The sequence below is a fragment of the Phyllobates terribilis genome, unplaced genomic scaffold (genome assembly GCF_046119375.1).
Source record: "Phyllobates terribilis strain yellow unplaced genomic scaffold, ASM4611937v1 Scaffold_1__5_contigs__length_1240528914, whole genome shotgun sequence".
NCBI lineage: Eukaryota > Metazoa > Chordata > Amphibia > Anura > Dendrobatidae > Phyllobates > Phyllobates terribilis.
Genome location: NW_027362761.1, coordinates 889,967,627 through 891,121,059, shown reverse-complemented (window position 1 = coordinate 891,121,059; position 1,153,433 = coordinate 889,967,627). Strand labels below are relative to the sequence as shown.

The 1,153,433-nt window shown below is 45.2% G+C and overlaps 2 protein-coding genes, 1 non-coding gene and 1 pseudogene across 5 annotated transcripts; 3 read left to right on the top strand and 1 right to left on the bottom strand.

The window, feature by feature from the left end:
• Positions 1 to 314,601: 314,601 nt before the first annotated feature.
• On the top strand, positions 314,602 to 314,799 carry LOC141174746 (U2 spliceosomal RNA). Its single transcript, XR_012252982.1, has one exon. It is a non-coding gene; the product is annotated as a U2 spliceosomal RNA (small nuclear RNA).
• A 13,066-nt stretch (positions 314,800 to 327,865) lies between these two features.
• Positions 327,866 to 328,071, top strand: LOC141174645 (U2 spliceosomal RNA; annotated as a pseudogene).
• A 337,011-nt stretch (positions 328,072 to 665,082) lies between these two features.
• On the top strand, positions 665,083 to 836,734 carry UGT8 (UDP glycosyltransferase 8). Of its 2 annotated transcripts, none has more exons than XM_073639910.1 (6): positions 665,083 to 665,193; positions 745,650 to 746,473; positions 812,797 to 812,939; positions 815,038 to 815,114; positions 824,640 to 824,859; positions 828,092 to 836,734. In XM_073639910.1, the coding sequence occupies exons 2-6, from the start codon at positions 745,652 to 745,654 to the stop codon at positions 828,438 to 828,440; spliced, it is 1,611 nt and encodes a 536-aa protein (XP_073496011.1). In that variant the 5' UTR covers positions 665,083 to 665,193; positions 745,650 to 745,651; the 3' UTR covers positions 828,441 to 836,734. The 2 variants fall into 2 exon arrangements, with proteins under 2 accessions (XP_073496011.1, XP_073496001.1); XM_073639900.1 differs by lacking the exon at positions 665,083 to 665,193 and adding an exon at positions 694,728 to 695,069.
• LOC141154274 (EF-hand calcium-binding domain-containing protein 14-like) lies at positions 836,267 to 1,152,017 on the bottom strand. Of its 2 annotated transcripts, XM_073639921.1 has the most exons (11): positions 1,151,696 to 1,152,017; positions 1,066,858 to 1,067,045; positions 1,061,065 to 1,061,123; positions 1,050,995 to 1,051,081; positions 1,044,554 to 1,044,640; positions 1,038,205 to 1,038,279; positions 1,021,848 to 1,022,025; positions 954,802 to 954,846; positions 893,173 to 893,268; positions 839,046 to 839,222; positions 836,267 to 836,839 (listed from the first exon to the last, which is right to left on the bottom strand). In XM_073639921.1, exons 1-11 carry the CDS (start codon positions 1,151,791 to 1,151,793, stop codon positions 836,835 to 836,837), a joined length of 1,095 nt encoding a protein of 364 aa, XP_073496022.1. In that variant the 5' UTR covers positions 1,151,794 to 1,152,017; the 3' UTR covers positions 836,267 to 836,834. The 2 variants fall into 2 exon arrangements, with proteins under 2 accessions (XP_073496022.1, XP_073496031.1); XM_073639930.1 differs by lacking the exon at positions 954,802 to 954,846 and having other exon boundaries at positions 836,269 to 836,839.
• Positions 1,152,018 to 1,153,433: the final 1,416 nt, after the last annotated feature.

The window sequence follows — 1,153,433 nt, the reverse complement described above, 5'->3', positions numbered from 1 at the left end:
AGGGCAACTTGAAAATGCTTTGCCATCTACTTATAGCCTTCTCCTGCATTGTGGCCCTCCACCATTTTCAGAGTGCTAGGCAGCTGCTTAGAAGAGCCCATGGTTGCTGTTTTTTGGCACAATGTTAGAGGCTAGGTTTTGATAAAGCTGGGAAATTTGCATCACCTGGCCTTTCCTAATGATGATAGTGAACAAGCCATAACCCTAACAGGCTAAATAAGGTCTGAAACCTTGGTTAAATCTGAGCACACAAATCTCCAAAGGTCCCCAAACTTGTGCATCGGCCCATTTTCTTTTTTGTAATTTTAAAATGTAAAAGATGAAAATATTTATATATTTTTTTGACTAAATACAAAGGAAATGTGTCATCTTTAACTTTAGACCTTTTAGAGATTATTTCATCTTCAACTTGCTTAACAATAAAAGTAATTTTGACCAGGGGTGACAAAACTCTTACATGCCACTGTATGTCTTTTAACCTGGGCCGCATCCTGGTATATATATCCCCCATCCTGTTATAGATTTTCCCCATCCTCTTATATGTCCCCTGTTCTGCTGCTGTTCTTTAATGAGCATAAAACAATTAACAATTATACTCACCCTCCCTCCGCTTCCCCACTGCACGGTATCCTCTTCTGAAGCCGGCAGCCGTTGCAACAGGCGAACATTTTTCTTTGCTAACCAATTTTTTACTAAATTGGATATGTGCTTGGGATCATTGTCTTGCTGGAATTTCCATCCCCTGCCTACTTTGGTTTTACCATGTGGCAGCATTACATTCTCCAGTATATCCTTGCACATAGTAGCATTCATGTTTCCATCAATTCTATGCAAAGGGCCAATGGCAGATGCAGAAAAGCTGCCCCACAACATGACATTGCCAACACTATGTTTCACTGTAGGTATTTGGTACCTTACATCATTACGTTATCAAATTGGGCGGTATATACAGTTATATGAAAAAGTTTGGGCACCCCTATTAATCTTAAGCTTAATGACATTCACTTTCTGACTCCGGAGGGTGTGGACATGCCTGTCTGCCTCTCTGCTAGATTGTGGAGACAATACGGCGCCGGACTACTGGCAGCCCATTGCAGCAGCAGAAGCTTCTACTTTATTTTAGTTACAGTTTTGTTACAGTTATTTTATTTTATTACCTTCTCTGGATTGCAACGTTCCTGTATACTCGTCTATTGGGGATGGAAGATACAACACTTCCCACACTATCAACTGCTGCTGGGCACACAGCACGAGATCTGCACCTGGATCTTCTTCCACCACTTACAAGTCTCCTGCAGGTACAGACACTCTGGGGCAAGCAATACGGACCATCTCAGCTAATGCTACTGAAGGATGCATGCTGCTACCCACAGCCTGTGACAGGGATACAGCCATATGTGAGCGGTGGAGGTCACTGTATACGATTTGCCATGGAGAGGACTGGTGTGACGGGTGGGAATAATGACGGGATGGTGGACCCTAGGTCTGTTGCTAAACGAGCAGTGTATTCTAGGGATCGTCTTCTGGAACTGCGCAGGATAAAGTCTTCTCCAGCAGTGGCAATACTGAATGTTCCACGGGAAATAAGGAGACCTTTCAGAGGCTGCAGAGCAGGCAAGAAGATCAAGTCCTGGAGGAGAAGGTTTAAACCAGTGGTCCCATCCATTATCATGGGTAACGTACGATCGCTGGGAAATAAGTCGGATGAACTGCTGGCTCTGAGTAAGACCCAGAAGGAGTTTAGGGAATGCAGTCTCATGTGCTTTACAGAAACCTGGCTGCATGAGGAGGTCCCAGATTCATGTGTCTCGGTACCAGGGTTTCAAATGGTTCGGGCTGATAGAGAGAGAGTTAGATGCGGCAAGAAAAAAGGTGGAGGAGTGATACTCTACATTAACAACAGATGGTGCAATCAGGGGCATGTAACTGTTAAGGAGAAACATTGCTGTCCAAATATTGAACTGTTAGCAGTGGGCCTCAGGCCTTACTATCTGCCTAGAGAATTCACTCTTGTTATTGTAGTTGTGATGTATATACCACCATCTGCGAACCCAGAGGCTGCTGGGGATGTGTTGTCAGGGGTGATGGCCCGGCTTCAGACTAAACACCCAAACTCTCTAACTGTAATTTCTGGGGATTTCAATCGAGTAAAGATCTCATCTGCAATACCAAAGTTCTATCAATATGTCAAATGTCCTACACGGGACAACAACACACTGGATCTCCTCTTTGCTAATGTTAAGAATGCTTATTCATCGGCTGCATTACCCCCCCTGGGGAAATCTGACCACAACCTCATACTATTGTCTCCTGCTTACCAACCAGACGTCCGCAAACAACCAGTGACAATTAAAAAGATAAGGAAGTGGTGTCCAGCAGCAGAGGAGGCGTTACAAGACTGCTTTGACTGTACAGACTGGGAGGTGTTGTGTACCATGAAAGAGAAATGTAATGTTAATGAGATTACTGGCAGAGTTACTGATTACATCAACTTCTGTATGGACATTGTAGTACCTGTTCAAGAGATTCGGTGTTATGCAAACAATAAGCCATGGATTACAAAAGAGTTGAAACATTTACTAAACATGAAAAAACTGGCTTTTAAAAGGAAGGACAAGGAGGCATTGAAAATTATACAGCGAGACCTAAAGGGGAAAATTAAGATTGCCCGTGAGGCATTCAGAGTTAAATTAGAAAATCAATTTGCACAAAAAAGCTTCAGAGAGGTGTGGGCTGGAATGAAGCTAGTGACTGGGTTTAAGGCAAGGTCGGAGCAGGGGGGTGGTGGACTTACAATGGCTAATGAAATGAATCAGTTCTTCAATAGATTCAGCAATAAAGGTGCGGTAGCAGCAGGGAAGGGGGAGGAGGCCGGGGAACAACTAGCTAAATTAACAGGGGGTGAAATAGATCATTTCTCGGTCTCCAAAAATGACGTGAGGGACCAGTTTAGTAAGCTGGCCATTGGCAAAGCAGCAGGGCCTGACGGTCTCAGTCCACGTGTCCTCAGAGTGTGTGCAAATGAGTTATGTACTGTCTTCCAGCATCTCTTTAACCAGAGCTTACAATCAAAGAGAGTACCAGTGCTATGGAAGACTTCCTGCCTGGTGCCGATTCCCAAGACTACCTTCCCGGCTTCCCCGGGGGACTATAGACCGGTGGCCTTAACATCGCATGCGATGAAGTCCTTGGAGAGAATAGTACTTGCTCACTTGTGTCCGAGGGTGATGGCGCATACTGATGCTCTTCAGTTTGCGTACCGGCAGGGACTGGGTGTGGACGATGCTGTAGCGTCTCTGCTACAAACAGTACATTCCTTTTTGGACAATGATGGAACCACAGTGCGTGCTTTGTTCTTTGATTTCTCTAGTGCGTTCAACACATTACAGCCACTCTTACTGCGAGGAAAGTTGATTAAAATGGCGGTGGATGAGGGACTTGTGAATTGGATAATTGACTACCTGTCGGATAGGCCACAGTTTGTTAGGTGGGGGACGGCTACATCAGATAGTGTACTGAGCAGTGTCGGAGCCCCGCAGGGAACAGTGCTGTCGCCATTCCTCTTTACATTGTACACAGCTGACTTTCAGTATAAATCAGACCGTTGTCACCTCCAGAAGTACTCGGATGACTCTGTGATAGTTGGCGGTATTGGGAAGGACCAGGACGAAGAGGAATATAGAAGGGTGGTTGCGGACTTTGTAGTATGGTGCCAGGCTAACCATCTAGAACTAAATGTTAAGAAAACCAGGGAGTTGGTGATGAGCTATGGAAGGTGCAAGAAGGTATGCCTACCTGTTACCATTGACGGTCAGGATGTGGAGATGGTGGACAGTTTCAAATATTTGGGGGTTTACCTGGATAGCAAGCTAGAATGGAAGTGCCACATGGAGAAGGTCTACAAGAAGGGGATGAGTAGATTGTACTTCCTAAGGAAGTTAAGGTCTTTTAATGTGTGTGGCAAAATGCTTGAGGTGTTCTACCAATCCATTGTGGCTAGTGCCACCTTTGCGGCAATAATTTGCTGAGGTAACAGTGTGCGTGTTGCTGACGCCAACAAGCTCAACAAACTTATAAAGAAGGCTAGCGCGACGGTGGGCCTACAGCTTGGGACTTTTGAAGAGGTGGTAGAGGATAGGATTAAGAAGAAGTGCAGAGCTATAATGGGCAACAACACACACCCGCTTTATGAACTGTTTGCGAAACAGAAGAGCACATTCAGCAATCGCCTAATACAACTAAGGTGTAAAAAGGAAAAATACAGGAGATCGTTTGTTCCAACAGCTATGGGGGTGTTTAACAAATGTCTGAAAAGCAATGTCTAAAGCATTCCAAATGTTTTGTTATTATATGTGTCATGTTCGAGATCTGTGTTCTGCTGCTGTGATACCGCAATTTCCTCCGGGATAAAATAAAGTATATCTCTTATCTTAATGTTTTATAAAAATTGGTGTTTTTGCAACAGCTATTTCAGTTTGATATATGTAATAACTGTTGGACACAGTAATGTTTCTGCCTTGAAATGAGGTTTATTGTACTAACAGAAAATGTGCAATCTGCATTCAAACAAAATTTGACAGGTGCATAAGTATGGGCACCTCACCAGAAAAGTGACATTAATATTCAGTAGATCCTCCTTTTGCAAAAATAACGGCCTCTAGTCGCTTCCTGTAGCTTTTAATGATTTCCTGGATCCTGGATGAAGGTATTTTTGACCATTCCTCTTTACAAAACAATTCCAGTTCAGTTAAGTTTGATGGTCGCCGAGCATGGACAGCCCTCTTCAAATGATCCCACAGATGTTCAATGATATTCAGGTCTGGGGACTGGGATGGCAATTCCAGAACATTGTAATTGTTCCTCTGCATGAATGCTTGAGTAGATTTGGACCGGTGTTTTGGATCATTGTCTTGCTGAAAGATCCATCCCCTGCGTAACTTCAACTTTGTCACTGATTCTTGAACATTATTGTCAAGAATCTGCTGATACGGAGTGGAATCCATGCGTCCCTCAACTTTAAAAAGATTCCCGGTGCCGGCATTGGCCACACAGCCCCAAAGCATGATGGAACCTCCACCAAATTTTACTGTGGGTAGCAAGTGTTTTTCTTGGAATGCTGTGTTTTTTTGACGCCATGCATAACACCTTTTTGTATGACCAAACAACTCAATCTTGGTTTCATCAGTCCACAGGACCTTCTTCCAAAAAGAAGTTGGCTTCTCCAAATGTGCTTTTGCATACCTCAGCCGACTCTGTTTGTGGCGTGCTTGCAGAAACGGCTTCTTTCGCATCACTCTCCCATACAGCTTCTCCTTGTGCAAAGTGCGTTGTATAGTTGACCGATGCACAGTGACACCATCTGCAGCAAGTTGATGCTGCAGCTCTCTGGAGGTGGTCTGAGGATTGTCCTTGACTGATCTCACAATTCTTCTTCTCTGCCTTTCTGATATTTTTCTTGGCCTGCCACTTCTGGCCTTAACAAGAACTGTCCCTGTGTTCTTCCATTTCCTTACTATGTTCCTCACAGTGGAAACTGACAGGTTAAATCTCTGAGACAGCTTTTTATATCCTTCCCCTGAACAACTATGTTGAATAATCTTTGTTTTCAGATCATTTGACAGTTGTTTTGAGGAGCCCATGATGCCACTCTTCAGAGGAGATTCAAACAGGAGAACAACTTGCAAGTGGCCACTTTAAGTAGCTTTTCTCATGATTGCATATACCTGGCTATGAAGTTCAAAGCTCAATGAGGTTACAAAACAAAAAAAAGTGCTTTAGTAAGTCAGTAAAAAGTAGGTAGGAGTATTTAAAACAAGAAAATGATAAGGGTGCCCATACTTATGCACCTGTCAAATTTTGTTTGAATGCAGATTGCACATTTTCTGTTCGTACAATAAACCTCATTTCAAGGCAGAAACATTACTGTGTCCAACAGTTATTACATATATCAAACTGAAATAGCTGTTGCAAAAACACCAATTTTTATAAAACATTAAGCTTAAGATTAATAGGGGTGCCCAAACTTTTTCATATAACTGTACAGTGCTTGCCATCACTACCAAACAGAATGAACTTGGATTCATCTGACCACAACACCTAGACCAATCTGTCTCTTTCAATTGGCTGTGTTCCTTGGCAAACTCAAGTCGGACCTTCTGGTTCTTTGCAGGGATTAAAGGCTTCTTGACTGGAACTCGTGCATTCAACCCTACTGCTCTTTGCCGTCGCACCACAGTTTGGCGACTCACTTTGACCCCATATTCTTAGTTTATTTCTTGCGAAATCTGTACAGATACTGACTTTTTTTAATAATGTGATCAACTCTGGAGGAAGTTTTCCGTGGTCATCCACTTGTAGGTTTGTCAGCTGTTCCATAATCTTCTTTTTCTTTCTTTAATATAAGTGACATTTGACTCTGAGAACAATTGAATTCCATAGCTACTTCTTTTTGGCTTTTGCCTGACTTCACTCTCAGAATAATAAGCTTCCTGACATCTGGTGATACATTTGGTTTTGTCTTTGCCACAATTTTTGTCCTGATAGCTGACAACTATTTTCTTTCAGTTTACTAAAATCACCAGGAAAATGGCATCACAACAACCAGACAGAAGTAATCAAACTTTTAAAAAAAATGCTAAACTTTTGGTCTTCACTGTATTAGTGAAGATAAAATGGTAACATATTGGAGCCACTCATTGACATCTTATTGTATATACAATAAGATTAAAAGCAAATCCACAAAAAGAGGAATTCAAATCCCCCCTAAAATTCAAGAATTAACACAGCATAAAAGGTCAGCAGTATTTACCTGCCCAGGTCACAGAACTAATGCAATATCAGGATGCAGCAAATATATAATAAAGATGGCAACAACACAGGTGCAACATACTGATGAGACAACCACTCACAACCTACCAATTCATGATTATTCAGGGCACCGCCAAGCCCATGAATGTTGGCCTTGTAAACTAGAGTGTCTGTCCTCACAGGGTGAACTTACAGTGAAGGAAATAATAATTTGATCCCTTGCTGTTTTTGCAAGTTTGCCCACTGACAAAGACTTGAACAGTCTATAATTGTAAGGGTAGATTAATTTTAACATTGAGAGATGGAATATAAAAAAAAAATCAAGAAAATCACATTGTACAAAATAGATAAATTTATTTGCATTTTGCAGTGAGAAATAAGTATTTGATCCCCTACAAACCATTATGAGTTCTGGCTCCTACAGACCAGTTAGACGCTCCTAATCAATTCGTTACCTGCATTAAAGACAGCAGTCTTACATAGTCACCTGTATAAAAGACTCCTGTCCACAGACTCAATTAATCAGTCAGACTCTAACTTCTACAACATGGGCAAAACCAAAGAGCTTTCTAAGGATGTCAGGGACAAGATCATAGACCTGCACAAAGCTGGAATGGGCTACAAAACCATAAGTAAGACGCTGGATGAGAAGGAGACAACTGTTGGTGCAAGAGTAAGAAAATGGAAGAAATACAAAATGACTGTCAATCAACATCGGTCTGGGGAACCATGCAAAATCTCACCTCGTGGGGTATCCTTGATCGTGAGGAAGGTGAGAGATCAGAAACTATATGGGGGGGAACTTGTTAATGATCTCAAAGCAGCTGAGACCACAGTCACCAGAAAACCATTGGTAACACATTACGCCTTAAAGGTTTAAAATCCTGCAGTGCTCGCAAGGTCCCCCTGCTCAAGAAGGCACATGTGCAGGCCTATCTGAAGTTTGCCAATGAACACCTGGATGATTTTGTGAGTTATTGGGAGAAGGTGCTGTGGTCAGATGAGACAAAAATTGAGCTCTTTGGCATTAACTCAACTCGTCGTGTTTGGAGGAAGAGAAATGCTGCCTATGACCCAAAGAACACCGTCTCCACTGTCAAGCATGGAGGAGGAAACAATATATTTTGGGGATGTTTCTCTGCTAAGGGCACAGGACTACTTCACCGCATCAATGGGAGAATGGATGGAGACATGTACCGTAAAATCCTGAGTGACAACCTCCTTCCCTGGGCCAGAACATTAAAAATGGGTCGTGGCTGGGTCTTCCAGCAAGACAATGACCCAAAACATACAGCCAAGGCAACAAAGGAGTGGCTCAAAAAGAAGCACATTAAGGTCATGGAGTGGCCTAGCCAGTCTCCAGACCTTAATCTCATAGAAAACATATTGAGGGAGTTGAAGCTCTGATTTGCCAAGCGACAGCCTCAAAATCTTAATGATTTAGAGATGATCTTGCAAAGAGGAGTGGACCAAAATTCCTCCTGACATGTGCGCAAACCACATCATCAACTACAAAAACGTCTGACTGCTGTGCTTGCCAGCAAGGGTTTTGCCACCAAGTATTAAGTGTTGTTTGCCAGAGGGATCAAATACTTATTTCTCACTGCAAAATGCAAATAAATTTATCTAATTTATACAATGTGATTTTCTTGATTTTTTTTGGATATTCTATCTCTCAATATTAAAATTAACATACCCTTAAAATTATAGACTGTTCATTTCTTTGTCAGTGGGCAAACTTACAAAAACAGCAAGGGATCAAATAATTATTTCCTTCAATGTATATAGTGCTGGGCAGCCCTCCTAATCTAATAGTATTGGCGTCACTAATATGCTGTAAGCCAGGCACTGTGAACTACTTGTGTGTGACCAGCGCACTATACAAGCTTTTTTTGTGTGCAATTTTAATGCTAGGCAATCACCCCCTCCATGAATTGGTAGGTTGTGAGTTGTTGTCTCATCAGTATTTTGCACCTGTATTGCCGCTATCTTTATTGTTTGGGCTTACTGCATCCTGATAGTGCATTAGTTTTGTGACCTGGGCAGGTAAATACTGTTGCCATTTTTTGCTATGTTAATTATTGTATATACACCATAGGATGTTATACACTATGTACTTTTGGTTTCTAAGGAATTTGCACTGTTTATATCCCCTGGACACAGAAGAGTATATTTGTTTCTATATAAAGAAATGCTTACTCTATGTAATTATTTAAAAATGTGACTAACAGCATCTTTAACGTAATATTAATCCATTATTATAAGAGGATATCAAGAATCCTAAAATTCTTGAAAATAACACATTTTGTGGTAAAGGTTTTCAATAACAAAACTAGTATTTAGACATATGGGAGCCATAGTCTTAATGTGGTTTCCCCCTACATATTTGCTTTGATACTTAATTGAATACATTTAGTAAGCCAAAGTACATAAACAGTCAACTACTGTTAGTTTCTATGGCTGTGCTTAAAATAAAGTATGTGTAGCTCACATAGATTTCCAGGCTGAAATTAAAGGTAATAAAATATGACTATGTAGCACCACAATGTTAACCAGCACAAGACTGTACTGAGCTTTTCAGTCAAAAGTCTTGTTGTCAAAAAGGTTCTTTTAACTCCTTCCTGACGTGTGACGTACAAGTATTCACAAGTCAGGCACTCAGGTATGGAACGGGCTTAGGAACTGAGCTCGCTCCGCACACAACCGATGTCAGCTGTACTATGCAATGTTACATTAAAATTAGTAGCAATATTTTAACAATTGATATATTCCAAAGGTTTTCACTATAAGGATCTTTCATGAACTTTGGTAGAGTATCTAAAGGGATGCACACAAAGCATGCCTAACAGACTTTAAAGGAAACCTGTCATATAATGCTGTTATACTGTAGATGTGGGGTTAATCTGCAGGTTAATAGCGTACTGAACCAGCCCTGAACCCGTATTTAGACCCCCGCTGCCGGGAGGAAATGAGCTTTATTCCTCCCATCAGTATTTGGCTTCCAGGCATAGGGAAGGCACCAGCCCAGTTTCAGTCACCGCTCTGTATATAGTGAGAGTCACTTTAGTGTGACCTGATTCTCTTGCATGAGAGTATAGCATCACAAGAGACGAAGAACCTAATTTCTCCAACTTCTCCATTGAGTGTACATCAGATTGCACTCAATAACATCCTAATGCAGTCTGATGTTTCCCACACACCTTTAGACTTGTATGAGTGCGTGTGATCTGATTATCAGAGGCACCTGCAGAATGCTGGGATGGTTTTCCAATGCCAAATTGGCATGAGAAAAAAAATCGCAGATCTGCACTGCCCCATAGTATAACATTGGGTCAAGTGCTATCTGGTAAAACATTGTATAGCACTCGTCCAAGTTATACGCCTGTGTGAGCGCGCTCTAATACTGTGCTAACTGTTAGTCAATGCTGGGGGAGCTTTTACAGTCGACACTCTCTATACACAGAGCGGTGAATGAATCCATGCCGACGCCTCCCCTATGACTGGAAGCTGAACGCTGACAAGAGGAATACAGTTAATTTCTTTCCAGCAGCGGGGCTCTAAGTGCGAGCGCCTTAGAGTGTCAGAACACTATTAACCTGAAAATTAACCTCATATCTGGAAGTTAATAGTGTCATTTCACATGACAGGTTCCCATTAATTTATTATTAAAGTTATAACAAGCCATCTTTCTACAATTTATGCAGTCAATGCATGAACAGAGAGAAATCTGTGGCAGATATGCCATAAGGACTGCCATATACAGTGGGGTAAAAAAGTATTTAGTCAGCCACCAGTTGTGCAAGTTCTTCCACTTAAAAAGATGAGAAGCCTGTAACTGACATCATAGGTAGACCTCAACTATGAGAGACAAAATGAGAAAACAAATCCTGAAAATCACATTGTCTGATTTGGAAAGAATTTTTTTTCAAATTTTGGTGGGAAATAAGTATTTGGTCACCTACAAACAAGAAAGATTTCTGCCTCTCACAGACCTGTAACTTCTACTTTAAGAGGCTCCTCTCCTCTATCTTACACTCATTGCCTGTAGTACTGGCACCTGTTTGAACTTGTTATCAGTATAAAAGACACCTGTCCGCAACCTCAAACAGTCACACTCCAAAACTCCACTTTGATGACGACCAAAGAGCTGTCGAAGGACACCAGAAACCAAATTGTAGCCCTGCACCAGGCTGGGAAGACTGAATCTGCAATAGGCAAGCTGCATGGTGTGAAGAAATCAACTGTGGGAGCAATAATTAGAAAATGGAAGACATATAAGGCCACTGATAATCTCCCTCGATCTGGGGCTCCACACAAGATCTCACCCCGTGGGGTCAAAATGATCTCAAGAATGGTGAGCAAAAATCTCATAACCACACGGGGGGACCTAGTGAATGACCTGCAGAGAGCTGGGACCAATGTTACACAGGCTGCCATCAGTAACACACTATGCCACCAGGGACTCAGATCCTGCAGTGCCAGACATGTCCTCCTGCTTAAACCATTACATGTCCAGGCCCGTCTGAAGTTGGCTAGAGAGCATTTGGATGATCCAGAAGAGTATTTGGAGAATGTCATATGGTCAGATGAAACCAAAGTAGAACTGTTTGGTAGAAACACAACTCGGGGTGTTTGGAGGAGAAAGAATGCGGAGTTGCATCCAAAGAACACCATGCCTACTGTGAAGCATGGGGGTGGCAACATCATGCTTTGAGGCTGTTTCTCTGCCAAGGGACCAGGACGACTGATCCGTGCACATGAAAGAATGAATGAGGCCTTGTATCATGAGATTTTGAGTGCAAACCTCCTTCCATCAGCAAGGGCATTGAAGATGAAACGTGGCTGGGTCTTTCAGCATGACAATGATCCCAACCACACCGCCAAGGCAACGAAGGAGTGGCTTTGTAAGAAGCATTTCAAGGTCCTGGAGTGGCCTAGCCAGTCTCCTGATCTAAACCCTATAGAAAACTTTTGGATGGAATTGAAAGTCTGTGTTGCCCAGCGACAGCCCCAAAACATCACTGCTCTAGAGGAGATCTGCATGGAGGAATGGGCCAACATACCAGCAACAGTGTGTGCCACCCTTGTGAAGGCTTACAGAAAACCTTTGACCTCTGTCATTGCCAACAAAGGATATATAACAAAGAATTGAGATGAACTTTTGTAATTGACCAAATACTTATTTTCCATCAAAATTGGAAAAAAATTTCTTTCCAAATCAGACAATGTGATTTTCAGGATTTGCTTTCTCATTTTGTCTCTCATAGTTGAGGTCTACCTATGATGACAATTACAGGCCTCTCTCATCTTTTTAAGTGGGAGAACTTGCACAATTGGAGGCTGACTAAATACTTTTTTCCCCACTGTATTTAGGTGGAATGGTCATTGTAATTACATCTGTGCCTGTGTAAATTTACTGCGCTGATTTATGATGGCAGCCACAGGGTGAAGGTAGAACAAATGTTACATTCTCTCATACATATAACTATAAAATAGGGCAGCAATTGATCATGTTATAGCCAGAATACTGGTAGGGAGAGGCATTAGATATAACTAGAACCAACAAGGCTTTGCAGGGAAACCGTTCCATGCTTCCCAAGCCGGGGGCAGCATGAAATATAGACAGACTACCTCATTATTACTGTTTTACTCTAAATTGTTCTGTGAGGACAATGTCTTGTTGAAAAGGAGCTCTTAAAAAAACAGTATCATCTGCAAAAAAAAAAGTTTTCATGAAGACTGAACCAGACTTTCCTCTAGAATTTCACTGTATTTTCATTCAAAGGTTATGTGCACACAATATCTTTTAAACTCAAGCAAACCCTCAGAGATTTTTTAGGTCGTTTTTGTTCGGAAGCGTCTTTTGTATCATTTTTTCAGTCATTTCTTAAGCATTTGTTCAACAGTTTTTGCTGCTGAAGGTTTTCCCATGGTTTTTGTGATGCCTTTTCTACTATCGTTTCTAGTTGTTTTTTTCACAACAGTAATGAGTAATCAGTTTTTGAAGCCAAAATGGTCTGAAAACGCTCAAAAAAACATTTGGGTGTCTTTTAAAATTTTCCATTGACTTGTATTGTAAAGTCTTCCGAGCTGAAGAGAACAAACATGTTACTTCTTTTCACCTTATAGTGGTTTTAGAAACTACCGCAATTAAAAGATGTTCAAAACCCTGAACATACGGACACCGAGTTGTTTTCATGTAGAAATTCATATGTTCATTCTTTTTAGTGTTTTCTGATAGATCTTGCATGCACATACCCTAACTTCACTTGCCTTTCAGACTTTTCTGCTTAGAAACATCCCATTATTCTTTTGGGACAATGATATGCAGTTTTAGTGCTATGTGCTTTTTAACTTATTTTAAAGTAGTTTTCAAAAAAGAAATATAAAAATATGTTACAATTGATATTAACATTAAATTACATCCAAAGTGCAAAGTTTAAACAAAAGGAATTATAAAGAAGTGATAGATCATGACAAAAGCTCATACAACCATTTGTACGGAAATGATGAATTTTCTGTTATATTAACATTAAATACTGTATTTATTCTGATCCTTCATTTTTAAACTCTAGAAAAGGCAAAGTGCAGACTAATGTCAAGTCTTTTATTTGTTGTACTAATGAACGACTTTAAAAATGAAACCAGATGGGCTTACCTAAATACTAAAGATATAAAATAACAGAATGGTCCATTGAAGCACAGACAGTTTTCAATGGTTTGTGTAACAGACTTGTAAAAACTCTCTGACCTCATGCTCATGAACGCCAATCTAACATTTGAAGAGATACAGAATATGAAAGGGTGATTTTCTTACAACATACTTATAGTATTATCTATATTTCATTACCTAACATGTACCTTAACTATTACTGATCAGCATTTTAGAAAATATGAAGGTATTGTTAACTGAAACAATTAATGTTCTAGCTGAGAACAATGATATATCTATAGATCTGACTGTATTCAGGCGACTTCTGTGCAATGCAAGAATTATATTTATGTGCATATGTGAAGAAATTGTCAAAAGTGTCAATAAAAGGCCTTCTGATGGTTCCATTCATCCTCTTGAAAACTGCAATTAAAGGGGTATTCCCTACCTTAAAGCACTATCCCATTATTTAGTAGGTGTATTAATAATATTGGCAAATACCAACAATTAGAAATGTAGTATAGTTCTCCTGAAAACTTATGTTACATACCCCATGTGCAGGGTATTGCAGTAGTTTAGCTATCCATGGTTTTGACCACTAACAGCTAACTAACTTTTAATATATAAGTGGTCGTAACCATGGATACCTAAGCTACTGCAATACCTTGCACATGGGGTAAGCGATATAGTGTATCAGAAGAACTATACTACATTTATAATTGAAGGTATTTGCTAATGTTATTATTAAAATTACACCTGCTACATATTAGTATAGCATATTGGAGATGGGAAATCTACTTTAACCCCTTTACTCCCGAAGACTGTTTGCACCTTAATGACCAGACCAATTTTTACAATCCTGACCACTGTCAATTTATGTGGTAATAACTCTGGAACGCTTCAACAGATCCCACTAATTCTGAGACTGTTTTTTCGTGACATATTGTACTTTATGATAGTGGTAAAATTTCTTTGATATGACTTGTGTTTATTTGTGAAAAAAATGGAAATTTGTTAAAAATTTTGAAAATTTAGCAGTTTTCAAACTTTGAATTCTTGTGCCCTTAAATCAGAGAGATATGTCACACAAGATAGTTAATAAATAACATTTCCCACATGTCTAACTTACATTAGCGCAATTTTTAAAACATTTTTTTTTTAGGAAGTTATAAGGGTTAAAAGTTGACTAGTGATTTCTCATTTTTCCAACAAAATTTACGAAACCATTTTTTAGGGACCGCATCACATTTGAAGTGACTTTGAGGGGTCTATAGGACAGAAAATACCCCAAAGTGACACCATTCTAAAAATTGCACCCCTCACTGTGCTAAAAACCACATTCAAGAAGTTTATTAACCCTTCAGGTGCTTCGCAGAAATTTTTGTAATGTGGAAGAAAAAAATGAACATTTAACTTTTTTTCACAAAAATTTTACTTTAGACCCAATTTTTTTTTAGTTCTGAAAAGATACAAAGAAAAAATGGACCCCAAAATTTGTTGTGCAATTTCTCCTGAGCCCTCATATGTGTGAAAAAAACCCACTGTTTAGGCTCACAGCAGGGCTCGGAAAGGAAGGAGTGCCATTTGACTTTTTGAATGCAAAATTTGCTGGAATAATTAGCGGGCGCCACGTTGCGTTGAGAGCCCCTGATATGCCTAAACAGTGGAGACCCCAACAAGTGACACCATTTTGGAAACTAGACCCCTCAGGGAACTTAATTAGATTTGTGGTGACCACCTTTAACCCTCAAGTGCTTTACAGAAGTTTATAACATTGAGCCATGAAAAAAAAAAGTCACATATTTCCCACAAAAATGCTTTTTAGCTCCAAATTTTTCATTTTAAGAAAGAGTAAGAGGAGAAATAGAACCATACAATTTGTTGTGCAATTTCTCCTGAGTACACTGATACCCAATATGTGGAGGAAAACTACAGTTTGGGCACACAGCAGGCCTCGAAAGGAAAGGAGCGCCATTTGACTTTTTCAATGCAAAATTTTCTGCAATTAGTTGTTGCATTTGGAGAGCCCCTGATGTGCCTAAACAGTGGAGACCCCCTAAAAGTGACACCATTTTGGATACTAGACCCCTCAGGGAACTTATCTAGATGTGAGGTCAGCACCTTGAACCCACATGTGCTTCACAGAATTTTACAACGTTGATCTGTGAGAATGGAAAATAAATATTTTCCCCACAAATATGTTGTTTTAGCCCCCATATTTTTTCATTTTCACAAGGATAGCAGAAGAAAATGGACCCCAAAATTTGTTGTGCAATTTCTCCTGAGTACGCCGATACCCCATATGTGGTCGAAAACTACTTTTGATGCATATGGGAAAGTTCAGAAGGGAAGGAGCACCATATTGGAGTTCATATTTTGCTGGACTGGTTTCACAGTGCCACGTCACATTGACAGAGCCCCTAAGGTGTCAGAACAGCAGAATTCCCCCCATAAGAAACCCTATTTTACAAAATACACCTCTCAATGAATACATCAAGGGGTGCAGTGAGCATGTTGACACCACAAGTGCCTCAAAGAATTTTACACCATTGGGTGGTGAAGAAAGAATAATTACATTTTTACCACCAAAGTTTTGTTTTAGCCCCAGATTTTACATTTTCAAACTGGGAAATGGGTAAAAATGGCACCAAATTTTGTCACATAATTTTTGCTGAATGTAGAAATACCCCATATGTTGCTGTGCAGTACTGCTTAGCCACACGGCGAGACTCGGGAGGGAATGAGCGCTCTTTGCCTACTGGAGCACAGATTTTCCTAGAATAGTTTGCGGACTCCATATACTGAGACCTTAAATACTAGAAGAGCAGAATTCCCCCTCACGTGACCCGACTTTGGAAATTATAACCCTTGGGGAATTTATCTACAGGTGTGGTGAGGATTTTTAACTACATGGGTGTTTTATAGTGATAAGCGAGCACTCATTGTTTGAGTCGAGCAAATTGGAATACTCGAGTGCTCAGTCCGAGTAATGTAAGTCTATGGCAAACTCGAGCATTTTTCCAGAGGCTCCCCCCGGCGGTCTGCAGAGGGCCTAAAAATTGCCCAAATGGATGGGAACAGTGCTCAAATGACATGGGAACAGCATGGGGAAGACCCCTGGAAGCATTTCTGACTCCCAGGTCAATACTGTCAAGAATGTTGTCAGAGGTATTATGCCACTTTTACGGACTCACAATAAAACATATAAAAATGAAATATGGGAAATATGTTAAGGCACATCCTTTCCAGGGTAATGACTTGTTTATAAGGCAAAATAAATAACCAAAAACAAAAATGCTCCTCCACACCTTGGGCTATGTTCACATGTAGCGTTTTTGATGCGTTTTTTGCACTTTTGCATTGCTTTCAACCAAGACAAATGCATTCACAAGGAAATGTCATTTTAACATTTTACAACCTTATCTGGCCATGTGGTATGTGACACATCATCAGACACATTCTGTTTCATTTATGATGGAGGGACTCTGAAAGTCACAAAGCCTATTTTATAGGGCCATCAGGTGGCCTTTACTATTCTTAAATGGCCAGCAGTCGGCCCTCGTTATTGTTAGAGAGCCATCAGCCGGCTATGCTTTGTTGTTCCCATCATTAACGAGTGGGTCTCCTATACTGTTATTGCATATGCAGTGACTGCAAGGGCTGCCAAAAATTTGGTGCAACCCAATACCCCTTTGAAGAGGCATATAAGGCAGCTTTAATCTTCTGGTCGGTATGATTACAGCGATACCACATTTAAAAAAATTATATATGTTTTGGAGCTTTTACACAATAAAAACTATTTATTAGAAAAAATAATTATTTTTGCATCACTTTATTCTGAGAGCTACAACTTTTTTATTTTTTGGCTGATGGAGCTTTATGGCAGTTTGTTTTTTACGCGACAAGATGCCGTTTTCAGTGATACCATTTTTATTTACATTTGTCTGTTTGATCGTGTTTTATTCTGCTTTTTGTTCGGTGGTATGATGATAAAGCATAGTTTTTTCCTCGTTTTTATTTTTTACGGTGTTCACTAAAGGGGTTAACTAGTGGTACAGCTTTATAGGTCAGGTTATTCCAGATGCGGCGATACCAAATATGTGTACTTTTTTGGGTATTTTTTTTTCATAATAATATTTATTTATGGGTACAATATATTTTTTATTTATTTTCTATTATTTTCTGATTTTTTAAAAAAATATCTTTACAATTTATTTTTTACTTTTTGTACTTTTTTACTTAGTCACACTATGAGACTTTCACTTTTAGTAGTCTGATCACAGTTATAAAGTACCGTATAGCATTGCAAGATCACTGTTATACTTCATAACTGTCAGTTCTGCACTGACACAAGTTACTTAGATCATGCACGGCACATGATCTAACTAACTTACTAGTGCCTGGTGACCCGAATGTTGTCATGATGACATCGGGTCACCATGGCAACCATCTGGACCCTGCGTTGACGTCACGGGGTCTCCCATCCAAGAGCAGAGGGGCTTCTGTCCTTCTGCTCACGTGCTAAATGCTGCGATTGCAGTGATCGCAGCATTTAGGGGGTTAAAATGCCGGGAGCGGTACGGGCACCACTCCAGGCACTGCACAGCAATCTGTGTGCCTCAGTGTGCGCAAATTGCCTGGACGTATCCATATGTCCCATGTCGGTAAGTACCAGGCTACAGAGACGTATAGATACGTCCCATGTAAGAAAGAGATTAAGCAAAATGTTCCCAAGTTGAAATTTTAATTATTTAAATTAATTATCCATAACCAGAAAACATGGCTTCATTCTTAAAAAAAAAAATAAAAAAAAAATGCCACACCTGTCCATAGATTGAGTGTGGTATTGCTGCTCAATCCCATTAACTTCAATTAATTGAACTGATGATTTGTGTCTAGGCCTTCGTGCTTTTAATGACGCCACATTACTCACATATAGCCCACGTCACATATTACATAGTAATGAGTCTGCACACTCATTACTACAGGAGCTTCTTCAAGTTGCAGGGAGGTATTGAGAATTGTCAAGACTTTCCCTCTTCATTTTCTTCCTCCTTTCATCTCTACCATACTTACCAATTATTACTGTACATCTGGGAAGTTATAATAATAATAATAATTTTTATTTATATAGCGCCAACATATTCCGCAGCACTTTACAATTAAGCGGGGGCATATACAGACAATAAATTCAATACAATTTAAGACAGTTTAAACAGTTACATTAGGAGTGATGTCCCTGCTCGCAAGCTTACATTCTACAAGGAAATTGGGGGGACAAAATATGTGAAAATGCTTGATATTTCAGGTCTGGCAATTATAATAAATAGGGATTTTCATATAAAGCAGTATGATCCGGTCATCAGCCTGTATGTTTAAGTGCAATACTCAAGTATCGAGTGCATGGATGGTGTGGAGACAGACGAAGAGTAGGGAATAGATTCTGAATAATATTTAGAAGGAGCGAACACAGGAAAGTTAATTTACTGAGTAGTTAAGGTGTTACGGATCCGGGGGGGGTGGAACCTCTGCGCTGCGGTGCAAGGAGGGACCAGAGGGGCGTGATTAAGTATCTACTCGGCCTGACCAAGGTCGCACGGCGGCTTAGTCGACTCCGTGAACCAGGGAGGGACTGAGCAAAGGGACCAGGTGCCACTCTGGGACCAACCTTGTATGAGAGCAAGTGACTCCCATGGGTCAGAAGGCAGGAACCGACTGGTACAGCGGAAGAGCACGGCAGGCAGGCTGATGGGTGGTCCAGGTAGTCAGGCAGGCTGATTCAGCTGATAGCCAGACAGGTGCTCCGGGTAGGCAAGCTGGCGGGCACAACAGGTAACTGGCAGGTGCTTCCAGGTACGCAGGCAAGCGGGCACGGCTGGTAGCAGGCAGGTGCTTCCAGGTAAGCAGGCGGGCGGGCATGGCAGTTTACTGGCAGGTGCTTCCAGATAAGCAGGTGGGTGGACACGGCAGGTGACAGGCAGGTGCTTCCAGGTAAGCAGGCAGGAAGAGCCCATAGACAAACTGGCGGACTGGACTGTAGACAGACTGTCAGGCTGGAGAGTAGTCAGACTGGTGGACTGGACTGAAGAACAGACTGGCAGACAGAACTGACTTGCAGAGGACCTGAGGGATGAAGCAAAGTAAGAGTAACAGAGCAACAACCTTGCACGGGCACCTCCATATTGGAGGAGGTGCCTTTTATAGAGAAAGCCCTCCGGTCATTGGTCGGGGACTTTTTAAGACGGCGCGCGCGGCCCCTTTAAGAGGGAGGGAGCACGTGCGCACCCTAAGCACAGTGCCAGGGAAGCTGCGTGCACCAGCAGCAGCAGCAGGGAGGCCGGAACATGCCAGAGCAGGACTGCGGCGGTAGGGGGGGCGGCGTCTCTGCCTGGCAGGGGGCAGAGACGCCAATGCTACAGTATCCCCCCTTTACGCCCCCTTTTTTTTAGGCCAGCAAGAAATTATTTAAGAAGAAGAGAGGCATGGATGTTCTCCCTGGGTTCCCAATAACTCTCCTCCGGGCCAAGCCCTTCCAGTCCACCAGAAAAAAGGTTTTTCCTCTTACCCTTTTGGTGGCCAAAATGTTCTCTACCTCATAGATGTCCTCAGTGGAGACTGGAGCTGGAGTGGTACCTGGATCATCAGAAAAAGAAATAAGAACAGCTGGTTTGAGGAGAGATACTTGGAAGGAGTTGGGAATCCGTAAGGTGGCCGGGAGTTTTAGCTTGTAAGCCACGGGATTAATTTGCTTGAGAACCTCAAACGGACCGATGAACCGCGGACCCAACTTATACAATGGTATTTTGAGCCGAACATGTTTGGAGGAGAGCCAGAACCTGTCTCCCGGACGGAATTGAGGTGGATCCAGACGTCTCTTATCGGCATGTTTCTTCATCCGCTCAGAGGACAGAAGAAGTGTGGATCTAGTGTAATCCCAAATGGTAGAAAATTTGCTGACCAGAGACTCCGCGGCAGGATTGTCCACAGAAGCGGATACGGGAAATGGAATCCGGGGGTGTTGGCCGTAGACCACAAAGAATGGGGATTTGGAAGATGACTCATTCTCATGGTTGTTATAAGAGAACTCGGCTCAGGGCAGGAGCTCTACCCAATCGTTATGGTGAGCATTGACGAAATGCCGGAGAAAGCTGGTGAGGACCTGGTTGATAGGTTCCACTTGACCATTGGACTAGGGATGATAAGCAGAGGTGAAGTCCAGAGTGACATCCAGCAGCTTACACGTAGCTCTCCAGAAGCGCCAAGTGAACTGAACCCCGCGATCAGACACAATGTGGAGGGGAAGGCCGTGGAGATGAAAGATGTGATGGATGAAGTCCTTAGCCAGCTCAGATGCGGACGGGAGACCAAGCAGAGGAATGAAGTGGGCCATTTTAGAAAAGCGGTCAGCGACCACCCAAATGACCGTACAACTGGCAGAAACAGGGAGATCCGTAATAAAGTCCATAGCTATGTGTTGCCACGGGGCAGAAGGTACGGGTAAAGGCAGGAGACGGCCGACGGGAAAATGCTTGGGAACTTTGTTACGGGCAGAGGAGGAACAATCCGAGACGAAATCCGCAACATCCTTGCATAGAGAGGGCCACCAGTAATGCCGGGCGATGAGCAGGAAAGTCTTCCTCTGGCCTGCATGGCCGGCTAGTTTGGACGAATGACCCCAGAGAAGAACCTTCTTACGATCCGGAACAGCTACAAAAGTCTTAGCGGGTGGAAGACGAGACAGGTCAAACGGGGCAACAGGCATTACTCTGGAGGGGTCGATGATATGGAGAGGCTCCTCCTCTTGGTCGGAGGACAGAAATGAGCGGGATAGAGCATCGGCTTTAATGTTCTTGTCCGCAGGGCAGTAGTGTAGAGTAAAGCAGAATCGGGCAAAGAACAGAGACCACCGTTCCTGATGTGGATTGAGTCTCTGGGCGTTTTGTAAATAGGCCAGGTTTTTGGGGTCTGTGTAGAAAACTACCAGGTGCAAAGCCCCTTCCTGCATGTAGCGCCACTCCTCCAGCGCCAATTTGATGGCAAGCAACTCACGATCTCCTATGGAGTAGTTGCGCTCGGATGAGCAGAAGAGTTTGGAGAAGAAGCTGCAGGTTATCATTCTTCCGGACGGGGATTTCTGGGTGAGCACCGCTCCGGCTCTGGAGGAGGAAGCATCAACCTCCAGGAAGAACTGCTTGTTGCAATCCAGACGGTGCAGCACAGGAGCAGAGGAGAAGGCTTGTTTTAGGGAGACGAAGGCCTCCTCCACTTCGGATGTCCATTCCTTGGGATTTGCTCCCTTACGGGTGAGCGCGGAGATGGGAGCGGTCCGGGAGGAGAAATGAGGGATGAAGAGGCGGTAATAATTTGCGAAGCCCAGGAATCACTGAATCGCCTTCAACCCCTCTGGTCGGGGCCATTTTAAGACGGCAGAAACCTTCTCGGGATCCATCCGAAGACCAGTCTCAGAGATAATATATCCCAGGAACGGAAGGGAAGTCTGCTCGAAGAGACATTTCTCAAATTTTGGGTAGAGACGATTCTGCCGGAGCCTTAGCAGAACCTGACGAGCATTCCTCCGGTGTGTGGGCAGATCTGGAGAGAAGGCTAAGATATCGTCCAGGTACACCACTACGCAAGAATATAAGAGATCTCGGAAGATGTCGTTATCCAGCTCCTGGAAGACGGCTGGAGCATTACAGAGACCAAAGGGCATCACGCGATATTCATAGTGACCGTCCCGGGTGTTGAATGCCGTCTTCCACTCGTCTCCCTGGATGATCCGGACCAAATTGTACGCCCCACGAAGATCGAGCTTGGTGAAAATCCTCGCACCTTTAAGGCGGTCGAACAGCTCCGAGATGAGAGGCAAGGGGGACTTATTCTTGATGGTAATCTGGTTTAGGCCCCTGTAGTCGATAGATGGCCGTAGTGAGCCGTCTTTCTTTTTAGCGAAGAAGAATCCTGCTCCAGCCCGGGAAGTAGATTTCTGAATGAACCCCCTAGCAAGATTCTCCTTAATGTACTCAGACATGGCCCGGGTCTCAGCCAGCGACAAGGGGTAGATACGCCTGTGGGGAGGAGAAGCACTGGGTACCAAGTCAATGGGGCAATCATAGGGCCCATGGGATGGAAGAGTCCCAGCCTCCTTCTTGTCAAAGACATCCGCATAGGACCAGTAGGGTGGCGGCAGACCAGGTAGATTAGCCGAAGACGGAGGTCGAGCCGGACGAACCGGAACCAGGCAGGTCTCATGGCAATCCTGCCCCCAACGGAGCACCTCACCAGATCGCCAATTCAGGACAGGTTCATGTCTCTGTAACCAGGGTAGACCTAGCAATAGGGAATGAGAGAGTCCAGATAGCACATGAAAGGAGATCCTCTCCGTGTGCACCATTCCCACCTGAAAGGTTACTGGCTCTGTGATGAGCAAGATGGTCTCGGAAGAAGTCTCCCATCCACGGAAGCAACTGCCAATGGTTTGGTCAGACGTTTAGTAGGAATCTGATACCGCTCCACAAGGGCCTGAGAAATGAGATTCCCAGCGGCTCCGGAATCCAGGTGGGCGGTCTCAAAGAAGCGGGTCTCACCACTGGAAATAGAAACGGATAGAGTCAAGGACGGAGAGGATTTACTCTTGCCTAGGACGACTTCTCCGAGCGGTCCTAGACACTGGAGTTTCCCGGCTTCACTGGACAGGAACGGATCAGATGCTTCTTACTGCCACAGTAGAAGCAGCTCCCCTCGGCTCGGCGCGTCTCTTGGCGAGACTTGGCCATCTTGGTCTGGTCAATCTGCATGGGTTCAGGCGAGCGTGACCGGGGAATTGCTCTTTGGGAGGCAGGTTTCTGGAATACAGGAGCGAGACGAGGTAATCTTCTCTCCCGGGTAGTCTCCTTAACTCGTTCCAAGAAACGGATGTCAATCCAGGTAGCTAGTGACAATAGGTCATCCAAGGTGGAAGGGACGTCATGACCGGCTAGCTCATCCTTGATCCGTCCGGAAAGACCCTCCCAGAAGGTGGAGACCAGGGCCTTGTTGTTCCAGGCAAGCTCAGATGCGAGGGTACGGAACTGTATGGCATACTGGCCCACGGTGAGACTCCCTTGGCGGAGACGGAGAAGGGAGGAGGCAGTAGAATTCTTTTGTCCGGGCTCATCGAAGACCTTCCGGAAGGCAGTGAGGAAAGCCGGAAGATCGGACAGCGGGGGATCCCCTCTCTCCCATAGAGGGTTTAGCCATACCAATGCCTCCCCGGTGAGGTGAGACATAATGAACGCCACCTTGGCCTGGTAAGAGGGAAACTGATGTGCCAGGAGTTCAAAGTGCAGTGTGCACTGGTCCAGGAAGCCCCGACATAAGACAGGGTCACCACCAAAACATGGGGGTGCAAAGAACCGGGGTCCAGAGCCGTGTGCCATAGCGCCAGTGGGTTGAGGTGCCGCCGGAGCGGGTGCCACTCAGCTGGAGACCGACACAGACAGGGTGGACAGCGTGTCCAGGCGGGAGTTGACAGACCGCAGGTAGGTCAGTATAGTTTCCTGTTGGGATCTCTGACGAGAAACCTCCTGGTACAGGTCAGAAAGTGAAGGAGCCTGGGGGCCACTGGGTTCCATGGCCCGTGCAAACTGTTACGGATCCGGGTGGTGGAACCTCTGTGCTGCGGTGCAAGGAGGGACCAGAGAAGTCTTGGAGACGGTGGTGCGAGGTTCGGATTATGGGGGATGTTAGTCTTAGGTCATTTGTAGAACGGAGGGCACGTGTAGGGCAATAGGCAGAGATGAGAGAGGAGAAATAAGGCGGTGCAGAACTGTGGAGAGCTTTGTGGGTGAGAGCGATGAGTTTATATTGGACCCTGTAGCGGAAGGGCAAACAGTGTAAAGACTGGCACAAGATGGAGGCATCGGTGAAGCGGCTGGACAGAAATACGACCGTGGCTGCCGCATTCAGGACGGATTGGAAAGTTTGGTAAGAGGGAGACCGATCAGAAGAGAGTTACAGTAGTCCAGACGAGCGTGAATAAGAGCGACAGTCAGAGTTTTAGCAGTTTCAAAGGTGAGAAAAGGTCGGATTTGGGAGATGTTTATACGGTGCAGGTGACAAGAGCGAGTGAGTGATCAGATATGGGGAGTAAAGCAAAGGTTAGTGTCGAATATGACCCCAAGACAGTGGGCTTGCTGCTTGGGAGTTATGGTTGGACCCTCCAAGGTAATTTCGATGTTAGGTAGAGTTGGGTTAGTAAAGGAGAGAAACACAAGAAGTTCAGTTTTAGAGAGATTCAGTTTAAGATAGAGGGAGGACATGATGTTAGAGGCAGCGGACAGACAATCTTTGGTATTTTGTATTAGGGTAGAGGTGATGTCAGGTGAAGAGGTGTATAGTTGGGTGTCGTCAGCATAGAGATGATACTGGAACCCAAATCTGCTGATTCTTTGTCCAATAGAGGCAGTGTATAGAGAGAAGACGAGAGGGCCTAGGACTGAGCCCTGCGGGACCCCGATATTAAGGGGACAAGGAGAGGAAGAGGAGCCGGCAAAAGATACAGTGAAGGAGCAGCCAGAGAGGTAGGAGGAGAACTAGGAGAGAACGGTGTCCTTGAGGCCTATAGAGTGTAACATAGTGAGGAGGAGCTGGTGATTCACAGTGTCAAATGCAGCAGAGAGATCCAGGAGAATCAGCAGGGAGCAGTGACCTTTGGATTTAGCTATTAGTAGATCATTAGAGACTATAGTGAGGGCAGTTTCAGTGGAGTGTAAGGAGCAGAAACCAGATTGTAGAGGGTCAAGGAGAGAGTTATCTGAGAGATAGCGGATTAGACGGGAGTGGACCAAGCGTTCCAGGAGTTTAGAGATGAAAGGAAGGTTAGAGACATGTCTGTAGTTAGCAGGGCAGTTCTGGTCCAGGGATGGCTTTTTAAGTAAAGGGGTTATGATAGCATGTTTAAATGAGGAGGGAAAGATACCTGAAGAAAGAGAGAGGTTAAATATTTTAGTCAGGTGAGTGGTGACCACCGGTGAGAGAGACTACAAGAGATGTGAAGGAATGGGGTCACTGTTGCAGGTTGTAGGACAAGAAGAAATGAGGAGCTGGGTAACTTTTTCTTCTGTAACAGGCTCAAAGATGGCTAGTGAGCTTGAAGTGCGGCAGGGAAGGGGATCCAGGCACTGGGGAGATTGGGCTGAGATGTCCTTATGGATGTGGTTGATTTTTTCTAGGAAATAAGTGTCCAGATCCTACCCGCTGAGGTTGGTGGTGGGGGCCTGTGCTTTAGGTTTCAGGAGGGAGTTTAAGGTTTCAAAAAGTCGTTTTGGATTGTTGGACAGTGAAGTGATGAGAGTGGTGAAGTACTATTGTTTGGCAAGATGAAGGGCAGAGTTATAGGTTTTGAGCATGAATTTATAGTGGATGAAGTCCTCTGCTAAAAGAGATTTTATCCACTGACGCTCAGCACACCTTCAGCAACGCTGAAGAAAGCGCGTTTGCATTGTGTGCCAGGGCTGCCATTGTCTGTGTCGGGTCTTTCTGCGTGTAGAAGGTGCTGCTTCATCTAGGGCGCTCTTCAGTGTATTATTGTAGTGTGACAATGCTAAGTCCAGACAGGAGAGGGAGGATATGGGGGCTAAAGATGTGTGGAGATTGTCCATAAGCTGCTGGGTATTAATGGTACGTGTATTCCTATAAGTATGGTAAGTGGGGGTGTCCCGGGTGAGGAGACAGTTCTTGACAGAGAAGGAAAGAAGGTTGTGGTTCGAGAGCGGGAGAGGGGAGTTAGGAAAGTCATGCAGTGAGCAGAAACGGGAGAAGACCAGGTCCAGAGTATTCCCGTCTTCATGTGTAGCAGAATTAGTAAATTGTGAGTGACCGAATGAAGAGGTTAGAGAAAGTAGATGAGAGGCAGAGTGGGAGAGGGGATCATTGATGGGGATGTTAAAGTCTCCCATGATGATGGTTGGGATGTCACAGGATAGAAAGTGAGGAAGCCAGGTGGCAAAGTGATCCAGGAACTGGCGGGAGGAGCCAGGAGGGCGATACACAACCACCACTCACAGGGAGAAGGGTTTGAAGAGTCTGATGGTGTGGACTTCAAAGGAAGGAAACATAAGTTAGGTAACTGGGGGAATGACCTGGAAAGCACAGTGTGGTGAAAGGAGCAAACCAACACCTCCACCCTGTCTATTCTCAAGTCTGGCGTTATGTGAAAATTTCAGCCCACCAAATGAGAGAGCAGCAGCTGCGGTGATGTCTGAATGCTGGATCCAGGTTTCAGTAATAGCCAGAAGGTTAAGGGAATTAGAGAGGAAAAAATCATGAATGTAAGTTAGTTTGTTACACACAGACCGTGCGTTCCAGAGACCACAGTGGAAAGCAATAGGAGAGGGCATGCACTGAATGTTAATGAAATTAGCAGGGTTTCTATAGGCAGCTGGAGGAGAGTGGTGTATGCTAGTGGGGGGAGGCCCAGGATTGGGGGAGATGTCGCCAGCAATTAGGAGAAGGAGAAAAAAGAGAAAAAGCAGGTGGTGCAATGATTTGTATGAACGTTTTGAGTGCTGTATGGAGGTAGTGGATGGTTTGGAGTGGGTGAGAAATGTCAGTAGAGCCTCAAAGTTATACATGGGAGAGGGGAGAAGGGAGGGGTGGATATGGAGAGAGTGCACAGAATGTGTTAAAGGGCAGGCGAGATGTGAGAAGTCAGAAGTTAAAACAAGTATGAAGCAGATTGCTATGACCAATGCATAATGCAATATAACTGACCAAGAAGCAGCATGTTTGTATGAATATCTTATGCACCTTACCTGTCTCCTGCCCTGTCCAACTGCCGTTGTATAACTGCTTATTAAAAGCTATTAAAAGCTATTGCACTTAAAGTCTGTTGCACACGTGACTCAGCACGTGTGCTATCCTGAGCCAGAGCTGAATATATATGGTTATCGAAATAAGTGTCTCCTAGGTCCAACTATTCCGCAATGGACCAGAAACCCACTATTCTGGGAAGTTTCTTCATTCAGGGCAGCAAGGAATGGGGCACAGAAAGGTGGGGAAAAGAGAATGGAGAGATGGAGAATGGATGTGGATCAGGTGTGGCTACACCTGAAATTTGTAGATTTACACATCACATACGGTGCTCTTCCCAGAGTTTGTAAACACTGAACAATGATCTCAATCAGCTTCCTCTTCCTATCCTGCACAGACCATAGAGATACAAGGAGGATGTAGAGAGAACTATGGCGCTGTAAATGAACAACTGCAGCCCTCTCTCTATGATTAACAGCGCACTTAAGAAACACTCTGCCCAATAACAAAGGGCAGAAATGTGAAATCCTTTCAGGCATAGAGATCTGCTCTTTGAGAAAATTATTGTTAAACAAATTACATGCCAAGTACATCTTAAGCTCGTTCCAATAAACTTCCTTTTACAAAACCAGAGATCCCCCTTAAAACACAAAAAGAGTCAATTTAGTTAAAGAGAATGCAATGAAAATAATACTGGCACGTGAGAAGAATACGGTGGATGAGATCCAGTGCTAGATTGTGAACTATTAACAATTTATTATATATATTTTTCTTACACAGGGGTTAAGAAGGAAGGGGAAATATTTTGTCTTTGGTTGAGCCTATTTTCGTTTATATAGCAGTAAAATTTATATTAATTGTTTATGATGGATTGCTGAAAATTGCCTAATTTTACTCTTTGCTAAGTAATCTTATACTCCACTATTATAACTTTGTTATATCGTGCTGAGTGTACAAGTCATAATTCGGCAGTCTCGGAGTGGGGAATATTTCAATAAGCTGGTTTTCCCTGGTCTAATATCTGTAAGGGGACACCTAAGGAGAGTTGGAGTTCAAATCTAGGACACAAGTCTATATTACTCTCAGAAAATGGGACAACAAATTGCCCTCTATATAATGAGCCAAACTCTTTATGTTCCTTCTCAGAAAACACAGAAAAACAATTGTTGTGCTAAAACAAAAGTAAGTGGCAAAAACAAAGCGGCGACAATCTCTGTTATTATCTCTGTATCTTTTTATATCTATCCTAATATATAAAGCAGTCTTTATACATAAGTAAAACATCAATACATAATATATAATGGACTTGTGAGGGACTCATGTCAACCTCCTTCCTGTGCATGTTTGTTGAAGTTATGATTTAGTGTTAAAAAACTACATACACAACAATTGTACTTTATGAATTGTTCATGAATGCTAGTTGTGTTGTTGTCTAATTTAAATAGTATGGCAGTAAAAGAGGCTGTGTCTGCTTAGGGTTCAACAGATTTTTCTCTCAGCCACCTTGGTTTGTCATTAGATAGTCATTATAAGGATTCTTGGTCAGTTTTATCATATCCTCTAATATGTACATTTTACATAGTAGATTAATTTACTGTGAGGTGTGATCATTAGAGATGAGACCATAAGAGCTTACACTCTACAGGAGAGAGAGAGGACCCCCTTGACCTTAAGAGCTTACTCTCTACAGGAAAGAGAGATGACCCTGCTGATCATAAGAGTTTACATTATACTGGACAGAGAGCGAGGAATCCGCTGACCATAAAAGCTTACACTCTACAGAAGTGAGAAACTTACCCAGCAATTCTGAGGATGGAAAACGACTCTGCAGTATAAACTGTGCTCCACTGGGAACCACTGATCTGTGATGGCTGAGGTACTGACATCCACTGTGCAAGGTATAATAATCTATAAGATGTCATAAAGGCAGGGCATTATGGAGAATACCATGTGGCAATGAAAAATTATGTTTGACTGCTCTTTTTGATGCTTCAGCAGGGTGGGAAATGTTGAAAGACAAGTTATATGTTTTCGTGAAACGCAAATCGAGACTCAAAGTGTTCAAATTCGAATGAAACTGAATTTCAGGAAACTTGACTCAAGCTCAAACCTACGTTAATTGATCCACTCAACTCTAGTGATCATGCTGTAAAAAGAGCCTAGGGAATAAAACACGTAAAATAATTTAAGAATGTCAAACACAAAACAAAATGAAAAAGAAAAAATGAATTAAAAAAGATGAAAACATGAAACAAAAGCATGTACAGCATTTACTGACATGTAGCATTAACGGACCTGGACTCTGTTCTGTAACTTAAATGTTTAGTTGATGGAGAAGTATGGTATAAAATTTCTATTACAGATGTTGATTAGATAGATTACATTATTGATGGTATATATTCTTTATATTTTCAATAGATGATAAATGACTTGTCTACCAATTATAGGAAAAAGGTAGATAAATAAATTGAAAACAAAAATAAATCACTGTTTCTCATTGTGGTATTCATCAGTTTTGCTTTTTTTTCTTTAGGGAATAAGGAGTAATGACATCCTGCACGTTACATTTCCAGTCCTTACTTTAAGGCAATTTTTGATCCTCCGAACCATCTTGTCACTGGTGTGTCAGAGGTGACAGACAGTCGCCCTGCAGTGGTTTGCAGGAGGTCTCCACGTTTGGCAATGCAGACAGCAGCATAGATAGGAGGCTGTGTTTAGGGCCCAGCGACTACATCCCTTTAGTCTGGGTGTATATATACCTGGTGTGTCTAGGTGGGCGTCACCGGTTATACTCATTTCTACTTGGAACTTGGCTGAAGCAGCATCACATCCTTTCTGGAATCTTGAGGTCGTGTGCCCTGTTGGAGTTCTTCTAATCTAAGTTATTATTTCCCTGTGTTGTCTTCCCCTTTTGTTTTTAGCGTGCCAGCGGAGGTTGACTAGTGCTCATCTCCATCATCCCCAGCTTTAGCCTTTCGCCAGAGATAGTAGGGCGAGGCACGTGATCGGTGACAGCTGCAGAAGCTGTATAGGGACGTTAGGGGGAGACAGGGTGATGCTAGTTCAAATTAGGAGGTCACCTCTTCCCCCTTTCCCTAGTGTCTGGGCTCCCTTTCCCTTTCCCCTTTGTGTTGCACTCACACCTGGCGTGACTCTCTGTATTGAACTCACACCTGCTGTGACACCTCTATTTCAATGTCATCTTAGAATTATCTTCTTTCTACCATCATCTATTCTATGTAACTTTCACCTATATATGATTCTGATATTATCTTAGCCAACTAACTTCTCCTCATCCACCACTGCTCTTGAGCATCAACCAAAAGGGAATCATAATGAAACACCCAGATTCAAAACTATAGAATCACAGCAAAAATTTGCAAATGGTCCACACCTAAATTTTAGATTAGGAGTAGTGTTGAGCGATACCTTCCGATATCGGGAAATATCGGATCGGATTGGATCGGACCGATACCCAAAAAATATCGGATATCGCCAGGGGAGGAGTCCTGAGGAGATAATTTGCATATTCCCACTGCATTTTGGGGTAAGTGAAGAGTCTCCGCGAGCTCAAAGAACACTGAATTTTGGCTGTTGGAGCTGAAAAGAGGACATCGGTAAACCAGGGGAGGAGTCCTGAGAAGATAATTTGCATATTCCCACTGCACTTTGGGGTAAGTGAAGAGTCTCCGCGAGCTCAAAGAACACTGGATTTTGGCTGTTGGAGCTGAAAATAGGACATCGGTAAACCAGGGGAGGATTCCTGAGGAGATAATTTGCATATTCCCACTGCATTTTGGGGTAAGTGAAGAGTCTCCGCGAGCTCAAAGAACACTGAATTTTGGCTGTTGGAGCTGAAAAGAGGACATTGATAAACCAGGGGAGGAGTCCTGAGGAGATAATTTGCATATTCCCACTGCATTTTGGGGTAAGTGAAGAGTCTCCGCGAGCTCAAAGAACACTGGATTTTGGCTGTTGGAGCTGAAAAGAGGACATTGATAAACCAGGGGAGGAGTCCTGAGGAGATAATTTGCATATTCCCACTGCATTTTGGGGTAAGTGAAGAGTCTCCGCGAGCTCAAAGAACACTGGATTTTGGCTGTTGGAGCTGAAAAGAGGACATCGGTAAACGAGGGGAGGAGTCCTGAGGAGATAATTTGCATATTCCCTCTGCATTTTGGGGTAAGTGAAGAGTCTCCGCGAGCTCAAAGAACACTGGATTTTGGCTGTTGGAGCTGAAAAGAGGACATCGGTAAACTAGGGGAGGAGTCCTGAGGAGATAATTTGCATATTCCCACTGCATTTTGGGGTAAGTGAAGAGTCTCCGCGAGCTCAAAGAACACTGGATTTTGGCTGTTGGAGCTGAAAAGAGGACATCGGTAAACCAGGGGAGGAGTCCTGAGGAGATAATTTGCATATTACAACTGCATTTTGGGGTAAGTGAAGAGTCTCCGCGAGCTCAAAGAACACTGGATTTTGGCTGTTGGAGCTGAAAAGAGGACATCGGTAAACCAGGGGAGGAGTCCTGAGGAGATAATTTGCATATTCCCACTGCATTTTGGGGTAAGTGAAGAGTCTCCGCGAGCTCAAAGAACACTGGATTTTGGCTGTTGGAGCTGAAAAGAGGACATCGGTAAACCAGGGGAGGAGTCCTGAGGAGATAATTTGCATATTCCCACTGCATTTTGGGGTAAGTGAAGAGTCTCCGCGAGCTCAAAGAACGCTGGATTTTGGCTGTTGGAGCTGAAAAGAGGACATCGGTAAACCATTTTGAAGCTTTTTTTTTAAGCTTTTTTCACTGTTTTCAGAACATTAACAATAAGAACATGGAAGAGTCCAGGAGCCATTTGGTGAGCTGCATATCCTGCTACATGTTCACAGACTTGCCAGTGGAAAAGCCAAACTTCACATGCCAGAAATGCAAGCTTGTGTCCCTGTTGGAGGAAAAGTTGCGAAATCTAGAAGAGAGGTTAACTACCTTGAAAATCATTAAGGAAGGTGAAGAGTTCTTAGACAGAGCAGAATTATCTCTTCATGATTCAGAAAGAGAAGAAATTCGAACTGCACCTGACAAAACAGAGGAATGGAAGCATGTGACCCACAGAAGCAGGAGGATCGAGAGGCAGTCAGCACCCATACTGCTCAGGAACCAGTACCAGGCTCTCACGCAGGAGAACCATGAAGAAATACAGCAAAATAAGACTTTGCCAGCAATGAATAACCTTGTAAGCCCTCAGAATCCTCCTGGATGGAGAAAGAAGAATGTTGTGAAGAAAAAACGGAGAGTGGTGGTCATGGGGGATTCCCTGTTAAGAGGAACAGAGGCCGCTATCTGCAGACCAGACATAACCTCAAGAGAAATGTGCTGTCTTCCAGGAGCAAAAATTAAAGATGTGTCTGACAGGATATCAAGACTCTTCAGACCTACAGATCACTACCCATTCCTGCTAATACATGTGGGGACAAATGACACCGCAAGAAAGGACCTGGAAACCATCTGCAGTGACTTTGAAGACTTAGGCAAGAAAGTGAAAGAATTGGGAGCGCAGGTGGTCTTCTCATCCATCCTCCCAGTGGATGGCCATGGAACAATGAGGTGGAATAAGATTCTACAGGTGAACAACTGGCTACGTCGATGGTGCCGTCAACAAGGATTTGGATTTCTGGATCATGGAATGAATTACCTATACGATAGACTACTTGCTAGAGATGGGGTGCACCTTACGAAGACTGGAAAACATGTATTTGGAAGCCGCCTTGCTACACTCATCAGAAGAGCTTTAAACTAGAACAATGTGGGAAGGGAAGCAAAAGGCCAGAAAAAGCCATACAGCTGACAAATACTATTGAGATCTCTGCTACTGGAAGTGGAAAAGAAGAACAAAGACAAAACAATTTAAATAATAAAAATATGGGAGGAAGAGAAACCAATCACAAACTAAAATGTTTTTATACAAATGCACAAAGCATGGGCAACAAACAAGGAGAATTGGAACTACTAATGCAGGAAAAGGAATATGATGTCATTGGAATCACTGAAACTTGGTGGGACGATACACATGATTGGAATAAAAGGCTAAAAGGATACAACTTATTTGCAAGAAACAGACTTGATAAACGAGGAGGAGGTGTTGCATTGTATGTTAGAAAAGCGTATATCTGCACAGAGATTGAAGCTTCAGAGACTGGGAGTTCTGTGGAAACTGTTTGGGTAAGAATACAAGGAGAGAACAACGGAAAGGACACCATTGTAGGCATTTACTACAGGCCACCTGGGCAAGCTGAAGATATGGATGAACTCTTTATGTATCAAATGACCAAGTTCTCCAAAAAATATGACGTAGTGGTCATGGGAGATTTCAACTATCCAGACATTTGTTGGGAATCTCTCTCAAGTAAAACTAACAGGTCAAGCAAATTCTTATCCTCTCTTGCTGACAACTTTATCTTCCAAAAGGTAGGGGAGAAAACAAGGGGATCTGCTACTTTGGATCTAATCCTTATAAACAGGTAGGAAATGGTTGAGGAGGTAAAGGTGGCTGGGACCCTAGGAGGCAGCGATCATGCTATTATAGAATTTTGGATAACTAGAGGAGGAAGACATGTGAAGACTCAAACTTCAAGGTTAGATTTTAGAAAGGCAGATTTTAAGAGACTCAGAAAGAGAATAGGAGGGATCCAATGGCTGGATGTCCTTAAGGACAAAAATGTCCAGGAAGGATGGGAAATTTTTAAAAATGAGATTCTCAAAGCACAATCGATAACAATCCCGAAAAGTAGGAAGAATGGGAAGCATTTAAGAAAACCAGGATGGATGAACACAGAACTTAAACACATGCTAAAAAGAAAGAAAGAAATGTTTATTAAATGGAAAGAGGGAGGCATATCTAAAGAAGATTATAATGCAGTCTGCAGATCCTGTAGGTCACGTATCAGGTTAGCTAAAGCTGACAATGAATTAAGGCTTGCAAGAGATGTCAAAAGCAATAAAAAAGGATTTTGGGGGTATGTCAAAAGTAAAAGAAAAGTTAAAGATGCTATAGGATTTTTACAGGATGAAAATGGAGAAATGGTAAGAGAGGATGTTGAGAAGGCCGAACTTTTTAATTCCTATTTTGCATCTGTTTTCTCTCAGAAAGAAAACGTAACATCAACTGATCTTCACTGTCCTTTTAAAGGAATAGAGGAATCCAAGTTATCTGTAAACAGAAAGATTGTGAGGGAATATTTAGCTAACATAAATGAGTTCAAGTCTCCAGGTCCAGATGAATTACACCCCAGAGTACTGAAGGAGATCGTAGAATAAATTTTAGAACCACTCTCCATAATCTTTGAAAATTCTTGGAGAACAGGAGAAGTCCCAGAAGACTGGAGAAGAGCAAATGTTGTTCCTATCTTCAAAAAGGGGAAGAAGGTGGACCCACGGAACTATAGGCCGGTGAGTCTGACTTCTATACCAGGAAAGATCTTTGAACAAATTATTAAACAACATGTATGTAAGTACATGGATAAGAATGAAGTGATTAACCAGAGTCAGCATGGGTTTGTAACTAACAAGTCATGTCAGACTAACTTAATTTCCTTCTATGACAGAATCACTGACTGGGTAGATCAGGGAAATGCTGTAGATATAGTATATCTTGACTTCAGCAAAGCATTTGACAAAGTATCTCACACCATCCTTATTGAAAAAATGACCAAGTATGCAATGGACCAGGCAACTGTTAGGTGGATTCATAACTGGCTTAGTGATCGGACTCAAAGGGTGGTTGTAAATGGCTTCACATCCAGCTGGATGAATGTCTCAAGTGGGGTACCACAGGGCTCCGTCCTGGGACCTGTATTGTTCAACATCTTTATCAATGATTTAGATGAAGGAATTGAGGGTAAACTGATTAAATTTGCTGATGACACAAAGCTAGGAGGGATAGCTAATACTAGAGAAGAGAGAGAGAGGATTCAAAAAGACCTAAATAAACTGGAGCAGTGGGGCAGCAACCAACAGAATGGTTTTTAACAGGGAAAAATGCAAAGTACTACATCTGGGCAATAAAAATGAAAAAAGCATATACAGAATGGGAGGAATAGAGCTAAGCAACAGTACATGTGAAAAAGACTTAGGTATACTAATAGATCATAGACTGAACATGAGTCAACAGTGTGATGCAGCAGCAAAAAAGGCAAATACAATTCTGGGATGTATTAACAGAAGCATACAGTCTAGATCACGTGAAGTCATTATCGGTCTTTACTCCTCTTTGGTCAGACCTCATCTGGAATACTGTGTACAGTTTTGGGCACCACATTTTAAAAAAGACATAGACAAACTGGAGCAAGTTCAGAGAAGAGCGACCAGAATGGTGACTGGTCTGCAAACCATGTCCTATGAGGAACGGTTGCAGGATTTGGGAATGTTTAGCTTGCAAAAAAGAAGACTGAGAGGAGACTTAATAGCTGTCTACAAATATGTCAAGGGCTGTCACATTGTAGAAGGATCATCTTTATTCTCATTTGCACAAGGAAAGACTAGAAGCAATGGGATGAAACTAAATGGGAGGAGACACCGATTAGATATTAGAAAAAACTTTTTGACAGTTAGGGTGATTAATGAGTGGAACAGGCTGCCACGAGAGGTGGTGAGTTCCCCTTCAATGGACATCTTCAAACAGAGGCTGGACAGACATCTGTCTGAGATGATCTAGTGAATCCTGCTTTGAGCAGGGGGTTGGACCAGATGACCCAGGAGGTCCCTTCCAACTCTACCATTCTATGATTCTATGATTCCGATACCGGAAACCAATGCAAGTCAATGGGACACAAATATCGGAATGAAAATAAACCCTTTCTTTCCTTGTAGGTTAATTCTACATGAAGGAAAACAACTAAGAATAATGTAGAATGTATTGGGGGAGGTGGGGGAGACAATAAAGGCATAGAGGTTTAGCCCAATCAAATGGAATAGCAGGAATTCATATTTTTTTAAGATGTTCTGAGTTACAAAAATATTGACTATGTTAAGCTTTTTTATATTTTGTCAGATATTTATGTTTCACTACTTCCATGCTCTTCACCTTCTTTTTTACTTCTCCCACACTTTCGCCTTCATCATCCTCAGCAGCAGCATCTTTTTCATCAACTTCTTCTTCATCTTCTTCATCTTCTTCTTCTTCACCTTCTTCCTATTATTCTTTTTTTACATTCTTCATATTCTTCTTATTCAACTATTCTTCTTCTTCATATTCTACTTCTTCATATTCTTCATATTCTTCTTCTTCATCATATTCTTATTTGTGACAGGCATTCCTGTTGTTGTTATCTATAAAAGTTTGAAGATTACACCTTCCATTCTGCCTGTCACAAAAGATTTACAACAGGATTTGTCCGCGTTCAGTTTGGCCTGCAGCAGCAGGTCTTTTCCAGGGGCACCACGAGGAGGAACGGACTCACCCCCATACACTGCTTAGTCTTCTTCTGCTTATAATTTAGATAATATCTTTTGCTCTGATTTTTAGTCGTATGCTTAATGTTCTTCTGCTTTTTGTTCTGCAGCTTCTTGTTCTTCTGCTTCTTGGTTTTCTGTCTCTTGTTCTTCTGTATCTTGGTGGTTGTCTTCTTGTTCTTTGTCCTCTTGGTCATCTTCATCAGGGTCATCTTCTTGGTCTTCTTCGGGGTGATCTTCAGGGTCATCGTCTTCAGGGTCCTCGTCTTCTTCGGGGTGTTCTTCAGGGTAGTCGTCTTCAGGGTCCTCGTCTTTGGGGTCCTCGTCTTCTTCGGGGTGGTCTTCAGGGTCGTCGTCTTCAGGGTCGTCGTCTTCAGGGTCCTCCTCTTCTTCGGGGTGGTCTTCAGGGTCCTCGTCTTCAGGGTCGTCGTCTTCAGGGTCCTCGTCTTCTTCGGGGTGGTCTTCAGGCTCATCGTCTTCAGGGTCGTCGTCTTTGGGGTCCTCGTCTTCTTCGGGGTGGTCTTCAGGGTTGTCGTCTTCAGGGTCGTCATCTTTGGGGTCCTCGTCTTCTTCGGGGTGGTCTTCAGGGTCGTCGTCAGGGAAGTCCAGAGTGATTACCGAAAACCATTTCAAAAAGCTTGAACTTGGAAATGTAGCAGAAGGTAAAAGAAGGCTGAGGAACTGCCGAGAACCAGCTGACGGTACTGGAACCCGGATGGGTAGCAGAAGGTACTAGAGCCAATGGAACTACCGAGGACCAGCTGATGGTGCTGGAACCCGGTTACTAAGCAGGAGGTACCTGTGCCAGAAAGCACTACCAAGGACCAGCAGACATTGGTGGAACTTGGATACCGAGAAGGAGGAACCTAAGCAAAAGGCACTGCTGAGAACCAGCTGACGGTACTAGAACCCGGATGGATAGCAGAAGGTACACATGAAAAAAAAGTTGCAAGGCCGCGAGCCGGCCTGAGTTACCGAAACCCACAGTCCTACAGGGGGTGCTTGTCCTATTGGCACTATGGAATCAGCCTTCATTGCCACAGCAGCCGCAGCCCACATAGGAGTCACCTAAACTGCAGGCACCATAGAGTCGGCTAACCCGACCGCAACATGACAGGACAACGTATTGGAGGCAAAGTGACGTTGACACTACCCGGAAACAGCTGGCGTGCTGGAACCAGGCTGGGCAGGAGGGAGTACCCGTGCCGAAGACACTGCCAGGAAACAGCTGGCGGTGCTGGAACCCAGGGTAATTACTGAAAAAATAGTGGAGCCAGAGGCCTAATTGGAGCAAGTTTTAAATCAGTAGTAGTGTGAATGTGGACAGAGCAGGAGAAATTTCCGGACACACAGCAGGGGATGAGCTGACGTTACTGAACCCCAATAACACGGCAGCAAGTGTTGACTGTGCAGACGGCACTTCTGAGCGGCAACTGGCAGTGTTGGAGCCCAGGGTAAATACTGAAAACAGAGAGGAGCCAGAAGTGTAATTGGAGCAAGTTTTAAATCTGTAGTAGTAGTGAGAATGTGGACAGAGCAGGAGATATTGCCGGACACACAGCTGGCGATCAGCTGACGTTACTGAACCCCAATAACACTGGAGCAAACGTTGACAGTGCAGACGGCACTTCTGAGCAGCAACTGGCGGTGTTGGAGCTCAGGGAAAATACTGAAAACAGAGAGGAGCCAGAGGTGTAATTGGAGCAAGTTTTAAATCTGTAGTAGTAGTGAGAATGTGGACAAAGCAGGAGAAATTGACGGACACACAGCAGGGGATCAGCTGATGTTACTGAACCTCAATAACACGGCAGCAAATGTTGACTGTGCAGACGGCACTTCTGAGCGGCAACTGACGGTGTTAGAGCCCAGGGTAACTACTGAAAACAGAGAGGAGCCAGAGGTGTAATTGGAGCAAGTTTTAAATCTGTAGTAGTAGCGAGAATGTGTACAGAGCAGGAGATATTGCCGGACACACAGCTGTGGATCAGCTGACGTTACTGAACCCCAATAACACTGGAGCAAGCGTTGACTGTGCAGACAGCATTTCTGAACAGCAACTGGCGGTGTTGGAGCTCAGGGATAATACTGAAAACAGAGAGGAGCCTGAGGTGTAATTGGAGCAAGTTTTAAATTAGTAGTAGAGTGAATGTGGACAGAGCAGGAGAATTTCCTGGACACACAGCAGGGGATCAGCTGACGTTACTGAACCCCAATAACACTGAACCAAGCATTGACTGTGCAGACGGCACTTCTGAGCAGCAGCTGGCGGTGTTGGAGCCCAGGGATTACAGTTCAGGTGGTAGAAACATGAACACAACAGGAGACAAATTATTTATTCTGGAAGAGGACTGGCAAATTCATGTGAGATCCAGGCCTTGTTCATTTTCAGAAAAGTAAGCCGGTCAACGTTATCGGAGGATAGTCGCATGTGACGGTCTGTTAGTACACCATCAGCGGCACTAAAGACGCATTCAGATAATACACTAGCAGCAGGGCAAGCCAGCACCTCCAATGCATACTGGCTAAGCTCTGGCCATGTATCCAGCTTAGAGACCCAAAACTTGAAAGGGTATGAGCCGTCTGGGAGTACACTGAGAGGGCAAGACATGTAGTCTGTCACCATCTGACGGAAACGTTGCCTCCTGCTGACTGGAGCCATCTGTGATGGTGTAGACATTTGTGGCGGGGACACAAAACTTTGCCACATTTGGGCCATACTGGTCTTGCCTTGTGCTGAGGCCATGCTTCTGCTCCCTCTTTGTGCAGAGCTTCCTCCACTGCCTCGACGCACTGAGATGCTTTGTAAAGCGCTAGCAGCACTGCTCTCGGGTGGAATGGAGAACATGATGGAATGCACCAGTGTGTCTTGGTACTCCCGCATTTTACGCTCCCAGTTCAATCGTGTTATGAGGCTTTGTAAGTTGTCCCGGTAGCAAGGATCAAGGAGGGTGGACACACAATAATCAGCCGTGTTGAGAATGTGGCCGATGCGGCGGTCGTTTCTCAGGCACTGCAGCATGAAATCAACCATGTGCTGCAGACTGCCAACTGGCCAAGAAACGCTGTCCCCTGCTTGAGGCGTGATCTCTGCCTGCTCTGCATCACCCCACCCTCGCTCTAGATACTGACTACTAGAGCATTGTGTACCTCCCTCCTCTGGACAGATGTCTTGCTCCTCCATTGACTTCTCCTCATCCTCCTCACAGAGTGTCCCCTGCCTAGGCCTTTGTGAGGAACCACGCTGCCCAGACGGTACAGAAGCAGATGGCATTTGTGACTCCTCATCCTCCACCTCTTCCAAAACCTCCTCCCTTACTGCTTGCAGTGTTTTCTCAAGCAGGCAGATAAGGGGGATAGTCATGCTGACTAGTGCATCATCTGCACTCGCCATCTGTGTGGAATAATCGAAGGCATGCAAAACGTGGCAAATGTCCTTCATAGAGGCCCACTCAGTGGTGGTGAAGTGTGAACGGCGCGCACTGCGACTTGTTTGCACCTGCTGCAGCTGGTACTCCATTACTGCTGCTTGCTGCTCACACAACCTCTCCAACATATGTAACGTTGAATTCCACCTGGTGGGTAGGTCACATATGATGCGATGTTCCGGAAGACGTAATGGGCGCTGCAGAGCTGCCATGCGCAGTTTTGCGTTGCTGGAACGCCGCAAGTGAGCACACTCTATGCGGACCTTGTGCAGCAGTGCATCAAGATCCGGATAGTCCCTCAAAAAACTCTGCACAACCAAGTTGAGCACATGTGCCAGACATGGAATGTGAGTGAGGTTGCCTAGGTCCAGAGCTGCCACCAGATTTCGGCCATTGTCACACACTACCATGCCTGGCTGGAGATTCGCTGACACAAACCACATGTCGCTCTGCTGCTTGATGGCATTCCAGAGCTCCTGCGCTGTGTGGCTTCGATTCCCCAAAGAAATTAATTTTAATACAGCCTGTGGATGTTTGGCCATGGCTGTGCTCATATCGGTCGTAACAGGTAACCGTTCACGGGTCGATGTGGAGGTAGACCGTGACGGCTCCTGCAGCGCTGATTCAGAGGGACTGGAGTATGAGGAGGAGTCAATGTGTACAGACTGGATTCCTGCAATCCTTGGAGTTGGCAGAACACGTACAGCGCCACTCTCAAGATCTGTACCCAGCTCCACAACATTTACCCAATGGGCAGTGAGGGAAAGGTGTCGTCCCTGTCCATGCTTACTGGTCCACGCATCGGTGGTCAGGTGGACCTTGCTACTGACGGCGTTTTGTAGCGCATGTTTAATTTTTCCCTCCATATGCTGTTGCAGGGCAGGGACGGCTTGCCTGCTGAAATAAAAGCGGCTGGGCACGTTGTATTGTGGGACTGCCAATGCCATCAAGTTACGGAAGGTGTCAGTCTCCACCAGCCTGAATGATAGCATTTCAAGGGCCAGTAGTTTTGCAATGCCAGCATTCAGAGCCTGTGCTCGGGGGTGGTTTGCCGAGTATGGGCGCCTTTTCTCCCATGCCTGTGCTAACGATGGCTGTAGACTGGCCTGGGAGTGTGAGGATGACAGGGAACGTTGTGCTGTGGGTGGAATGACACTGTGTCTCTGTACAACAGTGCCAGAGGTTCTTCCATGGCGATCCTGTGAGGAAGCCAACCAGCTGTGTGTGAGCTGGAGGAAGAGGCTACAACACGAGCTGAAGAGGTGGTAGGTGGCACTGTAGGTTGGCCTAGGTCTTCAGTGTGTCTTTGTAACTCCACCACGTGCTTGGTCCGCACATGTTTCCACATATTTGTTGTATTGAGGTTGCTGACACTTTTCCCTCTTTTCACCTTCTGATTACACAGCTTGCATTTGACAAAGCAAATGTCATCTGCAACTGTGTCAAAAAAGGACCAGGCACTGCAAGTCTTGGGAGTGCCCGCTTTGGGTTTTGGAAGAGGCATGCTCCTAATGGGTGCCGAAGTGGAGGCTACAGGCAACCAAGTCTGCCCCCTTCCTCTCCCTCCTTTTTGGGCCGTTCGGGGAATCTCTTCCACAGAGCTGCTCCCACCACCTTCCTGTCCCTCACGCCATGATGGGTCAAGGACCTCATCATCCACACCACCCTCTTCAAACAACTGCTTCTCCTGGGTAGTCTCAAGAGCACAGTACGCACCAGAAAGTGGCACCTGAGTCTCATCTTCAGATGCGTACTGAGGTGTGCTGCTGACCATAGGCACTGGCCCACCCGCCTCTTCAGATTCAGAGAGACAAAACGATTGGGCATCACTGCATACTACCTCTTCTTCAAATTCTAGAATTCTGCTTGGCTGGCCCCCTCTTTCCAAGCCAAGAGATTCAGAGAACAGAAGTAGCGATGGCTCCTGTCCAGGGCTCTCTGACTGCCTGGGCAATTTGGCAGGTGGTGAAGAGACAGATGGGTGCTCTTCAGTGCTCAGGACCTGAGAGGATCTGGAACTAATTGAAGTCGATGCGTTAGCTGCCATCCATCCGACAACGGCTTCAATTTGGTCCTCCCACAGCAGTGGGGTACGGCTAGCTCCTACAAAGCTGCGCATAAAGGACTGTTCCCTGGTAAAACTGGTGGATGCTGAGTCACTGGTGCCCGCAGCAGGCAGAGAATCCCCACGTCCTCTCCCTGCAGGCACAGAATCCTCACGTCCTCTCCCTGCAGATACTCCACGCCCACGCCCACGACCACATGCCTTACTCCCTGCCTTCTTCATCATGGTAGACTGATAAAGATAGGCAGAAAAGTACTAAGGGCTTAGTGTGCTTATTCCTGAACAGCTGCTAACAGGTATAACAAACACTAATTTTATAAAGTGTGGACTAGACTTTAATATGAGCTAATGTGGCCTACACAACTGTAAAGTGGAGTGTTTGGTGAACTTTATTAAGGCTTTTTTTTGTCACAAAAAGACACTGGATGTGCCCAAAGATGTAATACCGATAGTATCACAAACTTTTTGTAGTTATTACAATGCAGGAAGGTAACCTACAATGCAATAGATGAGGCTACAAAAAATAGGCTAATACTAATCTGGCTGGGGCTGCAGGGCCCAATGCTGCAGAAAGGCTCCTCTAACTACTCCTATATAGTGTGTTTGGAACCAATGTAGCTGAATACGGATGGAACCACCACACTAATAGGAGAAATCAGGAAAAATGATCAATTAGCTAAAAAGGACAATGTATGAGGCAGTGACGCACACTGAGCGCACTACAACCAGACGTGGCTGAAGCACACACTACAGGGTGAGCTGCACTCACACACAGAGACCTCGCAGACAGCAGTGAACAGTACAGAGCACTGTGCACTAGCGCTGCAAGGCACAGCGGTTTATAAAGTAGCTTGGGTAAAGCAGAATAAAGCAAATAGGTAGCTAAAACTGTCCCTCAGAACAGCAGCGTCCTATCCCTAACTGAATTCACAGCAGAGTGAGCTCAAAATGGCGGCGGCGGCTTTTATAGTGCATCATGACATCATTTCAGCAGCCAAACACAGCCATGCCATTAATTAACATGCCCAACATGCCTAACAGGATGTGCCCACACTTCTTAGGATCCTCATTGGCTGAATAAAATGAAACTGGCTCATTGCATTATGGGAACTTCCGATTCCGGTATCCGATATTCTAAAAGTATCGGAACTAAGTATCGGAATTCCGATACCGCGAATATCGGCCGATACCCGATATTTCAGTATCGGAATGCTCAACACTAATTAGGAGATCAAAAAATATATGCAAATAGACCACACGCAAATTTTAGATTGTGGCATCAGAAGAGAGACATATAAATAAACTGAACTGCATCTAGATTGTAGAGTCTAGATTATGACTTTGTAATAGGGCTCGCTCACATTACCATATTTTTAGTTCGAGTGCAATCTGATAATGCCACGCACATGTCCGATTTTTTTCCTCAGACCCAACCAGTCAGAGGAAATTATCGCAGCATGTCAGAGTTTGATTCTATATTTGGATCACATTTGGCCATGCAAGTCAATGAGTGGAAAGCTTTGGACTTCACTCTGGTGACATCTGAGTGCAGTCTCCAATATCCACGCAATGACAGAATGGTCCAGATTCTCTCACATGACCCTAGCCCTACATACATGTAATTGGACCATACCCAGATTGAAGTTTATTGTATGACTTCAGGAAGCGTGTATAATTTCTCTATTCCTAGATTATAGTTTATCACCATATGTAGTATTTGTACTTCAGATAATTACATGGACCCCAACAATAGCACACGCCATACATTGCTAATTTTAAGTGGCATTAATATAATACTCACACCCATCTAATGAAATTTACTGATTTTTCACAATAAAATGAAATAAAAAATACACTTCTTAATACAAAAACATTAGTGTTGAGCGAACATGCTCGACACTGCTCGGTACTCGCCCGAGCATCACGCTACTCGGGATGTTCGGCGAGCACCGAGCATTTCCGGGTTACTCGGGCGGGAGCTCAGGTCTCCGCCCTGCATGTTTGGCGCTCTTTACAGAGCCAATGAACATGCAGGGATTGCCAGCCAGTCACTGTAATGCCGCAGCCATGTTGTTTGTGGGCATTACAGTGATTGGCTGGCCGCACAGCGTCACCTCGAGTATTTAAAACCGGGCGCCGCCATCTTGGACACAGTCGCTCCGGATCAGACAGTGTAGGGACAGCGCTGCTGATTTAGGGAGAGATATATCCTGCAAAATAGTTAGTGTAGGGTCTGTAAAGGCTGCCAGATCAAACAAACAGTCCTTCTCAGGACTAATATCCATCCCAGGTATATCAGGCAGGCAGACAGGCAGGCTGTATAGGAGACGCAGTGGTTATACCAGCAAACGCTGCATTACAGTCCTGTGTGCTGCTCCTGTTGCTGAAATTGCTGGACTTAGCTCCAGGTCCCGGGGGCCAGGAAAAATCCTTTTTTTTTATCTAAATCCTCTTTTTTTTTTTCTCCTTCACAATGTACAAATACCCATCTTATTAACCTTTTGGTGTCCCCCACCCCCCCCAAAAAAAAGTGTGCCTCTGATTTTTCAGACACAAATATATCTGTTGAAAATACTCTGTTGTAGGCCAGAGAAATAGAAGTGTGGTTTTGCAGTTCTATGGGCCATTTGTATCTAAAAAAAACAGTTTGAGTGTGTCGCTCACTGTTCAGCCGCAAATATATATATTTAAAAAAGTCTGGTATACACCAGTAAATTATTACTGTGGTTTTGCTGTTCCACGGTAAAACATCTCTATTATCCTGTTTTTAGCATTTTTTGCTGTATAAAAATAATAATAGTGTCTCCCTGATTTTTCAGACACAAATATATCTGTTGAAAATAGTCTGTGGTAGGCCAGAGAGACAGAAGTGTGCTTATGCTGTTCCACGGTAAAAAATCTCTATTATCCTGCTTTTTGCATTTTTTGCTGTAAAAAAAAAATAATAGTGTCTCCCTGATTTTTCAGACACAAATATATCTGTTGAAAATAGTCTGGTGTAGGCCCGAGAAATACAAGTGTGGTTTTGCAGTTCCACGGTACAAACCTCTGTATTATCCACTTTTGGGCCATTTGTATCTAAAAAAAACAGTTTGAGTGTGTCGCTCACTGTTCAGCAGCAAATATATATATTTTAAAAAGCCTGGTATACGCCAGTAAATTATAACTGTGGTTTTGCTGTTCCACAGTAAAAAATCTCTATTATCCTGCTTTTGGCATTTTTTGCCGTAAAAAATAAATAGTGTCTCCTGATTGTTCAGACACAAATATATCTGTTGAAAATAGTCTGGTGTAGGCCCGAGAAATACAAGTGTGGTATTGCAGTTCCACGGTTCAAACCTCTGTATTTTCCACTTTTGGGCCATTTGTATCTAAAAAAAACAGTTTGAGTGTGTCGCTCACTGTTCAGCCGCAAATATATATATATTCAAAAAAGTCTGGTATACACCAGTAAATTATAACTGTGGTTTTGCTGTTCTACGGTAAAACATCTCTATTATCCTGCTTTTGGCATTTTTTGCCGTAAAAAATAAATAGTGTCTCCTGATTGTTCAGACACAAATATATCTGTTGAAAATAGTCTGCTGTAGGCCCGAGAAATACAAGTGTGGCTTTGCAGTTTCACGGTTCAAACCTCTGTATTATCCACTTTTGGGCCATTTGTATCTAAAAAAAACAGTTTGAGTGTGTCGCTCACTGTTCAGCCGCAAATATCTCTATTTAAAAAAGTGTGGTATACCCCAGTAAACAATAACTGTGGCTTTGCAATCCCACGGTAAAAAATCTCTATTATTCACGTTTTGGTAGTTTTTTCCGTAAAGAAAAACAGTAGTATCTCCTGACTGTTGTGACACAAAAATATATCTGTTGAAAATAGTCTTGTGTAGGCCAGACATCCCAGTGTGGTTTCGCAGTTCCACGGGTCAAATCGCTGTACTATCCAGTTTTGGGCCTTTGGTATCTAAAAAAAAAGCAGTTTGAGTGTGTCGCTCACTGTTCAGCCACAAATATCTCTATTTATAAAAGTGTGGTATACCCCAGTAAACAATAACTGTGGTTTTCCTCTTCCACGGTTCTAATCTACTCTTTATTACCCTTTTTCCATTGATAGTGCAAATGTAAGCTATTTTACTTCATTTACAATGGGCAAGGCGCGTGGCAAGGGACTTGGAAGTGGACGTTCTGGTGATGGTTCGTGCAGAGGACGGGGCCGTGGCCAAGGTGAAAATGTGCCACAACCAACAGCCACATCTTCTCGCTCCCACTTCTTGACCGAATTACTAGGGAAGCACAGAACAACACCAGTATTGAGAATTGATCAGTGTGAACAGGTTATTAATTGGATAGCAGACAATACTTCCTGTTACCTGGGCACCACCACCTCCGGTCTGTCTTCCACACGGTCAACTCTTAGTAGCCGTGAGTTTCGACCGCATACTCCTCCTCACCCTGATGCTCCTTCCTCCCACCATGCCGAGTGTCGTCAGACAGCAAGTGATCCCACACTTGGACACTCTGAAGAGCTGTTCACTGGTCCATTTCCATATTTGGGCCCCTCGCCTGATACGCTTGAAGTGGTGGAAGAGGAGATCCCATGTTGCGATGCCCAAATATTTGAACAGCCACGGCCACAGGAAGTCGACGTTGGCAATCTGTCACAAGAGGTGGACGATGACGAGACACAATTGCCAGGAAGTGAGGAGGAGGATCGTGGTGCGCAAGTGGAAGAGGAGGAGGTGGTGGATGATCTAGTAACTGACCCAACGTGGAAGGAGGACATGCAGAGTGAGGCCAGCAGCACACAGGGGGAGGGAGGCAGAGTACCCCAACAGGCAGGAAGAAGCAGTGTGGTGGCCGCAGACAGAAGGCAGGCAACCGTTCCCCGTAACACCAACACGAGGGACGTTGCCAGTACAAGCGGTAGGTCTTCCAGAGTCTGGAATTTTTTTAAAGACTCTGCTGATAACCCCAAAAAGGCCATATGTTCCACCTGCCATGCCAGCATCAGCAGCACTGGTGACAAAACTACCAGCCTGACCACCACCAGCATGATCAGGCACATGGCAGCAAAGCACCCGACTTTGTGGGGTGAAACCCAGGGTCCACGACCAGTGTCAGCGGGTGTCACCACTGCTTCTTCCACTGTTGTGCGTGCAATAGAACCCCCTGTTGTGTGTGCAAGGCAATCCCCTGTCCATACTGCATGTAAAGATGCCCCCTCCTCTCAGTCTTCACTTGTTATGACAGTTTCTCAAGAAACAGCATCAACGTCCACGTCCACGTCCCACCGCAGCGTTCAATTGTCCATATCCCAGACCTTTGAACGAAAGCGGAAATTCGCAGCTAACGCCCCACAGGCCACAGTCCTAAATTTGCACATTTCACGACTGCTTGCATTGGAAATGCTGCCTTTTAGGCTGGTGGAGACGGAATCCTTCCGCAATCTTATGGCGGTGGCCGTCCCTCGGTACTCGGTCCCCAGCCGACACTATTTTGCCCGGTGTGCCATCCCCGCACTACACAAGCACGTGTCCCAAAGCATCTGCCGTGCCCTCAACAATGCAGTTACTGGGAGAGTCCACCTGACAACGGACACGTGGATAAGTGCTTGTGGCCAGGGACGGTACATCTCTCTGACGGCACATTGGGTAAACATAGTGGAAGCCGGGACCCAGTCGGACCTTGGGACAGAACACATCCTCCCCACACCGAGGATTGCGGGCCCTATGTCAGTCAGAGTTGCCCCCACAGTGTACAGCTCCTGCGCATCCGCCTCCTCCTCCTCATGTTCAGCCTCCATCTCAGATATCACCACATCAGTTACAAGCTGGAAGCATTGCAGTGCTGCCTCTGCCAAGCGGCAATAGGCTGTTCTGAAACTCATAAGCTTAGGTGATAAACCTCTCACTGCTTGTGAGTTGTGGACAGCTGTGAAAGAGCAGGCAGATCAGTGGCTGAGACCGCTGAACCTACATCCCGGCATGGTCGTGTGTGACAATGGCCGTAACCTGGTGGTGGCTCTGAGGCGAGGTGAGATCACACACGTACCATGCCTGGCTCATGTGCTTAACCTCGTGGTTCAGCGGTTTCTTAAATCGTACCCCGAGTTGCCAGATCTGCTCGTGAAAGTACGCCGCCTGTCAGCTCATTTTCGCAAGTCGGCTACAGCTTCCGCCGTCCTTGCTGTGTTGCAGCAGCGTTTGCAGCTTCCGGCACACCGACTGGTATGTGATGTCCCCACACGTTGGAACTCTACCCTCCACATGTTGCAAAGGATTTGTGAGCAGAAGAGAGCAGTTGTGGAGTACCAGCTGCAACAAGGCCGTCAATATTCAGGTCAGACTCCACACATAAGACCTCAGGAGTGGACCTGGATGTCTGACATATGTACCATCCTGACAAACTTTGAGGAGGCCACCAAGATGGTGAGTGGCGATGACGCCATCATTAGTGTCAGCATCCCACTTGTCTGTCTTTTGCAACGCTCTCTGCAGAGAATTAAAGAGGAGGCATTGCAGCCAGAGTATGATGAGATGGATCAAGAAGCCGTAGCGGGCGATTACACACAGCCCAGCCTCATCTCATCCCAACGTGCATTGGGGGACAATGAGGGAGAGGAGGAGGAGGAGGAGGAGGAGGAAGAATAGGAGCTGCTATCATGCGTTGTAGACGGTAGTACCTGTACAAGTGTCATACCGTCGGTTCAGCGTGGGTGGCCTGAGGACAGGGGGGAGGAGGAAGAGGAGGAGGAGGAGGAGAGCATGGTCAGTCGTCATCTTGGTGAGGACACGGAAATCTTGCCCGTTACCAGTCTGGCACGCATGGCTGACTTTATGTTACGCTGCCTTAACCGTGACCCTCGCGTTGTCAAAATGTTGGGTGACAGTCATTACTGGTTGGTGACACTTTTAGACCCCCTCTACAAGGAGAACTTTCACTCTCTTATTCCTGAGTTGGAGAGGTCTACAAAAATGGGGCAGTACCAGAAGGCCCTTGCTGCAGAACTATTAAAAAAATTCCCATCTGAACACGGTAGCGGCAGAGGTCACAGTTCGCTGCCCAACTAAGGCATACAGGCGAGAGAGACGCAACTCCAATCCAGCAGAGGCAGGGGAACACTGTCAATGTTCTAGGACAGTTTTCTGAGACCTGCCCAGCTTACAGGCCCTGAGGCGCAGGGTACTCTCACAAGGAGTGGAAAGTTTCAAAAGATGGTGAGGGAGTACCAGCGTCCTCCGTGATTCCTCTGTGCCTTTTAATTATTGAGTATCCAAGCTGGACACTTGGAATGAACTCGCTCTGTATGCCTTGGAGGTCCTGGCCTGCCCTGCCGCTAGCGTGTTATCGGAGCGTGTTTTTAGTGCCGCTGGGGGAATTATAACTGATAAGCGCACTCGCCTGTCAACTGACAATGCTGACAAGCTGACCCTTATCAAAATGAACAAGGGCTGGATTGGGCCAGACTTCTCATCACCACCAAATGACAGCAGAGTAACATAAAGTCAAATCTACTGTGTTATTTCGGGAGGTGTATTCCCATGCATCGCTTCACACCCACACATGGGTATACGCTTCCTCATTTCGGTTGTTTTTTGCTCTTCTCCTTATCATCAGCCTCCACGACCACTATACCACCAGGGTGACCGTGGTCCATGTTGCCAGCATTGCAAGTTCCTCTGTCCTAATTTTTGGCAGCTTTTGCTTGAAAGGCATAGGCAAAGACTATGGGAGACCCACTCCGCAATAATGGGAATAATGTTTTTAATATGCTGTACTGCATGGCTCTTGTAAGGGACATTGCAAGTTCCCCCTTCCTAATTTTTGGCAGCTTTTGCTTGGAAGGCATAGGCAAAGACTATGGGAGACCCACTCCCCAATAATGGGAATAATGTTTTTAATATGCTGTACTGCATGGCTCTTGTAAGGGGCATTAAAATCGTCTTGTTAAGCTGCTGTGACCTCCACGTCTCTTCCAAGGGTCGTTAATATTGTCTTTTTATTCCACTGCGACCTCCACCACTCTTCCAAGGGACATTAAAAGCATCTTGTTAAGCTACTGTGACCTCCACGTCTCTTCCACAGGGCGTTGATATTGTCTTTTTATTCCACTGTAACCTCCACCACTCTTCCAAGGGGCATTGATATTGTCTTTTTATTCCACTGCGACCTCCACCACTCTTCCAAGGGGCATTAAAACCGTCTTGTTAAGCTACTGTGACCTCCACGTCTCTTCCACGGGGCATTGATATTGTCTTTTTATTCCATTGTAACCTCCACCACTCTTCCAAGGGGCATTAAAACTGTCTTGTTAAACCACTCTGAACTCCACGTCTCTTCCAAGGGGCATTAAAACCATCTTGCTAAGCTACTGTGACCTCCACATCTCTTCCAAGGGGCATTAAAACTGTCTTGTTAAACCACTCTGAACTCCACGTCTCTTCTAAGGGGCATTAAAACCGTCTTGTTAAACCACTCTGAACTCCACAGCTCTTCCAAGGGGCATTGACATGTTGTTTTTAACCCCTTAATAACATCTGACGTACTAATACGCGTCTGTGCCCTGGGACTTAAGAGCCAGACCCGTATTAGTACGTCATGGCGATCGCGCGCGCACACAGGCTGTGCGGTCGCGATCGCCGCCGGGTGTCAGCTGATTGTCATAGCTGACACCCGGTACTATGTGCAGGGAGCGGTCACGCACCGCTCCCAGCACATTAACCCCCGCGATGCTGCGATCGAAGTCGATCGAAGTCGATCGCGGCATTGCGGGGGCAAGGGGAGGTGATCGCCGATACTCACCTCCTCTTCCGGCTTCCAGCGCAGTCTGCAAAGGCTTCCCGGGTGTTGCCATGACGACCCGATGTCGTCATGACAACATCCGGGTCACCAGAGAGCAGGAAGATTGCTTGGACATGCGCAGTGCATCTCCAAGCAATCTTCACACTGTGCACTTCTGACAGCCTTCATGGCATAGGGATGGTGCTCCATTCCTGTGCCATGCAGGCGATCAGAAAAAAAAAAGTGAAAGTCCCAGAGTGGGACAAAGTAATAAAGTGTATAAACTGTGTGAAAGTGGAAAAAAAAAAAAAATAAAAATGTGCAAAAATATTATAAAAAAATAAAAAAAATAATACACCAAAAATAAAAATATAATGTACCCATCAATAAATATTATTATAAAAAAAATAAAAAAAAAACAATAAAAGTACACATATTTGGTATCGCCGCGTCCGGAACAACCTGACCTATAAAACTGTCCCACTAGTTAACCCCTTCAGTGAACACGGTAAAAAAAAAAAAAAAAAAACCAAGCAAAAAACAATGCTTTATCACCATACCGCCAAACAAAAAGTGGAATAACACGCGATCAAAAAGACGCATATAAATAAAAATGATACCGCTGAAAACGTCATCTCGTCCCGCAAAAAACAAGCCGCCATATAGCTCCATCAGCCGAAAAATAAAAAAGTTATAGCTCTCAGAATAAAGCGATACTAAAAAATATTTTTTTCTATAAAATAGCTTTTATTGTGTATAAGCGCCAAAACATAGAAAAATTATACAAATGTGGTACCGCTGTAAACGTACTGACCCGAAGAGTAAAGCTGCCTCATCAATTTTACCACACGCGGAACAGAATAAAAAAAAAAAAAAAAAAACAATTCCTGAATTGTTGGTTTTTGTTTATTCTGCCTCCCAAAAATCGGAATAGAAAGCGATCAAAAAATGTCACGTGCCTGAAAATGGCACCAATAACAACGTCAAGTCATCCCGCAAAAAACGAGCCGTCACATGACTGTCTGCCAAAATTTGGAAAAATTATAGCTCTCAAAATATGGCGATGCAAAAACTAGATTTTACAAAAAATGCGTCTTTTAGTGTGTGACAGCTGTCAGTCATAAAAACCCCATATGATTCTGGCATTGCTGTAATCACACCGACCCGAAGAATAAAGTCGTCTAATCACTTATACCGCACAAGGAACGGCGTCAAAAATAAACTCTTGAGTTAGGATTGGGCTAGGGTTAGGGCTGGGTTTGGGGCTAGGGTTGTGCTGGGGCTAGGGTTGTGCTGGGGCTAGGGTTGTGCTGGGGCTAGGGTTGTGCTGGGGCTAGGGTTGTGCTGGGGCTAGGGTTGTGCTAGGGTTAGGGCTGGGGTTGGGATTTTTTTCAAAAGTAAGAAAAAAAGATGACGATATGGCGACTAGTGTTGAGAGCAAGTGCTTGCTACTTGAGTTTGCATCGGGTGCTCTGGTATGCATTTAGTATCGTGGGTATTTGAGTGACATGCTCGAGTCTCTGCCCCATATGCTTCGCGGCCAAAAAACTTTACGGGGATTGCCTGCCATGCACGAGCGATCCCCGCATGTTTTTTTTTGGGTGTCTAATAACCGTGAAACATGCGGAGCAGGGACTCGAGCATGTCACTCGAGCACACGCTGTACATGGTGCATACCTGAGTACCCGATGCAAACTCAAGTAGCGAGCACTTGCGCTCAAGAATAATGAAAACTTATTCAATATGATGACCTAATGTAAACAAATAATGTGCCGTACCTCTGGGTTCAAAATGTTCACTATACACCTTAATAAAATCTTTGAGGGGTATAGTTTCCAAAATGGGGACACTTGTGGGGGAGCTCCACTGTTTAGGCACATCACGGGCTCTCCAAACGCGACATGGTGTCCGCTAACAAATTGAATGGAAAATCGGCTCAAATTGTTAGCGGACACCACATTGCGTTTGGAGAGCCCCTCTGTGCCCAAACTTTGGAGCTCCCCCACAAGTGACCCCATTTTGGAAACTAGACCCCCCAAGGCACCTTTCTAGATGCATAGTGAGCACTTGGAACCCCCAGGTGCTTCACAAATTGATTCGTAAAAATGAAAAAGTGAAAAAAAAAACACTTTTTCATTTTTATGAATCAATTTGTGAAGCACCTGGGGTTCCAAGTGCTCACTATGAATCTAGATAGGTGCCTTGGGGGGTCTAGTTTCCAAAATGGGGTCACTTGTGGGGGAGCTCCAATGTTTGGGCACACAGGGACTCTCTAAATGCAACATGGTATCCGCTAACAAATTAAATGGAAAATCGGCTCAAATTGTTAGCGGACACCACATTGCGTTTGGAGAGCCCCTCTGTGCCCAAACTTTGGAGCTCCCCCACAAGTGACCCCATTTTGGAAACTAGACCCCCCAAGGCACCTTTCTAGATGCATAGTGAGCACTTGGAACCCCCAGGTGCTTCACAAATTGATTCGTAAAAATGAAAAAGTGAAAAAAAAAACACTTTTTCATTTTTATGAATCAATTTGTGAAGCACCTGGGGTTCCAAGTGCTCACTATGAATCTAGATAGGTGCCTTGGGGGGTCTAGTTTCCAAAATGGGGTCACTTGTGGGGGAGCTCCAATGTTTGGGCACACAGGGACTCTCCAAATGCAACATGATATCCGCTAACAAATTGTCGGCTCAAATTGTTAGCGGATATCATGTTGCATTTGGAGAGTCCCTGTGTGCCCAAACATTGGAGCTCCTCCACAAGTGACCCCATTTTGGAAACTAGACCCCCCAAGGCACCTATCTAGATGCATAGTGAGCACTTGGAACCCCTAGGTGCTTCACAAATTAATTCGTAAAAATGAAAAAGTGTTTTTTTTTTCACTTTTTCATTGTTACGAATCAATTTGTGAAGCACCTGGGGGTTCCAAGTGCTCACTATGCATCTAGATAGGTGCCTTGGGGGGTCTAGTTTCCAAAATGGGGTCACTTGTGGGGGAGCTCCAATGTTTGGGCACACAGCAGCTCTCCAAACGCAACATGGTGTCGCTAACAATTTGAGCCAATTTTGCGTTAAATTTGTTAGCGGACACCATGTTGCATTTAGAGAGCCGCTGTGTGCCCAAATATTGGAGCTCCCCCACAAGTGACCCCATTTTGGAAACTAGACCACCCAAGGCACCTATCTAGATGCATAGTGAGCACTTGGAACCCTCAGGTGCTTCACAAATTGATTCATACAAATGAAAAAGTGTTTTTTTTTTCACTTTTTCATTGTTACGAATCAATTTGTGAAGCACCTGGGGGTTCCAAGTGCTCACTATGCATCTAGATAGGTGCCTTGGGGGGTCTAGTTTCCAAAATGGGGTCACTTGTGGGGGAGCTCCAATGTTTGGGCACACAGGGACTCTCTAAATGCAACATGGTGTCCTCTAACAAATTTAACGGAAAATCGGCTCAAATTGTTAGCGACACCATGTTGCGTTTGGAGAGCCGCTGTGTGCCCAAACATTGGAGCTCCCCCACAAGTGACCCCATTTTGGAAACTAGACCCCCCAAGGCACCTATCTAGATGCATTGTGAGCACTTGGAACACTCAGGTGCTTCACAAATTGATTCATAAAAATGAAAAACTGTTTTTTTTTTTCACTTTTTCATTGTTACGAATCAATTTGTGAAGCACCTGGGGGTTCCAAGTGCTCACTATGCATCTAGAAAGGTGCCTTGGGGGGTCTAGTTTCCAAAATGGGGTCACTTGTGGGGGAGCTCCAAAGTTTGGGCACACATGGGCTCTCCAAACACAACATGGCGTCCGCTAATTATTCAAGCAAATTTTACAATCAAAAAGTCAAATAGCGCTCCTTCCCTTCCAAGCCCTGCCGTGCGCCCAAACAGTATTTTTTCCCCAAATATTGGGTATCTGCGTGCCCAGGGGAAATTGCACAACAAATTTTGGGGTCCATTTTTTCTTGTTACCCCTGTGAAAATAAAAAAAATTGGGTCTAAATTAACATTTTTGTGAAAAAAGTTAAATGTTCATTTTTTTCTTCCACATTCAAAAAATTCCTGTGAAGCACCTGAAGGGTTAATAAAGTTCTTGAATGTGGTTTTGAGCACCTTGAGGGGTGCAGTTTTTAGAATGGTGTCACTTTTGGGTATTTTCTGTCATAAAGACCTCTCAAAGTGACTTCAAATGTGATGTGGTCCCTAAAAAAATGGTTTTGTAAATTTTGTTGGAAAAATGAGAAATCGCTGGTCAACTTTTAACCCTTATAGCTCCCTAACAAAAAAAAATTTTGGTTCCAAAATTGTGCTGATGTAAAGTAGACATGTGGGAAATGTTATTTATTAACTCTTTTGTGTGACATATCGCTCTGATTTCAGGGCTTAAAAATTCAAATTTTGAAAATTGCAAAATTTTCAAAATTTTCGCCAAATTTCTGTTTTTTTCACAAATAAACGCAAGTGATATCGAAGAAATTTTTCCACAATCATGAAGTACAATATGTCACGAAAAAACAATCTCAGAATCAGGGGGATCCGTTGAAGCGTTCCAGAGTAATTACCTCATAAAGTGACAGTGGTCAGAATTGTAAAAATTGGCCCGGTCATTAACGTGCAAACCACCCGCGGGGCTTAAGGGGTTAATTACCTCTAACCTCCACGACTCTTGCAACGGGCATTGCATTTCCTCCTAATTTTTGTCAGCTTTTGCTTTTCAATGCATAGGTGAACACTAAGGGAGACCCACTCCCCAATAATGGGTAGAAGGTTTTTAATACGCTGTAATCCACGTCTGTTTCAAGGGGCATTGCAGTGCCTAATAATTTTTGGAAAGCCTTCCATTCCCTGCTTAGGCCAACAGTGTACAGGAGACCCAGTTGCTATAAATGGAAAAAACGGTTTAGTTAAGGCCCTCTGACCTCCATGTCACTTCCAAGGGGCATTGGAGTGCCTCGAAATTTTTGGTAGGCATTGCATTCACTGTATGCCTTATAACTGTGTAACTGAACCGCTCCTTTTGGTACAGAAACATATCCTACAAGACATGTGTGGTTGGCTGGCCTGATATTGATGTGAATGGTTCCTGTTCCTCCTGCTCTTTCTCCTTTGCCACCACCTCATCCATCATTCATCACCTGAAGCTTTGTTTTAACGGGAGTCATAGAACTGGGATAGTAGCAGGAAAACATCCAGGAATCCTCGAAGGAGATAGAATATGTGCCAAAACGCTGACCACCTCAGGCCTAGCTGCTACTACATACATGCGCTTGCATTCCAAGGAACAGAAAGCTAAGGAGGTGGATGGCCTCATGATCATGAATAATTTACTGGTTGTGTAGGAGGCCGACCACTGCTGCTGTCTACCTTCTGAACTTTGTGTTGAAGCCTGATTGACCCAGGACCCGCAATCCTCTATGTCTGGAGGACGTGTTGCATCCCAGTGTCCAACTGTGTCCCGGCTTCCACAATATTAACCCAGTGTGAAGGCGTCAGTGAGATGGACCATTCCTGGCCACATTCACTTGTCCACGTGTTTGTGGTTAGGCTGTCCTTCCCACTAAATGCACTGGGGAGGGCACAGGTAATGTTTTGGTATGCGCGCTTGTGTATAAGGCGCACCGGGACAAATAGGGGCGGCTGGGGACCGTTTATGGACACCCGGCCACCCCCACGCGGCTGGGGACTGTGTGTGGGCACCCGGCCGCGGGGCGGCTGGGGACTGAGTACGGACACCCAGCCACCCCCTGGCGGCTGGGGACCAAGCATGGACACCCGGCCGCCGGGCGGCTGGGGACTGAGTATGAATACCAGGCTACCGACGCAGCCATGACGTGGTGGCCAGATTCCTCCTCCACATACCTAAAAGGCCCAATTTCAAGTGCAAGCAAGCTAGCAGTATGGTATTGCAGCCTGGGGGTGGGTGGGTGGCAGGCTGCATACTTGCGCTTGTATTGCAAGTTATGGGGGAGGTACAATTGAACACTGCCCTGGGACAAGGACTTGCACGGGGATAGTTGCAAGTCTGCATCTTCTGATGCGGCAAGGATCACTTCTGATGGGCACACTTTTAGGCAGTGACCTGGGTGTCAGAGATGCTTCCAGGGGTCTTCCCCATGCTGTTCCCATGTCTTTTTAGCACTGTATGCATGTGTCACACAGCACATGGCCAGATAAGGTTGTAAAATGTTAAAATGACATTTCCCGGTGAATGCATTTGTCACGGTTGAAAGCAATACAAATGTGCAAAAATGCATAAAAAATGCTACTTGTGAACATAGCCCAAGGTGTGGAGGAGTAGTTTTGTTTTTGGTTATTTATTTTACCTTATGCACAAGTCTTTACCCTGGAAAGGATGTTCCTTAACCCCTTTCCGACCTGGTCAGTAATAGTACGCACCAGGTCGGGAAGGCCGGTTCAGCGGGGGCTCCGGCGGTGAGCCCGCACTGAAGCGAGCACATGTCAGCTGATTATTGGAATCGCAATCCACCCGCGGCTGTTAACATGTTAAATCTCTGACAGTGGCATTTAACTCGAGCTTCCGGGAGTCCTAAGCCCCGCCCATCAGTGACCCCGTCACGTGATCGCGGGTCACCAATGGGTGGGCATGACAACTCAGGGTCTGCAGCAGACGCCTGTGGTTGTCATGTCTCAATTGCTATGAGCGCCACCTAGTGGTCAGCGCTCATAGCAAGTGAGCATTTCTCCTGCATACAAGCGATCTGCTCATCGTTTGTATGCAGTAGAAGCAATCAGACAACTGCTGCTTCTAGTCTCCTCTGGAGACTATAGAAGCAAGCAGAAAGTGTAAAAGAAAAGTTTTTAAAAAAATAAAAAAAATAAAAAATATATAAAAGTTTACGTCTCCCCCCTTTCGCCCCATTCAAAATAAAATATATATATATAAAAAAAAAAAACATACACATATTTGGTATCGACGCGTTCAGAATCACCCGATCTATCAATATAAAAGAAGAATTAATACAATCAGTAAACGGCGTAACGAGAAAAAAATTTTAAACGCCAGAATTAAGTTTTTTTGGTCGCTACAACTTTGCAATAAAATGCAATAACGGGCGATCAAAACATCGGATCTACCCCAAAATGGTATCAATAAAAACGTCAGCCCGGCACGCAAAAAATAAGCCCTCGCCTGGCCCCAGATCCGGAAAAATGGAGAAGCTAAGGGTCTCGGAAAATGGCGTAATTTTTTTTGTTTTTTTTAGCAAGCTTTGGATTTTTTTTTCACCACTTAAATAAAAAAGAACCTATACATGTTTGGTGTCTATGAACTCGTAACGACCTGGAAAATAATGATGGCAGGTCAGTTTTAGCAATCTGTGAACGTGGTAAAAAAAGGACCCAAAAAACAACTGTGGAATTGCATTTTTTTTGCAGTTTCACTGCACTTGGAATTTTTTTCCCATTTTCCAGCACACGATATGGTAAAACCAGTGATGGTGTTTAAAAGTACAACTCGTCCCGCAAAAAATAAGCCCTCACATGGCCATATTGAATGAAAATTAAAAAAGTTCTGGCTCTGGGAAGAAGGGGAGCAAAAAAGGAAAACACAAAAACAGAAAGACCCATGGTCGTTAAGGGGTTAACATATTTCACAGGAAAGCACTTTCACTTTCGTTTTTGAACGTTTTTTTGTGAGCCTGTAAAAGTGGCTTAATACCTCTGACCACGTTGTTGACAGCAGTGACCTGGGGGTCAGAAATGCTTCCAGGGGCGATCCCCATGCTGTCCCCATGTCTTTTGAGCACTGTCACTATCATTTTGAGCACTTTTTAGGCTTTCCACAGACTGCCGGGGGAACCGCCGCAAAAATGTTCTGGTCTCCCATAGACTAACATTGGGCTCGTTGCTCGGGTCGAGCACCCGAGTATCACAGTGAGCTCGGCCCGAGCTTCGAGCACCCGAGCATTTTAGTGCTCGCTCAACACTAAAAAACATATATCAAATATTCCAGTTTATTTATGTAACAGAATAAGTACAACTGGAGAAATTAGCGAAATCTTTCCTTGCTGTGCATAGCAGCTAATCACAGTTCAGTTTTTATTTCTTAGTATTGCACTGTGATTGGTAATAATTAACTACGACTTTTTATTTCAACACGCATAACCTATACAAATCTAAAAATGCTAAACATAATTAATTTTATATGCCTATTCACCTTATGTCAAGGTTTCTATTCCTGACAGATCAGTTTTTATTGAATCAAAACAGAGGAAAAAATGGAATCTCAATAAATCTAATCTATTTTAGCTTTTCTTTTCTTACTGTAATTGTATACAGGCACTATGAGTGGGATAATTCTATTTAAATTGTGATTATCTCTGTTGGTTTAAGGCTATGGTTACATATGAATTTTAACCTTCCTTAATAATGGAAGCCACAGTGCTCTGCAGGATTCATCATATGATGGATTCCTCCAGTGCTTGACTGACCCCAGTGACTTATCATAGGGTACTTTGGATTCCAGTGTAGGCTCCGACATTTTGAGCTTTGTAGACAGAAATTTAAAGCACCTCTCCAGCATTTTATTTAATGCAACACTGGAGTGGTGCCACAAGTCTAAGTTCCCTGCCACTAGTATTATACTTACCAGCCGCTATCTTCATCTGTTCTCAGCGTCGCTTCGGTTGGTCTCCAGCAGTTTGTGACCTGCTGGATTGCTGCAGTGCTTGCTAGGTGATCCGGAAGTCACAACCCAATGTAAGTCTATGAGAGCCAGAGCAAGGCAAGAACAAGGGTTTCATAGACTTACATTGAGCGCTTGTGAGCGTTACCTCTGACTTGCAGTCAGTCAGAAGTTGTGGTCACAAGATGGCAGCGTGGGACTGGAGTGGCGCTTGGAAGAGTTTAATATGACAGCTGGCGAGTATAATACTAGGGTCAGAGAGCTTAGATTAGTTGCACCACTCCAGCGATGAAATAAAAAGATGCTGGAGTGTTTCTTTAAAGTGCGTTAACAGTCGATGCATGGCATTAAAGAACTGATGATTGATGGTCATTAAATAGCCAGGCAGACCACCCTTCAGATGTGCAGAGAATGATCAGTAATACATAGCTCTGACTGCATAGGCTGTCATTGCTCTCGGCATCGCTGGTCTAATTTACATGGGACAATGTGCTGCTGGGAATGATGAGTTTTTAGGTAAACCAAAAGATTATTTCAGAAAATGAGCGGACATTGTATTTACAGAGTGGCCTTAGCAATTAGGATATCTGTTTTAGAGAATCTATCGAGAGTTGCTTCAGAACAGCCATAAATGATCTGCTCTATACAATAGAAGGTTTTTGTTAATCTGGCCCTGATCAGTAATACATAAAGATGCTATAATATCAGCTGGAATCACTGATGATCAGAAAAGTTGCTTAAAATTCATTCTGTTATAGGACATTTTGAATACATTATATAGTATTTGTAGGAAGCTGATTTTCATATAATGTTCTACTGGCACATTTATCTGTTTTCTTTTCTAAAAATAACACATATTCCACTGACATTTATTACTAGTACAATTCTATATTGATTTATGACTATTTAATCCAAAAAGTAATGGAAAACATAAAATTCATTGAAAATGAGCTGTGAGATGATATACTGTAAACTAAAAGAAAAAAAAGTTCAGTAATACTGGCTCACACATAAATTTATAGTGCCAGAAATGGGATTAAGTAGTTATCCATAATAGCCACATGTGTGCTGTTTAAAGTGACATTCCTGTGATGGACACTCCATAAATTACTTTTATTAACCTAGATCAGGTACAAGAGGATAATATTAGAAAGAATATAACATGAATAAAATATGGTACCCTAAGAAAAGTTTAGTCCTTTCTGAGTAGAACTATTATTTTAACATTTTGTTTTAGCACGTTTTATTCACTTATTGAAAAAACAATGTATGCTTGTCCTATGTAGAATGTCATATTTTGCTTTCCCTACTTCTAATAACATTTGTAAATAGAAAGCTCTTAAAATACATGAACTTTTGCCAAAATTTATGCCACTCAGCAATTCTGAACCAGTTTATAGTTGTCACATGATATAGATTCGATAGGTAAAATTTAGAAAGAGGCAGGTCTTTTGAAATTCAAATTTGTCAGCTTTGATGAATTTTCCCTAAAAATTATATTTGCGGTGAATAAATATGCTGCAAATCTCACTAGTGCAAAACCTCTAAATACGTAAATAACATTATGGGTTATAGTCAGCCTGTAGTGATGAGCGAGCACTAAAATGCTCGGGTGCTCGACCCGAGCAACGAGCCCAATGTAAGTCTATGGGAAACTCAAGCATTTTTCTGGTGGTCCCCCCCCCGGCGGTCTGCAGGAGGTCAAAAATTTCCCAAATTGATGGGAACAGTGCTCAATTAAACGTCAGGCAGGCAGAATATATAGGCAGACAGGCAGGCAGGGTATATAGGAGTGTGCATGAAAAACATAGCAGGGCACTTGGAACACACTAGTGCCCTCCGATTTTCATGCACCCGTCTCTTTAAAAAAGCCGGCCGGCAATTCATCAGCGGCATATACCGGTACCCGACAATTTAGAACAGAAAGAATAGAGCATCACACATAGATTAGATAGATAGAAACATGTCAGTCACATATATAATAAGTACAGTGACAGTGTTGGTTACTGTACTTGTCATTTAGTGTAAAGGATTTATTAAAAAAAAAAAAGTGAGTTTGTCTCTTTAAAAAAGCCGGCCGGCAATTCAGCAGCAGCATACATCGGTACCCGACAATTTAGAACAGAAAGAATAGAGCATCACACGTAGATTAGATAGATAGAAACATGTCAGTCACATATATAATGAGTACAGTGACAGTGTTGATTACTGTACTTGTCATTTAGTTTTAAAATAAAGGATTTATTTAAAAAAAATTGGCGTGAAGGTTCCCCATAATTTTAGTCTCTAGCGGAGGTTAAGCTGACGGCTGGGGCAGATGTTTGAAGCCATTTCTGTGCCATTTCTGGGGCGGCTGACGGCTGGTGTTTCTAGCCTGGGAGGGGGCCAATATTCATGGCACCCTTCCTGGGCTATTAATATCAGCCCCCAGATGTCTGCCTAGCCTTTGCTAGCTATTAAAATAGGGGGGACCCCACGTCATTTTTTCTTTTTGTCCCCCATTTTAATAGCTAGTGAAGGCTAGGTATTCAGCTGGGGGCTAATATTAGTAGCCTGGGAAACTCCATGGGTATTACCTCCTTCCCAGGCTTCAAACATCTGCCCCAGCCGTCTGCTTAACCTCTGCTAGAGACTAAAATTACGGGGAATCCCACGCCAATTTTTTTTAAATAAATCCTTCATTTTAACACTAAATGACAAGTACAGTAACCAACACTGTCACTGTACTTATTATATATGTGACTGACATGTTTCTATCTATCTAATCTATGTGTGATGCTCTATTCTTTCTGTTCTAAATTGTCGGGTATCGATGTATGCCGCTGATGAATTGCCGGCCGGCTTTTTTAAAGAGACGGGTGCATGAAAACACTATTATTTTTTTTTAAATAAATCCTTAAATTTAACACTAAATAGCAAGTACAGTAATCAACACTGTCACTGTACTTATTATATATGTGACTGACATGTTTCTATTCATCTAATCTATGTGTGATGCTCTATTCTTTCTGTTCTAAATTGTCGGGTACCGGTGTATGCCGCTGATGAATTGCCGGCTTTTCATGTTTCACTGTGAGCACTGCTCTCATCGATTTGGGCAATCACTGTAATGCCACTACCCCCATGGCTGTGACATTATAGTGAGTGGCAGACAATCCCTGCATGATTGGTGCTCTAAATAGCGCCAAACATGCAGGACGGGGACCCGAGCTCCCCGAGCATCTCGAAAGTACTCGGCGAGCTCCGAGCATCTCGAGTACTGAGATGCTCGGGCGAGTACCGAGCAGTGGCGAGCATGCTCGCTCATCACTATCAGCCTGTATTGAACCTCTTTTGAGCTTTTTAAAGCAAACATTGTCTTAGGTTGAGGTCTCTTGGAAATCACAATCTGGCTAGGGGAAAACGACCAACAGCCTACTTAACAATAAACGAATGTATCAGACTTTCTCAGCTATGTAAGTTGTAAAAATTGTCAAAAAATTATCTTCTTAGCCACAGATGCCTGCCTTTCTGGTATTTATATACAGCCGATGCAAATGGAAGAAACTGTTACTTTTTCACATTGGGTGATGCATAAATTATCCCTGTTTGAGGAATATCCAGAGATATTTTTCTTTGATAAATGAAAAAGTGATAGATATTTCCAAATCTATCCAAAAATTAGTTGTTTATTCAGGCATCATAAACAATATGCTGTCTCAAAGCAATGGCTTCTCAGCTAGAGGTAAACAAATGATCCCTATTTTGGGATCTTCAACAGGTTTGCTATTTTCAACAGCACTAAAGACAAAGGCTTTTTGTCAAAACATTCAAAAATTATCCTGTTTTAAGAGAGCAGGAAAAGGTTAGCTATTTTCAAAGTAAAGAAACAATGGTTTGTCAAGAAGCTGACAAGAGAGAGCTGTTTTATATTTGTGTAGTCTTAAGAGGATGTGCTTCCCCTCAGCAGTACAATATACAGTAGCTATACAACACACTGGAAAAATGCAGGAGATGTGTGTATAAAAATGTTGAGTCAGCCAAAGAGATGTATGACTGAACCTAGCTATGTAGGCAAAGTGAGCAGGTTACTGCTAATGGCAAATAAAACATCTGGTACAGAATGTTATATTAAATTCTACCATTTTTCTTTTGAAGCAATGGTCCAAAGGTATGGCAATCCAATAGTTATCCTTTTGCTTAATATTACCAATATGCCTGTCACTCCACAAGCATTCCTGAATATAGCTTTCCAAGCTGGCCAGCACAATGGAGCATACCACTAGTTTACATTCCACACCGCGCATGAATGTTTAGTCATCATGGCCAGTGTTGTCATTGTCGACATTTTCACTTAGACTGTAAGCCTCATTCCCTGCATGTGCCAACTCAATATCCCTCTCCACATCTTGCGACATATAACATGGACATTTAGTTTCTGTATAGGCACCCAATCCTTAGCAGTGTTGTACTGGAGAACTTTTATTAATTAACTTTTTTTTATATTTTTTATACAGTTGCAGTACCTCATCTTTTTTGTATTTAATTTCTTTAAACATTTATTTCATTATATATATTTTTAATTATCCCACTCTTGACCAAAAATGCAACGCAACCCTAAAATGCTACTTTGCTAAGTAGCTAAACATAGGATCACGCCCAGAAAGAAGCATGCAGCAAGAACATGCATTATAGTCGTGGGGTGTACACTTGCTAAATTGGACTATGAAAACAGGTATTGAAAAGTTGTGTCCTTTTTTTTAAATATTGAAAAAAAACTAAAAATAAAAATAACACCTCGGGCCTGTTTCAAAAAGAACCGGACAAAAAAAATTAGGTAAGTTCCTGAAATAGGCCGTTATATTCAAGTGGTTTGTATGGATGTAATATTGACTAGAAATGAGCAAATCAGGCAAAATTCTAATTCGTCTGGATTTTTCCAGGAAATTCAATTCACAGAAAAGTTATTCTTTGTGATTTGAATGTACCTTATTATGCTCTGGATTTTCTCTCTAGACCCCAGAGCATAATAAGCATAAGATGTAAAAAAAAAAAAAAAACATTCACCTCACTGCTTACGTTTCTGGACCTCCACTCCTCACCATCACCTCTCTGGACCTCGATGCATATTCTGATCACCACCAATCGTGGTAAAATCCCTGTGCTAAGCCAGGACATCTAGCTGTGATGACGCCTGGGAGGGTTTTGTGTGACCTTATATGTGCATGTCCAGAACTGTACAGGCCTCATAAGTGCCAGAAATCCTGGCCTAGTGTGAGATGGAATTTCAGTACAAATGGCGGTAGTCAAAAGATGCAATGAGGTCCGAACAGGTAAAAGTGAGGGGCTGGAGAGGTGATGACATTTGTTTTTTTTACTTGAAAAAGATGCCGGTACGGCGTTGAAACGCGTTGTTAATAAAATGCCTTTTCATCATCATCATCTCTGAAGAATTGATTTACTTCAGCAGCGCAGCCCACTTATGTGTTTATCCAACTCGATCCAATATCTCCTGGAGGATTTATCTTCCAGCCACAGGGCAGCAGCAGCTGTTTTTCTTCATGCCTTCATAGGAGTTGTGCCTGGTGAGTGTAACCAGCACTGTCTTAATCTCCCTCCATAGGGTATCACCCTATTGTGCGCTCCATTCCCCACATTTAGATCTACATATTATCTATTAGTAACACACTACGCCATCATGGATTAAAATCCTGTAGGGCACACAAGGTCCCCCTGCTCATGCCAGCACATGTCCAGGCCCGTTTGAAGTTCACCAATGACCATCTGGATCTTCCAGAGGAGGCATGGCAGAAGGTCATGTGGTCAGATGAGACTAAAATAGAACTTTTTGGTATCAACTCCACTTGCCATGTTTGGAGGAAGAAGGATAAGTACAACCCAAAGAACACAGTTCCCACCATGAATCATGGTGGGGAAAACATCATACTTTGAGAGTGCTTTTCTGCAAAGGAGACAGGATGACTGCACCATATTGAAGGGAGGATGGATGGAGTCATGTATCATGAGATTTTGGCCAACAACCTCCTTCCATCGGTAAGAGCATTGAAGATGAGTCATGGCTGGGTCTTCCAGCATGGCAACAACTCGAAACACACTGCTAGGGCAACTAAGGAGTGGCTCCATAAGAAGCAATTCAAGGTCTGGCCTAGCCAGTCTCCAGACCTGAACCAATAAAAAATCTTTGGAGGGAGCTCAAACTCAATCAGCCACAGCCTCGAAGCCTGAAAGAGCTGGAGAAGATCTGTATGGAGGGCCAAAATCCCTGTTGCAGTGTGTGCAAACTTGGTCAAGAACTACAGGAAACATCTAACCTCTGTAATGGCAAGCAAAGGTTTCTGTACCAAATATTAAGTTCTGTTTTTTTGCAAATTAATTATGTAAAAATTATACAATGTGATTTTCAGGATTTTTTTTTTTATTTTTTCTCTCACATTTGAAGAGTACCTATGATAAAAATTACAGACCTCTCCATTCTTTGTAGGTGGGAAAACTTGCAAAATCAGCAGTGTATCAAATACTTATTTTCCCCACGGATCATATTTTGCAATCTCTAATAATTTTACTCTCTGTGTGTAAGGCCAAATTCATACTTCCATGAAACATAGTCCGTGATGTATGGACTGGCTGAAGTGAACTCAACAGCTTTATAGGTGTGGCGCCCCGAGGGTTCGGTCGCTACAGAGGTATTGCATCTCACCCAGAGGTGTGATATCTCACTTCCAGTTAAGGATGGAGTGTGGCTCAGGACCCTAACACCCACATGCACTACACCACATTTCTGGGGGGCAGGGCAACGATGTTCCCGGATGTGAGCACAACTGCCCCTGTCCCTGGCTAGAGTGGGGGGAGGGAACACCTAGAAAGGGGGAACCCGGTAGTGTGTGGGTGGGGAGAGTAGATCCCGGGTGCACTGTATAGAGGAGTATATATGGTGGGCACCATCTTAGAGTCAGAGTAGAAAGTGGGAGAGCAGAGAGAGAGAAGGAGGCTGGGAGCAGGGGCTCTGCATGGGCTCTGCTCCGCAGGCAGGCCAAGTCTTAAGGCCTGGGCCTGGAGGAGAAGAAAGGAGAGGAGAGAAACGGAGGAGGCTCCAGGAGTGGAGTGAAGGGACTCCAGGCGTGCGGACCGGCCAGCCGCCACCACATGCCCGCCACTACCAGAGTAGGGGGGTCAGGCCAAGAAAGGGAACCGGATCCCTCATCTAGTGGAGGAGAGCAACTACTCTCAGCTAGTAACCGGAGGCCATGGCATTGTACATGCACGGCCCCTCGCTACACCCGTTAGGAAGGCACCATATAGGACCCAGAGAAACGGAACATACATTTGCCCGCCAAGGCCCGAGGCAGCTGGACAGAAACGTGGTCAATTGCGGGGTACGACAGGCCAGAGAAAGGACACACGAAGGGGGTCCTGAAAAGCATTTCAAAGGTACCTGGGAGTTGGCCGAGCCCCTCACCTGGTGAGCACAGCACGACGTGGGCAGCCATTACCTGCAGAAGTGGCTTGGAGTGTAAAACTGTGAGTAAAGACCCTGGACTGCATCACTGGACTCTGAGTCATTACTGTTGCTCCCGTGCACCATCACCCCCACCATCTGCACTCACTGCCCTGAGGCTATACTCCTCCCGTGGGGAGTTATACTACCCCCTGCTGCGCACACAACATCAGCCTCAGCGGTCTGCCCCGCAGCGGCGGTTCTCAGTGACCGAAATCCACTGGTGGCGTAGTCGTACATTTAAACATTACAAAATCAAGTAAACAGATCTGCCTCTGGTTTGACCACCCTGAGCCACGGGACCGGGTTGCCGCCACGGAGACTACAACCCCCAGCATTACACAGAGACCCGGCTCTGGGTATTCCCTCACACACGGCCCAGGGGGCGCGTCATAGGCATATATGAAGCTTTTCAGTTTAGGTAGGAAGACCGGTAGCCAGTGCGTACATCCCTATCCTCACATGTCTACATTCAGCCTAACATTACACCTACCTCTACATTAGACCAATATGCTAGAAAAAAATGCAGTTTAGGTTGGAACAAAGCTGTAATCTGCCATCCATAAATGCACATGAGACCAATACTGTACTTCGGTATTCTTCTGTTTTTTAACTATGGGTTATATATGAATCTGACAGAAAAATAGGTCTTTTTCCATCAAGCATGGCTTCTAGGGGCGATAATTTCTGCACATATGACAATCTCCAGAGTCCCTATAGCAGCACATTGAGATTGTAGCGTTCCATGCTACACAACTGTACAACTTTCTGTTTTACACGGTCCATGCTCACTCCAATGAGCACCTTAAATAATCTGTAAAACAACTACAACAACAATTATAAGAAAAAAATTAAGTGCAGTTATATACAGTAGCCTTTGAAGGACACTGTCCCAACAATCCAATTACAATAGTAAATCTCAAAATGGACTACACACTGTAATTCAATATATCTCAATTGTTGGTGTTCTTCATGCAATTTCTATAATTTATCACTTTTATTCATGGTCTCAGTTGGTGATATCTTTACAGCTGCTCAGAACATATTACATGTATTACATCATACAACTACCATGACTTATAGGCAACTTTCATTGAGAGGATGAAATCTTGTAACCAGGATCTGGATGTAAGGAAACATTTTTTCACAACAACAAACAGTTACTAGGATTGTCACTTCATTCATCTGTTCACTTTAATCACATTTTATCCTGCGTAAACTGTTATTCCAGCTGTTAGAAAGCTAAAACCTCAGCTAGCTGTTGTATTTGCTAATGAAATCATAGCGTACGATGGGTGTAATAGCTGAAAAAAGTATATATTTATGTTTTTAGATAAGTAATATATTATGTACTTTTTTTCAGTTTCGCATAAATGAATAAAAGGAGGGGTGGGGGGTGGGGTGGGAGTAATTTGTGGAATCTAAAGTTTTAACACATATTCTAGTTTGTTTCAAACGTATTTACTCATTATTTCCATTGTGGCTTTGCTACCTTTAGTTTTAATCTACAATGTGCACATTACAATAAGAATATGGAAAACCATTACATACTGAGCTGTGTCCAAATTTTTGACTGATACTGTATATAAGTTTCTTCATGTATCATAATATTAATGCAGATGTATTGTTTATATGTAAAGAGGTAAAAATTGAATCTCTTGGGCTCCCATGTGCCTTTTATAATACAAGTGTCTTCTTTCAATATACCCCTGTAAAGTGATACAATGCATGAGAAAGCCTTGCTCTGTTAAACTGTACCACAGTACTACGGAGGCCATACAGAAAATAACAGTTCTTTCAAAATGGACTTTTGTGAAAGGAAATTCTTAATGATGTCAACCTATGACTAAGGGCGGCTTTGAAACTGGCAAGACAGTGTATTTGTAGAAGAAAGTCTTGTCACACAGTTTCCATTGGAAGAAAAACAGTACTAAAGATGGTAATGTAGGGTTAACACAGTTTATATAATTCTTAAGAAAGTTCTTTGGCTAAACAAGTTACCAATAAACTAATAATATACCTTTACTTACATTTATGATTTTTCCAGTTGTAAACCCATACAGTTTATGTCCTCCTGGTGCTGGTGGACATTTATATTATTGGCACAGTGATACTTTTCATTTTATATATAATGTATCAAGCTGCGGAATAGGTACACTTTCCACTTACATATCTAAAAGTATATGCGTTGTTCTGACTTTTCTGATTCATTTATACTTTACTCATGCAAGACCTGGAGAATTTTCGTTTTGCATTTTCATGTTTTGTACGCTTCTTTTTTAAAATGTATCTTTATCTATAAAAATTTTTAAACATAAGACAAAGACATGGTAGGAAATGTGCTGACAGAAAAGAAGAACAAATAAAGGCTGTCACCAAAGTACAAAGTATTTTCTCAACAATGGGATCTTAACGGCAATCCGTGGCAACAGCACAAATCGTGTATAAAGGAACAGAATACAAAATTCCACAATTACACAAAACAAGTGACATTCCACATCCAAAACAATTAGAAAAACAAGGAATAGAAATTGCCAGGAAGAAACACAAGAAGAAAAAAAAGGGAAGAGATCAGAGAGAAAACAAAACAAAATGGAAAAGAGGGGGGAAGGTGAGCGGGAAAAGGGCTCAGGCCTGGGACCCAATAAACACAGACTAAGCCTAACCCAACAAGGGCCAGATAGTCAGCAGAAGATCTAAATTCCATTCAATAAAACCAGGTTTTATAAAAACATTCATAAGAATTGTTGATTGAGGAGGTGAGTTCCTCCATTAACATAACTTAATTCATTTTAGAAAACCAGAGAGTAAGGGTATGTGCAGACTATACGGGGTTGGCTGCGGAGAAGCCACCTCTGGCTTCTGATCATTATGCAAATGAGCGCCGGCCTCTTTTTTTTTTCTCACATGCAGACTTTCCCCATAGATACATCTATGGGGAAAGCCAGCATGTGGACCCACTGGAGAAATTGACATGCTGCGGTCTGGAAGGACGCACCGCATGTGAGTTGCCACGGGTGTGCCGCAGATGCATAATGGCCCTGGCATTTGTATAAATCCCATCCACTATGCTGTAACATCTGGCCGCTGCGGATTGTGTGCACATACCCTAACTTTCGGTGTGGAGTCTTTTTTCCTAAGCAGAAGAATGCACAATCTTGCAGTCATGACTAAGTTCCTTAATATAGATAGTCCATATATTTTTAGAGGAATGTTGCAGTGATGGAGAAGGACAAGAGCTGGGTGTAACTCAAATGTAAGATCTGGACTGTGATCTTATGTATTACTAGTTGCGCTGCGTCTGCAAGTCCAAGACCAGGCCAATTTTTACAATTCTGACCACTGTCAATTTATGAGGTAATTACTCTGGAACGCTTCAACGGATCCCACTGATTCTGAGATTGTTTTTTCATGACATATTGTACTTCATGATAGTGGTAAAATTATTTCGACATCACTTGCGTTTATTTGTGGAAAAAAAGGAGATTTGGCAAAAATTTTGAAAATTTTGCAATTTTCAAACTTTCAATTTCCATGCCCTTAAATCAGGGAGATATATCAAACAAAATAGTTAATAAATAACATTTCCTACATGTCTGCTTACATCAGCACAATTTTGGAACCAAAATTTATTTTTGTTAGGGAGCTATGAGGGTTAAAAATTGACCAGTGATTTCTCATTTCTAGAACAAAATTTACAAAACCATTTTTTTAGGGACCACATCACATTTGAAGTCACTTTGAGAGGCTTTTATGACAGAAAATACCCCAAAGTGACATCATTATAAAAACTACACCCTTCAAGGTGCTCAAAACCACATTCAAGAAGTTTATTAACCCTTCAGGTGCTTCCCAGGAATTTTTGGAATGTGAAAGAAAAAAATGAACATTTATTTTTTTTCACAAAAATGTTACTTTAGACCCCAATTTTTTTATTTTCGCAACGGGTATCATTAAAAAATTAATCCCAAAAATTTGTTGTGCAATTCTTCCTGAGCACGCTGATTACCCATATGTGGGGGAAAACCACTGTTTGGGCACATGGCAGAGTTCGGAAACGAAGGAGTGCCATTTGACTTTTTGAATGTAAAATTTGCTTAAATAATTAGCGGATGCCATGATGCGTTTGGGGAGCCCCTGATGTGCCTAAACAGTGGAAACCCCCAACAAGTGACCCCATTTTAGAAACTAGACCCCTCAGGGAACTTATCTAGATGTGTAGTGAGCACTCTGAACCCCCAGGTGCTTCACAGAAGTTTATAAACATAGAGCCGTAAAAAAAAAAAATTCACATTATTCCAACAAAAATGTTTTTCAGCCTCCAATTTTGCATTTTTATAAGGGTAACAGGAGAAATTGCACCATGCAATTTGTTGTGCAATTTCTCCTGAGCACGCTGATACCCCATATGTGGGGTAAAACCACTGTTTGGGCGCATGGCAGGGTTTCGGAAGGGAAGGAGCGCCATTTGACTTTTTGAATGTAAAATTTGCTTGAATAATTAGCGGACGCCATGTTGCGTTTGGGGAGCCCCTAATGTGCCTAAACAGTGGAAACCCTCACAAGTGACTCCATTTTGGAAACTACACCCCTCAAGGATTTTATTAAGGGGTATAGTGAACATTTTGAATGCAGAGGCATGACACAGAATTTGATAACTTAGGTCATCATATTGAATAAGTTGTCATTAGCTTGAGTGCAAGTGCTCGCTACTTGAGTTTGCATCGGGTACTCAGGTATGCACCAAGTATCGCCGGTGCTCAAGTGACATGTTCAAGTCCCCGCCCGCATGTTTCACGGTTATTAGACACCCCCAAAAAAAACATGCGGGTATCGCTTGTGCATGGCAGGCAATCCCCGCGAGGTTTCTTTGGCTGTATAACAGCTGCAAAACATATGGGGTGGAGACTCGAGCATGTTGCTTGAGCACCCGCTATACTCAATGGATCCTCGAGCACCCGATGCAAACTCAAGTAGAGAGCACTTGCGCTCAACACTAGTCGCCATATCGTCGTCTCTTTTTTTTCTTTACTTATGAAAAAATCCCAACCCCAACCCTAATACAACCCAAACCCTAACCCCAGCCCCTAGCCCAACCCTAACCCTAGCCCAACCCTAACGCTAGCGTAACCATAGCTCAACCGTAACCCTAGCCCAACCCTAACCCTAGCTCAACCCTATCTAAACCCTAACCCTAGCCCAACCCTACCCCTAGCCCAACCCTAACCCTAGCCCAGCCCTAGCCCAACCCTAATCCTAGCTCATTCCTAACCCTAGCCAAACCCTAACGCTAGTGCAACCATAGCTCAACCCTAACCCTAGCCCAACCCTAACCCTAGCTCAACCCTATCTAAACCCTAACCCTAGCCCATCCCTAACCCTAGCCCAACCCTAACCCTAGCCCAGCCCTAGCCGAACCCTAATCCTAGCTCATTCCTAACCCTAGCCAAACCCTAATGCTAGCGCAACCATAGCTCAACCCTAACCCTATCCCAACCCTAACCCTAGCTCAACCCTATCTAAACCCTAACCCTAGCCCAACCCTAACCCTAGCCCAACCCTAACCTTAGCCCAACCCTAACCCTAGCCTAACCCTAGCCCAACCCTAACCCTATCCCTAGCACAACCCTAACCCTAGCACAACCCTAACCCTAGTACAACCCTAGCCCTAACCATAGCACAACCCTAACCGTAACCCTGGCTCAACCCTATCCCTAACCCTAGAGTTTATTTTTTGCACCGTTCCTCGAGCGGTATAAGTAATTAGATGACTTTATTCTTCGGTTCGGTGCAATTACAGCGATATTAGATTCATATCGGGTTTTTATGATTGACAGCTGTCACACACTAAAAGACGCTTTTTTTTGCAAATACTAGTTTTTGCATCGCCATATTTTGAGAGCAATCATTTTTCCATATTTCGGCTGACAGAGTCATGTGACAGCTTGTTTTTTGCGGGACAAGTTAACGTTTTTATTGGTACCATTTTCGGGCATGTGACATTTTTTGATCGCTTTCTATTCCGATTTTTGGGAGGCAGAATAAATAAAAACCAACAATCCAGGAATTTTTTTTTTTTCTTTTTTTTTTATGCCGTTCTGTGTGTGGTAAAATCGATAAGTCAGCTTTATCTTTATTTTCTGGGTCCGTACATTTACAGCGGTACCATATTTATATTGTTTTTTTAATGTTTTCACGCTTTTACACAATAAAAACTATCTTAAAGAAAAAATAATTTTTTTTGCATCGCTTTATTCTGAGAGCTATAACTTTTTTTTCCCTGCTGTTGGAGCTGTATGGCAGATTGTTTTTTGCGGGACAAGATGAAGTTTTCAGCTGTACCATTTTTACTTACATTCATCTTTTTGGTTGCGTTTTATTCCATTTTTTATTTGGCGTTATGATGATAAAGCATCGTTTTTTGCTTTTTTTTTTTTTTATACCGTGTTCACTAAAGGAGTTAACTAGTGGGACAGTTTTATAGGTCAGGTCGTTCCAGACACGGCGATGCCAAATATGTGTACTTTTATTGTTTTTTTTTCATAAGATTATTTACTTATGGGTACAATATACTGTATATATTTTTTTTATTATTATTTTTTTTCAGATTTTTTTAAAATATCTTTACAATTTTTTTTATATATATTTTTTTCACTTTCTGACACTTTTTGATCTTTTATACATTGTCCCACTATGGGACTTTCACTTATGCAGTCTGATCAGCTGTATAGCACAGGAATGCAGCAACATCCCTGTGCTATACAGCCTGTCAGCGCTGCACAAGGAGTTTACTTTGGTCATGCAATGCGCATGACCAAAGTAACTTCTTGCCTCCTGGTGACCCGGATGTTGTTACGTTGACATCAGGACACCAAGGCAACATCCGGGACTGGACTCAGATGCGCGGGATGCCGGAGAGAAGGTAAGTATCGCGCTTACCTCCTCTTGCCACCGGAATGCTACGATCGATTTTGCAGAATTTTGGGGGTTAATGTGCAGCGAGCGGTGCGGGACCACTCCCTACACGTAGCATGGGGTGTCAGCTGTGACAATCAGCTGACACCCGGTGGCGATCTTGCCCGCACAGCCTGTGTGCGTGCGAAATCACTAAGGCGTACTAATACATATCTGGCTCTTAAGTCCCAGGGCGCAGATACGTATTAGTACGCCTTGGGCTACAAAGGGGTTAAAGTGAATATACACTTCCACAGTTCCTTCGATAGACAGAATCCCAAATCGCCTTCCCTTAGGCATTACAAATAGGTGGCAGGTTGGTCTGGATGTTTAATCAGCAAAGGATGAAAAGGATGAAAAGGATAGAGTATGTCTTACAGGTCCCGTATCCACACACAGAACTTCAAAAGTTGTCTTGTCACTATTATAAAGAGGTCTTGGAGAAAGTGATTGAAAAAATTGGGAAAGTTGTCCAACTCTCAAGGCTCCCAGGGAAGATGGGATAGAGATGCTGAGAAGGTGCTCCTTTGAGGGACATTTATGCCCAACTCCAAAATGGGATATTCTAAAGTAACCACTGTTTATCCAGGTATGAAATGCAGCATCAACTTAAGACCAGTGGCGTACCGCCAATGGCGGCAGGCCACGCGACTGCTATGGGGCCTGTGAGCTGGGGGAACCCCTAGCAGTCACCCCCCTTGTGCACTCCCCGCTCAGCTGCTTGATTGCCGCCGCCGCCCACCGACACTGTCTTCAGGCATTGCCGCGCGCAGTGCGCTGTGCGGCTGTGTATTGTAGTAATGACACAGCAGGGGCGACACTGCGCCTTTAATTGTGCTTGTGTCACCCCTGCGTCATTACTAGCAGACACAGCCGCACAGCGCACTGCACGCGGCCATGTCTGAAAACAGTGCCGGGGGGCAGCGGCGGCAATCAAGCAGCAGAGCGGGGGGTGCAGGAGCGGGGCCCCGATGAAGAAGGGGTCCTGATGAAGGGAGGCCCTGATAAAGGAAGGCCCCGAGGGGGGCCCTGATGAAGGCAGGCTCCGAGGGGGGCACTGATGAAGGGAGGCCCCTAAGGGGTCCTGACGAAGGGAGGCCCCAAAGGGGGCCCTGATGAAGGGAGGCCCCAAGGGGGGCCCTGATGAAGTGCCATCAATTAAGCAGCGCCGGTGGAGCAGGAGGGGGGCCCTGATGAAATGCCGGCTATCAAACACCGCCGGAGGTCCTCCCTGCGGAGATGCTGGGGAAGCGGTATGGGCCCCAACGGCGAGTGGGCCCCTTTGATGGTGCAGGGCCTGTGATGGCCATCAGACAAGCCGGCGGCCCTACACAGCTGGACCGGACACAGGCCAAGGGGCAGGTGAGTGAGGCTTGTCTCCAGATTCCCCAATCCCCATATTAAATATATTTCTAATGTGTCTTGTGTGTATGTCAGTGTGTATGACTGTATATATATATATTTATGTCTGTTTTATGTGTTTTTAAGAATGTGTTCAAATATGTACGTATGTCTGTATGTGTACTTATCTGTGTATCTGTTTGTGTATGTGCATATCTGTGTACCATGTGCATGTCTGCTTACCATGTGCATGTGACGCGCCCCTGGGCCTGTGTCGCGCTGCGTTGCGCACGCGGGAGCCTACCCGGAGCCGGATCAGTGGAGGGTCGTAGTCTCGTGGCGGTGACCCGGTCCGTGCCCAGGGAGTCAAACTAGACGGCAGTCTATTAGTAGTAAATAGTTGATGACTACGCCACCCGTTGAGTGCAGCCAGGAAGCTGCTGCTGCAGGGCAGACCGCTGAGGCCGGTGGTAGGATTGTGCAGCGTGATAGTATAACCCCCAACGGGAGGGGTATGGCCTCAGGGCAGCCGACGTGGATGATGGGGGTAGCAGGAACCACTCAGAGACGGTACGGTGTAGTTCAGGGTCTTTACTGGTAACAACGACAGACCCTCCCGGAGTACTTGCTAGCAAACGGGGCCTGGTCAGTCTTTGAGCAGATGGGATCTCCCCTGGCCAGGCGTAGTTGTAGGCCTCCCAAACTGACTGTACTCTTCTGGCTACCTTGCTAGAAGCTGATGTAAGTAGCCCACGTCCCTGAGTGTACCGTGTGGTGCTCACCCGTATGGCCGGTGACTCGGGGCCTTCTAATGGCTTCCGCTCCACGATGGCAGTGCTGGTCCCACGCGTGTGACCGTGCCTTCGGGCTTCTGGGCCAGAGGACCTGAAATCCCCTGCCTGACGGATTCTGCTGCGGGGTAGGAGTTAGTCCCCACAGCCTCGGACTCCGGGTCCGGTAAAGAATCTTCTTAGTCAGGGCGAGCGCTGCAGCTGCCAGCCCCTGACTCCTTGGAACTCTCCTGTTTCCTATGCTGCTTCTTGTCTCCACTCTCCTTGTCTGCAGGCTCAGGCCCCTGGACAGGGCCTGCCTGTGGAGCAGAGCCCATAGAGCAGCTCTGCTCCCTGTCTTCTCCTCTCAGAACTCCCTACCCTGCCTCAGCCCCAGGTTTATATAGGGGAAGTCCTTCCCCTCCCAAGACTGGGCAGGAGGTGTGGCATGCACAGGATCCCTGACCAAAGGACCTACCACCTGCTCTCAGACATAATATCTCTATCACTGTGGCAACCAGACCCCTGGGGTGTCACATTCCCCCCTAGTGAAATTTAGTACTCCGGGACTAAACATATTTTTTTAGAAAAACATAACAAGGTATAACAATAACAATACAATAAGAAAAACACATAAGATGGTTACGGCGTGTCCGCAACCGGGTGCAGTTTTGAAAAGCAAGGTGTCCATTTCACCAAAACAGGGAGACGTAACCAGGTAGGGGTCTGTCCTACCCCGAGTCCTTAACAGTCTTTTAGTCCATCCTGGGTTACGCTCCACTAACTGTACAAAGGATTCCCGGTAAATCCACCAAGGACTCCTATAAATAACTGGAAACACATAATATTTACAAGATATGGCCGCTCTCAGTCCTCGGCCAGTGGGGATAAGGATTGGCTGCTCACAGTCCTCAGCCTGTGGGGAGATGGGATGGCTGCTCACAGTCCTCAGCCTGGTTAAGGATAGGGGACACACGGGAACAGTTCACACTTGTCCCAACGGGGACCATATTTTAATTAGCAACACAAGTACCCCTACGGGTAACTATGTACAGTTCCACTTTACCGTACTTCAGTAACGGCATCCTCCTGCTCCTTCTTGTGTGTAGGCTTCAGACCCGTCCGGGTCCTCTTGGCCTTCCTCGTATTGGTAGTACTGCAGCTCCTCCTCAGTCAGACGGTGTACATGGAGGGCGTACAGTCCTTTGGCACCCTTATGCCGGGTGAAGGTAACCACATCACCCGGATAGAGATCACGTCCGCGGTGCCCGTCCGGGCTGGCATGTTGTGCGAAAAGATCTGCGCCCAGGGGTGGCACTGTGGAGGTTGAGGGCGCCGTAGGGGCGGCAGCGCCCGGGGGTACTCGGCCTTGCGACCAGGCCGGGGGTGCTTTGGAAGTAGAGGGCGCTGTTGGAACAGCGGCGCCCTGGTTCACTAGGCCTTGCGACCGGGCCTGGAGAGGGTCGCCGTTGATGACGCCCGGGGTCAGAGAGTGCGACTTTGGGCCTGGGCGCGGGCTGGTGGTGGCGGTGCCCAGGGCTGGAGGGCTCGGCTGCAGGGCTTGTTGCGGGGGCTGGAGCAGGTCGGTGTTCGCAGCGCCCGGGGTCAGCGGCTCCACCAGGGGGCCCGGGAGCAGGCTGACGCTGGCAGCGTCCGGGACAGGGAGACTCCTCTTACCTGCTCCCGCGACCGCTCCTGCGTCACGCGTCTTCTCCTGGTGCTGGTCGGGGCCCGCGACGGCTGGGGCGCTGCCGATGCTGGGCAGCTTAGTCTGCTGCCGGTCCGCCATCTTGCTGTCCGTTCCTGGTGTCCTCCTCCCCCCTAGTGGACCGTGGCCTACCTTGCGATGATCCTCTTCCGTAGGCTGCGGCTCCGCAGTCAATCGTCGGGGTAGAGGACCTGGCGTCGCGCTCCTGTGACGTCGGCGTCTGCTGGGCTCCTTCCAGGACCTTACGCAACGTCCGGACGTGAGGCGGGGCTTCAGTTCTCGCGCGCTTTCGGAGTCCACGCCCCTCTTCTTCCCGCGCGGCGTCTCCAAGATGGCGCCGGATGGCGGGAAAACTCCTCGGATGGCGGGAAGAAGGCAGAAGATGGCGCCGGATGGCGGGAAAACTCCACGGATGGCGGGAATCTTCACAGATGGCGGGAATCTTCACCACTGGTAAGTTTGAAAAGTCTCTTTTTCAGGCACGCAGTACCCGGTGGTTGCGGGCACGTTATCCTGCCGACTACGCCAAAGTTGACGCGCCCCTGGGCCTGTGTCGCGCTGCGTTGCGCACGCGGGAGCCTACCCGGAGCCGGATCAGTGGAGGGTCGTAGTCTCGTGGCGGTGACCCGGTCCGTGCCCAGGGAGTCAAACTAGACGGCAGTCTATTAGTAGTAAATAGTTGATGACTACGCCACCCGTTGAGTGCAGCCAGGAAGCTGCTGCTGCAGGGCAGACCGCTGAGGCCGGTGGTAGGATTGTGCAGCGTGATAGTATAACCCCCAACGGGAGGGGTATGGCCTCAGGGCAGCCGACGTGGATGATGGGGGTAGCAGGAACCACTCAGAGACGGTACGGTGTAGTTCAGGGTCTTTACTGGTAACAACGACAGACCCTCCCGGAGTACTTGCTAGCAAACGGGGCCTGGTCAGTCTTTGAGCAGATGGGATCTCCCCTGGCCAGGCGTAGTTGTAGGCCTCCCAAACTGACTGTACTCTTCTGGCTACCTTGCTAGAAGCTGATGTAAGTAGCCCACGTTCCTGAGTGTACCGTGTGGTGCTCACCCGTATGGCCGGTGACTCGGGGCCTTCTAATGGCTTCCGCTCCACGATGGCAGTGCTGGTCCCACGCGTGTGACCGTGCCTTCGGGCTTCTGGGCCAGAGGACCTGAAATCCCCTGCCTGACGGATTCTGCTGCGGGGTAGGAGTTAGTCCCCACAGCCTCGGACTCCGGGTCCGGTAAAGAATCTTCTTAGTCAGGGCGAGCGCTGCAGCTGCCAGCCCCTGACTCCTTGGAACTCTCCTGTTTCCTATGCTGCTTCTTGTCTCCACTCTCCTTGTCTGCAGGCTCAGGCCCCTGGACAGGGCCTGCCTGTGGAGCAGAGCCCATAGAGCAGCTCTGCTCCCTGTCTTCTCCTCTCAGAACTCCCTACCCTGCCTCAGCCCCAGGTTTATATAGGGGAAGTCCTTCCCCTCCCAAGACTGGGCAGGAGGTGTGGCATGCACAGGATCCCTGACCAAAGGACCTACCACCTGCTCTCAGACATAATATCTCTATCACTGTGGCAACCAGACCCCTGGGGTGTCACACATGCATGTCTGCTTACCATGTGCATGCATGTCTGCTTACCGTGTGCGTGCATGTCTGCTTACCATGTGCATGCATGTTTGCTTACCATGTGCGTACATGTTTGCTTACTGTGTGCGTCTATGTCTGCGTACCAAGTGCGTGCATGTCTGTGTACCATATGCGTGCATGTCTGCATACTGTGTGTGTGCACATGTCTGCATACTGTGTGTGTGTGCATGTCTGCGTACTGTGTGTGTGCATGTCTGCGTACTGTGTGTGCATGTCTGCGTACTGTGTGTGTGTGCATGTCTGCGTACTGTGTGTGTGCATGTCTGCGTACTGTGTGCGCATGTCTGCATACTGTATGTGTGCGCATGTCTGCGTACTGTGTGTGTGCATGTCTGCGTACTGTGTGCGCATGTCTGCATACTGTATGTGTGCGCATGTCTGCGTACTCTGTGTGCACGTGTTTGCATACTGTGTGTGCGTGCGTGTCTGCGTACTGTGTGTGTGCGTGTCTGCATACTGTGTGTGTGCATGTCTGCATACTGTGTGTGCGTGTCTGTGTACTGTGTATGTGTGCATGTCTGCGTACTATGTGTGTGCATGTCTGCGTACTGTGTGTGTGCGTGTCTGTGTAATGTGTGTGCGTGTCTGCGTACTGTGTGTGTGTGTGCATGTCTGCATATATGAAGGATGAGGGGACAGCCTGGGCCCTGTGTACTATACCTATATTTCTCCGCCGTATCTGTGCATCATGAATGTTGGTATGTATTAAAGGGCCCACTGAGACTCTTTCGCCCGGGGCCCACGAAAACCTGGAGTCGGCCCTGGTTGATAGCAATGATGGAGGAGGGAATGTCATGTGACACTCCCTCTCCCATCATTCCTCCTCTGCGTCTGACGAAGTGGCGTGATGACGCTCCACGCTCTGTCAGACAGTGGAGCTGGCAGCTGCTGAGGTGATGACAGAGACGCGCTGCAGAGACTGAAGCAGCGGGGAACGAGGAGCGCTAAGTATGTATTTATTTATAAATCAGTGAGTGCTGATAAAACTGGAGGACTGGGGGTGGCATTTTACCCTATGGGGGTCTACATTATACTGCGTACAGGACCATGGGGTGCATTACACTGTGTTGAGGACCATTGGGAGTGCATTATACTGCGTGGAGGACCATGGGGAGTGCATTATACTGTGTGGAGGACCATGGGGAGTTCATTATACTGTGTGGAGAAAAATGGCGAATGCATTATACTGCATACAGGACCATGGAGAGAGCATTATACTGCGTAGACGACCATGGTGAGTGCATTATACTGCGTGGAGGACCATGACGAGTGTATTATAGTGTGTTGAGGACCATGGCGAGTGTCTTATACTGTGTGGAGGACAATGGCGAGTGTCTTATAGTGTGTTGAGGACCATGGCGAGTGTCTTATACTGTGTGGAGGACCATGGCAAGTGTCTTATACTGTGTGGAGGACAATGGCGAGTGCATTATACTGTGTGGAGGAACATTTCGAGTGTCTTATACTGTGTGGAGGACCATGGCGAGTGTCTTATACTGTGTGGAGGACCATGGTGAGTGCATTATACTGAGTGGAGGACCATGGCGAGTGCATTATACTGAGTGGAGGACCATGGTGAGTGCATTATACTGTGTGGAGGACCATGGCGAGTGCCTTATACTGTATGGAGGACCATGGCGAGTGCATTATACTCTGTGGAGTGTGGAGAGGTGTGGGGCCATTATATTGTATGTAGGCCCATTATACTGCATGGAGGGCTGTGTGGGGGTCACAGTTGGGGGATCATACTGTGTTGGGGTCACCATACTTTGCCTTGGGAGTTGAGGTGGGGTACAATAGGGTCACTATACTGTGAATGTTGAGGAATTCACCATGGGGGTATCATACTGTGTTTGGGGACACTTTTGTTGGCATTGTTGGCATCACACTTTATGGGGCAATGAAAAAGGAATCTAGGACTTCAGCAGGAGGAAAATTACTATGTAAAGGCTGAAAAGTTGTGACATCTGCTCTTCTGTGACCCCGACAATTATTTAATTTTTTTTTTTGGGGAGGGGGGCCCAATTAGAACTTCTGCTATGGGGCCTCATTATTCCTATGTACGCCCCTGCTTAAAACAGTAGGAAAAAGTAGATTAGTAGTGATGAGCGAACGTGCTTGCCACTGCTTGGTACTCGCCCGGGCATCTCACTGCTCGAGAAGCTCGGCACTCGACGAGTATATCCGGGTTGCTCGGGTCTCCTCCCTGCATGTTTGGCGCTCTTTAGAGAGCCAATGAAGATGCAGGGATTGCCTGCCATGCACTATAATGCCGTAGCCATGTTGGTTGTGGCATTACAGTGATTGGCTGGCCGCACAGCATCATCAGGTGTATATAAGAATGGGCGCCTCCATGCTAGTCACAGTCTACCCCGGAATCAGGCAGAGTAGGGAGAGATGCTGCTGAGCTAGGGAGAGATTTGCTTGTTTATTAGTTAGTGTAGGTATACCACAACATCTATATATATCCATCTGAACTAACAGTCCTTCTGAGAACTAATCCAGCTGCATATAATCCATGCTAGGCACTCAGATAGTGTATGTTGCAGATTGCAGTGCATGATACAGCACAATAGGGTCCATTGAAAATTCTGTTAGTATAGGTATTCCACAACATATATCTATATCCATCTGAACTAACAGTCCTTCCGAGGACTAATCCAGCTGGATATAATCCGTGCTAGGCAGGCAGGCAGTGTATGTTGCAGACTACAGTGCATGATAAAGCACAAGAGGGTCCATTGAACGTCCTGTTATTTTAGGTATTCCACAACATATATCTATATCCATCTGAACTAACAGTCCTTCTGAGGACTAATCCAGCTGCATATAATCAGTGCTAGGCAGGCAGGTAGTGTATATGGCAGACTGCAGTGTATGATACAGCACAAGAGGTCAATTGAATGTCCTGTCTGCTGCTGCAGTAATAATTACAGATATTTCTAGACATAGAAAGGCAAATTGTTTTTTTATTTTAGTCCTGGTTATTTGCTTAAAAATCAATCCAGAGTACACCATTTTTCTGCTCCATTTGCTTGTTGACACTGCAGAATACAGCCAGATCCTTTGCATATTACGGCGATAAAAATCCAGAAATTTGTAGTGAAACTGGAAAACATTGGCCTCCATTTAAATTTTGTTGCAGTGTGTCAGTGAAGTTATTGACACAAGGTCGCTGTGAAAAACAGTAACCTACAGGCCAGCTATTTAAAACTGTGTTTCTCCGTCACATGTATCACATATAAGTGTGCTCCAAATTCAGCCATTTCTGGCCTCCATTTCAATTTTGTTGCAGTGTGTCAGTGAAGTTATTTACTTGAGGTAGTTGTGAATAATAGTAACCTACAGGCTAGCTATTCAAAACTGTGGTTTTCCGTCACACGTATCACATATAAGTTCGCTTCAAATTCAGCCATTTCTGGCCTCCATGTAAATTTTGTTGCAGTGTGTCAGTGAAGTTATTGACACAAGGTCGCTGTGAAAAATAGTAACCTACAGGCCAGATATTTAAAACTGTGATTTTCCGTCACACAAATCACATATAAGTGTGCTCCAAATTCAGGCATTTCTGGCCTCCATTTCAATTTTGTTGCAGTGTTTCAGTGAAGTTATTTACATGAGGTCGCTGTGAAAAATAGTAACCTACAGGCCAGCTATTTAAAACTGTGGTTTTCCATCATACGTATCACACATCACTGCGGTTCAACTCCAGCCATTTCTGGCCTCCATTTAAATTTTTTTGCAGTGTGTCAGTGAAATTATTGACACCAGGTTTCTGTGAAAAATAGTAACCTACAGGCCAGCTATTTAAAACTGTGTTTTCCGTCACACGCATCACATCTAAGTGTGCTCTTGGTTGAAAGCAATGCAAAAGTGAAAAAACGCATCAAAAACGCTAAGTGTGAACATAGCCCAAGGTGTGGAGGAGCATTTTTGTCTTTGGTTATTTATTTTGCCTTATATACAAGTCATTACCCTGGAAAGGATGTTCCTTAAAATATTTCCCAGGAAAATCCATTTTGGTTTCATTTTTGCATGTTTTATTGTGAGTCCGTAAAAGTGTCATAATACCTCTGACAACATTGTTGACAGCAGGGACCTGGGCGTCCGAAATTCTTCCAGGGGTCTTCCCCATGCTGATGTCATTTGAGCACCGTTCCCATTGATTTGGGCAATTTTTAGGCCCTCTACAGACCGCCGGGGGGAGCCGCCGGAAAAATGCTTGAGTTTCCCATAGACTTACATTGGGCTCGTTACTTGGTCCGAGCACTCGTGCATTCCAATTTGCTTGACCCGAACAACGAGTACCCGAGCATTTTAGTGCTTGCTCATCACTATAGATTACCCAAAATAAGGTACATAGAGGAAGATCTCTGTATAACATGTTAACAAACCACAGGATGGGTACAACAAGCTAGTGTAGCCCCATTTGTGGGGTGTGTTTTAAGTGATTCAACTAAAGTCCAACCAAGGAGCACTAATAACAGGAATATTTGTAAAGCTTTGCTCAATACTGACTCAAACTTTTCCCTCACCAGCCCTACACCAATCGAGAATTCTAGAGAAGTGAGAGGCTATATAGTAAGATCTGAAATCGGGCAAAACTCTACCACTTGAAGAAGTAGAACAATATAGAATGGCTCTTCTGATATGAGGGGCTTTACCAGATGATAGAAATTTGGTTTGGACAGATGCAAGAGTCATGAAGAAGGACGGCGGGAACCCCAATCAGAAGAGCTTGTATCACATGCAAGATCATGGAGAGAATATTCATTTTAAAGATTGCGCTGTTTCCAAACCATGTGAAAGAATTCATCATTCATCTTGAGCAGTTCTTTTGTACCAATTGGAGTAGTTTTGCAAAGTTAAGTGAGTATGTCGAATTTACATCTCTCTGTAATAAGATCCCTAAATATTTTACAGCTGAGTTAGCCCATTTAAAGCTGAAAGTGGCTTTCAGGGGCACAATAATGGAGGGGGAAGTGCTAACATTCATGGCCTCTGACGCGCCCAGGGGATGGAGACGACTCGGTTCCTGGGCCTTGTTGTGACCTGATCTCGGGGGTTGTCGCGGTGGCCGGCTCCCGGGCCCTTACCCTGGGTTCACTCTTAAAAGAAGGGGGGAAGTTATATGGGATAGGGAATGTTCGTGACGCCACCCGTGGTGTCTGGTGAAAATCACCAGCGCTGCGACAGTCCTCTGAGGCCGGTGTTCAGGCAGCTTAGTTGGTGCGGCTCCCCTCAGGTGGAGCGGGACCTCAGGGCAGCGTAAGTGTAGGGATGCAGGACAGAGGGGACCCAGCGGGGTCAGAGGAAGAATAGGCACACACACGACAGTTCACCTCAGTACCTTTACTGGTGGTGTTTCTGGCACGGTCCAGGGTACTTCAGGGTGAAGGGTGCATATCAGGATTCTCCCCAGTGAGCGGGTGTGGGGCCTCCTGTTTCTTGCCTTTCCTTGATAAGTTTCTGACCTGCCTGGAGCTAGGCCTAACTTGGTCTCTGTCTTGCACCTGCTGACCTGGTGGTAGGGCCTTCTGTTGGAGATCACACTCCCTGGTCTCTTGGGCCTCCGTGACTCCTGACCCTGGTATAACAGTCAGCTTTTGGTGTTCCCGGGACATATAGTTCGCCAGAGGTTCCGGTTATTTCTGCTGGATGTAAGGAATTCCTGCAGACGCGGACCCGGTGTCCGGTAAATGGTTTTGGGGTGAGCTGGTTAAGCTCCTCTGCCCCCTATGTTGCTCTCTTTCCACTCGCTTTCGGCCATGCTTGGGGCCCTCACTAGGCTTCACACTGGCAGTAGGCCTCGCTACTCATCACCGCTCTTTTGGCGTCGGCACGCCCTAGGCTCACTAATTTGAGCTCACTGAATCTGGACTGACCTGACAACCTCTCTGGCTGCAGCAGACTTCACACAGACTTCACTCTCTGTGGACTCCAGACTGCGACTCCAGGCTTCAGACTCCACTGCCTAGCTCTGCCTTCCCTTTTTATATCCCTAACGGGCTCCCTCTGGTGGTCTGAGGTGGAAGGTGGAGGTGTGTGAATGCTATGAGGGCCTCTTGTGGAGGAATCCGTCCATGCACCCCTCTGGGATCTGTGGCACCAACGCGCAGCAGGGCGCCACACCTCTGATTTGGAAAAGTTAATTTTAAAATCAAAAGGGCCATTGTATTAGCAGAATTCTACCATCAAGTTTGGAACAGAGATATCTGGATTAATAATGAAGAAAAGCAAGTCATCTGTATAGGCCGCAATCTTGTAAGAAGAACCGCAAACACAGGGGACATAATGTTGGTATTAGACCAAATTCTCCTGAGGAAGGGTTCCAGAATAAGTGTTAAAATTAAAGGAGAAAGAGGACACCCCTGATATGTGCCGTTACTTATAACAAACTCCTGTGATAAAACTCCATTTACCTTCATATTAGCGTTCTGTATTATGTATAGGGCAGAAATCCAACGTGGCATGTTAAATTTTAGTCCCAAGCCACAAAGTGTCTCATTGGTGAAAGACCGGTTTACCCTATAAGCGGTCTTTTCTTCATCAGTAGATGAAATCACAAGGGGACTGAGACTTCACTCTGACTCTATGTATAAGATTTATTGCTTTGGTTGTGTTGTCCCTAGCCTCTCTACCTCTCAAAAAACCCGTGTGATATGGATGGATAATCATTTTTTGCAATTAATTTGATATCTACATTAAGGACTGATATATGAACTCGTAAGAAGTCCCCTGGGAAAGAGGAGCCTTTAGATATCGCATTGAAGTTGGAGATAAGATGAGGGGAAAGAGTATCTATGAAATGCTTATAATAGGATAAGGAGAACCCATCTGGACCAGGAGCTTTCCCCAATCTTTTATAGCTGCCCGTAATTCGCCTTCAGTAAAGGGCAACTCAAGGGTCTTTTTGTCGGCTTCTGACAAAGAGGGTAAACTAGACTCTTTTATATATGTTTGGATGTGGGACTTGAATTCGGGTTTTTGTGTTGTGGGGTTAATTGAATCCACTGAGTAGAAGGAGGAGAAGAAGGTTTTAAACCTGGTTGGAGCAGGCACCACATATCAATCAATTGATGCTCTTGCAAACATTTTATACAGTAAATGTTTTTGCATGGGGCAACTTCCATAGAGTTGTCCATAGAAAGATCAAAGGCTGTGTTAAAGTCTCCCCCTAGAATCTGCATTCCCTCTGCAAACATGGCCAGTTGTTCTAAATAATTGTAAAGTGCTTTGTCCTGACCTGAGTTGGGTAGGTACAACGGAAGCAAATGTCATCTTATTGGAGGCGATAAAACTTTTGACCATGAGCAGGCGTTCATCTCTATCAGTGCGAGACTCAGAGTATACCCAAAAATCGAGCGTGATTTAAGTATACAGGAACCTCTCGATTTTGAGTTTGGTGAAAGTCTGTGGGAAACCTGTAATTAGAAATTTTAAAAGATTTGTTTTGGCAAAAGTGAGTTTCCTGCAGAAAGGCAATGTCCAATCTTCTTTTATAAAGAAGATTTAGTAATATGAACCATTTTCCAGGTTTGTGTAAACCTTTAACATTTATGGAGCCCACTGTTAGTTCCAAGATATAATCCATCGACATCCTTGCAAAGGATCGGTAGGGTTATGCGTGAGGAGAGAAAATCAGGAAGGGAAAAAAAAGGGGGAGACACAACAACGTAAGGATTTATTAATAATACTTTTATATATCTAATGTAGTTATCATAACAAATATAAACTCGGAACGAGAAAAATATGTCAAAGGTGAACATAATCAGGGAAATCAAAAACCCAGCCCCAGCCAATGATTAACTGTCAATACCCCAACACACCAGCCCACTGGGCAATAGTGACCACGGTATAGGATACATTAAACTTCATCTGTTCTGTTAAGTCTTCCTCACTGGGGGCGGGGGGGTTGGCTTAAGAATGGTGATCGGAAAGATCTGCTCTGTTCTGAGCGTGAAACGGCTGTTGTTCGGACTCCACACTCCCCCTGCTTGTCTAAACAACTTTCCCACCACATCAAATAAAGGACACCTTCTTTTATTTAAGGATTGGTGAGTGCTGCCTTTACTTTTTTCTTTTTACAATTAGACTCGTTTGTTTGGCATAGCACCACTGCATTTCCTTAGTTGTGAAAACAGGTGTATTCAGATCATTATCAAATGGTTAGGGCCATCTCTTCCATTCATAAAAAGATTCTGAACTGTACAAAAAATAATTTTTGTTACTGTGCAAACAAAAAGATCATTACACCTGACAAATGAGCATTTTGCTTGTTCATAGGGTGATCGGCAACCTGTAGAAACTGCAAGATTATTGTGAAATGAGTGTTCCAAGATATGCTCTTTCACAAAGGACTTCTAGGCTACCAGTATATGATGAGTTTTTTCAGCAGCATTTCTGCACCAATGAAGTAAATTAGGTTACTTGCGTTTTTTTTTTCATTGCATTTTGAGTGTGTTACATGTGTTTGTATCACATTTTCAACACTCGTTTTTTTCTCATTTTGATTTGTCATGTTTTAAATAAAGCAGCTTTTGATTATACCTCTTAATATATGGTTTTGAAAAAAACTTTATTGATGCATTCATGTACGGATTTCATGTGTTTTAGGCTATGTTTCCACGATGAGCTTTGGGTGAGTTTTTGATGTTGGAGAATTTCTACACAATTTCTGCACCTACTATTTAAATTAGGTTACTTGCGTTTTCTCGTTGTGTTTTTTAAACATGCATTTTTATCGCACAGAAAACTCAGCGTACCCGCAAGAGAAATTGGCATTCTGCAGATTTGAAAAACGCACCGAAGGCGAGTTTCCATAAATAAAAAGCACAGTGGGCATGAGATTTCTAGAAATCCAATCCTCTTTGCTGGAACTGAAATATGCTGCATTTTTGAAACAGGAAAAACATGCAGCGTCAAAACGCAATAAAAGCTCATTGTGGGAATGTAGCCTCAGTGTTTTTGCAGCATATATAGTATATAACGTTTTTACCTGTGGATTTTCTGCATCTATTACAAGTGTATGGGGAAAATCTGCACATAAAACTCAGCGTAGTCACAAGAGAAATTGGCATGCTGTGGATTTCAAACAAGCACCGCTGCTCAGTTTGCACAGAGTAAAAAAACATAGTGTTCATAAGATTTCTATAAATCCCATTCACTTTGCCGGGACGATGCATTTTTTTTGTATAGTTCAAATATGCAATATCGGAAACTCATCAAAAACTCATCATCGGAGCTTAACCTTAGGCTCCATCTAGGTCAGTATTTCCCAAACCCGTATACAGGCCCCACCCCCCCACCCCCCCCGCAACACATCATGTTTTCAGGATTTGCTTAGTAATGCACAGGTGAGAGAACCTAAGTATCAAAAAACTGCAATACGACCCATGGTATGGGTAAAGTGACCCAAAAATTTTCTTAAACATCCAGACACAAAAATACATACGATGGTGGGTGAGGGTGGCCCCCTGACGAACCATTTGCGAAATGCGCATTGGCTACTTGGTGGATGAGTAAGTTACTTGAAATATTCATTATATGATTGTCTTATGCTTTCTGACTGGGTGATACTTCTTATCTTATTTGTATACATGTTTACTTACTTTAGCTGAGTATATGCTATTATTACAAATTTATTACATAACATGTTTATCACTCAGCTTATGTAGTATTTACATTTTACTCTATTCATTGTGGGGTCCCCTCGGTTACTCACCCACCATCGTATGTATTTTTGTGTTTGTATTCTGGATTTTTACAAAACCTTTTTATCATCCAATAAAATATATATCTTTTTAAATCTATTAAGATGACTTTAGTCCTGTGATTCTTTTTTTGGGGGATTTAGGTGAGAGAATTGTGTCAATTACTGATGGCCTGATAATAATTCCATCACTTGTGCAATGTTACGGATCCGGGTGGTGGAACCTCTGTGCTTCGGTGCAAGGAGGGACCAGAGGGGCATGACTAAGTGCCTACTCAGCCTGATCAAGGTCGCACGGCGGCTCAATCGACTACGTGAACCATTGAGGGACCGAACAGGGGGACCAGGTGCCACTCTGGGACTGACCTTGTGTGAGAGCAGGTGACTCCCACGGGTCAGATGGCAGGAACTGACCGGTACAGCGGATGAGCACGGTAGGAAGGCTGACGGGTGCTCCAGGTAGGCAAGCTGGCGGGCACGACAGGTAACAGGTAGGTGCTCCAGGTAAGCAGGCTGGCCAGCAGAACTATAGACAGACTGGCAGGCTGGATTGTAGACAGACTGACGAGCAGGACTGACAGGCAGTGGGACCTGAGGGCTGAAGCAAGCGCACAGAACAACAACCTTGCACAGGAACCTCCATTTTGGAGGAGGTGCCCTATAGGACGCGCGCGTGGCCCCTTTAATAGGGGGGGAGCGCGCACACACGCGCCCTAAGCACAGAGCCTGGGAAGCTGCTCGCGGTGCGCGCCACAGCAGCAGGGGAGCGGGAGGATGCCGGATTTGGACCACGGCGGTGAGGGGAACGGCGTCTCTGCCCGGCAGGAGGCAGAGACGCTGATGCTACAGTACCCCCCTCCTTTACGCCTCCTCTTCTTGAGGCCCGCAAGAAATTTTTTAAGAAGATGAGGGGCAAGAATGTTCTCCCTGGGTTCCCAAAACCTCTCCTCAGGGCCAAACCCCTTCCAATCCACAGGAAAGAAAGTCTTTCCTCTTACCCTCTTGGTGGCAAAAAATGTTTTCTACCTCAAAGACATCCTCAGCAGAGACTGGAGCTGGAGCAGTACCTGGATCGTCAGAGAAAGACTTAAGGACAACAGGTTTGAGGAGGGATACATGAAAGGAGTTGAGAATCCATAAGGTGACCGGGAGTTTCAGCTTGTAAGCCATGGGATTGATTTGGTTCAGAACTTCGAATGGACCGATGAACCGCAGACCCAACTTATAGGAAGGTATCTTGAGACAAACATATTTGGAGGAAAGCCAGACCTTGTCTCCCAGACAGAATTGAGGCGGCCCAGACATCTCTTATCAGCATGTTTCTTCATCCGCTCGGAGGACTAAAGAAGAGCAGATCTAGTGTCTTCCCAAATAGCTGAAAATTCGCTGACCAGAGACTCAGCGGCAGAATTGTCCACAGAAGAGGAGACGGGAAACGGAATCCGGGGGTGTTGACCATAGACCACAAAGAACGGGGATTTAGAAGAAGACTCATGGTTATTATAGCAGAACTCGGCCCAGGGCAGGAGCTCAACCCAATCGTTATGGTGAGCGTTGACAAAGTGCCGAAGAAAGCTGGTAAGGACCTGGTTGATACGTTCCACTTGACCATTGGACTGAGGGTGATAAGCAGAGGAGAAATCCAGGGAGACATCCAGCAGCTTACACGTAGGTCTCCAAAAGTGCGAAGTGAACTGAACCCCGCGATCAGACACAATGTGGAGGGGTAGGCCGTGGAGACGAAAAACGTGATGGATGAAGTCCTTAGCCAGCACCGATGCAGACGGGAGACCAGGCAGAGGGATGAAGTGGGCCATTTTAGAAAAGCGGTCAGCGACCACCCAAATGACAGTACAACTGGCAGAAACAGGGAGATTCGTAATGAAGTCCATTGCAATGTGTTGCCATGAAGCGGAAGGTACGGGAAGAGAAAGAAGACGGCCGGCTGGAAGGTGCCTGGGAACCTTGTTATGGGCACAGTAGGAACAAGCCGCGACGAAGTCCGCAACATCCTTGCATAGAGAAGGCCACCAGTAATGTCGGGCGATGAGCAGAAAGGTCTTCCTTCTGCCAGCATGACTGGCTAGTTTGGATGAATTTCCCCAGAGTAGAACTTTCTTACGATCCGTAAGCGCTGCAAAGGTCTTACCGGGTGGAAGATGAGAAAGGTCAAACGGAGCCACAGTAATTACTTTGGAGGGGTCAATGATATGTAGAGGCTCCTCCTCTTGGTCGGAAGACAGGAATGAGTGGGAAAGAGCGTCAGCTTTAATGTTCTTATCCGCCAGGCGGTAATGCAGAGTGAAGCAGAACCGGGCAAAGAATAGAGACCACCTGGCCTGATGCGGATTTAATCTTTGGGCGTTCTGCAAATAAGCCAGATTTTTGTGTAGATGACCACCGAGTGCACAGCCCCCTCCAGCAAGTAGCACCACTCCTCCAGCGCTAATTTGATGGCCAACAGCTCACGATCTCCTATGGAGTAGTTGCGCTCAGACGAGGAGAAGAGCTTGGAAAAGAAGCCGCAGGTTACCATTCTCCCGGACGAGGATTTCTGGGTGAGCACCGCTCCGGCTCCGGAGGAGGATGCATCAACCTCCAGGAAGAACTGCTTGTTGTAATCCGGACGGTGTAGCACAGGAGCGGAGGAGAAAGCTTGTTTTAGGGAGATGAAGGCCTCCTTCGCTTCGGAAGTCCATTCCCTGGGATTTGCTCCTTTATGGGTGAGCGTGGAGATGGGAGCAGTACGGGAGGAGGAATGAGGGATGAAGAGGTGGCAGTAATTTGCGAAGCCCAGGAATTGCTGAATCGCCTTCAACCCCTCCGGTAGGGGCCATTTTAAGACGGCAGAGACCTTTTCGGGATCCATCCACAGACCAGTCTTGGAGATAATATAGCCCAGGAACGCTAGAGAGGTCAGCTCAAAGAGGCATTTCTCGAATTTAGGGTATAGGTGATTCTGCCAGAGCCTTAGCAAAAACGAACATCCCTCCGGTGTGAGGGTAGATCCGGAGAGAAGACCAAGATATTGTCCAGGTACACCACCACGCAAGAATACAGGAGATCACGGAAGATGTCATTAACCAGCTCCTGGAAGACGGCTGGAGCATTACAGAGACCAAAGGGCATTACGCGGTATTCGTTGTGACAGTCCCGGGTGTTGAATGCCGTCTTCCACTCGTCTCCCTGGCGGATCCGGACCAAATTGTATGCCCCACGAAGATCGAGCTTGGTGAAGATCTTCGCGCCTTTGAGGTGGTCAACAGGGGGTACTTATTTTTGATGGTAATCTGGTTAAGACCCTGGTAATCGATAGAGGGACGAAGAGAGCCGTCTTTCTTCTTGACAAAGAAGAATCCTGCTCCAGCCAGAGAGGTGGATTTCTGGATAAATCCCCTAGCAAGATTCTCCTCTATATACTCAGACATGGCCTGGGTCTCAGCCAGCGACAAGGGGTAGATACCCCTGCGGGGAGGAGAAGCACCAGGTACCAGGTTGATGGGGCAATCATACGGCCTATGAGGTGGTAGTGTCTCAGCTTCCTTCTTGTCGAAGACGTCCACATAGGACCAGTAGGGTGCTGGCAGACCAGGTACATTAGCCGGAGTAGACGGGGGTTGAGCAGGACGAACCGGAAGCAGACAGGACTCATGGCATTCCTGACCCCAACGGAGCACTTCCCCAGATCTCCAATTCAGGGCGGGCTTATGTCTTTGTAACCAGGTTAGACCAAGCAAGAGGGGGTGAGAGAGACCGGACAGCACATGAAAGGAGATCTTCTCCGAGTGCAGCATTCCCACCTGAAGGGCTACAGGCTCTGTGACTTGCAAGATGGTCTCTGGAAGAAGCCTCCCATCCACGGAGGCAACCGGCTACGGTTCAGCCAGACGTACAGTAGGAATCTGATACCGCTCCACAACAGCCTGTTGAATGAGATTCCCAGCGGCTCCGGAAACCAGATGGGCAATCTCGAAGAAGAGGGTCTCACCACTGGAAATAGAAACAGACAGAGTCAAGGACGGAGAGGATTTACTCTTGCCTAGGGCGACCTCTCCGAGCGGTCCTAGAAACTGGAGTTTCCATGTTTCACCGGGCAGGAACGGATCAGATGCTCTTTACTGCCACAGTAGAAGCAACTCCCCTCGGCTCGGCGCGTCTCCTGGCGAGACTTGACCATCTTGGTTTGGTCAATTTGCATGGGTTCAGGCGAAGATGCCCGGGGAATTGCTGGTTGAGAGGCAGGCTATTGGAATACAGGAGCGAACCGCGAAAATCTTCTCTCCCGGGTAGTCTCCTTGGCACGTTCCAGAAAACGGATGTCAATCCGGGTAGCTAATGACACCAGGTCGTCCGGAAAGACCATCCCAGAAGGTGGACACCAGGGCCTCGTTGTTCCAGGCAAGCTCAGATGCGAGGGTTCGGAAATGTATGGCATACTGGCCCACGGTGAGACTCCCTTGGCGGAGACGGAGAAGTGAGGAGGCAGTAGAAGATTTTTGTCCGGGCTCATCAAAGACTTTCCAGAAGGCAGTGAGGAAAGCCGGAAGATTGGACACCAAGGGATCCCCTCTCTCCCACAGAGGGTTTTGCCATGCCAATGGCTCCCCGGTGAGGTGACACATGATGAACGCCACCTTGGCCCAGTCGGAGGGGAACTGATGTGCCAGGAGTTCAAAGTGCAGCGTGCACTGATTTAGGAAGACCCGACATAAGACGGGGTCACCACCAAATCGTGGAGGAGCAGAGAGCCGGGGTCCAGAGCCGGGTGCCATAGCGCCAGTAGGTTGAGGTGCGGCCGGAGCGGGTGCCGCTCGGCTAGAGACGGACACAGATGGGATGGACAGCGTTCCAGACGAGAGTTGACAGACCACAGATAGGACAGGATAGTCTCCTATTGGGATCTCTGATGTGAGACCTCCTGGTACAGGTCAGAGAGTGAAGGAGCCTGGGAGCCACCTGTGCAAACTGTTACGGATCCAGGTGGTGGAACCTCTGTGCTTCGGTGCACGGAGGGACCAGAGGGGCGTGACTAAGTGCCTACTCGGCCTGACCAAGGTCGTACGGCGGCTCAATCGACTCCGTGATCCAGGGAGGGACCGAACAGGGGGACCAGGTGCCACTCTGGGACCGAACTTGTGTGAGAGCAGGTGACTCCCACGGGTCAGATGGCAGGAACTGACCGGTACAGCGGATGAGCATGGCAGGAAGGCTGACGGGTGCTCCGGGTAGGCAAGCTGGCGGGCATGACAGGTAACAGGCAGGTGCTCCAGGTAAGCAGGGTGGCAGGCACAGCAGGTAACTGGCAGGTGCTTCCAGGTAAGCAGGCTGGCCGGCAGAACTATAGACAGACTGGCAGGCTGGACTGTAGACAGACTGACGAGCAGGACTGACAGGCAGTGGGACCTGAGGGCTGAAGCAAGTTTTAGCACACAGAACAACAACCTTGCACAGGCACCTCCATTTTGGAGGAGGTGCCTTATATTGGGGCACGCGCGTGGGGCCCCTTTAAGAGGGGGGAAGCGCGCGCGCCCTAAGCACAGAGTCTAGGAAGCTGCGCACGGTGCGTGCCAGAGCAGCAGGGGAGCGGGAGGATGCCGGATCTGGACCGCGGCGGTGAGGGGAACGGCGATGCTACGTGCAATACTAAGAAAAGCCTGAAAACATGATGTGTTGGCGACCGTGAGGACTGGAGTTTGGGAAACACTGCTTTGGGCTATATAGATAAACTGTAGTCCACAATCTCAGCTCTTCCCCAATGTAGCTCAGCTAAAAAGCAGATAACAAGCAACAGTGAGGCAAATGAATAACAAAAAAGTTCAATTTATGGACAATGATGTATAATGTTTGAGCTTACTGTTGGACGCGAATCAATGGGCATTGAATTCCCTATTTAGAACCCTTTTATATTAATCTATAAGCTAAAGCAGATAGAGGATACAAAAGTGTCTGCCATTCTGGGGGATTTACATCACAGTACATGCACAGCTCAAGGATGTCAATTTATTGAAAACTTGCTTGATTCAACCATGAGATACTGCTAATAGCTTGGGGGATAAAGTAGCTAGATACTCTGTTATCAGTTCATTATTAGGGGACACTTCAAACTAAAAATACATGTTCAAAGTGTACAGTGCCTTTAATTGGGCTGTGGCTAGCGCCGCTCATCTCCCCACTGCATCGCCGCTGACCTCTGTGCAGAGCGATGTTTAAACTTGGCCGGCGGCCGCGACCAATCAGCGATTTTGGCGCCAAATTTAACACCGTTCTGCTGATTCGTCACGGCTGCCGGCCGTGACCAATCAGCGAGATCGGTGCCAAGTTTAAACACCGCTCTGCTGATTGATCGCGGCCGCCGGTCGCGACCAATCAGCGATTTTGACGCCAAATTTAAACACCGCTCTGCCGATTGGTCACGGCCGCCGGCCGCGACCAATCAATGAGATCGGCGCCAAGTTTAAACACCGCTCTGCCGGCCGCAACCAATCAGTGAACCGTTTTACTGAGGACCGGGCAGCGGCGCCGTCCCTCCCTTCACACTTGCCGTCGGGAGATCAGCGGCCCAAGTCGCTGATGTCCCGACGGTAGCCGCATGGGGGTCAGCGACGCCGCAGGTCGGGGTACTTATGCTGCATCGCCGCTGACCTCCGTCCGGCAGATGAACCGCTAACGGCCGCCATCTTTTTCTGAAATCCCACGTCGCTGATTGGCCGCGGCCGGACCAATCAGCGACGTGGGATTTCCTGGACAGACAGACAGACAGACAGACAGGATAAGACGATTATATAAATTAGATTGCTGTATTACAGCTTCTGGTGGTAGTTCCCATTAAAAACAAGCTCACATTCAGAGAAAATATTCAGATCCACAAAATAGACTTTGCAGAATCACACAGTGCAATTTAATATTATAACAGAAGAAATTTATCGACATGTTAAACAGTTCAAAAACCCTTTGCTTCACTCTCAGTCTCCCATAGAGTTGTATCCGATTTGCAATTCCGTACAGGGAAACAAATGCATGTGCCCTCATCGTCATGCTTGACATTGTGATATTCTCCAGCTACTTTCTAACATGTAAAATATAATTATTTTTAAAGCTGATAACATGGAGAGACTGGCAACGAGCTGTTTCATTAAATCAATGAGCAGTATAATTAGACTTTACTGAAACAGACAGAACGTGTACAGTATGTCCTCCTCTTACTGTTTCCACAATGCAGAAGCTTTCAAGATGAATATGAGAAACCTACTGTGTTGGTAATGACAGTCTAAAAGAACTTAATAATTAGACCCAGAAGTCTTGGAAACAGGTGAAAGAGGTAATATTTTACCATACAGAAATAAGGTCAGAGCAATAAGGCACTGTGGGAACATGTCACTCACTATCTTTTCATTGCACCTGAAGAACCTTGGTGCATGAAGATATGAGATTCATACTGTATATCTCTAACCCACATCTTCATCTACATGTAAAAGATGTCTGAATATGAACACAGATGCAGGGATATACTTACAACGTATGCAGCCTTAGGCACCAAGCCTAAATATGCCCCCATTAAAAGAACATGTACTGTTGACAATTACCGTATTGTCTTATGTCATTTCATAACTATAACTGGTCAATATTATCAAAGAAGTTTTATCAATGATAAAACTAATATATATAATTAATCATCAGTTTTGATGCTATAAAAATGAATGTAATTGGTGACATGATTGAGAAATGTAAATGACGCTCAATGACATGTACACAAGGCATTGCTGCCTAACATACAGCCAGGTAATGGCATTTGGTGGGGTGGACAGTGCCTGGCAAGACACATGTTCTCTATTACAAAATACAATTTACTCTATGAAGAGGCAGACTTTGGAATCTGTTTACATAGAATAACTCTATCACCAAACTTTATTAAATCTACCACCATACAGGGACTGAGTACAACTCAACTCCGTTAAAACCTATTTTTTTGGTCAATAAAATTTCTCAACATATATGTTAAATACATCCCTGTGACAGATGCCATACAGTAGCATTCAACACCTGTGGGCTATTGTCTTAAAAAAACAAACACTACAAGAAAATTTTTTCAAGATCATTTCACAGTGGCATTTGACCCCTGTGAGACTTAAAATAGTCTTCCCAACTAGTGATGGGCAAGCATTAAAACGCTCGGGTGCTCGATGCTCGGGCCGAGCAAACTGGAATGCTCGGGTACTCGACCCCAGGCAACGAGCCCAATGTAAGTCTATGGGAAACTCAAGCATTTTTCTGGCGGCTCCCCCCTGGTGGTCTGCAGAGGGCCTAAAAATTCCCCAAAGCAATGGAAACAGTGCTCAAATGACATGGGAACAGCATGGGGAAGACCCCTGGAAGCATTTCTGACTACCAGGTCACTGCTGTCAACAATGTTGTCAGAGGTATTACATCACTTTTATGGACTCACAATAAAACATACAAAAACGAAAGCAAAATGGATTTTCCTGGGAAATATGTTAAGGAAAATCCTTTCCAGGGTAATGACTTGTATATAAGGCAAAATAAATATCCAAAAACAAAAATGCTCCTCCACACCTTGGGCTATGTTCACACGTAGCGTTTTTGATGTATTTTTGCACTTTTGCATTGCTTTCAACCAAGGCAAATGCATTCACTGGTAAATGTCATTTTAACATTTTACAATCTTATCTGGCCATGTGGTGTGTGACACATCATCAGACACATCCTGTTTCATTTATGATGGAGGGACTCTGAAAGTCACAAAGCCTATTTTTATAGGGCCATCAGGCGGCCCTTACTATTCTTAAAGGGCCCGCAGTCGGACCTTGCTATTATTAGAGAGCCATCAGTCGGCTATGCTTTGTTGTTCCCATTATTAACGAGTGGGTCTCCTATACTGTTATAGCGTATGTAGTGGCTGCAAGGGCTTCCAAAAATTTGGAGGCTCTCCAATGCCCCTTGGAAAAGACGTAGAGGTCGAAGAGCCTCCTAAAATCCTAAAAACAATGTTCCCATTATTAGGAAGTGGGTCTCCCATAATGTTTACCTATGGAGTGAATGCAAAAGCTGCCAAAAATTTGGAGGCACTCCAATGCCCCTTGGAAGATACGTAGAGATCGGAGAGCCTCCTAAAAACAATGTTCCCATTATCAGGAAGTGGGTTTCCCATAGTGTTTGCCTATGCAGTGAATGCAAAAGCTGCCAAGAATTTGGAGGCACTCCAATGCCCCTTAGAAGAGATGTAGAGGTCAGAGAGCCTCCTAAAAACAATGTTCGGATTATTAGAAAGTGGGTCTCCCATAGTGTTTGCCTATGCAGTGAATGCAAAAGCTGCCAAAAATTTGGAGGAACTCCAATGCCCCTTGCAAGACACGTAGAGGAGGTGATATGGTAGAGATGGTGGTGAATGATATGGTGATGGAGGATGAGGAGAAGGAGGAGGACAAGAGCAAATAGACAAAATCAGGAAGCATATACCCATGTCTAGGTCTGAAGACAGAGGTGCATGGGAATAGAATTAGACATCCCCAAAAAAGACACTGTTTATGAGTTTAGGTGTTGAGAAGTCTGGCCCAATCCAGCTCTTGTTCATTTTTAGAAGAGTCAGCCTGTCAGCATTTTCAGTTGACAGGCGGATGCGCCTATCGGTTATAATTCCACCGGCAACACTAAAAACCCGCTCTGATAAAACGCTAGTGCCAGGGCAGGTCAGGACTAGTGTTGAGCCACCCCCGTAGTGTTCGGGTTCGGTTCGGTTCGTCGAACACCGGGATGTTCGAGGAACTGTTCGTCGAACTGTTCGTCGAACACCTTAGAACACCATCGAACACCGTTAAAACCAATGGCAGGCAAGCAAAAACACATAGAAACACATAGAAAACACCTGCAAAGGTGTCCAAAAGCTGACAAACTGCTCAGAAGACACTCTCTTTAAAAAAGCCGGCCGGCAAATTCAGCAGCGGCATACACCGGTACCCGACAATTTAGACAAGAAGGAATAGAGCATCACACATAGATTAGATAGATAGAAACATGTCAGTCACACATATAAGAAGCACAGTGACAGTGTTGGTTACTGCACTTGTCATTTAGTGTAAAGGATTTATTAAAAAAAATATTAGTGTTTTCATGCACCGTCTCTTTAAAAAAGCCGGCCGGCAATTCAGCATCTGTACCCGACAATTTAGAACAGAAAGAATAGAGCTTCACACATAGATTAGATAGATAGAAACATGTCAGTCACATATATAATAAGTACAGTGATAGTGTTGCTTACTATGCTTGTCATTTAGTGTAAAGGATTTATTTAAAAAAATAATAGTGTTTTCATGCACTGTCTCTTTAAAAAAGCCGGCCGGCAATTCAGCAGCGGTACCCGACAATTTAGAACAGAAAGATAGAGCATCACACATAGATTAGATAGATAGAAACATGTCAGTCACATATATATGAAGTACAGTGATAGTGTTGGTTACTGTACTTGTCATTTAGTATTAAAATAAAGGATTTATTATTAAAAAAATTGGCGTGGGGTTCCCCTTAATTTTAGGCTCTAGCGGAGGTTAAGCAGACGGCTGGGGCAGATGTTTGAAGCCTGGGAAGGGGGTAATACCCACGGAGCTTCCCAGGCTACTAATATCAGCCCCCAGCTGAATACATAGCCTTTACTAGCTATTAAAATGGGGGACCCCCAAAAAAAATGACGTGGGGTCCCCCCTAATTTAATAGCTAGCAAAGGCTAGGCAGACAGCTGGGGGCTGATATTAATAGCCCAGGAAGGGAGCCATGAATATTGGCCCCCTCCCAGGCTAGAAACACCAGCCGTCAGCCGCCCCAGAAATGGCGCATTCATAGGATGCGCCAATTCTGGCACTTAGCCTCGCTCTTCCACGCTGCCCTGGTGCGGTGGCAGTGGGGTAATAGGGCTGGGGTTGATGTCAGCTTATAATGCCAGCTGACATCAAGCCCAGGTTAGTAATGGAGAGGCGTCTATAAGACACCCCCATTACTAACCCCATAGTCAAAGTTAAAAAAAACACAAACACCCAGAATAAAGTCCTTTAATTGAAATAAAGACACAATCCTTTATTGTTCTAAATTAAACCATACTTACCATCACGCCCATTCCAGCTGAAGCCAACGATCTCCTGCAATAAAAGAAAAATAATAAAGCAACCTCATCCTTACCTTTCCATGGTTCCCACGACAGCTTCAGCTCTGCTACATCGAGATGACAGGCTGGACCGCAGCAGAACGCTGCCATCCAGCCTGTCATCCCGCAGACACTGAGAAGCGCAGGCTTGCTTGCGCTGCTCAGCGTCTCTCTGTGACGACATCCAGATGAGCCGAGTTCATGTCCAATGAACTCGGCTCACCTCATGCACGTCACTGACAGCGTGGGAAAATTCTCACGCTGAAGCGCTGATTGCAGGAGAATTTTCCCACGCTGTCAGTGACGTGCAGGAGGTGAGCTGAGTTCATTGGACATGAGCTCACCTCATGCACATCACTGACAGCGTGGGAGAATTCTCCTGCACTCAGCACTTCAGCGTGAGAATTTTCCCACGCTGTCAGTGACGTGCATGAGGTGAGCCGAGTTCATTGGACATGACCTCGGCTCATCTGGATGCCGTCACAGCGAGACAGTGAGGAGCGCAAGCATGCCTGCGCTTCTCAGTGTCTGCGGGATGACAGACTGGATGGCAGCGTTCTGCTGCGGTCCAGCCAGTCATCTCGATGTAGCAGAGCTGAAGCTGTCGTGGGAACCATGGAAAGGTAAGGATGAGGTTGGTTTATTATTTTTCTTTTATTGCAGGAGATCGTTGGCTTCAGCTGGAATGGGTGTGATGGTAAGTATGGTTTAATTTAGAACAATAAAGAATTGTGCCTTTATTTCAATTAAAGGACTTTATTCTGGGTGTTGTGTTTTTTTTAAATACTTTACTAGAAATTCATGGCGGTCATGTCTAATACTGGCGTGACCCCATGAATTTTGGGCTTGGGGCCAGCTGATAATACCAAGCTGGCCCTAACCCCTTTATTACCCAGTGAGCCACCGCACCAGGGCCCTGGATGAGATGGGTACAGCGCCAGAAGATTGCGCTTCTATGAACGCGCCATTTTCCGGGGTGGCTGCGGACTGCAATTTGTAGCAGGGGGGGGGCCCAGAAAGCTTGGGCCTCCCTGCGCTGCAGATTCCAGCCCCCAGCTGCCTAGTTGTACCTGGCTGGACACAAAAATAGGGCGAAGCCCCACGTACTTTTTTTTTAATTATTTCATGAAATTCATGAAATAATTAAGAAAAAAAGGCCTTCCCTATATTGTTGTGTCCGGCCAGGTACAAATAGGCAGCTGGTGGTTGGGGGCAGCCCGTTCCTGCCTGCTGTACCTGGCTGGACACAAATATAGTGCGAAGCCCCACTTCAATTTTTTTTAATTATTTCATGAAATTCATGAAATAATTAAGAAAAAAAGGGCTTCCCTATATTGTTGTGTCCGGCCAGGTACAAATAGGCAGCTGGTGGATGGGGGCAGCCCGTTCCTGCCTGCTGTACCTGGCTGGACACAAATATAGTGCGAAGCCCCACTTCAATTTTTTTAAATTATTTCAGGAAATTCATGAAATAATTTAAAAAAAATTGACGTGGGGCTTCGCACTATATTTGTGTCCAGCCAGGTACAGCAGGCAGGAACGGGCTGCCCCCAACCACCAGCTGCCTATTTGTACCTGGCCGGACACAACAATATAGGGAAGCCCTTTTTTTCTTAATTATTTCATAAAATAATTTAAAGAAAATTGACGTGGGGCTTCGCCCTGTTTTTGTGTCCAGCCAGGTACAACTAGGCAGCTGGGGGCTGGAATCCGCAGCGCAGGGAGGCCCAAGCTTTCTGGGCCACCCCCGCTGCAAATTGCAGTCCGCAGCCACCCCGGAAAATGGCGCGTTCATAGAAGCGCCATCTTCTGGCGCTGTACCCAACTCATCCAGGGCCCTGATGCGGTGGCTCACTGGGTAATAAAGGGGTTAGGGCCAGCTTGGCATTATCAGCTGGCCCTAAGCCCGAAATTCATGGGGTCACGCCAATATTAGACATGACCACCATGAATTTCTAGTAAAGTATTTAAAAAAACACAACACCCAGAAAAAAGTCCTTTAATTGAAATAAACACACAATTCTTTATTGTTCTAAATTAAACCATACTTACCATCACGCCCATTCCAGCTGAAGCCAACGATCTCCTGAAATAAAAGAAAAATAATAAAGCAACATCATCCTTACCTTTCCATGGTTCCCATGACAGCTTCAGCTCTGCTACATCGAGATGACAGGCTGGACCGCAGCAGAACGCTGCCATCCATCCTGTCATCCCGCAGACACTGAGAAGCGCAGGCTTGCTTGCGCTCCACAGTGTCTCTCTGTGAGGGCATCCAGATGAGCCGAGTTAATGTCCAATGAACTCGGCTCACCTCATGCACGTCACTGACAGCGTGGGAAAATTCTCCTGCACTCAGCGCTTCAGCGTGGGAGAATTCTCACACTGAAGCGCTGAGTGCAGGAGAATTCTCCCACGCTGTCAGTGACGTGCAGGAGGTGAGCTGAGTTCATTGGACATGAGCTCACCTTATGCACGTCACTGACAGCGTGGGAAAATTCTCCTGCACTCAGCGCTTCAGCGTGGGAGAATTCTCACGCTGAAGCGCTGAGTGCAGGAGAATTCTCCCACGCTGTCAGTGACGTGCAGGAGGTGAGCTGAGTTCATTGGACATGAGCTCACCTTATGCAAGTCACTGACAGCGTGGGAGAATTCTCCTGCACTCACCGCTTCAGCGTGAGAATTTTCCCACGCTGTCAGTGACGTGCATGAGGTGAGCCGAGTTCATTGGACATGAACTCGGCTCATCTGGATGTCGTCACAGAGAGACGCTGAGCAGCGCAAGCAAGCCTGCGCTTCTCAGTGTCTGTGGGATGAGAGGCTGGATGGCAGCCTTCTGCTGCGGTCCAGCCTGTCATCTCGATGTAGCAGAGCTGAAGCTGTCGTGGGAACCATGGAAAGGTAAGGATGAGGTTGCTTTATTATTTTTCTTTTATTGCAGGAGATCGTTGGCTTCAGCTGGAATGGGCGTGACGGTAAGTATGGTTTAATTTAGAACAATAAAGGATTGTGTCTTTATTTCAATTAAAGGACTTTATTCTGGGTGTTTGTGTTTTTTTTAACTTTGACTATGGGGTTAGTAATGGGGGTGTCTTATAGACGCCTCTCCATTACTAACCTGGGCTTGATGTCAGCTGGCATTATAAGCTGACATCAACCCCAACCCTATTACCCCCTGCCACCGCACCAGGGCAGCGTGGAAGAGCGAGGCTAAGTGCCAGAATTGGCGCATCCTATGAATGCGCCATTTCTGGGGCGGCTGACGGCTGGTGTTTCTAGCCTGGGAGGGGGCCAATATTCATGGCTCCCTTCCTGGGCTATTAATATCAGCCCCCAGCTGTCTGCCTAGCCTTTGCTAGCTATTAAATTAGGGGGGACCCCACGTCATTTTTTTGGGGGGGTCCCCATTTTAATAGCTAGTAAAGGCTATGTATTCAGCTGGGGGCTGATATTAGTAGCCTGGGAAGCTCCGTGGGTATTACCCCCTTCCCAGGCTTCAAACATCTGCCCCAGCCGTCTGCTTAACCTCCGCTAGAGCCTAAAATTAAGGGGAACCCCACGCCAATTTTTTTAATAATAAATCCTTTATTTTAATACTAAATGACAAGTACAGTAACCAACACTATCACTGTACTTCATATATATGTGACTGACATGTTTCTATCTATCTAATCTATGTGTGAAGCTCTATTCTGTCTGTTATAAATTGTCGGGTACAGATGCTGAATTGCCGGCCGGCTTTTTTAAAGAGACAGTGCATGAAAACACTATTATTTTTTTTGATAAATCCTTTACGCTAAATGACAAGTACAGTAAGCAACACTGTCACTGTACTTCGTATATATGTGGCTGACATGTTTCTATCTATCTAATCTATGTGTGAAGCTCTATTCTGTCTGTTATAAATTGTCGGGTACCGCTGCTGAATTGCCGGCCGGCTTTTTTAAAGAAACGGTGCATGAAAACACTATTATTTTTTTTGATAAATCCTTTACGCTAAATGACAAGTACAGTAAGCAGCACTTTCACTGTACTTATTATATATGTGACTGACATGTTTCTATCTATCTAATCTATGTGTGATGCTCTATTCTTTCGGTTCTAAATTGTCGGGTAAAGGTGTATGCTGCTGCTGAATAGCCGGCTTTCCATGTTTCACTGTGAGCACTGTTCCCATCGATTTGGGCAATCACTGTAATGCCACAACCACCATGGCTGTGGCATTACAGTGAGTGGCAGACAATCCCTGCATGATTGGTGCTCTAAATAGCGCCAGACATGCAGGACACGCTTTTGGTGCAAGAACAGTTATCGAACATAACCTCGAACAGCCGAATTTTTTGCAAATCGTTCGGGTTCGTCGAACAACTCGAACACCGCCCAAAACAGCTCGAATTTGAGATTGGCGAACAGTTCTAGTCGAACACCGCTCATCTCTAGTCAGGACCTCCAAGGCATAGAGAGCCAATTCATTCCAGCTTGGATACCCAGTAATTATAAGGCACAGAGGAATCACAGTGGACGTTAGTACGGTCGGCAAGGTACCCCCTCACCATCTTCCCTAACTTTGCACTCCTTGTGAGAGTACCCCGTGCCTCAGGGCCTGTAAGATGGGAGGGTCTGAGAAAACCGTCCCAGAACTTTGACAGTGTTCCCCTGCCTCTTCTGGATTGCATTTGTGGCTCTCTCGCCTGTACTCCTTGGTTGTCCAACGAACTGTGACCTCTGCCACCAGCGTTTTTAGATGGGAATTTTTTTAATAATTCCACAACAAGGGCCTTCTGGTACTGCCCCATTTTAGTAGACCTGTTCACCTCGGGAATAAGAGATAGAAAGTTCTCCCTGTACCTTGGGTCTAGAAGTGTCACCAACCAGTAATGACCAGGTTCTGGCCATTGTCACACACGACTATGCCTGACTGTAGGTTCAGTGATGTCAGCCACGGATCTGCCTGCTCTTTCAGAGCTGTCTACAACTCTTCAGCGTTGTGTGGTTTGTCACCTAAGCATATTAGCTTCAGCTAGCCTGTTGACACTTGACCGAAGCAGTGCTGCCGTGATTCCAGCTAGCTACTGATGTGGTCATTTCGGAGATGGATGCTGAGAAGGAGGAGGAGGTTCAGGAGCTGTAGAATATGGGGGCAACCCTGATTGACTCAGGGCCCGCAATCCTCGGCGTCGGGAGGACGTGTTCCGTCCCAGGGTCCAACTGGGTCCCGGCTTCCACTATGTTTACCCAGTGTGCCGTCAGCGAGATGTACCGTCCCTGCCCACAAGCACTTGTCCACGTGTCCGTGGTTAGGTGGACTTTCCCAGTAACTGTGTTGTTGAGGGCACGGCTAATGTTGTGGGACACGTGCTCGTGTAATGCGGGGACGGCATACCGGGAGAAATAGTGGTGATTGGGGACCGAGTACTGAGGGACGGCCGCCGCCATCAGGTTGCGGAAAGCTTCCGTCTCCACGAGCCTAAAAGGCAACATTTCGAGCTCAAGCATTCGCAAAATGTGTGAATTTAGTAGTGAGGCCTGTGGGTCATTGCCTGCGTATTTGCGCTTGCGTTCCAAGGAATGGAGTAGGGTCAACTGAATGCTGCACTGGGACAAGGACGTGAACATGCTTGCTGATGGTGCTACTTGAGAGTGTGCAATGACAGGTGCAGGGCAGGAGGCATCTTCACATTCACCATGGACAGAGGATTGGCTTGCACGCACAACAGCGGAAGAAGCAGTGGTGCCACCCTCAGACACTGTTCCTGGACCCTGGGATTCACCCCACTTAGTCGGGTGCTTTACTGCCATGTGCCTGATGATGCTGGTCATGGTCAGGCTGTCAGTTTTGCTCCCCATGCTGATTCTGGCCTGGCAAGTGGTGCAAATGGCCTTATTGGGGTTATCGGCAGAGTCTTTAAAAAAGAACCAGACTCAGGAAAATCTAACAGTTGTACTGGCAACTTCCATCATGTTGATGTTACGGGGAACGGTAGCCCGCCTTCTGTCTGTGGCCACCACACTGCTTCTTCCTTCCTGTTGTGGTGCTACGCCTCCCTCCCCCTGTGTGCTGCTGTCCTTGCTCTGTACGTTCCCCTGCCAGGTTGGGTCAGTTACTATATCATCCACCATCTCGTCTTCCACTTCTGCACCCTAGTCCTTCTCCTGACTTTCTGGCAAATGTGTCTCATCCACCTCTTGTGACAATTTCCCACCATAGTCTTTGTGTGACCGTGGCTGATCAAATATTTGGACATCGCTACTTGCAATCTCCTCTTGCCCCGCTTCAAGTGAACCGGGCAAGAGGCCCGAATCTATAAATGAAAAAGTGAACAGCTCTTCGGAGTATCCAAGAGTGGGATCAGTTGTCTCCAGGCACTCGGCATGGTGGGAGGAAGGAGGATCAGGGTGAGGAATATGCGGTCCAGACTCAAGACTACTGAGACTTGACAGTGTGGAAGACAGGGTGGTGGTGGTGGTGTCTAAGTGACTGGAAACATTATCTGCTATCCAATCAATAACCTTTTCACACTGCTCTGTGTTCAATAGTGGTGTTCTGCGGTCCCCTATTAATTGGGACAGGAAGGTTGAGCAAGAAGATGTGGCTGTTTTTTGTGGCACAATTTCAGCTAGCCCATGGCCTCCGCCTCGTCCTCTGCATGCACCATCTTCACCATCACGTCCACTTCCCCATCCCTTGCCAGCACCTTTCCCATTTTAAATGGATGACGATATTTTCCACGTTCACTACAAATGGCTGAATTTGAACCGCAATGATATGTGATACGTGTGACGGAAAACCACAGTTTTAAATAGCTGGCCTGTAGATAACTATTTTTATCAGCGACCTCGTGTCAATAAATTCACTTACACACTGCAACAAAATTTCAATGGAGGCTAGAAATGACAGAATTTTCAGCGCACTTATATGTGATCCGTGTGATGGACAAACCACAGTTTTAAATAGCTGGCCTGTAAGTAACTATTTTTAACAGCGAACTGGTGTCAATAACTTCGCTGACACACTGCAACAAACTTTCAATGGAGGCCAGAAATGGCAGAATTTTCAGCGCACTTATATGTGATCAGTGTGATGGACAAACCACAGTTTTAAATAGCTGGCCTGTACGTAACTATTTTTAACAGCAACCTCGTGTCAATAACTTTGCTGACACACTGCAACAAAATTTCAATGGAGGCCAGAAATGGCAGAATTTTCAGTGCACTTATATGTGATCCGTGTGACGGACAAACCACAGTTTTAAATAGGTGGCCTGTAGGTAACTATTTTTAACAGCGACCTCATGTCAATAACTTCGCTGACATACTGCAACAAAATTTCCATGGAGGCCAGAAAAGGCAGAATTATCAGCGCACTTATATGTGATCCGTGTGACAGACAAACCACAGTTTTAAATAGATGAATTTTTAGCGCTGTAATATGGAAAGGATCTGGCTGTATTCTGCAGTGCCAACAAGCAAATGGAGCAGAAAAACGGTGTTCCCTGGATTGCTTTTTAAGATCCAAAAAAAATTTATTCCTGGCCCCTGATACCTGGGGCTATTTCTAGAAATATCTGTAAAAGCACCAGCAGACAGAACTGAAATGGACACTCTTGCTCTATGCACTGCTGTCTGGCACATACATTGACTGCCTGCCTGCCTAGCACTGATATCTATGCAGCTAGATTAGTCCTCAGAAGGACTGTTAGTTGAGATGGATATGTGAATAATATATGGTGGAATACCTACGCTAACTAAGAAACAAGCAAATCTCTCCCTAGCTCAGCAGCACCTCTCCCTATACTGCCTGATTCCGGAGTAGACTGTGATGAACATGGCGGCGCCAGGTCTGATATAGACCTGATGACACTGTGTGGCCAGCAAATCACTGTAATGCCACAACCAACATGGCTGTGGCATTACAGTGTGTGGCAGACAATTCCTGCATGTTCATTGGTGCCCTAAAGAGTGGCGAACATGCAGGGAGGGGACCTGAGCTCCCGCCAAACAACCCTGGAAATACTCTGCGAGCGCCGAGCATCTCGAGCAGTAAGATGCTCGGGTGAGTACCGAGCAGTAGCGAGCATGCTCGCTCATCACTATTCCCAACTCATTCTGATTTGTGTTGAAGGAAATGTGGGCTCAAATGTAATGTTTTTCACATCTTCTGGACCTGTCCAAAAATTGGTTTATTATGGAAAAAGATATATGATTTCATTTACGATCTTGGGAAACATAGAATACTAATGACTCCTTAACTCTCTTTTTTTCACTAGAATCAGATACTCTCCCCAGAGAAATTAAGCATATTACTCTACTTATTTTTGCAGTGGTCAGACTATGTATTGCTGCTAAATGGAAAGCAGAGTATTTACCCTCTATAAATAACATTTTGGAAAAATGTCTTAACATAACACATTTGAGCTTGCATTTACCCTCAAAAACAATTCTATTTCAAAATACCATTCCAAATGGTCATTATGGAACTTGTATTTCCCCTCCAAAGTGAAGCTAGTCATTCCAGATAAACCTTGATATTACCAGCATGTTTAAATGTTTACACATGTTGATCAAATTATCTAGTTGTTCATAATGTATAACATCCATGGAAAATATTCTCAGAAGACTTTCTTTTTTACCCCTTTAGTTTTCCTTTCCGGTTTTCCCAGCATCTTCCCTCCCCCTTTTTCCTTCAATATTTTACCCCCTACTTTGGTTTTAAAGCCCCTCTTTTTCCTTCCTCTTTTTTTCCGCTTCCTCATCCACATTCATATATTTCGTGTGATTCAAATTTATTTAATCTCTTTGTTAATTATAAAGATTGGAAGTTTTGTTTTTCCCCCTCCCTTATATTGTAAAAAACCTTCAATAAAGATTATTTAAACGAAAAAAATAAACCCTTGTGTCTACTTTATCGAACAGTGTCGTTTACTGACAAATGGACATCTATAGACATGTTTAGAGTTTTTGTCACAAACTTTTCTGGTGTACTCACTAAATGTAAGCTAAAATTGTGATGTGAATTGTTCCGCACACCACACTAGTGTAGGAGGGTGGCGTGCTGAGAAGACACAGAGTCAAGAAGGGGTTACTGAGTTGTGGTTTTATGTTGAATATGTGATTTGTGTGATAAAAAATGTTTTGCTGTGTTTTATCACTATGGCCATTATTGTATTGAGGTTCTCCTGTAGGCTCTGCCTCAGGCTGTCCCTGGGATGCGGGAGGTCTGCCCAGAGGGGAACCATACAATAGACAGGGATTTAGTCTACTCTACATTATTTGGACATTAGATGGTTAAATTCAGGGGTTGCATGAGTTTGCATCATTAGCTGGGAGGGATTAGAGCAGTTTTTATAGAAGAAAAATTCCGGGTTGCAGACAGAGCAGAGGGAGAGACAGACAGGCAGTGAGACTGCCAGGGGTAGTCTGTGGAAAGGCACCCCAGTTCTGGGTCCACAACCCCAACAGCACATGACTGGTGCGGGTCTTGTTCCAAAGAAGAGAGAGTGGAGTGTGGAAGGAAGACTAAACAGACAGGGAGAAAGACTCCAACAGCAGGTACAGCAGTGGAGAAAGTGTTTTAATAGTGCAAATTTTCAGAACAGAATGGGGACACGTTTGATACTCGATCTGGATGCCGGCACAGTCCTAGGCTTACAGCCCACCAGAGGTGCTCAGAAGGAGGCCTCTATATCCCTCATGGGGAGATTCTCAGCTGGGTCACAGAAGAAGTGGATAATGTTGGGTCTCATGACAGTATGAGGATGAACACTGTAAAGGCACATAACTAAGGATACTTCACTAACTAAAGATTATGTCTTAATCTGTATGCTGCAGCCGTGTGTAGAAGAATTGCACAGTAAAAGTGAGTCTGTTAATCCGGATCTAAGATCTCCTGTCTTGTTTGAAGTTGGTTCCAGTCTCATGGACAATGTAACAGTGAGTATAGAAAATCCTTCATCACACTACACACTCCTATTTCCTACGACAGTTCTTGGGGCGTTTCTGGTAAAGAATCGACTCCAAGAGTATGCTTACGCTAAGCTTGAAGTGGATTTTGGCGCAGATCCACTTCAAAATTCATGTCAAATAACTCTTTGTCAGCATATCCCAAGCTTGACTACTGAAGAAAAAAAAAACACCTCATACACAAAATGTGTCAAAACACATGACAAAAATGTTTTAAATTTGAAGCATTTTTTGTAGTGTTTTTTTAGATAGAAAAATACATGTAAAAAACTTGGCATAAACATTCCATTATTACAAAGAAAAATCTTCTGAATAATTCTGAGCCAGGATATTCATATACAGAAATTCTTAAAATGTCGTTTCTGTAAAATGTTTTTTCTTTTTCTTTGCTCTCGAATTCTTTGTATCTATAGAAAATCTGAAATGCTCCATCTTTTTTTAAACTCAATTGGTAGTTAATAGTGTGTTAATAGATGTTATTAGTGCACTGGGAGCTGTTCCCTTTTTACCCCTGCTTACCTTTCATATCTACACAAGGCTGACTAGAGGTACTAATACATAAAATGAGCTTTTAGCCAATATCCTTAATTAAGCTACATCTCTCCTTCACTCTGATGGACTGCCACTGAATGAAGGTCATACACAATAGATAGAGTAGCCTTTTCTTGGAAGTTTTGGATATCGTCCAGTGTTCCATAAGTGCAGGGTCTTTTGGGATTAAGTCAAAGTTTGTCTAACTGAAGCCATTATGCTAGTCTCAAATAGTGCACCTTTGTGAATATATTTTCCATCTGATATTCTGTACAGGTTTGTATTTTATACTTTTTCAATTAGTTGCTATTCTCACTGGGGCATTCATGTTTATAGAGAGGTTTCTTTTTCATATTACACTTATATTAACCAGTCACTGTCCAAATAGACTTCTTTAATAAAAGCCCTTTTTATACAGTAAGAGGCACAAACATTCATATACATGTTAGAAAAGATGGCTACTACTTAAAGTGTGACTTGTTACTTTTAATGAAAGCCGTTATAGTGAAATTTCGACAATAAAGTAATATATCCAAGTAGAATAGTGGACAGAAAAAAAGATCACTTATGGAAAATGAAAAATTAAAAAAGGTGGGTAATGTAGTTTCAAATAGTGGTATGTTACCTCACCATTGAAAGAAGCAGTCCCATCAACATTTTTATCATCTTAATATACAGGGTGGGCCATTTATATGGATACACCTAAATAAAATGGGAATGGTTGGTGATATCAACTTCCTGTTTGTGGCACATTAGTATATGGGAGGAGGAAAACTTTTCCAGATGGGTGGTGACCATGACGGACATTTTGAACAATGGGCAGCACTTTGAACACATTTTATAAGTGGTCATAAACTTGTAAATAACTCATGAAAGAATAAAGTTACGTTAAACCAAGCACACCATTGTTTTTCTTTTGAAATTCTCAATAAGTTTGATGTGTCACATGACCCTCTTCCCATTGAAAAAAATAAAGTTGGATCCAAAATGGCCAACTTCAAAATGGCCGCCATGGTCACCACCCATCTGGAAAAGTTTTCCCCCTCCCATATACTAATGTGCCAGAAACAGGAAGTTGATATCACCAACCATTCCCATTTTATTTAGGTGTATCCATATAAATGGTCCACCCTGTTTATATGGCAATAATTATACTGTATATAGCACTGTGTACTTACAATTGTTCATTTTTCTTCTCTTTTCTGTGCTTCTATGTAGAAACAGTTAGTCTCTTGACCCTTAATTTATCATCCCCCTCTTCAAATCCTAACCCAGCTGCTCCATTACTCTCCTCTGCCAAGGACTTTTGCAGTGATTATGACTCATACAGGGAAAATTGACTTCCTGTTTCTACATAGAGCTTAGCAGGATTCGGCTAGTCAGTTTTTAGTCATAGACCTAATTAGCTGGGTATAAAGGCAAAATGAGCAATTGTAGGTATACTGTGCTATATAATACAGGTGCATCTCACTAAATTAGAATATCATCAAAAAGCTAATTTATTTCAGTTCTTCAATACAAAGAGTGAAACTCATATATTATATAGAGTCATTACAAACAAAGTGATCTATTTCAAGTGTTTATTTCTGTTAATGTTGATGATTATGGCTTACAGCCAATGAAAACACAAAAGTGATTATCTCAGTAAATTAGAATCATTAACAAAAAACACCTGCAAAGGCTTCCTAAACATTTAAAAAGGTCCCTTAGTCTGTTTCAGTAGGTTCCACAATCATGGGGAAGACTTCTGACTTGACAGATGTCCAGAAGGCAGTCATTGACACACTCCACAACATGGATTGTCGCATCCAGCTACGATCCAGCCTGCCATCTAGATGTAGAAGAGCTGGAGTCGTTGCAGGACACATGGATGTTCCTCACGTCGGAAAGATGAGGATGAGGTTGCTTTATTATTTTACTTTAGTTGCAGGTGACAATGGCCTCAGCTGGAATATTAGAATATTAAATGGTGTCTGTGTTTATTTCAAATAAAATATTTTATTCACGGTGTGCGTGTTTTTATTTTACATTTCACTTCCACTATGGGGGTAGTAATGGGGGCGTCTTATAGACGCCTCTCCATTACTAACATGTGCTTGATGTCAGCTGGCATCAACCCCAGTCCTATAACCCCCCTGCCACCACCACAGGGCAATGAGCAGAGCAAGGCTAAGTTCCAGAATTGCCACATTCTATGGATGCGCCATTTCTGGGCGGCTGAGGGCTGCTGTTTCTAGCCTCGGAGGGGGTCAATATTCATGGCCCCTTCCTTGGCTATTAATATCAGCCCCTTAAATGTCTGTATAGCCTTTGCTAGCTGTTAAAATAGGGGGACCCCACGTAATTTTTTTTGGGGGGTCCCCCATTTTAATAGCCAGTAAAAGCTAAGTATTCAGCTGGGGTGCTGATATTAGTAGCCTGGGAAGCTCCATGGGTATTACCCCCTTCCCAGGCTTCAAACATCTGCCCCAGCTGTCTGCTTAACCTCTGCTAGACTATAAGATTACAGGGGACCCCACGCCAATTTTTTTTAAATAAATTCTTTCATTTAACATTAAATTACATGCACAGAATATATATATATATCACTCACAAATTTATATTTATGTATATATAAATCTGATTTTGTGCATGTATCTATCAATCTGTATATAAATATGTATATATATAGAGAGAGGGATAGATAAATAAAAATATTTATCTATATAAATACATTATATATATATATATATATATATATATATATATATATACAGTACAGACCAAAAGTTTGGACACACCTTCTCATTTAAAGATTTTTCTGTATTTTCATTACTTTGAAAATTGTACATTCATACTGAAGGCATCAAAACTATGAATTAACACATGTTGAATTATATACTTAGCAAAAAAGTGTGAAACAACTGAAAATATGTCTTATATTCTAGGTTCTTCAAAGTAGCCACCTTTTGCTTTGATGACTGCTTTGCACACTCTTGGCATTCTCTTGATGAGCTTCAAGAGGTAGTCACCGGAAATGGTCTTCCAACAATCTTGAATGAGTTCCCAGAGATGCTTAGCACTTGTTGGCCCTTTTGCCTTCACTCTGCGGTCCAGCTCACCCCAAACCATCTCGATTGGGTTCAGGTCTGGTGACTGTGGAGGCCAGGTCATCTGGCGTAGCACCCCATCACTCTCCTTCTTGGTCAAATAGCCCTAATGTAGCACCCTGAGGATTCGGCTGCTACAGGGGTATTGCACCTCAAGCCAGAGGTGTGATATTCCACTCCCGGGTAAGGATGGAGTGTGGAACTGAGCTCAGTAGGCTGCATGCACTGCACACATCCCATTTCCGGGGGACAGACCAATGGTACTCCCACTAGAGAAATGTGCAGGTACGACAGTGTCTGTCCTTGGCTGGAGTGGGAGGGGGGTGGAACATCCCAGTAGTGTAGGGGCAGATAGGGGGAGCAGTCTGGGTAAAGCTAGGAGCTCATTGGGTGCTGGTCACCTGAGCTCACACATAGAGGGAGTATATAAGGTGGGAACCATCTTAGATCAGGGTCTTTTGTAGAGGTCAGTCAGTCTGTCAGTCTTTGGCAGAGTGAGTCAGAGGAAGAGAGCAGAGGAGAAGAGCAGCTCCAAGGCCCAGAGAGAGAGAGGAGAAAGAAGGACCCAGAGGGGGAGAAGAGAGAGCTCCAAGAACCCAAGATTAGATCAGCGGGTGAAGAGTTGGCACAAGGGTACCGGATCCCAAGCTGGTGGAGGGCACTAATCCTCAGCCAGAGACCGGAGGTCGTGGGCAGGATCTGCCACGACCACCCACTAAATCCACCCGGAAGGCAGACCAGGAATAGGGTCAGGGAACCCAGAGACAAGGGTTTACCAACAAGAGGCCCGAGGGAGCCGGACTTAGGTGGATCCCTGGTGGGGAAGGCCAGAGAGAAGGAACGTCAGAAAGGGAGCTCAGGATCACGCTCCAGAATTACTTGGGAGTTGGCCGAGTCCAGGACCTGGTGGACGCAGCACGGCTCGGGCGGTCACTCAAGGCCGGAGTGACCAGAACAACAGCAGTAAGTAAAGACCCTGAACTGCACAGCCCGACTCTGAGTCTCATTACCATCCTCACTTCACCTCCACAACCACCATCCTCTACACCTGACCCCCTGAGGCTATACCCCTCCCGTTGGGGGTTATACTACCTGAGCTGCACACACACCACCAGCCTCAGCGGACCCTGCTGCAGCGGCGGCCGTAGTGACCGCAAATCAACGGGTGGAGTAGTCGACATAAAAGAACATCTAGTAACATCTAAAAGGACTGCCACACACTGAGCTTGACACCCTGGGCACGGACCGGGTCACCGCCACTCGGAGACTACAACCCCCATCTGATCCGGCTCCGGGTATCCCCCCAAACAACACTGGCCCAGGGGGCGCGTCAACTTTGGCGTAGTCGGCAGGATTACGTGCCCGCAACAACCGGGTACTGCGTGCCTGAAGAAAAGTTCACCGTTACCTTAAAAAGAAGTCTCCCGCCGGTTCCGGAGGGTCCCCGCCAACGGACCCCATCACAGGTCGTTTCCAGCCGGTTGTCCGCCATTTGCAGCTTTTTCCCGCCATCCGTGGAGTTTCCCGCCACTGGGAGACGATTCCCGCCATTTCCAAAGATTTCCCGCCTTGGAAGAGCGGACGCCATTATGGGCGTGCCAGAGGGTGGCAAGAGGCCACCTCCCATCGTGGGCCAGGTCGAAGAATGGCGCCAAAAGCGGAAACCACGCCCACCAACAGAGACTGTGCTGCTGGAAGTGTCCATCAGCGTAAGAGAACTGCCCCTGGAACTGACAATCACAAAGTTGCCCCGGGACCACCCTCAATGTGGGCGGAGACAGAACAAGAGAGCAAAGATGGGTGTCGCCTGGAGCAGTCTGGAGAGAGCGCACCCGGAGACAAGAAGTCTGGAGAGGAGTCCAGAGAAAGCCTACCCGGAGATGGAGGGAGAGTCAGGCAGCACCGACCCAGTGGTCAGGAGCCTGCTGCAAGCAGCGACCCCACTAGGCTTAGTGGAGGTCCTGGCACAGCTCCCCCGAGACCGGGAGTGTGCACAGACTGCGCTGGAGGGCCTCGCACGGAGGATGGCCCGGGTGCAGCGAGAGACGTTGGCGGAGTGGAGCCGAGAGATGGCCCAGCAGACCGAAACCCGACAGCGGAGCACGCCACCCGAGACGAGGAGACAGACCGCCTCTGAGGATGGTGCAGGAGGAGTGAAGGCCGGAGACGGCGCCGAGAAGGGAGCTGAACGGACGGAGGCAGGTAAAGGGGACGTCTCTACCCCGAGCCGGGAAACCGCGTGCCTGCCCCAGCTCCCCGTCGCAGAGCCCGAAGTTCCCCCTGCCGTGCCCGTCGCTGCATCGTCACCGCCGCCGACTAGGCCTCAACCGGAAACCGCGGCCGCGACCCCTGTGACGTCACACGCCTCGACCTCGAGCGTGGCAAAGCGGGAAATACCACCGGCCTGGTCGCAAGGCCTAGTACACCCGGGCGCCGCAATTCCAACAGCGCCCCCTACCTCCGCGGAGCCACCAGCCTGGTCGCAGGGCCGAGTAACCACGGGCGCCGCCGTTCTTACGGTGCCCTTTGCCTTTAGGGTGCCCCAAGCCTGGTCGCAAGGCCTGGTTAACCCGGGCGCCGCTACCATCAACGCGCCCTCAACATCTAGAGTGCCGCACCTGGGTGAAAATCTATTTGCCCAGCATACGTGCCCGGATGGGCAGCCCTTCATATGGCCCCAGGAGTACATTCAGCTGGAACTCCAGAGAGCAAGGCCCATGTGCGAGCCCCTGATTCCGGCTCCGAAGCCCGTAAAGAGGACCTCGCCCCCGCTGGAGGAGGCACAGTTTGAGTGGGACCCCACTGGAGAAGACCTCATGGGGTTCACTCAGGAGACTCGGGCGGCCGCAGCGGAGCGTGCAGAGTGCTGCCGGCAGCAGCTCGAGGTCTTCGAGAGGGAGCGGAGAGAGAGGCGGGTCCGGGAACAGCAGATGCAGATAAGAAGCGCGGAGCAGAAGAGCCGGACCAGGAGGAATCCCCGTGCAGCTCATGGTCCCCCTTCCACCGGGACTGTGATAAAATTCAACATGCAGCATGGGTGGGGCTTCATTAGAGACCATCATACCCCCGGCGACGTCTTTGTGACCCGCAGAGACGTAGAAAGCCATCTGCCGGAGGGACACAGAGGTCGTGACCTGTATGTAGGGGACGAGGTCACCTTCACCCGGCACAAGTGTGCCAAAGGACCCTACGCCCTCCATGTGCATCGCCTGACGGAGGAGGAGCTGCGGTGTGAGGAGGAGCAAGAGGACCCGGACGGGTCTGAAACTGAAACCAACCAACAAGAAAGAGCAGGAGGACGCCGTCGTTGAAGTACGGTAGAGAGAGACTGTATAAAGTTGCCCGTCGGGGTACCAAGAACTGTTGCTGATTTAAATATGTCCCCGTTGGGACAAGAGTGAACTGTTAACCCGTGTGTCCCTATTCCCATTACCTGGCCGAGGACTGAGAGCGGCCATACCTCCCCTTGTATATAGTTGCGCTTCCTAAGGCGCCCCCTACCGGTTTTATAGGAAGCCATTTTCTTTAACAGACTGTCGCGCTTTTCCCGGTCACAAGTTGCACCGTGGCCGGAGGAGCAAGAGTGTTTACAAGACTGTTATTTATGGAAAGTTTTATATGGAAAAGTTTATGCTGATGATATATATGATGTTTTATATGTTTATATGTTGATGTTTATGAAAAATAATTGTATGTTTTGGATGTTTTTGTATCTTACAGCCCGAGGACGTGCTGTGATTTACCAGGGGGGAATGTAGCACCCTGAGGATTCGGCTGCTACAGGGGTATTGCACCTCAAGCCAGAGGTGTGATATTCCACTCCCGGGTAAGGATGGAGTGTGGAACTGAGCTCAGTAGGCTGCATGCACTACACACATCCCATTTCCGGGGGACAGACCAATGGTACTCCCACTAGAGAAATGTGCAGGTACGACAGTGTCTGTCCTTGGCTGGAGTGGGAGGGGGGTGGAACATCCCAGTAGTGTAGGGGCAGATAGGGGGAGCAGTCTGGGTAAAGCTAGGAGCTCATTGGGTGCTGGTCACCTGAGCTCACACATAGAGGGAGTATATAAGGTGGGAACCATCTTAGATCAGGGTCTTTTGTAGAGGTCAGTCAGTCTGTCAGTCTTTGGCAGAGTGAGTCAGAGGAAGAGAGCAGAGGAGAAGAGCAGCTCCAAGGCCCAGAGAGAGAGAGGAGAAAGAAGGACCCAGAGGGAGAGAAGAGAGAGCTCCAAGAACCCAAGATTAGATCAGCGGGTGAAGAGTTGGCACAAGGGTACCGGATCCCAAGCTGGTGGAGGGCACTAATCCTCAGCCAGAGACCGGAGGTCGTGGGCAGGATCTGCCACGACCACCCACTAAATCCACCCGGAAGGCAGACCAGGAATAGGGTCAGGGAACCCAGAGACAAGGGTTTACCAACAAGAGGCCCGAGGGAGCCGGACTTAGGTGGATCCCTGGTGGGGAAGGCCAGAGAGAAGGAACGTCAGAAAGGGAGCTCAGGATCACGCTCCAGAATTACTTGGGAGTTGGCCGAGTCCAGGACCTGGTGGACGCAGCACGGCTCGGGCGGTCACTCAAGGCCGGAGTGACCAGAACAACAGCAGTAAGTAAAGACCCTGAACTGCACAGCCCGACTCTGAGTCTCATTACCATCCTCACTTCACCTCCACAACCACCATCCTCTACACCTGACCCCCTGAGGCTATACCCCTCCCGTTGGGGGTTATACTACCTGAGCTGCACACACACCACCAGCCTCAGCGGACCCTGCTGCAGCGGCGGCCGTAGTGACCGCAAATCAACGGGTGGCGTAGTCGACATAAAAGAACATCTAGTAACATCTAAAAGGACTGCCACACACTGAGCTTGACACCCTGGGCACGGACCGGGTCACCGCCACTCGGAGACTACAACCCCCATCTGATCCGGCTCCGGGTATCCCCCCAAACAACACTGGCCCAGGGGGCGCGTCACTTACACAGCCTGGAGGTGTGTTTGGGGTCATTGTCCTGTTGATAAATAAATGATGGTCCAACTAAACTCATACCGGATGGAATAGCATGCCGCTGCAAGATGCTGTGGTAGCCATGCTGGTTCAGTATGCCTTCAATTTTGAATAAATCCCCAACAGTGTCACCAGCAAAGCACCCCCACACCATCACACCTCCTCCTCCATGCTTTACGGTGGAACCAGGCATGAAGAGTCCATCCGTTCACCTTTTCTGCGTCGCACAAAGACACAATGGTTGGAACCAAGGATCTCAAATTTGGCTCATCAGACCAAAGCACAGATTTCCACTGGTCTAATGTCCATTCCTTGTGTTCTTTAACCCAAACAAGTCTCTTCTGCTTGTTGCCTGTCCTTAGCAGTGGTTTCCTAGCAGCTATTTTACCATGAAGGCCTGCTGCACAAAGTCTCCTCTTAACAGTTGTTGTAGAGATGTGTCTGCTGTTAGAACTCTGTGTGGCATTGACCTGGTCTCTAATCTGAGCTGCTGTTAACCTGCGATTTCTGAGGCTGGTGACTCGGATAAACTTATCCTCAGAAGCAGAGGTGACTCTTGGTCTTCCTTTCCTGGGGCGGTCCTCATGTGAGCCAGTTTCTTTGTAGCGCTTGATGGTTTTGCAACTGAACTTGGGGACACTTTCAAAGTTTGCCCAATTTTTCAGACTGACTGACCTTCATTTTTTAAAGTAATGATGGCCACTTGTTTTTCTTTACTTAGCTGCTTTTTTCTTTCCATAATACAAATTCTAACAGTCTATTCAGTAGGACTATCAGCTGTGTATCCACCAGACTTCTGCACAATACAACTGATGGTCCCAACCCCATTTATAAGGCAAGAAATCCCACTTATTAAACCTGACAGGGCACACCTGTGAAGTGAAAACCATTTCCAGTGACTACCTCCTGAAGCTCATCAAGAGAATGCCAAGAGTGTGCAAAGCAGTCATCAAAGCAAAAGGTGGCTACTTTGAAGAACCTAGAAATATAAGACATATTTTAAGTTATTTCACTCGTTTTTGTTAAGTATATAAGTACACATGTGTTAATTCATAGTTTTGATGCCTTCAGTGTGAATGTACAATTTTCAAAGTCATGAAAATACAGAAAAATCTTTAAATGAGGTGTGTCCAAGCTTTTGGTCTGTACTGTATATTTAAATATATATTTATATATTTTTTTTCTTTATTTTTATGTCTTTTTAACATAACTTGTACTCTATGAGGTAATAAAAAGATCTTTGTGGGACATATTTATTCCTTTATTTTGCATATGTAACTGGGGCTATCTTAGGGGTCCTGTCGTACAAGGTGAGGGGAAGACTAAGTTCACAATGACAGGAAGAGGGGGGAAGCCCAAACACTAGGGAATGGGGAAGTGGAGACCCCTAGGCAGATCTGACAACACCCTGTCTCCCCTAACGTCCCTAAATAGGCTCTGCACCTATCGCCGAGCAGCAAACTTAATCGCTGACTGGCCCTACCGATGTGTCCTAGGTAGGGAGGGGGCGGGTGAGCACTAGTCAGCCCCCACTGCAACTAAAGACAAACAGGTAAAGAGGTAAGTGAATACACTTAGCTTGAGAAGACACCAGAGAGATCACGCCAACTATCCTTCAAGGGAACTCCAAGAAGACACTAGCCGACTACTAGTACTTCAGGCCTGGACAGAGGAAAATAAAGCTATCACCGGCGACTCTCTGAAAACACTGAGGGTATTTAAACATCCACCAAGAGGGTATCAATTAGCAGCAGAAGATAGAGGTCACTGCTGGGTCCTAGAGGAAGAAGGATATTACTACCCTACAGAGTTGAAAGAATCAAGATAGCGTCTGCAAAGCCATGCGCAGTGACCTTCTACAGCCGGATCCAGAACGACTGTCTGTCACGATACACCCATGAAAGGTCCCCGTTACAGGGAAAACAGCCGATAAGAAACATAATCATGTGTCAGTTTTCCATAGTGATGAGCAGGGTTTTGTTTGCATATGGCAGGCCACACAATCGCTGCACTATTTGAACAGGAAAGATTGATATCCCTGAAGTTTATTTGACTATTTGACTTGGGATTTTACTGTGCTGCTTTAAGATTACCTATCACCAGTGTTGAGCGATACCTTCCGATATCGGGAAATATCGGATCGGATTGGATCGGACCGATACCCAAAAAGTTTCGGATATCGCCGACACTATTTTGGGACACAAATATCGGAATAAAAATAAACCCTTTCTTTCATTGTAGGTTAATTCTACATGAAGGAAAACAACTAAGAATAATGTAGAATGACATGAAAAGCCGGCAATTCAGCAGCGGCATACACCGGTACCCGACAATTTAGAACAGAAAGAATAGAACATCACACATAGATTAGATAGATAGAAACATGTCAGTCACATATATATGAAGTACAGTGACAGTGTTGCTTACTGTACTTGTCATTTAGTGTAAAGGATTTATTAAAAAAAATAACAGTGTTTTCATGCACCGTCTCTTTAAAAAAGCCGGTCGGCAATTCAGCAGCGGTACCCGACAATTTAGAATAGAAAGAACAGAGAATCACACATAGATTAGATAGATAGAAACATGTATGCATTAAAAATTCACTAAACTTGCAAGAAAGTGTCAGAGTTTGTTTTGCTCATGGCATTCAAAAGTTATGTACATAATTGGTTTCCAAACTTTACATCATCTTTTCATAAGCTGTAGCAGAGAAGGAAAGTTATTGGCAGCTTTATGGAAAGTCAGACTTATGGAAAGAAGCTGTTGTAACACCGTACTTCTCATAGACAGTGGTTTATTGTGGTGGATAATGTAATTATTCTTTATATAGGGCATCAATTATGTGAGAGACAGGACACAGCGGTCAATCATACAGCTTCAGATGCAATATTTGTCTGTGGTATCTAAAAGCATAAGGGTATACGTATTTATCAAAACTATCTAATTATTAGCCATTGTAAACTTAGGAGGGAGTCTATTAAACGAAACCTGTAACGTCTGATAACACTATTAACCTGCAGACCTAGGGTTAATCTGCAGGTTAATAGCATTAGGCCACGGCCCCGCTATCAGTATTCGGTCAGTATTTTTCTCAGGAGTGGGATCCAAAATCAGGAGTGGGTGATAAATGCTGAATTGGTGACTTGGTTCTATTATACATTTTCTCTGGTTGTTCCTCACCTGGTTTTGGCTCCCACTCCAGAGAAAAAATACTGACCGAATACTGACCAAATACTGATAGGGGGTCTGTGGCCTAAGGAAGATGCCCGGCACTTTGACTTATGCACTGCTAAACTGGCTGTCAGTCAAAGTGCCTGGACATGCTTACAACTGTGGCTCACAGTTCTGTGACCGGTGACTGTAGTCTCGCTACCACATTTGTATGACTGAAAGCTAGCGGCTCCGGGGAGAAATAAAGTTTGCTTCAGTATGTTGATCGGGCACCTTTGTAATGCTATTTACCTGCAGATTAACCATATATCTGCATGTAAATAGCAATATCTGATGCAACAAGTTTTAGACCTGCGTTCCTTCAGGTCTTAATATACAGTACACTGGAGAAAAATGTGCATAATTTATAAAGAGTTGCACTCTTCTTATTAATTAGCCATATCTCTTGTTGTGTTCCAATAAAGCAAATATGATTGGTGTAGATTTGCACTATATATATTTTTTTTGAAAAGTGGGGTGAGGGATAGAAAAAGCAAACTGGTAAATAAGCCACATAAATATGCCATGCATAATAACTCTCAATTTTTTATGCCATTCAAGAGAATGCCAAGAGTATGCAAAGCAGTCATCAAAGCAAAAGGTGGCTACTTTGAAGAACCTAGAATATAAGACATATTTTCAGTTGTTTCACACTTTTTTGTTAAGTATATAATTCCACATGTGTTAATTCATAGTTTTGATGCCTTCAGTGTGAATGTACAATTTTCATAGTCATGAAAATACAGAAAAATCTTTAAATGAGAAGGTGTTTCCAAACTTTTGGTCTGTACTGTATATCTCTGAGTGGTATCTGGGGAGGAATCGTTTTTCTGACCTGCGAGCTAAGAAGATCCATGATGGAGGCCCTACTTTCTCAGCTGCAGAGAAGAGCTACGGAGCCGGACCGTGAGGCCTGTGTGACATGCAGAAGTAGTGCTGTTGCTTCAAAAGCATCCAGCAACTGTTACAAATAACACAAGCACAGGAGACAGGAAGTCTCGTGCTTCAGAAGCATCCAGCAACTAGAGGGGTTAACACAGTCACAGGAGACAGGGAGTGTTTTAGCAGAGCCTCAGGGGGATTGTGGGGAACTTGTTATTGTAGTCTGGCTGAAGCCTAAGAGAAAGGTGGTGTGTTATCTGGATCTGACATAAGGCAACTGAACAGGATTCAGATCAGGAGAGAAACTAAACACAGGTCAGATAAACTCCCTGAACTAACAGTGCAGAGTATTATCGGGCAGGAAGATAAGGACTGGAATGAATTGTGTCACAGGGATCATCTCCCTCATCAAACCCTCCCCCCCTCCATCTCCATGCAGGATAAAGAATGCTGTGTACTATTGTGTCCTTGTGAAGGAAAAGCCGGTGATTGTGTATGCATAGAAGTGTGCTGCTAAGAGATCTAATCTGCGCTGAATTATGCTACTGAAGAGACTGTAATACTGTGCCTTGTGAAGAAACTACTGTATTGTTACTAGAGCCGGTTTCTCAAGAAACCCAGACTGTACTGTAATGAAGATTGTTGCTGTAATATCCCTGAATTGCACTGGCCATGTTTCAGATTAAATTCCATTGTTAAACTGTTGAAAAAGACTTGTCAGATGTGTCTGGTCAGCAATTGAATCTATTGTGTGCCTGAGAGAAGTTACAGCCTATGGTCGCCCTGAGTAACGGTTCCCCCAGGATTCCAAAGAATTCATGAAACCCGTCTCGCTCTATCTGAACCTAGCGGCATGCGTGTAACACCTGGTTGCGGCACTGCCTACAAGAGGACAATGGTCTGGCTGTAATAGATGAGCTGCCTGGGACGTCGCGGAGAGGTACCTGGAGACAGGAGCTTGAGGTGCAGGAATCCCCCGATGTGCCAGTTCCGAGACCCCCAGGGAGAAGTAGAAGACCACCAGCGTCATACTCACCACCTCTGCCAGAGAAGCGTCATCGCCAGAGACGGAAGAAGTCGCAGGAGGCGTCGCAAGTGGTGAGCCCTGTCAATCTCCTACAGGAAGTCCCACCCCCAGTCAGTGCTCATCTCTGGGCCCGGAGAGGAGAAGCAGTCGCCAAGGATATGAGGATGCAGTCGCTTTGCTGGAACCCTAGTCGGCATCTCGCCAGCCTATTCAGGAGCAGTGACCATACGGTTCAAGGGGATCCATCTATGGGCAGGGAGGAGCAGCCAGCTGCATGTTCCGGACCGGTGGCTGTGCTGCTGCAGGGTATGCAGGCTCCGACCGGGGTCCTATTCCAAGTCATTTGGACCAGCAGCAGGAGGAAGATGCCGTTTTGCCTGGACGCCGCGACCCAGCAGGACAGGGCGAGAGACACGTGGGGCTCGTCCCGATTGTTACTGAATATACAGCTAACCCGGTACTGTAAGATGTGTTTCATTACATTGCTAATGCTTTTGCTAGGTCTGTGCCTAGCAACGCTAGCAATGTTAGGTCTGATAGAGTTACCATTTCAGAACCTACAGGTTTTAGCGATAGTTTTGTTAACGTCAGGAATGTAAATTAATGTTGTTTAAAGGAGTCTTTGCCTTGTGAGCTGTCCCCTCTCGGTTTCCATCTGTCATCAAATATGAAAGAAAAAATTTGGCGCAATGAATTTATTGATATTCTGTCATTGCTGCCTTCTGTTCAAGAGCCCTTTAAGGTTGATAAAAAATCTGATGAGAAGGATGAGGATCATTAGAGGATGGCTCCAAGGACTTTTCACAACTGGTTACAGGCCTTCTGCATTTTTGCATCCATAATAGGCGAGAGGTTCCCTATCAAATGTAGTGGTTTGTTACAACATATAGATATTATCTTAGAAGCATATAAAAATTTTGGCAGGATGGCTTGGTTTTCTTATGACGAGCAATTCCACCAAAAACCATCTGTCCATAAAAAACTAAAATGGGGTGTTAAAGACATCGGCTTGTGAATTAACCTCATGCTACCCCAGAGAGTTCCTAATGTGGTTAGACAGCAGTCTACTCAACCATCATCAGCGCCTGGTTTGAGAAAGGGCGTATGTTTTGCATATAACAATTCAGCCTGTAAATGGATGCAAAATTGCATGTACAAACACGAATGTGCCTTCTGTGCAGGTATTCACCCCGTAACCGTTGCTTTAAAAGGATTAGCAGCCCCGGTGTCATACAGCCAAATTCGAGGGAATTTGTTCAGAAAAGCGCAGACTCCAATGAAGTTACGAAGAATGTTGCATTTTCTAAGACTGTTCCCAGACAGGGAGAAAGCAATGTTGGTTGCCAATGGTTTCTCTGAGGGTTTCTATGTTCCGCCTTTTAATGGTTTGGTTCGTTTTGTGTAAAAATTTTAAATCAGTTATAGATCACCCTGAGGCTGTTAAGGAAAAGTTGTTTATAGAGTTAAATGAAGGTAGAATTTCCATTACGTTTACTAGTCCACCTTTCGCTAATTTTAGAGTTTCTCCTTTAGGCGTAATCCCTAAGAAGGAGCCCAATAGTTTTCGGCTTACTCACCACCTTTCTTTTCCAGTGGGTTCTTCTCTTAATGACTGTATGGATAAATCGTCTTTCCACGTTTCATATGCTTCTATTGAGGATGCTATCTTTTATCTTTGATACAGTCATGCGCTAGAGGAGCTCTGTTGGCTAAGGTGGATATAAAAGCAGCTTTCCGATTGCTGCCAATAAACCCGGCGGGTTTTTCATCATCACTTGGTTTTTATTTTGACGGATTTTTATTTTTTGACAGACGTCTTTCCATGGGTTTTACGTTATCATTGTTTTTATTTTTATGCAGTTGCTTCTTTTCTCCACTGGATGGCAGCAGATGGTGTTGTTGAAGGGGGTATAGTCCATTATTTGGATGATTTCTTATTTGTTGGTTCCCCTGGTTCTGCGGCTTGTAGTTTGCTGTTAAAGCGGTTCATTTACATTTCATTATTTTTTGGTTTCCCACTGGCTACAGAGAAAACTATTTCCCCTTCTTGTTCTCTCTAGTTCTTAGGTATTGAATTTGACACCCTTTGTTTGGAATTTAAGCTTCCAATGAAAAAGATTGATCACATTATCGCCATTATAGTCTGCCTCTTATGTTTAAAGAAAGTGAGTTTGATGGATTATCCTTGTTGGGTAATTTGGCTTTTGCCCTAAGGATTATCCCAATGGGAAAGATTTTCTCTAAACGGCTGTATTTTACAACAAAAGGTCTTTCTTCTCCCAGGTCTATTTCATTTTTTACGGGCGCTTCTAAATCACATGGGTTTTGCTGTTTTTGGTTGGGTCATTGGTGTGCGGAGTCTTGGCCCACTGCGTGGCCACACAAGGCCATTTCAGGTAATGTTATTCTGTTGGAGCTTTTTCCGTTTGTGGTGGCAGTGGTCATTTGGGGCAATGCCTTTAGAAATAGAATGATCTACATCCAGTCTGGCACCAAAGGTTTGGTTTTTGCAATCAGTTGTTTAAACTCAACACCATGGTTGTAAATTTGCACAGACACTTAGTTTTATTTTGCTTGGAGTTTAATATCTGGCTAAAAGCTCAGTTTGTTCCAAATTTTAATAATGCGCTGGCTGACTCTCTATCTCGTTTTCAATGGCGTAATTTTCAGGTTTTGGCGCCGAAGACGATAGAGCAGTAACTACATGCCCCCATCATTTGTGGGACCTGATCTTGGTATAGATTTGCATTTCATACGAAGATACATTTCTGAAAAAACTTGGTCGGATTACAATAATTCCTAGAGAAAATGGATTGAATTTTGTCAGAATTCCAATAAGAATATTTTTGGTTCTGATTTGTTTCAGGCCCATGCTTTTTTGTCCTTTCTCATTGACTTGAACTATTCTCACTATTCAGTCTCGCGTATTTTCCACAGCGTAGCATTTTTTCAGAAATTATTAGATTTAAGACCGATAACCAATCACTTTCAGATAAAGAAAGTGCTGAAAGGCCTAAAGAAAGTGTCATTTTCAACGGATGGTCGTCGTTCTATTACAATGGATATTTTGTCAAAATTAATTTCTGTGATGGGTGATGTCTGTTTATCTCAGTTTGGGGAAGTTTTGTTCAAAGCCATTTTTTTAATTACTTTCTTCGCCGCTCTGCGAATTGGTGAGGTAGTTTCAGAAAATAAATTGTCACCTGCAGGAATATTCGCTGGCGATATTGTTGTGGCCGAGCGAGGTTTTAGGCTTCTGATTCGGCGTTCTAAGACCGACCAGGCAGGAAAGAGTGTTTGATTGTGGCTGTCAACAATACATAACAACCTTTGCCCTGTAAAGGGGCTCATGGAATTGCTAGCAATTAGACCTAATGTTGGCGACCCTTTATTTTTTCACCTGGATAAATCTCTAGTTACTAAGTTTCATTTTAATCACATTCATAAGAAATCCCTGTCACTATTGAAAATGTCTGAGTTTAAATTTTCCTCCCATTCCTTTAGAATTGGCGCTGACACGGAAGCGATGAGATTTGGTTTGGATATTGATTCTGTTAAGCATCTAGGCAGATGGGAGACTAACAGATATAGCATTTATGTTAGACCGGATCTAATTATACGTTAATTTTGTTTTCTAGGTTTCCAGAAAAAGTGTATTTGGATCGTGGCTCATTCGTTTGTCCATTGGGCTGAGAGAATAGGTTTTTTGGATAGTCTGTAGAATCAGTTATAGTGCATTGTGAAAGTATTTGGCCCCCTTGAACTTGTCTACCTTTTGCCACATTTCTGGCTTCAAACATAAAGATATAAAATTCTAATTTTTTGGGAAGAATCAACAACAAGTGGGACACAATTGTGAAGTGGAACAAAATTTATTGGATATTTTAAACTTTTTTAACTAATTAAAAACTGAAAAGTGGGGAGTGCAATATTATTCGGCCCCCTTGAGTTAATACTTTGTAGCGCCACCTTTTGCTGTGATTACAGCTGCAAGTTGCTTGGGGTATGTCTCTATCAGTTTTGCACATCGAGAGGCTGAAATTCTTGCCCATTGTTCCTTGCAAAACAGCTCGAGCTCAGTGACGTTGGATGGAGAGCGTTTGTGAACAGCAGTTTTCAGCTCTTTCCACAGATTCTCGATTGGATTCAGGTCTGGACTTTGACTTGGCCATTCTAACACCTGGATACGTTTATTTTTTAACCATTCCATTGTAGATTTTGCTTTATGTTTGGGATCATTGTCTTGTTGGAAGATAAATCTCCGTCCCAGTCTCAGGTCTTTTGCAGACTCAAACAGGTTTTCTTCCAGAAAGGTTCTGTATTTGTCTCCGTCCATCTTCCCATCAATTTTAATCATCTTCCCTGTCCCTGCTGAAGAAAATCAGGCCCAAACCATGATGCTGCCATAACCCTGTTTGACAGTGGGGATGGTGTTTTGAGGGTGATGAGCTGTGTTGCTTTTACGCCAAACATATCGTTTTGCATTGTGGCCAAAAAGTTCGATTTTTGTTTCATCTGACCAGAGCACCTTATTCCACATGTTTGGTATGTCTCCCAGGTGGCTTGTGGCAAACTTCAAACGAGACTTTTTATGGATATCTTTGAGAAATGGCTTTCTTCTTGCCACTCTTCCATAAAGGCCAGATTTGTGCAGTGTACGACTGATTGTTGTCCTATGGACAGACTCTCCCACCTCAGCTGTAGATCTCTGCAGTTCATCCAGAGTGATCATGGGCCTTTTGGCTGCGTCTCTGATCAGTCTTCTCCTTGTTCAAGATGAAAGTTTACAGGGACAGCCGAGTCTTGGTAGATTTGCAGTGGTCTGACACTCCTTCCATTTCAATATGATCACTTGCACAGTGCTCCTTGAGATGTTTAAAACTTGGGAAATCTTTTTGTATCCAAATCCGGCTTTAAACTTCGCCACAACAGTATCTCGGACCTGCCTGGTATGTTCTTTGGTCTTCATGATGCTCTCTGCACTTGAAACAGAACTCTGAGGCTATGTGCCCACGATGCAGAAATGAAGCAGAAAATTTCTGCAGCATTTCTGCATCTCCCTGGCAGAAAAAACGCATGCAGATTGTGCATGCGTTTTTCCTGCAGAATACATGTGGATCCACATGCGGATTCACGTGCGTTTCTGCATGCAGATTGACAAGCGCTTTCCAGGCGATAGCATCACTTGGAAAGTGCTTGACATGTAGGTCACACTGTATAAATCCATGCAAACAGCATGTATTTATACAGTGTGAACCGTAAAAATGAAAACAAATAAAGCTATACTCACCCCCGAGGCCCCGGTGTGTGCAGCAGCGCTCGTTCCCGTCTGGTTCCCGGCTGCCGGCATATCGCGAGACAGAGCGGTGAAGGGCCTGCGGTCACATGACTGTGACGTCACCGCAGGTCCTCAAGCGATGCCAGCATTCAGAGAGAAGACGCCGGACAGGTGAATATAACTTTATTTGTTATTTTATTCTTTTTTTACAGGTACAATGGTACCCAGGTCTGGAGGAGAGTCTCCTCTCCTCCAGAACTGGGTACCATCCGCACATAGAAACGCATAGAAGCCGCTTGTAGAAATGTACAGTCGCGGTTTCTATGCGTTTCAATGCAAGTCAATGGCGGGAGTTCCGCTGCGCTTCCGCAAAATTAAATGACATGCTGCAGATTTTTGTACGCAGCATAAACGCTGCGGAAAAATCAGCAGCATGTGCATAGAACATGCGGAATCCCCTTGGGGACCTTGGGGGGCGGATTACCTAGCGTTTCACAAGCGTTTATGCTGCGGAAATTCCGCAGCATAAAAGCTTGAAAAACGCTACGTGGGCACGCAGCCTGAGACTATCACAGAGCAGGTGCATTTATACGGAGACTTGATTACACACAGGTGGATTCTATTCATCATTACCAGTCATTTAGGACAACATTGGATCATTCGGAGATCCTCACTGAACTTCTGGAGTGAGTTTGCTGCACTGAAAGTAAAGGGGCCGAATAATATTGCACGCCCCACTTTTCAGTTTTTAATTTGTTAAAAAAGTTTAAAATATCCAATAAATTTCGTTCCAGTTCACGATTGTGTCCCACTTGTTGATTCTTCCCAAAAAATTTGAATTTTATATCTTTATGTTTGAAGCCAGAAATGTGGCAAAAGGTCGAAAAGTTCAAGGGGGCCAAATACTTTCACAATGCACTGTATGTAATCAAGGTTATATACTAATACTTATTTTGTCTCTGAGTCTTTAAGGGTTAATCATCTCAGCGTTTTGAGCGGGAGAGCACGTTGCTGGGCAAATCTAAAGACCCTGGAGATCCTTTTCCCGCCTGAATTTGCTGCAGCTGGATTGGCAGTACATCTGCAGGTGGCACCAATGTAGTTTATTTATATCTCTGAGTGGTAACTGGGGAGGAATCTTTCTTCTGACCTGTGAGCTAAGGAGATCCCCAGCCCTCCCCCCTTCTGTTCTCTGACTTATCATTTTAGTTATTCAGTTCTCGTCGCTGCTTTATTAGAGAGGGTCACACGCAGCTTTTGGCTGGGTGGTGTTTGGTAAATTATATGTTATGGTTTACTAGGCTCGAGTCAACTAAGGACTGAGTCAAAAAAGATGGTTTATACTGATTAGCTTTGATTGAATTATTTATGATTATAAGTTGCAAACTTAAATCCCATAATAAAAGCATAGTGGCCTAGTTTTACACAAGTTTTGGTGATTGTCATTTATTTTGTGCGTATATTATTAATACTTAGCATTTATAATCCCATGTGCCAGATTTATCATAGTAGTTTTTTCTGTCTGACATATCTTTAGAGTACTTTAGGTTTATGCCACTAGTTGGCTTTCTTTGTGCAAGAAATTTGCAACAAATTTTGGCACATTTTTGGTGCATGATGTTGCTCCTTGGGCTACATATCCTTGCCACTAAATTACACCCCTTTTCCAAGAACGCACAATGACTTTGCAAGCAAGACACAGAAGGTGGCCAAAATGCATAATTAATATGTTGCAATTTATGAAAGACAATTTTTGGCATAAATTAAACCAGACTTCTGGGGCAGTTAGCTAATAAACATCATCCATTGTGTTTTATACCAGATTAACACCAAATTATTAAATATGCAATGAGGATGTACTTAAGTGTACAGGCATATTGTATTTAATGGTATATGCTAAAGATGATCGACTATTTTAAAATTCACATTTGCCTGTTTTGACAATTTTTGTTGGTATATGCAACAGTTGTGGACTTCTTTGTTTGTGTGGAGGAGGACTTTATGCTGATCTGACAGTAGATGGCGATGTTGTGTAAAGTTTCCTTGTTTATTGTATTGTAAAAGGACTTGTTTATTGTATTGTAAAAGGAAAAAAGTCTCTCTTGTTTTTTTTCTGTTTTGTTCTTACTTCCTGGTGCAGTACTGTGTGACTGTGCGTTTTTTCTTTTACCTCATGTTCTGAGCAGTAAAAGCTTGTTATCCCATGTAATCTGCTCTGTGAAGTTTCTACTTCAACTGTGGGTATCCTGAAGCTGTGCAACAGGTTATGGGCCCAGGCACTGAGGACCCCAGATACACAGGACACCGGAACTCTCAGCCCTGGTGAATGCAGAAGAATTCTTCAGTACAATTCTCTCCAAACAAGTAAGACAAGTTAAAGATGACAAGTAGCACAGAGCTAAAACTCACAGTAGCTAAGCTGAATAATGAGAATTATCAGTTATGGAAGTTCAAAGTAGAAATGTTATTGTCTAAAAATGATTTATGGGAAATAATCACTACAGATAGACCTGATGAGGATAATCAGACAAGGGATAAGAAAAATAGACAAGCAAGAGCTACAATCAGCCTTTTAGTGGATGATGCTTAATTAATCCACATAAGGAATGAGGAAACAGCAAAGGGAATGTGGAAAGCACTAAGAAAGCTACATGAAAGACCCAGCTTAAATCACAAGTTATTTCTGCTAAGAAAGCTTTACAGTATGAGACTAAGTGCAGACAATGACATGCAGAAGCATATATTCTCTATTATGGAAGTGATATCACAGCTGAGATCAATTGGTGAAGATATTAAGGAAAGCCATTTAGTAGCAATATTATTGTGCAGTTTACCGGATTCATATACTGCTTTGATAAATGCACTAGAGACAAGACCTGAAACAGACATTACATTAGAGTTTGTGAAGACCAGACTCATAGATGAATTTCAAAGAAGGAAAGAACAAACAAATGTTTCTTCTACTGAAAAAGATAATGGAAATGCTCTTAAAGCTACAGAATCAAAAAGACCCTATAATAAAGAGACAAGAGAATGTTTCAGATGTAAGAAAAAAGGACATTTAAAGAAAGACTATACAATATGGAAAGCAGAACAACAGAAATTACATCATAAAGAGAATACACAGAAGGTGAAAAACACAATTTCTGATTCATGTGAAAATAATTGGAATGGCACATTTAAAGTGACTGATAAGAAATCATCATTGGGTTGGTTTATTGACTGAGGAGCAACAAGTCACATGACAAGTAATAAAAATTTCTTTTCTGAACTTAATTTAAATAAGAAGGAAGCCATTTATCTTGCAGATGGAAGCAAAATAACTGCAGAAGGTGTTGGACAAGGAATGCTAAACTGTTCTAACAAGTTTGGGCATGATTCAAAAATTCTTGTACAGGATGTGTTATATGTTCCAGGATTAGAAGAAGGATTGTTATCTGTAAAACGTCTAACAGCTAAAGGACTTACTGTAAAATTCAAAGATGATGAGTGTACAATCCTAGCAGGAAACAAGGTAATAACCAATGTCAAGGCAGTTGAACAATTATATCATCTAGACACATTAAAGGAACAGATGAAGTTGTGTACACATGATCACAAGAATTGTATTCACATGTGGCATAGATGCCTAGGACACAGACATCCTGAAAGTATAATGGAGCTACAAAGGAAAGAATTGACAAAGGATCTGTTGATATCTGATTGCTCAATTACCGTTAGATGTGAATGTTGTATAAAATCAAAAGCCACAAGGATATCTATTCCTAAAGAAAGTGAAATGAAAAGCACAAGACCACTTGATTTGGTGCATACTGACGTATGTGGACCCATGAAAGTGACTACATCAGGAGGCAATAGATATATGGTGACTTTTATAGATGACTACTCAAGATACACAGTCACATACTTGATCAAGAACAAAAGCGAAGTTTTCAATAAACTAGTAGACTACGTGACAAAGTCGAATAACAAATTTCAGAGGAAGCCAATTGTCATTAGAAGTGATAATGGAGGTGAATTCACAGGACACCAAATAGACTGTTCCTTACACATCTGAACAAAATGGAGTAGCAGAAAGGAAAAACAGAACTCTGACTGAAATGATAAGGTGTATGATGACAGATTCCAAACTATCAGAGAAATATTGGGGTGAAGCAGCAATGACAGCTACATATCTACAGAACCGACTTTTTTCTAGAAAACTGAAAAAAATCCATATGAACTGTGGCAAGGTATGAAACCAAGTGTAAATCATTTAAGAGTTTTTGGCTGTAAAGCTTTTGTATTCATTCCAACAGAAAAAAGTTCCAAACTTCAAAATAGGTCCATGGAAGGAATATTTGTTGGATATAGTGAAAATTGCAAAGGATATAGAATCCTAGATCCCAAAACAGACAGAGTTATGGTGAGTAACAGTGTGACATTCATTGAGGATCTAAATGAAGACACTATGATCTCACTGGAAAAAAAAAATGAGAAAAAGAGCAATGATATAGCTGAAGGAATATCTAAAGAAAAAGAAGTTGAAATTGATAAAAAACAGAATACTGAAGTGAAGAGAAACAACTACAAACAGACACAGAAAGAAGACATTCAATAAGAGAAAACAAAGGAAAACCACCACTACGCCTTTGATACAAGGCAAGTACAAGTAAAATTTATGAGCCTACCTCTTAGGAAGACATATCTCGACTTCCTGAAGAAGAAGCCAATAAATGGATAGAGGCAACAGAAATAGAAATAAAATCCATGCATGACTCAAAAACATGGACACTAACAGAATTACCAGAAGGAAGAAAAGCTATACGATGTAAATGGATTTTTAAAGTAAAATAAAGAACAGATGGCACAGCTGAATGATACCGACCAAAACTCGTAGCTAAAGGTTATTCTCAAAAATATGGAGAAGACTATGATGAAACATTTGCTCCAGTTGTCAAACATACTACAATAAGAACTTTGTTTGCAGTTGCAGCAATGAAACAAATGGAACTGAAACATCTGGATGTAAAGACAGCATTTTTGAATGGAAGTTTAACAGAAGATATTTACATGGAACAACCTCCAGGATTCAAAGATGAATCCTGAATCAACATTTCAAGATCAAAGACTTGGGAAATGTGAAACAGTACTTAGGAATACAGATAGAAAGAGAAGATGGAAGTTTCCTACTTAATAAAAATCACATGATTCAAGACATAACCGAAACATTTGGATTGAAGGATGCAAAACCAGCAAAGTCTCCAATGGAAACTAATTATCTTAAAGAGATGAGTAGTGAGAAAAATGTGTTACCAAATAATGAAGAGTACAGAATAGTGATAGTAAAATTACTGTATCTAGAGACTGTTACAAGGCCAGACATTGCAGCAGCAGTAGGAATTCTGAGTCAAAAAGTGTCCAAGCCAAATAAAGCGGATTGGAATGCTGTGAAGAGAGTAATTCGTTATTTGAAAGGAACCAGAATGTTAAACTGAAACTGCCTACAAGTGATAAATGCATTTTAACTGGATACGTTGATGCAGATTGGGCTGGAGATCCAACTGACAAAAAATCTACCAGTGGCTATTTTTTCTTTTTCTCAGGTGGACCAATTAGTTGGACTAGTAAAAAACAATCAATAGTAACGATGTAATCAACACAAGCAGAATATGTTGCAGCAGCACATGCAAGTCAAGAAGTTCTATGGTTAAGACAATTGCTAACAGACCTAGGACGAGCACAGATGGAACCAACAAAAATAAATAAGGAGAATCAGAGATATCTTGTTTTTGCTCAGATGGAAAGAGTTAACCCAAGAACCAAGCACATTGATGTGAATTATCATTTCTTGAGGGACCATCAGGAACAAGGAATCCTGAAATTAGAATATTGTCCAACTGAAGATATGACAGCAGACATTTTCACAAAGGCATTGAATGCTGAAAAACATCAGAGACTAATGAAGAAATTGGGTTTGACTGAATAAGTCCTTACTGTTGAGAAAGGGTGTTGGTATATGCAACAGTTGTGGACTTCTTTGTTTGTGTGAAGGAGTACTTTATGCTGATCTGACAATACATGGCGATGTTGTGTAAAGTCTCCTTGTTTACTGTATTGTAAAAAGAAAAAAGTCTCTCTTGTTTTTTTTCTGTTTTGTTCTTACATCCTGGTGCAGTACTGTGTGACTGTTTGTTTTTTCTTTTACCTCATGTTCTGAGAAGTAAAAGCTTGTTATCCTATGTAATCTGCTTTGTGAAGTTTCTACCTCAACTGTGGGTATCCTTAAGCTGTGCAACAATTTTTTCCATGAAATTTGGTTTGCAGCTAATTAATTTGCCAAAATGCTACAAATACTGCAAAGCCTCCAACTGCCCTTAAAAGACATGTCTAACAGTTTCAAGTCTCCTAGGAGTTTATTGAATCCCATTTCAATCTTTTTAATGCAAACACAGTCTTAGAAATGTCAAGATGACCAGAAGGCTATGGTGCTAACCAACAGGCTGTTTAATAACTCACTGCAGAGACAGACTTTTCATGCTCTCTAACATTAAAAAGGGCTCACAAATGATCCCTATTAGACCACTTTCACATGTTGAGTATTTGGTGAGTTTTTTACCTCAGTATTTGTCACACTGTCACAGGATACTGGAGGTAGGGGGCCTAAGCTGACCCTAAGCTGGGACCCTGACTAACCCCTCAACCTGGAGGTACTGTTAAAGGTACAGAGGTCCAGGCCGCCAGCGTAACCCCTACCTCCTGAGGATCCCTGCACCTAAGTAATCTAGTCCTGAGAAGGACCCCGATCACAACAATAGGGAACCAGAAATAATATGCCCACACACAGTATTTAGACGAACGAGACAGTACAAGGGAAAAACCAAAACCACCTTGCATACAACTTCTACACAACTACAACAGAGGGAACACCAACGGGAAAGGAGATAAATGATAAAGCGAGGAAAGGGAAAAAACACTTCCAAATGCACTTATCTCAGCAACTCCAAACACCACAATCCGCTCTGTAAGTCAGAATGAAAAGCTTTCACCGACACCTCCCAAACAGACCTGCAGGAATATGAAGGAGTCTCACTAAAGAAGCATTGATTGCAGCTGGGCGAGGCTGGACCTCAGCTAGCCCAGAGAGAGAGAGAATTAACTCCTACACTGCCGAAAAAGCACAAAGCACCAACAAGTCAGCTGCGAGAAGTCAGGCTGTGTACTCGTGACGATCTTCGTGGCAACACACCCGTGACAGTACCCCTCCTTCTACGAGGGGCCTCCGGACCCTCAGGGCCAGGTTTATCCGGGTGAGTCGAGTGGAAGGCCCGAACTAATCGGTCTGCGTTAATATCCGACGCAGGAACCCACATCCTCTCCTCAGGACCATACCCCTTCCAATGAACCAAGTACTGAAGGGACCGGCGATTAAAGCGTGAATCAATGACCCTCGATACCTGGAACTCCAAGTTACCATTGACAACCACAGGAGGGGGAGGTAAAGGTGACGGTACCACCGGCGCCACATACCTCTTAAGCAATGATCTGTGAAACACGTTGTGAATTTTAAACGTAGGGGGGAGGTCAAGACGGAATGCCACCGGATTAATAACAGAACTGATTCTGTACGGCCCGATGAACCTGGGACCCAGTTTCCAGGAGGGAACCTTAAGTTTAATATTCCTGGTAGACAACCATACCTGATCGTTCACACTTAGGTCCGGACCAGACACTCTCCTCCTATCAGCCATACGTTTGTATCGGTTCCCCATAGTATTCAGATTCTTCAGCACCCCTCTCCATACTGAAGCGAGAGATGAGGAAAATCGTTCCTCCTCCGGAACCCCCGAAGAGCCCCCCCTACTGAAAGTACAAAACTGGGGGTGAAAACCATATGCCCCAAAAAACGGGGACTTACCAGTGGACTCGCTCCGCCTATTATTGAGAGCAAACTCTGCCAGAGGTAGGAAAGAAGCCCAGTCCTCCTGGTTCTCTGACACAAAACACCGAAGATATGTCTCCAAGCTCTGGTTCATACGTTCCGTCTGACCATTGGTCTGAGGATGAAAAGCCGACGAGAATGACAAATGCATCCCCCGCCGAGCACAAAACGCCTTCCAGAACTTGGACACAAACTGAGACCCCCGATCAGACACCACCTCGGAGGGTACCCCGTGAAGCCTCACAATCTCCCCAATGAATACCTGCGCAAGAGTTTTAGCATTAGGAAGAGCCGGAAGAGCGATAAAATGTGCCATCTTGCTGAACCTGTCCACTACAACGAGTATGACCGTTTTACCTGAAGACGGAGGGAGGTCCGTAATAAAGTCCATAGACAGATGAGTCCAAGGACGCTCCGGGATCTTCAAAGGTAAGAGGGCCCCAGACGGACGGGTATGTGAGGTCTTAGAGCGCGCACAAACCCCACAGGACGCGACAAAAGTTACCACCTCTTTATGTAAGTTAGGCCACCAAAACCGACGCGAGAGGAGATCCACAGTTGCTTTACTCCCCGGGTGTCCTGCAAAAACTGAGTTATGGTGTGCCTCGATCACCTTTTGTCGCAACTGATCTGGAACGAACAGTCTCCCCGAAGGTCCAACAGGGGCGTCCCCCTGAGCCTCCAATATCTCCTCCTCCAGCTCAGAGCATACTGCCGAAACCACCACCCCCTCCTGAAGAATAGGAATCGGGTCGTCCGTATTCCCGGCCCCAGGGAAACTGCGAGATAAGGCATCCGCCTTTACATTTTTAGACCCAGGACGATATGTAACGACGAAATTAAACCTGGTAAAAAACAATGACCACCTAGCTTGTCTGGGATTCAGACGTTTAGCGGACTCCAGATATAGCAGGTTCTTGTGATCGGTGATGACGGTGACCGGATGAACTGCCCCCTCCAAAAAATGGCGCCACTCCTCAAAAGCTAACTTAATGGCCAAGAGTTCCCTATTGCCGACATCGTAATTCCTCTCAGCGGACGACAACTTTTTAGAGAAAAAGGCGCATGGATGCCACTTACCAGGGGACGAACCCTGTGACAATACTGCTCCCACCCCTACCTCGGAAGCGTCTACCTCTACAAAGAATGGCTGAGACGCATCAGGTTGAATGAGTATGGGTGCCGAGGCAAAACATTTTTTCAAGGAGGAGAATGCTTGACAAGCCTTGTCAGACCACCTAGAAAAATCTGTCCCCTTTTTAGTCATGTCTGTGAGAGGCTTAACCATGGACGAGAAATTACGAATGAACTTCCGGTAATAGTTAGCAAACCCCAGGAAACGTTGTAGTGCCTTAAGATTCTCCGGCCGATCCCACTCAAGAACTGCCCGCACTTTCCCAGGGTCCATACGAAAACCGGACGCTGAAACCAGGAAGCCTAAAAACTGGAGTTCCTGTACGGCGAACACACACTTTTCCCACTTGGCATACAGTTTATTATCCCGCAAGATCTGTAACACCTGTCTAACGTGCTCCTGATGAGACACCAGATCCGGCGAGTAAATTAAGATATCATCCAGATATATGACAACAAACTGTCCCACCAGGTGGCGAAAAATATCATTAACAAAGTGTTGAAACACCGCCGGGGCATTAGTCAGACCGAATGGCATGACAAGGTTCTCATAATGCCCCTCCGGAGTGTTAAAAGCCGTCTTCCACTCATCCCCCTCCTTCATCCTAATCAGATTGTACGCCCCCCTGAGATCCAACTTAGAGAACCATTTGGCGCCCACGATCTGATTAAAGAGATCGGGAATAAGTGGGAGCGGATACGGATCTCGGACCGTAATCCGATTAAGTTCACGGAAATCCAGGCAAGGGCGTAGGCCTCCATCTTTCTTCTTAACAAAGAAGAACCCCGCGGCCACCGGTGAAGATGAAGGTCTAATATGCCCCTTAGCCAGACTTTCAGAAATATAATCCTTCATGGCCTGCCTCTCAGGACCAGAAAGGTTATACAACCTAGCTTTAGGTAACTTGGCCTCAGGGAGCAGTTTTACAGAACAGTCATACTCGCGATGAGGAGGTAGTTCCTGACACCCATTCTCCGAGAATACATCCTCAAAGTCCGCCAGAAATGGAGGTAAGACCCAAGGAGTAACCGCACCGATGACCGTGTTCATGCAGTTTTTATTACAGAATTTACTCCATTGGCTTATCTCTCTGGTTTGCCAATTAATAACCGGGTTATGCTTAGCTAACCAAGGAAGGCCCAACACTATAGGAGTGGGAAGACCCTCCAACACGTAGCAAGACAACAGTTCTTTATGTATTGCCCCCACTTGAAGTTTTACACCATGCACAGCTTGCAAAAAACTTCCCTGACCGAGAGGCCTGGCATCGATCGAGAATATGGGGATGGGTTTAGCCAACTCACTCAATCGCATACCTTGAACCCGGGCAAACCGAGCATCAACCAGATTAGCCCCGGCCCCACTATCCAGAAGAACAGATATCCTCTCAGTTCTCGTACCCACCACCACCTCCGCCGGTACGAGAAACTGAGACGAACCTAGGGACGAAATACCTACTCCCAGATTGCCGTCCACCACACAACCTGGGATCAACAGTTTTTTCGACGACTCTTTACTCTGCAAGGGACGGGATGGACACCCCCCAATAAAATGTCCCTTTTTCCCGCAGAGGAAACACCTTCCTGTCTTATGGCGCACCACCGGTCCCCTTCCCCGAAATGATGTCCCTCCTAATTGCATAGGCTCCTCCGGACTGACCAGGGGAACCACCATATGAGGGGACCTTGTAGGAGGTGGAGACATTACAGGGGGTAGAGTTATCCCGCACCTCTCCCGAAGCCGTCTGTCAACACGAATAGCAAGGGCCATAGCGGCTTCCAGTGACGCGGGAGAGTCATACTGTGCCAACACATCCTGTAATTTGTCGGATAAACCATGACAAAACTGGCTCCTAAGAGCCGGGTCATTCCACTGGGTGTCCGTGGCCCACCTACGGAACTCCGAACAGAATTCCTCCGCCGGACGATCTCCCTGCTGAATCCTACGTAACTTAGACTCAGCAAGGGAGATCCGATCTGGGTCATCATATACGAGTCCCAGAGCAGCGAAAAACCTATCCACTGACTGGAGAACCGGGGAGCTTGGGGGAAGAGAGAACGCCCAAGATTGAGGGTCCCCTTGTAGGAGCGAGATGACAATTCCCACCCTTTGTTCTTCACTGCCCGATGACCGAGGCCGCAGCCGAAAGTACAATTTGCATGCCTCCCGGAAAACAAAAAACTTGTCCCGCCCCCCAGTGAACCTGTCAGGGAGAGCTACTTTAGGTTCTGGTCCGGCTTGCTCCGGAGGATGCAAAACCTTGGACTTAACGTCCGCCAGCCCCATGGACAAACTCTGCAACTGCCGAGCTAGACCGGCTACTGGATCCATGGTAGCTGGAGAAAACTAAGATGGTCGGTGAAAATGTCACACTGTCACAGGATACTGGAGGTAGGGGGCCTAAGCTGACCCTAAGCTGGGACCCTGACTAACCCCTCAACCTGGAGGTACTGTTAAAGGTACAGAGGTCCAGGCCGCCAGCGTAACCCCTACCTCCTGAGGATCCCTGCACCTAAGTAATCTAGTCCTGAGAAGGACCCCGATCACAACAATAGGGAACCAGAAATAATATGCCCACACACAGTATTTAGACGAACGAGACAGTACAAGGGAAAAACCAAAACCACCTTGCATACAACTTCTACACAACTACAACAGAGGGAACACCAACGGGAAAGGAGATAAATGATAAAGCGAGGAAAGGGAAAAAACACTTCCAAATGCACTTATCTCAGCAACTCCAAACACCACAATCCGCTCTGTAAGTCAGAATGAAAAGCTTTCACCGACACCTCCCAAACAGACCTGCAGGAATATGAAGGAGTCTCACTAAAGAAGCATTGATTGCAGCTGGGCGAGGCTGGACCTCAGCTAGCCCAGAGAGAGAGAGAATTAACTCCTACACTGCCGAAAAAACACAAAGCACCAACAAGTCAGCTGCGAGAAGTCAGGCTGTGTACTCGTGACGATCTTCGTGGCAACACACCCGTGACAGTATTTGTAAGACAAAACCAGGAGTGGAACAATCAGAGGAAAAGTGTAATAGAAATACGTTACCACTTCTGCATTTTTCGCCCACTCCTGGTTTTGCCTTACAAATATTGAGGTAAAATACTGCCCAAACACTCAACATGTGCACGAGGCCTTAGTGTTTTGTCATTAGGCATACTATTCTGTCGCTGCCTGTGAGTCTATGAGAGTGCAATTTCCTGAACTTAGAATTCACCAGCATAAGTCTCTGGTCCACATCGAACCTGGTTTACCATGCATTTTATAAAATATGCCTGTAAAGCCTGCTAGCCATCCATTCTTGTGGCAATGACACTGTCTGTGTGTCCTGTTAAGTTCAGATGGTATTTTTTGAAGGTAACATGGATTCTAGACAACATGGAACAGAGAATCAGCTTTCTATTCTTTGAGTGATCACCCTCTCCAGGAAGGGACAGAGACAGAAGAGGACCCCTGTGCAAGAGTAATGTATGGACCCGTTGCAGTCCAGGTGGTAATCATAATGCACAATTCAGTAATACCCAGATTTGGGAATTACTATAATGGTGTTTTATATCAGTTATAATATGGAAGTCTTGCACTATTTCCTGTAGGGATTTGTAATATGGTTATGTGAGTCAGCACTTATTGCATCATCTCAGGTAATATATAGACTCCTCACTAAGCCAGTTGGTAAGGAATCGCTTAGAAGGTGGAGTCTTTGGGTACAAGAAACTGCAGCAACTATAGTTTTCTCGGAGTCTAGTTAAGAGTTCCTGCAGAGAGTCAGACCCAAACCAGAAAATATGTAGGGGAATTATTCTCCCAGTTTCAATGGGCCTTACACAGCAGACTAGTCAGATGGATCTGGTGGGGTAGCTACAGACTTATACTGATGGAACTGGAGGAATGCCTTGGTCCCTAGAGCACACTCCATAAAGTCAAAGTAAGCTTGGATGCAGGAGTACTCAGCCAGCGGTAAATCACCCATAGCACAGATGGGAATATTAGCACCCTGCACATAAGGAAGACTAGTGAGATTGGGACATGGGGGCCACCTAGGAGGTCACGGCCCTCGTAGGTAAAGCAGGTTTCATAGTGGCAGTACTGGACGCCAGCCCTAGGCACTGGATGAACTTACTGTAAATACACTCCCCTGATGTCCTCACTTTCTGTATCTGCTGCTGCCAGCCTGTAAACCTGTAAGTTGTCACCAACTGAAACATGTTATACCATCTATGGCTGTGTACCTTTCTGGCTGCTGTTCAAGTAAAGTTCAACTGTTTTTACTGTTAAACTGCCTTCTGACTCTCCTGTCTCCCTCTGCCACATTAACACCATGGGGAATGCCACCAACCACAATTTGAGTGGGAATAGTACTACAGGGGCTAACCCCTGCACATCCACAGATGTGTGCCGATTTTCACTGCACTTGAGTGCCAGGCACGGGGCACAGCCACCAGCCCCTATGTGCCAGCGAGAAGGATCCGATTCATGCCTGGTGTACTGGGTTATCTGATCTCCAGGTTTCACAATTCCACATGCTTTGGAGGCGGATTTGACCCCTTACCTCTTGAGCCCCTGTGCGGTTGAACAGGTTGCATCAATGGTATGTCTGCCCCTGAACCTCTCCATCCATACAACTTACTGCCAATTATTGAAAATGCTGAAGAAGAACCTGTAATTGAGAATTGTGATGTTGTAGTTGAAGGATCGGTAATACTGTAGATATACCATCAACAAAAGAATTAGTTATTACCAATGTAAACTAAATTTGTGGAACCTGAAACCCTTAAAGAAGTAACGCTTTTTGAAGATATTTGTTTTATAGTGAATACAGGGAGAATAGTTAAAGAAACACTACCGGGGAACTTCACCTAACCAAAAAAAATCACTATTTACACAAAAATGTTGAATTTTGTTAAATAAAATTGCATTGACGGTATACCAAGATATTTTGTTTGCTAACTTATAAAAATGTTTCCCTTTTGTGCACTGCCCTACGCAGGAGCCTACTCCTGCACAGGGCTCTACTGGGAGAATTCACTACAGTTGATATTCCCCCCAAAAATAATTTTTGCAAAAACATGAGGAAGACACTAAGTCTTAAAGAAAATTGAGTCATAAAAGCTCAAGAATTTTTCTTATAAATTTAATTTGCCCTGTGTGCCATTCCTGTGCAATCTCTAAATACTGGGTAGGATCCTATTAGGGAAATTCACCACAGTTGATACAATGAAAAAATTAATTTAGTAAAACATGAGAAAGAAGCTGAGGTGTTTAGAAAATAAAAGTATTAAAAGCCCAACAACTTTTTTCTATCATTTTTTGCCCTTTCTGACTGTAAAAACTTCACTATGGGAACCTAGTTTCACTACTCTTCTCTCCTTTTCCTTTATATTAATGCCCAAGTTCCCCTACATTATATAGTGTTCTCAACACTTGGTGTTAGTAAAATAAAATAAGTTTCTTACTAGAAATTATATATTTACTAGTGGTATTGTATCAGTATACCTATTTGATGCACAATTATAATACAGTAAGATACCTTTTACACACCCATATCCCAATACACACATCCCTTTTCCCACCACGGTCCCTATCTGTAGAGGAGAACCATGCACTGTCTTTGGAGTGTGGAAGGAAACCCATTCAACCATTTGAACCCAGGACCCCAGTGCTGCAAGGCTACAATGCTAACCACTGAGCAACTGAACCACCGTGCTGCCAGGTAAATGACAATGACTGTGGGAGCATTGGAGAGTTTTATTGAGGATTGATTTGTACTTACAGTGGTGTGAAAAAGTGTTTGCCCCCTTCCTGATTTCTTATTCTTTTCCATGTTTGTCACACTTAAATGTTTCAGATCACAAAACAAATTTAAATATTAGAAAAAGATAATACAAGTAAACACAAAATGCAGTTTTTAAATGAAGGTCTTTATTATTAAGGGAAAAAGAAATCCAAACATACAGTGCCCTGTGTGAAAAAGTGATTGCTCCCCTCTCAAAACATACAGTGATGTGGAAAAGTGTGTTGAGCAAAAAGAACATGAAGGCTCTTCTCAGTTTTGCCTGAAAACATCTTAATGACGAGACAAAACTTAAACTTTTTGGAAGGTGTATGTCTCATTACATCTGGTGTGGAAGTAACACAGCATTTCAGAAAAGGAACATCATTCCAACAGTATGATGGTGGTAGTGTGATGGTTTGGTTTGGGGCTGTTTTGCTGCTTCAGGACCTGGAAGACTTGTTGTGGTAAATGGAACCATTCTGCTGTCTACCAAAAAATCCTAAAGGAGAATGTCCGGCCATCTGTTCGTGACCTCAAGCTGAAGTGCACTTGGGTTATGCAGCAGGACAATGATCCAAAACACACCAGAAAGTCCACCTCTGAATGGCTTAAGAAAAACAAAATTAAGACTTTGGAGTGGCCTAGTCAACGTCCTGACCTTAATCCGATTGAGATGCTGTGGCATCAGCTTAAAAAGAAAAACCTCCTCATGCTCGGAATCTCTCCAATGTGGCTGAGTTACAACAATTTTGCAAAGATGAGTGGGCCAAAATTCCTCCAGAGCGTCGTAGAAGACTCATTGCAAGTTATCGCAAACGCTTGATTGCAGTTGTTGCTGCTAAGGGTGGTCCAACCAATTATTAGGTTTAGGGCGCAATTACTTTTTCACACAGGGCCCTGTAGGTTTGGATTTCTTTTTCCCTTAATAATAAAGAAGTGCATTTAAAAACTGCATTTAAAAACTGTATTTTGTGTATACTTGTGTTATCTTTGTCAAATATTTAAATTTGTTTTGTGATCTGAAACATTTAAGTGTGACAAACATGCAAAAAGACTAAGAAACACTTTTTCACACCACTGTACCAGGTGATAAACTGGAAAATGGGGACATTTCCGCAATACTTTTTAAGCTTTGGTTTCTACAGTGTTTATTATGCAGTAAAAATGACATGTGTAACATACCTGGCGGCGTCCTTGCATAGTGGTCCATCTCCCACTGTGCAAGAGCGTGCACTTGATTTCCAGTCCAGACTATCACTCTGGCTTTCTTCCATGCTGTCTGCTTGCCTCTGTTTCTTCTGCTTAAGGGCGGCGCCCGATCACTTCCTGCTTCTTGTACCTGTTGCTGGCACACCCCTTGTGCATCAGCCTATTGCTGTCTGTCACCTGGTATTTAACCCAGATCTTTCCTGGAATCCTTGCCTGAGCATTGTGTTCTGTCAGTTGGCTTCTAGTCACTGATGTGCCAGGTCCTGTTTATGTTTCCTGCCTTGCGGTATCAGTTCCCGTGTCTGAACTGTGTCCTGTCTGAACTATCTTCTAGCCTGTTGTCTTCTGCCTATCCTGGAGGCTGTGTTTCCAGGCCAGTGTGAACACACTCCTAGCCTGTTCTTTCCGCCTTCTAGGGGCCGCATACCTAGACCCGTTCCTGTATCTTGCCTGTTCCTGTCTGAACATGCTCCTAGTCTGTTTGTTCCGCCTTCTAGGGGCCGCATACCTAGATCCGCTCCTGTATCTTGCTGCTGTGTCTGTTCTTGTCTGAATACTCTCCTAGCCTGTTACCTGTTTTTCTCTATGTCCGTATCTTCTCTTTTCCTGCAGAATCTGATCCCGTACCTAACTCCTACTCGTTGTCTCTGTACTCTCGTTTGTGAGTTTAGAGTCCACTCGCTACTTCATTGCAAGTATCTTGTGTGTACCTGGTTCTGCCTGTCCCTTCCAGTCTGTTCCGTGTGAACAGAGCCCTGTCTCCTCTGCTCTGCCTTGCTCACCGCTCCGGCGGTTCTTGCCTGCTCTACCTTGCTCACCGCTCCTGCGGTTCTTGCCTGCTCTGCCTTGCTCACCACTCCTGCGGTTTCCGCTCTGTCCTGCCTTGCTCACCGCTCCTGCGGTTTCCGCTCTGCTCTGCCTTGCTCACCGCTCCTGCGGTTTCCGCTCAGCTCTGCCTTGCTCACCGCTCCTGCGGTTTCCGCTCTGCTCTGCCTTGCTCACCGCTCCTGCGGTTTCCGCTCTGCTCTGCCTTGCTCACTGCTCCTGTGGTTTCTGCTTTGCTCTGCCTTGCTCCCCGCTCCTGCAGTTTCCGCTCTGCTCTGCCTTGCTCACCGCTCCTGCGGTTTCCGCTCAGCTCTGCCTTGCTCACCGCTCCTGCGGTTTCCGCTCTGCTCTGACTCTTTGCTCGCCGCTCCGGCAGTCTCGCTCTGCTCTGACCCTTTGCTCGCTGCTTCGGCAGTCTCGCTCTGCTTTGACCCTTTGCTCGCTGCTCCGGCAGTCTCGCTCTGCTCTGACCCTTTGCTCGCTGCTCCGGCAGTCTCGCTCTGCTCTGACCCTTTGCTCGCTGCTCCGGCAGTCTCGCTCTGCTGTGACCCTTTGCTCGCTGCTCTGGCAGTCTCGCTCTGCTCTGACCCTTTGCTCGCTGCTCCAGCAGTCTCGCTCTGCTCTGACCCTTTGCTCGCTGCTCCGGCAGTCTCGCTCTGCTCCTCTCGCTCACCGCTCCAGGCAGCCTTGTCCTGCTCTTCTCTCGCTCACCGCTCCAGGCGGTCTCGTCTTGTTCTGCTCTTGCTCGCCGCTCTGGGCGGCCTCACTCTGCTGTGTTTGTCCACCACATCTGCCATTCTGTTCCTGAGTCCCAGTCTGTACTGGGTCCTATCCACTCGGTGCTCCAACCTGTCGTACCTGCCAGTACCTCCCTGCCTGCATACCAGTCGTGCTTACCAGCATCCGCCAGTCTGCATACCAGCCGTGTCTGCCTATACCCAGCAGTCTGTGTGCCAGCCTAACCTGCCTGTTCCTGTATTCCCCTGTGTGGGTCAACAGCCGTGTCCGGGGTCTGTCCTGGAGTAGCACCTGGTCTCTCTGCTCGGTTCCTCCTTGGTGCACTGGCGACGTATGCCGTCATGCGACCCTGGTCGGATCGGGTGGATACTTAGTTACGTCCCTCCAGGCATTCACTCTCCGGCACGGTCCAGTGGAATCACTACATATACATGCACACGCCACTCAGCCCGGGCGTGTGCATTACAGGATGCTCAGGCCATGGTTCCCGCTGAGCCCCACGGCCTTCGCTCTCTGAGACGTTTTCCAGCGAATACGTGCATTAAAAATAAATAAATTAATTTAAAAAAATAAATAAATAAAAAAAATTTTTTTTTCTTTAGCTGAGTTCCAGGCGAATTACACACCCGTCCAGATGGAACTTTCTGCACTCGTTCCTGTGGATCCGCCACGGTACTATGGGGATCCAAGACAGAGTTGTGCATTTGTGGAGCAATGCTTGCTACACTTCAAGTTCTACCCTCTTTGTTTTCCCACCGATCGGGTTATGGTGGGATTCATGATGTCTTACCTAGCGGGTGATGCCTTGAAATGGATCACCCCCCTATGGGACGCACAGGATCCTATCATCCTGGACTTGCAGGCCTTCCTGGTGGCCTTTCTAATGGTCTTGGATGACCCTAACCCAGAGGCTCCTGCTGAAGCTTCACTTCCCAATATCCTGGAGCAGCCCCGAAGGGTAATGTGTGTGGGTAGCGCACTAGTCCTCCTGCCCGAAGAGACTACTGCCCATCCAGAATCCACACAGGATGACTACGCTCTCCTGAATACTTCTCCCAACCTCAAGAGGCAGTCCAGACGTGCTTGGCGTAGAGGCAAGCCGTCACGCCAGGGTCTGTCCTCCCAAAGACCTCCTGATCCCAACCTTGAAGTCCCTGCTGAAGCTTCATTTCCCTGTATCCTGGAGCAGCCCCGACGGGTAATGTGCGTGGGTAGCGCACCAGTTCTCCTGCCCGAAGAGACTTCTGCCCACCTAGAATCCACACAGGAGGACTTCCTGAACCCGGTATCTAATGCTTCACCCACTTTAACCGGTGAGCCTGTCCAAGGGTACTCCGAAGCAGTGATTACCTCTGAGTCTGTGCATCTCTACTACCTGGCGGAGGACCCTCTGTTGCCTCCTGAATCCTCCGGGATACCACCTGATGACAAATGGAGAGAGACTTCCCTACACCCGGTACCCGATACTTCGTCCGCTCCGTCCTGTGAGCCTGACAATGGGTACCTCAAAGCGGTAGTTAACCCCCAGTCTCTACACCCCTCCGACCAGGCGGAGGAACTCCAGTTGTCTCCAGAACCCTTCGAGGTGCTACCTGGTAGCGAATGGACAGAGTCTTCCCTATACTCTGTACCTGATACCTCGCCCGCTTCGTCCAGTGAGTCCGACCTAGTGTACTCCAAAGCAGAGGTTATCCCCAAGTCTCTACACCTCTCCGACCAGGCGGAGGACCTCCAGTTGTCTCCTGAACTCTTCGGGGTGCTACCTGATAGCGAATGGACAGAGACTCTCCTATACTCGGTACCTGATACCTCGCCCGCTTCTTCCAGTTAGTCCGACCTAGTGTACTCCGAAGCAGAGGATACCCCCGAGTCTCGGCACCCCTCCAACCCGGCGGAGGACCCCCAGTTGTTTCCTGAATCCTCCGGGGTACCACCAGATAACAAAGAGACAGTGACTTTTCTACACCTTGTACCTGATACCTCGCCCATTTCATCCTGTGAGCTTGACAAGATGTACCCTGAAGCAGAGGTTACCCCCGAGTCTCTGCACCCCTCCAACCTGGCAGAGGACTTCCAGTTGTCTCCTGAACCCTCTGGGGTGCTACCTGATAATAAGTGGAGAGAGACATCCTTGTGTGCTGTTCCTGGTACTCCACCCGTTTCGTCTGTTGCTGAGGATGGCTGGATAGGAGGTAGCATCCTAGCTACCCAGATGAGACCAGTTTTTTCTCTTCCTGTGGACAGTAGAAGTAATCTCCTTGAAGAGAAGGATTGGCCCTCAAATTCCCTGCGGAAGATTCTGGCAGGCCTGAAGAAGAGGGGGCGTAAGGGGGGGTACTGTAACATACCTGGCGGCGTCCTTGCATAGTGGTCCATCTCCCTCTGTGCAAGAGCGCGCACTTGATTTCCAGTCCAGACTATCACTCTGGCTTTCCTGTTTGCTTACCTCTGTTTCTTCTGCTTAAGGGCGGCGCCCGATCACTTCCTGCTTCTTGTAGCTGCTGCGGGCACACCCCTTGTGCGTCCTCAGCCTATTGCTGTCTGTCACCTGGTATTTAACCCAGATCTTTCCTGGAATCCTTGCCTGAGCATTGTGTTCTGTCAGTTGGCTTCTAGTCACTGATGTGCCAGGTCCTGTCTATGTTTCCTGCCTTGCGGTAACAGTTCCCGTGTCTGAACTGTGTCCTGTCTGAACTATCTTCTAGCCTGTTGTCTTCTGCCTATCCTGGAGGCTGTATTTCCAGGCCAGTGTGAACACGCTCCTAGCCTGTTATTTCCGCCTTCTAGGGGCCGCATACCTAGACCCTTTGCTGTATCTTGCCTGTTCCTGTCTGAACACGCTCCTAGCCTGTTTGTTCCGCCTTCTAGGGGCCGCATACCTAGAACCGCTCCTGTACCTTGCTGCTGTGTCTGTTCTTGTCTGAATACTCTCCTAGCCTGTTACCTGTTTTTCTCTATGTCCGTACTTTCCCTTTTCCTGCAGAATCTGATCCCGTACCTAACTCCTACTCGTTGTCCCTGTACTCCCGTTTGTGAGATTAGAGTCCGCTCGCTACTTCATTGCAAGTATCTTGTGTATACCTGGTTCTGCCTCTCCCTTCCAGTCTGTTCCATGTGAACAGAGCCCTGTCCCCTCTGCTCTGCCTTGCTCACCGCTCCTGCGGTTCTTACCTTCTCTGCCGTGCTCACCGCTCCTGCGGTTTCCGCTGTGCTCTGCCTTGCTCACCGCTCCTGCGGTTTCTGCTCTGCTCTGCCTTGCTCACCACTCCTGCAGTTTCCACTCTGCTCTGCCTTGCTCACTGCTCCTGCGGTTTCCGCTCTGCTCTGCCTTGCTCACCGCTCCTGCGGTTTCCGCTCTGCTCTGCCTTGCTCACCGCTCCTGCAGTTTCCGCTCTGCTCTGACTCTTTGCTCGCCGCTCCGGCAGTCTCCCTCTTCTCTGACCCTTTGCTCGCCACTCCGGCAGTCTCGCTCTGCTTTGACCCTTTGCTCGCTGCTCCGGCAGTCTCGCTCTGCTCTGACCCTTTGCTCGCTGCTCCGGCAGTCTCGCTCTGCTCTGACCCTTTGCTCGCTGCTCCGGCAGTCTCGCTCAGCTCTGACCCTTTGCTCGCTGCTCCGGCAGTCTCGCTCTGCTCTGACCCTTTGCTCGCTGCTCCAGCAGTCTTGCTCTGCTCCTCTCGCTCACCGCTCCAGGCGGCCTTGTCCTGCTCTTCTCTCGCTCACCGCTCCAGGCGGTCTCATCTTGTTCTGCTCTTGCTCGCCGCTCTGGGCGGCCTCACTCTGCTGTGTTTGTCCACCGCATCTGCCGTTCTGTTCCTGAGTCCCAGTCTGTACTGGGTCCTATCCACTCGGTGCTCCAACCTGTCGTACCTGCCAGTACCTCCCTGCCTGCATACCAGTCGTGCTTACCAGCTTCCGCCAGTCTGCATACCAGCCGTGTCTGCCTATACCCAGCAGTCTGTGTGCCAGCCTAACCTGCCTGTTCCTGTATTCCCCTGTGTGGGTCAACAGCCGTGTCCGGGGTCTGTCCTGGAGTACCACCTGGTCCCTCTGCTCGGTTCCTCCTTGGTGCACTGGCGACGTATGCCGTCGTGCGACCCTGGTCGGCTCGGGTGGATACTTAGTTACGCCCCTCCAGGCATTCACTCTCCGGCACGGTCCAGTGGAATCACTACATGTACACGCACACGCCACTCAGCCCGGGCGTGTTCATTACAACATGTTAATATGATTCTCCTGATCAGTATAATTACAGAAATATTAAACATGCAGAGTTTATTTTTTTAAGTTTTCCTTCCAAACTTGGGATCCAAGAGTGACATGTTAAGCATGTCAAGATGAGGAGACATTTAAGCTGCAATGCTCCTCTGGGAGATATGCAAATTGTCTCTTCAGAGAGAAAGAGGACTAGAACTCTAGTGCCACCTATAGGAAGTAGCAATCCTAGAAGTGGGTATCGACTCTCCAACGACCCTTGTCACATGACTTAGGATAAAAGCCAGAACAAGAATCTCAGTTTGCAGACATTATGTTTCAGGGTACTGCCCCTCATCAGTGCAAAGTGTGAGATCTGGTAGATGCCTCTCACCTAGCCAAACCAGACCTCACACTTTACACTGATGAGGGGCAGTACCCCGAAATTCAGTGTCTGCAAACTGAGACTCTTGTTCTGGCTTTTATCCCAAGTCATGTGACAAGGCTCGTTGGGGAGTCGATATTAACTTTTAGGATTGCTACTTTCTATAGATGGCACTAGAGTTCTAGTCCTCATTCTCTCTGAAGAGATAATTTGTATATTTCCCAGAGGAGCAATGCGGCTTAAAAGTCTCCTCGTCTTGACATGCTTAACATGTCACTCTCTGCAAAGAGAAATGTTACCCATTGCATCCCGGTCAAATGCCTCTCACTTAGCCAAACCAGATCTCACACTTTACACTGATGAGGGGCAATACCCCAAAACACTGTGTCTGCAAATAGAGATTCTGGTTCTGGCGTTTATCCCAAGTCATGTGACAAGGCTCGTTGGGGAGTCGATATTAACTTTTAGGATTGCTATTTCTTATAGGTGGCACTAGAGTTTGAGTCCTCTCTTCTCTGAAGAGACAATTTGCATACTTCCCAAAATTGCAAGTTCGTGAAAAAATAAATTTGCTTATGTCTCCATTTTCTGAGATTTGTGACATTTTCATTTTTCAATAAAAGAAATGTGCAAAGCTCAATAGGGTCTAATCCAAGTATGAGAGATAAAAATATAGGGGTGATATGCTCACCTTAAGAGGTTGCGTGTGACATGCGGTCCTGAGGAAGGAGTCGTTATTTACTTTGAAACTCGTTGCGTTGACAATAAACCACTTTCAATTAACCATCTTGTCTTCAGATCTTGGAATCAGCAGCACATCTGAAATCCACTGTACCTATTTTTATATACAGTATGTTTTCATTTTCAGTCAAAGGGACTATGTTAGGACTTGTTTTTTATACTCGGGGTTAACCTTTTTACTGATAATATTTTGGGGTAGATACGACTTTTGATCACTTCTTATTGTATTTTTTGCAGTATTGCAAGTGCCAAAAAAACTGCAATTCTGTCGTTTCAAGTTTTTTTTCTGTTCATGGTGTTTATCGATCAGGTTAATTGATTTTATATTTTGATTGATCTGACAGTTTTGGATGCAGTGTGATATCATACATGTAATTTTTTTTTATTTTTAATGGGGGAAAAATGCGGGCGATTTGAACTTTTATATTTTTTAAAAATATTTTATTTTTAATTTTTACTGCATTTGTTAGTCCCCTTAAGGGTCTTGAATCTACGAATGGCCTATTGCTTATATTACATAAAGAAATACCACAGTATTGCGCTATATAGCAAAGATCACAGTCTTTTATGAAGCCCAGCCACAGGCTGGTTTTTATAGGAGCTCCGTTATGACAGACACAGGAGTTTTCAGCAGATTCACGGTTGTCATGTCAACTTAATAGCACTCCATGATTGTAACACAGGGAGGGAGAATGATGGGCGCTTAGAATGGCTATAATTGGGCACATGGACAGAGAATATGCACACAAAAGAACTCCTTATACTCTAAATGGCATAAATACTGTGTGTGTTAAAATGATACGGAAATCATGCTATGTGAAATAGTGACAATGCAGTATAGTATGCAGCAGATATTCTTTTAGGGGCCTCTTTTAGGGTATTGCTATATGGCACTAATAACAGGTAGTTGAATAACAGAGCACAAACTTGTTGGTTTTCTTCCACGTTGAACAATATTTTACTGATCGCACACAATAAGCTTTCATTTGAAATCTTTTTAATTTCTGACATACATAACAAAATGCTGATCCTTTAAATTTAATGAGCATAACAAGTATTAGTAACCAAGAAGAACTTTACATATTTTGAATTATATATATATTACAAGACATAAATAGAAATCTTGTCATTTATACAGAAAATAAATGTATACCTAATATAAAGCTTGGAGCGCCGCCTAGTGTACATTGAGATAAACTCTCCTTTTCTTTTATCTGATCTATTCCTTTTTTAATTTACATTTATGTTTAGGGTTATTATCATATTGCGATATCTACAGTCTCCTGGTCTCAAATTATCCTCATGTACTTGTTAGTGAATGAAAAATTCATAATCAATTCTATGATGGTCAGTTGCCAAGGTCTGGATGCAGCAACACAACCCTAAACCATAAAATCTCCAACATGTCCACCTTACTGGAGAACACTCTCCAGTAAGTAGGTGTTTCAATATTTAAATCTACCATAAAGAGAAGACTTCATAGGAGCAAATACAGAGGGTTCACCACAAGGTAAACACCAATTAATCAGCCTTAAAAATAGGAAGGCCAGATTAGACTTTGCTAAAATACATCTAAAGAAGCCAGCCCAGTTCTGAAAAAGAATCCTTGGTACACATGACACTAAGATTAACCTGTATCAGAATAAGAAAAATAAAGTATGGAGAAGGCTTGTAATGAATTATGATCCAAAGCACGCCACATCCTTTGTAAAACATGGCTGAGGCAGGGTGGTGGCATGATCACGCATGGCTTGTAATGGCACTGGGTGACTAGTATTTATTGATGATGTGATTGAAGACAAAAAACCTTGATGAATTCTGAAGTGTATAGGGCGATACTTTCTGCTCAGATTCAACCAAATGCAGCAAGGTTGATTGGTTGGCGCTTCAGAGTACAGATGGAAATGACCCAAAACATACTGAAAAAGCAACCCAGGAGTTTTTTAAGGCAAAAAAGTGGAATATTCTGTAATATCCGTGTCAATCACCAGATCTCTTTATCCCATTGAGCTGTATTTCACATAATTAAGATAAAAGGCAAAAAGACCCACAAACAAGCAGCAATTGAAGTCAACTGTAGTAAAAGCCTGACAAAGCATCACAAAGGAGGAAACCCAGCTTTTGGTGGTGTCCATGACTTCCAGACATCAGGCAGTTATTGCCTGCAAAGCAATCACTACAAAGTATTAAAAATGAACATTGTGGGCCGCCTAGGCCAAGTACTGCGGCAGAACCAGAAACGAATCAGAGAGCCAGACAAGCCATCGCCAAATACCTAGACTTTAATGATAAAGAGGCTATTTTGCGTGCCTTCAGAAGGCGTAAAGAACCGCTAAACTTCCAAGGCCACAAAATTATTATCTTTAATGATTACTCCGCAGAGGTCACTAAAAGGAGGAGGATGTTCAGCAACTGCTGCTCAAAGCTATTCCATGGCCGAATCCAATTTCAGCTTGTGTACCCAGCCACCCTGAAAGTACGGCAGGCGGACGGACTGGTAAAGAGCTTTCAGAACCCGGCGGAGGCAGAGGAGTATGTTTCCAGGATGGTTGAAAAAGATGGACCAAAAGAAAAGGAGAAGAGGGCTTCGCCACGACGGGAGAGAAGAACGGAACAGGACGCAGAGGCGGATGAAGAATCTGTGGGACGGAAGTCAGCAGCGCAAACCCAAAGACAAAGATCGCCCCAAAATCTTAGGCGATCCCCGGCTGCGGACTCTGGTTAAGATTAGTGGACCATATGGGAGGGTATAACATTTTAAGAGAGAGAGATCTCAAAAAATCTGGCAACCCATGGACTCTCTTGATTTTTCTCACTTGAGGGGGTGATCATTTAAAGAGCAGAAACATGATTTAGTAATAACAAAATGCCGGGGAGGAGCATATGGGGAGAAGCTGCCAGAAAAAAGGAGGTCACAAAGATGAAGACGTCATTGTTTGTTTATATGTTGTTATATGTTAATGTTAAGGGAAAGTTTATTAAAGGGAAAGACATACAGAGTGCTGCTCAAGTACAGGAAGGAACAAAAGTATTAAGGAGTGTCAGTTCAATCTATAATCCAGAAGTGATAAAACACATAGTATGCGGATAGTCTCGTGGAACGTAAAGGGGCTCAGAGCCCCAACCAAGAGAATGATGGTTCTAAGACACTTAAAAAAGTTATAAACAGACATATCACTGTTGCAGGAAACCCATCTGAGGAAGGAAGACTTGTTTAGAATGAAAAAACTGTGGGTGGGGGAGGCTTATGGATCGGAAGGAGAAGGGAGGAAGGCGGGGGTGTTAATATTGCTGCACAAAAACCTTACATACAAAGTGACACAGGTAGAACACGACGCAGAGGGAAGGTATATAATGCTACAGCTTGAAGGGAATGAGGGGGAGCTGAGTATAATTAATGTTTATGCACCAAACGTAAACCAGAAACCATTCTTCGAACATCTGCGCACTAGTTTACTGCAAAATACGACCAAGAAAATAGTAATTGGAGGTGACTTTAACAATACTCACTGTGAGGAGGAGGACAGACAAAGTTTAGGGGGTGCAAAACTTAGACCGAATGGGAAATCAACTCTGCTAGCTGACTTGATAGCCGACACAGATTTATCAGACGTATGGCGCATGGATTTCCCCATTGAGCGAGAATTCACACACTTTTCCCACCCGCATCAGACTTGGTCCAGGATTGACTATCTTCTTGTCAGTAGAGAATTGCTACATAGGTGCAAGGAGACAAAAATAGAGGAACTGGTTATTTCGGACCATGCGCCAACCTCGATAAACCTCCTAGAAAAATACCCAAAAGGGACAGACTATATATGGAAATTCCCTGCCTTTCTTCTTAGAGAGCAACATTTTATCATTACACTACAGCAATGGTGGGAGGAATACACTTTCCACAATTCATCAGACGAATTAAAGACACAAACATTCTGGGAAGCAGGGAAAGCTGTTTTGAGAGGGAGACTGATGGCATATGTCCATACACTGAAGAAAAAAAACGAACACAAAATACGAAGAGGTTAGCAGTGATCTGAGGAGAAAGTATGTACTCTTCCAACAATTAAAACGGAAAGGGCAAGGGAAGATTGGAAGGAGGCCAAAAAAAACTTTGATGAATGGGCGGAGAAGAAAGAAGAATTTAGGAAGTCACAAATGGAAATTGAACTAAGGAGGTTTGGGGATAAAGCGGGACGGCTACTGACAAACTTAGCAAAAGGAAGACAGGGGAGGAAAGGCATACTGAAACGTAAGAACGAGAAGGGGATAGCTGTAGATAATCCCAAAGAGATAAGCCATGTCTTAAGGGAATTCTATGCGGCTTTATACTCAGAAGATGGCTGCGAGGAGGATATGGGAATGACCTTCCTCAGCAAAATTAAAATGCCTGCCATAACTGAGTCACAACTGAACATGTTAAATGCGCCGGTAACAGAGGAAGAAGTGAAAAGCACTATTGGAGGTCTGCCGGGCAGTAAAGCCCCTGGGCCTGATGGGTTCACAGGCGATTTTTTTAAGGTCATGTCCCATCAAGTAGCTCCTATTTTGACTAAATGGTATAATGAGTTGTTACAGGGTGGTGAATTGTTGGGGGGAACCAACATGGCCTATATAAGTTTGATACCAAAAGAAGGGAAGGATGGAGAGGATCCAGCGGCCTACAGACCTATATCCCTGATAAATCAGGATATTAAAATTATATCTAAACTGATGGCGAACAGGCTAGTAGAAATACTCCCGACACTAGTGTCACCTGCACAAGTGGGCTTTGTAAAGGGCAGGAGCGCAGTCACAAACATCAGGCGTACATTACTAGCATTAGACACAGTAAGGAATGGAGACAATAAGAGTAAAGACCCGGCCTTAGTCACATTAGATGCAGAGAAGGCATTTGACAAGGTGAAATGGTCCTGGTTAAAACAAGTCCTAGACAAAATGGGGGTGATGGGCAAATTTAGAAACCTTATAAAAGCCCTATACAATAATCCCATGGCGAAAATTCAAACACCTGGGCACCTTTCCGCTAGCTTCCTGTTGGAAAAAGGAACACGCCAGGGCTGCCCTTTGTCGCCACTTATATTTAATTTAGCGCTTGAACCTTTGTCATGCTATCTGCAGCAGTATGAAGTATTTGAAGGCCAGAAAATAGGAGACGAGAAGATTAAGGCCTCGTACTTTGCGGACGACATAATACTTTATATGGCAGAGGTAGAAAGAGATTTTCCAGGAGTGTTGAAACTTCTGGAGGCTTTTGGGAAATGCTCAGGGTTTACGCTAAACAAAAATAAGTGTGAAATACTGGAATTAAAAGAAAAAGGAAGAGGGCACACAGTGAGAAAAGAGCTGCATGATATACCGATAGCAGGAGCATACATAACCTATCTGGGCATCAAACTGGGTAGGAGACCAGAGTCAGTGTATAACTTAAACTTTCCCCCAATTATATCTAAAATACAGCAAGAACTAGAAAGATGGCAAAACTTGCCCCTGAGCCTATTAGGCAGGATACACCTAATAAAAATGATGAGCACTGCAAAACTCAAGTACCCGCTGCAAACTATACCAACTCTTTTAAAACATGTAGATGTTAAAAGGATAAATTCTTCTATTAGGAAATTCATATGGAAGGGTCGGAGACCTCGGATAAAACTGAAAACATTGATGGCAACAAGGAATGAGGGAGGTGCCAATCTACCAGACATAAGAGGGTACAATCTGGCATGCATATCTAGACACATAATAGACTGGTTGAAAGATACTAGTAAATATTCTGACACGAACCTGGCAAAACATTATGCAGGGCCCTGGAACTTAGTCGCCCTGCTACATACACCTTTAAATTTACTACCTAGCAAAATTAAGAATTCAATAATATACCGGGACACGATAGCAACATGGAAGGAAATTAGAAAGCGACTAAAATTATCATGGAGAATATCTAGGGACTTGCCTCTGTGGGATAATCCAGCACTAAGACAAATAGGGGAAAACAAGCGTTTCCAAGAGTGGAAAATAAAGGGGATACATAAGGTTGCTAACCTACGACATGAGAAGGAAAACAGGTGGCTATCTGAAGAGGAGACCATCTCAAAATGTAATCTTAAAAAGCAACAATACCTACAATTTGAACAGATAAGAACGACAGTGATGGTTCACTTGATAAATGTCAGGGAAGAAACAAAAAGGAATGTAATGGATACCCTGCTGCTAAACCGGGCAAGTTCGCATCACAGTGTTTCTGCAATATATAAAGGTATTAAAGAAATCCTTGTGAGGGCGGATGTGAAACAAATATTTGGATCTTGGGAAAGTCAAATAGAAGGGGTAGAAATTGGGGAAAAAATTCTATTAGGTTGGCAGGCGGTGCGTAAAAACATATTGAGTGAGACCTGGAGAGACACGCAATTCAGAATTATGCATAGAGCAATTATAGCCATTAATATACCAGTTTCCAAAAATATGATAGACCGCCTGACACACTGCCCAAAGTGCAAGCTCAAAAGTTCTAACCTACTGCACGGTCTGTGGAGCTGCCCCAAAGTGCAAAAATTTTGGATGGATACAAAAAATATACTAGAGAACTTAGGCATCCACAATATGATCTACATCCGCTACCGTTTCTTTTTCATTTTTGGGGTACTGAAGAAAATGCACAACAGAAGGGTGGGAATGTTTTGGCCCCAATGTTCCATACAGTGTGTTTAATAGCTAAAAGAAGTTTATTAAAACATTGGTTTTCTGACTCTATTCCAAGTCCGAACGAAATCATAGCCCAATTGAAAGCCCTGTTTCGCTCGGAAAAGCTGGAAGCCGCGCATGATAGGGAAAAAAATGTAAAAGCACTCATGACAAAGTGGAGGGGTTTTCTATTGAAGTATTACACAAATGAGGAAATTCAAGGAGCTGTGAAGCCATTTCTGTGTACTAGCTGGTATATAGTAGAAGACATGAGTGGAACATTGGGTAGGTTAAAAATTGCTGATCAAAATGTGGAAGGGAAGGAAGCTATAGAACGTGTCGCATAGGTGAGAGGAGCTATAAGACACTGAAATAAATAAAGACAGAACTAACAAGGTCGCTTTACACATAGGTATTCCTGTATGTCTGGGATGAGGGAGGGCAGTTGGGGATTATTCTGTTAAACTGTTTTCTGTTTTTTTTTGCGTTTTTTTTCTTTTCTCACTGAACATGATATTCAAAAATCCGGAATAATACTATTGATCAACGATGTTACCTTTGCGAGAGATGTACCTTAATGTATCCAGAGTCCAATACTTGGAATACAGTTGTATAAAGTGAAAATTTCAATAAAAAGTATTGTTAAAAAAAAAATGAACATTGCATTTATTACAAGCACAGTGGATGGAATTGGATGTGGATGTCCAGCCGCCAGGTACCACTGACTTTGACGCTGAAATAGAGATCCATGAATAGATCTGCTCATCTCTAGTCCCAACTGTCCTGGGTACAGCAGGCAGTCCCGCATTTAGGTCTTCGCCCTGCAGTCTCAAGCGTTTGCTGAATGTCTCTCAATACTAGCGCCCCTCTAACAACTCCTCCTGTGTGTGGGGGGGGGATAAATGGGCGTGTATTGGGTTGTGGCCAGGGGTATGGCCAAAATTTGCCTCGGTGAGCATAGCCGCATGATGTGTTCCTGTTTCTGTTCTTCAAAAGTTGAGAGGTATGCTTACATCTGCTCCAGAAGATAAGGGGAACTTTATCTTTTAATCTTGCTTATATGTGGCGCCCTGCTGCGCATTGGTGCCACAGATCCTAGAGGGGTGCATGGACGGATTCCTCCACAAGAGGCCCTCACAGCATACACACACCTCCACCTTCCACCTCAGACCACCAGAGGGAGCCCGGATAGGGATATAAATAGGGAAGGTGGAGCTAGGCAGTCACTGAGTCTGGAGTAAGTCTGAAGTCTGTAAGGAGTCCAGTTACAGTCTAAGTCTACAGTCTGCTGCACCCAGAGAGGTTGTCATCCCAGCCCAGACTCAGGAGCTCAGGTTAGCGAGCCTAAGGCGTGCCGACTAGTGATGAGTAGTGTTGAGCCACCCCCGTAGTGTTCGAGTTCGGTTCGGTTCGTCGAACACCCGTGTGTTCGCCGAACTGTTCGTCGAACTGTTCGTCGAACACCTTCGAACACCGTTAAAAACAATGGCAGGCAAACAAAAACACATAGAAACACATAGAAAACACCTTCAAAGGTGTCCAAAAGCTGACAAACTGCTCAGAAGACACAACTAACACATGGAAAAGTGACAAGTACATATAGTCATGCGAAAAGAAAAGAGGTGGAGGAGTAAAAGGAGGGGGAGACACAGATATAGGCATGTCATGCCCTTCTAAAATCCAAAAAGTGAGAAGCCGAGACGGCCAGTCCGCTCCTGCCCGTGCCACCTCCGTGTCGCCGGGTTTGTGCCAGAGCCGCGGTGAACCCTGACGGCCAGCCCCCCTCTCCCAATACTGGTGCCTGTCCGCTGGTGGGTCGAGAGAGCCCCCCTGTGGTGGAGGCAGCTCTAAGCTTTTTAATTTAAATTGTCCCTCTAATTTGAATGAATACACTTTAAATCCATTTACAAGGATCTATTGGAGGGCAAGTCTCATGCCAGCAGCCGCGTAATTCCAGCTCCAGTAGCGTCCACTAAAGCTGCTGCAGTTAAAAAGCTTTTATAAGGATCGAGCTCGGCTGTCCACCGCAAGGCATCCTAGTGCCAGTCCCAGCCCCTATGCCTTGGGGTGCCTCCTGATGCTCTTCACTAAGTATCCCGTGGTCCCGAAGCATTTCCTTTGAAAAAATTAAGTGTCCAAACTACAGGTGGTGTAGCTTGCTTAACAGCCGGGATAATCCGCTGACTAGCAGACACTGCTACTAGGCACAAAGTATTTCCTGGGCTAGATGCAGTTAAAAATTTGTAAGTAGATACTCTCGTTGGATGCTGAGAAAGCATTCCATAGAGTCTCCTGGCACGCCATATATGATTCTCTTAAAAAGCTTGGGGTAGGGGTCTAGGGGACCCTTTTATAGCCAAAATCACGGCCCTGTATCACAATACGTCACCTAGGCTGAAGATAAATGGAACTGTAGCACCGAGGGCTCGGTTGCTACAGACGTATTGCACCTCACCCAGAGGTGTGATATCTCACTCTCAGATAAGGATGGAGTGTGGATCAGGACCCGACACCTGCATGCATTACACCACATTGCCGTGGGGCAGGGCGACCAATATGCCCCTGAGATGGGCACGACAGTCCCTGTCCCTGGCTGGAGTGGGGGGAGGGAACACTGAGGAAGGGGAACCCTGCAGTGCAGGAGCAGGGAGGAAGCAGTTCCTGGGTGCATTGAGAAGGGAGTATAAAAGGTGGGCACCATCTTAGTTCAGTGCAGAGAAGTCTGAGCAGAAGTGGCAGGGAGCAGGGGCTCTGCATGAGCTCTGCTCCGGAGGCGGGCCTAGTAACAGAGGCCCAGGCCTGCAAGAGGGAGAAGGAAGGAAGAGGAGCGGAGAAGGCTCCAGGAACGAGGAATGAAGGGATCCCAGGGGTGCGGACGGGCGAGTCGCCACCGCACGCCCGAATCCACATGCGTGGAGGGGTCAGGCCAAAGGGGGAGACCGGTCCCCGAACTAGTGGAGGCAGGAAACGACCCTCAGCTAGAAACCGGAGGCTCTGACATTTTATGTGGCGCAGCCCCTTGCTCCACCCGCTAGGAAGGCACCACATAGGGTCAGGGAAACTGGCGCCAAGTTTACCAAGAGGAGGCCCGAGGCAGCCGGACAGAAGTGTTGGTAAGAAAGGCCAGACAAAGGACACACAAAGGGGGTCCTGTGAAGCGCTCCAAAGTTATCTGGGAGTTGTCTGAGCCCCTCACCTGGTGAGCACAGTACGACGTGGGCAGCCGTTACCTGCAGACGTGGTCTGGATAATAAGAACTGTGAGTAAAGGCCCTGAACTGCATCACTGACTCCGTGTCGTTACTGCTGCTGCCCTGCACCATCACCCCCATCCTCCGCATACACTGCCCTGAGGCTATACTCCTCCCGTGGGGAGTTATGCTACGCTCTGCTGCACCCACAACACCAGCCTTAGCGGTCTGCCCTGTAGCGGCGGTTCACTCTGACCGCAATCCACGGGTGGAGTAGTCGGACATTTAAACATCAAAACCACATAAATAGTTCCGCCACTGGTTTGACCGCCCTGAGCCACGGAACCGGATCGCCGCCACGAAGACTACAACCACCAGCATCCACCAAAAAGGGTCCGGCTCCGGGTGTCCCAAGGCCCAGGGGGTGCGTCAGAACATTTTCATCACCTTTCACAATCACCAATGGGACAAGGCAGGGATGTCCTCTGTCCCCTCTCTTATACATCCTAGTGACGGAGCACCTGCTCTCATCAATTCGCCATAACCCCAATATTAGGTGGATTGAGGTGGGAGGCACCGAGTACAAGTGCTCTCTATTTGCTGATGATGTCCTAGTATATATCACTCAATCACATATATCCATCCCTGCTGTTATGGCTGAAATAGATCACTTTGTTACATGGTAAAATTTTAAAATCAATGCAGCGAAGTCTGAGGCCCTCGATGTCTCCCTCCCTAAATCCATATAGGATTCCATCCAGTCCAATTTTCCCTTTGCCTGGCCCTCACAGGGTATCAAATACTTAGGAATTCCTATTCATAGAGACCTCTCCCATCTATGTTATCTTAATTTTGGGCCCTTTATTGAACAATTCCATACAGACCACGGTTGGCAAGTTAGAACTGTAAGATTCACTACGTGAACCACTGGTGTTTTGTGGAAAAGCACATGTACACCGCGTTCCAAATTATTATGCAAAAAGTGTTTAGGAGTGATAAGGGAAGAATTTGTTTGTTTGTCAGTTAAACTCATTGATGGTGATGTGTGTCAGGGCTCTTTATATCACTGTAAGCAATTGCAGACACCTGTGCTAATTAGTTTGGCAGGTGTGTCCAATGAAAGGCAAGACTACTTAAGAAGGCTCTCTCACATTATTAAGCAGCCTACATTTTCTGCCAAAATGGGAAAGAAAAAGGATGTGTCGGCTGCTGAGAAGCAACAAATTGTGGAGTGTTTAGGTCAAGGCATGACTACAATCAACATTGTGCGATGATCAGGATGAAGTGTCTTGGCAATCAAGAAGTATGTAGCTGATTCACAGTACACACGTGTGCGTGCTGATAAGGGCAAATTGAGGACTCTTTCCTACAGGCAATTACGTCAGGTTGAAAGAGCAGCGGCAAAAAAGCCTTGTCATAGCAGCAGACAAGTTTTTGAAGCTGCTTGTGCCTCCAACGTCCCCCGAACAACAAGATGCAGGGTCCTTCAGAGGTTTGCAGCTGTGCATACGCCATCCTGTCGACCTCCTCTATCCACTTCACACAAGCAGAAACGGCTCCAGTGGGCCAAACATTACATGAAGACTGATTTCAAAACTGTTTTGTTCACGGATGAGTGCCGTGCAGCGCTCGATGGTCCAGATGAATGGAGTGGAGGATGGCTGGTTGATGGACACCCCACGCAAATACGGCTACAGCGCCAACAAGGAGGAGGTGGAGTTATGTTTTGGGCTGGAATCATGGGGAGAGAGATTGTCGGCCCCTTTAGGATCCCTGAAGGCGCTAAAGATGAACTCCATAATGTATGTGGATTTTCTCAAACAGCACTTCCTGCCATGGTTCAAGAAGAAGAACCGTGTATTTCACAGCAAGATCATTTTTCTGCATGATAATGCACCATCTCATGCTGCACATAAAACATCTGCATCTCTGGCTGATATGGGCATAAAAGGGGACAAACTTATGGTGTGACCCCCATGCTCCCCTGACCTCTACCCCATTCAGAACCTTTGGAGCATCATTAAAAGGAGTGTCTATGATGGCGGGAGGCAGTTCACATCTAAGCAACAGCTCTGGGAGGGTATTCTGTCCTCATGCAAAACAATTGAAGCAGAAACCATCCAAAACCTGACAAATTCAATGGACGAGAGAGTTCAGAAGCTCCTTTCGAACAAGGGGTCCTATGTGAAAATGTAACATCACCTAGAATAAAGTTTGGAGTTGAAAACTGTTTGATTTCAGTTTCTAACAACCTGCTAATGCTTATAATTTCAAAAATGACCATTTTTTTGGTCTTTATTAAAATGAAAAGGTTGATCGAAAAGTTTGGGGGATCTAAGAGTGTGGCAACCCAGTAGTCATGATTACTTCGAATTCTGACAATATGAGGGTCATGCTGCAGGTAGTGCAGCAAGAAGGCACTTATGTGTCTTGCGCATCTCGGAGCCCCAAAATTATTTTCCGGGCTAGATGCAGCTAAAAATTATTTTTAATTTTAAATCTGGTGAAGCTTATTATAGATGGCCTAATAGGATCAGTGCTGCACACTGCTACAAAGCCCAAATTATTTTCCAGTCAAGATACAGATAAACATGATTAGTAATTTGAAAGCTTAAAACGGTTGGTAGGGTGATTTTAACCAATCATCAAGCTTTTACTCTCCCCAGGATGACACAGGGGTAGAAAAGTCGTTTCGGATCCATGATTTGTTCATCTTTATGAACGTGAGTCTGTCTACATTATCAGTGGAGAGCCGCGTGCGCTTATCTGTCAGCACACCACCAGCAGCGCTGAACACACGTTCAGACAGAACGCTGGCTGCGGGGCATGACAAGATCTCCAAGGCGTAAGTGGCTAGCTCCGGCCATTTATCCAGATTGGAAGCCCAAAAAGAGCAAGGGTCCAGTGACACAGTCGTGGCTTCAATGTTTACTTGGAGATACTCCTGTACCATCGTCTCTAGGCGTTGACTATGTGTCAGACTTCTTGTCTCCTGTGGCCTTGCAAAGGATGGGCTAAAAAAGTGGTGAAATGATTCCGCAAAATTGATGTTACCAGCAGATACTGTGGTTCTGTTACGGTTTGAGTGCTGAACACTTGACGGTCCCACGGTTGGCAAGTTGGAACTGTGAGATTCACTACGTGCACCACTGGTATTTTGTGGAAAAGCACATGTAAGATTCTGCAACAGTCTCTGCTGATACTCCTGCATGCGTGCATCCCTTTCTATGGCAGGAATAATTTCTGCAAATTTACTTTTGTACCGGGGATCTAACAGTGTGGCAACCCAGTAGTCAGGATTATTTCTAATTCTCACAATTCGAGGGTCATGTTGCAGGTAGTGCAGCAAGAAGGCACTCATGTGTGTTGCGCATCCAGGAGCACCAAGTCCCTGTTGTGTTGGTGGCGAGGTAACAATCATGCTTCCTTCCTCTGTCCTCTCCCCCCAACCTCGCACAACAGAAATGTGATCAAGGTCTCCCTCATCTGATGAGTCTTCCATCAGTTCGTCCTCCACTTCTTCCTGGGCTCCTGCACCTTCCTCACTAGTTTGGCTGCTACCATGCGCCCTGGTAAAATCATCTCCCCCACCCTCACATGCCTGCCGCCCTGGTGCTGCCGACCGTCTGGACCTTGCAGATGTTAGCCCTTCCGCATACAACTCCTCCTCCTCTACTTCCTCCACCTCCTCTGCTGACCTCATCTCTTGGCTGACTGTGGGTTGACAGTAAGTGGGATCTCCGACCTCATCATCATCACCCTGTGCGTTATCACACCCGTCGTCCTCAGAGCCAACCTGTTCCTGCCCTGACAAAAAACTAAAGTTGTCGCTCCAATCAGGTATTTGAGTCTTATCATCGTCTTCCTCATTGTCTCCACCAACAGGAGTTACAGTTTGGGAATGAGGGTCTACATTATGGTCAGAACCTTCTGCGTCTGGTCCTGGATCCGACTCATAAAGATTCTGGGCATCAGTGCAGATCATTTCCTCGTCTGGATTCACAGAAGTGCTGGAGTCGACCTCTGATTCCCAGGCTATAGTATGAGTAAACAGCTCTGCAGACTCAACCATCTGTTCTACCTCATACTCAGACGGGCAGCTGGAGATTTGGGAGCTGTGAGGAAGCAAGTGCGATTTGGGTGACACCTTTGAGGACTGGAGTATTTGTGATGTTGAAGTTGATGTGGAGGAGAGCCCACTTAAAGGAGCACTTGATATCCGTTGAAGCACCTGCTGTTTTTGTGCCTCATCTGGAATTTGTAGCGATTGGCGTGGCCGTAAGAAAGGGATCTTATCACATTGTCCGCTAAAAGAAGTAGACATTTTAGTTTGGCTGGAAGATGGTCTTTCTTCTGCACCTACCCCACGGACACAACCTTTTTTCCCCTTCCCAACACGCCTATTCCCCTTTCCACCAGCAGCAGGCCTTTTTCCACTCATTTTGGTGGTTAACTAATTCACAACTCTGGAGTTGTTTGCACAAAAAAACAATGGATGGTAACCGAGCAGAGCTGAGTGGCCAAACTGTGGTATTAGGCCAAAACTATTGGCTGGGTTAGATGCAGAAAAAAATTATTTTTAATTTGCAACCTGATGGAGGTCAGTATAGATGGACTAATAGACCAAGTCCCACACACCGCTAGAAGCCCAAATATTTTTTCAGAGCTAGATGCAGAAATTTTTTTTATTCAATTTGCAACCTGATGGAGGTCAGTATAGATGGACTAATAGACCAAGTCCCACACACTGCTAGAAGCCCAAATATTTTTTCAGAGCTAGATGCAGAAAAAAATTATTTTTAATTTGCAACCTGATGGAGGTCAGTATAGATGGACTAATAGACCAAGTCCCACACACCGCTAGAAGCCCAAATATTTTTTCAGAGCTAGATGCAGAAATTTTTTTTATTCAATTTGCAACCTGATGGAGGTCAGTATAGATGGACTAATAGACCAAGTCCCACACACTGCTAGAAGCCCAAATATTTTTTCAGAGCTAGATGCAGAAAAAAATTATTTTTAATTTGCAACCTGATGGAGGTCAGTATAGATGGACTAATAGACCAAGTCCCACACACCGCTAGAAGCCCAAATATTTTTTCAGAGCTAGATGCAGAAATTTTTTTTATTCAATTTGCAACCTGATGGAGGTCAGTATAGATGGACTAATAGACCAAGTCCCACACACTGCTAGAAGCCCAAATATTTTTTCAGAGCTAGATGCAGAAAAAAATTATTTTTAATTTGCAACCTGATGGAGGTCAGTATAGATGGACTAATAGACCAAGTCCCACACACTGCTAGAAGCCCAAATATTTTTTCAGAGCTAGATGCAGAAAAAAATTATTTTTAATTTGCAACCTGATGGAGGTCAGTATAGATGGACTAATAGACCAAGTCCCACACACCGCTAGAAGCCCAAATATTTTTTCAGAGCTAGATGCAGAAAAAAATTATATTCAATTTGCAACCTGCTGGAGGTCAGTATAGAAGGACTAATAGAACAAGTCCCACACACTGCTAGAAGCCCAAATATTTTTTCAGAGCTAAATGAAGAAAAAAATTATTTTTAATTTGCAACCTGATGGAGGTCAGTATAGATGGACTAATAGACCAAGTCCCACACACTGCTAGAAGCCCAAATATTTTTTCAGAGCTAGATGCAGAAAAAAATTATTTTTAATTTGCAACCTGATGGAGGTCAGTATAGATGGACTAATAGAACAAGTCCCACACGCTGCTAGAAGCCCAAATATTTTTTCAGAGATAAATGAAGAAAAAAATTATTTTTAATTTGCAACCTGATGGAGGTCAGTATAGATGGACTAATAGACCAAGTCCCACACACTGCTAGAAGCCCAAATATTTTTTCAGAGCTAGATGCAGAAAAAAAATATTTTTAATTTGCAACCTGATGGAGGTCAGTATAGATGGACTAATAGACCAAGTCCCACACACCGCTAGAAGCCCAAATATTTTTTCAGAGCTAGATGCAGAAAAAAATTATATTCAATTTGCAACCTGATGGAGGTCAGTATAGATGGACTAATAGAATGATGCTATGCCCAAAAGATTTTACTTCACTAGGTGCAGTAAAAAAATTGGTATTCTATACACAGGTGGTATATCTTGCAACACAGATAGGCTACTCCACTGACTAACACACTCTGCAATAGGCCAAAAAGGATTAGCTTTGCTAGATTCAGCCAAATGCTGTGAAAAAAACTTGCACAGCACTGGCACAGACCTGCCTGGCAAAAACTGATAGGAACTGATGTAACCTAGTCCTGAAAAGGACTCCAATTACAATTAGTCTTTACTCCCACAATCTATCTATTTAAGAGCACAGACCTGCTTGATAAAAGTCGTAGGAAATGCTGTAACCTAGTCCTTAAAAGGACTGCAATCACAACTATTCCCTACTCCCAAGCTATCTGTATATTTGTGCGAAAATTGGCTTGAAATTAACAAGGTATAGCGCACACAGCAACAGCGGTGCCGTCTAACACGCAGCTGCAGCAGTGAGAAAATGGTGGCGACGGGGAAAATGGCTTGGTCTTATAGGGCAAGGACATGTGACATACACTGCCAATCACACATGCCCTTGCTTGTGTGAAAAAAAGCACTTCGCTCCGTGTGTGCGCTGCTGATAGGCTGACAGATTGCACCTCCCCACTGCAAATGCGGGAAAGAGAAAAAAAAATGGAGATCTTCATTGTTCCTGCAGAGATCCATCCCCTGCCCCTCCCCCCGCCCCGCTGTACACTCAAACTGCGTATTAACATTAATTTTCATCATTACTGAGAAAAAATCCAGTTATGATTTTGGTGCACGAACAGTTATCGAACATAACCTCGAACAGCCGAATTTTTCTCAAATTGTTCGTGTTCGCCGACCGGCTCGAACACCGCCCAAAACAGCTCGAATTTGAGATTGGCGAACAGTTCGAGTAGAACAACGCTCATCTCTAGTGATGAGCGAACACTAAAATGCTCGGGTGCTCGAAGCTCGGGTCGAGCACATTGGAATACTCGGGTGCTCGACCCGAGCAACAAGCCCAATGTAAGTCTATGGGAAATTCAAGCATTTTTCTGGTGGTCCCCCCAGCGGTCTGCACAAGGTCAAAAATTGCCCAAATCGATGGGAACGGTGCTCAATTAAACGTCAGGCAGGCAGAATATATAGGCAGACAGGCAGGCAGGGTATATAGGAGGGTGCATGAAAAACATAGCAGGGCAATTGGAACACACTAGTGCCCTCCGATTTTAATGCACCCATCTCTTTAAAAAAGCCGGCCGGCAATTCATCAGCGGCATACACCGGTACCCGACAATTTAGAACAGAAAGAATAGAGCATCACACATAGATTAGATATTAGATAGGTCGGGGGGCACCTGGGAAATAGTGACCACAACATTATACAATTCCACATGTGCTTCAGTAGGGTGCCCAGCAAGGGAGTCACAAAAACACTGAACTTCAGGAGGGCAAAGTTTGATCAGCTAAGAGATGCCCTTCACCTTATAGACTGGGATAGTATCTTTAGTAATAGGAGCACGGATAGAAAATGGGAAATTTTCAAAACAGTCCTACATAGTCACTGTAGAAGGTACATACCTTATGGGAATAAAAGGGCTAGGAATAGGAGAAAGCCAATGTGGCTAAATAAGGAAGTCAAGAGGGCAATGAAAAACAAAAAAAGGGCTTACAGTAAACTTAAACAAGAAGGCAGCGAGGAAGCGTTAATATCTTATAGGGAAAAAAACTAAATCTGTAAGAAACAAATAAGAATAGCAAAAGAGGAGACAGAGAGACTAATTGCCAAGGAAAGTAAAATGAATCCCAAACTGTTCTTTAACTATATAAACAGTAAAAGGATTAAAACTGATGGAGTTGGCCCATTGAAAAATAACCTGGGTAAAATCATAGAGGGCGATGAGGGTAAAGCAAACCTACTCAATAGCTTCTTCTCCACTCTTTTCACAAAAGAAAACAATTTATCGGAGGAAATGCAGAGTGATAAAGTAGACCCTCCGCTAAATATCACCCACCTAACCCAGGAGGAAGTTCAGAAACGCCTAAATAATATCAAAATAGACAAGTCACCAGGCCCAGATGGCATACACCCCCGGGTACTAAAAGAATTAAGTAAGCTGTATCTTATATTCAAGCACTCTTTATGGACAGGGACTGTCCCACTAGACTGGCGCCAAGCAAATGTGGTACCAATATTCAAAAAGGGGTCTAAAAGTGACCCTGGGAACTATAGACCAGTCAGCTTAACGTCTGTTGTGGGTAAATTGTTTGAAGGATTTCTTAGAGATGCTATTGTAGAATATCTTAATGATAATAACTGTCTAACTCCATATCAACATGGATTCATGAGGGATCGCTCCTGCCAAACAAACTTGATCGCCTTCTACGAGGAGGTGAGCTCACAGCTGGACCGGGGAGAGTCAGTGGATGTTGTATACCTTGACTTCTCCAAAGCGTTTGATACCGTGCCACACAAAAGGTTGGTATATAAAATGAGAATGCTTGGTCTGGGGGATAATGTGTGCAAGTGGGTAAATAGCTGGCTGAGTGATAGAATGCCATCCAGCTTTTAATCCTTCAGAGACACTGCAGAGCGCAAGCATGCCTGCGCTCTGCAGTGTCTATGAAGGATGACAAGCTGGATGGCATTGCTCAGCTGTGATCCAGCCTGTCATCTCAAAGCCATCCCAGCGTGGGAGAATTCTCCTGCGCTCAGCGCTTAAGTGAGTGGCAGACAATCCCTGCATGATTGGTGCTCTAAATAGCGCCAAACATGCAGGACGGAGACCCGAGCTCCCGCATGAGCATCTTAAAAGTATTCGGCGAGCTCCGAGTATCTCGAGTACTGAGATGCTCGGGCGAGTATCGAGCAGTGGCAAGTATGCTCGCTCATCACTAGTGCCGACGCCATAAGAGTGGTGAAGAGTAGCAAGGCCTACTGCCAGTGTGAAGCCTAGTAAGGGCCCTGAGCGGTCGAAGGCAAGTGGAGTAAGCGAGCTACATAGGGGGCAGAGGAGCTTAGCCAGCTCACTCCAAGACCATATACCGGACACCGGGTCCGTGTCTGCAAGGATCTCTAGGACCAGCAGAAACAACCGGAACCCCTGGTGAACTACATGTCCCAGGAACACCAGAAGCTGACCGTTATCCCAGGGTCAGGAATCACTGAGGCCCAAGAGACCAGGTCAGCAGGTGCAAGCCAGAGACCAAGTTAGGCCTAGCTTCAGGCAGGTCATAAACTTATCAGGAAAACAAGAAACAGGAGGTCCCACACCCACTCACTGGGGAGAGTCCTGAAATGTACCCTTCACCCTACAGTGCCCTGAATCGTGCCTGAAACACCACCAGTAAAGGTACTGAAGTGATCTGTTGTGAGTGTGCCTATTCTTCTTCCGACCCGGCTGGGTCCCCTCTGTCCTGCATCCCTTCTCTTATGCTGCCCTGAGGCCCCGCTCCACCTGTGGGGAGCTGCACCAACTAAGCTGCCTGACCACTGGCCTCAGAGGACTGTAGCAGCGCTGGTGATCCTTACCAGACACCAAGGGTGGCGTCACGAACTTTTCCTATCCCATACACCTTTCCCCCAATTCCTTGTTTTTTCTTTTAAGAGTGACCCCAGGGTACGGCCCCGGGAGCCGGCCACCGCGGCATCCCCAAAACTAAACAACAAGGCCCGGGCGCCGAGTCCCCATCCCTTGGGCGCGTCATATATAGCACCATCATATTCCACAGTACTTTTCACAATATAAATTCTCTATCAAAATATCTTTGAGTATGGTCGAAAACCAGCACAAACACAAGGAGAACATACAAAATCTTTACAGGACCACAGAACCTCAGCATTGCAAACCAACAGTGGTAGCCCACAACATGATTCTGCCACCCCCGTGTTTCGCAGTTGGGATGGTGTTCTTAGGCTTTCAAGCTTCTCCCTTTTTCCTCCAAACGTAAGGATGATCATTACACCCAAAAAGTTCAATTTTAGTATCATCAGACCACAGGACATGTCTCCAAAAATTAAGGTCTTTGTTCCTGTGTGCATTTGCAAACATTAATCTGGCTTTTTTATGTTTCTTTTGGAGTAATGGCTTCTTCCTGGCAGAGTGGCCTTTCAGCCTATGTTAATACAGTACTCGCTTCACTGTGGATATTGACACAATCTTACCAGCTTCCGCCATCATCTTTACAAGGTCTTTTGCTTCCATCATTGGGTTGATATGCATATGTCGGACCAAAGCACGATCATCTCTGGGACACAGAACCCGTCTCCTTCCTAAGCGGTATGATGGCTGGACATTTCCATCTTGCGTATAATTGTTTGTACAGATGAGCGAGGCACCTTCAGGTATGTATACATCCACACGTGTCTCTAATTAACTCAGATGTTGCCAAAAAACCTATAAGAAGCTTCCAAACACTTGACATCATCATATGGGCAGTCCAGAAATGTTTAAAGGCATAGTAATATAGTGTATGTAAACTTTTGACTTTGCAGTAAGTAATAAAAATGCCTTAAAACATTCTCTCTCTCTCATTATTCTGGCATTTGGCAAATATAAAAAATTATGGTAATCCTAATTGACCTAAAACGGGAAAAGTTTATTCTGATTTCATGTCAGATATTGAGAAAAACATGCATATATTTCTTTTTATATAGTGTATGCAAAACTTCTTTTTTCAACTGTATATATACTCGTATATTGCCCCAAAAGGTGACCAACCCATTTATTCCTTTGGTCTACAAGAGGTCACGTTCATACAAAAGACCAATCCTAGATGTAGAATGCAGAGAAGAAGGAAAAGGCCAACATCACTCATCATGGGAGCAAGGTGAACTGAGTTTCATTTTATTTCAGTCAGGCGTTAATGAAATACGCAGACATAATAGGAGCATTATTATTATATGGGGGCCCCTTAGGGGAACTATTACTATATGCCATCACAATGGAGGCACTCATACTTTGTGGAAGCACAGAGGAGACACTAATACCTTAATCTGAAGGCACAATGGCAGCAATATTACTTTATGGAAGCTCATTGGGGGGCATCATTGCTAGGTGGATTTTCAAAGGGTATTTCTGTCTAGGGCACTATGGGTGGTTATATCAGGAAGGAGTTTAATTAGAGGTGAGGAAAAGTAGCCAGAGTGCTGGAAAGATGATGAGGCAAAGATGTCTTCAGATACACATTGTAGATGTAAAAAGTTGTCATGACAGTCTAGGCCAAAGGAGAAAAGGGAAAGTGAATGAATATGGTCAGACAGTTGAGGTTAAAGTCTTCAGTTAGTCTACGTGGCTGAAGATTTCTGAATCCTCACACCGGGCGCATCATAGTAACAATGTCCCCCTGGACTGCCTTATAATAACTCTCCTGTGCTTCCTTTAGTAATACTCCTTCTTGAACACTTATTATAATAGCCCCATACCTCCTTATAATAATAAAAACACCCCCTTTTCTTTCTTATAATATTAATGCCTACTTTGCTTCCCCTATAATGATAAAAATCCCCCAACATGCTTCCTTATAATAATGACCCGCAGTGCTTCTTTAATGTAAAAATTGAGACTTACATTGAAATCACGTGGCCCAATAGCAAAAGTTCTTTCACAGCACATAGAGCGCAGTTACAAAAAGGCATTAATTCCAATTTTTTAAGAAACAGAGAGGAATAAGTATTGCGGCACATGCGCACTTATTTTGCCCCTACTGAGACCCCTTAGTGTTCTTACCCACTATGATAAGACTTTCTTGACCTCTATAGAGTATGATGCCCCACAGAGTATGATGGGCACACAAACCCCACACACACTATATGATGCCCCCACACATTAGGATGCCACCACCCAGTAAGATGGTCACTACAGCCCCCATATACATGAAGATGTGCACCACAGATCTCCATACGGTATGATATCCACTACAGACCCTGTACAGTATGATGGTCCAAGACGGCCACCGCATAAAGTATAATGTCTACCACAGTCACACTACGCAGTATTATGGTCCCCCTACAGCCACCCTACACAGTATGATGGTCTCCATAGAGTATGATGGTCCCCCCGCAGCTTCCCATACAGTATGATGGTACCACCACAGCCTGCTACACAGTATGATGGTTCTCCACAGCACCCTATATGATGACCTCCCACAGCCCCCCAAAATAGAAAAAACCTTATTCACACCAAATCCAGGCTCCCTGTCCTCTGCACTCTCTGTTTTCTCTTCTATAATGTCTCTCAGCAAACGCGGGCACGTCAATGCCGTGACGTAATCTAGTCGCCCGACGTCCTCTGTGTGGCGCCAGCCTCCAGCAGGCCACAGGCTGAAAAGAAGCCCGTGGCCTGCTGGAGTAATTGACAGAGCCATCAGATAGTGGCCCTGTGCTTCATCACAACAATGCAGACAATGAAGCCAACAGCAGAACCGATGGTCAGTCCGGCACTGGCGTTACCCACTACTTTTATTTTATGTAGGCCACTTTGGCAGTTAAGAAGGGCTTGTCCAGTACTGCATAATCCCTTTAACATTCAATGACATCATACATACTTATGTTACAAACATTATTTTTATGTTTTCAGTACTTTATACGGTAAAATGAATGGTAATTCAAAACTACAACTCCTTTTGCAAAATAATAAGCCCTTATATGGAAAGAAGAGGAGGAAAAGATGAAAGTGCAAACATAAAATTGGCTGCATTCTTAAGAGGTTACGTGATAGTATACGGTAGGTAACCTTTTGTGGGGTCATACTGTATATGTACCAATCATCAACAGGATGTATAACGTTCACTAAACTCTTGTACTGAGTAGACTGAGTAGGCAGTACAGGTGGTAAGGTAGATAAAACAAATCTAATACATATACAGTAACTGCATTACAATATAATTATAAATAATTTCGTTTTCAAGGCATTTTCTGTTACAGATGAAAACAGTTTGTTCCACTAGAGGGAGACATTTTAACAGAAATGTGCAAATGCACTAATTCCCTGCTTTCTTACATACAGATTCGGCTTTGTAGATTTTTTTTTTCTTTTATACTTCTAACCTATTTTTGACTTGTAATCCATTATTAATCAATGAAAGGCCAGGTGAACTTGGTGATTCATAAACTTTTCACTATTAGGGTTTTAGCTATTATAAATACTACAGAAAATATGACATAACATTATACATATATTGATGGAGCTCACCAGCAAAGTACCTACAGGGAGGGTAGAGGGTGCGGTTGCCCCACTCAAAGCAACCGCCACCGTATCGGTGTGCACAATGAGCCAATACAGTTATGCACTGCGATAGACCAGTGAAGTATGGTCTCCCTGCATTACTGCTCTGTGTTATGTAGGTTACAGGTTACTTTAGGCCTGCAGAACTGTAGATGATGCAATGAATGAGTCTTATGCAGAGCAACATGACATTATCATTGCGCCAGGACTCTAATGCGCTATGTGTGCCCCATCACAATGACAATACCATGTTGATCTGTCTATGCTTTGTCACTGTTTGTTGGTGGATTTGCCAGGATCTAGGGTTAGGTGAGTATATGATGCTTATGTTGTTAATAATCCTTGAAGGGGGACTGTGGAGGCATCAATACAGTATAAGGACCTATATACAGTACAGACCAAAAGTTTGGACACACCTTCTCATTTAAAGATTTTTCTGTATTTTCATGACTATGAAAATTGTACATTCACACTGAAGGCATCAAAACTATGAATTAACACACATGGAATTATATACTTAACAAAAAAGTATGAAACAACTGAAAATATGTCTTATATTCTAGGTTCTTCAAAGTAGCCACCTTTTGCTTTGATGACTGCTTTGCACACTCTTGGCATTCTCTTGATGAGCTTCAAGAGGTAGTCAAAAATTAATCCGCAAAAATAAAAAAGTGTTTTTTTTTCCACTTTTTTATTTTTACAAATCAATTTGTGAAGCACCTGGGGGTTCTAAGTGCTCACTATGCATCTAGATAGTTGCCTTGGGGGGTCTAGTTTCCAAAATGCGGTCATTTGTGGGGGAGCTCCAATGTTTAGGCACACAGGGGCTCTCCAAACGCGACATGGTGTCCGCTAACAAATTGAATGGAAAATCGGCTCAAATTGTTAGCGGACACCATGTCGCGTTTGGAGAGCCCCTGTGTGCGTAAACATTAGAGCTCCCCCACAATTGACCCCATTTTGGAAACTAGACCCCCCAAGGCACCTATCTAGATGCATAGAGAGCACTTGGAACCCCCAGGTGCTTCACAAATTAATCCGTAAAAATAAAAAAGTGTTTTTTTTCCACTTGTGGGGGAGCTCCAATGTTTAGGCACACAGGGGCACTCCGAACGCAACATGGCGTCCGCTAATTATTCAAGCAAATTTTACAATCAAAAAGTCAAATGGCGCTCCTTCCCTTCCGAGCCCTTCCTTGCACCCAAACAGTGTTTTTTCCCCACATATGGGGTTTCTGCGCGCCCAGGGGAAATTGCTCAACAAATTTTGGGGTCCATTTTTTCTTGTTACCCCTGTGAAAATAAAAAAAAATTGGGTCTAAAGTAACATTTTTGTGTAAAAAGTTAAATGTTCATTTTTTTCTTCCACATTCCAAAAATTCCTGTGAAGCACCTGAAGGGTTAATAAAGTTCTTGAATGTGGTTTTGAGCACCTTGAGGGGTGCAGTTTTTATAATGGTGTCACTTTTGGGTATTTTCTGTCATAAAGACCTCTCAAAGTGACTTCAAATGTGATGTGGTCCCTAAAAAAATGGTTTTGTAAATTTTGTTGGAAAAATGAGAAATTGCTGGTCAACTTTTAACTCTTATAGCTCCCTAACAAAAAAAATTTTGGTTCCAAAATTGTGCTGATGTAAAGTAAACATGTGTGAAATGTTATTTATTAACTATTTTGTGTGACATATCTCTCTAATTTAAGGGCATAAATACTCAAATTTTGAAAATTGCAAAATTTTCAAAATTTTCGCCAAATTTCCATTTTTTTCACAAATAAATGCAAGTGATATCGAAGACATTTTTCCACAATCATGAAGTACAATATGTCACGAAAAAAAAATCTCAGAATCAGGGGGATCCATTGAAGCGTTCCAGAGTAATTACCTCATAAAGTGACAGTGTTCAGAATTGTAAAAATTGGCCTGGTCATTAACGTGCTAACCACCCTCGGGGGTAAAGGGGTTAAATGAGAAGGTGTGTCCAAACTTTTGGCCTGTACTGTACATTGTGGGGACTACTGTGGGGGACAGCATACTGTGTTAGGGCTACAGTTGGGGCCATTATACCATGTGAGAGCTACTATGTTATTATTATTATTATTATTTCTTATTAATGCGCCGTTAATTCCATGGCACTTTACATGTTTAACCCCTTAATAACATCTGACGTACTAATACGCGTCTGTGCCCTGGGACTTAAGAGCCAGACCCGTATTAGTACGTCATCGCGATCGCGCGCGCACACAGGCTGTTCGGGCGCGATCGCCGCCGGGTGTCAGCTGATTGTCACAGCTGACACCTGGTACTATGTGCAGGGAGCGGTCCTGCACCGCTCCCAGCACATTAACCCCTGCGATGCTGCGATCGAAGTCGATCGCAGCCGATCGCAGCATTGCGGGGGCAAGGGGAGGTGATCGCAGATACTCACCTCCTCTTCCGGCTTCCAGCCCTGTCTGCAAAGGCTTCCCGGGTGTTGCCATGACGACCCGATGTCGTCATGACAACATCAGGGTCACCAGACAACAGGAAGATTGTTTGGACATGCGCAGTGCATCTCCAAACAATCTTCTCACTGTGCAGCGCTGATAGCCTGTATGACACAGGGATGGTGCTGCATTCCTGTGCCATACAGGCGATCAGAGAAAAAAAAGTGAAAGTCCCATAGTGGGACAAAGTAATAAAGTATAAAAACTGTCAGTAAGTGAAAAAAAAAAAAAAAAAAATTGCAAAAATATATAAAAAAAAGAAATAAAATAATCCACCAAAAATAAAAATATAATGTACCCATCAATAAATATTATTATAAAAAAGAGCAAAAAAAACAATAAAAGTACACATATTTGGTATCGCCGCGTCCGGAACAACCTGATCTATAAAACTGTCCTACTAGTTAACCCCTTCAGTGAACACGGTAGAAAAAAAAAAAAAAAACGAAGCAAAAAACAATGCTTTATCACCATACCGCCAAATAAAAAATGGAATAACACGCGATCAAAAAGACGAATATAAATAAAAATGGTACCGCTGAAAACGTCATCTCGTCCCGCAAAAAACAAGCTGACATACAGCTCCATCAGCCGAAAAATAAAAAAGTTATAGCTCTCAGAATAAAGCTATGCTAAAAAATATTTTTTTCTATAAAATTGCTTTTATTATGTAAAAGTGCAAAACATAGAAAAACTATATAAATGTGGTACCGCTGTAAATGTACTGACCTGAAGAATAAAGCTACCTTATCACTTTTACCACACGCGGAACAGAATAAAAAATAAAAAAAACAATTCCTGAATTGTTGGTTTTTGTTTATTCTGCCTCCCAAAAATCGGAATAGAAAGCGATCAAAAAATGTCACGTGCCTGAAAATGGCACCAATAACAACGTCAACTTATCCCGCAAAAAACGAGCCGTCACATGACTGTCTGCCAAAATCTGGAAAAATTATAGCTCTCAAAATATGGCGATGCAAAAACTAGATTTTACAAAAAATGCGTCTTTTTGTGTGTGACAGCTGTCAGTCATAAAAACCCCATATGATTTTGGTATTGCTGTAATCACACCGACCCGAAGAATAAAGTCGTCTAATCACTTATACCGCACGAGGAACGGCGTCAAAAATAAACTCTTGGGTTAGGATTGGGCTAGGGTTAGGGCTGGGTTTGGGGTTAGGGTTGTGCTAGGGTTAGGGTTGTGCTAGGGTTAGGGTTGTGCTACGGTTAGGGTTGTGCTACGGTTAGGGTTGTGCTACGGTTAGGGCTGGGGTTGGGGTTAGGGTTGGGGTTGGGGTTGTGATGGGGTTGGGATTTTTTTCAAAAGTAAGAAAAAAGATGACGATATGGCGACTAGTGTTGAGCGCAAGTGCTCGCTACTTGAGTTTGCATCGGGTGCTCTGGTATGCATTGAGTATCGTGGGTATTTGAGTGACATGCTCGAGTCTCTGCCCCATATATTTCGCGGCCAAAAAAACTTTACGGGGATTGCCTGCTATGCACGAGCGATCCCCGCATGTTTTTTTTTGGGTGTCTAATAACCGTGAAACATGCGGAGCAGGGACTCGAGCATGTCACTCGAGCACACGCTGTACATGGTGCATACCTGAGTACCCGATGCAAACTCAAGTAGCGAGCACTTGCGCTCAAGACTAATGACAACTTATTCAATATGATGACCTAATGTAAACAAATTCTGTGTCGTACCTCTGGGTTCGAAATGTTCACTATACACCTTAATAAAATCCTTGAGGGGTCTAGTTTCCAAAATGGGGTCACTTGTGGGGGAGCTCCACTGTTTAGGCACATCACAGGCTCTCCAAACGCGACATGGTGTCCGCTAACAAATTGAATGGAAAATCGGCTCAATTTGTTAGCGAACGCCATGTTGCGTTTGGAGAGCTGCTGCGTGCACAAACATTGGAGCTCCCCCACAAGTGACCCCATTTTGGAAACTAGACCCCCCAAGGCACCTATCTAGATGCATAGTGAGCACTTGGAACCCCCAGGTGCTTCACAAATTGATTCGTAAAAATGAAAAAGTGAAAAAAAAACCACTTTTCATATTTATGAATCAATTTGTGAAACACCTGGGGGTTCCAAGTGCTCACTATGCATCTAGATAGGTGCCTTGGGGGGTCTAGTTTCCAAAATGGGGTTACTTGTGGGGGAGCTCTAATGTTTGGGCACACAGGGACTCTCCAAATGCAACATGGTATCCGCTAACAAATTGTCGGCTCAAATTGTTAACGGACATCATGTTGCGTTTGGAGAGCCCCTGTGTGCCCAAACATTGGAGCTCCCCCACAAGTGACCCCATTTTGGAAACTAGACACCCCAAGGCACCTATCTAGATGCATAGTGAGCAATTGGAACCCCCAGGTGCTTCACAAATTGATTTGTAAAAATGAAAAAGTGAAAAAAAAACACTTTTTCATATTTATGAATCAATTTGTGAAACACCTGGGGGTTCCAAGTGCTCACTATGAATCTAGATAGGTGCCTTGGGGGGTCTAGTTTCCAAAATGGGGTCACTTGTGGGCAAGCTCCAATGTTTGGGCACACAGGGGCTCTCCAAACGCAACATGATGTCCGCTAACAATTTGAGCCGACAATTTGTTAGCGGATACCATGTCGCGTTTGGAGAGCCCCTGTGTGCCCAAACATTGGAGCTCCCCCACAAGTGACCCCATTTTGGAAACTAGACCCCCCAAGGCACCTATCTAGATGCATAGTGAGCACTTGGAACCCCCAGGTGCTTCACAAATTGATTCGTAAAAATGAAAAAGTGAAAAAAAAAAACACTTTTTCATATATATGAATCAATTTGTGAAGCACCTGGGGGTTCCAAGTGCTCACTATGCATCTAGATATGTGCCTTGGGGTGTCTAGTTTCCAAAATGGGGTCACTTGTGGGGGAGCTCCAAAGTTTGGGCACACAGGGGCTTTCCAAACGCAACTTGGTGTCCGCTAACAATTTGAGCCGATTTTCCATTCAATTTGTTAGCGGATACCATGTTGCATTTGTAGAGTCCCTGTGTGCCCAAACATTGGAGCTCTCCCACAAGTGACCCCATTTTGGAAACTAGACCCCCCAAGGCACCTATCTAGATGCATAGTGAGCACTTGGAACCCCCAGATGTTTCACAAATTGATTCATAAATATGAAAAAGTGTTTTTTTTTTCACTTTTTCATTTTTACGAATCAATTTGTGAAGCACCTGGGGGTTCCAAGTGCTTATTATGCATCTAGATAGGTGCCTTGGGGGGGTCTAATTTCCAAAATGGGGTCACTTGTGGTGGAGCTCCAATGTTTGGGCACACAGGGGCTCTCCAAACACAACATGGCGTCCGCTAATTATTCAAGCAAATTTTACAACCAAAAAGTCAAATGGAGCTCCTTCCCTTCCGAGCCCTGCCGTGCGCCCAAACAGTGTTTTTACCCCACATATTGGGTATCTGCGTGCCCAGGGGAAATTGCCAACAAATTTTGGGGTCCATTTTTTCTTGTTACCTCAAATAAACGCAAGTGATATCAAAGAAATTTTACCACAGTCATGAAGTACAATATGTCACGAAAAAACAATCTCAGAATCAAGGGGATCCGTTGAAGCGTTCCAGAGTAATTACCTCATAAAGTGACAGTAGTCAGAATTGTAAAAATTGGCCTGGTCATTAACGTGCAAACCACCCTCGGGGCTTAAGGGGTTAAAATGGGTTTACATAGCAAACAAAAAGCACAATAATTTGAACAAAAACGAGTCAGCGACTGTTACAGGAGGAGAGAGGACCCTGCCCGCAAGGGCTCACAATCTACACGGGATGGGTGAGGATACAGTAGGTGAGGGTACAGCTACAGTATGTGGGCAAAAATGCTGTGTGGAAACTATTGTGTGTGCCTTTACACAGTGTTGGTGTTACCATGGGGGCCATGATACATTGTGAGGGCTACCGTGGGGGGCATAATACAGTCTGGGGTCTACTTATGGGGCCATCATACAGTGTGGAGACTAATATTGTGTCTTCTGTAGAGGACATCAGTGTTGGGGCCATCATACAGTGAGGGGACTATTACGCGGGCCATCATACAATGTGGAGTCTACTGTGAGGGTTGTCATACAGTGGGAGAGCTACTGTGGGGACATTCATACAGTGTGGAAACCATGATACAGTATAGGGCTACTATACAGGCCATCATACAATGTGGGGTCTACTGTGGGGGGCATCATACAGTGTATGGGTATTATACTGTATATAGGAAGCTGTGGGGGCATTATACTGAGTATAGGGAAGCTATCGGCCCATCACACTGTTCATAGGTGGGCTGTGGTCCTATCATGCTGTTGGAGCATGACACTTTATATTGGGGAGCTCTAGGAGAATTATACTGTACATAAGGAAGTTGTGGGCCCATCATACTAAGTATACGGAGCTGTAGAGAGGACTCAGGGCTTATTATTGTAAATGTGGAAACGTAGAGAACATTGTTAAATATTAACTGGTCACTTAAGAAGCATTATTTTTATATGAGCACTCAGGGTATTGTGACTGTCACAAGGGGGCATTATTATTTTCTAGGGGCAAAATGTTGGCACTGTTTTCTAGAGCACTTGCCCAGGGCAGTAAAGTTTTCTACGTTGCAATTTTACCATCAAATAGGCATCAAGGAGGCGTGGGGCCTAAGAGGAATCATAAAATAATAGAATCATACAATGTTACAGTTGGAAGGGATCTCCAGGGTCATTGTGTCCAACCCCTTGCTCAAAGCAGGATTCACTAAACCATCTCAGACAGATGTCTGTCCAGCTTCTGTTTGAAGACTTCCATTGAATTAGAACTCACCACCTCTCGTGGCAGCCTGTTCCACTCATTGATCACCTGAGGAGGAGTACTGTTATTGCTTCTGTGCCACACAGTAGGTGCAGCTATAAGGACACATATGGCAGCAGCAGGCTCAGCATTGAGTTGAGAGCAGGAGAGGGGGTTTCTGCAGGTTCAGAAAGTTAGAATTCAAATGTGCCTTTGTTGTAAACTCTGCAGACAAGGCATGACTGGAAGAAGTTGTCATGGAGGTCTGGGCCTGATGGAAAAATTTGAAAAGTGAGTGACTTCAGAATGAATGTCAGCTTTAAGTCACCTAGCATACCTTTACTGTCAACTCTTAATATGTTCTGCAGAAGTTGCATTTACCACTATACGGTTACATGTCAATATCGGTGTTGGTTTTTATGTAGAAATTTTTATTTCTAGAACAGCATTGTCATCTGATGAGATTCCCCTATACTCACTATTAGGGTGCTTTACTATAGTTGTAAATCTGGTTAGGGCCCCACTCAGATGTACTCCTCTAACCCACCTCCCCGAGCTGAACTCCAAGCTACAACTCTTGAGCTCAAATATGGTAATAAGTATAGAATACAAAAATGAAACACCCCCATGTCTTACAATTTGAAAGTATAACATAGAATAAAAAACATGTGTAGGCACACTGCAGTAAGTAAATAATTAGTACCACATGTAAAAAAACATAAGACAATTTGTTTACATTTTTTTGTTTTAAAAAGTGTAAAAGACATCCCACAGCAACAAGATGTACCAAATCAGGATGGTCTTTAATATTTCAAATCACTATGTGCCAGTAGGCCTTAAAAAAGAATGGAACAGAGCAAGACCCGGGCCTGACAATGTAAAAAAAAACGATGTGGTGTCCCCCGTATTTTTAATACCCAGCCAAGCAAATTATGCTGGGAAAGGGCCAATATCCATGGAACTTCCCAGCCTATTAGTATCAGCTCTCAGCTGTCTGCTTTGCCTTTGCTGGTTATTAAAAATGGGAAGACCCCCCAAAAAATTACGTGGGGTCCCCCCTATTTTTCACAACCAGCGAAGGCAAAGCAGACAGCTGGGGGCTGATATTAATAGGCTGGGAAGATCCATGAATATTGGCCCCTTCCCAGCCTAATAAGCCCAGCCCTCAGCCACCCCAGAAATGGCACATCCATTAGATGTGCCAATTCTAGCGCTTACTCTCGGCTCTCCCCGATTGCCCTGCTGTGTTGGCAATCAAGGTAAATGGTTTATGGGGTTGATGTCAGCTTTGTAATGTCAGCTGGCATCAAGCCCATGGGTTAGTAATGGAGAGACGTCTATCAGACACCCCCATTACTTACCCCGTATTTAAAAATAAAAAGTAACACACAGGAATAAAGTGCCGATGTCAGCACTGAGAACAGCTGATCGTTGGGGTGCCTAGTCTTGCACCCCCACCAATCTGATATTGATGACCAATCCTAAGGATATTCCATCAATATAAAGTACTTGATAGACCTTTTTAACATCTCAGTAAGAAAATACATGATACACAAGAGTAAATATTTATATAGGTGAAAGTACTGACGCTCTGAGCACTTTTTCCTCATTATCTAGTAGCACAGTGCATCCTTTACTCTGGTGAGTAAGGCACTCAATACTTCTTTTGATGTAATGTAATCTCTCATTTTGTTACTATGCATACACAGCGACCGATAACACAAAGATCAGTAAAAGGATGTGAAAGTGCTCTACTCATCAGAAGGACTTACTAAGTCTTGTCCAGCTTCTATTAATAGCTGAGCTTTACTGAGAGTGGGTTCTATCTCATCAATATCACAGCTTCTTGCTGCCTGATACTGCATTAACAATTCACACCATGCAGGCAGCACAGACCCACCACCACCAGCACCTGCCCACACCCTTTTTTATTTTTTGAACAGACTCACCATAGTCACGGCTATGGGCAGTGACAGGTTGAAGCTGTCATGTGCCATCTCCATCAGAATAGCAAGCAAGGAGATTGCAGAGGGACCCAGACAACACTAAGGAAATGTCATGGTTGTGTCGCCACGAAGATCGTCACGATTGCACAGCCTGACTTCTCGCAGCTGAGTTTTTGGTGCTTTGTGCTTTTCGGCAGTGAGGGAGTTAACTCTCTCTCTCTCTCTGCTAGACAAGGTCCAGCCTCGCCCAGCTGCAATCAATTCTGCAGTAGTGAGATTCCTTCATATGTCTGCTGATCTGTTAGGGAAGTTGTCGGTGAAAGCATTTCATGCAGACTAACAGAGCGGATCGTGGTATTTGGAGTTGTTTTTCCCTTCCTCGCTTTATCATTTATCTCCTTTCCCATTGGTGTTCCCTCTGTTGTTGTTGTGTAGTTTTTGTATGCAAGGTGGTTTTGGTTTTACCCTTGTACTGTCTCGTTCGTCTAAGTACTGAGTGTTGGCATATTATTACCTGTCCCCTTTAGTTGTTATCGGGGTCCTTCTCAGGACTAGATTACTTAGGTGCAGGGATCCTCAGGAGGTAGGGGTTACGCTGGCGGCCTGGACCTCTGTACCTTTAACAGTACCTCCAGGTAGAGGGATTAGTCAGGGCCCCAGTTTAGGGTCAGCTTAGGCCCCCTACCTCCAGTACACAGAGACAGCGTGACAGGAAAGGCAAGTGGAGATCGCTAGACGAGTTTTTTTTTATTATTTATTGCAACAAGCTGGCCCCAGTTTTAAATTGAAAAAGAGGGGTTCCATCCACTTAAGGCTGCACAGCAACATTGACCTTCAGACTTTTAATACCCGGCAAAAGTTCTCAGTAAGCCAATGATGATAGCATGCTAAACCTGAATGTAGTTGCCTTGTGACCAAGTTCCTGGGACACCGATGCATGAATTGCAAGAAGTCTACCAGGCTTGAGTTTCTTGTGACTTGTGTATCGCAATCACAGCAATGTGTGGGTCACAATGTGAGCACATATTCCTACATTATGTTGTGATGTAGCATTACTATACTACAATTAGCCAGGCAACGACTGTTGTAGCCATAGTCACCATGTAGCTCTATCTTAAATCAGAATACTTGGTTGATTAGCAGCTGCTGGTTTTTTTTCATTAGTAAAAAAAACATGAAAAAGTTTATATATATTAGTCATCATACTGAGCTTCAGAATAAACACGATAATTAGGATGCACCTGCCTTTGTAAACATGTGCCAACCAGATTGGGTTTGATGTGCCCCCTCTTTCATGCTAGCTACACCTCTGGCACCGTGTACTGAATAATATAATATTATGGAAATGAAACCTTCTTAATGAGCATTGGAAAGTTACACGACTTTCTAGTAAGTCTCATGTTTCAGTACTTCATCATTTTCATTGTTTGATTGCTCTCTGCATACAGAAACGTTCTTGTTTATATCCAAAGTGCACGAACCATGACCCTGTTTCAGTTTCACACGACAAGGGTTGGTTTACTGACTCTGAACGTAAAATAAAAATCATTTACTATACGCTGTTAGAAAAATTTGTGAGGACTGTGACAGTGTACTAGTTGCATAACTTTATATTATACACTTTATAATTAATTTTTTACCTGCAAGTCTAAAGAAATCATCTCTAGTACAAGTGCCTGATGTTCATTCAGTCATACAGTAGAGGTCACTGTTTCAAAACTCAACCTTAACACAATGTTAGTTACAGAATTACTTAAAAAATGAAGCTGTCTGTATGATTTCACCACCAAAATATGAAACTAAATACTGTATATGTGCATATGGTTCTTTCAAAGACAAGTCCAATGATAACTTTCCATGGCCAGTCCGTTGATATGCAAAAGAGGCTGAAGAACTATCGTAGATCTGAAGCCTCTGTCGCTCAAGCTCTATTCCTCACCCAGAGCCACCTACTCCTGTTTGACTAACAGATCCTTTGCCTAAAGTCACACAGTATAGACGCTGTCAATTAAGCAGGAGGAGGCGGCGCTGGGCCGGGAATAGAGCTGGAATGTCAGAGGCTTCAGATCTACAGCCTCATTGGCATATGAATTCAATCACTGATTTCTCAGTAACTGAGGCTGAGACTGGCCATGTAAAGGTATTACTGGATTTATCCTTGAAAGAGCTACATGCGCATAGAAATACTTTGGGGGTGAAATCCTGGTGACAGATGCTACTGCGCACGAGCCGCTGCCATTTTACTAGAGCCAATTTTTTTTCCCTCCATATTGTGGTCTTTTTTTTTTTTTTTTATAAGACCACAATATGAACTGCCCAAGCGCAGTATCTAAAATAGGAGGCCGATCACAGAAGGTTCAGTGACCTCTCATTTAAGACCATAAGGATGAATATGAGAACAGAGCACCAAATAAAGCCCCGCCCCAGGCCCGCCCTGGAGCACGAGCATATCATTATCTCCAAACTGCAATCAAAGATTAAACAACAACCACAAGATGGATTTCATCAACTCAGGTATCATTTTAATCAGTATAATGGTGCTAATCTGTCACTGCCTGTAGTTTACTGAGCACAATCCTAATGACAGGTTCGCTTTAGCATATTTTCTAGAACAGCCTTGATTTTAGGACTTTAAACACACCTTGGAAATTGAAAGCTTCTCTCTCCTTTTCATCATATTGGAAAGTATTACAGCACTATATGCAACAACAGGCACATCTGTAAAATCTGATACACTGCATGGTAAGCCAGTGAGATCTATGAGACGCCTTTAGTATTTGCTGTAAATCGGATATGGCACTGCATCTGTAGGTTGCACTATAATTGGAAAGCATCACAGAGTAGAATGCACGATTTTCCTTTGACTATAATTTATAAAAACATGAAGATAAATAACTTGCCAATCTTTCCATGGTCTCTCACCAGTGTTCTTTTTTTTCTGTAGCTAATATATGCTGATGTCTTGTCTATAGTGATGAAACACATGATAGCCAATCACCTGTGGCAACATTACTAAGGGAAAAGTTAATGCTGGGACCAATGATAATTCAAAGTTTAAAATTATTTTTAGGATTGCTTTATGATTGGATCTCCTCTGGTCAGATGACCATATCTGCAATTTGAACATATGCAAGCAAAATTCTCTGTTAAAGGGAACCTGTCACGAGAAAAAAAAGCTATTAACCTGCAGATATGGGGTTAATCTGCAGGTTAATAGCATTATTAACCTGATTGGAGCATGCACGTAGCTGAAAGCTGAGGGGAGAAAATTAACTTTTTTCTCCCTGGCAGCATTCAGTGTTACTCTCAGGGGTGGCGCCGGCGCGGGTTCAGTCACGGCTCTGAGTATACAGAGCAGCGTATGAAACCGTGCCCCTGGCACTGACTGACTGCTGTCCCTAAGCAGAGCCAGTGTCAGTATTTGACTACATGCAGATGTAGCCGTGTCCAAAGAACACCGCAAGGCAGGATTCAAGTACGGCACAGCAGACGAGAAGGCTGAAACAAGACTACGGCTTTATTATTTACAAAAAGATTATATGCCAGGAAGTGAGAATGACAATATTTACAAAGACAATACTAATAACATATATATATATACACACCATATTTTTCGGACTAAAAGACGCACTGGACCATAAGACGCACCTAGGCTTTAAAGGAAAATAAAATTTAAGCAAAAAATGTGGTCATGATGCCCTGTTATGGGGGAGGGGGTGACACTGGTATTGGGGTAATGCCCCCCAATTCTGTTAATATCCTCCATCCTGGTATGTATGGCCCCTCCTTCCTGGTATAAGTGGCCACCATCCCATCCTGGTATGCATGGTACCCTCTGAGCCTCCAATCCTGGTATGCGTGACACCCTCTGAGTCCCCATCCTGGTATGCTTGACACCCTCTGAGTCCCCATCCTGTTGTATATGGAACCCTCTGAGCCTCCATTTTGGTACGCATGGCACCCTCTGAGCCCCCATCCTGGTACGCATGGCACCCTCTGAGCCCCCATCCTGGTACGCATGGCACCCTCTGAGCCCCCATCCTGGTACGCATGGCACCATCTGAGCCCCCATCCTGGTACGCATGGCACCATCTGAGCCCCCATCCTGGTACGCATGGCACCATCTGAGCCCCCATCCTGGTACGCATGGCACCATCTGAGCCCCCATCCTGGTATGCATGGCACCCTCTGAGCCCCCATCCTGGTATGCATGGCACCCTCTGAGCCCCCATCCTGGTATGCATGGCACCCTCTGAGCCCCCATCCTGGTATGCATGGCACCCTCTGAGCCCCCATCCTGTTATGCATGACACCCCTTGAGTCCCCATCCTGGAATGCATGACACCCCTTTAGCCTCCATCGTGGTATGCATGGCACCCCCTGAGCCCCCATCCTGGCAAATATGGCACCCATTGAGCCCCCATCCTGGTATGCATGACACCCCTTAAGCCTCCATCCTGGTATGCATGGCAGCCTCTGAGCCCCCATCTTGGTATGCATGGCACCTTCTGAGCCCCCATCCTGGTATGCATGGCACCCTCTGAGCCTCCATCCTGGTATGTATGACACCCCTTGAGCCTCCATCCTGGTATGCATGGCACCCTGTGAGCCCCTATCCTGGTATGCATGGCACCGTCTGAGCCCCCATCCTGGTATGTATGACACCCTCTGAGCCCCCATCCTGGTATGCATGACACCCCTTGAGCCTCCATCCTGGTGTGCATGGCACCCTCTGAGCCCCCATCCTGGTATATATGGCACCCTCTGAGCCCCCATCCTGGTATATATGGCACCCTCTCAGCCCCCATCCTGGTATGCATGGCACCCTCTGAACCTCCATCCTGGTATATATGGAACCCTCCGAGCCCCCATCCTGGTACATATGGCATCCTCTGAGCCCCCATCCTGGTATGCATGGCACCCTCTGAGCCCCCATCCTGGTATGCATGGCACCCTCTGAGCCCCCATCCTGGTATGCATGGCACCCTCTGAGCCCCCATCCTGGTATGCATGGCACCCTCTGAGCCCCCATCCTGGTATGCATGGCACCCTCTGAGCCCCCATCCTGGTATGCATGGCACCCTCTGAGCCCCCATCCTGGTATGCATGGCACCCTCTGAGCCCCCATCCTGGTATGCATGGCACCCTCTGAACCTCCACCCTGGTATATATGGAACCCTCTGAGCCCCCATCCTGGTATGCATGGCACCCACTGAACCCCCATCCTGGTATGCATGGCACCCTCTGAGCCCCCATCCTGGTATGCATGACACCCATTGTGGATCCATCCTGGTATGCATGGCACCCTCTGAGCCCCCATCCTGTGATGCATGGCACCCTCTGAGCCCCCATCCTGGTATGCATGGCACCCTCTGAGCCCCTATCCTAGCATGCATGGCACGCTCTGAACCTCCACCCTGGTGTATATGGAACCCTCTGAGCCCCCATCCTGGTATGCATGGCACCCTCTGAGCCCCCATCCTGGTATATATGGCACCCTGTGAGCCCCCATCCTGGTATATATGGCACCCTGTGAGCCCCCATCCTGGTATGCATGGCACCCTGTGAGCCCCCATCCTGGTATGCATGGCACCCTGTGAGCCCCCATCCTGTTATGCATGGCACCCTCTGAGCCCCCATCCTGGTATGCATGGCACCCTCTGAGCCCCCATCCTGGTATGCATGGCACCCTCTGAGCCCCCATCCTGGTATGCATGGCACCCTCTGAGCCCCCATCCTGGTATGCATGGCACCCTCTCAGCCCCCATCCTGGTATGCATGGCACCCTCTCAGCCCCCATCCTGGTATGCATGGCACCCTCTGAACCCTCATCCTGGTATGCATGGCACCCTCTGAGCCCCCATCTGGTATGCATGGCACCCTCTGAGCCCCCATCCTGGTATGCATGGCACCCTCTGAAAATCCACCCTGGTGTATATGGAACCCTCTGAGCCCCCATCCTGGTATGCATGGCACCCTCTGAACCCCCATCCTGGTATGCATGACACCCTCTGAGCCCCCATCCTGGTATGCATGACACCCCTTGAGCCCCCATCCTGGTATGCATGGCACCCTCTGAGCCCCCATCCTGGTATGCATGGCACCCTCTGAGCCCCCATCCTGGTATGCATGGCACCCTCTGAGCCCCCATCCTGGTATGCATGGCACCCTCTGAGCCCCCATCCTGGTATGCATGGCGCCCTCTGAGCCCCCATCCTGGTATGCATGGCACCCTCTGAGCCCCCATCCTGGTATATATGGCACCCTCTGAGCCCCCATCCTGGTATGCATGGCACCCTCTGAGCCCCCATCCTGGTATGCATGGCACCCTCTGAGCCCCCATCCTGGTATGCATGGCACCCTCTGAGCCACCATCCTGGTATGCATGGCACCCTCTGAACCCTCATCCTGGTATGCTTGGCACCCTCTGAGCCCCCATCCTGGTATGCATGGCACCCTCTGAGCCCCCATCCTGGTATGCATGGCACCCTCTGAACCTCCACCCTGGTATATATGGAACCCTCTGAGCCCCCATCCTGGTATGCATGGCACCCACTGAGCCCCCATCCTGGTATGCATGGCACCCTCTGAGCCCCCATCCTGTTATGCATGACACCCAATGTGGATCCATCCTGGTATGCATGGCACCCTCTGAGCCCCCATCTTGGTATGCATGGCACCCTCTGTGCCCCCATCCTGGTATGCATGGCACCCTCTGAGCCCCCATCCTGGTATGCATGGCACCCTCTGAGCCCCCATCCTGGTATGCATGGCACCCTCTGAGCCCCCATCCTGGTATGCATGGCACCCTCTGAGCCCACATACTGGTATGCATGGCACCCTCTGAGCCCCCATCCTGGTATGCATGGCACCCTCTGAGCCCCCATCCTGGTATGCATGGCACCCTCTGAGCCCCCATCCTGGTATGCATGGCACCCTCTGAGCCCCCATCCTGGTATGCATGGCACCCTCTGAGCCCCCATCCTGGTATGCATGGCACCCTCTGAGCCCCCATCCTGGTAAACATGTAACCCTCTGAGCCCCCATTCTGGTATGCATGGCACTAGAGATGAGCGGTGTTCGACTAGAACTGTTCGCCAATCTCAAATTCGAGCTGTTTTGGGCGGTGTTCGAGTTGTTCGACGAACCCGAACGATTTGCAAAAAATTCGGCTGTTCGAGGTTATGTTCGATAACTGTTCGTGCACCAAAAGCGTGTCCTGCATGTCTGGCGCTATTTAGAGCACCAATCATGCAGGGATTGTCTGCCACTCACTGTAATGCCACAGCCATGGTGGTTGTGGCATTACAGTGATTGCCCAAATCGATGGGAACAGTGCCAACAGTGAAACATGAAAAGCCGGCAGTTCAGCAGCGGCATACACCTGTACCCGACAATTTAGAACCGAAAGAATAGAGCTTCACACATAGATTAGATAGATATAAACATGTCAGCCACATATATACGAAGTACAGTGAAAGTGCTGCTTACTGTACTTGTCATTTAGCGTAAAGGATTTATCAAAAAAAATAATAGTGTTTTCATGCACCGTCTCTTTAAAAAAGCCGGCCGGCAATTCAGCATCTGTACCCGACAATTTATAACAGACAGAATAGAGCTTCACACATAGATTAGATAGATAGAAACATGTCAGCCACATATATACGAAGTACAGTGACAGTGTTGCTTACTGTACTTGTCATTTAGTATTAAAATAAAGGATTTATTATTAAAAAAATTGGCGTGGGGTTCCCCTTAATTTTAGGCTCTAGCGGAGGTTAAGCAGACGGCTGGGGCAGATGTTTGAGACCTGGGAAGGGGGTAATACCCACGGAGCTTCCCAGGCTACTAATATCAGCCCCCAGCTGAATACATAGCCTTTACTAGCTATTAAAATGGGGGACCCCCCAAAAAAAATGACGTGGGGTCCCCCCTAATTTAATAGCTAGCAAAGGCTAGGCAGACAGCTGGGGGCTGATATTAATAGCCCAGGAAGGGAGCCATGAATATTGGCCCCCTCCCAGGCTAGAAACACCAGCCGTCAGCCGCCCCAGAAATGGCGCATTCATAGGATGCGCCAATTCTGGCACTTAGCCTCGCTCTTCCACGCTGCCCTGGTGCGGTGGCAGGGGGTAATAGGGTTGGGGTTGATGTCAGCTTATAATGCCAGCTGACATCAAGCCCAGGTTAGTAATGGAGAGGCGTCTATAAGACACCCCCATTACTAACCCCATAGTCAAAGTTAAAAAAAACACAAACACCCAGAATAAAGTCCTTTAATTGAAATAAAGACACAATCCTTTATTGTTCTAAATTAAACCATACTTACCATCACGCCCATTCCAGCTGAAGCCAACGATCTCCTGCAATAAAAGAAAAATAATAAAGCAACCTCATCCTTACCTTTCCATGGTTCCCACGACAGCTTCAGCTCTGCTACATCGAGATGACAGGCTGGACCGCAGCAGAACGCTGCCATCCAGCCTCTCATCCCGCAGACACTGAGAAGCACAGGCTTGCTTGCGCTGCTCAGCGTCTCTCTGTGACGACATCCAGATGAGCCGAGTTCATGTCCAATGAACTCGGCTCACCTCATGCACGTCACTGACAGCGTGGGAAAATTCTCACGCTGAAGCGGTGAGTGCAGGAGAATTCTCCCACGCTGTCAGTGACGTGCATAAGGTGAGCTCATGTCCAATGAACTCAGCTCACCTCCTGCACGTCACTGACAGCGTGGGAGAATTCTCCTGCACTCAGCGCTTCAGCGTGAGAATTCTCCCACGCTGAAGCGCTGAGTGCAGGAGAATTTTCCCACGCTGTCAGTGACGTGCATAAGGTGAGCTCATGTCCAATGAACTCAGCTCACCTCCTGCACGTCACTGACAGCGTGGGAGAATTCTCCTGCACTCAGCGCTTCAGTGTGAGAATTCTCCCACGCTGAAGCGCTGAGTGCAGGAGAATTTTCCCACGCTGTCAGTGACGTGCATGAGGTGAGCCGAGTTCATTGGACATTAACTCGGCTCATCTGGATGCCCTCACAGAGAGACACTGTGGAGCGCAAGCAAGCCTGCGCTTCTCAGTGTCTGCGGGATGACAGGCTGGATGGCAGCGTTCTGCTGCGGTCCAGCCTGTCATCTCGATGTAGCAGAGCTGAAGCTGTCATGGGAACCATGGAAAGGTAAGGATGATGTTGCTTTATTATTTTTCTTTTATTTCAGGAGATCGTTGGCTTCAGCTGGAATGGGCGTGATGGTAAGTATGGTTTAATTTAGAACAATAAAGAATTGTGTGTTTACTTCAATTAAAGGACTTTTTCTGTGTGTTGTGTTTTTTTTAAATACTTTACTAGAAATTCATGGTGGTCATGTCTAATATTGGCGTGACCCCATGAATTTCGGGCTTAGGGCCAGCTGATAATGCCAAGCTGGCCCTAACCCCTTTATTACCCAGTGAGCCACCGCATCAGGGCCCTGGATGAGTTGGGTACAGCGCCAGAAGATGGCGCTTCTATGAACGCGCCATTTTCCGGGGTGGCTGCGGACTGCAATTTGCAGCGGGGGTGGCCCAGAAAGCTTGGGCCTCCCTGCGCTGCGGATTCCAGCCCCCAGCTGCCTAGTTGTACCTGGCTGGACACAAAAACAGGGCGAAGCCCCACGTCAATTTTCTTTAAATTATTTCATGAAATAATTAAGAAAAAAAGGGCTTCCCTATATTGTTGTGTCCGGCCAGGTACAAATAGGTAGCTGGTGGATGGGGGCAGCCCGTTCCTGCCTGCTGTACCTGGCTGGACACAAATATAGGGCGAAGCCCCACGTCAATTTTTTTTTAATTATTTCATGAATTTCCTGAAATAATTTTAAAAAATTGAAGTGGGGCTTCGCACTATATTTGTGTCCAGCCAGGTACAGCAGGCAGGAACGGGCTGCCCCCATCCACCAGCTGCCTATTTGTACCTGGCCGGACACAACAATATAGGGAAGCCCTTTTTTTCTTAATTATTTCATGAATTTCATGAAATAATTAAAAAAAATTGAAGTGGGGCTTCGCACTATATTTGTGTCCAGCCAGGTACAGCAGGCAGGAACGGGCTGCCCCCAACCACCAGCTGCCTATTTGTACCTGGCCGGACACAACAATATAGGGAAGGCCTTTTTTTCTTAATTATTTCATGAATTTCATGAAATAATTAAAAAAAAAGTACGTGGGGCTTCGCCCTATTTTTGTGTCCAGCCAGGTACAACTAGGCAGCTGGGGGCTGGAATCTGCAGCGCAGGGAGGACCAAGCTTTCTGGGCCCCCCCCCCGCTACAAATTGCAGTCCGCAGCCACCCCGGAAAATGGCGCGTTCATAGAAGCGCCATCTTCTGGCGCTGTACCCAACTCATCCAGGGCCCTGGTGCGGTGGCTCACTGGGTAATAAAGGGGTTAGGGCCAGCTTGGTATTATCAGCTGGCCCCAAGCCTAAAATTCATGGGGTCACGCCAGTATTAGACATGACCGCCATGAATTTCTAGTAAAGTATTTAAAAAAAACACAACACCCAGAATAAAGTCCTTTAATTGAAATAAAGACACAATTCTTTATTGTTCTAAATTAAACCATACTTACCATCACACCCATTCCAGCTGAAGCCAACGATCTCCTGCAATAAAAGAAAAATAATAAACCAACCTCATCCTTACCTTTCCATGGTTCCCACGACAGCTTCAGCTCTGCTACATCGAGATGACTGGCTGGACCGCAGCAGAACGCTGCCATCCAGTCTGTCATCCCGCAGACACTGAGAAGCGCAGGCATGCTTGCGCTCCTCACTGTCTCGCTGTGACGGCATCCAGATGAGCCGAGGTCATGTCCAATGAACTCGACTCACCTCATGCACGTCACTGACAGCGTGGGAAAATTCTCACGCTGAAGTGCTGAGTGCAGGAGAATTCTCCCACGCTGTCAGTGATGTGCATGAGGTGAGCTCATGTCCAATGAACTCAGCTCACCTCCTGCACGTCACTGACAGCGTGGGAAAATTCTCCTGCAATCAGCGCTTCAGCGTGAGAATTTTCCCACGCTGTCAGTGACGTGCATGAGGTGAGCCGAGTTCATTGAACATGAACTCGGCTCATCTGGATGACGTCACAGAGAGACGCTGAGCAGCGCAAGCAAGCCTGCGCTTCTCAGTGTCTGCGAGATGACAGGCTGGATGGCAGCGTTCTGCTGCGGTCCAGCCTGTCATCTCGATGTAGCAGAGCTGAAGCTGTCGTGGGAACCATGGAAAGGTAAGGATGAGGTTGCTTTATTATTTTTCTTTTATTGCAGGAGATCGTTGGCTTCAGCTGGAATGGGCATGATGGTAAGTATGGTTTAATTTAGAACAATAAAGGATTGTGTCTTTATTTCAATTAAAGGACTTTATTCTGGGTGTTTGTGTTTTTTTTAACTTTGACTATGGGGTTAGTAATGGGGGTGTCTTATAGACGCCTCTCCATTACTAACCTGGGCTTGATGTCAGCTGGCATTATAAGCTGACATCAACCCCAACCCTATTACCCCCTGCCACCGCACCAGGGCAGCGTGGAAGAGCGAGGCTAAGTGCCAGAATTGGCGCATCCTATGAATGCGCCATTTCTGGGGCGGCTGACGGCTGGTGTTTCTAGCCTGGGAGGGGGCCAATATTCATGGCTCCCTTCCTGGGCTATTAATATCAGCCCCCAGCTGTCTGCCTAGCCTTTGCTAGCTATTAAATTAGGGGGGACCCCACGTCATTTTTTTGGGGGGTCCCCCATTTTAATAGCTAGTAAAGGCTATGTATTCAGCTGGGGGCTGATATTAGTAGCCTGGGAAGCTCCGTGGGTATTACCCCCTTCCCAGGCTTCAAACATCTGCCCCAGCCGTCTGCTTAACCTCCGCTAGAGCCTAAAATTAAGGGGAACCCCACGCCAATTTTTTTTAATAATAAATCCTTTATTTTAATACTAAATGACAAGTACAGTAACCAACACTATCACTGTACTTCATATATATGTGACTGACATGTTTCTATCTATCTAATCTATGTGCGATGCTCTATCTTTCTGTTCTAAATTGTCGGGTACCGCTGCTGAATTGCCGGCCGGCTTTTTTAAAGAGACAGTGCATGAAAACACTATTATTTTTTTAAATAAATCCTTTACACTAAATGACAAGTATAGTAAGCAACGCTATCACTGTACTTATTATATATGTGACTGACATGTTTCTATCTATCTAATCTATGTGTGAAGCTCTATTCTTTCTGTTCTAAATTGTCGGGTACAGATGCTGAATTGCCGGCCGGCTTTTTTAAAGAGACGGTGCATGAAAACACTAATATTTTTTTTAATAAATCCTTTACACTAAATGACAAGTGCAGTAACCAACATTGTCACTGTGCTTCTTATATGTGTGACTGACATGTTTCTATCTATCTAATCTATGTGTGATGCTCTATTCCTTCTTGTCTAAATTGTCGGGTAACGGTGTATGCCGCTGCTGAATTTGCCGGCCGGCTTTTTTAAAGAGAGTGTCTTCTGAGCAGTTTGTCAGCTTTTGGACACCTTTGCAGGTGTTTTCTATGTGCTTCTATGTGTTTTTGTTTGCCTGCCATTGGTTTTAACGGTGTTCGACGGTGTTCTAAGGTGTTCGACGAACAGTTCGACGAACAGTTCCTCGAACATCCCGGTGTTCGACGAACCGAACCGAACCCGAACACTACGGGGGTGGCTCAACACTACATGGCACCCTCTGAGCCCCCATCCTGGTATGCATGGCACCCTCTGAACCTCCACCCTGGTATATATGGAACCCTCTGCGCCCCCATCCTGGTATGCATGACACCCCTTGAGCCCCCATCCTGGTATGCATGGCACCCTCTGAGCCCCCATCCTGGTATGCATGGCACCCTCTGAGCCCCTATCCTAGTATGCATGGCACCCTCTCAGCCCCCATCCTGGTATGCATGGCACCCTCTGAACCTCCATCCTGGTATATATGGAACCCTCTAAGCCCGCAACCTGATACGCATGACACTTTCTGAGCTCCCATCCTGGTATATATGGCGCTCTGAGCCCCAGTCCTGGTATATATGGCACCCTGTGAGCCCTCATCCTGGTATGCATGGCACCCTCTGAGCCCCCATCCTGGTATGCATGACACCCATTATGGATCCATCCTGGTATGCATGGCACCCTCTGAGCCCCCATCTTGGTATATATCGCACCCTCTGGGCCCCCATCCTGGTATGCATGGCACCCTCTGAGCCCCCATCCTGGTATGCATGGCACCCTCTGAGCCCCCATCCTGGTATGCATGACACCCTCTGAGCCCCCATCCTGGTATGCATGGCACCCTCTGAGCCCCTATCCTGGTATGCATGGCACCCTCTCAGCCCCCATCCTGGTATGCATGGCACCCTATGAACCTCCATCCTGGTATATATGGAACCCTCTGCGCCCCCATCCAGGTATGCATGGAACCCTCTGAGCCCCCATCCAGGTATGCATGGCACCCTCTGAGCCCCCATCCTGGTATGCATGGCACCCTCTGATCCCCCATCCTGGTATGCATGACACCCCTTGAGGATCCATCCTGGTATGCATGGCACCCTCTGAGCCCCCATCTTGGTATATATGGCACCCACTGAGCCCCCATCCTGGTATGCATGGCACCCTGTGAGCCCCCATCCTGGTATGCATGGCACCCTCTGAGCCCCCATCCTGGTATGCATGGCACCCACTGAGCCCCCATCCTGGTATGCATGGCACCCACTGAGCCCCCATCCTTGTATGCATGGCACCCTCTGTGCCCCCATCCTGGTATGCATGACACCCATTATGGATCCATCCTGGTATGCATGGCACCCTCTGAGCCCCCATCTTTGTATATATGGCACCCTCTGGGCCCCCATTCTGGTAAATATGGCACCCTCTGAGCCCCCATCCTGGTATGCATGGCACCCTCTGAGCCCCCATCCTGGTATGCATGACAACCTCTGAGCCCCCATCCTGGTATGCATGACACCCCTTGAGCCCCCATCCTGGTATGCATGGCTCCCTCTGAGCCCCCATCCTGGTATGCATGGCTCCCTCTGAGCCCCCATCCTGGTATGCATGGCACCCTCTGAGCCCCCATCCTGGTATGCATGGCAACCTCTGAGCCCCCATCCTGGTATGCATGGCACCCTCTGAGCCCCTATCCTGGTATGCATGGCACCCTCTCAGCCCCCATCCTGGTATGCATGGCACCCTCTGAACCTCCACCCTGGTATATATGGAACCCTCTGAGCACCCATCCTGGTATGCATGGCACCCACTGAGCCCCCATCCTGGTATGCATTACACCCATTGTGGATCCATCCTGGTATGCATGGCACCCTCAGAGCCCCCATCTTGGTATATATGGCACCCTCTGAGCCCCCATCCTGGTATGCATGGCACCCTCTGAGCCCCCATCCTGGTATGCATGGCACCCTCTGAGCCCCCATCCTGGTATGCATGGCACCCTCTGAGCCCACATACTGGCATGTATGGCAACCTCTGAGCCCACATACTGGTATGCTTTTCACCCTCTGAACCTCTATCCTGGTATGCATGGCACCCTCTGAGCCCCCATCCTGGTATGCATGGCACCCTCTGAGCCCCCATCCTGGTATGCATGGCACCCTCTGAGCCCCCATCCTGGTATGCATGGCACCCTCTGAGCCCCCATCCTGGTATGCATGGCACATCCTGAGCCCCCATCCTGGTATGCATGGCACCCTCTGAGCCCCCATCCTGGTATGCATGGCACCCTCTGAGCCCCCATCCTGGTATGCATGGCACCCCTTGAGCCCCCATCCTGGAATGCATGACACCCCTTTAGCCCCCATCCTGGAATGCATGACACCCCCTGAGCCCCCATCCTGGTATGAATGGCACCCATTGAGCCCCCATCCTGGTATGCATGACACCCCTTGAGCCCCCATCCTGGTATGCATGGCACCGTCTGAGCCCCCATCCTGGTATGTATGACACCCTCTGAGCCCCCATCCTGGTATGCATGACACCCCTTGAGCCCCCATCCTGGTGTGCATGGCACCCTCTGAGCCCCCATCCTGGTATTTTTGGCACCCTGTGAGCCCCCATCCTGGTATTTTTGGCACCCTCTGAGCCCCCATCCTGGTATTTTTGGCACCCTCTGAGCCCCCATCCTGGTATGCATGACACCCCTTGAGCCCCCATCCTGGTATGCATGGCACCTTCTGAGCCCCCATCCTGGTATGCATGGCACCTTCTGAGCCCCCATCCTGTTATGCATGTCACCCTCTGAGCCCCCCATCCTGGTATGTATGGCACCCTCTGAGCCCCCATCCTGGTATGTATGGTACCCTCTGAGCCTCCATCCTGGTATGCATGGCAACCTCTGAGCCCCCATCACGCTGCCTGCAAAAAAAAAATAAACAATCATGCTCACCTCCTCTCTCCTCCAGCACTGACCCGCTCTGCTGCCGACACTCTCACTGTGTGAGCCGCGCATGGCAGGCGCGCATGGCGTCCCTGCCATGCGCCATCACACAGTGTGAGGCGCTGTGCTGGAACAGTCACTGCTCCCCACGCCGGGATTCTGTGCGTGGGGAGCAGTGACCATTCAGTCTGTTCAATAGCCGTCACACTGTACCGCAGGGCGGCACTTGCTGCCGCTCTGTGGTCAGTGTGCCTGCTATTAAAGATCATGAATATTCAGTACAAAAGAATAGGGAATATTCATTTTCTTTAGTAGAGGGCACAGCAGAGGCTGCAGCAGGCGGCTGCTGCCTCCTGTGCCCCGCTGATCCCCCGCTGCCGCTCCCCCACACCCACCACCATGTGGCCATACAATAATATAGTATTCAGATTTTTTTTGAGGAAAAAAGTGCGTCTTATAGTCCGAAAAATACAGTATGTACAGACCAAAAGTTTGGACACACTTTCTCATTTAAAGATTTTTCTGTATTTTCATAACTATGAAAATTGTAAATTCACACTGAAGGCATCAAAACTATGAATTAACACATGGAATTATATATTCAACAAAAAGGTGTGAAACAACTGAAAATATGTCTTATATTCTAGGTTCTTCAAAGTAGCCACCTTTTGCTTTGATGACTGCTTTGCACACTCTTGGCATTCTCTTGATGAGCTTCAAGAGGTAGTCACCGGAAATGGTTTTCACTTGACAGGTGTGCCCTGTCAGGTTTAATAAGTGGGATTTCTTGCCTTATAAATGGGGTTGGGACTATCAGCTGTGTTGTGCAGAATTCAGGTGGATACACAGCTGGTAGTCCTACTGAATAGACTGTTAGCTGCTTTTTTCTTGCCATAATACAAATTCTAAGTAAAGAAAAACGAGTGGCCATCATTACTTTAAGAAATGAAGGTCAGTCAGAGCGAAAAATTGGGCAAACTTTGAAAGTGTCCCCAAGTGCAGTTGCAAAAACCATCAAGCGCTACAAAGAAACTGGCTCACATGAGGACCGCCCCAGGAAAGGAAGACCAAGAGTCACCTCTGCTTCTGAGGATAAGTTTATCCGAGTCACCAGCCTCAGAAATCGCAGGTTAACAGCAGCTCAGATTAGAGACCAGGTCAATGCCATACAGAGTTCTAGCAGCAGACACATCTCTTCAACAACTGTTAAGAGGAGACTTTGTGCAGCAGGCCTTCATGGTAAAATAGCTTCTAGGAAACCACTGCTAAGGACAGGCAACAAGCAGAAGAGACTTGTTGGGGCTAAAGAACACAAGGAATGGACATTAGACCAGTGGAAATCTGTGCTTTGGCCTGATGAGTCCAAATTTGAGATCCTTGGTTCCAACCAGCGTGTCTTTGTGCGACGCAGAAAAGGTGAACGGATGGACTCTACATGCCTGGTTCCCACCGTGAAGCATGGAGGAGGAGGTGTGATGGTGTGGGGGGTGCTTTGCTGGTGACACTGTTAGGGATTTATTCAAAATTGAAGGCATACTAAACCAGCATGACTACCACAGCATCTTGCAGCGGCATGCTATTCCATCCGGTTTGCGTTTAGTTGGACCATCATTTATATTTCAACAGGACAATGACCCCAAACACACCTCCAGGCTATGTAAGGGCTATTTGACCAAGAAGGAGAGTGATGAGGTGCTACGCCAGATGACCTGGCCTCCACAGTCACCAGACCTGAACCCAATCGAGATGGTTTGGGGTGAGCTGGACCGCAGAGTGAAGGCAAAAGGGCCAACAAGTGCTAAGCATCTCTGGGAACTCCTTCAAGATTGTTGGAAGACCATTTCCGGTGACTACCTCTTGAAGCTCATCAAGAGAATGCCAAGAGTGTGCAAAGCAGTCATCAAAGCATAAGGTGGCTACTTTGAAGAACCTAGAATATAAGACATATTTTCAGTTGTTTGAATAATAGAAGAAAAAGGAGAAAAGAAAGGAGGGCGCAGATCTAAGTGTAGTATTTTAGTAATATCGAATTAGAATTAAAAATTGCTCTCACCTTTTATGGTGTCTTGTTATCCAGCATGTAACCCTGCCTTTAGGGAGTGGAGTAGTCGCCTGGATCTGCTGGCCTGCAGCTCAAAAGCAGGTAAAACGAGCTACTTTGCAGGAGACTCGTCAGAAAGTGCAAGAAAAAGTTTCCAGTTTGTCAGGGAGCGCTTCCAGGTGATTCATTACTTACTCCAAATCTTTCAGGAATAATCCAATTTATTTTTATATAAACATAGCAGATACTGGTTCATCTATTGGTGATAAATTCGTTATACCTTAGAATTGGGAGAAATATTTTTCCTTTATTGGTGATGTAGTAGATAAGATAAAAAATGGAGTTCTTAATATCGATGACATCGTTATATTCTAGAATCGGGAGAAATATTTTTCCCTTACCAGTGAAGTAGTAAATAGGATAGTAAATTGAGTCATATGACAAATAGTGTTGAGCCACCCCCGTAGTGTTCGGGTTCGGTTCGGTTCGTCGAACACCGGGATGTTCGAGGAACTGTTCGTCGAACTGTTCGTCGAACACCTTAGAACACCGTCGAACACCGTTAAAACCAATGGCAGGCAAACAAAAACACATAGAAACACATAGAAAACACCTGCAAAGGTGTCCAAAAGCTGACAAACTGCTCAGAAGACACTCTCTTTAAAAAAGCCGGCCGGCAAATTCAGCAGCGGCATACACCGGTACCCGACAATTTAGACAAGAAGGAATAGAGCATCACACATAGATTAGATAGATAGAAACATGTCAGTCACACATATAAGAAGCACAGTGACAGTGTTGGTTACTGCACTTGTCATTTAGTGTAAAGGATTTATTAAAAAAAATATTAGTGTTTTCATGCACCGTCTCTTTAAAAAAGCCGGCCGGCAATTCAGCATCTGTACCCGACAATTTAGAACAGAAAGAATAGAGCTTCACACATAGATTAGATAGATAGAAACATGTCAGTCACATATATAATAAGTACAGTGATAGTGTTGCTTACTGTACTTGTCATTTAGTGTAAAGGATTTATTTAAAAAAATAATAGTGTTTTCATGCACTGTCTCTTTAAAAAAGCCGGCCGGCAATTCAGCAGCGGTACCCGACAATTTAGAACAGAAAGATAGAGCATCACACATAGATTAGATAGATAGAAACATGTCAGTCACATATATATGAAGTACAGTGATAGTGTTGGTTACTGTACTTGTCATTTAGTATTAAAATAAAGGATTTATTATTAAAAAAATTGGCGTGGGGTTCCCCTTAATTTTAGGCTCTAGCGGAGGTTAAGCAGACGGCTGGGGCAGATGTTTGAAGCCTGGGAAGGGGGTAATACCCACGGAGCTTCCCAGGCTACTAATATCAGCCCCCAGCTGAATACATAGCCTTTACTAGCTTTTAAAATGGGGGACCCCCCCAAAAAAATCACGTGGGGTCCCCCCTAATTTAATAGCTAGCAAAGGCTAGGCAGACAGCTGGGGGCTGATATTAATAGCCCAGGAAGGGAGCCATGAATATTGGCCCCCTCCCAGGCTAGAAACACCAGCCGTCAGCCGCCCCAGAAATGGCGCATTCATAGGATGCGCCAATTCTGGCACTTAGCCTCGCTCTTCCACGCTGCCCTGGTGCGGTGGCAGGGGGTAATAGGGTTGGGGTTGATGTCAGCTTATAATGCCAGCTGACATCAAGCCCAGGTTAGTAATGGAGAGGCGTCTATAAGACACCCCCATTACTAACCCCATAGTCAAAGTTAAAAAAAACACAAACACCCAGAATAAAGTCCTTTAATTGAAATAAAGACACAATCCTTTATTGTTCTAAATTAAACCATACTTACCATCACGCCCATTCCAGCTGAAGCCAACGATCTCCTGCAATAAAAGAAAAATAATAAAGCAACCTCATCCTTACCTTTCCATGGTTCCCACGACAGCTTCAGCTCTGCTACATCGAGATGACAGGCTGGACCGCAGCAGAACGCTGCCATCCAGCCTGTCATCCCGCAGACACTGAGAAGCGCAGGCTTGCTTGCGCTGCTCAGCGTCTCTCTGTGACGACATCCAGATGAGCCGAGTTCATGTCCAATGAACTCGGCTCACCTCATGCACGTCACTGACAGCGTGGGAAAATTCTCACGCTGAAGCGCTGATTGCAGGAGAATTTTCCCACGCTGTCAGTGACGTGCAGGAGGTGAGCTGAGTTCATTGGACATGAGCTCACCTCATGCACATCACTGACAGCGTGGGAGAATTCTCCTGCACTCAGCACTTCAGCGTGAGAATTTTCCCACGCTGTCAGTGACGTGCATGAGGTGAGCCGAGTTCATTGGACATGACCTCGGCTCATCTGGATGCCGTCTTAGCGAGACAGTGAGGAGCGCAAGCATGCCTGCGCTTCTCAGTGTCTGCGGGATGACAGACTGGATGGCAGCGTTCTGCTGCGGTCCAGCCAGTCATCTCGATGTAGCAGAGCTGAAGCTGTCGTGGGAACCATGGAAAGGTAAGGATGAGGTTGGTTTATTATTTTTCTTTTATTGCAGGAGATCGTTGGCTTCAGCTGGAATGGGTGTGATGGTAAGTATGGTTTAATTTAGAACAATAAAGAATTGTGTCTTTATTTCAATTAAAGGACTTTATTCTGGGTGTTGTGTTTTTTTTAAATACTTTACTAGAAATTCATGGCGGTCATGTCTAATACTGGCGTGACCCCATGAATTTTGGGCTTGGGGCCAGCTGATAATACCAAGCTGGCCCTAACCCCTTTATTACCCAGTGAGCCACCGCACCAGGGCCCTGGATGAGTTGGGTACAGCGCCAGAAGATGGCGCTTCTATGAACGCGCCATTTTCCCGGGTGGCTGCGGACTGCAATTTGTAGCGGGGGGGGCCCAGAAAGCTTGGGCCTCCCTGCGCTGCAGATTCCAGCCCCCAGCTGCCTAGTTGTACCTGGCTGGACACAAAAATAGGGCGAAGCCCCACGTACTTTTTTTTTAATTATTTCATGAAATTCATGAAATAATTAAGAAAAAAAGGGCTTCCCTATATTGTTGTGTCCGGCCAGGTACAAATAGGCAGCTGGTGGATGGGGGCAGCCCGTTCCTGCCTGCTGTACCTGGCTGGACACAAATATAGTGCGAAGCCCCACTTCAATTTTTTTAAATTATTTCAGGAAATTCATGAAATAATTTAAAAAAAATTGACGTGGGGCTTCGCACTATATTTGTGTCCAGCCAGGTACAGCAGGCAGGAACGGGCTGCCCCCAACCACCAGCTGCCTATTTGTACCTGGCCGGACACAACAATATAGGGAAGCCCTTTTTTTCTTATGTCATGAAATAATTTAAAGAAAATTGACGTGGGGCTTCGCCCTGTTTTTGTGTCCAGCCAGGTACAACTAGGCAGCTGGGGGCTGGAATCCGCAGCGCAGGGAGGCCCTAGCTTTCTGGGCCACCCCCGCTGCAAATTGCAGTCCGCAGCCACCCCGGAAAATGGCGCGTTCATAGAAGCGCCATCTTCTGGCGCTGTACCCAACTCATCCAGGGCCCTGATGCGGTGGCTCACTGGGTAATAAAGGGGTTAGGGCCAGCTTGGCATTATCAGCTGGCCCTAAGCCCGAAATTCATGGGGTCACGCCAATATTAGACATGACCACCATGAATTTCTAGTAAAGTATTTAAAAAAAACACAACACCCAGAAAAAAGTCCTTTAATTGAAATAAACACACAATTCTTTATTGTTCTAAATTAAACCATACTTACCATCACGCCCATTCCAGCTGAAGCCAACGATCTCCTGAAATAAAAGAAAAATAATAAAGCAACATCATCCTTACCTTTCCATGGTTCCCATGACAGCTTCAGCTCTGCTACATCGAGATCACAGGCTGGACCGCAGCAGAACGCTGCCATCCAGCCTGTCATCCCGCAGACACTGAGAAGCGCAGGCTTGCTTGCGCTCCACAGTGTCTCTCTGTGAGGGCATCCAGATGAGCCGAGTTAATGTCCAATGAACTCGGCTCACCTCATGCACGTCACTGACAGCGTGGGAAAATTCTCCTGCACTCAGCGCTTCAGCGTGGGAGAATTCTCACACTGAAGCGCTGAGTGCAGGAGAATTCTCCCACGCTGTCAGTGACGTGCAGGAGGTGAGCTGAGTTCATTGGACATGAGCTCACCTTATGCACGTCACTGACAGCGTGGGAAAATTCTCCTGCACTCAGCGCTTCAGCGTGGGAGAATTCTCACGCTGAAGCGCTGAGTGCAGGAGAATTCTCCCACGTTGTCAGTGACGTGCAGGAGGTGAGCTGAGTTCATTGGACATGAGCTCACCTTATGCACATCACTGACAGCGTGGGAGAATTCTCCTGCACTCACCGCTTCAGCGTGAGAATTTTCCCACGCTGTCAGTGACGTGCATGAGGTGAGCCGAGTTCATTGGACATGAACTCGGCTCATCTGGATGTCGTCACAGAGAGACGCTGAGCAGCGCAAGCAAGCCTGCGCTTCTCAGTGTCTGCGGGATGACAGGCTGGATGGCAGCGTTCTGCTGCGGTCCAGCCTGTCATCTCGATGTAGCAGAGCTGAAGCTGTCGTGGGAACCATGGAAAGGTAAGGATGAGGTTGCTTTATTATTTTTCTTTTATTGCAGGAGATCGTTGGCTTCAGCTGGAATAGGCGTGACGGTAAGTATGGTTTAATTTAGAACAATAAAGGATTGTGTCTTTATTTCAATTAAAGGACTTTATTCTGGGTGTTTGTGTTTTTTTTAACTTTGACTATGGGGTTAGTAATGGGGGTGTCTTATAGACGCCTCTCCATTACTAACCTGGGCTTGATGTCAGCTGGCATTATAAGCTGACATCAACCCCAACCCTATTACCCCCTGCCACCGCACCAGGGCAGCGTGGAAGAGCGAGGCTAAGTGCCAGAATTGGCGCATCCTATGAATGCGCCATTTCTGGGGCGGCTGACGGCTGGTGTTTCTAGCCTGGGAGGGGGCCAATATTCATGGCTCCCTTCCTGGGCTATTAATATCAGCCCCCAGCTGTCTGCCTAGCCTTTGCTAGCTATTAAATTAGGGGGGACCCCACGTCATTTTTTTTGGGGGGTCCCCCATTTTAATAGCTAGTAAAGGCTATGTATTCAGCTGGGGGCTGATATTAGTAGCCTGGGAAGCTCCGTGGGTATTACCCCCTTCCCAGGCTTCAAACATCTGCCCCAGCTGTCTGCTTAACCTCCGCTAGAGCCTAAAATTAAGGGGAACCCCACGCCAATTTTTTTAATAATAAATCCTTTATTTTAATACTAAATGACAAGTACAGTAACCAACACTATCACTGTACTTCATATATATGTGACTGACATGTTTCTATCTATCTAATCTATGTGTGAAGCTCTATTCTGTCTGTTATAAATTGTCGGGTACAGATGCTGAATTGCCGGCCGGCTTTTTTAAAGAGACAGTGCATGAAAACACTATTATTTTTTTTGATAAATCCTTTACGCTAAATGACAAGTACAGTAACCAACACTATCACTGTACTTATTATATATGTGACTGACATGTTTCTATCTATCTAATCTATGTGTGAAGCTCTATTCTGTCTGTTATAAATTGTCGGGTACCGCTGCTGAATTGCCGGCCGGCTTTTTTAAAGAGACGGTGCATGAAAACACTATTATTTTTTTTGATAAATCCTTTACGCTAAATGACAAGTACAGTAAGCAACACTATCACTGTACTTCGTATATATGTGGCTGACATGTTTATATCTATCTAATCTATGTGTGAAGCTCTATTCTTTCGGTTCTAAATTGTCGGGTACCGGTGTATGCCGCTGCTGAATTGCCGGCTTTTCATGTTTCACTGTTGGCACTGTTCCCATCGATTTGGGCTATCACTGTAATGCCACAACCACCATGGCTGTGGCATTACAGTGAGTGGCAGACAATCCCTGCATGATTGGTGCTCTAAATAGCGCCAGACATGCAGGACACGCTTTTGGTGCACGAACAGTTATCGAACATAACCTCGAACAGCCGAATTTTTTGCAAATCGTTCGGGTTCGTCGAACAACTCGAACACCGCCCAAAACAGCTCGAATTTGAGATTGGCGAACAGTTCTAGTCGAACACCGCTCATCTCTAATGACAAATGATTGTATTAATTTTATAGAGAAATTTTTTTTTCTTGAATAGGAAAGAACAATATATAGTGATGTTTTTTTTTTTTCCTTTCTAAATCAATATAGAGTTCACTTTTAACTAACTGCTTAATACCTTCTAGAAGTGCACATGTATTTTAAATTGATGAAAATTGATCGAGGGGTTGGATTAGTTCCTCCTCCTCTTTTTATTCTATATAAATGTATCCTTAAAAGACAATTATGATTTTACCTGATGAAGGCTAATTTTATGTATAGCCGAAACGCGTTGTTTGTATATAAAAATAAACTGGATTATTCCTGAAAGATTTGGAGTAAGTAATGAATCACCTGGAAGCGTTCCCTGACAAACTGGAAACTTTTTCTTGCATTTTCAGTTGTTTCACACTTTTTTGTTGAGTATATAATTCCACATGTGTTAATTTATAGTTTTGATGCCTTCAGTGTGAATGTACAATTTTCATAGTCATTAAAATACAGAAAAATCTTTAAATGAGATGGTGTGTCCAAACTTCTGGTCTGTATTGTGTGTGTGTATATATATATATATATATTTATAAGTTATAGCGAGTCACAAAACTATGCTCCAGTTATGGTAATGAAAGCTCAATACAACAGTATACATCAAGTTTCACAAACTACTCTATGCTAATCCCCTATCTGGCTTTCCACTAATAGGGCCACGCTGCTACAGTGTCCTAACTAAAGAAAAACTACACTAAACCGTAGCACAGTTCACCACCGGTGAGTCACTCACTGTTGCGCAGATCATGCGCAGATGGCGGCTGCCGCCTATTCCTTGTGTAACCGAGCAGAATCGCATCACTCGAGACCTTTCCTCTGTATATTGGATCTCTTTCTTCTGCAGGTAGGCAAATCTTGCTTCGCGTTAACTGAGTTAAAATGGCTGGAACTCTGTGTTGTGTTTTACCTCAGGTCACCAGCCTTCAGGGAAAATGTTCTTCAAAAAGGGATGGATTTCTCTACTCTTGACACAATCCTGACAACAAATCTTGATAAAGTCCGCACTCTTATCTTTCCAGAGATTTACAGTTTCTTTTTATAGTCTCTTAATCAGGAACAGGCAGGAGCTTCTTTGCTCCCTCAGACACACACTAGGTCTCTCTGCTTCCTTGTTCATTTCCCTCTCTCAGCACAGACCAAGAAACAGGGGGAAGGCAACCAGTCCACAAGCAGAAAACCCAGAAGGGAGCATGGTTTCTTAAAGCCACAGTGTATTCAATGTCCGGTAAGGGCTGATCCCCTACACAGGCACCAGGCAGGTTAGTAACACAGTAACACAGGTTAGTAACAGGTTAGCTATCCCCATATCTAGAGCCAGGGCTGGCTTTAGACAGATTGGGGCCCTGGGTAAAATTCAAAGTGGGGCCCCCCAATCCTGAAATATTCAGCCAACAACACTTGTCCGTTTAAAACACGTCCGTGTTACATCAGTATCGGTGTCATCAGTGTTTTCAATCAGTGTGTCATCCGTGTGCCATCTGTGTTTTTCCGGTATGGATACTGGAAATGAAATTGAAACATGTATAGCACATGGATGGCGCACAGATGGCATGTTTACACAGACCCATAGACTTTTATTGGCCCTTGTCATCCATGCTGCCGAAAAAAACGGACATGTGCATAGCAGCATAGGTTAAAAAGGGTACATGTGGCATCTGTGAAAAAAAAAGTCACATGTACAGATGCCAAACTTAGCGGAAACACGGTCATGTGAAGGGGGCCATAAGTCAAAGAATAGAAAACATTAGCAGAATTGCCGTCTTTTTGTACATCCTACCTCACAAACAACAGATTAAAAAATAGTCCCCCAAACTCCCCTGCTAAATCCCCTCTGGCTTCAGTGCCAATGCTCCGGGGTCCCTGACGGTCATTATTCACTTTGCAGCTATAACAGAAGGTCCAGTCACAAGATCACTGCAGCCAAGTGCTAAGAATCGCAGAGACCCCTGGAGCATTGGTACTGGAGCCGCAGGGGATTGATCGTTTCATGCTAATTATTTTTACATTGTCAGAAACCCCCTGTAGGGTCTGTTGACATGCACCGTTTTTGCTGCACATTGTTCTGCATCAAAAACCAGCTTGTTCGCAGGAAAAATTCAGCGTTTTTGCTGCCTTTTCACTTGCATTTTTGTTTGCCATTCATTTGAATAAGGAAAAAAAATGCTGCAAAAATGCTGAAAGAATTGACAAACAACAGATTTAGAAAAAAAAGTGTCTTCTGGTCTGTGTCTGTCTGGTGTACTGGGATAGTTTGGAATAGCTTAGCAGACTGCACTATTCCATACAATAGTATATTAAGTCCTGTTCACACTGCGCTTCTGCGGTGCGTCCGGGGTTTCTGCCTGAATCCCCTTAAAATAGGATTCACACAAATCCCCGACGAGGCCATAGACTGCAATGACACAAGTAGAGTTCAAATTAATTTTATTTGTTCCTTTTTTCTGAAATTGACCGTCTGATTTATTTTCTTAGGCCACAGCCCCACTATCAGTATTTGGCCAGTATTCGGTCAATATTTTTTCTCAGGAGTGGGAGCCAAAACCAGGTGAGGAACAATTAGGGAAAAAATATAATAGAAACAAGTCATCAATTCTGCATTTATCACCCGCTCCTGGTTTTGGCTTCAACTGCTGAGAAAAAATATTGACCAAATACTGACCAAATATGGATAGTGGGGCAGTGGCCTTAGAGTCTCAGTTTGTGTTTTTTCTTCTAAGGGTATGTGCACACGATCAGGAATGGCTGCAGATTGTATGCAGCGCACTTGCGCTGTGTGCAATCCACAGCGGCCAGATGTTAGAGCATAGTGGATGGGATTTCAAGACATCCCATGCCCACTATGCATCTCGGTGCTCCTGCGGCTCATCCGCGGAGACGGACATGGGGCGCGTCTTCACAGACCGCAGCATGTCAATTTCTCTTGCGGAGACACTAGTCTCCGTAAGAGAAATTCTACAATGCAATGTATAGGATGCGGTCAATCCGCATGTGCTCAATGAACACATGCGGATTCACCTGCATGCAATGCTTTGGACGCAGCATAAAGTATACTGTGTTCAAAGCGCTGCCAAAAAGGATTGTGCGCACATACCCTAAAAGTGTCCACTTTTCTGTGGCTGTTGGAATTGATGGACACGCTCAGAAAAAAAATCACAGATGGAATTAATTTGAACTCAATTCCTGTCATTGCAGTCTATGGCTCCATAGGGGATTCAGGCAGAACCCGAAGGGGCCGCAGTAAAGAAAAACAGTGTGAACAGGCCCCAATGTAAAACGCAAACATGTGACATAAACTGTGCTTAGAGTTGATCCCTATTATGGCGAAACTACAATTGCTGAACTATGTATGCAGCACATAACCGATATACACTATACAGGTACACACATTTTATATATACAGTACATATATAAACATACGCTATATACTGTATATATACAGACACATACAGTATGTACAAACACATACATCAAGTATATACACACAGAAATATGGATTTAGTTTATATACAGTTTGCTTACATACGTATACAGCTTATACACATATCTACATGATATACTGCATACAGGCACACATACAGTATACATATAATATATGTTACACGCACGCCGCTAGGTTCAGATAGGGCGAGACGGGTTTCATGAATTCATTGGAATCCTGGGGGAACCATTACTCAGGGTGACCATAGGCTGCAGCATCTCTCAGGTACACAATAGATTCAGTTGCTGACCAGACACATCTGACAAGAGTCTTTTTCAACAGTTTAACAGTGGAATTTAATCTGAAGCACAGTCATTGCAATTCCGGGATATTACAGCAACAATCTTCATTACAGTACAGTCATTACAGTAGCATAATTCTGCAAAGATTAGATCTCTTGGCAACACACTTCTATGCATAAACAGCAGGCTTTTCCTTCACAAGAACTCACTAGTACACATCATTATTTACACTGCATGAAGATGGAGGGGGAGCGTTTGATGAGGGAGAAGATCTCTGTGACACAATTCCTTCCAGTCCTTATCTTCCTGCCTGATTATAGACTTCCTGAAATAGCTGTGCAGGGTATCTGACCTGTGTTGAGTTTCACCCTGGACTTGAATCCTGTTCTCTTTCCTGCACTTCTGTGAGATACAGATCTCACACACCACTTCTCCCTCTTGCTACAGCCAGAATAGTAAACAAGTTCCCCACAATCCCCCTGGGGCTCTGCTAAAACACTCCCTGTCTCCTGTGACTGTGTTAACCCCTCTAGTTGCTGGATGCTTTTGAAGCACAACACTTCCTGTTTCTTGTAACTGTGTTAAATCTTATAGTTGCTGGATGCTTTTGAAGCAACAGCACTACTTCTCCTTTTTCAATGTCATCCTCGACATTTGCCTTAATTGGTCAGTAATTATTACTGTTGTAAAAGTCACTTGTCAGGATCACTTGTCAGAATTAGTGATGAGCGAGCATGCTCGCCACTGCTCGGTACTCGCCCAAGCATCTCAGTACTCGAGATGCTCGGAGCTCGCCGACTACTTTCGAGATGCTTGGGCGGGAGCTCGGGTCCCCGTCCTGCATGTTTGGCGCTATTTAGAGCACCAATCATGCAGGGATTGTCTGCCACTCACTATAATGTCACAGCCATGGTGGTTGTGGCATTACAGTGATTGCCCAAATCGATGGGAACAGTGCTCACAGTGAAACATGAAAAGCCGGCAATTCATCAGCGGCATACATCGATACCCGACAATTTAGAACAGAAAGAATAGAGCATCACACATAGATTAGATAGATAGAAACATGTCAGTCACATATATAATAAGTACAGTGACAGTGTTGGTTACTGTACTTGTTATTTAGTGTTAAAATAAAGGATTTATTTAAAAAAAAGAAATAATAGTGTTTTTGTCTCTTTAAAAAAGCCTGCCGGCAATTCATAAGTGGCATACATCGGTACTAGAGATGAGCGGTGTTCGAATCGAACAGGTGCAGTCTGTCAGCCTATCAGCAGCGCACACACGGAGCGAAGTGCTTTTTTTCACACAAGCAAGGGCATGTGTCATTGGCTGTGTATGTCACATACCCTTGCCCTATAAGACCCAGCCATTTTCCCCGTCGCCACCATTTTCTCACTGCTGCAGCTGAGTGTTAGACGGCACTGCTGCTGCTGTTAGCGCTATATTGTGTAACTGAATTGCAAGGGAATTTTCTCTTAAATAGACAGAAAAGTTTAGGGAGTAGGGACTAGTTTGTAATTGCAGCCCTTTTGAGGGCTAGGTTACATCAGTTCCTATCACTTTTTGCCAGGCAGGTCTGTTTTAGTGCTGTGCAAGTGTTTTTCACACCATTTGGCTAAATCTAGCTAAGCAAATTCTTTTGGGCCTCTTGCAGTGTGTGTTAGTCAGTGGAGTAGCCTATCTGTGTTGCAAACTACACCACCTGTGTATGTAATACAAATTTTTTACTGCACCTAGCCAAGTAAAACCTTTTGGGCCTGTAGCAGTGTGTGGTACTCAATCTATTAGGCCATCTATACCAAGCTCCACCAGCTTTGAAATTAATAATAATTTTTAGCAGCATCTTGCCTGTAAAATAATTTTGGGCATATTAGCAGTGTGTGGTACTCATTGTTAGAACTCTCCTGTTAGGTTTTTTCTAGTTTGCTGGTCAAATGACCATTTTTGCCTATTTAATCCGGCTCCGCCCTCCTGGCCTTGCTGGACTTCATTGTATTTACTACTCTTGAGCTAGCTTGGTGCTCTGTTACCGTTCTCTGTTAGTTTTGCTAGGTCTTCGGACCTCTATGTTCTTTGTTGTGTGTTTGTCTTTGACTGCTACAATTTCTGCTAGGAGGTGTCCAACTTTATCCCAGTCCCTAGTTCTTGTAGGGATTCCTCCCTTGCATCTATAGGTCTTCGTACAGACTAGCCGAGGACTTTAGCGGGTCTGATCACAGGATCAGGTTCCCCGTTACATCGTAGGGATCCAGTTTAGTTCGATTGTAGGGACAGATCTCCTGTCTTTCCTTAGTGCTTGTAGCAGGTCATAACAGTAAGTCCAGCCCAAAAAAATTTTATAAGGAAAGACCTCCAGTTTCCATCATGGTCTCGGTTCAAGATTTGGCTCAACGCTTGCAGGGACTCTCTCTGGAGGTGGCCGAGCTCCAACAACACGTGAGTAGCTGTTCTGGAGCACATTTGGTAGAGCCAAAGGTACATCTGCCTGATCTATTTTTTGGTGAACAACAAGATTTTTTTTCTTTTAAAAATGCTTGTTTATTGTATTTTCGTTTAAGACCCGGATCCTCTGGTGATGAATCACAGCGCATAGGGTTCATAATGTCACTTTTGCGCAAGGATCCTCAGGATGGGCTTTTTCTCTCCAACCTAGTGATCTGTGCTTTAGATCAGTGGATAGTTTTTTTTCTGCTTTGGGTTTGTTGTACGATGATCCTGATCGTGTCTCACCTGCTGAGTCTGAATTGAGACGTTTGAGGCAGGGATCAGGTAATGTGGAAAAGTATTGTTCTCACTTCCGTCGGTGGTCTGCCCAGGTGGGGTGGAACGATTCAGCTTTGAAAAGTTTGTTTCTGGCGGGGCTAGGTGAAAGGGTTAAAGATTTGCTGATTGCTTATCCCACACCTGGAAACTTGCAGGAGGCTATGCAATTAGCTATACGGGTGGACAGGAGACTGCGTGCAAGGGTTAATGAGAGCAAATCCTCTGCTATGTCAGCTCCGAGTCTTGAGAGGGTCTGTGCTGACAAAGGAGAGCCGATGGAGATTGGGGCGATGACACCCCGCTCTCAGGAAAAAGACCGCAGGCTTTCTGAAGGTTTGTGCTTCTATTGCGGAAATTCTGGTCATTTTATTAAGAACTGTGTGCTTCGTATGAACAAAGAAAAAAAAAATGGTCAGTTATGCCCATATTGCCTGTTTAAATACAAAGGGAGTATTCCTATCTGCTACTACCACTGCTCAGGAAGAATTAATTGAATTTCGGGTATTTGTGGATTGTGGTTCTACTCTGAATGTGATTGATGGGGGATTCTTGGAAAAACTTACATTAAAACCTAAACCTTTGTCATTCCCTATTGCTGTGGTTTCTGTCGATGGCTCTCCCTTGAAGAGTGTTACTCACAAGGTCTGTGAATTTCCCCTCACTATTAATGGTATTCATCAAGAGAATTTGGATTTGGTAGTATTGAATAATTTGCCTTCTCCAGTAATATTGGGGTTGCCCTGGTTAAAATTGCATAATCCTGTACTGGATTGGTCTACCAATGAAATTAAGTCCTGGAGCCCTAAATGTTATGACAAGTGTTGTAACGGACGTATTGCTGCGGTGGAAAAAGGGGAATTACCTGTACCTATTCAGGATTTTTGGAGAGTTTTTTTCTGAGGAGGAGTCACAAATTTTGCCTCCCCATAGAGACTATGATTGTACCATTGAATTTGTCCCTGGAGCGACTCTTCCTAAAAGTCGTTTATTTAATCTTACTATTCCTGACAGAAAGGCTTTGGAGGAATACATACAGACAAGCTTGGCCGCCGGTCACATTAGGCCTTCCAAGTCTCCTGTGGCTGTTGGATTTTTTTTTGTAAAAAAAAAAGATGGCGGTTTACGTCCTTGTCTGGACTTTCGTGAGATTAATAAAATTACTGTTCGCAATCCTTACCCACTGCCATTGATTCCTGATTTGTTTAACCAGTAAGTGGGGGCCAAGTGGTTCTCTAAAATTGATCTCCGGGGGGCATACAATTTGTTGCGCATGAAGGAGGGTGATGAATGGAAGACTGCTTTTAACACTCCTGTGGGTCATTTTGAGAATCTGGTTATGCATTTTGGTCTTACCAATGCTCCAGCATTTTTTCAGAATTTTATTAATGACATCCTTAGACTTTTGATCGGCAAAAATGTGGTTGTGTATTTGGATGACACTCTGATTTATTCGCCTGATCTGGAGTCTCATTGGCGGAGCGTACGTGAGGTTTTACAGTTATTAATGGACAATTCGCTTTTTGCTAAGCTAGAGAAATGTGAGTTCGCTGTACAGAGAATTAGTTTTTTGGGTTACATTATCTCCAGTGAAGGTTTTGAGATGGACCCGGTTAAAGTTCAAGCTGTGCAGGAATGGCCTAGGCCTATTGGTTTGAAATCGATACAGAGGTTTTTGGGTTTCGCCAATTATTACAGAAAATTCATAAAAAATTTTTCTATTATTGTCAAACCACTGACCGATCTCACCAGGAAAGGTGCTAATGCGGTTCAGTGGACTTCTGAGGCCATTGAAGCTTTTGTGTTTCTAAAGGAGAGGTTCACCTCTGCTCCCATCCTTATGCAGCCTGATGTGACTAAGCCGTTTTTGGTTGAGGTTGATGTTTCTTCTGTGGGGGTCGGTGCGGTGTTGTCTCAGGAAAGCAAGGATGGAGTACATCCCTGTGCCTTTTTTTCAAAAAAATTTTCTGAGACTGAACTTAATTACGATATTGGTAATCGGGAATTGCTGGCTATTAAACTCGCATTTGAACACTGGCGTCATCTCTTGGAAGGTGCTGAATTTCCCATTCAGGTTTTCACTGATCATAAAAATCTGATCTATCTTGATGCTGCCAAGCGCTTGAATGCCCGTCAGGCTAGGTGGGCACTTTTTTTCTCGCGGTTTAATTTTTCCGTTACTTACATCCCGGGTACCAAGAATGTTAAAGCGGATGCTTTGTCTCGCAGCTTTTCTCCTATGGTCAGTGCTGAGCAGGAGGAGGAGAGAATTTTACAAGAAGGTATTGTGATTGCTGCTTTGGACTCCGTTTTGGAGGATGAGATTTTTAAAGCTCAGGAGAATGCCCCATCTAACACTCCCCATGGGAGGTTGTTTGTGCCTAGGACCTTTAGGAGAGATTTGTTTGTTGAGTGTCATGAGTCTCAGTTGGCAGGTCATCCAGGAATTTCTGAGACCAAGAGACTTGTGGGTCGCAGTTTTTGGTGGCCTGGATGACAGAAGGAAGTCATTAAGTGGGTGCGTCAATGTACTGTGTGTGCTAGATCTAAGTCTTCGCATGCTCCTGCTGCGGGGTTGCTTTGCCCTCTGGAGGTTCCTAGTGCACCTTGGACACATCTGGCTATGGACTTTATTACTGACCTTCCCCCCTCTGAAGGTTTCACGGTCATCTGGGTGGTCGTGGACCGTTTTAGCAAGATGTGTCACTTGGTTCCCTTCATCAAACTGCCTTGCGCTAAGACACTCTCTAAGGCCTTTGTCAAGGAAATTGTCAGACTACATGGCGTTCCTACTGACATTGTTTCTGATAGGGGACCTCAGTTCGTGGCTCGTTTTTGGCGTGCCTTTTGTGACAGTTTGGGAGTTCATTTGTCGTTTTCATCCGGATATCATCCTGAGTCTAATGGCCAGACAGAAAGAAAAAACCAGGATGTTGAGCAGTTCTTGCGTTGCTTTGTGGCAGACAATCAAGAGGGATGGTCTGAGTTTCTGCCACTTGCTGAATTTGCTCTTAACAACCATACATCCTCTTCTGCTGGGTGTTCGCCTTTTTTTTGTTGTACTGGGAGACATCCGTCTTTTGGGTCATTCTCCAAATTGGTATCGGCTGTGCCGGAGGAGGAGAGTTTTTCCGGTGATTTGGAGAGAGTTTGGACGGATGTGCGTGATAATCTTCAGGAGGCTAACAAAAAATCTAAGAGGTACTTTGATAGGAAACAGCAAGAGGTTTCGTTTGCTATTGGTGACATGGTTTGGTTGTCCTCTAAGAATCTGCGATTGAGGATTCCTTCGAAAAAATTGGGACCCAAGTTTGTAGGGCCCTTTAAGGTGCTTCAGATAGTTAACCAATCTGCTGTTAGGTTGGAGGTTCCTACCTCCTGGAAGATTAATCCGGTGTTTCATGTTTCTCTGTTGAAAAAAGCTGATGTGTCGGTTGGTGACGCCTCTGCCACTGTTCCTCCGGTGGTGGAGGACGGGGAATATGAAATTTCCCGCATCCCAAATTCTAGACGGTATAGAGGGAGTTTGCAGTATCTCGTCGCTTGGAAGGGTTTCGGACCCGAGGATAACTCATGGGTGAGGGTGGATGATGTTTCTGCTTCCAGACTTGTCAGAGCATTTCACAGGAGGTTTCCTGATAAGCCCGGTCGTAGGGGATCCGGAGGATCCTCTTAGAAGAGGGGGTACTGTTAGAACTCTCCTGTTAGGTTTTTTCTAGTTTGCTGGTCACATGACCATTTTTGCCTATTTAATCCGGCTCCGCCCTCCTGGCCTTGCTGGACTTCATTGTATTTACTACTCTTGAGCTAGCTTGGTGCTCTGTTACCGTTCTCTGTTAGTTTTGCTAGGTCTTCGGACCTCTATGTTCTTTGTTGTGTGTTTGTCTTTGACTGCTACAATTTCTGCTAGGAGGTGTCCGACTTTATCCCAGTCCCTAGTTCTTGTAGGGATTCCTCCCTTGCATCTATAGGTCTTCGTACAGACTAGCCGAGGACTTTAGCGGGTCTGATCGCAGGATCAGGTTCCCCGTTACATCGTAGGGATCCAGTTTAGTTCGATTGTAGGGACAGATCTCCTGTCTTTCCTTAGTGCTTGTAGCAGATCATAACACTCATTCTATTAGGCTATCTATACTAAGCTCCACCAGCTTTCAAATTACTAATAATTTTTAGCTGCATCTTGCCTGGAAAATAATTTTGGGCATATTAGCAGTGTGTGGTACTCATTCTATTAGGCCATCTATACTAAGCTCCACCAGCTTTGAAATTAATAATAATTTTTAGCTGCATCTTGCCTGTAAAATAATTTTGGGCATAGTAGCAGTGTGTGGTACTCATTCTATTAGGCCATCTATACTAAGCTCCACCAGCTTTCAAATTACTAATAATTTTTAGCTGCGTCTTGCCTGTAAAATAATTTTGGGCATATTAGCAGTGTGTGGTACTCATTCTATTAGGCCATCTATACCAAGCTCCACCAGCTTTGAAATTAATAATAATTTTTAGCTGCATCTAGCCCGGAAAATATTTTTTCTTCCCAATAGTGGTAGCAATAGAAATATGGGGCGCGCCTGGCTAACAAAAATATATGCTTCATAACAAAAAACACCAGCCTAGCGCACTGCATTAATAAGATGGCATCATCGTCTCTCCCTGTGCTAGGCCTACTACGCCGGCTAGCATTCCTGTGCCTAAAACACAATGTATGGGTCCGCTCTAGCCACGATGCTGAGGGGTCTAAAGCTGCTGCTAACGCTTTATCACAATTCAATTGGCAGATGTTCACAGAGCTCCTCCCCAACGCCCACCCATCGGGCAACAGTTGCCCACCCTCCCTATGGGATCTAGTGGCGAATAGTTGATGCCATTAATCAGAGCGTCAGTTGCCCCGTCGACGTGGCAAGCATACGGTAAGGCATGGGAAGAGTGGACATGACTAGTAGCAGGCAGACGGGTTGACCAATGTGAACAAGCCAGATTACAAGTCACCATAGAATTTCTCCACCAGCTAATGATGAGAGGCATATCAGGGGCGTCAGCGCAGCGGTGTCTGACCGGAGTAGCATTTCACTTTCAACTACTGAATTGGGGAGATGTGACAAAGAGATTCATCATCAGACAATCCATAAAAGGGTGGAAAAGGGGTCAGCCAAGTCAGGAGTGTAGACGTCCCGTCCCGTGTCACTAAAACTGATTTCTCACATCATATCCCTAACACCATTAACATGACACTCACAATTTGAAGCAACACTACTGTCTACTGCATTTGCATTCGCCTTCTTCGGGGCGCTATGCATAAGCGAATTAGTCCCTCAATCCAAAATTACCACCAGTGGAGGCTTATTACACCAGGACGTAGTCATTGCCAATAATGCAATACGTCTATGCATACGCCAATCAAAAACCGTTCCAGCGGGCAGGGGCACTTGGGTACTTCTACAACCCACAAACGGTACACTGAGTCGGGTAACAATAGTAAAAACATATATAACCATCAGATCACAAAGTAATTTCTTCCTATCACACATTGATGGAATGCCATTATCAAGATACCAGTTCCAAGCTATATTTAATAAATGCATAACATCGGCAGGGAACCGCCCCAAAGATTATGGGACACACTCATTCCGCATATGCGCGGCCACGGAAGCAGCAGGAGCAGGACTGTCAGAAACGGAAGTTCAGAGGATAGGGAGATGGCAATCCACGTGTTTGGCGAGATACATAAGACCGGACTTGTTATCCTAACTTGGTTTGTTTCTTTTACAGGTGACGCTAAGTCAACAGTGTGGGTGATAGGCCACTCGTATATACAGTGCCTACAAGTAGTATTCAACCCCCTGCAGATTTAGCTGGTTGACACATGCGGAATTAACTTGGCATTGTGACATTTGTACTGTAGATCAGCCTGGAAGTGGGAAATGCACTGCAGCAAATTTTTTTATTTTTTTTTTAAAAACATTAAAAGTTAATTCAGAGTGTCATTTATTATTCAACCCCTCAAACCACAAGAATTCTGTTTGGTCCCCCAAAAGTATTAAGAAGTAGTTCAGGCACCAAGAATAATGAGCTTCACATGTGTGGGTTAAAGATCTCTTTTGCCAGCCTTTTCTGACTATTTAAGACCCTCCCCAAACTTGTGAACAGCACTCAGACATGGTCAACATGGGAAAGACAAAGGAGCATTCCAAGGCCATCAGAGACAAGATCGTGGAGGGTCACAAGGCTGACAAGGGGTACAAAACCCTTTCCAAGGAGTTAGGCCTACCTGTCTCCACTGTTGGGAGCATCATCCGTAAGTGGAAGGCTTATGGAACTACTGTTAGCCTTCCACGGCCAGGACAGCCTTTGAAAGTGTCCTCCCGTGCCGAGGCCAGGCTTGTCCGAAGAGTCAAGGCTAACCCAAGGACAACAAGGAAGGAGCTCCGGGAAGATCTCATGGCAGTGGGGAGATTGGTTTCAGTCAATACCATAAGTAACGTACGCCACCGCAATGGTCTCCGTTCCAGACGAGCCCGTAAGGTACCTTTACTTTCAAAGCGTCATGTCAAGGCTCATCTACAGTTTGCTCATGATCACTTGGAGGACTCTGAGACAGACTGGTTCAAGGTTCTATGGTCTGATGAGACCAAGATAGAGATCTTTGGTGCCAACCACACACGTGACGTTTGGAGACTGGATGGCACTGCATACGACCCCAAGAATACCATCCCTACAGTCAAGCATGGTGGTGGCAGCATCATGCTGTGGGGCTGTTTCTCTGCCAAGGGGCCTGGCCATCTGGTCCGCATCCATGGGAAGATGGATAGCACGGCCTACCTGGAGATTTTGGCCAAGAACCTCCGCTCCTCCATCAAGGATCTTAAGATGGGTCGTAATTTCATCTTCCAACAAGACAACGACCCAAAGCACACAGCCAAGAAAACCAAGGCCTGGTTCAAGAGGGAAAAAGTCAAGGTGTTGGAGTGGCCTAGTCAGTCTCCTGACCTTAACCCAATTGAAAACTTGTGGAAGGAGCTGAAGAATAAAGTCCACATGAGACACCCAAAGAACCTAGATAACTTGGAGAAGATCTGCATGGAGGAGTGGGCCAAGATAACTCCACAGACCTGTGCCGGCCTGATCAGGTCTTATAAAAGATGATTATTAGCTGTAATTGCAAACAAGGGTTATTCCACAAAATATTAAACATAGGGGTTGTATAATAATTGACCCACACTTTTATGTTTAAAATTTAATAAAATTCAACTGAGCAACATAACTTTTTGGTTTGTAAGATTTATGCTTCTGTTCATAAAACCTACTCTCGTTTGCAGTTTGAAGGATCTAACTTATTTGCATCTTATCAAACCAGCTAAATCTGCAGGGGGTTGAATACTACTTGTAGGCACTGTATATTGGGCAGAAAAAAGGGCGAAAGTCCACCCAGGTGGGAGGAAATTAGAGTTTCATAACACATATTTCAACTGGAGAGGTATTAGAGGCCTGCTATGGCCACAGGTACTAATGGAGGTAATCAAGTTAGGGAAAGAGGCAAGAGGTCCGGTCATCTTAGTTATACAGGCCGGGGGAAACGACCTAGGTCATCACAAGAGAACATAACTAATGGCAATAATGAAACTAGACACTGAGCGCTTCAGAGAATTTTTCACAAAACTAACTATAGTATGGTCAGAGATTGTGCCGATAGCGGTATGGCAAGGTTCGCGAGACATCACGGCCATCGAACGGACAAGGCGGGTAATAAATATTCGGATGGCAAAATTTAGAAGAGACAGAGGCGGTGTAGTGATACAACACCGACAACTGGAAGGAGATAAAGCAGGCCTCATACGGCCCGACGGTGTTCACTTAATGGATATTGGACTGGACATATTCCTGTCAGGACTCCAGGACGGAGTGGAACAAGCGTTAAGAGTGATGGATGGGGATTAGAGTCCTGCATACGAGTATGCAGGATCCTCCGTGGCCTGGAAATAGAAAGGACATGTTGGAGAGTTACACTTGTTGGCCAACTTGCTGGTGTGGAGACCCAGGGCATGCTGTAACAAGCTGAATTATTTTAGAAATAAAATGCCTTTCTAATGGAATGAGTATAAAGAGTTAATAAAGCTGTGACCGATCCTCACCCATCCAGTTGTAAGAGTTACATTATTGTATTGTCAAGGAAAGGGGGGCGGTAGGGGGGCTGAGCGTCTGGGTTTGGTTGGTAGTCCCCACAGTCTGCCTAGCCTAGATGCATTTAAAAATTCTTATTAGATACACAAGCGGTGAGAGCTTGCTTCGCAGCTGGGCTACTACGTCCAAAGTATTGCCTAGGCTAGATGCAGTTAAAAATTCTACGCTGACTAGCAGACACTGAAGCTTTGGAACAGACCTCTGAGTAAACAGCTCTGAAGACTCAACCATCTGTGTTACCACAAGCCTTAGTGTATGTAGTTTCGTACAGTTAAAAAGGGGGGGCGACCCAACCCACCTGGAATTGACGATGCCAACGTCACGTAAAGCACAGCAAGGGGACTCCAAAAAGAGTCTCCATTTTTTTCCAAAAATTGTGGCATCAATTGCCCCAGAGTTGCTTAAAACGGTTGGTGAGGTGATTTTACAAAATCCTCAAGCTTTTAGTCTCCCCAGGATGACACAGGGGTAGAAAAGTCCTTGCGGATCCATGATTTGTTCATCTTTATGAAAGTGAATCTGTTTACATTCTCAGTGGACAGCCGCGTGCGCTTATCTGTCAGCACACCACCAGCAGCGCTGAACACACATTCAGAGAGAACGCTGGCTGCAGGGCATGACAAGATCTCCAAGGCGTGATTGGCGAGCTCCGGACATTTTTCCAGATTGGAATCCCAAAATGAGCAAGGGTCCAGTGACACAGTCATGGCTTCGATGTTCACTTGGAGATACTCCTGTACCATCCTCTCTAGGCGTTGACTATGTGTCAGACTTCTTGTCTCCTGTGGCCTTGCAAAGGATGGTCTAAAAAAGTGGTGAAACGATTCCACAAAATTGCTGTTACCAGCAGATACTGTGTTACTGTTACGGTTTGAGAGATGAAGACTCGACAGTCCCTCGGTTTGCAAGTTAGAACTGTGAGATTCACTACGTGCACCACTGGTGTTTTGTGGAAAAGCACATGTTAGATTCTGCAACAGCCTCTGCTGATACTCCTACATGCGTGAATCCCTTTCTATGGCAGGAATTATTTCGGCAAATTTACTTTTGTACCGGGGATCTAAGAGTGTGGCAACCCAGTAGTCGGGATTACTTCGAATTCTGACAATCCAAGGGTCATGTTGCAGGTAGTGAAGCAAGAAGTCACTCATGTGTCTTGCGCATCCAGGAGGACCAAGTCCTTGTTGTGTTGGTAGCGAGGTAAGAATCATGCTTCCTTCCTCTGCCCTCTCCCCCCAACCTTGCACAACAGAAATGTGATCAAGGTCTCCCTCATCTGATGAGTCTTACATGCCCATCGCCAGTTCGTCCTCCACTTCTTCCTCGGCTCCTGCACCTTCCTCAACAGTTTGGCTGCTACCATGCGCCCTGGTTAATCCCTCTCCCCCACCCTCCCATGCCTGCCGCCTTGGTGCTGCCGACCGTCTGGACCTTGGAGATGCTATCCCTTCCGCATACGACTCCTCCTCTACTTCCTCCACCTCCTCTTGTCCCACCACCTGACTCTGAATTCTGTTTAACGTGTGCTCCAGCATGTAAATCACCGGAATAGTCATGCTGATAATGGCATCGTCAGCACTAAACATCTTCGTCGCCATTTCAAAACTGTGCAGAAGGGTGTGTGGCGCCCCTGAGGGTTCAGTCGCCACAGAGGTACTGCATCTCACCCAGAGGTGTGGTATCTCACCCTCAGGTAAGGAAGGAGTATGGCTCGGGACCCTAACACCTGCATCCAACACATACCCGCAGTGGGGGTAGAGCGAGATTGCTCCTAAGGGAGAGCACAGTCCCAGGTCCCTAGCTGGCGGGAGGGTCCTATGTAGTGGGTGTGGGTGGAGAAAGCAGCTTAGGGGAGCACATGACAGGGAGAGTATAAATAGGAAGCCATCTTAGAAAGAGCAAGCCAGTCAGAGGAGGAGAAGTGACAGGAGCAGAGGCTCTGCATGAGCTCTGCTCCGGAGGCGGGCTTAGCCTGGGAGGCCCAGGACAGAAGGAGAGAAGAGAGGAGTGGGAGCAGGAAGGCTCCAGGAACGGAAGGAACCCTAGGGGTACGGGCCGTGCAGTAGGCCACCCATACGCCCGCTGCTACCAGGAGGTAGAGGGGTCAGGCCAGATAAGGGGAACCGGTCCCTCAACTAGCGGAGAAACAGCAAGGCTCAACTAGAAACCGGAGGCTGCAGCATTTCATGTACTGCAGGCCAAAGTCCACACCAGTCTCACTAAGAAGTTAGCCACATAGGACCCAGGGGACGGAACACACGTCGCCCGCCAAGGCCCGAGGATACCGGATAGAAGTGTCACTGGGTGCAGGGAGAAGGCCAGAGAAAGGACACACAGAAGGGGGTCCTGCTAAGTACTCAGGAGCTATCTGGGGGTGGACTGAGCCCCTCACTGAGTACGCACAGCACGACGGGGGAGATTGCTCTGGTACCTGTAATCTGGACTGCAACAACTGTGAGTAAAGATCTTGGGACTGCATCACACGGACTCTGTGTTCATTACTGACTCCCTGCACTACAACCACCATCATCCACCCACACTGCCCTGAAGCTACACTCTTCCTGTGGGAAGTAATAATACCATTGCTGCAAAACCACCAGCTTCAGAGGACCGTTCCGCAGCGGCGGCCCCTTTGGCCGCACTCCACAGGTGGCGTAGTTGGACATTATAAAACCCATATATACAAATTACCCTTGGATTGACCGCCCTGGGTCACGGACCGGGTCACCGCCACAGTGACTACAACCTCCAGCATCTACCGGCCCGGCTCCGGGTACCCCACGGCCCAGGGGGCGCGTCAACTTGATAGGTCCGTGATCTGAGACCACTCCTGCAGCGTGATTTGCCCCACCTCTGGATCTCATTGGCCCAGGCTATACGTCAGAATGTACTGCACCAGGGCTTGTCGGTGCTACCACAGTCGCTGCAACATGTGCAGAGTTGAATTCCACCGTGTCGGTACATCGCATTTCAGCCGGTGAACTGGCAGGCCCAACGACTTCTGTAGAGATGTAAGTCGTTGACCTGCGGGATGCGAACGGCGGAAGTGAGCACACAGCGACCGTGCCCTCTGCAGAAGGCCATCTAGTCCGAGATAGTGGGCTAAAAATTGCTGGACAACCAGGTTCAACACGTGAGCCATACAAGGCACGTGTGTGACATTGCCCTGGTGAAGGGCCGCACCCAGGTTTGCAGCATTGTCGCACACAGCCTTCCCTGGTTGCAGGTCCAGTGGAGACAACCATTCATGAAACTGGGTCTCCTGAGCTGACCACAACTCTTCAGTTGTGTGACTCACATTTCCCAGACATTTCAAAGTAAACACCGCCTGATGCCGTTGTGCCCTGCTGTCAGCATAGTAAGGAGGTGTGTAGGATTCCTTCTGCGCAGTTAGAAAGTGGGTGGCATTACCAGACAGGCTTTGGGTGCAGGTGGAGGACCAAGAGGAGGTTAAGGAGGCAGAAGCAGTGGAGGAACTTCTAGATAAAGAGGATTGATGTACAACTTGTGGGGACGGCAAGACTTGGACAGCAGCCCCTCGTCCTGCTGTCACCATAGTTACCCAGTGCCCAGTCAGCGACATGTAGCGCCCCTGTCCATGCCTACTAGTCCAAGTGTCTGTGGTGAAATGCACCCTGTCACACACAGAGTTTCTCAAAGAAGCAGTGATGTTGTGTGTGACATGCTGGTGTAGCGCAGGCACACCTTTCTTTCAGAAGTAGTGCCGACTGGGCATCTGGTACTGGGGCACTGCGACGAACATAAGGTCTCAAAAATCCTCTGTGTCCACCAGGCAGAAAGGCAGCATTTCTGTAGCCAACAGCTTGCAGATGGTGAAATTCAACCTCTTAGCTTTGTCATGGCTAGGAGGAAATGGTCTTGTACTTGTCCACATCTGAGGGACCGAGGGCTGTCTGTTGTGCTTAGACGGGGTTGAATAGGGTGTCCCGGCAAACTGCCGGTCTGTGAGGAAGATGCAGGCGGAAAAGTTAGGTTGCCTTGATCCAAAGGTGGTGGTCTCGATGTCGGAAAGCGCTCAACACCAGCTGGTGTTTCCACTTCCAAATTAAATGATGACCTGCCAATCACACTGGCTGTTGCGGGTAAAGAGGTGGCAGGTCTGCGTCCAAAAACATGTGTGACTGCTGTCCCCCCAGTCACAGAGGATGAAGAGGCCGCGGATGCACAAGATGGGGCAGACGGTGGTTGGCCCGGCCCGCTAGGCCGCATTGTAGCACAGTGAGCTTCCCACTGCAACTTATGCTTCATATCCATGTGACGGTTCATGCATGAAGTTCTCAAACTATGGATTTTTTGGCCTCTACTTAGCTTTTGGTGACAAATATTACAGATAACACGAGTTGGGTCATCCTTATCGATCTGAAAAAATGCCCAGGCTATGCAAGGCTTAGAGCCCATGCGACCTGAAGAGCCACTATGACTTGTGGTCAGAGGCAGAGTTGTGGTTGAGAATGCAGTTGTTGACGTGCTTCCAGTACTCCGTCTCTGTCCAGGAAGGCGCAACCTAACCTCGTCGTCAGTAGCATCTGTGACGCCCAGCTGCGCTTGATATCACAAATCCTAGAAGAGTGCATTGATGGAATCCTCCACAACAGGCCCCCATAAACATTCACACATCTCCACCTTCCACCTCAGACCAGCAGAGGGAGCCCGTTAGGGATATAAATAGGGAAGGTGGAGCTAGGCAGTTCAGTTCCTCTGAATAGTTCCTGCAGTAGAGAAGCCTAAGAGGTCAGTCTGCAGTGGTGCTCAGTCTAGTCTAGAGAACTCAGTTAATAGTTCAGCAGTGGAGCACGAGGCTCCTGCTAGCTAGATTCAGGGAGCCCAGTTAGAGCTTAAGGTGTGCCGGCGCCATAAGATCGGTGAAGCGCAGCAAGCTGTCGTTAGTGTGTATAGCCTAGTGAGGGCCCGAGTAGGCCGAAGACGAGTGGAGAGTTAGTACATAGGGGGCAGAGGAGCTTACCCAGCTCACCCCGAAGCCTTTACCGGACACCGGATCCGAGCTTACCGGGATCTCTATGACCCTGTAAGGCATAACCGGAATCCCTAGAGAACTACAAGTCCCAGGATCGCTAAGGTGCTGTTACGTAACAGAGCCAGGAGACGCTTAGGCCCCACATACTGGGAGCGTGAACTCCAAGACAAGGCCCTACTACAAGGTCAGCCAGCGCAGGACAGAGACAAAGTTAGGCCTAGCTCCAGGCAGGTCAGAAACTTACTACGCAGAGGCAAGAAACAGGAGGCCCTACACCCGCTCATTGGGGAGGATCCTGATTAGAGATGAGCGTTGTTCTACTCGAACTGTTCGCCAATCTCAAATTCGAGCTGTTTTGGGCGGTGTTCGAGCCGGTCGGCGAACACGAACAATTTGAGAAAAATTCGGCTGTTCGAGGTTATGTTCGATAACTGTTCGTGCACCAAAATCATAAATGGATTTTTTCTCAGTAATGATGAAAATTAATGTTAATACGCAGTTTGAGTGTACAGCGGGGCGGGGGGAGGGGCAGGGGATGGATCTCTGCAGGAACAATGAAGATCTCCATTTTTTTTTCTCTTTCCCGCATTTGCAGTGGGGAGGTGCAATCTGTCAGCCTATCAGCAGCGCACACACGGAGCGAAGTGCTTTTTTTCACACAAGCAAGGGCATGTGTGATTGGCAGTGTATGTCACATGTCCTTGCCCTATAAGACCAATCCATTTTCCCCATCGCCACCATTTTCTCACTGCTGCAGCTGCGTGTTAGACGGCACCGCTGTTGCTGTGTGCGCTATACCTTGTTAATTTCAAGCCAATTTTCGCACAAATATACAGATAGCTTGGGAGTAGGGAATAGTTGTGATTGCAGTCCTTTTAAGGACTAGGTTACAGCATTTCCTACGACTTTTATCAGGCAGGTCTGTGCTCTTAAATAGATAGATTGTGGGAGTAAAGACTAATTGTAATTGGAGTCCTTTTCAGGACTAGGTTACATCAGTTCCTATCAGTTTTTGCCAGGCAGGTCTGTGCCAGTGCTGTGCAAGTTTTTTTCACAGCATTTGGCTGAATCTAGCAAAGCTAATCCTTTTTGGCCTATTGCAGAGTGTGTTAGTCAGTGGAGTAGCCTATCTGTGTTGCAAGATATACCACCTGTGTATAGAATACCAATTTTTTTACTGCACCTAGTGAAGTAAAATCTTTTGGGCATAGCATCATTCTATTAGTCCATCTATACTGACCTCCATCAGGTTGCAAACTGAATATAATTTTTTTCTGCATCTAGCTCTGAAAAAATATTTGGGCTTCTAGCGGTGTGTGGGACTTGGTCTATTAGTCCATCTATACTGACCTCCATCAGGTTGCAAATTAAAAATAATTTTTTTCTGCATCTAGCTCTGAAAAAATATTTGGGCTTCTAGCAGTGTGTGGGACTTGGTCTATTAGTCCATCTATACTGACCTCCATCAGGTTGCAAATTAAAAATAATTTTTTTCTGCATCTAGCTCTGAAAAAATATTTGGGCTTCTAGCAGTGTGTGGGACTTGGTCTATTAGTCCATCTATACTGACCTCCATCAGGTTGCAAATTAAAAATAATTTTTTTCTTCATTTATCTCTGAAAAAATATTTGGGCTTCTAGCAGCGTGTGGGACTTGTTCTATTAGTCCATCTATACTGACCTCCATCAGGTTGCAAATTAAAAATAATTTTTTTCTGCATCTAGCTCTGAAAAAATATTTGGGCTTCTAGCAGTGTGTGGGACTTGTTCTATTAGTCCATCTATACTGACCTCCATCAGGTTGCAAATTAAAAATAATTTTTTTCTGCATCTAGCTCTGAAAAAATATTTGGGCTTCTAGCAGTGTGTGGGACTTGGTCTATTAGTCCATCTATACTGACCTCCATCAGGTTGCAAATTAAAAATAATTTTTTTCTGCATCTAGCTCTGAAAAAATATTTGGGCTTCTAGCAGTGTGTGGGACTTGGTCTATTAGTCCATCTATACTGACCTCCATCAGGTTGCAAATTGAATAAAAAAATTTTCTGCATCTAGCTCTGAAAAAATATTTGGGCTTCTAGCAGTGTGTCTAGCAGTGTGTGGGACTTGGTCTATTAGTCCATCTATACTGACCTCCATCAGGTTGCAAATTGAATAAAAAAAATTTCTGCATCTAGCTCTGAAAAAATATTTGGGCTTCTAGCAGTGTGTGGGACTTGGTCTATTAGTCCATCTATACTGACCTCCATCAGGTTGCAAATTAAAAATAATTTTTTTCTGCATCTAGCTCTGAAAAAATATTTGGGCTTCTAGCAGTGTGTGGGACTTGGTCTATTAGTCCATCTATACTGACCTCCATCAGGTTGCAAATTAAAAATAATTTTTTTCTGCATCTAGCTCTGAAAAAATATTTGGGCTTCTAGCAGTGTGTGGGACTTGGTCTATTAGTCCATCTATACTGACCTCCATCAGGTTGCAAATTAAAAATAATTTTTTTCTTCATTTATCTCTGAAAAAATATTTGGGCTTCTAGCAGCGTGTGGGACTTGTTCTATTAGTCCATCTATACTGACCTCCATCAGGTTGCAAATTAAAAATAATTTTTTTCTGCATCTAGCTCTGAAAAAATATTTGGGCTTCTAGCAGTGTGTGGGACTTGTTCTATTAGTCCATCTATACTGACCTCCATCAGGTTGCAAATTAAAAATAATTTTTTTCTGCATCTAGCTCTGAAAAAATATTTGGGCTTCTAGCAGTGTGTGGGACTTGGTCTATTAGTCCATCTATACTGACCTCCATCAGGTTGCAAATTAAAAATAATTTTTTTCTGCATCTAGCTCTGAAAAAATATTTGGGCTTCTAGCAGTGTGTGGGACTTGGTCTATTAGTCCATCTATACTGACCTCCATCAGGTTGCAAATTGAATAAAAAAATTTTCTGCATCTAGCTCTGAAAAAATATTTGGGCTTCTAGCAGTGTGTCTAGCAGTGTGTGGGACTTGGTCTATTAGTCCATCTATACTGACCTCCATCAGGTTGCAAATTGAATAAAAAAAATTTCTGCATCTAGCTCTGAAAAAATATTTGGGCTTCTAGCAGTGTGTGGGACTTGGTCTATTAGTCCATCTATACTGACCTCCATCAGGTTGCAAATTAAAAATAATTTTTTTCTGCATCTAGCTCTGAAAAAATATTTGGGCTTCTAGCAGTGTGTGGGACTTGGTCTATTAGTCCATCTATACTGACCTCCATCAGGTTGCAAATTAAAAATAATTTTTTTCTGCATCTAGCTCTGAAAAAATATTTGGGCTTCTAGCAGTGTGTGGGACTTGGTCTATTAGTCCATCTATACTGACCTCCATCAGGTTGCAAATTAAAAATATTTTTTTTCTGCATCTAGCCCAGCCAATAGTTTTGGCCTAATACCACAGTTTGGCCACTCAGCTCTGCTCGGTTACCATCCATTGTTTTTTTGTGCAAACAACTCCAGAGTTGTGAATTAGTTAACCACCAAAATGAGTGGAAAAAGGCCTGCTGCTGGTGGAAAGGGGAATAGGCGTGTTGGGAAGGGGAAAAAAGGTTGTGTCCGTGGGGTAGGTGCAGAAGAAAGACCATCTTCCAGCCAAACTAAAATGTCTACTTCTTTTAGCGGACAATGTGATAAGATCCCTTTCTTACGGCCACGCCAATCGCTACAAATTCCAGATGAGGCACAAAAACAGCAGGTGCTTCAACGGATATCAAGTGCTCCTTTAAGTGGGCTCTCCTCCACATCAACTTCAACATCACAAATACTCCAGTCCTCAAAGGTGTCACCCAAATCGCACTTGCTTCCTCACAGCTCCCAAATCTCCAGCTGCCCGTCTGAGTATGAGGTAGAACAGATGGTTGAGTCTGCAGAGCTGTTTACTCATACTATAGCCTGGGAATCAGAGGTCGACTCCAGCGCTTCTGTGAATCCAGACGAGGAAATGATCTGCACTGATGCCCAGAATCTTTATGAGTCGGATCCAGGACCAGACGCAGAAGGTTCTGACCATAATGTAGACCCTCATTCCCAAACTGTAACTCCTGTTGGTGGAGACAATGAGGAAGACGATGATAAGACTCAAATACCTGATTGGAGCGACAACTTTAGTTTTTTGTCAGGGCAGGAACAGGTTGGCTCTGAGGACGACGGGTGTGATAACGCACAGGGTGATGATGATGAGGTCGGAGATCCCACTTACTGTCAACCCACAGTCAGCCAAGAGATGAGGTCAGCAGAGGAGGTGGAGGAAGATGCTAGTGACGACGAGGTCAGGTTGCGCCTTCCTGGACAGAGACGTAGTACTGGAAGCACGTCAACAACTGCATCCTCAAACACAACTCTGCCTCTCACCACAAGTCGTGGTGGCTCTTCAGGTCGCATGGGTGCTAAGCCTTGCATAGCCTGGGCATTTTTTCAGATCGATAAAGATGACCCAACTCGTGTTATCTTTAACATTTGTCAGCAAAAGCTAAGTAGAGGCCAAAAAATACATAGTTTGAGAACTTCATGCATGAACCGGCACATAGACATGAAGCATAAGTTGCAGTGGGAAGCTCAGTGTGCTACAATGCGGCCTAGCCGGCCGGGCCAATCACCGTCTGCCATATCTTGTGCATCCGCGGCCTCTTCATCCTCTGTGACTGGGGGGACAGCAGTCACACCTGTTTTGGGGCGCAGACCTGCCACCTCTTTACCCGCAACAGCCAGCGTGATTGGCAGGTCATCATTTTCTTTGGAGGTGGTAACACCAGCTGGTGTTGAGCGCTGTCCGACATCGATAGAACCACCTTTGGATCAAGGCAACCTAACATGTCCGCCTGCATCTTCCTCACAGACCGGCAGTTTGCCGGGGACACCCTTATCAACCCCGTCTAAGCACAATAGCCAGCCCTCGGTCCCTCAGATGTGGACAAGTAAAAGACCATTTCCTCCTAGCCATGAGAAAGCTAAGAGGTTGAATTTCACCATCTGCAAGCTCTTGGCTACAGAAATGCTGCCTTTCCGCCTGGTGGACACAGAGGATTTTCGAGACCTTATGTCCGTCGCAGTGCCCCAGTACCAGATGCCCAGTCGGCACTACTTCTCAAAGAAAGGTGTGCCTGCGCTCCACCAGCATGTCGCACACAACATCACCGCTTCTTTGATAAACTCTGTGTGTGACAGGGTGCATTTCACCACAGACACTTGGACGAGTAGGCATGGACAGGGGCGTTACATGTCGCTGACTGGGCACTGGGTAACTATGGTGACAGCAGGACAAGGGGCTGCTGTCCAAGTCTTGCCTTCCCCACGAGTTGTGCGTCAATCCTCTTTATGTCAAAGTTCCTCCACTGCTTCTGCCTCCTCAACCTCCTCTCGGTCTTCCACCTGCACCCAAAGCCTGTCTGGTCATGCCACAAGCTTTCTCACTGCGCAGAAGGGATCCTGCACACCTCCTTACTATGCTGGCAGTAGGGCTCAACGTCATCAGGCGGTTTTTACATTGAAATGTCTGGGAAATGTGAGTCACACAGCTGAGGAGTTGTGGTCAGCTCTGGAGAACCAATTTCATGAATGGTTGTCTCCACTGGACCTGAAACCAGGGAAGGCCGTGTGCGACAATGCTGCAAACCTGGGTGCGGCCCTTCGCCGGGGCAATGTCACACACGTGCCTTGTATGGCTCACGTGTTGAACCTGGTTGTCCAGCAATTTTTAGCCCACTATCCCAGACTAGATGGCCTTCTGCAGAGGGCACGGTCGCTGTGTGCTCACTTCCGCCGTTCGCATCCCGCAGCTCAGCGACTTACATCTCTACAGAAGTCGTTGGGCCTGCCACTTCACCGGCTAAAATGCGATGTGCCTACCCGGTGGAATTCAACTCTGCACATGTTGCAGCGACTGTGGCAGCACCGACAAGCCCTGGTGCAATACGTTCTGACGTATAGCCTGGGCCAACGAGATTCAGAGGTGGGGCAAATCACGCTGGAGGAGTGGTCTCAGATCAGGAACCTATGCACCCTTCTGCACAGTTTTGAAATGGCGACGAAGATGTTTAGTGCTGACGATGCCATTATCAGCATGACTATTCCGGTGATTTACATGCTGGAGCACATGTTAAACAGAATTCGGAGTCAGGTGGTGGCACAAGAGGAGGTGGAGGAAGTAGAGGAGGAGGAGTTGTATGCGGAAGGGCTAACATCTGCAAGGTCCAGACGGTCGGCAGCACCAAGGCGGCAGGCATGTGAGGGTGGGGGAGATGGTTTTACCAGGGCGCATGGTAGCAGCCAAACTAGTGAGGAAGGTGCAGGAGCCCAGGAAGAAGTGGAGGACGAACTGATGGAAGACTCATCAGATGAGGGAGACCTTGATCACATTTCTGTTGTGCGAGGTTGGGGGGAGAGGACAGAGGAAGGAAGCATGATTGTTACCTCGCCACCAACACAACAGGGACTTGGTGCTCCTGGATGCGCAACACACATGAGTGCCTTCTTGCTGCACTACCTGCAACATGACCCTCGAATTGTGAGAATTAGAAATAATCCTGACTACTGGGTTGCCACACTGTTAGATCCCCGGTACAAAAGTAAATTTGCAGAAATTATTCCTGCCATAGAAAGGGATGCACGCATGCAGGAGTATCAGCAGAGACTGTTGCAGAATCTTACATGTGCTTTTCCACAAAATACCAGTGGTGCACGTAGTGAATCTCACAGTTCCAACTTGCCAACCGTGGGACCGTCAAGTGTTCAGCACTCAAACCGTAACAGAACCACAGTATCTGCTGGTAACATCAATTTTGCGGAATCATTTCACCACTTTTTTAGCCCATCCTTTGCAAGGCCACAGGAGACAAGAAGTCTGACACATAGTCAACGCCTAGAGACGATGGTACAGGAGTATCTCCAAGTAAACATTGAAGCCACGACTGTGTCACTGGACCCTTGCTCTTTTTGGGCTTCCAATCTGGATAAATGGCCGGAGCTAGCCACTTACGCCTTGGAGATCTTGTCATGCCCCGCAGCCAGCGTTCTGTCTGAACGTGTGTTCAGCGCTGCTGGTGGTGTGCTGACAGATAAGCGCACGCGGCTCTCCACTGATAATGTAGACAGACTCACGTTCATAAAGATGAACAAATCATGGATCCGAAACGACTTTTCTACCCCTGTGTCATCCTGGGGAGAGTAAAAGCTTGATGATTGGTTAAAATCACCCTACCAACCGTTTTAAGCTTTCAAATTACTAATCATGTTTATCTGTATCTTGACTGGAAAATAATTTGGGCTTTGTAGCAGTGTGCAGCACTGATCCTATTAGGCCATCTATAATAAGCTTCACCAGATTTAAAATTAAAAATAATATTTAGCTGCATCTAGCCCGGAAAATAATTTTGGGGCTCCGAGATGCGCAAGACACATAAGTGCCTTCTTGCTGCACTACCTGCAGCATGACCCTCATATTGTCAGAATTCGAAGTAATCATGACTACTGGGTTGCCACACTCTTAGATCCCCCAAACTTTTCGATCAACCTTTTCATTTTAATAAAGACCAAAAAAATGGTCATTTTTGAAATTATAAGCATTAGCAGGTTGTTAGAAACTGAAATCAAACAGTTTTCAACTCAAAACTTTATTCTAGGTGATGTTACATTTTCACATAGGACCCCTTGTTCGAAAGGAGCTTCTGAACTCTCTCGTCCATTGAATTTGTCAGGTTTTGGATGGTTTCTGCTTCAATTGTTTTGCATGAGGACAGAATACCCTCCCAGAGCTGTTGCTTAGATGTGAACTGCCTCCCGCCATCATAGACACTCCTTTTAATGATGCTCCAAAGGTTCTGAGTGGGGTAGAGGTCAGGGGACCATGGGGGTCACACCATAAGTTTGTCCCCTTTTATGCCCATATCAGCCAGAGATGCAGATGTTTTATGTGCAGCATGAGATGGTGCATTATCATGCAGAAAAATGATCTTGCTGTGAAATACACGGTTCTTCTTCTTGAACCATGGCAGGAAGTGCTGTTTGAGAAAATCCACATACATTATGGAGTTCATCTTTAGCGCCTTCAGGGATCCTAAAGGGGCCGACAATCTCTCTCCCCATGATTCCAGCCCAAAACATTACTCCACCTCCTCCTTGTTGGCGCTGTAGCCATGTTTGCGTGGGGTGTCCATCAACCAGCCATCCTCCACTCCATTCATCTGGACCATCGAGCGCTGCACGGCACTCATCCGTGAACAAAACAGTTTTGAAATCAGTCTTCATGTAATGTTTGGCCCACTGGAGCCGTTTCTGCTTGTGTGAAGTGGATAGAGGAGGTCGACAGGATGGCATATGCACAGCTGCAAACCTCTGAAGGACCCTGCATCTTGTTGTTCGGGGGACGTTGGAGGCACAAGCAGCTTCAAAAACTTGTCTGCTGCTATGACAAGGCTTTTTTGCCGCTGCTGTTTCAACCTGACGTAATTGCCTGTAGGAAAGAGTCCTCAATTTGCCCTTATCAGCACGCACACGTGTGTACTGTGAATCAGCTACATACTTCTTGATTGCCAAGACACTTCATCCTGATCATCGCACAATGTTGATTGTAGTCATGCCTTGACCTAAACACTCCACAATTTGTTGCTTCTCAGCAGCCGACACATCCTTTTTCTTTCCCATTTTGGCAGAAAATGTAGGCTGCTTAATAATGTGAGAGAGCCTTCTTAAGTAGTCTTGCCTTTCATTGGACACACCTGCCAAACTAATTAGCACAGGTGTCTGCAATTGCTTACAGTGATATAAAGAGCCCTGACACACATCACCATCAATGAGTTTAACTGACAAACAAACAAATTCTTCCCTTATCACTCCTAAACACTTTTTGCATAATAATTTGGAACGCGGTGTACATGTGCTTTTCCACAAAACACCAGTGGTTCACGTAGTGAATCTTACAGTTCTAACTTGCCAACCGTGGTCTGTATGGAATTGTTCAATAAAGGGCCCAAAATTAAGATAACATAGATGGGAGAGGTCTCTATGAATAGGAATTCCTAAGTATTTGATACCCTGTGAGGGCCAGGCAAAGGGAAAGTTGGACTGGATGGAATCCTATATGGATTTAGGGAGGGAGACATCGAGGGCCTCAGACTTCGCTGCATTGATTTTAAAATTTTACCATGTAACAAAGTGATCTATTTCAGCCATAACAGCAGGGATGGATATATGTGATTGAGTGATATATACTAGGACATCATCAGCAAATAGAGAGCACTTGTACTCGGTGCCTCCCACCTCAATCCACCTAATATTGGGGTTATGGCGAATTGATGAGAGCAGGTGCTCCGTCACTAGGATGTATAAGAGAGGGGACAGAGGACATCCCTGCCTTGTCCCATTGGTGATTGTGAAAGGTGATGAAAATGTTCTGACGCACCCCCTGGGCCTTGGGACACCCGGAGCCGGACCCTTTTTGGTGGATGCTGGTGGTTGTAGTCTTCGTGGCGGCGATCCGGTTCCGTGGCTCAGGGCGGTCAAACCAGTGGCGGAACTATTTATGTGGTTTTGATGTTTAAATGTCCGACTACGCCACCCGTGGATTGCGGTCAGAGTGAACCGCCGCTACAGGGCAGACCGCTAAGGCTGGTGTTGTGGGTGCAGCAGAGCGTAGCATAACTCCCCACGGGAGGAGTATAGCCTCAGGGCAGTGTATGCGGAGGATGGGGGTGATGGTGCACGGCAGCAGCAGTAACGACACGGAGTCAGTGATGCAGTTCAGGGCCTTTACTCACAGTTCTTATTATCCAGACCACGTCTGCAGGTAACGGCTGCCCACGTCGTACTGTGCTCACCAGGTGAGGGGCTCAGACAACTCCCAGATAACTTTGGAGCGCTTCACAGGACCCCCTTTGTGTGTCCTTTGTCTGGCCTTTCTTACCAACACTTCTGTCCGGCTGCCTCGGGCCTCCTCTTGGTAAACTTGGCGCCAGTTTCCCTGACCCTATGTGGTGCCTTCCTAGCGGGTGGAGCAAGGGGCTGCGCCACATAAAATGTCAGAGCCTCCGGTTTCTAGCTGAGGGTCGTTTCCTGCCTCCACTAGTTCGGGGACCGGTCTCCCCCTTTGGCCTGACCCCTCCACGCAGGTGGATTCGGGCGTGCGGTGGCGACTCGCCCGTCCGCACCCCTGGGATCCCTTCATTCCTCGTTCCTGGAGCCTTCTCCGCTCCTCTTCCTTCCTTCTCCCTCTTGCAGGCCTGGGCCTCTGTTACTAGGCCCGCCTCCGGAGCAGAGCTCATGCAGAGCCCCTGCTCCCTGCCACTTCTGCTCAGACTTCTCTGCACTGAACTAAGATGGTGCCCACCTTTTATACTCCCTTCTCAATGCACCCAGGAACTGCTTCCTCCCTGCTCCTGCACTGCAGGGTTCCCCTTCCTCAGTGTTCCCTCCCCCCACTCCAGCCAGGGACAGGGACTGTCGTGCCCATCTCAGGGGCATATTGGTCGCCCTGCCCCACGGCAATGTGGTGTAATGCATGCAGGTGTCGGGTCCTGATCCACACTCCATCCTTATCTGAGAGTGAGATATCACACCTCTGGGTGAGGTGCAATACGTCTGTAGCAACCGAGCCCTCGGTGCTACAGTTCCATTTATCTTCAGCCTAGGTGACGTATTGTGATACAGGGCCGTGATTTTGGCTATAAAAGGGTCCCCTAGACCCCTACCCCAAGCTTTTTAAGAGAATCATATATGGCGTGCCAGGAGACTCTATGGAATGCTTTCTCAGCATCCAACGAGAGTATCTACTTACAAATTTTTAACTGCATCTAGCCCAGGAAATACTTTGTGCCTAGTAGCAGTGTCTGCTAGTCAGCGGATTATCCCGGCTGTTAAGCAAGCTACACCACCTGTAGTTTGGACACTTAATTTTTTCAAAGGAAATGCTTCGGGACCACGGGATACTTAGTGAAGAGCATCAGGAGGCACCCCAAGGCATAGGGGCTGGGACTGGCACTAGGATGCCTTGCGGTGGACAGCCGAGCTCGATCCTTATAAAAGCTTTTTAACTGCAGCAGCTTTAGTGGACGCTACTGGAGCTGGAATTACGCGGCTGCTGGCATGAGACTTGCCCTCCAATAGATCCTTGTAAATGGATTTAAAGTGTATTCATTCAAATTAGAGGGACAATTTAAATTAAAAAGCTTAGAGCTGCCTCCACCACAGGGGGGCTCTCTCGACCCACCAGCGGACAGGCACCAGTATTGGGAGAAGGGGGCTGGCCGTCAGGGTTCACCGCGGCTCTGGCACAAACCCGGCGACACGGAGGTGGCACGGGCAGGAGCGGACTGGCCGTCTCGGCTTCTCACTTTTTGGATTTTAGAAGGGCATGACATGCCTATATCTGTGTCTCCCCCTCCTTTTACTCCTCCACCTCTTTTCTTTTCGCATGACTATATGTACTTGTCACTTTTCCATGTGTTAGTTGTGTCTTCTGAGCAGTTTGTCAGCTTTTGGACACCTTTGAAGGTGTTTTCTATGTGTTTCTATGTGTTTTTGTTTGCCTGCCATTGGTTTTAACGGTGTTCGAAGGTGTTCGACGAACAGTTCGACGAACAGTTCGGCGAACACACGGGTGTTCGACGAACCGAACCGAACTCGAACACTACGGGGGTGGCTCAACACTAATCCTGATATGCACCCTTCACCCTACAGTGTTCAGGGATGTGCCTGAATTTCCACCAGTAAAAGGTACTGAAGTGACTACCGTGTCCGTTCCCGTTCTTGCTCTGACCCAGTTGGGTCTCGCCTGTCCTGCATTCCCCCTGCATATGCTTTTCTGAGGCCTAGCTCCACCTGTGGGGAGCTATACCATCGAGCTGCCTTATCACCAGCCTCAGTGGACTGCTGCAGCGCTGGTGCTTCTCACCAGATACCACAGGTGGCGTCACAAACTCTTTTATAAAATTAACAATTATCCACCCTTTTAAAGAGTGACCCCAGGGTACGGGCCTGGGAGCCGACCACCGCGACATCCCCAAGGCCAGGCAAAGGCCCGGGTACCGAGTCATCCCCATCCCCTGGGCTAGCCACATCATCCTCCACCTCCTCTGCTGACCTCATCGACTGGCTGACTGTGGGTTGACAGTAAGTGGGATCTCCAACCTCATCATCATCACCCTGTGTGTTCTCAAACCCGTCGTCCTCAGAGCCAACCTCTTCCTGCCCTGACCGAAAAGTCAAGTTGTCGCTCCAATCAGGTATTTGAGTCTCATCATCATCTTCATCATTGTCTCCACCAACAGGAGTTACAGTTTGGGAACGAGGGTCTACATTATGCTCAGAACCTTTTTCATCTGGTCCTGGGTCCGACTCATAAAGATTCTGGGCATCAGTGCAGATCATTTCCTCGTCTGGATTAACAGAAGCTCTGGAGCAGACCTCCGTTTCCCAGGCTATAGTGTGAGTAAACAGCCGTGCAGACTCAACCATCTGTGTTACACCATACTCAGATGGGCAGCTGGAGACTTGGGAGCTGTGAGGAAGCAAGTGCGATTGGGGTGACACCTCTGAGGACTGGAGTATTTGTGATGTTGAAGTTGAGGCGGAGGAGAGCCAAATTGAAGGAGCACTTGATATCCGTTGAAGCACCTGCTGTTTTTGTGCCTCATCTGGAATTTGTAGCGATGGGCGTGTCCGTAAGAAAGGGATCATATCACATTGTCCACGAAAAGAAGTAGACATCTTAGTTTGGCTGGAAGATGGTCTTTCTTCTGCAGATGTTACGCCCCCCCCTCCATTACTAACCTGGGCTTGATGTCAGCTGGCATTATAAGCTGACATCAACCCCAACCCTATTACCCCACTGCCACCGCTACAGGGTAGTGGGAAGAGCGAGACTAAGTGCCAGAATTGGCGCATCCTATGGATGTGCCATTTCTGGGGCGGCTGACGGCTGGTGTTTCTAGCCTGGGAGGGGGGCAATATTCATGGCACCCTTCCTGGGCTGTTAATATCAGCCCCCAGCTGTCTCCCTAGCCTTTGCTAGCTATTAAAATAGGGGGGACCCCACGTCATTTTTTTTGGGTCCCCCATTTTAATAGCTAGTAAAGGCTAGGTATTCAGCTGGGGGCTGATATTAGTAGCCTGGGAAGCTCCGTGGGTGTTACCCCCTTCCCAGGCTTCAAACATCTGCCCCATCCCTCTGCTTAACCACCGCTAGAGACTAAAATTAAGTGGAACCCCACGCCAATTTTTTTTTTAATAAATCCTTTATTTTAACACTAAATAACAAGTACAGTAACCCACACTGTCACTGTACTTATTATATATGTGACTGACATGTTTCTATCTATCTAATCTATGTGTGATGTTCTATTCTTTCTGTTCTAAATTGTCGGGTACCGGTGTATGCCGCTGATGAATTGCTGGATGGCTTTTTTAAAGAGACGGGTGCATGAAAATCGGAGGGCACTAGTGTGTTCCAAGTGCCCTGCTATGTTTTTCATGCACCCTCCTATATACCCTGCCTGCCTGTCTGCCTATATATTCTGCCTGCCTGAGGTTTAATTGAGCACTGTTCCCATCGATTTTGGCAATTTTTGACCTTCTGCAGACAGCAGGGGGGGACCGCCAGAAAAATGCTCGAGTTTCCCATAGACTTACATTGGGCTCGTTGCTCGGGTCGAGCACCCGAGTACAGGTAGTCCTCGACTTACGACGTTGATCCATTCTTGCGCGGCATCGTAAAACGAATTTCGACGTAAGTCGGATCATAGGTTCATACAGTACTGTACCATAATAATAGTACAGTACTGCAAACACTTAGCCTATCTAAACACCTCTCCTAACACAGTACCCTACATAATTATCAATAAACATAGGTACAGTAAAATATTGTGCAGTACAGTACGTTTAATAATGAAATACTGTACTGTAGTGCTGTAACAGTAATAAACAGTGTACAGTACTATAATAAACAAAGATAACAATTCCAAAGAGAGAACAGGCTTACTTATTGGGAGGAAGCTGCAGAAGGTGCTGGAGATACTGGGGCAGCTGAGTCAAGAGGGGCAGCTGAGGTAGAGGGTACAGTATCTGTTGCAGGCCTCTCTACCTTCTTGAAGTACTGCTGCAGGTTAGTTTGGAAGGAGACCATCTTCTTCTCCTCCAAGATCTCCTTGTAACACCTAGGAATGAGCGTCGTATAAAGCGTCGTAACCACGAAACGACATAACTCGAGACCGTCGTAACTAGAGATGAGCGGTGTTCGACTAGAACTGTTCGCCAATCTCAAATTCGAGCTGTTTTGGGCGGTGTTCGAGTTGTTCGACGAACCCGAACGATTTGCAAAAAATTCGGCTGTTCGAGGTTATGTTCGATAACTGTTCGTGCACCAAAAGCGTGTCCTGCATGTCTGGCGCTATTTAGAGCACCAATCATGCAGGGATTGTCTGCCACTCACTGTAATGCCACAGCCATGGTGGTTGTGGCATTACAGTGATTGCCCAAATCGATGGGAACAGTGCCAACAGTGAAACATGAAAAGCCGGCAATTCAGCAGCGGCATACACCGGTACCCGACAATTTAGAACCGAAAGAATAGAGCTTCACACATAGATTAGATAGATATAAACATGTCAGCCACATATATACGAAGTACAGTGAAAGTGCTGCTTACTGTACTTGTCATTTAGCGTAAAGGATTTATCAAAAAAAATAACAGTGTTTTCATGCACCGTCTCTTTAAAAAAGCCGGCCGGCAATTCAGCAGCGGTACCCGACAATTTATAACAGACAGAATAGAGCATCATACATAGATTAGATAGATAGAAACATGTCAGCCACATATATACGAAGTACAGTGACAGTGTTGCTTACTGTACTTGTCATTTAGCGTAAAGGATTTATCAAAAAAAATAATAGTGTTTTCATGCACTGTCTCTTTAAAAAAGCCGGCCGGCAATTCAGCATCTGTACCCGACAATTTATAACAGACAGAATAGAGCTTCACACATAGATTAGATAGATATAAACATGTCAGTCACATATATACGAAGTACAGTGACAGTGTTGCTTACTGTACTTGTCATTTAGCGTAAAGGATTTATCAAAAAAAATAATAGTGTTTTCATGCACCGTCTCTTTAAAAAAGCCGGCCGGCAATTCAGCAGCGGTACCCGACAATTTATAACAGACAGAATAGAGCATCATACATAGATTAGATAGATAGAAACATGTCAGCCACATATATACGAAGTACAGTGACAGTGTTGCTTACTGTACTTGTCATTTAGCGTAAAGGATTTATCCAAAAAAATAATAGTGTTTTCATGCACCGTCTCTTTAAAAAAGCCGGCCGGCAATTCAGCATCTGTACCCGACAATTTATAACAGACAGAATAGAGCTTCACACATAGATTAGATAGATAGAAACATGTCAGTCACATATATATGAAGTACAGTGATAGTGTTGGTTACTGTACTTGTCATTTAGTATTAAAATAAAGGATTTATTATTAAAAAAATTGGCGTGGGGTTCCCCTTAATTTTAGGCTCTAGCGGAGGTTAAGCAGACGGCTGGGGCAGATGTTTGAAGCCTGGGAAGGGGGTAATACCCACGGAGCTTCCCAGGCTACTAATATCAGCCCCCAGCTGAATACATAGCCTTTACTAGCTATTAAAATGGGGGACCCCCCCAAAAAAATGACGTGGGGTCCCCCCTAATTTAATAGCTAGCAAAGGCTAGGCAGACAGCTGGGGGCTGATATTAATAGCCCAGGAAGGGAGCCATGAATATTGGCCCCCTCCCAGGCTAGAAACACCAGCCGTCAGCCGCCCCAGAAATGGCGCATTCATAGGATGCGCCAATTCTGGCACTTAGCCTCGCTCTTCCACGCTGCCCTGGTGCGGTGGCAGGGGGTAATAGGGTTGGGGTTGATGTCAGCTTATAATGCCAGCTGACATCAAGCCCAGGTTAGTAATGGAGAGGCGTCTATAAGACACCCCCATTACTAACCCCATAGTCAAAGTTAAAAAAAACACAAACACCCAGAATAAAGTCCTTTAATTGAATTAAAGACACAATCCTTTATTGTTCTAAATTAAACCATACTTACCGTCACGCCCATTCCAGCTGAAGCCAACGATCTCCTGCAATAAAAGAAAAATAATAAAGCAACCTCATCCTTACCTTTCCATGGTTCCCACGACAGCTTCAGCTCTGCTACATCGAGATGACAGGCTGGACCGCAGCAGAACGCTGCCATCCAGCCTCTCATCCCGCAGACACTGAGAAGCGCAGGCTTACTTGCGCTGCTCAGCGTCTCTCTGTGACGACATCCAGATGAGCCGAGTTCATGTCCAATGAACTCGGCTCACCTCATGCACGTCACTGACAGCGTGGGAAAATTCTCCTGCACTCAGCGCTTCAGCGTGAGAATTCTCCCGCTGAAGCGCTGAGTGCAGGAGAATTTTCCCACGCTGTCAGTGACGTGCATAAGGTGAGCTCATGTCCAATGAACTCAGCTCACCTCCTGCACGTCACTGACAACGTGGGAGAATTCTCCTGCACTCAGCGCTTCAGTGTGAGAATTCTCCCACGCTGAAGCGGTGAGTGCAGGAGAATTTTCCCACGCTGTCAGTGACGTGCATGAGGTGAGCCGAGTTCATTGGACATGAACTCGGCTCATCTGGATGCCCTCACAGAGAGACACTGTGGAGCGCAAGCAAGCCTGCGCTTCTCAGTGTCTGCGGGATGACAGGCAGGATGGCAGCGTTCTGCTGCGGTCCAGCCTGTCATCTCGATGTAGCAGAGCTGAAGCTGTCATGGGAACCATGGAAAGGTAAGGATGATGTTGCTTTATTATTTTTCTTTTATTTCAGGAGATCGTTGGCTTCAGCTGGAATGGGCGTGATGGTAAGTATGGTTTAATTTAGAACAATAAAGAATTGTGTGTTTATTTCAATTAAAGGACTTTTTTCTGGGTGTTGTGTTTTTTTTAAATACTTTACTAGAAATTCATGGTGGTCATGTCTAATATTGGCGTGACCCCATGAATTTCGGGCTTAGGGCCAGCTGATAATGCCAAGCTGGCCCTAACCCCTTTATTACCCAGTGAGCCACCGCATCAGGGCCCTGGATGAGTTGGGTACAGCGCCAGAAGATGGCGCTTCTATGAACGCGCCATTTTCCGGGGTGGCTGCGGACTGCAATTTGCAGCGGGGGTGGCCCAGAAAGCTTGGGCCTCCCTGCGCTGCGGATTCCAGCCCCCAGCTGCCTAGTTGTACCTGGCTGGACACAAAAACAGGGCGAAGCCCCACGTCAATTTTCTTTAAATTATTTCATGAAATAATTAAGAAAAAAAGGGCTTCCCTATATTGTTGTGTCCGGCCAGGTACAAATAGGCAGCTGGTGGTTGGGGGCAGCCCGTTCCTGCCTGCTGTACCTGGCTGGACACAAATATAGTGCGAAGCCCCACGTCAATTTTTTTTTAATTATTTCATGAATTTCCTGAAATAATTTAAAAAAATTGAAGTGGGGCTTCGCACTATATTTGTGTCCAGCCAGGTACAGCAGGCAGGAACGGGCTGCCCCCATCCACCAGCTGCCTATTTGTACCTGGCCGGACACAACAATATAGGGAAGCCCTTTTTTTCTTAATTATTTCATGAATTTCATGAAATAATTAAAAAAAATTGAAGTGGGGCTTCGCACTATATTTGTGTCCAGCCAGGTACAGCAGGCAGGAACGGGCTGCCCCCATCCACCAGCTGCCTATTTGTACCTGGCCGGACACAACAATATAGGGAAGCCCTTTTTTTCTTAATTATTTCATGAATTTCATGAAATAATTAAAAAAAAAGTACGTGGGGCTTCGCCCTATTTTTGTGTCCAGCCAGGTACAACTAGGCAGCTGGGGGCTGGAATCTGCAGCGCAGGGAGGCCCAAGCTTTCTGGGCCCCCCCCCCCCGCTACAAATTGCAGTCCGCAGCCACCCCGTAAAATGGCGCCTTCATAGAAGCGCCATCTTCTGGCGCTGTACCCAACTCATCCAGGGCCCTGGTGCGGTGGCTCACTGGGTAATAAAGGGGTTAGGGCCAGCTTGGTATTATCAGCTGGCCCCAAGCCCAAAATTCATGGGGTCACGCCAGTATTAGACATGACCGCCATGAATTTCTAGTAAAGTATTTAAAAAAAACACAAAACCCAGAAAAAGTCCTTTAATTGAAATAAAGACACAATTCTTTATTGTTCTAAATTAAACCATACTTACCATCACACCCATTCCAGCTGAAGCCAACGATCTCCTGCAATAAAAGAAAAATAATAAACCAAGCTCATCCTTACCTTTCCATGGTTCCCACGACAGCTTCAGCTCTGCTACATCGAGATGACTGGCTGGACCGCAGCAGAACGCTGCCATCCAGTCTGTCATCCCGCAGACACTGAGAAGCGCAGGCATGCTTGCGCTCCTCACTGTCTCGCTGTGACGGCATCCAGATGAGCCGAGGTCATGTCCAATGAACTCGGCTCACCTCATGCACGTCACTGACAGCGTGGGAAAATTCTCACGCTGAAGTGCTGAGTGCAGGAGAATACTCCCACGCTGTCAGTGATGTGCATGAGGTGAGCTCATGTCCAATGAACTCAGCTCACCTCCTGCACGTCACTGACAGCGTGGGAAAATTCTCCTGCAATCAGCGCTTCAGCGTGAGAATTTTCCCACGCTGTCAGTGACGTGCATGAGGTGAGCCGAGTTCATTGGACATGAACTCGGCTCATCTGGATGTCGTCACAGAGAGACACTGTGGAGCGCAAGCAAGCCTGCGCTTCTCAGTGTCTGCGGGATGACAGGCTGGATGGCAGCGTTCTGCTGCGGTCCAGCCTGTCATCTCGATGTAGCAGAGCTGAAGCTGTCGTGGGAACCATGGAAAGGTAAGGATGAGGTTGCTTTATTATTTTTCTTTTATTGCAGGAGATCGTTGGCTTCAGCTGGAATGGGCGTGATGGTAAGTATGGTTTAATTTAGAACAATAAAGGATTGTGTCTTTATTTCAATTAAAGGACTTTATTCTGGGTGTTTGTGTTTTTTTTAACTTTGACTATGGGGTTAGTAATGGGGGTGTCTTATAGACGCCTCTCCATTACTAACCTGGGCTTGATGTCAGCTGGCATTATAAGCTGACATCAACCCCAACCCTATTACCCCCTGCCACCGCACCAGGGCAGCGTGGAAGAGCGAGGCTAAGTGCCAGAATTGGCGCATCCTATGAATGCGCCATTTCTGGGGCGGCTGACGGCTGGTGTTTCTAGCCTGGGAGGGGGCCAATATTCATGGCTCCCTTCCTGGGCTATTAATATCAGCCCCCAGCTGTCTGCCTAGCCTTTGCTAGCTATTAAATTAGGGGGGACCCCACGTCATTTTTTTGGGGGGGTCCCCCATTTTAATAGCTAGTAAAGGCTATGTATTCAGCTGGAGGCTGATATTAGTAGCCTGGGAAGCTCCGTGGGTATTACCCCCTTCCCAGGCTTCAAACATCTGCCCCAGCCGTCTGCTTAACCGCCGCTAGAGCCTAAAATTAAGGGGAACCCCACGCCAATTTTTTTAATAATAAATCCTTTATTTTAATACTAAATGACAAGTACAGTAACCAACACTATCACTGTACTTCATATATATGTGACTGACATGTTTCTATCTATCTAATCTATGTGTGATGCTCTATCTTTCTGTTCTAAATTGTCGGGTACCGCTGCTGAATTGCCGGCCGGCTTTTTTAAAGAGACAGTGCATGAAAACACTATTATTTTTTTAAATAAATCCTTTACACTAAATGACAAGTACAGTAAGCAACACTATCACTGTACTTATTATATATGTGACTGACATGTTTCTATCTATCTAATCTATGTGTGAAGCTCTATTCTTTCTGTTCTAAATTGTCGGGTACAGATGCTGAATTGCCGGCCGGCTTTTTTAAAGAGACGGTGCATGAAAACACTAATATTTTTTTTAATAAATCCTTTACACTAAATGACAAGTGCAGTAACCAACACTGTCACTGTGCTTCTTATATGTGTGACTGACATGTTTCTATCTATCTAATCTATGTGTGATGCTCTATTCCTTCTTGTCTAAATTGTCGGGTACCGGTGTATGCCGCTGCTGAATTTGCCGGCCGGCTTTTTTAAAGAGAGTGTCTTCTGAGCAGTTTGTCAGCTTTTGGACACCTTTGCAGGTGTTTTCTATGTGTTTCTATGTGTTTTTGTTTGCTTGCCATTGGTTTTAACGGTGTTCGACGGTGTTCTAAGGTGTTCGACGAACAGTTCGACGAACAGTTCCTCGAACATTCCGGTGTTCGACGAACCGAACCGAACCCGAACACTACGGGGGTGGCTCAACACTAGTCGTAACCCGAGGACTACCTGTATTCCAATGTGCTCGACCCGAGCTTCGAACACCCGAGCATTTTAGTGCTCGCTCATCACTAGTCAGAATCACTTGTCAAAATCACTAGTCAGGATCACTTGTCAGGATCACTTGTCAGGATCACTTGTCAAAATCACTTGTCAGAATCACTTGTCAAGATCACTTGTCAGGATCACTTGTCAGGATCACTTGTCAGAATCACTTGTCAGGATCACTTGTCAGAATCACTTGCCAAAATCACTTGTCAGACAGGGTATTTAGCCTCAAACTGACATCATTCTGATACAGAAAAAAAGAAAAAACTGTCCGGCACTTCCAAAACAAGAAATAGGTGTGAACAGGTGCTTACTAGGAGCAGCTACCTCCATATACAATTAACAAACAAAGCAGCACACTGTAACGCTAAGTATGTGAACATGAAATATATGAAATTTGAATAGCATTACTGCTGTAGAAAAATAGAAATAAATGAGAAATCTTAGCATATAAATTGGCCAATTCATGAGTACCTGGTACGGCGTTTCTCAAAAATACCAGGACCCTATCAATGTGATCTCCTCTCTAATTGACTATGTCTGGTTGTGTGTGGGATAGTAGAATCCTGCTGTAATTAAAATCGCCTGTGGCATAGAGGCGGAGTGCTCAGTCAAAGCTTATACATAGAAACAGAAAAAACTGTCCGGCACGTCCAAAACAAGAAATAGGTGTGAACAGGTGCTTACTAGGAGCAGCTACCTCCCTATACAATTAACAAGCAAAGCAGTACACTGTAACGCTAAGTATGCGAACATGAAATTTTTCACCTATTTCTTGTTTTGGAAGTGCCGGCCAGTTTTTTCCTGTGCTTCCTCAGATGCTCTTGGAGCTGTCTCTGTAAGTTCCTGTACTTCTCCTGAATCGCCTGTTTTCACATGATCTGGTAATTCCGCTCCTCCTGAGTGTTGATTGGTGTCTTCAAGGGCTGGTGTTCGATCATCAGATCTGAATTGGACTTCATCTGTACTCCTTGGTACAAACTCTGGAGCCTCAGGACTTAGTTCACTCTCCTAAGGATGGTACATCCCTCTCCTTGCCGGTCCGAGAAATACAACGGTGTGCTCTTCTTCATCGGAACTTTCAAGGTAACTATCCACCTCCGGAGCTTCAGTCTGTGGTGGTCCCTTAGTTGATCTCGGACGATGTCGGTCTACTTCTGGTAAGTCTTGTTGTGGTGAAAGATAATCACAGGATAGTAGTAAATTCTGATGGACAACTCTGGTTTTCTTGTCTCACGTTTCCAATCGGATTTCATACACTGGGCTGTCATCGGCTTTTCTCCTTACGACCACATACACCTTGTCTTCCCAGTACGAACTAAGTTTTCCTGGACCACCTTTCTCTCGTACGTTCTTGACTAGCTCCCGGCTTCCTGGTGCAAATTCTGCTCCATAACATTTTCGATCATAGTACTCATTGCTCTTGCTCTGTCCTTGCGTAACCACTTTGGGCGCTATGTTGTATGCCTCTGCCATCCGCTCCTTACATTTCCGAACGTACTCTGGATACGTTCTGTAAGTCTCTGACACCAGAGTATTGAACATGATGTCGATTGGCTGTCTTGACGATCGTCCATACAATAGAAAGAAGGGTGAGTAACCCGTTGCATCGCTCTTTGTACAGTTATAGGCATGTACCACTTTTGACAGAGAACTCTTCCAGTCTTTCTTTTTGTCAGCTGTTAAAGTGCGCAACATCGACAATAATGTCCGGTTAAAACGTTCCACTTGTTCATTACCCTCTGGGTGATAGGGCGTTGAGTGGGATCTCTGAATCCGACAGTACTTTCCTAGCTTGGCAAAGAGCTGGTTCTCAAATTCTCTTCCTCGGTCGTGATGTAACATCGTAAGGAACCCAAACCTAAAAGCAAAATCATTGAAGATCCTCTCTGCCGCTATTCAACCCGCTTTATTGGTGGTGGCATATGCTTGAGCAAATCGAGTAAAATGGTCCATCACCACCAAGATGTATTCGTAGCCACCCTTGCACGTCTCGAGATGTAGAAAGTCTATTGAGACCATCTCAAACTGATACATAGTTTGGATGTTGCCCAGAGGTGCCCGGGTTGATGTGTTGGGATGTTTATCTTTCAGACACCCACACTCCCTGGTCACGTACCTCTCAATATCTCTTTGCATGTACGGCCAGAAGAAATGTTCATGGATCACGTTTGTTGTCCTTTCCACTCCCAGGTGTCCCATGTTTTCATGGAGTTCTTTGAAGACCAACCTACGGAATACTCTGGGTAGTACCAACTGCTGGTTTTGACCTCCTTTATGATGCATGATACCGTCTTCACTGAGATAGAGCTTTGTCCATTCTTTAACTAAAACAGAAACTGCTGGTGACTCATTATCTCTCTCCCGTTTACTTGGAAACCGATTTTGTCCAGAGAATGGGCTGTTGGGATGAAACGGTGTTGTGTCTTTTAAGCCCGGTCCTACCCGCGTTCTTCTTTTTCTCCGTGGGTGTTGTTGATTCTGTTGTCCCCCCAAGAGGAGGTATAGTGGGGCGGCAATCCTGGAGAAGTTCCGAACGTAAGTACAATAGTAGGAGAGGAATCCTAAGATCTGCCTCAACTTCCCGACAGTAGAGGACCGCTTGTCTTTTAAGGTCAGTACCGGAGTGATTTCTGCTGGGTCCATGGTATACACTTCTCCGGACACAATTTTCCTTTAGAAATCGGACTTGCCCTTTGAACAGTTTACACTTCTTTGGGGTCAACTTAACTCCATGTTGTTGATACAGCTGTAATACGATGCTCACATGTTCAACATGCTCCCGGAAGGTTTTGCTATGTACCACATTGTCATCCAAGTACGGCTGGCAGATATCGTCCCTCAATCCTTCTAAACATGTCTCCATGCTCCTCTGGAATTCTCCTGGAGCTGAACTGAGCCCAAACGGTATGCAGATCCACTCATATAACCCCCACGGTGTGATGAATGCTGTCAAAGGTCTACTGGACTCTTCAACAAACCCTTAATAGTATGCTTTACCTTGATCAAGGACAGAGAACCAGGTACTTCTTGATAGACTATCCAGTATATCTTGAATCTTTGGTATCGTGTGCCGATCAGGTACTGAATTTCGGTTTAGTTCCCGGTAATCACAGCAGAGTCTCAACATACCATCCTTCTTCCTAATGCAAACAATAGAAGAGGAATAAGACGACTTCGACTTTTGGACCCAACCTCTGTTGATTAGGTCTTGTAAATACTCTTTCACTTCACGGTGTAATGGTTTCGGCACAGACATGTAACTTCTGGTTACTGGGGTTGTGTCTTTCAAATTGATTTTCAACTGCAACAACGGAATACAGCCTATATCAGAGTCATCTTTGGAGAATGCATGACACTCTTCTCTCAGCATCTGTTTTGCTACCGCTCTATCTTCAGCACACAAGTGTTCCAGGAGTACTGAGGGATCCCAGGACCCCGAATTGTGTTGTGCAATTTCCTCCCCTGGGCAAATCCTGTTCCTTGGTGGGGAGACTGAAAAAACGGTAGACTCCTGGGCGGGTCTCACACTGGCTGGATATACAGTTTTAACGGTTTCGATGTGACCTAACACAGTCTTCGAATCCAGTCTAATTTCGTGTTTCTTAGTATTCATCACTGGTACTGTCACTCGAGCAAACCCACCAGTAGGAATCGTAAGCACAGTCTCACCTTGAACTAGGCCTTCCAGAAGTTCTGAGGAGTCTTTTGGCACAAACAGTCTTTTCTGGACTTTTCTTCCCGGTTCTAACCGGACTCCACTCCTCACCCCCACCATTTGGTTTGCAGGGATGATGGTTGGGTGCCAGCCTACCTTGACTTCTTTTAGGTCTATTGTATTCTGTGCTTTCTTTACTCTATGAATCACATTTTCCGCCACGGCGTTGGGTATGGCAAGCGATGTGGCAATTGCATCCACCATCAGCGTCCCTGACTTGTGTTTCGTGATGACCTCACTGATTATATTATAACCCAGGATAGGATCCTCTGCCACTGGTCACGAGAAAAGGAACCAAAAGCTCAATGGTGTTGCTGTTCTTTGTGGCCCTCAGTTGGAAAGTCACTTCCACCCAGCCTATGAAAGGGATTTTGGTCTGGTTGACAGCTTTGCCGTGGAGTTCCACTGGTCCTAAGAGTTCTTTTAGTGACCGAAGGCAGGTATGTGGCAGGTAGGGCCTTCTCTATTCTTCATTTAAAAGGCACTGTATAAAGCATCTTTCACCGATTAGGCTGATAAGGCTATCTTCACTGACCGAGGAATCCTCCTCCCAGGAGTACATCATTTGACCTCCGGACTGGGCATTAAGTAGCTGATGCCCCTGTCTCTCTTGCAGCTGTTGTAGATGGGAACACACTTGGGGATAGTACTGACACAGCCGTTTTACCTCATGCGCCGTTCTAGGGTTTGGTGAGATTTGGATTTGCTTCTGGGGCCTCCTCCGTGTCGCGGTTACCAGTCGCCCCGCAGTGGCAACCTCCTGTCTTTTAACCCCAAACGACTGTGACCATTGGCATTCCTTGGCATAATGTCCTTCCTCACCACATCTTAGACAGTGGACGCACACCGTACTCTTATTTGATGAAATACACGCTTCACAAGCTGGGTATCTTCTGCTTTTGGACCCACTCCTGGTTCTGAGGGATACAGGTTCTGGCCTGGAAAAAATCAACTTTTTCAACTCAATCAACTTGGCCTGCAGTTCTCCTATTACTTCCTCCCAGTCAGTGCTGGCGGTCCTCTCTTTTGTTGGTGCTTTAAGGTTCCCTCTCGGAGGTGACACTGGAGGGTCTCCATGATTATCTTTGGATTGGCCACCGGGAGTCTCCAACTTCAGCTGACTCATTTTGGTGATTTTAGGAGCAGAGCCTTTCTTTAACTTTTATTCGCTCTTTGACTCCAAACTAGCTGCCGCATTCATTTTTTCAATTAGGACTTCCACCAGAATGACAGGATCTTCTAGGTACTGTTTCAGCTGCAACTTGATGTCTTTGCTGATTAATCCTGTTCCCAATGATCTCAAGAACTTCTTCTGGACTAGTCCAGCATCAATCCTCTCCTCCACTTCTACATCTCTTGATGCAAACAACAGTCTATCCTTCAGTTCAATTGCTCTGAACAAGAAACTTTGGGGTGATTCATTATTTTTCTGTGAGAGATTAATGAGTCGGTGGAACAATTCTGAAGTACTCTCTTCTTTATAGTGTCCTTTTAAAATCATTTTCAGCTGTTGCAATGTCAATTGACTCTTCATTTCTAGCATACTACGGAGGTTCAATCCTAGGCTGATCGCTTTCACCACCCCCTCAACAATCTCATCTGACTGGTAGCCTTTCTGTAAGCCAGCATCGATCTGGTGCAACAAGTTCATATAAGACAGTTTCTCTTTCTGTTCAGACTCTCCAATCTGTCCCAGGATCTTGAATTCTTTCCTTATGGTGATTTGTGGTGTTAGAGAGGACTGTCTTCCTGATTTATCAAACCTGAGCAGGTTAAAGGTTCTGTCTGAGTCTGTCACCCATTCAGAGGTTTTGGTTAATTACTGCAGGGCTGTTGTTAAGTATTTGTGTTGTTCTTTCAATTCCTGTAGTTCAGTCTGTGGATGGAGATTCCCGCTTTTGGTAATTGGTGTTGCCCCTCCATCCTCCAACTTCAACCTGGTTAGAAACTGTGTTAGCTCCTGGAGGAACGTTTCCATGACGTCTTCAGCTTCTTTCTCCCTCAGCTCATCCATTTTTGCATTAATGGCAGCTAACAGTTGCCTGCGGTTGTGTGCTTTAGAAATCTGTTCTTCTGACATCTTTATATGTTCTGCTACTGTTCTCAATTCTTCAAAGGTTAACTAAAGAAACAGCTCACTAATTCTGTCCATTTGTATTTCCACATCCACTGCTGCTAGTGACTTTTCTTTACGTCTGGTCCCCTTTAACTGCTGTAGCAGAGTTGAGTTGAGGTGCTGTGCTGCTGTGTTTTTCCAGACACTTTTCCTCTTCTCCCTCTACACACTAATTCCCGCTCAGGACTCCCCGTACGGGCCACCAATGTTACACGCATGCCGCTAGGTTCAGATAGGGTAAAATGGGTTTCATGAATTTGTTGGACTCCTGGGGGAACCGTTACTCAGGGCAACCATAGGCTGCAGCTTCTCTCAGGCACACAATAGATTCAGTTGCTGACCAGACACATCTGGCAAGAGTCTTTTTCAACAGTTTAACAGTGGAATTTAATCTGAAGCATGGGCAGTGCAATTCTGGGTTATTACAGCAACAATCTTCATTACAGTACAGTCTCATAAAGCAGGCACAGTAATGTCAGTCTCTTCAGTAGCATAATTTAGCACAGATTAGATCTCTTGGCAGCACACTTCTATGCATAAACAGCAGGCTTTTCCTTCACAAGGACTCACTAGTACACAACATTCTTTATCCTGCATGGAGATGGAGGGGGGGAGGGTTTGATGAGGGAGATGATCTCTGTGACACAATTCCTTACAGTTCTTATCATTCTGCCCGATGATAGACTTCCTGAACTAATAGTGCAGGGTATCTGACCTGTGTTGAGCTTCACCCTGGACTTGAATCCTGTTCTCTTTCCTGCACTTCTGTGAGATACAGATCTCATACACCACTTCTCCCTCTTGCTACAGCCAGAATAGTAAACAAGTTCCCCACAATCACTCTGGGGCTCTGCTAAAGCAATCCCTGTCTCCTGTGACTGTGTTAACCCCTCTAGTTGCTGGATGCTTCTGAAGCACAACACTTCCTGTCTATTGTGACTGTATTAACTATTATAGTTGCTGAATGCTTTTGAAGCAACAGCACTACTTCTGCATGTCTGCACATATATATATATATAGTCACATAAATACTATATACTGTATGTACACATATGTATATATACACACACCACAGATATATATACAGTACAGACCAAAAGTTTGGACACACCTTCTCATTTAAAGATTTTTCTGTATTTTCATGACTATGAAAATTGTACATTCACATTCAAGAGAATACCAAGAGTGTGCAAAGCAGTCATCAAAGCAAAAAGTGGCTACTTTGAAGAACCTAGAATATAAGACATATTTTTAGTTGTTTCACATTTTTTTGTTAAGTATATAATTCGACATGTGTTAATTCATAGTTTTGATGCCTTCAATGTGAATGTACAATTTTCATAGTCATGAAAATACAGAAATATCTTTAAATGAGAAGGTGTGTCCAAACTTTTGGTCTGTACTGTATATATATATATATATATATATATATATATATACACACACATATACAGACACACTGTATACTGCATATGTACACACAGATACACACCTACTATATACTGTATGTACATATATATACACATACATACACCATACTATATACTGAATATATGTACACACATATACAGACACACACTGTATACTGCATATGTACACACACAGATACACATATATATGTATACGTACCTTACCAGGTCCTGCTGCTTCACTTGTGCAGATCCCAAGACAGTGGTTTAGGGGCAGCCATGATGAGGAGGACAGGCCACAGACACAGACAGGGCCACAGGCATCTTCCTGCCCTCCTCCCCCCTGGTGTTTGAACTTTGCTGTGCTGTGAGACGGCCCCTCAACTTCTCAACGGCTCTCAAATTCTGACCCGACACTGCTGGAGGAGAGGGATTGAGACACATGCGGGGACTACAGAGGATGCACAACATTTTTCACTGTAAGTAATGCTGTACACTCTCTGTGCACTTCATAAAGGGGCTGCAGAAGCAGGGGGTCCTCTTTGTGGGTGGGGGCCCTAGACATTTGCCTTGTTTGCCTGCCCCTAACGCCGACTCTGTCTACAGATAAATAGTGTTTTTTTCTTGTGACAGGTTCCCTTTAAGGCCCTTCCCTATAAACGAGCCATTAATTGGCCGAACGAGCTTTTGTAACATCATTTCATATCATTGACCATTGTGAACATGGTGGCCACTATGGTGAGGAGCTCAGAAAAAGACAGAGAAAGGAATTACAAACTCTCTGTCAAACCATCATATTGGGCTGACTGGTCCAGTAAATGTCCTCCTGAGGGAGGATTGAACCTCTGCCCGGTGAACGCAGCGCGACATGGGAGGCCTTTACCTGTAAAGTGCACCTGTGAAGTGTCTAAAGAACTGTGAGTAAAATATTGGATGACTGCACTGCACTGCCTCTGTCCATTCTTCATCGGTACTATCGTTCCCCCTGCACTACAACGCCCAGCGCGACCCACTCTCTTCTACTACACTGCCCTGAGGCCTGCTCCACCTATGGGGAGCCGTCCCATCACAAGCTGCCCTAACATCTGCCTCAGAGGACTGTTGCAGCGCTGGTGATCCTCACCAGGTACCACAGGTGGCGTCACGAACTTTCCCAAATTCCCCATATATACATATTCCCCTTTTGAGTGACCGCCCTGGGCCACGGACCGGGCCAGCCACCGTGATATCCCCCCAAGAAACCGGAGGCCCGGCTGCCGAGTACCCCACGGCCCTGGGGGCGCGTCAAATGCAGCAATCTGGTTTTGAATTGTGGACCCAGCATAACTCAGTTCTTCTGCTCTTGATGTGAGTTAAGCCGATGACTGACTGAAGTTATTCAGGATAATTTTAGCGCCTGAATTGTAAATGTAAAGATACTGAAGCCATTCCCATTTTACAACCATCGTAAACTTGAGTAACTGACATTCCTATTTGCATTGCAGATATTTATGAAGATAAGAAGTTATTATGAGAAATGTCAGCGTGTCATGTGCAGCTCACCATGAAACTATCATTCTTTTGTTTCCCCCCTGCTTCATAGGTTGGACATTCCTCAGAATTGGAGTTCTTGTGTCTTCAGGGCATAAGCTGTGCATTGGGTGAGTTGTATTTATTACACACATGCACTTGTATAACAGTTTTGCATGTTAGGAAACAGAACTTCATTGTTACATGTTAAGTTACTTCAGGTGTCTTTGTACGAGCCTTCACAATAGTTTCAGATGTCAGAATGGTTTTAGCTTTCTTCTTTCTCTAGAAGACAGAAATAAATAGGTCTTTTTGAGGCATTAGCATGGGATTCATTGGCTACATTACAAAGTGAATTGTACCTGGAATCATAGAAAGCTCGGATGCTGAAACAAAACGTGCTTCAACTCTCCATGGCATCTTTGATGGCTGCAGAACTAGTTCCCAGAATAGGTATTGTGCATGATTTTAGAATAATTCTAATCTACTAGGTACTAGTAAGTAAAAAACGACTAAATAACTCTTGTACGGACTGGCCTGGCAGGGTACCGGTGAAATGCTCGAAGGGCCACAGAGAGAAGAAGGAAAAGGAAAAAAAAAAATAAAGTTTTTAGCGGCATGGGCTCTTTAAATGTGCAGGATGCATGTGCACGCAAACCTAACCCACTGCGATAACCATGGCCGGCATCACTACCCATCGCACCCAGGCAAGTACTGGGGCCCAGGGGGACAGGATGACGGCACACTATGGGGCCCGCACAGGCACCTGGGTTCCCCCCTCAAATACTCACCCCTCCCCTTACCCGCAGCTCCAGTGTCTCAGTGTTTTCTGACTTTGACATCTCAAGTCAGAGGGCACGATGACATCAATACAGCGCACCTTCTGTCCTGAACACTGCAGAGTCAGAAGATGCGCTGAGTATACCGGACCTGCAGGAAATGGGAGAGGTGAGTATTTGATTTTTTTATGTATGCAGCATTATATCTAGCCATTGTACTGTATGGAGCAGTATATGGGGCCCATTATATACTGTATGGAACATTATATGAGGCCATCAATTATTGTATGGAGCAATAAATGGGCCCATAATACTGTATGGAGCAATATATGGGGCCACTATATACTGTAAGAAGGAATATATGGGCCATTATACTTTATGGAGCAATATATGTGCCCACTATATACTGTATGGAGCAATATATGGGCCCATTATACTGTATGGAGCATTATATAGGGGCCATTATATACTGTATAGAACATTATATGTGGCCCATTATATACTGCATGGGGCAATTTCTGGGCCCATTAAACTGTATGGAGCATTTTATGGGGCCATTATACTGTATGGAGCAATATATGATCCCATTATACTGTATGAAGCAATATATGTGGCCAGTATACTGTATGAAGCAATATATGGGGCTATTATACTGTATGGAGCATTATATGGGGGTCAATATATACTGTATGGAGCAATATATGGGGTCCATTATATACTGTACGGAGCAATATATGGGGTCCATTGTATACTGTATAGAGCAATATATGACGCCCATTATACTGTATGGAGCAATATATGGGGCCCATAATACTGTATGGAGCAATATATGGTGCCCATAATTCTGTATGGAGACCTTTGTGGTGCCCATAATTCTGTATGGAGGACTATGTAGTGCTGATGTCTGCAGCCTTTGATAGGCCGACAGCCTTTCAATGTTACTGCTATGTGATGTCAGTGAGCCCTGTCACACCTGCAGTCGGCAGCCATTTTAATGATCACGCCGAATATGAAGCCACAAGAGGACGCTGGGAGCACAGAAAGGTGAGAAGAATCTTTTTTTTTTCCCCTCAGTGGTTGGGCAGGGTAGTGGACATATACGGGCTGACATAGGGCCCAGGATGGTGATACTATTAAAGTGGACATAGGGGTCTAGAATGGAGAAATTATTACTGGAAGGGGCCCAGGATGGGGACATTATTACTGGAAGGGGTCCAGTATGGGAAAATTATTACTGGAAGGGGCCCAGAATGGGGACATTATTCCTGGAAGTGGCCCATGATGGGGACCTTTATTAAAGTGGACATAGATGGAGACAACATAGGGGCCAAGGATGTGGACACTAAATAAAGGGGTCCAGGATCTAGGAACTTATTAAATAAAGGGGTGACATAATTACCGTATGGGTGTTAGGATGAGGAACATACATTATTGGTTTATGGTGACAAGTGGGGACATAATTACTGTAGGGGCCAATCAGAGAACATTATTACTAGTGTTGAGCCACCCCCGTAGTGTTCGAGTTCGGTTCGGTTCGTCGAACACCCGTGTGTTCGCCGAACTGTTCGTCGAACTGTTCGTCGAACACCTTCGAACACCGTTAAAAACAATGGCAGGCAAACAAAAACACATAGAAACACATAGAAAACACCTTCAAAGGTGTCCAAAAGCTGACAAACTGCTCAGAAGACACAACTAACACATGGAAAAGTGACAAGTACATATAGTCATGCGAAAAGAAAAGAGGTGGAGGAGTAAAAGGAGGGGGAGACACAGATATAGGCATGTCATGCCCTTCTAAAATCCAAAAAGTGAGAAGCCGAGACGGCCAGTCCGCTCCTGCCCGTGCCACCTCCGTGTCGCCGGGTTTGTGCCAGAGCCGCGGTGAACCCTGACGGCCAGCCCCCCTCTCCCAATACTGGTGCCTGTCCGCTGGTGGGTCGAGAGAGCCCCCCTGTGGTGGAGGCAGCTCTAAGCTTTTTAATTTAAATTGTCCCTCTAATTTGAATGAATACACTTTAAATCCATTTACAAGGATCTATTGGAGGGCAAGTCTCATGCCAGCAGCCGCGTAATTCCAGCTCCAGTAGCGTCCACTAAAGCTGCTGCAGTTAAAAAGCTTTTATAAGGATCGAGCTCGGCTGTCCACCGCAAGGCATCCTAGTGCCAGTCCCAGCCCCTATGCCTTGGGGTGCCTCCTGATGCTCTTCACTAAGTATCCCGTGGTCCCGAAGCATTTCCTTTGAAAAAATTAAGTGTCCAAACTACAGGTGGTGTAGCTTGCTTAACAGCCGGGATAATCCGCTGACTAGCAGACACTGCTACTAGGCACAAAGTATTTCCTGGGCTAGATGCAGCCCTGAGAAAGCATTCCATAGAGTCTCCTGGCACGCCATATATGATTCTCTTAAAAAGCTTGGGGTAGGGGTCTAGGGGACCCTTTTATAGCCAAAATCACGGCCCTGTATCACAATACGTCACCTAGGCTGAAGATAAATGGAACTGTAGCACCGAGGGCTCGGTTGCTACAGACGTATTGCACCTCACCCAGAGGTGTGATATCTCACTCTCAGATAAGGATGGAGTGTGGATCAGGACCCGACACCTGCATGCATTACACCACATTGCCGTGGGGCAGGGCGACCAATATGCCCCTGAGATGGGCACGACAGTCCCTGTCCCTGGCTGGAGTGGGGGGAGGGAACACTGAGGAAGGGGAACCCTGCAGTGCAGGAGCAGGGAGGAAGCAGTTCCTGGGTGCATTGAGAAGGGAGTATAAAAGGTGGGCACCATCTTAGTTCAGTGCAGAGAAGTCTGAGCAGAAGTGGCAGGGAGCAGGGGCTCTGCATGAGCTCTGCTCCGGAGGCGGGCCTAGTAACAGAGGCCCAGGCCTGCAAGAGGGAGAAGGAAGGAAGAGGAGCGGAGAAGGCTCCAGGAACGAGGAATGAAGGGATCCCAGGGGTGCGGACGGGCGAGTCGCCACCGCACGCCCGAATCCACCTGCGTGGAGGGGTCAGGCCAAAGGGGGAGACCGGTCCCCGAACTAGTGGAGGCAGGAAACGACCCTCAGCTAGAAACCGGAGGCTCTGACATTTTATGTGGCGCAGCCCCTTGCTCCACCCGCTAGGAAGGCACCACATAGGGTCAGGGAAACTGGCGCCAAGTTTACCAAGAGGAGGCCCGAGGCAGCCGGACAGAAGTGTTGGTAAGAAAGGCCAGACAAAGGACACACAAAGGGGGTCCTGTGAAGCGCTCCAAAGTTATCTGGGAGTTGTCTGAGCCCCTCACCTGGTGAGCACAGTACGACGTGGGCAGCCGTTACCTGCAGACGTGGTCTGGATAATAAGAACTGTGAGTAAAGGCCCTGAACTGCATCACTGACTCCGTGTCGTTACTGCTGCTGCCCTGCACCATCACCCCCATCCTCCGCATACACTGCCCTGAGGCTATACTCCTCCCGTGGGGAGTTATGCTACGCTCTGCTGCACCCACAACACCAGCCTTAGCGGTCTGCCCTGTAGCGGCGGTTCACTCTGACCGCAATCCACGGGTGGCGTAGTCGGACATTTAAACATCAAAACCACATAAATAGTTCCGCCACTGGTTTGACCGCCCTGAGCCACGGAACCGGATCGCCGCCACGAAGACTACAACCACCAGCATCCACCAAAAAGTGTCCGGCTCCGGGTGTCCCAAGGCCCAGGGGGTGCGTCAGAACATTTTCATCACCTTTCACAATCACCAATGGGACAAGGCAGGGATGTCCTCTGTCCCCTCTCTTATACATCCTAGTGACGGAGCACCTGCTCTCATCAATTCGCCATAACCCCAATATTAGGTGGATTGAGGTGGGAGGCACCGAGTACAAGTGCTCTCTATTTGCTGATGATGTCCTAGTATATATCACTCAATCACATATATCCATCCCTGCTGTTATGGCTGAAATAGATCACTTTGTTACATGGTAAAATTTTAAAATCAATGCAGCGAAGTCTGAGGCCCTCGATGTCTCCCTCCCTAAATCCATATAGGATTCCATCCAGTCCAACTTTCCCTTTGCCTGGCCCTCACAGGGTATCAAATACTTAGGAATTCCTATTCATAGAGACCTCTCCCATCTATGTTATCTTAATTTTGGGCCCTTTATTGAACAATTCCATACAGACCACGGTTGGCAAGTTAGAACTGTAAGATTCACTACGTGAACCACTGGTGTTTTGTGGAAAAGCACATGTACACCGCGTTCCAAATTATTATGCAAAAAGTGTTTAGGAGTGATAAGGGAAGAATTTGTTTGTTTGTCAGTTAAACTCATTGATGGTGATGTGTGTCAGGGCTCTTTATATCACTGTAAGCAATTGCAGACACCTGTGCTAATTAGTTTGGCAGGTGTGTCCAATGAAAGGCAAGACTACTTAAGAAGGCTCTCTCACATTATTAAGCAGCCTACATTTTCTGCCAAAATGGGAAAGAAAAAGGATGTGTCGGCTGCTGAGAAGCAACAAATTGTGGAGTGTTTAGGTCAAGGCATGACTACAATCAACATTGTGCGATGATCAGGATGAAGTGTCTTGGCAATCAAGAAGTATGTAGCTGATTCACAGTACACACGTGTGCGTGCTGATAAGGGCAAATTGAGGACTCTTTCCTACAGGCAATTACGTCAGGTTGAAAGAGCAGCGGCAAAAAAGCCTTGTCATAGCAGCAGACAAGTTTTTGAAGCTGCTTGTGCCTCCAACGTCCCCCGAACAACAAGATGCAGGGTCCTTCAGAGGTTTGCAGCTGTGCATATGCCATCCTGTCGACCTCCTCTATCCACTTCACACAAGCAGAAACGGCTCCAGTGGGCCAAACATTACATGAAGACTGATTTCAAAACTGTTTTGTTCACGGATGAGTGCCGTGCAGCGCTCGATGGTCCAGATGAATGGAGTGGAGGATGGCTGGTTGATGGACACCCCACGCAAACACGGCTACAGCGCCAACAAGGAGGAGGTGGAGTAATGTTTTGGGCTGGAATCATGGGGAGAGAGATTGTCGGCCCCTTTAGGATCCCTGAAGGCGCTAAAGATGAACTCCATAATGTATGTGGATTTTCTCAAACAGCACTTCCTGCCATGGTTCAAGAAGAAGAACCGTGTATTTCACAGCAAGATCATTTTTCTGCATGATAATGCACCATCTCATGCTGCACATAAAACATCTGCATCTCTGGCTGATATGGGCATAAAAGGGGACAAACTTATGGTGTGACCCCCATGCTCCCCTGACCTCTACCCCATTCAGAACCTTTGGAGCATCATTAAAAGGAGTGTCTATGATGGCGGGAGGCAGTTCACATCTAAGCAACAGCTCTGGGAGGGTATTCTGTCCTCATGCAAAACAATTGAAGCAGAAACCATCCAAAACCTGACAAATTCAATGGACGAGAGAGTTCAGAAGCTCCTTTCGAACAAGGGGTCCTATGTGAAAATGTAACATCACCTAGAATAAAGTTTTGAATTGAAAACTGTTTGATTTCAGTTTCTAACAACCTGCTAATGCTTATAATTTCAAAAATGACCATTTTTTTGGTCTTTATTAAAATGAAAAGGTTGATCGAAAAGTTTGGGGGATCTAAGAGTGTGGCAACCCAGTAGTCATGATTACTTCGAATTCTGACAATATGAGGGTCATGCTGCAGGTAGTGCAGCAAGAAGGCACTTATGTGTCTTGCGCATCTCGGAGCCCCAAAATTATTTTCCGGGCTAGATGCAGCTAAAAATTATTTTTAATTTTAAATCTGGTGAAGCTTATTATAGATGGCCTAATAGGATCAGTGCTGCACACTGCTACAAAGCCCAAATTATTTTCCAGTCAAGATACAGATAAACATGATTAGTAATTTGAAAGCTTAAAACGGTTGGTAGGGTGATTTTAACCAATCATCAAGCTTTTACTCTCCCCAGGATGACACAGGGGTAGAAAAGTCGTTTCGGATCCATGATTTGTTCATCTTTATGAACGTGAGTCTGTCTACATTATCAGTGGAGAGCCGCGTGCGCTTATCTGTCAGCACACCACCAGCAGCGCTGAACACACGTTCAGACAGAACGCTGGCTGCGGGGCATGACAAGATCTCCAAGGCGTAAGTGGCTAGCTCCGGCCATTTATCCAGATTGGAAGCCCAAAAAGAGCAAGGGTCCAGTGACACAGTCGTGGCTTCAATGTTTACTTGGAGATACTCCTGTACCATCGTCTCTAGGCGTTGACTATGTGTCAGACTTCTTGTCTCCTGTGGCCTTGCAAAGGATGGGCTAAAAAAGTGGTGAAATGATTCCGCAAAATTGATGTTACCAGCAGATACTGTGGTTCTGTTACGGTTTGAGTGCTGAACACTTGACGGTCCCACGGTTGGCAAGTTGGAACTGTGAGATTCACTACGTGCACCACTGGTATTTTGTGGAAAAGCACATGTAAGATTCTGCAACAGTCTCTGCTGATACTCCTGCATGCGTGCATCCCTTTCTATGGCAGGAATAATTTCTGCAAATTTACTTTTGTACCGGGGATCTAACAGTGTGGCAACCCAGTAGTCAGGATTATTTCTAATTCTCACAATTCGAGGGTCATGTTGCAGGTAGTGCAGCAAGAAGGCACTCATGTGTGTTGCGCATCCAGGAGCACCAAGTCCCTGTTGTGTTGGTGGCGAGGTAACAATCATGCTTCCTTCCTCTGTCCTCTCCCCCCAACCTCGCACACCAGAAATGTGATCAAGGTCTCCCTCATCTGATGAGTCTTCCATCAGTTCGTCCTCCACTTCTTCCTGGGCTCCTGCACCTTCCTCACTAGTTTGGCTGCTACCATGCGCCCTGGTAAAACCATCTCCCCCACCCTCACATGCCTGCCGCCTTGGTGCTGCCGACCGTCTGGACCTTGCAGATGTTAGCCCTTCCGCATACAACTCCTCCTCCTCTACTTCCTCCACCTCCTCTTGTGCCACCACCTGACTCCGAATTCTGTTTAACATGTGCTCCAGCATGTAAATCACCGGAATAGTCATGCTGATAATGGCATCGTCAGCACTAAACATCTTCGTCGCCATTTCAAAACTGTGCAGAAGGGTGCATAGGTTCCTGATCTGAGACCACTCCTCCAGCGTGATTTGCCCCACCTCTGAATCTCGTTGGCCCAGGCTATACGTCAGAACGTATTGCACCAGGGCTTGTCGGTGCTGCCACAGTCGCTGTAGAGATGTAAGTCGCTGAGCTGCGGGATGCGAACGGCGGAAGTGAGCACACAGCGACCGTGCCCTCTGCAGAAGGCCATCTAGTCTGGGATAGTGGGCTAAAAATTGCTGGACAACCAGGTTCAACACGTGAGCCATACAAGGCACGTGTGTGACATTGCCCCGGCGAAGGGCCGCACCCAGGTTTGCAGCATTGTCGCACACGGCCTTCCCTGGTTTCAGGTCCAGTGGAGACAACCATTCATGAAATTGGTTCTCCAGAGCTGACCACAACTCCTCAGCTGTGTGACTCACATTTCCCAGACATTTCAATGTAAAAACCGCCTGATGACGTTGAGCCCTACTGCCAGCATAGTAAGGAGGTGTGCAGGATCCCTTCTGCGCAGTTAGAAAGCTTGTGGCATGACCAGACAGGCTTTGGGTGCAGGTGGAAGACCGAGAGGAGGTTGAGGAGGCAGAAGCAGTGGAGGAACTTTGACATAAAGAGGATTGACGCACAACTCGTGGGGACGGCAAGACTTGGACAGCAGCCCCTTGTCCTGCTGTCACCATAGTTACCCAGTGCCCAGTCAGCGACATGTAACGCCCCTGTCCATGCCTACTCGTCCAAGTGTCTGTGGTGAAATGCACCCTGTCACACACAGAGTTTCTCAAAGAAGCGGTGATGTTGTGTGCGACATGCTGGTGGAGCGCAGGCACACCTTTCTTTGAGAAGTAGTGCCGACTGGGCATCTGGTACTGGGGCACTGCGACGGACATAAGGTCTCGAAAATCCTCTGTGTCCCCCAATCGGAAAGGCAGCATTTCTGTAGCCAAGAGCTTGCAGATGGTGAAATTCAACCTGTTAGCTTTCTCATGGCTAGGAGGAAATGGTCTTTTACTTGTCCACATCTGAGGGACCGAGGGCTGTCTGTTGTGCTTAGACGGGGTTGATAAGGGTGTCCCCGGCAAACTGCCGGTCTGTGAGGAAGATGCAGGCGGACATGTTAGGTTGCCTTGATCCAAAGGTGGTGCTATCGATGTCGGACAGCGCTCAACACCAGCTGGTGTTACCACCTCCAAAGAAAATGATGACCTGCCAATCACGCTGGCTGTTGCGGGTAAAGAGGTGGCAGGTCTGCGCCCCAAAACAGGTGTGACTGCTGTCCCCCCAGTCACAGAGGATGAAGAGGCCGCGGATGCACAAGATATGGCAGACGGTGATTGGCCCGGCCGGCTAGGCCGCATTGTAGCACACTGAGCTTCCCACTGCAACTTATGCTTCATGTCCATGTGCCGGTTCATGCATGAAGTACTCAAACTATGTATTTTTTGGCCTCTACTTAGCTTTTGCTGACAAATGTTACAGATAACACGAGTTGGGTCATCTTTATCGATCTGAAAAAATGCCCAGGCTATGCAAGGCTTAGCACCCATGCGACCTGAAGAGCCACCACGACTTGTGGTGAGAGGCAGAGTTGTGTTTGAGGATGCAGTTGTTGACGTGCTTCCAGTACTACGTCTCTGTCCAGGAAGGCGCAACCTGACCTCGTCGTCACTAGCATCTTCCTCCACCTCCTCTGCTGACCTCATCTCTTGGCTGACTGTGGGTTGACAGTAAGTGGGATCTCCGACCTCATCATCATCACCCTGTGCGTTATCACACCCGTCGTCCTCAGAGCCAACCTGTTCCTGCCCTGACAAAAAACTAAAGTTGTCGCTCCAATCAGGTATTTGAGTCTTATCATCGTCTTCCTCATTGTCTCCACCAACAGGAGTTACAGTTTGGGAATGAGGGTCTACATTATGGTCAGAACCTTCTGCGTCTGGTCCTGGATCCGACTCATAAAGATTCTGGGCATCAGTGCAGATCATTTCCTCGTCTGGATTCACAGAAGCGCTGGAGTCGACCTCTGATTCCCAGGCTATAGTATGAGTAAACAGCTCTGCAGACTCAACCATCTGTTCTACCTCATACTCAGACGGGCAGCTGGAGATTTGGGAGCTGTGAGGAAGCAAGTGCGATTTGGGTGACACCTTTGAGGACTGGAGTATTTGTGATGTTGAAGTTGATGTGGAGGAGAGCCCACTTAAAGGAGCACTTGATATCCGTTGAAGCACCTGCTGTTTTTGTGCCTCATCTGGAATTTGTAGCGATTGGCGTGGCCGTAAGAAAGGGATCTTATCACATTGTCCGCTAAAAGAAGTAGACATTTTAGTTTGGCTGGAAGATGGTCTTTCTTCTGCACCTACCCCACGGACACAACCTTTTTTTCCCTTCCCAACATGCCTATTCCCCTTTCCACCAGCAGCAGGCCTTTTTCCACTTATTTTGGTGGTTAACTAATTCACAACTCTGGAGTTGTTTGCACAAAAAAACAATGGATGGTAACCGAGCAGAGCTGAGTGGCCAAACTGTGGTATTAGGCCAAAACCATTGGCTGGGCTAGATGCAGAAAAAAATTATTTTTAATTTGCAACCTGATGGAGGTCAGTATAGATGGACTAATAGAACAAGTCCCACACGCTGCTAGAAGCCCAAATATTTTTTCAGAGATAAATGAAGAAAAAAATTATTTTTAATTTGCAACCTGATGGAGGTCAGTATAGATGGACTAATAGACCAAGTCCCACACACTGCTAGAAGCCCAAATATTTTTTCAGAGCTAGATGCAGAAAAAAATTATTTTTAATTTGCAACCTGATGGAGGTCAGTATAGATGGACTAATAGACCAAGTCCCACACACTGCTAGAAGCCCAAATATTTTTTCAGAGCTACATGCAGAAAAAAATTATTTTTAATTTGCAACCTGATGGAGGTCAGTATAGATGGACTAATAGAACAAGTCCCACACGCTGCTAGAAGCCCAAATATTTTTTCAGAGATAAATGAAGAAAAAAATTATTTTTAATTTGCAACCTGATGGAGGTCAGTATAGATGGACTAATAGACCAAGTCCCACACACTGCTAGAAGCCCAAATATTTTTTCAGAGCTAGATGCAGAAAAAAATTATTTTTAATTTGCAACCTGATGGAGGTCAGTATAGATGGACTAATAGACCAAGTCCCACACACTGCTAGAAGCCCAAATATTTTTTCAGAGCTAGATGCAGAAAAAAATTATTTTTAATTTGCAACCTGATGGAGGTCAGTATAGATGGACTAATAGAACAAGTCCCATACGCTGCTAGAAGCCCAAATATTTTTTCAGAGATAAATGAAGAAAAAAATTATTTTTAATTTGCAACCTGATGGAGGTCAGTATAGATGGACTAATAGACCAAGTCCCACACACTGCTAGAAGCCCAAATATTTTTTCAGAGCTAGATGCAGAAAAAAATTATTTTTAATTTGCAACCTGATGGAGGTCAGTATAGATGGACTAATAGACCAAGTCCCACACACTGCTAGAAGCCCAAATATTTTTTCAGAGCTAGATGCAGAAAAAAATTATTTTTAATTTGCAACCTGATGGAGGTCAGTATAGATGGACTAATAGACCAAGTCCCACACACCGCTAGAAGCCCAAATATTTTTTCAGAGCTAGATGCAGAAAAAAATTATATTCAGTTTGCAACCTGATGGAGGTCAGTATAGATGGACTAATAGAATGATGCTATGCCCAAAAGATTTTACTTCACTAGGTGCAGTAAAAAAATTGGTATTCTATACACAGGTGGTATATCTTGCAACACAGATAGGCTACTCCACTGACTAACACACTCTGCAATAGGCCAAAAAGGATTAGCTTTGCTAGATTCAGCCAAATGCTGTGAAAAAAACTTGCACAGCACTGGCACAGACCTGCCTGGCAAAAACTGATAGGAACTGATGTAACCTAGTCCTGAAAAGGACTCCAATTACAATTAGTCTTTACTCCCACAATCTATCTATTTAAGAGCACAGACCTGCCTGATAAAAGTCGTAGGAAATGCTGTAACCTAGTCCTTAAAAGGACTGCAATCACAACTATTCCCTACTCCCAAGCTATCTGTATATTTGTGCGAAAATTGGCTTGAAATTAACAAGGTATAGCGCACACAGCAACAGCGGTGCCGTCTAACACGCAGCTGCAGCAGTGAGAAAATGGTGGCGACGGGGAAAATGGCTTGGTCTTATAGGGCAAGGACATGTGACATACACTGCCAATCACACATGCCCTTGCTTGTGTGAAAAAAAGCACTTCGCTCCGTGTGTGCGCTGCTGATAGGCTGACAGATTGCACCTCCCCACTGCAAATGCGGGAAAGAGAAAAAAAAATGGAGATCTTCATTGTTCCTGCAGAGATCCATCCCCTGCCCCTCCCCCCGCCCCGCTGTACACTCAAACTGCGTATTAACATTAATTTTCATCATTACTGAGAAAAAATCCAGTTATGATTTTGGTGCACGAACAGTTATCGAACATAACCTCGAACAGCCGAATTTTTCTCAAATTGTTCGTGTTCGCCGACCGGCTCGAACACCGCCCAAAACAGCTCGAATTTGAGATTGGCGAACAGTTCGAGTAGAACAACGCTCATCTCTAATTATTACTACTGTAATTTAATTTACTTTTGAAGATACTGTCTTCCATTGGGTGTAACAAAACGGGGGTCCTGTTACTGTGTAGGGCCGCATTATGTCGCTTTTTTTCTTCATCTGACGTAATGTAGAAGTCAGGGAAAAAGTGGATAATGTGCTGTGGATGTGATCAGCTATAGATAACTGTGTCATATTTTCTGCCGGGACAAGTCCTGGCTGGAAGACGTGATAGAGAAAAGCGAAGATGAAGGACTTCAGCTACAGACGTCACTGGTGAGTCAGTGTGTTACCTGTACACTGACACTATACACTGTATATTATGTACATAGCTCCTGTGTATAATGTCACCGCCGGTGGTCACTGTATTACCTGTACACTATATACAGAGCTCCTGTGTATAATGGCACCGGTGATCACTATTATCTCTACACCATATATAGAGCTTCTGTGTATGTTACCGGTGGTTACTGTATTACCTGTATACTATTGTCACGCCAGGTGAGAGTGCAACACAGAGAGTAACGCCAGGTGTGAGTACAACACAGAGGGGAAAGGGGAAGAGAGCCCAGACACTAGGGAAAGGGGGGAGTGGTGACCTCCTAATCTGGACTTACATCACCCTGACCCCCCTAAATGTCCCTATACAGACTCCGCAGCTGTCGCCGATCACGTGCCTCAAACTGCTGTCCCTGGCGAAAGGCTACAACTAGGGGTGGAAGGAGATGAGTACTAGTCAATCTCCTATAGCAACTAAAGACAATAGGGAAAGACAAAACAAGGGAATAACAGCTTAGCTTTAGATGAACTCCAACAGTGCACATGGCCTCAAGAATCCAGAGAGGTTAATGACGGTGGTTATTTTGTAGGGACCAATAATCCTAGGTCCCAGCTTCCAAGAAGGAACTTTCAATCTTATATTCTTAGTAGACAACCACACAAAGTCATTCACATTCAGGTCCGGACCTGGCAAGCGTTTTCTGTCAGCCATACATTTATATCTGTCACCCATGGTCTTTAAATTACACAGAACACCCTGCCATACCGAGGAGAGCGACGAAGCAAACCGTTCCTCCTCAGGAACTCCTGAAGCTCCACCCCCACTGAAGGTACCAAACTGTGGTTGATAATCATATGCACCGAAGAACGGTGACCTGCCAGTGGATTCTTGACGATGATTATTGATGACAAATTCTGCCAGCGGTAAGTAGGATGCCCAATCCTCTTGATTTTCGGAGATGGAACACCTGAGGTATGTCTCCAAGTTCTGATTTACACGCTTGGTCTGACCATTCGAGTGAGGGTGGAAGGCAGAGGAAAAGGACAGCTGCACCCCCAGTCGAGAACAGAATGCCTTCCAGAACTTGGAAACAAACTGGGTCCCCCGATCAGACACCACATTGGAGGGAACCCCATGAAGCTTCACAATCTCATATATGAACACCTGGGCAAGTGTCTTAGCATTGGGAAGTGCAGGTAATGCGACGAAGTGAACCATTTTACTGAACCTATCTACTACCATCAAAACCACCATTTTGCCTGCAGGAACCGGTAGGTCCGTAATGAAATCCATGGACAAGTGTGTCCATGGCCTGCTAGGGATGGGTAATGGAAGAAGTGTACCAGACGGACGGGTATGCACAACCTTAGAACGCGCGCAAATACTACAAGCAGCTACGTGTTCAATTACATCCTGATGCAACCCCGGCCACCAAAAACGACGAGAGAGGAGGTCCGCGGTTGCCTTACCACCTGGATGCCCAGCAAGCACAGAGTTATAATGTTCCTTGATTACTTTACGACGCAGATCAGTTGGTACAAATAACTTTCCTGAAGGGCAGGAGGCAGAGGCGTCCCCCTGAGCCTCCAACACCTCACCCTCTAGTTCAGGAGAGAGAGCCGAAATGACTACCCCTTTCTGCAATATCGGGGCAGTGTTCTCATGGTCACAACAACCAGGGAAGCTACGGGACAAAGCATCGGCCTTAACATTTTGAACCCCTGGATGAAAAGTGACAACAAAGTTGAACCTAGTAAAAAACAAGGACCATCTGGCTTGCCTAGGGTTGAGACTTTTAGCTGACTGGAGATTTGACAGGTTCTTATGGTCAGTAATAACAGTAATTTCTCTCAGCTGAAGACAATTTTTTAGAAAAGAAGGCGCATGGACGCCATTTACGAGAGAATGAACCCTGAGACAACACAGCCCCAACCCCGACAACTGAAGCATCGGCCTCCACAATAAAGGGTTGAGAAACATCGGGTTGACTGAGTATAGGTGCAGTGGCAAAATGATTCTTTAAGGAAGAAAAAGCCTGGAGGGAAGCATCTGACCATTTGGAAAAATCAGACCCCTTCTTGTTCATGTCAGTAAGGGGTTTCACTACAACAGAGTAATTTTGGATGAATTTCCTGTAAAAATTAGTAAAGCCCAGAAAACTTTGTAGGGACTTCAGGTTCTCGGGATGTTCCCAGTCAAGGACTACACGGATCTTCTCCGGATCCATCCGAAAACCTGAAGATGACAACAAGTACCCCAAAAACTGCACCTCCTGAACAGTGAAAACTCCTTTCTCTAGATTGGCATAGAGTTTGTTATCCCTTAATATCTGGAGTACCTGCTTAACATGCCCCCGATGGGTCTCAAAATCAGGTGAATAAACCAAAATGTCCAGATAGATCACCACAAACCTCCCCACCAAATGATGAAAAATATCATTTATGAAATGCTGGAATGCCGCAGGTGCATTGGTCAAGCCAAAAGGCATAACCAGACTCTTGAAATGACCTTCCGGGGTATTGAACGCTGTCTTCCATTCGTCCCCTTCTCTGACTCCAACCTGATTGTAGGCTCCCTTTAAATCCAATTTGGAGAATATCTTAGCTCCCACAACCTGGCTGAGCAAATCAGGAATCAGAGGAAGAGGGTATGGATCATGGATGGTAATTTGATTTAATTCCCGGAACTCTAAACAGGGACGTAGAACCCTGCCGCCACGGGCAAAAATGAGGGTCTGATATGTCTCTTCTCCAGGCTTTCTGCAATGAAATCCTTCATGGCTTGTCTCTCAGGGCCAGAAAGATTATACAGTCTGGAGTTGGGTAGTTTAGCTGCGGGGGTCAGGTTAATAGGACTGTCATAAGCATGATGAGGAGGTAAATCCTGACACCCCTTCTCAGAAAAAACATCCTCAAAACCAGACAGAAAGGCAGGCAGTATCTCTGTAGAGACAGCAGCAATGGAAACATTCACACAGTTCTCATGGCAGTATTCTCCCCATTCAATAATCTCCCCGGCTTGCAAATCCACCAATGGATTATGTTTAATAAGCCATGGGATACCTAAAACTATTGGAGTAGGGAGATTCTCCAAAACTTAGCAAGGAATGATTTCACAATGAACTGATCCCACCCTCAGTTTCACATTATGTACAATCTGAGTAAATGCTTTCTGTGCAAGTGGCGCCGAGTTAATGGCAAAGATGGAAATAGGTTCAGCTAAAGCACAGCAAGCGAGACCATGAGTTTTCACAAACTCAGCATCAACCATGCTGACCCCGGCTCCACTGTCAACAAACACAGAAATGTTTTCAAATTTTCTCTCTAGCACCACCTCTGCAGTCAGGACAAAGTGGGAACTGCAATTTGGCCACAAATGCACCACTTGTTTATCCAACTCCAGACTACCAAGAGTTAGTTGAGTATCTTTTTGTTTAATAATAATAATCTTAATAATAATAATCTTTATTTATATAGCGCCAACATATTCCGCAGCGCTTAACAATTCACAGGTTCATGTACAACAGTCATAAGTAACATAGCTAAAGATAATACAATAATTACAGCAAAAATAATGACGAACCTGCTCCTAAGAGCTTACAATCTACAATGAGGTGGGGGTGACAGAAAGTACAATGGCTTATTTACAAGGATGGTCCAGCCATCTTGAGGGGATGAGGGATAGATGAAGGCTGCATGAGCTCATCACCTGCCAGTATTTGTGGTGCTTTTTGGTTGGGTGTAGACTTATGTTTGGAGAAATAAGGAATGGGCTATGAGAATATAAAAGGACTTTGATTAGGGAACGTGATAGGCCACCCTAAACAGATGTGTTTTTAGGGAGCGCCTAAAACTGTGTAAATTGTGGTTCATCCTAATTTCTTGGGGTAGAGCATTCCAAAGAATAGGTGCAGCTCGGGAGAAGTCTTGAAGCCGGGAGTGGGAGGTACGGATTAGTGCGGATGTTAGTCGAAAGTCGCTTGCAGAGCGTAGAAAACGGGTAGGCCGATAGACAGAGATGAGGGAAGAGATGTAGGGGGGTGCCACACTGTGGAGAGCTTTGTGGGTGAGAACAAGCAATTTAAATCGGATCCTATAATTCATGGGCAGCCAGTGCAATGACTGGCACAGAGCGGAGGAGTCTGAGTAACGATTAGCCAGATAGATGACCCTGGCTGCAGCATTAAGGATGGACTGGAGGGGGGAAAGTCGAGTGAGGGGGAGGCCAATTAAGAGAGAGTTACAGTAGTCAAGGCGGGAGTGGATCAGGGCAACAGTGAGGGTTTTTGTTGTTTCCAAGGTGAGAAAGGGGCGGATTCTAGAGATATTCTTCAGGTGCAAGCGGCAAGAGATTGTATGTGGAGGGTAAAGGAGAGATTGGTGTCAAACACAACGCCCAAGCAACGCGCCTGCTTGCTCGGCATTATTGTGGTACCACACACTGAGAGAGAGATGTCAGATTTAGAGAGGTGAGCAGACGGCGGGAACAGAAGAAGTTCAGTTTTTGAGAGGTTGAGTTTCAGATAGAGAGCGGACATGATTTTAGAAACTGCGGCCAGACAGTCACTGGTGTTCTGTAGTACAGCGGGGGTAAGGTCAGGGGATGAGGTGTATAGTTGTATGTCATCAGCATAAAGATGATACAGCAAACCAAATTTGCTGATTGTCTGTCCAATTGGGGCTGTGTAGAGAGAGAAGAGAAGAGGGCCAAGGACTGAACCCTGAGGAACCCCAATAGTGAGAGGAAGAGGGGAAGAAGAGGAGCCAGCGAACGATACACTGAAAGAGCGGTCAGATAGGTAGGAGGAGAACCAGGAGAGAGCAGTGTCCTTTATGCCGATTGAGTGAAGCATAGAGAGTAGGAGGTGGTGGCCAACGGTGTCAAAGGCTGCAGAGAGGTCAAGAAGAATGAGCAAAGAGTGGTCACCATTACGTTTTGCTGTCAGAAGGTCATTGGTTACTTTGATGAGTGCAGTTTCTGTAGAATGTAGAGGGCGGAAACCGGACTGTGATGGGTCTAGAAGAGAGTGAGTGGAGAGGTAGCTGGTAAGGCGGGAGTAGACCAGGCGCTCCAAGAGTTTAGAGATGAAGGGAAGATTGGAGACTGGTCTGTAGTTGTTTGTGCAGGAAGGGTCAAGAGAGGGCTTTTTTAATAATGGAGTGATGATGGAGTGTTTGAAGGAGGAGGGGAAGATACCCGAAGAGAGGGAGAGGTTGAAGATTTTAGTTAGGTGAGTAGTGACGACTGAAGAAAGAGACTGGAGTAGATGTGAGGGGATGGGGTCAGTGGTGCATGTGGTGGGATGAGAAGAAGAGAGGAGCCTGGAGACTTCGTCTTCTGTGACTGGGTCAAATGTGGAGAGGGATCCAGAGGGGATGTGCGGGGGGGTGGTAGTCACGGCACTTTGTGGCTGGGAGCTGATTTCCTGACGGATGGTGTCTATTTTCTCTGTGAAGTAGGAGGCCAGGTCCTCAGCACAAAGGTCCGTGGTGGGGGCCTGCGCTTTAGGACTGAGGAGGGAGTGAAAGGTATTGAAGAGTTTTTTGGGGTTGTTGGATAGTGAGGAGATCAGGGTGGTGAAGTAGGTCTGTTTGGCGAGGTGAAGGGCAGAGTTATATGTTTTTAACATAAATTTGTAGTGGATAAAGTTTTCTGGTGTCCGAGTTTTCCTCCATAGCCGTTCGGCACTTCTAGAGCATCGCTGGAGAAATCGGGTTTGCGGCGTGAGCCAGGGCTGTTTTACTCTGTGTTTAGAGGTTCTGAGGGTGAGGGGCGCTAATTGGTCCAGCATGCTTCTGAGAGTGTTTAGGAATTGAAGGACAGGTCCCAACAAAGTGTCCCTTTTTCCCACAAAAAAAACATACGCCTTTTTTCTTGCGAATCTCCGGGGAGATGTATGATGTAGAGACACCCCCTAACTGCATAGGTTCCTCCACCTCCCCCCAGTACTGGTTCACCTCCAGACCTCTCCCTTGGCAAAGGTACACAACCCCGACAAGAAGGCCCCGGAGAAGGAGGTTGCACCCGTCTATCCCGAAGGCGCCTATCCAGACGTATGGCCAAAGACATGGCAGCCTCCAAGGACTGAGGGGTATCATAAACAGCCAAGGCATCTTTCAACCTTTCCGTTAGCCCCTCACAAAATTGACTTTTAAGGGCTGAGTCATTCCATTTGGAATCCGTTGCCCATGGAATTCCGAACTGTATGTTTCCACTGACCGAATCCCCTGCTGAAGATGACGCAGCTTAGTCTCAGCCAAGGCGACTCGGTCAAGGTCATCATAGATTAGAGCAAGAGCTCCAAAAAACCCCTCCACAGATTGGAGACAAACCAAATCCTGCGGTAATGAAAACGCTCACGACTGAGGATCTCCCTGCAGTAGAGAGATCACAATGCCAGCCCGTTGCTCCTCATTACCGGAGGAGTAGGGACGAAGCTTGAAATACAATTTGCATGCCTCCTTAAACACAAAAAAACCTGTCCCTACCTCCTGAAAACCTGTCCGGGAGGGCAACCTTGGGTTCATGCTGCACAGGCCTAACTGCAGAGACCCCCACATTGGCGACCTGTTTCTGCTGATACTGCTGTTGAACCTCACAGTGGAGGTCATTCACCTCCAGAGACAGACAGCGGAACTGCTCTGCGAGCTCTGCAACTGATCCCATACCAAAAGGGAAAAAATAAAAAAGTGCACGCCCAAAAACACACAGAGAAAAAAAATAAGTCAGTTTTATTTATTTATTTATTTATTTTTTCAAAACGTGCTTGGCCGGTTATAATGTTACGACAGGTGAGAGTGCAACACAGAGAGTAACGCCAGGTGTGAGTACAACACAGATGGGAAAGGGGAATGGAGCCCAGACACTAGGGAAAGGGGGGAGTGGTGACCTCCTAATCTGGACTTACGTCACCCTGACTCCCCTGTTCATATACAGCCTCCGCAGCTGTCGCCGATCACGTGCCTCGCACTGCTGTCCCTGGTGAAAGGCTACAACTAGGGGTGGAAGGAGATGAGCACTAGTCAATCTCCGCTAGCAACTAAAGACAATATGGAAAGACAAAACAAGGGAATAACAGCTTAGCTTTAGATGAACTCCAACAGTGCACACGGTCTCAAAGACTCCAGAGAGGATGTGGTGCTGCTACAGCCAAGGTCCAGGAAGGAATGAGTATAACCGGCGACACCCACCTGGAGAAACCAGGTATATATACACCCAGGCCAGAGGGAGGTAGTCGCTGGGTCCTAATGACAGCCTCCTATCTAAGAAGCTGTCTGCAATGCCAAACGTGGAGATCTCCTACAAGCCACCGCAGGGCGAATGTCTATCACCTCCGACACACCCATGACAACTATATACACAGGAGCTCTGTATATGCTGTATTGTCAATGGTGATCCTTGTATTACCAGTATACTGACACTATATACTGTGCTTCTACTAGGGGTTCAGTCTCTCTGCCCTTATCCATATGTATGTCACTTGACAAATAGTAAGGTTTTAATATTAGAGTTAGGACTGTCCCATAAGGGTTTCCGTAACGTGGCGGGATGACTTTTACATTATTTTGATCAAAATTTATGTTAACTAAATACCCTTTATTATTTATCATTATTTTTATGCAATGTGCGATTTATCCATTTACTTCCAGGTATTTGGGTATTTTGCTTGTCTTTGGTTTTTCTCTGTCTAGTGGCCTTATGTGAACATGCATTTACATTTTGCATGCACATCAATTTACATTTCAGTTCAGACTCCCAGGTTTTCTCTTTGTAGTTTAGTGTGCTTCAGTGCATATAAGGGTGTGGCAGCCCTTTGTCTGAGCTGAAAGGTTCATTCTGCCTCTCAGGTCCATGCTTCTACAAGGGGTTCAGTCTCTCTGCCCTTATCCATATGTATGTCACTTGACAAATAGTAAGGTTTTAATATTAGAGCTAGGACTGGCCCATAAGGGTTGCCGTGATGTGGCGGGATGGCTTTTACATTATTTTGATCAAAATTTATGTTAACTAAATATCCTTTATTATTTATCATTATTTTTATGCACTGTGCGATTTATCCACTTACTTCCAGGTATTTTGCTTGTCTTTGGTTTTTATACTGTGTTCTATGTACAGAGTTCATCTTTATAATGTCACTGGTGATCACTGCATTACCTGTACACTGACACCATATGTAGAGCTCCTGTGTATAATGTCACCAGTGGTAATATTAGTGTTATTATTATTGTGGTTTTTATTAATGATCAGTATTTTAGTATTCGGTCACTATGTGGTGGTAATATGTGGTCTGGTCATGGTGTGACGGTATTTGTCTCCTGTCTGTGGTATTATTCAGTCACTATGTGGTAGTAATATGTGGTTTTGTCATGGTGTGATGGTATTTGTGCCCTGTATGTGGTATCATTCGGTCAATATGTGTTGGTAATATGAGGTCTGGTAACGGCGTGGTGGTATTTATCCCCTGTAAGTGGTATTATTCGGTCACCATGGGGTGGCAATATGCGATTTGGTCATAGTGTGATGGTATTTATCCCTTGTATGTAGTAGTATTTAGTCACTGTGTGGTGATAATATGTGGTCTGGTCACAGTGTGGCAGTATTTGTTCCTTGTATGTGGTATTATTGGTCTTGGTATAGTGGATTATGTTGTGTATGGAAGCCACTAGTTCTCCCTGATATCAATAAGGGGAAGATTCTTTCCATTAGAGGTTAAATATTTGGATGTTTAACTCCTCCCTGTCTTGTGACTATTACACAGTAGCAAATATGCACTTACAGGTGTTCTACGATGAAAACAAGTAATCACCTATCCTAAGGCCATGTTCGCACATTCAGTATTTGGTCAGGATTTTACTTCAGTATTTGTATGCCAAAACCAGTAGTGGGTGATAAATGCAGAAGTGGTGACATGTTTCTATTATACTTTTCCTCTGATTGTTCCACTCCTGGTTTTCGCTTACAAATACTCATGTAAATATTGACCAAATACTGAACGTGTGAATGTTGCCAAATGATAAGTGATAAGTTATTGATTGGTGGGGAGCCAACTGCTTGGACCTGCACCAATCTGCACAATGTGCAACTTTTATCTCCATTAGTATGGAGCGGCATGTACGACTCGACCACTGATCCATTCATTCCTTAAGGGGCTGCACTTGGCTTTTTCTGGAAGCCCCCAAAGAGCATGAATTGATCTGTGGTCAGACATCCCAACTGCCTCTCCATTTTAAAAGGGGGATAGATGTGACCTGTCATAGATAAAAGTTCCCCATTCTTCCGATCGGTGCGGTTTCCAATGGCTGGATTCCACTGATCATTACGTTAACACCTACCTAACCTGTGGAACGGTGATAACTAGTGATGAGCGAACGCGCTCGCCACTGCTCGGTACTCGCCCGAGCATCACTGTGCTCAACGAGCTCGGTGCTCGTTGAGTATTTCCGGGTTGCTCGGGCGGGAACTCGGGTCCCCTCCCTGCATGTTTGGCAATCTTTAGAGAGCCAATGAACATGCAGGGATGGCCTGCCATGCACTGTAATGCTGTAGCCATGTTGGTTGTGGGCATTACAGTGATTGGCTGGCCGCACAGCATCATCAGGTGTATATAAGATCGGTCGCCGCCATGCTCGTCACAGTCTACCCCGGAATCAGGCAGAGTAGGAAGAGCTGTTGCTGCGTCAGGGAGAGATTTGCATGTTTATAGTTAGTATAGGTATTCCACAATATATATATATCGAACTGAACTAACAGTCCTTCAGAGGACTAATACAGCAGCACATATTCAGTGGTGATAGCAGGAATTAGGCAGGCAGGCAGTGTAACGTCCTGTTAGTATAGGTATTCCACAACGTATATACAGTATATATCCATTTGAACTAACAGTCCTTTTGAGGACTAATCCAGCTGCATATAATCAGTACTAGGCAGGCAGGCAAACTATGTGGCAGACTGCAGTGTATGATACAGCACAAGAGGGCCCATTAAATGTCCTGTCTGCTGCTCCTGCAATCAGGCTCCAAGTTTTTCTGGGCCCCAGGTGAAAGAATCTTAATGGGCCCCTTTAACACATACCACGAATCATGATGCACAGATACCGCAGAGAAATATACACTACCGTTTAAAAGTTTGGGGTCATTTAGAAATGTCATTATTTTTTAAAGAAAAGCAAATTTTTTTCAATGAAGCTTAAATTAAATGAATCAGAAATACACTCTATACATTGTTAATGTGGTAAATTACTATTCTAGCTGCAAACGTCTGGTTTTTATTGCAATATCTACATAGGTGTATAGAGGCCCATTTCCAACAACCACCACTCCAGTGTTTTAATGGTACATTGTGTTTGCTAACTGTGTAAGAAGGCTAATGGATGTTTAGAAAACCCTAGAAAACCCTTGCACAACTATGTTAGCCAGCTGAAAACAGTTTGGCTGATTTGAGAAGCTATAAAATTGACCTTCCTTTGAGCTAGTTGAGAATCTGGAGCATTACATTTGTTTGTTCTATGAAACTCTCAAAATGGCCAGAAAAAGAGAACTTTCATGTGAAACTCAACAATCTATTCTTGTTCTTAGAAATGAAGGCTATTCCATGCGAGAAATTGCCAAGAATCTGAAGATGTCTTACAACGGTGTGTACTACTACATTCGGAGGAGAGCACAAACAGGCTCTAACCAGAGTATAAAAAATGTGGGAGGCCCCGCTGCACAACTGAGCAACAAGACAAGTACATTAGAGTCTCTAGTTTGAGAAATTGACGCCTCACAGCTCCTCAACTGGCAGCTTCATTAAATACTAGTACACGCAAAATGCCAGTGTCAACGTCTAGAGTGAAGAGGCGACTCCGGGATGCTGGCCTTCAGGGCAAAGTGGCAAAGAAAAAGTCATATCTGGCTATTAACTAATAAAAGGAAAAGATTAATATGGCAAAAGAACATAGACATTGGACAGAGGAAGATTGGAAAAAAGTTTTATGGACAGACAAATCAAAGTTTGAGGTGTTTGGATCACACAGAAGAACATTTGTGAGACGCAGAACAACTGAAAAGATGCTGTAAGAGTGCCTGACGCCATCTGTCAAGCATGGTGGAGGTAATGTGATGGTCTGGGGTTGGTGCTGGTAAAGTGGGAGATTTGTACAAGGTAAATGGGATTTTGAATAAGGAAGGCTATCACTCCATTTTGCAACGCCATGCCATACCCTGTTGACAGCGCATGATTGGAGCCAATTTCATCCTACAACAGGACAATGACCCAAATCACACCTCCAAATTATGCATGAACTATTTAGGGAAGAAGCAGGCAGCTGGTATTCTATCTGTAATGGAGTGGCCAGCGCAGTCACCAGATCTCAACCCCATTAAGCTGTGGGAGCAGCTTGACCGTATGGTACTCAAAGTGCCCATCAAGCCAATCCAACTTGTGGGAGGGGCTTCAGGAAGCATGGGGTGAAATTTCTCAAGATTACCTCAGTAAATTAACAGCTAGAATGCCAAAGGTCTGCAATGCAGTAATTGTTGCAAAGGGAGCATTCTTTGATGAAATCAAAGTTTGAAGGAGAAAATTATTCTCTCAAATAAAAATCATTATTTCTAACCTTGTCAATGTCTGGACTATATTTTCTATTCATTTTGCAACTCATTTGATAAATATAAATAAAAGTATGAGTTTTTATGGAAAACACAAAATTGTCTGGGTGACCCCAAACTTTTGAATGGTAGTGTATATATAGTACAATGCCAAAGATTTCACTTCTTACATTACATGAGGGATATCTATTGTAAATTCCACAATAGCTCAGAAACCGGTAAATCGCTCCACACAGTATCCTGGCCCCCATAAAATGCTCCATACGGAATACGCCCCCCATATAACGCTCCATATAAAATAATGGCCCCCATATAATGCTCCATGCTGGCTGTTCCCCCCACATAACGCCCCATGCAGGATGTCACCCCCCATATAATGCCCCATGCAGGATGTCACCCCCCATATAATGCCCCATGCAGGATGTCACTCCCCCACCATATAATGCCCCATGCAGGATATCACTTCTCCCCCCCATATAATGCCCCATGCAGGATGTCACTTGCCCCCCCCACATTTAATGCCCCATGCAGGATGTCATTTGTCCCCCCCATATAATGCCCCATGCAGGATGTCCCTTTCCCCCCATATAATGCCCCATGCAGGATGTCCCTTTCCCCCCATATAATGCCCCATGCAGGATGTCCCTTTCACCCCCATATAATGCCCCATGCAGGGTGTCCCTTCCCCCCCATATAATGGCCTATGCAGGATGTCCCTTCATCCCCCCATATAATGCCCCATGCAGGATGTCCCTCCCCCCCCATATAATGCCCCATGAAGGATGTCACCTCTCCCCCCATATACTGCACCATGCAGGATGTCCCTTTCCCCCACTATATAATGTCCCATGCAGGATATCACCCCCCCATATAATGCCCCATGCAGGATGTCACCTCTCCCCCCATATAATGCCCCATGAAGGATGTCACTTCCCCCCCATATAATGCCCCATGCAGGATGTCCCTTTCCCCCACCATATAATGCCCCATGCAGAAGGACACTCCCCCCCCCATATAATGCCCCATGCAGGATGTCACCCCCCACATATAATGCCTCCATAAATTTAAAAAAAAAAATCAAATACTCACCTCACTCCTCCTCACCTGCTGCCGCTGCTCAGGTCCGGACTCCAGCGTCGTCGGCATCTTCCCACTCTGCGCTGCCTGTGATGGCTCAGGGGAGGGCGTGGTGGAAAGACGTCACCGCACTTTCTGACCTGACACGTCACAGGGAGCGCAGAGCAGGAAGACAGCGAATCTGCGGAGGCACGGGGAGAGGTAAGTATCCGGCTGCTGGGGCCCTGAGCAAGCGGGGGAGAAGGGCAGGCGCTGGAACCGCTATTCTCCGCCCATAGCCCGGCGGGGTGCCCGACCGCGAGTGGGCCCCCCGCCTGCTCAGGGCCCTGGTACTTACCCGGGTGTAATTTTTTTTTTTTTATCTTAATCCTGGTTATTTGCTTAAATAGAAATCCAGAGTACACCATTTTTCTGCTCCATTTGCTTGTCCTCACTACAGAATAAAGCCAGATCTGTTCCATATTTCAGCGATAAAAATCCAGAAATTTGAACTGAACGTGGAAAATATTTGCCTCCTTTTCCATTCTGTTGCAGTGTATCGGTGAAGCTATTCACACTAGGTCTCTGTGTAGAATAATATTAGTAAATTGCAGGCCTACTATTTAGAACCGTGGTTCTCCATCAGACATGTCACCTATAAGAGTGTTACAAAATCAGACATTTATTCCATTTTCATTTAGTTTATGTGTGTCGGTCAAGCTATTCACACTAGGTGTCTGTGAAGAATAGTATTACCAAATTACAGACCTGCTATTTAAAATTATGGTTCTCTGTCAGGCGTGTCACATATAATTGCGTTCCAAAATCAGCCATTTCTCGTGAACGTGGAAAATATTGTCCTCCATTAAAAATGGGCAAGGTGCGTGGCGAGGGATGGGGAAGTGGACGTGATGGTGATGGTGCATGTGGAGGCCGAGGACGTGGCCGTGGGCAAGCTGAAATTGTGCCACAACAAACACCCACATCTTGTCGCTCGACCTTCCTGTCCCAATTATTAAGGGACTGCAGAACACCACTGTGTTAGAACCCTCCTGTTTGTTTTTTCCATCTTGTGTTTGTGGTCACGTGACCATCTGCCTTTTTATTCCAGCTCCGCCTTTTTGGCTGTGCTGGACTCCAGTGTTGTTTGACTGTTTTGCTAGCCCGGTGCTTCGGTGCCTATCTCTCAGTTCGCTTGGTCCTCTGGGACCTTTAGTACCTTTTTGTCAGTTTGTTTTTTGTTTTCTGCAACAACTTTCTCTGTCCAGCAGGTGTCCTTTTTTGTTCCAGTCCTTAGTTCTTTTAGGGATCCCTTCCCTTTACTCTATAGGTCTTCGTTCAGACTAGCCTAGGACTAAGGCAGGTCAGTTCGCTATGAACAGGCAGCCCGCTACATTGTAGGGATTCAGCTTAGTCCTACTGTAGGGAAAGTTTTCCTCTTCTTTCCTTAGTTCTTGTTGCAGATCATAACACACTGTTGAACACAGAGCAGTGTCAAAAGGTTGGTTGGACAGCAGATAATGCTTACGACCATTTAGCCACCACCACCACCACCCTGTCTTCCACACGGTCAAGTCTCAGTAGCCGTGAGTCTGGACCACATATTCCTCACCCTGATCCTCCTTCCTCCCACCATGCCGAGTGCCTGGAGACAACTGATCCCACACTTTGACACTCAGAAGAGTTGTTAATTTTCCATTTGAAGATTCGGGCCTCTCGCTCGGCCAGCTTCAAGTGAGTCAAGAGGAGAACAAATATTGGAGCAGCCACGGTCACACAAAGGCGATGGTGCATAAGTGCAATTACTTTATAGTGGATGGCCTGAGGACAGGGAGGAAGAGGAGGAGGATGAGGAGGAGAGCATGGTCAGTCGTCCTCTTGGTGAGGACACGGAAGTCTTGCCTCTTTGCAGTCTGGCACACATGGCTGAGTTTATGTAACGCTGCCATTCCCGTGACCCTCGCATTGTCCAAATTTTGGGTGACAGTCATTATTAGTTGGTGACACTTCTAGACCCATGCTACAAGGAGAACTTTCTGTCTCTTATTCCTGAACTGGACAGGCCTAATAAAATGGTGCAGTACGAGAAGGCTCTTGTTGTGGAAATATTAAAAAAATTCCCATCTGAAAACGCTGGCGGCAGAGGTCACAATTCGTTGGACAACCAAGGAGTACAGGCGAGAGAGACACAAATGCAATCCAGCAGAGGCAGAGGAACACTGTCAAAGGTCTGGGACCGTTTTCTCAGACCTTGCCATCGCACAAGCCCTGATGCTCGGGGTACTCTCTCAAGGAATGAAAAGTTGCAGAAAATGGGGAGGGAGTACCTTGCCGAACGTACCGTCTTCTCCAAATTTTTGGCAGCCGTTGCTTCACAGCATAGGCAAACAGTATGGGAGACACACTTCCTAATAATGGGAGCATTGTTTTCAGGAGGCCCTCCGACCTCTACGTCTCTTGCAAGGGGCATTGGAGCTCATCCAAATTTTTGGAAGCCGTTGCATTCACTGCATACCCTTTAAATGTATAGCAGACCCTCTCCTTTCTAATGGGGACATGTCGTTACTGTGGCCCAGCTCTCTGTCTTTAAATTGTTAATAGGGTTTTTCCTAAATTTTGGCAGCTGTTGCACTCACTACATACCCTATAACTGAATAGCAGACCCTCTCTTTTCTAATGGGAACATGTCATACTTGTTACTATGGCCCAGCTCTATGTGTCTTTAAATTGTTAGTGGGGTTTTTCCCAAATTTTGACAGCCCTTGCAGTCACAGCATGGGCATTATCACTGTTAGAACCTTGCTCTTCGTTTTTTTTTTCCTTTGCTGGTCACATGACCTTGTTGGCCTATTTAATCCTGCTCCGCCCTTCTGGCTTTGCTGGACTTCATTGTATATCTACTTTCTAGCTAGCCTGTGCTCTGTGTCTTGCTCTGTTAGTTTGCTTGGTCTACTGACCTCTATGTTCTATATATTTTGTTTGTTCGTCTGTCTGCTACTATTTCTGTTAGGAGGTGTCCCATATTCCTCCCAGTCCTTAGTACTTGTAGGGATTCCTTCCCCACATCTATAGGTCTCCGTACAGACTAGCTTAGGACTTTAGCAGGTCTGATCGCAGGATCAGGTTCCCTGTTACATCGTAGGGATTAAGCTGAGTTCTATCGTAGGGACAGATCTCCTCTCTTTCCTTAGCTCTGGTAGCAGAACATAACAGTAAGTCCAGCCAGCAAATTCTCTAAGGAAAGATTTTTCTGTTCCATCATGGTGTCGGTTCAGGATTTGGTTCATCGCCTGCAGGGACTCTCTCTGGAGGTGGCCGAGCTCCGTCAGCACGTGAGTAACTGTCCTGGAGCACATTTCTTGGAGCCTAAGGTATGTTTGCCGGATTTATTTTTTGGTGAACACAGAGAATTTTTTTCATTCAAAAATGCTTGCTTATTGTATTTTCGTTTGAGACCTAAGTCCTCTGGGGATGAATCCCAGCGCGTAGGGTTCATAATGTCACTTTTGCGCAAAGAGCCTCAAGAGTGGGCCTTTTCTTTGCAACCTAGTGATACATGCTTCAGATCAGTGGATAGTTTTTTTTTCTGCTTTGGGACTATTATATGATGATCCTGACCGTGTCGCATCAGCTGAGACTGAGTTGAGACGTTTAAAACAAGGATCAGGTAATGTGGAAAAATATTGTACTCATTTCCGTCGTTGGTCTACTCAAACAGGGTGGAACGATTCTGCTCTGAAAAGTCTATTTCTTGCTGGGCTCAGTGAAAGGGTTAAAGACCTGCTAATTGCTTATCCTACACCTGAAGATTTGCAACAGGCTATGCAATTAGCTATACGGGTGGATAGAAGACTGCGTGCAAGGGTTAATGTGAGCAAATCCTCTACTATGTCAGTTTCTGGTTATGAGAATGTGTGTACTAACAGTAGTGAACCGATGGAGATTGGATCGGTGGCACCTCGCTCTCAAGAAAAAGACCGTCGATTTTTTGAAGGCTTGTGTTTCTATTGCGGAAAATCTGGTCATTTGATTAAAGGCTGTGAGCTTCGTATGAAGAAAGAAAAAAAAATGGTCAGTCATGCCCGTATTGCCTGTTTAAATTCCAAGGGTGTATTTTTAGCTGCTTCCACGATTGCTCAGGAAAAATTAATGGAATTTCGGGTGTTTGTCGATTGTGGGTCTACTCTGAATGTTATTGATGGGGGATTCGTGGAAAGACTCAATTTAAAACCTGAACCTTTATCATCCCCCATTGCTGTGGTTTCTGTGGATGGTTCCCCTTTGAAGAATATTACTCTCAAGGTCTGTGAATTTCCTCTCACTATTAATGGTGTTCACCATGAGAAATTGGATTTGGTAGTGTTGAATAACTTGCCTTCTCCAGTAATATTGGGATTGCCCTGGTTAAAATTTCACAATCCTGTACTGGATTGGTCTACCAGTGAAATTAAATCCTGGAGCCATAAATGTTATGACAAGTGTTGTAAAGGGCGTATTGCAGCTTTGGATAGGGGAGAATTGCCTGTTCCTATTCAGGATTTTTGGAGAGTTTTTTCTGAGAAGGAATCGCAGGTTTTGCCTCCCCATAGAGACTATGATTGTTCTATTGAATTTGTCCCTGGAGCGACTCTTCCTAAAAGTCGTTTATTTAACCTTATTATTCCTGAGAGGAAGGCTTTGGAGGAATACATACAGACAAGTTTGGCCGCCGGTCACATTAGGCCCTCTAAGACTCCTGTGGCGGTTGGATTTTTTTTTGTAAAAAAAAAGGACGGCGGTTTACGTCCTTGTCTGGATTTTCGTGAGATTAACAAAATTACGGTACGCAATCCTTACCCACTGCCATTGATTCCTGATCTGTTTAACCAGTTAATGGGGGCCAAGTGGTTCTCTAAAATTGACCTTAAGGGGGCATACAATCTGTTGCGCATGAAGGAGGGTGACGAAGGGAAGACTGCTTTTAACACTCCTGTGGGTCATTTTGAGAATCTGGTTATGCCTTTTGGTCTTACTAATGCTCCTGCATTTTTTCAGAATCTGATTAATGACATCCTTAGACCTTTGATCGGTAAAAATGTGGTTGTGTATTTGGATGACATTTTGATTTATTCGCCGGATCTGGAGTCTCATTGGCGGAGCGTGCGTGAGGTATTACAGTTATTAATGGACAATTCGCTTTTTGCTAAGCTGGAGAAATGTGAGTTCGCTGTACAGAGAATTAGTTTTTTGGGCTACATTATCTCCAGCAAAGGTTTTGAGATGGATCCGGTTAAGGTTCAGGCTGTGCAGGAATGGCCTAGGCCTATTGGTTTGAAATCGATACAGAGGTTTTTGGGTTTCGCCAATTACTATAGAAAATTCATAAAAAAATTTTCTAGTATTGTCAAACCTCTGACTGATCTCACCAGGAAAGGTGCTGATGCGGTTCAGTGGTCTTCTGAGGCCATTGAAGCTTTTGTGTATCTCAAGGAGAGGTTCACCTCTGCTCCCATCCTTATGCAGCCTGATGTTACTAGGCCGTTTTTGGTTGAGGTTGATGCTTCCTCTGTGGGGGTTGGCGCAGTATTGTCTCAGGATAACGGGGATGGATTACATCCCTGTGCCTTTTTTTCAAAAAAATTTTCGGAGACTGAACTGAATTACGATATTGGTAATCGGGAATTATTGGCTATTAAACTCGCATTTGAACACTGGCGCCACTTCTTGGAAGGTGCGGAATTTCCCGTTCAGGTTCTTACGGATCATAAAAATCTGATATATCTTGATGCTGCCAAGCGCCTGAATGCCCGTCAGGCTAGGTGGGCACTGTTTTTCTCGCGGTTTAATTTCTCCGTTACTTACATCCCTGGTACTAAGAATGTTATGGCGGATGCCTTGTCTCGCAGTTTTTCTCCCATAGTCGGTGCTGAGAAAGAGGAGAACATTTTACAAGAAGGTGTTGTGATAGCTGCTTTGGACTCCGTTTTGGAAAATGAGATTCTTAAAGCACAGGAGAATGCCCCTTCTAACACTCCTCATGGGAGGTTGTTTGTGCCTGGGACCTTTAGGAGAGATTTGTTTGTTGAGTGTCACGAATCTCGGTTGGCAGGTCATCCCGGAATCTCTGAGACCAAGAGACTGGTGGGTCGCAGTTTTTGGTGGCCTGGATGGCAGAAGGAAGTCATTAAGTGGGTGCGTCAATGTACTATATGTGCTAGATCTAAGTCCTCACATACTCCTGCTGCGGGGTTGCTTTGTCCTTTGGAGGTTCCCAGTGCTCCTTGGACACATTTGGCTATGGACTTTATAACTGACCTTCCCCCCTCTGAGGGTTTTACTGTCATCTGGGTGGTCGTGGACCGTTTTAGCAAGATGTGTCACTTGGTTCCTTTCGTCAAACTGCCCTGCGCTAAAACTCTCGCTAAGGCCTTTGTCAAGGAAATTGTCAGACTTCATGGCGTTCCTACTGACATTGTTTCTGATAGGGGTCCTCAGTTCGTGGCTCGTTTTTGGCGTGCCTTTTGTGATAGGTTGGGAGTTCATTTGTCGTTCTCGTCCGGATATCATCCTGAATCTAATGGCCAGACAGAAAGGAAAAACCAGGATGTTGAGCAGTTCTTGCGTTGTTTTGTGGCAGACTATCAAGAGGGGTGGTCTGAGTTTCTGCCACTTGCTGAATTTGCTCTGAACAATCATACATCTTCTTCTGCTGGTTGTTCGCCTTTTTTTTTGTTGTTCTGGGAGACATCCGTCGTTTGGGTCGTTCTCCAAGTTGGGATCTGCCGTGCCTGAGGAGGAGAATTTTTCCGGTGATTTGGAGAGAGTTTGGACGGATGTGCGTGGTAATCTTCAGGAGGCCAACAGAAAATCTAAAGACTACTTTGATAGGAAACGACAGGAGGTTTTGTTCGCTGTTTGTGACATGGTTTGGTTGTCCTCTAGGAATCTGCGGTTGAGGATTCCTTCAAAGAAATTGGGTCCCAAGTTTGTAGGGCCCTTTAAGGTGCTTCAGGTTGTCAACCAATCTGCTGTTAGGTTGGAGGTTCCTACCTCCTGGAGAATTAATCCGGTATTTCATGTCTCTCTGTTGAAAAAAGCTGTTGTATCGGATTGTGACGCCTCTGCCTCTGTTCCTCCGGTGGTGGAGGACGGGGAATATGAAATTTCTCGCATCCTTAACTCTAGACGGTATAGAGGTAGTTTGCAGTATCTTGTGGCCTGGAAAGGTTTCAGTCCCGAGGATAACTCTTGGGTGAGGTCGGATGATGTTTCCGCGTCCAGACTTATCAGAGCGTTTCACAGGAGATTTCCTGATAAGCCTGGTCCTAGGGGATCCGGAGGATCCTCTTAGAAGGGGGGGTACTGTTAGAACCTTGCTCTTAGTTTTTTTTTCCTTTGCTGGTCACATGACCTTGTTGGCCTATTTAATCCTGCTCCGCCCTTCTGGCTTTGCTGGACTTCATTGTATATCTACTCTCTAGCTAGCCTGTGCTCTGTGTCTTGCTCTGTTAGTTTGCTTGGTCTACTGACCTCTATGTTCTATATATTTTGTTTGTTCGTCTGTCTGCTACTATTTCTGTTAGGAGGTGTCCCATATTCCTCCCAGTCCTTAGTACTTGTAGGGATTCCTTCCCCACATCTATAGGTCTCCGTACAGACTAGCTTAGGACTTTAGCAGGTCTGATCGCAGGATCAGGTTCCCTGTTACATCGTAGGGATTAAGCTGAGTTCTATCGTAGGGACAGATCTCCTCTCTTTCCTTAGCTCTGGTAGCAGAACATAACAATCACTATAGGAGACCCGCTCCTTCAAAGGGGTATTGGATTGTGTCCATATTTTTGGCAGTCCTTCCAGTCACTGCATATGCAATAACAGTATAGGAGACCCACTGGTTAATAATGGGAACAATAAAGCATAGCCAGCTGATGGCTCTCAAACAATAGCGAGGGCCGACTGCTGCCTCTTTAAGAATAGTAAGGGCCGCCTGATGGCCCTATAAAAAAAGGCTTTGTGACTTTCAGAGTCCCTCTATCATAAATTTAACAGGTGTCTGATGATGTGTCACACACCACATGGCCAGATAAGGTTGTAAAATGTTAAAATGACATTTCGGGGTGAATGCATTTGTCTTAAACAATACCATAAAAAAAAAAAATAATGAAAAATAAAAACACAGTAGGATCTTTCTTTAGTATAAAAACCAGACTCGCCAATGTAATAGCAATGTAATCACATTGGTCAGCTCCTGCACCTTCTCCTCCAGTTTGGCCTCCATCTCCAAAATGACCACATCAGTCACAAGCTGAAAGCACTTCAGCACTGCCTTGGCCAAAAGGCAACAGGCTGTGCTGAAGATAACAACATGCTTAATGCTTAGGTGACAAACCGCCCACCGCTGCAGAGTTGTTGAAAGCAGCCTGATCTGTGGCTCTCACCACTGAACACACAGCCAGGCATGGTCATGTGTGACAATGGGTGGAACCTGGTGACGGAGAAATGACAGCCGGAGTGGATACCAGTCCAGTCCTTTCACCGAGCTAAAGAATATGGCTGTGGTGAAATACAACTCCCACTGAGAAACAGTTTCTGACTGAAAAACATTGGGCCCCACCAGAGGATTTGATTCTGAGGGCTCACCTTTCTCCCCCGCTCAAGAGCCCCATAGCAGCTGCAAAGTTTGCACTCTCATGAACTATCCTGATGGAGAAGCCAGGGCCCACCAGAGGATTCTTTGGTGGGACCGTCCAATCCTGCTGAGAAGCAGTCCTGTCTAAGAAAAGTGTGTGGGAAGGTTCCTGGACACTCTATGGCTGATTTATTATTGTGGATTGCACGTGCTTATGCATGTTATTTCTCAAACCGCATTGCAGATCAGGCCATTGCCCAACTCTGTAGTCATGAAATTAAAGGCGCACAGAAAGATGTTTGTGTGTCGAAGCACCACTGACAAGTGCGAGCTGATGTTGGATGGGCTGCCATTACTTTTGCAATAAGCTGCATTAGAGGACTTCCTGGGAGAAATGACACCTGGAGTAGACACGGTTTCCCTCTATGCCAGTCCTTTCACCAGCTAAAGAATATGGCTGTGGTGAAATCCAACTCTCACTGAGCAGTGTCAGACTGAAAAACATTGGGCCCACCAGAGGATTTGATTCTGAGGGCCAACCTTTCTCCCCCGCTCAAGAGCCCTATAGAAGCTCCTGATGGAGAAACCAGGGCCCACCCGAGGATTCTCTGGTGGGCCCGTCCAACCCTGCCGAGAAGCAGCCCTGGCTAAGAAAAGTATATGGGAAGGGACACTCTATGGCTGCATTTTTAATGTGGACTGACTCCGTACCATCCCTGGCCACATTCACGTGGCCACATTCACCGGTCCACGTGTTTGTGGTTAGGCGGTCCTTCCCAGTAAGTGCACTGGGGAGGGCACGAGTAATGTGTGGGACCTGCGCTTGTGGAAGGCGAAGACAACACCGGGAGAAATAGTGGCGGCTGGGGACCAAGTATGGACACCCAGCCTCCGCCATGAGGTTGTGGACAGCTTCCGCCTCCACTAGTAACAGAAAACTAAGCAGATGGTGGCCTCTATCATCATCATGACCTCACCTCGGCACTATGAACTCTCCTGAAGGAGAAGCCAGGGCCCACCGGAGGAGTCTCCGGTTCTCTGGTGGGCCTGTCCAACCCTGCCGAGAAGCATCCCTGGCTAAGAAAAGTGTGGGGGAAGGTTCCCGGACACTCTATGGCTGCATTTTTAATGTAGACTGGCTCCGTACCGTCCCTGGCCACATTCACCTGTCCACGTGTCTATGGTTAAGCGGTCCTTCCCAGTAAGTGCACAGGGGAGGGCACGGGTAATGTTGTGGGACCTGCGCTTGTGGAAGGCGGAGACGACACCAGGAGAAATAGTGGTGGCTGGGGATCGAGTATGGACACCCAGCCGCCGCCATGAGGTTGTGGACAGCTGCTGCCTCCACTAGCCTAAAAGGCCACATTTCAAGTACAAGCAGCTGCCCAGAAATCTGGCAGTTTACTATTGTGGCCTGTGGGTGGATGGCTGACTGCATACTTGCGCTTGCATTCCAAGGAATTGGGTAGGATCAACTGACCGCTGCGCTGGGACAAGGACGTAGACTGTGATTGTTGCAAGTCTGCAACGACAAGTGCATGGCGGGAGGCATCTTCGCATGCGCCAAGGATCACTTATGATTGGCACACTTTTAGGCAGTGACCTGGGAGTCAGAGATGCTTTTACGGGTCTTCCCCATGCTGTTCCCATGTCTTTTCAGCAATGTATGCATGTGTCTGATGATGTGTCACGCACCACATGGCCAGATAAGGTTGTAAAATGTTAAAATGACATTTCCCATTGAATGCATTTGTCTTGGTTGAAAGCAATGAAAAAGTGCAAAAACGCTACGTGTGAACATAGCCCAAGGTGTGGAGGAGCATTTTTGTTTTTGTATATTTATTTTGCCTTATATACAAGTCATTACCCTGGAAAGGATGTTCCTTAACATATTTCCCAGGAAAATCCATTTTGGTTTCGTTTTTGCATGTTTTTTTCTGAGTCCGTAAAAGTGGCGTAATACCTCTGACAGCAGTGACCTGGGCATCAGAAATGCTTCCAGGGGTCTTCCCCATGCTGATCCCATATCATTTGAGCACTGTTCCCACATATTTGGGCAATTTTTTGGCCCCATGCAGACCGCCGGGGGTCGAGTTTCCCATAGACTTTCATTGGCCTCGTTACTCGGTCAGAGCATTCGAGTATTCCAATTTGCTTGACTTGAACAACGAGTACCTGAGCATTTTATTGCTCGCTCATCACTAGTGATAACGTGTTTTCATCCAAGATCCCTTTAATGAAACTACCGTCATTGTATATCCCAGATATGTTGTGCGTACAGTAGATGTGCAGGAGCATCCTGTATTTTAGAGTTAATGTTCCACTATAACGGATAACGGCTAAAAGGTATTTGCATGTAGCGGTAGGGTAGGCCCATAGAGTCCATTTTCCCTGTGGGCCCCATAAACCCCAGTCTGACCCTGGAAGCACTCCACATTTCAATGTAAAAAAGTTGGATGCTTAAATCACCCACGGCAAATGTGGCATTTTAGCTCCCACACGCATCCTTCCACAATTTCTGTGGAAGTGAAAACATTGAATTTAATAAATAATGGTGTCATAAATGAAGCACCCCTCTTTTTATCACATTGCAATTTGGAGAATTTGAAGAGAATCTGTCATCTCCAAAAATGATATTTACCTGCAGATAAAGTGGTAATCTACAGGTAAATATCAATTAGATAATGTCTGCCAGGCTCAACAGTATCTAGAGGGAGGAAATTAAGTTATATTCTACCAGCAGCTGCACACTTCCAGTTATTGTACCTTTCAGTCACCGCTCACTACAAAGTAATCACTCCCTTGCACCTTGACATACCGCCTCCTTTGCAGCATATGTGCAGCATGTGTATGCACAGAGCTGGATGTCAATGTGCAGGGGAAAGAGAAAAATTATTTTATTTCTATAATACCACCATATTCCACAGAACTTTATAATTGAGTGAGGACATGTATATGCAATAAAGACATTAGAAAGTAAGACATAATACAACAGTTACAGGAGGAATGACGGCCCTGCTCGCAAGCTTATAATCTACAATCATGGCCAAAAGTGTTGGCACCCTTGCCATTGTTCCAGAAAATGAAGTATAAGGCTATGTGTCCACGATGCAGAAATGCTTTGGATTTTTTCCTGAGCGTTTCTGCATCTCCCTGGCAGAAAAAATGCTTGCGGATTGTACATGCGTTTTTCCTGCCAGGGACAAGCGGATGTGAAGCGTTCTTCACATGCATTTCTCTATGCGGGTTGTCAAGCGCTTTCCAAGCGATTTTAGCATCACTTGGAAAGTGCTTGGCAACTTGGTCACACTATATAAATCCATGCAAACGGCATGGATTTATATAGTGTGTCCTAAAGAATGTTAAAAAATAAAAAATAAATATATACTTACCTTCTGATGGCCCCCTGAGTCTTGATTCGATGCATCTCGGCTTGCCGGCAGCTCGCGGTACACTGAAGGACCTGCCATCAAATGACTAAATGACGTCAGCGCAGGTCCTTGAGTCCACTGCGATCTGCCGGCAAGCACACCGGGGGCCATCAGAAGGTAAGTATAGTATTTATTTTTTATTTTATTCTTTTTTTTACAGGTTCTATGGTACCCAGGTCCGGAGGAGAGTCTCCTGTCCTACAGACCCGGGTACCATCCGCACATTGAATCGTATGGATTCCGCATGTACAGATCCAGTGATGTGGATTCCATGCGTTCCAATGCAAGTCAATGTCGGCAAAAACGCAGCGCTTCCACAAAATAATTGGTAGTGCTGCGTTTTTTTACGCAATGATAATCCGCAGCGGAAATGTCCGCAGCATGTGCACAGCACATGCGGATTATCATTGGGGAACAAAGCAGGCCTTCTACCAAGCTTTTTTAAGCGTTTCTGCAGCCGAATTGCCGCTGCGGAAACGCTTAAAAAATGCATCGCGGGCACACAGCCTTACTCCAAGAAAATTATTGCAAATAGACATGTTTTGTTATACTTTGTGTGTTTTGGAACAACATAAAAAAACTGAAAAAAAGGCAAATTGGTTATAATTTCACACAAATGCTCCAAAATGGGCCGGACATAATTGTTGGCACCCCCAACTTAATATTTGGTTGTACACCCTTTGGAATAAATAACTGCAATCAATCGATTTCTATCAACAAGCTTCTTACACCTAATATCATATATCATATAGAGGAAATGAAACGATGTACCGTAGAACCAACCATATTGGTCCATAGTTCAAGAGCATAATAATTACCCCATGCCACAGAGGAATATTTTAGCAAAACATAGTTACCTGACGTGGGTTAGAGGGCGTCACACATACTACCCTATACGTTTCGACTCACTTCGCCTTCTTCTGGGGTCTCTCATAATGGAAGGGTGCCTTCTCCCAACAGCAATTTTAAGATCTTTCCACAGGTGTTCAATGAGATTTAGATCTGGACTCATTGCTGGCCACTTCAGAACGCTCCAGCGCTTTATTTCCATCCATTTCTGAGTGCTTCTTGAAGTATGTTTGGGATCATTGTCCTGCTATAAGACCCATGGCCTAGGACCATGTCCTAGGATGCAAATGTGTCACCCAGGGGGAATATAGGGGACTCGGTACCCGGGCATTTTACCTTGTTTAGGAGGTCACGGCAGTCAGCTCCCGGACCCGTACTCTGGGTCTCTCTTTTAAAAGGGGTTTTAGTGTACAGTTTGTCTCGTGACGCCACCTGTGGTTTCTGGTAATGGTTACCGGCGCTGCTGCAGACCTCCGGGGGTGATGGGATGGCAGCTGGGATGTTCCTGCTCCCCATATGTGGAGCGGGCCCCCGGGGCAGTGTAGGTGCAAATGGTGGTGATGCTGGGGCTTGTAGTGCAGGAGAGATGGCGTAGCAGGAGTAACTGTCAGAGACAGGGGATTCACTTCAGTACCTTTACTGGTGCGGATGTCAGGTACGGTCCACGGTACTCGGTAGGAAGGGTGCACTTCAGGACTTCTCCCCAGTGAGTGGGTATAAGGCCTCCTGGTCCGTGTCTCCCTCTCTCTAAGCTCCTGGCCAGCCTGCTTCTGTGTCGTGCTGTTCCTTCACCTGTCGCTTGGTAGTAGGACCTTTTTCTGGCAACCACTATCCCGGGGCCTTCGTGGTTCCTAGTCCTGCCAAGGGTTTAGCTTCAGGTCGACCAGAGACTTGTAGTCCTCCGGGTATGCCGGTGATCCCTACTGGGTATAAATGACCCTGTAGGCGCGGACCCGGTGTCCGGTTTGTGTCTTGGGGTGAGCCTATGATGCTCCTCTGCCCCCTCAACTCCTCTCTCCTCTCCTCTTTGCCTCCGGCCACACTCGGGGCCCTCAATACAGCAGCAGCAGCAGACGTGCTGCATCTTCACTGCTCTCAGTGGCAGCACACTCTCTGAACAACTCACTCTGACTGAACTGCCTGGCTCCACCCTCCATATATATATATCCCTAATGGGCTCCCTCTGGTGGTATGAGGTGGAAGCAAAACAACCCCAAAATATCTTTGAACCTTCACCATATTTGACAATATGTACTGTGTTCTTTTCTTCATAGGTCACTTTCTTTTTTTGGAAAAGAGTAGAATGATGTGCCTTACCAAAAAGCTCTATCATGGTCTCATCTGTCTACAAGACACCTTCCCAGATGGATTTTGGCTTGCTCACGTACAGTACAGACCAAAAGTCATCAAAGCAAAAGGTGGCTACTTTGAAGAACCTAGAATATAAGACATATTTTCAGTTGTTTCACACTTTTTTGTTAAGTATATAATTCCACATGTGTTAATTCATAGTTTTGATGCCTTCAGTGTGAATGTACAATTTTCATAATCATGAAAATACAGAAAAATCTTTAAATGAGAAGGTGTGTCCAAACTTTTGGTCTGTACTGTACATTTTGGCAAACTACAGTCTAACCTTTATATGTTTCTGTGTCAACAGTGGGGTCCTCCTGGGTCTCCTGCCATAGCTTATCATTTCATTCAAATGTTGATGGATAGTTTGCGCTAACACTGATGCACCCTGAGCCTGCAGGACAGCTTGAATTTCTTTGGAACTTGATTGGGGCTGCTTATCCACCATCCCGTCTATCCTGTGTTGCATCCTTTCATCAAGTTTTCACTGCTGTCCACGTCCAGGGAAATTAACTACAGTGCCATGTGTAGTAAACTTTTTGATTATGTTGCGCATCGTGGGCAAAGGAACATCAAGATCTCTGGAGATGGACTTGAAACCTTGAGATTTTTGATATTGTTAAACAATTTTTGTTCTCAAGGCCGTAGACAGCTATTTTCTCTTCTTTCTGTTCTCCATGCTTGGTGAGCACATATTAACACACAAGCATAGATGGAGTTAACTTCTCCCCTTCTTATATGGTTTTAGGTGTGTTTTTCATATTGCCCACACCTGTTACTTGCCACAGGTGAGTTTGGAAAGTTGGCAACAATTTTGTCCAGCCCATTTTTGGGGTTTTGTGTGAAATTATGTCAAATTTGTCTTTTTTTCTCTGTTATTTTTGTGTTGTTTCAATACACGCAAAGGAAATATAAGTGTATAACAAAACATGTGTAATTGCAATAATTTTCTGGGAGAAATACTTCATTTTCAGGAACAATTTCAAAGGTGCTAACACTTTGGGCCGTGACTGTGTAAGGAGACACAATAGGTAGAAGATTCTCGCCAAGTATGGTCCAGCCATCATTATAATAAATAGGGCATTTCAAATAAGCTGCATGGTCCAGTCATTGGCCAGTTTCTTTCTAAGTACAGTTACCAAATGCTATTGGGTGCTTAAAGGATGTGGAGAAATATGAGTAGGAGTGCCAGAGTGTCAGGAATATTTAGAAGAAGGGAACAAGGAAGAGTTAGACTAATGAATTGAAATGATAAAGAGGTGTGTTTTTAGAGCACACTTAAAGATGATGGGGCTAAATATTAGATCTTCCGGGGTAGTGCACTCCAGAAAATTAGCACAGCATGAGAGAAACCTTCGAGACAAAAGAGTACTATAACATTTTCAGGTAAATATTGTTTTTGAGAATGACAGGTTCTTTTTCATATTTTTGTCCTTACTATTTGGAAAGACGCTGAGTAGTGGTTCTAAGTTTGTACCCACTCTATAAGCATGCCACTGATTTCTTTGAGTTTCACATCTGCTTGTCTGTCCTTTGTTAAATGTATTACACATGCACTTGTAAATCAGAAACTTTTAAACCCTGTTAAAAATTTAACTACTGAACAACTATAATCTATTGTATGAAAGCAGGCAAGATCTGGTATCACTGTATCCTAATTTATTAAAAATTTATACAGGAGGTACTCTGACTAATGAAGAGGTAGAGATAATTGACAGAGGTTTAATCTTTGCCTACATTTTTTAAAAGCAATGCAAGTTCTGTGTTGTGATTATAGATAAATAGTATTTTTAAACAGTTAAAATATTATATTATATTAATTATCTAATATTTTATGCATTTGTCAATCTATCAGTTTACTGTCTAATGTGGAGGGTATGGCAAACACCTTTGGATTGCTTAGTCTATATCGATGAGCGAGCTTGCTCGCAACTGTTCGGTACTCGCCCAAGCATCTCACTGTTCAAGATCCTCGGCGAGTACTTCCGGGATGCTAAGCGGGAGCTCGGGTCCCCTCATGTTTGGCGCTCTTTAGACAGTGAATAAACATGTGGGGATTGCCTGCCACTCACTGTAATGCCGTAGCCATGTTGGCTGTGGCATTACAGTGATTGGCTGGCCGCATATCGTCATCAGGTCTATATAAGACCCGGTGACCCTATGCTCGTCACAGTCTACCCCGGAAACAGACAGAGATAGAGAGAGCTGCAGCTGAGTGAGGGAGAGAATTGGCAATTTATTAGTAAAGATATAGGTATTCCACAGCAAGATATATATCCATCTGAACTAATAGTCCTTCTAAGGACTAATCCAACTGCATATATTAATCCTGGTGATAGCAAGAGTTCGGCAGGCAGAGTTTGTGGACAGTGTATACAGCAGAATAGGGTCCATTGCACGTTCTGGCTGCTGATGCTGTTACAGATACCCATATCCCTAGATATCAGGGCTAATATCCTTTTTGCTCTTAATCCTGATTATTTGCTTAAAAAGCAATATAAGGCTGTGTGCCCACAATGCGTTTTTTAAGTGGCAAAAACGCTGCAGAAACACTTAAAAAACGCATGGTAGAAGGCCTGCCATGGTCCCCAATGATAATCCGCATGTGCTGAGCACATGCTGCGGAAATTTCCGCTGCGGATTATCATTGTGTAAAAAAACGCAGCACTACCAATTATTTTGCGGAAGTGCTGTGTTTTCGCCGCCATTGACTTGCATTGGAACGCATGGATTCCGCATCACTGCATATGTAGATGCGCATTCCACGCGTTTCAATGTGCAGATGGTACCCGGGTCTAGAGGACAGAGACTCTCCTCCGGACCTGGGTACCATCGAACCTGTGAAAAAAAAGAATAAAATAAAAAATAAATGTTATATTTACCTTCTGATGGCCCCCGCTGCGCTCGTCTTCCCTTGCCGGCAGATCGCGGTGGACTGAAGGACCTGCGCTGACGTCATAGTCATGTGACGGCAGGCTCTTCAGTGCAGTGTACCGCGCGCTGCCGATAAGGGAGAACGGAGCGAAGCAAGACTCCGGGGGCCATCAGAAGGTAAGTATAGATTTATTTTTTTATTTTTAACCATTCTTTAAATGGAAAGCGCTTGTCAACCCACATGCGGAAATGCATGTGAAGAACACTTCATTTACGCTTGTCCCTGGCAGGAAAAACACATGTACAATCCGCATGTGTTTTTTTCTGCCAGGGAGATGCAGAAACGCTCAGGAAAAATCCGGAGCATTTCTGCATCGTGGGCACATAGCCTAAATGTGAATTGTGGGCACAATTGGCAGACTTTAACTGGAGCGTAATATTTGGCAAGCTCCAAAAAATGTGACAATTATTACCACAGTAATATGGGATCCCATCTGATAACCATGGTTTTAGGCAGTGGCATTAGAGATATGGTATTGCTCAGCGACTAAGTGTTAATAGGTTGAACAACACACAAATGGCAGAGTTTAACTGGAGTGTAATATTTGGCACGCTACAAACACATATAGTGTGACCGAAAGAATGGTAAGAAATAAAAATTAAATATTATACTTACCTTCTGATGGCCCCCGGTGTCTTTATCCGATGCGTCCTGGCTAGCCGGCAACTCGCGGTAGACTAAAGGACCTGCCGACGTCAGTGGTCGCGTGACCCGTCACATGACTAAATGACGTCATGGCAGGTCCTTGAGTCCACCGCGAGCTGCCGGCAAGCCGAGACAAGGACACCGGGGGCTATCAGAAGGTAAGTATAATGTATATTTTTTTATTTTATTCTTTTTTTTACTGGTACTATGGTACCCGGGTCTGGAGGAGAGTCTCCTCTTGTCCAAACCCGGGTACCATCCGCACATTGAAACGCATGGAATCCGCAGGTACAGATGCAGTGATGCGGATTCCATGCATTCCAATGCAAGTCAATGGCAGCGAAAACACCGCGCTTCCGCATAATAATTGGTAGTGCTGCGTATTTTTCCGCAGTGATAATCCGCAACGGAAATTTCCACAGCATGTGCACAGCACATGTGGATTATCATTGGGGAACATGGCAGACCTTCAACCAAGCGTTTTTTAAGCTTTTCTGCTGCAGAATTGCCGCTGTGGAAATGCTTAAAAAATGCATAGTGGGCACACAGCCTTAGTCGCTGACCAATACCATATCTCTAATGCCACTGCCTAAAACCGTGGTCATCTGACGTGATCAGATATTACTGTGGTAATAATCCTGAAACTTATTGGGAACGTGACAAATATTCCAATGAAAGTCTGCCAGTTGTGTGTTGTTCAAACCTATTCACACTTGGTCGCTGACCAATACCATTCTTATAGGCCACTGCCTAAAACCGTGTTCATCAGATGTGATCCTATATTACTGCAGTAATAATTCTGACATTTTTGGGAATATGACAAATATTATACTCCATTTAAAGTCTGCCAATTGTGTTGTTCAAACCTATTCACACTTGGTCGCTGACCAATAGCATCTGTGAACGATGTTGTCAGGGTATTACACCACTTTTACAGACTGACAATAAAACATACAAAAACAAAGCTGAAATGGATTTTCCTGAAAGAAATGTTAAGACACATTCTTTGCAGGGTCATGAGTTTTATATAAGACCAAATGAAAAAAAAAAGTATGGACTGTAGAAGAGATTTATGTGACCAGAATGAACACTCATCTCGAGCTGATGATACCACCTGGCAGCACTTGTCCCTATTGTAAAGACATCTAACAGCAGAATCAATAAGGAATAAAATAGATTTGTATTTTGTTTCGGCAGCACCAGTAGCACGCAGTATAAGGCAATAATACCTGGCTGGATAAGTGTAATACGCTCTCCTTACTGCAATAGCGCACTCGTAAATGAATTTCAGATAAGACAGGTAATATTCTAGAATATAGAATCTATTTGAATAGTCCTTCCCATTATTAAGGAGATGCCAAAAATTTGGACGCACTCCAATACACATTTGAAGAGACGTAAAAAAAAAAACTATAAAAACACAGCAGGATAGTCTTTAGTATAAAAACCAGACTCGCCAATGTAACCTCAATGTAATCACATTCTACAGCTCCTGCACCTCCTCCTCTTCGGCCTCCATCTCCGAAATGACCACATCGATTGAAAGCTGGAAGCACTGCAGCTCTTATGGGACAATCCGCACACCGCTGCAGAGTTGTTGAAAGCTGTAACAGAGCAGGCAGATCTGCGTCTCTCACCACTGGATCTACAGCCAGGCATGGTCATGTGTGACAATGGCCAGAATCTGGTGGCAGCTCTGAGGCTTGGCAACCTCGCACATGTACAATGGATGGCCCATGTGAGCAGCCAGTGCAGCCTGTGAGCCTCAGATGTGGCTCAACTCTAGGAACAGGAAAAATAAGGCTGGACTCATCGAGTGGATGAGGAGCTCTAATGTATCACTGGTGCAAGAGAATGGACAATGGAAATATGATGGTCCCCCTCCAGGTTGGGTTGGAGAAGCTTCTCCACATGGTTCTGAAATTTTTATTAGCAGTGTTCCTCAGGAGATATATGAAGATGCATTGATACCCCTCTTTCAGTCTGTAGGAAAGCTGTATGAGTTTTACTTAAAGATGAACTTCAGTGGCCTAAACCATGACTTTGCTTATCCACGTTATTTCTCAAAATGCATTGCAGATCAGGCCATTGCCCAACTCTGTAGTCATGGAATTCGAGGCATAAATATCTTTGTGTGTCGAAGTACCGAGAAGTGTGAACTGACGTTGTACGGGCTGCCATTGCTTATGGAAGAAGCCGAATTAGAGGACTTCATGGGAGAAATGACAGCGGGAGTAGATACGGTTTCCCTCTATGCCAGTCCATTCACCGACCTAGAGAATATGGCTGTGGTAAAATACAACTTCTACCGAGAAGCAGTGTCAGACTGAAGAATATTGGGCCCACCAGAGGATTTGATTCTGAGAACCCACCTTTCTCCCCCGCTCAAGAGCCCCATAGCAGTTACAAGGTTTGCACTATGAACTCTCCTGACGGAGAAGCCAAGGCCCACCAGAGGATTCTCTGGTTCTCTGGTGGGCCTGTCCAACCCTGCCGAGAAGCAGCCCTGGCTAAGAAAAGTCTGTGTGAATGTTCCCGGATACTCTATGGCTGTTTTTTTTACTGTGGACTAGCTTCAGCAGTCTATAAGACTTAAGATGCAATCCGACACCTTGGCAAAGCCCAATTCTGTTCTACCTCTGATATCTAAAAAACAGGTCATGCTGGATAAACTTGCACCTACTCCACTCAGTGTCTTCAGCTCCTTTGTGAGAAACAAATGTTTGGGCAACCAGTCTACCAAATGAAATTCCTGAGATATGGAAATTGTGGATGGCTTCGCTTCTGGTACTGGGTGCTAATACCAAACCATGGCGTGCCATTTACTGGATATTCCTGGCTGGTTGGAGACAAGCTCATTCCCACAGAAAAGTACTAGTGTCACCGAGCGACAAGGGGATGTCCGGCCGACGGCACAAAACAAGGATGCAATGGGAGATAGAGGGGAAAGGAGGGCCCCAGCGGTAGGGAACAAGGAAAGGGACACCTCCTGACACCAACCAGTGTCTGTCCCTAAGCTCCCCTATTGTCCCTAGATGGGTCCTTCCCCCTGTGCCTAAGCCCTCGCTAGCCCTGGACTTGGCTAGTGCGCTGGCCAGCAAGACACTAGTCTCACCACTACAACACGACAACACAAAGAAGGGAAGACAAAACAAAGGGAAGATAACAACATAAAATACACTTATCTCTCTAACAGAAAACTTCACTGCTGCAATATCAATGAACACCACAGCTTTTCCAGAGACTGGCTCCTTCAAAGAGGTCAGCATAGAATGAACTATAACCGGCTGTCAGCTGATGGATCATGTGGATATTTTAAGGGAGATGGAAGTGGTACCAACCAACATCAGCTGACCTTTAACAAAAAGCCTGCCAGCAAGAGACTAACATTAACCCTTGCTGGACCAAAAGGAAAAAACTACATTTAAATTATAGCATAACCAGAGCTGCCACGAATCTCCAAATTATTCATGATAACCAGCAAGCTAAGGAGATGGTGGCCTCTATCATCATGAAGGAGTTTGCTCATTGTCTAGTAGACTGACCACCACTGCTGTCTATCTTGTGAACATTGTGTTCAAGCTTGATTGACCAAGGGCCCCCAATCCTCTGCTTTGGGAGGACGTGTTCGGTCCCAGAGTCTAACTGGATGCCGGCTTCTACAATATTAACCCAGTGTGTCATCAACGTGATGTTGCGGAAAGCTTCCACCTCCACGATCCTAAAAGGCAAAATTTCTAGCACAAGCAGTCGAGAAATGTGGCAGTTTAGTATTGTGGCCTGTGGGTGGCTGCGTATTTGCGCCTGCGTTCTATGGACTGGGGTAGGGACAACTGAACGCTGCACTGGAACAAGGACGTGGACAAGGTTGCTTACTGTGATGGTTGCAAGTGTGCAACGCAGGTGCAGGGTGGGAGGCATCTTCGCCTGCATTATGGACTGAGGCTTGGCATGCACGTACAACAGGTGAAGAGGCAGTGGTGTCATCCGCAGACACTGTTTCTGGACCCTGGCGTTCGGTCCATCTACTTCATCGTCCTCCACCTGGTCTTACACTTCCGCACCCTGGTCCTCCTCCTGACTTTCTGTCCATTGTGTCTCATCATCATCCACCTCTTATGACAGTAATTGCACTTTCCCTTTCCCACCGTCACCTTCAGGTGACCATGGCTGTTCAAATATTTGGGCATCTCTACATGTGATCTTCTGTTGCTCCGTTTGAAGCGAATCGAGCCAGAGGCCAGAATCTACTCGGCATGGTGGAAGGAAGGAGGATCAGGGTAAGGAATATGCTCCAAGTAAAAAAAATCTCCCGAATCCGCACACTCATCAAACAAGAATCTGCAAAAGTACTAGTGCATGCCCTCATCATCTCCCGCCTCGACTACTGCAACCTCCTGCTCTGTGGTCTCCCTTCTAACACTCTCGCACCCCTCCAATCTATCATAAACTCTGCTGCCCGACTAATCCACCTGTCACCCTCTATTTCCCGGCCTCTACTCTCTGTCAATCCCTTCATTGGCTCCCCATTGCCCAGAGACTCCAGTTCTAAACCTTAATCTTGGCATGCAAAGCCATCCACACCCTATCTCCTCCATACATCTGTGATCTACTCTTCCGGTACTTACCTGCATGCAACATTCTTCTTCTGCTATTGTGCATGCACGCCAATCCCCTGACCATGGCGCATGTAAAGATGCCTCCCGTCCTGCACGTGTCGGTTCACAATCTAGCACCATCAGCAAGCACGTCCACTTCTTTGTCTCAGCGCAGCGTTCAGTTGTCCCTACCCCAGTCCTTAGAACGCAAGCGCAAATACGCAACCAACGCCCCACAGGTCCCACTACTAAATTCACACATTTTGCGACTGCTTGCACTCGAAATTTTGCCTTTTAGGCTCAATGAGACGAAAGCTTTCCGCAACCTGATGGCGGCGGCCACCCCTCGGTACTCTGTCCCCAGCCACCATTATTTCTCACAGTGTTCCTTCCCAGCATTACACAAGCACGTGTCCCATAACATTAGACGTGTCCGCAACAACGCAGTTACCGGGAAAGTCCACCTAACCACAGACACGTGGACAAGTGTTTGTGGGCAGGGACAGTACATCTCACTGACTGCACACTGGGTTAATATAGTGGAAGCCCGGACCCAGTCGGACCTTGGGACAGGACACGTCCTCCCAACACCGAGTATTGCGGGCTCTGCGTCAATCAGGGTTGGCCCCACATTCTACAGCTCCTGCACCTCCTCCTCCTCTTCAGCCTCCATCTCCAAAATGAGCACATCAGTCAGAGGCTGTGCTGAAGCTAATATGCTTACGTGACAAACCGCACAACGCTGAAGAGTTATGGACAGCTCTGAAAGAGCAGGCAGATCTGTGGTTGACAACGCTGAACCTACAGCCAGGCATGATCATGTGTGACAATGGCCGGAAGCTGGCAACGGCTCTGAAGCGAGGCGAACTCACACATGTACCATGCCTGGCCCATGTTCTTAACCCGTGGTTCAGCAGTTTCTCAATACCTACCCAGATCTGTCGCATCTCCTTGTGAAAGTATGCCAAGAGTGTGCCCATTTTAGAAATTCAGCTTCAGCTTCCACTGCCCTTGCCGTGCTTCAGCAGCATTTGCCGCTTCCTGCTCACCGACTGGTGTGCGATGTCCCCACACAATGGAACTCTACAATGCAGATGTTGGGAAGGATTTGTAAGCAGAAGAGGGCATTTGTTGACTACCAGCATCAACATTGCCTTCGATATTCAGGTCAGACTCCACACATAAGACCTCAGGAGTGAACATGGATGTCAGACATCTGTACTATACGCAAAAACTTTGAGGAGTCCACCAAGGTAGTGAGCAGCGATGACGCCATAATTAGCATCACCATCCCGCTTCTCTGTCTTCTGAAACGCTCTCTGCTCACAATCAAAGAGGATGCATTGCAGGCAGAGCACGATGAGATGGAGCAAGGAACTATACAGGGTGATTCCACACAGCCCAGCCTCATCTCATCCCAACATGGATTGGGTGACAAAGAGGAAGAGGAGGAGGAAGAACAGGAGCTAGTTTCCTGCGCTATAGATGGTACTACCTGCACAAATGTCATACCATCTGTTCAGCGTGGATGGCCTGAGGATAGGGAGGAGGAGGAATAGGAGGAGGGGGAGAGCAGGGTCAGTCGTCCGCCTGGTGAGGACGCGGAAGTCTTACCTCTTTGCAGTCTGGCACACATGGCTGATTTTATGTTACGCTGCCTTTCCTGTGACCCTTGCGTTGTCTAAACTTTGGGTGACAGTCATTACTGGTTGGTGACACTTCTAGACCCATGCTACAAGGAGAACTTTCTATCTCTTATTCTCTTGCCAGAGAGGCCTAATAAAATGGGGCAGTACCAGGATACCCTTGTTGCGGAGCTATTAAAATAATTCCCATCTGAAAATGCTGGCGGCAGAGGTCACAGTTCGTTGGACAACCAAGGAGTACAGACGAGAGAGACACAAATGCAGTCCAGCAGAGTCAGGGGAACACTGTCAAAGTTCTGGGGAAGTTTTCTCAGACCCTCCCATCGTACTGGCTCTGAGGCGTGGAGTACTCTCACAAGGAGGGAAACTTTTGGAAAATGCTGAGGGAGTACCTTGCCGACCATACCAACGTCTTCCGTGATTCCTCTGTGTCTTATAATTATTGGGTATCCAAGCTGGACACATGGCATGAACTGGTTCGCTACACCTTGGAGGTCCTGACCTGCCCTGCCACTAGCGTTTTATCAGAGCGGGTTTTTAGTGCTGCCGGTGGAATTATAACCGATAGGCGCATCCGCCTGTCAACTGAAAATGCTGACAGGCTGACTCTTATAAAAATGAACAAGGGCTGGATTGGGCCAGACTTCTCAACACCACCGAATGATAGAAGCATAGCATAAACTCAAATACTGTGTTTTTTTTTTTGGGAGGTCTAACTCTATTCACATGCACTTCACACCCAGACATGGGTATAAGCTTCGTGAATTTGTCTATTTGTCTATTTGCTCTTGTCCTCCTCCTTCTCCTCATTCTCATCCTTCACCACCATATCACAATATCTACCATATCACCATATTTACGTCTCTTGCAAGGGGCATTGGAGTGCCTCCAAATTTTTGGCAGTCGTTGCATTCACTGCATAGGCAAGCAGTATGGGAGACGCACTTCCTAAAAATAAGAGCATTGTTTTCCGGAGGCCCTCCGACCTCTACATCTCTTGCAAGGGACATTGGAGTTTCTCCAAATGTTTGGCAGCCATTGCATTCACTGCATAGGCAAACAGTATAGGAGATCCACTTCCTAAAAATGGGAACATTGTTTTCAGGAGGCCCTCCAACCTCTACATTTCTTGCAAGGGACATTGGAGTTCCTCCATATTTTTGGAAGCTGTTGCATTCACTGCATAGGTAAACAGTATGGGAGACCCACTTCCTAATAATGGGAACATTGTTTTCAGGAGGCCTTCCGACCTCTACATCACTTGCAAGGGACACTGGAGTTCCTCCAAATTTTAGGCAGCTGTTGCATTCACTGCATAGGCAAACAGTATGGGAGACCCATTCCTTTCTAATGGGAACATGTCTTTACTGGTATTGTTTTTTTTCTCCAAATTTTGGCTGCCCTTGCAGTCACAGCATGGGCATTACCACTATAGGAGACCCACTCCTTTATAATGGGAATTTTTTTTTAAATGAGACCCATCTCTATGTCTCTTCAAAGGGGTATTGGGGTACGTCCAAATTTTTGGCAGCCCTTGCAATCACTGCATATGCAATAACAGTATAGGAGACCCACTCTTTAATAATGGGAACAAAAAAGCATAGCCGACTGCTGGCCCTTCAAGAATAGTAAGGGCCGCCTGATGGCTGCATAGAAATAGTGTTTGTGACTTTCATAGTCCCTCCTTCATAAATGAAATTGGATGTGTCTGATGATGTCTCACACACCACATGGCCAGATAAGGTAGTAAAATGTTAAAATGACATTTCATGGTGAATGCATTTTTCACCGTTGAAAGCAATGCAAAAGTGCAAAAACGCATCAAAAACGCTACGTGGGAACATAGCCCAAGGTGCGGAGGAGCATTTTTTGGGGGGATATTTATTTTGCCTTATATACAAGTCATTAGCCTGGAAAGGTTGTTCGTTAACATTTTTCCCAGGAAAATCCATTTTGGTTTAGTTTTTGTATATTTTAAGTGGCATAATACCTCTGACAACATTGTTGACAGCAGTGACCTAGGAGTCTGAGATGCGACCAGGGGTCTTCCCCATGCTGTTCCCATGTCATTTGAGCACTGTTCCCATAGATTTGGGCAATTTTTAGGCCCTCTGCAGACCGCCAGTGGGGGCGCCAGAAAAATGCTCGAGTTTCCCCTAGACTTACATTGGGCTCGTTACTCGGACCGAGCACTCGAGCATTCCAGTTTGCTCGACCCGAGTACATTTTAGTGCTCGTTCATCACTACACATGATCAGATAAGGTAGTAAAATGGTAAAATTACATCTACTGGTGAATGTATTTTTCACCGCTGAAAGCAATGCAAAAGTGCAAAAACGCATCAAAAACACTACGTGTGAACATAGCCCAAGGTGTGGAGGAGCATTTTTCTTTTTTCTTTTTTTTTTATTTATATACAAGACTTATAAACAAGAATGCTCCTTAACATTTTTTCAAGGAAAAGCCATTTTGGTTTTGTTTTTGTATGTTTATTGTGAGCTCGTAAAAGTGGCGTAAAGCACTTGACAACCTTGTTCACAGAAGTGAAAAGAAAAAAAGAGGTTGAAGCTGGTAGTAGGAAGCGCTAGGATGTCAAAATGAGGGGCAAACAGTCCATGAGCTAAAATTAAAAAGTAAACCAAAGCAGCTCACCAGTATCCCCAAGTGGGGTGAAATGTGGAAAATGCAAGGTAAAAGTTGGTGATAAAAAGCGCTAAGGCATATAAAATTCAGCAATTTCTACCTTTGTTGAAGTCCTTGTAAAAACACAATGTGTTTCGACGGCATGCAAGCCGTCTTCATCAGGTTCACGCTTTTTATCACCAGCTTTTACCTTTAACAATTTTCTATTGTTCACAGAAGTGACTTGGGAGTCAAAGATGCTTCCAGGGGTCTTCTCCATGCTGTTCCCATGTAATTTCAGCACTGTTCCCATCGATTTGGCCAATTTTTAGGCCCCCTCCAGACCTCCGGGGAACCCGCCGGAAAATTGATCAATTTTCCCATTGACTTACATTGGGCTTGTTGCTCGGGTCGAGCACCCGAGCATTATGATTTGCTCGACCCGAGCAACGAGCACCAGAGCATTTTAGTGCTCGCTCATCACTATTGGTCTACACTGTGTGCGCAATTATTAGCTAATTTGTATTTTCGATTATTCATTTTATCATTGAAAAACTACAATGATGTTGATGAATCCAAAAGATAATAAACCTTTATTAAAGAAAGTAAAAGTGAGGTTTCGTCTTTCTTAGGAGAATAACTATGCATGCCTAATTATTGAACAACTATCGGTGTGCAGAATTATTATGCAAAAAAATGAAAAACGTAAATGTGTCCATCTCAATTGTTTATTTTCATCTGTTAAAGGGAGAATAATAACTCAAAATGCAAGAATACATTTCTGACATTTAAAAAAAATATCAGTGACCAATATAGCCACCCTTCTTTTCAATAACAGTCATGAGCCTTCCATTCATGGAGTCTGTCAGTTTCTTAATCTGTTGACGATCAACTTTTTGGATAACACCAAGCACAGCCTCCCAGTTACTGTTCAGAGAGGTGTACTGTTTTCCTTTACTATAAATCTCCTGTTTAAGAAGAGGTCACAAGTTTTCAATAGGTTTTAGGTCAGGTGAAGACGGGTCCAACTCCTTATTCTTTCATCCTTAAGGCCTTTACTGGCTAACCAAGCAGTGAAGTACTTCGAGGCATGCGATGGAGCATTGCCCTGCATACAAATCATGGTTTTCTTGAAAGATACAGACCTTATTTTGTACCACTGTTTGAAGAAACTGTCTTCTAAAAACTGATAGTAGATTTGGGAGCTGATTTTGAGTCAATTTTCTGCCTAAAAAAGGTACAACTAGCTCATCTTTAACCCCTATCTGACATGATCAGTAATAGTACGTCCCTGTGCCCTGGGTATATTTGGCCAGGGACGTACTATTACTGCATACTGTTTAATGCGGTCCCGGGACCAAAGTCACGAATATCGTATTAAATTTCCGGCGCCATCTCACCTCAGGGTAGATGTCACCGTCCCCCGCAACCACGATCGCTGTGATTGGCTGTTCAATACTGAACAGCCAATCACAGCATTTTTCACAGTTTCCGGCAATCAGATTGCCGGAAACATGTGATGTGCAGCCTAGGATCGGTGCTCCTAAGAGCACCAATGCTAGGCTGTTGCCTAGTGACCCCAGCCCTCTCCCCAACCCGCTGTTATCGGTGTGATCGCCGATTACATTGATCACACTAATCAGTGCGCAACCGCGCGATAACTAAGCGGTCACGGGGCGGTGACCGGCTTGTGACCTGCCTGTCACCGCCCCATGACCCCCTGTGATGTCAGCACAGGCGCCATCCAGCTCTGATTGGAGCGATCGATGATGACATCGATCGCACCAATCAGAGCGCAACCGCGCGATAACTGAGTGGTCACGGGGCGGTGACTGGCTTGTGACCTGCCTGTCACTGCCACATGACCCCCTGTGATGTCAGCACAGGCCCCATCCAGCTCTGATTGGAGCGATCGATGATGACATCGATCGCACCAATCAGAGCGCAACCGCGCGATAACTGAGTGGTCACGGGGCGGTGACCGGCTTGTGACCTGCCTGTCACCTCCCTGTGACCTCCTGTGATGCTGCCCAGGCCCCAGCCAGCTCTGATTGGAGCGAACGATGATGACATCGATCACACCAATCAGAGTGCCTGACCGGGAGGTGACCGGTTGGTGACTGGCCAGTGACCTGCCTGTCACCACCCTATCACCCCCCTGTGACCACCCTGCAGATCCTCACACTTGGTGAGGATTTCTATACAGCGGTCACACTGCTGATCTCTTTGCTGGGCCTTGTGGTGCCACAGAAGTACCTGTGACACCACAAGACCTTTCTCTCATCTGCTTTAGTCGCTGCTCCTGTTCCGGTGTCTGGCTTCAGTGTCCTGGGTCCTGCTCTGGTGTCCTGCTCCAGTGTCCTGGGTCTTGGGTCTCTTGCTGCTGCAGTAAGTTGTGGATCCTGCTCCAGAGCCTCCTCCAGAGCCTGCTCCAGAACCTGCTGATCCTGCTGTTGCTGAAAGAACATAGAAGACTTTGGTAAGTCCATTTCTGATCTCCCCTCATTCACCCCAATCCATCCCCCCCCCTCTTGATTGCTCGACTTTTGTCAGTTTTCTTTTTGTGCTTCCTATAGCAGCCAAGCGCTGATAAGTGACCACAGATCACTGATCCGCACTCATGCTCACTGTTTGACACAGCCTCCTCCTTTGCACCACATCGTTGCACACATCCAGCAGCCGCTGAGCGTTGATCGGTGACATAGTTCACCGATCCTCACTCGTGCTCGCTATTTGCACCACCTATGGTAGTTCCTTTTTTTCTCTTTTTTTTCAGAAAAAAAAGTTCACACCAAGCACACTGACATACACACACACGCTAAATAAAGTACTGACACACACGCACCACATATATCAAAAAATATCCTACTCATCCTAAACTCGCTATTCAGCGGAGGAGGCATATGCTTTCCTTGCCTCCTCCACTGACAGCGAGGGAGAGGATCCCACATTTCTTTATTTTTTTGATTCCTCCTCCCCTTCCTCCTCCTCTTCCTCTTCAGGTGCTGCTGAACTGCCACGCAGACGCCCCAGGAGAGAAGATGAACCAGCACCCCCCACTACTAACCCTGTATGGACCTCGCCCCCTGAAAATTATGAGCCACTGATTCCTGATTTTGTGGCGGAATCAGGAATCAAGTTTGACATCACCAGCCTCACAGAAATAGACTTTTTCAAATTCTTTTTCTCTGAGGATTTTGTAAACCTCATGGTGGGCCAAACTAATTTATACGCTCATCAATTTTTGGAACAAAACCCCTCTTCATCATTTTCTAACTGGTCTCCTGTAGACACAGTAGAAATGATGAAGTTTTGGGGTCTGGTCTTTCATATGGGGATCCTGAAGAAGCCAAAAGTTTGGCAATACTGGAGTGTTGACGTTTTGTATAACACTCCAGTGTTCCGAATTGACATGACCCGGGCACATTGTATGGAATCAAGCTGCATAAACTTTGTGAGAGTACCTCAGGGTACACTCACAAGTTTAGAGTTTGGTGAACCCACTGCTGGATAAAGGTTATCACCTTTACGTGGATAACTTTTATACAAGTGTCCCTTTCTTAAAGTCCCTCTCTGCGCAAGGCACCGCAGCCCGTTTTACTGTCTGCAAAAATCAGAGAGGCCTCCAAAAGAAGCTAATTGGGCAGATGCTCACAAGGGGTGAGAGCAGAGCCCAATGTAGCGACCACCTCCAAGTGATCAAGTACAAGGACAAGAGGGATGTCCTTTTCTTGACCACCATACATGGTGATGTCAGCACCCTCAGCACTGTATGAGGTTCCACTACACAGGTCGTCAAACCAGACTGTGTAGTGGGGTACAACAAGTACATGGGCGGAGTTGATCTCTCTGATCAAGTCCTCCAGCCATACAGTGCTTTGAAAAAAAGCCAAGGTATGGTATAAGAAGCTGGCTGTGCACATCGTACAGATGGCAATGCACAACGATTTCCTTCTATCACAATGTGCAGGCCAGACTTCTACGTCGTACCTTCAAATCCAGGAGGTTGTTATCAAGGCCCTGATATTTGGCAGTGGTGATGGAGTGGGACCCAGTATTTCCGGAACTGAAGGACCTCAAATTGTACCCGGCCAGCATTTCCCGGGGAAGGTCCCTCAAGTCGCAAAAAAAGGTAAGTCACAAAAGGGGTTCCGAGTGTGCTACAAAAGGGGAATACGCAAGGACACCATTTATCAATGTGACAGCTGCCCCGACAAACCTGGCCTGTGCATGAAAGAATGCTTCAAAAGTTACCATACTTCCATGCACTACTAAATTAATTTCTAACGTATGACAACCTGATGAACACTACACAAATGAAGTAGTGTTCGTCAGGTTGTCATACGTCAGTTGTGTAGTGTTCGTCAGGTTATCCTACACAACTGACGTATGGCACTACATTATAAGCTTCACAAATCAGGTATCAGTTCCAAAAAGAGGGCACTTCTTGGGCATTTGCACTGCTTAGGCACATCAGGGGTTCTGAAACCATGACATGACGCCCACAGACCATTCCATCAAAGTCTGCATTCCAAAGCGTCACTCCTTCCCTTCCGAGCCCTGACATGCACCCAAACAGTAGTTTTCTCCAACACATGGGGTATCAGGATACTCAGGAGAAATTGCGCAACAGATTTTGAGGTCCACTTTCTCCTGTTGCCCTTGTGAAAATATTTTTTTTAACATTTTTTTAGAAAAAAATAGTTTTTTTTTTTATTTTCACAACATTATAATTTTCTGTGAAGCATCTGGGAGACAGAAGCTGGCTGCTGCAGCACAGCTAGATAACAGCCAGGAGCACATTATGACACGTCCAATGTCCGTTTTTTTCTTCCATTCTTGCATTATTCCATTGTCTTATTGTTAGGGGGCAATGGAACAATGGGACAATGGAATAATGCAAGAATGACAGAATGAAACAGACATTGCACGTGTCATAATGGGCTCCTGGCTGTTATCTGGCAGTGCTGCAGCAGCCAGCTTCAGTCTGTAGGGAGCCTACAGACTGGGAAGCAGGGGAGGCCGCTGCTCGTTTGTTCATTAATTAGTTATCTGCTCTCTACCTCCCCGGTCTTGAGGCGCGTGGGACATTGAAGGGGGGGGGGTGTGTGAAAATAGGTGGTCTTATGCAGATTAAAAACGTGTGGGGTGCATCTGCAACAAGCAGTATAGTTGTTGGTTTTAAGGTGTCCATTGATGAAGAACATGTCTTCCTAAGGGGAGTCTTTGTCCCTATCCCTACAATGGGTGCATTCTTGGGGCCAGGGTGCAGCCATAGGCCAAAACCAATTCAGGTAATCGCTTGGCCTTTTGACTAAGATCAAGTGTAGTATCTTTTCTTATTAATTTAATATCTGCTACGTCCCCTATACGTCCACCTATTTTCACATATTCTCCTCTCCTCTCCACCCTAATGTCCCATGCGCCTCAAGACCGGGAAGGGTGGGGGGTAGAGAGGTTAACTAATTATTGAACAAACGAGCAACGGTCCCTCCTGCTTCCCAGTCTGTAGGCTCCCTACAGACTGAAGCTGGCTGCTGCAGCACAGCTAGATAAAAGTCAGGAGCCCATTATGACATGTGCAATGTCTGTTCCATTCTTGCATTATTCCATTGTCCCATTGTTAGGACATGATGCAGGGGCGTACCCTTACCCCCCCTGTGTGTGATCTGTGTGGGGGTTTGGATCATACATGCAGGTCCTGCATATCCTTCAGAGGAGGCGGTTTGATAGAAAAACAGGTACCTTTAACATACGTGCAAAGCTCCACTCTGTGGAGGACAGTGAGGGTGCTGGTGTAATACATCCTGTAATGCCTGTGGAAGAGGTGGAGTCCCATCCTGCTCCAGCTGATGTGCCTGCTGGGGAGAGTAGTACTGGACTAGTAGTGTCTGTGCAAGTGCCTGGAATGGAGGCTAATGACGCCCTTGAAGTATGCAAAGTAGCCGAGACGATTGAATCTTCCCAGGGGAGTTCTAGGACCATTGCTGACTTCCTGGAGAGTGATAGTCCAGATATGGATGCAGATGAACTTGACTCTGATCTGATTGAAATGTCCTCATCTGATGGTGAAAGTCTGGGCAAGGAGAATATATCTGCTGCTGAGCTTGCTGCAGGCTTTCATAAAGTGTTTTCAAAAATAGGCAGCAAAGGAGTTACAAGGCTGAAGAAGGGGCCTTTGGAGAAGCCTTCCTGAATATTGCCTCACAGAATGTGAGGGTCTTCCAGTCGGCATACAAGCGTGCATGTGTGCTGGATTTTCTAGCTTCTAAAGGTTGTGATGTGGTGTGTGTGCAAGAAGGTAGGTTAAATAGGGCGCCTAAGAAGAATGAATGGGATTTTGGTGAAGTGGTGTGGTCATTCTCTCCCATAAATTAGAATGACAGAGAGGGTATTTTGATTAAAAATGGGGATATTTCTATATTGCAAAGTGTGGTTGTGGAGGAGGGTAGGTGAGTGTGCTTGATTTTGTGTTTCAGGGGGTGGAAATTTAAATTAATCAACATTTATGCGCATGCTGACAAGAAGCAGAGACTTGCCCTTTTTGAGAAATTGAGTTCTTTTTTGCATGGCAGAATTCCAACTTTTGTGGTTGGTGATATTAATTGTGTCCTGGACAAAAGGGGTAGAGCTGGCTCAGTGGAATCCAAAATTGACGTGACTGGAAATCACTGGAATCGTCTGATGTCTGATTTTTCAATGAAAGATGCTGTGGATTTCCTAGCCAGGTCTCTATACGTACCATGCGGAAGATGGTCGGACTGAGTCCCGTTTGGACTACTTCTTTTCTTCTTCATCTGCTGTAAAGTGCCTTAATTATATGCAAGAAAGGGTGTGCTTTTCTGACCACGAGTGTGACGCGCCCCCGGGGCAATGGGGTACTTGGCGTCCAGGCCTATGGATGCTGGTGGAGGATATCACGGTGGCTGGCCCGGTCCGTGGCCCAGGGCGGTCAACTAAAAAAAGTGGGGTTTGTAACTTGGATAGGAAAAAGAAAATAAATAGTTTGTGACGCCACCTGTGGTACCTGGTAAGGTTTAACAACGCTGCTGCAGACCTCCGGGGGGTGATGGGATGGCAGCTTAGGTGTTTCTGCTCCCCAGAGGTGGAGCGGGCCCCCGGGGCAGTATGGAGTTTGATGGTGGTGATGCTGGGGCTTGTAGTGCAGGCGAATGGCGCAGCAGGAGTAACTGACAGAGACAGGGGATTTGCTTCAATACCTTTACTGGTGCTGATATCAGGTACGGTCCAGGGTACTCAGTAGGATGGGTGCACTTCAGGACTTCTCCCCAGTGAGCGGGTATAAGGCTTCCTGGTCCGTGTCTGCCTCTCTGTATGCTCCTGGCCAGCCTGCTACTGGGCCTAGCTTATGTGTCGTGCTGTTCCTTCACCTGTTGCTCGGTAGTAGGACCTTCTGTTGGCAACCACTCTCCCTGGACGCTGGGGCCTTGTGGTTCCGGGTCCTGTAATGGGTCTAGCTTCAGGTCAGCCAGGGACTTGTAGTTCTCCTGGGATGCCGGTTATCCCTACGGGGTATAAAGGAACCCTGTAGGTGCGGACCCGGTGTCCGGTTTGTATATTGGGGAGAGCCTATGATGCTCCTCCGCCCCCTCAACTCCTCTCTCCTATTGCCTTCGGCCACACTCGGGGCACTCAGAACTCAGCAGCAGACGTGCTGCTTCTTCGCTGCTCTCAGCGTCCGCACGCTCTCCAACAACTCACTCACTAAAACTGAGCTGCCTGGCTCCACCTTCCATATATATATCCCTAACGGGCTCCCTCTGGTGGTATGAGGTGGAGGTGTTTGTATGCAATGAGGGCCTCTTGTGGAGAAGTCCGTCCATGTACCCTGGGTCCTGTGGTACCTGTGCGCAGCAGGGTGCCACATTCCCCCCTAGTACAATTCAGTACTCCTGGACTGAAGCATTTTGTAAAAACAGGTTACAACAATAATTATAATTATAATAACATTAATTAAGTTACAGTAAGTCTCGTAACCAGGTGTTCATTTCACCGATGAAAGAACATGAAGGACCCGCCTGAAAACCCTCAACATAGGCCCTGGGCGTGGCTACAGGGCATAAGTGATCCAGGTGCTGGACCACGTCTTCGGCCACGCCAAAGGGGTTTTTGTTCTGTAGTCAAATAAGGGAGGCACTTTTGATGAGTGCAACTATTTACAATTAAAGTTTTTGGCTGCTCACAGTCCTCAGCCTACAAGTCTTTGTACCCTGACTGGTAACTAAATACGCACATAAATTTCAGTTTATACAATAAACAATAACAGTAGCAATACCCACTGGGTAACTATTTATAGTGTAGGCACTTTGTGCTTATTCCCTAAACCTGGTAGGGATCTTTCCTTGTGTGCTGCATGTGGACCTTCGTAGTACTGGGGTGTTACTAGTGTCTGTGCATGCACTCTCTGGTAATCTAGCAGGTGTACGTGCTGGTAGATTGTAAAACTGCCTCAATCTCTCTATGGGACTGGCAAGTGCACTGTTCACTGGGCCTTCAGGTTCTGCTTCAACGGGTGATTCTCCTCTTACTGGGGACTCTTCCTGTTCCTGAGCAGACTCTTCCAGGGCGCTTACAGGTTCTTCTGGTTGTTGATAGAAGTGTATCACCGGTACTATAACTGCTCCATCAAGTTGAGGCCATTCCGCAGGGAAATCTTCTAGAACTGTGTGAAGCACTTCTTCCTTGGGATCTTCCGGTGCTATAGGAGGTACTTCTTGCTCCGTTGTCTTCAGTAGACCTGGGCACACTTTCAGATGGTCTCTTGAGACTGTTGCAGTTGTTTTTCCTCCATCTTTGCTAATCAGGCAGGTTTTACTGTTATCAAACTTGGAGTTCAACACTGTGTAGGGTTCTCTTTCCCACTGGTCATCGAGCTTGTGATTTCTTCTCTTCCACTTTAGTACTATCTCTCCAGGTGCCAAGGGTTCCGCTGGTGCATGTTTATTGTACTGTTCTTCTTGTTTTCCCCTTGCTCAGTTCAGACTGTCTTCGACACAGGCCTGTACTCTCCTGTACTGCTCTTGCCGATTTGTATCCCAGTCTTCAGTGGACATATCTGCTTCAGGTTCTACCACTCCAAGTTCCAGGTCCATGGGCAACTTTCCGGGTCTTGCTCTCATGAGGTACGCTGGAGTACAATTAGTAGAACTCACAGCTTTGTGATTGTACAGATCTACCAGGTCAGGTAGTTTGTCTGGCCACTGATTTCTTTCTTCCAAGGGTAAGGTTTTCAGCAGGTCTATGACGATGTTGTTCATTTTCTCACAACATCCGTACAGATGACATAATTCTTTAAACAGCTCGGCTTCAAAGGCAGGGCCTTGATCCGTCAGCACTTTATCCGGGTATCCATGGGGTCTGCAGAAGTAGGCTTGGAATGTCTTTGCTGTAGTCTCTGCTGTCAGATCCTTGACAGGGGCTACCACCAGGAACCGGGAATAATGATCCATCATGGTCAGTGCATATGAATAACCTGATCTGCTGGGTGATGACGTGATCCAGAGCGATGATCTCCAGGGGCTGGGTTGTCTTGATGGACTGCAAGGGTGCTTTCTGGCTGCCGTAGTCTTTTCTTCTGAGGCTACAGGGCCCACAATTCCGGCACCACCTCTTTATGGAGCTCCGCATTCCAACCCAGTAGAACCGGTCCTTCAGCAGGGTTTCCAGCTTCTTCCAGCCAAAGTGACCTGCTTGATCGTGGTAGGCTTCCAACACAATCTGGATATCTGTCCTGGGTACAACAATCTGCCACACAATTTCATGGGTCTTGGGGTTGACATATCTTCTGCACAGCTTCTCTCTATAGATGAACAGCCGGCTTCTCTCATTCCACAGTTGCTTGGCTTGTGGAGGAGCATCCTTCTCCAGGTGAGAACCTTCCTGAGTGATCAGTCTTTTGATAAGGCTGACAACTGGGTCACTGTCCTGGGTCGCTTCCAACTGTGGTGGGGTAGAGGATTCAGCGTCCTTCCCTGAAGTCTTCTGGTGACGTGTTGCTCATGGACCACTCTGCTTCGGTGGAAAGCAGGTAATTCAACTTCCTCTGAATCATCCACTTCATCCTCGGTGTCTGACTGTTGGGGCATCCTTCATAGGGCATCAGCATTGGTGTTCTTGTGACCTGCCCGGTACTTAATGGTGAACTGATAATTTGACAGTCTGGCCACCCAACGCTGTTCCATGGCTCCCAACCTGGCTGTCTCCAGGTGTGTCAAGGGATTGTTGTCAGTAAAGGTTGTGATTTTCGTTGAGGCTAGGTAATACTTGAACCTTTCAGTGATAGCCCAAACCAAGGCCAGGAACTCCTGCTTAAAGGAACTGTAGTTCTCCGGGTTCCTCTCAGTAGGGCGAAGCTTCCTACTGGCATGCGCAATTACCTTCTCTCTTCCGTTTTGCTTCTGGGACAACACAGCTCCCAGTCACTCGTTGCTGGCGTCGGTGTACAGCAGGAAAGGCTTGCTGTAGTCAGGGTAAGCCAGGATTTCTTCACCAGTCAGGATTTCCTTCATTACTGCAAAGGATTCAGCCTGTTCTTTGCCCCAATGGAATGGGGGACTCTTTCCTCTTTTGGACTGTCCTACCAGGAGGTCTTGTAGAGGTGCTACCTTTTTGGTATAGTCCTTTATGAACCTCCTGTAGTACCCGACCAGTCCCAGGAATTGCCGTACTTCTTTGAGGCTTCTCGGCTCAGGCCACTTCTGGATGGCAGTGACCTTCTCCGGGTCTGGTGCTACTCCCTCCGAGCTGACTAAGTGTCCCAGGTACTGAACCTTCTGCTTGAGCAAGTGGCATTTAGAAGGTTTTAGTTTCATCTCATACCGGGACACTGCTTCAAATACCTCCGCCAGGTGCTTCAGATGGTCCTCATATGTCTTCGAGTACACGATAACGTCATCCAGGTACAGCAGCACTGTCTCGAAGTTCCGGTGTCCCAACCAACACTCCATCAGCCTCTGGAATGTTCCAGGTGCATTGCAGAGTCCAAACGGCATACTGTTGAACTCGCACAGTCCCATCGGGGTGGTGAAGGCCGTCTTCTCCCGGTCTTCCTCAGCAACAGAGACTTGCCCGTACCCTCTAGTGAGATCCAGTGTAGAGAAGTAATTGGCAGATTTTAGTGCAGCCAGGGATTCCTCTATACGGGGCAAAGGGTATGCATCTTTATGTGTTATGCGATTAATCTGTCTATAATCTACACACATCCTCATGCTACCATCCTTTTTCCTGACCAGTACCAGGGGAGCTGCCCAAGGGCTACAGCTATCCCTTACTACCCCTGCCTTTTTCATGTCACACAACATTTCCTTGGCTTGCTGATAATGTGCTGGTGGTACGGGTCTGTAACGCTCCTTAATGGGTGGATGGTTACCGGTGGGTATGTGGTGTTGTACCCCTTTAACCCTTCCAAATTCAAGTGGGTGTTTACTAAACACTTGTTCATATTCCTGAACCACTCTGTAAACACCGTGTTTCTGATGAACAGGAGTGGCGTCAGTCCCAACATGGAGCTGTTGACACCAATCCTCCAGCTGAGCTTCGGAGTCATTGTCCTCCACTGTGTCTGGTGGGGTCAAGGACTTCACTGTGTGTATGGCATCATCATTCACAATATACAATCTAGCAACAGTGGCATACCTTGGCAATTTAACTTCCTCCTCCCCACAATTTAGGAGACGTATGGGTACCCTCCCATTGCGTACATCAACTACCCCTCTAGCAGTTAAGAGTGTAGGTCTGTGCTCTGAGCTAATGGGCTCCACTACCGCCTGGTAGTTCTGTCCCTTGAGACCTATTGCTGCCCTACACCAAATCAGCATCTCACTCATTGGGGGAATCACAATGGATATCGGGTCTGTCACCCGTACATTACCAATCTCACCACCTGTTAGGTTTACCTGTTGCTGGTACAGGAGGGCTCGAATCTCTCTCTGGAGCACCTTCCTCTGCCCTGGTTTGGCAGTGTCAGCAATCTGTTGGAGTAAAAACAACACTTCTCCCAAACAGTTGCCAACAATATTTGTACCAAGTATCATATACAAGTCTGTATCACCAGGGTTAGATTCCACTACTATCAGTCCTTGGTCCTTTAGTTCCGCTCTCCCCACCTTCACTGTCACGTCCTTAACCCCTACTAGGTTAAGAGGAAGGCCGTTAGAGGCATACACAGAGAGGTTCGGGGCTGGCGGCTGGAGTTCGTCTATGGACCAGTACCTTTTGTAGAGGACATCAGGTATAATGGTTACCTGTGAGCCGGTGTCCAGTAATGCAGGTGTGGCTATACCGTCCAGCACGATGGACAGGAAAGGCCTTCCTCCTACGAACCGGTGGTACCAGCTTGATGGGCCTGGTTGATTTACTCCTGGGTGTCGGCCCTTAGCCCCAGGGTTTGCTCGTTTAAAGGACAGTTCCGCGCTGTGTGGCCTGCCTTGTGGCGACGGTAGCAGATGAAGTCTCCTGGAGGGCGACGTTGGTCGTTGGTCCTCCCACGGGGTGGCGTTGTTCTCCTCCAGGGTGGCGTTGTCCTCCTACGGGGTGGCGTTGTCCTCCTTCTTCTCCTCATCCAGGGGACATCTTCAGGACTGTCGGCGAGTAGGATCCTTCCTTCCGGCTCGGGCTCCACCTGTAGCTGCAGGGTGCTCAGGACCGTGGCCAGGGTTTTACTTAGCTGACGCACTTCAGAGGGCAGGTTGTCCAGCTTGCTAGGGGGCATTGTTTGCGTCTTTGTTTCAGCCGTCAATGAAGGAGCAGTGGGTGCTGTGGGCACTGGGGTGGCCCCACCCTGGTAACGCTGGATAGCAGTCCCTGATGTTTCCAGGGGCTGAAGACCCTTAATAGCCATGTCCTTTAGGGTGTCAAAGGTGGCGTCTGGATGATCTAAAGCCCACCACCATACAGTTCTGCTCTCCTCCTGGGACCTCAACACCCGGATGAACTGTTCCATCAGCATTTTATTCTCATCTTGTATGCTGGCTGGACTAACCTGTTTCAGGGCCTGCAGGGCTTCCTGTAAGCGCCAGGCGTAGTCCCGGATACTGTCCTCAGGTTTCTTGGCACAGTGGTAGAACCTCATCCGGAGATCTGTCTCAGTGCGGTTTTCAAAGACAGTTTGCAGTCTCTTAAAGATAATGGATACTGATTCCTGGTCTGCGGCTGGCCAGGTTTCAACTTCCCGCTCTGCGGCACCAGTCAATTGTCCCAGCACAACAGCGGCTCTCTGTTTTCCAGTCATTGAGTACATATCCAGTACACCGCATATTCTTGAACCCAGACAGGGTGTCTGGTTTGCCATCATACTGGGGAAGCCATTTCGCTCCAGGGATATACGGCAGGGCCATGGGTATCAACGGAGTCATGACCCCTGCTGGTGGGGCGGCCGCTCCAGCCTGTGCAGCGCCGGGCGCAAGTTGGGCATCAGGAGCATTAATCGGTGCTCCGGCGGCTTGCTGGTCATCGGCCATGGTTGCGCCCCCCTAGTAAACTGTAGCCTACCTTCTTTACTTGGATCGGGTAGGCCGCAGCTCCACAGGCGACGGTCTCCTTCCAGGACCTTGCGTCTCCCTCGCGGCTGACGTCAGAGCATGCGCTTGACAACGGTGTCCTTCTAGGACCTGATGCTTCCTGTTTCGGCGTCAAGGCGCGAGGCGAGGCCTGGGCTTCACAAGCTTCCAGCGGTTACGCCTCTCCGATTCCTGCGGTTACGCCCCTCTTTTTCCCGCGTGGCGACAGGAAAATGGCGGATAATGGAGGGGAAACCTCGGGAATGGCGGAAAATCTTCACCACAATAAGTGTTACAGTCTTTTAAGGTGCACAGTACCAGGTGGCAATGGGCACGAAATTCTGTTCGTTGCAACGGGCACGAAATCCTGTTCGTGACGCCAGAAGTTGACGCGCCCCCGGGGCAATGGGGTACTCGGCGTCCGGGCCTATGGATGCTGGTGGAGGATATCTCGGTGGCTGGCCCGGTACGTGGCCCAGGGCAGTCAACTAAAAAAAGGGGGGTTTGTAACATGGATAGGAAAAAGAAAATAAATAGTTTGTGACGCCACCTGTGGTACCTGGTAAGGTTTACCAGCGCTGCTGCAGACCTCTGGGGGGTGATGGGATGGCAGCTTAGGTGTTTCTGCTCCCTACAGGTGGAGCGGGCCCCCGGGGCAGTATGGAGTTAGATGGTGGTGATGCTGGAGCTTGTAGTGCAGGCAGATGGCGCAGCAGGAGTAACTGACATAGACAGGGGATTTGCTTCAATACCTTTACTGGTGCTGATATCAGGTACAGTCCAGGATACTCAGTAGGATGGGTGCACTTCAGGACCTCTCCCCAGTGAGCGGGTATAAGGCCTACTGGTCCATGTCTGCCTCTCTGTATGCTCCTGGCCAGCCTGCAACTGGGTCTAGCTTATGAGTCGTGCTGTTCCTTCACCTGTCGCTCAGTAGTAGGACCTTCTGTTGGCAACCACTCTCCCTGGACGCTGGGGCCTTGTGGTTCCGGGTCCTGTAATGGGTCTAGCTTCAGGTCAGCCAGGAACTTGTAGTTCTCCTGGGATGCCGGTTATCCCTACTGGGTATAAAGGAACCCTGTAGACGCGGACCCGGTGGCCGGTTTGTATATCGGGGTGAGCCTATGATGCTCCTCTGCCCCCTCAACTCCTCTCTCCTATTGCCTTCGGCCACACTCGGGGCACTCAGAACTCAGCAGCAGACGCGCTGCATCTTCTCTGCTCTCAGCATCAGCACACTCTCCAACAACTCACTCACTAAAACTGAGCTGCCTGGCTCCACCTTCCATATATATATCCCTAACGGGCTCTCTCTGGTGGTATGAGGTGGAAGGGTGGAGGTGTTTGTATGTAATGAGGGCCTCTTGTGGAGAAGTCTGTCCATGCACCCTGGGTCCTGTGGTACCTGTGCGCAGCAGGGTGCCATAAGTGTTTGGTGGGGAGTTTTGAGATTGCTAATTTCTTTTATGGGCGTGGAGTATGGAAGATGAATGTTAGTTTTCTGCAGGATGAATGGATGAAAATCGAGTTTGCTAGGAAGTACGCATGTTGGGTTAGGAGAAAGAAAGGCTTTGCAAATTTGTTGGCATGGTGGGATTGGGTTAAAGTAAGGATTGGTGTGTTCTTTAGGAAAGCTGGGTACATGAGGGCTAGGAAAAGGATATGTTCGTATAAGTGGCAAAATTGGAGGATTTCCTATTTGCATAAATGCAAATCTTTGGGTTTGGATGTTAAGTATGAGCTGGAAAGGACCAAGAGAGAGATAAAAGAATGGTTTGGGGAGGAGGGGAGGAAAATTATTTTGAGATCTAAAATTGAGGTGAGAGAGAAGAATGAGAAGTGTACAAGTTTCTTTTTTAAGAGGATGTGTGGGCGTGGATATGAATGTTATCTTGGACAAGAATGGTTGTGAGGTGTAAGGGAAGGATGTTATTGGGGGTAGTGGCTGATTATTATAAGTCTTTATATAAAAGTAAGGAGTGTGAGTTGGGTGTTTTTTTGAGTGTGGTTGATAACTTTGTGCCAGTGTCTGAGTTTCCTTTTTTGTTAGGTGAAATTACGGAGGATGAGTTTCCAAGTCTGCTAATAACAAGGCTCGTGGGGGTGATGGTATCCCTTGGGAGTTTTATGCTAAATATTTGGAGATTGTTGGGAAAGATGTGGTGGCTATTATGAAGTGTTTGTTTTCTGGATGTGGGATGGCTGAGAGTATGAAACAAGGTGTAGTGGTTTTGTTGTTCACGAAGGGAGATAGGCGTGTGGTAGGTAATTGGCGTCCGATAACTCTTTTGAATGTTGACTACAAAATCTTTGCCAATCTTTTGGCTAACTTTATGAGAGAGGTAATTTCAAATGTTCTTATGGAGGATCAAGGGTGTGCGGTTCCAAAGAGGAGGATCCATGAGAATGTGATGTTGGTGAGAGATATGATTGGGGATTGTATGGTGAGGAAGAAAGGGGTGATTGTGTGTGTGCTTGACTTTGAGAAGGCCTTTGATAGGGTGGCGCATACGTACTTGTTTTGTGTGTTAAGGAAGATGGGGTTTCCAGAGCATCTGGTTAAATTGTTGCATGGATTGTCTGAAGGGGCTAGGAGCAAGATTCAAGTAAATGGTTTCTTTTCTGACAGTTTTGAGATTTTTTCTGGGGTTAGGCAGGGGTGTCCATTGTTGCCCATACTGTTCATTTGTGCGATAGAGCCTTTGCTGCAATCTACTAGGAAGGACAAAGTCTTAAGGGGACTTTTGATTCCGGGTAGTGGAGGTAAGTATGTCAAAGCTTTAGGCTATATGGATGACATTTGTATCTTGTGTGAATCTGCCTGTGAAGTGTTGAGAGTGAAGCTTTTGGTTAATGTGTTTTGTGTGGCTTCTGCTTTTAGAATTAATTGGGCCAAAAGTAAGATGAAAGGGTTCTGTTTGCAAGGTACGTTAAACGATGATGATATGGAATGTGTGGTTTTTAAAGGTGTTAGGATTTTGGGTATAGATTTTAATGATGATTTGAAGGGCAAGGAGAGTTGGGAAGAGTTAGGGGACAAAATTGTAAAAAAAACTGGAGTTTTGGAGGTTACGGAATTTGTCCTTTACAGGGAAGGTTTTGATAGTTAAAAGTATTATTTTGCCTATGATACTGTATGTTGCTTTTATTTTTCCTCCATCAGCTGTGACTTTGAAGAAATTAAATCGGATTCTTTTTTTGTTTTTTGTGGGGGTGTAAGATGGAAAGGGCAAAACAAGAGAAACTAATGAAAAAGGCATATTATGGAGGTTTGGATTTTCCAAACTTAGTGGTTTTCATTGGATTAAATTATGTTGGGCTGTTTTGTGAGCTTTTGTCAAGGATACCAAAGCTGCTTGTATGTTGAGGTATCAAGCAGGCTCTATGTTAGGGCGTTTGAAATGGTGTGTACAGGATTTGAGGAAGCCTTTTTCCTTTATTTGTCCTGAGTGGTATGCTTTTGTGGAAGTGTTTGTGAGAAAGTTTAGACTTGAGAGTTTTAGTATGGGTCATTTTATGAATGAGAAGAAAATGTTAAAAAGGATGTGTGTGGACAGTTTTGCTTGTGATATTATTGGTTTGAAATCAGTCGAGTGTGAAGGTGCTTGGAGGAAACTATGTAAGTTTGATGTTTCAAATAAGCAGAAAGATTTGCTGTGGGTGTCTTGGCATGTTATATTACCCATAACAGCGGATAAGAAGAAAAGGGAGTTAGTACCATCTGAGAGATGTCCTAGAGTTGGATGTGGTGGTACAGAGGAGATAGACCATGTTTTCTGGTTTTGTAAGCATGCAAGGGATGTATGGGGTAGTCTGGGCAAGTTTTGTTGGGAGTTGACAGGTGTAAGGGCTCTAACGATAAAAATGGTCATGTTTGGTCTATGTAATCTGAATAAGGAGAAAGAGAGAGTAGTTTGGTTGTTTTGGCATGTGTGAAAGGTTTTGTGGAATACTAGGAATCTGTATGTTTATAGGAATGAGTTTCTTGAGGTGAGTGATTGTGTAAGGATGGTTCTGGATAAGTTGTATTTTTGCTATAAATGGGATGTTGAAAGGAGTTTGGATGCTAAAGGTAAATGGAATTTTTTTAAATGGAAGCACTAGGTGTAGTGTTTTTGTGGATGGATTTCTGGTTATGGATTGTTTGGCTTTGGGTGTGACTACACTTTTTTTTTATCACTTTATAAAAATAATAAAAAATTGGCCATAATGATGAGTTTCTGTTGCGTCTAGATATGTTGTGGAGCCCTTTGGGGTAAAGCTTCGGTTCTAGATGTTTATAGAACCTGAATGGTTTAAAAAAAAAACAAAACAAAAAAAACTTTTCTTATCAGGTTAATATCTGATATATTCCCTATACGTCCACATATTTTCACACATTCTCCTCTCCCCCCTAATGTCCCACGTGCCTCAAGACCGGGACGGGTGGGGGGGGTAGAGAGGGTAACTAATTAATGAACAAATGAGCAGCGGTCCCCCTGCCTCCCAGTATGTGGGCTCCCTACAGACTGAAGCTGGCTGCTGCAGCACAGCTAGATAAAAGCCAGGAGCCTATTATGACACGTGCAATGTCTGCTCCATTCTTGCATTATTCCATTGTCCCATTGTTAGGGGGGAATGGAACAACAGTACAATGGAATAATGCAAGAATGCAAGAATGGAACAGACATTGCACGTGTCATAATGGGCTCCTGGCTTTTATCTGGCAGTGCTGCAGCAGCCAGCTTCAGTCTGTAGGGAGCCTACAGACTGGGAAGCAGGGGGGATCGCTGCTCGTTTGTTCATTAATTAGTTATCCTCTCTAACCCCCCCGGTCTTGAGGCGCGTGGAACATTGGGGAGGGGGGAGAGAATGTGTGAAAATAGGTGGACTTATGCAGATTAAAAACATGTGGGGTGAATCTGCAACAAGCAGTATAGTTGTGAGTTTTAAGGTGTCTATTGATGAACAACATGTCTTCCAAAGGGGAGTCTTTGTCCCTATCCCTACAATGGGTGCCTTCTTGGGGCCAGGGTGCAGCCATAGGCCAAAACCAATTCAGCTAATTGCTTCTCGGCCTTTTGGTTAACATGAAGTGTAGTATCTTTTCTTATCAGTTTAATATCTGATACGTCCCCTATATGTCCACCTATTTTCACACATTCTCCTCTCCTCTCCCCCCTCATGTCCCACGTGCCTCAAGACTGGGAAGGGTGGGGGATAGATAGGGTAACTAATTATTGAACAAACGAGCAGCGGTCCCCACTGCTTCCCAGTCTGTAGGCTCCCTACAGACTGAAGCTGGCTGCTGCAGCACAGCTAGATAAAAGCCAGGAGCCCATTATGACACATGCAATGTCTGTTGCATTCTTCCATTCTTGCATTATTCCATTGTCCCATTGTTAGGGGGCAATGGAACAATGGGACAATGGAATAATGCAAGAATGCAAGTTAAATTTTAGTTAAATGTTCATTTTTTCCTTTCACGTTCGATTAATTGCTGTGAAGCACGTGAAGGGTTAATTAACTTCTTTAATGTGGTTTTGAGCACATTCAGGGGTGCAGTTTTTATAATGGTATCACTTTTGGGTTTTTTCTGTCATATAGACCCCTCAAAATGACTTCAAATGTGATGTGGTCCCTAAAAAAAATGGTTTTGTAAATTTTGTAGTAAAATTGAGAAATCGCTGGTCAACTTGTAACCCTTATAACTCCCTAGCAAAAAAAAAATTGGTTCCAAAATTGTGCTGATGTAAAGTTGACATGTTGGAAATGTTATTTATTAAGTATTTTGTGTGACATATCTCTGATTTAAGGGCATGAAAATTCAAATTTTGAAATTTGTGAAATTTTCAACATTTTTGCCAAATTTCCAATTTTTTCACAAATATACGCAAGACATATCAAATAAATTTTACCACTATCATGAAGTACAATATGTCACGAAAAAACAATCTCAGAATCAGGGGGATCCGTTAAAGAGTTCCAGAGTAATTACCTCATAAAGTGACAGTGATCAGAATTGTAAACATTGGCCTGGTCATTAACGTGCAAACCACCCTAGGGGTAAGGGGTTTAATAATATCGGGCCACAGCAGTACCCCACCTCCACCTTGCTAGTGTCTGAGTTGAAGTGAAGGTCTGTTACTGATCCAAACACAAACCCTAAATCCAGTCCGTCAAGAGTCACTCTCATCTCATTAGTCCATAAAACTTTTGAAAAATCTGTCTTCAGATATTTCTTGGCCCAGTCTTGACATTTCAACTTCTGACTCGTGTCCAATGGTGGTTGGGCTTCAGCCTCTCTTACCTTGGTCATGTCTCAGAGCCCTGAACACCTTGTACTTCTGGGCACTCCAGGTAGGTTGCAGTTCTGGAATATGACAGCACTTGAGGACAATGGCTTCCTGGTCACTTCACTTTTGATTCTTTTCAAATCATAAAATAAATTAGCATTTATATTTATATTTTTTACGTTTCTATGAGATTTTAATATGGATCATTTTGATTATGTAGTGTTCCCATAAGAATGGAAGAGGGATCTGGAAGGAGTGGCCCATTAGTTCCCTTGGATATATAGACTTGCGTGCGGTCTGTATTTAAAATGTTGGGGTTTTTTTATATCGACTTCACAGAGGCCAATTTTTGTTTGGAACGCTGGTTTACTGCCTAATTATGTATTTTGCTTAATGTAGAAATAGAATAGAAAAAATAACAAAAACAAAGCAAAAAAACAACCTCACCCACAATCACCTGCCATTTCTCTGCGTACTCTCTTTCTCTTTCAGCATAGACAGTGTGTAATCTGGCTACCAAAACTACTGGCAGCCAAAATAAAAAAAAAGGATGGACATCCCCTTTAAGTGGGCATAGCTTCTATATGCAGTGTTAAATTTGGAAAGCTACAGAGCACTTGCTTTAGATCCTTAATATTTTAAACATTCCAGATGTAATAAGTTAATGCTAATGACAAATAAAAAAAAAGAAATATATACAAAAAAGTGAGTAGAATGACAAACACACATACTTTGCGCTGTCAGGATTCTCCCATGTCAGCATCGGGAATGGAGGGCGCGTGAAAGCAAGTATGCAATCTACATATATGCAGTCACATGCCAACTAGCCTTACTCAATGTGAGTGCATTGAGCGAGACTGCACACATCTAGTTGGAATGTGGCCGGAAATATGCAAATCGCTCAGTGCATGTGCTGTGAGGATTCACAAGTCTATAATTACATAGAGTGATGGCAGATTTGTAGCCTAAGGTCGGACAACCCCTTTAAGGATGGTTTATAGTAGCATGGTTTATGAGACGTTAAGAGATATTTTAATAATGATTTTTTTTTCCCCATAAATACACTATTTTTATGGGAGAATACCTCCATACCTTCAAAGAAAACCCATAAATATACCCTCGGATTTTCAGAAATCACTTTTATTTCACTGTATCAACCCGAATTAAATACCAAATATGCATAAAAGGCTAGGTTCACACTTATAGAGTGCTCTATGTTGAACACTATGACAGGGTTTCTATCGGAATCCCTGAAAAACTGTACTCTGACAGAAACCCTGACAGAATCCCGATGGAGCCATTCACTTGAAAAAAACCAACAGAGTCACTGTTGACACTTTCTGGCCTCCATCCTGACATGCACAAAAATGTGGTTAACTGATAGAAGCCCCAGCTAGAGCATTGCATTAACTTAAGCCGCGGGATCGCCATTTCCTGGGACAAATAGGCACTTTCAAGCACTTCAAACACAGTCCACATCAGGTAAGTTTGATGCAACTGGCCACAACTAGTTTTACTTTCTGTGTTCATAAATCGGCAAAAGAAAAACACAAAGGGTACAAAATAAAATCTTAGGCTGGTTTTGCTAACTATACATGCAAATACTGACTCACGAGAGCCAGGCCTAGTGCACAGATACCCCAAATAAACAATTACTTTGCTCACACAGCAGTTTTTCCAGGAGCAGAGAGCGCCATCAGCTTGAGGAGTCTCTGCTGTTTTATGCCATACCTGAGTACTGCAAGTGATCAGCCACAATTATGCTGAAAACCTGGAGTGTCTCAATGGAGCAGAGAAAATGCTCAGTTCTCTGCCACCAAACTCACTGGCTGGATTATTTACAGAGTATAAGACAGGAACCTAGTAGAAATGCACATACCAAACACTTCCCTCTGGTCCTATTAGAGTAGCCTGCGACATACAGTATAAAGCCAAGAAAACACAGTCATGTCAATTGCTGCTAAAACAGGTATCACGGAAAACATTTAGTATCATTCTTAGAATTGTAAGAATGTAATTTTAAAAATTAATTAAAAAAAAAATTGTAACATGGTTTATGTTTAATAAATAACTACATTGTATTTTATATGATATCCAAGGACTAATTTAGAAATCGCTGCTCCATTGGTTTCAGTGTTCCCCAATGATGCACATTATATATGAAAGCTAGTAGGATGTTCCAGTGACTCTACTTACAATAAAGTAATCTGCTTTATTCATACACTCAGTCAGTTCACAATTTTTTTAATACATGGATCTGGTTTTACTATGTATACCCTTCAGTGGGGACAATCTAGCTTCTCCATCCTACTTTGTTCCCCTGTCTATTCTTTCTGGCATCCTGTTCCCTGACTCTATAGAGATGATAGAACCTTTTGAAATTTCAGATTCATTGTATTTTCCTTGCAAATTAAATTTTTATGCAAACCAATTTGCCATAAATAAAATTTACTCCAAAGCCTCCACTATTCAAATAGTTTCAACAGTGTTTTATGGCTTTCTCTCCATATCTCTATGGCTAATCTGTAAACTATGACATTTTCTCACTATTCAGATTCACTGCAAAATGGCTGCTGCATTTCCTGTGTTTGTTTTAAAACAGGCTACGGTAGTTGCTACTGAGTGTCTGTGATAGATAGCTTCAAGGCAATTTCAGAGAAACCAATACAGGTAATGTCATCTTATCTGGCTTAAACATTCTTCTCAGCAATGTGTAAAATGGCTGCACTATTTCAGGTGATTCATGCAAAGTGAATTACAAACTACTCTAATTTAATGGGATCAGCGAATACCTAAAACGAGACACCAAGTCAATTCACGTCAAATCGATAAACGTTTTCTCTACTCTATTACAACATAAAGACATTTTTCATCTTTATTTTAACTACGTGATCTCCGGGCTGGTCTTACAATAAAAATCTAATATGCATGCTATTGTAGAAACTTAATATGCCTTATCCTATTAAGCATCATACATGACAAATGACTTTTGAAATGTAAACTAGATTTTTACTCTATGGTTAAATATTTAGCAAAAAATATTCAATAAATGCATGATTTGAGAGAAATAAAATATGTGAGTGCTTTGGTTTAACGTGACTTATTGCTGCCATCATTAGAATGCTTTTTCAGCAGCATAGATTGCAAATAAAGTCTATAAAATATTCACCATGAACACATAACTTGTAATGTCTGTGTGCTGGGAGGATCTATATAACTCACATCTGTTGCTATTAGTGGTGTTTTCAACTTTAGGTATCTGGTTTAGGGCTCAGTAGCCAATTAACAATTGATAATGGTTTCAAATAGCTCACTTGATATGTCTCCTTTTTCTTCTTATATGCATATTCCTCTCTATCAATGACTCGGTAAGGTCACAAAAAGGAAAATGGACATAAAGCAAAATAGATACATATTATAATATCCTTCTTTTCAGAACTATATTTAACATTTATGAAAAATAGTCTAATGCATGGAAAAATGATTCCACATGGGATCACCTTTTATTATCTTTGGGCTAGCCATAGGAAAAGAATGGATTAGTTAAAAGAAGGGGATGCAGCACTTCTCCAATATCAGTCCTTTTATTGCTTAAAATAGGTAAAGCAACTCTGCCTGCTACTGCAGCACAAATTAAAATAAGCTACAAATCCCTTTATGTTGGAGTATACAACAGCTGTAGGCTTATGCTAACTGAATGTATTCAGCAGACAGCAGATGGTGCTCTATTACCCGTCAGACCATGATGATATGTGTGTAGTATCTCTTGAAACTGTGCTATGACACCGCTTTGCTTTGTTTGATATCAGATCTCTCCTGTAATCCTCCTTCTTGAAATTATATGGATAATAGTTATGTCCAAAGTAAAATAGTTTATTGTCCCATTATGTCTGAATGCTCCTGCTAAAAGATAAATCTGCAGCACTTCTTTCTGCTAATCGGCAGTGGACCGAGGGCAATCCCACCATTCATGCCTTGATAGACCATACTAAGGATAGGACACAAATGTTATAATTCTTGGGATCCACATTAAATAATGTAAGAAATAAGTATTTTAAGTTTTTGACTGTAATAATAAGTTTACAGTAGTACACAATATGAATGAATTGACACTAATTAAAGCAAAGAAAATACGGTAATACAAAATGAAAACATTTATAGAAAAGCAAAAATTAGGTTAATAGTTAACTGCTTCTTGACTTGCCAAGAAAAATAGAAACAAATGTTAACAACAAAAGCGTCAAATAGTTTGTGCAGACACTATGTGGAGGTGTTGCTGTTTTTTTCAGTATATTCGTCGTGCCTTTTGTTTTATTTGCTGCAATAAATAATTACTAAAATTTCATTAGCGTTTTCCAGCTCAATCCAGAATTGTGTCAGGGACAGCCTAGGTCAACTAAGGATACTGATCCCAGTCACTATACCATGATAACTAAGCATCCCAGTCAAAGAATCTAAATAATAAATTTTCCTAAAGTCATGGTACTATTATAAGAAAACTCTCATAACAGATTCAACCAATTAAGTATTCCCATAATACCGAAATTGGATAAAGACCGATATGGCTGTTGAACATGGCTATTAAAATGTTGGCAACAATTTTCACAAAGCCTCAGGTCAAAGTGAACACATGGACTGAGGGCGATAGTACAGTCAGCTTGGTTTGCCTGATAACACGTGGCACAGAAAGGACCTATGGGCTATGCTGGAAACATGGAGAGGCAAGCGCAGCAAGTCAGAGCCAGGAGAGTATATGCAGGTAGAAGAGAGAACAGAAATTTACAAAGCTTATTGGCTCAGTGGTTAGCACTGCAGCCTTGCAGCACTGGGGTCCTGGTTTCAAATCCTACCAGGAACAACATCTGCAAGTAGTTTGTATGTTTTCCTCGTGTTTGCGTAGGTTTCCTCCGGTTACTCTGGTTTCCTCCCACATTCAAAAGACATACTGATAGGGAAATTAGAGTGTGAGCCCCAATGGGGACAGTGCCCATGATGTCTGTAAAGTGCTGTGGAATTAATGGCGCTATGTAAATGAGTAAAATAAATAAGTAAAACATAATGTGAACATTCTCTCCAAACTGATTATAATCAGTTTGTAATGCTTACAGCAAACAATGAGTTCATCAATTCATCAGCAGGTAGCAAATGATGGCTTAACCTGCAGGTCTGTGGAGCAGTAAATGTAGGTAGTAGAAAATAAAGCAATTTGCAAAGGTTAATTTAATGTAATGTAAACAGTCTCTAAGAATCAGTTCATAATGCTTACAGCAAATGATGTTTTGATCAGTGAGTAGCAAATTATGGGTTTATTTGTAGGTTTGTGCAGAAGTAGAAGTAGGTTGTAGACTATGCAGAAGTTCAAGAAGATGACAGTAACAGAAAAAACAGTAAGGTAGCCAGCTCCAAAATAAACAGCAACTGAACACATCACCAACTCAATACTCCGACGCAGAGGTGTTTCTGAGTGAGCCTTAGAAGGTTTAGAGAGATGATGTCACTGATGAATGCCAGGCCACTTATAAGACCCAACGTAGAAAAGAGTGGTGGCCATAGGGAAAAGAAAAAAGCAATGGAGCCTGCCCTAGAAGATGAGACATATGAGTAAGACAGTGGTTGCATGAGATCTAGGCAGGTCCCTTTTCTCCTTTAAACCTGATCAAAATTGTTAGACCACCTCTGGTGGGTCCCAATCTTGGTACCTGCTAGCTACAACACTGCCTTGACATTTTATCTCTTGCTATACACAACACTTTTATGCATCGGCAGACAGCATGGGTGGGGATCTTGGTTAGCAGCACATATATTTAACAGGAATACCTTTTTTTTCCACATATTGTCCATTAAAAAATACAAGCTGAGAGATCTGATTTGGATCATAAACGAGTTCCATTTTCAGTGGAGAAAATGAAAAAGTTAAATTCAGCATTTTTCCTATGGCTACATCCTGCTTGATATATCCATGGAAATGTTTACACTGTTTCAGTAGCAGTTGCGGTTGTGAATATTCATGAAGTCTCATTTATACCAAACAGTTTGTCATAGTCAGAGAAATGATAGCTACTTTATTCTCTACTGATGCAACTTGAAGCTCCTAGAAATCACAGAACAGGGACCCCCGCCTGGCATTTGCTATTTCTAACATGTCCTTATATGTGAAATCAGGGCCCGTGTCACATCAGGAAAGAGGGTCAGAGCACAAGTTCTACCTCTGTGGCCCTTATAACTATGCCGCTGTCATCTGAGTTCAACCTCTTTGAGATAATCAATGAATATATTAATATTTTGTATGCTAAAAATGTTTTCATAGCTTCTATATAATCTATGTTGTATATATGTAAACATGGCAATATTACAAAGCTTTTGGGGCAAGGTGATTATTTTCAGTCTGCCTTTAATTGTATCCATAATGATTGACTTAAGCAAAACTGACATCAGTGTGATAATTTAGAACGTTGTGTTTTCACGGTTGACCTATTCAGGTGTATGAGAAGTATAATATTACAAGTAGCTGAAGAGATCTAAAACCGTGACTAACTGACTAGCAAGTCTAATGTCGAAGAAATGATTAACCCGGCTTGGTAACCAATTGCCAAGCAATATAAACATCTAATATAGTAATTAGGTAAAGAGGTGTATTCTGAATACATTTATAAGCTATTGCCAGGTGTAATGGTTTGTGTGTTTCGCAGGCATGGTAAAACAGGCTGTGGCTGCGTCTAACTGGAGTACTAGTGAAAAGATATCTGCCACTCCATGAGTGGACTAAAGTCTTCACATTTATTTCAGGAACATAAATATAGACATGACAGCTCAGTCAGTGTGGCGCCCCTGAGGGTTCAGTCGCCACAGGGGTACTGTACCTCAGATAGAGGTGTGGTATCTCCTCTTCCAGGTAAGGATGGAGCATCACACAGGACCCCACTTCACACTCAAGACTACACCACTCCCGTCCTGTAGGGGGCCAGATAGCACCAGGGTGCTGCCCTGGTCCGGGATAGAGGAGATGAGGGGAACCAAGGAGAGGGGGAACCAAGCAGTGGGTGAGGGTGGAGGAAACACTTACAGGAAGCACTTATAGAATCATATATAATATTTGGCCATCTTAAGTTCAGTGTCATTTGATTGTGGTCCTCTGTCAGGGTCCAGCAAGAGTCTGTAGCTGGCTGAAGATTCACGGTCCTCGCTCTCTGGCCTTGAGACGAGGAGCGGGTCAGAGTTAACAAGTGTCTCTGCCCGGTCAGGGTCCCGTTCTAAGAAGGCCTTGGAGGGGAGCAGAGGAGATAGGCTCCACAGGCGAAAGGATCCCAGGGGGATACAGACGAAGCGGAGTCGCCACCTGTATTCTTCACTCTGGCCTTGCCAGAGGGACTCCTGCCACAAGAGGGGTGACCGGCCCCTGATATCTGACTGTGTACTTCACGTCACTGTTGGAAAAGCCCGGCGGCTTAGTGGATCCCAGGGAGGAACACAAGCGGGAGGAGATAAGAAGGAGAGGAACACACCAACGGGGTCTTGACAGGTGCCACTGATCTACCTGGGAAGTGCTGAACCCCCTTCCTGGTGTAGCAGAGAGAAGCTTTGCGGCTGAAAGTGCATCTAAAGTGAGTAAAGACCTGGATGACTTCATTTACCGCCTCCGCTTGTTTATTCCTGTGCGGCACTGCACCCACCATACCTCCACACAGTTCATCAAACACTGCCCTGAGGCCTACTCCGCCTGTGGGGAGTAGTACCAACCAAGCTGCCAGAACATCAGCCTCAGAGGACTGTTGCAGCGCTGGTGGCCTTCACCAGAAACCACAGGTGGTGTAGTTGAACATTAACCACTCATCTAAAAAGCCCATTTTTACTGTGACAGCCCTGGGCACGGAACGGGTCAAGGCCACGACTGCATCCCCACAACATCTGCAAGGCCCAGCTCCGAGTATCCCCCATCTGCTCAGGGAGGGCGTCACATCAGCAAAACTAACGTGTTTCGACTAGAATGTTTTAATCATGGTTGACAACAAAAATACAGTGTCCATTTTAGGACATGATCAGATATCAAAATCAAACATCAGAATGATGTCACTTTGAGTCTAAATACCCTGTCTGAGAACTGATTCTGACAAATGATTCTGACAAGTGACTTTTACTACTGTAATAATAATAATAATAAAAGAAAATGTCACTGTTTGCTGATGGGACTTGAACCCAAAATTCTATGTCCAGAAGCCAGTGCACTAGCCACTGAGCTATATATTCAGTTGTGAAAACCTGAGAGTTCTATTTGGTTATATGATTTTCAGTGCAAGCCTGATTGAAACTCATTGGGACTTATGCACAGACTACAAGCAAGCCAAATTCAAATGATCCTATGGATGCGCCATTTCTGGGGCGGCTGACGGCTGGTGTTTCTAGCCTGGGAGGGGGCCAATATTCATGGCACCCTTCCTGGGCTATTAATATCAGCCCAAAGCTGTCTGCCTAGCCTTTGCTAGCTATTAAAATAGGGGGGGGCCCACGTCATTTTTTTTGGGGTCCCTCATTTTAATAGCTGGTAAAGGCTAGGTATTCAGCTGGGGGCTGATATTAGTAGCGTGGGAAGCTCCGTGGGTATTACCCCCTTCCCAGGCTTCAAATATCTGCCCCAGCCGTCTGCTTAACCTCCGATAGAGACTAAAATTACGGGGAACCCTACGCCAATTTTTTTTTTAATAAATCCTTTATTTTAACACTAAATGACAAGTACAGTAACCAACACTGTCACTCTACTTATTATATATGTGACTGACATGTCTCTATCTATCTAATCTATGTGTGATGCTCTATTCTTTCTGTTCTAAATTGTCGGGTACCGGTGTATGCCGCTGATGAATGGCCGGCTTTTCATGTTTCACTGTGAGCACTGTTCCCATCGATTTGGACAATCACTGTAATGCCACAACCACCATGACTGTGACATTACAGTGAGCGGCAGACAATCCCTGCATGATTGGTGCTCTAAATAGCACCAAACATGTAGGACGGGGACCCGAGCTCCCACCCGAGCATCTCGAAAGTACTCGGCGAGCTCCGAGCATCTCGAGTATTGAGATACTCGGGCGAGTACCGAGCAGTGGCGAGCATGCTCGTTCATCACTAATTATTATTATTACAGTTGTAAAAGTCACTTGTCAGGATCACTTGTCAAAATCACTTGTCAAAACCACTTGTCAAAATCACTTGTCAAAATCATTTGTCAGAATCAGTTCTCAGACGGGGTATTTAGACTCAAAGTGACATCATTCTGATGTTTGATTTTGATATCTGATCATGTCCTAAAATGGACACTGTACAAAAAGAAAGATACATCAAAACAAGTGGTCCCTCAAACCAAAAATGTTGGACCAATTATTACAATGACCACACTAATTAAAATCTCATTAGTTGTACTACCATCTAAACATGGAAAACAGGATGAAAATAGAATAAAGTATTTTATTCTATATTCATCTTGCTTTTCATTTTTATATACTTTTTGGTTTTGCTGACTGAGCTGCCCTGTCTATATTTATGTTCCAGAAATAAATTTGAAGATTTTAGTCACTCTCCGCAAGGAGAAACATTACCCCTTGGATCCTTGTCAGACGGCTCTCACCTAGCTAAACCAGATCTCACACATTGCATTGATAAGGGCCAATACCCCAAAACACAGTGTCTGCAAATTGAAATTTTGGTTCTGATCTTTTATCCAAAGTCACGTGACAAGGCTCGTTAGAGAGTCGATATTGACTTTTAGAATTGCTACTTCTTACAGGTGGTTCTAGAGTTCTAGTACTCTTGCTCTCTGAAGAGACAATTTGCTTATTTCACAGAGGAGCATAGTGGCTTAAAAGTCTCCTCACCTTGACATACTTAACATGTCACTCTCCGCAAAGAGAAATATTACCTTAAGCTAAAAAAGAGAATAGACAGCACCTCCAAAAACATACGTTGATCTAATGCCTCTCGGCAAAAATATATAAAACTGAACATGATGTTCTTAGTTTAACATTCTGATCAGACTGTATGAAGCCCACTGCCACGTCACGGCAAACCTCGTAGTGGGTCCTAACATTTCCTGCCTGAACAGGAGCGGAGCCGTGCGCCAACCACCACCGCAGCGACAATGCACCAGCAGGGCGGGCGGCCTCGTGCCTCACAGCACCCATGCTGCAAGGCAGTGGGTTTCATACAGTCTGATCAGTATGTTAAACTAAGAACCTCATGTTCAGTTATATATATTTTTGACGAGAGGCATTAGATCAAATGTATGATTTTTTGGAGGTGCGGTCCATGCTCCTTTTTTTGCATTGCATATTCTTTCCCCTTTCTTGGACCAGCACTCCTCCCATTTGGCACAGGCGATTTTAATTAGCAGGAGACTGCAAATAGGGTCTAGCCTATTTTTGCTCTTACTTAAGAGCTTGATGAAGGTGAGTCACAATGCTCAATTCATGTGGTGTTGGTGCAGTGTGTCGGCCATTGTTGCTGTGGTTTTGTGCTTGTGGGGCGGCGCGGCCTGGAGTCATGGGGACTCGGTCTTGCAACATGGGTGCTGTGAGGCACCAGACCGCCTGCCCGGCTGGTGCAATGTCGCTGCGGTGGTGGTTGGCGCACGGCTCCGCTCCCGTTCAGGCAGGAAATGTTAGGACCCACTATGAGGTTTGCCGTGACGTGGCAGTGGGCTTCATAAAGTCTGATCAGAATGTTAAACTAAGAACCTCATGTTCAGTTTAATATATTTTTGCCGAGAGGCATTAGATCAACGTATGTTTTTGGAGGTGCTGTCCATTCTCTTTTTTAGCTTAAGGTAATATTTCTCTTTGTGGAGAGTGACATGTTAAGTATGTCAAGGTGAGAAGACTTTTAAGCCACTATGCTCCTCTGTGAAATAAGCAAATTGTCTTTTCAGAGAGCAAGAGTACTAGAACTCTAGAACCACCTGTAGGAAGTAGCAATCCTAAAAGTCAATATCGACTCTCTAACGAGCCTTGTCACATGATTTAGGATAAAAGATCAGAACCAAAATTTCAATTTGCAGACTCTGTGTTTTGGGGTATTGGCACTTATCAGTGCAATGTGTGAGATCTGGTTTAGCTGGGTGAGAGGCATCTGACCAGGATCCAAGGGGTAATATTTCTCCTTGTGGAGAGTGACTAAAATCTTCAAATTTATTTCTGGAACATAAATATAGACAGGGCAGCTCAGTCAGCAAAACCAACAAGTATATAAACATGAAAAGCAAGATTAATATAGAATAAAATACTAAGAACCTCATGTTCAGTTATATATATTTTTGCCGAGAGGCATTAGATCAAATGTATGATTTTTTGGAGGTGCGGTCCATGCTCCTTTTTTTGCAGAAATATTACCTCTTGGATCCCAGTCCACTCACAGAGTGCCAGATATGTTTTTACCTTTATCGTCTGACAAGCTCATGTGCCTGTGTACCTGTAGGAGGATTATAATGCAAGACCGATGATCTGGATTCCCCATTCCCTGGATAACTGAAGTACTAGATTATGGCCTATTAACCCCTTTAAAGCCCAAGACGTATTAATATGTATCTGCTCCATGGGCTTTAAGAGCCTGATACGTATTAGTACACCTTTGCGATCGGGCCCACACACAAGCTGTGAGGGCGCGATCACCGCCGGGTGTCAGCTGATTGTCCCAGCTGACACCTGGCGTTATGTGCTAGGAGTGGTCCCGCACCGCTCCCGGCACATTAACCCCCGCAATACTGCAATCGAAGTCGATTGAAGCATTGCGGTGGCAAGGGGAGGTGATCGGGATATTCACCTCTCCTGCCGGCCTCGAGCGCTGTCTGCCGCGGCTTCCAGGATGTTGCCATGATGACCCGATGTCGTCATGACAACATCCGGGTCACCAGACAGCAGTAAGATATTTTGGTCATGCGCAGTGCAGGACCAAAATATCTTCTGCATCTGCAGCGCTGACAGCCTGTATAGCACAGGGATGGTGCTTAAGTGAAAGTCCCATAGTGGGACAAAGAATAAAAGTAAGAAAATGTGTGAGAAAGTGAAAAAAAAAAATTGTAAAAATATTTAAAAAAAATAAAAAAAATAATCCACCAAAAATAAAAATATAATGTACCCATCAATAAATATTATTATGAAAAAAAAAAACAACAAACAATAAAAGTACACATATTTGGTATCGCCGTGTCCGGAATGACTTTACCTATAAAACTGTCCCACTAGTTAACCTCTTTAGTGAAAACGGTAAAAAATTAAAATAAACAACGAAGCAAAAAACAATGCTTTATCATCATACTGCCAAACCAAAAATGGAATAACACGCGATCAAAAAGATGAATATAAATAAAAATTGTACCGCTGAAAATGTCATCTTGTCCCGCAAAAAACAAGCTGTCATACAATTCCATCAGCCAAAAAATAACAAAGTTATAGCTCTCAGAATAAAGCGATGCAAAAAAATATTTTGTTTCTATAAAATAGCTTTTATTGTGTAAAAGCGCCAAAACATAAAAAAACTATATAAATGTGGTACTGCTGTAAACGTACTGACCCGAAAAATAAAGCTGTCTTATAAATTTTACCACACGCGGAACAGCATAAAAAAATTAAAAAAAAGAAACTATTCCTGAATTGTTGGTTTTTGTTTATTCTGCCTTCCAAAAATCGGAATAGAAAGCGATCAAAAGATGTCACCAATAAAAACATCAACTCATCCCGCAAAAAACGAGCCATCACATGACTCTGTCGGCCAAAATATGGAAAAATTATAGCTCTCAAAATATGGCGATGCAAAAACTAGATTTTACAATAAAATGCCTCTTTTAGTGTGTGACAGCTGTCAATCATAAAAACCCGATATGATTCTGGTATCTCTGTAATCTCACTGACCCGAAGAATAAAGTCGTCTAATCACTTATACTGCACGAGGAACGGCGTAAAAAATAAACTCTCGAGTTAGGGTTAGGGTTGTGCTAGGGTTGGGGTTGGGGTTAAGGTTAGGGTTAGGGTTGGGCTGGGGTTGGGGTTAGGGTTGGGCTAGGGTTGGGGTTAGGGTTGGGGTTAGGGTTAGAGTTGGGGTTAGGGTTGGGCAAGGGTTGGGGTTAGGGTTGGGCTAGCGTTAGGGCTGGGGTTAGGGTTGGGCTAGGGTTGGAGTTAGGGTTGGGCTAGGGTTAGGGTTGGGCTAGGGTTAGTAAAAAAAGTAAAAAAAAAAAAGATGATGATATGGCGACTATTGTTGAGCGCAAGCGCTCGCTATTTGAGTTTTCATCGGCTGCTCGGGTATGCACTGAGTATCGCGGGTGCTCGAGTGACATGCTCGAGTCTCTGCCCCATATGCTTTGCGGCCAAAAAAACCTTGCGGGGATTGCCTGCCATGCACGAGCGATCCAGCATGTTTTTTTTTGGGTGTCTAATAACTGTGAAACATGCGGACAGGGACTCGAGCATGTCATTCGAGCACCCACGATACATGGTGCATACCTGAGTACCCGATGCAAAAGTAGCGAGCACTTGCGCACAAGACTAATGACAACTTATTCAATATGATGAGCTAAAGTTATCAAATTCTGTGTCGTACCTCTGGGTTCAAAATGTTCACTGTACCCCTTGATAAAATCCTTGAGGGGTGTAGTTTCCAAAATGGGGTCACTTGTGGGGGGTTTCCACTATTTAGGCACATCAGGGGCTCTCCAAACACGACATGGCGTCCGCTCTAGATTCCAGCTAATTTTGCGTTCAAAAAGTCACATAGTGCTCCTTCCCTTCTGAATTCTGCCGTGCGCCCAAAGACTGTATTTTCCCCACAAATGGGGTAATGGCATGCTCAGGAGAAATTGCACAAAAGTTTTTGGGGTCAATTTTCTCCTCTTACCTTTGTGAAAATAAAAAAATTGGGGCTAAAACATAATTTTTGTGGAAAAAGTTTGATTTTTTTATTTTCACGGCTCATGTTATAAACTTCTGTAAAACACTTGGGGGTTCAGGGTGCTCACCACACATCTAGATAAGTTCCTTGAGGGGTCTAGTTTCCAAGATGGTGTCACTTGTGGGGGGTTTCCACTGCTTGGGCACATCAGGGGCTCTCCAAACGCGACATGGCTTCTGCTAATTATTCAAGCAAATTTTACAATCAAAAAGTCAAATGACGCTCCTTCCCTTCCGAACCCTGCCGTGCGCCAAAATAATGGTTTTCCCCCACATACTGGGTATACACTAACTCAGGAGAAATTGCACAGCAAACTGCATGGTGCAATTTCTCCTGTTACCCTCATGAAAATGCAACATTTGGGGCTGAAAAACATCTTTGTGGGAAAAATGTGAAAATTTTATTTTTATGGCTCAATGTTATAAACTTCTGTGAAGCACCTGGTGGTTCAAGGTGCTCACCACACATCTAGATAAGTTTCCTTAGGAGTCAAATTTCCAAGATGGTGTCACTTGTGGGGGGTTTACACTGTTTAGGCACGTCAGGGGCTCTCCAAACCCAACATGACATCTGCTAATTATTCAAGCAAATTTTACATTCAAAAAGTCAAATGGTGCTCCTTCCCTTCCGAACCCTGCTGTGCTCCCACACAGTGGTTTTCCCCCACTTATGGGGTATCTGCTTACTCAGGAGAAATTGCACAACAAACTGCATGTTGCAATTTCTCCTGTTACCCTTATGAAAATGCAAAATTGGGGGCTGAAAAACATTTTTGTGGTAAAAATTTGAAAATTTTATTTTTATGGCTCAATGTTATAAACTTCTGTGAAGCACCTGGGGGTTCAAGGTGCTCACCACACATCTAGATAAGTTCCCTGAGGGGTTTAGTTTCCAAGTTGGTGTCACTTGTGAGGGGTTTCCACTGTTTAGGCACATCAGGGGCTCCCCAAAAGCAACATGGCGTCCGCTAATTATTCAAGCAAATTTTACATTCAAAAAGTCAAATGGTGCTCCTTCCCTTGCGCCCAGAGTGTTTTTTCCCCACATATGGGGTATCTGCGTGCTCAGGAGAAATTGCACAACAAATTTTGGGGTCTATTTTTTCCTGTTACCCCTGCAAAAATAAAAAAAAATGGGTCTAAAGTAACATTTTTTTGAAAAAAGTTAAATGTTCATTTTTTTCTTCCGCATTCCAAAAATTCCTGTGAGGCACCTGAAGGGTGAATAAAGTTCTTGAATGTGGTTTTGAGCACCTTGAGGGGTGCAGTTTTTAGAATGGTGTCACTTTTGGGTATTTTCTGTTATAAAGACCCCTCAAAGTGACTTGAAATGTGATGTGGTCCCTAAAAAAATGGTTTTGTAAATTTTGTTGGAAAAATGAGAAATCGCTGGTCAATTTTTAACCCTTATAGCTCCCTAATAAAAAAATTTTTTGATGTGCTGATGTAAAGTAGACATGTGGGAATATTTTATTTATTAACTTTTTTGTGTGACATATCTCTCTGATTTAAGGGCATAAAAATTCAAATTTTGAAAATTGCAAAATTTTCAACATTTTCACCAAATTTCCATTTTTTTCACAAATAAGCGCAATTGATATCAAAGAAATTTTACCACAATCATGAAGTACAATATGTCTCGAAAAAACATTCTCAGAATCAGGGGGAACCGTTGAAGCATTCCAGAGTAATTACCTCATAAAGTGACAGTGGTCAGAATTGAAAAAATTGGCCTGGTCATTAACGTAGAAACCACCTTGGGTTGTAAAGGGGTTAATAGAAACACGTGACTCTCCTCAAATTAGTGTCTGGCAGATTAGCTTGATTCTGCTAAGAGATTTGTTTGGCCCGAAAAAATTTTTTTTGAATTGATAGTGATTTGATTGCTGTGGAACGATGTTTTGTTATGCTCTAAGATCTCTACAGAACCCAAAGCATAATGAATAGGGGAATGGAAGGGGTTAAAAATAATAAAATAAATTACACTCAGCTGTTCTAGGCTCTTACTTGTCCTTACACTGCAAGTCTTCATTTTTTTCCGGTACTCTCTTTGGATGCTGAGGCAAGTGATTAACCTCATGTGGGCAGATCAATTAACTACCAAGACATGAGTCATCTATCAAGTGATGGTGTGAAGGCAATCATTGGCCTCATGGCTGGAAAGGAGCAATGCAAAAACTGAACACCAGAATGAATGACTCCATGATGATGGAGGTGACGAAAGAGCAGTTGAGTGTCGTAAAAAAGTAAGAGTAATATACTTTATCTTTTTAAAGAGGTTGTTTAGCCTAAATTGATAAGTCTGCAATCACTCTGTGTGACTGCAGACTTATGAATCCCCCCAGCGCACGCACTGTGCGTTGTGAGGATTTGCCAGTTTCCGAACCGGGACAAGCGGGTGCGTATTCTTTATGCATACTCCCGGCCAGAGCCCGTCTAGAGGGCGCGGCCTCGCTCCATACACTTAACAAGTGCATAAAGCATTCATACCTAATGTTCCCGGCTCAGAAACCGGCAAATCTTCGCAGCCTTCAGTGCATACGCTGTGGGGATTTATAAGTCTGCAGTCACACAGAGTGATTGCAGACTTATCAATTTAGACTAGACAGCCCTTTTAACTTCTCAGCCATCAAAAGTAGACAGTAAAATAGCTCCTGGCCAGCAATCAATTTGCTGGATTTGTGTGAATTCAGTCACCAAAGTTTTGGATTCAACAGAATCAGAAATTTTGGGGACATTCAGAACAAATTTTGATTCATTATAATTTGATTTGATTTGATCTCTATTTCTTCTTAAAGGTTAGTCAAAGCTATTTTCATTTACTCCCTTGATTCAAATGAACGCACACTTCATCCGCATTGGGGTCCCTTGTTTGGAGGGGACTCCACATGTGCCAGCAAGGGCTGTGTTATACACCAGGGATCTGCCTTTAACGAGGAGGCCTGGAACTATCTCCGATCTCTGCTGTTTAACTATTTTGGATGCCAGTGTTAATCACCGACAGTGACATTTAAATAGAGAAACCACCGGTGACCACGGGCATCAATTCCCGTTTGTCTCTTGTGATGTTTATGGATTACCTGCTATACTCCTGTGAAGCTCAGCCGAAGTTGACCCAAGTATTGCAGTATATAGAACAAATGATCAATGAATCGCAGGTTCAAGTTCCAAAATGAAAGTAAAAAATTAAAAATGAGACTGTAGTGAGAAAAAAAAGCCCTCTAGAATTGCTATTTGTTATTGCTCTCTTAAAAAATGAAATAAAATCTAAAAAGAAGATACAGTATGTACCCCAAATTGGTATCAATAAAAAGGTCAGCATGCCTTGAAAAAAAACAAGTGCTCAGCGTGATTGCCAGTAGAATAAAAAGCTATGAGTCTCAGAAAAATGGCGGCAAAATGTTTTTCTTACAAAGTTCTGATTTTTTTAAATTGCTAAATATTAAAAAAAAATCTATACAAGTTTGTTATTACTGTAGTCATACTGACTTGGAAAATCATGTTGCTTTGTGATGTTTACCATGCAATGAATGATCTATAAACTAAACTAAAAAAACAATGATGGAATTGCATTATTTGTAACTGTTTCATTCCATTTTTCACTACATTATATGGTAAATTGAATGGAGTCATTCAAAACTACAGCTTGTGCCACAATAAACAAGTCCTCATAGTGCAATGTCAATGGAAGAATAAAAAGGTATTGCTATTGGTAGAAGGGGAGGAAAAAACAAATTGCAAAAAAAACAACCTAAAAGACTCGTGCTCATGGCTGTATTTTGCCTCTGTACAGCGTCCCACAGAATCTAAAAGAATACTCTGTACCATATTCCATTTAATAATGAATTTCAGAGGTATGTAAAGTATCATGTTAGTGCACATGGACTCTGGACTTCTGCTGTAAAAGGCAGCAGTGGACTTCATGTTCCATAATACTGTATATTGCTTTGCTGTGTACATCAGGCCTATTCAGTGTAAAGCAGGTCATGCACTCAGGGCTTTGGGATGTCCAAAAAAGTCAAAGGAGCCCCCACATTTTTCACCATTACAACATACTGTGGTGCGCTGGTTATTAAAACTTGCACAGTTCTTCAGTTCAGCTGGAAAACAGCAGGTAAATGCATGCACAAAAGGAGCAGCTACCATGGCTGTCTGCAGGAACACTAGGTTGGGGGTTGTATAATGTTCAAGGGAGCTTATATTTCCTAGAGTACATATGGAAAGTGACCGAGGGTGTTAGTCATGGACAAGCTGCTGCTCCATAATGCTCTGGCACTTTATTGGAAAATCGTGTGCTGTCAGGTGTGGGATACATCACACTCACTGGTAGGCTGCAGTTAAAGTTCATCAGATTGTAACACATAGTATCGGGCACAACACTTCTTATTCCTTTTTTCCTCAATAACAGTATGTTTTCAGCATTACTATCTGTTCTTCCTGGACTATTTCTATGTTTACTGACTGTCAGCCCCAGGGATTTCCCGTTAAGGCCCACAGTGCACCCGGGATCCATTACCTTCCCTTCATGTGGTTCTGCTTCCATCATCCCCTGTACAATAGAGGATAAGGCACTCTTCGTAGTGCCTGTATTGGGCCTTGAGCTCTGGACGATGCAGGAATTTCTGCAAGGGATCCTAGTAAGGCCTCCCTCTGCACTGAACAATAGATGCTTGCCCACTGCAACTTGAACTTGACCTTGGTTACTGTATTTCCCTATCTGATCTGCTATCAGGAAGCAGTCCCTTTTTACCGGGACTTTCCCCTCCCACTATGGGCTAGTCCCAACTTTAACTATGTGTGTCCCTACTACATGTAATCGGGCAGATCACCCTCACAATACTATGTATTATATTACTTATCATATACTTCACATTCCCTATATTCCTACAGCACCCTATGCCTATTACACTAACAATACTATACCTATTAACACTATTTTACATCAGTATTTGAAAGCCAAAACCAAGAGTGGAACAGTCAGAGGAAAAGTGTAATAGAAACATGTGCACAACTTCTTCATTTTTGACCCACTCCTGATTTTGACTTACAAATAGTGATGAGCGAACGTGCTCGCCACTACTCGGTACTCGCCCGAGCATCATGGTACTCGACAAGCTCGGCGCTCGGCGAGTATTTCCGGGTTGCTCGGGCGGGAACTCGGGTCCCCTCCCTGCATGTTTGGCGCTCTTTAGAGAGCCAATGAACATGCAGGGATTGCCTGCCATGCATTGTAATGCCGTAGCCATGTTGGTTGTGGGCATTACAGTGATTGGCTGGCCGCACAGCGTCATCAGGTGTATATCAGACCTGGCGCCGCCATGCTCGTCACAGTCACTCCGGATCAGACAGTGTAGGGAGAGCTGCTGCTGTGTCAGGGAGAGATTTACTTGTGTATTAGGTAGTGTAGGGAGAAAAACCGTACATTACACATATCCATCTTAACAAACAGTCCTTTTGAGGACTAACTAATCCATCTGCAGAGATATCAGGCAGGCAGTGTATATAGGCAGGCAGGCAGGCAGTGTATATAGCAGACTGCAGTGCACACAGCACAAGAGGCTCCATTCCAGTTCTGTTGGCTGCTGCTGTTAGATATTTCTGGAAATAGGTCCAGGTCTCAGGGGCCAGGAATAATTTTTTTTGTATTTTAATCCTCATTATTTGCTTAAAAAGAAATCCAGAGAAAACGTTTTTTCTGCGCCATTTGCTTGTTGGCACTGCAGAATACAGCCAGGTCCTTTCCATATTACAGTGCTAAAAATCCATCTATGTAAAATTGTGTTTTCTCCATCACACGGCTCACATATACGTTTTCAGAAAATACTGCCATTTCTGGCCTCCATTAAATATTTTTTTCAGTGTGTCAGCAAAGTTTTTGACACTGGTTTGCTGTTCAAAACAGTTCCCTACAGGCCACGTATTTAAAACTGTGTTTTCTCAAGCACATGGATTACATATACATTTTCAGAAAATACTGCCATTTCTGGCCTCCATTAAAAAAAAATTTCAGTGTGTCAGCAAAGTTTTTGACACTGGTTTGCTGTTCAAAACAGTTCCCTACAGGCAAGGTATTCAAAACTGTGTTTTCCCCGTCACACGGATTACATATACGTTTTCAGAAAATACTGCCATTTCTGGCCTCCATTAAAAAATTTTTTCAGTGTGTCAGCAAAGTTTTTGACACTGGTTTGCTGTTCAAAACAGTTACCTACAGGCCAGGTATTTAAAACAGTGTTTTCTCCGTCACACGGATTACATATACGTTTTCAGAAAATACTGCCATTTCTGGCCTCCATTAAAAAATGTTTTCAGTGTGTCAGTGAAGCAATTCATAGCAGTTTGCTAGTCAAACTACTTACCTACAGGCCAAGTATTTAAAACTCTGTTTTCTCTGTCACATGGATCACATATAAATTCGCTCCAAACTCAGTCATTTGTAGTGAGCGTGGAAGATACTGTCCTCCATTTAAAATGGGCAAGGCACGAGGCAAGGGGAACTGGATGTGATGGTAATGGTGCATGCAGAGGCCGAGGACAAAGCCGTGTGCAAGCCGAAATTGTGCCACAACAAACTCCCACATCTTCTCGCCTGACCTTCCTGTCCCAATTTCTAGGGGACCGCAGCACATCACTATTGAACCCACAGCAGTGTCAAAAGGTTGTTGGTTGGATAGCGGATAATGCTTCCAGTCACTTAGCCACCACCACCACCACCACCCTGTCTTCCACACGGTCAAGTCTCAGTAGCCGTGAGTCTGGACCGCATATTCCTCACCCTGATCCTCCTTCCTCCCACCATGCCGAGTACCCAGAGACAACTGATCCCACACTTTTACACTCTGAAGAAATGTTCACTTTTCCATTTATAGATTCGGGCCTCTCGCCTAGTCCACTTGAAGCGGGGCAACAGGAGATCGCGTGTAGCGATGCCCAAATATTTGAGCAGCCACGGTCACATGAAGGCAACGGTGGGAAAGTGTCACAAGAGGTGGACGATGATGAGACACAATTGCCAGAAAGTCAGGAGGAGGACCAGGGTGCAGAAGTGGAAGACGAGGTGGTGGATGATATAGTAACTGACCCAATCTGGCAGGAGGACATGCAGAGCGAGGACAGCAGCACACAGGGGGAGGGAGGCAGAGCACTCCAACAGGCAGGAAGAAGCAGTGTGGTGGCGGCAGGCAACCGTTCCCCGTAACACCAACACGAAGGAAGTTGCCAGTACAACTGTTAGGTCTTCCCAAGTCTGGTTGTGTTTCAAAGACTCTGCCGATAACCCCAAAAAGGCCATTTGCAACACCTGCCAGGCCAGCATCAGCAGGGGTGGCAAAACGACCAGCCTGACCACCACCAGCATGATCAGGCACATGGCAGCAAAGCACCCGACTTTGTGGGCCGAACGCCAGGGTCCAGGAACAGTGTCTGCGGGTGGCACCATTGCTTCTTCCGCTGTTGTGCATGCAAGCCAATCCCCTGTCCATGGTGCATGCGAAGATGCCTCCTGCCCTGCACCTGTCATTGCACACTCTCAAGTAGCAGCATCAGGAAGCACGTCCATGTCCTTGTCCCAGAGCAGCGTTCAGTTGTCCATAACCCAGTCCTTGGAACGCAAGAGCAAATATGCAGCCATCGCCCCACAGGCCACACTACTAAATTCTCACATTTCACAACTGCTTGCGCTCGAAATGTTGCCTTTTAGGCTCATGGAGATGGAAGCATTCCGCAACCTGATGGCGGCGGCCGTCCCTCGGTACTCGGTCCCCAGCCCCCACTATGTCTCCTGGTGTGCCGTCCCTGCTTTACACGAGCACGTGTCCCAAAACATTAGCCGTGCTCTCAACAACACAGTTACCGATAAAGTCCACCTAACCACGGACACGTGGACAAGTGCTTGTTGGCAGGGACGGTACATCTCGCTGACGGCACACTGGGTTAACATACTGGAAGCCGGGACCCAGTCGTTCCTTGGGACAGAACACGTCCTCCCGACACCAAGGATTGCGGGCCCTAGGTCAATCAGGGTTGCCCCCACGGTCTACAGCTCCTGCACCTCATCCTCCTCAGCCTCCTCCTCCTCTTCAGCCTCCATCTCCGAAATGACCACATCAGTCACAAGCTGGAAGCACTGCAGCACTGCCTCGGCCAAGCAGCAACAGGCTGTGCTGTAGCTAATATGCTTAGGTGAAAAACCACACAATGCTGAAGAGTTGTGGACAGCTCTGATAGAGCAGGCAGAGCTGTGGCTCACACCGCTGAACCTACAGCCAGGCATGGTCGTGTGTGACAATGGCCGGAACCTGGTGGCGGCTCTGAGGCGAGGCGAGCTCACACACGTACCATGCCTGGTCCATGTGCTTAACCTCGTGGTTCAGTTTCTCAAATCCTACCCGGAGCTGCCGGATCTGCTTGTTAAAGTACGCCGCCTGTGTGCCCATTTTAGAAAGTCAGCTACAGCTTCCGCCGCCCTTGCAGTGTTTCAGCAGCGTTTTCAGCTTCCGGCTCACAGACTGGTGTATGATGTCCCCACGTGTTGGAACTCTACACTGCAGATGTTGGGAAGGGTTTGTGAGCAGAAGAGGGCAGTTGTTGAGTACCAGCATCAAGGCTGTCAGTATTCAGTTCAGACTCCACACATGAGACCTCAGGAGTGGACATGGATGTCAGACATATGCACCATCCTCCAAAGCTTTGAGGACTCCACCAAGATGGTGAGCGGCGATGACGCCATAATTAGCATCACCATCCCGCTTCTCTGTCTTCTGAAACGCTCTCTGCTCACAATCAAAGAGGATGCATTGCAGGCGGAGCACGATGAGATGGAGCAAGGAACCATACAGGGTGATTCCACACAGCCCAGCCTCATCTCATCCCAACTTGGATTGGGTGACAATGAGGAAGAGAAGGAGGAGGAGGAAGGACAGGAGCTAGTTTCATGAACTATAGACGGTACTACCTGCACAGCTGTCACACCATCTGTTCAGCGTGGATGGCCAGAGGACAGAGAGGAGGAGGAGGAGGAGGAGAGCATGGTCAGTCATCCTCTTGGTGAGGACACGGAAGTCTTGCCTGTTAGTAGTCTGGCACGCATGGCCGAGTTTATGTTATGCTGCCTTTCCCATGACCCTCGCGTTCTCAAAATTTTGGGTGACAGTCATTACTGGTTGGTGACACTTCTAGACCCATGCTACAAGGAGAACTTTATATTTAAATCTCTTATTCCTGAGGCGGACAGGTCTACAAAAATGGGACTGTACCAGAAGGCCCTTGTTGCGGAACTATTAAAAAAATTCCCATCTGAAAACGCTGGTGGCAGAGGGCACACTTCGTTGGACAACCAAGGAGTACAGGCGAGATAGACACAACTTCAATCCAGCAGAGGCAGAGGAACACTGTCAAAGTTCTGGGAGAGTTTTCTCAGACCCTCCCATTGGACAGGCCATGAGGCGCGGGGTACTCTCACAAGGAGTGCAAAGTTTGGGAAGATGCTGAGGGAGTACCTTGCCGACCGTACCAACGTTCTCCGTGATTCCACTGTGCCTTATAATTATTGGGTATCCAAGCTGGATACGTGGAATGAACTGGCTCTCTATGCCTTGGAGGTCCTGGCCTGCCCTGCCGCCAGCGTTTTATCAGAGTGGGTTTTTAGTGCCGCTGGTGGAATTATAACTGATAAGCGCATCTGCCTGTCAACTGAAAATGATGACAGGCTGACTCTTATAAAAATGAACAAGGGCTGGATTGGGCCAGACTTCTCAACACCACTGAATGATAGCAGAGTAACATAAACTCCAATCCAGTGTCTTTTCTTGTGAGGTGTATTCCCATGCACCTTTTCACACCCACACATGGGTATACGCTTCCTGATTTTGGCTATTTGCTCTTGTCCTCCTCCTTCTCATCATCCTCCACCACCATATCACCAGGGTGACCGTGGTCTGTGATGCAACACCCACCTAATTTTTTTAAAGGGTGTTTATGATGCCCGTAAAAAATTTTTTTTATACAGTATGTTCATGTATACCCCCCAGGGGTAAATGTTTGTCAGCCCATACACTTAGTGCATGGGCATTACAAGTAGAGGAGGCCCACTCCTTTCTAATGGGCACATTTTTTTATGAGACCCTCCTCCATGTCTCTTCCAAGGGGCATTGAAGTGCCTCCAAATTTTTGGCAGCCCTTGCATTCACTGCATAGGCCAACACTATGGGAGACTCTCTCCTTTCTAATGGGAATTTGTCGTTCCTTGTTATTGTTGCCCTTCTCTGTGTGTCTTTAAATTCTTAGTTGGGTTTTTCCTAAAATTGTCAGCCGTTGGACTCACTGCATACCCTATAACTGTATAGCAGACTCTCTCCTTTCTAATGGGAACATGTCGTACTTGTTACTGTGGCCCTGCTCCATGTGTCTTTAAATTCTTAGTGGAGTTTTTCCTAAAATTGTCAGCTGTTGGACTCACTGCATACCCTATAACTGTATAGCAGACCCTCTCCTTTCTAATGAGAACATGTCGTACCTTGTTACTGTGGCCCTGCTCCGTGTGTCTTTAAATTCTTAGTGGGGTTTTTCCTAAAATTGTCAGCCGTTGGACTCACTGCATACCCTATAACTGTATAGCAGACCCTCTCCTTTCTAATGGGAACATGTCATACCTTGTTACTGTGGCCCTGCTTCATATGTCTTTAAATTCTTAGTGGTGATTTTACTAAAATTGGTCAGCCGTTGGACTCACTGCATACCCTATAACTGTATAACAGACCCTCTCCTTTCTAATGGGAACATGTCGTACCTTGTTACTGTGGCCCTGCTCTATGTGTCTTTAAATTCTTAGTGGGGTTTTTTTCCTAAAATTGTCAGCCGTTGGACTCACTGCATACCCTATAACTGTATAGCAGACCCTCTTCTTTTTAATGGGAACATGTCGTACCTTGTTACTGTGGCCCTGCTCCATGTGTCTTTAAATTCTTGATGGGGTTTTTCCTAAAATTGTCAGCCGTTGGACTCACTGAATATCCTATAACTGTATAGCAGACCCTCTCGTTTCTAATGGGAACATGTTGTATCTTGTTACTGTGGCCCTGCTCTGTGTGTCTTTAAATTCTTAGTGGGGTTTTTCCTAAAATTGTCAGCCGTTGGACTCACTGCATACCCTATAACTGTATAGCAGACCCTCTCCTTTCTAATGGGAATATGTCGTACATTGTTACTGTGGCCCTGCTCTATGTGTCTTTAAATTCTTAGTGGGGTTTTTCCCAAATTTTGGCCGCCCTTGCAGTCACAGCATGGGCATTACCACTATAGGAGACCCACTCCTTTATAATGGGAACATTTTTTTTACTGAGACCCTCCTCTATGTCTCTTCAAAGGGGTATTGGGTTGCGTCCAAATTTTTGGCAGCCCTTGCAGTCACTGGATACACAATAACAGTATAGGAGACCCACTTGTTAATAATGGGAACAACAAAGCATAGCCGGCTAATGGCTCTCTAGCAATAGCTAGGGCCGACTGCTGGCCTTTTAAGAATAGTAAGGGCCGTCTGATGTCCCTATAAAAATAGGCTTTATGACTTTCAGAGTCCCTCCATCATAAATAAAACAGGATGTGTCTGATGATGTGTCACACACCACATTGCCAGATAAGGTTGTAAAATGTTAAAATAACATTTCCCAGTGAATGCATTTGTCTTAAAAAAAATGTAAAAAAAACAAAACAATAGGATCTTTCTTTAGCATAAAAAACAGCATCACCAATTTAACAACAACATAATCACACTGTTCAGCTCATGCACCTCCTCCTCCATCTCCGAAATGACCACATCAGTCACAAGCTGACAGCACTGCAGCTCTGCCTTGACCAAGAGGCAACAGGCTGTGCTGAAGATAACATGCTTAATGCTTAACTGACTAACCGCCCAGCGCTGCAGAGTTGTTGAAAGCTGTAACACAGCAGCCTGATCTGTGGCTCTCACCGCTGAACATACATTCAAGCATGGTCATGTGTGACAATGGGTGGAACCTGGTGACGGATAAATGACAGCCGGGGTAGATACGGTTTCCCTCTATGCCAGTCCTTTCACCGAGCTAAAGAATATGGCTGTGGTGAAATACAACTCCCACTGAGAAGCTGTTTCAGATTGAAAAACATTGTGCCTACCAGAGGATTTGATTCTGAGGGCTAACCTTTCTCCCCCACTCAAGAGACCCATAGCAGCTGCAAAGTTAGAGCTATCATGAACTTTCCTGTGGTAGAAGCCAAGGCACACCAGAGGATTCTCTGGTGGGACAGTCCAACCCTGCCAAGAAGCAGTCCTGGCTTAGAAAAGTGTGTGGAAAGGTTCCCGGACACTCTATGGCTGCTTTTTTACTGAGGAGGAAACACACGCAAACACGGGGAGAACATACAAAGTCCTTGCAGATGTTGTCCTTGCTGGGATTTGAACCCAGGATCCCAGCGCTGCAAGTCTTCAGTGCTAACCACTGATCTAATGTGCTGCCGTTCACCCTCTAATATCTAACAGGCTGGAGAAACGTGCACCTACTGTCACTCTATCTTCAGCTCCTTTGTGAGAAAATGTATTTGGGCAGCCACTCAGTCTACCAAATAAAATTCCTGAGAAGGAAATTGGGGATGGCTTCGCTACTGGTCCTGGGGGCAGTGCTAATACCATGACGTCGTACCATAGTTTGCTGGAAATATTCCAGGTTGGTAGGAGGCAAGCACATTCCCACAGAAAAGTGCCAGCAGTAATGTTCAGGGACCCGCGCTTGTAGAAGACGGAGACAACATCGGGAGAAATAGTGACCGCTGGGGACCGAGTATGGACACGAGGCATGAGGCATGTGGTTGTGAAAAGCTTCCACCTCCACGAGCCTAAAAGGTCACATTTCAAGTGAAAGCAGCTTTACAGGACTTCCTGTGAGAAATTACACGCAGGGTAGATATGGTTTCCCTCTATGCCAGTCCTTTCACCGAGCTAAATACAACTGTCAGCAAAAAAAGTTGTGGACTGGCTCCTTACCGTCCCTGGCCACATTCACCTGTCCACGTGTTTGTGGTTAGGCGGTCCTTCCCAGTAAGTGCACTGGGGAGGGCACGGGTAATGTTGTGAGACCGGTGCTTGTGGAATGCGGAGGCGATACCGGGATATATAGTGGCGGCTGGGACCGAGTATGGACACCCGGCCGCCGCTGGCATGAGGTTGCGAAAAGCTTCCGCCTCCATGAGCTTAAAAGGCCATATTTCAAGTGCAAAAAGCTGCCCAGAAATCTGGCAGTTTAGTGTTGCGGCCTGTGGGTGGGTGGGTGGCTGGCTGCATACTTGCGCTTGTATTCCAAGGAATGGGGTAGGGACAACTGAATGCTGCAGTGGGACAAGGACGTGGACGGTGATTGTTGCAAGTCTGCAATGACAGGTTCATGGCGGGAGTCATCTTCTCATGCGCCAAGGATCACTTATGATGTGCACACTTTTAGACAGTGACCTGGGAGTCAGAGATGCTTCCAGAGGTCTTCCCCATGCTGTTCCCATGTCTTTTCAGCACTGTATGCATGTGTCTGATGATGTGTCACACACCACATGGCCAGATAAGGTTGTAAAATGTTAAAATGAAATTTCCTGGTGAATGCATTTGTCTTGGTTGAAAGCAATGCAAAAGTGCAAAAACGCTACGTGTGAACATAGCCCAAGGTGTGGAGGAATATTTTTGGTTTTTATATATTTGCTTTATATACATTGTACATGTCATGGAAAGGATGTTTCTTAACATATTTCCCAGGAAAATCCATTTTGGTTTCGTTTTGGTATGTTTTATTGTGAGTCCGTAAAAGTGGCGTAATACCTCTGACAACATTGTTGACAGAAGTGACGTGGGAGTCATGAATGCTTCCAGGGGTCTTCCCCATGCTGTCCCCATGTCATTTGAGCACTGTTCCCATCGATTTGGGCAATTTTAGGCCCTCTGCAGACCGTCGGGGGGAGCCGCCTGAAAAATGCTCGAGTTTCCCATAGACTAACATTGGGCTCATTGCTCGGGTCGAGCACCCGAGTATTCCAATTTGCTCGACCCGAGCAATGAGTACCCGAGAATTTTAGTGCTCGCTCATCACTACTTACAAATACTAATGTAAAATACTGACCAAATAATGAATGTGTGAACATGGCGTTTGGTGCATTTTATTCAGTATTTTGCATCAGTAATTGGAAGCCAATGCAGAATTTAATCTAAGGCTACAGTCACACGTTCTGTATTTGGTCAGTATTTAACATCAGTATTTGCAAGCCAAAACTAGGAGTGGGTGATAAATACAGAAGTGGTGATGTGTTTCTATTATACTTTTCCTCTGATTGTTCCTCACATGGTTTTGGCTTACAAATACTGATGTAAAATACTGACCAAATACTGATAGTGTGACCGTAGCCTTAGTGTTTGCTGACACTAGTATAAATCGGACGAGTGCAAAGCGAGAAAAAAATCTAATTGCACTCGTACCAATGTTATTCAATGAGGCAGTGCAGATCTGAGTATTTTTTCTTAGCTGTATTCTGCATGAGAAAAAAAATGTAGCATGCTACGATTTCACTCCAAAATCAGTAAAGTGCAAGAAAAAAATCACATGCCTTATGGACCACCAATATGGCATCAGATGTTTATGGACACATTACAGTTCTTTAGCATAGGGAAGTGTAAATGGTCCTATAATAGATTTACTGCTGAGTAAAGAAACGGATTGCACACGGACAGCACATGGTTGACAAGTGAGAAAATATCATCCCACTCTCCAGGCTGAGAATGGGACCAATTTTTATACGCTGGTGTGAGCTAGCCCTAAAGCAAAGAATATTTACAGATATTTCTATCATACTTTTCTAAGTATGTTATTTGCTCCTGATTTTTGCTCACAAATAGTTCCAGTCAATAAACCGTAGCCGATCAGTGATGGCCACAGATTGACTGCAGTGGCAATATGGCCTTGCTTAGGGAGGGCAATAACCCTTCATGGTTGACCAAGTGAGTGTCAAATTATTATGTTGATTGCGCAATCCACAGAAAACCAAACGGAGGCAATGCTCTGTATGGGAGAATTCAAAGAATCTCTGATCCCGTTTATTTTGCTAAACATTTTATATTGTTTTGAGTTTATTAATGTCCAATCATCTACAGCCGTACTACAGTACTACAGGCTTGAGCCAATGTTAGTGCAATTATTACGGAAACACATATATGGTCATATTATCGTTAGTTCGAAGCACGCAGGAAATTTACACGGTCATACATCCCGGCTCAGACTAGTCAGATAACGGGAGCAGGGTGTCTCGCAGAATGTTCTTGTGAGAAAAGGTCAGTGTGGGAAAGTTGCATGTAAAGCATGATAAGAGAAGAAAAGAATGTATGTTATGCAAGGAGTGATAATAACATGATTTTAAAGCAAGCAGACAAAATGGAGTTGCTCTAGCATGAGTATCAATATGTCCTTTACACTTGGATAGCATGAATATTAATATGTCCTTTACAGCCTAACAATGTCAGTTGACCATTGTGGGACATAATGCTGTGATCGGTGGATCGGTACTGGTCTAAGAGATAAGTATTCTGTGCTCTTATTGTATAGGATCCAGTATTAGAAAATCCCTTAAGATTAGAGATGAGCGGTGTTCGACTCGAACTGTTCGCCAATCTCAAATTCGAGCTGGGCGGTGTTTTGGGCGGTGTTCGAGCCGATCGGCGAACACGAACAATTTGAAAAAAATTCGGCTGTTCGAGGTTATGTTCGATAACTGTTCGTGCACCAAAATCACAACTGGATTTTTTCTCAGTAATGCTGAAAATTAATGTTAATACGCAGTGTGAGTGTACAGCGGGGTGGGGGGAGGGGCAGGGGATGGATCTCTGCATAAATAATGAAGATCATTTTTTTTCCTCTTTCCCGCATTTACAGTGGGGAGGTGCAATCTGTCAGCCTATCAGCAGCGCACACACGGAGCGAACTGCTTTTTTTTCACACAGGCAAGGGCATGTGTCATTGGCAGTGTATGTCACATGTCCTTTCCCTATAAGACCCAGCCATTTTCCCCGTCGCCACCATTTTCTCACTGCTGCAGCTGCGAGTTAGACGGCACCGCTGTTGCTGTGTGCGCTATACTTTGTTAATTTCAAGCCAATTTTCGCACAAATCTACAGATAGCTTTGGAGTAGGGAATAGTTGTGATTGCAGTCCTTTTAAGGACTAGGTTACATCATTTCCTACGACTTTTATCAGGCAGGTCTGTGCTCTTAAATAGATAGGTTGGGAGTAAAGACTAATTGTAATTGCAGTCCTTTTGAGGGCTAGGTTACATCAGTTCCTATCACTTTTATCAGGCAGGTCTGTGCTCTTAAATAGATAGGTTGAAAGTAAACACTAATTGTAATTGCAGTCCTTTTGAGGGCTAGGTTACATCAGTTCCTAACACTTTTTCCCGGGCAGGTCTGTTTTAGTGCTGTGCAAGTTTTTTTCACAGCATTTGGCTAAATCTAGCAAAGCAAATCCTTTTTGGCCTATTGCAGAGTGTGTTAGTCAGTGGAGTAGCCTATCTGTGTTGCAAGCTACACCACCTGTGTATAGAATACCAATTTTTTTACTGCACCTAGTGAAGTAAAACCTTTTGAGCATAGCATCATTCTATTAGTCCATCTATAATAACCTCCACCAGGTTGCAAATTCAAAATAATTTTTATCTGCATCTAGCTCTGAAAAAATATATTGGCTTGTAGCAGTGTGTGGGACTTGTTCTATTAGTCCATCTATACTAACCTCCACCAGGTTGCAAATTCAATATAATTTTTTTCTGCCTCTAGCTCTGAAAAAATATTTCGGCTTGTAGCAGTGTGTGGGACTTGTTCTATTAGTCCATCTATACTAACCTCCACCAGGTTGCAAATTCAATATAATTTTTATCTGCATCTAGCTCTGAAAAAATATTTGGGCTTCGGCTTGTAGCAGTGTGTGGGACTTGTTCTATTAGTCCATCTATACTAACCTACACCAGGTTGCAAATTCAAAATAATTTTTATCTGCATCTAGCTCTGAAAAAATATTTCGACTTGTAGCAGTGTGTGGGACTTGTTCTATTAGTCCATCTATACTAACCTCCACCAGGTTGCAAATTCAATATAATTTTTTCTGCATCTAGCTCTGAAAAAATATTGCGGCTTGTAGCAGCGTGTGGGACTTGTTCTATTAGTCCATCTATACTAACCTCCACCAGGTTGCAAATTCAATATAATTTTTTTCTGCATCTAGCTCTGAAAAAATATTTGGCTTGTAGCAGTGTGTGGGACTTGTTCTATTAGTCCAGCTATACTAACCTCCACCAGGTAGCAAATTCAATATAATTTTTTTCTGCATCTAGCTCTGAAAAAATATTTTGGCTTGTAGCAGTGGGTGGGACTTGTTCTATTAGTCCATCTATACTAACCTCCACCAGGTTGCAAATTCAATATAATTTTTTTCTACATCTAGCTCTGAAAAAATATTTCGGCTTGTAGCAGTGTGTGGGACTTGTTCTATTAGTCCATCTATACTAACCTCCACCAGGTTGCAAATTCAAAATAATTTTTATCTGCATCTAGCTCTGAAAAAATATTTCGGCTTGTAGCAGTGTGTGGAACTTGTTCTATTAGTCCATCTATACTAACCTCCTCCAGGTTGCAAATTCAAAATAATTTTTATCTGCATCTAACCCAGCCAATACTTTTGGGCTAACCACAGTTTGGCCACTCAGCTCTGCTCGGTTCCCATCCATTGTTTTATGTGCAAACAACTCCAGAGTTGTGAATTAGTTAACCACCAAAATGAGTGAAAAAAGGCCTGCTGCTTGTGGAAAGGGGAATAGGCGTGTTGGGAAGGGAAAAAAAGGTTGTGTCCGTGGGGTAGGTGTTAAAGCAACAGTAACATCTGCAGAAGAAAGACCATCTTCCAGCCAAACTAAGATGTCTACTTCTTTTAGCGGACAATGTGATAAGATCCCTTTCTTACGGCCACGCCAATCGCTACAAATTCCAGATGAGGCACAAAAACAGCAGGTGCTTCAACGGATATTAAGTGCTCCTTTAAGTGGGCTCTCCTCCACCTCAACTTCAACATCACAAATACTCCAGTCCTCAGAGGTGTCACCCCAATCGCACTTGCTTCCTCACAGCTCCCAAGTCTCCAGCTGCCCATCTGAGTATGGGGTAGAACAGATGGTTGAGTCGGCAGAGCTGTTTACTCATACTATAGCCTGGGAATCAGAGTTCGGCTCCAGAGCTTCTGTGAATCCAGATGAGGAAATGATCTGCACTGATGCCCAGAATATTTATGAGTCGGATCCAGGACCAGACGCAGAAGGTTCTAACCATAATGTCGACTAAGTTCCCAAACTGTAACTCCTGTTGGTGGAGACAATGAGGAAGACTGTAATAATTATAATGGATACCACAGGAGTCTTTTTGCGTGGAACAAAGATACAACAGAACACAACTTATAGGTGTCAAAGTGTATATTATAAACACGCGGTGTATTAAACAAGTGCAGACGAAAACACAAAGTCCATAAACACTCAGGGGAAAATGCAATTAGCAGAGCAGTTTGTAAAGCACTGTTCACACTAGAGGATGCTAGAAAACAAGGAAGTCTTTATCAAGTCCAAACAATATATATTATATAATCCAGGGAGGCCTGGGTAGGAAGTCCCAGATAATTCAGCACAGTCTCGTGCTCTAAATGTAATCAGCAAAGCAATCTGTAAAGCACAATTCACACTAGAGGATGCTAGAAAAGAAAGGAAGTCCTTATCAAGTCCATGCAAGGAAGTCCATACAATATTTAGATAATCCAGGGAGGCCTGGGTAGGAAGTCCCTGAGAGTGCAGCACAGTCCCGTACTCTGCAGCTATCTAAAGCAGGTGAGTCAGAGCAGAAGCCAGCTTACTTGTTAGGAGAATGCAGGTGAAGACTGAGGCTCAGAGGTAGCAGCAGGAGCAGCCAGGAGAAGGAGGAATACTGGTAACAACTGAATGCAGCAGAGTCTCTGAGAGCAGGTAACAGAAGATCCAAACAAGTCTGCAGGGCAGAGCAGGAAACTAGGAAACCACCTGGAGCAGATCACAGGCAGAATACTCTAGCACTGATTAGAGGCTGGGGTGGAGTTATAAAGCAGGAAGACAAGGGGCACATGAGACAAAAGACACCATCTTGAAAGAGGGCAAAAAGGGCCAAAATGTAATTAAAAATATTTGCAGTCCTGACAAAGACGATGATGAGACTCAAATAACTGATTGGACCGACAACTTTAGTTTTTTGTCAGGGCAGTAAGAGGTTGGCTTTGAGGACAACGGGTGTGATAACACACAGGGTGATGATGACGAGGTTGGAGATCCCACTTACTGTCAACCCACAGTCAGCCAGTCGATGAGGTCAGCAGAGGAGGTGGAGGAGGATGCTAGTGATGACGAGGTCAGGTTGCGCCTTCCTTGACAGAGACGTAGTACTGGAAGCACGTCAACAACTGCATCCTCAAACACAACTCTGCCTCTGACCACTAGTCGTGGTGGCTCTTCAGGTCGCATGGGTGCTAAGCCTTGCATAGCCTGGGCATTTTTTCAGATCAATAAAGATGACCCAACTCGTGTTATCTGTAACATTTGTCAGCAAAAGCTAAGTAGAGGCCAAAAAAAACATAGTTTGAGTACTTCATGCATGAACCGGCACATGGATATGAAGCATAAGTTGCAGTGGGAAGCTCACTGTGCTACAATGCGGCCTAGCCGGCCGGGCCAACCACCGTCTGCCACATCTTGTGCATCCGCGGCCTCTTCATCCTCTGTGACTGGGGGGACAGCAGTCACACCTGTTTTGGCATTCAGACCTGCCACCTCTTTACCCGCAACAGCCAGCGTGATTGGCAGGTAATCATTTCTTTTGGAGGTGGAAACACCAGCTGGTGTTCAGCGCTGTCCGACATTGATAGCACCACCTTTGGATCAAGGCAACCTAACATGTCCGCCTGCATCTTCCTCACAGACCGGCAGTTTGCCGGGGACACCCTACTCAACCCCGTCTAAGCACAACAGCCAGCCCTCGGTCCCTCAGATGTGGACAAGTAAAATACCATTTCCTCCTAGCCATGACAAAGCTAAGAGGTTGAATTTCACCATCTGCAAGCTCTTGGCTACAGAAATGCTGCCTTTCCGCCTGGTGGACACAGAGGATTTTCGAGACCTTATGTCCGTCGCAGTGCCCCAGTACCAGATGCCCAGTCGGCACTACTTCTCAAAGAAAGGTGTGCCTGCGCTCCACCAGCATGTCGCATACAACATCACTGTTTCTTTGAGAAACTCTGTGTATGACAGGGTGCATTTCACCACAGACACTTGGACAAGTAGGCATGGACAGGGGCGTTACATGTCGCTGACTGGGCACTGGGTAACTATGGTGACAGCAGGACAAGGGGCAAATGTCCAAGTCTTGCCGTCCTCACGAGTTGTGCATCAATTCTCTTTATCTCGAAGTTCCTCCACTGCTTCTGCCTCCTCAACCTCCTCTCGGTCCTCCACCTGCACCCAAAGCCTGTCCGGTCATGCCACAAGCTCAACTTCATCAGGCAGTTTTTACTTTGAAATGTCTGGGAAATGTGAGTCACACAGCTGAGGAGTTGTGGTCAGCTCTGGAGAACCAGTTTCATGAATGGTTGTCTCCACTGGACCTGAAACCAGGGAAGGCCGTGTGCGACAATGCTGCAAACCTGGTTGCGGCCCTTCGCCGTGGCAATGTTACACACGTGCCTTGTATGGCTCACGTGTTGAACCTGGTTGTCCAGCAATTTTTAGCCCACTATCCCGGACTAGATGGCCTTCTGCAGAGGGCACGGTCGCTGTGTGCTCACGTCCGCCGTTCGCATCCTGCAGCTCAGCGACTTACATCTCTACAGAAGTCGTTGGGCCTGCCACTTCACCGGCTAAAATGCGATGTGCCTACCCAGTGGAATTCAACTCTGCACATGTTGCAGCGACTGTGGCAGCACCGACAAGTCCTGGTGCAATACGTTCTGACGCATAGCCTGGGCCAACGAGATCCAGAGGTGGGGCAAATCACGCTGGAGGAGTAGTCTCAGATCAGGGACCCATGCACCCTTCTGCACAGTTTTGAAAATGCGATGAAGATGTTTAGTGCTGATGATGCCATTATCAGCATGACTATTCCGGTGATTTACATGCTGGAGCACATGTTAAACAGAATTCGGAGTCAGGTGGTGGCACAAGAGGAGGTGGAGGAAGTAGAGGAGGAGGCGTTGTATGCGGAAGGGCTAACATCTGCAAGGTCTAGACGGTCGGCAGCACCAAGGCGGCAGGCATGTGAGGGTGGGGGAGATGGTTTTACCAGGGCGCATGGTAGCAGCCAAGCTAGTGAGGAAGGTGCAGGAGCCCAGGAAGAAGTGAAGGACGAACTGATGGAAGACTCATCAGATGAGGGAGACCTTGATCACATTTCTGTTGTGCGACTTTGGGGAGAGAGGGCAGAGGAAGGAAGCATGATTGTTACCTCGCCACCAACACAACAGGGACTTGGTGCTCCTGGATGCGCAAGACACATGAGTGCCTTCTTGCTGCACTACCTGCAACATGACCCTCGAATTGTGAGAATTAGAATAATCCTGACTACTGGGTTGCCACACTGTTAGATCCCCGGTACAAAAGTAAATTTGCTGAAATTATTCCTGCCATAGAAAGAGATGCACGCATGCAGGAGTATCAGCAGAGACTGTTGCAGAATCTTACATGTGCTTTTCCACAAAACACTAGTGGTGCACGTAGTGAATCTCACAGTTCCAACTTGCCAACCGTGGGACCGTCAAGTGTTCAGCACTCAAAACGTAACAGAAACACAGTATCTGCTGGTAACATCAATTTTGCGGAATCATTTCACCACTTTTTTAGCCCATCCTTTGCAATGCCACAGGAGTCAAGAAGTCTCACACATAGTCAACGCCTAGAGACGATGGTACAGGAGTATCTCCAAGTAAACATTGAAGCCATGACTGTGTTACTGGACCCTTGCTCTTTTTGGGCTTCCAATCTGGATAAATGGCCGGAGCTTGCCATTTATGCCTTGGAGATCTTGTCATGCCCCGCAGCCAGCGTTCTGTCTGAACGTGTGTTCAGCGCTGCTGCTGGTGTGCTGACAGATAAGCGCACGCGGCTCTCCACTGATTATGTAGACAGACTCACGTTCATAAAGATGAACAAATCATGGATCCGAAAAGACTTTTCTACCCCTGTGTCATCCTGGGGAGAGTAAAAGCTTGATGATTTGTTAAAATCACCTCACCAACCATTTTAAGCTTTCAAATTACCAATCATGTTTATCTGTATCTTGGCTGGAAAATAATTTGGGCCTTGTAGCAGTGTGCAGTACTGATTCTATTAGGCCATCTATACTAAACTCCACCAGATTTAAAATTACTAATCATGTTTATCTGTATCTTGGCTGGAAAATAATTTGGGCCTTGTAGCAGTGTGCAGTACTGATTCTATTAGACCATCTATACTAAACTCCACCAGATTTAAAATTACTAATCATGTTTATCTGTATCTTGGCTGGAAAATAATTTTGGCCTTGCAGCAGTTTGCAGTACTGATTCTATTAGGCCATCTATACTAAGCTCCACCAGCTTTCAAATTAATAATAATTTTTAGCTGCATCTAGCCCGGAAAATAATTTTGGGGCTCCTAGATGCGCAAGACACATGAGAGCCTTCTTGCTGCACTACCAGCAACATGACCCTCAGATTGTCAGAATTCGAAATAATCCTGACTACTGGGTTGCCACACTCTTAGATCCCCCACACTCTTCGATATACCTTTTCATTTTAATAAAGAACAAAAAAATGGTCATTTTTGAAATTATAAGCATTAGCAGGTTATTAGAAACTGAAATCAAACAGTTTTCAACTCAAAACTTTATTCTAGGTGATGTTACAATTGCACATAGGACCCCTTGTTCGAAAGGAGCTTCTGAACTCTCTCGTCCATTGAATTTGTCAGGTTTTGGATGGTTTCCGCTTCAATTGTTTTGCATGAGGACAGAATACCCTCCTGCCATCATAGACACTGTTGCTTAGATGTGAACTGCCTCCTGCCATCATAGACACTCCTTTTGATGATGCTCCAGAGGTTCTCAATGGGGTTGAGGTCAGGGGAGCATGGGGGTAAAACCATAAGTTTGTCCCCTTTTATGCCCATATCAGCCAGAGATGCAGATGTGTTATGTGCAGCATGAGACGGTGCATTATCATGCATGAAAATGATCTTGTTGCGGAATACACGGTTCTTCTTCTTGAACCATGGCAGTAAGTGCTGTTTGAGAAACTCCACACACATTATGGAGTTCATCTTTACCCCTTCAGCGATCCTAAAGGGGCTGACAATCTCTCTCCCCAGGATTACAGCCCAAAACATTACTCCACCTCCTCCTTGTTGGCGCCGTAGCCGTGTTTGCATGGGGTGTCCATCAACCAGCCATCCTCCACTCCATCCATCTGGACCATCGATCATTGCACGGCACTCATCGGTGAACAAAACAGTTTTGAAGTCAGTCTTCATGTATTGATTGGCCCACTGGAGCCATTTCTGCTTGTGTGCAGTGGATAGAGGAGGTCGACAGGATGGCTTATGCACAGCTGCAAACCTCTGAAGGACCCTGCATCTTGTTGTTCGGGGGACGTTGGAGGCACCAGCAGCTTCAAAAGCTTGTCTGCTGCTATGACAAGGCTTTTTTGCCGCTGTTCTTTTAACCTGACGTAATTGCCTGTAGGAAAGAGTCCTCAATTTTCCCTTATCAGCACGCACACATGTGTACTGTGAATCAGCTACATACTTCTTGATTGTGCGATGATCAGGATGAAGTGTCTTGGCAATGTTGATTGTAGTCATGCCTTGACCTAAACACTGCACAATTTGTTGCTTCTCAGCAGCCGACACATCCTTTTTCTTTCCCATTTGGGCAGAAAATGTAGGCTGCTTAATAATGTGGGACAGCCTTCTTAAGTAGTCTTGCCTTTCATTGGACACACCTGCCAAACTAATTAGCACAGGTGTCTGCAATTGCTTACAGTGATATAAAGAGCCCTGACACACATCACCATCAATGAGTTTAACTGACAAACAAAAAAATTCTTACCTTATCACTCCTAAACACTTTTTGCATAATAATTTGGAACACAGTGTACATGTGCTTGTCCACAAAACACCAGTAGTTCACGTAGTGAATCTTACAGTTCTAACTTGACAACCGTGGTCTGTATGGAGTTGTTCAATAAACGGCCCAAAATTAAGATAACATAGACGCATAGACGGGAGAGGTCTCTATGAATAGGAATTCTTAAGTATTTGATACCCTGTGAGGGCCAGGCAAAGGCAAAGTTGGACTGGATGGAATCCTTTATGGATTTATGGAGGGAGACATCGAGGGCCTCAGACTTCGCTGCATCGATTTTAAAATTTGACCATGTAACAAAGTGATCTATTTCAGCCATAACAGCAGGGACGGATATATGTGATTGAGTGATATATACTAGGACACCATCAGCAAATGCAGAGCACTTGTACTCGGTGCCTCCCACCTCAATCCACCTAATATTGGGGTTATGGCGAATTGATGAGAGCAGGTGCTCCGTCACTAGGATGTATAAGAGAGGGGACAGAGGACATCCCTGCCTTGTCCCATTGGTGATTATGAAAGGTGATGAAAATGTTCCATTTATCTTCAGCCTAGGTGACGTATTGCGATACAGGGCCGTGATTTTGGCTATAAAAGGGTCCCCTAGACCCCTACCCCAAGCTTTTTAAGAGAATAATATATGGCGTGCCAGGAGACTCTATGGAATGCTTTCTCAGCATCCAACGAGAGTATCTAATTACAAATTTTTAACTGCATCTAGCCCAGGAAATACTTTGTGCCTAGTAGCAGTGTCTGCTAGTCAGCGGATTATCCCAGCTGTTAAGCAAGCCACACCACCTGTAGTTTGGACACTTAATTTTTTCAAAGGAAATGCTTCAGGCCCCCGGGACACTCAGTGAAGAGCATCGGGGAGGCACCCCAAGGCACAGGGGCTGGGACTGGCGGTTGGACGCCTTGCGGTGGACCGCCAAGCTCGATCCTTATAAAAGCTTTTTAACTGCAGCAGCTTTAGTGGACGCTACTGGAGCTGGAATTACCACGGCTGCTGGCATGAGACATGCCCTTCAATAGATCCTTGTAAAAGGATTTAAAGTGTACTCATTCAAATTAGAGAGACAATTTAAATTAAAAAGATTAGACCTGCCTCCACCGCAGGGGGGCTCGCTCGACCCACCAGCGGACAGGCACCAGTATCGGGAGAGGGGGGCTGGCCGTCAGGGTCCACCGCGGCTCTGGCACAAACCGGGCGACACGGAGGTCGCACGGGCAGGAACGGACTGGCCGTGTCGGCTTCGCACTTTTTTGCTTTTAGAAGGGCATGACATGCCTATATCTGTGTCTCTCCCTCCATTTACTCCTCCACCTCTTTTCTTTTCGCATGACTATATGTACTTGTCACTTTTCCATGTGTTAGTTGTGTCTTCTGAGCAGTTTGTCAGCTTTTGGACACCTTTGAAGGTGTTTTCTATGTGTTTCTATGTGTTTTTGTTTGCCTGCCATTGGTTTTAACGGTGTTCGACGGTGTTCGACGAACAGTTCGACGAACAGTTCGGCGAACATACGGGTGTTCGACGAACCGAACTCGAACACTACGGGGGTGGCTCAACACTACTTAAGATGAACTGTACTTATGTATTTATTTGGGACCATTGTGAGTCATATTGCAGTTATTTCCCACTGAGTTTGAATGCTACTTTATCCCATATACTTTTTTTCCTTGACTTCATCTTTATGTGTTTCACTATGGAGCTGAAATTTTCGCTACTATCTAGCACTCTGTACGACAAACAGAACATCTTTAACCTACCACACAAGTCAGTGTTTCCATGGACAAGGATGTATTTGTCAGGAATCTTTACTTGTCTTTAGCATAGAAACCGCACAATAGCATGTTCACAGCAGCTGTGATGATGCAAAATGATGAAAAAAATGGTACATCCATACATAATTCATGAACAACAACAGAGAGGAAACATTATAGTCTTGTGGTTGACTTTGAAACTATATTATACATAAATTATTATAGTAAGTTAAATTTCAATCTAATTGTCCTAAAAAGCCTTTAAACAAACTATAATCTTTGCTTAGACTGTCAAAAAAAGTCAGTAGTCTGCTAACTGCTCTGTAGGGATTAGTGTAACAAATATAATTAGAACTTTTGTTTGGAGCTAATTCTTGAATATACAATTATTTGCCTTTTAGGGACAAATTATTAGCAATAAAATTGCTAGTAGCATTACATATGTAGTAAAATAATTATTATTTTAAATTGTAGAAAATCACACAAAATTTGTGATCTGCATGATGTAGGAGCAGAGAATTGATTCCAGTAATGAGTCACTTACTGAGCTACTTGCTATCATTTTGATGAAATCCCTGTTTTCTCTGCTACAGATCCTCCAGTTCTCTGAATACTGACCTCTCTATAACCCCGCTCCCACACCACTGATTGGCAGCTTTCTGCCCATGTAAAGTGTACACAAAAAGCTGCCCATCAGTGGTGGGAGGTGGGTTATACAGAGCTCATTAATATGGTTGACTACATGGCAGCAGGTTTACTAGTTCTCTAATCCCCTGCTGATAAAACTGTGATTTTATCAAAACTACACTAAGAAGCCCAGTAAGTGACAAAGCCATGGAATCAGGGTCTCTGTCTCTTCATCATGATTCTCTAAGATTAGGTGACAAAAACCTGGGGACAGAACCCCTTTAACGGATATGTCCACTTTTTTGTTCCAATAAATATGTAAAAATGACAAAACCTTTAAAACAGCCTTGAGTTAAAAAAATCCTTGTTTCTAGAGCTCTTAATCAGACCTTTCTTTTAGCCCCATGGTAATAGACAACAAACTTTGTAGTTTGAAATTGTAGTTCTGCTATATTTGATAGATCCCCCAATTCTGGAACACTTTATTGGTAAACCTGTATAGTTCGGTGGTAATTTAATAGCCTGTTTACATAGACAGACCGCAGTAAACGATTCACAATGAGCGATGCATAATAGATTGCTCAGCGTGCATAGACTGCCATGGTTATTGGTCCTGGGAGTCCTGTTTACACAGGATGATGCATCTTCAAGAACGATGATTTTTTGTGGTACGCAAAAGGTCATTTCTCCCGATTGATGAGCATTTGCTTTTTCATCAGGTGATTGCCAGCCTGTTCTTGAGAACACTTGTTCACAATTATCTTTCAGTGTAAACGCAGCTGTACATACTGTGGTATATCGGCTCACTTGGTTGCACATAGAGGTACACAGGAATACTGTCTCTTTAAATCTTCTGCTGAGTTTATTAAGAGCACTGCATAAGCTACAACAATGTTAGCAAAAACGAACATGGCCTTCCTGGCCTAACAGGAAGGACAAAACATAACATAACCATAACGTCCTTGTTGCTATGGGTAACTGCCCGCTTCAGGAACAAACAATCCCAGGTTTGTCTTTCCTTCCTATGACAAAACAGCTCAGAACTTTCACCTCCAGGCCCTCCCCACACCAAATGCTCTGAAAGGCTGTGAATTTTATCCTCTGAGTTCCTCCCTCTTTTCGGGTGTTCAATCATCCCAGCACCAAAGATGACTGTTTAACCTATTCGTATGCTAGAACCTTTTTCTTATGTATAATTACTGCAGTTGTCAATCTCAGTGCTACAGATCTCCCCTCCAGTACTTTGCCAGTGACTTTGTCACAATACATATATACACAAATAGAAATATTGGACACTTGCAGAAGAGAATGACAGCAAGTTTCTTGTCTGTTAGCATGACGACGATGCACGTCTGCAGAAAAGATGTGGAGACAAAACAACTAGGAATTTTGGTGGTTGGGAGGGTGTAAATATACTTATTAAAATTTGTTTAATTAAGTTGTTTATGCAATTACTGTATCCAATATAAATATATATGAAATGTTAAACGTTAGTCATTCGGAATCAAAATATCTAGCGCTGTAATCAGGTAAAATTCTGGACTTTCCAGACACAGAGTGTTAATTGTGCTTGTATAGCCCACATTTATGTCCCAGCCTGTGTGTAGATGTATTGTTATACTGATACAGGACAACGCAGGCTCCTTGCACTGGACGCCCCTGGTTGCATTCCACTGGATACAATGACATTTTGAAGGGATGTGCGCTCAACAAAGAGTTATTCATGAGATTAAAATAAGGAATTGTAAAATAATGACGAAAGCACATACTTTGTATTCTGACTTTTTTTCTTCAAAGGCTTAAAAATTTGTTTGATTTACAATAACTCAGAAGCATTTTAATTGTGAAATAAAAATCTGAATAAGTTTTAAGTTTCAATCTTTATGAGTTTTTTGTTTGTTATTAAATGTCAAAACCATACCCATCCTAAAAGTGAATAGTTTTTTTTGTCCTTCATATAGTATGTGCAACTTTAGGCCGAATAATCATAATTATAAAATGACATTCTCAATGCATATGTACAGCTTATCAGAATCACAGTACAGGAATGGCTGTTTTCTGCTGCCTTAAATACAAAACATATAGCTAATGTCTCTGTATTCTACAAGGAAGGCTTGCTAATAGGTACAACATTAATAGGTGCATGATTAATAGGTGTGTGATTAATAGATGCATGGTTGCAATCCAAGTGCCACATAGAAAAGTTAGATGTATGCCTTCAAATACATAAAGAATGAAAAAATTAAGCCATTAAAAAGTGATGTCCCTATATGGACCACAAATATACAAGATAATGATCTGAAACATAACTACATGTGGTACTTAAGTTTAGCTTACCCTAGAAAAAGTTGTTTTAAAGGGAATCTGTCAGTAGGATCAACCCTCCTAAGCTGTCTATATGGGCATGTAGGGCATAGGAAGTTGAAAAAAAAGAAAACCTTGATATCTGCAATCTAATGTCTTATTCCAGAAAAATCCATGTTTTTATTATATGTAACTAAGCTGTTAAGATCTATAGGCCGGATATAGATCTCCTTGAGAATCTGCCTCCAGAGCATGTTTTCAATGAGATGTGAAGTTAGCAGTATGAGACACGTAATGGCTGACACTTTGCTCCTATGCTTTGCCCTCAGCCTGACACACAGCTCCACAGTGAGATCAGAGCTAACACAGTACAGCAGAGCGAAACCTGTAATGAGACAGAGTTCCCTTCTAATGTACTGTGTTTACAGTGAGACAAGGTTCAACTCAGCTGTACTGTGTTGATTATAATCAGGCACAGCTCTGCAGCAGAGGTGCCAGAACCATGAAAGGACTAATTATGTTGTATATATTTGTAATGAGACAAAGTTCACTTCTTGTGTTAGATCTAATGTACTGTGTTAGCTCTCATCTCATCCCTTTTTCCCTTGTTTTTTCCAGACCCATTTACACCAATCAGAGCCTAGTCTATTGACTTTCGTCTCATCGCTCCAAATCACCCATTTCTCACCTTCTACAGTCCACTATTCATACTTTTTTGCAAACTTGATCCGACGCTTCTTATGACGATATAGAAGCCGAGGCTTATTAACCTTTTTTCGGGCCATGCATTGCACAGTACTTGCATGGACGTCTGTGATTTCATTATTACAAAGCATATAAGCCACATCGACTGTGGTGTTTGTCTCGCCAGAACTGATAGACCTTGAGGTGAAATGACTTGATGACTCCGATATTTTGCATGGACATCCACCTCTTGGCTTTTGAATGGATGGACGGACTTCATTTCATATTTTTTCAACTGTCATGGCACTCATGACACTCCCCCTGGGCCGTGGGGTACTCGGCAGCCGGGCCTCTGGTTGCTGGGGGATATTACGGTGGCTGGCCAGGTCCGTGACCCAGGGCGGTCAGTTAAAGGGGGAATATTTATAGGGGATTTAAGTGTTCGTGACACCACCTGTGGAATGTGGCTAAGGGGTGCTGCCGCTGCGGAGCAGTCCTCTGGAGCTGGTGTTACGGCAGCAGGGATGGTGTGGCTCTCCACAGGTAGAGCTAGCTCCAGGGCAGCGTGTAATGGATGGTGGTGCAAGGGACAGACGGCAGGACGGTAGGAGGAAAGACGGACACTCACACGGGGGTAAGCTTCAGTACCTTTACTGGTGATGGTGCAGGCAAGGTACTCCGGGCAAAGGGCGCACTTTTGGACTCTCCCCAGTGAGCGGGTATAGGGCCTCCTGATCCGTTGCTTTACTCGCTAAGCTTCTGGCCTGCCTGGAACTAGGCCTAGCTTGGTTACTGTCTCTCTTTGCACCTGCTGACCTGGTGGTAGGGCCTTCTCTTGGAGATCACTCTCCCTGGATGCTGGGACCTCCGTGACTCCTAGCCCTGGTACTGTAATCAGCGTTTGGTGAACCTGGGACCAGTAGTCCTCCAGGGGTTCTGGTGGTTCCTACTGGGTGTTAAGGGTCCCTGTAGGCGCGGACCCGGTGTCCAGTATATATATCGGGGTGACCCTGGTATGCTCCTCTGCCCCCTCACTACTTCTTCCTTCTCCTCTTGCCTTCAGCCCACTCAAGGCCCTCACTAGGCCTTCACACGTGCTGTAGGCCTTGGCTCGCCTAAGTACAGCAGCCTGCGTGCTGCTCTCTGAGCGTCGGCACGCTCCCAGCTCAATTCTGAGCTCTGTCTCTACTCTGTGTCTGAGAGACTAACTTAAACTTGACTGAGCTGCCTGGCTCCACCCTCCCTATATATATCCATAATGGGCTCCCTCTGTTGGTCTGAGGTGGTAGGGTGAAGGTGTGTGAATGTGTGAGGGCCTCTTGTGGAGAAGTCCATCCATGCACCCTTCTGGGTTCTGTGGCACCAATGCGCAGCAGGGCGCCACACTCACATGATGCAGTTTTGCAATTTTCTTGATCGAGAGACCTCTATCGATGAGCTGGATGTTGCTGTTTCTCTTTTCTTGGAAAGCTTTTTCATGGCTGTTCCTTGATCCGAACCAGTGACCTTTCACTTGGGAATCAACCTTATCACACACTGAGCTATTAAGGAATGTGAGAACAGGTTGGAATTTGTTGTATGCAGGAAGAAAAAGGATCAAAATAGTAATAATGCAGTGACATGACAAGAATCTGCATAACTAATCATATGGTAAATAGTTGTAAGTCAATTTTATGTATGAGATACCCCAGATGATTGTCTATAAAATTATGGTAGTCTCACGTTGGGACCAGTAGTGGATGATGAGATGTGGAGCATGAATATCAAAAGTTCAAAACATTGTTACCCTTTTGCTTATCAGTGTATTTGTGTATGTGTCTTTTTACATGTCTGTATATATGTTTGTGTATGTAGGTGTTTGTGTGTACATGTATTTGTGTCTTGCGTGTGTGTGCATGTCTGCCCATGTGTGCTTGTTTGTGTGTGTGCAAGTCTGTGTACTGTACATGTGTATGTCTGCGTGTGTGCATGTCTGCGTACTGTATATGTACATATATGCATGTGTGTGCATGTCTGTGTTTGTGTGCATGTTTGTGTGTGCATGTCTGCATGTGTGCATGTCTGCGTACCATATGAGAACATGTCCGTGCGTGTGTGCATGACTGCATACTGTATGTAAACATATATGCATAAGTGTGCTTGTCTGTGTTGGTTATAATCAGGCACAGTTCTGCGGCAGAGCTGAAAACATCATGAAAGGACAAGTGCTGCTGTATGTATTTCTAATGAGACAAACTTCACTTCTGCTGTTAAATTTATTGTACTGTGTGAAATGTAATGTACTGTGTGAAGCTCTCAACTGAGCGCAGAGCTGTGTGTGATTATTAGTGTTGAGCCACCCCCGTAGTGTTTGAGTTCGGTTCGGTTCGTCGAACACCCGTATGTTCGCCGAACTGTTCGTCGAACTGTTTGTCGAACACCTTCGAACACCATTAAAACCAATGGCAGGCAAACAAAAACACATAGAAACACATAGAAAACACATAGAAAACACTTCAAAAGTGTCCAAAATCTGACAAACTGCTCAGAAGACACAACTAACACATGGAAAAGTGACATATAGTACATATAGTCATGCGAAAAGAAAAGAGGTGGAGGAGTAAAAGGAGGGGGAGACACAGATATAGGCATGTCATGCCCTTCTAAAATCAAGAAAGGCTGGAGTAAAAATCTAAAATCAGCCTACCAACACCCAGACATCGTGACAAGAAAATTAAAAAAATAAATATCTTTAGGTAGAATGGCGGTTCCATTCAGAACACTTTCCTTACAAGACGTAGTGGTATCCCCGTTGTGGGTTGTGCCAAAAATGGAACCCAATACATTCGGACTAATCCACCATTTGTCATATCCAAGGGGCAGGTCAGTAAATGACAACATCGACGTGGAACCAAGTACAGTATTTTATACTGTACATCCTTTGACAAGGCAATCAGGTGGATCAAGAAGTTGGGAAGGGTCACCCTGATGGCCAAAACAGACATTGATGCGGCGTTCCGGTTACTTACTACCTGTGCCTCCGAATAGTGTCCACCTATTGGGCTGCTTCTGGGAAGGAGCATACTATATAGATCGCTGTTTGCCCAAGGGGTGCTCCAGATCCTGCTCACTATTTGAGGCGTTTAGTTGCTTCCTCGAATGGGTTGTAATGGACGTTTCTAAGGGGGCACATATTATCCATTACCTCGACAACTTCTTATGCCTGGGCCCAAAAGACTCGCCACAGTGTGAATACACGCGGTAGTCCACCTGTGAGAAGGAGAGAGCTGGAGGGAGAGCGGACACCACAGAGCCGAGGGGTTAGATGGAGAACGGAAGAAGGAAAGAGGGCGAGCGAGGTAAGGGAGTACAGTGGAAGGCAGACCTGAGCTCCCCCACGTTCCTGCTGGGCGGGGAACAGCCCTCTGAAGAAAAGCCGCTTGCGCATCCCTTTGAGGTTAGGGGCGCGAGCGGGCAGAGGGACTGCGCTGGAGTGCGAAGCCGACACGGCCAGTCCATTCCTGCCCGTGCGACCTCTGTGTCGCCGGGTTTGTGCCAGAGCCGCGGTGGTCCCTGATGGCCAGCCCCCCTCTCCCAATACTGGTGCCTGTCCGCTGGTGGGTCGAGCCCCCCCGCGGTGGGGGGGGGAGTAACATCTGCAGAAGAAAGACCATCTTCCAGTCAAACTAAGATGTCTACTTCTTTTCGTGGACAATGTGATAAGATCCCTATCTTACGGACACGCCCATCGCTATAAAATCCAGATGAGGCACAAAAACAGCCGGTGCTTCAACGGATATCAAGTGCTCCTTCAAGTGGGCTCTCCTCCACCTCAACTTCAACATCACAAATGCTCCAGTCCTCAGAGGTGTCACCCCAATCGCACTTGCTTCCTCACAGCTCCCAAGTCTCCAGCTGCCTGTCTGAGTATGGGGTAACACAGATGGTTGAGTCTGCACAGCTGTTTACTCATACTATAGCCTGAGAAACGGAGGTCTGCTCCAGAGCTTCTGTTAATCCAGACGAGGAAATGATCTGCACTGATGCCCAGAATCTTTATGAGTCAGATTCAGGACCAGATGAAGAAGGTTCTGAGCATCATGTAGACCCTCGTTCCCAAACTGTAACTCCTGTTGGTGGAGACAATGATGAAGACGATGATGAGACTCAAATACCTGATTGGAGCGACAACTTGACTTTTCGGTCAGGGCAGGAAGAGGTTGGCTCTGAGGACAACGGGTGTAAGAACACACAGGGTGATGATGACGAGGTTGGACATCCCACTTACTGTCAACCCACAGTTAGCCAGTCGATGAGGTCAGCAGAGGAGGTGGAGGAGGATGTGACTAGCCCAGGGGATGGGGATGACTCGGTACCCGGCCCTTTGCCTGGCCTTGGGGATGTTGCGGTGGTCGGCTCCCGGACCCGTACCCTGGGGTCACTCTTTAAAAGGGTGGATAATTGTTAATTTTATAAGAGTTCATGACGCCGCTGTGGTATCTGGTGAGAAGCTCCAGCGCTGCAGCAGTCCACTGAGGCCGGTGATAAGGCAGCTCGATGGTCTAGCTTCCCACAGGTGGAGCTAGGCCTCAGAAAAGCGTATGCAGGGGGAATGCAGAACAGGCGAGACCCAGCTGGGTCAGAGCAAGAGCGGGAACAGACACGGTAGTCACTTCAGTACCTTTTTCTGGGGGAAATTCAGGCACATCCCGGAGCACTGCAGGGTGAAGGGTGCATATCAGGATCCTCCTCAATGAGCAGGTGTAGGGCCTCCTGTTTCTTGCCGCTGCGTAGTAAGTTTCTGACCTGCCTGGAGCTAGGCCTAACTTTGTCTCTGTCCTGCGCTGGCTGACATTGTGGTAGGGCCTTGTCTTGGAGTTCACGCTCCCAGTATGCGGGGCTTAAGCATCTCCTGGCTCTGCTATGTATCAGCACCTTAGCGATCCTGGGACTTGTAGTTCTCCAGAGATTCCGGTTATGCCTTACTGCGTCATAGAGATCTGGGTAAGCTCGGATCCGGTGTCCGGTAAATGCTTCGGGGTGAGCTGGTTAAGGTCCTCTGCCCCCTATGTACTAACTCTCCACTCGCCTTCGGCCTACTCGGGCCCTCACTAGGCTATACACACTAACGGCAGCTTGCCGCGCTTCACCGATTTTATGGCGCCGGCACACCTTAAGCTCTAACTGGGCTCCCTGAATCTAGCTAACAGGAGCCTCGTGCTCCACTGCTGAACTATTAACTGAGTTCTCAGCTCAGGGCCGGCTCCAGGTTTTTCTGGGCCCTGGGCGAAAGAGTCTCAGTGGGCCCTTTTAACACATACACGATTCATGATGCACAGATACGGCGGAGAAATATATATATATATATATATTTATTACACATGGCCCAGCCTGCCCCCTCATCCTTCACATACGCAGACATATGCGCGCGCACACACGGTACGCAGACATATGCGCGCGCACACACGGTACGCAGACATATGCGCGCGCACACACGGTACGCAGACATATGCGCGCGCACACATGGTACGCAGACATATGAATGCGCACACACGGTACGCAGACATATGCGTGCGCACACACGGTACGCAGACATATGTGCACGCACACACGGTACGCAGACACGCGCACACGGTACGCAGACATATGTGCGCGCACACACGGTACGCAGACATATGTACACATACAGACATACACTTGGATAAAACAGACAAATATATATACACAGTTATACACACTGACATTCACATACATGCACTCACACAGACCCATTACTAATATTTTTAATATGGGGATTGGGGAAGCCTCACTCACCTGTCCCCGGTCCAGTGTCCTGTCCAGCAGCTCCTCGGGTATGGGGCAGTGCAGGGCCCCCGGAGTGTCACAGACTTCATGGCCCTGGAACATCAGAGGGGCCCACAGATGGTCCGGGCCCCTCCCGCCCATCTGTGCAGGACCTCCGCTCCGACGGTGTTTGATTGCCGGCACTCCCCCAGACATGGCCGCGAGCTGTGTGTTTGTGTCTCCTAGTAATGATGCGGCAGTGGCGACACACAAGCACAATTAAAGGTGCAGTGCCGTCGACCCTGCCGTGTCATTACTAGCAGACACAGCCGGACAGCGCGCGGCCATGTCTGGGTGGAGTGCCGTCAATCAAGCAGCGCCTGCGTCCCTGAACAGGTGCCGAGGAAGCGGCCAGGGCCCCGACAGTGAGTGAGTGGGTGTGTGGGCCCGGCCCCGACAGTGAGTGGGCGGGTGGGTGTGTGGGCCCGGCCCCGACAGTGAGTGGGCGGGTGGGTGTGTGGGCCCGGGCCCCGACAGTGAGTGGGCGGCTGGGCCCCTCTGATTTTCCAGGGCCCCGGCACTTGCCCGGGTACGCCGGGTGCTGACGCCGGCCCTGACTGAGCTCCACTGCAGACTGACCTCTGTTAGGCTTCTCTACTGCAGGAACTCTTCAGAGGAACTAAACTGCCTAGCTCCACCTTCCCTATTTATATCCCTAACGGGCTCCCTCTGCTGGTCTGAGGTGGAAGGTGGAGATGTGTGAATGTTTATGGGGGCCTCTTGTGGAGGATTCCTTCAATGCACTCTTCTAGGATCTGTGATACCAAGCGCAGCTGGGCGTCACAGATGCTATTGACGACGAGGTTAGGTTGCGCCTTCCTGGACAGAGACGGAGTACTGGAAGCACATCAACAACTGCATCCTCAACCACAACTCTGCCTCTGACCACAAGTCGTAGTGGTTCTTCAGGTCGCATGGGCTCTAAGCCTTGCATAGCCTGGGCATTTCTTCAGATTGATAAGGATGACCCAACTCGTGTTATCTGTAATATTTGTCACCAAAAGCTAAGTAGAGGCCAAAAAATCCATAGTTTGAGAACTTCATGCATGAACCATCACATTGATATGAAGCATAAGTTCCAGTGGGAAGCTCACTGTGCTACAATGCGACCTAGCGGGCCGGGCCAACCACCGTCTGCCCCATCTTGTGCATCCGCAGCCTCTTCATCCTCTGTGACTGGAAGAACAGCAGTCACACATGTTTTTGGATGCAGACCTGCCACCTCTTTACCTGCAACAGCCAGTGTGATTGGCAGGTCATCATTTGGAAGTGGAAACACCAGCTGATGTTGAGCGCTCTCCGACATCAAGAGCACCACCTTTGGATCAAGGCAACCAAACTTTTCCACCTGCATCTTCCTCACAGACCAGCAAATTTGCCGGGGACACCTTACTCAACCCCGTCTAAGCACAACAGCCAGCCCGCGGTCCCTCAGATGTGGACAAGTAAAAGACCATTTCCTCCTAGCCATGACAAAGCTAAGAGGTTGAATTTCACCATCTGCAAGCTGTTGGCTACAGAAATGCTGCCTTTCCGCCTTGTGGACTCAGAAGATTTTCTCGACTTTATGTCCGTCGCAGTGCCCCAGTACCAGATGCCCAGTCGGCACTACTACTCAAAGAAAGGTGTGCCTGAGCTCCACCAGCATGTCGCACACAACATCACCGCTTCTTTGAGAAACTCTGTGTGTGACAGGGTGCATTTCACCACAGACACTTGGGCGAGTAGGCATGGACAGGGGCGTTACATGTCGCTGACTGGGTACTGGGTAACTATGGTGACAGCAGGACAAGGGGCTGTTGTCCAAGACTTGCTGTCCCCACGAGTTGTACATCAATCCTCTTTATCTAGAAGTTCCTCCACTGCTTCTGCCTCCTCAACCTCCTCTCGGTCCTCCACCTGCACCCAAAGCCTGTCTGGTAATGCCACCCACTTTCTAACTGCGCAGAAGGAATCCTGCACACCTCCTTACTATGCTGGCAGCAGGGCTCAACGGCATCAGGCGGTGTTTACTTTGAAATGTCTGGGAAATGTGAGTCACACAGCTGAGAAGTTGTGGGCAGCTCTGGAGACCCAGTTTCATGAATGGTTGTCTCCACTGGACCTGCAACTAGGGAATGCCGTGTGCGACAATGCTGCAAACCTGGGTGCGGCCCTTCGCCGGGGCAATGTCACACACGTGCCTTGTATGGCTCACGTGTTGAACCTGGTTGTCCAGCAATTTTTAGCCCACTATCCCGGACTAGATGGCCTTCTGCAGAGGGCACGGTTGCTGTGTGCTCACTTCCGCCGTTCGCATCCCGCAGCTCAACGACTTACATCTCTACAGAAGTCGTTGGGCCTGCCAGTTCACCGGCTGAAATGCGATGTGCCGACACAGTGGAATTCAACTCTGCACATGTTGCAGCGACTGTGGCAGCACCGACAAGCCCTGGTGCAATACGTTCTGACGTATAGCCTGGGCCAATGAGATCCAGAGGTGGGGCAAATCACGCTGCAGGAGTGGTCTCAGATCAGGGACCTATGAAGTTGACGCGCCCCCTGGGCCGTGGGGTACCCGGAGCCTTGCCGGTAGACGCTGGGGGTTGTAGTCACTGTGGCGGTGACCCGGTCCGTGACCCAGGGCGGTCAATCCAAGGGTAATTTGTATATATGGGTTTTATAATGTCCAACTACGCCACCTGTGGAGTGCGGCCAAAGGGGCCGCCGCTGCAGAGCAGTCCTCTGAAGCTGGTGGTTTTGCAGCAATGGTATTATTACTCCCCACAGGAAGAGTATACCTTCAGGGCAGTGTGGGTGGATGATGGTTGTTGTAGTGCAGGAAGTCAGTAATGAGCACAGAGTCCGTGTGATGCAGTCCCAAGATCTTTACTCACAGTTGTTGCAGTCCAGATTACAGGTACCAGAGCAATCTCCCCCGTCGTGCTGTGCGTACTCAGTGAGGGGCTCAGTCCACCCCCAGATAGCTCCGGAGTACTTAGCAGGACCCCCTTCTGTGTCTCCTTTCTCTGGCCTTCTCCCTGCACCTCACACCCAGTGACACTTCTATCCTGTATCCTCGGGCCTTGGCGGGCGACGTGTGTTCCGTCCCCTGGGTCCTATGTGGCTACCTTCTTAGTGAGACTGGTGTGGACTTTGGCCTGCAGTACATGAAATGCTGCAGCCTCCGGTTTATAGTTGAGTCTTGCTGTTTCTCCGCTAGTTGAGGGACCGGTTCCCCTTATCTGGTCTGACCCCTCTACCTCCTGGTAGCAGCGGGCGTACGGGTGGCCTTCTGCACGGCCCGTACCCCAAGGGTCCCTTCGGTTCCTGGAGCCTTCCTGCTCCCACTCCTCTCTTCTCTCCTTCAGTCCTGGGCCTCCCAAGCTAGGCCCGCCTCCGGAGCAGAGCCCATGCAGAGCCTCTGGTCCTGTCACTTCTCCTCCTCTGACTGGCTTGCTCTTTCTAAGATGGCTTCCTATTTATACTCTCCCTGTCATGTGCTCCCCTAAGCTGCTTTCTCCACCCACACTCACTGCATAGGACCCTCCCGCCAGCTAGGGACCTGGGACTGTGCTCTCCCTTAGGAGCAATCTCGCCCTACCCCCACTGCGGGTATGTGTTGTATGCAGGTGTTAGGGTCCCGAGCCATACTCCTTCCTTACCTGAGGGTGAGATACCACACCTCTGGGTGAGATGCAGTACCTCTGTGGCGACTGAACCCTCAGGGGCACCACACACCCTTCTGCACAGTTTTGAAATGGCGACGAAGATGTTTAGTGCTGACGATGCCATTATCAGCATGACTATTCTGGTGATTTACATGCTGGAGCACACGTTAAACAGAATTCAGAGTCAGGTGGTGGGACAAGAGGAGGTGGAGGAAGTAGAGGAGGAGTCGTATGCGGAAGGGATAACATTTCCAAGGTCCAGACGGTCGGCAGCACCAAGGCGGCAGGCATGGGAGGGTGGGGGAGAGGGATTAACCAGGGTGCATGGTAGCAGCCAAACTGTTGAGGAAGGTACAGGAGCTGAGGAAGAAGTGGAGGATGAACTGGTGGTGGGCATGTAAGACTCATCAGATGAGGGAGACCTTGATCACATTTCTGTTGTGTGAGGTTGGGGGGAGAGGGCAGAGGAAGGAAGCATGATTCTTACCTCGCTACCAACACAAGGACTTGGTCCTCCTGGATGCGCAAGACACATGAGTGCCTTCTTGCTGCACTACCTGCAACATGACCCTTGGATTGTCAGAATTCGACGTAATCCCGACTACTGGGTTGCCACACTCTTAGATCCCCGGTACAAAGGTAAATTTGCCGAAATAATTCCTGCCATAGAAAGGGATTCATGCATGCAGGAGTATCAGCAGAGGCTGTTGCGGAATCTTACATGTGCTTTTCCACAAAACACCAGTGGTGCACATAGTGAATCTCACAGTTCTAACTTGCAAACCGTGGGACTATTGAGTCTTCATCACTCAAACCGTAACCGTAACACAGTATCTGCTGGTAACAGCAATTTTGTGGAATCGTTTCACCACTTCTTTAGACCATCCTTTGCAAGGCCACAGGAGACAAGAAGTCTGACACATAGTCAACGCCTAGAGAGGATGGTACAGGAGTATCTCCAAGTGAACATCGAAGCCATGACTGTGTCACTGGACCGTTGCTCATTTTGGGATTCCAATCAGGAAAAATGTTCGGAGCTCGCCAATCACGCCTTGGAGATGTTGTCATGCCCTGCAGCCAGCGTTCTCTCTGATTGTGTGTTCAGCACTGCTGGTGGATCCGCAAGGACTTTTCTACCCCTGTGTCATCGTGGGGAGACTAAAAGCTTGAGGATTTGGTAAAATCACCTGACCAACTGTTTTAATCAACTCTGGGGCAATTGATGCCACTTAAGTGGTGTCTGTGCCACAATTTTTGGAAAAAATGGAGACTCTTTTTGGAGTCCCCTTGCTGTGTTTTACGTGACGTTGGCATCGTCAATTCCAGGTGGGTTGGGTCGCGCCCCCCCCCCTTTTTTTAACTGTAAGAAACTACATACACTATGGCTTGGGGTAACACAGATGGTTGAGTCTGAAGAGCTGTTTACTCAGAGGTCTGCTCCAAAGTTTCAGTGTCTGCTAGTCAGCGTAGAATTTTTAACTGCATCTAGCCTAGGCAATACTTTGGGCGTAGTTGCCCAGCTGTGAATCAAGCTGCACCGCCTGTGTATCTAATAAGAATTTTTAAATGCATCTAGCCTAGGCAGACTGTGGGGACCCCCAACCAAACCCAGACGCTCAGCCCCCCTACCGCCCCCCTTTCCTTGACAATACAATAATGTAACTCTTACAACTGGATGGGTGAGGATCGGTCACAGCTTTATTAACTCTTTATACTCAATCCATTAGAAAGGCATTTTATTTCTAAAATAATTCAGCTTGTTGCAGCATGCCCTGGGTCTCCACACCGGCACGTTGGCCAACAAGTGTAACTCTCAAACATATCCTTTCTATTTCCAGACCACGGAGGATCCTGCGTACTCGTATGCAGGACTCTGACCCCCATCCATCACTCTTAACGCTTCTTCCACTCCGTCCTGGAGTCCTGACAGGAATATGTCCAGTCCAATATCCATTAAGTGAACACCGTCGGGCTGTATGAGGCCTGTTTTATCTCCTTCCAGTTGTCGGTGTTGTATGACTACACCACTTCTGTCTCTTCTAAATTTTGCCATCCGAATATTTATTACCCGACTTGTCCGTTCGATGGCCGTGATGTCTTGCGCACCTTGCCATACCGCTATCGGCACAATCTCTGACCATACTATAGTTAGTTTTGTGAAAAATTCTCTGAAGCGCTCAGTGTCTAGTTTCATTATTGCCATTAGTTATGCGCTCTTGAGATGACCTAGGTCGTTTCCCCCGGCCTGTATAACTAAGATGACTGGACCTCTTGCCTCTCTCCCTACCTTGATTACCTCCATTAGTACCTGTGGCCATAGCAGGCCTCTAATACCTCTCCAGTTGAAATATGTGTTATGAAACTCTAATTTCCTCCCGCCTGGGCAGACTTTCGCCCTTTTTTCTGCCCAATATATATACGAGTGGCCTATCACCCACATTGTTGGCTTAGCGTCACCTGTAAAAGAAACAAACCACGTTAGGATAACAAGTCTGGTCTTATGTATCTCGCCAAACACGTGGATCACCATCTCCCTATCCTCTGAACTTCCGTTTCTGACAGTCCTGCTCTTGCTGCTTCCGTTGCTGCGCCTATGCGGAATCAGTGTGTCCCGTAATCTTTGGGGTGGTTACCTGCCGATGTTATGCATTTATTAAATATAGCTTGGAACTGGTATCTTGATAATGGCATTCCATCAATGTGTGATAGGAAGAAATTACTTTGTGATCTGATGGTTATATATGTTTTACTATTGTTACCCGACTCAGTTTCTATTGCTACTACTATTGGGAAGAAAAATTATTTTCCAGGCTAGATGCAGCTAAAAATTATTATTCAATTCAAAGCTGGTGGAGCTTGGTATAGATGGCCTAATACAATGAGTACCACACACTGCTACAAGCCCAAATATTTTTTCAGAGCTAGATGCAGATAAAAATAATTTTTAATTTGCAACCTGGTGGAGGTTAGTATAGATGGACTAATAGAACAAGTCCCACACACTGCTACAAGCCCAAATATTTTTTCAGAGCTAGATGCAGATAAAAATTATTTTTAATTTGCAACCTGGTGGAGGTTAGTATAGATGGACTAATAGAACAAGCCCCACACACTGCTACAAGCCCAACTATTCTTTCAGAGCTAGATGCAGATAAAAATTATTTTTAATTTGCAACCTGGTGGAGGTTAGTATAGATGGACTAATAGAACAAGTCCCACACACTGCTACAAGCCCAAATATTTTTTCAGAGCTAGATGCAGATAAAAATAATTTTTAATTTGCAACCTGGTGGAGGTTAGTATAGATGGACTAATAGAACAAGTCCCACACACTGCTACAAGCCCAAATATTTTTTTCAGAGCTAGATGCAGATAAAAATTATTTTTAATTTGCAACCTGGTGGAGGTTAGTATAGATGGACTAATAGAACAAGTCCCACACACTGCTACAAGCCCAAATATTTTTTCAGAGCTAGATGCAGATAAAAATTATTTTTAATTTGCAACCTGGTGGAGGTTAGTATAGATGGACTAATAGAACAAGTCCCACACACTGCTACAAGCCCAAATGTTTTTTCAGAACTATATGCAGATAAAAATTATTTTTAATTTGCAACCTGGTGGAGGTTAGTATAGATGGACTAATAGAACAAGTCCTACACACTGCTACAAGCCCAAATATTTTTTCAGAGCTAGATGCAGATAAAAATGATTTTTAATTTGCAACCTGGTGGAGGTTAGTATAGATGGACAAATAGAACAAGTCCCACACACTGCTACAAGCCCAAATATTTTTTCAGAGCTAGATGCAGATAAAAATTATTTTTACTTTGCAACCTGGTGGAGGTTAGTATAGATAGACTAATAGAACAAGTCCCACACACTGCTACAAGCCCAAATATTTTTTCAGAGCTAGATGCAGATAAAAATTATTTTTAATTTGCAACCTGTTGGAGGTTAGTATAGATGGACTAATAGAACAAGTCCCACACACTGCTGCAAGCCCAAATATTTTTTCAGAGCTAGATGCAGATAAAAATTATTTTTAATTTGCAACCTGGTGGAGGTTAGTATAGATGGACTAATAGAACAAGTCCTACACACTGCTACAAGCCCAAATATTTTTTCAGATCTAGATGCAGATAAAAATTATTTTTAATTTGCAACCTGGTGGAGGTTAGTATAGATGGACTAATGGAACAAGTCCCACACACTGCTACAAGCCCAAATATTTTTTCAGAGCTAGATGCAGATAAAAATTATTTTTAATTTGCAACCTGGTGGAGGTTAGTATAGATAGACTAATAGAACAAGTCCCACACACTGCTACAAGCCCAAATATTTTTTCAGAGCTAGATGCAGATAAAAATTACTTTTAATTTTCAACCTGGTGGAGTTTAGTATAGATGGACTAATAGAACAAGTCCCACACACTGCTACAAGCCCAAATATTTTTTCAGAGCTAGATGCAGATAAAAAATATTTTTAATTTGCAACCTGGTGGAGGTTAGTATATATGGACTAATAGAACAAGTCCCACACACTGCTACAAGCCCACATATTTTTTCAGAGCTAGATGCAGATAAAAATAATTTTTAATTTGCAACCTGGTGGAGGTTAGTATAGATGGACTAATAGAACAAGTCCCACACACTGCTACAAGCCCTAATATTTTTTCAGAGCTAGATGCAGATAAAAATTATTTTTCATTTGCAACCTGGTGGAGGTTAGTATAGATGGACTAATAGAACAAGTCCCACACACTGCTGCAAGCCCAAATATTTTTCCAGAGCTAGATGCAGATAAAAATTATTTTTAATTTGCTACCTGGTGGAGGTTAGTATAGATGGACTAATAGAATGATGCTATGCCCAAAAGGTTTTACTTGGCTAGGTGCAGTAAAAAAATTGTATTCTATACACAAGTGGTGTAGTTTACAACACAGTTAGGCTACTCCACTGACTAACACACACTGCAAGAGGCCAAAAAGGATTTGCTTAGCTAGATTTAGCCAAATGCTGTGAAAAAAACTTGCACAGCACTGACACAGACCTGCCTGGAAAAAAGTGATAGGAACTGATGTAACCTAGCACTCAAAAGGACTGCAATTACAATTAGTCCCTACACCCAAACTATCTATTTAAGAGCACAGACCTGCCTGATAAAAGTCGTAGGAAATCATGTAACCTAGTCCTCAAAAGGACTGCAATCACAACTATTCCCTACTCCCAAGGGGAGTATCCACCAGACTTCTACACAACACAACTGATGGTCCCAACCCCATTTATAAGGAAAGAAATCCCACTTATTAAACCTGACAGGGCTCACCTGTGAAGTGAAAACCATTTCCGGTGACTACCTCTTGAAGCTCATGAAAAGTATGCCAAGAGTGTGCAAAGCAGTCATCAAAGCAAAAGGTGGCTACTTTGAAGAACCTAGAATATAAGACATATTTTCAGTTGTTTCACACTTTTTTGTTAAGTATATAATTCCACATGTGTTAATTCATAGTTTTGATGCCTTCAGTGTGAATGTACAATTTTCATAGTCATGAAAATACAGAAAAATCTTTAAATGAGAAGGTGTGTCCAAACTTTTGGTCTGTACTGTATGTAGTAGTGTATTGTGGTATGTAAAAACACATAAGCTTGGGGTTCATTTACTAAATCTATAAGAGCTCATTCACATCTGTGTTAGGGAATTTCATTTTTGTTTCCAAGTTTAGGAAAAGATAAGTTAAATTAACCCTTTTGCGAACCTTGATATAACTGTGTCTCCATAAGGATGTGATTGTATGGACAGGAGTTGAGTTTGCTCCTTACCGGGCAGATGTCGGATGTGATACATAGCTGGCATCTGAGTGTAACAGCAGTGATCCGAGCTAGTCTTGATTGCTGCTGTTTTAAGTATTAAAATATCATTGTCAATCACTGACAGTGTCATTTAGAGAAATGGCCAGTGCATGCACTCATCAACTCCCATCAGCCCCCCCTGTGATGCATTTGCAGATTGCCGATAGGTTGCCATGTATTGCTTTCATGTTCTTCTGTTTATGAAGCTCAGTCTGTGGTAGGACTACTTGGAATACCTCACAATCAAAATGCCACGAGAATATTACAGCACGTAATTTTGTAGTGAGCGGTGACTCTAAAAGAATCTAGTGGCAGCAGGGAGAATAAAACTTAACTTTCTCCCTGTAGCCATAGCTTTTCCAGTAAGTCAGCTAACCAGGCTTTAAAAACTATTTACCTGCAGATTAACCCTATATCTGCAGATATATAGCGCTTCTCGAGGTGACAAGTTCCCTTTAAAGAGGTATCTGCTAACCTTGTAAGATTTCACTTTGACTCATAACATTGTGTAATGTACTATTAGAATTTAGGTGTTTCCATACTCTCTGAGCTTGTTACATTACCACTCCATATGCAATTTGCATAGAGACAATCACGTGCCAACTAGTGATGATAGAGCACTAAAATGCTCGGGTACTCATTGCTTGAGTAGAGCAAATTGGAATGCACGAGTGCTCGGTCCGAGTAACGAGCCCAATGTAAGTCTATGGGAAACTCGAGCATTTTTCCGGCGCCCCCTGGAAGACCCTTGGAAGCATCCCTGACTCCCAGGTCACTGCTGTCAATAATGTTGCCAGAGTATTTCGCCACTTTTACAGACTCACAATAAAACATACAAAAATGAAACCAAAATGGATTTTCCTGGGAAAAATGTTAAGGAACATCCTTTCCAGGGTAATGACTTGTATATAACGCAAAATGAATATAAAAAAAACAAAATAATCCTCCACACCTTGGGCTATGTTCACACGCAGTGTTTTCGATGCATTTGTGCACTTTTGCATTGCTTTCAACGGTGAAAAATACATTCACCGGTGAATGTCATTTTAACATTTTACAACCTTATCTGGCCATGTTGTGTTTGAGACATGATCAGACACATCCTGTTTAATTTATGAAGGAGGGACTCTGAAAATCATGCAGACTATTTTTATAGGGCCATCAGGTGGCCCTTACTATTCTTAAAGGACCAGCAGTCGGCCTCACTATTGTTAGAGGGTCATCAGCCAGCTATGCTTTGTTGTTCCCATTATTAAAGAGTGTGTCTCCTATACTGTTATTGCGTATGCAGTGACTGCAAGGGCTGCCAAAAATTTGGACGCATCCCAATACCCCTTTGAAGAGACATAGAGGAGGGCCTCAGTAAAATAAAAGTTCCCATTATAAAGGAGTGGGTCTCCTATAGTGGTAATGCCCATGCAGTGACTGCAAAGGCTGCCAAAATTTAGGAAAAACCCCAATAACAATTTAAAGACACATAGAGGTGGGCTCAGTAATGAGTATGACATGTTTCCATTAGAAAGGAGCGGGTATGCTATACAGCTATAGGGTATGCAGTGAGTACAACGGCTGTCAAAATTTGAGAAAAAGACCAATAACAATTTAAAGACACATAGAGGTAGGCCTCAGTAACGACATGTTCCCATTAGAAAGGAGCGGGTCTCCCATACTGTTCTTGTGTATGCAGGGACTGCAACGGCTACCAAAAATTTGGAGACACTCCAATGACCCTTGCAAGAGATGTAGAGGAGGGCCTCCTGAAAACAATATTCTCATTATTAGGAAGTGAGTCTCCCATACTGTTTGCCTATGCAGTGAATGTAATGGGTGCCAAAAATTTGGAGGCACTCCAATGCCTCTTGGAAGAGACATAGAGGAGGAGATATGGTAGATATGGTGGTGAATGATATGGTGATGGAGGATGAGCAGATAGACAAAATGAGGAAGCGTATACCCATGTCTGGGTGTAAAGAGGTTCATGGAAATAGACTTCCCAATAAAAAGACACTGGATTTGAGTTTATGTTACGCTGCTATTATTTGGTGGTGTTGAGAAGTCTGGCCCAATCCAGCCCTTGTTCATTTTTATAAGAGTCAGCCTGTCAGCATTTTCAGTTGACAGGCGGATGCGCCTATCAGTTATAATTCCACCAGGGTACTAAAATCCTGCTCTGACAAAACGCTAGTGGCAGGGCAGGTCAGGACCTCCAAGTCGTAGAGAGCCAGTTCATGCAATGTGTCCTGCTTGGATACCCAATAATTATAAGGCCCAGAGGAATCACGGAGGATGTTGGTACGGTCGGCAAGGTACTCCCTCAGAATCTTCCCAAACTTTTTGTTCCTTGTGCGAGTACCCTGCACCTCAGGACCTCCTGCCTCTGCTCGATTGCATTTGTGTCTCTCTCGCGTGTACTCCTTGGTTGTCCAACAAACTGTTACCTCTGCCACCAGCGTTTTCAGATACGAATTTTTTAAATAATTCCACAACAAGAGCCTTCTGGTACTGCCCCATTTTATTAGTACTGTGCGCTTTGGGAATAAGAGATATAAAGTTCTCCTTGTAGCATGGGCCTAGAAGTGTGACCAATCAGTAATGACTGTCACCCAAAATTTGGACAATGCGAGGCTCACGGGAAAGGCAGCGTAACATAAACTCAGCCATGCGTTCCAGACGGCAAGACGTTCATCTCCTCACCAAGAGGACGACTGACCATGCTCTCCTCCTCATCCTCCTCCTTCTCCCTGTCTTCAGGCCATCCATGCTGAAAAGATGGTATGACACTTGTGCAGGTAATACCATCTAGCTTAGGAAGCTAGTTCCTGTTCTTCCTCCTCCTCCTCTTCCTCATTGTCACCCAATCCACATTGGGATGAGATGAGGCTGGGCTGTGTGGAATCACCCTGTATGGTTCCTTGCTCCATCTCATCGTGCTGCACGTGCAATGCATCCTCTTTAATTGTGAGCAGAGAGCGTTTCAGAAGACAGAAAAGCGGGATGGTGGTGCTAATTATGGCATCATCGCCGCTCACCATCTTGGTGGAGTCCTCAAAGTGAAAGATGGTACAGATGTCTGACATCCATGTCCAATCCTGAGGTCTTATGTGTGGAGTCTGACCTGATTACCGACTGTTGATGCTGGTAGTCAACAGCTGCCCTCTTCTGCTCACAAATCCTTCCCAACATCTGCAATATAAAGTTCCAATCGGTGAGCTGGAAGCTGCAAACGCTGCTGTAGCACGGCAAAAGCGGTGGAAACTGTAGCTGACTTTCTAAAATTGGCACACATGCGGCGTACTTTGACAAACAAATCCAGCAGATCCGGGTAGGTTTTGAGAAATTGCTGAACCACAAGCTTAAGCACATGAGCCAGGCATGGTACATGTGTAAGCTTCAGAGCCAGCACCAGGTTCCGACCATTGTCACACATGACCATGCCTGGCTGTAGGTTCAGCAGTGTCAGCCACAGATCTGCCTGCTCTTTCCAAGCTGTTCACAACTCTTCAGCGTTGTGCGGATTGTCACCTAAGCATATTATCTTCAGCACTGCCTGTTGCCGCTTGTCCAAGGCAGTGCTGCAGTGTTTTCAGCTTGTGACTGATGTGGTCATTTCAGAGATGGAGGCTGAAGAAGAGGAGGTGCAGGAGCTGTAGAATGTGGGGGCAACCCTGATTAACTCAGGGCCCACAATCCTCGGCGTCGGGAGGACGTGTTCCATTCTAAGGTCTGACTGGGTCCCGCCTTCCACTATATTAACCCAGTGTGCCGTCAGTGAGATGTACCGTCCCAGCCCACAAGCACTTGTCCACGTGTATGTCGTTAAGTTGACTTTCCCAATAACTGCGTTGTTGAGGGCACGGCTAATGTTGTGGGACACGTGCTCGTGTAATGCGGGGACGGCACACCAGGAGAAATAGTGGCAGCTGGGGACCTAGTACCGAGGGACGGACACCGCCATAAGGTTGCGGAAAGCTTCCGTCTCCATGAGCTTAAAAGGCAACATTTCGAGTGCAAGCATTTGCTAAATGTGTGAATTTAGTAGTGTGGCCTGTGAGGCGTTGGCTGTGTATTTGCACTTGTGTTCCAAGGACTGGGGTAGGGACAACTTAACGCTGTGCTGGGACAAGGACGTGGACGTATTTGCTGATGGTGCTAGTTGAGAGTGTGCAACGACAGGTGCAGGTCAGGAGGCATCTTGGAATACACCATGAACAGGGGATTGGAGTGCACGCACTAAAGCAGAAGAAGCAGTGGTGTCACCCGCAGACACTGTTTCTGGACCCTGGGGTTCGGCCCACTTAGCCGGGTGCTTTGCTACCTTGTGCCTGATCATGCTGATGGTGGTCAGGCTGCTAGTTTTGCTACCCCTGCTGATGCTGGCCTGGCAGGTGGTGCAAATGGCCTTTTTGGGGTTATCTGCAGAGTCTTTAAAAAGCAACCAGTCTCGGGAAGACCTAACAGTTGTACTGGCAACTTCCGTTGTGTTGGTGTTACGGGGAACGTCTCCCCACATTGTGTTTGCGGCCACCACACTGCTTCTTCCTGCCTGTTCTGGTGTTACACCTCGCTCCCCCTGTGTGCTACTGTCCTCGCTCTGCATGTCCCCCTGCCAGGTTAGATCGGTTACTATATTATCCACCACCTCGTCAACCACTTACGCACCCTGTTCCTCCTCCTGACCTTCTGGCAATTTTGTCTCATCATCATCCACCTCTTGCGACTAGTGATGAGTGAACGTGCTCGCCTCTGCTCGTTACTCGCCCGAGCATCATGGTGCTCGAAAAGCTCGTCGCTCGTCGAGTATTTCCGGGTTGCTTGGGTGGGAACTCAGGTCCCCTCCCTGCATGTTTGGCGCTCTTTAGAGAGCCAATGAACATGCAGGGAATGCCTGCCTTGCACTGTAATGCCGTAGCCATGTTGGTTGTGGGCATTACAATTATTGGCTGGCTGCACAGCGTCATCAGGTTGATATAAGACCTGGCACCGCTATGCTTGTCACAGTCTACCGCGGAATCAGGCAGAGTAGGGAGAGGTGCTGCTGAGTCAGGGAGAGATTTGCTTGTTTATCGTTAGTATAGGTATTCGACAACATATATATATCCAACTGAACTAACAGTCCTTCTGAGGACTAATCCAGCTGCATATATTCAATGGTGATAGCAGGAGTTATGCAGGCAGTCAGGGTATGTGGCAGACAGCAGTGGATATAGTGCAAGAGGGTCCATTGAACATCATGTTAGTATAGGTATTCCACAACCTATATATCTATATCCATCTAAACTAACAGTCCTTCTGGAGACTAATCCAGCTGCATATAATCAGTGCTAGGCCTTAGTTAGGCAGACAGGCAGTGTATGTGGCAGGCTGCAGTGCATATATAGCGCAAGAGCGTCCATTGAACATCCTGTCTGCTGCTGCCGTAATAATTACAGATATTTGTAGACATTGCCCCAGATATCAGGGGCCAGGGGAACTTTTTTATCTTAATCCTGGTTATTTGGTTATTTGCTTAAAAAGAAATCCATAGTACATAATTTTTCTGCTCCATTCGCTTGTTAGCACTGCAGAATACAGCCAGATCTGTTCCATATTTCAGCGATAAAAATCCAGAAATTTGAACTCAACGTGCAAAATATTGGCTTCCTTTTCCATTCTGTTGCAGTGTGTCGGTCAAGCTATTCACACTAGGTGTCTGTGAAGAATAGTATTTGTAAATTACAGGCCTGCTATTTAAAACCATCGTTCTCAGTCAGACATATCACCTATAAGACTGTGCCAAAATCATACATTTCTTCCATTTCCATTCTGTTGCAGTGTGTCGGTCAAGCTATTCACACTAGGTGTCTGCGAAGAATAGTATTAGTAAATTACAGGCCTGCTATTTAAAACCGTGGCTCTCTGTCAGACATATCACCTATAAGACTGTTCCAAAATCAGACATTTCTTCCATTTCCATTCTGTTGCAGTGTGTTGGTCAAGCTATTCACACTAGGTGTCTGTGAAGAATAGTATTAGTAAAATACAGTCCTGCTATTTAAAACCATGGTTCTCTGTCAGTCATATCACCTATAAGACTGTTTCAAGATCAGACATTTCTTCCATTTCCATTCTGTTGCAGTGTGTCGGTCAAGCTATTAATACTAGGTCTCTGTGTAGAATAATATTAGTAAACTACATGCCTGCTATTTAAAATCGTGGTTTTCTGTCAGACGTATCACATATAACTGCGTTTCAAAATCAGCCATTTCATATTGTCCTCCATATAAAATGGGCAAGATGCGTGGCAAGGGACGGGGAAGTGGGCGTGATGGTGATGGTGCATGCAGAGGCCGAGGATGAGGTTGAGGACGTGGCCGTGGACAAGCTGAAATTGTGCCACAACAAATACCCACATCTTGTCGCTCGACCTTCCTGTCCCAGTTACTAGGGGACCACAGTACACCACTATTGAACACAGAGCAGTGTCAAAAGGTTGTTATTTGGATAGCAGATAATGCTTCCAGTCACTTTGCCACCACCACTACCACCCTGTTTTCCACACGTTCAAGTCTCAGTAGCCATGAGTCTGGACAGCATATTCCTCACCCTAATCCTCCTTCCTCCCACGATGCCGAGTGCCCGGAGACAGCTGATCCCACACTTGGACACTCAGAAGAGCTGTTCACTTTTCCATTTATAGATTCAGGTCTCTCGCCTGGCCAGCTTCAAGCGGATCAAGAGAAGAATGCGTGTAGCAATGCCCAAATATTTAAGCAGCCATGGTCACACGAAGGCAACGGTGGGAAAGTGCAATTACTGTTACAAGTAATGATGAGCGAGCACTAAAATGTTTGGGTACTTGTTGCTCGGGTCGAGCAAATTGGAATGCTCGAGTGCTCTGTCCAAGTAAAGAGCCCAATGTAAGTCTATGGGAAACTTGAGCATTTTTTCAGCGGCTTGTCCCAGCGGTCTGCAGAGGGCCTAAAAATTGCCCAAATCGATGGGAACAGTGCTCAAATGACATGGGAACAGCATGGGGAAGACCCGTGGAAACATTTCTGACTCCCAGGTCACTGCTGTCAACAACTTTGTCAGAGGTCTAACACCACTTTTACGGACTCACAATAAAACATACAAAAACGAAACCAAAATGGATTTTCCTGGGAATTATGTTAAGAAACATCCTTTCCAGGATAATGACTTGTATATAATGCAAAATAAATAACCAAAAGCAAAAATCTTCTCCACACCTTGGGCTATGTTCACACGCAGCGTTTTGCATTGCTTTCAACCAAGACAAATGCATTCACAGGGAAATATCATTTTAACATTTTACAACCTTATCTGGCCATGTGGTGTGTGAAATATCATCAGACATATCCTGTTTCATTTATGAAGGAGGGATTGTGAAAGTCACAAACACTATTTTTACAGCCTTACTTTTCTTAAAGGGCCAGCAGTTGGCTATGCTTTGTTGTTCCCATTATTAAAGAGAGGGTCTCCTATACTGCTATTACGTATGCAGTGACTGCAAGGGCTGCCAAAAATTTGGACGCAGTAAAAAAATGTTCCCATTATAAAGGAGTGGGTCTCCTATAGTGGTAATGCCCATGCTGTGACTGCAAGGGCAGCCAAAATTTGGGAAAAACCCCAATAACAATTTAAAGACACATAGAGGTAGGCCTCAGAAATGACATGTTCCCTTTAGAAAGGAGCGGGTCTGCTATCCATTTATAGGGTATGCAGTGAGTCCATTGGCTGCCAAAATTTAGGAAAAACCCCACTAACAATTTAAAGACACATAGAGATGGGCCACAGTAACGATATGTTCCTATTAGAAAGAAGAGGGTCTGCTATCCAGTTATAGGGTATGCAGTGACTCCAACGGCTGCCAAAATTTCGGAAAAACCCCACTAACAATTTAAAGACACATGGAGCTGGGCCACAGTAATGACATGTTCCAATTAGAAAGGAGAGGGTCTGCTATCCAGTTATAAGGTATGCAGTGAGTCCAACGGCCGGGCGAGAGACCTGAATCTATAAATGGAAAAGTGAACAGCTTTTCTGAGTGTCCAAGTGTGGGATCAGTTGTCTCCGGGCACTCGGCATGGTGGGAGGAAGGAGGATTAGGGTGAGGAATATGTGGTCCATACTCACGGCTACTGAGACTTGACCGTGTGGAAGACAGGGTGGTGGTGGTGGTGGCAAAGTGACTGGAAACATTATCTGCTATCCAACGAACAACCTTTTGACACTGCTCTGTGTTCAATAGTGGTGTTCTGTGGTCCCCTAGTAATTGGGACAGGAAGGTCGAGCGACAAGATGTGGGTGTTTGTTGTGGCACAATTTCAGCTTGCCCACAGCCTTGGTCACTGCATGCACCATCACCATCACGTCCACTTTCCTGTCCCTTGCCATGCGCCTTGCCCATTTTAACTGGAGGACAATATTTTCCACTTTCAATACATGTGGCTGGATTTGAGCCACAGTTATGTATGATACGTCTGACAGACAACCATAGTTTTACATAGCAGGCCTGTAGTTTACTAATACCATTCTTCACAGCATCCTCATGTGAATAGCTTCACTGACACACTGCAACAAAATATAAATTAAGGCCAGAAATGGCTGAATTTGGAGCACAATTATACGTGATACGTCTGACGGACAACCACGGTTTTAAATAGTGGGCATGTAGTTTACTAATACTATTCTTCACAGTGACCTTGTGTGAATAGCTTCACTGACACACTGCAACAAAATGTAAATGGAGGCCAGAAATTGCTGAATTTGGAGAGCAGTTATATGTGATACGTGTGATGGAAAACCACAATTTTAAACAGTGGGCCTGTATTATACTATTCTTCACAGCAACCTCATGTGAATAGCTTCACTGACACACTGAAACAAAATGTAAATAGAGGCCAATATTTTCCACGTTCACTACAAATTTCTGGATCTTTATCTCTGTAATATGGAAAAGATCTGGCTGTATTCTGAAGTGCTAACATGCTAATGGAGCAGAAAAATTGTGTACTCTGAATTGCTATTTAAGCAAATAATCAGGATTAAGATAAAAAAAAAAATTACCCGGGCCCCTGATACTTGGAGCTATGTCTACAAATATCTGTAACAGCAGGATCAGTCAAAACGTGCAATGGACCATCTTGTGCAGTATACACTGTCTGCCACAAATCCTGCCTGCCTTGCTTTTTAAGTAAATAACCAGAATTAAGATAAAAAAAAATTTGCCCTGGCCCCTGATATTTGGGGCTATGTCTACATATATCTGTAACAACAGCAGCAGCAGACAGAACGTGCAATGGACCCTCTTGTGCTGTATGCACTGCAGTCTGCCACAAACCCAGCCTGCCTGTCTATCTCCTGCTATGACCACTGAATCTATGCAGCTGGATTAGTCCTCAAAAGGACTGTTAGTTCACATGGATATATTGATATGCTGTGGAATACTTTTACTAACTATAAACAAGCAAATCTCTCCCTCACGCAGCAGCAGCTCTCCCTACTGTCTGTTTCCAGGGTAGACTGTGACGAGCCTAGCGTCACCGGGTCTTAAATAGACCCAATGATGCTATTTGGCCAGCCAATCACTGTACTGCCACAACCAACATGGCTGTGGCATTACAGTGCATGGCAAGCAATCCCTGAATGTTCATTGGCTCTTTAAAGAGCGCCAAACATGCAGGTCGGGGACCCGAGCTCCCGCCCGAGCAACCCGGAAATACTCGCCGAGCGCCAAGCTTATTGAGCACCGTGATGCTCGGGCGAGTACCGAGTATTGGCGAGCACGTTCACTCATCACTAGTGCCAACGTCTGCTTCTTTGATGCTTCAATTGAGAAAAGCAGAAGAGAAAGAGGTTGGCATGTTATTGTAAGTAGCCAAACTGCATATGGAGTGATGATGTGACGAGTGTAGAGAGCATGAAAACAGCAAAATCTTAACAGCATCCTAAAACAAAGTCAGAATATATTTTTTGAGGGTGAAAATAAAGTTTTGAAATATAATATTTTTTGGTCTGTAACCATATCTATTTAGTAAGCTCAGTACTGGTAACCTATCTTTGCAGTAAGCTTGTTTCTGTTCCTGTCTCTATGTAGCAAGCTCGGTTCTGTTCTGATTTCTATACAGTAAGCTCACTTCTGTTACCGTCTCTATGTAGTAAGCTCAATTCTGTTGCTGTGTCTATGTAGCAAGCTCTGTTCTGTTCCCGTTTTTATGTAGTAAGTTGGGTTCTGTTCTCTTTTCTATGTAGTAAGCTCTGTTCTGTTCCTGTCTCTATGTAGTAAGCTTGGTTCTATTTCCGTCTCTATGTAGTGAGCTTGGTTTTGTTGTTGTATCTATGTAGTAAGCTCTGTTCTGTACCCATATCAATGTACCAGCCACCAATATTTTTAAAGCCTTCCATCTCTGCTGCTTTAATGCAGAGGATGGAGAAAAGCATGCTAAAGATGTGCTGCCGCAACTTGAGGGCCACTGCTTTATGATTGCCCCTGCTGCTAACCATAAAAAGTCAGTGTATACAGTATGTATGTGTAATCTTAAATCCTTCGGCAGTGCTGCAGATTGATTATTTGTTGCACCGACGATGTGACTTCAACTTATGGCACAGCTTACTAAGCATACATGCATGGCAGGCCTTGGAGGCCTTTGTTAGCTCTCCCCTCCACCTGACACCTCATATATTCTTCCATAATCTCTCATCTACAATAAATTTCAAAAGTGTATCCAAATCTATAAACCTGCAGAGTGGCCCAAAGCAACCATGAGGTGATTTGAGTCATTTTTCCCTCACTCGCAGGGTAGATTATTCAAAGTAAGGGCTGCACAGAGGAGCAGCAGTAAAACACTGAGCTTCTCACCTATAGTTGATCATTACCCTTTACATGTCTTCTGAAAAAGTGTGATAGTCACAAAGCATCTGCCAGGTGTAGATGATGACAGTCAGAATGAAGAGTGAGGGGAAGCAAAGGGGAGCAGCATAAGGTAGAAAGCAGGTCCGGAAAGTTCACACTTGGTTGTCAGTTCTGTCACGACTGGCTTTTAAAGTGTAAGGCTATGTGCCCACGATGCAGAAATGCTCAGGATTTTTTCCTGAGCGTTTCTGCATCTCCCTGGCAGAAAAAAAACGCATGTGGATTGTACATGCGGATTGTACATGCTGATTGTACATGCGTTTTTCCTGCCAGTGACATGTGGAAGTGAAGCGTTCTTCACTTGCATTTCCGCATGTGGGTTGACAAGTGCTTTCCAAGCGATTTTAGCATCACTTGGAAAGTGCTTGTCAACTTGGTCACACTATATAAATCCATGCAAACAGCATGGATTTATATAGTGTGACCCCAAAGAATGGTTAAAAATAAAAAATAATATCTATACTTACCTTCCGATGGCCCCGCGCAGTCTTGATTCCCTCCGTCCCGGCTGCCGGTAGCGATAGACTGAAGGACCTGCTGACGTCAGCGTCGCGTGACCCGTCACATGACAATGACGTCAGCGCAGGTCCTTCAGTCCATCGCGAACTGCTGGCAAGCAAGGAGGAGAGCACCGCGGGCCGGCAGAAGGTAAGTATCATATTTATTTTTTATTTTATTCTTTTTTTTTACAGTTTTCTATGGCACTCAGGTCCGGAAGAGAGTCTCCTCTTCTCTAGACCTGGGTACCATCCGCACATTAGAACGCATGGAATGCGCATCTACATATACAGTGATGCGTAATCCATGCAATCTAATGCAAGTCAATGACAGCGAAAACGCAGCACTTCCGCAAAATAATTGGTAGTGCTGCATTTTTTTCCCCAATGATAATCCGCAGCGGAAATTTCCACAGCATGTGCACAGCACATGCGCATTATCATTGGGGAACATGGCAGACCTTCTATCAAGTGTTTTTTAAGCGTTTCTGCAGCCTAAAACATCTCTTTCCTCATCTTCCTTCATGTCCCCACTTGCTGAACCCCACTGTCTCTCCACTATCTACAAACCGATCACTGCTACTGAACCAGGTTCCCTGCTAACTTTTAAAGGTAAGTGTATACAACATGTCTGTGTAATTTATCTTAAATATATTATTTACTACACCTGACGCGCCCCCTGGGCCAGTGCTGTTTGGGGATTACCCGGAGCCGGATCTGATGGGGGTTGTAGTCTCCGAGTGGCGGCGACCCGGTCCGTGCCCAGGGTGTCAAACTCAGTGTGTGGCAGTCTTTACAGATGTTATTAGTTGTTCTTAGTGTCGACTACGCCACCCGTTGATTTGCGGTCAAAAGGCCGCCGCTGCAGCAGGGTCCGCTGAGGCTGGTGGTATATGTGCAGCTGTGGTAGTATAACCCCCAACGGGAGGGGTATAGCCTCAGGGGGTCAGGTGTAGAGGATGGTGGTAGTGGTGGTGCAGTGTGGATGGTAAGAAGACTCAGAGTCGGGCTGTGCAGTTCAGGGTTTTTACTTACTGCTGTTCTGTTGGTCACTCTGGCCTTGAGTGACCGCCCGAGCCGTGCTGCGTCCACCAGGTCCTGGACTCGGCCAACCCCCAAGCAATTCTGGAGCGTGGTCCTGAGCTCCCTTTCTGACTGTCCTCTCTACTGGCCGTTCCCACCAGGGGTCCACTTGTGTCCGGCTCCCTCGGGTCTCCTGTTGGGTGAACCTTCTTTGGCTTCCCTGACCCTATGCTCGGTGTGCCTTCTTAGTGGACTTGGTGAGGGGCTGCTCCACATGTAATGTCGCAGCCTCCGGTTCTTAGTTGAGGGTAGTTTCTCTCCTCCACTAATTTGGGATCCGGTTCCCTTGCGTGCCAACCCTTCACCCTTCTGGTTGTATACTGGGTTCTTGGGGTTCCTTCTTCTCCCCCTCTGGGTCCTTCTCTTCTCCTCTCTCTCTTCTCTCTGCAGGCGCTCCTGGACCTCTCTCAGGACTGACTGACCCTCTACAGAAGACTGACCCTGATCTAAGATGGTGCCCACCTTATATACTCCCTCTATGTGTGAGCTCAGGTGACCAGTACCCAATGAGCTCCTAGCCTTACCCAGACTGCTCCCCCTATCTGCCCCTACACTACTGGGATGTTCCACCCCCCTCCCACTCCAGCCAGGGACAGACACTGTCGTACCTGCACATATACTGGTGGGAGTACCGTCGGTCTGTCCCCCGGAAATGGAATGTATGTAGTGTATGCAGCTATCTGAGCTCAGTCCCACACTCCATCCTTACCCGGGAGTGGAATACCACACCTCTGGCTTGAGGTGTAATACCCCTGTAGCAGCCGAGTCCTCAGGGTGCTACATTTCCCCCTGGTAAATCACAGCACCTCCTCGGGCTGTAAGAGAATAAAACATCCATAAACATACAATTTTTTTCATAACAACATAAACATATAAAACATTATATATATATTTCTGCAGCATAAAACTTTTTCATAATAAACATTCTTGTAAACTTTCTTGTTCCTCCGGCCACGGTGCAACTTGTGACCGGGTAAAGTGCGACAGTCTCTTGTAGAATAACACGGCTTTCCTATAAAACCAGTAGGGGGCGCCTTAAAAAGCGCAACTATATACAAGGGGAAATATGGCCGCTCTCAGTCCTCGGCCAGGTATTAGGAAAGGAATGACCGCTCTCAGTCCTCGGTCAGTGGGAATAGGGACACACGGGTTTCAGTTCAATTTGCTGGTCCCAACGGGGACTATATTTTAACTAGCAGCAGTAACAGTTCTTATACCCTGACGGGTAACTATGTACAGTCTCTTTACCGTACTTTAATGACGGCGTACTCCTGCTCCTCCTTCACACCGTAGCTCCTCCTCCGTCAGCCGGTGTACATGGAGGGCGTAGGGTCCTTTGGCACACTTGTGCCGGGTGAACGTGACCTCGTCCCCTACATATAGGTCACGACCTCTGTGTCCCTCCGGCAGATGGGACTCCACGTCTCTTCTGGTCACAAAGACGTCGCCGGGGGTGTGGTGATCCCTGATGAAGCCCCACCCGTGCTGCAATTGAAACTTAATCACAGTCCCGGTGGTACGGGGACCATGAGCTGCACGGGGGTCTCTCCTGGTCCTGCTCTTCTGCCCTGCGCTCTGTTCCTGCAGCCGCTGCTCATGGACCCGCCTCTCTCTCCGTTCTTGCTCGAAGACTGCCAACTGCTGGCGGCAGCACTCCACACGCTCCGCTGCGGCTGCCAGAGTTTCCTGAGTGAACCCCATGAGGTCTCCTCCGGTGGGGTCCCACTCGAACTGCGCTTCTTCCAGCGGGAGCGGGGTCCTCTTAACGGGCTTCGGAGCCGGAATCAGGGGCTCGCACAGGGGCCTTGCTCTTTGGAGTTCCAGTTGGTAGTACTCCGGTGGCCATCTAAAGGGCTGCCCATCCGGGCACGTATGCTGGGCAAATAGGTCTTCACCCAGGTGTGGCGCTGTGGATGTTGAGGGCGCGGTGGTGGTGGCGGCGCCCGGGTTCGCCAGGCCTTGCGACCAGGCCTGGGGTACCCTGAACGTAAAGGGCACCGTGAAGACGGCGGCGCCCGGGGTTACTTGGCCCAGCGACCAGGCCGGTGGCTCAGTGGAGGTAGAGGGCGCTGTTGGTACTGCGGCGCCCGGGGGTACTAGACCTTGCGACCAGGCCGGTGGTGTTTCCTGCTTTGCCGCGCTCAGGGTTGAGGCGCGTGACGTCACAGGGGTCGCGGCCGCGGCTTCTGCTTGAGGCCTTGTCTGGAGCGGTGACGATGCAGTGACGGGCACGGCAGGGGGAATTTCGGGCTCTGCGACGGGGAGCTGGGGCAGGCACGCGGTTTCTCGGCTCGGGGTAGTGACGTCCCCTTTACCTGCCTCCATCTGTTCAGCTCCCTCTTCGGCGCCGTCTCCGGCCTTCACTCCTCCTGCACCATCCTCAGAGGCGGTCTGTCTCCTCGTCTCGGGTGGCGTGCTTCGCTGGCGGGTTCTTGCCTGCAGGGCCATCTCTCAGCTCCACTCCGTCAGCGTCTCTCGCTGCACCTGGGCCATCCTCCATGCGAGGCGCTCCAGCGCGGTCTGCGCACACTCCCGGTCTCGGGGGAGCTGTGCCAGGATCTCCACTAAGCCTAGTGGGGTTGTTGCTTGCAGCAGGCTCCTGACCACAGGGTCGGTGCTGCCTGACTCTCCTTCCATCTCCGGGTACGACTTCTCCGGAGTCCTCTCCAGACTTCTTGTCTCTGGGTGCGCTCTCTCCAGACTTCTCCAGGCTGCACCCATCTTCGCTCTCTTGTTCTGTCTCCGCCCACATTGAAGGTGGTCCCGGGGCAACTTTGTGATTGTCAGTTCCAGGGGCAGTTCTCTCACGCTGATGGACATCTCTAGCATCACAGTCTCCGTTGGTGGGGGCGGTTTCCGCTTTTGGCGCCATTCCTTTACCTGGCCCACGATGGGAGGTGACCTCTTGCCACCCTCTGGCACGCCCATAATGGCGTCCGCTCTTCCAAGGCGGGAAATCTTCTGGAAATGGCGGGAATCGTCTCCCAGTGGCGGGAAACTCCGTGGATGGCGGGAAAAAGCTGCAGATGGCGGGCAACCGGCGGGAAACGATCCGTGATGGCGTCCCATGGCGGGGACCCTCTGGAACCGGCGGGAGGCTTCTTCTTGAGGTAAATTTGAACTTTTCTTCAGGCACGCAGTACCCGGTGGTTGCGGGCACGAAATCCTGCCGACTACGCCAAAGTTGACGCGCCCCCTGGGCCAGTGCTGTTTGGGGATTACCCGGAGCCGGATCTGATGGGGGTTGTAGTCTCCAAGTGGTGGCGACCCGGTCCGTGCCCAGGGTGTCAAACTCAGTGTGTGGCAGTCTTTACAGATGTTATTAGTTGTTCTTAGTGTCGACTACGCCACCCGTTGATTTGCGGTCAAAAGGCCGCCGCTGCAGCAGGGTCCGCTGAGGCTGGTGGTATATGTGCAGCTGTGGTAGTATAACCCCCAACGGGAGGGGTATAGCCTCAGGGGGTCAGGTGTAGAGGATGGTGGTAGTGGTGGTGCAGTGTGGATGGTAAGAAGACTCAGAGTCGGGCTGTGCAGTTCAGGGTTTTTACTTACTGCTGTTCTGTTGGTCACTCTGGCCTTGAGTGACCGCCCGAGCCGTGCTGCGTCCACCAGGTCCTGGACTCGGCCAACCCCCAAGCAATTCTGGAGCGTGGTCCTGAGCTCCCTTTCTGACTGTCCTCTCTACTGGCCGTTCCCACCAGGGGTCCACTTGTGTCCGGCTCCCTCGGGTCTCCTGTTGGGTGAACCTTCTTTGGCTTCCCTGACCCTATGCTCGGTGTGCCTTCTTAGTGGACTTGGTGAGGGGCTGCTCCACATGTAATGTCGCAGCCTCCGGTTCTTAGTTGAGGGTAGTTTCTCTCCTCCACTAATTTGGGATCCGGTTCCCTTGCGTGCCAACCCTTCACCCTTCTGGTTGTATACTGGGTTCTTGGGGTTCCTTCTTCTCCCCCTCTGGGTCCTTCTCTTCTCCTCTCTCTCTTCTCTCTGCAGGCGCTCCTGGACCTCTCTCAGGACTGACTGACCCTCTACAGAAGACTGACCCTGATCTAAGATGGTGCCCACCTTATATACTCCCTCTATGTGTGAGCTCAGGTGACCAGCACCCAATGAGCTCCTAGCCTTACCCAGACTGCTCCCCCTATCTGCCCCTACACTACTGGGATGTTCCACCCCCCTCCCACTCCAGCCAGGGACAGACACTGTCGTACCTGCACATATACTGGTGGGAGTACCGTCGGTCTGTCCCCCGGAAATGGGATGTATGTAGTGTATGCAGCTATCTGAGCTCAGTCCCACACTCCATCCTTACCCGGGAGTGGAATACCACACCTCTGGCTTGAGGTGTAATACCCCTGTAGCAGCCGAGTCCTCAGGGTGCTACACACCATTCTCTTAAGTAAAAAAAAAGAATCTGTCTTGATACATTACACAACAGACTCATTACAGCCATTATGGTTTTTGTTATTACATGAGCCATGACAGATATATAATTCCCATGGGAACAGTAACTCAGGCTCTTTTCATACCACATCTCCGGTCTTATTTTTCTTTTGCTTCCTAAAGAAATGTATGCAACCTTATTCCAGTTTCATTGTAAATAAATATATAACTTAACCTAAATACTTTTGCAGTGTTAAATAGCACAGTAAATTATGTTTTTTAATACAGTATCCAGTTGTGAAAGGGAACCTGTCAATATGCACTATTTACATTAAAATATAGAGATAATGTGCACGAAAATAGCATTTAAATAATGTCTGGCCGATCTACTCGAGCAGCAGTTTCTGGGAGAAAATGATGTTATATCCTACCTGCAACCACTCGCTTCAGTCGACGGGATGGTGCAGGGAGCTGTTAGTCTTCACTCACTCTATAGTGAACATGCTATAATCAATCCCCTGCATATAGATTGATTGACAGTCTGCTCTGCACACACATGCTGCACATACAGTACATGCTGCCGATATACAGGTAAGTGATAACAGAGCACTCACTGTGCAGTGAGCGATGACTGAAAGAGCTCTCAACACTGGCCCTGTGACTGGAGCGAGTATCTGCAGGAAGAATAGAACTAATTTGCTCCAGTAAACCAATTGGACATGATTTAAATGCTGTTTACATGCAGATTTCCTAACTTACATAACTTTTTCTATGTAACAGGTTTCCTTTAAGAGGACCTTCCACAATATTTTTTATTTTAATCTGCATATATCAGTAAAACGGGGCAGAGAGTCTGATTAAAAATTTTTTTTCCACCACAGCATTTGGCGATATGGACATCAACTGAGAGGACATTAAAAGAGATTCGTTCCTGGTGTCATTTACTTCTTTAACTGTATGACCTTACCCAATCAACAAGAAGGCAGCCCCATATGTAGCACCCTGAGGATTCGGCTGCTGCAGGGGTATTGCACCTCAACCCAGAGGTGTGATATTCCACTCCCGGGTAAGGATGGAGTGTGGAGCTGAGCTCGGTAGGCTGCATGCACTACACACATCCCATTTCCGAGGGGCAGGCCGACGGTACTCCCACTTAGAAATGTGCAGGTACGACCGAGTCTGTTCCTGGCTGGAGTGGGAGGGGGGTGGTACATCCCAAGTAGTGTAGGGGCAGATAGGGGGAGCAGCCTGGGTAAAGATAGGAGCTCATTGGGTGCTGGTCACCTGAGCTCACACATAGAGGGAGTATATAAGGTGGGTACCATCAAAGATCAGGGTCAGTCTGTCAGAGTCAGTAAGAAGCAGAGGTCCAGATGAGCCTGCAGAGAGAGAGTGGAGCAGAGAAGGAAAGACCCAGAGAGGGAAAAAGAAAGGACTCTGAGAACCCAAATTCGATCCCCGGGTGAAGAGTCGGCAATAGGGTACCGGATCCCAAACTGGTGGGGGCAAAAGCACACCCTAGCCAGAGACCGGAGGCCGTGGGCAGCGTCTGCCACGGCCACCCACCACATCCACCCCGAAGGCAAACCACGTGGAGGGTCAGGGAACCCAAGGCCAAGGGTCTCCCAACAGAAGGCCCGAGGGAGCTGGACCTAGGTGGATCACTAGTGGGGACGGCCAGAGGAAAGGACAGAAGGAGAGCTCAGGGTCACGCTCCGGACTTGTTTGGGGGTTTGCTGAATCCAGGACCTGGTGGACGCAGCACGGCTCGGGTGGTCACTTGAAGCTGGAGTGACCGGAACATCAGCAGTGAGTAAATACCCTAAACTGCACAACCCGACTCTGTCTTCACTTAACATCTATGCTGCACCACCACAACCCCCATCCTCTGCACCTGACCCCCTGAGGCTATACCCCACCCGTTGGGGGTTATACTACCAAAAGCTGCACCAACACCATCAGCCTCAGCGGACCCTGCTGCAGCGGCGGCCATAGTGACCGCAATACAACGGGTGGCGTAGTCGACATTAAGAACTTTATAACATCTGTAGGACTGCCACATACTCTGAGCTTGACACCCTGGGCACGGACCGGGTCACAGCCACTCGGAAGACTACAACTCCCATCTGATCCGGCTCCGGATATTCCCCTAAAGAATATGGCCCAGGGGGCGCGTCACATACATGTGGAAAAAAAAGTAAACACCAATTAAAAAAGGTTAGAACAGGCTTTTTCAGTGTGTCTTGGTGAGACTATGTGTTTCACTTGATCCCACTGAGCAGTCCTCTCTACTGTTGCTTCCTGTCATTACAGCAATGGTAGAGGAGGAGAGCTGTATGAGCAGTGAAGATGATGAGGAGTGCAGAATTTGTTTCTATGCTCTGGATCAATCCCAGGTATCAGGAAATAATGTCCTGGTAAAGATATAAGCCGAATGTCTGCTTCAAATCTACAGTGGATATAAAAAGTCTATACTTTTTGTATTTTTTATATTGGAATGTATCCATAAAAATTGAATGCCATACTAATGGTCCATATTGCATGCAATTTTTTTCTCGCACTGACTGATTTTGGAGTAAAATTGCAGCATAGAAAAAAAGGGAAAAAATCAGCTCACCCATTCTTGAAGAAGATGGAAATTCCACGCACGGAAACTGGCAGTACCGCGGGGTAAGTATTCAGAAGACAAGAAAATTCAGCGTAGAAAAAACTTCATAAAAGTTATAATTTTAATGGTAAATATTAAAAACTTGAACGTTAAGAGACAAAGGATATGTATAGGAGCGACCGCGACCAATCAGCAAAGAGGTGTTTAAATTTGGCGACAATACTGCTGATTGGTCGCGGCCGGCGACCGCGACCAATCAGCAGAGCGATGCAGAGCGGTGTTTAAATTTGGCGCCAAAATCGCTGATTGATCTCGGCCAGCGACCGCGACCAATCAGCAGAGCGTTGTTTAAATTTGGCGCCAATCTCGCTGATTGGACGCGTCTGGCGTCCGCGATCAATCAGCAGAGCGTTGTTTAAATTTGGCGCCAAGCTCGCTGATTGGTCGCGGATGACGTCCGCGACCAATTAGCACAGCAGTGTTTAAATGTGGCGGCAAGATCGGTGATTGGTCGCGGCCGCTATTTAAATGTGGCGCCCAAATCGGTGATTGGTCGCGTGCAGCGGCCGCGACCAATCAGCAGAGCGGTGTTTAACTTTAGCGCCAAGATCACTGATTGGTCGCGTGCGGAGAGCGCGACCAATCAGCGAATCGTATTGGTGAGGAGCGGGGAGCGGAATCGTATTAGTGAGGACCGGGGAGCGCCGCTGCCTGTGCGGATACTTCCGCTGCGAGAACCCGGGACATGAGCGACTGCTCGCAGCAGAAGTATCTGAGATCATTGGACATGAATGAGCTCACCTCATGCACGTCACTGACAGCGTGGGAAAATTCTCCTGCACTCAGCGCTTCAGCGTGAGAATTTTCCCACGCTGTCAGTGACGTGCATGAGGTGAGCTCATTCATGTCCAATGAACTCAGCTGACCTCATGTACGTCACTGACAGCGTGGGAGAATTTTCACGCTGAAGTGCTGAGTGCAGGAGAATTCTCCCACGCTGTCAGTGACGTGCATGAGGTGAGCCGAGTTCATTGTGGGCTCATCTGGATGCCGTCACAGCCAGACACTGCAGAGCGCAAGCATGCCTGCGCTTCTCAGTGTCTGCGGGATGACAGGCTGGATGGCAGCGTTCTGCTGCGGTCCAGCCTGTTATCTCGATGTAGCAGAGCTGAAGCTGTCGTGGGAACCATGGAAAGGTAAGGATGAGGTTGCTTTATTATTTTTCTTTTATTGCAGGAGATCGTTGGCTTCAGCTGGAATGGGCGTGACGGTAAGTATGGTTTAATTTAGAACAATAAAGGAATGTGTCTTTATTTCAATTAAAGGACTTTATTCTGGGTGTTTGTGTTTTCTTTTAACTTTGACTATGGGGTTAGTAATGGGGGTGTCTTATAGACGCCTCTCCATTACTAACCTGGGCTTGATGTCAGCTGGCATTATAAGCTGACATCAACCCCAACCCTATTACCCCCTGCCACCGCACCAGGGCAGCGTGGAAGAGCGAGGCTAAGTGCCAGAATTGGCGCATCCTATGGATGCGCCATTTCTGGGGCGGCTGACGGCTGGTGTTTCTAGCCTGGGAGGGGGCCAATATTCATGGCTCCCTTCCTGGGCTATTAATATCAGCCCCCAGCTGTCTGCCTAGCCTTTGCTAGGTATTAAATTAGGGGGGACCCCACGTCATTTTTTGGGGGGGGGTCCTCCATTTTAATAGCTAGTAAAGGCTAGGTATTCAGCTGGGGGCTGATATTAGTAGCCTGGGAAGCTCCGTGGGTATTACCCCCTTCCCAGGCTTCAAACATCTGCCCCAGCTGTCTGCTTAACCTCCGCTAGAGACTAAAATTATGGGGAACCCCACGCCAATTTTTTTTAATAATAAATCCTTTATTTTAATACTAAATGACAAGTACAGTAACCAACACTGTCACTGTACTTATTATATATGTGACTGACATGTTTCTATCTATCTAATCTATGTGTGAAGCTCTATTCTGTCTGTTATAAATTGTCGGGTACAGATGCTGAATTGCCGGCCGGCTTTTTTAAAGAGACGGTGCATGAAAACACTATTATTTTAATTAATAAATCCTTTGCAGTAAATGACAAGTACAGTAAGCAACACTGTCACAGTACTTCATATATATGTGACTGACATGTTTCTATCTACCTAATCTATGTGTGATTCTCTATTCTTTCTGTTAGAAATTGTCGGGTACAGATGCTGAATTGCCAGCCGGCTTTTTTAAAGAGACGGTGCATGAAAACACTATTATTTTTTTTGATAAATCCTTTACACTAAATGACAAGTACAGTAAGCAACACTGTCACAGTACTTCATATATATGTGACTGACATGTTTCTATCTATCTAATCTATGTGTGAAGCTCTATTCTGTCTGTTATAAATTGTCGGGTACCGCTGCTGAATTGCCGGCCGGCTTTTTTAAAGAGACGGTGCACGAAAACACTATTATATTTTTTAATAAATCCTTTACACTAAATGACAAGTACAGTAAGCAACACTGTCACTGTACTTCGTATATATGTGGCTGACATGTTTCTATCTATCTAATCTATGTGTGATTCTCTATTCCTTCTATTCAAAATTGTCGGGTACAGATGCTGAATTGCCAGCCGGCTTTTTTAAAGAGACGGTGCATGAAAACACTATTATTTTTTTTGATAAATCCTTTACACTAAATGACAAGTACAGTAAGCAACACTGTCACTGTGCTTCTTATATGTGTGACTGACATGTTTCTATCTATCTAATCTATGTGTGAAGCTCTATTCTTTCAGTTCTAAATTGTCGGGTACCGGTGTATGCCGCTGCTGAATTTCCGGCTTTTCATGTTTCACTGTGAGCACTGTTCCCATCGATTTGGGCAATCACTGTAATGCCACAACCACCATGGCTGTGGCATTACAGTGAGTGGCAGACAATCCCTGCATGATTGGTGCTCTAAATAGCGCCAGACATGCAGGACACGCTTTTGGTGCACGAACAGTTATCGAACATAACCTCGAACAGCCGAATTTTTTGCAAATCGTTCGGGTTCGTCGAACAACTCGAACACCACCCAAAACAGCTCGAATTTGAGATTGGCGAACAGTTCTAGTCGAACACCGCTCATCTCTATTTGTAACACCATGCGGATACTGTGGGGACATCAGCGGCTAGGGTGTGAAGGGAGGACCGGGGAGCGGCGCTGCGGGTCGGGATACTTCTGCTGCGAGCAGCCGCTCATCTCCAGGCTTCTCGCAGTGGAAGTAGCCGCACAGGCAGCGGCGCTCCCCGGTCCTCACTAATACGATTCCGCTCCCCGCGCCTCACCAATACGATTCGCTGATTGGTCGCTCTATCCGCACGCGACCAATCAGTGATCTTGGCGCTAAAGTTAAACACTGCCCGCGACCAGTCACCGATTTGGGCGCCAAATTTAAATATCGGCCGCGACCAATCAGTACAGCGGTGTTTAAATGTGGAGCCAAGATCGGTGATTGATCGCGGCCGATATATTTAAATTTGGCGCCCAAATCGGTGATTGGTCGCGGGCACCGCCAGCGACCCATCAGCGATTTTTAACACAAATGTCCAGATCTTTGTAACACCATGCGGATACTGTGGGGACATCAGCGGCTAGGGTGTGAAGGGAGGACCGGGGAGCGGCGCTGCGGGTCGGGATACTTCTGCTGCGAGCAGTCGCTCATGTCCCGGGTTCTCGCAGCAGAAGTATCCGCACAGGCAGCGCCACTCCCTGGTCCTAACCAAGACGATTCGCTGATTGGTCGCGCTCTCCGCACGCGACCAATCAGTGATCTTGGCGCTAAAGTTAAACACCGCTCTGCTGATTGGTCACGGCCGCTGCCCGCGACCAATCACCAATTTGGGCACCAAATTTAAATATCGTCCGCGACCAATCAGTACAGCGGTGTTTAAATGTGGAGCCAAGATCGGTGATTGGTCGCGGCCGATATTTAAATTTGGCGCCCAAATCGGTGATTGGTCACGGGCACCGCCAGCGACCAATCAGCGATTTTTAACACAAATGTCCGGACCTTTGAAACACCATGCGGATACTGTGGGGACATCAGCGGTTAGGGTGTGAAGGGAGGACCGGGGAGCGGCGCTGCGGGTCGGGATACTTCTGCTGCGAGCGCCCGCTCATGTCCCGGGTTCTCGCAGCGGAAGTATCCGCACAGGCAGCGCCGCTGACATCCATGTGGCTAGGGTGTGAAGGGAGGACCGGGGAGCGGCGCTGACATCCAATTGGTCGCGGCCGCTATTTAAATGTGCGGCACAAATCGGTGATTGGTCGCGGTCTTGGACCGCGACCAATCACTGATCTTGCGGCTAAAGTTAACCACTACTGTGCTCATTGGTCGCGGACGCTGCCCGCGACCAATCACCGATTTGGGCGCCAAATTTAAATATCGGCCGCGACCAATCACCGATCTTGGCTCCAGATTGAAACACCGCTGTGCTGATTGGTCGCGGCCGATATTTAAATGTGGTGCCCAAATCGGTGATTGGTCGCGGGCAGCGTCGGCGACCAATCAGCACAGCGGTGTTTAACTTTTGCGCTAAGATCAGTGATTGGTCGGGTCCGAAGACCGCGACCAATCGTCGAATCGTCTTGGTGAGGACCGGGGATCGCCGCTGCCTGTGCGGGTACTTCCGCTGCGAGAATCCGGGACATGAGCGGACGCTCGCAGGAGAAGTATCCGGACCTGCAGCGCCGCTCCCCGGTCCTCTCTTCCGCATGGAGGTCAGCGACGCCGGCGGTCCATCCGCTGCTACCGGCCGGGAGATGAGCGCCTCGCGACGCTCATCTCCCGGCTGCATCTCCGTCCCGCAGATGGGTCCGGCGGTCGGGTTCCTTCTGCTGTTGCCAGCCGGGAGATGAGCGCCTCGCGGTGCTCATCTCCCGGCTGCATCGCCGCTGAGCTCCGTCCCGCAGATGAGCCGCTAACGGCCGCCATCTTTTTTCAGAAATCCCGCGGCGCTGATTGGCTGCTGCCGGATCAATGAGCGACGCGGGATTTCCTGGACAGACAGACACACAGACACACAGACAGACAGACAGACAGACAGACAGACAGACAGACGGGATAAGACGATTATATATATAGAAGAGGGAGAAGGGATTCAGAAAGTGAATGTAGGTCTAGGTGTTTGAGATTTCTGCGAGGGTGTGCAAGTTTGTGGACTGGGAATTGTGGACCTTCAGTTCCCTTCTGATTCAGTTCTGGTATAATTCATAGCTGTACACAATGTTACACTTGTATGGTACACTGAGCAGACAGACTGATTAACTCCATATAAAGTTTAGCTGTTCTAGTAGGATTTTCCTGTCATTTTCTTAGTTGCATTTTACTGCCAAAGGCATGGTTCATAAATATTTTGCAACAGAGCAAAGGGATCTTATTGTTGAAAGTTTTCAGTCAGAAGGTTACAAAAAAGGGTACAAAAGAATTCCTAGGCATTAGTTATTCCATGGAACAATGGTTATACAATGGATTATATTTATCTCTATCTAACTTCATTCATGCTGCACTTCGTATGACTTCATAACACTTACTATTATTGATCTTATGATGGTACTCATGTCTTGCATAGATACGCATTTTTGCGGATACTACTTCACGAATATAATGCATGGCATGCATTCTTCTCAATAATACCTACGGATACGTTTCAGTGTGTGCATTTGGTTTACATTTTGTTTATATATATATATATATATATATATATATATATACAGTACAGACCAAAAGTTTGGACACACATTCTCATTTAAAGATTTTTCTGTATTTTCATGATTATGAAAATTGTACATTCACACTGAAGGCATCAAAACTATGAAGTAACACATGTGGAATTATATACTTAACAAAAAAGTGTGAAACAACGGAAAATATGTCTTATATTCTAGGTTCTTCAAAGTAGCCACCTTTTGCTTTGATGACTGCTTGGCACACTCTTGGCATTCTCTTGATGAGTTTCAAGAGGTAGTCACCGGAAATGGTTTTCACTTCACAGGTGTGCCCTGTCAGGTTTAATAAGTGGGATTTCTTGCCTTATAAATGGGGTTGGGACCATCAGTTGTGTTGTGCAGAAGTCTGGTGGATACACAGCTGATAGTCCTACTGAATAGACTGTTAGAATTTGTATTATGGCAAGAAAAAAGCAGCTAAGTAAAGAAAAACGAGTGGCCATCATTACTTTAAGAAATGAAGGTCAGTCAGTCCGAAAAATTGAGAAAACTTTGAAAGTGTCCTCAAGTGCAGTTGCAAAAACCATCAAGCGCTACAAAGAAACTGGCTCACATGAGGACTGCCCCAGGAGAGGAAGACCAAGAGTCATCTCTGCTTCTGAGGATAAGTTTATCCGAGTCACCAGCCTCAGAAATCGCAGGTTAACAGCAGCTCAGATTAGAGACCAGGTCAATGCCACACAGAGTTCCAGCAGCAGACACACCTCTTCAAAAACTGTTAAGAGGAGACTTTGTGCAGCAGGCCTTCATGGTAAAATAGCTGCTAGGAAACCACTGCTAAGGACAGGCAACAAGCAGAAGAGACTTGTTTGGGCTAAAGAACACAAGGAATGGACATTAGACTAGTGGAAATCTGTGCTTTGGTCTGATGAGTCCAAATTTGAGATCTTTGGTTCCAACCACCGTGTCTTTGTGCGACGCAGAAAAGGTGAACGGATGGACTCTAGATGCCTGGTTCCCACCGTGAAGCATGGAGGAGGAGGCTTGATGGTGTGGGGGTGCTTTGCTGGTGACACTGTTGGGGATTTATTCAAAATTGAAGGCATACTGAACTAGCATGGCTACCACAGCATCTTGCAGCGGCATGCTATTCCATCCAGTTCGCGTTTAGTTTGACCATCATTTATTTTTCAACAGGACAATGACCCCAAACACACCTCTAGGCTGTGTAAGGGCTATTTGACCAAGCAGTAGAGTGATGGGGTGCTATGCCAGGTGACCTGGCCTCCACAATCACCAGACCTGAACCCAATCGAGATGGTTTGGGGTGAGCTGGACCGCAGAGTGAAGGCAAAAGGGCCAACAAGTGCTAAGCATCTCTGGGAACTCCTTCAAGATTGTTGGATGACCATCTCCGGTGACTACCTCTTGAAGCTCATCAAGAGAATGCCAAGAGTGTGCAAAGCAGTCATCAAAGCAAAAGGTGGCTACTTTGAAGAACCTAGAATATAAGACATATTTTCAGTTGTTTCACACTTTTTTGTTAAGTATATAATTCCACATGTGTTAATTCATAGTTTTGATGCCTTCAGTGTGAATGTACAATTTTCATAGTCATGAAAATACAGAAAAATCTTTAAATGAGAAGCTGTATCTAAACTTTTGGTCTGTACTGTATATATATATATATATATATATATATATATATATATATATATATATATATAAATATACAAAAATATGTATATGTGTATATATATACATAGTTCTATATATACATAGTTATATATATATATGTATATATATACACTGCTCAAAAAAATAAAGGGAACACTTAAACAACAGAATATAACTCCAAGTAAATCAAACTTCTGTGAAATCAAACTGTCCACTTAGGAAGCAACACTGATTGACAATCAATTTCACATGCAATTGTGCAAATTAAATAGACAATAGATGGAAATTATTGGCAATTATCAAGACACCCTCAATAAAGGAGTGGTTCTGCAGGTGGGGACCACAGACCACATCTCAGTACCAATGCTTTCTGGCTGATGTTTTGGTCACTTTTGAATGTTGGTTGTGCTTTCACACTCGTGGTAGCATGAGATGGACTCTATAAGCCACAGAAGTTGCTCAGGTAGTGCAACTTATCCAGGATGACACATCAATGCGAGCTGTGGCAAGAAGGTTTGCTGTGTCTGCATAGTGTCTAGAGGCTGGAGGCGCTACCAGGAGACAGGCCAGTACACCAGGAGACGTGGAGGGGGTCGTAGGAGGGCAGCAACCCAGCTGCAGGACCGCTACCTCTGCCTTTGTGCAAGGAGGGACAGGAGGAGCACTGCCAGAGCCCTTCAAAATGACCTCCAGCAGGCCACAAATGTGCATGTGTCTGCACAAACGGTTAGAAACCGACTCCATGAGGGTGGTATGAGGGCCCAACGTCCACAGATGAGGGTGGTGCTCACAGCCCAACACCGTGCAGGAAGTTTTGCATTTGCCACAGAACACCAGGATTGGCAAAGTCGCCACTGGCGCCCTATGCTCTTCACAGATGAAAGCAGGTTCACACTGAGCACATGTGACAGAGTCTGGAGACGCCGTGGAGAGTGATCTGCTGGCTGCAACATCATTCAGCATGAACGGTTTGGCAGTGGATCAGTAATGGTGTGGGGTGGCATTTCTTTGGAGGGCCGCACAGCCCTCCATGTGCTCGCCAGAGGTAGCCTGACTGCCATTAGGTACCGATATGAGATCCTCAGACCCCTTGTGAGACCATATTCTGGTGCGGTTGGCCCTGGGTTCCTCCTAATGTAGGACAATGTCAGCCCTCATGTGGCTGCAGTGTGTCAGCAGTTTCTGCGAGATGAAGGCATTGAAGCTATGGACTGGCCCGCCTGTTCCCCAGACCTGAATCCGATTAAGCACATCTGGGACATCATGTCTCGCTCCATCCACCAACGTCACTTTGCACCACAGACTGTCCAGGAGTTGGCGGATGCTTTAGTCCAGGTCTGGGTGGAGATCCCACAGGAGACCATCTGCAACCTCATCAGGAGCATGCCCAGGCATTGTAGGGAAGTTATACAGGCACGTGGAGGCCACACACAATACTGAGCCTCATTTTGACTTGTTTTAAGGACATTACATCAAAGTTGGATCAGCCTGTAGTGTGTTTTTCAACTTTAATTTTGGGGTGACTCCAAATCCAGGCCTCCATTGGTTAATAAATTTGATTTCCATTGATGATTTTTGTGTGATTTTGTTGTCAGCACATTCAACTTTGTACAGAACAAAGCATTCAACGAGAATATTTCATTCATTCAGATCTAGGATGTGTTATTTGAGTGTTCCCTTAATTTTTTGAGCAGTGTATATACAGTATATATATATTTTTTTGCCATTTGAGACTCTTTTGCTTTGGACGTTTCTACAGTATATATGTATATTTGCATATTCATATGTGGATCATCTTGGTACTTGCGCTCACTGGATCCCTAATGTCTTCACATTATGTTTCTATAAATGTGCATTTGCATACTCATATGTTGGTTATCTTGGTTTATGCACACACTGAATCCTTAATTCCTTTGCATTGCATTAATAGTATGCATGCCCAGGAATCCAATCTATGCGCAAAAACCCTGTTTTTATTGATATCTATATTGTGGTAAATCGCCTCACTCGCCTGCTTAATGAGGTAGTCAGAGGAATGCTTTTCATTTAACTCTTCAACTGGTTTATTAAAAAAACATGCTTTGTAAACCAGTCCAAAGTAAAAATAGACACGCTCAGTCTGGCTGGCATAATGCAACAAAAAAACAGCATTTACACAGTCCGTATAATTGCGGGGTCCACCCGCTCAGAAACAGGGTTCGCCCATTTGATGGCCAAGCATTCTTTTTCCACAATCGCACAATTCCTTTCACAGGAGAAGAGTTTCCTACTTAGGTATAGTATTGGATGCCCCTCCCCATTTATTTTTCCTGTGACAAAACAGCTCCCGAACCAACTTCTGACGCATCCGTCTGGACCACAAACTCATTCTTGAAGTCCAGTGTGACCAAAACTGGCTGTTTACACAGGGCTAGCTTCAACTCCTGGAAAGCCATCTCCACTTTGGAAGCCCACTTGGCCTTCAATGACTTTGTGCCCTTAAGCAGGTCAGTCAGGGGTGCAGCTATCATGGCAAAATTTTGGATAAACCGCTGATAGTGTCCCACAGTTCACAAAAAAACACTAACCTGTTTCTTTGAGAACGGTTGCTGCCCATTTTGGATCACCTCCACTTTGTTCTCCTGTGGCTTGATTTTGCCCCTAACAACAATATAGCCTTAGTATTTGGCCTCCTCCTTCCCCATGGTGCACTTCTACGGGTTTATGGTAAACCCTGCCTTCCTCTGTGCATCGAGCACTGCATGGACCTTCTGCAGGTATTTCTTGTGAGAAGCTAGGACCCGATCCATTTCCCTCTGGAATGTGGCTGGGGCGCCTTGAAGCCCAAAAGGCATCATGGTGGTGATTATTGTTGAGCGAATTTGTTCGGCATTTCATATTCAGGTTCATATTCGGGGTTCCGGCTTGTTCGCGTCAGATGTTATCTGCTGTGACAGTGTGGCAAATCAGGGATGTTCATGGGCGGAGACGATTTTTTGGCATGAACAAGCCGTTACCCCGAACACGAACCCAAGCTTGCTGAACCTAGCCTCCCAATCCGCTCATCAACTTGGGGCATTGGATATGTATCGAACTTAGACACCTCATTCAGCTTACAATAATCATTACAAAACCGCTATTCTGCTTCTGGCTTCGGCACAAAGACAGTGGGACTGGACCAGCCACTCTTTGACTCTTCGATGATGCCCAGGCTCAACATTCTCCTCACTTCCTTCAAATCACATCACAGTAGGGGATTCGTTATGGCTTTAGGTTTACTCGCACATGTGGTTCCATCAGAACTTCGTGCTCCATGGTCTGTGTACATCCCAGCAACATTGAAAACAGGTCTCGGTTTCGTTGGAGCAGTTCTCGGCATTGTTGTTTCTTGGCAGTGATAGTGTCTCTGCCACTGTGACATCCTCAACATTGGCTCCAGGATTGGCCCTCAGCCATGGAGCTTCCATTGGCTAACCTATCATGCCACGGCTATATCAGGTTGACATGGTAGTCCTGGTAGGATTTTCTTCTCCCTGGTTGGTGGATCTTATAGTTGAATTCGCTACGTTTTTTGACCACTTCATATGGCCCTTGCGACATGGCCATAGATTTACTTTCCACCATGGGAATCAGCACTATGACTTGATTTCCAGGGCTAAACTATCTTGCCTTGCCGACAGATTATAGACCCATGATTGGGCCTCTTGTGCCAGAAGGAGGCTTTCTCTCACAATTGGCACTACCTTTGCAATTCTCTCCTGCACCTGGGCCACATGCTTGATGATGCTCTGGTGGGGTGTAACTTCTGCTTCCCATGTCTCCAGGAGATCCTGAGGGTGCCAGCCATACAACAGCTGAAATGGAGAAAACCCTGTAGAGGTCTGTGGAACTTCCCTGATAGAAAACAGCAGATACGGAAGTAGGTAATCCCAGTATCAGCCATCCTTTCTCCACGTCTTTTTTTAGCATTGCTTTCGGGGTTTTATTAAACCTTTCCACCAGGCCGACCATTTGTGGATGGTACACCGATGTCCTGAGTTGCGTAATCTGCGGGGCCCTACACAACTCTCTCATCACTTTAGACATGAATGGGGTTCCTTGGTCCATCAGGATCTCCTTTGGCAGGCCGGTCCGGGAAAAGATATGGACCAGTTCTCGGGCTATACTTCTTGTGGTGGAGTTTCTTAGGGGTACCGCTTCAGGGTACCGAGCTGTGTAGTCAACGACCACCAGGATATATTGATGTCCTCAGGCAGACAACTAAATCAATGGCAATGCAGTTAAATGGGACCTCTATAATGGGTAATGGCACTAGGGGATTACGGAAGGGAGAGACTGGAGCCGTTAGCTGGCAAGTGGGACAGGACCTACAATAGTTCAAAATCTCTCATTGACATCTGGGCCAGTAGAACCTTCGACGGATCCACTCCTGGGTTATGTCTATACCCAGATTACCACCCAAGACATGAGTGTGGGCCATGTCTAACACCCTACACCAAGAGGGCCCCGGTACTACCAGTTGCTTCTTTACCTTCGCCCCCAGCTTAGTTACCCGATACAGCAAGTCTCCATTTATTGCAAAGTATGGGAACCTGGTGTCGGCCTCCAGCTCTTGAGCAACCTCGTTAAGAATGATGACATTATTATACGCCCCTTTTAGCAGGTCCTTCAGTTGAGCAGTCACAAAGTTCTCCCCAGAAGCCCCCAACTCAAGGATGTTGGCCTTATGGGTCGCTGCCTCGTCCTCATCACCAGCAAGCACACACGGGGGGATCCAATCTGTCTTCGACTGCGGTGTTTTTTTTTAAGGGTGAACCTGCTCTTATCTAAGAAACTTGGCACCCTTCCCTTTTGCGATAAGTCCCAGAATAAGTCCAGGTCTTTTATAGCCGGGTTTATCAGGTCCTTGACCACTCTGACCTCATGGGACTCAGTGTCACAGTTCATTTCTATGGTCACTCTGGCAACAGGGCAATCCTTAGCATCTCTGTGAATACAGCAGACATCCACAATCCTTCTGGAGATCAACTGGTGGAGGAGTGTGGCCCTTACCAGGATCACCAAACTCCCCGTGTACAAGAATCCAGACACCAGTACTCCATTTATTGCCACGGGACATTTCTGCAGCCCCCTACAGGGTTGACAGTCCACACTGCAGGCCGGAAAGGTGTATTACGAACTGCATCATCCTAGACTGCAGACAATCTGTTCGGTGGACATGGGATAATGGGCAGCTATGTGTCCAGGACCCTGGCACCTCCAGCAAATTAAGTCCTTAACAGCAGCCTTCGGCAACCCCTCAGCGGGCCGTTGGGACCTTGGATGTCCCCAATTTGTGGCTGTAGTACCCTTTTTTTGAGAATCAGCCTTCTTTTCGGTACCCCAGTATGGGAATACGATGTCGCCTTGTGTTACTAAAATCCTCTCTCTATCACCTGGTACCTTTCCACTATGCCAACCAGATCATCTACATTCCAAGAATCTCACTGGGAAACCCAGGTCTGCACTGCTTTAGGAAGGGAATTAATAAATCTGTCCTTAGCCACGGGCTCGACCATCTGGGCTGGGGTGGAGGACTACAGCTGCAGCCACTTCTGGACAAGATGTAACAAGTCGAACATTTGGGAGCGGAGGGGTTTATCACCAGAAAACACCCAGTGGTGGACCCGTTGTGCCCTGACAGACATAGTTATTCCTAAAGTGCGCCAATATTTCTGTCTTTAGTTTTACATACACCTTTGTGTCCTGTAAGGCTAGGTCATAATAAGCCTTTTGGGGCTCTCCAGTTAGATCGCTCTGCAACACTTTCGAATACAGTCAAAAATCACTCAACATCGTCACCCAGGGTCATCTTTTGCATGGCACATCATCGCCTTCCGGACTTGTGAGTCATCACCTGAACAAGGGGATGGGGTAGTCGCCCTGCCACGGACGGAATCTGAGAGGAATTCCATCTGTCGCATTAGCACCTCCTGTTGCTGCCGCTGTAATTGCTGTTGCTGGAGCTGCTGCTAGATTTTGAAAAGCTCCTCCATTTTGGACAACCTGCCTTCACCCAGGACATGTAGTTTGTCCCCAGCTGTCACACATGCTTCCTGGGAATCTTGCCCACACTTCTAGCACCAACTGTTGTAGATCACCTCACTTGGCTGCTTAATTAGGTAGCCAGAGGAATGCTTTTCATTTAATTCTTCATCTGGTTTATTAAAAAAAAACATGCTTCATAATAAACCAGTCCAAAATAAAATAGACATGCTCAGTCTTGCTGGCATAACGCATCAAAAAAACAGCACTTACTACAGTCTGTATAACTGGGAGGTCAGCCTGCTCAGAAACAGGGTGCAGCTCTTTTTAACATGAGCATAGCTCTAGACGTCTGCTCACCTTCAGGCACAGAACACAGAGTGAATCCAAATGCTCTACCTTTACCTTCTAAACCACACCTAGAGAGATATGGTGAGCAGCCATCCCACCCAACTCTTTAGCTGTTCACAAAAACCCAGACCAGTCATGGCCGAATTAACCCCTCTCAGCACCTAACATGCTGTAGCATGCTTCCGGTGGTTCATATCAGTGAAGCTAACAACCTCAATGAAACATATCTCCCCTCTAGTATTTTGCTACTGACCTTCTTACAATATTAAGGGACAAATATCATTGGATATATCTGGCATCCTGGTGTATGCATCTGCATTTTTGTGACTTAACATCTGTGATAGATGATAGATAGATGGATAGATAGATATATGGATAGATAGATTGATAGATAGATAGTATATGGATAGATAGATAAACAGAGAGATATATGGATAGGTGGATTGATAGATAGATAGATAGATAGATAATAGATATACAGATACTGTAGCTATAAATATGTGAGATATATAATCCATGCTTTGTGTGTGTACCTTACTTTTCATGTCATTTATTAATAAATGATTAAATTTCTGGGGAAAAAAATGGCGTGGGGTCCACCGTAATTTTATTAACCAGCAGAGGGAAAGTGGACAGCTGAGGCTGATGTTTTTAGCCTGGGGAAGGGGTAATATCCATGGAGCTCCCCAGGCTACTGATATCAGCCCACATCTGTATACTCAGCCTTTACTGGCTATTAAAATGGGGGACCTCCCCCAAAAAAAAGACGTGGGGTCCCCCTATTTTAACAGCTAGCAAAGGCTATGTGGACAGCTGGGGACTGATATTAATAGCCTAGAAAGGGGCCATGAATATTGCCCACCTCCGAGGCTACAAACAGAAGCCCTCAACCACTCCAGACATGGCGCATCCATAAGATGTGCCAATTCTGGCACTTAGCCTCGCTCTGCCCACTGCCCTGTAGCAGTGACAGTGGAGTTATAGGGCTGGAGTTGATGTCAGCTTATAATGCCAGCTGACATCAAGCCCAGGTTAGTAATGGAGAGGTGTCTATAAGACGGCCCCATTACTAACCCCAGAATGAGAATGCAATGTATAATAAAAACATCCACATCCAGAAGAAAATACTTTACTTGAAATAAAGACACAGACACCTTTAATATTCTTAATTAAACTCTACTTACCATCACGCCCATTCTAGCTGAAGTCATTGTCACCTGCAATAAAAATAAAATAATAAACCAATCTCATCCTAACCTTTCCAACGTGAAAAACATCCTTGTGTCCCGCGACAGCTCCAGCTCTGCTACATCTAGATGGCAGACTGGATCGTAGGTGGACGCGACCATCCAGCCTGCCATCCTGCAGAGACACTGTGGAGCGCAAGCATGGTGTCTCTGCAGTGCTGCAATGCTGTCAGCTTGTGACTGATGTGGTCATTTCGGAGATGGAGGAGGAGGTGCATGAACTGAACAATGTGATCACATTGTTGTTAAATTGGTGAAGCTGTTTTTTATACTAAAGAAAGATCCTATTGTTTTGTTTTTTTTCCGTTTTTTTAAGACAAATGCATTCATGGGGAAATGTAATTTTAACATTTTACAACCTTAGCTGGCAATGTGGTGTGTGACACATCATCAGACACTTTCTGTATTATTTATGATGGAGGGACTCTGAATGTCATAAAGCCTATTTTTATAGGGACATCAGACAGCCCTTACTATTCTTAAAAGGCCAGCAGTTAGCCCTAGCTATTGTTAGAGAGCCATCAGCCGGCTATGCTTTGTTGTTCCCATTATTAACAAGTGGGTCTCCTATACTGTTATTGCGTATCCAGTGACTGCAAGGGCTGCCAAAAATTTGAACGCAACCCAATACCCATAGAGGAGGGTCTCAGTAAAAAAAATGTTCCCATTATAAAGGAGCAGGTCTCCTATAAGTGGTAATGCCCATGCTGTGACTGCAAGGGCTGCCAAAATTTGGGAAAAACCCCAGAAAGAATTTAAAGACACATAGAGCAGGGCCACAGTAACAAGGTACGACATGTTCCCATTAGAAAGGAGAGAGTCTGCTATACAGTTATAGGGTATGCAGTGAGTCCAACGGCTGACAATTTTAGGAAAAACCCCACTAAGATTTTAAAGACACACAGAGCAGGGCCACAGTAACAAGATACGACATGTTCCCATTAGAAAGGAGAGAGTCTGCTATACAGTTAAAGGGTATGCAGTGAGTCCAACAGCTGACAATTTTAGGAAAAACCCCACTAAGAATTTTAAGACACATGGAGCAGGGCCACAATAACAAGTACGACATGTTCCCATTAGAAAGGAGAGAGTCTGCTATACAGTTATAGGGTATGCAGTGAGTCCAACGGCTGACAATTTTAGGAAAAACCCCACTAAGAATTTAAAGACACATGGAGCAGGGCCACAGTAACAAGTATGACATGTTCCCATTAGAAAGGAGAGAGTCTGCTATACAGTTATAGGGTATGCAGTCAGTCCAATGGCTGACAATATTAGGAAAAACCCCACTAAGAATTTAAAGACACACAGAGCAGGGCCACAGTAACAAGGTACGACATGTTCCCATTAGAAAGGATAGAGTCTGCTATACAGTTATGGGTTATGCAGTGAGTCCAGTGGCTGACTAATTTTAGTAAAAACATCACTAAGAATTTAAAGACACATGGAGCAGGGCCACAGTAACAAGTACGACATGTTCCCATTAGAAAGGAGAGAGTCTGCTATACAGTTATAGGGTATGCAGTGAGTTCAACGGCTGACAATTTTGGGAAAAACCCCACTAAGAATTTAAAGACACACAGAGCAGGGCCACAGTAACAAGATACGACATGTTCCCATTAGAAAGGAGAGAGTCTGATATACAGTTATAGGGTATGCAGTGAGTTCAATGGCTGACAATTTTAGGAAAAACCCCGCTAAGAATTTAAAGACACATAGAGCAGGGCCACAGTAAGAAGTACGACATGTTCCCATTAGAAAGGAGTCTGCTATACAGTTATAGGGTATGCAGTGAGTCCAACGGCTGTCAATTTTAGGAAAAACCCCACTAAGAATTTAAAGACACACAGAGCAGGGCCACAGTAACAAGAAATGACAAATTACCATTAGAAAGGAGAGAGTCTCCCATAGTGTTGGCCTATGCAGTGAATGCAAGGGCTGCCAAAAATTTGGAGGCACTTCAATGCCCCTTGGAAGAGACGTGGAGGAGGGCCTCATAAAAAAATGTTCCCATTAGAAAGGAGCGGGCCTCCTATACTTGTAATGCCCATGCACTAAGTGTATGGGCTGACAAACATTTACCCCTGGGGGGTATACATGAACATACTGTATCACGGACCACGGTCACCCTGGGGATATGGTGGTGGAGGATGAGGAGAAGGAGGAGGACAAGAGCAAATAGCCAAAATCAGGAAGCGTATACCCATGTGTGGGTGTCAAAAGGTGCATGGGAATACACCTCTCAAGAAAAGACACTGGATTGGAGTTTATGTTACGCTGCTATCATTCAGTGGTGTTGAGAAGTCTGGCCCAATCCAGCCCTTGTTCATTTTTATAAGAGTCATCCTGTCAGCATTTTCAGTTGACAGGCGGATGCGCTTATCAGTTATAATTTCACTAGCGGCACTAAAAATCCACTCTGATAAAACGCTGGCGGCAGGGCAGGCCAGGACCTCCAAGGCATAGAGAGCTTGGATACCCAATAATTATAAGGCACAGCGGAATAACGGAGGATGTTGGTACGGTCGGCAAGGTACTCCGTCAGCATCTTCTCAAACTTTGCACTCCTTGTGAGAGTACCAGACGCCTCAGGGCCTGCCCAATGGGAGGGTCTGAGAAAACTCTCCCAGAACTTTGACAGTGGTTCCCTGCCTCTGCTGGATTGAAGTTGTGTCTCTCTCGCCTGTACTCCTTGGTTGTCCAACGAAGTGTGCCCTCTGCCGCCAGATGGGAATTTTTTTAATTGTTCCGCAACAAGGGCCTTCTGGTACAGCCCCATTTTTGTAGACCTGTCCGCCTCAGGAATAAGAGATATAAAGTTCTCCTTGTAGCGTGGGTCTAGAAGTGTCACCAACCAGTAATGACTGTCACTCAAAATTTTGAGAACGCGAGGGTCATGGGAAAGGCAGCGTAACATAAACTCAGCCATGCGTGCCAGACTGCTAACAGGCAAGACTTCCGTGTCCTTACCAAGAGGATGGCTGACCATGTTCTCCTCCTCCTTCTCCTCTCTGTCCTCTGGCCATCTACGCTGAAAGAACAGTATGACAGCTGTGTAGGTAGTACCGTCTATAGTGCATGAAACTAGCTCCTGTCCTTCCTCCTCCTCCTCTTCCTCATTGTCACCAAATCCACGTTGGGATGAGATGAGGCTTGGCTGTGTGTAATCACCCTGTATGGTTCCTTGCTCCATCTCATCGTGCTCCGCATGCAATGCATCCTCTTTGATTGTGAGAAGAGAGCATTTCAGAAGACAGAGAAGTGGTATGGTGATGCTAATTATGGCGTCATCGCCACTCACGATCTTGGTGGAGTCCTCAAAGGTTTGGAGGATGGTACATATGTCTGACATCCATGTCCACTCCTGAGGTCTTATGTGTGGAGTCTGAACTAAATACCGATGGCCTTGTTGATGCTGGTACTCAACAACTGCCCTCTTCTGCTCACAAATCCTTCCCAACATCTACAGTGTAGAGTTCCAACGCGTGGGGACATCACACATCAGTCTGTCAGCCGGAAGCTGAAAATGCTGCTGAAACACTGCAAGGGCGGCGGTAGCTGTAGCTGACTTTTCTAAAATGGGCACAGAGGCGGCGTACTTTAACAAGCAGATCCAGCAGCTCCGGGTAGGATTTGAGAAACCGCTGAACCACGAGGTTAAGCACATGGGCCAGGCATGGTACGTGTGTGAGCTCGCCTCAGAGCCGCCACCAGGTTCCGGCCATTGTCACACACGACCATGCCTGGCTGTAGGTTCAGTGGTGTGAGCCACAGATCTGCCTGCTCTTTCAGAACTATCCACAATTCTTCAGCATTGTGCGGTTTTTCACCTAAGCATATTAACTTCAGCACAGCCTGTTGCCGCTTGACGGAGGCAGTGCTGCAGGAATTTCAGTTTGTGACTGATGTGATCATTTCGGAGATGGAGGCTGAAGAGGAGGAGGAGGCTGAGGAGGATGAGGTGCAGGAGCTGTAGACCGTGAGGGCAACCCTGATTGACCTAGGGCCCGCAATCCTTGGCGTCGGGAGGACGTGTTCCGTCCCAAGGTTCGACTGGGTCCCGGCTTCCACTATGTTAACCCAGTGTGCCATCAGCGAGATGTACCGTCGCTGCCCGCAAGCACTTGTTCACGTGTCCGTGGTTAGGTGTACTTTAGGTGTACTTTACCGGTAACTGCGTTGTTGAGACCACGGCTAATGTTGTGGGACACGTGCTTGTGTAATGCGGGGACAGCACACAGGGAGAAATAGTGGCGGCTGGGGACCGAGTACCGAGGGTCGGCCGCTGCCATCAGGTTGCGGAATGCTTCCGTCTCCACGAGCCTACAAGGCAACATTTCGAGCGCAAACAGTTGTGAAATGTGAGAATTTAGTAGTGTGGCCTGTGGGGCGTTGGCTGCATATTTACGCTTGCGTTCCAAGGACTGGGGTATGGACAACTGAATGCTGCACTGGGACAAGGACATGGACGTGCTTCCTGATGCTGCTACTTGAGAGTATGCAATGACAGGAGCAGGGCAGGAGGCATCTTCGCATGCACCATGGACAGCGGAAGAAGCAATGGTGTCACCCGCAGACACTGTTCCTGGACCCTGGGGTTCGGCCCACAAAGTCGGGTGCTTTGCTGCCATGTGCTTGATTATGCTGGTGGTGGTCAGGCTGGTCTTTTTGCCACCCCTGCTGATGATGGCCTGGCAGGTGATGCAAATGGCCTTTTTGGGGTTATCGGCAGAGTCTTTAAAAAACAACCAGACTCGGGAAGACCTAACAGTTGTACTGGCAACTTCCTTCGTGTTGGTGTTACGGGGAATGGTTGCCTGCCTTCTGTCTACGGCCACCACACTGCTTCTTCCTGCCTGTTGCGGTGCTCTGCCTCCCTCTTCCTGTGTGCTGCTGTCCTTGCTCTGCATGTCCTCCTGCCAGGTTGGGTCAGTTACTATATCATCCACCATCTCATCTTCCACTTCCGCACCCTGGTCCTCCTCCTGACTGTCTGGCAATTGTGTCTCATCATCGTCCACCTCTTATGACACTTTCCCACCATCGCCTTCGTGTGACCGTGGCTGCTCAAATATTTGGGCATTGCTACACGCGATCTCCTCTTTCCCCACTTCAAGTGAACCGGGCGAGGGGCCCGAATCTATAAATGGAAAAGTGAACAGCTCTTCAGAGTGTCCAAGTGTGGGATCAGTTGTCTCTGGGTACTCGGCATGGTGGGAGGAAGGAGGATCAGGGTGAGGAATATGCGGTCCAGACTCACAGCTACTGAGACTTGACCGTGTGGAAGACAGGGTGGTGGTGGTGGTGGCTAAGTGACTGGAAGCATTATCTGCTATCCAACCAACAACCTTTTGACACTGTCCTGGGTTCAATAGTGGTGTGCTGCGGTCCCCTAGAAATTGGGACAGGAAGGTCAGGCGAGAAGATGTGGGTGTTTGTTGTGGCACAATTTTGGCTTGCCCACGGCCTTGTCCTCGGCCTCTGCATGTACCATTACCATCACGTCCAGTTCCCCGTCCCTTGCCACGTGCCTTGTTCATTTTAAATGGAGGACAGTATCTTCCACGCTCACTGCAAATTACGGAGTTTGGAGCAAACTTATACGTGAGCCTTTTGATGGAGAAAACACAGTTTTAAATACCTGACCTGTAGGTAAGTAGTTTGAACAGCAAACTGCTGTGAATTGCTTCACTGACATACTGAATTTTTTTTTAAATGGAGGCCAGAAATGGCAGTATTTTCTGAAAATGTATATGTAATCTGTGTGACGGAGAAAACACAGTTTTAAATACCTGGCTTGTAGGTAACTGTTTTGAACAGCAAACCAGTGTCAAAAACTTTGCTGACACACTGAAACAAATTTTTAATGGAGGCCAGAAATGGCAGTATTTTCTGACAACGTATATGTGAGCCGTGTGACGGAGAAAACACAGTTTTAAATACCTGGCCTGTAGGTAAGTAGTTTGAACAGCAAACTGCTGTGAATTGCTTCACTGACACACTAAAGGAAATTTTTAATGGGGGCCAGAAATGGCAGTATTTTCTGACAACGTATATGTGAGCCGTGTGAAAGAGAAAACACAGTTTTAAATAGCTGGATTTTTAGTGCTGCAATATGGAAAGGACCTGGCTGTATTCTGCAGTGCCAAAAAGCAAATGGCGCAGAAAAACGGTGTTCTCTGGATTGCTTTTTAAGCAAATTATGAGGATTAAGATGCAAAAAAATTATTCCTGTCCCCTGAGACCTGGGCCTGTTTCTGGAAATATAACAGCAGCAGAAGGCAGAACTGGAATGGAGCCTCTTGTGCTATGTGTACTGCAGTCTGCTATATACCCTGCCTGCCTGCCTATGTACACTGCCTGCCTGATATCTCTGCAGATGGATTAGTTAGTCCTCAAAAGGACTGTTTGTTAAGATGGATATGTGTAATGTACGGTTTTTCTCCCTACACTACCTAATACACGATTAAATTTCTCACTGACACAGCAGCAGCTCTCCCTACACTGTCTGATCCGGAGTGACTGTGACGAGCATGGCGGCCAGTCAATCACTGTAATGCCCACAACCAACATGGCTACGGCATTACAGTGCATGGCAGGCAATCCCTGCATGTTCATTGGCTCTCTAAAGAGCGCCAAACATACAGGGAGGGGACCTGAATTCCTGCCCGAGCAACCCGGAAATACTCGCCGAGCGCCGAGCTTGTCGAGCACCATGATGCTCGGGCGAGTACCGAGCAGTGGCGAGCGCGTTCGCTCATCACTATTGGGAAGTAATCACTACAGATAGACCTGATGAGGATAATCAGACATGGGATAAGAAAAATAGACAAGCCATAGCTACCATCAGCCTATTAGTGGATGATGCTCAATTAATCCACATAAGGAATGAGTATACAGCAAAGGGAATGTGGGAAGCACTAAGAAAGCTACATGAAAGACCCAGCTTATATCTCAAGTTATTTCTGCTAAGAAAGCTTTACAGTATGAGACTAAGTGCAGACAATGACATGCAGAAGCATATATTCTCTATTATGGAAGTGATATCACAGCTGAGATCAATTGGTGAAGATATTAAGGAAAGCCATGTAGCAGCAATATTATTGTGCAGTTTACCGGATTCCTATACTGCTTTGATAAATGCACTAGAGACAAGACCTGTAACATACATTACATTAGAGTATGTGAAGACCAGACTCATAGATGAATATCAAAGAAGGAAAGAACAAACACATGATTCTTCTACTGAAAAAGATAATGGAAATGCTCTTAAAGCTACAGAATCAAATAGACCCTATAAAAAAGAGACAAGAGTATGTTTCAGATGTAAGAAAAAAGGACATTTAAAGAAAGACTGTACTATATGGAATGCAGAACAACAGAAATTACATCATAAAGGGAATACACAGAAGGTGAAAAACACAATTTCTGATTCATGTGAAAATAATTGGCATGGCACATTTAAAGTGACTGATAAGAAATCATCATTGGGTTGGTTTATTGACTCAGTAGCAACAAGTCACATGACAAGTAATAAAAGTTTCTTTATAGAACTTAATTTAAATAAGAAGGAAGCCATTTATCTTGCAGATGGAAGCAAAATAACTGCAGAAGGTGTTGGACAAGGAATGCTAAACTGTTCTAACAAGTTTGGGCATGATTCAAAAATACTTGTACAGGATGTGTTATATGTTCCAGGAAGAGAAGGAGGATTGTTATCTGTAAAACGTCTAACAGCTTAAGGACTTACTGTAAAATTCAAAGATGATGAGTGTACAATCCTAGCAGGAAACAAGGTAATAACCAATTTCAAGGCAGTTGAACAATTATATCATCTAGACACATTAAAGGAACAGATGAAGTTGTGTACTCATGATCACAAGAATTGTATTCACATGTGGCATAGATGCCTAGGACACAGACATCCTGAAAGTATAATGGAGCTACAAAGGAAAGAATTGACAAAGGATCTATTGATATCTGATTGCTCAAATACTATGAGATGTGAATGTTGTATAAAATCCAAAGCCACAAGGATATCTATTCCTAAAGAAAGTGAAACGAAAAGCACAAGTCCTCTTGATTTGGTGCATACTGACGTATGTGGACCCATGAAAGTGACTACATCAGGAGACAATAGATATATGGTGACTTTTATAGATGACTACTCAAGATACACAGTCACATACTTGATCAAGAACAAAAGCGAACTTTTCAATAAACTAGTAGACTACCTGACAAAGTCGAATAGCAAGTTTCAGAGGAAGCCAATTGTCATTAGAAGTGATAATGGAGGTGAATTCACAGGACACCAAATAGAAAACTACTTAAGAAAAAATGGTATAGAGCATCAAAAGACTGTTCCATTCACACCTGAGCAAAATGGAGTAGCAGAAAGGAAAAACAGAACTCTGACTGAAATGATGAGGTGTATGCTAACAGATTCCAAACAGAGAACTATTGGGGTGAAGCAGCAATGACAGCTACATATCTACAGAACCGACTTTTTTCTAGAAAACTGAAAAAAAAACATATGAACTGTGGCAAGGTATGAAACCAAGCGTAAATCATTTAAGAGTTTTCGGATGTAAAGTTTTTGTATTCATTCCAAAAGAAAAACGTTCCAAACTTCAAAATAGGTCCATGGAAGGAATATTTGTTGGATATAGTGAAAATTGCAAAGGATATAGAATCCTAGATCCCAAAACAGACAGAGTTATGGTGAGTAACAGTGTGACATTCATTGAGGATCTAAATGAAGACACTATGATTTCACTGGAAGAAAAAATTAGAAAAACAGCAATGATATAGCTGAAGGAATATCTGATGAAAAAGAAGTTGAAATTAATAAAAAACAGAGTACTGAAAGTGAAGAGATACAACTACAAACAGATACAGAACCAAGACGTTCAATAAGAAAAAACAAAGGAAAACCACCAATACGCCTTTGATACAAGGCAAGTACAAGTAAAATTTATGAGCCTACCTCTTAGGAAGACATATCTCGACTTCCTGAAGAAGAAGCCAATAAATGGATAGAGGCAACAGAAATAGAAATAAAATCCATGCAATGGGTTTTTAAAGTAAAGTACTGAACAGATGGCACAGCTGAACGATACCGAGCAAGACTCGTAGCTAAAGGTTATTCTCAAAAATATGGAGATGACTATAATGAAACATTTGCTCCAGTTGTCAAACATACTACAATAAGAACTTTGTTTGCAGTTGCAGCAATGAATCAAATGGAACTGAAACATCTGGATGTAAAGACAGCATTTTTGAATGGAAGTTTAACAGAAGATATTTACATGGAACATCCTCCAGGATTCAAAGATGAAAGTAACCCAAACATGGTTTGCAAATTACAGAAAACTATATACGGTTTAAAACAAGCTGCTAAAGCGTGGAATGATAAAATCACAGAGGTTGTTTTGAAAAAGACAGGGATAAAGAGGACATACTAAAAATCCTGAATCAACATTTCGAGATCAAAGACTTGGGAAATGTGAAACAGTACTTAGGAATACAGATAGAAAGAGAAGAAGATGGAAGTTTCCTACTTTATCAAAATCACATAATTCAAGACATAACCGAAACATTTGGATTGAAGGATGCAAAACCAGCAGTCTCCAATGGAAGCTAATTATCTTAAAGAGATGAGTAGTGAGGAAAATGTGTTACCAAATAATGAAGAGTACAGAATGGCGATAGGAAAATTACTGTATCTAGCAACTGTTACAAGGCGAGACATTGCAGCAGCAGTAGGGATTCTGAGTAGAAAAGTGTCCAAGCCAAATAAAGCGGATTGGAATGCTGTGAAGAGAGTAGTACGTTATTTGAAAGGAACCAGCAATGTTAAACTGAAACTGCCTACAAATGATAAATACATTTTAACTGGATACGTTGATGCACATTGGGCTGGAGATCCAACTGACAGAAAATCTTGCAGTGGCTATCTTTTCTTTCTCTCAGGTGGACCAAATAGTTGGACTAGTAAAAAACAATCAATAGTAATGCTGTCGTCAACAGAAGCAGAATATGTTGCAGGAGCACATGCGAGTCAAAAAGTTCTATGGTTAAGACAATTGCTAACAGACCTAGGACAAGCACAGTTGGAACCAACAAAAATAAATGAGGACAATCAGGGATTTCTTGTTCTTGCTCAGATAGAAAGAGTAAACTCAAGAACCAAGTACATTGATGTGAAGTATTATTTCTTGAGGGACCATCAGGAACAAGGAACCCTGAAATTAGAATATTGTCCAACTGAAGATATGACAGCAGACATTTTCACAAAGGCATTGAATGCTGAAAAACATCAGAGACTAATGAAGAAATTAGGTTTGACTGAATAAATCCTTACTGTTGAGAAAGGGTGTTGGTATATGCAACAGTTGTGAACTTCTTTGTTTGTGTGAAGGACTGTATGCTGATCTGACAGTAGATGGCGATGTTGTGTAAAGTTTTCTTGTTTACTGTATTGTAAAAGAAAAAAGTCTCTCTTGTACTTTCTGTTTTGTTCTTACTTCCTGGTGCGATACTGTGTGACTGTGCATTTTTTCCTTTACCTCATGTTCTGAGAAGTAAAAACTTGTTATCCCATGTAATCTGCTCTGTGAAGTTTTATACTGCAACTGTGGGTATCCAGAAGCTGTGCAACAATCATAAGGTTTGCGCACATGTCAGGAGGAATTTTGGTCCACTCCTCATTGCAGATCATCTCTAAATTATTAAGATTTTGAGGCTGTCGCTTGGCAACTTGGAGCTTTAACTCCCTCCATAAGTTTTCTATGGGATTAAGCTCTGGAGACTGGCTAGGCCACGCCATGACCTTAATGTGCTTCTTTTTGAGCCAATCCTTTGTTGCCTTGGCTGTATGTTTTGGGTCATTGTCTTCTTGGAGACCCAGCCATGACCCATTTTTAATGTCCTGGCAGAGGGAAGGAGGTTGCCACTCAACATTTTACGGTACATGGCTCCATCCATTCTCCCATTGATGCGGTGAAGTAGTCCCGTGCCCTTAGCAGAGAAACAGACCCAAAACATACTGTTTTCACCTCCATGCTTGATAGTGGGGATGGTGTTCTTTGGGTCATAGGCAGCATTTCTCTTCCTCCAAATGCTGCGAGTTGAGTTAATGCCAAAGAGCTCAATTTTTGTCTCATCTGACTACAGCACATTCTCCCAATAACTCACAGAATCATCCAGGTGTTCATTGGCAAACTTCAGATGGGCCTGCACATGTGCCTTCTTGAGCAGGGGAACCCTGTAGGCACTGCAGGATTTTAAACCTTTAAGGCGTAATATGTTACCAATGTTTTTCTTGGTGACTGTGGTCCCAGCTGCTTTGAGATCATTAACAAGTTCACCCCGTGTAGTTTTAGGCTGATCTCTCACCTTCCTCATGATCAAGGATACCCCAGACGTGAGATTTTACATGGTGCTCCAGATCGATGTCGATTGACAGTCATTTTGTATTTCTTCCATTTTTTTTACTATTGCACCAATAGTTATCTCCTTCTCACCCAGCGTCTTACTTATGGTTTTGTAGCCCATTCCAGCTTTGTGCAGGTCTATGATCTTGTCCCTGACATCCTTAGAAAGCTCTTTGGTCTTGCCCATATTGTAGAGGTTAGAGTCAGACTGCTTGAGTCTGTGGACAGGAGTCTTTAATACAGGTGACTATGTAAGACAGCTGTCTTTAATGCAGGTAACGAGTTGATTAGGATCGTCTAACTGGTCTGTAGGAGCCAGAACTCATAATGGTTTGTAGGGGATCAAATACTTATTTCTCACTGCAAAATACAAATAAATTTGTGATTTTCTTGATTTTTTTGGGATATTCTATTTCTCATTGTTAAAATTAACCTTCTCTTAAAATTATAGACTATTCGTGTCTTTGTCAATGGGAAAAGGTACAAAAACAGCAAGGGATCAAATAATTAATTCCTTCACTGTATATGGAAATAGATAGATAGATTGATAGATAGGTAATAGTGTTGAGCGAACATGCTCGACACTGCTCGGTACTCGCCCGAGCATCACGCTATTCGGGATGTTCGGCGAGCACCGAGCATTTCCGGGTTACTCGGGCGGGAGCTCGGGTCTCCGCCCTGCATGTTTGGCGCTCTTTACAGAGCCAATGAACATGCAGGGATTGCCAGCCAGTCACTGTAATGCCGCAGCCATGTTGTTTGTGGGCATTACAGTGATAGGCTGGCCGCACAGCGTCACCTCGAGTATTTAAAACCGGGCGCCGCCATCTTGGACACAGTCGCTCCGGATCAGACAGTGTAGGGACAGCGCTGCTGATTTAGGGAGAGATATATCCTGCAAAATAGTTAGTGTAGGGTCTGTAAAGGCTGCCAGATCAAACAAACAGTCCTTCTCAGGACTAATATCCATTCCAGGTATATCAGGCAGGCAGGCAGGCAGGCAGGCTGTATAGGAGACGCAGTGGTTATACCAGCAAACGCTGCATTACAGTCCTGTGTGCTGCTCCTGTTGCTGAAATTGCTGGACTTGGCTCCAGGTCCCGGGGGCCAGGAAAAATCCTTTTTTTTTATCTAAATCCTCTTTTTTTTTTCCTCCTTCACAATGTACAAATACCCATCTTATTAACCTTTTGGTGCCCCCCCCCCCCAAAAAAAAAAAGTGTGCCTCTGATTTTTCAGACACAAATATATCTGTTGAAAATAGTCTGGTGTAGGCCAGAGAAATACAAGTGTGGTTTTGCAGTTCTATGGGCCATTTGTATCTAAAAAAAACAGTTTGAGTGTGTCGCTCACTGTTCAGCAGCAAATATATATATATTTTAAAAAGCCTGGTATACACCAGTAAATTATTACTGTGGTTTTGATTTTCCACGGTAAAACATCTCTATTATCCTGTTTTTGGCATTTTTTGCTGTATAAAAATAATAATAGTGTCTCCCTGATTTTTCAGACACAAATATATCTGTTGAAAATAGTCTGGTGTAGGCCAGAGAGACAGAAGTGTGCTTTTGCTGTTCCACGGTAAAAAATCTCTATTATCCTGCTTTTTGCATTTTTTGCTGTAAAAAAAAAAAAAATAGTGTCTCCCTGATTTTTCAGACACAAATATATCTGTTGAAAATAGTCTGGTGTAGGCCCGAGAAATACAAGTGTGGTTTTGCAGTTCCACGGTACAAACCTCTGTTTTGTCCACTTTTGGGCCATTTGTATCTAAAAAAAACAGTTTGAGTGTGTCGCTCACTGTTCAGCCGCAAATATATATATATTTTAAAAAGCCTGGTATACACCAGTAAATTATTACTGTGGTTTTGATGTTCCACGGTAAAACATCTCTATTTTCCTGTTTTTGGCATTTTTTGCTGTATAAAAATAATAATAGTGTCTCCCTGATTTTTCAGACACAAATATATCTGTTGAAAATAGTCTGGTGTAGGCCCGAGAAATACAAGTGTGGTTTTGCAGTTCCACGGTACAAACCTCTGTATTATCCACTTTTTGGGCCATTTGTATCTAAAAAAAACAGTTTGAGTGTGTCGCTCACTGTTCAGCCGCAAATATATATATATTTTAAAAAGCCTGGTATACACCAGTAAATTATTACTGTGGTTTTGATGTTCCACGGTAAAACATCTCTATTATCCTGTTTTTGGCATTTTTTGCTGTATAAAAATAATAACAGTGTCTCCCTGATTTTTCAGACACAAATATATCTGTTGAAAATAGTCTGGTGTAGGCCAGAGAGACAGAAGTGTGCTTTTGCTGTTCCACGGTAAAAAATCTCTATTATCCTGCTTTTTGCATTTTTTGCCGTAAAAAAAAAAAAAAAATAGTGTCTCCCTGATTTTTCAGACACAAATATATCTGTTGAAAATAGTCTGGTGTAGGCCCGAGAAATACAAGTGTGGTTTTGCAGTTCCACGGTACAAACCTCTGTATTATCCACTTTTGGGCCATTTGTATCTAAAAAAAACAGTTTGAATGTGTCGCTCACTGTTCAGCCGCAAATATATATATATTTTAAAAAGCCTGGTATACACCAGTAAATTATTACTGTGGTTTTGATGTTCCACGGCAAAACATCTCTATTATTCTGTTTTTGGCATTTTTTGCTGTATAAAAATAATAATAGTGTCTCCCTGATTTTTCAGACACAAATATATCTGTTGAAAATAGTCTGGTGTAGGCAAGAGAGACAGAAGTGTGCTTTTGCTGTTCCACGGTAAAAAATCTCTACTATCCTGCTTTTTGCATTTTTTGCTGTAAAAAAAAAAAAAATAGTGTCTCCCTGATTTTTCAGACACAAATATATCTGTTGAAAATAGTCTGGTGTAGGCCAGAGAGACAGAAGTGTGCTTTTGCTGTTCCACGGTAAAAAATCTCTATTATCCTGCTTTTTGCATTTTTTGCTGTAAAAAAAAAAAAAAAATAGTGTCTCCCTGATTTTTCAGACACAAATATATCTGTTGAAAATAGTCTGGTGTAGGCCCGAGAAATACAAGTGTGGTTTTGCAGTTCCACGGTACAAACCTCTGTATTATCCACTTTTGGGCCATTTGTATCTAAAAAAAACAGTTTGAGTGTGTCGCTCACTGTTCAGCCGCAAATATATATATATTTTAAAAAGCCTGGTATACACCAGTAAATTATAACTGTGGTTTTGCTGTTCCATGGTAAAAAATCTCTATTATTCAGGTTTTGGTAGTTTTTTCCGTAAAGAAAAACAGTAGTGTCTCCTGACTGTTGTGACACAAAAATATATCTGTTGAAAATAGTCTTGTGTAGGCCCGACATCCCAGTGTGGTTTCGCAGTTCCACGGGTCAAATCACTGTACTATCCAGTTTTGGGCCTTTGGTATCTAAAAAAAAAGCAGTTTGAGTGTGTCGCTCGCTGTTCAGCCGCAAATATCTCTATTTAAAAAAGTGTGGTATACCCCAGTAAACAATAACTGTGGTTTTCCTCTTCCACGGTTCTAAGCTACTCTTTATTACCCTTTTTCCATTGATAGTGCAAGTGTAAGCTATTTTACTTCATTTACAATGGGCAAGGCGCGTGGCAAGGGACGTGGAAGTGGACGTTCTGGTGATGGTTCGTGCAGAGGACGGGGCCGTGGCCAAGGTGAAAATGTGCCACAACCAACAGCCACATCTTCTCGCTCCCACTTCTTGACCGAATTACTAGGGAAGCACAGAACAACACCAGTATTGAGAACTGATCAGTGTGAACAGGTTATTAATTGGATAGCAGTCAATACTTCCAGTTACCTGGGCACCACCACCTCCGGTCTGTCTTCCACACGGTCAACTCTTAGTAGCCGTGAGTCTCGACCGCATACTCCTCCTCACCCTGATGCTCCTTCCTCCCACCATGCCGAGTGTCGTCAGACAGCAAGTGATCCCACACTTGGACACTCTGAAGAGCTGTTCACTGGTCCATTTCCATATTTGGGCCCCTCGCCTGATACGCTTGAAGTGGTGGAAGAGGAGATCCCATGTTGCGATGCCCAAATATTTGAACAGCCACGGCCACAGGAAGTCGACGTTGGCAATCTGTCACAAGAGATGGACGATGATGAGACACAATTGCCAGGAAGTGAGGAGGAGGATCGTGGTGCACAAGTGGAAGAGGAGGAGGTGGTGGATGATCTAGTAACTGACCCAACGTGGAAGGAGGACATGCAGAGTGAGGCCAGCAGCACACAGGGGGAGGGAGGCAGAGTACCCCAACAGGCAGGAAGAAGCAGTGTGGTGGCCGCAGACAGAAGGCAGGCAACCGTTCCCCGTAAAACCAACATGGGGGACGTTGCCAGTGCAAGCGGTAGGTCTTCCAGAGTCTGGAATTTTTTTAAAGACTCTGCTGATAACCCCAAAAGGCCATATGTTCCACCTGCCATGCCAGCATCAGCAGGGGTGACAAAACTACCAGCCTGACCACCACCAGCATGATCAGGCACATGGCAGCAAAGCACCCGACTTTGTGGGGCGAAACCCAGGGTCCACGACCAGTGTCAGCGGGTGTCACCACTGCTTCTTCCACTGTTGTGCATGCAATAGAGCCCCCTGTTGTGTGTGCAAGGCAATCCCCTGTCCATACTGCATGTAAAGATGCCCCCTCCTCTCAGTCTTCACTTGTTATGGCAGTTTCTCAAGAAACAGCATCAACGTCCACGTCCACGTCCCACCGCAGCGTTCAATTGTCCATATCCCAGACCTTTGAACGAAAGTGGAAATTCGCAGCTAATGCCCCACAGGCCACAGTCCTAAATTCGCACATTTCACGACTGCTTGCATTGGAATTGCTGCCTTTTAGGCTGGTGGAGACGGAATCCTTCCGCAATCTTATGGCGGTGGCCGTCCCTCGGTACTCGGTCCCCAGCCGACACTATTTTGCCCGGTGTGCCATCCCCGCACTACACAAGCACGTGTCCCAAAGCATCTGCCGTGCCCTCAACAACGCAGTTACTGGGAGAGTCCACCTGACAACGGACACGTGGACAAGTGCTTGTGGCCAGGGACGGTACATCTCTCTGACGGCACACTGGGTAAACATAGTGGAAGCCGGGACCCAGTCGGACCTTGGGACGGAACACATCCTCCCCACACCGAGGATTGCGGGCCCTATGTCAGTCAGAGTTTCCCCCACAGTGTACAGCTCCTGCGCATCCTCCTCCTCCTCCTCATGTTCAGCCTCCATCTCAGATATCACCACATCAGTTACAACCTGGAAGCATTGCAGTACTGCCTCCGCTAAAAGGGCAACAGGCTGTGCTGAAACTCATAAGCTTAGGTGATAAACCTCACACTGCTTGTGAGTTGTGGACAGCTGTGAAAGAGCAGTCAGATCTGTGGCTGAGACCGCTGAACCTACATCCCGGCATGGTCGTGTGTGACAATGGCCGTAACCTGGTGGCGGCTCTGAGTCGAGGTGAGATCACACACGTCCCATGCCTGGCTCATGTGCTTAACCTCGTGGTTCAGCGGTTTCTTAAATCGTACCCCGAGTTGCCAGATCTGCTCGTGAAAGTACGCCGCCTGTCAGCTCATTTTCGCAAGTCGGCTACAGCTTCCGCCGCCCTTGCTGTGTTGCAGCAGCGTTTGCAGCTTCCGGCACACCGACTGGTGTGTGATGTCCCCACACGTTGGAACTCTACCCTCCACATGTTGCAAAGGATTTGTGAGCAGAAGAGAGCAGTTGTGGAGTACCAGCTGCAACAAGGCCGTCGATATTCAGGTCAGACTCCACACATAAGACCTCAGGAGTGGACCTGGATGTCTGACATATGTACCATCCTGACAAACTTTGAGGAGGCCACCAAGATGGTGAGTGGCGATGACGCCATCATTAGTGTCAGCATCCCACTTGTCTGTCTTTTGCAACGGTCTCTGCAGAGAATTAAAGAGGAGGCATTGCAGCCAGAGTATGATGAGATGGATCAAGAAGCCGTAGCGGGCGATTACACACAGCCCAGCCTCATCTCATCCCAACGTGCATTGGGGGACAATGAGGGAGAGGAGGAAGAGGAGGAGGAGGAGGAACAGGAGCTGCTATGATGCGTTGTAGACGGTAGTACCTGTACAAGTGTCATACCGTCGGTTCAGCATGGGTGGCCTGAGGACAGGGGGGAGGAGGAAGAGGAGGAGGAGGAGGAGAGCATGGTCAGTCGTCATCTTGGTGAGGACACGGAAATCTTGCCCGTTACCAGTCTGGCACGCATGGCTGACTTTATGTTACGCTGCCTTAACCGTGACCCTCGCATTGTCAAAATGTTGGGTGACAGTCATTACTGGTTGGTGACACTTGTAGACCCCCGCTACAAGGAGAACTTTCACTCTCTTATTCCTGAGGTGGAGAGGTCTACAAATATGGGGCAATACCAGAAGTCCCTTGCTGCAGAACTCTTAAAAAAATTCTCATCTGAACACGCTAGCGGCAGAGGTCACAGTTCATTGCCCAACCAAGGCGTACAGGCGAGAGAGATGCAACTCCAATCCAGCAGAGGCAGGGGAACACTGTCAACATTCTGGGACAGTTTTCTGACACCCGCCCAGCTTACAGGCCCTGAGGCGCGGGGTACTCTCACAAGGAGTGGAAAGTTTCAAAAGATGGTGAGGGAGTACCTTGCCGATCGTACCAGCGTCCTCCGTGATTCCTCTGTGCCTTTTAATTATTGGGTATCCAAGCTGGACACTTGGAATGAACTTGCTCTGTACGCCTTGGAGGTCCTGGCCTGCCCTGCCGCTAGCATGCTATCGGAGCGTGTTTTTAGTGCCGCTGGGGGAATTATAACTGATAAGCGCACTCGCCTGTCAACTGACAATGCTGACAAGCTGACCCTTATCAAAATGAACAAGGGCTGGATTGGGCCAGACTTTTCATCACCACCAAATGACAGCAGAGTAACATAAAGTCAAATCCACTGTGTTATTTCGGGAGGTGTATTCACATGCACCGCTTCACACCCACACATGGGTATACGCTTCCTCGTTTCGGCTGTTTAATCTTCTTCTCCTTATCCTCAGCCTCCACCACCACTATACCACCAGGGTGCCAGCATTGCAAGTTCCTCCGTCCTAATTTTTGGCAGCTTTTGCTGGGAAAGCATAAGCAAATACCATGGGACACCCACTCCCCAATAATGGGACTTATGTTTGTAATTTGCTGTACTGCATGGCTCTTGTAAGGGTCATTGCAAGTTGCTCCATCCTAATTTTTGGCAGCTTTTGCTGGGAAAGCATAAGCAAATACTATGGGAGACCCACTCCCCAATAATGAGACTTATGTTTGTAATATGCTGTACTGCATGGCTCTTGTAAGGGGCATTGCAAGTTGCTCCGTCCTAATTTTTGGCAGCTTTTGCTTGCTAGGCATAAGCAAATACTATGGGACACCCACTCCCCAATAATGGGACTTATGTTTGTAATATGCTGTATTGCATGTGACGCGCCCCCTGGGCCGTGTGTACACGTGTGTGGGATACCCGGTGCCGGGTCTCTGGGGTCTGTAGTCTCCGTGGCGGTGACCCGGTCCCGTGGCTCAGGCTGGTCAAACCAGTGGCAGTCTTTCTTAGGTTTTGAGGTTAATTGTCCGACTGCGCCACCCGTGGATTGCGGTCAGGGAGTACCACCGCTGCGAGGCAGACCGCTGAGGCTGGTGTTGTGTGCGCAGCATAGAATGGGATAACTCCCCACGGGAGGAGTATAGCCTCAGGGCAGTGAGTGTGGATGATGGGGGTGATGGTGCACGAGCGCAGCAGGAACGACTCAGAGTCTTTGCAGTGCAGTTCAGGGTCTTTACTGATGATTATAAGGTAGACCCTCCCGGGAGTACTGGCTAGCATAAGAGGCCTGGTCTGTCTGTGAGCAAGCAGGAGTTCCCCTGGCCAGGTGGAGTTGTAGGCCTCCCCGTCTGTCTGCACTCTTCCTGGCTACCTTGCTGTAAGCGGGTAGAAGTAGCCCACGTCCCTGAGTGTACCGTGTAGTGCTCACCCGTATGGCTGGTGACTTGGGGCCTTCTGTTAGCCTCCGCTCCACGACGGCGGTGCTGGTCCCTTGCTTGTGACTGAGCCTCCGGGCTTCTATGGCCGGAGGACCTGAAATCCCCTGCCGGCTGGTTTCTGCTGCTGGATATATAAGTCCTCACAGCTTCGGACTCCTGTGTCCGGTTCCTATTGTCTTCTGTCAGGGCGAGCTCTGCTCAGCTTCCAGCCCCTGGTCTTTAGCTCCTAGCTCCTACAGAGCTCCTTGCTGTTACTTTCCCTTGCTCTCACTCTGACTCTGACTGTTCTCTGACTCAATCAACCCCACCCCAGATCCAGTTTATAAGGACAGAATTCTCCCCTCCCAGGACTGGGGCAGGAGGTTGTTGCATGTTTAAGGGATCCTGACCAGGAAACCTCCCACTTGCTCTCCGATGCAATATCTCTATTACTGTGGTGACCAGACCCCTGGGGTGCCATACATGGCTCTTGTAAGGGGCATTGCAGTTCCTCATAATTTTTGGAAAGCCTTCCATTCACTGCTTAGGCCAACAGTGCACGGGAGACCCAGTTGCTATAAATCGAAAAAAAGGTTTAGTTAATGCCCTCTGACCTCCATGTCATTTCCAAGGGGCATTGGAGTGGCTCAAAATTTTTGGTAGGCATTGCACTCACTGTATGCCCTATAACTGTGTAGCCGAACCGCTCCTTTTGTTACAGAAACATATCCTACAAGACATATCTGGTTGACTGGCCTGATATTGATGTGAATGGTCCCTGTTCCTCCTGCTCTTTCTCCTTTGCCACCACCTCATCCATCATTTATCACCTGAAGCTTTGTTTTAACGGGAGTCATAGAACTGGGACAGTAGCAGGAAAACATCCAGCAATCCTCGGAGGAGGTAGGATATGCGCCAAAACGCGGACCACCTCAGGCCTAGCCGTTACTACATACATGCGCTTGCATTCCAAGAAAACAAAGCAGATGCTAACTTCTATCATCATCATCATGCTCCTCACCTAGGCACTCTCAACTCCCCTGATGGAGAAGCCAGGGCCCACCGGAGGAGTCTTGTTCTCTGGTGGGCTCGTCCAATGCTGCCCTAAATCAGGCCAGGCTAAGAAAAGTGTGGGGGAAGGTGACAGGAGAAATCAGGGCGGCTGGGGACCGAGTATGGACACCTGGCCGCCACCTGGCGGCTGGGGACCGAGCGTGGACACCCGGCTGCCGGGCGGCTAGGGACAGAGTATGGATCCCTCGCTGCCGAAGCGGCCATGAGGTAGTGGCCAGCTTCGGCCTCCTCCAAACTAAAAGGCCCCATTTCAAGTGAAAGCTAGCAGTATGTTATTGCAGCCTGCAGGTGTTTGGTTGGTTGGCTGCATATTTTCGCTTGCATTGCAAGGAATGGGGGAGGTACAATTGAACACTGCCCTGGGACAACGACTTGCACGGGGATAGTTGCAAGTCTGCATCTTCTGATGCGGCCAGGATCACTTCTGATGGGCACACTTTTAGACAGTGACCTGGGGGTCAGAGATGCTTCCAGGGGTCTTCCACGTGCTGATCCCTTGTCTTTTCAGCACTGTATGCATGTGTCACACAGCACATGGCCAGATAAGGTTGTAAAATGTTAAAATGACATTTCCCGGTGAACGCATTTGTCACGGTTGAAAGCAATACAAAAGTGCAAAAACGCATGAAAAATGCTACTTGTGAACATAGCCCAAGGTGTGGAGGAGTATTTTTGTTTTTGGTTATTTATTTTACCTTATACACAAGTTTTTACACTGGAAAGGAAATTCCTTAACATATTTCACAGGAAAACCGTTTCAGTTTTGTTTTTGAACGTTTTATTGTGAGCCCGCAAAAGTGGTTTAATACCTCTGACCACGTTGTTGACAGCAGTGACCTGGGGGTCAGAAATGCTTCCAGGGGCGATCCCCATGCTGCCCCCATGTCTTTTGAGCACTGTCACTATCGTTTTGGGCACTTTTTAGGCTTTCTACAGACTGCCGGGGGTGCTGCCGCAAAAATGCTCGGGTCTCTCATAGACTAACATTGGGCTCGTTGCTCGGGTCGAGCACCCGAGTATCACGGTAAGCTCGGCCCGAGCTTCGAGCACCCGAGCATTTTAGTGATCGCTCAACAGTCTGGCACCCATGGCTGACTTTATGTTACGCTGCCTTAACCATGACCCTCGCATTGTCAAAATGTTGGGTGACTGTCATTACTGGTTGGTGACACTTGTAGACCCCCTCTACAAGGAGAACTTTCACTCTCTTATTCCTGAGTTGGAGAGGTCTACAAAAATGGGGCAGTACCAGAAGGCCCTTGCTGCAGAACTATTAAAAAAATTCCCATCTGAACACGGTAGCGGCAGAGTTCACATTTCGCTGCCCAACTAAGGCATACTGGCGAGAGAGACGCAACTCCAATCCAGCAGAGGCAGGGGAACACTGTCAATGTTCTAGGACAGCTTTCTGAGACCTGCCCAGCTTACAGGCCCTGAGGCGCAGGGTACTCTCACAAGGAGTGGAAAGTTTCAAAAGATGATGAGGGAGTACCAGCGTCCTCCGTGATTCCTCTGTGCCTTTTAATTATTGGGTATCCAAGCTAGACACTTGGAATGAACTCACTCTGTATGCCTTGGAGGTCCTGGCCTGCCTTGCCGCTAGCGTGTTATCGGAGCGTGTTTTTAGTGCCGCTGGGGGAATTATAACTGATAAGCGCACTCGCCTGTCAACTGACAATGCTGACAAGCTGACCCTTATCAAAATGAACAAGGGCTGGATTGGGCCAGACTTCTCATCACCACCAAATGACAGCAGAGTAACATAAAGTCAAATCCACTGTGTTATTTCGGGAGGTGTATTCCCATGCATCGCTTCACACCCACACATGGGTATACGCTTCCTCATTTCGGCTGTTTTTTGCTCTTCTCCTTATCCTCAGCCTCCACGACCACTATAGCACCAGGGTGACCGTGGTCCATGTTGCCAGCATTGCAAGTTCCTCTGTCCTAATTTTTGGCAGCTTTTGCTTGGAAGGCATAGGCAAAGACTATGGGAGACCCACTCCCCAATAATGGGAATAATGTTTTTAATATGCTGTACTGCATGGCTCTTGTAAGGGACATTGCAAGTTCCCCCTTCCTAATTTTTGGCAGCTTTTGCTTGGAAGGCATAGGCAAAGACTATGGGAGACCCACTCTCCAATAATGGGAATAATGTTTTTAATATGCTGTACTGTATGGCTCTTGTAAGGGGCATTAAAATCGTCTTGTTAAGCTACTGTGACCTCCACGTCTCTTCCAAGGGTCGTTAATATTGTCTTTTTATTCCACTGCAACCTCCACCACTCTTCCAAGGGGCATTAAAAGCGTCTTGCTAAGCTACTGTGACCTCCACGTCTCTTCCACAGGGCGTTGATATTGTCTTTTTATTCCACTGTAACCTCCACCACTCTTCCAAGGGCCATTGATATTGTCTTTTTATTCCACTGCGACCTCCACCACTCACCCAAGGGGCATTAAAACCGTCTTGTTAAGCTACTGTGACCTCCACGTCTCTTCCAGGGGGCATTGATATTGTCTTTTTATTCCATTGTAACCTCCACCACTCTTCCAAGGGGCATTAAAACTGTCTTGTTAAACCACTCTGAACTCCACGTCTCTTCCAAGGGGCATTAAAACCATCTTGTTAAGCTACTGTGACCTGCACATCTCTTCCAAGGGGCATTAAAACTGTCTTGTTAAACCACTCTGAACTCCACGTCTCTTCTAAGGGGCATTAAAACTGTCTTGTTAAACCACTCTGAACTCCACAGCTCTTCCAAGGGGCATTGACATGTTGTTTTTAATTACCTCTAACCTCCACGACTCTTGCAACGGGCATTGCATTTCCTCCTAATTTTTGTCAGCTTTTGCTTTTCAATGCATAGGCGAACACTAAGGGAGACCCACTCCCCAATAATGGGTAGAAGGTTTTTAATACGCTGTAATCCATGTCTGTTTCAAGGGGCATTGCAGTGCCTAATAATTTTTGGAAAGCCTTCCATTCTCTGCTTAGGCCAACAGTGTACAGGAGACCCAGTTGCTATAAATGGAAAAAACGGTTTAGTTAAGGCCCTCTGACCTCCATGTCACTTCCAAGGGGCATTGGAGTGCCTCGAAATTTTTGGTAGGCATTGCATTCACTGTATGCCTTTTAACTGTGTAGCTGAACCGCTCCTTTTGGTACGGAAACATATCCTACAAGACATGTGTGGTTGGCTGGCCTGATATTGATGTGAATGGTCCCTGTTCCTCCTGCTCTTTCTCCTTTGCCACCACCTCATCCATCATTCATCACCTGAAGCTTTGTTTTAACGGGAGTCATAGAACTGGGATAGTAGCAGGAAAACATCCAGCAATCCTCGAAGGAGGTAGAATATGTGCCAAAACGCTGACCACCTCAGGCCTAGCTGCTACTACATACATGCGCTTGCATTCCAAGGAACAGAAAGCTAAGGAGGTGGATGGCCTCATGATCATGAATAATTTACTCGTTGTGTAGAAGGCCGACCACTGCTGCTGTCTACCTTCTGAACTTTGTGTTGAAGCCTGATTGACCCAGGACCCGCAATCCTCTATGTCTGGAGGACGTGTTGCATCCCAGTGTCCAACTGTGTCCCGGCTTCCACAATATTAACCAAGTGTGAAGGTGTCAGTGAGATGGACCATTCCTGGCCACATTCACTTGTCCACGTGTTTGTGGTTAGGCTGTCCTTCCTACTAAATGCACCAGGGAGGGCACAGGTAATGTTTTGGTATGCGCGCTTGTGTATAAGGCGCAACGGGACAAATAGGGGCGGCTGGGGACCGTTTATGGACACCCGGCCACCCCCACGCGGCTGGGGACTGTGTGTGGGCACCCGGCCGCGGGGCGGCTGGGGACTGAGTATGGACACCCGGCCGCCCCCTGGCGGCTGGGGACCGAGCGTGGACACCCGGCCGCTGGGCGGCTGGGGACTGAGTATGAATACCAGGCTACCGATGCAGCCATGACGTGATGGCCAGATTCCACCTCCACATGCCTAAAAGGCCCAATTTCAAGTGCAAGCAAGCTAGCATTATGGTATTGCAGCCTGGGGGGTGGGTGGGTGGCAGGCTGCATACTTGCGCTTATATTGCAAGTTATGGGGGAGGTACAATTGAACACTGCCCTGGGACAAGGACTTGCACGGGGATAGTTGCAAGTCTGCATCTTCTGATGCGGCAAGGATCACTTCTGATGGGCACACTTTTAGGCAGTGACCTGGGTGTCAGAGATGCTTCCAGGGGTCTTCCCCATGCTGTCCCCATGTCTTTTTAGCACTGTATGCATGTGTCACACAGCACATGGCCAGATAAGGTTGTAAAATGTTAAAATGACATTTCCCGGTGAATGCATTTGTCACGGTTGAAAGCAATACAAACGTGCAAAAACGCATAAAAAATGCTACTTGTGAACATAGCACAAGGTGTGGAGGAGTAGTTTTGTTTTTGGTTATTTATTTTACCTTATACACAAGTCTTTACCCTGGAAAGGATGTTCCTTAACCCCTTTCCGACCTGGTCAGTAATAGTACGCACCAGGTCGGGAAGGCCGGTTCAGCGGGGGCTCAGGCGGTGAGCCCGCACTGAAGCGAGCACATGTCAGCTGATTATTGGAATCGCAATCCACCCCCGGCTGTTAATATGTTAAATCTCTGACAGTGGCATTTAACTCGCGCTTCCGGGAGTCCTAAGCCCCGCCCATCAGTGACCCCGTCACGTGATCGCGGGTCGCCAATGGGTGGGCATGACAACTCAGGGTCTGCAGCAGACGCCTGTGGTTGTCATGTCTCAATTGCTATGAGCGCCACCTAGTGGTCAGCGCTCATAGCAAGTGAGCATTTCTCCTGCATACAAGCGATCTGCTCATCGCTTGTATGCAGTAGAAGCAATCAGACAACTGCTGCTTCTAGTCTCCTCTGGAGACTATAGAAGCAAGCAGAAAGTGTAAAAAAAAAGTTTTTTAAAAAAAAAAAATATATATATAAAAGTTTAAGTCACCCCCCTTTCGCCCCATTCAAAATAAAATATATATATATAAAAAAAAAACACATACACATATTTGGTATCACCGCGTTCAGAATCGCCCGATCTATCAATATAAAAGAAGAATTAATACAATCAGTAAACGGCGTAACGAGAAAAAAATTTTAAACTCCAGAATTAAGTTTTTTTGGTCGCTACAACTTTGCAATAAAATGCAATAACGGGCAATGAAAACATCGGATCTACCCCAAAATGGTATCAATTAAAACGTCAGCCCGGCACGCAAAAAATAAGCCCTCACCTGGCCCCAGATCCCGAAAAATGGAGAAGCTAAGGGTCTCGGAAAATGGCGTCATTTTTTTTTTAGCAAGCTTTGGATTTTTTTTCACCACTTAAATAAAAAAGAACCTATACATGTTTGGTGTCTATGAACTCGTAACGACCTGGAAAATAATGATGGCAGGTCAGTTTTAGCAATCTGTGAACGTGGTAAAAAAAAGACCCAAAAAACAACTGTGGAATTGCATTTTTTGCAGTTTCACTGCACTTGGAATTTTTTTCCCATTTTCCAGCACACGATATGGTAAAACCAGTGATGGTGTTTAAAAGTACAACTCGTCCCGCAAAAAATAAGCCCTCACATGGCCATATTGAACGAAAATTATAAAAGTTCTGGCTCTGGAAAGAAGGGGAGCAAAAAAGGAAAACACAAAAACAGAAAGACCCATGGTCGTTAAGGGGTTAACATATTTCACAGGAAAGCACTTTCACTTTCGTTTTTGAACGTTTTATTGTGAGCCTGTAAAAGTGGCTTAATACCTCTGACCACGTTGTTGACAGCAGTGACCTGGGGGTCAGAAATGCTTCCAGGGGCGATCCCCATGCTGTCCCCATGTCATTTGAGCATTGTCACTATCGTTTTGGGCACTTTTTAGGCTGTCTACAGACTGCCGGGGGAGCCGCCGCAAAAATGTTCGGGTCTCCCATAGACTAACATTGGGCTCGTTGCTCGGGTCGAGCACCCGAGTATCACAGTGAGCTCGGCCCGAGCTTCGAGCACCCGAGCATTTTAGTGCTCGCTCAACACTAATAGATAATAGATATATGGATGGATATATTTATAGAAATATAATAGATAGATAATAGATAGATTAATACTTTGATAGATAGATATGTGGATAGATATATGGATAGATAAATAGATTTATAGATAGATAATAGTTGGATATATGGCTATATAGATATATTGATAGATAGATAATATATATATGGATAGATAAATAAATTAATAGATTTATGGATATATAAATAATAGATATGGATAGATAGATAGATAGATAGATAGATAGATAGATAGATAGATAGATAGATAGATAATAGATACAGTAGGTATGGAAAGTATTCAGACCCCTTTAAATTTTTCACTCTTTGTTTCATTGCAGCCATTTGGTAAATTCTAAAAAGTTCATTTTTTTCTCATTAAAGTACACTCTGCACCCCATCTTGACTGAAAAAAACAGAAATGTAGAAATTTTTGCAAATTTATTAAAAAAGAAAAACTGAAATATCACATGATCATAAGCATTCAGACCCTTTGCTCAGACACTCATATTTAAGTCACATGCTGTCCATTTCCTTGTGATCCTCCTTGAGATGGTTCTACTCCTTCATTGGAGTCCAGCTGTGTTTAATTAAACTGATAGGACTTGATTTGGAAAGGCACACGCCTGTCTATATAAGACCTCACAGCTCACAGTGCATGTCAGACCAAATGAGAATCATGAGCTCAAAGGAACTGTCCAAGGAGCTCAGAGACAGAATTGTTTCAAGGCACAGATCTGGCCAAGGTTACAAAATAATTTCTGCATTACTCAAGGTTCCTAAGAGCACAGTGGCCTCCATAATCCTTAAATGGAAGAAGTTTGGGACCACCAAAAGTCTTCCTAGACCTGGCCGTCCAGCCAAACTGAGCAATCGTGGGAGAAGAGCTTTGGTGAGAGAGGTAAAGACAAACCCCAAGATCACTGTGGCTGAGCTCCAGAGATGCAGTAGAGAGATGGGAGAAAGCTCCACAAAGTCAACTATCACTGCAGCCCTCCACCAGTCAGGCCTTTACGGCAGAGAGGCCCGACGGAAGCCTCTCCTCAGTGCAAGACATATGAAAGCCCGCATAGAGTTTGCTCAAAAACACATGAAGGACTCCCAGACTATGAGAAATAAGATTCTCTGGTCTGATGAAACGAAGAGAGAACTTTTTGGTGATAATTCTAAGCGGTATGTGTGGAGAAAACCAGGCACTGCTCATCACCTGCCCAATACAATCCCAACAGTGAAACATGGTATTAGTATCATCAGCCGGCGCTTATGACCCACGGTAAGGTATTTACCATGGGTCACTGTCACAGCTGTGGGATCATGCTGACACCTGTCAGCATGATCCCACAGCACTCTGACCACGGTAATGCTATTACTGCCGATCAGAGCTTGTGTTTCCTGCGCTATGACGCAAATGATAGCACGGGAAGCCAGGTATATTCGGCTCCTCCATTCACATGAATGGGACCCGTGTTTGGGTTCGGGGTTTGGGCACTGTTCTGGTACCTGAACCCGGACTTTTAATAAACTGTTCGGCGTTCGGCTCAATTAGCCGAACCCGAAGAGTGACGGGTTCGCCCATCACGAACTCTTATCTGTGGTGCTGGCCGAAGACGCATATAACTTATTATCATTTAATGGACATGTTACCTTATATTGTGCTATTATGCGCATGCTCTAATATATTGCGTTCTTGTTTTGCTTTGTTTATACATCATCATGCCAATGAGAATATAGACATCTGCTCTGCTCTTTCACCACGCATGCGCACGTTGTTCCTGTTTGCTGGTGCATGATACGCACGTGCCATTACGTACAATTAGATATGGGACTGGCCTTATGTTCCAGCATGATTTATTCATTGTGCCGTTGAATATTGATTCTTTATATCTAGCATGAACGTTCCGCCGCTCACTGTCAGGAGTGAGGCTGCCCTTAAGATTTGATTATGCTGACGTTCATCAAACTACGTGAGTTCCAATCCTGGGTGTCGCCATACTCCTGCTTACTTTTCCTAATTAATCATAAATAATCACTGGCTATTTATAAAACAGCACTTTCTCTTAACTCACTTTCTTTTACCCTGAATAAGCTGCTCTGTCTTGCAGCAATATGTGTGGGGTTCCTCCATTGATCTCTCCCTTGGCACAATGGTTCTTGTAACATGTACTTTTAATTGATTATTGTCTATGTGATTGATATTCATTTCTACTTGCATTACACATTGTCTATATATTTCCATGGTTGCATACATGCATAATTGCTGATTGACATGGCTGCTAGCCCTTTTTTGCTTTTCCTTTATATTCATATGCATGATTAGGGCAGTTATTATTGTTTATTTATGGTTTAAATACTTACTGTTTAGGGATGAGACAGGACTAAAATGCTAGCATGCACGTTACTCGAACCGAGCAATTTTTAATGCTGGGAGTAAAGAATATAATGGGAGAAATAATTTTTCTGGCAGACTCTACAAGTAGGTCTGGGGGACAGTGAAAATATTGAAATGAATGGAAAAAGTGCTGAATGGAAGGAGAACAGCATGATTAAGACCCCTGGAAGAATCTCTTACTCCCAGATCGCTGCTAAGAACAATGCTGTCACACTTTTACTCCACTTTAAGGGCTGACAATAAAACATTAAAAATTGCTGACAAATTAGAATTTACAGGAAAAATAAATGATAAAGGGGTTGTCCAGTACTTCATATTACCCCCACAATGTATCCCCCGGGGCCCCTAACGATTTTTATAATTACCTTACGTTGCAGATACTGCCTGTGAGCGGTGCTATCACTGACCGTTCACAGGCATCACGTGACCCCCTGCTGCAGCCATCTCTGACATCCGCTGACGTCACGACAAGTGCTCGCAGCAGCCAGTAGTCTGTCTTCTGCGTTCCACGGTGGATGCCAGGCTGTGGGCGGAGTTACCCCCCGCATCACACCCGGCATCCACCACGCGCTCAGCCTCTCCCCATTCATTGGGAAAGTGCGCGATGGATGCTGCGTGTGATGCTGGGGTAAGCCCACCCACTACCCAGCAGCCACCGCGGGGACCCCAGCACTGAGTCACACCTCACTTCTCGTGACGTCAGCGCGGGGTCACGTGATGCCTGTGAGTGGCCAAGTATAGCACCGCTCACAGGCAGAAACAGCAACGTAAGGTATTTACAAAAATCCTTAAGGGCCCCGGGGGGGTACATTGGGGGGGGGGGGTAACATTCATTCCTGTATAATGATTTGTATATAAGGCAAAAGTTAAAAAAGATTTAAGAAAATAATAATAATTTAAGTCAATCAAAATTATTTTTTTTATTAATTTTTATTAAATTAGTATTCATTTTTTTATAAAAAAAAATGGAAATTTCACTGTAATTTATAAAGGAAGCTAGGACTGCCAAAAATTAGATGGAAGAGGGCCTCAAACTGACTCTATATTAGAGGGCCTCATACAAATTATAAAGGAGGGCCTCTTACACATTATGTTCAAATTGTCATGTAGTGGTACTCCTAGACTCATAATGGCTAAGCACTAACTGCAAAGGCTGCCAAAAATTACAAGCAGGGTTATCCATACACCCTTGAAGGCACCAACTGTAGTGCCTCATTCAAATATTGTGAACAAACTGTAGTTCTGGTACTCCTACACTCATAAAAGCTATATACACTGTGCAAAGCCTGACAAATATTTCAAGCAGGGTCATCCATACATTCTTGAGGACACCAGCTGTAATGCCACAATCGAATATGAAGAAAGTGTAGTTGTGGTACTCCTACACTCATAAAGGCTCTGCACACAGTACAAAGCCCGAAAAAATTATAAGCAGGGTCATCCATACACTCAGAAGGCACCAAAATAGAATGTCTCATAAAAAAATAGCAAAGTGTAGTTGATGTACTCCTACACTCATAAAGGCTTTGCACAAAGTGCAAAGGAACAGGAAAAAAATATAAGGAGGATCATTCATACATCCTTGAAGGCAACAATGAGGGCCTCATTCAAATATTGAACCTTTAAAATATTTTATGTGCTGCTGTCATCTGGTGGTGTGGAAAAGTGAGGGGTAATCCAGGCATTGTTAATTTTTTTGTCAGAGTGAGCCTGTCAGCTTCCTCTGTTGACAGGCAAAAGCGCCTGTCTCTTATGACCCCCAAGTAGAACTAAAAAGCCGCTCAGATAAGACGCTAGCGGCAGGGCAGCACAACACCTCCAAGGCATAGACGGAGAGCTCATGCTATGTGTCCAGCTTTTAGACCCAATAGTTGAAGGTCGCAGAGGAATTAGGGAATATACACTGGTTTGGTCAGCCAGGTATTGCTTGACCATCTTTAAAAATGTTCCCGACTTCCTGTTTCTGCCCTGGCTGCTGCAGTGGTGTAGGAAATCAGCTCCCGCAAACCCTGCCATTAAAGAAACTAATCCAGAGCCGCCGAGTGTACCCGAGGTCCAGAATACCCACAGGAGCAGAAGGGGAAGTGACCGGCATGGACAGGGACTTGCTGCGGAGTATGGGGACTGGAGATGGCCCAGGGAACCGTGGAGATGAATCGCTCCATCAGGAGAGTGTCATGGTGCTGGTGGAGAAGACTCCCTGCCCCCCTAGGAGAGATGCTGCTGGAGAACAGAGAGGAGCATGGCAGGAAGGGGGAGAGGCAGACAGCAGGCAAGAGAGACAGAGAGGAGAAAAAAAGAAAGTCCTCGATGCAACACATGAGGCTTATATAACAGCAGGAGACTGCCTAACAGAGGGCACCATGGAAGACTATGAGGGAGATAACAATGTGGATTTTAGTGCAGAGTGGGGAGAGGAGCAAACTCCTCATGCTGAGAATGCCTGGCAGGGAGAACACAGCCAGAGCACTACTGATTCAGCCTGATCAGCCTGGGCTGAAGGAGGTACAGAGCATAGAATGACCAGCTCTGAGCCCAAACCCCATGAGTGCATCATAGACTATGACAAAATGGTCAGCGAAGTCGCATCACGTATATCACAGGACATTAAACAGGTCATAACCTCAGCAATACAAGCCTCCCTGTCTAAGATGGAGGCAAGATTTTAGATGCAGGACAATAGGATGCAAGAGGCTGAACAGCGAATAGCAGACTCAGAGGATGTAATAACGTCCATGTCAAATCAAATAAGGGCCCTGACTAACCTAACAGAGTTGGATGCCCTGGAAAACCGCTCCAGGAGGAGCAATTTAAGAATTGTGGGCCTCCCAGAATCAGTAATGGCATGGCAGCTAGACAACATTTTTGAGGTCGAGCTACCCCAGGCACTAGGTATCAAACATAACTGTCGAGTAGAGAGAGAGATCAAGAGGGAATAAGAGACAATATCAACTCTGATAAGAGACAAGTATCACATCCAAGACCCAGACAGGCCATTGCCAAGTACCTGGATTCTAAGCACAAGGAAGAGTTTCTAAGAGCATTCAGAGAAAGGCGCCGCACACTACAAATCAATGGACACAAGATTTTGGTCTTTCGAGACTACTCGGCAGAGGTGGCGAAGAAGAGAAAGGCATTTAGCAAGGTGTGCACGGCCCTATACTATAAAAAGATACCTTTTCAACTTCTATATCCCGCTACTCTGAAGATGAAGAGTCCAGATGGTACCTTCAAGTTCTACAAGGACAACATAGAAGCAGAAAGATTATACCTATCGGAGAGAGAGAAAACCGGGGAAGAGGGAATGATGTCAGCCCAAAAGAGTCAAGGAACAGATCACAGGCCGAGAGAGGTGCAGACGGAGACAGGCCTGGGGAACAAAGATCACCAGTCGGAGCTCACAAGATATCAAATAAAGGTCCCTGAAAAAGACTCGGAAAGATAAAGAAATTGCTACGTGTTGACTAAGCTTCAACAGCAGGAAGAGAGCCAGATGAAATATATATATATATATATATATATATATATATACAGTACAGACCAAAAGTTTGGACTCACCTTCTCATTTAAAGATTTTTCTGTATTTTCATGACTATCAAAATTGTACATTCACACTGAAGGCATCAAAACTATGAATTAACACATGTGGAATTATATACTTAACAAAAAAGTGTGAAACAACTGAAAATATGTCTTATATTCTAGGTTCTTCAAAGTAGCCACCTTTTGCTTTGATGACTGCTTTGCACACTCTTGGCATTCTCTTGATGAGCTTCAAGAGGTAGTCACTGGAAATGGTCTTCTAACAATCTTGAAGGAGTTCCCAGAGATGCTTAGCACTTGTTGGCCCTTTTGCCTTCACTCTGCGGTCCAGCTCACCCCAAACCATCTCGATTGGGTTCAGGTCTGGTGACTGTGGAGGCCAGGTCATCTGGCGTAGCACCCCATCACTCTCCTTCTTAGTCAAGTAGCCCTTACACAGCCTGGAGGTGTGTTTTGGGGGCATTGTCCTGTTGAAAAATAAATGATGGTCCAACTAAATGAAAACCGGATGGAATTACATGCCGCTGCAAGATGCTGTGTGTAACATACCTGGCGGCGTCCTTGCATAGTGGTCCATCTCCCACTGTGCAAGAGCGCGCACTTGATTTACAGTCCAGACTGCCACTCTGGCTTCTTTCCATACTGTCTGCTTTGCTCTGCTCTGGCTGCTTAGGGCGATGCCCGCCGAACTTCCTGTCTCTTGTAGCTGCTGCAGACACACCCCTAATGCGTCCTCAGCCTATTGCTGTCTGTCACTTGGTATTTAAACCAGCTCCTCCTTGGAATCCATGCCTGACCATCTTGTTCTGTCAGTTGGCTTCTAGTCACTGATGTGCCAGGTCCTGTCTATGTTTCCTGCCTTCCGGTATTAGTTCCCGTGTCTGAACTGAGTCCTGTCTGTGCTCTCTAGCCTGCTGTCTTTCTGCCTTTCCTGGAGGCTGTATTTCCAGGCTTGTCTGAACACGCTCCTAACCTGCTCATCCCGCCCTCTGGGGGCCGCATACCCAGACTCGCTCCTGTATTAGTTGCAGTACAGTTCCTGTCTGAACTGTCTCCTAACCTGCTTTCTGTTTCTCTCTATGTCCGTACCTTCCCTTTCTCCTGCATTGTCTGAACCAGCACTTGGCTTCACCTTGGCTCGTTCCTGTATTTTGTTGCTGTAACAGTTCCTGTTTGAACTGTCTCCTAACCTATTTCCTGTTTTTCTTTATGTCCGTACCTTCCCTTTTTCTGCAGAGTCTGAACAGGCTCCTAACTCCTACTCGTTGACGCTCTACTTCCGTTTGTGAGTTTAGTGTCCACTTGCTACTTCATTGCTAGTATCTTGTGTGTATCTGGTTCTGCCTTCCCCTTCCTGTCTGTTCCGTGTGAACAGAGCCCTGTCCCCTCTGCTCTGCCTTGCTCACTGCTCTGGCGGTTCTTGCCTGCTCTGCCTTGCTCACCGCTCTGGCGGTTCTTGCCTGCTCTGCCTTGCTCACCGCTCCGGCGGTTCTTGCCTGCTCTGCCTTGCTCACCGCTCCGGCGGTTCTAGCCTGCTCTGCCTTGTTCACCGCTCCAGCGGTTCTAGCCTGCTCTGCATTGCTCACCGCTCCTGCGGTTTCCGCTCTGCTCTGCCTTGCTCACCGCTCCTGCGGTTTCCGCTCTGCTCTGCCTTGCTCACCGCTCCTGCGGTTTCCGCTCTGCTCTGCCTTGCTCACCGCTTCTGCGGTTTCCGCTCTGCTCTGCCTTGCTCACCGCTCCTGCGGTTTCCGCTCTGCTCTGCTTTGCTCACTGCTCCGGCAGTCCCGCTCTGCTCTGACCCTTTGCTCGCTGCTCCGGCAGTCCCGCTCTGCTCTGAGCCTTTGCTCGCTGCTCCAGCAGTCTCGCTTTGCTCTGACGCTTTGCTCGCTGCTCCGGCAGTCTCGCTCTGCTCTGACCCTTTGCTCGCTTCTCCAGGAGTCTCGTCCTGCTCGACTCTTGCTCAACGCTCCAGGTGGCCTCGTGTTGCCCTGCTCTTGCTCACCGCTCTGGGCGACCTCACTCTGCTGTGTTTGTCCACCGCATCTGCGGTTCTGTTCCTGAGTCCCAGTCTGTACTGGGTCCTATCCACTCTGTGCTCCAACCTGTCGTACCTGCCAGTACCTCCCTGCTTGCATACCAGTCGTGCTTACCAGCATCCACCCATCTGAATACCAGCCGTGTCTGCCTATACCCACCAGTCTGTGTGCCAGTCTAACCTGCCTGGTCCTGTATTCCCCGTTGTGGGTCAACATCCGTGTCCGGGGTCTGACTTGGAGTAGCACCTGGTCCCTCTGCTCAGTTCCTCCTTGGTGCACTGGCGTCGTATGCCGTCGTGCGACCTTTGTCGGATCGGGTGGATACTTAGTTACGCCCCTCCAGGCATTCACTCTCCGGTACGGTCCAGTGGAATCACGACATATACACGCACACGCCAGTCAGTCTGGGCGTGTGCATTACAGCATGCTCAGGCCATGGTTCCCATTGAGCCCCACGGCCTTCGCTCTCTGAGACGTTTTCCAGCGAATACGTGCATCTAGAAGAAATTTATTTTTTTTTGCTACAAGCTGAGTTCCAGGCGAATTACGCACCCATCCAGATGAAGCTTTCTGCACCCGTTCCTGCGGATCCGCCATGGTACTATGGGGATCCAAGACAGAGTCGTGCATTTGTGGAGCAGTGCATACTACACTTCAAGTTCTACCCTCTTTATTTTCCCACCGATCGGGTTAAGGTGGGATTCATGATGTCTTACCTAGCGGGTGATGCCTTGAAATGGATCACCCCCCTATGGGAAGCACAGGATCCTATCGTCCTGGACCAGCAGGCCTTCCTGGTGGCCTTTCTAATGGTCTTCAATGACCCTAACCCGAAAGCCCCTGCTGAAGATTCACTTCCCAGTATCCCGGAGCAGCCCTGACGGGTAATGTGTGTGGGTAGCGCACCAGTTCTCCTGCCCGAAGAGACTGCTGCCCACCCAGAATCCACACAGGAGGACTTCCTGCACCCGGTATCTGATACTTCACCCACTTTACTGGTGAACCTGTCCAAGGGTACTTCGAAGCAGTGATTACCTCCGAGTCTGTGCAACTCTACAACCTGGCGGAGGACCCCCTGTTGCCTCCTGAATCCTCCGGGAGAGACTTCCTTACACCCGGTACCCGATACTCCGCCCGCTTCGTCCAGTGAGTCCGACCTAGTGTACTCCGAAGCGGAGGTTACTCCCGAGTCTCTACACCCCTCCGACCAGGCGGAGGACCTCCAGTTGTCTCCTGAACCCTTCGGGGTGCTGCCTGGTAGCGAATGGACAGAGACTTTCCTATACTCTGTACCTGATACCTCGCCCGCTTCGTCCAGTGAGTCCGACCTAGTGTACTCCGAAGCAGAGGTTAACCCCGAGTCTCTGCACTCTTCCTACCCGGCGGAGGACCTCCAGTTGTTTCCTGAATCCTCCGGGGTACCACCAGATAACAAAGGGACAGTAACTTTTCTACACCTTGCACCTGATACCTCGCCCATTTCATCCTGTGAGCTTGACAAGATGTACCCCGAAGCAGAGGTTACCCCTGAGTCTCTGCATCCCTCCAACCCGGCGGAGGACTTCCAGTTGTCTCCTGAACCCTCTGGGGTGCTACTTAATAATAAATGGAGAGAGACTTCCTTGTGTGCTGTTCCTGGTACTCCACCTGTTTCGTCTGGTGCTGAGAATGGCTGGATAGGAGGTAGCATCCTAGCTACCCAGATGAGACCAGTTTTGTCTCTTCCTGTGGACAGTAGAAGTAATCTACTTGAAGAGAAGGATTGGCCCTCAAATTCCCTGCGGAAGATTCTGGCAGGCCTGAAGAAGAGGGGGCGTAAGGGGGGGGTACTGTAACATACCTGGCGGCATCCTTGCATAGTGGTCCATCTCCCACTGTGCAAGAGCGCGCACATGATTTCCAGTCCAGACTGCCACTCTGGCTTCTTTCCATACTGTCTGCTTTGCTCTGCTCTGGCTGCTTAGGGTGAAGCCCGCCAAACTTGTTTCTTGTATCCATGCCTGAGCATCTTGGGTGGATACTTAGTTACGCACCCCCAGGCATTCACTCTCCGGTACGGTCCAGTGGAATCACGACATATACACGCACACACCAGTCAGTCCGGGCGTGTGCATTACACTGTGGTAGCTATGCTGGTTCAGTATGCCTTCTTCAATTTTGAATAAATCCCCAACAGTGACACCAGCAAAGCACCTCCACACCATCACACCTCCTCCTCCATGCTTCACAGTGGGAACCAGGCATTGTAGAGTCCATCCATTCACCTTTTCTGCGTCACACAAAGACATGGTGGTTGGAACCAAAGATCTCAAATTTGGACTCATCAGACCAAAGCACAGATTTCCACCTGTCTATTGCCCATTCCTTGTGTTCTTTAGCCCAAACAAGTCTCTTCTGCTTGTTGCCTGTCCTTAGCAGTGGTTTCCTAGCAGCTATTTTACCAGGAAGTCCTGCTGCACAAAGTCTCCTCTTAACAGTTGTTGTAGAGATGTGTCTGCTGCTAGAACTCTGTGTGGCACTGACCTGGTCTCTAATCTGAGCTGCGATTTCTGAGGCTGGTGACTCGGATAAACTTATCCTCAGAAGCAGAGGTGACTCTTGGTCTTCCTTTTGTGGGGCGGTCCTCATGTGAGCCAGTTTCTTTGTTGGGCTTGATGGTTTTTGCAACTGCACTTGGGGACACTTTCAAAATTTGCCCAATTTTTCGGACTGACTGACCTTCATTTCTTAAAGTAATGATGGCCACTCGTTTTCCTTTACTTAGCTGCTTTTTTCTTGCCATAATACAATTTCTAACAGTCTATTCAGTAGGACTATCAGCTGTGTATCCACCTGACTTCTGCATAACACAACTGATGGTCCCAACACCATTTATAAGGCAAGAAATCCCACTTATTAAACCTGACAGGGCACACCTGTGAAGTGAAAACCATTTCCGGTGACTACCTCTTGAAGCTCATCAAGAGAATGCCAAGAGTGTGCAAAGCTGTCATCAAAGAAAAGGTGGCTACTTTGAAGAACCTAGAATATAAGACATATTTTCAGTTGCTTCACACTTTTTTGTTAAGTATATAATTCCACATGTGTTACTTCATAGTTTTGATGCCTTCAGTGTGAATGTACAATTTTCAAAGTCATTAAAATACAGAAAAATCTTTAAATGAGAAGGTGTGTCCAAACTTTTGGTCAGTACTGTATATATATATATATATATATATATATATATGTTTCTCTTCTCACCCTTTTTTTAAATTTTTTTTTTATTTATTTATTTTTTTCCCTACTATAATTTAACGTGATATGTTGCTCTTCGCTGGACAAATCTCGAGAAAGGTCGTATTACCTTTTCTTTCTGTAATTAAAATTTAAGAGATTGGGAGGGGGAGGAAGAGGAGGGGGCTGAAAAGGGTAGAGCTCGGGGAAAGACACAAGAATAAGAATGAAGGGGCTATGGGATGAAAGTAGTGTGGCCAGAATGATGGAAGTCACAAAAAGATATGTAAAATATTATCGATATGTTTACGGGGAAGATGTTGATATATTTGGGGGAGGGGAGGGAGGGATAAATTGCAGCTCTATCACCAACCAAAGATCAGACATTAGGGTTGTAAAACTCTCTCAGAAATTTCAGGATAAGAACAACATACCACTAGACTATGGTTAAGATCGTATCATGGAATGTTAAAGGACTCAAATCCCCGGGAAAGAGAGCAATGGTCCCGAGACACTTGAAGAAACTAAAGATGGACATAGCCTTAACTGCAGGAATCACACTTGGGGAGAAAAGACTTTTTCAGGATGCAAAAAACATGGGTGGGTCCGATATATGGATCTCCGGCACAAGGGAGGAAAGCCGGCACATTGATACTTATGAGCAAACACTTTAATCATTCTCTTATTCTACAAGAAGATGACTCGGAGGGAAGGTGGCAGCATTTAGTGATAACAGGGCCATCGGGTACTCTGAGCATACATAACGTATATGCACCTAACACAAAACAAGTGGAATTTTTTAGACAATTAGAAACAAACATTGCTAAAGATAATGAAACACACATAATAGTCGGAGGGGACTTTAATGGGGTTCCTAACCACAGGGAAGACAGGAAACAAAAACCTGGAAATCCTTTAATGATAGGGGAGAATGATGGACATAAGGACATGCCATGGGAGGGTTCGGGTCTAAAAGACGTATGGAGGTTACAACATCCAAGTGAGCGGGAATTTACCCACTACTCACATCCACATGATAGTTGGTCGCGTATCGACCAAATCTGGTTGAGTGACCCCCTGATTCCTAGAGCATATGAAAGTATGATTGAAGACCTTGTGATATCTGACCACAGTCCAATCAGCATTAAGATACAGGATAGATGTCAAAGAAGGACAGACATCCTGTGGCTGTTTCCGAAGTTTTTACTTAGAGAGGAGAATTTTCACAAGATACTGAAGGAATGGTGGGTGGAGTTTGCAGAAACTAGCAGAGAACATGAATTAAATGTCCAACTATACTGGGAAACAGCTAAAGCAGTTTTGAGAGGGCGCCTAGTGGGATATGCGTCCACGTTCAAAAGAAGAACAACTGAGCAATATACTAAGATCAGCGGACTTTTGAGGGAAGCATGCACAGCATTTTTGGCGGACCACTCCACCCTGACAAAAGAGAGATGGATAACAGCAAAAAAAGAATTTGAGCTTTGGGCGGAGAGAAAAGAACAAATTACACGAGCACAACAAGAGGCAGATCTAAATAGGTTCGGTGGCAAAGCAGGGGAAATGCTAGCTAATCTGGCAAGGGGACATAGACCCCTGACATTAAACCCTAGCCTGAATAAGAGAACAGGAGGCACCTCCTCGGATCCTGGGGAAATAAGCAAGATTCTGGGCGATTACTATAGAAATCTATATGATACAAAACAAGAGAAAGGGGGAGGGGAATGGTTAAAGAAGACTCACATGCAAAGTTTTACTGAACAGGAACTAGAGCTTTTGAATGCAGAGATCTCGGTGGAAGAGGTTAAGACAGTGATTGGGGGATTGAGAAATGGCAAGGCCCCGGGACCTGATGGATTTGTAGGAGAATTTTATAAGGCCCTAGGAGAACAAGTATCACCGGTGCTGACGGCTTGGTTTAATGCAATAGTGGGAGGAGAGGCGTTACCTCAGTATGCCAATTTGGCCTACATCAAATTACTGCCAAAAAATGCCAAAGACTTAGGTGATCCCTCCAATTACCGACCGATATCGCTTATTAACCAAGACCTAAAAATGCTGTCAAAGATCATGGCTGATCGGTTAGCAGTGGTTTTGTCTAGAATAATTACGCCCTACCAAGTCGGCTTCGTGAAGGGACGGTCCGCCGTAACGAATATTAGGAAGGCCATGTTGATTATGTATGTGGTGAGAGGGGGACAGATAGGGGGTCTTCCAGCCATGGTCACACTAGATGCTGAAAAAACATTTGACAACATACAGTGGCCATGGCTGGAACAGGTACTGGATGGAATAGGTTTGAGAGGTGCAATGCGCACCTTCATTCAGGGTCTCTACTCCAACCCCCAGGCGAGAATATTTACACCGGGGTTTCTATCGGCCATCTTCCCTCTGAAGAAAGGGACGCGTCAGGGATGCCTGCTATCGCCTCTGCTATTCAACCTGGCTATAGAACCGCTATCGAGAGTTCTAAATGGTGGGGACAGTTTTGAAGGTATACCGATAGGGGGTAGGGAGATAAAGTCGGCACTGTTTGCCGACGATATTATCTTATTCATGAAAGATCCAAGAAAAGATCTAGGGAATACACTTTCTTTGATAGAGAAATTTGGAGATTTTGCAGGTTTTAAAATTAATAAAAAGAAATGCGAAATTCTACTACCTAATGATGAAGGGAAAAAGGAGAGGCGAGCCGACATGTGTGGGATCCCAATAGCGAAAACATCTATTAAATATCTAGGGGTTCATCTGGGCCGCTCCGCAGATACAGTATACAACCTAAACTATTCGCCTCTAATATCCAAAATGGAGAAGCAATTGCAGGGCTGGAGTGGTCTGCCACTACCCTTGTTAGCAAGAAATCACTTAATTAAAATGATGTGCTTTCCAAGATTGCTATACCCCTTACAGACAATTCCTTTACTGCTTAAACGCAAAGATATTCGTAGATTACATAAAGCATTCTCATCTTTCTTGTGGAAGAGAAAAAAAAGTTAGGATTAGTTTGAACACTCTAATGCAAGCTCCTGAGCGGGGAGGACTAAACACTCCTAATGTAAGAGCATACAATTTAGCTTTCCTCACCAGACACGTAATAGATTGGCTTAGGGGATCGGAGAGACATTCGAATATTAAACTAGAGGGCGAATTTTGTAATCCTTGGGCCCTGGCCTCACTGCTACATTCCCCTATGTCATGTATTAGCCCGAAAATTAGAAACTCCATAATATGTCGCGACACGCTGTTAACTTGGAAAGCGGTACGGAAAAAGATGGGTCTTTCGTGGAAAGTGTCTAAATACTTGGAACCTTGGGCATATCCAAATTTTAAGCTGGGAAAGGAAAATAAACTCTTTAAGGAATGGAAGGAAAAAGGGGTGAGACGGATGAAAGATATCATGCATGTCACAGAAAAGAGATGGATGACTGAGAAGGAAGTGGTGGAATGATTTAATCTCAGTCCCTTTCAAAGTATATGTGGCACCCCAGGGGTCTGGTTTTCCACAGTAATGTAATGTTATGTCTGAGAGCAGGTGGGAGGTCCTTTGGTCAGGGATCCTGTGCATGCCACACCTCCTGCCCAGTCTTGGGAGGGGAAGAACTTCCCCTGTATAAACCCGGGGCTGAGGTAGGGTGAGTCCAGGAAGAGTAGAGACAAGAGCAGCATAGGAAGCAGCAGAGTCACAAGGAGTCAGGGGCTGGCAGCTAAAGAGCTCGCCCTGACTAAGAAGATTCTTTACCGGACCCGGAGTCCGAGGCTGTGGGGACTAACTTCTACCCAGCAGCAGAATCCGTCAGGCAGGGGATTTCAGGTCCCCTGGCCCAGAAGCCCGAAGGCCCGGTCGCACGCGTGGGACCAGCACCGCCATCGTGGAGCGGAAGCCATTAGAAGGCCCCGAGTCACCGGCCATACGGGTGAGCACCACACGGTACACTCAGGGACGTGGGCTACTTACATCAGCTTCTAGCAAGGTAGCCAGAAGAGTACAGTCAGCTTGGGAGGCCTACAACTACGCCTGGCCAGGGGAGATCCCATCTGCTCAAGGACTGACCAGGCCCCGTTCGCTAGCAAGTACTCCGGGAGGGTCTATCGTTGTTACCAGTAAAGACCCTGAACGCTACCATACCGTCTCTGAGTGGTTCCTGCTACCCCCATCATCCACGTCGGCTGCCCTGAGGCCATACCCCTCCCGTTGGGGGTTATACTATCACGCTGCACCATCCTTCCATCGGCCTCAGCGGTCTGCCCTGCAGCAGCAGCCCCCTGGCTGCATTCAACGGGTGGCGTAGTCATCAACCATTTTCTACCGCTAACAGACTGCCGTCCAGTTTGACTCCCTGGGCACGGACCGGGTCACCGCCACGAGACTACAACCCTAAACAGATCCGGCTCCGGGTAAGCTCCCGCGTGCGCAACGCAGCGCGACACAGGCCCAGGGGCGCGTCAACTTTGGCGTAGTCGGCAGGATCTCGTGCCCGCAACCACCGGGTACTGCGTGCCTGAAAAGCAAAGACTGTTCAAACTTACCAGTGGTGAAGATTCCCGCTATCCGTGGAGGTTTCCCGCCATCCGGCGCCATCTTCTACCTTCTTCCCGCCATCGGTGAAGTTTCCCGCCATCCGGCGCCATCTTCGGCCTTCTTCCCGCCATCCGTGGAGTTTTCCCGCCGTTGGACGCCATCTTGGGGACGCCGCGCGGGAAGAAGAGGGGCATGGACTCTGAAAGCGCGCGAGAACTGAAGCCCCGCCTCACGTCCGGACGTTGCGTAAGGTCCTGGAAGGAGCCCAGCAGACGCCGACGTCACAGGAGCGCGACGGAAGGTCCTCAACCCTGACGATCCACTGCGGAGCCGCGGCCTACGGAAGAGGATCATCGCAAGGTAGGCCACGGTCCACTAGGGGGGAGGAAGATGTCGGATACGGAGGAGAGCTTCACTGCCCCAACCCCCGCCAGCGCTACCGCTGCTGCAGTTATCCCCTTCACAATGCCCTATATCCCGGGAGCAGCTTGGCTACCCCAGTACTCAGGGGAGTCACATACCCTGCATGACTTTAGAGAAAAGCTGGATAGCCTCTTCCAGGTGTACCCCCTCACAGAAGAGCAAAAAGTGAGCATCCTGGTGGCCCAACTAACCGGGGCAGCCAAAAGGGAAGTAAAATCCTGGCCACCTGGGAGGAAGACTGTCGCAGGAATACTAACCCGGCTGAAGGACACCTTTGATACCCGCACCTCAGCCGAGATTAAGCTTAGATTCTACGGGTGCAAGCAGCAAGCGCATGAGAGTATAAGGGACTATGCACTAAACCTACAAGAGGCCCTGAGGGCCATAAAGCAGACCGACCCTGATGGGGTGGGAAACGAGGACAGGCTGTTGACTGAACAATTTATAGAGGGTTTATATTGCAATGCCCACCGAACCCAGTTGCGGGCAATGGCCTTACAGGATCCCCATCTGGACTTTGCACAGTTCAAGGACAGAGCCATCCGGGTGCTCCGAGAACCAGCACCAGGTGGCGTTGTGACCCACAGACGCCCCACTACCACTTACTACCAGGAGGCGGCGCCCTTGTCAGCAGGGCCTGTGGGAGCTGATGCGCAGGCTTTGGACAATGACCCGGCTCCAGACCTACACCATCAGGTCCAAGAGCTAGCTAAGAGCGTTGCTGCGCTAACCCGAACTGTGCAGTCTTTACAGGTTTCCACCCCAGGGAAGATCCAGCTGGCATCCGGACCGGAGGACATCCCGTGGCGTCGACCAAGGAGGACCCCACCGGCCAGAGGAAGACCCAGTGACCGATACAGCGAGGACGGACGACCCATCTGCCGCCGCTGCAATCAATCCGGACATATGGAAAGGTACTGTTCTTTAAACGGGCACAACCTGGGGTAGAGGGCCAACCCCCAGGAAAAAGATCACCAGGCCCATCGAACTGGCGCGACAGATATGTGGGAGGACGTCCAGTCTTGCCTGTGGTACTGGATGGCATTCCCATGAGTGCCCTACTGGATACCGGGTCACAGGTCACCACCATCCCGTACGTGCTCTTCAAGCAGTACTGGAATGACTCGGATATTACCCACTACCCTGACGACGACTTGAGTATCATCGCCAGCAATGGCCAGCCCGTGCCACAGATCGGATTTAAAGAGGTGGCCCTCAAAATCGGTAGAGTCGAACTGGCCGCACAGGGACTGATCATTGTAGATATTGATAAACATGAGAGTCACCCAAAAATAACTCTAGGAACTAACGTAATTGAAAATTGTCTTGCAGAGGTGATTTTCCTTTTACAGCAGGTTGCCAAGAACGCCAGCTCCGGCGAGCAGCGGGTGCTCCAGAAAGAGATCCGGGCACTGATGCAACGGCAACAAGTGGAACTCTCCGGCGGTGAGATTGGTAGCGTAAGAATGTGTGACCCTTTTCCTATTGCCATGCCCCCAAAAAGTGAAATGATGATTTGGTGCCGGGCAGCTATTGGTCTGAGAGGAAGAGATTACCAGGCAATGGTAGAACCAGTTTACTCAGACAGTAGGCCCACCATTTTGACAGCACGGGGGGTGGTCAATGTACGCCATGGGAGGGTGCCCATTCGCATAATAAATATCGGGGAGAGGGAAGTGTACCTGCCCCGGTATGCCACGCTAGCCAAATTATATACCACTAATCAAAATTCTATACAATCTGTGGAACCCTTGCCTCCATCTCACCCGGAGGAAGGTAACGGCTCTAAGAAAGACATGGAGGACTGGTGTCAGCAACTACATTTGGGTACTGATTCCACTCCCTCACATCAGAAACAAGGAGTCTATCGGGTGGTTCAAGAGTATGAGAGAGTGTTTAGTAAACACCCGTTAGACTTTGGGCGGGTCAAGGGGGTAGAACACCGCATCCCCACGGGAGATCATCCTCCCATAAAAGAGAGGTATCGACCCGTACCCCCTGCACACTACCAACACGCCAAGGGGATGCTTCGAGACATGAAGGAGGCTGGGGTAATCCGGGATAGCTGTAGCCCCTGGGCAGCCCCACTAGTTTTAGTCAAAAAGAAAGACAACACCATGAGGATGTGTGTAGATTACCGGAAAATCAACCGTATCACACACAAGGATGCGTACCCCTTACCAAGGATAGAGGAGTCATTGGCTGCTTTAAGATCTGCTAACTTCTTCTCTACCTTGGATCTCACTAGCGGGTACTGGCAGGTTCCTGTAGCAGAGGCGGACCGGGAGAAGACCGCATTCACCACCCCGATGGGACTTAGCGAGTTCACCTGCATGCCGTTCGGACTCTGCAACGCCCCAGGAACCTTCCAACGATTAATGGAGTGCTGTCTGGGCCACAGAAACTTCGAGACGGTCCTGTTGTACCTGGACGATGTCATCGTATACTCCAAAACTTATGAGGACCACCTGAAACACCTGGCGGAGGTGTTCGAAGCTCTGGCGAGTTACGGCCTAAAGGTGAAACCCTCCAAGTGTCACCTCCTGAAACCAAAGGTGCAATACCTGGGACACGTGGTGAGCGCTGACGGAGTGGCTCCCGACCCCGATAAGATCACCGCAATTAAGGGATGGCCAAGCCCCTCCAGCGTAAAAGAAGTGCGGCAGTTCCTAGGGTTGGTAGGCTACTACCGAAGGTTTATTCCCGGTTTCACCAAAAAGGCAGCGCCTATGCAGGACCTCCTGATAGGCCAGTCCCGGAAGGCCAAGAACCAGAAGCCGCCCTTCAAATGGGAAGAGCTAGAAGAAGAGTCCTTCCGCCAGCTGAAGATGGCCCTCACGGGGGATGAAATCTTGGCGTACCCGGACTATAGCCAGCCCTTCATCCTCTACACCGACGCCAGTAACATCGGGCTAGGAGCCGTACTGTCCCAGATTCAGCAGGGGAGAGAACGAGTAATCTCCTATGCCAGCCGAAAACTGCGACCCACCGAAAGGAACCCCGAGAATTACAGCTCATTTAAGTTAGAGTTCCTGGCCGTGGTATGGGCAGTCACCGAGCGCTTTAGGCATTACCTCGCTTCTTCCCGGTTCACCGTATACACGGATAACAACCCGTTGATACACCTGGACACGGCAAGACTCGGTGCCCTGGAGCAGAGGTGGATGGCCCGTCTGTCCAACTACGAGTTCACAATCAAATACCGGGCAGGACGCTCCAATACTAACGCGGATGCCCTGTCCAGGATGCCCAACCTGCCGGACGAAGGAGAAGATCCGGAGGGACTGGAAGAAGTTGAACTCCCTGCGTTCCACCGTCATGGGACTATCCAGTATTCCCACCGGGTAAGGGGTAAGCAGGCTGCTACGTTGAACCCCTTACCCCACTACAACTGGGCGGAAACGCAAGACAGCGACCCTGCCGTCCGACTAGTGAAGGAGATGCTGACTCGGCCGGAGGCTCGCCTTGAACCAGACGCTCCGGAGGAAGCCAAACAACTATGGGCGGAGAAGAGTCGACTATTCCTTTACAAGGGGAAGTTGTGCCGCAGAATGGTCAACTCCCGGACGCATGAACTACTCTGGCAAGTAGTGGTGCCACGAAGAGACGCAGCCATGGTGATGGAGGCATACCACGACGGAGCTGGACACTTCGGGTGGAAAAAGCTGGAGTTCCTGCTGCGCGAGCGGTTCCACTGGGTAGGCATGAGGGGAACCATCGAGAAGTGGTGCAGAGACTGTGGCCCGTGCAATCTGAGAAGGAAGGACCGGGCCAGCCAGAAGACTCCCCTGCAGTCCATCGTCACCCGGCAACCGTTGGAACTGGTAGCCTTGGATCATGTAAAACTGACCCCAAGCAGAAGTGGCTACGTCTACGCGTTAACCATCGTGGATCATTACTCCCGGTTCTTGGTTGTCGTCCCCGTCAAGGACTTAACGGCTCAAACAGCAGCTAGAGCCTTCCAGCAGCACTTCTGCCGTCCACACGGGTACCCGGACCAAGTGCTGACGGACCAGGGACCTGCCTTTGAAGCGGAGGTCTTCCAGGAATTCTGCAATCTGTATGGCTGCCGGAAGATAAGGACGACACCCTACCATCCGCAAACTAATGGACTTTGTGAAAAAATGAACCAGGTGGTAATGGATCTTCTAAAAACATTGCCCCTGGAAGAACGCAGTCTGTGGCCTGAGAAGTTGCCCGATCTGGTGGACCTATACAACCACATCCCGGTAGGTTCCACCAACTGTACCCCGGCTTACCTAATGAGGGCGAGACCTGGTAAGTTACCTGTTGACCTGGAAATGGGAGTCCTGACACCTGAGGACACTTCACCAGAAACAGACTGGGACACAGAGAGGCAGCAGCAGTACCGGAGAGTACAAGAGAGCGTGGAGCGAAGTCTCTGTCAGGCTAGGGAAAGACAAGAGAAGACTTACAACCAGTATGCTCCCGCTGTTCCCCTGGTACCCGGAGAGCAGGTCTTGAAGAGGAAAAGACGGCTCCACAAGTTGGATGACCAGTGGGAGAAGGACCCGTACACCGTACTGCCCTCAAGCCACGAGAACCCGAAGGTCTGTACCATCAGTAAAGACGGAGGGGAAACCACAGCCATTGTGTCCCGGGACCACCTGAAGAAGTGTCCCGAACAACTGAGGAACCCTGAAGAGGAACAAGAAGACCATCGACCCGTGGGAGAAAGGGAAGATATGGTTAGTACCGTGCTCGGGGACTTCCCTCGGTCTTGGACTCAAGTCAATGGTGCAGTTGTGGTACCCGTACTCACCTTCCTCCAACCAGCATCCCAAGCACCTACGGAGCAACAGGTAGAGCTGGAAGAACAGCCGGTCCAGGAGGCAGAAGACTCCACACAAGCAGAACAGGAGGATCAACCCTCTGCTTATAGTGAGCCTGCCGTACCCCTAGTGAGACAAAGAGCCGGTAGACAGTTGCCCAGTTTACCCTTGACAGCTCCTACACCCTGTAGTTCGGGGCCAGACAGTCAGCTCCGTAGGTCCACTAGGGCCACTAGAGGCCAGTTACCCGCACGCTGGAGAATTTGAAGTGTAAAAATAGTTTTATTTATGTTTATCTGTGTATTGTTGCTTGTGTATAATTTTGTGTTTCCAGTTGTTTTTAGGAAACCTTGGTGGATTTACCGGGAATCCTTGTATATAGTTGGAGCGTAACCCAGGATGGACTAGAGACTGTTAAGGACTCTGGGTAGGACAGACCCCTACCTGGTTACGTCTCCCTGTGTTGGTGAAATGGACACCTTTGCTTTTCTTCAAAGACTGCATCCGGTTGCGGACACGCCGTAACCATCTTATGTGTTTTTCTTATAGTATTGTTATTGTTATACTTTGTTATGTTTTTCTAAATGTGTTTAGTCCCGGAGTACTAAATTTCACTAGGGGGGAATGTGGCACCCCAGGGGTCTGGTTTTCCACAGTAATGTAATGTTATGTCTGAGAGCAGGTGGGAGGTCCTTTGGTCAGGGATCCTGTGCATGCCACACCTCCTGCCCAGTCTTGGGAGGGGAAGAACTTCCCCTGTATAAACCCGGGGCTGAGGTAGGGTGAGTCCAGGAAGAGTAGAGACAAGAGCAGCATAGGAAGCAGCAGAGTCACAAGGAGTCAGGGGCTGGCAGCTAAAGAGCTCGCCCTGACTAAGAAGATTCTTTACCGGACCCGGAGTCCGAGGCTGTGGGGACTAACTTCTACCCAGCAGCAGAATCCGTCAGGCAGGGGATTTCAGGTCCCCTGGCCCAGAAGCCCGAAGGCCCGGTCGCACGCGTGGGACCAGCACCGCCATCGTGGAGCGGAAGCCATTAGAAGGCCCCGAGTCACCGGCCATACGGGTGAGCACCACACGGTACACTCAGGGACGTGGGCTACTTACATCAGCTTCTAGCAAGGTAGCCAGAAGAGTACAGTCAGCTTGGGAGGCCTACAACTACGCCTGGCCAGGGGAGATCCCATCTGCTCAAGGACTGACCAGGCCCCGTTCGCTAGCAAGTACTCCGGGAGGGTCTATCGTTGTTACCAGTAAAGACCCTGAACGCTACCATACCGTCTCTGAGTGGTTCCTGCTACCCCCATCATCCACGTCGGCTGCCCTGAGGCCATACCCCTCCCGTTGGGGGTTATACTATCACGCTGCACCATCCTTCCATCGGCCTCAGCGGTCTGCCCTGCAGCAGCAGCCCCCTGGCTGCATTCAACGGGTGGCGTAGTCATCAACCATTTTCTACCGCTAACAGACTGCCGTCCAGTTTGACTCCCTGGGCACGGACCGGGTCACCGCCACGAGACTACAACCCTAAACAGATCCGGCTCCGGGTAAGCTCCCGCGTGCGCAACGCAGCGCGACACAGGCCCAGGGGCGCGTCATATACAATACTCACAGCTTAAAGGCTGGATTATGAAAGATTTGTGTTCGATTGAGAGGGAGTTATGTAAAAATGTTATAAACAAATTACTAGAGGGTGATCTGTATGCTCTGAATGTATCAAGAATCTACGGTGCGTTGAGAGAAACTCTATCTCTGACAGGCGAGCAAACAATTTTCAAGAGCTGGGCAAAACAGCTTAATGACCCGGACATAGCTGATAAGATCCTACAAGGATGGGCAACAATGAAAAAAAACGTGATTAATGAGGCATGGAGAGATACCCAATTTAGGATTATTCATAGGGCCATTTATGGGTTCAATGTCCCGATTCGGGGGGAGGGTGGAATCCGGCATAGGCCCTGCCAAAAATGTCAAGAAGATAATACTGACATGTTTCACGGGTTATGGAGATGTAAAACAATTCAATTTTTTTGGAAGAGTTTTAGGAGTCTAGTTAAGAGGATCTGGGGGGGGGGAAATTGGGCATTAGATCCATACTTCTGGATTTTTCATTGCAGAGGAGAAGGGTTTGAAGGGGAGGATATAGGTCAACGGGGACGCAGACACACCCTAATACACAGTATCGTGATCTTGGCAAAAAAATGCATTCTACAAAATTGGATATCGGAGAAGGCTCCCTCCGTGAAGGAAGTGGTGTCCAACCTGAAACAGCTGATGATTTTAGAAAAATTGGAGGCAGAAAGGCATAAGACCAAACTGACCGGGAAATTCTTTGAAAAGTGGAGACAATTCCTAGAAAGGAAATGCTAACAAGAAGAAATCGTGGGGGTAGTTCATCCATTTGCTCATTCCGAGTGGTACTTATTAAACAACATTCAAGGCACTTTGGGGATCCTGAAGGTCTAGTCAGGTGGTTCCGGGACACTTGTAACCATGTAACATGGACAATAGGGCGGACAAAAATTAAAATGAAACAGAGTTGCTTGATTAGATGAGAGTTTTTTTTCAGGTATGGAGGATGTTATACATTACATAAATTGCTGCATTTTGGGAGGGGAGAAGGGTAGGGGGGATTTTCTATCTTTGAGTATTCATGTAAAGCTTTGATGTGAAATTTTTGTACTCATGCTTTTTCCAAATGTTAAAACCTTTAATAAAAATGATTGTTCAAAAATGTTTCCCTCCTTGTCAAAAAATACCCGGTCATCAGGCCCTGGCCACTGCTATAGCGTCATGAAATTGGCCCAAGCCTTTGACTGTGTACCCCTGCCTTGCTGTGTGTCTCCCTCGGCTCTCGTTCTTGGAGGGGCAAGGAAGCTTGCTCCCTGCCGCTAACATTGTCTGATGGGAATTTTTTCAACATATTTTCCACAATGGCCTTCTGGTATAGCACCATTTTAGGAGACCTCTCCACCTCAGGAAGGAGTGATTCAAAGTTTCCCTTGTTGTCATCGTTGGACCTCATTATTATGGATTATCTGTGGACAGGTGAGGATTACTTAGCTTTTTTATTTTTATTTTTAGGTTAATAAATGGGTAAATGAGGGGAATTGTCAGGGAGTGATTTTTTCAATTAAAGGACTTTTCCCTGCATGTGTCTTTATTACTTTTGAATAAGGGATTAGTAATGGGGGTACCTTTCCATTACTAACCCCTGGACTTGATTTCAGCGGACATAAAAAAGCTGAAATCAACCCCAAAATGATTACCCCTCTTGCCAATACACCAGGGCAAGCGAGAAGAGCCGAGGCTAAGTGCCAGAATTGGCGCATCTAGTAGATGTGCCATTTAAGGGGCAGCTGAGGGCTGATGTTATTAGTCTGGGAAGGGGCCAATATCCATGACCCCTCCCCAGCCTATTAATAGTCTGCAGCTTTCTGCTTAACTTTTGCTGGTTATTAAAAATTTGGGGGTCCCCCCTTTTTAATAACCAGTAAAGGCTATGCAGACAGCTGTGAGATGATATTAATAGCCTGGGAAGCTCCATGTTTATTGCCCCCTTCCCATAATAATAAAACCAGCCCCTAACTTTTTGGTTTCCCTCAGCTGGGTATTAAAAATGAGGGGGATCCCAATAAATTTTTTTCTTTTATTTATTAGCTAAATACATTTACAGTAAGCTACACATACACTGCACTAATTATATATCACACTGACATATTTCTTACTATGCATAGGCGCCGGCTGGTGAATACTTTCATCAGCATCACCTGCTCTGGCTTCTATTTATCTCCATTCACTTGAATGTGGTCCGAGTTTGGGATCAAGTTCGGGTATCGTTCTGGTACCCAAACATCCACGGGTCAGCCCATTCCTAGTAAAAACCTTAAAGAACCAGCTCCATAGAGTTTCATTGATCCATACGCACATCTCTTTTATAACTGAATCCATGTGTCTCATGAAAATCAGAGCAAGTCCTACTCTTATCCATTTTGTGGATCACACTCAGCCATTAAAGCCTATAGTGATTTGTCAAACACAAATGAAAAACATAAGGAATCCAGTGTAATTCAGTTTTCCATCTGTGTTTCATCTGTTTTTCATTGATTTATTATTAACAATCAATAGATAAATTAAAGTTCAGACAGTTTACAGCTGTCAAGTTTTAAAGAACGATGCCAAATGCAGAGAAAATAAATGACACAAGACAAAAATGGTCTGTTTCATACAGAGGTAAAAATAGAAATAGGTACTTCCAGTTGTCACTTAAGCAGAAATACTACTGCCTCTGCTTTAACTTTTGATTTAATAATAGCAATTTTTCACTTTGTACTTTGGTGTTGGTTATCAAAATTATTACTTTATTAAACTAATGACTTATGGCATTGCAACATGTTAGAATCAGGCCTGTGGAAAACTAAAGAGGGAACAAAAGCTTTCAAACAAATAAATTATTTGAGTTTATTTTGTAACTGCAATACCTACAGCAAGAGTTATTTGTACAGAGACTACTGCTGCTGCTGGGATTACCCAAACATTAACAGCAGTAGACATTAATGATTCTCTTGCTGCACTGCCTTGGACTACAACTCCCAGCAGATATTGCTCCTCTCTGCATCATAAGGGAGAAGCAGGAGGAATACCAGGGGAAGGGACTGATTGGCTGGGCAGTTGGAGTTAGCAAGAGACTGAGAGATGTGTGCAATCCTCCATGTCAGACATGTGAGAGTCTGATCCTGGAGATCAGGGGACAGAGGCACAGAGTGAGTGCTAATTGTTAAGCCGCTCAGTGTGTGAAGGGAGAAAATAATCCTGCAGCCGAACCACATTTGCAGATCAGCCAGGTTACCAGGAGATGTCCATCACCGCCTGGCTTAACTAAGGTAACAAGTCTATAATCCATCCATTGTATCTCCAGCATCCTGAAGCCCCAAGCTGGATCCATTTTGTGACCCCAAACCTGGTACATCAAGGAGTGCATGGCTATTGCTGGGACTTGTGGTTCCACTGTTAAAGAGTTAATAAGAAAACTGTTGCTGAAGGGATTTTGTTTCTGTTGTGATACTAAAGTGCACAATCGATTCCTATACGAATGCCACCATCCACAGCAACTATGCCTTACCGTTGGACTGTGTTACTGGCATTGCTGCAGTCATTATTGGGTGTTATTAGTTGGGGGCTGGTGTGTTTATTCTGGGAAGGGGGCTGCTGTCACTTAAAGAGGAAGTGTCATCTTTAAAGTTCAGACCTACTGCAAAGCATTTTCTGAAGCTGTATCAAAGATTGTGAGACATGTTTTGCTGTTCCTTGTTATGCCCTCTGAGTTTAACACCATTTATGCATCTGTAAATAAACCTGTTAGTTGTTCCAATCTCATGTCTTGTGACTGTGTACACAGGGGTTTCCTGAGTGGACTCCTGGCAGAAGAGGGAGACCCTCCTGCATCTCACTACAGCTCTCATCAAGATTCGGGTGGAGCCATATTGAGGTGAGAACTACCAGACACCCAGCCCACGTAGGCAACTTAAAGGGGCGTTACATAACAAACAATAATTTTGCATGATTTGACTTATTTTCAGATTATTCATACTGTATAATGTATTTGAAAAGTTAATTAGAATGTTCAGAAAACTTCAGCTGCAGATATTGCACAAATCCATAACAAATCTGCTGTAAAATGTAAAAAAAAAAATGCAAGATTTCTAATATAATGTTGCAACATATAGGGTGTGGTGAGTCTTTGAAAATATGCAGAATGACATAAAATCCTCCTTAACTTTCTCCATTGTGTCTTTTTTTTTTTTTCATAAAAACTATCCACTTGCAAATTTCCAGTGTCTTTAGGAGCTTATACTGGAGATCAAAGTGTTAAATATGTTGCTCATATACAAGCCAACAGTTGAGATGGTCAAGTGACAAACTGGTGTCTTGATGCTCCTTATCTATGATATCTGCTCACTGAGCACCTGAACTTTCTTGTTAGTTTGCTTCTAATGTTCCTTTTACTGTACTGAACACTAATAGGGATCCCTAAATAGTCATATCATTATAGTTGTTAAGAAATCTATACACCAGGAGCGTGTCTTAGTGTATAAGTATGTAATGAATGCTTATTTTGGTCTTTGTTGCAGCCTGCAGAATTCACAATAATATGCAGGCTATCAGTAACAAATCACCATACAAACAAACAGGGGCATCCCAATGATCAAACAGAATTGATTAAGGGGCATATCGCCCATTTTTGGACTGTAAGACCTTCTGTGTGATACTTCTCCTCTGAGTCAATACACTTTGAGCTTTAGACCTGTGAGCTAAAAGTGGTTTGAAGAATCCCCCCTGTTCTCCACTTGCCATCACCAATTGCCCAATTCTCTTTCTTGGAGCCCTACTCACCCAACATCCCCTCTTTCTTCTGATACCTGATACTGCAGAGTCATTTGGGCGCACAGCACTAATTCTTTTATACCTCAGACCCTTGAGTAAGGGATCTGAGTAGAGTTTATCCTCTCACATGTCAAGGGTATAGCCCCTGATGGATTAGAAACCATAAAGAGGAGCTTAAATTAGCTCCAATTTCTGTTACGGCTACTGTAAAGGAGATTTGACTTTACAAAAATTACTTACTTCAGAGTAACAAGCAAAATACGCACACGAGACCATATTTAACAGCACACAAATTTTCAAGATACCAGCCTCAGTAACATGCATTATTGTTTCTTCGCACCTATCAAGTTATATGTCCACAGACTATATTTACAGTAATCACCCACTGCCTTGAATACGATCTCTTCTAAAAATCAAATGTTCTGGTGACATGCTTACACCGCAATGATTGACTTCTAACCAAGTGGGCCACTACCAAAGAATTAATTTGTATAATATACACGACAAGATGGTGAAGATCAGCAGTGCATGTCAAAGAGATGACCAATCTACATACAGAATCCTAAGCTGCACAGAAACGTGTTAACTTTCTCTAGAAACATACATCATTACAGTAACCGTATAAGGAAAAAATGACAGCAACAGAAAAAGCCAGGCCAGAGAAGAAGGAGACACTGGCTCCGAAGATTGCAATAAAGATTAGGATATCTCAACTCAAATATGTGACCTGCTTTTTTCCAGAACCTTCTTCAGAAAACGCCCTATCTAAAGCCATCGCTTAAGTCATGAAAGAATGAAGGAACTGTGAAATAGTAAACAAGAAATCTACCATATGGGACAAAGAGTTGAAGCTCTGAAGACCACCAGACCTCTCTGCTCCACTATAATGTGTATTTATCTCAAAGTTTTCCTGTTTGCTAAAGCTGCTATTATGTCATCTACAAAGCCTTTGAATGATTAAAAAAATCTATTAAGGAGAAATAACCTCAGCATCCACTGAGTTTCAGAGTCTGTGACCTTAAAAGCAGCACCTGCTGTAGTGCTGCTGCTGTCACTCATTTAACTACTCAGGTAAGCAGCACTCTACATTTGATGAAAGAGTACAAAAGGATCTCCTTTCACATCCTAAAACATTGAATTCACCCAGAGATACCATCTGCAGATTCTTCAATTTTAATGTTAAACAATAAATTATATCCCAGGGAATCTCAGATATGAATACACACCATTATTTATTTACCAGGATCTCTCATGATCTTTGAGCTTTTGAATGAAAGTAAATGAGTCAACAGATTCTCTAAGATCACTCTGGCCTTCTTGATTTCCTTCTCACATGTCCATTTGTCATACTTTTTTCACTACAAGCTACTAAATAACGTGAAACCACTAGTACTTTATAGCTGCGCTCAAGGCTTTAGCATATCCTCTCCTGACGATCCTAACTGACCAAAGTAATTTCTACATCTATGAGAATTTCTTGATCATTACTACTTCTGCCCTTCATTATATTATGGAAAAAGATCTGGATGAGCACTTTACACCCAGAGAAGTGAATAGTATGTTTGTAGCTCCATATACTGTGGCTTGCTAAATATTCGCCCCTTGGCATGTTTCATGTTTTGCTACCTCACAACCTGGAATTTCACTGTTCCTTTTGAGGGTTTGCATTAGTTCATGTAAAGAACATGCCTACAACTATGGGCATTTGGTTTTCTTTTTTTTGTGAAGAAAACAACAAATAGCAAAAAATAACTGAAAACTTCAGTGTGCATAACTATTCATCCCCCTAAAGCCAGTACTATGTAGAGTCTCCTTTTGCGGCAATTATAGCTGCAAGTCACTTTGGATAAGTCTCTATGAGCTTTCCCCATCTTGTCACTGGGATTTTTGCCAATTCCTCAAGGAAAACTGCTCCACCTCTTTCAAGTTAGATGGTTTCCTCTGGTGAACAGCAATCTTCAAGACTAACCACAGATTCTCTATTTAGGATTAAAGTCTGGGCTTTGACTAGGCCATGCCAAAACTTTGACACATTTTCCCTTAAACCACTCAAGTGTTGTTTTAGCAGTATGCTTTGGGCCATTGTCTTGTTGGAAGGTGAACCTCTGTCCAAGTCTCATATCACGGACAGACTGAAACATGCTTTGCTCCAGAATATCCATGTATTTCGCACCATCCATCTTCCCCTCAACTCAAACCATTTTCCCTTCCATTGCTGGAGAAAAACCACCCCACAACGTGATGCTGCCACCACTATATTTCACTGTGGGGATGATGTTCTTGGGGTGATGACCTGTGTTGGTTTGGCTCCACGCATAGCATTTACGTTGGTGGCTAAAAAGCTCAATTTTGGTCATCTGACCACAGCACCTTCCGCCACACATGTCTTTTGACAAACTTAAAATGAGCCTTGCAATTTTTATGTGTAAGTAAAGGCTTTTTTCTGGCCAGTCTACCATAAAGGCTACCTCTATGGAGTGAACAGTTTATTGTGATTGTTTGGACAGATACTCCAGTCTCTGCTTGGGAACTCTGCAGCTCCTTCAGGGTTTACTTAGATCTGTGTGCTGCCTCTCTGATTAATGCCCTCCTTTCCCAGGCTGAGAGTTTTGATGGGCTGCCCTCAATTTCAGGTTTGTTGCGATACCATGCTCTTTCCTTTTTATAATAATGGATTTGATGGTGCTCCGGGGGATCATCAGAGATTTGGATATCTTTTTTATAACCCAACTCTGACTTGTACTTCTCAACAATTTTGTCCCCGACTTGTTTGGAAATCTCCTTGGTCTTGATGGTGGTGCCTCTTGGTTAATGGTGTTGCAGCCTCTGTGGCCTTTCAGAAAAGGTGTGTTTATACTGACAGATCATGTAACACTTAGATTGCACACAGGTGAACTTTGTTACAGTAAGCATGTAATTTATGAAGGTAATTGCTCAGACCATAAATTTTTAGGGGCTTCATTGCAAAAAGGGTGAATTCATATGCACATGCTAATTTTTAGTTATTTGATCCCATAAATTTAATTGATGCATATATTTTTCTCACTTCACTTAACCAACTTAGACTATTTACTGTATCACACACAAATCAAATTACAAAAAATATTTAAACACTCAGGTTGTAACATAACAAAATAGGTAAAAACCAAGGGGGTGAATACTTTTGCAAGCCACTGTAGTACCATTAGATACTGAACAGATAGATGTGTACAGATTCAAAAGAATAGTTTTATACTATTATTCTAGATAGTATAAGATGAGCGATAAACCAGTTTTGTATAACAATTCAAATATCTACCAGAGAAACCAGTAAAATAGGAGTATATTTTTACATGTTTCATGGATATGTGACAAATTAACTCCTCGTTGGACCAAAATCTTTCTTCAGTGCATTCAGATTTATGAAACTCAACTCCTCTGAGATACAGTTGAAACCAGAAGTTTACATACACTATATAAAAAGACACATATGCATGTTTTTCTCAATATCTGACATGAAATCAGAATAAACCTTTCCCGTTTTATGTTAATTAGGATAACTATAATTTTTAATATTTGTGAAATGCCAGAATAATGAGAGAGAGAATGTTTTAAGGCATTTTTATTACTTACTGCAAAGTCAAAAGTTTACATACATGTCATTAGTATTTGGTACCATTGCCCTTAGACTGAATGACTTGGGTCAAACGTTTGGCATATCCTTCCACAAGCTTCTCACAATGGTTGGTTGGAATTTGGGCCCATTCCTCCTAACAAAACTGGTGTAACTGATCCAGGTTTGTAGGTCGCCTTGCTCTTTGCACCTAAAACATATAATAATAATAATAATATAGTGTATGTATTGAATATCACTCATTTTTCAGGAAAATTATTATGAAAATAACATTTATTATTCCTAATAGGATGTAGTTAAAAATCAAGGACTGTAGGCAAGAATACATGTTTGTGTAATTAGAAGTATACATTCAGGCTATGTTCACAAGTTGCTTTTTTGCTGCTTTTATTTCTGCAGTCAAAACCTGATCTCTTGGCAGTAAAAAAAAAGCTGAAGTCTAAAAGCACGTTTTGCTGGCTTTTACTCCTTTTTTGCTGTGTTATTGATGCATTTTTTGCTGCATTTTTTTGCTGCGTTTTTCATGATCCCAAAGTTTAGCTTTGCTTCCAGCATACAAGCATGAACAATGTAAGGCGTTAGGGCACCAATGCAAGACATAGGTGAAACCATAAGACATTTTTGGAAAAAGGGTAAATTGATCAAATTATTTAGAGGAAAGATTTTTTATGTTCGAAAAAAAATAGTGACTAATATATTTTGAACCAAAAAGTGTTCATGAAAAGATACATAATTGTAACAATAGCGAGGAGGAGTTGAATTGGTCTGGAATAGTTTACCTAACACATTGGCATTTTTGTAAGGCGAACATTGTTTACTTTTACACATTGGTTGGCCATTGAGTTGATCAGGCATTGTTCAATTTCACACATTAGTCAGGCAATGTTTAGTTTTACACATTGGTCGGCCATTGAATTGCTTAGGTAATTGTCTACTTTACCACTTTACTAATTTAATTAAATTGTACTTATCCTAACTGACATTCTCATGTGATAAGACCATGACATTTTAGTTTTAACTTAAGAAAATCACAAAAATAAATGGATTTCACATCCTGCTGAACTTTCTTTTAGGCTGTGTGCCCACGTAGCGTTTTTCAAGCGTATATGCTGCGGAATTTCCCCAGCGTAAACGCTTGAAAAACGCATGTATATCCGCACCCCATGGTCCCCAATGGCATTCCGCAATGTCAATGCCCATGCTGCGGATTTTTCCGCAGCGTATATGCTGCGGTCAAAAATCCGCAGCATGTTCATTAATTTTGCGGAAGCGCAGCGGAATCAATGTGCGGATGGTACCCAAGTCTGGATGAGAGGAGACTCTCATCCAGACCTGGGTACCATAGAACCTGTAAAAAAAAGAATAAAATAAAGTTTATACTTATCTTCTGATGTTTTCCCTCCGTCGCGCTGTTGTCTGAAGGACCTGCCACGTCATTGAGTCATGTGACCCACCACATGACTCAATGACGTCACCGCAGGTCCTGCACACAACAGCGTGAGCCGCTCAAGCCTCCGGACGGGGCAGAGAATGCATCAGAAGGTGAGTATAAAGTTTATTTTTTTATTTTTTACCATTCTGAACAAGTTGTCAAGCACTTTTCCAAGTGATGCTTGGAGAAGTGCTTGATAACCCACATGCGGAAATGCATGCAAAGACACCTCACAAACGCTTCTACCTGGCGGGAAAACCGCATGTAATATCCGCATGCGATTTTCCCGCCAGGGAGAAGCGTAAAAAATATGCTTCAGGTCCGCAACGTGGGCACATAGCCTTATTCACTAAAAACGCACCAAAAACTAATGGCAATGATTTTTGCTGCTTTTTTGCACTTACTCATTGCTTTCTATGGGTGAAAAAATGCTGCATAAATGCTGAATGAAGTGACATGCTGCAATGTTCAAAAAAGCATCAGTTTTGCAGTCAGTTTTTCCTGACTGAATGTCAGGAAAAAAAAACAATGTGTGTGCATGAGATTTCTGAAGTCTCATAGCTTTTTCTGGTACTGTAAATATCAGCTTTTAATTTGCATTACAAAACGCAGCAAAAAAACGCTGCAAAATGCAGCATGTGAACATAGCCTTAGTTAGGGTTATGCTCTAAGAGTGAGGGTGTAGCAGGCCCCGACTACAAACGGCGGGGGTAAGATTTCGTTTTGATACAGTGATGCCACTGACAGGAAAGATGAGCTTCAAAAGAAAAACGGTGGTAAAACGAATATACGGAATATTTTCCCACCGGTCAGCCAGTTTCCCTTCTGGTCGAGAACTCGGTCCCCTTGCTGAAATGTCTCCTCAGACACCATCCCCCGTTCGTGATAGGGATGACTTTGTAATCGCTCCTTTGCCAGCTTATGTACCACCTCCAGATTACACTTATGATCCCGCATCCACTCGTGTGGAGTTCGATACTCGAACTCTTCTGGCACTGAAAGGTTAAGCTCCGCAACTTCCCTTCCAGGTCTACCAAACATCATCATGTATGGAGAGAACCCAGTTGCTCCATGCACATGATTATTGTACGCCCACATTAACTCTAGTATCAATTCAGGCCAACAACTCTTTTGGTCTTTTTCTAGGGTTCTCAACATCTGCAACAGAGTTCTATTGAACCTTTCGCAAGCTCCATTGCCTTGTGGATGATAAGGGGTAGTCCGGGACTACCGTACACTACACAACTGGAGTAACTCCGTTAAAAGTTTACCTTGGAAACAGGCTCCCTGATCAGAGTGTACTCTCTTTGGGCAACCATACACTTGAATGAAGTGTTTGCAGATGACTTGGACCGCGTTCTCCGCAGATTGATCCTTAGTGGGTACCACCACAGCATATTTTGTGAAATTGTCTGTCATTACTAGACAAGACGTTTGTCCACTCTTTGAGGGACCCACATATAAATCGTCGATCGTCAAAACTTCTAACGGGGCGGATGATACAATGGTTTGTACTGGAGCCCTCTCCTCACAGGATTTGTTGACTTCACAGGTACAACACTGGTTGCACACACGGCGAACCACGTCCTCTAAACCAGGAGTATAAACAAACCTATGTAGCCACTTGTAAGCTTTGTCCGGCCCAAAATGAGCACCCTGTAGGTGGGCCTCCCGAGCCACCTCAGGGGCCAGGGACCCTGGAATCACCACTTGCCCTAATTCAGCATTAGCATACATCCAGCGATACAGAACTCCGTCAGCTACAGCAAGCCAATCCCATTGTCGCTTTAATTTCTGCCCCTCGGGCTTTAATTTTTTTCGCACATCACCCATAGGCTAAGAGTGATCATTCAGCCACTGCTTGATCAAGGCCAATTCTAAATATGCATCTTGCACGTGGACCCAATCTTGTTGGGTCCTACCTAGTAAAGTGCCCATCAGAGCATTCACCCCACTTGAGAGGGCTACATCTACGAATACCGGCAACCGTCTAAGATCTGGTATTTCTGTAGCTTCCAAATCCTCATCCGTTGCCATCTCCGGAGTTTTATGGGGTACCCTTGACAATGCATCAGCATTCATTTTCTCCCTCCCAGAGCGAAACCGGATTTGGTAATTGAATTTTGACATTCTGGCCATCCACCTCTGTTCTAGCGCTCCTAGTTTGGCATTACCTAGGTGGGCAAGTGGATTATTGTCAGTCATGACCAGAACTTCTGTGCCTGCCAGGTAACCTCCAAATTTTTCTGTCATGGCCCACACTAATGTCAGCATCTCCAATTTGAAAGAGCTATAATTTTTGTAATTTCTTTCTGCGTCTCTTAGAGACTGACTCGCATATGCAATAACTGGCTCGTGCCCATCTTGCTCTTGGGCTAGCACCGCCCCCAATCCATGTAGGCTGCCATCGGTATACAACCTGAAAGGACAATCGAAACGCGCATATGCCAACAGGGGTACCTGAGTAAGGACATTCCGGATCTGATCAAACGCCTCTTGTTGTCTCTCAGCCCATCAAACAGGCCTAGTTTTAGGGCCTCGACTAGTAGACTTCAATAACTCATTCAAAGGTTCAGCCAGCTTGGCGAAATTCTTCACGAACAGGCGTTAATAACCAGCCAATCCCAAGAAGGCCCGCACCTCCCTAACAGTCCCGGGGATAGGCCACTTTTGAATGGCTTCAATTTTACTCTCGGCTGGTCTCACTCCCTCAGCCGACACAATATGACCAAGGCATTCAATCTGTCTGCGGAACAGATGACACTTCTTGGGCTTAATTTTTAGCCCTGCATCCAGCAACTTTTGGAGTACTTGCCAAAGTTTCAGAAGATGATCTTCGAAAGTGTCTCCAAATATAATCACATCGTCAAGGTAAATCAGTACTGACTCAAAATTATATTCACCCCGACAATACTCCATCAGTCGCTGGAAAGTACCAGGGGCATTAGTCAAGCCAAAAGGCATCTGATTGAACTCATATAGGCCCATAGGCAAGACGAATGCCGTCTTTGCCCTATCTTTGGCGGCTACTGGGACCTGCCAGTATCCACTGGCAAGATCCAGGGTAGAGAAGTATGTAGCCTTTCCTAACGCCGACAAAGACTCCTCAATGCGAGGCAGAGGATAGGAATCTCTTACTGTGTGTGCATTCAACTTTCTATAATCTACACAGAATCGGAGAGTACCGTCTTTTTTTCGGACCAGTACCACCGGAGCTGCCCAAGGGCTCTGACTCAGGCGAACATCTCCATTATTCAACATTTGAGATAACATGTTTTTCACCTCTTGGTACATTGTTGGAGGAATTTGACGGTACCTTTCCCGAACCGGCGGGGTGTCTCCAGTATTGATCTCATGCTCAATCCAGTTAGTACGCTGATTGGAATTCCCACAAGGTCACCTCCAGCTGTTTTATCTGCATGGGGGTGATCAAAAAATACTCCATCTCCATCAGCTCCAGGATTTTCCTACCGTTCCATTCGGGAGTAGGTTTCTCCTTTGCCACAAGCTGGCGTGCCACCATCCAGATCGTATGCCCGCTCATGTCCAGAGTAAACAAATTTTGGGGAACAATTTCTTCATTACACATATACACCTCGGCCAACTTTGTCCCAGCCAACATGGTTATCTCATGTTCCCGAAGATTCAGACATCTCACAGGCACATTCCCATCTTTCACTATGGCCACCGTGCAAGCAACAAGCAACCCACTCAGGTTCTCTGCCCTACATAAAGGCTCTAAGACAACCTCTATGCCTTTTAAGTACCTGTCTGTTCCCACAGGCATCATCAGTACCTTTTCCTGGCCCACCTCTATCAAAGCGTTCGCATCAGGAGGCACATACACTACCCCCACAGCTCTCTCCTTGGCAGCACTTTTTTTATGCCACAGGTACGCACCATCTGCTGTAACACCTGTTGGGATTTTCTGTGAGGCATAGCCCTCCTCCAATAACCAGGCCCTTCCCGTTCAAACAACTGGGAATCAAGTTCTCTCAGAACATTCATTCCTAAGACCACTGGAAGGTACGGTCTGGCCTGGGCTTTCATCAGCACCACCCCCTTGGTGCCCAGTTCCTGCCCACACACTTTCACACTCATCCAGGCAACCCCTGTCACCGGTATTTCCTCATTATTAGCTGCCAAAAGGTTAATTCGATGCCCAGACTCTGGTTAAACGAGTCTGGGCATCGAATTAACCTTTTGGCAGACCGTTTAACCAGTTGCCCAAAGTGTTCTTCAATGTACCCCACTGGTATAGTGGTCACTTCTGATCCCGTGTCTACCAGGCATATTACTGCCTTCCCGTCTAGACTTATTTCTAACACGGGGCTATCCGCAATCAAGTCGCTTGGGCACTTAGTGTATGGAGGATTTCGACCTTGTCTCGCTGTATGCCCAACTACAGGGGAAGCCGTAATTTGTGTCTTTTCTCCTGGTTCACAATCTTAATACTATTCCCAATCAATAAACTTTCTGGGATCCCAGTATGACCAAACTCAGCTGTGCAGCTAGGCGTATTACAACCCAAGTTCACCTAACAAGAATAACATATAAAATAAACAACCATATTCAATTCCCATTTACAAGAACACAGATGATAGCAAATTCATTTGATTAGCATGCTCTGTGGGAAATTCAATCCAGACAGGTGGGTGCCTTGGGAGCTTCACCTTGGACTGTGGCCTTTCTGAACTTTCTGAACTTCTGAACCGCGCTATCAACAGTCGTTGACAAGATGAACACAGTTCATACCTCACTGACACCGTCCCATAGAGACTAGTCATTTAGATTGGTCTCAACACCTAGATGACCCTAACTAACTCATTGGACCGGTCAGGGAGAATTTAAAATAATAATAAGAAGAACATGAGGTACCTCATCCTTGTTTAAAACATAGGGTGCTTTACCCTCCGCGGGCGCCGTGTCACATTTCACAAGATGGCCAGCTCTTTTCAATGTTATCCCACTGTTGAACTTGCTCGCGCTCTTCACCGAACAGAAATAGAGGATTATTGTCCCAGATGTCACCAATCACAGGAGCACGAAACCGCTGCACTCCAAGGGGGAATCAGGTTCGCCTACTCCGAACCTTCCTTTTCTCCTCATCCACTAGGAGCTCCCAGACCACGCGCGTCACGTCCCAGCTCCGTCTCCCTAGCAACCCAACCCCGCTCCACCAAACAAACTTTATCCATCCACAGCTTGAGTGGCAGAGCAATGATGCAATGAAAGTATTTTATAACTCAAGCAGTAAAATTGCATTTCCACTGCACAGTTCGTCTATTATTTGCATTGCAGCATTCATAGAATTATTCAAGTGTTGTTTTGTTAACACTTAATAAAATTTAGATCTAGTGGTCAGATGTCATCGTTACAGGTGTGGCCTCCACTCACAGTCATCACCAACACACATATCTCTATACACCCTCTTACAAGGGGACACATTGTTTAGTCCAATGTAACAGTGGCCTTCATTAGCTCTAGTATTCACTTGGGATATCATATCTTCATGGAACATCCTGGACTATACAGAGACTAGAAAAGAACTAGAAAAAGGAGCAATGGAGGAGCCATGGAAGATGAATGCAGTGCTTTCTTCAACTTTTGTAACTACAGTAAATTCGGCAATAAATTCCATTTTAAATTCCCTATTCAACTCAATTGGCAAAATCTGCAGCAAATGCACAATTGACATCAACAATGATTCTGATTTAAATTATATATCCTCAAAAAAATTCATGGCTCATTTTCTGCCATTCATATATATTATGAATATTATTCATATTCTCAATTTTTTTGATGATATGTAATTTAAACTAGCATAACTATGCGCTCATAATTGCCCTATTAAATGGGGTCCTATTAAATGTAGTTTTTAAAATGTAAAAAATTAAAATATATATATTCTTTTGCCCAAAATACAAAGGAAATGTGTCATCTTTAACTTTAGGCCTTTTAGAAATCATTTCATCTTCAACTTGCTTAATTGTTCACAATAACAGTAATTTTGACCAGGGGTGTCCAAACTTTTACAAGATGACCGCCGGTCAGGTCCTTGAGGGGAGATATGTGTCACCGAGATCGGTGGCTTCGGTGATGTAAAACAGGGATAGCATGCTCCAGCATGTTTAGTGCTGAGAGGGTTAATAGGGTGTATCAGAGCCGGTTTTTACAAGCAGCCATAAGAGATGGGTGGGAATGACTGCTCACATATCCCCACCCCGGGGTGTGGTTTTCTGTAAATAAAATGGAGACCACATGTCTCAGTCAGAGTCTGTGTTTGGAGATGTGTGGATCTCCAGAGTGTTGGTCTGTGTTAGGACCCTTAGGTCTTAGGACTGGACACTAACCTGAGTGGGCGAACCCGCAACGTTGTATGGACATTTTACTTTGTGTTTCCACTTTTTGCCGGAAAAGGCTGTTTTGTTTTTGCCTCCTGAGCGGTTTATGCTGTTTAATAAACCAGCCTGGATTTCACTGAAAATGCTTCTGTGCCTACCTCAACGGCAGCCGAGTGATTGCCAAACCCTACAATTGGTGCTAGAAGCACGGGCACGAATACCAAGGGGCAGTGTGACGTTATATAAAACCATTTATGTCCTGGGTGAAAGCCGCCAGCCAGCAAGGGACGTCCAGCAGCATGGAGGAACTGATAAAGCAATTTGTGCAGGCTAACCTCCAGCTGCATCAACAGCAGCAGCAGCAGTGGCAACAGCAGCAGGCGCAGCAGCAGCTGTGGAAACAGCAGCAGCAAATGCTGCAACTGCAGCACAAGCAGCAGATAGAGCTCCTGGCCGAGGTGATCCATGGCAGGGCAACCACCCCAACTCCAGGTGATGACTCTTACGTGATGACGTCGAGGCATTCCTGACGGTCTTTGAGAGGGTGGCAGAGCGTGAGAAATTGCCTCCGGAGCAGTGGGCAGAGGTTTTGGCGCCATATTTAACAGGTGAGCCACAGAAAGCCTATTATGACTTGGCATTGCAGGACACAAAAGAGTACACCAAATTAAAAACGGAAATCTTGGCGTGCTTAGGAGTGACTCTGACTGTCAGGGCGAAACGGGTGCACCACTGGGCCTATTGCAGTGACCAACCTCCCCGGTCACAAATGTTCAACCTCCTACACCTGGTCCAAAAGTGGTTGCAGCCTGAATCTTCCTCCCCAGTGCAGATGGTGGAGAGGGTTGTCATGGACAGGTTCATACATTTCCTGCCGAGGTCGGTGCAAGCCTGGGTGGCTCAGGGAGATCCTCGTAATGCCGATGACCTGGTGGGGTTGGTGGAAAGGTACCAGGTGGTAGAGAGTTCCTTGGGGAAGCCAGGAGGGGTCGTAGCATCGCCATACTGGGGTTCTCAAAAGGGGACGGACACCTAAAAGAGGGGAACTAGAGCCACATCTGGGGGGCATCCTAGAGCAGAGAAGGGGTCTGAATTGCTGCCAAAGGTCCTGCCCAATAGCATAGTATGTTGGAGATGTCACACCCCAGGTCACATAGCCGCCCTTTGCCTCATGACCAATGAGCCAATGGACTGTAGCACAGGACAGCGCTGTTCGTACTTTGCATATCCTGCTTCCAGTGCTGTCCCTCAACCAGGCGAAGGACCGCAGGCTTGCCTTATATCAGTGAATGGAGTGCAAGTGACTGCTCTGTTAGACTCAGTAAGTTTGGTAACTCTAGTGAGGGCAGTTCCTCATTGGCTGGTTGCAGGGAAAAAGGTCGGCATTCATTGTATTCATGAGGACGCTAAGGACTACTCTGTGGCCCGAGTGGTCATAGACACAAACTGTGGCACCGAGTCCCATGAGGTGGGCGTAGTCAAGGACCTGTTGCACCCTGTTATAATTGGGCGGGAATTTGCCTTGTTTTGGAACTTGTGGGAGAAAGATAGGAAGCCAGGTTGTCCGGACAACAACCAGGTCGATCCTAAATAAACCTCATCACAGGCCGCCACCGGGTTTCCTATTTGTGTGCTTGTTAGGACGAGGATGAGGCAGCATCCCTGGAGGCCAACGTCCCTGAGCTGGAGGTGGTAAGGGGAAACTTTGGAACCGCCCAGCTCAGAGACTTGACTCTAAAAGGGGAGTTTGACAATGTCACTGTCCTGAATGGTGTTGCTCAAGAGCCGGGGGCTGACACCAGATATCCATACTTTGCCATAAATGGGGAGTTACTATATCAGGTCACCAAGCTCAGAGGGGAGGCAATCGAGTAGTTACTGGTGCCAGGGCCGTACAGGGGCAGGGTGTTAGATATGGCCCATAAACATGTGTTGGGTGGTCATCTAGGGGTAGAAAAAACCCAGGAAAGGATCCTTTAGAGGTTTTATTGGCCCGGTTGTCACTGAGAAATTGTAAATTTTTGTAGGTCATGTCCCACCTGCCAACTGAACTCCCAGGTGGCCCACTTCCATAGCCCCTTAGTGCTGCTGCCAATCATTGAGGTGCCATTTGAAGGCATAGCCATGGATCTAGTGGGACCCCTGGTCAAGTCCACCAGAGGGCATCAGTATATCCTGGTAATACTGTACTATGCTAAACGGTACCTGGAGGCCGTACCACTACGTAACTCCTCTGCCAATTGTATAGCCCAGGAGTTGGTCCACATCTTTTCTAGAATGGGGTTGCCTAAGGAGATCCTAACAGACCAAGTGACTCCATTTATGTTAAGGGTGATGAGGGACTTGTGCAAAACCCTGCAAATCACACAACTCAGGACCTCAGTCTACCACCTCCAGACAGATAGTTTAGTGGAGAGGTTTAATAGAACCTTGAAGACCATGTTAAAAAAGGTCGTAGAGAAAGATTGCTGGGACTGCGACTGTATACTACCATACCTTCTGTTCTCCATTAGAGAAGTTCCACAGGCCTCTACTAGGTTCTCCCCATTTGATCTGTTATATGGCCAACACCCCCGCAAACCCCTGGATGTAGCAAAAGAGACCTGGAAGGCGGAGTCTACACCCTACAGGAGTGTAATCGAACATGTGGTCCAGATGCAAGAAAGGATTGCAGAGGTGATGCCCATTGTGAAAGAACACCTCTTCAAAGCACAAGAGGCACAGTTGAGGGTGTACAATAGATCAGTGAGGGTGAGACACTTCAACTCTGGGGATCGGGCACTAGTGCTGTTACCTACAGTGGAGAGAAAATTCCTGGCCACGTGGCAGGGCCCCTATGAAGTGGTTGAAAAGGTTGGCGACGTCAACTATAGGGTCCACCAACCAGGGAGAAGGAAGCCCTACCAGAAGTACTACATCAACTTCATTAAGCCATGGCAAGACAGGGAGCCTGTGGAAGCCCCGTGTTTGGTGGCGGAGACTGAAACCAACGTGGAGGAAGTCAAGGTGGTAAAGTCGCTGTCACATGCCCAGAAGCAACAAACCGAGAGTTGCTGCAGTGGAACAGGGACCTGTTCTCGGATCTACCGGGCTGTACTCAGGTCATAGATCATGAAGTGCTTACGGAGCCTCATGTCCGAGTGAATATTAAGCCATATCAGATTCCTGAAGCCCGATGAGAGGTAATCTCGAAGGAGGTGAAGTGCATGCTGAATCTGGGGGTCATCGAAGAGTCCAAGAGTGGCTGGTCCAGTCCCATAGTCTTAGTGCCGCAACTAGATGGAAAATGGCGGTTCTGCAATGACTATAGGAAACTGAATGAGGTCTCTAAGTTCGATTCGTACCCAATGCCCAGGATAGATGAACTAATTGAAAGACTAGGGCCGGCCAGGTACATTACCACCCTTGACTAGTGATGAACGAACGGGCTTACCACTGTTCAGTACTCGCCCGAGCATCACTGTGCTCGACGAGCTCGGCGCTTGGCGAGTATTTCCGGATTGCTCGGACGGGAACTTGGGTCCCCTCTCTGCATGCTTGGCGCTCTTTAGAGAACCAATGAACATGCAGGGATTGCCTGCCATGCACTGTAATGCCATAGCCTTGTTGGTTGTGGGCATTACAATGATTGGCTGGCCGCACAGCATCATCAGGTGTATATAAGCCTGGGCGCCGCCATGCTTGTCACAGTGTACTCCGGAATCAGTCAGAGTAGGGAGAGGTACAGCTGCCTCAGGGAGAGATTTTCTTCTTTATAGTTAGTGTAGGTATTCCACAACATATATATATATATCCAACTAAACTAACAGTCCTTCTGAGGACTAATCCCGCTGCATATATTCAGTGGTGATAGCAGGAATTAGGCAGGCAGGCACTGTATGTGGCAGACTGCAGTGCATATAGTGCAAGAAGGTCCATTGAACGTTCCTGCTGCTGTTGTGCTTACAGATATTTGTAGACATAACCCCAGATATCAGGGGCCAGGGAAACATTTTTTTTTATCTTAATCCTGGTTATATGCTTAAAAAGTAATCCAGAGTACACCATTTTTCTGCTCCATTTGCTTGTTCTCACTGCAGATTAAAGCCAGATCTGTTCCATATTTCAGTGATAAAAATCCAGAAATTTAAACTGAACGTGGAAAATATTGGCCTCCATTTCCATTCTGTTGCCATGTGTCGGTCAAGCTATTCATACTAGGTGTCGGTGAACAATAGTATTAGTAAATTCCAGGTCTGCTATTTAAAACTGTGGTTCTCTGTCAGACATAACACCTATAAGAGTGTTTCAAAATCAAGCATTTCTTCCATTTTCATTCCGTTGCAGTGTGTCGGTAAAGCTATTCACACTAGGTGTCTGTGAAGGATAGTATTAGCAAATTATAGGCCTGCTATTTAAAATTGTGGTTCTCTTTCAGACGTATCACATATACTGCGTTCCAAAATCAGCCATTTCTCGTGAACGTGGAAAATATTGCCCTCCATTAAAAATGGGCAAGGTGCGTGGCAAGGGACGGGGAAGTGGACATGATGGTGATGGTGCATGCAGAGGCCGAGAGCGTGGCCGTGGGCAAGCTGAAATTGTGCCAAAACAAACACCCACATCTTGTCGCTCGACCTTCCTGTCCCAATTAATAGGGGACTGCAGAACACCACTATTGAACACAGAGCAGTGTGAAAAGGTTATTGATTGGATAGCAGATAATGCTTCCAGTCTCTTAGCCACCACCACCACCACCCTCTCTTCCACATGGTCAAGTCTCAGTAGCCATGAGTCTGGACCGCATATTCCTCACCATAATCCTTCTTCCTCCCACCATGCCGAGTGCCCGGAGACAACTGATTGGACTTGGACACTCAGAAGAGTTGTTCACTTTTCCATTTGTAGATTCGGGTCTCTCGCCTGGCCAGCTTCATACGAGTCAAGAGTAAAACGCGTGTTGCGATGCCCAAATATTGGAGCAGCTACGGTCACATGAAGGCGATGGTGGGAAAGTGCAATTACTGTCTCAAGAGGTGGATGATGATGATAATGAGACACAATTGCCAGAAAATCAGGAGGAGGACTAGGGTGCGGAAGTGGAAGACGAGGTGGTGGATGATATAGTAACTGACCCAACCAGGCAGGGGGACATACGGAGCACGGACAGCAGCGCACAGGGGGAGGGAGGCGTAGCACCACAACAGGCAGGAAGAAGCAGTGTGGTGGCCACAGACACAAGGCGAGAAAGCATTCCTCGTAACGCCAACACGACAGAAGTTTCCAGTACAACTGTTAGGACTTCCCGAGTCTGGTTATTTTTTAAGGACTCTGCCGATAACCCCAAAAATGCCAATTGCACCACCTGCCAGGCCAGCATCAACAGAGGTAGCAAAACTACCAGCCTGACCCCCACCAGCATGTTCAGACACATGGCAGCAAAGCACCCAACTAAGTGGGCCAAACCCCAGGGTCCAGCAACTGTGTCTGCGTGTGACACCACTGCTTGTTCCGCTGTTGTGCAAGCACGCCAATCCCCTGTCCATGGCGCATGCCAAGATGACTCCTGCCCTGCTCCTGTTGTTGCACACTCTCAATTAGCACCATCAGCAAGTATGACCTTGTCCCAGGGCAGCGTTCAGTTGTCCCTACCCCAGTCCTTGGAATGCAAGCACAAATACGCAGCCAACGCCCCACAGGCCACACTACTAAATTCACACATTTCGCAAATGCTTGCGCTCAAAATGTTGTCTTTTAGGACTGTGGAGACGGAATCTTTCCGCAACCTGATGGCGGCGCCCGTCCCTCGGTACTCGGTCCCCAGCTGCCTCTATTTCTCCCGGTGTGCCGCCCCCGCATTACACGAGCATGTGTCCCACTAAATTAGCCGTGCCCTCAACAACGCAGATGCAGGGAAAGTCCGCCTAACCACGGACTTGTGGACAAGTGCTTGTGGGCAGGTAAATCTCGCTGACGTCACACTGGGTTAAAATAGTGGAAGCCGGGACCCAGTCAGACCTTGGTCCGGAACACGTCCTCCCGACGCCAAGGATTGCTGGCCCTAGGTCAATCAGGGTTGCCCCCACATTTTACAGCTACTGCACCTCCTCTTCTTCAGTCTCCATCTCCAAAATGATCACATCAGTCGCAAGCTGGAAGCACTGTAGCAATGCCTCGGCCAAGCGACAACAGGCTGTGCTGAAGCTAATATGCTTAGGTGACAAACCGCACAACGCTGAAGAGTTATGGACAGCTCGGAAAGAGCAAACAGATCTGTGGCTGACACCGCAGAACCTACAGCCAGCAATGGTCATGTGTGACAATGGCCGGAACCCGGTAGCGTCTCTGAGGCGAGGTGAACTCACACAAGTACCATGCCTGGCCCATGTGCTTAACCTCGTGGTTCAGCGGTTTCTCAAAACCTACATGGATCTGTCGGATCTGCTTCTCAAAGTACGCCGCCTGTGTGCCCATTTTAGAAAGTCAGCTACAGCTTCCGCTGTCCTTGCCGTGCTTCAGCAGCATTTGCAGCTTCCAGCTCACTAACTGATCTGCGATGTCCGCACGGAACACGCATTGGAACTGTACATTGCAGATGTTGGGAAGGATTTGTGAGCAGAAGAGGGCAGTTGTTGACTATCAGAATCAACAAGGCCGTTATTACTCAGGTCAGACTCCACACATAAAACCTCAGGAGTGGACATGGATGTCAGACATTTCTACCATCCTCCAAAACTTTGAGGACTGCACGAAGATGGTGAGCGGCGATGACGCCATAATTAGCATCACCATCCCGCTTCTCTGTCTTCTGAAACACTCTCAGCTCACAATTAAAGAGGATGCATTGCAGGCGGAGCACGATGAGATGGAGCAAGGAACCATACTGTGTGATTACACACAGCCCAGCTTCATCTCATCCAAATGTGGATTGGGTGACAATGAGGAAGAGGAGGAGGAGGAGGAAGAACTGGAGCTAGTTTCATGTGCTATAGACGGTACTACCTGCACAACTGTCATACCGTCTGTTCAGCGTGGATGGCCCGAGGACAGGGAGGAGGAGGATGAGGAGGAGAGCATGGTCAGTCGTCCTCTTGGTGAGGACACGGAAGTCTTGCCTCTTTGCAGTCTGGCACACATGGCTGAGTTTATGTTGCACTGCCTTTCCCGTGACCCTCGCGTTGTCCAAACTTTGGGTGACAGTCATTACTGGTGTAATGCACACGCCCGGGCTGAGCGGCGTGTGCGTGTGATTCCACTGGGCCGTGCCGGAGAGTGACTGCCTGGAGGGGCGTAACTAGGTATTCACCCGATCCGACCAGGGTTGCACGACGGCATACGACGCCAGTGCACCAAGGAGGCACCGAGCAGAGGGACCAGGTGCTACTCCAGGACAGACCCCGGACACGGCTGTTGACCCACACAGGGGAATACAGGAACAGGCTGGTTAGGCTGGCGCACAGACTGGTGGGTATAGGCAGGCACGACTGGTATGCAGGCAGGCGGGTATGCAGGCCGGGAGGTACAGGCAAGCACAGCTAGAGTGCAGACAGGGAGGCACTAGCAGGTAGGAACACAGGCGGGATAGGACCCAGTACACACTGGGACTCAGGAACAATACAGGCAGAGGGGTACAGGCAAGCACAGCTAGAGTGCAGACAGGGAGGCACTAGCAGGTAGGAACACAGGCGGGATAGGACCCAGTACACACTGGGACTCAGGAACAATACAGGCAGAGGGGTACAGGCAAGCACAGCTAGAGTGCAGACAGGGAGGCACTAGCAGGTAGGAACACTGGCGGGATAGGACCCAGTACACACTGGGACTCAGGAACAGAACCACAGATGTGGCGGACAAACACAGCAGAGTGAGGCCGCCCAGAGAGGTGAGCGAGAACAGGGCAGGACAAGACCGCCTGGAGCGGTGAGCAAGAGTAGAGCAGGACAAGGCCGCCAGGAGCGGTGAGCAAAGGATCAGAGCTGAGCGAGACTGCCGGAGCAGCGAGCAAAGGAGTCAGAGCAGGCTAGAACCGCCGGAGCGGTAAGCAAAGGAGTCAGAGCAGGGTAGAACCGCCGGAGCGGAGAGCAAAGGAGTCAGAGCAGGCTAGAACCTCCGGAGCGGTGAGCAAAGGAGTCAGAGCAGGCTAGAACCGCCGGAGCGGTGAGCAAAGGATTCAGAGCAGGCTAGAACCGCCGGAGCGGTGAGCAAAGGAGTCAGAGCAGGCTAGAACCGCTGGAGCGGTGAGCAAAGGAGTCAGAGCAGGCTAGAACCGCCGGAGCGGTGAGCAAAGGAGTCAGAGCAGGCTAGAACTGCCGGAGCGGTGAGCAAAGGAGTCAGAGCAGGCTAGAACCGCCGGAGCGGTGAGCAAAGGAGTCAGAGCAGGCTAGAACCGCCATAGCGGTGAGCAAAGGAGCCAGAGCAGGCTAGAACCGCCAGAGCGGAGAGCAAAGGAGTCAGAGCAGGCTAGAACCGCCGGAGCGGTGAGCAAAGGAGTCGGAGCAGGCTAGAACCGCCGGAGCGGTGAGCAAGGCAGAGCAGGGGGGACAGGGCTCTGTTCACACGGAACAGACAGGAAGAGAAAGGCAGAGCCAGATACCCACAGGGTACTTGCAGTGAAGTAGCGAGTGGACCACAAACTCACAAACGGGAGTACAGAGACAACAAGCAGGAGTTAGGTGCGAGTTCAGACTCTGCAGAAAAAGGAAGGGAACGGACATAGAGGCAAAACAGGTAAAGGATAGGAGAGAGTTCAGACTGGAACTGAGTGTACGGAGGAGACCGACACTGCAGAGGGATACAGGAGCGGGTCTGGGAATACGGCCCCCAGAGAGGCGGGACGAACAGGCAAGGAGCGTGTTCAGACAGGACAGACAAGATACAGGAGTGGGTCTAGGTAATCGGCCCCTAGAAGGTGGGAGGAACAGGCTAGGAGCGTGTTCAGACAGGCCTGGAAATACAGCCTCCAGATAGGCAGACAAGAGAACACACAACGGGACCTGGCACCTTCAGAGTGCAAGCACACACTGAATGAAACACTATGCTCAGGCAGGGATTGATTGGAGCAGCTGAGCTATATACCAGGTGACAGACAGCAATAGGCTGAGGACGCACAAGGGGTGTGACCCACAGCAGGTACAAAAAGCAGGAAGTGATCGGGCGCCACCCTTAAGCAGCAGAAACAGACACAAACAGACAGCATGGAGGGAAGCCAGAGAGACATTCTGGACAGGAGATCAAGTGCGCGCTCTTGCACAGTGGGAGATGGACCACTATGCAAGGACGCCGCCAGGTATGTTACAACTGGTTGGTGACACTTCTAGACCCACGCTACAAGGAGAACTTTCTGTCTCTTATTCCCTTGCAGGTCAGGCCTAATAAAATGGAGCAGTACGAGAAGGCCCTTGGGTATTCAAGCTGGACACGTGGCATGAACTGGCTCTCAACGCCTTGGAGGTCCTGGCCTGCCCTGACGCTAGCATTTTGTCAGAGCGGATTTTTAGTGCCGCCTGTCAACTGAAAATGCTGACAGGCTGACTCTTATAAAAATGAACAAGGGCTGGATTGGGCCAGACTTCTCAACACCACCGAATGATAGCAGCATAACATAAACTCCAAAACAGTGTCTTTTTTTGGGTAATCTAACTCTATTCCCATGCACCTCTGTCTTCACACCCAGACATGGGTATACGCTTCCTGATTTTGTCTATTTGCTCTTGTCCTCCTCCTTCTCCGCATCCTCATCCTCCACCACCATATCACCACCATATCACCACCATATGTACCATATCAACATATCTACGTCTCTTGCAAGGGGCATTGGAGTTCCTCCAAATTTTTGGCGGCTGTTGCTCCACTGCATTGGCAAACAGTATGGAAGACACAGTTCCTTATAATGGGAACATTGTTTTCAGGAGGCCCTCCGACCTCTACATCTCTTGCAAGGGGCATTGGAGTTCCTCCAAATTTTTGGCAACCGTTGCTTCACTGGATAGGCAAACAGTATGGGAGAAACACTTCCTAATAATGGGAACATTGTTTTCAGGAGGCCATCCGACCTCTACGTCTCTTGCAAGGGGCATTGGAGTTCCTCCAAATTTTTGGCAGCTGTTGCTTCACTGTGTAGGCAAATAGTATGGGAGACACACTTCCTAATAATGGGAGCATTTTTTGCAGGAGGCCCTCCGACCGCTACGTCTCTTGCAAGGGGCACTGGAGTTCCTCCAAATTTTTGACAGCTGTTGCTTCACTGCATAGGCAAACAGTATGGGAGACACGCTTCCTAATAATGGGAGCATTTTTTGCAGGAGGTCCTCCGACCTCTACGTCTCTTGCATGGAGCATTGGAGTTCCTCCAAATTTTTGGCAGTCGTTTCTTCACTGCATAGGCAAACAGTATGGGAAACACACTTCCTAATAATGAGAACATTGTTTTCAGGAAGCCCTCCGACTTCTACGTCTCTTGCAAGGGGCATTGGAGTTCCTCCAAATTTTTGGCAGCTGTTGCAGTCACTGCATATGCAATAACAGTATAGGAGACCCAGTCAATAATAATGGGAACAACAAAGCATAACCGACTGCTGGCCCTTTAGAATAGTAAGTGCCGCCTGATGGCCCAATAAAAATAGTCTTTGTGATTTTCAGAGTCCCTCCATCATAAATGAACCAGAATGTGTCTGATGATGTGTTACACACCACATGGCCAGATAAGGTAGTAAAATGTTAAAATGACATTTCCCGGTGAATGCATTTGTCTTGGTTAAAAGCAATGCAAAAGTGCAAAAACGCATCAAAAACGCTACGTGTGGACATTGCCCAAGGTGTGGAGGAGCATTTTTGTTTTTGGTTATTTATTTTGCCTTATATACAAGTCATTACCCTGGAAAGGATGTTCCTTAACATATTTTCCAGGAAAATCCATTTTATTTTTTTTTTTGTATGTTTTATTGTGAGTCTGTAAGAGTGGCGTAATACCTGTGACAACCTTGTTGACAGCAGTGACCTGGGAGTCAGAAATGCTTCCAGGGGTTTTCCCCATGCTGTTCTCATGTCATTTGAGCACTGTTCCTATCGATTTGGGCAGTATCCCACTAGATCTCTGCACATAAAATAAGTCAACTTATAGTAGCACTGATGCTGTGAGCAATAAAAAAAGGGCAAAAAATAAAGTAATTGTCCTGTTTTTGAGAAGATAAATCAAAAGTGAAAACAAATATGGCTACACTTCCTGTTGTCACTTGAGTGAAAATACCACTGCTTCTGCTTTAACTTACGAATACGATTTATTAACATGTTGCCATTTTTCACTTTGAATTTTTCTGTTGGTTGCCAAAATTATTAAGAAATCTTGCTTCAGGCTTTTACTTAACCAATGACTTATAATTACAGTATTGCAACATATCAGAATCAGGCTTTGGGAAAACTAATAAGGGAGTAAAATCATTCAAACACATTAGTTTTTAGGATTCAGTTGGGATCGGTTAGAGAACATACAAAACAATAATTTTGCATGTTTTGACAAGTTTTTTATATTAATCATTTTGTTTAACTTTCCAGTATATTCTGAAAACTTCAGCTTCAGATATGGCAGAAATCTGTGACAATTCAGCTGTAAAATGCAAAAGAAAAATGGAACAGTTCTAGTACAATGTTGTAACATATATGGTGTGATGAGCATTGTAAAATATGCAGAATCCCATAAAATCCTTCTTAACTTTCTCCATTGTGTCCTTTTTTTATATTTTTTTTAGAAAAACTATTTATTAGCAGACTTCCAGTGTATTTAGTGCCTTGGAGTGGATTGCAAAGAGTTTAATGTATTGCTCATATACAAGCCAACACGTTGAAAAGGCCAAGTGTCAAACTGGTGTCTTGATGCTCCTTTTCTATGATATCTGAGCAGAGAACATCGGAACTTTGTTGTTAGCTTGCTTCTAATGTTCCTTTTACTGTACTTGTAGCACCCTGAGGATTCGGCTGCTACAGGGGTATTGCACCTCAACCCAGAGGTGTGATATTCCACTCCCGGGTAAGGAAGGAGTGTGGAACTGAGCTCAGATAGACTGCATGCACTACATACATCCCATTCCAGAGGAGCAGGCCGACGGTACTCCCACTTAGAAATGTGCAGGTACAACCGAGCCTGTTCCTGGCTGGAGTGGGAGGGGGGTGGTACATCCCATGTAGTGTAGGGGCAGATAGGGGGAGCAGTCTGGGTAGTGATAGGAGCTCATTGGGTGCTGGTCACCTGAGCTCACACATAGAGGGATATATAAGGAGGGCACCAACTTAGATCAGGGTCAGACGCTGAGAACAAGTCAGTTGGAGAGGAGAGAGAAGAAAACAGCAGCCCTGGAGAGAGAGAGAGGAGAAAGAAAGAGAAAGACCCAGAGGGGGACAGCAGAAGGGACCCAAGAACCCAAATTAGAGCACCGGGTGAGGAGTCAGCACAAGGGTACCGGAACCCAAGCTGGTGGGGGCAAAAACAATCCCCAGCCAGAGACCGGAGACCGTGGGCAGTGTCTGTCACGGTCACCCACCACATTCACCCCGAAGGCACACCACATGCAGGGTCAGGGAACCCAGGGCCAAGGGTGTCCCAAAAGAAGGCCCGAGGGAGCTGGACCTAGGTGAATCCCTGGTGGGGACGGCTGAAGAAAGGACAGAGGGAGAGCTCAGGGCCACGCTCCGGACTTGTTTGGGGGTTGGCCGGATCCAGGACCTGGTGGACGCAGCACGGCTCGGGTGGTCACTAACAGCTGGAGTGACCGAAACATCAGCAGTAAGTAAACTCCCTTAACTGCACAACCCGAGTCTGTCTTCATTGCCGGCTGCACCGCACCACCACAACCCCCATCCTCTGCGCCTGTCCCCTCTGAGGCTATACCCCTCCCGTTGGGGGTTATCCCACCAAGCTGCACATCCACCATCAGCCTCAGCGGACCCTGCTGCAGCGGCGGCCACAGTGACCGCATCGCAACGGGTGGCGTAGTCGACACAAAAGAACTTTAATAACATCTGTAGGACTGCCACATAACACTTAGCTTGACGCCCTGGGCACGGGACCGGGTCACAGCCGCTCGGAGACTACAACCCCCCATCTGATCCGGTGCCGGGTATTCCCCTCAAAAAGGAATATGTCCCAGGGGGCGCGTCAACTTTGGCGTAGTCGGCAGGATAGAACTTTAATAACATCTGTAGGACTGCCACATAACACTTAGCTTGACGCCCTGGGCACGGGACCGGGTCACAGCCGCTCGGAGACTACAACCCCCCCATCTGATCCGGTGCCGGGTATTCCCCTCAAAAAGGAATATGTCCCAGGGGGCGCGTCAACTTTGGCGTAGTCGGCAGGATTACGTGCCCGCAACACCCGGGTACTGCGTGCCTGAAGAAAAGTGCAAGTTTACCTCAGAAAGAAGTCTCCCGCCGGTTCCGGAGGGTCCACGCCATCGGACTCCATCACCAGTCGTTTCCCGCCGATTGTCCGCCATTTCCAGCTTGTTCCCGCCATCTGCAGAGTTTCCCGCCACTGGGAAGCGATTCCCGCCAAAACCGCAGATTTCCCGCCTTGGAAGAGCAGCGGACGCCATTATGGGCGTGCCAAAGGAGGGCAGGAGGCCACCTCCCATCGTGGGCCAGGACAGAAAATGGCGCCAAAAGTGGAAACCGCCCCCACCAACAGAGACTGTGATGCTGGAGGTGTCTGTCAGCGTGAAAGAACTCCCCCTGGAGCTGACAGTCACCGAGTTGCCCCGGGACCGCCCTCTAAGTGGGAGGAGACGAAAGAGAAGAGAAAAGATGGGTGTCGCTTGGAGCAGTCTGGAGCGAGCGCACCCGGAGGCAGGAAGCCTGGAAAGGAGCAGCAGAAAAGCTCACCCGGAGATGGAAAGAGAGCAGAACAGCACCGGCCCGCTGGCCAGGAGTCTGCTAGAGACCGAGGAAGGAGGGCAGAGCAGCACCGGCCCGCTGGCCAGGAGCCTGCCGGAAGCAGAGCAGAGCAGCACCGACCCGATGGTCAGGAGCCTGCTAGAGTCCACAACCCCGCTAGGTCTAGCGGAGATCCTAGCGCAGCTCCCCCGAGACCGGGAGTGTGCACAAACAGCCCTGGAGGGCCTCGCACGGAGGATGGCCCGGGTACAGCGGGAGATACTGGCGGAGTGGAGCCGGGAGATGGCTCAGCACGCAGAGACCAGTCAGCGGAGCACGCTACCCTGGAAGAGGAAGCAGACCGCCTCTGAGGATGGCGCAGGAGGACCCAAGGCCGGAGACGGCGCCGAGGAGGGAGCCGAACGCATGGAGGCAGGTAAAGGGGACGCCTATACCCCAAGCCGTGACACCGCTCACCTGCCCCAGCTCCCCGTCGCAGAGCCCGAAAGTTCCCCTGCTGTGCCCGTAACCGCCAGGTCACCGCCATGGACTAGGCCCCGACCGGAAGCCGCCGCAGCGACCCCTGTGACGTCACGCGCCCCGACCCGGAGCGTGACAAAGCAGGAAGTACCACCAGCCTGGTCGCAAGGCCTAGTACCTCCGGGCGCCGCACCACCAACAGCGCCCCCTACCTCCGCAGAGCCTCCGGCCTGGCCGCAAGGCCAGGTAGCCCAGGGCGCCGCCGTCCTAACGGTGCCCTTCACCTTCCAGGTGCCCCAGGCCTGGCCGCAAGGCCTGGGCAACCCGGGCGCCACCACCACCGCGCCCGCGCCCGCAATACCTAGGGTGCCACACCTGGGGGAGGACCTCTTCGGCCAGCTCACATGGCCGGACGGGCGGCCCTTCATCTGGCCCGAAGGGTACCCTGAGCTGGAGCGGCAGCAAAGACTAGGGCCCTTGTGTGAGCCCCTAATCCCGGCTCCGAAGCCCGTGGCTCGGGTCTCGCCTCCTCTAGCAGAAGCCCAATTCGTGTGGGACCCCACGGGAGAAGATTTGATGGGGTTCACCGGAGAAACTCGGGCAGCCGCAGCTGAACGTACAGAGTGTTGCCGTCAACAGCTGGCAGAGTTTAAGAGAGAACGGGAGGAGAGGCGGGTCAGAGAACAACAGGCCCAAATCCAGAGCGCGGAGCAGAAGAGCCGGACTAGGAGGAACCCCCGTGCAGCGCATTGTCCCCGCACCATCGGGACAGTGATAAAGTTCAACCCGCAGCATGGGTGGGGCTTTATTCGGGACCGTAACAACCGCGGTGACGTTTTTGTGACCCGCAGAGACGTCGAGTCCCACCTGCCGGAAGGTCACAAAGGCCGTGACCTCTACGTCGGAGACGAGGTCACCTTCACCCGGCACAAGTGTGCCAAAGGACCTTACGCCCTCCACGTACACCGCTTGACGGAGGAGGAGTTGCGGTACGGAGAGGAGGAGCCAGAGGACCCGGACGGGTCTGAAGAAACATCATATCAAGAAAGAGCAGGAGGAAGACGCCGTTGAGTGCGGCAGAGCAGGAGCTGTAAATAGTTACCCAATCGGGGTATATAGAAACTGAAACTGTTGCTGCTAAAATAGTCCCCGTTGGGACCAGTGAACTGTTTACCCGTTAACCCCTTCATCCTACAGGCTGAGGACTGTGAGCAGCCATTCCCTACCCTCTACCTGGCCGAGGACTGAGAGCGGCCAAATTTCCCTGTATATAGTTGCGCTTCCTAAAGCGCCCCCTACCGGTTTTATAGGAGAAACCATTTTTCTAGAAAGACTGTCGCACTTTTCCCGGACACACGTTGCACAGTGTCCGGAGGAGGAACCTGAAACCAGAGACGACGAGAATGTTTATATGAAAAAGTTTTATATATATATATAATGTTTTACATGTTTTATATGTTGATATAAAAATTTTGTATGTTTTTGGTGTTTTATGTCTTACAGCCCGAGGACGTGCTGTGATTTACCAGGGGGGAATGTAGCACCCTGAGGATTCGGCTGCTACAGGGGTATTGCACCTCAACCCAGAGGTGTGATATTCCACTCCCGGGTAAGGAAGGAGTGTGGAACTGAGCTCAGATAGACTGCATGCACTACATACATCCCATTCCAGAGGAGCAGGCCGACGGTACTCCCACTTAGAAATGTGCAGGTACAACCGAGCCTGTTCCTGGCTGGAGTGGGAGGGGGGTGGTACATCCCATGTAGTGTAGGGGCAGATAGGGGGAGCAGTCTGGGTAGTGATAGGAGCTCATTGGGTGCTGGTCACCTGAGCTCACACATAGAGGGATATATAAGGAGGGCACCAACTTAGATCAGGGTCAGACGCTGAGAACAAGTCAGTTGGAGAGGAGAGAGAAGAAAACAGCAGCCCTGGAGAGAGAGAGAGGAGAAAGAAAGAGAAAGACCCAGAGGGGGACAGCAGAAGGGACCCAAGAACCCAAATTAGAGCACCGGGTGAGGAGTCAGCACAAGGGTACCGGAACCCAAGCTGGTGGGGGCAAAAACAATCCCCAGCCAGAGACCGGAGACCGTGGGCAGTGTCTGTCACGGTCACCCACCACATTCACCCCGAAGGCACACCACATGCAGGGTCAGGGAACCCAGGGCCAAGGGTGTCCCAAAAGAAGGCCCGAGGGAGCTGGACCTAGGTGAATCCCTGGTGGGGACGGCTGAAGAAAGGACAGAGGGAGAGCTCAGGGCCACGCTCCGGACTTGTTTGGGGGTTGGCCGGATCCAGGACCTGGTGGACGCAGCACGGCTCGGGTGGTCACTAACAGCTGGAGTGACCGAAACATCAGCAGTAAGTAAACTCCCTTAACTGCACAACCCGAGTCTGTCTTCATTGCCGGCTGCACCGCACCACCACAACCCCCATCCTCTGCGCCTGTCCCCTCTGAGGCTATACCCCTCCCGTTGGGGGTTATCCCACCAAGCTGCACATCCACCATCAGCCTCAGCGGACCCTGCTGCAGCGGCGGCCACAGTGACCGCATCGCAACGGGTGGCGTAGTCGACACAAAAGAACTTTAATAACATCTGTAGGACTGCCACATAACACTTAGCTTGACGCCCTGGGCACGGGACCGGGTCACAGCCGCTCGGAGACTACAACCCCCCATCTGATCCGGTGCCGGGTATTCCCCTCAAAAAGGAATATGTCCCAGGGGGCGCGTCATACTAAACACTAATAGGGATCACTAAAAAGCCATATGATTATAGTTGTTAAGAAATCTCTTTAAAGCAGTAGTGTGACTTAGTGTAAGTATATAATGAATTCTTATTTTGGGCTCTGATGCAGCCTACAAAATCCACTGCAATCTACTGGCTACAATCTGCAAATCACAACACAAAGTACCAGGGACATCTTTGTGGATCAAATTGAGTCAATTAAGAGGCATGTCACCCATTTTTGTTCATTTTTAAAATCACTGTCTAGATCCATGAGTAAAGCCTTGGCTTAAATTTGTGGAGAGCACTTTGCATTCTGGTTGGAGGTCTTGGCTTTTCCCCAGAGCAGCAAGGTCTGATATCAACCAGAGCTGGCATACAGTACAGACCAAAAGTTTGGACACACCTTCTAATTTAAAGATTTTCCTGTATTTTCATGACTATGAAAATTGTACATTCACACTGAATCGCATCAAAACTATGAATTAACACATGTGGAATTATATACTTAACAAAAAAGTGTGAAACAACTGAAAATATGTCATATTCTAGGTTCTTCAAAGTAGCCACCTTTTGCTTTGATGACTGCTTTGCACACTCTTGGCATCCTCTTGATGAGCTTCAAGAGGTAGTCACCGGAAATGGTTTTCACTTCACAGGTGTGCCCTGTCAGGTTTAATAAGTGGGATTTCTTGCCGCAGGTTAACAGTAGTGTTGAGCCACCCCCGTAGTGTTCGAGTTCGGTTCGGTTCCTCGAACACCCGTGTGTTTGCCGAACTGTTCGTCGAACTGTTCGTTGAACACCTTCGAACACCGTTAAAACCAATGGCAGGCAAACAAAAACACATAGAAACACATAGAAAACACCTTCAAAGGTGTCCAAAAGCTGACAAACTGCTCAGAAGACATAACTAACACATGGAAAAGTGACAAGTACATATAGTCATGCGAAAAGAAAAGAGGTGGAGGAGTAAAAGGAGGGGGAGACACAGATATAGGCATGTCATGCCCTTCTAAATTCCAAAAAGTGAGAAGCCGACACGGCCAGTCCGTTCCTGCCCATGCCACCTCTGTGTCGCCGGGTTTGTGCAAGAGCCGCGGTGGACCCTGACGGCCAGCCCCCCTCTCCCAATACTGGTGCCTGTCCGCTGGTGGGTCGAGCCCCCCCGCGGTGGGGGGGAGTAACATCTGCAGAAGAAAGACCATCTTCCAGCCAAACTAAGATGTCGACTTCTTTTCGTGGACAATGTGATACGATCCCTTTCTTACGGACACGCCCATCGCTACAAATTCCAGATGAGGCACAAAAACAGCAGGTGCTTCAACGGATATCAAGTGCTACTTCAAGTGGGCTCTCCTCCACCACAATTTCAACATCACAAATACTCCAGTCCTCAGAGGTGTCACCCCAATCGCACTTGCTTCCTCACAGCTCCCAAGTCTCCAGCTGCCCATCTGAGTATGGGGTAACACAGATGGTTGAGTCTGCAGAGCTGTTTACTCATACTATAGCCTGGGAAACGGAGGTCTGCTCCAGAGCTTCTGTTAATCCAGACGAGGAAATGATCTGCACTGATGCCCAGAATCTTTATAAGTCGGATCCAGGACCAGGTGAAGAAGGTTCTGAGCATAATGTAGACCCTCGTTCCCAAACTGTAACTCCTGTTGGTAGAGACAATGATGAAGACGATGATGAGACTCAAATACCTGATTGGAGCGACAACTTGACTTTTCGGTCAGGGCAGGAAGAGGTTGGCTTTGAGGACGACGGGTGTGATAACACACAGGGTGATGATGACGAGGTTGGAGATCCCACTTACTGTCAACCCACAGTCAGCCAGACGATGAGGTCAGCAGAGGAGGTGGAGGAGGATGTGACTAGCCCAGGGGATGGGGATGACTCGGTACCCGGGCCTTTGCCTGGCCTTGGGGATGTCGCTGTGGTCGGCTCCCTGGCCCGTACCCTGGGGTCACTCTTTAAAAGGGTGGATAATTGTTAATTTTATAAGAGTTCGTGACGCCATCTGTGGTATCTGGTGAGAAGCACCAGCGCTGCAGCAGTCCTCTGAGACCCGTGATAAGGCAGCTCGATGGTATAGCTCCCCACAGGTGGAGCTAGGTCTCAGGGCAGCGTATGCAGGGGGAATGCAGGACAGGTGAGACCCAGCTGGGTCAGAGCAAGAACGGAACGGACACGGTAGTCACTTCAGTACCTTTTACTGGAGGAAATTCAGGCACATCCCGGAGCACTGTAGGGTGAAGGGTGCATATCAGGATCCTCCCCAATGAGCGGGTGTAGGGCCTCCTGTTTCTTGCCTCTGCGTAGTAAGTTTCAGACCTGCCTGGAGCTAGGCCTAACTTTGGCTCTGTCCTGCGCTGGCTGACCTTGTGGTAGGGCCTTCTCTTGGAGTTCACGCTCCCAGTATGCGGGGCCTAAGCGTATCCTGGCTCTGTTACGTATCAGCACCTTAGCGATCCTGGGACTTGTAGTTCTCCAGGGATTCCGGTTATGCCTTACTGGGTCATAGAGATCCCAGTAAGCTCGGATCCCGTGTCCGGTAAATGCTTCGGGGTGAGCTGGTTAAGCTCCTCTGCCCCTTATGTACTAACTTGCCACTCGCCTTCGGCCTACTCGGGCCCTCCCTAGGCTATACACACTAACAGCAGCTTGCCGCACTTCACCGATCTTATGGCACCGGCACACCTTAAGCTCTATCTGGGCTCCCTGAATCTAGCTAGCAGGAGCCTCGTGCTCCACTGCTGAACTATTAACTGAGTTCTCTAGACTAGACTGAGCTCCACTGCAGACTGACCTCTCTTAGGCTTCTCTACTGCAGGAACTCTTCAGAGGAACTGAACTGCCTAGCTCCACCTTCCCTATTTATATCCCTAACGGGCTCCCTCTGCTGATCTGAGGTGGAAGGTGGAGATGTGTGAATGTTTATGGGGGTCTCTTGTGGAGGATTCCATCAATACACTCTTCTAGGATCTGTGATACCAAGCGCAGCGGGGCGTCACAGATGCTATTGACGACGAGGTTAGGTTGCGCCTTCCTGGACAGAGACGGAGTACTGGAAGCACGTCAACAACTGCATCCTCAACCACAACTCTGCCTCTGACCACAAGTCGTAGTGGCTCTTCAGGTCGCATGGGCTCTAAGCCTTGCATAGCCTGGGCATTTATTCAGATCGATAAGGATGACCCAACTCGTGTTATCTGTAATATTTGTCACCAAAAGCTAAGTAGAGGCCAAAAAATCCATAGTTTGAGTACTTCATGCATGTACCGTCACATGGATATGAAGCATAAGTTGCAGCGGGAAGCTCACTGTGCTGCAATGCGGCCTAGCAGGCTGGGCCAACCACCGTCTGCCCCATCTTGTGCATCCTCGGCCTCTTCATCCTCTGTGATTGGGGGGACAGCAGTCACACATGTTTTTGGACGCAGACCTGCCACCTCTTTACCTGCAACAGCCAGTGTGATTGGCAGGTTGTCAGTTCATTGGGAAGTGGAAACACCTGCTGGTGTTGAGCTCTCTCCGACATCGAGAGCACCACCTTTGGATCAAGGCAACCTAACATGTCCGCCTGCATCTTCCTCACAGACCGGCAGTTTGCCGGGGACACCCTACTCAACCCCGTCTAAGCACAACAGCCAGCCCTCGGTCCCTCAGATGTGGAAAAGTAAAAGACCATTTCCTCCTAGCCATGAGAAAGCTAAGAGGCTGAATTTCACCATCTGCAAGCTGTTGGCTACAGAAATGCTGCCTTTCCGCCTGGAGGACACAGTGGATTTTCGAGACCTTATGTCCGTCGCAGTGCCCCAGTACCAGATGCCCAGTCGGCACTACTTCTCAAAGAAAGGTGTGCCTGCGCTCCACCAGCATGTCGCACACAACATCACCGCTTCTTTGAGAAACTCTGTGTGTGACAGGGTGCATTTCACCACAGACACTTGGACGAGTAGGCATGGACAGGGGCGTTACATGTCGCTGACTGGGCACTGGGTAACTATGGTGACAGCAGGACAAGGGGTTGCTGTCCAAGTCTTACCGTCCCCACGAGTTGTGTGTCAATCCTCTTTATATCGAAGTTCCTCCACTGCTTCTGCCTCCTCAACCTCCTCTCGGTCCTCCACCTGCACCCAAAGCCTGTCTGGTAATGCCACCTGCTTTCTAACTGCGCAGAAGGAATCCTGCACACCTCCTTACTATGCTGGCAGCAGGGCTCAACGGCATCATTGTTTACTTTGAAATGTCTGGGAAATGTGAGTCACACAGCTGAGGAGTTGTGGTCAGCTCTGGAGACCGAGTTTCATGAATGGTTGTCTCCACTGGACCTGCAACCAGGGAAGGCCGTGTGCAACAATGCTGCAAACCTGGGTGCGGCCCTTCGCCGGGGTAATGTCACACACGTACCTTGTATGGCTCACGTGTTGAACCTGGTTGTCCATAAATTTTTAGCCCACTATCCCGGACTAGATGGCCTTCTGCAGAGGGTACGGTCGCTGTGTGCTCACTTCCGCTGTTAGCATCCGCAGCTCAACGACTTACATCTCTACAGAAGTCGTTGGGCCTGCCAGTTCACCGGCTGAAATGCGATGTGCCGACATGGTGGAATTCAACTCTGCACATGTTGCAGTGACTGTGGCAGCACCGACAACCCCTGGTGCAATACGTTCTGATGTATAGCCTGGGCCAACGAGATCCAGAGGTGGGGCAAATCACGCTGCAGGAGTGGTCTCAGATCAGGGACCTATGAAGTTGACGCGCCCCCCTGAGCCGTTGGGTACCCTGAGCCGGGCCGGTAGACGCTGGGGGTTGTAGTCACTGTGGCGGTGACCCAGTCCGTGACCCAGGGCGGTCAATCCAAGGGTAATTTGTATATATGGGTTTTATAATGTCCGACTACGCCACCTGAGGAGTGCGACCAAAGCGGCCGCCGCTGCGGAACAGTCCTCTGAAGCTGGTGGTTTTGCAGCAATGGTATTATTACTCACCACAGGAAGAGTGTAGCTTCAGGGCAGTGTAGGTGGATGATGGTGGTTGTAGTGCAAGGAAGTCATTAATGAACACAGAGTCCGTGTGATGCAGTCCCAAGATCTTTACTCACAGTTGTTGCAGTCCAGATTACTGGTACCAGAGCAATCTCACCCGTCGTGCTGTGCGTACTCAGTGAGGGGCTCAGTCCACCCCCAGATAGCTCCGGAGTACTTAGCAGGACCCCCTTCTATGTGTCCTTTCTCTGGCCTTCTCCCTGCACCTCACACCCAGTGACACTTCTATCCGGTATCCTCGGGCCTTGGCGGACGACTTGTGTTCTGTCCCCTGGGTCCTATGTGGCTACCTTCTTAGTGAGACTGGTGTGGACTTTGGCCTGCAGTACATGAAATGCTGCAGCCTCCGGTTTCTAGTTGAGCCTTGCTGTTTCTCCGCTAGTTGAGGGACCGGTTCCCCTTATCTGGCCTGACCCCTCTTCCTCCTGGTAGCAGCGGGAGTACGGGTGGCCTTCTGCACGGCCCGTAGCCCTAGGGTCCCTTCGGTTCCTGGAGCCTTCCTGCTTCCACTCTTCTCTTCTCTCATTCAGTCCTGGGCCTCCCAGGCTAGGCCCGCCTCCGGAGCAGAGCTCATGCCGAGCCTTTGCTCTTGTCACTTTTCCTCCTCTGACTGGCTTGCTCTTTCTAAGATGGCTTCCTATTTATACTCTCCCTGTCATGTGCTCCCCTAAGCTGCTCACCTAAGCACCCACTACATAGGACCCTCCCACCAGCTAGGGACCTGGGACTGTGCTCTCCCTTAGGAGCAATCTCACCCTACCCCCACTGCGGGTATGTGTTGGATGCAGGTGTTAGGATCCCGAGCCATACTCCTTCCTTACCTGAGGGTGAGATACCACACCTCTGGGTGAGATGCAGTAACTCTGTGGCGACTGAACCCTCAGGGGCGCCACACACCCTTCTGCACAGTTTTGATATGGCGACGAAGATGTTTAGTGCTGACAACGATGCCATTATCAGCATGACTATTCTGGTGATTTACATGCTGGAGCACACATTAAACAGAATTCAGAGTCAGGTGGTGGGACAAGAGGAGGTGGAGGAAGTAGAGGAGGAGTCGTATGAGGAAGGGATAACATCTCCAAGGTCCAGACGGTTGGCAGCACCAAGGCGGCAGGCATGGGAGGGTGGGGGAGAGGAATTAACCAGGGCGCATGGTAGCAGCCAAACTGTTGAGGAAGGTGCAGGAGCCGAGGAAGAAGTGGAGGACGAACTGGCGATGGGCATGGAAGACTCATCAGATGAGGGAGACCTTGATCACATTTCTGTTGTGCGAGGTTGGGGGGAGAGGGCAGAGGAAGGAAGCATGATTCTTACCTCGCTACCAACACAACAAGGACTTGGTCCTCCTGGATGCGCAAGACACAAGAGTTTCTTCTTGCTGCACTACCTGCAACATGACCCTCGGATTGTCAGAATTCGAAGTAATCCCGACTACTGGGTTGCCACACTCTTAGATCCCCGGTACAAAAGTAAATTTGCCGAAATAATTCCTGCCATAAAAAGGTATTGACGCATGCAGGAGTATCTGCAGACGCTGTTGCAGAATCTTACATGTGCTTTTCCACAAAACACCAGTGGTGCACGTAGTGAATCTCACAGTTCTAACTTGCCAACCGTGGGACTGTCGAGTCTTCATCACTCAAATCGTTACAGTAACACAGTATCTGCTGGTAACAGCAATTTTGTGGAATCGTTTCACCACTTTTTTAGACCATCCTTTGCAAGGCCACAGGAGACAAGAAGTCTGACACATAGTCAATGCCTAGAGAGGATGGTGCAGGAGTATCTCCAAGTGAACATCGAAGCCATGATTGTGTCACTGGACCCTTGCTCATTTTGGTATTCCAATCTGGAAAAATGGCCGGAGCTCGCCACTCACGCCTTGGAGATCTTGTCATGCCCTGTAGCCAGTGTTCTCTCTGAACGTGTGTTCAGCGCTGCTGGTGGTGTGCTGACAGATAAGCGCACGCGGCAGTCCACTGAGAATGTAGACAGACTCACGTTCATAAAGATGAACAAATCATGGATTCGCAAGGACTTTTCTACCCCTGTGTTATCCTTGGGAGACTAAAAGCTTGAGGATTTGGTAAAATCACCTCACCAACCGTTTTAAGAAACTGTGGGGCAATTGATGCCACTTAACCCTAGAACGCATGACCATAAAAATCTACACTTTCACATACCTGGGACCTTTTAGGCCCGTGTGCAAATAACATGGAAAAACTCAAACTCAAATGACAAACAACTATATACATGAAGAATACCTAGAGTTTCAAAATTCTAACTAAATTAATCTTGCAGAAAATAGAAAACAATTAACAGGGCGGGTCAGCGAGGCCCCAGGTATGAGTTCTAGGGTTAAATGGTGTCTTTGCCACAATTTTGGGAAAAAATGGAGACTCTTTTTGGAGTCCCCTTGCTTTGTCTTACGTGACGTTGGCATCGTCAATTCCAGGTGGGTTGGGTCGCTCCACCCCCCCTTTTAACTGTAAGAAACTACATACACTATGGCTTGGGGTAACACAGATGGTTGAGTCTGAAAAGCTGTTTACTCAGAGGTCTGCTCCAAATCTTCAGTGTCTGCTAGTCAGCGTAGAATTTTTAACTGCATCTAGCCTAGGCAATACTTTGGGCGTAGTAGCCCAGCTGCGAAGCAAGCTGCACCGCCTGTGTATCTAATAAGAATTTTTAAATGCATCTAGGCTAGACAGACTGTGGGGACCCCCAACCAAACCCAGACGCTCAGCCCCCCTACCGCCCCCCTTTCCTTGACAATACAATAATGTAACTCTTACAACTGGATGGGTGAGGATCGGTCACAGCTTTATTAACTCTTTATACTCATTCCATTAGAAAGGCATTTTATTTCTAAAATAATTCAACTTGTTGCAGCATGCCCTGGGTCTCCACTCCGGCAAGTTGGCCAACAAGTGTAAATCTCCAACATGTCCTTTCTATTTCCAGGCCACGGAGGATCCTGCGTACCCGTATGCAGGACTCTGACTCCCACCCATCACTCTTAACGCTTGTTCCACTCCGTCTTGGAGTCCTGATAGGAATATGTCCAGTCCAATATCCATTAAGTGAACACCGTTGGGCCGTATGAGGCCTGCTTTATCTCCTTCCAGTTGTCGGTGTCGTACCACTACACCGCCTCTGTCTCTTCTAAATTTTGCCATCCGAATATTTATTACCCGCCTTGTCCGTTCGATGGCCGTGATGTCTCGCGCACCTTGTCATACCGCTATCGGCCTCTCTCCCTACCTTGACTACCTCCATTAGTACCTGTGGCCATAGCAGGCCTCTAATACCTCTCCAGTTGAAATATGTGTTATGAAACTCTAATTTCCTCCCGCCTGGGCGGACTTTCGCCCATTTTTCTGCCCAATATATATACGAGTGGCCTATCACCCACACTGTTGGCTTAGCGTCACCTGTAAAAGAAACAAACCACGTTAGGATAACAAGTCCGGTCTTATGTATCTCGCCAAACACGTGGATCGCCATCTCCCTATCCTCTGAGCTTCCATTTCTGACAGTCCTGCTCTTGCTGCTTCCGTGGTCGCGCCTATGCGGAATGAGTGTGTCCCGTAATCTTTGGGGTGGTTCCCTGCCGATGTTATGCATTTATTAAATATAGCTTGGAACTGGTATCTTGATAATGGCGTTCCATCAATGTGTGATAGGAAGAAATTACTTTGTGATCTGATGGTTAGATATGTTTTTACTATTGTTACCCGACTCAGTGTACCGTTTGTGGGTTGTAGAAGTACCCAAGTGCCCCTGCCCGCTGGAACCGTTTTCGATTGGTGTATGCGTAGACGTATTGCATTATTGGCTATGACTACGTCCTGGTGTAATAAGCCTCCACTGGTGGTAATTTTGGATTGAGGGACTAATTCGCTTATGCATAGCGCCCCGAAGAAGGCGATCACAAATGCAGTAGACAGTAGTGTTGCTTCAAATTGTGAGTGTCATGTTAATGGTGTTAGGGATATGATGTGAGAAATCAGTTTTAGTGACACGGGACGGGACGTCTACACTCCTGACTTGGCTGACCCCTTTTCCACCCTTTTATGGATTGTCTGATGATGAATCTTTGTCACATCTCCTCAATTCAGTAGTTGGAAGTGAAATGCTACTCCGGTCAGACACTACTGCGCTGACGCCCCTGATATGCCCCTCATCATTAGCTGGTGGAGAAATTCTATGGTGACTTGTGATCTGGCTTGTTCACATTGGTCAACCCGTCTGCCTGCTACTAGTCGTTTCCACTCTTCCCTTGCCTTACCGTATGCTAGCCACGTCGACGGGGCAACTGACGCTATGATTAATGGCATCAACTATTCGCCACTAGATCCCATAGGGAAGGTGAGCAACTGTTGCCCGATGGGTGGGCATTGTGGAAGTGCTCTGTGAAAATCTGCCAATTGAATTGTTATAAAGCGTTAGCAGCAGCTTTATACCCCTCAGCATAGTGGCTAGCGCGGACCCATACATTGTGTTTTAGGCACAGGATTGCTAGCCTGCGTAGTAGGCCTAGCACTGGGAGAGAAGATGATGCTATCTTATTTATGCAGTGCGCTAGGATGGTGTTTTTTGTTATGAAGCATATCTTTTTGTAAGCCAGGCGCGCCCCATATTTCTATTGCTACCACTATTGGGAAGAAAAATTATTTTCAGGGCTTGATGCAGCTAAAAATTATTATTAATTTCAAAGCTGGTGGAGCTTGGTATAGATGGCCTAATTCAATGAGTCCCACACACTGCTAGAAGCCCAAATATTTTTTAAGAGGTAGATGCAGAAAAAAATTATTTTTAATTTGCAACCTGATGGAGGTCAGTATAGATGGACTAATAGACCAAGTCCCACACACTGCTAGAAGCCCAAATATTTTTTCAGAGCTAGATGCAGAAAAAAATTATATCCAATTTGCAACCTGATGGAGGTCAGTATAGATGGACTAATAGAACAAGTCCCACACACTGCTAGAAGCCCAAATATTTTTTCAGAGCTAGATGCAGAAAAAAATTAAATTCAATTTGCAACGTGATGGAGGTCAGTATAAATGGACTAATAGACCAAGTCCCACACATTGCTAGAAGCCCAAATATTTTTTCTGAGCTAGATGCAGATAAAAATTATTTTTAGTTTGCAACCTGGTGGAGGTTAGTATAGATGGACTAATAGAACAAGTCCCACACACTGCTAGAAGCCCAAATATTTTTTCAGAGCTAGATGCAGGAAAAAATTATATTGAATTTGCAACCTGGTGGAGGTTAGTAAAGATGGACTAATAGAACAAGTCCCACACACTGCTAGAAGCCCAAATATTTTTTCAGAGGTAGATGCAGAAAAAAAATATTTTTAATTTGCAACCTGATGGAGGTCAGTATAGATGGACTAATAGACCAAGTCCCACACACTGCTAGAAGCCCAAATATTTTTTCAGAGCTAGATGCAGAAAAAAATTATATTCAATTTGCAACCTGATGGAGATCAGTATAGATGGACTAATAGAACAAGTCCCACACACTGCTAGAAGCCCAAATATTTTTTCAGAGCTAGATGCAGAAAAAAATTAAATTCAATTTGCAACGTGATGGAGGTCAGTATAGATGGACTAATAGAACAAGTCCCACACACTGCTAGAAACCCAAATATTTTTTCAGAGCTAGATGCAGAAAAAAATTATATTCAATTTGCAACCTGGTGGAGGTTAGTATAGATGGACTAATAGAACAAGTCCCACACACTGCTAGAAGCCCAAATATTTTTTCAGAGCTAGATGCAGAAAAAAATTATATTGAATTTGCAACCTGGTGGAGGTTAGTATAGATGGACTAATAGAACAAGTCCCACACACTGCTAGAAACCCAAATATTTTTTCAGAGCTAGATGCAGAAAAAGATTATATTCAATTTGCAACCTGGTGGAGGTTAGTATAGATGGACTAATAGAACAAGTCCCACACACTGCTAGAAGCCCAAATATTTTTTCAGAGCTAGATGCAGAAAAAAATTATATTGAATTTGCAACCTGGTGGAGGTTAGTATAGATGGACTAATAGAACAAGTCCCACACACTGCTAGAAGCCCAAATATTTTTTCAGAGCTAGATGCAGAAAAAAATTAAATTCACTTTGCAACGTGATGGAGGTCAGTATAGATGGACTAATAGAACAAGTCCCACACACTGCTAGAAGCCCAAATTTTTTTCAGAGCTAGATGTAGAAAAAAATTATATTCAATTTGCAACCTGATGGAGGTCAGTATAGATGGACTAATAGACAAGTCCCACACACTTCTAGAAGCCCAAATATTTTTTCAGGGCTTGATGCAGATAAAAATTATTTTTAGTTTGCAACCTGGTGGAGGTTAGTATGGATGGACTAATAGACCAAGTCCCACACACTGCTAGAAGCCCAAATATTTTTTCAGAGCTAGATGCAGATAAAAATTATTTTTAATTTGCAACCTGATGGAGGTCAGTACAGATGGACTAATAGACCAAGTCCCACACACTGCTAGAAGCCCAAATATTTTTTCAGAGCTAGATGCAGAAAAAAATTATATTCAATTTGCAACCTGATGGAGGTCAGTATAGATGGAGTAATAGAACAAGTCCCACATACTGCTAGAAGCCCAAATATTTTTTCAGAGCTAGATACAGAAAAAAATTATATTCAATTTGCAACCTGATGGAGGTCAGTATAGATGGAATAATAGACCAAGTCCCACACACTGCTAGAAGCCCAAATATTTTTTCAGAGCTAGATGCAGATAAAAAATATTTTTAATTTGCAACCTGGTGGAGGTTAGTATAGATGGACTAAAAAACCAAGTCCCACACACTGCTAGAAGCCCAAATATTTTTTCAGAGCTAGATGCAGAAATAAATTATATTAAATTTGCAACCTGATGGAGGTCAGTATAGATGGACTAATAGAACAAGTCCCACACACTGCTAGAAGCCCAAATATTGTTTCAGAGCTAGATGCAGAGAAAAATTATATTGAATTTGAAACCTGGTGGAGGTTAGTATAGATGGACTAATAGAACAAGTCCCACACACTACTAGAAGCCCAAATATTTTTTCAGAGGTAGATGCAGAAAAAAATTATTTTTAATTTGCAACCTGAAATAGGTCAGTATAGATGGACTAATAGACAAAGTCCCACACACTGCTAGAAGCCCAAATATTTTTTCAGATCTAGATGCAGATAAAAATTATATTGAATTTGCAACCTGGTGGAGGTTAGTATAGATGGACTAATAGAACAAGTCCCACACACTGCTAGAAGCCCAAATATTTTTTCAGAGCTAGATGCAGAAAAAAATTATATTCAATTTGCAACCTGGTGGAGGTTAGTATAGATGGACTAATAGAACAAGTCCCACACACTGCTAGAAGCCCAAATATTTTTTCAGAGCTAGATGCAGAAATTTTTTTTATTGAATTTGCAACCTGGTGGAGGTTAGTATAGATGGACTAATAGAACAAGTCCCACACACTGCTAGAAGCCCAAATATTTTTTCAGAGCTAGATGCAGAAAAAAATTGTATTGAATTTGCAACCTGGTGGAGGTTAGTATAGATGGACTAATAGAACAATCCCACGCACTGCTAGAAGCCCAAAATTTTTTCAGAGCTAGATGTAGAAAAAAATTATATTCAATTTGCAACGTGATGGAGGTCAGTATAGATGGACTAATAGAACAAGTCCCACACACTGCTAGAAGCCCAAATATTTTTTCAGAGCTTGATGCAGATAAAAATTATTTTTAATTTGCAACCTGATGGAGGTCACTATAGATGGACTAATAGACCAAGTCCCACACACTCCTAGAAGCCCAAATATTTTTTCAGAGCTAGATGCAGAAAAAAATAATATTCAATTTGCAACCTGATGGAGGTCAGTATAGATGGACTAATAGAACAAGTCCCACACACTGCTAGAAGCCCAAATATTTTTTCAGAGCTAGATGCAGAAAAAAATTATTTTTAATTTGCAACCTGATGGAGGTCAGTATAGATGGAATAATAGACCAAGTCCCACACACTGCTAGAAGCCAAAATATTTTTTCAGAGCTAGATGCAGAAAAAAATTATATTCAATTTGCAACCTGATGGAGGTCAGTATAGATGGACTAATAGAACAAGTCCCACACACTGCTAGAAGCCCAAATATTTTTTCAGAGCTAGATGCAGAAAAAAATTATATTCAATTTGCAACCTGGCGGAGGTTAGTATAGATGGACTAATAGAATGATGCTGTGCCCAAAAGGTTTTACTTCACTAGGTGCAGTAAAAAAATTGGTATTCTATACACAGGTGGTGTAGCTTGCAACACAGATAGGCTACTCCACTGACTAACACACTCTGCAATAGGCCAAAAAGGATTATCTTTGCTAGATTTAGCCAAGTGCTGTGAAAAAAACTTGCACAGCACTGGCACAGACCTGCCTGGCAAAAACTGATAAGAACTGATGTAACTTAGTCCTGAAAAGGACTGCAATTACAATTAGTCTTTACTCCCAACCTATCTATTTAAGAGCACAGACCTGCCTGATAAAAGTCGTAGGAAATGCTGTAACCTAGTCCTTAAAAGGACTGCAATCACAACTATTCCCTACTCCCAAGCTATCTGTAGATTTGTGCAAAAATTGGCTTGAAATTAACAAGGTATAGCGCACACAGCAACAGCGGTGCCGTCTAACACACATCTGCAGCAGTGAGAAAATGGTGGCAACGGGGAAAATGGCTGGGTCTTATAGGGCAAGGACATGTGACATACACTGCCAATTACACATGCCATTACTTGTGTGAAAAAAAGCAGTTCGCTCCGTGAGTTCGCTGCAGAAAGGCTGTCAGATTGAACCTCCCCACTGTAAATGCGGGAAAGAGAAAAAAAAATGGAGATCTTCATTATTCCTGCAGAGATCCATTCCCTGCCCCTCCACCCGCCCCACTGTACACTCAAACTGCCTATTAACATTAATTTTCAGCATTACTGGGAAAAAATCCAGTTATGATTTTGGTGCACGAACAGTTATCGAACATAACCTTGAACAGCCAAATTTTTTTCAAATCGTTCGTGTTCGCCGAACGGCTCGAACACCGCCCAAAACAGCTCGAATTTGAGATTGGCGAACAGTTCGAGTCGAACAACGCTCATCTCTAGTTAACAGCAGCTCAGATTAGAGACCAGGTCAATGCCACACAGCGTTCTAGTAGCAGACACATCTCTACAACAACTGTTAAGAGGAGACTTTGTGCAGCAGGCCTTCATGGTAAAAAAAAGCTGCTAGGAAACCACTGCTAAGGACAGGCAACAAGCAGAAGAGACTTGTTTGGGCTAAAGAACACGAGGAATGAACATTAGACCAGTGGAAATCTGTGCTTTGGTCTGATGAGTCCAAATTTGAGATCTTTGGTTCCAACCACCGTGTCTTTGTGCGACGCAGAAAAGTTAAACGGATGGACTCTACATGCCTGGTACCCACCATGAAGCATGGAGAAGGAGGTGTGATGGTGTGGGGGTGCTTTGCTGGTGAAACTGTTGGGGATTTATTCAAAATTGAAGGCATACTGAACCAGCATGGCTACCACAGCATCTTGCAGGGGCATGCTATTCCATCCGGTTTGAGTTTACTTGGACCATCATTTATTTTTCAATAGGACAATGACCCCAAACACACCTCCAGGCTGTGTAAAGGCTATTTGACCAAGAAGGAGAGTGATGGGGTGACCTGGCCTCCACAGTCACCAGAACTGAACCCAATCGAGCTGGTTTGGGGTGAGCTGGACCGCAGAGTGAAGGCAAAAGGGCCAACAAGTGCTAAGCATCTCTGGGAACTCCTTCAAGATTATTGGAAGACCATTTCCGGTGACTACCTCTTGAAGCTCATCAAGAGAATGCCAAGAGTGTGAAAAGCAGTCATCAAAGCAAAAGGTGGCTACTTTGAAGAACCTAGAATATAAGACATATTTTCAGTTGTTTCACACTTTTTTGTTAAGTATATAATTCCACATGTGTTAATTCATAGTTTTGATGCCTTCAGTGTGAATGTACAATTTTCATAGTCATGAAAATACAGAAAAATCTTTAAATGAGAAGGTGTGTCCAAACTTTTGGTCTGTACTGTATATAGTAACCTGCCCACCTGCTAATCAATCGTGTATCCAGAATCGGAGCCCAAGCCTGTAGGGAAACAAAGTAAGTGTGGAACAACGACTATTAAACCCTGAACTGTAGCACCTTCTTTATACTCCTGTGAGTTAATACATTTTGAGTTTTAGGCTTATGGGCCAGAGGTGGTTTGAAGAATCTCCCCTTTGATCTTCCTTTGAAATCACCTCCCAGCTCTCTCTGTCTTGGAGCCCTACTCACCTCAACTCACCCTTTTCTTCTGATATGTGCTGCTGCAGAGCCCCCTGCATCTCATACGGGAGCTCAGTCAGGGATATGAGTATAGACAATCCTCATTCATGTCAAGTGTATAGCCCCTGATGGATTACGATTAGTGATGGGCAAGCGTACTTGGCACTGCTCAATACTCGATTGAGTATCGGGGTGCTCGATTGAGTAGCAAGCAGTGATGAGTATCACATGGTGCTCGAGACCCCATAAGTGAATTATCTGAGGCGGGTGCAGAGATAGAGAATTTTTCTGTCCTCCGGAAAAATGCTTGAGTTTGCCATTCACTTCCATTATGCTCACTACTCAAGTCGAGCACGCTTGAGCATCCGATGTGCTCGATTCAAGTACTAAGCGCTCAAGCATTTCAGTGCTCGATCAACACTAACTACGAAGCATACAGTGGGTATGGAAAGTATTCAGATCCCTTTAACTTTTTCACTCTTTGTTTCATTGCAGCCATTTGGTAAATTCTAAAAAGTTCATTTTTTTTCTCATTAAAGTACACTCTGCACCCCATCTTAACTGAAAAAAAAACAGAAATGTATACATTTTTGCAAATTTATTAAAAAAGAAAAACTGAAATATCACATGGTCATAAGTATTCAGACCCTTTGCTCAGTATTGAGTAGAAGCACCCTTTTGAGCTAGTACAGCCATAAGTCTTGGAAATGATGCAACAAGTTTTTCACACCTGGATTTGGGGTTCCTCTGCCATTGTTCCTGGCAGATCCTCTCCAGTTCTGTCAGGTTGGATGGTAAACATTGGTGGACAGCCATTTTCAGGTCTCTCCAGAGATGCTTAATTGGGTTTAGGTCAGGGCTTTGGCTGGGCCAGTCAAGAATGGTCACAGAGCTGTTCTGAGGCCACTCCTTTGTTATTTTAGCTGTGTGCTTATGGTCACTGTCTTGTTGGAAGGTGAACCCTCAGCCAAGTCTGAGGTCCAGAACACTCTGGAAGAGGTTTTCATCCAGGATATCTCTGTACTTGGCCGCATTCATGTTTCCTTCAATTGCAACCAGTCGTCCGGTCCCGGCAGCTGAAAAACACCCCCATAGCATGATGCTGCCACCACCATGTTTCACTATTGGGATTGTATTGGGCAGGTGATGAGCAGTGCCTGGTTTTCTTCACATATACTGCTTAGAATTATCACCAAAAAGTTCTATCTTCGTCTCATCAGACCAGAGAATATTATTTCTCATAATCTGAGAGTCCTTCATGTGTTTTTGAGTAAACTCTATGCGGGCTTTCATATGTCTTGCACTGAGGAGAGGCTTCTGTTGGGTCACTCTGCCATAAAGGTGACTGGTGCCGGACTCGTGGAGGGCTGCAGTGATAGGAGAAAGTTCCACAAAGTCAACGATCTCCCTACTGCATCTCTGGAGCTCAGCCACAGTGATCTTGGGGTTCGTCTTTATCTCTCTCACTAAGGCTCTTCTCCCATGATTGCTCAGTTTGGCTGGACAGCCAGGTCTAGGAAGACTTCTGGTGGTCCCAAACTTCTTCCATTTAAGGATTATGGAGGCCACTGTGCTCTTAGGAACCTTGAGTAATGCAGAAATTCTTGGCCAGATCTGTGCCTTGCCACAATTCTGTCTCTTGAGCACCTTGGGCAGTTCCTTTGAGCTCATGATTCTCATTTGGCCTGACATGCACTGTGAGCTGTGAGGTCTTATATAGACAGGTGTGCGCCTTTCCAAATCAAGTCCTATCAGTTTAATTAAACACAGCTGGACTCCAATGAAGGAGTAGAACCATCTCAAGGAGGATCACAAGGAAATGGACAGCATGTGACTTAAATATGAGCGTCTGAGCAAAGGGTCTGAATACTTATGACCAGTTGATATTTCTGTTTTTCTTTTTTAATATATTTGCAAAAATTTCTACATTTCTGTTTTTGTTCAGTCAAGATGGGTGCAGAGGGTACTTTAAGGAGAAAAAAAATGGGTCTGAATACTTTCCATACCCACTGTATGCAGGAGCTTAGCTTCGTTCCAATTTCTGTTAAGCAACTCTGCCGGAGGTCTGACTTCACAATGCTTCAGAAGCTTACTTAGCTTAACCACCCAGTTTCACACAAAGAAGACCATATTTAGCAGCACACTAAATTTCAGGACACCAGTGGCAGGAACCTGCATTATTTTTCTTTTGCACCTAACAAGTTATATTTCCACAAACTATATTTTCAGTAATCATCCACTGCCCTCAAGATGATCTCAAATGTTCTGGTGACATGCTTACTCCCTAATGATTGCCTTATAAACATGTGAGACACTGCAGAAGTTTTCATTTATCTAATATACACCATAAGATAGTGAAGATTGGTCATCTCTTTGACTTGCACCTCCAATCTACGTACAGAACCTTTAACGCAAAGGAAGGGAGATCTTAATAAATTACTCAGGAGGATTATACGTACAGTCAACTCGCAAGGAAAACATGGCACCAACAGAAAAAGTCATGTTAAATAACAGAGAGACTGGCCCCTAAGAATGCATCAGAGATTATGACACGTAGTGGCATACATAGAAATCACAGAGCCGCATATAAAAATTCCTTATCTCCCACCATCCCCTTGGGCTACCCCCCATCCCCTCCAAAAATATTCAGCAGAGTCATATCTCACAACTTTTAAAATCAGAGTGAGAGACTTGTATTGCATCAGGTACATAGTAATTATGCCAATACAGAAGTGCTTTAGTGTTCTCCCTCATTACTATTCTCTTTTCATGACCATTATAGAGTCTTATGCCCTCAAAAATGCCCCCGTACTGCATGACAACCCTACAGTGAATTTCCACAACAATTTCACTTCACAGTCCCTACCCACATGCACAGTATGATGACACTACAGTGCCTCCAGCAAAATATGATCCTGCTACAATGCCCCCCCACCCCAAATTATGATGCTGTCACAGTGAACTCAACAAAGTATAATATCTGCAGAATCACCCGCAACACAGTATAATACTTTCCACAGCATAATGCCCCACATAGTATGATAGCTCCCTATATGCATTATGATGCCTTCCAGAGCTCTTCTACACAAAGCATGATGGCTACTCCGTACCCTATATACATTATGATGACTTACCAGCCTCCACAGGCAATATTAGTGCCCGCACTATAGGATGTCCCACCACCACCCCCACAGGCAGTTTGAGGGCCACCACGCACAATGTGATATCCCTACAACAAAAACAGGCAGTATAAGGACTTGGACACACAATATGATATCCCCCCACAGGCAGTATGAGAGTCCCCACAAACAATATGATGACTCAACAGCCCCCGTAGGCAATATTAGTGCCCGCACATACAATAGGATGTCCCACCACAACCCCCAGAGGCAATGTAAGGGTCACCACACACAATGTGATGTCTCTACAGCCCAAACAGGCAGTATGAGGGCACCCACACACAATATGATGTCCCACACAGCACCCAGATACAGTATGAGGGTCCCCACATCCCACCACAAAGTATGTGGACCTTACTCATAATATGATGTCCCCACAGGCCAAACAGACAGTATGAGGGCCCACACATAAAATATGATGTTCCTCACAGCCCCAGACAATATGAGTGTCCCCATATAATATGATGTCCCCCACACGCAGAATGAGAGAGCCCTGTTACAGCAAGCCATGAAGTACTCTAACTGACAAATATTTAACAAGAGATCTGCTATATGGGATAAAGAAATGAAGCTCTCAAGACCACCAAGACCTCCCAGCTTCAATATAATGTGGATTTAATTAAAACTTTTCATTTTTTTCAAAACTACTTACATGGTATATACAAAACTTTAGTAGATTAAGATAATCTACAAAGGTAAATTAACCTGTGCAACAAATTGAATTCTTGAGTTTGTAAAACCAAAAGCAACTACTCAGGGGAAAAGCTCTCTACGATAAATGAAAGAGCACACAAGGCTCTTCATCCACATCCTAAACCATTTGATTTCCCCATAGATATCATCTGCCAATTCTTCAACTTTAACGTTTAAAAATAAATTCTGTCTAAGACCAGGGAAATAAACCACCTCAGATGTGAAGATGCACCAATCTCCATCTAGCAGGATCGCTTAGGATCTATGAGATTTTGGATGAATGTCAACAGCTCCTCTGAGATCAGTTTGGCTCTATAGATCACCTTCTCAAATGACACTTTGTTAGAATGTTTATCAGAACAAGAAATTAAATAATGTGAAACTGTCACTTCTATATCAACCCCTTTAATGGGTTGAGGAAATCCTCTCTTGACATCCCTACCTCACCAAAGTAATTTCACACATCTTTGAGGATCTCTCAATAATTGATCGTCAGACAATATCTCCCTTCATTATGTTATGGAAAAATGATCTGAGTGAGCCCTGTACACCCAGGGAAGTGAATACTATCTTTATAGCTCCACATAGATGTGTATGGATTCAAGAGAATAGTTCTAAAGTAGTGTTGAGTAGTGATGAGCGAGCATGCTCGTTAATCGAGATTTACGAGCATGCTCTGGTGTTTTCCGAGTATCTTCAGCCTGCTCATGTGTTATGTTTGAATCAGTCCTTGTGCATGATTTGCGACTGTTTGACATCTTTAATACATGTGAGGAATGCCTGTTTCTTAGGCATGCCTCATATATATTAACGCTGTCAAACAGTCGCAAATCATGCACAAGGAGTGACTGAAACATAACACCCGAGCACGCTGAAGATACTCGCCGATCACCCGAGCATGTTCGCCGCAAGGGTTAACAGAACATACTCGCTCATCCCTAGTGTTGAGCAAATGTGCTCGGATAACGTGCTTTCTGAGCATGCTTGAGTGTTATTCAAGTATCTTCGGCGTGTTCTACTAATATGTTTGTATCTCTGCGGCTGCATGTTTTGTGGCGGTAGACAGGTGCAACACATGCGGGGATTGTCTACCCAACAGGCAATCCCCACATGTGTTGCGTCTGTCTACCGCCATAAAACATGCAGCCACAGAGAGACAAACCTATTAGCAGAGCACACCGAAGATATGAGAATAACACAATAGCATGCACGGATAGCACGTTATCCGAGCACATTCACTCAACACTATTCTAAACTATTATTCTAGATAGTATAAGATACCAGATAAAACAATTTGCGTAGCAATTTGAATACCTACCAGAGAAGCCAGAAAAGGGGGCATTTTATATGTTTTGCAGATGCGCAACAAACTCACTTGTTGATGGACCAAAATCTTTCTGCACTGTAGTCAGATTTTTGACACTGAACTCCTTTGAGAAAGCTCTTTTCTCTGTTTATGTTAAATTTATTATTTTTTTTATTTGGTAATGTAATTTTTCACAAAACAATCTGTTTGTTTTTATTTTTTAATTAGAAATCTCGCAATTTTCATTCTGACCAATGAGATTTTTTTTACACCATTTTGAATATACTTCATATTTGCTGTTGTTATGACCTGTTATATAATCAATTTACTGATGTTAGGAAGGTATGTCATTTTTCTTTTTATACTGGAAGTATTACATTCTTATATGATGTTACAATTAAAGATGAGCGAACCTTTAAATGTTCTATTCATTTCAGATTGGCGAACTTCTCGTTGTTCGTCGAACATATCCGAATCCCATTGCATTCAATGGGATGCAAAGCCAAATGCATACACAACACCTTCAAAGGGTCCCAAAAGCTGCCAAAACAGCTCAAATTAGGGGCAGACATCAGGAAAAGTGGCATCAATTAACCCACAATACAAATAGTATAATTATTATTATTTATTATTATTGAGCTATTTATTCCATTGGGTTTTACATGTGAAAAGGGGTATACATAGCAAGCAACAAGTACAATAATTTTGAACAAAAAAAGAGTCACCGACTGGTGCAGGAGAGAGGACCCTGCCCGCTAGGCCTCACAATGTACAAGGGATGGGTGAGGATACAATAGGTGAGGGTAGAGCTGGTCATGCAGCACTATAGTGGAGCGGGGGTTACTGCAGGTTGTACAATTTTCGGAAGAGGTAGGTCTTCTGTTTCCTTTTGAAGATTTCCACAGTAGGCGAGAGTCTGATATGTTGGGGTAGAGAGTTTCAGTGCAGGGGAAATGAACTGGATAAATCTTGTATGTGATTGTGGGAAGAGGAGATATGAGGGGAGTAGAGAAAGAGAACTTGTGAGGATCGGGGGTTGCGTGCAGGTAAGTACCAGGAGACTAGGTAACAGATGTATGGAGGAGACAGGTTTTGGATGGCTTTGCATGCCAAAATTAGAGTTTTCAACTGGAGTCTCTGGGTAACAGGGAGCCAGTGCAATGAATGACAGAGGGGGAGAAGCTGGGGAATAGCAGGGTGACAGATGGATTAGGCGGCCAGCAGAGTTTAGGATAGATTGGAGGGGTGGGAGAGTGTTAGAATGGAGGCCACAGGGGAGGAGGTTGCAGTAGTCAAGGTGGGAGAGGATGAGGGCTTGCACTAGTGTTTTTGCAGATTCATGGTTGCAGAATGTGCGGATCAAGGAGATATTTTGGAGTTTGAGTTGGCAGGAAGTGGAAAGGGCTTGGATCTCAGGTGTGAAGGGGAGAACAGAGTCAAGCTTGCGGGACTAGGGAGAGTGGGCAACAGTAGGTGATATCAGGTCCAGAGAGGTAGATCTGTGTGTCATCAGCATAGAAGTGATACTGATGAGTAACTGAGGTGCACATGGACTGTACTGTGCTGTCAGGGCAGGAAGAGGAGGAGGGTGACTCTCAGGGCGAGGAGTGGGAGAACAGATAAGATGTCGAAGAGGTTGTAGATCCCACTTGGTGTGAACCCACAGGCACACAGCTGAGTAGCTCAGCAGAGGAGGTGGAGAAGGAAGACGAGGAGGTTACATTGCGGCTTCCCGCACAGTCATTGAGTGATGCAGCCACAACAAGCACTGTATCTGACGCGCCCCCTGGGCCATGTTCAAGGGGATACCCGGAGCCGGATCTGTATGGGGGTAGTAGTCCTTGTGGCGGTGACCCGGTCCGTGCCCAGGGTGTCAAACTAAGTGGCAGTCTATGGCAGTAGATGTTGTTTAAGTGTCGACTACGCCACCCGTTGATTTGCGGCTTTGAAGCCGCCGCTGCAGAGCAGTCCGCTGAGCCCGGTGGTATAGGTGCAGCAGTGATGGTATAACCCCCAACGGGAGGGGTATGGCCTCAGGGCAGCAGGTGCGGATGATGGGGGTTGTGATGGTGCAGAAGAAGACTCAGAGTCGGGAGATGCAGTTCAGGGTTTTTACTTACTGGTGTCCTTTTAGTCACTCTGGCCTTGAGTGACCACCCGAGCCGTGCTGCGTCCACCAGGTCCTGGACTCGGCCAACCCCCAGGCAATTCCGGAGCGTGGTCCTGAGCTCCTTTCTGACTCTCCCTTCCTCTGGCCGTTCCCACCAGGGATCCACTTTTGGCCGGCTCCCTCGGGTCTCTTGGTGGTCAAGCCTCCTCTGGGCTCCCTGACCCTATACTTGGTGTGCCTTTCTAGTGGATTTGGTGAGGGTCACGGCAGATCCTGACCACGACCTCCGGTTCCTGGCTGAGGTCTACTTCTGCCTCCACCAGCTTGGGATCCAGTACCCTTGTCCGCCAACCCTTCACCCTTCTGTCCTTATTCTGGGATCTTGGGGTTCTTTCTGACTCGTTCTCTCTGGGTCCTTCTGACTCCTCTCTCTCTCTTCTGCTTCGCTGCAGGCTCAGCCCTGGAGCTGGGATCAGCCGGAGCCACAGCTCCCTGTCAGCCCTCCTGGCTGAGCTCCTCTGCTCTGCTTCTCCTCAGGCTGAACTCCCCCTGATCTAAGATGGTGCCCACCTTATATACTCCCTCTATGTGTGAGCCCAGGTGACCAGCACCCAATGAGCTCCTAGCTTTACCCAGACTGCTCCCCCTATCTGCCCCTACACTACTGGGATGTTCCACCCCCCTCCCACTCCAGCCAGGGACAGACGCTGTCGTACCTGCACATATACTGGTGGGAGTACCGTTGTTCTGTCCCCCGGAAATGGGATGTATGTAGTGCATGCAGCCTACTAAGCTCAGTTCCACACTCCATCCTTACCCGGGAGTGGAATACCACACCTCTGGGTTGAGGTGCAATACCCCTGTAGCAGCCGAATCCTCAGGGTGCTACATATCCACAGCCACAACTGTTGCTGTGGCCAGCAGCGGTCACGCGTCTGTAGTTCACAGGGGTTTCAAGGGTTGCCTAGCCTGAGTCTTTTGACACAACTCACGTTATCTGCCAACTTTGTTAAAAAACAATACAGTAGAGGCAAAAATTGCAATAATTTGACTACTACATGAATGAACTGGCACATGCGCAATCAACATGCATTAGACTGGGAATCTCACTGCACTAAAATGTAGACTAGCGGTCTCGCCAACCACTAGCCGCCCAATCAAACGCAACTGCTGCTTCTTCCTCCTCCATCATCGAAGCAAGTGTTCTCACATAGGTCTCTGGCCACAGAACCTCCACTTGTTTACCCACTACAGTTGGGATAAGTGAGAGCTCATCAGCTGTTACGGAAGTGGATATGCCTGCTGTTTTGTGACCAATCTCAGACACCGAGCACACCACATCTTTCTCAATCCAAAATGACATCTCTGCCTACACCTCACTCACAGTCCAGCAGTTTGTCGTGTTCACCCTACTCTAGCCTCTCTCAGCACAGCAGCCAGCCCTCGGTCCCGCAGTTGTGGTCTCGTAAAAGATTGTTTCCTCCTACACATGCCAAAGCAAAGAACTTGAACTTCACCATCTCCAATCTGTTGGCCACGAAAATGCTGTCTTTTCACCTGGTGGATACAGACGTTTTCCAAAAGCTGATTGCCGTCACACTTCCCCTTCACCAGTTGCCCAGTCGCCGTTACTTCTCTAAGAAAACTGTACCTGCGCTACACCAGCATGTTGCAGACAACATCACCTGCTCCTTGAAAAAATCTATGTCTGCCAGGGTGCATTTCACAACTGACATCTGGACTAGCAAGCATGGCTAGTTGTGTTACATCTCTCTAACTGGGCACTGGTGCTGTGGGGACAGGCGGGGAATGGGCTGCTCCACAAGTCTTGGAATCCCCAATGCTTGCAGGGTGCTTGGGGATTTAGAACTAAACCACCAGAAGATGGAGAACTAAACTACTAGAGAACAGGGGTTGGAGAACTAAACTGTTAAACAGTAGTGTTGGAGAACAAAACAGATACACACCAGAACATGGAGAATTAAACTAATAGACAACAGGGGTTGGAGAACTAAACTACTAAACAGCTAGGGTTGGTGAACTAAACCACTAGACACCAAGGTGTCACTAAACACCAAGTCTTGGAATCCCCAAGGCTTGTGGGACAAACCTCTGTATGCAACACTTCCTCCACTGCTTCTGCCTCCTACACCACTTCCTTATGCCTCCTCCATCTGCGCCCTCAACCTCTGCCTTAATGAGACACGCGTTCCAACAGTTCAGAGAGAATCCCCCCACCTCCATACTGCGCAGCCAGGGCTCACTGCAATCAGGCAGTGTTTAAATTAATATGCTTTTGAGATCACAGTCATACAGATCAAGATCTGTGGACAGCTACCCATGCCAAGTTTGAGCAATAACTGTCTCCACTGAACCTGGAGCCAGGGAAGGCGGTGACCGACAACGGTGCAAACTTGGTGGTTTTCCTACACCGGGGCTATCTCACACATGTGCCTTGCTTGGTTCACATCCTCAACCTGATGGTACAGCAATTTCTCTGCCACTATCCCGGCCTGTATACGCTGCTGCAGAAACTATGGTTGCTCTGTGCTCACTTCTGCCATTCACAACCCGCGGGTCATCGACTTGCATTGCTAAAGAGATCTTTCAGCCTACCGGTTAACCAATTAATATGCGATGTTGCGACATGGCGTAATTGAACTCTGCACATATTGCAGCGACTGTGGCACCAGCGACAAGCCCTGACACAGTATGTCACTTTGCATAGCCTGGTCCATCCCAACGCAGTACAGTCATGGAGAAAATCACACTTGTGGAGTAGATACAGATGAAGTACCTCTGCACCCTTTTGCAGTTTCGAAATGGCTACTTAGATGGTTAGCGCTGATGATGCCATCATCAGCATCACTATTTCGGTCATCTACATACTGGAGCACACTTTGAATAGTCTGCGGGAGGAGGTGGTGGTCCCAGGGGAAGAGGAGGAAGCAGAGGAGGATGCCGAAGGGATAGCAATATCTCTAATTTCTGGACTGTCGTCACACAGGTGGTTGTCATGCGAGGGTGGACTACAGTGATCAAGGATGGCTCATGGTACCAGATGAACTGTTAGTGAAGATGCTGAAGCCAAGGAAGAAATGGAGGACGAGGAGGAAGAGGTGATGGATGCGTAACAGTTAGGAGATAAAGAGGATAATGCTCCCCTCTCTGTTGTCCGTAGTTGCCAGGAGGGAATGGAGGAAGCAAGCTTCAGTGTTATCACACCACGAAGACATACTATGGACTTGGACTATATGAAAGAGACCGACCGATGAGCACCTTCTTACAGCACTGCATTATTGTTGTCCGTATTGTTAGAATTAGAAATAGTGCTGACTACTGGGTTGCCACTCTGTTCGATCCACGGTACAAGAGTAAATTTTGCAAGATGCTTTCCCCCCTGGAAATGGATGCGACCATGCTGTAGTATCAAAATATGGTTTAAGGCAATCTTGAGAGTTGTTTTCCCCAAGACAGCAGTGAGGCACAGTGTGCATCGCAGTCATAGACTTCCAACCCCGGTAATGTTGAGTCATCAATGAAAAAGCATTAGCAGCCTTGCAGCACTGGGATCCTGGGTTCTAACCCCACCAAGTACAACATCTGTGTAGCATCGGCGTCTCTGCCCCCTGCCAGGCAGAGACGTCGTCCTCCTTACCGCCACGGTCCTGCTCCGGTGTCTTCCGGCCTCCCTGCAACTGCTGCTGGCACAAGCAGCTTCCCTGCCTCTGTGCTTAGGGCGCGCGTGCTCCCTCCCTCTTAAAGGGGCCACGTACGCCGTCCTAAAAAGTCCCTGGCCAATGGCCGGAGGACTTTCCCTATATAAGGCACCTCCTCCAATATGGACGTGCCCGTGCAAGGTTGTTGCTCTGTGATACTTACTTTGCTTCAGCCCTCAGGTCCTCTGCAAGTCAGTCCTGTCCGCCAGTCTGATATTCAGTCCAGTCCACCAGTCTGACTACTTTCCAGCCTGCCAGTCTGCCTACAGTCCAGTCCGCCAGTCTGTCTATAGGCTCTGCCCGCCTCCTTACCTGGAAGCACCTGACTGTTACCTGCCGTGCCCGCCAGCCTGCTTAACTGGAAGTGCCTGCCTTTACCTGCTGTGCCTGCCTGCATGCATACCTGGAAGCACCTGCCTGTTATCTGTTGTACCCACCAGCTTGCCTACCCGGAGCACCTGTCTGGCTATCAGCCGAATTAGCCTGCCTGACTACCTGGACCACCCGTCAGCCTGCCTGCCGTGCTCTTCCGCTGTTCCGGTCAGTTCCTGCCTTCTGATCCGTGGGAGTCACCTGCTCTCTTACAAGGTCGGTTCCAGAGTGGCACCTGGTCCCTCTGCTCGGTCCCTCCCTGGTTAACTGAGTCAACTGAGCCGCCATGCGACCTTGGTCAGGCCGAGTAGATACTTAGTCACGCCCCTCTGGTCCCTCCTTGCACAACACAGAGGTTCCACTACCCGGATCCGTAACAATCTGTAAGGAGTTTGTATGTTCTCCCCGTGTTTGTGATGGCTTCTTCCTGGTACACATTTTTCTTCCCACACTCCAAAGACATACTGATAGAAAATTTAGATTGTGAGCTCAAATGGGGACAATGCCACTAATGCCTGTAAATATCTGTAGAGCGCTGTGGAATTTATGGCGCTATAAGAGTAATATAAATGTTATTTATAAAAAAAAAAAATCTGGGAGTCATTTCACTCCTTTTTTAGACCAGACCGTGCACCTGCAGAACAGAATACAAGTCTGACACTTAGTGAACAACTGTAGAAGATGGTGTAGGAGTATCTCGAGCTCAGTATCAATGCCATTGGGGGGATTTGGACCCTTTTGAATTTAGGCCTAGAAAAAAATCTAAGAATTTAGAATGAATGATCAGTCTAGGAGGAGAAAGAAGCATTTTTTTCTGATAAGGTATATTAAAAAGTGTCTTTTTTTTTTGTACTGTTGATTTATAAAAATAAAAATTAAAACGATTGTTACTCTTTAAAGTGAAATATCAAGGAATTAAATCTAATACGTTATCTTTGATCACCCATTTTTGTACATTGATAATGTAATGAAATTACTTTTGAAGGCCCCAGTGTTCCATTTCCTGATCCATGCAATGAAACGCATGGCAGATGGGTATGTTGAGCAGTGTATGTGTGGTGCTTGTGTCTATTCAGCCAACGAAAAATGAAGTTCATTTTAATCATTTTGCTTGTGTTTTTATGCTGTTGCTCTTGAATCTTCTTTATCTCCCATTTTTATGCAACAAATGTATGCACTGCACCGCATATCTAAGTAAACAGTGTATAGCTCTCCCATATTTGAGTACGGGGTGGTGGTGGGCGAAGTCTGCACAGCATTTGTTCTTTCTCTTGTCTGGAAAAGAACACCTTTTAGGCACATGGAACTTCAGCACGATTTCTGTTTCTGTAGCATGTTCTCTTTTATACAAAGTAGAGAGCTGCAAATTAACCCCTTCACGACCGCTGACAGTAAATAAATGGCGCTTGCTTGGCTTTGTGCAGTGCCCACATTTCTCTATGGTCAGCGGTCTGGCAGCACTCAAGAGCCCCAGAGTACCGCAAATGCTGGGATTCTGGTGCAGAGCCATAACTCTGACACAAAAATCTGAATAAAGAGTGATCAAAAAATATTATAGCTCTTGAGCATGTGAAGACACTCGGTTAGCACACGAGCATGCTCGGAAAACACATTATTCAAGCACGTTCGCTCATCAGTAGTGATGAGCGAGCATACTCGCAAGTACTCGATACTCGCCCGAGCATCTCAGTACTCAAGATGCTCGGAGCTCGCCAAGTACTTGCGAGATGTTCGGGCGGATGCTCGGGTCCCCTCCCTGAATGTTTGGCGCTCTAAAGAACTGATGGCTCTCTAAGAATAGTGAGGGCCGACTGCTGGCCCTATAAAAATGTGCTTTGTGACTTTCAGAGTCCCTCCTTTATAAATGAAACAGGGTGTGCCTGATGATGTGTCACACATCACATGGCCAGATAAGGTTGTAAAATGTTAAAATGACATTTCCTGGTGAATGCATTTGTCACGGTTGAAAGCAATGCAAAAGTGCAAAAATGCATCAAAAACGCTAAGTGTGAACATAGCCCAAGGTGTGGAACAGTATTTTTGTTTTTGATTATTTATTTTGCTTTATATACAACTCATTACACTGGAAAGGACCCTCGAAGATCCACATGGTCCAGTCTCAGCAGCCGTGAGTCTGGAACTAGTGTTGAGCCACCCCCGTAGTGTTCGAGTTCGGTTCGGTTCGTCAAACACCCATATGCTCGCCGAACTGTTCGTCGAACTGTTCGTTGAGCACCTTCGAACACTGTTAAAACCAATGGCAGGCAAACAAAAACACATAGGAACACATAGAAAACACATAGAAAACACTTCAAAGGTGTCCAAAAGCTGACAAACTGCTCAGAAGATACAACTACCACATGGAAAAGTGACAAGTACATATAGTCATGCGAAAAGAAAAGAGGTGGAGGAGTAAAAGGAGGGGGAGACACAGATATAGGCATGTGATGCCCTTCTAAAACCAAAAAAGTGCGAAGCCGACACGGCCAGTCCGTTCCTGCCCATGCGACCTCAGTGTCGCAGGGTTTGTGCCAGAGCTGCGGTGGACCCTGACGGCCAGCCCCCCTCTCCCAATACTGGTGCCTGTCTGCTGGTGGGTCGAGCGAGCCCCCCTGCGGTGGAGGCAGGTCTAAGCTTTTTAATTTAATTGTCTCTCTAATTTGAATGAGTACACTCTAAATCCTTTTACAAGGATCTATTGGAGGGGAAGTCTGATGCCAGCAGCTGCGGGAATTCCAGCTCCAGTAGCGTCCACTAAAGCTGCTGCAGTTAAAAAGCTTTTTTACGGATCGAGCTTGGTGGTCCACAGCAAGGCGTCCTACCGCCAGTCCCAGCCCCTGAGCCTTGGGGTGCCTCCCGATGCTCTTCACTGAGTGTCCCGGAGGCCTGAAGCATTTCCTTTGAAAAAATTAAGTGTCCAAACTACAGGTGGTGTAGCTTGCTTAACAGCTGGGATAATCCGCTGACTAGCAGACACTGCTACTAGGCACAAAGTATTTTCTGGGCTAGATGCAGTTAAAAATTTGTAATTAGATACTCTCGTTGGATGCTGAGAAAGCATTCCATAGAGTCTCCTGGCACGCCATATATTATTCTCTTAAAAAGCTTGGGGTAGGGGTCTAGGGGAACCTTTTATAGCCAATATCACGGCCCTGTATCGCAATATGTCACCTAGGCTGAAGATAAATGGAACATTTTCATCACCTTTCATAATCACCAATGGAACAAGGCAGGGATGTCCTCTGTCCCCTCTCTTATACATCCTAGTGATGGAGCACTTGCTCTCATCAATTCGCCATAACCCCAATATTAGGTGGATTGAGGTGGGAGGCACCGAGTACAAGTGCTCTGCATTTGCTGCTGATGTCCTAGTATATATCACTCAATCACATATACCCATCCCTGCTGTTATGGTTGAAATAGATCACTTTGTTACATGGTCAAATTTTAAAATCAATGCAGCGAAGTCTGAGGCCCTCGATGTCTCCCTCCCCAAATCCATACAGGATTCCATCCAGTCCAACTTTCCCTTTGCCTGGCCCTCACAGGGTATCAAATACTTAGGAATTCGCATTCATAGAGACCTCTCCCATCTATGTTATCTTAATTTTGGGCCCTTTATTGAACAACTCCATACAGACCACGGTTGGCAAGTTAGAACTGTAAGATTCACTACGTGAACCACTGGTGTTTTGTGGAAAAGCACATGTACACTGTGTTCCAAATTATTATGCAAAAAGTGTTTAGGAGTGATAAGGGAAGAATTTGTTTGTTTGTTAGTTAAACTCATTGATGGTGATGTGTGTCAGGGCTCTTTATATCACTGTAAGCAATTGCAGACACCTGTGCTAATTAGTTTGGCAGGTGTGTCCAATGAAAGGCAAGACTACTTAAGAAGGCTGTCTCACATTATTAAGCAGCCTACATTTTCTGCCAAAATGGGAAAGAAAAAGGATGTGTCGGCTGCTGAGAAGCAACAAATTTTGGAGTGTTTAGGTCAAGGCATGACTACAATCAACATTGTGCGATGATCAGGATGAAGTGTCTTGGCAATCAAGAAGTATGTAGCTGATTCACAGCACACACGTGTGCGTGCTGATAAGGGCAAATTGAGGACTCTTTCCTACAAGCAATTACGTCAGGTTAAAAGAGCAGCGGCACAAAAGCCTTGTCATAGCAGCAGACAAGTTTTTGAAGCTGCTGGTGCCTCCAACGTCCCCCGAACAACAAGATGCAGGGTCCTTCAGAGGTTTGCAGCTGTGCATACGCCATCCTGTCGACCTCCTCTATCCACTTCACACAAGCAGAAACGGCTCCAGTGGGCCAAACATTACATGAAGACTGATTTCAAAACTGTTTTGTTCACGGATGAGTGCCGTGCAGCGCTCGATGGTCCAGATGGATGGAGTGGAGGATGGCTGGTTGATGGACACCCCACGCAAACACGGCTACAGCGCCAACAAGGAGGAGGTGGAGTAATGTTTTGGGCTGGAATCATGGGGAGAGAGATTGTCGGCCCCTTTAGGATCCCTGAAGGCGCTAAAGATGAACTCCATAATGTATGTGGATTTTCTCAAACAGCACTTCCTGCCATGGTTCAAGAAGAAGAACCGTGCATTTCACAGCAAGATCATTTTTTTGCATGATAATGCACCATCTCATGCTGCACATAAAACATCTGCATCTCTGGCTGATATGGGGATAAAATGGGACAAACTTATGGTGTGACCCCCATGCTCCTCTGACCTCTACCCCATTCAGAACCTCTGGAGCATCATCAAAAGGAGTGTCTATGATGGCGGGAGGCAGTTCACATCTAAGCAACAGCTCTGGGAGGGTATTCTGTCCTCATGCAAAACAATTGAAGCAGAAACCATCCAAAATCTGAAAAATTCAATGGACGAGAGAGTTCAGAAGCTCCTTTCGAACAAGGGGTCCTATGTGAAAATGTAACATCACCTAGAATAAAGTTTTGAGTTGAAAACTGTTTGATTTCAGTTTCTAATAACCTGCAAATGCTTATAATTTCAAAAATGACCATTTTTTTGGTCTTTATTAAAATGAAAAGGTTGATCGAAAAGTTTGGCGGATCTAAGAGTGTGGCAACCCAGTAGTCATGATTACTTCGAATTCTGACAATATGAGGGTCATGTTGCAGGTAGTGCTGCAAGAAGGCACTTATGTGTCTTGCGCATCTCGGAGCCCCAAAATTATTTTCCGGGCTAGATGCAGCTAAAAATTATTATTAATTTTAAATCTGGTGGAGCTTAGTATAGATGGCCTAATAGGATCAGTGCTGCACACTGCTACAAAGCCCAAATTATTTTCCAGCCAAGATACAGATAAACATGATTAGTAATTTTAAATCTGGTGGAGCTTATTATAGATGGCCTTATAGAATCAGTGCTGCACACTGCTACAAAGCCCAAATTATTTTCCAGCCAAGATACAGATGAACATGATTAGTAATTTGAAAGCTTAAAACGGTTGGTAGGGTGATTTTAACCAATCATCCATCTTTTACTCTCCCCAGGATGACACAGGGGTAGAAAAGTCGTTTCGGATCCATGATTTGTTCATCTTTATGAACGTGAGTCTGTCTACATTATCAGTGGAGAGCCGCGTGCGCTTATCTGTCAGCACACCACCAGCAGCGCTGAACACACGTTCAGACAGAACGCTGGCTGCGGGGCATGACAAGATCTCAAAGGCGTAAGTGGCTAGCTCCGGCCATTTATCCAGATTGGAAGCCCAAAAAGAGCAAGGGTCCAGTGACACAGTCATTGCTTCAATGTTTACTTGGAGATACTCCTGTACCATCGTCTCTAGGAGTTGACTATGTGTCAGACTTCTTCTCTCCTGTGGCCTTGCAAAGGATGGGCTAAAAAAGTGGGGAAATGATTGCGCAAAATTGATGTTACCAGCAGATACTGTGGTTCTGTTATGGTTTGAGTGCTGAACACTTGACGGTCCCACGGTTGGCAAGTTGGAACTGTGAGATTCACTACGTGCACCACTGGTGTTTTGTGGAAAAGCACATGTAAGATTCTGCAACAGTCTCTGCTGATACTCCTGCATGCGTGCATCCCTTTCTATGGCAGGAATAATTTCTGCAAATTTACTTTTGTACCGGGGATCTAACAGTGTGGCAACCCAGTAGTCAGGATTATTTCTAATTCTCCCAATTCGAGGGTCATGTTGCAGGTAGTGCAGCAAGAAGGCACTCATGTGTGTTGCGCATCCAGGAGCACCAAGTCCCTGTTGTGTTGGTGGCGAGGTAACAATCATGCTTCCTTCCTCTGTCCTCTCCCCCCAACCTCGCACAACAGAAATGTGATCAAGGTCTCCCTCATCTGATGAGTCTTCCATCAGTTCGTCCTCCACTTCTTCCTGGGCTCCTGCACCTTCCTCACTAGTTTGGCTGCTACCATGCGCCCTGGTAAAACCATCTCCCCCACCCTCACATGCCTGCCGCCTTGGTGCTGCCGACCCTCTGGACCTTGCAGATATTAGCCCTTCCGCATACAACTCCTCCTCCTCTACTTCCTCCACCTCCTCTTGTGCCACCACCTGACTCCGAATTCTGTTTAACATGTGCTCCAGCATGTAAATCACCGGAATAGTCATGCTGATAATGGTATCGTCAGCACTTAACATCTTCGTCGCCATTTCAAAACTGTGCAGAAGGGTGCATAGGTCCCTGATCTCAGACCACTCCTCCAGCGTGATTTGCCCCACGTCTGGATCTCGTTGGCCCAGGCTATACGTCAGAACGTATTGCACCAGAGCTTGTCGGTGCTGCCACAGTCGCTGCAACATGTGCAGAGTTGAATTCCACCGGGTAGGCACATCGCATTTTAGCCGGTGAAGTGGCAGGCCCAACGACTTCTGTAGAGATGTAAGTCGCTGAGCTGCGGGATGCGAACGGCGGAAGTGAGCACACAGCGACCGTGCCCTCTGCAGAAGGCCATCTAGTCTGGGATAGTGGGCAAAAAATTGCTGGACAACCAGGTTCAACACGTGAGCCATACAAGGCACGTGTGTGACATTGCCCCGGCGAAGGGCCGCACCCAGGTTTGCAGCATTGTCGCACACGGCCTTCCCTGGTTTCAGGTCCAGTGGAGACAACCATTCATGAAATTGGTTCTCCAGAACTGACCACAACTTCTCAGCTGTGTGACTCACATTTCCCAGACATTTCAAAGTAAAAACCGCCTGATGACGTTGAGCCCTACTGCCAGCATAGTAAGGAGGTGTGCAGGATCCCTTCTGCGCAGTTAGAAAGCTTGTGGCATGACCAGACAGGCTTTGGGTGCAGGTGGAAGACCGAGAGGAGGTTGAGGAGGCAGAAGCAGTGGAGGAACTTTGACATAAAGAGGATTGACGCACAACTCGTGGGGACGGCAAGACTTAGACAGCAGCCCCTTGTCCTGCTGTCACCATAGTTACCCAGTGCCCAGTCAGCGACATGTAACGCCCCTGTCCATGCCTACTCGTCCAAATGTCTGTGGTGAAATGCACCCTGTCACACACAGAGTTTCTCAAAGAAGCGGTGATGTTGTGTGCGACATGCTGGTGGAGCGCAGGCACACTTTTCTTTGAGAAGTAGTACCGACTTGGCATCTGGTACTGGGGCACTGCGATGGACATAAGGTCTCGAAAATCCTCTGTGTCCACCAGGCGGAAAGGCAGCATTTCTGTAGCCAAGAGCTTGCAGATGGTGAAATTCAACCTCTTAGCTTTCTCATGGCTAGGAGGAAATGGTCTTTTACTTGTCCACATCTGAGGGACCGAGGGCTGGCTATTGTGCTTAGACGGGGTTGATAAGGGTGTCCCCGGCAAACTGCCGGTCAGTGAGGAAGATGCAGGCGGACATGTTAGGTTGCCTTGATCCAAAGGTGGTGCTATCGATGTCGGACAGCGCTCAACACCAGCTGGTGTTACCACCTCCAAAGAAAATGATGACCTGCCAATCACGCTGGCTGTGGCGGGTAAAGAGGTGGCAGGTCTGCGCCCCAAAGCAGGTGTGACTGCTGTCCCCCCAGTCACAGAGGATGAAGAGGCCGCGGATGCACAAGATATGGCAGACGGTGGTTGGCCCGGCCGGCTAGGCCGCATTGTAGCACACTGAGCTTCCCACTGCAACTTATGCTTCATGTCCATGTGCCGGTTCATGCATGGAGTACTCAAACTATGTATTTTTTGGCCTCTACTTAGCTTTTGCTGACAAATGTTACAGATAACACGAGTTGGGTCATCTTTATCGATCTGAAAAAATGCCCAGGCTATGCAAGGCTTAGCACCCATGCGACCTGAAGAGCCACCACGACTTGTGGTGAGAGGCAGAGTTGTGTTTGAGGATGCAGTTGTTGACGTGCTTCCAGTACTACGTCTCTGTCCAGGAAGGCGCAACCTGACCTCGTCGTCACTAGCATCTTCCTCCACCTCCTCTGCTGACCTCATCTCTTGGCTGACTGTGGGTTGACAGTAAGTGGGATCTCCAACCTCATCATCATCACCCTGTGTGTTATCACACCCGTCGTCCTCAGAGCCAACCTGTTCCTGCCCTGACAAAAAACTAAAGTTGTCGCTCCAATCAGGTATTTGAGTCTCATCATCGTCTTCCTCATTGTCTCCACCAACAGGAGTTACAGTTTGGGAATGAGGGTCTACATTATGGTCAGAACCTTCTGCGTCTGGTCCTGGATCCGACTCATAAAGAATCTGGGCATCAGCGCAGATCATTTCCTCGTCTGGATTCACAGAAGCGCTGGAGTCGACCTCTGATTCCCAGGCTATAGTATGAGTAAACAGCTCTGCAGAATCAACCATCTGTTCTACCTCATACTCAGACGGGCAGCTGGAGATTTGGGAGCTGTGAGGAAGCAAGTGCGATTGGGGTGACACCTTTGAGGACTGGAGTATTTGTGATGTTGAAGTTGATGTGGAGGAGAGCCCACTTAAAGGAGCACTTGATATCCGTTGAAGCACCTGCTGTTTTTGTGCCTCATCTGGAATTTGTAGCGATTGGCGTGGCCGTAAGAAAGGGATCTTATCACATTGTCCGCTAAAAGAAGTAGACATTTTAGTTTGGCTGGAAGATGGTCTTTCTTTTGCAGATGTTACTGTTGCTTTAACACCTACCCCACGGACACAACCTTTTTTCCCCTTCCCAACACGCCTATTCCCCTTTCCACCAGCAGCAGGCCTTTTTCCACTCATTTTGGTGGTTAACTAATTCACAACTCTGGAGTTGTTTGCACAAAAAAACAATGGATGGGAACCGAGCAGAGCTGAGTGGCCAAACTGTGGTATTAGGCCAAAACTATTGGCTGGGTTAGATGCAGAAAAAAATTATATTCAATTTGCAACCTGATGGAGGTCAGTATAGATGGTCTAATAGAACAAGTCCCACACACAGCTAGAAGCCCAAATATTTTTTCAGATGTAGATGCAGAAAAAAAAATATTCAGTTTGCAACCTGATGGAGTTCAGTATAGATGGACTAATAGAGAAAGTCCCACACACTGCTAGAAGGCCAAATATTTTTTCAGAGCTAGATGCAGACAAAAAATTATTTTGAATTTGCAACCTGATGGAGGTCAGTATAGGTGGACTAATAGAACAAGTCCCACACACTGCTAGAAGGCCAAATATTTTTTCAGAGCTAGATGCAGAAAAAAATTATATTCAGTTTGCAACCTGATGGAGGTCAGTATAGATGGACTAATAGAGAAAGTCCCACACACTGCTAGAAGGCCAAATATTTTTTCAGAGCTAGATGCAGAAAAAAATTATATTCAGTTTGCAACCTGATGGAGGTCTGTATAGATGGATTAATAGAACAAGTCCCACACACAGCTAGAAGCCCAATATTTTTTCAGAGGTAGATGCAGAAAAAAATATATTCAGTTTGCAACCTGATGGAGGTCAGTATAGATGGACTAATACAACAAGTCCCACACACAGCTAGAAGCCCAATATTTTTTCAGAGCTAGATGCAGAAAAAAATTATATTCAATTTGCAACCTGATGGAGGTCAGTATAGATGGAGTAATAGACAAGTCCCACACACAGCTAGAAGCCCAAATATTTTTTCAGAGCTAGATGCAGATAAAAATTATTTTTAATTTGCAATCTGATGGAGGTCAGTATAGATGGACTAATAGAGAAAGTCCCACACACTGCTAGAAGGCCAAATATTTTTTCAGAGCTAGATGCAGAAAAAAATTATATTCAATTTGCAACCTGATGGAGGTCAGTATAGATGGACTTATATAATGATGCTATGCCCAAAAGATTTTACTTCACTAGGTGCAGTAAAAAAATTGGTATTCTATACACAGGTGGTATATCTTGCAACACAGATAGGCTACTCCACTGACTAACACACTCTGCAATAGGCCAAAAAGGATTAGCTTTGCTAGATTCAGCCAAATGCTGTGAAAAAAACTTGCACAGCACTGGCACAGACCTGCCTGGCAAAAACTGATAGGAACTGATGTAACCTAGTCCTGAAAAGGACTCCAATTACAATTAGTCTTTACTCCCAACCTATCTATTTAAGAGCACAGACCTGCCTGATAAAAGTCGTAGGAAATGCTGTAACCTAGTCCTTAAAAGGACTGCAATCACAACTATTCCCTACTCCCAAGCTATCTGTAGATTTGTGCGAAAATTGGCTTGAAATTAACAAGGTATAGCACACACAGCAACAGCGGTGCCGTCTAACACGCAGCTGCAGCAGTGAGAAAATGGTGGCGACGGGGAAAATGGCTTGGTCTTATAGGGCAAGGACATGTGACATACACTGCCAATGACACATGCCCTTGCTTGTGTGTAAAAAAGCACTTCGCTCCGTGTGTGCGCTGCTGATAGGCTGACAGATTGCACCTCTCCACTGTAAATGCGGGAAAGAGAAAAAAAAATGGAGATCTTCATTGTTCCTGCAGAGATCCATCCCCTGCCCCTCCCCCCACCCCGCTGTACACTCAAACTGCGTATTAACATTAATTTTCATCATTACTGAGAAAAAATCCAGTTATGATTTTGGAGCACGAACAGTTATCGAACATAACCTCGAACAGCCGAATTTTTCTCAAATCGTTCGTGTTCGCCGAACACCGCCCAAAACAGCTTAAATTTGAGATTGGCGAACAGTTCGAGTAGAACAACGCTCATCTCTAGCCAGGACCTCCAAGGCGTACAGAGCAAGTTCATTCCAAGTGTCCAGCTTGGATACCCAATAATTAAAAGGCACAGAGGAATCACGGAGGACGCTGGTACGATCGGCAAGGTACTCCCTCACCATCTTTTGAAACTTTCCACTCCTTGTGAGAGTACCCCACGCCTCAGGGCCTGTAAGCTGGGCGGGTGTCAGAACACTGTCCCAGAACGTTGACAGTGTTCCCCTGCCTCTGCTGGATTGGAGTTGCATCTCTCTCGCCTGTACGCCTTGGTTGGGCAACGAACTGTGACCTCTGCCGCTAGCGTGTTCAGATGGGAATTTTTTTAAGAGTTCTGCAGCAAGGGCCTTCTGGTATTGCCCCATTTTTGTAGACCTCTCCACCTCAGGAATAAGAGAGTGAAAGTTCTCCTTGTAGCGGGGGTCTACAAGTGTAACCAACCAGTAATGACTGTCACCCAACATTTTGACAACGCGAGGGTCACGGTTAAGGCAGCGTAACATAAATTCAGCCATGCGTGCCAGACTGGTAATGGGCAAGATTTCCGTGTCCTCACCAAGATGATGACTGACCATGCTCTCCTCCTCCTCCTCCTCTTCCATCCTCCCCCCTGTCCTCATGCCACCCACGCTGAACCGACGGCATGACGCTTGTACAGGTACTACCGTCTACAACGCATGATAGCAGCTCCTGTTCTTCCTCCTCCTCCTCTCCCTCATTGTCCACCAATGCACGTTGGGATGAGATGAGGCTGGGCTGTGTGTAATCGCCCGCTACGGCTTCTTGATCCATCTCATCATACTCTGGCTGCAATGCCTCCTCTTTAATTCTCTGCAGAGAGCGTTGTAAAAGACAGACAAGTGGGATGCTGACACTAATGATGGCGTCATCGCCACTCACCATCTTGGTGGCCTCCTCAAAGTTTGTCAGGATGGTACATATGTCAGACATCCAGGTCCACTCCTGAGGTCTTATGTGTGGAGTCTGACCTGAATATCGACGGCCTTGTTGCAGCTGGTACTCCATAACTGCTCTCTTCTGCTCACAAATCCTTTGCAACATATCGAGGGTAGAGTTCCAATGTGTGGGGACATCACACACTAGTCGGTGTGCCGGAAGCTGCAAACGCTGCTGCAACACAGCAAGGGCGGCGGAAGCTGTAGCCGACTTGCGAAAATGAGCTGACAGGCGGCTTACTTTCACGAGCAGATCTGGCAACTCGGGGTACGATTTAAGAAACCGCTGAACCACGAGGTTAAGCACATGAGCCAGGCATGGTACGTGTGTGATCTCACCTCGCCTCAGAGCTGCCACCAGGTTACGGCCATTGTCACACACGACCATGCCGGGATGTAGGTTCAGCGGTCTCAGCCACAGATCTGCCTGCTCTTTCACAGCTGTCCACAACTCACAAGCAGTGTGAGGTTTATCACCTAAGCTTATGAGTTTCAGCACAGCCTGTTGCCACTTGGCGGAGGCAGTACTGCAATGCTTCCAGCTTGTAACTGATGTGGTGATATCTGAGATGGAGGCTGAACATGAGGAGGAGGAGGAGGATGCGCAGGAGCTGTACACTGGGGGGGCAACGCTGACTGACATAGGGCCCGCAATCCTCGGTGTGGGGAGGATGTGTTCCGTCCCAAGGTCCGACTGGGTCCCGGCTTCCACTATGTTTACCCAGTGTGCCGTCAGAGAGATGTACCTTCCCTGGCCACAAGCACTTGTCCACGTGTCCTTTGTCAGGTGGACTCTCCCAGTAACTGCGTTGTTGAGGGCACGGCAGATGCTTTGGGACACATGCTTGTGTAGTGCGGGGATGGCACACTGGGCAAAATAGTGTCGGCTGGGGACCGAGTACCGAGGGACGGCCACCGCCATAAGATTGCGGAAGGATTCCGTCTCCACCAGCCTAAAAGGCAGCATTTCCAATGCAAGCAGTCGTGAAATGTGCGAATTTAGGACTGTGGCCTGTGGGGCGTTAGCTACGAATTTCCGCTTTCGTTCAAAGGTCTGGGATATGGACAATTGAACGCTGCGGTGGGACGTGGACGTGGACGTTGATGCTGTTTCTTGAGAAACTGCCATAACAAGTGAAGACTGAGAGGAGGGGGCATCTTTACATGCAGTATGGACAGGGGATTGCCTTGCACACACAACAGGGGGTTCTATTGCATGCACAACAGTGGAAGAAGCAGTGGTGACACCCGCTGACACTGGTCGTGGACCCTTGGTTTCGCCCCACAAAGTCGGGTGCTTTGCTGACATGTGCCTGATCATGCTGGTGGTGGTCAGGCTGGTAGTTTTGTCACCCCTGCTGATGCTGGCATGGCAGGCGGAACATATGGCCTTTTTGGGGTTATCAGCAGAGTCTTTAAAAAAATTCCAGACTCTGGAAGACCTACCGCTTGTACTGGGAACGTCCCTCGTGTTGGTGTTACAGGGAACGGTTGCCTGCCTTCTGTCTGCGGCCACCACACTGCTTCTTCCTGCCTGTTGGGATACTCTGCCTCCCTCCCCCTGTGTGCTGCTGACCTCACTCTGCATGTCCTCCTGCCACGTTGGGTCAGTTACTAGATCATCCACCACCACCTCCTCCACTTCCACTTGCGCACCACGATGCTCCTCCTCACTTCCTGGTAATTGTGTCTCGTCATCATCCACCTCTTGTGTCAAATTGCCAGCGTCGACTTCCTGTGGCCGTGGCTGTTCAAATATTTGGGCATCGCTACCTGGGATCTCCTCTTCCACCACTTCAAGCGTAGCAGGCGAGGGGCACAAATATGGAAATGGACCAGTGAACAGCTCTTCAGAGTGTCCAAGTGTGGGATCACTTGCTGTCTGACGACACTCGGCATGGTGGGAGGAAGGAGCATCAGGGTGAGGAGGAGTGTGCGGTCGAGACTCACGGTTACTAAGAGTTGACCGTGTGGAAGACAGACCGGAGGTGGTGGTGCCCAGGTAACTGGAAGTATTGTCTGCTGTCCAATTAATAACCTGTTCACACTGATCAGTTCTCAATACTGGTGTTGTTCTGTGCTTCCCTAGTAATTCGGTCAAGAAGTGGGAGCGAGAAGATGTGGCTGTTGGTTGTGGCACATTTTCACCTTGGCCATGGCCCCGTCCTCTGCACGAACCATCACCAGAACGTCCACTTCCACGTCCCTTGCCACGCGCCTTGCCCATTGTAAATTAAGTAAAATAGCTTACACTTGCACTATCAATGGAAAAAGGGTAATAAAGAGTAGATTAGAACCGTGGAAGAGGAAAACCACAGTTATTGTTTACTGGGGTATACCACACTTTTTTAAATAGAGATATTTGCGGCTGAACAGTGAGCGACACACTCAAACTGCTTTTTTTTTAGATACCAAAGGCCCAAAACTGGATAGTACAGCGATTTGACCCGTGGAACTGCGAAACCACACTGGGATGTCGGGCCTACTCAAGACTATTTTCAACAGATATATTTTTGTGTCACAACAGTCATGAGACACTACTGTTTTTCTTTACGGAAAAAACTACCAAAACCTGAATAATAGAGATTTTTTACCGTGAACAGCAAAACCACAGTTTTAATTTACTGGTGTATACCAGGCTTTTTAAAATATATATATATTTGCGGCTGAACAGTGAGCGACACACTCAAACTGTTTTTTTTAGATACAAATGGCCCAAAAGTGGATAATACAGAGGTTTGTACCGTGGAACTGCAAAACCACACTTGTATTTCTCGGGCCTACACCAGACTATTTTCAACAGATATATTTGTGTCTGAAAAATCAGGGAGACACTATTTTTTTTTTTTTTACAGCAAGAAATGCAAAAAGCAGGATAATAGAGATTTTTTACCGTGGAACAGCAAAAGCACACTTCTGTCTCTCTGGCCTACACCAGACTATTTTCAACAGATATATTTGTGTCTGAAAAATCAGGGAGTCACAAATTTTTTTTTTATACAGCAAAAAATGCAAAAAGCAGGATAATAGAGATTTTTTACCGTGGAACAGCAAAAGCACACTTCTGTCTCTCTGGCCTACACCAGACTATTTTCAACAGATATATTTGTGTCTGAAAAATCAGGGAGACACTATTATTATTTTTATACAGCAAAAAATGACAAAAACAGGATAATAGAGATGTTTTACCGTGGAACATCAAAACCACAGTAATAATTTACTGGTGTATACCAGGCTTTTTAAAATATATATATATTTGCGGCTGAACAGTGAGCGACACACTCAAACTGTTTTTTTTAGATACAAATGGCCCAAAAGTGGATAATACAGAGGTTTGTACCGTGGAACTGCAAAACCACACTAGTATTTCTCGGGCCTACACCAGACTATTTTCAACAGATATATTTGTGTCTGAAAAATCAGGGAGACACTATTTTTTTTTTTTTACAGCAAAAAATGCAAAAAGCAGGATAATAGAGATTTTTTACTGTGGAACAGCAAAAGCACACTTCTGTCTCTCTGGCCTACACCAGAATATTTTCAACAGATATATTTGTGTCTGAAAAATCAGGGAGACACTATTATTATTTTTATACAGCAAAAAATGCCAAAAACAGGATAATAGAGATGTTTTACCGTGGAACATCAAAACCACAGTAATAATTTACTGGTGTATACCAGGCTTTTTAAAATATATATATATATTTGCGGCTGAACAGTGAGCGACACACTCAAACTGTTTTTTTTAGATACAAATGACCCAAAAGTGGATAATACAGAGGTTTGTACCGTGGAACTGCAAAACCACACTTGTATTTCTCGGGCCTACACCAGACTATTTTCAACAGATATATTTGTGTCTGAAAAATCAGGGAGACACTATTTTTTTTTTTTTTACAGCAAAAAATGCAAAAAGCAGGATAATAGAGATTTTTTACCGTGGAACAGCAAAAGCACACTTCTGTCTCTCTGGCCTACACCAGACTATTCTCAATAGATATATTTTTGTCTGAAAAATCAGGGAGACACTTATTATTTTTATACAGCAAAAAATGCCAAAAACAGGATACTAGAGATGTTTTACCGTGGAACATCAAAACCACAGTAATAATTTACTGGTGTATACCAGGCTTTTTAAAATATATATATATTTGCTGCTGAACAGTGAGCGACACACTCAAACTGTTTTTTTTAGATACAAATGGCCCATAGAACTGCAAAACCACACTTCTATTTCTCTGGCCTACACCAGACTATTTTCAACAGATATATTTGTGTCTGAAAAATCAGAGGCACACTTTTTTTTTGGGGGGGGGGCACCAAAAGGTTAATAAGATGGGTATTTGTACATTGTGAAGGAGGAAAAAAAAAAAGAGGATTTAGATAAAAAAAAAGGATTTTTCCTGGCCCCCGGGACCTGGAGCTAAGTCCAGCAATTTCAGCAACAGGAGCAGCACATAGGACTGTAATGCAGCGTTTGCTGGTATAACCACTGCGTCTCCTATACAGCCTGCCTGCCTGCCTGCCTGATATACCTGAGAAGGACTGTTTGTTTGATCTGGCAGCCTTTACAGACCCTACACTAACTATTTTGCAGGATATATCTCTCCCTAAATCAGCAGCGCTGTCCCTACACTGTCTGATCCGGAGCGACTGTGTCCAAGATGGCGGCGCCCGGTTTTAAATACTCGAGGTGACGCTGTAAGGCCAGCCAATCACTGTAATGCCCACAAACAACATGGCTGCGGCATTACAGTGACTGGCTGGCAATCCCTGCATGTTCATTGGCTCTGTAAAGAGAGCCAAACATGCAGGGCGGAGACCCGAGCTCCCGCCCGAGTAACCCGGAAATGCTCGGTGCTCGCCGAACATCCCGAGTAGCGTGATGCTCGGGCGAGTACCGAGCAGTGTCGAGCATGTTCGCTCAACACTAGTTAAAACCAATGCAAAAGTGCAGAAACGTATCAAAAACGCTATGTGTGTACATAGCCCAAGGTGTGGAGGAGCATTTTTGTTTTGGTTTTTTATTTTGCCTTATATACAAGTCATTACCCTGGAAAGGATGTTCCTTAACATATTTTCCAGGAAAATCCATTTTGTTTTTGTTTTTGTATGTTTTATTGTGAGTCTGTAAGGGTATGTGCACACGATGCAGAAATGAAGCAGAAAATTTTTGCATCATTTCTGCATCTCCCTGGCAGAAAAAATGCATGCAGATTGTGCATGCGTTTTTCCTGCGGAATACATACGGATTCACATGCGTTTCCACATGCGTTTCCGCATGTGGATTGACAATTGCTTTCCAGGCGATTTTAGCATCACCTGGAAAGTGCTTGACAACTAGGTCACACTATATAAATCCATGCAACCGGCATGGATTTATATAGTGTGACCCGAGAGAGTGGTAAAAATAAAAAATAAATGTATACTTTACCCTCCGATGGCCCCCGGTGTCCGGCTCAATCCGTTCTCCCTCGCCGGCAACTTTGAATTGAAAGACCTGCCGACGTCAGCGTCACGTGACCCGTCACATGACTCTGACGTCAGCGCAGGTCCTTCAACTCACTGCAAAGTGCCGAGAACCAAGCAGGAACGGTGCGCGGGCCACCAGAAGGTAAGCATACATTTATTTTTTATTTTATTCTTTTTTTACAGATTTTTTTAATGGTACCTGGGTGTGGATGAGACTCTCCTCTCCTCCACACCCGGGTACCATCCGCACATTAGAACTCGCCAATAGCACAAGTACAAATGCAGTCTTGCGGAATTGGCGCATTCTAATTCAAGTCAATGGCGGTGAAAACGCCGCGCTTACGCAAAATTAATTGACATGCTGCGGATTTTTGAGCGCAGCGTTTACGCTGCGGAAAAATCCGCTTCATGGGCACAGCACATGCGGATTTCAATTGGGGAACATTGCTGCCCTTCTACCATGCGCTTTTAATGCGTTTCCGCGGCATTTACGCAAGTGCGAAAACGTCGCGGAAACGCATTAAAAACGCATTGTGTGAACTCAGCCTTAAAGTGGCGTAATACCTGTGACAACCTTGTTGACAGCAGTGACCTGGGAGTCAGAAATGCTTCCAGGGGTTTTCCCCATGCTGTTCCCATGTCATTTGAGCACTGTTCCTATCGATTTGGGCAATTTTCAGACCCTCTGCACACCGCCGGAGGGAGCCACCGGAAAAATTCTCGAGTTTCCCATAGACTTACATTGGGCTCGTTACTCGGTCCGAGTACTTGAGCATTCCAATTAGTGCATTTTACTGCTCACTCATCACTACCCTTGACCTCAAAAAAGTGTATTGGCAGATTCCAATGTCCCAAGAGGCCAAAGAGAAAACGGTCTTTTCAACACCAGACGGGTGTTTCCAATACACCAGGATGCCATTTGGGTTGCAAGGAGCACCAGCTACCTTCCAGAGAGCCATGGACCAGATCCTAGCTCCCCACAGGAAGTATGCAGAGGCCTACGTGGATGATATCGTGGGCTACTATCGCCGGTTCATTCCTAACTTCGTCATGACAGCCGCCCCTTTGACAGACCTCCTTAAAGGGACAAAATCGACTATGGCTAAGTGGTCTCCAGAAGCTGAGATGGCCTTCCAGGAGCTCAAGCAAGACCTGTGTAAACAGCCGATGTTGGTGGCACTGGATTTTTCAAAGAAGTTTGTGGTCCAAACAGATGAATCAGATGTCGGGCTGGGTGCTGCCCTATTACAAGAGGTGAACGGGGAAGAGCACCCCATAATGTATTTAAGCCGGAAGTTAACATCTTGTGAAAGAAATTACTTCATAGTGGAAAAGGAATGTTTGGCCATCAAGTGGGCATTGGACACCCTAAGATACTACTTCTTAGACTGGAAGGTCAGGCTGATGTCAGACCATGGCCCTCTAAGGTGGATGGGCGAGAAGAAGGGGAACAATGCTCGAATGACCAGGTGGTTCCTAGCTCTTCAGGATTTCAGCTTCCATGTAGAGCATAGGCCTGGGAAACTGCATGGCAATGCTGACGTGTTGTGGAGGGTCCACTGTTTGTTAGCGGAAGGTGCCAAGCCCCCCTGCTTTGGGCAGGGAGGGGAATGTAAGATGGCCGCCGGACAGGTTCTTGAGGGGAGATATGTGTCACCGAGATTGGTAGCTTCGGTGATGTAAAACGGGGATAGCATGCTCCAGCACGTTTAGTTCTGAAAGGGTTAATAGGGTGTATCAGAGATGGTTTTTACGAGCAGTCATAAGATATGGGTGGGAATGACTGCTCACATATCCCCACCCCGGGGCGTGGTTTAGTGTAAATAAAATGGAGATCAAATGTCTCAGTCAGAGTCTGTGTCTGGAGATGTGTGGCTCTCCAGAGTGTTGGTCTGTGTTAGGACTGGACACTAACCTGAGTGGACGAACCTGCACCATTGTGTGGACATTTTACTTTGTGTTTCCACTTTGTGCCGGAAAAGGCTGTTTTGTTTTGCTTCCTGAGCGGTTTATGCTGTTTAATAAACCAGCCTGGATTTCACTGAAAATGCTTCTGTGCTTACCTAAACTGCAGCCGAGTGAGTACCAAACCCTACACATTGTATATGATAAAAAAGTACAGCTCATATGCAAAAAACAAGCTCTTATATGGCTATGTGGACATAAAAATAAAAAAGTTGCGGAAGAAGGCAATGAAAAAACAATTGTAAGTTGACCACGTCACAAAGGGATTAAATAAGTTATATAATGAGTGAGCATAGAAGGATAAATGGGGTCCACAACTATGAGTCGGCAGCACTCATCCTTTGGTAGTGTGCTTCCTGCTCATTTAGGCTTGGGCTTTCATGGCTGCTGTCTCTTGCAGTATGATGGTCATAAAGCCTTTTTGCTCTTTTATCCTCCACTTGCTGTCATACAAGCTGTCATACATACTGTCAAACAAGAAGAGCAAGAGAAAGAGGCAGTGCTGGATCCTTGAGGGTATGCGAGGAAGCACAGTTCACAGCCCAACGGTACCCCACTAGATCTCTGCACATAAATTAAGTCAACTTATAGTAGCACTGATGCTGTGAGCAATAAAAAAAGGGCAAAAAATAAAGTAATCGTCCTGTTTTTGAGAAGAAAAATCAAAAGTGAAAACAAATATGGCTACACTTCCTGTTGTCACTTGAGTGAAAATACCACTGCTTCTGCTTTAACTTACGAATACGATTTATTAACATGTTGCCATTTTTCACTTTGAACTTTTCTGTTGGTTGCCAAAATTATTAAGAAATCTTGCTTCAGGCTTTTACTTAACCAATGACTTATAATTACAGTATTGCAACATATCAGAATCAGGCTATGGGAAAACTAATAAGGGAGTAAAAGCATTCAAACACATTAGTTTTTAGGATTCAGTTGGGATCGGTTAGAGAACATACAAAACAATAATTTTGCATGTTTAGACAAGTTTTTTAGCTTGCTCATTTTGTTTAACTTTCCAGTATATTCTGAAAACTTCAACTTCAGATATGGCAGAAATCTGTGACAATTCAGCTGTAAAATGCAAAAGAAAAATGCAACAGTTCTAGTACAATGTTGTAACATATAGGGTGTGATGAGCATTTTAAAATATGCAGAATCCCATAAAATCCTTCTTAACTTTCTCCATTGTGTCCTTTTTTTAATTTTTTTTTATAAAAACTTTTTATTAGCAGACTTCCAGTGTATTTAGTGCCTTGGAGTGGAGTGCAAAGAGTTTAATGTATTGCTCATATACAAGCCAACACGTTGAAAAGGCCAAGTGTCAAACTGGTGTCTTGATGCTCCTTATCTATGATATCTGAGCAGAGAACATCGGAACTTTGTTGTTAGCTTGCTTCTAATGTTCCTTTTACTGTACTATACACTAATAGGGATCACTAAAAAGCCATATGATTATAGTTGTTAAGAAATCTCTTTAAAGCAGTAGTGTGACTTTTCGTTTTTCTTTGCTTAGCTGCTTTTTTCTTGCCATAATACAAATTCTAACAGTCTATTCAGTAGGACTATCAGCTGTGTATCCACCAGACTTCTGCACAACACAACTGATGGTCCCAACCCCATTTATAAGGCAAGAAATCCCACTTATTAAACCTGACAGGGCACACCTGTGAAGTGAAAAGCATTTCCGGTGACTACCTCTTGAAGCTCATCAAGAGAATGCCAAGAGTGTGCAAAGCAGTCATCGAAGCAAAAGGTGGCTACTTTGAAGAACCTAGAATATAAGACATATTTTCAGTTGTTTCACACTTTTTTGTTAAGTATATAATTCCACATGTGTTAATTCATAATTTTGATGCCTTCAGTGTGAATGTACAATTTTCATAGTCATGAAAATACAGTAAAATCTTTAAATGAGAAGGTGTGTCCAAACTTTTGGTCTGTACTGTATATAGTAACCTGCCCACCTGCTAATCAAACGTGTATCCAGAATTCGGAGCCCAAGCCTGTAGGGAAACAAAGTAAATGTGGAACAACGACTATTTAACCCTGAACTGTAGCACCTTCTTTATACTCCTTCTGTGAGTTAATACATTTTGAGTTTTAGGCTTATGGGCCAGAGGTGGTTTGAAGAATCTCCCCTTTGATCTTCATTTGAAATCACCCCCCAGCTCTCTCTGTCTTGGAGCCCTACTCACCTCAACTCACCCTTTTCTTCTGATACGTGCTGCTGCAGAGCCCCCTGCATCTCATCCGGGAGCTCAGTCAGGGAAATGAGTATAGACAATCCTCATTCATGTCAAGTGTATAGCCCCTGATGGATTACGATTAGTGATGGGCAAGGGTACTTGGCACTGCTCAATACTCGATTGAGTATCGGGGTGCTTGATTGAGTAGCAAGCAGTGATGAGTATCACATGGTGTTCGAGACCCCATAAGTGAATTATCTGAGGCGGGTGCAGAGATAGAGAATTGTTCTGTCCTCTGGAAAAATGCTTGAGTTTGCCATTCACTTCCATTATGCTGACTACTCAAGTCGAGCACGTTTGAGCATCCCATGTGCTCGATTCAAGTACTAAGCGCTCAAGCATTTCAGTGCTCGATCAACACTAACTACGAAGCATACAGTGGGTATGGAAAGTATTCAGATCCCTTTAACTTTTTCACTCTTTGTTTCATTGCAGCCATTTGGTAAGTTCTAAAAAGTTCATTTTTTTTCTCATTAAAGTACACTCTGCACCCCATCTTGACTGAAAACCCCCCAGAAATGTATACATTTTTGCAAATTTATTAAAAAAGAAAAACTGAAATATCACATGGTCATAAGTATTCAGACCCTTTGCTCAGTATTGAGTAGAAGCACCCTTTTGAGCTAGTACAGCCATAAGACTTCTTGGAAATAATGCAACAAGTTTTTCACACCGGCATTTGGGGTTCCTCTGCCATTCTTCCTTGCAGATCCTCTCCAGTTCCGTCAGGTTGGATGGTAAACGTTGATGGACAGCCATTTTCAGGTCTCTCCAGAGATGCTAAATTGGGTTTAGGCCAGGGCTCTGGCTGGGCCAGTCAAGAATGGTCACAGAGTTGTTCTGAGGCCACTCCTTTGTTATTTTAGCTGTGTGCTTAGGGTCACTGTCTTGTTGGAAGGTGAACCTTCAGCCAAGTCTGAAGTCCAGAACACTCTGGAAGAGGTTTTCATCCAGGATATCTCTGTACTTGGCCGCATTCATGTTTCCTTCAATTGCAACAAGTCGTCTGGTCCCTGCAGCTGAAAAACACCCCCATAGCATGATGCTGCCACCACCATGTTTCACTGTTGGGATTGTATTGGGCAGGTGATGAGCAGTGCCTGATTTTCTCCACATATACCGCTTAGAATTATCACCAAAAAGTTCTATCTTCATCTCATCAGACCAGAGAATCTTATTTCTCATAATCTGAGAGTCCTTCATGTGTTTTTGAGTAAACTCTATGCGGGCTTTCATATGTCTTGCACTGAGGAGAGGCTTCCGTCGGGTCACTCTGCCATAAAGGTGACTGGTGCCTGACTGGTGGAGGGCTGCAGTGATAGGAGAAAGTTCCACAAAGTCAACTATCTCCCTACTGCATCTCTGGAGCTCAGCCACAGTGATCTTGGGGTTCGTCTTTATCTCTCTCACTAAGGCTCTTCTCCCACGATTGCTCAGTTTGGCTGGACGGCCAGGTCTAGGAAGACTTCTAGTGGTCCCAAACTTCTTCCATTTAAGGAGTATGGAGGCCACTGTGCTCTTAGGAACCTTGAGTAATGCAGAAATTCTTTTGTAACCTTGGCCAGATCTGTGCCTTGCCTCAATTCTGTCTCTGAGCTCCTTGGGCAGTTCCTTTGAGCTCATGATTCTCATTTGGTCTGACATGCACTGTGAGCTGTGATGTCTTATATAGACAGGTGTGTGCCTTTCCAAATCAAGTCCTATCAGATTAATTAAACACAGCTGGACTCCAATGAAAAAGTAGAACCATCTCAAGGAGGATCACAAGGAAATGGACAACATGTGACTTAAATATGAGTGTCTGAGCAAAGGGTCTGAATACTTATGACCATGTGATATTTCAGTTTTTCTTTTTTAATAAATTTGCAAAAATTTCTGCATTTCTGTTTTTTTTTCAGTCAAGATGGGGTGCAGAGGGTACTTTAAGGAGAAAAAAAAATGTGTCTGAATACTTTCCATACCCACTGTATACAGGAGCTTAGCTTCGTTCCAATTTCTGTTGAGCAACTCTGCCGGAGGTCTGCCTTCACAATGCTTCAGAAGCTTACTTAGCTTAACCACCCAGTTTCACACAAAGAAGACCTTATTTATCAGCACACTAAATTTCAGGACACCAGTGGCAGGAACCTGCATTATTGTTCTTTTGCACCTAACAAGTTATATTTCCACAAACTATATTTTCAGTAATCATCCACTGCCCTCAAGATGATCTCAAATGTTCTGGTGACATGCTTACTCCCTAATGATTGCCTTATAAACATGTGAGGCACTGCAGAAGTTTTCATTTATCTAATATACACCATAAGATAGTGAAGATTGGTCATCTCTTTGACATGCACCTCCAATCTATGTACAGAACCTCTAACGCAAAGGAAGGGAGATCTTAATAAATTGCTCGGGAGGAATATACGTACAGTCAACTTGCAACGCAACAACAGAAAAAGTCATATTCAATAACAGAGAGACTGGCCCCTAAGAATGCATCAGAGATTATGACACGTAGTGGCATATATAGAAATCACAGAGCCGCATATCAAAATTCCTAATCTCCCACCATCCCCTTGGTCTACCCCCCATCCCCTCCAAAAAAATTCAGCAGAGTCATATCTCACAACTTTTAAAATCAGAGTGAGAGACTTGTATTGCATCAGGTACACAGTAATTATGCCAATACAGAAGTGCTTTAGTGTTCTCCCTCATTACTATTCCCTTTTCATGACCATTATTGAGTCTTATGCCCTCAAAAATGCCCCCGTACTGCATGACACCCCCACAGTGAATTTTCACAACAATTTCACTTCACAGTCCCTACCCACATGCACAGTATGATGACACTACAGTGCCTGCAGCAAAATATGATCCTGCTACTGATGCGCCCCCTGGGCCTAGTGTGAACGTGTGTGGGTTACCCGGAGCCGTGTCTCTGGGGATTGTAGTCTCCGTGGCGGCGACCCGGTCCCGTGGCTCAGGGTGGTCAGGCCGATGGCAGTCTTTTAGGGGTTTTTAGGTTAATTGTCCGACTACGCCACCCGTGGATTGCGGTCAGGGTGTACCGCCGCTGCGAGGCATTCCGCTGAGACTGGTGTGGTGTGCGCAGCAAAAGATGGGATAACTCACCACGGGAGGAGTATGGCCTCAGGGCAGGGAATGTGGATGATGGGAGTGATGGTGCGCGGGCGTCCCAGCACTAGTAGTGCTGGTGCGGCGATGAGCAGGAACGACTCAGAGTCTTTGCAGTGCAGTTCAGGGTCTTTACTGGTGATATGAAGGCAGACCCTCCTGGGAGTACTGGCTAGCATAGGGGCCTGGTCAGTCTGCGAGCAAACAGGAGTTCCCCTGGCCAGGTGGAGTTGTAGGCCTCCCCGTCTATCTGCACTCTTTCTGGCTACCTTGCTGTAAGCGGGTAGAAGTAGCCCACGTCCCTGAGTATACCGTGTGGTGCTCACCCGTATGGCTGGTGACTTGGGGCCTTGTGTTAGCCTCCGCTCCTGGATGGCGGTGCTGGTCCCTTCCTTGTGACTGAGCCTCCGGGCTTCTATGGCCAGAGGACCTGGAATCCCCTGCCGGCTGGTTTCTGCTGCTGGGTGGATATCAGTCCCCACAGCCTCGGACTCCGGTGTCCGGTTATCAGATTCTTCTGCCAGGGCGAGCTATATCTCTGCTTAGCTTCCAGCCCCTGGTCTTCTGCTCCTAGCTCCTACAGAGCTCCTGCTTTAACTTTCCCCCTCTCCAGGCTCTGACTCCCTAATCCCACCCCAGACCCAGTTTATAAGGGCAGATTCCTCCCCTCCCAGGTCTGGGCAGGAAGGTGTTGCATGCTTAAGGGCTCCTGACCAGAGAAACCTCCCACTTGCTCTCAGACGTAATATTTCTATTACTGTGGCAACCAGACCCCTGGGGTGCCACACTACAATGCCCCCCTCCCAAATTATGATGCTGTCACAGTGAACTCAACAAAGTATAATATCTGCAGAATCACCCGCAACACAGTATAATACTTCCCACAGCATAATGCCCCACATAGTATGATAGCTCCCTATATGCATTATGATGCCCTCCAGAGCTCTTCTACACAAAGCATAATGGCTACTCAGTACCCTATATACAGTATGATGACTTAACAGCCTCCACAGGCAATATTAGTGCCCGCACTATAGGATGTCCCACCACCACCCCCACAGGCAGTTTGGGGGGTAAAGACTTGTGTATAAGGTAAAATAAATAACCTCCCCCAAAAAATACTCCTCCACACCTTGGGCTATGTTAACAAGTAGCATTTTTTATGCGTTTTTGCACTTTTGTATTGCTTTCCACCGTGACAAATGCATTCACCGGGAAATGTCATTTTAACATTTTACAACCTTATCTGGCCATGTGCTGTGTGACACATGCATGCAGTGCTGAAAAGACATGGGAACAGCATGGGGAAGACCCCTGGAAGCATCTCTGACACCCAGGTCACTGCCTAAAAGTGTGCCCATCAGAAGTCTTCCTTGCCGCATCAGAAGATGCAGACTTGCAACTATCCCCGTGCAAGTTCTTGTCCCAGGGCACTGTTCAATTGTACCTCCCCTATTCCTTGCAATGCAAGCGCAAGTATGCAGCCTGCCACCCACCCACCCCCAGGCTGCAATACCATACTGCTAGCTTGCACTTGAAATGGGGCCTTTTAGTTTGGAGGAGGCCAAAGCTGGCCACTACCTCATGGCTGCTTCGGCAGCGAGGTATCCATACTCAGTCCCCAGCCGCCCCTATTTGTCCCAGTGTGCCTTATACATAAGATTAAGCGCGTATACCAAAACATTACCTGTGCCCTCCCCAGTGCATTTAGTGGGAAGGACAGCCTGTTCCACTGTAGTGTGTGCATGCCAAACCCCTGTTCTTGGTACATGCGAAGATGCCTCCCACCCTGCACCTGTCGGTGCAGACTTGCAACTATCCCCGTTCAAATCCTTGTCCCAGGGCAGTGTTCAATTGTACCTCTCCCATTCCTTGCAATGCAAGCGCAAGTATGCAGCCTGACACCCACCCACCCCCAGGCTGCAATACCATACTGCTTGCTTGCACTTGAAATTGGGCCTTTTAGGCATGTGGAGGCGGAATCTGGCCACCACGTCATGGCTGCGTTGGCGGCCTGGAATCCATACTCAGTCCCCAGCCACCTGGCGGCCGGGTGTCCACACTCGGTCCCCAGCCGCCAGGGGGCGGCCGGGTGTCCATACTCAGTCCCCTGCCGCCCTGCGGCCGGGTGTCCACACACGATCCCCAGCCGCCTGGGGGAAGCCGGGTGTCCATAAACGGTCCCCAGCCGCCCCTATTTCTCCTGTCAACTTCCCCCCACACACTTTTCTTAGCCCGGCCTGCTTTAGGGCAGCATTTGACGAGAACAACAGAGAACCAGACTCCTCTGGTGGCCCCTGGCTTTTCCATCAGGGGAGTTGAGAGTGCCAAGGTGAGGACCATGATGATGATGATACAAGTTAGCATCTGCTTTGTTTTCTTGGAATGCAAGCGCATGTATGTAGTAGCGGCTAGGCCTGAGGTGGTCAGCGTTTTGGCGCATATCCTACCTCTTCCGAGGATTGTTGGATGTTTTCCTGCTACTATCCCAGTTCTATGACTCCCATGAAAACAAAGCTTCAGGTGATAAATGATGGATGAGGTAGTGGCAAAGGAGAAAGAGCAGGAGGAACAGGGACCATTCACATCAATATCAGGCCAGTCAACCAGATATGTCTTGTAGGATATGTTTCTGTAACAAAAGGAGCGATTCGGCTACACAGTTATAGGGCATACAGTGAGTGCAATGCCTACCAAAAATTTTGAGGCACTCCAATGCCCCTTGGAAATGACATGGAGGTCAGAGGGCCTTAACTAAACCTTTTTTTCCATTTATACCAACTGGGTCCCCTGTACACTGTTAGCCTAAGCAGTCAATGGAAGGCTTTCCAAAAATTATGAGGAACTTGCAATGCCCCTTACAAGACCCATGCAGTACAGCATATTACAAACTTAAGTCCCATTATTGGGGAGTGGGTTTCCCATAGTATTTGCTTATGCCTTACAAGCAAAAGCTTCCAAAATTAGGACGGACCAACTTGCAATGCCCCTTACAAGAGCCATGCAGTACAGCATATTACATACATAAGTCCCATTATTGGGGAGTGGGTCTCCCATAGTATTTGCTTATGCCTTCCAAGCAAAAGCTTCCAAAAATTAGGATGGGCCAAATTGTAATGCCCCATACAAGAGCAATGCAGTGCAGCATATTACAAACATAAGTCCCATTATTGGGGAGTGGGTCTCCCATAGTATTTGCTTATGCTTTCCAAGCAAAAGCTTCCAAAAATTAGGACGGACCAACTTGCAATGCCCCTTACAAGAGCCATGCAGTACAGCATATTACAAACATAAGTCCCATTATTGGGGAGTGAGTCTCCCATAGTATTTGCTTATTCCTTCCAAGAAAAAGCTTCCAAAAATTAGAATGGACCAACTTGCAATGCCCCTTACAAGAGCCATGCAGTACAGCATATTACAAACATAAGTCTCATTATTGGGGAGTGGGTCTCCCATAGTATTTGCTTATGCCTTCCAAGCAAAAGCTTCCAAAAATTAGGATGGACCAACTTGCAATGCCCCTTACAAGAGCCATGCAGTACAGCATATTGCAAACATTATTCCCTTTATTGGGGTGTGGGTCTCCTATAGTATTTGCTTATGCCTTACAAGCAAAAGCTTCCAAAAATTAGGACGGACCAACTTGCAATGCCCCTTACAAGAGCCATGCAGTACAGCATATTACAAACATAAGTCCCATTATTGGGGAGTGGGTCTATCATAGTATTTGCTTATGCCTTCCAAGCAAAAGCTTCAAAAAATTAGGAGGAAATGCAGTGCCCTTTCGAAGACTCGTGGAGGTCCCAGTAGCTTAACAAGACGGTTTTAATGCCCCTTACAAGAGACGTGGAGGTCAGAGTGGTATAAAAAAACACTTTTAATGCCCCTTAGAAGAGACGTGGAGGTCAGAGTGGTATAAAAAGACGCTTTTAATGCCCCTCAGAAGAGACGTGGACGTCAGAGTGGTATAACAAGACGCTTTTAATTCCCCTCAGAAGAGACGTGGAGGTCAGAGTGGTATAACAAGACGCTTTTAATGCCCCTCAGAAGAGACTTGGAGGTCAGAGTGGTATAACAAGACGCTTTTAATGCCTCCCAGAAGAGACGTGGAGGTCAGAGTGGTATAACAAGACGATTTTAATGCCCCTCAGAAGAGACGAAAAGGTCAGAGTGGTATAACAAGACGTTTTTAATGCCTCTTACAAGAGACGTGGAGGTCTGAGTGGTATAACAAGATGCTTTTAATGCCCCTCAGAAGAGACGTGGAGGTCAGAGTGGTATAACAAGACGCTTTTAATGCCCCTCAGAAGAGACGTGGAGGTCAGAGTGGTATAACAAGACGCTTTTAATGCCCCTCAGAAGAGACGTGGAGGTCAGAGTGGTATAACAAGATGCTTTTAATGCCCCTCAGAAGAGACGTGGAGGTCAGAGTGGTATAACAAGACGCTTTTAATGCCCCTTACAAGAGACATGGAGGTCAGAGTGGTATAACAAGACGCTTTTAATGCCCCTCAGAAGAGACGTGGAGGTCAGAGTGGTATAACAAGACGCTTTCAATGCCCCTTAGAAGAGACGTGGAGGTCAGTGTGGTATAACAAGACGCATTTAATGCCCCTCAGAAGAGACGTGGAGGTCAGAGTGGTATAACAAGATGCTTTTAATGCCTCTTACAAGAGACATGGAGGTCAGAGTGGTATAACAAGATGCTTTTAATGCCCCTCAGAAGAGACGAAAAGGTCAGAGTTTTATAACAAGACGCTTTTAATGCCCCTCAGAAGAGACGTGGAGGTCAGAGTGGTATAACAAGACGCTTTTAATGCCTCTTACAAGAGACGTGGAGGTCAGAGTGGTATAACAAGATGCTTTTAATGCCCCTCAGAAGAGACGAAAAGGTCAGAGTGGTATAACAAGACGCTTTTAATGCCCCTCAGAAGAGACGTGGAGGTCAGAGTGGTATAGCAAGACGCTTTTAATGCCCCTCAGAAGAGACATGGAGGTCAGAGTGGTATAACAAGATGCTTTTAATGCCCCTTACAAGAGACGTGGAGGTCAGAGTGGTATAACAAGATGCTTTTAACGCCCTTCACAAGAGATGTGGAGGTCAGAGTGGTATAACAAGACGCTTTTCATGCCCCTCAGAAGAGACGTGGAGGTCAGAGTGGTATAACAAGGCGCTTTTAATGCCCCTTACAAGAGTCATACAGTACAGCATCTTAAAAATATTATTCCCATTATTGGGGAGTGGGTCTCCCACAGTCTTTGCTTATGCCTTCCAAGCAAAAGCTGACAAAAATAAGGACGGAGGAACTTTCAATAATGGCAACACGGACCTTAGTCACCCTGGTGGTATAGTGGTGGTGGAGGCTGAGAATAAGGAGAAGAACATAAAACAGCCGAAATGAGGACGCGTATATCCATGTGTGGGTGTGAAGCGGTGCATGTGAATACACCTCCCAAAATAACACAGTGGATTTGACTTTATGTTACTCTGCTGTCATTTGGTGGTGATGAGAAGTCTGGCCCAATCCAGCCCTTGTTCATTTTGATAAGGGTCAACTTGTCAGCATTGTCAGTTGACAGGCGAGTGCGCTTATCAGTAATTCCCCCAGCGGCACTAAAAACACGCTCCGGTAACATGCTAGCGGCAGGGCAGGCCAGGACGTCCAAGGCATAGAGAGCGAGTTCATTCCAAGTTTCCAGCTTGGATACCCAATAATTAAAAGTCACAGAGGAATCACGGAGGACGCTGGTACGGTCGGCAAGGTAGTCCCTCACCATCTTTTGAAACTTTCCACTCCTTGTGAGAGTACCCCGCGCCTCAGGGTCTGTCCGAAGGGAGGGTCTGAGAAAACTGTCCCAGAATGTTGACAGTGTTCCCCTGCCTCTGCTGGATTGGAGTTGCCTCTCTCTCGCTTGTACGCTTTGGTTGGTCAATGAACTGTGACCTCTCCCGCTAGCGTGTTCAGATGGGAATTTTTTTAACAGTTCTGCAGCAAGGGCCTTCTGGTACTGGCCTATTTTTGTAGACCTCTCCACTTCAGGAATAAGAGAGTGAAAGTTCTCCTTGTAGAGGGGGTCTACAAGTGTCACCAACCAGTAATGACTGTCACCCAACATTTTGATAACGCAAGGGTCATGGTTAAGGCAGCGTAACATAAAGTCAGCCATGCGTGCTAGACTGGTAACGGGCAAGATTTCCGTGTCCTCACCAAGATGACGACTGACCATGCTCTCCTCCTCCTCCTCCCCCCTGTCCTCAGGCCACCCACGCTGAACCGACGGTATGACACTACAGGTACTACCATCTACTCTTCCTCCTCCTCCACCTCCTCCTCTTCCTCATTGTCCCCCAATGCACATTGGGATGAGATGTGGCTGGGCTGTGTGTAATCGCCCACTACGACTTCTTGATCCATCTCATCATACTCTGGCTGCAATGCCTCCTCTCTAATTATCTGCAGAGAGCATTGCAAAAGACTGACAAGTGGGATGCTGACACTAATGATGGCGTCATCGCCACTCACCATCTTGGTGGCCTCCTCAAAGTTTGTCAGGATGGTACATATGTCAGACATCCAGGTCCACTCATGAGGTCTTATGTGTGGAGTCTGACCTGAATATCGACGGCCTTGTTGCAGCTGGTACTCCACAACTGCTCTCTTCTGCTCACAAATCCTTTGCAACATGTTGAGGGTAGAGTTCCAATGTGTGGGGACATCACACACCAGTCGGTGTGCCGGAAGCTGCAAACGCTGCTGCAACACAGCAAGGGCGGCGGAAGCTGTAGCCGACTTGCGAAAATGAGCTGACAGGCGGCGTACTTTCACGAGCAGATCTGGCAACTCGGGGTACGATTTAAGAAACCGCTGAACCACGAGGTTAAGCACATGAGCCAGGCATGGTACGTGTGTGATCTCGCCTCGCCTCAGAGCCGCCACCAGGTTACGGCCATTGTCACACACGACCATCCCTAGATGTAGGTTCCGCGGTCTCAGCCACAGATCTGCCTGCTCTTTCACAGCTGTCCACAACTCACAAGCAGTGTGAGGTTTCTCACGTAAGCTTATGAGTTTCAGCACAGCCTGTTGCCGCTTGGCGGAGGCAGTACTGCAGTGCTTCCAGCTTGTAACTGATGTGGTGATATCTGAGATGGAGGCTGAACATGAGGAGGAGGAGGAGGATGATGCGCAGGAGCTGTACACTGTGGGGGCAACTCTGACTGACATAGGGCCCGCAATCCTCGGTGTGGGGAGGATGTGTTCCGTCCCAAGGTCCGACTGGGTCCCGGCTTCCACTATGTTTACCCAGTGTGCCGTCAGGGAGATGTACCGTCCCTGGCCACAAGCACTTGACCACGTGTCCGTTGTCAGGTGGACTCTCCCGGTAACTGCATTGTTGAGGGCACGGCAGATGTTTTGGGACACGTGCTTGTGTAGTGCGGGGATGGCACACCGGGCAAAATAGTGTCGGCTGAGGACCGAGTACCGAGGGACGGCCACCGCCATAAGGTTGCGGAAGGATTCCGTCTCCACCAGCCTAAAAGGCAGCATTTCCAACGCAAGCAGTCGTGAAATGTGCAAATTTAGGACTGTGGCCTGTGGGGCGTTAGCTGCGAATTTCCGCTTTCGTTCAAAGGTCTGGAATATGGACAATTGAACGCTGCGGTGGGACGTGGACGTGGACGTTGATGCTGTTTCTTGAGAAACTGCCTTAACAAGTGAAGACTGAGAAGAGGGGGCATCTTTACATGCAGTATGGACAGGGGATTGCCTTGCACACACAACAGGGTGTTCTATTGCATGCACAACAGCGGAAGAATCAGTGGTGACACCCGCTGACACTGGTCGTGGACCCTGGGGTTCGCCCCACAAAGTCGGGTGCTTTGCTGCCATGTGCCTGATCATGCTGGTGGTGGTCAGGCTGGTAGTTTTGTCACCCCTGCTGATGCTGGCATGGCAGGTGGTACAAATGGCCTTTTTGGGGTTATCAGCAGAGTCTTTAAAAAAATTCCAGACTCTGGAAGACCTACCGCTTGTACTGGGAACGTCCCTCGTGTTGGTGTTACAGGGAACGGTTGCCTGCCTTCTGTCTGCGGCCACCACACTGCTTCTTCCTGCCTGTTGGGATACTCTGCCTCCCTCCCCCTGTGTGCTGCTGACCTCACTCTGCATGTCCTCCTGCCACGTTGGGTCAGTTACTAGATCATCCACCACCACCTCCTCCACTTCCACTTGCGCACCACGATGCTCCTCCTCACTTCCTGGTAATTGTGTCTCGTCATCATCCACCTCTTGTGTCAAATTGCCAGCGTCGACTTCCTGTGGCCGTGGCTGTTCAAATATTTGGGCATCGCTACCTGGGATCTCCTCTTCCACCACTTCAAGCGTAGCAGGCGAGGGGCACAAATATGGAAATGGACCAGTGAACAGATCTTCAGAGTGTCCAAGTGTGGGATCAGTTGCTGTCTGACGACACTCGGCATGGTGGGAGGAAGGAGCATCAGGGTGAGGAGGAGTATGCGGTCGAGATTCACGGCTACTAAGAGTTGACCGTGTGGAAGACAGACCGGAGGTGGTGGTACCCAGGTAACTGGAAGTATTATCTGCTATCCAATTAATAACCTGTTCACACTGATCAGTTCGCAATACTGGTGTTGTTCTGTACTTCCCTAATAATTCGGTCAAGAAGTGGGAGCGAGAAGATATGGCTGTTGGTTGTGGCACATTTTCACCTTGGCCACGGCCCATCCTCTGCACGCGCCATCACCAGAACGTCCAGTTCCACGTCCCTTGCCACGCGCCTTGCCCATTGTAAAGGAAGTAAAATAGCTTACACTCGCACTATCAATGGAAAAAGGGTAATAAAAAGTAGATTAGAACCGTGGAAGAGGAAAACCACAGTTCTATTTCTCTGGCCTACACCCGACTCTTTTAAACAATCAGAACAATCAGGGAGAAACTATTACTGTTTTTCCTTAAGGAAAAAATACCAAAACCTGAATTATAGAGATTTTTTACCGTGGAATGGCAAAACCATAGTTATTGTTTACTGGTGTATACCAGACTTTCTAAAATATATAGATTTGCGGCTGAACAGTGAGCGACACACTCAAGCTATTTTTTTTTAGATACCAAAGGCCCAAAACTGGATACTACAGCTATTTTACCCGTTGAACTGCAAAACTACACTGGGATTTGTCAGGCGTACACCAGACTATTTTCAACAGATATATTTTTGTGTCAGAACACTCAGGAGACACTACTGTTTTTTTTTACTGCAAAAAATGCAAAAAGCAGGATAATACAGATTTTTTTACCGTGGGACAGCAAAACCACAGATTTAATTTACTGGTGTATACCAAACTTTTTAAAATATATAGATTTTCAGCTGAACAGTGAGCGACACACTCAAACTGTTTTTTTTTTAGATACCAAAGTCCCAGAACTGGATACTGCACAGATTTTACCCGTTGAACTGCAAAACCACACTTCTGTTTCTGAGGCTTATACCAGACTCTTTTCAACAGATATACTTGTGTCTGAAAAATCAGAGACACACCTTTTTTTTGGGGGGTGGGGGTGGGGGACAAAAATTGGTTAATAAGACGGGTATTTATACAGTGTGTAGGAGGAAAAAAAAAGAGGATTTAGATGAAAAAAAAGGAGACCTGCAGCTAAGTCCAGCAATTTCAGAAACAGGAGCACACAGGACTGTAATGCAGCATTTGCTGGTATAACCACTGCGTCTCCTATACAGCCTGCCTGCCTGCCTGATATCTGGGATGGATATTAGTCCTGAGAAGGACTGTTTGTTTGTTCTGGCAGCCTTTACAGACCCTACACTAACTATTTCGCAGCAAAAATCTCTCCCTAGCGCTGTCCCTACACTGTCTGATCCGGAGCATCTCTATCCAAGATGGAGACGCCTGGTTTTAAATACTTGAGGTGAAACTGTGCGGCCAGCCAATCAATGTAATGCCCACAACCAACATGGCAGTGGCATTACAGTGACTGGCTGGCAATCCCTACATGTTCATTGGCTCTGTAAAGAGCGCCAAACATGCAGGGCGGAGACCCGAGCTCCCGCCCGAGTAACCCGGAAATGCTCGGTGCTCGCCGAACATCCCGAGTAGCGTGATGCTTGGGCGAGTACTGAGCAGTGTCGAGCATGCTCGCTCAACACTACTTAGGATTAGTGTTGAGCCACCCCCGTAGTGTTCGAGTTCGGTTCGGTTCGTCGAACACCTTCGAACACCGTTAAAACCAATGGCAGGCAAACAAAAACACATAGAAACACATAGAAAACACCTGCAAAGGTGTCCAAAAGCTGACAAACTGCTCAGAAGATACAACTAACACATGGAAAATTGACAAGTACATATAGTCATGCGAAAAGAAAAGAGGTGGAGGAGTAAAAGGAGGGGGAAACACAGATATAGGCATGTCATGCCCTTCTAAAATTCAAAAAGTGAGAAGCCGACACGGCCAGTCCGCTCCTGCCCGTGCCACCTCCGTGTCGCCGTGTTTGTGCCAGAGCCGCGGTGAACCCTGACGGCCAGCCCCCCTCTCCCAATACTGGTGCCTGTCCGCTGGTGGGTCGAGCGAGCCCCCCTGTGGTGGAGGCAGCTCTAAGCTTTTTAATTTAAATTGTCTCTCTAATTTGAATGAATACACTTTAAATCCATTTACAAGGATCTATTGGAGAGCAAGTCTCATGCCAGCAGCCGCGTAATTCCAGCTCCAGTAGCGTCCACTAAAGCTGCTGCAGTTAAAAAGCTTTTATAAGGATCGAGCTCGGCTGTCCACCGCAAGGCATCCTACTGCCAGTCCCAGCCCCTATGCCTTGGGGTGCCTCCTGATGCTTTCACTGAGTATCCCGTGGTCCTGAAGCATTTCCTTTGAAAAAATTAAGTGTCCAAACTACAGGTGGTGTAGCTTGCTTAACAGCCGGGATAATCCGCTGACTAGCAGACACTGCTACTAGGCACAAAGTATTTCCTGGGCTAGATGCAGTTAAAAATTTGCAATTAGATACTCTCGTTGGATGCTGAGAAAGCATTCCATAGAGTCTCCTGGCACGCCATATATTATTCTCTTAAAAAGCTTGGGGTAGGGGTCAAGGGGTCCCTTTTATAGCCAAAATCACGGCCCTGTATCGCAATACGTCACCCAGAGGTGTGATATCTCACTCTCAGCTAAGGATGGAGTGTGGATCAGGACCCGACACCTGCATGCATTACACCACATTGCCGTGGGGCAGGGCGACCAATATGCCCCTGAGATGGGCACGACAGTCCCTGTCCCTGGCTGGAGTGGGGGGAGGAAACACTGAGGAAGGGGAACCCTGTAGTGCAGGAGCAGGGAGGAAGCAGTTTCTGGGTGCATTGAGAAGTGAGTATAAAAGGTGGGCACCATCTTAGTTCAGTGCAGAGAAGTCTGAGCAGAAGTGACAGGGAGCAGGGGCTCTGCATGAGCTCTGCTCCGGAGGCGGGCCTAGTAACAGAGGCCCAGGCCTGGAAGAGGGAGAAGGAAGGAAGAGGAGCGGAGAAGGCTCCAGGAATGAGGAACGAAGGGATCCCAGGGGTGCGGACGGGCGAGTCGCCACCGCACGCCCGAATCCACCTGCGTGGAGGGGTCAGGCCAAAGGGGGAGACCGGTCCCCGAAACTAGTGGAGGCAGGAAACGACCCTCAGCTAGAAACCGGAGGCTGTGACATTTTATGTGGCGCAGCCCCTCGCTACACCCGCTAGGAAGGCACCACATAGGGTCAGGGAAACTGGCGCCAAGTTTACCAAGAGGAGGCCCGAGGCAGCCGGACAGGAGGGTTGGTAAGAAAGGCCAGACAAAGGACACACAAAGGGGGTCCTGTGAAGCGCTCCAAAGTTATCTGGGAGTTGTCTGAGCCCCTCACCTGGTGAGCACAGTATGACGTGGGCAGCCGTTACCTGCAGACGTGGTCTGGATAATAAGAACTGTGAGTAAAGGCCCTGGACTGCATCACTGACTCCGTGTCGTTACTGCTGCTGCCCTGCACCATCACCCCCATCGTCCGCATACACTGCCTGAGGCTATACTCCTCCCGTGAGGAGTTATGCTACTCTCTGCTGCACCCACAACACCAGCCTCAGCGGTCTGCCCTGCAGCGGCGGTTCACTCTGACCGCAATCCACGGGTGGCATAGTCGGACATTTAAACATCAAAACCACATAAATAGTTCCGCCACTGGTTTGACCGCCCTGAGCCTCGGAACCGGGTCGCCGCCACGGAGACTACAACCACCAGCATCCACCAAAAAGGGTCCGGCTCCGGGTGTCCCAAGGCCCAGGGGGTGCATCAGAACATTTTCATCACCTTTCACAATCACCAATGGGACAAGACAGGGATGTCCTCTGTCCCCTCTCTTATACATCCTAGTGACGGAGCACCTGCTCTCATCAATTCGCCATAACCCCAATATTAGGTGGATTGAGGTGGGAGGCAGTGAGTACAAGTGCTCTCTATTTGCTGATGATGTCCTAGTATATATCACTCAATCACATATATCCATCCATGCTGTTATGGCTGAAATAGATCACTTTGTTACATGGTCAAATTTTAAAATCAATGCAGCGAAGTCTGAGGCCCTCGATGTCTCCCTCCCCAAATCCATACAGGATTCCATCCAGTCCAACTTTCCCTTTGCCTGGCCCTCACAGGGTATCAAATACTTAGGAATTCCTATTCATAGAGACCTTTCCCATCTATGTTATCTTAATTTTGGGCCCTTTATTGAACAACTCCATACAGACCACGGTTGTCAAGTTAGAACTGTAAGATTTACTACGTGAACCACTGGTGTTTTGTGGAAAAGCACATGTACACTGTGTTCCAAATTATTATGCAAAAAGTGTTTAGGAGTGATAAGGGAAGAATTTATTTGTTTGTCAGTTAAACTCATTGATGGTGATGTGTGTCAGGGCTCTTTATATCACTGTAAGCAATTGCAGACACCTGTGCTAATTAGTTTGGCAGGTGTGTCCAATGAAAGGCAAGACTACTTAAGAAGGCTGTCCCGCATTATTAAGCAGCCTACATTTTCTGCCAAAATGGGAAAGAAAAAGGATGTGTCAGCTGCTGAGAAGCAACAAATTGTGGAGTGTTTAGGTCAAGGCATGACTACAATCAACATTGTGCGATGATCAGGATGAAGTGTCTTGGCAATCAAGAAGTATGTAGCTGATTCACAGTACACACGTGTGCGTGCTGATAAGGGCAAATTGAGGACTCTTTCCTACAGGCAATTACGTCAGGTTAAAAGAGCAGCGGCAAAAAAGCCTTGTCATAGCAGCAGACAAGTTTTTGAAGCTGCTGGTGCCTCCAACGTCCCCCGAACAACAAGATGCAGGGTCCTTCAGAGGTTTGCAGCTGTGCATACGCCATCCTGTCGACCTCCTCTATCCACTTCACACAAGCAGAAACGGCTCCAGTGGGCCAAACATTACATGAAGACTGATTTCCAAACTGTTTTGTTCACGGATGAGTGCCGTGCAACGCTCGATGGTCCAGATGGATGGAGTGGAGGATGGCTAGTTGATGGAAACCCCACGCAAACACGGCTACAGCGCCAACAAGGAGGAGGTGGAGTAATGTTTTGGGCTGGAATCATGGGGAGAGAGATTGTCAGCCCCTTTAGGATCCCTGAAGGGGTAAAGATGAACTCCATAATGTATGTGGAGTTTCTCAAACAGCACTTCCTGCCATCTTTCAAGAAGAAGAACCGTGTATTCCACAGCAAGATCATTTTTATGCATGATAATGCACCATCTCATGCTGCACATAAAATATCTGCATCTCTGGCTGATATGGGCATAAAAGGGGACAAACTTATGGTGTGACCCCCATGCTACCCTGACCTCTACCCCATTCGGAACCTCTGGAGCATCATCAAAAGGAGTGTCTATGATGGCGGGAGGCAGTTCACATCTAAGCAACAGCTCTGGGAGGGTATTCTGTCCTCATGCAAAACAATTGAAGCAGAAACCATCCAAAACCTGACAAATTCAATGGACGAGAGAGTTCAGAAGCTCCTTTCGAACAAGGGGTCCTATGTGAAAATGTAACATCACCTAGAATAAAGTTTTGAGTTGAAAACTGTTTGATTTCAGTTTCTAATAACCTGCTAATGCTTATAATTTCAAAAATGACCATTTTTTTGGTCTTTATTAAAATGAAAAGGTTGATCGAAAAGTTTGGGGGATCTAAGAGTGTGGCAACCCAGTAGTCAGGATTACTTCGAATTCTGACAATATGAGGGTCATGTTGCAGGTAGTGCAGCAAGAAGGCACTTATGTGTCTTGCGCATCTCGGAGCCCCAAAATTATTTTGCGGGCTAGATGCAGCTACAAATTATTATTAATTTTAAATCTGGTGGAGCTTAGTATAGATGGCCTAATAGAATCAGTGCTGCACACTGCTACAAAGCCCAAATTATTTTCCAGCCAAGGTACAGATAAACATGATTAGTAATTTTAAATCTGGTGGAGCTTAGTATAGATGGCCTAATAGAATCAGTACTGCACACTGCTACAAAGCCCAAATTATTTTCCAGCCAAGATACAGATAAACATGATTAGTAATTTTAAATCTGGTGGAGCTTATTATAGATGGCCTAATAGAGTCAGTGCTGCACACTGCTACAAAGCGCAAATTATTTTCCAGCCAAGATACAGATAAACATGATTAGTAATTTGAAAGCTTAAAACGGTTGGTGAGGTGATTTTAACCAATCATCAAGCTTTTACTCTCCCCAGGATGACACAGGGGTAGAAAAGTCCTTTTGGATCCATGATTTGTTCATCTTTATGAACGTGAGTCTGTCTACATTATCAGTGGAGAGCCGCGTGCACTTATCTGTCAGCACACCACCAGCAGCGCTGAACACACGTTCAGACAGAATGCTGGCTGCGGGGCATGACAAGATATCCAAGGCGTAAGTGGCTAGCTCCGGCCATTTATCCAGATTGGAAGCCTAAAAAGAGCAAGGGTCCAGTGACACAGTCATTGCTTCAATGTTTACTTGGAGATATTCCTGTACCATCGTCTCAAGGCGTTGACTATGTGTCAGACTTCTTGTCTCCTGTGGCTTTGCAAAGGATGGGCTAAAAAAGTGGTGAAATGATTCCGCAAAATTGATGTTACCAGCAGATACTGTGGTTCTGTTACGGTTTGAGTGCTGAACACTCGTCGGTCCCACGGTTGGCAAGTTGGAACTGTGAGATTCACTACGTGCACCACTGGTGTGTTGTGGAAAAGCACATGTAAGATTCTGCAACAGTCTCTGCTGATACTCCTGCATGCGTGCATCCCTTTCTATGGCAGGAATAATTTCTGCAAATTTACTTTTGTACCGGGGATCTAACAGTGTGGCAACCCAGTAGTCAGGATTATTTCTAATTCTCACAATTCGAGGGTCATGTTGCAGGTAGTGCAGCAAGAAGGCACTCATGTGTGTTCCACATCCAGGAGCACCAAGTCCCTGTTGTGTTGGTGGCGAGGTAACAATCATGCTTCCTTCCTCTGTCCTCTCCCCCCAACCTCGCACAACAGAAATGTGATCAAGGTCTCCCTCATCTGATGAGTCTTCCATCAGTTCATCCTCCACTTCTTCCTGGGCTCCTGCACCTTCCTCACTAGTTTGGCTGCTACCATGCGCCCTGGTAAAACCATCTCCCCCACCCTCACATGCCTGCCGCCTTGGTGCTGCCGACCGTCTGGACCTTGCAGATGTTAGCCCTTCCGCATACAACTCCTCCTCCTCTACTTCCTCCACCTCCTCTTGTGACTCCGAATTCTGTTTAACATGTGCTCCAGCATGTAAATCACCGGAATAGTCATGCTGATAATGGCATCGTCAGCACTAAACATCTTCGTCGCCATTTCAAAACTGTGCAGAAGAGTGCATAGGTCCCTGTTCTGAGACCACTCCTCCAGCGTGATTTGCCCCACCTCTGGATCTCGTTGGCCCAGGCTATACGTCAGAACGTATTGCACCAGGGCTTGTCGGTGCTACCACAGTCGCTGCAACATGTGCAGAGTTCAATTCCACCGGGTAGGCACATGGAAGATGCAGGCGGACATGTTAGGTTGCCTTGATCCAAAGGTGGTGCTATCGATGTCGGACAGCGCTCAACACCAGCTGGTGTTACCACCGCCAAAGAAAATGATGACCTGCCAATCACGCTGGCTGTTGCGGGTAAAGAGGTGGCAGGTCTGCGCCCCAAAACAGGTGTGACTGCTGTCCCCCCAGTCACAGAGGATGAAGAGGCCGCGGATGCACAAGATATGGCAGATGGTGGTTGGCCCAGCCGGCTAGGCCGCATTGTAGCACAGTGAGCTTCCCACTGCAACTTATGCTTCATGTCCATGTGCCGGTTCATGCATGAAGTACGCAAACTATGTATTTTTTGGCCTCTACTTAGCTTTTGCTGACAAATGTTACAGATAACACGAGTTGGGTCATCTTTATCGATCTGAAAAAATGCCCAGGCTATGCAAGGCTTAGCACCCATGCGACCTGAAGAGCCACCACGACTTGTGGTGAGAGGCAGAGTTGTGTTTGAGGATGCAGTTGTTGACGTGTTTCCAGTACTACGTCTCTGTCCAGGAAGGCGCAACCTGACCTCGTCGTCACTAGAATCCTCCTCCACCTCCTCTGCTGACCTCATCTCTTGACTGACTGTGGGTTGACAGTAAGTGGGATCTCCAACCTCATCATCATCACCCTGTCCGTTATCACACCAGTCGTCCTCAGAGCCAACCTGTTCCTGCCCTGACAAAAAACTAAACTTGTCGCTCCAATCAGGTATTTGAGTCTCATCATCGTCTTCCTCATTGTCTCCACCAACAGGAGTTACAGTTTGGGAATGAGGGTCTACATTATGGTCAGAACCTTCTGCGTCTGGTCCTGGATCCGACTCATAAAGATTCTGGGCATCAGTGCAGATCATTTCCTCGTCTGGATTCACAGAAGCGCTGGAGTCGACCTCTGATTCCCAGGCTATAGTATGAGTAAACAGCTCTGCAGACTCAACCATCTGATCTACCTCATACTCAGACGGGCAGCTGGAGATTTGGGAGCTGTGAGGAAGCAAGTGCGATTGGGGTGACACCTTTGAGGACTGGAGTATTTGTAATGTTGAAGTTGATGTGGAGGAGAGCCCACTTAAAGGAACACTTGATATCCGTTGAAGCACCTGCTGTTTTTGTGCCTCATCTGGAATTTGTAGTGATTGGCGTGGCCGTAAGAAAGGGATCTTATCACAATGTCCGCTAAAAGAAGTAGACATTTTAGTTTGGCTGGAAGATGGTCTTCTGCAGATGTTACTGTTGCTTTAACACCTACCCCACGGACACAACCTTTTTTCCCCTTCCCAACACGCCTATTCCCCTTTCCACCAGCAGCAGGCCTTTTTCCACTCATTTTGGTGGTTAACTAATTCACAACTCTGGAGTTGTTTGCACAAAAAAACAATGGATGGGAACCGAGCAGAGCTGAGTGGCCAAACTGTGGTATTAGGCCAAAACTATTGGCTGGGTTAGATGCAGAAAAAAATATATTCAGTTTGCAACCTGATGGAGGTCAGTATAGATGGACTAATAGAACAAGTCCCACACACAGCTAGAAGCCCAAATATTTTTTCAGAGGTAGATGCAGAAAAAAATTGTATTCAGTTTGCAACCTGATGGAGGTCAGTATAGATGGACTAATAGAGAAAGTCCCACACACTGCTAGAAGGCCAAATATTTTTTCAGAGCTAGATGCAGATAAAAATTATTTTTAATTTGCAACCTGGTGGAGGTCAGTATAGATGGACTAATAGAGAAAGTCCCACACACTGCTAGAAGGTCAAATATTTTTTCAGAGCTAGATGCAGAAAAAAAATATATTCAGTTTGCAACCTGATGGAGGTCAGTATAGATGGACTAATAGAACAAGTCCCACACACAGCTAGAAGCATAAATATTTTTTCAGAGGTAGATGCAGATAAAAATTATTTTTAATTTGCAACCTGATGGAGGTCAGTATAGATGGACTAATAGAGAAAGTCCCACACACTGCTAGAAGGCCAAATATTTTTTCAGAGCTAGATGCAGACAAAAAATTATTTTGAATTTGCAACCTGATGGAGGTCAGTATAGGTGGACTAATAGAACAAGTCCCACACACTGCTAGAAGGCCAAATATTTTTTCAGAGCTAGATGCAGAAAAAAATTATATTCAGTTTGCAACCTGATGGAGGTCAGTATAGATGGACTAATAGAACAAGTCCCACACACTGCTAGAAGCCCAAATATTTTTTCAGAGCTAGATGCAGAAAAAAATTATATTCAATTTGCAACCTGATGGAGGTCAGTATAGATGGACTAATAGAGAAAGTCCCACACACTGCTAGAAGGCCAAATATTTTTTCAGAGCTAGATGCAGACAAAAAATTATTTTGAATTTGCAACCTGATGGAGGTCAGTATAGGTGGACTAATAGAACAAGTCCCACACACTGCTAGAAGGCCAAATTTTTTTTCAGAGCTAGATGCAGAAAAAAATTATATTCAGTTTGCAACCTGATGGAGGTCAGTATAGATGGACTAATAGAACTAGTCCCACACACAGCTAGAAGCCCAAATATTTTTTCAGAGGTTGATGTAGAAAAAAATTATATTCATTTTGCAACCTGATGGAGGTCAGTATAGATGGACTAATAGAACAAGTCCCACACACAGCTAGAAGCCCAAATATTTTTTCAGAGGTAGATGCAGAAAAAAAATATATTCAGTTTGCAACCTGATGGAGGTCAGTATAGATGGACTAATAGAGAAAGTCCCACACACTGCTAGAAGGCCAAATATTTTTTCAGAGCTAGATGCAGAAAAAAATTATATTCAGTTTGCAACCTGATGGAGGTCAGTATAGATGGACTAATAGAACAAGTCCCACACACAGCTAGAAGCCCAAATATTTTTTCAGAGCTAGATGCAGATAAAAATTATTTTGAATTTGCAACCTGATGGAGGTCAGTATAGATGGACTAATAGAGAAAGTCCCACACACTGCTAGAAGGCCAAATATTTTTTCAGAGCTAGATGCAGAAGAAAATTATATTCAGTTTGCAACCTGATGGAGGTCAGTATAGATGGACTAATAGAACAAGTCCCACACACAGCTAGCAGCCCAAATTTTTTTTCAGAGGTAGATGCAGAAAAAAATTGTATTCAGTTTGCAACCTGATGGAGGTCAGTATAGATGGACTAATAGAACAAGTCCCACACACAGCTAGAAGGCCAAATATTTTTTCAGAGCTAGATGCAGAAAAAAAATTATTTTTAATTTGCAACCTGATTGAGGTCAGTATAGATGGACTAATAGAGAAAGTCCCACACACTGCTAGAAGGCCAAATATTTTTTCAGAGCTAGATGCAGACAAAAAATTATTTTGAATTTGCAACCTGATGGAGGTCAGTATATGTGGACTAATAGAACAAGTCCCACACACAGCTAGAAGCCCAAATTTTTTTTCAGAGGTAGATGCAGAAAAAAATTATATTCAGTTTGCAACCTGATGGAGGTCAGTATAGATGGACTAATAGAACAAGTCCCACACACAGCTAGAAGCCCAAATATTTTTTCAGAGGTAGATGCAGAAAAAAAATATATTCAGTTTGCAACCTGATGGAGGTCAGTATAGATGGACTAATAGAGAAAGTCCCACACACTGCTAGAAGGCCAAATATTTTTTCAGAGCTAGATGCAGAAAAAAAATATATTCAATTTGCAACCTGATGGAGGTCAGTATAGATGGACTAATAGAATGATGCTATGCCCAAAAGATTTTACTTCACTAGGTGCAGTAAAAAAATTGGTATTCTATACACAGGTGGTATATCTTGCAACACAGATAGGCTACTCCACTGACTAACACACTCTGCAATAGGCCAAAAAGGATTAGCTTTGCTAGATTCAGCCAAATGCTGTGAAAAAAACTTGCACAGCACTGTCACTGACCTGCCTGGCAAAAACTGATAGGATCTGATTTAACCTATAGCGCACACAGCAACAGCTGTGCCGTCTAACACGCAGCTGCAGCAGTGAGAAAACGGTGGCGACGGGGAAAATGGCTTGGTCTTATAGGGCAGGGACATGTGACATACACTGCCAATGACACATGCCCTTGCTTGTGTGAAAAAAAGCACTTCGCTCCGTGTGTGCGCTGCTGATAGGCTGACAGATTGCACCTCCCCACTGTAAATGCGGGAAAGAGAAAAAAAAATGGAGATCTTCATTATTCCTGCAGAGATCCATCCCCTGCCCCTCCCCCGCGCTGTACACTCAAACATTAATTTTCATAATTACTGAGAAAAAATCCAGTTATGATTTTGGTGCACGAACAGTTATCGAACATAACCTCGAACAGCCGAATTTTTCTCAAATCGTTCGTGTTCGCCGAACGGCTCGAACACCGCCCAAAACAGCTCGAATTTGAGATTGGCGAACAGTTCGAGTCGAACAACGCTCATCTCTACTTAGGATCTATGAGATTTTGGATGAATGTCAACAGCTCCTCTGAGATCAGTCTGGCTCTATAGTTCACCTTCTCAAATTACACTTTGTTAGAATGTTTATCAGAACAAGAAATTAAATAATGTGAAACTGTCACTTCTATATCAACCCCTTTAATGGGTTGAGGAAATGCTGTCTTGACATCCCTACCTCACCAAAGTAATTTCACACATCTTTGAGGATCTCTCAATAATTGATCGTCAGACAATTTCTCTCTTCATTATGTTACGGAAAAAGGATCTGGGTGAGCCCTGTACACCCAGGGAAGTGAATACTATATTTATAGCGCCACATAGATGTGTGTGGATTCAAGAGAATAGTTCTAAAGTAGTGTTCAGTAGTGATGAGCAAGCATGCTCGTTAATCGAGATTTACGAGCATGCTCGGGTGTTTTCCGAGTATCTTCAGCCTGCTCATGTGTTATGTTTGAATCAGTCCTTGTGCATGATTTGCGACTGTTTGACATCTTTAATACATGTGAGGAATGCCTGTTTCTTAGGCAGGCCTCACATATATTAAAGCTGTCAAACAGTCGCAAATCATGCACAAGGAGTGACTGAAACATAACACCCGAGCACGCTGAAGATACTCGCCGATCACCCGAGCATGCTCGCCGCAAGGGTTAACAGAGCATACTCGCTCATCACTAGTGTTGAGCAAATGTGCTCGGATAACGTGCTTTCTGAGCATGCTCGAGTGTTATTCAAGTATCTTCGGCGTGCTCTACTAATATGTTTGTATCCCTGCGGCTGCATGTTCTGTGGCGGTAGACAGGCACAACACATGCGGGGATTGTCTAACCAACAGGCAATCCCCACATGTGTTGAAGATGACGCGCCCCCAGGGCCGTCGGGCGCTCGGCAGCTGGGCCTCTGGTTGCTGGGGGATATCACGGTGGCTGGCCCGGTCCGTGGCCCAGGGCGGTCACTCAAAAGGGGAATATTTATAGGAGATTTGGGAAAATGTTCGTGACGCCACCTGTGGAATGCGGCTAAGGGGAGCCGCCGCTGCGGAGCAGTCCTCTGGAGCTGTTGTTATGGCAGCAGGGGTAGTGTGGCTCCCCACAGGTAGAGCTAGCTCCAGGGCAGTGTAGGAAGATGGTGGTTGCGCTGGGCATTGTAGTGCAGCAAGGGAAATATGGCGCAGATAAGAATGGACGGAGGCAGTGCGGTGCAGTCATCCGAGTCTTTACTTACAGTTTTCTATGACAGTTCCACTGGTGCACTGTACGGGTGTCAGCCTCCCACGTCGCCCTGCGTTCACCAGGTAGGGGTTCAGCACTTCCTCAGGCAGATTAGGAGTACAGGACAGAACCCCACTTTCTTATGTTCCTAGCTAGACCGACTTCACGCTGGGTCTTTCTCCCTACTGCCCTGCACTGCCCACTCTCAATCCCGCTCGGGTTCTCTGAAGTCCCTCCTGTGCGTTGCAGTTCCGGAACCTGCTTGACCCTCGTGGGGATTATAATGCGGCTTCTGCAACTGACTATAAAAGCCAGAAGCCTCTGGTTTTTCCAGCCAAGACTTGAAGTACACGACTGGGCCAGGGGCCGGTCCCCTTCTTGCGGCCTACGATCCCTCTGTCTTCTGAAAGATTTGGGGCGTACGGGTGCCTTCCTGCACTCGCCGTACCCCCTAGGATCCCTTCTTAGAATGGAGCCTACTCCCTGCTCTCCTCCTGGGCCTCTGACACTAGGCCCTTACCTGTGGAGCAGAGCTCCTACTGAGACTCTGCTCCCGGACTGTTCTTCTGAACTGTCCTCTCACTACTCCACTAATCCCTCCCTGATCTGCCACCGTAAGATGGCTTCCCTATTTTATACTCCTATCAAAGTGCTCCCCCTACCTACTTCCTCCACCCACACCCACTACTGGTTCCCCCTACCTTTGGGTTCCCACCACTCCAGCCAGGGTCAGGGCTCAGCAGAAACATACATTGTGTCTTACCCTTCCAGCTGGCCTGGAGCAGTGTAGTGTTGGATGCAGGTGTTTGGGTTCCGGGCAGCACTCCCTCCTTACCTGAGAGAAGGAGACACCACACCCCCTAGGTGAGGTGCAGTGCCTCTGTGGCGACTGAACCCTCAGGGGCGCCACACGTCTGTCTACCGCCATAAAACATGCAGCCACAGAGAGACAAACCTATTAGCAGAGCACACCGAAGATACGAGAATAACACAATAGCATGCACGGATAGCACGTTATCCGAGCACATTCACTCAACACTATTCTAAACTATTATTCTAGATAGTATAAGATACCAGATAAAACAATTTGCATAGCAATTTGAATACCTACCAGAGAAGCCAGAAAAGGGAGCATTTTATATGTTTTGCAGATGCGCAACAAACTCACTTGTTGATGGACCAAAATCTTTCTGCACTGTAATCAAATTTTTGACACTCAACTCCTTTGAGAAAGCTCTTTTCTCTGTTTATGTTAAATTTATTATTTTTTTTATTTGGTAATGTCATTTTTTCACAAAACAATCTGTTTGTTTTTATTTTTTAATTCGAAATCTCGCAATTTTCATTCTGACCAATGAGGTTTTTTTACACTTCATATTTGCTGTTGTTATGACCTGTTATATAATCAATTTACTGATGTTAGGAATGTATGTCATTTTTCTTTTTATACTGGGAGTATTACATTCTTAAATCATGCTACAATTAAAGATGAGCGAACCTTTAAATGTTCTATTCATTTCAGATTGGCGAACTTCTTGTTGTTCGTCGAACATATCCGAATCCCATTGCATTCAATGGGATGCGAAGCCAAATGCATACACAACACCTTCAAAGGGTCCCAAAAACTGCCAAAACAGCTCAAATTAGGGGCAGACATCAGGAAAAGTGGCATCAATTAACCCACAATACAAATAGTATAATTATTATTATTTATTATTATTGAGCGATTTATCCCATGGGGTTTTACATGTGAAAAGGGGTATACATAGCAAGCAACAAGTACAATAATTTTGAACAAAAAAAGAGTCACCGACTGGTGCAGGAGAGAGGACCCTGCCTGCGAGGCCTCACAATGTACAAGGGATGAGTGAGGATACACTAGATGAGGGTAGAGCTGGTCATGCAGCACTATGGTGGAGCGGGGGTTACTGCAGGTTGTACGATTTTCGGAAGAGGTAGGTCTTCAGGTTCCTTTTGAAGATTTCCACAATAGGCGAGAGTCTGATATGTTGGGGTAGAGAGTTTCAGTGCAGAGGAAATGAACTGGATAAATCTTGTATGTGATTGTGGGAAGAGGAGATAAGAGGGGAGTAGAGAAAGATAACTTGTGAGGATCGGGGGTTGCGTGCAGGTAAGTACCAGGAGACTAGGGAACAGATGTATAGAGGAGACAGGTTTTGGATGGCTTTGTATGCCAAAATTAGAGTTTTCAACTGAAGTCTCTGGGCAACAGGGAGCCAGTGCAATGAATGACAGAGGGGAGAAGTTGGGGAATAGAAGGGTGACAGATGGATTAGTCGGCCAGCAGAGTTTAGGATAGATTGGAGGGGTGCGACAGTGTTAGAATGGAGGCCACAGAGCAGGAGGTTGCAGTAGTCAAGGTGGGAGATGATGAGGGCTTGCACTAGTATTTTTGCAGATTCATGGTTGCAGAATGTGCGGATCAAGGAGATATTTTGGAGTTGGAGTCGGCAGGAAGTGGAAAGGGCTTGGATCTCAGTTTTGAAGTGGAGAACAGAGTCAAGCTTGCGAGACTAGGGAGAGTGGGCAACCATTGACTTTGATGCATAGGTCAGTTTGAGGGGTTGAATGAGATAGTGGAAAAATTATGAATTCAGTTTTATCCATGTTAATGTGGCACCCAAGGAGTCCGGTTGCCACAGTGGCATTGCCTTCCTCAAAAGAGGTAATGCCATGCCTGGAAGCAAGCAGGGATTCCCTAGTCAGGTATACTAAACATGCAGCACTTTCCTGGCTCCAGACCAGCAAGGGGAGCCACTCCCCTTAGCAACTGGTATCTGGGGGTGGGGTTAGTTAGTCTTAGTGTGAGGGGTTGAAGAGAGGACGTCGAGAAGAGAGGAGCTGGGGACTGGAGCTGCGCGGCAGCTCACCCCAGAAGAACAAACACAGAAGAACCGGACATTGGAGTCCGAGGCTGTGGGGCACTGAAGGCCCAGTCGCAGAAACCGGAGGGCAGGGGACTGCAGGTCTCCTGGCCCCATCAGATGCCCGGAGGCTCAGCAGCACCGCAGGGTCCAGCACCTCCACGAGGGAGCGACGTGCCAGCAAGGCCCGAGCTGCCTGCCATACCGGTGAGCACAGAAACGTTGCACTCAGGGACGAGGGCCACCGCACAGCTACAAGTAGCAGGGCCAAAGAGTTTAGTGGAAAGGGAAGGCCTCCAACTTCACCTGGCAAGGAGGATTCTTTACTTGCTTCCAGGCTGCCTGGACTTCCATTTCTAGACAGTACCCTAGTCCCGGCTTGTCTAATCAGCAGCAGTAAAGACCCTGGGACTGCACTTCCTTGTCTCTGTGTTTTTTGCTGCGCCATCAACCCCTGCACTACAATGCCCAGCACAACCTGCAACATCTTCTACACTGCACTGCCCTGAAGCTAGCTCTTCCTGTGGAGAGCCACACCATCCCTGCTGCAGTAACATCAGCTTCAGAGGACTGCTCTGCAGCGGCGGCTCCCTTTAGCCGCATTCCACAGGTGGCGTCGCGAACTCTATAAACATTATAAATCCCCTATCAATAACCCCTTTTATTGACCGCCCTGGGTCACGGACTGGGTCACCGCCACTGTGACTTTCCCCCAGCATCTACCGGCCCGGCACCGGGTACCCCACTGCCCAGGGGGCGCGTCATTAACGTTTAGAAATCTAGCAGAGAAGAAAGATAAAATAGCGGACAGACATTGTGGGATTCTGGTTAGTAAATAGGTAATATCAGGTCCAGAGAGGTAGATCTGTGTATCATCAGCATAGAGGTGATACTGATGAGTATCTTAGGCACACATGGACTGTACTGTGCTATCAGGGCAGGAAAAGGAGGAGGGTGACTCTCAGGGTGAGGAGTGGGAGAACAGATAAGATGTCGAAGAGGTTGTAGATCCCACTGGGTGTGAACCCACAGGCACACAGCTGAGTAACTCAGCAGAGGAGGTGGAGGAGGAAGACGAGGAGGTTACGTTGCGGCTTCCCGCACAGTCATTGAGTGATGCAGCCACAGCAAGCACTGTATCCACAGCCACAACTGTTGCTGTGGCCAGCAGCGGTCGTGGGTCTGTAGTTCACAGGGGTTTCAAGGGTTGCCCTGCCTGAGTCTTTTGACACAACTCACGTTATCTGCCAACTTTACTAAAAAACAATAGAGTAGAGGCAAAAATTGCAATAATTTGACTACTACATGCATGAACTGGCACATGCACAATCAACATGCATTAGACTGGGAATCTCACTGCACTAAAATGCAGACTAGCGGTCTCGCCAACCACTAGCCGCCCAATCAACCGCAACTGCTGCTTCTTCCTCCTCCATCATCGTAGTGTTCTCACACAGGTCTCTGGCCACAGAACCTCCACTTGTTTACCCACTACAGTCGGGATAAGTGAGAGCTCATCAGCTGTTACGGAAGTGGATATGCCTGCTGTTTTTGACCAATCTCAGACACCGAGCATACCACATCTTTCTCAATCCACCATGACATCTCTGCCTGCACCTCACTCACAGTCCAGCAGTTTGTCGTGTTCACCCTACTCTAGCCTCTCTCAGCACAGCAGCCAGCCCTCGGTCCCGCAGTTGTGGTCTCGTAAAAGATTGTTTCCTCCTACACATGCCAAAGCAAAGAACTTGAACTTCACCATCTCCAATCTGTTGGCCACGAAAATGCTGTCTTTTCACCTGGTGGATACAGACGTTTCCCAAAAGCTGATGGCCGTTGTAATGCACACGCCCGGGCTGAGCGGCGTGTGCGTGTGATTCCACTGGACCGTGCCGGAGAGTGAATGCCTGGAGGGGCGTAACTAGGTATTCACCCGATCCGACCAGGGTCGTACGACGGCATACGACGCCAGTGCACCAAGGAGGAACCGAGCAGAGGGACCAGGTGCTACTCCAGGACAGACCCCGGACACGGCTGTTGACCCCCACAGGGGAATACAGGAACAGACTGGTTAGGCTGGCACACAGACTGGTGGGAATAGGCAGGCACGACTGGTATGCAGGCAGGCGGGTATGCAGGCAGGGGGGTACAGGCAAGCACAGCTAGAGTGCAGACAGGAAGGCACTAGCAGGTAGGAACACAGGCGGGATAGGACCCAGTACACACTGGGACTCTGGAACAGAACCACAGATGTGGCGGACAAACACAGCAGAGTGAGGCCGCCCAGGGAGGTGAGCGAGAGCAGGGCAGGACGAGACCGCCTGGAGCGGTGAGCAAGAGCAGGGCAGGACGAGGCCGCCTGGAGCGGTGAGCAAGAGCAGGGCAGGACGAGACCGCCTGGAGCGGTGAGCAAGAGCAGAGCAGGACGAGACCGCCTGGAGCGGTGAGCAAGAGCAGAGCAGGACGACACCGCCTGGAGCGGTGAGCAAGAGCAGAGCAGGACGAGACCACCTGGAGCGGTGAGCAAGAGCAGAGCAGGACGAGACTGCCGGAGCATTGAGCAAAGGAGTCAGAGCGGAGCGAGACTGCCGGAGCAGTGAGCAAAGGAGTCAGAGCGGAGCGAGACTGAGCAGGGGGAACAGGGCTCTGTTCACACGGAACAGACAGGAAGGGAAAGGCAGAGCCAGATACCCACAAGGAACTTGCAGTGAAGTAGCGAGTGGACCACAAACACACAAACGGGAGTACAGAGACAACAAGCAGGAGTTAGGTACGAGTTCAGACTCTGCAGAAAAAGGAAAGGAACGGACATAGAGGCAAAACAGGTAAAGGATAGGAGAGAGTTCAGACTGGAACTGAGTGTACGGAAGAGACCGACACTGCAGCGGGATACAGGAGCGGGTCTGGGAATATGGCCCCCAGAGAGGCGGGACGAACAGGCAAGGAGCGTGTTCAGACAGGACAGACAAGATACAGGAGCGGGTCTAGGTAATCGGCCCCTAGATGGTGGGAGGAACAGGCTAGGAGCGAGTTCAGACAGGACAGACAAGATACAGGAGCGGGTCTAGGTAATCGGCCCCTAGAAGGCGGGAGGAACAGGCTAGGAGCGAGTTCAGACAGGACAGACAAGATACAGGAGCAGGTCTAGGTAATCGGCCCCTAGAAGGCGAGAGGAACAGGCTAGGAGCATGTTCAGACAGGCCTGGAAATACAGCCTCCAGGATAGGCAGACAAGAGAACACAGAACGGGACCTGGCACCTTCAGAGTGCAAGCACACACTGAATGAAACACAATGCTCAGGTAGGGATTGATTGGAGCAGCTGGGTTATATACCAGGTGACAGACAGCAATAGGCTGAGGACGCACAAGGGGTGTGACCCACAGCAGGTACAAAAAGCAGGAAGTGATCGGGCGCCACCCTTAAGCAGCAGAAACAGACACAGACAGCATGGAGGGAAGCCAGAGAGACATTCTGGACTGGAGATCAAGTGCGCGCTCTTGCACAGTGGGAGATGGACCACTATGCAATGACGCCGCCAGGTATGTTACAGTACCCCCCCCCCCCTTATGCCCCCTCTTCTTCAGGCCTGCCAGAATCTTCCGCAGGGAATTTGAGGGCCAATCCTTCACTTCAAGGAGATCACTTCCACTGTCCACAGGAAAAACTGGTCTCCTCTGGGTAGCTAGGATGCTACCTCCTATCCAGCCATCCTCAGCAACAGACTAAACGGGTGGAGTACCAGGAACAGCACACAAGGAAGTCTCTCTCCACATATTTTCAGGTGGCACCCCAGAGGGTACAGGAGACAACTGGAAGTCCTCCACCAGGTTGGAGGGGAGCAGAGACTTGGGGGTAATCTCTGCTTCGAGGTACATCTTGTCAAACTCACAGGAAGAAATAGACGGGTTATCAGGTACAGGAAGAGGAAAAGTCACTGTCTCTTTGTTATCTGGTGGTACCCCGGAGGATTCAGGAAACAACTGGAGGTCCTCCACCGGGTCAGAAGAGTGCAGAGGCTCGGAAAAAACATCTGCTTCAGAGTACACTAGGTCGGACTCACTGGACGAAGCAGGCGAGGTATCGGGTACCGAGTATAGGAAAGTCTCTGTCCATTCACCACCAGGTGGCACCCCGAAGGGTTCTGGAGACAACTAGAGGTCCTCCGCCTGGTCGGAGGGGTGTAGAGACTCGGGAGTAACCTCTGCTTCGGAGTACACTAGGTTGGACTCACTGGACGAAGCGAGCGAGGTATCAGGTACAGAGTATTGGAGAGTCTCTGTCCTTTCGCTACCAGGTAGCACCCTGAAGGGTTCTGGAGACAACTGGAGGTCCTCCGCCTGGTCAGAGGGGTGTAGAGACTCATGGGTAACCTCTGCTTCAGAGTACACTAGGTTGGACTCACTGGACGAAGCGAGCGAGGTATCAGGTACAGAGTATAGGAGAGTCTCTGTCCTTTCGCTACCAGGTAGCACCCCGAAGGGTTCTGGAGACAACTGGAGGTCCTCCGCCTGGTCGGAGGGGTGTAGAGACTCATGGGTAACCTCTGCTTCAGAGTACACTAGGTTGGACTCACTGGACGAAGCGAGCGAGGTATCAGGTACAGAGTATAGGAGAGTCTCTGTCCTTTCGCTACCAGGTAGCACCCCGAAGGGTTCTGGAGACAACTGGAGGTCCTCCGTCTGGTCGGAGGGGTGTAGAGACTCGGGGGTAACTACCACTTTGGGGTACCCATTGTCAGGCTCACAGGACGGAGCGGACAAAGTATCGAGTACCAGGTGTAGAGAAGTCTCTCTCCATTTGTCATCGAGTGGTATCCCGGAGGATTCAGGAGGCAACTGGGGGTCCTCCGCCAGGTAGTAGAGGTGCACAGACTCTGAGGTAATCACAGCTTCGGAGCATCCTTGGACATGCACACCGGTTAAAGTGGGTGAAGCATCTGATGCCGGGTGCAGGAAGTTCTCCTGTGTGGAGTCTGGATGGGCAGTAGTCTCTTCGGGCAGGAGAACTGGTGCACTACCCACGCACATTACCCGTTGGGGCTTCTCCGGGATACAGGGAGATGAAGCTTTAGTAGGGACTTCAAGGTTGGGGTCAGGAGGTCTCAGGGAGGACAGACCCTGGTGTGACGGCTTGCCTCTACGTCTAGCACGTCTGGACTGCCTCTTGAGGTTGGGAGAAGTATTCCGGAGAGCGTAGTCACCCTGTGAGGATTCTGGGTGGGCAGTAGTCTCATTGGGCTGGAGGACTATTGCGCTACCCACACACATTACCCATCGGGGCTGCTCCGGGATATTGGGAAGTGAAGCTTCAGCAGGAGCCTCCGGGTTAGGATCATCGAAGACCATTAGAAAGGCCACCAGGAAGGCCATTATGTCCAGGACGATAGGATCCTGTGTTTCCCATAAGGGGTTGATCCATTCCAAGGCATCACCCGCTAGGTTAGACATAATGAATGCCACCTTAACCCGATCGGTGGGAAAACATAGAGGGTAGAACTTGAAGTGTAGCATGCATTGCTCCACAAATGCACGACTTTGTCTTGGATCCCCATAGTAACGTGGCGGATCCGCAGGAACGAGAGCAGATAGATCCATCTGGACGGGTGCGTAATTAGCCTGGAACTCAGCTAGAGGAAAAAAATTGTATTTATTTATTTTTAATGCATGTATTCGCTGGAAAACGTCTCAGAGAGTGAAGGCCGTGGGGCTCAACGGGAACCATGGCCTGAGCATGCTGTAATGCACACGCCCGGGCTGAGCGACGTGTGCGTGTGATTCCACTGGACCGTGCCGGAGAGTGAATGCCTGGAGGGGCGTAACTAGGTATTCACCCGATCCGACCAGGGTCGCACGACGGCATACGACGCCAGTGCACCAAGGAGGAACCGAGCAGAGGGACCAGGTGCTACTCCAGGACAGACCCCGGACACGGCTGTTGACCCCACAGGGGAATACAGGAACAGACTGGTTAGGCTGGCACACAGACTGGTGGGAATAGGCAGGCACGACTGGTATGCAGGCAGGCGAGTATGCAGGCAGGGGGGTACAGGCAAACACGGCTAGAGTGCAGACAGGAAGGAACTAGCGGGTAGGAACACAGGCGGGATAGGACCCAGTACACACTGGGACTCTGGAACAGAACCACAGATGTGGCGGACAAACACAGCAGAGTGAGGCCGCCCAGGGAGGTGAGCGAGAGCAGGGCAGGATGAGACCGCCTGGAGCGGTGAGCAAGAGCAGAGCACGACGAGACCGCCTGGAGCGGTGAGCAAGAGCAGAGCAGGACGAGGCCGCCTGGAGCGGTGAGCAAGAGCAGGGCAGGACGAGACCGCCTGGAGCGGTGAGCAAGAGCAGAGCAGGACGAGACCGCCTGGAGCGGTGAGCAAGAGCAGAGCAGGACGACACCGCCTGGAGCGGTGAGCAAGAGCAGAGCAGGACAAGACCGCCTGGAGCGGTGAGCAAGAGCAGAGCAGGACGAGACTGCCGGAGCAGTGAGCAAAGGAGTCAGAGCGGAGCGAGACTGCCGGAGCAGTGAGCAAAGGAGTCAGAGCGGAGCGAGACTGAGCAGGGGGAACAGGGCTCTGTTCACACGGAACAGATAGGAAGGGAAAGGCAGAGCCAGATACCCACAAGGAACTTGCAGTGAAGTAGCGAGTGGACCACAAACACACAAACGGGAGTACAGAGACAACAAGCAGGAGTTAGGTACGAGTTCAGACTCTGCAGAAAAAGGAAAGGAACGGACATAGAGGCAAAACAGGTAAAGGATAGGAGAGAGTTCAGACTGGAACTGAGTGTACGGAAGAGACCGACACTGCAGCGGGATACAGGAGCGGGTCTGGGAATATGGCCCCCAGAGAGGCGGGACGAACAGGCAAGGAGCGTGTTCAGACAGGACAGACAAGATACAGGAGCGGGTCTAGGTAATCGGCCCCTAGATGGTGGGAGGAACAGGCTAGGAGCGAGTTCAGACAGGACAGACAAGATACAGAAGCAGGTCTAGGTAATCGGCCCCTAGAAGGCGAGATGAACAGGCTAGGAGCATGTTCAGATGTTCAGACAGGCCTGGAAATACAGCCTCCAGGATAGGCAGACAAGAGAACACAGATCGGGACCTGGCACCTTCAGAGTGCAAGCACACACTGAATGAAACACAATGCTCAGGTAGGGATTGATTGGAGCAGCTGGGTTATATACCAGGTGACAGACAGCAATAGGCTGAGGCGCACAAGGGGTGTGACCCACAGCAGGTACAAAAAGCAGAAAGTGATCGGGCGCCACCCTTAAGCAGCAGAAACAGACACAGACAGCATGGAGGGAAGCCAGAGAGACATTCTGGACTGGAGATCAAGTGCGCGCTCTTGCACAGTGGGAGATGGACCACTATGCAAGGACGCCGCCAGGTATGTTACAGTACCCCCCCCTTATGCCCCCTCTTCTTCAGGCCTGCCAGAATCTTCCGCAGGGAATTTGAGGGCCAATCCTTCACTTCAAGGAGATCACTTCCACTGTCCACAGGAAAAACTGGTCTCCTCTGGGTAGCTAGGATGCTACCTCCTATCCAGCCATCCTCAGCAACAGACGAAATGGGTGGAGTACCAGGAACAGCACACAAGGAAGTCTCTCTCCACATATTTTCAGGTGGCACCCCAGAGGGTACAGGAGACAACTGGAAGTCCTCCACCGGGTTGGAGGGGAGCAGAGACTTGGGGGTAATCTCTGCTTCGAGGTACATCTTGTCAAACTCACAGGAAGAAATAGACGGGTTATCAGGTACAGGAAGAGGAAAAGTCACTGTCTCTTTGTTATCTGGTGGTACCCCGGAGGATTCAGGAAACAACTGGAGGTCCTCCGCCGGGTCAGAAGAGTGCAGAGGCTCGGAAAAAACATCTGCTTCAGAGTACACTAGGTCGGACTCACTGGACGAAGCAGGCGAGGTATCGGGTACCGAGTATAGGAAAGTCTCTGTCCATTCACCACCAGGTGGCACCCCGAAGGGTTCTGGAGACAACTAGAGGTCCTCCGCCTGGTCAGAGGGGTGTAGAGACTCGGGAGTAACCTCTGCTTCGGAGTACACTAGGTTGGACTCACTGGACGAAGCGAGCGAGGTATCAGGTACAGAGTATAGGAGAGTCTCTGTCCTTTCGCTACCAGGTAGCACCCTGAAGGGTTCTGGAGACAACTGGAGGTCCTCCGCCTGGTCAGAGGGGTGTAGAGACTCATGGGTAACCTCTGCTTCAGAGTACACTAGGTTGGACTCACTGGACGAAGCGAGCGAGGTATCAGGTACAGAGTATAGGAGAGTCTCTGTCCTTTCGCTACCAGGTAGCACCCCGAAGGGTTCTGGAGACAACTGGAGGTCCTCCGCCTGGTCGGAGGGGTGTAGAGACTCATGGGTAACCTCTGCTTCAGAGTACACTAGGTTGGACTCACTGGACGAAGCGAGCGAGGTATCAGGTACAGAGTATAGGAGAGTCTCTGTCCTTTCGCTACCAGGTAGCACCCCGAAGGGTTCTGGAGACAACTGGAGGTCCTCCGTCTGGTCGGAGGGGTGTAGAGACTCGGGGGTAACTACCACTTTGGGGTACCCATTGTCAGGCTCACAGGACGGAGCGGACAAAGTATCGAGTACCAGGTGTAGAGAAGTCTCTCTCCATTTGTCATCGAGTGGTATCCCGGAGGATTCAGGAGGCAACTGGGGGTCCTCCGCCAGGTAGTAGAGGTGCACAGACTCTGAGGTAATCACAGCTTCGGAGCATCCTTGGACATGCACACCGGTTAAAGTGGGTGAAGCATCTGATGCCGGGTGCAGGAAGTTCTCCTGTGTGGAGTCTGGATGGGCAGTAGTCTCTTCGGGCAGGAGAACTGGTGCACTACCCACGCACATTACCCGTTGGGGCTTCTCCGGGATACAGGGAGATGAAGCTTTAGTAGGGACTTCAAGGTTGGGGTCAGGAGGTCTCAGGGAGGACAGACCCTGGCGTGACGGCTTGCCTCTACGTCTAGCACGTCTGGACTGCCTCTTGAGGTTGGGATAAGTATTCCGGAGAGCATAGTCACCCTGTGAGGATTCTGGGTGGGCAGTAGTCTCATTGGGCTGGAGGACTATTGCGCTACCCACACACATTACCCATCGGGGCTGCTCCGGGATATTGGGAAGTGAAGCTTCAGCAGGAGCCTCCAGGTTAGGATCATCGAAGACCATTAGAAAGGCCACCAGGAAGGCCATTATGTCCAGGACGATAGGATCCTGTGTTTCCCATAAGGGGTTGATCCATTCCAAGGCATCACCCGCTAGGTTAGACATAATGAATGCCACCTTAACCCGATCGGTGGGAAAACATAGAGGGTAGAACTTGAAGTGTAGCATGCATTGCTCCACAAATGCACGACTTTGTCTTGGATCCCCATAGTAACGTGGCGGATCCGCAGGAACGAGAGCAGATAGATCCATCTGGACGGGTGCGTAATTAGCCTGGAACTCAGCTAGAGGAAAAAAAATTGTATTTATTTATTTTTAATGCATGTATTCGCTGGAAAACGTCTCAGAGAGCGAAGGCCGTGGGGCTCAACGGGAACCATGGCCTGAGCATGCTGTAATGCACACGCCCGGGCTGAGCGGCGTGTGCGTGTGATTCCACTGGACCGTGCCGGAGAGTGAATGCCTGGAGGGGCGTAACTAGGTACTCACCCGATCCGACCAGGGTCGCACGACGGCATACGACGCCAGTGCACCAAGGAGGAACCGAGCAGAGGGACCAGGTGCTACTCCAGGACAGACCCCGGACACGGCTGTTGACCCCACAGGGGAATACAGGAACAGACTGGTTAGGCTGGCACACAGACTGGTGGGAATAGGCAGGCACGACTGGTATGCAGGCAGGCGGGTATGCAGGCAGGCGGGTACAGGCAAGCACGGCTAGAGTGCAGACAGGAAGGCACTAGCAGGTAGGAACACAGGCGGGATAGGACCCAGTACACACTGGGATTCTGGAACAGAACCACAGATGTGGCGGACAAACACAGCAGAGTGAGGCCGCCCAGGGAGGTGAGTGAGAGCAGGGCAGGACGAGACCGCCTGGAGCGGTGAGCAAGAGCAGGGCAGGACGAGGCCGCCTGGAGCGGTGAGCAAGAGCAGAGCACGACGAGACCGCCTGGAGCGGTGAGCAAGAGCAGAGCAGGACGAGACCGCCTGGAGCGGTGAGCAAGAGCAGAGCAGGACGAGACCGCCTGGAGCGGTGAGCAAGAGCAGAGCAGGACGAGACTGCCGGAGCAGAGAGCAAAGGAGTCAGAGCGGAGCGAGACTGCCGGAGCAGTGAGCAAAGGAGTCAGAGCGGAGCGAGACTGAGCAGGGGGAACAGGGCTCTGTTCACACGGAACAGACAGGAAGGGAAAGGCAGAGCCAGATACCCACAAGGAACTTGCAGTGAAGTAGCGAGTGGACCACAAACACACAAACGTGAGTACAGAGACTACAAGCAGGAGTTAGGTACGAGTTCAGACTCTGCAGAAAAAGGAAAGGAACGGACATAGAGGCAAAACAGGTAAAGGATAGGAGAGAGTTCAGACTGGAACTGAGTGTACGGAAGAGACCGACACTGCAGCGGGATACAGGAGCGGGTCTGGGAATACGGCCCCCAGAGAGGCGGGATGAACAGGCAAGGAGCGTGTTCAGACAGGACAGACAAGATACAGGAGCGGGTCTAGGTAATCGGCCCCTAGATGGCGGGAGGAACAGGCTAGGAACGAGTTCAGACAGGACAGACAAGATACAGGAGCGGGTCTAGGTAATCGGCCCCTAGAAGGCGGGAGGAACAGGCTAGGAGCGAGTTCAGACAGGACAGACAAGATACAGGAGCGGGTCTAGGTAATCGGCCCCTAGAAGGCGAGAGGAACAGGCTGGGAGCGTGTTCAGACAGGTCTGGAAATACAGCCTCCAGGATAGGCAGACAAGAGAACACAGAACGGGACCTCGCACCTTCAGAGTGCAAGCACACACTGAATGAAACACAATGCTCAGGCAGGGATTGATTGGAGCAGCTGGGTTATATACCAGGTGACAGACAGCAATAGGCTGGGGACGCACAAGGGGTGTGACCCACAGCAGGTACAAAAAGCAGGAAGTGATCGGGCGCCACCCTTAAGCAGCAGAAACAGACACAGACAGCATGGAGGGAAGCCAGAGAGACATTCTGGACTGGAGATCAAGTGCGCGCTCTTGCACAGTGGGAGATGGACCACTATGCAAGGACGCCGCCAGGTATGTTACAGCCGTCACACTTCCCCTTCACCAGTTGCCCAGTGGCCGTTACTTCTCTAAGAAAACTGTGCCTGCGCTACACCAGCAAGGTTGCAGACAACATCACCTGCTCCTTGAGAAAATCTATGTCTGCCAGGGTGCATTTCACCACTGACATCTGGACTAGCAAGCATGGCTAGTGGTGTTACATCTCGCTAACTGGGCACCGGTGCCTGTGGGGACAGGCGGGGAATGGGCTGCTCCACAAGTCTTGGAATCCCCAATGCTTGCAGGGCGCTTGGGGATTTAGAACTAAACCACCAGAAGATGGAGAACTAAACTACTCGAGAACTGGGGTTGGAGAACTAAACTACTACACAGTAGTGTTGGAGAACAAAACAGATACACACCAGAACATGGAGAACTAAACTACTAGAGAACAGGGGTTGGAGAACTAAACTACTAAACAGCTAGGGTTGGTGAACTAAACCACTAGACACCAAGGTTTCACTAGACACCAAGTCTTGGAATCCCCAAGGCTTGTGGGACAAACCTCTGTATGCAACACTTCCTCCACTTCTTCTGCCTCCTACACCACTTCCTTCTCTTCCTTCTGCCTCCTCCATCTGCGCCCTCAACCTCTGCCTTAATGAGTTCAGAGAGAATTCCCCCACCTCCATACTGCACAGCCAGGGCTCACTGCAATCAGGCAGTGTTTAAATGAATATGCTTTTGAGATCACAGTCATACAGATCAAGAAACTACGGTTGCTCTGTGCTCACTTCTGCCATTCACAACCCGCGGGTTATCGACTTGCATTGCTAAAGAGATCTTTCAGCCTACCGGTTAACCAATTAATATGCGATGTTGCGACATGGTGTAATTGAACTCTGCACATATTGCAACGACTGTGGCACAGGTGACAAGCCCTGACGCAGTATGTCACTTTGCATAGCCTGGTCCATCCCAACGCAGTACAGTCATGGAGAAAATCATACTTGTGGAGTGGATACAGATGAAGTACCTCTGCACCCTTTTGCACAGTTTCGAAATGGCTACTTAGATGGTTAGCGCTGACGATGCCATCATCAGCATCACCATTTCGGTCATCTACATACTGGAGCACACTTTGAGTAGTCCGCGGGAGGAGGTGGTGGTCCCAGGGGAAGAGGAGGAAGCAGAGGAGGATGCTGAAGGGATAGCAATATCTCTAATTTCTGGACTGTCGTCACACACAGGTGGTTGCCATGCGAGGGTGGACTACAGTGATCAAGGGTGGCTCATGATACCAGACAAACTGTTAGTGAAGATGCAGAAGCCAAGGAAAAAATGGAGGACGAGGAGGAAGAGGTGACGGATGCGTAACAGTTAGGAGATAAAGAGGGTAATGATCCCCTCTCTGTTGTCCGTAGTTGCCAGGAGGGAATGGAGGAAGCAAGCTTCAGTGTTATCACACCATGAAGACATACTATGGACTTGGACTACATGAAAGAGACCGACCGATGAGCACCTTCTTACAGCACTGCATTATTGTTGTCCGTATTGTTAGAATTAGAAATAGCGCTGACTACTGGGTTGCCACTCTGTTCAATCCACGGTACAAGAGTAAATTTTGCAAGATGGAAAGGGATGCGCCCATGCTGGAGTATCAAAATATGGTTTAAGGCAATCTTGAGAGTTGTTTTCCCCAAGACAGCAGTGAGGCACAGATTGTGCATCGCAGTCATAGACTTCCAACCCCGGGAATGTTGAGTCGTCAATGAAAAAACATTAGCAGCCTTGCAGCGCTGGGATCCTGGGTTCTAACCCCACCAAGAACAACATCTGTGTAGCATCGGCGTCTCTGCCCCCTGCCAGGCAGAGACGCCGCCCCCCTTACCGCCACGGTCCTGCTCCGGCATCTTCTGGACTCACTGCAGCTGCTGCTGGTGCACGCAGTTTCCCTGGCTCTGTGCTTAGGATGCGCGCGCTCCCTCCCTCTTAAAGGGGCCGCGTGCGCTGTCCTAAAAAGTCCCCGGCCATTGACTTTTTAGGAGGACTTTCCCTATATAAGGCACCTCCTCCAATGTGGAGGTGCCCGTGCAAGGTTGTTGCTCTGTGATACTTACTTTGTTTCAGCCCTCAGGTCCTCTGCAAGTCAGTCCTGTCCGCCAGTCTGATCTTCAGTCCAGTCTGCCAGTCTGACTACTTTCCAGCCCGACAGTCTGCCTACAGTCCAGTCCGCCAGTCTGTCTATGGGCTCTGCCCACCTGCTTACCTGCTTACCTGGAAGCACCTGACTGTTACCTGCCGTGCCCGCCAGCCTGCTTAACTGGAAGTGCCTGCCTTTACCTGCCGTGCCCGCCTTCCTGCTTACCTGGAAGCACCTGCCTGTTATCTGTTGTGCCCACCAGCTTGCCTACCCGGAGCACCTGTCTGGCTATCAGCCGAATTAGCCTGCCTGACTACCTGGACCACCCGTCAGCCTGCCTGCCGTGCTCTTCCGCTGTTCCGGTCAGTTCCTGCCTTCTGACCCGTGGGAGTCACCTGCTCTCTTACAAGGTCGGTCCCAGAGTGGCACCTGGTCCCTCTGCTCGGTCCCTCCCTGGTTCATGGAGTCAACTGAGCCGCCATGCGAGCTTGATCAGGCCGAGTAGATACTTAGTCACGCCCTTCTGGTCCCTCCTTGCACCGCAGCACAGAGGTTCCACCACCCGGATCCGTAACAATCTGTAAGGAGTTTGTATGTTCTTCCTGTGTTTGCGAGGGTTTCCTCCTGATACACATTTTTCTTCCCACACTCCAAAGACATACTGATAGAAAATTTAGATTGTGAGCTCAAATGGGGACAATGCCACTAATGCCTGTAAATATCTGTAGAGCACTGTGGAATTTATGGCGCTATAAGAGTAAAATAAATGTTATTTAAAAAAAAAAAAATCTGGGAGTCATTTCACTCCTTTTTTAGACCAGACCGTGCACCTGCAGAACAGAATACAAGTCTGACACTTAGTGAACAACTGTAGAAGATGATGTAGGAGTATCTCAAGCTCAATATCAATGCCATTGGGGGGATTTGGACCCTTTTGAATTTAGGACTAGAAAAAATCTAAGAATTTAGAATGAATGATTAGTCCAGGAGGAGAAAGAAGCATTTTTTTCTGATAAGTTATATTAAAAAGTTTCTTTTTTTTTGTACTGTTGATTTATGAAATAAAAATTAAAACGATTGTTACTCTTTAAAGTGAAATATCAAGGAATTAAATCTAAGACGTTATCTTTGATCACCCATTTTTGTACATTGATAATGTAATGAATTTACTTTTAAAGGCCCCAGTGTTCCATTTCCTGATCCATGCAATGAAACGCATGGCAGATGGGTATGTTGAGCAGTGTATGTGTGGTGCTTGTGTCTATTCAGCCAACGGAAAATGAAGTTCATTTTAATCATTTTGCTTGTGTTTTTATGCTGTTGCTCTTGAATCTTCTTTATCTCCCATTTTTATGCAACAAATGTATGCACTGCACCGCATATCTAAGTAAACAGTGTTTAGCTCTCCCATATTTAAGTACGGGGTGGTGGTGGGCGAAGTCTGCACAGCATTTGTTCTTTCTCTTGTCTGGAAAAGAACACCTTTTAGGCACATGGGACTTCAGCACGATTTCTGTTTCTGTAGCATGTTCTCTTTTATACAAAGTAGAGAGCTGCAAATTAACCCCTTCACGACCGCTGACAGTAAATAAATGGCGCTTGCTTGACTTTGTGCAGTGCCCACATTTCTCTATGGTCAGCGGTCTGGCAGCACTCAAGAGCCTCAGAGTACTGCAAGTGCTGGGATTCTGTTGGAGAGCCATAACTCTGACACAAAAATCTGAATAAAAAGTGATCAAAAAATTTTATAGTTCTCGAGCACGCGAAGACACTCGGTTAGCACACGAGCATGCTCGGAAAACACATTATTCAAGCACGTTTGCTCATCAGTAGTGATGAGTGAGCATACTCGCAAGTACTCGGTACTCGCCCGAGCATCTCAGGATTCGAGATGCTCGGAGCTCGCCAAGTACTTGCGAGATGCTCGGGCGGATGCTCGGGTTCCCTCCCTGCATGTTTGGTGCTCTAAAGAGCTGATGGCTCTCTAAGAATAGTGAGGGCCGACTGCTGGCCCTATAAAAATATGCTTTGTGACTTTCAGAGTCCCTCCTTCATAAATGACACAGGGTGTGCCTGATGATGTGTCACACACCACATGGCCAGATAAGGTTGTAAAATGTTAAAATTACATTTCCTGGTGAATGCATTTGTCACGGTTGAAAGCAATGCAAAAGTGCAAAAACGCATCAAAAACGCTAAGTGTGAACATAGCCCAAGGTGTGGAAGAGTATTTTTGTTTTTGATTATTTATTTTGCTTTATATACAAGTCATTACCCTTGAAAGGACCCTGGAAGATCCTCATGGTCCTGTCTCAGTAGCCGTGAGTCTGGAACACATTATTATTATTACTTTAGCGCCATTCATTCCATGGCGTTTTACATGTGAAAAAGGGGTATACATCACAAAAACAATTACAATAATCTTGAACAAAAATGTGACAGTGACTGGTACAGGAGAAGAGAGGACCCTGCCCGTGAGGGCTCACAGTCTACAGGGGATGGGTGAGGATACAGTAGGTGAGGGTAATGCTGGTCATGCAGCGGTATGGTGGAGCGAGGGTTACTGCAGGTTGTATGCTTGTTGGAAGAGGTGGGTCTTCAGCTTCCTAGTGAAGGTTTCAACAGTAGGAAAGAGTCTGATATGTTGGAGTAGAGAGTTCCAGAGCAGGGGGGATGCATTGACGAAATCTTGTATGGGATTGTGGGAAGAAGAGATAAGAGGGGAGTAGAAAAGGAGATCTTGTGAGGATCGGAGGTTGCGTTCTGGTAAGTACCGGGAGACTAGATCACAGATGTATAGAGGAGACAGGTTGTGGATGGCTTTGTATGCCAGAGTTAGGGTTTTGAACTGTAGTCTCTGAGCAATGGGGAGCAGGTAAAGGGATTGACAGAGAGGAGAGGCCAGGGAATAGCGGGGCAACAGAGTTTAGGATAGATTGGAGGGGTGCGAGAGTGATGGAAGGGAGGCAACAGAGCAGGAGGTTGCAGTAGTCGAGGAGGGAGATGATGAGGGCGTGCACTAGTGTTTTTGCAGACTGGTGGTTGAGAAATGTGCGGATCCAGGAGATATTTTTGAGTTGGAGTCAGCAGGAAGTGGCAAGGGCTTGAATAAGTGGTTTGAAGGAGAGATTAGAGTTCAGTGTTACCCCAAGAGCTGTTCACTTTTTCATTTTTAGATTCCAGCCTCTCGCCCGGCCCACTTCAAGAAGGGCAACAGAAGATCGCATGTAGCGATGCCCAAATATTTGATCAGCCATGGTCACCTGAAGTTGATGGTGGGAAAGTGCAATTACTGTCGCAAGATGTGGATGATGATGAGACACAATGGACAGAAAGTCAGGAGGAGGACCAGGGTGCGGAAGTGTAAAACGGGGTGGTGGATGATGAAGTCAATGGGCTGAACACCAGGGTCCAGAAACAGTGTCTGTGGGTGACACCACTGCCTCTTCCCCTGTTGTACATGCATGCCAAGCCTCCGTCCATAATGCTGGCGAAAATGCCTCCCACCCTGCACCTGTCGTTACATACTTGCAACCATCATCATCAGCAACCACGCCCACGTCCTTGTCCTAGCGCAGTGTTCAGTTGTCCCTACCCCAGTCCTTTGAATGTAAGCTCAAATATGCAGCCAACCACCCACAGGCCACAATACTAAACTGCCACATTTGTCTACTGCCAGCACTAGAAATTTTGCCTTTTAGGCTCTCGGAGGCAGAAGCTTTCCGCAACCTCATGGAGGCGGCTGGCCCTCGGTACTCGGTCCCCGGCCGCCACTATTTCTCCCGGTGTTGTCCCCGCCTTATACAAGCACGGGTCCCAGAACATTACCCGGACCCTCACCAGCGCAATTAGTGGGAAGAACCGCCTAACCACAGACACTAGGACAAGTGAATGTGGCCAGGGACAATACATCTCACTGATGCATCACTGGATTAATATTGTGGAAACCGGGACCCAGTCGGACCCTGGAAGGAACACGTCTTCCAGACGCATATTATTGCGGGCCCTGGGTCAATTAAGCTTCAACACAATGTTCACAAGGTAGCAGCTTTGGGAATCATCTTGGCTCCAACCAGCCTGGAATAATTCCAGTGAATTAAGGAATGACGTTATGGTATTAGCAGTGCCCTCAGTACCAGAAGCGAAGCCATCCACAATTTCTTTCTCTGGAATTTTATTTGGTAGACTGAATGGCTGGCCAAATACATTAGCAGCTGAAGATACTGAGTGGCAGTAGGTGCAAGTTTCTGAAGCATGACTTTTCTGTGAGAATCAGCTTGGCTCCAAACAGCCTGGAATATTTCCAGTGAATTATGGCATGACGTCATGGTATTAGCAGTGCCCTCAGTACCAGAACCAAAGCCATCTACAATTTCCTTCTCAGGAATTTTATTTGGTAAACTGAGTGGCTGCCCAAATACATTAGTTTAAGATACTGAGTGGCAGTAGGTACAAGTTTCTCCAGTATGTTAGACCGGAGATTACTTTAGGAAATATACGGGAGATTAGTTCACAGATGTACGGAGGATAAAGGCTATGGATGGCTTTGTAGGTCAGTGTTAGTAGTTTGAACTGGATACGCTGGGCAATTGGGAGCCAATGAAGGGATCTTATAGATTGCAATCTTATAGATTGCAGGAGCCAGTCCACAGTAAAAAAGCAGCCATAGAGTGTCTGGGAGCCTTCTCATAGACTTTTGCTAGCTAGGGCTGCTTTTCGTTAGGGTTGGACGGGCCCACCAGAGAACTGGAAAGTAGACTCCTCAGGTGGGCCCTGGCTTCTCCTTCAGGAGAGTCCATAGGGCAAACCTTGAAGGTCATGATGATGATAGAGGCCACCATCTCCTTAGCTTGTTGCTGGTACTTTTCTGTTGGAATCAGTTTGGTTCCAACCAGCCTGGAATATTTCCAGTGAATTATGGCACAACGCCATGGTATTAGCAGTGCCCCCAGTACCAGAAGCAAAGCCATCCACAATTTCCTTCTCAGGAATTTTATTTGGTAGACTGAGTGGCAGCTCAAATACATTAGTTTCTCACAAATGAGTTAAAGATACTGAGTGGCAGTAGGTGCAAGTTTCTCCATCATGTTAGATATCAGAGGGAGAACAGAGAGGGCAGCACAGTGGCTCAGTGGTTAGCAATGAAGCCTTGCAGCGCTGGGGTCCTGGGCTCAAATCCCACCAAGGACAACATCTGCAAGGATTTTGTATGTTCTCTCTGTGTGTGCATGGGTTTCCCCCTCAATAAAAAAGCAGCCATAGAGTGTCCTGGAACCTTCCCACAGACTTTTCTTAGCCAGGGCTGCTTCTCGGCAGGGTTGGACAGGTCCACCAGAAAACCAGAGAATCCTCTGGTGGGCCCTGGCTTCTCCTTCAATAGAGTTCATAGCGCAAACCTTGCAGCTGCTATGGGGCTATGGGGCTATGGGGCTATGGGGCTCTTGAGCGGGGGAGGGAGGTGGGCCCTCAGAATCAAATTCTCTGGTGGGTCCAAGGTTCTTCAGTTTTCCCAGTTACAGTTGTATTTCACCACAGCCATATTCTTTAGCAGCTCGGTGAAAGGACTGGCATAGAGAGAAACCGTATCTACTCTGGCTGTCATTTGTCCACCACCAGGTTCCGGATATTGTCACACACGACCATGCATGTCTGTATGTTCAGCAGTGATAGCCACAGATCTGCCTGCTGTGTTACAGCTTTCAACAACTTTGCAGAGGTGTGCGGTTTGTCACCTAAGCATAAGCATATTATTTTTAGCACAGCCTTTTGCCGCTTGGCCGAGGCAGTGCTACAGTGCTTCCAGCTTGTGACTGATGTGGTCATTTTGGAGATGGAGGCAGAACAGAAGGAGGAGAAGGAGGTGCAGGAGCTGTACAGTGTGATTACATTGAGGTCATATTGGCTAGTCTGGTTTTTATACTAAAGATCCTGCTGTGTTTTTAGAAATATATATTTACGTCTCTTCAAATGAGTATTGGAATTCGTCCTAATTTTTGCCAGATCTCCTAATTGCTGCATATACGTAATAATATAGGGGACCCACTCTTTAATAATGGGAAGGACAATTGAAATAGATTCTATATTCTAGAATATTATCTGTATTATCTGAAATTAGTTTACAGGTGAGGTATCACAGTAAGGATAGTGTATTACACTGATCCAGGCACGTATTATTGCCTTATACTACGTGCTGCTGGTGCTGCCCAAAAAAAATTTAAATCAATTCTATTCCCTATTGATAATGCTGTTAGATGCATTTACAATAGGGACAGGTGCTAGGTGGTATCATCAGCTCCAGATGAGTGTTCATTCTGGTCGCATAAATGTCTTTCACAGTCCATAACTTTTTTTTTTTTTTTTTGGCCATATATAAAAGTCATTACCCTGGAAAGAATGTTTCTTAACATTTTTTCCAATTTAGCTTTTTTTTGTATGTTTTTTGTATTGTCAGTCCGTAAAAGTGGCTTAATACTGTGACAACATCATTCACAGATATGCTATTTGTCAGCGACCAACTGTGAATAGATTTGAACACACAACTGCCATATTTTAAACGTATTGTGATATCTGACACGTTCCCAAAAATGTCTGTATTATTACGGCAGTCATTTGGGATCAAGTCTGATGGCCATTGGTTCACGCAGTCGCCTAATAGTATGGAATTTGTCAGCGACCAACTGTCAATAGGTTTGAACACACAACTGCCGTACTTTAAATGTAGTGTGATATCTGACACATGTGATTTCTGTATTATTATGGCAGTCATATGGAATCACGTCTGATCATGGAAAAAAAGTTTCTCTGCTTCCACAATACAGTAATGCGAATATAATCAAAAAAAATCCGTCTGTATTCTGCTAACAAGCAAACGGAGCAGTAAAGTGGTGTACTGTATTGCTTTTTAAGCAAATAATCAGGATTAAGAGCAAAAAAAAAATTAGCCCGGATATGTAGGGCTATATGGATATTTGTAACAGCAGCAGTAGACAGAAAGTGCAATGGACCTTATTGGCTGTATACACTGCCACAAACCCTGCCTGCCTAACTCCTGCTATCAGGATTAATATATGCAGCTGGATTAGTTCTCAGAAGGATTGTTAGTTCAGACGGATATATATCTTGGTGTGGAATACCTATATCTAACTATTACACCGCCAATTCTCTCCCTTGCTCAGGAGCACCTCTCCCTACTCTGCCTGTTTCCAGGTAAGACTGTGATGAGCATAGGGCCACCAGGTTTTATATGGACCCGATGACGCTATGCGGTCAGTCAATCACTGTAACACCACAACCAACATGGCTACGGCATTACAGTGCGTGGCAAGCAATCGCTGCATGTTCATTGGCTCTTTAAAGAGCGCCAAACATACAGGGCGATGAGCATGTCGAGCTGTGAGATGCTGTGGTGAGTACCGAGCAGTGACGAGCACGCTCGCTCATCACTAGTGACCACCAAAAACATTGATTTTGTAAATATTGTTTGGAAAAATGAGAAATTGCTGATAAGCTTTGCACTCTTCTAACTTCCTAGAAAAAAAATTATGTTTAAAAAATGATGCTGATAAAAACTAGACTTGTGGTAAATGTTATTTATTTACTTATTTGTGAAATATAATCATCTGGCTTAAGGGTGTAAAAGAATTAAAAGTTTGAAAATTGAGAAATTTTAAACTCTTTCGCCTAAATTCAGATATTTTCTCAAATAAATGCCAAAAATATTGTCCTAAATTTACAACTATTATGAAGTACAATATGTCACGAAAAAACAGTCTCAGGAATCCCTGGGATTCAATGAAGCATTCCAGAGTTATTACCACATAAAGTGACACGGGTTGGAATTGAATAAATTGGCCTGGTCAGAAAGGTAAAAACAGACTCTGGCGCAAAAAAGAGTAAAGGGAATCTGTTGCAACATATATATTTTTTTCATTTTTGTTTTTATATTGTGCCTATATTTTTTGTTTTTTATTTTATTTCTGTTATTTCTGTTGTTTTTTTAACTTGTCGAAAATATATATAAAAAAAAAATTTGGATACTAGAGGGAGCATCTGCTCACATTAATCAAGAAAAGCAGTAGTAAGACTATGTAGCATTACAACTGCTGCAAAGATGGGCTGACACTGCACTGACTAATGTGATTTCACTCCTCTCCTCCACTTTTGGGTGTTGGCAAAAGGAGATGAAAAAAGACATACTGATAGGGATAGTAGATTGTGAAACTCAGTGTAGATAGTGATAATGATGTCTGTAAAGTGCTGTGGAATTAATGGCGCTATACAGACAAGTAAAATAAATAAATAATAATGTTTAGAAACACAGTTTAGCACCTTTTTGTTGGTGACCATACCGTGATTCAAGTGAAGAGCAGCGCCATGAACAGTGCTACAAGGTTGTGGCAGTTGACACATTATAGCTCACTGCCATGTCCCCTAGCGGTGCTTTCAGAGCTGTGGATGTGCTCACTGTCGTGTCCCCTAGCTGTGCTTTCAGACCTGTGGATATGCTCACTATCTTGTCCCCTAGCTGTGCTTTCAGACCTGTGGTTATGCTCACTGTCGTGTCCCCTAGCTGTGCTTTCAGAGCTGTGGATATGCTCACTGTCGTGTCCCCTAGCTGTGCTTTCAGACCTGTGGATATGCTCACTGTCGTGTCCCCTAGCTGTGCTTTCAGAGCTGTGGATGCGCTCACTGTCGTACCCCCTAGCTGTGCTTTCAGAGCTGTGGATGCACTCACTACACTGTGTTCCAAATTATTATGCAAATAATATTTTCTCAGATTTTCCAAAATTACCTATATGAATTGCAGTCATTGTAATTTTCCAGTCAAATAACTATTGGAGTACAATTGAAAGGTTTTTGTACAAACTGCCTATGATAACAGTATATTTTTAAAAAAATAAAAAACTCAAACTGCACTCAAAATGCATGTTCCAAATTATTATGCACAGCAGAGTTTTCAACCTTTTCATTTTAATAAAGAACTAAAAAATGGTAATTTTTTAAATTATAAGCATTAGCAGGTTATTACAAACTGAAATCAAACAGTTTTCAACTCAAAACTTTATTCTAGGTGATGTTACATTTGCACATAGGACCCCTTGTTCGAAGGGAGCTTCTGAACTCTCTCGTCCATTGAATTTGTCAGGTTTTGGATGGTTTCTGCTTCCAATTGTTTTGCATGAGGACAGAATACGCTCCCAGAGCTGTTGCTAAGATGTGAACTGCCTCCCGCCATCATAGACACTCCTTTTGATGATGCTCCAGAGGTTCTCAATGGGGTTGAGATCAGGGGAGCATGGGTGCCACACCATAAGTTTGTCCCCTTTTATGCCCATAGCAGCCAGAGATGCAGATGTGTTATGTGCAGCATGAGACGGTGCATTATCATGCATGAAAATGATCTTGCTGCGGAATGCACGGTTCTTCTTCTTGAACCATGGAAGGAAGTGCTGTTTGAGAAACTCAACATACATTATGGAGTTCATCTTTACCCCTTCAGGGATCCTAAAAGGGCTGACAATCTCTCTCCCCATGATTTCAGTCCAAAACATTACTCCACCTCCTCCTTGTTAGCGCCGTAGCCGTGTTTGCATGGGGTGTCCATCAACCAGCCATCCTCCACTCCATCCATCTGGACCATCGAGATCATTTCATGCATGATAATGCCCCATCTCATGCTGCACATAACACATCTGCATCACTAGCTGCTATGGGCATAAAAGGGGACAAACTTATGGTGTGGCACCCATGCTCCCCTGACCTCAACCCCATTGAGAACCTCTGGAGCATCATCAAAAGGAGTGTCTATGATGGCGGGAGGCAGTTCACATCTAAGCAACAGCTCTGGGAGGGTATTCTGTCCTCATGCAAAACAATTAAAGCAGAAACCATGAAAAACCTGACAAATTCAATGGACGAGAGAGTTCAGAAGCTCCTTTCGAACAAGGGGTCCTATGTGCAAATGTAACATCACCTAGAATAAAGTTTTGAGTTGAAAACTGTTTCATTTCAGTTTGTAATAACCTGCTAATGCTTATAATTTAAAAAATGACCATTTTTTTGTTCTTTATTAAAATGAAAAGGTTGAAAACTCTGCTGTGCATAATAATTTGGAACATGCATTTTGAGTGCAGCTTGAGTTTTTTATTTTTTTAAAAATATACTGCTATCATAGGCAGTTTGTACAAAAACCTTTCAATTGTACTCCAATAGTTATTTGACTGGAAAATTACAATGACTGCAATTCATATAGGTAATTTGGGAAAATCTGAGAAAATATTATTTGCATAATAATTTGGAACACAGTGTATTGTGTCCCCTAGCTGTGCTTTCAGAGCTGTGGATGTGCTCACTGTCGGGTCTCCTAGCGGTGCTTTCAGACCTGTGGATATGCTCACTGTGGTGTCCACTAGCTGTGCTTTCAGAGCTGTGGATGTGCTCACTGTCGTGTCCCCTAGCTGTGCTTTCAGACCTGTGGATATGCTCACTATCTTGTCCCCTAGCTGTGCTTTCAGACCTGTGGATATGTTCACTGTCGTGTCCCCTAGCTGTGCTTTCAGAGCTGTGGATATGCTCACTGTCGTATCCCCTAGCTGTGCTTTCAGACCTGTGGATATGCTCACTGTCGTGTCCCCTAGCTGTGCTTTCAGAGCTGTGGATGTGCTCACTGTCGTGTCCCCTAGCTGTTTTTTCAGAGCTGTGGATGCACTCACTATTGTGTCCCCTAGCTGTTCTTTCAGACCTGTGGATATGCTCACTGTCGTGTCCCCTAGCTGTGCTTTCAGAGCTGTGGATGTGCTCACTGCCGTGTCCCCTAGCTGTGCTTTCTGAGCTATGAAATTGCTCACTGTCGTGGTCCACAGATAGTAAATGCAAGTGCCAGTAGAATGAGCACAAGCAGTGGTCTGACAGTACAGTCAGGGGCCACAGCGGTTATCATTGATGTGCTCAGCCCTTCTTATTGCGAACAGCACCACAAGGGACATAAGACACTGGAATCACATGCAGTTACCAATAAAATCTTGCTTAATTGTGATCCCAAAAGTTATCCTCCCCAGTCCTTTTGAAAACACCCAAAAGGGGGGAGACCAACTTTAGTCTCCTACGTCCATTGTATGCTGCACTTCCTTTCTGTAAGCGCCATGAACTGACATTTACAGTCAAGTAAATACAAGTGGCAGCCCCCAGTGGTGGAGACAAAAAAAAACAATACTTTTATGTTCTTTCTTTATTAAAAATAAATAAAAATAAATAAATCTAATAAATTAAAAAAAATTGTAACACAAAACCTGTAAAGTTAGTCTTTACCTTGTTTTGTTCTAACTCGGCTTCCCTGATATTTTTTCTCATGTCTAATGTACCATATCCTGATCCTGCTTGGCCTCTACTACCTGATTCATCTTCTGTTTGCTGATATCTGTTCCATAGTACTGCACCATCTGTCTTCCCGACCTTTAATACCCAACCCTTATCTTCTTTAACTATGCACGCATCTATACCAAAGTCCAGCATACCTGATTCTGTCTAACGTGTGTCACGTGACGTAGGTCTTACATGATTATGCACCACAATTCCCTGATGTCATCCTACCTTTATCAGTACATTCTGATATTGATTTTTTTGATGTTGAACTTGAGACCCATAGTATTTGTATCACTTATCTATTGATTTTAGTTCCACTACTGTTAGATGTTGATCCAATAATCCACCACTGGAATAGTGAAGGGAACAAAATTTCTGTGAGGAGCTACGTTCCTTGACCCAAACCATAATCATAGGAAATTAATGTCCTGTGAATTGATTGGTCTAGTCTGATTATTTATTTCCTTGAGTACTGCAGGAGGTGGTCAAAATAGTTTATTATGGGATTTTCAACTGAATTAGGGACTTTTACTGCTAAGAGTATTCAATTTGACATAACTGAAACATTTTAGCCATTGGTGAAATACTTGTGTCAGCAGTGATTGTTATCTATATTGTGTTTCCTTGTTGGCTTGAATTTATCACAATGCTGATGTTGTTAGAAGGACCCTGGCTGCATCTCATTTTATACAAGGGATCTATTGATGTACAGTATGTATAGTACAGTCTGTTTTAGGATTATTCATTGCTCGCTTAATTATAAGCTACTGTATTCCATAGCTGGCTTCGGATTCTATTGTACAGTTTTCCTTCTTACTTTTCGATTGTCCTTAATGTCAAAGAGAACAATTTCAGCATTGCAAAACATTATATTATAAATCATTTCAAGTATTTTGTGTTTTTTATTTTTTTATATTTTGACTTTGACTATATTCCGCTGACTCCAAAGAGAGGAAGACTGTGAAATCCTTACGAGAGATGAGCGTTGTTCGACTCGAACTGTTCGCCAATTTCAAATTCGAGCTGTTTGGGGCGGTGTTCGAGCCGTTCGGCGAACACGAAAGATTTGAAAAAAATCCGGCTGTTCGAGGTTATGTTCGATAACTGTTCGTGCACCAAAATCGTAACTGGATTTTTTCACAGTAATGCTGATAATCAATGTTAATACGCAGTTTGAGTGTACAGCGGGGCGGGGGAGGGGCACGGGGATGGATCACTGCATAAATAATGAAGATCTCCATTTTTTTTTCTCTTTCCCGCATTTACAGTGGGGAGGTGCAATCTGTCAGCCTATCAGCAGCACACACACAGAGCGAAGTGCTTTTTTTCACACAAGCAAGGGCATGTGTCATTGGCTGTGTACAGTGCTGGCCAAAAGTATTGGCACCCTGCAATTCTGTCAGATAATACTCAGTTTCTTCCTGAAAATAATTGCAATCACAAATTCTTTGGTATTATTCTCTTCATTTAATTTGTCTTCAATGAAAAAAACACAAAAAGAATTGTCCTAAAGCCAAATTGGATATAATTCCACACCAAACCTAAAAAAGGGGGTGGAAAAAAGTATTGGCACCCTTTGAAAAATCATGTGATGCTTCTCTAATTCGTGTAATTAACAGCACCTGTAACTTACCTGTGGCACCTAACAGGTGTTGGCAATAACTAAATCACACTTGCAGCCAGTTAACATGTATTAAAGTTGACTCAACCTCTGTCCTGTGTCCTTGTGTGTACCACATTGAGCATGGAGAAAAGAAAGAAGACCAAAGAACTGTCTGAGGACTTGAGAAACCAAATTGTGAGGAAGCATGAACAATCTCAAGGCTACAAGTCCATCTCCAAAGACCTGAATGTTCCTGTCTCTTCCGTGCGCAGTGTCATCAAGAAGTTAAAGCCCATAGCACTGTGGCTAATCTCCCTAGATGTGGACGGAAAAGAAAAATTGACGAGAGATTTCAGCGCAAGATTGTGCGGATGGTGGATAAAGAACCTCAACTAACATCCAAACAAGTTCAAGCTGCCCTGCAGTCCGAGGGTACAACAGTGTCAACCCGTACTATCCGTCGGCGTCTGAATGAAAAGGGACTGTATAGTAGGATACCCAGGAAGACCCCACTTCTTACCCCGAGACATAAAAAAGCCAGGTTGGAGTTTGCCAAAACTTACCTGAGAAAGCCTAAAACGTTTTGGAATAATGTTCTCTTGTCAGATGAGACAAAAGTAGAGCTTTTTGGGAAAAAGCATCAACATAGAGTGTACAGGAAAAAAAAAGAGGCATTCAAAGAAAAGAACACGGTCCCTACAGTCAAACATGGCGGAGGTTCCCTGATGCTTTGGGGTTGCTTTGCTGCCTCTGGAACTGGACTGCTTGACCGTGTGCATGGCATTATGAAGACTGAAGACTACCAACAAATTTTGCAGCATAATGTAGTGCCGAGTGTGAGAAAGCTGGGTCTCCCTCAGAGGTCATGGGTCTTCCAGCAGGACAATGACCCAAAACACACTTTCAAAAGCACTATAAAATGGTTTTAGAGAAAGCACTGGAGACTTCTAAGGTGGCCAGCAATGAGTCCAGACCTGAATCCCATAGAACACCTGTGGAGAGATCTCAAAATGGCAGTTTGGAGAAGGCACCCTACAAATATCAGGGACCTGAAGCAGTTTGCCAAAGAAGAATGGTCTACAATTCCAGCAGAGCATCGTAAGAAACTCATTGATGGTTACCGGAAGCTGTTGTTCGCAGTTATTTTGGCTAAATGTTGTGCAACCAAGTATTAGGCTTTGGGTGCCAATACTTTTATCCGACCCTTTTTTTGGAGTTTTGTGTGAAATGATCAATGATTTGATTTTTACTTCATTCTCTTTTGTGTTTTTTCCTTGCAAGCAAATTAAATGAAGATAATAATACCAAAGAATTTGTGATTGCAATCATTTTCAGGAAGAAACTGAGTATTATCTGACAGAATTGTAGGGGTGCCAATACTTTTGCCCAGCACAGTATGTCACATGTCCTTGCCCTATAAGACCCAGCCATTTTCCCCATCGCCACCATTTTCTTACTGCTGCAGCTGCGTGTTAGACGGCACCGCTGTTGCTGTGTGCGCTATGCTTTCAGTGTTAATTTCAAGCCAATTTTCCCAGAAATATACAGATAGCTTGGGAGTAGGGAATAGTTGTGATTGCAGTCCCTTTGAGGACTAGGTTCCAGCATTTCCTAGGACTTTTTGCCAGGCAGGTCTGTGCCAGTGCTGTGCAAGTGTTTTTCACAGCATTTGGCTAAATCTAAGCAAATCCTTTTTGGCCTCTTGCAGTGTGTGTTAGTCAGTGGAGTAGCGTTTCTGTGTTGCAAGCTACACCACCTTTGTATAAAATACAATTTTTTTTACTGCACCTAGCCAAGTAAAACCTTTTGGGCATAGCATCATTCTATTAGGCCATCTATACTAAGCTCCACCAGCTTGCAAATTACTAATAATTTTTATCTGCATCTAGCTCGGAAAATAATTTTGTGCTTGTAGCAGTATGTGGTACTCATTCAATTAGGCCATCTATACTAAGCTCCACCAGCTTGCAAATTACAAATAATTTTTAGCTGCATCTAGATTGGAAAATAATTTTGGGCTTGTAGTAGTGTGTGAGACTTATTCTATTAGTCCATCTATACTAAGCTCCACCAGCTTGCAAATTACAAATAATTTTTAGCTGCATCTAGATTGGAAAATAATTTTGGGCTTGTAGCAGTATGTGGTACTCATTCAATTAGGCCATCTATACTAAGCTCCACCAGCTTGCAAATTACAAATAATTTTTAGCTGCATCTTGTCTGGAAAATAATTTTGGGCATAGTAGCAGTGTGTGTTACTCATTCTATTAGGCCATCTATACTAAGCTCCACCAGCTTGCAAATTACAAATAATTTTTAGCTGCATCTTGTCTGGAAAATAAGTTTGGGCTTAGTAGCAGTGTGTGGTACTCATTCTATTAGGCCATCTATACTAAGCTCCACCAGCTTGCAAATTACAAATAATTTTTATCTGCATCTAGCTCGGAAAATAATTTTGGGCTTGTAGCAGTGTGTGGGACTTATTCTATTAGTCCTTCTATACTAAGCTCCACCAGCTTTCAAATCACTAATAATTTTTCGCTGCATCTTGCCTGGAAAATAATTTTGGGCATAGTAGTAGTGTGTGGTACTCATTGTATTAGGCCATCTATACCAAGCTCCACCAGCTTTGAAATTAATAATAATTTTTAGCTGCTTCTTGCCTGGAAAATAATTTTGGGCATATTAGCAGTGTGTGGTACTCATTCTATTAGGCCATCTATACTAAGCTCCACCAGCTTTCAAATTACTAATAATTTTTAGCTGCATCTTGCCTGGAAAATAATTTTGGGCATAGTAGCAGTGTGTGGTACTCATTGTATTAGACCATCTATACTAAGCTCCACCAGCTTGCAAATTACAAATAATTTTTATCTGCATCTAGCTCGGAATATAATTTTGGGCTTGTAGCAGTGTGTGGGACTCATTCTATTAGTCCATCTATACTAAGCTCCACCAGCTTGCAAATTACAAATAATTTTTATCTGCATCTAGCTCGGAAAATAATTTTGGGCTTGTAGCAGTGTGTGGGACTCATTCTATTAGTCCATCTATACTAAGCTCCACCAGTTTGCAAATTACAAATAATTTTTATCTGCACCTAGCTCGGAAAATAATTTTGGGCTTGTAGCAGTGTGTGGGACTCATTCTATTAGGCCATCTATACTAAGCTCCACCAGCTTGCAAATTACAAATAATTTTTAGCTGCATCTTGTCTGGAAAATAATTTTGGGCATAGTAGCAGTGTGTGGTACTCATTCTATTAGGCCATCTATACTAAGCTCCACCAGCTTGCAAATTACAAATAATTTTTATCTGCATCTAGCTCGGAAAATTATTTTGGGCTTGTAGCAGTGTGTGGGACTCATTCTATTAGTCTATCTATACTAGGCTCCACCAGCTTGCAAATTACAAATAATTTTTATCTGCATCTAGCTCAGAAAATAATTTTGGGCTTGTAGCAGTGTGTGGGACTCATTCTATTAGTCCATCTATACTAAGCTCCACCAGCTTGCAAATTACAAATAATTTTTACCTGCATCTAGCTTGGAAAATAATTTTGGGCTTGTAGCAATGTGTGGTACTCATTCTATTAGGCCATCTATACTAAGCTCCACCAGCTTGCAAATTACAAATAATTTTTAGCTGCATCTTTTCTGGAAAATAATTTTGGGCATAGTAGCAGTTTGTGTTACTCATTCTATTAGGCCATCTATGCTAAGCTCCACCAGCTTTCAAATTACTAATAATTTTTAGCTGCATCTTGCCTGGAAAATAATTTTGGGCATAGTAGCAGTGTGTGGTACTCAATGTATTAGGCCATCTATACCAAGCTCCACCAGCTTTGAAATTAATAATATTTTTTAGCTGCATCTAGCCCGGAAAATAATTTTTCTTCCCAATAGTGGTAGCAATAGAAATATGGGGTGCGCCTGGCCAACAAAAATATACGCTTCATAACAAAAAACACCAGCCTAGTGCACTGCATTAATAAGATGGCATCATCGTCTCTCCCAGTGCTAGGCCTACTACGCCGGCTAGCATTCCTGTGCCTAAAACACAATGTATAGGTCCGCGCTAGCCACGATGCTGAGGGGTCTAAAGCTGCTGCTAACTCTTTATCACAATTCAATTGGCAGATTTTCACAGAGCTCCTCCCCAACGCCCACCCATCGGGCAACAGTTGCCCACCCTCCCTATGGGATCTAGTGGCGAATAGTTGATGCCATTAATCAGAGCGTCAGTTGCCCCGTCGACGTGGCAAGCATACGGTAAGGCATGGGGAGAGTGGAAACGACTAGTAGCAGGCAGACGGGTTGACCAATGTGAACAAGCCGGATTACAAGTTACCATAGAATTTCTCCACCAGCTAATGATGAGGGGCATATCAGGGGCATCAGCGCAGCGGTGTCTGACCGGAGTAGCATTTCACTTCCAACTACTGAATTGGGGAGATGTGACAAAGAGATTCATCATCAGACAATCCATAAAAGAGTGGAAAAGGGGTCAGCCAAGTCAGGAGTGTAGACGTACCGTCCCGTGTCACTAAAACTGATTTCTCACATCATATCCCTAACACCATTAACATGACACTCACAATTTGAAGCAACACTACTGTCTACTGCATTTGCTATCGCCTTCTTCCTGGCGCTATTCATAAGCGAATTAGTCCCTCAATCCAAAACTACCACCAGTGGAGGCTTATTACACCAGGACGTAGTCATAGCCAATAATGCAATACGTCTACGCATACGCCAATCGAAAACGGTTCCAGCGGGCAGGGGCACTTGGGTACTTCTACAACCCACAAACAGTACACTGAGTCGGGTAACAATAGTAAAAACATATATAACCATCAGATCACAACGTAATTTCTTTCTATCACACATTGATGGAATGCCATTATCAAGATACCAGTTCCAAGGTATATTTAATAAATGCATAACATCGGCAGGGAACCACCCCAAAGATTATGGGACACACTCATTCCGCATAGGCGCGGCCACGGAAGCAGCAAGAGCAGGCCTGTCTGAAACGGAAGTTCAGAGGATAGGGAGATGGCGATCCACATGTTTGGCGAGATACATAAGACCGGACTTGTTATCCTAACGTGGTTTGTTTCTTTTACAGGTGACGCTAAGCCAACAGTGTGGGTGATAAGCCACTCGTATATATATTGGGCAGAAAAAAGGGCGAAAGTCCGCCCAGGCGGGAGGAAATTAGAGTTTCATAACACATATTTCAACTGGAGAGGTATTAGAGGCCTGCTATGGCCACAGGAACTAATGGAGGTAATCATGGTAGGGAGAGAGGCAAGAGGCCCGGTCATCTTAGTTACACAGGCCGGGGGAAACGACCTAGTTCATCACAAGAGAGCATAACTAATGGCAATAATGAAACTAGACACTGAGCGCTTCAGAGAATTTTTCACAAAACTAACTATAGTATGGTCAGAGATTGTGCCGATAGAAGTATGGCAAGGTGCGCGAGACATCACGGCCATCGAACGGACAAGGCGGGTGATAAATATTCGGATGGCAAAATTTAGAAGAGACAGAGGCGGTGTAGTGATACAACACCGACAACTGGAAGGAGATAAAGCAGGCCTCATATGGCCCGAAGGTGTTCACTTAATGGATATTGGACTGGTCATATTCCTGTCAGGACTCCATGACGGAGTGGAACAAGTGTTAAGAGAGATGGATGGAGGTCAGAGTCCTGCATACGAGTACGCAGGATCCTCCGTGGCCTGGAAATAGAAAGGACATGTTGGAGAGTTACACTTGTTGGCCAACTTGCCGGTGTGGAGACCCAGGGCATGCTGCAACAAGCTGAATTATTTTAGAAATAAAATGCATTTCTAATGGAATGAGTATAAAGAGTTAATAAAGCTGTGACCGATCCTCACCCATCCAGTTGTAAGAGTTACATTATTGTATTGTCAAGGAAAGGGGGCGGTAGGGGCGCTGAGCGTCTGGGTTTGGTTGGGGGTCCCCACAGTCAGCCTAGGCTAGAAGCATTTAAAAATTCTTATTAGATACACAGGCAGTGCAGCTTGCTTCGCAGCTGGGCTACTACGCCCTAGGCTAGATGCAGTTAAAAATTCTACGCTGACTAGCAGACACTGAAGCTTTGGAGCAGACCTCTGAGTAAACAGCTCTTCAGACTCAACCATCTGTGTTACCCCAAGCCATAGTGTATGTAGTTTCTTACAGTTAAAACGGGGGGGGGGGCGACACAACCCACCTGGAATTGACGATGCCAACGTCACGTAAAACACAGCAAGGGGACTCCAAAAAGAATCTCAATTTTTTACAAAAATTGTGGCACAGACACCACTTAAGTGGCATCAATTGCCCCAGAGTTGCTTAAAACGGTTGTTGAGGTGATTTTACCAAATCTTCAAGCTTTTAGTCTCCCCAGGATGACACAGGGGTAGAAAGTCCTTGCGGATCCATGATTTGTTCATCTTTATGAACGTGAGTCTGTCTACATTCTCAGTGGACAGCCGCGTGCGCTTATCTGTCAGCACACCACCAGCAGCGCTGAACACACATTCAGAGAGAACGCTGGCTGCAGGGCATGACAAGATCTCCAAGGCGTGAGTGGCGAGCTCCGGACATTTTTCCAGATTGGAATCCCAAAATGAGCAAGGGTCCAGTGACACAGTCATGGCTTCGATGTTCACTTGGAGATACTCCTGTACCATCCTCTCTAGGCGTTGACTATGTGTCAGACTTCTTGTCTCCTGTGGCCTTGCAAAGGATGGTCTAAAAAAGTGGTGAAATGATTCCACAAAATTGCTGTTACCAGCAGTTACTGTGTTACAGTTACGGTTTGAGTGATCAAGACTCGACAGTCCCACGGTTTGCAAGTTAGAACTGTGAGATTCACTACGTGCACCACTGGTGTTTTGTGGAAAAGCACATGTAAGATTCTGCAACAGCCTCTGCTGATACTCCTGCATGAGTGAATCCCTTTTTATGGCAGAAATTATTTCGGCAAATTTACTTTTGTACCGGGGATCTAAGAGTGTGGCAACCCAGTAGTCGGGATTACTTCGAATTCTGACAATCCAGGGGTCATGTTGCAGGTAGTGCAGCAAGAAGGCACTCATGTGTCTTGCGCATCCAGGAGGACCAAGTCCTTGTTGTGTTGGTAGCGAGGTAAGAATCATGCTTACTTCCTCTGCCCTCTCCCCCCAACCTTACACAACAGAAATGTGATCAAGGTCTCCCTCATCTGATGAGTCTTACATGCCCATCACCAGTTCGTCCTCCACTTCTTCCTCGGCTCCTGCACCTTCCTCAACAGTTTGGCTGCTACCATGCGCCCTGGTTAATCCCTCTCCCCCACCCTCCCATGCCTGCCGCCTTGGTGCTGCCGACCGTCTGGACCTTGGAGATGTTATCCCTTCCGCATACGACTCCTCCTCTACTTCCTCCACCTCCTCTTGTCTTGAATTCTGTATAACGTGTGCTCCAGCATGTAAATCACCGGAATAGTCATGCTGATAATGGCATCGTCAGCACTAAACATCTTCGTCGCCATTTCAAAACTGCAGAAAGGTGTGTGGCGCCCCTGAGGGTTCAGTCGCCAAAGATGTACTGCATCTCACCCAGAGGTGTGGTATCTCACCGTCAGGTAAGGAAGGAGTATGGCTCGGAACCCTAACACCTGCATCCAACACATACCCGCAGTGGGGGTAGGGCGAGATTGCTCCTAAGGGAGAGCACAGTCCCAGGTCCCTAGCTGGCAGGAGGGTCCTATGTAGTGGGTGTGGGTGGAGAAAGCAGCTTAGGGGAGCACATGACAGGGAGAGTATAAATAGGAAGCCATCTTAGAAAGAGCAAGCCAGTCAGAGGAGGAGAAGTGACAGGAGCAGAGGCTCTGCATGAGCCCTGCTCTGGAGGCAGGCCTAGCCTGGGAGGCCCAGAACTGATGCAGAGAAGAGAGGAGTGGGAGCAGGAAGGCTCCAGGAACCGAAGGGACACTAGGGGTACGGGCCACGCAGAAGGCCACCCGTACGCCCGCTGCTACCAGGAGGTAGAGGGGTCAGGCCAGAATAGGGGAACCGGTCCCTCAACTAGCGGAGAAACAGCAAGGCTCAACTAGAAACCGGAGGCTGCAGCATTTCATGTACTGCAGGCCAAAGTCCACACCAGTCTCACTAAGAAGGTAGCCACATAGGACCCAGGGGACGGAACACACGTCGCCCGCCAAGGCCTGAGGATACCGGATAGAAGTGTCACTGGGTGTGAGGTGCAGGGAGAAGGCTAGAGAAAGGACACACAGAAGGGGGTCCTGCTAAGTACTCCGGAGCTATCTGGGGGTGGACTGAGCCCCTCACTGAATAAGCACAGCACGACGGGGGAGATTTCTCTGGTACCTGTAATCTGGACTGCAACAACTGTGAGTAAAGATCTTGGGACTGCATCACACGGACTCTGTGTTCATTACTGACTCCCTGCACTACAACCACCATCATCCACCCACACTGCCCTGAAGCTACACTCTTCCTGTGGGGAGTAATAATACCATTGCTGCAAAACCACCAGCTTCAGAAGACTGTTCCGCAAGGTACTGAAGTGACTACCATGTCTGTTCCCGTTCTTGCTCTGACCCAACTGGGTCTCGCCTGTCCTGCATTCCCCCTGCATACGCTGCCCTGAGGCCTAGCTCCACCTGTGGGGAGCTATGCCATCGAGCTGCCTTATCACTGGCCTCAGTGGACTGCTGCAGCGCTGGTGCTTCTCACCAGATACCACAGGTGGCATCACAAACTCTTATAAAATTAACAATTATCCACCCTTTTAAAGAGTGACCCCAGGGTACAGGCCCGGGAGCCGACCACCGCGACATCCCCAAGGCCAGGCAAAGGCCCGGGTACCGAGTCATCCCCATCCCCTGGGCTAGTCACATCCTCTGCTGACCTCATCAATTGGCTGACTGTGGGTTGACAGTAAGTGGGATCTCCAACCTCGTCATCATCACCCTGTGTGTTCTCACATCCGTCGTCCTCAGAGCCAACCTCTTCCTGCCCTGACCGAAAAGTCAAGTTGTCGCTCCAATCAGGTATTTGAGTCTCATCATCATCTTCATCATTGTCTCCACCAACAGGAGTTACAGTTTGGGAACGAGGGTCTACATTATGCTCAGAACCTTTTTCATCTGGTCCTGGATACGACTCATAAAGATTCTGGGCATCAGTGCAGATCATTTCCTCGTCTGGATTAACAGAAGCTCTGGAGCAGACCTCTGTTTCCCAGGCTATAGTATGAGTAAACAGCTGTGCAGACTCAACCATCTGTGTTACCCCATACTCAGATGGGCAGCTGGAGACTTGGGAGCTGTGAGGAAGCAAGTGCGATTGGGGTGACACCTCTGAGGACTGGAGTATTTGTGATGTTGAAGTTGAGGTGGAGGAGAGCCCACTTGAAGGAGCACTTGATATCCATTGAAGCACCTGCTGTTTTTATGCCTCATCTGGAATTTGTAGCGATGGGCGTGTCCGTAAGAAAGGGATCATATCACATTGTCCACAAAAAGAAGTAGACATCTTAGTTTGGCTGGAAGATGGTCTTTCTTCTGCAGATGTTACTCCCCGCCAACTGTGGGGGGGCTCGACCCACCAGCGGACAGACACCAGTATTGGGAGACAGGGGCTGGCCGTCAGGTCCACCGTGGCTCTGGCACAAACCCGGCGACACGGAGGTCGCACGGGCAGGAACGGACTGGCCGTGTCGGCTTCGCACTCCAGCGTAGTCCCTCTGCCCGCTTGCACCCTTAACCTCAAAGGGATGCGCAAGCGGCTTTTCTTCCCAGGGCTGTTCCCCGCCCAGCAGGAACGTGGGGGAGCTCAGGTCAGCCTTCCACTGTACTCCCTTATCTCCCTCGCCCTCTTTCCTTCTTCCGTTCTCCATCTAACCCCTCGGCTCTGTGGTGTCCGCTCTCCCTCCAGCTCTCTCCTTCTCACAGGTGGACTACCGCATGTATTCACACTGTGGCAAATCTTTTGGGCCCAGGCATAAGAAGTTGTTGAGGTAATGGATAATATGTGCCCCCTTAGAAACGTCCATTACAACCCATTCGAGGAAGCAACTAAACGCCTCAAATAGTGAGCAGGATCTGGAGCACCCCATGGGCAAACAGCGATCTATATAATATGCTCCTTCCCAGAAGCAGCCCAATAGGTGGACACTTTTCGGAGGCACAGGTAGTAAGTAACCGGAACGCCGCATCAATGTCTGTTTTGGCCATTAGGGTGACCCTTCCCAACTTCTTGATCCGCCTGATTGCCTTGTCAAAGGATGTACAGTAAATTCTACTGTACTTGGTTCCGCGTCGATGTTGTCGTTTATGGACCTGCCCCTTGGATATGACAAATGGTGGATTTGTCCGAATGTATTGGGTTCCGTTTTTGGCACAACTCACAACGGGGATACCACTAAGTCTTGTAAGGAAAGTGTTCTGAATGGAACCGCCATTCTACCTAAAGATATTTATTTTTTTAATTTTCTTGTCACGACGTCTGGGTGTTGGGAGGCTGATTTTAGATTTTTACTCCAGCCTTTCTTGATTTTAGAAGGGCATGACATGCGTATATCTGTGTCTCCCCCTCCTTTTACTCCTCCACCTCTTTTCTTTTCGCATGACTATATGTACTTGTCACTTTTCCATGTGTTATTTGTGTCTTCTGAGCAGTTTTTCAGCTTTTGGACACCTTTGAAGTGTTTTCTATGTGTTTTCTATGTGTTTCTATGTGTTTTTGTTTGCCTGCCATTGGTTTTAACGGTGTTCGAAGATATTCGATGAACAGTTCGACGAACAGTTCGGCGAACATACGGGTGTTCGACGAACCGAACCGAACTCGAACACTACGGGGGTGGCTCAACACTAATCCTTACATGTAGCTACTTCCCTATTTGATGTCAAAAGTAAATGATATTGTCCACCATACCTAAAGTAATTGAATTAGGGGCTATACGTTATATACTATTTAATGCTTAATTTTTGAGAGCTCACAATTATTTATATCTTCCACAATTAATAATCTATTTACACTGTTAGATCGCATGAAATGTAACTATTCCATTTGTAAAAAATTTAGCAAAATGCTTATGTGACACCCCAGGGGTCTGGTTGCAACAGTAATAGAGATATTATGTCTGAGAGCAAGTGGGAGGTTTCTCTGGTCAGGAGCCCTAAGCATGCAACACGGCCCACCCAGACCTGGGAGGGGAGGAATCTGCCCTTATAAACTGGGTCTGGGGCAGGATTAGTGAGTGAAGACAGAGACAGAGCCTGCAGAACAAGCAGAGCAGTCAGAGCCTGGAGAGGGAAAGTGAGAACAGGAGCTCTGTAGGAGCAGAGGCAGAAGGCCAGGGGCTGTGAGCAGAGATATAGCTCGCCCTGGCTGAAGTTACTAAAACCGGACACAGGAGTCCGAGGCTGTGGGGACTGAAATATACCCAGCAGCAGAAACCAGCCGGCAGGGGATTCCAGGTCCTCTGGCCATAGAAGCCCGGAGGCTCAGTCACAAAGAAGGGACCAGCGCCGCCATCCAGGAGCGGAGGCTAACAGAAGGCCCCAAGTCACCAGCCATACGGGTGAGCACCACACGGTATACTCAGGGACGTGGGCTACTTGTAACCGCTGACAGCAAGGTAGTCAGGAAGAGTGCAGATAGAGGCCTACAACTCCACCTGGCCAGGGGAACTCCTGCTTGCTCGCAGACTGACCAGGCCCCTTATACTAGCCAGTACTCCCGGGAGGGTCTGCCTTGTACCATCAGTAAAGACCCTGAACTGCACCTCACGTCTCTGTGATTCCTTGCCGCACCAGCACCATTAGCACTGGGACCCTCACAACATCACTCCCATCATCTCTCACATTAGCTGCCCTGAGGCAATACTTCTCCCGTGGGGAGTTATCCCATACTCGGCTGCGCAAACAACATCAGCCTCAGCGGTCAGCAGCGCAGCGGCGGTCCCCACTGACCGCAATCCACGGGTGGCGTAGTCGGACATTTGCTATACATTAAGACTGCCACTGGTTTGACCACCCTGGACACGGACCGGGTCACCGCCACACGGAGACTACAACCCCCAGCATTCTACAACAGGCCCGGTTCCGGGTTCCCCTGCACAACACAGGCCCAGGGGGCGCGTCAACTTTGGCTTAGTCGGCAGGATTTCGTGCCCGCAACCACCGGGTGCTGCGTGCCTGAAAAAGAGACTTTTATACTTACCTGTGGTGAAGTTTCCCGCCATCTGGAGCCGATTCCCGCCATCAGACGCCATCTTGGACCGTTTCCCGCCGTCTTCTGCCTTCTTCCCGCCATCCGCAGCTGCTTCCCGCCTTCGGACGCCATCTTCGGGACGCCGCACGGGAAGAAGAGGGGCGTGGACGCCGAAAGAGCGCGAGATCCGAAGCTCCGCCCCACGCTCTGATGCTGCGCAAGGTCCTGGAAGGGAGGAAGAGCGACGCTGACGTCATCGGAGCGCGACGTCAGGTCCTCAACCCCGACGATCGACTGCGGAGCCGCGGCCTATGGAAGAAGAGCATCGCAAGGTAGGCCACGGTCCACTAGGGGGGAGGAGGATGCCGGATACCGAGGGGAGCTCCACTGCCACAGCCACCGCCAGCGCAACCGCTGCAGCAGTCATGCCATTCACCATGTCCTATATCCCGGGGGCAACCTGGCTACCCCAGTACTCAGGGGAGTCACATACTCTAAATGACTTTAGAGAAAGACTGGATAGCCTCTTCCAGGTGTACCCCCTCACAGAAGAGCAAAAAGTGAGCATCCTGGTGGCCCAATTAATCGGGGCAGCCCAAAGGGAGGTAAAGTCCTGGCCACCTGGGAGGAAGAGGACTGTCAGAGAAATACTAGCCCGGCTGAAAGACACATTTGATACCCGCACCTCAGCCAAAATAAAGCTCAGATTTTACGGGTGTAAACAGCGGGTACATGAGAGTATAAGAGACTATGCTCTAAACCTACAAGAGGCCCTGAGAGCCATTAAGCAGGCAGACCCTGACAGCGTGGGAAATGAAGATAAGCTGTTGACTGAACAAGTTATTGAGGGTCTACTGTGCAATGCCCACCAAACCCAGTTGCGGGCAATGGCCTTACAGGACCCTGACCTGGACTTTGCACAGTTCAAGGACAGAGCCATCCGGGTGCTCCGAGAACCGGCACCAGGTGGCGCTGTGACCCACAGGCGCCCTGATATCACTTACCACAAGGAGATGGCGCCCTTGTCTGCAGGGCCTGTGGGAGCTGATGTGCAGGCTTTAAACAGTGACCCGGCTACAGACCTGCACCATCAGGTCTAAGAGCTGACTAAGAGCGTTGCCGCGCTAACCAGAACTGTGCAGTCTTTCCAGGTCTCTTCTCCAGGAAAGATCCAGCTGGCATCCAGACCGGAGGACGTCCCGTGGCGCCGACTGAGGAGGACCCCACCGGCCAGAGGAAGACCCAGCGACAGATACAACGAGGACGGACGACCCATCTGCCGCCTCTGCAATCAACCCGGACATGTGGCAAGGTACTGTCATTTAAACGGGCACAACCTGGGGTAGAGGGCCAACCCCCAGGCATAAGACCATCAGGCCCATCAAACTGGCGTGATAAATACGTAGGGGGATGTCCAATCTTGCCTGTGGTACTGGATGGCATTCCTATGAGTGCCCTATTAGACACTGGGTCACAGGTGACCACCATCCCGTACGTGCTCTTTAAACAGTACTGGAATGACTCGGACATAGCCCGCTACCCAGATGACGACCTGAGTATCATCGCCAGCAATGGTCAGCCCGTGCCGCAGGTGGGATTCAAAGAGGTGACCATTAAGATCGGTAAAGTCGAACTGGCGGCACAAGGACTGATTATAGTGGACATAGACCGTCATGAGAGTCATCCTAGAATAACCTTGGGAACTAATGTGATTGAAAATTGTCTTGCAGAGGTGATTCTCATTTTACAGCAGGTTGCCAAGAACGCCAGTTCCGGCCAGCAGCGTGTGCTCCAAAAAGAGATCCGGGCACTGATGAAGCGGCAACAGGTGGAACTATCTGGTGGTGAGATAGGTAGCGTGAGAATGTGTGACCCGTTCCCTATTGCCATGCCCCCAAAAAGTGAGATGATGATTTGGTGCCGGGCAGCTATTGGTCTAAGAGGTAGAGACTACCAAGCAATGGTAGAACCCGTCTACTCAGACAGTAGGCCCACCATTTTGACAGCACGGGGGGTGGTCGATGTACGCCATGGGAGGGTGCCCGTTCGCATCATAAATATCGGGGAGAGAGAAGTATACCTGCCCCGGTATGCCACGCTAGCCAAATTGTTCACCATAAACCATAATTCTGTACAGGCCGTGGAACCCTTGCCTCCATCTCAACCAGAGGAAGGTAACGGCTCTAAGAAACCAATGGAGGACTGGTGTCAGCAACTGCATTTGGGTGCTGACTCCACTCCCTCACACCAGAAACAGGGAGTCTATCGGGTGGTTCGAGAGTACGAGAGAGTGTTTAGTAGTGTTGAGCCACCCCCGTAGTGTTCGGGTTCGGTTCGGTTCGTCGAACACCGGGATGTTCGAGGAACTGTTCGTCGAACTGTTCGTCGAACACCTTAGAACACCGTCGAACACCGTTAAAACCAATGGCAGGCAAACAAAAACACATAGAAACACATAGAAAACACCTGCAAAGGTGTCCAAAAGCTGACAAACTGCTCAGAAGACACTCTCTTTAAAAAAGCCGGCCGGCAAATTCAGCAGCGGCATACACCGGTACCCGACAATTTAGACAAGAAGGAATAGAGCATCACACATAGATTAGATAGATAGAAACATGTCAGTCACACATATAAGAAGCACAGTGACAGTGTTGGTTACTGCACTTGTCATTTAGTGTAAAGGATTTATTAAAAAAAATATTAGTGTTTTCATGCACTGTCTCTTTAAAAAAGCCGGCCGGCAATTCAGCATCTGTACCCGACAATTTAGAACAGAAAGAATAGAGCTTCACACATAGATTAGATAGATAGAAACATGTCAGTCACATATATAATAAGTACAGTGATAGTGTTGCTTACTGTACTTGTCATTTAGTGTAAAGGATTTATTTAAAAAAATAATAGTGTTTTCGTGCACTGTCTCTTTAAAAAAGCCGGCCGGCAATTCAGCAGCGGTACCCGACAATTTAGAACAGAAAGATAGAGCATCACACATAGATTAGATAGATAGAAACATGTCAGTCACATATATATGAAGTACAGTGATAGTGTTGGTTACTGTACTTGTCATTTAGTATTAAAATAAAGGATTTATTATTAAAAAAATTGGCGTGGGGTTCCCCTTAATTTTAGGCTCTAGCGGAGGTTAAGCAGACGGCTGGGGCAGATGTTTGAAGCCTGGGAAGGGGGTAATACCCACGGAGCAGAACGCTGCCATCCAGCCTGTCATCCCGCAGACACTGAGAAGCGCAGGCTTGCTTGCGCTGCTCAGTGTCTCTCTGTGACGACATCCAGATGAGCCGAGTTCATGTCCAATGAACTCGGCTCACCTCATGCACGTCACTGACAGCGTGGGAAAATTCTCACGCTGAAGCGCTGATTGCAGGAGAATTCTCCCACGCTGTCAGTGACGTGCAGGAGGTGAGCTGAGTTCATTGGACATGAGCTCACCTCATGCACATCACTGACAGCGTGGGAGAATTCTCCTGCACTCAGCACTTCAGCGTGAGAATTTTCCCACGCTGTCAGTGACGTGCATGAGGTGAGCCGAGTTCATTGGACATGACCTCGGCTCATCTGGATGCCGTCACAGCGAGACAGTGAGGAGCGCAAGCATGCCTGCGCTTCTCAGTGTCTGCGGGATGACAGACTGGATGGCAGCGTTCTGCTGCGGTCCAGCCAGTCATCTCGATGTAGCAGAGCTGAAGCTGCCGTGGGAACCATGGAAAGGTAAGGATGAGGTTGGTTTATTATTTTTCTTTTATTGCAGGAGATCGTTGGCTTCAGCTGGAATGGGCGTGATGGTAAGTATGGTTTAATTTAGAACAATAAAGAATTGTGTCTTTATTTCAATTAAAGGACTTTATTCTGGGTGTTGTGTTTTTTTTAAATACTTTACTAGAAATTCATGGCGGTCATGTCTAATACTGGCGTGACCCCATGAATTTTGGGCTTGGGGCCAGCTGATAATACCAAGCTGGCCCTAACCCCTTTATTACCCAGTGAGCCACCGCACCAGGGCCCTGGATGAGTTGGGTACAGCGCCAGAAGATGGCGCTTCTATGAACGCGCCATTTTCCGGGGTGGCTGCGGACTGCAATTTGTAGCGGGGGGGGGCCCAGAAAGCTTGGGTCTCCCTGCGCTGCAGATTCCAGCCCCCAGCTGCCTAGTTGTACCTGGCTGGACACAAAAATAGGGCGAAGCCCCACGTACTTTTTTTTTAATTATTTCATGAAATTCATGAAATAATTAAGAAAAAAAGGCCTTCCCTATATTGTTGTGTCCGGCCAGGTACAAATAGGCAGCTGGTGGTTGGGGGCAGCCCGTTCCTGCCTGCTGTACCTGGCTGGACACAAATATAGTGCGAAGCCCCACTTCAATTTTTTTTAATTATTTCATGAAATTCATGAAATAATTAAGAAAAAAAGGGCTTCCCTATATTGTTGTGTCCGGCCAGGTACAAATAGGCAGCTGGTGGATGGGGGCAGCCCGTTCCTGCCTGCTGTACCTGGCTGGACACAAATATAGTGCGAAGCCCCACTTCAATTTTTTTAAATTATTTCAGGAAATTCATGAAATAATTTAAAAAAAATTGACGTGGGGCTTCGCACTATATTTGTGTCCAGCCAGGTACAGCAGGCAGGAACGGGCTGCCCCCAACCACCAGCTGCCTATTTGTACCTGGCCGGACACAACAATATAGGGAAGCCCTTTTTTTCTTAATTATTTCATGAAATAATTTAAAGAAAATTGACGTGGGGCTTCGCCCTGTTTTTGTGTCCAGCCAGGTACAACTAGGCAGCTGGGGGCTGGAATCCGCAGCGCAGGGAGGCCCAAGCTTTCTGGGCCACCCCCGCTGCAAATTGCAGTCCGCAGCCACCCCGGAAAATGGCGCGTTCATAGAAGCGCCATCTTCTGGCGCTGTACCCAACTCATCCAGGGCCCTGATGCGGTGGCTCACTGGGTAATAAAGGGGTTAGGGCCAGCTTGGCATTATCAGCTGGCCCTAAGCCCGAAATTCATGGGGTCACGCCAATATTAGACATGACCACCATGAATTTCTAGTAAAGTATTTAAAAAAAACACAACACCCAGAAAAAAGTCCTTTAATTGAAATAAACACACAATTCTTTATTGTTCTAAATTAAACCATACTTACCATCACGCCCATTCCAGCTGAAGCCAACGATCTCCTGAAATAAAAGAAAAATAATAAAGCAACATCATCCTTACCTTTCCATGGTTCCCATGACAGCTTCAGCTCTGCTACATCGAGATGACAGGCTGGACCGCAGCAGAACGCTGCCATCCAGCCTGTCATCCCGCAGACACTGAGAAGCGCAGGCTTGCTTGCGCTCCACAGTGTCTCTCTGTGAGGGCATCCAGATGAGCCGAGTTAATGTCCAATGAACTCGGCTCACCTCATGCACGTCACTGACAGCGTGGGAAAATTCTCCTGCACTCAGCGCTTCAGCGTGGGAGAATTCTCACACTGAAGCGCTGAGTGCAGGAGAATTCTCCCACGCTGTCAGTGACGTGCAGGAGGTGAGCTGAGTTCATTGGACATGAGTTCACCTTATGCACGTCACTGACAGCGTGGGAAAATTCTCCTGCACTCAGCGCTTCAGCGTGGGAGAATTCTCACGCTGAAGCGCTGAGTGCAGGAGAATTCTCCCACGCTGTCAGTGACGTGCAGGAGGTGAGCTGAGTTCATTGGACATGAGCTCACCTTATGCACGTCACTGACAGCGTGGGAGAATTCTCCTGCACTCACCGCTTCAGCGTGAGAATTTTCCCACGCTGTCAGTGACGTGCATGAGGTGAGCCGAGTTCATTGGACATGAACTCGGCTCATCTGGATGTCGTCACAGAGAGACGCTGAGCAGCGCAAGCAAGCCTGCGCTTCTCAGTGTCTGCGGGATGACAGGCTGGATGGCAGCGTTCTGCTGCGGTCCAGCCTGTCATCTCGATGTAGCAGAGCTGAAGCTGTCGTGGGAACCATGGAAAGGTAAGGATGAGGTTGCTTTATTATTTTTCTTTTATTGCAGGAGATCGTTGGCTTCAGCTGGAATGGGCGTGACGGTAAGTATGGTTTAATTTAGAACAATAAAGGATTGTGTCTTTATTTCAATTAAAGGACTTTATTCTGGGTGTTTGTGTTTTTTTTAACTTTGACTATGGGGTTAGTAATGGGGGTGTCTTATAGACGCCTCTCCATTACTAACCTGGGCTTGATGTCAGCTGGCATTATAAGCTGACATCAACCCCAACCCTATTACCCCCTGCCACCGCACCAGGGCAGCGTGGAAGAGCGAGGCTAAGTGCCAGAATTGGCGCATCCTATGAATGCGCCATTTCTGGGGCGGCTGACGGCTGGTGTTTCTAGCCTGGGAGGGGGCCAATATTCATGGCACCCTTCCTGGGCTATTAATATCAGCCCCCAGCTGTCTGCCTAGCCTTTGCTAGCTATTAAATTAGGGGGGACCCCACGTCATTTTTTTTGGGGGGTCCCCCATTTTAATAGCTAGTAAAGGCTATGTATTCAGCTGGGGGCTGATATTAGTAGCCTGGGAAGCTCCGTGGGTATTACCCCCTTCCCAGGCTTCAAACATCTGCCCCAGCCGTCTGCTTAACCTCCGCTAGAGCCTAAAATTAAGGGGAACCCCACGCCAATTTTTTTAATAATAAATCCTTTATTTTAATACTAAATGACAAGTACAGTAACCAACGCTATCACTGTACTTCATATATATGTGACTGACATGTTTCTATCTATCTAATCTATGTGTGATGCTCTATCTTTCTGTTCTAAATTGTCGGGTACCGCTGCTGAATTGCCGGCCGGCTTTTTTAAAGAGACAGTGCACGAAAACACTATTATTTTTTTAAATAAATCCTTTACACTAAATGACAAGTACAGTAAGCAACACTATCACTGTACTTATTATATATGTGACTGACATGTTTCTATCTATCTAATCTATGTGTGAAGCTCTATTCTTTCTGTTCTAAATTGTCGGGTACCGCTGCTGAATTGCCGGCCGGCTTTTTTAAAGAGACAGTGCATGAAAACACTATTATTTTTTTAAATAAATCCTTTACACTAAATGACAAGTACAGTAAGCAACACTATCACTGTACTTCGTATATATGTGGCTGACATGTTTCTATCTATCTAATCTATGTGTGATGCTCTATTCTTTCGGTTCTAAATTGTCGGGTACAGGTGTATGCCGCTGCTGAATTGCCGGCTTTTCATGTTTCACTGTGAGCACTGTTCCCATCGATTTGGGCAATCACTGTAATGCCACAACCACCATGGCTGTGGCATTACAGTGAGTGGCAGACAATCCCTGCATGATTGGTGCTCTAAATAGCGCCAGACATGCAGGACACGCTTTTGGTGCACGAACAGTTATCGAACATAACCTCGAACAGCCGAATTTTTTGCAAATCGTTCGGGTTCGTCGAACAACTCGAACACAGCCCAAAACAGCTCGAATTTGAGATTGGCGAACAGTTCTAGTCGAACACCGCTCATCTCTAGTGTTTAGTAAACACCCGCTAGACTTCGGGCGAGTAAAGGGGGTAGAACACCACATCCCCACGGGAGACCATCCTCCCATAAAGGAGAGATACCGACCCGTACCCCCGGCACACTACCAACACGCCAAGGGGATGCTTAGAGACATGAAGGAGGCTGGGGTAATCAGGGACAGCTGTAGCCCCTGGGCAGCTCCACTAGTCTTAGTGAAAAAGAAAGACAACACCATGAGAATGTGTGTAGACTACAGGAAGGTCAACCGTATCACACACAAAGATGCGTACCCTTTACCAAGGATAGAAGAGTCCTTAGCTGCATTAAAATCTGCTAACTTCTTCTCTACTTTGGATCTCACTAGCGGGTACTGGCAGGTTCCTGTAGCAGAGGCGGACCGGGAGAAGACCGCATTCACCACCCCGATGGGTCTCAGCGAATTTAACTGTATGCCGTTCGGGCTCTGCAACGCACCAGGAACCTTCCAACGGTTGATGGAATGCTGTCTGGGACACCGGAACTTCGAGACGGTCCTGTTATACCTGGACGATGTCATCGTCTATTCCAAGACCTACGAGGACCACCTGAAACACCTGGCAGAAGTGTTCGAAGCTCTGGCAAACTACGGCCTAAAGGTGAAACCCTCCAAGTGTCACCTCCTGAAACCAAAGGTGCAATACCTGGGACACGTGGTGAATGCTGACGGAGTGGCTCCTGACCCTGATAAGATCACCGTGATTAAGGACTGGCCAAGACCCTCCAGCATAAAGGAAGTGCGGCAGTTCCTCGGGTTGGTAGGCTACTACCGAAGATTCATTCCCGGTTTCACCAAAATGGCAGCCCTTATGCAGGACCTCCTGATAGGTCAATCTCGGAAAGCCAAAAACCAGAAGCCGCCCTTTAGGTGGTAAAAGCTGGAAGAGGAGTCCTTCCGCCAGCTGAAGATGGCCCTCACGGGGGATGAAATCCTGGCATATCCAGACTACAGCCAGCCCTTTATCCTCCACACGGACGCAAGCAACATTGGGCTAGGAGCCGTAATGTTCCAGATCCAGCAAGGGAAAGAACGGGTAATCGCTTATGCCAGCCGAAAGCTACGGCCCACGGAGAGGAACCCGGAGAATTATAGCTCATTCAAGCTGGAGTTCCTGGCAGTAGTGTGGGCAGTGACCGAACGTTTCAAGCATTACCTTGCCTCCTCCAAATTCACCGTGTACACGGATAACAACCCGTTGACACACCTGGACACTGCAAGGCTCGGTGCCCTGGAACAGAGATGGATGGCCCGCCTGTCCAACTTTGAATTCACCATCAAATACCGGGCAGGACGCTCAAATGTCAACGCGGATGCCCTGTCTAGAATGCCGAACTTACCGGACGTAGGGGAAGATCCAGAAGATCTGGAAGAAGTTGAGCTCCCTGCGTTCCACCGTCATGGGATTACCCTGTATTCCCACCGTGTGAAGAACAGGCGCTCCATGACGTTCAATCCCTTGCCCCACTACAACTGGGCGGACACGCAAGACAGTGATCCCGCAGTCCATTTGGTGAAGGAAATGCTGACCCAGGCCGATGCCCGTCTTGACCCAGATGCTCCGGAGGAGACCAAGCAACTGTGGAAGGAGAAAAGTAAGCTGTTCCTCTACAGGGAGAAGCTGTGCCGGAGAATGGTTAACTTTCGAACACATGAGTTGACCTGGCAGGTAGTGGTCCCAAGACGAGACGCGGCTATGGTTCTGGAGGCATACCACAACGGAGCAGGGCATTTCGGATGGAAGAAGCTGGAGTTCTTGTTGCGTGAACGGTTCTACTGGGTAGGCATGAGAGGAGCCATCGAGAGGTGGTGCAGAGACTGTGGCCCGTGCCACCTGAGAAGAAAAGACCGAGCCAGCCAGAAGACTCCCCTGCAGCCCATCATCACCAGACAGCCACTGGAACTGGTAGCCCTGGACCATGTGAAACTGGCTCCAAGCAGATCTGGGTATGTCTACGCCCTCACAATCGTAGATCATTACTCCCGGTTCCTGGTGGTGGTCCCGGTCAAGGACTTAACGGCTCAAACAGCAGCTAGAGCCTTCCAGCAGCACTTCTGCCATCCACACGGGTACCCGGACCAAGTGTTGACAGACCAAGGACCAGCCTTCGAAGCGGAGGTCTTCCAGGAGTTCTGCAACCTGTATGGCTGCAAGAAGATAAGAACAACGCCCTATCACCCTCAAACCAATGGACTCTGCGAGAAGATGAACCAGGTGGTGATAGATCTGCTAAAAACATTGCCCCTGGAAGAACGCAGTCTGTGGCCTGAGAAACTGCCCGATCTGGTGGACCTGTATAACCACATCCCTGTAGATTCCACCAACTGTACCCCGGCTTACCTAATGAGAGCAAGACCTGGTAAGCTGCCTATTGACCTGGATATGGGAGTCCTGACGCCTGAGGACACCTCGCCAGAGGCAGACTGGGATACAGAACGGCAGCAGCAGTATCGGAAAGTACAGGAGAGCGTCGAGCGAAGTCTGTCTCAAGCTAGAGAAAGGCAAGAGAAGGCTTATAACCAGTATGCTCTCGCTGTTCCCCTGGTACCTGGAGAGCAGGTCTTGAAGAGGAAGAGGCGGCTCCACAAGTTGGACGACCAGTGGGAGAAGGACCCGTACACTGTACTGCCATCAAGCCATGAGAACCTAAAAATCTGCGTAATCAGTAAGGATGGAGGAGAAACCACAGCCATTGTCTCCAGAGACCACCTGAAGAAGTGTCCCGAGCAGCTGCAAAGCCCTGAAGAAGATCAAGAAAACCCTCAACCCGCAGAGGAAAGGGAAGAAATGATCAGTACCGTACTCGGAGACTTCCCCCGGTCTTGGACACAAGTAAACGGCGCTGTCGTGGTACCCGTCCTCACCTTTCTCCAGCCAGCCCCGCAAGTGCCTACAGAGGAACCGGTAGAGCTGGAAGAGCAGCCGGCCCAAGAGGCAGAAGAGTCCACACCAGCAGTACAGGAGGATCAACCCTCTGCTAGTAGTGAGCCTGCCGTGCCCCTAGTGAGCCAAAGAGTGCGCAGACAGCTGCCCAGCTTACCCATAACACCTCCTACACCCTGTAGTGCAGAACCAGTTAGTGAGCTCCGTAGGTCCACTAGAGTCACTAGAGGTCAGATGCCCGCTCGCTGGAGAATCTAAACTAATGCACTGTGAATTTATCTGTTAACTGTTTATGGTTTATGTTTGTTGCCTGTTATTAATTATGTTTCTCAGTTACCCTGCAGATTTATTTGGACTAACAGGTTATGGACGCTGGATAACCGGAACAGTTTTGTAGATAGTTGCACCTTGGTGCCTCTTGCGAAGACGGCCGCAGAAGAGAAAACCTGTCTGGCGTGGCCTACTTGCGGCCCACAGTAGCTAGCTCCAGCCTTGCAGCCACGCCCAAGGACAACGCAAGGGGTTGGCTTTGGACAGGTCCCCTACTTCGCTTAAAACTTCACCTTGGGTGATATGGACACCCGGTTGCGGACACGCCGTGACCTTTAAAGAACTAAAGCTTCTTGTAAATATGTTATTGTGTTATTGTTATACCCTGTATTTATGTTTTAAAAATGTGTTTAGTCCCGGAGTACTAAAATTTACTAGGGGGGAATGTGACACCCCAGGGGTCTGGTTGCCACAGTAATAGATATATTATGTCTGAGAGCAAGTGGGAGGTTTCTCTGGTCAGGAGCCCTAAGCATGCAACACGGCCCACCCAGACCTGGGAGGGGAGGAATCTGCCCTTATAAACTGGGTCTGGGGCGGGATTAGTGAAGACAGAGACAGAGCCTGCAGAACAAGCAGAGCAGTCAGAGCCTGGAGAGGGAAAGTGAGAACAGGAGCTCTGTAAGAGCAGAGGCAGAAGGCCAGGGGCTGTGAGCAGAGATATAGCTCGCCCTGGCTGAAGTTACTAAAACCGGACACAGGAGTCCGAGGCTGTGGAGACTGATATATACCCAGCAGCAGAAACCAGCCGGCAGGGGATTCCAGGTCCTCTGGCCATAGAAGCCTGGAGGCTCAGTCACAAAGAAGGGACCAGCGCCGCCATCCAGGAGCGGAGGCTAACAGAAGGCCCCAAGTCACCAGCCATACGGGTGAGCACCACACGGTATACTCAGGGACGTGGGCTACTTGTAACCGCTGACAGCAAGGTAGCCAGGAAGAGTGCAGATAAACGGGGAGGCCTACAACTCCACCTGGCCAGGGGAACTCCTGCTTGCTCGCAGACTGACCAGGCCCCTTATACTAGCCAGTACTCCCGGGAGGGTCTGCCTTGTACCATCAGTAAAGACCCTGAACTGCACCTCACGTCTCTGTGATTCCTTGCCGCACCAGCACCATTAGCACTGGGACCCTCACACCATCACTCCCATCTCTCACATTAGCTGCCCTGAGGCAATACTTCTCCCGTGGGGAGTTATCCCATACTCGGCTGCGCAAACAACATCAGCCTCAGCGGTCGGCACGCAGCGGCCGTCCCCACTGACCGCAATCCACGGGTGGCGTAGTCGGACATTTGCTATACATTAAGACTGCCACTGGTTTGACCACCCTGGGCACGGACCGGGTCACCGCCACACGGAGACTACAACCCCCAGCATTCTACAACAGGCCCGGTTCCGGGTTCCCCTGCACAACACAGGCCCAGGGGGCGCGTCACTTATACGTCTAAGTATTGCTGTTACTTGCAAGTTTTGATGTGTCCTGCTGTGTTTTGATTTCTTTTCAGAATGCTCACAAAGGGCTTGGTTCACACATGAGTCTTAGTTAACAGGTTCTCTCTCAAGTTCCATAATTTTTGCCAAATGGCATCCATGGCAGAGACCCATCTGCATGCATTCTTTTTGACCCAGTTTTATGCTCATATTTTGTTTCATCTTTATGTCCAAACTTTACATCCCTCCCCTACAGTTATTTCCCTTTGTTTTTCTCCACTTCGGGTTTTATAGTGTCCTGCCATTCATTAATGACATCAACAGCTGAGGTGTTTTAAAGTCCACTTAGATAAAGCCCTGTGTCTGAGTATTGAGACTGTAAAGTTTTCACTTAATGCTCATTTGGAGAGTGCCACCATCCAGCTTCTTCTGTTGCCCTCAAACTCAAATAATTTCTACTATTTATATCTGCTGCATCTGTGACTTGCACTCATCATTTGCTGTAAGCATCACTAAATATTACTACAGTCTGTTCATATTACATTGCAATCTGCTGTGGATTCTATAACTTGCATCTGCTGTTCTTTTAATCCTGCTGGTTAACAGATTTTTTTCCTGTAAGCATCACAAACTATTATTAGAAACTGTTCACATACTGTTACAATCTAGGTGGATTCTGCTACTACCTGCTTAAGACCTGCTATTTTCTTCTTAATCTGACATTAATTGTTCTGAGGCTTCCAGTGTGCTCTGCTTCGTTTGTTTTTCTGCTGTCCACTGTAGCCTGTTTGGGTCCTTACTGTCCCAAATGCCTTCCAGCCTCCTGTGCCAATGCCCTGAGTCCATATTTCCCCCCTGACCCATGGGTTTGTGAATCTACCTCATTAACAGCCATTACGCATTGAAACGGCTGCCGTTAAAGGGTCTTATTCCTCTCCGCCTTTTTATCACTTAGTGCCGCTGTCAATCGTGCCTGATGAATGATTTTTTTCATTTGCTGGGTTACCTTTGTGCCCAGAAGAGGTTGTTTTAGTTTAAAATCCCTTGGAGTTTTGTGAAAGCAATAAAACTGCACGTTTGGACCAAACCGCATTGTCTGTGTGAATGCTACCTAATGCCTACCTGAAAGCGTGAATCCCTAGAATGGCCTTAAATCATGTAGAAAAAAGTTAAATACCACATTTGTGTCATAAGTCATGATACTTTTTCAAGAAATACTATGACAGAAGATAAGTGATATCCATTTGCATAAACAATTCTCATTACAGAAGCGGAGTCTACCATGCAGATGAGTTATTGAACAAATAAATGCTGAATCATAGTAAATAGTCAATGCCGAATAATTAACAACATGAATTTCAATGTTCGTGTGAAAAAGAAACAAACAAAAAAAAGTCTTGCCTTTGGTAGCACATTCAAATGAGTCACACGGCGTAACATCACCTTTCTTATATCTTACTGTGTATTCATATTTTCTTCACATTTACTAATAAACTATGATACCAAATCCATATATCTAGAATAGACATTATGACTGTCTGAAATCAGTAGCTTAATTATTAATTCAGATCTTTCAGATCTGCCCACGATGCAGAAATGCTCCGGATTTTTCCTGAGCGTTTCCGCATCTCTCTGGCAGAAAAAATTCATGTGGATTGTACATGCGTTTTTCCTGCCAGGGACAAGTGGATGTGAAGCGTTCTTCACATGCATTTCCACACGTGGGTTGACAAGCACTTTCAAAGCGAGTTTAGCATCACTTGGAAAGTGCATGTCAACTTGCAACCGGCATGGATTTATATATTGTGACCCCAAAGAATGGTTAAAAATAAAAAAATAAATCTATACTTCCCTTCTGATGGTCCCCGGAGTCTTGCTTCGCTCCGTCCTGGCTGCCGGCAGATCGCGGTACACTAAAGGACCTGCCATCACATGACTATGACGTCAGTGCAGGTCCTTCAGTCCATCGCGAGCAGCTGGCATGGGAGGACGAGCGCAGCGGGGGCCATCAGAAGGTAAATATAACATTTATTTTTTATTTTATTCTTTTTTTCACAGGTTCTATGGTACCCTGGTCCGGAGGAGAGTCTCCTGTCCTCCACACCCGGGTACCATCCGCACATTGGAACGCATGGATTCCGCATTTACAGATGCAGTGATGCAGAATCCATGCGTTCCAATGCAAGTCAATGGCGGCGAAAACGCAGCGCTTCCGCAAAATAATTGGTAGTGCTGTGTTTTTTTCCGCAATAATAATCCGCAGCGGAAATTTCCGCAGCATGTGCACAGCTCATGCGGATTATCATTGGGGAACATGGCAGGCCTTCTACCATGCATTTTTTAAGCGTTTCTGCAGCGTTTTTGCCGCTGCGTAAACGCTTAAAAAAACGCATCGTGGGCACACAGCCTTATGCCATAAATGGCTGTCAGGAAAGGATCTAATCTCTGGGATGACCCACTTTAACTGACTGATTAACCACAGCATCTCAGCTACAAAGTGGCAGACTGTGTAAAGTTGCAGAACAGGTTTGTCGAGCTGGGATTCTGAAGCACTGGAAATTTATTGTGTGGAATGATAAACCGTGCTCCTCTATCTGGTAGTTTAATTGACAAGACTAGGTTTGGTGGATGCCAAGAAAATGTTACCTATCTGACTGCATTGTGCCAACTGTAAGGCTAAGTGCCCACGATGCAGAAATGCTCCCGATTTTTCCTGAGCGTTTCTGCATCTCCCTGGCAGAAAAAACACATGCGGATTTTACATGCGTTTTTCCTGCCAGGGACAAGCGGAAGTGAAGCGTTCTTCACTTGCATTTCCGCTTGCAGGTTGACCAGCGCTTTCCAAGCAATTTTAGCATCACGTGGAAAGTGCTTGACAACTTGGTCACACTATATAAATTCCTGCAACCGGCATGTATTTATATAGTGTGACCAAATTAATAGTTGAAAAAAAGATTAAAAAAGGTAAAAACTAAAAAAAAAAACGTTATACTTACCGTTTGATGGCCCGCGGTCTTTTCTCCGCTGCCTCCGGTCTCGCTTCCGGTCTCTTGTACGGCTCGCGATGGTGTGAAAGGACCTTCCATGACATCATTTAGTCATGTGACAGGTCACGCGACCGCCGACGTCAGCGGTCGCGTGACCCATCACATGACTAAATGACGACATGGCAGGTCCTTTTAGACCATCACGAGTCGTACAAAAGACCAGACGCAGCAGAGAAAAGATCGGGGGCAATCAGAAGGTAAGTAAAATGTATTTTTTATTTTAATTCTTTTTTTTAACAGGTACTATGGTACCCAGGTCTGGAGGAGAGTCTCCTCTTCTCCAAACCCGGGTACCATCCGCACATTGAATCGCTTAATATCCGCATGTGCACATGTAGTCATGCGGATGTTAAGCGATTCAATACAAGTCAATGGCGGCGAAAACGCCGCAATTACGCAAAATAATTGGTAGTGCTGCAGATTTTTCTGCAATGATAATCCGCAGCGAAAATTTCCACAGCATGTGCACAGCACATGCAGATTATCATTGGGAACATAGCAGACTTTCTACCAAGCGTTTTTTAAGCGTTACTGCAGCGGAATTGCTGCTGAGGAAATGCTTAAAAAACACATAGTGGGCACACAGCCTAAAGTTTAGTGGAGAAGAGATAACCTACAAAGCCATCCATAACCTTTCTCCTCCGTACATCTCTGAACTAATCACTCGATATATTCCCTCACATAATCTCCGGTATTCCCAAGACATCCTTCTCTCCTCCACACTTATTCGTTCCTCACCCAATCACCCTCTTGACTTCTCCTGAATATCCCCTATCCTCTGGAATTCTGTGCCTCAACATGTCCGATTAGCCACCACTTTCGGATCCTTCAGACAGAACCTGAAAACTCATCTCTTCAAGGAAGCTTACAACCTGCAATGACAACGCTGACTCCTCACCACCACCAGAGCCTCAGTCCCCCAACCTACTATCTTCTTCCCCATCATCCTGTAGAATGTAAGCCCGCAAGGGCAGGGTCCTCTTCCCTCTGTACCAGTCTATCATTGTTAGTTCATTTACTGTAAGTGATATCTGTATTTTATATGTAACCCATTCTCATGTACAGCACCATGGAATCAATGGCGCTATATAAATAATAATAATAATAATAAGGTTGTTCTTCAGAAGTTAGCCTAGGCCCCTTAGTTCCATTAAAGGGAGATCTCAATGTTTTACTATAGGAAGACATTTTAGATAATTGCAAGTTTCCAATTTTGTAGGAACAATTTTGTGAATACACTTTTCTGTCCCAGCATAAGTGTTCGACAGTGACAAAGCAAACTCCATAAAGGCATGGTGGTGTGAGTTTTATGTGGAACAACTTGATTGGACCTCATACAGCCTTGATCTCAACCCCCTCGAATAGCTTCAGGACTTACATTGTTCTGGATGAATGGAAAAAAATTCCCACAGCATATGCCAACATTTTGTAGAAAGTATTTTAGATATATTAGTTTAAGGGTCTGCACAATGGGCCAGAGGATGGCCTAATATTCCACTCTTCTATGTTTTGAGCTTCCAAGTTAAGGTGAGATTTACTCACTTCTATGCCCTTAGCCAAGCCAAGGCTCTGGAAACTGACGGGTTTGTGGGGCTTGTCGCACGGGTGTGCGGGGCAGCATTCCGTAGAATTCACTCGGTTTCTGTTTTTGCTGCCTGCAGACCCAGGTCTCTTCTGCATCTGTATCTATACAAAAGTTTGTATATACATACAGTATACACACATTGCTGGATACCCTGTTTAATATACATATATACATTCTTCTGTATTCCCTTTATAATATGAATATATTCTGATCCAGGGTCGGACTGGGGTGCCTAGGGCCCACCAGGGGAACTGACTCTAGGGGCCCACACTACAGCCCACCATAAACTGTTTTATTACTTGTTATGTTTTTCTATAATGTACTATAGTTACATGATTGGCCGCGCTGTGAAGCACTGAGCGGCAGGACTTTGTTCGAACAGTCATTCCGTACTGCCAGAGTCCCTTTAATGGTAACTTGTCACCTTGAAAAACGCTATTTATCTGCAGATATAGGGGTAATCTGCAGGTAAATAGGGTTTAAAGCCTGGTTAGACGGCTTAGTGGAAGAGCGTTGGCTACACGGAGAAAATTACGTTTTATTCTCCCTGCCGCCACTCGCTTCCTGTTATAAGGTCGGTGCAAGGAGGGAGACATTACAGTCAACACTAACTACAAAGTGAGGGTGCTGCAATAACGTTGATTGTTACACTTCCATGGAGCCCAACCTCAGGCTGAGCTTCATTGAATGACTAACATGGCAGCAGCACCTGGCAACTAGTGCTGAGCGAGTGTGGTCGGATAAGGTGTTATCCCAGCATGCTCAGGTGTTATCCAGGTATCTTGTAGTGCTCTGCTAATATGCTCGAGTCCCTGTGGTAACATGTTTTGCGGCGGTAGGCAGACGCAACATATGCAGGAATTGCCTGTTTGTTAGGTAATCACTGCATGTGTTGCTTCTGTCTACCGCCGCAAAACATGTTACCGCAGGGACTCAAGCATATTAGCAGAGCACTACAAGATACCTGGATAACACCTGAGCATGCTGAGATAACACCTTGTCCGACTACGCTCACTCAGCACTACTGGCAAACAATCCGCAACCTGCAACTGCTAAAGGGAGCAGGTGACTGCATGCATCGGCCATCGTGCTATCTAAATGCCGCTGTCAGTGATTGACAGGGGCACTTAAATACTCAGAACAGCAGCAATCAAGGCGAACTCTGATCACTGTTGTTACAGGCAGACACCGGCTATGTAACACAGCTGACATCTGCCTGGTATGGAGCAGGCTCAGCTCCTGAACCCGCTCCATACAAGTACAACCCTATGGTTATGACAAGGTTAGCAAATTTCACTTGTCTGTTCCTAAATGTGGAAAGACAAATGGAATTCACTAACACATGTGAGCGAGTCCTAATAGATTTATTAAAGGTGCCCCAAGCTTATGAATGTTATCACACACCACAATGCACTGTTACATACACGCATCTTACAAAAATACATATTATTCCTGATACGCAGACGCGCACAAACACGCAGACGCGCACAAACATGCAGACGCGCACAAACACACAGACGTGCACAAACACGCAGACGCGCACAAACACATCAGTACATGAATACATCATCTGAACCACCATCAATTGTAATGTCAGGTCAGCCCCATATATCTTTGTATCACATAAACCTACAACTCCCAGTATGTAATTAACAATAGAGGTACTGGGAGTTATCAGTCATCATCAGACTGCGGACCATACAGGAACCACAGTACTGATGAGATGCAGGCAGGATCACAAATGAACATTTACATCCAGGTATCTTACCTGAGACATCTTCTCTGATTAGAGTCGTTCTCTCTCTTTTCGTCTCCATCTTTTCCAGACTCCATGATGACTTTTCTCATCCACATCTCGTCTCTGCAAACTTCCATCTTCTCCGGTCTTCTGCAGCACATCCCCACACGATGCCCTTAAAGATACAGTGTCATTATAATTCTCCTGAATACAAATATCTACACTGAGCCCCTGAATAAACCTAACTCTTACAATGCTCCCTGCACAAAACATGACATACACTCTGCCCCTCTTATGGTACATGCTCTCCACACTGTCCTCTCCTTACCATACTGGGCCTCCTCTTAACATTGTCCTCAAATATGGTGTCCCCGCTATACTGCCCAGTCATCACACTCCCCCTCCTCAGCATACTGTTCCCCCCATACTGCCGCATCTCTATACCTTCCCCACACTACCTAGTCTCTGTGCTGTGTCACCTCACACTTTTCTCCCTCCATACTGTCTCCTCACACTATTCCCCCACTCTCCATACTGTCTCATACATCCCTTCCCCATTCTGTTCCCGCACCCATTCCCACCCCTCCCCTAGTTCACCATACTGTTTCTTCACACATCTCCCCATTCTGTGTCCTAAAATTTCTCTCCCATCTCTCTCAAAATATAATAAGTCTTCGGAAGAGCACACAGGCATGCACAAAGACACACGAATACAAGCGTACACAGACGCATACTAAGGGCCCTTTCACACGTCAGTACATGCGGTGACAGTTTCCACACGTACCAGAGACACTGACACGTAGACCCATTCACATGAATGCGTATGTGCACATGTCAGTGTGTTTCCACTTTCCACAGACCATGTGGTGTCCGTGTGCAAAACACGCTGACATGTCTGTTTTTTACCTGCTGTCCAGACAGCAAAATGTCCCGCACATTGATGACAGTTAGCACCCGGTGCTTGGGAAGAGCGCTGAGCGCTGCCCTCATCATAGATCCCTGCAGGCACTGCGATCAGCACAAGCAGGGTCAATGATGAGAGTAATAGTCTATTCCCGCCGTGTCCAACTGTAAAAAGAATAAAATAAAAAAATCCTTATACTAACCTCTACTAAGTGTCACCCGCTGTAATCCGTGTGAGCTCTCACGCCGAGGAGAATGACTCCTGCAGCGAGTGGGCCCCGGAGCTGCGCTCAACAAGCGGTGCCCTGTCATTCACTAAGCACAGCTCTGGAGCAAGCTCGCTGCAGGAGTCATTCTCCTCGGCGTGAGCGCTTGCACGGATTACAGCGGGTGACACTTAGGAAAGGTGAGTATAAGGATTTTTTAATTTTATTCTTATTTTTACAGTTGGACACGGTGGGAGTAGACTACTACTCTCATCATTGACCCCGCTGCTGCTGATCACAGCGCCTGCAGGGATCTATGATGAGGGCAGCGCTCCGCACCCATCTCTTGGGAACAGCGCTAACTGTACACTGATTCCCAAGCGCCGGTACGTGTCACTTGGATGACACACAGGTGGACACATCTCCAGTCCCGTAAATATCAAGACATGTGAAAGAGCCCTAATATACACACGCAGATACACATACTCACAGAAATGGGGACACGTGTACACACACTCACAGAAATGCACAAACACACTCAGACAATCACACACACAAAAATGCAGACACGCAGGGAAGCACACACACACACTTGTGAAGACACATATACACACAGGCATACACAATGTACACACACAGGCATACACACCCAGGCATATACCCACACAGGCATATACACACACACACAGGCATATACACACACACACCCAGGCATATACACACACAGGCATATACACGCACACACAGGCATATACACACACACATACACACACACACAGGCATATAAACACACAGGCATATACACACACTGTACACACACACTGTACACACACACAGGCATATACACACACTGTACACACACACTGTACACACACACACAGGCATATACACACACAGTACACACACAGGCATATATACACACACAGGCATATACACATACTGTACACACAGGCATATACACACACACATGCAGGCATATACACACACAGATACGAAAAACTAGAGAAACTCGAGTATGCGGCAAAATTCGAAAAAACTTTATTAAATATTAAACTTTATTAAATATTAAGAAATATTAACCAGGGGAGGAGTCCTGAGGAGATAATTTGCATATTCCCACTGCATTTTGGGGTAAGTGAAGAGTCTCCGCGAGCTCAAAGAACACTGGATTTTGGCTGTTGGAGCTGAAAAGAGGACATCGGTAAACCAGGGGAGGAGTCCTGAGGAGATAATTCGCATATTCCCACTGCATTTTGGGGTAAGTGAAGAGTCTCCACGAGCTCAAAGAACACTGGATTTTGGCTGTTGGAGCTGAAAAGAGGACATCGGTAAACCAGGGGAGGAGTCCTGAGGAGATAATTTGCATATTCCCACTGCATTTTGGGGTAAGTGAAGAGTGCCGGCGCGCGCATTTTGAAGCTTTTTTTTTTAAGCTTTTTTCACTGTTTTCAGAACATTAACAGTAACAACATGGAAGAGTCCAGGAGCCATTTGGTGAGCTGCATATCCTGCTACATGTTCACAGACTTGCCAGTGGAAAAGCCAAACTTCACATGCCAGAAATGCAAGCTTGTGTTCCTGTTGGAGGTAAAGTTGCGAAATCTAGAAGAGAGGTTAACTACCTTGAAAATCATTAAGGAAGGTGAAGAGTTCTTAGACAGAGCAGAATTATCTCTTCATGATTCAGAAAGAGAAGAAATTCGAACTGCACCTGACGAAACAGAGGAATGGAAGCATGTGACACAGAGAAGCAGGAGGATCTAGAGGCAGTCAGCACCCATACTGCTCAGGAACCAGTACCAGGCTCTCACGCAGGAGAACCATGAAGAAATACAGCAAAATAAGACTTTGCCAGCAATGAATAACCTTGTAAGCCCTCAGAATCCTCCTGGATGGAGAAAGAAGAATGTTGTGAAGAAAAAACGGAGATGAACAGAGGCCGCTATCTGCAGACCAGACATAACCTCAAGAGAAATGTGCTGTCTTCCAGGAGCAAAAATTAAAGATGTGTCTGACAGGATATCAAGACTCTTCAGACCTACAGATCACTACCCATTCCTGCTAATACATCTGGGGACCAATGACACCGCAAGAAAGGACCTGGAAACCATCTGCAGTGACTTTGAAGACTTAGGCAAGAAAGTGAAAGAATTGGGAGCGCAGGTGGTCTTCTCATCCATCCTCCCAGTGGATGGCCATGGAACAATGAGGTGGAACAAGATTCTACAGGTGAACAACTGGCTACGTCGATGGTGCCGTCAACAAGGATTTGGATTTCTGGATCACGGAATGAATTACCTATACGATGGACTACTTGCTAGAGATGGGGTGCACCTTACGAAGACTGGAAAACATGTATTTGGAAGTCGCCTTGCTACACTCATCAGGAGAACTTTAAACTAGAACAATGTGGGAAGGGAAGCAAAAGGCCAGAAAAAGCCATACAGCTGACAAATACTATTGAGATCTCTGCTACTGGATGTGGAAAGGAAGAACAAAGACAAAACAATTTAAATAATAAAAATATGGGAGGAAGAGAAACCAATCACAAACTAAAATGTTTTTATACAAATGCACAAAGCATGGGCAACAAACAAGGAGAATTGGAACTACTAACGCAGGAAAAGGAATATGATGTCATTGGAATCACTGAAACTTGGTGGGATGATACACATGATTGGAATAAAAGGCTAAAAGGATACAACTTATTTGCAAGAAACAGACTTGATAAACGAGGAGGAGGTGTCGCATTGTATGTTAGAAAAGCGTATATCTGCACAGAAATTGAAGCTCCAGAGACTGGGAGTTCTGTGGAAACTGTTTGGGTAAGAATACAAGGAGAGAACAACGCAAAGGACACCATTGTAGGCATTTACTACAGGCCACCTTGGCAAGCTGAAGATATGGATGAACTCTTTATGCATCAAATGACCAAGTTCTCCAAAAAATATGACGTAGTGGTCATGGCAGATTTCAACTATCCAGACATTTGTTGGGAATCTCTCTCAAGTAAAACTAACAGGTCAAGCAAATTCTTATCCTCTCTTGCTGACAACTTTATCTTCCAAAAGGTAGGGGAGAAAACAAGGGGATCTGCTACTTTGGATCTAATCCTTATAAACAGGGAGGAAATGGTTGAGGAGGTAAAGGTGGCTGGGATGCTAGGAGGCAGCGATCATGCTATTATAGAATTTTGGATAACTAGAGGAGGAAGACATATGAAGACTCAAACTTCAAGGTTAGATTTTAGAAAGGCAGATTTTAAGAGACTCAGAAAGAGAATAGGAGGGATCCAATGGCTGGATGTCCTTAAGGACAAAAATGTCCAGGAAGGATGGGAAATTTTTAAAAATGAGATTCTCAAAGCACAATCGTTAACAATCCCGAAAAGTAGGAAGAATGGGAAGCATTTAAGGAAACCAGGATGGATGAACACAGAACTTAAACACATGCTAAAAAGAAAGAAAGAAATGTTTATTAAATGGAAAGAGGGAGGCATATCTAAAGAAGATTATAATGCAGTCTGCAGATCCTGTAGGGCATGTATCAGGTTAGCTAAAGCTGACAATGAATTAAGGCTTGCAAGAGATGTCAAAAGCAATAAAAAAGGATTTTGGGGGTATGTCAAAAGTAAAAGAAAAGTCAAAGATGCTATAGGATTTTTACAGGATGAAAATGGAGAAATGGTAAGAGAGGATGTTGAGAAGGCTGAACTTTTTAATTCCTATTTTGCATCTGTTTTCTCTCAGAAAGAAAATGTAACATCAACTGATCTTCACTGTCCTTTTAAAGGAATAGAGGAATCCAAGTTATCTGTAAACAGAAAGATTGTGAGGGAATATTTAGCTAACATAAATGAGTTCAAGTCTCCAGGTCCACATGAATTACACCCCAGAGTACTGAAGGAGATCATAGAAGAAATTTTAGAACCACTCTCCATAATCTTTGAAAATTCTTGGAGAACAGGAGAAGTCCCAGAAGACTGGAGAAGAGCAAATGTTGTTCCTATCTTCAAAAAGGGGAAGAAGGTGGACCCAGGGAACTATAGGCCGGTGAGTCTGACTTCTATACCAGGAAAGATCTTTGAACAAATTATTAAACAACATGTATGTAAGTACATGGATAAGAATGAAGTGATTAACCAGAGTCAGCATGGGTTTGTAACTAACAAGTCATGTCAGACTAACTTAATTTCCTTCTATGACAGAATCACTGACTGGGTGTATCAGGGAAATGCTGTAGATATAGTATATCTTGACTTCAGCAAAGCATTTGACAAAGTATCTCACACCATCCTTATTGAAAAAATGACCAAGTATGCAATGGACCAGGCAACTGTTAGGTGGATTCATAACTGGCTTAGTGATCGGACTCAAAGGGTGGTTGTAAATGGCTTCACATCCAGCTGGATGAATGTCTCAAGTGGGGTACCACAGGGCTCCGTCCTGGGACCTGTATTGTTCAACATCTTTATCAATGATTTAGATGAAGGAATTGAGGGTAAACTGATTAAATTTGCTGATGACACAAAGCTAGGAGGGATAGCTAATACTAGAGAAGAGAGAGAGAGGATTCAAAAAGACCTAAATAAACTGGAGCAGTGGGCAGCAACCAACAGAATGGTTTTTAACAGGGAAAAATGCAAAGTACTACATCTGGGCAATAAAAATGAAAAAAGCATATACAGAATGGGAGGAATAGAGCTAAGCAACAGTACATGTGAAAAAGACTTAGGTATACTAATAGATCATAGACTGAACATGAGTCAACAGTGTGATGCAGCAGCAAAAAAGGCAAATACAATTCTGGGATGTATTAACAGAAGCATACAGTCTAGATCACGTGAAGTCAATATCGGTCTTTACTCCTCTTTGGTCAGACCTCATCTGGAATACTGTGTACAGTTTTGGGCACCACATTTTAAAAAAGACATAGACAAACTGGAGCAAGTTCAGAGAAGAGCGACCAGAATGGTGACTGGTCTGCAAACCATGTCCTATGAGGAACGGTTGCAGGATTTGGGAATGTTTAGCTTGCAAAAAAGAAGACTGAGAGGAGACTTAATAGCTGTCTACAAATATGTCAAGGGCTGTCACATTGTAGAAGGATCATCTTTATTCTCATTTGCACAAGGAAAGACTAGAAGCAATGGGATGAAACTAAATGGGAGGAGACACAGATTAGATATTAGAAAAAACTTTTTGACAGTTAGGGTGATTAATGAGTGGAACAGGCTGCCACGAGAGGTGGTGAGTTCCCCTTCAATGGACGTCTCAAACAGAGGCTGGACAGACATCTGTCTGAGATGATTTAGTGAATCCTGCTTTGAGCAGGGGGTTGGACCAGATGACCCAGGAGGTCCCTTCCAACTCTACCATTCTATGATTCTATGATTCTATGATTCTATGAAAATCACATCTAAAATAGTGTAGATTACAAATATATGTAGATTGCGGAACATATCACAGGGTAAAAGGTACAAAAAGCAACCACAGTCATACTGCAAACGAAAGGGAACACATAGCCCAATAGTACAAAGTAATTCAGAATGAAATCCAAAAGTAAGTCATTGAAAAAAGTGTTCCCCTAGGGTGCAGGCACGACCGGGTTAAAATGGTGATACACCTAGATCGGGAGCAAGAAATCCATAGCTCAAAAATTCATAAAGGGTCTAGGATACCAAAGATATACATGTAATCAACCCAAGGGTATACAACATTGAGCATAAGGTAAATGCCAAGAAAGGGCACTAGAAACAAGTACAACCTGAGGATTAGCAGATAGCAGATATACCTTAGTCAGGGTTATCTATAGTGCAAAAGAGCCATCAGCCAAATCCAAAGGAGAAAAAAAGGGGGGAATCATAACGCCTGTGAGACGCAGAACACGCTATCTGCATCATAAGAATGATGAAAAGTTTTCATTCAGACCCCGCGGTGCCAGGGTATCAAGGGTAATTATTAGTGTTGAGCCACCCCCGTAGTGTTCGAGTTCGGTTCGGTTTGTCGAACACCCGTGTGTTCGCCGAACTGTTCGTCGAACTGTTCGTCGAACACATTCGAACACCGTTAAAACCAATGGCAGGCAAACAAAAACACATAGAAACACATAGAAAACACCTTCAAAGGTGTCCAAAAGCTGACAAACTGCTCAGAAGACATAACTAACACATGGAAAAGTGACAAGTACATATAGTCATGCGAAAATAAAAGAGGTGGAGGAGTAAAAGGAGGGGGAGACACAGATATAGGCATGTCATGCCCTTCTAAACTCCAAAAAGTGAGAAGCCGACACGGCCAGTCCGCTCCTGCCCGTGCCACCTCCGTGTCGCCGGGTTTGTGCCAGAGCCGCGGTGAACCCTGACGGCCAGCCCCCCTCTCCCAATACTGGTGCCTGTCCGCTGGTGGGTCGAGCGAGCCCCCCTGTGGTGGAGGCAGCTCTAAGCTTTTTAATTTAAATTGTCTCTCTAATTTGAATGAATACACTTTAAATCCATTTACAAGGATCTATTGGAGGGCAAGTCTCATGCCAGCAGCCGCGGTAATTCCAGCTCCAGTAGCATCCACTAAAGCTGCTGCAGTTAAAAAGCTTTTATAAGGATCGAGCTCGGCTGTCCACCGCAAGGCATCCTACTGCCAGTCCCAGCCCCTATGCCTTGGGGTGCCTCCTGATGCTCTTCACTAAGTATCCCATGGTCCCGAAGCATTTCCTTTGAAAAAATTAAGTGTCTAAACTACAGGTGGTGTAGCTTGCTTAACAGCCGGGATAATCCGCTGACTAGCAGACACTGCTACTAGGCACAAAGTATTTCCTGGGCTAGATGCAGTTAAAAATTTGTAATTAGATACTCTCGTTGGATGCTGAGAAAGCATTCCATAGAGTCTCCTGGCACGCCATATATGATTCTCTTAAAAAGCTTGGGGTAGGGGTTTAGGGGACCCTTTTATAGCCAAAATCACGGCCCTGTATCGCAATACGTCACCTAGGCTGAAGATAAATGGAACTGTAGCACCCTGAGGGCTCGGTTGCTACAGACGTATTGCACCTCACCCAGAGGTGTGATATCTCACTCTCAGGTAAGGATGGAGTGTGGATCAGGACCCGACACCTGCATGCATTACACCACATTGCCGTGGGGCAGGGCGACCAATATGCCCCTGAGATGGGCACGACAGTCCCTGTCCCTGGCTGGAGTGGGGGGAGGGAACACTGAGGAAGGGGAACCCTGTAGTGCAGGAGCAGGGAGGAAGCAGTTCCTGGGTGCATTGAGAAGGGAGTATAAAAGGTGGGCACCATCTTAGTTCAGTGCAGAGAAGTCTGAGCAGAAGTGGCAGGGAGCAGGGGCTCTGCATGAGCTCTGCTCCAGAGGCGGGCCTAGTAACAGAGGCCCAGGCCTGGAAGAGGGAGAAGGAAGGAAGAGGAGCGGAGAAGGCTCCAGGAACGAGGAATGAAGGGATCCCAGGGGTGCGGACGGGCGAGTCGCCACCGCACGCCCGAATCCACCTGCGTGGAGGGGTCAGGCCAAAGGGGGAGACCGGTCCCCGAACTAGTGGAGGCAGGAAACGACCCTCAGCTAGAAACCGGAGGCTCTGACATTTTATGTGGCGCAGCCCCTCGCTACACCCGCTAGGAAGGCACCACATAGGGTCAGGGAAACTGGCGCCAAGTTTACCAAGAGGAGGCCCGAGGCAGCCGGACAGAAGTGTTGGTAAGAAAGGCCAGACAAAGGACACACAAAGGGGGTCCTGTGAAGTGCTCCAAAGTTATCTGGGAGTTGTCTGAGCCCCTCACCTGGTGAGCACAGTACGACGTGGGCAGCCGGTACCTGCAGACGTGGTCTGGATAATAAGAACTGTGAGTAAAGGCCCTGGACTGCATCACTGACTCCGTGTCGTTACTGCTGCTGCCCTGCACCATCACCCCCATCCTCCGCATACACTGCCCTGAGGCTATACTCCTCCCGTGGGGAGTTATGATACGCTCTGCTGCACCCACAACACCAGCCTCAGCGGTCTGCCCTGTAGCGGCGGTTCACTCTGACCGCAATCCACGGGTGGCGTAGTTGGACATTTAAACATCAAAACCACATAAATAGTTCCGCCACTGGTTTGACCGCCCTGAGCCACGGAACCGGGTCGCCGCCACGAAGACTACAACCACCAGCATCCACCAAAAAGGGTCCGGCTCCGGGTGTCCCAAGGCCCAGGGGGTGCGTCAGAACATTTTCATCACCTTTCACAATCACCAATGGGACAAGGCAGGGATGTCCTCTGTCCCCTCTCTTATACATCCTAGTGACGGAGCACCTGCTCTCATCAATTCGCCATAACCCCAATATTAGGTGGATTGAGGTGGGAGGCACCGAGTACAAGTGCTCTCTATTTGCTGATGATGTCCTAGTATATATCACTCAATCACATATATCCATCCCTGCTGTTATGGCTGAAATAGATCACTTTGTTACATGGTAAAATTTTAAAATCAATGCAGCGAAGTCTGAGGCCCTCGATGTCTCCCTCCCCAAATCCATATAGGATTCCATCCAGTCCAACTTTCCCTTTGCCTGGCCCTCACAGGGTATCAAATACTTAGGAATTCCTATTCATAGAGACCTCTCCCATCTATGTTATCTTAATTTTGGGCCCTTTATTGAACAATTCCATACAGACCACGGTTGGCAAGTTAGAACTGTAAGATTCACTACGTGAACCACTGGTGTTTTGTGGAAAAGCACATGTACACTGCGTTCCAAATTATTATGCAAAAAGTGTTTAGGAGTGATAAGGGAAGAATTTGTTTGTTTGTCAGTTAAACTCATTGATGGTGATGTGTGTCAGGGCTCTTTATATCACTGTAAGCAATTGCAGACACCTGTGCTAATTAGTTTGGCAGGTGTGTCCAATGAAAGGCAAGACTACTTAAGAAGGCTCTCTCACATTATTAAGCAGCCTACATTTTCTGCCAAAATGGGAAAGAAAAAGGATGTGTCGGCTGCTGAGAAGCAACAAATTGTGGAGTGTTTAGGTCAAGGCATGACTACAATCAACATTGTGCGATGATCAGGATGAAGTGTCTTGGCAATCAAGAAGTATGTAGCTGATTCACAGTACACACGTGTGCGTGCTGATAAGGGCAAATTGAGGACTCTTTCCTACAGGCAATTACGTCAGGTTGAAAGAGCAGCGGCAAAAAAGCCTTGTCATAGCAGCAGACAAGTTTTTGAAGCTGCTTGTGCCTCTAACGTCCCCCGAACAACAAGATGCAGGGTCCTTCAGAGGTTTGCAGCTGTGCATACGCCATCCTGTCGACCTCCTCTATCCACTTCACACAAGCAGAAACGGCTCCAGTGGGCCAAACATTACATGAAGACTGATTTCAAAACTGTTTTGTTCACGGATGAGTGCCGTGCAGCGCTCGATGGTCCAGATGGATGGAGTGGAGGATGGCTGGTTGATGGACACCCCACGCAAACACGGCTACAGCGCCAACAAGGAGGAGGTGGAGTAATGTTTTGGGCTGGAATCATGGGGAGAGAGATTGTCGGCCCCTTTAGGATCCCTGAAGGCGCTAAAGATGAACTCCATAATGTATGTGGATTTTCTCAAACAGCACTTCCTGCCATGGTTCAAGAAGAAGAACCATGTATTTCACAGCAAGATCATTTTTCTGCATGATAATGCACCATCTCATGCTGCACATAAAATATCTGCATCTCTGGCTGATATGGGCATAAAAGGGGACAAACTTATGGTGTGACCCCCATGCTCCCCTGACCTCTACCCCATTCAGAACCTTTGGAGCATCATTAAAAGGAGTGTCTATGATGGCGGGAGGCAGTTCACATCTAAGCAACAGCTCTGGGAGGGTATTCTGTCCTCATGCAAAACAATTGAAGCAGAAACCATCCAAAACCTGACAAATTCAATGGACGAGAGAGTTCAGAAGCTCCTTTCGAACAAGGGGTCCTATGTGAAAATGTAACATCACCTAGAATAAAGTTTTGAGTTGAAAACTGTTTGATTTCAGTTTCTAACAACCTGCTAATGCTTATAATTTCAAAAACGACCATTTTTTTGGTCTTTATTAAAATGAAAAGGTTGATCGAAAAGTTTGGGGGATCTAAGAGTGTGGCAACCCAGTAGTCATGATTACTTCGAATTCTGACAATATGAGGGTCATGCTGCAGGTAGTGCAGCAAGAAGGCACTTATGTGTCTTGCGCATCTCGGAGCCCCAAAATTATTTTCCGGGCTAGATGCAGCTAAAAATTATTTTTAATTTTAAATCTGGTGGAGCTTATTATAGATGGCCTAATAGGATCAGTGCTGCACACTGCTACAAAGCCCAAATTATTTTCCAGTCAAGATACAGATAAACATGATTAGTAATTTGAAAGCTTAAAACGGTTGGTAGGGTGATTTTAACCAATCATCAAGCTTTTACTCTCCCCAGGATGACACAGGGGTAGAAAAGTCGTTTCGGATCCATGATTTGTTCATCTTTATGAACGTGAGTCTGTCTACATTATCAGTGGACAGCCGCGTGCACTTATCTGTCAGCACACCACCAGCAGCGCTGAACACACGTTCAGACAGAACGCTGGCTGCGGGGCATGACAAGATCTCCAAGGCGTAAGTGGCTAGCTCCGGCCATTTATCCAGATTGGAAGCCCAAAAAGAGCAAGAGTCCAGTGACACAGTCGTGGCTTCAATGTTTACTTGGAGATACTCCTGTACCATCGTCTCTAGGCCTTGACTATGTGTCAGACTTCTTGTCTCCTGTGGCCTTGCAAAGGATGGGCTAAAAAAGTGGTGAAATGATTCCGCAAAATTGATGTTACCAGCAGATACTGTGGTTCTGTTACGATTTGAGTGCTGAACACTTGACGGTCCCACGGTTGGCAAGTTGGAACTGTGAGATTCACTACGTGCACCACTGGTATTTTGTGGAAAAGCACATGTAAGATTCTGCAACAGTCTCTGCTGATACTCCTGCATGCGTGCATCCCTTTCTATGGCAGGAATAATTTCTGCAAATTTACTTTTGTACCGGGGATCTAACAGTGTGGCAACCCAGTAGTCAGGATTATTTCTAATTCTCACAATTCGAGGGTCATGTTGCAGGTAGTGCAGCAAGAAGGCACTCATGTGTGTTGCGCATCCAGGAGTACCAAGTCCCTGTTGTGTTGGTGGCGAGGTAACAATCATGCTTCCTTCCTCTGTACTCTCCCCCCAACCTCGCACAACAGAAATGTGATCAAGGTCTCCCTCATCTGATGAGTCTTCCATCAGTTCGTCCTCCACTTCTTCCTGGGCTCCTGCACCTTCCTCACTAGTTTGGCTGCTACCATGCGCCCTGGTAAAACCATCTCCCCCACCCTCACATGCCTGCCGCCTTGGTGCTGCCGACCGTCTGGACCTTGCAGATGTTAGCCCTTCCGCATACAACTCCTCCTCCTCTACTTCCTCCACCTCCTCTTGTGCCACCACCTGACTCCGAATTCTGTTTAACATGTGCTCCAGCATGTAAATCACCGGAATAGTCATGCTGATAATGGCATCGTCAGCACTAAACATCTTCGTCGCCATTTCAAAACTGTGCAGAAGGGTGCATAGGTCCCTGATCTGAGACCACTCCTCCAGCGTGATTTGCCCCATCTCTGAATCTCGTTGGCCCAGGCTATACGTCAGAACGTATTGCACCAGGGCTTGTCGGTGCTGCCACAGTCGCTGCAACATGTGCAGAGTTGAATTCCACCGGGTAGGCACATCGCATTTTAGCCGGTGAAGTGGCAGGCCCAACGACTTCTGTAGAGATGTAAGTCGCTGAGCTGCGGGATGCGAACGGCGGAAGTGAGCACACAGCGACCGTGCCCTCTGCAGAAGGCCATCTAGTCTGGGATAGTGGGCTAAAAATTGCTGGACAACCAGGTTCAACACGTGAGCCATACAAGGCACGTGTGTGACATTGCCCCGGCGAAGGGCCGCACCCAGGTTTGCAGCATTGTCGCACACGGCCTTCCCTGGTTTCAGGTCCAGTGGAGACAACCATTCATGAAATTGGTTCTCCAGAGCTGACCACAACTCCTCAGCTGTGTGACTCACATTTCCCAGACATTTCAATGTAAAAACCGCCTGATGACGTTGAGCCCTACTGCCAGCATAGTAAGGAGGTGTGCAGGATCCCTTCTGCGCAGTTAGAAAGCTTGTGGCATGACCAGACAGGCTTTGGGTGCAGGTGGAAGACCGAGAGGAGGTTGAGGAGGCAGAAGCAGTGGAGGAACTTTGACATAAAGAGGATTGACGCACAACTCGTGGGGACGGCAAGACTTGGACAGCAGCCCCTTGTCCTGCTGTCACCATAGTTACCCAGTGCCCAGTCAGCGACATGTAACGCCCCTGTCCATGCCTACTCGTCCAAGTGTCTGTGGTGAAATGCACCCTGTCACACACAGAGTTTCTCAAAGAAGCGGTGATGTTGTGTGCGACATGCTGGTGGAGCGCAGGCACACCTTTCTTTGAGAAGTAGTGCCGACTGGGCATCTGGTACTGGGGCACTGCGACGGTCATAAGGTCTCGAAAATCCTCTGTGTCCACCAGGCGGAAAGGCAGCATTTCTGTAGCCAAGAGCTTGCAGATGGTGAAATTCAACCTCTTAGCTTTCTCATGGCTAGGAGGAAATGGTCTTTTACTTGTCCACATCTGAGGGACCGAGGGCTGGCTATTGTGCTTAGACGGGGTTGATAAGGGTGTCCCCGGCAAACTGCCGGTCTGTGAGGAAGATGCAGGCGGACATGTTAGGTTGCCTTGATCCAAAGGTGGTGCTATCGATGTCGGACAGCGCTCAACACCAGCTGGTGTTACCACCTCCAAAGAAAATGATGACCTGCCAATCACGCTGGCTGTTGCGGGTAAAGAGGTGGCAGGTCTGCGCCCCAAAACAGGTGTGACTGCTGTCCCCCCAGTCACAGAGGATGAAGAGGCCGCGGATGCACAAGATATGGCAGACGGTGATTGGCCCGGCCGGCTAGGCCGCATTGTAGCACACTGAGCTTCCCACTGCAACTTATGCTTCATGTCCATGTGCCGGTTCATGCATGAAGTACTCAAACTATGTATTTTTTGGCCTCTACTTAGCTTTTGCTGACAAATGTTACAGATAACACGAGTTGGGTCATCTTTATCGATCTGAAAAAATGCCCAGGCTATGCAAGGCTTAGCACCCATGCGACCTGAAGAGCCACCACAACTTGTGGTGAGAGGCAGAGTTGTGTTTGAGGATGCAGTTCTTGACGTGCTTCCAGTACTACGTCTCTGTCCAGGAAAGCGCAACCTGACCTCGTCGTCACTAGCATCTTCCTCCACCTCCTCTGCTGACCTCATCTCTTGGCTGACTGTGAGTTGACAGTAAGTGGGATCTCCGACCTCATCATCATCACCCTGTGCGTTATCACACCCGTCGTCCTCAGAGCCAACCTGTTCCTGCCCTGACAAAAAACTAAAGTTGTCGCTCCAATCAGGTATTTGAGTCTTATCATCGTCTTCCTCATTGTCTCCACCAACAGGAGTTACAGTTTGGGAATGAGGGTCTACATTATGGTCAGAACCTTCTGCGTCTGGTCCTGGATCCGACTCATAAAGATTCTGGGCATCAGTGCAGATCATTTCCTCCTCTGGATTCACAGAAGCGCTGGAGTCGACCTCTGATTCCCAGGCTATAGTATGAGTAAACAGCTCTGCAGACTCAACCATCTGTTCTACCTCATACTCAGACGGGCAGCTGGAGATTTGGGAGCTGTGAGGAAGCAAGTGCGATTTGGGTGACACCTTTGAGGACTGGAGTATTTGTGATGTTGAAGTTGATGTGGAGGAGAGCCCACTTAAAGGAGCACTTGATATCCGTTGAAGCACCTGCTGTTTTTGTGCCTCATCTGGAATTTGTAGCGATTGGCGTGGCCGTAAGAAAGGGATCTTATCACATTGTCCACTAAAAGAAGTAGACATTTTAGTTTGGCTGGAAGATGGTCTTTCTTCTGCAGATGTTACTGTTGCTTTAACACCTACCCCACGGACACAACCTTTTTTCCCCTTCCCAACACGCCTATTCCCCTTTCCACCAGCAGCAGGCCTTTTTCCACTCATTTTGGTGGTTAACTAATTCACAACTCTGGAGTTGTTTGCACAAAAAAACAATGGATGGTAACCGAGCAGAGCTGAGTGGCCAAACTGTGGTATTAGGCCAAAACTATTGGCTGGGTTAGATGCAGAAAAAAATTATTTTGAATTTGCAACCTGATGGAGGTCAGTATAGATGGACTAATACAAATAGTCCCACACACAGCTAGAAGCCCAAATATTTTTTCAGAGGTACTGTAGATGCAGATAAAAATTTGTTTTAATTTGCAACCTGATGGAGGTCAGTATAGATGGACTAATAGAGAAAGTCCGACACACTACTAGAAGGCCAAATATTTTTTCAGAGGTAGATGCAGAAAAAAATATATTCAGTTTGCAACCTGATGGAGGTCAGTATAGATGGACTAATACAAATAGTCCCACACACAGCTAGAAGCCCAAATATTTTTTCAGAGGTACTGTAGATGCAGATAAAAATTATTTTTAATTTGCAACCTGATGGAGGTCAGTATAGATGGACTAATAGACCAAGTCCCACACACTGCTAGAAGCCCAAATATTTTTTCAGAGCTAGATGCAGAAAAAAATTATTTTTAATTTGCAACCTGATGGAGGTCAGTATAGATGGACTAATAGACCAAGTCCCACACACTGCTAGAAGCCCAAATATTTTTTCAGAGCTAGATGCAGAAAAAAATTATTTTTAATTTGCAACCTGATGGAGGTCAGTATAGATGGACTAATAGACCAAGTCCCACACACCGCTAGAAGCCCAAATATTTTTTCAGAGCTAGATGCAGAAAAAAATTATTTTTAATTTGCAACCTGATGGAGGTCAGTATAGATGGACTAATAGACCAAGTCCCACACACTGCTAGAAGCCCAAATATTTTTTCAGAGCTAGATGCAGAAAAAAATTATTTTTAATTTGCAACCTGATGGAGGTCAGTATAGATGGACTAATAGACCAAGTCCCACACACCGCTAGAAGCCCAAATATTTTTTCAGAGCTAGATGCAGAAAAAAATTATTTTTAATTTGCAACCTGATGGAGGTCAGTATAGATGGACTAATAGACCAAGTCCCACACACTGCTAGAAGCCCAAATATTTTTTCAGAGCTAGATGCAGAAAAAAATTATTTTTAATTTGCAACCTGATGGAGGTCAGTATAGATGGACTAATAGACCAAGTCCCACACACCGCTAGAAGCCCAACTATTTTTTCAGAGCTAGATGCAGAAAAAAATTATATTCAATTTGCAACCTGCTGGAGGTCAGTATAGAAGGACTAATAGAACAAGTCCCACACACTGCTAGAAGCCCAAATATTTTTTCAGAGCTAAATGAAGAAAAAAATTATTTTTAATTTGCAACCTGATGGAGGTCAGTATAGATGGACTAATAGACCAAGTCTCACACACTGCTAGAAGCCCAAATATTTTTTCAGAGCTAGATGCAGAAAAAAATTATTTTTAATTTGCAACCTGATGGAGGTCAGTATAGATGGACTAATAGACCAAGTCCCACACACTGCTAGAAGCCCAAATATTTTTTCAGAGCTAGATGCAGAAAAAAATTATTTTTAATTTGCAACCTGATGGAGGTCAGTATAGATGGACTAATAGACCAAGTCCCACACACTGCTAGAAGCCCAAATATTTTTTCAGAGCTAGATGCAGAAAAAAAATATTTTTTATTTGCAACCTGATGGAGGTCAGTATAGATGGACTAATAGACCAAGTCCCACACACCGCTAGAAGCCCAACTATTTTTTCAGAACTAGATGCAGAAAAAAATTATATTCAATATGCAACCTGCTGGAGGTCAGTATAGAAGGACTAAAAGATCAAGTCCCACACACTGCTAGAAGCCCAAATATTTTTTCAGAGCTAAATGAAGAAAAAAATTATTTTTAATTTGCAACCTGATGGAGGTCAGTATAGATGGACTAATAGACCAAGTCCCACACACTGCTAGAAGCCCAAATATTTTTTCAGAGCTAGATGCAGAAAAAAATTATATTCAGTTTGCAACCTGATGGAGGTCAGTATAGATGGACTAATAGAATGATGCTATGCCCAAAAGATTTTACTTCACTAGGTGCAGTAAAAAAATTGGTATTCTATACACAGGTGTTATATCTTGCAACACAGATAGGCTACTCCACTGACGAACACACTCTGCAATAGGCCAAAAAGGATTAGCTTTGCTAGATTCAGCCAAATGCTGTGAAAAAAACTTGCACAGCACTGGCACAGACCTGCCTGGCAAAAACTGATAGGAACTCATGTAACCTAGTCCTGAAAAGGACTCCAATTACAATTAGTCTTTACTCCCACAACCTATCTATTTAAGAGCACAGACCTCCCTGATAAAAGTCGTAGGAAATGCTGTAACCTAGTCCTTAAAAGGACTGCAATCACAACTATTCCCTACTCCCAAGCTATCTGTATATTTGTGCGAAAATTGGCTTGAAATTAACAAGGTATAGCGCACACAGCAACAGCGGTGCCGTCTAACACGCAGCTGCAGCAGTGAGAAAATGGTGGCGACGGGGAAAATGGCTTGGTCTTATAGGGCAAGGACATGTGACATACACTGCCAATGACACATGCCCTTGCTTGTGTGAAAAAAAGCACTTCGCTCCGTGTGTGCGCTGCTGATAGGCTGACAGATTGCACCTCCCCACTGCAAATGCGGGAAAGAGAAAAAAAAATGGAGATCTTCATTGTTCCTGCAGAGATCCATCCCCTGCCCCTCCCCCCACCCCGCTGTACACTCAAACTGCGTATTAACATTAATTTTCATCATTACTGAGAAAAAATCCAGTTATGATTTTGGTGCACGAACAGTTATCGAACATAACCTCGAACAGCCGAATTTTTCTCAAATTGTTCGTGTTCGCCGAACGGCTCGAACACCGCCCAAAACAGCTCGAATTTGAGATTGGCGAACAGTTCGAGTAGAACAACGCTCATCTCTAATATCCACATACAACCATGAGTGGGGTGGTATGCGGCGGATCCTCTCTCGCCATTGGGACATACTTAGCACGGAGCCCTCCCTACGGGAACGGATAGGTGATTTTCCACTCATGACACCACGACGCTCTCCTACTTTGAGGGACATACTGGTCACCAGCCATTATGTTCCATCGCGGCCTAATCCGTTCGGATCCCGCGGTCCCAGGGTAGGTTCATTCCCATGTGGCCATTGTGTCGCCTGTACCAATGTCCTTCGGTGTACGTCGTTCCCCAACTCTGATGGCTCCCGTCAATTTGATATTCGCCACTTTATCTCTTGAAGTACCACACATGTGGTTTATTTTGCCACGTGTGGGTGCAATTTGATTTATGTTGGTCTAACCTCTAGGGAGCTTCGAGTCAGGGTTCGGGAGCACGTACGGGACATTGGTGCAGCGCGGACAGTCACAGATCCCCGAGAGCTGAAGACGCTACCCTGACACTTTAGAGATGTTCACAACTGTGACTCTCGTTCACTGAAGGTGCGGGGGATTGATAACGTGTGTCTCGGCTCCCGGGGTGGGAATGCCAAACGCCTCCTAGCACAAAAGGAGGCGAGATGGATAATTACCCTTGATACCCTGGCACCGCGGGGTCTGAATGAAAACTTAGGCTTTTCATCATTCTTATGATGCAGATAGCGTGTTCTGCGTCTCACAGGCGTTATGATCCCCCCCTTTTTTTCTCCTTTGGATTTGGCTGATGGCTCTTTTGCACTATAGATAACCCTGACTAAGGTATATCTGCTATCTGCTAATCCTCAGGTTGTACTTGTTTCTAGTGCCCTTTCTTGGCATTTACCTTATGCTCTCCTGTAGTTCCTGCTATCTAATTTATGGCGGATTTAATAGATATGGTGTGCCCACTTTAATTTTGTTTGATTTTATTGTTTTTGATTTTAATCTTATTTTTGATATATATATTTTTTATCTAGTGTTTACAAATATCATTGGTCCTCATTCCGGCTACTATACAGCTTCATTCCATGAACAAATATTCCCTAACCGTATCAAGAAAGATGACCGACGGGCCCTGACGGATTTGGCCCACTCGGCTGCCTGTGCTCCGCCGTGGAATTGAACTTTTAACATCGTTATATCCTATTGTACGAACTCTGCTATACATCTCTGACCTTGATGAGGAATCGTTCTGACGGCAGATATGATATTGTAAGATGATGGTTTATGTGGGATATATAACTATGACTACGGTGGATGCAGGATGTGACACTCTGAGGTGGGCAGCGCGCATGCGCCGGGCTACTTACCCTCCCGCGGTCCCGCACGTATGTCTCCATGGCACTGGCGACGCTCCGGATGTGGTCCTTGTGGCGCTTCCGGGGCGTCGCGTCTGCCTTGACGGGCGTTGCGGGGGGCGGGATTGTATGAGCGGTCCTGGCGCATGCGCCAGACATGCCTTCCGGCCGGCGGCCATCTTCTTCCGGTCACGTGACATCACACGTGACCATCTTAGCGCGCTATTTAAAAAGATACCGGTCTTTGGACCAGCGATGCCTCTTGAGAAAGCGATCCACGCGAAACGTGCGTCGAGGCTTGCGGGCTTTACACCTGTTCTCTCCTGCCTTGTCAATTCACCCTCCTGCCCTCTCCTTCTGGCACTGTCATTGGTGAGCTACTTCTATTTATAATGATTGTATATGCTGGATACCTCTCAATACTATATACCCTCTATTTATAATGATTGTATATGCTGGATAGCTTGCAATGTTGTATACCCTTGGGTTGATTACATGTATATCTTTGGTATCCTAGACCCTTTATGAATTTTTGAGCTATGGATTTCTTGCTCCCGATCTAGGTGTATCACCATTTTAACCCGGTCGTGCCTGCACCCTAGGGGAACACTTTTTTCAATGACTTACTTTTGGATTTCATTCTGAATTACTTTGTACTATTGGTCTATGTGTTCCCTTTCATTTGCAGTATGACTGTGGTTGCTTTTTGTACCTTTTACCCTGTGATATGTTCCGCAATCGACATATATTTGTAATCTACACTATTTTAGATGTGATTTTCTCAATATTTAATAAAGTTTTTTCGAATTTTGCCGCATACTCGAGTTTCTCTAGTTTTTTGTATCTATTTTCGAGTTGGCTATCTATCATGGGTATATAGGATAAGTTGTTTTTTCCTCTATACCGGATACCCATGATATCATTTATGTTGGTCGATCTGTTTATATACACACACAGGCATATACACACACACACATGTAGGCATATACACACACAGGCATAAACATACACAGGCATATGCACACACACATAGGCATATACACACACACTGTACACACACACATGCAGGCAGCATATACATAAAAATTCATACAAACACACACAAATATTACAGTACCTTGGCTTGTCTCCAGCCCATACAGTGTACAGACGCACTCCTTATGCGGGAGACTGCAATGCAGGGCGCGCTGTGACATCACTTTTAGCAGACGTGCGGCCCTGTCTGCTGAGTGTGACGCTGCAGTGCAGTGCAGCCCCTGCTCTCCTGCTCCCAGGCCCCTCCCGCTACTGTCCTGGACTCCTGGGCATCGTGTCGGTGAAAGTGCGTGCGCGCGCCCTTAAAGGGCCCACGACCACTTTTTTTTTTTTTTTTTTTTATTCTCCTGTACCCTCTGCAAGGGGCTCGGGGCCCACCGGGAAATTTCCCGGCACCCCGCCAGGCCAGTCCGAGCCTGTTCAGATCTATCCCCATCCATCCAATCATTGATTCATCCTATCCATCCCATCATCCATGTCAGCGGGGGGAGTAGGGAATATTCTTTATTGACAGGATGGTGTAATAGTGCTTTGTGCATTACTTCTATTCGCTACAGTGTCCTATAGAAGAGATCGTGGTGGGCCTGTGTGTGACTCTGAGGGAGGAGTTTAGGTTTAGTTACAGGACTGTGTTCACTGCTGGCTTGCAGCCCAGCACAAGTAATGGTGGGAAATATACTGAGAAAGGAGCAGAGGATTCTGAAGAGGAGGTGACCATTATGACCTCAGAGCTGATGTCAGCATGCAGGAAGTGAAGCAGAGAGGCATAAACCACATGAAACTTGTCAGAGAAAATATATGAGGACCTTAAAGGGGTATTCCCATCTCCATGATACTATCCCAATATGTAATAGATGTAGTAATAATAATATTATTAGCAAATACCTCCAATTAGAAATGTAGTATAGTATGTAGACATAGCGAATCAGAAAAAACATACTACATTTGTAATTGGAGGTATTTTCTAATATTATTATTATTATTACACCTGCAACATATCGGGATAGGATCTTGGAGATGGGAATATCCCTTTAAGTACTTACAGTATGGCAAGACCAATAACTGAATTAGGGTAGTGGACAACATCTTGAAAGGTTAAGAAATCCCCCTTAAATGAAAATTCATGTTCAAATATAATTTGATTTTGATATAATCTTTTACATAGAGAGTACCAATAATACACCAGTGGACTAAGTTGTGAACAGCTGTCAGGGTCAGGTTACATGGTGTAGTGGCCATATGTGTCAGAAAACCACGCACACATGGACAGTGAAGCAAATAACCTTTGAATTGCCGCCATATTGGTTTTTGTCCTTAAAGGGGTATTCCCATATCCAAGATCCTATCCCAATATGCAGTAGGTGTAATAATAATAATAATAATATTAGCAAATACCTTCAATTAGAAATGTAGTATAATTTTTCTAATTGGCTATGTCTCTTTCCTCATGTGCAGGCATTGCAGGACCTTAGGTATCCATGGGTATGACCACTGATATAGTGACAGTTAGTTACTTGCTAGGGGTCGTAACCAGTGGCGTACCGCCAATGGCGGCAGGCCACGCGACTGCTATGGGGCCCGTGAGCTGGGGGGCCCCATAGCAGACGTCAATGTAGCGCTCCGAGGGTTCGGCCGCTACAGGGGTATTGCACCTCAACCAGAGGTGTGATATTCCACTCCCGGGTAAGGATAGAGTGTGGACCAGGGCTCGTTTAGCTGCATGCATCGCACACACCCCATTTCCGGGGGACAGCTCAACGGTGCTCCCATTAGACAGTAATGCAGGCACGACAGAACATGTCCCTGGCTGGAGTGGCGAGGGGGGAGGAAAACCCAGTGATGTAGGAGCAGATAGGGGTTGGGTTTCTGGGCATAGGTAGGAGCCCATTGGTTGCAAGTCACCTGGGCTCATACACTATAGGGAAGTATATAAGGTGGGCACCATCTTAGTTCTCAGTGAGTTCAGTCAGTCAGTTCAGTCAGGAGGAGAAGAGAAGGAGTTCAGCCAGGAGGGCTGACAGGGAGCTGTGGCTCAGTCGGGGCCCAGCTCCACGAGGCAGGCCTAGAGTGAAGGCCAGAGCCAGAAGAGAGGAACAGAAAGGAACAGAAACAGAAAGGAACAGCAAAGGAAAGAGAAGTACCTAAAGTGTAGAAGGGCCCAGAGACACAAAGGCAGAAGGAACCCTAAGGACCCAGGAGATTGCGGGTGACGGGTTGGCAGAACAGGGTACCGGATCCCAAGTTGGTGGAGGCGACTAATCCTCAGCCAAGGACCGGCGGTCGTGACCATTTACTGGTGCGACCCCTCACTACACCTACTAGAAAGGCATACCACATAGGGTCAGGGAAGTGGACACCCAGCCTCCCAAGAGAAGACCCGAGACAGCTGGACAAAAGTAGTGTCACTGGTGGGGCACGGCTGACGAAACTATAGAAGGGAGTCCTGTGCCACACTCTGGAATTACCTGGGGGTTGACCGAGCCCCCTGCCTGGTGGATGCAGCACGGCTCGGGCGGTCCTATCTGTGCACAAGTGACCTGGATGAGAACTGTGAGTAAAGAACCTGAACTGCAACACCTTGTCTCTGTGCTTTCTCACCGCATACAGCACTACTAGTGCTGAGACGCCCGTGCACTATCACCCCCACCATCTACTACACTGCCCTGGGGCTGCACTCTTCCCGTGGGGAGTCACACTACCTCAGCTGCATACACCATCGGCCCCAGCGGTCTGCCTTGCAGCGGCGGTTCGCACTGACCGCAATCCACGGGTGGCGTAGTCGGACAATTAACCATAAAAATTCCATAAATAGACTGCCACTGGTTTGACCACCCTGAGCCACTTGACCGGGTCGCTGCCACGGAGACTACAACCCCCCCAGAGACCTGGTTCCGGGTAACCCACTACACGTGTACGCTAGGCCCAGGGGGCGCGTCACCTGCATCGGGGTTCCCACCACCCTTGCATCGGGCCCCCCCTGCTCCTGCCCCCTGATCCACCGGCGCTTCAGGCTGCAACTAGATCGCCGGGATTTCCTCAGACATAGCTGTGCGCTATGCGGCTGTGTGTGGTAGTAATGACACGCAGGGGCGACACTGCACCTTTAATTGTGCTTGTATGTCGCCACTGCCGCGAGGTCCTGGCTGTACAGATGCTGGGGGAGTGGCCCAGACCCAGACGGTGAGGGGACCCCCCTAATGGTCCAGGGCCTTGACGGTGAGGGGACCAGACTGATGGTCCAGGGCCCCGACGGTGAGGGGCCCCCCTGATGGTCCAGGGCCCCAAAAGCGAGGGGGCCCCCCTGATGGTTCAGGGCCTCGACGGTGAGGGGGCCCCCTTGATGGTCCAGGGGACCCGATGGTGAGGAGGCCCCCCTGATGGTCAAGGGCCCCGACAGCGAACGAGCCCCCCTGATGGTCCTGGGCCATGTCTGTGATGGCCATCAGACATGTCGGCGGCCCTGCACAGCTGAACGGGAGACAGGCCGGGGGCAGGTAAGTGAGGCTTGTCGCCAGATTCCCCAATCCCCATTTTAAATATATTTCTAATGTGTCTTGTGTGTGTGTGCATGACTGTGTATATATATTTATGTCTGTTTTATGTGTTTTTAAGAATGTGTTCAAATATGGGTGTATGTCTGTATGTGTAGATATCTGTGCATGTGTTTGCGTGTGTGCATGTCTGCATACTGTGTGTGCATGTCTGCATACTGTGTGTGCGTGCATGTCTGCGTACTGTGTGTGTGATCACATGTCTGTGTACTGTGTATGCAATTGCATGTCTGTGTACCGTGTGTGTGTGATCGCATGTCTGCGTACTGTGTGATTGCATGTCTGCGTACTGTGTGTGATCGCATGTCTGCGTACCGTGTGTGTGTGATCACACATCTGCGTACCATGTGCGCACATGTCTGCATACTATGTATGTGCGCGCATGTCTGTGTGACGCCTCATTCTCGAAAAAGCCCTTTTAGTTTACCCTGGGTGATGGGGGACTCGGAGTCGGGTCCTGTGATGGAGAGATGGGGTGCAGCCGTGGCGCGGACCCGACCCGTGCTCAGGGCCGTCACATTAAAAGAGATGGTGTGGGCTCATCCGGGTTGAGTGGCTGATTTAACGACTACGCCACCTGTGGTGCCTGGTGAAGGGCCACCAGCACCGCTGCAGTCCGCTGAGGCCTGGTGTTATGGTGGCCAAAGTTATTACTACTCCCCACATGCGGAGCAGGGCCTCAGGGCAGAGGGACAGGAGGATGTGGGTAGTAGTTGAGGGAGACGGGCGCCGCGTCGTGCGGTGTGGTGCAGAATAAACAGTCCGGAGGCCATAGGGGTGAACTTCCAAGGCTTTACTCACTTTAGAGATGGCAGAAGGAAGGCGACTCCCTGCTCCCCGCAGAGACCTGCGGTCACCAGGGACGAGGGTCCGACAACCTCCGAGTAAGTCCAGCATTCAGTTGGGACCCTACTGCAGAGTGTTCCTGAACTACGGACCGAATCCTTTCCTGTCCGTGTATGTGCAAATTGGCCGGGTCTCCCTCTGAGCTCCTCTCAGATCAAGGGCATGGGTGGGATCCTCAGGGCCTACCGGGCTTTCCCGACCAGGACTTGGAGTAGCAGGGTCAGGTGTCGGGGTCCGGTACCCCTCTTGCAGCCGGAGTCCCTCTGAATATATCAGCATGGCGAGGACAGGTGGCGTACTCCGCTCCGTCTGCATCCTGCCTGGGATCAATTTGCTGTGGAGCCACACTCTTGAGACATTCCTGGTCTACAACCTGCCCCTAGTCCCAAGGCCAGGATACGAGGGCTGTGTCCCTTACTGGTGCAGGCCCACACAGGATCTGCACTCCGGGAGGGAGGTCACATTACACACAGTATTTGACAGCACAGAGAAAAGCCGAAAAGACCAAGACGAAAGATGGCTTTTTATTAAATATGAAATTTAAAGTGTAAATAACTTGTAAGTCCTCCACACTCACCCACTAGCTGGTTCCTCTAACTCATGGTTCCCCAGTCTCCCTGTATCCAGGGAAGCAGCACCTAGTGCATGCTAGCTCCCTCTGGTGGAGAAATGTGGTGTTGGATGCAAAGGTTGGGCCTACCGGGCTTTCCCGACCAGGACTTGGAGTAGCAAGGTCAGGTGTCGGGGGCCGGTACCCCTCTTGCAGCCGGAGTCCCTCTGAATATATCAGCATGGCGAGGACAGGTGGCATACTCAGCTCCGTCTGCAACCTGCCTGGGATCCATTTGCTGTGGAGCCACACTCTTGAGCTCCAGGCCTTCTTGGTCCTTGTGATTGGCCGGGTTGAGACATTCCTGGTCTACAACCTGCCCCTCGTCCCAAGGCCAGGGTACGAGTGGGCCCACACAGGATCTGCGCTCCGGGAGGGAGGTCACATTACACACAGTATTTGACAGCACAGAGAAAATCCGAAAAGACCAAGACCAAAGATGGCTTTTTATTAAATATGAAATTTAAAGTGTAACTAACTTGTAAGTCCTCCACCCTCACCCACTAACTGATTCCCCTAACTCTTGGTTCCCCAGTCTCCCTGTAACCAGGGGAGCAGCACCTAGTGCATACTAGCTCCCTCTGATGGAGAAATGTGGTGTTGGATGCAAAGGTTGGGTCACGACTATCACACTGTTCTTACCTCAGAGGAGGAACACTACACTCCATTAGAGAAGTGCAGCATCCCTGTGGCGGTCAAACCCTCAGGGGCGCCACATCTGCATACTGTGTGTGTGCGTGCGTGTCTGCATACTGTGTGTGCGTGCATGTCTGCATACTTTGTGTGTGCGTGCATATCTTCATACTGTGTGTGTGCTCGTGCATGTCTGCGTACTGTGTGTGCGTGCATGTCTGCGTACTGTGTGTGTGCGTGCGCATGTCTGCGTACTGTGTGTGTGTGTGTGTGCATGTCTGCGTACTGTGTGTGCATGTTTGCATATGTGAAGGAAGGGGGGACAGCCTGGGCCCTGTGTACTATACCTATATTTCTCTACTGTATCTGTGCATCATGAATGGTGGTATGTGCTATCGGGGCCCACTGAGACTCTTTCGCCCGGGGCCCACGAAAACCTGCAGCTGGCCCTGGTTGAAATCAATGATGTCACATGACACTCAATGAAGGGAGTGTCATGTGACACTCCCTTTCCCATTATTTCTCCTCTGTGTCAGACAGTGGAGCTGGCAGCTGCTGAGGTGATGAGAGAGACACGCTGCAAAGACTGAAGCAGCGAGGAACGAGGAGCAGTAAGTTTGTATTTATTTATAAATCAGTGAGTACTGATAATACAGGAGGACTGGGGGCTGCATTTTACCCTATGGGGGGCTGCATTATACTGCGTACAGGATCATAGGGTGCATTATACTGTGTTGAGGACCATGGGGAGTGCATTATGATGTGCAGAGGACCATGGAGAGTGAATTAAACTGCGTGGAGGACCATGGGGAGTGTCTTATACTGTGTTGAGGACCATGGGGAGTGCATTATACTGTGTGGAGGACTATGGGGGGTGCATTATACTGTGTGGAGGACCATGGCGAGTGCATTATACTGTGTGGAGGACCATAGGGAGTGTATTATATTACGTGGAGGACCATAGGGAGTTAATTATACTGCATGGAGGACCATGGTGAGTGCATTATACTGTGTGGAGGACCATGGCAAGTGCATTATACTGTGTGGAGGACCATGGTGAGTGTCTTATACTGTGTGGAGGACCATGCTAAGTGTCTTATACTGTGTGGAAGACTGTGGCGAGTGTCTTATACTCTGTGGAGGACCATGGCGAGTGCATTATACTCTGTGGAGGACCATGGCGAGTGCATTATACTCTGTGGAGTGTGGAGAGTTGTGGGGCCATTATACTGTATGTAGGGCCATTATACTGTATGGAGGGCTGTGTGGGGGTCACAGTTGGGGGATCATACTGTGTTGGGGTCACGATACTTTGCCTTGGAAGTTGAGGTGGGGTAAAGTACGGTCATTATACTGTGCATGTGGAGGAATTCACCATGGGGATATCACACTGTGTTTGGGGGGCACTTTTGTTGGCATCATACTTTATGGGGGCAATGAAAAAGGAACCTAGGACTTCAGCAGGAGGAAAATTACTATGTAAAGGCTGGAAAGATATGCTCTTTTGTGACCCCGACAATTATTTACATTTCTTTTTTGGGGGGGGGGCAATTAGAACTTTTGCTATGGGGCCCCATGATTCCTATGTACGCCCCTTGTCGTAACCATGGATACCCAAGGTCCTGTACTTTTAATACCCCTTTAAGTTACAGATGCAAAGTGATCACTATCTTTAACTGACACCTACAGTGGGGAAAATAAGTATTTGATACACTGCTGATTTTGCATATTTTCCTACCTACAAAGAATGGAGAGGTCTGTAATTTTGTAACGTAGGAACACGTCAACTGTGAGAGACAGAATATATAAAAAATCCAATAATCACATTGTATGATTTTTACATAATTAATTTGCAATTTATTGCATGAAATAAGTATTTGATACAATAGAAAAACAGAACTCAATATTTAGTACAGAAGCGTTTGTTTGCAATTACAGAGGTCAGATGTTTCCTGTAGTTCTTAACCAAGTTTGCACACACTGCAGAAGTGATTTTGGCCCACTTTTTCATACAGATCTTCAGATCTTGCAGGCTTTGTGTCTGTCGCTAGGCAACATTGAATTTCACCTTCCTCCAAAAATTTTCTATTGGATTCAGGTCATGAGACTGGACCAGTACCTTGAAATGCTTCTTATGGAGCCACTCCTTATTTACCCTGGCTGGGTGTTTCGGGTCATTGTCATGCTGGAAGACCCAGCCATGACTCATCTTCAATGTTCTTACTGAGGGAAGGAGGTTGTTGGGCAAAATCTTGAGATACATGACCCCATGCATCCTCTCTTCAATATGGTGCAGTCGTCCTGTCCCCTTTGCAGGAAACCACCCTCAAAGCATAAAGTTTCCCCCATCATGGTTGGTACTGTGTTCTTGGGGTTGAACTCATCCTTCTTCTTCCTCCAAACAAGTTATATTTTGGTCTCATCTAACCACATGACCTTCTCCGATGCCTCTTTTGGATCATCCAAATGATCATTGGTGAACTTAAAATGGGCCTGGACATGTGCTGGCATAAGCAGAGGGACCTTGCATGCCCTGCAGGATTTTAAGCCATGACGGTGTAGTGTGTTACTAAAGGTAATGTTTGAGACTGGTCACAGCTCTCTTCTGGTCATTGACCGGATCCTCCCATGTAGTTCTGGGCTGATTCCTGACCTTTCTCGGAATCATCCTTACCCCAAGAGGTGAGATCTTGCATGGAGGCCCAGACAGAGTAAGATTGACAGTCATCTTGTGTTTTTTCCATTTTCTAATAATTGTGCCAACACTTGTTGCCTTCTCACCAAGCTGCTTGCCTATTGTTCTGTAGCTCATCCCAGCAGATCTACAATTTTGTCCCTGGTGTCCTTAGACAGCTCTTTGGTCTTGGCCATGGTAGAGAGGTTGGAGTGTGATTGATTGAGTGTGTGGACAGGTGTCTTTTATACAGGTAACTAGTTCAGACAGGTACAATTAATCCAGGTAATGAGTGCAGAGTAGGAGGGCTTCTTAAAGAAAAACTAACAGGTCTGTGAGACAGAATTCTTGCTGGTTGGTAGGTGATCAAATACTTATTTCATGCAATAAAATGCTATTTAATTATTTAAAAATCATACAATGTGATTTTCTAGGTATTTGTTTTTAGATTCTGTCTCTCACAGTTAAAGTGTACCTACGAAAAAATTACAGACCTCTCCATTCTTTGTAGGTGGGAAAACTTGCAAAATCAGCAGTGTATCAAATAATTTTTCCCCCCTCAATGTACAAGGGATAATATAGCTATAGGAGGTCATGTATCCTGAAGACTTTGACAAGCAATGTATGCAAAGTAATGTCCCAGGCATGCTTGGTCTGCAAACAAAAGTGATGAAAGCAATATAATTCTTACATAGCTCACATGGTTTTTCACACTAAACAATTACGTAACATATGAGGCTATGCATTACTGGTGACTTGTCGTATACATGTGACTAGCCCAGGGGATGGGGATGACTCGGTACCCGGGCCTTTGCCTGGCCTTGGGGATGTCGCGGTGGTCGGCTCCCGGGCCCATACCCTGGGGTCTCTCTTTAAAAGGGTGGATATTTGTTAATTTTATAAAAGTTTGTGACGCCACCTGTGGCTTCTGGTGAGAATCACCAGCGCTGCGCAGTCCACTGAGGCCGATGATAAGGCAGCTGGATGGTATAGCTCTCCACAGGTGGAGCTAGGCCTCAGGGCAGCGTACGGAAGGGGGATGCAGGACAGGCGAGACCCAGCCGGGTCAGAGCAAGAACAGGGACAGACACGATAGTCACTTCAGTACCTTTTACTGATAGAAATTCAGGCACTTCCCGGAGCACTGTAGGGTGAAGGGTGCATGTCAGGATCCTCCCCAATGAGCGGGTGTAGGGCATCCTGTTTCTTGCCTCTGTGTAATAAGTTTCTGACCTGCCTGGAGCTAAGCCTAACTTTGTCTCTGTCCTGTGCTGGCTGACCTTGTGGTAGGGCCTTCTCTTGGAGTACATGCTCCTTATCAGTGGGCCTATGTGTCTCCCGGCTCTGTTATGTATCAGCACTTTAGCGATCCAGGGACTTGTAGTTCTCCAGGGATTCCGGTTATATCTTACTGGGTCATAGAGATCCCGGTAACTTCGGACCCGGTGTCCGATCAATGCTTCGGGGTGAGCAAGTTAAGCTCCTCTGCCCCCTATGTACTAACTCTCCACTCGCCTTCGGCCTACTCGGGCCCTCACTAGGCTATACACACTAACGGCAGCTTGCCGCGCTTCACCGATCTTATTGCCCTGGCACACCTAAAGCTCACTTCTCTGAGCTACACTGAGTCTTGGTCTGGATAAGCTCCACTGCAGGATAGCAATTGCAGGAGCTGGAACAGGCTTTTGTCCTCTGAGGTAACTCTTCTCAGACTGCACTGCACTCACTGCTAAACCAGAATAGACTAACTCTGACTGATGGCTGCCTGGCTCCACCTTCCCTATCTATCTATCTATCCCTAACGGGCTCCCTCTGGTGGTCTGAGGTGGAAGGTGGAGCTGTGTGAATGGTTATGGGGGCCTCTTGTGGAGGAATCCATCAATGCACTCCTCTAGGATCTGTGATAACCAAGCGCAGCTGGGCGTCACACATGCACTTGTCAACTTTGGAAAATGACATCTGAGAGATTCTGAAGAGATAGGCAAAAAGAGCTGCCCATTATAGCATTTCACTTACTATGGCCACATTGACATGTTCAGTATTTTAGTATTTCACATCAGTATTTGTAAGCCAAAAACAGGAGTGGAATAATCAGAGGAAAAGTATATTTGAAACACGTCACTACTTCTGCATTTTTTCCCCCACACTTGGTTTTGGTTTACAAATACTGAGGTAAAATACTGACCAAATACTGAACATGTGAGCATGGCCTAATACAGCATACGACACCATTCATCCCACCCCAAAACTAATACATTTCACATCTTAAACCCCCTTTATAAATGCCAGCCACACACAGAGGTATCAGTTGCTTTGTATAATATTAATGGAGGAAACTGTTTGTGATAACTGGTGACATTATATAAGGGAACACACTGTATAATGATAAGCTAAGACATTTTATATTATTTTACGGGACAATGCGATAATAGACAACACTCTGCATAACATTTATATAAAAGAAGGGAGGATACTGTGTATGAGATAAGGGATGACACTATATCTAAAAAGGGGACACAGTTATATATAAAATAAAGGGACACTGTATACAATATTAAGGAAGAATACTTTACATAATGAGTAGTGTTGAGCATTCCGATACTGAAATATCGGGTATCGGCCGATATTCGCGGTATCGTAATTCCGATACTTAATTCCGATACTTTTGCAATATCGTATACCGGAATCGGAAGTTCCCATAATGCAATGAGCCATTTTCATTTTATTCACCCAATGAGGATCCTAAGAAGTGTGGGCACATCCTGTTAGGCATGTAGGCATCTTAACTAATGGCATGGCTGTGATTGGCTGCTGAAATGATGTCATGATGCACTATAAAAGCCGCTGCCGCCATTTTGAGCTCACTCTGCTGTGAATTCAGTTAGGGATAGGATGCTGTTGTTCTGAGGGACAGTTTTAGCTACCTATTTGGTCTATTCTGCTTTACCCAAGCTACTTTATAAATCGCTGTGCCTTGCAGTGCTAGTGCACAGTTCTCTGTGCTGTTCACCGCTTTCTGCAAGGTCTCTGTGTGTGAGTGCAGCTCACCCTGTAGTGTGTGCTTCAGCCACGTCTGGTTATAGTGCACTCAGTGTGTGTCACTGCCTCATACATTGTCCTTTTTTGCCAATTCATAATTTTTCCTGATATCTCCTATTAGTGTGGTGGTTCCATCCGTATTCAGCTAAATTTGTTCCAAACACACTATATAGGAGTAGATAGAGAAATTTTTTTGGTCTTGCAGTGCTAGTGCACAGTGCTCTGCATCTGTACTGTTCACCGCTGTCTGCAAGGTCTGGTGTGTGAGTGCAGCTCACCCTGTAGTGTGTGCTTCAACCACGTCTGGTTGTAGTGCACTCAGTGTGTGTCACTGCCTCATACATTGTCCTTTTTTGCCAATTCATAATATTTCCTGATATCTCCTATTAGTGTGGTGGTTCCATCCGTATTCAGCTAAATTGGTTCCAAACACACTATATAGGAGTAGATAGAGAAATTTTTTTGGTCTTGCAGCGCTAGTGCACAGTGCTCTGCATCTGTACTGTTCACCGCTGTCTGCAAGGTCTGGTGTGTGAGTGCAGCTCACCCGGTAGTGTGTGCTTCAACCACGTCTGGTTGTAGTGCACTCAGTGTGTGTCACTGCCTCATACATTGTCCTTTTTTGCCAATTCATAATTTTTCCTGATTTCTCCTATTAGTGTGGTGGTTCCATCCGTATTCAGCTAAATTGGTTCCAAACACACTATATAGGAGTAGTTAGAGGAGCCTTTCTGCAGCATTGGGCCCTGCAGCCCCAGCCAGATTAGTATTAGCCTATTTTTTGCAGCCTCATCTATTGCATTGTAGGTTGCCTTCCTACATTGTAATAGCTACAAAAAGTTTGTGATACTATTGTTATTACATCTTTAGGCACATCCAGTGTCTTTTTGTGACAAAAAAAAACTAAATAAAGTTCACCAAACACTCCACTTTACAGTTGTGTAGGCCACATTAGCTCATATTAAAGTCTAGTCCACACTTTATAAAATTAGTGTTTTTTATACCTGTTAGCAGCTGTTCAGGAATAAGCACACTAAGCCCTTAGTACTTTTCTGCCTATCTTTATCAGTCTACCAAGATGAAGAAGGCAGGGAGTAAGGCATGTGGTCGTGGGCGTGGGCGTGGAGTTTCTGCAGGGAGAGGACGTGAGGATTCTGTGCTTGCAGGGAGAGGACGTGGGGATTCTGTGCCTGCTGCGGGCACCAGTGACTCAGCATCCCCCAGTTTTACCAGGGAACAGTCCTTTATGCGCAGCTTTGTAGGAGCTAGCCGTACCCCACTGCTGCGGGAGGACCAAATTGAAGCCGTTGTCGGATGGATGGCAGCTAACGCATCGACTTCAATCAGTTCCAGATCCTCTCAGGTCCTGAGCACTGAAGAGCACCCATCTGTCTCTTTACCACCAGCCAAATTGCCCAGGCAGTCAGAGAGCCCTGGACAGGAGCCATCTCTACTTCTGTTCTCTGAATCTCTTGGCTTGGAAAGAGGGGGCCAGCCAAGCAGAATTCGAGAATTTGAAGAAGAGGTAGTATGCAGTGATGCGCAACCGTTTTGTCTCTCTGAATCTGAAGAGGCGGGTGGGCCAGTGCCTAAGGTCAGCAGCACACCTCAGTACGCATCTGATGATGAGACTCAGGTGCCACTTTCTCCTGTGCTGTCGAGACTACCCAGGAGAAGCAGTTGTTTGAAGAGGGTGGTGTAGATGATGAGGTCCTTGACCCATCATGGCGTGAGGGACAGGAAGGTGGTGGGAGCAGCTCTGAGGAAGAGATTCCCCGAACAGCCCAAAAAGGAGGGAGAGGGAGGGGGCAGACTTGGTTGCCTGTAGCCTCCACTTCGGCACCCATTAGGAGCATGGCTCTTCCAAAATCCAAAGCGGGCGCTCCCAAGACTTGCAGTGCCTGGTCCTTTTTTGACACAGTTGCAGATGACATTTGCTTTGTCAAATGCAAGCTGTGTAATCAGAAGGTGAAAAGAGGGAAAAGTGTCAGCAACCTCAATACCACAAATATGTGAAAACATGTGCGGACCAAGCACGTGGTGGAGTTACAAAAACACACTGAAGACCTAGGCCAACCTACAGCGCCACCTACCACCTCTTCAGCTCGTGTTGTAGCCTCTTCCTCCAGCTCACACACAGCTGGTTCGGCTTCCTCACAGGATCGCCATGGAAGAATCTCTGGCACTGTTGTACAGAGACACAGTGTAATTCCACCCACAGCACCACTTTCCCAGTCATCCTCACACTCCCAGGCCAGTCTACAGCCATCGTTAGCACAGGCATGGGAGAAAAGGCGCCCATACTCGGCAAACCACCCCCGAGCACAGGCTCTGAATGCTGGCATTGCTAAACTACTGGCCCTTGAAATGCTATCATTCAGGCTGGTGGAGACTGACACATTCCGTAACTTTATGGCATTGGCAGTCCCACAATACAACGTGCCCAGCCGATTTTATTTCAGCAGGCAAGCCGTCCCTGCCCTGCAACATCATGTGGAGGGAAAAATTAAACATGCGCTACAAAACGCCGTCAGTAGCAAGGTCCACCTGACCACCGATTCGTGGACCAGTAAGCATGGACAGGGACGATACCTTTCCCTCACTGCCCATTGGGTAAATGTTGTGGAGCCGAGTACAGATCTTGAGAGTGGCGCTGTACGTGTTCTGCCAACTTCAAGGATTGCAGGAATCCAGTCTGTACACATTGACTCCTCCTCATACTCCAGTTCCTCTGAATCAGCGCTGCAGGAGCCGTCACGGTCTACCTCCACATCGACCCGTGAACGGTTACCTGTTATGGTGACCAATATGAGCACAGCCGTGGCCAAACGTCAACAGGCCGTATTAAAATTAATTTCTTTGGGGAATCGAAGCCACACAGCGCAGGAGCTCTGGAATGCCATCAAGCAGCAGAGCGACGTGTGGTTTGTGCCAGCGAATCTCCAGCCAGGCATGGTAGTGTGTGACAATGGCCGAAATCTGGTGGCAGCTCTGGGCCTAGGCAACCTCACTCACATCCCATGTCTGGCACATGTGCTCAACTTGGTCGTGCAGAGTTTTTTGAGGGACTATCCGGATCTTGATGCACTGCTTCACAAGGTCCGCATAGAGTGCGCTCACTTGCGGCGTTCCAGCAATGCAAGATCACGCATTGCAGCTCTGCAGTGCCGATTAAGTCTTCCAGAACATCGCATCATATGTGATCTACCCACCAGGTGGAATTCAACGTTACATATGTTGGAGAGGTTGTGTGAGCAGCAGGCAGCAGTAATGGAGTACCAGCTGCAGCAGGCGCAAACAAGTCGCAGTGCGCGCCGTTCACACTTCACCACCACTGAGTGGGCCTCTATGAAGGACATTTGCCATGTTTTGCATGCCTTCAATTATTCCACGCGGATGGCGAGTGCAGATGATGCACTAGTCAGCATGACTATCCCCCTTATCTACCTGCTTGAAAAAACACTGCAAGCACTAAGGGACGAGGTTTTGGAAGAGGTGGAGGATGAGGAGTCACAAATGCCATCTGCTTCTCTACAGTCTGCGCAACGTGGTTCCTCTCAAAGGCCTAGGCAGGGGACACTTTGTGAGGAGGATGAGGAGGAGTCAATGGATGAGGAAGACATCTGTCCAGAGGAGGGAGGTACACAATGCTCTAGTAGTCAGTATCTAGAGCGAGGGTGGGGTGATGCAGAGCAGGCAGAGATCACACCTCAAGCAGGGGACAGCGTTTCTTGGCCAGTTGGCAGTCTGCAGCACATGGTTGATTTCATGCTGCAGTGCCTGAGAAATGACCGCTGCATCGCCCACATTCTCAACACGGCTGATTATTGGGTGTCCACCCTCCTAGATCCTCGCTACCGGGACAACTTACAAAGCCTCATAACACCGTTGAACCGGGAGCGTAAAATGCGGGAGTACCAAGACGCACTGGTGCATTCCATCATGTTCTCCATTCCAACCGAGAGCAGTGCTGCTAGTGCTTTACAAAGCAGCTCAGTGCGTCGAGGCAGTGAAGGAAGCTCTGCACAAAGAGGGAGCAGAAGCAGCGCCTCAGCACAAGGCAAGACCAGTATGGCCGAAATGTGGCAAAGTTTTGTGTCCACGCCGCCACAAATGTCTACACCATCACAGACGGCTCCAGTCAGCAGGAGGCAACGTTTCCGTCAGATGGTGACAGACTACATGTCTTGCCCTCTTAGTGTACTCCCAGACGGCTCTTCTCCCTTCAAGTTTTGGGTCTGTAAGCTAGATACATGGCCAGAGCTAAGTCAGTATGCATTGGAGGTGCTAGCTTGCCCTGCTGCTAGTGTATTATCGGAATGCGTCTTTAGTGCCGCAGGTGGTGTACTAACAGACCGTCGCATGCGACTATCCTCCGATAACGTTGACCGGCTTACTTTTCTCAAAATGAACAAGGCCTGGCTCTCTCATGAATTTGCCAGTCCTCTTCCAGAATAAATAATTGTTGGCAAAAGTATCCAGGTCTCCTGTTCTGTTCATGTTTCTACCACCTGAACTGTAATCCCTGAGCTCCAACACCGCCAGTTGGCGCTCGGAAGTGCCGTCTGCACAGTCAACACTTGCTGCCGTGTCATTGGGGTTCAGTAACGTCAGCTGTTCCCCGGCTGTGCGGACGGCAATTTCTCCTGCTCTGTCCACATTCTCACTACTACAGATTTTAAAGTTGCTCCAATTACACCTCTGGCTCCTCTGTTTTCAGTATTATCCCTGAGCTCCAACACCGCCAGTTGGTGCTTGGAAGTGCCGTCTGCATAGTCAACACTTGCTGCCGTGTCATTGGGGTTCAGTAACGTCAGCTGTTCCCCTGCTGTGCGGACGGCAATTTCTCCTGCTCTGTCCACATTCTCACTACTACTGATTTTAAAGTTGCTCCAATTACACCTCTGGCTCCTCTGTTTTCAGTATTATCCCTGAGCTCCAACACCGCCAGTTGGCGCTCGGAAGTGCCGTCTGCACAGTCAACACTTGCTGCCGTGTTATTGGGGCTCGGTAACGTTAGCTGTTCCCCTGCTATGCGGACGGCAATTTCTCCTGCTTTGTCCACATCCACTGTGCTACTGATTTCAAACCTCCTCCAAATACACCTCTGGCTCCTCTGTTTTTAGTATTTACCCTGGGCTCCAATACCGCTAGTTGCTGCTCAGAAGTGCCGTCTGCACAGTCAACGCTTGCTCCAGTGTTATTGGGGTTCAGTAACGTCAGCTGTTCCCCTGCTGTGTGTCCGGCAAATTCTCCTGCTTTGTCCACATCCACTGTACTACTGATTTAAAACTTGCTCCAATTACACCTCTGGCTCCACTCTGTTTTTAGTATTTACCCTGGGTTCCAGCACCGCCAGCTGGTTCTCGGTAGTTCCATTTGCTCTTGTACCTTCTACTACCCATCCGGGTTCCAGTACCGTCAGCTAGTTCTCGGCAGTGCCTTTGGATTAGGTGACTCCTTCTCGGTATCCAAGTTCCACCAACGTCTGCTGGTTCTTGGTAGTGCTTTCTGGCACAGGTACCTCCTGCTTAGTAACCGAGTTCCAGTACCGTCAGCTGGTCTTCGGCAGTTCCATTGGCTCTTGTACCTTCTGCTACCCATCCGGGTTCCAGTACCGTCAGCTGGTCCTCGGTAGTTCAATTTGCTCTTGTACCTTCTACTACCCATCCGGGTTCCAGTACCGTCAGCTGGTTCTCGGCATTGACTTTGGCACGGGTACTCCCTCCTGCCCAGCCTGGTTCCAGCACGCCAGCTGTTTCCGGGTAGTGTCAACGTCACTTTGCCTCCAATGCGTTGTCCTGTCGTGTTGCGGTCGGGTTAGCCGACTCTATGGTGCCTGCAGTTTAGGTGACTCCTATGTGGGCTGCGGGATCTGGCAATGAAGGCTGGTTCCATAGTGCCAATAGGACAAGCACCCCCTGTAGGACTGTGGGTTTTGGTAACTGCGGCCGGCTCGCGGCCTTGAACTTTTTTTTACATGGGTACCTTCTGCTACCCATCCGGGTTCCAGTACCGTCAGCTGGTTCTCGGCAGTGCCTTTGGATTAGGTGCCTCCTTCTCGGTATCCAAGTTCCACCAACGTCTGCTGGTCCTTGGTAGTGCTTTCTGGCAGGTACCTCCTGCTTAGTAACCGAGTTCCAGTACCGTCAGCTGGTCTTCGGCAGTTCCATTGGCTCTTGTACCTTCTGCTACCCATCCGGGTTCCAGTACCGTCAGCTGGTCCTCGGTAGTTCCATTTGCTCTTGTACCTTCTACTACCCATCCGGGTTCCAGTACCGTCAGCTGGTTCTCGGCATTGACTTTGGCACCGGTACTCCCTCCTGCCCAGTCTGGTTCCAGCACGCCAGCTGTTTCCGGGTAGTGTCAACGTCACTTTGCCTCCAATGCGTTGTCCTGTCGTGTTGCGGTCGGGTTAGCCGACTCTATGGTGCCTGCAGTTTAGGTGACTCCTATGTGGGCTGCGGGATCAGGCAATGAAGGCTGGTTCCATAGTGCCAATAGGACAAGCACCCCCTGTAGGACTGTGGGTTTTGGTAACTGTGGGCGGCTCGCGGCCTTGAACTTTTTTTTACATGGGTACCTTCTGCTACCCATCCGGGTTCCAGTACCGTCAGCTGGTTCTCGGCAGTGCCTTTGGATTAGGTGCCTCCTTCTCGGTATCCAAGTTCCACCAACGTCTGCTGGTCCTTGGTAGTGCTTTCTGGCACAGGTACCTCCTGCTTAGTAACCGAGTTCCAGTACCGTCAGCTGGTCTTCGGCAGTTCCATTGGCTCTTGTACCTTCTGCTACCCATCCGGGTTCCAGTACCGTCAGCTGGTCCTCGGTAGTTCCATTTGCTCTTGTACCTTCTACTACCCATCCGGGTTCCAGTACCGTCAGCTGGTTCTCGGCATTGACTTTGGCACGGGTACTCCCTCCTGCCCAGTCTGGTTCCAGCACGCCAGCTGTTTCCGGGTAGTGTCAACGTCACTTTGCCTCCAATGCGTTGTCCTGTCGTGTTGCGGTCGGGTTAGCCGACTCTATGGTGCCTGCAGTTTAGGTGACTCCTATGTGGGCTGCGGGATCAGGCAATGAAGGCTGGTTCCATAGTGCCAATAGGACAAGCACCCCCTGTAGGACTGTGGGTTTTGGTAACTGTGGGCGGCTCGCGGCCTTGAACTTTTTTTTACATGGGTACCTTCTGCTACCCATCCGGGTTCCAGTACCGTCAGCTGGTTCTCGGCAGTGCCTTTGGATTAGAATCATAGAATCATAGAATGGTAGAGTTGGAAGGGACCTCCTGGGTCATCTGGTCCAACCCCCTGCTCAAAGCAGGATTCACTAAATCATCTCAGACAGATGTCTGTCCAGCCTCTGTTTGAAGACGTCCATTGAAGGGGAACTCACCACCTCTCGTGGCAGCCTGTTCCACTCATTAATCACCCTAACTGTCAAAAAGTTTTTTCTAATATCTAATCTGTGTCTCCTCCCATTTAGTTTCATCCCATTGCTTCTAGTCTTTCCTTGTGCAAATGAGAATAAAGATGATCCTTCTACAATGTGACAGCCCTTGACATATTTGTAGACAGCTATTAAGTCTCCTCTCAGTCTTCTTTTTTGCAAGCTAAACATTCCCAAATCCTGCAACCGTTCCTCATAGGACATGGTTTGCAGACCAGTCACCATTCTGGTCGCTCTTCTCTGAACTTGCTCCAGTTTGTCTATGTCTTTTTTAAAATGTGGTGCCCAAAACTGTACACAGTATTCCAGATGAGGTCTGACCAAAGAGGAGTAAAGACCAATAATGACTTCACGTGATCTAGACTGTATGCTTCTGTTAATACATCCCAGAATTGTATTTGCCTTTTTTGCTGCTGCATCACACTGTTGACTCATGTTCAGTCTATGATCTATTAGTATACCTAAGTCTTTTTCACATGTACTGTTGCTTAGCTCTATTCCTCCCATTCTGTATATGCTTTTTTCATTTTTATTGCCCAGATGTAGTACTTTGCATTTTTCCCTGTTAAAAACCATTCTGTTGGTTGCTGCCCACTGCTCCAGTTTATTTAGGTCTTTTTGAATCCTCTCTCTCTCTTCTCTAGTATTAGCTATCCCTCCTAGCTTTGTGTCATCAGCAAATTTAATCAGTTTACCCTCAATTCCTTCATCTAAATCATTGATAAAGATGTTGAACAATACAGGTCCCAGGACGGAGCCCTGTGGTACCCCACTTGAGACATTCATCCAGCTGGATGTGAAGCCATTTACAATCACCCTTTGAGTCCGATCACTAAGCCAGTTATGAATCCACCTAACAGTTGCCTGGTCCATTGCATACTTGGTCATTTTTTCAATAAGGATGGTGTGAGATACTTTGTCAAATGCTTTGCTGAAGTCAAGATATACTATATCTACAGCATTTCCCTGATCCACCCAGTCAGTGATTCTGTCATAGAAGGAAATTAAGTTAGTCTGACATGACTTGTTAGTTATAAACCCATGCTGACTCTGGTTAATCACTTCATTCTTATCCAGGTACTTACATACATGTTGTTTAATAATTTGTTCGATTAGGTGCCTCCTTCTCGGTATCCAAGTTCCACCAACGTCTGCTGGTCCTTGGTAGTGCTTTCTGGCACAGGTACCTCCTGCTTAGTAACCGAGTTCCAGTACCGTCAGCTGGTCTTCGGCAGTTCCATTGGCTCTTGTACCTTCTGCTACCCATCCGGGTTCCAGTACTGTCAGCTGGTTCTCGGTAGTTCCTCAGCTTTCTTGTACCTTCTGCTACATTTCCAAGTTCACGCTTTTTGAAATGGTTCTTGGTAATCACTCTGGATCTCCCTGACGAAGACCCTGAAGACGAGGACCCTGAAGACCAACCCTAAGAAGACGAGGACCCCGAAGACAACGACCCTGAAGACGAGGACCCTGAAGACCACCCCGAAGAAGACGAGGACCCTGAAGACCACCCCGAAGAAGACGAGGACCCTGAAGACCATCCCGAAGAAGACGAGGACCCCGAAGACGAGGACCCAGAAGACCAACCCGAAGAAGACGAGGACCCCGAAGACGAGGACCCCCGAAGAAGACGACCCTGAAGACCACCCCGAAGAAGACCAAGAAGATGACCCTGAAGAAGTTGACCAAGAGGACAAAGAAGAGAAGACAAGCACCAAGATACAGAAGAACAAGAGACAGAAAACCAAGAAGCAGAAATACAAGAAGCTGCAGAACAAAAAGCGGAAGAACATTAAGCATAAGACTAAAAATCAGAGCAAAAGATAATATCTAAATTATAAGCAGAAGATAACTAAGCAGTGTATGGGGGTGAGTCCATTCCTCCTCGTGGTGCCCCTGGAAAAGACCTGCTGCTGCAGGCCAAACTGAACGCGGACAAATCCTGTTGTAAATCTTTTGTGACGGGCAGAACGAAAGGTGTAATGTCCAACCTTTTATAAATAACAACTACAGGAATGCCTGTCACAAATAAGAATATGATGAAGAAAAAGAATATGAAGAAGATGAAGAAGTAGAATATGAAGAATGTAAAAAAAAAGAATAATACGAAGAAGGTGAAGAAGAAGAAGATGAAGAAGGTGAAGAAGAAGAGGATGAAAAAGATGCTGAGGATGATGAAGGAGAAAGTGTGGGAGAAGTAAAAAAGAAGGTGAAGAGCGTGGAAGTAGTGAAACATAAATATCTGACAAAATATAAAAATACTTAACATAGTCAATATTTCTGTAACTCAGAACGTCTTAAAAAAAATATTAATTCCTGCTATTCCATTTGATTGGGCTAAACCTCTATGCCTTTATTGTCTCTCCCACCTCCCCCAATACATTCTACATTATTCTTAGTTGTTTTCCTTCATGTAGAATTAACCTACAAGGAAAGAAAGGGTTTATTTTCATTCCGATATTTCTGTCCCATTGACTTGCATTGGTTTCCGGTATCGGAATCGGCGATATCCGATACTTTTTCGGTATCGGTCCGATCCAATCCGATCCGATATTTCCCGATATCGGAAGGTATCGCTCAACACTAATAATGAGGAATAACGCTTTATATAACAATGGAGAACACTTTGGCCCCTCTTCATCAAATTGGCATTGTTCATGCAAGTCTTGATGAGGGAGTGTGTTGGAGTCAGACCTGCCTGATTCCTTAAAAAGCTCATGCCCCTTTATGAATCAGGTGCGTCTCAAAATTTGCATTTGACTCCATGCGCCTTGCTACAAATCTTACTTAAAGACTGCAGTAAGATTTGTGATGCAAGGTACGCCACAGCTTGTTATGAAGTAGATGAGGGGGCATCATTAAGCCCCTTCCCGTTCCAGCTCCACCCATTTTGGTGGAGCTGGCCAAAACTCTGACTTTCCAAAGTGTTTTAGCTTGCTGGTGTAAACACTTTGATGAATTGGGGCCTTTATGTACAGCTAGTACGTCAGCAGTGGCGGGACACATCCGAACAGATCTAGTTTTACACAGACCTGTACACACCTGTAATATAAGATTGTACAGTACTGTGTGAAACTACACTGCTCAAAAAAATAAAGGGAACACTTAAACAACAGAATATAACTCCAAGTAAATCAAACTTCTGTGAAATCAAACTATTCACTTAGGAAGCAACACTGATTGACAATCAATTTCACATGCTGTTGTGCAAATGGAATAGACAATAGATGGAAATTATTGGCAACTATCAAGACACCCTCAATAAAGGAGTGGTTCTGCAGGTGGGGACCACAGACCACATCTCAGTACCAATGCTTTCTGACTGATGTTTTGGTAAATTTTGAATATTGGTTGTGCTTTCACACTCGTGGTAGCATGAGACGGACTCTACAACCCACAGAAGTTGCTCAGGTAGTGCAGCTCATGCAGGATGGTACATCAATGCGAGCTGTGGCAAGAAAGTTTGATGTGTCTGTCAGCGTAGTGTCCAGAGGCTGGAGGCGCTACCAGGAGACAGGCCAGTACACCAGGAGACGTGGAGGGGGCTGTAGGAGGGCAACAATGCAGCAGCAGGACCGCTACCTCCGCCTCTGTGCAAGGAGGAACAGGAGGAACACTGCCAGAGCCCTGCAAAATGACCTCCAGCAGGCCACAAATGTGCATGTGTCTGCACAAACGGTTAGAAACTGACTCCATGAGGGTGGTATGAGGGCCCGACGTCCACAGATGGGGGTTGTGCTCACAGCTCAAAACCATGCAGGACACTTGGCATTTGCCACAGAACACCAGGATTGGCAAAGTCGCCACTGGCGCCATGTGCTCTTCACAGATGAAAGCAGGTTCACACTGAGCACATGTGACAGATGTGACAGAGTCTGGAGACGCCATGGAGAGCGATCTGTTGCCTGCAACATCCTTCAGCATGATCGTTTTTTTCAGTGGGTCAGTAATGGTGTGGGGTGGCATTTCTTTGGAGGGCCGCACAGCCCTCCATGTGCTCGCCAGAGGTAGCCTGACTGCCATTAGGTACCGAGATGAAATCCTCAGACCTCTTGTGAGACCATATGCTGGTGCGGTTGGCACTGGGTTCCTCCTAATGCAGGACAATGCCAGACCTCATGTGGCTGAAGTGTGTCAGCAGTTCCTGCAAGATGAAGGCATTGAAGCTATGGACTGGCCCGCCCGTTCCCCAGACTTGAATCTGATTGAGCACATCTGGGACATCATGTCTCGCTCCATCCACCAACGTCACGTTGCAGCACAGACTGTCCAGGACTTGGCGGATGCTTTAGTCCAGGTCTGGGAGGAGATCTCACAGGAGACAATCCGCAACCTCATCAGGAGCATGCTCAGGCGTTGTTGGGAGGTCATCCAGGCACGTGGAGGCAACACACAATACTGAGCCTCATTTTGACTTGTTTTAAGGACATTACATCAAAGTTGGATCAGCCTGTAGTGTGTTTTTCCACTTTAATTTTGGGGGTGACTCCAAATCCAGGCCTCCATTGGTTAATAAATTTGATTTCCATGGATGATTTTTGTGTGATTTTGTTGTCAGCACATTCAACTTTGTACAGAACCAAGTATTTAATGAGAATATTTCATTCATTCAGATCTAGGATGTGTTATTTGAGTGTTCCCTTTATTTGTTTGAGCAGTGTACATGTCCCAGTAAAACCCATAAATGATAGAGTATGCTGGGAGTTGTTGTTCCACAAAAAAAGGATGTTATCACCCTTGATCACTCTGAATAACAATAAGTGATTGGAGATGCAACATAAACTTTTACATCCAATAGCTTATAGGTGATATCTCCTGTGATTTAAATTGTTCACTTTCTGTTTTTTTTCCACCTGCTCCAAGCATTTATGATGACGTCTCCTGGCCACGACTCGTCTTTGCAGAGTTTGATATTCCTGAAAAAAAAAAAAAATTGCATGCTGTGCATCAAAATACAAAAATGCCCCACATAATGCCCCTGAATATCCCTCAATGTGCAACTAAATACAGTGCTGCTCACCATCAATGGCACCACTTCATTTTTTTCATAGACTGTACAATATCTTTAAAAATAAATGGAAATGTACCAAAAGTTATATCCTCAGGATTGATTTTTTAATTAGTGGTCCAAAGTGATACAACGATAAAACATTGTTTTTCAACTTCCATGTTGCAATTTACAAAAAAAAAAACATAATAAACAGCATGTGCTGCAATAAAGGCACCCCTAATTAATACTTAGTTGCACACCCTTAGGCATTGCTGACAGCCTCCAAACGTTTCTTATTGCCATCTATAAGCTTCTTGCACTTCTCAGCTGGAATTTTCTCCCACTCTTCCTTTGCAGTTTGTTCAAGCTCTTGAATGTTTGCAGGGTTCTTTTTCCCAATGGCAGATTTCAGCTCACTCCAAAGATTTTCAATGGGATTGAGGTCGGGACATATTTCTGGCCATTTTAAAACACTCCATTTTTCTTTTTCAACCATTCCTGTGTACTTTTGGATGTGTTCTTTGGGTCATTGTCTTGAGGACCCATGATCTTCAACTCAAACCAAGTTTTCTTACACTGGGTAGGACCTTTCACTCTAAAATCTCTTGATAATTCTCTGATTTCATGATTCCTGTGATACAGTCAAGGCCTCAAGTACCCAATGCAGCAAAGCAACCCCACAGCATTATGGATCCTCCACCATGCTTAACTGTTGGTAAGGTGTTCTTTTCCTTATAAGCTTCATTGCGCCGTCTGTAAACAAATTATTGATTTGCATTGCCAAAAAGCTCTATTTTTGTCATGTCTTATCCGTCAACAGAACATTTTCCCAGAAGGATTGTGGTTTGTCAAGGTATCAGTCGTTCCTTTTTATGTATTTTCTTCAGAAATGGTTTCTTCCTTGGCCTTTGCCCAAAAAGCTCTGCTTGGTTCAGTGTGCGGCATATTGTACTTATTGAAACCATGACCCCAGACTGTTCCAGGTTGGCCTTCAGGACTTTGGATGTTTGACGTAGTGTTTTTTCCACCATTCACACCAACCTTTGAAGACATCTCTTGTCAATTTTTCTCTTTCCCCCACGTCCAGGGAGGTTCTTGATGGTTTCATGCTTGGCAAACTTCTTAATAATATTGTGCAGTGTTGAAACTGGGATACCAAGGTCTTTGGAGATGGTCATATATCCTTTGGAAATCTTTTGTTTGCTAATAATAGCAGTTCTGATGTCCTCAGACAGCTCCTTTGTCTTCACCATGGTGACAAAGGAACAGGGCCTACCATGTGGCTTTTTAAAACACTGAAGTCATCATTCAATGGCTAATTCATGTCACATGGGCACCGACAATTAATCACAGGTGAATCTCTTTTGTGATTTACCACAGGCGAGCCTAAATGTGTTCTATGCAAAAAAAACGTTTCACTTGTTTCATTTTATTCAGATGTTCCAAATTATATACTTAAACTTCATGGGTTACAATAACTAAGAGCAGGACTGTACATCCACTGTACTCCCTGAAAATATGAATAGCCATTATGCACCTGAAAAATATGAATAGTCGCTATGCTCCCTGAAAATTTGAATAGCCACTGTGCTTCTAAAAATACAAATCACCACTGTGCCTCCTAAATAAAATTTAGACGAATGTACAGTGGGGAAAACAAGTATTTAATACACTGCCGATTTTGCAAGTTTTCCCACTTGCAAAGACTGGAGAGGCTGTAATTTTTATCGTAGGTACACTTCAACTGTGAGGAACAAAATCTAAAAATAAAAAACAGAAAATCATATTGAAAATTATATTGTATGATTTTTAAATAATTAAATTGCATTTTATTGCATGAAATAATTATTAGATCACCTACCAACCAGCAAGAATTCTGCCTCTCACAGAGCTCAGTCTATCACATTCCAACCTCTCCACCATGACCAAGATCAAAGCGCTGCCTAAGGACACCAGGGAAAAAATTGTAGACCTGCACAAGGCTGGGATGGGCTACAGGACAATAGGCAAGCAGCTTGGTGAGATGGCAACAACTGTTGGCACAATTATTAGAAAATGGAAGAAACACAAGATGACTGTCAATCTTTCTTGGGATCATAGAGAAAATTGCTGCATTGCTGGACACTGGTGCTTGAGTAGGGGCCGAACCCATACTATGCTATAGAGTAACCTCAGCACTCAAGAGTTCATTAAAGTAACAATTTTAATGCAGTCCATAAATTAACAAAACGTTTTGGTCAAACAGACCTTCATCAGTACACTGTTAGACATAAATAAAAGAAAATAACGTAAGGAACCAAAAGAAAACATAAAATATAAATTAAATTAAACAGAACATGGACACAAATGAGGCCACAGGGCAGAACATGACTATTTGACATACACAAGTTCTGGTGTCAAACCTGTGAGAGATAATGTAGCATCCTCCTAATGGCATGAATAAATGCAATGGATCAAAAATATCAATTAGGTATCACCTACCAGACTGATTATGGGAGCTAAAGTATAGATGCAGAGGATGAGGACTCAGTGTCTCAAATAGCGTAAATCTATATGGGAAGCAGAAATGTGAGGCTTAGTTTACATGTAATGTGGCTACATGTCCAAACAGTAGTGTAGGAATGGCATACCTTGGATAAGAGTACGTATCTGGAGCTGGCAGGGAAATGCGGTATCCACCGCTAGTTCCTGGTGCTGTGTGAGTGATAGCGGGAGGGTCCCTAGTTAAAGGAGAGTAGTGCGACAGCTGGTGAAGTCCGGCCAATCACCGCAAAGCGGCAATATGCTAGCCGCGCTTGGCCAGAAATACCCGCGTGACGTCACGGGAAGTGACGTATCGCTAGTGAGGTGTATGAGTTCCAAGCGCTCAGAGATTGCGTTCCACAGGGCCGAAAGTGAGCGTGCCTGACCCTGGAGACATGCGTTCCACAGGCTGGAAGCATGTATATGTCGGGGCATGGTTAGAGATAGGTGAATCCACAGGCTGGAGGAATGTATATGTCGGGGCATAGCTAGAGATGGGCGAATCCCAGAGGGAGGGACCAGAGGATGGTACATCTGTAAAACAGGAGGAGGAGGGGGAAAAAAGGGGGGAGAGAAGGGGAAAGAAGAAATTATTATGGTATACAAAATTTCTATGGTATACAAAATTTCTCATCAGTATTAACAACAGTACGGTAAGACACCCGCTGAGAATAAATAGATTAGACATGCAGATATATATATATATATATATATATATATATCTGACAAAGTTCTGTCAACAGTGGCATTGATAATAGTGTATAAAACTGCTACATAATTCACATAATTTGCAACATAGAGTAATAGGGACTAAGGCATTACAGAACAAAAATAAAGCCCTACAGAAAGGAAAGCAAATCATATTCCCTATTCCATCCCTTAGGTGATAGGGATTCCATTTCATGTATCCAATAGGCCTCCCTCTGTTTCAGGAGGCGGACCCGGTCGCCCCCCCGGCGTGGTGGCAGTACCAGTTCCAAAACCTGGTATTTTAGTTGGGATATGTTATGACCTGCTGAAATGAAGTGATGGGGAATAGGTAGTAGCAGATTCTTACACCGAATCGTAGATTTGTGTTTGGAGATTCTATCATTGACAGGCTGAGTAGTTTTGCCTATGTAGATTAGACCACATGAACATTTAATGAGGTATATGACAAATGCACTGCTGCAGGTAAAGTAGTTTTTAATATTGTATTTCTTGCCTGTGTGGGGATGATAAACAATATTGCCCTTTAAAACGTTGTTATTTTGCTGGCATTGCAGGCAAGGGAAAGTTCCCAATTTAGGATTCTGAAGGAATCGTTGTTTCGGTCCCTGGTTTGTTTTGCCAATGTCTGCACATACCAGAGAATCCCTAAGATTGGGGGCTCTCTTGAAGCAAGGCATGAACGGCCGTTGAAAGGAAGTAATATTTGGATACCCTGTCCGTAATATGTTCCAGTGTTTCCGAATGGTTTTGTGTAGGATATAAGCGTAGGGGTGGAATGTGTGGACAAAGGGAATGCGATTTTGTTTGTCGTTGTCTGTGGTTGTAATATAGAGGACGAGTATCCCCGTTCGCTAAATTTAGAGCCCATTTCTTGTAGTCTCTGGTTATGAATGGATTCGTTGGTCACGATCCGTTCAACTGTTTGTAATTGGGATTTGGGTATGGATTTCTTAATGGACCTTGGGTGATTGCTGGTAAAGTGTAATAGACCATTCCGGTCCGTAGGGTAAGTATAGAGGTCTGTTGTAAGACACCCATACTCGTCTTTCATCACCATTGTGTCAAGAAAGCTCACTTTCTGATAGTCATGAGTCATTGTGAAGCCCAGGTCGGGCCAAGCGGAATTCAGGAAAACATGGAAGGCTTCAAAAGTCTCCAACGGGCTTCCCCATATGCAAAAGATATCGTCAATGTACCCTTTCCAAACGATGGAATGTTCTTGGAACAAGGATTTGGAATAGACTACCTGGCTTTCAAATGTGGCCATATAGCAATTTACATACGGGGGAGCCACGTTGGAGCCCATGGCAGTGCCTTTAACTTGTAGATAATAAGTGTCCTGGAATAAGAAGTAGTTCTTGGTGAGTACCAAGGTAATTAATTCGATGGAAAGATCAACAATTTGCGGGTCAATGAGTGATTCTGTTAGAAGGGCATGTGCTGTGTTAATGCCGTGATCGTGGGATATGGATGTATAGAGATTCTTAACATCGAAGGAGACCAAAATGGCTCCTGGAGGGACCTGTTTTAGATTGGTCAATGTTGTGAGAAAGGATCCTGTGTCTAGTAGGAAGGATGGGCTTTTTTGTACTAGGGGTGTAAGTATTTTCTCCAAGAAAATAGATAGAGGGGAAAGTAGTGACTCGGTGGAGGCCACTATTGGTCGTCCTGGAGGTTCAATCAAGCTCTTGTGGATTTTGGGCAAAACGTAAATGACAGGTGTTATGGGGTGTTTCTTGGTGAGAAACTCGCCGGTTTTAATGTCAATAGTGCCTGCTGTAACAAATCGGTTGATGACCGAAGATATCGAGCTACTGATTTGGGAGGTAGGGTCCTGGGGTAACTGATGATAAGTGGTAGTGTCATTGAGTTGACTTTCCACCTCTTTGATGTATTGACTTTTGTCCATGATAACAATTGCGCCCCCTCTGTCTGCTGGTTTTATAATATTACTCTTATCCTCCTTCAGGCTATTGAGCCCTTGTTGGTCGAGGGGAGAAAGATTGGGTTCAAAGTGCAGTTTACCTCTATCAATCTTGGACCATAATTCCTTAAAGGCCGTGTCTACAAAACCAATAAAGGTTTCTAGGGCATGAGAGCCCAGGGGAGGCCTGTAAGAGCTTTTGGTATAAAGACCTAGACTGTTGGATGTAATAGCTGCATCTTGGTTAGAAGTAGTGGTGGAATTGCTAATGCCTGTAAGCTCAGGTTTGGCAAAGCGTGTCTTAAGTCTTAAAGAGCGATAGAACCGCTGAAGTTCCATGTCGAGATTAAAGGTGTTAAATCGACTGACTGGACAGAAGGAGAGACCTTTTTGCAATACAGACAGTTGGGCAATGCTTAGGGTTTTGGAGGAAATATTTAGCACCAGGGGCGCTGTGCCTGGGATCGGGTCACCCTGATGAAATCCGTGTTGCCTCTGATGTTGCCCGCCTCTTCTCGTCTTCTTCTTGATGGACGTCTCCTTTGTTGTCCTAAAAAACGAGAAGAAGGGGTAAATTGATCTCTCCTGTCTGCCTCCGAGCCGGAGGAAGATATTTCGGTACATGATCTGGCAAATCGATGTGGGTTTCCCCCTACAGAATATTTGTTCTGCCATCGATAAACCCTATTCTGCTCGTAGTCCTCAATATCCCTTAGAAATTTGCTTCTTTTCCTGGATTCTGTGTCCTTTCTGTGATGATCGATGTTGCTCTTGATCTTACTCTGAAGGGCAGGCCACTCCTCTGGACTAATGGATGATGTGAGTTGTGATTCAATATTTTTGATCTGGTCTTTCGTAGAGATGATGGCCTTGTGCAAAAAGTCAACAGTTAATGTCATCAGATCAAATGAGCATTTATTTAGGATTTGCTCAAACTTATTACAGTATTCTGGCAGGTCGGAAAATAAAGTAGGTCGTATAGGTGCCCTCAGTCCCCTGGGGATCCGTTGGACCCTCAAGTATTCGGTTAGAGTTGCGCAATGCAACTCTATGTTGATCAGGTGTCACTGTTCCATCTCTAGGTCATGGCCCCTTGTTTCTTTGGGTGGGACCCTCAAGAAATCACTGGATATGCTGGCTTGTGCAAGGATGGTAGAGGCTTCATCCGCATTATATGAGAAGGTAATGGATGTCATTTCACAACAGCGTGCAAGTGGAATGGCATTACAATAGTAGAGAAAATCGTTGCACTGCTGGACACTGGTGCTCGAGTAGGGGCCGAACCCGTACTATGCTATAGAGCAACCATGGCACTCAAGAGTTCATTAAAGTAAAATTTTTAATGCAGTCCATAAATTAACAAAACGTTTCGGTCAAACAGACTGTCATCAGTACACTGTTGGACATAAATAAAAGAAAATAACGTAAGGAACCAAAAGAAAACATAAAGAAATTATAAATTAAATTAAAGAGCACATGGACACAAATGAGGCCACAGGGCAGAACAGGACTATTTGACATACATAAGTTCTGTTGTCAAATCTGTGAGAGATAAAGTAGCATCCACCTAATGGCACGGATAAATGCAATGGATCAAAAATATAAATTAGCTATCACCTACCAGACTGCTTGTGGGAGCCAAAGTATAGATGCAGAGGAAGAGGACTCAGTGTCTCAAATAGCGTAAATCTATATGGGGAGCAGAAATTTGAGGCTTAGTTTACATGTAATGTGGCTGCTTGTCCAAGCAGTAGTGTAGGAATGGCATACCTTGGATAGGAGTACGTATCTGGAGCTGGAAGGGAACGCGGTATCCACCGCTAGTTCCTGGTGCTGTGTGAGTGATAGTGGGAGGGTCCTTGGTTAAAGGAGAGTAGTGGGACAGCTGGTGAAGTCCGGCCAATCACTGCAAAGCGGCAATATGCTAGCCGCGCTTGGCTGGAAATACCCGCGTAACGTCACGGGAAGTGACATATCGCTAGTGAGGTGTATGCATTCCAAGCGCTCAGAGATTGCGTTCCACAGGGCCGGAAGTGAGCGTGCCTGATCCTGGAGACATGCGTTCCACAGGCTGGAAGCATGTATATGTCGGGGCATGGCCAGAGATGGGCGAATCCCTGAGGGAGGGACCAGAAGATGGTATATCTGTAAAACAGGAGGAGGAGGGGGAAAAAGGGGGGAGAGAAGGGGAAAGAAGAAATTATTATGGTATACAAAATTTCTATGGTATACAAAATTTCTCATCAGTATTAACAACAGTACGGTAAGACACCCACTGAGAATAAATAGATTAGACATGCAGATATACGTATATATACAGTACAGACCAAAAGTTTGGACACACCTTCTCATTTGAAGATTTTTCTGTATTTTCATGACTATGAAAATTGTACATTCACACTGAAGGCATCAAAACTATGAATTAGCACAGGTGGAATTATATACTTAACAAAAAAGTGTGAAACAAATGAAAATATGTCTTATATTCTAGGTTCTACAAGGTAGCCACCTTTTGCTTTGATGACTGCTTTGCACACTCTTGGCATTCTCTTGATGAGCACCAAGAGGTAGTCACCGGAAATGGTCTTCCAGCTATCTTGAAGGAGTTCCCAGAGATGCTTAGCACTTGTTGGCCATTTTGCCTTCACTCTGCGGTCCAGCTCACCCCAAACCATCTCGATTGGGTTCAGGTCTGGTGACTGTGGAGGCCAGGTCATCTGGCGTAGCACCCCATCACTCTCCTTCTTGGTAAAATAGCCCTTACACAGCCTGGAGGTGTGTTTGGGGTCATTGTCCTGTTGAAAAATAAATGATGGTCCAACTAAACGCAAACCGGATGGAAGAGCATGCCGCTGCAAGATGCTGTGGTAGCCATGCTGGTTCAGTATGCCTTCAATTTTGAATAAATCCCCAACAGTGTCACCAGCAAAGCACCCCCACACCATCACACCTCCTCCTCCATGCTTCACGGTGGGAACCAGGCATGTAGAGTCCATCCGTTCACCTTTTCTGCGTCGCACAAAGACACGGTGGTTGGAACCAAAGATCTCAAATTTGGACTCATCAGCCCAAAGCACAGATTTCCACTCGTCTAATGTCCATTCCTTGTGTTCTTTATCCCAAATAAGTCTCTTCTGTTTGTTGCCTGTCCTTAGCAGTGGTTTCCTAGCAGCTATTTTACCATGAAGGCCTGCTGCACAAAGTCTCCTCTTAACAGTTGTTGAAGAGATGTGTCTGCTGCTAGAACTCTGTTTGGCATTGACCTGGTCTCTAATCTGAGCTGCTGTTAACCTGCGATTTCTGAGGCTGGTGACTCGGATAAACTTATCCTCAGAAGCATAGGTGACTCTTGGTCTTCCTTTCCTGGGGTGGTCCTCATGTGAGCCAGTTTCTTTGTAGCGCTTGATGGTTTTTGCAACTGCACTTGGGGACACTTTCAAAGTTTGCCCAATTTTTTGGACTGACTGACCTTCATTTCTTAAAGTAATGATGGCCACTCGTTTTTCTTTACTTAGCTGCTTTTTTCTTGCCATAATACAAATTCTAACAGTCTGTTCAGTAGGACTATCAGCTGTGTATCCACCTGACTTCTGCACAACACAATTGATGGTCCCAACCCCATTTATAAGGCAAGAAATCCCACTTATTAAACCTGACAGGGCACACCTGTGAAGTGAAAACCATTTCCGGAGACTACTTCTTGAAGCTCATCAAGAGAATGCAAAGAGTATGCAAAGCAGTCATCAAAGCAAAAGGTGGCTACTTTGAAGAACCTAGAATATAAGACATATTTTCAGTTGTTTCACACTTTTTTTTAAGTATATAATTCCACACGTGTTAATTCATAGTTTTGATGCCTTCAGTGTGAATGTACAATTTTCATAGTCATGAAAATACAGAAAAATCTTTACATGAGAAGGTGTGTCCAAACTTTTGGTCTGTACTGTATATATGACAGAGTTCTGTCAACAGTGGCATTGATAATAGTGTAAAAAACTGCTACATAATTCACATAATTTGCAACATAGAGTAATAGGGACTAAGGCAATACAGAACAAAAATAAAGCCCTACAGAAAGGAAAGCAAATCATATTCACATTTTTACAAGCGGCTTCTATGCGTCTCTATGTGCGGATGGTACCCAGTTCTGGAGGAGAGGAGACTCTCATCCAGACCTGGGTACCATTGTACCTGTAAAAAAAGAATAAAATAACAAATAAATTTTATACTCACCTTTCCGAAGGCTTCTCTTTGAATGCCAGCAGCGCTGAAGGACCTTCGGTGACGAAACAGTCATGTGACTGCAGGCCCTTCACCGCTGTGTCTCGCGATATGCCGGCAGCCGGGAACCAGCCAGGAAGCAGCGCTGCAGCCACCCCGGGGCCTCGGGGGTGAGTATAGCTTTATTTGTTTTATTTTTTACGGTTCACACTGTATAAATCCATGCTGTTTGCATGGATTTATACAGTGTGACCTAGTTGTCAAGCACTTTCCAAGTGATGCTATCGCCTGGAAAGCGCTTGTCAATCTACATGCGGAAACGCATGTGAATCCGCATGTGGATCCGCATGTATTCTGCAGGAAAAACGCATGCACAATCTGCATGCGTTTTTTCTGCCAGGGAGATGCAGAAATGCTGCAGAAATTTTCTGCTTCATTTCTGCATCGTGGGCACATAGCCATATACCATCCTCTGGTCCCTCCCTCAGGGATTCTCCCATCTCTAGCTATGCCCCGACATATACATGCCTCCAGCCTGTGGATTCACCTATCTCTAACCATGCCCCGACATATACATGCTTCCAGCCTGTGGAACGCATGTCTCCAGGGTCAGGCACGCTCACTTTAGGCCCTGTGGAACGCAATCTCTGAGCGCTTTGAACGCATACACTTCACTAGCGATACGTCACTTCCCGTGACGTCACGCGGGTATTTCTGGCCAAGCACGGTTGGCATATTGCCGCTTTGCGGTGATTGGCCGGACTTCACCAGCTGTCCCACTACTCTCCTTTAACTAGGGACCCTCCCACTATCACTCACACAGCATCAGGAACTAGCGGTGGATACCGCGTTCCCTGCCAGCTCCAGATACGTACTCCTATCCAAGGTATGCCATTCCTACACTACTGCTTGGACATGCAGCCACATTACATGTAAACTAAGCCTCACATTTCTGCTACCCATATAGATTTACGCTATTTGAGACACTGAGTCCTCTTCCTCTGCATCTATACTTTAGCTCCCACAAGCAGTCTGGTAGGTGTTACCTAATTTGTGTCCATGTTCTGTTCATTTTAATTGATATTTTCTTTATGTTTTCTTTTGGTTCCTCTTACGTTATTTTCTTTTATTTATGTCCAACAGTGTGCTGATGAAGGTCTGTTTGACCGAAATGTTTTGTTAATTTATTGACTGCATTAAAAATTTTACTTTAATGAACTCTTGAGTGCCGAGGTTACTCTATAGTATGTCAATCTTTCTTGTTCTGGGGCTCCATGCTAGTTCTCACCTCATGGGGTAAGGATGATTCTGAGAAAGGTCAGAAATCATCTAAGAACTAAGCCGGAGGATCTGGTCAATGACCTGAAGAGAGCTGGGACCACAGTCTGAAAACATTACCGTTAGTAACACACTATGCCGTCATGGACTAAAATCCTGCAGGGCATGCAAGGTCCCGCTGCTCATGCCAGCACATGTCCAGGCCTGTTTGAAGTTTGCCAATGACCATCCAATGGTCCCCGGCGTGGGACAAGGTCATGTGGTCCGATGAGACCAAAATGTAACGTTTTTATATCAACTTCACACTCCGTGTTTGGAGGAAGAAGAAGGATGAGTACAACCCCAAGAACACAGTTTCAACCATGAAGCATGGTGGGGGAAACATCATTCTTTGGAGGTGCTTTTCTGCAAAGGGGACAGGAGGATTGTATTGTATTGAAGGGAGGATGGATGGGGTCATATATTGCAAGATTTGGGGAACAACCTCCTTCCCTGAATAAAAGCATTGAAGATGGGTCATGGCTGGGTCTTTCAGTATGACAATAACCCGAAACACACAGCCAGGGCTTCTAAGGAGCTGATCCGTAAGAAACATCTCAAGGTCCTGGAGTGGCCTAGCCAGTCTCATGACCTGAACTCAATAGAAAATCTTTGAAGGGAGCTGAAACTCAATGTTGCCCAGCATCAACCCCGAAACCTGAAAGATCTGGCGAAGATCTGTATGGAGGAGTGGGCCAAAATCTCTGCTACAGAGTGTGCAAACTTGGTCAAGAACTACAGGAAATGTCTGACCTCTGTCATTGCAAACAAATGTTTCGGTACCAAATATTAAGTTCGGTTTTCCTATTGTATCAAATACTTATTTCATGCAAGAAAATGCAAATTAAATGTAAAAATCATCAAATGTGATTTTCTGCCTCTCACAGTTGAAGTGTACCTACAATAAAAAATACAGACCTCTCCATTCTTTCTAGGTGGGAAAACTTGCAAAATTGACAGTGTATCAAATACTTATTTTCCCCACTGTATATTGAGATGATCCTTCACTACATGTGTAAAGTATATCTATATCTTGATATCACTTTGTCACCTTGGAAATTGAGTGTCTGTTTATTGAGTTCACGTCTTTCTAGAACAATCATTAAATACCGTCTTGTTTTACCATAAAACACTGTGTGTGTTATTATCAAATACTCATACCAGCTCTACCTGGTACTTTGCTGCAAAACAGGTTTTTGGTATAAAAATCCAGAATAAGAGAGTCACATATTCAGTGGGAATATGTCTACAATGCAGAACTGAGGGTAGGAGGAGTTACATCTGGGAAAAGTTAGTTAAAAAGGACACAGAAGCAGGAGAGGAGGGAGGGAGGGCACAGCCTGTGACTATCACCATCACACCCTGTACTTAGACACTGGCAGACAACATCACACAAGCAAGTAGCAAGTGATTACTGGGACATGAAGCTGTGATCTCCACCTGGACAGCACTTGCCACCTGGCTTGTGCCTTCATTATCCTGCACAATACAGGGCAAGGACAGAGCAGTTTATTTTCACATTGATCTTAGCTATTCGTGGACACGAAGTGAAGGACACTCAAGAACCCAAGTCATTATACTGATCTCATTCCCTGTGGAAACTAGATTCCTAATAGCTTTACAAGGGATAGATCAACCATATGAGGTAAGACATTGGTCTACAGTATAGTTAATGAAATTCTTACTGTATTATATTTATTATATATTCTGCCATAATCCACGGTTGCATTAAACACTTTGGCATAATAAAGATTGGCAGTTGTCGCAATTGTATAAAAGTTGTATATCATTGCCCTTGCGTCTGCCCATGGCATTTAAAAATTTTAAGGTGTGGGGGAAAACGACAATATTTTAGATTATTTTATAATTAATACTTTATTATACTATTTGTATTATAAGATAATAGACTAGAAATTCAGCAATTGGACTCCTCCCTTTAGCGTACAGGGTATATGTTGGTTCTGAAGGATGACTCGCTCCATTGATTTAAGTGTTTATTACATATTTAACAAATCTAGAAAAAAATATTACATAAAGATAATTCAGGCATTCACTGTTCAGTCGTTGGATCCACATGATCAGCTGGATCATAAAATCTTCAACCAGAACTGGAATTGTGAAAACCAGCCTACTCTTTTAATGAAACATAATGGAGGAGGGATTTTAGCCCCTTGCCTAGACAATGTGCCATCTTCACAATTATAGTTTAAACTAGTATATTTTTTTTAATCTCACTGTGAAACTTTAAATTCATTAGCTACAATGTGGCACAACTCATTGCCAAATACTAATCTAAATGTATACAAATAGATGAGAGTTCGGATTATCCTGCCATCCTTTTAAGCATATGTGAAATATTATGAAAGCTCAGTGACCTCATTGATGTGTCTATTTGAGAACCTAACTGTAGAAAAGTTAATCATCTTGCATAGATAGTGTAGCTGCGGCCATTGTGACTTCAGGTCGATTGCGCATAAGGTTCAATTTCAGTAGGTAGGGCTAGAAGAATGCGATGGTCTTAAACTAGGCAGTAGGTTCAAGGTTCAATGAGTTCTGTACAGCAGCTGGATTAATTATTATTAATGATATGAATCAACTATATGCGATCACAATCTAAAATGTTGATTGTATAATGATAATATCTTAAAAAAAAATAATTGAACATTGGGACATTTTTGCACACAACTGAGCTTAAGCCTTCACCTTTCTTCTGGGTGCGGAATTGTTGATTTTGCCCCTCTGATTATATGTGTCTACATTTATTTCACTCAGCCTAAAGCAACAATAAACATTACAGATATCTAATGTAGACCAACAACATGCGTGTGTATAGTTTATGGTATATATGAAAATATGAAAAGATTGACGTATTATAACAGGATAGTTATATTGTGGCTATCGTTAGTTGGCCTATTCTCAATACCACTGCTTCGTTCTACTTTGTGCTACTTTGTTATAGGCACAATCTTAGCAGAGACAGGACCTATGTAGAACGAAAAAGGTTACTGATCTTAATGATAAATGTTTTATTAAATGTCCTCAGTTCTTATCTAAGTCAGATAATGTTTTTGGTATTTACAGTGAGCAAATATAATGTGCAGTAAACATATAGGTCCCAATTCATTATTGTGCCTGCATTTTTTTTTGTCTAATTTTTTTTTTTTTTCGTATTGTTTTCATTTGTGCCTTATTTTTGTCTAAATTTGCATCTTTTTTAAAGTCATTTTATTTGTGTTCACCTTGTTTTAATGTTTGCCATTGTGGGCGAAGTTTAGGGTTACCTTATATTTAGTACTTATTCAGTTTGCAAAATTTTTTGCTCAAATGTTCTCCATTCTCCTCTTTAGAGTGATTTTATAAGCAGCTGAATTTTTGCAGCAAACTTTTCAACATTTTAGCAGATCATTCAATATTTTGCTCTGAAAAGATGGACCACGTATGCCATGTAAAAAAATTTGGAGCAAAAAATATCAACTAATATCAAAAAAACAAAAGAGTGACTTAAGGGGAACATGCCACCTGAGATTACGCTATTTACCTGTTGATAGTAAATAGCATTATAAAGCTGTCCAGTCATCTTACTAAAAGTGCAACTACTGCAAGAAAATGACCTTTATTCCTCCCTGGAGCCGCCAGCTTTCAGTTATACAGGAGATGCCCAGAGAGACTTCAGTCACTGCTTACAGTTCTGTGAGTGGCAGTTGTAGGTACGCCCCAGGACTGGAATGACAGCCAGCTCAGCACTGATACGCTGCAGAGCTGGCTGCCAATCCAGGTGCTGGGCGTGATTGCAGCGTCCACTCACAGTACAGTATGACTGAAGCTGCTCCATTCATATCCCCATTGCCGATGCCTTTGATTGACTGCTGGATCTACAATGTATAAGTGCAGAGCTAGATTTCATTCAAATCCCGGGGTGTGCTCAGAGATGCCATTCACAGTGCTGTGAGCAGTGACTGAAGCTGCCCTGGGCACCGCCTCTTTGACTCAAATTCGACGGCTCCCAGAAAGAATAAAGTTAACTTTTTTGTTTGTAATGCCACTGTCATCATGAACAAAGCCATTTTATTATTGGATGTAAACTGTGTGCATGCCAGGAGAAACAATGTTGTGCTGTTCAATTAATATCTAACTGACTAGTAGATACAGTCATATGAAAAAGTTTGGGCACCCCTATTAATCTTAAGCTTAATGTTCTATAAAAATTGGTGTTTTTGCAACAGCTATTTCAGTTTGATATATGTAATAACTGTTGGATACAGTAATGTTTCTGCCTTGAAATGAGGTTCATTGTACTAACAGAAAATGTGCAATCTGCATTCAAACAAAATTTGACAGGTGCATAAGTATGGGCACCTCACCAGAAAAGTGACATTAATAGTTAGTAGATCCTCCTTTTGCAAAAATAACAGCCTCTAGTCGCTTCCTGTAGCTTTTAATGAGTTCCTGGATCCTGGATGAAGGTATTTTTGACCATTCCTCTTTACAAAACAATTCCAGTTCAGTTAAGTTTGATGGTCGTCGAGCATGGACAGCCCTCTTCAAATGATCCCACAGATGTTCAATGATATTCAGGTCTGGGGACTGGGATGGCCATTCCAGAACATTGTAGTTGTTCCTCTGCATGAATGCCTGAGTAGATTTGGAGCGGTGTTTTGGATCATTGTCTTGCTGAAAGATCCATCCACTTTGTAACTTCATATTTATCACTGATTCTTGAACACTATTGTCAAGAAACTGCTGATACTGAGTGGAATCCATGCGTCCCTCAACTTTAACAAGATTCCCAGTGCCAGCATTGACCACACAGCCCCAAAGCATGATGGAACCTCCACCAAATTTTACTGTGGGTAGCAAGTGTTTTTCTTGGAATGCTGTGTTTTTTTGCCACCATGCATAACGCCTTTTTGTATGATCAAATAACTCAATCATGATTTCATCAGTCCACAGGACCTTCTTCCAAAAAGAAATTGGCTTCTCCAAATGTGCTTTTGCATACCTCAGCCAACTCTGTTTGTGGCGTGCTTGCAGAAACAGCTTCTTTCGCATCACTCTCCCATACAGCTTCTCCTTGTGCAAAGTGCCTTGTATAGTTGACCGATGCACAGTGACACCATCTGCAGCAAGTTGATGCTGCAGCTCTCTGGAGGTGGTCTGAGGATTGTCCTTGACTGATCTCACCATTCTTCTTCTCTGCCTTTCTGATGTTTTTCTTGGCCTGCCACTTCTGGCCTTAACAAGAACTGTCCCTGTGTTCTTCCATTTCCTTACTATGTTCCTCACAGTGGAAACTGACAGGTTAAATCTCTGAGACAGCTTTTTGTATGCTTCCCCTGAACAACTATGTTGAATAATCTTTGTTTTCAGATCATTTGACAGTTGTTTTGAGGAGCACATGATGCCACTCTTCAGAGGAGATTCAAACAGGAGAACAACTTGCAAGTGGCCACTTTAAGTAGCTTTTCTCATGATTGCATACACCTGGCTATAAAGTTCAAAGCTCCATGAGGTTACAAAACCAAAAAAAGTGCTTTAGTAAGTCAGTAAAAAGTAGGTAGGAGTATTTAAAACAAGAAAATGATAAGGGTGCCCATACTTATGCACCTTTCAAATTTTGTTTGAATGCAGATTGCACATTTTCTGTTAGTACAATAAACCTCATTTCAAGGCAGAAACATTACTGTGTCCAACAGTTATTACATATATCAAACTGAAATAGCTGTTGCAAAAACACCAATTTTTATAAAACATTAAGCTTAAGATTAATAGGGGTGCCCAAACTTTTTCATATGACTGTAGCTCATCCCAAGCAGAGTCCTTGTCCCAGGACCATGACTGTAGCCTATACATATATAAATAACCATGCCCACAAAAATTACAATGAAATGAGGAATAATAGTTCTAATGCAAGGGCATCAGCTATTTTGAAAACACAAAATAATTTTAGCCGCTCTCCATGACACTGCTGAGTACAGCGCACAATGGAATGAATTTAGGATGACATGGCTTCATCCCTCTCCCCTGCATGCTACTGCCCACATCACATCTTACATTCCTGTCCAGCGCTTTAACCCTTTCACGCCATGACCATTTTTTATTTTGTCATTTTCATTTTTTCCTCCCCTTTTCCAAGAGCCATAACTTTTTTATTTTGCTGTAAATATGGCCGTGTGAGACCTTGTTTTTTGGGGGACAAATTCTACGTTCAAATTACAATTATTTACAAATTCAATCAACCACATAGTATACTGGAATACAGGAAAAAAAAGCCCAAGTGCGTTGATAGTGCAAATATAGTGCAATTTCACAATGTATTATTATTATTTTTTTTTTATTTACCATGTTCACTATATGGTAAAACTGACCTGGCAATATGATTCTCCAGGTCAGTATGAGTATGCATGTATTTTTTTTTTTTTGGGTGAAAAAAAATGCAGAAATTTGTATGACTGTTTTTTTTGCTTTTGTCCCCATTGTCTGACACCTGTTTCTTTTTTCATTGGTTAATCGCCTCTCATTGCACAGCAACACAATGCTGCGACAGCTAAAAAAACGTAATTCAGGCTTTTTGATTTATTTTTCGTTCCGCTGTTTACCGATCGGATTAGTTATTTTATACATTTGATAGATCGAACTTTTACGAATGCAGCGATACCAAATATTTGTATACCAAATATGTCAGCACTGCTATGTACTATAGCTAAAATCACAATCTCCTATGAATGGAAGTTGGCTTTCAGAGGAGCATCATAACGACAGGCACAGGGGGCTTCAGTAGACCCTCGGCTGTCATGACAACCCATCGGCGCCCCGTGATCACTTCATGGACAAATCGATTGGAACGTGGAACGAAAAGGCGCCCCTGCCATCACACAGATATAGTAAGCATCGCATACTGTATACCTACCCGATATCAGTTTTCATCTAGTGGTAGCTATCATTTCAGAAACAACTTATTGCAGAGTTTAATAGTAAACGATCTGTTTGCTGCTTTCATGTAGTATAATCTGGTCATAGATGAGAAGATTTGCCCCTGATACAATGAGCATTAGAATCATATATGAATCTCTTGGGCCACACTGTGAAATGTACACTGGCCCCACATTCATGATGTACCAATTACAGCTGTATTTTTTTGTTGCAGAAGAGCCATAAAAACAAAATATTAAAATTTGAGAGTCCTCAGTGGTTGATAACTTTGTATTTACGTAGATATTTGTGGTAGTCAATTGTTTTCCTATAGGAACAACAAATGATGTTTTGTTTATAAATTAGGTGAAGTAATCTGGAATAACCACTGTGCTTGATAATTGCAATATAATAGCTGACATACACACTGTTGTTAATTAATCCACATCATATGCATATTTTGCCGCTGCGCTTTTATGGATATTTGCAGTTTAATAATATTTGAGTAACATTTTATAAACATAATTGTGTCAACTGATAGGTCTTACACCGCTGTGTTGTATTTGACGGCAGATGTCACTTGTATAATATCAATGCTTATATTTGTGTGGACAATATCTATAAAAAGTGATTTTATAAAAAACTATAGAGAGCAGTCCAGTAAGGGACGCATGGAGAAAATTAGTGTCTCTGTCTCTACGTTATGACATTCTTAGATTAAGTGTCAAAGACCTGGGGAATCTGTCACCAGGTTTTTGCCACTTAATCTAAGAGTCTCATAACGTAGAGACAGAAACAGATTCCCTTTAATGTTAAAAATTATAAATACACACGTGGTCAAAATTGTTGGTACCCCTCGTTTAATGAAAGAAAAACCCACAATGGTCACAGAAATAACTTGAATCTGACAAAAGTAATAATAAATCTATGAAAATGAACAAATGAAAGTCAGACATTGCTTTTCAACCCTGCTTCCACAGAATTTTAAAAAAGTTAAACTCATGAAATAGGCCTGGACAGAAATGATGGTTCTTCTTAACTTCATATTTTATTGAACAACCTTTTGAGGCAATGAAACGATTCGTGTAACTGTCAATGAGACTTCTGCACCTCTTGACAGGTATTTTGGCCCACTCCTCATGAGCAAACTGCTCCAGTTGTCTCGTGTTTGAAGGTTGCCTTTTCCAGACGGCATGTTTCAGCTCTTACCAAAGATGCTCAATAGGATTTAGGTCAGGGCTCATAGAAGGCCACTTCAGAATAGTCCAGTGTTTTCCTCTTAACCATTCTTGGGTGTTTTTAGCTGTGTGTTTTGGGTCATTATCCTGTTGCAAGACCCATGACCTGCGACTGAGACCAAGCTTTCTGACACTGGGCAGCACATTTCTCTCTAGAATCCCTTGATAGTCTTGAGATTTCATTGTACCCTGCATAGATTCAAGACACCCTGTGCCAGATGCAGCAAAGCAGCCCCAGAACATAACAGAGCCTCCTCCATGTTTCACAGTAGGGACAATGTTCTTTTCTTGATATGCTTCATTTTTCCATCTGTGAACATAGAGCTGACGTGGCTTGCCAAAAACTTCCATTTTTGTCTCATCTGTCCATAGGACATTCTCCCAGAAGTTTTGTTGCTTGTCAACATGTAGTTTGACAAATTCCAGTCTGGCTTTTTTATGATTTTTTTTCAACAATAGTGTTCTACTTGGTCATCTCCAATAAAGTCCACTTTGGATCAAACAACGACGGATCGTGCGATCTGACACTGATGTTCCTTGAGATTGAAGTTCACCTTAAATCTCTTTAGAAGTTATCCTGGGCTCTTTTGTTACCGTTCGCATTATCCGTCTCTTTGATTTGTCATCAATTTTCCTCCTGCGGCCACGTCCAGGGAGGTTGGCTACAGTCCCATGGATCTTAAATTCCTGAATAATATGTGCTACTGTAGTCACAGGAACATCAAGCTGCTTGGAGATGGTCTTATAACCTTTACCTTTAACATGCTTGTCTATAATTTTCTTTCTAATCTTCTGAGACAACTCTTTCATTTGCTTCCTCTGGTCCATGTTGAGTGTGGTACACATCATGTCACCAAACAGCACAGTGAGTATCTGTAGCCCTATATACAGGCCCACTGACTGATTACAAGATTGCAGACACCTGTGATGCTAATTAGTGGACACAACTTGATTTAACATGTCCTTTTTGTCACATTATTTTCAGGGGTACCATTTGTCCAGGCCTATTTCATGAGTTTAATTTTTTTTTCAATTCTGGAGAAGCAGGGTTGAAAAGCAATGTCTGACTTTCATTTGTTCATTTTCATAGATTTTTAATTTATTATTACTTTTGTCAGATTCAAGTTATTTCTGTGACCATTGTGGGTTTTTCTTTCATTAAACGAGGGGTACCAACAATTTTGACCACCTGTGTACATATCTTATTAGAGAATTCTGAGTTACTAGAATTAGGCCCTTATATATATATGTATATATATATGTATATATGTTCGTATATATATTGCAGGGATTTGTTCTGGTAGGCAGCGGCAGAAACACAGTAATGAGGCAACACACAGGCTTAAAGTCCAAACTTCAGTGTTTTATTCACACTTTAAAGAGCAGGTGGCAGAAAGGGAAAAAAAACACATAAATGTACTCCAACTTGGAGAACAACCGGTCTCAGACTCACCCTTGCATGGCTTAACTAAGCGGCCATCTGGTCACTACTAGTGATGTGGCTAGTTGCCATTCCCAGGGTTGCATGAATCTTTGTCACAGACCTTTCCAGCATGTATCTAAACAGCAATACAAATTCAGGCTCACTTCAGCCTAACTCCTCACACCCTGAGATTTCCCCCCTAACTGGCTTATGCAGGCTTGAGTGTTACAGCTGTGTATGTCAGGTGTTGCGCTGAAAACCCAGAGAATTAGGGAAAATCCAGGCCACATTTTATCTTGCTGAGAGAAATATACCTTCCATCCAGTACTAAACCTTTTACTGCACCACATACCTCGCCCCTTTGTTCAACCCTATGGGGGTGGACACATGTCATACATTGGACTCTGGACAGGGCATCCACATTCCCCAGCAGTCTGCCTGCCCGATGTTCCACTGAAAACTTGAAATTTTGGAGGGACAGAAACCACCTAGTGACTCGTGCATTCCTTTCCTTAGCTTGACTCATCTGCATAAGAGTGGAATGATTGGTCACCAAACAAAATGTCCTCCCCAGCAAGTAATAGCGGAGAGACTTAAGTGCCCATTTAATGGCCAGGCACTCTCTCTACTATACTGTATCTTGTTTTGGCTGGAGTAAGCTTCCGGCTCAGGAAACTACCGGGATGCTCTTCCCCATTAAGCTCTTCAGACAGCACGGCACCAAGACCTATCTCCAAGGCATCAGTCTGCACAATGAACTCCCTTTTGAAATTTGGTGTAACCAGAACCGGTGTATCACACAGTACAGACTTTAATTTTACAAAAGCCTCCTCTGTCTGATCATTCCAGCGGATAATCACAGACTTTCTCCCTTTCAAGCAGTCTGTTAAGCTGACAAGGTGGCAAAGTTGGGAATAAATCACCTGTAATATCCCGCTAAACCTAGAAAAGCTCTCATCTGCTTTGTTGTGAGGGGGCGGGGCCAGTTCTGAATTGGCTCTACTTCGTTTACTTGGAGTTTGAGGACTCCTCTCCCAATGACATAACCCAAGTACCGAGCTTCTTCCAACCCTATGGAACATTTCTTTGGGTTGGCGGTTAGCCCTGTTTGTCGGAGGGAATCTATTACCGCCTGTACTTTTGGTATGTGATTTTCCCAGTCTGCACTGTACACAACACTGTCGTCAAGATAGGCAGAGGCATAACGGCGATGAAGACAGAGAATAATATCCATTAACCGCTGGAACGTCGCCGGTGCGCCATGCAAACCAAAGGGTAATAGTTTATACTGGAATAGCCCTTCGGGCGTCGCAAAGGCCGTTTTTTCCTTAGCCGCCTCCATTAGGGGCACCTGCCAGTACACTTTTGAGAGGTCAAGGGTTGAAAAGTACCGTGCCTGCCCAAACCGCTCTGTCAATTCATCCACCCAGGGCATGGGGTAGGCGTCAAATTTCAAAACTTCATTAAGTTTTCGGAAGTCATTATAGAACCGTAGCGTCCTATCAAGCTTAGGTAAGGCTTAGGTAAGTGGCTTATGTAGGCTTGATTGCTGTAGCTGTGTATGTCAGGTGTTGCACTGAAAACCCGGAGAATTAGGGAAAATCCAGGCCACATTTTATCTTGCTGGGAGAAATACACCTTACATCCAGTATTACACCTTTTACTGCACCACAATATATATACCATATATACTCGCGTATAAGCCGAGTTTTTCAGCACATTTTTTTGTGCTGAAAAAGCCCCACTTGGCTTATACTCAGGTGTATACTCGAGTATATAGAAATCCCGGTGGTGGATAATGGTGGGGGGGTGTTGCAGCGGCGGAGGAGCGGGGCACACTCAGTAGCAGGCTGCTGCAGCTACCACGTGTGCCCACTGATAAAGGGAAATGAATATTCCCTCTTCTCCACTCCCATGGGCGTGGAGAAGAATGAATATTCATTCTCTTTAGTAGTGGGCACAGAGGAGCGCTGAGCCACAGCTCCTGCTGACAGTGCCCGCTGCTAAAGAGAATGCATATTCGCTCCTCTCCACGCACATAGTCCCAGCGTGGAGAGGAGTGAATATGCTGGCAGCACACATCAGTGTCTGAGAGTGCATGGCCGTGACGCCATGTGCTGCTCAGATGCTGACATGAGCTGCTGCAGCAGAACACAGCGCAGTGCTGGAGTAGAGGTGAGGAAGGAAGGAAGGCGAGTATAAGTGTTTATTTTTTTATGTGTACAGTGATGGGGCCATACATACCAGGATTGGGGGATGAGGGGGCTATACCAGGATTGGGGGATGAGGAGGCCATGCATGCCAGGATTGGGGGATGAGGGTTGCCATACATACCAGAATTGGGGGATTAGGAGGCTAGGCATACCAGGATTGATGGATGAGGGGTTCCATACATACCAGGATTGGGGGATGAGGAGGCCATGCATACTAGGATTGGGGGATGAGGAGGCCATGCATACTAGGATTGGGGGATGAGGAGGCCATGCATACTAGGATTGGGGGATGAGGAGGCCATGCATACCAGGATTTGGGATGAGGAGGCAATGCAAACCAGGATTGGGGATGAGGAGGCCATGCATGCTAGGATTAGGATGAGGGGGCCATATATACCAGGATTTGGGATGAGGGACCCATGCATACCAGGATTGGGGATGAGGGAGAAATGCATACCAGAATGGGGTAATTTACCAATAGCGGCTGCATTTCCCACCCTAGGCTTATACTTGAGACAATAAATTTTCCCATTTTTTGGGGGTAAAATTAGGTACCTCAGCTTATACTCGGGTAGGCTTATACTCGAGTATATGCGCTATATATATACAGTACAGACCAAAAGTTTGGACACACCTCATTTAAAGATTTTTCTGTATTTTCATGACTATGAAAATTGTACATTCACACTGAAGGCATCAACACTATGAATTAACACATGTGGAATTATATACTTAACAAAAAAGTGTGAAACAACTGAAAATATGTCTTATATTCTAGGTTCTTCAAAGTAGCCATTTTTTGCTTTGATGACTGCTTTGCACACTCTTGGCATTTCACTTCACAGGTGTGCCCTGTTAGGTTTAATAGGTCGGATTTCTTGCCTTATAAATGGGGTTGGGACCATCAGTTGTGTTGTGCAGAAGTCTGGTGGATACACAGCTGATAGTCCTACTGAATAGACTGTTAGAATTTGTATTATGGCAAGAAATAAGCAGCTAAGTAAAGAAAAACGAGTGGCCATCATTACTTTAAGAAATTAAGGTCAGTCAGTGCGAAAAATTGGGAAAACTTTGAAAGTGTCTCCAAGTGCAGTTGCAAAAACCATCAAGCGCTACAAAGAAACTGGCTCACATGAGGACCGCCCCAGGAAAGGAAGACCAAGAGTCACCTCTACTTCTGAGGATAAGTTTTTTTCCTCTAATCATGTGTTGCATAAATAAGATGTTAACTTTATTCAGTGGGTCAGCATGATTATGGCAGTACGAAACATATAGTTTTAATTATGTTTTGATATTTTTGTGTAAGAAATACGCTGAAAAAATCATTTGTTTTTGAGTTAGGGTACGTGCCCACGATCAGTATTTGGGTGCAGAAATTTCTGCAGTGTTTCTGCAAGGTTCTGTATCTCTTGGCAGAAGAAACACTGCAGAAATTCCACACATTTTTGATGCATTTTCATGTGTTTTTGTGCGTTTTTGCCTGCATACTTGCCATGCGTTTTTTCAATGCATTACATAGGAAAAACGCAGGCAAATACACACGAAGAATTGACATGGTGCAGATTTAATCACACATGAAATCCTGTCAGGAAAATTCCTTATCATGTGCACAGATCTTCCAAATTCTGGGAATTGCTGGGATAAGGATTTCAAAGCGTTTTTGGAGCCAATTTTGCGTGGGAAAAAAAAGCATAAAAAATGCATCGTGTGCACATACCCTTACCATATTCTGAGATCCAAAAGTTTTAAAATTTTCTAACAATGGAAATGCATGAGCGTTTATTTGTATCATACTGTATTTATTAATAACAAAATGTAGTTTTCAGAGGTGCCATTTTCTGGTACATTCGACTCTTTATTAAACTTTTTTGGTGGTGAAATATACAAAAGAAACAACATTAGAAAAATACCTTTTTTTTAAATACCTTACTATTCAATTTAATTGACATATTAACTTTATAATGGAAGTCAGTACTATAATAAGAATACTCAATTTTTATAGTTTTTAATGTTTTATCAATGTAAAAAAAATCTTCTTTAGAATGTTTACCATATTTCTAGTCCCATAATTTTTATTTTTCCATAGACAGAGTTGTTTGGAGGCTTATTTTTGTGGGACATGCAATACATTTTTTTGTGGGACAATACAATATACAGCCAATATTTTGATCACTCTATGGCCACGTTCACATGTTGAGTGTTTGGTGAGTTTTACTGTAGGTCATAACATTAAAATCACCTGGCTAATGTTGTGTACACACCCCACACCCCATCTCTTGCTGCCAAAGCAGATTTGACCTGTCAAGTTATGAATGACAAAATAACTGAGCGTGCCTAGCAATATCTGGCACCAAAAAATCAACAGAAGATTCTATAAGTCCTGTAAATTATTAAATGGAGTCTCCATCAATGAAAGATCATTTTGCAGCTCATCCCACAGATGCTTATTTGGATCAATATCTGGAGAATTTAGAGGCCTCATTCACATTGTGAAGTTCTTGTCATGCTCCCTAAACCATACTTTAACAAATTTTGCTGTGTGGTTGCTGCAATTTTCTGCTGAAAGAGGTCACTGCCAGTAAGGAATACCTCTGCCATGAAGGGATATACATAGTCTGAAATTATGTTTAGGAACCTGTTACATGTCAAAAGTAACATCCTCCCTAATGCCTGGACCCAATGTTTCATAACAGAACATTGCCCTGAGTATAATACTGCCACAGCTGACCTTGCCTTCTCTTTGTAGTGTATACTGGTGTAATCTCTTTGACAGACTCACAATTACCTCTGTCCGTGAGATGTAAAAAAAAATCGATTTATCAAACTGGGCAATTTTCTGCCATTGCTCTATGTTACAGTTCTCATACTTATAAACCCATTTAAGGTTCTTTTGGTCTTGTCCAGGGGTCAGCATGACTGGTATTAAGTTTTGCAATAACATGTAAAGAAATCAGTCTTGCAAAGTATTTTTTGAATAATTTATTTTTTAAATGTTGTGAAGGTGGAGAAGAGCTTGTGCACCCCCTCTGAAGACCACTGTGTTTTAATGTTATGCAAAATGTATTGTATTGCATATTTTATTCTCATGGAGGCTGCAGTTCCTGTTAGTCAGGGGTGACAGGGTTAACTGTAGGGGAGCAGTAATAGGGACCTATGTGTTAGTTCTTGGTTTTGTAGTTAGTTGTTAATGAGCGGGAGACAAGAAAGGACACCCTCAGAGGAAGATTATCATCACTGGATGTGTGTGTGTGGCAGCCAAGACAAGGAAAGGGAGCAAGTCTCATAAAGAATTATACAGTGTGGCAGTTCCTTATAGCAGTAAAGTCAGGGGCACTTAAGTACTGGAAAAGCCAGGGTCAGCCAGGCTGGGACATGTCGGTAAGGTGGTAGTTAGTGAGAGCTCCCTTACATTGTTTAACAAGAGTGCAGTGGCCACAGTGAAACACATTGACCCGTGGGGCCCTAGATTGTAATTTGGGTGCAGTGGTCACAGAGAAACACATTGACCTGTGGGGCCCTAGATTGTAGTTTGGGTGCAGTGGTCACAACAAAACACATTGCACTGTATGGCTCTGTACCAGGAAGATGGAATTAACAAATTTGTCCTGCTGTTCACTTGTAATGTTCACCACAAGTATTATGCCGCCATCCATGACCATGAAGAATGTGCCTCTGTATTGTGCAGAAGAAAACAGCAAGCTCATTTCCTACTACCCTCTGTACATAAGTTTTATTGTCAATAAAAAGGACTCTATTTTTACAAACTTATCTGGTTTACTCATCAAGATTTTAAAATTGTCCGGCGCCACACATCTTGTGGCAGAGCTGAACATGAAGGTGTCGATAGCAGTAATACAACCACATACATCTAGTAAGGACCCCCATTTTCATGTAGCTGGCCCCGGGTGGCCCACGCCACCTTACAAATTGCATTAACTTTTTTTTAGCATTTTTTACTAAAGTATCTCTTCTGTGGAACAGGATCCAGCAAGCTAGTCTTCCCCTTTCATCACTGAGTCTTGGGAGCCCATGACCCTTTTGCTAGTGCACCAGTTATCCCTCTTTGGACCACTTTGCTAGGTACTAATTACTGCATACTGGGAATGTTCCGCAATATCTGCCATTTTGAATATGCTCTGCCTCTAGATATTCTAGCAATATGATTTGGCCCACGTTAAAGTTGCCCGCATAAGTACACTTGCACATTTTTATGCTTCCAACCCATCAATTTCAAAGCTTGACTTTCTATCTAATACAGAATATCTTCAACTTTTTCACAGTTGCCATTGTCACAAGATAATATTAATTTTAATCTTTCAATCTATAGCTTTACCTGCAGTCCCATGGGAAATCACAAATATATTCCAAGATTATGAGATTAAAGAGGTTCACACATAATCATTAAATGGATTAGATAGTTATAGTCAACATCTTGTACCAGGAATACCAAGTTGGGTGGCACGGTGGCGCAGTGGTTAGCACTGCAGCCTTGCAGCGCTGGGGTCCTGGGTTCAAATCCCACCAAGGACAACATCTTCAAGGAGTTTTTATGTTCTCCCTGTGTTTGTGTGGGTTTCCTCCCACACTTTAAAGACATACTGATAGGGAATCTAGATTGTGAGCCCTAATGGGGACAGCGACGATAGTGCTGTGGAATATGTTAGCGCTATATAAAAATAAAGATTATTATTAAGTAATCTCCATTCCACACCATAGGTGATAACTTCTAGACCTGTGATTGTCTAACCATTGAGACCCTCATCTTTTGACTGACTGGAATATTTTGTCCCCCATCTGAATAGTCAGTGTGCATTCTAGACTGCATTCATGCTTAATGGGACTATTCGAGAAAGCCAATTACAGTTCTTGTATTCTTTGGAAGTCCCATAGAGAGGGAAGAATAGAGCACTCTGCAGCTCCATTTAGACTGGAGACAAAAGTGTCCAATTCTGATGATGGATAAGGATCTCTGAAGTGAAACTCCCACTGATTTAAAACCTAACAACTATCCTTTGGATAGGCGATACATTCTTATTACTGGAATCGTCCTTTAAGTGAATATTTTAGCAGCATACTAAGAAACAGGATTTTGAAATATAACATAAAGTAGTATTCAAAACTAATCACTTTTCTTCAATAATTATGGAAAGCTCGCTATTGGGTGTACTAAAACTCAAAAAAACATGGTGAGTGCCAAGGTTTCTAGACATCTGTTTCAGAATGAGATTCCTCTCCTCAAACTGAATTGCTTTTGTATACCCTGATGGTTTCTATGTTCTACTATGCACTATAACCAGTATTAAAACAATCTCCACTGTTCTAGAAGTTTCCATCAGGTATACATTTGAAACAATTTGTACAATGGTAAGAATCAGTCTTATAAATAGGTTAGTCTGGCAAAAATTTCTCTTTACTTCCATAGGCTGAAGAGCAACTGAGCGCTTCACTCAGGGCCGGCTAGAGGTTTTTGTGGGCCCTGGGCGAAAGAGTCTCAGTGGGCCCCTTTAACACATACCCCGATTCATGATGCACAGATACTGCAGAGAAATATATATATAGCACATTGCTGAAGATTTCACTTACATTACGAGTGATATCTATTGTAAATTCTACAAAGCTCAGAAACTGGCGAATCTTCTCAGCGCACAGTGCAAACCGGACAATATAGTCCTCCATACAGTATAATGAGCCCCATATATTGCTCCATACAGAATAATGGACCCCATATAATGCTCCATACAGAATCACGAACCTCATATAACGCTCCATACAGGATACTGGCCCCCATATAACGCTCCATACAGGATACTGGCCTCCATATAATGCCCCATGCAGGCTGTTCCCCCTCATACACATAATGCCCCATGCAGGATGTCACTCCCCCCATATAATGGCCCATGCTGGATGTCACTTTCCCCCTCATATAATGGCCCATGCAGGATGTCACTTCTACCCCTATATAATGCCCCATGCAGGATGTCACTCCCCTCCCCATAAAATGCCCCATGCAGGATGTCACTTCCCCCCATATAATGGCCCATGCAGGATGTCACTTCCCAATCATATAATGGCCCATGCAGGATGTCACTCCCCCCCATATAATGGCCCATGCTGGATGTCACTTTCCCCCTCATATAATGGCCCATGCAGGATGTCACTTCGACCCCCATATAATGCCCCATGCAGGATGTCACTCCCCTCCCCATAAAATGCCCCATGCAGGATGTCACTTCCCCCCCATATAATGGCCCATGCAGGATGTCACTTCCCCCTCATATAATGGCCCATGCAGGATGTCACTCCCCCCCATATAATGCCCCATGGAGGATGTCACCTCTCCCCTCCATATAATGGCCCATGCAGGATGTCACCCCCCTATATAATGCCCCATGCAGGATGTACTTCCCCCCCATATAGTGCCCCATGGAAGATGTCACCTCTCCCCCCCATATAATGCCCCATGCAGGATGTCACCCCCCCATATAATGCTCCATGCGTCCATACTGTACATAAAGGAAACAAATCAAATAGTCACCTCACTTCTCACCTGCTGCCGCTGCCCCGGACTCCTCACCCGCGCCGGCGTCTTCCCGCTCTGCGCTGTGACTGCTCAGGAGAGGGCGCGGTGGAAAGACGTCACCGCACCCTCTGACCTGAGACGTCACAGTGCAGCAGCCACGGAAGAGACTGGAGTTGCCGCGGGGGCACGGGGAGAGGTAAGTATTGTGCCACCGGCTGCCGGGGCATAGAGCAAGGGGTTGGGCACTGGCAGCGCCATCGCACCGCTCATGGGTCCCATAGCGCGGCGGGGTGCCCGATGGCGAGTGGGCACCCCACCTGCTCAGGGCCCCGACACTTGCCCGGGTGCGCCAGGTGCTGACGCCGGGCCTGGTTTCACTTGGCTATCTCTGGCTGTCTCATTAAGAATGAATGGAGTGGCTGTGTGCATGATTGACCACAGATCCATTCACATGTGGCTCTTCAGAGCCTTGGTTCTTAGTAGTCATGGTGGTCCCAGCAGTCTGACCCCCAGTGATAATCACCTATCCCATGGGTAGCGGATAACTTCCAAACTTGAGAATACCTCTTTATTTTTTACTTACATTGGCAATTTACCAAGCTGCTTATATGAATAGATTTCTTTTCTAGATGTTAACGTGTTACTTTTCTGAACGGGATGGCTAATATTGACACTGGATGACCATAATTATGTGTGGTCGGATTAAAAAAATGGCAATGAGAATGAAAATAAAGTGTTGTAAGTTTCAAGGTTGGTTATCTTATACATTCAAAACAAACTCAAGGAGTCAAACACCTTGGTATGACTTTTTGATGGTTGACCTACTAGAGTCATGAAAGCTTTGGCTGTCCTACGCCATTCTTAGCAATGATTGACTAATACATTTTTATTACGTTGAGTCTGTTGACTTTGTACCTTTCTGTTGATTTTTCGTTTAGCATATATTCAGCACGGTGATATCACTATGGGGTAATGGATGTGATAGCAGCTTGCCAAACCATGGAGACTTTTTTGTGAAGTCAATAAATTAAAATGCACATTAAATAGAAGAAGGTGAGCACACATTTTTTTGGGTGAGATGCTTGTAAGAAAATTTACCAATAAATGTTTAATGATACAGCACTCTCGTGGTTGATACTTTGTACACTTTTATTTATATGTGCATTTCAAATCTAGCACTAAGGTGAGTATATTAAAATATAAATTTTAATGATAATACCACTAAAATCAATAAATACTACAATAGGCAAAACGACAAATACATTATATAGCACACAATAAACACATACTAAAAAGATGTAGAACTGACACTTTTCAGCTCAAATATAATAGTATTTATACATCCAGGTGCTAATGTTATCGAGGAGTGACAGTGGTCACATATGTATATCACAATGCATACACATTAAAAGTAGAAAAAAATGGATTGATCTCACCCAGTTGCTTATGTTCAGGAATAGATGGGGGACGATCATCACATCTTACACCTTATTGAGGCCAACCAGTTTTTTAGTCTGGTGGAGCCAGTTGGGAGGCCTAGTAAGCAGGGCCGGCTCCAGGTTTTTCTGGGCCCCGGGTGAAAGAGTCTCAGTGGGCCCCTTTTAACACATACACGATGCATGATGCACAGATACCGCAGAGAAATATATATATATAGTACACAGGGCCCAGCCTGCCACCTCATCCTTCACATATGCAGACATGTGCACACACACACACACGGTACGCAGACATGCGCACACACATACACACGGTACGCAGACATATGCACGCACACACACGGTACGCAGACATATGCACGCGCACACACACGGTATGCAGACGTATGCATGCACGCGGTACGCAGACATATGCACGCACACACGGTACGCAGACATATGCACGCACACACGGTACGCAGACATATGCACGCGCACACAGTACGCAGACATATGCACGCGCACGGTACGCAGACATATGCACGCACACACGGTACGCAGACATATGCACGCACACACGGTACGCAGACATATGCATGCACACACGGTACGCAGACATATGCACGCACACACGGTACGCAGACATATGCACGCACACACGGTACGCAGACGCACGCACACACGGTACACAGATATGTACACATACAGACATACACACATTTTTACACAAATTCTTAAAAACATATATAAAGCAGACAAATATATATACACAGTTATACACACTGACATTCACATACATGCACTCACACAGACCCATTTCAAATATTTTTAATATGGGGATTGGGGAAGCCTCACTCACCTGTCCCCGGTCCAGTGTCCTGTCCAGCAGCTCCTCAGGTATGGGGCAGTGCAGGGCCCCCGGCGTGTCACAGACATCATGGCCCTGGACCATCAGAGGGGCCCACTTGCGGTCGGGTCCGGGCCGCTCCCCCCCATCTGTGCAGGACCTCCGATGGTGCTTGATTGCCGGTACTCCCCCAGACATGGCCGCGCGCTGTGCGGCTGTGTCTGCTAGTAATGACGCGGCAGGGGCGACACACAAGCACAATTAAAGGTGCAGTGCCGTCGACCCTTCCGTGTCATTACTAGCAGACACAGCCGCACAGCGCGCGGCCATGTCTGGGACTGGGGGAATGCCGGCAATCAAGCAGCGCCTGCGTCACTGGACAGGTGCCGAGGAAGCGGCCAGGGACCCGACAGTGAGTGGGCGGTGGGCCCCGAAAGTGAGTGAGCGGGGGGCCCCTCTGATTTTCCAGGGCCCCGGCACTTGCCCGGGTGTGCCGGGTGCTGACGCCGGCCCTGCTAGTAAGCCCTAAGCACACTACCACTAACCCATTGCTTCCGCCCTGACAAGGGAAGTCCACATGTGACCCTAGTAGTAGAGTAGTAGAAAGCCCTATATTTCAGATGTGCGTGTCCCGAAATGTTTCACCATAACAAGCTCTTCAGGGAAGCTATATGCACACTATAGTGTCATAGAAATTCTATTCCAGTATACTAGTAGTGGATCTGGTTAGTAACCAGATCACACATCATATTGAGCTGATATACGTTGTGAGCAGTACCTGCTTGAATTCTTTATACTTACAGCTTTTTGGTTTCTTTTCCTGGAGATCTTTTTTCCACTTGTCACTGTAACTATATGTGAACAAGTCTCGGGAAGAGCCGAAATGTTATGTTGAAAAAGCCACATGTATTCCTGTAAAAGTTTTGTTCTACTTGGATGAGATATTTTGCTGAAATGCACATCTGAAAATAAAAGTGTAAAAAGCATCAACCACAAGAGCACTGTATCTTTAAAAATAAATTAAAATACTTACAGCCTTTTATAGTGAATCATGTGAAAGGGTTTTGTTGTCTACAGAAAACCCTTGTCCTTGGCACAGGCTGTTTTAAAAAAACAAACCGTGTTTTACTCACTCTCTGGTCCAGCGCTCAGTCTCCATCGCTGCTATCTGTTATTTTCTGCACCATGTCAACAGCACTGCAGCCAATAACTGAGCTCAATGATGTGTTTGAGTGTTATGTGATGTGTGTACAGTGTGTTATGTGATGTGAGTGCAGTGTGTTATGTGATGTGTGTGCAGTGTGTTATGTGATGTGTGTGCAGTGTGTTATGTGATGTGAGTGCAGTGTGTTATGTGATGTGTGTGCAGTGTGTTATGTGATGTGTGCAGTGTGTGTTATGTGATGTGTGTGCAGTGTGTTATGTGATGTCTGTGCAGTGTTTGCTATGTGAGTTGTGTGCAATGAGTTTATGTGGGGTGTGTGTATGTGAGGTGTGCAGTGTCTGTTATGTGAGGTGTGTGCAGTGTGTGTATGTGAGGTTGTTTGTTGTGCAGCATGTGTGTGCTATGTACATATATATACAGTTATATGAAAAAGTTTGGGCACCCCTATTAATCTTAAGCTTAATATTTTATAAAAATTGGTGTTTTTGCAACAGCTATTTCAGTTTGATATATGTAATAACTGTTGGACACAGTAATGTTTCTGCCTTGAAATGAGGTTTATTGTACTAACAGAAAATGTGCAATCTGCATTCAAACAAAATTTGACAGGTGCATAAGTATGGGCACCCTTATCATTTTCTTGTTTTAAATACTCCTACCTACTTTTTACTGACTTACTAAAGCACTTTTTTTGGTTTTGTAACCTCATTGAGCTTTGAACTTCAGAGCCAGGTGTATGCAATCATGAGAAAAGCTACTTAAAGTGGCCACTTGCAAGTTGTTCTCCTGTTTGAATCTCCTCTGAAGAGTGGCATCATGGGCTCCTCAAAACAACTGTCAAATGATCTGAAAATAAAGATTATTCAACATAGTTGTTCAGGGGAAGGATACAAAAAGCTGTCTCAGAGATTTAACCTGTCAGTTTCCACTGTGAGGAACATAGTAAGGAAATGGAAGAACACATGGACAGTTCTTGTTAAGGCCAGAAGTGGCAGGCCAAGAAAAACATCAGAAAGGCAGAGAAGAAGAATGGTGAGATCAGTCAAGGACAATCCTCAGACCACCTCCAGAGAGCTGCAGCATCAACTTGCTGCAGATGGTGTCACTGTGCATCGGTCAACTATACAACGCACTTTGCACAAGGAGAAGCTGTATGGGAGAGTGATGCGAAAGAAGCCGTTTCTGCAAGCACGCCACAAACCGAGTCGGCTGAGGTATGCAAAAGCACATTTGGAGAAGCCAATTTCTTTTTGGAAGAAGGTCCTGTGGACTGATGAAACCAAGATTGAGTTGTTTGGTCATACAAAAAGGCATTATGCATGGCGGCAAAAAACACAGCATTCCAAGAAAAACACTTGCTACCCACAGTAAAATTTGGTGGAGGTTCCATCATGCTTTGGGGCTGTGTGGCCAATGCCGGCACCGGGAATCTTGTTGAAGTTGAGGGACGCATGGATTCCACTCAGTATCAGCAGATTCTTGACAATAATGTTCAAGAATCAGTGATAAAGTTGAAGTTACGCAGGGGATGGATCTTTCACCAAGACAATGATCCAAAACACCGCTCCAAATCTACTCAGGCATTCATGCAGAGGAACAATTACAATGTTCTGGAATGGCATCCCAGTCCCCAGACCTGAATATCATTGAACATCTGTGGGATCATTTGAAGAGGGCTGTCCATGCTCAGCGACCATCAAACTTAACTGAACTGGAATTGTTTTGTAAAGAGGAATGGTCAAAAATACCTTCATCGAGGATCCAGGAAATCATTAAAAGCTACAGGAAGCGACTAGAGGCTGTTATTATCGCAAAAGGAGGATCTACTAAATATTAATGTCACTTTTCTGGTGAGGTGCCCATACTTATGCACCTGTCAAATTTTGTTTGAATGCAGATTGCACATTTTCTGTTAGTACAATAAACCTCATTTCAAGGCAGAAACATTACTGTGTCCAACAGTTATTACATATATCAAACTGAAAGAGCTGCTGCAAAAACACCAATTTTTATAAAACATTAAGCTTAAGATTAATAGGGGTGCCCAAACTTTTTCATATAACTGTACGTGTGTGTGTACAAGTGTGGGCTGTGTGTGCCCTGTACATGTGTGTGTGTGTATGTGTGTACAAGTGTGTGCAATGTACGTGTGTGCACTGTGTATGTGTGTTTGCCGTGTACATGTGTGTATGTTTATATATTTTATTGAATTATTCTAACTTGTATATATGTAAATAGTGTATGTAGATGGCCAGGTATAGACACAGTGGCATGATGTGACACACAGTATGTGACACTGTGTGTGTGTGACATCCACATTTATAAATCCTGGCAGTGCAGATGAGAGCTCATAGGTGTAAACGTGTCGGCAATCGCCCAACGAACGAGCAAAATGCTGCTCATTCATCAGGTGATTGGATTGTTTATGCCAGAACAAAAATCATTGTTCACAGCAGCACATCGCCTGGTGTAATCTGCAGATGTACTGCTGAGAACATTATATGTATGGGGATTGATCTATTGGTGATTGTTCTGTCCCCATCATCCTTTCTCAGCCGGTGTAAAGCAGCCAGGAAACAAGTGTGGCACCCCAGGAGTCCGGTTGCCACAGTGGCATTGCCTCCCTCACAAGGGGTGATGCCATGCCTGGAAGCAAGCAGAGGTCCCCTAGTCAGGTATACTAGCATGCAACACTTTCCTGGCTCCAGACCAGCAAGGGGAGCTCCTCCCCTTAGCAACTGGAATCTAAGGCGGGGTTAGTTAGAGTGAGTTGAGAGGAGTTGAAGACAGGACAGCGACGAGGAAAGACCTGGGGAGTGGAGCTGCATGGCAGTTCACCCCAGAGAGGAGCGTAGAAGAACCAGACACCGGAGTCTGAGGTTGTGGAGCACTGAAAGCCCAGCAGCAGAAACCGGAGGGCTGGCGACTGCAGGTCTCCTGGCCCCATCAGACGCCCGGAAGCTCAGCAGCACATAGGGCCCATCACCGCCATGTGGGAGCGACACTCCAGGAAGGCCCAAGCTGCCTGCCATACAGGTGAGCACAAAGACGTTTTACTCAGGGACGAGGGCCACAGCACAGCTATAAGCAGCAGGGCCAAAGAGATTAGCGCAAAGGGAAGGCCTCCAACTTCACCTGGCGAGGTGGATTCCCAACTTGCTTCCAGGCTGCCCGGACCTCTACTACCAGCTAGTACCCGTGCCCCGGTCTGCCTAACCACCACAAGTAAAGATAAGAGGAAACCGCCATTAAGTTGTGGACTGATTATTAACTGCGCCATCCCCTGCACTACACTGCACAGCAACATCTATAACGTCACCATTTCCTGCCCTGGAGCTAAGCTCTGCCTGTGGAGAGCTGAACCAACTCTGCTCCATCATCATCAGCTACAGAGGATGCGCACCGCAGCGGCGGCTCCATATAGCCGCATACCACAGGTGGCGTCACGAACATTATATATAGAAACTCTATTCCCTTTTCTTTAAAACCCCTTTTATTGACCGCCCTGGGTCACGTCTGGGTCACCACCACTGTGATATCCCCCAGCATCGACCGGCCCGGCTAACGAGTACCCCACGGCCCAGGGGGCGCGTCACAAGCACCGAATGACTTCAATATTGTCGATCACGCTCGTTTAATGGGCCTGTACTCAGTGCACGTAAATACAGCCAAAATGTTTAAGTGTGATGGCGCAATGTGCGAGCCTAGGGTCCCACTTTGTCTAAAACCAGCCATGCTTACAATTTTTACGCTGGTCATTGGCACTATTTCAACTTCATACTTCTTATCCTTTCAGCTCATCAGCTCAGTAGGTGCTGTATCTCTGGCTCTCCCTCCCCTCAGGCTCTGTGCAGGAGGACAGGAGCACTGGCCAATATGTGCTTCTATCCCTCTGATTGAGGAGATTCAGTGGCCAGTGTTCCTATCCTTCACTGCATGCTCCTCCTCTCTTAATGCCAGGCCCTCACCCAAGGTTCTGAAGTTCCCCAGAGTGCAAGGCCTGTGGTGACATCACGGTCACATCACAGGTCACATGATCGTGATGTCACTACAGGTCCTCAACCAATCTCTCTCTATCAGTGAGGCTTCTGCTGTAGACATTGAGGGCCCCCAAGATGCCTAGTCTGCCCCGCCCTGACGCCGGCCCTGATTGTAAGATTTCGTTTTTTTATACACAATGTAATATATATTACACTGTTATCAGAAGTTAGATATTATGTTATCAGAAAATGACAAACTGTTCAAATCAGGCATTTGTGTTAATTGTAATTTTAAAACTATTTTGAAATATACAGTACATATACCAAAATAGTTGTAAAATTACAATTAACACAATAACCTGATTTTAACAGTTTGTCATTTTCTGATAACACATTCCCTTTAATGGAACTCCCATTGAGGTGAAGGGACTTTATTGTTATATGCCTTCAATTTCATGCTAAGACATAACAATTTTGTTTCTGTTGCATTCTTTTTAACTCCAATAGAGAAAAAAAATCCAGATGCAGCAAGTACAGCATTATTGTCTTGTAGAAATATTGCCTTTAAGAGAGTTTAGCTGCATAGATCTGTATAGATCTGGTACTAGATTTGCATACTCTGTTTATGCAATTTTTTCACCTTTTATTTATGCACACTTTCGTAAGTCACTTAGAATAATTCTTTGCATCTGTAATATTTTATACAGTATGTAATCTGCTTGAAATGAAGGGCCAAACGAGCCTGGCCAGTAGAGATGAGTTAATTGTTTCGGTGAACCCTGAATCCTGGTCCAGTAACCACATTAATAGTCCCTGGCCACTGGACCTCACACTCTGGGAATCGCTGCCTATCTGCTAGAATCCCTGCTACCTCCTCTGATTAAGTGGCCCAGTGCATCATCAGACATGTATCAGGCTGCAACAAAGATATGGGCCAAAAAAAACAGAAGAAGCGCTTGGGATTCCAGCATGTAAGAGGTGGTCCTCATGACGTCAGTCTGGGGGCCACGGACTACTGATATGGCCTGTGGATCAGTGTTCTCTGAATGGATTCTCTGAGCTGTAACTAATAATAATCATTTTAGTTTTAATTTACTGTTTAATACAAATTATAAATGTTTTTTTTCGGTGTCCTCTGGGGTTTTGGGTGGCTATGTACAAACTTTGTAGGTTAATCATCTGCTATTTTAGAAGAAAAAATAATTAAAATGAGCAAAAGTGAAACATGAAATTCCTTGGTTTGGGCAGCATGAATCGGCTGACAAGTTAAGTTCTCTTTAAAAATGATCATGTATCTTTTTAAAGTAACTAAAATGGGATATTTTTGTAAAAGTGAATCTGTTTCTATTAATACTGATTTAGGTGCATGCTTATACCTAAAATATGTAATGACAGCTCATTTAAAAGCTTGTTCGTTAAGTGAAATGATTTTTAAATTTGATTGAAAATCATCATTTTTGGCAGCACATCATTCTGTGGAAACAAGGCATGTGATTCTGAGAACAATAATTTTATGTGCACACAATACTTGTATTAATGATCATTCTGTATCCATGTAACTGCATTTGGCCTGTTTAAACAAGATGTTAAACAACTGTTGATTGGCATGCATGTACCCGATCAGAGGTCTTTTATATGACAGTCAGTAAACCAATGTAAATGCATCCTAACATTGCTTCTTTATTTACCCAGAAATATTCTACAGTATTCTCCATTGAAATTTTCCTGCTTGACTGGTTTCTAGCAAGATTTTATACTGTAAACATCCCTTACTAATATAAATCTTATGTTTGCATCACATTGCATTAAGAGGTAAATAACCTTCTAAAAAATTGTTTATAAATATTAACCCCTTCACTACCCGTCAATTTTCTGTTTTTTCGTTTTGTTTTTTTCCTCCCCTTCTTCCCAGAGTCGTAACATTTTTTTTTCTGGCCATATAGCCGTACGAGGACTTGTTTTTTGCGGGACGAGATGTACTTTTGAACAACACCATTAATTTTACCATATAGTGTACTGGAAAATGGGAAAAAATTCCAAGTGCATTGAAATTTCAAAAAAAGTGCAATTCCACAATTGTTTTTTGGGTTTTTTATTTACCATGTTCACTATATGGTAAAACTGACCTGGCAATATGATTCCCTAGCTCAGTATGAGTATGCAGATACCAAACATGTATAGTTTGTTTTATTTAGGTGATGAAAAATAATTTGGAAATTTGTGAAAAAAAAATTTTTGTTTTTGTATCCATTTTCCGAGATCCATAACGTTTTCTTTTTTTGGGACGTGGGGCTGGGTGAGGGCTTATTTTGTGCACCCTGAGCTGATGTTTTTATTGATACCCTTTGAGGGTAGGTCCAATATTTTGATTGCCGTTTGAGAGATTAGGCTTTTAAGAGTGCAGCAATACCAAATATGTTTTTTTATTTTTATTGGGGCAAAAGGGGGTGATTTGAAGAACATTTTTTTTACTTTTTACTGTGTTTAATAGTCCCCTTTGGAGCTGCAATTTTCCAATTTCCTGTGCTATACATAGCCGGGCTTCAACACTGGGGCACCAATGGGCAGGGATGAATGACGCATAGCCAATCAACAAGCTTTTACGGTGTGGGAACTTCTGGCCCCATCACAGCCATACCAAGTATTGACATGGCTGTGATTGGCTGGCAAAGTGTATAAAAAACATAAAATAAACGCAAAAAAATATGTGGGGTTGCCTCTATTTTTGATAACAAGCACTGATAAAGCAGACAGCTGCGGGCTGCAGCTCTCAGCTGTCTGCTTTATCTTGGCTGGTTATCAGAACATTCTTAGAGTGAGGCTCAATAAGGTTACTCATGATCAGCGGCAGGCAGGGCTATGAGAAAATCCGTGCCTGTCGCTGACCGTAAGTGAACTATGAAGTCTCCTTCTGAGAACTTTTTCAGAACGAGACTCCATAGGATTCGATGGGCGTCGTGGGACATTTCACTATTGGATTACCGTCGGAACTGCCTGGATTTTATTTTTAATTAATAAATGGGTAAACGAGGGAGTGGGGGAGTCTTTATTCAAATAAGGTATTTTTTTCTGCATGTCTGTGTTTTTTTAACTACTCACTTACAGGGTTAATAATGGGGGTGTCTGATAAACACTGCCCCATTACTAACCTCTGGGCTTGATGTCAACGGACATTACACAGCTGACTTCAACCCCAAAATATTACCCTGCTTGCCAACACACCAGGGCCAGTGGGAAGAGCCACGCAAAGTTCCAGAATTGGCGCATCTAATGCATATGCCTATTTTTGGGTGGCTGCGGGCTGCTATTTTTAGGCTGGGGAGGGCTAAATATTCATGGACATTCCCAGCCTGAGAATACCAGCCCCCAGCTGTCTGCTTTATCTTGGCTGGTTATCAAAAATAGGGGGGACCCCACATCAGTTTACTAATTTCTTTATTACTAATAAATTAATGAAAAATACTAATAAGTAAATCAGAAAAAGGACTTGGGTTCACCCCTATTTTTAATAACCAGCCAAGGGAAAGCAGACAGCTGTGAGCTGGTCTTATTCTGGGAAGGAGTCAATATCCATGGACCTTCTCAATCTATTAATATCAGCCTCCAGCTGTTTGCTTTGCTTTGCTGGTTATTAAAAATGGGGGAACCCTAAAAAAAATGTGGGTTCCCCCTATTTTAATGACCAGCTAAGGCAAAACAGACAGCTGGGGGCTGATATTAATAAACTGGGAAGGGACATTGATATTGTCCCCTTCCTAGCCTAATAGGACAAGCCCACAGCCACCCCAGAAATGATGCATCCATTAGATTCGCCAATTATGGCACTTCGCCTCAGCTCTTCCCTATTGCACTGGAGAGATGGGAATCAGGGTAATGAGACTGTGAGGTTTATGTCAGCTGTGTAATGTCTGCTGACATGAAGGCCACAGGTTAGTAATAGAGAGGCATCTATAAGACACCCCCATTACTAATCCAGTAAGCAAAAAGAGAAAACACACAGAAAAAAGTATTTTAAAAGAAACTCCCCAACAATTTCCTTCTTTCCCTCATTTATTAAAAAATAAATAAAAAAAATAATAATCCACAAGGTCCAACGTAATCCATAATATGGAGGTCCCACGACAATCCCAGTCTTCTTCATCCAGTCTATGGAACTCCGTTCAAAAAGCACAGCTTCATAGACTGAAGCAGCAGCCACTGCCAGGTCTCACGCTGTGCTCCCCGAGACCTGGCTGCTATGAACTGAGGTGACGTCAGTAAGGTTATCTCAGTTCACAGTGGCCGGTTTTCACGAGGGCAGAGTCGCTGTAAACTGAGATAACCTCACTGATGTCACCTCTGTTCACAGCGACCAGTTCACATGAAGGCAAGGCGAGTGCCGGACTAATGAGTGTCGGAGTGCCGAGTGCCTAAGGTTACCTCCAATCAGATCCAATGTTTCCCACTCTGTCACATGAATGAAAGCACAGGAACCATTGGTTTGGACCATGTTTGGGCCCCCCATTCTGGTTCGGGATCAAGTTCAGGTACCGTTCTGGTACCCAAGCCAGTTTTGCCAATCCCGATTGACCCGAACATCCACGGATCGGCCCATCCGTAGTTAACAGCCACAGGCAGAACACTGCTCTGCCCACGGCTGTTAGAGGCACTTGATGGCTGATTAAATCAGACATACGTGCGGGAAAGATGTGGGCCCAGTGAGCCCACATCAAAGGCAGGGATACTACCTTTGATGTACATGTACGTCAAAGGTACTGAAGGGGTTAAACCATCACATTCATCTTAGTTGGAGTCTAAAATATATAACTGGAAAACTTAGGACTGCATCACTTTATGTTATAATAGGAGAAATTACATTTTTCCTTTTAACTTTTCTATGTTGTAAAATTTTTATGAAGCACCTGTGCATTTAAAATGTTCATACATCCATTGATAGTTTTACAAATGGGGCCAGTTTTGTGGATTTTCTGATACTTTGTGTTTCTAAAAATGTGGCATGGCACCCACAATATACTCTAGACAAATTTGTGCTCCAAATTTGTGCTTCTTCGCTTTCAAGGCCTGCTGTGTGGCCAAACATTAGCTTCTGACAGGATATGGGCTATTGCAGCTTTTCAGAGAAACTTTGCAATAAATTGTAAGGTCAATTTCCCCCTATAATCCCCTATGGAATTGAAATACTTGAAGGTTAAGCAACATTTTAGTGAAAAAAATGTAATTGTTTATGTTTGATTTCACTTTACATTAGGTAGGGAAGCAGTTTCTAAAATAGGTTCTAATGTGGAGGTTTTTTGATCTATAAGTAAGCAACTCAAAGTCACTTAAAAAGTGAAGTTGTTCTGAAAAAAGTAGGCTTTAAAAACTAGTAAGAAATGAGAATTTGCTTCTAAATTTGTAAGCCTCACATAACAAAATAAATGGACATTTGAAAAATTATACTACAGTAAGTAGAGTAAGTTAATTGCTATTTAGTAACTATTTTGCATGGTATAACTATTTAATTGTAGAGAACATGAAGTTCACAGCCAGTTGTGGAGGAGATTCGCTTGAGTTTTGAGATGTTAAGATCAACATCATAGACAGGAGGATATGTACTAAAATTCATAAAAAAAACCACAGCGACTAACTCAGTTTTACATTGCAACAATGCCCACCTATTCCACACTAGGAGAAGCCTCCCGTACAGCCAACTGATGCGAGTAAGGAGAATTACTAACAATGAAGCAAAATTTAAGAATCAGGTGGCAGAACTTACACATGCTTTTTTAGAGAGAGGATATCCCCGTTCTCTATTGAACAAGTTAACAAAAAACACAGAAAGAATTATTGTCCCCAAAAAAACATTCAACAAAGAGGGGTTAGATAGATTTACTCTCACTTTTCAACATACAGAAATGGACAATGTGGTCCATGCAGCAATAAGAAGACACTGGCATCTTCTTAAAAATGACAAGGACTTGAGTGACAAATACCCTTTTTTCATACAAAAGAAGTAGAAATCTCAGAGATTTACTGGTTAAAAACAAAATAGCATCAGTGAACGATAATTAGTTTAAAAATAGTATCCCTTTAGGTAATTTTTAATGTGGGCAATGTTCTTTTTGTCCTCAACATCTGACTGACACCTCCTTCCAGTTAGGTCCAGTTTTATGGTGCGTTAAAGATTTTATATCTTGTAAAACGACACATGTGCTATATGGTCTGTTTTGTCCTTGTTGATTTTACAAGACAATCAGACCATTATTCGTAAGATTTTGTGAATACTGTAGAATCATAGAATCATAGAATGGTAGAGTTGGAAGGGACCTCCTGGGTCATCTGGTCCAACCCCCTGCTCAAAGCAGGATTCACTAGATCATCTCAGACAGATGTCTGTCCAGCCTCTGTTTGAAGACGTCCATTGAAGGGGAACTCACCACCTCTCGTGGCAGCCTATTCCACTCATTAATCACCCTAACTGTCAAAAAGTTTTTTCTAATATCTAATCTGTGTCTCCTCCCATTTCGTTTCATCCCATTGCTTCTAGTCTTTCCTTGTGCAAATGAGAATAAAGATGATCCTTCTACAATGTGACAGCCCTTGACATATTTGTAGACAGCTATTAAGTCTCCTCTCAGTCTTCTTTTTTGCAAGCTAAACATTCCCAAATCCTGCAACCGTTCCTCATAGGACATGGTTTGCAGACCAGTCACCATTCTGGTCGCTCTTCTCTGAACTTGCTCCAGTTTGTCTATGTCTTTTTTAAAATGTGGTGCCCAAAACTGTACACAGTATTCCAGATGAGGTCTGACCAAAGAGGAGTAAAGACCGATAATGACTTCACGTGATCTAGACTGTATGCTTCTGTTAATACATCCCAGAATTGTATTTGCCTTTTTTGCTGCTGCATCACACTGTTGACTCATGTTCAGTCTATGATCTATTAGTATACCTAAGTCTTTTTCACATGTACTGTTGCTTAGCTCTATTCCTCCCATTCTGTATATGCTTTTTTCATTTTTATTGCCCAGATGTAGTACTTTGCATTTTTCCCTGTTAAAAACCATTCTGTTGGTTGCTGCCCACTGCTCCAGTTTATTTAGGTCTTTTGGAATCCTCTCTCTCTCTTCTCTAGTATTAGCTATCCCTCCTAGCTTTGTGTCATCAGCAAATTTAATCAGTTTACCCTCAATTCCTTCATCTAAATTATTGATAAAGATGTTGAACAATACAGGTCCCAGGACGGAGCCCTGTGGCACCCCACTTGAGACATTCATCCAGCTGGATGTGAAGCCATTTACAACCACCCTTTGAGTCCGATCACTAAGCCAGTTATGAATCCACCTAACAGTTGCCTGGTCCATTGCATACTTGGTCATTTTTTCAATAAGGATGGTGTGAGATACTTTGTCAAATGCTTTGCTGAAGTCAAGATATACTATATCTACAGCATTTCCCTGATCCACCCAGTCAGTGATTCTGTCATAGAAGGAAATTAAGTTAGTCTGACATGACTTGTTAGTTACAAACCCATGCTGACTCTGGTTAATCACTTCATTCTTATCCATGTACTTACATACATGTTGTTTAATAATTTGTTCAAAGATCTTTCCTGGTATAGAAGTCAGACTCACCGGCCTATAGTTCCCTGGGTCCACCTTCTTCCCCTTTTTGAAGATAGGAAGAACATTTGCTCTTCTCCAGTCTTCTGGGACTTCTCCTGTTCTCCAAGAATTTTCAAAGATTATGGAGAGTGGTTCTAAAATTTCTTCTACGATCTCCTTCAGTACTCTGGGGTGTAATTCATCTGGACCTGGAGACTTGAACTCATTTATGTTAGCTAAATATTCCCTCACAATCTTTCTGTTTACAGATAACTTGGATTCCTCTATTCCTTTAAAAGGACAGTGAAGATCAGTTGATGTTACATTTTCTTTCTGAGAGAAAACAGATGCAAAATAGGAATTAAAAAGTTCGGCCTTCTCAACATCCTCTCTTACCATTTCTCCATTTTCATCCTGTAAAAATCCTATAGCATCTTTGACTTTTCTTTTCTTTTACTTTTGACATACCCCCAAAATCCTTTTTTATTGCTTTTGACATCTCTTGCAAGCCTTAATTCATTGTCAGCTTTAGCTAACCTGATACGTGCCCTGCAGGATCTGCAGACTGCATTATAATCTTCTTTAGATATGCCTCCCTCTTTCCATTTAATAAACATTTCTTTCTTTCTTTTTAGCATGTGTTTAAGTTCTGTGTTCATCCATCCTGGTTTCCTTAAATGCTTCCCATTCTTCCTACTTTTCAGGATTGTTAGCGATTGTGCTTTGAGAATCTCATTTTTAAAAATTTCCCATCCTTCCTGGACATTTTTGTCCTTAAGGACATCCAGCCATTGGATCCCTCCTATTCTCTTTCTGAGTCTCTTAAAATCTGCCTTTCTAAAATCTAACCTTGAAGTTTGAGTCTTCACATGTCTTCCTCCTCTAGTTATCCAAAATTCTATAATAGCATGATCGCTGCCTCCTAGGGTCCCAGCCACCTTTACCTCCTCAACCATTTCCTCCCTGTTTATAAGGATTAGATCCAAAGTAGCAGATCCCCTTGTTTTCTCCCCTACCTTTTGGAAGATAAAGTTGTCAGCAAGAGACGATAAGAATTTGCTTGACCTGTTAGTTTTACTTGAGAGAGATTCCCAACAAATGTCTGGATAGTTCAAATCTCCCATGACCACTACGTCATATTTTTTGGAGAACTTGGTCATTTGATACATAAAGAGTTCATCCATATCTTCAGCTTGCCCAGGTGGCCTGTAGTAAATGCCTACAATGGTGTCCTTTCCGTTGTTCTCTCCTTGTATTCTTACCCAAACAGTTTCCACAGAACTCCCAGTCTCTGAAGATTCAATCTCTGTGCAGATATACGCTTTTCTAACATACAATGCAACACCTCCTCCTCGTTTATCAAGTCTGTTTCTTGCAAATAAGTTGTATCCTTTTAGCCTTTTATTCCAAACATGTGTATCGTCCCACCAAGTTTCAGTGACTCCAATGACATCATATTCCTTTTCCTGCATTAGTAGTTCCAATTCTCCTTGTTTGTTGCCAATGCTTTGTGCATTTGTATAAAAACATTTTAGTTTGTGATTGGTTTCTCTTCCTCCCATATTTTTATTATTTAAATTGTTTTGTCTTTGTTCTTCCTTTCCACTTCCAGTAGCAGAGATCTCAATAGTATTTGTCAGCTGTATGGCTTTTTCTGGCCTTTTGCTTCCCTTCCCACATTGTTCTAGTTTAAAGCTCTTCTGATGAGTGTAGCAAGGCGACTTCCAAATACATGTTTTCCAGTCTTCGTAAGGTGCACCCCATCTCTAGCAAGTAGTCCATCGTATAGGTAATTCATTCCGTGATCCAGAAATCCAAATCCTTGTTGACGGCACCATCGACGTAGCCAGTTGTTCACCTGTAGAATCTTATTCCACCTCATTGTTCCATGGCCATCCACTGGGAGGATGGATGAGAAGACCACCTGCGCTCCCAATTCTTTCACTTTCTTGCCTAAGTCTTCAAAGTCACTGCAGATGGTTTACAGGTCCTTTCTTGCGGTGTCATTTGTCCCCACATGTATTAGCAGGAATGGGTAGTGATCTGTAGGTCTGAAGAGTCTTGATATCCTGTTAGACACATCTTTAATTTTTGCTCCTGGAAGACAGCACATTTCTCTTGAGGTTATGTCTGGTCTGCAGATAGCGGCCTCTGTTCCTCTTAACAGGGAATCCCCCATGACCACCACTCTCCGTTTTTTCTTCACAACATTCTTCTTTCTCCATCCAGGAGGATTCTGAGGGCTTACAAGGTTATTCATTGCTAGCAAAGTCTTATTTTGCTGTATTTCTTCATGGTTCTCCTGCGTGAGAGCCTGGTACTGGTTCCTGAGCAGTATGGGTGCTGACTGCCTCTCGATCCTCCTGCTTCTGTGGGTCACATGCTTCCATTCCTCTGTTTCGTCAGGTGCAGTTCGAATTTCTTCTCTTTCTGAATCATGAAGAGATAATTCTGCTCTGTCTAAGAACTCTTCACCTTCCTTAATGATTTTCAAGGTAGTTAACCTCTCTTCTAGATTTCGCAACTTTTCCTCCAACAGGGACACAAGCTTGCATTTCTGGGATGTGAAGTTTGGCTTTTCCACTGGCAAGTCTGTGAACATGTAGCAGGATATGCAGCTCACCAAATGGCTCCTGGACTCTTCCATGTTCTTATTGTTAATGTTCTAAAAACAGTGAGACTCTTCACTTACCCCAAAATGCAGTGGGAATATGCAAATTATCTCCTCAGGACTCCACCCCTGGTTTACAGATGTCCTCTTTTCAGCTCCAACAGCCAAAATCCAGTGTTCTTTGAGCTCGCGGAGACTCTTCACTTACCCCAAAATGCAGTGGGAATATGCAAATTATCTCCTCAGGACTCCACCCCTGGTTTACCGATGTCCTCTTTTCAGCTCCAACAGCCAAAATCCAGTGTTCTTTGAGCTCGCGGAGACTCTTCACTTACCCCAAAATGCAGTGGGAATATGCAAATTATCTCCTCAGGACTCCACCCCTGGTTTACCGATGTCCTCTTTTCAGCTCCAACAGCCAAAATCCAGTGTTCTTTGAGCTCGCGGAGACTCTTCACTTACCCCAAAATGCAGTGGGAATATGCAAATTATCTCCTCAGGACTCCAACCCTGGTTTACCGATGTCCTCTTTTCAGCTCCAACAACCAAAATCCAGTGTTCTTTGAGCTCGCGGAGACTCTTCACTTACCCCAAAATGCAGTGGGAATATGCAAATTATCTCCTCAGGACTCCACCCCTGGTTTACCGATGTCCTCTTTTCAGCTCCAACAGCCAAAATCCAGTGTTCTTTGAGCTCGCGGAGACTCTTCACTTACCCCAAAATGCAGTGGGAATATGCAAATTATCTCCTCAGGACTCCACCCCTGGTTTACCGATGTCCTCTTTTCAGCTCCAACAGCCAAAATCCAGTGTTCTTTGAGCTCGCGGAGACTCTTCACTTACCCCAAAATGCAGTGGGAATATGCAAATTATCTCCTCAGGACTCCACCCCTGGTTTACCGATGTCCTCTTTTCAGCTCCAACAGCCAAAATCCAGTGTTCTTTGAGCTCGCGGAGACTCTTCACTTACCCCAAAATGCAGTGGGAATATGCAAATTATCTCCTCAGGACTCCACCCCTGGTTTACCGATGTCCTCTTTTCAGCTCCAACAGCCAAAATCCAGTGTTCTTTGAGCTCGCGGAGACTCTTCACTTACCCCAAAATGCAGTGGGAATATGCAAATTATCTCCTCAGGACTCCACCCCTGGTTTACCGATGTCCTCTTTTCAGCTCCAACAGCCAAAATCCAGTGTTCTTTGAGCTCGCGGAGACTCTTCACTTACCCCAAAATGCAGTGGGAATATGCAAATTATCTCCTCAGGACTCCACCCCTGGTTTACCGATGTCCTCTTTTCAGCTCCAACAGCCAAAATCCAGTGTTCTTTGAGCTCGCGGAGACTCTTCACTTACCCCAAAATGCAGTGGGAATATGCAAATTATCTCCTCAGGACTCCACCCCTGGTTTACCGATGTCCTCTTTTCAGCTCCAACAGCCAAAATCCAGTGTTCTTTGAGCTCGCGGAGACTCTTCACTTATCCCAAAATGCAGTGGGAATATGCAAATTATCTCCTCAGGACTCCACCCCTGGTTTACCGATGTCCTCTTTTCAGCTCCAACAGCCAAAATCCAGTGTTCTTTGAGCTCGCGGAGACTCTTCACTTACCCCAAAATGCAGTGGGAATATGCAAATTATCTCCTCAGGACTCCACCCCTGGTTTACCGATGTCCTCTTTTCAGCTCCAACAGCCAAAATCCAGTGTTCTTTGAGCTCGCGGAGACTCTTCACTTACCCCAAAATGCAGTGGGAATATGCAAATTATCTCCTCAGGACTCCACCCCTGGTTTACCGATGTCCTCTTTTCAGCTCCAACAGCCAAAATCCAGTGTTCTTTGAGCTCGCGGAGACTCTTCACTTACCCCAAAATGCAGTGGGAATATGCAAATTATCTCCTCAGGACTCCACCCCTGGTTTACCGATGTCCTCTTTTCAGCTCCAACAGCCAAAATCCAGTGTTCTTTGAGCTCGCGGAGACTCTTCACTTACCCCAAAATGCAGTGGGAATATGCAAATTATCTCCTCAGGACTCCACCCCTGGTTTACCGATGTCCTCTTTTCAGCTCCAACAGCCAAAATCCAGTGTTCTTTGAGCTCGCGGAGACTCTTCACTTACCCCAAAATGCAGTGGGAATATGCAAATTATCTCCTCAGGACTCCACCCCTGGTTTACCGATGTCCTCTTTTCAGCTCCAACAGCCAAAATCCAGTGTTCTTTGAGCTCGCGGAGACTCTTCACTTACCCCAAAATGCAGTGGGAATATGCAAATTATCTCCTCAGGACTCCACCCCTGGTTTACCGATGTCCTCTTTTCAGCTCCAACAGCCAAAATCCAGTGTTCTTTGAGCTCGCGGAGACTCTTCACTTACCCCAAAATGCAGTGGGAATATGCAAATTATCTCCTCAGGACTCCACCCCTGGTTTACCGATGTCCTCTTTTCAGCTCCAACAGCCAAAATCCAGTGTTCTTTGAGCTCGCGGAGACTCTTCACTTACCCCAAAATGCAGTGGGAATATGCAAATTATCTCCTCAGGACTCCACCCCTGGTTTACCGATATCCTCTTTTCAGCTCCAACAGCCAAAATCCAGTGTTCTTTGAGCTCGCGGAGACTCTTCACTTACCCCAAAATGCAGTGGGAATATGCAAATTATCTCCTCAGGACTCCACCCCTGGTTTATAGATCAATTACAACATGTAAAGGAGCCCCCCGATTAATTAAACATTTGAGAGAATTCCATAACGCAGAACCGAATTTGCTTTGCTTTGCTGGTTTAATAAGAGTTGAATATCCCCGACGTGGGGGAAACCATAACCAATTGTTACTAATAAAAGAGGGTAGATTAATCCTTAAAAGTAATGCCCAGGGTCCACTTGGACTCAATGACAAGTTGGATATGTCTGTATTTATTTAATTGTTTTCATTGTGATTGTAGTCCTTAGGTAATATGTTTTTATCATTAGCATAATCACTATCACCGAAACAGGTGCAGGGGCGGATGTTGCTCACCTTAGTTTAAGTTGGAGCAGCACGCCCTCGCATACGTGGACCCATAGAACCACATTACGAGTGCGAAATGGCCGTAGACCTGCCTTGCACTCTCCTGCACACACCTGCGAACCGCCTCTCCTGATGTCTTTGCTTGAATAAAGACTTTTTTCCGCAGCTCATGGTGAGTGACACCTTTCTTCTCATTTTTCTTCCTTGTATGAGTAACTATTTAATTAATAATTAAAAATTTATTTAAAACATTTCAGATATTTTCAAAAGAAAACCCCTCAAATTATACTCACCTATCTTTATCACTAACATAAAGCGCAACGTGAAAAAACAATCAAAAAAACAGTCGAAGCATTCTAAACTTATTACTCCATAAAGTTACACGTCAGATTTGTAAAATGGAGCTCTGTTACGACAGTCAAAAGTGAATTTGGCAGTAAGTGGTTAAACCAAATGGTGTTCATGGACTTAAATTAAATATATAAAAAGCTTCACGCTTAAGCAAAGCCCATTTTCTTTATCTGCTCTCTCTTTTTTGTTAACCTTTTAAATGCCACATGATCAAAAAATACCGACTCTGCTCTCATGTACCTGGTTGAATTGCAGGGTGTTGAGACACGAAGGTCAGTGGGTGCTCTTTTCTGCTGGCATGGCTGTCTTTAGAAGACCGCATGGAACAGGGCTTATCCCACTAAACACCCATATTCTTTCCCTGTTGAACTCTTTCCCCCTCATTGTTTGAGTGTTCAATTAACCTGCATATTTTGTCCTCTAAGGTTTATAAAACAATAAACTGCAGGGGCTGATGCAGTAGATAATCAGCAGGCATTCAACATATTAACAAACATTGATTATTCAATTTACCTGTGTCTTTGACCTCCAAGGTTAGTAGAATAATAAAATGCTGGGGCTGATGCAATAGGTAATCAGCAGTCACTCAACACATCAACATAAAACAAGTCAACGTACAACAAGAGTCAATGTACAAGCTCATAGGAACAATGGCTCATGTCCCATTACCTTCTGAACAATACGTCTGGCATAATTAAGAATAAACGCGGCTCGTTACATAGGGCTGCATTGGACATGTTGCACCCACCACGGTTTGTTATAAATGCTACAAAAATGCTTCTTTTTAATGCTCTAGTGGTTCACTCCACATATGACAAGGGACATTTTTTGCTTTCAATAATGTATACAACACTGCAAGAATTTAAATCCATATACTGGCAGATTTTTTTTTTCGTGATTTGCTCTTTCTAACCGCCATTTGGGGCATTTTTTTAGCTTCTTGAAAAAATGAGTCATGAAAGTTACAATTTAGTTTAGCCCGAGTTCACTTTACAACTGAAATCGCCCTGATCTTATGTGCAGAATGTGTGAATATGCATTGGCAGCATGTAGAATTGAGTTCAGTGCTGTAGTAAGCAATTGTGTGCATTCCATTCTTATTGATAGAGTTGATTAACATACATACGGCACATCAACTGACCAAATAATTATCATGTACCTAATATACCAATCTATACATTGACCAAAGGGATTTTGAATACCAAAATTCTCCCACTCTTCCCACCATACCATGGTCAAAATTGCAAGTAAAGTGACATATTTTTCACTGCTGGACAAACTTTGTTTGTGGAACATAAAAAATGTGGTAACATAAAATAATCAACATGTTTCTTTATATGTACTAGAATTATCTAGATGCTACATGAGGACTCATAACACTGTTTAATGTGAACTAGAGGTATAAAGTGAATTGACATCACAGCTTACCCACTTTAAATTATTAGTTATCTGGAGGCGGTCAAAGCCAACTATAGAAAAGAGATCAAAGACAAGCTGTAGAGAAGGAGAAAAGCACACAGGGAATAAGTACAGCATAGGAACTGTGCATATATACAGGCTAATGGAGACATCAGTACCCTGGATACATACAGGCCAGACATTTCGCTTATATTTCTGGGGGAGAAATTCTCATATGAAAAAAATATGAAATTTGGACTGCGTGTCTGGATTCTGAAAAGGAATGAAGGAATAAAACTGCAGACAGAAACATAATACAATTTTATTAACTAAAGTTATCCAATAACATGCAAAAAATGTTTTCCATCCCAAAAGAACCTATTGCCTTTATATCAATGGATCATAATGTATAATGAAATTGCTGCAATACATCGCTTGTGCCTTGCAAGCTTCAGTTAATCTGTGCAGTAAACTATCTAACAATTCCCTAGATTTCTCATTAAATTACCTCATCCTTAATATTATTGGTCTCATTATTGGTCTCATAGATATGGGGATGTTCCTTTATTCACCTTTGGTAGTGCATAGAGATGAGGACATTTTTTCAAGTGTAATTGAAAAGTAAAAAATACCTTATTGCTCACCTGCCTCACCTGCACTGCAGCCTACCATTTGGTCCTCTGCAACTTTTCTTTTTCCCTCCCCTCCCTCGCCATGCACCTTCTTTGGTCTGCTTTACTCTATGCCAGGCCTTCTGCCAATAAAGAGGCCTGTAATGTCTCTGCACGCCGTGCCATCACAATGCACGTGGTGCCATCATGACACACATCGAGATGTCATGATGTGCTTCCCTCGAGGTGCTGACTAGACTTTGGTTCACAGACGTCATAATGTTGCAGTGTACACCAACGTTGGAGGCCTTTTTGGTGCTAGAAGTTCTGACAAAGTATCACAGGCCAAAGAGGTTGTATACAACAGGGAAGGTGAGAAAAGAAGGCATGAGGGACAGGACAGCAAGCTGCAGGGGTGGCAGAACAGGTGAATGGTGAGGTGAGTGTTATTTTTTTTATTACATCCTAAGTTTATTATGCTCTAGGTTATGAAGACACCCTAGAGCATAATAAAGAACATTCAATCTCCATCGAATAATTTCTATACAAATCAAATTTCTCAGTAGAATTTGCGCGATTTGGCAAATGAAGTATAATTATGAACTAAGCTCAGTCACTTTAAACTATACAAGGGATAAATAGTGACATTTATCCCTGATATCCTATATTTTAAATGTCAAGCCCAAAGCTAATCATGGAAAATAAATTAACTTAAATTAAGGTGTCCAGCATTTTACAAATACCATAATGGAAACCAAACAGACCTCATTATAGTTAAAGGGGTGTCTATTTTTTAGATTGTATCTGCTCTCTGATATAGAGCTGATAAACCATAATCATCATAGTGCTCATAACTATTAATACCAGCTTCCTATAGACTCTAGTTGTAATGGAATCACTGGTACCATCAATAGTACATGAATACAGCATCAGTGCATGTATACATTGCCAGAACCATCATCAGTACATGAAAACCTCACCAAAATCACCATTTGAACATGAATAAAACACCAGAGCCAGCAACAGTACAGGAATGCAAAACTAGAACCACCATGTACATAAATACAGCACCATAACCACCATCAGTACATGAAAACAGAACTAGAACCACGATCAGTACATGAATACACCAACAGAGCCACCATATGTACTTAAATACAGCACCAAAACCTTAAAATGCATATGAGATGAGTAGATCTATAGTACCCCTCTGCAGCACTATAGTATTAACAGAGCTATTCTGTTCCTCTCCACAGCTGATCACCACATTTGGCCACAGGCACCAGAAACAGGTGATCGACAGGCTGCTGGGTATCGCATCCCAATTAAGCTAATATTGATTACCTATATGTTGTCAATATAGAGCATTGGACAACCTCTTTAAGAGTACTGTGTCGTCTTCTTTCTTTAGAAGTGCACTACTCCTCTTCCTCCCCACTTCTTTCTTGCCAATGAAGGCTATTGCTCTGCAGCATGGCAAAAGCACAGGGACACTGAAGCTGCCCAGATGCAGTGATCTGCATAGCTTTACATCAGTGCTGGCTGGCTCTAAAGCATAAAGCATTCAAGCATGCACGATAAGTAGACTATAGAATTAAAAATCCCTTAGCTCTTTACAGCAGAGATGATTTTTAATAAGAGGTAAATTGCAAAGTTACTTGTTTTTACACTTTTTGCACTTTACAATTGTACCCATTTTTTGCAATGAGACAGCACATTTAAATGTGTTTCTGAACCTGATGAAAACACTGTGCTGGCATTGAAATACATTGTGTATACTTTAGGCCTCTAACTTTATGCCTGTTTGTTGGGTTGTTTATAGTTTAAAAAAGCTGGTTACTTTATGCAATCAGACCTATACAATATGCTGAACCACAGTGTTGTGCTTGCTCTGTAAACAACCTTTTAAGCTGAACGGCTTTTCAGAGTATTAGTACTAGCTTGAAGCTGCAAACCTATGTTGAAGTTGTTGCACTAGGAGGCGTTTTTTTATCTTTTCCCCAGTGCCATTTCATATTTATTTGTATCACATGAAGCCAGAACTCCCAGTATGTCCTTAATAATGGTAAGGAGATGCTGTGAGATGTTGTCACCAGCCATCATCAGACTGTGGTCCATACAGTAACTACAGTACTGATTAGACATAGTATCACAAAGAAACATTTCCAACCAACTACTTCAAAGGTGACGTCTTCTCCATCTGATCCAGAAGATCGGATGATTGTTCACTTCCACAACTTGCTCTGCATAGTTCCCTCTTCTTTGGCCATTTGCAGCACATCCTGACAAGGTGACTTTAAAAATTACTGTGCCATTATAATGTCCCATGTATAAAAATATATCTGCCCATATTGAGCTCCTGAAAAAAAAATTGTCTCTGACTGTGTTCTCTGCACAAAATATGACCTGTACAGTGTCCATTTTATGACATGATCAGATATCAAAATCAAACATCAGAATGATGTCAGTTTGAGGCTAAATACCCTGTCTGAGAACTGATTTTGATAAGTGATTCTGACAAGTGATTCTGACAAGTGATTTTGACGAGTGATTTTGACAAGTGATTTTGATGAGTGATTCTGACAAGTGATTCTGATGAGTGATTTTGACGAGTGATTTTGATGAGTGATTCTGACAAGTGATTCTGGTGAGTGATTTTGACGAGTGATTCTGGCAAGTGATTTTGATAAGTGATTCTGACGAGTGATTCTGACAAGTGATGTTGACAAGTGATTCTGACAAGTGATTCTGACAAGTGACTTTGACAAGTGACTTTTACAACTGCACCCCTCATCCCCAATCCTGGTATACATGGTGCTCCTCATCCCCAATCCTCGTTTGCATGGCACCCCTCATCCCAATCTTGGCATGCATGGTGCCCCTCATCATAGTATGCATGGCTCCCTCATACCCAATCCTGGTATGCATGGCCCCTCTCAGCCTTATCCTGGAATGCATGGTGCCTCATCCCTATCATGGTATATATGGTACCCGTCATCCTGGTATGCATGGCACCCCATCACTCATCTGGGTATGCATGGTACCCCTCATCCCTATCCTAGTATACATGGTACCCCTCATCTCTATCCTGGTATGCATGGCCCCTCACCCAAATCCTGGTATGCATGGCCCCCCCAGATTCCTATTCTGGTATGCATTGCACCCTTCATCCCTATCCTGGCATGCATGGCACCCCTCATCCCCAATCCTGGTATGCATGGCCCCCTCATCCCCAATCCTGGTATACATGGCACTCCTCATCCCCAATCCTGGTATGCATGGCACCCCTCATCCCCAATCCTGGTATGTATGGCACCCCTCATTTCCAATCCTGGTATGCATGGCACCCCTCATCCTCATTCCTGGTATGCATGGCACTCCTCATCCCCAATCCTGGTATGCATGGCACCCCTAATCCCCAATCCTGGTATGCATGGCACCCCTCATCCCCAATCCTGGTATGCATGGCACCCCTCATCCCCAATCCTGGTATGCATGGCACTCCTCATCCCCAATCCTGGTTTTAATGGCACCCCTTATCCCCAGTCCTGGTATGCATGGCACTCCTCATCCCCAATCCTGGTATGCATGGCACCCCTCATTCCAAATCTGGTATACATGGCAACCCTCATCCTAATCCTGATATGCATGGCACCCCATCTCTCATTCAAGTATGCATGGCCCCCTCATCCCAACTTTAATATACATGGCACCCCTCATCCCAATCCTGGTGTGTATGGCACCCCTCATCCCCCAATCCTGGTATGTATGGTACCCAATCCCTCATCCTGGTATACATGGTTTCCGCATCCCCAATCCTGGTATGCATGGTACCTCTCATCCCCAATCCTGGTATGCATGGCACTCCTCATCCCTATCCTAGTATGCATGGTACCCCTCATCCTGGTATGCATGGCACCCCATCACTCATCCTGGTATGAATGGTACTCCGCATCCCTATTCTGGTATGTATGGTACCCCTCATCCTGGTATACATGGTACCTCATCCCAATTCTGGTATGTACGGCCTCCTCATCCCTCAATCCTGGTATGCATGGTACTCCATCCCTCATCCTGGTATGCATGGTACCCCGCATTCCTATCCTGGTATGCATGGTACCTCTCATCCCTATTCTGGTATGTATGGTACCCCTCATCCTGGTATGCATGGCACCACTCCACTCATCCCAATTCTGATATGTATGGCCTCCTCATCCCCGAAACCTGGTATGCGTGGCACCCAATCCCTCATCCTAGTATGCATGCCACCCCTCATCCTTATCCTGGTATGCATGGTACCTCTCATCCCTATTCTGGTATGTATGGTACCACTCATCCTGGTATACATGATAACCCTCATCCCAATTCTGCTATGTATGGCACCCCTCATCCCCCAATCCTGGTATGTATGGCCTCCTCATCCTCCAATCCTTTTATGCATGGCACCCAATCCCTCATCCTGGTATACATGGTTCACTCATCCCCAATCCTGGTATGCATGGCACCACATATTCCTATTCTGGTATGCATGGTACCCCTCTTCCCTATTCTGGTATGCATGGTACCCCTCATCCTGGTATGCATGGCACCCCATCAATCATCCTGGTATGCATGGTACCCCTCATCCCCAATGCTGGTATTCATGTCCCCCCTCAACTGCAAATGTGTCTTTAGTAAAATGGCTCCGGATAGCGCTGCGCGCATGCGCTGGTTCCGACGCCTTCACTCCTGCCCCTGTCTCCGGCGAGAAGAGAGGCGCCGCGGCAACGCTCCTTCCGGTCAGGTAATTATGTAAGTATGGTGCCAGAGATCGCGGTATGCGTTCAGTGCCTATGCATACCGCGATCTTCGGCGCCATACACACTCCTTACATTTCAAGGTATTGGTCGGTATTTTGGCCAAAATACGCAACTCACATCCCACATACAATTCAAAAAACATCACAGAAATATAGCAGCCATATTTACCAACACCAAGACACAATATTAGTGCACTGCATGATGAACCATTCATGCTTTCATATTTTGGTCAAGATATCATCCAATAACTCGTGCATTTTAAAGATCTTTTTCATCTTCATTTTTGTTTTTTAATGCAATGTGATTGGCTACCACATCCAGCTCATGATTGGTCATATGAGCATCATCTCTGATTGGTTAATTTTGTATCTGAATTTGTAAAATATTTAGTTGTGCTTTTAATTCCCATATTGTTACAGAAATTGCAGGCAAAACTGCTTCATAAGCTAAAAATATTACAGGAAGAGAATGCAAAATTGAATTCTGAACCAAGCTATGTGTAATATGTCATATTAGTGTTGTAGATATTTGATAGAAAACGTTTTAAACTATAAAAATCAATTTATCCTATGCCTATGCAGGACTTTTAAACACCACTCTAACACAGTGGTCAATTTTTTTTACAAAAGCTGTTTAGGAAATATTTTTTTGACCCCTATTCTATTTGCAGGTAAAGCACTTTATTTACATCCGTACTTCCAAGGAATTATCATTTTAGTAATGCATACAGCATAATAATTCATATGAATAATGTCACACAAAAATATTTTGTGCTATGTCATAACTGGCACTTTTTTTAAATCTCAGGTCTAGTGATATTTCACTTTTCACTTTCACTAACACATTCAAGTCTCATTTATTCAACCTATGCAATTTTGACACAAAAATAAAAGTAAATACACACTACTATGTCGGAGTCTAGTTATTCACCAGTGATTGATTTCCTATAGGAAGACTAACAAAAACACACACACCAGGTTGTCTTTCAAGAGAGTCTCAATTATTATGACATAGGTCATAGGCTAATCTTTTATACGGGGGATCTTTTTACATAAAAGATTGCTTAACTGTTGCATAGCTATTATCTTGAATATTAGTAAAAACAATGATTTAGAAAAGACAATGACTACATGTCATGATAAATTGCAATTATGGCACCCATGTGGCGCCTGGACTAAGTGTCAAAAACCATCGTAAACTGTTTGTCATTGGCAGAAATAGAAGTTTGTGATTTCCCATGATTTTACAGAATAGCGGAATTTTATGTCGACTTGTACAGCCAAACTCACATCCGGGCAATGCCTTAACCGCTTGACCCCCAATACCCACAGTTTTAAGTGTGCCCTAAAAACGCATTTCTTCAGACTGGCCTTTGCCCCACCTCCCTTATCTAACTATCCCTTTTTTTTTCTGTTTTTAAACTCTGTCTCCTCCCCCATACAAAATTTCCTTCTGAACCAGGTCCCTCGTATCATCTGTTCACACACCCCCATGTACTTAATAGACTTATGTGTCTATACTTGTTCACATACTGGTTGGTGACTGGTTCTTTTAGCATTAGGTGATTACCCTATTCATTACATTGATGGTTGACCGTACAATACAAGCACTTGTTACCATCCACCTTTCGTGTCTCTCCTATTTCCTCATAGATTGTAAGATCCTCCTGGTATCTGTTGATTTACGCGATTATTGTTATTCTGTATTGTCTTTTATTGTCTGTACAAGTCCCCTCTAAAATGTAAAGTGCTGCGGAATATGTTGGCGCTATAGAAATAAAAATTATTATTATTATTATGCCGACATTTTCAAAAACAAGGATGTCATTGAGAGACAGGTGCTAGTCAAAAGAAAATGTTTTAAACTGAATTTTATACTCAGAAAGGAATATACCTATTTCACTATTCCTCTCTTTTTTTAAACGTGTTTTTCTAAAAATCTTTCCCTCCCTCATCTCCATAGATCTGCAAGACAACCCTACTTCACAAAGTACAAGGCTAACCCTATGTAAATTATGGGATGCCAGTTCTGTTGCACATCCATTCAGATTAATCTTGTTGGTCAGACCCTCTGTCCCTAACTATCAGTATCTACCATTACTCTGCCAGTTATGTAGTAAAAGATGGGCTATGTATATACGTTGGTTAATGTAAATTAGCAATAATATAATAAAATATATTTGTATAATAACATATTATATTGACGTTAATCCGTATGAATCATAGGTAATATAGTGCATATAAATTTATAACTATAGTTATATGAAAAAGTTTGGGCACCCCTATTAATATTAAGCTTAATGTTTTATAAAAATTGGTGTTTTTGCAACAGCTATTTCAGTTTGATATATGTAATAACTGTTGGACACAGTAATGTTTCTGCCTTGAAATGAGGTTTATTGTACTAACAGAAAATGTGCAATCTGCATTCAAACAAAATTTGACAGGTGCATAAGTATGGGCACCTCACCAGAAAAGTGACAGTAATATTTAGTAGATCCTCCTTTTGCAAAAATAACAGCCTCTCGTCGCTTTCTGTGGCTTTTAATGAGTTCCTGGATCCTGGATGAAGGTATTTTTGACCATTCCTCTCTACAAAACAATTCCAGTTCAGTAAAGTTTGATGGTTGCCGAGCATGGACAGCCCTCTTCAAATGATCCCACAGATGTTCAATGACATTCATGTCTGGGGACTGGGATGGCCATTCCAGAACATTGTAATTGTTCCTCTGCATGAATGCCTGAGTAGATTTGGAGCGGTGTTTTGGATCATTGTCTTGCTGAAAGATCCATCCCCTGCGTAACTTCAACTTTATCACTGATTCTTGAACATTATTGTCAAGAATCTGCTGATACTGAGTAGAATCCATGCGTCCCTCAACGTTAACAAGATTCCCGGTGCCGGCATTGGCCACACAGCCCCAAAGCCCCAAATTTTACTGTGGGTAGCAAGTATTTTTCTTGGAATGCTGTGTTTTTTTGCCGCCATGCATAACGCCTTTTTGTATGACCAAACAACTCAATCTTGGATTCATCAGTCCACAGGACCTTCTTCCAAAAAGAAATTGGCTTCTCCAAATGTGCTTTTGCATACCTCAGCCGACTCTGTTTTTGGCGTGCTTGCAGAAACGGCTTCTTTCGCATCACTCTCCCATACAGCTTCTCCTTGTGCAAAGTGCGTTGTATAGTTGACCGATGCACAGTGACACCATCTGCAGCAAGTTGATGCTGCAGCTCTCTGGAGGTGGTCAGAGGATTGTCCTTGACTGATCTCATCTTTCTTCTTCTCTGCCTTTCTGATGTTTTTCTTGGCCTGCCACTTCTGGCCTTAACAAGAACTGTCCCTGTGTTCTTCCATTTCCTTACTATGTTCCTCACCAAGTGGAAACTGACAGGTTTTGTATCCTTCCCCTGAACAACTATGTTGAATAATATTTGTTTTCAGATCATTTGACAGTTGTTTAGAGGAGCCCATGATGCCACTCTTCAGAGGAGATTCAAACAGGAGAACAACTTGCAAGTGGCCACTTTAAGTAGCTTTTCTCATGATTGCATACACCTGGCTATGAAGTTCAAAGCTCAATGAGGTTACAAAACCAAAAAAAGTGCTTTAGCAAGTCAGTAAAAAGTAGGTAGGAGTATTTAAAACAAGAAAATGATAAGGGTGCCCATACTTATGCACCTGACAAATTTTGTTTGAATGCAGATTGCACATTTTCTGTTAGTACAATAAACCTCATTAATAGGGGTGCCCAAACTTTTTCATATAACTTGTAAATCCTAGGATTTCTTTAAAGCAGCGGATTTCCACTGTAGATGCTCACCGACTAGATCTGCTGAAGTTCCTTTATTGCATAGTACACATTCATGCTGGGTAATAGTTATTGTAACCATGACTTGGGTTTGTGGTGTTTCTGAGTCTTTATCATCTTTAGTTTTAATTTTACCTGAAAAAGACTTGCAATTAGTTCTGAGAATTTTCTTTATAAGCTTTATTATTATTATTGCAATAATCAGAATTGTAAAAACTCTTTAAATAAACAAATTCAAAGGGTTTAACCATGAAAGCCATGAGGGAAATGGAAGGTCATCCAATGAGTTTGCCTTCCTTTACCTTCTCAGCCTGTTCAATATCATGGGTAACATGCAGAAGTCCTGCAGGATCTATATAATGGCAACATTCAGGACCTGCAACTTGACAAAATCCAGCCTGTGAGGTTGTGAGATAGCCAAGTACCATTGCATGTTGATTGATAATTACAATGAGCTGTCTCATATACATAGATTCAACACTGAGAGCACCAAAAAGATAGTCAGCTACATTATCACAGATATCACCAAGTTCTTCTATCATATGAACATTTCTCATTGTTCCAAACGTTACTCCCAAAGGGCCAGTCAACACTATTCCTGCTTTCCAATACATTTCTCATTGTCCCAAACATTACTCCCAAAGGGCCTCTCAGCACCATTCCTGCATTCCAATACCATGGGGTATGCAACAGGTGCTTATTATTATGAGAACGGGTGCTATGCTTAGCAAGTATGTGCTGTGGAACATTTTTGTGAGGAAAGATTTTATCTTCCTATACCCATATGCTGGTTCCAACATAGCTGATGAGATGCTCTTGTTATAACAGTTGCTTTAAACCTTACCAACATTGGAACTAATATAGGTGTTGAATTAAATTTGGAGTGCTATTTTATAGTGACTGTATATGAGTTCAAAACCTCATGAACATTGGGATCTTTCAGCTTTGTACAACCTTGACTTTTTCTGTTGATTCTGTATTTTGAGAGAATTTTTTCCAAATGCCTTTCTCTACATAAGGACTAAATGGCACCACAATTGGCTTGGATTGGTCCACAGGAGAACAGGAGAATCCTCCGGTGGGCCCCTGTGCAGGAGTGAGCCACCACCCTCTTATATGAACAGTACTTGGCACTATGTACTTGAACCACTGTGTACAGACAAAGGCAGCAGCTTATTCACTTAACAATCTACCCAGTAAATTTTTGATTGATGATTATGTCACATTTGCATGTAGCTGAAAAGTAGGACCCTGCCCTTGGCACCCCAGTCCGACCCCAGAGGCACAACTCTGATGTATGTTTGGTGTCTGATCACAGAACGTTGCTTTATTCATAGCAAAATTGCATGTCAATATTTCTGATCCAAATTTTAAAATTGAGCAGCAGTTGGGATGTATGAGCGATATACAGTAATCAAATGCAAATTATAGCCAATGCTATATGTTACATTCTTTTATTTGAAGGAAAATTTTTGCTTTAGTCTATATCTATGAAGTAAAACTTTACTACAGGCTTTTTTATCAAATTTACATTTTATTGAATAGTAATACACAGAACGTGTGTAATACTGTGCCAAGAGTGATTTGAATTGGAAGTCAATTGTCCTAGAGCTAGGTGTAGTGTCCCAAAGTTGTGTATGTACCTTTAAGATGTAGCAGAGCCAACAGCTATCTCATTATGTCTGCACAATGTTCATATTCCCTATGCAGATAATGTACAGAATGGTTTATATATGCATAAGGGGTTTACTTATTGTGTTCTGCTATCAGATTACCAAGAGTTAATGAATTAGCCCTGCTTTCCATGTATGCCAATAAGGTCACATGGTTAGACCACTTGACCAAGGTCCTGAGCTTAGCTCAGTGTGTGCTCTGGGAGAAGGAGAGAGGAGGAGACATGGTGTGGCGTCTGGTCTTGCCTGTGATAAGCTGAAGAGCAGGTATGGAAGCTCAGATCTCTGGTGTATGAGAGACCACAGTGCAGCTGCAATCAGCTGTGTGATAAGGACTGTACAGAAAAGCAGAAGCTAGGACTCAGGAGTCCCTGCACCGTTTGTGTATCTGCATTATCATACTGGAAAGTAACTGTGCTTGCTGCATTAAAATACAAACTCTGCTGAATCATCTGTCTGGATTTACCTGTAGTTGTTTGCAAGAAGTAAAGTATATCAATAGCTTATTTGTCTCTCTGTTTTCTGGACTATCGGGTGCATAACATACCGCTGAACTGGATATTAGTAATTTGAACTCAGTAATTCCCTGTAAATATTCTATAGGTACAGAAGATAAAGCAATTATAAGTGTAAATTATTATTGTTCTTACATTATCTCTCTTTTTTTTTTACAACAGCCATGAAGTCTACTGCATCTGTTACTCTACTCTTGTGGTTCACTCTCGCAATAACGAAGGCTGCCAAAATGATCATCGTCCCGCCAATAATGTTTGAAAGCCACTTATATATATTTAAAACAGTGGCCACAGCTCTTCATGAAAAAGGCCATGAAACTGTCTTTCTGGTTTCAGAAGGAAGGGAAATACCACCATCAAGTCATTACAAAATCCACCGCTATCCAGGGATTTTTAATAGCACCACATCGGATGAATTTCTTCAGTCAAAAATGAAGAATATATTTTCCGGGAGATTCACAGCGTTAGAAATGTTTGATATTCTTGATCATTATTCCAGTAATTGTGACATTATGGTGGGAAACCAGGAGCTGATGCAGCGTTTAAAGAAAGAAAACTATGACATGGTGATTGTTGATCCAAATGAAATGTGTGGTCTTGTCATAGCCAATATTTTGGATGTTAAATATGTTGTGTTTTCTACAGGACTTTGGTTCCCAGTTGAGGTTGGTGCTCCTGCACCTTTATCATATGTTCCAGAATTTAATTCACTTCTCACAGATCGCATGGACTTGCTGGAGAGAATTAAAAATACCATTGTTTATTTAGTCTCTCGATTTGGAATAAATTTTATCGTCCTACCAAAATATGATAGAATAATGAGGAAATACAACATTTTACCAGCTCGATCTATGTATGAATTGATACAAGGATCCTCCCTTTGGCTGCTTTGCACTGATGTTGCCCTGGAATTTCCTAGACCTACTCTCCCACATGTTGTCTATGTTGGAGGAATTCTCACCAAACCAGTTAACCCTCTACCACAGGTAAGGTTTTAATATTGATGTATGATATTTTAATAACATTTTTAATTTTTTCATAAATATATTTTTCCTTCCAGGCCTATTAATGGTAGACTAAGCATTAAAATAATTTTGCTGCAGTTGATAGTACAAGATGGTACAGTATCATCAGTCTTGCTCAGAATTACCCATAATCTTTTAAGAGGTGTCCATATCTCAATAATGGTTCACACATAACAGATTTGTTATGGAAAGGGCAGCACGGTGGCTCAGTGGTTAGCATTGCAGCCTTGCAGTGCTGGGGTTCTGGGTTCAAATCCAATCAAGGACATCTGCAAGGAGTTTGTATGTTCTCCCAGTGTTTGCATGAGTTTCCTTCAGTTTCCTTCCACACTCCAAAGACATACTGATAGGGAATTTAGATTGTGAGCCCCAATGGGGACAGCAATAATAATGTCTGTAAAGCACTGTGGAATATGTTGGCGCTATATAAAAATAAAGATTATTGTTATTATTATAATATGGAAAAGTGGCAAGGATGTGCAAATTTGAATGAAATAGCGTAGACTTTGGTGTAGATCTTGTGGCTGATTTTTCATATTAAAAAAATCTACTATACTCACCTACCCAGTGCTTCTATGGCTCTGTTGCGAGCTCCTCTGCCAATCTTTGTACAACTCTGCCTCTTATAATATAGTTTTGAAACAAGTTATGGCTGTAGCCATAAGTATTATCACAGGAAGTCAGGTTGTACAGAGGTCAGCACAGAAGATGTGAAAGCCGCATAAGCAGCAAGGAACGTAAGTTCAGTGTTTTTTCACCGAGGGCTATATTCGCAAGTTGCATTTTTATGCATTTTGCTGCGTTTTTTTAGGCAATTTTAAGCAGCTTTTTACTGTACCAGCAAAAGCTATGAGTTTTCAGAACTCTCATGCACAAACATTGTTTTTTATCCTGACTGATTTGGAAAACTGCAGCATGTCACTTCTTTCAGCATTTTTGCAGCATTTTTTCACCCATAGAAAGCAATGAGTAAGTGCAAAACGCAGCAAAAATGCAGCAAAAAATGCAGGTATCAGGTTTTGCTGCATTTTTGGTGCAGAAAACTCAGGAAGTTGCTTTATGTGACTCGCCCAGGGGGATGGGGACGACTCGGTACCCGGGCCTTTGCCTGGCCTTGGGGATGTCGCGGTGGTCGGCTCCCGGGCCCATACCCTGGGGTCAGCTTGTGAAAGGGTGGTTTGGTTTGCTAATTTTATGGAAGTTCGTGACGCCACCTGTGGTTTCTGGTGAGAATCACCAGCGCTGCGGCAGTCCGCTGAGGCTGGTGATAAGGCAGCTCGATGGTATAGCTCCCCACAGGTGGAGCTAGGCCTCAGGGCAGTGTATGGAGAGGGGGATGCAGGACAGGCGAGACCCAGCTGGGTCAGAGCAAGAACAGGGACAGACACGACAGTCAGTTCAGTACCTTTTACTGGTGGTAATTCAGGCACATCCTGGAGCACTGTAGGGTGATGGGTGCATATCAGGATCCTCCCAAATGAGCAGGTATGGGGCCTCCTGCTTCTTGCCTCTGCGTAGTACGTTTCTGACCTGCCTGAAGCTAAGCCTAACTTTATCTCTGTCCTGCACCGGCTGACGTTGTGGTAGGGCCTTCTCTTGGAGTGCACGCTCCCAGCTTACGGGGCCTATGTGTCTCCTGGCTCTGTTACGTATCAGCTGTCTGGTGATCCTGGGACCGGTAGTTCTCCAGGGATTCCGGTTATGCCTTACTGGGTCGTAGAGATCCCGGTAAGCTTGGACCCGGTGTCCGGTATATGTTTCGGGGTGAGCTGGGTAAGCTCCTCTGCCCCCACTGCTACTCACTTTCCACTCGCCTTCGGCCGCGCTTGGGCCCTCACTAGGCTTCTCACACTAACAGCAGCTTGCCGCTCTTACAGGCGTCGGCATGCCTTGGTCTCACTTACTTGAGCTCCTGAGTCTAGCTGGGCTCCACTGCAGACTGACCTCTCACTGGCTCATCTTCTGCGGGAACTTTCCAGAGGAACTCTCTCAAAGGCTGCTTCCTGACTAGACTAGACTAGACCAGGCACTCTCTGACTCAACTGCTAGACTCCACACTAGACTGAACTGCCTAGCTCCACCTTCCCTATTTATATCCCTAACGGGCTCCCTCTGGTGGTCTGAGGTGGAAGGTGGATGTGTGTGAATGCTTATGGGGGCCTCTTGTGGAGGATTCCATTAATGCACCCCTCTAGGATCTGTGGTACCTAGCGCAGCTGGGCGCCACATATGCTTTTTTGGAGAAACTAAACTTTATCAGCACGCACAAGAGACACATGTACCTGAAAAAAATGCAGCAAATAAGCAGCAAAAAAATGCAGCAAAATGTGCTTTTTGTAAGCAGCTGCTTTACTGCCAAGAGAGCAGGTAATTCCTACAAAAAAAACGCAGCAAAAACGCAACGTGTGAACATAGCCTTAAACGTTGTAAAAAGCGTTTCTTATTTTTAGGACTTGATCGTTTTGCTATGGATCTCCTCGTTGTCTAAAGCCAGATCTGCAATGGTTTGGGATTTCTGTTGTAGTTTGACTTGATCAGTTTGCTAAATAAATTGACATACAGCAGATTTAAGATCCTGACTGCATTTCAATTATTCAATCATTAGTGCATGAATATTTTCTCTAGTGGTTGGATTAAATTTTATTTTTACTGTAATATAATGCAGGTTTTCCATTTGCAAATCAGAATGGAAAATCTACACCATTTTAACTGTGTGATTGAATCCCTATTGCACAGATTTAAAAATCTGTAAATTATTTAATACGTACACTATGTTTATTATACTAAAGAACCAGTCTATATTACGGTAACTTCTATGTATTTTTATCTTCATATCTTTGATAAATACCCATACATTTAATATATAATTGGTACATTCCAAACTCTAATTCTAATTGTTTTAATATTCATTTTAATCTAATTATTTTCACATAGTATTTGACCATAGTAGTATACCTTGACAAAACATAACATTTTTTCAGATGATTGGCATAGATCTCTGGTAGGAATTAGGAAAAAATAAGAATTTACTAATATATTAGCCTCAGGCCATAAATGCCTCACTTCACTTGTTACAAACATTTTGCTAAAGCAACATTGACAAATATAATGTTTTCTTTCCACAGGTTTTTAGATCAAGCTTTGTGTTTCATGCTAAAATTAAAGCACTAAGCCAAAGGTTTAGGCAGGTTTGGAAAAAAACTCTAGAAAGTAAGTATGGAAGTGTTAATAGTTTATTTTTATTAATTTTACACACTGCAAAGTAAATGAGCAAAAGAGAAATTTCAATTAAATCAATATTTGGTGTGACGACCCAATACCTTCAAAGCAGCATCAAATCATTAGTTCTTCTAGTTATACTTGCACTCAGTCTTGCTAACCACAGATCTTCTGTGGATGTAGGATTTAACAAATGTTTCTGTCACTGCTTGTAATCTGAGACACACTCAATGATGTTGAGATCAGGACTCTATGAGGGCCGCATTATCACTTATAGGAGTACTTGTTCTTCTTTGCACTGAAGAAAGTTCTTAAAGAGTTTATCGGGGACTTTAACATTAATGGCCTATCCTTTGAATAGGTCATCATTGTTTGATCAGTGGAGGTGCGACACCCGGCACCTCTGCCAATCAGCTGTTCCCGATGTCGGAGGCAGCTGTAGCTGTTCATCATAAGGCCATCAATATTAAAGTCCCAGACAACCGCCTTAATGACGTTGGCTGTATGTGTGAGTCATTATCCTGCTGCAGAAGAAATTTTGAGTCAATCAGATGGTTCCCTGAGGTTATTGCATGATGGATAAGTATCAGCCTCTATTCCTTAGGATTGAAAATGCCATCAATCTTGACCTAATTCCCAACTCCATTTGCTGAAGTGCAGTCGCAGACTTGCAAGAAACCTCCACCATGCTTTACTGCTTACATTCATTATTGTACTGCTCTCTGGGCATTCGGTAAAGAAACTGCCTTCCGTTGCATCCAAATATGTCACATTTTGATTAATCAGTCCATAGCACCTGCTGCCATTTTTCTGCACCCCGGTTCCTATGTTTTTTTGCATAGCTAAGTTCTTTGGTATTGTTCCCACATCGAAGATATAGCATGTGGCTGGAAGTCTTCCATGAAGAACAATTCTGATCAGACTTCTCTCTATAGTATGTGGGTGTAGCTGGGTCCCTTTGGTTGCTATCAGTTCTAATTCCAATAGATTTTTATTTTATTAATAAATGTAAATCAGGTGAATGGTGGATGAGAGAGAAAGGTAATTGTAACCAACCCATAGTAGTAATTCTAAACAAAATAGAGAAAACCTCTCAGGTGACTAGTAAAGAGACATAGTGTTCATCAATGAACATGTATATCAGTTCCAATTTAAAACAGGTATAAAGTGGTCATGGGGTGTTAACAATACTAATCATTGAAATATTATTTGACTATGTTTGGGTTGGAAGAGTATGCCAGGGTAGCCATTGTTTGTGGAAGTTTAGAAGCATTCCTTGTCTAAGAACAGGTGATAACTCATATGAGGAATGAAGAATTGCTTTAGTAATAAGCTTTACAATAGTCTGGTGTATGCTAGAATCCTGCTCCTAATAATAAATGACTAGTATATATCACTCAATCACATATATCCATCCCTGCTGTTATGGCTGAAATAGATCACTTTGTTACATGGTCAAATTTTAAAATCAATGTAGCAAAGTCTGAGGCCCTCGATGTCTCCCTCCCCAAATCCATACAGGATTCCATCCAGTCCAACTTTCCCTTTGCCTGGCCCTCACAGGGTATCAAATACTTAGGGATTCATATTCATAGAGACCTTTCCCGTCTATGTTATCTTAATTTTGGGCCCTTTATTGAACAACTCCATACAGACCACGGTTGGCAAGTTAGAACTGTAAGATTCACTACGTGAACCACGTGTGTTTTGTGGAAAAGCACATGTACACTGTGTTCCAAATTATTATGAAAAAGTGTTTAGGGGTGATAAGGTAAGAATTTTTTTGTTTGTCAGTTAAACTCATTGATGGTGATGTGTGTCAGGGCTCTTTATATCACTGTAAGCAATTGCAGACACCTGTGCTAATTAGTTTGGCAGGTGTGTCAAATGAAAGGCAAGACTACTTAAGAAGGCTGTCCCACATTATTAAGCAGCCTACATTTTCTGCCAAAATGGGAAAGAAAAAGGATGCGTCGGCTGCTGAGAAGCAACAAATTGTGGAGTGTTTAGGTCAAGGCATGACTACAATCAACATTGCCAAGACACTTCATCCTGATCATCGCACAATCAAGAAGTATGTAGCTGATTCACAGTACACACATGTGCGTGCTGATAAGGGAAAATTGAGGACTCTTTCCTACAGGTAATTACATCAGGTTAAAAGAGCAGCGGCAAAAAAGCCTTGTCATAGCAGCAGACAAGTTTTTGAAGCTGCTGGTGCCTCCAACGTCCCCCGAACAACAAGATGCAGGGTCCTTCAGAGGTTTGCAGCTGTGCATAAGCCATCCTGTCGACCTCCTCTATCCACTGTACACAAGCAGAAACGGCTCCAGTGGGCCAAACAATACATGAAGACTGACTTCAAAACTGTTTTGGTCACCGATGAGTGCGTGCATCGCTCGATGGTCCAGATGGATGGAGTGGAGGATGGGTGGTTGATGGACACCCAATGCAAACACGGCTACGGCGCCAACAAGGAGGAGGTGGAGTAATGTTTTGGGCTGGAATCATGGGGAGAGAGATTGTAGGCCCCTTTAGGATCCCTGAAGGGGTAAAAATGAACTCCATAATGTATGTGGAGTTTCTCAAACAGCACTTCCTGCCATGGTTCAAGAAGAAGAACCGTGTATTCCGCAGCAAGATCATTTTCATGCATGATAATGCACCGTCTCATGCTGCACATAACACATCTGCATCTCTGGCTAATATGGGCATAAAAGGGGACAAACTTATGGTGTGACCCCCATGCACCCCTGACCTCAACCCCATTGAAAACCTCTGGAGCATCATCAAAAGGAGTGTCTATGATGGTGGGAGGCAGTTCACATCTAAGCAAAAGCTCTGGGAGGGTATTCTGTCCTCATGCAAAACAATTGAAGCAGAAACCATCCAAAACCTGACAAATTCAATGGACGAGAGAGTTCAGAAGCTCCTTTCGAACAAGGGGTCCTATGTGCAAATGTAACATCACCTAGAATAAAGTTTTGAGTTGAAAACTGTTTGATTTCAGTTTCTAATAACCTGCTAATGCTTATAATTTCAAAAATGACCATTTTTTTGTTCTTTATTAAAATGAAAAGGTTGATCGAAGAGTGTGGGGATCTAAGAGTGTGGCAACCCAGTAGTCAGGATTATTTCGAATTCTGACAATCTGAAGGTCATGTTGCAGGTAGTGCAGCAAGAAGGCACTCATGTGTCTTGTGCATCTAAGAGCCCCAAAATTATTTTCCGGGCTAGATGCAGCTAAAAATTATTATTAATTTGAAAGCTGGTGGAGTTTAGTATAGATGGCCTAATAGAATCAGTACTGCAAACTGCTACAAGGCCCAAATTATTTTCCAGCCAAGATACAGATAAATATGATTAGTAATTTGAAAGCTTAAAACGGTTGGTGAGGTGATTTTAACAAATCATCAAGCTTTTACTCTCCCCAGGATGGCACAGGGGTATAAAAGTCGTTTCGGATCCATGATTTGTTCATCTTTATGAACATGAGTCTGTCTACATTATCAGTGGAGAGCCGCGTGCGCTTATCTGTCAGCACACCACCAGCAGCGCTGAACACACGTTCAGACAGAACGCTGGCTGCGGGGCATGACAAGATCTCCAAGGCGTAAGTGGCGAGCTCCGGCCATTTATCCAGATTGGAAGCCCAAAAAGAGCAAGAGTCCAGTGACACAGTCATGGCTTCAATGTTTACTTGGAGATACTCCTGTACCATCGTCTCTAGGCGTTGACTATGTGTCAGACTTCTTGTCTCCTGTGGCCTTGGAAAGGATGGGCTAAAAAAGTGGTGAAATGATTCCGCAAAATTGATGTTACCAGCAGATACTGTGTTCCTGTTACATTTTGAGTGCTAAACACTCAACGGTCCCACGGTTGGCAAGTTGGAACTGTGAGATTCACTACGTGCACCACTAGTGTTTTGTGGAAAAGCACATGTAAGATTCTGCAACAGTCTCTGCTGATACTCCTGAATGCGTGCATCTCTTTCTATGGCAGGAATAATTTCTGCAAATTTTCTTCTGTACCGGGGATCTAACAGTGTGGCAACCCAGTAGTCAGGATTATTTCTAATTCTCACAATTTGAGGGTCATGTTGCAGGTGGTGCAGCAAGAAGGCAGTCATGTGTCTTACGCATCCAGGAGCACCAAGTCCCTGTTGTGTTGGTGGAGAGGTAACAATCATGCTTCCTTCCTCTGCCCTCTCTCCCCAACCTCACACAACAGAAATGTGATCAAGGTCTCCCTCATCTGATGAGTCTTCCATCAGTTCGTCCTCCACTTCTTCCTGGGCTCCTGCACCTTCCTCACTAGTTTGGCTGCTACCATGCGCCCTGGTAAAACCATCTCCCCCACCCTCACATGCCTGCCGCCTTGGTGCTGCCGACCGTCTGGACCTTGCAGATGTTAGCCCTTCCGCATACAACTCCTCCCCATCTACTTCCTCCACCTCCTCTTGTGCCACCAGGTGACTCCGAATTCTGTTTAACATGTGCTCCAGCATGTAACTCACCGGAATAGTCATGCTGATAATGGCATCGTCAGCACTAAACATCTTCATCGCCATTTCAAAACTGTGCAGAAGGGTGCATAGGTCCCTGATCTGAGACCACTCCTCCAGCGTGATTTGCCTCACCTCTGGAGCTCATTGGCCCAGGCTATACGTCAGAACTTATTGCACCAGGGCTTGTCGGTGCTGCCACAGTCGCTGCAACATGTGCAGAGTTGAATTCCACCGGGTAGGCACATCGCATTTTAGCCGGTGAAGTGGCAGGCCCAACGACTTCTGTAGAGATGTAAGTCGCTGAGCTGCGGGATGCGAATGGCGGAAGTGAGCACACAGCGACCGTGCCCTCCGCAGAAGGCCATCTAGTCCAGGATAGTGGGCTAAAAATTGCTGGACAACCAGGTTCAACATGTGAGCCATACAAGGAACGTGTGTGACATTGCCCCGGTGAAGGGCCGCACCCAGGTTTGCTGCATTGTCGCACATGGCCTTCCCTGGTTTCAGGTCCAGTGGAGACAACCATTCATGAAACTGGTTCTCCAGAGCTGACCACAACTCCTCAGCTGTGTGACTCACATTTCCCAGACATTTCAAAGTAAAAACTGCCTGATGACGTTGAGCCCTGCTGCCAGCTTAGTAAGCAGGTGTGCAGGATCCCTTCTGCGCAGTTAGAAAGCTTGTGGCATGACCAGACAGGCTTTGGGTGCCGGTGGAGGACCGAGAGGAGGTTCAGGAGGCAGAAGCAGTGGAGGAACTTCGAGATAAAGAGGATTGACGCACAACTCGTGGGGACGGCAAGACTTGGACAGCAGTCCCTTGTCCTGCTGTCACCATAGTTACCCAGTGCCCAGTCAGCGACATGTAACGCCCCTGTCCATGCCTACTCGTCCAAGTGTCTGTGGTGAAATGCACCCTGTCACACACAGAGTTTCTCAAAGAAGCGGTGATGTTGTGTGCGACATGCTGGTGGAGCGCAGGCACACCTTTCTTTGAGAAGTAGTGCCGACTGGGCATCTGGTACTAGGGCACTGCGACGGACATAAGGTCTCGAAAATCCTCTGTGTCCACCAGGCGGAAAGGCAGCATTTCTGTAGCCAAGAGCTTGCAGATGGTGAAATTCAACCTCTTAGCTTTCTCATGGCTAGGAGGAAATGGTCTTTTACTTGTCCACATCTGAGGGACCGAGGGCTGGCTGTTGTGCTTAGATGGGGTTGAAAAAGGTGTCCCCGGCAAACTGCCGGTCTGTGAGGAAGATGCAGGCGGACATGTTAGGTTGCCTTGATCCAAAGGTGGTGCTATCGATGTTGGACAGCGCTGAACACCAGCTGGTGTTTCCACCTCCAAAGAAAATGATGACCTGCCAATCACGCTGGCTGTTGCGGGTAAAGAGGTGGCAGGTCTGCGTCCCAAAACTGGTGTGACTGCTGTCCCCCCAGTCACAGAGGATGAAGAGGCCGCGGATGCACAAGATGTGGCAGACGGTGGTTGGCCCGGCCGGCTAGTCCGCATTGCAGCACAGTGAGCTTCCCACTGCAACTTATGCTTCATATCCATGTGCCGGTTCATGCATGAAGTACTCAAACTATGTATTTTTTGGCCTCTACTTAGCTTTTGCTGACAAATGTTACAGATAACACGAGTTGGGTCATCCTTATCGAGCTGAAAAAATGCCCAGGCTATGCAAGGCTCAGCACCCATGCGACCTGAAGAGCCACCACGACTTTTGGTCAGAGGCAGAGTTGTGTTTGAGGATGCAATTGTTGACGTGCTTCCAGTACAACGTCTCTGTCCAGGAAGGAGCAACCTGTCCTCGTCGTCACCTACATCCTCCTCCACCTCCTCTGCTGACCTCATCGACTGGCTGACTGTGGGTTGACAGCAAGTGTGATATCCAACCTCGTCATCATCACCCTGTGTGTTATCACATCCGTCGTCCTCACAGCAAACCTCTTCCTGCCCTGACAAAAAACTCAAGCTGTCGCTCCAATCAGGTATTTGAGTCTCATCATCGTCTTCCTCATTGTCTCCACCAACAGGAGTTACAGTTTGGGAACGAGGGTCTACATTATGGTCAGAACCTTCTGCGTCTGGTCCGGATCCGACTCATAAAGATTCTGGGCATCAGTGCTGATCATTTCCTCATCTGGATTCACAGAAGCTCTGGAGCCGACCTCTGATTCCCAGGCTATAGTGTGAGTAAACAGCTTTGCAGACCCAACCATCTGTTCTACCCCATACTCAAACGGGCAGCTGGAGACTTGGGAGCTGTGAGGAAGCAAGTGCGATTGGGGTGACACCTCTGAGGACTGGAGTATTTGTGATGTTGAAGTTGAGGTGGAGGAGAGCCCACTTAAAGGAGCACTTGATATCCGTTGAAGCACCTGCTGTTTTTGTGCCTCATCTGGAATTTGTAGCGATTGGCGTGGCCGTAAGAACGGGATCTTATCACATTGTCCGCTAAAAGAAGCAGACATCTTAGTTTGGCAGGAAGATGGTCTTTCTTCTGCAGATGTTACTGTTGCTTTAACACCTACCCCACGGACACAACCTTTTTTCCCCTTCCCAACACGCCTATTCCCCTTTCCACCAGAAGCAGGCCTTTTTCCACTCATTTTGGTGGTTAACTAATTGACAACTCTGGAGTTGTTTGCACAAAAAACAATGGATGGGAACAGAGCAGAGCTGAGTGGCCAAACTGTGGTATTAGGCCAAAAGTATTGGCTGGGTTAGATGCAGATAAAAATTATTTTGAAGTTGCATCCTGTTGGAGGTTAGTATAGATGGACTAATAGAACAAGTCCCACACACTGCTACAAGCCGAAATATTTTTTCAGAGCTAGATGCAGATAAAAATTATTTTGAATTTGCAACCTGGTGGAGGTTAGTATAGATGGACTAATAGAACAAGTCCCACACACTGCTACAAGCCAAAATATTTTTTCAGATCTAAATGCAGATAAAAATTATATTGAATTTGCAACCTGGTGGAGGTTAGTATAGATGGACTAATAGAACAAGTCCCACACACTGCTAGAAGCCGAAATATTTTTTCAGAGCTAGATGCAGATAAAAATTATATTGAATTTGCAACCTGGTGGAGATGGACTAATAGAACAAGTCCCACACACTGCTACAAGCCAAAATATTTTTTCAGAGCTAGATGCAGATAAAAATGATTTTGAATTTGCAACCTGGTGGAGGTTAGTATAGATGGACTAATAGAACAAGTCCCACACACTGCTACAAGCCGAAATATTTTTTCAGAGCTAGATGCAGATAAAAATGATTTTGAATTTGCAACCTGGTGGAGGTTAGTATAGATGGACTAATAGAACAAGTCCCACACACTGCTACAAGCCAAAATATTTTTTCAGATCTAAATGCAGATAAAAATTATATTGAATTTGCAACCTGGTGGAGGTTAGTATAGATGGACTAATAGAACAAGTCCCACACACTGCTAGAAGCCGAAATATTTTTTCAGAGCTAGATGCAGATAAAAATTATATTGAATTTGCAACCTGGTGGAGATGGACTAATAGAACAAGTCCCACACACTGCTACAAGCCAAAATATTTTTTCAGATCTAGATGCAGATAAAAATTATATTGAATTTGCAACCTGGTGGAGGTTAGTATAGATGGACTAATAGAACAAGTCCCACACACTGCTACAAGCCTAAATATTTCTTCAGAGCTAGATGCTGATAAAAATTATTTTGAATTTGCAACCTGGTGGAGGTTAGTATAGATGGACTAATAGAACATGTCCCACACACTGCTACAAGCCGAAATATTTTTTCTGAGCTAGATGCAGATAAAAATTATTTTGAATTTGCAACCTGGTGGAGGTTAGTATAGATGGACTAATAGAACAAGTCCCACACACTGCTACAAGCCGAAATATTTTTTCAGAGCTAGATGCAGATAAAAATTATATTGAATTTGCAACCTGGTGGAGATGGACTAATAGAACAAGTCCCACACACTGCTACAAGCCGAAATATTTTTTCAGATCTAGATTCAGATAAAAATGATATTGAATTTGCAACCTGGTGGAGGTTAGTATAGATGGACTAATAGAACAAGTCCCACACACTGCTACAAGCCGAAATATTTTTTCTGAGCTAGATGCAGATAAAAATTATTTTGAATTTGCAACCTGGTGGAGGTTAGTATAGATGAACTAATAGAACAAGTCCCACACAATGCTGCAAGCCGAAATATTTTTTCAGAGCTAGATGCAGATAAAAATTATATTGCATTTGCAACCTGGTGGAGGTTAGTATACATGGACTAATAGAACAAGTCCCACACACTGCTACAAGCCGAAATATTTTTTCAGAGCTAGATGCCGATAAAAATTAAATTGAATTTGCAACCTGGTGGAGGTTAGTATAGATGGACTAATAGAACAAGTCCCACACACTGCTACAAGCCGAAGCCCAAATATTTTTTCAGAGCTAGATGCAGATAAAAATTATATTGAATTTTCAACCTGGTGGAGGTTAGTATAGATGGACTAATAGAACAAGTCCCACACACTGCTACAAGTCGAAGCCAAAATATTTTTTCAGAGCTAGATGCAGATAAAAATTAGTTTGAATTTGCAACCTGGTGGAGGTTAGTATAGATGGACTAATAGAATGATGCTATGCCCAAAAGGTTTTACTTCACTAGGTGCAGTAAAAAAAATTGTATTTTATACACAGGTCGTGTAGCTTGCAACACAGATAGGCTACTCCAGGGACTAACACACACTGCAAGAGGCCAAAAAGGATTTGCTTTGCTAGATTTAGCCAAATGCTGTGAAAAAAACTTGCACAGCACTGGCACAGACCTGCCTGGCAAAAAGTGATAGGAACTGATGTAACCTAGCCCTCAAAAGGACTGCAATTACCATTAGTCTTTACTCCCAACCTATCTATTTAAAAGCACAGACCTGCCTGATAAAAGTCGTAGGAAATGATGTAACCTAGTCCTCAAAAGTACTGCAATCACAACTATTCCCTACTCCCAAGCTATCTGTAGATTTGTGTGAAAATTGGCTTGAAATTAACACTGAAAGTATAGCGCACACAGCAACAGCGGTGCTGTCTAACGCGCAGCTGCAGCAGTGAGAAAATGGTGGCGATGGGGAAAATGGCTGGGTCTTATAGGGCAAGGACATGTGACGTAAACTGCCAATGACACATGCCCTTGCTTGTGTGAAAAAAAGCAGTTCACTCCGTGTGTGCGCTGCTGATAGGCTGACAGATTGCACCTCCCCACTGTAAATATGGGAAAGAGAAAAAAAAATGGAGATCTTCATTATTTATGCAGAGATCCATCCCCTGCCCCTCCCCCTGCCCCGATGTACACTCAAACTGCGTATTAACATTAATTTTCAGCGTTACTGAAAAAAAATCCAGTTATGATTTTGGTGCACGAACAGTTATCGAACATAACCTCGACCAGCCGAATTTTTTTCAAATTGTTCGTGTTTGCCGAACGGCTCGAACACCGCCCAAAACAGGTCGAATTTGAGTTTGGTGAACAGTTCGAGTCGAACACCGCTCATCTCTGGAGAAGACGTGGGTGTTTGTTGTGGCACAATTTCGGCTTGCCCACGGCCTTGTCCTCGGCCTCTGCATGCACCATTACCATCACGTCCAGTTCCCCGTCCCTTGCCATGTGCCTTGCCCATTTTAAATGGAGGACAGTATCTTCCACGCTCACTACAAATGACTGAGTTTGGAGCGAACTTATATGTGATCCGTGTGATGGAGAAAACAGAGTTTTAAATACCTGTCCGGTAGGTAAGTAGTTTGAATAGCAAACTGCAGTGAATTGCTTCACTGACACACTAAAGGAAATTTTTAATGGAGACCAGAAATGGCAATATTTACTGACAACGTATATGTGATCCGTTTGACGGAGAAAACACAGGTTTAAATAGCTGGATTTCTAGCGCTCTAATATGGAAAGGACCTTGCTGTATTCTGCAGTGGCAACAAGCAAATGGCGCAGAAAAAATGGTGTTCTCTGGATTGCTTTTTAAGCAAATAATGAGGATTAAGATCCAAAGATAAGTAGTCCTGGCCCCTGAGACCTGGGCCTTTGTATAGAAATATCTAACAGCAGCAGAAGGCAGAATTGGAATGGAGCCTCTTGTGCTATATGCACTGCAGTCTGCTATATACACTGCCTGCCTATGCACCCTACCTGCCTGATATCTCTGTAGATGGATTAGTCCTCAGAAGGACGGTTTGTTAAGATGTATATGTAATGTACATTTTTTCTCCCTACACTACCTAATACACAAGTAAATCTATCCCTGATGCAGCAGCACCTCTCCCCACACAAGCAAATGGCACTGAAAAACGATGTTCTCTGGATTGCTTTTTAAGCAAATAATGAGGATTAAGATCCAAAGAAAAGTATTCCTGGCCCCTGAGACCTGGGCCTTTGTATAGAAATATCTAACAGCAGCAGAAGTCAGAATTGAAATGGAGCCTCTTGTGCTATATGCACTGCAGTCTGCTATATACACTGCCTGCCTATACACCCTGCCTGCCTGATATCTCTGCAGATGGATTAGTCCTCAGAAGGACTGTTTGTTAAGATGGATATGTGTAATGTAGGATTTTTCTCCCTACACTACCTAATAGACAAACAAATCTCTCCCTAACGCAGCAGCAGCTCTCCCTACACTGTCTGATCCGGAGTGATTGTGACGAGCATGGCGGCTCCAGGTCTGATATAGACCTGATGATGCTGTGCGGCCAGCCAATCACTGTAATGCCCACAACCAACATGGCTACGGCATTACAGTGCATGACAGGCAATCCCTGCATGTTCATTGGCTCTCTAAAGAGCGCCAAACATGCAGGGAGGGGACCCGAGTTCCCGCCCGAGCAACCCGGAAATACTCGGCGAGTGTCGAGCATCTCGAGCAGTGATATGCTCGGGCGAGCACCGAGCAGTGGAGAGCATGCTCGCTCATCACTATTAGAGACATCTCTACATAAGTGGGTTAAGCATTTACAAACAATGAGATAATATGCTAGGAGAGTCACACTGTCCCCAGCAGAGTTCAGAGTTGGATTGAAAGATTCTTTGTAATTTAGATGGTGTGAAGTACCACCTAGAAACTTACTTGAAATGTGATTCTTGGAGGGAGGCACATCATGAGGATTTGTAGGCCCAGTGAATACCATAATGACCAAACAGTTGATGGGTAGGAGGAAGTGATGAGTGAGCATGCTCGTTTAACCCTTTCACCGAGCATGCTTGGGTGCTTTCCAAGTATCTTCAGCGTGCTCGTATATACATACAGAGATTGCCTGTTTGTTAGAGAATCCTCACGTGTTAAGGCTGACTAACAGTCATAAATCATGCAGACGCAGGGAATCGAACTTAATATACGAGCACGCCAAAGATACTCGGAAAGCACCCAAGCGTGCTCGGCGAAAGGTTTACACGAACACGCTCGCTCATCACTAGTAGGAGGATTTAAAATAATTTTCCCAAATAACAACGTTTGTTGATTCAAAGACAGCAATTATTACTATGCTGTCAGTGATCTCCTGGACGGTGTAAATATGACTTAGTGCAAGTTCCTCTATTTACTAGATCCCAGTGGTTGCACTGACTTTCACCCTTTAACCCATGAATAGGGATCTGTACTTGGTTGAGGCCGTGGTGTAAGTTGCAGGCTGATGGTGCAGGATGGCAGGAGTGATCAGATAGCTGGGTCAGAACCAAGAGGGAGGACAACGTACAAAATCAGATGGCAAAGGAATAGTCATGAAATGAGCTGTAGTCAGACAAAACAGGAATATTAACAAGCTAAGCAGGAGCTGAAAGGACAGAGCTGAACAAGAGAAAATAAACTTTTAATTGGCAGTAGGGAGTTTAAATAGAAAATTGCCTTCTCATGGCTAACAGAAAGGAGCAAACAAAACAGTCAGACATTAAAGGAAATTTGTCAGTAGGATCAACCCTCCTAAGCTGTTTATATGGCCATGTAGGTCATAGAAAGCTGAATAAAATGATACCTTGATATCAGAGATCTGATGTCTTATTCCAGAGAAGTACATGCTTTCCTTTATGTAAATGAGCTCTTCCAGGCTATGAGGAGGATGTTGCCTTGAAGATAACTCTGCTTCCAGAGCTTATTTTAAATAGGAGGCATTACCAGTCTGAGACAAGTAACTAACACAGAACAGGAGGAATTAACTTTGTCTTCTTGCAAACAGATTTTTTGCTTCTTTCTGAGCTCTGCTGTATTGCAAGGTAAAATGGAAGGTGAAGCAGAGAGGAACCTGTATATGTGTCAGTTATAATCACACACAGCTCTGCAGTGAGATCAGGAGAGCAGAGATCGGCCATTACACTGGGAACTCTCCCTTTCATGTAAAATAAGCTCTGGAGGCAGTTATATTCAAGGCAACATCCTCCCTTGAGCCTGGAAAAGGTAATTTATATAAAGTACTAAAAGATGATTTATCAACAACAAGGCATCTGATATGAGGCATACAGGTAGACTTTGAACTTTATCCCCACAGGGCCTAAATGAAAATTTGGGATTTGCAGCTTTTCTGTAAAGCTATATACTGTATATAAAAGATTCCCCCTTTCTATTTTATTACATCCTGGGTTTGTGTGTTTTTAACCGTTTTTTATCTACATTTTTTTGTGTGTAAGTAGAAACACATGGCACTTTAAATAGATTATGCTATCTACCTCAATGTGAATTATTGATGAAAATTAATTATAGACAGCAGAACCTTCTTTGAGTATACAGGCACTTGCACTTTGCTACCATATATATATATAGTTCTGCATTGAGCATTTTATTTTCATCGTCATTGGTACCCCTATCTTTGACATTTACATTTGTGCATTTCTTAGTCATTTATTGTGTATACTAGATGGTGGCCCGATTCTAACGCATCGGGTATTCTAGAATATGTATGCGGCCGACCGGGCGCGACTAATCAGCGAAGCAGTGTTTAAATGGGTTGTGCACTACTTTAAATTAACCCCCCAATGTATCCCCCCGGGGCCCCTAATGAATTTTGTAATTACGTCATGTTGTCAATACTGCTTGTGACAACATCGCTGACCACGCTCAGCCAGCACGTAATTCCCCCGGCTGCAGCCAGCTCTAGCTTCCACTTACATCACGACTATTTGCGGCTGCAGCCAGGGGTCTCCTGTTCTGCGTACCATGGTGAATGACGGGCTGTGGGTGGGGTTATCCCCCGGCTGCATCGCCGCTGACCTCCATGCGGCTACCATCGGGAGATCAGCGGCTAGGGCCGCTGATCTCCCCACGGCAAGTGTGAAAGGAGGACCGGGGAGCGAGGCCGCCGGTCGGGGGACTTCTGCTGCGAGCAGCCGGGAGATGACCGGCTAGTACCGGTCATCTCCCAGCTGCATCACCGCTGATCTCCCGACTGTGGCCTGCGTGTTTCAAATCCGGCGCCAATTCACGGCTGGGCTGCGCCAGTCGCTGATTGGTTGCGGCCGGCTGGCCGCGACCAATCAGAGAAGCGGTGTTTTCTTTATGGACTCCAGTTTAGTTTATGATGCTTAATAAACTAACCCGAAATTTAAAGAGACAGTGTTACTTGTCTACCTTCGCATACAGATGAGCAAGTCGCTTTACCACAAGTTCCTTCAAAACCAGTGTGCAAGTGTACCTAGAAGAATCAATGCTGTTTTGGAGGAATAAGATGGTTACACCAAATATTGATTTCATTTTATTTAGATTTCTCTTTTGCTCATTCACATTAAATTTTTCTACACCTGCCTATAACTTTTGCACAGTGCTGCATATTTCTGAACAGTTAAATAATAAAACTAATTGTAAAACTGAAATAACATTATGCCAACTATATTATCAATCTCATGAGTGCCTTACGTATAGTGTATCTGTGTCTAGCTCTAAATGTGCCTAAAATTTATCAAAAGATCGAATGGATTATTACAAGATTGATACACTTTTTGCCTTGTTTACGACCTTATATTAAATTGATCCTTTTAATGGAATTCACATTTTCAAGTAGAGACACAACCAAGCAAGATGAAAGAGAATCTATCAACATGGCTTTGCTATGAAATCTGATAGCAGCATAATGTAGAGACAGAGAGCCTGATATCACCGATGTATAACTTACTGGATTGCTTGGTGCAGTATTGATAGAATGTCTTTTTGTCTGATGTAGATGTCGATAGAATCTCAGTAGTTGGGGTGGAGTTGCACAGATTAGCAGGTCTGGCCTGAGCGAGACATTTAGTCCTCTAGTGTTAATCTCCTTCTGATAAAACAATGATTGTATTGAAACTACAGCACACGGCCCAGTAAGTGACACATCCCTGGAATTAGACTCTCAACTCCTACTTTATGCTGCTCTCAAATTAAATACCAAAAACCTGCTGACAGATTTATTTTAAGTCATGCGCAAAACTTCATAGATCAAGCTCCCACTTTGCTCATTGTTATATTTACTGTAGTCTTGATTATGGGTCCCAAATACATGGAAAACTCACTTTGAGAAGTTTGTTGGTATTACTATTGATACAAGAATTTGGCAGCTCCCATATTTAAAGTATGCATCATATTATCCACCCCATCCCAAGAGGCGTCACAGTCGTTGTGATGGTTGCAAGATAATTCACAACTTTTTTCTCCCAAGGAAACTAAAGTTGCAGCCCAATTGTGATACGTATTTTAAAAAGTTGAGCTTGCCATTAAAAGTTCTTGACTATTGGAAGCCATTATTAACATATTTGTGCACCCCGACAATTGATCGCAGGCTCAAATCCCATAAGTGGATTGAAAATAATGTAAAAACAAATTGTTTTAAAAAAATTTAAAATATAAAAGTTTAAATCACCCTTGTTTTCCCAGTTTAAAAAACAAATAATAATAATTAAAAAAAAAACATATTTGGCATTGTCATGTCCGTAAAAATCCAATTTATCAAAATATACAATTAGTTAACCCTTACAATAAATGCCCCTTCCCCAAAGAAAAGAAAATTAAGGGGCCAGATTTTCTGTTTTTCAGTTGCTGTACTTCCCCCCAAAAATGCAACAAAAATAAGCATGATGTGTACTTTAAAATGTTATAAATAAAAATGTCAGCTTGGCATGCTAAATAACAAGCCATTAAACAGCTCCATTGATGGAAATATAAAAATTACACAAACCCAGAAACCTAAAAAGTTTTTCAAAGTTATTCATTTTTTTTACTACTAAAATATAAAAAAAAAAGATACTAAACTAATTTTATTATTGATGTAGTTATAATGACCCGGAAAATCATATTACCATGTTTTACTGGCATTTTCACTGCGCAATAAATGGCATAAAAATAAAATGTTAAATATATAAATGTATATATAATACTACATACACAGTGGTAACACTGTGTTATCAAATCACATTGCATACTGCACAGCACATTTGTACATTTCCAGCACTTCAGCTCCATTATTATTCTGACACCACCCTATCCTCCTACACATGAAGAAAAAGGGATCAGTTCTCATCCTCTACCCGTTTATCCTGTTTTCCAGGACGTTAAAGAATTACATTGATCTACATATTTTCAAAAGTTGTCAGGATCAGATATGAAAGGAGCCATTACTTAATAATTTTGACTTTCTGAATTCAAATCTGACAATGAAAAATTTTAGTTAGCTCTTGCTTCTATGATAATAAAGAGTTTTCCTTTTACTGCTACATATAATTAAAGCAAAAAGTTTCAGTACTTTGAAACATGATTATTTTTGCAAATCTAAACATGCAGAGTATTTTGTTATGTCAATTTTCTGATATTTATTTAGAGGAAACTTAGCAACAATTCAAATAACTTAAATATGTCTAAGCACTATTGCAAATTAAAAATAGTTACAGATATTGCACTACAACATTTGGTCCTCAATCAGTGACAATTCTTTTTTGCTTGTCTCTTGAACTCCTGCATCTGATCATCTCTTAAAATTGTCCAACAGTCATTTGCAAGCATTGATGGATTCCATTTTTCTTTATATCTTTTCTCCATAGCCGCAATGTATCTTGGTGAAATCTCTCACCATGCTCATTAGTGATGAGCGAGCACTAAACTGCTTGGGTACTCATTGTTCGAGTCGAGCAAATTGGAATGCTTGAGTGCTCGGTCCGAGTAACGAGCCCAATGTAAGTCTATGGGAAACTCGAGCATTTTTCCGGCGGCTACTCCTGGCGGTCTGCAGAGGGCCTAAATATTGCCCAAATCGATGGGAACAGTGCTCAACTGACATGATAACAGCATGGGGAAGACCCCTGGAAGCATTTCTGACTCCCAGGTCAATGCTGTCAACAATGTTGTCAGAGTATTACGGCACTTTTACGGACTCACAATAAAACATACAAAAGCGAAACCAAAATGGATCCTCCTGGGAAATATGTTACGTAACATCCTTTCCAGGGTAATGACTTGTATATATGGCAAAATAAATAACCAAAAACAAAAATGCTCATACACACCTTGGGCTATGTTCACACGTAGCGTTTTTGATGCGTTTTTGCACTTTTGCACTGCTTTCAACTGTGACAAATGCATTCACCAGGAAATGTCATTTTAATATTTTACAACCTTATCTGGCCATGTGGTGTGTGACACATTATCAGACACATCCTGTTTCTTGTATCATGGAGGGACTCTGAAAGTCACAAAGCCTATTTTTATAGGGCCATCAGGTGGCCCTTACTATTCTTAAAGAGCCAGCAGACGGCCCTCGCTATTGTCAGAGAGTCATCAGCCGGCTATACTTTGTTGTTCCCATTATTAACGAGTGGGTCTCCTATACTGTTATTGCGCATGCAGTGACTGCAATGGCTGCTAAAAATGTATATGCAACCCAATACCACTTTGAAAAGACATAGAAGAGGGTCTCAGTAAAAAAATGTTCCCACTATAAAGGAGTGGATCTCCTATAGTTGTAATGCTCGTGCTGTGACTGCAAGGGCTGCCAAAATTTGGGAAAAACCCCACTAACAATTTAAAGACACAAAGATCTGTGTTACAGTAATGAGTATGACATGATCCCATTAGAAAGGAGAGAGTCTGCTATTCAGTTATAGGGTATGCAGTGAGTGCAACGGCTGCCAAAATTTAGGAAATACCCTACTAACTTTTTAAAGACACATAGAGCTGGGCCACAGTAACGACATGTTCCCATTAGAAAGGAGAGGATCTGCTATTCAGTTATAGGGTATGCTGTGAGTCCAACGGCTGCCAAAATTTAGGAAAAACCCCACTAACAATATAAAGATACATAGAGGTGGGCAGCAGTTACGACATGTTCCCAATTAGAAAGGAGAGGGTCTGCTATACAGTTATAGGGTACGCAGTGAGTGCAACGGCTGCCAAAATTTAGGAAAAACACTACTAACAATTTAAAGACACATAGAGCTGGGTCACAGTAACGACATGTTCCCATTAGATAGGAGAGGGTCTGCTGTTCAGTTATATCGTATGCAATAAGTCCAACAGCTGCCAAAATGTATTAAAAACCCCACTAAAAATTTAAAGACACATACAGATGGGCCACAGTAACGAGTACGACATGTTCCCATTAGAAAAGAGAGGGTCTGCTATTCAGTTATAGGGTATGCAGTGAGTGCAACGGCTGCCAAAATTTAGGAAAAACCCTACTAACAATTTAAAGACACATAGAGCTGGGCCACAGTAACAACATGTTCCCATTAGAAAGGAGAGAGTCTGCTATACAGTTATAGGGTATGCAGTGAGTCCAATGGCAGCCAGAATTTAGGAAAAACCCCACTAACAATTTAAAGACACATAGAGCTGGGCCACAGTAACGAATACGACATATTCCCATTAGAAAGGAGAGGGTCTGCTATTCAGTTATAGGGTATGCAATGTGTGCAGCGGCTGCGAAATTTTGGAAAAACCGTACTAACACTTTAAAGACACACAGAGCTGGGCCATTGTAATGACATGTTCCCATTAGAAAGGAGAGGGTCTGCTATACCGTTATAGGGTATACAGTGAGTCCAACGGCTTCATAAATTTATTAAAAACCCCACTAACAATTTAAAGCCACATAGAGCTAGGCCACAGTAACGAGTACAACATGTTCCCATTAGAAAGGAGAGAGTCTGCTATACATTTATAGGGTATGCAGTGAGTCCAACAGCTGCCAAAATTTAGGAAAAACTCCTCTAACAATTTAAAGACACATAGAGCTGGGACTCAGTAACAACATATTTCCATTAGAAAGGAGAGGGTCTCCCATACTATTTCCTATGCAGTGACTGCCATGCTGTCAAATATTTGGAGGCTCTCAAATGCCCCTTGCAAGAGATGTAGAGGTCAGAGGGCCTCCTGAAAACAATGTTCCCATTATTAGGTAGTGGGTCTCCCCATACTGTTTGCCTATACAATTATCCCCCCAATGTATCCCCCCGGGGCCCCTAATGAATTTTGTAATTACGTCATGTTGTCAATGCGGCTTGTGACAACATCGCTGACCATGCTCAGCCAGCACGTAATTCCCCAGGCTGCAGCCAGCTCTTGCTTCCGCTTACATTACGATTATTTGCGGCTGCAGCCAGGGATCTCCTGTTCTGCATACCATGGTGAATAACGGGCTGTGGGCGGGGTTATTCCCCGGCTGCATCGCCGCTGACCTCCATGCGGCTACCGTCGGGAAATCAGCGGCTAGGGCCTCAGATCTCCCGACACCAAGTGGAAAGGGAGGGCCGGGTACGAGGAAGCCGGTCGGGGTACTTCTGCTGTGAGCAGCCGGGAGATGACCGGCTAGCACCGGTCATCTCCCGGCTGCGTCACCGCTGATCTCCCGACTGTGGACTGCGTGTTTCAAATCCGGCGCCAATTCACGGCCGGGCTGTGCTAGTCGCTGATTGGTTGAGGCCAGCTGGCCGCGACCAATCAGAGAAGCGGTGTTTTAAATTTCGCGTCAATATCGCTGCATGGTCGCGGCCGGGCGGGTGCGACCAATCAGCGAAGCGTGTTTCTAATCCGGCGCCAATTCGCGGCTGGATTGCGCTCGTTGCCGATTGGTGGCGGCCTCCGGCCGCGACCAATCAGGACAGCGGTATTTTAAATTTCGCGCCAATATCGCTGATTGGTCGCTGCCTGTGCGGGTACTTCCGCTGCGAGCAGGCGGGAGATGACCAGCTAGTGCCGGTCATCTCCCGGCTGCATCGCCGCTGACCTCCGTGCGGCAGATGAGCCGCTAACGGCCGCCATCTTGTTCTGAAATCCCGCGTCGCTGATTGGCCGCGGCTGGTCCAATTAGCGACGTGGGATTTCCTGGATGGACAGACAGACGGGATAAGCTGATTATACAGTAGATATTCTTATTTAATGCTCTGCATGATCTCTGCATGGTGGTTCAGTGGTTAGCACTGCAGCCTTGCAGCGCTGGGGTCCTGGGTTCATATCCCATCAAGGACGATATCTGCAAGGAGTTTGTATGTTCTCCCCGTGTTTGCATGGGTTTCCTCCGGGTTCTCCAATTTCCTCCCGCACTCCAAAGACATACTGATAGGGAATTTAGATTGTGAGCCCCCATGCCAATATTGTCTGTGAAGCGCTGTGGAATTAATATATATATATATATATATACATATATATATATATATATAGCATATATACATATATAGCATATGTGGCTTCTTAACTTGAGATCTAATATCCTGGATAGTGTTTTTTTAACTTATCCATTATGCAATACATGAGGGAGGCATCTGCTTGGCTCTACATTTAATCTGCAGTTGGACATCTACCCCAAAACATACAGCCAGAATTCAGTGTCAAGAAGAAAAAGGTGCCTTGAAAGTAACAAAAATCCATGATCTCATTCTCAATATAATCAAGTCTTTCTGGTATTACATGAAGAAATAGAAGGATTTGTGCAAGGTTACATCCACAGGTGATGTGTGGTTTGTTCTCCATTATGTTTAGAACAATCTTCCTGTGAACTTTGTAAGGTGGCTAGAGGTATGTATCACAGAGATGGCTGTCCTATGTGATGTAACCCGGAGTGTTGCTCTAGTGCACGTAAGCACTAAGAGAACTGATCGGTGCACCTGGGACCAGGTTATGGGTAGTTTGGAGAGTTGTGCGGGTCCAGGTACCCACATACCCATGTACCAGCAGCCTCTGGGTGTGGTTAACAACCCATGAAATGGAGGCCATTTGTTTGGCACATGGGAGTGTCTGGAAAACCCTGCTCCAGAGAGGAGCGTGCATGTGCTGTGCTGAACCATGAGACACTAACCTTGAGTGGCCGAATGCTAGCCGATATACGGACTGTGCTGCAACTTTGTATTTTGTTTTGCCTTTATGTCAAATGTGCTGTGTTTTCTTTATGGACTCCAGGTTAGTTTATGATGCTTAATAAACTAACCAGAAATTTAAAGAGACAGTGTTACTTGTCTACCTTCGCATACAGATGAGCAAGTCGCCTTACCACAAGTTCCTTCAAAACCAGTGTGCAAGTGTACCTAGAAGAATCAATGCTGTTTTGGAGGAATAAGATGGTTACACCAAATATTGATTTCATTTTATTTAGATTTCTCTTTTGCTCATTCACATTCAATTTTTCTACACCTGCCTAAAACTTTTGCACAGTGCTGCATATTTCTGAACAGTTAAATAATAAAACTAATTGTAAAACTGAAATAACATTATGCCAACTATATTATCAATCTCATGAGTAGTGTTGAGCATTCCGATATTCGCTGTATCGGAGTTCCGATACTGAGTTCCGATACTTTTACAATATCGAATACCGGAATCGGAAGTTCACATAATGCCTGCGCTCTGCAGTGTCTCTGAAGGATGACAAGCTGGATGGCAGCGCTCAGCTGCGATCCAGCCTGTCATCAGAATGCCATCCCAGCGTGGGAGAATTCTCCTGCTCAAGCGCTGACATTACATTATCTCCCTTACATTACAATTAAATGGAATAGCAGGAATTAATATTTTTTAAGACGTTAATGCCACAGCCATGGTGGTTGTGGCATTACAGTGGTTGCCAAAATCGATGAGAACAGTGCTCACAGTGAAACATGAAAAGCCGGCAATTCATCAGCGGCATATACCGGTACCCGACAATTTAGAACAGAAAGAATAGAGCTTCACACATAGATTAGATAGATAGAAACATGTCAGTCACATATATAAGAAGTACAGTGACAGTGTTGGTTACTGTACTTGTCATTTAGTGTTAAAGGATTTATTTTAAAAAATAATAGTGTTTTCATGCACCGTCTCTTTAAAAAAGCCGGCCGGCAATTCAGCAGCGGTACCCGACAATTTAGAACAGAAAGATAGAGCATCACACATAGATTAGATAGATAGAAAAATGTCAGTCACATATATAATAAGTACAGTGACAGTGTTGGTTACTGTACTTGTCATTTAGTGTTAAAATAAAGGATTTATTAAAAAAAAAATTGGCATGGGGTTCCCCTTAATTTTAGTCTCTAGCGGAGGTTAAGCAGATGGCTGGGGCAGATGTTTGAAGCCTGGGAAGGGGGTAATACCCACGGAGCTTCCCAGGCTACTAATATCAGCCCCCAGCTGAATACCTAGCCTTTACTAGCTATTAAAATGGGGGACCCCCCAAAAAAATGACGTGGGGTCCCCCCTATTTTAATAGCTAGCAAAAGCTAGGCAGACAGCTGGGGGCTGATATTAACCCCTTAAGCCCCGAGGGTGGTTTGCACGTTAATGACCAGGCCAATTTTTACAATTCTGACCACTGTCACTTTATGAGGTAATTACTCTGGAACGCTTCAACGGATCCTCCTGATTCTGAGATTGTTTTTTCATGACATATTGTACTTCATGATTGTGGTAAAATTTCTTCGATATCACTTGCGTTTATTTGTGAAAAAAACAGAAATTTGGCGAAAATTTTGAAAATTTTGCAAATTTTCAAAATTTGAATTTTTATGCCCTTAAATCAGAGAGGTACAGTATAGACCAAAAGTTTGGACACACCTTCTCATTTCAAGATTTTTCTGCATTTTCATGACTATGAAAATTGTACATTCACGCTGAAGGTATCAAAACTATGAATTAACACATGTGGAATTATATACTTAACAAAAAAGTGTGAAACAACTGAAAATATGTCATAGTCTAGGTTCTTCAAAGTAGCCACCTTTTGCTTTGATGACTGCTTTGCACACTCTTTGCATTCTCTTGATGAGCTTCAAGAGGTAGTCACCGGAAATGGTCTTCCAACAATCTTGAAGGAGTTCCTAGATATGCTTAGCACTTGTTGGCCCTTTTGCCTTCACTCTGCGGTCCAGCTCACCCCAAACCATCTCGATTGGGTTCAGGGCTGGTGACTGTGGAGGCCAGGTCATCTGGCGTAGCACCCCATCACTCTCCTTCTTGGTCAAATAGCCCTTACACAGTCTGGAGGTGTGTTTGGGGTCATTGTCCTGTTGAAAAATAAATGATGGTCCAACTAAACGCAAACCGGATAGAATAGCATGCCACTGCAAGATGCTGTGGTAGCCATGCTGGTTCAGTATGCTTTCAATTTTGAATAAATCCTCAACAGTGTCACCAGCAAAGCACCCCTATACCATCACACCTCCTCCTCCATGCTTCACGGTGGGAACCAGGCATGTAGAGTTCACCTTTTCTGCGTCGCACAAAGACACAGTGGTTGAAACCAAAGATCTCAAATTTGGACTCATCAGACAAAAACACAGGTTTCCACTGGTCTAATGTCATTTTCTTGTGTTCTTTAGCCCAAACAAGTCGCTTCTGCTTGTTGCCTGTTCTTAGCAGTGGTTTCCTAGCAGCTATTTTACCTGCTGCACAAAGTCTCCTCTTAACAGTTGTTGTAGAAATGTGTCTGCTGCTAGAACTCTGTGTGGCATTGACCTGGACTCTAATCTGAGCTGCTGTTAACCTGCGATTACTGAGGCTGTTGATTCGGATAAACTTATCCTCAGAAGCAGAGGTGACTCTTGGTCTTCCTTTCCTGGGACGGTCCTCAAGTGAGCCAGTTTCTTTGTAGCGCTTGATGGTTTTTGCAACTGCACTTGGGGACACTTTTAAAGTTTGCCCAATTTTTCGGACTGACTGACCTTCATTTCTTAAAGTAATGATGGCCACTCGTTTTTCTTCACTTAGCTGCTTTTTCTTGCCATAATACAAATTCTAACAGTCTATTCTGTAGGACTATCAGCTGTGTATCCACCTGACTTCTGCACAACACAACTGATGGTCCCAACCCCATTTATGAGGCAAGAAATCCCACTTATTAAACCTGACAGGGCACACCTGTGAAGTGAAAACCATTTCCGGTGACTACCTCTTGAAGCTCATCAAGAGAATGCCAAGAGTGTGCAAAGCAGTCATCAAAGCAAAAGGTGGCTACTTTGAAGAACCTAGAATATAAGACATATTTTCAGTTGTTTCACACTTTTTTGTTAAGTATATAATTCCACATGTGTTAATTCATAGTTTTGATGCCTTCAGTGTGAATGTACAATTTTCATAGTCATAAAAATACAGAAAAATCTTTAAATGAGAAGGTGTGTCCAAACTTTTGGTCTGTACTGTATGTCACACAAAAGAGTTAATAAATAGCATTTCCCACATGTCTTCTTTACATCAGCACAATTTTGGAATCAAAATTTTTTTTTGTTAGGGAGCTATAAAGGTTAAAAGTTGACCAGCGATTTCTCATTTTTCCAACAGAATTTACAAAACCATTTTTTTAGGGACCACATCACATTTGAAGTCACTTTGAGAGGTCTTTATGACAGAAAATACCCAAAAGTGAAACTATTCTAAAAACTGCACCCCTCAAGGTGCTCAAAACCACATTCAAGAACTTTATTAACCGTTCAGGTGCTTCACAGGAATTTTTTGAATGTGGAAGAAAAAAATGAACATTTAACTTTTTTCACAAAAATGTTACTTTAGACCCAATTTTTTTTATTTTCACAGAGGTAACAAGAAAAAATGGACCCAAAATTTGTTGTGCAATTTCCCCTGGGCACGCAGATACCCAATATGTGGGGAAAAGACACTGTTTGGGCGCACGGCAGTGCTCGGAAGGGAAGGAGCGCTATTTGACTTTTTGATTGTAAAATTTGCTTGAATAATTAGCGGACGCCATATTGTGTTTGGAGAGCCCCTGTGTGCCCAAACATTGGAGCTCCCCCACAAGTGACCCCATTTTGGAAACTAGACCCCCCAAGGCACCTATCTAGATGCATAGTAAGCACTTGGAACCCCCAGGTGCTTCACAAATTGATTCGTAAAAATGAAAAAGTGAAAAAAAAAAACACTTTTTCATTTTTATGAATCAATTTGTGAAGCACCTGGGGGTTCCAAGTGCTCACTATGCATCTAGATAGGTGCCTTGGGGGGTCTAGTTTCCAAAATGGGGTCACTTGTGGGGGGAGCTCCAATGTTTGTGCACGCAGTAGCTCTCCAAACGCAACATGGCGTCCGCTAACAATTTGAGCCAATTTTCCATTCAATTTGCTAGCGGACACCATGTCGCGTTTGGAGAGCCCCTGTGTGCCCAAACTTTGGAGCTCCCCCACAAGTGACCCCATTTTGGAAACTAGACACCCCAAGGCACCTATCTAGATGCATAGTGAGCACTTGGAACCCCCAGGTGCTTCACAAATTGATTCGTAAAAATGAAAAAGTGAAAAAAAAACACTTTTTCATAATTATGAATCAATTTGTGAAATACCTGGGGGTTCCAAGTGCACACTATGAATCTAGATAGGTGCCTTGGGGGGTCTAGTTTCCAAAATGGGGTCACTTGTGGGGGAGCTCCAATGTTTGGGCACACAGGGACTCTCCAAATGCAACATGGTATCCGCTAGCAAATTGTCGGCTCAAATTGTTAGCGGACATCATGTTGCGTTTGGAGAGCCCCTGTGTGCCCAAACATTGGAGCTCCCCCACAAGTGACCCCATTTTGGAAACTAGACACCCCAAGGCACCTATCTAGATGCATAGTGAGCACTTGGAACCCCCAGGTGCTTCACAAATTGATTCGTAAAAATGAAAAAGTGAAAAAAAAACACTTTTTCATATTTATGAATCAATTTGTGAAACACCTGGGGGTTCCAAGTGCTCACTATGCATCTAGATATGTGCCTTGGGGGGTCTAGTTTCCAAAATGGGGTCACTTGTGGGGGAGCTCCAATGTTTGTGCACGCAGTAGCTCTCCAAACGCAACATGGCGTCCGCTAACAATTTGAGCCGATTTTCCATTCAATTTGTTAGCGGACATCATGTCGCATTTGGAGAGCCCGTGATGTGCCTAAACAGTGGAGCTCCCCCACAAGTGACCCTATTTTGGAAACTATACCCCGCAAGGATTTTATTAAGGTGTATAGTGAACATTTTGAACCCAGAGGTACGACACAGAATTTGTTTACATTAGGTCATCATATTGAATAAGTTGTCATTAGTCTTGAGCGCAAGTGCTCGCTACTTGAGTTTGCATCGGGTACTCAGGTATGCACCATGTACAGCGTGTGCTCGAGTGACATGCTCGAGTCCCTGCTCCGCATGTTTCACGGTTATTAGACACCCAAAAAAAAACATGCGGGGATCGCTCGTGCATGGCAGGCAATCCCCGTAAAAGTTTTTTTGGCCGTGAAGCATATGGGGCAGAGACTCGAGCATGTCACTCAAATACCCACGATACTCAATGCATACCAGAGCACCCTATGCAAACTCCAGTAGCGAGCACTTGCGCTCAACACTAGTCGCCATATCGTCATCTTTTTTCTTACTTTTGAAAAAAATCCCAACCCCATCACAACCCTAACCCCAACCCTAACCCCAACCCCAGCCCTAACCGTAGCACAACCCTAACCGTAGCACAACCCTAACCGTAGCACAACCCTAACCCTAGCATAACCCTAACCCTAGCATAACCCTAACCCTAGCACAACCCTAACCCTAGCACAACCCTAACCCTAGAACAACCCTAACCCCAAACCCAGCCCTAACCCTAGCCCAATCCTAACCCAAGAGTTTATTTTTGACGCCGTTCCTCGTGCGGTATAAGTGATTAGACGACTTCATTCTTCGGGTCGGTGTGATTACAGCAATACCAGAATCATATGGGGTTTTTATGACTGACAGTTGTCACACACAAAAAGACGCATTTTTTGTAAAATCTCGTTTTTGCATCGCCATATTTTGAGAGCTATAATTTTTCCAGATTTTGGCAGACAGTCATGTGATGGCTCGTTTTTTGCGGGATGAGTTGACGTTGTTATTGGTGCCATTTTCAGGCACGTGACATTTTTTGATCGCTTTCTATTCCGATTTTTGGGAGGCAGAATAAGCAAAAACCAACAATTCAGGAATTGTTTTTTTTTTTTTTTATTCTGTTCCTCGTGTGGTAAAAGTGATAAGGGAGCTTTATTCTTCGGGTCAGTACGTTTACAGCGGTACCACATTTATATCGTTTTGCACTTTTACATAATAAAAGCAATTTTATAGAAAAAAATATTTTTTAGCATAGCTTTATTCTGAGAGCTATAACTTTTTTATTTTTCAGCTGATGGAGCTGTATGTCAGCTTGTTTTTTGCGGGACGAGATGACGTTTTCAGCGGTACCATTTTTATTTATATTCGTCTTTTTGATCGCGTGTTATTCCATTTTTTATTTGGTGGTATGGTGATAAAGCATTGTTTTTTGCTTCGTTTTTTTTTTTTTTTTTTACCGTGTTCACTGAAGGGGTTAACTAGTGGGACAGTTTTATAGGTCAGGTTGTTCCGGACGCGGCGATTCCAAATATGTGTACTTTTATTGTTTTTTTTGTTTTTTTTTTAAATAATATTTATTGATGGGTACATTATATTTTTATTTTTGGTGGATTATTTTATTTATTTATTTTTTAGATTTTTGCAATTTTTTTTTTTGTTGTTTTTTTCTCTTACTGACAGTTTTTATACTTTATTACTTTGTCCCACTATGGGACTTTCACTTTTTTTTCTCTGATCGCCTGCATGGCACAGGAATGCAGCACCATCCCTGTGTCATACAGGCTATCAGCGCTGCACAGTGAGAAGATTGTTTGGAGATGCACTGCGCATGTCCAAACAATCTTCCTGCTGTCTGGTGACCCGGATGTTGTCATGACGACATCGGGTCATCATGGCAACACCCGGGAAGCCTTTGCAGACAGCGCTGGAAGCCGGAAGAGGAGGTGAGTATCTGCAATCACCTCCCCTTGCCCCCGCAATGCTGCGATCGACTTCGATCGCAGCATCGCAGGGGTTAATGTGCTGGGAGCGGTGCAGGACCGCTCCCTGCACATAGTACCGGGTGTCAGCTGTGACAATCAGCTGACACCCGGCGGAGATCGTGCCCGCACAGCCTGTGTGCGCGCGCTATCGCGATGACGTACTAATACGGGTCTAGCTCTTAAGTCCCAGGGCACAGACGCGTATTAGTACGTCAGATGTTATTAAGGGGTTAATAGCCCAGGAAGAGTGCCATGAATATTGGCCCCCTCCCAGGCTAGAAACACCAGCTGTCAGCCGCCCCAGAAATGGCGCATCCATAGGATGCGCCAATTCTGGCACTTAGCCTCGCTCTTCCCACTGCCCTGTAGTGGTGGCAGTGGGGTAATAGGGCTGGGGTTGATGTCAGCTTATAATGCCAGCTGACATCAAGCCCAGGTTAGTAATGGAGAGGTGTCTATAAGACATCCCCATTACTAACCCCATAGTCAAAGTTAAAAAAAAACACAAACACCCAGAATAAAGTCCTTTAATTGAAATAAACACACAATTCTTTATTGTTCTAAATTAAACCATACCTACCGTCACGCCCATTCCAGCTGAAGCCTACGATCTCCTGCAATAAAAGAAAAGTAATAAACCAACATCATCCTTACCTTTCAATGGTTCCCAGAACAGCTCCAGCTCTGCTACATCGAGATGACAGGCTGGACCGCAGCAGAAAGCTGCCATTCAGCCTGTCATCCCGCAGACACTGAGAAGCGCAGGCATGCTTGCGCTCCTCAGTGTCAGGCTGTGACGGCATCCAGATGAACTGAGTCTCTCACGCTCACCGCATGCGCAGGAGAATTCTCCCACGCTGTCAGTGACGTGCATGAGGTGAGCTGAGTTCATTGTCGGCTCATCTGGATGCCGTCACAGCCAGACACTGAGGAGCGCAAGCATGCCTGCGCTTCTCAGTGTCTGCGGGATGAAAGGCTGGATGGCAGCTTTCTGCTGTGGTCCAGCCTGTCATCTCGATGTAGCAGAGCAGAAGCTGTCCTGGGAACCATCGAAAGGTAAGGATGATGTTGCTTTATTATTTTTCTTTTATTGCAGGAGATCGTTGGCTTCAGCAGAAATGGGCGTGATGGTAAGTATGGTTTAATTTAGAACAATAAAGAATTGTGTGTTTATTTCAATTAAAGGACTTTATTCTGGGTGTTGTGTTTTTTTTAACTTTGACTATGGGGTTAGTAATGGGGGTGTCTTATAGACGCCTCTCCATTACTAACCTGGGTTTGATGTCAGCTGGCATTATAAGCTGACATCAACCCCAGCCCTATTACCCCACTGCCACCGCTACAGGGCAGTGGGAAGAGCGAGGCTAAGTGCCAGAATTGGCGCATCCTATGGATGCCCCATTTATGGGGCGGCTGACGGCTGGTGTGTCTAGCCTGGAAGGGGGCCAATATTCATGGCACCCTTCCTGGGCTATTAATATCAGCCCCCAGCTGTCTGCCTAGCCTTTGCTAGCTATTAAAATAGGGGGGGACCCCACGTCATTTTTTTGGGGGGTCCCCCATTTTAATAGCTAGTAAAGGCTAGGTATTCAGCTGGGGGCTAATATTAGTAGCCTGGGAAGCTCCGTGGGTATTACCCCCTTCCCAGGCTTCAAACATCTGCCCCAGCCGTCTGCTTAACCTCCGCTAGAGACTAAAATTATGGGGAACCCCACGCCAATTTTTTTTTAATAAATCCTTTATTTTAACACTAAATGACAAGTACAGTAACCAAATCTGTCACTGTACTTATTATATATGTGACTGACATGTTTCTATCTATCTAATCTATGTGTGATGCTCTATCTTTCTGATCTTAATTGTCGGGTACCGCTGCTGAATTGCCGGCCGGCTTTTTTAAAGAGACGGTGCATGAAAACACTATTATTTTTTTTAATAAATCCTTTAACACTAAATGGCAAGTACAGTAACCAACACTGTCACTGTACTTCTTATATATGTGACTGACATGTTTCTATCTATCTAATCTTTGTGTGAAGCTCTATTCTTTCTGTTCTAAATTGTCGGGTACAGGTATATAATGCTGCTGAATTGCCGCCTTTTCATGTTTCACTGTGAGGACTGTTCCCATCGATTTGAGCAACCACCTCCCCCAATACATTCTACATTATTGTTAGTTGTTTTCCTTCATGCAGAATTAACCTACAAGGAAAGAAAGGGTTTATTTTCATTCCGATATTTGTGTCCCATTGACTTGCATTGGTTTCCGGTATCGGAATTGGCGATATCCGATACTTTTTGGGCATCGGACCGATCCAATCCGATCCGATATTTCCTGATATCGGAAGGTATCGCTCAACACTACTCATGAGTGCCTTATGTATAGTGTATCTGCCTATAGCTCTAAATGTATCTAAAATTTATCTAAATATCAAATGGATTATTACAAGATTGATACACTTTTTGCTTTGTTTACGACCTTGTATTAAATTGATCCTTTTAATGGAATTCACATTTTCAAGTAGAGACACAACCAAGCAAGATGAAAGAGAATCTATCAACATGGCTTTGCTATGAAATCTGATAGCAGCATAATGTAGAGACAGAGAGACTGATATCACCGATGTATAACTTACTGGATTGCTTGGTGCAGTATTGATAGAAAGTCTTTTTGTCTGATGTAGAGGTCGATAGAATCTCAGTAGTTTGGGTGTAGTTGCACAGATTAGCAGGTCTGGCCTGAGCGAGACATTTAGTCCTCTAGTGTTAATCTCCTGCTGATAAAACAATGATTGTATTGAAACTACAGCACACAGCCCAGTAAGTGACACATCCCTGGAATTAGACTCTCAACTCCTACTTTATGCTGCTCTCAAATTAAATACCAAAAACCTGCTGACAGATTTTTTTTAAGTCATGCGCAAAACTTCATAGCTCAAGCTCCCACTTTGCTCATTGTTATATTTACTGTAGTCTTGATTTTGGGTCCCAAATACATGGAAAAATAACTTTGAGAAGTTTGTTGGTATTAATATTGATACAAGAATTTGGCACCTACCATATTTAAAGTACGCATCATATTATCCACCCAATCCCAAGAGGCGTCACAGTCGTTGTGATGGTTGCAAGATAATTCACAACTTTTTTCTCCCAAGGAAACTAAAGTTGCAGCCCAATTGTGATACTTATTTTAAAAAGTTGAGCTTGCCATTAAAAGTTCATGACTATTGGAAGCCATTATTAACATATTTGTGCACCCCGACAATTGATCGCAGGCTCAAATCCCATAAGTGGATTGAAAATAATGTAAAAACAAATTGTTTTAAAAAAATGTAAAATATAAAAGTTTAAATCACCCTTGTTTTCCCAGTTTAAAAAAAAAAAAAAAAAATAATAATAATAATAAAAAAACAGATTTTTGCATTGTCATGTCCGTAAAAATCCAATTTATCAAAATATACAATTGTTAACCCTTACGATAAATTCCCCTCCCCCAAAGAAAAGAAAATTAAAGGGCCAGATTTTCTGTTTTTCAGTTGCTGTACTTCCCCCAAAAAATGCAACAAAAATAAGCATGATGTGTACTTTAAAATGTTATAAATAAAAATGTCAGCTTGGCATGCTAAATAACAAGCCATTAAACAGCTCCATTGATGGAAATATAAAAATTACACAAACCCAGAAACCAAAAAAGTTTTTCAAAGTTATTCATTTTTTTTACTACTAAAATATAAAAAAAACTATACTAAGCTAATTTTATTATTGATATAGTTATAATGACCCAGAAAATCATATTACCATGCTTTACTGTCATTTTTACTGCGCAATAAATGGCATAAAAATAAAATGTTAAATATATAAATGTATATATAATACTACATACACAGTGGTAACACTGTGTTATCAAATCACATTACATACTGCACAGCACTTTTGTACATTTCTAGCACTTCAGCTCCATTATTATTCTGACACCACCCTATCCTCCTACACATGAAGAAAAAGGGATCAGTTCTCATCCTCTACCCGTTTTTCCTGTTTTCCAGGACGTTAAAGAATTACATTGATCTACATATTTTCAAAAGTTGTCAGGATCAGATATGAAAGGAGCCATTACTTAATGATTTTGACTTTCTGAATTCAAATCTGACAATGAAAATTTTTAGTTAGCTCTTGCTTCTATGATAATAAAGAGTTTTCCTTTTACTGCTACATATAATTAAAGCAAAAAGTTTCAGTACTTTGAAACATTATTATTTTTGCAAATCTAAACATGCAGAGTATTTTGTTATGCCTATTTTCTGATATTTATTTAGAGGAAACTTAGCAACAATTCAAATAACTAAAACATGTCTAAGCACTATTGCAAATTAAAAATAGTTACAGATATTGCACTACAACATTTGGTCCTCACTCAGTGACAATTCTTTTTTGCTTGTCTCTTGAACTCCTGCATCTGATCATCTCTTAAAATTGTCCAACAGTCATTTGCAAGCATTGATGGATTCCATTTTTCTTTATATCTTTTCTCCATAGCCGCAGTGTATCTTGGTGAAATCTCTCACCATGCTTATTAGTGATGAGCGAGCACTAAACTGCTTGGGTACTCATTGTTCGAGTCGAGCAAATTGGAATACATGAGTGCTCGGTCCGAGTAACGAGCCCAATGTACAGTACAGACCAAAAGTTTGGACACACCTTCTCATTTAAAGATTTTTCTGTATTTTCATGACTATGAAAATTGTACATGCACACTGAAGGCATCAAAACTATGAATTAACACATGTGGAATTATATACTTAACAAAAAAGTGTGAAACAACTGAAAATATGTCTTATATTCTAGGTTCTTCAAAGTAGCCTCCTTTTGCTTTGATGACTGCTTTGCACACTCTTGGCATTCTCTTGATGAGCTTCAAGAGGTAGTCACCGGAAATGGTTTTCACTTCACAAGTGTGCCCTGTCAGGTTTAATAAGTGGGATTTCTTGCCTTATAAATGGGGTTGGGACCATCAGTTGTGTTGTGCAGAAGGCAGGTGGATACACAGCTGATAGTCTTACTGAATAGACTGTTAGAATTTGTATTATGGCAAGAAAAAAGCAGGTAAGTAAAGAAAAACGAGTGGCCATCATTACTTTAAGAAAAGAAGGTCAGTCAATCCGAAAAATTGGGCAAACTTTGAAAGTGTTCCCAAGTGCAGTTGCAAAAACCATCAAGCGCTACAAAGAAACTGGCTCACATGAGGACCGCCCCAGGAAAGGAAGACCAAGAGTCACCTCTGCTTCTAAGGATAAGTTCATCCAAGTCTCCAGCCTCAGAAATCGCAGGTTAACAGCAGCTCAGATTAGAGACCAGGTCAATGCCACACAGAGTTCTAGCAGCAGACACATCTCTACACCAACTGTTAAGAGGAGACTTTGTGCAGCAGGCCTTCATGGTAAAATAGCTGCTAGGAAACCACTGCTAAGGACAGGCAACAAGCAGAAGAGACTTGTTTGGGCTAAAGAACACAAGGAATGGACATTAGACCAGTGGAAATCTGTGCTTTGTTCTCATGAGTCCAAATTTGAGATCTTTGATTCCAACCACCGTGTCTTTGTGCGACGCAGAAAAGGTGAACGGATGGACTCTACATGCCTGGTTCCCACCGTAAAGCATGGAGGAGGAGGTGTGATGGTGTGGGGGTCCTTTGCTGGTGACACTGTTGGGGATTTATTCAAAATTGAAGACATACTGAACCAGCATGGCTACCACAGCATCTTGCAGCAGCATGCTATTCCATCCGGTTTGCGTTTAGTTGGACCATCATTTATTTTTCAACAGGACAATGACCCCAAACACACCTCCAGGCTGTGTAAGGGCTATTTGACCAAGAGGGAGAGTGATGGGGTGCTACGCCAGATGACCTGGCCTCCACAGTCACCAGACCTGAACCCAATCGAGATGGTTTGGGGTGAGCTGGACCGCAGAGTGAAGGCAAAAGGGCCAACAAGTGCTAAGCATCTCTGGGAACTCCTTCAAGATTGTTGGAAGACCATTTCCGGTGACTACCTCTTGAAGCTCACCAAGAGAATGCAAAGAGTGTGCAAAGCAGTCATCAAAGCAAAAGGTGGCTACTTTGAAGAACCTAGAATATAAGACATATTTTCAGTTGTTTCACACTTTTTTGTAACGTATATAATTCCACATGTGTTAATTCATAGTTTTGATGCCTTCAGTGTGAATGTACAATTTTCATAGTCATGAAAATACAGAAAAATCTTTAAATAAGAAGGTGTGTCCAAACTTTTGGTCTGTACTGTAAGTCTATGGGAAACTCGAGCATTTTTCCGGCGGCTGCTCCTGCTGGTCTGCAGAGGGCCTAAATATTGCCCAAATCGATGGGAACAGTGCTCAACTGACATGATAACAGCATGGGGAAGACCCCTGGAAGCATTTCTGACTCCCAGGTCAATGCTGTCAACAATGTTGTCAGAGTATTACGGCACTTTTACTGACTCACAATAAAACATACAAAAGCGAAACCAAAATGGATTCTCCTGGGAAATATGTTACGGAACATCCTTTCCAGGGTAATGACTTGTATATATGGCAAAATAAATAACCAAAAACAAAAATGCTCATACACACCTTGGGCTATGTTCACACGTAGCGTTTTTGATGCATTTTTGCACTTTTGCACTGCTTTCAACTGTGACAAATGCATTCACCAGGAAATGTCCTTTTAATATTTTACAACCAGTTATAGGGTATGCAGTGAGTCCAATGGCTTCATAAATTTATTAAAAACCCCACTAACAATTTAAAGCCACATAGAGCTAGGCCACAGTAACGAGTACGACATGTTCCCATTAGAAAGGAGAGAGTCTGCTATACATTTATAGGGTATGCAGTGAGTCCAACGGCTGCCAAAATTTAGGAAATACTCCACTAACAATTTAAAGACACATAGAGCTGGGTCTCAGTAACAACATATTCCTATTAGAAAGGAGAGGGTCTCCCATACTATTTCCTTTGCAGTGACTGCCATGCTGTCAAATATTTGGAGGCACTCAAATGCCCCTTGCAAGAGATGTAGAGGTAAGAGGGCCTCCTGAAAACAATGTTCCCATTATTAGGTAGTGGGTCTCCCCATACTGTTTGCCTATGCAATTAACCCCCCAATGTATCCCCCCGGGGCCCCTAATGAATTTTGTAATTACGTCATGTTGTCAATACTGCTTGTGACAACATCGCTGACCACGCTCAGCCAGCACGTAATTCCCCTGGCTGCAGCCGGCTCTTGCTTCCGCTTACATCACGGTTATTTGCGGCTGCAGCCAGGAGTCTCCTGTTCTGCGTACCATGGTGAAAGACGGACTGTGGGCGGGGTTATCCCCCGGCTGCATCGCTGCTGACCTCCATGCGGCTACCGACGGGAGGTCAGCGGCTAGGGCCGCTGATCTCCCGACGGCAAGTGTGAATGGAGGACCGGGGAGCGAGGCGGGGTACTTCTGCTGCGAGCAGCCGGGAGATGATCGGCTAACACCGGTCATCTCCCAGCTGCGTCACCGCTGATCTCCCGACTGTGGCCTGCGTGTTTTCAAATCCGGCGCCAATTCGCGGCCGGGCTGCGCCAGTAACTTATTGGTTGCGGCTGGCTGGCTGCGACCAATCAGAGAAGTGGTGTTTTAAATTTCGCGCCAATATCGCTGCTTGGTAGCGGCCGGGTGGGTGCAACCAATCAGCGAAGCGTGTTTCAAATCCGGCACCAATTCGCGGCTGGATTGCGCTCGTTGCTGATTGGTGGCGGCCGCCGGCCGCGACCAATCAGAACAGCGGTGTTTTAAATTTCGCGCCAATATCGCTGATTGGTCACGGCCGGTGGCCGCGACCAATCAGCGAACCGTGTAAGTGAGAACCGGGGAGCGGCGCTGCCTGTGTGGGTACTTCCGCTGCGAGCAGCCGGGAGATAACCGGCTAGTGCCGGTCATCTCCCGGCTGCATCGCCGCTGACCTCCATGCGGCAGATGAGCCGCTAACGGCCGCCATCTTGTTCTGAAATCCCGCGTCGCTGATTGGCCGCGACTGGACCAATCAGCGACGTGGGATTTCCTGGACGGACAGACAGACGGGTTAAGCCGATTATATAGTAGATATTCTTATTTAAAGCTCTGCATAGTGGTTCAGTGGTTAGCACTGCAGCCTTGCAGCGCTGGGGTCTTGGGTTCATATCCATTCAAGGACAATATCTGCAAGGAGTTTGTATGTTCTCCCCGTGTTTGCATGGGTTTCCTCCGGGTTCTCCAATTTCCTCCCGCACTCCAAAGACATACTGATAGGGAATTTAGATTGTGAGCCCCCATGCCAATATTGTCTGTGAAGCGCTGTGGAATTAATATATATATATATGGCATATTTACATATATAGCATATGTGCCTTCTTAACTTGAGATCTAATATCCTGGATAGTGTTTTTTGAACTTATCCATTATGCAATACATGAGGGAGGCATCTGCTTGGCTCTACATTTAATCTGCAGTTGGAAATCTACCCCAAAACATACAGCCAGAATTCAGTGTCAAGAAGAAAAAGGTGCCTTGAAAGTAACAAAAATCCATGATCTCATTCTCAATATAATCAAGTCTTTCTGGGATTACATGAAGAAATAGAAGGATTTGGCAAGGTTACATCCACAGGTGATGTGTGGTTTGTTCTCCATTATGTTTGGAACAATCTTCCTGTGAACTTTGTAAGGTGGCTAATGGCACCATAGTGGATGAGAGGTACAGTACAGACCAAAAGTTTGGACACACCTTCTCATTTAAAGATTTTTCTGTATTTTCATGACTACGAAAATTGTACATTCACACTGAAGGCATCAAAACTATGAATTAACACATGTGGAATTATATACTTAACAAAAAAGTGTGAAACAACTGAAAATATGTATTATATTCTAGGTTCTTCAAAGTAGCCACCTTTTGCTTTGATGACTGTTTTGCACACTTTTGGCATTCTTTTGATGAGCTTCAAGAGGTAGTCACCGGAAATGGTCTTCCAACAATCTTGACAGAGTTCCCAGAGATGCTTAGCACTTGTTGGCCATTTTGCCTTCACTCTGCGGTCCATCTCATCCCAAACCATCTCGATTGGGTTCAGGTCTGGTGACTGTGGAGGCCAGGTCATCTGGCATAGCACCCCATCACTCTCCTTCTTGGTCAAATAGCCCTTGCACAGCCTGGAGGTGTGTTTGGGGTCATTGTCCTGTTGAAAAATAAATGATGGTCCAACTAGACGCAAACCGGATGGAATAGCATGCCGCTGCAAGATGCTGTGGTAGCCATGCTGGTTCAGTATGCCTTCAATTTTGAATAAATCCCCAACAGTGTCACCAGCAAAGCACCCCCACACCATCACACCACCACCTCCATGTATCACGGTGGGAACCAGGCATGTAGAGTCCATCCGTTCACCTTTTCTGCGTCGCACAAAGACACGGTGGTTGGAACAAAAGATCTCAAATTTGGACTCATCAGACCAAAGCACAGATTTCCACTGGTCTAATGTCCATTCCTTGAGTTCTTTAGCCCAAACAAGTCTCTTCTCCTTGTTGCCTGTCCTTAGCAGTGGTTTCATAGCAGCTATTTTACCATGAAGGCCTGCTGCACAAAGTCTCCTCTTAACAGTTGTTAAAGAGATGTGTCTGCTGCTAGAACTCTGTATGGCATTGACCTGGTCTCTAATCTGAGCTGCTGTTAACCTGCGATTTCTGAGGCTGGTGACTCGGATAAACTTATCCTCAGAAGCAGAGGTGACTCTTGGTCTTACTTTCCAGGGCGGTCCTCATGTGAGCCAGTTTCTTTGTAGCGCTTGATGGTTTTTGCAACTGCACTTGGGGACACTTTCAAAGTTTTCCCAATTTTTCGAACAGACTGACCTTCATTTCTTAAAGTAATGATGGCCACTCGTTTTTCTTTACTTAGCTGCTTTTTTCTTGCCATAATACAAATTCTAACAGTCTATTCAGTTGGACTATCAGCTGTGTATCCTCCAGACTTCTGCACAACACAACTGATGGTCTCAACCCCTTTTATAAGGCAAGAAATACCACTTATTAAACTTGACAGGGCACGCCTGTGAAGTGAAAACCATTTCCGGTGACTACCTCTTGAAGCTCATCAAGAGAATGCCAAGAGTGTGCAAAGCAGTCATCAAAGCAAAAGGTGGCTACTTTGAAGAACCTAGAATATAAGACATATTTTCAGCTGTTTCACACTTTTTTGTTAAGTATATAATTCCACATGTGTTAATTCATAGTTTTGATGCCTTCAGTGTGAATGTACAATTTTCAAAGTCATGAAAATACAGAAAAATCTTTAAATGAGAAGGTGTGTCCAAACTTTTGGTCTGTACTGTATGTATCACAGAGATGGCTGTCCTATGTCATGTAACCCGGAGTGTTGCTCTAGTGCACGTAAGCACTAAGAGAACTGATTGGTGCACCTGGGACCAGGTTATGGGTAGTTTGGAGAGTTGTGCGGGTCCAGGTACCCACATATCCTATGTACCAGCAACCTCTGGGTGTGGTTAGCAACCTATAAAATGGAGGCCATTTGTTTGGCACATAGGCGTGTCTGGAAAACCTTGCTCCATAGAGGAGCGTGCATGTGCTGTGCTGAACCATGAGACACTAACCTTAAGTGACCGGACGTTGGCCGATATACGGACTGTGCTGGAACTTTGTATTTTGTTTTGCCTTTATATCAAATGTGCTGTGTTTTCTTTATGGACTCCAGGTTAGTTTATGATGCTTAATAAACTAACCAGAAATTTAAAGAGACAGTGTTACTTGTCTACCTTCGCATACAGATGAGCAAGTCGCCTTACCACAAGTTCCTTCAAAACCAGTGTGCAAGTGTACCTAGAAGAATCAATGCTGTTTTGGAGGAATAAGATGGTTACACCAAATATTGATTTCATTTTATTTAGATTTCTCTTTTGCTCATTCACATTAAATTTTTCTACACCTGCCTAAAACTTTTGCACAGTGCTGCATATTTCTGAACAGTTAAATAATAAAACTAATTGTAAAACTGAAATAACATTATGCCAACTATATTATCAATCTCATGAGTGCCTTATGTATAATGTATCTGCCTGTAGCTCTAAATGTATCTAAAATTTATCTAAAGATCGAATGGATTATTACAAGATTGATACACTTTTTGCCTTGTTTACGACCTTGTATTAAATTGATCCTTTTAATGGAATTCACATTTTCAAGTAGAGACACAACCAAGCAAGATGAAAGAGAATCTATCAACATGGCTTTGCTATGAAATCTGATAGCAGCATAATGTAGAGACAGAGAGCCTGATATCACCGATGTATAACTTACTGGATTGCTTGGTGCAGTATTGATAGAATGTCTTTTTGTCTGATGTAGATGTCGATAGAATCTCAGTAGTTGGGGTGGAGTTGCACAGATTAGCAGGTCTGGCCTGAGCGAGACATTTAGTCCTCTAGTGTTAATCTCCTGCTGATAAAACACTGATTGTATTGAAACTACAGCACACAGCCCAGTAAGTGACACATCCCTGGAATTAGACTCTCAACTCCTACTTTATGCTGCTCTCAAATTAAATACCAAAAACCTGCTGACAGATTTATTTTAAGTCATGCGCAAAACTTCATAGCTCAAGCTCCCACTTTGCTCACTGTTATATTTACTGTAGTCTTGATTATGGGTCCCAAATACATGGAAAATTCTCTTATGCATCATATTATCCACCCCATCCCAAGAGGCATCACAGTCGTTGATTGCAGGCTCAAATCCCATAAGTGGATTGAAAATAACGTAAAACAAATTGTTTTAAAAAAATGTAAAATATAAAAGTTTAAATCACCCTTGTTTTCCCAGTTTAAAAAACAAATAATAATAATAATAATAATAATAATAATAATAAAAAAACAGATTTTTGCATTGTCATGTCCGTAAAAATCCAATTTATCAAAATATACAATTAGTTAACCCTTACGATAAATGCCCCTCCCCAAAAGATAAGAAAATTAGAGGGCCAGATTTTCTGGTTTTCAGTTGCTGTACTTCCCCCCAAAAATGCAACAAAAATAAGCATGATGTGTACTTTAAAATGTTATAAATAAAATGTCAGCTTGGCATGCTAAATAACAAGCCATTAAGCAGCTCCATTGATGGAAATATAAAAATTACACAAACCCAGAAACCTAAAAAGTTTTTCAAAGTTATTCATTTTTTTTACTACTAAAATATAAAAAAAAACTATACTAAACTAATTTTATTATTGATGTAGTTATAATGACCCAGAAAATCATATTACCATGTTTTACTGTCATTTTTACTGCGCAATAAATGGCATAAAAATAAAATGTTAAATATATAATTGTATATATAATACTACATACACAGTGGTAACACTGTGTTATCAAATCACATTGCATACTGCACAGCACATTTGTACATTTCTAGCACTTCAGCTCCATTATTATTCTGACACCACCCTATCCTCCTACACATGAAGAAAAAGGGATCAGTTCTCATCCTCTACCCGTTTATCCTGTTTTCCAGGACGTTAAAGAATTACATTGATCTACATATTTTCAAAAGTTATCAGGTTCAGATATGAAAGAATTAATGATTTTGACTTTCTGAATTCAAATCTGACAATGAAAATTTTTAGTTAGCTCTTGCTTCTATGATAATAAAGAGTTTTCCTTTTACTGCTACATATAATTAAAGCAAAAAGTTTCAGTACTTTGAAACATGATTATTTTTGCAAATCTAAACATGCAGAGTATTTTGTTATGCCAATTTTCTGATATTTATTTAGAGGAAATTTAGCAACAATTCAAATAACTAAAACATGTCTAAGCACTATTGCAAATTAAAAATAGTTACAGATATTGCAATACAACATTTGGTCCTCAATCAGTGACAATTCTTTTTTGCTTGTCTCTTGAACTCCTGCATCTGATCATCTCTTAAAATTGTCCAACAGTCATTTGCAAGCATTGATGGATTCCATTTTTCTTGATATCTTTTCTCCATAGCCGCAATGTATCTTGGTGAAATCTCTCACCATGCTCATTAGTGATGAGCGAGCACTAAAATGCTTGGGTACTCGTTGTTCGAGTAGAGCAAATTGGAATACATGAGTGCTCGGTCCGAGTAACGAGCCCAATGTAAGTCTATGGGGAACTTGAGCATTTTTCCGGCGGCTGCTCCCGGCGGTCTGCAGAGGGCCTAAATATTGCCCAAATCGATGGGAACAGTGCTCAACTGACATGATAACAGCATGGGGAAGACCCCTGGAAGCATTTCTGACTCCCAGGTCAATGCTGTCAACAATGTTGTCAGAGTATTACGGCACTTTTACTGACTCACAATAAAACATACAAAAGCGAAACCAAAATGGATTCTCCTGGGAAATATGTTACGGAACATCCTTTCCAGGGTAATGACTTGTATATATGGCAAAATAAATAACCAAAAACAAAAATGCTCATACACACCTTGGGCTATGTTCACACGTAGCGTTTTTGATGCGTTTTTGCACTTTTGCACTGCTTTCAACTGTGACAAATGCATTCACCAGGAAATGTCATTTTAATATTTTACAACCTTATCTGGCCATGTGGTGTGTGACACATTATCAGACACATCCTGTTTCTTGTATCATGGAGGGACTCTGAAAGTCACAAAGCCTATTTTTATTTGGGCCATCAGGTGGCCCTTACTATTCTTAACGAGCCAGCAGACTGCCCTCGCTATTGTCAGAGAGCCATCAGCCTGCTATACTTTGTTGTTCCCATTATTAACGAGTGGGTCTCCTATACTGTTATTGCGTATGCAGTGACTGCAATGGCTGCCAAAAATTTATATGCAACCCAATACCCCTTTGAAAAGACATAGAAGAGGGTCTCAGTAAAAAAATTTTCCCACTATAAAGGAGTGGATCTCCTATAGTGGTAATGCCCGTGCTGTGACTGCAAGGGCTGCCAAAATTTGGGAAAAACCCCACTAACAATTTAAAGACACATAGATCTGTGCTACAGTAATGAGTATGACATGATCCCATTAGAAAGGAGAGGGTCTGCTATTCAGTTATAGGGTATGCAGTGAGTGCAACGGCTGCCAAAATTTAGGAAAAACCCTACTAACTTTTTAAAGACACATAGAGCTGGGCCACAGTAACGACATGTTCCCATTAGAAAGGAGAGGGTCTGCTATACAGTTATAGGGTATGCAGTGAGTCCAACGGCTGCCAAAATTTTGGAAAAACCCCACTAACAATTTAAAGACAAACAAAGCTGGGCCACAGCAATGAGTACGACATGTTCCCATTAGAAAGAAGAAGGTCTGCCATTCGGTTACAGGGTATGCAGTTGACGCGCCCCCTGGGCCAGTGTTGTTTGGGGGATACCCGGAGCCGGATCAGATGGGGGTTGTAGTCTCCGAGTGGCTGTGACCCGGTCCGTGCCCAGGGTGTCAAACTCAGTGTGTGGCAGTCCTTACTGATGTTACTAAAGTTCTTTATGTCGACTACGCCACCCGTTGAATCGCGGTCACTACGGCCGCCGCTGCAGCAGGGTCCGCTGAGGCCGATGGTGTTTGCGCAGCTTCGGTGGTATAACCCCCAACGGGAGGGGTATGGCCTCAGGGGGTCAGGTGCAGAGGATGGTGGTTGTGGAAGTGCAGTGAAGATGGTAATGAGAGTCAGAGTCGGGTTGTGCAGTTCAGGGTTTGTTTACTTACTGCAGTTGTCCTTGTACCGGTCACTCCGGCCTTGAGTGACCACCCGTGCCGTGCTGCGTCCACCAGGTCCTGGACTCGGCCAACCCCCAAGTAGTTCTGGAGCGTGGTTCTGAGCTCCCTTTCTGTCCTGTCCTCGTCTCTGGCCTTCCCCACCAGGGATCCACCTATGTCCGGCTCCCTCGGGCCTCTTGGTGGTAAACCCTTGTCTCTGGGTTCCCTGACCCTATGCGTGGTCTGCCTTCCGGGTGGATATAGTGGGTGGCCGTGGCAGATTCTGCCCACGGCCTCCGGTTCCTGGCTAAGGTGTGCTGTAGCCTCTGCCAGCTTGGGATCCGGTACCCTGTTGCCAACTCTTCACCCTTTGATTTAGTTTGGGCTCTCAGAGTTCCTTCTTTCTCCCCCTCTGGGTCTTTCTTTCTCCTCTCTCACTCTTGGCCTTGGGGCTGCTCTGCTCCTCTGCTCTCTTCCTCTGCAAAGACTGACGTCTCACTGACTGACTTCTCACAGACTGACCCTGATCTAAGATGGTGCCCACCTTATATACTCCCTCTATGTGTGAGCTCAGGTGACCAGCACCCAATGAGCTCCTAGCATTACCCAGACTGCTCCCCCTATCTGCCCCTACACTACTGGGACGTTCCACCCCCCTCCCACTCCAGCCAAGGACAGACTCGGTCGTACCTGCACATTATTAAGTGGGAGTACCATTGGTCTGTCCTCCGGAAATGGGATGTGTGTAGTGCATGCAGCTAACTGAGCTCAGTTCCACACTCCATCCTTACCCGGGAGTGGAATATCACACCTCTGGGTGAGGTGCAATACCCCTGTAGCAGCCGAATCCTCAGGGTGCTACATTCCCCCCTGGTAAATCACAGCACGTCCTCGGGCTGTAAGATACAAACAGAAACATCCAAAACATACAATTTTTTTCATAAACATAAACATATAAAACATATATAAAACTTTTCATAAAAACTTTTCATTAGAAACATTCTTGTCTTCTGGTTCCTCCGGTCACTGTGCCACTTGTGACCGGGTAAAGTGCGACAGTCTCTTGTAGTAAAAACAACAGTTTCCTATAAAACCGGTAGGGGGCGCTTTAGGAAGCGCAACTATATACAAGGGGATATGGCCGCTCTCAGTCCTCGGCCAGGTATTAGGGAGGAATGACCGCTCTCAGTCCTCGGTCAGTGGGAATAGGGACACACGGGGTTAACAGTTCACTTTTGGCTGGTCCCAACGGGGACTATATTTTAACTAAGTAACAGTTCTTATACCCTGACGGGTAACTTTATACAGTCTCTTCACTACCGTACTCAACGACGGCGTCCTCCTGCTCTTTCTTTGTGGACAGTTTCAGTTTCAGACCCGTCCGGGTCCTCTTGCTCCTCCTCACACCGCAGCTCCTCCTCCGTCAGGCGATGCACATGGAGGGCGTAGGGTCCTTTGGCACACTTGTGCCGGGTGAAGGTGACCTCGTCCCCTAAATACAGGTCACGACCTCTGTGTCCCTCCGGTAGGTGGGACTCAACGTCTCTCCTGGTCACGAAGACGTCGCCTGGGGTGCGGTGATCCCTGATGAAACCCCACCCATGCTGCAGATTGAACTTTATCACAGTCCCGATGGTACGGGGACCATGCGCTGCACGGGGGTCTCTCCTGGTCCGGCTCTTCTGCTCCGCGCTCCTTATTTGGGCTTGTTGTTCCCGGACCCGCCTCTCTCTCCGCTCCCTCTCAAAGACCTCGAGCTGCTGGCGGCAGCACTCTGCACGCTCCGCTGCGGCTGCCCGAGTCTCCTGAGTGAACCCCATGAGGTCTTCTCCGGTGGGATCCCACTCAAACTGGGTCTCTTCTAGCGGGGGCGAGATCCTCTTTATGGGCTTTGGAGCCGGGATCAGGGGTTCGCACATGGCCCTTGCTTTTTGCAGCTCCAGCTGGATGTATTCCTGGGGCCATACGAAGGGCTGCCCATCCGGGCACGTATGCTGGGCGAACAGGTCCTCACCCAGGTGCGGTACTTTAGGTGTTATGGGCGCCGTGGTGGTAGCGGCGCCCGGGTTAACCAGGCCTTGCGACCAGGCCTGGGGCACCTTGAAAGTAAAGGGCACCGTAAGAACGGCGGCGCCCTGTGTTACTTGGCCCTGCGACCAGGCCGGGGGCTCCGCGGAGGTAGGGGGCGCTGTTGGTATTGCGTCGCCCGGGGGTACTAGGCCTTGCGACCAGGCCGATGGTACTTCCTGCTTGGCCACGCTCGGGGTCGAGGCGTGTGACGTCACAGGGGTCGCGGCTTCCGTTTGAGGCCTAGTCTGCGGCGGTGACGTTGCAGCGACGGGCACGGCAGGGGGTACTTCGGGCTCTGCGACGGGGAGCTGGGGCAGGCACGCGGTTTCCCGGCTCGGGGTTGTGAAGTCCCCTTTACCTGCCTCCATTCGTTCGGCTCCCTTCTCGGCGCCGTCTCCGGCCTTCAGTCCTCCTGCGCCATCCTCAGAGGCGGTCTGTCTCCTCGTCTCGGGTGGCGTGCTCCGCTGACGAGTCTCGGTCTGCTGGGCCATCTCTCGGCTCCACTCCGCCAACGTCTCTCGTTGCACCCGGGCCAACCTCTGTGCGAGGCCCTCCAGCGCAGTCTGTGCACACTCCCGGTCTCGGGGGAGCTGTGTTAGGATCTCCAGCAGGCCTTCTGGAGTGGCGACCTGCAACAGGCTCCTGACCACTGGGTCGGTGCTGCCTGGAGTGGCGGCCCGCATCAGGCTCCTGACCTCTGGGTCGGTGCTGCCTGGCTCTCCCTCCATCTCCGGGTAGGCTCTCTCTGGACTCTCTTCCAGACGTCTTGTCTCCGGGTGCGCTCTCTCCAGACTGCTCCAGGCGACACCCATCTTTGTTCTCTTCTTCTGTCTCCGCCCACATCGAGGGTGGTCCCGGGGCAAGTTAGTGATTGTCAGTTCCAGGGGCAGTTCTCTTACGCTGATGGACACTTCCTGCATCACAGTCTCTGTTGGTGGGCGCGGTTTCCGCTTTTGGCGCCATTCTTCGACCTGGCCCACGATGGGAGGTGGCCTCTTGCCACCCTCTGGCACGCCCATAATGGCGTCCGCTCTTCCAAGGCGGGAAATCTTTGGAAATGGCGGGAATCGTCTCCCAGTGGCGGGAAACTCCATAGATGGCGGGAAAAAGCTGCAAATGGCGGACAACCGGCGGGAAACGACCTGTGATGGGGCCCGATGGCGGGGACCCTCCGGAACCGGCAGGAGACTTCTTTTTGAGGTAACGGTGAACTTTTCTTCAGGCACGCAGTACCCGGTTGTTGCGGGCACGTTATCCTGCCGACTACGCCAAAGTTGACGCGCCCCCTGGGCCAGTGTTGTTTGGGGGATACCCGGAGCCGGATCAGATGGGGGTTGTAGTCTCCGAGTGGCTGTGACCCGGTCCGTGCCCAGGGTGTCAAATTCAGTGTGTGGCAGTCCTTACTGATGTTACTAAAGTTCTTTATGTCGACTACGCCACCCGTTGAATCGCGGTCACTACGGCCGCCGCTGCAGCAGGGTCCGCTGAGGCCGATGGTGTTTGCGCAGCTTCGGTGGTATAACCCCCAACGGGAGGGGTATGGCCTCAGGGGGTCAGGTGCAGAGGATGGTGGTTGTGGAAGTGCAGTGAAGATGGTAATGAGAGTCAGAGTCGGGTTGTGCAGTTCAGGGTTTGTTTACTTACTGCAGTTGTTCTTGTACCGGTCACTCCGGCCTTGAGTGACCACCCGTGCCGTGCTGCGTCCACCAGGTCCTGGACTCGGCCAACCCCCAAGTAGTTCTGGAGCGTGGTTCTGAGCTCCCTTTCTGTCCTGTCCTCGTTTCTGGCCTTCCCCACCAGGGATCCACCTATGTCCGGCTACCTCGGGCCTCTTGGTGGTAAACCCTTGTCTCTGGGTTCCCTGACCCTATGCGTGGTCTGCCTTCCGGGTGGATATAGTGGGTGGCCGTGGCAGATTCTGCCCACGGCCTCCGGTTCCTGGCTAAGGTGTGCTGTAGCCTCTGCCAGCTTGGGATCCGGTACCCTGTTGCCAACTCTTCACCCTTTGATTTAGTTTGGGCTTTCAGAGTTCCTTCTTTCTCCCCCTCTGGGTCTTTCTTTCTCCTCTCTCACTCTTGGCCTTGGGGCTGCTCTGCTCCTCTGCTCTCTTCCTCTGCAAAGACTGACGTCTCACTGACTGACTTCTCACAGACTGACCCTGATCTAAGATGGTGCCCACCTTATATACTCCCTCTATGTGTGAGCTCAGGTGACCAGCACCCAATGAGCTCCTAGCATTACCCAGACTGCTCCCCCTATCTGCCCCTACACTACTGGGACGTTCCACCCCCCTCCCACTCCAGCCAAGGACAGACTCGGTCGTACCTGCACATTATTAAGTGGGAGTACCATTGGTCTGTCCTCCGGAAATGGGATGTGTGTAGTGCATGCAGCTAACTGAGCTCAGTTCCACACTCCATCCTTACCCGGGAGTGGAATATCACACCTCTGGGTGAGGTGCAATACCCCTGTAGCAGCCGAATCCTCAGGGTGCTACACAGTGAGTGCAACGGCTGCCAAAATTTAGGAAAAACCCTACTAACAATTTAAAGACACATAGAGCTGGGCCACAGTAATGACATGTTCCCAATAGAAAGGAACGGATCTGCTATTCAGTTATAGGGTATGCAGTGAGTCCAACGGCTGCCAAAATTTAGGAAAAACCCCACTAACAATATAAAGATACATAGAGATGGGCCACAGTTACGACATGTTCCCATTAGAAAGTAGAGGGTCTGCTATACAGTTATAGGGTATGCAGTGAGTCCAACGGCTGCCAAAATTTAAGAATAACCAAACTAACAATTTAAAGACACATAGAGCTGGGTCACAGTAACGAGTACGACATGTTCTCATTAGAAAGGAGAGGGTCTGCTATTCAGTTATAGGGTATGCAGTGAGTGCAACGGCTGCCAAAATTTAGGAAAAACACTACTAACAATTTAAAGACACATAGAGCTGGGTCACAGTAACGACATGTTCCCATTAGATAGGAGAGGGTCTGCTGTTCACTTATAGGGTATGCAGTAAGTCCAACAGCTGCCAAAATGTATTAAAAACCCCACTAACAATTTAAAGACACATACAGATAGGCCACAGTAACGAGTACGACATGTTCCCATTAGAAGATAGAGGGTCCGCTATTCAGTTATAGGGTATGCAGTGAGTGCAACAGCTGCCAAAATTTAGGAAAAACCCTACTAACAATTTAAAGACACATAGAGCAGGGCCACAGTAACAACATGTTCCCATTAGAAAGGAGAGAGTCTGCTATACAGTTATAGGGTATGCAGTTAGTCCAATGGCTGCGATTTTTTTGTCAGTTCTGATTTCAGTTGAAAAAAAATCGCAGATGAGATGTCACTCATAGAATAACATTGGTCTGAGTGCAATCCGATTTTTTATCGGATTGCACTCGTCCATTTTTCTCGCATACGAGTATGAGCCCTTAAAGCGATGTCCCACGTTTCTCTTTTAAATATCTTTAATTATCTCCAAAAAGCATTCATTGCTTTACAAAAATGCATCAAAAAACACATGCAAAAAATACATGCAAAAACACACCAAAAACTCTACAGCAAAGTGAATGAGAATCATGAAGTGTCATGCACACGTTGAGTATTTTTGACTTGCAGATTTGGTGCGGAAAATAATCATCAGCATGTCAATTCTTCTGAGCGTTTTTGCCTGCATTTTTCACCCATTAAATGTACTGAAAAAAACGCAGGCAAAAAATGCGGCAAAAACGCACAGAGAAATGACATGCTTATGATTATTTTCAGCACCAAATCTGCAAGTCAAAAAATGCTCAATGTGTGCATGACACCTTGTGTTTCTCATTCACTTTGCTGCAGAGTTTTTGAAGCATTTTTTGCATGCGTTTTTGTACAGCGCTGAATGCTTTATGGAGCTAAAGATATTTGAAAAAGGAAACATGGGACAACACTTTAAGGGTATGAAGCTGCGTGCTTATGCAGCGTCAAACTCACAGCAGCCAGATGTTACAGCATGGTGGATGGGATTTGTAGAAATCCCATGTCCACTATGCATTCATCTGAGGCTGCGGATCACCCATGGACACGGACATGCGGCACGTCTTTCAAGGTCGCACCATGTCAATTTCTGATCAGTACAATGTATTTAATGCTGTAAATCCACATGGTTCAATGAAAACATGCAGATTCACCTGCATTCAATAGAATGCAGCACTTTGGATGCAGCATAAATTATGCAGCATAAGGTTGCTGCGTCCAAAACGCTGCCTGTCTGGATCGTGCACACATATCCTAACCCTTGTATTACCATCAGACCAGGGGTGAGTATTTTTGCTGTGTTCAAAACACTGTGTTGTAATGCTGTATTTGTTTTGTCATTACATGCGGATCCAAAGCATGTAATGACTTTTGAATTGGTCAAAATCCGCTACAGAAATTGACATGCAGCGGGTGAGTTTATGCAGCATCAAAAACAAGCACAGTGGGCATGGGATTTCTTATAAATGAAATAAAATGAAGAATTAAATAATAAAAATGCTGTGGGCTTCCACGTCATTTTCATAACCAGCAGAGGGAAAGCTGACCGCTGAGAGCTGATACTACTAGCCGGGGAAGGGGCCATTACCCAAAGATGTTCCCTGGCTATTAATAACAGCTCACAGCTGTTTGCTTAGCCTTTACTGGCTAAATTACAGGGAGACCCCATAAAAAAATTGACGTAGGGTCCCCTTATAAAATCTAACCAGCAAAGGCTAAGCAGACAGCTTTGAGCTGATATTAATAGCCAGGGATTGGGCCATGGATCCTGGCCCCCTCTGAGGCTAATAACATCAGACCTCAGCAGACCCAGAAACAGCACATCCATAAGATGCGCCAATTCTGGAGCTTAGCCTTGCTCTTCCCACTGCCGTGTAGCGATGGCAAGTGGGGTAATAGGGTGGGGTTAAGATCAGCCTTGTATTGGCAGCTGACATGAAGCCCAGGTTAGTAATGGAGAGGCGTCTATAAGATGCCCCCATTACTAACCCTGTAGTAAGGTTTATGACATTTTTTCAATAAAGACACGGTCAGAATAAAGTATTTTATTAAAAATAAAAGTATACACGGGTTTAATAATTTATTTAAAATTAAAAAAATACCGTATACTCACCTAACGCCTAATCCCCGAATCCCTTGTCTCCTGTTAAAAAAACAAAAATAAAAAACAAACATATTCCTCACCTGTCCACCATCATGACATAATCCCAGTGTAAAATGGCGATCCGCGTCACTTCTATAGTAGCCACATCAGCAATCACTGATGTCACTGCTGTAGAAGACAGCAATGTATACACTGACAGGAGTGTAATCACTCCTGTCAGTGTATAATGCTCTGCTGCTGCTGGGGCTGGGGTCACTTGAGTTCAAACAGCTGAAGATCAGCTGAGAGCTCCAGTGATCTCACTTTCGGCATTAGTGTGCCGTAAGTGAGATCCTGGAGCGCTCAGCTGATCTTCAGCTGTTTGAACTCCAGTGACCTCAGTACCGCAAGCTTCTCACGATACACTGCAGAAGCCATAGCGCTCCTGTCAGTGTATCGCCGGCTGCCTGTTAGCTGATAGGATGGTCGGCTGTGCTATCAGTGATATCGATGTGGGACACTCAGTATATGGACAACGGCGGACAGGTGAGGATTATGGTGATTTATTATTTTACATATATTGCAGGGGATAATGGCATCAGGGATTAGCTATAAGGTGAGTATATGTTTTTTTTTTTTACATGGGACGAAAACATCGGGGTTAAGGTGTAGGTAAGTGGTAGGTGAGTACAATGTGTTTATTATTTTTATTTAAATAATTATCTATTTATTTAAACTTTTTATTTTTTTTACTTTCATTTTCACTGCGCAAGCGCAGCTGATGAGAGGTTGCTTCTCCCATCAGCGGCATTTTGGCAGCTTGCGTACTGTGACAGCAGGTGCCGGATGATGGGGCTAGTAGTCCCATCAGCCGGCGCCTGTGACCCGCGATAAGCTTTTTACCGGGGGTTACTGTCACAGCTGCGGGATCATGCTGACACATGTCAGCATGATCCCGCAGCGCTGTGACTGGCGGTAGCGATCTTACTGCTGTTCACAGCCCCTGATTCCCTCGCTGTCACGCAGATGACAGGGTGGGAAACCTGGTATGTTTGTGTTCGGAGCTGGCTTTTGCCGATTTTTGCGCAAAAGCTCGGTAACCCGAACACGAATCCAAATGTGCCATATTCGTGCCGAATTTAACATTTCAGATCGGATTTTGAACATATTCGTTCATCACTACTTGTAATCTGGTTCTCTATTGTTCTTGGATGGTAGCCCTGATTCAGATGACTCTTCAGATTTTGTGTCATACTATGCCTGATGAAGAGACCTGAGTAGTCTGGAAAGCTTGCAATTTGTTACTATCTTTTCAGTTAGCCATTAAAAGGTATCAACCACTGAGGACTCTCAAATTTAAATATCTACTGGCTAACATGGTACAAATATAGATATTTTTCCTGTTAGAAAAGTGTTGGAATTTGTATGCAGTCAAAAATGTCTGGCACTTAAAGTGACTATGTTTTTATGTTTAAAATTGGTGACTCATTTCTTAATAAATGTTTATATTGAGCTGTGCTTACTTTTTCTGATACAAAGTTTCAAATCCCAAGCTATTTATTGCCACCAATATGGAGAGCTTGGGTGGGATGTGTTATTATTCAGCTCAATGTATATAGATATGAACAGGTAGAAAGCTATAAAAAGAAGTTAATCCACATGAATTTCTGAATATATTTAGATAAAATATCTGAATTCTCTAGTTCTAGGCAGAAGTTTATGTTCGCAGGAGAAATAGAGAAAAGCTCAACAGAAATCTAAATGCCTCTAAACACATTAGAGGAAATGGGATGACGAACAACCATCGATCGAATGAATAATGACGTTTATGGCCCAAAATATATCATGGACTACATGGATTTTTTGGCCAATTATGCAACCAGTACTAATCATTGGCAGAAAAAAACACAACATGTCCTACCAGTGTTTTAAACAGTTACAAATGTTTGTTAATGGTATAGTTCATTTCACAAAACCAGCAAATATTCTTTCATTGTGGTTGAAATTGATAATCTAATACAACTTTAATGTAATGTGTATGTATTCATTAAGAATGTAGCATCTTTGAATGTAGTATCATTGTCAGCAGTCACAGTAAGTATCATCACTGAGCGGCAGCCCAGCTTAGTGTATCATCAGTGAGGCATAGCGGAGCTTTTCCAGTATTAATAGCAGTCTTAGAACTTATCAACTCTAAAGTGTAACCCAGCTTTCCTCGCATCAGTAGCAGTTTCAGAATGTATCATCTTTTCAGTACCTGATATCACTGAGATATATTTTTGCAGTATTAATAGAAGTCTCAGATCGTATCTTCACTGAGCTGTAACCCAGCTTTCCAGCAACTTTTGGCTGCCATACACTTTAGATAAAAAATGGCCAAACCTGCAGATTTTGTCACGATTGGAAACCATTCAATGTGTTTGGAGGCCTCCCAACACATCTCTGACATCATATGTTGAATTTCACTCGATACTCCTTTTGGCAAAGACTCTATCACAAAGTACACGAGAGCACTTAGCCGAGTTGAGCGTTTCTGTGTATGGAAGAGTTGGAAGAGATAGCTAACAGTCAAACGATTCGTTGGCTGCAAGCTATCTAATTTTGAATAGCTAACTTTACAGCCAAGTTTGGAGTGATCAATGGCTCCTAAGTTTTGAAAACAGGGCTTTTTACATTACACTAATCTATTGCACTCTATAACATACAGGGAGTATTCCAAGGTGCAATAGAATTTACAGATTTGTACTCTAGGAAAGTATCTTATATTATACCAAAAGTTGGACAGATCCAGATAGAAGTGTGGTGCTCCAATTAAGCTACTACCCCCTAACACCTCCAAAAGTCAGACTGTAGGGCTGACAGAGAGCTATAAAGTAATTCCCTGAGTTCTGTGATAATAGATTACATTCTCAATTTAATTTACAAAAAATCAAAAATTGAATCACAAAAATGAAGCACCTGTTCTCCTTAAAAAAAAATCACATAGTTTATACTGCTTGTTATTAAAGGGAAAATTGACAAAAGTGTCAATTGTCAAATTAAGTTGAATCTCATGTTACTGACTTAAACTGAGAATAATAAATATACCTTATACAAGGCTGTTTATGCTGTATTTTTCCATTGAACATTCAAACTATTACTTTTTTAAAGCATTTTCTAAGAATACCTTTAAGCAAATAACAGAAGAAAACACAACTGATGATGGTTATGTATTTATTAGCATAGTCCTAAATAATGTGCAGTCATCTTCTGGCCATTTAACATTTCCATGGCCAGAAGATGACTGCAAAAGGTTTCCTTTTAATGCTCTGATTGCCATTTAGTATTTAGTAGTGTAACCCTGTACTGGTTGGTACCAGCTGAAGCCTCGCTCAGTAACTGCAGCTGTACATTAAAGTACTAAAGTCTGCATAGAATGCCCAAGTGATAATTCAACCACTCAAACAAAGAACACACAGTGCCATGAATAAGTCTCTTCTTTTCTTCAATTGTGACTTTCATGACTTCCTCATCTACTTGGCTGAGGGTGAATACGTAAGAAAACTGTTGTCAATTTGTCCTTCAGTATAAGTGATGGATTTTTACATTCTAATTATTTATAGCTTTTTTCGTGGAAAATATAATCTTCTGTGCTAAGTTCAAATTTCACATGAATCACAGTGCTTTTTATGTTTCATGCTAATTGCACAATAATTGTGTCTATTTATATATTATATATATATATAGAGAGAGAGATAGATATATAGAGATATAATAAATAGAGAGATATAGATCAAAAAACGAAGGCAGCACTCCAGCAAAAAAAGTTTTTTGTTTTTTTTAAAAAATGGACTTTACTTAGCCCAAATGGCAACATTTTGGTTCATGGAAAAGTTTCATGAACCGAAATGTTGCCATTTGGGCTAAATAAAGTACTTTTTTTTTCAAAAAAATATTTTTTTGCTGGAGTGCGGCATTTCTTTTTTTATCTATATTATGGGACAAATTGGACGTTTGTGTGGAGGCTTGGCACCCACTGTGAGTAATTAAATGGTGCTGTTCTATAAATATTTTTGTAGTGATAGAGAGATAGATATAGGCAGATACGGATATGTATATATATTACTATTTATATACATACATACAGTACAGACCAAAAGTTTGGACACACCTTCTCATTTAAAGATTTTTCTGTATTTTCATGACTATGAAAATTGTACATTCACACTGAAGGCATCAAAACTATGAATTCACACATGTGGAATTATATACTTAACAAAAAAGTGTGAAACAACTGAAAATATGTCTTATATTCTAGGTTCTTCAAAGTAGCCACCTTTTGCTTTGATGACTGCTTTGCACACTCTTAGCATTCTCTTGATGAGCTTCAAGAGGTAGTCACCGGAAATGGTCTTCACTTCACAGGTGTGCCCTGTCAGGTTTAATAAGTGGGATTTCTTGCCTTATAAATGGGGTTGGGACCATCAGTTGTGTTGTGCAGAAGTCAGGTAGATACACAGCTGATAGTCCTACTGAATAGACTGTTAGAATTTGTATTATGGCAAGAAAAAAGCAGCTAAGTAAAGAAAAACGAGTGGCCATCATTACTTTAAGAAATGAAGGTCAGTCAGTCCGAAAAATTGGGCAAACTTTGAAAGTGTCCCCAAGTGCAGTTGCAAAAACCATCAAGCGCTACAAAGAAACTGGCTCACATGAGGACCGCCCCAGGAAAGGAAGACCAAGAGTCACCTCTTCTTCTGAGGATAAGTTTATCCGAGTCACCAGCCTCTGAAATCGCAGGTTAACAGCAGCTCAGATTAGAGACCAGGTCAATGCCACACAGAGTTCCAGCAGCAGACACATCTCTACAACAACTGTTAAGAGGAGACTTTGTGCAGCAGGCCTTCATGGTAAAATAGCTGCTAGGAAACCACTGCCAAGGACAGGCAACAAGCAGAAGAGACTTGTTTGGGCTAAAGAGCACAAGGAATGGACATTAGACCAGTGGAAATCTGTGCTTTGGTCTGATGAGTCCAAATTTGAGATGTTTGGTTCCAACCACCGTGTCTTTGTGCGACGCAGAAAGGTGAACGGATGGACTCTACATGCCTGGTTCCCACCATGAAGCATGGAGGAGGAGGTGTGATGGTGCTTTGCTGGTGACACTGTTGGGGATTTATTCAAAATTGAAGGCATACTGAACCAGCATGGCTACCACAGCATCTTGCAGCGGCATGCTATTCCATACGGTTTGCGTTTAGTTGGACCATCATTTATTTTTCAACAGGACAATGACCCCAAACACACCTCCAGGCTGTGTAAGGGCTATTTGATCAAGAAGGAGAGTGATGGGGTGCTATGCCAGATGACCTGGCCTCCACAGTCACCAGACCTGAACCCAATCGAGATGGTTTGGGGTGAGCTGGACCGCAGAATGAAGGCAAAAGGGCCAACAAATGCTAAGCATCTCTGGGAACTCCTTCAAGATTGTTGGAAGACCATTTACGGTGACTACCTCTTGAAGCTCATCAAGAGAATGCTAAGAGTGTGCAAAGCAGTCATCAAAGCAAAAGGTGGCTACTTTGAAGAACCTAGAATATAAGACATATTTTCAGTTGTTTCACACTTTTTTGTTAAGTATATAATTCCACATGTGTTAATTCATAGTTTTGATGCCTTCAGTGTGAATGTACAATTTTCAGAAAATTACAGAAAAATCTTTTAATGAGAAAGTGTGTCCAAACTTTTGGTCTGTACTGTATGAATACATCTTGGTTATTTTCCGTGCACAGCCTCTGTGCGAGAACGATAAATTCTGACAGCTGACACCTGGCACTCAGTTCCAGGAGCGGTGCTGTACAGCTCCCGGAATTTTAACCCCCTAAATGATGCAATCAAAATCAAATAATTTTTTCTGCCCTTGGATCGGCGCCGCCGCAACATCATCGCGGGGGCCCGATTGATGCCATGGTGATCCGATGTCGTCATGACGACATCCGGGTCACCAGAGCTAGCAAACTTACTACACCATGCGGAGAGTGCAAGATAAATGTGACCCAAAATGTTATGTAAAATATTCCAAACAAAAGCTTCAACACAATTCACAAAAAAAGCCCCCACTCAGATCCGTCACCTGTTATCAGAAATATAGAGGGCTTTCACAATACTGGTAGTACAAAGGCTCTGGAAAAGCGAAACGGCTTCTTGCCCTCCAAAAGAAATTCAGCAAATTCTGCGCTCCCTAATGAAAATGCCCCTTCCCTTCTGAGCCCCACAGTGTGCCTAAACAGCAGTTAGTGTCCACATGTTTGACATTTTTGTAGCGATTAGAGCCTGTCTAATTTACGGGTGCATGTCTCCAGAAACATGAGCTGGGCACAACGTACTGGTCACTACAATGGCAGCTTGCAATTTACACTCAGCAACATTCGCTGCTGCTTGTTTCTGGAAAACACCTATGGAGTCAAAATCGCCACTACACCTGTAGATAAATTCCCAAAGGGGTATAATTCACAAACTGGGGTCACTTGAGGGGGGATTCTGCTCTTCTAGCACATAGAGGCTCTGTATATGGAGTCTGCAAACTATTCTAGAAAAATCTGCGCTCCAGGAGGCAAATAGTGCTCCGTCCCTCCTGAGCCTCGCCGTGTGGCTAAGCAGTACTGTGCAGCCACATATGGGGCATTTGTACATTCAGCAGAATTTGTTGGAAAAAATTTGGTGTAATTTTTACCCATTTCCCACTGTGAAAATGTAAAATCTGTGGCTAAAACAAAACTTTGGTGGTAAAAATGTAACTTTTTTTCTTCACTGCCCAATGGTATAAAACTCTGTGACCCACCAGTGGTGTCACACTGTAACCTTAGATGAATTCATTGAGAGGTGTAGTTTGTTAAATCGGGTCACTTATCGGTGTTCTGCTGTTCTGGCACCTCAGGGGTTCACCCAGTGGGTAATGGCATCCGCAAACCATAACAGTAAAATCTGCACTAAATTGAGGCACTCTTTCCTTTCTGAGTGCCTCAAAATGAATTACCGATTACATGTGGGGTATTGGCGTACCTAGGAGAAATTGCACAACAAACTGAGAGGTCCAGTTTTTCCTATTAGCCCCTATAAAAATTAAAAATTTGGGGCTAAAACAACATTTTAAATGCAAAAAAAAATTAAAAAAGGGTGCCAAGATCAGAGGGAGGGTTGTGTACAGTCACATTTGAGAACAAAGCAGATAGTTTGGTTTTTTAGTTTTTGCGCTTCTATCTGCTCTGGTCTGACATATGATTGTATACACCCCTCCCTTTGACCTTGGCGCCCTTTTTTAAGTTTTTTTTGCATTTAAAATGTTGTTTTAATTTTTTGTTTGTATTTAAATCATGTATGTTTATATTACCTTGTTCTTATGTATGGTTGTCCTGAAGAATGAGTCAGTGTAACTCTGAAACGTGTTGACGATAAATCTACATGTAATTTATTATTAAATTGTCGTGACTCCAGAGAGCACAGAATTACTTCCATTCTCCCGATATTTAATTTTAATTTCTTTAAGAATTCATAAATGCAACCTATTGGGGCCTAAGCCCTTGTTCACGTGAATTTGATTTAACTTTGCTCAGAGCATATCTACATTTAGTCAAGTGAGTATACTAGTTAAGAGTACTGATATTTACTACGTCTGTTTCTCTTCTTTGGTATATACAAAGCTGAGGAATGCATTTTTTCATTTTGACTTCTCTTGATCTTCAGAGACCAAATCATCATTATCATTCCTTAAGGGATCAACTAGTGCAGACTTTTTTTATTTATTTATATATTTAAAGAAGTTCTTAGGATTTGTCTTGCTTTTCTTTGTTACTTGCTGTCTATTTTTTACTTTAGCTGATCTAACTACTTTTTTACTGATTATTTTGAGCTTTTATAGTTAGAACCGACCCTTCCGATTTATATATTCTAAATACCTTTCTTTGTCATTAATGGCCTTTCTAACCGTAACTGTAAGCCAAGTAGAGTTTTTGTCCTCTATACTGATTGTTTACTTGCTTTTGCTAACTGCTGTCATTTTCCTGCAATGATGTTTTTTATTTTCAATAGTGTACAGCTGAATTATCTGGTGCTTGGCCACAAGGGCCTGCCCAGACCCTGGCTAAGTGTGTGCAGTAGTTACATTGAAAATGCTAACCCCCCTTCCTCATCAGTTCCTGACAAGCTACTCTTATAAATCTTACAAAATCCCCAGTCAAAGCATAGACTACTTTCAAAGCAGTTTTCCTAATCACAGCTCTCACTGTCCCAAACTGTGTGCATGTTCAAATGCCTTGTTATCTCTATGTGTACATACAGTGATAGCAGTGTTCACTCAAGAACAAGCCACTGATTGCTGAACATGTTAAAGCAGAACTTCTGATGAGCTTTAAAGTTCTACTAATTCTACAGTTCTGCTCTCATCAGAACTGTCTCTCAAGTAGTATTGCACACCTTGCCAGAAACCAGGAAGCAAGGAAACTAGGAGAAAACTGCACAGCTCTAAGTGATTCCCCCCCCCATGCCTGTGTATGTTTTTTACAATTTAAAAAATGTTGTTAAAATCTCTACAAACTGTTAATTCAAACCTTTCATTAAGAAAGAATACTTTATTGAAAAAGATTTTACACCAGTGCATCTAATAGTATCATGCAACAATACAACATGGCTTGTTGCTAATAAGCGCTGACAGCTCTCTGGCCCCTTAAATCCCTTAATGAATCCCTTGAAGAACTATAGAAAATGGGAAAATCATTAGAAAGTTAAGTACATATATAACTGATGTATTATACTTCTATAGGAGCCAGCTAATGTGTGGAATACCAACCAAATCATTGTGTTCCTGAAGTTCCTCAAACTATACCATGTAACTTGCTATATTCCTGCCATTTTTGAACATTCATTTTAAGTTTACATCCAGGATTACACATTTACTTTAAGAAATACTAATTTCTCACATTTTATGGGCTAATTTGTCTTCACTGTTTGCAACACATGAATCTCCCTATCCACTCCCCTAATCATCCCCCACAGTCCAGTTCTCCACAAACCCTTATCTAGCATAACTACACCTTTATTTTCTGTCTTTTCCTCCCCTTTTTCTTAGTTTAAATACTACAAATACACCAACCCTGCTAAGATTCTTTCTCTCAGCAAATCAGACCACCTTCATTTCATGTGTAAATTGATCTGCAGAATATAGGTTGTACCCCAATGAACAGTCAGCCCAGTGTTCTAGTAATCAAAATCAGGCCAATAGGGAACCATTCAGTTGAGATGGTCTTGTCAACAAATTACTCTATCCATCTTTCTGGTTATGGAATTCTCTACAGCCACCATTTGGCTCACTTTACTTACATTACGCTCAACCTGACTAATAGATGGACTGTTCTCCTGGTTATTAAGAAGAGCAGTATCCACTAGGGTTGCCATTTCTGAAACTGACACCCTCACCCAATGTAGCAATATTGCTTGGAAGTACAGGAACAGGAGAAACCTTCCTTTTCCTAAATTCCTTTCCACTCCCCCTAACTACATTAACTCAGCTTCTTTCCTGCTCATCCTGACTGACATTACCTTCCATATCTACCCCATTAATTGTTTCTTAAGTGAGCAGCATCCTCCTCTCAAGATTGTCAATCGTCCATCCACATTGCATTTAGCTCCTCCACATCTCTAATACAAACTTACTAGTGGGCAACATAATCACATTTACAAAAGCGATATTCACTCTGGAACTCCTGCTGTAAGTTGTGTATACATACTGTATAGAAGACTGTAAGCTGAAGGAAACCTCCAACTATCCATTATACAGTAACGAGTAATTAAAGTAGAGAAAAAATATTTACTTATAGGTGAACTCCTTAGTTAAACGACTGTTTTTTTACTCCTACTTTGTTCACAGCAAGCGTCGTGAGTAGTGTTGAGCGAGTATGTTCTGTTCCGAGTATGCTCGGGCGAGCTCCGAGTATTTACAACTGCTCAGTGATATGTTTGAATCACTCCCGTGTGCATGATTTGCAACTGTTTCACAGCTTTATTAAATGCGAGGAATGTGTAAGAAATAGACATTCCTCACATGTATTAAAGCTGTCAAACAGTTGCAAATCATGCACACGGGAGTGATTCAAGCATATCACCGAGCAGCTATAAATACTCGGAGCTCGGCCCGAGCATACTCGGCAAAAGGTTTAACAGAACATACTCGCTCAACACTAGTCGTGAGTAGTGATGAGCGAGTATGTTCAGTTAACCCTTTCGACGAGTATGCTCGGGCGAGTACCGAGTATCTTAAGAAACAAGCATTCCTCACATGTATTAAAGCTGTCAAACAGTCGCAAATCATGCACACGGGAGTGATTCAAACATATCACCGAGCATGCTGAAGATACTCGGTACTCGCCCGAACATACTCGCCGAAAGGGTTAACCGAACATACTCGCTCATCACTAGTCATGAGCAAGAAGTGAAAAATTTCAAAAAGATACTAGTTCCACATCTTGTTATAAAGTTCCCACATATTAGCAACTCAACATAATATGCAAAACAGGGAGGACTAGGGTCTATATTGATAAAAAATTTTATTTTATTTATACATACAAAATTCAAGCAGAAACAGGGTATATATAACTGTATTCACAAATAGATATACAGGGTACATATAGATCAGTGAATAGATCCCATGGTGTATAGATCGAGGACTGGGTTAGGATACAATTAGAGTGATAATATCAAACAGACCTAAATTTATAATATGTATGCTCATGTATGGCCATATAGAACAAAGACTATCTATTTATGAGAAAAATAAATATATAAGACAAAAATCATTGCATAACTGCTGCCTAATCAACCCAATCCTCGACCTATCCCTATTGGGATCTATTCTCTGATCTATATGTACCCATTATATCTATTTGTGAATACAGTCATATATACCCTGCTTCTGTTTTAATTTTGTATGTATGAATAAAATCGAATTTTTTAGCAATACAGACTCTAGTCCTCCCTATTTTGCAAGAAGTGAAAAATATTTGAAATAGTTGAGAAATATTTTTAAATATAAAAATAATAATAATCTTTGTATAGTGTCAACATATTCCACAGGGCGTTACAATTCAGAGGGGACATGTACAGATAATATCAGACATTACCGAGTATCACATAATTTAACATTTTGCTATCTTACAATCTGGGAGAAAATAAGGGGGACACAAAAGGTAAAAAGTGCTTATCTTTTATGGCCCTGGCTGTCAATATAGTAAATAAATATGAATATTCAAATAAATCTGCATGAACCAGTCATCAGTCAGTATCTGTACAATTACGGATACAAGGTGTTACAGAGTGCATGGAGGGCGTGTGAAGTGTAGGGATAGAAGGGACTAGATTCTGAGAAGAAGGTGGGAAGGGAGAACAGGTAATAGTTATATTAGTAAGGTGAGCTGATAGGTCAGTCTAAAGTAAATAGATGTCTTTTTAGAGTACATTTCAAACTGTGGATACTGGGAAGCAACCAAATGGTCTGGGGTAGAACATTCCATAGTCCTGGGGCAGCTTGAGATAAGTTTTGGAGATGAATGTTTGAGGTTCAGATTATAGAGGTTGTTAGTCTTAGGTCATTAGTGGAGCTGAGAGGGCATGGGTAGGGTGATAAACTAAGATAATAGAGGAAATGTAGGTCAGCGCAGAACTATGGTGAGCTTTGTGGGTGAGCGTAATCAGCTTATATTGGACTCTGTAGCGTATAGGCAACCAGTGCTATGACTGGCACAGGGTAGAGGCATTTGCCTTAAATGGAAATGGGTTACATTCACTATTAGTAATAGTACATCAGTTCATTGAAGAAATAGTGCAATCACCCAAATTAATGGTTATTGCAGAAACAATGGATTTACCACCAAAGCTATCCAGTAATAAATAGACTGCGAGAAATGTCTTACTCACTTTGCTTTGCTTGACAGCAGTGTATAGATTACCTCTCATTGCATTCTGTATTTTGCCAATGTAAAGCAATAGTACAACAACTTATGTCTCTGGTGTATTAAAATTTAGACTCAAAAACTTTACTTCACATCATGGCTCACACTTAATGGATGTGACACAAGAAAAGTCATCAATAACAGATCGGTAGGGGTCCGACACCCAGCTCTCCACCGATCAGTTGTTACCAGCTCCATAAACTGTCTATGGCACAAAACACTACAGCTGGTGTTTTGAATCATAACCATATCAATGACTTATTTCAAGGTATTCATCAGTATTAGGGCTCATGCAGACATCTGTACAGCACTGCCTTATTGTGGGATTCCTTACCTGAGCCCGACGGCTTCATAGAAATAAGGTCTTCTTGAGACCCACAGCCAGTCAGTGCATTGCAGTCTGTGCTAGGACCGTGTTGCACAGATGTCTGTATGAGCCCTTAAAGTGGTGGAAAACCCCTTAAGCTCCTTTCATCAACCACACATTTGCCCTGCAGTGCCCAGTAGATGACAGACTATTTAACAGTATTCTTATCTGATAATATCACTGACTCAAGTGTGGTATTTTTTATTACAATGACTCATTTTATTGATTTGATTCATTGATATATTCTTTTCCTGTACTGTTCCCATTAACCATTGTACCTGTGTTGAAATAGCGTTTTTATTACATGCAATTAAATGGAACCTTTCACTTAATTCATGCTGCTCAAACAATGGGCTGTGCTATTCAAGTCCTGGCTGCTCCATTTCTCTGAAATGCTAATATAATTTGATGACTCAGTCAGTGCACTGCTACAGATTCACAGGTCTCTCCCATTGCTAGATACTGGTCAATCAAATAAAGCTGCACTAGAAAAAAAACAGATAGGGACGGCACCAGACCAAAATTTAGCGAGAGAATGGGGCCGATTAAGCTAGTGTCACTCGGATCAAACTCTAATCAGAGTTTGAGCTAAGTGTCATGATAGTGTGGTACGCTTCTCTTGCATATGAGAATTGCAGCACAGGTGCGGAAAAGACAGAGAACTTCATTTCTCCTTCTTCTCCATTCTCTGTGTTCACGATGACATCCGAGTGCAGTCCGATGTTTCACGCTCACCCATAGACTTGTATACGCAGATGCGCTCACAGAATGCTGCGATTATTTTCAAATGCCTAATCAGCATGAGAAAAAAAATTGCAGATCTGCACTGCCCAATAGTATAATATTGTGCCGAGTGCTATCCGATAAAACATCGAATAGCACTCGGATATGTCGCTCGTGTGAGTGAGCCCTTTCTGTAAGATGCTTAACTATTAGTAATTTTGGTGTTTCTTTTTTTCTTAAGGACTTTGAGACCTGGGTGGATAGTGTGGATGAACATGGCTTTGTACTGGTCTCATTTGGGGCAGGAGTAAAATATTTATCTGAAGATATAGCTGAGAAACTAGCAGGAGCTCTTGCCAAGCTGCGTCAGAAAGTCCTTTGGAGGTAAGATGTAACTATGTCACCACCTACTAATATTAATGGATACAATATGTTCTAACATAAGTATCAGTTTTGCCCATTACAAACAATAAGATCATTTGGTCGCTATTTTCCCCTGCAAAGGGGAATATTTATGCTTGAATATGTCAGTATTTGCACTGGATCTTATATCATCAGAATGGTCCATGGATTTTATCTGTGTTGCACATTATACCTGGAACACAATCCAGTTGATATAATATCATATTATGTAAGCTTTTAAAGTTTTTTTTTGTTTTATATACAGTACATAAAGCTTGCTGATTGCATTAAAGAAAAATTTGTAATTTATTAGTATACTTTGTATTTGCTTTAATAAAGACAAATGAAATTTTGTGCATTAGATACGAATCTCTTTAAGATGACATCACAAATCTTCATTAAAAATGGTCTTTTTGAGGAATAGCCCCATCTAAGAAGTGTATAGGATTTATAAAAATATAAACTGACCTACGGTGCATGTATGAAATCCACAACATGTCTATTTCTCTTATTTATGCCGAATTTTATGTGTGCACTTTCCTCATAGAATTGCATTTCATGTAGAAAATCTGCATGTAAAAAATGCAACACACTAAAGACTATCAATACATTTGGCAAAGTCAAATACCAGGAAGTATCAAAAACAACTTTATTTAATACATGACATACCAAAAAGAGACAAAAATCGCAGCATCAAAAACGCAATAAAAACGCTTGTAAAAACAACACTAAAAAAATGCAATAAAATAAAAACAAAAGAAACCTAATTTATCTAATAGGTGCAAAAATGCTGCTGACAATTTGCAACACTAAAAAATCACCAAATACTCATCGAGGGATTGTAGCCATTTAGTTATGCCCCTGATCCGGACCTTATGACCTTGGAATCTTTCAGATCAAACAAAATAAACAGAAATATTCCCAGTAAAAAAAGTGTTAGGCTGTGTGCCCACGATGCGTTTTTTAAGCGTTTCCGCAGCGGCAAAAACACTACAGAAACGCTTAAAAAACGCATGGTAGAAGGCCTGCCATGTTCCCCAATGATAATCCGCATGTGCTTTGCACATGCTGCGGAAATTTCCGCTGCGGATTATCATTGCGGAAAAAAACGCAGCACTACCAATTATTTTGCGGAAGTGCTGCGTTTTTCGCCGCCATTGACTTGCATTAGAATGCGCCAATTCCGCAAGACTGCATCTGTACTTGCGTAATTGGCGCGTTGTAATGTGCGGATGGTACCCGGGTGTGGAGGACAGGAGACTCTCCTCCACACCCAGGTACCATAGAAGCTGTAAAAAAAAGAATAAAATAAAAAATCAAGATTATATTCACCTTCCGACAGCCCCCGGACTCCTTCCCTGTGCTGGGTGCCGACAGATCGCGCAGGACTGAAGGACCTGCAGTGACGTCACAGTCATGTGACGGCAGGTCCTTCAGTACAGCGTACCGCGATCTGCCGGAAGCCAGCACAGGAGCGCAGCAAGACTGCAGGGGCCATCGGAAGGTAAGTATAGGTTTATTTTTTATTTTTTAACATTCTCTCAGTCACAGTATATAAATCCATGCTGTTTGCATGGATTTATATAGTGTGACCAAGTTGACAAGCACTTTCCAAGTGATGCTAAAATCGCTTGGAAAGCGCTTGTCAACCGCATGCAGAAACGCATGTGAAGAACGCTTCATTTCTGCATGTCCCTGGCAGGAAAAAAGCATGTACAATCCGCATGCGTTTTTTTCTGCCAGGGAGATGCAGAAACGCTCAGGAAAAATCCTGAGCATTTCTGCATCGTGGGCACATAGCCTTAATAGTGTTTAGTGTCTGTGCAAAGTCCATTGTCATTGTTTTATGTCCCTAGAATCACATTGATTGCTGTTTTTGAGTAGTTAGCTTATGTTTGCTCTTGAAATCAATAATGCAAGGTAAAAGTGCAGTATTGATCATTTGATCTACAATAATGATTTATCATTCTGCATTCTTGAGAATAGTAATAATTCATTGTTTTTATTCTGCAATGATAATGTCATGTCTAGTTGCTGTTTTTTTATCAATTCTGTTATTAATATTATTTTATTTATTCAGATTTTCTGGACCAAAGCCCAGGAATTTAGGTAACAACACGAAACTGGTGGAATGGCTACCTCAAAATGACTTACTTGGTGAGGAAATGTTGTTTTATTTTTTCCATATTAAGTGTAAATAGAATTTTTTATATATAGTACCAGTAACCTGATAGAGAGAATGTTCAGGTAGTTAGACTTTAGAGGGTAGGGTTCTGACTAAGCCTCAGAATACACTGCCTAGGCCACAAGATATCATGACGCTGTATGTGCCTAGTCAGTAACATTAGGCATAGTCAGCGTGTTGTAAGGCAACTGAAGCTAGAAAGAGCTGTGATGTCTTGACGTCTTGAGGCCTACACAGTGGATCTAGAGGAGGACTGGTAGAGTAAATGAGCCAGACGATGCTGCGCAGCAGGCTAGGTGGGTGCTAAGGAGAGATGAGTTTTATGTTTATTTTTATGCTGCTTACAAGGCCCTAAAACAAATCCTGAAAAAATACCAACATTTTGCTAGATTTGGATGAATCATATTGCAAAAAAAATGTATTCCGTCAATTCCAAATATTTTGTAAAATGTTAAAAAAAATTGATTAGCTCATCACTAGTCAAAAATCTACAATATTTTCAAAGATTGGACAAAATAATCATAAAAATGCATTTTATCCAGTATTCTAAATAAGCAAGTCCACTTATTGAGATGCCAAGAAAATGAGTTAGTTGGCTTACTTACCAAATCAAATTCTAGCAGGACTGCCATGGTCTGATCATGTGCAAACTACAAGCCTGACATACAAGTAATGTGGTATCATAGTTGTCAATTACACAATTAAAATCTCTTCACTAAGGACATACATGGGGCCCCAAGGTAAAGTCCTAATTGAGACCACCCTAAAAAATATTTTGGAAGAGTGGGCATGGGCATGGGACATAGGACATGTATTGTGGCATGTACAAAATAATTGTTCTCCCTTTTAAAGCCCCTTAGTGTTTTCACCTGCTATAATGCCACTTCCATGGCCTCAATAGTGTATGTTTACCCCCAAATTTCCTCCTCCACTTATAGTATGATTCCCTCACAGTGAATTCCTACACAGAATTTGCCTCAACAGTACCCCCAACATGCACAGTATGATGACCCCACAGTTCCCCCAGCAAAGTAAGATGCTACCACATTGAACGCAAAATAGTATAAAGCTTCCATAGTATCCCAAACACAGTGTAGTGTACACACAGTTCCACACAACACATTCTATTGCTTCCATAGCCCCCAACACAGTATGATTCCCTTACATTGCCTCCACAGAGTATGATGTCCCAACAGTTTCTCCACACACATTATGATGCCCCCACAGTGACCCTCAACACAGTATGATGTACCCATAGTGATTCCATACACTATATGATGCACCCATAGTATAATGATGTCACAGTGACCGTCCACAGTTTGATGCCCAACACTGACCCACACACATTATGTCATCCTTACAGTATGATGCACTCGGTCACCCCCCACAGCTTGATGCTCCTACAGCCACATATACAATATGAAGCTATAATATATGATATATAAATAAATAATAATAATAATAATAATAATAATGCCATCACAGAGCCCCCACATGATATGATGGTCCTTACAGTCTCCCATTTAATATCATAACCCCACAACCTCCTCACATAGTATGAAGCCTCTTACAGCCCCACAGCCTCTAGTATGATGGGACCGATAGTCCCCTTACACATTATCATGGCCCCCACAGCCCGCTGATCCCAGAATGTCATGACCCCTTCATATCTAGGAAAATAAAAACTTAACAGTGTCTTATGATGGAACATATGAATAAATAAGAAATATTATGAATAAACTTGAGAATATGTTTATGAAGTATAACTTCTCAAGTCAAACGTCATCTGGGTATAGTTTTATAAGGAATCTGTCACTAAGATCAACACTTTTCCATAACCTCATATGTTTTTTTAATGTAAATCCATCAACACCTTTACATATTCAATCTTTTGCTGCATTCATGAGAAATTAATTTATTCATTCTTATTTAAAAGAAGCATTAAGCGTTGTGGGCATGACAGAGCACGTCCCAAGCCTCTGCCTCCTCAGGTTCTTTGCCCAACCAGTACCAGCTTGATTTCGCTTGATTGTGTGATGTCAGGCACCAGGAAGGGAAAAAAACAGTAAGCTATCAATCAAGCTAAATAGTTTGGTGCTGGATGAGGAAACAACCTCAGGAGGCAGAGGCTGGTTAAGTGCTCTGTCATGCCCAGGGCACTGAAGTGGGAAACTGTCATCAGGTTTTTGCTTATTAATCTAAGAGCAGCATAATGTAGAGGCAGAGACCCTGCTTCTAGCAAAGTGTCACTGGCTGGGCATCTTGGTTTAGTTTTCATAAAATCATTGTTTTATCAGCAGGAGATTATCTCTAGAGGACAAGTAAACCAATAGTTAAGCATATTCATGAGCTTAGAAAGCTTTCAATCAGTGGAGTGAGCTGGGTTATGCAGAGTTCAGCATTCAGAGAACTGCTAGATTTGCAGCAAATAAAACAATGATTTTATTAAAATGTCAGTACACAGTCTTACATTTCTTGAATGGGGATCTCTGGTCCTACATTTTGCTGCTCACTGATGGGGTAACAAAAACCTAATGACAAATTCTTTTTAATGCATCATTTGCATATGAATTACATTGCCAATTTCTCATAAAAGCAGCAATAGATAGAAGATTTAAAGGCGTTGATGGATTTACATTTCAAAGCCCTGTGTATATATATATATATATATATATATATGAAGCAGTTTGTGGAGATTGATTTTTCTAACAAACTCCACTTAAAATGTATATGCAAATTGCCTCTTCAGAGGACTACAAGGCTAGTGCCTCCTGGTAGCAATCCGAAAAGTCAATATCAACCCTTTAACGAGCCTTGCAATATGTAATGCACACGCCCGGGCTGAGTGGCGTGTGCGTGTATATGTAGTGATTCCACTGGACCGTGCCGGAGAGTAAATGCCTGGAGGGGCGTAACTAAGTATCCACCCGATCCGACCAGGGTCGCACGACGGCATACGACGCCAGTGCACCAAGGAGGAACCGAGCAGAGGGACCAGGTGCTACTCCAGGACAGACCCCGGACACGGCTGTTGACCCACACAGGGGAATACTGGAACAGGCAGGTTAGGCTGGCACACAGACTGCTGGGTATAGGCAGACACGGCTGGTATGCAGACTGGCGGATGCTGGTAAGCACGACTGGTATGCCGGCAGGGAGGTACTGGCAGGTACGACAGGTTGGAGCACCGAGTGGATAGGACCCAGTACAGACTGGGACTCAGGAACAGAACCGCAGATGCGGTGGACAAACAGCAGAGTGAGGCCGCCCAGAGCGGCGAGCAAGAGCAGAACAAGACGAGACCGCCTGGAGCGGTGAGCGAGAGAAGAGCAGGACAAGGCCGCCTGGAGCGGTGAGCGAGAGAGGAGCAGGACGAGACTGCCGGAGCAGCGAGCAAAGGGTCAGAGCAGAGCGAGACTGCCGGAGCAGCGAGCAAAGGGTCAGAGCAGAGAGAGACTGCCGGAGCAGCGAGCAAAGGGTCAGAGCAGAGCGAGACTGCCGGAGCAGCGAGCAAAGGGTCAGAGCAGAGTGAGACTGCCGGAGCAGCGAGCAAGGCAGAGCAGGCAAGAACCGCCGGAGCGGTGAGCAAGGCAGAGCAGAGGGGACAGGGCTCTGTTCACACGGAACAGACTGGAAGGGAAAGGCAGAACCAGGTACACACAGGATACTTGCAATGAAGTAGTGAGTGGACTCTAAACTCACAAACGGGAGTACAGGGACAACGAGTAGGAGTTAGGTACGGGATCAGATTCTGCAGGAAAAGGGAAGGTACGGACATAGAGAAAAACAGGTAACAGGCTAGGAGAGTATTCAGACAAGAACAGACACAGCAGCAAGATACAGGAGCGGGTCTAGGTATGCGGCCCCTAGAAGGCAGAGCGAAAAGGCTAGGAGCGTGTTCAGACAGGAACAGGCAAGATACAGGAATGGGTCTAGGTATGCGGCCCCTAGAAGGCGGAAAGAACAGGCTAGGAGCGTGTTCACACTGGCCTGGAAATACAGCCTCCAGGATAGGCAGAAGACAACAGGCTAGAAGATAGTTCAGACAGGACACAGTTCAGACACGGGAACTGATACCGCAAGGCAGGAAGCATAGACAAGACCTGGCACATCAGTGACTGGAAGCCAACTGACAGAACACAATGCTCAGGCATGGATTCCAGGGAGGAGCTGGGTTAAATACCAGGTGACAGACAGCAATAGGCTGAGGACGCACAAGGGGTGTGCCTGCAGCAGCTACAAGAAGCAGGAAGTGATCGGGCGCCGCCCTTAAGCAGCAGAAACAGAGGCAAGCAGACAGCATGGAGGGAAGCCAGGCTAGCAGACTGGACTGGAGATCAAGTGCGCGCTCTTGCACAGTGGGAGATGGACCACTATGCAAGGACGCCGCCAGGTATGTAACAGTACCCCCCCCCTTACGCCCCCTCTACTTCAGGCCTGACAGAATGTTCCGCAGGGAATTTGAGGGCCAATCCTTCACTTCAAGGAGATCACTTCCACTGTCCACAGGAAAAACTGGTCACATCTGAGTAGCTAGGATGCTACCTCCTATCCAGCCATCCTCAGCAACAGACAAAGCGGGTGGAGTACCAGGAACAGCACACAAGGAAGTCTCTCTCCACTTATTATCAGGTAGCACCCCAGAGGGTTCAGTAGACAACTGGAAGTCCTCCGCCAGGCTGGAGGGGTGCAGAGACTCGGGGGTAACCTCTGCTTCGGGGTACATCTTGTCAAGCTCACAGGATGAAATGGGCGAGGTATCAGGTACAAGGTGTAGAAAAGTCACTGTCTCTTTGTTATCTGGTGGTACCCCGGAGGATTCAGGAAACAACTGGGGGTCCTCCGCTGGGTCGGAAGAGTGCAGAGACTCGGGGGTAACCTCTGCTTCGGAGTACACTAGGTCAGACTCGCTGGAAGAAGCGGGCGAGGTATCAGGTACCGAGTATAGGAGAGTCCCTGTCCATTCGCTATCAGGTAGCACCCCGAAGGGTTCAGGAGACAACTGGAGGTCCTCCGCCTGGTCGGAGGGGTGTAAAGACTCGGGGATAACCTCTGCTTCGGAGTACACTAGGTCGGACTCACTGGAAGAAGCGGCCGAGGTATCAAGTACCGAGTATAGGAGAGTCTCTGTCCATTCGCTATCAGGTAGCACCCTGAAGGGTTCTGGAGACAACTGGAGGTCCTCCGCCTGGTCGGAGCGGTGTAGAGACTCGGGGATAACCTCTGCTTCGGAGTACACTAGGTCGGACTCACTGGACGAAGTGGGTGAAGCATCAGATACCGGGTGCAGGAAGTCCTACTGTGTGGATTCTAGGTGGGCAGAAGTCTCTTCGGGCAGGAGAACTGGTGCGCTACCCACGCACATTACCCGTCGGGGCTGCTCCGGGATACAGGGAAGTGAAGCTTCAGCAGGGACTTCAAGGTTGGGGTCAGGAGGTCTTTGGGAGGACAGACCCTGGCGTGACGGCTTGCCTCTACGCCTAGCATGTCTGGACTGCCTCTTGAGGTTGGGAGAAGTATTCTTGAGAGCGTAGTCATCCTGTGTGGATTCTGGGTGGGCAGAAGTCTCTTCGGGCAGGAAGACTAGTGCGCTACCCACACACATTACCCAACGGGGCTGCTCCGGGTTATTGGGAAGTGAAGCTTCAGCAGGAGCCTCCGGATTAGGGTCATCGAAGACCATTAGAAAGGCCACCAGGAAGGCCATTATGTCCAGGACGATAGGATCCTGTGCGTCCCATAGGGGGGTGATCCATTTCAAGGCATCACCCGCTAGGTAAGACATCATGAATCCCACCTTAGCCCGATCGGTGGGAAAACAAAGAGGGTAGAACTTGAAGTGTAGCATGCATTGCTCCACAATAGCACGACTCTGTCTTGAATCCCCATAGTACCGTGGCGGATCCGCAGGAACGGGTGCAGAAAGCTCCATCTGGACGGGTGCGAAATTCGCCTGGAACTCAGCTAGTAGCAAAAAATAAATAAATACATTTCTTCTAGATGCACGTATTCGCTGGAAAAGGTCTCAGAGAGCGAAGGCCATGGGGCTCAACGGGAACCATGGCCTGAGCATGCTGTAATGCACACGCCCGGGCTGAGTGGCGTGTGCGTGTATATGTAGTAATTCCACTGGACCGTGCCGGAGAGTGAATGCCTGGAGGGGCGTAACTAAGTATCCACCCGATCCGACCAGGGTCGCACGACGGCATACGACGCCAGTGCACCAAGGAGGAACCGAGCAGAGGGACCAGGTGCTACTCCAGGACAGACCCCGGACACGGCTGTTGACCCACACAGGGGAATACAGGAACAGGCAGGTTAGGCTGGCACACAGACTGCTGGGTATAGGCAGACACGGCTGGTATGCAGACTGGCGGATGCTGGTAAGCACGACTGGTATGCAGGTAGGGAGGTACTGGCAGGTACGACAGGTTGGAGCACCGAGTGGATAGGACCCAGTACAGACTGGGACTCAGGAACAGAACCGCAGATGTGGTGGACAAACAGCAGAGTGAGGTCGCCCAGAGCGGCGAGCAAGAGCAGAACAAGATGAGACCGCCTGGAGCGGTGAGCGAGAGAAGAGCAGGACAAGGCCGCCTGGAGCGGTGAGCGAGAGAGGAGCAGGACGAGACTGCCGGAGCAGCGAGCAAAGGGTCAGAGCAGAGCGAGACTGCCGGAGCAGCGAGCAAAGGGTCAGAGCAGAGAGAGACTGCCGGAGCAGCGAGCAAAGGGTCAGAGCAGAGCGAGACTGCCGGAGCAGCGAGCAAAGGGTCAGAGCAGAGCGAGACTGCCAGAGCAACGAGCAAAGGGTCAGAGCAAAGCGAGACTGCCGGAGCAGCAAGCAAAGGGTCAGAGCAGAGCGAGACTGCCGGAGCAGTGAGCAAAGGGTCAGAGCAGAGCGAGACTGCCGGAGCGGCGAGCAAAGGGTCAGAGCAGAGCGAGACTGCCGGAGCGGCGAGCAAGGCAGAGCAGAGGGGACAGGGCTCTGTTCACACGGAACAGACTGGAAGGGAAAGGCAGAACCAGGTACACACAGGATACTTGCAATGAAGTAGCGAGTGGACTCTAAACTCACAAACGGGAGTACAGGGACAACGAGTAGGAGTTAGGTACGGGATCAGATTCTGCAGGAAAAGGGAAGGTACGGACATAGAGAAAAACAGGTAACAGGCTAGGAGAGTATTCAGACAAGAACAGACACAGCAGCAAGATACAGGAGCGGGTCTCAGTATGCGGCCCCTAGAAGGCGGAACGAAAAGGCTAGGAGCGTGTTCAGACAGGAACAGGCAAGATACAGGAACGGGTCTAGGTATGCGGCCCCTAGAAGGCGGAAAGAACAGGCTAGGAGCGTGTTCACACTGGCCTGGAAATACAGCCTCCAGGATAGGCAGAAGACAACAGGCTAGAAGATAGTTCAGACAGGACACAGTTCAGACATGGGAACTGATACCGCAAGGCAGGAAGCATAGACAAGACCTGGCACATCAGTGACTGGAAGCCAACTGACAGTACACAATGATCAGGCATGGATTCCAGGGAGGAGCTGGGTTAAATACCAGGTGACAGACAGCAATAGGCTGAGGATGCACAAGGGGTGTGCCTGCAGCAGCTACAAGAAGCAGGAAGTGATCGGGCGCCGCCCTTAAGCAGCAGAAACAGAGGCAAGCAGACAGCATGGAGGGAAGCCAGGCTAGCAGACTGGACTGGAGATCAAGTGCGTGCTCTTGCACAGTGGGAGATGGACCACTATGCAAGGACGCCGCCAGGTATGTTACACAATACTGTATAACTTAGAATAAAAGCCAAACCAGGATCTCAACTTTTATCCTAAATCATATGGCAAGGCTCGTTAATGAGTCAATATTGATTTTTAGGATTGCCACTTCCAATTGGTGACACTAGAGTTCTAGTCCTCTTCCTCTAAAGGAAGAGGCAATTTACATATTTAATTTCCCAGAGGAGCATTCATGCTGTATAAGTCTCCTCACTCTGACATGCCATGCCTGGCTTGTCACTTTCCACAAGGAGAAACTTAAATAATTTAAAACTTCTTTTTTTATTTAGCTTGGGAATTACTCCCTTTACAATATGTGAGATTGCTCGAAATATATAGGCAGTGGATAGTGAATGTGCTCATGGAAGTGTTAAAGCATATATGATTATCTTTGCCTGGAATTTTTATTCAGTTAAAGAAAAAACTTGCAGTTAGAACTTAACTTTACTCAGTCAGCCCTACTACTCAAATATTGACAGTAGGCTATGTGCCCACGATGCAGAAATGCTCCGGATTTTTCCTGAGCGTTTCTGCATCTGCCTGGCTGAAAAAACACATGCGGGTTGTACATGCGGATTGTACATGCGTTTTTCCTGCCAGGGACAAGCGGATGTGAAGTGTTCTTCACATGCATTTCCGCATGCGGGTTGACAAGCGCTTTCCAAGCGATTTTAGCATCACTTGGAAAGTGCTTGACAACTTGGTCACACTATATAAATCCATGCAACCAGCTTGGATTTATATACTGTGACCAAGTTATAGTAAAAAAAATCGTAAAAAATAAAAAATAAACATTATACTCACCTTCCAATTGCCCCCGTTCTCCTCCAGTGCGTCCGGTGTGTTGGGCAGCTCATGGTGGTCTAAAAGGACCTTCCATGGCGTTATTTAGTCATGTGACAGGTCACACGACCCCCGACGTCAGCGGTCACGTGACCTGTCACATGACTAAATGACGTCATGGAAGGTCCTTTTAGACCATCGCGAGCCGCCGGGAGACCGGGGGCCATCAGAAGGTGAGTATAATGTATTTTTTTATTTTATTATTTTTTTTTAACAGGCTCTATGGTACCCGAGTCTGGAGGAGAGACTACTCTTCTCCAGACCCGGGTACCATCCGCACATTGAATCGCTTAATGTGCACATGTAGTCATGTGGGTATTAAGTGATTCAATGCAAGTCAATGGCGGCGAAAACGCCGCGATTACGCAAAATAATTGGTAGTGCTGCGGATTTTTCCACAATGATAATCCGCAGCGGAAATTTCTGTAGCATGTGCACAGCACATGCGGATTATCATTGGGGAACATAGCAGACCATCTACCAAGCATTTTTTAAGGCGTTTCTGCAGCAGAATTGCCGCTGCGGAAATGCTTAAAAAATGCATAGTGGGCACACAGCCTTAAAATTAAGTTAAAATTTGGTTCTGACACCTGACTGTGGTAGCCAATCATAGGCTGCTGCTGTGATTTTCTATTTTAATTTCATTGGTTTCCACAACCAGAATAACGTTCTCATTTCTATCAGTTGCATGCCTTGTAGTTTAAAAAGTACCAAACTTCTTTATCATACATATGACCAAAAGTATCATTTGTAATTTCAATACAAATCTAGTGACAAAAAATGTACATAAAATAGTTAAAAATATTTATTGGTATGTTATAAATGTAAAATAAAAATACAAAATAGACCTCATATAAAATTGTTTTATATTTCTTTCTAGGACATCCAAAAATAAAGACCTTCCTTAGCCATGGAGGATTGAATGGAATTTTTGAAGCCATGTACCATGGTGTTCCCGTAGTTGGAATCCCTCTGTTTGGAGACCATTATGATACCATGACTAGAGTGCAAGCTAAAGGCATGGGAGTCCATCTTGACTGGAGTCGTATGACAGAACATAGTCTATTTGAGTCCCTCTCAGATGTTATCCATCATCCCAGGTAATGAATATTGCATATACCAAAATCATTTATGTTAGTGCTGTTTTACAAAGTATAGTTTTGCTTTGGTAAGCAAAGAGCAATCTAATCTTGAAATGAGGTAAACTTGGTGATCAAAATGTAATCAAATATTAATGTGATCCTATAGATCGAAAAGATTTATTGAAGATTCCAATTTACATTTGAAATGTTGGCAAAAGTGATTAATTTATCAGAATAAGAATCATAATGATTAACATCTCAGAAACAGACCCAAATACGTGACACAGAGAGGCAGGGGTGGGCTGGGACAGGAGGCGAAGGGGTATATGCCCCTGGACAGGTCCGCTAGCAGGAGTTTAGGGCCACTTGGCTGTCTACTGATTTTGTGGCCATGGGCCAGCACTGTGTCTTTAAATGTGCCGGGCGCTGGTCCTAACACGTCCCAGAATAGCAGAAGCAGCTGAAAAACACGCTATGTCCGATCACATCTGCTAAATGTTGTCAGGCTGCGCACTTGTGTATATGGATCCCTTGGGGTCATCAATGACCATACTGTGTGGGGGAGCTGTGAAGGTTATCATAGTTTGTAGAGGGCTGTGGGTGTCATCATACTGTGTGTAGAGCTGTGGGGAACTGTGGGGTATCATTTTGTGTGTGGGAAGCAGTGGGAGAATTATACTGTGTGTTCAGAGTTGCAGGTACATCATACTGTGTATAGGGATCTGTAAGGACACCATTCTGCGTATAGGAGGGCTGTGAGACCTTTATGAAGTATAATGGGGAGATGTAGGGGCCATTATACTGTGTATAGGAGGGTTATGAGAGTAATCAAATTATATAGAAGGAGCTGTGGGGGTCATCATATCGTGTATAGAGTTTGTGAGGCCATCATACTGTGTGTAGAGGGGAAAAGTGGGGCATCATACAGTCTATAAGGGCTATGAGGGCCTTCATACTGTGTATAGGGGACTATGAGGGCATTATACAGTGTAAAGGGGCTTATGGAAAACAATCATAATGTGTATAGGGGGCTATGGCAGCCATCATACTGTGTATAGGGGAGCTGTGGGACCATCATACTGTCTATATGGTGCTGTGGTGACATCATACTGCATATAGGGAGCTATTGTGCTAGCATATTATATATAAGGGGCTGTGGGGCTATCATACTGTGTAAAAGGGCATCATACTGTGTATTGAGGCTGTTCAGCCATAATTCTGTGTATAGAGTCTGTGAGGGCATCATACTGTTTATGGGGGAGTTGTGGCGATCATGATACTGGGCATTTGGGGCAAATGTGTTTGTAGGATGTGTGTGTGTGTAATAGTGTATTGTGTTGTGTGAATGCATGTAAGTGAAAGTGTGTGTGTGTATATAATTCTGTATTTTTTTCTCCATTCTAAAGATGAACAAAAAACAATACCCAGATGTATCACATAATCCCTCTCTTTACTTTTGCTTTATTTTGTAGAAGCTCTGTTTTGCATAATAATTCCACTTGTCTATTTTAAACCAGAAAGGACAAATTAAATTCTCAAATGCAAATTCAAAAAGTAGCTGGAAGGTGGATTTACCCTGCCAGATTATTGTGAAATTTATATTCCTAGGAATTTTTGTTTCCCAGATATTGGCAGTGTAAAAAGTCAATCATTTATTGGGTGAAATGATTTTTGCTTAAAAATCATTTTTCATTGTCCTGTGTATACACAATATGTGCTTTCAAGAACGACAGTCTGTGCACACAAAATGATCCACCACTGATCTTTCTGTGCACATTGGCAGCTCAGTCGGCCTGTGTAATCAGATTATTAACTGCAGATGAGCAAACAAGTAGCTGATCAAGTGGTCGTATAACTCTCCCTGTCATATAATATAAGGGTATATTCACACTTCGTCTTTTTGATGAACCCACCTAGCTTTGTAAGAGTAAGACGCTTCAGGAAACTGGCAGCTGCATTTTCCTGGAGCTTATTTGAAGTTGTTTTACCTGTTGTTTTCTGCTGTGGCTTGGAGCTTTTTGTTTTGTTTTATGTATAATATTGTGGCCACCTGAAAAATGGTCAGGCCACTTTTTTTTTAACCACTTGAGAGCTTTCAAAGCCTGAAGCAGTTAAAAGAAGCTAAAAAAAACCTAAACATATGCACAGCAAGTCATTTTGACAATGCAGTGCATATGTTCTTTTCTTCTAGCATTTTTGATGTGCTTTTATAAGCCGATTTTGGAGTGGGCCCACCTGAAAAGGGCATATACCCTTAGGCTGCCTGTCTAAGATGCTACATTATAATCTTGCATTGGCCAAGCATGTATCAGAGGTAACACTCCGCTGAGTCATGGACTGTAATAGTCACATTGTCACCTACGCTATTGTGTAGAATTTCATTATGCCAGGTATACATTTCTGTTTTAAAAGTATAGTGAAGCTCAGCATCTACCACATTTGTTAAAAAAACATATATAGTACATGGTATAAGCAGGGCTGGTTTTAGACAAAATGGGGCCCTTGGTAAAATTAAAAGAGTGGCCCCAAATGTTACAACAGTCTTGTGAAAACTATAAGTAACCAGGTGATGGAGGCTAAAGGGTGACTCCAGGTAAAATGTCTGATATCTGTAAGGAGGGGAAAGGCTCTACAGGTTCACAGAATCCATGAAAAAGGAAAAGGAGCTAGCTGGAGTAGGGCTCCGTCACTATAGAGCCCGAAGGAGCCACAGCTACTGATTCTGTGATACACAAATACGGTATACATGCTCAGTCTACATTATATACACACACACATACAGCATCTACGCTATACAGTATATACATAATCTACACCATATATACATTGTCACACAAGTCTTTCTCCTCTCCTTCAGTTCCTCCAACAGGGTGAAGGACCTATGGTCACATCACCATGGTGTCAACAAATGTTATTTAACCCCAGAAACCACACTGATATTACAGGACAGGCATTATCAGTGTAGTTTCTGTTTTTTTTTTAAAGTAGGCAGCCCACCCAAACTGCAGCTATCTAAAGTCTGGCAGTGCAGGGTTTTTTTTACAAAGAAAGTAAGGTATGGACAGAGGGTTGATCAATTAATTGCCCTCCCATGCTCTCTTCTGTCTTGTGAAGAAACACTTTGCTTTTCCAGATGATTGAGTTTCTTTTTTGTTTTACATCACTGGTGCATTGCTTATGTTAGCTCCAGGCATTAAGATTTGGATTTTAGTTCTCAAAAGTTTTATCTTTTTTGTTTCTTTTACTACAGTTATCGACAAAGAGCACAGAAGCTATCAAAAATTCACAAGGATCAGCCAGGTCATCCTGTCTCCAGGGCTGCTTTTTGGATTGATTATGTCCTCCGAAACAATGGAGCCAAGCATCTTCGTGCTGCGGCCTATGACATTTCTATAGTTCAGTACTTTTTGGTTGATATTGCATTACTTGTATTTTTTATTGTTATCGTAGTGGGGTATGTGCTTTTTAAAGTTAGGAAATACTTGCAAAAGAGCAAAGCTACAGACCACAGCACCAGCAATGGATTCTACCATAATGGCCTAGCAAATGGCAAGCACCAAAAAAATGGTCACATTAAACATAAAGAGAAAGTGAAATGAACAAGCACAAGCCTGAATGAAAGGAACCACTGAAAAGTAGAAGAACACTGTATAGTAGGCTTCAGTAATAAGACACCAATGACAATTCCAATCATTATTTATTCCCAGATTATTTACTTCATTTATTCAACCTTTAAAAAGGACTGAATGACTTGAAGTTTAATTCAGACTAACACTTCTAAAGTATTTTATCAATCTGTAACTCTACAAAACATTGTTCTTCTTTAAGAATGATATTTCACTACTAAAATATCCAAAACTGTGTTTTGTAATGCACATTGTGTGAATGTGCTTACCTCTATAATACATTGTCCATGTACAGTATATACAGTTAGGTCCATATATATTTGGACAGAGACAACATTTTTCTAATTTTGGTTCTAAACATTACCACAATGAATTTTAAACAAAGCAATTCAGATGCAGTTGAAGTTCAGACTTTCAGCTTTCATTTGAGGGTATCCACATTAAAATTCGATGAAGGGTTTAGGAGTTTCAGCTCCTTAACATGTGCCACCCTGTTTTTAAAGGGACCAAAAGTAATTGGACAGATTAAATAATTTTAAATAAAATGTTCATTTCTAGTACTTGGTTGAAAACCCGTTGTTGGCAATGACTGCCTGAAGTCTTGAACTCATGGACATCACCAGACGCTGTGTTTCCTCCTTTTTGATGCTCTGCCAGGCCTTCACTGCGGTGGTTTTCAGTTGCTGTTTGTTTGTGGGCCTTTCTGTCTGAAGTTTAGTCTTTAACAAGTGAAATGCATGCTCAATTGGGTTGAGATCAGGTGACTGACTTGGCCATTCAAGAATATTCCACTTCTTTGCTTTAATAAACTCCTGGGTTGCTTTGGCTTTATATTTTGGGTCATTGTCCATCTATAGTATGAAACGACGACCAATCAGTTTGGCTGCATTTGGCTGGATCTGAGCACACTGTATGGCTCTGAATACATCAGAATTCATTCGGCTGTTTCTGTCCTGTGTCACATCATCAATAAACGCCAGTGACCCAGTGCCACTGGCAGCCATGCATGCCCAAGCCATCACACTGCCTCCGCCGTGTTTTACAGATGATATGGTATGCTTTGGATCATGAGCTGTACCACCCCTTCGCCATACTTTTGTCTTTCCATCATTCTGGTAGAGGTTGATCTTGGTTTCATCTGTCCAAAGAATGTTCTTCCAGAACTGTGCTGGCTTTTTTAGATGTTTTTTAGCAAAGTCCAGTCTAGCCTTTTTATTCTTGATGCTTATGAGTGGCTTACACCGTGCCGTGAACCCTCTGTATTTACTTTCATGCAGTCTTCTCTTTATGGTAGATTTGGATATTGATACGCCTACCTCCTGGAGAGTGTTGTTCACTTGGTTGGCTGTTGTGAAGGGGTTTCTCTTCACCATGGAGATTATTCTGCGATCATCCACCACTGTTGTCTTCCGTGGGCGCCAAGGTCTTTTTGCATTGATGAGTTCACCAGTGCTTTCTTTCTTTCTCAGGATGTACCAAACTGTAGATTTTGCCACTCCTAATATTGTAGCAATTTCTCGGATGGGTTTTTTCTGTTTTTGCTGCTTAAGGATGGCTTGTTTCACCTGCATGGAGAGCTCCTTTGACCGCATGTTTACTTCACAGCAAACCCTTCCAAATGCAAGCACCACACCTCAAATCAACTCCAGGCCTTTTATCTGCTTAATTGAGAATGACATAACGAAAGGATTGCCCACACCGGTCCATGAAATAGCCTTGGAGTCAATTGTCCAATTACTTTAGGTCCCTTTAAAAACAGGGTGGCACATGTTAAGGAGCTGAAACTCCTAAACCCTTCATCCAATTTTAATGTGGATACCCTCAAATGAAAGCTGAAAGTCTGAACTTCAACTGCATCTGAATTGTTTTGTTTAAAATTCATTGTGGTAATGTCTAGAACCAAAATTAGAAAAATGTTGTCTCTGTCCAAATATATATGGATCTAACTGTATGAAATATTTACTTGGGACTAAACCACTATTTATAAAAATGTACATGTGAATGTATATGTCAGCTGTGCGTATTCCTTTTTATTGCTTTTATGTTGGCCTAAGATTAACAGGATTTAGAAATAGCATTTATATTATATAAAATTTTCACTTTTTATATATGTATAGTCCTAAACCCATAAAAAGAAGTAGAAAATAAACAAAATAACAAAAAATCCTATAGGAAAACATCCATATGTCTACTACATATTTAACCAGTACAGTTAAGTTCATGAGAAGCCCACATTTTTAATAACTGAAGAGAAAAAAAAATTTGATTTATGCAACCTATGTTTTGTCACCGTTTAATTCTGACCTTTAGTCTAAAATCTAAAAACTTTTGCATAGTAGATATGTAAAATATTATGTGAGATAATTATTCTCTATGGGAAGTAGCCAGGGAAACATTAGGAAGTCTGAGAACAATAGAATTAAATTGATGTGCTAATTTATTTGCATTAGATACACATGTATGTGTGTATATATATGTGTGTATATATATATATACACATACAAACATGAAAGGGTGCAACAAAACAGCACTAAACTTAATCATAATTCAGAACGCAAAATATAAGTAGCAAAAATGGAGGCAGCACGTCCTTCAATAAAACAGAAGAATATTTATTCTGTGCCCAAGGTATTCAACCGGTGCTAACACTAAACAGCTCAGTTTTGTTAAACGACTTGCCTCCATTTCTGATATACTGTATATATATATTTATATTTATATGTAAACATACATTTACAGCTGCTTATACTCCCCCACAAGCATTTGTCATACAGCTATTGACAATGTACTGGTATGGCATAGCAATCTTTGATCTCTTTGTGATTATCTTTCTCCCATTGTACTATATGAAAGAGACTCTGGAGGGTAAAGTTATAATATTGCACATGGTGTAAAGCCTTTCAATCCCTGAAGTGTCATAGTCATTGAAGTGCTTGCTCATATGGTGAGGTGATGGCATATTTTACATAACCATTTAATATTATGACTTGTTGCTATTGGTTATAGCCATCAATGAAATGTAGCATTATATTCTATCTGTGTAGAAAGAAATAGCTTCAGTCATGGACTATAAATAGTTACCTCTGTCTGTGTTAATTTAAAGGGTACCTGTGATTTTAATTAACCTTTTAGAATAAGCAGCCCTGTGTGTGTACATGAGGAATGACACTATCTCTGCCCATTATGTGACTTGTATCATAAATTTGCACCAGTTTTCTAATCTGTGGGCTCGATTTCTTAATTTGCAATCCACTGGAAGCTGGTAAGGAGGATACTTTAAGCTATGAGCTTCCCCATACAAATCACAGCACACACTGAGGGATTCCTGCTCTTCATTAATCTTTTAGCTCACTTAGATAAGCAATATAAAGATGGAAGCTATTATACAGCAGTACAGAGCTGTCTGAATGATAATAAGCTCTGGGGTGAGGTAAATTACTTGTTAGAATGCTCAACTCAATATTTCTATGTTTTCCTCTGCCTGTTTCTTCATCCTGCCCTCACTCCTCCTCACCTTCCCCTTTAAATAGAGTATGATGGGCTGTGTCATCTGATACTACAGTGAACCTGCAGTTCCTTTAGTCTTAGAAAGATAGATTTGAGCAGTTTTTTTCATTGTGAATGACAAATTCAGAAGGCAGAGGAAGAAGTGGTTGTTAAGTGAGAAAGGATGCAGATTTCTCTGATGAGACACATTACAAAGTTTCTAGTATTTGCCTGTAATATTGATTTATGCAAAGTTTGTTCAAAGTACAATTACATTTTAACCATGTGATTTGTCATTCAATCTTTCATGTTACAACAAAAAACATCAATATATATAAGGACATGGAAAGTTGTTATATGAATGTTGGTCATTTTATATTGTCTTTGAACAAAAAGAGAATATATGTAAAGTTAGGCACTAGGTGGGGCTCCTGAAAGTATTTTGGTATTGTGTTAACAGAATTGCAGTGGGAAGGATACTATCTCTCTCTCTCTCTCTCTCTCTCTCTCTCATGTATTCCTGCATTTTAATCAAGTGTGTTATGCTCAAAGACTCTGCTAATATGAGTGGCAAATGCACTTTTATGTCACCGCTCATGATTTGCAAATAAGCCAGGACTAACCAGGCAAGGTGTCTATTTTGCCAGAACAGAATAGCCCTGACTCAGTTGCTGTAAACATGCCTCCGGATTGACATCTTCTTCACTGTTCCCTCTTTTAGCTTCAGTGCAGGGTGTTGCGTGCCTACATGACATCTTCAGCACTGAAGCTTTGATGTGGAACATGGAAGAAGATGTCAATCATGCCATGGAGGTACGGCTAGTCTGGGGGAGCAGTCACCCAGCTGGACTAGTCCTAACTAATTAGCAAATCATGAGCAGCGATAAAAGAGATTTTTTTTGCTGCTCACATCAACAGAGTTTTAAAACATAACACGTTTGATTAGAATGTAGGTATACGGCCTGAAAGATAATGGTGGCAATTTGGGAGCCTCGGGCAACCTTATAGGTTGCCTCTAAGAATACTATGCACTGTAAACATCTTTGACTTATTTTATTTTTCAATTACTCACACATTAAAAATTGACTTGACTTGTAAAAAACAAACAAACAGAGAAGTATGTTTTTAAGATGTCGGTGTTTTCCAGATATCTTTCAAGCAAAAATTGAAGAATATTTATATGTTGAACATAAGACTATGTACATATTTGCATTGTGGTTTTGATCATAAATGACAGATACTACTACCATTAAAAGGACAACGAACATAGATTCCTTTCTGATATCTGATGCAATGTTACCAGCATTGCTATTGGCCAAAGAAGGACATTTAAGCCCAGCCCCATTCCTTTCTAGGAATGTCTTATCCCCACCTAGGAATCACTCCAACCTGAGTGGGATCTCCAACTTTTGGGCCAGGTTTACACATGAGAAAGCCTTGAGTTTGCCAGGATTTTTTTCTAAAACATTGTGTCCGTTTCAGCAAGTTTGGGACTGTCTTGAACTATGCTACTGTTTTAATGGGAAGGATAGCACTACGAGCAGTAATATTATTTATGTCATATCTGAAAAAAATTGCTACAGAACTTTCAACACAAATTTAACCAGAACTTTACATCAGATTATTTTCTACCCTGATCCATACCTGAAAAAGTAAATGAATTTAACAAAAAATGGGACTACCTTCATAACATTTTCAATGCCTGCATACTGTTTGCCCCTTGAACTTAACAACTTGATTTCTGTGGTGGCTTATGGTATGAAAGATCGAAAGTTCTGCAATCATTGAATCTTAAGACTATATTCATAACGATGCTCAGGATAATATATTGTTGAACATTATATCACATTTGCAGTATCCATGAGAAACCATATAAATTAACATAATTTGCCTCTTTGTTCTGGTCCTTTGCCTTTTTTTAATTGGAGAAATGTTAAATGGAAACTTTCACCAGGTTTCAGCTACCTCATCTGCGAGCAGCATAATGTAGGAAAAGAGACCTTGATTCCAACAATGTATCACTTAGTTTACTGGGTGCAGCAGTTGTGACACAGACATTTTAGATGTTGCATGAAGCAGAGCTCAAAAAGCTAACCCCGCCCACACCAGGCTCTGTATGTACATTGTCTATTGACAGTGAGCTGCTTATTACGGGAGGGGGCATGGTCGTCTAGCTGTTACGTGTGCTGTAGGCCAGGCAGTGATAATATACTGGTGATAAAACCTTCATTGTAAGTAAACAACAGCACTCAGCTTAATAATAAGTTACACATACATGAATTCAGTGTTATAACCCCTAAATCATGATTTAGCATACCAAGCTCGGTTTATGAATTACTTAATCCTAAAGGAGGCATTGTAAAGGAGACTGAGCATATTATCGGAACTTTTTGATGACAGTACTCTGTAAATACCATATAAAAGTAGGTTTAGTAGGAACACGGACTGCACATGTGGTATATGTACATAGTGAACAATACTTCATTTATTAATTTTATTGATTTTTCTACTTCAACATTCTCCACCAGGAGCTTGGATTGAAAATGAACGAATGTCTTACCGTAGCACAAATAAGCAAAAAAGCCTGCTAATAAAGCAATGATCGGTGGAGTCAGATTTGTGTGTAAAAACAAACGTTATTTTAGTACTGAGATAAGTTGAAAATAAAAACTTAAATGGTTTAACTTATTGCTCTAAATCTTAATGTATGCACTGACTCATGTGACGAGACAATATGTGCAGTATTAATGTCTTGTATTTTGGCAGCTCTGGTCTTCACACTGCAAACAAAAAGCAGCTTTTATTTTTAGAGCAGCCTGAATGTTTCAGTACAGCGGCTCATTGATTGTAATGCCCCACTGCTAAATGAAACACTTGTGGTTGTAAGAGAACATTGTGTAACTCTAAGGACAGAGGCTGCATTGTAACATTGAATTAACAGGTGTATCGCTCATATAGGAAGTCAACAGCATTTCACAGAAAACTTTCCACCTTGCGAGTCTACATACAACAACTGCATGATACTCAATAGTTTACAAAGTAAAATTAAAATAAATGATTTATATTATAAAATTAGTACTGTAACATGGCACATATAAAGCTGTAGTTTGTTGATCGAGGAGGGGTGGTGGGTGATTGATTGTAAAGATCCAGCTGGCCTCGGGAGTCTTGTAGGCAATGCTCCCTGAGGGGGGGACATGCTGATTGGCTCACCTCCAGAAAGAAGAAAACTCTAGTGTCACCTACTTGTAGTTTCATTGTAAGTCAATAATTTCCCACCTATAAAAGAACTGTTTCATTTTTAGTACTGGATGGCATAGTAAGGTGCCTTAAATGAAACTCATGGATGGTACAAATTCCAATCTCAAAAATGGAGCTGGTGTAAGAAATTCTTATAGGTAATGCTCACTGGGAAAGTTGCTTGAAAAGTCGAGTCAGTCACATCACATCATCCTTCATGTGACTGGCTAATATGGGACAGATAGGGCAGGGGCTAAATGTCCTCTGAGTCATTTTCATAAATCCTCAAGCATACTGCTGTATGATGGACTGTTGGAAATGACCTACTATATATACTTTACCCCTGTGCCTACAATTTCATATGGAGGCACATTGAGACTAAAGGCCCCGTCACACTTAGCGACGCTACAGCGATCCCGACAACGATACGACCTGTCAGGGATCGTTGCTGCGTCGCTAAGTGACCGCTGGTGAGCTGTCAAACAGGCAGGCTCACCAGCGATCAGGGGAGCAGCGACATCGTGGAAAGAATCTTTCCACGATGTCCTGCTCCTGGTTACCAGCCTGCTTCTTGGTAACCATGATAAACAGCGGGTTACTAAGTGCGCGTGTGCCCCTAGTAAACCGCTGTTTATCATGGTTACCAAGAAGCAGGCTGGTAACCTCAGCGATGTGTGCTGACCAGCAGGAGGGCAACGACCAAAAAATGGTCCAGGACATTCTGCAGCGATCAGCGACCTCACAGCAGGGGCCTGATCGCTGCAAAGTGTCACACATAGCGACATCGCTGGTGAGGTTGCTGTTGTGTCACCAAAACCGTGACTCAGCAGCGATCTCGCTAGCGATCTCGCTATGTGAGATGGGGGTTTTACTTCTTATGACTTTATATGGAGATTTTAAGGAGATAGTCTGCCTTTGTTTCTAGGAGTGAATACAGTGCTGCATAAAAGCACCTTACAGTGTTACACAGAGGGCATGTGGCTAAATAATAAAAAATCATGAGAACTGTATGTTTTGCCATACAGACTCTGTATCTAAATGGAGTTTTTCTCAAAAACTGAAAACAAAGATATGGATATAATGCAGTATGTTTATTATAGAAGAAAAGCAATAATACCGCACATCCTTTTTAATGATCAGTATTATTACTACACAATTAGTCTAAATGATTTATTTACAGCACTCCCCCTAAGCTAAACAATACTAACCAAATGTTTGGGTTTATTTTCCCTATGAATTTGTGCTAACCACTGTACACATCACGTCTGAGATTACATCACGTCTGAGATTATTACAATGCAGGAAATAGCGCAAACATTCCAATTTAATTAAGATTGAAATTTAAAGGAGAACATCATAATTACAGTACTTGTAATCTCATTCTACAATACGTCCTATCTTGACCATGCTAGTGTTTGCTGTACATTGTAAAGCTTAAAAAACTAAGTGGAAATAAACATTGTTTCTGAAGTTCTGAGCAGAGCGATACATTGTACATGTGCACATTCAGTAATAGAAATAAAATATTTGTTTACAATTGTTTTGACGACTCTGTGTATATATTGGATAACTTTTTTTCTGCTGGTCTGTTAAAACCAAGAATAAGGGTTCTTTTCTTGATTCGGCCATCCATCAATGCTGTTAATCTGGAATGACAATGTTATCAATATCACATTAGTTTTGCTAAACACTAACTAGATTAAATTTATCTCCTTTAACAAACAGAATTTGAAAGAAGGATACTATGAAAGAAATTATAAATATAATAATATTCCATTATGAGTTAATGAATAAATGTTTCAATAGATGCATTTATTCGTTCATTCAAGATAATGGAAATTATTATATTAATACTAATTGTATCTATTACTTTACCCAGTAACACCACTTTCTTTCATGTTATCCTCACACATAGATATAATGGAACAAAATTTAGTTGTATTCATAATGAAAGACGCAAAATAACTGAATTTAATAGTCTTACATCCACCTAACCACTGAAGCCTACAAATAATGATTCACTTTTCATTAAAGATCGGCTAATGAATCCAAGACCCACTATAGCATCAGTAGCACAACCCATATGTCACGCCGGAGGAAGGAAATGCAGAAAAGGGAAAGAAGGTAAAGGGTGTCCTGATGATAGGGAAAGGGGAGAGGGAAGACCCTAAACACTCATCTGGTACTGCACCCTGCGCTCCCTATCGTCCAAAGACGAGTCCTTCCCCCCATGCGTGATCACATGCCTAAGCCCTGACTGGCCCTGAGCTAGCCCTAACTAGTGAGCAGGGCAGCAAAATCCTAGTCTCACTACTAAAGTAAGGAAACACAGGGAGGAGACACACAGGGAAAAATCAAACAGCAACTGGAACTCCACAGCTTAAACTGGAACAACTTCTCCAGGGAGGTCAGCATCGAAAACCTATAACCGGCATAGGAGACAACTAGCAGTGAGAATAAATAATAGAAGGGAGTGGCAGCAAAATGCAGCAGCTGAGATTAAATTCATATGGAATACCAGCAGGATCAAAAAGGAACTCATAATCCCTTCCACAACAAGTGCAAATCAATCCTCTCTACTCAAGTTAAACGCCGAGAGGACTCCAAAGAGGACATTAGATCTACCAATTGCTGCGACCTTCTGATCCCAGATACCCCAAAGATCTCAGCAAGATGTGGTACATTCGTGACACCATAGACCACACACATCACCGTGATAACCCGTTTTGATGTAAACAAGATATTTGAAAACAATTAGCTATTCAAATAATGTTATGTTTGAACATGATGCATATTCTGAGCAACCATTTTATATTCACTTGCTACTTCAACCTGGTTCAAAAGATACTAATATTATAGTAATCTACATATACGCAAGATATTTCTACTTTAAAAAAAGTAATGATTTTAACCAGAAATGAATTATAATCCAGTTTTAGCTTTGAGAAAATACTAATTCCAATGTATTCATTGACTTCAACTTTTATAAATATTTTTAATGTAATATATAGTTACTGACCAAAATGACCATGCCCACAAACAGAGACGCGGTCATGATGTGTTTTTTGGCAGGACATAAAGTGCATTTAAACTTTGCATGCATGTTTGTTTTGTCTTTATTTTCTGAGAAAGGTGTTGGCATGACCCTGAAACACGTTGATCCAAATAAAATGCCAATGACGGCATTTAATCTGAAAGACTCCCACTATCTATCTATTTTCTATCAAGGGCTACCAGAGTTGGCAGCAGCATCCACTACCATCCAGGAGAACAAAGGTGTTGTATTCTTAACACAACACCTTCAGGTGAGCACAACTGACATAGGGGGTAACAACACCCCAAATATAGGTCTGCATCCACATGGTACTGTCGAGGGGCCCTATAAGCACATCTCCCTTTTTTCAGATTTATTAATTTCAGTTAATTTCATCTTTCAGTTGCCATACTCTAGAGAGCAAAATATATGCCAATCAGGGGCTTGCAAGCATTTCTATTGTAATTTTTGTACCTTTTTTGGTGTAAATTATGATGAATTTGTCAGGCACACTTGACCACAACCTGATTCAGCCATGCTCTCCCTACTTTTCAAAAAGTTGGCAGAGATGGCCGGGATTAGAGTAAAAATACCAAAAGTCACAAAAGTTTTGTGAAACTACAAAAGCAAAGTTTTGAAAACTGCTTGATGTATTAGGGCATAGGTGTTTAGCAAGTTTTTAAAGGTACTGCTAAAAGATGAAACTTCCCAATATACAATGAATATTTATGAACATAACATCAGAAAATGCCCTTTGACCAATTTCCTGATGAAAAGGTTGTTTTTAGATAATGTTCCCTTTACCACTGAATATTCACCTTCCAATAAAAATGTCCTCATGAGTTCCGTGTAGGAATACATTGCATCTTGGTCAGTGTCAAAATGTTTTAGTAACTCCTCACTTGGAGTCTCTTCTCCGAGAACATTCTTTATTTCTTCATAGGTTAGATATCCATCTGCGTCTTTATCTGCTCCATAAAAAAATACCTGAAAATCTGAACACAGAGAAGGTTGAATTAAATTCAATTGTAGCCTTTAGTAAACAAATACAGTATATCTTGCTTCTTAGACAACCTGGTACCATTAATAGTCATTATTAGTACTTGATGACTAAGCAAAAGTGATGAATGATTCCTCCAAAATTCAAATTTGGAAGTTTGCTCAATTTTGACATCAAAGTTATTTGATGTAAATCAAATGTTCCTTATTTTGCTCTGGGGTCTCTACATACAGTATAGAGCAAGCTAAAAGTAAAGTATAAAAAAGCAAAAATTATATTCACCTTGTTGTTCACCTTTCCTGCCACTGCTGCAGCCTACCTTTTGGTCGTCTACATCTTCTGGACTCTTCATTCCTGTATCACGGGACGTCCTCTTCACACATTTTCACTCTACAGCTTCCAGCACCAACTAGGCTTCTGACTTCCCAACACTCATCATGACTTCAAAACATCATGATGTGAAAAACTCGAGATACTGACCAAGCCTTGGGTGATCCACGTAGTAACATCATAACATGCATTGTGGTGTCAGAAGTCAACTATGCACTAGTAGTAGTGATGAGCGACTACCGTAATATTTGTAATCGCTATACTCATAACGAGTACTTTGTAATAATCGCGTATTCGTTCCGAATAGCGAGTACAATGTAAGTTAATGGGAAATGCAAGTAATTTTCTGCTGGACCCTACAAAGGGGTCTGGGGACCTGAGGAAAAGGCAGAAATGGATGGGAAAGTGATGAAACAGAATTGGAAGAACCTGGAGAATGTGCCTTCATGCATTTCTGACTCACATATGGTTTCTGGGAATAAGTTTGTTGCAGTATTATGCCACTTTTACAGACACACAAGAACAACTACCAAACCTTACCTAAATTGCATTTAACAGGCCAAAAAGTTTATGAAACAGTTTTTCCTGCACAATGACTTGTATATAAGGCTAAATAAACCAGAGAAACTAAAAAAATATCCCTTTTAGCCTTTGTTCACACATATTGTTGTGGCTTTTTTTCGCCTTTTACAATTAGGAGGGCCCTGACTTGTACATTTTGAAGGTCCCTCTGTCATACATCATTTTTAGTTCACTATTCCCCAGCACTTTACAAGCACAGCTAGAACGTACCAGTAGGTATGTTGATCTTTGACCTGAGAGGCCTCAGGCGGCTCTGTAACATGCGTTTTGGAGGGACAGCTGTTACTTGGACATTTAGGCGGTCCTTCCATCATTGACACTCAGATAGTGGAATACATATTCTATAGCAGTATACAATGTGCCCATTGTAGCGTTGAGCTTGACCCTCCTCCTCCACCACCATGTGATACTGCTGCCCTAAATTCAAATGTTCAGAGGGCCTGCAGTAGGCAGGAAAGCTGAGTTTTGTGAGAGCCCTCGCGTGGCTCTGTAACATACATTTTGAAGTGCCCTCCTCTAGAAATTTTGGAGATGCCTCTTGTGTACATTTGAGAGTGCCCTCACTTATTCATATTGTAGGGCCCTCACTGTATTATTTAACTCATCTAAGGGCAGAGACTACAGAGAAAAAGGCCAAGAGACATGGAGAACTAGAAGGTAGCAGTGAGTGCGGCCTGCGATTCTTGGTTTTGGCTTAACTCTGTGAACCAGAAAAATAAATCTGCACTAGTCAATTGGATGACGAGCTCAAATATATCACTTGTGCAAGTCAATGGACAAATGATATATGGCGCCCCCCACTCCAGGATAGGTTGGAGAAGCTTCTCCAAATGGCTCAGAGATTTTGACTGTCAATATTCCCCAGATTATATAGGAAGATAAGACTTCTTGATACTGTACTACTTGGTCCAGTGCAGAATGTGCATCGTATTTCCAAAAATTACTCCTGGGGGCTGTGTCATAGGTGCAGAAAGATTTCATGACAAGGGCCTCCCTTGATAAACATTATTTACGATGGAGTACTGTAGTAGTTGTGGCCCTCAATTCAAGTTTTCAGAGGGCCATCATTCGGTCATCAACAGTCAGTGTAAATTTCTATTGAATATGTATCCCCTATCTCAGTCACAATGTGGTACAAGCCAGGCGTGTTTTTTTGCCAAATAGGGTGACTGACAGTACATTTCTATTGAATATGTATCCCCTATCTCAGTCACAATGTGGCACAACCTGTGACAAGGACCTCCAATGACAAATATTAGTTTGGTAGGACCACTGTACATTCCAGATTTGTCCACTACACAATGTGCATAGGGTTTGTAAAAATTAGCCCTATGGGCTGAGTCATGGTTGTCACAGGAAGCCACTATTAGGCATGAGCGAACATTTCAATGTTCGGATCGGAAAAGTTCGCTGAACAAATTGATATTCGCCGAATTTATTCGCCGAATGTTCATCGAACATTTCCGAATCTTATAGGAGTCAATGGGGGGGGGACCAAAAAAATGCATATATAACACCTAGAAACGGGACTAAAAGCTGCAAAAACACATCAAATTAGGTGTTGACACCAGGGAAGTTCCATCAATTGACCCAGAGTACAAGTACTATAATTATTATTACTGTGACAGCGATATTTATTCAGAGGCGCTTTACATGTCAAAAGGGGTCACCGACTGGTACAACCGGAGAGAGGACCCTGCCTGCGAGGGCGCACTGTCATGGACACAGTTTGTGGAGCCACTGTGCAACGGACCCCGGAGAGCCTGGAGGGGCGTGACTAAGCGAGCCCGGACTGTTCACTAGAGCCTCTGATAGTAAGGTTAGACTTGGCTCCCGTTGAACGCCAGGTGCCACTCCAGGACAGACCAATGGACGCACAGCAGCTGGACCCAGTAGGACAGACTAGATGGTGCAGCAGGCAGAGTCCATATCAGGAGTGCAGCAGGCAGAGTCTGTATCAGGAGTGCAGCAGGCAGAGTCTGTATCAGAGTACAGCAGGCAGAGTCTGTATCAGGAGTGTAGCAGGCAGAGTCTGTATCAGGAGTGCAGCAGGCAGAGTCTGTATCAGAGTGCAGCAGGTAAAGTCTGTATCAGGAGTGCAGCAGGCAGAGTCTGTATCAGGAGTGCAGCAGGCAGAGTCTGTATTAGGAGTGCAGCAGGCAAAGTCTGTATTAGGAGTGCAGCAGGCAGAGTCTGTGTCAGGAGTGCAGCAGGCAGAGTCTGTATCAGGAGTGCAGCAGGCAGAGTCTGTATCAGAGTGCAGCAGGCAGAGTCTGTATCAGGGGTGCAGCAAGGACTGCTACGCAACCTTACAAAACTTAGACTGCAGAACAGGAAGGTTCCACTACCGCCAACCCAATAGATGGAGACCCAATCAGGATTCCCCACATTTAAAAAAATTAGTGGCAGACGCCAGCAAAATGGCATCAATTTCACTACTGTAGAAATAGTTTAAATAAGACCCACACCTCTTCCAGTACAGCCAACCCAGGAGATGGAGACCTAACCAGGAATGTTCACATTGCCCTAAATGAGAGCCTAACACCGCCAAAGCGGCATCAATGTCATCAGACTACAAGTAGTTTAACGCAGACCCATACCTGTCCTAGTACAGCCAACCCAGGAGATGCAGACTCAATCGGAAGTGTTTATATTTAAAAAAATAGGGCCTGAGACCACCATTTCCATGGGCAACAGATTGGAGCTGGTGGAGTTCAACCTCTTAACTTAGTCATGTGTAGGATGAAACAATCTTTTACGTGACCACAACAGCGGGATTGAAGGCTGGCTTCAGCGCTGAGAGAGGACAGAGTACGGTGAAACGGAAAAACCGATAGACCGTGAGTGAGGTGCAGGCGGAGAGGTTACAGTGGATTGAGAAATGTGTGGTGTGCTCATAGAAACAAACACAGCAGGCATGTCTGCTTCACTTACAGCTGACGGGCTGTCACTCAGCCTAACTGCAGCGGGTATACAGCTGGTTCTGTCGGACACATGCGTGACACAACTTGGCACGATAACAGAGGAGGAGGAAGAAGCTGCAGAGGTGTTTGATGGGGCAGCTGATGGTTGTTTATTGAAAATCAATTTAGAGTTTATCATGTTTGTGCACCCCTTTGGGGAGAATAATATCTGCACCAAATGCTCAATTTCACTACAGTGTACCTATAGAAATGCATGGAGACCAAAACCTCTCCCCCTACAGTCAACCCAATGGATGGAGAGCTATTCAGAATTCCCCACATTTCCAAAAATTAGCGGCAGATGCCAGCAAAGTGTAATTAATTTCACTACTGTAGAAATAGCGTAAATGAGACTCACATCTCTTCCAGTGCAGACAACCCAAAAGACGGAGACTTAACTAGGAGTGTTCACATTGACCTAAATGAGGGCCTAACAAACACCACCAAAGTGGCATCAATTTCACTAGAGCATAAGTATTGCAAAGGAGGCCAAAACGAGTTCCTCTACAGCCAACCCAATAGATGGCGACCCAATCATGATTCTCCACATTTCAAAAAAATAGTGGCAGACACTAGCAATGTCTAATCAATTTCACTACAGCAGAAATAGTGTAAATAAGACCCACACCTGTTCCAGAACAGCCAACCCAGGAGATGGAGACCTAACCAGGAGTGTTCACATTGTCCTAAATGAGAGCATAACACCACCAAAGTGGCATCAATTTCACTAGAGTATAAGTATTGCAAAGGAGGCCTAAACCATTTCCACTACAGCCAACCCAATAGATTCAGACCCAATCAGGATTCCCCACATTTAAAAAAATTAGTGGCAGACACCAGCAAAGTGGCAACAATTTCACTACTGAACAAATAGTGTAAATAAGACACACACCTCTTCCAGTACAGCCAACGCAGGAGATGGAGACCTAGCCAGGAGTGTTCACATTGCCCTAAATGAGGGCCTAACACCACCGAAGTGGCATCTATGTCATCAGACTACAAGTAGTTTAACGCAGACCCAAACCTGTCCCACTACAGCCAACCCAATGGATGGAGACACAATCAGAATTCTCCACATTTCCCAAAATTAGGGCCTAAAACCTACAGCAGCAGCAAGAGCAGGCACAGAAGCCATATCACAAACTGCAATTTCAAGAGATCAATGCAGCACACTCAAAATGACAACATCGCCTACTCTGTACAGTCTGCAATTGGGGTGCAAAAGTCCTTGAAGATCCATGACTTGTTCATCTTGATGAAAGTTAGGCGGTCTACACTTTCAGGAGACAGCCGGGTGCGCTTATCCGTCAAGACACTACCAGCAGCGCTGAAGACACGCTCAGAGAAAACACTGGCTGTCGAGCATGATAAAACCTCCAAGGCATGAGAGGCGAGCGCAGGCCATTCATCCATTTTTGAAGACCAAAATGTAAAAAGGTCCAAACCCTCCCTGATGGTATTGAAATTGAACTCTAGATACTCCTGCACCATCCTCTCCAGTCGTTCACCACGTGTCAGACTTGTACTCTGTTGTGCTGGTGCACGAGCTGGTGCAAAAAATGTGTGAAAGGACTCCCAGAAATTGCTTCTGCCACTTACTCTGCTGCTGCTGCTAATGTTTTGGCGTTGACGAACTGACGTGCTGGAGGTTGAAAGACTACAGCTGCGATGCACACTGTGTGCCTCACTGCTATCTTGAGGAAAACCTCTATTAAGGTTGCTTAAAAGCTTGTTTCGATATTCCAACATAAGCGGGTCCCTTTCCAGGGCGGGAAGCATCGGGCAAAATTGACTCTTATAACGTGGATCTAACAGAGTGGCAACCCAATAGTCAGCATTATTTTGAATCCTAACCTTACGGGGATTATGTTGCAGATCAAGCATCAAGAAGGCACTCATATGTCGGGCTCTTCCAGGAGGTCCAAAGCCAGGCTGTATTGTGGGCTGCGTAACACAGATGCTTTTTTCCTCTGTCCCCTCCTGGAAACCACGTTAAAACGAGAGAGGATTATTATCCTTTTCATCCTCTGACAGCTGCTCGCCCATCACCTCTTCCTCCTCCATTAGTTCCTCGGCTCTTGCACCTTCACTAACAGTTTGCCTGGTATCACCAAACCCCCTCAATTGCTGTACTCCACCGTCAGTTGGCATCCGCCTGTGTAACGACAGTCTGGAAATTTGAGACATTGGTATCCCTTCCGCATCCGCCTCTTCTTCTGGGGCCACCACCTCCTGCCGCAGGTTATTCAAAGTTAACTCAAGCATGTATATGACCAGAATAGTGATGCAGATGACGGCATCGTCAGCGCTAACCAGTTTAGTAGCCACTTCAAAACCGTGCAGAAGGATGCAGAGGTCTTTAATCTGTTCACACTCCGCAAACGTGATATGCCCCAAGTCCATACTGCGTTGCCCCAAGCTATACGTCATGACATACTGCATCAGCGCTCGTTGTATCGATGCAAGTCGATGACATGAGGGGTGAAAACGGCAGAAGTGAGTACATAGCTTCAGTACTTTGTGAAGCGGCTCATCCATGCCAGGATAGTGGCAGAGAAATCGCTGTACAACCAGGTAGAGGACGTTAACCATGCAAGGCACGTATGCGAACTTGCCTGGGCCTAGGGCCACTAACAGGTTTGCACCATTATCGCACACGGCCTTCCCTGGCTCTAGGTTCAGCGGAGACAGCCATTGCTCAAACTGAGCCTGGAGCGCTGCCCACAACTCTTCACCTTGTATGACTGCGATCTCCAAGGCATATTAATTTGAAGACTACCTGATTACAGTGAGCCCTGACTGTACAGTACAGAGGTGGTGTGTATTCACTCCGCACCCTTGGAATGCGTGTCTCGTTTAGGCAGAGGTTGAGTGCACAGGTGGAGGCCCTAGAGGAGCTGGAGGAAGCAGAAGCAGCAGAGGAAGTGGGAAATACAGAGGTTTCTTCTGCAAGCCTTAGGGATTTCAAGATTTCTGGAGCAGCCCCTTCCCCACCTGCCCCCACAGAGTCACCCAGTGCCCAGTCAGCAAGATGTAATGCCCTTGGCCATGCTTACTCATCCAGGTGTCTGTGGTGAAATGCACCCTGGCACATATAGATTTAGACAAGGAACGGGTGATGTTGCCTGCGACATGCTGGTGTAGTGCAGGCACAGTTTGCTTAGAGAAGTAATGGTGACTGGGCAACTGATATTGGGGGACTGTGACAGCCATCAGTTTTTGGAAACCATCTGTATCTACCAGGTGGAAAGGCAGCATTTCCGTGGCCAACAGATTGGAGATGGTGGAGTTCAACCTCTTAGCTTTGTCATGCGTAGGATGAAACAATCTTTTACGTGACCACAACTGTGGGACCGGGGACTGGCTAAGGTGCTGAGAGAGGGTGGAGTATGGTGAACCGGAAAAACTAGTGGAGCGTGAGTGAGGTGCAGATGCTACGGTGGATTGAGAAACATGCTTTGTGCTCGGTGAAACAAACAGTAGGCGTGTCCGCTTCCGTTACAGCTGACGGGCTGTCACTCAGCCTGACTGGAGAGGGTAAAGAACCGGAGTTTCTGCGATGGGAGACCTACGTGATAATACTTGGCACAGTAACAAAGGAGGAGGAAGAAGCACCAGATTCGTTTGATGGGGCAGCTGATGGTTGTTGAGGTGCGCTGATCCGCATTTCAGTGCGGTAAGATTCCTAGCGTAAAGAATGTTGATTGAACATGTGAACGTTCATGCATGTAGTAGTCAAATTATTGCAGGTTTTCCCTCTACTAAGTTTTTTATTGCAAAGATTGCAGATAACGTGAGTTGGCTCATCCTTTGCAGTGACAAAAAAGGCCCATGCTAGGCAACCCTTGCTGCTCCTGCGAGCTGCAGACTCGTGACCGCTGCTCGCCACTGGCTAAGGATGCAGTGCTCCTCATGCTTGCATCACTCCGTGTCTGCGCCATAGGGTGAAATGTAACCTCCTCGTCTTCCTCCTCCACCTCCTCAGATGAGCTACTCGGCTGTGTGACTCTGGGATCACAACAAGTAGGATCTTCAACCTCATCATCATCCAATGTGTTATCCCATTCCTCAACCTCAGAGTGACCCCTCTCCTCTTTTTGCCCTGACAGCACAGTACAGTCAGCATGAGCCTCAGGTATTTGAGTCTCATCGGGATCACTTCCCACCCCTGATGTTAACGTCTGGTGACGAGGGTCAGGAACCTGCTCGGATCCTACTTCGTCCTGCCCCGAATCCAAGCTAAAAATATTTTGGGCATCGGTGCAGATGCTTTCCTCCTCTTGACTCTGTGACTGTTTGGAGTACACTTCTGATGCCCATGGTGTAGAATGGTTGAAGAGTTCTACAGAATCGCCCATCTGTGGTTCGCTACAGTCGGTTGGGCAGTTGGCCAGTTGTGACGCGGGGGAAGCATGGGTAATTGTGGTGCCACTTCTGTGGACTGTACTGTGTATGATGTTGAAGTGGAGGAAGAAGAGGAGAGGGCACTGGAAGCAGAGCTTGCCATCCACTGGAGCACCTGCTCTTTCTGGGCTTTATCGACAAGGAGTATCGCTGAGCAGCTGCCAAAGGAAGGGAGTGCAGTAGGCCATTCACTAACATAAGTTGTCAGATGTCTTTGGATAGGACCTGTTTGTGTTGGTTCACTAGTGCTTTCACTAACATTACCACGTACCCCGCATACACCTTGAACACCAAGCCTATTCCCCCTTCCACCACGCCCTCTCTTTTTCCCACTCATGTTGGTCAGATACAGTGTTAGGAATACGCAATTAAAGAAAAATACGTTTTTTTCCTGTGCAATAGCTCAGCACACACCAGAATTTCAGCGACACTAAATGACAAGGTAAGATATGGCCTGCCGTATAACGTTACTAATAGACAAAAGAAACTTTTTAGTGTGCATGAGGCCGATAAAACCTACGAGATATTCTCCAAACAATTTCAAACTGAGATGTCCCCTGCTGTATTACTTTAGGAAAATGAGATTTTTTTTTTTTTTAATGTGGATGAGGCCAGTATGACATAGAATATATGCTCCAAAATATTTCAAACTCATATCTACCCAGCTGTATCACTTTACTCACAACAAAAAATATTTTTGGGTTACTCTGCATAAGCTCTGCATCCAGCTGACTTTGACTGCCACTGACGTAGTAGCTGGCTTAGAGCACTGTATGACTTTTGGCACATGAAAAAATATTTTTTGGACTGGGCCTAGTAAGACAAGTTTCTTTTTTTTACTGTGGAACCAGGACAAGTTCAATGCCGCTAAAATAGGATCTGCCTTTTAGCAGACTGGATCAGCTTTGCCACAGTAATTGGTGGACTCTGCCTGCCAACCAAAAATATATATAGGTTTGACTGTGCGTAAAAGCTGAATTTGACCGCCACTGACGTAGTAGCTGGCTTATAGCACTGTATGACTTTTGGAACAGGAAAAAATATTCTTTTGACTGGGCCTAGAAAGAGAAAAAAATGTTCTTTTTTACTCTGAAAACACCTGAAGTTCAACTCCACTAAAATAGTATCTTACACTAAAAAAAACTTTAGTGCACACAGCTTTCAATATCACAATAGCAACAAAAAAAAAACAGATTTTGTGCTCTGCAATAAGAAGCTCTGCAGACTGTGCAGAGCACAATTTCAACCCCACTAAATGAAAAGGTGCACTGCGCTTGCTTGATCACATTAGCAAGTGCAAAAAAAGATTCAAGGTATACGGACACATGGAGCTCTATACCAGCGGTGCACAGCACTATTGTATGGCATGGGCCCTCTGTTTCTGTCAGAATCTCAGTACTTGCACAAGAACACCAAAAATGTGCTGCACCAGCGGTTGCAGAGGTACACAAGCTAGGAATTATCTACATTATCTGACTACCACACAAGCGCCCATCTATCTAGCTAATATCTCTCATTAAACAGGAGAACACTGAGCTACGTCTGTCTCCAGCAGTGACATTGATATAATGGCGCTGAGGGAACATGGCTGCTTTTTATATTGAGAGGACATGTGATTTCTGCAGCCAATTGCAGAAGCCCTTATGTCTGGACAGTGTAGATGCTTTGTGCGCTATGATTGGCTGGCCGCGCTTTCCTCAGTTAAAGTTACCGCCCACAGGAAAAAAAAAACAGTGCCCGCTGATCTGACCTGTTCTAAGCTCTCCACAGTCCCCACACTCACCTGGCACATGTCACCTCTCATCACACACTTGCACTATGCTAACAAAACTGTTCAAAATGCCGTGGTTGCCCTGTATTCGCGGTCGCGCGCAAATTCGTCAAACTTTTCAGATTTTAAGAAAATTTGCTCGCGTTTCCGATCATGAATCCGAATGGGTCATATTCGTGACGAATTTGAAACTTTCGAACATTCGCCGAACAAATTCGCTCAACACTAGCCACCATCCCAAGGGCCTGCAATCACAAATAGTAGTTAGGCTGGAGTGGGAATACTGTCCTGGTTTGTCCACTGCACAATGTGCATAGGGTTTGCAAAAATTAGCCCTATGGACTTAGTCATGGTTGATGAAGGAAGGAAACGGGTTTTTATGGGAAGGGAGTGACGTTAACAGCAGTAGCATGAATCTGCATTTTTGGTGAATTTAGGTTGGCTTGCTGTCATCTGAAGGGATTACAAACTGTCGAGATATCCAGTCCTTGTTGAATTTAATCAGAGTAAGTCTGTCTGCATTTTCCGTGAAGAGACGTGTGCGCCTATCAGTGATGTTTGCCCCAACGGAACTGAAAACACTCTCTGACACCACATTAGCAGCCGGACAGGCCAGCACCTCCAAGGCATATAAGGAGAGGTCGGGCCAAGTGTTCAGCTTAGACACCCAATAATTAAAGGGAACTGAAGCCTCAGAAAGGATGCTCATATGGTCACTTAAGTACCCCTTGACCATGTTCTGCAACTTATCCCTCCTTGGCATTGTTACAGGCACAGATAGCCCTTGCTAACGCAGACCCATACCTGTCCTAGTACAGCCAACCCAGGAGATGCAGACTCAATCGGAAGTGTTTATATTTAAAAAAATAGGGCCTGAGACCACCATTTCCATGGGCAACAGATTGGAGCTGGTGGAGTTCAACCTCTTAACTTAGTCATGTGTAGGATGAAACAATCTTTTACGTGACCACAACAGCGGGATTGAAGGCTGGCTTCAGCGCTGAGAGAGGACAGAGTACGGTGAAACGGAAAAACCGATAGACCGTGAGTGAGGTGCAGGCGGAGAGGTTACAGTGGATTGAGAAATGTGTGGTGTGCTCATAGAAACAAACACAGCAGGCATGTCTGCTTCACTTATAGCTGACGGGCTGTCACTCAGCCTAACTGCAGCGGGTATACAGCTGGTTCTGTCGGACACATGCGTGACACAACTTGGCACGATAACAGAGGAGGAGGAAGAAGCTGCAGAGGTGTTTGATGGGGCAGCTGATGGTTGTTTATTGAAAATCAATTTAGAGTTTATCATGTTTGTGCACCCCTTTGGGGAGAATAATATCTGCACCAAATGCTCAATTTCACTACAGTGTACCTATAGAAATGCATGGAGACCAAAACCTCTCCCCCTACAGTCAACCCAATGGATGGAGAGCTATTCAGAATTCCCCACATTTCCAAAAATTAGCGGCAGATGCCAGCAAAGTGTAATTAATTTCACTACTGTAGAAATAGCGTAAATGAGACTCACATCTCTTCCAGTGCAGACAACCCAAAAGACGGAGACTTAACTAGGAGTGTTCACATTGACCTAAATGAGGGCCTAACAAACACCACCAAAGTGGCATCAATTTCACTAGAGCATAAGTATTGCAAAGGAGGCCAAAACGAGTTCCTCTACAGCCAACCCAATAGATGGCGACCCAATCATGATTCTCCACATTTCAAAAAAATAGTGGCAGACACTAGCAATGTCTAATCAATTTCACTACAGCAGAAATAGTGTAAATAAGACCCACACCTGTTCCAGAACAGCCAACCCAGGAGATGGAGACCTAACCAGGAGTGTTCACATTGTCCTAAATGAGAGCATAACACCACCAAAGTGGCATCAATTTCACTAGAGTATAAGTATTGCAAAGGAGGCCTAAACCATTTCCACTACAGCCAACCCAATAGATTCAGACCCAATCAGGATTCCCCACATTTAAAAAAATTAGTGGCAGACACCAGCAAAGTGGCATCAATTTCACTACTGAACAAATAGTGTAAATAAGACACACACCTCTTCCAGTACAGCCAACGCAGGAGATGGAGACCTAGCCAGGAGTGTTCACATTGCCCTAAATGAGGGCCTAACACCACCGAAGTGGCATCTATGTCATCAGACTACAAGTAGTTTAACGCAGACCCAAACCTGTCCCACTACAGCCAACCCAATGGATGGAGACACAATCAGAATTCTCCACATTTCCCAAAATTAGGGCCTAAAACCTACAGCAGCAGCAAGAGCAGGCACAGAAGCCATATCACAAACTGCAATTTCAAGAGATCAATGCAGCACACTCAAAATGACAACATCGCCTACTCTGTACAGTCTGCAATTGGGGTGCAAAAGTCCTTGAAGATCCATGACTTGTTCATCTTGATGAAAGTTAGGCGGTCTACACTTTCAGGAGACAGCCGGGTGCGCTTATCCGTCAAGACACTACCAGCAGCGCTGAAGACACGCTCAGAGAAAACACTGGCTGTCGAGCATGATAAAACCTCCAAGGCATGAGAGGCGAGCGCAGGCCATTCATCCATTTTTGAAGACCAAAATGTAAAAAGGTCCAAACCCTCCCTGATGGTATTGAAATTGAACTCTAGATACTCCTGCACCATCCTCTCCAGTCGTTCACCACGTGTCAGACTTGTACTCTGTTGTGCTGGTGCACGAGCTGGTGCAAAAAATGTGTGAAAGGACTCCCAGAAATTGCTTCTGCCACTTACTCTGCTGCTGCTGCTAATGTTTTGGCGTTGACGAACTGACGTGCTGGAGGTTGAAAGACTACAGCTGCGATGCACACTGTGTGCCTCACTGCTATCTTGAGGAAAACCTCTATTAAGGTTGCTTAAAAGCTTGTTTCGATATTCCAACATAAGCGGGTCCCTTTCCAGGGCGGGAAGCATCGGGCAAAATTGACTCTTATAACGTGGATCTAACAGAGTGGCAACCCAATAGTCAGCATTATTTTGAATCCTAACCTTACGGGGATTATGTTGCAGATCAAGCATCAAGAAGGCACTCATATGTCGGGCTCTTCCAGGAGGTCCAAAGCCAGGCTGTATTGTGGGCTGCGTAACACAGATGCTTTTTTCCTCTGTCCCCTCCTGGAAACCACGTTCAAACGAGAGAGGATTATTATCCTTTTCATCCTCTGACAGCTGCTCGCCCATCACCTCTTCCTCCTCCATTAGTTCCTCGGCTCTTGCACCTTCACTAACAGTTTGCCTGGTATCACCAAACCCCCTCAATTGCTGTACTCCACCGTCAGTTGGCATCCGCCTGTGTAACGACAGTCTGGAAATTTGAGACATTGGTATCCCTTCCGCATCCGCCTCTTCTTCTGGGGCCACCACCTCCTGCCGCAGGTTATTCAAAGTTAACTCAAGCATGTATATGACCAGAATAGTGATGCAGATGACGGCATCGTCAGCGCTAACCAGTTTAGTAGCCACTTCAAAACCGTGCAGAAGGATGCAGAGGTCTTTAATCTGTTCACACTCCGCAAACGTGATATGCCCCAAGTCCATACTGCGTTGCCCCAAGCTATACGTCATGACATACTGCATCAGCGCTCGTTGTATCGATGCAAGTCGATGACATGAGGGGTGAAAACGGCAGAAGTGAGTACATAGCTTCAGTACTTTGTGAAGCGGCTCATCCATGCCAGGATAGTGGCAGAGAAATCGCTGTACAACCAGGTAGAGGACGTTAACCATGCAAGGCACGTATGCGAACTTGCCTGGGCCTAGGGCCACTAACAGGTTTGCACCATTATCGCACACGGCCTTCCCTGGCTCTAGGTTCAGCGGAGACAGCCATTGCTCAAACTGAGCCTGGAGCGCTGCCCACAACTCTTCACCTTGTATGACTGCGATCTCCAAGGCATATTAATTTGAAGACTACCTGATTACAGTGAGCCCTGACTGTACAGTACAGAGGTGGTGTGTATTCACTCCGCACCCTTGGAATGCGTGTCTCGTTTAGGCAGAGGTTGAGTGCACAGGTGGAGGCCCTAGAGGAGCTGGAGGAAGCAGAAGCAGCAGAGGAAGTGGGAAATACAGAGGTTTCTTCTGCAAGCCTTAGGGATTTCAAGATTTCTGGAGCAGCCCCTTCCCCACCTGCCCCCACAGAGTCACCCAGTGCCCAGTCAGCAAGATGTAATGCCCTTGGCCATGCTTACTCATCCAGGTGTCTGTGGTGAAATGCACCCTGGCACATATAGATTTAGACAAGGAACGGGTGATGTTGCCTGCGACATGCTGGTGTAGTGCAGGCACAGTTTGCTTAGAGAAGTAATGGTGACTGGGCAACTGATATTGGGGGACTGTGACAGCCATCAGTTTTTGGAAACCATCTGTATCTACCAGGTGGAAAGGCAGCATTTCCGTGGCCAACAGATTGGAGATGGTGGAGTTCAACCTCTTAGCTTTGTCATGCGTAGGATGAAACAATCTTTTACGTGACCACAACTGTGGGACCGGGGACTGGCTAAGGTGCTGAGAGAGGGTGGAGTATGGTGAACCGGAAAAACTAGTGGAGCGTGAGTGAGGTGCAGATGCTACGGTGGATTGAGAAACATGCTTTGTGCTCGGTGAAACAAACAGTAGGCGTGTCCGCTTCCGTTACAGCTGACGGGCTGTCACTCAGCCTGACTGGAGAGGGTAAAGAACCGGAGTTTCTGCGATGGGAGACCTACGTGATAATACTTGGCACAGTAACAAAGGAGGAGGAAGAAGCACCAGATTCGTTTGATGGGGCAGCTGATGGTTGTTGAGGTGCGCTGATCCGCATTTCAGTGCGGTAAGATTCCTAGCGTAAAGAATGTTGTTTGAACATGTGAACGTTCATGCATGTAGTAGTCAAATTATTGCAGGTTTTCCCTCTACTAAGTTTTTTATTGCAAAGATTGCAGATAACGTGAGTTGGCTCATCCTTTGCAGTGACAAAAAAGGCCCATGCTAGGCAACCCTTGCTGCTCCTGCGAGCTGCAGACTCGTGACCGCTGCTCGCCACTGGCTAAGGATGCAGTGCTCCTCATGCTTGCATCACTCCGTGTCTGCGCCATAGGGTGAAATGTAACCTCCTCGTCTTCCTCCTCCACCTCCTCAGATGAGCTACTCGGCTGTGTGACTCTGGGATCACAACAAGTAGGATCTTCAACCTCATCATCATCCAATGTGTTATCCCATTCCTCAACCTCAGAGTGACCCCTCTCCTCTTTTTGCCCTGACAGCACAGTACAGTCAGCATGAGCCTCAGGTATTTGAGTCTCATCGGGATCACTTCCCACCCCTGATGTTAACGTCTGGTGACGAGGGTCAGGAACCTGCTCGGATCCTACTTCGTCCTGCCCCGAATCCAAGCTAAAAATATTTTGGGCATCGGTGCAGATGCTTTCCTCCTCTTGACTCTGTGACTGTTTGGAGTACACTTCTGATGCCCATGGTGTAGAATGGTTGAAGAGTTCTACAGAATCGCCCATCTGTGGTTCGCTACAGTCGGTTGGGCAGTTGGCCAGTTGTGACGCGGGGGAAGCATGGGTAATTGTGGTGCCACTTCTGTGGACTGTACTGTGTATGATGTTGAAGTGGAGGAAGAAGAGGAGAGGGCACTGGAAGCAGAGCTTGCCATCCACTGGAGCACCTGCTCTTTCTGGGCTTTATCGACAAGGAGTATCGCTGAGCAAATGCCAAAGGAAGGGAGTGCAGTAGGCCATTCACTAACATAAGTTGTCAGATGTCTTTGGATAGGACCTGTTTGTGTTGGTTCACTAGTGCTTTCACTAACATTACCACGTACCCCGCATACACCTTGAACACCAAGCCTATTCACCCTTCCACCACGCCCTCTCTTTTTCCCACTCATGTTGGTCAGATACAGTGTTAGGAATACGCAATTAAAGAAAAATACGTTTTTTTCCTGTGCAATAGCTCAGCACACACCAGAATTTCAGCGACACTAAATGACAAGGTAAGATATGGCCTGCCGTATAACGTTACTAATAGACAAAAGAAACTTTTTAGTGTGCATGAGGCCGATAAAACCTACGAGATATTCTCCAAACAATTTCAAACTGAGATGTCCCCTGCTGTATTACTTTAGGAAAATGAGATTTTTTTTTTTTTTAATGTGGATGAGGCCAGTATGACATAGAATATATGCTCCAAAATATTTCAAACTCATATCTACCCAGCTGTATCACTTTACTCACAACAAAAAATATTTTTGGGTTACTCTGCATAAGCTCTGCATCCAGCTGACTTTGACTGCCACTGACGTAGTAGCTGGCTTAGAGCACTGTATGACTTTTGGCACATGAAAAAATATTTTTTGGACTGGGCCTAGTAAGACAAGTTTCTTTTTTTTACTGTGGAACCAGGACAAGTTCAATGCCGCTAAAATAGGATCTGCCTTTTAGCAGACTGGATCAGCTTTGCCACAGTAATTGGTGGACTCTGCCTGCCAACCAAAAATATATATAGGTTTGACTGTGCGTAAAAGCTGAATTTGACCGCCACTGACGTAGTAGCTGGCTTATAGCACTGTATGACTTTTGGAACAGGAAAAAATATTCTTTTGACTGGGCCTAGAAAGAGAAAAAAATGTTCTTTTTTACTCTGAAAACACCTGAAGTTCAACTCCACTAAAATAGTATCTTACACTAAAAAAAACTTTAGTGCACACAGCTTTCAATATCACAATAGCAACAAAAAAAAAACAGATTTTGTGCTCTGCAATAAGAAGCTCTGCAGACTGTGCAGAGCACAATTTCAACCCCACTAAATGAAAAGGTGCACTGCGCTTGCTTGATCACATTAGCAAGTGCAAAAAAAGATTCAAGGTATACGGACACATGGAGCTCTATACCAGCGGTGCACAGCACTATTGTATGGCATGGGCCCTCTGTTTCTGTCAGAATCTCAGTACTTGCACAAGAACACCAAAAATGTGCTGCACCAGCGGTTGCAGAGGTACACAAGCTAGGAATTATCTACATTATCTGACTACCACACAAGCGCCCATCTATCTAGCTAATATCTCTCATTAAACAGGAGAACACTGAGCTACGTCTGTCTCCAGCAGTGACATTGATATAATGGCGCTGAGGGAACATGGCTGCTTTTTATATTGAGAGGACATGTGATTTCTGCAGCCAATTGCAGAAGCCCTTATGTCTGGACAGTGTAGATGCTTTGTGCGCTATGATTGGCTGGCCGCGCTTTCCTCAGTTAAAGTTACCGCCCACAGGAAAAAAAAAACAGTGCCCGCTGATCTGACCTGTTCTAAGCTCTCCACAGTCCCCACACTCACCTGGCACATGTCACCTCTCATCACACACTTGCACTATGCTAACAAAACTGTTCAAAATGCCGTGGTTGCCCTGTATTCGCGGTCGCGCGCAAATTCGTCAAACTTTTCAGATTTTAAGAAAATTTGCTCGCGTTTCCGATCATGAATCCGAATGGGTCATATTCGTGACGAATTTGAAACTTTCGAACATTCGCCGAACAAATTCGCTCAACACTAGCCACCATCCCAAGGGCCTGCAATCACAAATAGTAGTTAGGCTGGAGTGGGAATACTGTCCTGGTTTGTCCACTGCACAATGTGCATAGGGTTTGCAAAAATTAGCCCTATGGACTTAGTCATGGTTGATGAAGGAAGGAAACGGGTTTTTATGGGAAGGGAGTGACGTTAACAGCAGTAGCATGAATCTGCATTTTTGGTGAATTTAGGTTGGCTTGCTGTCATCTGAAGGGATTACAAACTGTCGAGATATCCAGTCCTTGTTGAATTTAATCAGAGTAAGTCTGTCTGCATTTTCCGTGAAGAGACGTGTGCGCCTATCAGTGATGTTTGCCCCAACGGAACTGAAAACACTCTCTGACACCACATTAGCAGCCGGACAGGCCAGCACCTCCAAGGCATATAAGGAGAGGTCGGGCCAAGTGTTCAGCTTAGACACCCAATAATTAAAGGGAACTGAAGCCTCAGAAAGGATGCTCATATGGTCACTTAAGTACCCCTTGACCATGTTCTGCAACTTATCCCTCCTTGGCATTGTTACAGGCACAGATAGCCCTTGCTAACGCAGACCCATACCTGTCCTAGTACAGCCAACCCAGGAGATGCAGACTCAATCGGAAGTGTTTATATTTAAAAAAATAGGGCCTGAGACCACCATTTCCATGGGCAACAGATTGGAGCTGGTGGAGTTCAACCTCTTAACTTAGTCATGTGTAGGATGAAACAATCTTTTACGTGACCACAACAGCGGGATTGAAGGCTGGCTTCAGCGCTGAGAGAGGACAGAGTACGGTGAAACGGAAAAACCGATAGACCGTGAGTGAGGTGCAGGCGGAGAGGTTACAGTGGATTGAGAAATGTGTGGTGTGCTCATAGAAACAAACACAGCAGGCATGTCTGCTTCACTTATAGCTGACGGGCTGTCACTCAGCCTAACTGCAGCGGGTATACAGCTGGTTCTGTCGGACACATGCGTGACACAACTTGGCACGATAACAGAGGAGGAGGAAGAAGCTGCAGAGGTGTTTGATGGGGCAGCTGATGGTTGTTTATTGAAAATCAATTTAGAGTTTATCATGTTTGTGCACCCCTTTGGGGAGAATAATATCTGCACCAAATGCTCAATTTCACTACAGTGTACCTATAGAAATGCATGGAGACCAAAACCTCTCCCCCTACAGTCAACCCAATGGATGGAGAGCTATTCAGAATTCCCCACATTTCCAAAAATTAGCGGCAGATGCCAGCAAAGTGTAATTAATTTCACTACTGTAGAAATAGCGTAAATGAGACTCACATCTCTTCCAGTGCAGACAACCCAAAAGACGGAGACTTAACTAGGAGTGTTCACATTGACCTAAATGAGGGCCTAACAAACACCACCAAAGTGGCATCAATTTCACTAGAGCATAAGTATTGCAAAGGAGGCCAAAACGAGTTCCTCTACAGCCAACCCAATAGATGGCGACCCAATCATGATTCTCCACATTTCAAAAAAATAGTGGCAGACACTAGCAATGTCTAATCAATTTCACTACAGCAGAAATAGTGTAAATAAGACCCACACCTGTTCCAGAACAGCCAACCCAGGAGATGGAGACCTAACCAGGAGTGTTCACATTGTCCTAAATGAGAGCATAACACCACCAAAGTGGCATCAATTTCACTAGAGTATAAGTATTGCAAAGGAGGCCTAAACCATTTCCACTACAGCCAACCCAATAGATTCAGACCCAATCAGGATTCCCCACATTTAAAAAAATTAGTGGCAGACACCAGCAAAGTGGCATCAATTTCACTACTGAACAAATAGTGTAAATAAGACACACACCTCTTCCAGTACAGCCAACGCAGGAGATGGAGACCTAGCCAGGAGTGTTCACATTGCCCTAAATGAGGGCCTAACACCACCGAAGTGGCATCTATGTCATCAGACTACAAGTAGTTTAACGCAGACCCAAACCTGTCCCACTACAGCCAACCCAATGGATGGAGACACAATCAGAATTCTCCACATTTCCCAAAATTAGGGCCTAAAACCTACAGCAGCAGCAAGAGCAGGCACAGAAGCCATATCACAAACTGCAATTTCAAGAGATCAATGCAGCACACTCAAAATGACAACATCGCCTACTCTGTACAGTCTGCAATTGGGGTGCAAAAGTCCTTGAAGATCCATGACTTGTTCATCTTGATGAAAGTTAGGCGGTCTACACTTTCAGGAGACAGCCGGGTGCGCTTATCCGTCAAGACACTACCAGCAGCGCTGAAGACACGCTCAGAGAAAACACTGGCTGTCGAGCATGATAAAACCTCCAAGGCATGAGAGGCGAGCGCAGGCCATTCATCCATTTTTGAAGACCAAAATGTAAAAAGGTCCAAACCCTCCCTGATGGTATTGAAATTGAACTCTAGATACTCCTGCACCATCCTCTCCAGTCGTTCACCACGTGTCAGACTTGTACTCTGTTGTGCTGGTGCACGAGCTGGTGCAAAAAATGTGTGAAAGGACTCCCAGAAATTGCTTCTGCCACTTACTCTGCTGCTGCTGCTAATGTTTTGGCGTTGACGAACTGACGTGCTGGAGGTTGAAAGACTACAGCTGCGATGCACACTGTGTGCCTCACTGCTATCTTGAGGAAAACCTCTATTAAGGTTGCTTAAAAGCTTGTTTCGATATTCCAACATAAGCGGGTCCCTTTCCAGGGCGGGAAGCATCGGGCAAAATTGACTCTTATAACGTGGATCTAACAGAGTGGCAACCCAATAGTCAGCATTATTTTGAATCCTAACCTTACGGGGATTATGTTGCAGATCAAGCATCAAGAAGGCACTCATATGTCGGGCTCTTCCAGGAGGTCCAAAGCCAGGCTGTATTGTGGGCTGCGTAACACAGATGCTTTTTTCCTCTGTCCCCTCCTGGAAACCACGTTCAAACGAGAGAGGATTATTATCCTTTTCATCCTCTGACAGCTGCTCGCCCATCACCTCTTCCTCCTCCATTAGTTCCTCGGCTCTTGCACCTTCACTAACAGTTTGCCTGGTATCACCAAACCCCCTCAATTGCTGTACTCCACCGTCAGTTGGCATCCGCCTGTGTAACGACAGTCTGGAAATTTGAGACATTGGTATCCCTTCCGCATCCGCCTCTTCTTCTGGGGCCACCACCTCCTGCCGCAGGTTATTCAAAGTTAACTCAAGCATGTATATGACCAGAATAGTGATGCAGATGACGGCATCGTCAGCGCTAACCAGTTTAGTAGCCACTTCAAAACCGTGCAGAAGGATGCAGAGGTCTTTAATCTGTTCACACTCCGCAAACGTGATATGCCCCAAGTCCATACTGCGTTGCCCCAAGCTATACGTCATGACATACTGCATCAGCGCTCGTTGTATCGATGCAAGTCGATGACATGAGGGGTGAAAACGGCAGAAGTGAGTACATAGCTTCAGTACTTTGTGAAGCGGCTCATCCATGCCAGGATAGTGGCAGAGAAATCGCTGTACAACCAGGTAGAGGACGTTAACCATGCAAGGCACGTATGCGAACTTGCCTGGGCCTAGGGCCACTAACAGGTTTGCACCATTATCGCACACGGCCTTCCCTGGCTCTAGGTTCAGCGGAGACAGCCATTGCTCAAACTGAGCCTGGAGCGCTGCCCACAACTCTTCACCTTGTATGACTGCGATCTCCAAGGCATATTAATTTGAAGACTACCTGATTACAGTGAGCCCTGACTGTACAGTACAGAGGTGGTGTGTATTCACTCCGCACCCTTGGAATGCGTGTCTCGTTTAGGCAGAGGTTGAGTGCACAGGTGGAGGCCCTAGAGGAGCTGGAGGAAGCAGAAGCAGCAGAGGAAGTGGGAAATACAGAGGTTTCTTCTGCAAGCCTTAGGGATTTCAAGATTTCTGGAGCAGCCCCTTCCCCACCTGCCCCCACAGAGTCACCCAGTGCCCAGTCAGCAAGATGTAATGCCCTTGGCCATGCTTACTCATCCAGGTGTCTGTGGTGAAATGCACCCTGGCACATATAGATTTAGACAAGGAACGGGTGATGTTGCCTGCGACATGCTGGTGTAGTGCAGGCACAGTTTGCTTAGAGAAGTAATGGTGACTGGGCAACTGATATTGGGGGACTGTGACAGCCATCAGTTTTTGGAAACCATCTGTATCTACCAGGTGGAAAGGCAGCATTTCCGTGGCCAACAGATTGGAGATGGTGGAGTTCAACCTCTTAGCTTTGTCATGCGTAGGATGAAACAATCTTTTACGTGACCACAACTGTGGGACCGGGGACTGGCTAAGGTGCTGAGAGAGGGTGGAGTATGGTGAACCGGAAAAACTAGTGGAGCGTGAGTGAGGTGCAGATGCTACGGTGGATTGAGAAACATGCTTTGTGCTCGGTGAAACAAACAGTAGGCGTGTCCGCTTCCGTTACAGCTGACGGGCTGTCACTCAGCCTGACTGGAGAGGGTAAAGAACCGGAGTTTCTGCGATGGGAGACCTACGTGATAATACTTGGCACAGTAACAAAGGAGGAGGAAGAAGCACCAGATTCGTTTGATGGGGCAGCTGATGGTTGTTGAGGTGCGCTGATCCGCATTTCAGTGCGGTAAGATTCCTAGCGTAAAGAATGTTGTTTGAACATGTGAACGTTCATGCATGTAGTAGTCAAATTATTGCAGGTTTTCCCTCTACTAAGTTTTTTATTGCAAAGATTGCAGATAACGTGAGTTGGCTCATCCTTTGCAGTGACAAAAAAGGCCCATGCTAGGCAACCCTTGCTGCTCCTGCGAGCTGCAGACTCGTGACCGCTGCTCGCCACTGGCTAAGGATGCAGTGCTCCTCATGCTTGCATCACTCCGTGTCTGCGCCATAGGGTGAAATGTAACCTCCTCGTCTTCCTCCTCCACCTCCTCAGATGAGCTACTCGGCTGTGTGACTCTGGGATCACAACAAGTAGGATCTTCAACCTCATCATCATCCAATGTGTTATCCCATTCCTCAACCTCAGAGTGACCCCTCTCCTCTTTTTGCCCTGACAGCACAGTACAGTCAGCATGAGCCTCAGGTATTTGAGTCTCATCGGGATCACTTCCCACCCCTGATGTTAACGTCTGGTGACGAGGGTCAGGAACCTGCTCGGATCCTACTTCGTCCTGCCCCGAATCCAAGCTAAAAATATTTTGGGCATCGGTGCAGATGCTTTCCTCCTCTTGACTCTGTGACTGTTTGGAGTACACTTCTGATGCCCATGGTGTAGAATGGTTGAAGAGTTCTACAGAATCGCCCATCTGTGGTTCGCTACAGTCGGTTGGGCAGTTGGCCAGTTGTGACGCGGGGGAAGCATGGGTAATTGTGGTGCCACTTCTGTGGACTGTACTGTGTATGATGTTGAAGTGGAGGAAGAAGAGGAGAGGGCACTGGAAGCAGAGCTTGCCATCCACTGGAGCACCTGCTCTTTCTGGGCTTTATCGACAAGGAGTATCGCTGAGCAGCTGCCAAAGGAAGGGAGTGCAGTAGGCCATTCACTAACATAAGTTGTCAGATGTCTTTGGATAGGACCTGTTTGTGTTGGTTCACTAGTGCTTTCACTAACATTACCACGTACCCCGCATACACCTTGAACACCAAGCCTATTCCCCCTTCCACCACGCCCTCTCTTTTTCCCACTCATGTTGGTCAGATACAGTGTTAGGAATACGCAATTAAAGAAAAATACGTTTTTTTCCTGTGCAATAGCTCAGCACACACCAGAATTTCAGCGACACTAAATGACAAGGTAAGATATGGCCTGCCGTATAACGTTACTAATAGACAAAAGAAACTTTTTAGTGTGCATGAGGCCGATAAAACCTACGAGATATTCTCCAAACAATTTCAAACTGAGATGTCCCCTGCTGTATTACTTTAGGAAAATGAGATTTTTTTTTTTTTTAATGTGGATGAGGCCAGTATGACATAGAATATATGCTCCAAAATATTTCAAACTCATATCTACCCAGCTGTATCACTTTACTCACAACAAAAAATATTTTTGGGTTACTCTGCATAAGCTCTGCATCCAGCTGACTTTGACTGCCACTGACGTAGTAGCTGGCTTAGAGCACTGTATGACTTTTGGCACATGAAAAAATATTTTTTGGACTGGGCCTAGTAAGACAAGTTTCTTTTTTTTACTGTGGAACCAGGACAAGTTCAATGCCGCTAAAATAGGATCTGCCTTTTAGCAGACTGGATCAGCTTTGCCACAGTAATTGGTGGACTCTGCCTGCCAACCAAAAATATATATAGGTTTGACTGTGCGTAAAAGCTGAATTTGACCGCCACTGACGTAGTAGCTGGCTTATAGCACTGTATGACTTTTGGAACAGGAAAAAATATTCTTTTGACTGGGCCTAGAAAGAGAAAAAAATGTTCTTTTTTACTCTGAAAACACCTGAAGTTCAACTCCACTAAAATAGTATCTTACACTAAAAAAAACTTTAGTGCACACAGCTTTCAATATCACAATAGCAACAAAAAAAAAACAGATTTTGTGCTCTGCAATAAGAAGCTCTGCAGACTGTGCAGAGCACAATTTCAACCCCACTAAATGAAAAGGTGCACTGCGCTTGCTTGATCACATTAGCAAGTGCAAAAAAAGATTCAAGGTATACGGACACATGGAGCTCTATACCAGCGGTGCACAGCACTATTGTATGGCATGGGCCCTCTGTTTCTGTCAGAATCTCAGTACTTGCACAAGAACACCAAAAATGTGCTGCACCAGCGGTTGCAGAGGTACACAAGCTAGGAATTATCTACATTATCTGACTACCACACAAGCGCCCATCTATCTAGCTAATATCTCTCATTAAACAGGAGAACACTGAGCTACGTCTGTCTCCAGCAGTGACATTGATATAATGGCGCTGAGGGAACATGGCTGCTTTTTATATTGAGAGGACATGTGATTTCTGCAGCCAATTGCAGAAGCCCTTATGTCTGGACAGTGTAGATGCTTTGTGCGCTATGATTGGCTGGCCGCGCTTTCCTCAGTTAAAGTTACCGCCCACAGGAAAAAAAAAACAGTGCCCGCTGATCTGACCTGTTCTAAGCTCTCCACAGTCCCCACACTCACCTGGCACATGTCACCTCTCATCACACACTTGCACTATGCTAACAAAACTGTTCAAAATGCCGTGGTTGCCCTGTATTCGCGGTCGCGCGCAAATTCGTCAAACTTTTCAGATTTTAAGAAAATTTGCTCGCGTTTCCGATCATGAATCCGAATGGGTCATATTCGTGACGAATTTGAAACTTTCGAACATTCGCCGAACAAATTCGCTCAACACTAGCCACCATCCCAAGGGCCTGCAATCACAAATAGTAGTTAGGCTGGAGTAGGAATACTGTCCTGGTTTGTCCACTGCACAATGTGCATAGGGTTTGCAAAAATTAGCCCTATGGACTTAGTCATGGTTGATGAAGGAAGGAAACGGGTTTTTATGGGAAGGGAGTGACGTTAACAGCAGTAGCATGAATCTGCATTTTTGGTGAATTTAGGTTGGCTTGCTGTCATCTGAAGGGATTACAAACTGTCGAGATATCCAGTCCTTGTTGAATTTAATCAGAGTAAGTCTGTCTGCATTTTCCGTGAAGAGACGTGTGCGCCTATCAGTGATGTTTGCCCCAACGGAACTGAAAACACTCTCTGACACCACATTAGCAGCCGGACAGGCCAGCACCTCCAAGGCATATAAGGAGAGGTCGGGCCAAGTGTTCAGCTTAGACACCCAATAATTAAAGGGAACTGAAGCCTCAGAAAGGATGCTCATATGGTCACTTAAGTACCCCTTGACCATGTTCTGCAACTTATCCCTCCTTGGCATTGTTACAGGCACAGATAGCCCTTGCTTTGTCCTGGTTTATTGAAAATTGCCAAATTTGTGCACATTTCACCCCCACCTCTGTTGGAGCTGGTGTTCGTGTCTCTCCCCATTATCCCTTGGTGTTGAAAAGAGCCGCCATCTGCCACCATCATTGTCTGAGGGTGATGTTTTCAGCAACTGATCTACAATGGCCCTCTTGAACGATTCAATTGTAAAACTCTTTGGTGACTCCAAAAGGAGAAAAGGAAATTTCTTCTTGTACCATGGATCCAGAAAGGTGGCCAATCAGTAAAGGTTGTTGGATAAAATGTGTATCACGCGAGGTCTTGCCACAGATACTTACACATGAACTGTGCCATGTGGGCAAAGCTGCAAAAATGCAAATGTTCTGTGTCCCCAACAGTAGAAACAGTACCCATCCTCTCCTCACGTTGACTCGCCTCCTCCTCCACCTCCTCCTTTCCAGCCCATCCAGGCTGGACAGACATGAAGCTTGAGTTGGGTGTCCCCTCTGTAGCATTACAAGTCCCCTCTGTAGCACAGAAAAACAAGACCCCTCCCTCCTCATCCTCCTAATCTTCCTCCTCATTACCCAAAGTTGCCTCAGAATATTGGCTGGGCTGGGTAGTATCACCCATTGGGAAATTTGGCTCCATACCAAAATGCTGGGCGCTCAAAGCTTCCTCTTTGAGATTATGCAGTGATTGTTTCAAGAGACACAGCAGCAGGATGGTTACGCTGATAATAGCCTGATCAACGTTCACGAGGTTGGTGCAGTACTCAAAGTTCTCAAGAACCTCACAAATGTCAGCGATCCACACCCACTCGACAGTTGTTATGTGTGGTGGCTGACTCTCAGTCTAACGGGCAAGTTGAAGCTGGTATTCAGCTACTGCCCTCTGCTGTTCACTAATCCTCGCCAACATATGATAGGGTGACTTCCACCGTGTGGGCAGGTCGCAAATGAGTTGGTGACTTGGCAAATTCAAGCGCTTTTGCAGCGCTGTAAGAGCAGCAAAAGCGGTAGAGGAATGGTGGAAATGGGCGCTAATACAGTGCACCTTCTCAAGTAGGTACGGCAAGTAACAGTAACTTTTCAGAAATTTCTGAACAACTAGGTTCAGCACGTGAGCCATGCGTGGCACGTGTACCAGCTTGCCGACCTTTAAAACCACCACCAGGTTATGCCCATTATCCCAGACGACCAGACCAGTTTGGAGGTGCTGCGGGGAGAGCCACTGATCGGTCTATTGTTTTAAAGCTTACCACAGCTCTGCTGCAGTGTGTGCTTTCTGACCTAAACAGATCACCTTCAGCAGAGCATGTTGCCAGTGCGCTGCTGCACAGGTCCCAGCTTGGCAGTGATGGGGAGCTTAATTCAGCAGAGGATGAGGAGCAGGAGGAGGGGAGGGAGGAAGTGGAATATGAAGAGGCGGAAACCCTGACAGAAGTTGGTGAGAACACGATTCAGATTGTTTAACACGTGCTTGTGTAACACAGGGATGGCACACCGGGCAAAATAGTGGCTGCTGGGAACACTGTATCATGGGGCAGTCACAGCCAAGAGATCACGGAAAGACTGTGTTCCCACAAGCCTAAACGGCAACATCTTCACAGCTAGCAATTTGGCAATGTGCGAGTTTAGTATTTGTGTCTGTGGGTGCGTGGCTGGGTATTTACGCTTTCTTACCAAGCTCTCAGGCATGGAGAATTGGACGGTTCGCTGGGGCAAGGAAGTGGATGCGGTTGATGTTTGTTGTGTGTGGGCAAGAAGTATGAGCGCCTGCTTCCTGAACAGCAGATTCTGAAGGACATAGCCCAGGCGACATGGCATTTGTTTGACCCGCAGACGCAGATTTAGTACCCTGGTGTTCCGCCCACCTACTGGGGTGCTTGGCTGCCATGTGGTTTCGCATACTGGTGGTGCTCAGGTTGCTTTTGCCCTGGCCTCTGCTCAACTTGGTATGGCAGATGCTACAGACTACAGAAAAAAATTCCACACAGCAGCTGAACGCCCCCTTTCCCTCACTTGGCACACAGTGGGGGTGCTCTTGGGAACAGTTAACCCAGTTCTCACTCTGGGCAAACCACGTCCCCTTGGTGCCTGTGTTGGTACTACATATCCGTCTTCCTCTGTGTTGCTGTCATGGCTATGCATGCCAACGGTACAGGTAGGATCAGTGAACTCATCATCGACCACCTCGTCTTCCATCTCATCCTCCTTCCCAGTTGACATTGTAGGCTGACCTGATGGCAACTGTGTCTCATCATCATCAGCCTCCACCTCTGGAGACAGTAAATGACATTCCTCCAAGTGGCTTTCTTCTGGCCGTAGGTCCTCAAATACTTGAGCATCAATGCACGCCACCTCATCTTGCCCCTCTTCAATGCTGCACAGTGATAGGCCAGAGCCAACCAAAGAATACGCACCAAACAGATCCTCGGAGTGGCCAAGTTTGGGGTCATATGTCTCCTGTGACTGATAATGGCTGGAGGAAAGAGAATCAGCTTCAGGACTGGATGAGCCAGCCTTCTGTGTATCGACAGTAGACTGTGTGGTCGTGGAAGATTTGTTGCTGCTTGGCAAATGCGTAGAGGCCTTGTCTGCTATCCAAGACAGAATCTGCTCTCGCTCTTCTGGCTTCCACATACGTTTACTTCCAGACCGGGAAATTTTTTTTGTCACAGCCAAACTAGTGGGTAAAATGGCCTGGTGAGTGCTTGGTAGCAGGCAGTAGGAAATGTTTGGACTACTGCCTTGCGTAGGGCACTAAACACCTTTATAAGTGGACTAATGTGGACATAAGGCAGGCTGTCACCCCAAAAACAGCGAGGAAAATGGGCTTGTGCGTGCTTTGTAGCAGGCAGTAGGAAATGTTTGGACTACTGCTTGTCCTAGTGCACTAAGCGCCTTTTTAAGTGCACTAATGTGGACAGAAGGCAGGCTGTCAGCCCAAAAACAATGGGGAAAATGGCCTGGTGCGCGCTTGGTAGCAGGCAGTAGGAAATATTTGGACTACTGCTTTGCGTAGGGCATTAAACGCCTTTTTAAGTGGACTAATGCGGACAGAAGGCAGGCTGTCACCCCAAAAACAGTGGGGAAAATGTGCTGGTGCATGCTTTGTAGTAGGCAGTAGGAAATGCTTGGACTACTGCTTTGTTTAATGCACTAAATGCCTTTTTAAGTGGACTAATGTGGACAGAAGGCAGGCTGTCACCCCAAAAACAGCAAGGAAAATGGGCTGGTGCATGCTTTGTAGCAGGCAGTAGGAAATGTTTGGACTACTGGTTTGCGTTGGGCACTAACCGCCTTTTTAAATGGACTAATGTGGACAGCAGAAGCCAGGCTCTGACCCCTAAAACAGCGTGGAAAATAGATCAGTACCAGGGATTGAAGCTTGAAGAGGACAATTTGCATATTCCAGGTGCCTTCTGGGAAAAGCAAAGAGTCTCCCTCAGCTAGAAGATCGTTGGGTACAGCCAGGACCAGCTGCTTGGAAAGCATCGCCAAACCAGGGATTGAAGCTTGAAGAGGACAATTTGCATATTCCAGGTGCCTTCTGGGAAAAGCGAAGAGTCTCCCTCAGCTAGAAGATCGTTGGGTACAGCCTGGACCAGCTGCTTTGAAAGCATCGTCAAACCAGGGATTGAAGCTTGAAGAGGACAATTTGCATATTCCAGGTGCCTTCTGGGAAAAGCGAAGAGTCTCCCTCAGCTAGAAGATCGTTGGGTACAGCCTGGACCAGCTGCTTTGAAAGCATCGCCAAACCAGGGATTGAAGCTTGAAGAGGACAATTTGCATATTCCAGGTGCCTTCTGGGAAAAGCGAAGAGTCTCCCTCAGCTAGAAGATCGTTGGGTACAGCCTGGACCAGCTGCTTTGAAAGCATCGCCAAACCAGGGATTGAAGCTTGAAGAGGACAATTTGCATATTCCAGGTGCCTTCTGGGAAAAGCAAAGAGTCTCCCTCAGCTAGAAGATCGTTGGGTACAGCCAGGACCAGCTGCTTGGAAAGCATCGCCAAACCGCGCGCCGTTAGAAAGAAGACAGACATCAAGTCAGCAGGGACAAGGAGCAGCATGGCAGATGTGACAACCTACATGGTGAGCTGCAACATGTGCTACATGTTCACAGATCGACCAGAAGATGAAACCAACTTCACCTGCCAGAAGTGTAGACTACTGGCTCTTTTAGAAGAAAAGGTGCGGGGACTGGAAGAAAGAATTGCGACATTAAAACTCATCAAGGAAAATGAAGACTTCCTGGACAGAACAGAAGCGTCACTTCTGGTCACGGAAAGTGAAGGAAGCGTCAGAGAACCTCCAGAGGCAGACAAGTGGAGGCAAGTGACCAAAAGAAGCAAGAAGACCATGGAGACACCACCAACCACACAACTGAGAAACAGATTCCAAGGACTTGTGGAGGACGAAGATGGCACACCTAAGGATGAGGCACTACCAGCAAGCAAAAAAGAAAAGAGCACCCAGAAACACCCAGAAGCGACAAGAAAAAGGACAGCCAAGAAGGGAAGAAGAGTGGTGGTGGTGGGAGACTCACTACTGAGAGGAACAGAAGCAGCTATCTGCAGACCGGACATAACCGCAAGAGAAGTATGCTGCCTCCCAGGTGCGAAGATCAAGGATGTTACCGATAGGATACCGAAGCTCATCAGTTCCAAGGATGTCCACCCATTTCTTCTGATACATGTTGGCACCAATGACACGGCAAGGAAGGACCTACCGACAATCTGCAAGGACTTTGAAGCATTGGGGAAGAAAGTAAAAGAACTGGATGCGCAGGTAGTTTTTTCTTCTATCCTTCCAGTAGACGGGCATGGCGTCAGGAGATGGAACAGGATCCTTGATGTGAACAACTGGCTGAGACGATGGTGAAGACAACAAGGATTTGGATTCCTGGACCACGGTGTGAATTACCTCTATGACGGACTCCTTGCCAGAGACGGACTACACCTCAACAAACCCGGGAAACACACATTCGCCAAGAGACTCGCAGCACTCATCAGGAGGGCGTTAAACTAGAAGAAGAGGGGATGGGAAGAAAAACACTGGACACGAACATGAAACCAGAGAACATACTAATGAAAGATATGAAGTGCGACAATGAAGGTCCAAGACAAGATACTTGGAAGGGAGGTAAGAAAATTTCTAATACAATCCACAGGGAGAAGATTGGAACAAAACAAAATCGTGTAAACTGCGTGCTAGCAAATGCCAGGAGCCTGACAAACAAGATGGATGAACTGGAAGCAGAAATATCTACAGGTAACTATGACATAGTGGGAATAACCGAGACATGGTTAGATGAAAGCTATGACTGGGCAGTTAACTTACAGGGTTACAGTCTGTTTAGAAGAGATCGAAGAAATCGGAAAGGGGGTGGAGTCTGTCTATATGTAAAAACGTGTCTAAAGCCTACAATACGGGAGGATGTATGGGAGGGAAATGAGGAGGTCGAGTCCTTATGGGTGGAGATACATGGGGAAAAAAACAATAATAAAATTATCATAGGAGTCTGTTATAAACCACCAAATATAGAAGAAGCCACGGAAAGTCTATTAGTGAGACAAATAGATGAAGTAGCAAAAAATAACGAGGTGATTATTATGGGGGACTTCAACTACCCCGATATAGACTGGGAAACCGAAAGCTGTAGATCTCAGAAAGGAAACAGGTTTCTGTCAATTATCAAAGACAATTATTTGTCACAACTTGTGCAGGAACCAACTAGAGGGACGGCCCTTTTAGACTTAATATTAACTAACAGGCCAGAAAGAATAACTGAGGTGCAGGTCGGGGGGGCACCTGGGAAATAGTGACCACAACATTATACAATTCCACATGTGCTTCAGTAGGGTGCCCAGCAAGGGAGTCACAAAAACACTGAACTTCAGGAGGGCAAAGTTTGATCAGCTAAGAGATGCCCTTCACCTTATAGACTGGGATAGTATCTTCAGTAATAGGAGCACGGATAGAAAATGGGAAATTTTCAAAACAGTCCTACATAGTCACTGTAGAAGGTACATACCTTATGGGAATAAAAGGGCTAGGAATAGGAGAAAGCCAATGTGGCTAAATAAGGAAGTCAAGAGGGCAATGAAAAACAAAAAAAGGGCTTTCGGTAAACTTAAACAAGAAGGCAGCGAGGAAGCGCTAATATCTTATAGGGAAAAAAACAAAATCTGTAAGAAACAAATAAGAATAGCAAAAGAGGAGACAGAGAGACTAATTGCCAAGGAAAGTAAAACGAATCCCAAACTGTTCTTTAACTATATAAACAGTAAAAGGATTAAAACTGATGGAGTTGGCCCATTGAAAAATAACCTGGGTAAAATCATAGAGGGTGATGAGGGTAAAGCAAACCTACTCAATAGCTTCTTCTCCACTGTTTTCACAAAAGAAAACAATTTATCGGAGGAAATGCAGAGTGATAAAGTAAACCCTCCGCTAAATATCACCCACCTAACCCAGGAGGAAGTTCAGAAACGCCTAAATAATATCAAAATAGACAAGTCACCAGGCCCAGATGGCATACACCCCCAGGTACTAAAAGAATTAAGTAATGTGATAGACAGGTCGCTGTATCTTATATTCAAGCACTCTTTATGGACAGGGACTGTCCCACTAGCAAATGTGGTACCAATATTCAAAAGGGGGTCTAAAAGTGACCCTGGGAACTATAGACCAGTAAGCTTAACGTCTGTTGTGGGTAAATTGTTTGAAGGATTTCTTAGAGATGCTATTGTAGAATATCTTAATGATAATAACTGTCTAACTCCATATCAACATGGATTCATGAGGGATCGCTCCTGCCAAACAAACCTGATCATCTTCTACGAGGAGGTGAGCTCACAGCTGGACCGGGGAGAGTCAGTGGATGTTGTATACCTTGACTTCTCCAAAGCGTTTGATACCGTGCCACACAAAAGGTTGGTATATAAAATGAGAATGCTTGGTCTGGGGGATAATGTGTGCAAGTGGGTAAATAGCTGGCTGAGTGATAGAGAGCAGAGGGTGGTTATCAATGGAGTAAGCTCAGGGTGTGTCAGGGTTACTATCGGGGTGTCTCAAGGGTCTGTCTTGGGCCCTATATTATTTAATATATTTATTAATGATCTAGTGGAAGGGTTGCATAGTAAAATAGCAATATTTGCAGATGATACTAAACTTTGTGAAGTAGTTAATACAGATGAGGATAGGGCACAGCTACAGGAGGATTTAGATAAATTGGGGAGTTGGGCCAAAAAATGGCAAATGGGGTTCAATGCCGATAAATGTAAGGTCATGCACATGGGAAAGAAAAACAGCAGTCACCCATACATATTAAATGGGAAACCCTTGGGGAAATCTGACATGGAGAAGGACCTGGGCGTCTTGGTTAACAGCAAATTAAATTGGAGTGCCCAGTGTCAGGCAGCAGCTGCGAAGGCAAATAGAGTCATGGCATGCATCAGAAGAGGAATAGGGGCATATGATGAGAACATTGTTCTTCCTCTGTATAAAGCGCTGATAAGCAGCACTTAGAATATTGTGCACAGTTCTGGGCTCCGGTGCTCAGGAAAGACATATTGGAGCTAGAGAGGGTACAAAGGAGGGCGACTAAGGTAATAAAGGGAATGGAGGGACTAGAATACCCAGAGAGGTTGTCAAAATTAGGCCTATTTACGTTGGAAAAGAGAAGGCTTAGGGGAGACCTCATAAACATGTATAAATACATCAGGGGGCAGTACAGAGATCTCTCCCATGACCTGTTTATACCAAGGATGGTGACAAAGACGAGGGGGCACACTATGCGTCTGGAGGAAAGGAGGTTCCTGCACCAGCATAGAAGGGGATTCTTTACGGTCAGAGCCGTGAGACTCTGGAACTCTCTGGGAGAGGAAGTGGTGATGTCCAACTCACTTAATGAGTTCAAGAGAGGCCTGGACGCCTTTCTTGAGAACAATAAAATTACATCTTATGCTTAGTGATAGTTAATTAATCCAGGGATTTAATCTGACTGCCAGATTGGAGTCGGGAAGTGAATTTTTCCTCAATGATGTAAATTGGCCTATACCGCATGTTTTTTTTTTGCCTTTCCCTGGATCAACGCTGCGGAATAGCTGCAGTGCACAAGAAATAGGCTGAACTGGATGGACGCTTGTCTTTTTTCGGCCTTATAAACTATGTTACTATGTTACTATGTTACTATTAAAAAAATAGGCAGCACAAATTGTTACTACTCTGTGTGCTAGAAAAATATTGCTTTGCCTCTGACAAGAGCTGTTTTAAGATGGACACTGGAAGAACTCTTTAACCTCTCCCTACCTAATACACAATCGCTCCCTCCCTGTACTCTGACTGTTGTGTGTCTTCAGCTCTGAAAAGAGCTATTTTTTGGTGGTATTATGGAGCTAATGAGCGGCTCCTTTAAACTGTCCCTGCTCGAGTATCTCTCCCTCCCTACTCTACACTGAACTAGTATACACTGCAGGCAGCCCTAAAAGGGCTTTTGTTTTATCAAGAGGCATATACAATCTCCCTACAGCTCAGTGATCTCTCTCTATGCTTGTAGAATGCAGGCTCCGGATGAAATGTGCACAAAATGACGGCGGCAGGGCTTAAATATACCCTATTACGCTGGGCGGACAGCCAATCGCAGTAATGCCACAACCAAGACGTCTGCAGCATTACTGTGATTGGTTAAGAAGCCCAGCATGCTAAGTGGCTGCAAAAGAGGCACCAAAACTGCAGGGCGGGACATCCGAATATAACGAGGCAAGTACACAAATACTCACAATATAACAAGTAACTCGAATACTAGCGAATGGTAACGAATACACTCGCTCATCGCTAGCTAGTAGCTGGCACAGAGTAAAGATGTTCAAAGAGGTTGTTGCACACCGTAGGAAATAAGAGGTCAGATGTAGTAGAGAATGAGACAGTGGTGGGACAGGTGAGCAGCAAGGTCCAGCCACCATTTTGCTTAATTCATGTGAAACAAATTGCAAAAATATCAAATTGGGAATTTTTTTAAATAAAATTAGACGCAAATTTTTGCTCATCTATTGTTAACAATACTCTTTAATGAAATATTCAACAAAAGTAAAATAATATTCAGAAAAATACACTAACTTTAGGTATTGGACATAGTGTTGAGCGAGTATGTTCTGTTAACCCTTTCGCCGAGTATGCTCGGGCCGAGCTCTGAGTATTTACAGCTGCTCGGTGATATCTTTGAATCGCTCCCGTGTGCATGATTTGCGACTGTTTGACAGCTTTATTACATGTGAGAAATGTCTATTTCTTACACATTCCTCACATGTAATAAAGCTGTCAAACAGTTGCAAATCATGCACATGGGAGCGATTCAAACATAACACCGAGCAACTGTAAATACTCGGAGCTCGCCCGAGCATACTCGGAACAGAGCATACTCACTCAACACTAATTGGACATAATTTCCCACTAAAGGCTGGGATGGTTTGCACTTTTCTCCCACCTTATACAGATGCGTCCACCTTTACCTTTTCTTGAATTTAGTTAACAATTTCAGTTTCTCGTGAAAATGATTCAATGTACACTTCATGGACAAAAGTATTGGGAAACATACACATTAAATACAGGAGCTTTTATACAATTCACAATTTATATCCAGGAGCATTAATATGGAGTTTGTCCCACCTTTGCAGCTAAAACAGCTTCCACTCTTTTACAAGATCGTGTAAAGTAGTAGTCATTTGAGAGTATGTCTGGCATGCAAGACAAGAAAAAGACCTTTTATAATATCTATGGGGTGGTCGGGTCCAATGAGGGTCACTGTCCTAGTTAGGTGCCTCCCTTATTCTTGTGATGCCTTCCACCTTATTGCTTTGTGTGGATGATACATCCTACGTCATCCACACAATGTCCCCGATATTGTGCTCCTGTGCAGGTGTACTTCAGTCATGCCAGGTGTGGGAAAGACTAAAGGCCCTGTCACACATAACGAGATTGCTAGCGAGATCGTTGATGAGTCACGGTTTTCGCGACGCAATAGCGATCTCACTAGTGATCTCGTTATGTCTGACAGGTAGCAACGATCAGGCCCCTGCTGTGAGATCGCTGATCGTTACAAAGCTTCCTGGACCATTCCTGGGTCGTTGTGCCCCCGCTGGGCAGTGTGCATCGCTGTATTTGACACCTTATCAATGACCTCGTTAGCGATTCAGAACTGAGACACGTAGGCATGCATAAATTGGACTTTTCCGCTCCCCTCGTCCCCGATTGGTAGTCACTACTGCGTCCTTGTTTTTCGGATCCCAACAGCGTTCTCTGGCTGTGACTCCACTTTGAAGAAATCAGACATCTTTAGTGTGGTAGGTATTGTTTGGGGTCTCAAATGAGTTTCCATTTTTAATTCATTTATAGGACATCTACCAATTATCTGCTATCATTGCTCTTCAGGGAGGGAGGGCTTGGCTTCTATCTGTATATATATGCTTTGCATGGGTAGATATTTTAGGGGTCTCGTGCACACACACCCACACAGCATGTTTTCTGACACGCTGTCCTGGCCAACCGCTTCAGAGTTTTTCACACGCCAATTAACATGAAGCTTAAATCAACAGACTCTGTTGTTGTGGCCTGTTGCACGCTTCACAACTTTCTTCGTCGACGTGATGCAATTACGTACTGTCCGCCTGGCTTCGTGGACTCTGTGCACCTAGCCAATGGGGAAGTGGAGCTCGGTGAATGGCGTGCAAACGATCCTGCAATTGCAGGCCTTCAACCAGTGGGACATGGCAGAAACACCCATGATGCGAAGACCTGCCGCGACAACTATTGCCAGTATTTTAACGGTCCTGGTGCTGTTCCTTGGCAGCATCAGAACCTATAGTGGGCAACTATTCATGTTTCTACACTACTGACATTTCTGTACTGATGTGTCTAATAAACTGTGTGTTCTACTATGCAAAAGCTTTGTTTCTCATTCTTTCAGTAGTAGCAGTAGTCACCGCAGTGAGCAGTCCATATATATATATACATATGTATACACATGCGTATACAGATACATACATACATACATACATACACACATACATACACGCATATACATTTGTGTACTCGTATGTAAACAGATTCATCCATGTACTCATACATATTTTTAAGTACATAAATATATACACACACACTCATATACACATACGTATACAGATAACTATATATACACATACATACTCTCAAACATACAGATATGCATACACATAAATGGCCATTTACATCTCTATATACTGTATATATTCATATAAATATATGGACATCCATACATCTGTACAGGAACAATGCACACACCAGTGTTCCCGTCTGACCGGAGACGCAGTAGCAATCCCATCTGACCGGAGACGCAGTAGCAATGTTAAACCAAGGCCGCCCAATCAGAACGCTGTAGCGTCCACCAATCGGAGATGAGGGGCCTTTAGTGCAACACAGAGGGAAAAGAGAAAGGGAGCCCAGACACTATCGTCCCTATATTGCCTCTTCAGCAATCACCGCACGCGTGCCCTGCCCTACTCTCCCTGGGGAATGGCTACGGCTAGGGATGGAAGGAGATGAGCACTAGTCACCCTCCACTAAGCTCTGTAGACAACAAGGGTGGACAAAACAGGGGAAGTGGCTTCGCTTTAGATGAACTCCAAATAAGCACACGGCCTCAAGCTCCAGAGAGGATGAAGTACTGCTCCTGCTAAGCTGCACAAGTAGAAATGGATATAGCTGGCGACTCCATCTCAGACACACCAGGTATGTATATGTGACACCCCAGGGGTCTGGTTGCCACAGTGATAGAGATATTACGTCTGAGAGCAGGTGGGAGGTCTCTTGGTCAGGGATCCTATGCATGCCACACCTCCTGCCCAGTCCTGGGAGGGGAAGAACTTCCCCTATATAAACCTGGGGCTGAGGCAGGGTTAGAGAGTTCAGAGGGAGAGTTCAGCCAGGAGGGCTGACAGGGAGCTGTGGCTCCGGCTGGGCCCAGCTCCTGGGCCATGCCAGAAGTAGAGACAGAGAAGAGAAGCAGCTATGGGAAGAAACAACAGGAGCTCTGTGGGAGCAGTGTTACAAGGAGTCAGGGGCTGGCAGCTGCAGAGCTCGCCCTGACTGAGAAGATTTCTTACCGGACCCGGAGTCCGAGGCTGTGGGGACTAACTCCTACCCAGCAGCAGAATCCGTCAGGCAGGGGATTTCAGGTCCTCTGGCCAAGAAACCCGAAGGCACGGTCACACGCATGGGACCAGCACCGCCGTCGTGGAGCGGAAGCTACTAGAAGGCCCCGAGTCACCGGCCATACGGGTGAGCACCACACGGTACACTCAGGGACGTGGGCTACTTATACCCGCCTCTAGCAAGGTAGCCAGAAGAGTACAGTTAGTTTGGGAGGCCTACAACTCCGCCTGGCCAGGGGAGATCCCATCTGCTCAAGGACTGACCAGGCCCCAATCGCTAGCCAGTACTCCGGGAGGGTCTATCTTTGTCACCAGTAAAGACCCTGAACTACACCGTACCGTCTCCGAGTGGTTCCTGCTACCCCCATCATCCACGTCGGCTGCCCTGAGGCCATACCCCTCCCGTTGGGGGTTATACCATCCCCGCTGCACCATCCTTCCACCGGCCTCAGCGGTCTGCTCTGCAGCGGCAGCTCCAAAGCTGCATTCAACTTTTGGCGTAGTCATCCAACATCTACCGCTGATACAGCGCCACTTAGTCTGACTCCCTGGGCACGGACCGGATCACCGCCACGAGACTACAACCCTCAAAAGATCCGGCTCCGGGTAAGCTCCCGCGTGCGCAACGCTGCGCGACACAGGCCCAGGGGTGCGTCATATACACCCAGGCCAGAGAGCTAATTAGTAAGAGAGAGGTAGCCGCTCGGTCCTAAAGACAGCCTCTAATCTAGGAAGCTGTCTTCAATGCCAAATGTAGCGATGTCCCGCTACCCACTGCAGGGCGACTGTCTGTCACCTCTGACACACCTGTGACACAACCCCCCCCTTTACGAGTCTCAGGAAAAGCGGTGTGGAATGAGCGAACCAATCTGGGAGCATTCACCTCTGACATTGAAACCCACATCCTCTCCTCTGCACTGTAGCCTTTCCAGTGCACCAAGTATTGTAGAGAACGATGTTGGAGATGAAAATCTACAATTCTCGAAATCTGGAACTCCAGATTACCATCAACCATTATTGGGGGCGGTGGTAGAGGTGAGGGCTCAAGAGGTTCCACATACCTTTTGAGTAAGGACCTGTTGTACACATTTTGGACCTTAAGGGCCTGAGGAAGTTCAAGACAAAACACTGCTGGGTTAATCTTGGTGGTTATTTTATAGGGACCAAAGAACCTAGGTCGCAGTTTCCAAGAAGGAACTTTCAATCTTATATTCCTGGAAGACAACCACACAAAGTCATTCACATTCAGGTCCGGACCTGGCTAGCGTTTTCTGTCAGCCATACATTTATACATGGTCTTTAAATTGCACAGAACACCCAGCCATAACGAGGAGAGTGATGAAGCAAACCATTCTTCCTCAGGAACTCTTGAAGCTCCTCCCCCACTGAAGGTACCAAACTGTGGATGATAACCGTATGCACCGAAGAACGGTGACCTGACAGTGGAATCTTGACGATGATTATTGATGGCAAATTCTGGTGACGCGCCCCCTGGGCCGTGGGGTACTCGGTGCCGGGCCGGTCGTTACTCGGGGATATGTCAGAGTGGCGATGACCCGGTCCATGACCCAGGGCGGTCATTCAACAGGGGAATATTTACAGGGGATTTATGTACAAAGTTTGTGATGCCATCTGTGGTATGCGGCTAAAGGGAGCCGCCGCTGCAGAGCAGAACCTCTGGAGCTGATGTTAGTGCAGCAAATCTGGTGTGGCTCTCCACAGGTAGAGCATTGCTCCAGGGCAGTGTAGATGGTATAGGTTGCGCTGGGCGTTGTAGTGCAGGGTTTGATGGCACAGCAATAATCACAGAGACAATGGAGTGCAGTCCTCAGGGTCTTTACTCACGGTTATTGCAGTCCAAGTTACAGGTACCAATGTAACTTCCCTCGTCGTGCTGCGCTTACTCAGGGAGGGGTTCGGGCAACCCTCATATTTCTGGAGTACATAACGGGACCCCCTTCTGTGTCCTTTCTCTGGCTGTCTCCCTGCACCTCATACCAAGTGTCCCAATCCGGTACCTGTGGGCCTTGTCGGGCGACGTCTGTTCTGTCCCCTGGGTCTTCTATAGCTACCTTCTTGGTGAGACTGATATGGACTGTTGGCTACAGGACTTGAAATACTGCAGCCTCCGGTTTCTAGTTGAGACATAAAGTGCTCTGCGAGTTGAGGGACCGGTCCCCTTTGTGTGGCCTGACCCCTCCACCTCCCGGTAGATTCGGGCGTACAGGTGGCCTCCAGCACTGCCCGTACCCCTGGGGTCCCTTCCTTCGTTCCTGGAGCCCTTCCTGCTCCCTCTCCTCTTCCTTCAGTCCTGGGCCTCTCCTCAGGCCCACTGTCTGAGCAGAGCTCCTGCAGAGCCCTGTTCCACTCCTCTCACTGTAGACTGTTCTCATTCACTGCTCACTGTTCTGACTGAACTGAACTGTCCTAACAAGATGGCTTCTCTATATATACCTTCCTCTCATGTGCTCCCCTAACTACATCCTCCACCCACACCCACTACATAGAACTTCCCACAGCTAGGGACTCGGGACTGTGCTCTCCCTTAGGAGCAATCTTGCCCTACCCCCACTGCGGGTATGTGTTGGATGCGGGTGTTAGGGTCCCGAGCTGTACTCCTTCCTTAACTGAGAGTGAGATACCACACCTCTGGGTGAGATGCAGTACCTCTGTGGCGACCGAACCCTCAGGGGCGCCACACTGGCAGCGGTAAGTAGGATGCCCAATCCTCCTGATTTTCGGAGACGAAATATATGAGGTATGTCTCCAAGTTCTGATTGACATGCTCGGTCTGACCATTCAAATGAGGGTGGAAGGCAGAGAAAAAGGACAGCTGCACCCCCAGTCGAGAACAGAATGCCTTCCAGAAATTGGAAACAAACTGGGTCCCTCGATCAGACACCACACCGGAGGGAACCCCGAGAAGTTTCACAATCTCATTTATGAACACCTGAGCAAGTGTCTTGGCACTGGCAAGTGCAGGTAATGCGACGAAGTGAACCATTTTACTGAACCTATTTACTACGGCCAAAACCACCATTTTACCTACAGAAACCGGTAGGTCAGTAATAAAATCCATGGACTAGTGTGTGCATGGCCTACTAGGGATAGGTAACGGAAGAAAAGTACCAGACGGACAGGTATGCAAAATCTTAGAACGCGCGCAAATACTACAAGCAGCTACATGTTCAATTACATCCCGATGCAACCCCAGCCACCAAAAACGACGAGAGAGGAGGTCCGCAGTTGCCTTACCACCTGGATGCCGAGCAAGCACAGAGTTATGATGTTCCTTGATTACATTGCGGCGCAGATCAGATGGTACAAATAACTTTCCTGAAGGGCAGGAGGCAGGGACGTCCCTCTAAGCCTCCAGCACCTCACCCTCCAGTTCAGGATAAAGAGCCAAAATGACTACCCCTTTCTGTAATATCGGGGCAGGGTTCTCATTGTCACCACCACCAGGGAAGCTCTGGGACAAAGCATTGGCATGACATTTTTAACCCCTGGACGAAAAGTGACAATAAAATTCAACCTAGTTAAAAACAGGGACCATCTGGCTTGCCTACGGTTGAGACGTTTAGCTGACTGGAGATATGACAGGTTCTTATGGTCAGTAATAACAGTAATAGGATGGACAACCCCCTCCAACCAATGTCGCCATTCCTTGAATGCCAATTTGATCGCCAAAAGTTCCCTATTACCCCCGTCATAATTTCTCTCAGGAGAAGACAATTCTTTAGAAAAGAATGCGCATGGACGCCATTTACCTAGGGACAAACCCTGAGACAACACAGCACCAACCCCGATATCCGAAGCATCGACCTCCACAATAAAGGGTTGAGAAACATCGGGTTGACTGAGTATAGGTGCAGTGGCAAAATGATTCTTTAAGGAAGAAAAAGCCTGGAGGGAAGCATCTGACTATTTGGAAAAATCAGACCCCTTCTTAGTCATGTCAGTAAGGGGTTTCACTATAACAGAGTAATTTTGGATGAATTTCCTGTAAAAATTAGTAAAGCCCAGAAAACATTGTAGAGCCTTTAGGTTCTCGGGAGGTTCCCAGTCAAGACCTGCACGGATCTTCTCCGGATCCATCCGAAAACCTGAAGATGACAACAAGTACCCCAAAAACTGCACCTCCTGAACAGCGAAAACACATTTTTCTTGTTTGGCATAAAGTTTGTTATTCCTTAATAACTAGAGCACCTGCTTAACATGCCCCCGATCAGTCTCAAAATCAGGTGAATAAACCAAAATATCGTCCAGGTAGACCACCACAAACCTCTCCACCAAATGATGAAAAATATCATTTATGAAATGCTGGAATACCACAGGTGCATTGGTCAAACCAAAAGGCATAACCAGACTCTCGAAATGTCCTTCCAGAGTATTGAACGCTGTCTTCCATTCGTTCCCTTCTCTGATTCTAACCAGATTGTAGGCTTCCCTTAAATCCAACTTGGAGAATACCTTAGCTCCCACAACCCTGCTGATCAAATCCGAAATCAGAGCATGAGGGTATGGATCAAGGATGGTAATTTGATTCAATTCCCGGAAATCTAAACAGGGATGTACACTGCCTTTTTTTTTCTTCACAAAGAAAAACCATGCTGCCACGGTCGAAGATGAGGGTCTGATATGTCCCTTCTCCAGACTTTCCACAATGAAATCCTTCATGGCTTGTCCCTCAGGGCCAGAAAGATTATACAGTCTGGACTTCGGTAGTTTAGCTCCGGGGGTCAGGTTAATAGGACAGTCATAAGCACGATGAGGAGGTAAATCCTGACACCCCTTCTCAGAAAAAACGTCCTCCATACCAGATAGAAAAGCGGGTAATATTTCCATAGAGACAGTAGCAATGGAAATATATAGACAGTTCTCATGGCAGTAATCTCCTCATTCAATAATCTCCCCAGCTTGCCAATCCACCAACGGATTATGTTTAACAAGCCAAGGTATACCCAAGACAATCGGAGTAGTAAGATTGTCCAGAACATAGCAAGGGATTAGTGATGAGCGAGCACTAAAATGCTCGGGTACTCGTTGCTCGGGTCGAGCAAATTGGAATACTCGGGTGCTCAACCCGAGCAACGAGCCCAATGTAAGTCTATGGGAAACTCAAGCATTTTTCAGGCGGCTCCCCCCGGCGGTCTGCAGAGGGCCTCAAAATTGCCCAAATCGATGGGAAAAGTGATCAATTGACATGGGAACAGCATGGGGAAGACCCCTGGAAGCATTTCTGACTCCCCGGTCACTTCTGTTAACAACATTGTCAGAGTATTACGCCACTTTTACGGATTCACAATAAAACATACAAAAATGAAACCAAAATGGATTTTCCTTTGAAATATGTTACGGAACATCCTTTCCAGGGTAATGACTTGTATAGAAGGCAAAATAAATAACCAAAACCAAAAATACTCCTCCACACCTTGGGCTATGTTCACACGTTGCGTTTTGGATGCGTTTTTGCACTTTTGCATTGCTTTCAACTAAGTCAAATGCATTCACCAGGAAATGTAATTTTAACATTTTACAACCTTATTTGGCCATGTGGTGTGTGACACATCATCAGACACATGCATACAGTGCTGAAAAGACATGGGAATAGTATGGGGAAGACCTCTGGAAGCATCTCTGACTTCCAGGTCACTGCCTAAAAGTGTGCCCATCATAAGTGATCCTTGGCGCATGTGAAGATGCCTCCCGCCATGCACCTGTCATTGCAGACTTGCAGCAATCACTGTCCCCGTCCCTGTCCTACTGCAGCGTTCAGTTGTCCCTACCCCATTCCTTGTAATGCAAGCGCAAGTATGCAGGCAGTCAGCCACCCACCCACAGGCTACAATACTATACTGCCAAATTTTTGACAGTTGTTTGCACTTGAAATGTGGCCTATTAAGCTCGTGGAGGCGGAAGCTTTTCACAACCAAATGCCGACAGCGGCCGGGTGTCCATACTCGGTCCCCAGCCGCCACTATATTTCCCGGTATCGCCTCCGCCTTCCACAAGAACGGGTCCCACAACATTACCCGTGCCCTCCCCAGTGCACTTACTGGGAAGGACCGCCTAACCACAAACACGTGGACAGGTGAATGTGGCCAGGGACGGTACGGAGCCAGTCCACAACTTTTTTTGCTGACAGTTGTATTTAGCTCTGTGAAAGGACTGGCATAGAGGGAAACCCTATCTACCCTGCATGTCATTTCTCACAGGAAGTCCTGTAATACAGCTTGCTGCAGAAGCAATGGCAGCCCGTCCAACATCAACTCGCCCTTGTCGGTGGTGCTTTGACACACACACACATCTTTCTTTGCGCATTAATTTCTTGAATACAGAGTTGGACAATGGCCTGATCTGTAATGCGGTTTGAGAAATAACATGCTTAAGCATGGCTGATCCACATTAAAAAAGCAGCCATAGTGTGTCCGGGAACCTTTCCACGCACTTTTCTTAGCCAAGACTGCTTCTCGGCAGGGTTGGACGGTCCCACCAGAGAATCCTCTGGTGTGCCTTGGCTTCTACCTCAGGAAAGTTCATGATAGCGCTAATTTTGCAGCTGCTATGGGGCTCTTAAGCGGGGGAGAAAGGTTAGCCCTCAGAATCAAATCCTCTGGTGGGCACAATGTTTTTCAATCTGAAACAGCTTCTCAGTGGGAGTTGTATTTCACCACAGCCATATTCTTTAGCTCGGTGAAAGGACTGGCATAGAGGGGAACCGTATCTACCCCGGCTGTAATTTCTCCGTCACCAGGTTCCGCCCATTGTCACACACGACCATGCCTAGCTGTATGTTCAGCGGTGAGAGCCACAGATCAGGCTGCTGTGTTACAGCTTTCAACAACTCTGCAGCGCTGGGCGGTTTGTCAATTAAGCATTAAGCATGTTATCTTCAGCACAGCCTGTTGCCGCTTGGACAAGGCAGTGCTGCAGTGCTGTCAGCTTGCGACTGATGTGGTCATTTCGGTGATGTAGGAAGAGGTGCATGAGCTGAACAATGTGATTACATTGAGGTTAAATTGGTGATGCTGTTTTTTATACTAAAGAAAGATCCTATTGTTTTGGGTTTTTTTAAGTTTTTTTTTTAAGACAAATGCATTCACCCGGAAATGTCATTTTTACATTTTACAACTTTAGCTGGCAATGTGGTGTGTGACACATCATCAGACACTTCCTGTTTTATTTATGATGGAGGGACCCTGAAGCCATAAAGCCTATTTTTATAGGGACATCAGACGGCCCTTACTATTCTTAATAGGCCAGCAGTCGGCCTTAGCTATTGTTAGAGAGCAATCAGCCGGCTATGCTTTGTTGTTCCCATTATTAACAAGTGGGTCTCCTATACTGTTATTACGTATCCAGTGACTGCAAGGCCTGCAAAAAATTTGGACGCAGCCCAATACCCCTTTGAATAGACATAGAGGAGGGTCTCAGTAAAAATAATGCTCCCATTATAAAGGAGTGGGACTCCTATAAGTGTTAATGCCCATGCTGTGACTGCAAGGGCTGCCAAAATTTGAGAAAAACCCCACTAAGAATTTAAAGACACATAGAGAAGGGCCACTGTAACAAGGCATGACATGTTCCTATTAGAAAGGAGAGGGTCTGCTACACAGTTATAGGGTATGCAGTGAGTCCAACTGCTGACAATTTTAGGAAAAACCCCACTAAGAATTTAAAGACGCATAGAGCAGGGCCAAAGTAACAAGGTGCGACATGTTCCCATTATAAAGGAGAGAGTCTGCTATACAGTTATAGGGTATGCAGTGAGTCCAACGGCTGAGAATTTTAGGAAAAACCCCACTAAGAATTTAAAGACACATGGAGCAGGGCCACAGTAACAAGTAAGACATATTCCCATTAGAAAGGAGAGAGTCTGCTATACAGTTGTAGGGTATGCAGTGAGTCCAACGGCTGACAATTTTAGGAAAAACCCCACTAAGAATTTAAAGATACATGGAGCAGGGTCACAGTAACAAGGTACGACATGTTACCATTAGAAAGGAGAGAGTCTGCTATACAGTTATAGAGTATGCAGTGAGTCCAACGGCTGACAATTTTAGGAAAAACCCCACTAAGAATTTAAAGACACATGGAGCAGGGCCACAGTAACAAGGTACGACATGTTCCCATTAGAAAGGAGAGAGTCTGCTATACAGTTATAGAGTATGCAGTGAGTCCAACGGCTGACAATTTTAGGAAAAACCCCACTAAGAATTTAAAGACACACAGAGCAGTGCCACACTAACAAGGTACAACATGTTCCCATTAGAAAGGAGAGAGTCTGCTTTACAGTTATAGGGTATGCAGTGAGTTCAACGGCTGACAATTTTAGGAAAAACCCCTCTAAGAATGTAAAGACACATAGAGCAGGGCCACAGTAACGACAAATTCCCATTAGAAAGGAGAGAGTCTCCCATAGTGTTGGCCTATGCAGTGAATGCAAGGGCTGCCAAAAATTTGGAGGCACTTCAATGCCCCTTTGAAGAGACATGGAGGAGGGCCTCATAAAAAAATGTTCCCATTAGAAAGGAGCGGGCCTCTTATACATGTAATGCCCATGCACTAAGTGTATGGGCTGACAAACATTTACCCCTGGGGGGTATACATGAACATACTGTATCCAAAAATTTTTTTACGGGCATCATAAACACCCTTTAAAAAATTAGGTGGGGGTTGCATCACGGACCACGGTCACCCTGGTGATATGGTGGTGGAGGATGAGGAGAAGGAGCAGGACAAGAGAAAATATCTAAAATCAGGAAGAGTATACCCATGTGTGGGTGTGAAAAGGTGCATGGGAATACACCTCTCAAGAAAAGACACTGGTTTGGAGTTTATGTTACGCTGCTATCATTCGGTGGTGTTGAGAAGTCTGGCCCAATCCAGCCCTTGTTCATTTTTATAAGAGTTAGCCTGTCAGCATTTTCAGTTGACAGGTGGATGCGCTTATCAGTTATAATTCCACCAGCGGCACTAAAAACCCGCTCTGACAAAATGCTGGCGGCAGGGCAGGCCAGGACCTCCAAGGCATAGAGAGCCAGTTCATTCCACGTATCCAGCTTGGATACCCAATAATTATAAGGCACAGTGTAATCATGGAGGACGTTAATACGGTGGGCAAGGTATTCCCTCAGCATCTTCCCAAACTTTGCAGTCCTTGTGAGAGTACCCCGTGCCTCAGGGCCTGTCCGATGGGAGGGTCTGAGAAAACTCTCCCAGAACTTTGAAAGTGTTCCCCTGCCTCTGCTGGATTGAAGTTGTGTCTCTCTCGCCTGTACTCCTTGGCTGTCCAACGAAGTGTGACCTCTGCCGCCAGCGTTTTCAGAACGGAATTTTTTTAATAGGTCCCCAACAAGGGCCTTCTGGTACAGCCAAATTTTTGTAGACCTGTCTGACTCAGGAATAAGAGATATAAAGTTCTCCTTGTAGCGTGGGTCTAGGAGTGTCACCAACCAGTAATGGCTTTCACCCAAAATTTTGAGAAGGCGAGGGTCATGGGAAAGGCAGCGTAACATAAACTCAGCCATGCGTGCCAGACTACTTACAGGCAAGACTTCCGTGTCCTCACCAAGAGGATGACTGACCATGCTCTCCTCCTCCTCCTCCTCCTCCTCTCTGTCCTCTGGCCATCTACGCTGAACAGACGGTATGACAGCTGTGCAGGTAATACCCTCTATAGTGCATGAAACTAGCTCCTGTCCTTCCTCCTCCTCCTCCTCCTCTTCCTCGTCACCCAATCCACGTTGGGATGAGATGAGGCTTGGCTGTGTGTAATCACCCTGTATGGTTCCTTGCTCCATCTCATCGTGCTCTGCCTGCAATGTATCCTCTTTGATTGTGAGCAGAGAGTGTTTCAGAAGACAGAGAAGCGGGATGGTGATGCTAATTATGGCGTCATCGCCGCTCACCATCTTGGTGGAGTCCACAAAGTTTTGGAGGATGGTACATATGTCTGACATCCATGTTCACTCCTGAGGTCTTATGTGTGGAGTCTGAACTGAATACCGACGGCCTTGTTGATCCTGGTGCTCAACAACTGCCCTCTTCTGCTCACAAGTCCTTCCCAACATCTGCAGTGTAGAGTTCCAACTCGTGGGGACATCACACACCAGTCTGTGAGCCGGAAGCTGCAAACGCTGCTGAAACACTGCAAGGGCGGCGGAAGCTGTAGCTGACTTTCTAAAATGGGCACACAGGCGGCGTACTTTAACAAGCAGAACTGGCAGCTCTGGGTAGGATTTGAGAAACCGCTGATCCACGAGGTTAAGCACATGGGCCAGGCATGGTACATGTGTGAGCTCGCCTCGCCTCAGAGCCGCCACCAGGTTCCGACCATTGTCACACACGACCATGCCTGGCTGTCGGTTCAGCGGTGTGAGCCACAGATCTGCCTGCTCTTTCAGAGCTGTCCACAACTCTTCAGCATTGTGCGGTTTTTCACCTAAGCATATTAACTATAGCACAGCCTGTTGCTGCTTGGCCGAGGCAGTGCTGCAGTGCTTCAAGATTGTGACTCATGTCATTTCGGAGATGGAGGCTGAAGAGGAGGAGGCTGAGGAGGATGAGGTGCAGGAGCTGTAGACCATGGGGGCAACCCTGATTGACCTAGGGCCCACAATCCTTGGCGTCGGGAAGACGTGTTCCTTCCCAAGGTCCGACTGGGTCCTGGCTTCCACTATGTTAACCCAGTGTGCCGTCAGCGAGATGTACCGTCCCTGCCCACAAGTACTTGTCCATGTGTCCATGGTTAGGTGGACTTTACCGGTAACTGCGTTGTTGAGAGCACGGCTAATGTTTTGGGACACGTGCTCGTGTAATGCGGGTACGGCACACCAGGAGAAATAATGGTGGCTGGTGACCGAGTACCGAGGGATGGCCGCCGCCCACAGGTTGCGGAATGCTTCCTTCTCCACGAGCCTAAAAGGCAACATTTCAAGCGCAAACAGTTGTGAAATGTGAGAATTTAGTAGTGTGGCCTGTGGGGCATTGGCTGCATATTTGCGCTTGCATTCCAAGGACTGGGGTATGGACAACTGAACGCTGCGCTAGGACAAGGACATGGACTTGCTTCCTGATGCTGCTACTTGAGTGTGTGCAACGACAGGTGCAGTGCAGGAGGCATCTTTGCATGCACCATGGACAGGGGATTGGCTTGCATCAACAACAGTGGAAGAAGCAATGGTGCCACCTGCAGACACTGTTCCTGGACCCTGGGGTTCGGCCCACAAAGTCGGGTGCTTTGCTGTATTGTGCCGGATCATGCTGGTGGTGGTCAGGCTGGTCGTTTTGCCACCCCTGCTGATGATGGCCTGGCAGGTGGTGCAAATGGCCTTTTTGGGGTTATCGGCAAAGTCTTTAAAAAACAACCAGACTCGGGAAGACCTAACAGTTGTACTGGCAACTTCCATCGTGTTGGTGTTACGGGGAGCTGTTGCCTGCCTTCTGTCTTCGGCCACCACACTGCTTCTTCCTGCCTGTTGGGTTGCTCTGCCTCCCTCCCCCTGTGTGCTGCTGTTCTCGCTCTGCATGTCCTCCTGCCAGGTTGGGTCAGTTACTATATCGTCTACCACCTCGTCTTCCACTTCCGCACCCTGGTCCTCCTCCTGACTTTCTGGCAATTGTGTCTCATCATCGTCCACCTCTTGTGACACTTTCCCACCGTCGCCTTCATGTGACTGTGGCTGCTAAAATATTTGGGCATCGCTACACACGATCTCCTCTTGCCCCGCTTCAAGTGGACCGGGCGAGAGGCCCAAATCTATAAATGGAAAAGTGAACAGCTCTTCAGAGTGGCCAAGTGTGGGATCAGTTGTCTCTGGGTACTCGACATGGTAGGAGGAAGGAGGATCAGGGTGAGGAATATGCGGTCCAGACTCATGGCTACTGAGACTTGACCGTGTGGAAGACAGTGTGGTGGTGGTGGTGGCTAAGTGACTGGAAGCATTATCCGCTATCTAACCAACAACCTTTTGACACTGCTCTGGGTTCAATAGTGGTGTGCTTCGGTCCCCTAGAAATTGGGACAGGAAGGTCAGGCGAGAAGATGTGAGTGTTTGTTGTGGCACAATATCTGCATGCCCACAGCCTTGTCCTCGACCTCTGCATGCACCATTACCATCACGTCCAGTTCCCCGTCCCTTGCCACGTGTCTTGCCCATTTTAAATGGAGGACAGTATCTTCCACGCTCACTACAAATGACTGAGTTTGGAGCGAACTTATATGTGAGCCGTTTGTCGGAGAAAACACAGTTTTAAATAACTGGCCTGTAGGTAAGTTGTTTGAACAGCAAACTGCTCTGAATTGCTTCACTGACACACTGAAATTTTTTTTTAATGGAGGTTAGAAATGGCAGTATTTTCTGAAAACGTATATGTAACCCGTGTGATGGAGAAAACACATTTTTAAATACCTGGCCTATAGGTAACTGTTTTGAACAGCAAACCAGTGTCAAAAACTTTGCTGACACACTGAAAGAAATTTTTAATGGAGGCCAGAAATGGCAGTATTTTCTGACAACGTATATGTGAGCCGTGTGAAGGAGAAAACACAGTTTTAAATACCTGGCCTGTAGGTAAGTAGTTTGAACAGCAAACTGCTGTGAATTGCTTCACTGACACACTGAAAACATTTTTTAATGGAGGCCAGAAATGGCAGTATTTTCTGAAAACGTATATGTGATCCGTGTGAAGCAGAAAACACAGTTTTAAATACCTGGCCTGTAGGTAACTATTTTGACCAGCAATCTGGTGTCAATTGCTTCACTGACACACTGAAAAATTTTTTTAATGGATGCCAGAAATGGCAGTATTTTGTGAAAACGTATATGTAATCCGTGTGACGCAGAAAACACAGTTTTAAATACCTGGCCTGTAGGTAACTGTTTTGAACAGCAAACCAGTGTCAAAAACTTTGCTGACACACTGAAATTTTTTTTTAATGCAGGCCAGAAATGGCAGTATTTTCTGAAAACGTATATGTGATCCGTGTGACAGAGAAAACACAGTTTTAAATAGCTGGATTTTTAGCGCTGTAATATGGAAAGGACCTGGCTGTATTCTGCAGTGCCAACAAGCAAATGGCGCAGAAAAGCCGTGTTCTCTGGATTGCTTTTTAAGAAAATTCTGAGGATTAAGATACAAAAAAAAATATTCCTGGCCCTTGAGACCTGGGCCTATTTCTAGAAATATAACAGCAGCAGAAGGCAGAACTGGAATAGAGCCTCTTGTCCTATTTGCACTGCAGTCTGTTATATACCCTGCCTGCCTATATACACTGCCTGCCTGATATCTCTGCAGATGGATTAGTTAGTCCTCAAAAAGATTGTTTGTTAAGATGGATATGTGTAATGTACGGTTTTTCTCCCTACACTACCTAATACACGATTAAATCTCTCCCTGACACAGCAGCAGCTCTCCCTACACTGTCTGATCCGGAGTGACTGTAATGAGCATGGCTGCGCCAGGTCTTATATAGACCTGATGACGCTGTGCGGCCAGCCAATCACTGTAATGCCCACAACCAACATGGCTACGGCATTACAGTGCATGGCATTCAATCCCTGCATGTTCATTGGCTCTCTAAAGAGTGCCAAGCATGCAGGGAGGGGACCCGAGTTCCGAGTAGTGGCGAGCGCATTTGCTCATCACTACAAGGTATGATTTCACAATGAACTGACCCCACCCTCAGTTTTACATTATGTACAATCTGAGTAAAAGCTTTCTGTGCAAGTGGCGCCGAGTCAATGGCAAAGATGGGAATCGGTTCAGCTAAAGCACAGCAAGCAAGACCATGAGTTTTCACAAGCCCAGCATCAACCATGCTGACTCCGGCTCCACTGTCAAACACAGACATTTTTTCAGTTTTGCTCTCTAGCATCACCTCTGCTGTCAGGACAAAGCAGCGACTGCAGTTTGGCCACAAATGCACCCCTTGTTTATCCAACTCCAGACTACCAAGAGTTAATCGAGTCTCCTTTTGTTTAGGAATTTAAGGACAGGTCCCCGCAAAGTGTCCCTTTTTCCCACCAAAAAGATCATACCCCTTTTATCTTGCGAATCTCCAGGGAGATGTATGATGTAGAGACACCCCCTAACTGCATGGGTTCTCCACCTCCCCCAGTACTGGTTCACCCCCACACCGCTCCCCTGGCAGAGGTACAAAACTCCGGCAAGAGGGCCCTAGAGTAGATGGTTACACCTGTCTATCCCGAAGGTGTCTATCAAGACGTATGGCCAAATACATGGCAGCCTCCAAGGACTGAGGAGTTTCATATACAGCCAAGGCATCTTTCAACCTTTCAGTAAGCCCCTCACAAAATTGACTTTTAAGGGCTGAGTCATTCCATTTGGAATCTGTTGCCCATCTACGGAATTCCAAACTGTATGGTTCCACTGACCGAATCCCCTGCTGAATGCGACGTAGCCTAGACTCAGCCAAGGCGACTCGGTCAGGGTCATCATAGATGAGGGCCAGAGCTCCGAAAAACCCCTCCACAGATTGGAGACAAACCGAGTCCTGCGGTAACAAAAACGCCCATGACTGAGGATGTCCCTGCAATAGAGAGATCGCAAAACCAACCCATTGCTCCTCATTACCGGAGGTGTAGGGACGAAGTTTAAAATACAATTTGCATGCCTCTTTAAATACAAAAAACTTGTCCCTACCTCCTGAAAACCTGTCTGGAAGGGTAACCTTGGGTTCAGGCTAGACAGGCCTACCTGCAGAGACCCCCATATTGGCAACCTGTAACCGCTGATGCTGCTGCTGTACCTCATCATGGAGGACATTCAGAGACAGCCTGTGCAGCCGCTCTGCGAGCTCTGCAACTGAACCCATACCCAAGGGAGAAAAGAAAAAAAAAAAGGTGCACACAAAGAAAAAAACCCCAAAATGTCAGTTCCCTTTTTTTTTTCCTTTTCAAAACGTGCTCGGCCGGCTATAATGTCACACCAGGTGTGGGAAAGACTTAGTGCAGCACAGAGGGAAAAGGGAAAGGGAGCCCAGACACTAGGGAAAGGGGGGAAGTGGAGACCCCCCTAGTCTGGTCTAGTGTCACCCTGTTTCAACTATTGTCCCTATATTGCCTCTTCAGCAATCGCCAGATGCGTGCCTCGCCCTGCTCTCCCTGGCGAATGGCTACGGCTAGGGATGGAAGGAGATGAGCATTAGTCAACCTCCACTAAACTCTATAGACCACAAGAGTAGACAAAGCAGGGGGAAAATGGCTTAGCTTTAGATGAACTCCAAATAAGCACACAACCTCAAGCTCCAAAGAGTATGAAGTACTGCTCCTGGTAAGCTTCACAAGTAGAAATGGATATAGCCGGCGACTCCCTCTCAGACACACCAGGTATATATACACCCTGGGCCAGAGAGCTAATTAGCAAGAGAGAGGTAGCCGCTCAGTCCTAAAGACAGCCTCTTATCTAGGAAGCTGTCTACAATGCCAAACGTAGAGATCTCCTGCAACCCACTGAAGGGCGACTGTCTGGCCCCTCTGACACACACGTGACAACTTCTCTGGCCTGCCCTGGGCAGAGTAAAGTACTGCCGTGTGCATGCGCTGGCGCTCTATGGGCTTTTCCTGTGCATTCGCACTGCAATACTTTGCTCTACCCTCTACAGGGTAGACAGAAGTACATCTTAGCCGAAGCACAAAGCCTGGGACACTGTGGATGATGTAGGACATGTCATCTACATGAAGCAGAGACAGAGGACGGCATCACAAGAAGAAGGGAGGCACCAGACCAAGACAGTGACGCCCATTGAACCCGATTTTGTCCATAAAGCGTAGTATTGCACAGGCCAGTAAAACTCTTGCTAAGCTGAAATACACTTTACAACAATCGAGTCGCATCAGATAAATGCAGAATATCATCTTGAAACAGAGTGTGGTGAAATTATGCTTTTAGTTAAAACTGACATATTGATCCAAAACCAAAGGTTATTTGGAGGGGGTTGGGAACAATTAGAACACATACTAAATATGGCTGATCAACTTCTGTTTCTGTCAGATTTGTACAAAGTTCAACATGAAAATAGTCATGCGGAGATACATTATGGCCAGTAAGAAGTATTTATGTTCTATCTTTCTGTGACAAAATGCCTTACAATGTATCATATGCATAGCAGTAAGTCACAACAGATGAAAAAAGATATGAATATATGATACTCTCATGGTTATCCTGCTTTGTTATACTTCTTTGAAAAGCAAGGTTGCACTAATGAGTAACATGACTCTTACCAGCTCGGGTTTTGAGGAAAGATGTAGGTACATGATGCTCCATATCCTCTTCTTTTGACAATGGTAGACCTGTGCTCTGCATATTCCGGATAGTTTCTGAAATGTAATATCACACAACAGTTTTGCTTATTATATGTGATGATAATATATTTAATGCAGAGTAAAGTAACATGTATTACACCATCATGTCAAAGTGTCCATTTCATTGAAAAGACAAGAAAAGTGGCCAGAAAAAATAGCATTGTCATACAATGACTCATGCTTAACCCCTTCTCGCCATGGCCATTTTTCATTTTTGCGCTTTTGTTTTTTGCTCCCATTCTTCCCAGAGCCAAAACTTTTTTATTTTTCAGTCAATATGTCCATTTGTGGGCTTATTTTTTGTTAGACGAGTTGTACTTTTGAACACCATTGGTTTTACCATACCATGTGCTGGAAATTGGGAAAAATTTCAAAGTGTGGTGAAATTGAAATAAAGTGCAATTCCACAATTGTTTTTTTTTTTTTTTTACCATGTTCACTAGATGTTAAAACTGACCTGACATTATGATTCTACGGGTCATTATAAGTTTGCAGATACCAAACATGTATAGGTTCTTTTTTATTTAAGCGGTGAAAAAAAAATCCAAAATTTTTTTTAAAAAAAAAGGCGCTATTTTTTGAGGGCTAAGTGAGGGCTTATTTTTTGTGCGCCAAGCTGAAGTTTTTATTGATACCATTTTGGCTTTTTGGGGTAGATGTTGCGGTGACCAAAAAAATGTAATTCTGACCTTTTGAATTATTTTCTTGTTACGCCGTTTACTGATCAGATTATTTCTTTTTATATATTGATAGATCAGGAGATTTAGAACGCGGCGATACCAAATGTGTATTTTTAATTTTTTTTTATATTTTATTTTGAATGGGACGAAAAGGGGGTGATTTGAACTTTAATATTTTTTAATATCTATAAAAAAAAAATTCTACATTTTACTTGCTGGGCGGCGCTCATAGAGGATCAACTATGACAACCATAGGGATCTCCTGCAGACACCGGGTTGTCATGCCAATCCATCAGCCCAGGATCATGTGACGGGCGCTCCGATGAACGTTGTTTGTGACGTGCTTCCGACGCGAACATGTTAAATGCCACTGTCAGAGATTAACAGCGGCATTTAACATGTTAACATCGGTGGGTGGATCGTGATTCATTTCATGTATCGTGTACATATACGGCGCATGTCGTGAAAGGGGTAAAATTCTGCAATATTCCTTATATTTTCTCAATGTGAAGTCATTAAAATTATACAGAAATGTTTCAGAGATGTGATACATGCTTACAAATGTGTTTGAGTATGATTCACTTGTCACATATGAAGTGACCACTGGAAGTGTATCATGTGCCATATCCGCATCAGGGCAAGAATTAATTAAAGAGGTGTTCTCGTGTTATTAAATTGCTTTAGTTATTTAGATAGCATGAAAATAAACAAGTTTGCAGTTGACTTGCTTTTTATCTACTGTCATTTTTTTATATGAAAGCTTTTATCTTACATAGTATACATATGGTATCAACCACTGAACCTTGAAGAGCATAGACAGTAGTTACATTCCAGGCTAAGGATTTAACTCGTGAGACCTCAGCCACCTCTCTCCAGACCAATGATTTCAATACAGCAGTTAGCTGCTCACCTTCCTACCCCTATCAATTAACTCTTGACAGAGATGCTGTTATCAGTCTTGCAAAATCACACTCCCTTCCTCCCCACAAGTGCCACACCAACAGCAGTTTACAGAGAAATTCTCGTAATGACTCAGTTTTCATTTTATGCAAATATAGTTATAACAAACTTTAGAAAAAGCAATGACAGACCATTAAAGTTTCATAGTTTCATAGCATTTAAGAATGAAAGTCATAAAACTATCAAGTTCAACCTTGAACCTAACATGTGTATCCAAAAGAAGGCAAAACCCCATGAGGTAGATGCTAATTGCCCCATATTGGGGGAAAAATTCATTTCCAACAAATTTGTTACGGTAGAAAGCAGAAACTCAGCAGTAGTACATGGCTACTGAAAAAGTACTGTCACTCAAGGAAGAGTGCTGCACTCTGCATGACCCGAAAGTGACTTTTACAATGTAAGCCTGTTGAGTGTCAGGAAGAGGCTCATTGACTTTCTCCGTAAAAGAGACTTCCGGCTCACAGTATAGAATGAGCTGGATAGTCTCATTTGTGATGACGTCACTCAGAAGAGTAGAAAACACCAGAGAGAGTAGTGGTAGCTGAGTATATTAATACACTCACATTACTCTACTTGTACATACACACATTTAATCAATAAAAATGGAAGTGCATCTTTAAGAAAATGCAAAAAAAAATGTACCTGTAGTGTAGTTAGCAGGAATCAATTATTTGCAATGTTAGCAGAGAGAAAGGAAAGCTTTAATGGATCAAGGAATGGATTAAGGGATTACTTTAAAGAGTATTTGTCACCAAAAATGTAGCTTTATGAAAAAAAAAAGAAATTATGTATGCAAAAATATATATATATATGTACAGTACAGACCAAAAGTTTGGACACACCTTCTCATTTAAAGATTTTTCTGTATGTTGATGACTATGAAAATTGTACATTCACACTGAAGGCATCAAAACTATGAATTAACACATGTGGAATTATATACTTAACAAAAAAGTGTGAAACAACAGAAAATATGTCTTATATTATAGGTTCTTCAAAGTAGCCACCTTTTGCTTTGATGAGTGCTTTGCACACTCTTGGCATTCTCTTGATGAGCTTCAAGAGGTAGTCACCGGAAATGGTCTTCCAACAATCTTGAAGGAGTTCCCAGAGATGCTTAGCACTTGTTGGCCCTTTTGCCTTCACTCTGCTGTCAAGCTCACCCCAAACCATCTCGATTGGGTTCAGGTCTGGTGACTGTGGAGGCCAGGTCATCTGGTGTAGCACCCCATCACTCTCCCTCTTGGTCAAATAGCCCTTACACAGCCTGGAGGTGTGTTTGGGGTCATTGTCCTGTTGAAAAATAAATGATGGTCTAACTAAAAACAAACCAGATGGAATAGCATGCCGCTGCAAGATGCTGTGGTAGCCATGCTGGTTCAGTATGCCTTCAATCTTGAATAAATCCCGAACAGTGTCACCAGCAAAGCACCCCCACACCATCACACCTCCTCCTCCATGCTTCACAGTGGGAACCAGGCATGTAGAGTCTATCTGTTCACCTTTTCTGCGTCGCACAAAGACACGGTGGTTGGAACCAAAGATCTCAAATTTGGACTCATCAGACCAAAGCACAGATTTCCACGGGTCTAATGTCCATTCCTTGTGTTCTTTAGCCCAAACAAGTCTCTTCTGCTTGTTGCCTGTCCTTAGCATTGGTTTTCTAGCAGCTATTTTACCATGAAGGCCAGCTGCACAAAGTCTCCTCTTAACAGTTGTTGTAGAGATGTGTCTGCTGCTAGAACTCTGTGTGGCATTGACCTGGTCTCTAATCTGAGCTGCTGTTAACCTGCGATTTCTGAGGCAGGTGACTCGGATAAACTTATCCTCAGAAGCAGAGGTGATTCTTGGTCTTCCTTTCCTGGGGCGGTCCTCATGTGAGCCAGTTTCTTTGTAGCGCTTGATGGTTTTTGCAACTGCACTTGGGGACACTTTCAAAGTTTTCCCAATTTTTCGGACTGACTGACCTTCATTTCTTAAAGTAATGATGGCCACTCATTTTTCTTTACTTAGCTGCTTTTTTCTTGCCATAATACAAATTCTATCAGTCTATTCAGTAGGACTATCAGCTGTGTATCCACCTGACTTCTGCACAACAGAACTGATGGTCCCAACTAGAGATGAGCGTTGTTCTACTCGAACTGTTCGCCAATCTCAAATTCGAGCTGTTTTGGGCGGTGTTCGAGCCTTTCGGCGAACACGAACAATTTGAGAAAAATTCGGCTGTTCGAGGTTATGTTCGATAAATGTTCGTGCACCAAAATCATAACTGGATTTTTTCTCAGTAATGATGAAAATTAAAGTTAATACGCAGTTTGAGTGTACAGTGGGGTGGGGGGAGGGGCAGGGGATGGATCTCTGCAGCAACAATGAAAATCTCCATTTTTTTTTCTCTTTCCCGCATTTACAGTGGGGAGGTGCAATCTGTCAGCCTATCAGCAGCGCACACACGGAGCGAAGTGCTTTTTTTCACACAAGCAAGGGCATGTGTCATTGGCAGTGTATGTCACATGTCCTTGCCCTATAAGACCAAGCCATTTTCCCCGTCGCCACCATTTTCTCACTGCTGCAGCTGCGTGTTAGACGGCACCGCTGTTGCTGTGTGCGCTATACCTTGTTAATTTCAAGCCAATTTTCGCACAAATATACAGATAGCTTGGGAGTAGGGAATAGTTGTGATTGCAGTCCTTTTAAGGACTAGGTTACAGCATTTCCTACGACTTTTATCAGGCAGGTCTGTGCTCTTAAATAGATAGGTTGTGGGAGTAAAGACTAATTGTAATTGGAGTCCTTTTCAGGACTAGGTTACATCAGCTCCTATCAGTTTTTGCCAGGCAGGTCTGTGCCAGTGCTGTGCAAGTTTTTTTCACAGCATTTGGCTGAATCTAGCAAAGCTAATCCTTTTTGGCCTATTGCAGAGTGTGTTAGTCAGTGGAGTAGCCTATCTGTGTTGCAAGATATACCACCTGTGTATAGAATACCAATTTTTTTACTGCACCTAGTGAAGTAAAATCTTTTGGGCATAGCATCATTCTATTAGTCCATCTATACTGACCTCCATCAGGTTGCAAACTGAATCTAATTTTTTTCTGCATCTAGCTCTGAAAAAATATTTGGCCTTCTAGCAGTGTGTCGGACTTTCTCTATTAGTCCATCTATACTGACCTCCATCAGGTTGCAAATTCAAAATAATTTTTATCTGCATCTACAGTACCTCTGAAAAAATATTTGGGCTTCTAGCTGTGTGTGGGACTTGTTGTATTAGTCCATCTATACTGACTTCCATCAGGTTGCAAACTGAATATATTTTTTTCTGCATCTACCTCTGAAAAAATATTGGGCTTCTAGCTGTGTGTGGGACTTGTTGTATTAGTCCATCTATACTGACCTCCATCAGGTTGCAAACTGAATATATTTTTTTCTGCATCTACCTCTGAAAAAATATTGGGCTTCTAGCTGTGTGTGGGACTTGTTGTATTAGTCCATCTATACTGACCTCCATCAGGTTGCAAACTGAATATAATTTTTTTCTGCATCTAGCTCTGAAAAAATATTTGGCCTTCTAGTAGTGTGTCGGACTTTCTCTATTAGTCCATCTATACTGACCTCCATCAGGTTGCAAATTAAAAATAATTTTTATCTGCATCTACAGTACCTCTGAAAAAATATTTGGCCTTCTAGCAGTGTGTCGGACTTTCTCTATTAGTCCATCTATACTGACCTCCATCAGGTTGCAAATTCAAAATAATTTTTATCTGCATCTACAGTACCTCTGAAAAAATATTTGGGCTTCTAGCTGTGTGTGGGACTTGTTGTATTAGTCCATCTATACTGACCTCCATCAGGTTGCAAACTGAATATATTTTTTTCTGCATCTACCTCTGAAAAAATATTGGGCTTCTAGCTGTGTGTGGGTCTTGTTCTATTAATCCATCTATACAGACCTCCATCAGGTTGCAAACTGAATATAATTTTTTTCTGCATCTAGCTCTGAAAAAATATTTGGCCTTCTAGCAGTGTGTCGGACTTTCTCTATTAGTCCATCTATACTGACCTCCATCAGGTTGCAAATTAAAAATAATTTTTATCTGCATCTACAGTACCTCTGAAAAAATATTTGGGCTTCTAGCTGTGTGTGGGACTTGTTGTATTAGTCCATCTATACTGACCTCCATCAGGTTGCAAACTGAATATATTTTTTTCTGCATCTACCTCTGAAAAAATATTGGGCTTCTAGCTGTGTGTGGGACTTGTTGTATTAGTCCATCTATACTGACCTCCATCAGGTTGCAAATTGAATATAATTTTTTTCTGCATCTAACCCAGCCAATAGTTTTGGCCTAATACCACAGTTTGGCCACTCAGCTCTGCTCGGTTACCATCCATTGTTTTTTTGTGCAAACAACTCCAGAGTTGTGAATTAGTTAACCACCAAAATGAGTGGAAAAAGGCCTGCTGCTGGTGGAAAGGGGAATAGGCGTGTTGGGAAGGGGAAAAAAGGTTGTGTCCGTGGGGTAGGTGTTAAAGCAACAGTAACATCTGCAGAAGAAAGACCATCTTCCAGCCAAACTAAAATGTCTACTTCTTTTAGCGGACAATGTGATAAGATCCCTTTCTTACGGCCACGCCAATCGCTACAAATTCCAGATGAGGCACAAAAACAGCAGGTGCTTCAACGGATATCAAGTGCTCCTTTAAGTGGGCTCTCCTCCACATCAACTTCAACATCACAAATACTCCAGTCCTCAAAGGTGTCACCCAAATCGCACTTGCTTCCTCACAGCTCCCAAATCTCCAGCTGAGTATGAGGTAGAACAGATGGTTGAGTCTGCAGAGCTGTTTACTCATACTATAGCCTGGGCATCAGAGGTCGACTCCAGCGCTTCTGTGAATCCAGACGAGGAAATGATCTGCACTGATGCCCAGAATCTTTATGAGTCGGATCCAGGACCAGACGCAGAAGGTTCTGACCATAATGTAGACCCTCATTCCCAAACTGTAACTCCTGTTGGTGGAGACAATGAGGAAGACGATGATAAGACTCAAATACCTGATTGGAGCGACAACTTTAGTTTTTTGTCAGGGCAGGAACAGGTTGGCTCTGAGGACGACGGGTGTGATAACACACAGGGTGATGATGATGAGGTTGGAGATCCCACTTACTGTCAACCCACAGTCAGCCAAGAGATGAGGTCAGCAGAGGAGGTGGAGGAAGATGCTAGTGACGACGAGGTCAGGTTGCGCCTTCCTGGACAGAGACGTAGTACTGGAAGCACGTCAACAACTGCATCCTCAAACACAACTCTGCCTCTCACCACAAGTCGTGGTGGCTCTTCAGGTCGCATGGGTGCTAAGCCTTGCATAGCCTGGGCATTTTTTCAGATCGATAAAGATGACCCAACTCGTGTTATCTGTAACATTTGTCAGCAAAAGCTAAGTAGAGGCCAAAAAATACATAGTTTGAGTACTTCATGCATGAACCGGCACATGGACATGAAGCATAAGTTGCAGTGGGAAGCTCAGTGTGCTACAATGCGGCCTAGCCGGACGGGCCAACCACCGTCTGCCATATCTTGTGCATCTGCGGCCTCTTCATCCTCTGTGACTGGGGGGACAGCAGTCACACCTGTTTTGGGGCGCAGACCTGCCACCTCTTTACCCGCAACAGCCAGCGAGATTGGCAGGTCATCATTTTCTTTGGAGGTGGTAACACCAGCTGCTGTTGAGCGCTGTCCGACATCGATAGCACCACCTTTGGATCAAGACAACCTAACATGTCCGCCTGCATCTTCCTCACAGACCGGCAGTTTGCCGGGGACACCCTTATCAACCCCGTCTAAGCACAATAGCCAGCCCTCGGTCACTCAGATGTGGACAAGTAAAAGACCATTTCCTCCTAGCCATGAGAAAGCTAAGAGGTTGAATTTCACCATCTGCAAGCTCTTGGCTACAGAAATGCTGCCTTTCCGTCTGGTGGACACAGAGGATTTTCGAGACCTTATGTCCGTCGCAGTGCCCCAGTACCAGATGCCCAGTCGGCACTACTTCTCAAAGAAAGGTGTGCCTGCGCTCCACCAGCATGTCGCACACAACATCACCGCTTCTTTGAGAAACTCTGTGTGTGACAGGGTGCATTTCACCACAGACACTTGGACGAGTAGGCATGGACAGGGGCGTTACATGTCGCTGACTGGGCACTGGGTAACTATGGTGACAGCAGGACAAGGGGCTGCTGTCCAAGTCTTGCCGTCCCCACGAGTTGTGCGTCAATCCTCTTTATGTCAAAGTTCCTCCACTGCTTCTGCCTCCTCAACCTCCTCTCGGTCTTCCACCTGCACCCAAAGCCTGTCTGGTCATGCCACAAGCTTTCTAACTGCGCAGAAGGGATCCTGCACACCTCCTTACTATGCTGGCAGTAGGGCTCAACGTCATCAGGCGGTTTTTACTTTGAAATGTCTGGGAAATGTGAGTCACACAGCTGAGGAGTTGTGGTCAGCTCTGGAGAACCAATTTCATGAATGGTTGTCTCCACTGGACCTGAAACCAGGGAAGGCCGTGTGCGACAATGCTGCAAACCTGGGTGCGGCCCTTCGCCGGGGCAATGTCACACACGTGCCTTGTATGGCTCACGTGTTGAACCTGGTTGTCCAGCAATTTTTAGCCCACTATCCCAGACTAGATGGCCTTCTGCAGAGGGCACGGTCGCTGTGTGCTCACTTCCGCCGTTCGCATCCCGCAGCTCAGCGACTTACATCTCTACAGAAGTCGTTGGGCCTGCCACTTCACCGGCTAAAATGCGATGTGCCTACCCGGTGGAATTCAACTCTGCACATGTTGCAGCGACTGTGGCAGCACCGACAAGCCCTGGTGCAATACGTTCTGACGTATAGCCTGGGCCAACGAGATTCAGAGGTGGGGCAAATCACACTGGAGGAGTGGTCTCAGATCAGGGACCTATGCACCCTTCTGCACAGTTTTGAAATGGCGACGAAGATGTTTAGTGCTGACGATGCCATTATCAGCATGACTATTCCGGTGATTTACATGCTGGAGCACATGTTAAACAGAATTCGGAGTCAGGTGGTGGCACAAGAGGAGGTGGAGGAAGTAGAGGAGGAGGAGTTGTATGCGGAAGGGCTAACATCTGCAAGGTCCAGACGGTCGGCAGCACCAAGGCGGCAGGCATGTGAGGGTGGGGGAGATGGTTTTACCAGGGCGCATGGTAGCAGCCAAACTAGTGAGGAAGGTGCAGGAGCCCAGGAAGAAGTGAAGGACGAACTGATGGAAGACTCATCAGATGAGGGAGACCTTGATCACATTTCTGTTGTGCGAGGTTGGGGGGAGAGGACAGAGGAAGGAAGCATGATTGTTACCTTGCCACCAACACAACAGGGACTTGGTGCTCCTGGATGCGCAACACACATGAGTGCCTTCTTGCTGCACTACCTGCAACATGACCCTCGAATTGTGAGAATTAGAAATAATCCTGACTACTGGGTTGCCACACTGTTAGATCCCCGGTACAAAAGTAAATTTGCAGAAATTATTCCTGCCATAGAAAGGGATGCACGCATGCAGGAGTATCAGCAGAGACTGTTGCAGAATCTTACATGTGCTTTTCCACAAAATACCAGTGGTGCACGTAGTGAATCTCACAGTTCCAACTTGCCAACCGTGGGACCGTCAAGTGTTCAGCACTCAAACCGTAACAGAACCACAGTATCTGCTGGTAACATCAATTTTGCGGAATCATTTCACCACTTTTTTAGCCCATCCTTTGCAAGGCCACAGGAGACAAGAAGTCTGACACATAGTCAATGCCTAGAGACGATGGTACAGGAGTATCTCCAAGTAAACATTGAAGCCACGACTGTGTCACTGGACCCTTGCTCTTTTTGGGCTTCCAATCTGGATAAATGGCCGGAGCTAGCCACTTACGCCTTGGAGATCTTGTCATGCCCCGCAGCCAGCATTCTGTCTGAACGTGTGTTCAGCGCTGCTGGTGGTGTGCTGACAGATAAGCACACGCGGCTCTCCACTGATAATGTAGACAGACTCACGTTCATAAAGATGAACAAATCATGGATCCGAAATGACTTTTCTACCCCTGTGTCATCCTGGGGAGAGTAAAAGCTTGATGATTGGTTAAAATCACCCTAACAACCGTTTTAAGCTTTCAAATTACTAATCATGTTTATCTGTATCTTGACTGGAAAATAATTTGGGCTTTGTAGCAGTGTGCAGCACTGATCCTATTAGGCCATCTATAATAAGCTCCACCAGATTTAAAATTAAAAATAATTTTTAGCTGCATCTAGCCCGGAAAATAATTTTGTGGCTCCGAGATGCGCAAGACACATAAGTGCCTTCTTGCTGCACTACCTGCAGCATGACCCTCATATTGTCAGAATTCGAAGTAATCATGACTACTGGGTTGCCACACTCTTAGATCCCCCAAACTTTTCGATCAACCTTTTCATTTTAATAAAGACCAAAAAAATGGTCATTTTTGAAATTATAAGCATTAGCAGGTTGTTAGAAACTGAAATCAAACAGTTTTCAACTCAAAACTTTATTGTAGGTGATGTTACATTTTCACATAGGACCCCTTGTTCGAAAGGAGCTTCTGAACTCTCTCGTCCATTGAATTTGTCAGGTTTTGGATGGTTTCTGCTTCAATTGTTTTGCATGAGGACAGAATACCCTCCCAGAGCTGTTGCTTAGATGTGAACTGCCTCCAGCCATCATAGACACTCCTTTTAATGATGCTCCAAAGGTTCTGAATGGGGTAGAGGTCGGGGGAGCATGGGGGTCACACCATAAGTTTGTCCCCTTTTATGCCCATATCAGCCAGAGATGCAGATGTTTTATGTGCAGCATGAGATGGTGCATTATCATGCAGAAAAATGATCTTGCTGTGAAATACACGGTTCTTCTTCTTGAACCATGGCAGGAAGTGCTGTTTGAGAAAATCCACATACATTATGGAGTTCATCTTTAGCGCCTTCAGGGATCCTAAAGGGGCCAACAATCTCTCTCCCCATGATTCCAGCCCAAAACATTACTCCACCTCCTCCTTGTTGGCGCTGTAGCCGTGTTTGCGTGGGGTGTCCATCAACCAGCCATCCTCCACTCCATCCATCTGGACCATCGAGCGCTGCACGGCACTCATCCGTGAACAAAACAGTTTTGAAATCAGTCTTCATGTAATGTTTGGCCCACTGGAGCCGTTTCTGCTTGTGTGAAGTGGATAGAGGAGGTCGACAGGATGGCGTATGCACAGCTGCAAACCTCTGAAGGACCCTGCATCTTGTTGTTCGGGGGACGTTGGAGGCACCAGCAGCTTCAAAAACTTGTCTGCTGCTATGACAAGGCTTTCTTGCCGCTGCTCTTTTAACCTGACGTAATTGCCTGTAGGAAAGAGTCCTCAATTTGCCCTTATCAGCACGCACACGTGTGTACTGTGAATCAGCTACATACTTCTTGATTGCCAAGACACTTCATCCTGATCATCGCACAATGTTGATTGTAGTCATGCCTTGACCTAAACACTCCACAATTTGTTGCTTCTCAGCAGCCGACACATCCTTTTTCTTTCCCATTTTGGCAGAAAATGTAGGCTGCTTAATAATGTGAGAGAGCCTTCTTAAGTAGTCTTGCATTTCATTGGACACACCTGCCAAACTAATTAGCACAGGTGTCTGCAATTGCTTACAGTGATATAAAGAGCCCTGACACACATCACCATCAATGAGTTTAACTGACAAACAAACAAATTCTTCCCTTATCACTCCTAAACACTTTTTGCATAATAATTTGGAACGCAGTGTACATGTGCTTTTCCACAAAACACCAGTGGTTCACGTAGTGAATCTTACAGTTCTAACTTGCCAACCATGGTCTGTATGGAATTGTTCAATAAAGGGCCCAAAATTAAGATAACATAGATGGGAGAGGTCTCTATGAATAGGAATTCCTAAGTATTTGATACCCTGTGAGGGCCAGGCAAAGGGAAAGTTGGACTGGATGGAATCCTATATGGATTTGGGGAGGGAGACATCGAGGGCCTCAGACTTCGCTGCATTGATTTTAAAATTTTACCATGTAACAAAGTGATCTATTTCAGCCATAACAGCAGGGATGGATATATGTGATTGAGTGATATATACTAGGACATAATCAGCAAATAGAGAGCACTTGTACTCCGTGCCTCCCACCTCAATCCACCTAATATTGGGGTTATGGCGAATTGATGAGAGCAGGTGCTCCGTCACTAGGATGTATAAGAGAGGGGACAGAGGACATCCCTGCCTTGTCCCATTGGTGATTGTGAAAGGTGATGAAAATGTTCTGACGCACCCCCTGGGCCTTGGGACACCCGGAGCCGGACCCTTTTTGGTGGATGCTGGTGGTTGTAGTCTTCGTGGCGGCGACCCGGTTCCGTGGCTCAGGGCGGTCAAACCAGTGGCGGAACTATTTATGTGGTTTTGATGTTTAAATGTCCGACTATGCCACCCGTGGATTGCGGTCAGAGTGAACCGCCGCTACAGGGCAAACCGCTGAGGCTGGTGTTGTGGGTGCAGCAGAGCGTAGCATAACTCCCCACGGGAGGAGTATAGCCTCAGGGCAGTGTATGCGGAGGATGGGGGTGATGGTGCAGGGCAGCAGCAGTAACGACACGGAGTCAGTGATGCAGTCCAGGGCCTTTACTCACAGTTCTTATTATCCAGACCACGTCTGCAGGTAATGGCTGCCCACGTCGTACTGTGCTCACCAGGTGAGGGGCTCAGACAACTCCCAGATAACTTTGGAGCACTTCACAGGACCCCCTTTGTGTGTCCTTTGTCTGGCCTTTCTTACCAACACTTCTGTCCGGCTGCCTCGGGCCTCCTCTTGGTAAACTTGGCGCCAGTTTCCCTGACCCTATGTGGTGCCTTCCTAGCGGGTGTAGCGAGGGGCTGCGCCACATAAAATGTCAGAGCCTCCGGTTTCTAGCTGAGGGTCGTTTCCTGCCTCCACTAGTTCGGGGACCGGTCTCCCCCTTTGGCCTGACCCCTCCACGCAGGTGGATTCGGGGGTGCGGTGGCGACTCGCCCGTCCGCACCCCTGGGATCCCTTCATTCCTCGTTCCTGGAGCCTTCTCCGCTCCTCTTCCTTCCTTCTCCCTCTTCCAGGCCTGGGCCTCTGTTACTAGGCCCGCCTCCGGAGCAGAGCTCATGCAGAGCCCCTGCTCCCTGCCACTTCTGCTCAGACTTCTCTGCACTGAACTAAGATGGTGCCCACCTTTTATACTCCCTTCTCAATGCACCCAGGAACTGCTTCCTCCCTGCTCCTGCACTACAGGGTTCCCCTTCCTCAGTGTTCCCTCCCCCCACTCCAGCCAGGGACAGGGACTGTCGTGCCCATCTCAGGGGCATATTGGTCGCCCTGCCCCACGGCAATGTGGTGTAATGCATGCAGGTGTCGGCTCCTGATCCACACTCCATCCTTACCTGAGAGTGAGATATCACACCTCTGGGTGAGGTGCAATACGTCTGTAGCAACCGAGCCCTCAGGGTGCTACAGTTCCATTTATCTTCAGCCTAGGTGACGTATTGCGATACAGGGCCGTGATTTTGGCTATAAAAGGGTCCCCTAGACCCCTACCCCAAGCTTTTTAAGAGAATAATATATGGCGTGCCAGGAGACTCTATGGAATGCTTTCTCAGCATCCAACGAGAGTATCTAATTACAAATTTTTAACTGCATCTAGCCCAGGAAATACTTTGTGCCTAGTAGCAGTGTCTGCTAGTCAGCGGATTATCCCGGCTGTTAAGCAAGCTACACCACCTGTAGTTTAGACACTTAATTTTTTCAAAGGAAATGCTTCGGGACCATGGGATACTTAGTGAAGAGCATCAGGAGGCACCCCAAGGCATAGGGGCTGGGACTGGCAGTAGGATGCCTTGCGGTGGACAGCCGAGCTCGATCCTTATAAAAGCTTTTTAACTGCAGCAGCTTTAGTGGACGCTACTGGAGCTGGAATCACCGCGGCTGCTGGCATGAGACTTGCCCTCCAATAGATCCTTGTAAATGGATTTAAAGTGTATTCATTCAAATTAGAGAGACAATTTAAATTAAAAAGCTTAGAGCTGCCTCCACCACAGGGGGGCTCGCTCGACCCACCAGCGGACAGGCACCAGTATTGGGAGAGGGGGGCTGGCCGTCAGGGTTCACCGCGGCTCTGGCACAAACCCGGCGACACGGAGGTGACACGGGCAGGAGCGGACTGGCCGTGTCGGCTTCTCACTTTTTGGATTTTAGAAGGGCATGACATGCCTATATCTGTGTCTCCCCCTCCTTTTACTCCTCCACCTCTTTTATTTTCGCATGACTATATGTACTTGTCACTTTTCCATGTGTTAGTTATGTCTTCTGAGCAGTTTGTCAGCTTTTGGACACCTTTGAAGGTGTTTTCTATGTGTTTCTATGTGTTTTTTTTGCCTGCCATTGGTTTTAACGGTGTTCGAAGGTGTTCGACGAACAGTTCGACGAACAGTTCGGCGAACACACGGGTGTTCGACGAACCGAACCGAACTCGAACACTACGGGGGTGGCTCAACACTAGTCCCAACCCCATTTTTAAGGCAAGAAATCCCACTTATTAAACCTGACAGGGCACACCTGTGAAGTGAAAACCATTTCCGGTGACTACCTCTTGAAGCTCATCAAGAGAATGCCAAGAGTGTGCAAAACAGTCATCAAAGCAAAAGGTGGCTACTTTGAAGAACCTAGAATATAAGACTAGAGATGAGCGGTGTTCGACTCGAACTGTTTGCCAATCTCAAATTCAAGCTGTTTTGGGCGGTGTCGAGCCGTTCGGCGAACACGAACAAGTTGAAAAAAATTTGGCTGTTCGAGGTTATGTTCGATAACTGTTCGTGCACCAAAATCATAACTGGAATTTTTCTCAGTAATGCTGAAAATTAATGTTAATACGCAGTTTGAGTGTACAGTGGGGCGGGGGGAGGGGCAGGGGATGGATCTCTGCATAAATAATGAAGATCTCCATTTTTTTTTATCCTTCCCGCATTTACTATGGGGAGGTGCAATCTGTCAGCCTATCAGTAGCGCACACACGGAGCGAACTGCTTTTTTTCACACAAGCAAGGGCATATGTCATTGGCTGTGTATGTTACATGTCCTTGCCCTATAAGACCCAGCCATTTTCCACGTAGCCACCATTTTCTCACTGCTGCAGCTGCCTGTTAGACGGCACTGCTGTTGCTGTGTGCGCTATACTTTGAGTGTTAATTTCAAGCCAATTTTCGCACAAATCTACAGATAGCTTGGGAGTAGGGAATAGTTGTGATTGCAGTCCTTTTGAGGACTAGGTTACATCATTTCCTACGACTTTTATCAGGGAGGTCTGTGCTCTTAAATAGATAGGTTGGGAGTAAAGACTAATTGTAATTGCAGTCCTTTTGAGGGCTAGGTTACATCAGTTCCTATCACTTTTTGCCAGGCAGGTCTGTGCCAGTGCTGTGCAAGTTTTTTTCACTGCATTTGGCTAAATCTAGCTAAGCAAATCCTTTTTGGCCTCTTGCAGTGTGTGTTAGTCAGTGGTGTAGCCTATCTGTGTTGCAAGCTACACCACCTGTGTATAGAATACAATTTTTTTTACTGCACCTAGCCAAGTAAAACCTTTTGGGCATAGCATCATTCTATTAGTCCATCTATACTAACCTCCACCAGGTATCAAATTCAAAATAATTTTTATCTGCATCTAGCTCTGAAAAAATATTTGGGCTTGTAGCAGTGTGTGGGACTTGTTCTATTAGTCCATCTATACTAACCTCCACCAGATTGCAAATTCAAAATAATTTTTATCTGCATCTAGCTCTGAAAAAATATTTGGGCTTGTAGCATTGTTTGGGACTTGTTCTATTAGTCCATCTATACTAACCTCCACCAGGTTTCAAACTCAAAATAATTTTTATCTGCATCTAGCTCTGAAAAAATATTTGCGCTTGTAGCAGTGTGTGGGATATGTTCTATTAGTCCATCTATACTAACCTCCACAAGGTTGCAAATTCAAAATAAGTGTGTGGTACTCATTGTATTATGCCATCTATACCAAGCTCCACCAGCTTTGTAATTAATAACAATTTTTAGCTGCATCTTGCCTGTAAAATAATTTTGGGCATATTAGCAGTGTGTGGTACTCATTCTATTAGGCCATCTATACTAAGCTCCACCAGCTTTGAAATTACTAATAATTTTTAACTGCATCTTGTCTGTAAAATAATTGTGGGCATATTAGCAGTGTGTGGTACTCATTCTATTAGGCCATTTATACTAGGCTCCACCAGCTTTCAAATTACAAATCATTTTTAGCTGCATCTTGTCTGGAAAATAATTTTGGGAATAGTAGCAGTGTGTGGTACTCATTCTATTAGGCCATCTATGCTAAGCTCCACCAGCTTGCAAATTACAAATAATTTTTATCTGCATCTTGTCTGGAAAATAATTTTGGGCATAGTAGCAGTGTGTGGTACTCATTCTATTAGGCCATCTATACTAAGCTCCACCAGCTTTCAAATTACTAATAATTTGTAGCTGCATCTTGCCTGGAAAATAATTTTGGGCGTAGTAGCAGTGTGTGGTACTCATTGTATTAGGCCATCTATACTAAGCTCCACCAGCTTTCAAATTACTAATAATTTTTAGCTGCATCTTGCCTGGAAAATAATTTTGGGCCTAGTAGTAGTGTGTGGTACTCATTGGATTAGGCCATCTTTACCAAGCTCCACCAGCTTTGAAATTAATAATAATTTTTAGCTGCTTCATGTCTGGAAAATAATTTTGGGCATATTAGCAGTGCGTGGTACTCATTCTATTGGGCCATCTATACTAGGCTCCACCAGCTTTCAAATTACAAATAATTTTTAGCTGCTTCTTGTCTGGAAAATAATTTTGGGCATAGTAGCAGTGTGTGGTACTCATTCTATTAGGCCATCTTTGCTAAGCTCCACCAGCTTGCAAATTAGAAATAATTTTTAGCTGCATCTTGTCTGGAAAATAATTTTGGGGCATAGTAGCAGTGTGTGGTACTCATTCTATTAGGCCATCTATACTAAGCTCCACCAGCTTTCAAATTACTAATAATTTGTAGCTGCATCTTGCCTGGAAAATAATTTTGGGCGTAGTAGCAGTGTGTGGTACTCATTGGATTAGGCCATCTTTACCAAGCTCCACCAGCTTTGAAATTAATAATAATTTTTAGCTGCTTCATGTCTGGAAAATAATTTTGGGCATATTAGCAGTGCGTGGTACTCATTCTATTAGGCCATCTATACTAGGCTCCACCAGCTTTCAAATTACAAATAATTTTTAGCTGCTTCTTGTCTGGAAAATAATTTTGGGGCATAGTAGCAGTGTGTGGTACTCATTCTATTAGGCCATCTATACTAAGCTCCACCAGCTTTGAAATTACTAATAATTTGTAGCTGCATCTTGCCTGGAAAATAATTTTGGGCGTAGTAGCAGTGTGTGGTACTCATTGTGTTAGGCCATCTATACCAAGCTCCACCAGCTTTGAAATTAATAATAATTTTTAGCTGCATCCTCCCTGTAAAATAATTTTGGGCATATTAGCAGTGCGTGGTACTCATTCTATTAGGCCATCTATACTAAGCTCCACCAGCTTTCAAATTAATAATAATTTTTAGCTGCATCTAGCCCGGAAAATAATTTTCCCAATAGTGGAAGCAATAGAAATATGGGGCGCGCACCTGGCTAACAAAAATATACGCTTCATAACAAAAAACACCAGCCTAGCGCACTGCATTAATAAGATGGCATCATCGTCTCTCCCAGTGCTAGGCCTACTACGCCGGCTAGCATTCCTGTGCCTAAAACACAATGCATGGGTCCGTGCTAGCTACGATTCTGAGGGGTCTAAAGCTGCTGCTAACGCTTTATCACAATTCAATTGGCAGATTTTCACAGAGCTCCTCCCCAACATCCACCCATTGGGCAAGAATTGCCCACCCTCCCTATGGGATCTAGTGGCGAATAGTTGATGCCATTAATCAGAGCATCAGTTGCCCCGTCGACGTGGCAAGCATACGGTAAGGCATGGGAAGAGTGGACATGACTAGCAGCAGGCAGACGGGTTGACCAATGTGAACAAGCCAGATTATAAATCACCATAGAATTTCTCCACCAGCTAATGATGAGGGGCATATCAGGAGCGTCAGCGCAGCGGTGTCTGACCGGAGTAGCATTTCACTTCCAACTACTGAATTGGGGAGATGTGACAAAGAGATTCATCATCAGACAATCCATAAAAGGGTGGAAAAGGGGTCAGCCAAGTCAGGAGTGTAGACGTCCCGTGTCACTAAAACTGATTTCTCACATCATATCCCTAACACCATTAAAATGACACTCACAATTTGAAGCAACACTACTGTCTACTGCATTTGCGATCGCCTTCTTCGGGGCGCTATGCATAAGCGAATTAGTCCCTCAATCCAAAATTACCACCAGTGGAGGCTTATTACACCAGGACGTAGTCATAGCCAATAATGCAATACGTCTACGCATACGCCAATCGAAAACGGTTCCAGCGGGCAGGGGCACTTGAGTACTTCTACAACCCACAAATGGTACACTGAGTCGGGTAACAATAGTAAAAACATATATAACCATCAGATCACAAAGTAATTTCTTCCTATCACACATTGATGGAATGCCATTATCAAGATACCAGTTCCAAGCTATATTTAATAAATGCATAACATCGGCAGGGAACCACCCCAAAGATTACGGGACACACTCATTCCGCATAGGCGCAGCCATGGAAGCAGCAAGAGCAGGACTGTCAGAAACGGAAGTTCAGAGGATAGGGAGATGGCGATCCACGTGTTTGGCGAGATACATAAGACCGGACTTGTTATCCTAACGTGGTTTGTTTCTTTTACAGGTGACGCTAAGCCAACAGTGTGGGTGATAGGTCACTCGTATATACAGTACAGACCAAAAGTTTGGACACACCTTCTCATTTAAAGATTTTTCTTTATTTTCATGACTATGAAAATTGTACATTCACACTGAAGCCATCAAAACTATGAATTAACACATGTGAAATTATATACCTAACAAAAAAGTGTGAAACAAATGAAATGTCTTATATTCTAGGTTCTTCAAAGAAGACACCTTTTGCTTTGATGACTGCTTTGCATAAACACTTGGTATTCTCTTGATGAGCTTCAAGAGGTAGTCACCGGAAATGGTCTTCCAACAATCTTGAAGGAGTTCCCAGAGATGCTTAGCACTTGTTGGCCCTTTTGCCTTCACTCTGCGGTCCAGCTCACCCCAAACCATCTCGATTGGGTTCAGGTCTGGTGACTGTGGAGGAATCCCTCTCCCTCTTGGTCAAACAGCCCTTACACAGCCTGGAGGTGTGTTTGGGGTCATTGTCCTGTTGAAAAATAAATGATGGTCCAACTAAACGCAAACCGGATGGAATAGCATGCCTCTGTAAGATGCTGTGGTAGCCATGCTGGTTCAGTATGCCTTCAATTTTGAATAAATCCCCAACAGTATCACCAGCAAAGCACCCCCACACCATCACACCTCCTCCTCCATGCTTCACGGTGGGAACCAGGAATGTAGAGTCCATCCGTTCACCTTTTCTGCGTCGCACAAAGACACGGTGATTGGAACCAAAGATCTCAAATTTGGAATCATCAGACCAAAGCACAGATTTCCACTGGTCAAATGTCCATTACTTTTGTTCTTTTTCCCAAACAAGTCTCTTCTGCTTGTTGCCTGTCCTTAGCAGTGGTTTCCTAGCAGCTATTTTACCATGAAGACCTGCTGCACAAAGTGTCCTCTTAACAGTTGTTGAAGAGATGTGTCTGCTGCTAGAACTCTGTGTGGCATTGACCTGGTCTCTAATCTGAGCTGCTGTTAACCTGCAATTTCTGAGGCTGGTGACTCGGACAAACTTATCCTCAGAAGCAGAGGTGACTCTTGGTCTTCCTTTCCTGGGGCGGTCCTCATGTGAGCCAGTTTCTTTGTAGCGCTCGATGGTTTTTGCAACTGCACTTGGGGACACTTTCAAAATTGTCCCAATTTTTTGCACTGACTGACCTTCATTTCTTAAAGTAATGATGGCCACTCGTTTTTCTTTACTTAGCTGCTTTTTTTCTTGCCATAATACAAATTCTAACAGTCTATTCAGTAGGACTATCAGCTGTGTATCCACCAGACTTCTGCACAACACAACTGATGGTCCTAACCCCTTTTATAAGGCAAGAAATCCGACTTATTAAACCTGACAGGGCACACCTGTGAAGTGAAAACCATTTCCGGTGACTACCTCTTGAAGCTCATCAAGAGAATGCCAAGAGTGTGCAAAGCAATCATCAAAGCAAAAGGTGGCTACTTTGAAGAACCTATAATATAAGACATATTTTCAGTTTTTTCACACTTTTTTGTTAAATATATAATTCCACATGTGTTAATTCATAGTTTTGATGCCTTCAGCATGAATGTACAATTTTCATAGTCATTAAAATACAGAAAAATCTTTAAATGAGAATGTGAGTCCAAACTTTTGGTCTGTACTGTATATTGGGCAGAAAAAAGGGCGAAAGTCCCCCCAGGCGGGAGAAAATTAGAGTTTCATAACACATATTTCAACTGGAGAGGTATTAGAAGCCTGCTATGGCCACAGGTACTAATGGAGGTAATCAAGGTAGGGAGAGAGGCAAGAGGTCCGGTCATCTTAGTTATACAGGCCAGGGGAAACGACCTAGGTCATCACAAGAGCGTCTAACTAATGGCAATAATGAAACTAGACACTGAGCGCTTCAGAGAATTTTTCACAAAACTAACTATAGTATGGTCAGAGATTGTGCCGATAGCGGTATGGCAAGGTGCGCGAGACATCACGGTCATCAAACGGACAAGGCGGGTAATAAATATTCAGATGGCAAAATTTAGAAGAGACAGAGGCGATGTAGTGATACAACACCGACAACTGGAAGGAGATAAAGCAGGCCTCATATGGCCCTACGGTGTTCACTTAATGGATATTGGACTGGACATATTCCTGTCAGGACTCCAGGACGGAGTGGAACAAGTGTTAAGAGTGATGGATGGGGGTCATAGTCCTGCATACCAGTACGCAGGATCCTCCGTGGCCTGGAAATAGAAAGGACATGTTGGAGAGTTACACTTGTTGGCCAACTTGCCGGTGTGGAGACACAGGGCATGCTGCAACAAGCTGAATTATTTTAGAAATAAAATGCCTTTCTAATGGAATGAGTATAAAGAGTTAATAAAGCTGTGACCGATCCTCACCCATCCAGTTGTAAGAGTTACATTATTGTATTGTCAAGGAAAGGGGGGGGTAGGGGGTCTGAGCGTCTGGGTTTGGTTGGGGGTCCCCACAGTCTGCCTAGGCTAGATGCATTAAAAATTCTTATTAGATATACAGGTGGTGCAGCTTGCTTCACAGCTGGGCTACTATGCCCAAAGTATTGCCTAGGCTAGATGCAGTTAAAAATTCTACGCTGACTAGCAGACACTGAAACTTTGGAGCAGACCTCTGAGTAAACTGCTCTTCAGACTCAACCATCTGTGTTACCCCAAGCCATAGTGTATGTAGTTTCTTACAGTTAAAAGGGGGGGGCGACCCAACCCACCAGGAATTGACGATGCCAATGTCACGTAAAACACAGCAAGGGGACTCCAAAAAGAGTCTCCATTTTTTCCAAAAATTGTGGCACAGACACCACTTAAGTGGCATCAATTGCCCCAGAGTTGCTTAAAACGGTTGGTGAGGTGATTTTACCAAATCCTCAAGCTTTTAGTCTCCCCAGGATGACACAGGGGTAGAAAAGTCCTTGCGGATCCATGATTTGTTCATCTTTATGAACGTGAGTCTGTCTACATTCTCAGTGGACAGCCCCGTGTGCTTATCTGTCAGCACACCACCAGCAGCGCTGAACACACATTCAGAGAGAACGCTGGCTGCAGGGCATGACAAGATCTCCAAGGCGTGAGTGGCGAGCTCCGGACATTTTTCCAGATTGGAATCCCAAAATGAGCAAGGGTCCAGTGACACAGTCATGGCTTCGATGTTCACTTGGAGATACTTCTGTACCATCCTCTCTAGGCATTGACTATGTGTCAGACTTCTTGTCTCCTGTGGCCTTGCAAAGGATGGTCTGAAAAAGTGGTGAAACGATTCCACAAAATTGCTGTTACCAGCAGATACTGTGTTACTGTTACGGTTGAGTGATGAAGACTCGACAATCCCACGGTTTGCAAGTTAGAACTGTGAGATTCACTACGTGCACCTGTAATGCAGGTGCCGGAATGCAACGCACAGAGACACAAGGCGAGAATAGTCAGAGATAATTATAAACAGTTTTATACAACAGGTATTCTGAAACAAGGGATTAGCAACCAGGGTAATGAACAGTGGTTTGAAATATCAGCAAAATACGAAATTTCTCAAAGTAAGGTGCAGTCTCTTAAAGAAAGGCGCAGTCTCTCAAAGTAAGGTGATGCCCTCAATCATGGGAGACACCACGCAAGTTCTTTAACTGTGCATTTGGCCCTAGCGGGGGTCACCGGTTATTCCAGCATGGCTGTGAGTCTCTTCCAGATAAATTCAATTAGATCACGTTGTGCTACTTTCGCCCCAACTGTTCCCCTCCCAACCTGAGTATATAAACCCAATTGTCCCCGGTACCATGGGTGAACAGTGGAAGTGACGGCACTGCTCATGTATGCAGCTCCTCTGCTTCCGCTGGCGTGACTTTCCTGGGGCAACTGTCTCTCAACTCCTCTCTGCTTGGCCATTGGAGGCAGTCTCTTGAGCCTTGGATAGGGGGGTCCAGGCCTCGTCTGTCGGCGGGCGACGTCGGGTTCCGCGAACTCACTCAGCATCTCACTCTTGGGCGCCGACCACAGCACCGGCGAACTGGCTGAAATCCGGGATCTCGTCGCCTTCGAGCTCCTCATCTCTGTCCTTCTTCGGCTCCGCCTGAGTGACCCGGGACAGGGCATCTGCATGTGTGTTCAGGGCCTTGGACCGATAGGCGATTTTATACTGGAATTTGGACATCCTTTCGACGCACCGCTGTTCTAACGTGCCCAGTTTGGCATTCTCCAAGTGGGCCAAAGGATTGTTATCTGTCCGCACTTGCACTTCTGACCCTGACAAGTACTCAGCAAATTTCTCGGTCATGGCCCACACCAGTGCCAGTAGCTCCAGCTAAAACGAACTGTAGTTGTCCGGATTCTTCTCCGTATCTCGGAGTGACCTGCTGGCATACGCGATCACTCGCTCTTTCCCTCCTTGTACTTGAGCCAGCACTGCTCCCAGTCCATGCAAGCTTCCATCAGTGTACAACGTGAAAGGCTGCGAAAAGTCAGCGTAGGCCAGCATTGGGGCATCTGTTAGCGCCATTTTCAATGCTCGGAATGCCTCTTCTTGTCATGGGCCCCACTGAATGGGCTGCCGCTTGGCTCCCCCGGCCGTTCCTCTCAGCAATTCATTGAGCGGGATCGCAATCTTAGCGAAGTCTTTAATGAATCTGCGGTAGTATCCAGCAAGCCCCAGGAACGCCCTTAGTTCCCTTAGATTGGCGGGCATGGGCCACTTCTGCATGGCAGCTACTTCCTCCGCAGTGGGGTGCACCCCTGCACTGGACACAGTGTGCCCCAGATATTCAATTTCTCGTTTGAAGAGACGACACTTACGAGGTTTAATTTTCAGGCCGTGCCTTTGTAGCCGTTCTAACACTTGTTCCAATCGGCGGAGATGATCCTCAAACGTAGCGGAATAGATAACTATATCGTCCAGATATATTAAAGTGGCTTCAAAGTTGAGGTCCCCCAAGCATCTCTCCATCAGCCGTTGGAAGGTTCCTGGCGCATTTGTTAGTCTGAACGGCATTCGATTGAACTCAAACAGGCCCATAGGGAGAACAAAAGCTGTCTTCAGACGATCCTTCTCAGCTACTGGGACCTGCCAATAGCCACTGGCCAGGTCGAGGGAGGAGAAGAATTTGGCGCTCCCTAGTGCAGATAGAGACTCTTCGATTCGGGGGAGTGGATAGGAGTCTCGTACTGTACAGGCATTCAGATTTCGATAGTCTACGCAGAATCTCAGGGTACCATCCTTCTTTCGGACCAGCACGATCGGAGCCGCCCAGGGGCTCTGGCTTTCACGGATCACACCGTTCCGCAACATGTGGGCCAACAGCTCTTTCACCTCCTTGTACATTTGAGGCGGGATCTGCCGACATCTCTCTCGGATGGGAGCAGTATTTCGGGTGGGTATTTCGTGCTGAATGTCCCGAGTGCACCCGAAATCATCTTCATGCTGTGCAAACACTCCCTGATATCCCTGTAGAAGTTGTTCGATCTGCCTTACTTGTCCAGCAGAAAACTCAGTCAGGTTAGCCTCCATTTCTTCCAGGAGGTGGCGTCCAGCCAACGGTTCTCTTCCATGCTCCTGGCTATTGAGGGACACCTCTAGGGTCCATGACTTTCCTTTCACAGGTGCCAGCCCTATAGCGTCAGCTCTAGTAAGGGCCTCTGGCATTATGCACGCTCGCGCCACCTCTTCTCGGGGCAACAACTGTAAACTGGTGCCACTTAAATTGATGCAGCGCACTGGTACTCGACCGTGCCACACGGTGGCCAGAGGGCACTTCTTCTCCCTCCCTTGGTTCAATTTGAATGTCCACGCCTTCTAAGGACACATGTGCCAGCACCGGCAAAGTGAGTACAGTCTGTCCCACCGGCAGTGTCATTGTGGCTTCGGGCGGTATCGATACCTTACCAAGGTACTGAGAGGTAGTGGGCAACTTTTGAATCTGACTGACCCGCACGAGGTGCTGGAACACTCTCTTGTTAGCTGGGTCTCGAGTGGCGTGGGTCCAGTTGTTTTTGCTACAGCCCTCAGCCAGGAACTAACCGACTTCTTTCAGCACATTCATGCCCAGGGTTACAATGGGCCCATCGCCTCCGGACCCTGTGGTCAGTACGATCCCTTTTCGACCGAGGTCCTTTCTACATGCCCGCATGGACATCCATACTACTCCCGCTACTGGGATAGGTAGTTGATTAGCCGCCACCAGTTTGACAGTGGGTTCCTGGCAGGAACGAGCGACTTCAGGAAAGTGACTTTGGAAGTACGTCTCAGGCATAGTGGTCACTTAAGACCCGGTGTCCATCAAACAGCGGATCCGCTGCCCATTGAATTCAGCCCAGATAATGGGCCTCTCGGAGACAATGTCTTCAGAGCTCCCTCTTCTACTCTCTGAAGCTCGAGACCCCACGGTATGCTCCACAACCGTGGGGCATTTTAGTTTAACGGCCTTTCTCAGTTGGGACAGTCTTTGGAGATATGCCCCCTACCTCCGCAGGTCCAGCACTCCGGTCCTCGTTCTGCCGATAAATCGGGTACATGCCGTGCTGGGGCCGGATAGGAACGTCTTTCTCATTCTGGTCTCCGTCCACATTGAGCAGTACGGTCCGTCGGCAAGGGGGCAGTAGGAGTCTTCCTAATAGCATTCAGCTCACCCCGAATGTCTCGAATTTCCTGACGTATTTCCCGTACCCAATCAGGCTCTTGGTTGGTGAATCCAGGAGCAATTGCCTCATGACTTCTAACTGTGGCTTTGAGAACAGGAACTTCTCTCTCCAGGACTCTAGCTTCAGTCCCTACCTCCAGGAGCCCATATCAGGGCTCAATCGCAGCCGCTCCTTCAGGATCTGCCTCAGGGAAGGGTCTTTCAAGCCAGCAATCAGTTGGTCACGCAACACCTCATCCAATGGTCCCAGTCCTCGGTTCCCATCTCGAGTTTTCTTAGTGATATGGGCCGTCACTTCTTGTAATGCATTAACATACTGATTTACTGTCTCATTTTTCCATTGGACCCGCTGAAACAACCGTAAGCGCAAGTGTCCGAAATCTGTAGTGTCACCGTGCTTGTCCTCTAGAATTTTTAATCACTTTATCCACGGTGTCACGGTCCCCAGGTGGGCGGTACATCACAGTCTGTCAGGCCTCTCCATCAAGGGTTAGGAGGGCCAGCTCCGCCTGGGCTAGAGGGTCAAGGGGATACATACGTAGCATACTTCTCAGTCTTTCTGCCCAGTCCCACAGTGACATGCCATCCCCTTGGGGGATCTGGAGCTCTTTTACCGGTGCCCGGCTGGATCACCTCTCAGGCCTCTGGCTTTGGCCTGTCACGCGGGGTTTCTCAGGACGCAGGGAGCACGTCTGCTCCTTTCTGCTGCTTGGCGCCAAAGACCCCTCAGGTTTGGCGCGCTGGCCTCTTATCTCCTGGAACTCCTTTCTGGAATTCACCTGATCGGGTCCAGCGTCTGAACCTGCTCTCCCTGCAACTTCCCTTGCATATTTTGGTTCCGCTTGACTGTATCTGGCCAGTAGATGGCAGTCTCGCTCCATCCTTGAAACGTCATGTTGAAGTCCTTTTACAAGCTTTCTTGCCTGTTCGACACACCACTGGTGTTTTGTGGAAAAGCACATGTAAGATTCTGCAACAGCCTCTGCTGATACTCCAGCATGCGTGAATCCCTTTCTATGGCAGGAATTATTTCGGCAAATTTACTTTTGTACCGGGGATCTAAGAGTGTGGAACTGGCAACCCAGTAGTCAGGATTACTTTGAATTCTGACAATCCAAGGGTCATGTTGCAGGTAGTGCAGCAAGAAGGCACTCATGTGTCTTGCGCATCCAGGAGGACCAAATCCTTGTTGTGTTGGTAGCGAGGTAAGAATCATGCTTCCTTCCTCTGCCCTCTCCCCCCAACCTCACACAACAGAAATGTGATCAAGGTCTCCCTCATCTGATGAGTCTTACATGCCCATCGCCAGTTCGTCCTCCACTTCTTCCTCGGCTCCTGCACCTTCCTCAACAGTTTGGCTGCTACCATGCGCCCTGGTTAATCCCTCTCACCCACCCTCTCATGCCTGCCGCCTTGGTGCTGCCGACCGTCTGGACCTGGAGATGTTATCCCTTCCGCATACGACTTCTCCTCTACTTCCTCCACCTCCTCTTGTGCCACCGCCTGACTCTGAATTCTGTTTAACATGTGCTCCAGCATGTAAATCACCGGAATAGTCATGCTGATAATGGCATCGTCGTCAGCACTAAACATCTTCGTCGCCATTTCAAAACTGTGCAGAAGGGTGTGTGGTGCCCCTGAGGGTTCAGTCGCCACAGAGGTACTGCATTTCACCCAGAGGTGTGGTATCTCACCCTCAGGTAAGGAAGGCGTATGGCTCGGGACCCTAACACCTGCATCCAACACATACCCGCAGTGGGGGTAGGGCGAGATTGCTCCTAAGGGAGAGCACAGTACCATGTCCCTAGCTGGCGGGAGGGTCCTATATAGTGGGTGTGGGTGGAGAAAGCAGCTTAGGGGAGCACATGACAGGGAGAGTATAAATAGGAAGCCATCTTAGAAAGAGCAAGCAAGTCAGAGGAGGAGAAGTGACAGGAGCAGAGGCTCTGCATGAGCTCTGCTCTGGAGGCTGGCCTAGCCTGGGAGGCCCAGGACTGAAGGAGAGAAGAGAGGAGTGGGAGCAGGAAGGCTCCAGGAACCGAAGGGACCATAGGGGTGCGGGCCGTGCAGAAGGCCACCCGTACGCCCGCTGCTACCAGGAGGTAGAGGGGTCAGGCCAGATAAGGGGAACCGGTCCCTCAACTAGCGGAGAAACAGCAAGGCTCAACTAGAAACCGGAGGCTGCAGCATTTCATGTACTGCAGGCCAAAGTCCACACCAGTCTCACTAAGAAGGAAGCCACATAGGACCCAGGGGACGGAACACACGTCGCCCGCCAAGGCCCGAGGATACCGGATAGAAGTGTCACTGGGTGTGAGGTGCAGGGAAAAGGCCAGAGAAAGGACACACAGAAGGTGGTCCTGCTAAGTACTCCGGAGCTATCTGGGGGTGGACTGAGACCCTCGCTGAGTATGTACAGCACGACGGGGGAGATTGCTCTGGTACCTGTAATCTGGAATGCAGCAACTGTAAGTAAAGATCTTGGGACTGCATCACATGGACTCTGTGTTCATTACTGACTCCCTGCACTACAACCACCATCATCCACCCACACTGCCCTGAAGCTACACTCTTCCTGTAGGGAGTAATAATACCATTGCTGCAAAACCACCAGCTTCAGAGGACTGTTCCGCAGCGGCGGCCCCTTTGGCTGCACTCCACAGGTGGCGTAGTCGGACATTATAAAACCCATATATACAAATTACCCTTGGATTGACCGCCCTGGGTCACGGACCGGGTCACCGCCACAATGACTACAACCCCCAGCTTCTACCGGCCCGGCTCCGGGCACCCCATGGCCCAGGGGGCGCGTCAACTTCATAGGTTCCTGATCTGAGACCACTCCTGCAGCGTGATTTGCCCCACCTCTGGATCTCGTTGGCCCAGGCTATACGTCAGAACATATTGCACCAGGGCTAGTCAGTGCTGCCACAGTCGCTGCAACATGTGCAGAGTTGAATACCACCGTGTCGGCACATCGCATTTCAGCCGGTGAACTGGCAGGCCCAACGACTTCTGTAGAGATGTAAGTCGTTGAGCTGCGGGATGCGAACGGCGGAAGTGAGCACACAGCGACCATGCCCTCTGCAGAAGGCCATGTAGTCCGGGATAGTGGGCTAAAAATTGCTGGACAACCAGGTTCAACACGTGAGCCATACAAGGCACATGTGTGACATTGCCCCGGCAAAGGGCCGCACCCAGGTTTGCAGCATTGTCGCACACGGCCTTCCCTGGTTGCAGGTCCAGTGGAGACAACCATTCATGAAACTGGGTCTCCAGAGCTGACCACAACTCCTCAGCTGTGGGTCTCACATTTCCCAGACATTTCAAAGTAAACACCGCCTGATGCCGTTGAGCCCTGCTGCCAGCATAGTAAGGAGGTGTGCAGGATTCCTTCTGCGCAGTTAGAAAGCGGGTGGCATTACCAGACAGGCTTTGGGTGCAGGTGGAGGACCGAGAGGAGGTTGAGGAGGCAGAAGCAATGGAGGAACTTCTAGATAAAGAGGATTGACGCACAACTCTTGGGGACGGCAAGACTTGGACAGCAGCCCCTTGTCCTGCTGTCACCATAGTTACCCAGTGCCCAGTCAGCGACATGTAACGCCCCTGTCCATGCCTACTCGTCCAAGTGTCTGTGGTGAAATGCACCCTGTCACACACAGAGTTTCTCAAAGAAGCGGTGATGTTGTGTGCGACATGCTGGTGGAGCGCAGGCACACCTTTCTTTGAGAAGTAGTGCCGACTGGGCATCTGGTACTGGGGCACTGTGACGGACATAAGGTCTCGAAAATCCTCTGTGTCCACCAGGCGGAAAGGCAGCATTTCTGTAGCCAACAGCTTGCAGATGGTGAAATTCAACCTCTTAGCTTTGTCATGGCTAGGAGGAAATGGTCTTTTACTTGTCCACATCTGAGGGACCGAGGGCTGGCTGTTGTGCTTAGACGGGGTTGAGTAGGGTGTCCCCAGCAAACTGCCGGTCTGTGAGGAAGATGCAGGCGGAAAAGTTAGGTTGCCTTGATCCAAAGGTGGTGCTCTCGATGTCAGAGAGCGCTCAACACCAGCTGGTGTTTCCACTTCCAAATGAAATGATGACCTGCCAATCACACTGGCTGTTGCGGGTAAAGAGGTGGCAGGTCTGCGTCCAAAAACATGTGTGACTGCTGTCCCCCCAGTCACAGAGGATGAAGAGACCGCGGATGCACAAGATGGGGCACACGGTGGTTGGCCTGGCCCGCAAGGCCGCATTGTAGCACAGTGAACTTCCCACTGCAACATATGCTTCATATCCATGTGACAGTTCATGCATGAAGTACTCAAACTATGGATTTTTTCGCCTCTACTTAGCTTTTGGTGACAAATATTACAGAAAACACGAGTTGGGTCATCCTTATCGATCTGAAAAAATGCCCAGGCTATGCAAGGCTTAGAGCCCATGTGACCTGAAGAGCCACCACGACTTGTGGTCAGAGGCAGAGTTGTGGTTGAGGATGCAGTTGTTGACGTGCTTCCAGTACTCCGTCTCTGTCCAGGAAGGCACAACCTAACCTCGTCATCAATAGCATCTGTGACGCCCAGCTGCGCTTGGTATCACAGATCCTAGAAGAGTGCATTGATGGAATCCTCCACAAGAGGCCCCCGTAAACATTCACACATCTCCACCTTCCACCTCAGACCAGCAGAGGGAGCCTGTTAGGGATATAAATAGGGAAGGTGGAGCTAGGCAGTTCAGTTCCTCTGAAGAGTTCCTGCAGTAGAGAAGCCTAAGAGAAGTCAGTTTGCAGTGGAGCTCAGTCTAGTCTAGAGAACTCAGTTAATAGTTCAGCAGTGGAGCACGAGGCTCCTGCTAGCTAGATTCAGGGAGCCCAGTTAGAGCTTAAGGTGTGCCGGCGCCATAAGATCGGTGAAGCGCGACAAGCTGCCGTTAGTGTGTATAGCCTAGTGAGGGCCCGAGTAAGCCGAAGGCGAGTGGAGAGTTAGTACCTAGGGGGCAGAGGAGCTTAACCAGCTCACCCTGAAAGCATTTACCGGACACCGGATCCAAGCTTACCGGGATCTCTATGACCCAGTAAGGCATAACCGGAATCCCTGGAAAACTACAAGTCCCAGGATCGCTATGGTGCTGATACGTAACAGAGCCAGGAGATGCTTAGGCCCCGCATACTGGGAGCGTGGACTCCAAGACAAGGCCCTACCACAAGGTCAGCCAGCGCAGGACAGAGACAAAGTTAGGCCTAGCTCCAGGCAGGTCAGAAACTTACTACGCAGAGGCAAGAAACAGGAGGCCCTACACCCGCTCATTGGGGAGGATCCTGATATGCACCCTTCACCCTACAGTGCTCCGGGATGTGCCTGAATTTCCACCAGTAAAAGGTACTGAAGTGACTACCGTGTCCGTTCCCGTTCTTGCTCTGACCCAGCTGGGTCTCGCCTGTCCTGCACTCCCCCTGCATACACTTTTCTGAGGCCTAGCTCCACCTGTGGGGAGCTATACCATCGAGCTGCCTTATCACCGGCCTCAGTGGACTGCTGCAGCGCTGGTGCTTCTCACCAGATACCACAGGTGGCGTCACGAACTCTTATAAAATTAACAATTATCCACCCTTTTAAAGAGTGACCGCAGGGTACGGGCCCGGGAGCCGACCACCGCGACATCCCAAAGGCCAGGCAAAGGCCCAGGAACCGAGTCATCCCCATCCCCTGGGCTAGTCACATCCTCCTCCACCTCCTCTGCTGACCTCATCGACTGGCTGACTGTGGGTTGACAGTAAGTGGGATCTCCAACCTCGTCATCATCACCCTGTATGTTCTCACACCCGTCGTCCTCAGAGCCAACCTCTTCCTGCCCTGACCGAAAAGTCAAGTTGTCGCTCCAATCAGGTATTTGAGTCTCATCATCGTCTTCATCATTGTCTCCACCAACAGGAGTTACAGTTTGGGAACGAGGGTCTACATTATGCTCTGAACATTCTTCATCTGGTCCTGGATCCGACTCATAAAGATTCTGGGCATCAGTGCAGATCATTTCCTCGTCTGGATTAACAGAAGCTCTGGAGCAGACCTCCGTTTCCCAGGCTATAGTATGAGTAAACAGCTGTGCAGACTCAACCATCTGTGTTACCCCATACTCAGACGGGCAGCTGGAGACTTGGGAGCTGTGACGAAGCAAGTGCGATTGGGGTGACACCTCTGAGGAATGGAGTATTTGTGATGTTGAACTTGAGGTGGAGGAGAGCCCACTTGAAGGAGCACTTGATATCCATTGAAGCACCTGCTGTTTTTGTGCCTCATCTGGAATTTGTAGCGATGGGCGTGTCCGTAAGAAAGGGATCGTATCACATTGTCCACGAAAGGAAGTAGACATCTTAGTTTGGCTGGAAGATGGCCTTTCTTCTGCAGATGTTACTCCCCCCCCACCGCGAGGGGGCTCGACCCACCAGCGGACAGGCACCACTATTGGGAGAGGGGGGCGGGCCATCAGGGTCCACCACGGCTCTGGCACAAACTCGGCGACACGGAGTCCGCACGGGCTTCGCACTTTTTTTGTTTTAGAAGGGCATGACATGCCTATATCTGTGTCTCCCCCTCCTTTTACTCCTCCACCTCTTTTCTTTTCGCATGACTATATGTACTTGTCACTTTTCCTTGTGTTAGTTGTGTCTTCTGAGCAGTTTGTCAGCTTTTGGACACCTTTGAAGTGTTTTCTATGTGTTTCTATGTGTTTTTGTTTGCCTGTCATTGGTTTTAACGGTATTTGACGATCAGTTCGACGAACAGTTCGGCGAACATACGGGTGTTCGACGAACCTAACCGAACTCGAACACTTCGGGGGTGGCTCAACACTATATAAGACATATTTTCAGTTGTTTCACACTATTTTATTAAGTATATAATTCCACATGTGTTAATTCATAGTTTTGATGCCTTCAGTGTGAATGTACAATTTTCAAAGTCATGACAATGCAGAAAAATCTTTAAATGAGAAGGTGTGTCCAAACTTTTGGTCTGTACTGTATATATGGTGTATATACAGTATATGTGTATATATAGATCTATATATATATGTACTGTATGTATAAAAATATATGCAGCGGGTAAAATAAGCATTGAATACATAACCAATTTTTCGTTACAGAAGAATTTCTAAACTACTGAAGGTTCCAGTGAGCACTGTTTTGGACATAATACGGAAGTGGAAAGAAAATGATTTCACCATAAACCAGCCACAAGCAGGTGCTCCCTCAAGATTTCAGACAGGGAAGTGAAAAGAATTATCAAAAGAGTTGTCTAAGAGCCAAGGACTACATGTGGAGAGCTGCAGAAAGACTTGGAATCAGCAGATACAATTGTTTCAAAGAAAACTAAAAGAACAAAAATCATATTCAAGCGTATTTAACGTTTGCTCAACAACATTTAGATAAGCCTGTAAAATACTGGGAGAATATAGTCTGGTCAAATGAGACCAAAATTGAAGAACTCTGGCTGCCATAATACACGCCATGTTTGAAGGCCAAAAGGCACTGTATACCACTACAAAAAAAACCATACCAACAGTGAAGTTTGGAGGTGGAAACATCGTGGAGTGGGGCTGTTTTTTAGCATATGGTATTGATAAACTTCATATGATTGAAGGAAGGATGAATGTAAATGTACCAAGACATTATTGATAAAAATCTGCTGCCATCTAACAGGATGATGAAGATGAAATGAGGGTGGACATTTCAGAAAGACAATGATCCCAAACACACAGCCAAGGAAACTCTCAATTGGTTTCAGAGAAAGAAAATATTGATACTAGAATGGCCCAGCCAGTCACCTGATCTGAATCCAATAGAAAAGTTATCGAAGGCTAAAGCTCAGAGTTCATAGGCGGAGTCCACGCAGCCTTCAGGATTTGAAGAGCGTTTGTGTGGAAGAATGGGCCCAAATCACAACTGAGAAATGCATGCGACTAGTTTCTCCATACAGGAGGCATCTTAAAGTTGTCATCACCAACAAAGGTTTTTGTGTGAAGTATTAAATACATTTCAGTAAGCGTGTTCAATACTTTTTCCCTGTGTCATTTCAAATTATTATACATAACTTAATTTATGGACATTTGTGTTATCACCAACATCTGGTAAGAATTTCATGTCAATAGCACCTTTAGAAATATATTTACTTAGAAAATTGGTTACGTGTTCAATACTTATGTCACCCACGGTGTGTGTATATATATATATATATATATATATACAGTACAGACCAAAAGTTTGGACACACCTTCTCAATTAGAGATTTTTCTGTATTTTCAAGACTATGAAAATTGTACATTCACACTGAAGGCATCAAAACTATGAATTAACACATGTGGAATTATATACTTAACAAAAAAGTGTGAAACAACTGAAAATATGTCTTATATTCTAGGTTCTTCAAAGTAGCCACCTTATGCTTTGATGACTGCTTTGCACACTCTTGACATTCTCTTGATGAGCTTCAAGAGGTAGTCACCGGAAATGGTCTTCACTTCACAGGTGTGCCCTGTCAGGTTTAATAAGTGGGATTTCTTGCCTTATAAATGGGGTTGGGACCATCAGTTGTGTTGTGCAGAAGTCTGGTGGATACACAGCTGATAGTCCTACTGAACAGACTGTTAGAATTTGTATTATGGCAAGAAAAAAGCAGCTAAGTAAAGAAAAACGAGTGGCCATCATTACTTTAAGAAATGAAGGTCAATCAGTCCGAAAAATTGGGAAAACTTTGAAAGTGTCCCCAAGTGCAGTTGCAAAAACCATCAAGCGCTACAAAGAAACTGGTTCACATGAGGACCGCCCCAGGAAAGGAAGACCAAGAGTCACCTCTGCTTCTGAGGATAAGTTTATCTGAGTCACCAGCCTCAGAAATTGCAGGTTAACAGTAGAGATGAGCGTTGTTCTACTCGAACTGTTCGCCAATCTCAAATTCGAGCTGTTTTGGGCGGTGTTCGAGCCGGTCGGCGAACACGAACAATTTGAGAAAAATTCGGCTGTTCGAGGTTATGTTCGATAACTGTTCGTGCACCAAAATCATAACTGGATTTTTTCTCAGTAATGATGAAAATTAATGTTAATACGCAGTTTGAGTGTACAGCGGGGCGGGGGGAGGGGCAGGGGATGGATCTCTGCAGGAACAATGAAGATCTCCATTTTTTTTTCTCTTTCCCGCATTTGCAGTGGGGAGGTGCAATCTGTCAGCCTATCAGCAGTGCACACACGGAGCGAAGTGCTTTTTTTCACACAAGCAAGGGCATGTGTGATTGGCAGTGTATGTCACATGTCCTTGGCCTATAAGACCAAGCCATTTTCCCCGTCGCCACCATTTTCTCACTGCTGCAGCTGCGTGTTAGACGGCACCGCTGTTGCTGTGTGCGCTATACCTTGTTAATTTCAAGCCAATTTTCGCACAAATATACAGATAGCTTGGGAGTAGGGAATAGTTGTGATTGCAGTCCTTTTAAGGACTAGGTTACAGCATTTCCTACGACTTTTATCAGGCAGGTCTGTGCTCTTAAATAGATAGATTGTGGGAGTAAAGACTAATTGTAATTGGAGTCCTTTTCAGGACTAGGTTACATCAGTTCCTATCAGTTTTTGCCAGGCAGGTCTGTGCCAGTGCTGTGCAAGTTTTTTTTCACAGCATTTGGCTGAATCTAGCAAAGCTAATCCTTTTTGGCCTATTGCAGAGTGTGTTAGTCAGTGGAGTAGCCTATCTGTGTTGCAAGATATACCACCTGTGTATAGAATACCAATTTTTTTACTGCACCTAGTGAAGTAAAATCTTTTGGGCATAGCATCATTCTATTAGTCCATCTATACTGACCTCCATCAGGTTGCAAACTGAATATAATCTTTTTCTGCATCTAGCTCTGAAAAAATATTTGGGCTTCTAGCAGTGTGTGGGACTTGGTCTATTAGTCCATCTATACTGACCTCCATCAGGTTGCAAATTAAAAATAATTTTTTTCTTCATTTAGCTCTGAAAAAATATTTGGGCTTCTAGCAGTGTGTGGGACTTGTTCTATTAGTCCTTCTATACTGACCTCCAGCAGGTTGCAAATTGAATATCATTTTTTTCTGCATCTAGCTCTGAAAAAATATTTGGGCTTCTAGCGGTGTGTGGGACTTGGTCTATTAGTCCATCTATACTGACCTCCATCAGGTTGCAAATTAAAAATAATTTTTTTCTGCATCTAGCTCTGAAAAAATATTTGGGCTTCTAGCAGTGTGTGGGACTTGGTCTATTAGTCCATCTATACTGACCTCCATCAGGTTGCAAATTAAAAATAATTTTTTTCTTCATTTATCTCTGAAAAAATATTTGGGCTTCTAGCAGCGTGTGGGACTTGTTCTATTAGTCCATCTATACTGACCTCCATCAGGTTGCAAATTAAAAATAATTTTTTTCTGCATCTAGCTCTGAAAAAATATTTGGGCTTCTAGCAGTGTGTGGGACTTGGTCTATTAGTCCATCTATACTGACCTCCATCAGGTTGCAAATTAAAAATAATTTTTTTCTGCATCTAGCTCTGAAAAAATATTTGGGCTTCTAGCAGTGTGTGGGACTTGGTCTATTAGTCCATCTATACTGACCTCCATCAGGTTGCAAATTGAATAAAAAAATTTTCTGCATCTAGCTCTGAAAAAATATTTGGGCTTCTAGCGGTGTGTGGGACTTGGTCTATTAGTCCATCTATACTGACCTCCATCAGGTTGCAAATTAAAAATAATTTTTTTCTGCATCTAACCCAGCCAATAGTTTTGACCTAATACCACAGTTTGGCCACTCAGCTCTGCTCGGTTACCATCCATTGTTTTTTTGTGCAAACAACTCCAGAGTTGTGAATTAGTTAATCACCAAAATGAGTGGAAAAAGGCCTGCTGCTGGTGGAAAGGGGAATAGGCGTGTTGGGAAGGGGAAAAAAGGTTGTGTCCGTGGGGTAGGTGCAGAAGAAAGACCATCTTCCAGCCAAACTAAAATGTCTACTTCTTTTAGCGGACAATGTGATAAGATCCCTTTCTTACGGCCACGCCAATCGCTACAAATTCCAGATGAGGCACAAAAACAGCAGGTGCTTCAACGGATATCAAGTGCTCCTTTAAGTGGGCTCTCCTCCACATCAACTTCAACATCACAAATACTCCAGTCCTCAAAGGTGTCACCCAAATCGCACTTGCTTCCTCACAGCTCCCAAATCTCCAGCTGCCCGTCTGAGTATGAGGTAGAACAGATGGTTGAGTCTGCAGAGCTGTTTACTCATACTATAGCCTGGGAATCAGAGGTCGACTCCAGCGCTTCTGTGAATCCAGACGAGGAAATGATCTGCACTGATGCCCAGAATCTTTATGAGTCGGATCCAGGACCAGACGCAGAAGGTTCTGACCATAATGTAGACCCTCATTCCCAAACTGTAACTCCTGTTGGTGGAGACAATGAGGAAGACGATGATAAGACTCAAATACCTGATTGGAGCGACAACTTTAGTTTTTTGTCAGGGCAGGAACAGGTTGGCTCTGAGGACGACGGGTGTGATAACGCACAGGGTGATGATGATGAGGTCGGAGATCCCACTTACTGTCAACCCACAGTCAGCCAAGAGATGAGGTCAGCAGAGGAGGTGGAGGAAGATGCTAGTGACAACGAGGTCAGGTTGCGCCTTCCTGGACAGAGACGTAGTACTGGAAGCACGTCAACAACTGCATCCTCAAACACAACTCTGCCTCTCACCACAAGTCGTGGTGGCTCTTCAGGTCGCATGGGTGCTAAGCCTTGCATAGCCTGGGCATTTTTTCAGATCGATAAAGATGACCCAACTCGTGTTATCTGTAACATTTGTCAGCAAAAGCTAAGTAGAGGCCAAAAAATACATAGTTTGAGTACTTCATGTATGAACCGGCACATGGACATGAAGCATAAGTTGCAGTGGGAAGCTCAGTGTGCTACAATGCGGTCTAGCCGGCCGGGCCAACCACCGTCTGCCATATCTTGTGCATCCGCGGCCTCTTCATCCTCTGTGACTGGGGGGACAGCAGTCACACCTGTTTTGGGGCGCAGACCTGCCACCTCTTTACCCGCAACAGCCAGCGTGATTGGCAGGTCATCATTTTCTTTGGAGGTGGTAACACCAGCTGGTCTTGAGCGCTGTCCGACATCGATAGCACCACCTTTGGATCAAGGCAACCTAACATGTCCGCCTGCATCTTCCTCACAGACCGGCAGTTTGCCGGGGACACCCTTATCAACCCCGTCTAAGCACAATAGCCAGCCCTCGGTCCCTCAGATGTGGACAAGTAAAAGACCATTTCCTCCTAGCCATGAGAAAGCTAAGAGGTTGAATTTCACCATCTGCAAGCTCTTGGCTACAGAAATGCTGCCTTTCCGCCTGGTGGACACAGAGGATTTTCGAGACCTTATGTCCGTCGCAGTGCCCCAGTACCAGATGCCCAGTCGGCACTACTTCTCAAAGAAAGGTGTGCCTGCGCTCCACCAGCATGTCGCACACAACATCACCGCTTCTTTGAGAAACTCTGTGTGTGACAGGGTGCATTTCACCACAGACACTTGGACGAGTAGGCATGGACAGGGGCGTTACATGTCGCTGACTGGGCACTGGGTAACTATGGTGACAGCAGGACAAGGGGCTGCTGTCCAAGTCTTGCCGTCCCCACGAGTTGTGCGTCAATCCTCTTTATGTCATTTTTCCTCCACTGCTTCTGCCTCCTCAACCTCCTCTCGGTCTTCCACCTGCACCCAAAGCCTGTCTGGTCATGCCACAAGCTTTCTAACTGCGCAGAAGGGATCCTGCACACCTCCTTACTATGCTGGCAGTAGGGCTCAACGTCATCAGGCGGTTTTTACATTGAAATGTCTGGGAAATGTGAGTCACACAGCTGAGGAGTTGTGGTCAGCTCTGGAGAACCAATTTCATGAATGGTTGTCTCCACTGGACCTGAAACCAGGGAAGGCCGTGTGCGACAATGCTGCAAACCTGGGTGCGGCCCTTCGCCGGGGCAATGTCACACACGTGCCTTGTATGGCTCACGTGTTGAACCTGGTTGTCCAGCAATTTTTAGCCCACTATCCCAGACTAGATGGCCTTCTGCAGAGGGCACGGTCGCTGTGTGCTCACTTCCGCCGTTCGCATCCCGCAGCTCAGCGACTTTCATCTCTACAGAAGTCGTTGGGCCTGCCACTTCACCGGCTAAAATGCGCTGTGCCTACCCGGTGGAATTCAACTCTGCACATGTTGCAGCGACTGTGGCAGCACCGACAAGCCCTGGTGCAATACGTTCTGACGTATAGCCTGGGCCAACGAGATTCAGAGGTGGGGCAAATCACGCTGGAGGAGTGGTCTCAGATCAGGGACCTATGCACCCTTCTGCACAGTTTTGAAATGGCGACGAAGATGTTTAGTGCTGACGATGCCATTATCAGCATGACTATTCCGGTGATTTACATGCTGGAGCACATGTTAAACAGAATTCGGAGTCAGGTGGTGGCACAAGAGGAGTTGGAGGAAGTAGAGGAGGAGGAGTTGTATGCGGAAGGGCTAACATCTGCAAGGTCCAGACGGTCGGCAGCACCAGGGCGGCAGGCATGTGAGGGTGGGGGAGATGATTTTACCAGGGCGCATGGTAGCAGCCAAACTAGTGAGGAAGGTGCAGGAGCCCAGGAAGAAGTGGAGGACGAACTGATGGAAGACTCATCAGATGAGGGAGACCTTGATCACATTTCTGTTGTGCGAGGTTGGGGGGAGAGGACAGAGGAAGGAAGCATGATTGTTACCTCGCCACCAACACAACAGGGACTTGGTGCTCCTGGATGCGCAACACACATGAGTGCCTTCTTGCTGCACTACCTGCAACATGACCCTCGAATTGTGAGAATTAGAAATAATCCTGACTACTGGGTTGCCACACTGTTAGATCCCCGGTACAAAAGTAAATTTGCAGAAATTATTCCTGCCATAGAAAGGGATGCACGCATGCAGGAGTATCAGCAGAGACTGTTGCAGAATCTTACATGTGCTTTTCCACAAAATACCAGTGGTGCACGTAGTGAATCTCACAGTTCCAACTTGCCAACCGTGGGACCGTCAAGTGTTCAGCACTCAAACCGTAACAGAACCACAGTATCTGCTGGTAACATCAATTTTGCGGAATCATTTCACCACTTTTTTAGCCCATCCTTTGCAAGGCCACAGGAGACAAGAAGTCTGACACATAGTCAACGCCTAGAGACGATGGTACAGGAGTATCTCCAAGTAAACATTGAAGCCACGACTGTGTCACTGGACCCTTGCTCTTTTTGGGCTTCCAATCTGGATAAATGGCCGGAGCTAGCCACTTACGCCTTGGAGATCTTGTCATGCCCCGCAGCCAGCGTTCTGTCTGAACGTGTGTTCAGCGCTGCTGGTGGTGTGCTGACAGATAAGCGCACGCGGCTCTCCACTGATAATGTAGACAGACTCACGTTCATAAAGATGAACAAATCATGGATCCGAAACGACTTTTCTACCCCTGTGTCATCCTGGGGAGAGTAAAAGCTTGATGATTGGTTAAAATCACCCTACCAACCGTTTTAAGCTTTCAAATTACTAATCATGTTTATCTGTATCTTGACTGGAAAATAATTTGGGCTTTGTAGCAGTGTGCAGCACTGATCCTATTAGGCCATCTATAATAAGCTTCACCAGATTTAAAATTAAAAATAATTTTTAGCTGCATCTAGCCCGGAAAATAATTTTGGGGCTCCGAGATGCGCAAGACACATAAGTGCCTTCTTGCTGCACTACCTGCAGCATGACCCTCATATTGTCAGAATTCGAAGTAATCATGACTACTGGGTTGCCACACTCTTAGATCCCCCAAACTTTTCGATCAACCTTTTCATTTTAATAAAGACCAAAAAAATGGTCATTTTTGAAATTATAAGCATTAGCAGGTTGTTAGAAACTGAAATCAAACAGTTTTCAACTCAAAACTTTATTCTAGGTGATGTTACATTTTCACATAGGACCCCTTGTTCGAAAGGAGCTTCTGAACTCTCTCGTCCATTGAATTTGTCAGGTTTTGGATGGTTTCTGCTTCAATTGTTTTGCATGAGGACAGAATACCCTCCCAGAGCTGTTGCTTAGATGTGAACTGCCTCCCGCCATCATAGACACTCCTTTTAATGATGCTCCAAAGGTTCTGAATGGGGTAGAGGTCAGGGGAGCATGGGGGTCACACCATAAGTTTGTCCCCTTTTATGCCCATATCAGCCAGAGATGCAGATGTTTTATGTGCAGCATGAGATGGTGCATTATCATGCAGAAAAATGATCTTGCTGTGAAATACACGGTTCTTCTTCTTGAACCATGGCAGGAAGTGCTGTTTGAGAAAATCCACATACATTATGGAGTTCATCTTTAGCGCCTTCAGGGATCCTAAAGGGGCCGACAATCTCTCTCCCCATGATTCCAGCCCAAAACATTACTCCACCTCCTCCTTGTTGGCGCTGTAGCCGTGTTTGCGTGGGGTGTCCATCAACCAGCCATCCTCCACTCCATTCATCTGGACCATCGAGCGCTGCACGGCACTCATCCGTGAACAAAACAGTTTTGAAATCAGTCTTCATGTAATGTTTGGCCCACTGGAGCCGTTTCTGCTTGTGTGAAGTGGATAGAGGAGGTCGACAGGATGGCGTATGCACAGCTGCAAACCTCTGAAGGACCCTGCATCTTGTTGTTCGGGGGACGTTGGAGGCACAAGCAGCTTCAAAAACTTGTCTGCTGCTATGACAAGGCTTTTTTGCCGCTGCTCTTTCAACCTGACGTAATTGCCTGTAGGAAAGAGTCCTCAATTTGCCCTTATCAGCACGCACACGTGTGTACTGTGTATCAGCTACATACTTCTTGATTGCCAAGACACTTCATCCTGATCATCGCACAATGTTGATTGTAGTCATGCCTTGACCTAAACACTCCACAATTTGTTGCTTCTCAGCAGCCGACACATCCTTTTTCTTTCCCATTTTGGCAGAAAATGTAGGCTGCTTAATAATGTGAGAGAGCCTTCTTAAGTAGTCTTGCCTTTCATTGGACACACCTGCCAAACTAATTAGCACAGGTGTCTGCAATTGCTTACAGTGATATAAAGAGCCCTGACACACATCACCATCAATGAGTTTAACTGACAAACAAACAAATTCTTCCCTTATCACTCCTAAACACTTTTTGCATAATAATTTGGAACGCGGTGTACATGTGCTTTTCCACAAAACACCAGTGGTTCACGTAGTGAATCTTACAGTTCTAACTTGCCAACCGTGGTCTGTATGGAATTGTTCAATAAAGGGCCCAAAATTAAGATAACATAGATGGGAGAGGTCTCTATGAATAGGAATTCCTAAGTATTTGATACCCTGTGAGGGCCAGGCAAAGGGAAAGTTGGACTGGATGGAATCCTATATGGATTTAGGGAGGGAGACATCGAGGGCCTCAGACTTCGCTGCATTGATTTTAAAATTTTACCATGTAACAAAGTGATCTATTTCAGCCATAACAGCAGGGATGGATATATGTGATTGAGTGATATATACTAGGACATCATCAGCAAATAGAGAGCACTTGTACTCGGTGCCTCCCACCTCAATCCACCTAATATTGGGGTTATGGCGAATTGATGAGAGCAGGTGCTCCGTCACTAGGATGTATAAGAGAGGGGACAGAGGACATCCCTGCCTTGTCCCATTGGTGATTGTGAAAGGTGATGAAAATGTTCTGACGCACCCCCTGGGCCTTGGGACACCCGGAGCCGGACCCTTTTTGGTGGATGCTGGTGGTTGTAGTCTTCGTGGCGGCGATCCGGTTCCGTGGCTCAGGGCGGTCAAACCAGTGGCGGAACTATTTATGTGGTTTTGATGTTTAAATGTCCGACTACGCCACCCGTGGATTGCGGTCAGAGTGAACCGCCGCTACAGGGCAGACCGCTAAGGCTGGTGTTGTGGGTGCAGCAGAGCGTAGCATAACTCCCCACGGGAGGAGTATAGCCTCAGGGCAGTGTATGCGGAGGATGGGGGTGATGGTGCAGGGCAGCAGCAGTAACGACATGGAGTCAGTGATGCAGTTCAGGGCCTTTACTCACAGTTCTTATTATCCAGACCACGTCTGCAGGTAACGGCTGCCCACGTCGTACTGTGCTCACCAGGTGAGGGGCTCAGACAACTCCCAGATAACTTTGGAGCGCTTCACAGGACCCCCTTTGTGTGTCCTTTGTCTGGCCTTTCTTACCAACACTTCTGTCCGGCTGCCTCGGGCCTCCTCTTGGTAAACTTGGTGCCAGTTTCCCTGACCCTATGTGGTGCCTTCCTAGCGGGTGGAGCAAGGGGCTGCGCCACATAAAATGTCAGAGCCTCCGGTTTCTAGCTGAGGGTCGTTTCCTGCCTCCACTAGTTCGGGGACCGGTCTCCCACTTTGGCCTGACCCCTCCACGCAGGTGGATTCGGGCGTGCGGTGGCGACTCGCCCGTCCGCACCCCTGGGATCCCTTCATTCCTCGTTCCTGGAGCCTTCTCCGCTCCTCTTCCTTCCTTCTCCCTCTTGCAGGCCTGGGCCTCTGTTACTAGGCCCGCCTCCGGAGCAGAGCTCATGCAGAGCCCCTGCTCCCTGCCACTTCTGCTCAGACTTCTCTGCACTGAACTAAGATGGTGCCCACCTTTTATACTCCCTTCTCAATGCACCCAGGAACTGCTTCCTCCCTGCTCCTGCACTGCAGGGTTCCCCTTCCTCAGTGTTCCCTCCCCCCACTCCAGCCAGGGACAGGGACTGTCGTGCCCATCTCAGGGGCATATTGGTCGCCCTGCCCCACGGCAATGTGGTGTAATGCATGCAGGTGTCGGGTCCTGATCCACACTCCATCCTTATCTGAGAGTGAGATATCACACCTCTGGGTGAGGTGCAATACGTCTGTAGCAACCGAGCCCTCGGTGCTACAGTTCCATTTATCTTCAGCCTAGGTGACATATTGTGATACAGGGCCGTGATTTTGGCTATAAAAGGGTCCCCTAGACCCCTACCCCAAGCTTTTTAAGAGAATCATATATGGCGTGCCAGGAGACTCTATGGAATGCTTTCTCAGCATCCAACGAGAGTATCTACTTACAAATTTTTAACTGCATCTAGCCCAGGAAATACTTTGTGCCTAGTAGCAGTGTCTGCTAGTCAGCGGATTATCCCGGCTGTTAAGCAAGCTACACCACCTGTAGTTTGGACACTTAATTTTTTCAAAGGAAATGCTTCGGGACCACGGGATACTTAGTGAAGAGCATCAGGAGGCACCCCAAGGCATAGGGGCTGGGACTGGCACTAGGATGCCTTGCGGTGGACAGCCGAGCTCGATCCTTATAAAAGCTTTTTAACTGCAGCAGCTTTAGTGGACGCTACTGGAGCTGGAATTACGCGGCTGCTGGCATGAGACTTGCCCTCCAATAGATCCTTGTAAATGGATTTAAAGTGTATTCATTCAAATTAGAGGGACAATTTAAATTAAAAAGCTTAGAGCTGCCTCCACCACAGGGGGGCTCTCTCGACCCACCAGCGGACAGGCACCAGTATTGGGAGAGGGGGGCTGGCCGTCAGGGTTCACCGCGGCTCTGGCACAAACCCGGCGACACGGAGGTGGCACGGGCAGGAGCGGACTGGCCGTCTCGGCTTCTCACTTTTTGGATTTTAGAAGGGCATGACATGCCTATATCTGTGTCTCCCCCTCCTTTTACTCCTCCACCTCTTTTCTTTTCGCATGACTATATGTACTTGTCACTTTTCCATGTGTTAGTTGTGTCTTCTGAGCAGTTTGTCAGCTTTTGGACACCTTTGAAGGTGTTTTCTATGTGTTTCTATGTGTTTTTGTTTGCCTGCCATTGGTTTTAACGGTGTTCGAAGGTGTTCGACGAACAGTTCGACGAACAGTTCGGCGAACACACGGGTGTTCGACGAACCGAACCGAACTCGAACACTACGGGGGTGGCTCAACACTAGTTAACAGCAGCTCAGATTAGAGACCAGGTCAATGCCACACAGAGTTCTAGCAGCAGACACATCTCTACAACAACTGTAAAGAGGAGACTTTGTGCAGCAGGCCTTCATGGTAAAATAGCTGCTAGGAAACTACTGCGAAGGACAGGCAACAAGCAGAAGAGACTTATTTGGGCTAAAGAACACAAGGAATGGACATTAGACCAGTGGAAATCTGTGCTTTGGTCTGATGAATCCAAATTTGAGATCTTTGGTTCCAACCACCGTGTCTTTGTGCGACGCAGAAAAGGTGAACGGATGGACTCTACATGCCTGGTTCCCACCGTGAAGCATGGAGGAGGAGGTGTGATGGTGTGGGGGTGCTTTGCTGGTGACACTGTTGGGGATTTATTCAAAATTGAAGGCATACTGAACCAGCATGGCTACCACAGCATCTTGCAGCGGCATGCTATTCCATCCGGTTTGCGCTTAGTTGGGCCATCATTTATTTTTCAACAGGACAATGACCCCAAACACACCTCCAGGCTGTGTAAGGGCTATTTGACCAAGAAAGAGAGTGATGGGGTGCTACGCCAGATGACCTGGCCTCCACAGTCACCAGACCTGAACCCAATCGAGATGGTTTGGGATGAGCTGGACCGCAGAGTGAAGGCAAAAGGGCCAACAAATGCTCAGCATCTCTGGGAACTCCTTCAAGATTGTTGGAAGACCATTTCCGGTGACTACCTCTTGAAGCTCATCAAGAGAATGCCAAGAGTGTGCAAAGCAGTCATCAAAGCAAAAGGTGGCTACTTTCAAGAACCTAGAATATAAGACATATTTTCAGCTGTTTCACACTTTTTTGTTAACTATATAATTTCACATGTGTTAATTCATAGTTTTGATGCCTTCAGTGTGAATGTACAATTTTCATAGTCATGAAAATACAGAAAAATCTTTAAATGAGACGGTGTGTCCAAACTTTTGTTCTGTACTGTATATATAAATATATATATATATATATATGTTTATTTTGTTTTAAATCAGGAGTGCACAACATTTTTCGATCCAAGGGCCACAATGCCATACTGAACCAATCCCAAGTGCCGCAAATTGTTTTTAAAGAGGTAGTTACATGAATACATCACCAAAACCACCATGAGTGCATTAATACATGACTGTAACCAAATTTTAAATATCTGAGAAGGATTTGGAGAGTTTGTGCTCTGTTTCTGCTCCAATATAATCAATGTGAACACACTCTAACTTAAACTGAGTTTCTTGGAGTAGAAACTCACCAAATCCGCCTTATAATCTCAAATCTCTATGTTTTGACACTTTGTAAGTTTTAACATAGCCATGAAGCATATTATGAATTGCTACATGTGTAGAAGTTTAGAACCACTGTACATGAATGGAGCACTAGAACCACCATTGTTACATGAATACAGCACCAGAACTACCATCAGTAAATGAATGCAGCGCCAGAATTACATCAGTACATGAATGCAGCATCAGAACCACTGTCAGTACATGAATGCAGAGCCAGAAACAATGTCAGTACATGAATACAGCGCCATAAACACCATAAGTACATGAATTCAGCAACAGAACTACCGTCTGTACCTGAATGCTGCAGCAGAACCACCGTCAATACAGGCTGTCCCACACTGACCCTCTATAAAATACCCCACACACACTGCACTTCTTCAAAATATCCCCTCACTCTGCCCATCTGTATAATATACCCCCACATTGCCCATTTCCAAAATATCCTACACCACTGCCCCTCTATATATCTCCCTCACATAATATCCCCCTCACAACCCCTCCCCATAATGTTCTGCCACATACTGCCCCTTTTCATATTTCCCCCATACTGCTTCTTTCCAAGTCCCCCCACCCCACTGTCCCTCATTATACTATGATCCCTTTCACATTTCCCCCTAATTGCCCCATAATGTCCCAAATTGCCATATAATGTCCTAAATTTCTCCATAATATCCCGAATTACTTCATAATGTACCATAATGTCCCAAATTGCCCATAAAATCCCATATTGTCCCATAATGTCTCGCATAATGTCTCAAATTGGCCACAATGTCCCAAATTGCTCCATTATGTCCCAAATTGTCACATCATGTGCCCTCATATTAGCACAACCCTTCTCTCCCCCAGCACCTCATCTAAAATAATATGACATTTCATTTTCGGCACCTGCATGAAGCGCTTACCAGTGCCTGACATTGCCTCTGTCTGTGTGGCCCCGGCAGCAGTGTGATGACATTGCAACATGCTGATATCATCACGTTGGTACACGTCAGGGCGGGGGCTGAAAAGCGCTTTCTCTGCCCCAGTTTCGGAGCCACAGTGTTCAAATGTATTCGCATCCGAAAGACGCAAATACATTTGAATATGGAAAGAAGGTACTAGCGTTAATTCATCGCACTCTCTTAGTTGTGATAAAGTGTAATTTATTGATACAGCATAAATCAGATTAATCAGACCAGTGATGGGTGGCGACAATATATTGGGACTAGTGTTGTGCCACCCCCGTAGTGTTCGAGTTCGGTTCGTCGAACACCCGTATGTTCTCCGAACTGTTCGTCGAACTGTTCGACGAACACCTTCAAACACCATTAAAACCAATGGCAGGCAAACAAAAACACATAGAAACACATAGAAAACACCTTCAAAGATGTCCAAAAAATGACAAACTGCTCAGAAGACACAACTAACACATGGAAAAGTAACAAGTACATATAGTCATGCGAAAAGAAAAGAGGTGGAGGAGTAAAAGGAGGGGGAGACACAGATATAGGCATGTCATGCCCTTCTAAAACCAAAAAAGTGCGAAGCCGAGACGGCCAGTCCGTTCCTGCCCGTGCGACCTCCGTGTCGCCGAGTTTGTGCCAGAGCTGTGGTCGACCCTGACGGCCAGCCCCCCTCTCCCAATACTTGTGCCTGTCCGCTGGTGGGTCGAGCGAGCCCCCCTGTGGTGGAGGCAGGTCTAAGCTTTTTAATTTAAATTGTCTCTCTAATTTGAATGCGTACACTTTAAATCATTTTACAAGAATCTATTGGAGGGCAAATCTGATGCCAGCAGCCACGGTAGCAAGAAGAGGCGGAGCCTGCCGTGTGCTGCTGTGTTTGTGGTGTGGAGAGAGCTCCTGGGAAGGGAGGTTTTGTTTTTCCATCTGGGACTTTTTGTCTGCCCCCTTCCCAGGAAAGCAGGCTTGTGTGGGGACTGGCCTCCGGGGCTGGGCCCCCGGCTCCCACCTCCCGGTCCATGCCGGGCGGGGGGTGGGAGGAACACCACTTCGGCTAAGGCAGCAAGATCTGGCCAAGCACCTGGCGAGGGGTCTAGCATGAGGACCAGGCTGAGGAGGAACCCTGAGGCCATGACCACGGCGGCTCCTTCCCCCAGAGGTGGGTCGAGTGCGAGCAGAGGTGCTGCGGAGGTGCCCCCTGATTGGGGCACCAAGGTGGCAAAGGAGGCTACCATCAGCTATATCACCCATGTCCAAGAGCACCTCTGTCAGTATGAGGAAGCCTCAAAAAAGCTAAGATCCCTCTGGGGGGAGTTGAGAGCAGCTCAGGGGAGGTCCGAGATGGCCTCCAGCAGCAAGAAGCCTTATCTGTCTGCCGCGGTCCGGAAGATCAAGCGAGCCATCCATGAGTTGGAGGATCGGAGATGTACCATCTTGGCAGGCAGCGGACCCTTTAAGGAGAAGCTCAAGAATGAGGACCGGTTCAGAGCCATGACCGGTGGGGCTCTAGAGGGGTCTCAGAGCCCCAGCCAGGCGGTGGAGGACACGGAGGAAGAGGAGGCATGCGCTGAGGAGGTCTCGCCCTACCCACTGTCTGGTGGCCTGGTAAGTGATCTCCAGGCGTTGCATAGCGGGATAGTCCCCCAGCAGATCGCTCTACCGTCTGATTCCTGCCCTTCAGAGGGCAGCGGGAGCGAGGGGGAGGATGAGGAGGAGGGGAGTAGTAGTGAGGGGGGATGCCTCATCATGAAGCAGATCCAGCAGGTTGAGTCCCCGTTTTGTTTTGGTCAGCTAACATTCGGGGATGAGATCTGCGAGGATGAGGCACCCGGGAGGGGTAAGAAGAGGAAGGCAATGAAAAGGCAGAAGAAAACTCCGGTCGCACATAAGTTTGTGTATTTCCCCCTCCCTGGGGCCCCCCTGTCCCGTTGTGTGGCACCCGCTACCCACCCCGGCACGGGCCCTGTTGTGGGTCCGCAGCAAGGGAGCGGGGAGAATATAGGCCATGGCACGCAGAGTGCTGCCTCTGTTGGTAATAATGGAGGCAGTGGGGCGGATGTGGGCGGTCCATCGGGGGTTAACATCAGTGGTGGTGCTCAGGCTGGACCCCCTGTGAAAGGGGGGTCTGGTCTGGCACCTGGTGCGCCTGCCCGTGTGCGGGGGGTGGCGGGTGCATCTGCCGCTGCCCCTAGCACTGCTGGTGGCGCACCGACAGACGGGGCCGCATATTCGGCGGCGCGTGCTGGGGTGTCTGAGTCCCTCACACACGGATCCGCTAAAACTTGATCACTTTTGGGGGCCCAGGTACCTGCTAAGCTCAAGGGCGCTGGGCCTGCGGCTCCGGCAGAGCCGGCTCATAAAAAGGTGGGGTCTGCTCCCCTGGCGGGGTCTGCGGCAAAGTCGGGGCCCCCTGCGCAGGGGCCCATTAATGGGTCTGTGCGGGGGGCTCCGCCGCCGGTGGATGCCGAGGGGGAGTGGCCTAACCTGGGGCCGGCCGCTGGAACCAGGCTCTTTGCAGTCAAAGGTGTGACGCTGGGGGGTGCTGAGCCCCTGGGAGCTGGTGCCGTGAGTCCAGGGGCCCCTGTGATTAGACCCGGTTCCGGGTCGGCTTCAGGGGCTCAGGCACGGCCAGCTTCAGGGGGCGTGGCCTCCCTGGCATCTGCTGCACCAGTGGGCGTGACATCAGAGGACCTGTCTGTACCTTCGGGTGCAGGGGGCGTGGCCTTGTGGACAAGCCCCACCCGTGGGCATGGCTCCACCCAAAGGGGTGGAGCTTAGCGCCAACGGCGCAGCCAGCTGGGAGCAGTGGTGCTACAGCCGCAGCGGAAAGCAGCAAAAAAGGTGCCTGTCGGTCGGAGTCCCCTGCGTCTTGTGTGCAGTGTTGTGTCGGCCAAGAGGCCTACTTTTCTCTTTTTTGGCAGTGGGCCAAGTTTTTAGTTCTCTTTTTTGGGGTTTGGCATGAGTGTATTAGAGTGAATGTGTGTATGTTAGGAAGGGGTAAAGGAAAAAAAAGGAGGATCAAGGCCTTCCCTTGCTGAGGGGGGTTTTGAGCAAAAGGTATTGCTTTAGTGGACATTTTTCTTGAAAAAGATTGCTGGACTTTGTGTTTTGGGCTTTTTTGGGGTTTCCTTGGGGATTTGTTTACTGGGGCTTATATTTGTATATTGTTGTTTTTGTTGTGTTTTGTACTTTTATATAAAATAAAAAAAAGAGTTCCAGCTCCAGTAGCGTCCACTAAAGCTGCTGCAGTTAAAAAGTTTTATAAGGATCGAGCTTGGTGGTCCACCGCAAGGCGTCCTACCGCCAGTCCCAGCCCCTGTGCCTTGGGGTGCCTCCCGATGCTCTTCACTGAGTGTCCCGGGGACCCGAAGCATTTCCTTTGAAAAAATTAAGTGTCCAAACTACAGGTGGTGTAGCTTGCTTAACAGATGGGATAATCCACTGACTAGCAGACACTGCTACTAGGCACAAAGTATTTCCTGGGCTAGATGCAGTTAAAAATTTGTAATTAGATACTCTCGTTGGATGCTGAGAAAGCATTCCATAGAGTCTCCTGGCACGCCATATATTATTCTCTTAAAAAGCTTGGGGTAGGGGTCTAGGGGACCCTTTTATAGACAAAATCACGGCCCAGTATCGCAATACGTCACCTAGGCTGAAGATAAATGGAACATTTTCATCACCTTCCATAATCACCAATGGGACAAGGCAGGGATGTCCTCTGTCCCCTCTCTTATACATCCTAGTGATGGAGCACCTGCTCTCATCAATTCGCCATAACCCAAATATTAGGTGGATTGAGGTGGAAGGCACCAAGTACAAGTGCTCTGCATTTGCTGATGATGTCCTAGTATATATCACTCAATCACATATATCCATCCCTGCTGTTATGGCTGAAATAGATCACTTTGTTACATGGTCAAATTTTAAAATCAATGCAGCGAAGTCTGAGGCCCTCGATGTCTCCCTCCCCAAATCCATACAGGATTCCATCCAGTCCAACTTTCCCTTTGCCTGGCCCTCACAGGGTATCAAATACTTAGGAATTCCTATTCATAGAGACCTCTCCCGTCTATGTTATCTTTATTTTGGGCCCTTTATTGAACAACTACATACAGACCACGGTTGGCAAGTTAGAACTGTAAGATTCACTACGTGAACCACTGGTGTTTTGTGGAAAAGCCCATGTACACTGTGTTCCAAATTATTACGCAAAAAGTGTTTAGGAGTGATAAGGGAAGTATTTTTTTGTTTGTCAGTTAAACTCATTGATGGTGATGTGTGTCAGGGCTCTTTATATCACTGTAAGCAATTGCAGACACCTGTGCTAATTAGTTTGGCAGGTGTGTCCAATGAAAGGCAAGACTACTTAAGAAGGCTGTCCCACATTATTAAGCAGCCTACATTTTCTGCCAAAATGGGAAAGAAAAAGGATGTGTCGGCTTCTGAGAAGCAACAAATTGTGGAGCGTTTAGGTCAAGGCATGACTACGATCAACATTGCCAAGACACTTCATCCTGATCTTCGCACAATCAAGAAGCATGTAGCTGATTCACAGTACACACGCGTGCTTGCTGATAAGGGAATATTGAGGACTCTTTCCTACAGACAATTACGTCAGGTTAAAAGAGCAGCGGCAAAAAAGCCTTGTCATAGCAGCAGACAAGTTTTTGAAGCTGCTGGTGCCTCCAACGTCCCCCGAACAACAAGATGCAGAGTCCTTCAGAGGTTTGCAGCTGTGCGTGAGCCATCCTGTCGACCTCCTCTATCCACTGTACACAAGCAGAAACGGCTCCAGTGGGCCAAGCAACACATGAAGACTGACTTCAAAATTGTTTTGTTCACCGATGAGTGCCGTGCAACGCTCGATGGTCCAGATGGATGGAGTGGAGGATGGCTGGTTGATGGACACCCCACGCAAACATGGCTACGGCGCCAACAAGGAGGAGGTGGAGTAATGTTTTGGGCTGGAATCATGGGGAGAGAGATTGTTGGCCCCTTTAGGATCCCTGAAGGGGTAAAGATGAACTCCATAATGTATGTAGAGTTTCTCAAACAGCACTTCCTGCCATGGTTCAAGAAGAAGAACTGTGTATTCCGCAGCAAGATCATTTTCATGCATGATATGTGCAGCATTAGACGGTGCATTAACACATCTGCATCTCTGGCTGATATGGGCATAAAAGGGGACAAACTTATGGTGTGACCCCCATGCTCGCCTGACCTCAACCCCATTGAGAACCTCTGGAGCATCATCAAAAGGAGTCTCTATGATGGCGGGAGGCAGTTCACATCTAAGCAACAGCTCTGGGAGGGTATTCTGTCCTCATGCAAAACAATTGAAGCAGAAACCATCCAAAACCTGACAAATTCAATGGACGAGAGAGTTCAGAAGCTCCTTTCGGACAAGGGGTCCTATGTGCAAATGTAACATCACCTAAAATAAAGTTTTTAGTTGAAAACTGTTTGATTTCAGTTTGTAATTACCTGCTAATGCTAATAATTTCAAAAATGACCATTTTTTTGTTCTTTATTAAAATGAAAAGGTTGATCGAAGAGTGTGGGGGATATAAGAGTGTGGCAACCCAGTAGTCAGGATTATTTCGAATTCTGACAATCTGAGGGTCATGTTGCAGGTAGTGCAGCAAGAAGGCACTCATGTGTCTTGCGCATCTAGGAGCCCCAAAATTATTTTTCGTGCTAGATGCAGCTAAAAATTATTATTAATTTGAAAGCTGTTGGAGCTAGTATAGATGGCCTAATAGAATCAGTACTGCAAACTCCTACAAAGCCCAAATTATTTTCCAGCCAAGATACAGATAAACATGATTAGTAATTCTAAATCTGGTGGAGTTTAGTATAGATGGCCTAATAGAATCAGTACTACACACTGCTACAAGGCCCAAATTATTTTCCAGCCAAGATACAGATAAACATGATTAGTAATTTTAAATCTGGTGGAGTTTAGTATAGATGGCCTAATAGAATCAGTACTGCACACTGCTACAAGGCCCAAATTATTTTCCAGCCAAGATACATATAAACATGATAAGTAATTCTAAATCTGATGGAGTTTAGTATAGATGGCCTAATAGAATCAGTACTGCACACTGCTACAAGGCCCAAATTATTTTCCAGCAAAGATACAGATAATCATGATTAGTAATTTTAAATCTGGTGGAGTTTAGTATAGATGGCCTAATAGAATCAGTACTGCATACTGCTACAAGGCACAAATTATTTTCCAGCCAAGATACAGATAAACATGATTAGTAATTTGAAAGCTTAAAACGGTTGGTGAGGAGATTTTAGCAAATCATCAAGCTTTTACTCTCCCCAGGATGACACAGGGGTAGAAAAGTCCTTTCGGATCCATGATTTGTTCATCTTTATGAACGTGAGTCTGTCTACATTATCAGTGGAGAGCTGCGTGCGCTTATCTGTCAGCACACCACCAGCAGCGCTGAACACACGTTCAGACAGAACGCTGGCTGCGGGGCATGACAAGATCTCCAAGGCGTAAGTGGCGAGCTCCAGCCATTTATCCAGATTGGAAGCCCAAAAAGAGCAAGGGTCCAGTGACACAGTCATGGCTTCAATGTTTACTTGGAGATACTCCTGTACCATCGTCTCTAGGCGTTGACTATGTGTCAGACTTCTTGTCTCCTCTGGCCTTGCAAAGGATGGGCTAAAAAAGTGGTGAATTGATTCCGCAAAATTGATGTTACCAGCAGATACTGTGTTTCTGTTACGTTTTGAGTGCTGAACACTCGACGGTCCCACGGTTGGCAAGTTGGAACTGTGAGATTCACTACGTGCACCACTAGTGTTTTGGGGAAAAGCACATGTGAGATTCTGCAACAGTCTCTGCTGATACTCCTGCATGTGTGCATCTCTTTCTATGGCAGGAATACTTTCTGCGAATTTACTTTTGTACCGGGGATCTAACAGTGTGGCAACCCAGTAGTCAGGATTATTTCTAATTCTCACAATTCGAGGGTCATGTTGCAGGTAGTGCAGCAAGAAGGCACTCATGTGTCTTGCGCATCCAGGAGCACCAAGTCCCTGTTGTGTCGGTGGCGAGGTAACAATCATGATCCTTCCTCTGCCCTCTCCCCCCAACCTCGCACAACAGAAATGTGGTCAAGTTCTCCCTCATCTGATGAGTCTTCCATCAGTTCGTCCTCCACTTCTTCCTGGGCTCCTGCACCTTCCTCACTAGTTTGGCTGCTGCCATACGCCCTGGTAAAAGCATCTCCCCCACCCTCACATTCCTGCCGCCTTGGTGCTGCCGACCGTCTGGACCTTGCAGATGTTAGCCCTTCCGCATACAACTCCTCCTCCTCTACTTCCTCCACCTCCTCTTGTGCCACCACCTGACTCCGAATTCTGTTTAACATGTGCTCCAGCATGTAAATCACCGGAATTGTCATGCTGATAATGGCATCGTCAGCACTAAACATCTTCGTCGCCATTTCAAAACTGTGCAGAAGGGTGCATAGGTCAATAATCTGAGACCACTCCTCCAGCGTGATTTGCCCCACCTCTGCATCTCGTTGGCCCAGGCTATACGTCACAACATATTGCACCAGGGCTTGTCGGTGCTGCCACAGTCGCTGCAACATGTGCAGAGTTGAATTCCACCGGGTAGGCACATCGCATTTTAGCCGGTGAAGTGGCAGCCCCAACGACTTCAGTAGAGATGTAAGTCGCTGAGCTGCGGGATGCGAACGGAAGAAGAGAGCACACAGCGACCGTGCCCTCTGCAGAAGGCCATCTAGTCCGGGATAGTGGGCTAAAAATTGCTGGACAACCAGGTTCAACACGTGAGCCATACAAGGCACGTGTGTGACATTTCCCCAGCGAAGGGCCACACCCAGGTTTGCAGCATTGTCGCACACGGCATTCCCTGGTTTCAGGTCCAGTGGAAACAACCATTCATGAAACTGGTTCTCCAGAGCTGACCACAACTACTCAGCTGTGTGACTCACATTTCCCAGACATTTCAAAGTAAAAACCGCCTGATGATGTTGAGCCCTGCTGCCAGCATAGTAAGGAGGTGTGCAGGATCCCTTCTGCGCAGTTAGAAAGCTTGTGGCATGACCAGACAGACTTTGGGTGCAGGTGGAGGACCGAGAGGAGGTTGAGGAGGCAGAAGCAGTGGAGGAACATTGAGATAAAGAGGATTGACGCATAACTCATGGGGACAGCAAGACTTGGACAGCAGCCCCTTGTCCTGCTGTCACCATAGTTACCCAGTGCCCAGTCAGTGACATGTAACACCCCTGTCCATGCCTACTCGTCCAAGTGTCTGTGGTGAAATGCACCCTGTCACACACAGAGTTTCTCAAAGAAGCGGTGATGTTGTGTGCGACATGCTGGTGGAGCGCAGGCACACCTTTCTTTGAGAAGTAGTGCCGACTGGGCATCTGGCACTGGGGCACTGCGACGGACATAAGGTCTCGAAAATCCTCTGTGTCCACCAGGTGGAAAGGCAGCACTTCAGTAGCCAAGAGCTTGCAGATGGTGAAATTCAACCTCTTAGCTTTCTCATGGCTAGGAGGAAATGGTCTTTTACTTGTCCACATCTGAGGGACCGAGGGCTGGCTGTTGTGCTTAGACGGGGTTGAGAAGGGTGTCCCTGGCAAACTGCCGGTCTGTGAGGAAGATGCAGGCGGACATGTTAGGTTGCCTTGATCCAAAGGTGGTGCTATCGATGTCGGACAGCGCTAAACACCAGCTGGTGTTTCCACCTCCAAAGAAAATGTTGACCTGCCAATCACGCTGGCTGTTGCGGGTAAAGAGGTGGCAGGTCTGCGTCACAAAACAGGTGTGACTGCTGTCCCCCCAGTCACAGAGGATGAAGAGGCCAAGGATGCACAAGATGGGGCAGACGGTGGTTGGCCCGGCCGGCTAGGCCGCATTGTAGCACAGTGAGCTTCCCTCTGCAACTTATGCTTCATATCCATGTGCCGGTTCATGCATGAAGTACTCAAACTATGTATTTTTTGGCCTCTACTTAGCTTTCACTGACAAATGTTACAGATAACATGAGTTGGGTCATCTTTATCGATCTGAAAAAATGCCCAGGCTATGCAAGGCTTAGCACCCATGCGACCTGAAGAGCCACCACGACTTGTGGTCAGAGGCAGAGTTGTGTTTGAGGATGCAGTTGTTCACGTCCTTCCAGTACTATGCCCCTGATGAAGCCACCTTGAGTGGCGACACGCGTTGGGCACGGGAGCTTCAGCTATACCTTCCCATGCACAGGCTGTATCCTTGTAGCACTTATCTACCCTAGGTCTCAATGCATATTTGGTTGTCCTACAAGCTTCAGGGGCAGATCTAGCCACTGATATTGTCTATATGTTTGCATTTGTGGGGTAAAAGGTGGGGCATGGGCAATATATATACTCTTTTATATTTATTGTTATTGTTTTGGTGCCCCATATATGATGATTCTCATCTCTAGCTACCGATAGGTTTCTGAGGTAATGTATACACATTTATATATTCTCATCTAATCATTTTTGTGTTCTGTATGCCTCATGAGATTTTCTATTTGGGTATGTGCAATATAGAGTTTGGGGAATATTGACCATCACAGATACCCCGTTTCAGCCTGTGCAATTTTTATCCTATTTCTTACTTACTTACGTGCAGTACTATGCATTATATTCCATCAAAATATAGGAAGGTACTTTGCTATAGCTGGCTCCCCTAGTAGTGGCTTTTGTCCACTATTTTTTATGGTGTTTTAATTGTCGGTCGGTATATTCTTCTGTATATGTGTGTCAGGATCTATATGTTTTGAATAAATTGATATATATTTATGGTAAATTATTCATTGTTGATTATTTGGGTGATCACCGCTAGTAAGCATATCTCCTTTTTTCTTTGATTGACATGTGTACTATGTTTTGATATGCTAGGGGTAGATCCCGAACAATAGATGGTGCCCTCCTAATTAGTGGTGTTTGTCCTTCCAGTACTATGTCTCTGTCCAGGAAGGCGCAACCTGACCTCGTCGTCACTAGCATCCTCCTCCACCTCCTCTGCTAACCTCATCTCTTGGCTGACTGTGGGTTGACAGTAAGTTGGATCTCCAACCTCGTCATCATCACCCTGTGTGTTATCTCACCCGTCGTCCTCAGAGCCAACCTCTTCCTGCCCTGACAAAAAACTAAAGTTGTCGCTAGAATCAGGTATTTGAGTCTCATCATCGTCTTCCTCATTGTCTCCACCAACAGGAGTTATAGTTTGGGAACGAGGGTCTACATTATGGTCAGAACCTTCTGCGTCTGGTCCTGGATCCAACTCATAAAGATTCTGGGCATCAGTGCAGATCATTTCCTCGTCTGGATTCACAGAAGCTCTGGAGCCGACCTCTGATTCCCAGGCTATAGTATGAGTAAACAGCTCTGCAGACTCAACCATCTGTTCTACCCCATACTCAGACGTGCAGCTGGAGACTTGGGAGCTGTGAGGAAGCCAGTGCGATTGGGGTGACACCTCTGAGGACTGGAGTATTTGTGATGTTGAAGTTGAGGTGAAGGAGAGCCCACTTAAAGGAGCATTTGATATCCGTTGAAGCACCTGCTGTTTTTGTGCCTCATCTGGAATTTGTAGCGATTGGCGTGGCCGTAAGAAAGGGATCTTATCACATTGTCCGCTAAAAGAAGTAGACATCTTAGTTTGGCTGGAATATGGTCTTTCTTCTGCAGAAGTTACTGTTGCTTTAACACCTACCCCACGGACACAACCTTTTTTTCCCTTCCCAACACGCCTATTCCCCTTTCCACCAGCAGCAGGCCTTTTTCCACTCATTTTGGTGGTTAACTAATTCACAACTCTGGACTTGTTTGCACAAAAACAATGGATGGGAACCGAGCAGAGCTGAGTGGCCAAACTGTGGTATTAGCCCAAAATTATTGGCTGGGTTAGATGCATAAAAAAATTATATTGAATTTGCAACCTGGTGGAGGTTAGTATAGATGGACTAATAGAACAAGTACCACACACTGCTACAAGCCAAAATATTTTTTCAGAGCTAGATGCAGAAAAAAATTATATTGAATTTGCAACCTGGTGGAGGTTAGTATAGATGGGACTAATAGAACAAGTATCACACACTGCTACAAGCCAAAATATTTTTTCAGAGCTAGATGGAGAAAAAAATTATATTGAATTTGCAACCTGGTGGAGGTTAGTATAGATGGACTAATAGAACAAGTCCCACACACTGCTACAAGCCGAAATATTTTTTCAGAGCTAGATGCAGAAAAAAATTATATTGAATTTGCAACCTGGTGGAGGTTAGTATAGATGGACTAATAGAAAATGTCCCACACACTGCTACAAGCCGAAATATTTTTTCAGAGCTAGATGCAGAAAAAAATTATATTGAATTTTCAACCTGATGGAGGTTAGTATAGATGGACTAATAGAACAAGTCCCACACACTCTTACAAGCCAAAATATTTTTTCAGAGCTAGATGCAGATAAAAATTATATTGAATTTGCAACCTGGTGGAGGTTAGTATAGATGGACTAATAGAACAAGTCCCACACACTGCTACAAGCCAAAATATTTTTTCAGAGCTAGATGCAGAAAAAAATTATATTGAATTTGCAACCTGGTGGAGGTTAGTATAGATGGACTAATAGAACAAGTCCCACACACTGCTACAAGCCGAAATATTTTTTCAGAGCTAGATGCAGAAAAAAATTATATTGAATTTGCAACCTGGTGGAGGTTAGTATAGATGGACTAATAGAACAAGTCCCACACACTGCTACAAGCCGAAATATTTTTTCAGAGCTAGATGCAGAAAAAAATTATATTGAATTTTCAACCTGGTGGAGGTTAGTATAGATGGACTAATAGAACAATTCCCACACACTGCTACAAGCCGAAATATTTTTTCAGAGCTAGATGCAGAAAAAAATTATATTGAATTTTCAACCTGATGTAGGTTAGTATAGATGGACTAATAGAACAAGTCCCACACACTCTTACAAGCCGAAATATTTTTTCAGAGCTAGATGCAGATAAAAGTTATATTGAATTTGCAACCTGGTGGAGGTTAGTATAGATGGACTAATAGAACCAGTCCCACACACTGCTACAAGCCCAAATATTTTTTCAGAGCTAGATGCAGAAAAAAATTATATTGAATTTGCAACCTGGTGGAGGTTAGTATAGATGGACTAATAGAACAAGTCCCACACACTGCTACAAGCCAAAATATTTTTTCAGAGCTAGATGCAGAAAAAAATTATATTGAATTTGCAACCTGGTGGAGGTTTAGTATAGATGGACTAATAGAACAAGTGCCACACACTGCTACAAGCCGAAATATTTTTTCAGAGCTAGATGCAGAAAAAAATTATATTGAATTTGCAACCTGGTGGAGGTTAGTATAGATGGACTAATAGAAAATGTCCCACACACTGCTACAAGCCGAAATATTTTTTCAGAGCTAGATGCAGAAAAAAATTATATTGAATTTGCAACCTGGTGGAGGTTAGTATAGATGGACTAATAGAACAATTCCCACACACTGCTACAAGCCGAAATATTTTTTCAGAGCTAGATGCAGAAAAAAATTATATTGAATTTGCAACCTGGTGGAGGTTAGAATAGATGGACTAATAGAACAAGTCCCACACACTGCTACAAGCCGAAATATTTTTTCAGAGCTAGATGCAGAAAAAAATTATAATGAATTTGCAACCTGGTGGAGGTTAGTATAGATGGACTAATAGAACAAGGCCCACACACTGCTACAAGCCGAAATATTTTTTCAGAGCTAGATGCAGAAAAAAATTATATTGAATTTGCAACCTGGTGGAGGTTAGTATAGATGGACTAATAGAACAATTCCCACACACTGCTACAAGCCGAAATATTTTTTCAGAGCTAGATGCAGAGAAAAATTATATTGAATTTGCAACCTGGTGGAGGTTAGAATAGATGGACTAATAGAACAAGTCCCACACACTGCTACAAGCCGAAATATTTTTTCAGAGCTAGATGCAGAAAAAAATGATATTGAATTTGCAACCTGTTGGAGGTTAGTATAGATGGACTAATAGAACAAGGCCCACACACTGCTACAAGCCGAAATATTTTTTCAGAGCAAGATGCAGAAAAAAATTATATTGAATTTGCAACCTGGTGGAGGTTAGTATAGATGGACTAATAGAACAAGTCCCACACACTGCTACAAGCTGAAATATTTTTTCAGAGCTAGATGCAGATTAAAATTATATTGAATTTGCATCCTGGTGGAGGTTAGTATAGATGGACTAATAGAACAAGTCCCACACACTGCTACAAGCCAAAATATTTTTTCATAGCTATATGCAGATAAAAATTATATTGAATTTGCAACCTGGTGGAGGTTAGTATAGATGGAATAATAGAATGATGCTATGCCCAAAAGGTTTTACTTCACTAGTTGCAATAAAAAAAAATTGTATTCTATACACAGGTGGTGTAGCTTGCAACACAGATAGGCATCTCCACTGACTAACACACACTGCAAGAGGACTAAAAGGATTTGCTTTGCTAGATTTAGCCAAATGCTGTGAAAAAAAACTTGCACAGCACTGGCACAGACCTGCCTGGCAAAAAGTGATAGGAACTGATGTAACCTAGCCCTCAAAAGGACTTGAATTACAATTAGTCTTTACTCCCAACCTATCTATTTAAGATCACAGACCTGCCTGATAAAAGTGATAGGAACTGATGTAACCTAGCCCTGAAAAGGACTGCAATCACAACTATTCCCTACTCCCAAGCTATCTGTAGATTTGTGTGAAAATTGGCTTGAAATTAACAAAGTATAGCGCACACAGCAACAGCGGTGCCGTCTAACACGCAGCTGCAGCAGTGACAAAATGGTGGCGACGGGGAAAATGGCTGGGTCTTATAGGGCAAGGACATGTGACATACACTGCCAATGACACATGCCCTTGCTTGTGTGAAAAAAAGCAGTTCGCTCCGTGTGTGCGCTGCTGATAGGCTGACAGATTGCACTTCCCCACTGTAAATGCGGGAGAGAGAAAAAAAAATGGAGATCTTCATTATTTCTGCAGAGATCCATCCCCTGCCCCTCCCCCCACCCCGCTGTACACTCAAACTGCGTATTAACATTCATTTTCAGCATTACTGAGAAAAAATTCAGTTATGATTTTGGTGCACGAACATTTATCGAACATATCCTCGAACAGCCGAATTTTTTTCAACTTGTTCGTGTTCGCCGAACGGCATTGAACACCGCCCAAAACAGCTCGAATTTGAGATTGGCGAACAGTTCGAGTCGAACACCGCTCATCTCTAATTGGGACGTTTCGGCCTAAATTGGCCTTATTCAATCCAGTCACTATTGCTGCTGGCTGATGCAGGGGTTGAGGATTTAGGCTATTCTTAAGACCAGGAGTGAGATCTCTGTAGGGATAGACTCTTAGTGATCCAGGTAATGCTGGTTTCAGTAGTTTAGTAGAAGTCAGAGACTGGTCGACGGCAGGACTGAGCTGGTAGTGGTGAGTAGCGGCGCGGGCTACGCCTTGCTTATGAGAGGCCCGCGCCGCTACTCACCACTACCAGCTCAGTCCTGCCGTCGGCCAGTCACTGACTTCTACTAAACTACTGAAACCAGCATTACCTGGATCACTAAGAGTCTATCCCTACAGAGATCTCACTCCTGGTCTTAAGAATAGCCTAAATCCTCAACCCCTATATCAGCCAGCAGCAATAGCGACTGGATTGAATAAGGCCAATTTAGGCCGAAACGTTCCAATATATTGTCGCCACCCATCACTGGTCTGATTATGGCCTGTTACAACGGTATCATCAGGACGTGTGAAGGGGGCCTATATTCAAGTATTGAAGATGACTATTGAAGATGACTTCTAGCCTTCTTCTAAGGATATATTATTATGAATAAAAGAAATGATAATTAGATATTGTTACAGAGTTTATCTACAGCACAATATACTTCAGTACAACAAACATACCAGTTTGTAGAATATCCAACACTTCTGAATTTGGGACAAATGTTGCTGTAACAAGATATAAGATATTATTAAATGCAGCAAAATGACTAGATGCAGACTTAGCATAAATTGCATTTTGAAACACTATTATATGAATTTAACAGAATATATGGAAGAATATATGCGTGGTAGAATGCCAATAAATAGTCTGGCAGCGCCCTCTTGTGTTAGGAATGCACTCCTGCAATGTAATGAACATCCATACTGAGATGTATTTTGGTACCTAAAGCTGGAGGAGACTTTCCTCTGATTTTAATACCGATTATATTTAATACTGTAAGGGTTCTTGTCTGTAAGGCCAGTTTAACTGGAGTGTAATCTGTATTACAAAATATCTACCAGCTCGTTAGGCATTCTAGAAAATGAAGATTATATATAATTATTAGACTGTATTAAATATATGTACGCTTAAAGAACCAGGTGTTTTCCGGGCTGTAGACATTTTTTTTGCAGTCATTCTGTGTTTGCAGATTATTATGCACCCACTGTCACAATCTCATTGTATTTCCATTGCAAGTGGGTGGACTGGAATTTATTCAACATGTAACCAGAACTATGTAAAATGCATACTTGTGAACATGTGTCTGTCCATTCACACTGGGAATAAAAGGGAATTGTGACAATGTTCACATTACATACTACCATGATTCAGTAATCAGAAGTCACATAGAATAACTGATGAAATTTGTTTAGAGCCCAGAAAATCTCATTAATATACTTTGATTTCTAGGGTAGAGGTTAACTAGAACCATGTTTAAGTGAAAACAGTCACAATTTTTGTGTCTGTTTTACTGCTAGGAAACCCTTGAACTTAGGGTCCAATGACCCGAACTAACAGCGATCCCACCGGTGTTATTATTTTAGGTTATCAGATCTCTGGTTGGGTTGGATATGTGGAGTAATATGGGTGTATAAATACATCTGTATTAGGGTTCGCTCACACTAGTGAATAAATAGGATGAGTGCGATTTTTTCCTCAGGTGGATTCGGCGTGAGTGAAAAATCCCAGCATGCTGTGAGTGGCTGTGTATATTGGATGAGACTCGCCAATGCAAGTCTATAGGTGACAGAAAAAAATTGGATGGCCCACGGGCTATCCGTATGGCATCCGATTTTTACGCATCACATATAAAAATGACATAGGATATTCAATCACCCCATGACAAGAAGTTAACACAACAGTAAGTATTGGCAGCCTCCCCTAGGTGTTTTTTCCAGCCTGAAGATCCACACCACCACGGAGACCAGCACATAGTAATATGTGCAAATTGGAATTACTATTTTTTTTTTTTATCAAAAATATATTGTTTCCTACCCTCAGATCTGTCCTACATATATTCAATTCCTTTGTAGAATATCGACTTATACAGTTCATTCATTAGGCCTTGATTTTGGCAACAACACCTATTGCCACATCCAACATTATGCAACATGTGGAACACACAGCATGCACCCCAACATGTGCCAGGTTATTGTAGTGATCCATTGTCATTAGACTTTACTATTTATTTTTGCTATTTTGAAAAACCATAACTTCTAACTATGTAATGTTGCTTGGTCACAAATTACCAACTGAGTATTGTTCTCATCTTTCTTTTCACACTGATAAGTCAATTTGATCAACAAGGACATGTCAAATGAAGCAAAGTTATTTGACCATACAGGTCACAAATCAGATAAACAAAATCTGTTCAACTTCTCCTATATGGTTCATATAAGACAAATGACGTACAAGAACATAATAATATTCAAAATACAAAATTTATTATAATCCAAAGTTAAAAACTGACATACATATTAACCATAATGGCGCAGATACTGTACATTAGTAGTGGGCAAAAAAAGTAAGTACTGTAGGTTCAATCCAACACATGATGTAGATTAGTTATAAGAAATCGCTGAAATGAGATATATATAGATCCAACACATGATGTAAATTAGTAATGAAAATTCGCTGAGATGGGACATACATAAATATGGGTATGTCAAACATATACCATAGCCAAGTTGATAGTATATAAACTATCTAGAAGGCCCCAATGAGCCACTAAAGTGCACAGTGCATGGCTAAACATAAAAAGATAGTCACCATTAAGCAGCAAACATAAGTACAAAGTAGTAAAACTTACATGTGTGGATATCAGATGATGTGAGCCCAGGTACTGACACCCCTACGCTCATTTCGGCGCTGTGCCTTCTACCCCCGGAAGAAGGCACAGCACCGAAACGCGTGTAGGGGTGACAGTACCTAGGCTCACATCATCTGATATCCACACATGTAAGTTTTACTACTTTGTACTTATGTTTGCTGCTTAATGGTGACTATCTTTTTGTGTTTAGCCATGCACTGTGCACTTTAGTGGCTCATTGGAGCCTTCTAGATAGTTTATATACTATCAACTTGGCTATGGTATATGTTTGACATATCCATATTTATATATGTCCCATCTCAGCGAATTTTCATTACTAATTTACATCACGTGTTGGATCTATATATATCTCATTTCAGCGATTTCTTATAACTAATCTACATCATGTGTTGGATTGAACCTAGAGTACTTACTTTTTTTGCCCACTACTAATGTATCTGCACCATTATGGTTAATATGTATGTCAGTTTTTAACTTTGGATTATAATAAATTTTGTATTTTGAATATTATTATGTTCTTGCGCGTCATTTGTCTTACAAGGACATGTCAAATGTAGTTTTTTGTTCCAAACACATGCACCTAAAGTTTATTCAATCCACAAATAAAGAAGGAAAAAGAACACACATAGTCTTCATATTGTGCACATAAACATAAACACCTTTGCAGAATGCACTCTGCATATTTTAGATGTTGGTTGTTTAAAGTGAACGATGTGATCAGATGCTGGCTCAGCTGTAGGGATCAATATAGGAGGGAGCGTCAGCAGCAATCCAGAAGTGGAGATGGGGCACCAAAAAAAAACATAGCTGTATATGAATCAACTAAGTTTTCTTGCGCCAATCATGAAGCTTAGACCATAAGTTCAATCCTCTGTGTTGTTGTTTTCAATTCACCATTTTAGAAAGGTCCCAGAGGACCTTAAGCTGTGGACCAAATCCACCATGTTACTTCTCCTGGATTCTGCCATTCCCCCAAATGATCCACATGATGTGTTTCAGATGCAGGAGCAGAAACAGCTCCATACACAAAGAAGACCCCAAGCTTTCAGTACTGTGGCCTCCCAGCCACCACCACCTCCATCACCACCACCACCAGCAGCAGCATCCCCTGGATACCATTGGCCCTTCTAAACACCACCACATCAGTGGCTCAGGGGAAGGATAGCACTATTGGCCACAATACCATCTGTACCATGTGGGGTACATGCCCCAAAAGCGTTCCCGGCCCCATCACCAGAAGGCAGCACCTGTTCCAACTGTTCATGGAAGCTACATAATACCACAGCCAAACCCATAACAGCTCCCTTATAACCCATGACATCCACCTCCTCTTATATTCCATCACCTCCTCGTTCTACCAGACCTAACCCTCCTGCCAGTCGTCCCCCACTTTCACATATTATAGTTTACATTTTATTTTTGCTTTGATTGCTTAGAAGAAAGAAGGCATTTCTTCTTTGCATTTTGTGTTTGGACTTCTTTTTGGCTGTGTTGAAGCTGATTTGAATTTTTAAACATCAAATAAACACATTTCATGGTTACAGTTGGCTTTTGAATTGGTGTGTTTTATTAGTTTTGTTTTGAGTACCGTATTTAAAGAAATTACAGAACTCATTTTTTTGGGGGGGGGGGGGCTATAGTCAACCCAAAAAATTAACTTTTACAAACAGCATAATTTTGCTGCCAGGGTTTTGACCCTTCCGGCGTCAGAAAATAATCAGAAAAAAGTTCCCGCACTGTCATGTCAGATGAGTCAGGGCATCTAGTAAGAACCTGTGTTACAGGAGTAGTATTGGGCACACATTCTCCATCTGCACCCACAGATACAGGCAAATCGTGGATGCGGTGGAAATTAAGTAGTAAAACACAGGCCTTAATGACACCATTGACATTTTGTTTGCTTAATTGGAGGGCACTGTGCAAGATTCTCCATTTTGCGCACAAAATGCCAAAGGTGCATTCCACCAGATGCCATGCCCTGTGTTAAATATATGCCGCCGCCGATCCATAACATGGCAGGTATAAGGCCTTATCACATGGCAGGAGAATTGAAAGGCCTCATCTCCAACCAAGACAAATGGGACAGCTTTAGCACTGGATCCAGGTAGAATTCATGGGGGGACACCCATTTCATTGCCTCGAAGTCGCCGACCAATTAAGGAAGAATTGAAGATTCTGGACTCTCCAGTTCTTACAATATCTACAATTACAAACCAGTAGTTGCTGTCAGCCACAGCTAACAGCACTACCAAAAAATATTACTTGGAATTATAGCATTAGGACCCTGAGTTCGATGACTTCTTAACATGGATGTGCATGCCTCCGACCCCTTCAGTGATAAGCAGCTCACTGTCTATAGACTATTGCATATACAGAGCCTGGTGTGGGCGGGGTTAGCTTTCTCAGCTCTGCTTCATGCTAAATCTAAAAACTCTGATTGTGTCACAACTGCTGCAACCAGTTAACTAAGAGATACATCCTTGGATTCAGGGTCTCTTTGCCTGATGCTGCTCTCAGATGAGGTAGCAAAAACCAGCTGACAGATTGTCATTAAGGAAAACATTTTAAGTAGTGATTAGCCAGCCTGCCAAAATTCAAATTCGGCAGTTCACTTACATTTTGTAATCAAAATCTTATTATGCTCAGAGGTCTCTCTAGACGCCAGAGCATGAGAAACGTAAGATGAAAAAAATTTTTTAAATATAATATTCAACTTTTTTCAGGGCATCATGTTGTCCGCGCAGCTGACTGCCTGGTCATTCTAGTGTTTATCCACAGACTGGAAGTCTTTTTTGTGCCACAAGTTCCATTTGGTATTTGCTGCCTCAAACGCCCTCTAGGTCGTGCGACATCAAGACATCTGGACCACATACAACCAGTCATTTTATTTAATCCAAAAAAGTTTTCATCTATGGGACATTGGACTTCTTCATGCCACAAGTTCTCTCGGGAATTCAGAGCCGCTGGCACCCAATAGGTATCATGACATCATGACATCGTGTCCTGATGCACATCATGACATTGTGGAAGGCCTAGTCTATCTAGACCTCACACTTGCCGCCATTTAATTAATACTCAACTCTCCACGGTCCTCACAGTGTCTGCACATAGCTCCCATTTGGGCTGGAGAGGGGTTAGTATTATTTCTTTTAACTCCTTCTTGGCCCTCTTGAATAGAGGAAAATGGCGTCCAGGTAACCACCATTTGTATGGATTCAGGCAATTTTAATTGTAAAAAAATGTGAATATATAGATTATGAGTAATCCAAATGTATTACAAATTTGAGAATTCTATTTGCGTTGAAGTGATTTGATCATCTCTAATTCGAAAGTATGTTAAAATATATTGCTGCATTGGTAAGGCTCCATATAAAAAAAGTTACAATGTTTTTATATACATGGCGGCATTCCTGGTTTATCCGATCAACTCCTCACTCTAAAAAAGTTAATGTGCTATATGTACTTCTAAATCGTAAGAGTGAAAAATAAAACCTGGACCACAGAAGAAGGTTTTCAGGAAGCTATGTTGATGGAAAAGTAAACAGTTATGCTTCTTAGAATATGGAGAAAATAAACGGATTCCCATGAAAAATGCTATTATTGTGCAAAAGTATAAAGGTATAAACAAAACCTGGCGCCACTATGCTTGTCACAGTGTACCCCAGAATCTGGCAGAGTAAGGAGAGGTGCAGCTGCGTCAGGTAGAGATTTGCTTGTTTATAGTTAGTATAGGTATTCCACAACATATACATATATATATATATATATATATTTATATATATACTGTATATATATATATATGTATATATACATATATATATATATATATATATATACATATATATATATATATACATATAAACAGTACAGACCAAAAGTTTGGACACACCTTCTCACTTAAAGATTTTTCTGTTTTCTCATGACTATGAAAATTGTACATTCACACTGAAGGCATCAAAACTATGAACTAACACATGTGGAATTATATACTTAACAAAAAAGTGTGAAACAACTGAAAATATGTCTTATATTCTAGGTTCTTCAAAGTAGCCACCTTTTGCTTTGATGACTGCTTTGCACACTCTTGGCATTCTCTTGATGAGCTTCAAGAGGTAGTCACCGCCAATGGTCTTCCAACAATCTTGAAGGAATTCCAGAGATGCTTAGCACTTGTTGGCCCTATTGCCTACACTCTGCGGTCCAGCTCACTCCAAACCATCTCGATTGGGTTCAGGTCTGGTGACTGTGAAGGCCAGGTCATCTGGCGTAGCACCCCATCACTCTCCTTCTTGGTCAAATAGCCCTTACACAACCTGGAGGTGTGTTTGGGGTCATTGTCCTGTTGAAAAATAAATGATAGTCCAACTAAATGCAAACTGGATGGAATAGCATGCCGCTGCAAGATGCTGTGGTAGCCATGCTGGTTCAGTATGCCTTCAATTTTGAATAAATCCCCAACAGTGTCACCAGCAAAGCACCCCCACACCATCACACCTCCTCCTCCATGCTTCACGGTGGGAACCAGGCATGTAGAGTCCATCTGTTCACCTTTTTTGCGTCGCACAAAGACACGGTGGTTGGAACCAAAGATCTCAAATTTGGACTCATCAGACCAAAGCACAGATTTCCACTGGTCTAATGTCCATTCCTTGAGTTCTTTAGCTCAAACAAGTCTCATCTGCTTGTTGCCTGTCCTTAGCAGTGGTTTCCTAGCAGCTATTTTACCATGAAGGCCTGCTGCACAAAATCTCCTCTTAACAGTTATTGAAGAGATGTGTCTGCTGCTAGAACTCTGTGTGGCATTGACCTGGTCTCTAATCTGAGCTGCTGTTAACCTGTGATTTCTGAATCTGGTGACTGGGATAAACTTATCCTCAGAAGCAGAGGTGACTCTTGGTCTTCCTTTCCTGGGGCGGTCCTCATGTGAGCCAATTTCTTTGTAGCGCTTCATGGTTTTTGCAACTGCACTTGGGGACACTTTCAAAGTTTTCCCAATTTTTCGCACTGACTGACCTTCATTTCTTAAAGTAATGATGGCCACTTGTTTTTCTTTACTTAGCTCCTTTTTTCTTGCCATAATACAAATTCTAACAGTCTATTCAGAAGGACTATCAGCTGTGTATCCACCAGACTTCTGCACAACACAACTGATGGTCCCAACCCCATTTATAAGGCAAGAAATCCCACTTATTAAACATGACAGGGCTCACCTGTGAAGTGAAAACCATTTCCGGTGACTACCTCTTGAAGATCATCAAGAGAATGCCAAGAGTGTGCAAAGCAGTCATCAAGCAAAAGGTGGCTACTTTGAAGAACCTAGAATATAAGACATATTTTCAGTTGTTTCACACTTTTTTGTTAAGTATATAATCCATATGTGTTAATTCATAGTTTTGATGCCTTCAGTGTGACTGTACAATTTTCATAGTCATGAAAATACAGAAAAATCTTTAAATGAGAAGGTGTGTCAAACTTTTGGTCTTTACTGTATATATATATATATATCCAACTAAACTAACAGTCCTTCTGAGGACTAATCCAGCTGCATATATTCAGTGGTGATAGCAGGAGTAAGGCAGGCAGGCAGGGTATGTGGCAGACTGCAGTGCATGATACTGCACAAGAGGGTCCATTGAACGTCCTGTTAGTATAGGTATTCCACAACATAAATATATGTATCCATCTGAACTAACAGTCCTTCTGAGGACTAATCTAGCTGCATATAAACAGTGCTAGGCAGGCAGGCAGTGTACTGTGGGTATTGAAATTATTCAGACCCCTTTAAATTTTTCTTTGTTTCATTGCAACCATTTGGTAAATTCTAAAAAGTTCATTTTTTTCTCATTAAAGTACACTATGCACCGCATCTTGAGTGAAAAAAACACAAATTTAGAAATTTTTGCAAATGTATTAAAAAAGAAAAACTGAAATATCACATGGTCATAAGTATTCAGACCCTTTGCTCAGACACTCATATTTAAGTCACATGCTGTCCGTTTCCTTGTGATCCTCCTTGAGATGGTTCTACTCCTTCATTGGAGTCCAGCTGTGTTTAATTAAACTGATAGGACTTGATTTGGAAAGGCACACACCTGTCTATATAAGACCTCACAGCTCACAGTGCATGTCAGACCAAATGAGAATCATGAGCTCAAAGGAACTGCCCAAGGAGCTCAGAGACAGAATTGTGGCAAGGCACAGATCTGGCCAAGGTTACAAAAGAATTTCTGCATTACTCAAGGTTCCTAAGAGCACAGTGGCCTCCATAATCCTTAAATGGAAGAAGTTTGGGACCTCCAGAAGTCTCCCTAGACCTGGCAGTCCAGGCAAACTGAGCAATCGTGGGAGAAGAGCTCCAGAGATGCAGTAGGGAGATGGGAGAAAGTTCCACAAAGTCAACTATCACTACAGCCCTCCACCAGTGGGGCCTTTATGGCAGAGTTTCCCAACGGAAGCCTCTTTTCAGTGCAAGACATATAAAAGCCCTCATAGAGTTTGCTCAAAAACAAATGAAGGACTCCCAGACTATGAGAAATAAGATTCTCTGGTCTGATGAGACGAAGATAGAACTTTTTGGTGATAATAATTCTAAGCAGTATGTGTGGAGAAAACCAGGCACTGCTCATCACCTGCCCAATACAAACCCAACAGTGAAATATGGTGGTGGCAGCATCACGCTATGGGGGTGTTTTTCAGCTGCAAGGACAGGACAACTGATTGCAATTGAAGGAAACATGAATGCAGCCAAGTACAGAGATATCCTGGATGAAAACCTCTTCCAGAGTGCTCTGGACCTCAGACTTGGCCGAAGGTTCACCTTCCAACAAGACAATGACCCTAAGCACACAGCTAAAATAACAACGGAGTGGCTTCAGAACAACTCTGTGACCATTCTTGACTGGCCCAGCCAGAGCCCTGACTTAAACCCAATTGAGCATCTCTGGAGAGACCTGAAAATGGCTGTCCACCAATGTTCACCATCCAACCTGACGGAACTGGAGAGGATCTGCAAGGAAGAATGGCAGAGGATCCCCATTCCAGGTGTGAAAAACTTGTTGCATCATTCCCAAGAAGACTCATGGCTGTACTAGCTCAAAAGGGTGCTTCTGCTCAATACTGAGCAAAGGGTCTGAATACTTATGACCATGTGATATTTCAGTATTTCTTCTTTAATAAATTTGCAAAAATTTCTACATTTCTGTTTTTTTTCAGTCAAGATGGGGTGCAGAGTGTACTTTATTGAGAAAAAAATTAACTTTTTAGAATTTACCAAATGGCTGCAATGAAACAAAGAGTGAAAAATTTAAAGGGGTCTTAATACTTTCCGTACCCACTGTTGTAATAATTACAGATATTTGTAGACATAGCCCCAGATATCAGGGGCCAGGGCAAATTTTTTTTTTATCTTAATCCTGGTTATTTGTTTAAAAAGCAATAAAGAGTACAGCATTTTCATGCTCCATTTTCTTGTTCTCACTGCAGAAGAAAGCCAGATCTGTTCCATACTTCAGCGATAAAATCCTGAAAATTGAACTGAACGTGGAAAATATTGGCTTCCTTTTTTTCTTTTCCATTCTGTTGCAGTGTGTCGGTCAAGCTATTCACACTAGGTGTCTGTGAAGAATAGTATTAGTAAATTACAGGCCTGCTATTTAAAACCGTGGTTCTTTGTCAGACATATCACCTATAACAGTGTTCCAAAATCAGACATTTCTTCCATTTCCATTCTGTTGCACTGTGTCGGTCAAGGTATTCACACTAGGTCTCTGTGTAGAACAATATTAGTAAATTACAGGCCTGCTATTTAAAGCCATGGTTCTCTGTCAGACATATCACCTATAACAGTGTTCCAAAATCAGACATTTCTTCCATTTTCATTTTAGTTGCAGTCTGTCGGTCAAGCTATTCACACAAGGTCTCTGTGTAGAATAGTATTAGTAAATTACAGGCCTGCTATTTAAAACCGTGGTTCTCTGTCAGACATATCACCTAAAAGACTGTTCCAAAATCAGACATTTCTTCCATTTTCATTCCGTTGCAGTGAGTCGGTCAAGCTATTCACACTAGGCCTCTGTGTAGAATAATATTAGTAAATTAAAGGCCTGCTATTTAAAACCGTGGTTCTCTGTCAGACATATCACCTATAAGAGTGTTCCAAAATCAGCCATTTCTTCCATTTTCTCATTGCAGTGTGCCGGTCAAGTTATTCACATTAGGTCTCTGTGTAGAATAATATTAGTAAATTACAGGCCTGCTATTTAACGTATCACATATAACTGTGGTTCAAATCCAGCCATTTGTAGTGAACGTGGAAAATATTGTGCTCCATTTATAGATTGAAGCAGTGTGTCAATGTACACCATTTTACAGCTCCATTTGCTTGTTCACAGAATACAGCCAGATTTTTTTTGTTTTATTCATATTACTGTATTGTGGAAGCAGGGGAACTTTTTTCAATGATCAGATGCATGTGATCCATATGACTGCTGTAATAATGCAGAAATTTTGAGGAGCGTAGCAAATATTCCACTCCTTTTAAATTCAGCCACCTGTGTTTTGTTGAACCAATAGACACTCGGTCGCTGACAAATACCTTACTATTAGGCAACTGTCTGAAACCGTGGCCATCAGAACGTTATCCCATATGACTGCCCTAATAATCCAGCAATTATTGTGAACGTGTCAAATATTACACTCCAGTTAAAGTATTGCAGTTGAGGGTTCAAACCTATTCTCAGTTGGCCGCTGACAAATAGCATATCTGTGAACAATGTTGTCTGAGTATTATGCCACTTTTGCGGACTGACAAAAAGAAAACCATACAAAAAACAAGCTAAGATTAAAAAAATGTTAAGAAACATTCTTTCCAGGGTAATGACTTGTATTTAATGCCAAAGAAATAAAAAAAAATAAAGTTATGGACTGTGGAAGACATTTATGCGACCAGAATGAACACTCATGTGTAGCTGGTGATGATACCACTTAGCAGCAGCACCTGTTCCTATTGTAAATGCATCTGACAGCATTATCGATAGGGAATAGAATAGATTTTAAATTTTTTTGGGCAGCACCAGCAGCATTCAGTATAAGACAATAATACCTGGCTGGTTCGGTGTAATACGCTATCCATACTGCGATACCTCACCCGTAAAAGAATTTCAGATAAGACAGTTAATATTCTAGAACATAGAATCTATTTGAATTGTCCTTCCCATTATTAAGGAGTGTGTCTCCTATACTGTTATTGCATATGCAACAATTTCCAGGGCTGCCAAAAATTGGAACGCACTCCAATACACATTTGAAGAGATGTAAAAAAATAAATAAATAAATAAAAACACAGTAGGATCTTTTTTTAGTATAAAAACCAGACTCGCCAATGTAACTTCAATGTAATCAAATTGTTCAGCTCCTGCACCTCCTCCTACAGTTTGGCCTCCATCTCCAAAATGACCACATCAGTCACAAGCTGATAGAACTGCAGCACTGCCTTGGCCAAGCAGCAACAGACTGTGCTGAAGATAATATGCTTAATGCTTAATTGACAAACTGCCCACCGCTGCAAAGTTGTTGAAAGCTGTAACACAGCAGCCTGATCTGTGGCTCTCACTGCTGAACAAACAGCCAGGCATGGTTGTGTGTGACAATGGGCGGAACCTGGTGGCAGAGAAATGACCACCAGAGTAGATAAGGTTTCCCTCTATGCCAGTCCTTTCACCGAGCTAAAGAATATGACTGTGGTGAAATACAACTCTCAACGAGAAGCAGTGTCAGTGAAAAACATTGGGCCCACCAGAGGATTTGATTTTGAGGGCCCACCTTTCTCCCTCGCTCAAGAGCCCCATAGCATCTGCAAAGTTTGCGCTATCATGATCTCTCCTGATAGAGAAGCCAGGGCCCACTCGAGGATTCTCTGGTGGGCCCGTAAAACCCTGCCGAGAAGCAGCCCTAGCTAAGAAAAGTTTATGGGAAGGTTCCTGGGCACTCTATGGCTGCTTTTTTACTGTGGACTGGCTCCAGCAATCTATAAGATTGCAATCTATGATCCCTTCACCGGCTCCCAATTGGCCAGAGACTTCAGTTCAAAACTGTAGCCATGACATGCAAAGCCATCCGCAACCTGTCTGCTCCATATATCTGTGACCTAGTCTCCCGATAAATACCAGCACGCAACCTCCGATCCTTACAAATCTCCTTCTTTACTCCCGTCTTCTCTCCTCTTCCCACAATCGCATACAAGATTTTTCCTGTGCATCCCTTCTACTCTTGAACTGTGTACCCCAACATATCAGACTCTTGCCTACTGTTGAAACCTTTAAAAGGAAGCTGAAGACCCACCTCTTCCGACAAGCCTACAACCTGCATCAACCCTCGCTCCACCATACCGCTGCACGACCAGCTGTACCCTCACCTACTGTATACTCACCCATCCCTTATAGACTGTTTGCGCGCCTACACAGGCAGGGTCCTCTCTGCTCTTGTACCAGTCAGTGACTTCTTTTCACATGTAAAGAGCAATGGAATAAATGGCGCTATAATAATTATACTACTTGTACTCTGGGTCAATTGATGGCATTTTCCTGGTGACTGTCCCTAAATTGATGTGTTTTGGCAGCTTTTGGTCCCATTTGAAGGTGTTGTGTATACGTTTGGTTTTGGTACCCATTGAATCCAATGGCGTTTGGTAATGTTTGGCGAATATTCGACAATTACATTGGCAAATATTGCAAAAATAGCGATTGTAATCTGAAACGAATATTGAAATATTTGCTCATCTCTAATCAGCAGCACCCTTAAAAAAATTGTGTGGGTGTTGCAATACGGTCGCCCTGGTGATATGGTGGTGGAGGATGAGGAGAAAGAGGAGGGCGACATAAAATAGAACAATTCCCGAAGGGTATTCCCATGTCTGGGTGTGAAGAGGTGCATGGGAATAGACCCCCCAAAAAATAATCACTGGATTTGAGTTCATGTTTGATGCTATCTGGTGGTGTTGAGAAGTCTGGCGCAATTCAGCCCTTGTACATTTTTATAAGAGTCAGCCTGTCAGAATTTTCAGTTGACAGGCGGATGCGCCTATCAGTTTTATCAGTTATAATGCCCCCGGCGGCACTAAAAACTATCTCTGACAAAATGCTAGTGGCCAGGACCTCCAAGGCGTAGAAAGAGAGTTCTTGCCATGTGTCCAGCTTGCATCTTCCAAAACTTTTCCCTCCTTGTCAGAGTACCCCATGTATCAGGGCCTGGGCGCTGGGAGGGTCTGAGAAAACTGTCCCAGACCTTTGACAGCGTTCTACTGCCTCTGCCGAATCTGGTTTGTGTCTTCCTTGCTTGTACTCTTTGGTTGTCCAATGAACTGTCTGACTGTGGCCTCTGTTGCCAGCGTTATCAGATGGGAATTTTTTTGTTGTTGTAATTCTTCAACAAGAGCTCGAACTTAATATCTCCCAAAAATGAACTCTTTCGGTTTCCTCCCTCTACTAACCTACCTATACCTGACTTTGCAATTTCTTTTAGGTGCTGCCACCATAACTCCCACTTGGCACGCCTGCTATCTTGGAGTCATATTTGACACACAACTTTCCTTTATTCAACTTGGAAAATCACTAACTCGCTCATATCACTTGCACCTTAAAAATTTCTCCTGAAGTCGACCTTTTCTCACCTTTGATACTGCAAAAACTCTTACTGTCACTCTTATTCACTAGTGCAACTCTCTTCTAATCAGTCTCCCTCTAAACAAACTGTCTCCTCTCAAATCACTTCTGAATGCAACAGCCAGGGTCGTATTTCTATCAAGCCGCTTCACCGATGCCTCTACCCTGTGCCAGGGTTAGGTTAAACAATCACTACAGAATACAATACAAACTCATCTCTCTCACCCACCAAGCTGTCCACAGTTCTGCATCGGCCTATATCTGTTCCCTCATTTCTGTGTATCACCCCTCCTGTGCCCTCCGTTTTGCAACTGATCTAAGACAGACATCCTCCTTAATCAGAACCTCACACCTCCATCTCCAAGAATACTCTCGTGCCGTGCCAGTTTTCTGTAATGCCCAAAATGCATACAACGCGATGGTCACGGTAAAGGCTGGGGAACATAAAGTCGGCCTTGTGTGCCAGACTGCCAACAGCCAAGACTTCCCTGTTCCAAAGAGTATTACGGTCTAAGTTCTCTTCCTCCTCCTTCTCAGTATCACCCAATCCATGTTGAGATGAGGCTGGGCTTGGTAGCATCACCCTGTACAGTTCCTTGCTCCACCTGCAATGCGCCCTCTTTAATTGTGAGTAGCGAGTGTTTCAGTAGACAGAGAAGCGGGATGGTGACACAAATTATGGCATTATCGCAGCTCACCATCTTAGTGGAGTCCTCAAAGTTTGGAAGATGTCAGACATCAATGTCCACTCATCAGCTCTTATGTGCGGAGGCTGACCTGAATGCTGACGGACGTGTTGAAGCTGATACTCAACAACTGCTCTCTGCTGCTCAAAATCATTCCAAACATCTGCAACGTTGATTTCCATCGCGTAGTCACATTGCTCACCAGTCGGTGAGCTGGAAGCTGCAAACGCTGCTCAAGACCTGCCAGGGCGGCGGAAGCTGAGGCTAACTTTTTCAAATGGGCGCACACGCATCGTACTTTGACAAGCAGCTCTGGCAGATCTGTGTAGATTTTGAGAAACTGCAGAACCACTAAGTTCAGCACATGGGCCAGGCATGGTACATGTGTGAGCTTGCCTAGCTTCAGAGCTGACACAGGTTCTCTGATACAGCTTTCAACAACTCTGCAACGGTGTGCGGTTTGTCGCCTAATCATACAGTCCTGCTTATTGTTATTGCCACACACGAAGTTTAAGTAAATCATCTGGAATATGTCCTAAAAAATTAATCAAGTGATGGAGATGGAGGCTGAAGAGGAGGAGGAGGTGGTGCAGGAGCTGTAGAATGTAGGGGTAACCCTGATTGACCAAAGGCCCACAATCCTCTGCGTCAGGAGGATGTGTTCCGTCCCAGGGTCCCACTTGGTCCCGGCTTCCAGAATATTAACCCAGTGGAATGCGTCCGTGAGATTTATTGTCCCTGGCCACATTCACCTGTCCACATGTTTGTGGTTTGGCGGTCCTTCCCAGTAAGTGCACTGGGGAGGGCATGGGTAATTTTCCGGGACCCGCGCTTGTGGAAGGTGGAGATGATACCGGGAGAAATAGTGGTGGCTGGGGCCCAAGTATGGACACCCTGCCATGAGGTTGTGGAAAGCTTCCGCCTCCACAAGCCTAAAAGGCAACATTTCAAGTGCAAGCAGTCCAGAAATGTGGCAGATTAGTATTGCGGCCTGTGGGTGGGTGGCTGGCTGCATACTTGCGCTTGCATTCCAAGAACTGTGGCACAGACAAATGAACACTGCAAAGGGACAAGGACGTGGACGGTGATGGTTGCAATTCTGCAATGACAGGTGCAGGGTGGGAGGCATCTTCGCATGCAGCATGGACAGGGGATTGGCGTGCATGCACAACAGCAAAAGAGGCAGTGATGTCACTCGCAGACACTGTTTCTGGACCTTGGTGTTTGGCCCAGCTTGTCAGATGCAGGTGGTGGTCAGGCTGGTAGTTTTGGTGCTCTTGCTGATGCTGGCCTGGCAGATGTTGCAAATGGCCTATTTGGGGTTATCTAAACAGTCTTTAAAAAACAGACTTGGGAAGACCTAACAGTTGTACTGGCAACTTCCGTCGTGTTGGTGTTCCGGGGAACAGTTGCCCGCCTTATGTCTGTGGCCACCACACTGCTTGTTCCTGCCTGTTGTGGTGCTATGCCTCCCTCCCCCTGTGTGCTGCTGTCCTCGCTCTACATGTCCCCTTGCCAGGTTGGGTTAGTGACTTCATCGTCCACCACTTAGTTTTCCACTTCCGCACCCTGGTCCTCCTCCTGACTTTCTGTCCATTGTGTCTCATCATTATCCACCTCTTGAGACAGTATTTTCACTTTCCCACCGTCACCTTCGGATGACCATGGCTCCTCAAATCGCTACATATGATTTTCTGTTGCCCTGCTCGAAGCTGGCCGGTCAAGAGGCCCAAATTTATCCATGGAAAAGTGAACAGCTCTTGGGGTAACCCTGGACTCTATTCTCTACTTCAAACCACATATCCAAGCTCTTTCCACTTCCGAGTGGACCGAGCAAGAGGCCAGAATCTATAAACGGAAAGATGAACAAAACAGCCCTTCGAAGTGTCCAAGTGTGGGATCAGTTGTCTCAGGGCACTCGGAATGGTGGGAGGAAGGAGGATCAGGGTGAGGAAGATGCCGACTCCAAGTAAAAAAAATCTCCCGGATCCGCATACTCCTCAACCACGATTCTACAAAAACACTAGTGCACGCGCTCATCATCTCCCTTCTCGATGACTTCAACCTCCTGCTCTGTGGCCTCCCTTCTAACAGTCTCGCATTCCTCCAATCTATCCTAAACTCTGTTGCCCGATTAATCCACTTGTCCCCTCGCTATTCCCTGACCTCTCCTCTCTGTCAATCCCTTTACTGGCTCCCCATTACTCAGAGACTCCAGTTCAAAGCCCTAACTTTGGAATGCAAAGCTATCCACAACCTGTTTCCTCCATACATCTGTGACCTAGTCTCCCGGTACTTACCTGCACGCAACCTCCGATCCTCACAAGATCTCCTTCTCTACTCCCCTCTTATCTCCTCATCCCACAATCGCATACAAGATTTCTCTCATGCATCCCCCCTTCTCTGGAACTCTCTACCCCACCATTTCTGACTCTCACCTACTGTTGAAACCTTTAAGAGGAAACTGAAGACCCACCTCTTGTGATATGCGTACAACCTGCAGCAACCCTCGCTCCACCATTTGTTGCAAGACCAGCTGTATTCTCACCTACTGTATCCTCACCCATGCCTTGTAGACTGAGCCCTCGCAGGCAGGGTCCTCTCCTGTACAAGTCGCTGTCACATTTTTGTTCAAGATTATTGTAATTCTTTTTGCGGTGTATACCCCTTTTTCACATGTAAAGTGCCATGGAATAAATGGCTATAAAGTAATAATAATAATAATGTGGTCCAGACACATGGCTAATGAGACTGGACCATGTGGAACACAGGATGGTGGTGGTGGCAAACTGACTGGAAGCTTTATCTATATCCAACCAACAATCTTTTCACACTGCTCTGGCTTCAATAGTGGTGTTCCGTGGCCCCCTAAAAATTGGGACAGGAAGGTAGTTCAACATGACGTGGGTGTTTGTTGTGCTCCCTCAGCAGGCACAGTTTCATCTTGCCCACGGCCTCTGTGAGCACTATCACCATCACCATAACGTCCACTTCCCCGTCCCTTGACACACACCTTTCCCATTTTAAATGGAGTTTAAGATTTGTCATTTTGCCAAAAATGTTACCACAGTATTATAGGATCATGTCTGATGAGATGACCACAGTTTTAGGCAGTGCCATGGGAGTCAGAGATGCTTCCAGCCCCAGGGGTCTTCCCCATGCTGTTCCCATGTCACACACCACATGGCCAGATAAGGTTGTAAAATGTTAAAATTACATTTCCCGGTGAATGCATTTGTCTTGGTTGAAAGCAATGCAAAAGTGCAAAAACGCATCAAAAACGCTACGTGTGAACATAGCCCAAGGTGTGATGGAGCATTTTTGATTTTGGTTATTTATTTTGCCTTATATACAAGTCATTACCCTGGAAAGCATGTTCCTTAGCATATTTCCCAGGAAAATCCATTTTGATTTTGTTTTTGTATGTTTTATTGTGAGTCTGTAAAAGTGGCATAATACCTCTGACAACATTGTTGACAGCAGTGACCCGAGAGTCAGAAATGCTTCCAGGGGTCTTCCCCATGCTGTTACCATGCCATTTGAGCACTGTTCCCAGCGATTTGGGCAATTTTTAGGCCCTCTGCAGACCGCCAGGGGGGTCGGCCAGAAAAATGCTCGAGTTTCCCATAGACTTTCATTGGGCTTGTTACTCGGACCGAGCACGCGAGCATTCCAATTTGCTCGACCCGAACAACGAGTACCCGAGCATTTTAGTGCTCGCTCATCACTAGTCTTTAACTAAAAGTCTGCAGTCAATCTATTTGACAGCAGACTTGTGAATCTCTAGTATTGTCCGGGAATGGCGGTCATGCTAGACTGTTTTTGTCCTTGCACAATACACTGGCATTGAGCGAACTAGTTGGAATGTGACTGGGAATATGAATATTGCATACTTGCGGTCACATGACCGCAGCCCCTCGCGCAGAGACCAGAGAATCAACTCAGAATACAGTGCGCATGATGTGAGGATTCACTAGCCTGCAATTTCATAGAGGGACTGAAGACTTGTAGTTTAAGAATACTCAATCCCTTTAAGAAATAAAATATGGCATAATTTTCTCCTCCTCTAAAAAAATAACATTAATAAAAGTTATTCAATGAGTTGTAGGTGCTCATTATCATTACCACTGAAACTGTCCTCATGTTGCTGCATCGAAGGTAAAATTTTAAAAATAAGTTACTATTCTCAGAAAACAGTGAAAAAAATTGCTATTGTTTGAAGATAAGAATAGGACCATTTCTTTTTTTTGTCCATAGATTTGCAACTATATGGCATAAAAACCACAGCAGCACTCATGTCTGTTCACCGTGACTATGTTATTTTTGATAGGCTCAGCAGCTAATGCCATCTATAATGGCATCATTGCTGAGCCCACTGATTGGCTGCAGCGGTTGTGTGCTGTAGTCGTGATGTCGCCTCTGCAACCTGTTTACAAAGATTAGAGCATCATCGGAGAAGCATGGAAGCAAGAAAATATGAATACAACTTAGCTTGTTATCCTCTAGACAGTTTCAATTCTATAGATAAAAAATAATAATGTCCTTTACTCCCGAAGGCTATTTGCACGTTAATGACTAGGTCAATTTTTACAATTCTGACCAGTGTCACTTTATGAGGTAATAACTCTTGAATGCTTCAATGGATCCCACTGATTCTGAGATGTTTTTTCATGACATATTGTAATTCATAATAGTGGTAAAATTTATGTGATATGACTGCCGTTTATTTGTGAAAAAATCTGAAATTTGCTGAAAAATACTTAAACCAGAGAGATATGTCACACAAAATATTTAATAAATAACATTTCCCACATGTCTACTTCACATCAGCACAATTGTGGAACCAAAATTTGTTTTGTTAGGAAGTTATAAGGGTTAAAAGTTGACCAGCGATTTCTAATTTTTCCAACAAAATGTACAAAATAATTTTTTTAGGGACCATATCACATTTGAAGTGACTTTGAGGGGCCTTTATGATAGAAAATACCCAAAAGTGACACGAATGAAAAAACTGCACCCCTCAAGGTGCTCAAAACCACATTCAAGAAGATTATTAACCCTTCGGTTGCTTCACATAAATATTTGGAATATGGAAGAAAACAATGAACATTTAACTTTTTTTTCACAAAAATTTTACTTTAGACGCAATTTTTTTTTATTTTCGCAATGGTAACATGAAAAAATGGACCCACACTTTTTTGTGCGATTTCTTCTAAGCACGCCGATACCCCATATGTGGGGGAAAACCACTGTTTGAGCGCACGGCATGGCTTGGAAGGGAAGAAGCTCCATTTAAATTTTTGAATGTAAAATTTGCTTGAATAATTAGCGGATGCCATGTCGCATTTTTGGAGCCCCTGATGTGCCTAAACTGTGGAAACCCCACAAGTGACACCATTTTGGAAACTAGACCCCTCAGGAAACGTATCTAGATATGTGGTGAGCACCTTGAACCCCCAAGTACTTCACAGAAGTTTATAATGTGGAGCCGCAAAAATTAAAAAATCTTATTTTTCCAACAAAAATGTTTTCTAGCCCCAAATTTTTTATTTTCAAAGGGGTAACAGGTGAAAATGGACCCTAAAATTTATTGATTAATTTCTCCTGAGCACGCAGATACCCCATATGTGAGGATAAATTATTGTTTGGGCACACGGCAGGGCTCGGAAAGGAAGGAGTGACATTTTGGAACACAGACTTTGATGGAATGGTCTGCGGGTGTCATATTGCATTTGGAGTGCCCCTGATGTGCCTAAACAGTGGAAAACCCCCACAAGTGATCCCATTTTGGAAACAAGACCGCTCAAGGAATTTATTTAGATGTGTGGTGAGCACCTTGAACCCACAGGTGCTTCACAGAATTTTACAACATGGATCTGTAAAAATGAAAAAAATGTATTTTTCCCACAAAAATGTTGTGTTAGCCCCCAATATTTTCATTTTCACAAGGATAGCAGGAGAAAATGGACCGCAAATTTTGTTGTGCAATTTTTCCTGAGTACGCGATACCTTATATTTGGTTCAAAACTACTTTTGAGGCACAGTGCAAAGCTCAGAAGGGAAGAAGCGCCATATGGGAGTTCATATTTTGCTGGGCTGGTTTGATGGTGCTATGTCACATTGGCAGAGCCCCTAAGGTGCCAGAACAGCAGAACTCCCCATAAGAGACCCCATTTTAGAAACTACACATCTCAGTAAAATCATCTAGGGGTGCAGTGATCATGTTGACACCACATGTGCCTGACAGAATTTTATACCATTGGACAGTGAAGAAAGAATAATTACATTTTTACCACCAAAGTTTTGTTTTAGCCCCAGATTTTACATTTTCACACTGGGAAATGGGTAAAAATTGCACCAAAATTTGTCACACAATTTTTGCTGAATGTAGAAATGCCCCATATGTGGCTGTGCAGTACTGCTTAGCCACACGGCGAGACTCGGGAGTGACAGAGCGTTATTTGCCTCCTGTAGTATGCAGACTCCATATACAGAGACCCTAATTGCCTGAAGAGCAGAATCCCCCCTCAAGTGACCCCATTTTGGAAATTATATCCATTTGGGAATTTATCTACAGGTGTGGTGAGGATTTTAACTACATGGGTGTTTTCCAGAAACAAGCAGCAGTGGATGTTGCTGAGTGAAAATTGCAAACTGCCATTGTAGTGACCAATATATTATGCCCAGCTTGTGCTTCTGGAGACATGCACTCGTAAATTAGGTGGGCTCTCATCACTACAGAAATGACAAAAATGTGGACGCTAACTGCGGTTTAGCAAACTACAGCAATAGGGGTTCAGGAAAACCACACAGAAAAATAAGTATCAAAGCAAGTGTAGTGCTACTAAAAGTTAAAACTTAACATTTATTACAGCTGAATAAAAAAGTGATACACAAGTCCCAAGGACCTAAAAACGAGTATAATCCTGTCTGTGATAGTGAGTAACCCTATAAATCAGTAGCTCATTATGTCCAAGAATACGAACATATGTAATACCAACATAGCCTACCTGTAACATAGCACAGAAAATGGCAGGAAAATAATAACGGAGCTCTCAAGACAATGTCTCAAACATATCATGTCACAGCATACAAGAACCTTAATACATTTAACTAGTTATGGTGAGCATTTAGACCCTATAAAAATATTAATGGAACGACCTCACCAGGTAGAATGTCGGTTCTTGCTCTCTGGCTTTAAGACCGCTCCATGTGATGGGGCATCCAAAACCTTATTCAGCCTCCAGCAACTCACAGCACACCGCTCCCAACGCGTTTCATTGCCTCAGCTAATCATCAGGGGAGAAGAGGGTGTCATGCAGTATAGAAGCTGGCATCAAAAGCTCAGCTTATCCATTAAACAGTGCCCTGATTAGCTGAGGCAATGAAACACGTTGGGAGCGGTGTGCTGTGAGTTGCTGGAGGCTGAATAAGGTTTTGGATGCCCCATCACATGGAGCGGTCTTAAAGCCAGAGAGCAAGAACCGACATTCTACCTGGTGAGGTCGTTACATTAATATTTTTATAGAGTCTAAATGCTCACCATAACTAGTTAAATGTATTAAGGTTCTTGTATGCTGAGACATGATATGTTTGAGACATTGTCTTGAGAGCTCCGTTATTATTTTCCCGCCATTTTCTGTGCTATGTTACAGGTAGGCTATGTTGGTATTACATATGTTCGTATTCCTGGACATAATGAGCTACTGATTTATAGGGTTACTCACTATCACAGACAGGCTTATACTCGTTTTTAGGTCCTTGGGACTTGTGTATCACTTTTTTATTCAGTTGTAATAAATGTTAAGTTTTAACTTTTAGTAGCACTACACTTGCCTTAATACTAACTGCGGTTTAGGCACACTGTGGGGCTCAAAAGGGAGGTGGGCATTTGTATTTGGGAGCAGAGAATTTGCTGAATTTCTTTTGGGGGGCAAGGGCCATTTCACTTTTCCAGAACCTTTGTGCTACTAGTAACATGGAAGCCCCCTAAATTTCCATTAACAAATGATGGACCTGAGTGGACACTTGCTGCTTTTGTGAATTGAGTCGAAGCTTTTATTGTGATCCAAAATGTTATGTAAAATGTTCTCATTTATCCTGAGCTCTACGTTGAGCACTGATATTGGGGTTTCCATTTAAATCTCCGAGTGACAAATTCAGATGAAACTCCCGAAGGATCCATTCACTGTAATGAGGCAGCAGAGTTACTCTGAACTCCATCTGTCCTCTGTTTAGCAGTGTCCTTCTTTTCAGAGGTTCACAAAACTGTGTCCGAAGGCACTTTTATGCATGCCAAATAAAAAGACGGACACTGTGGGATCACAGGCCAGACAAAGTCCACGGTGCCTCCATCTGCCTCATTGCAGGGAATCTTCCCCCTGGGGTTCCATCTGAGTCACGTATTTCAGAGATTTACACGGAAACCCCAGTGTAAGCGCGCAGCAAAGAGCGCAGGATAACTGTGAGCCGAGCAATACTGTGATCTTTGGGAGGCAGAATGAGCAAATCAGTAGCAGGTGAAGAATTGGTTTTATTTATTTTTTTACACTGTTCTTCGTGCAGAATAAGTGATTAGATGTATTTATTCTTCGGGTCGGTGTGATTACAGCGATACCAGATTTATATCGGGTTTTTATGTTTGGCTGCTGTCACACGCTAAAAAACTAGTTTTTGCGTCACCATATTTTGAGAGCTATAATTTTTCTATACTTTGGCCGACAGAGTGATTTTAGGGCTTGTTTTTTGCGGGACAAGTTGACGTCTTTATTGGTACCATTTTTGGACATGTGACATTTTTTGATCACTTTCTATTCCGATTTTTGGGAGGCAGAATAAACAAAAATCAACAATTCAGGAATTGTTTTTTGAGGGTTTTTTTTATGCCGTTCCGCGTGTGGTAAAATTTATAAGGCAGCCTTAATCTTGGGTCAGTACGTTTATAGAGATACTACATTTATATCTTTCTTATGTTTTGGTGCTTTCGCACAATAAAAACTATTTTATAGAAAAAATAATATTTTTTGCATCGCTTTATTCTGAGAGCTATAACTTTTTTATTTTTCAGCTGATGGAGCTATATGGTGGCTTGTTTTTTGTGGGACAAGATGACGTTTTCAGCGGTACCATTTTTATTTATATTTGTCTTTTTTATCGCGCTTTATTCCACTTTTTGTTCGGCGGTATGATGATAAAGCATTTTTTTTTGCGTTGTTTTTTTTTTACCGTGTTCACTAAAGAGGTTAACTAGTGGGACAGTTTTATAGTTCTGGTCATTGTGGATGCATCGATACCAAATATGTGTACTTTAATTGCTTATTTTAATTGATTATTTTTATTTTTTCATAATAATATTTATTTATGGGTACAATATATATATATATATATATATATATATATATATATATACTGTATATATTTTATTTATTTTTTTTATTATTATTTTGTGATTTTTAAAAAATATATTTTTACAACTTTTTTCACATTTTTTTCACTTTTTTACTTTGTCCCACTATGGGACTTTCACTTTCTGCAATCTGATCACAGTTATAAGGTACAGCAGTGAAATAACCTGTCAGTGCTGCAGACTCAAGTTAGTTAAATCATGCACTGCACATGATCTAACTAACTTACTAGTGCTTGGTGACCCGGATATCATCATGTAATGTCATGTCGACATCGGGTCACCATGGCAGCGATCTGGACCCTGCAATGACATCGTTGGGTCTCCGATCCAAGAGCAGAGGGGCTTCTGTCCCTCTGCTCGCTCGCTATCGTAGTATTTAGCAGGTTAAAGTGCCGGATGTCAGATGTCAGAATCAGCTGACATCTACCAGCAATCATGCTCACCCAGCCCCTGTACACGCAAAATCACTGAAACGTATCCATAAGTCCCTGGTCAATAAGTACCAGGGCACAGGGACATATGGATACGTCTCATGTCAGAAAGGGGTTAAGGGGTAAAATGCTACTATTGCACATTGCCACCATGAATATAAGGTGATGTTCATATGTCCAGGAATCATCAATTAGCATGGATTCGGCAGCAATTTGTTGCCAAAAAAGTTGTGCAGACACAACTTTCTTGTCCGTTTTTAAAAACCTGTTTTCAGCTGGATTTTTTATTTTTTTTTAGGCTATGGAAAGTGGATCCATTAATTAGCCATCAGTTTTTCTTTCAATTTAAAAGGATCTGTTTTTTGCTTACTGGATCCATCTCAAATAGAAGATAATGGGTAACTATTAGTGTTGAGCGAGCACTAAAATGCCCCGGCAGTCTGTAGAAAGCCTAAAAAGTGTCCAAAACGATAGTGACAGTGCTCAAGTGACATGGGAACAGCATGGGGAACACCCCAGGAAGCATTTCTGACCCCCAGATCACTGCTGTCAACAACGTGGTCAGAGGTATTAAGCCACTTTTACGGGCTCACAATAAAACGTTCAAAAACGAAACTGAAACTGCTTTCCTGTGAAATATGTTAAGGAACATCCTTTCCATGGTAAAGACTTCGGCATAAGGTAAAATAAATAACCAAAAACAAAAATACTCCTCCACACCTTGGGCTATGTTCACAAGAAGCATTTTTTATGCGTTTTTGCACTTTTGTATTGCTTTGAACTGTGACAAATGCATTCACCGGGAAATGTAATTTTAACATTTTACAACCTTATCTGGCTATGTGCTGTGTAACACATGCATACAGTGCTGAAAAAACATGGGAACAGCATGGGGAAGACCCCTGGAAGCATGTCTGACACCCAGGTCACTGCCTAAAAGTGTGCCCATCAGAAGTGATCCTTGCCGCATCAGAAGATGCAGACTTGCAACTATCCCCGTGCAAGTCCTTGTCCCATGGCAGTGTTCAATTGTACCTCCCCCATTAATTGCAATGCAAGCGCAAGTATGCAGCCTGACGCCCACCCACCCCCAGGCTGCAATACCATACTGCTTGCTTGCTTGCACTTGAAATTGGGCCTTTTAGGCATGTGGAGGCAGAATCTGGCCACCACGTCATGGCTGCGTTGGCGGCCTGGTATTCATACTCAGTCACCAGCCGCCCAGCGGCCGGGTGTCCACGCTTGGTCCCCAGCCACCAGGGGGTCCCCAGCTGCCCCTATTTGAAGGACAGCCTAACCACAAACACGTGGACAAGTGAATGTGGCCAGGGATGGTCCATCTGACTGACGCCATCACACTGGGTTAATATTGTGGAAGCCGGGACACAGTTGGACACTGGGATGCAACACGTCCTCCAGACAAAGAGGATTGCAGGTCCTGGGTCAATCAGGCTTCAACACAAAGTTCAGAAGGTAGACAGCAGCAGTGGTCGGCCTCCTACACAACGAGTAAATTATTCATGATCATGAGGCCATCCATCTCCTTAGCTTTCTGTTCCTTGGAATGCAAGCGCATGTATGTAGTAGCGGCTAGGCCTGAGGTGGTCAGCGTTTTGGCGCATATCCTACCTCCTCCGAGGATTGCTGGATGTTTTCCTGCTACTATCCCAGTTCTTTGACTCCCGTTAAAACAAAGCTTCAGGTGATGAATGATGGATGAGGTGGTGGCAAAGGAGAAAGAGCAGGAGGAACAGTTACCATTCACATCAATACCAGGCCAGTCAACCACACATGTTTTGTAGGATATGTTTCTGAACCAAAAGGAGCGGCTCGGCTACACAGTTATAGGGCATACAGTGAGTGCAATGCCTACCAAAAATTTTGAGGCACTCCAATGCCCCTTGGAAGTGACATGGAGGTCAGAGGGCCTTAACTAAACCATTTTTTCCATTTATAGCAACTGGGTCTCCTGTACACTGTTGGCCTAAGCAGTGAATGGAAGGCTTTCCAAAAATTATGAGGAACTGCAATCCCCCTTGAAACAGGCGTGGATTGCAGAGTACTAAAAACCTTCTACCCATTATTGGGGAGTGGGTCTCCCTATGCATTGAAAAGCAAAAGCTGACTAAAATTAGGAGGAAATGCAATGCCCGTTGGAAGAGTCGTGGAGGTTAGAGTTAATTAAAAACAACATTTCAATGCCCCTTGGAAGAGCTGTGGAGTTCAGAGTGGTATAACAAGACAGTTTTAATGCCCCTTGGTAGAGACGTGGAATTCAGAGTGGTTTAACAAGACGGTTTTAATGCCCCTTCGAAGAGTAGTGGAGGTCACAAAAGCTTAACAAGACGGTTTTATTGCCCCTTGGAAGAGCTGTGGAGTTCAAAGTGGTTTAACAAGACGGTTTTAATGCCCCTTGGAAGAGTGGTGGAGGTCACAGTAGCTTAACAAGATGGTTTTAATGCCCCTTGGAAGAGACATGGAGGTCACAGTAGCTTAACAAGACGGTTTTAATGCCCTTTGGAAGAGTGGTGGAGGTCGCAGTGGAATAAAAAGACAATATCAATGCCCCTTGGAAGAGTGGTGGAGGTCACAGTAGCTTAACAAGACGGTTTTAATTCCCCTTGGAAGAGCTGTGGAGTTCAGAGTGGTTTATCAAGACGGTTTTAATGCCCCTTGGAAGAGTGGTGGAGGTCACAGTAGCTTAACAAGACAGTTTTAATGCCCTTTGGAAGAGTGGTGGAGGTCACAGTAGCTTAACAAGACGGTTTTAATGCCCTTTGGAAGAGTGGTGGAGGTCACAGTAGCTTAACAAGATGGTTTTAATGCCCCTTGGAAGAGTGGTGGAGGTCGCAATGGAATAAAAAGACAATATCAGTGGCCCTTGGAAGAGTGGTGGAGGTCACAGTAGCTTAACAAGACGGTTTTAATGCCCCTTGGAAGAGACGTGGAGTTCAGAATGGTTTAACAAGACAGTTTTAATGCCCCTTGGAAGAGACGTGGAGGTCAGAGTGGTATAACAAGATGGTTTTAATGCCCCTTGGAAGAGACATGGAGTTCAGAGTGGTTTAACAAGATGGTTTTAATGCCCCTTGGAAGAGTGGTGGAGGTCACAGTAGCTTAACAAGACAGTTTTAATGCCCCTTGGAAGAGTGGTGGAGGTTGCAGTGGAATAAAAAGACAATATCAATGCCCCTTGGAAGAGTGGTGGAAGTCACAGTAGCTTAACAAGACGGTTTTAATGCCCCTTGGAAGAGTGGTGGAGGTCGCAGGGGAATAAAAAGACAATATCCATGCCCCTTGGAAGAGTGGTGGAGGTCACAGTAGCTTAACAAGATGGCTTTAATGCCACTTGGAAGAGCTGTGGAGTTCAGAGTGGTTTAACAAGATGGTTTTAAAGCCCCTTGGAAGAGTGGTGGAGGTCACAGTAGCTTAACAAAACAGTTTTAATGCCCCTTGGAAGAGTGGTGAAGGTCGCAGAGGAATAAAAAGACAATATCAATGCCCCTTGGAGGAGTGGTGGAGGTCGCAGTGGAATTAAAAGACAATATCAATGCCCCTTGGAAGAGTGGTAGAGGTCACAGTAGCTTAACAAGACGGTTTTAATGCCCCTTGGAAGAGCTGTAGAGTTCAGAGTGGTTTAACAAGATGGTTTTAATGCCCCTTGGAAGAGCTGTGGAGTTCAGAGTGGCCTAACAAGATAGTTTTAATGCCCCTTGGAAGAGACGTGGAGGTCACAGTAGCTTAACAAGATGGTTTTAATGCCCCGTGGAAGAGACGTGGAAGTCACAGTAGCTTAACAAAACAGTTTTAATGCCCCTTGGAAGAGTGGTGAAGGTCGCAGTGGAATAAAAAGACAATATCAATGCCCCTTGGAAGAGTGGTGGAGGTCGCAGTGGAATAAAAAGACAATATAAATGCCCCTTGGAAGAGTGGTAGAGGTCACAGTAGCTTAACAAGACGGTTTTAATGACCGCTTGGAAGATCTGTGGAGTTCAGAGTGGTTTAACAAGACGGTTTTCATGCCCCTTACAAGAGCCATGCAGTACAGCATATTAAAAACATTATTCCCATTATTGGGGAGTGGGTCTCCCATAGTCTTTGACTATGCCTTCCAAGCAAAAGCTGCCAAAAATTAGGACGGAGGAACTTGCAATGCTGGCAAACAAGAGCCATGCAGTACAGCATATTAAAAACATTATTCCCATTATTGGGGAGTGGGTCTCCCATAGTCTTTGTCTATGCCTTCCAAGCAAAAACTGCCAAAAATTAGGATGGAGGAACTTGCAATGCTGGCATGACGGACCACAGTCACCCTGGTGGTATAGTGGTGGTGGAGGCTGAGGATAAGGAGAAGAGCAAAATACAGCCGAAATGAGGAAGCGTATACCCATGTGTGGGTGTGAAGCGGTGCATGGGAATACACCTCCCGAAATAACACAGTGGATTGGACTTTATGTTACTCTGCTGTCATTTGGTGGTGATAAGAAGTCTGGCCCAATCCAGCCCTTGTTCATTTTGATAAGGGTCAGCTTGTCAGCATTGTCAGTTGACAGACGAGTGCGCTTTTCAGTTATAATTCCCCCAGCGGCACTAAAAACACGCTCCGATAACACACTAGCGGCAGGGCAGGCCAGGACCTCCAAGACTTACAGACCGAGTTCATTCAAGTGTCCCAATAATTAAAAGGCACAGAAGAATCACGGAGGACGCAGGTACGGTCGGCAAGGTACTCCCTCACCATCTTTGAAACTTTCCACTCCTTGTGAGAGTACCCCGCGCCTCAGGGCCTGTAAGCTGGGCGGGTCTCAGAAAACTGTCCAAGAATGTTGACAGTGTTCCCCTGCCTCTGCTGGATTGGAGTTGCGTCTCTCTCACCTGTATGCCTTGGTTGGTCAATGAACTGTGACCTCTGCCGCTAGCGTGCTCAGATGGGAATTTTTTTAACAGTTCTGCAGCAAAGGCCTTCTGGTACTGCCCCATTTTTGCAGACCTCTCCACCTCAGGAATAAGAGAGTGAAAGTTCTCCTTGTAGCGGGGGTCTACAAGTGTCACCAACCAGTAATGACTGTCACCAAACATTTTGACAACGCGAGGGTCACGCGAGGGTCACGGTTAAGGCAGCGTAACATAAAGTCAGACTTCCAGGACCACCAAGATGACAACTGACCATGCTCTCCTCCTCCTCCTCCTCCCCCGTCCTGAGGCCACCCACGCTGAACCGACGGTATGACAGTTGTACAGGTACTACCATCTACAGCGCATGATACCAGCTACTGTTCTTCCTCCTCCTCCTCCTCTCCCTCATTGTCCCCCAGTGCACGTTGGGATGGGATGAGGCTGGGCTGTGTGTAATCGCCCATTATGGCTTCTTGATCCATCTCATCATACTCTGGCTGCAATGCCTCCTCTTTAATTCTGTGCAGAGAGCGTTGCAAAAGACAGACAAGTGGAATGCTGATGCTAACGATGGCGTCATCGCCACTCACCATCTTGGTGGACTCCTCAAAGTTTGTCAGGATGGTACATATGTCAGACATCCAGGTTCACTCCTGAGGTCTTATGTGTGGAGTCTGACCTGAATATCGACGGCCTTGTTGCAGCTGGTACTCCACAACAGCTCTCTTCTGCTCACAAATCCTTTGCAACATGTGGAGGGTAGAGTTCCAACGTGTGGGGACATCACACACCAGTCAGTGTGCCGGAAGCTGCAAACGCTGGTGCAACACAGCGAGGGCGGCGGAAGCTGTAGCCGACTTGCGAAAATGAGCTGACAGGCTGCGTACTTTGACAAGCAGATCTGGCAACTCGGGGTACGATTTAAGAAACCACTGAACCATGAGGTTAAGCACATGAGCCAGGCATGGTACGTGTGTGATCTCGCCTCGCCTCAGAGCCGCCACCAGGTTACGGCCATTGTCACACATGACCATGCCTGGATGCAGGTTCAGCGGTCTCAGCCAAAGATCTGCCTGCTCTTTCACAGCTGTCCACAACTCACAAGCAGTGTGAGGTTTATCACCTAAGCTTATGAGTTTCAGCACAGCCTGTTGCCGCTTGGCTGAGGCAGTACTGCAATGCTTCCAGCTTGTAACTGATGTGGTGATATCTGAGATGGAGGCTGAACATGAGGAGGAGGAGGAGGATGATGCGCAGGAGCTGTACACTGTGGGGGCAACTCTGACTGACATAGGGCCCGCAATCCTCGGTGTGGGGAGGATGTGTTCCGTCCCAAGGTCCGACTGGGTCCCGGCTTCCACTATGTTTACCCAGTGTGCCGTCAGGGAGATGTACCATCCCTGGCCTCAAGCACTTGTCCATGTGTCCGTTGTCAGGTGGACTCTCCCAGTAACTGCATTGTTGAGGGCACGGCAGATGTTTTGGGACACGTGCTTGTGTAGTGCGGGGATGGCACACCGGGCAAAATAGTGTCGGCTGGGGACCGAGTACCGAGGGATGGCCACCGCCATAAGGTTGCGGAAGGATTCCGTCTCCACCTGCCTAAAAGGCAGCATTTCCAACGCAAGCAGTCGTGAAATGTGCGAATTTAGGACTGTGGCCTGTGGGGCGTTGGCTGCGAATTTGCGCTTTTGTTCAAAGGTCTGGGATATGGACAATTGAACGCTGCGGTGTGAAAGGGACGTGGACGTTGATGCTGTTTCTTGAGAAACTGCCATAACAAGTGAAGACTGAGAGGAGGACGCATCTTTGCATGCAGTATGGACAGGGGATTGCCTTGCACGCACAACAGGGTGTTCTCTTACACGCACAACAGCGGAAGAAGCAGTGGTTACACCCGCTGACACTGGTCGTGGACCCTGGGGTTCGCCCCACAAAGTCGGGTGCTTTGCTGACATGTGCCTGATCATGCTGGTGGTGGTCAGACTGGTAGTTTTGTCACCCCTGCTGATGCTGGCATGGCAGGTATTACAAATGGCCTTTTTGGGGTTATCAGCAGAGTCTTTAAAAAAATTCCAGACTCTGGAAGACCTACGGGTTGTACTGGCAACGTCCCTCGTGTTGGTGTTACGAGTAACAGTTGCCCGCCTTCTGTGTGCGGCCACCACACTGCTTCTTCCTGCCTGTTGGTGTACTCTTCCTCCCTCCCCCTTTGTGCTGCTGGCCTCACTCTGCGTGTCCTCCTGCCACGTTGGGTCAGTTACTAGATCATCCACCACCTCCTCCTCTTCCACTTGCGCACCACGATCCTCCTCCTCACTTCCTGGCAATTGTGTCTCGTCATCGTCCACCTCTTGTGACAAATTGCCAGCGTCGACTTCCTGTGGCCGTGGCTGTTCAAATATTTGGGTATCGCTACATGGGATCTCCTCTTCCACCACTTCAAGTGGAGTAGGCGAGGGGCACAAATATGGAAATGGACCAGTGAACAGCTCTTCAGAGTGTCCAAGTGTGGGATCAGTTGCTGTCTGACGACACTCGGCATGGTGGGAGGAAGGAGCATCAGGGTGAGGAGGAGTATGCGGTCGAGACTCACGGCTACTAAAACTTGACCGTGTGGAAGACAGATTGGAGGTGATGGTGCCCAGGTAACTGGAAGTATCTGCTATCCAATTCATAATCTGTTCACACTGATCAGTTCTCAATACTGGTGTTGTAGTGTGGTTCCCTATTAATTCGGTCAAGAAGTGGGAGCGAGAAGATGTGGCTGTTGGTTGTGGCACATTTTCACCTTGGCCACGGCCCCGTCCTCTACACGCACCGTCACCAGAACGTCCAGTTCCACGTCCCTTGCCACGCGCCTTGCCCATTGTAAATTAAGTAAAATATCTTACATTGCACTATCAATGGAAAAAGGGAAATAAAAAGGAGATTAGAACAATGGAAGAGGAAAACCACAGTTCTATTTCTCTGGCCTACACCAGAATCTTTTAAACAGATATATTTGTGTCTGAACACTGAGCGAGACCCCTCAATTTTTATATTTTTTTTGTAAAAAAGGCAAAAAGGTGGATAATACAGAGATTTGAACCGTGGAACTGAAAAACCACAGTTATAGTTATGTGGCCTACACCAGAATCTTTTAAACAGATATATTTGTGTCTGAACAGTCAGGGAGACACTATTACTGTTTTTTTTTACAGAAAAAAAAACAAAAGCAGGATAATACAGAGATTTGATCCGTGGAACTGCAAAACCACAGTTCTAGTTATCTGGCCAACACCAGAATCTTTTAAACAGATATATTTGTGTCTGAACAGTCAGGGAGACACTATTACTGTTTTTTTTACGGAAAAAATGCCAAAAGCAGGATAATACAGAGATTTGAACTGTGGAACTGCAAAACCAAAGTTCTAGTTATCTGGCCTACACCAGACTCTTTTAAACAGATATATTGGTGTCTGAACAGTCACAGACACACTCAATTTTTTTTTTTGGGGGGGGGGGGGAATACCAAAAGGTTAATAAGACGGGTATTTGTACAGTCTGACTGAGGAAAAAAAAAATACAGGATTTAGATGACAAAAAAAAGGATTTTTCCTGGCCCCTGAGACCGGGGGATAAGTCTAGCAATTTGTCCAGCAGGAGCACACAGGACTGTAGTGCACTGTTTGTTGGTATAACCACTGTGTCTCCTATACAGCCTGCCTGCCTGCCTGATATCTGGGATGGATATTAGTCCTGAGAAGGACTGTTTGTTTGATTTGGCAGGCTTTAGAGACCCTCCACTACCTATTGTGCACTATATATCTCTCCCTAACTCAGCAGCACTGACCCTACATTGTCTGATCCCGGGCGTCTGTGTCCAAGATGGCGGCGCCAGGTTTTAAATACTCAAGGTGACGCTGTGCTGCCAGCCAATCACTGTAATGCCCACAAACAACAAGGCTGCGACATTACAGTGACTGGCTGGCAATCCCTGCATGTTCATTGGCTCTGTAAAGAGCGCCAAACTTGCAGGGCGGAGACCCGAGCTCCCGCCCGAGTAACCCGGAAATGCTCGGTGCTCGCCAAACATCCCGAGTAGTGAGATGCTCGCGTGAGTACCGAGCAGTGTCGAGCATGCTCGCTCAACACTAGTAACTATTAGATCCGTTTTCCATTGACTTCAATGCTAAAAAAAACGGATGAAGCTGAAATCAGATTTTTCAAAATGGGCAAAAAAGTTGTGCCGCAGCTCCTTGCAAGTCCTCTGTTAGCTTCCTGAAGCACATGTTTTGCTCTGGTCTCCTCTTCACCTGCACTTTATGAACCAACTAGACCTAAACACATGTAGTGTTGAGCGAACATGCTCGACACTGCTCGGTACTCGCCCGAGCATCACGCTACTCGGGATGTTCGGCAAGCACCGAGCATTTCCGGGTTACTCGGGCGGGAGCTCGGGTCTCCGCCCTGCATGTTTGGCGCTCTTTACAGAGCCAATGAACATGCAGGGATTGCCAGCCAGTCACTGTAATGCTGCAGCCATGTTGGTTGTGGGCATTACAGTGATTGGCTGCCCGCACAGCGTCACCTCGAGTATTTAAAATGGGGCGCCGCCATCTTGGACACAGTCGCTCCGGATTAGACAGTGTAGGGACAGCGCTGCTGATTTAGGGAGAGATATAAACTGCAAAATAGTTAGTGTAGTGTCTGTAAAGGCTGCCAGAACAAAGAAACAGTCCTTTTCAGGACTAATATCCATCCCAGATACCAGGCAAGCAGGCTGTATAGGAGACACAGTGGTTATACCAGCAAACGCTGCATTTCAGTCCTGTGTGCTCCTGTTGCTGAAATTGCTGGACTTAGCAACAGGTGTCAGGGGCCAGGAAAAATCCTTTTTTTTTCATCTAATTCCTCCTTTTGTTTTCCTCCTTCACACTGTACAAATACCCGTCTTATTAACCTTTTGGTGTGTCCCCCCCCCCAAAAAAAAAAGCGTGTCTCTGATTTTTCAGACACAAATATAACTGTTGAAAATAGTCTGGTGTAGGCTAGAGAAACAGAAGTGTTGTTTTGCACTTCGATGGTTCAAACCTCTGTATTATCCATTTTGGGCCATTTGTATCTAAAAAAAAAACAGTTTGAGTGTGTCGCTCACTGTTCAGCCGCAAATATCTCTATTTAAAAAAGTGTGGTATACCCCAGTAAACAATAACTGTGGTTTTGCCATCCCACGGTAAAAAATCTCTATTATTCAGGTTTTGGTAGTTTTTTCCGTAAAGAAAAACAGTAGTATCTCCTGACTGTTGTGACACAAAAATATATCTGTTGAAAATAGTCTTGTGTAGGCCCGACATCCCAGTGTGGTTTCGCAGTTCCATGGGTCAAATCGCTGTACTATCCAGTTTTGGGCCTTTGGTATCTAAAAAAAAAGCAGTTTGAGTGTGTCGCTCACTGTTCAGCCGCAAATATCTCTATTTAAAAAAGTGTGGTATACCCCAGTAAACAATAACTGTGGTTTTGCCATCCCACGGTAAAAAATCTCTATTATTCAGCTTTTTGTAGTTTTTTCCGTAAAGAAAAACAATAGTGTCTCCTGACTGTTGTGACACAAAAATATATCTGTTGAAAATAGTCTTGTGTAGGCCCGACATCCCGGTGTGGTTTCGCAGTTCCACGGGTCAAATCGCTGTACTATCCAGTTTTGGGCCTTTGGTATCTAAAAAAAAAGCAGTTTGAGTGTGTCGCTCACTGTTCAGCCACAAATATCTCTATTTAAAAAAGTGTGGTATACCCCAGTAAACAATAACTGTGGTTTTGCCATCCCACGGTAAAAAATCTCTATTATTCAGCTTTTGGTAGTTTTTTCCGTAAAGAAAAACAGTAGAGTCTCCTGACTGTTGTGACACAAAAATATATCTGTTGAAAATAGTCTTGTGTAGACCCGACATCCCAGTGGGGTTTCGCAGTTCCACGGGTCAAATCGCTGTACTATCCAGTTTTGGGCCTTTGGTATCTAAAAAAAAAACAGTTTGAGTGTGTCGCTCACTGGTCAGCCGCAAATATCTCTATTTAAAAAAGTGTGGTATACCCCAGTAAACAATAACTGTGGTTTTGCCATCCCACGGTAAAAAATCTCTATTATTCAGCTTTTGGTAGTTTTTTCCATAAAGAAAAACAGTAGTGTCTCCTGACTGTTGTGACACAAAAATATATCTGTTGAAAATAGTCTAGTGTAGGCCCAACATCCCAGTGTGGTTTCGCAGTTCCACGGGTCAAATCGCTGTACTATTCAGTTTTGGGCCTTTGGTATCTAAAAAAAAAGCAGTTTGAGTGTGTCGCTCACTGTTCAGCCGCAAATATCTCTATTTAAAAAAGTGTGGTATACCCCAGTAAACAATAACTGTGGTTTTCCTCTTCCACGATTCTAATCTACTCTTTATTACCCTTTTTCCGTTGATAGTGCAAGTGTAAGCTATTTTACTTCATTTACAATGGGCAAGGCGCGTGGCAAGGGACGTGGAAGTGGACGTTCTGGTGATGGTTCGTGCAGAGGACGGGGCCGTGGCCAAGGTGAAAATGTGCCACAACCAACAGCCACATCTTCTCGCTCCCACTTCTTGACCGAATTAATAGGGAAGCACAGAACAACACCAGTATTGAGAACTGATCAGTGTGAACAGGTTATTAATTGGATAGCAGATAATACTTCCAGTTACCTGGGCACCACCACCTCCGGTCTGTCTTCCACACGGTCAACTCTTAGTAGCCGTGAGTCTCGACCGCATACTCCTCCTCACCCTGATGCTCCTTCCTCCCACCATGCCGAGTGTCGTCAGACAGCAAGTGATCCCACACTTGGGCACTCTGAAGAGCTGTTCACTGGTCCATTTCCATATTTGGGCCCCTCGCCTGATACGCTTGAAGTGGTGGAAGAGGAGATCCCATGTTGCGATGCCCAAATATTTGAACAGCCACGGCCACAGGAAGTCGACGTTGGCAATCTGTCACAAGAGGTGGACGAGAACGAGACACAATTGCCAGGAAGTGAGGAGCAGGATCGTGGTGGAAGAGGAGGAGGTGGTGGATGATCTAGTAACTGACCCAACGTGGAAGGAGGACATGCAGAGTGAGGCCAGCAGCACACAGGGGGAGGGAGTCAGAGTACCCCAACAGGCAGGAAGAAGCAGTGTGGTGGCCGCAGACAGAAGGCAGGCAACCGTTCCCCGTAACACCAACACGAGGGACGTTGCCAGTACAAGCGGTAGGTCTTCCAGAGTCTGGAATTTTTTAAAAGACTCTGCTGATAACCCCAAAAAGGCCATATGTTTCACCTGCCATGCCAGCATCAGCAAGGGTGACAAAACTACCAGCCTGACCACCACCAGCATGATCAGGCACATGGCAGCAAAGCACCCGACTTTGTGGGGCGAAACCCACGGTCCACGACCAGTGTCAGCGGGTGTCACCACTGCTTCTTCCACTGTTGTGCGTGCAATAGAACCCCCTGTTGTGTGTGCAAGGCAATCCCCTGTCCATACTGCATGTAAAGATGCCCCCTCCTCTCAGTCTTCACTTGTTATGGCAGTTTCTCAAGAAACAGCATCAACGTCCACGTCCACGTCCCACCCCAGCGTTCAATTGTCCATATCCCAGACCTTTGAACGAAAGCGGAAATTCGCAGCTAACGCCCCACAGGCCACAGTCCTAAATTCGCACATTTCACGACTGCTTGCATTGGAAATGCTGCCTTTTAGGCTGGTGGAGATGGAATCCTTCCGCTATCTTATGGCGGTGGCCGTCCCTCGGTACTCGGTCCCCAGCCGACACTATTTTGCCCGGTGTGCCATCCCCGCACTACACAAGCAACATCGCAGTTACTGGGAGAGTCCACCTGACAACGGACACGTGGACAAGTGCTTGTGGCCAGGGACGGTACATCTCTCTGACGGCACACTGGGTAAACATAGTGGAAGCCGGGACCCAGTCGGACCTTGGGACGGAACACATCCTCCCCACACCGAGGATTGCGGGCCCTATGTCAGTCAGAGTTGCCCCCACAGTGTACAGCTCCTGCGCATCCTCCTCCTCCTCCTCCTCCTCATGTTCAGCCTCCATCTCAGATATCACCACATCAGTTACAAGCTGGAAGAATTGCAGTACTGCCTTCGCCGAGCGGCAGCAGGCTGTGCTGAAACTCATAAGCTTAGGTGATAAACCTCACACTGCTTGTGAGTTGTGGACAGCTGTGAAAGAGCAGGCAGATCTGTGGCTGAGACCGCTGAACCTACATCCCGGCATGGTCGTGTGGGACAATGGCCGTAACCTGGTGGCGGCTCTGAGGCGAGGTGAGATCACACACGTACCATGCCTGGCTCATGTGCTTAACCTCGTGGTTCAGCGGTTTCTTAAATCGTACCCCGAGTTGCCAAATCTGCTCGTGAAAGTACGCCGCCTGTCAGCTCATTTTCGCAAGTCGGCTACAGCTTCCGCCGCCCTTGCTGTGTTGCAGCAGCGTTTGCAGCTTCCGGCACACCGACTGGTGTGTGATGTCCCCACACGTTGGAACTCTACCCTCCACAAGTTGCAAAGGATTTGTGAGCAGAAGAGAGCAGTTGTGGAGTACCAGCTGCAACAAGGCCGTCGATATTCAGGTCAAACTCCACACATAAGACCTCAGGAGTGGACCTGGATGTCTGACATATGTACCATCCTGACTAGAGATGAGCGGTGTTCGACTAGAACTGTTCGCCAATCTCAAATTCGAGCTGTTTTGGGCGGTGTTCGAGTTGTTCGACGAACCCGAACGATTTGCAAAAAATTCGGCTGTTCGAGGTTATGTTCGATAACTGTTCGTGCACCAAAAGCGTGTCCTGCATGTCTGGTGCTATTTAGAGCACCAATCATGCAGGGATTGTCTGCCACTCACTGTAATGCCACAGCCATGGTGGTTGTGGCATTACAGTGATTGCCCAAATCGATGGGAACAGTGCCAACAGTGAAACATGAAAAGCCGGCAATTCAGCAGCGGCATACACCGGTACCCGACAATTTAGAGCCGAAAGAATAGAGCTTCACACATAGATTAGATAGATATAAACATGTCAGCCACATATATACGAAGTACAGTGAAAGTGCTGCTTACTGTACTTGTCATTTAGCGTAAAGGATTTATCAAAAAAAATAATATTGTTTTCATGCACCGTCTCTTTAAAAAAGCCGGCCGGCAATTCAGCATCTGTACCCAACAATTTAGAATAGAAGGAATAGAGAATCACACATAGATTAGATAGATAGAAACATGTCAGTCACATATATATGAAGTACAGTGACAGTGTTGCTTACTGTACTTGTCATTTAGTGTAAAGGATTTATTAAAAAAAATAATAGTGTTTTCATGCACCGTCTCTTTAAGAAAGCCGGCCGGCAATTCAGCATCTGTACCCGACAATTTATAACAGACAGAATAGAGCTTCACACATAGATTAGATAGATAGAAACATGTCAGTCACATATATATAAAGTACAGTGATAGTGTTGGTTACTGTACTTGTCATTTAGTATTAAAATAAAGGATTTATTATTAAAAAAATTGGCGTGGGGTTCCCCTTAATTTTAGGCTCTAGCGGAGGTTAAGCAGACAGCTTGGGCAGATGTTTGAAGCCTGGGAAGGGGGTAATACCCACGGAGCTTCCCAGGCTACTAATATCAGCCCCCAGCTGAATACATAGCCTTTACTAGCTATTAAAATGGGGGACCCCCCCCAAAAAAATGACGTGGGGTCCCCCCTAATTTAATAGCTAGCAAAGGCTAGGCAGACAGCTGGGGGCTGATATTAATAGCCCAGGAAGGGAGCCATGAATATTGGCCCCCTCCCAGGCTAGAAACACCAGCCGTCAGCCGCCCCAGAAATGGCGCATTCATAGGATGCGCCAATTCTGGCACTTAGCCTCGCTCTTATACGCTGCCCTGGTGCGGTGGCAGGGGGTAATAGGGCTGGGGTTGATGTCAGCTTATAATGCCAGCTGACATCAAGCCCAGGTTAGTAATGGAGAGGCGTCTATAAGACACCCCCATTGCTAACCCCATAGTCAAAGTTAAAAAAAACACAAACACCCAGAATAAAGTCCTTTAATTGAAATAAAGACACAATTCTTTATTGTTCTAAATTAAACCATACTTACCGTCACGCCCATTCCAGCTGAAGCCAACGATCTCCTGTAATAAAAATAAAATAATAAAACAACCTCATCCTTACCTTTCCATGGTTCCCACAACAGCTTCAGCTCTGCTACATCGAGATGACAGGCTGGACCGCAGCAGAACGCTGCCATCCAGCCTGTCATCCCGCAGACACTGAGAAGAGCAGGCATGCTTGCGCTCCACATTGTCTCTCTGTGACGGCATAAAGATGAGCCGAGGTCATGTCCAATGAACTCGGCTCACCTCATGCACGTCACTGACAGCGTGGGAGAATTCTCACCTGAAGCGCTGAGTGCAGGAGAATTCTCCCACGCTGTCAGTGAGGTGCATGAGGTGAGCTGAGTTCATTGGACATGAGCTCACCTCATGCACGTCACTGACAGCGTGGGAGAATTCTCCAGCACTCAGCACTTCAGCGTGAGAATTTTCCCACGCTGTCAGTGACGTGCATGAGGTGAGCCGAGTTCATTGGACATGACCTCGGCTCATCTGGATGCCGTCACAGCGAGACACTGAGGAGCGCAAGCATGCCTGCGCTTCTCAGTGTCTGCGGGATGACAGGCTGGAAGGCAGCGTTCTGCTGCGGTCCAGCCTGTCATCTCGATGTAGCAGAGCTGAAGCTGTCGTGGGAACCATGGAAAGGTAAGGATGAGGTTGGTTTATTATTTTTCTTTTATTGCAGGAGATCGTTGGCTTCAGCTGGAATGGGCGTGATGGTAAGTATAGTTTAATTTAGAACAATAAAGAATTGTGTGTTTATTTCAATTAAAGGACTTTATTCTGGGTGTTGTGTTTTTTTTAAATACTTTACTAGAAATTCATGGCGGTCATGTCTAATACTGGCGTGACCCCATGAATTTTGGGCTTGGGGCCAGCTGATAATACCAAGCTGGCCCTAACCCCTTTATTACCCAGTGAGCCACCGCACCAGGGCCCTGGATGAGTTGGGTACAGCGCCAGAAGATGGCGCTTCTATGAACGCGCCATTTTCCGGGGTGGCTGCGGACTGCAATTTGCAGCGGGGGGGGCCCAGAAAGCTTGGGCCTCCCTGCGCTGCAGATTCCAGCCCCAGCTGCCTAGTTGTACCTGGCTGGACACAAAAATAGGGCGAAGCCCCACGTATTTTTTTTTTAATTATTTCATGAAATTCATGAAATAATTAAGAAAAAAAGGCCTTCAATATATTGTTGTGTCCGGCCAGGTACAAATAGTCAGCTGGTGGTTGGGGGCAGCCCGTTCCTGCCTGCTGTACCTGGCTGGACACAAATATAGTGCGAAGCCCCACTTCAATTTTTTTTAATTATTTCATGAAATTCATGAAATAATTAAGAAAAAAAGGCCTTCCCTATATTGTTGTGTCCGGCCAAGTACAAATAGGCAGCTGGTGGTTGGGGGCAGCCCATTCCTGCCTGCTGTACCTGGCTGGACACAAATATAGTGCGAAGCCCCACTTCAATTTTTTTAAATTATTTCAGGAAATTCATGAAATAATTAAAAAAAAATTGACTTGGGGCTTCGCACTATATTTGTGTCCAGTCAGGTGCAGCAGGCAGGAACGGGCTGCCCCCAACCACCAGCTGCCTATTTGTACCTGGCCGGACACAACAATATAGGGAAGCCCTTTTTTTCTTAATTATTTCATGAAATAATTTAAAGAAAATTGACGTGGGGCTTCGCCCTGTTTTTGTGTCCAGCCAGGTACAACTATGCAGCTGGGGGCTGGAATCCGCAGCGCAGGGAGGCCCAAGCTTTCTGGGCCACCCCCACTGCAAATTGCAGTCCGCAGCCACCCCGGAAAATGGCGCGTTCATAGAAGCGCCATCTTCTGGCGCTGTACCCAACTCATCCAGGGCCCTGATGCGGTGGCTCACTGGGTAATAAAGGGGTTAGGGCCAGCTTGGCATTATCAGCTGGCCCTAAGCCCAAAATTCATGGGGTCACGCCAATATTAGACATGACCACCATGAATTTCTAGTAAAGTATTTAAAAAAAACACAACACCCAGAAAAAAGTCCTTTAATTGAAATAAACACACAATTCTTTATTGTTCTAAATTAAACCATACTTACCGTCACGCCCATTCCAGCTGAAGCCAACGATCTCCTGAAATAAAAGAAAAATAATAAAGCAACATCATCCTTACCTTTCCATGGTTCCCATGACAGCTTCAGCTCTGCTACATCGAGATGACAGGCTGGACGGCAGCAGAACGCTGCCATCCAGCCTGTCATCCCGCAGACACTGAGAAGCGCAGGCTTGCTTGCGCTCCACAGTGTCTCTCTGTGAGGGCATCCAGATGAGCCGAGTTAATGTCCAATGAACTCGGCTCACCTCATGCACGTCACTGACAGCGTGGGAAAATTCTCCTGCACTCAGCGCTTCAGCGTGGGAGAATTCTCACACTGAAGCGCTGAGTGCAGGAGAATTCTCCCACGCTGTCAGTGACGTGCAGGAGGTGAGCTGAGTTCATTGGACATGAGCTCACCTTATGCACGTCACTGACAGCGTGGGAAAATTCTCCTGCACTCAGCGCTTCAGCGTGGGAGAATTCTCACGCTGAAGCGCTGAGTGCAGGAGAATTCTCCCACGCTGTCAGTGACGTGCAGGAGGTGAGCTGAGTTCATTGGACATGAGCTCACCTTATGCACGTCACTGACAGCGTGGGAGAATTCTCCTGCACTCAGCGCTTCAGCGTGAGAATTTTCCCACGCTGTCAGTGACGTGCATGAGGTGCGCCGAGTTCATTGGACATGAACTCGTCTCATCTTTATGCCGTCACAGCCAGACACTGCAGAGCGCAAGCAAGCCTGCGCTTCTCAGTGTCTGCGGGATGACAGGCTGGATGGCAGCGTTCTGCTGCGGTCCAGCCTGTCATCTCGATGTAGCAGAGCTGAAGCTGTCGTGGGAACAATGGAAAGGTAAGGATGATGTTGCTTTATTATTTTTCTTTTATTGCAGGAGATCGTTGGCTTCAGCTGGAATGGGCGTGATGGTAAGTATGGTTTAATTTAGAACAATAAAGGATTGTGTCTTTATTTCAATTAAAGGACTTTATTCTGGGTGTTTGTGTTTTCTTTTAACTTTGACTATGGGGTTAGTAATGGGGGTGTCTTATAGACGCCTCTCCATTACTAACCTGGGCTTGATGTCAGCTGGCATTATAAGCTGACATCAACCCCAGCCCTATTACCCCCTGCCACCGCTACAGGGCAGCGTGGAAGAGCGAGGCTAAGTGCCAGAATTGGCGCATCCTATGAATGCGCCATTTCTGGGGCGGCTGAAGGCTGGTGTTTCTAGCCTGGGAGGGGGCCAATATTCATGGCACCCTTCCTGGGCTATTAATATCAGCCCCCAGCTGTCTGCCTAGCCTTTGCTAGCTATTAAATTAGGGGGGACCCCACGTCATTTTTTTGGGGGGGTCCCCCATTTTAATAGCTAGTAAAGGCTATGTATTCAGCTGGGGGCTCATATTAGTAGCCTGGGAAGCTCCTTGGGTATTACCCCCTTCCCAGGCTTCAAACATCTGCCCCAGCTGTCTGCTTAACCTCCGCTAGAGACTAAAATTAAGGGGAACCCCACGCCAATTTTTTTTAATAATAAATCCTTTATTTTAATACTAAATGACAAGTACAGTAACCAACACTATCACTGTACTTCATATATATGTGACTGACATGTTTCTATCTATCTAATCTATGTGTGAAGCTCTATTCTGTCTGTTATAAATTGTCGGGTACAGATGCTGAATTGCCGGCCGGCTTTTTTAAAGAGACGGTGCATGAAAACACTATTATTTTTTTTAATAAATCCTTTACACTAAATGACAAGTACAGTAAGCAACATTGTCACTGTACTTCATATATATGTGACTGACATGTTTCTATCTATCTAATCTATGTGTGAAGCTCTATTCTGTCTGTTATAAATTGTCGGGTACAGATGCTGAATTGCCGGCCGGCTTTTTTAAAGAGACAGTGCATGAAAACACTATTATATTTTTTAATAAATCCTTTACACTAAATGACAAGTACAGTAAGCAACACTGTCACTGTACTTCATATATATGTGACTGACATGTTTCTATCTATCTAATCTATGTGTGAGGCTCTATTCCTTCTTGTCTAAATAGTCGGGTACCGGTGTATGCCGCTGCTGAATTGCCGGCCGGCTTTTTTAAAGAAAGCGTCTTCTGAGCAGTTTGTCAGCTTTTGGACACCTTTGAAGGTGTTTTCTATGTGTTTCTATGTGTTTTTGTTTGCCTGCCATTGGTTTTAACGGTGTTCGACGGTGTTCTAAGGTGTTCGACGAACAGTTCGACGAACAGTTCCTCGAACATCCCGGTGTTCGACGAACCGAACCCGAACACTACGGGGGTGGCTCAACACTAATCCTGACAAACTTTGAGGAGGCCACCAAGATGATGAGTGGCGATGACGCCATCATTAGTGTCAGCATCCCACTTGTCTGTCTTTTGCAACGCTCTCTGCAGAGAATTAAAGAGGAGGCATTGCAGCCAGAGTATGATGAGATGGATCAAGAAGCCGTAGCGGGCGATTACACACAGCCCAGCCTCATCTCATCCCAGCGTGCATTGGGGGACAATGAGGGAGAGGAGGAGGAGGAGGACGAAGAACAGGAGCTGCTATCATGTGTTGTAGACGGTAGTACCTGTACAAGTGTCATACCGTCGGTTCAGCGTGGGTGGCCTGAGGACAGGGGGGAGGAGGAAGAGGAGGAGAAGGAGAGCATGGTCAGTCGTCATCTTGGTGAGGACACGGAAATCTTGCCCGTTACCAGTCTGGCACGCATGGCTGACTTTATGTTACGCTGCCTTAACCGTGACCCTCGCGTTGTCAAAATGTTGGGTGACAGTCATTACTGGTTGGTGACACTTGTAGACCCCCGCTACAAGGAGAACTTTCACTCTCTTATTCCTGAGGTGGAGAGGTCTACAAAAATGGGGCAATACCAGAAGGCCCTTGCTGCAGAACTCTTAAAAAAATTCCCATCTGAACACGCTAGCGGCAGAGGTCACAGTTCGTTGCCCAACCAAGGCGTACAGGCGAGAGAGATGCAACTCCAATCCAGCAGAGGCAGGGGAACACTGTCACCGTTCTGGGACAGTTTTCTGACACCCGCCCAGCTTACAGGCCCTGAGGCGCGGGGTACTCTCACAAGGAGTGGAAAGTTTCAAAAGATGGTGAGGGAGTACCTTGCCAATCGTACCAGCGTCCTCTGTGATTCCTCTGTGCCTTTTAATTATTGGGTATCCAAGCTGGACACTTGGAATGAACTCGCTCTGTACGCCTTGGAGATCCTAGCCTGCCCTGCTGCTAGCGTGTTATCGGAGCGTGTTTTTAGTGCCGCTGGGGGAATTATAACTGATAAGCGCACTCGCCTGTCAACTGACAATGCTGACAAGCTGACCCTTATCAAAATGAACAAGGGCTGGATTGGGCCAGACTTCTCATCACCACCAAATGACAGCAGAGTAACATAAAGTCAAATCCACTGTGTTATTTCGGGAGGTGTATTCACATGCACCGCTTCACACCCACACATGGGTATACTCTTCCACATTTCGGCTGTTTAATCTTCTTCTCCTTATCCTCAGCCTCCACCACCACTATACCACCTGGGTGCCAGCATTACAAGTTCCTCCGTCCTTATTTTTGGCAGCTTTTGCTTGCAAGGCATAAGCAAATACTATGGGACACCCACTCCCCAATAATGGGACTTATGTTTGTAATATGCTGTACTGCATGGCTCTTGTAAGGGGCATTGCAAGTTGCTCAGTCCTAATTTTTGGCAGCTTTTGCTGGGAAAGCATAAGCAAATACTATGGGACACCCACTCCCCAATAATGGGACTTATGTTTGTAATATGCTGTACTGCATGGCTCTTGTAAGGGGCATTGCAAGTTGCTCAGTCCTAATTTTTGGCAGCTTTTGCTGGGAAAGCATAAGCAAATACTATGGGACACCCACTCCCCAATAATGGGACTTATGTTTGTAATATGCTGTACTGCATGGCTCTTGTAAGGGGCATTGCAAGTTGCTCCGTCCTAATTTTTGACAGCTTTTGCTTGGAAAGCATAAGCAAATACTATGGGACACCCACTCCCCAATAATGGGACTTATGTTTGTAATATGCTGTACTGCATGGCTCTTGTAAGGGGCATTGCAAGTTGCTCCGTCCTAATTTTTGGCAGCTTTTGCTTGGAAAGCATAGGCAAATACTATGGGACACCCACTCCCCAATAATGGGACTTATGTTTGTAATATGCTGTACTGCATGGCTCTTGTAAGGGGCATTGCAAGTTGCTCCATCCTAATTTTTGGCAGCTTTTGCTGGGAAAGCATAAGCAAATACTATGGGACTCCCACTCCCCAATAATGGGACTTATGTTTGTAATATGCTGTACTGCATGGATCTTGTAAGGGGCATTGCAAGTTGCTCCATCCTAATTTTTGGCAGCTTTTGCTTGGAAAGCATAAGCAAATACTATGGGACACCCACTCCCCAATAATGGGACTTATGTTTGTAATATGCTGTACTGCATGGCTCTTGTAAGGGGCATTGCAAGTTGCTCCGTCCTAATTTTTGGCAGCTTTTGCTGGGAAAGCATAAGCAAATACTATGGGACACCCACTCCCCAATAATGGGACTTATGTTTGTAATATGCTGTACTGCATGGCTCTTGTAAGGGGCATTGCAAGTTGCTCAGTCCTAATTTTTGGCAGCTTTTGCTGGGAAAGCATAAGCAAATACTATGGGACACCCACTCCCCAATAATGGGACTTATGTTTGTAATATGCTGTACTGCATGGCTCTTGTAAGGGGCATTGCAAGTTGCTCCGTCCTAATTTTTGGCAGCTTTTGCTTGGAAAGCATAAGCAAATACTATGGGACACTCACTCCCCAATAATGGGACTTATGTTTGTAATATGCTGTACTGCATGGCTCTTGTAAGGGGCATTGCAAGTTGCTCCGTCCTAATTTTTGGCAGCTTTTGCTTGGAAAGCATAAGCAAATACTATGGGACACCCACTCCCCAATAATGGGACTTATGTTTGTAATATGCTGTACTGCATGGCTCTTGTAAGGGGCATTGCAAGTTGCTCCGTCCTAATTTTTGGCAGCTTTTGCTGGGAAAGCATAAGCAAATACTATGGGACACCCACTCCCCAATAATGGGACTTATGTTTGTAATATGCTGTACTGCATGGCTCTTGTAAGGGGCATTGCAAGTTGCTCCGTCCCAATTTTTGGCAGCTTTTGCTTGGAAAGCATAAGCAAATACTATGGGACACCCACTCCCCAATAATGGGCCTTATGTTTGTAATATGCTGTACTGCATGGCTCTTGTAAGGGGCATTGCAAGTTGCTCCGTCCTAATTTTGGCAGCTTTTGCTGGGAAAGCATAAGCAAATACTATGGGACACCCATTCCCCAATAATGGGGCTTATGTTTGTAATATGCTGTACTGCATGGCTCTTGTAAGGGGCATTGCAAGTTGCTCCGTCCTAATTTTTGGCAGCTTTTGCTGGGAAAGCATAAGCAAATACTCTGGGACACCCACTCCCCAATAATGGGACTTATGTTTGTAATATGCTGTACTGCATGGCTCTTGTAAGGGGCATTGCAAGTTGCTCCGTCCTAATTTTTGGCAGCTTTGGCTTGGAAAGCATAAGCAAATACCATGGGACACCCACTCCCCAATAATGGGACTTATGTTTGTAATATGCTGTACTGCATGTGACGCGCCCCCTTGGCCGTGTGTACACGTGTGTGGGATACCCGGTGCCGGGTCTCTGGGGTCTGTAGTCTCCGTGGCGGTGACCCGGTCCCGTGGCTCAGGCTGGTAAAACCAGTGGCAGTCTTTCTTAGGTTGTGAGGTTAATTGTCCGACTGCGCCACCCGTGGATTGCGGTCAGGGAGCACCACCGCTGCGAGGCAGACCACTGAGGCTGGTGTTGTGTGCGCAGCATAGAATGGGATAACTCCCCTCGGGAGGAGTATAGCCTCAGGGCAGTGAGTGTGGATGATGGGGGTGATGGTGCACGAGCGCAGCAGGAATGACTCAGAGTCTTTGCAGTGCAGTTCAGGGTCTTTACTGATGATTATAAGGTAGACCCTGGCTAGGCTAGCATAAGAGGCCTGGTCAGTCTGTGAGCAAGCAGGAGTTCCCCTGGCCAGGTGGAGTTGTAGGCCTCCCCGTCTGTCTGCACTCTTCCTGGCTACCTTGCTGTAAGCGGGTAGAAGTAGCCCACGTCCCTGAGTGTACCGTGTAGTGCTCACCCGTATGGCTGGTGACTTGGGGCCTTCTGTTAGCCTCCGCTCCAGGACGGCGGTGCTGGTCCCTTGCTTGTGACTGAGCCTCCAGGCTTCTATGGCCAGAGGACCTGAAATCCCCTGCCGGCTGGTTTCTGCTGCTGGATATATAGGTCCTCACAGCTTCGGACTCCTGTGTCCGGTTCCTATTGTCTTCTGCCAGGGCGATCTCTGCTCAGCTTCCAGCCCCTGGTCTTTAGCTCCTAGCTCCTACAGAGCTCCTTGCTGTTACTTTCCCTTGCTCTCACTCTGACTCTGACTGTTCTCTGACTCACTCAACCCCGCCCAAGATCCAGTTTATAAGGGCAGAATTCTCCCCTCCCAGGATTGGGGCAGGAGGATGTTGCATGTTTAAGGGATCCTGACCAGGAAACCTCTCACTTGCTCTCCGATGTAATATCTCTATTACTGTGGTGACCTGGGGTGCCACACATGGCTCTTGTAAGGGGCATTGCAGTTCCTCATAATTTTTGGAGAGCCTTCCATTCACTGCTTAGGCCAACAGTGCACGGGAGACCCAGTTGCTATAAATGGAAAAAAAGGTTTAGTTAACGCCCTCTGACCTCCATGTCATTTCCAAGGGGCATTGGAGTGGCTCGAAATTTTTGGTAGGCATTGCACTCACTGTATGCCCTATAACTGTGTAGCCGAACAGCTCCTTTTGTTACAGAAACATATCCTACAAGACATATCTGGTTGACTGGCCTGATATTGATGTGAATGGTCCCTGTTGCTCCTGCTCTTTCTCCTTTGCCACTACCTCATCCATCATTTATCACCTGAAGCTTTGTTTTAACGGGAGTCATAGAACTTGGATAGTAGCAGGAAAACATCCAGCAATCCTTGGAGGAGGTAGGATATGCGCCAAAACGCTGACCACCTCAGGCCTAGCAGCTACTACATACATGCGCTTGCATTACATCAAAACAAAGCAGATGCTAACTTCTATCATCCTCATCATGCTCCTCACCTTGGCACTCTCAACTCCCCTGATGGAGAAGCCAGGGCCCACCGGAGGAGTCTGATAGTCCGGTGGGCTCGGCCAATGCTGCCCTAAAGCAGGCCAGGCTAAGAAAAGTGTGGGAAAGGTTACCGGGATAAATAGGGGTGGCTGGGGACCGAGTATGGACACCCGGCCACCCCCTGGAGGCTGGGGAGCAAGCGGGGACACCCGGCCACCAGGCGGCTGGGGACTGAGTATGGATACCAGGCCGCCGACACAGCCATGGCGTGGTGGCCAGATTCCGCCTCCACATGCCTAAAAGGCCCAATTTAAAGTGCAAGCAAGCAAGCAGTATGGTATTGCAGCCTGGGGGTGGGTGGGTGGCAGGCTGCATACTTGCGCGTGCATTGCAAGGAATGGGAGAGGTGCAATTGAACACTGCCCTGGGACAAGGACTTGAGTGGAGATAGTTGCAAGTCTGCAACGACAGGTGCAAGGTGGGTGGCATCTTCGCATGTACCATGAACAGGTGTTTGGCATGCACACACTACAGCGGAATAGGCTCTCCTTCCCACTAAATGCACTGGGGAGGGCACAGGTAATGTTTTGGTATACGCGCTTAATCTTATGTATAAGGCACACCAGGACAAATATGGGCGGCTGTGGACTGAGTATGGATACCTCGCTGCCGAAGCAGCCATGAGGTAGTGGCCAGCTTCGGCCTCCTCCAAACTAAAAGGTCCCATTTCAAGTGCAAGCTAGCAGTATGGAATTGCAGTCTGGGGGTGGGTGGGTGGCAGGCTGCACACTTACACTTGCATTAAAAGAAAACATAGCAGATGCTAACTTCTGTCATCATCATCATGCTCCTCACCATGGCACTCTCAACTCCGCCGATGTAGAAGTCAGGGCCCACCGGAGGAGTCTGGTTCTCTGGTGGGCTCGTCCAATGCTGCCTAAAGCAGGCCGGGCTAAGAAAAGTGTGTGGAGGGATGTTCCAAGGAGAAATAGGGGCGGCTGGGGACCGTTTATGGACACCTGGCCGCGGGGCGGCTGGGGACCGAGTATGGACACCCGGCCCCCGGGCGGCTGGGGTCTGAGTATGGATTCCAGGCCGCCAACACAGCCATGACGTGGTGGCCAGATTCCGCCTCCACATGCCTAAAAGGCCCAATTTCAAGTTCAAGCAAGCAAGCAGTATGGTATGGTATTGCAGCCTGGGGATGGGTGGGTGGCAGGCTGCATACTTGAGCTTGTATTGCAAGGAATGGGGGAGGTACAATTGAACACTGCCCTGGGACTAGAACTTGCATGGGGATAGTTGCAAGTCTGCATCTTCTGATGCGGTAAGGATCACTTATGATGGGCACACTTTTAGACAGTGACCTGGGAGTCAGAGATGCTTCCAGGGGTCTTCCCCATGCTGTTCCCTTGTCTTTTCAGCACTTTATGCATGTGTCACACAGCACATGGCCAGATAAGGTTGTAAAATGTTAAAATGACATTTCACGGTGAATGCATTTGTCATAGTTGAAAGCAATACAAAAGTGCAAAAGCGCATAAAAAATGCTACTTGTGAACATAGCCGAAGGTGTGGAGGAGTATTTTTGTTTTTGGTCATTTATTTTAACTTATACACAAGTCTTTACCCTGGAAAGGATGTTCCTTAACATATTTCACAGGAAAAAAGGTTCACTTTCGTTTTTGAACGTTTTATTGTGAGCCTGTAAAAGTGGCTTAATACCTCTGACCACGTTGATGACAGCAGTGATCTCTGGGTCAGAAATGCTTCCTGGGGCGATCCCCATGCTGTCCCCATGTCATTTGAGCACTGTCACTATCGTTTTGGGCACTTGTTAGGCTTTTAAAAGACTGCCGGGGGTGCCACCGCAAAAATGCTTGAGTCTCCCATAGACTAACATTGGGCTCATTGCTCGGGTCGAGCACACGAGTATCACGGCGAGCTTGGCCCGAGTTTCGAGCACCCGAGCATTTTAGTGCTCGCTCAACACTAAACACATGTTATAATTTCAAGAGATCAGAACGTGCAACTAGGTCTAGTCTGTGCTGGAAGAGGAGACAAAGAGTGAAGAGTAGTTTGGCACAGGAGCAGAGCGGGCAGTAGGAAGACACCAGAGCACCAGCAGGAAGCTGTGGTGGCAGGGACAAGGAAGGGGCTAGGTGAGTATGATATTTTATTTTTAAACCCCTTCTCGGCCCAACCATTTATTATCCTTGGGGATTGGGAGACATTAGTTGTTGAACTTTACTATATGTTTCCTATTGGCTTCTTTGGTGCATCTTTTCCAGTTGCAATATATCATCTTACTTTAAAAGCCCTGTTTGACAGGCAATGTGTCCAACAGCAGTTACACATGCAGCCAGGGTGACAGTAAAAAAAACGCTAGGGACGCCAAAATACACCAAAGAGTTAATGAAACATACTTGCTCAACACTAATGTCTACTAATTAGCACAATGCCGTAATAATGTCCAAAATTGACCCATAAGGTAATTATGTTAATTGGTCTTATATAGTAATAATATCCCCCAATTGACCATATACAGTAATTATGTTCCCCAATTGACTCTATATTCTAAAAATGGCCCCCATTCCAATCCTAAACACTAGCACTATTTCACAATAGGCTTTATAAACTAATAATGTTCCCCAATCTGGCCCAATACTATAATGTCCTAAGTCTGCTCCAAATAGTGTAATAATTAGAGATGAGCGTTGTTCTACTCGAACTGTTCGCCAATCTCAAATTCGAGCTGTTTTGGGCGGTGTTCGAGCCGTTCGGCGAACACGAACGATTTGAGAAAAATTCGGCTGTTCGAGGTTATGTTCGATAACTGTTCGTGCACCAAAATACAGCGGGGTGGGGGGAGGGGCAGGGGATGGATCTCTGCAGGAATAATGAAGATCTCCATTTTTTTTTCTCTTTCCCGCATTTGCAGTGGGGAGGTGCAGTCTGTCAGCCTATCAGCAGCGCACACACAGAGCGAACTGCTGTTTTTCACACAAGCAAGGGCATGTGTCATTGGCAGTGTATGTCACATGTCCTTGCCCTATAAGACCAAGCCATTTTCCCCGTCGCCACCATTTTCTCACTGCTGCAGCTGCGTGTTAGACGGCACCGCTGTTGCTGTGTGCGCTATACCTTGTTAATTTCAAGCCAATTTTCGCACAAATCTACCGATAGCTTGGGAGTAGGGAATAGTTGTGATTGCAGTCCTTTTAAGGACTAGGTTACAGCATTTCCTACGACTTTTATCAGGCAGGTCTGTGCTCTTAAATAGATAGATTGTGGGAGTAAAGACTAATTGTAATTGCAGTCCTTTTCAGGACTAGGTTACATCAGTTCCTATCAGTTTTTGCCAGGCAGGTCTGTGCCAGTGCTGTGCAAGATTTTTTCACAGTATTTGGCTGAATCTAGCAAAGCTAATCCTTTTTGGCCTATTGCAGAGTGTGTTAGTCAGTGGAGTAGTCTATCTGTGTTGCAAGATATACCACCTGTGTATAGAATACCAATTTTTTTACTGCACCTAGTGAAGTAAAATCTTTTGGGCATAGCATCATTCTATTAGTCCATCTATACTGACCTCCATCAGGTTGCAAATTGAATATAATTTTTTTCTGCATCTAGCTCTGAAAAAATATTTGGGCTTCTAGCAGTGTGTGGGACTTGTTCTATTAGTCCATCTATACTGACCTCCATCAGGTTGCAAACTGAATATATTTTTTTTCTGCATCTAGCTCTGAAAAAATATTTGGCCTTCTAGCAGTGTGTGGGACTTTCTCTATTAGTCCATCTATACTGACCTCCATCAGGTTGCAAATTAAAAATAATTTTTATCTGCATCTAGATCTGAAAAAATATTTGGCCTTCTAGCAGTGTGTGGGACTTTCTCTATTAGTCCATCTATACTGACCTCCATCAGGTTGCAAATTAAAAATAATTTTTATCTGCATCTACCTCTGAAAAAATATTTGGGCTTCTAGCTGTGTGTGGGACTTGTTCTATTAGTCCATCTATACTGACCTCCATCAGGTTGCAAACTGAATATAATTTTTTTCTGCATCTAGCTCTGAAAAAATATTTGGCCTTCTAGCAGTGTGTGGGACTTTCTCTATTAGTCCATCTATACTGACCTCCATCAGGTTGCAAATTAAAAATAATTTTTATCTGCATCTAGCTCTGAAAAAATATTTGGCCTTCTAGCAGTGTGTGGGACTTTCTCTATTAGTCCATCTATACTGACCTCCATCAGGTTGCAAATTAAAAATAATTTTTATCTGCATCTAGCTCTGAAAAAATATTTGGCCTTCTAGCAGTGTGTGGGACTTTCTCTATTAGTCCATCTATACTGACCTCCATCAGGTTGCAAATTAAAAATAATTTTTTTTCTGCATCTACCTCTGAAAAAATATTGGGCTTCTAGCTGTGTGTGGGACTTGTTCTATTAATCCATCTATACAGACCTCCATCAGGTTGCAAACTGAATATAATTTTTTTCTGCATCTACCTCTGAAAAAATATTTGGGCTTCTAGCTGTGTGTGGGACTTGTTCTATTAGTCCATCTATACTGACCTCCATCAGGTTGCAAACTGAATATAATTTTTTTCTGCATCTAGCTCTGAAAAAATATTTGACCTTCTAGCAGTGTGTGGGACTTGTTTTATTAGTCCACCTATACTGACCTCCATGAGGTTGCAAATTCAAAATAATTTTTTGTCTGCATCTAGCTCTGAAAAAATATTTAGCCTTCTAGCAGTGTGTGGGACTTTCTCTATTAGTCCATCTATACTGACCTCCATCAGGTTGCAAACTGAATATATTTTTTTTCTGCATCTACCTCTGAAAAAATATTTGGGCTTCTAGCTGTGTGTGGGACTTGTTCTATTAGTCCATCTATACTGACCTCCATCAGGTTGCAAATCGAATATAATTTTTTTCTCCATCTAACCCAGCCAATAGTTTTGGCCACTCAGCTCTGCACGGTTCCCATCCATTGTTTTTTTGTGCAAACAACTCCAGAGTTGTGAATTAGTTAACCACCAAAATGAGTGGAAAAAGGCCTGCTGCTGGTGGAAAGGGGAATAGGCGTGTTGGGAAGGGGAAAAAAGGTTGTGTCCGTGGGGTAGGTGTTAAAGCAACAGTAACATCTGCAGAAGAAAGACCATCTTCCAGCCAAACTAAAATGTCTACTTCTTTTAGCAGACAATGTGATAAGATCCCTTTCTTACGGCCACGCCAATCGCTACAAATTCCAGATGAGGCACAAAAACAGCAGGTGCTTCAACGGATATCAAGTGCTCCTTTAAGTGGGCTCTCCTCCACTTCAACTTCAACATCACAAATACTCCTGTCCTCAAAGGTGTCACCCCAATCGCACTTGCTTCCTCACAGCTCCCAAATCTCCAGCTGCCCGTCTGAGTATGAGGTAGAACAGATGGTTGAGTCTGCAGAGCTGTTTACTCATACTATAGCCTGGGAACCAGAGGTCGACTCCAGCGCTTCTGTGAATCCAGACGAGGAAATGATTTGCACTGATGCCCAGAATCTTTATGATTCGGATCCAGGACCAGAGGCAGAAGGTTCTGACCATAATGTAGACCCTCATTCCCAAACTGTAACTCCTGTTGGTGGAGACAATGAGGAAGACGATGATGAGACTCAAATACCTGATTGGAGCAACAACTTTAGTTTTTTGTCAGGGCAGGAACAGGTTGGCTCTGAGGACCACGGGTGTGATAACGCACAGGGTGATGATGATGAGCTTGGAGATCCCACTTACTGTCAACCCACAGTCAGCCAAGAGATGAGGTCAGCAGAGGAGGTGGAGGAAGATGCTAGTGACGACGAGGTCAGGTTGCGCCTTCCTGGACAGAGACGTAATACTGGAAGCACGTCAACAACTGCATCCTCAAACACAACTCTGCCTCTCACCACAAGTCGTGGTGGCTCTTCAGGTCGCATGGGTGCTAAGCCTTGCATAGCCTGGGCATTTTTTCAGATCGATAAAGATGACCCAACTCGTGTTATCTGTAACATTTGTCAGCAAAAGCTAAGTAGAGGCCAAATAATACATAGTTTGAGTACTTCATGGATGAACCGGCACATGGACATGAAGCATAAGTTGCAGTGGGAAGCTGAGTGTGCTACAATGCGGCCTAGCCGGCCGGGCCAACCACCGTCTGCCATATCTTGTGCATCCGCGGCCTCTTCATCCTCTGTGACTGGGGGGACAGCAGTCACACCTGTTTTGGGGCGCAGACCTGCCACCTCTTTACCCGCAACAGCCAGCGTGATTGGCAGGTCATCATTTTCTTTGGAGGTGGTAACACCAGCTGGTGTTGAGCGCTGTCCGACATCGATAGCACCACCTTTGGATCAAGGCAACCTAACATGTCCGCCTGCATCTTCCTCACAGACCGGCAGTTTGCCGGGGACACCCTTATCAACCCCGTCTAAGCACAATAGCCAGCCCTCGGTCCCTCAGATGTGGACAAGTAAAAGACCATTTCCTCCTAGCCATGAGAAAGCTAAGAGGTTGAATTTCACTATCTGCAAGCTCTTGGCTACAGAAATGCTGCCTTTCCGCCTGGTGGACACAGAGGATTTTCGAGACCTTATGTCCGTCGCAGTGCCCCAGTACCAGATGCCCAGTCGGCACTACTTCTCGAAGAAAGGTGTGCCTGCGCTCCACCAGCATGTCGCACACAACATCACCGCTTCTTTGAGAAACTCTGTGTGTGACAGGGTGCATTTCACCACAGACACTTGGACGAGTAGGCATGGACAGGGACGTTACATGTCGCTGACTGGGCACTGGTTAACTATGGTGACAGCAGGACAAGGGGCTGCTGTCCAAGTCTTGCCGTCCCCACGAGTTGTGCGTCAATCCTCTTTATGTCAAAGTTCCTCCACTGCTTCTGCCTCCTCAACCTCCTCTCGGTCTTCCACCTGCACCCAAAGCCTGTCTGGTCATGCCACAAGCTTTCTAACTGCGCAGAAGGGATCCTGCACACCTCCTTACTATGTTGGCAGTAGGGCTTAACGTCATCAGGCGGTTTTTACTTTGAAATGTCTGGGAAATGTGAGTCACACAGCTGAGGAGTTGTGGTCAGCTCTGGTGAACCAATTTCATGAATGGTTGTCTCCACAGGACCTGAAACCATGGAAGGCCGTGTGCGACAATGCTGCAAACCTTGGTGCGGCCCTTCACCGGGGCAATGTCACACACGTGCTTTGTATGGCTCACGTGTTGAACCTGGTTGTCCAGCAATTTTTAGCCCACTATCCCAGACTAGATGGCCTTCTGCAGAGGGCACGGTCGCTGTGTGCTCACTTCCGCCGTTCGCATCCCGCAGCTCAGCGACTTACATACCTACAGAAGTCGTTGGGCCTGCCACTTCACCGGCTAAAATGCGATGTGCCTACCCTGTGGAATTCAATTCTGCACATGTTGCAGTGACTGTGGCAGCACCGACAAGCCCTGGTGCAATACGTTCTGACGTATAGCCTGGGCCAACGAGTTCCAGAGGTGGGGCAAATCACGCTGGAGGAGTGGTCTCAGATTAGTGACCTATGCACCCTTCTGCATAGTTTTGAAATGGCGACGAAGATGTTTAGTGCTGACGATGCCATTATCAGCATGACTATTCCGGTGATTTACATGCTGGAGCACATGTTAAACAGAATTCGGAGTCAGGTGGTGGCACAAGAGGAGGTGGAGGAAGTAGAGGAGGAGGAGTTGTATGCGGAAGGGCTAACATCTGCAAGGTCCAGACGGTCGGCAGCACCAAGGCGGCAGGCATGTGAGGGTGGGGGAGATGGTTTTACCAGGGCGCATGGTAGCAGCCAAACTAGTGAGGAAGGTGCAGGAGCCCAGGAAGAAGTGGAGGACGAACTGATGGAAGACTCATCAGATGAGGGAGACCTTGATCACATTTCTGTTGTGCGAGGTCGGGGGGAGAGGACAGAGGAAGGAAGCATGATTGTTACCTCGCCACCAACACAACAGGGACTTGGTGCTCCTGGATGCGCAACACACATGAGTGCCTTCTTGCTGCACTACCTGCAACATGACCCTCGAATTGTGAGAATTAGAAATAATCCTGACTACTGGGTTGCCACACTGTTAGATCCCCGGTACAAAAGTAAATTTGCCGAAATTATTCCTGCCATAGAAAGGGATGCACGCATGCAGGAGTATCAGCAGAGACTGTTACAGAATCTTACATGTGCTTTTCCACAAAACACCAGTGGTGCACGTAGTGAATCTCACAGTTCCAACTTGCCAACCATGGGACCGTCAAGTGTTCAGCACTCTGCTGGTAACATCAATTTTGCGGAATCATTTCACCACTTTTTTAGCCCATCCTTTGCAAGGCCACAGGAGACAAGAAGTCTGACACATAGTCAACGCCTAGAGACGATGGTACAGGAGTATCTCCAAGTAAACATTGAAGCCATGACTATGTCACTGGACCCTTGCTCTTTTTGGGCTTCCAATCTGGATAAATGGCCGGAGCTAGCCACTTACGCCTTGGAGATCTTGTCATGCCCCGCAGCCAGCGTTCTGTCTGAACGTGAGTTCAGAGCTGCTGGTGGTGTGCTGACAGATAAGCGCACGCGGCTCTCCACTGATAATGTAGACTGACTCACGTTCATAAAGATGAACAAATCATGGATCCGAAATGACTTTTCTACCCCTGTGTCATCCTGGGGAGAGTAAAAGCTTGATGATTGGTTAAAATCACTCTACCAACCGTTTTAAGCTTTCAAATTACTAATCATGTTTATCTGTATCTTGGCTGGAAAATAATTTGGGCTTTGTAGCAGTGTGCAGCACTGATTCTATTAGGCCATCTATAATAAGCTCCACCAGATTTAAAATTACTAATCATGTTTATCTGTATCTTGGCTGGAAAATAATTTGGGCTTTGTAGCAGTGTGCAGCACTGATCCTATTAGGCCATCTATACTAAGCTCCACCAGATTTAAAATTAATAATAATTTTTAGCTGCATCTAGCCCGGAAAATAATTTTGGGGCTCCGAGATGCGCAAGACACATAAGTGCCTTCTTGCTGCACTACCTGCAACATGACCCTCATATTGTCAGAATTCGAAGTAATCATGACTACTGGGTTGCCACACTCTTAGATCCCGCAAACTCTTCGATCAACCTTTTCATTTTAATAAAGACCAAAAAAATGGTCATTTTTGAAATTATAAGCATTAGCAGTTTATTAGAAACTGAAATCAAACAGTTTTCAACTCAAAACTTTATTCTAGGTGATGTTACATTTTCACATAGGACCCCTTGTTCGAAAGGAGCTTCTGAACTCTCTCGTCCATTGAATTTGTCAGGTTTTGGATGGTTTCTGCTTCAATTGTTTTGCATGAGGACAGAATACCCTCCCAGAGGTGTTGCTTAGATGTGAACTGCCTCCCGCCATCATAGACACTCCTTTTGATGATGCTCCAGAGGTTCTGAATGGGGTAGAGGTCAGGGGAGCATGGGGGTCACACCATAAGGTTGTCCCCTTTTATGCCCATATCAGCCAGAGATGCAGATGTTTTATGTGCAGCATGAGATGGTGCATTATCATGCAAAAAAATGATCTTGCTGTGAAATACACGGTTCTTCTTCTTGAACCATGGCAGGAAGTGCTGTTTGAGAAAATCCACATACATTATGGAGTTCATCTTTAGCGCCTTCAGGGATCCTAAAGGGGCCGACAATCTCTCTCCCCATGATTCCAGCCCAAAACATTACTCCACCTCCTCCTTGTTGGCGCTGTAGGCGTGTTTGCGTGGGGTGTCCATCAACCAGCCATCCTCCACTCCATCCATCTGGACCATCGAGCGCTGCACGGCACTCATCCGTGAACAAAACAGTTTTGAAATCAGTCTTCATGTAATGTTTGGCCCACTGGAGCCGTTTCTGCTTGTGTGAAGTGGATAGAGGAGGTCGACAGGATGGCGTATGCACAGCTGCAAACCTCTGAAGGACCCTGCATCTTGTTGTTCGGGGGACGTTGGAGGCACCAGCAGCTTCAAAAACTTGTCTGCTGCTATGACAAGGCTTTTTTGCCGCTGCTCTTTTAACCTGACGTAATTGCCTGTAGGAAAGAGTCCTCAATTTGCCCTTATCAGCACGCACACGTGTGTACTGTGAATCAGCTACATACTTCTTGATTGCCAAGACACTTCATCCTGATCATCGCACAATGTTAATTGTAGTCATGCCTTGACCTAAACACTCCACAATTTGTTGCTTCTCAGCAGCCTACACATCCTTTTTCTTTCCCATTTTGGCAGAAAATGTAGGCTGCTTAATAATGTGAGACAGCCTTCTTAAGTAGTCTTGCCTTTCATTGGACACACCTGCCAAACTAATTAGCACAGGTGTCTGCAATTGCTTACAGTGATATAAAGAGCCCTGACACACATCACCATCAATGAGTTTAACTGACAAACAAACAAATTCTTCCCTTATCACTCCTAAACACTTTTTGCATAATAATTTGGAACACAGTGTACATGTGCTTTTCCACAAAACACCAGTGGTTCACGTAGTGAATCTTACAGTTCTAACTTGCCAACCGTGGTCTGTATGGAGTTGTTCAATAAAGGGCCCAAAATTAAGATAACATAGATGGGAGAGGTCTCTATGAATAGGAATTCGATTCGAATTTGATACCCTGTGAGGGCCAGGCAAAGGGAAAGTTGGACTGGATGGAATCCTGTATGGATTTGGAGGGGGAGACATCGAGGGCCTCAGACTTCACTGCATTGATTTTAAAATTTGACCATGTAACAAAGTGATCTATTTCAGCCATAACAGCAGGGATGGATATATGTGATTGAGTGATATATACTAGGACATCATCAGCAAATAGAGAGCACTTGTACTCGGTGCTTCCCACCTCAATCCAGCTAATTTTGGGGTTATGGCGAATTGATGAGAGCAGGTGCTCCGTCACTAGGATGTATAAGAGAGGGAACAGAGGACATCCCTGCCTTGTCCCATTGGTGATTATGAAAGGTGATGAAAATGTTCTGACACGCCCCCTGGGCCTTGGGACACCTGGAGCCGGACCCTTTTTGGTGGATGCTGGTGGTTGTAGTCTCCGTGGCGGCGACCCGGTTCCATGGCTCAGGGCGGTCAAACCAGTGGCGGAACTATTATGTGGTTTTGATGTTTAAATGTCCGACTACGCCACCCGTGGATTGCACCGCCGCTGCAGGGCAGACCGCTGAGGCTGGTGTTGTGGGTGCAGCAGAGCGTAGCATAACTCCCCACGGGAGGAGTATAGTCTCAGGGCAGTGTATGCGGAGGATGGGGGTGATGGTGCAGGGCAGCAGCAGTAACGACACGGAGTCAGTGATGCAGTCCAGGGCCTTTACTCACAGTTCTTATTATCCAGACCACTTCTGCAGGTAACGGCTGCCCACGTCGTACTGTGCTCACCAGGTGAGGGGCTCAGACAACTCCCAGTTAACTTTGGAGCGCTTTACAGGACCCCCTTTGTGTGTCCTTTGTCTGGCCTTTCTTACCAACCCTTCTGTCCGGCTGCCTCGGGCCTCCTCTTGGTAAACTTGGCGCCAGTTTCCCTGACCCTATGTGGTGCCTTCCTAGCGGGTGTAGCGAGGGGCTGCGCCACATAAAATGTCACAGCCTCCGGTTTCTAGCTGAGGGTCGTTTCCCGCCTCCACTAGTTTCGGGGACCGGTCTCCCCCTTTGGCCTGACCCCTCCACGCAGGTGGATTCGGGTGTGCGGTGACGACTCGCCCGTCCGCACCCCTGGGATCCCTTCGTTCCACGTTCCTGGAGCCTTCTCAGCTCCTCTTCCTTCCTTCTCCCTCTTCCAGGCCTGGGCCTCTGTTACTAGGCCCGCCTCCGGAGCAGAGCTCATGCAGAGCCCCTACTCCCTGTCACTTCTGCTCAGACTTCTCTGCACTGAACTAAGATGGTGCCCACCTTTTATACTCCCTTCTCAATGCACCCAGGAACTGCTTCCTCCCTGCTCCTGCACTACAGGGTTCCCCTTCCTCAGTGTTCCCTCCCCCCACTCCAGCCAGGGACAGGGACTGTCGTGCCCATCTTAGGGGCATATTGGTCGCCCTGCCCCACAGCAATGTGGTGTAATGCATGCAGGTGTCGAGTTCTGATCCACACTCCATCCTTACCTGAGAGTGAGATATCACACCTCTGGGTGTGGTGCAATACCTCTGTAGCAACCGAGCCCTCAGGGTGCTACAGTTCCATTTATCTTCAGCCTAGGTGACGTATTGCGATACAGGGCCGTGATTTGGGCTATAAAAGGGTCCCCTAGACCCCTACCCCAAACTTTTTAAGAGAATAATATATGGTGTGCCAGGAAACTCTAAGGAATGCTTTCTCAGCATCCAACGAGAGTATCTAATTACAAATTTTTAACTGCATCTAGCCCAGGAAATACTTTGTGCCTAGTAGCAGTGTCTGCTAGTCAGCGGATTATCCCGGCTGTTAAGCAAGCTACACCACCTGTAGTTTGGACACTTAATTTTTTCAAAGGAAATGCTTCGGGACCACGGGATACTCAGTGAAGAGCATCAGGAGGCACCCTAAGGCATAGGGGCTGGGACTGGCAGTAGGATGCCTTGCGGTGGACAGCCGAGCTCAATCCTTATAGAAGCTTCTTAACTGCAGCAGCTTTAGTGGACGCTACTGGAGCTGGAATTACGCGGCTGCTAGCATGAGACTTGCCCTCCAATAGATCCTTGTAAATGGATTTAAAGTGTATTCATTCAAATTAGAGAGACAATTTAAATTAAAAAGCTTAGAGCTGCCTCCACCACAGGGGGGCTCGCTCGACCCACCAGCGGACAGGCACCAGTATTGGGAGAGGGGGGCTGGCCGTCAGGGTTCACTGCGGCTCAGGCACAAACCCGGCGACACGGAGGTGGCACGGGCAGGAGCGGACTGGCCGTGTCGGCTTCTCACTTTTTGGATTTTAGAAGGGCATGACATGCCTATATCTGTGTCTCCCCCTCCTTTTACTCCTCCACCTCTTTTCTTTTCGCATGACTATATGTACTTGTCACTTTTCCATGTGTTAGTTATGTCTTCTGAGCAGTTTGTCAGCTTTTGGACACCTTTGAAGGTGTTTTCTATGTGTTTCTATGTGGTTTTGTTTGCCTGCCATTGGTTTTAACGGTGTTCGAAGGTGTTCGACGAACAGTTCGACGAACAGTTCGGCGAACACACGGGTGTTCGACGAACCGAACCGAACTCGAACACTACGGGGGTGGCTCAACACTAGTCCTGTGAATTCATCTCCTTTATCACTTCTAATGACAATTGGCTTCCTCTGAAATTTGCTATTCGCCTTTGTCACATAGTCTACTAGTTTATTGAAAACTTTGCCTTTGTTCTTGATCAAGTATGTGACTATGTATCTTGAGTAGTCATCTATAAAAGTCACCATATATCTATTGCCTCCTGATGTAGTTACTTTCATGGGTCCACATATGTCAGTATGCACCAAATCAAGTGGTCTTGTGCTTTTCGTTTCACTTTCTTTAGGAATAGATATCCTTGTGGCTTTTGATTTTATACAACATTCACATCTTACGGTAATTGAGCAATCAGATATCAATAGATCCTTTGTCAATTCTTTCCTTTGTAGCTCCATTATACTTTCAGGATGTCTGTGTCCTAGACGTCTATGCCACATGTGAAAACAATTCTTGTGATCATGTGTACACAGCTTCATCTGTTCCTTTATTGTGTCTGGATGATATAATTGTTCATCTGCCTTGACATTGGTTATTACCTTGTTTCCTGCTACGATTGTACACTCATCATCTTTGAATTTTGCAGTAAGTCCTTTAGCTGTTAGACGTTTTACAGATAAAAATCCTCCTTCTAATCCTGGAACATATAACACATCCTGTACAAGTATTTTTGAATCATGCCCAAACTTGGTAGAACAGTTTAGCATTCCTTGTCCAACACCTTCTGCAGTTATTTTGCTTCCATCTGCAAGATAAATGGCTTCCTTCTTATTTTAATTAAGTTCAGTAAAGACATTTTTATTATTTGTCATGTGACTTTATTGTTCCTGAGCCAATAAACCAACCCAACAATGATTTCTTATCAGTCACTTTAAATGTGCCATTCCAATTATTTTCACATGAATCAGAATTTGTGTTTTTCACCTTCTGTGTGTTCTCTTTATGATGTAATTTCTGTTATTCTTTGCAAAAAAAGGAGCATGGACCGCACCTCCGAAAAATCATATATTTGATCTAATGCCTCTCGGCAAAAATATATATAACTGAACATGAGGTTCTTAGTTTAACATTCTGATCAACCTGTATGAAGCCCACTGCCACATCACGGCAAACCTCGTAGTGGGTCCTAACATTTCCTACCTGAACGGGAGCGGAGCCGTGCGCCAACCACCGCCACAGCGACATTACACCAGCAGGGCGGGCAGCCTGGTGCCTCACAGCACCAGCAAGGTGAGTTACAATGCTCCTTTCATGTGGTGTTGGTAGAGTGTGTCAGCCATTGTTGCTGTGGTTTTGTGCTTGTGGGGCGGCGTGGCCTGGAGTCATGGGGACTCGGCCTTGCAGCATGGGTGCTGTGAGGCACCAGGCCGCCCGCCCTGCTGGTGCATTGTCGCTGTGGCGGTGGTTGGCACACGGCATAAAGTCCTCCTTCACACAAACAAAGAAGTCCACAACTGTTGCATATACCAACAGACTCTGTCCATGTTCTGTACCCATCTGTGATATATAGAGCACTGCCTAAAGTGACCCTGACAGATCATACACGCTGCTCCATCCACAGTCACCTGCAGGATGATCTCAGTCAGTAAAGTTTTACACTGAAAAACATACTTTAAAAGCCACCATAGAACGAGCTGCACAGTGGACTAGTTGCACAGACATGACCAGGTGGCTTCTACCACCTGCTGCTAGTGACTGACAGGTCTTTCTCTAATCACACATGCAGTAATACTGTAGACATGTCAGTCACTGGTAATGGGTGGGGAGAAGCCACCGGGTCACGTCTGTCCAATTTATCCACTGTGTGGCTCAGTCCCCAACAGCTTTTTAAGTACGTTCCTCTCTGAGAGGCCAGATATACCCAGCTGAGATCATACAGCCGTTGCCTGATATGTGCTGCCCATGGATGATGGGTATCAGCTGTCAGGTTCCCTTTAAAGGAGTTTCACAAAATAATGAAAGCGCTGCACACTGGCAGTAATACATGTATACTAAAGAGATTATCTGGTAAAAAGTTCTCATAGGGGGTTAGATCTTGTAAAAATAAAAACAACAAAATTAATCCTACTCACCTGCAGTCCCCCTCCTGTATCCGGTGCAGACTGATCTGTGATTTGCACCAGCAGCAATAATATCACCATTGTACCAGACCAGGAGCACTGCAGCTTGTGATAGGCCACAGTGATCGGGGAACCTGAAGTGCATGCATCACAAGCTGCAGCAGTCGTGTGTCTGGAAGAACAATGACATAATGTTGACGCAGACCATAGGGCGGCCTGCACTGAATCCAGGAGGGGGACAGCGGGTGAATATGATTTGTCATTTTTACACAATCTGGCCTCCAGGTAATGAGCACCTTTTGCTTGGGCAATCCCTTTAATAAACGTATTGTGGAGAGTCAGCTCTGTGGTAGGTGCAATTTCACACAGGGTTGCAGTTCATTGGTGCAAACAAACAGGTGGTTTATTCCATGTTCATAAACCGGTCAGAGTAGCAAATGATAGCAGCTTCTTTCTGGCACAAAAAGATATAACAGAACAAAACTCAAAATAACAAGTCCATACAGCATGGCCTCAGCAGTTTAAATGAAGTGCTTTTCTCTGACTTCAGCAAGGTCTGAACAGCACAAGCAAGCCTGCTCTCCTTGCACAACACACAGACAGACTGAGACAGGTGCAGTTGTCTTAAATCAGGCCTTCCAAGACCTGGACTGGAGGTAAGTGAGCAGCTGTTCCCCCCAGCTCTTTCAGATGCTCGTAAAACCCGTCCCTATAATCTGGGCCCATTAAACGCCTCTCAGCACTATATGTGTTGGAGCCTGCTTTCCGAGTCCTATATCACTAAAGCTTGGCACCTTGGGGACACATACCTCCCGTCCACGACCTGTCCGGCTGCAACCTTACAGTATAGATACTCATCTTCCTAACTCCTGGCAGCTTTAGTGTCACATTCCCTGATGCTTCTGTTTACAATGGCTGCAGGCGTCTCAGCCCAGATGCCCCATGTGACATCTCCAGCCAATCACTGGCTTCACAGTCTTCAGCCGTATACCACTGGCAAGCTGCAAAAGTCACTTAGGGACTCCAGATAGTGCCATCTGCAGCCAATGTAAATAGGAACATCAGAGACATGGCACTGGAGATGTGCAAGCTATAAGGGGAAGTATATATCACTGCCCGTGTGAATCATTTTCATTATTTTGCACAACCCCATTATAGTTTTTTTGTACACAATGTACTTTTAGGGTTATAAGACACAATTTTTAGCAAGAAAAAAAAATCTTGTTTAAAAGTGTGCGCCTAAGGATACATGCCTGCAATCAGGAATAGCAGCGTATTGGATGCAGCATATTTTCACTGTGTCCAAAAAGCTGCATTTTGATCACGCGCTTAAATCCGCATGTGTTTAGGGAACTATGTGGATTTACCGCATCTAATGACTGAGTGAAACTACGCAGTGGAGACTGGTGTCTTCGCTACTTAAATTAACATGCTGCGGCCAGTAAACACCTCTGCTTGCCTTATGTGCCTGTGAGCGGCGCTATCACTGCTCACTCAGTCCGCACCACATGGCACCGTCTGCAGCCGCTGCTGATGTCCGTTGATGTCACATTAACTTCCAGATTTCCTTGAATCAGTCAGGCGTGAACCAGTTGCACGCAGCCCCCCTGATTGACTGGACGGTGTGACGCTGTGACCTAGCCTACTCCACCGATAAAGAAGGTGAAGCCCATTTAGGGGCTGTGTCCTCGAAACGCGTCCAGTTGTTCCCCTCCTAGGGACATGTTGTGATTTTTAATTTTGAAATAAAAGGATTTATCGCATGTGGCACCGGATTTTACCTTCTTCATATATCCTTGCAAGTGTATGCTGGACACTAATCCGTGAGCTTGGGATTCCTGTGAGTATCAGGTGATATGAGCTAATTATCCTTTTTTAAGCCCATTTAGGACTTTTGCTATGGGGCTCCATGGTTTCTATGTACGCCCCTGATAACACATTATTAAATCAGCTCTGTATTTCACATATCACCTCTTGAAGGATGTCCCCCAGCTCTATTCACCCTCTAGTTGCTGTTGGATCCACCCTGCTGTAGTTCTACTTCTCCTGGTTGAGCATGCACAGTGAATATAGCCTCTCTCATCAGTATAATATCATACAGTAGCTCTGCTTTGTTATAATCTACATTTGTGCTTGATGCCTGCTGCTGACAGCTCAGTTATGTTAAACTGAAAGTGCTGCTTAGTTAATGCATGTGGCAAAAGATAATCCTCTGCCATATGCATCAACTGAGAAGCATTTACAGTTTTGCAATATGGATCTGTCAGCAACAGGTATCAAACAAAACTAAGCCCTGTTTGTCTCCATTCTGCTATGCTTAGTTATTACAAGCTTTGTTATTTAGGCAGAACAGAGCTGTTGACCTCTGCTGGAAAGCAGGAAATATATCAATGATTTTAAAACATACACGTAGCTATGCTGACGTAGATGGCAGATAAAATTGGCCAGGCAGAGTTCTATACTGGACCGTGGAGTGCACATAAGAATAGAGTGTTTTCTAAACATAGAGTAGCTCAATAATGTGCCAAATATTTGTGGTGGGTACAGCTGAGCCAAGCACAGTATAGCAAACCAGTGCTGGAAGCAAAGTGCTATCTTACACATGGATCAGTCAGCTCAGAGAGGTGTGGCTAGGGTGCTGCTGGAAATGTAGTTTTTGCAGTGCAAGAATAGGATCGCACATTCAGGTTTGTGAAGCTGGATGCACAGGCTGCATGAAGGAGATGAAAAAAGAACAAAAAAATGTATGTTGTGCTTTGTCTGTATATTAACAATAGGTTGGCATTCGCTGTTCTCTGAAAAATACTGCAATTGTATAAATAGCCCTTTAACATACTTTCCAAACTTTTGAAAAGAAATAGCCATTCACAGTGTTACTAATCTGAAACTTCAAACTATATTTACTGCTGTTTTGCTTATGTACTATAAGATATTAAAATATTAGATCACAGAAGAATACATACTCAGGGGTGCTTGAGTTTGAGGCTCAGTTACTGATTGTCCTGTGCTTCTACTCTTTGTTGATTTCATGGTTGTTTCATTTTCTCCTAAACGCTCTTGCTTTGTTCGGTTTAAAGCATTCTCAATAAAGTAGACATCATCCCTGAGCTGTGATATTTGAGAAAAGCTTAAATCCAAACCCTGTGAAGAAATAAAAAAGACATGAATTTTATTGAATACATCACTCAGAAAAGAAGAAAAGAAAGCAGAGACATTAATCATTTGAGCTTAAATGTGACAATGTGCAACCATTTGCCAGATGATCAAAAACCAGACATGTAACAGTGCTGGATTTGTGCTTCAAATGAATGATGTGTTTTCAGTGGTTTTCCTTGGACAGATTCAGTTGAGGGCATCACAGTGCACACACACACACACACACACACATGCACACAGACATGCACGCACAACTCAACACACAATTTAATAGCAAATTTTCCTTTGCTACAAGTGCTAGTATACAAAATGCAAAACATGGTTATATGCTGCCACCCTGTGGTAATACTGTGTGTTTGTATTATTTATATATATATATATATTTTTTTTCTTTCAAGTAAATATATATACACACCTTATATAAAAAGTCTGTACATTCCTGTTAAAATTGATGTTACTCATAATCTGATCAAATCTATTGAAGGCAAACAAATCATTTTGAAATTTTTTTTTAAAAAAAAATTTAAATACTGCCGGTACATCAATGTGAACATACTCTTTTAATTGGTGATGTGGATGTACTCAAAATTAGTCAATCACCTTTAAACTCATGCTAAACAGTATCAGTACACAGCTTCCATCATTTAAAGGGAACCTGTCAGCACGACAATGCCGTCCAACCTGCAGGCATCATGTTATAGAGCAGAGGGAGCTGAGCAGATTGATATATACAGTAGTTTTGTGAGAAAACATTCAGTGTAAGGTCATGTTCATACTTTCAGTATTTAGTCAATATTTTACATCAGTATTTGTGAGCCAAAATCAGGAGAGGAACAATCAGAGGAAAAGTATAATGGAAACACGTCACCACTTCTGCATTTATCTCCCACTCCTGGTTTTGGCTTACAAATACTGATGTAAAATACTGACCAAATACTGAATGTGTGAAAATGGCCTAACTTGTGTTTTCATCAATTAATCTTCTGCTCTTTCTTTGATTTTCGGTCCAGTGAGTGGTCCTATCAGTGACTGACAGCCTTCTTTGGATAAGTGTGTATACATAGACAGCTGTCAGTCACTGATAGGACCACTCACTGGACCAAAAATCCTAGAAAGAACAGAGGAATAAATGATGAAACCGAGGAATACTGAATATTTTCTCGTCAGCGCCCCTGGCTCTATAACATGATGCCTGCAGATTGGACTGCATTTTTATAATGCGCTTACACTTGCATATAGCATGCTAGCTGATGTTTTATCAGATAGCACTCAGCCTAATGTTATTCTATAGGGCAGTGCAGATCTGCAATTTTTTTTTTCATACCGATTCAGCATGAGAAAACAATTACAGCATGATGTGAGTGCCTCTGATAATCGGATCAGGCGCACCCTTACAAGTCTATGGGTGTGAGTGAAACATCGGACTGCACTCAGATGTCAACTGAGTGCAATCAAATGCACGTGCACAGAGACAATGGAGAAGATGGAGAAATTAAATTCTCCACCTTCTCCGCGCCTGTATTGCGATTCTCTCGTGCGAGAAAATCGGATCACAGTAAGATGACTCTCGGATCAGAGTTTGAGCCGAGTGTCATTAGTATATTCTGCCCAATTATCTCTCATGAGAGAATATACGTCAGTGTGACCTTATTGTGACAGATTCCCTTTATGATGTTTCTGATTAAAGGGAATCTGTCAGTAGGTTTTTACTATTTAATCTGATGGCAGCATGATGTAGTGGCATAGACACTGATTCCAACGACGTGTTACTTACTGGGCTTCTTTTTGTAGTTTCAATAAAATCAGTTTTATCATCAGGAAATTATCACTAGAAAACAAGAAAACCTGCTACCCAGTAGTCCTCCATATGCATGAGCTCTATATAAATCTGTCACCACTAGTGTTGCGCGAGCGTGCTCGATTAACCCTTTCACCGAGCACGCTCGAATGGTGCCCTAGTATGTTCGGTGTGCTTGGCATCTATGATCGAGCTGCCACAGCTGCATGTGTCACGGCTTTTAGACAGCTTTGACCCATGCAGGGATTGCCTGTTTCTTAGGCAATCCCTGCATATGTCACAGCTCTCTAACAGCCGCAACACATGCAGCTGCGACTGCTCGAGCATAGATGCCAAGCACGCCGAACATAGTTGGGCAGCACCCGAGCGTGCTTGGTGAAAGGGTTTACTGAGCACTCTTGCACAACACTAGTCACCCCCACTAAATGGCAGCTTTCTGCCTAAGCATGTTTTACACAGAAAGCTGTCAGTCAGTGTTGTGAACGACATTATTCAGAGCTCAGCATTCAGAGAAATGGTAAACCTGCAGCAGAGAAAACAGTGCCTTTATCAAAACTACACCATGCAGACGAATAAGTGACACATTGCTGCAATCAGGGTCTTTGCCCCTATATCATGCTGCTCTCAGATTACAAAAAAAAATCTAGGGACAGATTCCATTTTTCTCCATATAAAGTTTTGGACGTTCTAGTAGAACATTTAACATGGTGAAGGTGGTCATCAAGAAGTGGCTTAAATTTAGCAGAAAAGTGACATTACCTACAACTGGACATCGCTCAAAAATTGTTGAAAAGACAAAAATAAAATTGTTCTGGAAGGATACAAAGAGGCCTACTGCAACAATATTGAAGCTCCATGGATTTCTGGCAAGTGCTTATGTACTGCATGTGAGAACAATCTCCAGTATCTATAATATAACGCCAGATGCGTCCGTCTGTCTGAAGCCTCTATAGACAGAAGACCGCATCTAGGCGTTACAGGTAAGAGGAGTGTGTATGGCGCCAGAGATCGCGGTATGCATAGACACTGAATGCCAACCGCAATCTCTGGCGCCATAAGGACATACAGTACAGACCAAAAGTTTGGACACACCTTCTCATTTAAAGATTTTCTGTATTTTCATGACTATGAAAATTGTACATTCACACTGAAGGCATCAAAACTATGAATTAACACATGTGGAATTATATACTTAACAAAAAAGTGTGAAACAACTGAAAATATGTCTTATATTCTAGGTTCTTCAAAGTAGCCACCTTCTGCTTTGATGACTGCTTTGCACACTTTTGGCATTCTCTTGGTGAGCTTCAAGAGGTAGTCACCGGAAATGGTCTTCCAACAATCTTGAAGGAGTTCCCAGAGATGCTTAGCACTTGTTGGCCCTTTTGCCTTCACTCTGCGGTCCAGCTCACCCCAAACCATCTCAATTGGGTTCAGGTCTGGTGACTGTGGAGGCCAGGTCATCTGGCGTAGCACCCCATCACTCTCCTTCTTGGTCAAATAGCCCTTACACAGCCTGGAGGTGTGTTTGGGGTCATTGTCCTGTTGAAAAATAAATGATGGCCCAACTAAATGCAAACCGGATGGAATAGCATGCCGCTGCAAGATGCTGTGGTAGCCATGCTGGTTCAGTATGCCTTCAATTTTGAATAAATCCCCAACAGTGTCACCAGCAAAGCACCCCCACACCATCACACCTCCTCCTCCATGCTTCACGGTGGGAACCAGGCATGTAGAGTCCATCTGTTCACCTTTTCTGCGTCGCACAAAGACACGGTAGTTGGAACCAAAGATCTCAAATTTGGACTCATCAGACCAAAGCACAGATTTCCACTGGTCTAATGTCCATTCCTTCTGTTCTTTAGCCCAAACAAGTCTCTTCTGCTTGTTGCCTGTCCTTAGCAGTGGTTTCCTAGCAGCTATTTTACCATGAAGGCCTGCTGCACAAAGTCTCCTCTTAACAGTTGTTGTAGAGATGTGTCTGCTGCTAAAACTCTGTGTGGCATTGACCTGGTCTCTATTCTGAGCTGCTGTTGACCTGCGATTTTTGAGGCTGGTGACTCGGATAAACTTATCCTCAGAAGCAGAGGTGACTCTTGGTCTTCCTTTCCTGGGGCGGTCCTCATGTGAACCAGTTTCTTTGTAGCGCTTGATGGTTTTTGCAACTGCACTTGAGGACACTTTTAAAGTTTGCCCAATTTTTCGGACTGACTGACCTTCATTTCTTAAAGTAATGATGGCCACTCATTTTTCTTTACTTTGCTGCTTTTTTCTTGCCATAATACAAATTCTAACAGTCTATTCAGTAGGACTATCAGCTGTGTATCCACCAGACTTCTGCACAACACAACTGATGGTCCCAACCCCATTTAAAAGGCAAGAAATCCCACTTGTTAAACCTGACAGGGCACACCTGTGAAGTGAAAAACATTTCCGGTGACTACCTCTTGAAGCTCATCAAGAGAATGCCAAGAGTGTGCAAAGCAGTCATCAAAGCAAAAGGTGGCTACTTTGAAGAACCTAGAATATAAGACATATTTTCAGTTGTTTCACACTTTTTTGTTAAGTATATAATTCCACATGTGTTAATCCATAGTTTAGATGCCTTCAGTGTGAATGTACAATTTTCATAGTCATGAAAATACAGAAAAATCTTTAAATGAGAAGGAGTGTCCAAACTTTTGGTCTGTACTGTACGTACCTGACCTGGAGGAGCATTGCCACGGCGCCTCTGTTCTGGCTGGAGGCCGGGGCAGGAGTGCGGCTTCGAAATCGGCGCATGCGCATAGAGTCTTGTCCGACGCCATTTTACTGAAGACACATTTGCAGTGTGTCTTCAACAAAATGGCACCGGACATGCTCGTACTCTGGCGCCACACTCTTCCCCCGGCCTCCGACAGAACGGGATGCAGCGCTGGAGCACTGGGAAGAAAGGTGAGTGTAAATGTTTATTTTTTGGTGTGTGTGCAGCGTGATAGTGATATGGGGTACCATACAAATCAGGATAGGGATGAGGGGGTACCATGCATACCACAATAGGGATGAGGGTGTACCTTGCATACCAGTCTAAGGATGAGGGATGTCATGCATACAAGGGATGAGGGATGGGGTACCATGCATACCAGGATAGGGATGAGGGGTACCATGCATACCAGGATAGGGATGAGGGGGTGCCATGCATACCAGGATAGGGATGAGGGGGTGCCATGCATGCCAGGGTAGGGATGAGGGGTACTATGCATACCAGGATAGGGATGAGTGGGTGCCATACATTCCAGGATGAGGGATGGGGTGTCATGCATACCAGGATTGGGAGATAAGAGTACCATGCATACCAGGATGAGGGATGGGGTGCCATGCATACCAGGATAGGGATGAGGAGTACTATGCATACGATGATAGGGATGAGTGGGTGCCATACATTCCAGGATGAGGGATGGGGTGTCATGCATACCAGGATTGGGAGATGAGAGTACCATGCATACCAGGATGAGGGATGGGGTGCCATGCATACCAGGATAGGGATGAGGAGTACTATGCATACGATGATAGGGATGAGTGGGTGCCATACATTCCAGGATGAGGGATGGGGGATGGGGTGGCATGCATACCAGGATTGGGAGATGAGAGTACCATGCATACAAGGATGAGTGATGGGGTGCCATGCATACCAGGATACGGATGAGGAGGCCATACATACCAGGATTGGGGCTGAGGGGTGCCTTGCATACCAGAATGAGGGGTGCCTTGCATACCAGGAATGGGATGAGGGGTGCGGGCATACCAGAAAGGGGATGAGGGGTGCCATGCATAACAGGATTCGGATAAGGGATGCCATGCATACCAGGATTGGGATGAGGGGTGCCGATGAGGGGTGCCATGCATGCCAGGATTGGGATGAGGGGTGCTATGCATTCGATAATAAGGATCAGGGGCGCCATGCTTACCAGGATGTGGATCAGGGGCGCCATGCGTACCAGGATGGGGATCAGGGGCGCCATGCGTACCAGGATGGGGATCAGGGGTGCCAGGCATACCAGGATGGGGATCAGGGGTGCCGTGCGTACAAGGATGGGGATCAGGGGTGCCATGCGCACCAGGATGGGGATCAGGGCTGCCATGCGCACCAGGATGGGGATCTGGCGTGCCATGCATACCAGAATTAGGGAACAGGGGTGCCATGCATACCAGAATTGGGAATGAGGGGGCCATGCATACCAGAATTGGGGATGAGGGGGCCATGCATCCCACAATTGGGGAGGAGGGGGCCATGCATACCAGAATTGGGAATGAGGGGTGCCATGCATACCAGGATTGGTGGATGAGGGGTGCCATGCATACCAGGATTGGGGGATGAGGGGGCCATGCATACCAGAATTGGGGATGAGGGGGCCATGCATACCAAAATTGGCGATGAGGGGGCCATGCATAGCAGGATTGGGGATGAGGGTGCCATGCATACTAGGATGGGATGGGGGCCGCGTATAATAAGAAGGGGGGGATATATACAAGGATGGGGGATATTAACAGAATTGGGGGACATTTATAATATAATCATGGATGTGTCTCCGAAGCCTATATAGACTGAGCATACGCGATGCTCCTGCGCAGTCTGGCTCCAGACAGAAGAACACATCCAGCCATTACAGGTAAGAGGAGTTTTTAGCTCCGGAGATCGCGGTTTGCATACACAGTAGACACTGAACAAATACCGCGTACTCCGGCACCATAAGTACATACCTGACCGGGAAGAGTGCTGCCGGGGCACCTCTGTTCGGGCCGGGGGAGGAGTGTGGCGCTGGAATCAGCGCATGCAGTGTGTTTTCATCAAAATGGCGCCACACCATAAGTTTGTCCCCTTTTATTCCCATAGCAGCCAGAGATGCAGATGTGTTATGTGCAGCATGAGACGGGGCATTATCATGCATGAAATGATCTCGATGGTCCAGATGGATGGAGTGGAGGATGGATGATTGATGGACACCCCATGCAAACACGGCTACGGCGCTAACAAGGAGGAGGTGGAGTAATGTTTGGGGCTGGAATCATGGGGAGAGAGATTGTCGGCCCTTTTAGGATCCCTGAAGGGGTAAAGATGAACTCCATAATGTATGTTGAGTTTCTCAAACAGCACTTCCTTCCATGGTTCAAGAAGAAGAACTGTGCATTCTGCAGCAAGATCATTTTCATGCATGATAATGCCCCGTCTCATGCTGCACATAACACATCTGCATCTCTGGCTGATATGGGCATAAAAGGGGACAAACTTATGGTGTGGCACCTATGCTCCCCTGACCTCAACCCCATTGAGAACCTCTGGAGCATCATCAAAAGGAGTGTCTATGATGGCGGGAGGCAGTTCACATCTAAGCAACAGCTCTGGGAGGGTATTCTGTCCTCATGCAAAACAATTAAAGCAGAAACCATCCAAAACCTGACAAATTCAATGGACGAGAGAGTTCAGAAGCTCCTTTTGAACAAGCGGTCCTATGTGCAAATTTAACATCACCTAGAATAAAGTTTTGAGTTGAAAACTGTTTGATTTCAGTTTGTAATAACCTGCTAATGCTTATAATTTCAAAAATGACCATTTTTTTGTTCTTTATTAAAATGAAAAGGTTGAAAACTCTGCTGTGCATAATAATTTGGAACATGCATTTTGAGTGCAGTTTGAGTTTTTAATTTTTTTTTAAATATACTGTTATCATAGGCAGTTTGTACAAAAACCTTTCAATTGTACTCTAATAGTTATTTGACTGGAAAATTACAATGACTGCAATTCATATAGGTAATTTGGGAAAATCTGAGAAAATATTATTTGCATAATAATTTGGAACACAGTGTAGGCCATGGCTTCCAGCTACGAGCAGGCCTGGAATTCACTGTGCATTCTGTGCCAGAAGCCCCGGTTTACAGTGAAAGCCTAGCCGGAGTGAACTTTGCTGCAAATGTAATTTCCTGTGAAAATCCACACAATTGGCGAATTCAAATTTTATAAGAGCCAGTCATCTCATCTGTTAGCTGATATCAGTTCTAATATGGGAAACCAGGAAAACATATTTACAACTTGCGCACAATTATTTGTATTTCTGATGATTAATTTTATTACTGAACAACTGCAGTGCTGTTAGTCAGTCCAAAAGGTTAATAAACCTGAAACCTGAATTTTTAAGAAAGCAAAAGGGAGGTCTTGTCTTTCTTATGAGAATATCTACGTGTGCAGAATTATTGGGCAACTATTAATGTACAGAATTATTATACAACCAATTGAAAAATGTAAATTTTCCCATCTCAATTGAATAATAACCAAATAATTAAAAATGTATTTTATTTTTTTATTTTACTCACTTATATAGCGCCATTAATGCCACAGCACTTCAAAGACAATATCTGCACTGTCCCCATTGGGGCTCACAATTTATATTCCCTGGAGTGTGGGAGGAAACCGGAGAACCCGGAAGAAACTCACGCAAACACGGGTAGAACATACAAACTTGCAGATGTTGTCCTTGGTGGGATTTGAAACCAGAAAATGTGCAAGAATACATTTCTGACATTTAAAAAACATATATCAATGATCACTATCGCCACACTTCTTTTTAATAGCAAAAATAAACCTTACATCAATGGAGCACCAAACCTTACATCCATGGCAGCACCAACCACAGCCTCCCAGACACTGTTCAGAGAGGGTGTACTGTTTTCTTTCACCATATATCTCCCACTTAAAAAGGGCCCATAAGCTCTCAATAGGGTTTAGGTCAGGTGAGGAAGGGGCTGTGTCATTACTAGGGATGAGCGAACCCGAACGGTAAAGTTTGGGGTTCGTACCGGACACCTAGTGCCCGGTGCCGAACCCCAAACACGAACTTCTAAACAGAAGTCCATGTTACGGTTTGGGTTCACCAGCCAAATAAATCTTGTTGGAAGGCTACAGTGCAGCCAATCAATAAGTTTTAAGGCTGTGGGCACGTATTGGCATGGCTATAATTGGCGCACCATTATACCCGCCATGTATAAAGGCCAAAAGCCTGGTGCACACTGCCCTTACAGCCTGGTGCACACTGCCCTAATCCAGCGTCTTTTCTACTGGGAATTTTTTTAGGGGGAAAAGCATGAAAAGAGCATCAAATAGGGGACGTGGTCATGATACTGCTGGTGGTGATGGTGTAGCTGCTACAGGGAGAAGACGTGGTCAATCTGTGCCTGTTACGTATCCAAGTGAAATACCTTCCTCAGATGCACGCAGGTGACAGGAAGTTCTGCATCATTTCATAGGCCTGAGTACCACAGGCCAAATGGTGAAGCCAGGAGATGTTTATGTAGCACCCCGAGGGTTCGGCTGCTACAGGGGTATTGCACCTCTGCCAGAGGTGTGGTATTCCACTCCCGGGTAAGGATGGAGTATGGACCAGGGCTCAGTTAGCTGCATACAGCACACACACCCCATTTCCGAGGGACAGCTCAACGGTGCTCCCACTAGACAGAAGTGCAGGCACGACCGACTATGTCCCTGTCTGGAGTGGGGAGGGGGTGGAACACCCAGTGCTGTAGGGGCAGATAGGGCTTGGTTCCTGAGCATAGGTAGGAGCCCATTGGTTGCTGGTCACCTGGGCTCATGGCTAGAGGGAGGTATAAAAGGTGGGTACCATCTTAGCTCTGGGAGAAGTCCTGTCCAGAGAGGAGAAGACAGGGAGTAGAGGCTCTGTAGGAGCTCTACTTCAGGAGGGCCTAGTGAGAGGCCGAGGAGGAGGTGAAGGGGAGCTGTGGTGTCACCTCAGCCCAGCTCCACGAGAAGGGAGGAGAAGAAGGAACAGGAAAGAAGGAGGAGAGACAGAGAAACAGAAGGGCTCAGGAACAAGAAGGTGGAAGGGAACCTAAGAACCCACGAGAATCCAGGGTGCAGGGTCAGGCAGATTAAGGGTGCCGGATCCCAAGCTGGTGGAGGAGAAACTACCCTCAGCCAAAGACCGGACGTCGTGACCATTTATTGGTGCGACACCTCATCAAACCTGCTAGGAAGGCACCATATAGGACAGCGGAGGACGGGACCCACGTTTAACCGCACAAGTCCGCGGTAGCTGGACAAAAGTGGGTCACTGGTGAGGCAGGCCAGAGGAAGGATTAATGGGGGTCCTGAGCCATACTCCTGAGCTGCCTGGGAGTTGACCGAGCCCCTCACCTGGTGGATGCAGCACGGCTCGGGCAGTCATTCCCTGCAGAAGTGACTTGGATATTAACCGTGTGTAAAGACCCTGGACTGCAGTACGTTGTCTGTGTGCTTTTTCGCTCCTCCGGCATTACCGGTACTGGGACTCTCACCACCATCACTCCCACCATCCACTACACTGCCCTGGGGCCGCACTCTTCCCGTGGGGAGTCACACCATCCCAGCTGCATACATCATCGGCCCCAGCGGTCTGCCCTGCAGCGGCGGTCCCTAATAACCGCAATCCACGGGTGGCGTAGTCGGACATTATCTAAGACATCTAAAAGACTGCCACTGGTCTGACCTCCCTGAGCCACGGGACCGGGTCGCCACTACTACCCCCATCGTCTCCCTATTGCCCGGTTTCGAGTGCCCCACGGCCCAGGGGGCGAGTCATTTAGACAGTGTTAGATTGAATGGCTGAGAGTGCATCCAGTCCCATCGCATTGCCTTCCAACTAGTCCCCTGCAGAAAGTGCAGAGTTGGCACCTCACCCCCTTGCAAATCAGCCAAGCAGTCTGAGCCTAAAGTCATGCAGCAGTCTCTCCTGCTTTTTGATGACTCCAATGGCTGAGGATCCGTGGCCCATCCACCTGGCCCTGCCCCAGAAGTGGACATGAGAGGGCTGGTACACATGGTCAGCAGACCACCGCAGCATATCTCAGAGGATAATGAAACACAAGTGCCAACTGCTGCATCTTTCTGCAGAATGCAGACCGGCAAGGAGGGCAGGGGTGAGGAGTAGGTAGAAGATCTTCTAAACCTGAGCACCATCTGCATGAAGAGGCACCTGAATTCCAAGCACAAGGTGCAATGTAATACACACCTCCAAAAGCATGATAGATCTGAGCCTCCTCCTGCTTCCTCTTCTCCTGCAGTCTCGGACTCTTCCTCCCACTCACGATCAACAGGGCCACCTGCCTCCCCGCAAAGAGAGAATGTGACAGAACCAGCAGTGTCACCGAGCATCTCCACACCATCCCATACAAGTGTTCAGCTCTCCATCCCCCAAGTAATAGAGAGAAAGAGGAAATACTCCCCTACCCACCCATGAGCCATGGTCCTGAATGATAGTATTTCAAGATTCCTGGCCTTTGAAATATTACTATTCCGTTTGGTGGAGATGAACAGTTTTAAAAACTGATGGTAGCATGAACCAGTAAGTACGAGCAGGGATGTTACATCTCCCTAACTGCCCACTTGGTAAATGTAGTGGCTGCTGAGACAAAGGCAGAAGGCGTTCTAGCGCATGTCCCACCACCACCGAGTATTGCTAGACATTTCTCTGTCCATGTTGCCTCCTCCTGCTCCGCTTACTCCACTGCCTCCTCATTCAGTCACAGTAAGACGTGCACCACCAACTTCAGCACAGCTACATGGAAATGACAGCAGACTGTTCTGAAACTCATCTGTTTGGGGGACAAATCACACACCGCACAGGAGTTGTGATGTGGATCAAACAATAGACAGATGAGTGGCTGGTGCCGGTGAACATCAAGCCTGGCCTGGTGGTGTGCGATAACGGAAGAAATCTTGTAGCAGTTCTGGGCCTAGCTGGTTTGACGTACATCCCTTGCCTGGTGCATGTCGTAAATTTGGTGGTGCAGATCTTCCTTAAAAATTACCCACATATGTCAGAGCTGCTGCTGAAAGTGAGGGCAGTGTGTGCGCACTTTTGGCGTTCTCAACCTACTGCTGCTCGCTTGTCTGCGCTGCAGCATCACTTCTGCCTTCCTGCTCACCGCCTCATATGTGACATACCAACAAGGTGGAACTCCACCTTGCTTATCATGGAGAGACTGTGCAAGCAGCAGGCAATAGTGGATTTTCAGCTGCAGCATGCACGAGTGAGTGACTCTGTGGAACAACTCCTCTTCACCACCAATGAGTGGGCCCCCATGCCGGACTTGTGTGCCATGTTGCACTGCTTTGAATACTCCACAAAAATGGTCAGTGCCGATGACACCATTATGAACGTTACTATATATCACTTTTATGCCTGCTTGAAAAAAAGCTTCAGGCGATGATGGATGAGGTGGTGGCACAGGAGGAAGAGGAGCAGGAGGAACAGGGACCATTGACACCATTATCAGTCCTGTCTTCTACACATGTTTCAGAGGGTGAGTTCCTGTACTAACAGCTGCCAAGTGCACTACTGTCTAGCCAGGGGACAGTTTTGGAGGAGGAGGAGCCGTGTTCACAGCAGTGTGGCACTCAAAGCAGCTCACGGGCATTACTGGATTGTGACTGGAGGGATACAGAAGACCCAGTCCATACACCTCCCACTTAAGACTGCTTGTCGTTGCTTCTGGGCAGCCTCCTACACATCAGCCAATACATGCATGCCTGTGCCACAACCGCCGAGATGCCGAGATTGTTACCAGTGCTGATTATTGGGTGGCCAACTCACTGGGACAATGTACCATTCTTACTTCCAACACTGGACCAGGATCGCAAAATGCATGAATATTTGCGCACGCTGGTTGAGGCACTACTGATCGTGTTCCCACCTGACAGCGTAGGCTCAGTGAAAGAACAAGGCAAAGGAGGAGGTATTAGCCAACGCAGCTGGGGCACCAATGCCACTTCGCATGGCTGAAATGTGGAAAACATTCCTCAGCACACCACAACATCTGGCACTACCATCTGATACAGTCCGTATTACCAGGAAGCAGGGTTACAACAACATAATGGAAGAGTATGTGTCCACATGTCTCCATGAACCAACTGATGGGTCTGCCTCATTTAACTTCTGGGTCTCCAAATTGGACACATGACCTGAGTTTACCCTTTACGCCTTGAAGGTGCTGGTCTTCCCTGAGGCAAGTGTACAGTTGTGATGTTTGTTTAACAAGGTAGGAGGTGTGATCAAAGACATCCGCCTGTCCACAGCCAATGTGGAAAGCTAATATTCATTAAACTGAACCAGGCATGGATCCCACAGAACTTGATCATACCTTTGGCTGACTAGACAACTATACCAGCCACACCCAGCCATTTTTTATACTCGGTTTGCCATTTGTTTCATTTTGGGGCCTCCCCATATAAAAACAAAAAACAAAAAAAGAAGCAAAAAAAAGCAAAAAACACCCACTAAAACAGTATGGATACCTCCTCCCTTGCCTCTTCCACCGACACCACCATATCCACCTGCACCTCCTCCTCCTACTCCACCTCCTCCTCCATTTGAACCTCCGCATCATGGTTCTAGATTATTTTTATTCTATTTTCTTTTAAGTAATTTCCCTAAAAAAACTCCCAAGAAAAAAAAAACACAAAAACAGTGTTGGCTACCTCCTCCTCCATCTTTCCCTTTCTAACCCCTGGGCTTGAAACCAGCTGACACTGCATAACTAACATCAACCCCAAAACTATTACCCAATTGCCGCCGCTCCAGGGCAATTGGGAAGAGTCAAAGCTAAGTGCCAGAATTGCCGCATCTAATGGATGCACCATTTCTGGGGCGTCTGAGAGCTGGTCTTATTAGGCTGAGAAGGGGCCAATATCCATGGACCTTTCCAGCCGAATAATTTGAGCCCCCAGCTGTCTGCATTGCCTTAACTGGTTATTAAAAATAGGGGGGACCCCACGTAATTTTTTTTATAGGGTCCCCCATTTTTAATAACCAGCAAAGGCAAATAAGACAGCTGGGGACTGATATCCATATGCAGCACAGAGCCCCAAAATGTCATCATGTCTTCATCATGTCTGCTGCTTTTACGGGGGTCTATGTGGCATATGATGATGTTGGATTTTGGGTGAAAAATTGATGGCCATACAAATTTGTCTGGGCAACTACAAGATGAATTATTTCCTCACTGAAAAAGACTTTGAAAAAGTAAATTTCAGCGAGGCCTGTAGCGTCAAATTTGACTCCTGAGCTGCCCATGACATCCAGAATAACAGGCTGATAATTTTCGTGGGGGTAGAGTCCATATGGAATCAAATGCTGAAAGGGGTTACCTCCGTCCTAGGGTGCATTGCTGGGGGTTACTTCCCACTAGATGAAGAGGAGACAGAATAACAGAGAAATGTTATATTTTCCTTCCTGCCTGAATCTGTGTCAGAGGCAAGGAAAGGGTATGCCTCGTCTGCTGAATAGCATCTTCTTGATGAATGGGCCATTTTTATTTTATTCTTCTAAACAGTGGAGATGTGTGTGTAAGTGGTGATTTTACTCTTATATTGTGTGGGGTGTGTGTAAAGGGTAATATTTATTATGAAATTTACTATGAAAAATAGAGAAAAAAAGTAGAGAAAAAAAGGCAGAGTAAAAAAAAGCATATCACTGCTGCTGCGATCACAGATAAGTCACACAGCAAAGCACAGCAGACAGCGCAGCACACGATCTAAAGCTCTGGAACAAGGAAAATCGCAGGAGGATTGCAGCCACTAGCCACCAATTATTTCTCTCTCATAGGTACACTGAAGCTATTCATCAACTCTGCATGCCAGATCTGAGGAAAATGTCCCTTGCAGAGCGATGATCGGTATTTTAAATTAACTATTTTGGCGCTGATTGATCAGTAACTATTGATTTGCCAATTGGTGCCAAAAGGCTTAATAAAGTTTACACTGCTATGATTGGTGCTGTTTCAGACAGCCCAAATCATAGCTTGCCACATTAAATTCTTTTTGCAACTTTATTCCTAACACACTGTGATTGGCTGGTCAGAGTTGATCGGCCAATCACAGCGATCCCCTATGTAGGGGGGCCTTAATGCCCCCTGTTACAATGTGCAGGGATGGACTGCTATCAGAGACAGCACCCATCTTTATTCGGTCACCGCTCAATTCAGCTTGAAGCATTGTACATATATGGTACATGTCGTGAAAGGGTTAATTGGCACCATTTCGTTGCACATATAGCTTTTTGATCCCTTTTATATTCTCATGGAAGCAAAATTTACAAAAAATATACATTTTATATTTTATTTATTTTTTTAAACACAATACACAATTAAGTAAAATTTACATTTTATCTTTTTTTCTACAAGTCAATATGATTATGATACTAATTTTATATTATTATTTTTTTGATAATTTATTGTTTTTGCACACAAAAAAATAAATAAATGTTTCACTTTTTTGCCATATGCTCTGAGACCCTTAAATTCAGTAAACATAGCTGGGTGATGTATTTATTTTATGGGACAAACTGTAGTTTTCACTTGTACCGTTTTTGGGCACAACTAACTTTTTGATTTTATCTTTTTATTCCAAAGAGTTAAAATACTGAGATTGAAACTAGCTTTGGTCTCAAGAGATGCAGGGTGAGCTTAGCTGAATATTAAAGGGGCAAATAATGGTGGGGAGAGTCATCATATACATTAAATGGGGTGCTGATCCCACCTAAATTGGTGGGTTCGACTGGCATTAATGTAATATTTATGAAGGTCCATTGAAGAAGACACAGGAGTTGTGCCGTCCAAAGTGAGGATTTATATTTCAGACAATAATACTAATATTAGCAGAGTATGAATAGCCGAGTGCAGAATACTGTGTGGAAATTGTGAATACAATTCTTTTTAAAATAATTTAGAATGATTAAAATTCTTAATAAGACAAATGAATAATGCATGAAATTGTGACTTGGATCCAAAACAATGTAATGTAAGTACCATTGGAGAGCTAAGTAGAGACTTAACGTATGTAATGTCCATTGGGAAAAATACAGAATTTTACCTTAAGATTAGAATACAGTCTTGCCTAAAAAATATTGATATTAAATATGGATTTTACATGGTTTAACTAAATACTGTAGACCTTGGGCAAGTGAAAAAATACCCTTACTTGCCTATATCATTCCTGGTATAAAAAGTACATTTTTTGTCACTTTATCTTGGAGGAAAGGTTTCAACTTCCAAAAGTTTGAACAATCTCAAGTCATGCCCTGCTTTAAAACCTTATACTTTGAAACCACCTCTCATTTAGAAAATAGATCATGTAGGGTTGAATTAGTTACATTATGTACATTATGTACCATTTGTAGAATAGAACTTCTTCTAACAATTGGAATTCTAATGGGAAGTATTTATTACAAGACACTAGGCTATTTTATGCTTTTGTAGATCCATTGTAGACTATATTACATTTTCAGCAAAAAGCATGTAATTTCCATTAAATTAATTGAACATGCACAGAAAATTGTACTGACCTCCTCCAGGCGATTTTGAAGGCTGTTCAGCGCTGTGGTCATATTGTTGAACTGTCGTTCCAGTGCTTTCTCGTACTGTGAAAAATGTAATAAAATGTAATAAAATACAAATTACTGTATAAATTACAATGCTCATCTGCAAATGAAGTTGACCCTTTGAAATCTGAGAATGGAATGCAGTACTAATACATTTTTTATGTTGTCTTATATTTTTATTTTATACCATATTTCTACAATTCTACTGATTTGTCTAATATTATAAACAGATTTTCTTAAAGGGAATCTGTTACACCCTGGCACTTATCTGACCTCTAATATGAGCATACAGATGATAGAAATGTAAATCTATACCTACCTGTGTGCCTCATATTAGAGGTCTTGTTGCTGTGAAATGTCTTTTTATTCAATCAAGATTCTGATGCTTGTGGGCCCGGGGCCCTGAAGAAATCCCTGCCTACTGTGGTAATTATAATGATTCCCCCCTCTCCTGTATGTCACAGTGCCCGGATTCGGCTGTGGCAACTGCACATCACAGGGCACTGTGACATACAGAGGAGGTGGGAAACATTTTAATTACCACAGTAGGCGGGGATTTCTTCAGGGCCCCGGGACGGGAACACATCGGAAACTTGATTGAATAAAAAGACATTTCACAGCAACAAGACCTCTAATATGAGGCAAACAGGTAGGTATAGATTTACATTTCTATCACTAGTATGCTCATATTAGAGGTCAGATAAGTGCCAGGGGGTGACAAATTCCCTTTAAATCAACCTTTAATTAAAAAAATTACCTCAATTAGATATCATAAAGTGATTTTCCTGGCCTCCTAAAAGCAGAATGAAAACCTTGGCTGTCCATGTAATGACGCCATAAACATTCTTTACCACCTTATTTTTTTTAGCTTTCTTTCAGCCCCCTGCAGCAATCCTGTCGTCTGTTATTGTTTACATCCTGAACTTCCTACAAGCTCTTCCTGTGTGCCTCTAGTATACATATCCCGAGGGAATGGGTGCTCTGGCTTCTTTGCTACAGCTGTATTCATCCCACAGCTTCCTTACTCCAACCCTAAGTGCCTTCTCACTCTATTTACAAAGCACCATCTTGAGACTTCTATGCAGTCTCAAAATGGATACCTTTCTATTAAGTTTCTCTCTTCTAACATTTGTCCAATTTCACCTAGTAGGAGCTATCCTGAGATACTCTTGCCGACTATAATGCTTCAGGTGTTGCCACTGGCACCAAGTTGGCTCTATGATTTGCAGTGGAGCAATGAGGCATATAATATAATTCTTTATTTTACTGTACTCTAGTGCTGTGGAATTCCCAGCTCCATCTTCTAGTTGATAAGCTTACTATTGGTATCTATTTAACCTGTACTACTTCTGTGGCTTCTGCACTCTTTCCATACCTGTACATACCAGTCACTCACTAGCTGAAGAACAGGTTATGCCCTCAAATCACCAATCAGAGCATATTGCTCTGAGAGCTGCTGACTATATCATGAATTAAAGGGAAACTGTCAGTAGGATCAAAAATTCAAAGACATTTATTTGGGCCAGCAAGTCATAGAAAGTTGAATAAAATGATACCTTGATAACTGCAATCTGATATCTTATTCCAGAGAATTCCATGGTTAAAAAGTAACGTGTGACATGAAAGATAAAGAAGTGTATGAAATCATACTTATTTTGCTCTCCTGATCTCACTGCAGAGCTGTGCCTGATTACAGACTGTCAGCTATTACATGTCTCACACTGGTAACACCCACGTTCTTTTAAAATAAGCTCAGGAGGTATGTTTTCAGAGAGATTTGTGTCTGGACCATAGATCTTAACAGCTCATTTACATATTAATAAAAAGTAGATTTTTCTGAAATATGATATCGGAACTTTCTATGACATACACCCCCATATAAACAGTTTTTTGCAGAGTTGATCCTACTGACAGAATCCCTTTAAAGAGCAGGATGTCACATGACCACATGCAACAGCTCAGAAACACAATATAATTTTAACAGCAAATAAATTATGAAGTTTATTGTTTCCCAGAAAATCCCTTTACACATGCCTGTTTCACATAATTCTGCTGCTTTATAGCCTTGAAGTTAAAAACGGGGAAACATAATTAACTATGAAGGTAAGGATAAATTGAATTTTTTTTTAAATACTGATATTACAGAAATCATAGATATATGGAATAGATTTGTAGTAAACGTGTAAAATGTTCTATTATGCCTTATTAGGGAGAAAATGCCATTTATGCTATATGTTTATTTACCTTTTCCCTCTCTGTTAAAGAAGCACTCCCATCAAAGATTTTATCCTCTTAATATATTGTAGTCATCATATTATATGGCACTGTGTACTTACAATTGCTCATTTTGCCTTTCGGCCCAGTTAATTATTCTACTTTCCATTAGGTCTATGACATCACATGATTAAAAACTGACTAGCTGAATCTTTATAAGCTCTATGTAGAAAAGGGATGGCTAGCTCTATGTAGAAAAGGGATGGCTATTTTCCCTGCATCTTGAATTATTCCACTCTTCAACTACTGACCCAGCTTCTCCGCTTCTCCACCCTGCCAGGGACCTTGCAGTGATGTAGAATTATAGTTCTAATGATGACTCATACATAATTCCTGTTTCGGCATAGAGCTTGGAAGGATTCAGGTAGTCTGTTTATAATCACATGATATCATGGACCTAACGGAAAAGAGAAGAATTAGCTTGGTAGAAAGGCTAAATGAGCAATTGTAAGTACACAGTGCTAAATAATATGATGACTGCAATGTATTAAGAGGATACAAATTTTGATGGCAGTGCTTCTTTAATTATCAGAAACTTTCTTAGCATAACCCCTTCATTATATTTGACATATAGGTGCATCTCACAAAATTAGAATATCATCAAAAAGTTAATTTATTTCAGTTCTTCAATACAAAAAGTATTATAGAGTCATTACAAACAGAGTGATCTATTTCAAGTGCTTATTTCTGTTAATATTGATGATTATGGCTTACAGTCAATGAAAACACAAAAGTCATTATCTCAGTAAATTAGAATACTTTATAACAACAGCAAAAATGTTTTTAAAATCCAAAATGTTGGCCTACTGAAATGTATGTTCTGAAAATGCACTCAATACTTGGTCGGGGCTTCTTTTGCATCAATTACTGCATCAATGCTGTGTGGCATGGAGGCGATCAGCCTGTGGCACTGCTGAGGTGTTATGGAAGCCCAGGTTGCTTTGATAGCAGCTGTAATGCACACGCCCGGACTGACTGGCGTGTGCGTGTTTATGTAGTGATTCCACTGTGCCATGAACCGGAGAGTGCCTGGAGGGGCGTAACTAAGTATCTGCCCGATCCGACCAAGGTCGCACGACAGCATACGACGCCAGTGCACCAGGGAGGAACCGAGCAGAGGAACCAGGGTCTACTCCAGGTCAGACTCCGGACACGGCTGTTGACCCACACCGGGGAATACTGGAACAGGCAGACTAGAGCGCAGGCTGGGTAGGTTCCAGTACAGACTGGGAGACAAATTCGAAACCGCAGACGCGGCGGACAGGGCCGAGCAAAGTGAAAACCGCAGATGCGGCGGACAGAGCTGAGCAAAGCGAAAACCGCAGACGCGGCGGACAGAGCTGAGCAAAGCGAAAACCGCAGACGCGGCGGACAGAGCAGAGCAAAGCAAAAACCGCAGACGCGGCGGACAGAGCTGAGCAAAGCGAAAACCGCAGACGCGGCGGACAGAGCTGAGCAAAGCGAAAACCGCAGACGCGGCGGACAGAGCTGAACAAAGCGAAAACCGCAGACGCGGCGGACAGAGCTGAGGAAAGCGAAAACCGCAGACGCGGCGGACAGAGCTGAGCAAAGCGAAAACCGCAGACGCGGCGGACAGAGCTGAGCAAAGCGAAAACCTCAGACGCGGCGGACAGAGCTGAGCAAAGCGAAAACCGCAGACGCGGTGGGAACAGGGCTCTGTTCACACGGAACAGACTAGAAGGGAAAGGCAGAACCAGATACCCACAGGGTACTTGCAGAGAAGTAGCGAGTGGACCACAAACTCACAAACGGAAGTACAGTGACAACGAGCAGGAGTTAGGTACGAGTTCAGACTCTGCAGAAAAAGGAAGGGAACAGACATAGAGGCAAAACAGGTAAAGGATAGGAGAGAGTTCAGACTGGAACTGAGTGTACGGAGGAGACCGACACTGCAGCGGAATACAGGAGCGGGTCTGGGAATACGGCCCCCAGAAGGCGGGAGGAACAGGCTAGGAGCGTGTTCAGACAGGACAGACAAGATACAGGAACGGATCTAGGTAATCGGCCCCTAGAAGGCGGGAGGAACAGGCTAGGAGCGTGTTCAGACAGGCCTGGAAATACAGCCTCCAGGATAGGCAGACAAGAGAACACAGACAGGACTCAGTTCAGACACGGGAACTGATACCGCAAGGCAGGAGACATAGATAGGACTCAGTTCAGACACGGGAACTGATACCGCAAGGCAGGAGACAAAGACAGGACTCAGTTCAGACATGGGAACTGATACCGCAAGGCAGGAGACAAAGACAGGACTCAGTTCAGACACGGGAACTGATACCGCAAGGCAGGAGACATAGACAGGACTCAGTTCAGACACGGGAACTGATACCGCAAGGCAGGAGACATAGACAGGACTCAGTTCAGACACGGGAACTGATACCGCAAGGCAGGTAACATAGACAGGACCTGGCATGTCAGAGACAAAAGCCAACTGACAGGGCAAGATGCTCAGGCATCAGTTAATTGGGGCAGCTGATTTAAATACCAGGTGATAGACAGCAATAGGCTGAGGACGCACAAGGGGTGTGCCTGCAGCAGGTACAAAAAGCAGGAAGTGATCGGGCGCCGCCCTTAAGCAGCAGACACAGAAGCAAACAGACAGCATGGAGGGAAGCCAGAGAGACACCCTGGACTGGAGATCAAGTACGCGCTCTTGCACAGTGGGAGATGGACCACTATGCAAGGACGCCGCCAGGTATGTTACAGCAGCCTTCAAGTCGCCTGCATTGTTGGGTCTGGTGTCTCTCATCTTCCTCTTGACAATACCCCATAGATTGTCTATGGGGTTAAGGTCAGGTGAGTTTGCTGGACAATCAAGCACATTGATACAGTTGTTTTTAAACCAGGTATTGGTACTTTAGGCAGTGTGGACAGGTGCCAAGTCCTGCTGGAGAATGAAATTTCCATCTCTAAAAAGGTTATCTGCAGAGGGAAGCATGAAATGCTCTTAAATTTCCTGGTAGATGGCTGCGCTGACTTTGGTCTTGATAAAACACAGTAGACCTACACCAGCAGATAACATTGCTCCCCATGCCATCACTGAATGTGGAAACTTCACACTAGACCTCAATCAGCTTGGTTTGTGTGCCTCTCCACTCTTTCTCCAGACTCTGGGACCTTGATTTCCAAATGAAAATTGGAACTCTGGGACCTTGTGGAGTGTGTCAATGACTGCCTTCTGGACATCTGTCAAGTCAGCAGTCTTCTTCATGATTGTGGAGCGTACTGAAACAGACTAAGGGACCTTTTTAAACGTCTAGAAAGCCTTTGCAGGTGATTTTTGTTAATTATTTCATTTATGTTTTCATTGGCTATAATCCATAATCATCAACATTAACAGAAATAAACAATGAAATAGATCACTCTGTTTGTAATAACTCTATATAATATATGAGTTTCACTTTTTGTATTGAAGAACTGAAATAAATTAACTTTTTGATAATATTCTAATTTTGTGAGATGCACCTGTAGCTATACTTCATGGTCGGGAAAGGGTTACTGACCAATGACATACAGTTACATCATGGCGATTGTGCGGGGTACAAGAGCTGTGCCCATACAATTTACGGCAGGAGCTTGGCTTAAGTGATCGCGGGGCTCCGGCTGTCACAGCCAGGGGCGCCGGCCATTTAAGATGAAATGGTGCTATATTTGTGGTTGTTCTACATCACAACACTCATTATATTCACTATATTAGTCACAATGACAAGCTTCTACAATACAGTAGATCTTGCTCTGTTAGATTTGGCCCAGCTATGTATTACAGTATCAGATTCATTTGAATAGCCGTGATGTAATAATGCTACAATTCATTTGTGAGCATGGATGCATGGGAAATTGTTGGCCATATGTAGCTTATTTCAGTAATAAAAATTGATTATTAGAGGTTAAAAATGTCAAACCCATGGGCTTCCATCTTTATGAAACAAAGCATTTAAAAATTATATAGTTGTACTGTTTGATTAATTGAATTTAAACAATTATAAAAATGTATATATTTACATTGAAGCATATATACCTTTATTCCATTAGTTTTCAGCTGGGCCAGCAGAGATTTCATGTCTTCTCCTTGGTTTGAAAGTGCCTTTGTCATTGATTTTATATTCTAAAATATATTTTAGAATGAATATATATATACATGTTACTTTTTTCAGGGATTATTACTTCAAAATATTTGACAATTTACTATAAAATAAACAATAACTTTAAATGTAGGGATGAGCGAGCACTAAAATGCTCGGATGCTCGTTACTCGAACCGAGCAATTCCTAATGCTAGTTTTGAATAACGAGTATAATGGGAGTCAATGGAAAATCCAAGCATTTTTCCCGGATGCAGCCTACCTACACTCATAAAGGCTCTGCACACAGTGCAAAGCCAGAAAAAAATTATAATCAGGGTCATCCATAGAACCTTGAAGGCAACAACTGGAACGCCTCATTCAAATATTGAAGATTAAAACACTTTATGTGCTGCTGTCATCTGGTGCTGTGAAAAAGTTGGGGATAATCCAGGCTTTGCTCATTTTTATCAGAGTGAGCCTGTCAGCATTTTCTGCTGACAGGTGAAAGCACCTATCTATTATGACCCCCCTCCCAGGTGGCACTAAAAATCCACCCCAGAAAAGACGCTAGCGGCAGGGCAGCACAACACCTCCAAGGCATAGCGGGACAGCTCATGCCAGGTGTCCAGCTTTGAGACCCAATAGTTGAAGGTCGCAGAGGAATTAGGGAGTACACTGGTTTGGTCGGCCAGGTATTACTTGACCATGTTTGAAAATGTTTCCCTTCTTGTCAAAAATACCTGGTCATCAGGTCATGGACACTGGAAGGGTGTCAAGAAATTGGCCCCGGCCTTTAACAGTGTACCCCTGCCTCTGCTGTACCTAGTGTGTGTCTTCCTCACCTCTCCTCCTTGGTTGGGCAAGGAAGCCTGCCCCCTGCCGCTAGAGTAGTCTGAAGGGAATTAATTTTTTCAACATGTTTTCCACAATGATCTTCTGGTAGAGCACCATTTAGTAGACCTCTCTGCCTCAGGAATGAGAGTTGTAAAGTTCTCCTTGTAGCGTGGGTCTAGACGGTTGAACAACCAGGACTCTATTTGGCCAAGATGAATATAATGCGAGGGTCACTGGAAAGTCAGCGATACATAAAGTAAGATATATGTGCCAAGCTCCCTACAGCCAACACTTCCCTGTCTCAGCCATGATGATGACTCGCCATCTATTCCTTCTCATTCTCTTCCTCCTCATTCCCCTCTTCAGCCAACGCACATAGGAGAGACAGGACACAGATTGTGTGAGTACTATCCTCTGTTGTGCTAGCAACCAGCTCCTGTTCCTCCTCTCCTCAGCCTCCACCTCCTCATTGTTACCCAATTCACACTGAGTACTTGAGATGAGGCTGGGCTGGGTTGTATCTCCCTGTCTCATGTCTTCCTCCATCTGGTCTGCATGCAAAGCTTCATGTTTAATTGTCAGCACAACTGTTTAAGTAGGCATAGAATTGGGATCTTCAAACGAAACAACCACAATCCAAAGCCCAAATTTCATAATATAAAAATAATTTTATTAGATCCGTGTATAATAATTGGTGCACAAGTGGTGCAAATGACATACAATATATAAAAATACATCATGATATGGGACATGCAAGACCCATTCTGTGAGACCCATGTATGTCTATGTAATTCTACTAAGTGTGTTGGTAAGTGCATGGGTTATATTCCTGGAAAAGTGCTGCTACAAGGCAGGGACAACACACAGGGAGAAATAATGGCGGCTTGTGACCAAGTACCGAGGGATGGCTGCCACCATGAGTCAGCGGAAATCCTCTGTGTCCACAAGCCTAGATGTCAACATTTCCATGGCAAGCAGCCTGTAAATATGCGAGTTTAGTGTTTGGGCCTGTGGGTGGGTGGCTGTGAACTTTCTTTTTCGTCCCAGGGCCTGGGGTAGGGAGAGCTGAATGCTGTGCTGGGACAAAAAAAATGTGGCTGTGGACACATGGAGGTAAATAGGTGCTCTCATCCACTTGCCCAGCTGTCTTTAGCATGGACCAGGCCTCATCCCACTGAACATCCTCTCTCCTTTCCCATCAGCAGAATACTACTCAGACAACAAAGGGTCAGGGTAAAACAGTGTGGCAATACTTTATTGAACCACCAAACAAACAAAAAATATATAGAACAGTCCCAACACAAGATGGTGCAAATTACAGCGTCTCAACCTTCCAGTAGCTTGCCAGGATTAGAGCAGCTGCAACTTCTAGGGACTTGACCTGGGTTACTCCTCACGTAATCGACGAGAACTGACTCATATCCGTTGGGTCCACACATGGCGTCCTCCATGTCCTGTGGACCCTGGACCAAACCAGACCGTGTGTTGGTGGCCTGGTATTCAATCTGTTGAAGCTGGCACAACTCCTGTAGTTGCCATTTCTTGTTGCAGTTATACATCCACTCCGGACCTCTTCCCAAGGCCGAGCCGTTGGAGTTGGACACGTTAGTGTTCTAAACCTGCTGTGTATGCCTCACCTATGGTCTGTGGGGTCTGTCTATATGACTCCATGGTTGCGGAACCCTTGGATGGTGTCTATGAACACCAGTCCCCTGCAGCTCCCCCATATCCGCTGGGCTGAGTAGTATCCCACTGATGCCATCAAGTGTGGAGACACAAGGTTAGTGGGTGCTCTCATCCGCTGGCCTGAGACCGCATGGCCAGAGCCGCTCTTCTTTCAAGTGGGCACAATGCTAATCAGACAACAAAGGATGAGGGTAAAACAGTGTGGCAATACTTTATTGAACCACCAACCAACAATAACATATAGAACAGTCCCAACAAATAACCAAGATGGTGCAAATTATGGAGTCTTATCCTTCCGCTGAATCACCAGGATTAGAGCCGCTGGGACTTGGGGGCTTCCAGGGCCGACTACCATCACCAGTGGCACTCCGCTTTGGTGGGTGCCTACAGAGAGGAGGTAATGACAAGCTTAGGAAGCTGACAGTGCATTGAGGTACGTGGCTCGGTGACTGGAGAGTCTCAACCTGGCTTCTCTGAATGTCTCCATGGGACCAGATGACCAGAGGGTCCCAACTTGGCTTCTCTAAACATCTCCATGGGGCCAGGTGACCGGAGGGTCCCAACCTGGCTTCCCCAAAAGTCTCAATGTGCAAGGTGACCGAAGGTTCCCAACCTGGCTTCCCCAAATGTCTCCATAAGTTCAGTGATCTTCAATGGAGGAGATCTATATTGTTCCTGCTAGGTCTGTTGTCCCTTAGGCTGGCATCCTGTAGAATATCAAATTTGTGTCCCTCTTGTTGGAGCCATGGTGTCCTGGCTGCTGTTCTGTAGAGTCTCTGACTGGCGAATAGAGGCAGATCCCCTTTTATAGTTCACAACTATCCTTCAGGTCATCATCCACAGGTCATGGGGAAGGTGGGATAAGGTCAACTCTCATTGTTTGAGTATTTAATCAATCGGCATAATTTGTCCTTCACTGTTTGCAAGTCAACAAGCTACATGGACTTATACAATGGGTAATCACCGTATTAGCAAACATTGTTTGTTCAATGACCCTGCTTCCTTGTCCTCCAAGAATAGCAATACAATAAACTACACTGTGTGCAAAATTATTAGGCAAATGAGTATTTTGATCACATGATACTTTTTATACATGATGTCCTACTCCAAGCCGCATAGGCTTGAGAGCCAACTACCAATTAAGTAAATCTGGTGATGTGCATCTCTGTAATGAGGAGGGGTGTTGACTAATGACATCAACACCCTATATAAGGTGTGCTTCATTATTAGGCAACTTCCTTTCCTTTGGCAAAATGGGTCAGAAGAGAGATTTGACGGGCTCTGAAAAGTCCAAAATTGTGAGATGTCTTGCAGAGGGATGCAGCAGTCTTGAAATTTCCAAACTTTTGAAGTGTGGTCACCGAACAATCAAGCGTTTCATGGCAAATAGCCAACAGGGTCGCAAGAAGCGTGTTGGCCAAAAAAGGCGCAAAATAACTGCCCATGAATTGAGGAAAATCAAGCGTGAAGCTGCCAAGATGCCATTTGCCACCAGTTTTGCCATATTTCAGAGCTGCAACGTTACTGAAGTATCAAAAAGGACAAGCTGTGTGATACTCAGGGACATGGCCAAGTTAAGGAAGGCTGAAAAACTACCACCTTTGAACAAGAAACATAAGATAAAACGTCAAGAATGGGCCAAGAAATATCTTAAGACTGATTCTTCAAAGGTTTTATGGACAGATGAAATGAGAGTGACTCTTGATGGGCCAGATGGATGGGCCAGAGGCTGGATCACTAAAGGGCAGAGACCTCCACTCCGACTCAGACGCCAGCAAGGTAGAGGTGGGGTACTGGTATGGGCTGGTATCATCAAAGATGAACTTGTGGGACGTTTTCGGTTTGAGGATGGAGTGAAGCTCAACTCCCAGACTTACTGCCAGCTTCTGGAAGACAACTTTTTCAAGCAGTGGTACAGGAAGAAGTCAGTATCGTTCAAGAAAAACATGATTTTCATGCAGGACAATGCTCCATCACATGCATCCAACTACTCCACAGCGTGGCTGGCCAGTAAAGGTCTAAGAGAAGAAAAAATAATGACATGGCTCCCTTGTTCACCTGATCTGAACCCCATAGAGATCCTGTGGTCCATCATAAAATGTGAGATCTACAGGGAGGGAAAACAGTACACCTTTCGGAACAGTGTCTGGGAGGCTGTGGTGGCTGCTGCACGCAATGTTGATCGAAAACAGATCAAGCAACTGACAGAATCTATGGATGGAAGGCTGCTGAGTGTCATCATAAAGAAAGGTGGCTATATTGATCACTAATTTTTTTGTTTTTTGTTTTTGCATGTCATAAATGTTTATTTCTAAATTTTGTGCACTGATATTTGTTTACCTGGTGAAAATAAACAAGTGAGATGGGATTATATTTGGTTATTATTAAGTTGCCTAATAATTCTGCACAGTAATAGTTACCTGCACAAACATATATCCTTCTAAGATAGCCAAATCTAAATAAAAAACACTCCAACTTCCAAAAATATTAAGTTTGGATTTATGAGTCTTTTGGGTTGATTGAGAACATAGTTGTTGATCAATAATAAAAATAATCCTCTAAAATACAACTTGCCTAATAATTCTGCACACAGTGTATAGAAGCTGATGTAAGAGGTAAACTGCAGCCATTCAACAATTGACTAATATCAAATTAAGTCAAAAGTTCAGACAATAGCCTATGCTTCTTGACCCACTGAGGAAAAACACATCAATTCAAGAGTCAACTTTCAGACTCATATGAACAATAGTCTATGTCTCCTAGCCTACTGAAAATATACATCTGGCATAATTAAGATTAAATGCTGTGTTGTCACAGTGGTCAACTGCAGCAGTTATATATTTAGCAACAGACTGCAAAGCCCTAAGCCCTACCTAGAGGCTGTATTCAGCCACTCTCTTTGCTCCAACAGTTGTCCCTAGGCTAAATACAGAATGTAATGCATGGAAACAGCAAAACAAAAGATTAGCCCTTAGAAGGACTTTTAATATGATGGTTCAGCATCAGCAACAGAATCACTACTAGAGGACACTGATTCCTTAAACTGTGCACACACAGTCCTTGACAGCTACTCCGTCCAAACACAACTGTCCCTGAGCTGTGCAATGACATCAGTGTGCCGAACATGGAGGCGTCGATCTTTTATATCCTCTGATGAGGTAATGCGGCCAGTTAATCACTGTAATGTCACTACCAAAATGGCTATGGAATTACAGTAATTGGCAGGCCATCCCCGCATATTTATTGGCTGTGTAACAGGTGCCAAACATGATGGGCGGGAATTCAAGCATTAAATCCGAGCACCAGCCAATGCTGAACGAGTGCAGAGCACATCGAACACCCAGATGCTCGAGTGATATCCGAATCACCGAGCACATTTGCTCATCACTATTTAAATGTTTCTTTTCACAAGAATTATCCATTTAAGCAAGAGATCAAAGCGGACATAAATGTCTCCTTGCTTTCAGTCAAAGTATACTTTTTGTGATGAAACAAGAGTAAATTACCAAAAATTTTCATCAGTATGGCAGAAATGTGTCAGAAAAATATCCCACTTTGCAAACATATGCGCTTCGTTTGTACATGGTTGACACAAACTTTAAATATATGTGAAATGCATTTTCTTCTTCATTCATTTATAATTATACACAGATGTTTAAGATTTTTTTATGCTTATTTAAAAAGTATGTTAAAAATTATGCATAAATCAGCAAAAGTACTGTATTGTGTTTGTTAGTACATGTTACCCTAATGACATTTTTATGTCAAAAACATTGTTGCATATCCATTTTTTTACCATTTTGTAGCGTAATGATCCACAATATTCTCTGTTCTTTAAAAAGATATTTTTCATTAAATAGACAAAGCTGTACTTACAACTTCTAATGCATTGACTCTTTTCAAAAGATTACTGTCCTTGGATTGATACTGTGGTTGAACCTGCTCCATTTTCTGATCATCATTCTGTATAATTAAAAGAACTGAATAAAAAATCAAGTTGCAAATTGTGAAAATCACTTATGATCCAAAATACAAAAAATAATCCCAGTCTAATCACATGAGGCCCTGTTCATCTAGGTGTGTTTGCCAGTTTTCTTGAAATGTTGCAAAAGTTTTGTTCAACCTAAGATTGTCCAAAGGTTTTGCAGCTTCTGCCATTTTTACTCCAGTCTAAGCCAGCTTTCCAAAAATGGGTGGAGCATGAGTTCGGATGACATGTGTCAAAGCTTGCCTGGAAAATTCATCAAAATTGAAGAATAAGAGTAAAATGTGACCAATGAAAGCATTTTGTGGATGTAAAAGATGTCAATGAGTGAAATGAAGGAAGACGTAAAACTGGAAACTAAATAAAATCATAAGGTAAAATATGAAGGCTGTCAACCAACACCATTGGCCCAATTTATTAAGACTGGCCTTGTGTACTCTAGTCCTAATGACGAAACCAATAGCATAAGATGCACTAAAACCATTAAGAACCATACACCTCTTAATGTATTAGACATATCTTATGACTTCTGTGCTCCTGTTTTAGGGACTGGAGTATATTTCAGGTTTAATTTACGCCTCCAAAGTGGGGTAAGTCATACCAGAAATGTACTCCAGTCCCTGACACAGCTGTACAGCATCTGTAAGATGTGGATGTGGCTAATTCATTAAGAGACACAAAAATTAAGTGCATGTTACTCCACTGGTGCCTTCATTAAGACTGATGTACACAATTCCAGATGGAAATTTACTCTGCCATACAAATAAAGCTCCACTGGGAACAGCTGATCTGTAATGGCTGTGGTACTGATCACCACTGTACTTGAAATAATAATCCGTAAGATGTCATAGCTGCTGAGCATTATGGGGAGACCCACACGACAATGCAAAATGATGCTTAGCAGCTATGGCATGCTTCAGCAGTGTGGGAAAATGGTGCCAGGCAAGTTTTTTCCTTTTTCAACCATAAATCAAATTTCAAAATGTTTACATTTGCATGAAACCACAAATTTCAGGAAATTCGACTCAAATTCAATCTTCTTGGTATTCAGCATTTCACATTAAAGCATATATTTTTATAATTTTTTTGTTTGCACGATTATACACGTGGCACGATTATACAAGTGGCAATACAAACTATGTTTTTTTTATATTACTATTTGCAGTTTACTTTTGGGAAAAAGTGAGGTGATTTACACACACGCTATATACAGTATATACCAGTCAAAAGTTTGGATACACCTATTCATGCAATGGTTTTCCTTGTTCTTATTGGAATGTGCACATTGTTTATTCAGACTGCAAGCAACAAAATTGCAAAGAAACAAGTTTAGAAACAAGGAGTACAGAAACAAGTGTGAAACATACCAGAATATGTGATAATCTTTAGATTCCTCAAGGTACCCCCCCTCCTTTTTACTCTGATGTGAGATTTATATCACCTTGGCATTTTCTCGAGCATCTTCATCAGTTAATCACCTGGTATGGCTTTCCAGCCTAAAAGTAGTCCCAAGAGGTGCTGAGCACTAGATGGCTGTTTTGCCTTCAGTCTGTGGTCCAACTCATCTCAATCCATATCAATTTGGTTGAGGTTGAGTAATTGTAGAGGCCATGTCATCCGATGCAGCACTCATTCCCTCGCCTTCTTCATGACATTGCCCTTACAAAGCTTGTAGGTTTGTCCTTGTCCTGTAGCAACCCTAATGATGGTCTCAGTAAGTGCAAAACAGATGGTGATGGTAGTTATGCTGGCTAAGTGTGCCATAAGTTTGGAATAAATCACCAACAGTGTCATCAGCAATGCACCTCCACACCATCAAACATCCCCTTCCATGCTCTACTGTGGACATCACACGTCTGGCAGTTGGTACTAAAAATCTAAAATTTTGACTCATTAGACCACAGAACATATTTCCAGTGATTTAATGTCCAGTTCTTGTGTTTCTTCGGCCAAATTAAACTGTTATCTGAGGTGCTGTCAATTTGCAGATCATGAGGCTGGTAACTCTGATGAACCTATCCTTTGCAACAAAAGTATTTTTTGGTCTTTCTTTCCTGAGGCTGTCCTCCTGAGAGATAGTTTCATCATGATAATTAATGGTTTTCATGACTGCACTTGAGGATATCCTCAAGGCTTTAGCAATTTTCGGATTGATTGACCTTCATGTCTTAACGTAATGATGGACTGTAATTTCTTTTTGCTTAGTTGAGTGGTTATTGCCACATTCTCACTTGAAACAGTAGTGTTTTAGAGCTCAGTACTGTATGAAACTGTATACCAACACTGTTTTTGCAACATACACTTGATGGTCTCAAACAGTTTTAAACATCCGTTGACCCCACAAATCAAGTCTTTTTGATGTATACCTGCTCATTGGAACCCTTTTCAGGTGACTTCTGTACTTAATGAAGCCACTTGAGACAATGCCCACGGGATAAAAAGCTGGCATTAGAGTAAAAGGGATCCAAGTAGATAAAACTCGTTAGCTGGGCTGCGCTGCTAGAATAATTAAATTAATTAAACAATGAAGATAACAATGTTTTTTATTCACAGTGTACTTCAACGCCGTACCGACATCTTTATTAAGTGAAAAAAAAACAAATGTCTAAATAATAAATAAACTTTATCATCATTATTGAAGAATTTGATTGCTCCAGCAGCATAGCCCACCTAATGTGTTTTATCCAATTGGATCCATTTCTTCATCTAAATAAGAGGAAAATAATTAGAGGAATCTATAGTCTAATGTTTATTTTGGCATATTTCATGTATTTTTTACTGCTTGCTTCAATATTTGTTCCTTCAAGGTTTTGCTGCCTTCAGTCTGAATCTACAATGTGAAAATATCACTAAGAACAAGGAAAACGATTGCATGATTCCGTGTGTTTTACCATAATTATTAGTGATGAGTAGTGCTGAGCATTCCGATACTGAAATATCGGGTATCGACCGATATTCGCGGTATCGGAGTTCCGATGCTGAGTTCCGATACTTTTGGCGTGGGGTTCCCTGTAATTTTAGTCTCTAGCGGAGGTTAAGCAGACGGTTGGGGCAGATGTTTGAAGCCTGGGAAGGGGGTAATACCCACGGAGCTTCCCAGGCTACTAATATCATCCCCCAGCTGAATACCTAGCCTTTACTAGCTATTAAAATGCGGGACCCCCAAAAAAATGACATGGGGTCCCAATGATTTTAATAGCTAGCAAAGGCTAGGCAGACAGCTGGGGGCTGATATTAATAGCCCAGGAAGGGTGCCATGAATATTGGCCCCCTCCCAGGCTAGAAACACCAGCCGTCAGCCGCCCCAGAAATAGCGCATCCATAGGATGCGCTAATTCTGGCACTTAGCCTCGCTCTTCCCACTGCCCTGTAGCAGTGGCAGTGGGGTAATAGGGCTGGGGTTGATATCAGCTTATAATGTCAGCTGACATCAAGCCCAGGTTAGTAATGGAGAGGCATCTATAAGACACCTCCATTACTAACCCCATAGTCAAAGTTAAAAAAAACACAAACACCCAGAATAAAGTCCTTTAATTGAAATAAACACACAATTCTTTATTGTTCTAAATTAAACCATACTTACCATCAAGCCCATTCCAGCTGAAGCCAATGTCTTCTGCAATAAAAGTAAAATAATAAACCAACATCATCCTTACCTTTCCATGGTTCCCATGACGGCTCCAGCTCTGCTACATTGACATAACAGGCTGGATCGCAGCCGAAAGCTGCCATCCAGCTTTCCATGCCACAGACACTGAGAAGCGCAGGCATGCTTGTGAGCTGAGTTCATTGGACATGACCTCGGCTCATCTTTATGCCGTCACAGCCAGACACTGAGGAGCGCAAGCATGCCTGCGCTTCTCAGTGTCTGCGGCATGGAAAGCTGGATGGCAGCTTTCGGCTGCGATCCAGCCTGTCATGTGAATGTAGCAGAGCTGGAGCCGTAGTGGGAACCATGGAAAGGTAAGGATGATGTTGGTTTATTATTTTACTTTTATTGCAGAAGACATTGGCTTCAGCTGGAATGGGCGTGATGGTAAGTATGGTTTAATTTAGAACAATAAAGAATTGTGTGTTTATTTCAATTAAAGGACTTTATTCTGGGTGTTTGTGTTTTTTTTTTAACTTTGACTATGGGGTTAGTAATGGGGGTGTCTTATAGACGCCTCTCCATTACTAACCTGGGCTTGATGTCAGCTGGCATTATAAGCTGACATCAACCCCAGCCCTATTACCCCACTGCCACCGCTACAGGGCAGTGGGAAGAGCGAGGCTAAGTGCCAGAATTGGCGCATCCTATGGATGCGCCATTTCTGTGGCGGCTGACGGCTGGTGTTTCTAGCCTGGGAGTGGGCCAATATTCATGGCACCCTTCCTGGGCTATTAATATCAGCACCCAGCTGTCTGCCTAGCCTTTGCTAGCTATTAAAATAGGGGGGACCCCACGTCATTTTTTTTGGGGTCCCCCATTTTAATAGCTAGTAAAGGCTAGGTATTCATCTGGGGGCTGATATTAGTAGCCTTGGTAAGCTCCGTGGGTATTATCCCCTTCCCAGGCTTCAAACATCTGCCCCAGCCGTCTGCTTAACCTCTGCTAGAGACTAAAATTAGGGGGAACTCTACGCCAATTTTTTTTTTTTAATAAATCCTTTATTTTAACACTAAATGACAAGTACAGTAACCAACACTGTTACTCTACTTATTATATATGTGACTGACATGTTTCTATCTATCTAATCTATGTGTGATGCTCTATTCTTTCTGTTCTAAATTGTCGGGTACCGATGTATGCCGCTGAAGAATTGCCGGCCAGCTTTTTTAAAGCGACGGGTGCATGAAAACACTATTATTTTTTTTTTTATAAATCCTCTATTTTAACACTAAATAACAAGTACAGTAACCAACACTGTCACTGTACTTATTATATATGTGACTGACATGTTTCTATCTATCTAATCTATGTGTGATGCTCTATTCTTTCTGTTCTAAATTGTCGGGTACCGGTGTATGCCGCTGATGAATTGCCGGCTTTTCATGTTTCACTGTGAGCACTGTTCCCAACGATTTGGGCAATCACTGTAATGCCACAACCACCATGGCTGTGACATTACAGTGAGTGGCAGACAATCCCTGCATGATTGGTGATCTAAATAGCGCCAAACATGCAGGACGAGGACCCAAGCTCCTGCCCAAGCATCTCGAAAGTACTCGGCGAGCTCCGAGCATCTCGAGTACTGAGATGCTCGGGCGAGTACCGAGCAGTGGCGAGCATGCTCGCTCATCACTAGTAATTATATATATACCTTGAAATTGAAAATACAAGAAATATTTGTGTAATTGTGCAAATCACAGGATTGATAGACATGTTAATGATAAGAAAATAAAGAAAAAATTGAAAATAAATGTTCAAAACATCTCAATTTATTCAATATTGCGAATGAGCACCATCTGTAGAAATACAGGTGCTCTACACACCTTGGCATGTTATCAATGAGGTTATTATTGGGGTTGAATGAAGAATGCTTTGCCACATTGAATGCACTTGGGCATGTATATCATCAAGATCTATATATATACACTGTTCAAAAAAATAAAAGGAACACTTAAACAACAGAGTATAACTCCAAGTAAATCAAACTTCTGTGAAATCAAACTGTCCACTTAGGAAGCAACACTGATTGACAATCAATTTCACACGCTGTTGTGCAAATGGAATAGATAATAGAGGGAAGTTATTGGCAATTATCAAGACACCCTCAATAAAGGAGTGGTTCTGCAGGTGGGGACCACAGACCACATCTCAGTACCAATGCTTTCTGGCTGATGTTTTGGTCACTTTTGACTGTTGGTTGTGCTTTCACACTTGTGGTAGCATGAGATGGACTCTACAACCCACAGAAATTGCTCAGGTAGTGCAGCTCATGCAGGATGGCACATCAATGCGAGCTGTGGCAAGAAGGTTTGCTGTGGTGTAGTTTCCAGAGGCTGAAGGCGCTACCAGGAGATAGGCCAGTACACCAGGAGACGTGGAGGGGGCCATAGGAGGGCAACAACCCAACAGCAGGACCGCTATCTCCACCTTTGTGCAAGGAGGAACCGGAGGAACACTGCCAGAGCCCTGCAAAATGACTTCCAGCAGGCCACAAATGTGCGTATGTCTGCACAATTGGTTAGAAACCGACTCCATGAGGGTGGCATGAGGGCCCAACATCCACAGATGGGGTTTGTGCTTACAGCCCAACACAGTGCAGGACGCTTGGCATTTGCCACAGAACACCAGGATTGGCAAAGTTGCCACTGTGCTCTTCACAGATGAAAGCAGGTTCACACTGAGCACATGTGACAGACATGACAGAGTCTGGAGACGCCATGGAGAGTGATCTGCTGCCTGCAACATCCTTCAGCATGACCGGTTTGGCAGTGGGTCAGTAATCGTGTGGGGTGGCATTTCTTTGAAGGGGCCACACAGCCCTCCATGTGCTCGCCAGAGGTAGCCTGACTGCCATTAGGTACCGAGGTGAGATCCTCAGACCCCTTGTGAGACCATATGCTGGTGCGGTTGGCCCTGGGTTCCTCCTAATGCAGGACAATGCCAGACCTCATGTGGCTGGAGTGTGTCAGCAGTTCCTGCAAGATGAAGGCATTGAAGCTGTGGACTGGCCTGCCCGTTCCCCAGACCTGAATCCGATTGAGCACATCTGGGACATCATGTCTCGCTCCATCCACCAACATCACGTTGCACCACAGACTGTCCAGGAGTTGGTCGATGCTTTAGTCCAGGTCTCGGAGGAGAACCCAAAGGAGACCATCCACAACCTCATCAGGTGCATGCCCAGGCAGTTGTAGGGAGGTCATACAGGCATGTGGAGGCCACACACAATACTGAGCCTCATTTTGACTTGTTTTAAGGACATTACATAAAAGTTGGATCAGCCTGAGTTTTTCCACTGTAATTTTTGGGGTGACTACAAATTCAGGCCTCCATTGGTTAATAAATGTTATTTCCATTGCTGATTTTTGTGTGATTTTGTTGTCAGCACATTCAACTTTGTACAGAACAAAGTATTCAATGAGAATATTTTATTAATTCAGATCTAGGATGTGTTATTTGAGTGTTCCCTTTATTTTTTTGAGCAGTGTACAGTATATGTTTTAATGTTTTTGATTGTTTTAATCAGTCTACCTGTGATTGTTTAATTTCCTTTTCAATATAACACAATCCTGTACTATTTCAGTCTATTGTGAAGTTGACGACTTTCTGTCGGTTTATAGCAGATCTAACATGGCAGATATGGGAGCCTTCAGGATGCTGTAACACAGATACTTTAGATGCAGTGACAGAGAAACAAAGAGCAGCCAGTACAGGGTTAAATAACAAGGGGGATTTACTGTAACAGGGTCAATCTCCACGCAGGGAGTAACAGGGAATATATGGGGACAACAAGGGAAGTAGCAGGTAATATGCTATAACTGACAATCCACAGTTGGGCTAGATGTAGCAGAGTCGACACGGTTGTAATCGGCAGTTTTTTCACTTAGCTGACTCTTGCAACTCACAATGTAGTTGCCGGCTGCCCGGGGGCTTCAACCGATGGTGTTCCCTCGCCGCCTGCACTGGGGACTGCAGGTAATCGAGTGCTGGGGCTCGGAGGTACAAATCAACAATTCTTCTTCATCCACATCGTGGCTTGGGGCAACTGTGAAAGGACCCTCTCTAGACGCAGGTGATTCTTCTTCATCCTCGTCTGGGCTATTTCCGCCCTGGGAGGGAGTGTGAGATCACCTTCGCCCAGATTAACGCACCGCACTATAACATTGCCACCCTGGACGGTGGCCATGTTATAGTGTGGTGCGTTAATCTGGGCGAAGGTGATCTCACACTCCCTCCCAGCATCGATGGACAAAGTACCCTCCCGGACTCCTGGTCCATCGATGTTGGTTCTATCTGGGATCCCGTGTCAATCAGGCAGTGAACAGCCTGACCGCTCATTTCGGCTCAGACAGTCGGGCTGGTAGAAACTAGGTCTTTGGGACTTCCTCTTTTTCTTTCCCCTTCCTTGGGCTCCGGGCTGTGTCCCCCAAACACGGAGCCCGCTAGCTTAACGGGTGCCGCAACAGGGGCCGCCCTCGGCTAGCACACCCCCTGGCGTAATTTCCTGCGCCTCCACACTTCAAGCGGGTCATGTCTCTGTCTGTGTAGGGCTGCCTCACTTCTCTATGGAACTCTCCTGCAGGGCGGGGCCTGAATTCAATTCTTTCCCTAACTGGGGCAATCGATCTGGGTATCTTTGGTGTCGGTGCAGGTCTTCTTGAGCCTGGACCATTCACCCCGCATCTGCTGTATCTCCTTTTGCATCTCTCAAGCCCATTCTGGTTCAGCTGCAGGTAGGGTGGGTACCTCATTGCTCCGGACCATCCCTGCCAGGGCCGTCACCCCCATCTCCTGCTCTCTCACACGTGCCTCCGCCCCCACTTCTAGAAAAGTCATACCTGGGTTAGCGCGCAAGAGCTTCCGCAAGGCCTGCTTCAGATGCACATCCCTGGGGCCTGCCATAAATTGGTCCCTTAAGATCACATCAGGGGGGCCCAATCCCAAATTCCCCATGTCGTCTTTTCTAGTGATATAGGCATGCACCCTCTGTAATGCATTAACACATTGCGTCACAGTCTCCCCCACCTGCTGCACTTGGTGAAACAGCCGTATCCTCAGCTCTCCTACATTGGTGGGATCCCCATGCATCTCTTCCAATATCCGCACCACTTTTTCTACAGTTTCCCGGTCATGGGGAGGGCGGTACATCACGGATTGTCGGGCCTCGCCATCCAGGGCCAGTAAGGCTATTTCGGCTTGCATAGCTGGGGTCATTGGATGCATACGTAACATACTCCTAACTCTCTCAAACCAGTCCCACAGTATCATATTGTTCCCGGTGAACTTTGGGAGATTGCTGAGCATGGCCCCCAGCAGCAAGCTAGATCTAGGGGCTCCCAGGATGGACTGATCTGCAGTGTCTGTGTCTAAAGACTGCATCTTGCCAACTACGCCAAATGTAACACAGGTACTTTAGATGCAGTGACACAGAAACACAGAGCAGCCAGTAAAGGGTTAAATAACAAGGGGGATTTACTGTAACAGGGTCAATCTCCACGCAGGGAGTAACAGGGAATATATGGGGACAACAAGGGAAGTAGCAGGTAATATGCTATAACTGACAATCCACAGTTGGGCTAGATGCAGCAGAGTCGACACAGTTGTAATCGGCAGTTTTTTCACTTAGCTAACTCTTGCTCCTCACAAGGCTGTTGCTGGCTGATGCCAGTGTTGCTTTCTTCCGGCTTCCCCGCCTAAACAATGCTCTGTCTTCTGGCGGCAGCGGGCGGTCTCCGGTTTGACACGCTGAGCTCCTAGTCGATAGCAGTGCACCTCACTTGCTTGGCTCCAGGGATCCTGTGTCTCTTCTCCCTCTAGTCGGGCTTGACTCCCACTGTCCACTGCCGCTTTTCCCGCGCAAAAACTCCTTTTCCACTCTCTTCCTGACTCCTCAGTTCTCTCCCTGGACACACCCCCAGCTTCCCGGTCACCTGTCTCCTGTCTCGCAGTCTGTCTTCCCCCTGCAACAAGAAGCACGGCCCCGGCAGTTCCGGATCCCTTGTTTTGAAAGTACTTACACCCCGGTCTTCCCCCTTACAATGCCATCAGATGTCATGTCAACCAATTGCTTCTCGCTATAGGATCGCCTGATGAATGATCATCACAAGTGACAGCCGAAATATTAAACCCTTATAAATGCTCTTGTTATGCTTGAAAGTGGTATTTAAAGGGTTAAGCTGTTGAAATTGGGGCTAGCTTTGATTGCATCAATTATACTCTGGTTCTCGCTGTGTAACAGAGCCAGTTCCCATGCTTTATTGAGCAGAATATACATGTACAGTACATCGGAGTTAATGAAGTGCTTCTTACCTTGTGTGTTCCATTTAGAATACTTTCTTTGTCAGTATGATAAAGATGATCTAATTTATCTAAAAAAAATAGGTGTTCATTTATTGTTTTTTTTTATAGCAATATATTCTGCAATATCAACATACATATAAATGTCCATCCAAATGGAGCTTACAATCTAATTTCCCTATCTAAGGCCTCATTCAGATATCAGTGCAATGTGCAAAAAATGGTCTGATTTTCAACAGTGATTTGGATCCAATTTTAATCAGTGTTTGATTTCATTAGTGTTTTTTACATAAGATAATAAATAAGTAAATTGAAGAGCTTTTCCTACCCATTACAATTTAAAAAATATACATCACATGGATTGCACACAGATGCCGATGTGTGCTGTCACTGATTCTTTAGGGACCTGTTAATTTTGGATAATTTTAATATGTGACTCGGACATGATCTTTTGCCGCATACATGGTCCACAAAAAACACAGGTTATATTGATTATAACATGTAGAAGTTCTGTCTGTGAGAAAAGCAGTTAGAACATGTACTTGAAAAACAGATGTCTGAATGAGGCTTTAGACACATATTTTTTGCTCGGAAACTAATTCACCGATCATTGAATTTTTGATAGAATTTAACATTCACACAAGAATTACCACTGACTTATCTCAAAATTCTGGAAATCACTAATACATTAGGAAATGTGGTGCCAGATTCACAGATACTCCTTGAAAGTAGGACATTCACTTTAAAATACTAATTATGTTGTATATTCTGGAGACAGATTGCAATCAATTAAAAATGACTTGTGCTATATAAAACACATACACATATTTTATATATATATACATATATATATATATATATATATATATATATATATATACAGTACAGACCAAAAGTTTGGACACACCTTCTCATTTAACCCCTTAAGGACCAGAGCTTTTTCCGTTTTTGCTTTTTCGTTTTTTGCTCCCCTTGTTCCCAGAGCCATAGCGTTTTTAATTTTTGGTCAATATGGTCATGTGAGGGCTTATTTTTTGTAAGACGAGTTGTACTTTTCAACGCCATGACTAGTTTTGCCATATCGTGTACGGGAAAACGGTAAAAAAATTCCAAGTGTGCTAAAATTGCAAAAAAAGTGCAATACCACAGTTGTTTTTTATTTTTTTTTTTACCACTTTCAGTGAATGCTAAAACTGACCTGCCATTCTTATTCTCCAGGTCATTACTAGTTCGTAGACACCAAACATGTATAGGTTCTTTTATATTTAAGTGGTGAAAAAAAATTTGGTACAAAAAAAATAAAAAATAGCGCCATTTTCTAAGACCTGTAGCGTCTCCATTTTTCGGGATCTGGGGCTGAGTGAGGGCTTATTTTTTGTACACCGGGCAGACATTTTTAATGATAACATTTTGGGGTATATTCGATGTTTTGATCGTCCGTTATTGCATTTTATTGCAATTTTGCGGCGACCAAAAAACGTAATTCTGGCGTTTAGAATTTTTTTCTCGTTACGCCGTATACTGATCGGATTAATTCTTTTTTTATGTTGATAGATCGGGCGATTCTGAATACCAAATATGTCTATGTAGGTTTTTTTATATATATTTTATTTTGAATGGGGCGAAAGGGGGGTGATTTAAACTTTTATATTTTTTTAATTTTTTTAATATTTTTAAAAACATTTTTTTCTCACTTGTTGCTTGCTTCAATAGTCTCCATAGGAGATTAACACATGTGGAATTATATACTTAACAAAAAAGTGTGAAACAACTGAAAATATGTCTTATATTCTAGATTCTTCAAAGCAGCCACCTTTTGCTTTGATGACTGCTTTGCACACTCTTGGCATTCTCTTCATGAGCTTCAAGAGGTAGTCACCGGAAATGTTTTTCACTTCACAGGTGTGCCCTGTCAGGTTTAATAAGTGGGATTTCTTGCCTTATAAATGGGGTTGAAACCATCAGTTATGCTGTGCAGAAGTCTGGTGGATGCACAGCTGATAGTCCTACTGAATAGACTGCTAGAATTTGTATTATGGCAAGAAAAAAACAGCTAAGTAAAGAAAAACGAGTGGCCATCATTACTTTAAGAAATGAAGGTCAGTCAATGTGTTAATTCATAGTTTTGATGCCTTCAGTGTGAATGTACAATTTTCAAAGTCATGAAAATACAGAAAAATCTTTAAATGAGAAGGTGTGTCCAAACTTTTGGTCTGTACTGTATATATACAGAATGGGGAAAAAAGTATTTAGTCAGCTATCAATTGTGCATGTTCTCCCACTTAAAAAGATGAGTGAGGCCTGTAATTGACATCATAGGTAGACCTCAACTATGAGAGACAAAATGAGAAAACAAATCCTGAAAATCACATTGTCTGATATGGAAAGAATTTTTTTTCAAATTTTGGTGGAAAATAAGTATTTGGTCAATTACAAACAAGGAAGATTTCTGGCTCTCACAGACCTGTAACTTCTTCTTTAAGAGGCTCCTCTGTCCTCCACTCATTACCTGTAGTACTGGCATCTGTTTGAACTTGTTATTCGTATAAAAGACACCTATCCGCAACCTCAAACAGTCACACTCCAAATTCCACTATGGTGAAGATCAAAGAGCTGTCAAAGGACACCAGAAACAAAATTGTAGCCCTGCACCAGGCTGGGAAGAATGTATCTTCAATAGGCAAGCAGCTTGGTGTGAAGAAATCAACTGTGGGATCAATAATTAGAAATGGAAGACATACAAGACCACTGATAATCTCCCTTGATCTGGGGCTCCACACAAGATCTCACCCAGTGGGGTCAAAATGATCCCAAGAACGGTGAGCAAAAATCCAAGAACCACACGGCAGGACCTAGTGAATGACCTGCAGAGAGCTGGGACCAACGTTACACAGGCTGCCATCAGTAATACACTACGCCACCAGGGACTCAAATCCTGCAGTGCCAGACGCATCCCCCTCCTTAAGCCATTACATTTCCAGGCCCATCTGAAGTTTGCTAGATAGCATTTGGATGATCCAGAAGAGTATTGGGAGAATGTCATATGGTCAGATGAAATCAAAGTAGAACAGTTTGGTAGAAACACAACTCGCCGTGTTTGGAAGAGAAAGAATGCTGAGTTGCATCCAAAAAACATCATACCTACTGTGAAGCATGGGGGTGGCAACATCATGGTTTGGGGCTGTTTCTCTGCCAAGGGACCAGGATGACTGATCCGTGTACATGAGAGAATGAATGGGGCCATGTATCGTGAGATTTTGAGTGCAAACCTTCTTCCATCAGCAAGGGCATTGAAGATGAAACGTGACTGGGTCTTTCAGCATGACAATGATCCCAAGCACACTGCCAGGGCAACGAAGCAGTGGCTTCGTAAGAAGCATTTCAAGGTCCTGGAGTGGCCCAGCCAGTCTCCAGATCTACCCTGTAGAAAACCTTTGGAGGGAGTTGAAAGTCCATGTTCCCCAGCGACAGCCCGAAAACATCACTGCTCTAGAGGAGATCTGCATGCAGGAATGGGCCAACATACCAGCAACAGTGCGTGCCAACCTTGTGAAGACTTACAGAAAACGTTTGACCTCTGTCATTGCCAACAAAGGATATATAACAAAGTATTGCGATGAACTTTTGTAATTGACCAAATACTTATTTTCCACCAAAATTTGAAAAAAAAAATCTTTCCACATCAGGCAATGTGATTTTCAGGATTGGTTTTCTCATTTTGTCTCTCATAGTTGAGGTCTACCTATGATGTCAATTACAGGCCTCTCTCATCTTTTTAAGTGGGAGAACTTGCACAATTAGTGTCTGAGTAAATACTTTTTTCCCCACTGTATATACACACATATATATATAGATATACACTGCTCAAAAAAGTAAAGGGAACACTCAAATAACACATCCTAGATCTGAAATAATGAAATATTTTCATTGAATACTTTGTTCTGTACAAAGTTGAATGTACTGACAACAAAATCACACGAAAATCATCAATGGAAATCAAATTTATTAACCAATGGAGGCCTGGATTTGGAGTCACCCCCAAAATTAAAGTGGAAAAACACACTACAGGCTAATCCAACTTTGATGTAATGTCCTTAAAACAAGTCAAAATGAGGCTCAGTATTGTGTGTGGCCTCCACATGCCTGTATGACTCCCTACAATGCCTGGGCATGCTCCTGATGAGGTTGTGGATGGTCTCCTATGGGATCTCCTCCCAGACCTGGACTAAAGCATCCGCCAACTCCTGGACAGTCTGTGGTGCAATGGTGGATGGAGCGAGACATGATGTCCCAGATGTGCTCAATCGGATTCAGGTCTGGGGAATGGGCTGGCCAGTCCATAGCTTCAATGCCTTCATCTTGAATGAGGTCTGGCATTGTCCTGCATTAGGAGGAACCCAGGGCCAACCGCACCAGCATATGGTTTCACAAGGGGTTTGAGGATCTCATCTCGGTACCTAATGGCAGTCAGGCTACCTCTGGCGAGCACATGGAGGGCTGTGCGGCCCTCCAAAGAAATGCCACCCCACACCATTACTGACCCACTGCCAAACCGGTCATGCTGAAGGATGTTGCAGGCAGCAGATCGCTCTCCACAGCGTCTCCAGACTCTGTCATGTCTGTCACATGTGCTCAGTGTGACCCTGCTTTCATCTGTGAAGAGCACAGGGCGCCAGTGGCGACTTTGCCAATCCTGGTGTTCTGTGGCAAATGCCAAGCGTCCTGCACGGTGTTGGGCTGTGAACACAACCCCCATATGTGGATGTCGGGCCCTCATACCACCCTCATGGAGTTGGTTTCTAACTATTTGTGCAGACACATGCACATTTGTGGCCAGCTGGAGGTCATTTTGCAGAGCTCTGGCAGTGCTCCTCCTGTTCCTCCTTGCACAAAGGCGGTGGTAGCGGTCCTGCTGCTGGGTTGTTGCCCTCCTACGGCCCCCTCCACGTCTCCTGGTGTACTGGCTTGTCTCCTGGTAGCGCCTCCAGCCTCTGGACACTATGCTGACAGACACAGCAAACCTTCTTGTCACTGCTCGCATTGATATGCCATCCTGGATGAGCTGCACTACCTGAGCAACTTCTGTGGGTTGTAGAGTCCATCTCATGCTACCATGAGTGTGAAAGCACAAAAGCACAACCAACATTCAAAAGTGACCAAAACATCTGCCAGAAAGCATTGGGACTGAGATGTGGTCTGTGGTCCCCACCTACAGAAACACTGTGTGTGTGTTGATAATTGCCAATAATTTCCATCTATTGTCTATTCCATTTGCACAACAGCATGTGAAATTGATTGTCAATCAGTGTTGCTTCCTAAGTGGACAGTTTGATTTCACAGAAGTTTGATTTACTTGGAGTTATATTCTGTTGTTTTAAGTGTTCCCTTTTTTTTTTTGAGCAGTGTATATAGATCTATCTATCTATCTATCTATCTATCTATCTATCTATCTATCTATCTATCTATCTATATATTCACACACACAACATGCACTTTGAATGACAAAAACACCAGACAATATCACTGATTCACATGCAAAGATAACATATTGTACTATGTGCAATTCACAGGTTGAATTTCTGCTGCCTCTTTCGGATATCAATGGGTGTAAACCTATGTCAGACAGTATGGAGACTGGGAGCTGAGGGGTCTACACTCAGATATGTTGTTGTTTAATGCAGTTTAGTTTTTATTCAACAGGGCTGAACAGCTACTCAGAAGTTTGCTATGGGGCCTAATGAATTCCAATTATCCCCTGGTATGGTCGATCCAGTAATTGTGAGTAGCACAAATGAGATTACTCACCATTTTTTCCATTGTTTTGCATGGTAGTATATTCTGTTTTACATTTTTTCACATCCATGTGTTCAGTCAGAAGAAAGATAAACAGCACCACTTGTGACAAGACCAGAAACACTATAAATATAGTATGACAAAGCCGTTGTGGATGTGACCATGTCACATTTGCAGTCAATCTTCTTAAATTAGATTTCCTAAAACATTAGAAGAAGCATGCCATTAAATGTAATCCTCTTATATAAATACAAAGCCACAAGGATACAAAAAGGCTGGATTTAAGAGCTACAATTCTAAGGATCTTTTATAAAATAATAATGAGTTACTATTGTCCAATGGTTTTTCCATTTGTGGCTGATTATTGTATAATATTGCCTGCGGTCTTTCATTCCTATATTGATTGATGTTATTCATTCCTATATTAATGCTTGAAATGGCATATATCGACTTTCACTTTATTTGATGTCACAAATTCTTATTATGTCAGTTTAATCTCAATACCAATGAAAGGGATCAAACAAAGGAATTTAGAGATATTAAATGCAGTCCCATATAAAAAGTAAAGTAAACTCACCTTTGATTTTATATTTATATTATAGACAAACATTGTTATATACAATATTAGCCCGTTCCTGTCTTATCCTACTTTCATTTTTGCTCCTTTTTTTTCTCCTTCTTCCAAGATTGAGACATTTTTACATTTTTTTGTCAACATAACTGTATAAAGCTTTGATTTCTTTGTTCGACGAGTTGAAAGATTTATATGACGATTTATTTTGCTATACAATGTACTGGAAATCAGGAATAATTTCCAAGAAATGGTGGAAAAAATGCAATTTTGGCCTTGTTTTTGGGTTTCATTTTCACAATGTTCATAAAGTTGTTAGAGTTAACTAGGATCATGATTTTTATGCCATCATGGTCATGATTACTTTGATACAAAATTTGAATAAATGGTGAAAATAATAAAAATTTGCAAGCATGAAAATTTGTTTTATGTTGTCATTTTCTGAAACCCATAATTGTTTTATTTTTCCATTGGCGTACCTGAGTTTTATGCATGCCAATCTGATGTTTTTATTAATACCATTATGGGGTACATATGATATTTAGGTCATTTTTTGTTATTATTTTTATTTCATTTTTTAGGAGAGTGATTAAACCAAAAAATGTTAAACCTTATTATTTTTATGCCGTTTCCTATATAAGTGAATTAATTTTATAACTTGAGAACTTGGATGCAGCAATAACAAAAATGTTTATTTATTTTCTAAGAGTAGAAAGGAAGTGATTCAATCTTTTAGATTTTTAGTTTTTTTTCAATACTTTTAAGCCTTTTTTTATTGTTTACTTTAATTTTTAGTTCCTAAGAGGACTTGAACATGCAAACGTTTGATCGTTTGTTTTGTGAGTTGTAAAACTGCAGTACTGCAGCATGTAGAGATAATGATGTTCTCCTTTGAAAGCCAGCTTTAGACTGGGATTTATAGGGAGACCAAAATGGCCTTCAGCAGTCAACCCACTGGCATCCAAAAATCGCATTGGTGGAGGCAAGCGGTGAATACACACTGGTAATCAGTCCATGTAAATGCCACAGTAAGAGATTGACAGCGGTATTTAAATGGTTGAACACAAGCAATCAGGCATATGACTATTGCATCCTATGTTGGTAAGGGTTTAAACAATTTTAAGTAACTTCTTGAATGCAGTTGTATGACATTAGAAAACAGGATCCGAAAACAGAAATAATGCTACTCTTGTCTACAAGTTGTGTGTGATATCTGGTATTACAGCCCAGCTCAGTTTTTGAGTAAAAATGTCAGTTTGTAAAGTTCCTTGCTTATATTTTGTGGTATTTTTTACACATTGTATATGTAAGCAAAATAATATAGTTAGCAAAGCAAGGACAAATATAAAGAAACATGACTTCAGAGGACTTGTCACCAGGTCAAAAGGGGCCAGTTTTTGCTATTTTTGCTTTTATTTCCACTGCTCCCCTTAGTATTCCATTTTTTAACTGTCTATACAGTCCCAGAAATATGCATCTTTTTAATTAGTGCTAAAATTTTATGGTCTTTACCAAGGGTGAATTACTCACAGGATTCTCTAGGTTTGTGTCTTGCTGTTCTGCATTATTATTATTTTTTTAATGGCCTTCAGCTTGATTTTAAGACATGACGACATGATGGATGAATGGTCTGTGATCTGTAGGAAAATCAATCTTGTTCAAGCCTAGATAGGTCCACCAGGGTCTTCTCCGCCATTATTTTATAGTACTAAGCCATCATGTTGCTGGTCTTCCTCTTTGTCTTGTTCCTTCTATTCTTCTGACCATGATGTCCTTCTCCGGTGATTGATCTCTTTGTATGATGTATCCAAAGTAGGCAAGTCAGAGCTTGGTGATTCTTACTTCGAGCGACATGTCTGCCTTGATTTGTTCCAAAATTAATTTATTTGTTCTTCTTGCCATCCATAATATTGATAACATCCTACAGCACCACATTTCAAAGGCATTGATTCTTCTTTTGTCTTGGTTCTTTATGGTCCAGGTTTCATCATTACCCTGTGAGTAATGCCACCTTGGTAAAAGACCATAAAAATTAGCACTAAATTAAAAGGCCAATATCTCTGGAACCATCTGTAAGATTTTAAAAAACAAACAAACAAAAAATGGTGTACTCAAAGGAGCAGCGAAAAAAAAAAGGAGAGGCCACTTTTAACTTGGCATCAAGCCCTCTTTAAGTTTGCCAGAATTTATAATGTAAGTTACAATGCAAAATAAACCACCATGACTTATAATCAGGTTCCATTATGGTATCTGTAATTTTGACAAAAATAACTTCTACATGCATTTTTAGAGAAATTGTATATTTACAACTAAACCAAAAAGAAAAAATCCCCTAAAACAAATAATCTTTTATTAATTACTTTAAAATACCACAATATAGATAAACACTCCCAAATACGGATAAAATACTGTACAACGAGATGATATGTATATCGGGAGGTGTTTTTAGGGATTCAATATTACAGTTTAAATATTCCTATGATCACCCAAAGTATGCTCACCCTACCTTGCAGCAGTGGTTGCCACCCTAAATATGAGAAGTGGCACCCTCGCTCAACGTCAACTGGCCCTCATTGGCCGTATTATATACCCAATCACAAAAATATAAAATACACATGCCAACAAATAACTCAAAAGGTATATATTGCACCTTCCCAAGGCCACTGGACATGAGTCCAAAACTTAAGACAACCAGCTCTATTGTCTAGATGAATACAGTAATACTGACACCACTTGCATAAAGTATGCTGGTATAGATTAATTTTAATAGTCTGACTCTCAAATAGTGCTATATATAGTAGCATTAATGAACCATAGTTAGGTGTCTAATAAATCACAGATAGTATATACACTTCTATGTACCTAATAACAGTATTTATTCCAATAGAGTATTGCACAAGCCCATGGCCCAAGGAAAGAACCCTAACAGGTTCAATGTTTCACCCCTCTTTTTTATATATAAACTTGAGGGTAGATAATTATATACACGCAATATACATGCTCAAGAAGAAATTTTTAGGCACTTATCGCATCGATGGGGCATTGTCCCATCCCAATGCATTTCTCCCCACTGATTGCTGGGGTTTATCAGGGGACTTCAGCGGATCAAAAATTCAACATCATAGACACAGATACCAAACAATGTGTTGTTCCCGAGGCCACAGAGTTAATGCTGTAGATGGGAAAGGTACCTAAAAATTTATTTTTTATATTTACAACAAACCTGATTTATCAATTGTCTCTGTTTTATTTGTACAGAATAATACAAGTAAATATATATTACATTCATTATGGCTACACTTTATTGTTCTGGGTATAGGCATTGATATTCATACAGTGGAAATGCATCCGATACATGCTGGAGGTAATGAACACAGTAAAAATTTCCCTGATTATGAAGGATAATTGAGGTCAGTTTTTTATACTGCCCAGCAATTAACCCAAAGCTGATTTGGGCAAAGATCAAATGATGATTTCATGTGAAGGCTAGTTTACTTTCACTAGCCTGAGGTGGATGATAATAAAAGTTCTCCAAATATTTCCATTAACAGCATCTTGCAGTAATCCATTAGGATAAGATAGAAGGAGATCCTGCTTCCTGTTCTATCAGTCATGTAATGAAAGGTGCATCAACTATCTGGACCTATATCTTCACACTAGTAAATTAAACAATGGGACACATCACCTGATGCAAATAGTTCCTTTATCTTTTCATTCACGTCAGGAGCATTTGCTTTAAGCACTTATCTTAAGAAACAGCTGCTCATCTGAAAGATAAACTCAGATGAAAAGTAATTGGGAATGGAAAGTTTGGTGGATAACATTTTTCATTTCTGTAGAAAACTGCATTATCAGAAACATAGAATATTGGATTATTTGACCTCTAGCACTTATCAATAAAAGCACTAACTCTCATGGGCAATGGCAAGCTAGTAGATGGAGAGTTGTAAGGGAGCTGAGTAAATGAGTGAATGTACTGAAGATTATGTTGGAAAGATATGAGTTTGTTGAAACAAAAAGAAAAGAAATGCCAAGATTTTTTTCAACTAATGTAACACTAAACCATTTATATTTGAAAACATAATTTCCCTCTATTTAGGATATTATAATTAATTTTAAAGGGGTTATCCCATGAGAAAAAGTGGTGTTTAATTGGTAAATAATGGAAAATTAATCATTTTAATAATTGGATGTATATTTTTTAAATAGCTATATAGAGATAAACTGATCTTGCTGCATCTTATGTAAGGCTTCTGCCCGACCATGTAGAGGAGCTTTAGCTGCTATGGAATTGATTCCATAGACTGGGAAAGGATAAGTGAATGTGACACTTACTGATGCCACTGGCAGAAGCTATCTTATACTGATAGCATTACTCCTCCCTGCCTTTCATCTAAGGAGTGACGGTTTGTGCTATAATTCAACACCTTTGGACTCACCTCAATAAATCACATCAACACAGTACAGTGAGCTTTGTAGTTGGATACAAGCTGCTTATATGTTCAGCCGCTGAGCTAGTTGTACTGCGCTTGTGTTATTTATTGAAGTGTGCTCAAGGGTCCTCTATTATAGCACAAACCATCACTACTTAGATGAGAGGAACAAAAAGGAAGAAGTAACGTCTAGTGTTGAGCCACCCCCGTAGTGTTCGAGTTCGGTTCGGTTCGTCGAACACCCGTGTGTTCGCCGAACTGTTCGTCGAACTGTTCGTCGAACACCTTCGAACACCGTTAAAACCAATGGCAGGCAAACAAAAACACATAGAAACACATAGAAAACACCTTCAAAGGTGTCCAAAAGCTGACAAACTGCTCAGAAGACACAACTAACACATGGAAAAGTGACAAGTACATATAGTCATGCGAAAAGAAAAGAGGTGGAGGAGTAAAAGGAGGGGGAGACACAGATATAGGCATGTCATGCCCTTCTAAAATCCAAAATGTGAGAAGCCGAGACGGCCAGTCCGCTCCTGCCCGTGCCACCTCCGTTTCGCCGGGTTTGTGCCAGAGCCGCGGTGAACCCTGACGGCCAGCCCCCCTCTCCCAATACTGGTGCCTGTCCGCTGGTGGGTCGAGAGAGCCCCCCTGTGGTGGAGGCAGCTCTAAGCTTTTTAATTTAAATTGTCCCTCTAATTTGAATGAATACACTTTAAATCCATTTACAAGGATCTATTGGAGGGCAAGTCTCATGCCAGCAGCCGCGTAATTCCAGCTCCAGTAGCGTCCACTAAAGCTGCTGCAGTTAAAAAGCTTTTATAAGGATCGAGCTCGGCTGTCCACCGCAAGGCATCCTAGTGCCAGTCCCAGCCCCTATGCCTTGGGGTGCCTCCTGATGCTCTTCACTGAGTATCCCGTGGTCCCGAAGCATTTCCTTTAAAAAAATTAAGTGTCCAAACTACAGGTGGTGTAGCTTGCTTAACAGCTGGGATAATCCGCTGACTAGCAGACACTGCTACTAGGCACAAAGTATTTCCTGGGCTAGATGCAGTTAAAAATTTGTAAGTAGATACTCTCGTTGGATGCTGAGAAAGCATTCCATAGAGTCTCCTGGCACGCCATATATGATTCTCTTAAAAAGCTTGGGGTAGGGGTCTAGGGGACCCTTTTATAGCCAAAATCACGGCCCTGTATCACAATACGTCACCTAGGCTGAAGATAAATGGAACTGTAGCACCGAGGGCTCGGTTGCTACAGACGTATTGCACCTCACCCAGAGGTGTGATATCTCACTCTCAGATAAGGATGGAGTGTGGATCAGGACCCGACACCTGCATGCATTACACCACATTGCCGTGGGGCAGGGCGACCAATATGCCCCTGAGATGGGCACGACAGTCCCTGTCCCTGGCTGGAGTGGGGGGAGGGAACACTGAGGAAGGGGAACCCTGCAGTGCAGGAGCAGGGAGGAAGCAGGTCCTGGGTGCATTGACAAGGGAGTATAAAAGGTGGGCACCATCTTAGTTCAGTGCAGAGAAGTCTGAGCAGAAGTGGCAGGGAGCAGGGGCTCTGCATGAGCTCTGCTCTGGAGGCGGGCCTAGTAACAGAGGCCCAGGCCTGCAAGAGGGAGAAGGAAGGAAGAGGAGCGGAGAAGGCTCCAGGAACGAGGAATGAAGGGATCCCAGGGGTGCGGACGGGCGAGTCGCCACCGCACGCCCGAATCCACCTGCGTGGAGGGGTCAGGCCAAAGGGGGAGACCGGTCCCCGAACTAGTGGAGGCAGGAAACGACCCTCAGCTAGAAACCGGAGGCTCTGACATTTTATGTGGCGCAGCCCCTTGCTCCACCCGCTAGGAAGGCACCACATAGGGTCAGGGAAACTGGCGCCAAGTTTACCAAGAGGAGGCCCGAGGCAGCCGGACAGAAGTGTTGGTAAGAAAGGCCAGACAAAGGACACACAAAGGGGGTCCTGTGAAGCGCTCCAAAGTTATCTGGGAGTTGTCTGAGCCCCTCACCTGGTGAGCACAGTACGACGTGGGCAGCCGTTACCTGCAGACGTGGTCTGGATAATAAGAACTGTGAGTAAAGGCCCTGAACTGCATCACTGACTCCGTGTCGTTACTGCTGCTGCCCTGCACCATCACCCCCATCCTCCGCATACACTGCCCTGAGGCTATACTCCTCCCGTGGGGAGTTATGCTACGCTCTGCTGCACCCACAACACCAGCCTTAGCGGTCTGCCCTGTAGCGGCGGTTCACTCTGACCGCAATCCACGGGTGGCGTAGTCGGACATTTAAACATCAAAACCACATAAATAGTTCCGCCACTGGTTTGACCGCCCTGAGCCACGGAACCGGATCGCCGCCACGAAGACTACAACCACCAGCATCCACCAAAAAGGGTCCGGCTCCGGGTGTCCCAAGGCCCATGGGGTGCGTCAGAACATTTTCATCACCTTTCACAATCACCAATGGGACAAGGCAGGGATGTCCTCTGTCCCCTCTCTTATACATCCTAGTGACGGAGCACCTGCTCTCATCAATTCGCCATAACCCCAATATTAGGTGGATTGAGGTGGGAGGCACCGAGTACAAGTGCTCTCTATTTGCTGATGATGTCCTAGTATATATCACTCAATCACATATATCCATCCCTGCTGTTATGGCTGAAATAGATCACTTTGTTACATGGTAAAATTTTAAAATCAATGCAGCGAAGTCTGAGGCCATCGATGTCTCCCTCCCTAAATCCATATAGGATTCCATCCAGTCCAAATTTCCCTTTGCCTGGCCCTCACAGGGTATCAAATACTTAGGAATTCCTATTCATAGAGACCTCTCCCATCTATGTTATCTTAATTTTGGGCCCTTTATTGAACAATTCCATACAGACCACGGTTGGCAAGTTAGAACTGTAAGATTCACTACGTGAACCACTGGTGTTTTGTGGAAAAGCACATGTACACCGCGTTCCAAATTATTATGCAAAAAGTGTTTAGGAGTGATAAGGGAAGAATTTGTTTGTTTGTCAGTTAAACTCATTGATGGTGATGTGTGTCAGGGCTCTTTATATCACTGTAAGCAATTGCAGACACCTGTGCTAATTAGTTTGGCAGGTGTGTCCAATGAAAGGCAAGACTACTTAAGAAGGCTCTCTCACATTATTAAGCAGCCTACATTTTCTGCCAAAATGGGAAAGAAAAAGGATGTGTCGGCTGCTGAGAAGCAACAAACTGTGGAGTGTTTAGGTCAAGGCATGACTACAATCAACATTGTGCGATGATCAGGATGAAGTGTCTTGGCAATCAAGAAGTATGTAGCTGATTCACAGTACACACGTGTGCGTGCTGATAAGGGCAAATTGAGGACTCTTTCCTACAGGCAATTACGTCAGGTTGAAAGAGCAGCGGCAAAAAAGCCTTGTCATAGCAGCAGACAAGTTTTTGAAGCTGCTTGTGCCTCCAACGTCCCCCGAACAACAAGATGCAGGGTCCTTCAGAGGTTTGCAGCTGTGCATATGCCATCCTGTCGACCTCCTCTATCCACTTCACACAAGCAGAAACGGCTCCAGTGGGCCAAACATTACATGAAGACTGATTTCAAAACTGTTTTGTTCACGGATGAGTGCCGTGCAGCGCTCGATGGTCCAGATGAATGGAGTGGAGGATGGCTGGTTGATGGACACCCCACGCAAACACGGCTACAGCGCCAACAAGGAGGAGGTGGAGTAATGTTTTGGGCTGGAATCATGGGGAGAGAGATTGTCGGCCCCTTTAGGATCCCTGAAGGCGCTAAAGATGAACTCCATAATGTATGTGGATTTTCTCAAACAGCACTTCCTGCCATGGTTCAAGAAGAAGAACCGTGTATTTCACAGCAAGATCATTTTTCTGCATGATAATGCACCATCTCATGCTGCACATAAAACATCTGCATCTCTGGCTGATATGGGCATAAAAGGGGACAAACTTATGGTGTGACCCCCATGCTCCCCTGACCTCTACCCCATTCAGAACCTTTGGAGCATCATTAAAAGGAGTGTCTATGATGGCGGGAGGCAGTTCACATCTAAGCAACAGCTCTGGGAGGGTATTCTGTCCTCATGCAAAACAATTGAAGCAGAAACCATCCAAAACCTGACAAATTCAATGGACGAGAGAGTTCAGAAGCTCCTTTCGAACAAGGGGTCCTATGTGAAAATGTAACATCACCTAGAATAAAGTTTTGAGTTGAAAACTGTTTGATTTCAGTTTCTAACAACCTGCTAATGCTTATAATTTCAAAAATGACCATTTTTTTGGTCTTTATTAAAATGAAAAGGTTGATCGAAAAGTTTGGGGGATCTAAGAGTGTGGCAACCCAGTAGTCATGATTACTTCGAATTCTGACAATATGAGGGTCATGCTGCAGGTAGTGCAGCAAGAAGGCACTTATGTGTCTTGCGCATCTCGGAGCCCCAAAATTATTTTCCGGGCTAGATGCAGCTAAAAATTATTTTTAATTTTAAATCTGGTGAAGCTTATTATAGATGGCCTAATAGGATCAGTGCTGCACACTGCTACAAAGCCCAAATTATTTTCCAGTCAAGATACAGATAAACATGATTAGTAATTTGAAAGCTTAAAACGGTTGGTAGGGTGATTTTAACCAATCATCAAGCTTTTACTCTCCCCAGGATGACACAGGGGTAGAAAAGTCGTTTCGGATCCATGATTTGTTCATCTTTATGAACGTGAGTCTGTCTACATTATCAGTGGAGAGCCGCGTGCGCTTATCTGTCAGCACACCACCAGCAGCGCTGAACACACGTTCAGACAGAACGCTGGCTGCGGGGCATGACAAGATCTCCAAGGCGTAAGTGGCTAGCTCCGGCCATTTATCCAGATTGGAAGCCCAAAAAGAGCAAGGGTCCAGTGACACAGTCGTGGCTTCAATGTTTACTTGGAGATACTCCTGTACCATCGTCTCTAGGCGTTGACTATGTGTCAGACTTCTTGTCTCCTGTGGCCTTGCAAAGGATGGGCTAAAAAAGTGGTGAAATGATTCCGCAAAATTGATGTTACCAGCAGATACTGTGGTTCTGTTACGGTTTGAGTGCTGAACACTTGACGGTCCCACGGTTGGCAAGTTGGAACTGTGAGATTCACTACGTGCACCACTGGTATTTTGTGGAAAAGCACATGTAAGATTCTGCAACAGTCTCTGCTGATACTCCTGCATGCGTGCATCCCTTTCTATGGCAGGAATAATTTCTGCAAATTTACTTTTGTACCGGGGATCTAACAGTGTGGCAACCCAGTAGTCAGGATTATTTCTAATTCTCACAATTCGAGGGTCATGTTGCAGGTAGTGCAGCAAGAAGGCACTCATGTGTGTTGCGCATCCAGGAGCACCAAGTCCCTGTTGTGTTGGTGGCGAGGTAACAATCATGCTTCCTTCCTCTGTTCTCTCCCCCCAACCTCGCACAACAGAAATGTGATCAAGGTCTCCCTCATCTGATGAGTCTTCCATCAGTTCGTCCTTCACTTCTTCCTGGGCTCCTGCACCTTCCTCACTAGTTTGGCTGCTACCATGCGCCCTGGTAAAATCATCTCCCCCACCCTCACATGCCTGCCGCCTTGGTGCTGCCGACCGTCTGGACCTTGCAGATGTTAGCCCTTCCGCATACAACTCCTCCTCCTCTACTGCCTCCACCTCCTCTTGTGCCACCACCTGACTCCGAATTCTGTTTAACATGTGCTCCAGCATGTAAATCACCGGAATAGTCATGCTGATAATGGGATCGTCAGCACTAAACATCTTCGTCGCCATTTCAAAACTGTGCAGAAGGGTGCATAGGTCCCTGATCTGAGACCACTCCTCCAGCGTGATTTGCCCCAGCTCTGAATCTCGTTGGCCCAGGCTATACGTCAGAACGTATTGCACCAGGGCTTGTCGGTGCTGCCACAGTCGCTGCAACATGTGCAGAGTTGAATTCCACCGGGTAGGCACATCGCATTTTAGCCGGTGAAGTGGCAGGCCCAACGACTTCTGTAGAGATGTAAGTCGCTGAGCTGCGGGATGCGAACGGCGGAAGTGAGCACACAGCGACCGTGCCCTCTGCAGAAGGCCATCTAGTCTGGGATAGTGGGCTAAAAATTGCTGGACAACCAGGTTCAACATGTGAGCCATACAAGGCACGTGTGTGACATTGCCCCGGCGAAGGGCCGCACCCAGGTTTGCAGCATTGTCGCACACGGCCTTCCCTGGTTTCAGGTCCAGTGGAGACAACCATTCATGAAATTGGTTCTCCAGAGCTGACCACAACTCCTCAGCTGTGTGACTCACATTTCCCAGACATTTCAATGTAAAAACCGCCTGATGACGTTGAGCCCTACTGCCAGCATAGTAAGGAGGTGTGCAGGATCCCTTCTGCGCAGTTAGAAAGCTTGTGGCATGACCAGACAGGCTTTGGGTGCAGGTGGAAGACCGAGAGGAGGTTGAGGAGGCAGAAGCAGTGGAGGAACTTTGACATAAAGAGGATTGACGCACAACTCGTGGGGACGGCAAGACTTGGACAGCAGCCCCTTGTCCTGCTGTCACCATAGTTACCCAGTGCCCAGTCAGCGACATGTAACGCCCCTGTCCATGCCTACTCGTCCAAGTGTCTGTGGTGAAATACACCCTGTCACACACAGAGTTTCTCAAAGAAGCGGTGATGTTGTGTGCGACATGCTGGTGGAGCGCAGGCACACCTTTCTTTGAGAAGTCGTGCCGACTGGGCATCTGGTACTGGGGCACTGCGACGGACATAAGGTCTCGAAAATCCTCTGTGTCCACCAGGCGGAAAGGCAGCATTTCTGTAGCCAAGAGCTTGCAGATGGTGAAATTCAACCTCTTAGCTTTCTCATGGCTAGGAGGAAATGGTCTTTTACTTGTCCACATCTGAGGGACCGAGGGCTGGCTATTGTGCTTAGACGGGGTTGATAAGGGTGTCCCCGGCAAACTGCCGGTCTGTGAGGAAGATGCAGGCGGACATGTTAGGTTGCCTTGATACAAAGGTGGTGCTATCGATGTCGGACAGCGCTCAAGACCAGCTGGTGTTACCACCTCCAAAGAAAATGATGACCTGCCAATCACGCTGGCTGTTGCGGGTAAAGAGGTGGCAGGTCTGCGCCCCAAAACAGGTGTGACTGCTGTCCCCCCAGTCACAGAGGATGAAGAGGCCGCGGATGCACAAGATATGGCAGACGGTGGTTGGCCCGGCCGGCTAGGCCGCATTGTAGCACACTGAGCTTCCCACTGAAACTTATGCTTCATGTCCATGTGCCGGTTCATGCATGAAGTACTCAAACTATGTATTTTTTGGCCTCTACTTAGCTTTTGCTGACAAATGTTACAGATAACACGAGTTGGGTCATCTATATCGATCTGAAAAAATGCCCAGGCTATGCAAGGCTTAGCACCCATGCGACCTGAAGAGCCACCACGACTTGTGGTGAGAGGCAGAGTTGTGTTTGAGGATGCAGTTGTTGACGTGCTTCCAGTACTACATCTCTGTCCAGGAAGGCGCAACCTGACCTCGTCGTCACTAGCATCTTCCTCCACCTCCTCTGCTGACCTCATCTCTTGGCTGACTGTGGGTTGACAGTAAGTGGGATCTCCGACCTCATCATCATCACCCTGTGCGTTATCACACCCGTCGTCCTCAGAGCCAACCTGTTCCTGCCCTGACAAAAAACTAAAGTTGTCGCTCCAATCAGGTATTTGAGTCTTAACATCGTCTTCCTCATTGTCTCCACCAACAGGAGTTACAGTTTGGGAATGAGGGTCTACATTATGGTCAGAACCTTCTGCGTCTGGTCCTGGATCCGACTCATAAAGATTCTGGGCATCAGTGCAGATCATTTCCTCGTCTGGATTCACAGAAGCGCTGGAGTCGACCTCTGATTCCCAGGCTATAGTATGAGTAAACAGCTCTGCAGACTCAACCATCTGTTCTACCTCATACTCAGACGGGCAGCTGGAGATTTGGGAGCTGTGAGGAAGCAAGTGCGATTTGGGTGACACCTTTGAGGACTGGAGTATTTGTGATGTTGAAGTTGATGTGGAGGAGAGCCCACTTAAAGGAGCACTTGATATCCGTTGAAGCACGTGCTGTTTTTGTGCCTCATCTGGAATTTGTAGCGATTGGCGTGGCCGTAAGAAAGGGATCTTATCACATTGTCCGCTAAAAGAAGTAGACATTTTAGTTTGGCTGGAAGATGGTCTTTCTTCTGCACCTACCCCACGGACACAACCTTTTTTCCCCTTCCCAACACGCCTATTCCCCTTTCCACCAGCAGCAGGCCTTTTTCCACTCATTTTGGTGGTTAACTAATTCACAACTCTGGAGTTGTTTGCACAAAAAAACAATGGATGGTAACCGAGCAGAGCTGAGTGGCCAAACTGTGGTATTAGGCCAAAACTATTGGCTGGGTTAGATGCAGAAAAAAATTACTTTTAATTTGCAACCTGATGGAGGTCAGTATAGATGGACTAATAGACCAAGTCCCACACACCGCTAGAAGCCCAAATATTTTTTCAGAGCTAGATGCAGAAAATTTTTTTATTCAATTTGCAACCTGATGGAGGTCAGTATAGATGGACTAATAGACCAAGTCCCACACACTGCTAGAAGCCCAAATATTTTTTCAGAGCTAGATGCAGAAAAAAATTATTTTTAATTTGCAACCTGATGGAGGTCAGTATAGATGGACTAATAGACCAAGTCCCACACACCGCTAGAAGCCCAAATATTTTTTCAGAGCTAGATGCAGAAAAAAATTATATTCAATTTGCAACCTGCTGGAGGTCAGTATAGAAGGACTAATAGAACAAGTCCCACACACTGCTAGAAGCCCAAATATTTTTTAAGAGCTAAATGAAGAAAAAAATTATTTTTAATTTGCAACCTGATGGAGGTCAGTATAGATGGACTAATAGACCAAGTCCCACACACTGCTAGAAGCCCAAATATTTTTTCAGAGCTAGATGCAGAAAAAAATTATTTTTAATTTGCAACCTGATGTAGGTCAGTATAGATGGACTAATAGAACAAGTCCCACACGCTGCTAGAAGCCCAAATATTTTTTCAGAGATAAATGAAGAAAAAAATTATTTTTAATTTGCAACCTGATGGAGGTCAGTATAGATGGACTAATAGACCAAGTCCCACACACTGCTAGAAGCCCAAATATTTTTTCAGAGCTAGATGCAGAAAAAAATTATTTTTAATTTGCAAACTGATGGAGGTCAGTATAGATGGACTAATAGACCACGTCCCACACACTGCTAGAAGCCCAAATATTTTTTCAGAGCTAGATGCAGAAAAAAATTATTTTTAATTTGCAACCTGATGGAGGTCAGTATAGATGGACTAATAGAACAAGTCCCACACGCTGCTAGAAGCCCAAATATTTTTTCAGAGATAAATGAAGAAAAAAATTATTTTTAATTTGCAACCTGATGGAGGTCAGTATAGATGGACTAATAGACCAAGTCCCACACACTGCTAGAAGCCCAAATATTTTTTCAGAGCTAGATGCAGAAAAAAATTATTTTTAATTTGCAACCTGATGGAGGTCAGTATAGATGGACTAATAGACCAAGTCCCACACACTGCTAGAAGCCCAAATATTTTTTCAGAGCTAGATGCAGAAAAAAATTATATTCAGTTTGCAACCTGATGGAGGTCAGTATAGATGGACTAATAGAATGATGCTATGCCCAAAAGATTTTACTTCACTAGGTGCAGTAAAAAAATTGGTATTCTATACACAGGTGGTATATCTTGCAACACAGATAGGCTACTCCACTGACTAACACACTCTGCAATAGGCCAAAAAGGATTAGCTTTGCTAGATTCAGCCAAATGCTGTGAAAAAAACTTGCACAGCACTGGCACAGACCTGCCTGGCAAAAACTGATAGGAAGTGATGTAACCTAGTCCTGAAAAGGACTCCAATTACAATTAGTCTTTACTCCCACAATCTATCTATTTAAGAGCACAGACCTGCTTGATAAAAGTCGTAGGAAATGCTGTAACCTAGTCCTTAAAAGGACTGCAATCACAACTATTCCCTACTCCCAAGCTATCTGTATATTTGTGCGAAAATTGGCTTGAAATTAACAAGGTATAGCGCACACAGCAACAGCGGTGCCGTCTAACACGCAGCTGCAGCAGTGAGAAAATGGTGGCGACGGGGAAAATGGCTTGGTCTTATAGGGCAAGGACATGTGACATACACTGCCAATCACACATGCCCTTGCTTGTGTGAAAAAAAGCACTTCGCTCCGTGTGTGCGCTGCTGATAGGCTGACAGATTGCACCTCCCCACTGCAAATGCGGGAAAGAGAAAAAAAAATGGAGATCTTCATTGTTCCTGCAGAGATCCATCCCCTGCCCCTCCCCCCGCCCCGCTGTACACTCAAACTGCGTATTAACATTAATTTTCATCATTACTGAGAAAAAATCCAGTTATGATTTTGGTGCACGAACAGTTATCGAACATAACCTCGAACAGCCGAATTTTTCTCAAATTGTTCGTGTTCGCCGACCGGCTCGAACACCGCCCAAAACAGCTCGAATTTGAGATTGGCGAACAGTTCGAGTAGAACAACGCTCATCTCTAGTAACGTCATAAACAAAGTATAGTCTCTTCCAGCAGTATCAGTAGAGTATATTCACTTGACCTCCCTCCTTCTGTTTAATTAATTCAAACAGCATGTGCTGACCAGCAGCTTTATTATTATAATGATTATTTTTTGCTAATATAGCGCCATCATATTCCACAGCATTTCACAGACATCATCATCACTGTCCCCAATGGGGCTCAAAATATAAAACCCCTATTAGTATGTCTTTGGGAAGTGGGTAGAAACTAGAGAACCCAGAGGAAACCCATGCAAACACTGTGAGAACATACAATCTGTTTGCAGATGTTGGGGTGTGGTGTTTTGTGGTCCTTGGTGAAATAGCTAAAGCATCCTTAAATGGTCGGACAGAAACCTTACACAGGATGCAACAGAGGCAGCATTCTCAGTTTCTCTCTGCACAGCATCATTTTTTTGAAATACATCAAATTATGAGACTGCTTAATTTTCCATTTTCTATTGATTAAAAAGCCCTTTTGTTCGTGGGACAACCACTTTAAGCTGGTACAACAATATCTGTTTTTTTTTTCAATCGTAGAAATTATAGTTTCAATTGATATATCAAAAATGAATAATTTAAAAATATAAACACCAGTCAATTGTTGAGTACTTTAACCACTTCCTGCCATATGATGTACATTTGCCTGATAGATGGTAAACAATTATGTGATGGGAAAAAAATTTGTGCAAAATGCTGTTCTTCTAACTGCAAAGAAGGTAAGGACCTTAAAAGTTGTGTATTGTTTTCTAAGAGAGGTATCATTTGTCATTGTAAAACTTGCCTCGAAAAACCTTTCCTCACTTCAAGGTATAATATGCAGCTATGAATTGTTAACTTTATTAGTTTTTTTATTTATTTAGCATTTATTTGTACCATTATCAAACCACTTTATGTTCGTACGTACTCTATGAAACATACATACTTCTGAACATTTTAACTAGAAATGCATAAAATCTCAATTAAAATTTAATATATTTTATTACACCCCGCGATAAATATTCAAAAGGGTGCAGTTTCCAAAATGGGGTAATTTCTTTGGAATTTCAACTGTGACCTAATGTGGAATATGAACTAGGAGTTTCTTGTACAAAAATATAACAAAATCTTTATTAAATACACATGTATACATATTAGCAAGAAGACAATATGGGTAAAAGCAGTGTGCATAAAGAGCAGTGTCAGGAAAAAAAAAAACCCCAGAGCAAAAAAACTGGTCAGAGGTTATCTATGATTCTATACTAGGTATGGGTCGGGAAAAGCAGAATATTTAAGGCTAATCATAACAGGTTAATCTAGGTAGTGTATATAAAGCAAGTAATAGGAGTATAAGCACACAGTGTGCCTGCTAAAATACAAACTCCCAGGGCCACCATCAACACATATATAAGTACCAGAGTATTGTACCACAAAGCTTAAGACCGCTTACCCTAATTTTAGTGTCCCAAAGACCCTCAGACAGGTAGCTGGGATGGCAGACGAGACATGTAACAATGAGACTCAATGAGTTCATGTGTATTTTTTTTTTTTCTAACTTTGTCTTTCTCTGGATCAGAAAGGGGAGCAAGTTTCTAAAAGTTTTACACATACCCTTTCCTTTTATTCATATCCTCTCTCATCCCTCTGTAGAATTTATATACAGGTGCATCTCACTGAATTATAATATCATCAAAAAGTTAATTTATTTCAGTTCTTCAATACAAAAAGTGAAACTCATATATTATATAGAGTCATTACAAACAGAGTGATCTATTTCAAGTATTTATTTATGTTAATGTTGATGATTATGGCTTACAGCCAATCAAAAGTCATTATCTCAGTAAGTTAGAATAATTAGCAAAAAATACCTGCAAAGGCTTCCTAAGCATTTAAAAAGGTCCCTGTTTCAGTAGGCTCCACAATCATGGGGAAGACTGCTGACTTGACAGATGTCCAGAAGGCAGTCATTGACACTAAGTAAATGCAAAGTAAATTTTGCATTTCATTTGGAAATCAAGGTCCCAGAGTCTGGAGGAAGAGTGGAGAGGCCACAATCCAAGCTGCTTGAGGTCTAGTGTGAAGTTTCCACAATCAGTGATGATTTGGGGAGCCATGTCATCTGCTGGTGTAGGTCCACTGTGTTTTATCAAGACCAAAGTCAGCGCAGCCGTCTACCAGGAAATTTTAGAGCACTTCATGCTTCCCTCTGCCGACAAGCTTTTTCGAGATGGAAATTTCATTCTCTAGCAGGACTTGGCACCTGTCCACACTGCCAAAAGTACCAATACCTGGTTTAAAAACAACAGTATCCCTGTGCTTTATTGGCCAGCAAGCTTGCCTGACCATAACCCCATAGAGAATCTAAAGGTTATTGTCAAGAGTAAGATGAGATACCAGACCCAACAATGCAGATGAGCTGAAGGCTGCTATCAAAGCAATCTGGGCTTCCATAACACCTCAGCAGTGCCACAGGCTGATTGCCTCCATGCCATGCTGCATTGATGCAGTAATTGATACAAAAGGAACATTTCTGATTTTAAAATAATTTTTCAAGCTGTTCTTATAAAGTATTCTAATTTATTTATTTGTTTATTTTACTTACTTATATAGCACCATTAATTCCAGAGCGCTTTACAGACATACAGATTGGGGCTCACAATCTACATTCCCTATCAATATGTCTTTGGAGTGTTGGATGAAACTGGAGAACCCGGAGGAAACCCACGCAAAAACGGGGAGAACATACAAACTCCTTGCAGATTTTGTCCTTGGTGGGATTTAAGCCCAGGACCCCAGCGCTGCAAGACTGCAGTGCTAACCACTGAGCCACCAGGCTGCCCCTTAACTCACTATTGAATGCATACTCTGCTGCGCTTTGGATAGGCTTCTGCCCCCTGATGTGAGCAATCAGTGGGGTATCAAAACATAGACATACACATTTTAACATTACTACTTAAAGTTAATTTCCCCTGTGATAGCAGGACTTCTGCAGTTTCTAATAAGGAATATTTAGTGAAATTAAAGCACCATTCCAGCGTTTTGTTTTTTTCACCACTGTAGTGGCGCTTTAAGGGCTCCAGGTCATTTGCTCACCCTCCAGAGTCTTCCCCGATTTTCAGCACCAGTCTGGTCCCTCCATCTTGTGACAGTAGCTTCTGACTGGCCAGCGGCCGGAGGGCGAGTATCAGACAGGGGGCTTACATTTAAAGTACCACTCCAGCAGTGCAATAAAAAAAACGTGCTGGAGTGGTGCTTTAAGCAAACAGATTTTCAGGGCCCTACAGAGTCCGTGGCCGCTGAATCAGAACCATGTGAACCTCCTGTTAATCCTAGGCGCCGCTTGTAATCAGTAGGGTCAGCGCGACGTCATCATTGCTGTGTGACGCCAAGTCTAGTAAGCAGAAGCAGCTCCAGGAATCCAAGAGGTAGGGGGTCTGTCGAGCGGCCACACTATTGATGTATCTGCTCAACGATAATGTGCAGAGAAAGGGGTATTCCTATACTGGTAAGTGACAGAATATGGCTACAATGCACCATCAACTAACACAAAAAGCCCTTTTATCTATTTATTATGAAAGATAATCTTTAATAGTCATATTTGACAAATATAACATACAAAAAGTGCCCGTAAAGTGCCCATAAAAAGTGACCTAGTGCAGGCAGAAATATACATTCATCATGATTAATTTTTCCTATTTTCACACCTTCTTACTGAAGACGATAATCTTTCACTACTTGATATATAATATATAGGTGTGAACTTGAACAAAAAACAGCCTATACATAATAGGTCACTAATCTTAAAAACAGCAGGAGAAGGTTATTGTAGGTGGGACTTATGAATACATATCTATTATTTCCCAAACTGCATCAATATACCATATACATGTCAAGGGCTCAACCCTATATATGGAGTCCTTAATCAGATGCTTTACACATATTACAGTATGATATTCACAAGGTTAACAGTGCTAATCCCCCTCACAGTTTGAGTTTATATGATAAGCTGATACTCCATTCCAAAATACTTTTTCAAGACAATAACATGATCAAAAATAGGACTTATCTGAAATATGTATTTAGGTTGCCCCCATCATTCCTCCAAACTCCTCGACGCGTTTCCCCGTTGTTTAGTGGTTCATCAGGAGAAGATCATCCTGCAGAGAGCTACATTGTGCCACTCTATCCCCTTCCTTATATGTGTTCACCACGTGAAATCTGATTGAATCCACTTCCACAATCCAGAGACAGAGCCTCATTCACAATCATTATACTCCTCTGTCTCCTCTCTCTACTACACATGCTCTAATGGTGATTCAGACACTAGAGGTTCCCAATGTCTACTGCGCATGCCTGAAAGTCCTGTTTGTAGCCAATTTGTATCCTTAATCTATCTCCACTGTGCATGTGTTAGTCGCGATTCAGACACTAGAGGTCTCTGTTCCTACTGCGCATGACCTCCCTTCCCTCCGGAGCCCTGAAGTCGTCACCTCCCATCTAATGTGATGCTGACGTCATTTCCCTGTCAGGAAGTGTTTCTGCTGCTGCGTTGTTCTTGCTGCCATGATTTAACCCATACATGACAGGTAATGCAGCTCTTTCAGAGTCCAGGCATTAAGGATGTGTGTGTCAAATCGCTCCTGAAGCTTCACATATAAAGCATGTTATGTTTCATTTTGCTTATGTGATCCATATACATTGTGGTTGTCTATAGGGTCATTTAACAATGAAAATGCTTCCCCTAATGAATAATCTACGTGGTAAGTTGTCCTTCAATACATAGGTTATCCTATACCCCTTATCGGGGATTAGGTTATACCCTCAGTTATTTTTCCTAGGGGAAATATCATATCTGTCATATATATATATTAGATAATTTAATTTTTGATAATAGATAAATATAATTTAATAATCAGGCCATTAAGCAGGTTGATAAACCATGGGTTTTAGAATCAAATAAAACAGCAGAAATTCTGCTGCTCATTGAGTCCCACCGGAGTGAGGGTGTTCAGTCTGTATATCCATTGGCACTCCTTCTGTAAGAGTAGCCTATCCCAATTTCCCCCTCATGGGTTCTTTCTTATTACTTCTATTACACAGAAAGATAGAGATTTGGGGTCATTTTGACGACTTCAGGGCTCCGGAGGGAAGGGAGGTCATGCGCAGTAGGAACAGAGACCTCTAGTGTCTGAATCGCGACTAACACATGCACAGTGGAGATAGATTAAGGATACAAATTGGCTACAAACGGGACTTTCAGGCATGCGCAGTAGACATTGGGAACCTCTAGTGTCTGAATCACCATTAGAGCATGTGTAGTAGAGAGAGGAGACAGAGGAGTATAATGATTGTGAATGAGGCTCTGTCTCTGGATTGTGGAAGTGGATTCAATCAGATTTCACGTGGTGAACACATATAAGGAAGGGGATAGAGTGGCACAATGTAGCTCTCTGCAGGATGATCTTCTCCTGATGAACCACTAAACAACGGGGAAACGCGTCGAGGAGTTTGGAGGAATGATGGGGGCAACCTAAATACATATTTCAGATAAGTCCTATTTTTGATCATGTTATTGTCTTGAAGAAGTATTTTGGAATGGAGTATCAGCTTATCATATAAACTCAAACTGTGAGGGGGATTAGCACTGTTAACCTTGTGAATATCATACTGTAATATGTGTAAAGCATCTGATTAAGGACTTCATATATAGGGTTGAGCCCTTGACATGTATGTGGTATATTGATGCAGTTTGGGAAATAATAGATATGTATTCATAAGTCCCACCTACAATAACCTTCTCCTGCTGTTTTTAAGATTAGTGACCTATTATGTATAGGCTGTTTTTTGTTCAAGTTCACACCTATATATTATATATCAAGTAGTGAAAGATTATTGTCTTCAGTAAGAAGGTGGGAAAATAGAAAAAATTAATCATGATGAATGTATATTTCTGCCTGCACTAGGTCACTTTTTATGGGCACTTTACGGGCACTTTTTGTATGTTATATTTGTCAAATATGACTATTAAAGATTATCTTTCATAATAAATAGATAAAAGGGCTTTTTGTGTTAGTTGGTAAAAGATATTCCCTTTATATATGGAATCAAGACTTTGTGATCTTATACAATGCACCATCACCACGATCGCTCCAGGGCCACCTACCTGTCCTCATAGAGAAGGGGCCACAGAGTGTTATATACACAGAAATGGACTAAGTCAGTATACAGAGAGGACACAAGGCCTGTGCATATAGGGAGCAGCAGGGCCCAGGCATATACAGGGCACCTCCTCACCAGCCTGACACCCGTGTGACTGGGCAAAGGGCCAGGCACACAGTGGCTCTGATGCAGGATACAACAGAGCTCGGACAGCACAAGGCCACGACACAAGCCGGCTGGGGTCGGGTTCAGCCATCAGCGGTAAATCTGGAGCCAGAACCCTCTGACGTCCTGCAATAAGGCGCACACTGTAATCTCCATAGTGTCTGCCATCTATGCGGCCGGTCAGACTATACGATGTCCCCATATGACTGCAGGATGCCGGCGGATGAACCAGAGGCCATGATTAGGGATGAGGGGGTAGTGAAATAATCGGACTCGCTATACTCGTAACGAGTAGGTCCTAATACTTGGGTACTCGTTACGAGTAGCAAGTCCAATGTAAGTCAATGGGAAAAGCGAGTAAGCCGAGTAATTGTCTACTGGAGCCTATGAAGCGGTCTCGGGGCTGAGGAAAAGGCTGAAATGGGTGCATGATTGTTTAAAAGCCGGCGGTAAAAAGCCGCCGGCTTTTAAACAATCACTCAGCCCCATACTCGCTTCCCCGAAGCCTCCCATCCCGATCCTCCGCTTGCCCCCCGCCTCCCATCCCAATCAAATTTGTAAAAAAGCACTTACTGTGAAATTCGATATGATACAAATGCATTCTCCTCAAATTGAATGTTCTTTTAATATTCTATGGCGTCTGGAGAAACTCAAGAGCATAATAAATGTAAGATATCAAAAAGAAACAAAAATCTCCAGAAAATGGATATTTTGTAATTCGCTCTGCGCAAATTTAGCAAAATGGCGACTTGCTGGCTGCCATTTTGCTGAACCATTGAAGGCCTGAAAAAGGTTAATAAATGCAAAACCTACTTATACTCGCCACACCCTCACCTCTTCATTAACCCCTGCTGTTTCCTGTCCCTATACAGTCTTCTTTGCTTCTTCTTACTGCCACTTTGTGCTGAATTCCTGAATTCAATGCGACCTTATGACGCGCATGTGCAGTTACGTCTTCAGCCTGTTCGCAGCTGGAATTCCTGGCCTAACATGAAGAGGCCTGGGGTATCATTGCATGGTGGTGATATGAAGACATGGCGAGGGCCTTATGGGGAGCAATGAGCATTTAAGGTGGATAAAAAGGTGAATAGTGAGGTAGGTAATTTTTTTTACATTTTGCCGTCCTTCTACAGTTTGGCAAAATGCCATTTTCCCGAATTAGCGCTGAGCAAAAATGAAAAAATCTGTATTCTTGAGAATACATATTTTGTAGAATTCAAGCGGAGTTCAATTCTGCATAAATACATTTGTACAACTCTACTGCTGACAGTGATGGAAAATGCAGGCGCCTTCCTGTTCTACATTAGTATAGCTGGGACTTGTGGTCCCGACCAGACAGGTGTCTATGTATTGGTGCAGGGTATTGATTACTTGTTGCTGCTGTTAGCCTTGGGCAAGGTCACACCCTATTTAAACCCCCAACAGCTACATTTAACTGCCAGTTAAAACTTACTCCTACCCTGGTTCACACTCCTATTACACTGCTCCTGCACAGCTAGTTTGAATCCTGTTACTTATGTTACTTATTTTGGCCTCCTCTAGAATATGTCACTGTCCTATGATTTTGTCCCTGACTTTGACCTTATGGATACGACCCAGTTTGATGAGCCTTTCTTACAAATCACTCTACCCACCAGCAATGACTCGGTAGACATAACCCAACAGGCCTTGCATAAGTCCAGATCCCTTTACAAGGGTTAAAAGGTAAAGATCAGTGTTATACACATGTCCCAGCTGAGCATGGCTCTGCTCCCTTCCTTTGCTGTGCTCCATGTTGTGTTTTATAAGTTGCCCAGAATATCTCAGTGATATAATCTCCATCTATAGGAAGACCATTGTCTTATTTGTCTCCTGACAAACTCACATTCATAACAATTTTACAAAAATTCTAAAATAGGCAGGCAAGCTCTTGTTTTTCTGTGGGGCATCATATACTTTCGATTTAGGCTGCATTTTCATTAGTAATTCCTTTTTATTTTTCATATTATTATGACTTTCAATCATAATTTTTGTTACATTTTTCATTAACCCTAGAACGCATGACCATAAAAATGGGTATTTTCAAAAAAGAGTTGTTATACCAAAAATGCCTGTAACATAAAAATAAATGAACAACTGGAAATGACAAACAACTATATACCTGAGGAATACCTAGTTTCAAAATTCTAACTAAAGTAATCTTGCAGAAAATAGAAAACAATTAACAGGGCGGGCCTGCGAGGCCCCAGGTATGCGTTCTAGGGTTAACATAATGTTATACATGTTTTATATAGATTGTTATGGTTATACACATGGCTTTGAACTTATATTTAATAAAATGTATTTATTGTAAAAAATAATGAATTTATTGAGTTTTTTGTATTTTGAATGTCAATTAGTAAAATTATTTTTAGTAATTTTTATTAATATCTTAGTGTTGAAGTTTGGCCATTATTGTTCAATTTTAAGATGCAATCTCGGTACCATAATACTACACCACTGGCTCTATATCGTTACATACTTATAAAAGAAAAGGATAAAACTTTCCAAAAGATGGTAAATTATGTTACTGCACTATATGGAATAGCATATTCTCAAATAAATTACTATATAGATAGTTTGCAAAGTGGATATTTTAAGTGAAAATTGTGTTTTCATTTTTTTGCAGCAAAACAAATTTCAGAATATTTTTCTATAGCAAAGAAATAGTTTGAAACAACTTTCAAGCACTTACCCTTGTGTGAGGTTATGTTTCAAAACACTCTGGACTGGGAAATGGGAGATTATTAGTTTGACTTTACTGTATTTCCCAAAAGCCCTATAGTAAAGCTCCAACAATAACTTTCTAAAAGAGCTCCTATTTTTTTGGGCAAAATAAAAATAAAGGATTTAACCTGATAACAACCAAGCATAGTAAATTGATTGGTCTTTGACTTTATTTGGTCCTTGCTCCTGTAAATTTATAATGCTGGATTAAAGTTCTTTCTCTAGCAATCTGGGAGAAGGTTGGATCTCCATAGGTCACACTTACTTAGAAGAGGGAGGATGGGGATAAAATGAAGGAGATAACAGAAGTTTATTACTACTTCTGTCTTCTCTTTTGCTGGCCACATAGCACTCAATGAGAATTATGTAGTGAATAGAAGCATTGGCATTGTTGATGATTTTTTAGGACCTGACAATTACATGATCACCAAATTTCTACTTGGCATGGCAGGGCTACTGGGCCCTACCCTAGTAGACCCAGATTTGCACTGCAAGTAACATCTGTCTCTATAGTGGGCTATTTTCCACTGAAAATGTGGAATACTAATGAACAATAAAGAAAAAAAATGTATATTCCAGAGATTTTGTTATGTTCTCTTGGGGACAAATTGAATACTTGAATAATAAAGCACAATCTAACAATGAATAAACTAACAAGATATAAAAAGCTCCTAAACCTCAAGAAATATATTTATTTAAATCAATTTTTTTTACATGTAAAATATATTTTAATAACCTGAAAATATATATTTCACCGTTTATTTTATGTTAACTGTGAACAGTAAAATATATGAACAAAAATCATCTTAATCAGAAATACTTTTTTATCTATATCTGCAACATAAAAATATATATACAGTAAAGAACAAAGCAATTTATTTGTAACTAGTGTTGAGCCACCCCCGTAGTGTTCGAGTTCGGTTCGGTTCATCGAACACCCGTGTGTTCGCCGAACTGTTCGTCGAACTGTTCGTCGAACACCTTCGAACACCGTTAAAACCAATGGCAGGCAAACAAAAACACATAGAAACACATAGAAAACACCTTCAAAGGTGTCCAAAAGCTGACAAACTGCTCAGAAGACACAACTAACACATGGAAAAGTGACAAGTACATATAGTCATGAGAAAAGAAAAGAGGTGGAGGAGTAAAAGGAGGGGGAGACACAGATATAGACATCTCATGCCCTTCTAAAATCCAAAAAGTGAGAAGCCGACACGTTCAGTCCGCTCCTGCCCGTGCCACCTCCGTGTCGCCGGGTTTGTGCCAGAGCCGCGGTGAACCCTGACGGCCAGCCCCCCTCTCCCAATACTGGTGCCTGTCCGCTGGTGGGTCGAGCGAGCCCCCCTGTGGTGGAGGCAGCTCTAAGTTTTTTAATTTAAATTGTCTCTCTAATTTGAATGAATACACTTTAAATCCATTTACAAGGATCTATTGGAGGGCAAGTCTCATGCCAGCAGCCGCGTAATTCCAGCTCCAGTAGCGTCCACTAAAGCTGCTGCAGTTAAAAAGCTTTTATAAGGATCGAGCTCGGCTGTCCACCGCAAGGCATCCTACTGCCAGTCCCAGCCCCTATGCCTTGGGGTGCCTCCTGATGCTCTTCACTGAGTATCCCGTGGTCCCGAAGCATTTCCTTTGAAAAAATTAAGTGTCCAAACTACAGGTGGTGTAGCTTGCTTAACAGCCGGGATAATCCGCTGACTAGCAGACACTGCTACTAGGCACAAAGTATTTCCTGGGCTAGATGCAGTTAAAAATTTGTAAGTAGATACTCTCGTTGGATGCTGAGAAAGCATTCCATAGAGTCTCCTGGCACGCCATATATGATTCTCTTAAAAAGCTTGGGGTAGGGGTCTAGGGGACCCTTTTATAGCCAAAATCACGGCCCTGTATCACAATACGTCACCTAGGCTGAAGATAAATGGAACTGTAGCACCCTGAGGGCTCGGTTGCTACAGACGTATTGCACCTCACCCAGAGGTGTGATATCTCACTCTCAGGTAAGGATGGAGTGTGGATCAGGACCCGACACCTGCATGCATTACACCACATTGCCGTGGGGCAGGGCGACCAATATGCCCCTGAGATGGGCACGACAGTCCCTGTCCCTGGCTGGAGTGGGGGGAGGGAACACTGAGGAAGGGGAACCCTGTAGTGCAGGAGCAGGGAGGAAGCAGTTCCTGGGTGCATTGAGAAGGGAGTATAAAAGGTGGGCACCATCTTAGTTCAGTGCAGAGAAGTCTGAGCAGAAGTGGCAGGGAGCAGGGGCTCTGCATGAGCTCTGCTCCAGAGGCGGGCCTAGTAACAGAGGCCCAGGCCTGCAAGAGGGAGAAGGAAGGAAGAGGAGCGGAGAAGGCTCCAGGAATGAGGAATGAAGGGATCCCAGGGGTGCGGACGGGCGAGTCGCCACCGCACGCCCGAATCCACCTGCGTGGAGGGGTCAGGCCAAAGGGGGAGACCGGTCCCCGAACTAGTGGAGGCAGGAAACGACCCTCAGCTAGAAACCGGAGGCCCTGACATTTTATGTGGCGCAGCCCCTCGCTACACCCGCTAGGAAGGCACCACATAGGGTCAGGGAAACTGGCGCCAAGTTTACCAAGAGGAGGCCCGAGGCAGCCGGACAGAAGTGTTGGTAAGAAAGGCCAGACAAAGGACACACAAAGGGGGTCCTGTGAAGCGCTCCAAAGTTATCTGGGAGTTGTCTGAGCCCCTCACCTGGTGAGCACAGTAAGACGTGGGCAGCCGTTACCTGCAGACATGGTCTGGATAATAAGAACTGTGAGTAAAGGCCCTGAACTGAATCACTGACTCCGTGTCGTTACTGCTGCTGCCCTGTACCATCACCCCCATCCTCCGCATACACTGCCCTGAGGCTATACTCCTCCCGTGGGGAGTTATGCTACTCTCTGCTGCACCCACAACACCAGCCTCAGCGGTCTGCCCTGTAGCGGCGGTTCACTCTGACCGCAATCCACGGGTGGCGTAGTCGGACATTTAAACATCAAAACCACATAAATAGTTCCGCCACTGGTTTGACCACCCTGAGCCACGGAACCGGGTCGCCGCCACGAAGACTACAACCACCAGCATCCACCAAAAAGGGTCCGGCTCCGGGTGTCCCAAGGCCCAGGGGTTGCGTCAGAACATTTTCATCACCTTTCACAATCACCAATGGGACAAGGCAGGGATGTCCTCTGTCCCCTCTCTTATACATCCTAGTGACGGAGCACCTGCTCTCATCAATTCGCCATAACCCCAATATTAGGTGGATTGAGGTGGGAGGCACCGAGTACAAGTGCTCTCTATTTGCTGATGATGTCCTAGTATATATCACTCAATCACATATATCCATCCATGCTGTTATGGCTGAAATAGATCACTTTGTTACATGGTCAAATTTTAAAATCAATGCAGCGAAGTCTGAGGCCCTCGATGTCTCCCTCCCTAAATCCATAAAGGATTCCATCCAGTCCAACTTTCCCTTTGCCTGGCCCTCACAGAGTATCAAATACTTAGGAATTCCTATTCATAGAGACCTCTCCCATCTATGTTATCTTAATTTTGGGCCCTTTATTGAACAACTCCATACAGACCACGGTTGGCAAGTTAGAACTGTAAGATTCACTACGTGAACCGCTGGTGTTTTGTGGAAAAGCACATGTACACTGCGTTCCAAATTATTATGCAAAAAGTGTTTAGGAGTGATAAGGGAAGAATTTGTTTGTTTGTCAGTTAAACTCATTGATGGTGATGTGTGTCAGGGCTCTTTATATCACTGTAAGCAATTGCAGACACCTGTGCTAATTAGTTTGGCAGGTGTGTCCAATGAAAGGCAAGACTACTTAAGAAGGCTCTCTCACATTATTAAGCAGCCTACATTTTCTGCCAAAATGGGAAAGAAAAAGGATGTGTCGGCTGCTGAGAAGCAACAAACTGTGGAGTGTTTAGGTCAAGGCATGACTACAATCAACATTGTGCGATGATCAGGATGAAGTGTCTTGGCAATCAAGAAGTATGTAGCTGATTCACAGTACACACGTGTGCGTGCTGATAAGGGCAAATTGAGGACTCTTTCCTACAGGCAATTACATCAGGTTGAAAGAGCAGCGGCAAAAAAGCCTTGTCATAGCAGCAGACAAGTTTTTGAAGCTGCTTGTGCCTCCAACGTACCCCGAACAACAAGATGCAGGGTCCTTCAGAGGTTTGCAGCTGTGCATACGCCATCCTGTCGACCTCCTCTATCCACTTCACACAAGCAGAAACGGCTCCAGTGGGCCAAACATTACATGAAGACTGATTTCAAAACTGTTTTGTTCACGGATGAGTGCCGTGCAGCGCTCGATGGTCCAGATGGATGGAGTGGAGGATGGCTGGTTGATGGACACCCCACGCAAACACGGCTACAGCGCCAACAAGGAGGAGGTGGAGTAATGTTTTGGGCTGGAATCATGGGGAGAGAGATTGTCGGCCCCTTTAGGATCACTGAAGGCGCTAAAGATGAACTCCATAATGTATGTGGATTTTCTCAAACAGCACTTCCTGCCATGGTTCAAGAAGAAGAACCGTGTATTTCACAGCAAGATCATTTTTCTGCATGATAATGCACCATCTCATGCTGCACATAAAACATCTGCATCTCTGGCTGACATGGGCATAAAAGGGGACAAACTTATGGTGTGACCCCCATGCTCCCCTGACCTCTACCCCATTCAGAACCTTTGGAGCATCATTAAAAGGAGTGTCTATGATGGCGGGAGGCAGTTCACATCTAAGCAACAGCTCTGGGAGGGTATTCTGTCCTCATGCAAAACAATTGAAGCAGAAACCATCCAAAACCTGACAAATTCAATGGACGAGAGAGTTCAGAAGCTCCTTTCGAACAAGGGGTCATATGTGAAAATGTAACATCACCTAGAATAAAGTTTTGAGTTGAAAACTGTTTGATTTCAGTTTCTAACAACCTGCTAATGCTTATAATTTCAAAAATGACCATTTTTTTGGTCTTTATTAAAATGAAAAGGTTGATCGAAAAGTTTGGGGGATCTAAGAGTGTGGCAACCCAGTAGTCATGATTACTTCGAATTCTGACAATATGAGGGTCATGCTGCAGGTAGTGCAGCAAGAAGGCACTTATGTGTCTTGCGCATCTCGGAGCCCCAAAATTATTTTCCGGGCTAGATGCAGCTAAAAATTATTATTAATTTTAAATCTGGTGAAGCTTTAGTATAGATGGCCTAATAGGATCAGTGCTGCACACTGCTACAAAGCCCAAATTATTTTCCAGTCAAGATACAGATAAACATGATTAGTAATTTTAAATCTGGTGGAGCTTATTATAGATGGCCTAATAGAATCAGTGCTGCACACTGCTACAAAGCCCAAATTATTTTCCAGCCAAGATACAGATAAACATGATTAGTAATTTGAAAGCTTAAAACGGTTGGTAGGGTGATTTTAACCAATCATCAAGCTTTTACTCTCCCCAGGATGACACAGGGGTAGAAAAGTCGTTTCGGATCCATGATTTGTTCATCTTTATGAACGTGAGTCTGTCTACATTATCAGTGGAGAGCCGCGTGCGCTTATCTGTCAGCACACCACCAGCAGCGCTGAACACACGTTCAGACAGAACGCTGGCTGCGGGGCATGACAAGATCTCCAAGGCGTAAGTGGCTAGCTCCGGCCATTTATCCAGATTGGAAGCCCAAAAAGAGCAAGGGTCCAGTGACACAGTCGTGGCTTCAATGTTTACTTGGAGATACTCCTGTACCATCGTCTCTAGGCGTTGACTATGTGTCAGACTTCTTGTCTCCTGTGGCCTTGCAAAGGATGGGCTAAAAAAGTGGTGAAATGATTCCGCAAAATTGATGTTACCAGCAGATACTGTGGTTCTGTTACGGTTTGAGTGCTGAACACTTGACGGTCCCACGGTTGGCAAGTTGGAACTGTGAGATTCACTACGTGCACCACTGGTATTTTGTGGAAAAGCACATGTAAGATTCTGCAACAGTCTCTGCTGATACTCCTGCATGCGTGCATCCCTTTCTATGGCAGGAATAATTTCTGCAAACTTACTTTTGTACCGGGGATCTAACAGTGTGGCAACCCAGTAGTCAGGATTATTTCTAATTCTCACAATTCGAGGGTCATGTTGCAGGTAGTGCAGCAAGAAGGCACTCATGTGTGTTGCGCATCCAGGAGCACCAAGTCCCTGTTGTGTTGGTGGCGAGGTAACAATCATGCTTCCTTCCTCTGTCCTCTCCCTCCAACCTCGCACAACATAAATGTGATCAAGGTCTCCCTCATCTGATGAGTCTTCCATCAGTTCGTCCTCCACTTCTTCCTGGGCTCCTGCACCTTCCTCACTAGTTTGGCTGCTACCATGCGCCCTGGTAAAACCATCTCCCCCACCCTCACATGCCTGCCGCCTTGGTGCTGCCGACCGTCTGGACCTTGCAGATGTTAGCCCTTCCGCATACAACTCCTCCTCCTCTACTTCCTCCACCTCCTCTTGTGCCACCACCTGACTCCGAATTCTGTTTAACATGTGCTCCAGCATGTAAATCACCGGAATAGTCATGCTGATAATGGCATCGTCAGCACTAAACATCTTCGTCGCCATTTCAAAACTGTGCAGAAGGGTGCATAGGTCCCTGATCTGAGACCACTCCTCCAGCGTGATTTGCCCCACCTCTGAATCTCGTTGGCCCAGGCTATACGTCAGAACGTATTGCACCAGGGCTTGTCGGTGCTGCCACAGTCGCTGCAACATGTGCAGAGTTGAATTCCACCGGGTAGGCACATCGCATTTTAGCCGGTGAAGTGGCAGGCCGAACGACTTCTGTAGAGATGTAAGTCGCTGAGCTGCGGGATGCGAACGGCGGAAGTGAGCACACAGCGACCGTGCCCTCTGCAGAAGGCCATCTAGTCTGGGATAGTGGGCTAAAAATTGCTGGACAACCAGGTTCAACACGTGAGCCATACAAGGCATGTGTGTGACATTGCCCCGGCGAAGGGCCGCACCCAGGTTTGCAGCATTGTCGCACACGGCCTTCCCTGGTTTCAGGTCCAGTGGAGACAACCATTCATGAAATTGGTTCTCCAGAGCTGACCACAACTCCTCAGCTGTGTGACTCACATTTCCCAGACATTTCAATGTAAAAACCACCTGATGACGTTGAGCCCTACTGCCAGCATAGTAAGGAGGTGTGCAGGATCCCTTCTGCGCAGTTAGAAAGCTTGTGGCATGACCAGACAGGCTTTGGTTGCAGGTGGAAGACCGAGAGGAGGTTGAGGAGGCAGAAGCAGTGGAGGAACTTTGACATAAAGAGGATTGACGCACAACTCGTGGGGACGGCAAGACTTGGACAGCAGCCCCTTGTCCTGCTGTCACCATAGTTACCCAGTGCCCAGTCAGCGACATGTAACGCCCCTGTCCATGCCTACTCGTCCAAGTGTCTGTGGTGAAATGCACCCTGTCACACACAGAGTTTCTCAAAGAAGCGGTGATGTTGTGTGCGACATGCTGGTGGAGCGCAGGCACACCTTTCTTTGAGAAGTAGTGCCGACTGGGCATCTGGTACTGGGGCACTGCGACGGACATAAGGTCTCGAAAATCCTCTGTGTCCACCAGGCGGAAAGGCAGCATTTCTGTAGCCAAGAGCTTGCAGATGGTGAAATTCAACCTCTTAGTTTTCTCATGGCTAGGAGGAAATGGTCTTTTACTTGTCCACATCTGAGGGACCGAGGGCTGGCTATTGTGCTTAGACGGGGTTGATAAGGGTGTCCCCGGCAAACTGCCGGTCTGTGAGGAAGATGCAGGCGGACATGTTAGGTTGCCTTGATCCAAAGGTGGTGCTATCGATGTCGGACAGCGCTCAACACCAGTTGGTGTTCCCACCTCCAAAGAAAATGATGACCTGCCAATCACGCTGGCTGTTGCGGGTAAAGAGGTGGCAGGTCTGCGCCCCAAAACAGGTGTGACTGCTGTCCCCCCAGTCACAGAGGATGAAGAGGCCGCGGATGCACAAGATATGGCAGACGGTGGTTGGCCCGGCCGGCTAGGCCGCATTGTAGCACACTGAGCTTCCCACTGCAACTTATGCTTCATGTCCATGTGCCGGTTCACGCATGAAGTACTCAAACTATGTATTTTTTGGCCTCTACTTAGCTTTTGCTGACAAATGTTACAGATAACACGAGTTGGGTCATCTTTATCGATCTGAAAAAATGCCCAGGCTATGCAAGGCTTAGCACCCATGCGACCTGAAGAGCCACCACGACTTGTGGTGAGAGGCAGAGTTGTGTTTGAGGATGCAGTTGTTGACGTGCTTCCAGTACTACGTCTCTGTCCAGGAAGGCGCAACCTGACCTCGTCGTCACTAGCATCTTCCTCCACCTCCTCTGCTGACCTCATCTCTTGGCTGACTGTGGGTTGACAGTAAGTGGGATCTCCGACCTCATCATCATCACCCTGTGCATTATCACACCCGTCGTCCTCAGAGCCAACCTGTTCCTGCCCTGACAAAAAACTAAAGTTGTCGCTCCAATCAGTTATTTGAGTCTTATTATTGTCTTCCTCATTGTCTCCACCAACAGGAGTTACAGTTTGGGAATGAGGGTCTACATTATGGTCAGAACCTTCTGCGTCTGGTCCTGGATCCGACTCATAAAGATTCTGGGCATCAGTGCAGATCATTTCCTCGTCTGGATTCACAGAAGCGCTGGAGTCGACCTCTGATTCCCAGGCTATAGTATGAGTAAACAGCTCTGCAGACTCAACCATCTGTTCTACCTCATACTCAGACGGGCAGCTGGAGATTTGGGAGCTGTGAGGAAGCAAGTGCGATTGGGGTGACACCTTTGAGGACTGGAGTATATGTGATGTTGAAGTTGATGTGGAGGAGAGCCCACTTAAAGGAGCACTTGATATCCGTTGAAGCACCTGCTGTTTTTGTGCCTCATCTGGAATTTGTAGCGATTGGCGTGGCCGTAAGAAAGGGATCTTATCACATTGTCCGCTAAAAGAAGTAGACATTTTAGTTTGGCTGGAAGATGGTCTTTCTTCTGCAGATGTTACTGTTGCTTTAACACCTACCCCACGGACACAACCTTTTTTCCCCTTCCCAAAATGCCTATTCCCCTTTCCACCAGCAGCAGGCCTTTTTCCACTCATTTTGGTGGTTAACTAATTCACAACTCTGGAGTTGTTTGCACAAAAAAACAATGGATGGGAACCGAGCAGAGCTGAGTGGCCAAACTGTGGTATTAGGCCAAAACTATTGGCTGGGTTAGATGCAGAAAAAAATTATATTCAATTTGCAACCTGATGGAGGTCTGTATAGATGGACTAATAGAACAAGTCCCACACACAGCTAGAAGGCCAAATATTTTTTCAGAGGTAGATGCAGAAAAAAATTATATTCAGTTTGCAACCTTATGGAGGTCAGTATAGATGGACTAATAGAACAAGTCCCACACACAGCTAGAAGGCCAAAAATTTTTTCAGAGCTAGATGCAGATAAAAATTATTTTTAATTTGCAACCTGATGGAGGTCAGTATAGATGGACTAATAGAGAAAGTCCCACACACTGCTAGAAGGCCAAATATTTTTTCAGAGCTAGATGCAGAAAAAAATTATATTCAGTTTGCAACCTTATGGAGGTCAGTATAGATGGACTAATACAACAAGTACCACACACAGCTAGAAGCCCAATATTTTTTCAGAGGTAGATGCAGAAAAAAATATATTCAGTTTGCAACCTGATGGAGGTCTGTATAGATGGATTAATAGAACAAGTCCCACACACAGCTAGAAGCCCAATATTTTTTCAGAGGTAGATGCAGAAAAAAATATATTCAGTTTGCAACCTGATGGAGGTCTGTATAGATGGATTAATAGAACAAGTCCCAGACACAGCTAGAAGCCCAATATTTTTTCAGAGGTAGATGAAGAAAAAAATATATGCAGTTTTCAACCTGATGGAGGTCAGTATAGATGGACTAGTACAACAAGTCCCACACACAGCTAGAAGCCCAATATTTTTTCAGAGCTAGATGCAGAAAAAAATTATATTCAATTTGCGAACTGATGGAGGTCAGTATAGATTGACTAATAGAACAAGTCCCACACACAGCTAGAAGGCCAAATATTTTTTCAGAGGTAGATGCAGAAAAAAATTATATTCAGTTTGCAACCTTATGGAGGTCAGTATAGATGGACTAATAGAAGAAGTCCCACACACAGCTAGAAGCCCAATATTTTTTCAGAGGTAGATGAAGAAAAAAATATATGCAGTTTGCAACCTGATGGAGGTCAGTATAGATGGACTAATAGAACAAGTCCCACACACAGCTAGAAGGCCAAATATTTTTTCAGAGGTAGATGCAGAAAAAAATTATATTCAGTTTGCAACCTTATGGAGGTCAGTATAGATGGACTAATAGAACAAGTACCACACACAGCTAGAAGGCCAAATATTTTGTCAGAGGTAGATGCAGAAAAAAATTATATTCAGTTTGCAACCTTATGGAGGTCAGTATAGATGGACTAATAAAACAAGTCTCACACACAGCTAGAAGCCCAATATTTTTTCAGAGGTAGATGCAGAAAAAAATATATTCAGTTTGCAACCTGATGGAGGTCTGTATAGATGGATTAATAGAACAAGTCCCACACACAGCTAGAAGCCCAATATTTTTTCAGAGGTAGATGCAGAAAAAAATATATTCAGTTTGCAACCTGATGGAGGTCTGTATAGATGGATTAATAGAACAAGTCCCACACACAGCTAGAAGCCCAATATTTTTTCAGAGGTAGATGCAGAAAAAAATTATATTCAGTTTGCAACCTTATGGAGGTCAGTATAGATGGACTAATAGAACAAGTCCCACACACAGCTAGAAGGCCAAATATTTTTTCAGAGGTAGATGCAGAAAAAAATTATATTCAGTTTGCAACCTTATGGAGGTCAGTATAGATGGACTAATACAACAAGTACCACACACAGCTAGAAGCCCAATATTTTTTCAGAGGTAGATGCAGAAAAAAATATATTCAGTTTGCAACCTGATGGAGGTCTGTATAGATGGATTAATAGAACAAGTCCCACACACAGCTAGAAGCCCAATATTTTTTCAGAGGTAGATGCAGAAAAAAATATATTCAGTTTGCAACCTGATGGAGGTCTGTATAGATGGATTAATAGAACAAGTCCCACACACAGCTAGAAGCCCAATATTTTTTCAGAGGTAGATGAAGAAAAAAATATATGCAGTTTGCAACCTGATGGAGGTCAGTATAGATGGGCTAGTACAACAAGTCCCACACACAGCTAGAAGCCCAATATTTTTTCAGAGCTAGATGCAGAAAAAAATTATATTCAATTTGCAACCTGATGGAGGTCAGTATAGATGGACTAATAGAATGTTGCTATGCCCAAAAGATTTTACTTCACTAGGTGCAGTAAAAAAATTGGTATTCTATACACAGGTGGTATATCTTGCAACACAGATAGGCTACTCCACTGACTAACACACTCTGCAATAGGCCAAAAAGGATTAGCTTTGCTAGATTCAGCCAAATGCTGTGAAAAAAACTTGCACAGCACTGGCACAGACCTGCCTGGCAAAAACTGATAGGAACTGATGTAACCTAGTCCTGAAAAGGACTCCAATTACAATTAGTCTTTACTCCCACAATCTATCTATTTAAGAGCACAGACCTCCCTGATAAAAGTCGTAGGAAATGCTGTAACCTAGTCCTTAAAAGGACTGCAATCACAACTATTCCCTACTCCCAAGCTATCTGTATATTTGTGCGAAAATTGGCTTGAAATTAACAAGGTATAGCGCACACAGCAACAGCGGTGCCGTCTAACACGCAGCTGCAGCAGTGAGAAAATGGTGGCGACGGGGAAAATGGCTTGGTCTTATAGGGCAAGGACATGTGACATACACTGCCAATGACACATGCCCTTGCTTGTGTGAAAAAAAGCACTTCGCTCGGTGTGTGCGCTGCTGATAGGCTGACAGATTGCACCTCCCCACTGCAAATGCGGGAAAGAGAAAAAAAATGGAGATCTTCATTGTTCCTGCAGAGATCCATCCCCTGCCCCTCCCCCCACCCCGCTGTACACTCAAACTGCGTATTAACATTAATTTTCATCATTACTGAGAAAAAATCCAGTTATGATTTTGGTGCACGAACAGTTATCGAACATAACCTCGAACAGCCGAATTTTTCTCAAATTGTTCGTGTTCGCCGAACGGCTCGAACACCGCCCAAAACAGCTCGAATTTGAGATTGGCGAACAGTTCGAGTAGAACAACGCTCATCTCTAGTAAAGAGGTGGCAGGTCTGCGCCCCAAAACAGGTGTGACTGCTGTCCCCCCAGTCACAGAGGATGAAGAGGCCGCGGATGCACAAGATATGGCAGACGGTGGTTGGCCCGGCAGGCTAGGCCGCATTGTAGCACACTGAACTTCCCACTGCAACTTATGCTTCATGTCCATGTGCCGGTTCATGCATGAAGTACTCAAACTATGTATTTTTTGGCCTCTACTTAGCTTTTGCTGACAAATGTTACAGATAACACGAGTTGGGTCATCTTTATCGATCTGAAAAAATGCCCAGGCTATGCAAGGCTTAGCACCCATGCGACCTGAAGAGCCACCACGACTTGTGGTGAGAGGCAGAGTTGTGTTTGAGGATGCAGTTGTTGACGTGCTTCCAGTACTACGTCTCTGTCCAGGAAGGCGCAACCTGACCTCGTCGTCACTAGCATCTTCCTCCACCTCCTCTGCTGACCTCATCTCTTGGCTGACTGTGGGTTGACAGTAAGTGGGATCTCCAACCTCATCATCATCACCCTGTGCGTTATCACACTCGTCGTCCTCAGAGCCAACCTGTTCCTGCCCTGACAAAAAACTAAAGTTGTCGCTCCAATCAGGTATTTGAGTCTTATCATCGTCTTCCTCATTGTCTCCACCAACAGGAGTTACAGTTTGGGAATGAGGGTCTACATTATGGTCAGAACCTTCTGTGTCTGGTCCTGGATCCGACTCATAAAGATTCTGGGCATCAGTGCAGATCATTTCCTCGTCTGGATTCACAGAAGCGCTGGAGTCGACCTCTGATTCCCAGGCTATAGTATGAGTAAACAGCTCTGCAGACTCAACCATCTGTTCTACCTCATACTCAGACGGGCAGCTGGAGATTTGGGAGCTGTGAGGAAGCAAGTGCGATTGGGGTGACACCTTTGAGGACTGGAGTATTTGTGATGTTGAAGTTGATGTGGAGGAGAGTCCACTTAAAGGAGCACTTGATATCCATTGAAGCACCTGCTGTTTTTGTGCCTCATCTGGAATTTGTAGCGATTGGCGTGGCCGTAAGAAAGGGATCTTATCACATTGTCCGCTAAAAGAAGTAGACATTTTAGTTTGGCTGGGAGATGGTCTTTCTTCTGCAGATGTTACTGTTGCTTTAACACCTACCCCACGGACACAACCTACTTTCCCCTTCCCAAAATGCCTATTCCCCTTTCCACCAGCAGCAGGCCTTTTTCCACTCATTTTGGTGGTTAACTAATTCACAACTCTGGAGTTGTTTGCACAAAAAAACATTGGATGGGAACCGAGCAGATCTGAGTGGCCAAACTGTGGTATTAGGCCAAAACTATTGGCTGGGTTAGATGCAGAAAAAAATTATATTCAATTTGCAACCTGATGGAGGTCTGTATAGATGGACTAATAGAACAAGTCCCACACACAGCTAGAAGGCCAAATATTTTTTCAGAGGTAGATGCAGAAAAAAATTATATTCAGTTTGCAACCTTATGGAGGTCAGTATAGATGGACTAATAGAACAAGTCCCACACACAGCTAGAAGGCCAAATATTTTTTCAGAGCTAGATGCAGATAAAAATTATTTTTAATTTGCAACCTGATGGAGGTCAGTATAGATAGACTAATAGAGAAAGTCCCACACACTGCTAGAAGGCCAAATATTTTTTCAGAGCTAGATGCAGAAAAAAATTATATTCAGTTTGCAACCTGATGGAGGTCAGTATAGATGGACTAATAGAACAAGTCACACACACAGCTAGAAGGCCAAATATTTTTTCAGAGGTAGATGCAGAAAAAAATTATATTCAGTTTGCAACCTTATGGAGGTCAGTATAGATGGACTAATAGAACAAGTCCCACACACAGCTAGAAGGCCAAATATTTTGTCAGAGGTAGATGCAGAAAAAAATTATATTCAGTGTGCAAACTTATGGAGGTCAGTATAGATGGAGTAATACAACAAGTCCCACACACAGCTAGAAGCCCAATATTTTTTCAGAGGTAGATGCAGAAAAAAATATATTCAGTTTGCAACCTGATGGAGGTCTGTATAGATGGATTAATAGAACAAGTCCCACACACAGCTAGAAGCCCAATATTTTTTCAGAGGTAGATGAAGAAAAAAATATATGCAGTTTGCAACCTGATGGAGGTCAGTATAGATGGACTAGTACAACAAGTCCCACACACAGCTAGAAGCCCAATATTTTTTCAGAGCTAGATGCAGAAAAAAATTATATTCAATTTGCAACCTGATGGAGGTCAGTATAGATGGACTAATAGAACAAGTCCCACACACAGCTAGAAGGCCAAATATTTTTTCAGAGGTAGATGCAGAAAAAAATTATATTCAGTTTGCAACCTTATGGAGGTCAGTATAGATGGACTAATAGAAGAAGTCCCACACACAGCTAGAAGCCCAATATTTTTTCAGAGGTAGATGAAGAAAAAAATATATGCAGTTTGCAACCTGATGGAGGTCAGTATAGATGGACTAATAGAGCAAGTCCCACACACAGCTAGAAGGCCAAATATTTTTTCAGAGGTAGATGCAGAAAAAAATTATATTCAGTTTGCAACCTTATGGAGGTCAGTATAGATGGACTAATAGAACAAGTCCCACACACAGCTAGAAGGCCAAATATTTTGTCAGAGGTAGATGCAGAAAAAAATTATATTCAGTTTGCAACCTTATGGAGGTCAGTATAGATGGACTAATAAAACAAGTCCCACACACAGCTAGAAGCCCAATATTTTTTCAGAGGTAGATGCAGAAAAAAATATATTCAGTTTGCAACCTGATGGAGGTCTGTATAGATGGATTAATAGAACAAGTCCCACACACAGCTAGAAGCCCAATATTTTTTCAGAGCTAGATGCAGAAAAAAATTATATTCAATTTGCAACCTGATGGAGGTCAGTATAGATGGACTAATAGAACAAGTCCCGAACACAGCTAGAAGGCCAAATATTTTTTCAGAGGTAGATGCAGAAAAAAATTATATTCAGTTTGCAACCTTATGGAGGTCAGTATAGATGGACTAATAGAAGAAGTCCCACACACAGCTAGAAGCCCAATATTTTTTCAGAGGTAGATGAAGAAAAAAATACATGCAGTTTGCAACCTGATGGAGGTCAGTATAGATGGACTAATAGAACAAGTCCCACACACAGCTAGAAGGCCAAATATTTTTTCAGAGGTAGATGCAGAAAAAATTATATTCAGTTTGCAACCTTATGGAGGTCAGTATAGATGGATTAATAGAACAAGTCCCACACACAGCTAGAAGGCCAAATATTTTGTCAGAGGTAGATGCAGAAAAAAATTATATTCAGTTTGCAACCTTATGGAGGTCAGTATAGATGGACTAATAAAACAAGTCCCACACACAGCTAGAAGCCCAATATTTTTTCAGAGGTAGATGCAGAAAAAAATATATTCAGTTTGCAACCTGATGGAGGTCTGTATAGATGGATTAATAGAACAAGTCCCACACACAGCTAGAAGCTCAATATTTTTTCAGAGGTAGATGCAGAAAAAAATATATTCAGTTTGCAACCTGATGGAGGTCTGTATAGATGGATTAATAGAACAAGTCCCACACACAGCTAGAAGCCCAATATTTTTTCAGAGGTAGATGCAGAAAAAAATTATATTCAGTTTGCAACCTTATGGAGGTCAGTATAGATGGACTAATAGAACAAGTCCCACACACAGCTAGAAGGCCAAATATTTTTTCAGAGGTAGATGCAGAAAAAATTATATTCAGTTTGCAACCTTATGGAGGTCAGTATAGATGGACTAATAGAACAAGTCCCACACACAACTAGAAGGCCAAATATTTTGTCAGAGGTAGATGCAGAAAAAAACTATATTCAGTTTGCAACCTTATGGAGGTCAGTATAGATGGACTAATACAACAAGTACCACACACAGCTAGAAGCCCAATATTTTTTCAGAGGTAGATGCAGAAAAAAATATATTCAGTTTGCAACCTGATGGAGGTCTGTATAGATGGATTAATAGAAGAAGTCCCACACACAGCTAGAAGCCCAATATTTTTTCAGAGGTAGATGCAGAAAAAAATATATTCAGTTTGCAACCTGATGGAGGTCTGTATAGATGGATTAATAGAACAAGTCCCACACACAGCTAGAAGCCCAATATTTTTTCAGAGGTAGATGAAGAAAAAAATATATGCAGTTTGCAACCTGATGGAGGTCAGTATAGATGGACTAGTACAACAAGTCCCACACACAGCTAGAAGCCCAATATTTTTTCAGAGCTAGATGCAGAAAAAAATTATACTCAATTTGCAACCTGATGGAGGTCAGTATAGATGGACTAATAGAATGATGCTATGCCCAAAAGATTTTACTTCACTAGGTGCAGTAAAAAAGTTGGTATTCTATACACAGGTGGTATATCTTGCAACACAGATAGGCTACTCCACTGACTAACACACTCTGCAATAGGCCAAAAAGGATTAGCTTTGCTAGATTCAGCCAAATGCTGTGAAAAAAACTTGCACAGCACTGGCACAGACCTGCCTGGCAAAAACTGATAGGAACTGATGTAACCTAGTCCTGAAAAGGACTCCAATTACAATTAGTCTTTACTCCCACAATCTATCTATTTAAGAGCACAGACCTGCCTGATAAAAGTCATAGGAAATGCTGTAACCTAGTCCTTAAAAGGACTGCAATCACAACTATTCCCTACTCCCAAGCTATCTGTAGATTTGTGCGAAAATTGGCTTGAAATTAACAAGGTATAGCGCACACAGCAACAGCGGTGCCGTCTAACACTCAGCTGCAGCAGTGAGAAAATGGTGGCGACGGGGAAAATGGCTTGGTCTTATAGGGCAAGGACATGTGACATACACTGCCAATGACACATGCCCTTGCTTGTGTGAAAAAAAGCACTTCGCTCCGTGTGTGCGCTGCTGATAGGCTGACAGATTGCACCTCCCCACTGCAAATGCGGGAAAGAGAAAAAAAAATGGAGATCTTCATTGTTCCTGCAGAGATCCATCCCCTGCCCCTCCCCCCACCCCGCTGTACACTCAAACTGCGTATTAACATTAATTTTCATCATTACTGAGAAAAAATCCAGTTATGATTTTGGTGCACGAACAGTTATTGAACATAACCTCGAACAGCCGAATTTTTCTCAAATTGTTCGTGTTCGCCGAACGTCTCGAACACCGCCCAAAACAGCTCGAATTTGAGATTGGCGAACAGTTCGAGTAGAACAACGCTCATCTCTATTTGTAACCCCAAAAAAGCGCTAAAAATGAAGCAAGTAATCTGACACAAAAAAAAGCCTCATAAAGCCACATCAGTGAAAAATTGAAAAAAGTTATAGCTACTGAAAGCAAGAAAGGCAAAAAAAATGGCAGGCCATTAAAGCCTTCCAGTCTTGGACATAAAGGGATTAAAATAAACCTCTTATGTTAATATTTAGATATTGTTTAACTTCTACTACCAATAAAACATTGTATAATATGCATTTGTTTCTGTCTTTTTTGCTTGTGTATGCTAAAGGCATATATCTTTTCAAGTATTCAATGGATTTATTTATTCCCAGGGGTGTACTTAGTGAAAGGGAGATTATTGTAATGGATTGATACATTCCTACAATCTTTTTTCCTTTTTCATTCTTCATTCTCGCAAACCACACAATCATCGGCCTCAGGGAGATCAGCAGATTGTGGAAAAGAACATTATCAATAAAATCTCCCTTGACTCAATTAAGTAATGCATGTAGAAATCCTAATGAACATTGCTGAAAACGTAATACATTATGTGATATTCGAATGGTTTAAGATCTTTTGTGAAATTGACATTCAAATGCACTCCTAGATCAGACATTTAGCTTAGAAATTTTCAAGAATTAAATCCATACGAGAACTTGATTTCAATAATTTGTACATAACTTTTTACAAAACTTAAAAAAAAAAAGAAAAGACATTATGAAGATAATAAAATCTTCTTAATGTTCTAGCGTGTTTTGAGGCAGAAACCTATTTTATTAAAGAAGTCCATTATTCAAATAATTAAATAGCCAAATTATATCCTGTTACAGGAAGTCTGCTTTAGCTATAGGTCATGTAAAAATCTAATTGGTAAAATATCAAAGTAAATATTTTTGGATCTCATGCATTATGCAATAAGAGGTTACAAAGTGTATAAAAATGTCATTAAATAAAAATGTAATACAATATGTAGGTTAGAGTTGTTATTTTGGATTGAGAAGGAGAATATACGTTGAAGTTTTTAGTTTGTCTAGCCAGTTGGAAATAAAAATGATACAAAATAATGGAAGATATAGAAGTGCATATTGGTATTATCACTTTTGGAGAATCAGTTTTAAATAATTGGTGTTAGGTACTTACATTAATAAACATGCAATATTTGTGTAATGTCTCAAATAAAATAACTATACTCCAACATTTTTGACAATATAATTCAGAATATTCTTCTACTGAAGAATAACAGATGCTTTTGTATATTTGTTCCAGTTAATGTTTTGAATTAAGTCTGGCCTGCCCATCTTGAAGGAGAAGTGTCTGAGAGTTGCCAGGATGGATAGGATTGGTAATGATGTCATCCTCTTTTTTACAGGAAATCATATCCTGATTTCTTGTCTAAACAGAAATGTAAGTACGTCCTGAGGTTTATACTGTAGAGCACATGAGATAGTTATCAGTAATGATAGGGCTAAAAATGTATGTAATTACCAGAGATACACCAAGTTTACACACTACAATTGCATTTGTTAAATGATCACCTATTTCCGCTACATACAAGGGTAGTTTTCTGGCCTGTTTTGACAGGCAAACACTATTCTGTTCACAGAGAACAATCATTAAAACAATCATTTTGTGCCCATAGAATATAAAGTTATCTGCAGCACATCCCCTGTTTACACAAGATGATGTACTGTCAGGAATGACGATTTTTAAAGGAAATCTGTAAGCAGGATTTTACCCCCAAAACTATTAAAACTTATATGTGCATGTAACTCTTTCAAGGACATGTACAGCAACACCTTTATATGGCCAGTCCTTGCCTTCATTACCATGAACTTAAAGGATATGTAAGTGAGGCTGAAAATCTATTGTAGATCTGAGTCTCTGGCTTTCCTCCACACACAGCAAAGCCACTTCCTGCATGATTGACAGCTATCAGTAAAACAGCATGAGGTGGTGGTGGTAGAGAATAGAGCTGGATTGACTGAGGCATCAGCTCTACAATAGTACTTCAGCCTCATTTACATATGCTAATTTTTCAATAGCTGAGGAAAGGGCTGTCTAGATTAAGGTACTGCTGGACTTGTCTTTGAAAGAGCTACATGCAGATACAGTGTAGTTAGGGGTAGTGTTGAGCCACCCCCGTAGTGTTCGAGTTCGGTTCGGTTCGTCGAACACCCGTGTGTTCGCCGAACTGTTCGTCGAACTGTTCGTCGAACACCTTCGAACACCGTTAAAACCAATGGCAGGCAAACAAAAACACATAGAAACACATAGAAAACACCTTCAAAGGTGTCCAAAAGCTGACAAACTGCTCAGAAGACACAACTAACACATGGAAAAGTGACAAGTACATATAGTCATGCGAAAAGAAAAGAGGTGGAGGAGTAAAAGGAGGGGGAGACACAGATATAGGCATGTCATGCCCTTCTAAAATCCAAAAAGTGAGAAGCCGACACGTTCAGTCCGCTCCTGCCCGTGCCACCTCCGTGTCGCCGGGTTTGTGCCAGAGCCGCGGTGAACCCTGACGGCCAGCCCCCCTCTCCCAATACTGGTGCCTGTCCGCTGGTGGGTCGAGCGAGCCCCCCTGTGGTGGAGGCAGCTCTAAGCTTTTTAATTTAAATTGTCTCTCTAATTTGAATGAATACACTATAAATCCATTTACAAGGATCTATTGGAGGGCAAGTCTCATGCCAGCAGCCGCGTAATTCCAGCTTCAGTAGCGTCCACTAAAGCTGCTGCAGTTAAAAAGCTTTTATAAGGATCGAGCTCGGCTGTCCACCGCAAGGCATCCTACTGCCAGTCCCAGCCCCTATGCCTTGGGGTGCCTCCTGATGCTCTTCACTGAGTATCCAGTGGTCCCGAAGCATTTCCTTTGAAAAAATTAAGTGTCCAAACTACAGGTGGTGTAGCTTCCTTAACCGCCGGGATAATCCGCTGACTAGCAGACACTGCTACTAGGCACAAAGTATTTCCTGGGCTAGATGCAGTTAAAAATTTGTAATTAGATACTCTCGTTGGATGCTGAGAAAGCATTCCATAGAGTCTCCTGGCACGCCATATATTATTCTCTTAAAAAGCTTGGGGTAGGGGTCTAGGGGTCCCTTTTATAGCCAAAATCACGGCCCTGTATCGCAATACGTCACCTAGGCTGAAGATAAATGGAACTGTAGCACCCTGAGGGCTCGGTTGCTACAGAGGTGTTGCACCTCACCCAGAGGTGTGATATCTCACTCTCAGGTAAGGATGGAGTGTGGATCAGGACCCGACACCTGCATGCATTACACCACATTGCCGTGGGGCAGGGCGACCAATATGCCCCTGAGATGGGCACGACAGTCCCTGTCTCTGGCTGGAGTGGGGGGAGGGAACACGGAGGAAGGGGAACCCTGTAGTGCAGGAGCAGGGAGGAAGCAGTTCCTGGGTGCATTGAGAAGGGAGTATAAAAGGTGGGCACCATCTTAGTTCAGTGCAGAGAAGTCTGAGCAGAAGTGGCAGGGAGCAGGAGCTCTGCATGAGCTCTGCTCCGGAGGCGCGCCTAGTAACAGAGGCCCAGGCCTGGAAGAGGGAGAAGGAAGGAAGAGGAGCGGAGAAGGCTCCAGGAACGAGGAACGAAGGGATCCCAGGGGTGCGGACGGGCGAGTTGCCATCGCACGCCCGAATCCACCTGCGTGGAGGGGTCAGGCCAAAGGGGGAGACCGGTCCCCGAAACTAGTGGAGGCACGAAACGACCCTCAGCTAGAAACCGGAGGCTGTGACATTTTATGTGGCGCAGCCCCTCGCTACACCCGCTAGGAAGGCACCACATAGGGTCAGGGAAACTGGCGCCAAGTTTGCCAAGAGGAGGCCCGAGGCAGTCGGACAGAAGGGTTGGTAAGAAAGGCAAGACAAAGGACACACAAAGGGGGTCCTGTGAAGCGCTCCAAAGTTATCTGGGAGTTGTCTGAGCCCCTCACTTGGTGAGCACAGTACGACGTGGGCAGCCGTTACCTGCAGACGTGGTCTGGATAATAAGAACTGTGAGTAAAGGCCCTGGACTGCATCACTGACTCCGTGTCGTTACTGCTGCTGCCCTGCACCATCACCCCCATCCTCCGCATACACTGCCCTGAGGCTACACTCCTCCCGTGGGGAGTTATGCTACGCTCTGCTGCACCCACAACACCAGCCTCAGCGGTCTGCCCTGCAGCAGCGGTTCACTCTGACCGCAATCCACGGGTGGCGTAGTCGGACATTGAAACATCAAAACCACATAAATAGTTCCGCCACTGGTTTGACCGCCCTGAGCCACGGAACCGGGGCGCCGCCATGGAGACTACAACCACCAGCATCCACCAAAAAGGGTCCGGTTCCGGGTGTCCCAAGGCCCAGGGGGTGCATCAGAACATTTACATCACCTTTCACAATCACCAATGGGACAAGGCAGGGATGTCCTCTGTCCCCTCTCTTATACATCCTAGTGACGGAGCACCTGCTCTCATCAATTCGCCATAACCCCAATATTAGGTGGATTGAGGTGGGAGGCACCGAGTACAAGTGCTCTCTATTTGCTGATGATGTCCTAGTATATATCACTCAATCACATATATCCATCCATGCTGTTATGGCTGAAATAGATCACTTTGTTACATGGTCAAATTTTAAAATCAATGCAGCGAAGTCTGAGGCCCTCGATGTCTCCCTCCCCAAATCCATACAGGATTCCATCCAGTCCAACTTTCCCTTTGTCTGGCCCTCACAGGTTATCAAATACTTAGGAATTCCTATTCATAGAGACCTCTCCCATCTATGTTATCTTAATTTTGGGCCCTTTATTGAACAACTCCATACAGACCACGGATGGCAAGATAGAACTGTAAGATTCACTACGTGAACCACTGGTGTTTTGTGGAAAAGCACATGTACACTGTGTTCCAAATTATTATGAAAAAGTGTTTAGGAGTGATAAGGGAAGAATTTGTTTGTTTGTCAGTTAAACTCATTGATGGTGATGTGTGTCAGGGCTCTTTATATCACTGTAAGCAATTGCAGACACCTGTGCTAATTAGTTTGGCAGGTGTGTCCAATGAAAGGCAAGACTACTTAAGAAGGCTGTCTCACATTATTAAGCAGCCTACATTTTCTGCCAAAATGGGAAAGAAAAAGGATGTGTCGGCTGCTGAGAAGCAACAAATTGTGGAGTGTTTAGGTCAAGGCATGACTACAATCAACATTGTGCGATGATCAGGATGAAGTGTCTTGGCAATCAAGAAGTATGTAGCTGATTCACAGTACACACGTGTGCGTGCTGATAAGGGCAAATTGAGGACTCTTTCCTACAGGCAATTACGTCAGGTTAAAAGAGCAGTGGCAAAAAAGCCTTGTCATAGCAGCAGACAAGTTTTTGAAGCTGCTGGTGCCTCCAACGTCCCCCGAACAACAAGATGCAGGGTCCTTCAGAGGTTTGCAGCTGTGCATACGCCATCCTATCGACCTCCTCTATCCACTTCACACAAGCAGAAACGGCTCCAGTGGGCCAAACATTACATGAAGACTGATTTCAAAACTGTTTTGTTCACGGATGAGTGCCGTGCAGCGCTCGATGGTCCAGATGGATGGAGTGGAGGATGGCTAGTTGATGGACACCCCACGCAAACACGGCTACAGCGCCAACAAGGAGGAGGTGGAGTAATGTTTTGGGCTAGAATCATGGGGAGAGAGATTGTCAGCCCCTTTAGGATCCCTGAAGGGGTAAAGATGAACTCCATAATGTATGTGGATTTTCTCAAACAGCACTTCCTGCCATGGTTCAAGAAGAAGAACCGTGTATTCCACAGCAAGATCATTTTTATGCATGATAATGCACCATCTCATGCTGCACATAACACATCTTCATCTCTGGCTGATATGGGCATAAAAGGGGACAAACTTATGGTGTGACCCCCATGCTCCCCTGACCTCTACCCCATTCAGAACCTCTGGAGCATCATCAAAAGGAGTGTCTATGATGGCGGGAGGCAGTTCACATCTAAGCAACAGCTCTGGGAGGGTATTCTGTCCTCATGCAAAACAATTGAAGCAGAAACCATCCAAAACCTGACAAATTCAATGGACGAGAGAGTTCAGAAGCTCCTTTCGAACAAGTGGTCCTATGTGAAAATGTAACATCACCTAGAATAAAGTTTTGAGTTGAAAACTGTTTGATTTCAGTTTCTAATAACCTGCTAATGCTTATAATTTCAAAAATGACCATTTTTTTGGTCTTTATTAAAATGAAAAGGTTGATCGAAAAGTTTGGGGGATCTAAGAGTGTGGCAACCCAGTAGTCATGATTACTTCGAATTCTGACAATATGAGGGTCATGTTGCAGGTAGTGCAGCAAGAAGGCACTTATGTGTCTTGCGCATCTCGGAGCCCCAAAATTATTTTCCGGCTAGATGCAGCTAAAAATTATTATTAATTTTAAATCTGGTGGAGCTTATTATAGATGGCCTAATAGGATCAGTGCTGCATACTGCTACAAAGCCCAAATTATTTTCCAGCCAAGATACAGATAAACATAATTAGTAATTTTAAATCTGGTGGAGCTTATTATAGATGGCCTAATAGAATCAGTGCTGCACACTGCTACAAAGCCCAAATTATTTTCCAGCCAAGATACAGATAAACATGATTAGTAATTTGAAAGCTTAAAACGGTTGGTGAGGTGATTTTAACCAATCATCAAGCTTTTACTCTCCCCAGGATGACACAGGGGTAGAAAAGTCATTTCGGATCCATGATTTGTTCATCTTTATGAACGTGAGTCTGTCTACATTATCAGTGGAGAGCCGCGTGCGCTTATCTGTCAGCACACCACCAGCAGCGCTGAACACACGTTCAGACAGAACGCTGGCTGCGGGGCTTGACAAGATCTCCAAGGCGTAAGTGGCTAGCTCCGGCCATTTATCCAGATTGGAAGCCCAAAAACAGCAAGGGTCCAGTGACACAGTCATGGCTTCAATGTTTACTTGGAGATACTCCTGTACCATCGTCTCTAGGCGTTGACTATGTGTCAGACTTCTTGTCTCCTGTGGCCTGGCAAAGGATGGGCTAAAAAAGTGGTGAAATGATTCCGCAAAATTGATGTTACCAGCAGATACTGTGGTTCTGTTACGGTTTGAGTGCTGAACATTTGACGGTCCCACGGTTGGCAAGTTGGAACTGTGAGATTCACTACGTGCACCACTGGTGTTTTGTGGAAAAGCACATGTAAGATTCTGCAACAGTCTCTGCTGATACTCCTGCATGCGTGCATCCCTTTCTATGGCAGGAATAATTTCTGCAAATTTACTTTTGTACCGGGGATCTAACAGTGTGGCAACCCAGTAGTCAGGATTATTTCTAATTCTAACAATTCGAGGGTCATGTTGCAGGTAGTGCAGCAAGAAGGCACTCATGTGTGTTGCGCATCCAGGAGCACCAAGTCCCTGTTGTGTTGGTGGCGAGGTAACAATCATGCTTCCTTCCTCTGTCCTCTCCCCCCAACCTCGCACAACAGAAATGTGATCAAGGTCTCCCTCATCTGATGAGTCTTCCATCAGTTCGTCCTCCACTTCTTCCTGGGCTCCTGCACCTTCCTCACTAGTTTGGCTGCTACCATGCGCCCTGGTAAAACCATCTCCCCCACCCTCACATGCCTGCCGCCTTGGTGCTGCCGACCTCTGGACCTTGCAGATGTTAGCCCTTCCGCATACAACTCCTCCTCCTCTACTTCCTCCACCTCCTCTTGTGCCACCACCTGACTCCGAATTCTGTTTAACATGTGCTCCAGCATGTAAATCACCGGAATAGTCATGCTGATAATGGCATCGTCAGCACTAAACATCTTCGTCGCCATTTCAAAACTGTGCAGAAGGGTGCATAGGTCCCTGATCTGAGACCACTCCTCCAGCGTGATTTGCCCCACCTCTGGATCTCGTTGGCCCAGGCTATACATCAGAACGTATTGCACCAGGGCTTGTCGGTGCTGCCACAGTCGCTGCAACATGTGCAGAGTTGAATTCCACCGGGTAGGCACATCGCATTTTAGCCGGTGAAGTGGCAGGCCCAACGACTTCTGTAGAGATGTAAGTCGCTGAGCTGCGGGATGCGAACAGCGGAAGTGAGCACACAGCGACCGTGCCCTCTGCAGAAGGCCATCTAGTCTGGGATAGTGGGCTAAAAATTGCTGGACAACCAGGTTCAACACATGAGCCATACAAGGCACGTGTGTGACATTGCCCCGGCGAAGGGCCGCACCCAGGTTTGCAGCATTGTCGCACACGGCCTTCCCTGGTTTCAGGTCCAGTGGAGACAACCATTCATGAAATTGGTTCTCCAGAGCTGACCACAACTCCTCAGCTGTGTGACTCACATTTCCCAGACATTTCAAAGTAAAAACTGCCTGATGACGTTGAGCCCTACTGCCAGCAAAGTAAGGAGGTGTGCAGGATCCCTTCTGCGCAGTTAGAAAGCTTGTGGCATGACCAGACAGGCTTTGGGTGCAGGTGGAAGACCGAGAGGAGGTTGAGGAGGCAGAAGCAGTGGAGGAACTTTGACATAAAGAGGATTGACGCACAACTCGTGGGGACGGCAAGACTTGGACAGCAGCCCCTTGTCCTGCTGTCACCATAGTTACCCAGTGCCCAGTCAGCGACATGTAACGCCCCTGTCCATGCCTACTCGTCCAAGTGTCTGTGGTGAAATGCACTCTGTCACACACAGAGTTTCTCAAAGAAGCAGTGATGTTGTGTGCGACATGCTGGTGGAGCGCAGGCACACCTTTCTTTGAGAAGTAGTGCCGACTGGGCATCTGGTACTGGGGCACTGCGACGGACATAAGGTCTCGAAAATCCTCTGTGTCCACCAGGCGGAAAGGCAGCATTTCTGTAGCCAAGAGCTTGCAGATGGTGAAATTCAACCTCTTAGCTTTCTCATGGCTAGGAGGAAATGGTCTTTTACTTGTCCACATCTGAGGGACCGAGGGCTGGCTGTTGTGCTTAGACGGGGTTGATAAGGGTGTCCCCGGCAAACTGCCGGTCTGTGAGGAAGATGCAGGCGGACATGTTAGGTTGCCTTGATCCAAAGGTGGTGCTATCGATGTCGGACAGCGCTCAACACCAGTTGGTTTTACCACCTCCAAAGAAAATGATGACCTGCCAATCACGCTGGCTGTTGCGGGTAAAGAGGTGGCAGGTCTGCGCCCCAAAACAGGTGTGACTGCTGTCCCCCCAGTCACAGAGGATGAAGAGGCCGCGGATGCACAAGATATGGCAGATGGTGGTTGGCCCGGCCGGCTAGGCCACATTGTAGCACACTGAGCTTCCCACTGCAACTTATGCTTCATGTCCATGTGCCGGTTCATGCATGAAGTACTCAAACTATGTATTTTTTGGCCTCTACTTAGCTTTTGCTGACAAATGTTACAGATAACACGAGTTGGGTCATCTTTATCGATCTGAAAAAATGCCCAGGCTATGCAAGGCTTAGCACCCATGCGACCTGAAGAGCCACCACGACTTGTGGTGAGAGGCAGAGTTGTGTTTGAGGATGCAGTTGTTGACGTGCTTCCAGTACTACGTCTCTGTCCAGGAAGGCGCAACCTGACCTCGTCATCACTAGCATCTTCCTCCACCTCCTCTGCTGACCTCATCTCTTGGCTGACTGTGGGTTGACAGTAAGTGGGATCTCCAACCTCATCATCATCACCCTGTGCGTTATCACACCCGTCGTCCTCAGAGCCAACCTGTTCCTGCCCTGACAAACAGTTGTCGCTCCAATCAGGTATTTGAGTCTCATCATCGTCTTCCTCATTGTCTCCACCAACAGGAGTTACAGTTTGGGAATGAGGGTCTACATTATGGTCAGAACCTTCTGCGTCTGGTCCTGGATCCGACTCATAAAGATTCTGGGCATCAGTGCAGATCATTTCCTCGTCTGGATTCACAGAAGCGCTGGAGTCGACCTCTGATTCCCAGGCTATAGTATGAGTAAACAGCTCTGCAGACTCAACCATCTGTTCTACCTCATACTCAGACGGGCAGCTGGAGATTTGGGAGCTGTGAGGAAGCAAGTGCGATTGGGGTGACACCTTTGAGGACTGGAGTATTTGTGATGTTGAAGTTGATGTGGAGGAGAGCCCACTTAAAGGAGCACTTGATATCCGTTGAAGCACCTGCTGTTTTTGTGCCTCATCTGGAATTTGTAGCGATTGGCGTGGCCGTAAGAAAGGGATCTTATCACATTGTCCGCTAAAAGAAGTAGACATTTTAGTTTGGCTGGAAGATGGTGTTTCTTCTGCAGATGTTACTGTTGCTTTAACACCTACCCCACGGACACAACCTTTTTTCCCCTTCCCAACACGCCTATTCCCCTTTCCACCAGCAGCAGGCCTTTTTCCACTCATTTTGGTGGTTAACTAATTCACAACTCTGGAGTTGTTTGCACAAAAAAACAATGGATGGGAACCGAGCAGAGCTTAGTGGCCAAACTGTGGTATTAGGCCAAAACTATTGGCTGGGTTAGATGCAGAAAAAAATTATATTCAATTTGCAACCTGATGGAGGTCAGTATAGATGGACTAATAGAACAAGTCCCACACACAGCTAGAAGGCCAAATATTTTTTCAGAGGTAGATGCAGATAAAAATTATTTTTAATTTGCAGCCTGATGGAGGTCAGTATAGATAGACTAATAGAGAAAGTCCCACACACTGCTAGAAGGCCAAATATTTTTTCAGAGCTATATGCAGACAAAAAATTATTTTGAATTTGCAACCTGATGGAGGTCAGTATAGATGGACTAATAGAGAAAGTCCCACACACTGCTAGAAGGCCAAATATTTTTTCAGAGCTAGATGCAGACAAAAAATTAATTTTAATTTGCAACCTGATGGAGGTCAGTATAGATGGACTAATAGAGAAAGTCCCACACATTGCTAGAAGGCCAAATATTTTTTCAGAGCTAGATGCAGATAAAAATTATTTTTAATTTGCAACCTGATGGAGGTCAGTATAGATGGACTAATAGAGAAAGTCCCACACACTGCTAGAAGGTCAAATATTTTTTCAGAGCTAGATGCAGAAAAAAATTATATTCAGTTTGCAACCTGATGGAGGTCAGTATAGATGGACTAATAGAACAAGTCACACACACAGCTAGAAGCCCAAATATTTTTTCAGAGGTAGATGCAGAAAAAAATTATATTCAGTTTGCAACCTGATGGAGGTCTGTATAGATGGATTAATAGAACAAGTCCCACACACAGCTAGAAGCCCAATATTTTTTCAGAGGTAGATGCAGAAAAAATATATATTCAATTTGCAACCTGATGGAGGTCAGTATAGATGGACTAATAGAGAAAGTCCCACATACTGCTAGAAGGCCAAATATTTTTTCAGAGCTAGATGCAGACAAAAAATTATTTTTAATTTGCAACCTGATGGAGGTCTGTATAGATGGATTAATAGAACAAGTCCCACACACAGCTAGAAGCCCAATATTTTTTCAGAGCTAGATGCAGAAAAAAAATATATTCAGTTTGCAACCTGATGGAGGTCAGTATAGATGGACTAATTGAACAAGTCCCACACACAGCTAGAAGCCCAAATATTTTTTCAGAGGTAGATGCAGATAAAAATTATTTTTAATTTGCAACCTGATGGACGTCAGTATAGATGGACTAACAGAGAAAGTCCCACACACTGCTAGAAGGCCAAATATTTTTCAGAGCTAGATGCAGACAAAAAATTATTTTGAATTTGCAGCGTGATGGAGGTCAGTATAGATGGACTAATAGAACAAGTCCCACACACTGCTAGAAGGCCAAATATTTTTTCAGAGCTAGATGCAGAAAAAAATTATATTCAGTTTGCAACCTGATGGAGGTCAGTATAGATGGACTAATAGAACAAGTCCCACACACTGCTAGAAGCCCAAATATTTTTTCAGAGCTAGATGCAGAAAAAAATTATATTCAATTTGCAACCTGATGGAGGTCAGTATAGATGGACTAATAGAATGATGCTATGCCCAAAAGATTTTACTTCACTAGGTGCAGTAAAAAAATTGGTATTCTATACACAGGTGGTATATCTTGCAACACAGATAGGCTACTCCACTGACTAACACACTCTGCAATAGGCCAAAAAGATTAGCTTTGCTAGATTCAGCCAAATGCTGTGAAAAAAAACTTGCACAGCACTGGCACAGACCTGCCTGGCAAAAACTGATAGGAACTGATGTAACCTAGTCCTGAAAAGGACTGCAATTACAATTAGTCTTTACTCCCACAATCTATCTATTTAAGAGCACAGACCTGCCTGATAAAAGTCGTAGGAAATGCTGTAACCTAGTCCTTAAAAGCACTGCAATCACAACTATTCCCTACTCCCAAGCTATCTGTAGATTTGTGCGAAAATTGGCTTGAAATTAACAAGGTATAGCGCACACAGCAACAGCGGTGCCGTCTAACACGCAGCTGCAGCAGTGAGAAAATGGTGGCGACGGGGAAAATGGCTTGGTCTTATAGGGCAAGGACATGTGACATACACTGCCAATGACACATGCCCTTGCTTGTGTGAAAAAAAGCACTTCGCTCCGTGTGTGCGCTGCTGATAGGCTGACAGATTGCACCTCCCCACTGTAAATGCGGGAAAGAGAAAAAAAAATGTAGATCTTCATTGTTCCTGCAGAGATCCATCCCCTGCCCCTCCCCCCACCCCGCTGTACACTCAAACTGCGTATTAACATTAATTTTCATCATTACTGAGAAAAAATCCAGTTATGATTTTGGTGCACGAACAGTTATCGAACATAACCTCGAACAGCCGAATTTTTCTCAAATCGTTCGTGTTCGCCGAACGGCTCGAACACCGCCCAAAACAGCTCGAATTTGAGATTGGCGAACAGTTCGAGTAGAACAGCGCTCATCTCTAGTTAGGGGTGTGAAATCCTGCTGACAAAGTCCCTTTAAGACTGCTTAAAAGTCATTAAATCCAATGAAGGAGCATTCATTGGGGGTTTGCTGGCCTAATAAGTATCAATAATCATGAACAAGCATTCTTATGTCTGCTCATTTTGTGATTATCAACCTGTCTAAATTGACTTTTTAGATTAAACTAATTAAACTGCTACAATATTTGCATTAAATAAACAAAAAATGTTGCTGCAGTGCTTCTTTTAATTTTGCCACGCTGTACATTTTAGATTATTGGGTTTATCAGCTAGAAATGGGAAGATCAAAACCATTTAAGTTTTGTGGAGGAATTTGGTCTTTTGCATAGTCCTGTGAATTAGGATTAATTTTCTGTCAGCAACAGATGAATCACTTATATTTTATGCCTTCCTAATATACCACATTGCATTTCATTTCTCTCATAGTTATTTTTTAGTCACTGAAGCATGTAGTATAAGATTCTCCTGATGTAAGAACCAAGGCTGAAACTGGTTTGGGACACGGAGTGAAATAAAGACAGTGTAGAAAGGGAAACAAATGTAACACCTATGATACATTTACATAATATACCTTCTCCTGGTTTTTAATGCAAGCTCAAAAACTGAGCATGCTTTATTGCCTTCAGATAATGGCTGTAATACACAGCCATTAACTGTAGAGATGAGCGAACATTTCAATGTTCAGTTCGGTTTACGATTGTCGAATTTGCAATATTTGCCGATTAATTCGTTGACCATTCGTCAAACATATCCGAACACCATTGGATTCAATAGGAGGCAAAACCAAACGCATACACAACACTTTCAAATGGGCCCAAAAGCTGCCAAAACAGATAAAATTAGGGGCAGACACCAGGAAAGTGGCATCAATTGACCCAGAGTACAAGTAGTATGATTATTATTATTTATTATTATAGTGCCATTTATTCCATGGCACTTTACATGTGAAAAGGGGTCACGGACTGGTACAAGAGGAAAGAGGACTCTGCCCGCGAGGGAGGACAAGCAATCTACTAGGGATGGGTGAGGATACAGTAGGGTGAGGATACAGCTGGTCGTGCAGCAGTATGAAGTGGGTCTTCAGCTTCCTTCTGAAGGTTTCCACGGTATGCGAGAGTTGGATGTGTTGGGGTAGAGAGTTCCACAGTAGGGGAGATGCACGGGACAAATCTTGTATGTGACTGTGGCAAGAAGAGATAAGAGGGAAGTAGAGAAGGAGATCTTGGAAGGATGGGAGGTTGCACGCAGGTAAGTACAGGGAGACTAGGTCACAGATGTATGGAGGAGACAGGTTTTGGATGGCTTTCTATGCCAAAGTTAGGCTTTTCAACTTGAGTCTCTGGGCAATGAGGAGCCAGCGCAGTGATTGACAGAGGGGAGAAGCTGCGGAATAGTGGGGTGACAGATGGATTAGCCGGCCAGCACAGTTTAGGATAGATTGGAGGGGTGCGAAAGTGGTAGAAGGGAGGCCACAGAGGAGGAGGTTGCAGTAGAGGAGGCAGGAGTTGATGATCTGACTTTTGAAGGAGAGATCAAAGTTAAGTTTACGGGACTGGGGAGAGTGGGCAGTCATTGACTTTGATGGATAGGTCAGTTGGGAGGATGAATGAGGAGGTGGAAAGATGATGAATTTGTTTTTATCCATGTTAAGTTTTACAAATCTAGCAGAGAAGAAAGACACACATAGTGGCATTCTGGTCAGTAAGGAGGTGATATCAGGTCCAGAGAGGTAGATCTGTGTGTCATCAGCATAGAGGTGATGCTGAAAGCTGTGAGACTTTATGAGCTGTCTCAGGCCGAAGGTGTAGATGGAGAAGAGAAGGGGTCCTAGAACTGAACCTTGGGGACACCGACACATGGGGGCAAGATGAGGAGGTGGTGTGTGAGTTGGAGACACTGAATGTCCTTTCTGTTAGATATGAGGAGATCCAAAAAAGGGTCAAGGCCAAGTAAGAGGGAATGGTCCACTGTGTCGAAGGCAGATGTCAGGTGCAGGAGGAGGAAAACTAATTAGCGTCGCTTGGATTTGATGGTTAGTAGGTGGTTGGTGACTTTATTCAGGGCTTTTTCAGTGGAATGGTGAGGTCGAAAGCCAGATTGTAAGTGGTCAAAGAGCGATCAGGAGGAGAGGTGAGAGGACAGTTAAAAATGGACGTGTTGTTTCAGTAGTTTGAAGGCATAGGGGAGAAGTGAGATGGCTAGACATAGAGGATGGGTCAAGGGGGGACTTTTTGAGGATGGGTGTGATCAAGGTATGTTTGAATCATGAGGAGAAGACACCAGTTATTAGTGACAGGTTGAAAAGGTGGGTTTGGCTTGGGATGAAGACTGTGATAAGGTTTGAAATGAGGTGGAATGGTATTGGGTCAAGTTCACAGGTGGTGAGATGAGATTTGGAGAGTAAAGATGATCTTCCATGATGACAGAGAAGCTGGTTTTGGAGGAGGAGAGTTGAGTAGTTATGAGGAGGTGCTGTGGGGACATTGCGGCTTACCGCACAGACAGAGTTATGCAACCACGACAAGCACTGCATCCTCAGCCCCAACTCTAGCAGTGGTCAGCAGCATTCGTGGGTGTCCTGTTGCCTAGACTGGGTCTTTTTTGAGATTGCAAAAAATGACACAAATCAGGTTATTTGTTAACTTTGTTAAAAATGACAGAGTAGAGTAAAAAAATGCAATAATTTGACTACTACATGCATGAATTGGCACATGCGCGATCAACATGCAATAATCTGGGAATCTTACTGTGCTAAAATGCAGACTAGTGGGCCTCGCCAACCACTGGTTGCCACCATCAACTGCATCTTCTGCTTCTTCCTCCTCCGACACCGTGGCCAGTGTTTTCACAGATGTCTCCGGCTGCAGAACTTCCACTTGTTTACCCGCTACAGTCGGGGTGAGTGAGAGCCCATCAGCTGTTACGGAAGTGGATATGCCTGCTGTTTTTGATTGATCTCAGACCCTGAGGACACCCCATCTTTCTCAATCCACAGTTAAATCTTCATCTGCACCGCTCTCACAGTACAGCAGCTTGTCGTGTTCATCCTACTCCACCCACTTTCAGCACAGCTGCTAGCTCTCAATCCCACAGTTGTGGTCACGTAAAAGCTTATTTCCTCCTACTCATGACAAAGCTAAGAGCTTGAACTTCACCATCTACAATCTGTTTGCCATGGAAATGCTGTCTCTCTACCTGGTGGATACAGACGGTTTCTGAAACCTGATGGCCATCGCAGTCCCCCAGTACCAGGTGCCCAGTTGCTGTTACTTCTCTAAGAAATCTGTGCCTGCGCTACACCAGCATGTTGCAGACAACATCACCCATTCCAAATCTAGGTCTGACAGGGTGCATTTCACCACTGACACCTGGACATGCAAGCATGGCCAGGGGCGTTACAACTCGCTGACTGGGCACTTGTTGACTCTGGTGGCTGTGGGGGATGGTGGGGAATGGGCTGCTACACAAGTCTTGGAATCCCCAAGGCTTGCAGGGTGCTTGGGGATAGAGAACTATACCACTACGCACCAGAATATTGAGAACTAAACTATTCGACAACAGGGGTTGGAGAACTAAACTACTAAACACCGAGAACGAAACAAATACACACCAGAACATGGAGAACCAAACTAACAGACGAAAGGGGTTGGAGAACTAAACTACTGACCTGGCCTCCACAGTCACCAGACCTGAACCCAATAGAGATGGTTTGGGGGTGAGCTGGACCGGAGAGTGAAGGCAAAAGGGCCAACAAGTGCTAAGCATCTCTGGGAACTCCTTCAAGATTGTTGGAAGACCATTTCCGGTGACTACCTCTTGAAGCTCATCAAGAGAATGCCAAGAGTGTGCAAAGCAGTCATCAAAGCAAAAGGTGGCTACTTTGAAGAACCTAGAATATAAGACATATTTTCAGTTGTTTCACTCTTTTTTGTTAAGTATATAATTCCACATGTGTTAATTCATGGTTTTGATGCCTTCAGTGTGAATGTACAGTTTTCAAAGTCATGAAAATACAGAAAAATCTTTAAATGAGAAGGTGTGTCCAAACTTTTGGTCTGTACTGTATATATATATATATATATATATATATATATATATATATATATATATATATATTCGTCCATGTCCGTGGAAACTTGACTGTGAGATATATTGATGTTTTGTGATTTAATTGCATTGCCACTTAACTGGCCATTTATAAGCTGAAGGGTTGCTAGCATCTGTATTTTATAACTATTCATTAAATATTATCTGCTCACCCATTGAGGATGCCTCGTCAGGTAGAGTAGAGTAGTGGTCGGGCTACATAGGGGCAGTCGACGAGGAGCGGGGGCGCCATACCGTGTAAATTTAGGGTGCCAACCTCCAATGTCATGAAGGGAATTGTGAAGGGCAAAACTAATCCCCATCTCCCCTCATTTCTGCTCTTTTTTATATCACTGTTTTTCTGTGCTTTGTGTGTGGATTTGTGTGTGCATTTGTGTCTGTATGTATTGGGGTTTTTAAACTAACTAAATAAAAAGAGAATTTTTCAAGTTTTTTTTTGCTGTGGTTTACATGTATAAAGACCCGATAGGTCGATCGCTTTGGTTTTTGATTGAGGGGGCTATGTGTGGGCTCATATTGTATATAGGGGGATGTCAGCATGACATACATAATTCTACTCAATATTAAAGTGCACCTGTCAGTTTATGTAGTTTACTAAGCACAATTCTGATATCAGGTGGGTGACATTACACTGAGTAAAACTGAGACAGGTGACTGAAAGCACAGTGACCTGTCAGAGGCCAGAGATATGCATACATAATGAGAGCACCAATTACAGCTCCTCCCCAAAGTCCCGTCCCAGAGCACAAGCATATCATTATGAAAGAACTGAAAATAAAGATTATAAAAGAACCACATGACGGATTTCATCAACAAAGCTGTATCATTTTGCTCAATGTAATAGCACCCACCTGACAGTGTATGCAGTTTACTAAGCGCAATCCTGCTGACAGGTGCGTTTTAAGTCATACAATTATTAATAATAATTATTTTTTTTTTACCATGGTAATAATGAGCAGAATTGATTTCAACCTATTGGTTCGGCCTCCACAACAGTGACGGTCTCTCACTTCTGCTCTATTATGTATAGCGCCGTTATGTATAGCACTGTACATAAAGGAAAAATTTGCATGGCATGCTGAGTTATCTGTAGTTTTTCATGTATGGATGTGCACCAAAGCATATGTTTGTTACTGGCATGACCTATCATATGATCTATCAAATGGGATCATGTGACATGTCACGTGATACATCTGCTACTTGGGGGGGGGGGGGTCCATGCTTTCTAAACTGCCCGGGGCCCTGGCTACTCTTAATCCACCCCTGCTTGCAGCGCTGGGGTTTGTATGTTCTCCCCGTGTAATTGCCATTATATAAGTGAGTAAAATAAATAAATACAAATTGATGCCACTTTAGTGGTATCTGCCCATAACTATTGGAAATGTTTGGTCTCCAAGTTGGGTCTCCTTCATTTGTGTTGCCTGAATTTGGCAGAGCTCTCAGAGCACCAGGCCTACACCTGTCACTCATCCACCAGTTACTGACCAATCTTTAAGCAAGAAATACTGCTCCAAGCCCTGCCCAGTGCTTAAATGTGGTGTGATTTCAGGATCACGCTATTAGCACAAAGAATTCATATTGTGAAATGTGGACTCCTGGCTGGAGCACAATACTAGCACAAAATAATTAAAAGATAAAATGTGGCCTGCTTTATGTAGCACGGTAGTAACATAAAAAATTAGATTTTTTATTGTAGACGAGCTTTGGATACAGCAGAATCTCAGCGCAAATGAATTACAACCTCAGATGTGGCCTACTTTTCGTAGCGTGGTAGGGACAGTATAAACTCAAGCAAAAATTGAGGGAATTCTGAACTCACAGTATATACACATAAGCAATTGGTGAGCATACTAAGTTAAAATATATCTTTTAATAGCGTTTACATTAAAATAGATATATAAATATCACCGATACTTATAAGCAAAAATACACCACATTAGGTGACACAAACAAATGTTAAAATGTGGATTCTATATGAGATAACTCCACTCCAAGTTATTAAGTTGCTATTTTCAACCTGCGACAGTGATCACGTAATATTACTGCACCTTAAATGCATACATAAGAGAAAACTAGATTGATCTCACCCAATCTTTTTCACTCAGATGAAGCTGAGTACGATCACCATATCCAGCATTCTTAAAGTGGAAACCAGTCAACCAGTCAGGTGGAGCCAGCCAGGAGGCCTGTTATGCCCTAAGCATGCTAACAAGGCCCTGTATCCCCATAACTCCCGCCCTGACAATGGTAGTCCACAGCTATCCCTTCTTGTATAAAAGCCCTATCATATGTTGTGCATCTCCTGACACGTTTCCCCCTTCTGGGTTCTTCAGGGGAGTCAAATGCACAGAGTCATATCCAATAAATACTATTCCGTTATTCTGACCATAATTCTGGTCAAAGACTGGTACTGGGAGACGCACAGCATATAATAGGGCCGTCACCTGGTCTGGTCTCCCCTCATCGGCCTATCAACTATAAGGAGCATTTTCACACACTTCCGATCTTTGCCCTTTCCAGGTTTTGCATTAGTGTAACGTGCAGTTTCATTCCTTCCAGATCCATTTGATTGGCCACATCATTCTTTTCATACCGCATTGTTCTCAATGGATGCTACCCTCTGATGAAGGACTTTTTGTCTGAAACGCGCATGGGGACTACCCTGCATTACTTGGTTCTCAGCCAAATACTATACCCCTGCCTTCCCGTGGGTTACATGTTCTTATTTATTGCATTATGCCATTATCTACAATTTCATGTTAACCCTTTTCCACGTGCTATAAACCTCCTGCCCACATTTCATGGTCTATACGGTTTCTCCTTCAGTCTCCTTTTCTTCCTCCCTTCCCCTTTCCTTCCTCCCTCCCCTCGTACCCCTCTTTTTTTCCCCTCTCAACCCCCATTCTCTTTTCTCTGGTTTTCCTTAAGCAGCAGTTTCACATATTGCTTTATAACTGGGGTGGTATTTGATCTATGCCATTGTCACTCCATCATTGAATTGTATGCATTTAGTGACATGATATCCCTGGCTGAGTATTTTGGTCACCAGGGTATAAATTTTGCGTTAAGTCTATATACACCATAAGTATTACATATTGTCTACACATTATTTATATGGAGTGGTGTATATTCATTACTGTATGGTATATTTGAAAAATATCTATGCAGACAGTATATATCCTTCCCTTGCAGTCCTTCTATTTTCTGTTGATTACACTATGTCCTGATTCGCAAAAAACTTTTTGGTGCGGGCACTCTTGTACTTGTAGTGCCACCATAACCATTTGTTGAAATAAAGGTTTTTAATCTTTCTCTTTGATTGTTTTGTTGAATTTTGGATCCTACATTCGGTGTTTCTCTCTATTCAACTGTATACAATAGAATATATGCTCCAAACAATTTGAAACTGACATCTGGCCTGCTGTATCATGTTACTAACAGAAGAACTAAATTTTTTTTTTTACTGTGGATGAGGCCTGTATAACATAGAATATATGCTCCAAACAATTTCAAACTGACATCTGGTCTACTGTATCACGTTAGTAACAGAAGAAATTATTATTTTTTCTACTGTAGATGAGGCCTGTATAAAATAGAATAAATGCTCCAAACAATTTCAAACTGAGATCTCCCCTGCTGTATCACATTAGTAACAGAACAATATTTTTAACTGTGTATGAGACCTGTGTGACATAGAAAATATGCTCCAAACAATTTCAAACTGAGATCTGGTGCACCTGCGGCCATGTTAACCAGCGGGTCCCCGTGCGTCCTTCTTGGGGTCCCCCGAGGACCTGGGCCCACCGGAGAGTTCTCCGGTGTCCTGGTGCCCCAGTTCGACCCTGTACCCTCTTTTTGTCTGCCCCTTCCTAATTCTCCAGCGTGTGGCTTCTGATATTGCAGAGCAACCCCAGACTCACATCTCTTTTCTGACCACTATGTTTTATAGTGCTAGACTGTTCTTCTGCTTCCAGGGCTGTCATTGCTGGCCCAACACTGCCACACAGCTCTTTACCTGCCCTGTCCTTATTCTCTTCTGTGTGCCATCTGCAACTGCCATTTTTCCTGCTGAGCTGCATCAGCTATACATCTCCTGGCCACCCACTGTTTTTTGTAATGCTAGACCATACTTTTGCTGCTAGACCTGCCGTTTCAGGCCATAAACTGTCACATCTTCTTGCCTGCCTCTAGCTAATTCTTTAATTCAGTCACTACAAAGCCATGCCAGCAACACATCTCCTTTTTTCACTCGTAGATGAGAAGTCGGTACTTCTTCACATTCAAAACAGCTAGCCTATTTTGACTGCATAAATAAAGGAATCATTTTTGGACTTCATTTACCAAAGAACAATGCTATAAAATTGGAGTGTGGGTTTAAATAGGCTACTGGTTACCAATGATTAATATCTATTTTCCTGTAGCCAAATAGGTTGAGGTCACTGTGTTTGCTTTACAGAGGTGAAAATGGGTTGAATACATATCTAGGAGACCTCAGAGTGTTAAACACATATTGTCCTGGAAATAAAAAGGCTTTTCGGTATTGCTATTCAAGGCAAATTTATCTGCCGCAAATAAAATTATTTAAAAAAAATTCAGCAAAGCCTACAAATTCAAATTTCAAATGATACGTTCATCTTTTTCTTATATGTGGGTGGAAAAATAACAAAGTCATAACTCTTGGAAGAAAGAGAAAATAAAAAGAAAAGAATGGAAAATCCTCTGTTCAGTAAGGGGTTAAAGTGTACCTATCACTAATCTGGGTCATCCTTTTTATTTAATAAAAGAGTAGGGCAGTCCCAGACTGGTGACTTTACTAAATATTAGTTAGCAAAAAAGGGCTAATAAGTGTTCCTAATGCACCGAAAAGGCCTGATCTGGCATATAGTATGAAATGGGCATTGGAAGCAGCATAAGATAATGAAGTATGTTAGAAAAATCCATAACTTTCAAAACCTGGCGGATAATTAAATTAATAATATTTTAGGGAAAAGTTAAACATATGAAAACATGGTTCTAGTCCTGAGGAGCACTGTTCATATCCGTCACTATGGGTCCTTGAGTCAGAGGTATTCACAACCTCAGGATGCGAACACTGTTGTATAGAAGAGTGGTTCACAGAGCTAAAAGCTCCATGATTCGCCATTCAGCCTGCATCTGTGCATCTGAGACTCAGCATACTGTAGGGACTAAGACATCATAACACTGCATCTGCTGTGCAGCGTCCGTATACTGCACTGACTCAAGCATTATACCCATCATATGGAGTGAGGTGCTGTGGAGGCATGATACTGACTGTGGGGAAGTGTAGGCATAATAATGACTGAGGTGTCATCATACTGAGTGGAGGTGTCAAACTGAGTCATGGTTGACCATACTGAGTGGCATCTGTGAAAGAATTAAACTGAGGGGCCATCATACTGTAGGGGATCCATGTTAATTGTGTGGGGACTATGGAATTATCATACTAAAGGGGTACTATTATATTGAGCAGTAGCCATCCTACAGGCCATTATGCTGCATTGGAGCCATAATAATGTGTGTGAGGGAACTATGGGGACATCATACTCTGGGGAGGTGAAACTTTAGGGGCATCATGCTGTGAGGCTATTGTACTGTGTTAGGAGACTGTGGGGGCATCACAATATATGTGTGGTGAGTCTGGTGGGTTCAATAGAGGGGCGGGGATTCACTATGGGGATATCATACTCTGTGTTTATGAGCGGAGGCATTTTTGGGAGCATCATACTCTATAATGATCATAAAAAAGATATCGTGGGTGAGAACACTAAGGGACTAAGTGGCATCAATAGAAGCATAATTACTGTGCAAGTGTCACAATATATGTCCCTCTCCCTGTTTATAAAAGTTGTACAATATGACCTCACCTACTTCGCAGAATATTCTTTTTTTGGGGGATTAGAACTTGCTATGGGGACCCTTGATTTCTATCTGCGCCCGTTCCAGCCAATGAAAATTTGGCATAAATTTTTCGACAGGCATTGCTGATTAAGATTAAAGAAGTTGTCCACTACTATAGAACTTGCCCCCTATCAATGTAAACGGTGGAAACAAGACTTTGGGCAAATAACTTGCACTATCAATATTGCCTGTGAGTGGTGCTATCGCTGACCGCTCATCGGCATCACATGACCCCCAGCTGCAGTCTGCTCTGGCATCCGGTGATGTCACGTTAAGTCGAACGTGACGCGCACCCCGCTAATTGATGGGCTGTGGGCGGGGTTCTCCCGTGCATCACAGCCCAGCATCCACCGCGTGCTTTCCCAATGAATGCAGGAGCGGAAAAGCGCATAGTGGATTCTGGGCTGTGACACGCGGGGAAACTCCACCCACAGCCCACCAATCAGCTGGGAGCACGTCACTGGGTCACGCCCAACTTGACGTGTCATCAGCGGATGCCAGAGGAGGCTGCACCCCTGGGTCACGTGATGCGTGTAAACGGTCAGCAATAGCGCCGCTCACATGCAATATTGACAGTGCAAGGCACTTGACAAAAGTCTTATTTCCACTGTTTACATCGATGGGGGCATGTTGTATAGTAGTGGACTACTTTTTTTAATCTCAGATTGCAGCATTTATTAAGCAGATGACAAAATACTTGTTGAGTGTTAAAAATGATGCACATCAATATGAGAAGAAAATTATTTCTATACTTTATTATTGTTTTTATAAAGCTAGTCCAGTAAAATAATGATCTTTATAATTATGGTCAAAATGAGGACAAATGAGGACAAATTTATGTTTAAGACTGTATGAACTTTGGAGACAATTAATTAAAATGCTTACGCAATCTGGCATAAACACCTTAAGAGCAAATTTGTGCTAAACTATTGTGACTTTTGGTATTTACATGCCATTCTCAGCCAGCTCTTCAAATTTACAAAAAAAATTAGGTCCATAGCCGATGTCCATTTCTGGCGATGACTTACACTGGGTATTAGACGCACTTGATTCATTAAGTGATGCATGACGCTTAATGAATCAGGTCAGTGTACTCCAGTGTACTGTACAGACCAAAAGTTTGGACACACCTTCTCATTTAAAGATTTTTCAATAATTTCATAACTATAAAAATTGTACATTCACACTGAACGCATCAAAACTATGAATTAACACGTGGAATTATATAGTTAACAAAAAAGTGTGAAACAACTGAAAATATGTCTTATATTCTAGGTTCTTCAAAGTAGCCACCTTTTGCTTTGATGACTGCTTTGCACACTCTTGGCATTCTCTTGATGAGCTTCAAGAGGTAGTCACTTGAAATGGTCTTCCAACTTCCATCTTGAGGGAGTTCCCAGAGATGCTTAGCACTTGTTGGCCCTTTTGCCTTCACTCTGTGGTCCAGCTCACCCCAAACCATCTCGATTGGGTTCAGGTCTGGTGACTGTGGAGGCCAGGTCATCTGGCATAGCACCCCATCACTCTCCTCCTTGGTCAAATAGCCCTTACACAGCCTGGAGGTGTGTTTGGGGTCATTGTCCTGTTGAAAAATAGATGATGGTCCAACTAAACGCAAACCGGATGGAATAGCATGGCGCTGCAAGATGCTGTGGTAGCCATGCTGGTTCAGTATGCCTTCAATTTTGAATAGATCCCCAACAGTGTCACCAGCAAAGCACCCCCACACCATCACACCTCCTCCTCCATGCTTCATGATGGGAACCAGGCATGTAGAGTCCATCCGTTCACCTTTTCTGCGTCGCACAAAGACACGGTGGTTGGAACCAAAGATCTCAAATTTGGACTCATCAGACCAAAGCACAGATTTCCACTGGTCTAATGTCCATTCCTTATGTTCTTTAGCCCAAACAAGTCTCTTCTGCTTGTTGCCTGTCCTTAGCAGTGGTTTCCTAGCAGCTATTTTACCATGAAGGCCTGCTGCACAAAGTCTCCTCTTAACAGTTGTTGAAGAGATGTGTCTGCTGCTAGAACTCTGTGAGGCATTGACCTGGTCTCTAATCTGAGCTGCTGTTAACCTGCAATTTCTGAGGCTGGTGACTTGGATAAACTTATCCTCAGAAGCAGAGGTGACTCCTGGTCTTCCTTTCCTGGGGGGGTCCTCATGTGAGCCAGTTTCTTTGTAGCGCTTGATGGTTTTTGCAACTGCGCTTGGGGACACTTTCAAAGTTTTCCCTATTTTTCAGATTGACTGACCTGCATTTCTTAAAGTAATGATGGCTAGTGTTGAGCGAGCACTAAAATGCTCGGGTGCTCGAAGCTCGGGCCGAGCTCGCCGTGATACTCGGGTGCTCGACCCGAGCAACGAGCCCAATGTTAGTCTATGGGAGACCCGAGCATTTTTGTGGCGGCACCCCCGGCAGTCTTTTAAAAGCCTAACAAGTACCAAAAACGATAGTGACAGTGCTCAAATAACACGGGGACAGCATGGGGATCGCCCCAGGAAGCATTTCTGATCCCCCGGTCACTGCTGTCAACAACGTGGTCCGAGGTATTAAGTCACTTTTAAGGGCTCACAATAAAACGTTCAAAAACGAAACTGAAACTGCTTTCCTGTGAAATATGTTAAGGAAGTTCCTTTCCAGGGTAAAGACTTGTGTATAAGGTAAAATAAATAACCATCAAAAAAAATACTCCTCCACACCTTGGGCTATGTTCACAAGTAGCATTTTTTATGCGTTTTTTCACTTTTGTATTGCATTCAACCGTGACAAATGCATTCACTGGGAAATGTCATTTTAACATTTTACAACCTTATCTGGCCATGTGCTGTGTGACACATGCATACAGTGCTGAAAATACATGGGAACAGCATGGGGAAGACCCCTGGAAGCATCTCTGACACCCAGGTCACTGCCTATAAGTGTGCCCATCAGAAGTGATCCTTGCCGCATCAGAAGATGCAGATTTGCAACTATCCCCGTGCAAGTCCTTGTCCAAGGGCAGTGTTCAATTGTACCTCCCCCATTCCTTGCAATGCAAGCGCAAATATGCAGCCAACCACCCACCCACCCACCCGCAGGCTGCAATACTATACTGCTAGCTTGCACTTGAAATGGGGCCTTTTAGTTTGGAGGAGCCCGAAGCTGGCCACTACCTCATGGCTGCTTTGGCAGCGAGGTATCCATACTCAGTCCCCAGCCGCCCGGCGGCCGGGTGTCCACGCTCGGTCCCCAGCCGCCAGGGGGTGACCGGGTGTCCATACTCGGTCCCCAGCCGCCCCGCGGCCGGGTGTCCACACATGGTCCCCAGCCACCTGGGGGCGGCGGGGTGTCCATAAACGGTCCCCAGCCGCCCCTATTTCTCCTGTTACCTTCCCACACACTTTTCTTAGCCTGGCCTGCTTTAGGGCAGCATTGGACGAGCCCACCAGAGAACCAGACTCCTCCGGTGGGCCCTGGCTTCTCCATCAGTGGAGTTGAGAGTGCCAAGGTGAGGAGCATGATGATAATGGTAGAAGTTAGCATCTGCTTTGTTTTCTTTTAATGCAAGTGTAAGTGTGCAGCCTGCCACTCACCCACCCCCAGGCTGCAATACCATACTGCTAGCTTGCACTTGAAATGGGGCCTTTTAGTTTGGAGGAGGCCGAAGCTGGCCACTACCTCATGGATGCTTCGGCAGCAAGATATCCATACTCAGTCCCCAGTCGCCTGGCGGCCGGGTGTCCACACTCGGCCCCCAGCCGCCAGGGGGCGGCCGGGTGTCCATACTCGGTCCCCAGCCGCCCCTATTTCTCCTGTCACCTTCCCACACACTTTTCTTAGCCTGGCCTGCTTTAGGGTAGCATTGGACGAGCCCAGTAGAGAACCAGACTCCTCCAGTGGGCCCTGGCTTCTCCATCAGGGGAGTTGAGAGTGCCAAGGTGAGGAGCATGATGATGATAATAGAAGTTAGCATCTGCTTTGTTTCTTGGAATGCAGGCGCATGTATGTAGTAGTGGCTAGGCCTGAGGTGGTCAGCGTTTTGGTGCATATCCTACCTCCTCCGAGGATTGCTGGATGTTTTCCTGCTACTATCCCAGTTCTATGACTCCGGTTAAAACAAAGTTTCAGGTGATAAATGATGGATGAGGTGGTGGCAAAGGAGAAAGAGCAGGAGGAACAGGGACCATTCACATCAATATCAGGCCAGTCAATCGCATATGACTTGTAGGATATGTTTCTGTAACAAAAGGAGCGGTTCGGCTACACAGTTATAGGGCATACAGTGAGTGCAATGCCTACCAAAAATTTTGAGGCACTCCAATGCCCCTTGGAAATGACATGGAGGTCAGAGGGCCTTAACTAAACCGTTTTTTCCATTTATAGCAACTGGGTCTCCTGTACACTATTGGCCTAAGCAGTGAATGGAAGGCTTTCCAAAAATTATGAGGAACTGCAATGCCCCTTGAAACAGACGTTGATTACAGCATACTAAAAACCTTCTACCCATTATAGGGGAGTGGGTCTCCCTTAGTTTTCGCCTTTGCATTGAAAAGCAAAAGTTGACTAAAATTAGGAGGAAATGCAATGCCCGTTGGAAGAGTCGTGGAGGTTAGAGGTAATTAAAAACAACATTTCAATGCCCCTTGGAAGAGCTGTGGAGTTCAGAGTGGTTTAAGAAGACGCTTTTAATGCCCCTTTGAAGAGACGTGGAGGTCACAGTAGCTTAACAAGACGGTTTTAATGCCCCTTGGAAGAGACGTGGAGGTCATAGTAGCTTAACAGGACGGTTTTAATGCCCCTCGGAAGAGACGTGCAGGTCCCCGTAGCGTAACAAGATGGTTTGAATGCCCCTTGGAAGAGACGTGGAGGTCACAGTAGCTTAACAAGACGGTTTAAATGCCCCTTGAAAAAGTGGTGGAGGTCACAGTAGCTTAACAAGACGATTTTAATGCCCCTCGAAAGAGACGTGGAGGTCACAGTAGCTTAACAAGACGGATTTAATGCCCCTCGGAAGAGACATGGAGGTCCCAGTAGCTTAACAAGACAGTTTGAATGCCCCTTGGAAGAGACGTGGAGGTCCCAGTGTCTTAACAAGACGATTTTAACGCCCCTTACAAGAGCAATACAGTACAGCATCTTAAAAACATTATTCCCATTATTGGGGAGTGGGTCTCCCATAGTCTTTGCCTATGCCTTCCAAGCAAAAGCTGCCAAAAATTAGGACTGAAGAATTTGCAATGTCCCTGACAAGAGCCATGCAGTGCAGCATATTACAAACATTATTCCCGTTATTGGGGAGTGGATCTCCCACAGTCTTTGCTTATGCCTTCCAAGCAAAAGCTGACAAAAATTAGGACAGAGGAACTTGCAATGCCCCTTACAAGAGCCACGCTACAGCATATTACAAACATTATTCCCATTATTGGGGAGTGGGTCACCCATAGTCCTTGCTTATGCCTTCCAAGCAAAAGCTGACAAAAATTAGGAGGAAATGCAATGCCCGTTCGAAGAGTCGTGGAGGTTAAGAGTTAATTAAAAACAACATTTCAATGCTCCTTGGAAGAGCTGTGGAGTTCAGAGTGGTATAACAAGACGCTTTTAATGCCCCTTGGAAGAGACGTGGAGGTCCCAGTAGCTTAACAAGAAGGTTTTAATGCCCCTAGGAAGAGACATGGAGGTTACAGTAGCTTAACAAGACGGTTTTAATGCCCCTCGAAAGAGACGTGGAGGTCACAGTAGCTTAACAAGTCCGTTTTAACGCCCCTCGGAAGAGACGTGGAGGTCACAGTAGCTTAACAAGACGGGTTTAATGCCCCTTGGAAAAGTGTTGGAGGTCGCAGTAGCTTAACAAGATGGTTTTAATGCCCATTACAAGAGCCATACAGTACAGTATCTTAAAAATATTATTCACATTATTGGGGAATGGGTCTCCCAAAGTCTTTGCTTATGCCTTACAATCAAAAGCTGACAAAAATAAGGACGGAGGAACTTTCAATAATGGCAACACGGACCAGGGTCACACTGGTGGTATAGTGGTGGTGGAGGCTGAGGATAAGGAGAAGAACATAAAACAGCCGAAATGAGGTAGCGTATACCCATTTGTGGGTGTGAAGCGGTGCATGTGAATACACCTCCCGAAATAACACAGTGGATTTGACTTTATGTTACTCTGCTGTCATTTGGTGGTGATGAGAAGTCTCGCCCAATCCAGCCCTTGTTCATTTTGATAAGGGTCAGCTTGTCAGCATTGTCAGTTGAAAGGCGAGTGCGCTTATCAGTTATAATTCCCCCAGCGGCACTAAAAACACGCTCTGATAACACGCTAGCGGCAGGGCAGGCCAGGACCTCCAAGGCGTATAGAGCGAGTTCATTCCAAGTGTCCAGCTTGGATACCCAATAATTAAAAGGCACAGAGGTATCACGGAGGACGCTGGTACGGTCGGCAAGGTACTCCCTCACCATCTTTTGAAACTTTCCACTCCTTGTGAGAGTACCCCGCGCCTCAGGGTCTGTCCGAAGGGAGGGTCTCAGAAAACTGTCCCAGAACGTTGACAGTGTTCCCCTGCCTCTGCTGGATTGGAGTTGCATCTCTCTCACATGTACGCCTAGGTTGGGCAGCGAACTGTGACCTCTGCCGCTAGCGTGTTCAGATGGGAATTTTTTAACAGTTCTGCAGCAAGGGCCATCTGGTTCTGCCCCATTTTTGTAGACCTCTCCACCTCAGGAATAAGAGAGTGAAAGTTCTCCTTGTAGCGGGGGTCTAAAAGTGTCACCAACCAGTAATGACTGTCACCCAACATTTTGACAACGCAAGGGTCACGATTAAGGCAGCGTAACATAAAGTCAGCCATGCGTGCCAGACTGGTAACGGGCAAGACTTCCGTGTCCTCACCAAGATGACGACTGACCATGCTCTCCTCCTCCTCCACCCCCCTGTCCTCAGGCCACCCACGCTGAACCGACGGTATGACAGTTTTTCAGGTACTACCGTCTACAGCGCATGATACAAGCTCCTGTTCTTCCTCCTCCTCCTCCTCTCCCTCATTGTCTCCCAATGCACGTTGGGATAAGATGAGGCTGGGCTGTGTGTAATCGACCGCTATGGCTTCTTGATCCATCTCATCATACTCTGGCTGCAATGCCTCCTCTTTAATTCTCTGCAGAGAGCGTTGCAAAAGACAGACAAGTGGAATGCTGACGCTAATGATGGCATCATCGCCACTCACCATCTTGGTGGACTCCTCAAAGTTTGTCAAGATGGTACATATGTCAGACATCCAAGTCCACTCCTGAGGTCTTATGTGTGGAGTCTGACCTGAATATCAATGGCCTTGTTGCAGCTGGTACTCCACAACTCCTCTCTTCTGCTCACAAATCCTTTACAACATGTGGAGGGTACAGTTCCAACGCGTGGGGACTTCACACACCCGTCGGTGTGACGGAAGCTGCAAACGCTGCTGCAACACAGCAAGGGCGGCGGAAGCTGTAGCTGACTTGCGAAAATGAGCTGACAGGCGGCGTACTTTGACGAGCAGATCTGGCAACTCTGGGTACTATTTTAGAAACCGCTGAACTACGAGGTTAAGCATATGAGCCAGGCAAAGTACGTATGTGATCTCGCCTCGCCTCAGAGCCGCCACCTGGTTACGGCCATTGTCACACACGACCATGCCTGGATGTAGGTTCAGCGGTCTCAGCCACAGATCTGCCTGCTCTTTCACAGCTGTCCACAACTCACAAGCAGTGTGAGGTTTCTCACCTAAGCTTATGAGTTTCAGCACAGCCTGTTGCCGCTTGGCGGAGGCAGTACTGCAGTGCTTCCAGCTTGTAACTGATGTGGTGATATCTGAGATGGAGGCTGAACATGAGGAGGAGGAGGAGGATGATGCGCAGGAGCTGTACACTGTGGGGGCAACTCTGACTGACATAGGGCCCGCAATCCTCGGTGTGGGGAGGATGTGTTCCGTCCCAAGGTCCGACTGGGTCCCGGCTTCCACTATGTTTACCCAGTGTGCCGTCAGAGAGATGTACCGTCCCTGGCCCAAAGCACTTGTCCACGTGTCCGTTGTCAGGTGGACTCTCCTAGTAACTGCGTTGTTGAGGGCGCGGCAGATGTTTTGGGACACGTACTTGTGTAGTGAGGGGATGGCACACCGGGCAAAATAGTGTCGGCTGGGGACGGAGTACCGAGGGACGGCCACCGCAATAAGATTGCGGAAGCATTCCGTCTCCACCAGCCTAAAAGGCAGCATTTCCAATGCAAGCAGTCGTGAAATGTGTGAATTTAGGACTATGGCCTGTGGGGCGTTAGCTGTGAATTTCCGCTTTCGTTCAAAGGTCTGGGATATGGACAATTTAACACTCCGGTGGGACGTGGACGTGGATGTTGATGCTGTTTCTTGAGAAACTGTCATAACAAGTGAAGACTGAAAGGAGGGGGCATCTTTGCATGCAGTATGGACAGGGGATTGCCTTGCACACACAACAGGGGGTTCTATTGCACGCACAACAGCTGAAGAAGCAGTAGTGACACCCGCTGACACTGGTCGTGGACCCTGGGGTTCGCCCCACAAAGTCAGGTGCTTTGCTGCCATGTGCCTGAGCATGCTGGTGGTGGTCAGGCTGGTAGTTTTGTCACCCCTGCTGATGCTGGCATGACAGGTGGTACAAATGGCCTTTTTGGGGTTATCAGCAGTGTCTTTAAAAAAATTCCAGACTCTGGAAGACCTACAGGTTGTACTGGCAACGTGCCTCGTGTTGGTGTTACGGGGAACTGTTGCTTGCCTTCTGTGTGCGGCCACCACACTGCTTCTTCCTGCCTGTTGGGGGTACTCTGCCTCCCTCACCCTGTGTGCTGCTGGCCTCACTCTGCATGTCCTCCTGCCACATTGGGTCAGTTACTAGATCATCCACCACCTCCTCCTCTTCCACTTGCGCACCACGATTCTCCTCCTCACTTCCTGGTAATTGTGTCTCGTCATCGTCCACCTCTTGTGAAAAATTGCCAGCGTCGACTTCCTGTGGCCGTGGCTGTTCAAATATTTGGGCATCGCTACATGGGATCTCCTCTTCCACCACTTCAAGCGGAGCAGGCGAGGGGCACAAATCTGGAAATGGACCAGTGAACAGCTCTTCAGAGTGTCCAAGTGTGGGATCAGTTGCTGTCTGACGACACTCGGCATGGTGGGAGGAAGGAGCATCAGGGTGAAGAGGAGTATGCGGTCGAGACTCACGGCTACCAAGATTAAACCGTGTGGAAGACAGACCAGAGGTGGTGGTGCCCAGGTAACTGGAAGTATTATCTACTATCCAATTAATAACCTGTTCACACTGATCAGTTCGCAATACTGGTGTTGTTCTGTGCTTCCCTAGTAATTCGGTCAAGAAGTGGGAGCGAGATGTGGCTGTTGGCTGTGGCACATTTTCACCTTGGCCACAGCCCCATCCTCTGCACGCACCATCACCAGAACGTCCAGTTCCACGTCCCTTGCCACGCGCCTTGCCCATTGTAAAGGAAGTAAAATAGCTTACACTCGCACTATCAATGGAAAAAGGGTAATAAAAAGTAGATTAGAACCGTGGAAGAGGAAAACCACAGTTCTATTTCTCTGGCCTACACCCGACTCTTTTAAACAATCTGAACAATCAGGGAGAAAATAATACTGTTTTTCTTTACGGAAAATATAACAAGAGCTGGATAATAGAGATTTTTTACCGTGGAACAGCAAAACCACAGTTATAATCTACTGGTGTATATCAGACTTTTTTAAATATATATATTTGCGGCTGAACATTGAGCGACACACTCAAACTGTTTTTTTTTAGATACAAATGGCCCAAAAGTGGTTAATACAGAGGTTTGAACCGTGGAACTGCAAAACCACACTTCTGTTTCTCTGGCCTACACCAGACTATTTTCAACAGATATATTTGTGTCTGAAAAATCAGGGAGACACTATTCGCTTTTTTTTTACGGCAAAAAATGCCAAAAGCAGGATAATAGAGATTTTTACCGTGGAACAGCAAAACCACAGTTATAATTTGCTGGTGTATACCAGACTTTTTTAAATATATATATTTGTGGCTGAACAGTGAGCGACACACTCAAACTGGTTTTTTTTTTAGATTCAAATGGCCCAAAAGTGGATAATACAGAGGTTTGAACCGTGGAACTCCAAAACCACTCTTCTGTTTCTCTGGCCTACACCAGACTATTTTCAACAGATATATTTGTGTCTGAAAAATCAGGGAGACACTATTACGTTTTTTTTTTATGGCAAAAAATGCCAAAAGCAGGATAATAGAGATTTTTTACTGTGGAACAGCAAAACCACAGTTATAATTTACTGGTGTATACCAAACTTTTTAAAATATATATATTTGCAGCTGAACAGTGAGTGACACACTCAAACTGTTTTTTTTATATACAAATGGCCCAAAAGTGGATAATACAGAGGTTTGAACCGTGGAACTGCAAAACCACACTTTTGTTTCTCTGGCCTACACCAGACTATTTTCAACAGATACAGTATATTTGTGTCTGAACTGTCACAGACACACTTTTTTTTGGGGGGGGGGGTGGGGGACACCAAAAGGTTAATAAGACGGGTATTTGTACAGTGTGAAGGAGGGAAAAAAAAGAGGATTTAGATGAAAAAATATGGATTTTTCCTGGCCCTTGAGACCTGGAGCTAAGTCCAGCAATTTCAGCAACAGGAGCACACAGGACTGTAATGCAGCGTTTGCTTGTATAACCACTGCGTCTCCTATACAGCTTGCCTGCCTGCCTACCTGATATCTGGGATGGATATTAGTCCTGAGAAGGACTGTTTGTTTGATCTGGCAGTCTTTACAGACCCTACACTAACTATTTTGCAGTATATATCTCTCCCTAAATCAGCAGCGCTGTCCCTACACCAGCCGTCTGGGTCAAAGATGGCGGCGCCCGGTTTTAAATACTCGAGGTGACGCTGTGCGGCCAGTCAATCAATGTAATGCCCACAACCAACATGGCTGTGGCATTACAGTGACTGGCTGGCAATCCCTGCATGTTCATTGGCTCTGTAAAGAGCGCCAAACATGTAGGGCGGAGACCCGAGCTCCCACCCGAGTAACCCGGAAATGCTCGGTGCTCGCCGAACATCCCCGAGTAGCGTGATGCTCGGGCGAGTACCGAGCAGTGTCGAGCATGTTCGCTCAACAGTAATGATGTCCACTCGTTTTTCTTTACTTAGCTGCTTTTTCTTGCCATAATACAAATTCTAACAGTCTATTCAGTAGGACTATCAGCTGTGTATCCACCAGACTTCCGCACAACACAACTGATGGTCCCAACCCCATTTATAAGGCAAGAAATCCCACTTATTAAACCTGACAGGGCACACCTGTGAAGTGAAAACCATTTCCGGTGACTACCACTTGAAGCTCATCAAGAGAATGCCAAGAGTGTGCAAAGCAGTCATCAAAGCAAAAGGTGGCTACTTTGAAGAACCTAGAATATAAGACATATTTTCAGTTGTTTCACACTTTTTTGTTAAGTATATAATTCCACATGTGTTAATTGATAGTTTTGATGCCTTCAGTGTGAATGTACAATTTTCATAGTCATGAAAATACAGAAAAATCTTTAAATGAGAAGGTGTGTCCAAACTTTTGGTCTGTACTGTACATTTCATTAAGACTGGTGTATGCTACGCCATTGTTAATTAAATGCCCCCATAATCTTTTAATTTTGACAAACATTTAACTTAAAAGTACATTGTTGCTGCTGAAGTGAAAAAAATTTTTTCATTCTTGCACTAAATCTTGTGAAATGCCTACATATATTATGCAAAGGAACAAGTAAACCTATATATATATATATATATATATATATATATATATATATATATATTTATATATTGGAGGCAGTCATGATTCATAGGGCAATTTTCTTTTTTTAGGATGAGAATTAGGACAATTTATATCAATATGTCAGGGTGGATTTCCCCATCCGCTCATAATAACTAAAGATATGCAAGAAAGCATGACTTAAATTTTAAACAAACTCGCTTGTAGTTGAAAAGAATAATGTACTAAACAACTCCCTTTAGACTAAACAACGTTAAGTGATGTCCTCCCCTGGAAAATATACTAACATGTACTGTATTTTGTGACCACGACAAATAAAGGATACACAGTGTGCAAAACTTTTTTCCAATCAATTTCTTTCAGAAAGAGCTTTTGATTTTCCCTATGCATTACTAAATTCAGTTTCCATGAAGAACAAAGCAAAATAATCTTGGGAATCAATATTAAAAAGTTGCACTCCATGGTTCTTGGTTTATTGAGTACCACCTACATGGAGATTAATGATCAAGTAGTTTTTCTCAAATTACATTGAGAACCTGCAGGCACTACACATTAGAAAGGTTTATCACCAGGCAAATGCACTCATCCCTAAAATACTGCATCTGCTGCTTGTAATTATTACGCCAGAGTACCATGTTGTAACATTAAGGCAAGATATATGTTATACACATTTGCTAAATGGCTTCTTTCTTTATTTTGTAAACTGATAGTGTTATTAGACATGTGGGGCAAAAGCAAAATGTTTAATTATTGTTTTATGAGACTTCAATCCTGATAATGTGTTTCTGGTTATTTACAAGTGCAATAAGTATGATAAGTACTATTGATGCTGCCTGATTGGTAGAGCTAGACCATGTGATGTCATAGTTGCATCTCACAGTGGCCCACTCTCTGTTGCTTCAGCAGTGTGTGAAATGGCAACGGGCATTTTCTTCTCATTTGCAAACCTCGCAAATCGAATCACAAAGTGTTCAAATTAGTGATGACCTGCAAATTAAGGAAAATCGACCCAAAGTCGATCCCATGAGAATTGATCAGCTAATCTCTAGTAGCAAATTATAAGCTACGGTCGGTTTAAAAACACACTGCAGTGACAGCATTTTTCTTGTTTTTTTTAATCAAAAAATGGTCCATGAATGAACGCTCTTAGTCTTTTGTGATCAAGCAAACTGTTAAGTTATTGTTAGTAAGTATACAGTGGTGGCCAAAAGTATTGGCACCCCTGCAATTCTGTCAGATAATACTCAGTTTCTTCCTGAAAATGATTGCAATCACAAATTCTTTGATATTATTATCTTCATTTAATTTGTCTTCAATGAAAAAACACAAAAAGAATAGTCCTAAAGCCAAATTGGATATAATTCCACACCAAACCTAAAAAAGGGGGTGGACAAAAGTATTGGCACTGTTTGAAAAATCATGTGATGCTTCTCTAATTCGTGTAATTTGCAGCACCTGTAACTTACCTGTGGCACCTAACAGGTGTTGGCAATAGCTAAATCACACTTGCAGCCAGTTAACATGGATTAAAGTTGACTCAACCTCTGTCCTGTGACCTTGTGTGTACCACATTGAGCATGGAGAAAAGAAAGAAGACCAAAGAACTGTCTGAGGACTTGAGAAACAAAATTGTGAGGAAGCATGAGCAATCTCAAGGCTACAAGTCCATCTCCAAAGACCTGAATGTTCCTGTGTCTTCCGTGCGCTGTGTGATCAAGAAGTTTAAAGCACATGGCACTGTGGCTAACCTCCCTAGATGTGGACGGAAAAGAAAAATTGACGAGAGATTTCAACGCAAGATTGTGCGGATGGTGGATAAAGAACCTCGACTAACATCCAAACAAGTTCAAGCTGCCCTGCAGTCCGAGGGTACAACAGTGTCAACCCGTACTATCCATCGTCGTCTGAATGAAAAGGGACTGTATGGTAGGATACCCAGGAAGACCCCACTTCTTACCCCGAGACATAAAAAAGCCAGGCTGGAGTTTGCCAAAACTTACCTGAGAAAGCCGAAAACGTTTTGGAAGAATGTTCTCTGGTCAGATGAGAGAAAAGTAGAGCTTTTGGGGAAAAAGCATCAACATAGAGTGTACAGGAAAAAAAAGAGGCATTCAAAGAAAAGAACACGGTCCCTACAGTCAAACATGGTGGAGGTTCCCTGATGTTTTGGGGTTGCTTTGCTGCCTCTGGCACTGGACTGCTTGACCGTGTGCATGGCATTATGAAGTCTGAAGACTACCAACAAATTTTGCAGCATAATGTAGGGCCCAGTGTGAGAAATCTGGGTCTCCCTCAGAGGTCATGGGTCTTCCAGCAGGACAATGACCCAAAACACACTTCCAAAAGCACTATAAAATGGTTTGAGAGAAAGCACTGGAGACTTCTAAGGTGGCCAGCAATGAGTCCAGACCTGAATCCCATAGAACACCTGTGGAGAGATCTCAAAATGGCACTTTGGAGAAGGCACCCTTCAAATATCAGGGACCAGGATCAGTTTGCCAAAGAAGATTGGTCTACAATTCCAGAAGAGCATTGTAAAAAACTCATTGATGGTTACCGGAAGCGGTTGTTCGCAGTTATTTTGGCTAAAGGATAATAACACCAAAGAATTTGTGATTGCAATCATTTTCAGGAAGAAACGGAGTATTTTCTGACAAAATTGCAGGGGTGCCAATACTTTTGGCCACCACTGTAGGAGAATTACTGAAATGTCCTGCACATGGTCCTGCCATACATTCCTGGTATGGAAAAAGCCGATTGCCATAAATATGATTGGGCACTCTTACTAAACATATAATCGACAATGACGTGTGCATATGAATGAATGCCGGTTGCCGTGGAGACATCCGGATGTTGGGAACATGCAACCGGATGTGAAAAATGTATAATCAGACTCCTCCCTTATGCATGACATCAGCGGGACTCGTCTCCCCAGGGAGTGTTTGGACAAGAGATGGGCGGTGCCTCCCTTGGACATGGCGATCCGATCTCCGTAAGAAAAGAAGGTGATATATGTGAGTGTTCAAACAAGGAATCCCATGGTGGGAGTTATATTTAGATAGCAACATCGTGTGTGATTTGTAAGAACCTAGGGTTCTCTGTCTACCCAGATTACTGGGTTACCATGGTTAAGTCAAACATTATGGTGGTCGAGATAAACACTAGAGTGGGACCTCGCCGCCGGAAGTGATGTAGGAGGCCCTCAAAGGGAGGGAATCGTGGTTTATTTAAAGCAATAGAGAAGATATGTTGGTATCTCCCCATTTTCTACCGGGAAGTGGCAACACTCTGCACCTCCAGCAAGAATACCCACCACTGTGGGACTTTCATGTTTTGTTTGTTATTCTTGGGTTTTTCCTTTTGGACACTAGGAACTTTATGAAGACTGAGACACTTTTTGCTGTATGTTTGTTTGGAGCAATCGGGGTCTCATTTTGTCTGTGCCTTTTCCCCTTGACAAATACACTCCCATGATAACTTCTCTTTACTGAGAAATAAGTGCATCGGAAGGGATTTTTTCTGGGGTATACATCATGAGCGCTACACTTGGGTACTGCCCTTGTTAGGGCGGGAGCAAACAAAGGGCACGATAGGGTAGATAGATTGGATCAACCGTCCTACTGCTGAAGGAACACATTGAAGTTTGACATTCCTATAGGTCAAATGGGTGACTAATGTTGAGCGCAAGTGCTTGCTACTCGAATTTGCATCAGGTGCTCAGGTATGCACCAAGTATCGAGGGTGCTCGAGTGACATGTTTGACTCTCTGCCCCGCATGTTTCACGGCTGTTTGACAGCCAAAAAACCATCAAGGATTGCCTGCCATGCACGGACAATCCTCGCGATTTTTTTTGGGTGTCTAACAGCCGCAAAACATGTGAGACGGAGACTCAAGCATGTCGCTCGAGCACGCGTGATACTTGGTACATATCTGAGCACCCAATGCAAACTCAAATAGCGAGCACATGTGCTCAACACTTATGACGACATATTCAATATGATGGCCTTATTTTTTTCAAATTCTGTTTGGTAACTTTGGGTTCAAAATGCTCATTATACCCCTAGATAAAATCCATGAGGGGTGTAGCTTCCCAAATGCGGTCAGTTGTGGGGGATTTCTGCTTTTTGGGCACCTTAGGGGCCCTGCAAATGTGACATGTTGCCCGCAATCTATTTCAGCCAATTTGTATTCCAAAATTCCAAAATTCAAACAGTGCTCCTTCCATTTCGAGCCCTGCCATTTGTAAAACAGAACTTTTTGACTACATGTGGGGTATGGTCGCGCTTATAAGACACTGAGTAACAAACTGTGGGGTCCACTTTTTGGTGTTCCCTCTTCCAAAAGTGAGAAATTTGGAGCTAAAGTAAGATTTTTGCGAAAAAAATCAACATTTTCAATATGACAACCTAATGTTATCAAATTCTGTGTCGCACTGAGGGGTGTAGATTGCAAAATGGGGTCACTTGTATGGGGTTTTCACTGTTTAGGCACATTATGGACATTCCAAATGTGACGTGGCGTCCGCTCTCGGTTCCAGCTATTTTTGCTTTCAAAAAGTCAAATGGTACTGATTCCCTTTCGAGTCCTGCCGTGTGCACAAATAGTAGCTTTCCCTATTGCACAACACATTTTGGGGTTCATTTTCTCCTGTTACATTTGTGAAAGTAAAAAATTTGGATCTAAAGTAAAATTTTTGTGAAAAAAGGTAAAATGTTAATTTTTTTCTTCCACATTCCAATAATTTCTGTGAAGCACCAGAAGGGTTAATAAACTTTTTTAATGTGGTTTTGAGGACTTTGAAAGGTTCAGCTTTTAGAATGGTGTCACTTTTGAGTATTTTCTGTAATATAGGCCCCCTAAAGTCACTTTAAATGTGATGCGGTCCCTAAAAAAATGATTTTGTTGGAAAAATAAGAACTGGTTGATCAACTTTGAATACTTCTAACTTCCTAAAGAAAAAAATATTATAATTTTAAAAATGATGCAGATGTAAAGTAGACATATGGTAAATGTTATTTATTAACTATTTTGTAAGGTATAACTATCTGAATTAAAGGCATACAAATTTTGAGTTTGAAAATCGCCAAATTTTCAAATTTTTGGTCAAAATTTTCGATATTTTCATAAATATATGTAAATTATATCGACCAAATCTAACCAATAGCATGAAGTACAATATGCCAGGAAAAAACAATCCCAGAATCACTGGGATACGTTGAAGCGTTCCAAAGTTATTACCATGTAAAGTGACAGATTTAAAAAATTTGGCCTGGTCATTAAGGTCAAAATTAGCTCCGTCACTAAGGAGTTGATATGTTTTAGAGTCCACCATTGGTATATACTGTATATAGCATTGTCATTTATTAAAGAAAGTGAACTCCATTAGCATGTATAGCATCATCGTTTATTACATACAATGTTCTCCATTAGCATGTATAGCGTCTTTCTTTATTATTGTTAGAATCTATGTTGTTTTACTTTCAGCCATCTTGATGTGGTTTGCTGGCTTCTAATCTTTTTCCTCTGATGCTGGGTTTCTTGGTCACGTGATCTCTGCACTCTTTATTACCCAGCACCTGGCCCCATTCCCTGCTGGACATCAGTGTTATAACACTCATGCTTTGGCTAAGTAGCCTGGTTTAGTTCTTCTTGCTTTGGACTATTGTTATCCTGGGACTTCTTGTTCCACCAGTTTTGTTTCCTTTAATTTTCTTTTCTGCAACTAACTTTTCTGTTAGGAGGTCTCCTGCTTTTTCTCCCAGTCCTTAGATCTTTTAGGGACCCCTTTCCCCGTCCTACAGGTCTTCGTTTGATTTCAGTGCAGGAGTTTCGGTGGGGCTATTCATAAGGAATAGGGCACCCACCCCAGCGTAGGGTAAAGCTGAGTCTCAGTGCAGGGACAGCTTTTCCCTCCTATTCCTTAGTTCTAAGTTGCAGAGCATAACAATTATGTGCAGTACTCTCCATGAAGATGTATAGTATCATTCCTTATTACATGCAGTGTTCTCCATTAGTATGCATAGTTTTGCCATTTATTACATACAGTGCTCTCCCTTGTTCTCCCTTATTGTGTCACGCTTTATTACACTGTTTATTTATTGAGACCTGTATTTGTTTGGTTAGTAGTGTGTTTGTAGTGTTGCCTATATTCAATTTTGATTTGTGACAATTGTGGTCATATGTACTTTTTACAATAAAATGGCATAGACTGGGAGATGCATAACTGAGCAATACTTTTTCTTATCCTTTCTAGCATATTCCAAAGTTGCTCAGTATAGCTAAATATCTAATTGCCATAAATAAATTATATGCTGGTATTGTGTATAAATAAAAGCTGTGCAAGCAACTTGCTTTATTTGCAAACCTAAGCAGTATGATACAATACATTACGTCTATCATGTGTAACAATCACTAAGACATCTGAATTCCCCCTCAAGGTAAATTTCTGTGTGAGCCCATGTATGGCATATTAGTTAAACAGACAGTTTTGGGACTACTAACCACACCAACCAGTCACATTCAATTTTATCTTATTGGTATTCTTAAATTGTAGCTAGGTTCTCATTCACCCGGGGTGAAGATTCAAGTCACTGCCTTTGCCCTATATTGAATAACCAAAACCACAGCAGAGAAGTTTGTTGGCATCCCCTGGCACTAAGCATCTGGGACCAATTCCCCACCAAAGTTTTTTCCTCCCCTGTTTATATGTACCGTTGTTATCTGGTTGGATATATTAATTACTTATATCACATGTATGCCTTGTTTGTAATAATTTTGAGATATTTCAAATACATTTGAAAGAATATGTTGCAAATGTTCTCCGAATAACAGGCGTAGTTTATTACTCTTTATTGAGGCCAGTAATAATTAAACCATAAAATCATAGCCAAAAAAGGCAAAACAATGACAAAAAAACAGCAACAAGAACTTGACATACAAATATAGTTTTCATTATTTTAAAGTTTTTCTTAATTTCCCTTGAAAGATATAGGATGAACATAATAGAATGCAATTCTAATAGAAAATAGATTTTTCTTTTATAGTTCTAAAACCCCAACTTAAATAAGTATTTTGTTTGTGTTTTCAAGCATATGAAATAAATAAGATGCTAATCATTGCAAACAATGGATGCCAATGACATACTAGTAACTTTCATTGTTACAGCCAAAATATACTCTAATCATCTGTTATTTTTTGTTATATTTTAATATTCCATCATAATAAAATTGATTATTCACTTTAGAGTATAAAATAAAAGTAAATTGCTGTGTTTACTCAATAAACAGAAGATTTCAACACTTATTATGCAGCATATTAATTATAATTAGCAACATTTAAAATGTCAATAGGAGCATAATGCAGAAAGCAAAATAACAATACTTAACATGTTCAGACTGCATAATGCTCCAGAGAATCAATGTTTATAGGGAACACTTCCATAAATATTAGTATAATGAATATAATTTCAGTTTAACACTTTATCTATCTGAATGTCTGTCTCACAATCTGACAATATGCCTGTCTTTTTAATCCAGTCTGTTATGTTTGTGCACAATGATTTAAGATATAGTAGATTTTTCTGCAGTATTATGTAATACCACATATAACAAATAAAGAATGTTATCCCTTCACATTGTATAAAATGATATGTTTAGCATTTCTACATCTATAACTTATGTGTGCTACATCTTCACTTGTTATTACTCACCCATTAGACTTCACTGTTAAAACTTTGCCTTTTTCATATTCTTCCAAATCTGATTCATCATGTAACAGAGCGTAATTCTCCTGTTTTAAAGCATCCATACTATCTCTCGAAGCAATTCAGACTTTTTGCTTTTCAGAGCAGGGCTCCAGTACATGAGTTTTTCTTTTCTCTTTGTTCTCTTTTTTTTCTCAAAATTTCGTTAGTCTGTCTATACAGAGAGTTCTCTGTTTTAAGCACTACCTTCAAGCTGAATTGGTCCAGTGAAATACTTCAGGAATGCTGCAGTGTATAGTTTCATTCTAAGGTTTCTCCAACTCCAACAGGTTGAGCATCAGGAGAAGGTCATCTAATAACTCAGGAACCAGACAATGGCCCTTTGATTTTTAGAAAGAAAGAACTATAGGATGAGAACATACCAAATGGATCCGAAGAATGCATTGGACTGTGAAATATCATAAATGTGCTATCTGGCATATTAAAAGCAAACTTTATAAATTACAACAAAAACATTGCTATTTATTTCCTATTTGATATCAAAATGATATTAGCTTTTAGGGTGTTCACTAGGAAATTCTTATTGCAATAAAATCATAAAATAATAGCTTGCAAATATGTGCAAAAAGTCAGAATGCAATAGGCTGAATGAGTAATATTGTTATTGATATTATTATTATTGTTATTATTTAACCACCCATCAACTTCCAATATGTTTCATTGTGTTGTATAAAACAGATATGAAAGTATAAACATACAAATACACTACAAGTACAAAATAAATTATTTCAATGTACAGTATGTACATGTAACTGTATATGCAATAATATATATATGTATATATATATTCAGGTGCTTCAATACAAAAGTGAAACTCAAATTATATAGAGTCATTACAAACAGAGTGATCTATTTCAAGTGTTTATTTCTGTTAATGTTGATGATTATGGCTTGCAGCCAATGGAGACACACAGGTCATCATCTCAGTAAATTAGAATAATTAACAAAAAACACCTGCAAGGGCTTTCTACGTGTTTAAAAAGGTAGTTTTCAGTGTTTCAGTAGCCTCCACAATCATGGGGAAGACTTTTGACTAGTGTTGATCAAGCACTAAAATGCTCAGGTGCTCGAAGCTCGGGCCGAGCTCACCGTGATACTCGGGTGCTCGACCAGAGCAACGAGCCCAATGTTATTCTATGGGAGACCCGAGCATTTTTGCGTCAGCACAGCCGGCAGTCTGTAGAAAGCGTAAAAAGTGCCTAAAACGATAGTGACAGTGCTCAAATGACATGGGGACAGCATGGGGATCACCCCAGGAAGCATTTCTGACCCCCAGGTCACTGCTGTCAACAACGTGGTCAGAGGTATTAAGCCACTTTTACGGGCTCACAATAAATCGTTCAAAAACAAAACTGAAATGGTTTTCCTGTGAAATATGTTAAGGAACATCCTTTCCAGGGTAAAGACTTGTGTATAAGGTAAAATAAATAACCAAAAACAAAATACTCCTTCACACCTTGGGCTATGTTCACAAGTAGCATTTTTTATACGTTTTTGCACTTTTGCATTGCTTTCAACCGTGACAAATGCATTCACCGGGAAATGTAATTTTAACATTTTACAACCTTATCTGGCCATGTGCTGTGTGACACATGCATACAGTGCTGAAAAAACATGGGAACAGCATGAGGAAGACTCCTGGAACTATCCCCGTGGAAGTCCTTGTCCCAGGGCAGTGTTCAAT

Excerpts from the sequence above, each read along its gene's own strand:
- UGT8 (XM_073639910.1), top strand. The coding sequence starts at position 745,652 with ATGAAGTCTACTGCATCTGTTACTCTACTCTTGTGGTTCACTCTCGCA. Across the intron at positions 815,115-824,639 it reads ACCTCAAAATGACTTACTTG|GACATCCAAAAATAAAGACC; the intron begins GTGAGGAAATGT and ends ATTTCTTTCTAG. Across the intron at positions 824,860-828,091 it reads GATGTTATCCATCATCCCAG|TTATCGACAAAGAGCACAGA; the intron begins GTAATGAATATT and ends CTTTTACTACAG.
- LOC141154274 (XM_073639921.1), bottom strand. The coding sequence starts at position 1,151,793 with ATGGATGCTTTAAAACAGGAGAATTACGCTCTGTTACATGATGAATCA. Across the intron at positions 1,067,046-1,151,695 it reads TTAACAGTGAAGTCTAATGG|GAAATCTAATTTAAGAAGAT; the intron begins GTGAGTAATAAC and ends CTAATGTTTTAG. Across the intron at positions 893,269-954,801 it reads GTTGGATATTCTACAAACTG|AAACTATCCGGAATATGCAG; the intron begins GTATGTTTGTTG and ends ATTACATTTCAG.